Below are 1,153,433 nucleotides of genomic sequence, written 5' to 3'. Positions count from 1 at the left end.
AAACAGTATATGAAATGTGATCCTGTTTTTTTTTTTTAAATCTCATTATTAAGTAAATGATTCAACCTTCCTGACAATAAGGACAACAGCAATTAAAACAAAACAAAACAAAACAAAACAAAACACCTTGGTGAAAGAAAGCCTGAGAAACACAATCCAGAAGAAACTAGGGAGACCACAAGACTAAATTCAGGATTCAGTCCTGGTTATATCAATACCTGGGTACCAATACTGATTCTTGGATGAGAAAAAGGATAATAGGAAAACTGGTGAAATGTGCATAAAGCTGGAGTCTAATGGATACTTAAGAACCAATGTTAATTCAGTTTTGGCAAATGTAGTAGAGGAAATTAAGAGGAGAGTCTGTAGGAATATTGTACTGTTGTTGAAACTTTCCTGTAAATCTAAAGTTATTCCAAAATAAAAAATTTGTTTAGGTGAACAAAAGCATGCCTGAGAAGCTTAGAATCAAGAAAAAATACAACTCCTAAGAGAGTCTTCCACGCATTCCTCTTTTTTTTTTTTTAACAATAAGTTCCCTTAACTTACTGTCCTTATTTTTATGCTTGCTGTTCAGAAGCTCAGATCCAAATTCAACGCTGGATCACATCAGCTTCTTTAACCCTTGGAGTTCTTATCTGTGTTTCCTCATTTTTCCTGATCCTAATTTCCCATTGCAGGTAGAAACAGAGCCTAACCTTGCTGCATTTCTCCTATTATTGTCTAATCCTTTCAGGAAGGAGGTTCCGCATTAATTATATATGTGAAAATTGTCCAAAAGGCCAGAAGCAAGATAGTCATGGCTCAGAAAGTCAGGGGTTATGGTGAAGGGCTCCTTTAGGCAGAAAGATGACTCAGGGGAGAAACAATGATTGTCTTCAAATAACTGATAGATTGCCCTTGAGAAAGCAGGAGAGACTTTCCTCTGTGTCACACCAAAAGGCCAAACCCCAACCAAGGGTAGCTCATCACTAGAGGCAGACCCTCAATTCAAAGTCAGGAAGAACTAACAAAGCTGACCAATGAGGGAGCAATTAGTTCTCCCAACCTAGAGACACTTAAGGCATAGCTAGATTATTTCAACACAATCCTCTCTTTTAAAAATGCTATTAAGGGACTTCCCTGGTGGCCTACCGACCTAAGACTCCATGCTCCCAATGCAGGGGGCCTGAGCTCCATTCCTGGTCAGGGAACTAGGTCCTATATGCCACAACTAAAGATTCTGCATGCCACAACTAAGACCCAGTGAGCCAAATAAATAATTCACTTAAATTAAAAACTAAAATGCTATGAAAATGCAATAAGTCTGAATAGATACATGCACATGTATGGCTGAGTCCACTTGCTATTCCCCTGAAAATATCACAACATTGTCTGTTAATTGGCTATGTGCTGTGCTTACTCATGCAGTCATGTCTGATTCTTTGCAACCGCATGGACTATTGCCCACCAGACTCCTCTGTCCATAGGGATTCTCCAGGCAAGAATATTGGAATGGGTTAGCCATGCTCTCCTCCAGGGGATCTTCCCAACCCAGGGATTGAACCCAGGCCTCCTGCATTACAGGCGGATTCTTTACCATATGAGCCACCAGGGAAGCCCAAGAATACTGGAGTGGGTAGCCTGTCCCTTCTCCAGGGGATCTTCCAAACCCAGGAATCGAACTGGGGTCTCTTGCATTGCAGGCAGATTCTTTACCAGCTGAGCTGCCAGGGAAACCCTAATCAGCTATACCCCAATACAAAATAAAAAGTTAAAAATAAATGAATAAAATGGATTTTTTTTTAAATTCAGTAAGACTGATTCAACGGGTAGCAAGACTCTAGTCTAGAGCATCTGTCAGGGATTCCATCATTGAAGAGGTTCAGCTAGGAGATCTGAACATTTCTTTCAGCTGCATATTCTGTGTAGTTCATACTACAGTTCTGGATGTGGAATGAATAAACATAACAGCAGTGTGTGATATTCATTAAATGCTTACTCTGCTTTGGGAGCTGTGGGGTGCACTTCAAAGCCATCATCTCTTGGAATCTTCCAGCAACTCTCCCAGCTGACCCATCAGGAGAGTTTATGCTCCCCACAGTGACACTGCTTTTCACACTGCTCTTGTTCCCAGTGGCAGTGTTGGTGAGCTGGCTGCAATGTGACACCCCAAAGGCAGAGTCTAGGAGAGCTACTTGTGTCTTTTTAGCAAGAGGTATGGGTGACTGAGTCAGGGGACCCATTTAGTCAACAGCTATGGCCTTGACAATCAACTTAATAATGTATTGTGCTAAGTCACTTCAGGGCTTCCCTGATAGCTCAGTTGGTAAAGAATCCACCTGCAATGCAGAAGACCCTAGTTTGATTCCTGGGTAGGGAAGATCTGCTGGAGAAGGGATAGGCTACCTACTCCAATATTCTTGGGCTTCCCTGGTAGTTCAACTGGTAAAGAATCTGCCTGGAATGCAGGAGACCTGGGTTCAATCCCTGGGTTGGGGAAGATCCCCTGGAGAAGGGAAAGGCTACCCACTCCAGTATTCTGGCCTAGAGAATTCCATGGACTGTAGAGTCCATGGGGTCGCAAAGAGTCAGATATGACTGAGCAACTTTCACTTTCAAGTCTCTTCAGTCATGTCCAGTTCTTTGTGACCCTATGGACTGTAGCCCACCAGGCTGCTCTGTCCAGTGGATTCTCCAGGCAAGAATGCCATGCCCTCTTCCAGGGAATATTCCCAACCCAGGGATCAAACCCACATCTCTTTATGTCTCCTGCATTGGCAGGCGGCTTCTTTACCATTAGTGCCACCTGGGAAGCTCCAATAATGTATTGAGAATATGGCAAGTCTATCTGTTCAGGAAGAAAATCTCCTTTTCCTCAGCACCCCTAGCTTCAAGTAGAATGTCCTTAAATGAATGCTGTGTCATATGTATAATATGGTACCTACTAGGTGTGTGACCTTGGGCCAGTCACTTAACTTCTGTCCACCTCTCACTCACTCTAGTGGGTCAGGCAAATACTTCTGAGAACACTTATTGCTAACATTTAGTGGTAAGAACCTGCCTGTTAGTGCAGGAGATGTGGGTTGGATCCATGGGTCGGGAATATCCCCTAGAGGAGGGCATGTCAACCCACTCCAGTATTTTTGCCTGGAGAATCCCAAGGACAGAGGAGCCTGGTGGGCTACAGTTCATGGGGTCACAAAGAGTCAGACACTACTGAAGTGGCTTAGAATGCACTTTGCTAACACTACAGATAACCGGTATTTTAAACAACATCCAAAAATCAAGTAATGAATGAAGGGCCATCTCAGTTCTTCATCTTGTGGTTTAAACTTTTTCATAAAGTACTCATTTGCCAGTGATTTTATTTTTAGCCTCAGTACCTCTTGGGAAGTAACTATTGAGCTCCATTTTTAACATCTGCAAAATGGGGACATAAGCCCAATGACTCAACCCTCCAGACTGTGGTGGATTATCATGCTGGGCTCCAGGACAACGAAAATGGTACTCTTTTGAAATCACAGCTTCTGCCACAGGAAGGAGCTAATGATATTAACTGTTATTAAGCCATCCAGAGGAACATTTGGAAGCAGAATAGCATTGGCCTTATAGACAATAAAAAACAGGAGTTTGTGATAGGGGTCTTGTTCCCCAAGAGGAATAGCTTGTAGGAAGAGAATCAATGTTGCCCAAGGTTCAAAGGAGACAGAACCTTGTTAATAAGGTAACGTTATAACAGTTTGTAACAGTTATAAAAATTTGTCACTGAGTGTCCAGATGCCATGTGGCATATACAGATCAATCAGACACCTTCCCTGCCCTCAATTACCAGCAGCTCACAGGAAAGGCAGAAGAAGAAGCAATAAACGAAGCAAACTGGGTCACATGCAATGATAGTACTGTGCCAGCACAGAAGAGGAAATGATGGATTCAGAGCAGTCTTGATAAGCATTCTGAACAAGGTGGCCTCAGAACTTGGTCTTAGGGTTGGTTAAGAATCCTATAGATGAGGTTAAAGGAGGAGGGAGGAAAAAGAAGAAGGTTCTGACCAGGAGGGCAGGTTATACATAAATTCACAGAAGCAGCCAAATTAAAATTATGACTTTCTGGGGGATTTCCCTTGTGGTCCAGTGGTTAAGACTTCACTTTCCAACACAGGGAGTACAGGTTCCATTCCTGGTGGGAGTTCAGGTCCCACATGCCTCAGTGCAAAAAAAAAAAAAAGACAAAAGCAATATTGAAATAAATTCAATATTTTAAAAAATGGTCTACATTTTAAAAAGCTTTAAAAAATAAAATAAAACTGTGAATTTCTATAAAATGAGGAAGAGAGGGGATACAGGACATAAAAATAAAAGAGCAAGCTGAGAGACTTCAGTGGTTAAGATTCCTAGCTCCCAATAGAGGAGACATGGGTTCAAGCCCTGGTAGGGGAACTAAGATCCCATATATTTCTCATGCTGCCAAAGAAAATAAAAATTAAAAACAAAAACAAAGTGAAGGTCTAATGCTTGCTAAGGAAGTCAGCTGCCTTCAGAGGGGGTGGGGGGATTTGAGTTTCTCAGCCAGAGGAGAGGATTGTATTAATAATTGTGTTTTAGTAAGACTGCTCCAGAGGCACTGAAGAGGTTGTGATCTGAAGCAGAGACTGAGGCAGGAAGCTCAGGAAGGAAACTCTCACAATGGTCCAAATTCACAATATTAAAGGGCTCAGTTAGGGGCACAACAGTGAAGTGGAAATTGCATGTCATGGAGCTCTGCAGGATGTTCCCAGGGTTGGAGGTCCAGGTTTCTGGAAGGTATTATTGGCATCCGTCTAGTCAAGGCTATGGTTTTTCCAGTGGTCATGTATGGATGTGAGAGTTGGACTGTGAAGAAAGCTGAGTGCTGAAGAATTGATGCTTTTGAACTGTGGTGTTGGAGAAGACTCTTGAGAATCCCTTGGACTGCAAGGAGATCCAACCAGTCCATTCTAAAGAAGATCAGCCCTGGGTGTTCTTTGGAAGGAATGATGCTAAAGCTGAAACTCCAGTACTTTGGCCACCTCATGCAAAGAGTTGACTCATTGGAAAAGAGTTTGATTCTGTGAGGGATTGGGGGTAGGAGGAAAAGGGGACGACAGAGGATGAGATGGCTGGATTGCATCACCGACTCGATAGACATGAGTTTGAGTGAACTCCGGGAGATGGTGATGGACAGGGAGGCCTGACGTGCTGCGGATTCATGGGGTCACAAAGAGTTGGACACAACTGAGCGACTGATCTGAACTGAAGAGCCAACCACATTTGGTTGGCACTTCAGAGTTTCCACATCACTTCCTCTTCCTTCCACCCCTGGGCCACACCTATCTTGCTCAGGGTGTCACTCCGCTACTATCCAGTCTTTCCTACACTGGGGTCCATTTCCAACAGGCTCTTAGAATCACATTCCAAATGCATTTTCCCACTGGCTCCAGAACCAGAAGTGGTTCCCAGTTCGACCCATGCCCAGCCCCACTTCCCCGCCCCCGGATTCCTGGCAGAAAATGGAGAGGAAGGACTTTGGATTACTAACAGTCAATCTATTTCATTCACATTTACGCCCCCAACTTGGGCCCTGGTGCCAGCCAAGGCCTGTTGTGTGTAAGTGACTGACTCGGTATTGTCGCTGGTGTTTCCTTATGTCATTTGCCAGGCTCCCACCCCCCCCTCCGCACTTCCCTATACCCCTTGCCTTCTTCAAAATCCAGCCTGGAGCTCACCTCTAGGAAACCCGTAAGTAGCACACGGATGACCACTATCAACCGGACATACCTGCCTGTTTGGGCTCCCTGCCCCCACTTCTCTGCTGAAGACTGGCACCCCTAAAGGGACCCAGAGGGATGCTACCTATTCTCCCAAACTTGGTGGGAAACGCGGTTCCTTGAATTGCTTCCTGACAGAACTGCGCTTGTGCAGAGAGATTCCCGTTCCAAAGTCCCCAGCTTCCCCTTTACCTTCCATCTCTTCTCAGGGGAGTCAGGGGGCAGAATATTTTTAAGACACAGACACCTCAGTCTCCTGGAATTTTGACCACCAGGAAGACTCTCAGGTCGTGGGGTGACCTGCCATCCTTCCTGCCAGCAATCTGCCAAGATTTCATCAACTAGAGAAAGGAAGCTATTCAGCCACGCGGAGAAAGATAAATACTGTAGATAACTGGATAAAGCACTTGTAATCACTCAATGGCCCAGCCATCTTTTAATTACCTTGGGAAGAGGAGATAAGAATAATGGAAATCTACAGATAATCCATTAGCTGCAAAAAGCCTTCCACATCAAATGTGCAATTTAAGTTGAAGCTTACAAGACACAGAAGAGGCCAGGGAAGTGTTTTCGGGAAGGAAGTAAAATCCAAAAAAACAGGAAAGACACAAAAAAGTTCTCCACAAATGCTAGGCACACCATAGTTATTACCCCAAACTCTGCATGCTCTTTCCCATTAACCAAAAGGCTAAAGCTTTTCCAACGCTGACAAGTGGCATCGGATCACTCCCTAGGGATTCTCTGTTCTTTAGCCACTTAACACTCACAATAAATTTTCCTGTAGAGCCATTTAAAACATTATTCTCCAGGGGGTATTCTAGTTTACCTTGAAGAGCCTGTGGCATATATCCCAACCCAACAGCAAAAAGGCTTAAAATTCAACCCATTCTAAGAGGCAGAAAAGCCTGCCCAGCCCAGGTAACTTTGTGAGCCAGAATGGCAGCTGGTTCCAACTCTATTTCAGGAAACTCACTGTTACACACAAGAAAGGTCCGTCCAGGAAAGGGAAAAAGACATGCCTGTGGTCACCCAAACATTAGTGGCAGAATCTGCTCCAGGTGTGGGTCCTCTAAATCTGAGACCACACTTAATTTAAAATAGAAAACTTCAGGACTTCCCTGGTGATCCAGTGGTTAAGACCCTGCCTTCCAATGCAGGGGACATGGGTTCGATCCCTGGTTGGGGAAATAAGATCCCACATGCCACAGGGCAACTAAGCCTGCTCACTGCAACTAGAGAAGCCTGCGAGCCACAGCAAAGACCCAGTGCAACCAAAATTAAAAAAATAAATTATTTTTTATTATTAATTTAATAAATTATTAAAAATAAAGAAGTAAAATAGAAATTTTCTTCCTATTTGTCTGTCCCTACTATAACACATGGCCATCAACTCTCAGCTCCTTCGGGATCTGCCTCCCTGTACACGCCTGTGTCACCCAGGGTCACACGCTTCCTGGGTAGCCTTCACCCACTGACTTAGGCAGGGGGTAAAGACCCAGGCATTTCTGCCCAATACGGGTAATACAAACGGGCAATTTGTACTCCCAAGCTCTCGGCTGAGCTAATAACGAGGATTTTATCAGACCCGCATGACACCGACTTCTTCCTCTGCCTGATCTCATTTTCCTCTGGCTTCTTTCACAGATGCTGATTCCCGACACACATCTCACACCCCAGACTCCTCCTCACTGCCGGCTCCTAGAGACCCTGACCTGCCCCACAGCCCACCGCAGGCCATGCCACACCACTCTCCACTGTCCTCATTTTGGTCATCCCTGACTTACCCATCCTAATTCCAGGCTTGAACTCGGCCACCAATTGAGACAGACTTTCTCTCCTCACCCTGTACCCCGGTCTTCCCCTTTATCCTGAACTTCAACTCTCTCGAGCATGGTCTTTCTGCCTCCCCAACCAATGATGCAGCAGAATAGAAGCTCAGAAGAGCTGGACGGTCTCCCCACAGGCCTCTGTCCATCAACCCAGACCCATACGGGGGCTTCGGCTGACGTGGGATAAGCCAGGTTCCCAAAGCTGGTGGAGCTGTCACGTGAAGTATGTAAGAAGAGGCCCTCATGCCTTATCTTGGGAAATGCGGATCGCTCATGTACTGATGGCTCTCTTGGCTCTCTTGTTTTGCTTTAAGAGAATTGAAGTTTTTTAAAAACAGAGTTACCATATGATCTTGCAATCTTACTCCTGAGCATATATCAGGAGAAAACTATCATTCAAAAAGAGACTTGCACCCTCATGTTCATAGCAGCACTATTTACAATAGCCAGGACATGGAAGAATGAAATGTCCATCAACAAATGAACAGATAAAGAAGATTATCTGCAATATATATAATGGAAAATTACTGAGTCATAAAAAGAATGAAACAATGTCATTTGCAGCAACATGGATAGACCTAGAGATGATCATACTAAGTGAAGTAAGTCAGACAGAGAAAGATAAATATCATAGGATATCACTTATATGTGGAATCTAAAAAGAATAAGACACAAATGAACTTATTTACAAAACAGAAATAGACCTACAGACATAGAAAACAAACTTACGGTTACCAAAGGAGAAAGGAGCCTGGGGAAAGGATAAATTAGGGCGTTTGGTTTAACATATACACACTGCTGCTGCTGCTGCAGTTGCGAAGTTGCTTCAGCCATGTCCGACTCTGTGCGACCCCATAGACGGCAGCCCACCAGGCTCCCCCGTCCCTGGGATTCTCCAGGCAAGAACACTGGAGTGGGTTGCCATTGCCTTCTCCAATGCATGAAAGTGAAAAGTGAAAGTGAAGTCGCTCAGTTGTGTCCAACTCTTAGCAACCCCATGGACTGCAGCCTACCAGGCTCCTCCATCCATGGGATTTTCCAGGCAAAAGTACTGGAGTGGGGTGCTATCGCCTTCTCCAAACATATACACACTATTATATATTAAATAGGTAAACAGCAAGGACATACTGTATAGCACAGGAAACTATGTTCATTATTTTATAATAACCTACAAGGGAAAAGAATCTGAATTTACATGTCTCTGTGCATATATAAAACTGAAACACTGTGCTATACGTTAGAAACTAACACGACATTGTAAATGAACTATACTTAAATAAAATTTACACCTTTTTTAAAGAGACATTTTAAAATTAAGGTAGGATTTTGGAAAAAAAAAAAAACACAGGGCGCTTGGGTTGCAGTGAAATTTGACTATTGTGGGAAGAGTGCCCATGTCTAGTTTTCCCGAAATGGTTTTGATTTAAGCCTGCCATCACAGTACAATTGGCAAGTAGCATTACTTTTCACTCTTGAGTGTCCTGGTTTGGTGATAATGAGGTCACCCAGTGTACAGGCCATCTGACTTCAGAGCAAGTCTCTGTCGATACCCCTCCCCAATGTTGGCCATGCTGAGAAAAAGAGATGGTGGCACTCTGGGTGATGAGTGGAAAGAACAGGACAGACGTAGGAACGAGTGATTATGGACCAGGCACCAGCCCAGAGACTTGGATGAATTCCTTAGTCTCTTCTTGCTTTATCTGAAAAAATGGAAGTAATAAAGTACACTCAATCTTTTATACCTGGGTTGTTGAGAATATCATGTAGAATAATGGATATAAAGTTGCTTTGAAACTATAAAGCCCTATTCAGACATCAAATATGGACAAACTGAATGAATGAATGAATGATTGAATAGCACAGGAGAGATGTTAGGTGTAATTATTATCAAGATGTGGGAATGAAACTAGCATATGTTCCTAAAAGTCAGTAGGCCTCCCATTGAGAGGCAGAGTCTAATTCCCCTACCTTTGAGTTGAGTTGGACTTAGAGACTCACTTCTAATGAAGAAATGCTGCAGAGGTGACTTTGTGTGACTTCCAAGGTACTTTAGCCTGGCTCTTCCTCTCTTGACATGCCTGCTTTTCCATCTCAGCTACCATGATGTAAGGAAGCCCAAGTAACAATGGAGAGCCCAAGAGTAGGGTTTCAACCCTCACCCCAGTTGAGGTTCAGCCTTTGAGGCTAACAGACAGACAGCCTTTGAGACAATTCCAGCTCCAGCCACTACCTGATTACAACCTCAGGAGAGACTCCAAGTGAGAACCACCTCCTAAGCCCAGTCAACAATAAATGATCATTTTGTTTTAAAAAAAGAAGAAAAATAAATCAATGAGCATGTGCTCTGAAAGCAAGATGCTCCTCTTAGTACACACTGCCTCTAAAGGATGTAAGAAAGAGTGCATTAAATGTGACTCTGGGACTTCCCTGGCGGGCCAGTGGTTAGGAATCTGCCTGCCAATGTAGGGGACTCGGGTTCAATTCCTGGTCCAGCAAGATCCCACATGCCTTGGGGCAACTAAGCCTGTGCTCCGCAACTACTGAAGCCCACACACCTGAACCCATGCTCCTCAACACAAGAAGCCACCGCAGTGAGATGCCTGTGCACCTCAGCTAGAGCGTATCACCACCAGCCACGACTAGAAAAAGGCTGCCTGCAGCAGTGAAGACCCAGCACAGCCAAAAATAAACAAATGTGACTCTGTCTAAGCAGCTAGAAATCCATGGCCCTGACAATAGCCTTAGAGAAGGGTGACTCAAAACATTTAGTTTTCTTTAATAACCAATTATGACTGTCATCTTCACATTTATCGTAATCTTTGAAATTACATTTTCAGGCACTACCATCTCTTGGGATAATGGGTCCATAAGCTTCTTGCATATGAAACACTTCCAGAATTTGAAAAGCAAACATGTGCTCCATTTCTCTACCACACTTAACCATTTCAGAACACAATCCTATTCACTCTCAAACTTAACCTTCCCAGACTGAGAAGTCTGGTGGGTTTTTTTTTGTTTTTTTTTTTTTTTTTACCATATCCCCTACTGGCAAACCAGTGTGGTACCTAAAATAGTCAAAGGCTGTGGAGGCAGTACAAATCCCCAGTGAAATGAAATTTAACTAAGTAGGTTATTTATTAATTTGTGTATGGTTTTAATTGAGTTTGAAGAACAGCATGTGGGTTTTTAATTTGTATGAAAGAATGTAATCCATACTGAAGTACTTGAAAATAAATGCATAATGGTCTGAACTGAATATTAAGATTCTTATGGGTGATTTTTATTACATGTTAAAAACTACAACTTTTCCTTGGGAAGAAAACATCACAATCATAGTACAAAACTGCCAGAAAAAGTGTGCCTGCATCAGGTCTCAGGTGGTTTCAGAGTAACCATGCCTTGCCTTGCAGAATCCAGGCTATATTGCTCAAATTAATGGTGGCCACAGTTGGATCCCCAACCGAGTGTACTCTACTCAACAAAAAGTCAGCTGTGATAAATCAGATCTATTCTGATTCCCATACATACAGGGCTCCGTTGCCTCTCCCTGTTGCATCTGCTTGCCAACTCTTCCCCCCACAACTGGAGTGCCTGTCCATCTTCACCCACTTTTCCAGATCTCCTTTTGCATTTCTTTCTTAATTTCCAACTTTGAGGACTGGTATTTTATGATTCTTTCTTATAAATCTTCCAAAGAAACAAAAAGAGAATTTGCATATTTTTAATTAAATAAAAGCTCTATCTTTTTAATTAAATAAAACTTCTAAACTATGTAAACCCTTTTATCAAAGGGCAATGTGCCTAAGACACGATGTGGGATCTTAATGGTCTTATTTTTCCTGTCTCTTAAAGCATGCTACTTTTCCATTACCTGGAAGGTATTGTTGCTCATCTTTCCTCATCATTACTCATCAACTGTTCCCAACTTTGCTAAAAGAAGATGAAAATAATTTTTAAATGGAAGGATGATGGCACTGCCTAGGAAGATGAAGCAAAATGAAGAAATTATCATTCTTTGGTTTTCTTGTTGCCAAAAGGAATACGTCATCTTTTCAAGAAGGTATAAAAGAAGCCAGTGGGCCCTATCTTTGTAGTCTGCTCTCAGCCTTCATTAAACTCAAATGACAACTCAGGAATTTTTAATTTCCTACCTTTAAAGGCAAAGAAAAGAAGACGAACAGAGAAAGACATTTCAAATTATTTGATAAACCAGAAAATGAAAAGCGACAGAGAGCAGCACTCTAGACTTGAATCATGATGGGAAAATGAAACCTGTAAGTGAAACCTCAGACTGCGAGTCCTCAGATGATGGTATCCTGATGATTCTTCCCAAATTTTAAGAACCAAGGTGTGAACGATGTATATTTAAGGTTGAAAAGGGAATGCAGTATTTTCTAATCATAAGTCAAAGGATGGATAATTGTTACAAGCACCTGGCCTATCCCATTTTGCTAAAAGGACATGCAATATTAACAGCATTGTCTTATTTTTTTATTATATTTGTGCCACAAAATTTGCTTGATTCAAAGGGGTTTACTATTTGAATTTTTACCAAAATTTCTAATGAGGTTGTTTTCCACTACTCCTTTATGTTCACTTCTATAAAGTATTCATAAAAATGAGTGAAAGTCGCTCAGTCATGTCTGACTCTTTGCAACCCAATGGACATCCATGGGATTCTCCAGGCCAGAATACTGAAGTAGGAAGCCTTTCCCTTCTCCAGGGGGTCTTCCCAACCCAGGGATCAAACCCAAGTATCCCACATTGCAGGCAGATTCTTTACCAGCTGAGCCCCAAGGGAAGCCTGGAAAGTATTCATAGAGTGACTCAAAATAGAAAAGACAAATAAACCACTGGCCCCCAATGCTGACCATTTTTCCCTCTGCCTTCTGGAACCTTCCATGTGTTCTAACCCACCCTGACTTTCCCTTCCCAGAATTATTGTCCCCTAAATCTCCACCATAACAATAGCTTCATGTTGTTTTTACATTTGGTTTCTTACCTAGAACGAATCATAATGCTCTTATGAATACACAGTTATTCAGCCAACAGACATGTGAGAGCTGTGACGAGCACTGTGGGAGCCACAGGGACACGTCAGTAAGCACATTAGACATCATCCCTGACTTTAGGGTGGCATTTACTTCAGCTGTGGCAACGCCAGAACTTAATCAAGGGGGAGAGCAGTGAAAAATGTCGTAGCTTCAGTGTGAGACAGACCTGGATTTGAATTTTGGTATTACCATTTCCTGGGCTGCCCAGGTAGCTCAGTGGTAAAGAATCCACCTGCCAACATAGGAGACATGGGTTCAATTCCTGGGTCGAGAAGCTCCTCTGGAGGAGGAAATGGCAACTCACTCTAGTATTCTTACCTGAGAGATCCCATGATCAGAGGAGCCTGGCAGACTACAGTCCATGGAATCGCAAAAGAGTCAGACATGCTGAAACTTCCCTGGTGGTCCAGTAGTTAAAAATCTGCCTGCCAGTGCAGGGGACATGGGTTCAATCCCTGGTCCAGGAAGATCCCAAATCCCAAATACTTTAGAGTAACTAAGCTTGTGCACTGCAATGAAGAGTAGCCCCCACTCACCACAACTACAGAAAGCTCTCATGCAACAGTGAGGACCCAGGGCAGCCAAAAATAAAGAAATTTTTTAAAAAAAGAGTCAGAACTGAGCACGCACCCATGCATGCATGACTACTTCCTACCTGCAGGAACTTGGGAAAGTGTCTTTGCCTGTCTGAACCTTGTTCTCTTCATCTGAGCAGTGGCGGTTCCAGTTCTTTCCTTGAATAAGTGTTTATTAGTTTACTAGAGCTTCCATAATAAAATACCACATAGACTGAGGAGGGGCTTTAAAAAAAATAGAAATTCATTTTTCCACAGTTCTGGAGGTGGAAATCCAAATCAAAGTCGGGGCAAGGTTTCTCCTGCAGCCTTGCTCTTTGCCCTGAAGACGGCCACCTTCTCACAGTGTGCTCACACCGCCTGTCCACTGCGCACACACCCCTGGGGTCGCCTGGTCTTCTTATGCGGACACCAGCCATGTTGGACTAGGGCTCCACCCTTATGACCTCAATTAACCTTAATTATGTCCTTAAAAGCCGTCTCTCCTATGGACACAGTAGGGGAAGGAGGTGGTGGGACACGAGAGAGTAGCACTGAAACATATATACAACCATGTGTAAAACAGGGAACTTGCTGTGTAACGCAGGGAGCTCAGACTGCTGCTCTGTGACAACCTAGCGGGGTGGGAGGAGGGAGGAAGGTTCGTGAGGGAGGGGATATATGTATGCCTGTGGCTGATTCATGGTGATGTATGGCAGAAACCAACAAAAAAAATAAAACCAAAAATAAATTAATTTTAAAAAACACGTGAATTAAAAAAAAAAAACCTATCTCTAAATATAGTCACATTAGGGATGAGGGTTTCAACATATAAATTTAGGGAGGACACAGTCTGCAACAAAGTGTTATAAGGATTAAAGCATATACCGTCTACAGCATACCTGGCACACAACAGATGCTCCATGTAAAAATATTAATTATCATTCAAGTCTTTCTGGCTCCTAGGTCAGCACTTTTTGCACCAAGTACTTCAAACAAGTTGAAATGATGTCTCACAGTTGTTACAGTATCTATAACGTTAGATATTATATGACACCTTTTTCACATACTTCCTATTGCTTTGAGATGTGGGTCTTTCTAGGTGTCTTCTGTCACTCCCGAGTCTGAGTATAAAGCCTCAAACAATGGGAAGCGTGTCTTCATTTGCACACCAACCAGGAAGGTCCTCACCCCACACCCCAGACCCCTCCACAGCCACTGGGGTTGAGAATGAGGGGTAACAGGTTTGTGTTAAGCCATTCAGATGCTCTCTTTTGGTGGTCCCAGATCTAGGGTGAGGCAGTACAGGATAATTCTGGAACATATTGTGCCAGAAAACACAAAGTATTCGTGTGATCAGTTTAGGACACGAGCCAATTTGAAGAACTCCCACGGGCCAAATGTGGGGCAGTTTGAGTGTCAAAGTAGAGTAATTACAGTAAGTGTTTGCAATACATTGAGGGGTTTTTTTTAAGATTATAAATTCTATACTGCTCCTAAAGAAGTTGGGGGGAGGGGGAGAGAAGGAAAATAGCGAAAACTTTTCTGTGTAAGAATCCCATTTAAAAATGAAGAAAGACTGATAGAAAATCATCACTTTTCAACCTCTAACATAGAAGTAATTTAGGCAAAGCTCATCAAAGAATATTGAATGAAAGTTGCAGGGCAACAGAATATTCACGCCGTCTCCAGGCTATCACCCCACAGATTTCTTATGAATTAGAAAAGTCAAACATATAGTTACAATGGAAAGACTTGGTGATTTCTATATTAACTAAATAATCAAGATTAATCTCACCAGAAATTGCCTCCTGATGTGATGAAGTAAGTATACAATATCACCAAGGTAATTGTTTTACCAAAAAATGTTTAACCTGAATCTAACCATGAAGAAACACCAGACAAATTCAGAATGAAGGACATTCTATAAGACAACTGGCCAGAAAACTTCAAAATGGTCAGTGTCAAGAAACACAAAATAAGGCAGGGCGATTGTTCTAGATTTTTAAATGACCAGAAATATGCAGCATAAAAACCTTGACTGAAGATTATCATACTAAGTGAAGTAAGGCAGACAGACAAAGATACATATTATATGATATCCCTTTATGTAGAATCTAAGAAAAATGATGCAAATGAACCTATGGTTGGTCGGTGGGCAGGGCGGGGCACCAGGGAGGATGGATTGGGAGTTGGGGATGGACATGTACACGCTGCTATATTTAAAATGAATGACCAACAAGGGTCTTCTGTGTAGCACAGGGAACTCTGCTCAATATTCTATAATAACCTAAGTGGGAAAAGAATTTGAAAAAGAATAGATACACTTATAACTGAATCACTTTGCTGTACACCTGAAATGAACACAACATTGTTAATTAACTATACTCTAATATAAAATTAAAAAAAATTTTAAAACCTTGATTGGATCCTCAATTTTAAAAATCATAAAGGGGAATTTGGGACGCTTGAGAAACTTTGAATATATATTGGATATTACCTGATACTGTTAAATTGTGGCTAATTTTCTTGGGTGTGATAAGGGTGGTTCAGAAGAAGAGTCTTTACCTTAGGAGGCAATGCTGAAGAACTTTAGGGGTTAACCTCATATCTACTACTTACTTTCAAATAGTTCAGTCAAAAATCAGCTTTGTGTGTGTGTGTGGTGTGTGTGTGTGTGTATGTGTGGTGTGTGTGTGTGTGTGTGTCTGGTGTGTGTGTGGTGTGTGTGTGTGTAGGCAGAGAAAGAGAAAGCACACAAACATGGCAAAATGCTAATTGATGAGCATTAATAAACAGTAAGGTTTATTCTTCTATTCATTCAACTTTTCTATGGGCTTGAAATTTTTCAAGATACCCTTGGGAGCAAATAATCTCTTTTCCTGGAATTTGCAATTAGGATTTAGAAATGTCATTCTAGGTTGATCACTCAAGCCTAGAAATTGAGTTTGGGTTGTTTATCTTAACAAGTAAATCCAGAAGGTAAGGGCAGCCACCTTCTACCACAGGCTTGGAAAAACGGGAAAAACAACCCAGATGAAGAAACAGAAGAATCAGATGTCCAGAATTTTGCAGAACAGAGAAAGCAGGCAAACCCCAAAGACAGACAGACAGACAGACAGCATCTCCTTGTTTCTGGATCTTTGTTTCTTGGTCTCAGGCCCCTAAAAAGGCAGCCGCATGCCTGCCAATGGGTTTTAGGTGACATTGCTATATCTAAAGTCCTCCTCTGGGGACTTCCCTGTGGTGAAGTGGGTTAAGAATTTAAGAGTCTGCCTTCCAATGCTGAGGACAGAGTTTCCATCCCTGGTCAGGGAACTAAGATCCCTAATGCCAAAGGCCGCAACTAGAGAAAGCTGGCACATAGCAATGAAGACCCAATGCAGCCAAAAATCTGTTTTACAGTTTCGAAAACCAAAGTCCTCCTTTTGCTGAAACTAATTTGAGTGAGATTTTCAGTTACTTCAATCAAAGTGTATGTATATTATGTGTCTGGATAGTGGTAGGGTTTTAATCTAACATTGCACATTGTGGTAAAATATACATAGCCCATGGGATCAACAGGTACAGAGTACCAAAACAGATGAGCAGCAAGGTCCTACTGTGTGTCACAGGGAACTGCATTCAATATCTTGGAATAACTTAAAATGGAGAAGAATCTGGAAATATATATATATACACCAAATCACTTTGCCGCACACTTGAAACACAACATTATAAATCAACTATACTTCAATTTTTAAAAATACATATATAAATCCATAGCATAAATTTGACTATTTCTACCATTTTTAAGTGTACAGTTCAGTGGCATTCCCGGGTGGCTTAGAGGTAAAGAATTGGCCTGCCAGTGCAGGAGACACAAGAGACGCGAGTTTGATTCCTGAGTGGGGAAGATCCCCTGGAGAAAGAAATGGCAACCCACTCCAGTATTCTTACCTGGGAAATCCCACAGACAGAGGATCCTGGTGGGCTGCAGTCCATGGGTCACAAAGGATCAGACACGACTGAGCACGAAGGCACACATACACTATCAGTGGGATTACATACATTCACCTCCCCATGCAACCTTCACCCCTACCTATCTCCAGAACTTTCCACCTTTCCCAACTGAAACTCTGTACCCATTAAACAACAACTCCTCAATCTCCCCTCCTGCAGCCCCTGTTGTTAAATGTTGCTTCAGTTGTGTCCGACTCTGTGTGACCCTATGGACTGTTGCCCACCAGGCTTCTCTGTCCATGGGATTCTCCAGGCAACTCTGGAGTGGGTTGCCTTTTCCTCCTCCAGGGGACCTTCCCGACCCAGGGATCAAACCTGCATCTCTTATGTCTCCTGCATTGGCAGGCAGGTTCTTTACCACTAGTGCTACCTGGGAAGCCCTTCCTACAGCTCGTAGGCAACCACCATTGTGCTTTACATTGCTATGACTTTGAACCCTCTAGTCATCTCCTGTAAGTGGAATCCTACAATATTTGTTCTCTTGTGACTGATTTATTTCATTTCATTCAGCATCCTGTCTTCAAGATTCATTTATGTGATAGTCTCTGCCAGCATTTCCTTCCTTCATGGCTAAATAATGTTCCTTTGTATGTACATACACATTCTGTTCATCCATTCATTGTTGATGGGTTACAACTAGGGTTATATCTACCTTTTGGCTACTATGAATAAGGCTGCTATGAATGTGGTGTTAGAGTTTTAAAGATATGCTGTGTGGGCTTCCCTGGTAGTTCAGACAGTAAAGCTTTCACCTGCAATGCAGGAGACCTGGGTTCAGTCCCTGGGTTGGGAAAATCCCCTGGAGGAGAGCATGGCAACCCATTCCAGTATTCTTGCAGGGAGAATCCCCATGGACAGAGGAGCCTCGTGGGCTGCAGTCCAGGGGGTTGCAAAGAGTCAGACATGACTGAGCGACTAAGCACAAGCACACAGAGTTTTAAAGATATGCACATAAAAAAAGTTTAGTTCTAGGCAGTCAAATACTAATAGAAGTTATCTCTGAAAGAATTAAGGACAATTTTTTAAAAGATTTTTTTAGAAACGTTTTATATTCACAGCAAAACTGAGAGGAAGATACAGAAATTTCCCACATACCCCCTCCCCCTCACATGCACAGCCTCCCCAGCCATCAACATCCCCCCACCAGATGGCACATTTGTTGTAACTGATGAACCTATGCTGACAATTACTAATTACCCAAAGCCCATAGTTGACATTAGGGTTCACTCTTGGTGTTGTATACTCTGATTGTGGATAAATGCATGCACTGTTCTAGTGTCTTATATTTTCACTGCCCTAAAATCGTCTGTGCTCCACCTGTTCATTCCCCTTACCCTCTAGCCCTTGGTAACCACTTTTTACTGCCTACACAGTTTTGCTTTTTCCAGAGTGTTATATAGTTGGATGGCATCACCGACTCAATGGGCGTGAGTTTCAGCAAACTCCAGGAGATAGTGAAGGACAGAGAAGCCTGGAGTGCTGCAGTCCATGGGGTCAAAATAGTCGGACAAGACTGAGCGACTAAGCACATATAGGTGTGTAGTGGTGTCTCATCATGACATATGATGCAGAGCATCTTTTCATGTGCTTTTTTGCCATCTTATACTTGCTTGCCTGATGGCTCAGACTGCAAAGCATCTGCCGGCAATGTGGGAGACCCAGGTTCGATCCCTGGGTTGGGAAGATCCCCTGGAGAAGGAAATGGCAACCCACTCCAGTACTCTTGCCTGGAAAATTCCATGGACTGAGGAGCCTGGTAGGCTACAGTTCATGGGGTCGCAAAGAATTGGACACGACTCAATGACGTCACTTTCACCTTCTTTGGTGGAGTGTCTGTTAAAGTTTTCAACTCATTTTTTATCCCAATTGTTTCCTTATTGTTGAATTTTAAGAGTTTTTGTATATTATGGATAACACTCTTTTAACAGATGTGTCTTTTGTAAATATTTTCTTTCAGTCTGTGTCTTGTCTTCTCATTCTCTTGGCATTGTCTTTTGCAAAAACGTTTTTAGTTTGAATGAAGTCCAGGGTATCAGTGCTCCCTTTTACGGATCATTCCTCAGGTGTCTTATCTAAAGTGTCACCTTCATACTCAAGGTCATCGAAGTTCTCTCCCATGTGATCTTCTTGGAGTTTTATAGTTTTGTGCTTTACATTTAGGTCTATGATGGATTTTGAGTTAATTTTTGAGAAGAGTATAACATCTGTGACTAGATTCTGTTTTCCTTTTTTTCATTGGATGTCAAGTTGTCTCAGCACCACTTGTTGAAAAAACTGGGGCTTCGCTGGTGGCTCAGTGGCAAAGAATCCACCTGCCAATGCAGGAGACACGAGTTCAATCCCTGATCTGGGAAGATCCCACATGCCATGGGGCATCTAAGCCCATGTGCCACAACTATTGAACCTGGGCTCTGCAGCCAGGAGCCCATGAGGTCTAGCGCTGTGCTCACGACAAGGGAAGCCCCCACAGCAAGCAGCTTGTGCACGGAACTAGAAGAAGCCCGCGCAGCAACAAACCCCCGGCATGGCAAGCTCACTTACGCGTGTGCGCATTTGTTCAGCCCCACGGTGGTGCGTTCGTTTCTTAAGGCTGGGGTACAGTGGGCGTCAGGGACTTTGTTCTGAACCTGATGAGACATGTTCCTAAGGGCCCAGAACCGTTCAGCCTCCGGGAAATCATCCTCACACGGAAGAGAGGAATCAGATTTTGTTTTTTGAAATTGATTAGGATCTAAAGCCTGAAATAAATATTCATACTTTACAAAAAAAAAAAAAAACCTGTTTAATGGGAGCAAAATACTTTATAAAAAATAAATTAAAAAAAGAAAGACTGTCTTTGCTTCTTTGTTAAAGAGAAGTTGACTATTTCTACACGGGTCTCCAGATACATTTTTATGCTTTTTTTTGTATAGTTTAAAAATTATTTGCTACAATGAACACATATTGCTTACATAGTAAGAAGAAAAAAACTCTTTTCATTTTGGGGGGGGAAGACACTGTTTTCTGTTCCATAAGTGGTCTTTCCACCCCTGGAAATTATTGGAATAACTGTGTGGTAAAACATTCATTCATTTAGCAAACATTTCAGTATGAGAAAATTCTGTATTGCCTGCAAAGACTGGCTATATCTTGAAGGTTTTTCTCATCCAAATTCAAGCTTTTTCTCCCTATTTTATTCTATAAATATTACTGTAACAACATGAAATAAACTTCTGAAAGCAGGGGGGAAAATCTTCATGTCGATATCTTTCTTGTTTCCCCCTAACCTGTGTCCAGATAATTTTTTCAAAAGGAAGACTTCATTGAATTTGTTACAATATTGTTTCTGTTTGATGTTATGGTTTTTGGCCTGGAGGCACGTGGGATCTCAGCTCCACAATCACAGATGGAACCTGCACCCCCTGCATTGGGAGGTGAAGTCCTACCCCTGGACACCCAAGGAAGTGCCTGTATTCATGCCATTTCATCCAGTCATACTTAATCATCTGGCCTTCCTTTGACTTCTCTCTTCACAATCTACTAACTCGTTCACTTAAAACCCTCTGGAATCTTTCATATTTGGAGCATTTTCTGCTTTGTGCTAATTCTAAACGCGTTTTTCAAGCTTCAACGGTTACCCTGTGCGACAGACAGGATCTTGTCTCATTCTTGCCTGGTACCCAGCTCTGAGCATGGTGATGGGCACAGAGGAGGTCGGTAGCCCCCGTGCTTATTGAATGAATGAACCAGAGTATGGACAGCTGTGTTGGCGGGGAGGGGATGGTCTGTGTTTAGGCGAAGCACACGTGCAAAGCTAGACAATGAAAATGAGAACATCTTCCCCTCCCCAATCCTGAACCCTGACTCAGAGCCCTCTGGTGCCTTTTGTCTCCAAGCAGCAGGGAATCCAAGCAGAAAATTCACTATTAATGGTTCAATAAAACATTCAGGTCCTGGATGCAGCCCCATGGAGGCCGAGTGGCAGCCCGTAATACACATGTGCCAGCTCAGGAGGAAGCCCCAAACTCATTTAGTCTTATCTGTCATTAGGACCAAAGCCGGGGCCCCCCCGGGCCAGGCCTGGGGAACTCTTTCCCCATCGGAAGGCAAAGCAGCAGAACCAAGTTTTGGCAAGCCAGCTCAGTGTCTGGAAATTTCCCCTCCTGGAGGTCTGCACTCGGTTTTGTAATATATGACACAAGAGGCTCATCGCCTACCTTTCCCTTGGAGGAACAATGCCATTATCTTCAACTGATGATGCGACTTTGGTTTTTTTTTTTTTAGGCGCTGTGCTCCTGTTATTCAACAAGATACATTTTGCAAGTGATTCTGACGGCACCAGCTCCTGTTGCTTGGGGAAAGCTCTTTGATTGTAATGATGGCAGACAGAGCTGGAGGTACCAGCTGTGTGCATGACGAGTGTGGTCCACAGACCCCAGGGTGGGGAGATCCATAGGAGGGAGGGAGACCAGCAGGACAAAGTTCTTAGGTAATGTCTTTTAATTGATGGTGAAAACATGGACTCAGAGATCCATTATTTCATTTTTGCAAAGAATGAAAATGAGTTTCTTTTTTAAAAAAAATATATGTACTTATGTATGTTCATGGTGAGAGCTCATTTGCTCAGTCGTGTCTGACTTTTTTTGTGACCCCACTGGACTGTAGTCCACCAGGCTCCTCTGTCCATGGGATCACAAAAAAGTCAGACATAACTGAGCGACTGAGCATGCACCATACACATATACAAATATATATATATATTTTTGAGAAAGAAAATTGTTTTCATTCATAATAGAAAAATATTTTATATTCTTTACCACTGCTCCACCTGGGAAGCCATATATACACACACACACACACATATATATACACTCACATATTTATATGTGTGTGTATATATACACACACACATATAAAATCTGTTTTGTATTCTCCTCTCCCAAAACCATGAAATAGCTTTGGGAAGATAGTCATCTTGTGTGACAAACAGCATCATTTCGTGAAATGGCATTCTGTGAACTTTGTTTGGGGAGAGGGAGGATGAATGGGCCCTCCTCCCATGCGGAGGGGCAGGCTCAGACTGGCTGTGGCTGTTTCAGGCCCCTGACTGCACTGGTGAAAGAGAGATGTGAGTTAATCTAGAAACAGGAGGTGTCATGAGATTAGGAGATTTTCATGCGACACGATTTGCTGAAAAAACAGAAAACTTTCCGTGCAGTTGCTTGACTGTTTGTATGGCTATTTCTGACAGGATTTTGAGGTTGGAGTCATCCTTGGAGGAAGAGCCTCAAGAGGAGAACCCACACACTCTCCTGCTCTCTCTGATCAGTAAGTATTTAGGGGCTTTCCTGGTGGCTCAGTGGTAAAGAATCCACCTGCCAATGCAGGAGACAGAGATTCAATCCCTGATCCAGGAATATCCGACATGCCACAGGGCCGCTGAGCCCGCACACCCTAGAGCCCAGACTCCACAACGAGAGAAGCCACTGCAATGAGAAGCCCACACACCACAACCACAGTAGCCCCCATTTGGAATCTAGAGAAAATCCCATGCGGTGATGAAGACTCAGCACAGCCAAGCATAAACAAAGTTATTTAAAAAGTAAGTAATTAGTGTTAACCCTCCCTTAACACTCCAAAGACTGCCCTGAGTCTATCACTCCTGAGCAAAAAGTCTCCAAGTCTTTCAATCACCAAGACAGAGCACAAATCATCGAGGCTACCATTCCAGGCCTTCCACTGTCTCACCCAGCTGGCTGGTCCAGCTTTCCGTCCGATCGCCCTCTTCTGCCAAGCCTCCTCCACTCCAGGTCACCTGGCCTGTGCACTACAATCCACCTTTTGGCATATACATCTATCTGGATCTCACCCATCCTCCAAGACTCAGATCAAAAGCTTCCCTTTCAGCCAAGCCTTTCCCACCACCCAAGTGGGAGGGGATTCATCACCCTCACACAGAAACGTATCTTTTGGAACAGTTTTACACACCCTTTTCCACTCTTACAACTCGTCCTCCAAGCCAGACTGTGAGCTCTTTGAGTGCAGGGATTTTTATTATAGCTCATTGAATCTTCTTGCCTATTAATATGTGCCTTGTGTGATGAAATATCTGATGTTCAATCAATATACGTGAGATTCGTTGACTTCAGGATGCTTGGCACTGTGCTCAGTTGAAGAGGAACAGGAGAGAATATAAATGCATCCCTCAGGTGGTTTATGTGCTTCCCAGGTGGTGAAGTGAGTGAAAGTCGCTCAGTCATGTCTGACTCTTTGCAACCCCATGGACTATGCTGCTGCTAAGTCGCTTCAGTCGTGTCCGACTCTGTGCGACCCCATAGACGGCAGCCCACTAGGCTCCTTTGTCCCTGGGATTCTCCAGGCAAGAATACTGGAGTGGGTTTCCATTTCCTTCTCCAATGCATGAACGTGAAAAGTGAAAGTGAAGTCGCTCAGTCATGTCCGACTCCTAGCGACCCCATGGACTACAGCCCACCAGGCTTCTCCATCCATGGGATTTTCCAGGCAAGAGTACTGGAGTGGGGTGCCATTACCTTCTCCGCAGGAATCAAACCAGGGTCTCCTGCACTGCGGGCTGATTCTTTACCAACTGAGCTATCTGGGAAGCCCTCCCAGATGGTGCTAGAGGTAAAGAATGCCTGACAATGCAAGAGATGCAAGAGACTCGGGTTCAATCCCTGGGCCAGGGGAAGATCCCCTGGAATAGGAAATCACAACCTGAGCCAATATTTTTGTCTAGAAAATCCCATGGACAGAGGAACCTGGCGGACTACAGTCTATGGGGCCAAAGAGAGTCTGATTTCAGCAGCTGAGCAGGCAAGTGGTTTGCAATCCTTCTAGACAGGCAAGATGTGAAACTGGCAGGGAACAGCAGGGGGCGCACCAGGCAATGCAAACTGCAAATCTGAATACAAGCAATTGTCCTGGAAAAGGTTCTGGAAGCTCAGGAAAGGGAAAGGGCAACTTTTAATTAGTTGTAAGGCTTCCCTGGTAGTTCAAATGGTAAAGCATCTGCCTGCAATGCAGGAGACCTGGGTTCGATCCCTGGGTCTGGAAGATCCCCTAGAGAAGGAACTGGCAACCCACTCCAGTATTCCTGCCTGGAAAATCCCATGGATGGAGGAGCCTGGCAGGCTACAGTCAATGGGGTTGCAAAGAGTCGGACATGACTGAGTGACTAACACTTTAATTAGTTGTAAGACGTGGTTGTACTTAAGATGAGCTTGAGAAGCAATTATATGTCATAGTATTTATGTGGTGGCTCCCCAGGTAACTCAGACAGTAAAGAACCTGCCTGTAATGTGGGAGACCTGGGTTCAATCCCTCAGTCAGGAAGATCCCCTGGAGAAGGGAAAGGTTACCCACTCCAGTTTTCTGGTCTGGAGGATTCCATGGACAGAACAGCCTGGCAGGTTATAGTCCATGGGGTCGCAAAGAGTCAGACACGACTGAGCCTCTTTCACTTTCACTTGTGGCTCAGTGGTTAAGAATCTGCCTGACAATGCAGGAGACACAGGTTCGATCCCAGGGTCAGGAAGATCCCCTGGAGCAGGTAATGGCAACCCATTCCAGTACTCTTGCCTGGGAAATCCATGGAGAGAGGAGCCTGGTGGGCTACAGTCCATAGGGTTGCAAAAGAGTTGGACACGGCTAAAACAACAAGTATTTGTGTGATACCTTAGCATTTTCAAAGCCCCTTCCATTACATTGACTGAATAAATGTTATACCATGTTAGGTATTACTAGACCTATTTTAAAGAATAAGAGGACAAGGTCCTGGAAACAGGAGAGATTCAGCCAGAGTCACATGGCAGGGTAGGGGCAAAGCTGGGACTCAAACTCCGATCTTTGGAGTTCAAATTCAATGGGCCTTGCAGGGCCCCCACTGCTTCCAACCGTTATCCACTGCCTTTAAATTTTGGATTTAAAGGATTTTGGAGTAAGATAATGAAGCAAAATGAAAATGGCATTATTGGGCACACCGGGGTAGGGGGTAGGACGGGGTAAAGGGATAATTAGGGAGTTTGGGATGGACATGCACACACTAAGTAACACACTTGTTATTTTAAATGGATAATTAAGGACCTACTGTATAACAGTGAATGAAACGTTGGGCACAGAACCAGAATCACGGACAGACGGGTGGTTGCCACGGAGGAGGGAGCTCGGGGAGGGATGGAGTTGGGGGTTGAAGTGAGCAGACGTAAGCTTTTATACGTCGAATGGATAACAGACAAGGTCCTAGTGTATAGCCTAGGGAACTATATTTGATATCCTGTGATAAATCATAATGGAAAAGAATGGTTAAAAAAATAATGCATATGTATAAATATGTATAACTGAATCATGTTGCTGTACAGCAGAAATTAACACAACATGGTAAATCAACTGCACTTCAATTAAAGAAATTAATTTTTAAAATTAATTTAAAATATTGGGCAAGGGGCTGCATACAGGATAGATTGAAGGGGTGGGGGTGCTGGGAGCCCTGACAAATGGCAATAAAGATGAAATGATGACACTTGATAACTCTCCGAATACAGAGGATAGGGAAAGAGAGAGGAGGGAAACACTCAGTTATAGAGCTGAGCAGCTGTGATGATGAGGTTGTGACGCTGGCAGTGTGGGTGGGGTGCATTAATGTCCCTGTGGGTATCGAGGTGACATGAGTGAGAATTCCTGAAGGCAGTGAAAATGTGGCAGGCGGGCTGAGGCCTAAGGGCCTCCCCACCTTCGCACCTTGTGCCTAGTTTGGGACTTCCTTGGTAGTCCAGTGGCTGAGATTCTGAACTCCCAAAGCAGGGGGCCAGGGTTCAAACCCTGGCTGGGAAATTAGATCCCACATGTCACAACTAAGAGTTCACATGCCTGCAACAAAATGCAGCACAGCCATCTTCTTATTTATTATTATAATAAACAATACATTATTATATTAAATTATAATAAAGCCATCTTTATTATTTATTAATAAATAAGTAAACAACTTGTGCCGAATTTAACAGAGGGACCAGCTCCAGACCTGGAGAAGGAAATGGCAACCCACTCCAGTACTCTTGCCTGGGAAATCCCACAGGCAGAGGAGCCTGATGGGCTACAGTCCATGAGGTTGCAGAGAGTCGGATGCGACTGAGTCTGAGCAGCAGCTCCAGAGGGGTTTTGTAGCATTTGTTTATAGAAAGTGATGGAACATAAGCATATGAGAGCCCCCCGCCCCCAGTATTCATATGCTAACCCATGATCTGGAGCCTGTGAAGTGCCTGGAGGCCTTCTTCCTCCTGAGCATGGCAAGATCGCCACATCCCAAGTTCCAGGATACACCTCCTCGTGGGGATGGGACTCTAAGACATGGCCCTGAGAACTGTGCAGGCACCAGGCACATCAAGATACAGCAGAGCAGACTGTCCGATGCGCTGGCAGCTTGGTGTCTGGGCTCACCAGGGCCTGGGTAACCCCAGGGGAGGATGGAACCCACTGTGCACAGCAGTCACCCAGTGGCCCACAGTGACCCTTAGTTCCCTCTCTGGGGTTTCATCCCCCTTATCTGATGGGCACAGTATCACTTCCCCTTGTTATTAATACACATGCCCTCCCCCACACACCAAATTTGTCTGTTGAAGTGCTCATCTGCAGGACCTCAGAATGTGACTGAAGATGGAGTCTACTGGAGGAGGTGACTAAGGTTAAATAAAACGATCAGGGTGGGCCGCGATCCCGTATGACAGGTGTCCTTCTAAGAAGGGATGAAGATACAGAACACAGAGAGACCAGACCACGTGAAGACACAGGGAGGAGAAGACAGAAGGAGAGAGGCCTCTGGAGGATCCCCTAAAGCCCAGCCAGCCAGCCTCCGGAGCAGTAAGAAAACGAATGTCTGTTGTTCAGCCTCTCGGGCTGTGGTGCTTTGTCTTAGCTGCTCAAGTCGACCTATATATCCCATAATCCTGACACTGGCCCAGAATGAAGCCCAGCTGCTCCTTTCTACCCATTCAGAACCTGCTATTGACCTTCAGTATCTTAACATTTCGTTCAAAAAGTAAGAAAATATATCCCATCTCTCCCTGCTCACCCGAACGGCTCTCTCACTTCTGGGCAGATCTGCAGTTAGCACCAGATTATGTACTTCTTCATTCTCTCATTTCTAAGCCACCAGAGTGTGTCCTGTCCCCAAGGCTAGCTTCTCGAGGGCGGGACACCTGAGTTCACCTCCTTTTGGCTCTCCAGTCCCAGCACTTGGCCAGATGTTCCGGATTGTAAGACCACCACAACAGGCTACTTTGCCTTGAAACTGGATTTGCCTAACTCTTATTTTTATTTATTGTGCCAGGTCTTAGTTGCAGGATCTCTGATCTTCTTTATGGCAGGTGGGATCTAGTTCCCCAACCAGGGATGGAACCCTGGCTCCCCTGCATTTTGGAAGCATAGCCCCATAGCCACTGAACCACCAGGGAAGTCCCCTAACTCTTCATTTAAAACAGTCACTACCACTCAGCCTTCCCTGGAAAACCCTCAAATCCCACTGCTGGGGAAAAGAGGCTGGAGAGAGACAGGAGAGTCTCTTGATTTTCAAAATCCATTTGTGTTTTGATTGAAGGTGTTTGACAGTGTGGAGAGGGTTTGCCCTCTTTGAAAATAGGAAACAGCTTCTCCGTCTGGGACCCTGCTAGCGTGGTTACTAAGGAGACCAATCGGCAGTAGGTGCCGTAATTAATCACTAAATTTCCAGCAGCCAAATCCCTGGAGATGAGAGGCTTTTTCCTTTGAGAGAGACAAGTCCTGGGTGGGTGGAAGGTCGAGGAGGTCATGGTGGGAGCCCAGTCCTGCCTGCCTGCTTCCTCCTGCAGCTCCCACGACTGAGATTTGCCAGTGATTGTTTTAAGAGCTTCTAAATCTGCCTCCAGGCTTATCTGTTAGAACCGAATGAAGAATAGAGCTCTTTTCCAGTTATTGCGGCGTGGGGAACCATGAGCAGCAAAGTCTCCCCCGACACCCTCTACGAGGTGGTGCAGGAAGTCCTGCACGGGAACCAGCACAAGCGCCGGAAGTTCTTGGAGACGGTGGAGCTTCAGACCAGCCTGAAGAACTCGGACCCTCAAAGGACAAACACTTCCTGGGCCCCGTCAGGCTTAAGTCCACTCCCTGCCCCAAGTTCTCTGTGTGTGTCCCGGGGAACCAGCAGCATCGTGATGAGGCCAAGGCTGTGGATATCCCCCACATGGACATCGAGGCACTGAAGAAACTCAACAAGAAGAAGCTGATCAAGAAGCTGGCCAAGAAATACGATGCCTTTTTAGCTTCAGAGTCTCTGATCAAGCAGGTCCGACGAATCCTGGGCCCAGGCCTGAACAAGGCTGGCAAGTTCCCTTCCTTGCTGACCCACAATGAGAACTTGGTGGCCAAAGTTGATGAAGTCCACGATCAAGTTCCAGATGAAGAAGGTGCTATGTCTGGCAGTGGCTGTTGGCCACATGAAGATAACAGATGATGAGTTTGTGTACAATATCCACTTAGCTGTCAACTCCCTGGTGTCATTGCTCAAGAAAAATTGGCAGAACGTCAGGGCCTTGTACATTAAGAGCACCATGGGCAAGCCCCAGCATCTATACTAACACACAACTTAATAAACCATACTCAACCATCAAAAAGAAAAAAAGATTAGATATATGTATATGTATGGAGAAGGAAACGGCAACCCACTTCAGAATTCTTGCCTGGAGAATTCCATGGACAGAGGAGCCTGGTGGGCTGCCGTCTATGGGGTCACACAGAGTTGGACACAACTGAAGCGACTTAGCAGCAGCAGCATACGTGAATCACTGCTGTACACCAGAAACTAACACAACATTCTTAATCAACTATACTCCAACGTGGGCTTCCCAGAAGGTGCTGTAGTAAAGGATCCACCCGCCAAGGCAGGAGAGTAGGGTTCAATCCCCGGGGCAGGAAGATCCCCTGGAGGAGGAAATGGCAACTGATTGCAGTATTCTTGCCTGGAAAAAAATTCCTATAGACAGAGGAGCCTGGTGGGCTACAGTCCACGGGGTCATGAAGAGTTGAACACAACTAAAGCAATTTAGCACATACTCCAATATGAAATTAAAATTTAAAAAAAAAATGAACTGAATGGCTCTAAAGCTTGTAGCCACCTGGCTTGGGCCCCTTGATTGCAAGAGGATGGGGAGCTGGTACAGCCAGAGATGACCTTTCTGCTCCAATGATTTGAGTAAGTGGGTGCTGTCATTCAGAAGAGCAGAGGGCAGCTTGATGCTCCAAGACCAAGTCCCACCTCCAAGGGAAGCCCATGGGCCTCAAGGTCCCATGATTCAGCCATCAAGTGCAGAGGAGAAACCCTGTAAGTGACCCTGAGCACCCAAGTTGCACCCACAAAGTTTGCATCCCTGCTACTTGGCTCCTGCTCTTCCCAGAGGCAAGGTTCACACACACACACACTCCCACACTCCCCTAACATCCACAGACACAACTGTGACCACAAATTCCTCTGGGCTCATTCCTGCCCTCCCCTCCAGGTGGTACAGGAAACAGCCCCCCCCACAAAACGCAGCTTCATTCAACCCAAGGGGAACTTCCAGTTCATTCAGTTTAATTCTTCCATTTGGTAAAGAAGCAAAGAAAAATGCAGAAAAGTTAAGTGAATTTTCACTCTTGCTTTTTCTTTCTCTCCACTTCAAGGGAAGAAGAGTGTTTGGCCACCCAACACCCAGGGAATAGGAAGATGCTCAAAAGTAAGATGGACCATGGAAGATGTTTTTCAACTTCAGGTAACAGAAAACCCAAGAAAGTGGCTGAAACCATTAGCAATGGTTCCAGTGAACGGCCTCTGTATAGCCACCCCTTTGTCCTCTGACCTTGGGGGTGTCCACCCAACCTGGCTCTGGACTGGCCTTATGGCAGTCCTAGGTGGCCCAGCAGTAAAGAATCCATCTGCTAGTGCAGGAGACAAAAGAGATGCGAATTCAATCCCCGGGTCGGGAAGATTCCCTGTAGGAGGAGATGGCAACCCACTCTAGTATTCTGCAAAAGTTCATGGACAGAAGAGCCTGGCAGGCTACTGTCCATGGGGTCACAAAGAGTTAGATGTGACTGAGCACGCACACACAGCCAATAAATGCAGCCAAAGCAAATGGAGTGCCAGCATCAGGCTTAGGTAATCCCCCAGGAATTCTACATGCTTCTGCTTGGTGCTTGCCTGGCTGGGATATACTTACTTGAACTTGCACCCCAGACCATGCCAGACCAGTCTGCTCAGGGGATGAGAGAGACACAGGAAGGATAAGACACTTGGTAGAGAACAAAGGTGCCCCTAGCCAGCAACCAGCCAATCTATAGCCAACTGCAGAGTCATGAGGGCGCCTGAGACCAAGACTGCCCTGCTCCTCCCAGCCTAAGTAACCATTCTGCAGGATCAAGAACCAAATAAGTGATTTGTTGTTTAACAAATTCTCTGACTTTGGTGTGGCTTGTTAGGAACAAAGAGCAAACCGAATCCTAACATTTGAAGAAAATATCTTGAGTTTTTTCCCTTAGAAAAAGTTAGAAATTGGAAATCCAGGATTGGTATGGCAGCCCAGAGTCATACCTGACCCAGAATCCTTCCATTTTGATGCTCCATCATCTTTAGTTCCGGAGAAGGCAATGGCACCCCACTCCAGTACTCTTGCCTGGCAAATCCCATGGATGGAGGAGCCTGATAGGCTGCAGTCCATGGGGTCGCTAAGAGTCTGACACAACTGAGCGACTTCACTTTCACTTTTCATTTTCATGCACTGGAGAAGGAAATGGCAACCCACTCCAGTGTTCTTGCCTGAAGAATCCCAGGGACAGCGGAGCCTGGTGGGCTGCCGTCCATGGGGTCACACAGAGTCAGACACGACTGAAGCGACTTAGCAGCAGCAGCAGCATCTTTAGTTCATGGCTTTCATCCTCAAAGCCATCTCATGATCCAAGATACCTGCTGAAGCTCCATTCATCACATTTGTGTTCCAGGAAGGCAGGCAGTAGGGTAAAGAAGGGGCCTCTTCTAGGTGAATTGTTCCCCTTAAAAGAGTTTTCCCTGGAAGCTCCACCCAATGACTGGCAGATTGATTCTCATTGGCTACCCTTGGCCACAAGGAAGGCTGGGAAAGCTAGGCTTTTAGCTGAGCACTTTGGACCTAGAATAAAACCAGGGGTACTGTGTAGTAAGGAAGAACAGGGAAATGGGTATTGGGTAGGCCACCAGCAACATCTGCCACAGCATGTGTAAAATCAAGCTCCAGGCCCCAACATACATCAGGATGCAAAACTGATCACATACCATGCTGATCTCTCAGAGCTCATAGTGGTGGCTTTGCCCTATCATAACAAAGTGTAAGATTTGGGCAATAGAAACCTAAGTGGAAAACTGCATATGCCAGTCTCCTGGGCCTTTCTATACAGATGAATGGATGCTTTATTCTTAGAACTTGTTGCTCGTAACCTGGGGCAGATGTTGCTTGCTTGCTCTCTTACTGGCTGTTTTTTAAAAAAATTGAAATATGATTCATATAACATAAAGTTCACTGTTTTAAGGCACACAATTCAGTGGAGGTTTTAGTATATACACCAGGTTGTGCAACATCAGCCCTATCTAATTCCAGAACGGTTCCATCGCCCCCAGAAGAAACCCTGTACCCATTAGCAGTCAGAGCAGATGCTTTCTTTAATGCTTCTGCATCCAGTCTCAGGTCGATGCAAGACCCAGACTCACTACATGAGAGAGTGCTGAAGATCCTTGCAGCACTAGGCTCGAACCCTGGGATTCTGGATTATTTGTGGATCTTCTTGGGACAGCCGAGGAGGAAGTCATGGTGTAATTCACCTGCAGCTGGGAAAGGAGGGCTGCACACCGGCCTGCAGAATTGAAACATTCCCTGCCTAGGCTGCTATTGTCATTCAGTCTGTAATTCCTTGCAACCCCATGGACTATAGCAGACCAGGCTCCCCTGTCCTTCACAATCTTCTTTCCTGGCAGCAGGTGAATTACACCATGACCTCCTTCTTGCCCGAGGAGCCCTCATGGGCTGACCACGAGCTCTTTTCACACAGAGAAGGGAAAGAAGCTGCATGCTGCAGGGCAGGTGCTCGGGTGGCAACACCCTTATGTGTAGCAGCAGGTTTAAAAGCACTCTGTTGTGAGAGTAAGCTGTTGGCAGAGGGAGTTTCAGATTCAGTTGGTCTGATTCCATGGGAAGAGATGAAGAGTGTGCAGAACTTGCCTTTATTAAAGGTGTCTTAGATTCCAAATACAAAGATTATCGTGTTTTTCTACCCGCACAGCCATCCTGGGAGGTATTTGACTTTCCCCCTTCATAGGAGGAAACCTGAGGTTCACAGAGAGAACTCGCTCTAATCAGAATCTCAGGCATGAAGTGCTGAGTCTCGTATCTCAGCACCTTCCACTGTGAGCACCTGGAAGGCACCCTTGGGCCCCCCCTCAAAGCAAGTGTGGCCATTCCCTCCAGCGGCCTAGTTGTGGCTGCCTGCGGGGCAGTGACAGCAGGAGGGGACTCATCTGAACTCAGCTCTGGGCTTGTCTTTGTCAGTGGGAGCTCCCCCGACTTCTGCCCACTCCAGCTTCTTCATTCTTCAGGAGAAAAGGTTGCTCAAGGAGACTCCAGGACTGGGGTCTGCCTCGTCACTGTCACCAGGAGGCTTTTTTTTTTTTTTTTCTTCCTGACTTGCCAGAGCTCCCCGTCAGTCCTCCCAGCGCCTCTGGAAGCAGAGCAGAAGCAGCTGTGGGATCCTGGCTGAGCAGCGTCCAGGTAAAGCAGTTGGGGGGTGGCCTGATGGGGAGCCTGAGATGTCACAGGTCTGAGCACAGAGCCAAGGCGGGCGGGGAACAGCCAGGAGGGACTGTAGGTTCTGCTGCTCGCTTGATTAAGGGGGTCAGCCGTGTGTATGTGTCATCGAGGTGGGCAGGGAAGGGGAGGGCTGTGCGTGTTGGGGGAGGATATATATGCCGGTGTGGCTGACACAGCGGAGCCTCACACCCGGAGGAGCCCGGTTACTGACAGCTCGCAGGTAGGCGACTGCGCGCGAAGCCCTCCGCCCCAAGACACGCTGCTGGGAGCCTGGGGAAGTGGCGGACTGGCGGGCGGGCGGCAAGGCTGTCTCCCCAGCCCCTCTCCTTTGTCCAGTGTAGATGCTGCTGGCCTCCCTTTAGATTATTCATTCATCTTTTCCGTGCTCTCATGGGGGTGAGGGCGGAGGGTAGAGGTGGAGGGGAGGGCTAAGGCTTTTATTCTGAAGAGAGATGCAGAAGAAGAGCTGAACTTGGAAAGGATTGGAAAAGTTTCCATTCTCCAGGTGTGGTCCTCACTTTGTCACTTGTCTGCGGCGAAGAGGTGGTTGTAGAAGTGAGGTTAGGGGAGCGGCAGGCACTGGCGGGGTGGGGCGGGGGCTTGCCTTGCAAGGCAACCCTTCGAAAGCGTCCCCCACTCCCGACCTACCCCTCCAGGCACACTTTAGGAGGGGTTTCTCTCTGTGATGACTTCCTTTCACAGTGAGTGCAGGCTGCTTTTCAACATATCACTGAACTCGATTGCGATTTGGCTTTTTCATCCCGAGGGAACCCTGCTCCCCTCGGCACCGAATACAAATCGCTAGTGGTGATGTGGGGAAGAGTCGGAGCCTGCCCTGGGCTTGACCAGTACCCAGCCGATCACGGTCGCTGTGTGTGAATTCCGCTGTGTATTTCCGAAGGGTTGACCTTGGTCTCCAGTCCCTCATTCTTTCGGAAGTCTGTTCTCTTTTTTGCATCTTTCCTCCTCCTACCCATCTCTGCCACCTAAAGGTTTCTGCTGGGGTCCTGCGAAAATGACGTTCAGAACTCATCCAAACTCTGGCTCTCGCTCAGCCTCCTTTTCCTCTGTCTTTGTGCGTCTCTCTCCCTGTGGGTCTGGCTTTCCCCTCCCACCGCTACCCATCTTTATCCTCCCGCATCTCATTCTGAACATGGCCAAGTTCTGGGGGAATTTCAAGTAAGTCAGGATGATTCGGGAAATGGACTATTTAAAGCAAGCAGCTTTGGACTTGAATACCCTGATCCTGGGTTTCAACATCTGTGTTTCGCTTCCTCGAGCAGCCCATAATTGCCCCAATTATAACCAATAACATTGTTCGGCAGACTAACAAAAGATGAGCTTTGCATGGCATTTGCCAGCAAGCCGAAACTGGAGTTTTCAACATAGAAGGTTTGGGGCTGGGGGGCGGGGGGTGGGAAACGGGTGACTGCCTGGCTTCTCCTCAAAACCTCCCAAGGAAATTGCTGCTCTCTGCCTGCCTGTGGGTGGCTGCTGCAGGCACGCTCCTCTTTCTCAAGTGTGGCAGGGAAAAAGGTCTGCACCCTTCCACCGATGATGCTGCAATACCTTTCACAAAAAGCATTCGCGTTCCTTTGGACTAGCTGAGTCTTCTGTGGGGGAGGGTCCTTGGAAAGACTGTCCCCCCAGCCATCACCTTGGTAGAAGGAACAGCTTCCACGGTTCCATGTGCTGCCTGTTGAGGGCGCTCTGATGCAGCTGCAGGGTCCTTGGGTGCAGTTCCGTCCTCCCTGGCTTTATCAGCTGAAGGCTGAGGGTACAGGGGATTTAGAGGATGCAGATTTAGCATTATCAAAAAAAGGGAGTAATTGCAGGATCAGGTGCAAAGCAGTGTTTCTGGAGCCCAAGACAGGAGCTGTCGCGAAGCTATTCTGTATTCAATCAATCAAGTATTTATTATGCTCCACCAAGCAGAGGTCGATCCATCAGAGGTGGTAATAACAGCCTTTACATTCACACAGCGATTTACATCTTAACGCTTTCACACCCATTATCCTCGGCAACAGCAATGAGAGATGGTGTCATTATCTCCATGGCTCAGACGAAGAAACTGAAGCTGAGAGGTTAAATAATCTGTTTCAGGATGTGGCCGAGAGAGGACCGAGCCAGCCTTGCTGGCTCCAGTGCACGGCTCTCTACGAACCTGGGGTGCTCACAAACTAAGGGGGTGGGGATGAAGCAACACACAGTGAAAGAATTTGAGGACGATGCAAGGCTGGGTGTAATTAAGTCCTAAATTTCGTAGTCCAGACAGCAAGCGCTGTAGGAATTTGGAGGAAGGAGCGCTTTCTCAGAGAGTCCAGGATTTCAAGCCGGTCAGGGAAGGAGATAGAATCTGGATGACCCAAGGGGAGAGGGATGTGGAGGTGGCCGCCAGGACAAAGGCACAAAAAGAGGGCAAAGGAATGTACATGTATTGAAACCTACTGTATGCCAGACAGTGAGCTAAACTTATCTATATGTCTATTTCATGCTAATGTGCACACACACACACAGTAGGGATGGGAGATCTGGGATGAGTTTTCTATACTTTTATCCATACTCAGCGAGACCCACACACACCCCACAAGCTCCAGCTCCCATGAAGGAAATCTACCTGATAAGAATCTGGCTAGAGAACAGGAGTAACAACAGCTTTCATGGCTTGAATGGCTGGGAGCTCATCACACTTCTATTTGAATGCCTTTAGGTCCTCCTAGTCACCAACATGCCACTTTCCTTCTAAACACAAACTAGCTGTGAGATTTATGGCATGCCTATTCGGGGGGCAAGCCGGTTTTCTGGGCATCTTCCTAGATAGTCTATGATCACGTTGGGTGTTGATTTTCTATGATCCCGAGATTTTTCAAATACTGGATGATGCCTCAGTGTTGCAGATACACAGCATCACCAGCTCTGATGGGACTGACTGGGTGAGTGATGTGTGGAGCTGGCCCCCAAGGAGTCTGGGTCTTGGTGAAAATGTCAGCGGATCACCCACACACACCCAGGGCTCTGCCTAGCCACCCAGGCTTGGAGCCAGCCTCCCCGTAGCTCACTCTCCACCCCTCCACCCAGTCCCCATTCATCGTTTCATTCATTCAGCCGAGAAACGTGCCTGGATTCCTGATGCAAGCCCGCAGTGCTGAGTGCCTGGGAAAACAGACCAGGCAGCTTGTCCTCAGCTCCTGGCCAATGTCGCTCACTATTAATGGGTCCAGGCTGGTGGTCTCTGAAAGGGGTGTGTGTGCCCAACAGTCCAGCAGGCTTTGGAAAACACATTGAATTTTTTTATGTGGCTATCTTATCTTTCTTAATTTGCACTTTAGTGGGTATTATAATGTAGGTAACAAATAAATTGGGAAGATTTGCTCAAAACGGTTTGATTGCTTGAGGTATAAAGTTAAAGACATTTGAAGATTATTGGTCTTGGGACTTCCCTGGTGGTGTAGTAGCTGAGACTCCAGGCTCCCCCTCCCAATGCAGGGGGCCTGGGTTCCACCCCTGGTCAGGGAAATATATCCTGAATGTATGCCACAACTAAAAGTCTGCATGCTGCAAATAAGACCTGGTACAGCCAAATAAATACTGGGAGGAAAAAAAGGGTACTAGGCTTCCCCTGTAGCTCAGTGGTAAAGAGTCCACCTCTACCTGCAATTCAGGAGATGCAGGAGACAGGGGTTAGATTCCTGGGTGGGGAAGAAAACTTGGAGGAGGAAATGGCAACCCACTCCAGTATTCTTGCCTGGAAAATCCCATAGACAGAGGAGCCTGGTGGGCTGCAGACCATGGGGTCGCAAAGAGACACAAGTGGGCACACATGCACACTGATCTGTATCCATTGTTCTTTTGCTGATCTGTATTTTCTAATGTTTTTGAAAGGAAGATTAAGTGATTTTATTGTAAAAGCGATGGGGGAAAAAAACATTTATTTTTTATATAGGGAACCACAGGCCAGAATCAGGAAGATCCAAGACAAGAGTGATGACACCTTTCCACCTTTGCGACACCACTGACAGTAAATGCGCCTCTTAGGAATTCCCTGGTGGTCCAGTGATTAGGACTCGGCATTTTCACTTCTGGGACCTGGGTTCAATCCCTGGTCAGGGGGCAGCCAAAATATTTTAAAATAATATAAATAAAATTAAATTTAAAAAATAAAAAACTTTAAAAAAAGAAAAGAGGGGCTTCCCTGGTGGCTCAGTGGTAACAAATCTACTTGCCAATGCAGGAGACACAGGTTTGATCCCTTATCAGGGAAGTTCCCACATGTTGAAGAACAGCTAAGCCAGTGTGCCACAACTGCTGAGCCTGTGCTCTGGAGCCTGGGAGCCGCAGCTACTGAAGCCTGCAAGCCCTAGAGCCCGAGCTTCTCAACAGAAGCCACTGCAACATGAAACTCGCAATCGCAACTAGGCGGTGGCCCCTGCTGGCCGCAACTAGAAAAAAGCCCTCAAAGCAATGAAGACCCAGCACAGCCAAAAATAAACAAGCAACATTTAAAAAGAAAAAAGAAAATGGGTCCATCTCTGCTCTGAGCCCCAGGTGGGCTGTTGTAACAAATATCTGGCCACTTATAAAATCAAAAATATTAATATTGACCATCTAATCCAACTGCCTCTTTTTGGAGAAGGGTAAACAGAGCCCCAGAGAAAGAAAGGGCCTTGCTCAAGATCCCATAAGAGGAGTTTGGTGGGCTACAGTCCACGGGGTCACAAAGAGTCAGACATGACTAAGCACTCAAAGCTCAAGATCCCAAAGGTGAGTGCAGAGCTGGAGCTGGAACCCAGGCCTCTTCCTCCCAAGGCACAGGGCTCTTGTTCATTCATTGCCCATGAGCTCCAGCACACCCGGTCTGTGTGGGGTGGGGACATGCTTAGCCCTCCACCTTCTCTACACCCACCTCCCACTCTCTTTCCAGGTGGGAATTTAGAAGCAGAGGAGGAACCTTTTTGGATGTAAGTCTATTAGAGGAAGAAAAGAAATAAAAGGGATTCAGTCATAACTGGTGAATAAGCAAAAGCTCAATGTAGGAGTCGGGGTTGCTATGGGTTAAAGAAATGAGACGACAAACCCTCGTGCTGGTGGGCAATGAAAAACCCCTTCAGGAACTGGGGACAGGCAGCAATAAAGAGGGTGTCAGTGGCAATGACATATTTACACTACCATGTGTAAAATAGATAATTAGTAGGAAGCTGCTGAATAGCACAGGGAGCCCAGCCTGGTGCTCGGTGACGACATAGAGGGGTGGGATGGGGTGGGGGAGAACAGAAGACACACTCAAGAGAGAGAGGAGATATAAATAATTACGACTGATTAGAGTGTGCCGCAGAAACCAATGTAACATTTAAAGCAATTATTCTCCAGTTAGAAAAACAAAAACAAAAAAAGGTGTATCATGAGAGAGGGACACCCAGAGTTCAGGACAAATGGAGCTCCTTGCAACGAATTTACCTGCAGGAAAAGACAGAAAACCACCAAAATCCTGTTTCTTTTCTTATTTTGGTCACGCAACTTGTGTAGCATGTGAGATCTTAATCGCCCAACCAGAGATCAAAGCCATGCCCTTGTAATGGAATCAGTGTCCTAACCACTGGACCACCAGGGAAGCCCCCTTGCCAAGATCAGTGAAACGTCTGATGAGAGGATGAGCTTGGAAATCAGATGTGTTGGGGTCTCAGTTCTGCCACTTCAAGTTATTTCGCCTCTTCAAGCCTCAGTCTTCTCAATTGTAAAATGGGGGCAATAACATTTACCCCATAGGATGGATGCTTACAAAGCCATCAAGACAGTGCCTGGCACAGAGGAGCGTGCTAAATATAATAATAATAATATGATTACTGTTAAATACAAACGGAGACCATCCCAATAAATGCCACCAGAATTTGTCAACCTTCCCAAAGCAGGACCAGCATGTGGAGTTTATGGTTTCCCAGAACATGTTGTAGAGTCAAAATACCTGAGTTTAAGTCCTGGCTTTTTTATAAGCTGGATTATCTTAAGTAAGTTGTTAACCTCTATAAACATATGTTCCTCTCAAAGAGGGGATAATATTAACCCTAGATTATAGGATTGTATTGGGCTTCCCTGGTGGCTCAGATGGTAAAGAATATGCCTGCAATGCAGGAGACCCAGGTTTGATCCCTAGGTCATCCCTAGGTCAGGAAGATCCCCTGGAAAAGGGAATGGCAACCCACTCCAGTATTCTTGCCTGGGAAATCCCATGGACAGAGAAGCCTGGTGGGCTATAAAGTCCACAGGGTGGCAAAGAGACAGACACGACTGAGCAACTAATGCTTTACAGGACTGTGTAAGAATATAAAACTTTTGTTACCAGCAAGAACATTCATACATGTGGCTGATGAGAAGGATGGAGGGAGATATGCCTCTAGCAGAAAACCTAGTCCCTCTTGCCTTCTCCACTAAAAGCACTAAAATTACAGGCTTTCTCATAGGTCATAAGACAAAACTCAATTAGCTTTTAGCTTCCGCTAAAGCTTCATACGTAATCCTCCAAACAGATAAGCAACTAATTATATTGCCCTTGGAAGCATGATTACAAACAAATAGATTAAATAGATTAAAGCTAAACACAGTGGTATTTTATCTTTATAAAGAGTGCTGTGGCTGAAATAAAAGGTAATTAAACATTTCTTTACTAAATACAAGATGTTCAGATGCATACCATCCCCATAAGGAAGTGTTAGCTGAGTTTGGTTCACAAAGTGAAGACAAACCATGTAAAATTTAGACACATTCAGGGAAATCTTATTTACTGACAGTCTCTATTGCACAGTTAAAAACAACAATCACAACAAATCGGTTGTTCCCCCCATTTGGCAGGTGAGAAGACTGAGGCTCTCAAAGGTGAAACATGCCCAAAGTCACACAATTACAAAATGCAAAGATCAAATATAAACGTAACTCAGAAATTAATCAATTACTCGTCTACATTGCTCTTGGCATTAACTGACACACAGCTACAAAGAAAGCACACAGATGTTGTTACAATTTCTCAAAAAAGTGTTAACCTAGAACACAGTTGTACAAGGGTTGTGAGGATTACCCAAAGCAACAAAGTGCTGTCCCCTTTATGAGAATATATACTAGTCGCTCAGTTGTGTCTGACTTTTTGCAATTCCATGGGCTGTAGCCCACCAGGCTCCTCTGTTCATAGAATTCTCCAGGCAAGGATACTGGAGTGGTAGCCATTCTCTTCTCCAGGGGATCTTCCCAAGGGGATCAACCCAAGGCTCAAACCTGGGTCTCCAGCATTGCAGGCAGATTTTTTACCATCTGAGCCACCAGGGAAACAAGACCCTTTATGAGAATAATTACATATATTTTGAGCTTTTATTTATTTTAATCTCATTTAAATACCAGAAACCACCTGTAAGTTTGGACTGTGTGGTAACTCCAATTTTTAGGATTCTTTGAATTGCAGAGCAGAATGAATAGCACTGAGTAAAGATTTTTCATTAAACAGTGGCGTCACTTGTTAAAAGTAATGGGTAGCAATCTCTGGCTTTCGGCTTCTTTTACTGCTAAATGCCCACTGACATTCATCAATCTTTCTGTTTCAGTATGGACGGAACTTTGTTTTGCCACACCATACAGCCTATGGGACCTTACTTCCCTGACCAGGGCTCAAACCTACATCCCCTGCCTTGGGAGCATGGAGCCTTTAACCACTGGCCCACCAGGGAAGTCCTGGATGGAACATTGTTACAAAAAAGAAATAAAAACTTTAGCCTCCAGCATCAGCTACTCTTTAAACTAATGCTAACTCATAAACAAGGATAATAACCAATCACGCCTCCCCAGCACTCAATTGCTACCAAGTGTTTTTCATTAAACTTAAGTGAAACACTTAAGTGAAACACCCAGGATGCAATTTTAAGATAATATTATTAATCACATACCTTGATTAGCCTGGGGGAGTAGAATAAGAGAACTAGCTGAATTTTAAAAAACGGTTTTCTTATTTCTGAAAAATAAATTAAAATTTAAAATAAATAATAGCAAGGGATAGGACTTGGAGGGTTGAGTAGGGAGTTCAGAGGTGACACATGAAAGGTTGGTGTACCAAGGATCAGAGTGAGGACTGGGCTAACCCCAAGTAGATTTGATAAGGTTTCCCCAAGGGCCAAACAGTTTCCCATGCAAGAAAGGTATGGAATGGAACACATGCTCAATGTCCCAGGGGCTCATCTTTCCTTACCTCATCCTAAAAACCCATTTACCCAGAATTTGAGATAAGGAGTAACAGTCAATCCGCCAGACATTTGCTGAATGCGCAAGTTGCCACATTTAATGAAGTTCATGAAAAACCTCAGCAGGAGAGCATTTCATTAACATCTGTCACAACTTATCAGCTCAGCCTATGCAAACATTACGGATTGCAATTTTGTATTAGGAAGGAAAGGCAAAGGTCCTTTTTCTTCCGGCTTTTCCCTTCCTTCTGTGACGTAGGGACACTGCCACCATGTGGCCATAGAGAACATAGCATGCTGAACAAAGACTCAACTGTCTCTCCGCCCAGAATGAAACTGAGTAGAATGAGAAGCTTAAAGGCAACTACCAAATTAAACAAAGGATGTAACCAAGCAGTTTGAGACCTTTGCTGATATGGTGACTGTTTGGAACTCAAAAGATATATTCTCTTCAAAAGAGCCTATAAGTGGTGATGAGTCTTCATTGCTTGTCTACCAACAGGTTGCACCACTGCAGACTTAGCACATAGCACCATCCCAACCATGCCTCCCAGACACTGGCAACTAGTCTTTTTCCAGAACATGCATGGGGTTCCAGCTTTGGATGGCATCTGGCTTTGCTCTGGAGCAAAACTTGTTCCTAGCCCTCCCACCTGGAGTGGAACAATTAACTACCAGAAACTTGTCAGGCCATGGGCTTCCCTGGTGGCTCAGACGGTAAAGAATCCTCCTGCACTGCAGGAGACCTGGGTTTGATCCCTGGGTTGGGAAGATTCCCTGGAGGAAGGCATGGCAACCCACTCCAGTATTCTTGCCTGGAGAATCCCCATGGACAGAGGAGCCTGGCAGGCTATAGTCCATGGGGTCACAAAGAGTAGGACATGACTGAGTGACTCAGCACAGTGATTTGTCAGGCAGGTCCTGAAGTGGCTTCTATGCCTGAGCATCCCAGGCTCCCAGGGAAGTGGGGGAGCCTCCTAAACACTCCCCAACTCTTATTTGTGAAGAATAGGCACTCCTGAGACACTCCACTGTCATCTATCAGACTTTCTTGAGCACCTCCTAAGCACCTGGCCCTGTGCTGGGTGCTTGAAATTCAGATAACCATAGAACATGATTTCTGCCCTTCAGGAAGTCACAGCCCAGTGGGAGAAATAGACACGTAAGTCCAAGCTTACAGTGTAGAGTGCTAAGTGCCAAACGGCAGACAATAATAGTATTACAGAGTGAAGGCTATGTCCTGGGCTCCTTCTTTGACAAACTTTTATTATACTTGTTCTGTGCTGGGTGCTGTTTTAACTGTGCCAGGTTGATATTTAAAGATATCAACCCATTAATCATCCTATAAGATGGTTACTCTTACTATCCCGGTTTTACAGATGAGAACCTGAGGGGCTGAGTTGCAGATGTGGGATTTTGCAGACCCAGGCAGTCTGCAGTGATGAGAAGATGAGAAAAGACAAATCCCTCCATTTAAAAAAAACCTAAACAAAGTAGAGCTACCATATGCTCCTGCAATCCCACTCCTGGGCATGTATCCAGAAAAAAAGCATAATTCAAAAATATACATGCACCCCAATGTTCATACAGCACTATTTACAATGACCAAGACATGGAAGCAACCTGAATGTCCGTGGAAAAATGAATGGATAAACAAGCAGCGATACATATATATATAATGGAATATTACTCAATCATAAAGAATGAAATAGTGCCATTTGCAGCAACATAGATTATCATACTAAGTGAGAAAGACAAATTATATGATATCACTAATATGTGGAATCTAATAAAGGATACAAAATGAATTTATTTACAAAACAGACTCACAGACACAGAAAACAAACTTATGGTTACCAAAGGGGAAAGGCTGTGGCGGGGGCGGGAGGATAAACCAGGGGGCTGGGATTAACATATACACACTATACTATATAGCACAAGGGACTCTACTCAATATTCTGTAATAACCTACATGGGGAAAAGAATCCAGAATACATATAAGTGAATCACTGTGCTGTACACCTGAAACTATCACAACATTGTTAATCAATTATAAAATTAAAGTTTTTTTAAAAGAAAACAGGAATCCTAGCAACCCCATCTCGTAGGTCTGTTGTGCCTGTTTGACGGACAGGTCTCCAGGGCTCACTTCTTCTCTCCTTGATGTAACCTCACAATGCCACACAGAGGAGACTCATCTAACTCAGACCAGGGAGGGCTTCCCCCAGGGGACAACTCCGTGTGAAGTGTGAGCTAGAGATGGGTATTCTGGGCAGAAGGAAGAGCAGGGACCAAGACACAGAGGCATGAAGGGACCTGATAGATTTGGAAATTATGTGTGACTCACGAGGACTGGAGGAGATTCAAGGTTGAATGACAGGAGCTGAAGCCAGAGAGCTGGGTGGGAGTTGGGCTGAGTCCCATGGGGGATCAGAGAATTAAAGAATGAGGGAATCATCAGACGTGGAGATGGCTTGGTGGGAGGCTGGATCATTGGGTAGACTAATTAGAGGGTGATCACAATAACCAAAGTAATAAATCTCAACTAAGGTACTATCCCCTGAGATATAGGAGAAAGATGCATATGAGGCATATTCATTTGAAAAGACAGTCTGTTACACAACTTAGCAACTAAGCAACAACAACATTTGAATACATGTTCAAGTTCATTAGCACAGACCTCCCAACCGGCAGGGTAGAGGGTGAACCCTGTAGATGGCAAACATGACCCTGGTTCACCTGGAATGGGCCTCTCTTTCAGAAGGGGCTTCCCTTAGGAAGACAGCCCCAGCAAGGCTGCCTGCTCACCGTCCCCTCCCACCCATGCTGTGTTCTCCCTTCCTCTATGTCTTTGCTTTTTGTTTGTTTATCTTTCAGCCGTGTGGCAGGTGGGATCTTAGTTCCCTGACCAGGTATCAAATCCGTACCCCCTCCATTGGCAGCGTGGACTCTTAACCACTGGACCACTGTGGAAGTCCCTATGGCTTTGGAAAGTCATTCCCTGCGTCTTCTCTGTCCTCTTGGCAGACTCTTTTTGTGATAACTGGAGTACAATGCTCTACAATGTTGTGTCAGTCACTGCTGTACAATGAAGTGAATCAGCTATAGGTATACATATATTCCATCCCTCTTGAACTTCCCTCCCACCCCACCCCCATCCCACCCCTCTAGGTCTTCAGAGCGCTGACCTGAGCTCCCTGTGCGATACACAGGTACCACATTATCTAGCAATCCCAGTACTGGGCATATGCCCTGAGAAAAGACACATGTACCCCAATGTTCATTGCAGCACTGTTTCAAATAGCCAGGACATGGAAGCAACCTGAATGTCCATCAACAGATGAATGGATAAAGGAGATGTGGTACATGTATATGATGGAAGATTACTCAGCCATTACAAAAATTGGGTCATTTGTAGAGATGTGGATGGACCTTGAGTCTGTCATACAGAGTGAAGTAAGTCAGAAAGAGAAAAACAAATATCCTATATTAACGCATATATGTGGAATCTAAAAAAATGGTACAGATGAACCTGTCTGCAGGGCAGAAACAGAGATGTGGATGTAGAGAGTGGACAGGCAGACACAGGGGAGAAGGGGAAAGAGGGATGAATTGGGAGACTAGGATTGAATATATACACTGCCACGTGAAAAATAGACAGCTAGTGGCAACCTCACTCATTATTCAAAACCCATCTCAGATGTCACCTCAATAACTTAACAAGCATTGACCATTGATTCAGTCGCCATACTCTTGGTATGAAAAGCTTGGATGATGCCCAGGAAGAGCTGGCATGGTTTCCGTGCATGGCCAGTGGCCACGGATCACCCCCCCTCCTCCTCCCACTGACTAGTGCCATCGCACACCTATTTTCTACCTCTGCTTCTCAAACTCTAAGCATGTATACAAATCACCTGAGAATCTTACTAAAAAGACAGATCCAGATTCAGTAGATCTGGGGTAGGGACCGAAATTCTGTTTTGCTTACAAGATCCCAGGAGATGCTGCTGGTCTGCAGACTGCATTTGAATAGTGAGGCTTATACATTGTCTCAGTGTAGTCTAATTAAAAAGTAATAAAGGCCATTATTTGTTTTTCTATGCTGAATACTCAAGGTAAAATTTATATACAAGGAAACACACAGAATCTAAATGTACAATTCAGTGAATTTCTAGCAAACGTATACACCCCTGTGACCTACACCTCAATCAAGAACATTTCACATTTCCAGAAAGTCCCCTCATTCCCCTTTCCATTTAACCCTCCAAATAAAGTTGATTCTACAGGGACCCAAAGTGATGCGGTCCAAGAAAATAGCTTTCCGATGCAGGAGACTCGATCACAGGATAAGTCTAAAGGGAAACAGGAAGAACTGCATTTCCTTGAGGCAATCCTACATAAAGAATATAAATGACTGATCTAACTCATAATCATTGGTGCTATTACCTTAGAATAGTCTCTTTGGTCGTTTTTCAATAAATGACTCCATCTGCCTGGCCCTGTGCTTTGCACAGAATAACAAGCTGAACATATCAGCTCTGTGTGCAGAGAGCTGGCTCCCATCAAGGAGGAGAAACAGACAAGAAACCTAGCAGATGCTTCCCAGAAGAGTGAATTTGGGGCTGCAGGGCATTCCTGGCCAAGGCAGGGGAGGATGAGTCATTCATAAATCTCCTATGTTACACATCTCATACTCTGCAAAACATTTCTTATGGATCTCATTTTTGCAACAGCCCTGGGCCAAGGCAGGTACCAGTGTTTCCCATTAAGAGCTGTGAAAAGTGAGACTGGGAGGGGCTGTCTCAAGGCCACAAGTGGGCCTTGCAAGTGGGGCCTGCAGCTCCCTGGAAGCCCTCATGCACGTGGAGGCCAGTTGGATAGCAGGAGTAACAGGTGTGCCTGCTTCCCCATCCCCATCCCAGAACCCAGATGTGCCTGTGCGTGAACATCACCCCTGGCAAACAGGCTGGGCCACCTGTGCCCTTGACCATCCAACCCCTATTGGGAAGTGGAATCCAGGGCACTGTGCCCTGGACGAGGGTCTCCAGCTCCTACCGGCCCCCAGAGAAGGGCTGTGCTAACGGTGCCCACCCTCACTTGTGTTTTAGCGTCTGGCTTCCAGCTCCTGCACCATGAAAATCCTGTTTTGTGACCTCCTGCTGCTCAGCCTCTTCTCCAGCGTGTCCAGCAGCTGTCAGAAGGACTGTCTGGTCTGCAGAGAGAAGCTCCGCCCCACTCTTGACAGCTTCAGCCTCGAGGTAGGTCCAGGAGTTTGGACCCTGTCTTCCCCTCCCCGCCCAGGTCACGTGACTCTCCCAGTGTGGGATGGTCCCTAAGAAACACACGTGGACTTGAGCAGCTTCTGAAATCAAACCGTCATTGTCCCACGTTTCCACATTTGAGTAAAGACCCACCCAGGGTGCTGTTTTGTTCCTATTATTAAAAGCATTCACACTCATTCTAGAGAATTTGGCAAATTCCAAGAACTATGAAAAGAAAAAATTAAAGTCACCTTTAATCTCACCGGTCAGAGAAAAAAATCTTAGTTTTTTCACTTGCTGTTTTATACCAAGATAAGTTTCCCGTTATTAGCATTATTTTAAGTATACTTGGCTTAACCAATCCCTCCTGCTGAGCATGTAAGTTGTCCTCCAGTTTTGATGTTATAGACAATTCTACAGTGAACACCTACGTGCTGTCTTGTATTTATTTGAGCACTAAATTTCACTAAGTCAGCTGCTTTCTCCACTGCTTTCATTACCGTTTAAATAGTTATTCCTTTCCTACTAAATCCAATATAACTCGATTACTTTTTCTTTGTAGTCAAGAGAACTCCTTTCAAAAGATGTCATGTTTGGAACTCCTCAATCTTAAGAGCCACCTTTTCCCTCCTGTCCCTTGAGGCAAGTGTACAAATATAGAAACCAAGTACTCACATTGGGCTGACACACAGACATGAACAGACACAGCCCCCTGACCCACCAAAGCACCACGCTCCTCCCATGCCACCTCAGTGGCTTTCGAGCCTGTTTTCTGAACAGTAATAACCATGAAATCATGAAGAAGCATCCCGAGAACCCATTCAAATTCATCCATTCTCCTCCTCCAGTCATTGTGGGTTTTCTGAGCACCTACTATGCACCAAGCACCTACTATGCGCCAAGCACTGGGCTAGACCAAGGGCCCCAAGGCGATCAGACAGATAGTGGGAGAGAAGAACCCACAATCCTTTCCTGAGAGTAATTACTGAGCAATGGGGAAGCAAGAGCAGTGGACCCCAACCTAGTCTAGAGCGGTGGAGGGGGCTTTGGGAGGAACTGAAGCCTCTAAGGAGACCTTAAGATGGTCAAAGAGGCAGGGAGTGAGCCCAGGTGCCCAGGTAATGAGGGAGGCACAGAGTGGGGGAGGAGCGCACATGCGCAAATGCCTTTTGGGGGGAGGGGAGTGGCATGTAAAGAATTGAGGCAAGCTGGATTTGGCTAGAACACAGAAGACCCACATGCCTTTTCTGTGCAGGCCAGAGAGGCTTAAAATTTGACCCAAAACAAAACACTTTCCCGTGGTCTCAGTCAACAGAGCAGACCGGTAGTTCACAGGTAAACCAGTGAAGGAGCTGATAAAGGAATAATCTCATCATTGTCACACTCTTGACAAAGACTGAAAGTTGTACACAATTCCTAAATCACAAGTTTTAACTGCAACCCTATATCTCCCACTCCAAGAAGCATGAAGATATGTGTACACCCATGTTTATGGCAGCATTACTCACGATAGTCAAAAGGTAGAAAAGACTCAAATGACCGACGAGAGACGGATGGATAAACAAAACATGGTCAATGCGGACAATGGAATATTATGCAGCTTTTAAAAAGGAAGGGAATTGTGATACAGGCTACATCATGGATGAGCCCTGAAGATGTATGCTGTCACAAAACGACAAATACTGTAGGATTGCACTTACCTGCAGTTCAAGACCAGTCAAGACTCAGAGACAGAAAGTAGAATGGGGCTGCCAAGAGCTGGGGAAACAGGGAGAGGGGAGTTAGTGTTTAATAAATACCAAGTTTCAGTTTGGGAGAACGAAAAATTTCTAGAGATGGGAGCAAGGGTTGATGGTAACCCAACAAAGTGAATGTACTTAATGCCACTGAGATGTACTCTTAAAAATGGTTCCAGTGTAAATTTGATGGTATTTGGATTTTACAATAGAAAAAAAAGTATTTGGAGCTCAACTGTAAGGATAACACTGAGGCTGCACTAGTTTTTTCTTTTTTTCCACAAATTTAGGTAACTTGTCGAGAGCAAACATCATGCCTGACTGTGAAGCACTGTGATGTTCCGGCTCCCGGGACACCTTGACCTTGGGTGCCAATTGTAAGATGACAGAGGCCACCAGGGCAGGTTCCCTCCAGCCTCCTTATTGTCACCTCAGGATCTGTGCTTCTGCTCCTTCTTCCCTCTTCCTGTGTATCACTGATTTTCCTGCTGGAAATTCTTTTTTCCCATCTCCCACTTGCTCTTTCCTTCCCTTTGTTGTCCTGTTTTTGGAAGAGTATCCCCATTTGCAACTTGGACCCCCTCACAGTTGCCTCGCCCCTTTGCTGTGCTCGAGCTCAGTTGCTCAGTGGTATCTGCCCGCATGGGCTGTAGCCCGCCAGGCTCCTCTGTCCATGGGATTCTCCAGGCAAGAATACTGGTGTGGGTTGCCATTTCCTTCTCCAGGGGACCTCCCCTACCCCGTGACTCGAACCCGTGTCTCCTGCACTGCAGGCAGATTCTTTAACGCTGCCCCACCTGGGAAGCCCGCCTTAACTCCTTAGCCAATCTCCAAGGTCACCAGCAGTTTCTAACCACAGAAGCCTTCGCCAATGTGCAGGCTTCCCCTCCTCGTCCTCTCTGGTGAACCCCGCTCTCTTCTCCACTCTGACTCTTCCTTTTCTGCCTCCTGTTAGAGCCCCATTTCTCTTCCTGCCCCCTCCAAACACAAGTGATAACCAAGATTCCCTGTTCTTACCTCCATGTCCTTTCTTCTTCCCAGCGTCTGCTTTCCCCAGGCAGCAGGTACACTTTTTGCCTCCTCTCTGCTGGGATCCCATCACTTTCCATAGTTCCTGGGAAATCCATGCTTCCCTTCCCTCCCCACAGCTCCAAGAACCTGTCCTGCCATCTTGCTCATGCCTCCGACTCCTCCCCCAGCCAATAAGCCCTTCACTGCTACTCAGGAGAGGATGCCTTGCTGATTCCCCACCAGCCCCCAATTGAGCCAGCCCTTAGCACCTTTGTTCTCTGACAATCACTTGCATCTGCTGGGCTATCTCTTAGGTGCTTCTTTGCCAATTAATCTGGGCTTCTCCAGCACACAGTACAGTGTGGCACAGGGCAGTACTCAATAAACAGGTCCCGTGGAAACCGGAGGGCTTCCCAGATGGTGCTAGTGGGAACCCGCCTGCCAATGCAGGAGATGAAAGAGATACAGGTTCGAACCCTGGGTCTGGAATATTCCCTGGAGGAGGAAATGGCAACCCCCTCCAATATTCTTGCCGAGAGAATCCCATGGACAGAGGAGCCTGATGGGCTACAGTCCGTGGAGTCACAAAGAGTTGGACACGACGGAAATGACTTCGCATGCAAGCACAGGGAAACTGTAACATTCCAAGGCCTTTTAGTCTCCTAACGGGTGCAGATGCTTTAGAGGTTTTGCACAGGTGTCTTTCAAAGCCAGGAAGGAATTTGGAGCTAGTTTCTATTTCTCCGTAGCATCTTAAATCTCTGGGATCTGGAAAACACTAAGAAAATGGCCAGTTCCCACTTCAGAGTGATGGATGACCTCTTGCAAGTGCCTGTTGACCCCCAGAGGACCTGGTTGCCTGGGTGTTTCTAGCTTATATTCACTTTTAACCTATTTTTTTTTAAGTTTTATGAAATGCCTAGAATCGAGACAACCACATCTCACTTCCAAATCTTGCAACCCTTGACTATGTCCTCTCTGTGAAAGATGGGAGGACTCAGATATTTAGGCAAGGGTCACTGTCCGCCCCCACCCCAATCCTTCCACCAAATGATGGGATCCCAATATATTCCCAGGACCTTCCGGACCCTTGGCTTCATCAGGAATTTCATTTGTTCTCCCTCCAGGGCAATGGTCCAAGCATGCCTGCCTTTTTGTTAGACTATCATTTTGGTAAGTAAATGACTAGCACACAAGCCAAATGATTGGAAAGTCCTGGGCTTTCAGCTAATTGAGAATGATACTTACCCTACCAGCTTACGAAGAAAAAAGCTAGATTCACCGAGTTATTTTAGTGACCAAGAAGAAGGTAACTCCCAAGAAAGTTCTGCTTTGTTGTTGTAGTAGTTTAGTTACTCAGTCATGTCCAACTCTTTGCGACCTCACAGACTGTAGCCCAACAGGCTCCTCTGTCCATGGGATTTCCCAGGCAAGAAAACTGGAGGGGGTTGCCATTTCCTTCTCCAGGCAATCTTCCAGACCCAGGGATCAAACCCGTATCTCCTGCATTGGCAGGCAGATTCTTTACCCCTGAGCCACCAGGGAAGCCAAGAAAGATCTAGGGAAACTTATTTAAATTCCCTAAAACTCTATTAACAGCAGAAGAGTTACTACTTCTGGTAGTTTCTGTCTTCATTACACAGAAAATCTTAGTAGTTGACTTGCCCTGCTGCTGCTGCTGCTGCTGCTAAGTTGCTTCAGTCGTGTCTGACTCTGTGTGACACCATAGACGGCAGCCCACCAGGCTCCCCCGTCCCTGGAATTCTCCAGGCAAGAACACTGGAGTGGGTTGCCATTTTCTTCTCCAATGCATGAAAGTGAAGAGTGAAAATGAAGTCGCTCAGTCGTGTCTGATTCTTAGCGACCCCATGGACTGCAGCCTTCCAGGCTCCTCCGTCCATGGGATTTTCCAGGCAAGAGTACTGGAGTGGGTGCCATCGCCTTCTCCCCTGACTTGCCCTAGGAGTTCCTAACACATTTTTCTTTTGTGCTGCGCATCTGCTGGCCCACTAACATTGGCTCTCTGATATACTGGCAGAACCTCCCAAAGCAAATAGGTCCCAAGTGTCTCTTGGTCAGAAGTGGCTGGATTCCTTAGAGGCAGAAACATGACAATCTGAATGAATTGTTTATTTTCCTTCTGTAGGGCTCACTAATCTTTGATCCTAGACATTCAGATGACCCTTTGCTCATTGACTTCCCTCCCCCATGCAAAGCCCAGCTTTACAGATCAATTTGGCATCAATCTGGGACTTTCCAGATGCTCCTCCATGCTGTGTCTGAATATAGCAATGTCATCAGAGTGGGCTGTGAAAACGTGTCCAGCTCACTTAATGGGCCATTAACCCATCTCTGCAAACAGGCTGGTGAGTCCCTCAGACCAGAGAGTGTAGTCAGTAAGCTCATATGCCCATCTGGTGCTACAAATGTTGCCATCAATTTGGATTCCTCATTTTTTTTTGCCCCAAAACCTTCTCCTAAATCAGGAATTAAGATCCGTTTTTTAGTACCTAATCATCTAACAGTATGTTGAGTCTCGGTAACAGCTATACATCTGGTTTGATCATAGAATTTCATTTCCTCTGATTGACATGCAATATAATTACCATCTGGGCTTAGAAACCCAGGGGCTTGCAGAAGATCTTAGAGACTCTAGGCTTAACAGTTTCCACTCGTTCCTGTAAATGGACAGAGCAGAACAAGGCAACGAGCACTTTGAGGATCCTATCCATGTGAGGACTGAACCAAGTGTGTTCAAAAGTCCTTTTGAGTCCAACAAGTCTACGCTTATGACCTCACAAGTCACGCTGGGACTTGAACCCAGCAAAACCCCAGGATGGAACTTGAACCCACTCCTTTTTTTTTTTTTTTTTTTAATGTGACTGCTCCAGGTCTTAGTTGCAGCACACTGGAGTTTTCATTCTCACATGTTAGATTTTCACTGTGGCATGTGGGAGTGAGTGTGTGCTCAGTCACTCAATCGAGTCTGACTCTTTTTGGCCCCATGGACTGTAGCCCTCTAGGCTCTTCGGTCATGGGATTCTCTAGGCAAGAATACTGGAGTGGGTTGCCATTTCCTCTTCCAAGGGATCTTCCTGACAGAGGGATCAATAGCCACGTTTCCTGTGCCTCCCTCATTGGCAGGCAGATTCTTTACCAAGGAGCCACCTGGGAAGCCCTTAGTAGCAGGATGAGGGATCTAATTTCCTGACCAGGGATGGAACCCAAGTGTCCTGTATTGGGAGTGCAGAGTCTTAACCACTGAACAACCAGGAAAGCCACTGTCTTTTAATTGAAATTGCACACCTGGTCTCAGGACTTAATGAAGCTTAGATTCTTTATGTCTCCTTGCACAAAGAATTCCGTAAGAGACAAAGTGATAGGTAAGAAGTGGATTTATTTAGAGATACACATTCCATAGACAGAATGCAGTCTGTCTCAAAAGGAGGGAATGGCCCTAGAAGAAATACATTTCACAGAGTGTGGGCCATCTCAGAAGGCAAGAGGCCCCAGAACATGGGGTGGTTAGTTTTTATGGGCTGGGTGATTTCATGGGCTAATGAGTAGGAGAATTATTCGAGTTATTTTGGAAAAGGGGTAGAGATTTTCTGGAATTGGGCCGCCGCCCACTTTTTGATCTTTTACGATCAGCCTCTGAACTTTCATGGTGCCTGTAGTTGTGTCATTTATCACAGTGCTAATATCACAGCGAGCATATGAAGAGGCTCAAGGTTCACTGGAAGTCGAATCTTCCGCCATCTTTTATCTACTCATTAGCCCATGAAATCACCCAGCCCATAAAAACTAACCACCAGTTTATGTCGTATCCTCTAGGGCTATGTCATTTGATTAGAGGTTTTATCCTTCCCGCTTCCCTCCTATTTCACTTCTACTGACTTTCCCGGTGTTACCCATGCTTTCTGCTTCCTCCTTGACTCTGTAGAGTAGGGTTTCTCAGACTCTGTGGATATATTAAGCTGGATAATTATTTGTTGGGGTGCGGGGTGGGCTGTCCCTTACATTACAGGTTGTTTGCCAGTGTTCTTGTGAAATGGAGCCGGACCCTGGGGGTCCTCCTGGGTACAAGTCCTTTCTGTGTCCCCCAATTCTTGTTTGTAGGAAATAGGTCTCCTTCAGTCTCCTGAACCTGCCCTGAGTTCCAAAGGGAAGTTGCTAATCAGGGAAGGTAGGGGATGCCAAGAGCAGGGAGGAGCAGTCAAAAAATAGTGCAGCCACTCTTGGTTTCCCTCAAGGAATATACATAACAATACCTTTGTGTTCAAAGGGCTGACTCATTAGAAAAGACCAGGATACTGGAAAAGTTGGAGGCAGGAAAAGAAGGGGATGATGGAGGATGAGATGATTGGATGGCGGCACCGACTCAATGGACGTGAGTTTGAGAAAACTCTGGGAGGTGGTGAAGGACAGGGAAGCCTGGCGTGCTGCAGTCTGTGGGTTGCAGAGTCAGACACAACTTAGCGACTGAATGATGACAACGACCTTTGAATTCCTCTGTGGGACCTACGGCCCCCACCCAGGTGGATGATGGTAACTTCAGGCTGAGCACAAGATTCCTGGAACATCTGTTACCACCAGCCATTCAGAACAAAGTCACACACCCTGCAGCCTTCACCCCATATCTTGCCTATAAAAACTTCTCCACGAAATCCATCAAGGAGTTCGGGGCTTTTGAATAGGAGTCACCTGTTCACCTTGCTTCACAGCACCCCCAAGAGGAAATCAGGCAGAGAGGGTGGAAAGCAGACGGCGGACTCACATGCTGACCAGGTGGAGAGACAGGGTCCTGAGAAGGGGGATTCTGGAGAGGTGCCCAGGGCTCTACACCTGAACCAGCTGGGGAGTAAGGTGATGTTCAGAGAGAGAGACAGAGCAAAAAGATAGACTTGGGGTGGAAAAAAGTAGGAGTGAAGTACTGATATATATGCTACAATCAGTATTTCATTCAAACCTGTTCCACACATACTGAAAAAGTATATCAGAAAAGAATTAAAGTCACCTGCTAGTAATAAACACCTGAAGTGACACCTTTAATAAGATGGAGATTTAGGAGTTCTCAGGTGGCTCAGTGGTAAAGAATCCACCTGCCAATGTAGGAGACTCGGGTCCTATCCCTGAGTCGGGAAGATCCCCTGGAGGAGGAAAAGGCAACTCACTGCTGTGTTCTTGCCTGGGAAATCCCGCGGACAGAGAGGAGCCTGCTGGGCTACAGTCTGTGGGGTCGCAAAAGAGTTGGACGAAACTTAGCAACTAAACAACAGTACCTGGTAGTCCACCGGTAGGATTCGGGCTTTCACTGCTGTGACATGGGTTCAGTCCCTGGTTGGGGAACTGAGATCCCACAAGCTGCGCCGTGTGTCCCCCGCCCACCAAAAGATGGAGATTTGATTCCTCACACAGAAGTCAGGAGGAGAAAGTGGGAGATGCTCAAGTGGAGGCCTGAGCATGACCACATCTTGGAGAAGCTTGGCAGCAACAAAAGGAGGGCAGGGTCAGAGTGGTAAAGGCAATCAGGAGAAGTCAGACTGAAGGACACGTTTTGAGGATTTGGTGGAACAGCTGTTGAAGCCTGTGATTTAAGCTGCATGCGTATCTCACTACTCGGTTAGAGATCAAGTTGGAAACCTTGCTCATAGAGGCACATGTACCACTCTGAACACCCAGGTGGGAGTGTTTGCTCCCCAGAGAGCCCCAATGGGGCACACATGCATCTTCTCACATCCTGCACCTGTCCAACCAGAGCAGTAACTCCTGATGCTCTGTAAGCCAGGCACGGGCTCCTTGGTTTGGGGCTGTCTTGGTAGTCCAGTGTTAAGACTCCAAGCTTCCAATGCAGTGGGTGCAGGTTTGATCCCTGGTCCAGGAACTAAGATCCCACATGATGCATGGTACAGCCAAAAAAAGTAAAAATTAAAAAAAAGACTCCAAGGTTTGATGAAGGGCTCTGCAGCTTCCTGCTCACCATGATGTCAAAGTCAGGCTGAAGTGGGGTTTTCATCTGACCCCAAAAACACAGAGAGGAGTGTTCGGGGTGAAGTGTGCTTGGGTGCTCAGTTGTTTCCGACTCTTTGCGGCCCCACAGGCTGTAGCCCGCCAGACTCCTCTGTCCATGGGATTTTCCAGGCAAGAATACTGGAGCAGGTTCCCATTTCCTTCTCCAGGGAATCTTCCTGAACCAGGGATTGAAGCTGTGTCTCCTGTGGTTCCTGCTTTACAGGTGGATTCTTTACCACTTGAGCATCCGGGAAGCCTGAAGCCAAAACAATAGGGAAAAAAAAAAAAAAACGTGGAGGCAGAGGCTTCCAGGAGATTCCAATCAGAGATAGGAATGTGGGAGGGAAGGGTTAAGGCCAGGGCCAGTCAGGAAGGTACAGGAACATCATGGTGAGGCTGGTGGTCTGGACGAGAGGTGGGAGATGCCAGGAGAGACAGAAGCCGACGGGGTTCCTAGAGAGCTGGCAGGTCCACTGAATTGTGTTGGACAGTCCCAGATTATCCAACCTGTCTATATCCCAAAGGGTCTTAACCCCCCTTTTCTACTTTTTTATTGGTGTATAGTTGATTTACAATGTTGTATTAATTTCTGCTCTACAGCAAGGTGACTCAGTTATTATATATACAAATTTTTAAATATTCTTTCCCATTATGGTTTATCCTAGGACATTGAATTTAGATCCCTATGCTATACAGTAGGACCGTGTTGTCCATTCATTCTGTATGTAATAGCTTGCATCTACTCACCCTAAACTCCCAGTCCATCCTTCCTCCACCCCCTCCTAACCCTTGGCAACCATAAGTCTGTTCTCTATTTGATCCCTATTTTCTATAACTCATGCACTGATAGTGATGATGAATGTATGCAAGGTGAAAAACGAATCACACCAAGGTTGATCTTTACCAGGTGACCTTAGAATAACCATGCAGATTTAACTGCGTGACTACATGCTTTAACATCCCCAGTTTCTTAAATCACTCTGACCTCTCCCAGGCCTGATAAGAGAACAGAATAAAATGTTTCTTTATGGATGAGCTACGATGAGCTATATTTGGCTCCAAAAACCCAACAAAGACTATAACTCTGTTTGTGCATTTTGTTAACTTGCTGGGTTACCTGGGTAACTTAACCTCACCTCTCTGAGCCCCAAATTTCTTTGTGAAATGACAGAGATGGGCCAGTTCGTTTTCTATTTCTTTCCAACTCTGAAATTCTATGAACTTAAGTAACTATATGTAAAACTGCTCCATGGTATTGAAGAGGTGCTTCAGAAGCTCTTGCATCGATTGGTACCAAAATAGATCATGCATGCATGCTCAGTCATGTCTTGACTCTTTGTGACCCCATGGATTGTAGCCTGCCAGGCTCCTCTGTCCATGGGATTATCCCAGCAAGAATACTTCAGCTGTTGCCATTTCCTCCTCCAGGGAATCTTCCCGATCCAGGGATCCAACCTGCACCTCCTGCTTCTCCTGTACTGTCAGGCGGATTCTTCACCACTGAGCAATCTGGGAAGCCCTAAAATAGACAGCAAAAGTACTTGATCTCCTCATTGCCTTGGACTAACAGATGTCCCTGGTCTTTCTCTTTCCTCCAACCTCTTTCTTGGCAGATGTGCATCCTTGAGTGTGAAGAGAAGGCCTTCACCAGCCCTCTCTGGACTCCATGCACCAAGGTCATGGCCAGGGGCTCCTGGCAGCTCAGCCCTGCTGACCCAGACCACGTGGCAGCTGCTCTGGACCAGCCCAGAGCCTCTGAGATGCAGCATCTGAAGCGAATGCCCCGGGTCAGGAGCCTCTTTCAAAGGCAGAAGAGGACAGAGCCCGGCCTGGAGGAGGTGGGGGAGATTGAGCAGAAACAGCTGCAGAAGCGGTTCGGGGGCTTCACCGGGGCCCGGAAGTCGGCCCGGAAGTTGGCCAACCAGAAGCGGTTCAGTGAGTTTATGCGGCAGTACCTGGTCCTGAGCATGCAGTCCAGCCAGCGTCGGCGCACCCTGCACCAGAATGGTAATGCGTAGCTGGAAGGGGAGCCCCTCCCGGCTGCACCGTCCACTTCAACCCATGAGTGAGTGGGGCCCCAATGAGCTGGGGGCAAGAAGAAATGTCCTCTACCCTGTCTTAACCTTCCTCCCCGGCGGGGGCAAACATGTTGGCACCCAAACACAGATACATGCTCCACACCACTTCCTTCAGGGGTTCAGCTCCTAGGACTGCTCCAGCCCACCTTTTTTTTTTCTTTCTGGGAGCAAAAATTTTCCTGGGATTTCTCCGAACAGCTCACCACTGTGGTGAAGAGACTGGTTACCATGGGGATAATAGTAGTGTGTTAAGATAACTAATTCCTCTATGGCTCTTCAGGAGCTTAGTTACTATGGGGACAATGAAGTGGACCAAGCCTCCTATCAGGTTGCCATAGAAACCATTCACTCACCTTTCCCCGGAGACTTTAAGGACCCAGAGGACCTGCACTTAGCCATTTGCAAAGTCTGATCTATGTCTGTGATGTTGCTGTTTCACCTTCAAAGATGGCTTAGCTGTCCTCTCCCCTCCTCCCTCTATCTCAAGGTAACTGGCTTCCATGGCAACCTTTCAACTTTCCCACTCTCCCCCAGTCAAGGAGCTCTGGTTAGGAGCAGTTCTTGTTAGGACACTTTCTGTGTTTCTTTCTGCCACACATCACTTGTTCACCTGATCACTTTGGGCTGGTGGGCTGGTGCTTTGCAGCTGATGGCACCTGAGCAAGGTTTTGAGAATCTGGCCCTAATGACCTCAGTCACTTTTAGGAGAGGGACTAAAAGGATCATAATTTTTCCTCACTTTTTGCCTCTTTCCGGGTGCCATTTCTGGTTTTTTGTTTGTTGGTTGGTTGGTTTTAATTTTTATTTATTATTTTTGGCTGCGCAGGGTCTTTGTTGCTGCTTATGGGTTTTCTCTGGTTGTGGCGATGAGGGCTACTCTCTAGTTGCAGTGCACAGGCTTCTCACTGTGGCGGCGTCTTTTGTTGCAGAGCACGGGTTCTAGGGTGTGAGAGCTTCAGTAGTTGTGGAGTACAGGCTTAGTCGCCACACAGCATGTGGGCTCTTCCTGTACTAGGGATTAACCCACGTCCCCTTCCTTGGCAGGCAGATTCTTAACCACTGGACCACCAGGAAAAGTGTCCAGGTGCCATTTCTGTCTTGTGTTTGCTTGCTTGCCCTTCCTCCTACCTCCCTGCCTGTCTGTTCTTACTCCCCCGGGCACTTGTTTATACATGTACCTACAATGCAGATCAGATCATAAATACCAGAGATCCTAACTTACTTCCCAGTCATTACAAACTCGGCTTTCCTCAGCCCATTAACCTACACATAACTTTGAGTGGCAGAGGGAACTAGCACAATGAACTTTTCTGAAAATCTAAGAGAATTCCAAGCATTAAGCATATGTGCCTTAATTCATATGTAGGAATATGATTATCTGCAGGATTTCATCTGAGCTTCCCTGGTGGCTCAGTGGTAAAGAATCTGCCTGGCAACGCAGGAGACATGGGTTCAATCCCTGTGTTGGGAAGATCCCCAGGAGGAGGAAATGGCAACCCACTCCAGTATTCTTGCCCGGAGAATCCCATGGACAGAGGAGCCTGGCAGGTTGCATGCAGTTCATGAGGTCGAAAAGAGTCAGACAGGCTCAGGCGCGCATGCGGTATCTCATATCTCTCCTTAAACAGAGAAGCTTCCCCTAACAGAATGAACTATTCAGTTGGTCAGAAACTTTGCACAAACATTATCACCCAAGTGGGGGCTTTTGCCTGACACAGAGGCATAAAAGCAAAAAGTTTGTGCATGGGCTCTTTTACTTTGCTTCCTATATGTCAAAGGTAGCCAGATGTTAATAATCCTCCTTCAATGTTTATTAATCCACATGTGAATCTTGAGCACCCACACTGCAGCAGGAAGGCAGCCCACACAACACTTTGCAGGTAGGCTAGCTTGTTTGCAAAACGCCCATTGCCAAATACGGATATATGTATTCAGTGGCGAGCCAAAGGCTGCCGTGTTTATTTTAGCAGAATGACTAATCTCTGAAGGCCCTGAATTAACCTGCACTGGTTTTGAAGTCATATTCTTGGATCCCTAATAAGCATTCATTTCTCCAAAGCCATATCTACACAGGATGTAATAAAAAATCTTTCAGAAATGGCATGGGCTGAATTCTTCCAAATCTTAAAGAAATTCTTCTTCTTTTTAAATTTTTAATTGGAGGATAATTGCTTTACAATATTGTGTTGGTTTCTGCCACATATCAACATGAGTCAGCCATAGGTATACATATGTTTCCCCCCTACTCCCGCCCCCACCAAACCTTCCCCCTAAACTTTAGAGACATTCTTCTTTAAAGGGACCATCAAGGTACCCTGAAGACACATCTAAGTCTGATCTATGACCGTTTACCTTATAAAGAGTTTCAAATCAGTCACGTTAGCAGGAATCAATTTAGTTTTTAGAAAAACTATTTGAGCCCCTATTCAGGCAATTGGTTTTTCTAGTTTTCTATTAAGCCTCCAACTGAGAGGTACTGGAACATAACAGGTAACCAGCTTCTGCCTGTGGCTTTGCTCAAGATATAAAGTTCTTGATGGAAACGCTGGTGATATTAAGCAGCTCATCTGGGTATTATCGATCACTCTCCTCCTGCGACCATCTTGCTGATTCTTTTTTCTACACATTCATGGCTGCTGAGTTCCCGTGTGGATGTGTATTTATGAGTCCCTTAAGCCTGTCTTTATTTGCCTGTACACACCCCAGCCAGCCCCACACATGCTTGAGATTTCTCCATGGCTCGGGGACTCCTATTGCCAGAGCTGTTCTGGACACCTGAGACACCCAACACCAGCCTATATTTAGAATGCTGGGCGGAACGGCGCCACCCAACACATGCGACGTGTGTGTGCGCGCTCAATCATGTCCCACTCTGTGACCTCATGGACTGCAGCCCCCCAGGCTCCTCTATCCATGGGATTCCCCAGGGAAGAATACTGGAGTGGGTTGCCACTTCCTCCTCCAGGGGATAGGACCCATGTCTCCTGTATTGGCAGGCAGGTTCCTTACCACTGAGCCACTGGGGAAGCAAACACTTGGGATAAAGAACCCTTATTCAGAAAGTGTAATGATGTCCTAGAAGGGAGGGACACTGGTATATATGGAATCGAGAAAAATGGTACAGAGGAACATATTTGCAGGGTGGGAATAGACACGGACTGTAGGGAATGGACTTGTGGACACAGCAGGGAGAGGCGAGAGGTGGCACGGATTGAGACAGCAGCATTGACTATACCCACTGCCATGTAAAACAGCCAGTGGGAAGCTGCTGTATGGCACAGGGAGCTCAGCTCAGCGCTCTGTGACGACCGAGAAGGGCGGGATGGGGCGAGATGGGAAGGAGAGAGGTTCAGGAGGGAGCAGATATCTGTATGCTTATAGCTGACTCACTTTGTTCTACGGCAAACACTAACAACATAATAAAGCAATGACACTCCAATAAAAAAATAACAAATGGAACAAAAAAAGGGACACTGGGGTGCAGGACCAGTCCTAGAGAGACCTGTGAAGAGTACGCGACTGATCCCGATACCTGCCGTCCGTTTTCCTGGCCCCATGCTCCCCTCCTGTCTTCCGCTGCCCCAGACTTTGACTTTCTAGATGGTGGAGAGTGAGCAGATTCATTCCTGGTGAGGAATCAGTGAAGTTAGCACTTGTAATAGAGCCACAAATGAGGGCTCTTTTTAGCCTGAAGAAATGAATTACTATACAGAGATTCCAAATACTGATACCAGGGATAAGAGAACTGTTTCTGGGCAGGAGGCTTCCCCTTTGTTCTCTTGGTTCTGACGCTAGATTAGGGCCAGGGAAACAGGTGTGTAGAGGGAGTCAGGGACCCCTTCTTGCTGCTTTTGGGGATAATTATGTGGATTATAAAGCTTTTTTAAAAAAACATAATTTACTTGGCCGCACTGTACAACATGTGGGATCCTAGTTTCCTGACCAGGCCCTGTACATTTAGGGCTTCCCTGGTAGCTCAGCTGGTAAAGAATTCACCTGCAAGGCAAGAGACCCCCGTTCGATTCCTGGGTTGGGAAGATCCACTGGAGATGGGATAAACTACCCACTCCAGTATTCTTGGGCTTCCCTGGTGGCTCAGACGGTAAAGAATCCACCTGCAATGCAGGAGACCCGGGTTCGATTCCTGAGCTGGGAAGATCCCCTGGAGAGTCGCATGGCAACCCACTCCAGTATTCTTACTTGCCTGGAGAATCCCCAAGGACAGAGGTGCCTGGTGGGCTACAGTGCGTGGGGTTGCAAAGAGTTGGACACGACAGCGACCAAGCACAGCACAGCAGCCCTGCATTTAGAGCACGAAATCTTAACCTCTGGAACACCAGGGAAGTCCCAGATGATAGTTTTTCTTTGCCTCCTTTCTATTTCTCAGGCACTAGGGAAAATCGAATTGAAGGGACAGAAAAACTGTCAGATTTGCCGTTTTAATCTGCCATTAATTTGTCATTTTAATTTATGTCTCTCCAGGTGTCCGGGCGATCCCCAAAGCAGCATGTCTCCAGCCCCAAACCTGCCGGCTGGGCATCAGGACGCCTCCCTCCCCAAGGCACTGAGGCGAGCTTTGCCTCCAGGCTGCCACCCCAGGGTCCTGCCCCATCTGGTTGTCTTTCCCTCCCTGACTCCTCCTGGCCCCTCCCCATTCATGGCATGTTTCATGACAGCCCTGTTGCTACATCAGAGTGTATTTTTGTAATTCCTCCAGCTAACATTTAAACGGCCCCATCTCTCCTTCTCACTCACCTCTTCCCCCTTTGAGGTGGTGGGTTCAAGGAACAGGAAATCAAGCCTGGGGTTTTGACTCGTCACTGCCGTAACTTGTTTGTAAAAGAGCTGTTCTTTTTGACCGGTTGTTTTAAACAGATATTTCTCCATTAAACTTCTACTGAGCAAATGGTTAGTAAATGGGTTGGCTGCTTCTTTAACTGAGAGCACAGACTCCAGATATACAGTCAGAGCTGCCTCTCCTGAGAGCCAGAGGCCAAACGCAGGTGACTCTGTTTTATGTCAAGTGTGTCGAGCAGGAACATCCCGACCGTGCTGGGTCCCCAGGTCCAAAGCCCGCTGCTGTGTGATTGGACCCAGCAGGCGGGATGGTGGAGGGGCCAGGCTACTGTACCCCACCCTCAGTTTCTGACTCACTAGAAAGTTGCATCTTTAACAATTTCCAGGTGATGTAGCATTTGCTGGTTTGGGACCCTCTGGATGGGGTCGAAACTAACTCAAAACATGTTAAGATGGGTAATATCAATTCAGCCAAGAATTGGCTGGTCCACCCAAATGGAGTGACTGAGGTGGGTCAAACTTCTATACAGATATATAGGGGGCCGTGGGAAATCAATAGGGAGGGTAAGGTGCTCTGTTGGGGAACTCAGGGCGGGGCGGGGGCGCCTGGTGAGGTGAGGGGTTACTGGAACCCAGTGAGGACTGTAGCTCCCTCTAGTGGTCAGGAGGGAAACAGCCACTCACTGTGCAGGCTGGTACCATCGGCGAGATTGAACTCGCTCCTTTCCAACTCTAGCCTGGCGTCTCCTGTTGGTCAGACCCAACTGGGAGCCAGAAAGTTAGGGGTGCAGCCTAACTTTTGGATGCAGTCACAAAGGTGGACCTGGGAGGGTCCAGAGCTGCAAATGGACAACGTCCAGCCCAAAGGCAGTAAACCCCTTTAAAGGAGGGGTGCAGGAAGGCAGGGTGGGGGTGGCGGGCACCGGCGGGAAATGGCAGCGATTCTTAGTCTGTCTTAGACCAAGTGGGGCAAGGACAGGGGAAGGGGGAGAAAGGGGCCCTCTAATCTACACCAAGGGGAGGGAAAGGCTAAGGACAACCTCTCCCCCAGGCTGCTGATCTAGACTGACTTGGGCAGAAATCTAGTTCTTAGGTCTTCTTCTCTGAGCAGCTTCGTACCTCCCTGCTGGGTGGTGTGTGTCCTAGAACCCCCTCCCAGGGCAAGACAGAGCTTTCTGTGCCAGCTCCCCTTCCACCCAGGCCAGCTCTGAACCAGCATCGTGGGCCATCAGAGGACACAAAACCCACGGGTTGATGGGGGTGGGGAGCAGGGTTAGCACGCGTTGCACAAGCAGAAGGTGGCTCCTTCTCTCCGTAGGCACTTGCCGGCTCCCCAGCAAATTTAGGTCCACAGCCGGGACCTTCTCCCCATCGTCAACAATGCAAGCAAGAGAGAAAATGGTTATTTTCCTAAATCAAGGAAGTCACTGATGTAAAAAGTAAAAAAACAGTGGTTGCTTTTATGAGGAAAGGAGGAATAGCACCTAGCTAGAGGGCTTCCCCGGTGGCTCAGATGGTAAAGAATCTGCCTGCAATGCGGGAGACCTGGGTTTGATTCCTGGGTTGGGAAGATCCCCTGAAGGAGGGCATCGGAACTCACTCTAGTATTCTTGCCTAGGGAATCCCCATGGACAGAGGAGCCTGGCGGGCAACAGTCCATAGGGTCAAACAGTCAGACACGACTAAGCACAACACAGAGGTACAATGGCAGTTTCTGGAATGCTGGCCACGATCTGTTTTTTGAAGGAATGGTGGATACTTAGGTGTTTGCACTGTAATAAACCATTAAACTGTAAAAATTAAAATTAGAGATTAGGAAGAAAAAAAAAAAAGAAACTGGTTATCTCCTAGATTACAATCCTAATGCTATTATTTTCCAGATGATGACTTTGGGCAAGTTTTCTAACCTCTGGGCCTCACTTTCCTCACCTGTAAAATGGGAGTGATGAAATGAAAATAAATTAATAAATTTTAAAAATATTTTATTTTAAAAATAAAATAAAAATGGGACTGACAACAGTAATTCCTTTGTGGGTTTATCCATGTAAGCGCTTGGCCAGGTCCCTGATAATGTTGCCTGCTGTTACTATAAGCAAAGGAGTGTGCACACTTCTCCCCCGGGGCTACTGCTTGCTTAACACCAAGGACAAAGATAATCTTATCCTTTGCAGGGTGAGAGGGCGGAGGGACAGGCACACATCAAATCAGACAATGTACCATTTTATTCCTTATAAAATATATTTCATATTGCTGTAAAAACATTATATTTCACATTTTTAAAAAAATTTTTAACAGTAAAAATAATACTTGGAAGACAGCTGGGGGAAAAGGCGCCAATAAAGACAAGTTCACAGATGGGATTTATCTCCCTCTCCTTTTTTTCTTTTTGCCCCTGGTAAAGTCAGAACCTGTGAGGACCAGAAAGTAACAGGACAGATTTCTTCCGAAAAGTCAGAGTTTCCACATCCAAATCCATTATGTCCTTCAAAGAATCTAGCCTCGGGCCAACTGCAACCTTGTGGATGTTGCTCAGAATGTGTTCTGAAATTACAGGATTGCTTTCACAGCCAGCTTCGAAGTCAGATTATTAAATCTAAGCCATTTTACTCACCCGTTGGTCCTTGTGTTCTGCACCTGTGACCTCACTTGACCACCAGGAAATGGCAAGTCACTCCAGTCTTCTTGCCCGGGAAATCCCACGAACAAGAAGAGCCTGTAGGGCTACCATGAGGTTGCAAAGAGTCAGACAGGACTCAGTGACTCCACCACTACACCACCACTATTCACTGGACTCTCTTCGCACTGAAGCGCAAGCATGGGTGCAGATTCAGTATCATTAAGGCTGCTCAAAGCAGGCACCACAGACTCCAAAGGTACTTCCAAAATATTGGGAATAAGCATAACATCCCCAGAGTAAAGAGTTTCCCAAGACACTTGCTTTGCCAATCCGTCCTGTTAGTTTCCAAAGCGCACCTGTCGCCTCTTACCTTCCATCAGGTTCTGCCTCCCAGGATGGGCCAGGAAGTAGGGAGAAATACAGAGATGAAGAAAACAGGCGTGATGGTGGGGTCAGTTCACAAACCACCCCCTGCCCTCTGAGAAGAGACGAATGGGACAACCCCAGGACAGACCACACGTCAAGAACCCGCACGACAGCCACAGACGGAGCAGTGGGAGGAGAGAGGCTGGAGGAGGCCACCACCACCGGGAAGGAGGCCGGAGCAAAGGCCGACAGGGAAAGCTGCATCAGAATGTTAAAAAAAACAAGAACCTCAGTTTTGAAATTGTTGCATCAATTTCTTCTCTCTTCCTTTTCTGCCCTGTGCAGCAGTGAGGCGACAAGCCTGCCTTACTTAGAGAAAATCTTGATATCCAGTTGTACCTACATGGTCCAAACTGAGGAGGAAATGAAAATAGTGTCTCCAAAGGGGAGACCCAGCAAAGGCTTTGAGTAAGGAGGAAAGGGGAGACGCTGCTGGGCAGAGCTCCCCCCACCCCCGTCTCAAAGGCCCCCTCCTCACACGGGTAGGACCTACAGGTGCACAGGGCGCGAAGCCGGGAGTCAGCTTTGGCAAGCTGGGAGCTTGAAGGAGCAGGAGGAAGAACCCAGCACCTCTTGCTGGCTTGATTTCCAGCTTTACCGAGGGACAGAATTCCACATACATTTTTTTTTTTTTACTAAGTTATAAAAATATACCCCATCACCACCAAAGACACTCATGTGTAAGAGTGCCTTTCCCTTCTGTCACCAAACCCAGGTCACCATCACCCTTCACACCATCATACCCCCTATTCCCGTCTGCCAGTTTCCAACATGCATGTCACAGATGGAAAGGCATCTATCGGGTTCCTGCAGCCAGGTGAGCCTGCCTGGACGGGAAGGACAGCCTTGCTCACAGCCAAAGGCTGGATGCCGCTGTGCAAGCCCCAGAGAGTTGGCCTCATGGTAGAGTTCCCTGAGCCCCTGACATTTGGGACGTGGGCCCTGAGGAGTCCCCCAGACCAGTCCCGCTCGGCAGAAAGGTGAGGCTTTGAGCCAAAAACATACCCTCCCCCAGCCCTGCTCGCCCAGGCACAGAACCCCCTGCCTCTACTCATCCCTCCTCAACAAAAATGGATTTACGTATTCAGCTCTCAGGTCACGCAGTTCGGGGTCCCCTCCATTCCTGAGGTCTCCAGTGGATGCTAAATCAACCCCAGTTCCCGTCACATGACCTCCTCAGGCCCCCTAACCTCCCCAGAAAAGACGCCCAACAGGTGTCTGGAACCACGACACCACATCCAACTGACCCTCCCCATCACACTGACTGGACCCTGCAGAAGCCCCCTGAAGAGTCCTGTCCTGCCTGTCACCTTAGGAAGAAAACCAGACGGTCCCCAAAGGGCCAGGTGAGCCTGTGGAGCCACGGGACAGCTCTGTGCCCTCTCACCGTGGCAGGAGCTGCCACCTACCTTTCTCTCTGTTCTCTTCACCAGCCCGGCCCTATGGCCTTGGAGGAACACGGGAAAATCCCTGGTTCCCATGAGACGAAGAGGGATCTACCTCAGGGCAGGATCTCTCGGCCAAAGGGGGAATCTTTAATCAGAAAGAGGCTCCTGAATACACCGTAAGTGAAAACAAAGTGTTTCTGAGGGGGTGTCTTCCAGAGCTGGTGGGGAGGGGTGGGTGTGGGTTCACTCGGGGAACAGCGAAGAACTCTTGCCGAGTTTTATACCGTCTGGTCTCTTCTCAAGGAAAGAGTGGGCAAGGGAGTCTTGATCTGCCACACTGTACGACGTGAATTCTTTTTAGCCTTTTGGCTCAGCTTCCTGGGGACAGTCTTTTTACAAACCTATGCATCTGGGCTTGGAGAAGAGGCCACACCGTATCTGTTGGGCTGCAACCTGACCTGAGGGACCCCACATCGGAGCAGCTGGCACCAGAAAAAGAGCTTTCCTTGCATTCTGATGGAAGCTGCTGGGGGAGGACAATCTCTCCCTTCTCCTAGATCTGGGTGGAGAAAGGGGGCCGGCTGCACCTCAAAAAGCTCACACATCAGCCCCGTCTTCCCACCCCAGCCTCAGCAGGTCCTGTTCTCTGGGTCATCAGCCAGAAATCTTTTTTCTAAAAAAAAAAAAAAAAAAGTAAATCCATGTTGCTCAAAGTCCCTTCTGAAAGAGTGGAGAAAGCAAAGAATCCACCAGCTCAGCAGGAAACACAATGAGCTGTCCCTTCCTTCCATACGGTACACATTAATCCCCTAGGGAGATAGGCTGTGGGGAGGAGAGGAGGGGGAGTCATTTCTTTGGTCTCTGGTTTGCTGCAGAATACCCTTGGTCAGTTTTGGCTCTCTCTTATTTTAGGGGAAAAAAAAATAATTTTTTTGTTTCTATTTAAAAAAAAAAAACTAAAACATTTGTTTTGAGTATTCAACCTTAGCCAATAGAGCCCAAACTCCCCGTGTCCACTCTGTAGCTTTTAGGCTTCTGCTGTGGGCTTGGGACCCATCTGCCTGTGTCCCCAGGCCACCGGGAGGGGCCGTGGTTCAGTCCAGGAAGCGCTGGCAGGCCTTCTTCCAGCGGCAGGCGGTGCACCACTGGTCCCGGTGCTCAATGCCGTACACCTTGCGGCACTTCTTAGCTTCCCCGCGGGCTTTCCTACAAGAAGGGTCAATGAGGGGATGGTCACCCGCTGGCCAGCCAGCAAGCGGACCACCAGGGCCGGAAGACCGACTGCCTCCCTCGCATCTGAGACGTCCCCCACTGGCTCCCTGGGACCAATCCTAGGGACGAGGGGCGGGTGGGGACAGGAGCCCCCAAGGAGATCTCGGGAGAGGACAGGCTCACCTGGTGGTGCTCTGGGCCCGAGGTGGAGACGTGACGATCAGGTGAGACTTCATGGCAGGGGGCGGCTGCTGGGGCTCGCTGAAGCTTAGCGACCGGCTCCGGACCTGGGCACAAGGAGAGGGGCTGTGAGCACGAGGGCAGAAGTGCAAGGCAAAAGGACCATCCCGGGGGACAGCCAGCTACCCCCACCCCACCTTGTGCCAGGAGGCCTTCTCTAGAAGGAGATTTCAGGGAGAGGTGAGCAGGGATCAAGGAGGGAGTGGAGGTGGAGAGGCAGGAGCCAGCCTTGAAAGGCACACTGCAGCTAGGGGAAGGGGCTCCAAGCAGGAGAGCCACTTGGCCTGGCCCCCTCGTGGGCTGCCACCTGCAGATTTAGAAGAAGCTACCATACTGGGGCAGAAAGAGGGACAGCACAGCCTCAGCGGCACCTTTGGGTACGTGGGTTTTACAGTGTGCGGTGATGCCTTCCTGCAGGAGGCGTTTCAGACTGCAACACCCTAAGGGTCTCTCAGTCGTATCCAACTCTTCGCAACACCATGGACTGTAGCCCGCCAGGCTCTTCTGTCCACGGGGATTCAAAATAACTTACAATTTATTTCAGTTTGGGGGCAAGCAACCTAAGGCGCTGGTCTGCGGTGGCCCGGGGAGCTCTGATCCACCTGCACAGCCCCCCACGCGCCCCTCTCTCCTTTCTCACCCTCCCTCTGCCCCTCCAGCTTCCCCATGTCCTCTCCCTCCTCCTCTTGGCATCAAAACCTTACCAAGCACCCCCAGGGGCTCAGAACTAAACAGAGCGCTGATCCCACCTGGCCTCACGATCTTGGCAATAAACTTCATCTTGGTGCTCCTCGCCAGCACGCCCCTCCCACATTCTATTGGCACCTATGACTCTCGGTGGTGGCGGGGCGGGGGGGGAGGGGGACGGTGGGCAAGGGTATGAAGACCTTCAAGAAGCTGGGGTGCAGGAGGCACTGAGCTCGGGGGAAAGGCCTCCAGCACGGGGTGTGTGTGGCTGAGCCCTCAGCTGGTTCCAGGGCCCCTGGAAGGGCTGAGGGGCCTGGAGCGCTGGCGCACTCACCGGGGACAGGGAGGAGGTGCTGGAGGGGGCAGCAGCCCAGCTGATGCTGGTGTAGATGTGCGGGGAGACCGGGATCTGGAAAGGCGGCAGAGCCTGTGAAGACAGAGTGCGTTGGCCAGGGCCCAGCTCAGGAAGCTCTCAGGGCCCTCTTCCCACTCCAGTGACCTCATGGTCTGCAGCAACAGCAACCTCACACTAAAAAGTCCTGGGACACCCCAAAATGCTCCTCCTGAGAGAAATAGCAGAGCACTGGCTCTCTGGAGTCGTCTTTGTCTCGGGCTCCAGGCTTTTTTTGGAGCTCCCCTCTTGGAGCTGGTTTAACGTGCCAGCCTCATGACTTAATCATCTCCACAGATTAACTTCTTGGCGGCATCACCTACGAAGAACATGCTCGGGGCAGCTCCCCCAGAAATTCAGCCTTGTGAGTTGGGGCACAGGCACTGTGCTAAGTGCCTGCCACCCCTGGGGCAACCGCATGGAAGCAGCGACTCTCCAGGTCAAGGTTTGTTTCTAAAATCACCAACCGCCCTTTCCAGGTCTCATGTCACAGGGACAGCTGGCGGCCTGAAGGGCCACCTGAGTTGAAATAGCTGAGTGACCACTCATGACCACTCATTCTAATGAGAAGGAGAGCTGGCTTGCTCTCTAAAGGCTTTCCGACGGAAAGCACTGCTTCTTAATTACTAACTTGCAAATAAGCCTACAGTCGGAAAAAAACAAGCAGTAGGCATCAAAGGATTTTAAGAAAAACTTGCACATGGCAAACAGAGTCTTCGGCACCTACTACATGCAGTAAAAACCACCCTAAATGCCACCCGCTCCATGACTGCTTTCCCAACCCAACGGGCATAATACCTTGGTCTTTACAGCTATTGTTGCTTAGTCACTAACTTATGTCCGACTTGTGAACTGTACCCTGCCTCCTCTGTCCATGGGATTTCCCAGGTAAGAATACTGGAGCCAGTTGCCACCTCCTTCTCCAGAGGATCTTCCCAACCCAGGGATCGAACCCGAATCGCCTGCATTGGCAGGTGGATTCTTTACCACTGAGCCACCAGGGAAGCCTGGTCCTTCCTGTACCCACAACAATTGCTTGTGCCTCCAGTAAGATATTTTAACTACTTATTATAATTAATCGTAGTTACATATTCATTTCTCTCTCCAGCTAAACTGTACACTTCACAAGCTCAAGAATTATATATCTTATTCTATCTGCAAAGCTTATCCTGCAGCTTGACACACAGTATGTATTCAAAAAACTGAGGGCCAGATTATTTAATGTAGTACAGTTCTGAGAATTGGGGATTTGCTCTCGGAAACCCTACTACACTAGTCTATCCCCTCTTATAACCAACAATGGACCAATTCCCCTATCCAAATCTATCAACCTGGTTACTTAGGGATTCAGCCAGATTTCTTAACCACTGGATTCAGCCAGATTCAGTAACCACTCATTACAGTCATCAAGGTACAACTCTGGAATTCCTGTGTTTATTGAGTGTGAAGTCATTTTCCTTATAGAAGCAAGAGATATGTAATTCAGCTGAGGACTCAGCCTCCAATCAGTGTGGTCAGTGGCCTGTGATCAGGCTGACCAGTGACAGGCACGGAATCCCTCATGGCCCCTAGGCTGAGGTCCCAGGGGGTCCCCATACCTGGTATGCATGGTCGGCCTGAATGTGCCAGAAGGAGCCAGGAGCTGACTTGCTGAGAGCACCAGAGGGCAGGTAAGACTCCAGGCCAGGGTGATCCGGGCCTGAGGACTGGGCTTTGGGAGGAGGCGGTGGGGGCAGGATGGTGAGGGGCGGGCTGGTCATGCTGGGGGTCGGAGCCGAGTCGGCGGTGGGGACGCCAGCCGCAGCAGCTTCCCCCTTCATCTGCACCTCTGTGTAGTAGAAATCCTCCTCCCGCTTGAACTGGTCGGAGTCCACGGTGTCCCTGCAGGGGAGGGAGATGCGGTGACAACCAGCGACAAGCTGCCCTGGTCCAAACACAGGGGACAGCGAGGCACGAGGGGGAGCGCCTGCTCAGGGCCACCAGCAGGTCACAGGAGAAGCCCAGAGGACAGGTGGGAGCCCAGGTCCCGACATGGGCTCCCAGGGATTGTTGCACCCTGGCACGTCAAGGGGAATTATTTTTCCTAGCACCGAAGGCTTCTCCTCTGGCCAGATCTGCTTCACACTTTGCCCTGGGTCCTCTCTGGACCCCACTCACTCGCGGTCACTCTCTCCAGCAGGGGAAGGACTATGAGTCGGTCCCCTTGGCCTTCTGCAGCCCCGGCTCCGGCTGTCAGTGCGAGGGGAGCCCCAGCTCCCCAAGGGGAAGCAACAGGCTCTAAGTAACTAACCACCCTCTATGTGCCCAGAACTGAACCATCTTCCTTCCGGGGTGAGAAGACATACCCATCAACAGCATCACCCACCACCGGAGGAGGGCCTCCTTCCCAGCAAAGAGGGTGTTCCACGGGGCCCAGGATCAGGGATGGGTGGGGTCCTCAGCCAGCCAGTTTCTCAGAAGCATTTGGGGGCGTGGGTCTCGGGGAATCAGCGGGTGGAGGAGGGCTGAAGAACGCCCTAGACAGAGGAGCTCTGCGTGCATACCCACCCCAGGTGGAGGGCTTTCACGTGTCGTTTGATGCCCACGATGGAGCGCAGGACTTTGCCACAGCTGGGCCACAGGCACTTGTACATCACCTTCACCGAGTTCTGGAGGGAAAGGAACAGGGATGAGGAGGTCATGTCCCCCCGCTCAGCCTCACCCAGTGGGGCTCCAGTCACATCCAACAGGACCCAGCAGAAGGCTCAATCGAGACTTCGAGAAGGCTAAACGGGTTCCCAGAGACCAGAAAGACTGACAAACAGGGGCAGAGAGCTGGTCCTGGGGGCCGGCATCGGTCTGCAGCAGAGATGGGGGTGGGCTGGCGGGAGGGGGATGGAGGAGAGGAGATGGGCTGGGGGAGGGGAGATAGGCTAGGGGGCAGGGGAAGACCTGACGGAGGTCTCTGCAGGGGAGCTGGGTTGGGCAGAGGTGCAAAGGCCAACGATGCGGCAATGGAGAGGAGGGGCGGGCTTCTGGGAATATCAAGAGGAAAGAGAAGCAGCAAAAGAGAGCTGAAATGATGGTCCAGGGCCTGGGACTCGGCTCCCAATGCAGGGGGGCCGGGGTTCAATCCCTGGTTGGGGGGAACTAGATCCCACATGCCACAACCACGATCTGGTGCAGCCTAATTAATTAATTAATTTTTTAAAAAATGGATCACTGAAACAGGATGGGGCCCGAGAAGGCCCAGGAAACCAGGCCTGGCCCCTCTGTGGCTGAGCTTGAAAGCTCAAGCTACTCACCTTTCTTTTTCGGGGAGCTGGTTCATCCAACAGGAAAGCGTCTGGGTCGGTCTCAAATCCATTATCAGTCTGGGGAGAGCCGAAGGCATCCCCCAGGTACTTGGGGCTGGCCTGGGGGTGGGGGGGCGAGGGGGTGGAGACGCCGCTGCTCCCACTCCAGTGCCCGCTGGTGGTGCTGCTGCCGCTGTCCGACACGTCGCCGCTCTCCTTCCACGGATCGCAGGCCGTGCGGGAGGCTGGAGGGGAGAAGACAGAGGATGCTTGGTGCCTGTCCCTTTGCTCATGCCAGATTCTGCACAGACAGCCCAGGTCGGGGGCAGGACACTCTAGTTTAGACTCTGGGTTCCTGGGCTTCCCTGGTGGCACAGTGGTAAAGAATCCACCTGCCAATGCAGGAGACACAGATTTGATGCCTGGTCTGGGCAGATCCCACAGGCCAAGGAAGAACTAAGCCTGTGTGCCTCAACTGCTGAGCCTGTGCTCTAGAGCCTAGGAGCTGTAATGACTGAAGCCCGAGCACCCTGGAGCCTGGGCTCTGCAACAGGAGAAGCTGGCTCACTGCAGCTAGAGCGTAGCCCCCAGCTGCCACAACTAGAGAAAAGCCTGAGCAGCAACAAAGACCCAGCATGGCCAAAAACAGGTACATAAATAAAAATTATTTTCTTAAAAAAGCTGGGTTTCTGAATCTAATGCCGGGTTCTGCTTGCCTGGCTCTGTATTCCAAGGGGGGAAAATAAAAAACTGACAAAGTACCCCTTCCCTAACAAACCCCTCCCCTTTCTGGGCTTCAGTAAAAATGAGGAATGGGTCCCTTCATTGCAGCACTGTCTGTGGGTGGCAGACTGCTCTGTTATCAGGGACCCTTCCTGCCACAGCTGTGCTGATCATCACTGACCGCCAGACACACTCTGTAGCTGTATTTTGTGTGCAGGTGTCGCCCAGTTTTCAAAAGTTCAATTTATACCTTTTCCTTCATATGCAAGACCTGCGGTCTGCCCTCCAAATCCCCAGTTTCCGCACTGAAAATATTTAGGAAAAAGAATTCCAGAAAGATCCCCACAGCAACACTTGAATTTGCCACACAGCAATGAAACATTTAAACAGCAACATTTAAAAGGCATTTACATTGTCTTTCCAACTACTTACAACGTTGTACACAGCATCTGCCTTGTGTTAGGTATTATAAGTAACCTAGAGATGATTGACAATATGCAGGAGAATGTGCATAGCTTAGATGCCAGTACAATGCTGTTTTACACAAGGGACTTGAGTATCCATGGATCTGGGTATCCGCACGGGTCCTAGAACCAATCCCCCATGAATACAGAGTGACAACCTGACATCAGGACCTGTTTTCACTGAAAGAAATCTAAGGAGGACTTTCACTTTATGAAAAAAGGTGACAATAGTTTTCAATGCTGGTTCTGCAGCGAGCTGTTAAAGAGGCAGGGTGCCCCAAACAGTGAGAGTGGCCCCACCAAGCCCCTTCCTAGGAACACCACTCAGCATCTCAGCACCAGCCCCCAGAGCTTTGAACTGAACCTGCGAGTATCTGTGCTTTATCACAATGTACTTTGTGCATCCATTAGCAAGAGGCGTCCTAAGGTAATGGTTTCTTTGCCTTATACCATTTCAGTTTTCGAAAGTTTTCACAGAAATGCCCTACTTTCAGATAGCAGGGGACACCTGTATTAATGGAAAGATAACCTAATCAAAATGTACCTCTCACTTTAAAGGCAGGGGGAGAACAGGGAGAGGGGAGAGGAAAAGCCTCTCCTGCCCCCACCCCACCCCTGCACACAGACAAACTGGCTGGGTACCACTTGGGAAGTTTTCCCGGGAGTTGAGTAGGATGCAGAGGCCAGGAGAAGGGCTTGTTAACCAGGCTTTCTTAAAAGATGCCTTTTGATAATTTAAACCCAGGTAAGTACATCAAAACCTGCGTGAGAAAAGAAACCATTCAGCCAGCTCTCATAGCTGTCGGGAGGTGAAGACTTTACCAGAGCTGGCTCCTGTTTTTATCCACAGGGAACACGTTTAGAGCAGGAAAGACAAGCTCCGAGAACAGTTCAGACTCATCACGAGATGACAGGAGGCCTGCTTGCCCGACAGGGCCTGAACTCGCTGCCCTGCTCCCAGCAACGCGTCTGAACAGGAAGACCACAGTCAGACCTGTGAAATTTTCAGTTTTTAAACTGCCTCCCTTTGGGGTGCTTTAAGCCCAACCCAGACTCTTCCGTGCCTAGGCCATAAACCTGTACTGACAGCTTATTGACCAGAGACCCATTAATACGTCTTTTGTTACCCAAACATTATTGATCAGAGATGTTTCAGTATTCACTGACGTAACAAATCGGTGGTCACTGACATTAGGTTCTGCAAAAATTCTTGGGTCAATAATGTGCTAATTTACACCATTTTGTTGTTGTTGTTCAGTCTCTAAGTTGTTTCTGACTTTTTTCGATCCCATGGACTACAGCCCACCAGGCTTCTATGTCTGTGGGATTTTCCAGGCACGAATACTGGAGTGTTGCCATTTCCTACTCTAGGAGATCTTCCTGACCCAGGTATTGAACCTGCATCCCCTGCATTGGCTAGCGGGCACTGGCAGGTGAATTCTTTATCAATGAGCCACTAGAGAAGCCCAATTTATACTAGAGGACAACCTGAAATTTTGATACACAGAAATAGCAAGAAAAGGGGAAAAACCTGTGACACATTCAGGTATGGTGGCCTTGTCCCCAAGCCCCAACTTCCACATGGGCAGTGGTCCACAAGGCCTCCTTACCCTGGATTCTGAGACCATCTACCACATCCCCTGAGGCCAGGATAAGCATCCCACTGCTTTCCTCTCCTCCTACTCCATATTCCAAACCACTTTCAGGCTAACCTAGACACCCAGCATTCCATGTTTCCAATGCAGGCTCTCCTTATTTAAGTCTCAGATGTTAGGAGAAGCCTGCCCAAACAGTGTGGGCCAAATGAACTCTGCCGTCCCTAAGCATCACTGTCAAGTCTCAAAGGTATGACTTCCTGGAAATTGAGAGTTTATGACATCTACACATGAGGCTAAAAATAGCGTAGCCCTTCAGGAAAGAAATCAGGGGCCACCAATGATTCTCATAGGTCCACAAAGGAAACCCATCAGGGAGAGCTGGGCGAAGGGGAAGAATGCTACATCTAGCATCAGAACAGGAGAAAGAACAGGCCTGCCCCACAACACAGCAGTCTTCCACGGAGGAACCACTCAAGTGGCTCTGTGCCAACCCTGGCAAATTGGCACCTAAGGAAAAATACAAAACAAAGCTAAAAAGTGAAACTCATGAATTAACCTGTATCTTATAAGTGAAAACAAAGTTTTAGTCGCTCAGTCATATCTGACTCTTTGCAACCCCATGGACTGTAGCCCACCAGGCTCCTCTGTCCATGCGATTCTCCAGGCAAGAATACTGGAGTGGGTTGCCATTTCTTGACCCAGGGATCGAACTCGGGTCTCCTGCACTGCAGGCAGATTCTTTACCATCTGAGCCACTATTGAAGCCCCATGTACCTTATAAGAGGAACATAAATCACTCCACCTTAGATCATACAATTTTCTAGGACAGGGTCCAAAGAGATTCTGTACCAGGAAAACAAAGCATTCCCTGGCCACTGTACCCTGAACGTCTAAGAAATCCTTGTTCACACCTTCTGCTCTCCACAGGCCCAAGCAGAGCCATCCTAACAACACAGACACCAGGAGGAACGGGTGGTGCGAGCAAGGTTTGGTTGTTGTAGAGACCTCACCTTCCAGACTACGTCAACATAATTAGCTGCCAAGGGGGCCTTATCTTTCCACTTACTTCAACAGAAGACCAGAAATATGTTGTTATGGGAAAACACCTTTAACAGACAATAAAAAAATGTTTATCAAAGGGAACTTAAGATATCACAGCATATTATCAGTTAGATGAGTATATGCTAGCACTGGGGTGTGTGTGTGAACATATATGAATGGATTATACACACACACACAGTGTGTGTGAACATATATGAATGGATTATACACACACACACACACACACACACACACACAAGCTGAGGGGAATTTCAGTCAATGATTTTCTTTCCCTTTATGGTGTTTTCCTGGATCTTCTTCCTGTTGACCAACCTCCTCAATCTCCTAAACTCGTGGAGTTTCCTGAGAACTTAAAACTGACTCTATGGGACTTCCCTGGAGGTCTAGTGGCTAAGACTCTGAGCTCCCAATGCAAGGGGCCGAGGTTCAATTTCTGGTCAGGGAACTAGATTCCTCATGCCAGAACTAAGAATTCCCATGCCACAGCTAAAATTCAGCACAACCAAATAACTGAATAATTTTTAACTGACTCCTCTCCTCCTGTGTTGCTGGTGTGGGCCCCAGGTGTTCACAGAACGGGTGTGTGATGCTCTGCCCCTCAAATGGTGCTGTCAGACTGCAATAGCTTCTTCTAGCAGTCTAGCCATTGATGACAGGCCTTGGGTGAAATAAGTAAATTTTATCGCTTCCTTAAATTTATTTTCTAAGTAGGGAGATTACTTATGAGGGATGCTTTGTAAAGGCCACTTTCCACCTGATATGTTCAAAACTGACTCCATTATTTTCCTATAAGCTTTTAAGAAGCTCACGATTCAGTTAGATCTCACCAACGAAAAAGTTATTCCCTGGGAGTAAGTTAGGCCAGCCAGATAACAAATTAAAAAAAAAAAAAAAAGGTTCAGATTAACCACAAATCTTGTCAAACTACTAATATTCAGCAACCCACCTTTCTCCCATATTACTCATAATGTATTTGGGGGGTTGTGCTAGCATTCTCTTTTAATTTATAAATTTGTTACGAAGTCTTTCTATTGGTTTGCATTAAGCAATTAGATTTATTTCAGACTTCAGATCGTTTATTCCACACTAATTTACGAGGCTGAATGAGGCACCTGGAAGGGGGCCGTGAATCAGCTGAGGCCACAAGGGGATCATTTAGTACGTTCCTACCTTTACCACTAAACGTTCCTCTACTGGCCTCGTGCCGCCTGAGTGCCCTGCTCGCTTACTCCCATGGAAGAACTTACTCGGGTGGCCATGAGGTTCAGTCTCGCGCTCAACCATCTTCACAACACACCAGGAAACTTTTCCCCAGAGGAGGAAACTGAGGAGAAAGAATGGAAGCATCGAACTCCGAAAGAATGGAAGCCTCAGCTGCACCCAGAACCCATTCGGCCCTGCTCCTCACCAGAAAAGTTGGCCTCGGCCCCGGGAGGACTCTGCACGACGGGGCTGCAGGACAGGGACGTGAGCACCATGGCCGCCATCATCTCGTCCATTTCCACTGCATCCGACTTCCTGGGTTCAGACAGGTAAGAGTCAGAGGTTACTTCCTGACACAGCAGGTCATGTGAGCATCTTACGTTCCTGGAATGTCCCTTCTAGCCCCCTACTCCGATCAGTCCGTGTGTGATCAAGTAATAGAGTTAAATAAAGCATTCGGACTTCTCCTCATTCCTCATGAAAAGTCCTCAGTTCTGAGTGCCACTGATAATACCAGTCAACCCCAGGGAAAGCAGGCTGGGCCCCATCCCACTGCTGACACCCAGAGGCAGCTCCATTCTCCATGGAATTCATTTCCTAACTCTCATTCTGCAGCTTAAAACTAGGAATTTTATTTGAGGGAAAGGAAGACATGCCCAAGCAATGAAATAAAGCAAGGGTATAAAAGACACCTGGCTAGAATCTGAAAGCACTATAATTACCTTCCTTTTCTGGCTTTATATTTAAATTTTTTAATATTTATTTGCTTATTTAATGTATTTGACTGTGCTGGGTCTTAGTGGCAGCACACAGTATCTTCAATCTTAGCTGTAGCATTTGGGATCTAGTTCCCTGACCAGGGATCAAACTCAGGCCCCCTGAGTTAGGAACAAAGTCTTAGCCACTGGACCACCAGGAAATCTCTATATTTACATTTAAGGGAGAACAATTCCACTCACCAACCCCCTTTCCCTCCCCTCAATATTAGTGATGAGATAATATGATAGCTTCTGAATGTCAACAGAATCTGGCACATAAGCCAATGAGCAAAAAAACTTCAGAAATACTAAAATAAATCTCCCCACAAACCTCAATGCTTTATCCAGCAGAGATCTATGAAATTTTACACATAATTTTCTTAATCCATATAAAGTTACACTATTTGAAAATAAAATGAAAGCCATCAACAAGGTAATGTTAAAGTATGAAAAGTCAGTATGAAATAAATTTCCAGATGGCACCTCTATTTCAAAGGACTGTATTATACAATTTATTCGTTACAATTCAGATCCACCAAATTATACAACATGAAGCAGCTAAACCGAGACTAGTAATGTATTAGACACGTCAGCAGCCCCCTTTTTGAATAATTATCTGTATTTTTATTTCTATAGATCTATTCTATAGACAAATTCTTTGCCAGGGTTCCACTGAATTCACAATCACAAATGTTATTTATTGCTCTGGTCTGGTCTCAAGACACAGAACGTACCGTCTGTGTACATGTACACATGTATAGTAACATGTACAGTAATAACAGTAACATGTACAGACACACACAGGTTGCGAGGTGGGGAGTTCAGCTGCTCACACATCCTGTACAGAAGAATCTCGGGGCTTCCCTAGTAGCTCAGCTGGTAAAGAATCCGCCTGCAATGCAGGAAACCCCAGTCTGATTCCTGGGTCAGGAAGATCCCCTGGAGAAGGGATTCTCTACCCACTTCAGAACTCAAGGGCTTCCCTGGTAGCTCAGATGGTAAAGAATCCACCTGTAATACGGGAGACCTGGGTTCGATCCCTGGGTTGGGAAGATCCCCTGGAGGAGGGCATGGCAACCCACTCCAGTCATCCTGCCTGGAGAATCCCATGGACAGAGGAGCTTGGTGGGCTACAGTCCATGGAGTTGCAGAGTCAGACACAACTGAGTGACTAAGCATAGCACAGCATAGAAGAATCTCACTAGCAGATTTTCTTTTTTAATCTGAAAAGATCAATGTGCACAGAGTATATAACATAGAGCTTCCCTGGTGGCTCAGACGGTAAAGAATCTGTCTGCAGTGTAGGAGACCCAGGTTCAATCCCTGGATTGGAAAGATTTGCTGGAGAAGGGAATGGCTACCCACTCCAGTGTTCTGGCCTGGAGAATCCCCATGGACAGAGGAGCCTGGTGGGCTACAGTCCAAGGGGTCACAGAGTCGGACATGACAGCAACTAACACAGAACAGTTTGTATTCTCAGAGGAAAAATTCATGTCATAAAGTTCTAAAACAGGGACTTTCCTAATAGTCCAGTGGTTAAGACTCCACGCTTCCAGGGCAGGGGGCAGAGGTTCAATCCCTGACTGGGGAACTAAGATCCCACATACTGTGCAGTGGGACCAAAAAAAATAATAATAATAATTTTTTAAAACTTCTAAAGCAGAGTATACATTTTTCATTCAAAATCAATGGTTTTAAATATCTAGCTGGGGCTCTGTAATCTCCTGACTGAGTCTACTGTCTGTTTTTGCCTGGTTTGAAAGTTAAGAATGGCATAACTTTTTAAAAGTTTACTTATTTGTTTGTTTTTGGCCTTGCTGGATCTTCCTCGCTGAGTGTGGGCTTTCTCTAGTTACAGCAAGCTAGGGGCTACTCTCTTGTTTGTCGGGTGCAGGCTTCTCACTGTGGTGACTTCTCTGGTTACAGAGCAAGGGCTCCAGGGCACTCGGGCTCAGTAGCTGTAGCTCCCAGGCTTAGCGGTGGCATCCTCCCAGACCAGGCATCGAACCTGTGTCCCTTGCATTGTCAGGTGGATTCTGAACCACCAGGGAAGTCCCTGGCTCAACAGTTTTTAAGTGGTTTTACAAATCAAAAGAAGGATATTATTTCTTGACATATGACACATGGATATTACACGAAATTGAAATTTGAGTGTCCATAAGTTAAGTTTTAATTGGAGCCCAACATGCCTGCCTGTTTAAGTTCTGTCTGCAGCTGATTTCTCAAGATCACAGCCAAGCAGAGTAGCTGTGACACAGACCTTGTGTCCCACAAAGCCTACATAATGTTTACTATCTGGCCCATTCTGGACATGTTTGCTGCCTCCTGATCTGAGCCACTTTTTTCCTCTCTCATCATGAAAAACTAAGAACTAATTTTAGTTTAAGCAGGAAAGGGAAAAAAATAGCCCTCAGCCAGATGAAGTTATATATATCACTCTTAACAGAGTTACCAGGGCTTCTCTGGTGGCTCAGCGGTAAAGAATCTACCTGCTAATGCAGGAGACTCAGGTTCAGTCCCTGGGTTGGGAAGATCTGAAGGGAAATGGCAACCCACTCCAGTATTCTTGCCCAGAGAATCCCACAGACAGAGGAGCCTGGTGGGCTACAGTCCATGGAATCACAAAATAGTCAGACAAGGACTGTGCGACTAAAACAACAATAACAGAGTTATGGGGAAGAAAAGATGCCCATCTAGGTTTTTTTTCAAGAGGATACCCTCTCACTGTATCTCATCCGACTGGTATCTTCACCAGTAGACAAACATCTGGAGTTCTACATTCCTTCCCCAACCCAAGGCATCCCAAAGCCCCTCCGTCAACACCCACATATCTTTCAGAGCCAAGGTTCTCCCACACAAACCTCTTTGGGACATCAATGTTCCTGGACACAGGCCTGTAGGCTGGCGCCTGGGTTCCCTGCTCTGGAGGTGGCACCTGGGGGATGCGGCCCGGTGGCTCGGCCAGCCACACCTCCTCCGCTTTGCAGCAGATCTGTGACTTCTGGTCCAACAGCCAGACAGTCACCTTATCCTCTGCCCAACTATGCCGCTCCACCAGTCCTGTGGACTCTTGACCCCCGTACCACACACAAACCTGGAGAGAGAAAGACAGCAACCAGTGGTCAGCGCTTGGGAGTTCTCACTCCGTGTGCTCTAGGTTCTGGGACCCAGGAGCTATCTGCCACAAACTGCATTCTCTGACTCATCATTAGTTCATGCAGATGCTCCCGGGTACCTGCTTCCAACCTGAACATCCAGATCGGCCAAAGTGGATCAGTTCTCACTGAAACAAATCTTTATAAATTCTTTAGATGGAGACAGCAAAAGTATCAATTTCTGAGACTTCTTTTTTTAAACTTGGAGTCTATATACAACTAAAGTTGCTATCATCTTAAAACAGACTTAGGTTTTCTGTAAGCTTCATGGTAACCACAAAGAAATTAGTAGACACACAAAAGATAAAGAAATCAAAGCACAGGACTACCAGAAAAAAAAAAAAAAAAAACTCACAAAGGAAGACAACAAGAGAAGAAGAAAGGAAAAAAGGAATTATAAAACAGGAAAAAATTAACAAGATAGCAATACCAAGTCCTTACCTATCACTAATTACTTTAAATGTAAATGGATTTGGCGGATTCATGTTGATATATGGCAAAACCAATATAACATTGTAAGATTAAAAAAAAAGAATAGAAAGAATAAAAACTCCAAAAAATAAAAAATTAATAAAATGAAGTATTAATAATCATTAAAAAAATAAAAAAAAATAAATGTAAATGGATTAAATTTTCAAATCAAATGAATTTGGAATCTGTATCCATCCTCTTGAGTTCTTAACCTAACTTGCCTCTAAAGTTCTACATATCTGCTGGTTCCCAACTATTGCCTTGAATTGCTCACACCCTGCATTTTTCCCTTCAGAAAATCCTGAGTCTACCTGGGAGCAAGATGGTAGTGATGAAAATGCAGACTTACTGCTTTCAGAGGTGCCTAGCAGTTGGCAGGTTCCCCACCTTGTGGGAAAAGAGGTCTGGACCACACAGGTCTTGAAAGAGAGGCAGAAGGCAGAGCCTCTATTATTATTTAGCTCTTGGGAAGGCAATGAAAGAGAAGCCCACTCATCTGGATCTAGTGATAACACGAGGCCAAAGGGGTCTGGTGATAACACAGAGGAGCAGACTGGAAAAGAGAATCCAAATGGCATTCCAACGAAACAGACACCTTCGTCTTGAAACGTCTCAAGGTAATTCAGTGGTCCAATCTTCGTTGTTGTTGTTCAGTCGCTAAGTTGTGTCCAACTCTTCGCAACCCCATGGACTTCCCTGTCTTTCACCATCTCCTGGAGTTTGCTCAAACTCATGTCCATTGAGTCGGTGATGCCATCCAGCCATCTTATCCTGTGTTGTCCCCTTCTCCTCCTGCCCTCAGTCTTTCCCAGCATCAGGGTCTTTTCCAGTGAGTTGGCTCTTCACATCAGATGGCCAAAGTATTAGAAATTCAGCTTCAGCATCAGTCCTTCCAATGAGTATGAAGGGTTGAATTCCTTTAGAATTGACTGGTTCAATCTCCTTACTGTCCAAGGGACTCTCAAGAGTCTTCTCCAGCACCACAATTCAAAGGCATCAATTCTTCGGCGCTCAGCCTTCTTTATGGTCCAACTTGCAAATCCATACATGACTGAGGGATGCAATTTTCTCTCTCTCATAAATCTGAGCTCCTTTCCCTTGTTTTTGTAAAGTTGTAAACTGGGGCAGATTAAGAGAAACTGAGCTCTGGCTATGCTCTGCACTGAGGTTCTGAGCAGGCTTGAGCCCAGAACTGTCATGAAGGAGCCCTAGATCTGCTAACAATGGCTCATTCTCTTGGGAAGCCTGCTGTCCAAGGGGCTCATACGGCTGCAGGGAAAAGGTCTGCACTCAAGTCAGTGCCCAGAGAGTTTCTGGCCTGTCATGTGGGACACCACTGGACTGCTGAACCCCAGCATGGGGACAGCGGACACTTGTCTATTTGGGGATCAACCTACCTTCTGCCCGGGGTGAAAGGCCACCAGCTGGAGGCCTGAGGTGCCCGGAGCCTTGAGGACTTCCTTAGGCTGCTCCTGGCAGGACGCATCCTTGGAGGCAACAAAGGGCTGGGGAGCTGCCCCCTCCAGCAGCTCTGCCTGAGGCTCCGAGGGTGGGGCAGCCCCAGGTGGTCCCAACACCCGGGCTCCCAGAAGGGACCGCTTGCCGAGGCGCCGGGACAGGACGCTGGCCATGCTGTTGCCTTCCCTGGGGAGACAACGGAGACACAGGTCCTTTATCCGGTATCCGGGGAAGCAGGAAGATGCCCCCCACACAGCCGGAGCCCATGAGTGTCCATGAAAAAAGATGAGACATTTTAAAGTAATTTTTACAATGGTTTTCTTTCTACAAAAGCTGAACACCTGTTTCGAGTAGGACATTGAGAACATCCTGATAAGCAGAAAAACAAATCACTCAAGAAGAGACTTCCCAGGGAAACGCCCATGTTTCCTGGACAGAGTTTCAGGCTTTCTTCTACACAAGCATTTACATACTTGTATTTCTACAAAAAACAGGATCATGGCTTGGTAAACAGGGAATTTTCACTTATCCTGTGTCGGCTTTACTGTATCATTAAATGTTATTCTACAAAAACTCTTTTGGGAGACACAGCTATGTTTTCTTAGGCTGCTGCATCACTGCTAATTTAACAAATCCCTTTAACAAAGCCATTATGCCTAATGGCTGTACCCTTGGGTTGTGTTACCGAAACTTCTCTGCCCACAGTGAGCATCTTAGCAGCACCTCAGCATACACATCAAGGGTCACTTTCCAGGTCAGGATCCTATTAAGATAGTGTGAAGTCAGAGCAGGGGTCTGCCCAGGTGGCTAGTGGTAAAAAAATCCATCTGCCAATGCAGGAGACACGGGTTTGATCCCTGATCTGGAAAGATTTCCTGGAGAAGGAAATGGCAACCCACTCCAGTATTCTTGCCTGGAGAATCCCCATGGACAGAGGAGCCTGGCAGGCTACAGCCCATGAGTCACAGAGTCAGACATGACTTAGCAACTGAACAACAACTAAGTTAGAACAAGAGGGTGTCTGTGAGATACTCACAGAATCCCACACTGAGCTGGCTTCAAAGCTGCAGACAGCCACAGAAATGAGCCATGGTAACTTTCCTTGTTTTACACTTAAGGAAACTAACCCTGGGAGCTTAAGAGACTTATTCGTGGCGATAAAGCTTGTTGGTGTCAGATAAATGGGATCTGGTGTCCTGACTCCAAACCCAGATTTTCTCACTGCCTCCCAATTGCCTGTACACTGCCCCCTTGTGAGTTCAGGGCTGATAGAAATGCAGGACAATAGGCCTGCATGGACCCTCGGAAGACCACTCCAGGCCTCTGCAGTCACCCCATGATGGGCAGGAGCTGCTCCAAAAACCGATATATTATTTCTGCCTGCTCAGAGGTGTCAGCGCACCCTCCACGGATCATACTCCAGAAACCAGAGCCCTGTCCTCTGCATTTTATGGCGGAAGGGCTAGAAAGGTGACAAGACGAGATGCTTGCTGATGCTCCTTTGGTCAAAATCCTACTGCCTGAGAGGTGGGTTCTAACCACCTGGCAGTATATAAGCCCCAGGACAGGGGTGGTTGAGGGGGAAGCCCTTGACCTTCAGGAGCCCATACCATTCCAGAAAAGAGGAAGTCAATCTTCTAGGGCCTCCGAGAATCAAAACAGTCAACACAGTTGCTCTTGGGAAATCCCACCCATGCTCCACAGCCTGTCTGCTAATAATACAGTTGCAAATATGGAGGAGAAGGGTTTGGCACATTTTTATAAATGTTTTACTCAGAGCTTCACAGGCTAGAATCAGGGAGTATGGTATCTCTATCATGAATTCCCTAGAAAGCAAAGAAGAGGTAAGAAAAAGGTCAAAATCAGACCACCCTACCAGAATTCCTCTCTAGGTATCTAGTGACTTTATATTTAGTAACACTCTATTGGAAAGCTTTACTATGCATGTCATCAAAAGGAAGAAAAACATAAGGAGTAAATTCTTCACCACTATCAAAAAAAAGCGTCCACTCAGTCATCTTCATGCATCAAGCCAGAAACAAGAACCTCTAACTCTCACTTTAAGCACTGCCAGGTGGCACTAGTGGTACCAATGCAAGAGTCACAGGTTGGATCCCTGGATTGGGAAGATCCCCTGGAGAAGCGAATGGCAACCCACTCCAGTATACTCGCCTGAAGAATCCTATGGACAAAGGAGCCTAGCAGGTTACAGTCCATAGGTTGCAGAGTCAGACATGACGGAGTGACTGAGCACACATGTGCACGCATGCACACACACACACACGTGTGCACAGGCGCACATGTGCACGCACGCGTGCACGCGCCCACACACAGACACACACACACACAGACACACACACACACACACACACAGAGTTAGTCACTCAGTTGCATCCAAATCTGTGTAATCCCACGGACAATAGTCTATCAGGCTCCTCTGTCCATGGGATTTCCTAGGCAAGAATACTGCATTCCCTTTTCCAGGGGATCTTCCTGGCCCAGGGATGGAACCCAAGTCTCCTGCATTGGTAGGCAGGTTTTTTGTCACTGAGCCACCAGGGATACCCATAACCCGCTGTTTAATGTCGCTGAGCTATAAGCAAAGCCAGAGTGCCACTTAGAGACGTCAGATGGCAGCAACCATCCAGAGAAAGAAATAACCCTGCTCTTGACCAAAAAAAAAAAACCACACACACAAAACACAGTGGCCGCCCCCACTTTCCACAGCAGGAAATGTGAGGTTTCTACCACTGAACATGAAGAAAGGGTAGTATTTCCAAAATTCCTGGGCTTCCAGTCTTCAGAAGGAGCCTGAAATATTTGGCTCACAGTCTCTGATGATGTTTTTTTTTTTTCCTAAGTCTTTATTTTTTTTTAACATAAACAACACTTTTTATTTGGTTTGTGAAGCTGCACCTTCCAAAGCCTGCTGGATTTGCACAGCTGGTGAACATGCCCACTTCCGGCTTCTTTCCACATGCATTCTTTGGCCTTTCTCCTTTGACTGGCCTGAATTCCACCCTGAAATACATTTTATGATTTGCTTTATTTATAGTGCACTCAAATCTTAATTTTTAAAAGCAGAAGAGAAAGAAGGAAGGGAAACTGCCTTTATTAAATGCCCAATAGCACGAGCTTTCACAAACTGTATCTAATTTAATCCTCAGAACAACTTAAGACAAACATATGGTCTTTTATTTCTGATGAGGAAACTGAGCCACTGCCAGCTTAGGTTGCCAAGGCAACACAACCATGAAAGGCAGTCCCAAGGGACTGAACTCTTGCCTCGTTGGTGTCAAAGGGCATGATACTGCCATCAGTCCAGTAGGTATGAGATGTCTCAAAAGAAAACACTCAAGTTGCTTCTGACCTACATGGTATTTTTTCCCCTAAGTCAGTGAACCTCGATAGGAAAAAAATAAAGCAAAACCAAATAAAACCCAGCTCCCAATCCTGCAAGTTTCTGCATCCATCTCCTGTGCTTTTTTCTTTCCTTGAAAATCCCTTTTCCACTTGCACCTTAGCTTCCTACCTACAAAATAAAGGTCAATGCTTTCCTCTGATCTTGTTTAACAGTCCAGGTCATTGTTAATCATTTAGTGGTTTGGGAAGAACTTTATACACATATTGCCCTCGTGAGGGTGCAGAGAGATACGGAATCAATCCCAAAAGTTAAGGAAAATTTTAGCCAAATTTACACTGGGGACTGACAGCATGGAAGTGAAAAAATATGACTCTAGATTAAATGTAGGCTGGGTGGGATGGCCAAGTGTGTTGACCAGCACTGAATCAGGAACACGGCTTGGGAGATAACACCATCCCTCAATTCCTGAATTCCTTCAGGAATTCAGAAATGAACTCAAGCACCTACAGAGGTGTGCCAGGCTTCCCAGGAGGCACTAGTGGTAAAGAATCCGTCTGCCAATACAGGAGAGTAAGAGAAGCATGTCTGATCCCTAAGGTCGGGAAGATCCCCTGAAGGAGGGCGTGGCAACCCATTCCGGAGAAATATTGCCTGCAGAATCCCATGGACAGAGGAGCCTGGCGGGCTACAGTCCAAGGGTCAGATATGGCTGAACTGACTTAGCATGCACACACGTACAAAGGTCTGCCATGCAGACAGGCAGAGGTGCCAGGTTAATATGGAATTTGCCAGGGGCTTTCCAGGACTGCTTGTCACTTTATACCTTAGATCGAGGGTCCCAACTCTCTCCCAGGATGTTTCTATCAGTATAACCACTGCCCCCTTCAAATCTTCCTTCCCTGATCTCTACTTTCTATTCACTTCCCTATTAGTTTCTTTCTTCAGAGCTATAGATGTTCCATATAAGCCAGTCAGTCCCTAACTTGCCACAGAGTTCTGGTACCATAAAGAGAAATCAAGAAACATCTATTTCAGGGTAACAATGACAGTGTTTCAACAAGTAGGCAAATCCAACTTTACAATGCTACATTCTCGAGTTAGGGAAGTCCTTGACTAAAACATAAACTCATGCTAAAAAAGACTTCCTGGCTGATGTAGAGTTTTAAGAGAACCTGCTTGTCTTTGCTTCTCATGCCCTCTGCTGTCCCCCGCCCCCAGGGTGCGGTTGGCTACCGGAGATGTATTTTGGTCCATGTCCAAAGCGGTGAGCCCTTTTCCAAGCTCAGCAAACATCTTCTGACGTGCTAACAGCTCTTAATGAGGACGTCTGCCATCAGTTTAATAACTGGAACAGACAGAAGAAGAAAACAAACCCTCTCTGTGGTTCTAAGCTGCAAATTGCCATTTGACATGTGACTGTTGCCAGACAACCCCTCGTCTCAGCACATCCACGTGTGTGTGTGCATGCCCTCATGCACAATGATTGCTCTCTTTAGCCTCCCATGGCAACAAGCTATGACATCACTGAGTAGCACTTGCAGGACACAGGTCATAGAGTCAAACTGATTCATTACACAACCAAAGGGGTTTTTTTTGGGGGGGGGGGAGGGGTTGTTTTGTTTTCCTGTTTGTTTTTGTCATTAAAGAGGGTGAGGCTTGGAGTAAGACTTTCACATGCCAAAGCGTGGAAGACTGCTGCTTCTCTAATGAATAATTTGGGGACCAAGGTGAGGGGCGTCACTCCTCTGCTGAGATTCCCCACTAAACCTCAGCTTTCTGTTTTATGATCTCCCCTGAGTAACCACTGCACAGAGCAACGATTTGAGTTTTTAGATCTTTGGCTAATATTTTGCATATTGTTCTTAATCTTTTATCAGTGTTGCTATTATGTTCTTTTAAATCTGTAACATTTTCACTTAATGTCTTCCTTCCACGTGACATTCTAAGCTCACGTAAAGGTCAAAAATGCTGCAGCACACCACATCTTTTATTGCCTAATGGAATTCAGTGGAGAATAGGACAATTCATTGGTCCCAAACAATTCATTTTTCAGCAATCCTTGACCAGGGATGATCTCTGTTGAGAGATGCCGCATGCGTCCACAGCATACTGACGATTATATGCAAATATGTCTGTGGTCCTCACCATCTGAACCTTGCTTGGCAGAAAGAAGCAAGTTGTCATACTTTGTCCTCACTGCCCAAATCCTACCTGGTTCTCAAGCTTTATTTTCTTCTGGGTGCCTTCTCCAGGAAAAGTAAAAAAACAACAACAACAACAACAAAAACACCTCACTTCATTGAGCATATATTGATTATTTCTTCCCAGAGGACCTTTTTCTCAGCCTGGTTTTGGACAGAAAAATCTCCAAGAGTAGCCAAGGGCCTGTGCTAAAACATCTAGGTCTCTCAAGTTACACATCAGGCCCTATGACACCATTTTTTAAATGTGTAGTGTGCATTTTAGTTTTTTCATGGTATGAGCTTAAGATCATAGCATTGAGCATATTAGTAATTGATTCAATGCCAAGATTTCTAAATCAGCTGTTCAGAGGATGACCATTTGGATTCTCAAGTCATCTTAGTCGTGTCTTCATCTGAAGGTTTTTAAAAACCGGATTATACTGTCTCAATGTATAACAGTTTAGACTGCTAGTAAAATTAAAATTAGGTGATCAGGACTGGCAGAGATCTTAAAGGCTGCCCATCTCCCCTTCAGGGCTGGATCTTCTCCACAGGATCTCCTGTAACTGAGGGCCCAGCCTTCCCATCATTGAGTAATAGAAGTAACAGCAAAATGGAAGGGGAAAATTAGGGCCCCAAATAGCGGTGCTATTTTCATATCCCAGCATACAGGCTGCAGAAACAGGTCACCTTATCTGGTTACACTGAATTTTCTCCAGCAAACAATAAATGACTCCGATCCACAAATACTTTTGTTGGTGTGAATGCACAAGAGCCATTCTAGTCAAGTAAAAGAGACCATTCTGTTTGCGCTGCCCACAGGGAAGGAAAGGGTTTTCACAGTTCAGCCCAGGAACAACTGTACTTCCTCTTCCTTCACACCTACCTCCTCATCTGCTTACAAAACCAGCAGTGTCCTTTATTCACGGCTGTCATGCATGCACTACTCTGTATGAAACACAGGGCTCAGGGACCTGAAGCTCCAAGGGACTCCATCTCCCCAAGACAGCAAGCCCCTGCTTATCCCATTAAATGCATGATTTTGAACAGATGTTGCTATTCCCATAGGTAAGGAAAGCCCCAGATTAAAAAATAATATGTTGTGCACTTCCCTGGTGCTCCAGGGGTTAAGAAGCCACCTGCCAATGCAGGAGATGTGGGTTCGATCCCTGGTCTGGGAAGATTCCACACACCATGGAGCAACTAAGCCCATGAGTCACAACTGCTAAAGCCCACGTGGTCGACAGCCTGTGCGCCAGGATGAGAAGCCACCTCAATGAGAAGCCCTTATGTAGCAACAAAGACACAGTGCAGCCAAAAATAAACATTTTAAAAATAAAATACAGTTAAAAAAAATAATGTAAGAAATAAGACCTACTACTCACCCTAAAATGATAGGCAGATGTCAAAAGTAAGGGTAGCATTTTAGCGTTTAGACTTGGTTCTAAGAAAGTACAGTAAGTCCCCTATATACAAACAAGTTCTGAAAGAGTGTTAGTAAGTCCAACATGTTCATAAGTCTAACAAAGTTAGCCTAGGTATCCAGCTAACACAATCAGTTATATAGTACTGTACTGTGATAGGTTTATGATATTTTTCACACAAATAGTACATAAAAAACAAACACACATAAAAAAAGAAAATTGTTTGTAATCTGACAGTACCTCGAAAAGTCACTAGTATAGTACAACGGCTGGCACTTAACAGTACCAGGTACATCACTGCTGCTCTTGCACCTGCTTTCGGATGTGTGCGTGCTAAACCGCTGCAGTCGTGTCAGACTCTGTGCAACCCCATAGACTGTAGCCTGCTAGGCTCCTCTGTCCACGGGATTCTCCAGGCAAGAATACTGCAGTGGGCTGCCATGCCCTCCTCCAGGGCATCTTCCTGACCCAGGGATCAAACCCAAGTCTCTTAACGTCTCTTGCATGGGCAGGCTGGTTCTTTACCAGTAGCATCGCCTGCGAAGCCCTGCTTTTGGACATCCTGGGGTTCAAATAAAGACACTGCACTCTGTAAAGTACACAAAACTACCACCACTTGTAGAGGACACATGCACGTGACAGGGCATGCCAGACACGTGAACCGATTTATGAGGCGAAACATGAGAATACACACTTGCATCTTTGAAAGTTCGCATCTCGAAGGCTCGTGTGTAGGGGACTTAGGCAGGGTGTTCTTGAAAACAGGTAGAGCATGCTGTTCAAGGAAGCAGGGATAAGTAAAAGCACACCTACAAACATGCCAGGCGAGGTGGAGGGCTGGGCCAGCGCTGTTTTCCTACCTGCACGGGGCACGCATGCACGTGTGTACATGTGGGTGCCTGTACTGCGGTTAAACCTGATTCGGCCGTACCAAAACTATGTGAGTGTTCCCGCAGGAGGCAGGGAGATGCCTGACTGCTGACTCGGCATTCTACCCAGAGCCAGCACGCAGGAGGCGGGGAGAACCGGCCTCAGAGCACTGACAGTTCCCTCCAGCGGTTTGCAGAGAAAGCTTCCCTCCTGCACATTAACCCAAACCACCCATGAATGCCTGAATAGCACTCGGGATTCCATGTACTTTGATACACACATCTGGGGGCTTCCTGTTTTCCCGGACCTCCCAGCAACTCAAGGAAACACGGAGGGACAATTTAATCCCAATTTTATAGCTGAGAAAACTGAGGCTCCTTCAGAAGGCCACTGCTTTGCTGGCCTAGTCAGCTGGGCTGTCTGCAGCTTTTCCTAGTTCATCCCTGGACTCGTTCTCTCATCCCTGGACTCGTTCTCTCTTCCCTGCAAGTGGAGACCCTGCAGCAGGACAGGGGCTCAGATGGAAGGGCTTTGGAGTTCCCTGGGGCCTTCGTGTTGCCTCGTCTGATCCTCACAGTGCTGTGAGGAAGGAAGTGTGAGCTTCACTGGGAAGAAGGGATCTATCAGAGGTGCTTGTGCGTATGCATGCTCAGTCGCTCAGCTGTGTATGAGTCTTTGTGACGCCATGGACCGTAGCCCGCCAGGCTCCTCTGTCCATGGGCTTCTCTAGGCAAGAATACTGGAGTGGGTTGCCATACCCTTCTCCAGGGGATCTTCCTGACCCAGGGGTTGAACCAGTGTCTCCTGCATTTCCTGCACTGGTAGGCAAGTTCTTTACCCTGAGTCACCAGGGAAGTCTATCAGAGGCACTTACAGTTATGAAAAGGGAAAACTGGCAACATAAGAACCACCTTCCCAAATCTAAAGCACAGAGGAAAGAATTTAAAATGCCTCACAGGGACTTTCCTGGTGGTCCAGCGGCTCAGACTCCAAGCTCCCAAATGCAAGGGGCCCTGGTTGGATCACTGGTCATCAGAGAACTAGATCCCACCTGCCGCAACTAAGACCCAGCACGGCCGAATAAATAAATATTTTTTTTAAATAAATAACAATTCAAAAACAAAATGCCTAACAACATGGGGCCCCTTAGGTAAGTTCCTGAGTGGTGCACACCCCAGAAAGGGAAGCTATGTGACTGTGATGCCTGAAATGCCGATCCCGAGACACAGGGGCCCCTTGTGTTCCTGCCTCTCTGAAGGCAGAGATGTGCAGGCTCTATTTCTTCTCTGAAGTGGTTAAAGCAGAAAAACCATGTGGAACTCAGCAGTCATTTGAATGAATAATCACCTACCCTGGCAATCCTAAATAAACAGACTGGGGGTGGGCGGGGAGGTGGTGCTAGGGGGGTTGTAGGGAAGGTGAGAGTCATCTGGTGACTTTCCTGGCCAAAATCAATAGGTAATAAGAAGGCAGGAGCCCTCTCCCAGGGTGGACAATCAGAGCACACAGGGTTGCAGGTACCCAAGAAAGGAGCCACCTGGTCTGGGGGCCGGGCCAGGAGAGGGGAGCCAAATTTATGGATGAGAAAGCACCACACGCAAATAAGAATGAGCCAAGCAGAAATAGCACCCCACTCCAGTACTCTTGCCTGGAAAATCCCATGGACGGAGGAGCCTGGAAGGCTGTGGTCCATGGGATCGCTGAGGGTCAGACATGACTGAGCGACTTCACTTTCACTTTTCACTTTCATGCATTGGAGGAAATGGCAACCCACTCCCGTGTTCTTGCCTGGAGAATCCCAGGGACAGGAGAGCCTGGTGGCCTGCCGTCTATGGGGTCGCACAGAGTCGGACACGACTGAAGTGACTTAGCAGCAGCAAGCAGAAAAGAGCAACAGGGAAGGGAAGGGCCCCAATACCCCTCCGGAATCCAAGTCCCACCCGGCAGCCACCAGAGCCAAACGTAAGCCAGGACAAAATAAAGTGCAGTCTTGGAAATTACAGGTAATGAGACAAGGAACACGCGCTGTTGGAATGACAGAACATTCTAGTGGCCGATGACACTTAGGAGCTTGCAATAAGAGCTGGATAATGAACAGAACTAGTTTTAAGACCAGAATGGCTGACTGGCCAAGGGAACAGACGTGTCTGGTCAGAAGGACCATATCCCGCTTCCACGGATCAACTGTTTTTGGGGGGAGGGATCGCACCCTGGCCCCCTGTATCGGGAGCTCGGAGTCTTAACCACTGGATCATCAAGGAGGTCCTTCCACGGATCAATTTTTCATCTAAATTTTGCCTCCACTCTGACTCCCCGCTTCCCAGTACAAGTTTCCTGTTTCAGGATGGGGGCAGTTCCCCCACACTGTCACTCTGGCACCTTCTCCTGGGAGATAACCCTTCGCTCCTGGGACTGGAGCATTTTCCCCAAGAGCCGCATGAATGCTTCCCATCCCCCAGGAGCTCTGTGGCCGAGGGAAAAAAAAGGCTGGATACACCTGAGTAACTGAAACCGGCTGCTCAAAATGGAACCAGAGAAGCTGAGTCTGGGCACACTGCCAAGGGCACCGCTTCAGGAAAAGCGCTCCAGGCAAGCCCGTGACCCCGGCCGGTGTGACGTCTGGCAACAAGCCACCACCTCAGAGCCTCAGTTTCCTGCCTCACCGTGAAAACTGAGGCCACTTCCCAGTATCCGGAAGGGTCTCCACAGATGTGTCCCCTCCTCTGCTGCCTGATCCCAGACTGGCACTGGGCAGCTAACAGACATGGCCGCCACTCGGACAGCTTAGTAGCCACAGTCCAGCCGGCACCTGGGAACTGAGGTTGTGAAAGGGTGTTCAACCAGAATCAGTGATGCAGCTACTAACTCTAAAGGGAATCAAGAAGCTGGCCATGGGGACTTCCCTTGTGGTCCAGTGGTTAAGACTCCTCGCTTCCACAGCAGAGGGCATGGGTTCAATCCCTGGTCACGGAACTAAGATTTCACATGCTGCAAGACACAGCCAATATTAATATATAATAATATAATATTATATATTTTATATATTTGTATTATATACATTATTTATAAATAACATATAATATATAATTATATATTATAATATTATATAATATTATTTCTTATAAAATAATAAAATACTTAAATAATAAAATACTTAAAAAAAAAGTTGACCATGAGTGAGTTACTAATTAACTGAAATCACAACGGAACTGATTTCGGCAAGCAGGGGAACTGAGAAATTCAACATATTCCACCTAGAGGCCAGCTGGCCATGGGGAACCAACGCCAGGGCTCCCAGCTTTGAGCTCAACACCCAGCTGGCCAGCTCTGCCCTGAGCCCAAGGCAAGGCCCATGTGACTGGCCCCTCACCTGGCTCTCAGCACACAGTTCCAAGTCTGCTCTCCTCCCCCGCCCCTGGCCAAAATCTCCATCTTGGTGGCCTGCCCGGGGTGGTTCAAGGCCCACTGCCAAGCCTCCCCGAGGCGGAGCGTGACCAGCGTGACCAGCCTCTGTGAGCAACCCTCCCAAATCCGACACCTTGGTCCCAGATCCCAGCTGCCTGGATCTGGACATGCGTTCACCCATGCAGACCCACCCAGCACACAGGGCAGCGCCAGCTCACCGGAAACCCAGGGAAAGGGGCACCACAGGACCCCAGCACCTGCGAGCTAAAATAATCTGCTGGTGCTAAACATATGTGCCAGGTTCCTGCCCATAAACTCAACGGAATAACAAAGGAGCCTCAGCTTCAGACTCTTCTTTCAGAGAACTTTAGGCCTCACTGAGCTCCACTTGCATCTCACACCCAGCTCTTGTTTATTAAAGCACTTCATATGCTCATGAGTGACAGTCAGCGATCTGTGCAATTAGATGAATGGATCAGAATCTGCTTCTTTCAGGAAAAGGCAAAAAAAAAAAAAAAAAAAATTCAGCAATCTGAAACCAAAGCCCAGTTTTAAAAAAGATGATTTTTAGGATGAAGCTCATAAACATAGATGACTATGCATGTTAATATTTTCAGTGCTTGACACAGTTAAGTCGAAATAAAATGTTATGGGTCGAACAAAAAAAAAATCTGCTGAGTGACTGGAGGGTGAGGGAGACAAACACGTTTCCTCCACAAAACAGAAAGTCAACCTAAGTGAATACAGTATAGAAGATGGTTTAAATAAATACATTGTGAAAACGGGCACAGTGAGGGAGGGGGCTTGCCCCAGGCCCAACCCACCAAGGAAGTGGCTTTCTCTGGGGTGGCCATTTATGGAATTCTCAGCTTCCCAGGTAGCTCAGTGGTAATGAATCCACCCGCCAATGTGGGAGATGCTCAGTGGTAAAGAATCCACCCGCCAATTTGATCCCAGGGTCGGGAAGATACCCTAGAGAAGGAAATGGTAACCCATTCCAGTATTCTTGCCTGGGAAATCACATGGACAGAGCCGCCTGTCTGTTGGGCTACCGTCCATGGGGCCACAAAGAGTCGGACATGACTGAGCACACGCACACACATGTCCCAATAACTGTGGGCCTGAGGATGAGTTCAAAGGCTGCAGAGAGATGGAGAAACAGGCTAAATGAGCGGGCATGCCTGTCTGAGCTCAGGATATCCAGGCATCCACTCTTGGATGTTTTTCCTGAAATGGACAGAGGATGAAAGCACATTCGCTAGTGACTGAGCCAAAGTAACAAAGTTAATGTGGACCAAACGGAAGGACCAACGGGCCCACACACATGCACTCTGAGAAAAGAGAAGAACGACCCTGGCATGCGGTGGGTCACCACAGTGGCTGCCCAGCACTAGTAAGCCACTACTGGCCCCTGGGACCACATGGAATCCCACCCCAGGTCAGGCAGGGAGGCTGAACTTGGGCCACGCAGACAGCTAGTCTCTTTTGAGAGGAAAGGCCCCTGGGTGTTCACAAGCCCCCAGATCGCATCTATCTGCTTCATTAGAACTGTCAGAGTCAAGGGCAAGAGAAACCCAGCATTCTGTCCATCCTGCAGCCTTTCGAAGACTATAGTTGTTCAGGAATGTTCCGAGAGCTATCATTACTCAAAGACAGAAGGGCTGGCCACTGGCTATGTATTTCACAGACTGTGTCTCACTTCATCCCTCACAATAGCCCCACGAGAGAAGCAGTATCACCTCCTCCACTTGACAGATGAGGAAACTGAGACGTGGGAAGGTTGAGCAACATTCCCAAGGCCACAGAGCTAGGAAGTGACAGAACCGTGTATAACTGAGTCACTCTGCTGGACAACAGATATAATGCTGGAAATTAACTATACTCCAATAGAACTTTTTTAAAAAGAAAGTGTTCCCTGGTGGCACAGTGGATAAGAATCCACCTGCCAATGCAGGGGGGCAGGTTTGATCCCTGGTCAGGGAACAAAGATCCCACATGACACAATTAAGACCCAGGACAACCAAATAAATTTTTAAAAAAGAGAGAGAGAGAGAGAGTCACCAAGATCCCCTTCCTAGAGATTCTGATCACCCAGGTCTGAGAGAAAAGCCCAGGAAGGAATGGGAAAAGAAACCTCCAGGGCTAAGTTCAATAAACGTTAGCCTTAAAAAAGGCATCAAGCTCTGGGTGGTGATGAGACAAGACTACAGGGAAAACTTCACTCAAGGAGGGAAAAGCTGACAGTAAGGCTGAACACTGACAAGGGCAGTGTAATACATTTAAGTGGGGAGGGGAAACAGGAATCATGGAAGAGCTCTGACATAGGGACCTCTGTCTGTGTAGACTGGATTGTCATCCTACCGTTATCACAAAGCAAAACAAACAAACAAACAAACAAATCATTTTGTCCAGCATCGATGCAAAAGTACTAAACCAAAAGGAAACACGCTACCCACCGCCACCTATAAACTTAAGAGAATCATCCACACACTGGGGACACAGGTGGCTGCCCATGGAGAAAGAACTTGTGAAACCCCAGGACAGTCAGCTCAATGGGCTGTCACGGGGACGGCACACTCAAAGGACCAGAAAGATTAAGGCCAGTGAGCCCTGGGAGAGTCTAGCAAGTGAGAGAGATAAAATAGGGTGCCAACCTTGACCGAAGCGGGTCAACACCCCCAAAGAAGGCAATATAAATTGCCTTACTGGGTTTGGATAACTGTGTGAGTGCAATCAGTGGGGGGGCCCTGGATTCAGAACCAGAACTGTTTTCTAACCTCTGCGTAAGAAATCTGAGGGCGAACGCATGTAGGATGATTAAGGTTGCAACGGGACCTTGCCCTCACCAGCTGGGTGACCAGTAGCATCAGCATGCTCCGTTCAAAAAGGACAGAGCCAAGCCCTTCCTTGCCACACACCCTCCTAAAGGCATGGGTTTGGCCTGACGATGACTTTTCCTGTCTTCCAGGAGTTCTCAGAGATCTAGAGATGATGGGAAGAAGGGTAAACACAGAGAGATACACTCCGTCCTTCTCCAAGCACAATGGAACTGCCAACAGGAGTAACACAGACGGTGTTCTAGGTTTTTTGTTTTTGTTTTTTTTTTTAAAGAACACAAAAATGCTTCCAGAGGCCTGACCCTTGGCTTGCGCGTTGAAGCCACACTTTGTATTCTAAAGATGGACAGAGAACCATCACAGATGGGTTGAAGGTCTCCAGCTAGGGAGTGAACTAGATTTAGAATTCAGCATCTAGGGGCCACCACGGCTGCTCATCCATCCAGTGGTTCTTCTCCAACACACAGGTCAAAGTCCTCGGGGAACTAGACCCAACTGACTATGGGGTTCAACGGACTCTCCCCAACACCCAGCCTCCCAGCCAAACTGCATACTCGCACACCCTGGGGCCTGCCCCATTCTCAGAAAACAACTGCTTTGTGTCTGAGCCCACCCGAAGAACTTCTGGCCTACATCAAGCCTAAGCTCAGAACTGACCCTGTAATGGGTCTTTATTTTTTTTTTTTAATTAAAGTATCAGGACTTCCCTGGTGGTCCAGTGGCTGAGACTCTGCATTCCCCAATGCAGGGGGCCTGGTTCCATCACTGGTCAGGGAACTAGATCCCACGTGCCTCAACTAAAGATTCCACATGCCACAACTGAGACCCAGCGCAGCCAAATAAATAAATACAACAACAACAACAAAAATTAAAGTACCCTGTTACCCAGCAAATCCCCTTTCTCAGTATCTATCCTTGGTCACATGAGTGACAAGCAGGCATGTCTGGCCATGTTTACTGCGACAGCATTTGTATCAGTAGGGGATTTGGAAATAACTTCAATGGCCATCAATTAGGCTAAATTAAACAACTGTTTGTGTGTGTGCTAAGTCGCTTCAGTCATGTCCAACTCTTTGCAACCCCACAGACTGTAGCCCACCAGGCTCCTCTGTCCATGGGATTCTCCAGGCAAGAATACTGGAGTGGGTTGCCATTCCCTTCTCCAGAGGATCTTCTCCACCCAGGGATCAAACCCACATCTCTTATGTCTTCCCCATTGGCAGGGAGGTTCTTTACCACTAGCGCCACCTGGGAAACCCACAAACAACAGTTTAGCCTTCTAAGGAAGGTTATGCAGGAGGTAAAATCAGTAAGACCTATCCACAGTGACAGAGAGCTATCACCAAGATGTAAGGGGGGTGGGGGGAGCACAATACTACTTGCAGCGCACTTTTTTTTTTAGTTCTACAGGTATAATTGCAAGTATGTTAAGCATCTGAGAACACCAACAAACTCGTAACAGTGGTTAACCTCTAGGGAAGGACTGGGATTACAAGTGGTTGTTAAGGAAGATTTGGTTTTGCTCTGGAAGGTTTGCATTTTTTTTCCTACAGAGAATGTGTTCATGTACTACTTGTGTAATGAAAATTGCATTTCACCATGTGATTTTTTAAAAAGAAGCCGACCTTGTTCCGTACATCTCAGTCCTATGTTTGGGGGCAATTTCTAACTGAATCTGCCATACAACTCCCTAGGAGGCTGAAAGCAGAGTGGTGCAAAGCAGTGGGCTTTGCAACACAGATCTTTAAGTATTAGGATCCCAGCTCTGTGACTCTGTGGATGGTTCAATTTATACGCCAGTTCAGGGAAGAGACAAGAAAAAAACGAGAAAGGCATGTCAGAGGGCTTCTGGGTAATATAAAGGGATGTCCTAGGAAAGATTTCAGTTGTTCGAGTTGAGCATTCCAGCTGTTCAACATCACACACACTCACACACACACACACAGACTCGCCCATAATGGCAGCTCTCACCCAACCACACGTAATCCACACCAGGGCCCCTAGCCAACCAGCTGTGCTTCAGACCCTTCCATCTGGGAATCAGGATTTTTAACATCAATTCCGATCCCATGGGTTCATGAGAAGGAAGAAGCTGACCACCACATCAGACAAGTTCCAAAATCTCATTTACTCCTGGGGGCCACCTAATCACACAAAACACCGATCTTTTAAACACACACACACACTCTCCACCTCTTCAAAACGCCATGTGAAAAGCCCATAGAAACACAAAAGTCTATTATTAAGGACCCAGGGTCACCAAAACTAGCCTAGGCTCTTAGAAATCAGAGTTGTGGTCCTTCTGGTAGGGGTGAGGATTCACTCAAAAAGGTCACAGGAACACTTCGGAGGTGACAGAAAGGTTCTGTCTCGGGATGCATTTGTCAAAACTGATCAAACGGCACCGTTCAGATCTGAGCATTCCACTGTATGCAAATTACACCTCAATTTAAAAAGAAAACTACCCCAGCACCGGTTCTCCCTGGCTGCAGCAGTACTTCGAGCTGTCCTATGAGATATCTGAAATCTCTGTTGTGCTATGTAAAGTGCACAAGTACCATGGTGACAGTCGCCATAAAAATAGATAACAAGATTAAAATGGATAGAGGACACAGGAATTTAAGAGCGGCACACCAGGAGCAATTCGTGTTCGGCTGAAGAAGAAAAATAGAAAGAGGACAGGGAGGTTTTCATTCCTCCCCCACCACCACCAAGTCCCCCGCCCCCTTGCACTTTGAAAAACAGCCACCCCGTGTGGTTGTTTTTACTAAGAGAGTTTTATGGCTTCCTAATACTCAAAGGACAAAAACGGCTGAGAGCTGTTATTTCTTATCGTGTTTTTGCCTTAAAAAAAAAAAAAAAATCTGATAGCCTAAGTTTTTCCCATACTCACTGTTATGTGGCCCAGGGAACTGATTCCGAGCAACTCAACAAGCACAGTCGATGTGCCATATACTGTGTGAGATCCAAATGATGCTGAGATAAAGGCGGCCTGAGCCCTTCATCATCAAAGGCACAAAGATTTCCCACTTTAGTTCTCAATTATAGAGTTCTGTCTGTACTTTTTACATACACCTAAAACTGACGCCCCCTAGGTAAGCACCCCGAAATTGCTCCACATGAAGAAAGCACTTTCGGGCAGCTCAAAGGTAAAGCATTTGCCTGCCAATGCAGGAGACACAGGTTCAATCCCCGGTCCCGGAGGATTCCACATGCCTGGGAGCAACTAAGCCCATGCACCACAACTACAGAGCCTGTGCTCTAGGGCCTGGGAGCCGCAACTGCTGAAGCCCCTGAACCACAGAGCCCATGCTCTGCAACAAAAGAAGCCGCTGCGATGAGAAGCCCGCGAACCTCGACTGGAGAGCACCCCTTCTCGTCTCAACAAGGGAAAAGCCTGCACAGCCACAAGGACCCAGTCCAGCCAAAAAATTAAAAAAAAAAAAAACAAAAAACACTTTCTTGCCTAATACTGATTCTTTCAAATGCCAAAAGGCCGGCATGAATGGCCTGGTGACATAAATCTTGCATTCTTCTCCAAAAGATGAGATAAACCTCTATTCTCCTTGCGGAATTTCTGAGAAACATTTGCTATGTGAGTTAGCCCTGACAGTGCTCCCAACAAAAGAAGGAATCCAAAAATATCAGCAAGAAAATCTAAAATGTTGAACCAGAGTGGATTCTAAATAAACCACATATTTGAGTAAAATTTAGGCAAAATCAAACTTCCACACGGAAGCAACAAATAATAAAAATGTGAAAACAAAAACATTTTTATTCAAATCACACATTTACTAACATAAAATAACATTAACATATGCATTTCTGGAAAATCCCACCCAAAAGTGTCTTTATCTGTTCCTTGTCGTCACTGTCACTAGATCCACAGAGCAGCCACAGTTCAGATTCCTCCCTGGTGTCAGGATGGCATTTAATGTGCTGAGGGTCTCCCAGGTGACCCAGATGGTAAAGAATCAGCCTGCAATGCAGGTGACCTGGGTTCGAGGTTTGACCTCTGGGTCCAGAAGATCCCCAGGAGAAGGAAATGGCAACCCACTCCAGTATTCTTCCTTGGAGAATTCCCATGGACAGAAGAGCCTGGCAGACTATAGTCCACGGGGTCACAAAGAGTTGGATACGACTGAGTGACTGAGCTCAGTAACAACAATAACCTGGTAATAGAAACCTGCCTGGAAAACATGAGGAAGGAGGTAGTCAAGGACACTTTCAGGTCCTCCACAGCCAAGCAGAGGACCCCAGGAGTCAATTAAAGGTCCCCAGCTTGATTCATTCATTATACTGAATACAAATGCCCAATAAACACGATAGTCTTCCAAATGTCAGCCTGCTTTGTTTATCGTTATTTGCCATCTCCACTCCACCTCTGACTTCTTGCTTTTCCTAAAGACAAAATTCAATTTTCGGCAGTCCTGGCCACAAACTGACTCCTGAGCCACCACTGAATAGTTCTCTTCCTCCTTTCTAAAATGACCCCAGCAGATTTCTTGAAAATGTTGGGACCCACTTATTAACATTTTCTAAAAAGCTTACAATGATGATGTTGACCCTAGTACTGTACAATTAGAGGTATATCCCATATTTCACATTATCTTTCAGCTGTGACAGGTCGCACAATAACCCAAGAATTGGAAAGGACTTTGGAAGCCAGCCTAATTCTTGTTCTCTTCGACGGCACCCTTAATCCACAGCATTCAGCCCACGCTGAATACCTTCAATGATGGGGAGCTCACTATTCCATGGGAAGACATTTCCACTGTTGGTCAGACCTGCCAGCTAGAAAATTCCTTTTCCAGGATTCCTCTGGTGGTCCAGTGGCTAAGACTCCACACTCCCAGTGCAAGGGTTTCATCCCCTGGTCAGGGAACTAGATCCCACATGCTGCACCTAAGAGTTCAAATGTCGGAACTAAAGACCCCTCATGGCAACAAAGATCAAAGATTCTGTGTGCCACAACTGAGATCTGGCACAGCTAAATAAAAAAATCAAAATTAAAAAAAATTCCTTTTCTGACAGAACTGAAATCTGGTCTCCTAGTCTTTATGGTTTAAAGGAACCTTAAAGCTCATCCTCTTCCATGTAATCATTCAACAGGTAAGGAATCATGTTAAGCAATCATTCTACAGAGGAAGAATCTGAAGCTAGAGAGGATAAAGTAATTGTTCCATCCACTGGTCATATTCTAACACCAGGAGCAGAGATGAAAAAGTCAATAACTGTGAAAACATCTGAAAGCACTACTGGGTGCCCACGCCCCTGAGCATACTCCTGTCATTCCTAATCCCACAGCATCCCAGGCCCCTTCCTGTGGGTGACGTCTTCTCTGTTCGTGTTTTTTTTAAATCATAGCCCCACAGTGGTCCAAATGGCACAAGACCAGCAGAGGCCATCAACACCAGATCCTGGGATTGGACTGATAAATTTCTGATCTAGTTATTAATGGGATTTGAATTCTAAAATAGGGCTTGCCCAGTGGCTCAGATGGTAAAGAATCTTGCCTGCCAAGGCAGCAGACCAGGGTTCGATTCCTGGGTTGGGAAGATCCCCTGGAGAAGGGAATGGCTACCCACTCCAGTATTCTTGCCTGGAGAATTCCATGGATAGAGGAGCCTTGCAGGCTACAGTCCATGGGGTCTCAAAGAGTCAGATGTGACTGAGCAATTAACATTAACTTCTAAAAAAACCTCATGTCACTCAGGGCTCCCATTCAACTTGTGAACAACAGAACAATCTCAAACTTTTTCCCACATGATCTGTCCCCTCCTTGGCACCTGGAGGACCACTGGGGCTACACTGTGCTTGTCTGTTTGACTACTGGTCTCCCGCTTTCAATCAGATCATCAAATTCAGGTCAGAGACTGAGTCTTCTTTTGTGTCTCCAGTCAGTGCTTGACACATAGCAGGTAAATAACTCAAGATTAGTCACTGAATGAATCATCTACCTTTACCCCATCCTGTCCCTGAATGATAAAATGTTTTTTAAAAATAGTGTTCAGGAGAGTGAAGAGACAAACCACAGGCTGGGAGAAAATATTTGCAAAAGACACACTGATAAAGGACTATTATCCATAGCATACAAAGAACTCTTAAAACTCAACAGTAAGAAAGCAAACATTTTAAAAAGTGAGCCAAAAACTTTAACAGATACCTCACCAAAGAAGACATACAGACAACCAAAAAAGCACATGAAAAGATGTGATCACAAGTCATTAGGGAAATGCAAATTAAAATTATACCACTACCCACCGATGAGAATGGCCAAAATCCAATAACTGACCACGCCAAATGCTGGTGAGGATACAGAGCAACAGGAACTCTCATTTATTGCTGGTGGGAATGCAAAGTGGTGCAGCCACTTTGGAAAACATTTTGGTGGTTTCTTCCAAAACTGAACACTCTCTTACCATACGATACAGCAGTTGCATTCCTTGGTATTTATCCAAAGGAGCTGAAAAATTACATCCACATAAAAACCTGCACACAGATGTTTACAGCGGCTTCATTCATAATGACTGCCCATACTTGGAAGCAACCAAGGTGAACGGATAAATACACTGTGCTACATCCAGATAATGGGATCCTATTCAGTGCTATTTATGCCTTGGAGAAGGAAATGGCAACCCACTCCAGTGTTCTTGCCTGGAGAATCCCAGGGACGGGGAAGCCTGGTGGGCTGCCGTCTATGGGGTCGCACAGAGTCGGACACGACTGAAGCGATTTAGCAGTAGCATTCAGTGCTAAAAAGAAATGCTGAAAAGAATTATACTACCAAGCCAGGAAAGGACATGGAGGAAGATTAGATGCATATTATCGAGTGACATAAGCCAATCTGAAAAGACAGCACGCTGTACAATTCCGATCATATAACATTCTAGAAAAAGCAAAACTGTGGAGCCAGTAAAAATAAAAGGGGCTACCTGGAGTTAGGGAGAGGGATGGATGAATAGGCAGAGCACAGAGGATTTTAGGGCAGTGAAAATACTCTATGTGATACTGTAACAGTGGATACATTTGTCCGAAATCGGAATATCCTAATATAAACTATGGATTTTGGGTGATTAGTAATTGTCAGCATAGGTTCATCAGTTACAACAAATGTACCATCTGATAGGGGATGCCGATGGCTGGAGAGGCTGTGCATGCGAGGGGCAGGGAGAATGTGGGAAATTTCTGTATCTTCCTCTCCATTTCGCTGTGAATATAAAACTGCTCAAGAAAATGAAGTATATTTTTAAAAAATATATGGTAGTGTTTTTCCCACTGTGACATACATACATGCTATAAAAAATATAAATAGCAAACTTAAAACGTTAAAAAAAAGTCACTCAACTTGTCTATCTAGAAGTAACCAATATTAGTATTTTGATATTAGAATTATTGGAATATTTCCTTCCAGTCATTTTCTACGCACTTTTTTAATTTTAAGATTTGAAATCATAGGGGCTTCCTGGGTGGCTCAGTGGCAAAGAATCCACCTGCCAATGCAGGAAACACAGGTTCGATCCCTGATCCGGGAGGATCCCACATGCCTTGCAGCAACTAAACCCGTGTGCCACAACTATTAAGCCCACGTGCTGCACCTGCTGAAGCCTGCGTGCCCTAGAGCCCATGCTACACAAGAAGCCACCACAATGAGAAGCCCGCACGCCACAGCGAGAGGAGCCCCCGCTCGTCGCAATGAGAGAAAAGCCCACGGGCAGCAACAAAGACCCAGCACACCCAGAATAAATACAACTATTTTCAAAAACTTAAACAGATTTGAAATCATACTGTAGATGCTCCTTAACTTTTCGCAGAAACCTCTGCCCATGTTATTTTAAAATATTCCTAACCATGATATCAATGGCATAATATTCCACTATGAAGACACACCCATCAGAATCACTTATGGATTACTTCCTGCCCAGTTACACTACTGGACATTTACGTTGTTTCCAATTTTTCATTACAGTTTAAGAAAAAAAAAAAAACAACAACTCTAAATAATCTCTGTGTACAAAGCATCCTGTACACCTGCAATGTGGTCTCCAGGAGGGGGATTATCTTACCAGAATGTATAAGTATTACAATTCAAATTTTAAAAACTAAATCAGGCTTTACATTTATCCCTCACGGAATTTCTTTTCTAAATTTGAGCCCTCATTCTGTATATCTCTGAATCTTGGTCTATCTACTAAATAAGCAATTCCTCCCACCTCTACACTGTCAACAATGTTGACAAACACACCTTCTGTATCTTCACCCACAAGGATGGAAAAAAAATGTTGAACAGCTCAACGCCAAGAATAGAACCCTATGGCACTCATTTCTGGACCCCTTTCCAGGCTGACTCAGAGCCACTAATTAACAGTTTTTGCATACAACTGTCAAATTAAATTAATACCACCACCCAGCCCACATTCCACCACTTATTTAATATGGACCATCCTACCTAAAGAAACTGATAAATACTTGCATGGCTTCTCTGATGTAGTAACCAAACCGTTATATAAAACAGGAAATGGGGGACTTCCCTGGTGGCCCAGTGGTTAAGAATCCACCTTCCGACGCAGGGAATTTGGGTTCCAACCTTGCTCGGGGAGCTAAGATCCCACGTGCCGTAACTACAGAAGCCCTCGCACTGCAACTGCTGAGCCCACGGCCGTTCTGGAGCCCACACAATGCAATAAAAGACTCCGTGTTGCAACTGAGATCTAACGTGGCCAGTAAATAAATAAAATGAAGATATAAAGTGAAAGAGGGGCACTGGACACTTATTTTTAAAAAAGCAGGAAATGGGTTTTAATTTGATATGGTTCGGCTGACTTCTGGTTATCCTTGCATCCTATGGTGACATATTTTTAAGCAATTTGGTAAAAAGTATGTCAGTTTTGACTTTTTTTTTTTAACAAAGACTGCATTTTAGGGGCTTCCCTGGTGGCTCAGCGGTAAAGAATCCACCTGCTAATGCAGGAGACACGGGTTCAATCCCTGGGTCTGGAAGATCCCACATGGGGCGGAGCAGCTAAGCCCATGCACCACAGCTACTGAACCTGTGCTCTAGAGCCTGGGAGCCTCGACTGCTGAGACCACACGCGGCAACTACCGAAGCCCACTCTTCCTACAGCTCTCGCTCCCCAACAAGAGAAGCCACCACAGTGAGAAGCCTGAGCACCACAACTAGAGATGGCCCCCGCTCACTGAAACTAGAGAAAAGCCCACACAGCAACAAAGACTCAATGCAGTCCTCAATAAATAAATAAATTTTTTAAAAAAAACTGTATTTTAAAATAGTCAAGCCGCACATCTGTAAAAAGCAGAGTGGTTCTTGTTCAGTCCCTGTCACCTGCAGCTTCCCCCAGGGAAGGACTATCAATCATGGGTGGTTATGGACCCACTAGTTTTCTAGGAATCATTTGCATTCATACCTGGTCTTGAACCAATTATTACAGGGTCATTATGCATCCTGGGTTATCAGTCTCTGGATCCCGGAAGCCCACCTCCGAGACCATCCTAGGAAGGATTTAAGAGAAGAAATGACACCGTCTCCTCACCACTCCTTTATTATTCACTCACAGAACCAAAGCTCCTGAGAACCTAATGTCAAATGGCACTTGGCAATTGTGACTCACATCTCACCAAATTATTACCTCAACATGGTTCCCAGAAAGGACGTGCCAGGAGTCACCATCTAACCAGGCCAGCCAGAAGTGGAAAGGCGGAGGACTGAGAGATCCTGGGGGTCACTAGAAACCGGCCTCACCAGAGAATATAGTCCAAGGCCATCTCTGATTAGTACCATTCCAATCATCAGGAAAATATTTCAAAGTGCCAGCCGGCAGCAACTCAGAAAAGACTACTGACAAGCCTCAAACAAGTCATCTGCACACAAAGCTCTCAAATTCAGTGTCACACTCCTACCTGAACCCTCCGACAGCGATCCTAAATTCCCTCCTTGGCCTCTGCGTCTCTTGGAAACTCAGATCACAAACCCAAAGGCCTGCAGAGCTGAGCAGGGAACTGACATCAACTGGATTAAAGCAGCGGAGAGCAGGGAAACCCAAATGTCTGTCGGCCCACCCCGCCAGGGTGGTGCTGTCTCCCATCTCCAGGGGCCAGCCACCACTCAGTTGCACAGGCTGGCCTGATCTGACTTTTTACGAGAGTTCCAACTTCAGAGGTTTTTCTGGACTGCTCCTGATTTTTGAAAACCTTTGTGTGGCAGAAAACCTCCCAGGGACAATCCCAGTCTGCAAACTGAACACATTCTTCAGGCCTCCTGTTTACAACCCCTCCACTACCCTTTGATCCTAACCAACCTTTCCAGTCTGACTGCTCCCTCCTCTCTCACAAGGACCTCTTCTGCACACTGTATACACCCCTAACCCCTGGCCATGGGCCCCCACCTGCGCAGCATCATAGTGATAAACCCCCCACCTGTGAGGCACCATGAGACACCACAAAGGAATCACCCCAGACTTCCTTCCCAATTTCAGAAGTTTTTTCCAAGTCACACAAGCATAGCTCCTTCCCTTGTACCCTGTGGCTACTTATTTTTCATCTTGGCATTTCATCACCTTGCCTTGCTCCTTAATCACAGGCGGACCTTATCTCTCATGGAGCTTGTAAACGTTCAGTCCCTTCCTCATGCTTCCTTCCACCTTCAGCACTAATCAGGGGTGCTCTGCACAGAAGCAGTTTACTCAATACTTCTTCGATGTGAAAATGCTCTTTAACTGTTTTCCTAACTATGGGTTATGATCCATTACAGACTCGTTAAGTTGACTTGGTGGAAGACAATAAACATTTGTAAATGAAAAACAATAGAAAAGAAAATAAAAATATCAGGATTGAGATTGACATGTACACACTGTGCTGTGCTGTGCTGAGTCGTGTCCAACTCTCTGCGACCCCGTGGACTGTAGCCCACCAGGCTCCACTGTCCATGGGATTTCCCAGGCAAGAATACTGGAGTGGGTTGCCATTTCCTCCTCCAGGGAATCTTCCCAAGCCAGGGATCAAACTCGTGTTTCCTGTGTCTCCTACGTTGCATGCGTATTCTTTAGCCACTGAGCCATTAGGAACTAACAAGGAGCTACCATATAGCACAGGGACCTCTATGCAACACTGTAATGATCTATATGGGAAAAGGATCTAAAAAAGAGTGGATGTATGTATATGAATATCTGATTCACTCTGCTGTACACCTGAAACTAACACAACATTGTAAATCAACTATATTCCAATAAAAATTCATTAAATAAAAATATCAGAGGTGACTGCACCAAGCAAGAGAGGTAGTACTCATGAACTTAAATTAGGTTTTTACATACATGATTGGGTGTACTGGTTCATGATGTAAATCTTTTTTCTTAATGTAGGTCATGGTTGAAACAGTGTAGAAAACACTGTTCTGTAATCAGTAGATTAGTTCCACCAGTGCTCCATGCAACCTTTTTTTTTTTGATAGTCATATATTCCCTAAAAAGAAAAAAAATATCCGATGGCCACCTCTCCCCATATGAGCCAGTTTGCCCTGCTAATTCATTGATCCTGCATCTCAGAAGAAGAGGGAGACTAAGTAGCTGCAATTACATTGTCACTCATTCTGCAACTCTGTGCAATCATATCCTTCAAATTCACCAGCCCTGGGATGTTGCAAGTTGAAGCTTGGGGAATTTGTTCAGTAAATCACCCTTGCTCAGCCTTGCAACAGGAAAGCAGAGTTCAGAGCTCAGGAGAAGCACCCTCTGCAGACAGACAGGCGGGTGGCTGGCTTCCTGGGACCTGGCTAGGGCTCCGGTTAGCAGGAGGAACCTGTCCCTGGAAAAGGCACTATCCGAAATTAGGGTCCAAAATTTCCTCCTTCCTCTTTTAGATCATCTGGCTGTCCCCTCGTCTTGTTGCTCCCCCCATGCACACCTGCAGTGGGACACCAGGACTAGACTGAAGGTCTCTGTGGAGAGCAAAACTCAACATGTTTCAAAGTCCAGCAATTTATGTGCTTAGTGAATTCCATTCTAGTTCCCGCCATTCTCCACTCCCTCTCTCCCAGTTAGAAGAAAAGGTGTCCCATATTCCTTGGAGCCTCAACTGCTTTGCTAACTTCAGGTTCAGGACCAGGTGATGTCATCTGAATAGCAAGACAGAACAAAGCCTTCCAACTCAGACCCTAGATCCCCTCACCAACATCCTCTACTGCACCCCCCATGACCACGAAGACACTCATCAGAGTGCCTTCCGTCCCCCAGCTCCAGCAGCCCTTCCCACCCTATACACCCTGGTTTCCCACCAATCTCAGGGCTGCAGTTGCTAGCAGGACACCTATGTTTCAACTTCTTAGCAAACAAAAGAAACTTCTCGGCAGCCTGAGTATCAATTACTTCTCTCCAAAACATACATTTCCGATTTCTCCAGTTACCAAGCACAGCAGTTCCAAGGCCCTGGCGTGTAATCAATTTCCACAAAGAATTAATTGCATTCATCTCCTCCTTCACCCTGCCCCTGTCAACAGATTATTTAAACCATAATGCTTCTAAAACTCATCCACTTTTGCATTTCCAGTTATCCCAGTCCAAATCCTGGGCATTCCACAACTGTAACATCCTACTGATTTGTCTCCTAACATAACTTTTCAAAGGGCTTCCCTGGTGGCTCAGCAGCAGAGAATCCGCCTGCCAATGCTGGAGACTCGGGTTAACACGGGTTTGATCCCTGGGTCAGGAAGGTCCCCTGGAGGAGGAAACGGCAACCTACTCCAGTATCCCAGCCTGGAAAATCTCCTAGACCGAGGAGCCTGGAGGGCTACAGTCCACAGGATCCCAAAGAGTCAGGCTAAACAACATTATTTTTCAAAATCTTTCCAAAGACCCTCTCGTGACATCACTCTCTGGCTCCGAAACCTTGACTGTCTCCCCAGTACACACAGAGTAAAGTGCAATCCCTCAACCTGGCCTTCTAGGATGTTCACAACCTCAATCATCGTCCTTCCCCATCTTTACTCCTATTGCTCAAGAAACATCCCCTGGTCTGACCAAGGACATCTCCTGTCTCTCAGGAAAGTCATGTCCGTTTGCACCTTGTGGCCCACCTCAAGGGTCTCTGGGAAAACAGTTCTGTGATTCCTACCCTATTCCTTCTCTGAACTCCAACAGCACCTATTCTACACTTTGCAGCTTGACAGGTAATCGTGCCCTATCTGGATGCCTTACTTCCCATGCTTAAGTCTTTCTGTCTCCACCCAGAATGATAAACCCTGGAGGAAATCATCTCCTGTATCTTTTACATCCTCCTTACTGAATAGCTGTCTGAATCTCTTCTCCTCCCATATGCAATCCCTTTCTGACCTCTCACACCTGTTACGTCTTCCTCCCCTACCTCTGGCCTTTGCCAGAGTTATTTTCCATGTGCATAACGGATTTCATAACTTAGGACTCTAAGTCTAGTCCCAGCTCTGACCTTGCCTTTGACAGTCCCCCTGTCCCCCAGCATTTAGTCACTCAGGCAGTCAGAGTACATTAATTTGAACTTGAGCTCTCAAATCACTTCCACCTTTCCTTGGGTGCTGTCTGCCAGACAGCCTGGCATGGTGCTGAGAAGGCCTGCAGTCCCCCAAAGGTACCTGTGGAATTGAACTTAATTGCTGTTTTCTGGTGTTTCCAGTGTCCTGAGACCCGGAATCTCTGTTTACACAAAACCTTAGGAGGATGTCAAAAAGGCCTTGGATACCTGTTGATCACTCACTTGCAGGCAAAGTGCACCATATGGGGTGTAAAGAACGGATCGGTGGCCTGCAGGTAACCCCTGCACCTGGCTGCCTGACATATGGAGAACACTCGCCTGCGGGAAGCTCTCCAAAGTCACCGGGCATTGGCCAAGGCCGTCTGAAACCAAGAGGCAACGGAACCCCCTCGTCCCCTGGCAGGTGGGCGTCTTTAGATTTCTGAGTCCGTCCTAAAGTGAAGGCGCTGAGCTCCGAACTCCCAGGCAGGGAAGAAAACGCTGCCTTGGAAATTGTTTGCACATGACAAACTCCCCGTCCAGGCCCCCACCCGGGCACCCCCCAAGTCCACAGTGCCTGCGCCCGGGGCTGCCGGCGAGGACAGGCAGGGTGAAGGCGCGCAAAAGGAAGCAGGGGGGTGGACAGAAGAGTGGGGGCCAGCCCCCGAGGTGGAGGGTGTGTCGCGCCGCGCGTCCCAGAGCCCGGCACTCGCCCGCCCGGCCGCTCTGTGGAGCGGGCAGGAACGCGCGGGGCGCCGGAACGACTGGGCCGGCCGCCCAGCCGGAAAGGGTCAGGGAGGGGGCAGGTCACCCTCCGGCGGAGAGGCGACTCCGGACCGGCGCTCAAAGTTGGGGAGGGGATTCCTCGGCGAGCGTGATAAACAAGGCGGCGCACGCGAGGGAGGGAGGGCGCGCAGCCACCCCCCTCCCGGCCGGCGCGGCACTGCCGCAGCGCCCCCGCGCCCCGACCGGCGGCGCCCGCCTCCCTGCCCTCCGGCCCGGCCCCCGCGGGCGTGCAGAGCGTGGGAAGTTCCCGGGCCGCCCCCCGTCCCCAGGCTGCAACGCCGCGAGGTCCTCGCGCAGCTCACCTCGCCCCGCCACGAGTGGCGGCACGGGCCGGGCAGCTCCCCCTCGGACAGCTCAGCTCGGTTCGGGGCTGCGGCTGCCGCGGCCCCCGCCCGCCCGGCGAGGCCCACCGCCCCGCTCCGCTCCGCTGCGGCCGCCCGCCCGCCGAGGCTCCGTTCGCGCCCACCTGGCCGGCCTGCCCTCCCTCTCCGGGACACTGCGCTCACGTACGCGGCCGCGGCCACAACCCGGCCCGGATTCCCAGCCCGGGAAGGGAGCGGAGGCGCGCACCAGCCAGCGAGCGCCGGGCCAGGCTGGAGACACACCCCCTAGCCGCCCTCCCCGCGCGCGCCCCCCGTCCCCCGGCGCCGCGCGCGCCCGCCGCCCGCGCGCCTCTCGGCGGCCACACGCGCCCGCGCCGCCCCCGCCCCCACACTCCCGCCGCGCGCCCGGCGTGCACACCCCGGCCGCCAGTAGACAGTGGGCGCTCAATAAGTGCCCGAGCGACTCCTCGCGCACATGCGCACTTGAACCTGACCGAGTGGTGACGCCCCCGCTTCCCCCCACCACCACCCCCAAATCCGACCCGGCGGCTGCAGCTCCGAACCAAACTTGAGCGTTTGCCTGTTTTCACTTGAACCGCCAACCGAGCCAAAGTTTCTCGCTGTTGTTTTTCCAAGCCGAGCTCTGGGACCGGCTTCACCGAGACAGGCCGAACTCGCCCCAAGGCGGGAAAGGCCGCCAGCAGCCTCCGAGCGCCGCCGACGGACGCTGGGCGGGGGCAATGGAGACCCAGGCCGCGCAGCCCCGGCCCGCCGAGCGAGAACGAAAGGCCGGAGGGAGTGAGGGTTGCAACCAACCTTTCCATCTTCCTTTGCTTTAATGTTTTCTTCTCCATTTTATGACATTTTACTCGAGCTCACTCGTTTGTAGTTGTAAAGTGAGGCGTTATTTACTGTTTCTGGAATTAGCAGGAGAGAAAGTTAACTATTAGCTTTCAGCCCTTATGTAAACAATACCAGTTGCTTTTGGCACCGTTAGGCTCTGGCTTTTGTGTAATTTGTAACGAGGAGAATTGAAGCTGTTCCATTGTGTTGCTCTGTGTTTTTCAGAGATAAGACCAAGAGCCACAACGGTAGTGAAGGGCCCTAGTGCCTGTATGCGTGGGCATATAGATTCATATTCAAATAAATTTAAAGGATAGAAGAAACCAATCCCCTCCCCCCAAAAGTTTTTAAATATTTTTGGACTTACTTGTTGAGTTTGCAGTCAGTTCACCTTCAATTTGAAGTGTACTGTTTTTCTTGCAGTGAGACGGTGGGGAGTGTGCAGGAAAGGACTGCAGGCTTTGCAGTCAGACAAGCCTGGTTTGCAATCCTGATTTTACTGTCGAACTAGTTTTATGCTTTTCAGCAGGGTCTTTTCTCTATCTGAACCTCAGTTTCTTTATCTGTAAGATGAAATAAAAAACATGGGTACAGTGCCTAGGTCACACCAAAGAAACACATTTAAATATTCTTTCCCTTCCCTCATGGTCCACCATTTGTTAACATAAGAAAAATCTCCTTTAAAAAACTCCAAAGTCCCTAAAGGATATCAGTGCTCAACTAGGGGTGACTTTTGCCCCCAAGAGACATTTTGGCACTGTCTGGAAGTATTTTTGATCGTCACAACTGGGGGTAGTGGTGCTCCCAGCATCTAAACAGGTATAGGGCAATGCTACTGCTAAACGTCCTGGAAGGCACAGGATGGCCCCACACCACAAAAGAATTACCTGGTCTGAATTGTCAATAGTGACACTGTTGAAAAATCCTGCTATAGGCTAATTCGGCCATCAAACAATTCACCAAAGACTGGTTCCCCCTTTTCCTTCTTATCCTCAAGGAAACATTCTTCTTTTGCGTTCAAAAGAGGAACAGAAAGCAAAGCATTTGGGGGATCGAAGCAATGATATGAGTATGCAAAACGTCCCCTTAATGGGAAAATGCAGATTTGAATTTTACTTTTTATTATTAAAGGAATAGTCTACTTCATGAACAACCAATGTGTGCACCCTTATTAGTAAGGTATCTTATGATGTATTATGTATTACTACAGTTCACGAATGCACTTCCCAGGTGGCCCTGTGGTAAAGAACCCGCCTACTAATGTAGGAGACTCAGGTTCGATTCCTGGGTCAGGAAGATCCCCTAAAGGAGGGCAGGGCAACCCACTCCAGTATTCTTGCCTGGAGAATCCCTTGGATAGAGGAGCCTGGCGGGCTACAGTTCATAGGGTCACACAGAGTTGGACATGAAGCAACTTAGCACACACACACAGTTCATGAATAGCTTTCGGTTCTGTTTCCATTCCTCTTCAAACCATAGGTGCTTACTGACTTTTGCAGATTCACCTCTCTGCCAAGTCCCTCACCGATCCTGACATTTATAAAATAGTCCCTGCCCCCAAGGGACAGCCAGCCTAGTTGGAAGTAAATGAATGCACTGGCAATAATTAAGGAACAATACAAGATAGCATATAATTAAGCTTTAATTGCAGCACCCAGACCAAGGTAGTGAGGAAACTGAGTCCAGCAACACCAGGTGCTCCCTGGCTGAGGTGTTCTGCCAATGTTTGTTGAATGAAATGAAAATAGTAAACACTTTTGACACCAGATAGCACTCCAGGTAAATTCTATTCCAGTCTTTTTAAACTGCTACCCTTTGTAAAGGGATTTCGGTGCCTGGCTATGAGTTTGTTTTTCTTAAAACATCCAGTTCAAACTTGTAACCCAACCTATATATTTCTGAAAATGATTGAATTTTAATAAAACGGAAACAATCATTCATTTGACAGCTATGTCAGTGCCTGCTGTGTGCAGTGTGAGCCACCGGTCTCTAAATTTGCACCGAACCCAGAGCTTGTTCTGTTTGAGACAGGCCGTCCAAAGGCATGCGCTCTCTTACTGCATATATTGAATGAATATCCCCTTTGACTGCAGGTATGTACTTGTCAGTATGCATTCCAGAGTTTTGCACATTAATACAGACTCTGAACTTTCCCTCACAAACATCCGTTCCCAAACACATAGCCAGCACCCGGTCTCCTGACCCTGTCCTGAACACACCCCATAGCACACCAGACACAAAGCAGGATGTGCTTAGAAAGATTATACTGGTTGGTTTCCAATCTTGGCTTCCTCCCCTAACCCCAACCACCAGCAGTACCCCCAAAGTAGAGCTTACCCTCCCTGGAGGCTGTCCCATCCGAGAACTGCCCTTCACCCTGCTTTCTCCCACAGCTTGGCCCGCTATGAAAATGTAGGCACCTGGGGACTTCCCTGCTGCTCCAGTGGTTCAGAACCCACCTGCCAATACAGGGGACATGGTTTAATTCCTTGAACCTGGTCTGGGACATTTCCACATGCCTTGGGGCAACTAAGCCCAAGCACCACAACTACTGAACTCTGGTCTACGGCCTGTACTCTACATCAGAAGCCACCACAATGAGAAGCCCAAGCACCGCAACTGGAGAGTAGTCCCACTCACCACAACTAGAGAAAAGCCACTCACAGCAACAAAGACCCAGTGCAGTCAAAACTAAACAAATACAACAAGCAAACATTAAAAAAAAAAAAAAGTAGTCATCTGGTACCTCCTCCCCTTCAAAGTCATTAGCTTCTCAGAGCTGTTAGAGCTGTGCTTGTGCTCAATCATGTCCTACTCTTTGTGACCCCATGAACTGTAAGCCCACCAGGCTCCTCTGTCCATGGGATTTCCCAGTCAAGAATACTGGAGTGGGTTGCCATTTCCTCCTCCAGGGGATCTTTCTGACCCAGGGATCAAACCCAAGTCTCCTGCATTGACAAATGGATTCTTTACCACTCATTAAACTGAGGTTCAGCAAAGCAGACTTAGGACTTGTCTCTTATTTCTCATATTATATGTACACATTCATAGGAGATTTTCAGGGTGAATCTGAAATTGCCACTGTCTCCCATCACCTGATGACTGTTTCCAGGCTTGCCTCCCTCCAGTCCATGCTTTTACACCAGCCTCTTTCCTCTGCTCCAGACTCCTCAAAGGCTTCCTGTAGCTTTTATAATAAAGTCCCAGCGTTGCTCATTAAGATCCTTCCTGGTAGGGCTCTTAATTAGTTCTCCAGCCACTACTTGCCTCTCTCTGCCTCCACCCCCTTCACTCTGCACTCTATACACACTAAACTGAACTTCTGTCCTTTGCCAGAAGAGACTTTCTCCTTGCTTGACCCAAGCTGTTTTCTCCACCTCGAATACTCTCCGTCCATCTCTCTCATCTCTTTATCTTACTATTCCTGCCCATTCTTCAGGAGTCAGCTTAGATAGCACTTTCTCTGGCCTCCCCAAGGCTGGATTACCTGCCTTTCCTTTAAGTTCAGTGGCACCTCTACTCACCCCACCTTACCCTCAACACTGCATCATTCCGAAATCTCCATTCCCTTGTCCTAATCTCCCATAAGTCTGAACATTCTAGGGACTTCTCTGGCAGTGGCTAAGACTCCATGTTCCCAATGCAGGGAGCCTAACGTTGATCCCTGGTCAGGGAACTAGATCCCACATGCCATGACTAAGGGTTCGCATGCTGCAACAAAGATTGAAGGTTCCATGTACCGTAACTAAGACCCAGCACAGCCAAATAAATTAAAATATATTTTTTTAAAGTACCGAACATTCTATGCAGACAAGGAGTGTGTCTTGTCTCCATGCAACACCCAGCATTTGGCAGAGTACCTGGCATGAGGTGGGCACCTGATAAACACTGGTGAATAATGAGTTGCTTGTTGAACTTTGGGGAGTGACTAGAGCTTTTCCATCCATAGTCCAGGCAATTCCTAGTTGGAAGCATGCCTCAGATGCCCAGAAGATGTCAGGACTGGTGAAGACTTTCTAACCATTTATTAATATTTGGAACAGGATGCAGCCTATAGAATGAACTCAGTTTTGGGGTTCCACCAGAGCCCATTTGATACTTAACCTGGCTTCGTGAACACCAGTGATCTACTTGACACCTCCACTTGGATGTCAAATAGTATCTCAAAGGTCCATGTCCAAAGTCAGACTTCTAATTTCCCTCCCAATTGGCTTCTCCTCATTCCAGTAAGTGGCAATTCCATCCTTGTAGTTGCTCAGGAAACAAAGAGAAAAGCAAAACCTTGGAGTCCTTTCTTTAATCCTTAACTCCTTTTATTTTCTTATACTCCACATCAAACGCACCAGAAAATCGCTGAAATATATCCAGAATCAATTACATTTCCCCATTTCCAGCCCTCTTTCCCTAGCTGGACCACCATCTCCCTGAGTTGGATTTCCAAAATAGACTCCTATCCACACTGGCAGGCAGATCCCCAACCACTGGACCACCAGGGAAGTCCTCTCCTTGCTTTTTTGGTTGCCTCTCTACACTCTACTCAACACCACAGCAGCCAAAGTGATCCTTTGAAAACCTAAGTCCAATCATATTACTATTCTGCTCAGAACCTTCAACTGCTTCCCACTTCCCTCACTACAAGGTCTCCAGTCAACACTTTGGCCCCAAAACCTACCACTCTTCCCTGGCTCTCCCAATGCCAGCCACACTAGCCCCCTTGCCCTTCATGAGACCCACTTCCAACTCAGCCTTTTCAAAGCTATTCCTTTGGGCTGGACAGATCTTCCTCCAGGTATCCACATGAGCAGCTCTGTCACTTGACTCAGGTCCCTACTCAAAAGCATTCTAATGGGAAAGACATTCCCTCCCTCACCTATCTAAAGTAGCACCACCCAACCATCCCTTGGCCTAGCTTTATTTTCCTCCTTAGCACTTATCACCACCTGACAGGCTGTCTCCATTCATCGACTGTAAGTTCAAGGATAGTAGAGACTGTCGTTTTGTTTATGTGTCCCCAGCTTCTAGAACAGTGTCCATCATATTGTAGGCATTCAGGAGATAATCACAGGACCTCCCTGGTGGCACAGTGGTAAAGAATCCGTCTGCCAGTGCAGGGGACATAGGTTTGATCCGTGATCCGAGCAGATTCCACATACTGAGGAGCAGTTAATCCACATCCGAGAAGATTCCACATACTGAGGAGCAGTTAAGCCACATCCGAGAAGATTCCACATACTGAGGAGCAGTTAAGCCCATGAGTCACAACTACTGAGCCTGTGCTCTAAAGCTCTCAAGCTGCAGCTGCTGAGCCTGCATGCTGCAATCACTGAAGTCTGCATGCTCCAGGGCCTGAGAGCCACAGCTAATGAGACCCTGTGCCAGAACTACTGAAGCTGTGCACCCTAGAGCCTGTGCTTTGCAACAAGAGCACTCACCACAATGAGAAGCCCATGCTCAGCAACTAGAGAGTAGCCCCTGCTCACCACAACTAGAGAAAGTCCAAGTGCAGCAACGAAGAGCCAGCACAACCAAAAATAAGACAAATAAATAAATGATTTGTTTAAAAAAAGAAACAAAGAATCATGAATCAAGGACAGGTATTCACTACTTTAATCTGACTCATTTGAAAAGACCCTTATGCTGGGAAAGATTGAGGACAAGAGGAGAAGGGGACAACAGAGATGAGATGGCTGGATGGCATCACTGACTCAATGGACTTAAGTTTGAGTCAACTCCAGGAGTTGGTGATGGACAGGGAGGCCTGGTGTGCTGCAGTCCATGGGGTTGCAAAGAGTCGGACACGACTGAGTGACTGACCTGAACTGAGTCTCTTGGGAATACCAGCTATATACCATCAGGATACCAGCTGCTCAACTGCTCTGCCACCCTGCTTCTCACCCACTTAGACCAGGGACCTCTGTTACCTCTATGCTACACAGTTTGAAACTGGGCTTCCATACCTCAACCTCAAACTAGCTATGAGTTTCAAATGAAAAGAGTAATACTGCCGATTTTGTGACTGTAGCAGACTTGATCCTTTTCTTTTGGTTGAGAAAATGTCACAATGTTTCCTAGTGACAAAAACTCCTATTTTAAGTTTTTAAGGTTAAAATGTATAAGACTTAGGAACTCTAAAGAGAAAGTCACTTGTAGGGAGGCCTGTGGCAATTGACATCTTCTTTCTAATCTACCCAATTTGTAAGACTTTCCTGGAGAAGCTGGGCTTTGTATTTCATTGAACAGAAAGGATTGATAGGTTGCAAGTAGGCTGTTCAAAGTTTAAGGATACACCTGAGTAGTTGCTTAGAGCTACATAGCCACGTTGTTGTTAAGTAGCTGAGCCGTGTCCAACTCTTTGTGACCCCATGGACTGTAGCCCACCAGGCTCCTCTGTCCATGGGATTCTCCAGACCAGAATACTGGAGTGGGTTGTCATTTCCTTCTCCAGGGGTCTTCCCAACCCAGGGATCAAATCATGTCTCTTGCGTCTCCCACATTGACAGATGTGTTCTTTACCACTGAGCCACCTGGGAAACCCCTGCACAGCCATATTTTTGAGCAAACAAGCCCCCGCATGTGTGAAGCTACCCACAGACACACCCCAGTCCATAAACACCCAGATCCCTGCTTATCTCTTCCCAGCTCTGAAACTAGGAATATGAGCAGGAGTACATATTCAAAGCAGGGAAGAAATGAGCTGGCTTTGGGAACACAGACCAGAAAGCCCTGTGACTCTGGGTATGAAAGAATGTGTAAGCCCAGGCAGGCTCTCTATGCACATCTGGTTTTGCCTTTTATGCTTCTGTGATTTCTATGACACAGGAAATCCACTCTGGAACAACCCTGTCTGCTTTCTAGTGAGTACATAAAAAATGAGGATTAAAAGTCTGTTTATCTCACTGTTGAGGGCAGGAAGATAAAATCCAGAACAGTACCGATTTGGGGGTGGACCAAGTCTGGCTTCATTCTCCACTGTGCCCCAGGGGAGATGCTAAGTAACTGAGACCAGAGGAATGAGAGGCCAAGCAAAAAAATTCTGCATAGGCTTAAGATTATCTAGGCATGGCTCTCACTCTGAAGCAGACCAAGTACAGGAAAATACCACGTGGTGAAAAAAGCAGTTCAGTCAACTCAACCAACATTAATACTGTTGGAACTACTCTCAGTCTCACTGGGAGCCCTTCTCCATTTGGCTTTCACAGTGTAACCTTTGTAAAAAAAAGAGAGTCTTCTCATAAAAGTCCTTAAAGTGGGCAGAAGCAGCCAGCTTTCTCACTCCATGAGACAACACAGAGCTGTTTAAGAGAGGAGCAACATTAAATCAAGTGGGAAAGGACAGGAAAACTTAGACTCTGAAAGGGAGAAAGAGGACTGGGTCCCACCCCAGTGGGGGTTAGGGGTGAAGTTATCTCACGCCCTTGATAACAAACATGACTAGAAAAACAGATTGGGAGAAAAGAGAGATCAAGCAAAGGCCCAACAAGCAGTAAGAAGCCAAGAAGTGCCAAAAAATTGTGTACTGTGAATGCACACCCAGGCCACTCCTTATTTTAGTTTCTTAGGTTCCAATCAATGATAATTACTTTTCGGAAATTCCCCAGTCCAGGACTCTGAGCTTCCACAGCAGGGGGCATGGGTTCGATCCCTGGTTGCAGAACTAAGAGTCCACAAGCTGCCAGATGCGGTTAAAATTAAAACAAAAAACAAACAAAAAAAACAGTTGTTACTTTTTTGCCCCATGTTGCTCTGAAGCCTTTTGTTTGTTAGTTTTTTCTGTGCCAGGCGGCAAGGTCCCTGACCAGAGACCCAACCTGTGTCCCCTGCAGCGGATGCCTGGAGTCTTAACCACTGGACCACCAGGGAAGTCCCAAGCCTTCTACTTTTATTTTCCTTCCCATGGCAGTAGTACTCCATCCCCTCCCCAGCCTCCCAGAGAAGGGGTTGCTGCTGCTGCTGCTGCTAAGTCACTTCAGTCGTGTCCAACTCTGTGCGATCCCATAGACGGCAGCCCACCAGGCTCCCCCGTCCCTGGGATTCTCCAGGCAGGAACATTGGAGTGGGTTGCCATTTCCTTCTCCAAAGCATGAAAGTGAAAAGTGAAAGTGAAGTCATTCAGTCGTGTCCGACTCTTCGTGACCCCATGGACTGCAGCCTACCAGGCTCCTCCGTCCATGGGATTTTCCAAGCAAGAGTACTGGAGTGGGGTGCCATTGCCTTCTCCAGAGAAGGGGTTAGTGGCCTTTTCTCTGGAGAGTTCACCAGAGTTTCATTTTGTTAAGCTGTTAACCTTCATCTCCTCAAATACCAACCATTCTCTTCACTAGCCCCACATAAGTATTCTGCCCCTCTTCCTTATTCTTCTGTGAGACCAAACTCCTGCCCAAGACAGGTGTGTCTGCCGCAACCCAGATTACCCAGATGGTTAAGAATGGCTCAGGGATTTCCCTGGTGGTTCAGGGAAATCTGAACTCCCAATGGACCCAGGTTTGATCCCCGGTCAGGAACCCAGATCCCACATGCCGAGACTGAGAGTTTGAATGCTGCCACTAAGACTGAGCTCAGCTAAATAAATTAATTAAAATAAATATTAAAAAAAGAGAGAGAGAGAGAATGACTCAGAGCCTGGCTACCTCCTCCAAAGCGGAATGATCATCTGGGAATACCACAGTTTTGGACAAGTGACACGCAAAGGGCACAGGAAGATCTGAACCCAACATACATGCCGTGGGATGCCAGCACCACAGAGCAGTGGGTCAGGCTAACAACCTGCACAAGGTCACACCACTGATGTGCTAACTAACCATTGCCCAGGACTGGGGGTGATGAACTGAATGACTTCTTAACAAACAAAAATGAAAAAAAGAAGATTTTTGTTTGTTTTAGTCCATATATCCGTATACCAGTTAGACAAAAACCCCAACTATAAAAGCCAGTTTTAAAAAGCAATTTAAAGGCTCCCAGTCATTGGATGGCAATTTCTGGCTCTTCCGAATTAAACAGCAGACCCTGTTCCCTATTTGTACCAAACATCTTACTGTATTTGCAGTCAGCACAGTTTTGTACATCCTTCACAGGTTGGCCTCTATCATGACCTGATGGGATGTTCAACTTCATAAGACCAATTTCTAAATCTTTAGAGGCTAAAGGAGATTGACAGACACTATTGAATTCCCGCTTGTTTTCAGCATAGATTGCAAGATCTGAAACTTAGATTCTCCTCCAAATTTAATTTTTTCAAGTTGAAATCATTTATGGACAGAAAGTTTCTACTCTTTCCATGTTGTTGTTGTCGTCACTCAGTTGTGTCTGACTCTTTCCAACCCCCTGGACTGCAGCATGCCAGGCTCCCCTGTCCTCTACTATCTCCAGGAGTTTGCTCAAATTCATGTCCATTGAGTTGGTGATGCCATCCAACCATCTCATCTTCTGAGGTCTCTTTCTCCTCCTGCCATCAATCTTTCCCAGCATCAAGGGCTCTTCCAATGAGTCAGTTCTTTGCATCGGGTGGCCCAAGTATTGGACCTTCAGCTTCAGCATCAGTCCTTTCAGGATTGACTTCCTTTAGGATTGACTGGTTTGAGCTCCTTGCTGTCCAAGGGCCTCTCAAGAGTCTTCTCCAACACCATAAATTGAAAGCATCAGCCTTCTTTATGGTCCAATTCTCATCATAGACCTCTTTCCATAGACCTGCCTAAACTAATTTAGATGAAAGGAGTGAACCTTCCTGATCTTTGGTTTTCTGAAGTCAAGCCAATACTTGCCTGTGAAACCCATAATCTTACCTTGATAATATATGCATATAATCACCATAGGGATTCTCTTAACCTACAATTCATCTAGGTTTAGGCCACATCCTGCCTTAATAATCCTAATATATTAGAGTAGAAATCCTGTGAGTTAACAAAATCCTGTTCAATTACCCTTTTGCATTATCCACCTGGGAGCACTCCAGTTTGCCAATACTTGTTTTCAACATGGCCATTCACAATCTTCTCATTTATGAATTGTTGAACCACCAAATCTCAACCTTCTCCATCTGACAGTGTAATTGATTGCCTCTCAGATCACCCCTGACAAGCCTGAAATTATTCCCGAATACAAGAGAAATGGCTAGTACCTAGGTTTTCAGCCATTTAGCATCCAAATGTGGGAGTGAAGATCTGCCATATATAGGAACCAGACTTCTATCCACTCCCAGACCATCCTAGGGTTTTTGTTTTATTTTTTTAACTAATTAATTAATTAAATTTTGGGCTGCCCTGGGTCTTTGTTGCTGTGTGTGGACTTTTCTGTAGCTGTGGCGAACTGGGGCTACTCTCTAGTCGTGCTGTGCTGACTTCTCATTGCAGTAGCCTCTCTTGTGCAGCACGGACTCCGGGATGCGCAGGTTTCAGTAGCTGTAGCATGCGGTCTCAGTAATCGTGGTGCATGGGCCCTAGAGCACAGGCTCAACAGTTGTGATGCTCGAGCTTAGTTGCTTCACCACACGTGGAACCTTTCCAGAGCAGGGATCGAAACGATGTCCCCTGGATTCTTAACCACTGGATTCTGAACCAGCTAGTCCATCCCTCTGATATTTCTCTTCTTCCTTCATGGCTGATCTCCTGATCCAAACCAATCACCCAAAAAGAAGTTTGGAAATTCACTAGCTGATAATCTGCTAAGCTTCTTTGACATGAGTACTAAGAGCCAAAAATGACTGGGAAATCATTACTATAATGTACTTTAGCATCTGCTGACCTCATGGCCAACATGCTAACCCACCACTTGATAAATAATAGTTCTCACTGTCACTCTGATTTGCTACTGGGAAAGGTGCAGGAGGTGAGATGTGATATTACTCTCAGTGAGCCAGAGAGGTGATGAAATGCAGAGGACAGTCTTATGAAACCTGGGTGACACAGCCAGGAGAAAAACCAATTCAGTTCAAAAAAGCCTTAAAAATAATGCAAGTCTCTGCTGATATTTTCTTTAGGAGGAAGCCAAGGAGGAATTTCATCTCATCATACACAATGAAACTTTCCAAAATCCTCTTTTCAAGCTTCTGTCCTCCAATTTCTCCTCCTTCTGTCTTCCACTGTCCTCCCCTTGTTCTCTTGTCTCCTTATTACCCCCTTCTCCTCTTTCTTCTCCTTCCTCAAGTGAAGAAAGAGGCTTCCTGAGTTTGGTCTCTTAACTTGGTCAGAGATCTGGCAGCTGACTGAGCCAGCCAAGAATCCTCTCCCTTGAAATTAGGGAGTGGCAAGGGATTGGTACTGTATACATTTAAATTTTAATGTTTCTCTTTTCTTCAGCTCATGACAGCAGTATTAGTATCAGATCAGTTCCAGGCTCTCTAGGGCCTCCACAGTTTTATCCCCAGATCCTTAGAGCAGCTGACAAAGGATGGGAAGGAGGATTCTTCCCTGCTGTCCTTAGACCACTGACCAGCTTTTATGTTGCTCCTCAAAAACTGACCACTACCCTTCCAACACTTCAGCGTGAACCCACTAATACAGTACTTGTTATTGGACCCACTCGTTTTCTTTACCATTTCACTAAAATCCTTCTAATAATCTCATCTCAAAAATCTCAATCTTGGGACTTCCCTGGTGGTCCAGTGGCTAAGACTATGTGCTCCCAATGCAGGGAGCCCAGGTTTGATACCTGATCAAGGAACTAGATCCCACATGTCGCAGCTAAGAGTTCGAATGCCACAACTAAAAGATACCCCACATGGAACCCACGACTGAAAAAAGAATGGCATGCTGCAAGGAAGACTGATGACCCCAAGTGCCACAATAAGACCTGGTGCAGCCAAATAAATATATAGATATTTAAAAAAAAACCCTCCATCTTATCCTCTCCATGATTCAGACTGTCACACTAGCCCAGGGTTAAATGTTATCTACCCAACTCTGAATTCAGGTTTGTTGGCTGGTGTCCTGTTCACCATACAATAATATTGAGGAAGAATTCTATTTTCTTTTGTGTACCCATATCCATGGGACTCACATTTGGTATGACTCATGGGAACTAGAACGCTGAAGAAGTGATAGTTGTGGCCAGCACCCAACTTCCATTATTTTCTGAAGGATAAAGAAATAATAATGTGCCAAACTTATTAGTCAAGCTTCTCTTTGGAGGCAAGTGACAGGAACTCAATTCATGCTAACTTAAGCAAAAAAAGAAAAAAAGAGAGAGAGAGAATTTGTTGGCTCACTGAACTGGGAAATCCAGGAGTTTGGACTGGCCACAGGCACAGCCAGACCTTAAGTTTAAACAAAATTGTCAGGGTGTGTACTCTAAGTCTCTCCTTTCTGCTTGCCTCTTCTTAGGAGTCCCCTTCTTTCCTATCTCAAAATAGCCCCCCACCCCCAATAAAAACAGCTTCCTTCATACACTTGGGAATCCTGTTGCTGGCAGCTACCAACTATGACATCCCCATTCAGCAACACCAGCAGAAAACAAAACTCAGTATTCACATATTCGTTCCAGGGAGAGCTTCTAATTGATTCTGCTTAGTTAAAATGCCCCACTTTGGACTACTGCTGCCAGAGGGATGGTTTACTAGGCTTTCGAGGCTAAATCAAACCACAAGCAATAGAGGACTGACGTCCCCAGAGGAATAAATGCTGGAGAGAGACGTTACACGTCTCCACTACAGAAACGGGAGGGAGGGAGGGAGGGAGGGGAAGATAGCATTTGGGAGTCAAAGGACTCATGTTTCTCTGCCCGTTTATCAGTTGGGTGATTTTTGACTTGCCACTTCTTTCTGAGCCTCAGTTCCTCAAGTATAAAATGGTTACATGGTAGTTACTAGTTACAATATTAAATGATATGTTACAGTGTCTCTGTATGGTACCAGGTGATCTTTCAGATAATGGAAAACTGACTTAGTTGAGGAAGGCATTGAAACGGTGTCCTCGGTCCTCTTAATTTTATATGGATACATTTATAGAGCACATTTTACCAAAGGCTTTTTTCACCTACCGTACAAATTGCAAAAATGAAGTTCAAGAGGCTGCAATGCCTGGACTATAAGCCGAAATTAACTTATTTGTGTAACTGAGGCCCCAAGCAGACCCACAAAATACATGACGATCCTGCAACTGAATCATTTCCTGGACTGAGAAGTGGCAGAGACCCGCTCCGGGACAAAACGCACGCAGGCATCCACCTCTTAAGGCAGCGATCCCTAGGAGCACGTCCGCACAGCCTCTCCTCCGGGGAGGGGAGCCCAGTCTAGGTTTAAGGAATTTCAGGGCCGAAAGGACTGCCGGCGAGTGAGTGAGTGTGTATGTGAGTGTGTGTGTGTGTGTGTGTGTGTGTGTGTGTGTGTGTGTGTGTGTGTGTAGAGGGGGCGGTGGGGAGAGGAGGAGAACTGTATAGGTTAGGAAATTAGAAAAACACACCCTCCCCAAACCAACAACAAAAACAAAGCTGTGCTGGGCATCTTTGGCTAGACCCTTCCAGGAACGCTGCAGCCTTGGCACCTTCGCCGCAGACAATCCCGCCGTCCGCCCCTCCTCCGCCCCACGCCCGCTCCGGCGGCTCGTAGATCCAGCTCCGCGTTTTCCCGGCTGCCCTCCCGCCCTTCGGGTTAAAGCTCCCCCGCCAGGAGTAAACAAGTCTCCGACTGGCAGCCGGTAGGACCGGCCCCCTCGCCCCGTTTCCTGCGCCAGCCTCAGCAACAGGCCCCGCCCTTAGCGACAGGCCCCGCCCCAGGCCATCGGCCCTTCCCCTCGAGGCGTCCGCCGGCCCTAGCCGGGCCCGGGCGGCGGGCCCACTCCCCAGTCCGCCCCCGGAGCCTCCTCCCTGGGGACCCCGCGGCCTGCCAGCCCGCCCGCGCGCCCCCAGCCCAGGCTAAGGGAGGGTGCGTGGCGCACACGTGACTAGTGTTGTGGGCGGAGCCTGCGCGGGCCTGGGCGCCGAGGGCGGGGGCGGGGGGGAGGGCGGACCCGGCCTCGCCTCTCTCACTCCCTCCAACCCGCCTGGGCCGCGGCCCGCGCCCGCGCCTCCTCGGGCCCGGCTGGGGCCCCGCTTTGGCCCCGAGCCCGGAGATCGCTGCGCTAGGCCTCCCAGTGACTTTGCCACTGTGGCTGCTCCTCCTCGCTCAGCCTCCCGGCGCAGCCCGGCCGCTGGGCTCGCCCCCGACTCCTCGCCCCCAAGTCCCCACTCGGCAGAGCCTCTCAAGTTTCCTGCCCCGTCTGCAGCCCTGCGTACTCACAAGCCTGCACCGACACACCGCCTTCCTGCCTCCACCAGCGGAGACGCCCTCCTGCACACACAGACCTGATTGTACAGTCTTCGCACACTTCTCCATTCATCACCGCTCCGTAACCCGAACATGAGAGGGATCCGCTAGCTAGCTCACCCAGCCCACCTCCCTTCCCTTTCTCTTACTCTGAAGGTGGAGGAAAACCTGAGATTCAAAAGGTGAAAAGATTTCCTAGAGCCGGAGCCAAGACCAGACCTCCGGGTGGCCAGGGCCTTTCTGTCTGCCCTGATCCTTGCCTGCTATTCAGGGTCAGATTGACTACCCTGAACTGGTAGTTCCAGCCTCGGTTATCAGTTAATACCCTTTAGATCTTCCTCTCCCCGGGGAAAATGTATCTGTCCTCTACCTCCTGTCTGTCTCAGGGTAGCTGAGGAAATAGATCAGAGCTGGCAGAATAGAAAACCTTTATCGAGAGACAGTTTGGGCCAGAGGTTGGAAGAGAAGACTTGGAGGCAGACAGCCTCAATTCCAGGCCGAGCCCTTCCTTCTTCTAGGTGTCTTGGGCAAGCCATGTGACTTCTGTCTGCCTCTAGCCCCTCATCTGTAGATGGAAGATAAAGTGAGGATGAGCCAAGTTAATATAGAAAGAGGTAGAACTGGCGCTTTGCATATAATAAAGCCATCAAAGAAATTACTCTGGGCTAGTCATTGTGCCGGGTTTCTTAATGCCTTATCCTCTCCTGGTGCTTCCCCTCTGGGTATTGCAGCCGGATTAATTTATTGGGCCAGGCTCAGCTTTGGAGGAGTGCCCAAGGTGGGGTCCTTGAGTAGGGGGAAAGCTGGGATTCAGTGCAGTGGGGAGACAAAGGCCACTGCTAGATAGAATGTCAAATATTCCACTAGTTTCTGACCTTTTAGCTCCTGACCCTTCATTCAGTTAATTCCACAAGTGAGTATGTGCATCTAATCCTCCCTTGCAAATTTCTTGAGAGCAAGCTCTGTGTTTTGGTCTCATTTTCTCATCCCAAGTCATCAACAAATGCTTGGATTTTTTTTTTTTAATGAAATTATAACTTGCGTATCACTGAGTTGGGGGCTTGAGGAGAGGGTCCTAATTTTTAAGAAAAGGGGTTAAGAGTGTCCCTATCCAGTACCCTGACTTCTGAGTTAATTTGCCCTGGGGTTACACAGAAAGTTAGAAACAGAAGCCAAGTCTCTGCTTTCAGTCTGATGTTATTTCCATGACACTGCACTGAACTTACAACGCAATTGGAAGGAAAAACAAACTCCCTAAAAGCTATAAAACAAAATAAGGTAGTGCATGGTTAATTCCTGACTGCATGGTTCAAATGGGAGGGCTGCAATTCCCAGGGCCTGGGATCAGTCGGAAAATGCTCCCTGCAGGAGAGGGCACCAGTCTTAAAAGATGGATAGGATCCAGGACTGTGAAGAAAAGAGACAATTCCTGGCTTTCCCTGAGGCCCTGGTGGTATTTAAAGACAGTGAAGAAACCAGTCTGGTTAGAAGACTGGTTTGGGTTGGGTCCCGGGGAGCAAGGGGGGTGTCAGAAGGTTAAGTTGAATCTTTTTTTTTTCTTTTGGACACACTGCTTGCAGGATCTTAGTTTCCCAACCAGGTATTGAACATCGGCCCTCAGCAGTGAAAGCAGAGTTCTAACCACTGGACCCGGAGAAGGCAATGGCACCCCACTCCAGTACTCTTGCCTGGAAAATCCCATGGACCGAGGAGCCTGGAAGGCTGCAGTCCACGGGGTCGCTGAGGGTCGGATACCACTGAGCGACTTCACTTTCACTTTTCACTTTCATGCATTGGAGAAGGAAATGGCAACCCGCTCCAGTGTTCTTGCCTGGAGAATCCCAGGGACGGGGGAGCCTAGTGGGCTGCCATCTATGGGGTCGCACAGAGTCGGACACGACTGAAGTGACTTAGCAGTAGCAGCAACCACTGGACCTGCAGGGAAGTCCCAAAAGGATAAGCTGAGATTTCAGGAAATTTCAAATACAAGGATAAGGAGTTTCGACCTTGGTCTGCGGATAATTGGGAACCCCTGAAAATAGACACCGAGCTAGGTGCTGCACCAAGACGAGACACCAACCAGATATCTGCCAACTTGGTCTGATTTGCATCTTTCGTAGACAGTTGCTTGCCATATATGCACATTTATTTATACCCACACAAGAAGGAAACTCCACTCACCAGTTCGTCTATATTTGTTTCGTCTCCAAATGTACATGATATCTGTGTGGGAACAGAGGAAAGAGAGGGAGATTCAGAGAGTTGCATGCCTGCTGTCGAGCAGACACTTTCATCTGTTGATATCTAAGACATCCCTGTGTGTAACCCTCACAGTCTTGTGGGCTGTGAGTTTTACTGCTGCCGTAACACCAGAGATGGTGAGTGGTAAGTGAGTTACCCAGATCACAGAACTAGGAAGTGGTGGAGCTAGAAGTCAAACTCAACTTTGATGCCGAAGCCCTTTCCAGTCCCCTGAGAAGGCGCAGGAGCTGTGTTCCCACTCTCAGTTTCCTGCTTAGAGAGGTCAAGTGTGCAGATGACCCAGCTAGACTCACATTTCTAGGAGTGCTTTCTCATCCCGTTTTCTATTTTTATCTTTCCAGGCTTCCCCAGTGGTTCAGAGGTAAAGAATCCGCCTGCAGTGCAGGAGACTCGGATTCAGTCCCTGGTTCAGGAAGATCCCCTGGAGCAAGGAATGCTACCCACTCCAGGATTCTTGCCTGGAGAATCCCAAGCACAGAGGAGCCTGGCAGGCTACAGTCCATGGGGTTGCAAAAGAGTCAGACATGACTGAGTGACTAAGCAACAACAAAATGCTTATCTATTCTTACCTTTTCTAGTCTTATTTTTAAGATCAGAACTCCTCTTTGAATAGGCTTGGCAAGCCTTCCACCCAATTTAGCCCTTGACCTAATTGTGCATTATTGTATGTACAGAGGGCTCCAACAGTCATATAAGCTTCAGGCCAGATAAAACCTGGGTCAGCCTCATCTGGATGACTTAACTCGGTTATTTAAAGTAACTCAAGTTACTGTCTGAGACTTAATTTCCTTGTCTGTGTAGAAAACATCCTAGACTCTGGTGTACCAGCTGAACATCTGTTGACACATAGGACTAAAGATACTGAAGTAACTTAAAGAGCCCGATCTTTCCTCACCTTAGGCATTAAAAAAAACAAAACAAAACCCTAGTGGATCCCAAAAGACACATGTATCCCATTGTTCATTGCAGCAGTATTTACAATAGCTAGAACATGGAAGCAACCTGGATGCCCATCGACAGATGAATGGATAAAGAAGTTGTGGTACATATACACAATGGGATATTACCCAGCCATATAAAGGAATGCATTTGAGTTAGTTCTAATGAGGTGGATGAACCTAGAACCTATTATACAGACTGAAGTGAGTCAGAAAGAGAACGATAAATATCGTATTCCAATGCACATATATGGAATTCTGAAGAATTTATTTACAGGGCAGCAATTAAAAAACAGACATAGCAAATAGACTTATGGACATGGGGAGGGGGAGGAGAGGGTGAGATGTATGGAAAGAGTAACATGGAAACTTACATTACCATATGTAAAATAGATAGCCAACGGGAATTTGCTGTATGGCTTGGGAAACTCAAACAGGGGCTCTGTATCAACCAAGAGGGGTGGGATGAGGAAGGAGACAGGAGGGGAGTTCAAAAGGGAGGAGATATATGTATATCTATGGCTGATTCATGTTGAGGTTTGACAGAAAACAACAAAATTATGTAAAGCAATTATAAAAACAAAAAAACCTAATGGATCTATTTATCAAGCAGTTAGGTTCAAACAATTTTTTTTTTAAATTTTAGCCATACCGGGTCTGTGTTGCTGCAGGGTCGCGGGGGGTGGCTTTCTCTAGTGTGGGCTACCCTCTAGTTGGGGTGTCGAGGCTTTTCATTGTGATGGCTTCTCTTGCTTTGAAGCACAGACTCTAGGGCATGCAGACTCAGCAGTTGTGGCATACCAGCTTGGTTGCTCCATGGCATGTGGGATCCTCCTGGACCAGGGATTGAATCTGTGTTCCCTGCATTGGCAAGTGAATCCTTAACCACTGGACCACCAAAGAAGTCCCCACCTAAATCCTTGTTCAAGGTTTGCCACAGCATTATTATTCAGCTATGTGCCTGTGCTCAGTCCCTCAGTTGTGTCCAACTCTTTGCAACCCCATGGACTGTAGCTCACCAGGCTCCTCTGTCCATGGGATGTCCAAGGCAAGAATACTAGAGTGGGTTGACATTTCCTTCTCCAGGGGATTTTCCCAACCCAAGGATTGAACCAACATCTCTTGCATCTCCTGCACTGGCATGCAGATTCTTTACCACTGTGCCATCTGGGAAGCCCTTGTCACTCAACCATTTACAGGAAATCTTCCTGAAGTTGCCCTTCCTGCTGTCTCTCCAATCTAGGTCATGGCTATTTACATGACATTAACAATACGAGGAATAATGGTGGTTTGTTGGAAGGCCAGGGCTCCAGTTCTAGATCTGTCTGAGAGCTCCAATGCCTTGACCATAAGTTTCTCTTTCCAAAATTCCTTCTAGCTTTAAATATGTACGGATCTACAGTCAATCTTTCTCCTGAGCAACCAGAGTTTTTTAATGAACTTGACTTTCAGTTGGCCTTAGAAGACTGCTGTTGTTCAGTTGCTTAGTTGTGTCCAACTCTTTGTGACCCCATGAACTGCAGCATACCAGGCTCACCTGTCCTTCACCATCTCCCAGAGCTTGCTCAAACTCATGTCTGCTGAGTCGTTGATACCATCCAACCATCTCGTCCTCAGTCATCCCCTTCTCCTCCTGCCCTCAGTCTTTCCCAGCATCAGGGTTTTTTCTGATGAAAAGGGAAATATTTCTTCTGTTGTACATATGTTGGATGCTAGGAAGCTGCAGAGTGTGCCATCTTCAAGTCAAATAAAAATCCCATTTTGAGGGAAGGAGAGGGTGAGACAAATTGAGACAGTAGCACTGAAACCTATGCATTACCATGTGTAAAATAGATACCCAGTGGGAATCTTCTGTATGATGCCAGGAGCTCCAACCCAGTGCTCTGTGACAGCCAAGAAGGGTGGGATGGGTGGGACTGGGCGGCAGGGGGGGGGCGGGGAGGTTCAAGAAGAAGGAGACATATATGTACCTATGGCTGATTCATGTTGATGTATGGCAGAAACCAACACAATATTGTAAAGCAGTTATCCTCCAATTAAAAATAAACAATTTAAAAAAATCCCATTTTACATCAGGCAAATTTATGAAAAGAGGGAAGAAAAAAATAACAAAAAGTCTATGCAGGGGGGCTTTTGGGGTGATGGAAATGTTGTTTCTTGATCTGCAAACAAGTAACTGGGTGTGTTCAGTTCAGGAAAATTCATTACACTGTACACTTTTGGTATTTGCATCTGTGTGTGTGTGTGTGTGTGTGTGTGTAACACTTTACAAAAAGGGAGGAAAGCAAATTGCAGAACTGAAGCAATATATGTTACATAAAAATATAACACAGTGTTTTTAAAATTAAAAATAAAAACCAAAAAAATCCTGACAATAAACTGTAAAGATGTTCCTGTGTTGTTTGTGATAGGGTTTGTTCGGTTTTTTTCTTAATGGTACATAGTATGCTGCTGCTGCTAAGTCCCTTCAGTCGTGTCCAACTCTGTGCCACCCCATAGACAGCAGCCCACCAGGCTCCCCCGTCCCTGGGATTCTCCAGGCAAGGACACTGGAGTGGGTTGCCATTTCCTTCTCCAATGCATGAAAGTGAAAGGTGAAAGTGAAGTCACTCAGTCGTGTCTGACTCCTAGCCACACCATGGACTGCAGCCTACCAGGCTCCTCTGTCCATGGGATTCTCCAGGCAAGAGTACTGGAGTGGGGTGCCATTGCCTTCTCCGGTACATAGTATTCCATATAGTACAAATGCAAAATAGTTTTTGTTTTGTTCTGTTTTTATTTAATTTTTTGGGCTACACTGGGTTTTCATTGCTTTGAGCGGTCTCTATCTAGCTGCGGTGAGCAAGGGCTACTCTCCTGTTGGGAGCACGGGCTTCAGCAGCTGTGGCACACGGACAGAGTCGCTGTGGTGCACAGGCTTAGCTGCTCTGCAGCATGTGCAATCTTCCTGGGCCAGGGATCAAACCCATGTCCCCTGCATTGGCAGGCAGATTCTTTACCACTGGATCACTAGGGAAGTCCTGTGATAAGGTTGTAAAATAAATTTTAAATCATTTGAAAGAAGAAATAAAATAAACCTCTTGCCAGCTCTCAGGAAGCTTTAAGACTTGGGCCAGGAAGAGGGAGGCTCTGTTCCTTCTGCATGAAATAGTAGAATTTTTGAAAGGTCCTCCTTTGTCCCTGCTCTTCTCCCTGTCATACTACTGAGGGTCAGATGCTGAGCCAGTGCAGGCCCTTTATGGGAACTCCCTGGCAGTCCACTGGTTAGGACTCTGTGCTTTCACTGCTGAAGGCCTGGGTTTCAATTCCTGGCTGGGGAACTAAGATCCTATAAGCTGGGCAGCCTGGCCAAAAAAAAAAAGAGAGAGAGAGACAGTTTATTAGGATATTCTGCAGAATTAGTACAAGCAAAATTCACATTGCTCAAGAATTCAGGATTAGCTATGCAATCATCCTGAAAAGCCAGGAGACAGAAGTTTCTGCTCATCTCAGGGCACTGGTGGATTACCCGTGCTCATCTCTAGAGCTTGGAGTCAAGGAAGCAACCAGTCTCCAGAGGCTGCAGGAAAGAGCACTGGCCACCCGTGTCCTGGCCTTTGCCTAGCCTCAGTGACTCAAGTAGCAGAGTGACCAGAACACCGCTTCTTTAAAATGATGAGTAGAGGGGCTTCCCTGGTGGCTCAGTGGTAAAGAATCTGCCTGCCAATGCAGGAGGCACGGGTTCAATTCCTGATCAGGGAAGATCCCACATGTATCGCACAGCAACTAAACCAATGAGCCACAACTGTTGAGCCTGCGCTCTAGGGCCTGGGAGCCGCAATTACTGAAGCCCACCCACCGTAGAGCAGAGCCCATGCTCTGCAACAAGAGAAGCCACTGCCTGTGCCTCACAACTAGAGAAAAGCTTGAGAAGCAACAAGAGCCAGCACAACCATAAAAAAATAAATGATTTTAAAAAATGATGAGTAGACACTGGCAAGGAGAAGGCAATGGCACCCCACTCCAGTACTCTTGCCTGGAAAATCCCATGGATGGAGGAGCCTGGTAGGCTGCAGTCCATGGGGTCACTGAGAGTCGGACATGACTGAACGACTTCACTTTCACTTTTCACTTTCATGCATTGGAGAAGGAAATGGCAACCCACTCCAGTGTCCTTGCCTGGAGAATCCCAGGGACAGGGGAGCCTGGTGGGCTGTCATCTCTGGGGTCACACAGAGTCGGACATGACTGAAGCGACTTAGCAGTAGCAGCAGCAGACATTGGCAAAGGTCTCTTCTGGCTTGATAATTCAGTCATTTTGTGATTTAGTGATGCTAAGAGAAGCGTTCGTTGTCTTAACGAAACTGCAAAGAAGTAAACAACACATCACTCCAGAAAGAATAGTGAAAGCAGTTTTTAAAAACATCACAAGGCCAGGGGCCCAGATGGGCGATGCAAGGCAAATATATGTATATAACTAACGTCAAAGATGTTAGTTTGAGCAGGCTCTGGGAGTTGGTGATGGACAGGGAAGCCTGGCATGCAGCAGTCCATGGGGTTGCAAAGAATCAGACACCACTGAGCGACTGAATTGAACTGAACATCAGAGATAAGGCCAGAACAGGAGGCTCCACCAGCAGCAGCAGGAGTGAGCTGAAATTATGGGGCTGGAAATACAGGCCAGCTTAATGAATAGGACACGGGAAAAACACACGATGACACATGCGCACCCAGATAGAAGTAAACATGCAAAGTGGGTTGCTGCTGCTTTTCGATTCCATCAGCGCTGTGCTATGATTGGGAAGACCTTTTACACAAGGGTTTAGAATTTCAGGGAAAGTGCAGATCTTGTTCATACTCACACTCTCTGGTGGTGCAAAGGGGTAAAGGAGAGAGCGACAGATTCTATCTGTTACAGAGTGTCAAGGAATCAGACAAACCACTCTGACTTCAGTGTTCTCAACTGTAAAATGAGGGCCATGCATAATAAAACTTCCTCAAAAGGTGATTATGATCTACCTCTCAGAGCATGCAAGCTCCTGCTCAATAGAGTGACTAGTATTACTTATTCTATTATTCATTGTTGCTAAATCCTTAAGTCCTGTTGACTCTTTGTGACCCTCAAGGACTGCAGCCGACCAGGTTACTCTGTCCGTAGGATTTCCCAGGCAAGAATACTGGAGTGGGTTGCCATTTCCTTCTCCAGGGGATCTTCCCAACCCAGGGATCAAACCCTCATCTCTTGCATTGGCAGGCAGATTCTTTACCACTGAGCCGTATTATGAAGCTCCAGAAAGTCACTCAGAGTCCCTTCAGCCACTCAGATTTGGGGAATCTAGTATTGTGACTTGCCAAGCAAGTCCTGCATGGAGAGGCACTCCAGTTTTGGAGAAGAAGGGATTTTTTTTTTTCCTCTTGGCATTTTGAATTCACCTTTATTATAGCTCTTATCCATTTAAATGTTAATATTTGTGGGATGAGGTTAGAGTGAAATCACTTGTATGCACAATGTTGTTTGTTTTCTATTTTATTCTATAAGGTTTATTCTCTAAGGTTCCAGCAATATGGGACTTATTAAAAAATTATGTATGTATTTATTTTATTTTTGGCTATGTCTGGTCCTAGTTGTGGCATGCGGGATCTTTCCTTGTGGCACGATGCAGTCTCTTCCGTGGGGCGCTGGAGCTGTCACTGTGCACAGGCTTAGTCACCCCGGGGCATGTGGGATCTTAGTTCCCAGACCAGGGATTGAACCTACATCTCCCACATTGGAAGGCAGACTCTTAACCACTCAACCACCAAGGAAGTCCCTATATGGGACTTTTAAAAAAACTGAAATGTATTTGACATATAACATTGTGTAAGTTGAACTGATACATTTACAATGTGATTACCATTGGAGCATTAGCTAGCACTTTGATCACATCATAAACTACTGAATTTTTGTGATGGGAAGAATTAAGATCTAGTTTCTTGACAAGTTTGTTTATAAAACAATATAGTTGTCCATAATCCCTGTACTGAGCCCTAGATCTCCAGGACTTATTCATCTATAGTTGCAAGCATGTATGTATCATTACGGTGGCCCAATGGTAAAGAATCCGCCTCACAATGCAGGAGATGCAAGAGACTCAAGAGATGTGGGTTCAATCCCTGGGTGGGGAAGATCCCCTGGAGTAGAAAATGGCACCACGCTCCAGTATTCTTTCCTGGGAGATCCCATGGACAGACGAGCCTGGTGGGCTACAGTCTGTGAGGTTCCAAAGAATCAAGACATGACTGAGTGCACACACACACACACACACACACACACACACACCCTTAAACAATACCTCCCCTAATCTGCCACCCCCCAGACCCTGGTAAACACCATTCCATTTTTACCAGTTTTTTTAGATTCCACGATATCTTACGGTATTTGTCTTTCTCTGTCTGGTTTATCCCACCTAGCATAATGCCCTAAAGACTGAATTATGTATATCTGGTATCTTCTTTAGCCATTCATCCTTCTACCTGTACTTAGGAAGCAGAGATTTCTTTTCTTCCCCCCACCTCCCTACCTTTGCCACAGGGCTTGTGAGATCTTAGTTCCCCCACCAGGAAATGAACAAAGTCCCCAGTAGTCTGGCTGGAACCCAGGCCCTTGGCAGTGAAAGTTCCAAGTCCTAACCACTGGATGGCCAGGGAATTCCCCCCTCCCACCCACCACCCCGAATTCTTAATAGGAATAATTACTTAACACCTGTATTTTGAGGCCTGATCCCAGGAGAGCCTCTGCATCTATTAGCAGGCTGCATCCTGAGTATTTTGATATACTGTGAAGGAAGCTTACCTGGAGGGAGGAGATGAGCAGTGGTCTGAAAGAGAGAATTCCGGCTGATTCCTCTTTCATCTTTAAGATAACCCATTGGGTGGTATCCTTTCAAAACTTCAGGGGAACAGAAAATGGTCGGGAAACTGAGAATCAAGAACTGGCCAAAGTCCCCAAGTAGTCTGAATGTCTGAGTCCAAAAGGCTCTGAAATTTTCTTCACGTTTTTAATGAAAGGAGGCACGTGGAGCAGAGGTTTGGTGCCTAGGAGAGACCGGGTTACCTATTCAAGACCTCGCAGTCTTTCTCTGATCAGTATGCATGGGTGTAGTAAATCTGGCCATTCATTCAGTGCGACTGGAAATATAAATTAGCACAGTCTTTGTGGAGAACAATTTAATATTAAGAATCAGGAACTTTAAAAATATTTTTATGCTTTGAATCTTTAAAAAATACGGTTACATTTTGCTACAGCTGGACAATGTTAGCACAGAACCATAGAAACGACGTGTTCATGGATATGGGAAATATTTTCAAGCTATTAAACACAAAAATCAAGATACCCCAAATAATTTACAGAGAATTATCTATTATGTAAAAAGAAAAAAATACATAATCTCATGTGAAGAAATATCCCCAAATGTCAACTGTTTGCTTGCGGTTAGTGGAATGATGGGTACTTTTTCTTTTTCCCTCTTTCTTTTTGGTCTGATTAGTTACACTTCTGTACTGGGCCCAGTTTATACAGTAAGTACATTTTACTTTGATTATGTGGTGGCAGGCGGAGGTTGAAGCCGACCTCAAATCACCTTGGGTTCCTTCCCAATTCTTTGAATCAGGTTAATTTCCTCCTGGTTAATTTCCCCCTTTTAAAAGTGTGGAAGCCTCCGCAGGGCCCTTCAGAGGAGCTCAGGGAGGCTGGAAAGAAGATTCGAAAGGGTGAGGCGCAGCGAGGAAGGCGGGCTTCCGCGCGTTCCTGCCCCGCCATCAGCGCCGCCCGGCGGTCCTGCCCGGCGCGTCCCGACTCGTTTGCACCCAGGACGCCCCCAGACCGCGCGGGGCCACAGCTGCCAAGACCCTGGGCGGCCCGACGTTCCCGCTCCGCCTCGCCCCAGGCCCGGCGCCCAAGCCCCGGCCACGGCCGGCGGAAGCGCCCGGGCCCAGAGGCAGCGCGAGGCCCCTCCCCGCCAGCTCAGCCTCCAGGCGCGCGGGGCGGCGGGGGCGGCGGCGCGGACGTGCCCGGCCCCACGGAGGCCTCCCTGCGCCGCCCCAGGCGCGCGGCCTGCGGGCGGGGAGAGCAGAGGAGACGCGGGGAGGGAACGCGAGGCCAGGCAGCCCCGCAGCCCGGACGCGCTGCCTTCCCCGCGGCCTGCGAGGCCTCTTTGTTCCCGAGTCGTGCTCGGCCGGCGGATGGGACTCGGGTCTAGTCCTGCGGACTCTACCAACCAGATCGATCGTTAAGGTCCACTAAGTCCTAGACTCCAGACAAGAATTTCAGTGGGCACTTGGCTTGTCCTCAGCCAGTCCCCTCACCTTCGCGGCCTTAGCTGTCTTTTCATCGACTTTGCTCCTGTCCCGCTGTCTGTCCAAGGCTAATTCTACCTCCCCAAGGGCCTTGAATTCACTTTGGCCCGGTCTGTAAATCCATCCTCCCTCCCCAGCTTCGGTAATCTCCTTCCACCATACACTACCCTCTGACAACACAGGTGTCCAAGGCTAAGTGAAATTTCACCTGTGCCTTGCTCCTGGGACAAGGTACCGCTTTATGCCTGCTCAGATCAGATTAGATCAGATCAGTCGCTCAGTCGTGTCCGACTCTTTGCGACCCCATGAATCACAGCACGCCAGGCCTCCCTGTCCATCACCAACTCCCGGAGTTCACCCAGACTCACGTCCATGGAGTCAGTGATGCCATCCCGCCATCTCATCCTCTGTCGTCCCCTTCTCCTCCTGCCCCCAATCCCTCCCAGCATCAGAGTCTTTTCCAATGAGTCAACTCTTCGCATGAGGTGGCCAAAGTACTGGAGTTTCAGCTTTAGCATCATTCCTTCCAAAGAAATCCCAGGGCTGATCTCCTTCAGAATGGACTGGCTGGATCTCCTTGCAGTCCAAGGGACTCTCAAGAGTCTTCTCCAACACCACAGTTCACTATGCCTGCTACTTACAAATATTCCCAAAGGAAAGAACAGTTTGCACTTGGAGGTCACTCAGAAGCAGCTACATAAATTTGCAGGGTTCCTGGTGGCTCAGACGGTAAAGCATCTGTCTACAACGTGGGAAACCCGGGTTCCATCCCTGGGTTGGGAAGTTCCCTGGAGAAGGAAATGGCAACCCACTCCAGTACTCTTGCCTGGAAAATCCCAGGGACAGAGGAGCCTGGTGTCCATGGGGTCGCAAAGAGTCGGACAAGACTAAGCGACTTCATTTTCACTTTCACTTTCATTTATGAGGGACCTCATGCTTAGAAAGAATTTCAGATGGGAGGGAAGTTCACGAGGGAGAAGACATAGGTAAACCTATGGCTGATTCATGTTGATGTTTGGCAGCCTTAGTTGCTCACTCGTGTCCAACCCCTTTCGACCCCATGAACTGTAGCCCGCCAGGCCCCTCTGTCCATTGGATTTTCCAGGCAAGAATACTGGAGGGGGTTGCCATGCCCTCCTCCAGGTTTGGCAGAAACCAAACCAATACGGTAAAGCAATTATCCTTCAATTAAAAATAAATGAAATTAAAAAAAAAAAAAGAATTTCAACAGCATTAAACCAAGCCTTTGACTCTTCTAAAGGGCTTCCCAGGTGGCTCAGTGGTAAAGAATCTGCCTTTTAATTCAGGAGATGCAGAAAATGTGGGTTTGATCCTTGGGTCGGGAAGATCCCCTGGAGTAGGAAATGGCACCCCACTCCAGAATTCTTGCCTGGGAAATCCCATGGACAGAGGAGCCTGTCTGCTACAGTCCATGGGGTCACAAACAGTCGGGCATGACAACATGCACGCACAACATGCACACAGGTTATATACCCAGGATGTTGGCCTTGGCAGTACCCTTTACATCCTCAAGACTATGCCCTAACCACTCCCCGCCCCCATCCTCACCATCCTAACTACCCCTCCCCGCCATGTTTGTCCAATGCATACAAGAAAGAACAGAGAATGTGTTCATTGTGGCTAGTTGTCAGAACTAGGGTTCCTTTCCTTGGTCAGCCATCTCCTTTAACTTCTTTGCAGTACTCATGTGGCTGATGTCTCTTTTCCTTATGAAACCCCCTTTCCTTTGGTTTCTGTGATGCCGCATCATTGGGTTCCCCTCCCTCTCTAATGCATTCCTTTAGGTGCTTTGCAGGCTCCCCTTCTCCTTCTATACTGCATCTGTGCACGTTCCTAAAGGTTAGTTCCCCAGTTCCTCTTTTCTGATTCCCTTGGAGAACTTACCATTTCAATCATCACCTTTGTGCATGTAACTCCCCAGCCTTAATCTCCAGCCCAGATTTCCCTCCCAAGCCCTAGTCTTGCTCTTCTAACTCTTAGGTATCCTGGCAACTCAAATGTCACAAGTCAAAACTTGAATGTTGGGAATTCCCTATCTGTCAGGTGGTTAGAGGGCTTCCCCGGTGTCACTAGTGGTAAAGAATCTGCCTGCCAGTATAGGAGATCTAAGAGATTCGGGTTCAATCCCTGGGTCGAGAAGATTCCCTGGAGAAAGGCATGGCAACCCACTTCAGTATTCTTGCCTGGAGAGTTTCATGGACAGAGGAGCCTGGCAGGCTCAGTCCATAGGCTCAAAAAGAGCTGGACAGGACTGAAGGGACTTAGCATGCACGCATGCCTGCAACCAGTGGTTAGGACTCTGAGCTCTCACTGCCAAGGGCAGTGGGTTTAATTTCTGGTTGGAGAAATAAGATCTCCAAGCAGCGCAGCAGGATCAATAAATAAACAATAAAAAATTGGGAGGGATTTCCCTAGTGGTCCAGTGGCTAAGATGCCATGCTCCCCATGCAGGGGTCCTGGGTCGCCTGGTCAGGGAACTAGATCCCACATGCCACAGCTAAGAGTTCTAGTGGTGCAAGTGAAGACTGAAGCTCATACATACCTCAATTAAGACCCAGTGCAGCCAAATACATACGTATTTTTTAAAATAATAATTTAAAAAAATTTTTAAGTTGAATATATTCTTCTTTGCCCCTTCTTTCTCTCCCTCTTTCTTTCTTTGTAAGAAATGAACAAAAATAAGCCAAACCTGGGACCCGTCTAAGTGCAGGGCCCGATACAATTACACAGCGGCACTGCCACAAAAGCAGCGCCCTTTCAAAGAATCTCTTCACAATGTATTTTAGTCATTAGATAGGAAACTGGCAGATACAGATTAAGATCAAACCATGAAGTCAACATGACAAGCAATGACATACATCACTTTGTTGATGCAGTGAGAACACAGTCACTTCTGTAACAGTCCGATCAGAGACGTATCGCCGGGGTCTAATACGGAGGAAACCGTGCACAAACCCAAACGGGAGGACAAGCCTACAGAATGGCCTGTAATATTAAAAAATGTCACAGCCGTGAAAGTAAAGGAAAATCACAGAGCTTTTCTAGATGGAAGGAGATTTGAGAGATGTAATAGCTGAGTGCACTGCGTGGCCCTATACTGTGCCCTTTGCTTAAGAAGGGCATTATATTGAGACAAGGGTGAAAGTCTTATCTCGAATATCTTGTACTATTCTTTCCGTATAAACTTTTTTTCTTTTTTTTTTTTTTGGCGGGGGAGGGCTGCACTGGATCTTCATTGCTGTGATTTGGCTTGTCTAGTTGCAGTGCTCACACTCAGTAGCTGCAGTGCACGGGCTTAGTTGCTCTGCAGCACATGGGATCTTAATTCCCAGACCAGGGGTCAGGATCGAACCTGTGTCCCCTGCATGGGAAGGTAGATTCTTAGCTACTGGACCAGCAGAGAAGTCCCTCTTTTGGTACAACTTTTCTCTAACTTTGAAATTATTGCAAAAGATAAAAAAAAACTTGCCATTACACACCCACCTCCAGATTAGCTTCTCCTCTAGGCATCTGTTAATAGCAGCAACCGTCTCCCAAGTGCCCGAGTTCAAAAATTTTGAGATCACCGTGGATTCCTCTCCCCTGCTGCTCTTTACCCCACCAACCAACCACTCACTGCTGCTACTAAGTCACTTCAGTCGTGTCTGACTCTGTGTGACCCCGTAGACGGCAGCCCACTAGGCTCCCCCGTCCCTGGGATTCTCCAGGCAAGAATACTGGAGTGGGTTGCCATTTCCTTCTCCAATGCATGAAAGTGAAAAGTGAAAGTGAAGTCGCTCAGTTGTGTCCGACTCTCAGCGACCCCATGGACTGCAGCCTACCAGGCTCCTCCGTCCATGGGATTTTCCAGGCACTAAGTGCTGTTAATTTTTTAAAAAAATATTGTTCACAAGGACTTCCCTGGTGGTCCAGTGGCTAATACTCCGTGCTCCCAATGTAGGGTGCCAGGGTTCCATCCTTGGTCAGGAAACTGGATCCCACATGTTGCAACTAAGAGTTCCCATGACACAACTTAAAAAAAAAACAAACCCGTTTGTAGCAACTAAAAGACTGAAAATCCTGAGTGCTGCAACTACGATTTGGTGCAGTCAAATAAATAAATAAAAATGAAAACAAAAAAATATTGCTCACATAGCCACCTTTTAAATTAAACTTCCATTTTTGTTTGTTTGTTTGAATGACATTTCTTTCCTCACATAATTGTTTTAGGGAGTGCCTGTGAAAAGAATGTGTATAATGTAAAGCAGGATAGATTAGATAGAAGGTCCTATTACTTCATCTCCAGTCTGGATTACTGCTGTTTACTGCTGTAATCTCCTAACTGGTCTTCTTGTCTTTGGTTGCTCCCTTCAACAACCCAGTGTGTATATGGTTACCAAAGTAATCTGCCTAAAAGCACACCTTTATCCTTGCCGGGCCTTACTTCCCACAGCTGACAGTGGGGCTTAATCCATTTTCTCTGGGAAGTCTGATGTGCCATGAGCTGAACCAAGGTGGTCTGCCCTTGTGACCCTTCCCCAATTCATAGAGAAAAGAACACTTAATGGGTAGAATTTCCTCAACTTGTAAGTCCCCCCCGCCCCATTTGTTTTTCTATAGTAAGGATCCAAACTCTTATCTGCTAGCATTGAAGTGTTAGTCGCTCAGTCATGTCTGACTCTTTGCGGCCCCATGGACTGTAGCCCGCTAGGCTCCTCTGCAATTCTCCAGGCAAGAGTACTGGAGTGAGTAGCCATTCCCTTCTCCAGGGGGGTCTAACCCCTGAAGAAGACCCAGGGATCGAACTGGTGTCTCCTGCATTGGCAGGCAGATTCTTTACTGTCTGAGCCACCAGGGAAGCCCATCTGCTCGCATTAACTGATGACAAACAGCAAGTAAATAATAAAAGATTTGGCAATTGCAGGTCATATTTATTTTAACAGCTTGGTTTTCTCCCAGGCACTCAGGCTGGTAGTTGCGATCATTACAATGTTAAAGATATGGTCTTTTTCTTTCTTAAAAATTGTTTCTCTTTGGGATGATGGAATGAAATATATCAAAATTTCATCATAGCACATTAGAGAAAACACCGCCCTCCCAAGTAAATACTTTGGCCTCTTCTTCAGAGTTTATTCAACCTTATCACTGCTACTCCCCTTCATGAATCCTTGACTTCAGAAAAAGTTTTCTAATCTCTGTTCACATTTGCTTTTTTCTTTCCTTCTTTGCATAAACAATTTTATCTCCCTGGAACTCTGTCCTGGCCCACGCCTTGCATATAAATCCCATCCAGCCTTAAAGGAACAAATCAACTCTCTACTTGGTGAAAACCTCTAAAATCATAATAATCTCTTGTTCTAACTCACAATTGTATGTTGCTATGAAAAGTGCATGGGAAAAAACCAGAATGGTATACAACAGTGTTCTTCAAACATAAAAGAACATAAGAAATATCCGGGAATCTTTTTAATTAAAATTATTTATCTATTTGGCTACACTGAGTCTTAGTTGCCACATGTGGGATTTTTTTTTTTTTTTTTTTAAGATGCAGCATCTTAAAAAGGGATCCCCGTAAAAAGGGATCTATAGTTGTGGCATGTGAGATCTACTTCCCTGACCAGGGATCTAACTCGGGCCCCCGGCATTGGTAGCAGGGAGTCTTAGTCACTGGACCACCAGGGAAGTCCCTCCAATTGTTTCTTTTCTGTAAGAAACCTTCCTGTTACATTATAGTTCCCTTAATTGCAAGGATCCTGTTCACCTTTAGAATCCTTTATGGAGTCTCAAAGAGAAACAACTTTTCTAAGTACAAAAGGATGGTATCTTTGTTAAATACACTGATGACAAGTGGATGGGGGCTCATGAAAAACTCAGTTATTAGTGTTTCAATGATTTATCAAGGGAGTAAATAAATAAATAAGTTGGGCTTTTCCACAAGACAATCTTGTAACAGAGTCATCATTCTCAACTCGGGGTGCATTTTCCTCCCAAAATTCTAGATCACCTTATGCACCCCGATTTTTATGCACTCTCCCAGAATCATCAGCACAGAGTCATAAGAGTGTCATATCCCCCTATTGGGGTTGAGAACCATCATAACAGGAATTGAAGGAGTTGGTGGTATTTGTTAAGATAAGGTTATTTCAGTCCTACTGGGTTAGAACTGCGCCTTTCTGAGAGTATATAACTTTTTAGTTCTTTGACAACTGATGAGTAAGGGAGCCTGCTAGACAAAGTGGGGTAGAATATGCCGGGTCTAGGAGTTAACCTGCGTCTCCACGTCAGCAGGCAGGGCAGACCACCCCGACAGCTCACCCGCTCTTGCACAAGCATTTCTAGACCACCTGAGCTTCCACTTATGTGCGATGGTGCACTCAGGAGAAGGTAGAGCCTCTCATTCCCAGCTTCTGCCAATCAATGGCACCTGTGTATTTTTCCTTACAGTACACACACTGTTTTTTTTTTTTTTTTGGCCATACCGCTCAGCATGTGGGATTTTATTTATTCATTTATTTGGCTGCACTGAGTCTCAGTTACAGCACTCAGGATCCTAGTTCCCTGATCACTGAACCCATGCCCCCTTCATGAGAAGCGCAGAGTCTTAACCATGGGCTCCCAGGGCAGGCCCCAGATTATTTTTTTCTTATTTCTCACAGGTAGGATTTTTGGGGAAGTAAATCTCTTCCTCTGTAAGGAAACTGAGAAATTAAATGATCCCCCCACCTGCCCACAACCATGAAGCCGAGTGGAGCAACCCTATCAGAAGTGCCTAAAACCCCTCCCGCCCCATCTCGTGTTTAGGAAATAAACGAGACAGCCTCAGCGGCTGAGTGTGAGGTGCTGGCAGAACATCCAAAGCACAAACACCCTATAAATCGGGGGAAAAAGAGGATGATGTGAGGGACGGTGGCTGTCCTCTAGGAGAGATTTGGGAGTCGTCATCATAATCAGGTGAAGCTGACAGAGCTGAGCACCTCTCAGGCAAGACCTCAAGAATGTCCACGGAGTCAACAGAAGGTCACTGCAGATTCAAGGAACAGACCACGATTAAGGCACGGACCCCGTGGACTATAGCCTGCCAGGCTCCTCTGTCCATGGGATTTTCCAGGCAAAAATACTCCTGGGTTGCCATGCCCTCCTACAAGGGATCTTCCCAACTCAGGGATCAAACCTGAGCCTCCTGCTTCTCCTGCACTGGCAGGTGAATACTTTACTGCTGAGCCACCCAGGAAGTCCCATGAGTGGAATGAGCACCCTTATAAAGGAGACCCCAGAGGTGAGGACACAGGAAGGAGCTATGGGGTCTGACCAGACACGGAATCTGCGGCATCTTGATCTCGAACTCCAGCCACCAGAACTGGGAGGAATAAATGTCTGTGGTTTTTAAGCCCCTTGATCCACAGTATTTTGCTTCGGCAGCCCAGACTGGACTGAGACACCATGAGAGTAAAATTGCCACGAGGTGAGGGCTGAGACCGGGTTTCCTGGTTTAAGGAGAGGAGGGAGGTATTAAAGAACAAAAGAGAGATACACATGGAACTTGCAAGAAAGTGTTTAGTGAAATGAAGGAGAGGAATAGGGCTGAGTCCAGTGATAACGGTGTAAAGACGAGTGGTTACGTGTGGGGTGAAGCATGTAAGGCACCCGAAAGACGCTAAACTGAGATAGTGTGGTCCCAGCACCAAAGTGGACGGAACCAGGAGCCCAGATGGGTGGGACACTGGTCATAGCAGGGGCCATGCTCAGAAACTGTGGCTCTCTCCCTCACCAACATGCATGATACACGGTCACAAGGGTCTTCACTTCTCCAAGGCACCTTGGCAAGAGATAAGGCTGTACATGAAACTGGGCTTAAAGACACATCTCTCTCTGTCCCTTTTTAAAATTAATTCTTCCATTTTTAAATGTTATGTTTTAGTAGAATTAAGTAGATTCATATTGTTGTGCAACCTCCAACATCATCCATCTCCAGAACTTTTTCATCTTCCCAAAGCGAAATTCAGTATCTATTAAGTACTTGGTGGGACTTCCCTGGTGGCCCAGCCATAAAGAATCTGTCTTGCAATGCAAGGGACGCAGGTTCAATCCCTGGTTGGGAAACTAAGGTCCCACATGCTGCGGATCAACTAAGCCCATGCACCGCAATTAGAGTCTGTGCACCAAATCGAAAGATCCTGCGTGGCACCATGCAGATCGCACATGTCGCAACTAAGACCCCACACAGCCAAATAAACAAATAACTTAAAACGATACAGTCTTGGTTTTAAAAATAAAAATAAATGCTTGGTACCCCTGGTAACCCCCATTCTACTTTCTGTCTCTATGAATCTGACCACTCTAGGGACCTCCAATAAGTGGAACCACACGCTGTCCTTTGCCATCCACATTACAGCATGTGTTAGAAGTGCTTTCCTTTTTAAGGCTTGATACTGTTCCCTCGTATGTTACGGGCTTCCCTGGTGGCTCAAGAATCTGCTTGCCAATGCAGGAGACCCAGGTTCAATTGCTGGGTCGGGAAGATCCCCCGGGGAAGGCAATGGCAACCCACTCCAGTATTCTTGCCTGGAGAATCCCATGGACAGAAGAGCCTGGCGGGCTACAGTCCATGGAGTCGCAGAGTTGGACATGGCTGCGCACATGTTGCACTGCATTTTGTTTATCCATTCATCTGTCAGTGGATACTTGGGTTGCTTCCGCCCTTTGGTTATTGCAAATAACACTGCTATTAACATGGGTGTACAAACAGCTCTCTGAGTGGCCGCTTTGCATTCTTTTGGGAATATACCCAGAAGCGAAATTGCTTGGATCGTATGGTAATTCTATGTTTGATTTTTTTGAGGAACCACCATACTGTTTTCCATAGCAGTGGTCGTTTTACCTCCCCCCCCAGCAACACAGGAAACTTCCAATTTCTCCACATCCTTGCCAACACTCACTATTTTGTGTTTTTAATAAGAACCATACTAATGGATATAAAGTGGTTGGTTGGTTTTTTTAAATAAATGCTTCTTCCTTAGATTATAAATTCTTCAAAAATTATGTGAATATTAGTTTGATTCAAATGGAATCGAAGGCTTGAGCTGAAAGAAGATTTTCCTAAGTGTGGCGGTGTAAATATTCAAAACTCCCCCAAAGTAGTTTAAAAACGTTTCTATCAATGTCTGTCCTGTCTCAGGCTCCAAGACCTGAACTCAGATCAGTGGGGAAGGAGCGCCCTCTTGTGTCCTTTCTCTGCCAGTGTCAGTGACTAAAGAAGGTAGTGGAGAAAGGACCGTTTTACTCCAAGGCCAACAAACGCCAGTCACGTGTCTACTGGGTAAAAGAACTTGTGAAAACACGGACAGAGTGAAACTAGGGTCTTTTAAAGAAATCCCAATCTAGAAGGGGTAGAGGAGCAAAATACATGCAGAAATAACAATAGAAGGCTATGCAAAATGGATGGATTATCTATTAACACTCTGCAGGAATTCGGTCAAGAGTCACATCAAAATACAAGTGTGGCTGGTTACACAGGAGCTCGGGTTGGCTCTCGGGTTTCTTTTAAGGCCCCAGTTCTAGAAGGTCCCTGACCTAGGAGGGCAGCCTCCCTGTCGGGACCCCTTTCATGGCTGTCAGTTTTCCAGAGTCGCTTCGGAGGTTTAGACAAGCTCGCTGTACACTCCCATCTTTGGGAGGGAGGCCCTGGAGACTCCTTCTGTGGTCCTTTCTTTCGTGTAGTATCCTGCTCATGCCTACCTGTCTCTTGAGTTTCATCTCCTTCCCCCAACCCTCTGGGCTTCCCTGGTGGCTCAGATGGTAAAGAATCTGCCTGCAATGAAAGAGACCCATGTTCGATCCCTGGGTGGGGAAGATCCTCTGGAGAAGGAAATGGCAACCCACTCCAGTATTCTTGCCTGGAGAATTCCATGGACAGAGGAGCCTGGTGGGCTTGCAAAGAGTCAGACACGACTTAGCAACTAACACACAATCCCAACCTCCCTAAACAGGCTGTCGATGGGCACACTGTCTCCATAGCCTTGATGCTCACAAAGATAATTATACAGAAAGTACGGCTTTCAGAGTTTTGCAGGTTTCATCACTGTGGGGACCAGTTACAGAGGATGAAGATGCTTTCTTGCAAACCTTGCTCCATCAGGCAAGCAGCCTTCAACTGGCCTCTTAGGGCCCTGAAGGAGACAGTCCTTACCTTGTCTGCATCCTGCTGGACTGCTAAATAAAGACAGAATCAAGGCATGGCAGTACATGGAACACATATCCAACTGGGTAGAAACTAGGGAACTCACTGGTGGAAAGAGCTGTTCTTCAGAGTCAGACAGGTGGGTTTTAATTTTTTTTTAATATATATTTTTAAAAAATTTACTTATTTAATAATTTTGGGCCATACCTTGTAGCATGTGTGATCTTAGTTTCCTGACCAGGGATCGAGCCCACACCTCCTGCACTGGGAGGTGGAGTCTTTTTTATGTATTTATTTTGGCTGCACTGGGTTTTCACTACTGCATAGGCTTTTCTCTAGTTGTGGTGAGTGGGGGCTACTCGCTAGTTGCGGCGCACACGCTTCTTACTGCGGTGGGTTTTCCAGTTGGGAAGCGTAGGCTCTAGGACGCACAGGCTTCGGTAGCTGTGTTCTGCGGCTTGTGGAATCTTTGCCGACCAAGGATCGAACCCGTGTCCCCTGCACTGGCAGACGGACTCTTAACCACTGGACCACCAGGGAAGTCCCCACAGCTGGGTTTAAAGCTCAGCTCTGCTGCTCTGTGTCTGTGGCCCCCAGGGCATGTTAGTTTATCCCCGTTCAGCAACTCTGAGATGGGAATAACAGTCCCCACCTTCCTCTCTGGTAAGATTTTCGTGAAGCTTAAACAAGACAGAGTACACAGACCTTGAGGAAGTATCTAGCGTCATAAATGTCCCTCTGCTTCCCCCTCTCCCACAAACCTCCTCTCCAACCTGAGCATGCCGAAAGTCTCCTGGCTGCATGGGCCGGAGACCTCTGGGGCAGCTGCACAATAACTGAGATTTTAGGTCACCAAGAGCTGTCTGGGAAGCAGAAGAAAGGCTGCTTTGTTTTGTATTCTCACACAGGGTGCAGTGGGGAAGGTATTTCCAAACCGTCTAAATTACTTCCCAAGACTTTTTCCAGTTGCCCAAGCCAGCAACCTGGGAGTCATCCTTGACTGCTCCTTCTCTCTCACCTCCCAAACATGTATTTCTAAGGCCTGTTACTCCTCCTTAAGACATTGCAAATCCTCTGGGTCTCTCCATCTCCCCACATCGTTTTACTTTCGCTCTCCATCGCTGTTCCCTGAAAAACCACCACAGCTTCCTGAATGGCCCTCAATATCGTCCCTCTTCCTCATCACCCAGCAGATAGAGCTCTTTCTAAATGCAAGTCTCTGGGGATGATGGGAGAAGGTGGGACATTGGGACTGACACTTATAAACTACTGATTTGCATGCACACCTGCTAAGCCCCTTCAGTCGTGTCCGATTCTTTGCGACCCCGTGAACTGTAGCCCACCAGGCTCGTCTGTCCGTGGGATTCTCCAGGCAAGAACATGAGAGTGGATTGTCATGCCCTCCTTCAGGGGATCTTCCTGAATCAGGGATTGAACCTGTGTCTCTTAGTCTCCTGCATTGGCAGGCAGGTTCTTTACCACCAGCACCACCTGGGAAGCCCCACACTATGATACTATATATAAAATAGATAACTAATGAGAATCTTCTATAGAGCACAGGGGACTCTACTCAGTGCCCCGTGGTGACCTAGATGGGAAGGACATCCAAAAAAAGACAGCAAGGAGATCCAAACCAGTTAATCCTAAAGGACATCAACGCTGAATATTCATTGGAAGGACTGATGCTGAAGCTCCAATACTTTGGCTACCTGAAAAGCCAAACTCACTGGAAAAGACCCTGATGCTGGGAAAGATTGAAGGCAGGAGGTGAATAGGTTGACAGAGGATGAGATGGTTGGATGGCATCACTGACTCAATGGACATGAGTTTCAGCAAACTCCAGGAGATGATGAAAGACTAGGAAGCCTGGTGTGCTTCAGTCCATGGGGTCACAAAGAGTCAGACACGACTGAACAATAATATGTACAGCAAAGTATATAGCAGAAACTTACACAACATTGTAAAGCAGCTACACTCTGATAAAAATTTAAAAATAAAGTCACACTGCAGATTACAGAAAATAAATAAATATTACAATAATTTGCTATAGGAAAAAAAAAAATCTGGTCTCAGCAAGTTGCTCCCCTACTTAAGATCACTTACTGATTACTTGCTTCCCTGGCAGCTCAGTTGGTAACGAATCCGCCTGCAATGCAGGAGACCCTGGTTGGATTCCTGGGTGGGGAAGATCCCCTGGAGAAGGGATAGGCTACCCACTCCAGTATTCTTGGGCTTTCCTGGTGGCTCAGGTGGTAAAGAATCTGCCTGCAACGCAGGAGACCTGGGTTCAGTCCCTGGGTTGGGAAGATTCCCCTGGAGGAGGGCATGGCAACCCACTCAAGTATTCTTGCCTGGAGAATCCCCATGGACTGTGTAGTCCACGGGGTCCAAAGAGTCAGACACGACTGATCAAGGAAGCACAGCACAGCAGCACTGAGTACTCAGCTAGCTCCAAAAGAAAGCCTTACCTCCTGAGCATGGCTCGGTTCCTGTTTGGGCTCCTGCCTTTTTTCCAGCTTTTTTCCCATCAGCCCTGCTGCAACCCTCCTCCTCCATGCACCAGCTCTACTGTACTATTGACACCTCTACATATAAGGCTCAGCGACCCCGAGCTTTCCCGGATGTGGGATTTTTAGTGCTAAAACCAGGACAGCCCCAGGCAAACCAGGATCCTGGTCACCCTAGTTCTGTGTATCGTCTTCCTCAATCCTGAATGCTCCCCCTTGTCTGTCCCACCCCGTGTTTACTATCCAACTCCTCACCTCTGTTTCTGCTTGCACATCACTTCTGCAGCCCCCAGGGAGTGGTTTACTCGTCCTATCTAGGCGCTCTGGGGCTTCCCAGGAGGCACGGAACAGAAAGTGACAGTGTTAGTCGCTCAGTCGTGTCCTGACTCTTTTGTGACCCCATGGACTGCAGCCCGCCAGGCTCCTCTGTCCATGGAAATCCCAGGCGAGAATACTGGTACCCATGCCCTCCTCCAGGAGATCTTCCTGACCTGGGGATAGAACCCAGGTCTCCCGCATTGTAGGTGAAATCTTTACCATCTGAGCAACCAAGGATGCTAGTGGTAAAGAACCCGCTGCCAATTCAGGAGACCCAAGAGATCCCTGGGTCTGGAAAAGGAAATGGCAACCCACTCCAGTACTCTTGCCTGGAGAATCCCATGGATAGAGGAGTCTGGTGGGCTACAGTCCATGGGGTCTCAAAGAGCCGAACATGACCAAGTGACAGCACAAATGCTCAAGTTCTCCTGGCAGCAACCACTGTGTTCGAAGAGCTACTCTGTCTCTCTTCAAGTTATAAACTCATTAAACAATGAGGCTTTTTTTTTGTTTTCCTTTTACCTATAATCTCAGAGCCTAGCGGAGATTCTGGTGCACAGTAGGTGTGCAATGAAGTTTTCTTGATTTAATGACTATCAGTATCAAGGTATCAAGTGTCATCTATTTCATATCACTACGCAGGATGTTATGGACTGAATGTTTGGCTCCCCTCCAAAACTCATATGTTGAAGTCTTAACCCCCAGAGGGGCTGTATTCGGACGTGGGGCCTTTAAGGAAATGCATGAGTGTGTGCTAAGTCGCTCAGTCATCTCCAACTCTCTGCGACCCCATGGACTGCAGCCTGCCGGGCTCCTCTGTCCATGGGATTTTCCAGGCAAGAATAATGGAGTGGCTTGCCATTTCCTCCTCCAGGGGATCTTCTTGACCCAGGGATCAAGCCTGTGTCCCAATGCAGGGGGCCTGGGTTTGATCCGTGGTCAGCAAACTAGATCCTACATGCTGCAACTAAAGATCCCACATCCCACAACTAAGCCCTGGTGTGGTCAAATAAATTAAAAAAAAAATTCAAGTAACGCTAAATTCAACACTACACTTTTAAAACAGCACATGCAGATTGAGCCTATTCCTGTTACACTCACTCTATCTGTGTAGCTCTCTATCCATCCTTCTATCTGTATTTGTTATAATGGTGTTCACCAATTGTGGATATTTGTAGTATTTCTGTGACCATAAAATCAGGATGATTTGAACTTAGGGAAAAAAAGAAGAGACACCAAGAGATCGCTCTCTCTCCCCCTCCCTCCATCCCCTCGCCTTTTCCCCCTGCAAAGTCACCCAGGAAAGACCGTGTGAGCACACACTGAAAAGGCAACCCAAAGGGAGCTCTCAGCAGACATCCACCCTGTCAACACTGGGTCTCAGGCTTCCAGCCTCCAGAGTGGTGAGAAAACAAATTTCTGTTGTTGAAGCCACCAGCCTATGGTATTTTGTTATGGCACCCCCAGCGCGATAACACAGAGGACGTACCCAGTTCATATAACCATGCTGTAACCATTGATGGGTGCAGTCACACAGGCACTCTCCTGAGGCAGAGAGCTGCTTTCTATTCCGAAATAGTTCCAGTAATACTTCCCATCCTATTTTAAGAACATAAGTGTTCAACACGACAAGATTGACAAACCTATTTTTCTATCATTCTGCTTTACTTCTGCAAACAAGTATCTTAGAATAGTAACTTCTGGGACTGGAAATGGTTACATGAATATTTGGTTCAGTTTTGAATGTATGACTAATATTTTTTGCAGCTAAGTAGCATTTTCTATCTTCCGATGACACTTTAAAGCCCATTTATGTTACCTGAGTATGCATAATTAATTCCTCCTTTGGAAATGGCTTTGTTTTCTCCACTGAGCTGGTGATTCTTCATCGTCCCACTCAAATTCCACTGCTCCCCTCCCACCCCTGGCCACATTTGTCAGCCTGTTCCCTGCCTCAAAGCCTGCCGTCTACAAGCTGTAGCCCCCAGGCTTCGCTGTTCTCAGTTCCTGTTTCTCAGCTCTTGACCAAGGGAAGCACTATCAGAGTGTGAAGGGAGGAGTGTGAAGGGTGGGGAGAGAGAGGGGTGGGTCTTCTCCCTCCCTCCCTGCCAGAGCCTGGTCTCCACCATGGGTGCCTTCCTCTGTCATACAGAACCCACACTGGGCGGTTCCTCTCCTATGACCACAGCTCTGGATGGGTTCTAGGAATAGCACACCCTTTCTCTTTTGTTTCTCCAGGCCCAAGGATGATGGAAGCTTCTGCTGTTAATAGTTCCCAGTGGCTTCTCCATCTCGTCTTGATTCTCTTTACCTTGCCCACAGTGTGAGTTAAGGGTTGAGTTGTAACCCCTGCCCCCCATTCCTATATTGAAGTTCTAACCCCCAAGATCTCAGAATGTGACTGTCTTAGGAGAGTGTCTTCAAAAAGGTAATTAAAGTTAAACAAAGTCATACTAATCCAACCTGACTTGTGTCCATATAATAAGAGGCCCAGGTGGCACTAGTGGTAAAGAACCCGCCCGCCAATGCAGGAGACATCAGAGATGTGGGTTCGATCCTTGGGTCTGGAAGATCACCTTGGAGGAGGGCATGGCAACCCACTCAAGTATTCTTGCCTGGAGAATCCCATGGACAGAGGAGCCTAGCGGACTACAGTCCATGGGGTGGCAAAGAGTCGGCCACAACTGAGCAACTTAGCATATACACAGTGAGAAGATTAGGACATTGGCATGCAGAGAAGGAAGACAGTCTGTGGGGACACAGGGAGAAGGCAGCCGTCTGCAAGCCAAGGAGAGAGGCCTCAGAAGAAACCAACCCTGCCCGTATCTTAATCTTGGACTTCCCAGCCTCCAGAAAATAAATGTCTGTTGTTTTTAAGCCACTCATCAATGGTGGTGGTGGTCTAGTCACTCAGTCGTGTCCAACTCTTTGTGACCCTGTGGGCTGTAGCCCACCAGGCTCCTCTGTCCATGGGATTTCCCAGGCAAGAATACTGGAGTGGGTTGCCATTTCCTTCTCCAGGGCATCTTCCCAACCCAGGGATCAAACCCAAGTCTCCTGCATTGCATGCTGTTTCTTTACCTCTGAAACATCAGGGAAGCCCACTTATCAATGGTACTTTTGTTACAGCAGCCTAAACGGACTAAGGCTTTGTTACAGCAGCCCCACCAAAACTGACACTACGGTCAATCGTCCCATCACTAAACTGCTTGTGGAGCCTTGGGGATGTGATGGTTATAACCTTCTCGGACCTTGTCTCACACAGCCAACTTCACCAAGGATCCTGTCATATGTCCCTTTATCCACTCCACAGTATCTATCATCACATTCCTAAGTTTATAAATATGTCAATGTTTGTGCGGTGAATACCTGTTCCTGAAATACTGCAGGACTCGCTTTCACAATAAGGTTCCTAAGCCGTTTCTAAGCAAGGATCCACGTGACATCCAAGTCTCTGTGTAGAGCATCTTGTCGTTTTTGGAAAAATCTTTTCACATTTTTTCACATCAGCTGCTGCGGGAAGGCCTGGGGTGATGACTGAAGTCCAGAGAGCCTCTGGAGATGCCGTGTGAGTGTTTTTGTTGCTGCTTCAGTGGCTGGGAGGCCCAGTGGCTGGTGAGGAAGCCAAGCAAGGTGAGCTGGGACGTGTAGGGAGGCCCTGGGTTCTGCATTTAAGGAGCTCTAGGGAGAAAAAAGATACCGCTGGAGTGAGAGTTGTTAGAACAGCAGAAAAAGCTATCTAATTCAACTTATTTAAGGAATATAAAGGGCTTCCCTAGAGGCTCAGTGGTAAAGCATCCACCTGCCAAGCAGGAGATGTGGGTTTAATTCCTGGGTCGGGAAGATCCCCAGGAGAAAGGAATGGCAACCCACTCCAGTGTTCTTGCCCGGAGAATTCCACGGACAGAAGAGCCTGGTGGGCTACAGTCCACAGGGTTGCAAGAGTCGGACACACCTAGTTACTTAACCAATGACAAAGTCGTATAAAACAATTTTATAAAATCGTAGGACGGGATGGGATTTATTGAGACGTCCCAGTCTCACCACCTTCCCCCTCATGCAACCCCTCAAGCATTGAGTTACTCCTAATAAATACATTTCTTTGTATCCAAAGCACTTTCACAACCACATTTCATTTGAGCCTCAAGGAAATTGTGTGAGGTAGATAGGGAGGTATTAACGTCTCCATTTTACAAATAAATGAAATCGAAGAGCAGGTAGTTGAAATGCCAGCGTTCAAGGAGCTAAAAGGTGTTAGAGCTGGGCCTGGAGACTCGTGATCCTCAGACCAGGTGGGTATTGATAGAGTTCCCATCGTTTACCCTCCCTGCTAATCTGGGCATGCGCACTAAAGACTGCTGTCACACGTGGACATGCCATCCAAAACTCACAGTGAGGAAGGACTTCTCAACATCTGGCCGTGAGCAGAAAAGGCAGAGGAAGGGAGAGAGCAAAAGAAAGACATAATACAAGCTGAGTTTACAGGGAACAGGAGGGGGCACATGCACCCTTATCTCAGCCCCAACTGGGCAGAGCAACACAGGAGAGCAAGCAGATGGACAGAGGCTGAGCCTCTCCAAACACGGTCCCCTTCCCGACTCCATATTCAGCTGGCAGGTCCCAGGAGTCAGGTCATCCGTTACCTCCCTCTAATGCTCTGATGGGTGTGTTTGCAACACACAGGGTTTCCATTAATCTGGGGAAAATGCTACTTTAGGCTTTCACTGAATCAGAAATTGCTGCAGCCATGACTGCTGTTTCCCGTGAACTGGGTCCCTCTTCCTCCACAGAGATGCCCCACACAGGCTCGTCTCGCCTGCACCCTCCACCTGCCATCTCTCTCTATTTTTTAAATTGGAGGATAATTGCCTTACAATGTTGTGGTGGTCTCTGCCATACATCCATGTTAATCAGTCATAATTATATATATATATATCCCTACCCTCTGGAGCCTCCCTCCCCCCTCATCCCACCCTTCTAGGTCATCACAGAGCTCCAGGTTGGGCTCCCTGTGCTATATAGCAGCCTCCCACAAGTTATGAGCATACATGGGGTTCCTTGGTGGTTCAAATGGTAAAGAATCTGCCTGCAATGCAGTAGACTCAGATTTGATCCCTGGGTTGGAAATATCTCCTGGAGAAGGGAATGGCAACCCACTCCAGTATTTTTGCCTGGGAAATCCCATGGACAGAGGAGCCTGGCAGGCTGCAGTCCATGGGGTCTCAAAGAGTCAGACACGACTGAGTGACTTTGAGAGTGAGTGAGTGTATATATATCAATGCTACTTTCTCAATTTGTCCTAGCATCTCCTCCCCCCGCCGTGTCCACAAGTCCATTCCCTGCATCTGCATCTCCATTTCTTCTCTGTAAATAGGTTCATCAGTACTGTTTTCCTAGATTCTGTATATATGTGTGGTGGGTGCATGCTAAGTCACTTTGGTCATGACTTTGGTCATAAAGACCCCATGGACTGTAGCCTGCCATAACGCATATCATACATGCATTAGTATACAATATTTGTTTTTCTCTTTCTGACTTACTCACCTGCTCTCTTTACTCCTTCTCTACATCTATCCTTGGAGGGCCACCTTCTCCAAGAAGCTTGAGTGTTTCAACCCTCAGGGATTTTTGTCTCGGCTACATTCCTGAAGCCATTATCATGCAGACCCCCAAACTCAGCACTGAACATATGCTCTTCAGGACTAGTTCTCTGATGAGATGTCAGCCCCTGGAGAATCAAGCTGGAACCCCACATCCTACTGAATCTCTGCTCCTGCTAGTAGATCCATGCATGTTAGCTGTGACTTTTCTGGGAAAGAGTAGGCAAAACTAGGGTTAAACACAGCCAGTCGTTGGAATCCAAGAGGAAAGGGGGAAGGAGTGGGAATTAATTGTCTTCCCGTGTTGGAAGTTTTCGGTGTTGTTTCAAGATCTGCGTACAGCCAGCATTTTCATGTTGCTCTAAGATTAGCACAAGGTAAGAGAACAAACAGAAGCCTTCCTTTGTGCTATTTTGGGAACAAGGAAAATAAAATAATACCTTCCAAATGGAGGAACAGCCTAGCTTTCTGTGACACAAGAATGGGCTCGTAACACCTCGGCTGTAACAGTTTCAAATGGAATCCTATTACAGTGCAGAGTGTATTTATCACTGTATTTGAGGAACGCTTTCTCCTAAGTCCCCGCAGGGGGAGATCCACAAGCCCAGGCAGGCTCCTATCAAGCTCTCCTTTTCCACCCTGGCAGGTCCCAGGGACTCCCCCGCCCCACCACCTCTCCTCTTGGTAATTGTCACCACCTCCCCAAGCTGTCAAGTTTCTCACTCCTTCCTGAGGGGCTCTGGAAGCTGGTCTCCTTATGCCCACCTGTTGGACTGCACCTCACAGGCCTACAAAGCCTGAATTTGCCCAGCTTCCAGACTGAAGAAAGCCTGGATTGGGCAACAGAGGGCTTCCCCGGCGGCTCAGCGGTGAAGAATCCACTAGCAATGCAGGAGACACAGGAGATGGGGGTTCGATCCCTGCGCCAGGAAGATCCCCTGGAGAAGGGAATGGCAAACCCACTCCAGTGTTTTTGACCGGAGAATCCCATGAACAGAGGAGCCTGCTGGGCTACAGCCCATAAGGTTGCAAAGAGTCAGAGATGACTGAAGTGACTTAGCATGCACACATGCATCAGGCAACAGAGACATCAGTGGTTTGACAGATGGGGAGCTTCTGTGTCTGAAGCAAAGTCCTGGAGCGACCCCCCACCCTGTGCAGCATACACCTTCAGGACGTGGCAGCAGTGTTTGCTCCTGGTGGAGGGGGAGATTGCCAGTTACAGGGGAGTTGATGTAAGATGGGCTCATCAATTACCAGGGAAACCAACAGAAGGGCACACCCCTCACCGCCCCTTTGATAAGAACGATCACTAGCTGGCGCCCAAGACAAGTATGTAGGAAGGCCAGAGTCAGTGTAAGTGAAGCAGGCACTGGTCAGGCAGGGGACGGACAGAGAGCAAGGGAACGGCCATCTTGAGTGGGCTGGTCAGCCACCACTCTTCCTGGTTGTCCCTGAAAACAAGCTTATAGACCCTCTTCATTTTAAGACTTTAATGCCCATCATGACAAGAGGAAAGACAAAATCTAAGGAGGAAAGACAAAATGTGGGGAATTCTATGCGTGTGTGTGTGTGTGTGTCCAGTGGCTAAGTTGTGTCTGACTCTTTGCAACCTCGTGGATTGTAGCCCGCCAGGCTCCTCTGCCCACGGAACTTTCCAGACAAGAATACTGGAGTGGGCTGTCATTTCCTCCTCCAGGGGATCTTCCCGACCCAGGGATCAAATCTGTATCTCCTGCCTGCATCTCCTGCATTGGTAGGTGGATTCTTTGCCACTTGAGCCACCTGGGAAGCCTGAGGAAGTATACAAAGGGTATAAATCTGACAATCTTGAGTTTGGTCCAGAGCATCTGATGATCTGGTTGAAATAACTGCAAATTTCTTTTATGTCAACGTTGGGTGTTGTAAGCAGATAGGGGAGGGGTCCCTGAAGAAAGAGAACCAGGCATGATGTCTTTGTCCAAGACATTTGGTCCAAGACATTTGTCCCATTTTGGTCCCAGACATTTTGTGATCTAAGCCTGGCCACAGTGCTTGCCCTTAAACAGGTCTCAGTAATTAATGATCTTAAGGGAGGAAAGGACTGCAGGAACGAAAGGAAAGCAGTCAAGAAACAATGGGTCTAGGACTCCCCTGGTGGTCCAGTGGCTAAGACTCCGAGCTCCCAATGCAAAGGGGCCGGGGTTCCATCCCTGGTCAGGGAACTAGATCCCGCATGCCACAACCAAGAGTTTGCACGCTCCAACTAAAGATCCTGCATGCTGTATGATGTGGCCATTAAAAAAGATTGGTCCACATTAAAAAATATATACCTTAAAAATTTTTTTAAATAGAGAAATAGAGGTGAGCAAGAAATAATTAACACAGCAACAGGCCTGTTTTTGTTCTTCATTTGTCTTTAGCTCTGGGGTGAAACCATCAGTTGTCGGGGAAAGGCTAAGCAGAAGATTCTAGCCAGGGTTTTGAAATTTAAGTCCAAGATTATGTGATGGCACCATTCAGCCTCCCAAGTAGGTGACATAAAGTTGGGATGTACCGCCAAATGTGCACAGGACATAGAATTCCTATGGTTGTTTGTTAGTAGAGACTATGAATTTACATTTCAAAGCATCCATGTCTGAGAAAATTGGCTTCTAATGTAGTTTGCTGTAAAAAGCCAAACTATTTAGTACAAAGGGTTATACACTGCACATACATATAGACTACATACGCACACATATATATCAAAGATTTTTTTGATGTGGACCATTTTTAAAGTTGTTTATTGAATTTGTAACAATATCGCTTCTGTGTTTTGTTTTTGTTTTTGAGCAGTGAGGCATGTGGGATCTTGGTACCCCCATCAGGGATTGAGCCTGCAGCCCCTGCATTGGAAGGCACAGTCTTAACCACGGCACCACCAGGGAAGTCCCTTTTGTTTAACTCTTAAGTAAAAACAAGAAGCCATTTGGCCCCACTCTAAATATTCAGGGAAAGAGAAGCAAGGAGAATTACTCCTGTTGGAAATGCCACGTTAATTTATTATGCATAGCATGATCAAACAAGAGGCCACAAGACAGAACAAGCAGACTATGCTCTTTCAGAGGCAAAGGAGAAATGCAAAGATGCTAAGTCGTGGTCCTCCCTGAGAATTAATTTTGCCCCCAGGATTCTTAGCAATTAGGTCTTTTCATCTTGGAGGTATCAGAGGCAGAGGAGGGCGCACAGCACCAAATCCATGGCACAGAGTTCAACACACAGTATTCTACCTGGGGGCGTGGAATCAAAAACCCAGCACTGAGAAGGAGTCATGCACAGACACAAGATTTATGGAGGCCGTGCAGGGAAAGAAAATATATCCGCTCTGGATGCAACCATTTTTCACACAGCAGAAACTGTGAGAGAGAAGACAAAGGAGAAAGACAAAGAAAAGTGGGGAGGGCCTGTCCCTGGTAGTCCAGTGGTTAAGAATCTGCCTTCCAATGCAGGGGACGAGGGTTTGATCCCTGGTGGGGGCACTAAGAGCCCACAAGCCACAGGGCAATTAAGTTTGCAAGTCACAACTACTGAGCCCAGGAGTCACATCTAGAGAAGCCCGTGCCCCACAATGAAAGATCCCACATGCTGCAATTAAGACCCACCACAGCCAAAAATAATCAATTAAAAATATTTACAAAAAGAAAAGTGGGGGAAAGTAAAGGTAAAATTGAGAAAGAGAAGGTTGGAGCCTCATCCTGGCCACCTGGCTGACCCCTTGTCAGCAACTCAGCAGCCACTCAGCATCAGCACTCTCTCAGCATCCCTGCTGTCTCCATGGTGATCTGATGTGATTCTGATGGATGTGACTAATTCATGAACGCTTCCTGGAGCTGGGCCTTGTTGTTGCTAACTCCATTTTCCAGATGAGAAAACAGTGCTTCTGAGATTGTCAACAACTTGTCCCAAATCACTGAGTTGCTGAAACTGTGGGATCAGGCACTGAACCTAGGCTGTTTCAGGCCAAAGCGTGTGCTCTCGGTCAGCAAAGTGAAAAATAAGAAGGTGTTTAATGGAGGAGAACGTGAACATGTATTGAGTACTTAATATATACCTGGCATGTGATCCTCACAACAGTCCTGCAAGGGAGGTATCATTATTCCTATTTTATAGATGAAGAAATTGAGGCTCAGTGCTCACTTCAGCAGCACATATACCTCAACTGGAATAATACAAAGAAGATTAGCATGGCCTCTGCTCAAGGATGACATGCAAACTGGTGGAGCATTTCATGTTTTTACGACAGAAACCATCACAACACTGTAGAGCGGTTTTCCTCCAATTAAAAAATAAAGTTTAAAAAGTATGAATAAAACAGGGAAAATTTTTTAAAAATTGTGGCTCAGAGAGGTTAAGTAACTTATCTAAAGTTGCAGTGCTTAGTAAAAAAGCCCCGGTCTGGGGCATGTCACCCCTTCTCAGTGTCTATGCTGAGAGTTTTGTACTTTCTCTCTGAAATAAATCCTGTTTGCTTGCTACCATAAAAAAAAAAAAAAAAAAAAGCCAGGTCTCTCAGACTGCAAAGCCCATATTCCATTAAAAAAAAAAACATTGTTGTTTTGCTCCTAAATTTTATTTATTTATTTGGCTGCTTCACGTCTTCACTGTGGCATGTGGAATCTAGTTCCCTGACCAGGGATCAAACCCAGGCCCCCTACACTGGGACTAGTGTCTTAGCCACCGGACCACCAGGGAAGTCCCCCATATTCTTTCTTATTCTTTCTTCCAAATGGAATTCTCAGGAATTTCACGGATTGAACTACGTAATTAAAAATCTCTCCTTTAGATATTTTTAGCTCTGCACATCCAAACCAAACACCTATCTGACAGATATGTCAGAATTTGAAAGAAGTCTATTGAAGACTGCTTGCAAGAAAACCACTGTATAAACTATGTTTTATAAATTCTTCTGTTTTAATTAATCAGGTTTTCTAAAGTTTGAAGGAAAAAAAAAGGAGACAGAGACCAGTTTTTAATGATTTAGAATTAAGATTCATGAATACACTGGATTCTTTTTTGGTATTAGGGGAAAGCAGAGAGTAAATGTGGTGGGAAACTTTGAGGGTCCAGAGATTCAGACTTTAGCCTGGAAGAGACATTAAAGAGGTATTTTAGGGACTTCCCTGGTGGTCCAGTGGCTAAGACTCTGTGCCCCAATGCAGTAGGTGTGGGTTCAATCCCTGGTCAGGGAACTAGATCCTACACGCCACAAGGAAGATTGAAGATCCTATGTGCTGCAACTAAGACCCGGTGCAGTGAAATAACTACTTAATAAATAAGATAAATATTTAAAAGAAACCTGTTATTTTAAAAAAAGATGCAATTTTAACTTATTTTAGAAATAGCTTGAGTGTCTGCCAGTCAACAGCAGAGCTAAGGCCAGAACCTGGGGTTTCCCAATGCTTAAACCATTGTTCTTTCTTAGATGTGAACCATGAATTGCTTTAGAGAATACTCCTTTCTCCTCGTCTCTTAATCCAGATAGGGGGAAAAAAAGTGAAAAAGCTTAAAGACTATTAAAAAACAATCAGGACATTAAGAATCAAGTTATCCTGAAAGGAGGTCAAGATGGTAACCACAGAGGCTGGAGTTAAGGGGAGGAGCACCAGGCAAGATAAGGTCTTATCTAAAGCAATTAGAGTAAGCAGGCAATTAGAAGCTTTTGTTACTTGTATTTAGCTGAACACTGTGAACAGAAAGCTTTTTGAAATCCTTGGCTAAATCAAAACCTGGAAAGTGAGGACTTCTAACCTTCAAGAAAAAAAGTTGAGCATGAGACAAAAAGGTATTTGTTTTTATACTTAACTTGGTAGGAAAAAAAGAAAAACAAAAAACAGACAAAAAACAAGATGTCAGCTCAGCTGGGTCCCAATTCCAGCCCTGGGAAGCCCAAAGCCCACCCCTCTTGGTTTTATTTTTAAGGATAGCATTTTTCCCCCCTCCTTGGCCAAGCTCAGTGTGTGGGATCTTAGTTCCCTTACCAAGGATTAAACCTTCACCCCTTGGAAGCATGAAGTCTTAACCACTGGACTGCCAGGGAAGTCCCGCCCTCCCCCCCTTGGTTTTTGTAAATAGTCCTGAAGGGCTTTCTTGGTTTCTAGTCTACTGAGATCTTGCTTCCATGTGTAAATTGAGTATAATTTTCTAAAGAGATGGAAAGCAGGCTTTTTACATCCCAGTAATAGGGAACAAATTTGATTGGGAATGGCTGGGTTACCATCTAACACTTTCATTTTCCCCTGCCCGGGCTTAGCTTCCCTCCATCCGGCTGGCTTTTCTTTCCTGGTCTTATTTCTTTCCTCTCCGCCCTCTGCCCCCACTCCCCTCTAATCTCCAGCCTGGCAGGTTTTCCCTCTCCTGGAGTCCAGGTGCTTGTAGCATTTGCTCCTTAGTGGCTTTCCCCTAAGGAGACAGCTCCCTCCTTCTTCTTCCCAAAAAGGAATCATGGGGCCAGCTGTTAAGATTTTTTTAAAGTATTTTTTTCATGTGTTTACTCAAGATGGGAAAATCTCTGAAGTTTAAGGTGGCACCTGGCTGTCCCGTGGTGCTTATATTTTTTCATGGCTTTGTTCTGTCTGGAATTTTATTATAACTAATGATGGGACTTTCTTAATGGTCCAATGGTTAAGATTCTGGGCGTCCAATACAAGGGGTCAGAGGTTCAATCCCTGGTCAGGGAATTAAGATCCCATGTGCCACATGGTGTGGCCAAAAAGCAAAACAAACAAACAACCACCACAACAAAAAACTAATGGTAATGAACATACCTTGATGTTTATATAATTTTAATAAATCACCTTCAAAATGATAAAGCATCAGTGATCGAATAGACAGAGAGTCGCTCAGTCGTGTCCAACTCTTTGGGACCCCACGGACTGTAGCCCGCCAGGCTCCTCTGTCCATAGGATTTTCCCAGGCAAGAACATTGGAGTGGGTTGTCATTTCGTCTCCCAGGGGAATCTTCCCAACCCAGGGATCAAACCCATGTCTCCAGTATTGGCAGGCGGATTCTTTACCACTGAGCCACATGGGAAGCCTAGCTTCTATCAAGGATTCACACCAAAAGGTGGTTCAGTGAAGCAGCTATGATGAGGCAGTGCTAGAATTAAAAGGGGAATCAGGTACCCTTGAAACTCAAACCTAATAATAGTAGAAAACATCACCAACTCACAGCAATACACACAGATTTGAAACTGTTTCCTTGAGAATGTTTCTGTTTAGAGGGAGGACTCTAATAACTCATTCTAAGTAATGACAGGCAAACAGTGACGATGCCTCAGTGACCTGATAGCCGTGCCCTGGAGAGAGAGCCGAGAGAGGGGTCCCCAACCTCCGGGATCTAATACCTGATGATCTGAGGTGCAGCTGATGTAATAATAATAAAAATAAAGTGAACAATAAATGTAATGCACTTGAATCATCCTGAAACCATGCCCCCTTCCCCAATTCATGGGAAAAATTCTCTTTCATGAAACATGGTCCCTGGTGCCAAAAAGTTTGGGGATATTCAAAGGAATGTTCTTTGTCCTTCACACCCGCGCTGTTTGTCTTCTAACCGCCCCATCTCACAAAGCTTTAACCTCTCCTAGAGTCACATGCCTCTTCCCACTTTGAGGGGCAGGGTGCACGCCAGTGCTCAGGCCTCAGGTCCTCCCTGGGCGCTGGTGATCTGTCCTTCTCATCCTGGCTCTGTAAGGCGCTCCCCTAAGTTTTTCCGGCTCCCCTGTTTCTCTAGTTCCTCCTGAATCTTCCTAGATAAACCTGTCTAAATGATGCAAGAACTTTCTATCTAATGAATCTGTGATTTTCTCCACTTTAATCACACCTGGGCTGTGTCTACCACACTCTCTCCACAGCTGCACTTGTCGTTTCTGTTTCGTTTTCAGCTTTCTATTTTACACTAGAGTACAGCCGATTCACAATGTTGTGATGGCTTCAGGTGGACAGCAAAGGGACTCAGACATACGTATTCATGTGTCCATTCTCCCCCAAACCCCTCTCCCATCCAGGCTGCCGCATAACATTAAGCAGAGTTCCCTGTGCTGTACAGTAGGTCCTTCATTATCCATTTTATTGTCAGATTTTATTTACTCCTTACTTTCTTTATGTCCCCTAAATGAATTTCCTCAAAACCCAGTTCCTCTTGTCTCAGGCCCCATAGCTAGTATTTCATTTTCACAATCACCTTGCCTCATGTAGGAGGTTGCCCCTTTCCTCCGAGGGAGGGATGTGGTGGGCGGTGGTGGAAACTGGCGCAGTGGAGGGAGGGGGCCTTAGCTACCCACAGTCTGTGGCCTGAACAGCCACAAGGCTCCCCCAGTGGCAGAGTGGTACAGACTCTGCCTGCCAAGGCAGGAGATGCAGCAGACTCAGGTTGGATCCCTGGGTCTGAAAGATCTCCTGGAGTAGGAAATGGCAACCCACTGCAGTATTCTTGTCTGGAAAATTCCATGGAAAGGAGGAGCCTGGCAGGTTACAGTTCATGGGGTCGCAAAGAGTCAGACAAGACTGAGCATGCAGGCACATCACAGACACCAATGTGGAGTCAAACACTTTTAGAGGGTTTAATTATGTCGTAATGCTCCCTATCATAATTAAGCAGAAATAGTGATTTTAATTAGCACATTTACAAAAACCACACAAGTATGCTTCCCTGGTGGCTCAGATTTTAAAGAACGCACCTGCAATGCAGGAGACCCAGGTTCGATCCCTGGATGGGGAAGATCCCCTGGAGGAGGAAATGGCAACCCACTCCAGTATTCTTGCCTGGAGAATTCCATGGACAGAGAAGCCTGGCAGGCTACAGTCCATGGGGTCGCAAAGAGTCAGACATGACTGAGAAAATAACACACACAAGTAGGTCCATATAATCGCACACTTCACCTACTCATAGCTTAATGGTGTTCCATCCTTGTTTACTTTGCCCTGGTTTCTCTTTCAGCTTGAATGAGCACAACTTTTGAAGTCTTTAATTTATGACTATTTTAACTTAAGCAAGCCGTGCTAGAGGGTGACAGATGGTGAATGTCAAAAACCCAGAGGGAGGGTTTCTGTTTAGCCTTTGATTTTTGTTTTGTTTTTTTAAGCCAGAGAAACGTCCGACTGTGCTCATAGTTTGTAAGCATACGTCACCAACTTTTATCTTCCTGCAAATTCCCTGTTCTCCTCCAGATTTCTCTTCACTTCTGGCTGAGGAGGGGCCGGCAACTAGGCGGCCGCATGCCTGAGTGGCTCGGGTGATAAACTTCATAGTTATTTTTCCCAATTAATGGTTTTCACTGACAATTTTACTGCTCTATTTTAAGCTTCCTCATTCCCTTGGGCCTCCGTACATATGTCTGTGATAAGTCTCATCCCGTCCAACCAGATTGTCTCCTCAGAATATAGACTAACCTATTCCAAAAAGCTCATCTCTCTCTCTCTCTTTTTGGAACATAACACTTGAAAATGCATTGAAACAGAAAGTAATTAAGCTTTAAAGGAGAGCTATAAAAGTGATTTATTCATGAGTACACACTTATCCTTCTCCCAACTGACACCCATTTGATATTAATTTTCCTTTAGTGTGTATCTGCAGCCTTTTTCTAAATCTGTACTACTAATGGAAACTTTTTATTCCACCCTTATTCCCTTCTACTTGGCTCCAAAGACTCTCATATGTGCTGAAAGGGATCCACTGGGGGTACAGAACCACAATTTGGGAAATTCTGCTCTGAAATAATAATGCTCCCTAGTCACAACCACTGACTTTTATTAGGTTGTCAATTAGCTATTTTTTAATTAGGGGAAGAAAGGTTCTTAATTCATTTTTTTCCCTGAAGCTATTTAGAATGCACTTTTCTCATCATGTTCCACTGCTGACAGAACAGCTGCGGAACACGTATCGGGCTGGCCAAAACATTTGGGTTTCTCCATAAGATGTTAGGGAAAAACCAGAATGAAGTTTTTGGCCAACTCAATATCTTTTTCTTGGGCTTGCCAGGTGGTGCGAGTGGTAAAGAATTCTCCTGCCAATGCAGGAGATGCAAGAGAAGGTGGGCTTGATCCCTGGGTCAGGAAGATCCCCTGGAATAGAAAAAGGCAATCCCTTCCAGTATTCTAGCCTGGAAAATTCTGTGGACAGAGGAGCCTGGTGGGCTACAGTCCATGGGACCGCAGAGAGGTGGACACAACTGAGCGACTGAGCACAGCACAATACCTCTTTCTTAGGTCAGTGGAACTTACATTCTACAGATAAGTAATTTCTACAGAGAAATTTCTATAGGCTCCCCTCTCTGACCCCAAAGGACTCACAGAAAAAGAAAGAAACAATGATAATAATACTTCCTTTAAATTGTATAGTTTTCAAAGCAGATTCACACACATCAATCCATCCAAGCTTTTAAAAAAACCGAGGCTCAGAGAGATTAAATAAAGGGCATCTTCAAGGTCACACAGCTAGCCAGTCAGTGTCAGAGACCAGAATTTAAACCATTACTTGATGATTCCCATTAAAAAAAGAAATCAATCTCAAGAATAGGACTATAGAGATCCAGCGTTTTTCATTAACATTGCGGGGGTGGGGATGTTTTGTAAGCAATACTTACCAGCGACTGTGCTTTTCTTAGTTTAGATCTGTCCTGTGATTTATTTTTCTTATCACGTGACTGTCGGTTGAAAGCTGGGGTCATTTCATGTCTTTTCCTTCTTCTGTTAATTGGAGAGCATTGGGAAAATTATAAATACCATTTTAAAGCTTTGGTGGTTGGCACAGCTGTTTGTCTATTTGATTTTGTTGTTCCTGTGGTTTAAAAGATTATCTTCACTCAGCTGGAAACAAGCCAAGTGTCTATCAATAGAGAAGGGGTTGAATAAACTCTGACACATCCACACAATGGAGGACTGTGGGCTGTAAAAAGGAGGCCAGAGTATTTCTTTATTTACCTGTGGAGTGAGCTCCTGGATATATTGTTACAGGAAGAAAGAAGTGGGATAAAGTGGTATGTATTGTGTGACACCATTTCTTTCAGAAAGGGGTGCATGTGTCTGTATTTGTTTATATTTTTTTCATCCGCCCCACTCCCCTCCTTTATGATTTTTTAAATGTAAGGACATTTTAAAAAATAGTTACCTATCCGTAGGATTCCCCTGTGATCCAATTAGGAACACGAAACAGTATTGGAGACTTCTCCAGATACACTTTGTTTTGTATATTTGACTTTGGAACCATCTCAAAATTATGAAATAAAAGAAAAAAATTCCAAAAATCTAAAAACAGCTGATGGTGTTACCCCACACAAAGGAATAACTTCATGGGACTTTAAACACAGTCATTTGTCTGAATAGCCTTAGTAGAACATATCCTAAGGACAAAAACACAGGCAAAGACATCTTAAACTGTTTTCAGTAATCTTATTGTTTGTATTAACATTAATATTTGTTTTTTAAAATGCTTGCATATAATAGGATAAAGTATAGATCCACATTATTATTATTATGAGTATATACCCTCAGGCTAAAGGCAAAATGAACCAGAAACAAACATTGAATTCTAGTTAGCAAATTTGTTTTGACAATGATATGAGTTAGCAATTCAGAAATTACTTCCAGAATTTGTTAAGTAAATATATTCTCTATGTGTATACTTCATATAATATATTTTTTATACAAAATTATGCTGTACTGTGATTAGTCGCTCAGTTGTATCCAACTCTTTGTGACTCCATGCACTGTAGCCCGCCAGGCTCCTCTGTCCATGGGGATTCTCCAGGCAAGAATACTGGAGTGGGTTATCATGCCCTCCTCCAGGGAATCTTCTCAACCCAGGGATGGAACTCAGGTCTCCCACACTGTAGGTGGGTTCTGAGCCACCAGGGAAGCCCATACAAAATTATGTATGTACATATATAATCATAACCATATATATAATATAATCATATATAATATACATAATATAATCATATATATCATATATAATCATATAATATATATAATCAAATATATGTATGTATATCAATGTCACAGAAGGGAGGCGCAAATACAGAAAAGGAAAAGACTATAATGAACCCTATGGTGCTGGATTGGAATTTGAGGTATTAAAATATTAAAAGAAGCTGTAACGAAAGCATTACAGCTACAAAATGCAAACAAATCCTAAAGAAAAGGTCAAATTTACCAATAAAGGTTCATTTACTTTCAATCACTTTTTGCTTCTTGGGGCTTCCCTGGTGGCTCAGCAGTAAAGAATTCACCTGCAATGCAGCAGATGCAGTTTTGATCCCTGGGTTGGGAAGATCCCCTGGAGAAGAGAATGGCAACCTACTCCAGTATTCTTGCCTGGAGAGTCCCCATAGACAGAGGAGCCTGGTGGACTACAGTCCATGGGGTTGCACAGAGTCTGACATGACTCAGTGACTAAACCACCACCACCAGTGAAAAGTATTTGTATTTCACAGTAGCTTCTGTTTTCATCTTTTCATAGACCAAAGAGCCAGTAAATTGTTTCTAAAAGGAAAGAGATGGAGAAGGGCACAGTTCTTACCCTTGCCAGCTGTGTTCAATGGGGTCACAGTTGTCCAGGTAATTGAAGCGAATGATATCAGTTGGATGCTTGTCAGAAGACCTCCAAGGTGGGAGTTCTTTCTCCCCTGGGTGGGTCTTCTTTCTTAAAGAGGAAGAGGATCGGAAAGCGGATGAAGGAGACAGCTTTCCCTCTGGAGAACTGCTTCTAATGGGTTGAACATCCTCGATCACAAACCCATCTTTTGGAGGTGTCTAGAAGGAGAAAATAATTTCTGTTCTCAAAACACTGTAATAAAAACAAAAATAAAACAAAGAACATGGACTTCCCTGGAGGTCTAGTGATTAAGAATCTGCCTGCCAACGCAGGGGACACTGGTTCAATCCCTGGTCCAAGAAGATTCCACCTGCCCGTGTGCCACAACCACTGAGCCAGAGCTCTAGAGTCTGTGCTCTGCAACAAGAGAAGCCATCGCAATAAGAATCCTGAGCATGGAAGGTAGAGAATAGCCCCTGCTCTCTGCAACTAGTGAATGCCCAAAGGCAGTAATGAAGACCCTTTGCAACCAAAAATGAATAAATAAATAAATGCTTTAAGAAAATCAGCATTATCATAATCACCATGATGGCATTGATAATGGTAGCAATGATTACAGAAGCACCAACCCAGAGGTACTTGTATGTGCCAGGCACTGTCTCAGGAAGTATTCCTGCATATTATTATTTTTTGAGGGGGGCGGGTTATACAGTGAGGCATGCGGGAGCTTAGTTCCCACTACCAGGGATCGAACCTGCACCCCTTACGTTGGAAGCACAGAGTCTTAACCACTGGACCACCAGGAAATTCCTGTTCCTACATTACTTTATTTAACCTTCATAATAACTTTAAAAGGTAATCATAACTACTTTCATTTTACAGAAGAGAAAACTGAAGGTAGGATAAACTGATTAATTTTTCCACTACTACTATTAAGACAAAAGTAGTAAGATACAGGTTCAGAATTTGAATCCAGGACTCTCCAGCTTCAAGCCCACACAATGAACTTCTCTATCCTGTATTGACACCTCTCCTACCATATCATTATACAGTTATTCCACAACTGCAGTTAATTTGTTTATAAACATATACATTCTTAAAAACAGTACCCTGTCCTACCTATCTAAAACACAGAGACAATTTCCATTATGCAGGGGTAAACTATAGATTTTATCAATTATCAAAACTTTAGCCATTTCCAAAGAATTGGGAAATGAAGGTCTATTTTTTTTTGAAAGTCTATTTTTTAATTGCCCAAAATGAAAGTCTCTTTTTTGTGTGTATAAAATTCATAAGGGTTTTTATGCAGTTGCAGCCTAAGGGAAGAGGTATTGCTATATTAAGAAGCCATTAAAGCCTTAATTTTTGTTCTTTAAGAGATTAGGGAAGCTTTGCTCAGTAAATTGGTTTGCTTAAATTGTTTGTGAAAATTTAAAAATTCCCCAAGTTCCTGCAAGCAGAATCAGTTAGTTTCTTACCCTTGTTTCAACTGCTCTTTGTACATATTTCTATTACAGAATAGTACTTCGTATTCAATGTGGTAACTATCGGTCTGTGTCCTTGGCCATAGACTGCTGCAAAGTCGCTTCAGTTGTGTCCGACTCTGTGCGGCCCCATAGACGGCAGCCCACCAGCTCCCCTGTCCCTGGGATTCTCCAGGCAAGAACACTGGAGTGCGCTGCCATTTCCTTCTCCATAGACTAGGTGTTAAACAAGACCTCTTCCAGCAAAAATTGATTTCATTCAATATAAACTCAGAAAAATGAAATGAATGTCCATCTTATTTTTTTTATTACCACTGGTAATAAAGAATACATGATAATAAAAAAGCAGTTTCAGGGGATAAAATTTAGGCATGAATGCTAGTAACTATATATATAAATAAACATCATTAATTTTGAAAAGTACAATATATTGACCAATTAACAAAATAGATAATAATGAACACTGATGACTTTTCTGTTAAGTAAACAAAAAATTTGAAAGTTGAAAAAATTTTAAATGCTTTTGTTTGCATATATTGAAATGACCATATATCTTTTCTCTTTTATTCTGTGAATTACATGGACTGATTTTTGAATATTATGCGAACCTTACTCTCTTTGGATACATCCCACTTGGTCGTCATACATTATTCTTTTTTTTATATATTACTGGGTTTAATTTGCCAATTTTTTCTTTGATAGAAAAACTGAAATTTACTATAACAAAGTACTCCCTAAAGAAATTAAATACTAAGCAACAATTTGTCAATTTTCTTATATCAGAACTATTCATTATTTTAAAATATGTGTGTGTTAGTTGCTCAGTAATGTCAGACTCTTTATAATCCTATGGACTGTAGCCCACCAGGCTCCTCCAACCATGGAGATTCTCCAGGCAAGAATACTGGAATGGGTTGCCATTCTCTTCTCCAGGGGATCTTCCCGACCCAGGGCTCAAACCTGCACCTCCTGCATTGCAGGTGGATTCCTTACTATCTGAGCCACCAGGGAAGTGCATAAATAGTTTCTGGAAAAAGAGTTATTGTTGAAGACCAAGTATTAAAATCAGTATTACATACAATACTCAAAACCTTTTTTCTTTCTTTTTTTATTTTTATTTTTTTAAATTTTATTTTTAAACTTTACAATATTGTACTGGTTTTGCCAAATATCGAAATGAATCCACCACAGGTATACATGTGTTCCCCATCCTGAACCCTCCTCCCTCCTCCCTCCCCATTCAAAACCTTTTTTCATTCTACAACCTGGTTAATCACTTTTCTCTCCTCTGCCCCAGAACAGCCCAAGCTTCAGCTATGAAGCCTTTCCCTGCCTATGAGTGACTTTGAATGAGAGTTAAGGAAAGCCTTGTGATAAAAGGAGTCATAACTATTATAATTTTTAAAATAACTCCTCTACCACTGCACTGAAAATTTTTCTTTTTAAAAGAAATTCTCATGAAGAACAGCCATCATTGAAATCAGAAAGGCTGCTTTTATCATTGTAATTATAACAGTATTAATTATGCAGTTTATTACTATATTAAATGTAGAGGGTTTCTACTTCAAGTAAACACAATAACAGGAAACGTAAATGAGCATATTAAGAACCAACTATTCGTATTTCAAAAGGATTCTTCAATTCAAAAAGGACTCACTGCAGCTTTTCTATAAAAAAAAAATCCCTGTGGTTTTAAAAATAATTAAAAAATTTTAATTTACACATAATTTTCAGGAACTCTTCTATTATACAAAACGATGCACAACTCTGCATGTATATAGATCATGCCATAAAGAAAAAGCTCATAAAAATTTCCCATAAGTTATCTAATTAACTGTGACTATAAGAATGAACATAAACATTGGTTATAATGCATAGAAACCCATTAGAAAAATGTATGCTCATATTATTTACTGTTTATGATTCTATGTAAGGACTTTACATTGCTAGTTTCTAAAGTAAAAAGAATTTTAATATGCCCATTATGCCCTTTCCTAATTACTAATTTATTGCAAAACTTTTCTTTATAAGTGATAGAAACATAAACTTCAGTTTGCCTGGTAGAATCACAGAAAACTTGAATTGGTTAAGTAAAATTTGATGACCCATAGGTAATAAATACTGCACATTACCCACAGAATGTGCAGAATTGTGTCAGAATTGTGTTCTGTAGGCATTAGAGACACAGAAATCCAGGAATCCAGAGAGAATGAGGAGCTCCAAGTCCTAACCTAGGTGGAACTGTGGTTTGTGTCAGATGACTTTCAACTAACATGGATATCTTGAAAAGAGCTGTTGAGTTCTTAGAACAAGGGAATTTTGTAGTCATGGTATATTTCTTTTGAACCAAAGGCCTTCCCCAACTTAGTTCCAGAATTCCTAAGTAGCTGATGTTAGTAATTCTGTTGCTTCTTTTCCCAAATTTACCTTGGGCTTGGTAACATGGAGTTCTTTGACCATTTGAATATAATGCTTCTTCCATACACCCTGCTCATAGGGGGTTGGGGAGAAATTGATGTACCAGTTAAACCGTAAACATTTTAGCATCCAGAGCTGATCCAGTTCAGTCAAGTTCTTCCAATGCCAGCTCACCTGGAAAAACAATGTGAAAAAACTATTCAGTTTATATGTCCACTTTCTCTAGGTTTTGAGCTGTCACCCTGGTACTGAGAGAACTTCTTTTTTTTTTTTCTGGAGTGGGTTGCCGTGACCTCCTCCAGGGCGATCTTCCTGACCCAGGGATCGAACCCACTTCTCTGTGTTTCCTGCATTGCAGGCGGGTTCTTTACCGCTGAGCCACTGGGGAAGCCCATGAATGAATCAGAGCAAACATAATTTTAACTAGATAAACCAGGCCTGGAATTCACAACTAGTTTCTTTTTGGTCCTTTTCCTCCAAATCACAGCTAAGTTACCTCCTACCTGAAGTGCTTCCTAACCAGGCAGGAGGATTTTTTTTTTAATTTTTATTTATTTATTTTAATAGGAGGATAATTACTTTGCAACATTATGATGGTTTTGCCATACAGTGGCATAGGTATACATGTGTCCCCTCTACCTGAACACCACTTCCACCTCCCCCCCATCCCATCCCTCCAGCTTCTCACAGAGCACTGTACCGCTTTTTCTTTTTTTTAAATGTTAATTCAGACAGAATCCAAGTCAACTAATATTTATCGAGCACCTATTAACCATCCTCGTCACAACCTGAAGGGCAGTATAATTAATATTGTCCCCTTGCAAATGGGGAAACTAAGCTTCAGATAAGACTTTGGAACTTTCTAAAGATCTCTGGAAGTCTGCATATGAAAGTTATATGAAGGCTACAGAAACTCCGGTTGGTACATTGCTTATTTTTTTCATGATATTCTTCTGTTTTCCCTCCATTCTTATGATTTAACTAAATATAAATTTTATAAAGGGAACACAATGACTAATACTATATTGGTATGTCCTAAATAGCCTTTAAGATTCAATAGAGCATTAAGTATTTATCCTGGGGACTTCCCTGGTGGTCTAGTGGCTAAGATTCTATGCTTTCAGTGCAGGGGGCCAGGGTTTGATCCCTGGTTAGGGAACTGGATCCCACGTGCTGCAACAGACACCTTGTGCAGCCAAATAAATAATTTTTTTTTAAGTATTCAGTACATTCCATTTTCATAGCATTATGGTCAATCCTATACATCCAGCAAACAGTGGAGGTGACCCTATTATGTGTAGTCGTGTTTAAAATAATTTATTCCAGGTTTTAAATAAGTCTTAGTAGAAACTAGAGTCAAGTCCATATATAAAGTTGAGACTAGGCATTCCATGTCTCTTATCAGGAATTGCAGAGATGATAGCTAATCTTCACATTCATTTCATCCTTGGAAATTGGCCTCTTTTTCAAGGTTAACTCAATAATAAATAATGTTTCAGGGCCCCCAAAAGGAGAAGAACACTCTGTAATGGAACTTGCTACCCATCCATCTGTTTATCTGTCTCTCTTCCTCCCTCCTTCCATCCATTGTGTATGGAGTTCTGATTACATCCAGGATTATTTTATGGGCTGAAGATAAGACATGTAGGGGAGAGGGAAGCAGAAGTGGGCACAATCAGGAGAAATAGTAGGTTCAGGATCTAGATGGAGGAAAAGGCTTAGAGGATCTGATACAACACTGCAGGCAGAAACGGAGATCACAACCACTTTATGCAACCCAGAATGAAACTGCACTGCCCTTAATCCTCATATGGGTAGTTAATTCAATCAAGATGTGGAGTTTGGGAGGGAGGGGATGGGGAGAAAGTTTTTCTTAATTCTCACCCTTTTTCTCTTTTGACTTAGATCTGGTTTAGACCCGGGTAGTTAAGTTGGGGTTCCCCCTCTGCACTGGAGGTAGATAAATTTTTGCTTTGTTTTTGATTTTTGCTGCTTTTTTTTGTTTAAAACTAAACAGGAATGAGGAAAATTGAGGGTAGGTAAGAGCTTTCAAAATTGTAAGACAATCCCCACCACATTTTTAAACAGCTCAAAGCTCATCTTGGTGCAATGACTTTATTGTTTACTTTGAATCTAGCTAAAGACCAATTGCCTCACAGTCAGTTCTGGGAATAAAATACGACGCTGAAATCTACCAAGAATGACATATGGTACACATAAATGATAAGATTAGCTATTTCGTATCACATTTCCCTGGAATGGTAACATTCTCATTGTGAAAAACATGGAAAATTCTGAGAAACCGGAAGAAAAAACAATACCAAGAACCCTGTCAATCAGAGATGACCAAACATTATTAACAAGCTGGTAGAGTTATTTTCCTTTCTGTTTTTCAGGTATATATGAAAGCAAAATTGGGAAACTGCATGCAATTTAAAATCATGCTTTCTTCATTTTACACATAATAAGCATCTCTGTTCTTCCAAAACATGTTTTCTAATGACTGCCTAATAATTCATTATATGGCTGAATGATACTCTATTACTGGGCATTTAAAACACTATGCTTTTATTTTTTAAACAAATTGTTTCATTTTTAGAATAAGTAATATGTGTACATCAATACTAAATACAAAGATACCAAGGGGCACATGGTAAAAAAAAAAAGTAAAAAAAAAAAAACCTCTCTCATCCTTGTCATCTAGCCACTCATTTCCCTCCTGAATGCAACCATTGTGACTGGCTTCTTGTGTGCCATTCCAGAAGGTTAACAAATATGGGTACATTCTTTTCTTCTTTCCAAAATGGTAGGACAATTCTGCACCTTTGTTTTTTTATTGATTGCGGAGATGGTTGCAACCAGTCTGCTATTAGCAGACATTTCCATTGTTTCCAACCTTTTGCTACTACAAACAATGATGCAGTATTCTTATACAGACATAAATTTTGCATGTGTTGAAGTATAGGCATCTGACAAATTCCAAGAAGTGGAACTACTGGCCAAAGGTAATCTAATTTTTTTTAATTAAAATTTTTTTTAAAGTTTTTAGCCATGTCTCATGGCATGCTGGAGAAGGCAATGGCACCCCACTCCAGTACTCTTGCCTGGAAAATCCCATGGACAGAGGAGCCTGGAAGGCTGTAGTCCACGGGGTCGCTGGGAGTCGGACACGACTTCAGTTTCACTTTCACTTTTCACTTTCATGCATTGGAGAAAGAAATGGCAACCCACTCCAGTATTCTTGCTTAGAGAATCCGTCTATGGGGTCGCACAGAGTCGGACACGACTGAAGTGACTTAGCAGCAGCAGCATGGCATGCAGGATCTCAGTTCCCCGACTAGGGATCAAACTCACATCCTTGGTAGTGAAAGCACAGAGTTCTAACCAGTGGGTCGCCAGGGAATGTCCAGGAATCTTTGTTTAAAAATTGAACACTACCAAATTGCTCTCCTTGGTATTTGCATCAATTTATCTGCCAACAACATATGAAGGTGCTTGTTTCCCCACACCCCCAACAATATAAAATATGATCATTAAAAAAGAAACTAAAAGAAGAAACAAAGAAACTCAATCCATCTGAGTCACAAAAGATGGCATGAAAACGAAGCTAAGCGTTTTACCGATTTTAGAAAGATCTGCTTCTCTCTCTGTGAACTATTTGTTTACTTCCTTTGCTCATTTTTCTGCCAGGCTTTGATTTCTTTTTCTTCTTAATGTAGATTTATAGTTGTTCTTTAGAAAATAAGAAAATTACCCCTTTGCTGGCAATATGTTTTTTCCCCTGTTTATCTTAATTTTTTTTGGAGGGGGGGCACACTGCAGCAGCTTGTGGGTTCTTAGTTTCCCAAACAGGGGTTGAACCTGAGCCCTCATCAGTGAAAGCACTGAGTCCTAACCACTACCAGGGAATTCCCTCCTGTTTACTGTTTCTATTTATTGACAGTTTTCTTCTCTATGGGGAAAATTTTAATTTTTATAATCACAACTTAAAATCTTGCTTTATTTATAAAGCATATATAATATATATACAAAATATATACAATAAATAAAGCAAGATTTTAAGTTATACATTTTCTTTTGAGGCTCTGAATATTATAGATCACTCACAAAGCCTTCCTTCCCTGCTGCTGCTGCTGCTAAGTTGCTTCAGTCGTGTCCGACTCTGTGCGACCCCATAGACGGCAGCCCACCAGGCTCCCCTGTCCCTGGGATTCTCCAGGCAAGAACACTGGAGTGGGTTGCCATTTCCTTCTCCAATGCATGAAAGTGAAAAGTGAAAGTGAAGTCCCTCAGTTGTGTCCAACTCTTCACGACCCCATGAATTGCAACCTACCAGGCTCCTCCGTCTATGGGATTTTCCAGGCAAGAATACTGGAGTGCGGTGCCATTGCCTTCTCCGTGTATTTATCACATTAGCATCTTATTTCGAGCTTTTCTATTTATGAATGGCCTGCACTCTACACTATGGTCCTCTGCTGTGCAGTATAAGACTATTCTGCTGATGAACCATTATATACATGTGTATACACTTCCCCAACTGGCTAATACTATTTTATGGACATTTAGTGATGGCTTACTTTTTCTCCCCTTTGAGCACTAAATGCACAACCAGACACAAAGCGATGGGGCTAATTCAAACTGCACAAACTAAACGTAGTGAGCGTCTTGTCAGTGCTCGGTTTTGTACACATGCTTTCTTTTTTTCCCTCAAGGTTCAGTGTTTTCTAGGCTGTCTTTACAGAACACCCAACACTGCTTCTTCATCTGTACCTGTGCACAACGACAAAGGCTTCGAGGGTCCAGGAAAGAAAAGATATGTAAAGATAACACCCTTGGCAGCTTGGTAGTAAAATCCAGAGCTTCTGCTGGAATTTTCTCCTGAAGCTTTCGACAGCAGAACTTTTGCTGTGACAGGGAGCAGCGTTCTAACAGGCTTGTCAGGATTCTTCTCCTCTGAGTGTCTGTCCATTTGTCAAACTGGAAAAAAGAAAAAAGCAAAGCAGAACAACAACAAAAAAAAGCTCCAGGTTTAGTCTGACACCAGAGAGAGAGAAAGAACTGCATAGAAAGTTTAGTAACTTATTCCTAACGAACTGCATGCATTTCTTTCCCCAACGAGTACACCCCACGTTTTGCCACCTACCTGTTCTTTCTCACATTTGTGTGTGTGAGCCCAAGCAAGGCCGGTGTGGACACAGATGTGCACCTGACCTCAAAACTTGGAGTTACAGAAAAATTTGGGAGCTGGTCATAGTCATAAACTGAGAATATATATAGACTTGTAAAATATAAATCTTCTTTAACTTCTGATGGGGCTATATCCCAATTAATCCATCACAAATTGAATATATCATAAATTAAAAACGCATGTAATACACTTAATCTACCACACATCCTAGCTTAGCCCAGTCTACCTTAATGTGCTCAGAACACTTACATGAACCCTGATGCTTGTTGCTGTTGTTTAGTCACCCAGTCATGTCCAATTCTTTTGCGACCCTATGAACTGTTGACCACCAGGCTCCTCTGTCCATGGGATTCTCGAGGCAAGAATACTGGAGTGGGTTGCCATGCCCTCCTCCATGCGATCTTCCTGACCCAGGGATCAAACCTAAGTCTCCTGCATTGACAGGGGTATTCTTTATCACTGAGACACCAGGAAAGCCCTCACATGAGCCTACAGTTGGGCAAAATCATCTACGACAAAGCCTATTTTATAATAAAGTGTTGACTAGTTCATGTAATTTATTGACTTAGTAGGGAATGGCAACCCACTCCAGTATTCTTGCCTGGAGAGTTCCATGGACAGAGGAGCCTGGTGGGCTACAGTCCATGGGGTTGCACAGAGTTGGACACGACTGACACAACTTAGCATGTACACAAGCACACCGAATGTGAAGCCAGAATGGCTGTCTAGGTACTGATGGTTTTAAGTGTATTTGGCCTGTACTCTTGTGACCGAGTGGCTGACTGGGAGCTGTGGCTCACTGGCTGCCCAGCACCATAAATGAGTTTCCTACTGCACATGGCTAGCCACCCCTCCTAAAAAAACCCAAATACAAAATTTTAAATATGGTGTCTACTGAACGTCTATCACTTTTGCATCACTGTAAAGCCAAAAAGTTGCTAAGCCAAAGCATCTTAAGCCAGTACAACCTTAAGAGAAGACACCTGGGCAGTCAGTCTCCCCCTGCAGTTTCTATATCAGCTCATTAGTGATTAAAACTCCAGGACCAGAAACAAACCTTTGCGTTCACAATTAGAGATAAGGCAATACGAGCAAATATCTCTGAGAAGGGGGAGTATATAGGGTTAAAGTCCTGTGTGTGTGTGTGTGTGTGTGTGTTCTCAGTCACTCACTCTTGTCTGAGTCTTTGCTGAGCCCGCTACGGTCCTCTGTCCATGGAATTTTCCAGGCAAGAATACTGGGATGGGGTGCCATTTCCTATTCCAAGGGATCTTCCCAACCCAGGGATCGAACCTGCGTCTTCTGGGTCTCCTGCATTTGCAGGCGGACTCTTTACCACTAGCACCACCTGGGAAGCCCCAGTTAAAGTCCTACTAATATGAAAATGATTGATATGATTGGAGAGGAAAAGTCGATAGCAGGACCTGGAAAAAAAAGAGTGCCAGAGACAGGAAGTACATGCCAAAGCAATCTGGGGCATCCCAAACAAATGCTTGGGTTACTTCACAATTTTCCCCAATGATGACCCCAAGCCAGTCCCAAGATCAGTGACTGATCAAAGATGAGAACGTGAGAGCTGGCCAAAATCAAAAGAAAGGTTCTTATGTGAACAGCTAGCAGCTGAAGGAGCTGTTATCAGAGTCTAAATCTCTGTTTTTCTTCTTTAGTCCACTAGAGAAGAGAAAACATGGAAGTTTGGGGCTACTTGTATTTTATACGTTGTTGCATTTCACTGATAGATATTTGCTAGTTATTATAAAGTAATCAGAATTTTATAATACTTTAGTTGTAATCATAAAATACATTGACCACCTAAAAAGGCATATAAAGTAAAAATGTATTTTTGACACACCTTATGACAAGTCAGCTTCTTTATAATCATAGGATCTATTTTTTTTAATTAGTTGGAGTACCTCTTGATTAAAACCATTCACTGTGGGACTTCCTTGGTAGTCCAGTGGTTAAGAATCCTCCAGTGCAGGGGACATGGGTTCCATCCCTGGTCTGGGATGATTCCATGTGCTGCAGGGCAACTAAGCCTGAGAGTCACAACTGCTGAGCCTACATGCCACGGCGACTGAAGCCCAAGCACCCTAGAGCCTGTGCTCTGCAACAAGAGAAGCCACTGCAGTAGGAAGACTGCATCCTGCAAGTAGGGAGGAGTGGTCCCATGCTCACAACACCTAGACAAAGCCTGCACACAGCAACGAAGACCCAGCTCAGCCATAAACAAATACATAAAAACAACCTGCCTTCCAACGCAAGGGACTAGGGTTGATACCTGCTCAGGGAACTAAGAGCCCACATGCCACAACTAGAGAAAGCCTGTGTGCTGCAACAAAGACCCAGAGCAGCCAAACCAAAGATTTTTAAATAAAACAAAAACTATTCACTGTTACCAGATCTATTCAGTGCTCATGAATCTCACTTTGGACACTATCATTCAAGAGGGAGGGGGGACTCTAAAATGAATAAAAAAAAATCAGAAACCTTAACTTACAAATAAATGAATAAAATGTACTCATGTATGAATGTTCCCAGATTTCCTCTCGGCCTGTTTCTGCACAGTCCAACTAACATATTTCCAACTAACATAAAATGAGACGTCTTTCCTTTGGGGATGGGTTATTAGAGTGATAGAGAAGCCAGACCAGAGTGGTAAAGGTCAGGGGAAGGACCAGCCCACGATGCTGCGGTGATCTCTAAAACAAGGAGCCAGTGGGGGCATATGGAGACAGGAGGGCTGCAGGCTTTTGGCTTGAAGGCAGTTTGTGGCGGTTTAGACTGTCACTGCCTTTCCGGCAGTTATACAGCGTGAGAGAACTGGGGAATGAAGAAAGGGGATCTGGTAAGTATTGTTATGAGCTCTGAATTGGATCCCCTGTGACTTTTCTTTGAGAGACAACATGAAAATTGGTATTCATCTTTAAAATTACTTTGGGCGGTGCTACGTGCTACTCTGTAGAAACTGAGCTACATGGGGACCTAGGATGATTAAGGTTACGAAAAAAATTTTATGGGATATAATTAGCACTACAGTAAATCAGAAATAACCCCAAATGCCTCACAATAGTGGATCAGCTCAGCAACATGATAAGAGAAAATATGGCATTAAGCATGCATGGGGGCTTTGGGAATGAGGCCATTCAGAGTCTCACTAAGAACCTCTTAATTTCTTCATTTATACATTGAGAATAAATTATATCTAAATTTAGAGTTACTGGGAAGATTAAATAAATGAAAATATGTATAAAAGTCCTAATATTATAAACAGTGGTACCCAACCTTTTTGGCACCAGGGACCAGTTTCATAGAAGAGAATTTTTCCACAGACTGGGGGAACAGGCAGAGAGGGATGGCTTCGGGGTGATTCAAGAGCATTACATTTTGTTGTAGTTCAGTCGCTCAGTCACGTCCAACTCTTTGCAACTCCATGGGCTTCAGCATGCCAGACTTCCCAGTCCTTCGCCATCTCCTGGAGCTGGCTCAAACTCATGTCCTGAGTCAGTGATGTTTTCCTATCATCTGGTCCTCTGTTGTCCCCTTCTCCTCCTGCCTTCAATCTTTCCCAGCAACTAAGTCAGTTCTTCGCATCAGGTGGCCAAAATATTGGAGTTTCAGCTTCAGCATCAGTTCTTTCAATGAATATTCAGGACTGACTTCCTTTAGGATTGACTGGTTTGATTTCCTTGCAGTCCAAGGGACTCTCAAGAGTCTTCTCCAACACCACAGTTCAAAAGCATCAATACTTCATTACTCAGCCTTCTTTATGGTTCAACTGTCACATCCATACATGACTACTGGAAAAACCATAGCATTACATTTATTGTGCACTTTATTTCTAATGCAATGCCACTGCTGATCTGATGGGAGGTACCAACGGGTCTGTGGCCCAGAGGTTGGGGACCCCTGTTATAAAATATCATAGTGATGTTAAAAATACTAAGCATGAGGGGTAAATCATTAATATGCAAATAATTAAATTGCAAAGCATAAAGTTACCATGTTTGTACATTAACAAGGACAGGAAGCACATTTGGGAGGACTGAGTTCAGCTCAATTATTTTCATGGGTGCCCACAAGAAGAGAACAGGCTCAGATTGAAGAACAGTGATTTAGAATGAATATAAAAGAACATTAGGATTATAAAGTGCTGAAGAAATCTATAAAAGAAAACATTCAAACCTTTCCCTCTAGAGATTAAAAAGATAATTACATTGGTTTCTCATTTATTTCCCTGATTATAACAGTCAAAGATAATTTATATTTGGCTTTGATAGGTGTTCTTTGCCTCGGGGGTTTCTCCTTTCTAATTGTGTTTATTTAGGCTAATAGAAAATGAATTTGCATGCCTTGAACTTCTACCAGTTGAAGGTGGGTAGATGATTGAGAAGAATGCTTAATGGCTGGGGAAAATCCCCTTGGAATTTAAAAGGTGCTGGGAATAATCCAAAAAGTAGATAATCCATGGAAGAATTAACTGTACATGAATTTGGTAATCGCCCAGTATCTTTCTCTTTTTTAAAAAAATTTCTAAATTGAAGCATTGTTAATTTACAATGTTTCAGGTATATAGCATAGTGATTCAGATATATATATGCACACACACACACACACACATATATTGTTTTAGATTCTTTTCCACTGTAGGATATTATAAGATATTGGATATAGTTCCTTGTGCTATACAGTAGGTTGTTGGTTTTGTTTTTTTTTAAATCTGTTTTATCTATAGTAGTATATATATCTATTATATATAAAATAGATTAAAAAAAAAATCCCATGGACGGAAGAGCCTGGTAGCTGCAGTCTATGGGGTCGCTCAGAGTCGGACACGACTGAGCAACTTCACTTTCACTTTTCACTTTCATGCATTGGAGAAGGAAATGGCAATGCACTCCAGTATTCTTGCCTGGAGAATCCCAGGGACGGGGGAGCCTGGTGGGCTGCCGTCTCAGGGGTCGCACAGAGTCGGACGTGACTGAATCGATTTAGCAGCAGCAGCAGGTACTGAGTTGGAGAAGGCAATGGCACCCCACTCCAGGACTCTTACCTGGAAAATCCCATGGACGGAGCGGCCTGGAAGGCTGCAGTCCACGGGTTCACTCAGAGTCGGACACGACTGAGCAACTTCACTTTCACTTTTCACTTTCATGCATTGGAGAAGGAAATGGCAACCCACTCCAGTGTTCTTGCCTGGAGAATCCCAGGGACGGGGGAGCCTGGTAGGCTGCCTTCTGTGGGGTTGCACAGAGTCGGACACGACTAAAGTGACTTAGCATAGCATATATATCTATCCCACATCTCTTGCTTCAGCTCTTCAAGAAAAAAGAGCCAAAACATCATAGCCAGGGATCTAACGTGTGAGACAAGGGAGCAGCTAGGACCATTTTCTTATCCTGGTACCATGTATGATACCTCATTTTATAGTTAGTTCCTTTTTAATATTAATATCATATATAATTAATATATGACATTATGCTGTATTATTTTATGCTATACTATCTTATATGGCCATCACTGGTGACTCAGTGGAAAAGAATACGCCTGCCAAGCAGGAGAAAGGGGGTCAATCCCTGGGTCAGGAAGATCCCTTGAAGAAGGAAATGGCACGGGCTCCAGTATCCTTGCCTGGGAAATGACATGGACAGAGGAGCCTGGTGGCCTTACAGTCCACAGGGTCTTAGTGACTAGACAGCAACAATACTATCTTATATCATATCATAATTATATTTTATAGTTACTTTTAATGCCGTTGTATAGGGATTTCTTGACAATAGGATTGTGAAAATCCCATTTTCAGAGTAGTTGTTACAAGGATTCTTGCTGCACTTTCAAGATGTGAGGACCATTGCTAGGGCATTAGTAGCACTCATCTCACACCAAGGGAAGGAAAGTTCTCAGGCAGTGAGGTCAAGATGAAGGAAGAGGTTGTTATTTTTTGCCTTTTGGTTATAATATCTTGGGCTTCCCTGGTGGCTCAGCTGGTAAAGAATCTGTCTGCAATGCGGGAGACCTGGGTTTGATCCCTGGGTTGAGAAGATCCCCTGGAGAAGGAAATGGCAACCCACTCCAATATTCTTGCTTGGAAAATCCCATGGACAGAGGAACTTGGTGGGCTACAGTTCATGGAGTCACAAAAGAGTCAGACACGACTGAGGATGCACACATGGCTAAATATAAAATACTTTTTGGACTATCATTGAATAGGTTTCACATTACATCTTGCCCCTTACTATCCAGATTGTTTTTAAAAGTGACTTTACTTCTAATATGAGATTGAGCTTTAAAGCCAATACTTGAGTCCTACAGTGAAAATCCCAAGTAATGCTAAGTTTAAAAATCAGTATCCTTGGGCTTCCCTGGTGGCTCAGTGGTAAAGAATCTGCCTGCCAACGCAGGTGACATGGGTTTGATCCCTGATCCGGGAAGATCCTACATGCAGCGGAGCAACTAAGCCCGTATGCCACAACTACTGAGCCTGTGTTGATCCCACACGCCACAACTTAAACGAGAAGGCTCTAGAGCCCATGCTCTGCAACAAGAGAAGCCATGGCAATGAGAAGCTTGCACACCACAACTAGAGAAAAGTCTGTGCAGCGAGGAAGACCCAGCATAGCCATAAATAAAGGAAAAAATTTAAAAACCTGAATCTTTACTTCTCTCCTTTCTTCTTTATTGAAAATGCATTCCTTATGCTATCCATCTGTTATGTTGTTCATAAAACACACAGACAAAAAAAGCCTAAAACCTAAAATGGAGAGAGAAAACTGAATAAAAATAAACTGGAAATATCCCCTTCAAACTTAATTCATGTGGCTTTCATGGAGGTATAAAGATTACCATATGATGTAGTGAATTTATGGAATAAGTTTGTTGTTGGGCAAAAGAGAAAAACCAGTGAGTATCATTTATTCATTTAGAAAGTATTTATTAAATGCCTGATAGCATCAAGCAATATACAACAAGGAGCACGGTAAAACCATGCCTGACCCTGCAGTTTGACTGATTGGAGTAGAGAGATAATTAATGATCTTTGCAAATATCAGTGACCTTTGCAAATATATGCTTCTATTAGTTATGGTAAAAGAAAAGACTCAACAAGATCTTTTAAAAAGTTTGAAGACCTTGAATTTTATCCAGGGTGATATTAAAAATGTTTAACAACTGGCAATGCTGCTGCTGCTGCTGCTAAGTCGCTTCAGTCGTGTCTGACTCTGTGCGACCCCATAGATGGCAGGCAGCCCACCAGGCTCCCCCGTCCCTGGGGTTCTCCAGGCAAGAACACTGGAGTGGGTTGCCATTTCCTTCTCCAATGCATGAAAGTGAAAAGTGAAAGTGAAGTCGCTCAGTCGTGTCTGACTCTTCGAAACCCCATGAACTGCAGCCTACCAGGCTCCTCCATCTATGGGATTTTGCAGGCAAGAGTACTGGAGTGGGGTGTCATTGCCTTCTCCAGGCAATGCTACCAACCAATCAAAATAGACAGAGGTAGGTCAGCCATACCAATGAATTCTGCCTGAACATTGGCCCTAGTTACATTAATTTAGGAATTTCCACTCATAGTAAGTAGAATGAAAATGCAAATATAGTCATTTTAAAGATATCTCTTTTTATTTTATCTATTTGCTTTTTTTAATAAGTCTTTTTTTTAAGTTGTTGGTAACAAAGTTAGTTTAAAAACACAAACACAATATGAGAAAAACTTAGATTTTAAATTTGGGGTATTTTTCATTTTGCCATTTTTAGTGAATTTATTTTATAAAATTTTATTATTATTTTGAATAGGTATTACCTTCACAAGATTAAAAATTCAAAAGACACAAAAGGCTCTCCAGGTAAGAAGCTCTTCCACCCTTTAGACAGTTTTCCTGTCTGAAGGAAATCAATATGGCCCCTTTTCTTGTAAAAGTAAAGTGAAGTCGACCAGTCTTGTCCAACTCTTTTTGACCCCACGGACTGTAACCTGACAGGCTCCTCTGTCCATGGGGTTTTCCAGGCAAGAATACTGGAATGGGTTGCCATTTCCTTCTCCAGGGGATATGTAAAGTCTTCCAGAAACACTGTGTACATGACTTTTTTTTCTTTAGGTTAGTAAATCTCCTTAGACTGGAGCTTGTAGACCAGCACAGAGAAGAAGTGGTGACTAAATCAGACAAAGAAGAACAGAAAGATACAATGCTTTTTATCTTTGTCTTAGTGGGATGGATTAAATGTTTATGTCACCCCTAATTCCTAAATTGAAACCCTAACCCTATGGTAATGACCCAGGGAGGTGGGTGGGGCCTTTGAGAGGATTAGGTCATGAGGGAGCACATTCATATATGGGATTGGGAGCATGTATGCTCAGTCGCTCAGTTGTGTCCGGCTCTTTTCGACCCTGTGGACTGTAGCCCGCCAGGCTCCTCTGTCGATGGGATTTCCCAGGCAAGAATACTGGAGTGGGTTGCCACTTCCTACTCCAGGGGCTCTTCCTGACCCAGAGAGCGAACCAGAGTTTCCTGATTGGCAGGCGGATTCTTTACCACTGAGCCACCAGGGAAGCCCTCATGAATGGGTTTAGTGTCCTTTATTAAAGAGACTACAGAGTGACCTTTAGACCTTTTGTCATGTGAAGACACATGGAGAGTCTCTCAGCCAGAAAGTAGGTTCCCACCAGACACCGAGTCTGCCAGCATCTTGATCTTGGACTTTCCGGCCTCTAGAACTATGAGAAATACGTTTTCTGCTGTTTATAAGCCCCCACCCCCACCAGTGTTTTGTTATAGCACCCGGAATGGACTAAGACATACGGGAAAATGAATCTCAGTAACTCACAGGGTAGGATATTCTGTGTACTACTATATTCTGGGGCAAAGATGCTCCCTTCAAAGGAAAGAAGGCTTTGACTGTATGCTTTAAAGATGGACTATTTCAAGTTAGCAGCAGCAGCAGAGTTAAAGAAATCCAAGTATAATTTTTTTAAAGGGATCCTGATTTGTTTTTTTTTAATTAAGGTACAATTCATACGCCACACCACCCAGCATTTTAGTATATTCACAAGGCTGTAAAGCCATCACTACTGTCTAATTTCAGAACATTTTCATTACCCCCCAAATAAATTCCATACCCATTACAGTCAGTCACTCCTCCCCTGCTCCCTGGCCCCTAGAAACCACTCATCTATTTTCTGTCTCTATGGATTTGTCTATTTTGAATATTTCATATAAATGAAATCATATATTAGGTGGCTTCGGTGTCTGGTTTCTTTCACTCACACACTACGTTCAAAGTTTATCTATGTTGTAGCATAGTACTTCATTCTTTTTTCTTGCCCTTGCCTTTTAAAATTTATGGCAAAATTTATATATTACAAAATTGACCATCTTAACCATTTTTAAGTGTACAGTTCAGTGACATGAAGCACACTCGCACTGTTGTGCAACATCCCCACCATCCGTCTGAAGAACTGTTTTTAAAACTCAAGCGGAAACTCTGTACCCATTAAATAACGTCCCGATTCCTTCGTAACCTTTATTTTACTTTCTTTCTCTGTGAATTTGCCTATTCTAAGAACTTCATAAAAGTGGAATCAAACAATATTGGTCCTTTTGTATCTGGTTTATTTCACGTAGCACAGTGTCTTCAAAGTTCATTCCTGTGAGTAGCTTGAAACAGAACTGCCTTTCATTTTAAGGCTGAATACTATTCCATTGTTTGGCTAGACCCTGTTTTGTTTATCTATTTCTCACCAAATGGACGTTTGGGTGTTTACATTTTTGACAATTATGAATAATGCCACTGTGAACATTAGTGTACATGTTTTTGTATGACCATGTTTCCAGTTCTCTTGGGTGGAAGAGACTCTCAATGAGACTGTAGAGGAATTTGATGAGTAATACACATTGGCTAGAGATGGATAGAGTAAGTCCCCTCATACAAACATTTGAGTTTCGAACTTTCAAAGATGCAAATGTGTGTTCGCATGTCCAATCACATTAGTTCATGTGTCTGGTGTTCTCGGTCATGTGTGTCCATCCTCTACAGGTGGCTGTGCTTTTGTGTACTTTACAGTACTGTGTAGAGTACAGTAGAGCAGTTTTTTAATTTCAAGCCCAGGATGTCTAGAAGCAAGCTTACAAACAGCGGGATGTAGTCAATTGTGTTAGTTGGGTACCAAGGCTAACTTTGATTAGAGAAGGTGATGGCACCCCACTCCACTACTCTTGCCTGGAAAATCCCATGGATGGAGGAGCCTGGTAGGCTGCAGTCCATGGGGTCGTGAAGAGTCAGACATGACTGAGCAACTTCACTTTCACTTTTCACTTTCATGCATTGGAGAAGGAAAAGGCAACCCACTCCAGTGTTCTTGCCTGGAGAACCCCAGGGACGGGGGAGCCTGGTGGGCTGCCATCTATGGGGTTGCACAGAGTTGGACACGACTGAAGCGACTTAGCAGTAGCAGCAAGGCTAACTTTGTTGGATTTATGATCAAACTGGACCTATGAATTTACTTTTGGGACAGAACTCATTCATACATAGTGGACTTACTGTACTTTGATCATGGACAATGGTCCTTGAGACTGTGTTTCCTTTGAGGAAGTGTGAAAGTAACTTAGATATGGATATATAGATATATAGATTTATACACACTCCTTTGTTAATGTTCTTTTTCATTATGGCTTATTCCAAGATACTAGATATAGTTCCCTGTGCTATACGGGAGGACCTTGTTGCTTAGCCATTCTAAATGTAATAGCTTGCATCTACCAACGCCAAACTCCCGGTCCGTCCTGCTCCCTCCTCTCCTCCCGCTTGGCAACCACAAGTCTGATCTCCATGTCTGTGAGTCTGTTTCTGTTTTGAGGGTAGGTTCAGTTTAGATTCCACATATAAGTGATATTCATATGGTGTTTGTCTTTCTCTTTTTGACTTAGAATCAAGTATACTTTAAATAGTTACCCATTTTCCAAGCAGAGCTCTTCTTTCTTCAAATACCTACAATTAAAAAAAAAAAAAAAAAGATGGAATGATTTCATATTTCACGGTTCAAAATACCCATTAAAAAGACATCATTAGGACTTCCCTGGTGGTCCAGTGGTTAAGAATCTGTCTGCCTATGCAGGGGACACGGGTTCAATCCCTGGTTCCAAAAGATTCCACATGCCTCGGTGCAACTGAGCACACATGCTACAAGAACTGAAGCCTGCATGCCCTAGAGCCCCTGCTCCCCAACAAGAGAAGCCACCATAATGAGAAGCCTGCTCACTGCAGCCAGAGAGTGGCCCCTGCTTGCCCAAACTAAAGAAAGCCTGTGCACAGCAATGAAAACCCAGCACAGTCAAAAATAAAATAAATAAATTTTAAAAAGACATCATTAAAGGATCAATCACTAAATATTGCCAGTCTTTTCCATTTTATCAACTGAGTATAAAGAGATAGATTTTGTACCTGAAAGGGTAACTATAATTACAACTTGGGCAAACTTTCTTTTTTCTCAGTTTCTCCATGTGAATCAATTCATCGTAGAGAATAAATTATTTTTTAAAGGCAAGAAATATGGAGAAGGAAATGGTAACCCACTCCAGTATTCTTGCCTGGAGAATCCCATGGACGGAGAAGCCTAGTAGGCTACAGTCCACGGGGTCACAAAGAGTTGGACACGACTGAGCGACTTCACTATTCACTACAGTCGGTATATAACTTCCTGCTAAAGACTAGCAGTGGGTGGCGGAGGCACTCTTTGTGCCCCCTTCTGATGTCTATGTCAGAATCTTTCTTTATCTCCTTTATACTTTAATAAAACTTGATTATACACACACACAAAAATAAATAAATAAAGGCAAGAAATTAGAAAAGAATGGAACTATAAAGTGGAATCATTTTTGGAATTTGAAAGGTGATGACAAAACTGACAAAGGAAAAAAATAGGAAAACGGAGAACCTCCCTCCAAATATTTCAGCATTACTAGTATTAGAACTTGTGAAATTCATGAGTGAGCAACTCTGTTTTTTTATTTCATGAGTTCACATATCAGTGGGTGTACATTACTTATATGTTTGCATATGTGCGCCTCTGGGCTTATAGCTCAGTGTTTATCTGTATAGGTTTGTTGTTATATACCATTGAGGACAGAAATTATGTCTTATTCACCTTGACTTCTCCACTGCAGAGTGCTGTACATGGCATATTACAGGTGCTCAAGCTTGCTGGAAGGAATGAACATGCTTGTGACAAATGAATATCCTTTGGATGTATCGCTACCATGTGAGTGTATTTACATATTAGTGGAGAGGCGTTTTCCTGAGCTTCAGTCATTTGTGTATCTGTATGAATGGGTGAGGAAGGGACAACTAGAGTGAGAAGGTTTGGCAGAGGAGGGCGATCTGGAGCCAGGAAGCAAGAGACAGCAGGAACAGGTGTGACTGTCTCTCTCACGCCCACCCTGCACTCTGTCGGCTTTCAAAGTTGGGCTCCATGTTTTTCCCTTCTTCTTGGCACTTTCTAAATTCTCTCACACTGTCAGAACATTCCTATTTAGAAACTAGCTCAGGCCTATTTCTTCCCTTTTGTGGAGGAGGATGAGGAGCTGGTTTCATGCTTCCAACAGATCTGTTTTCCTTCCTTTTTTTAGACTCTCAAATTCTGCTTTCAAAGGGCAGGCAAAATGGAGACTGAAATAATTGATTCAACAACAACCTCAAGGCCTGTAAAATGCCATCTTTGCTACTAACCAGGGAATATCATATATCACAGGTAGACACTTTTTATACTTTATAGAAGAAGAAAAAGAATACCATTTTCTCCTCCCTCCTAATTAACTGCCCCCTGGGCTACTAGGACCCTCAAATAACAGTGACAGATAATCTTAGAATTTCTAGATGAAAATAGAAGAGGGGATTTCCCTGGTGGTCCAGTGGTTAAGACTCTGTGTTTCCACTGCAGAAAGTGAGGGTTTGATCCCTGGTTGGGCAATTAAGGTTCCACAGGCCAATGTTGTGGTCACAACAAGCAAACAAAGAAAAAGAAAATAGAAGAGAACCTATAAAATTAAAAAAAAAACAACCTATAGACATTTTCAGAAGACTGAAAAATCAGGATTCAGGGCTTTCATGGCGGTCCAGGGGTTAAGAATCTGCCCGCAAGTGCAGGACATACGGGTTCCATTCCTGGTCAGGAAGATTCCACATGCCTTGGGACAACTAAGCCAGTGATCCACAACTATTGATCCCGCATGGCCTGGAGTCCACGTGCGGCAACTAGAGAGTAGCCCCCACTCGCTGCAACTAGAGAAAGCCCTCGTGCACCAACGAAGACTCAGTGCAGCCAAGAAAAAATAAAAAATGACCAAAAAAAGAGAACAATCAGGATTCACACATTTCTTGAACCCTTCTCTTGTGTCTAACAAAATCCTATCAAGCATCTAATTCCCCTCCCAAGTCTCGGGCACCAGCATTTTTCTGGTGCCCACTGGTCTCACTCTTCTCAACTCCTCCTCCACTTGTAGCCCATGCTCCACCTGGCCTTTCTAGGATTTGCTATTGCCCACCAGGTGATTCTGTTCACTTTCGCTTCCCGGGTAAATTACAGCTACTTTCCCTTATATGATCCACAGGTTCCAGGGGAGGCTCTCAACGAAACACCTGCTGACTGAACAACAAGAGATTCAGATGTCATAGAATTTTAGGGCTAAAAGGAATCTTAAGATCTTTTTGTTCAATTTTTCTGTTTTAGAGAGGATAAGCAGAGGCCCAAAGGGTTACCTTTATAGATTAAAAAAAAAATCATTGGTTCCAGACTGTATGTTCAGCTGAATAGTATACTTGGTTCCTCACTAGAAAGCCATGTGGTGCAAGAGTGCTTAGTCATGTCCGACGCTTGGAGACCCCATGGACTGTAGCCTGCCAGGCTCCTCTGTCCATGGGATTTCCCAGGCAAGAATACTGGACTGGGTTGCCATTTCCCACTCTAGGGGAATCTCCCTGACCCAGGGATCAAACCCACGTCTCTTGCACATCCTGCACTGACAGGCAGATTCTTTATCACTAACACCTAGGAAACCCTGCTAGAACCATGGTCTTTCTATTCTGACCCCTAACCTTGATCTTCCCTATTCTGACCTCAAGCCCTACATTCTCAATGAATTGCTGCCCGTGGTTTGACCTGAGAGTGGGAAAAAAAAAAACAATTAGGTCCCAGGATGACAACCCCCTTTCAAAAGGAGGATGGGAGGACCATCGTGGTGTCCAATGACAACAGAAGGCATCAGAAAGAAAGGGGCACCGACTTGAAGGGGTGGGAGAGCAAGAATGTGGCAGGTGGACTTCCCTGGTGGTCTAGTGGCTAAGACTCCAAACTCCTTATGTAGGGGGCCCGAGTTCCATCTCTGGTCAGGGAACTAGATTCCACATGCTGCAACTAAAAAGATTCCGCATCTAGAGATCCTGCATGCCGTAATGAAGACCCAGTGCAGTCAAACAAATAAATAAAATAAATATTTAAATAAATAAATAATAAATAAAGTCAGTCATTGATAATAAAATAAAATAAAGAGGGTGGGAGGTAGGGTCTTTAGAGGGCCAATGACCAAGTCTAAGCAGAGTCCAAGCAAATCCAGTTCTTCACCAAAAGGCAATTAGAGTCAGGTAGGAAAAGGCAATGGCACCCGACTCCAGTACTCTTGCCTGGAAAATCCCATGGATGGAGGAGCCTGGTAGGCTGCAGTCCATGGGGTAGCTAAGAGTCGGACAGGACTGGGCAACTTCACTTTCACTTTTCACTTTCATACATTGGAGAAGGAAATGGCAATCCACTCCAGTGTTCTTGCCTGGAGAATCCCAGGGTCGGGGGAGCCTGGTGGGCTGCCGTCTATGGGGTCGCACAGAGTCGGACATGACTGAAGCGACGCAGCAGCAGCAGCAGCAGCAGGAACTGATAGGCATGAGGGGCAGAAAGACAAACACTAGACAAACTCAGATCTGGTTCTGACTCTACCCTTGACAAGAAGTATAATTTGGAACAAATTATTTAACTGTCAGGTCCTTAGGCAGACTCAGAATTTTAGTCTCTGGTTGGGAGCAAGCCTTCATTCCAAGGATTTGCAATCAGATTTTTGATCTTAAAAATCTGGAAGAGGGTTGAAGGGATAAATTGGGAGTTTGGGATTAACATATTCAAACTGCTATATATAAAATAAATAACCAACAAGGACCTACTTATAGTACATACACTACTCAATATTGTGTAATCACCCTTAAGGGAAAGAATCTGAAAAAGAATAGATATATATATGTATAACTGAATCACTTTGCTATACACTAACTAACACAACATTGTAAATCAGCCATACTTCGATTAAACTAAAAAAAGAGCCCGGAAACAGTATCACTTCAAGTGGAAAACATTAGAGAGAATCGTCTTTCCTTGCAGAATACTGCAGTTTGTTTACATCACAGTTTACTCAGAGCCTGCTGTTAAGTCAAAATCCCATGGTTGTTATTTTAGTCTGTTGACGCTGTGGTTGCATATTTCACCATGTGACATCATTACCATGGAGGCATAAGACATTTTGGGGCTCCTAAATGATGACTGATGGATGGTGGTTAGGTGCTTTTTCTCAGAACACCCTTTTAACTACATGTGTACTGTACTACATGTGTGAACCATATTAAAAAAAAAAAAGTTGATCACTTTCAATTAAAACACTAGATGGAAAAAAAAACCTACACTAGACAGCAAAGAAATACATACTTATAAAACATTCCTCCTCTCAACGTTTTCACAAGGCCTGAATTATCTTGTAATCTGATGATGCTATAATTTTGGCATCTACATTTGAATTCAATCTCTCTGCTTAAAGCCTCTTGTGAAGTTAAACTCCTATGAGGTTTATTTTAGACTGAAACAGTTTCATATTTCTCATTTTACTACAGAATAGAAAAAAGGCAAAATTAAAACAAAAACCAGGGACTTCCCTAGTGGTACAGTGTTTAAGACTCCGCGCTTGCAATGCAGGGTGCCTGGGTTCCATCCCTGGCCAGCAAACTAAAATCCCATATGCCGTGCAGTGTGGCCAAAACAAAAAAAGAAGACCTCAAAATTACGCTGATCATTGGCCAATGCCCTGCTGCAGAAGTGTAGAAAAGCCCTTGAAGTTATCGTATGGGCACGGTCTGCTCAACTGTAAACTTGGGCATCTATTTTTAACCCCTTTCACACAGTCAGAATGTGAGACCTGGAAGGGACCTCTGAGGTCATCTCAGGTATGACCTAAATCAAATCCCTTATGATTATACAATGGAAGTGAGAAATAGATTTAAGGGACTAGATCTGATAGATAGAGTGCCTGATGAACTATGGACAGAGGTTCGTGACATTGTACAGGAGACAGGGATCAAGACCATTCCCATGGAAAAGAAATGCAAAAAAGCAAAATGGCTGTCTGGGGAGGGCTTACAAATAGCTGCGCAAAGAAGAGAAGTGAAAAGCAAAGGAGAAAAGGAAAGATATAAGCATCTGAATGCAGAGTTCCAAAGAATAGCAAGAAGAGATAAGAAAGCCTTCCTCAGCAATCAATGAAAAGAAATAGTGGAAAACAACAGAATGGGAAAGACTAGAGTTCTCTTCAAGAAAATTAGAGATACCAAGGGAACATTTCATGCAAAGATGGGCTCAATAAAGGACAGAAATGGTATGGACCTAACAGAAGCAGAAGATATTAAGAAGAGGTGGCAAGAATACACAGAAGAACTGTACAAAAAAGATCTTCATGACCCAGATAATCACGATGGTGTGATCACTCACCTAGGGCCAGACATCCTGGAATGTGAAGTCAAGTGGGCCTTAGAAAGCATCACTATGAACAAAGCTAGTGGAGGTGATGGAATCCCAGTGGAGCTATTTCAAATCCTGAAAGATGATGCTGTGAAAGTGCTACACTCAATATACCAGCAAATTTGGAAAACTCAGCAGTGGCCACAGGACTGGAAAAGGTCAGTTTTCATTCCAATCCCAAAGAAAGGCAATGCCAAAGAATGCTCAAACTAATGCACAATTGCACTCATCTCACACGCTAGTAAAGTAATGCTCAAAATTCTCCAAGCCAGGCTTCAGCAATACGTGAACCATGAACTTCCAGATGTTCAAGCTGGTTTTAGGAAAGGCAGAAGAACCAAATTGCCAACATCCGCTGGATCATGGAAAAAGCAAGAGAGCTCCAGAAAAACATCTATTTCTACTTTATTGACTATGCCAAAGCCTTTGACTGTGTGGATCACAATAAACTGTGGAAAATTCTGAAAGAGCTGGGAACACCAGACCACCTGACCTGCCTCTTGAGAAACCTATATGCAGGTCAGGAAGCAACAGTTAGAACTGGACATGGAACAACAGACTGGTTCCAAATAGGAAAAGGAGTACATCAAGGCTGTATATTGTCACCCTGCTTATTTAACTTATATGCAGAGTACATCATGAGAAACACTGGGCTAGAAGAAGCACAAGCTGGAATCAAGATTGCCGGGAGAAATATCAAACCAAATATGCAGATGACACCGCCCTTATGGCAGAAATTGAAGAGGAAAAAAGCCTCTTGATGAAAGTGAAAGAAGTTGGCTTGAAGCTCAACATTCAGAAAACGAAGATTATGGCATCTGGTCCCATCACTTCATGGGAAATAGATGGGGAAACAGTGGAAACAGTGTCAGACTTTATTTTTTGGGGCTCCAAAATCACGGCAGATGGTGATTGCAGCCATGAAATCAAAAGACGCTTACTCCTTGGAAGGAAAGTTATGACCAACCTAGATAGCATATTCAAAAGCAGAGACATTACTTTGCTAAAAAAGGTCCATCTAGTCAAGGCTATGGTTTTTCCAGTGGTCATGTATGGATGTGAGAGTTGGACTGTGAAGAAAGCTGAGCACCGAAGAATTGATGCTTTTGAACTGTGGTGTTGGAGAAGACTCTTGAGAGTCCCTTGGACTGCAAGGAGAGCCAACCAGTCCATCCTAAAGGAGGTCAGTCCTGGGTATTTGGAAGGAATGATGCTAAAGCTGAAACTCCAGTACTTTGGCCACCTCATGCGAAGAGTTGACTCATTGGAAAAGACTCTGATGGTGGGAGGGATTGGGGGCAGGAGGAGAAGGGGACGACAGAGGATAAGATGGCTGGATGGCATCACCGACTTGATGGACATGAGTTTGAGTGAACTCCGGGAGTTGGTGATGGACAGGGAGGCCTGGCGTGCTGTGATTCATGGGGTCACAAAGAGTCGGACACGACTGAGTGACTGAACTGAACTGAACTGATCCAAGCCACTCAATTTCCAAAGGCAGGTAGTAGAGACAGAGGCATAAGAGACTTGCTGAAGTCAAGCAGGAGATTATTTAGTGCAGCTGATCTGGAACCTGTGTTTTTCAATTCTCAGCATTATTGTTCTTTGCTCGCTTTTACTTATATATATATTTTTAATTGTTAAATATCATTGCACTGTATACAGTAAAAAACAAACAGTCTCTCTTCTAGCAGACTTCCCTCCTACTCTTCCATGTTGTCCAAGTTTTTAGGGGAAACCACTATTGATAGTTGGGCTTCTCTGGTGGCTCAACTGATAAAGAACCCACCTGCCAATTCAGGAGACATAAAGAGACATGGGTTTAATCCCTGGGATGGGAAGATTCCCTGGAAGAGGGCATGGCAACCTACTCTAAATATTCTTGCCTGGAAAATTCCATGGACAGAGGAGCCTGGAGGGCTACAGTCTATGGAGTTGCAAACAGTCGGACAAGACTGAGCACATGTGCACACACTATTAACAGTTTGCTGTATATATATGCAAATTCCATGTGTGTGTCTAAGTATTGATACATTCATTCACATACTTATGGGTATATACATGGGCCAAGATTTTTTTGGATATTATATTTAATTTTTATTGAATTATAATTGACATATAATATAATGGTAGTTTCAGGTGTACAACATAGTAATCTGACAGTTTTTTAAATTTTAATTATTTTTTTATTGAAGGATTTTGCTTTTCAGAATTTTGTTGTTTTCTGTCAAATCTCAACATGAATCAGCCACAGGTATACATATACCCACTCCCTTTTGAACCTCCCTCCCTTTTGAACCTCCCTCCCATTTCCCTCCCCATCCCACCCCTCTAGGTTGATACAGAGCCCCTGTTTGAGTTTCCTGAGCCTTACAGCAAATTCCCATTGCCTATCTATTTTATATATGGCAGGCTAAGATTTTTGAAAATACTTTTACTACAAACTAGAACCTAACTAAACCAAAATAAAAATGAGGGAGGGAATAAAATGTGAGTTCTGAACCACAAAATAAATATCATTTCTAATAGAAATGGTTATTTCTCTCATCATTGCTCATCTAGAAATTATCATGAAATTTTTAAACATTTTTATTTATTTGACTGCACTGGGTCTTCTTAGTTGTGCCATGTGGGTTCTTTAGCTGCAGCATGCAAACTCTTGCAGCATGTAGGATCTAGTTTCCTGAACACAGATGGAACCCAGGCCCCCTGCATTGGGAGCACAGACTCTGAGCCACTGGGCCACCAGGGAATTCCCTAGAAATTCTCATAAAATCTGACAAAAGCTATTCAGGCTTCCCAGGTGGCGCCAGTGTTAAGGAACTCACCTGCTGGGACTTCCTGGTGGTCCACGGGCTAAGACTCCATGCTCCCAATGCAGGGGGCCTGGGTTTGATTTCTGGTCAGGGAACTAGATCCTACATGCTGCAACTAAGGATTCACATGCTTCAACAAAAATTGCAGCCAAATAAATTTAAAAAAGAAAACTCACCTGCTAATGCAGGCGATATAAAGACCTGCATATAAAGGTCGATATAAATCAACCCAAGGATCAAACCGTGGGTTCATGAAGATCCCTTGGAGGAGGTCATGGCAACCTACTCCAGTATTCTTGCCCAGAGAATCCCACAGACAGAGGAGCCTGGCTGGCTATAGTCCGTGGGGTCTCCAAGAGTCGGACACGACTCAGTGACTAACACACATGACGGGTCCTCAGTGCTGTGCATGGGGGGTAGGGTGGAATTTATCCTTGGGAGCAGTCTGTTATCGGTTTTGCTTCATAGGATTAGTTTGGTATTTTAGAAAGATCGTTCTGGGACCAGAATAGAGGATGAATTAGAGACAGTGAAACCAGCTGAGGGGTTACTGCAATGTGCCAGGTGAAGGAGGGTGAGTGTGTGAACTGAGAACATGGAGCTGGATGTGCACAAGTCAAAGGAGAAGAGGGGTCTGGATGAAGAGACCTAGGAGGAAGACTCAGAACCTGAAAACCAATGGATATGGAGGTGAAGGGGAGCTGGTAGACACTCCTTCCTGGCCTTCTCATCTCCTAATTCTTTTAAAAAATATTTATTTATTTGGCTGCCCTGGGTCTTAGTTGCAGCACACAAGGTCTGTAGTTGCAGTATGTGGGACTGAATTCTCTGGCCAGTGATTGAACCTGGGCCCCAGGCCTGGGAGCAGAGTCTTAGCCCCTAGACAACCAGGGAAGTCCGTAAGATTTTTCTTTCTAAGCAGGAACTCTGTATCTCTTGCCAACTCTGGCCATGTAACTGGGGCTCAATTAAAGTTTTCTTTTTGTTCTAAATTTATTTCAATTAAAATTTTGAAGAAATCCTTCATTTTTTTAATCCACTACACAATCCTAAGCAATTTCTGTTCATGTTTTGACTACCAAATTTTTAATGCTTTTTTTCCCTTTAAAGCATGATTTCAACTAATAAAATAGTTCTTATTACTCACCCGGTCATTCAAAAGCTGATGGTTTAGGGGTGTCCAGGTACTCATCTTTGTCTGCATTTTGGGACCATCTGTGTTTTTTGGAGGTGCAAATGCCATCATGAAACAACTGGATATTCTTCTGTAAGAAAAACTACACCTGCAGAAGAAATGAATCATATGATCTTCAGAATACTAAAAATACTAATACCATATAATCTTTTTTAGTACACTGGGACAGGGACGAGGGGGAGAGTAACATTTACTGGGAGCATTTTCTATGTCAGGCACTTAACAGGTTTGCTCAATTAAAACCCATAACAATACGGTAAAGTGGTGGGTTTTAGATTATTTTACAGATGAAGAAAATGAGGCTCACTGAAGTTACACGCTTTGCCCAGAGTTATACAGACAGTAGGTGGTGAAACAGGGAATCAGACCCAGGTCTGTTGAACTCTGTTTGATTTTCATTGGATCAAGGGGGAAAAATCAGAATCACTCTTAGCTAAGAACATACCATATTGGTCAGAGAGGAGTATTAATAAAATCACAGTGCAATCTGAACTACTCCATCTTTGTCCCTTGTGACCTCCTTCTTCCTCTCTTACCTTTCTGACATCTAGCTAACAAGGGCTCTAGCTTGCTACCATATTTAAGAAGTAGAATGGTACAATGGACAAGGCCAAGAATTTACATATGGACAGATTTGGGTTTATTGGGGAAAATACACTGGTTTTCAATGCCCAGTATTGTATATATCTGCCTTCATTTTTGTGGTCTCACGGCATGTGGGATCTTAGTTCCTCAATCAGAGATGGAACTCACATCCCTTGTATTGAAAACATTGAGTCTTAACCATGACTGTTGCTGTTCAGTCACTAAGTTGTGTCCAGCTCTTTGCAACTCCATGGACTGAAGTACACCAGGCTTCCCTGTCTTTCACTATCTCCCAGAGTTTGCTCAAACTCATGTCCATTGAGTTGGTGATACCATCCAACCATCTCATCCTCTCTTGCCTCCCTTCTCCTCTCGCCCTCAGTCTTTCCCAGCATCAAGGTCTTTTCCAAGGAGTCAGCTCTTCACATCAGGTGGCCAAAGTATTGGAGCTTCAGCTGCAGCATCAGTCCTTCCAATAAATATTCAGGGTTGATTTCCTTTAGGATTGACTCATTTGATCTCCATGCTGTCCAAGGGAGTCTCAAAGGTCTCCAGTACCACAATTAAAAAGCATCAATTTTTCAATGCTCAACCTTATGATCCAATTCTAACCACTGGACAGCCAGGGAAGTCCCTATGTCTGCCTTCATTAGATTAAAGCACTCTAATTTCCATGAAGGATTACTTTTCCCTCAGTGTTTAGGGTCTGCTGGGTTGGTTAATCAAGGTGGCCTCCCCTTGCCCAGTCATGAGACTAAGCTAGGCCAGGTAACTGATGCTGGCTTAGCCTTGCTTTACAGCCACGGTGATCATTCAAAGTACCGTAGATGCTCTGAGTAGTAGACTGTTAAGCTGTTCTTAGACTCCTCTTGTAGGGGCTTCCTACAAGTGGCCAAAGTATTGGAGCTTCAGCTTCAGTATCAGTCCCTCCAATGAATATTCAGGACTGATTTCCTTTAGGATTGACTTGGACAGGCACACACTGCTATATTTAAAGTGGATAACCTACAGGAACCCACGATACAGCACAGGGAACCGTGCTCAATGGCAGTCTGCCTGGAGGGGAGTCTGGGGGAGAATGGACACATGTATATGTATGGGTGAGACCCTTCATTGTTTATGTGAAACGACCACAACACTGTTAATTGGTTATACTCCAATACAAAATTAAAAGTTAAAAAAAAATACCATTACCATAGACTTTCTTAGAACTTCTTGTTATTTACAGAGTTCTTCAAAGCCTGTCCTTGAAGGGGGCCCAACAAAATATTTTAAGGTGAAAAATACTGAAAGCAGATGGATGGCATTTTCACTATATATCTTCAGTGTTTCTGTTTTTTGTGCCTTCTTCCTCTCTGAAGGTATGTTTCACATCCAAAGCAGTGGTGCTGAGTTGGGGACTGCACAGGATTTGTCTGCCGACCCAGGGCTCCAAAAATTATAGCAGCAAATATAAGACAACTTTTAAAAAATATTTATTTTTATTTATTTATCTGGCTGAGCCAGGTCTTCATTAGGGCATGTGGGATCTAGTTCCCTGACCAGGGATAGAACCCAGGACCTCTGGACCACCAGAGAATTCACTTGGACAATTTTTTGATCCCACATGCCACAACTAACCTGGCACAGCCAAACAAATAAATAAAAATAAATATTTTTTAAATTAAAAAAACCATTAGTTTTTGACTTACAGACAATTCCCCCAAATGCTAGATCTGAAATTTTGTGACTCTCACTTAACATGTAATATTCCCTCTCAGGCTTAAATCAGAGCTGAAGATAAAGCCAATGTTTTAAAACCTCAGGGTTTTAAACCATAGATAATATCTTCCTGCAGTTGCCTGCTGATACCATTCCACTGGAATAAGGGGGAATTAAGGAGGTTCAGATGAGCCCTCACATTCTTAGCTCCTAACAGCTAAGTTTCAAAGGTGTAAGAAATGATTTCATTACAGTATTATTAATTGGCTGCTATAAAAATACACATGAGCAGGCAAATACATAAAGCACGATCACTGAGTCTAGATCTGCACAGTTAAAAATCATATATTTCCTTTTTTATTGCTATTTATGCATGTTTGATCTTTCTTCTATTAAACGGATTGAAATTTTGTGTTTTTATTTTTTTTAATTTTATTTATTTGTTTAGGCTGAGCCACTCGGCTTGCAGAATCTTAGTTCCCCAACCAGGGATTGACCCTGGCCTTCAGCAATGAAACTACAGAGTCCTAACCACTGGACGGCCAGGGAATTCCTTAAACCAATTGTTTTTAATCTTTTATTTTTTTTTCAGGGCCATAAAACTCTTTCAGGATATGATGAAAACTGTGAGTCTTCTCCTTAAAAAATGCATATTAACATTACATTTTGCTTACACCAGGTTAAAAACTTCTGTTGTAAGCTGCTGCTGCTAAGTTGCTTCAGTCATGTCCGACTCTGAGCAACCGCATAGACAGCAACCCACCAAGCTCCTGCATCCCTGGGATTCTCCAGGCAAGAACGCTGGAGTGGGTTGTCATTTCCTTCTCCAATGTGTGAAAATGAAAAGTGAAAGTGAAGTCACTCAGTCGTGTGTAACTCTTTGAGAACCCATGGACTGCAGCCTATCAGGCTCCTACATCCATGGGAGTTTCCAGGCAAGAGTACTGGAGTGGGTTGCCATTGCCTTCTCCAGCTGTAAGCTTAGAAACTCTCTTTTCCCAGTTTGAGTAGAAAACAATCTGATTCTAAGCACGATTTCTGATTAGGACAAAGTAGCTTTTCCAGGGCCTCCCTGAGGTTTTGCATTGTTTTTTTTTTTTTTTTCTTCCTGGTTCTTCAGAGCTAGAAATTATTTGAAATAGGTTTTTTTCAAATCAACTTGAATAAAGTTTGGTTTTCAGGAGATGGGCCTGGCTGAGAAAAAGAGCCCTCCGGATAATAGTCTTATTGAAGCAGGCAAATGGAGGTATCCTGCCCTAGTTTTGGTCATTATCCTTTTACAGTTTTTTCCTCTGTCCTTTCTAGAAGACGGGCAGTGTGCCTATCTGCATGCCCACACTGGTTCACAGAATAGACCACTCAGACGCTTTCATACAACATACAAAAAAATAACAAGACAAAGCAAGTTGCCTTCCCTCCTTCTACATACAAACCTTGCTGTTGTTTTTTCATGACCTCTTTCCCCCTTAATGGCTGTCCTTGTATGTTCCCCTTTAATTTTTCTTTGGATAAAGGGGAAGAAAAAGGGCTTATGGCCCTTACCCCCAGTGTGTGCTTCTAGTGTCATGCTTAAAGGCAAGGATAGGTCCTCTGGTAAAGTTCCAGTGGTTACACACCTCCAATCCCATCTTCAAAGCCATTTTTCACACTGTTACCATTGCACAACTTCACTAAAGATCTATTAGGTCTGTATTAGAGCTATAAAGACAAGTCTTGACTATAATGGAGATTACAGTCTACCACAAGAGGGTTTTTTTAACAAATAAAAATGTATATATTTAAGGTGATGTTTTAATATATGTACACATTGTGGAATGCTTACCACAATCAAACTATGTAACATATCCATCACCTCCCATAGTTACTGTGTGTGTGTGTGCATGTATGGGTGTGTGTGCACGTGTGCGTGTGTGTGCATGTGTGTGCTTCTGTGTGTGTGATTACCCTTGAGATCTACTCTTCTAGAAAATTTCAAGTATTTAATATATTACTATTAACTATAGTCGCCATGATCCCTGGGCAGGAAGATCCCCTGGAGAAGGAAATGGCAACCCATTCCAGTATTCTTGCCTGGAGAATCCCATGGACAGAGGAACCTGGTGGGCTATAGTCCATGGGGTTGCAAGAGTGGGACACAACTTAGCGACTAAACTACCACCACCATCACCACATAGTCACTCTGCTGTACATAAGGTCTCTAGAACTTATTCATTTTATAACTGAAGGTTTGTACCCTTTGATCCATATCTCCACATTTCCCTACTCTCCAGCTTTGGCTAACCACTACTCTACTCAGGGAAGTATTTTTTAAAAGGTCTGTTAGTCATTTTTCAGCTCGAAAACCTTCAGAGACTCGATAATGGCTACAGAATCCTTAGCACGCTAATCTAGGTACACCATGAATTTACCCACACCTACCTTTTCGGCTCATCTTCCTCTCTCTCCCTTCATGCTCTATCTGTACAGACACACTGAACTTCAGATCAGAGAATGTGGTACAAAAATTGGTGCGTCTTTGCTAATGTGGTTTTCTGAATGTGCTCACCTGAATCCTAATCTCAGTAGTACACAGTAGGTGCTCAATAAATACTTGTCTAAATCAGCCGAACGAATGAACACAATAGTGGAGGTGAGGTGGTTTAAGGATTAAAGCTAGTGGCAAAGAAGGTACAACTCAACATTAGGAACCGAGCATTGGGGTTAGACTCAGGATAATCGGGTTTTTATTTGGCATTTACAGAGCAGAACACGGTTTAATTTCTCCACTAACACACAGCTCACCCATTGTACACTGCAGTATTATCAGAGGAGGAAATAAGAGATTACCAGGAAATGATCAGGAAATAGGGTACGGTTAGATTTAAATATGAATTCATCTTATATTCAACTAGGTGGAAACAAAGAGAAACTATAAGACAATGCAAAGAGCTAGTGCTCTGATAGGCATAGAAATAATTATTTGTTGGTTGTTAATTTCATATATATGATGCATCTGGTAATTTAACTGACAACACAGAGCAAAATGTAATTCCCGGGGTCACTGCCAAGGCTCGTGAGAAGCCCAGGAGGACCTGAGAGAAGAGCTCTCAAAAGAGTCTCCATCTTTTTCATGCAGTGATCACTGCTCTCACCTCTTTAAGTCTTTCTCTTCAAGTCTTTCTCCTCAAGCCTCTAGCGCTGGTGTTGCCATAGCTCCTGTTTCTGTGACTCCGTCTAGCACCGCCCCCTTCCCTTTCCGCTGGCATCCGGGGTCTCTTAGGCAACAATGTGTGGTCTCTTGATTGGCCGGGAGATCCTAGAGGGCTGGTTCCAAAATTGGGCACACGGACGAAATGGAAAAGTGTGAGCGCCGAGAGGGTGGGAAAGGCTGTCATCTCTCAATATAATGCTAGGACGAAGATGCAGCCAGTCCTGAAACAAACAGCATTAAATGCCCGCATTCAAGCCGTAAGTGTGTTCCAAATCAGGCCAACCTACTGAGTATGCCCAGTTACATCGTTCTGGTCACTCCAGGGTTCTGAAACGTCAACTCCATTTCTCCGGGTTTTTAGAGTGGCCAACAGGTAAAAGAAGGTTGCAGGAAAAACAATTCTGGAGAGGTTCAATGAAAGAATAGCACCTGCACACAGGAAGTGGAAGAACGTGGGAAAACTGCCCAACACACAAACTCAGCAATGCTTCAAGATGAATTTTAATTTATTGGATTAAGGAATTCAGGCCGACCAACAGATACACCAGGGAACCAGCAGATGGCATGCCTGAATAAGGATAACTCCAAATTTGGGAAATTTTACGATCTGGTTTAATTTAATTAATTAAATTTATGGAGCATCTACCATGTAATGAGAGGCAGAGTGAGAATACAAGAATAAAAAAAGAAATCTAATGAGGAGGATTTGAAAATGCAATGTAGAAGTAACTACTGTGATAGAACTATAAACTAATGCTGGAGAAAAACAACATTTCGAAAGGGACCTCTGCGAAGTGTAAAACAGTTCTTATGGGCAGCAGCTAACCAAATATAAAAAAAGAAGACATTTCTCATTATCTCATGTTTCCTAAAATAAAAATGTACTCTCTTCCAAGGTAAATAAATGTAAACCCCATGTTTAAATTGTTTCATTGTTTTGAAATAGGCAGCATTCGTATATCTCCCATTTAAAAAGAAAATGAAAAGTAAAGCTCACAGAGGTCGCTGCTTTCTTTCGAGTTGACAAAGGATCAGTAAGTGGCCAAATTGAAATCAGAACTAATGTTGTCTGAATTCCAGCCTAGTGGTTTTATGTATGGTTGTATGTTTTATGATCAGGTTGTATGTAAGATGAATAAACAAAGACTTTTGCAGGGGTGGAGGCCTGGGGGAGGTAAGTAGATGTAATATTAAATTACCATGTATTACCAGTTAACATTGATGGTTTCAAAACGGGTTCATCCAGAAAGAGACCAGTTTTAACAACTCAGTGGGAGAGTGTTGGGTCTCAGTGAAGTTCCTGCTCATTAAAGACTTTCTATTGGTGGTTATAACATTGAATGAAAGAAAGATGGGGTTAAAGAGAGCCTGACACTTTATCCCTGTTAGATCTGAATATTTTTATCCCTGAAAATAAGGTCCCTTTCATTGATCCTCTCAACTTGCATCCTCTGGACCTCTCCTTGTTCAGCCCTTCATCAGTCTGACTGCTGATGCCCCAAATCTGAACAACACCATTCACATTGTGTTCACAGTGAGCACATTGGCTCAGTGTACTTGAAAATTTAACATTGCTTTTATTTAAAATTTTAAAAAATTCCTTTAAAAAATATTTACCTATTTGGCTGCACTGGATCTTAGTTGCAGCACAGAGGATCTTTGATCTTTAGTTGTAGTATATGGGATCTAATTCCCAGTTATTCTTCAGTTGCTAAGTCGTGTTTGACTCTGCAACCCCATGAACTGCAGCATGCCAGGCTTCCCTGTCTTTCACTAGTTCCCAGACCAGGGATTAAACCTAGGTCCTCTGCATTGGGAGGGTGGAATCTTAGTTACTGGACCACCAGGGAAGTCCCTCAACATTATTTTTAAAGGAAACATTTCAACCATAAAGAAACATTTACAGACTTGCCTAAGAAACACCCTTTTCTCCCTGCAGAGATTTTTAAAAATGTTAACATTTTGCTTCCTGTGTGTGATTAACAGTTGAAGCCTCTTTTACATGCTGCCCAGATCTCATTTTCCACCCTGCCTGCCTAGAGGCATCCACTGTCATGAAATTAGTGTGCTGCCCACTTGTCCACTTTTTATCCTTATTATATATACGTTTGGCCTCATAAACAGTGTGACTGTTTTAAAGAGCTATCATAATTTACGTACTTTGTAGTTTGCTTCTTTCAGTCAGTGGTCTATTTCTGAGATGTGATCATGTTGATACATTCAGTGATAATTTCTACATCATTCCCACCTCCCACTAGGAGCCAAGATATGTTCTATGCCTGACAGTTTTCACAAGACCATGTGTAAATTGCATAAAAATGTGACAGCAGCACATCTCTAGAGGATCTGAAGGTACAAGGGATCTAGAAGTACCTGAAGCAGGTCCACAATGATTTTCATAAATGCTCTTAGATGCTTCACTCACCCTTAGTAGAGTCAGTGTTGGCTCCACAGGACACAATGACTTGATAAGAATCAGCTTAAGGATCAACATTACTTTTTTTAAAAAAAGTATTACTTCATTAGTATTTATTAATGAATTGAAAATATCATTTCATATCTCTTTTACGATGCATTTCCCATAGCTCATCTTCTGATGTTAAACTATATTTATGACTGTCTAAGCTCAGTATTTATTATCATTTAACTAAAGAGCCTCTTGATGAAAGTGAAAGAGGAGAGTGAAAAAGTTGGCTTAAAGCTCAACATTCAGAAAATGAAGATCATGGCATCCGGTCCCATGACTCCATGGCAAATAGATGGGGAAACAATGGCTTACTTTACTTTCTGGGCTCCAAAATCACTGCAGATGGTGATTGCAGCCATGAAATTAAAAGACGCTTACTCCTTGGAAGCAAAGTTATGATCAACCTAGACAGCATATTACAAATCAGAGACATTACTTTGCCAACAAAGGTTCATCTAGTCAAGGCTATGATTTTTCCAGTGGTCATGTATGAACGTGAGAGTTGGACTATAAAGAAAGCTGAGCACCGAAGAATTGATGCTTTTGAACTGTGGTGTTAGAGAAGACTCTTGAGAGTCCCTTGGACTGCAAGGAGATCCAACCAGTTCATCCTAAAGGAGATCAGTCCTAGGTGTTCATTGGAAGGACTGATGATGAAGCGGAAACTCCAATACTTTGGCCACCTGATGTGAAGAGCTGACTCATTTGAAAAGACCCTGATGCTGGGAAAGATTGAGGGCAAGAGGAGAAGGGGATGACAGAGGATGAGATGGTTGGATGGCATCACAGACTCGATGGACATGGGTTTGGGTAAACTCCGGGAGTTGGTGATGGACAGGGAGGCCTGGAGTGCTGCGGTTCACGGGGTCGCAAAGAGTCGGACAGGACTGAGCGACTGAACTGAACTGAACTGAGGGAGCACCTTTAAAAAAGATTGTTTCACTGGTGGTCAAACAGTAAAGAATCTGCCTGCAATGCAGGAGACCTGGGTTCCATCCCTGGGTCGGGAAGATCCTCTGGAGAAGGGAATGGCAATACACTCCAGTATTCTTGCCTGGAGAAGTCCATGGACAGAGGAGCCTAGTGGGCTACAGTCCATTCGATCGCAAAAAGACAGGACTGAGGAACTAACACTTCCACTTTTCTTTGTATAAAATAGTTGCCTATAATTAAAGAGGCCACAGAGATGTGTCCCAAGGGTTTGGACAAACCACAGATTATAAAGCTGTTTTTGGTCAGTCTCCTAACATGGGGGTGGCAAAGATGCAGACAGAAAATTGTATTCAAATATACTATCTTAACCAAGTGTATAGTTGAATAACGTTAAGTACAGTCATACTATTCTACAAGATCAAAGTATTTAAGTCCTTGTGCTACCAGAGAACAAAATGGTGCCTGTGAAGTCTAGGTTGAAAAGGGAGGAAAAGGAGGAAGGTAGATAAAATGATGGAGGCAAAGATAACAGCTTTGGCTTGGAATGAATGAATCCAGATTCAGCCCTTAAAACGCTGCCTGGCTTTGGCTAAGTCTTTTTAACCTTTCGGGGCCGCTCTTTTCCGCGTCTGAATAATGAGAGGTTAGGTTTAGATGACTTCTAATGAATCTTTAAGTTCTGAAATAGCTTATGTAGAAAAAAATAAAATAAAATCACATATGAAGAAAAAGAAGAAACATTTCCCAAAGAACAGAAGATGGGGAATGCCACCAATAACCTCAAGCCCCACCTGCTCACTAAAGTGGGTGTTGATAAAGAGGGTATCTGCTCTGCTGCTTCAGCCTGGAGCTCTGCAGTATGAAAGCTGACTACCTCCATCTGCACCCAGTACCACCCTCAGCACCCGCCTCTTAACCATCTCCAATCCCCGGGTCCCCAGGGGGCACGCTGGTTCTCGAAACAGGTTTTGGTGGTCTCGCAATAATAGCGTTCCAGGCTTGAGGGATGAGAGTCGCAGCACTGTCTCAGCAGGGAAGGGAAGGGAAGGAGAGCTTTGCAAAGGGGACTGAGGGCATTTAAGAAAAGCTTCCAGAGCGCGGAACGGCTCCGCGGGGGCCGGACAGGGCCAGGCATCAGCCTCGGCGCGACGTAAAGAACAACGAAACCCGCGGACGGGTATCCAGAAGGTGCGCTCAAAATGGGAGCGCTCGGCCGAGCGTGCGCAGCGCGCCTGCGCCGTACGTGCGCGCGCATCCCCCCTCCCGCCCCCGCCGGGCCGCGCGCCGCGGCGATCGCGAAAGCTCGCGGTCGCTCCGAGGCGCGCGCCGGCGGTCCTCGCTGGCTCCGTTTACCTGAGGGGCCCGCGGCCGTCCCCGGCCGGCGCCGCAGCCCCCCGGGAGCCGGTCCCCGAGGTGTGAGGTGAGCGCGGGTCGTGCAGGCCCCTTCCCGTCCGGCTCAGCGGGAAAAGGACTCGGGAGTGGGTACTGAGGCGGTGCCGCCGCGGCTGCCCGCTCCTCGGTCTAACCCTGTGGCGAAGAGCCACCAGCAGCCGCGGCACCTCCTCCTCAGGGATCGTTATTCTCGTCGCCGCCAAAACAAAAGCTTTGGGCGCCGCGCTGTGGAGGGGTGTCTCGGGGCTTTCTCGGGGTGGGCGGCGGGGCGCGGGGGAGCCCGAGTTTCGGGCTGGGGGCTGAGGCGGACCGATGCCCGCCGACTGGATTAACCCTCTCGGTCCCGAGCCCGCGCCGAGCAACCTGTTCGAGTGTGGCCCGCGCTCCCTCCGCGCCCCCCCCGGCCCAGCCCTGGGGCTCGGTCGGCGCCGCGGGGGCGTGTGGCGCTCCCGGGCCGCTGGGGGCTGTGGGTGGAGGACGCGGCCGCTGGCTGGGAGGACAATGCACCGAGCGCTGGGCGCGGGGGCGCGGGGGGCCGCCGGGACCCGCCTCGGGGCTTCCCGGGTCCCGGGCGGCGTCGCAGCATCTGGACTGCCTCCTGTTTCTACTCCTGAAAGTTGTCCCCTCTCCTCCCTCCCGTCAGTTTTGCAAAGTCTGCATATTCCTCCTCGAGGCTTCCCCCTCTGCCCTCTTGGACGCTCCGTGTGTTTGCCCTGGGGTACCGCGGAGAGGTTCATCCATAGCCTCTGAAATTAGGTGCTGTTAAACATTTCAAGACATTTTAGCATCTTCCTAGAGGCCGTTTTCAGAGTTAGGTGCCTTCCTCAATAAGAGAAAAAAGGATGTTCTTTCTTTCTTTTTTAAAAGAACAAAAGCATATGCCACTAATTTAGGCAGAGAAGTCAACTTGAAGTTGCAAAATATCTAGGAAGGAGGAAAAAAGGTCTGGTTTTTGGCCCAGAATAAATGAAAATTTGAATTTTGGTTCCCTTCTGGATGTAGGCAGACAGAGCAGCAGAGCAGACCAGCAGCTATAGAAATAAATGACTGCTCTAGGTTGGTCAAACAAAATCTTATTTTATGGAAGTAGTTTGGAGAGACCTGTAATGTTTATTTACGGCAATTGGGTTACTTGGTAAAGCCAAAACCGCAGGAGCAAGGAAACAAAGACTTGACAAGGAGGATGCTACCTCCCTCCCTCTTGAGCCTTCTTTTAGCCTTTAGTGGTGTGCTGACAGGCAAAGGGCTAGATAAACCCGTAGTTCTGTTATTAAGAACCATTTTCTCCTCAAGATAATGCTTTCCATCCGTACTTTTAAGCAAATCAATACCTTCTTTTTCCTCCAGAAGAAGAAGAAGAAAAAAAGTGTTTGAAGTACCAAACCACAACATAGAGGTAATAAGATAGGAAAGTGATGTAAAAGCTTAAGTGGGCAGGCTTGCAAGGATAGAGCTGAAAATAAAAGATAATTGAGATGCAATTCTTCTTACAGTGTTGCCTTTTATTTAGTGAAATAACAGGTTCCTCCTCTACCCTCCTCCCCCCAAGTGCTCTGAAACTGTCAGGAAAATAAGGTAATTAGTAAAGCCTACCGTCCTACCCTCTCTTTCCTCCTCCTCCTTTTTTCCCCCCCCCTCATCCACTAGTATTACCTGCCTCTACATCTCTCCTAGATCTACCAGTGCCCTATTAATAGAAGAAGAAAGGACTATAGGTTCTTTCATCCCTTTTTTCATCTTAGGTACTGTATTCCTCTGAGCATTATTTTGTGCTTTGAACATTTAGGTGGATTTTTCTAGAGAGATCCCCAGCCATGATTGAGATATTTGAAATAGGGAGGCTTGAGGTGAAGATAATAGTAAAGTGCACATTCTTTCTTTGTATAGCACAGTGTTGTGAGAGTGTCATCATTGGGCAAAGAGAGGGGGTTTTAAAGTCATGGTAAGTCCTATGTTGCCCACTTGACAGGAAAAAAATCTCTCTCCCCAACTTAAATTTCGTATGTGTTAGTAAAACTATGAGATGTCATACTGAAAACTTATTCAGAGAATGTTAGTTTGTTGATGTCAGACTGCTGTTGACTTTATTTTCTTAGGAGACGTGATAGGAAACAGTTCTTACTGCATCTTTACCTTCTTTCACAGGGAAGAGCAGTGTTGGCCTCAAGTATTTTTTAACCCCTAAATTTCTAGAGTTAGAGACATTTAAAGCTGCAGCTGCCCACAAAAAGAGCAGTAGTGCAAATGAAAAGCAAGACTTTGAAATATGCATGAGAGGAATTGTTCAGTATTGATTTGGGAGAAGAAGGGTCACAGAGTCTTGAGGAAAGAAGTGAAGGTTTTTAATAGTGGCTTTTCCAGAAGGTTAGGAATGAATGTTTGAAAAGTAACAACTCCTCTTTGACAAGAAAGCAATTTTAACTGACTGTTGCATCAGAAATGGTGAATCTATCTTTGAGTTACAATTTGTTATGCTGAGAACTAGCAACAGTGTTGGTGGATCCAAGGAATGGCTGTGAATGAAATTTAAGAAAAAACAACTAGGCTGGTAGGCCTAAAAAAAATCCTGGTCCCCGAAGTTTATCTCATTAAACTAATTTTGTAGTCAAAACATGCAGCCATCCTAAAGGGGGAAAATAAAATCAGGAGCTTGGTATTAGAGCATTTTCTGAACACATTTTAATGGAAAAGGGAAACCAGGCTGGAATTTCAACCTGATTTTTTTTTTTTTTTAAAGTCCAGACTCTGGCCATCTTTTAAATTTCCAGTTTTGTTTTTAGTTTTAAAAGATCTTCTGCTTCTGCTTTCTCTAGTCTTAAAAGTAATGTATAATTTGTAAGATGGACTGGATTTTAATGCCTACTATTCATTTTAATTTTGAACTTTAATGTATTTGTTTTTCCTGTATTTTTTTTTAAGCCCATTCACTCAGCACACTGGAAGATTAGATTATCTTTTGTAATCAGTAGATGACTAGACGGACTTTAAAAATTAGATAAAGTAGCAAAGTGATACCTTGAGAGTAGTAAGAATCTAGGCCCTATGAATTAAATATGGAGCTATATAAACTTTAGCAACCAGAAAACAGTATCCTGAGAATGAATTTATTTTTTAAATAAGATATGGAAAACAAAAGGCAAAACCCACATGAGTTTTAGGAAAAGGAATCTAGCACTTTGAGCAGTGATATGCTTTCAGTGTGTACTTTGCTCTCTAACAAGATAATAATTTCCTTGAGAGAAGCTTCAGAGGTAGTGATTGCTAATCCTTATAATGCAGTCTTGGAAAACAGTCTTGGAAAACTCTGAAAGAAGACAAAAGAATATCCTCCTGTTCCCACCGTAGCCAGTGTGTTTGAGGCAACCTTTAATTTCTGAATTGGAAACGCAAAATGTTAGGTACATTTACAGTGTGTCAAGATAAGTAAATCTAAGCTGAGAAAGATGAAAGGAAGCTTTCTGTACAGAAGGTGTGAATTGGAATAGAACTGCTAACATCTTTTGTTGCAGGGCCCTGCTGACAAGCCCCCAGGACCCACTTTTGTCATTGTCTATTCTGGGATTCTGCCTGCTTTCTTTCCTCCTCACAGTTGCCATCTCCTGCTTTTCCCACCTGAGTTCTTTGGGTCTGGCTTTGTAGCCAGCCTCTGAAGACAGTCTTTCCAAGATTGCATCCCCTTTATTGCTGTTCTTCAAGACAAATACTCAACTTGTTTTAGGGGCTTTTACTTTTTATCATCAAAAGAGAACTGGTAAATTGGGGAATATTAGATTCCTGATGTTACACATTGATAAAAATTAAAGTATAGGGTTAAATGTCTCTAGTCCTTTTTGTTTTCTGCTGAAATAATCATCAGGTCACTTAATCTGAAATTAGTTTCCCACATATCTTATATTGCTCTGTAAAGAAGTGAATGTCTCTTTTCTCAGGGTTAGGGCATGAAAAACTGTTGTCAGACCCCTCATTTTTTACTGTCATTGGCGCCCAAGACTGTTGCCTCCAGTTAATCCAGCAGTTCCCTTTATTCAGCTGAGATTCTGCAGATTCCTATAGTAAAATATGTAATATCAAAAAGAATGCAAAAAAAATCTTTTAACCTTTATGTAGTCAGTTGCTGTATTTTTTCAGTATTTCCTGGTTTCCTCAATCTTCTGTGTCCTGTTGTCTGAAACTTACAGCTTCTTCAAGGATGGTTCTCTTGGGAGAAAGGACTGTTGCTATCCATACTCATGTGATCCTGATTAGAAGCATTTATTTCATCATGTTATTGAAGAGCAATTTAGAATATATACCAAAAGTTTTTTTTTTAACTGTGCATAATATTTGATTCAGCTGAGAGGTGATCTGATTTTTTTTTCAGTTATTGAAAATCAATTTTTGACCCATTCTAAGTTTATCATCATTTTTTTGCTTTTCTTGCTACCTGTAGTAGGGCATTTTTGTGTCCCTTGGCTTGTTACTTTCAACAGCCGGTAAATCATTCATTCAACTAGTATTATTGTCAGCACACATTTATAGATTTAGCAGACTTAATTTTCCCATACACAAATAACATACAACAGATTTTAAAATAACATTTCAGCATTTATAATACTTTACTATTTTTATTTTGTTTTTGTTTTTGTTTTTTGACGACGCTGTGCAGCTTGTGGGACCTTAATTCTTTGACCAGGGATCAAACTCTAGCTCCCTGAAGTAGAAGTGGAGTCCTAGTCACTGGATTGCCAGGGAAGTCCCTATTGTATTTTTAAACAATTCAGGTAGTTTTATTCTGTTCCATGTATGTGTATTTTTGACAAAAGTGGGAGACTATATGCTGTTTTGTAAACCATTTAAAATTTTATTTTTCACTTATTGTATTGTTACTGTCTTTTCAAGTCAGTATATATAGATCCTGCTCATCATTTTTAGTGAGTGTGTTATGTGTTGGTTGTACCCTAGTTTAACCAATTCCTTATCGGTAGACTTGCAGATTGTCTCTGGGTTTTTATTTTATAAACAATATTGTACTAACATTTCAGTTATATATAATGTGTACTTGTGTTTACTTTCTTAATTGTAGAATAGGTTTGCTGAATCAAATTATATACATTTTAAGGGCTTTTGATGTCCATAGCTATTTTTTTGAGGTACCAACTAGTTTGCTTTTCCTCCAGTAGTATTTGAAAATAGAGAATTTCCTGGCAGTCTAGTGGTTAGACACTTCACTGCCCTGGCCCGGGTTCAGTTCTTGTTTGGGGAACTAAGATTCTGCAAGTGGTGTGGAACAGCCAAAAAAAAAAAAGTATTTCCAAGTGTTGAAATGTTGAATATATTCTTTTTTCTGCACCCTCTCCTATACTGTGTTCTGTTATTGTTAACTTTGCTCATCTGATTGGCAAAAATGTTATATATCATGTTTGTATGTTTTTATTAGTAAAGTTGAATATCTTTTCATGTTTGTTGGCCATTTGTATTTCTTTTGTAAATTTATGTCCTTTTACCATTTTTCTATTAAAGTAGTATTCTTTATCTGCTTTTTAAAAAATTCATTTTATATATTACTTTTGCTAAGCACATAATTATGTGCAAATATCCTATACTGTTTTAAATCATTCTATTTTAGGATAGCATTTCTCAAAATATGACTTATAGATCACTTGTAACAGTACTGAGGTAATCATCAGAATACATGTATATCATTCATTTTCCAGAGGTTCAGATTTCTTAGACCTATGGTTCTAAGATTCTATGAATGTGCTGCATATTAAAATTAGAGAACGTCTGATTTGGAAGAAATATAAATTCCTTAATATTTTTACTGTTTCTATTTTTCTTCTTGTCTCATGGCATTCTACTGTTTTTTCTTATTTATCTTAATAATCATAAACTACAGTCTTACTGTATTAAGGTTTTATCCTACCTCAGCCTAATATAATAATTTTACAAAAATGTTTTGATATATGGAAATTTGAATGTCAAAGTACATAAAGAAAAGCACTTTTGTAAGTTTGTGAGAAGCGTTGTTTGTAAATGAGGCAAAAGGAATAACTGAGAGAAAAAGAAGTAAAATAGGGTAGACAAAAGTATAAGGGGGTTTCTCATCTGGTTTAAAAAACTCAATGTTACTTTGTTTCTTCCTCAAGTTTTGTATGGTAATCTTCTTTGAACCATAAATTTGGAACCCGTACTGCCTGAAAAATAGTCTAAATGAAATTTTTATTGTTAGATACATATTCAGTAGGGAGCAATGTTCCCTTTAATTTTTTTTTAAGTTGCAAGCAGATGAACATGCTGCATAAGCAGCAAACTACAAAAATTGAACTTATATGGATGTTTTGATACTGTAGCCAAATAAAGCTTTCAGGGCTTATTTGACACATTTAATGATATGCATAATTGTTACCGTGCTGACTGTGTTTAATATCACTTTTCCATAGCCAGACATCACATTTCTGGGCCCAGCTTGAAGGAGGAAAAAATATGGCAGGCCAAGAAGCTTTAACAAATATTTCTGATTTAAAGATTTCAGTGTTACAGATTGCTTGTAACTTTGGTGTTCCTAATTCCTAAGGTTGTAGACTTTCCTTTTCCCTTCTCCTACTCAAGACCATATGATTGGGGAAGAAATTGGGAAGATTCAGCCATGGCTTTACTTTCTCCAAATAGTTTTTTTCTGCCCAGTAATTAAAGCTTGGGATGCAGAGGTCCCTGTCATTGGTAGTGAACAAAGGACAGTTTCTTTCTCTACTTTAGCCAAGCCGGTTCAAGTTCTCAAGGTCTAAGCTGTCATGGGCTCTAATATCTATTTGAGTTGTCCTGTTAACCTGGGTCTCTGAGAATTTCTGAACCTGACTTTCTCATGTTTTCCCAGCTGAGGTTGTGTACTTCAAACAGAAATATTTGACATGTGTGAAACGAAAACAAAGTAAAAGCAGACTTAACTTGATTACAAAACCAAATGGAAGTATGATAGTTTTAGAATATACTTTTTCCTACCAAACCTGCCTTCCACTCTACCTACTCTCCCAGCCCCAAAAGAGATGCATAGTTTTGTCCCTAGAAAAAAAGTGAAAGTGGAAGTGCATCCAACTCTCTGCAACCTCATGGACTGGAGCCTGCCAGGCTCCTCTGTCCCTGGAATTCTCCAGGCAAAGAATACTGGAGTGGGTTGCCATTTCCTCCTCCAGGGAATCTTCCCAACCCAGGGATCGAACCCATGTTTCCAGCATTGCAGGCAGATTCTTTACCGTCTGAGACACCAGGGAAGCCCCCAGGAAAGGCAGTGTCAAATCAGACTTTGAAACTTTGTAGAAACTCTTAACTGGAAATCATTCATATCCCACGCTGTAACTTTCTAGGGTTGTCTTTTCTCTGCAGCCTGACTGTGTGTAATGAAGCATTTGTTGGTCAAACGTTTTCTCTATCTATGTGCTAAATTTTTGTACTATCTAAAAGGATGAAGCATTGTTGGGAAAATGTCCTGATACTAGTTTTAGAATCTTCTGTTGGCCAGTTCAGTATTGGTTGATAGAAGTAAGTCTTTGTATCCACTGTCATTCAGTAATAATACTACCTAAAGTTTGATGTTGCTTTACCTTTTATAGAGTACATTATTTTATAATTCACTCATACATTTTTGATAGGGAGGTGCAATTTTTAGAAAGGAAAATTCTGAGGTCAGAGAAGTTAAGTGATTCACATAGTTGGGAAGAGGCTTCAATCCATATCTTTTGATTTCTTTATATTTTACACCTTTCACAGATACCATCTGCTGAATCATGTAATGATTAAAACATAATAAAATTTAAATAACTTGGTATTAAGTGTGGCAGATATTTAAATAAAATTTAGGACAACAGCTTGCAAGTTTTTCAAAGTGAATTAATTAGGTCCTATGACAAATGAAAAACTACCATTATAGATGGGAAATTAAACTATATGTTATATAAACAACTGAGGGGGGAAATAGTGCCTTTAAGTGCTATTTATGGATTCTCTGGTATATCTATAGCAAGAATGATAAGGTAGAAAAGCTATAGTATTTTTTTATGAAATACCCATGTATTTTATCTGTAAGGCAGTATTGTATCTCTCATCAAAGTTTGTAATTGTTGTTGTTAGCCACACGCCCGGCGTTTGGAATTTTAGTTCTCCACCAGGGAGTGCCCCTGTGCCCCAGCAGTGGATGTGTGCAGCTTTAATCACTGGACCACCAGAAAGTCCCAAAGGCAGTGTTTTACAATTTCTCTTTCTAGTAGTTGATTGTTAGTGTGTAGAAACGCAACTGATTTTTGTATACTGATTTTGTATCCTGCAGCTTTACTGAGCTAATCAAAGTTTTAATATCAAGCCTATAATATTTTAAGAGGAAATCGCTAATTTCTCCCATTTTTTAAAAAAATTATTTTTCAGATATTTCAATCAAAGGAAGAAATAGCTCTTCTCCTAAGATGGAATCTGTTGTTTGGGAATGTGGTTGATCAACTTGACACGTTGGCCAAATGGTACCCGATGTAATAAAATGAAAAGAAGAGGCAAGATGATGTCATTTTCCCATATTGTGAAACCAAAAACAAATGCCTTTTGTGAGACCAAGCTAACAAACCTCTGACGGTGCAAAGAGTATTTCTGTTTGAAGAACTTAACAGTAAGATAGAAGAAGTACTTTCAAGCTGAGACCTGCAGGTGTACAAAGATCTAAAATACATATTGAGTAGGCCTGATCATCTGAATCTCATTCAATCAAGAAAGCATGGCTATGAGTAGGATCGTCTTCTATCTGTGGCCCTTGACTATGTTTGTGGGCCATATAGGTGGGCACAGTTTGTTTTCTTGTGAGCCTATTACCTTGAGGATGTGCCAAGATTTGCCTTATAACACTACCTTCATGCCCAATCTTCTGAATCATTATGACCAACAGACGGCAGCTTTAGCAATGGAGGTAAGACTTCATCTATTATTTGGCATGTCATAGAAAATTACTCTTGTATTGCCCTTTTAATCAGTCTAATGAATGTCTCTGATAAACAATACGAAAAACATGTACATTAAAAAGTTACGTATTTAGGTTCAGACTCTGATAGATTAAAGATTTCATGTTTGGGGAATGTTACTTATCTTAGTTTTCAGATATTATTCTTTTATGAAGAAATTTGAAACATTGAAACTGGGGAAGTAATAGCCTTTCAGAAGTTTAAATTGTTCAACTTATGGTTACATTTTTTCTGTTAATTGAAAATAAGACTTTAAAGAGCAGACTATAATAATAATATTCATAATTCATTAGTAAATATTGAAGGTAACATGATTTTGAAAATGGGTTCTTTGGTTCAGCCTTTAGGCTGATGGGTTTACAGTATTTACATTGTCTTAAATACTTAAGATGGTATCCTGGTCTTACTATCTTCACATCAATTTAAGAACAGTAACTCCCAAACAGTGATAAAGGTTTTGTTGTGTGCATTATCTGTTCCTGACCTTTTAGGACTTCATGAAAATCTGTTGCCTTACTTGAATTTTTCTAATGATAATTCTTTAGGCACTTTTTAATTATTTTACTTTAGAAGCTATGACAAATTAATGGATATAGTTGGTAATAGGTTTAAATAATTTTGTATGTGTTTTAATAATGGTTTTAGAATTGTGGACAAAGATATGTTTACCAGATAGGAATTAGGAGGCAGTTGGAGAAGGAAATGGCAACGCACTCCAGTATTCTTGCCTGGAGAATCCCATGGACGGAGGAGCCTGGTGGGCTGCAGTCCACGGGGTTGCAGAGTCGGACACGACTGAGTGACTTCACTTTACTTTCTAAACTGACAGTAAGATGTAAAAGCTTTGGAGTTGTATAAACTGCAGCAGCAGCTACCACTTTCTATCTGTATTACTTTGGGCAAGTTATTTGAACTTTCTTACCATTGTCACTTTGCTTGTAAAATAGAGTTAACATGTTGGAAGGTACAAAATGAAGCGTTTATAAAGTACTTGGCACAGTACTTTTGGAGTTAGTTCTCTTAAAGTGATAGTTTTTACCATTTTCCCATATTCTAATATTAATGTAGCTACATAGTACATAGACTTTACAGTTGTTTTTTTTTTTTTAATTTTAGTCTTTAATCCTTTGTTACAGTGCTTTCAGCAAATTGAATACTATGTGTTTTGGAATCTTCATTTTATAGTAAAATTCAAAGGTTTAGTACTTCCAAGTAAACTAACATAAATCTATCTGGGAAATTTTGTAGAAAGATTATTATTCATAGATTTTGAAACGTAGAGGGCAACTTGTATAGTCCAAATATTTGGAAATATTGTAGAGGTTGAATAAAATATTTCTGCTCTTCCACTGACTATACAAAGTCTAACTGGTAAGGAGAGATTTGGTATAGACTGTTAAATTGGGTATATGAAAATGGGTATTGGTTTAATATAGGAATTTGGTTCCAGGCATGGTAGTCCCTGTTGGGTATTAAAACTACCCAGTTCTCTCACCAAAAAAATGAAGAAGTAGGACTATCTTTGGTTCTGCTGTCATTTTAAGTCAGTATAACTCCTTTGGAAAGCAAATAGAGTTGTAAGAAATAAGTCATAAAGATTTATGTACTGATTTGGGTTTAACTTTTGCCTCTTTCATGTAGCAGCTTTCAGACTTTGAAATTAAGTCACCTAACATCTCTGTGATCTGGAGAAGGAAATGACAACCCACTCCAGTATTCTTGCCTGGAAAATCCCATGGACGGAGGAGCCCGGTAGGGTACAGTCTATGGGGTCGCAAAAAATCGGACATGACTGAGTGACTTCACTTCAACATCTCTGTGAAAATCATTTATGAAATGGCACTAATAACAAAAACACTTTGAATGGCTATTAGGATTAAATGAGAGATTTAAATAGCTAGTACAATGCATGATGCAGAATAGATGATCCACAAGTGTTAATGCTATTCCAGATTTCATTTCTAAGTGACCGTAGAGAAAGTACTAGAAAGACGATGTATTTGTTTCACATGAACTTGCATCTCTCATTGTGGGCTCCTGGGGCTTTCATAATGGTGGCATGGTGAGCTGCCTCTGTCCTCTCTTCAAACATGCCCATATAGGCTAGACATTTTGTTGGCAGTGAGACTGCATCTTTCTGAATTTCACTCATTCTAGGGAGAGCACCTAGATGAGTAAGAGAAAGCTCTAGTGATATGAAGTAATGTTGGGGATAGTTGGCTTGGTTGTTATATCAGGACAGTGATGTCACTGACAAAGTCTCCTGATAGTCTGAGAGTGTAAAGTTTCTGTAATAGTATAGGATATGGAAATTCAGCAATCAACACAACACACTGCACACTTGCAAATAGAAGTAAGGATTCTTAGATCCTTACAAGGACTTGTCTGCTGATGACACCCTCCTGTCTCTGATCCAGGAACTTTGGATCAGCTTGCCAGCTTTTAGCAGGAGAAAATAATTGGAACAGGTAACCCTAGCACATTTCATCCAAAGATGGGCTCGATAAAGGACAGAAATGGTATGGACCTAACAGAAGCAGAAAATATTGATGGCAAGAATACACAGAAGAACCGTACAAAAAAGATCTTCATGACCCAGATAATCACGATGGTGTGATCACTCACCTAGAGCCAGACATCCTGGAATGTGAAGTCAAGTGGGCCTTAGAAAGCATCACTACTAACAAAGCTAGTGGAGGTGATGGAATTCCATTGGAGCTATTTCAAATCCTGAAAGATGATGCTGTGAAAGTGCTGCACTCAATATACCAGCAAATTTGGAAAACTCAGCAGTGGCCACAGGCCTGGAAAAGGTCAGTTTTCATTCCAATCCCAAAGAAAGACAATGCCAAAGAATGCTCAAACTACCACACAATTGCACTCATCTCACATGCTAGTAAAGTAATGCTCAAAATTCTCCAAGCCAGGCTTCAGCAATACATGAACCATGAACTTCCAGATGTTCAAGCTGGTTTTAGGAAAGGCAGAAGAACCAGGGATCAAATTGCCAACATCTGCTGGATCATGGAAAAAGCAAGAGAGTTCCAGAAGAACATCTATTTCTACTTTATTGACTATGCCAAAGCCTTTGACTGTGTGGATCACAATAAACTGTGGAAAATTCTGAAAGAGATGGAAATACCAGACCACCTGACCTGCCTCTTGAGAAACCTATATGCAGATCAGGAAGCAACAGTTAGAACTGGACATGAAACGACAGACTGGTTCCAAATAGGAAAAGGAGTACGTCAAGGCTGTATATTGTCACCCTGCTTATTTAACTTATATGCAGAATACATGATGAGAAACGCTGGGCTGGAAGAAGCACAAGCTGGAATCAAGATTGCCAGGAGAAATATCAATAACCTCAGATATGCAGATGACACCGCCCTTTTGGCAGAAAGTGAAGAGGAACTGAAGACCCTCTTGATGAAAGTGAAAGAGGAGAGTGAGAGAGTTGGCTTAAAGCTCAACATTCAGAAAACAAAGATCATGAAGATCATGGCATCCGGTCCCGTCACTTCATGGGAAATAGATGGGGAAACAGTGGAAACAGTGTCAGACTTTATTTTTTTGGGGTCCAAAATCACTGCAGATGGTGACTGCAGCCACGAAATTAAAAGACACTTACTCCTTTGAAGGAAAGTTATGTCCAACCTAGATAGCATATTCAAAAGCAGAGACATTACTTTGCCAACAAAGGTTCGTCTAGTCAAGGCTATGGTTTTACAGTGGTCATGTATGGATGTGAGAGTTGGACTGTGAAGAAAGCTGAGCGCCGAAGAATTGATGCTTTTGAACTGTGGTGTTGGAGAAGACTCTTGAGAGTCCCTTGGACTGCAAGGAGATCCAACCAGTCCATTCTAAAGGAGATCAGTCCTGGGTGTTCATTGGAAGGACTGATGCTGAGGCTGAAACTCCAATACTTTGGCCACCTCATGCGAAGAGTTGACTCATTGGAAAAGACCCTGATGCTGGGAGGGATTGGGGGCAGGAGGAGAAGGGGACGACAGAAGATGAGATGGCTGGATGGCATCACCGACCTGATGGACATGAGTTTGGGCGAACCCCAGGAGTTGGTGATGGACAGGGAGGTCTGGCGTGCTGCAGTTCATGGGGTCGCAAAGAGTCGGACACGACTGAGCAACTGAACTGAACTGAACTTTAGCACATTCTTGAGTGTTCTTTGTGGGACTGGATGAGTTGTAAGACATTTCCTAGGTATAGTATGTTTCAGCATACCCAGGCTTCAAGCCTGCCTCGGGTTCATTCCTGTACTGATGTTTGGTGAAATCAAAATGAGTGCTTTGAATGAAATAATATATGATATTGAGCTAAGGATGCCAGGAGAGAAATTGCAGAATTTGGGGTATTTCTGATTTGCTTATTATTGTTCACAGTCAACAAGTTGGGTGTTCTTTCATTGTGTATAGAGAATTCTTCCTCAATACTTCCATTGAAATTGGAACATGTTCAAATAAATGGGGTGAATGTCCATTTATTAGATCCTCGTTAGTATGTTTATTTCTCTTACTTTACAAAAGGTGCGTTTATACACAAACACACACATTAAATTTTTCTTAAGTTCTTAACTTGATGTCTGTCTTTTCCTCAAATATTGTGGTTTTTGATAGAAAAAAAATTGCTCATTCCTGAGTTTCCCACACCATTTTGAACTGTCTAAATTGCCAAGTAAATTTTTAGGAGCTGTCCAACATGGACAACAAATTGTCAGTAACTATTTTTAGAAACCTACATGTTACCAGGTATTTATGACTTTATTGGTAATGAAAGAGATCTGAGCAGTTTTTTTTTTCTATATTGAATAATTAAGCCCCGTTGAATAGGACAGGTACAGTTTATTGGAAGAAGCACTAAAACAGGAATAGAAGGCTTGTATTCTGTCACTGCCTTGTCTTGTGACTCCCTTGTGTCCGTTTCTTCTAGAAAGTATTTTCCCTGTCCCTTTTACAAAGTTTTTGTTAAGATCAAATGGTACAATTTATGTGTATTTTAAAGAACTTTAAAAAGGTAAAATGCTCTTCAAATACAGAGCATCATTCTTTGCTGCCTGTCAGTCTGTTTAATTTTAGTTAGATTGTGGAATAAGCAGTCTTTAATTTCTTTGGGAGGTTGATTGCTTTTTTTTTTTTAACTAAACCTGTATAGGATAATCAGAGGAAAAAGCATCTGGAAAGGTTTCTACTTGCCTCCATTTCCTGTTTTCTTTTGTAATTCTCATTAAAGATTTTCTTACAGCATGAGAAACTGGCAGGTGCATAGATCCTAGTGGAAACAGAGATCTTCAAAGCCTGAACGTTTTTGGTATCCTTTATGGCTCATTAAGAACAAAGCATGTTTGAACTAGTTTCCCAGTTATCCAAGCTCAAATTTTAGCCTTTTCTCCCTGCAACTTTTTATTATGGAAGATTTCAATTATGTGGACATACATGGAACGCCATATACCCATCATCCAGCTGCAAAAATTATCAGCTTATACTAGTCTTGTTTCATTTATGACTGCACACCCAGCTGGGTTACTTTGAAGCAAATGCCACACACCATAATTTCATCCATAAATATTTCCATATATATCTCTATAAAGTAAGGACTCTTTCAAAATATGTAAACATATCACTTGCTCAGTATTTTCAAATATATGCTCGAATATATTTTCAAATATATGTTCAAATATATTTTCAAATATATGTTTCATATTAATGTTCAAATTACCCTTGTGCTGTTCTTAGTCTCTCAGTCATGTCCAACTCTTTGCGACTCCATGGACTGTAGCCCACCAGGCTCTTCTGTCCATGGGATTCTCTAGGCAGGAACACTGGAGTGGATTGCTATGCCCTCCTCCAGGGGATCTTCCCAACCCAGGGATTGAACCCAGGTCTCCCAAATTGCAGGCAGATTCTTTACCATCTGAGCCACCAGGGAAGCCCAAATTATGCTTAGACTTTCAGTTTTTTAATAGTTGGCTTTTCAAATCAGGGTTCATGCATTACTCAATTGATATGTCTCTTAATTTATAGTTTCTCCTTCTGTTTCCCCTCTTCCTTTTTTCTTGTAATATACTTGCCCTACAGATTTTCTCAAATTTTATTTTGCCGTTTGCATCCCTGTGGTGTTACTGACCATGGTCCTCTGTTTTTGTTTTGAAAGAATACTTCCAAGGCACTGTAACATCTGATTGTTACTGTGTATAATTTTAGCAGCCATCGATCATTCCCTAGGTCAAGAATTTTATGAGGGGTTTGTAAAATGGTGATATTCTGTCATTCTTCATTTCTCAGCTAGAATACTTTATAAACAGAAACTTCCTCATTTTGATTACTGGACTGTTGAGTTATCTTATGTTCAGTTTATATAAAAAGGACAGTAAATATGCAGCTGTTCTCCTTTGTTAGTTTTTAGGATAATAAATTGATTCACAAGAATCCTTCAAAAGTAACTAATGAGATCTTTCTTCTTTTAAATATCACTGTTCTCCTTTCAAGTATCATTATAAGCTCATGGATTTTTTCCATACTTTATGTGTTCCAGTCCATTGCAGTTACTATTTTGCTGTGGCTCAGTCTGTTCTGTCTTTGGTAGTGAGTGCCTCTTCAAGATAGCTCCTAAGTGTTTTTGATACTACCCTAGTGGTTTCTGATAGCTTCCTTGCTTTCTAGTATGATCCTACCTCATTTCATAAAATTCTGCCTCAGAACTTGAATTATCACTTTCTTTAGGGAGCACTGGTTCCTTTTAGTTGGAAAGAATTTTCACTGGTTTTCACAGACTGCTATCTGGGTGCTATGCTTATAGATACTAGGTTAGTAATTTATCAGATCAGATCAGTCGCTCAATCGTGTCCGACTGTTTTAGGTCTCTTCAAAGATGGAGCTAGGAAATACTTTTTTAAAAAAAGAAAGTTCAGCATGAGTTTATACTGATAACTTGTAGTTAAACAATATTAGAGAGTTTTTATTTAATATTTTCAAATTTTTGTTTCTTCTCATACTGAAACCTTATGATATACAGACATTACATAATTCCTGAATAATATCAGTATTACTACTAGCAGTATCATTACTGAAAGCACTGTAAGATTTTTTTGTATTTCTTTTTTTTTTTTTCTTTGTATTTCTTATGTCCTTAGGATGTATTTCCGGAGAAGGCAATGGCACCCCACTCCAGTACTCTTGCCTGGAAAATCCCATGGACGGAGGAGCCTGGTAGGCTGCAGTCCACGGGGTCTCGAAGAGTCAGGCATGACTGAGCGACTTCCCTTTCACTTTTCACTTTCATGCGTTGGAGAAGGAAATGGCAACCCACTCCAGTGTTCTTGCCTGGAGAATCCCAGGGGCGGGGGAGCCTGGTGGGCTTCCATCTAGGGGGTCACACAGAGTCGTACACGACTGAAGCGACTTAGCAGTAGGATGTATTTCACCAAGGATGTCCAGTCAGATTACTGTGTTTTAGAGTTAAGTACTCCTCTATTTGGTTTAACTCAATACACAGTTTAGGTTTGTCTTTCATTTTGATTTTGAGGACCGACTTAAATTTTTTTTTTGTTTAAATTTATTTAATAATCATGTTTAGAAACTTGATATATATATGACAAGGTACATTCAGAGGAGTCTAGTTTCTGGACTGTATTTGTGCTTAGTCACTCATTCATGTCTGACTCTTTGAGACCCAGTGGACTGTAGCCTGTTAGACTCCTCTTTCCACAGGGATTCTCCAGGCAAGAGTACTGGAGTGGGTAGTCATGCCCTCTTTCAGGGGATCTTTGCAACCCAGGGATCGAACTCAGATCTCCCGAATTTCAGGCAAATTATTTAACCATCTGAGCCACCAGGGAAGCCCATGAATACTGGAGTGGGTAGCCTGTCCCTTCTCCAGGAGATCGTCCCGACCCAGGAATTGAACTGGAGTCTTCTGCATTGCAGGTGGATTCTTTACCAGCTGCATCCTAACCTTATTCTTTTCTTCCCTTTAGGGTAGTTGTTCTTTTAAAGCTTTTTGTTTATCTTTCCATTAAAAATTATAGTAATTATAGAAACTGTCTATATAATATCTGTCTATAGCTATATATTCTTTCACGCTCTTTTGATATAGTGTCATACTGTTTGTTTTCTCTACCTTGTCTTTTTACTTAATATATCCTGGCTATTTCATAGTATCACTTATAGATAAATATTCCTCAGAATTTTTTTTTAATTGTGGCAAAATATACACGACTTCACTTTCACTTTTCACTTTCATGCATTGGAGAAGGAAATGGCAACCCACTCCAGTGTTCTTGCCTGGAGAATCCCAGGGACGGGGGAGCCTGGTGGGCTTCCATCTATGGGGTCGCACAGAGTCAGACACGACTAAAGTGACTTAGCATAGCATACATGTTGCACTAGTGGTAAAGAAACCACCTGCCAATGCAAGAGATGTGGGTTCGATCCTAGGTCAGGGAGATCCCCTGGAGGAGCACATGGCTTCCCAATCAAGTATTCTTGCCTGAAGAATCCAATGGACAGAGGAGTGTGACAGGCTATAATCAATAGTGTTGCAAAGAGTTGGACATGACTGAAGTGACTTAGCATGCATGTATGCAAAATATATATAACATAAAATTTACCATTTGAACCTTTTCTTGTTTGTTTTTTTTGCATACCATGCAGCTTGTGGGATCTTAGTTCCTCAACCTGGGATTGAACCCAGTCCCCGGCAGTGAAAGTTTGGAGTCCTAACCACGAGCCCACCAAGGAATTCCCCCATTCCAGTCATTTTTAAGTGTGCAGTTTAGTGGCATTAAGTACAGTCACCTTGGTATGTCATTACCACTATCCTTTACTTTTTCAGCTTCTGAAACTGAAATACTATACCTATTAAACAATAATTCCCTGTTCTCCCCTCCCTTCAGCCTTTGGCAACCACCATTCTACTTTTTTTCTTTCTCTCTGAATTTGACTACTCCAGTACCTCTTTTAAGTGAAATCATAAAATATTTGTCCTTAAAAAAAAAAAAATTTGTCCTTTTGTGATTGGCTTATTTCACTTAGCACAATGTCTTCAAGATTCATCCATGTTGTAACAAATGTCAGAATTTCCTTCCTTTTTAAGACTGAATAGTATTTCAGTGTATGTTTATGCCCAGTATTTAGTTTAATTATTCATTCATCAGACACTTGAGTTCCTTCCACTTTTTGGCTATTATGAATATAGCTGCTGTGAATACAGATGTATAAATATTTGTTCCAGTCTTTGCTTTAAATTTTTTGGGGGTATTCCCAGAAGTGAAATTTTAGGATAATGTGATAATTCTGTTTAATTTTTTGAGGATCTGCCGAACTGTTTCGTATAGCAGCTGCTCCATTTTACATTTTTGCTAGCGATGCACAAGGGTTCCAGTATCTCTGTATCCTCACCAACACTAGTTATTTTCTGGGTTTTTGTTTTGGAATAATAGCCATTATATTGGGTACGAACTTGTCCTCATTTTTTAGTTCAGGTCCTACTGAAGGACATTTGCTTTCGAAAGCAGAACTTGCTATTGAGGTCCTTATTCATCTTTGTAGGGCCAGCAGCTAACATAGTACCTAACACATCAGATCAGATCAGATCAGTCACTCAGTCGTGTCCGACTCTTTGTGACCCCATGAATTGCAGCACGCCAGGCCTCCCTGTCCATCACCAACTCCCAGAGTTCATTCAGACTCATGTCCATCGAGTCAGTGATGCCATCCAGCCATCTCATCCTCTGCCGTCCCCTTCTCCTCTTGCCCCCAATCCCTCCCAGCATCAGAGTCTTTTCCAATGAGTCAGCTCTTTGCATGAGGTGGCCAAAGTACTGGAGTTTCAGCTTTAGCATCATTCCTTCCAAAGAAATCCCAGGGCTGATCTCCTTTAGGATGGACTGGTTGGATCTCCTTGCAGTCCAAGGGACTCTCAAGAGTCTTCTCCAACACCACAGTTCAAAAGCATCAATTCTTCGGCGCTCAGCCTTCTTCACAGCCCAACTCTCACATCCATACATGACCACAGGAAAAACCATAGCCTTGACTAGACGGACCTTTGTTGGCAAAGTAATGTCTCTGCTTTTGAATATGCTATCTAGGTTGGTCATAACTTTCCTTCCAAGGAGTAAGCGTCTTTTAATTTCATGGCTAATGTTTGAGTGAGTTAATGAACTTTATAAACTGTGAATTCCAGAAGAGGTGATAGTCGTCATGGTTGTAGTTATAGAGCTGTACCTAAGCACATGATCTCCTGGAATTATAAATAGTTGTGGGTTTGTTGGAGTTAGTAATGGTAGTCCTGACAGGAGTACCAAAGATACCTGAACACTAGTGTTTTACTTTGCTCTTTTTTTTTGGGAGGGGGGAAGGTCAAAGTGACTTGAAGCTTTCAGCATTATGTGTTTACACTTGTAAGTGGTATAATAAAGTAAAGGAATAAAAGAAACCAGCTTTCTTGTCTCTAGACCTCTCATTCTCTTTCTGCCTAAATAATCTCATTTTCATCTTTGCCTGTCAAATTCTAATGGTTGTACTTGATGTATCCCTCCAGGCTTCTCTGTCCATGGGATTTCCCAGGCAAGAATTCTGGAGTGGATTTGCCATTTCTTCCTCCAGGGAACCTCCCTAACCCAGGGATTGAATCAGTGCCTCCTGCTTGGCAGGCAGATTCTTTACTACTGAGCCACCAGGGAAGCCAAACTTGATACATTAATTAATAGGACAAAAATAGGAATAGGTAATAAAATAATATATGTGGTATCATCCTGTTTTTGTTGAAGAAAAGAAGTGTATTCATGTTCCTGTAGAGTAAGTGATCTGGAAGGATTTTTGTCAAGACCAACAGTGATTGCACAATTTATTTGTGTTTTATATGTTTTTCATTTAATGTTTGTGTTTTCTGGTTTTTCTGTGAGAAACATTGTGTTTTTAAAAAGTAAAATTAGTACAGAAACTTCATTTTTTAAAATCCCAGCTGTCCTTTTTTGTCTAGCTCCCAGTTGCAGTGTCTAAGACTTAGTATTTATTAAATATGTTTTTATTTGAATGATTGAAACTTAAGGAAGAACTTGGTAAATGCCATAAATAGGCATATAGTGCTGAGAGGATTCAAAAGAGAAAAGGATCATGTGTGGAAAGGATCAGTTGCAGATGATGTTTGAATTGACCTTGAAAGGAAGGGTTTTGTTTTGTTTTATTTTTAAGAGGATACTATAATTTAATACCCCTTTGTGCCAGTGATTAACATTTTGTGGATAGGCATTTGAGGAAATGAAATTTCTTTGATTGTATTTATTCTTTAAATTCATGGCTTATATTTTTAGGATACATGCATTATTCAGCAGACTGACTTATTATCTTCTATTTAGGTTGGTATTAATAAGGTGGTTTTCCCTAAGCAAACAACAGCCTGGTGAAGTGGATTGAAGAGCCTATTCGTGTGATAGGGAAACCAGCCAGGAATTAGGAAACTTCTAAGTTGAAAAATGTGAAAAATACACAAGTAGTGGAGAATTGATTGCATTTAGTTATTTCTGACTTTAGGAAAAAATAAGCTTTTAAAATTTTAATTGATTTTCTTGCATGATAGATCACTTTAAAAGAATGCCTTAAAATGCTTATTTTAAATTAAAGTACTAAGTGTGATGACTTTGGTTTGTAAAGTTTTATCTTTTGAGACAGACTGTAATTCACAACCATTCATGATACTTGAAATGTTAAAAGTTTACTTCCTGAAGAAAAGTCAAATTTTATGGGTTGCTCCAGGAGCTCCCCTTTGACTTAAGATAAATATACTCCTGTGATAAAGTCATATTTCTGCAAACTAGCTCACTGAACTAATATTGGAAAGTATTTAATATGCTGTCATAAAACATTAACAAAATAAATTTGTAAAAGAAAAGCAAATCTATGGGACTAAAGGTATTTTACAAACGTAAAAATTTTTATATATATATAAAATAATTCTTAAAGTTTTAGACCTTTTCTCTTTAGAATTTTATTCTTACAAAAAAGTTTTTAAAGGTCTTATTTTACATCACTTAAAATTACTCTAAAAAGTTTTAAAAAAATAATTTCTTACTCTAATTTGGATCTAAAGTAGAATAAATACCATTTTTGAATTTTCAAGGCCACTCCACATTTGGTTTCACATTTAGTGAATTTAGTCATAATATTCCCAAACCCAGTAGGATACAGTTTCTATGGTTATCAGACCCTTTGTAGAGTGACAAAGATTGGAATTCTGATTCTCATGAGTCAAATTTTGGCCTTTGACTCTGTCCCCCTTTCACACTCCTTGCTAAGCTTTGGCTGTTGCTATGCTTGAAGGCCTGTCAGCTAGCAGGTTCCTATGGTAACAGGAATGGAAATTTCAAAGAAGAAAGAGAATAGGAGCACAAAGGCTTGGTTGATTTGAATTTGAACAAAGAATAGAAGGTTCCCTGTCTTGCACCTTTGTTAAAGAAACCAGAAATTTAATTTTAGAAAGTTATTTTTCAGTTTGTAAACTTCATATACCCTGGTCTTAATTTAGTGAATAAAAGTACTACTGCTTAGGGGAGTGCTCAGTAGGAATCTTTTAAAAATTCAATCAGCCGAAGATTCTTTTTTCTGCCTTTTATAGAGTTTTGATAGTCTGTGTTCCTTATATATATTCTCAACTTGGCAGTATGCTGGCTAACTCTTTTAATTTTTACTTTGCTGAAGTTAAAAATTGTTAGAGTTATAATCAGGGCAGCTTGATTATTTGAAAAATATTAATGTTTTTTGTTTTTACATAGCTCTATTGAGGTGTGATTTGTATACAGTTAACTGTACCCATTTAACAGTGTTCAGCTTGAGTTTTGACAGAAGTATATACCTGTGAAACTATCATCACTATCAAGATGTCGTACATTTCCATCACCTCAAAAGCTTCCTAGGGATCTTCCCTGTGGCTCAGACAGTAAAGAATCTGCCTGCAATGCAGGAGACCAGGTTCGATCCCTGGATTGGGAAGATCCTCTGGAGAAGGGAATGGCAATCCACCAGTATTCTTGCCTAGAGAATCCCGTGGACAGAGGAGCCTGGCAGGCCACAGTCCGTGGGTCGAAAAGAGTCCGACACGGCTGAGTGACTGACACTGCTCTACTACAAAAGCTTCCTTGTGCCCTTTGTAGTCCACCCCTCTGAGTTGACTCCCTGCTGAAGCAACCATTGATCTGCTTTCTGTCCCTGTGGATTAGTGTTCATTTTCTAGAGTTTTATATGAATGTACGTATAGTATCTACTTTTTTATGTCTGGTTTCTTTTACCCAGAATCATGATTAAGAGATTGATGCATGTTTTATTTTGTGTTTTAAAAACACCATTCCAGTTGACAGTTGACTTTTTCACTTGGTAGTTGAGCACAGGGAATTGAGCAGGGTTCCTCGTGCCCATCCTAATCTCTTTTTAAGCTGTCATTTACTAGGTGCTGTATCCTATTTTATATATTCTTATTTGTATATGTTGTTGTTGTTCGGTTGGTAAGTTGTGTCCGACTCTTTGCAACCCCATGTACTGCAGCACGCCAGGCTTCCCTGTCCTTCACCATCTCCCAGAATTTGCTCAGACTCATCTCCATTGAGTCTGTGATGCCATCCACCCATCTCATCCTCTGTTACCTCCTTCTCCTCCTACCCTCAGTCTTTCCCAGCATCAGGGTCTTTTCCAGTGAGTCGGCTGTTCACATCAGGTGGCCAGAGTATTGGAGCTTCAGCTTCAGCATCAGTATTTGCAGTGAATATTCAGGGTTGATTCCCTTTAGGATTGATTGGACTGCTTTGATCTCCTTAATACACCTATATGTATTAACACCATTTTATAGAGGAAAAACTGAAATTTAGAGAGGTTACAGAGAACAAACTGGTTAATAAGCTCAAGGACTCTGGATAAAAATGCCAGGGTTTAACTCTTGGGACTATCTTTGTAGCTATGTGATCTTTGGCGAGCTACTTAACTTTCTGTGTCTTATTTTCTTCACATTTATTATAAAATGGTGTGACCAACTATAGTACCTACCTTATGGGATTGTTGAGAAGATTAAGTTAGGTGTGTGAAGCACTTACAGCACTGCCCAGCCTGTAGTGAGTGTCCATCAATGCTAGCTGAGACACAGCACAAGATACTTATAGCTAGTAAGTGACAGAAGCATACACTTAAAGCTTTATACTCAGTGCAATAGCACAAAATAGTGACTCAGGTCAATTTTATAATTCATGATGGGGCTCACAAATGGAGGTTTTACTAGCATGGTATCAGATTGATATTGTATAGTTGAGGACTAAGCAAGTGTGAGACTTAACTTCAGGCATACATATGCTTGTATGTATGTCTATACATACATTGGCATGTGAATATAATGCATTTTTAAGCTTTGAGTTTGTTTTGTTTTTTTTTTTGGTTGCACTGGGTTTTCGTTGTGGTGCACAGGCTTTGTCTAGTTGCGGTTTAAGAGCTTCTCCATTGCAGTGGCTTCTCTTGTTTCAGGGCAAAGGCTCTGAAGTGCATGGGCTTCAGTAGTCATGGAACGTGGGCTTAATAGTTGCAACTTGCAGGCTCCAGAGCCCAGGCTCATTAGTTGTGGCCCACTGGCTCTGTTGCCCTGTGGCATGTGGGATCTTCCCAGACCAGGGATTGCACTGGTGTCCCTTGCATTGCAAGGTGGATTCTTAACCACTGGACCACCAGGGAAGCCCTAAACTTTAAAGTAATTATAGACTCACAGGAAGTTAAAGTAGTGTAGAGATTCTGTATACTGTAGCTAGTTTTACCTGGGGTCTTGCTATCTTATGTAGCTATTAGTGTCAAAACTGGGACATTGGACTTCCCTAGTGGTCAAGTGGTTAAGAATCCTCCTGCCACTGCAGGGGACACCAGTTTGATCCCTGATCCAGGAAGATCCCACATGCCTTGGGACAGTTAAGCCCATGTACCACAACTACTGAAGCCTCTATGCCCTAGAGCCTGTTCTGCAACAAGAGAAGCCACTGCAATGAGAAGCCTGCACACCGCAACTAGAGAGTAGCCCCCACTCACTGCAGCTAGAGAAAGCCTGCACTCCGCAACGAAAACCCAGCACAGCCAAATAAATAAATAAAATTTTTTAAAAGTCACAGGTGATCTAAAAAAAAAAAGGAAAGTTATCATTGGTATAATCTATAGCCCTTTATCATATTTCACCAGTTTTTACATGTACTCATTTTTTTGTCTGTATATGCACATGTACATGTATGTTTATTGTCTTTGCATTTTTATCACATGTATAAGTTCATGTAGCCATCACTTTGGTTAAGATACTGTGGAAATTCCCTGGCAGTCCAGTGGTTAGGATTCTGTGCTTCCACTGCAGGGGGCACGAGTTCAGATCCCTGGTTGGGGAACTGAGACCCCACAAGACCCACAGCGTGGCAAAAAGAAAACAAAACACCAAAACGATACAAAACTGTTTTTATCACCACATCCTCCTTGTGCTTCCTTTCTCCCTGCCACCCTTCCTATTTCCAGGCAACCACTAATTTCTCTGTCCCTATAATTTTGTCATTTCAAGAATGTTATATAAATAGATTCATACAGTGTATAATCTTTTGAGATTGACTTTTTTCGTTTAGCATAATACCCTTGATATCCACCCAAGTTGCTGCATGTACCAGTAGTGACTGTTTTTAATTGCTGAGTAGTATTCCGTTACAGAGATGTTCTGCAGTTTGTTTAATCATCCACTGAAGGATACTGAGTTGTTTCCAGCTTTTTGCTATTGCAAATAAAGCTGCTCTGAACATTCATGTACAGGTTTCTGTGCAGACATAAATTTTCCTTTCATGTAAATAAATGCCCAGGAGTGTGATTGCTGGGTTATAGGATAAGCATGTATTTGAATTTTTAAGAAACTACTCAACTATTTTCCATAGAAGTTCTATCATTTTACATTCTACCAGCAGTGTATGAGAGACATATGTTCTCAGCATTCTTACCACCATTTGGTATTTTCACTGTTTTTCATTCAGCTTTTCTCATATGATGTGATATCTTACATGATTTTAATTTGCCTTTCCCTTATGGCTAATAATATTGAACATCTTTTCATGTGCCATTCATATATATTCTTTGATAAAATGTCTGTTCATGTCTATTGTTTATTTTCAATTGAATTGTTTTTTACTTTTGAGCTTTGAGAGTTCTTTATATAGTCCAGATACAAATCTTTTGTTTGAAATGTAGTTTGTAAATAGTTTAGTCTATAGCTTACTTTTTCAGCAAGTCTATAGACTTGCTTTTAAAGTCTAGGAGAATAGCAGTCTTAAATTTTAACAAAATCCAGTTTACCAAGTTTTCTTCCTTTTAGGGACTGTGTTTTTGGTGTCATTTATAAGAACTCTTCATTGGGTCTGCAAAGTCTCTGAAGTTCTATAGCTTTATGTCTAATTTGTATAAAGTAAGTTTCATTTTTTTGCCTGTGAATATCCACTAGCTTCAGCACCATTTGTTGGAAAGGCTGTCTATCCTTGCACCATTTGAACTGCTTTTGCTTCTTCCTCAAAAATCAGTTATCTGTCCTTGTGTAGATTTATATTTGGGTTCTCTATTCTGTCCTGTTGATCTTTGTGTCTATTTCACCACCAATACCACAGTGTCTTGATTTTTGCTAGCTATACAGTAAATGTTAAAATTGGATAGTATGATTTTCCCCCTTTTTTTTCCCAAAATTATTTCATTTATTCTACTTCTTTTTTTTTTTTTCATATAAAATCTAGAATAAGCTTATCTTTAACTACTAAAATTGTTACTGGATTTTGACAGAAATGTTATTAAATCTAGAGATCAGATGTTGAATCTCCAATCCGTAAACAGTGTTGTTATGGATTGACTTGAGTCCCCCTGAAAAGGGAAAGTGTTAGCCGCTCAGTTGCTCTCTGTGATCACTTCATGGCAAAAAGATGGGGAAACAGTGACAGACTTTATTTTGGGGGGCTCCAAAATCACTGCAGATGGTGACTGTGGCCATGAAATTAAAAGACTCTTACTCCTTGGAAGAAAAGTATGACCAATCTAGACAGCATATTAAAAAGCAGAGACATTACTTTGCCAACAAAGGTCCGTCTAGTCAAAGCTATGGTTTTTACAGTAGTCATGTATAGATGTGAGAGTTGGACTATGAAGAAAGCTGAGCGCCAAAGAATTGATGCTTTTGAACTGTGGTGTTGGAGGAGACTCTTGAGAATCCCTTGGACTGCAAGGAGATCCAACCAGTCCATCCTAAAGGAAATCAGTCCTGAATATTCATTGGAAGGACTGATGTTGAAGCTGAAACTCCAGTACTTCAGCCACCTGATGCAAACTGACTCATTGGAAAAGACGCTGATGCTGGGAAAAGTTGAGGGCAGGAGGAGAAGGGGACGACAGAGGATGAGATGTTTGGATGACATCACCGACTCAATGGATATGAGTTTGAGTAAACTCCAGGAGTTGGTGATGGACAGGGATACCTGGCTTGCTGCAGTCCACAGGGTCTCAAAAGAGTTGGACATGACTAAGCAACTGAACTGAACTGATTGTTAAGTAATCCGGACTTCATAGAATTTGTTCAGGTTAGTTCTCTGCTGTTTTCTGGAGGAGATTGTGTAGAATTGGTATTCTTTTAAAATTGTTAGATTTTACCAATGAAAGCATCAGGCCTGAATATCTTTTTTCAGGAGATTTTAAACTACAATTTGTTGAATAGGACTGTTCAGCTTATCAGTTTCATCTTGGGTGAGTTTTGGTAGTCTGACTTCAGAGGAATTGGTCTACTTCATCTAAATTGTCTGGTTTATATGCACAGAGTTGTTTGTAATATTATTTATATATTTTTAACATTTTTTTTGAAAGTGAAAGTTTTGGCTGTGATGGGTTTTCATTGCTGCGCGTAGTCTTTCTCTAGTTGCAGAGTGTGGGGGCTACTCTTTCCTTTTAGGCCTTTCATTGTGGTGGCTTCTGTTGCAGAGCCTGGGCTTTAGAGTGTGTAGGCTTCAGTAGTTGTGGCACATGGGCATGTCACTCTGAAGCATGAGGGATCTTCCTGGACCAGGGATCGAAGCTTTGTCCCCTGCATTGGCAGACGGATTCTTAACCACTGGGCCACTAGGGAAGTCCTTCCTTATTATATTTTTAATGTCGGTAGAGTATCTAGTGATACCCTTTTTTTCATTCTTGATATTGTGTTTCTCTCTGTCTTTTTAAATCATTCTTACTAGAAGCCTATCAATTTTACTGAAGTTTTCAAAGAACCAGCTCTTGGGTTGAGTGATTTTTTTTCAAAGTTGATTTTCTAATTTCAGTGTTATTGATTTCTCTTCTTTATTATTTCCTTTCCTTTGCTTGCTTTTGCTTTATTTTGCTCTTTTTGGTTATTATGAATAACACTACTCTGTTATAAACATTCATATGCACATTTTTGCTTCAGTTCAGTTCAGTTGCTCAGTCATGTCTGACTCTTTGCGACCCCATGGACTGCAGCATGCCAGGCCTCCCTGTCTATCACCAACTCCTGGAGCTTGCTCAAACTCCTGTCCATTTAGTCAGTGATGCCATCCAACCATCTCATCCTCTGTCATCCCCTTCTCTTCCTGCCTTCAATCTTTCCCAGCATCAGGGTCTTTCCCAGTGAGTCAGTTCTTCCCATCAGGTGGTGAAAGTATTGGAGTTTCAGCTTCAGCATCAGTCCTTCCAATGAATATTCAGGACTGATTTCCTTTAGAATGGACTGGTTGGATCTCTTTGCTGTCCAAGGGACTCTGAAGAGCCTCCTCCAACACCACAGTTCCAAAGCATCAATTCTTCGGCACTCAACTTTCTTCACAGTCCCTCTCTCATATCCATACGTGACCACTGGAAAAACCATAGCTTTGACTGGACAGACCTTTGTTGGCAAAGTAATGTCTCTGCTTTTTAATATGCCATCCAGGATGGTCATAAGTTTTCTTCCAAGGAGTAAGCGTCTTTTAATTTCATGGCCACAGTCACCATCTGCAGTGATTTTGGAGCCCCCCAAAATAAAGTCTGACACTGTTTACATTGTTTCCCTATTTGCCATGAAGTGATGGGACTGGATGCCGTGATCTTAGTTTTCTGAATGTTGAGTTGTAAGCCAACTTTTTCACTCTCCTGTTTCACTTTCATCCAGACGCTCTTTGGTTCTTCTTTGCTTTCTCCTGTAAGGGTCGTGTAATCTGCGTATCTGAGGTTATTGATATTTCTCCCGGCAATCTTTATTCCGGCTTGTGTTTTTGTCCAGCCTGTCATTTCCCATGATGTACTCTACATATAAGTTAAACAAGCAGGATTATTTTTGCTTAAACATGATTTAAAATTATTGGGGGTATATTCCTAGGAGTGGAATTGCTGGATCATGTGGCAGTTTTATGTTTAACTGCTTGAGTAGTTGCCAAACTTTTTCCATAGTGGTTGCCTTGTTTTACATTCCTATCAGCAAATTTTTTTTATACCTAGTCCAGCAATCTTACTCTCTTATGTAGTTGGTAGTTCATTTATATATAATGCAATTGGTGATGTACTTGGCTTAATATCTACCACCTTATTATTTGATTTCAATTTTTCCAAACTGTTTGCCTTTTTCTCTCTCCTATCTTGTTTCTTTTGTATTATTCGATTTCTCTCTCTATTACCTAGTTAGTTTGTGCATTCTTTTATTGCTTACCCCAGAAATTATGATATATACTCTTGACTTACAGTATTCTAATAAAAATAATAACTTTGATCACTCTCCCATTAGTGTTCCCCTGACCCCTATCTTTATAATTTTATTATCACACATAATTATTTTGTATTTTATATGTCTTTTAAGGCATTATTTTTTATTTTTACAGAGAATATTCATTTCTATTTTCCCACATATTCACCTCTTTTGTGGATTTTGATTCATTTTGAATTTTCATCTTAGATTACTTTTATCTTGTAGTGTAGGTTTGGGCCAGTCATTTTTCTGTTTTTGTCTATCTGAAAATGTCTTTACTTTGCTTTCACTTATTAAAGGGTATTTCTGTTGACCATAGTATTATGGTGAGCAGTTGTTTTCTCTTAGCTCTTTAAATAAATCATTCTGTTGTTTTCTAGTATTCCAAAGTCCAGCAGTAGTTGTTCTGTTGAAGGTAAGGTGTCTTTTTTTCCCCATTGGTTATTTTTATGATATTTTTCTTTGGTTTTCCACAGTTTAAATGCTATATGCTTAGGTGTATTTTTTGTATGTATTCTTCTGGGGATTTGCATAACTTTTTGAATCTATGCTACTGCTAAGTCACTTCAGTCGTGTCCAACTCTGTGTGACCCCATAGAGGGCAGCCCACCCGGCTCCCCTGTCCCCGGAATTCTCCAGGCAAGAACACCAGAGTGGGTTGCCATTTCCTTCTCCAGTGCATGAAAGTGAAAAGTGAAAGTGGAGTCGCTCAGTTGTGTCCAACTCTTAGCGACCCCATGGACTGCAGCCCACCAGGCTCCTCCATCCATGGGATTTTCCAGGCAAGAGTATTGGAGTGGGGTGCCATTGCCTTCTCCTTTGAATCTATGGATTGTCTTTAATCAGTTTTGACAAATTCTTGACCCTCATCTTGTTATATATTGCCTGTTTATTCTTTCTTCCCTCTTTTGAGGTTCCAGTTATGTATATCCTAAACGTTTTCATGTGTTTTACACATCTAATATGCTTTTTTCTGTATTTTTCAGTAGTTTTTGGTCTGTGTGCTTCTGGTTTGGATATTTTCTATTGCCTTGTTTTCCATTTTCCCATTTCTTTCTTCTGATATATCTAATGAGCTTTTAATTTGATCATTTATGTATTTCACTTAGAGAATTTCCATTTGGTCCTTCTTATGATCGATTCCAATTTTCTGGAATCCTTGATCTTTTGTTTTCTCAAACATATTTCTCGTGTACAGTCTTGGGACTGAGCTGAGTTGAGGCTGGGTTTCAGTTTTGATCGGTATCTGCCTCCCTGTCGTTTGCCCCCACTGCTGAAGTGTGGTCACTCAGGGGAGGAGCTTCCAGCTGTGAGTGAGTTATGCTCATGTCCCCTAGTTGGACTTGAGCCTCTAATTTATGTTTCCTCATACTGATGACACTGCCAAAATCTCCACTCTGCTTTTCAGAGGCTTCATGCTTAGCTTTTTAACCTCCTGCCCTGTGCATCTCCAGAATTTTCAAATATCTTGAAGGGAAAATTAGCTCTGTGTCAGGCCCAAACCTAGAAACTTCCCTGTTCACCCATCTGTCACTTTTGTTTTGAATTTTGTCTGTAGTCTTTTTTTTTTTTTTCTAATTTTTATTTTATATTGGAGCATCATCGATTAACAGTGTTGTATTAGTTTTAGGGGGTACAGCAAGGTGATTCAGTTATATATATACATGTACTGTCTATGGTCTTGCACGACTACCAGAGCCCTGCTGGTTTCTTGGTTCTCTAGCATCAGCCTGGGCAAAACTTGCTTCTCAGTCTCTTGCCTTACACCCAGGTTCAACAGATACCTCCTTGGAGAAGTGGCTGCACTTATCAAGCCACCTCTGTATGCTTCCCTGCTCTCAGATTCCTGGTCTGTCTAGTTCTTTTCCTTTAGTAGTTCTCTGCTGCTGCTGCTGCTAAGTCGCTTCAGTCGTATCTGACTCTGTGCGACCCCATAGACGGCAGCCCACCAGGCTCTCCGTCCCTGGGATTCTCCAGGCAAGAACACTGAAGTGGGTTGCCATTTCCTTCTCCAATGCATGAAAGTGAAAAGTGAAAGTGAAGTCACTCAGTCGTGTCCGACTCTTAGTGACCCCATGGACTGCAGCCTACCAGGCTCCTCCGTCCATGGGATTTTCCAGGCAAGAGTACTGGAGTGGGTTGCCACTGCCTTCTCCGAATAGTTCTCTAGTAGCCTTCAATAGATACTTTAAAGCTTTTCCTATATTTTGAAGTTGTTCTTGATGGAAATATTGATTTAATTTAAAGTTATTAATTTAAAATTATTTCTTCTTGCTTGGAAATGCTAATTGCATATAGTTTGTTTTATGTTATTATATATAAATGTGTTATATTTATTATATATAGTATATATAATATTATATATAGTGTTATATTTATATATTAATATATATTATATATAGTGATCGTGATATTAAGTGATAAAGTGATCATCACATACAGTTATGTATCAGTTATCACATCTCTTATACAGTTAACTTCTTTTAACACCAGTTTCTCTAAGTGACTCTTGGTTTTGTGACTGCGTTGTGTATAGAAGGCTTCTGGATAATGTTTTATATCAATGTAGAAATAAATTGATTGAGTCTTAGTGGAAAGGCCTTGTGGTGAGAATATGTTATTAGTTAAAAATCAGCAATGACTCTGAAACTGGTTATATAAACATGTGAAAAAAATATTTGGTAGTCAGAAGTCCAGATGTACATTTCTTGGGATAATTGATCTATTCCTGTGGTTATGATGATAATTTTAGTATGGTTTTATGTTTGGGGCCACTATTTTTTCTTTTTGTTTCTTTAATACCAGCTTACAGTGTTAGCTGTGTTTATATCGTATGATTTCAGAGTTCAAAGAACTCGTGTATGTTTTTAAAATTTTCTTTTAATGTGAAAAGATCAGGAAAATATGAGACCAAAGTGATATCTCCTCCTTTACCTCCCACCTCAAAACATGTACTACTGTGTATAATAACGACTACTCTTCCTCTCCTCTTGGAAAGGATTGAAGGCAGGAGGAGAAGGGGACAGATGGTTAGATGGCATCACCGACTCAATGGACGTGAGTTTGGGTAAAATGTGGGAGTTGGTGATGGACAGGAAGGCCTGGCGTGCTGTGGTTCATGGGGTCGCAAAGAATCGGACACGGCTGAGCAACTGAACTGAACTTCCTCTCCTACCCTTTCCTTTCATTTTTTGTCCCTCCTCTCCTATTGATATATGTTAGTTGACAAAAATACAGAAATTGAAGTACATAAGAAAAAGAAAATTGAAATCTCTTGTAATCCCATTACCAAGCAGTAATTAGGTTTCTGAGCATTTGACACGTATCTTTTGTGGATTTTTCTTTGTAAAATGGACTGTATTGTTATTTATCGTTCTTAGCCAGGCCTTTTCATTAATATCACCTGTAATAATTAAAATATCCATATGGATTCTGCAATACATCTCATACTTAACCATATCAGAATCTCTAGGTGATTCTGGGTGAAGAGGGTTTTGTTGAAAAAAAGAAAAGCTTCCCTTCAGAAAATTTTAATTGCCTTCAGAAGTCTTCTAAAACAGAAAAAGCAAGAATATTGCCATATTATATATGAAGGAAACTTTAACTTGTATACAACTCTTCATCTAATGATTTGATTTGAACTTTTTCCTAGCCATTCCACCCTATGGTGAATTTGGATTGCTCTCGGGACTTCCGGCCATTTCTCTGTGCACTCTATGCTCCTATCTGTATGGAATACGGACGTGTCACACTTCCCTGCCGTAGGCTCTGTCAGCGGGCTTACAGTGAGTGTTCGAAGCTCATGGAGATGTTTGGTGTTCCTTGGCCTGAAGATATGGAATGCAGTAGGTGCGAAAATCATAGATTTTTCATGGCCCTTTGCTTCTTTTGCATCATATTTAAAATTGTTTTCTAGTTCGTCAGTTTTTAAGAACTTCTTGAAGTGTGTATATTACTTATAATTTTGAACAGAAGTTTCATGCCTCAGAGCTGTTCATTTCCTTAGGAATTTGGAATGGAATGAAAAAGGTGGAAAAAGAAAAACATTTCTATGAAGAAAATTTTTAAATAATTAAGAAAAACATAATCAAGATATAGATTGTTGGTATCTTTCCCTTACAGTTTTTTTTTTTCTGATTATAAAAGTAATGCTATTTATAAAAGATTAGAAGATATAGAGAACATAATCATTTGTTGCCTCATTATTAAATATCTTTAATGTGATTTAATGGGACTTGAATATCTTTATAATTTCGGTGTTAATGACTATAGTAGTTCTGTCATTTCTGTTTTTCTTTCTTTGTTTTTTTTTCAATTTTGTTGTTTTGACCATGCAACATGTGGGATCTTAGTTCCCTGATCAGAGATAGAACCCATGCCGTCTGCACTGGAAGCACGGAGTCCTAACCACTGGACTGCCAGGAAAGTCCCTCGGTTCTGTTTTACTGTCATGTATTAACATACTCAGACCCAGAAAATGTCAGATACTTTTCAAATCACTTCCAATATATAGATTGTAAGCATTTCCTAAAGGTTTGAGGATATTTACCTGACAGTCTTATATATTTGTGTAAGAGAACGTAATTGTTAGTGATAACATGTATGGTAGTAATACTGAACTTTTTATACTATAATGTTGTATCTTTTTGTGTTCTTACATATTTCAAGGATAAAGCATAGATGAATACCTATAGAACTTTTACTATCTAGCTTTGTCCAATAGTATTTTGCAGTGTTTGCTTCAGGTTTTTTTTCTTGGCCACACCCAAGTTCCATATGGCTTGCAGGATCCTAGTTCCCCCAACTAAGGATGGAACCTGGGGCCCTGACAGTGAAAATACTGAGTCCTAACCGTTGGACCACCAGGGAGTGCCCCAGATTTCTTTTTTAAAGAAATAAAACAGTACAGGTAGAGTTGAAAATTCCTTCGTTAGTATCCATCTTGATTTCATTTCCTTTTTTTCTCCCCAGAGATGAGATAATCATTATGTTGAATTTGTTGTTAATTCTTCTTATGTTTGTTTTTATATTCTTACTGTACATTACATATTACATTACATATACCATACATTACATCCATAAGCAACATTATATACTTTTTTACATTTCATATATGTATATAAATATATAATGTTGTTTATGTATCTCTGTTTGTATCTGTGTTTATCTTTGTTAGTCTGGTTCATTCCTCTTAATTGCTGTGTAATGGCCAATTGTGTTAATATGATCTATAGTTATTTAGCCATCTTCTGCTAAGGCGCGTCAGTCGTGTCTGACTCTGTGCGAACCTGTAGACGGCAGCCCACCAGGCTCCCCGTCCCTGGGATTCTCCAGGCAAGAACACTGGAGTGGGTTGCCATTTCCTTCTCCAGTGCAGGAAAGTGAAAAGTGAAAGTGAAGTCGCTCAGTTGTGTCTGACTCTCTGCGACCCCACGGACTGCAGCCCACCAGGCTCCTCCATCCATGGGATTTTCCAGGCAAGAGTACTGGAGTGGGGTGCCATCACCTTCTCCGAGCCATCTTCTACTGATAGTCATTTAACTTATTTCCAAGGGTTTGCTATTATGGGCAGTGCTGCACAGAACCCTTTTTTTCTCCTTCATGTTTAAAATTAATTTTATTTATCAATACCCCTTGGAGATAGGTAAAAAGCCCATGTTGTTACTGTCATTTGATAGATGGAAAAACTTAAAACATGTATTAGTTACTTATAGTCAGTTCACTGACAATTTGCTTTCTCTTATTTGTCCACGCTGTTTTCCACCTATTTGATACACTCTCTTATCTAGCCCCATCAAACCATTCATCCACTGTCTCCCCAAAACCCTACAATATTTATAGTTCTTCTTTTAGAAATCTAAATTTCTTGGTATTTATAACAACAGTTAGGAATTACCTCAGTAGGAATCCTATTTTATGTTTTGTGTCTAGCTCCTATTGTTTAGTGGTCTTTTTTTTTTAACAGATTATGTACATTTATAGAAATGTCATTATGATCTCTGTTTTGATAGTATTAAATCTGTTTTATGTCCTTACTATTTTGCTTGAAATTGCCTAACTCTGAATTCTTACTTAAATTCTGACAAACTGATCTTTCATTATAACCTTTCATTCTTCTACATCTCTCATATCCTTCCTTGTTCATATTGTATTTGTTCTTCAGTTTCTTGGATACCCCAAAGTTTTGGGGTTTTCCCCCACCTTTCCTAATAAGTCCCTTCCGGATCTCATTTCTTTTCTTACTTAGGTTAAGCTTTGTTGTCCATTATATAAAATAGTACTTTTGCTAACAATTTCAACTTATTCCTTCTACTGTACTTGTTTAGATTTCTAGCTGGAGCAATTCAACTGATTTCTTACAAATTAATTATGCTGCATATTTAATTATTTAAACCATAGCAACTCCTTTTTTTTTTCACTGCAGTCCAGATTCTATCATTGTTTTATTATATTTGCTTTATCATATCTGTCCATCCCTCTGCTGATCCACTAATCTACATTATTCTTTGAGTGTATTTCAAAATAAATTAGAGACAGCAGTTATTGTCCTCACAAATATTTTATCAGGTCCTTCACCAAACATTTGTCTACAGTTTTGTGTGTTTTTTCTATTTAAAACTTTACAAGGAAATGCACATATCTAAAGATAGCACCTGAGTTTTAACAAAAACCTGCAGCTTAGAAAGCCAAATCCTTAGAAGGATATAGAACAGGATCATTACCATTACCTCGTGCTCTCATGTTCCTTGCTAGTCAGTCCATGTCTGTACCATCCTCTGGAAGCAACTACTGTTTAGCATCTTTCCTAGATAATTACTTTGTATATTCTAGAACTTCATACAAATAAAGTCATACATTGTATAACTCTTATTTTGCTTGAGTTAAGATTGCTGTTTCTTGCTCTGTTTTCAAGACTCAATGTTTTTGTGTTCATTAATAGTTCTTTCCTTTTTCTTGTCTTCTGTTGTATAGATTACCATATTTTGCATATCCATTCTCCTATTGATAGACATTTTAAACCATAGCCGCTCTATTTGCTCTTTGTCTTTAGTCAATTTCCAGTGTGGTCAACAGGAAAGATTCTGTTCATTCTCCTCAGCACTTATGCCAAATCCATGTCACTCACTTCAAACCTATGTTTCATTTCACCTTTATTCCATATTTGACCCTTACTCCCCTCAACCTCAGTCTGTCCTCCTTTCCTGAAAATCACTTTGGCATTTTGTGCAAACTGTTGTGGTCTGCTACATCTCAGACCAGTTGTTCTCAGTTTCCTTTCTTGTATCTTCCTCTTCATGGTGCTTCTTAGCAATCTGTTTCTGTTCTTTTTGATTCTACATGCTTCCCGTGGATAGTTTCATCTCACTGATTTTAACTGTTCCTCACATGCTGATGACTCCTAAATCCAAATCTATAGCCTTGGCATCTTTCTGGTAAGTTCCAAATCTGCGTAACAAGCAGCCATTGGATATCCTAACCTGAATTTGTCTCAAGTACCTCAACTTCAACATATCTAAAATTGGTTTTACTCCTTGCTCATTTTTTTTTAAATTCCTGGAAGGCATATTCCTCCTTCATCGACCTAAGCTCCCACATGCAGTCAGTTGTAGATTCTGTTGCTTTTATTTAACTAATTTCATAGCTGTCTCATTCTCACTGCCTTATCTGGTTTTAGTTATGGTTCATCAGCTGTCTCTGCTCTCAATATTGTACAGCTCAAATGTCTTCCATACTCCTTCTAGTCATCCTTCTAATTAACTTGTATGTGTGGTGAGCACTTAGTCATGTACAACTCATTGAGACCCCATGAACTATATATATAGCCCACCAGGCTCCTCTGTCCATGGAATTTTCCAGGCAAGAATATTGGAGTGGGTTACCATTTCCTTCTCCAGTGGATCTTTCCGACCCCAGGATCAAACCCACGTCTCTTGCGTCTCCTGCATTAGCAGGCAGGTTCTTAACCAGTTGAGCCACCAGGGAAGCTGTTAACTTGGGTAAGGGCTATATGAATATATTTAGTCAACAGTCATCAATTCAGCAAATAATTTAGTGAACAGTCATCCATTCACCAAATATTAATTGAATGTCTTCCATGTGCTAGACACTATTCCAGATAGTAAAGATGAGTAGTGAACAAAATGTGGTCTGTTCTTATGGAGCTGCAGTTCTAGTGATGGTTTTCCTGGTAGGATATAAATAAATAGATAATGTCAGATAGCAGTGAATGCCAATAAGAAAGAATAGAGCTAGGTGATAGTGATACAGTATGGAGACATTAGGGAAGTCCTTTTTAATAAGGAGACAGTGGAAAAGGGATGTGAATGAAATGAGAGAACAAATGATACAGATATCTAGGGAAGATCAGTCCAGGCAGAAGAAGCAGAGCAACAAGTGCAGAGGCTCTGAAGTGGAAGCGTGCTGGTTATATTCACAGAACAGCAGGGACACCACCCTTACCACAGCCATGTGAGTAAGGGAGAAGGGAAGGAAATACGATCAGAAAGCACTGGGTTGGGGGGATGTCTTTAGAGCTCCTTTATGGAATTTGGATTTGATTCTGAGTGAGTTAGAAGATTTTGAGCAGAAGAGACATGATCAAGAGCACAGGGGTGGCATGTCTTTAAAGGATTACTCTGGTTCTTATGTACAAATGGAGATGAACTAGAAGCCACTCCAGAAATCCAAGGATGAGGTACTAATAGCTCAAACTGGGTGGATGCTGTGGAGGACATGGAAAGTTGTCAGATTCTAGATACGTTGTGAAGTCGAATGACAGGAAGTGCTGGTAGGTTGTGAAGTGGATATGACAGAAGCAGTTTCAAGGAGGACCCCAAGGGTTTCGTCCTGAGCAACTAGAATGGGATTACCATTTATGAAAATGGAGAAACTAAGGAGTGGAAATCAAGAGTTTGGTTTTGGAAGGATTAAAAAGTAAGGAGTATGTATATGGTGAATTGGAAGTTGGATGTACAAATATATCCATTCATATGTTTATATCAGTGTTTATGCACACACATATTTCTGAAAATGCTTACCTCTTGTGCTTACAGTTCATGCACTCCTCATGCCCCAGCAATACTAAACACACCCTGTGCGAAACCTCTGTGCCTTTACTTGCATTTTTTGTTAGAATACTGATTGCCATACTGCCAGTACTGGCAAATACTGATTCAAAAATCCTGTGTTGAGGGATTGACATGAAGTCTTTCATAATTTTGATTGGTTCATAAAGTCATGCTGCTGTATCTTGTATTGTGTTTACAAGTTTGTGCCTTCTTTTGGACTCAAGGATAGAGTGTTTTTTAGGTGTTTTTCTTTTAAAGCCCTGGCTTACTGCAGAGTTCTAATAAATGCCTCTGTGCAATAAGTTTCTGTCATTTGGTTTTATAATCCAAGCCTTGTAAAGAAAATGGTTTGTATTAATCAGCTTCAATATAAGGTTATACATGTATTTGGCAAACTTAATATCAGTGATAGTTTATTGAGATTAATCAGCTTCAGTATAAGCTTATACAGGTATTTGGCAAACTTAGTATCAGTGACAGTTTCTTGGAAACTATTTGATCTATGTAACTACTGAATATTTCGTTGATGGGAGTCTGAAGACTTAGAAACTGATGCTGCCAAGAAAACTGAAAATGCAGGAAGTTCATAAGAACAGTACTTCTGATCATGTGAGAATGTCTGCAGCACATCCCTGTTTTTTCTGTACTGTGCCTGTGATACTTTCTCAAGTCTGGAAAATTGTCAAAATGCAGATTTCTTGGGCCCTAACACAGGCATAATAGAATTTGAGGTGGTGAAGAATGTCTCATCCTCTCCTACCCTTGCCCCATGTCCATAAGTTTATCTGTTTCTCCATTGTTGCCCTATAAATAAATTCTTCAGTACTATTTTTCTAGATTCCACATATATGCATTAGAATACAGTATTTATCTTTCTCTTTCTGACTCACTTCACTCTGTATAATAGGTTCAAGGTTCATCCACCTCATCAGAGCTGACTCAGATGCCTTTCTTTTGATGGCTGAGTAATATTCCATTGTGTATACGTACCACATCTTCTTTATCTAGTCATCTGTTGATGGACATCTAGGTTGCTTCCATGTTCTAGCTATTGTAAATAGTGCCTCAAAGAACAATGGGATACATGGGTCTTTTTCAACTTTGGCTTCCTCAGGGTATATGCCTAGGAGTGGGACTCCTGGGTCATATGGTGGTTTTATTCCTAGTTTTTTAAGGAATCTCCATACCATCTTCTGTAGTGGCTGTATCAATTTACATTCCCACTAACAGTGAAAGAGCGTTCCCTTTCCTCCACACCCTCTCCAGCATTTGTTGTTTGTAGATTTTTTGATGATGGCCATTCTTACCGGTGTGAGGTGATATCTCATTGTAGTTTGGATTTGCATTTCTCTAATAATGAGCAATGTTGAGCATCTTTTCAGGTGTTTGCCATCTGTATGTCTTTGGAGAAATGTCTGTTTAGGTCTTTTTCCCACTTTTTGGTTGGGTTGTTTGTTTTTCTGGCATTGAGTTGTATGACCTGCTTGTATATTTTGGAAATGAATCCTTTGTCAGCTGTTTCATTTGCTATTATTTTCTGCCATTCTAAAGCCTGTCTTTTCACCTTGCTTATTGTTTCCTTTGCTGTGCAAAAGCTTTCACGTTTCATCAGGTCCGACTTGTTTACTTTTGTTTTTATTTCCATTACTCGAGGAGGTGGGTCATAGAGGATCTTGCTTTGATTTATGTCATCGAGTGTTCTGCCTATGTTTTCCTCTAAGAATTTTATAGTTTCTGGTCTTACATTTAGGTCTTTAATCCTTTTGGAGTTTATCTGTGTGTATGGTGTTAGAAAGTGTTCTAATTTCATTCTTTTACATGTAGCTATCCAGTTTTCCCAGCACCATTTATTGAAGAGCCTGTCTTTTCCCCACTGTAAATTCTTGCCTCTTTTGTCAAAAATAAGGTACCCATAGGTGCATGGATTTATTTCTGGGCTTTCTATCTTGTTCCATCGGTCTATATTTCTGTTTTTGTGCCAGTACCATACTATCTTGATGACTGTAGCTTTGTATTATAATCTGAAGTCAGGAAGGTTGATTCCTCCAACTCCATTCTTTCTCAAGACTGCTTTGGCTATTGGGGATCTTTTGTGTTTTCATATGAATTGTGAAATTTTTTGTTCTAGTTCTGTGAAAAATGCCATTGGTAATTTGATAGGGATTGTGTTGAATCTGTAGATTGCATTTGGTAGTACAGTCATTTTCACAATTTTGATTCTTCCTACCCAGAAACATGGAATATCTCTCTCTGTGTGTCATCTTTGATTTTTTTCATCAGTGTCTTATAGTTTTCTGTGTACAGTTCTTTTGTCTCCTTAGGTAAATTTATTCCTAGATATTTAATTTTTTTGTTGCATTGGTGAATGGGATTGATTCCTTAATTTCTCTTTATGATTTTTCATTGTTAGTATATAGAAATGCAAGTGATTTCTGTGTTTTGATTTTATATCCTGCAACTTTGCTAAATTCACTGATTAGCTCTAGTCATTTTCTGATACTGTCTTTAGGGTTTTCTATGTACAGTATCATGTCATCGGCAAACAGTGTGAGCTTTACTTCTTCTTTTCTGATCTGAATTCCTTTTATTTCGTTTTCTTCTCTGATTGCTGCAGCTAGCTAGGACTTCTAGAACTATGTTGAATAATAGTGGTGAAAGTGGACACCCTTATCTTGTTCCTGATCTTAGGGGGAATGCTTTCAGATTTTCACCATTGAGAATAATGTTAGCTGTAGGCTTATCATATATGCCCTTTGCTATGTTGAGGAAGGTTCCTTCTGTGCCCATTTTTTGAAGAGTTTTAATCATAAATGGGTGCTAAATTTTGTCAAAGGCTTTTTCTGCATCCATTGAGATGATATGATCTTTTTTTCAATTTGTTAATATGGTGTATCACATTGATTGATTTGCATATATTGAAGAATCCTTGCATTCCTGGTATAAACCTAGCTTGATCATAGTGTATGAGCTTTTTGATGTGTTGCTGAATTCTGTTAGTTAAAATTTTGTTGAGGATTTTTGCATCTATGTTCATCAGTGAGATTGGACTGTAGTTTTCTTTTTTTGTGTTGTCTTTGTCTGATTTTGGTATCAGGTTGATGGTGGCCTTGTAGAATGAGTTTGGAAGTGTTCCTTCCTCTGCAATTTATTGAAAGAATTTTAGAAGCATAGGCATTAGATGTTCATCATGAGAAATGCTGGGCTGGAAGAAGCACAAGCTGGAATCAAGATTGCCGGGAGAAATATCAATAACTTCAGATATGCAGATGACACCACCCTTATGGCAGAAAGTGAAGAGGAACTAAAAAGCCTCTTGATGAAAGTGAAAGAGGAGAGTGAAAAAGTTGGCTTAAAGCTCAACATTCAGAAAACTAAGATCATGGCATCTGGTCCCATCACTTCATGGAAAATAGATGGGGAAACAGTGACAGACTTTATTTTTTGGGGCTCCAGAATCACTGCAGATGATGATTGCAGCCAGGAAAGTAAAAGACACTCCTTGGAAGGAAAGTTATAACCAACCTAGATAGCATATTGAAAAGCAGAGACATTACTTTGCCAACAAAGGTCTGTCTAGTCAAGGCTATGGTTTTTCCAGTGGTCATGTATGGATGTGAGAGTTGGCCTGTGAAGAAAGTTGAGCACCGAAGAATTGATGCTTTTGAACTGTGGTGTTGGAGAAGACTCTTGAGAGTCCCTTGGACTGCAAGGAGATCCAACCAGTCCATCCTAAAGGAGATCAGTCCTGGGTGTTCATTGGAAGGACTGATGCTGAAGGAGAAACTCCAATACTTTTGCCACCTCATGCAAAGAGTTGACTCATTGGAGACACTGATGGTGCGAGGGATTAGGGGCAGGAGGAGAACGGGATGACTGAGGCTGGATGGCATCACTGACTCGATGGACATGAGTTTGGGTAAACTCCAGGAGTTGGTGATGGACAGGGAGACCTGGCATGCTGCTATTCATGGGGTCACAAAGAGTTGGACACGACTGAGTGACTGAGCTGAACTGAACTGAAATGATTGATAGAATTCTCCTTTGAAAACATATGGTCCTGGGCTTTTGTTTTTTGGGAGATTTTTGATCACAACTTCAATTTAAGTGCTTGCAATTGGGTTGTTCTTAACTTCTATTTCTTCCTGGTTCAGTCTTGGAAGATTGAACTTTTCTAAGAATCTGTCAATTTCTTCCAGGTTATCCATTTTATTACCATATAATTGTTCATAATAGTCTCATAACTATTTGTATTTCTGCATTGTCTGTTTTAACGTCTCCTTTTCATTTCTAATTTTGTTGATTTGATTCTTCTCTCTTTCTTTCTTGATGACTGGCTAAAGGTTTGTCAATTTTATCTTCTCAAAGAACCAGCTTTTAGTTTTATTAATCTTTACTATTGTTTCTTTCATTTCTTTTTCATTTATTTCTGCTCAGATCTTTATTATTTCTTTCCTTCTACTAATTTTGGGGGTTTTTGTTCTTTTTTTCTTCAGTTATGTTTAAGGTGTAAAGTTAGGTTGTCTATTCGATGTTTTTCTTGTTTCTTGAGGTAAGGTTGTATTGTCATAAACTTCCCTCTTAGAGCTGCTTTTGCTGCATCCCATAGGTTTTGAGTTGTTGTGTTTTCATTGTCATTTGTTTCTAGGAATTTTTTAATTTCCCTTTTAACTTCTTCAGTAACCTGTTGGTTATATAGAAACATGTTGTTTAATCTCCATGTGTTTGTGTTTCTTACAGTTTTTTTCTTGTAATTGATACCTAGTCTCATAGCATTGTGGTCGGAGAAGATACTTGATACGATTTCAATTTTCTTAAATTTACTGAGGTTTGATTTGTGACCTAAGATGTGGTCTAGCCTGGAGAATGTTCCATGTGCACTTGAGAAGAAGGTGTATTCTTCTGCATTTGGATGGAATGTCCTGAAGATATCAATGAGGTCCATCTCATCTAATGTTTCATTTAAGACTTGTGTTTCCTTATTAATTTTCTGCTTTGATGATCTGTCCATTGGTGTGAGTGCGGAGTTAAAGTCTCCTACTATTCTTGTGTTACTGTCAGTTTCTCCTTTTATGTCTGTTAGTGTTTGTCTTATGTATTGAGGTGCTCCTATTTTGGGTGCATAGATATTTATAATTGTTATATCTTCCTCTTGGACTGATCCCTTGATCATTATGTAGTGTCCTTCCTTATTTCTTGTAATTTTATTTTAAGATCTACTTTGATATGAGGATTGCTACTCCAGCTTTCTTTTGCTTCCCATTTTCATGCAATATATTTTTCCATCCTCTCACTTTCAGTCTATATGTGTTTTTAGGTCTGAAGTGGGTGTCTTGTAGACAGCATATATATGGGTCTTGCTTTTGTATCCATTCAGCTAGTCTGTGTCTTTTGGTTGGAGAATTTAATCCATTTACATTTAAAGTAATTATTGATATATATTTTTCTATTGCCATTTTCTTAATTGTTTGGGGTTGATTTTTTAGATCTTTTTTCTTCTGTTGTATTTCTTGACTGTATAAGTCCCTTCAACATTTGTTGTAAAGCTGGTTTGGTGGTACTGAATTCTCTTAACTTTTGCTTGTCTGAAAAGCTTTTTATTTCTCCATCAATTTTGAATGAGATCCTTGCCAGGTACAGTAATCTTGGTTGTAGATTTTTCCCTTTCAGTACTTTACATATATCCTGCCATTCCCTTCTGGCCTGCAGAGTTTTTGCTGAAAGATCAGCTGTTAAGTGTATGGGGTTTCCCTTGTGTGTTACTCGTTGCTTCTCCCTTGCTGCTTTTAATATTCTTTCTTTGTGTTTAGTCTTTGTTACTTTGATTAGTGTGTGTCTTGGCATGTTTCCTTGGGTTTATCCTGTATGGGACTCTTTGAGCCTCTTGGACTTGATTGACTATTTCCTTTTCCATGTTGGGGAAGTTTTCAACTATAATCTCTTCAAAAATTTTCTCATACCCTTTCTTTTTCTCTTATTCTTTTGGGGCCCCTATAATTTGAATGTTGGTGCATTTGCTATTGTCCCAGAGGTCTCTGAGACTATCCTCAGTTTTTTTTCATTCTTTTAATTCTTCTAGATCTCTGTTAATTGATTCTTGCATTTTCTCCATTTTGTTTTCAAGGTTTTTGATCATCTGTACTATCATTATTCTGAATTGTTTTTCAGGTAGTTTGTCTATTTCCTCTTCATTTATTTGGAATTCTGTGTTTCTGGTTTGCTTCTTCATTTATGTAGTATTTCTCTGCTTTTTTATAATTTTTTTTAACTTGTTGTGTTTGAAATCTCCTTCCCAGGCTTCAAGCAAAGTTGGAATTCTTTCCTTGAAGAAGGTTGAATTGTTTCTTTTGGTTTCTGCCCTCCAAAGGACTGATGCTAAAGCTGAAACTCCAATACTTTGGCCACCTCATGTGAAGAGTTGACTCATTGGAAAAGACCCTGATACTGGGAGGGATTGGGGGCAGGAGGAGAAGGGGACGACAGAGGATGAGATGACTGGATGGCATCACTGACTTGATGGACTTGAGTTTGAGTGAACTCTGAGGGGTGGTGATGGACAGGGAGGCTTGGCGTGCTGCGATTCATGGGGTCTCACAGAGTCGGACACTACTGAGCGACTGAACTGAACTGAAGGCTGGTCCAGTGGTTTGTGTAAGCTTCCTTTAGAGTGTGATTTGTGCTGAGTTTTTGTTTGTTTCTCCTGTGATGGATAAAGCTGAGTGAGGTGGTAATCCTATCTGCTGATGATTGAGTTTTTATTTTTGTTTTGTTTGTTGTTTAGATGAGGCGTCCTGCACAGGGTGCTACTGGTGGTTGGGTGACGCTGGGTCTTGCGTTCCAGTGGTTTCATTTGTATGAGTTCTCACTATTTGATACTCCCTACGGTTAGTTCTCTGGTAGTCTAGGGTCTTGGAGTCAGTGCTCCCACTCCAGAGGTTCAGGGTTTGGTCTCTGGTCAGAAACGAAGATTCCACAAGTGGTTTGTTATGGCATTAAGAGAGATTAAAACAAATATCCAAAAATGAGAAACAAAAAATGAACCCCAGACAAATGGCAGTTACAAAATCATGCAAATAATAATTAAAATAATGGAATATACATATATACATATATACCCATGAGCAAAGTCAAAACAGTCCAACAAAAATACAGTAGATTGATCTGGCAAACAAAGGAAATCAAAAATTACATTTACCAGTTAAGAAGAAAACTAACTAAAGCACAAACTGGAAAACAAAACTAAAGCAAGGTGCCAAGTGGGGAATAAAGCAATGAAAACAAAACTAATAAATATGTTGAGAGGAAAGGAAGGAAAGAAAGGAAATAATGAATATGCAAATTTAAATAGAGATAAATGAAGATTTATATACTTTAAAGATTAACTGCAAGGGGAAAAAAAACAGGGAAGGCAAAGAAAGGGATAAATGTACAAAAATACAGTAGGTTTAAAAAAATTAAAATTATAAAAAGGAGAAAAGAAAAAGAAAAAAAAATGGAAGAAGAAAGAAAAAAGGAAAACTACACAGAACTGCAAAAGCCCAATGTAGAGGCAGAGGTTTATAACATTAAAAAGTGTGACTGAGTATACACATATACATATACACCCATAGGCAAAATCAAAAAAGTCCAACAAAAATAAAGTACAATAGATTGATCCAGTGAACAAAAGAAACCAAAAATTATATCTACCAGAACAAAACTAGCCAAAGCACAAACTGGAAAACAAAACTAAAGCAAGGTGCCAACTTGGGAATAAAGCATTGAAAATAAAACTAACAAATATGTTGAGAGGAAAGGAGAGAAAGAAACAAAAGAAAGAATAGATATGCAAAGTTAGATAAAGGTAGGTAAAGAAGATTTATATATGTTAAAGATTAACTGCAAGGGGAAAAGAACCGTAGGAAAAGCAAACAAAGGAATAAATGTAGCAAAATAAAAATAGGTTTAAGAAATTAAAATTAAAAAAAGAGGAAAACTCTATAGAACTGCAAAAGCCCAATGCAGAGGCAGAGGTTTATAACAACAATAAAAAATGTAACTAAGGAAAAAATAAAGCTCAGAAGCTTATTTGGATTTCATAGTGCCAGTAAAATCGACAGCTACAGCAGAGGGGAAAAAAGGGTGGGGGAAGGAAAAAAAAATCCAAAAGAATGTACAGAACAAGTCAAAAAATAATAATAATAAATGTTTTTCTGGAGTCATTGCTGTCCGCGTCCTTTCCCTCGCTGGGAGTCATAGTCCACTTTACCTCCCTCGGATGCCCTCCAACACTGTGCTGATCTCTGAACCTGCTGTGGGGCAGCTCAGATTCTAATCTGGTCCTACTCCTGTGTGTTCTTGCTTCCAGTGTCCACAGCTATCAGAACTAGTGAGTGTTCTTTTGTGGGAGCTCTCAGTGACCTTTTATATATTCCATAGACACAGAGTCTGCCTAGTTGATCGTGTGGATTTAATCTGCAGCTTGTACAGCTGGTGGTAAGGTTTTAGGTCTTCTTCCTTAGCTACACTGCCCCTGGGTTTCAACTGTGGTTTTATGTCCACCTATATGTGTGGGTCCTTCACTGGGGTTTGCTCCTGTGGCTGCCCTGGAGGGCTTGAGTTTGCCCCTGTGAGGGCCAGGTGTGGAGGTGGTTCAGCTGCTTGGGTCACAGGGGTTCTGGCAGCACCAGGTACTCAGGGGAGTTGGTGGCTAGGGCAGCAGGAAATACAGTGCTCTAGAAGGGCATGGCAACCAGTATTGGCCAGTACGCTCCAGTGTTCTTGCCTGGGGAGCCCCACTCCCTGACAGAGAAGCCTGGTAGGCCACAGTCTACAGGGCAGCAAAGAGTTGGACATGACTGAAGTGACCCTGTGGGCATAGACGCAAGACTTTTTTTGCCTGTGGCAGCTCTGCCCCAGTGAGAGTTGAGCGTGAAGGTGGCGCAGCTGCTTAGCTTGCAGGGACCCTGATGGCGCCAAGTGCGCAAGGACATGGACTGCCTCCGCTGCAGGAGTTATGTCCCTATCAGAGTCTTTTTTTTGAGCCTCTTGTAGCTGGCGATCAAAAGGCCTCTTTGGCCATTCTCTCTCTGTAGCTCCGCCTGTTCAGGCACTTAGAGGGCTACCTTGCCTGGGGTCCTTCTTCTGTTGTTCGGTGTGTCAGGCACACAGAGGGGCCCTCCTGGCTGGGATCCTAGTCTGTAGGTTGGCGCCTCTGGCACTTAAAGTGGCACCCGGGGTGGGGTCCTACTCTGTAGTTCAGTGTGTCAGGCGTTTGATGGGCCAGCCTCTCTATTGTTCAGCTGCTGATGCTGGCGTGTGGGGAGAGAGAGGCTATGGTGATGGCTCCATCCCCGTGACTCGGCAGTATCGCCTTGCTTCCATGGCTGCCTACCTTTCCCCCACAGGCATTTCCCACCACGATCTCCTCCCTCATATCCCCTCAGTCTGTCTCTTCTCCCTCACATCCCCTCAATCCATCTCTCCTCAGTCAACAGCAGCTTTCGCCCTGGGGTTGCTCCACAGTCCCTAAACTCCAGCTCCCGGCTGCTGCACCTTCCAGGGGACCAGTGTTCCTGTCCGGGGTATGTGTGGCTGCTGCAAGGACTGTCTGATTCTCATTCCATTTAGGCTGCCACAGATCAGCTGTTTCACTCTCGGCCTTAGATGTTTCTCCTCTGACTCAGACAGTTGTCCCCATGTGGGGATCAGACCCCTGCTTAAGTCCCCCCACCAGCCGAGGGCAGGTCCAGTCCTACTAACACTCCTGTTTTTCCCTGTAGTTCCTTCATCCTACCGAGTTTTGCGTGGTTCTATATATTCTTTTCCACTGGTCAGGTACTCTTGCCCACTGTTAGCTGGTGTTCTGCATGAACTTCTGTGTCTAAAGATATATTCCTGATGTATCCTTGGAGAGAGATGTGCTCCATGTCCACCGACTCCTCCGCCATCTTGTTCTCCTAGGGAAGATTTTTACCTCTTATTTTTAAGAAAGTTCTATTTGAGTCTAGGGTAAATTGAGGACTATCTTGTAATTAAACATTAAAAAAAATAACTTAGCTACTATTCCTCTGGTGCTTTTTATTTATGTGTGTTTATTTTATATATATACTTATTTATAGTTTGAAATCTTACTGTAAACTGTGTGTCCTAAATAAATAGTATTAATTACACTATTTATTATTGGCTATGCCTGTTTTAATAAAGAGTAATATTTTTGAAGCCAAAACAAAATTAAGTATACATTTTTCGGTTTTCTGCCAACTGTGGAATATCTCAGTATGTGACCCACAAGCAAGATATTTGCATTATTTCTTCGACATATTGTAATGTTCTCCAAGGACATAAGCATAAATAAGCCACAACTGCTAAATGTGGAAATCCAAATCATTAGGTTCCCAATAAGTAAATGATTCTTGTCTTGTGTTTTAGGTTCCCAGATTGTGACGAGCCATATCCTCGGCTGGTGGACCTGAATTTAGCTGGCGATCCTACTGAAGGAGCCTCAGTGGCAGTGCAGAGGGACTACGGCTTTTGGTGTCCCCGAGAGTTGAAAATTGATCCTGATCTTGGCTATTCCTTTTTGCACGTGCGTGATTGTTCACCTCCTTGCCCAAATATGTACTTTAGGAGAGAAGAGCTTTCATTTGCTCGGTATTTCATAGGATTGATTTCAATCATTTGCCTCTCTGCCACGTTGTTTACTTTTTTAACTTTTTTGATTGATGTGACAAGGTTCCGTTATCCTGAAAGACCCATTATATTTTATGCCGTCTGCTACATGATGGTGTCATTAATTTTCTTTATTGGGTTTTTGCTTGAGGACCGAGTTGCCTGTAACGCATCCAGCCCTGCACAGTATAAGGCTTCCACAGTGACCCAAGGATCTCATAACAAAGCCTGTACCATGCTTTTTATGGTACTCTACTTTTTTACTATGGCTGGCAGCGTTTGGTGGGTGATTCTTACCATCACATGGTTCTTGGCAGCTGTGCCAAAGTGGGGTAGTGAAGCTATTGAGAAGAAAGCCTTGCTGTTCCACGCCAGTGCGTGGGGCATCCCTGGAACTCTGACCATCATCCTTTTAGCGATGAATAAAATTGAAGGTGACAATATAAGTGGCGTGTGTTTTGTTGGCCTCTACGATGTTGATGCCTTGAGGTATTTTGTTCTTGCACCCCTCTGCCTGTATGTGGTAGTTGGGGTTTCACTACTTTTAGCCGGCATTATATCCCTAAACAGAGTGCGAATTGAGATTCCATTAGAAAAGGAGAACCAGGATAAACTGGTGAAGTTTATGATCCGGATTGGTGTTTTCAGCATTCTGTATCTCGTACCACTCTTGGTTGTAATTGGATGCTACTTTTATGAGCAAGCTTACCGAAGCATCTGGGAAACAACGTGGATACAAGAACGCTGCAGAGAATATCACATTCCATGTCCATATCAGGTAAGGGAAACCTTGTTCTAAATTTCAGAATATTTAACAGTGTAAAGAGCTAATCTTAGCTGTTTTTTTTTTTAACTCTTCATGAAAAACCTGAACATTAAAATTTTGAAGTGAAGTTAATGAACAGATTTATTGTAGTAAGAATGTCATACACACATTTCTGTTAACATCTTCCTTTTAAAAGATCACTTTCGTGAGTCCAGGCCATGGGCTTATAAGCACTTTACTTGTGTTATCACAAAATAGTTGCTTGTTGATTGTTTAGAAGTCTGCAGGTTTGAGGGGAAGATGTTGATTAAAAGTGTCTGTGGAAATTTTTCTGATACTTAGAATGGGAGTTTAACAGTTTTGAAAAAAAATTAGAATGCATTTGTACAAACAGTTTCTTTTAGTTGGTCCTAGTTTTTCTTTTTTGCATACTGAATATTTTGTGATTTACCTTTTAATTTAAAGAGATCGGATAATCATAGAATTTTAGATCTAGAAAGGACCTTAGAGATGATTTTTTCAAGTTCCCTCTATAATTTAGAGTTCTTAAACATCTATCTCATTTGAGGCTTAGAAATGTTAAATGACTTGCTCACTTTTTTAAAGTACTTATGCATTATAGATTACTTCCGTTTACTTGTCTCTTTCCCCTCATAGACAGTGAACTCTAAGTGCAAGAACATCTTTTTCATGTTTTTTGAAAGCACGTTCTATAGGTTAGTAGATGATGGCATTGAGAATGGGAATGTGTAGATTGAGAAGAAAAGACATTTTTAAGAAATGTTCCAGTTTTACTGGAAACAAGGAGTGTGTGATTAGCACATAGTCAATTCTCGTAAATACTTGATGACTGAAAATGCCATTTCCTTTTTTATTTTGTAGTATAAATAATTCTACACAAAATTACATTCTTATTGTATAAATATTAGCTACTGGCTTTTAAAACAACCTATAATTGAGAGACCAGAAAAAATGAATAATTGAAATTTTATTACATTTCTTGATAGAATTGCTTATTAAAAACTCTTAATATGAGTTTTCAGGCCTGAAGCTAAGTAATCAAATTTTGCCTCTAATGAGAGAGAAAGAGATGGTTGAATTACATCATATGCTTCTTTATGTAAGGTTTCTAGGATTCCAAATATATATTATCTTAGGACTATAAAAGAAATAATGTTTGGCTCTGGAATAGCGATCTGAAAAATACCAGCCCTCAAACATGTAAATTAATAAATTAGAGTAGTTGGGACGCCACTATTTTCAAGACATTCCTAAGAATCTTTTAGCATCTTTAGAACCAGTTTGAGCTATACAAAAATGTGTGTGTGTGTTCATTTCTTTACAGTCATAGGTTCTATAAGTGTTTTTTATTTCCAGCTTACAGAAATAATGTTGGATTTCCAACATCCTAAAAAGAATAGAAAATGGTATAATAACTAACATAGTTATTAAGCTATAAAGTCTGGGTCAGGAATCCTGGCTTCATATCTAACTCTTATTATTTACTAGTTTTATAGCTTTTGATCAACTTCATCTCTTTCCACTTCAATTCCTCATATGTAGAATGAGTAATGGAATCTCATAGAAATAGAAGAGTAATCGTGTTAGATAGAAACAGTAGAATCTGTCTCCTAGGACTGTCTTTAGGCATCTACATGCAGTTAGAAGTGTATCTTCTGTATAATAAGTGCTCGAATGTTAGTTCTGTTATTCATTTTTTCATTTATTATTGGTGCTGTTACTGTTATTTACACACACACATACGTACATAAACTTTTTTTTTAAACCGTTCAGTACCAAACTTTAGCAAATGCCATGTTTAAGTTATTGAGAATATACATGACAGTATGTGTACCACTAACTTGTTCATTTTAACTGCAGTAGAGAGATTGAATGGACAAATATACTTTAATTCATTTACTCATTATTTTGCTGATGGACATAGAGTTCCCAAGCGTTTTACTATTGTAATACCTATCTTCCTTGTACGTGACCAAGAATGTTCATGGGGTGTGTACCCAAAAGTGTAGTCGTGGCATTTCAAGTGGTTATTTTAATTTACACTAGCAGTATGGAGTTGGAATTCCCCATTTCGCACCATCTTGGTGTTCTCAGGCTTTTAGGTTTTTGTCAACCTTTGAAACAATATCTCAAGCCTGTCTTGATTTTTGTTTTTATGTCCCTTATGCCTCGGTGTTTTCATGTTTATTGGCTGTTTGGGGTTTCTCTTCTGTGATTTGCCTGTTTGTTGCCTCTGTCCAACCGCTCTGTCAGGTTATTTGCCCTTTGTTGTTATTCTTGTTATAATTCTTTGTCAGTTACTTGCATTGCAGATACCTTATCCTGCTCTGTAGCTGGTCTTTTCCCTTTGTGTTTTCTTTGCCTCTTGTGTTTTAAGAAATCCCTCCCTACCTCTAAAAATCATAAAAATGGTCTGCTGTTTTTTTCCAGCAATTTTTTAAATTTGATTTTTTAATTCACAGCTCTAATCTTTTGAAATTCATTTTTATCTATGTTATGAGTAACAATTTTAGTTTTTCATATGAATGGTGCTTCTTGCACCATTTATCAGATAGCCCATCTGAATGGTAATGCATTGCTGTAATATACAAGTTCCGTTTTTAGGTTCTCTTATTTACTGCTCTGTTTGAATAACCTTGTTTCAATCCCACATTTCCTCTACCTTATGCTTCTTCAAAATTATTTTAACTGTTCCTGGCACTCTTCTGTTTGAATTTTAGAATAATTTCTTCAGGAGAAACAGTTTGTATTTTGTTGAAATTGTTTCAGGTTTTAGATGAATCCAGGGAAAATTGCTGTCTTTGTGACACTGAGTTTTAGTATCGTTTTGTTTCTTTATGTATGTATTCATTAATTTGTTCCTAGGTACCCTACAGTTTTTGTTTCATTTGTGAATGAGATCTTTTCTCTGTTACATTTTTCAGTTGGTTATTGCTGGTCTACAAGAATGCCACTGATTTTTATATATTGACCTTATATTGAGCATCCCTGCTGAACTCTTCTGTTAGCTCTAATTGTGTATAAATTCTCTTATATATTCTTTGTAGAAATCCTGTTGCTGCAAGTAAGGCCAAGTTCATATCTCACATTCCATTTCTTATGTTTTATTTAAGATTTTTGTGTCTATACTCATGAGAGATATAGACTGTGATATTAATAGTTTTTCTTTTCTTGCCATGTATTTTTCCTTTTGGTGTCAAGGATGTAATAGCTTCATAAAGTGAGGTCTTTTCCTCCTGTTCTTTGAAACAGTTTTTTACAATGAATAGGGACTGCCTGCTCTTTGGAAGAGTCGGTATATCATCCTGTAAAATCCTGTCATGGTATCTTTGAAGTAAAGAGAGAGAAATTTCATCTTTCCAAACTGAAATTCTGCAATTCCCCATTTCTCCCTGTCTCCTGGCCTTTGGCAACCATTGTTCTGCTTTATTTGTCCATGAATTTGACTGCTCTGGGTACCTCGTATTAATGAAACTCAAACACTAGAATTTTAATATTAGTTTTCATTCAGGATTTTACTTCAGAGGAATTTTATACAGACTTGTAAATTGAGCACCAGAGCTATTGAATTCCTATTTGAAGTAATATCCATACATAATTGAATAAGATTTACTATTACTGAGCATGCCTAAAAGAATGCTTGTTAAGTTTTGATGATAATTCCTCATGAGAGGTTTTTTAAATGTATTAAGCAATGATGTTATCCTTGAGGTAGCCTCTGCACTTGTCTTGGAGAACGTGATATTTGAATATATGTTCACATGAATATCAGTGCGGTTGCTTTGTAGTCATTTCTCAAAATGAAACTCTCAAACATTTGAAAAATCAGAATATGAGGTAGTTGATCACATTGTTTCAAAGTACCCAGTTGGGTTTAAACTAAATTGCATGTATTTAAGTCCATGATTTGAAGAAAAGTGGGCTTGTGTAAAGTAGTTTAAAATATTTAAAATGAACGTCCTTGCTGAAAACAGGAATTCACTGCTTGGCTTTTAAAATACTTTACACCAACTGTTTTTTGCAAGAACACTTTTTAAAAAATGTGTATTAACTAATTTGGAAAAGTAATACCTGAAAAGAGTTGGTCATGAAATATAGCTTGAGTTTTCAGAATTATGTATATTTTACAGTTTAAAATCAGTAAAGTTTATTCCTAGAATATGTTTCATCTTATGTATTATTTAAACAGCACAGTAATTTTCCAGGTACTTAGTGTTTTGTTTTGTTTTTTTTTTCTTTTAAAGTATTTCCTTCTGTTTATTTAGGGGCTTCTAAGAGGCTCAAAGCATTTTATGAAAGAGTTACACATTTCAAAGTTTGTTGATATTTCTAGAAAGCCATTCACATGTAACATATTTATTAAAAACTTGAGGTTTAAAGTCCTGTCTGTAACACTGAGTCTCAGTTTCCTCATGTAAAATATAAGGAATAATATGTTAAATATAGTAATATCTACCTCATAGGTGGCTGTGAAGATTAAATGAGAAAATGAAGTTAAGCCTCTTACTAGAATGCCTTGCACAAAGAAAAATTTCATTATTCTGTGGTTGCAAGTACATAATTCCTGAGGTTTAAAAAAGAATTGTTCTTATATTCTGTATTAGAATCATCATTTTGTCTTTTAAACATTGATTTTCAAAAGAAACTGTTTCCTTTCCTAAGGTTTCTCCCTTCATTTTTTTCTCTTTCATCCATCTAATCCAATGAAGTAAGTCCCAAGGAATTTTGATACTAGAACCTGTGTTTCAATAATAGAAATGTGTTACCGTAATAGAAGCAGCTTAGTTAAACTGTCAAGTTCACATTAGAGCCGTTTGTAGAATTAAAAAAAAAATTATTTGTGTAGAAAACAAACAAAAAACCCGTTATTTCTATTTTCAGCCACAGAAGGCAGCCCGTCTGTTGTTTATCTAATCTTGATTCAGAAACATACAAAAATAGAAGATAACATGATATCTAACTTAAGATTTTAGCTTCATTTTCTGATAAGAATGTTTCCTCTTTACCAGACAATACCAAAAAGAATCAACATTGTTTATGAAAGGACCATAAGGAAATGGGTATGTTTCACCCTTCCAACGTTAGTGACAGCAAATAATTCTCAATAAATATATAATACGTACTACTAATCTTTTCTTTTTTCCTGCTACTCATCTTTAAAGTGGTAAGTATACTGCCTGTGACTTCCTAGCACCAAACTGCTTTTTCTTCAAAGTTGTTCAGTGCCTGTAATAGAGGGAAAGATGGAGAGTTACTGAACAAATATTCTAAGTTTCTTATAGGAAAATATTTTGAAATATTATATTTTAGAAGTATAGAATATTAAATTTATTTTTAAAGTATTCATACTGTTATGTACAGACTGTAAAATGCTATTAAGGGGCAGTTTTGGATAAACACTTTAAAATATACAAGTTATTTTGGCCTCTGCTAAACAGACTAAATAGCCTAAGCCGTGAGTTCCGTTTTAGTCTTAACTGCAGATATATCTGGTGGTGGTGGTGGTGTTCATTCGTTAAGTTGTGTCCAACTCTTTGTGACCCCAAATAAACTGCAGCATGCCAGGCTTCCCTGTCCTTCACTATCTTCCAATGTATACTATCTAGTGTACAAATGATTTATACGTGTTTAGGAAAAATTCAGTGTTCTTGCCATAGTCTACAGCAGGGGCACAGCAAACTTTCTCTGTAAGGTCATATAGTAGATATTTTAGGCTTTGCCAGCCATTTGCTTTTTGTTGCAACAACTCAGCTCTGCTGGTGTAGTGCAAAGGCAGCTATCAGTCAGTTCAGTCGCTCAGTTGGGTCCGACTCTTTGCAACCCCATGGACTGCAGCACACCAGGCTTCCCTGTCCATCACCAACCCCCAGAGCTTGCTCAAACTTATGTCTGTCGCGTCAGTGGTGCCATCCAGCCATCTCATCCTCTGTCGTCCCCTTCTCCTCCTGCCTTCAATCTTGCCCAGCATCAGGGTCTTTCCCAATGAGTCAGTTCTTCTCATCAGGTGCCCAAAGTATTGGAGCTTCAGCATCAGTCCTTCCAATGAATATTCAGAATTGATTTCCTTTAGGATTGACTGGTTTGATCTCCTTGCAGTCCAAGGGACTCTCAAGAATCTTCTCCAACACCACAGTTCAAAAGCATCAATTCTTTGGCGCTCAGCTTTCTTTATAGTCCAACTTGCACACCCATACATGACTACAGGGAAAACCATAGCTTTGAGCAGTGACCCCACAAGAGAGTTGACCCAGACTTGCCTGTGATTGTCCAGGAGTCTCTGGCGGAGGTGTGGGTTGGCAGTGGCCTGCTGCAGGATTGGGGGGGCACTGAGTGTGCCAATGCATGTACGAGACCTTTTGAAGGAGGTCGCCATTATCTTCATTACCTCCACCATGGTTTGGTCTCAGGTGAAACAACAGGGCAGGAACACAGCCCCACCCATCGACAGAAAATTGGATTCAAGATTAACTGAGTATGGCCCTACCAATCAAGAACAAGACACAGTTTCCCCCACAGTCAGTCTCTCCTGAGGAAGAGAAGCTTCCATAAGCTTCTTATCCTTATCTGTCAGAGGCTGGACATAATGGAAACCGCAATCACAGAAAAGCAGCCACTGACAATACATGAACAACTGCAAGTGTTTCAGTAAGACTTTGTTTACAGTGACATAATTGGGGCAGATTTGCTCCGTAGGTTGTAGTTTGCCAGCTTCTGAACTACAGCAAGCATTATTCTCTGTCACCTTTGATAATTCTCTTATTACAGTGGTTGGTGACCTATGGCACTTTTCTGTCCCATGGAATTTGTCACTGTTTCATTCTCATTACTGCTTTTGAGGATCATCATTTTACTCTATTACATAATGGTATTAAAAATACTCAATAAAATTCTAGTACATCACTATAATAAAGATATGCCAATAAATCTTATTTCCAGTTGTCTTTGAAATCATACCACACCAGAAAAATTTGAGTCAAGGAAAAATTTGAGTAGTTTATGGGAATAGTAAAATAGAAACAACATAATGTAATGGTCATAGAAGCTTCTAGTTTCTAAGTATGTACTGTGCATCAGATTCTGTAGTCAGTGAATTTATACACATCATCTCCTTTAATTCTCACAGTAGCACACTAAGATTGTATTCTGCTTTACAAATGAGGAACTGAGTCTTATAATTAAATACAACTTATCTAGATTCTTAAAGTAAGTGATAAAGCTAAGGTGTGAATTGTATTTCTGATTCCACAGACTACTAACCACCTACCTGATCATGTTGAATATGAAGTCTTCTATTTTATTTCCTCTGCCTGCCTGCCTGCTCAGTCGCTTCAGTTATGTCTGACTCTTTGCAACCCCATGGACTGTAGCCCGCCAGGCTCCTCTGTCATGGGAGTCTTCAGGCAAGAAAGCTGGAGTGGGTTGGGGATCTTCCCAAACCAGGAATTGAACCTGGGTCTCCTGCATCTTCTTCACTGCAGGCAGATTCTTTACTGCTGAGCCACCGGGGTAACCCCTCTAGTGAATCATATATATTTTATCAGTGATTTTATAAAATGTGTTAAGGTAATTTGGCTTCCCAAGTGGCACTAGTAGTAAAGAATCCACCTGCAGTGCAGGGGATGCAAGAGATATGGGTTTAATCTTCCTGGGTCGGGAAGATTCCCTGGAGGAGGAAATGGCAACTCACTCCAGTATTCTTTGCTGAAAAATTCCATGGACAGAGGAGCCTGACAGGCTACAGTCCGTGGGGTGGCAAGGAGTTTGACATGACGATGCACACTGTAACTGGTTAAGGTCATTGAGTTCATTAATACTGTTTGTTAAAGAGCTAAGAAGTTTGTCTTAAAGTAGAACATTAGGAAAATAATTAAATATACTCAGGTTTCCTCAGTATGACTTCTGATAATATGTCTGAGTAGGAACATCAGCAAAGTCTGAACTAGTTAAATCTGGAAAGAACTCACTAAATGAGATATCATAGATCTAGCCTGATTGAGGAGAGATCTCCAAAGAGTCCCCCACTTCAAAAATTATTATGAATTGGGACCAGCCCAATAAAGAGCTATAGGGCTGGCTCATCAAGCAGGGGCTCTTAGGTGGATGAGATGGGAAAGGTCACACAAGTGTGGTTGCTATTTATTGGTGAAAGGTGAACCTTGGGCCAGTTGGTAAGTTGAGAAAGGGAGCCAAGAACTCCCTTGCTAGCCTAAATCACCAGGGCCATAGACTGAAGTGTTGGCAGGTTAGTTGTGCCTCCTATCAGTCAGCTAGAACAATACTTTCTCCAGGATTCCTACTGATTGATTCACCAAAGAGCTCAAAATATAAAGCTACCAAACACATGAGAAAACAAGCCACTATGACTGTGAGTCACAGAATCAATAGAACTGCAGATACTGAAATTGTCAATTACTGAATGATAGAATATGTAAGTATGTAATGTTTATAGAAATAGGAAATACAGTCACAGGTTACCAATCTACAAAAATTACTTGAAATAATAGATTTTTTTAAAAATCTAGAAACATAAATTTTGAAATGGAAACTCATTTGATAGAATTCCTGAAATATTTAATATGAAACAGCAATTTAGGCTGCTGTTTGAAGAGAAATGTAATGAACTGGTAGTAGGTGAAAATAAAACTATCCGGAATGCCATAAGAGAGACAAGGAAAATGTGAAAGTGATGTTAAGAGAAATGGCAGAATGAGAAGGTCGAATAGGAGTGTATGAGGTTGGCCACAAGATGATATGGGCTTTCTGTATGTGAATGAACTTTTTGGACAACCCAATAATTAGATTTCCAGGAGGGAGGGAATTGAGAGAGTCTAGGAGAGACAATATTTAAAGAGATAATGACTACAGATTTTCCACAACTGCTAAACACGTGAATTCACAGACCAAGGAGGAACTGTATACCACTAGCAGGATAAGTAAAAAGAAATCCACACTTCAGTGAAACTGCAGAACTCCAAAGAGAGGAGTCATAAAAAACAGTCTCAGAAAAGGGATCTTCTAAAGAAGACCAACAGTTAGAATGACAGCAGAGTTCTTAACAATAACAAAAGCCAGGAAACGGTATCTTCTAAATGTTGAGAGAAAAAAAACTTTTCAACCAGAATTTTGTACCATGTAAAACTCTTGTGGGGATGCGTGGCCAGATTGCCTTCACAGAAGGACAAGCCTCTCAGCTGCAGGGAGTGGGGTCGGTAGACATCCTTCAGGTGGAAAGCTGCCTTATCTGAGGTGGGCCTGCAACCAGCAATTCTTAGGTGGGCTAAGAAGGCTTTGCCGTTGGCCCAGCATAGGACCCTCTGATGGTCCTTATTTGCTCTGGAACTCCCTACCAGTTTGGCTGAGACTTTTCTGAGAATGCATGGCAGGTCACTTTATTCTGTCCAATTGTAGATACTGTTCCCGAATAAATATCTCACACCCCAAACTTCATCTCTGCATGTTCTGGAAAACGCCGATTTGTTCTCAAGAATAGAGATGAAATAAAGCCATTTACATATAAACAAAAACTCTGAGTTTACCACCAAAAGATTTGTACGAACTACTAAAGGTTATATTTCAAGAAGAATGAAAATAATCTCATAGATAGTAGGAGATGCAAGAAGAAATGAAGTAAAGTTGTAAACATATATGTAAAGCTAAATAAATGTTTCTATAAAATACCAACAACAGTGTGTACTTTGGGGTTTTAAAAAACATCTAAAGACCTATAGAGAAAAAAAATACACCAAAAAAAAATACATATATAGACCAGAATTGGGTTAATGCTGTAATCAGCTGTATCAGATGATCTGGGACCCCTGACAAATGCCTGCTCCCCATCCTCTTTTGGTTTTTTTTTTTTTTGCTCTTCTCATAGGCCTCTTGTTCTTAAGGGTTTTAAAATTTTCTGATGTTTTTTTTTAAATTTACTTTTTTGGATAGGTGATTTGTAATGTTTATAACGTTAAAAATAGTAAACATATATTGAGAAGCATTGTTCCTACTCTTGTTTCTCATGTTCTCAATTTTTGCCCCCTCTCCATCTCTACCAGTAACCACCAAATATATCAATAATTTCTTGAATGTATTTCCAGAGTTTCTTTTTCCACATGGTTTTGAAAAGTAAGTCATAATTATAAGAGCCTGTCACACACTAAGAGGTCACTAAATTTAGTTCCCTTCTCTCCATAACCTTCTTAGGACCTTAAGACCCAGAAAGAATAATTTTCCATAATTTTGCTACTGAATATCATATTTTTTGCTTTATAACATAAATTGGAACCATAAAACCATGTTTCATGCATGTCATATTCTTAATAAAAAGTTCATGGAGCTTTCCTAGCCTTGGCCTAGAACTAATTGAAAAGGCAAAGTATGTTTTAAAGATGTGAATATGATTAATAGAACCTTGCATGTTTTCTGGAAAGTGATTCTGGTGTTTCACAATATGATATCATAAAACTAGACAGTTTAGTTGTGCCTATTTTTTTCCAAGATGCAAATTGTTTATTATTTCAAGTATTATAAAATGTGAGATTAGATTTTTTTCTTTTTATGGAGGAGAAGGCAAGAGTGGCTTTATTACTTTGCCAGGCAAAGAGAGAACACAGTAGGCTAATCCCCCAAGAACTATGCCCCACTCTCTGGAGATTAGTTTTGTTTTTTTGATTGAGGTGTAATTTACATATTACTAGTTTCAGGTGTGCAGCATAATGATTTGATATTTGTATATATTGCAAGTGATCACTGTAATAAATCTTAACATCCATCACCATACATAGTTAAAACGTTTTTTTTCTTGTGATAAGAACTTCTAAAATCTACTCTTAGCAACTTTCAAAACTATAGTACAGTATTATTAACTACAGACACCAAGCTGTACATTAAATTCTTATACCTCATTTCTCTTATGGCTTGAAATATGTACCTTTTGACCACCTTCACCCATTTCATCCATTGCCTACCCTTTGCCTCTGGCAACCACCAGTCTGTTCTCTTTGTAAGTTTGGTGGGTTTTTTGAGGTGGGGGGGGATTTAAGATTATCTAAATGAGATTATAAGGTATTTGCTTTTCTCTGACTTAATTTCCCTTAGCACACACCTTCAGGGTCAATCCATATTGTCACAAAATGGCAAAATGACATCTTTTACAGCTGAATAGTATTCCATTGTATATGTATACCACATTTTCTTTATCTGTTCAGCCATCAGTGAACACTTAGGTTGATTCCATGTCTTGGCTGTTGTGACTAATGCTGCAGTGAACATGAGGTGCGAATATCTTCTCAAGTTTGTGTTTTTGTTTTCTTGAATACCCCAAAGTGGAATTGTTGGGTCATATGGTGGTTCTTTTTTTTATTATTTGAGGAATCGCCATTCTCTTTTTCCATAGTGGCTATACCACTCTTCATTCCCACCAGCAGTGTACAGTGGTTCACTTTTTTCCACATCCTCATCAATGCTTGTTATGGCTTATCTTTTTGGTAATAGCCATTCTGTCAGTTGTGAGGTGATATTGTGGTTTTGATTTGTGTTTCCCTGAAGGTTAGAGATCCTGAGCACCTTTTCAGGTATGTGTTGACCATCTGTGTGTTGTCTTTGGAAAAATGTCTATTCAGAACTTTTGCCCATTTTTAAATTGGATTGTTTGGGTTTTTTACATTGAAATTGTATGAGTTCTTTATATCTTTTGAAAATAACTCCTTAACATATATATGATTCGCAGATATTTTCTCCCAATCAGTTAGTTGCCTTTTCATTGGGTTGATGATTTCCTTTGCTGTGCAGAAGCTTTTTGGTTTGATATAGTCCCACTTGTTTATTTTTACTTTTGTCACCTTTACTTTTTGTATCCAAAAAAATTTTTTAAATCATTACTAAGACTGATGTCAAGGAGCTTGCTATTTGTTTTCTTCTGGGTGTTCAGGTCTTTAATCCATTTTGAATTAATTTTTGTGTATGGTAGTCCAGTTTCATTCTTTGACATGTGGTGTCCAACTTTTCCAACATCATTTATTGAAAAGACTGTTTTTTCCTTATTGTGTCTTCTTGGCTCTTCTATCAAAAATTAATTGACCATATATGCATGTGTTTATTTTTGGACTCTCATGTTGTTTGATTACTATAGCTTTGTAATACAGTTTGAAATCAAGGAGCATGAATGATACTGCCAGCTTTGTTCTTTTTTCTCAAGATTGCTTTGGCTGTTTGGATCTTTTGTTGTTCCATATAAATTTTAGGATTTGTCCTATTTCTGTGAAAAATGCTGTTGGAATTTTGATAGCAGTGCAAAGAATTTGTAGATTGGTTTGGGTAGTACAGATATTTTAACAATATTGATTTTTTCCATCTTTAAGAATGGAAATCTTTCCATTTATTTGTCTTCAGTTTTTTTCCACTAATGCCTTATTTTCTTATTGTAAATCATGAGATTATAGGACAGTTTTGTGGAGTTTCAAAGAACTCATTTCTGAACATAGTCTTCCCTCTAACATAATCTTTCCATAGTTTTTTCAGGGCTGAGGAAGTTGATCTATTATTGTAATGTTTAGGAAAGTCTAAGCTATGTTTTCTGTTTCATTAAGCTAATTTAAATTTTTTCCTGGTTAATTTTCAGTTTGTATTTAGAGAATGGAAATTTTCAAAATTACTCACCTTCAGTTTGATTTGTTTTGAGAAAATAGCAGTTTATTACTTTAATCCGAAAAAGAAAGGTTATGCTTTTCACTTGATGAATGAGCATTATTTTACTGTGAATTCCGATTAATAGTTCTTTATGTACATCAAGATTAAGTGTAAATTCTTCAGTTTTTAATTATTTGTTTCCCAGTTATTGCATCCATTGTTGTAAAGTATATATGTACAGAATACTGTTCTGTTTTCTAGCTATTTCTAGTTCATAAGATTAAAGTGACATAAGAGTGATCCCCTCACTATAATTAGGATGAAAGTTCAAGATGTTGTCCTTTGCTTAATCAAATGTAACTTCTGAAGAAGTAATATTTTCTATTTCATAATGTCATCAAAGCAAGGGAATAGAATTGAGGTAATTATTATTTTTGTTTTCATTTTAACTTCTTGAGTGAATTTTGGCTTTAAGCCTTTTCTTACCTAATTTATGAGTTTTCCATGAGGTTCATTAAATAATAGGCACAGTATATCCAGATGTCATAATAAATCTTTGCAATGTTACTATTTTGTGGTGACTCTGAGAATGTATGCTGTGTACCAGTCAGTTTCTTCCTAATCAGTCATGCTCTCCTTTATTTCCTCTCGGTTTACTGAAAACCATTTTCTCATCTTTTTCCCTGGTTAGTCTTTTACTTGGAAAATTGTCTATTCCTTAGATAATGGGAGTAAAAATTAATTATTTAATCATTAAATTTTATCTTTTATTTATCAAAAAGTTGACATCACCCACAGTTTACAGCAGTCACTGGTAAAGTCAATTAGGATCTAAATTAACTTTCCTCATTGCCATTAGCCATTCTTGAATTTAGAAGACAACATTCTTTTAAGGTAGTCTCAGTGCTTGGAAAAGAAAATGAGATTATTTGCAAAATATCTGTAGTGTGGAGTTTATATTTTGTCATTTCCCCTATTGATCGAAAGAAAGCTTGGAAGTTGAAATCCCAGCTTACTGTTTTTCACTGGGTTACAAACAAATTGGTGGTCCAATAATGGGAGAAGGTAAACTTAGAATAAAAGGAAGATAGATTGATAGGTACAGATCTTGTTAAAGAGGTGAATTACTAATTAGTTCTCTATTTACCTTACCTAGTGAGGCTTAATTTCAAAACTACTGCCTCTCTGAAAGTAGCAAGGTATATTGAAATTATGGGAGCCTTGACTGCCTTTTTGTCCTATATTCTTTTTTTAATTATAACTATTTCTGACATACAGGTATTTATACAAACACACACACACACATACACATTTATATGCATGTATATATTGGGTTGATCATAAAGTTCATTTGAATTTTCCCTGAAAAGTTACTGAAAAATCTGACCCAGATAATCACGATGGTGTGATCACCAGCCTAGAGCCAGACATCCTGGAATGCGAAGTCAAGTGGGCCTTAGGAAGCATCACTATGAACAAAGCTAGTGGAGGTGATGGAATTCCATTTGAACTATTTCAAATCCTAAAAGATGATGCTGTGAAAGTGCTCCACTCAGTATGCCAGCAAATTTGGAAAACTCAACAGTGGCCCCAGGACTGGAAAAGATCAGTTTTCATTCCAATCCCAAAGAAAGGCAATGCCAAAGAATGCTCAAACTACCACACAGCTGCACTCATCTCACACACTGGTAAAGTAATGCTCAAAATTCTCCAAGCCAGGCTTCAACAGTACATGAACCACGAACTTCCAGATGTTCAAGCTGAATTTAGAAAATGTAGAGGAACCATAGATCAAATTGACAATATTCGCTGGATCACCAAGAAAGCAAGAGAGTTCTAGAGAAACATCCATTTTTGCTTTATCAACTATGCCAAAGCCTTTGACTATGTAGATCACAACAAACTCTGGAAAATTCTGAAAGAGATGGGAATACCAGACCACCTGACCTGCCTCTTGAGAAATCTGTATGCAGGTCAAGAAGCAACAGTTAGAACTGGACATGGAACAACAGACTAGTTCCAAATCAGGAAAGGAGTACATCAAGGCTGTATATTGTCACCCTGCTTGTTTAACTTATATGCAGAGTACATCATGAGAAATGCTGGGCTGGAGGAAGCACAAGCTGGAATCAAGATTGCCAGGAGAAATATCAATAACCTCAGATAGATATGCAGATGACACCATCCTTATGGCAGAAAGCGAAAAACTGAAGAGCCTCTTGATGAAAGTGAAACAGGAGAGTGAAAAAGTTGGCTTGAGGGTCAACATTCAAAAAACTAAGATCATGGCATCTGGCCCCATCACTTCATGGCAAATAGATGGAGAAACAATGAAAACAGTGGGAGACTTTATTTTTGGGGGCTCCAGAATCACTGCAGATGGTGACTGCAACCATGAAATTAAAAGACGCTTACTTCTTGGAAGAGAAGTTATGACCTTCCTAGGTGGCTACTTTGCCAACAAAGGTCCATCTAGTCAAAGCTATGATTTTTTCCAGTAGTCATGTATGGATGTGAGAGTTGGACTATAAAGAATGCTAAGCATTGAAGAATTGATGCTTTTTTGAACTGTGGTGTTGGAGAAAACACTTGAGAGTCCCTTGGACAGCAAAGAGATCAAACCAGTCCATCCTAAAGGAAATCAGTCCTGAATATTCATTGGAAGGACTGATGCTGAAACTGAAGCTCCAATACTTCAGCTACCTGATGCGAAGAACTGACTCATTGGAAAAGACCCTGATGCTGGGAAAGATTGAAGGCAGGAGAAGGGGATGACAGAGGATGAGATGGTTGGATGGCATCACCAACTCAATGGACATGCGTTTGAGTAAACTCTGGGAGTTGGTGATGGACAAGGAGGCCTGGTGTGCTGCAGTCCATGAGGTCACAAAGAGTCAGGCCCGACTGAGCAACTGAACTGAACTGAAAAATCTAAACAAATTTTTGGCCAACCCAATATGTCATATACATATACATGTATATTATAAAGAATAATACATTGAACAGCAATAGATTTATCACTCATTTAATAAATGAAACACAAAACACCAGATCCCCCTCCCTGATTGAATCTCCTTTGTAAACTATCATTATCCAGAACTTGGTGTTATTGTGTATTTACACTTATATGTATTTACCTAAACAATATATTGTATTGGTTGAAGTCTTTTAAAACTTTGCAGTGTCAAAACTGCATGTATTTTTGCAGCTTGTTTTTGTCATTCATCATTTTTATGATATTTATCTATGGTAATATGTACAGTGTGTGTTTATTTGCTGTCTTTGCTGTTCAGCGTTCTGTTGTATGAATATATCAAATTTGTTTATGTTAATGGATATTTAGGTTACACATTGTTTTTACTCTGTTATAAATAATGCTGCTATGAATATTGTGCATCTATGTGAGCTTCTCTAGAATATATAACTGAAAATGTAACAGTTAGATCTTGTGAATCTTCAGCATTACCAGATGTTGCCAAATTGTTTTCCAAAGTTGCTGTACAATTTAGAACCTCATATGGAAGTGCAGAGAGTTCTCATTGTTCTACATGCTCACCATCACATTTAAAATTTTCCCAATCTTATTGACAATCCTCATTGCTATTTTAATTTGTATTTCCCTGATTACTAGTGAAATTGAACTTCCTTTTTCTTACATATATAATTTATAATAGCTAAATAACTTATTATTTAGATATCCTCTTCTGTGAAGTACTTGTGTATATAACAGTATATTCTGGTAAATATATTCTGGTATAATTTCTTAATCAGTTTTATGCATTACAGATAAAGTCTAACTTTGGTTAAAATTTTAATATGTATTATTATTTTTCTTTTTTTTTAAGTTGTTTAAGAAATCTCTACTCAAAGATTGCAAATAATATTCTCCTTTGTTTTCTTTAGACAGTTTTAAAGTTTTGCTTCTCAGATTTGGATTTTTTTATCTACAGTTTATTTTTATATCTGGAATGCAGAGGTGATATCATTTTAAAACTACGTAGATGTCTAGCTAGCACTGTTTATGACTAGTCCATCCTTTCTCCACTGATTTGTGATGCTACCTGTGTCATACAGTATCTACTTTTCACTTGTGCAACTTATTTTGCTATTCTATTCTGCAGTCCATTTTCTATCCTTGTCTTGATCTTCTGCCATTGTCCTAATTCTGATAGGTCTTTATATCTGATAGGGTGAGTAAGTGAGTTTTCAAGGCAGACAAAGCTATGCAGTGTAGTAGGGCACAAAATTTGAAATCAGAAGACTTAATTCCAGAACTGTAGTCAGTTATCAACATGGATGAGCCTGATCAGAAGTTTATTTTTATGTGGGCTTTCGATGACCATAAACCAACATTTTGTAATGAATTTTTTTTAATGATAGCAAATCTAATACAGCGTAGGTCTCATTAGTACAGAATAGATTCCACTTGATTGGGAAAGACGCCAAAGACTCTGCCTACCTGATTCAAAGCCAAAGTCTCAGAAACAATAATCGAATTTAGGCCACCACAATAACCATACATATGTCCTTGGTGTTTTTCTTCTTCTGTGAGGCTTTTTTCCCCCCCTTTAGCATGAATAATTTTTTCTATTTGATTAAAAAGAATTTAAGCTCCAGGGTCTTTGGTAGATGATGGATCTAAATTGGGAAAATATTTTCCATATTTTGATCAAATAAAGTCACATTGCAAAATTCTGTTGATTGAAATTAGAGTGGTGTTAATGGAGATTGGTTGTTGAAAAGATAGTAAAAGTAGGCTATTCACAGCGAGGCAGGCAGTTGTAGAAAAAGGACAATGACCAAGATATAAGGATAGCAGTGGAGGCTGATTGTCTGCCTTTTTTGCTGGGGATTCTCCTTCAGTTCCCAGTAAAAAGACCAAAGAAATATATCAGATGAGGCTTTTCAACTGATAAGGTGGTGTTTTTTTAATTTAACTTTATTTTTTATTGGAGTAATGTTGATTTATAATATTGTGTTAGTTTCAGGTGTACAGCAAGGCTATTCAGTTATCCATATACATATATCCATTTTTTTCATATTCTTTTCCCATATAGGTTATTACAGAATATTGAGTACAGTTCCCTGTACAGTAGGTCCTTGTTGATTACCTGTTTTATATATAGTAATGTGTATATGTTAATCCCAAACCCAATTTATCCCTCCTTTCCACCTTTCCCTTTTTGTAACTGTGTTTTCAAAGTCTATGAGTCTGTTTCTGTTTAGCTTGAGTTGCTTTCTCACTGTATCGTTATCATGGCAGGTACTGACTTGTCTTCCTTAGGGATTTGTCTTTAACCAGAACCTTATAATACAAAATGTCCCATGTTACAACCCTCTGTCCTCCAATTCTCCTCTTACTGTCTTGCCTAATTGAAGGTTTTGGTTGTTGCGTTATTACTCATTTTGTTTTTAGCACTTCTTTAATTCAAGCATTTGTGATATATGGACAGTATTTCTAATTTATGAAAGATAATACAATGCGGTTTAAAAGTACTGTAGGAGTCATCAGATGCGGTTTCTCTCCCAGGTTCCCTTTTTCTCCTCTCTTCCTTTTCTGGGTAAACTTATCCAGTCCCATATTTTGGATTATATAGGTCAACTTTTCTTCTGAACTCCAGACATGTATCTGTTTATATGACATTTCCAACTTAACATGTCTAAAATACAATTCTTAATTTTTCTTCTTAAAACCTGTTCCTGCTTTCCATCCCCAATTCTTTCCATTCAGTAAATGGTATTGTCATCTGTGAGTAGTTGTTGTTCATTTGCTAAGTCATGTCTGGCCCTTTGCAACCCCATGGACTGCAGCTCACCAGGTTTTCCATCCTCCACTGTGTCATAAGAGTTTGCTCAACTTCATGTCCATTAAGTCAGTGATGCTATCTAACCATCTCATCCTCTGCCACCCGCTTCTCCTTTTCTCTTTACTCTTTTTCAGCATCAGGGTCTTTTCCAGTGAATCAGTTCTTCACATCAAGTGTCCAAAGTATTAGAGCTTCAGCTTCAGCATTAGTCCTTCCAATGAATACTCAGGATTGATTTCCTTTAGGATTTACTGGTTTGATGTCCTTGTAGTCCAAGGGACTCTCAAGAGCCTTCTTCAACACCACAATGAACTAAACATCACTTCTTCAGCACTCAGGCTTCTGTATGGTCCAACTCTCACAGCTGTACATGAGTACTAGAAAGACCATATCTTTGACTGTATGGACCAATACAGCTATAATCATGTGCCAGTTAGAGCTAAAGTGTAATAAGGGAATTTTTAAACAGAGTCAGCGTAAAACACAAAATAAGCTAATTTGTAGAATAGAAATGCAAAATGATTGGAGATAAAAACGTGGGCTACTAGAATCCAGGTCTGAAGTGGCTGGGGTGGCTAGGGCATTCAGTTTCTGTGGGTATACAGAAGTAAAACTGTTGCGTGGGAGTCAGAGGACTAGAACTAGACTTACCAGTTAAAAGTAGGGGTTGGAAATGGGACTCTACTGCTCCTAAAAGAAAGTTTATATAAAATGTGCAACCAACTCTTTCCTGAAGCTGCATTTAGCATTAAAAATACTTAAAAATATTTGTCTAAAGATGTGAGAGGGCCAAACTGTAATGACTCAGTAGCTGAGTCTATGGTAGCTGATAATGGCTGGAGTGTGCAGTCATAATATTAGACCTGGTTTTTAACTAGGGCCCCATAAAGTAAAGTGAATTTGCTCAGTCATGTCTGACTGTGCGACCCCATGGACTGTAGCCCACCAGGATCCTCCCTTCATGGGATTTTCCAGGCAAAGGTACTGGAGTGGATTGCCATTTCCTTCTCCAGAGGATCTTCCCGACCCAGGGATCAAACCCGGGTCTCCCACATTGTAGGCAGTCACTTTACCATCTGAGCCACCAGGAAAGTCCAGGGCCCCATGGGTATTGGTAAAGACAAAAATGAATGAAACGTGGTGGATAAATAGGGGGAGTGAGGGAGAGAGAACGAGAGAGAGAGAAAACTCTCTTACTCAAGATCTGTAAACAGAAATTCCAAAGCATAATTAAAGAAAAAAGCTAAACCTAAAAAGTCATTCAATAAAATCAACAGTCAGGAGACCGATTCACTCCCAAATGTAATAAAAGCAATAAATAGAAAGTAATAATTTTCTAAAGACTTGTTTTAAAAATATGTATGTTTAGGATTCTTCAATAGATAAATAATAAAAAGCACTTTAAAAGAATAAGAACTTATGATAAATTAGCAGACGTGAAATAAGAATAGACAAACATAAAAGCCAATTTGCCTACAAATGTAGTTATAGGAATTAAGTCAATAGATGGAATGAATTCTAAAGTAGACATGATTAAAGAGAGAACTAGCAAAGTGGAAAATTGTTCTAACTCTTTGGATCACCCAGAATGCATAATAGAGACTTAAAATACTCAAAATTATATAATTATGCCATTAAGAGATATTAAAAATAGGTTGAAAAACTTCAGTTTACATCTAATGGAAGTTCTAGAACAAGGGGCTGTAAAAATGACTAAGAAATGATAACTAAAGAACTACATCCTGAAGTTTTCAGAACCGAAAACTTGAAACCGCACATTAAAATTACTCTCTGCATACTAAGCGGGACAAGTAAAAACCAATCACAATGAGAAACATTCTTTGCAACTATAAGACAGAAGGCTAGAGACATTTAAAAGCTACCATAGAGAAGAAATCTCCAACAGATTATCAACTGTGCAGGCTTCTCAACAGCAACAGGGACAGCTAGAAGATAATGAACTAATGTCTTTAAAATGCTGAGTAATGATAACTTTATCCATCTAAAATACCACTGAAGATTGAGGACAAGATAAAGACATTTTGGGGCAGACTAAAATAATTTAGCATACCCTATCTATAAGAATTTCTAAAGAGCATCCTTTAGCAGAAAGAAAAGAGAACCCCAAGATAGGATGAGGGTGTACTTTTTGGCAAAGTCACTTAACAATGATAATAACAAGACCAATTACTTTTGTAAAGGTTATTCTGAGTCTCTGGAAAATGATAACAAGGAGTATTAGGTAGCTAAAGTGTGCTAGGAGCATAGTCTTGTTCAAGAAGATGGAAGTGCTGAATACTTTTAACTATAACTTTTTCTCATAAAGCCACGTAAAAGTATATATTGTAAATGTATGTATGTATTTTTTGAGCACCTGCTACGTGCCAGACACTGATCTAGGCTCTGGGAATAAGACCACTGGGGGACAAAACTCCTCATTGAGTTTATACTTTGGTAGGAGGAAACTATATATTGTTTAAAAACAGTAGTATAGCGCAAACAGGCTTGAAAGAAATACATTGGTAAATAGGAAAAGATACACTTGAAAAAGGTGATGGTATGATGAAGAAAAAAAACGGGTGTGGCAGTATTAAAGTCAGATAAAATACTGTTTAAAGTGAGCACTAAAGTATGTTGGGCAGCTAGAGCATTTATATAACACCTAACATAGACTTAAAAGTGAAAGATGACAGGATTAGAAGGAAAACTGATGAGCCCACAGTTTAGCATATCTCTATTAAAACAGATAGGTAGGGACTTACCTGGCGGTCCAGTGGTTAGGAATCCCCTTGCAGTGCAGGGGACATGAGTTTGATCCTTGGTCAGGGCACTAAGATTCCATGTGCCGCAGAGCAACCAAGTCCACACACCACAGCTAAGACTTGATGGAGCCAAATAAATACATATCCTTAAAAAAAAAAAAAAATAGGCAAATAGAAAAGTAGTCAGGAAAACACATATACCTGGTTTTATTGCACTTCCCTTTATTGTGCTTTGCAGACACGACAGTTCAGTCACTCAGTCGTGTCTGACTCTCTGTGACCCCATGGACTGCAGCATACCACGCCTCCCTGTCCATCACCAACTCCCAGAGTTTACTCAAACTCATGTCCATTGACTTGGTGATGCCATCCAACCAATTCATCCTTTGTCGTCCCCTTCTCCTCCCGCCTTCAATATTTCCCAGCATCAGGGTCTTTTCCAATGAGTCAGTTCTTTGCATCAGGTGGCCGAAGTATTGGAGTTTCAGCTTCAGCATCAGTCCTTCCAATGAGTATTCAGAACTGATTTCCTTTAGGATGGATTGATTTGATCTCCTTGCAGTCCAAGGGACTCTCAAGAGTCTTCTCCAACACCACACTTCAAAAGCATCAATTCTTCAATGCTTAGCTTTCTTTGTAGTCCAACTCTCACATCCACGCATGACCACTGGAAAAACCATACCCTTGTCTAGACGGACCTTTGTTGGCAAAGTAATGTCTCTGCTTTTTAATATGCTGTCTAGGTTGGTCATAACTTTTCTTCCAAGGAGTAAGTATTTTTAATTTCATGGCTGCAGTCACCATCTGCAGTGATTTTGGAGCCCAGAAAAATAAAGTCTGTCACTGTTTCCACTGTTTCCCCATCTATATTTGCAGTGAAGTGATGGGACCAGATGCCGTGATCTTAATTTTCTGAATGTTGAACTTTAAGCCAACTTTTTCATTCTCCTGTTTCACTTTCATCAAGAGGCTCTTTTAAGTTCTTTGCTTTCTGCCATAAAGTTGGTATGATCTGCATATCTGAAGTTATTGATATTTCTCCCGGCAATCTTGATTCCAGCTTGTGTTTCTTCCAGCCCAGCGTTTCTCATGATGTATATAAGTTAAGTAAGCAGGGTGACAATATACAGCCTTGATGAACTCCTTTTCCTATTTGGAACCAGTCTGTTGTTCCATGTCCAGTTTTAACGGTTGCTTCCTGACTGCATACAGGTTTCTCAACAGGCAGGTCAGATGGTCTGGTATTCCTATCTCTTTAAGAATTTTCCACAGTTTGTGGTGATGCACACAAAGGCTTTGGCATAATCAGTAAAGTAGGAATAGATGTTTTTCTGGAACTCTCTTGCTTTTTCAGTGATCCAACAGGTGTTGGCAATTTGATCTCTGGTTCCTCTACCTTTTCTAAATCCAGCTTGAGAATATGGGAGTTCTCAGTTCAAGTACTGTTGAAGCCTGGTTTGGAGAATTTTGAGCATTACTTTACTAGTGTGTGAGATGAGTGCAATTGTGCAGTAGTTTGAGCATTCTTTGGCATTGCCTTTCTTTGGGATTGGAATGAAAACTGACTTTTTCCAGTCCTGGGGCCACTGCTGAGTTTTCCAAATTTGCTGGCATATTGAATGCAGCACTTTGACAATATCATCTTTTAGAATTTGAAATTGCTCCACTGGAATTCCATCACCTCCACTAGCTTTGTTCATAGTGATGCTTCCTAAGGCCCACTTGTCTTCAGATTTCAGGATGTCTGGCTCTAGGTGAGTGATCACACCATCATGATTATCTGGGTCGTGAAGATCTTTTTTGTACAGTTCTTCTGTGTATTCTTGCCACCTCTTCTTAATATCTTCTGCTTCTGTTAGGTCCATACCATTTCTGTCCTTTATTGAGCCCATCTTTGCATGAAATGTTCCCTTGGTATCTCTAATTTTCTTGAAGAGATCGCTAGTCTTTTCTATCCTATTGTTTTCCTGTATTTCTTTGCACTGATCACTGAGGAAGGCTTTCTTATCTCCCCCTTGCTATTCTTTGGAACTCTGCATTCAGATGTTTATATCTTTCCTTTTCTCCTTTGCTTTTCGCTTCTCTTCTTTTCACAGCTATTTGTAAAGCCTCCTCAGACAGCCATTTTGCTTTTTTGCATTTCTTTTTCTTTTGGATGGTCTTGATCCCTGTCTCCTGTATAGTGTCACGAACCTCCATTGATAGTTGATTGCATCAGGCACTCTATGAGATCTAATCCCTTGAATCTATTTGTCACTTCCACTGTATAATCGTAAGGGATTTGATTTAGGTCATACCTGAATGGTCTAGTGGTTTTCCCTACTTTCGTCAATTTAAGTCTGAATTTGGCAATAAGGAATTCATGATCTGAGCCACAGTCAGCTCCCAGTCTTGTTTTTGCTGACTGTATAGAGGTTCTCCATCTTAGGCTGCAAGGAATATAATCAATCTGATTTCGGTATGGACCATATGGTGATGTCCATGTGTAGAGTCTTCTCTTGTGTCGTTGGAGGAGGGTGTTTGCTATGACCAGTGCATTCTCTTGCAAAACTCTATTAGCTTTTGCCCTGCTTCATTCTGTACTCCAAGGTCAAATTTGCCTGTTATTCCAGGTGTTTCTTGACTTCCTACTTTTGCATTCCAGTCCCCTATAATGAAAAGGACATCTTTTATGGGTGTTAGTTCTAGAAGGTCTTGTAGGTCTTCCTAGAACTGTTCAGCTTCTTCAGCATTACTGGTTGGGGCATAGACTTGGATTAATGTGATATTGAATGGTTTGCCTTGGAAACAAACAGATCATTCTGTCATTTTTGAGATTGCATCCAAGTACTTCATTTCGGACTCTTGTTTTGCAGACACCACAGTTTTTACAAATTGAAGGTTCATGGCAACACTGTGTTGAGCAAATCTGTTGGTGCCTTTTTTTCCAAAAGCATTTGCTCACTTCATATCCCTGTGTCACATTTTGGTAACACTTGGATAACAGGCATTTCTCTGAGTTATTGCAGGTTTGGTTCCAGACCACTACAGTAAAGCAAACATCACAATAAAGCAAGTCACACAATTTTTGGGGGTGGGTTTACATATAAAAGGCTCTCCATGGGCCTCCCTGTTGACTTAGACACAACGGTATTGAAATCAGGCCAACTAACCTCACAGTGGCTGCTAAGGGTTCAAGTGAAAGGAGTTGCATACCTCTCACTTTAAATCAAAGGCTAGAAATGATTAAACTTAGTGAAAAAGGCATGTTGAAAGTTGAAACAGGCCAAAAGTTAGGCTTTTTGAGCCCAGCAGCCAAGTTGCGAATCCAAAGGGAAGGTTTTTAAAGTAAATTGAAAATGATACTCCAGTGAATTCATGAATGATAAGAAAACAAAACAGCCTTATTACTGATATGGAGAAGGTTTTGGGGTCTGCATAGATCAGCCAGTCATGGCATTCCCTTAAGTCCAAGCCTAATCTAAGACAAGGCCCTAACTCTAATTCTGTGAGGGCTGAGAGAGATGAGGAAGCTGCAGAAGAAAGGTTTGAAGCTAGCAGGGGTCGATTTCGTGAAGTTTTAGGAAAGAAGTCATCTCTGTAGCATCAGAGTTCATGGCAGAGCAGCAAATGCTGATGTAGAAGCTGCAGCACGTTATCCAGAAGATCTAGCTAAGATCATTTGTGAAGGTGGTTGTTCTAAACAACAGATTTTCATTGGAGACAGAACAGTCTTCTATTGGAAGAAGATGTCATTAGGACTTTCATAGCTAGAGAGGAGAGGTCACTGCCTGGCTTGAGAGCTTCACAGGGCAGGATGACTCTCTTGTTAGGGGCTAATGCAGCTGGTCTGGTGGCTCAGTGGTAAAGAATCTACCTGCCAATCCAGGAGATATGGGTTTGATCCCTGAGTCAGGAAAATCCCCTGGAGAAGGAAATGGCAACCCACTCCAGTATTCTTGCCTGGGAAATTTCATGGACAGACGAGCCTGGTGGGCTATAGTCCATGGGGTTTCAAGAGTAGGATACGACTTGGCAACTGAACAGCAACAAAATGAATGCTCATTTGCCATTCTGAATTATGCTAAATCTTCTCTTCCTGTGCTCTGTAAATGGAACAGCAAAGCATGGGGGACAGCACATCTGCTTACAACATGGTTTACTAAATATTTGAAGCCCACTACTGCTAAGAAAAAAGAGAGTCCTTTGAAAATATTACTGCTCATTGACAATGCGTTTGGTCACCCAAGCGCTCTGATGGAGATGTACATGGTTAATGTTGTTTAATGCCTGCCTTCTCAACATCCATTCTGCAGTCCACAGATCAAGGAGTAATTTCAACTTTCAAGGCTTCATTATTTAAGAAATATATTTTGAGAGTGGCATACCTCACAGCTTTCAGGATCTTAGTTTCCTGATCAGGGATTGAACCTAGGCCACCACAGTGAAAGTGCCAAATTCTGTCCACTGGACTGCCAGAGCAGTCCCATAAGAAATAAATTTTTAGGCTATAACTACCATAGTGATTCCTCTGATGGATTTGGGTGGTTAAATGAAAACCTGGAAAGGGTTTACCATTCTAGATACCATTGAGAATATTCATGATTCAAAAGAAGAGGTCAAAATATAAATATTAGCAGGAGTTTGAAATAAGTTAATTCCAACCCTCATGGTGCCTTGCGGGGCTTTAAGACTTTGGTGGAGGAAATAACACCCAGTGTGGTAGAAAAATAGCAAGAGAACTAGAATTAGAAGTGGAACCTGAAGATGTGACTAAATTGCTTCAATCCCATGATAGAACTTTAATGGATGAGGAGTTGCTTCTCATGGGTGAGCATTAAGAAAATGATTTTTTGACATGAAATCTACTCCTGGTGAAGATGCTGCGAGGATTGATGAAATGACAACAGAGGATTTAGAATATTACATAAACTTAGTTGATAAAGCAGAAGCAGGGTTTGAGAGGATTGACTTCAGTTTTGAAAGACGTTCTACTTTGGGTAAAGTGTTACCAAACAGTAATTCATGCTACAGAGACATTTTTCATGAAAGGAAGAGTCAATGGATGCGGCAAACTTCATTATTATCTTATTTAAAGAAATTTCCACAGTCATCCTATCCTACAGAAACCACCCCGGTCAGTCAGCAGCCTTCAACATTGAGGCAAGACCCTCCACAACAAAGAGTATGACTCACTTGAAGGCTCACATGATGGTTAGCATTTTTTAGCAATAAAATGTTTTTTAATTTAGATATGAGCATTGTTACTTAGACTCTTATGAGTAGATACTACATTCTACATTATAATATAAGCATAAGTTTTATATGTACTGGGAAACAAAATAATCCCCATGACTCACATTATTGTGGTACTTGTTTATTGTGGTGGTATGGAACCAGACTTACAATATCTTTGAGAATTCCTATATAGAAGATTTGAACAACACAACTAATAAAGTTGGTCTAATACATAAAGAAAATTTTGTACCTAACAGAGAGTAAGCGTTATTTCTGAGCACACAAGGAGTACTTTAAAAAATGGACTATGTCCTAAATCACAGAAGAAGTTTCCAAAATATAAGGTAACCAGAATCAAATAGACTACATTCTGTGACTATAATAAATTCATTTGAAATCAACAATAAAAAGAAATCTTAAAAAAAAAACTCACCTGAATAGAAACTAAAAAATGTACTTATAAATAACTCATAGGTTAAAGAGGAAGCTTGAAAACAGCCAACAAAGCAGACATGAAAGGAGGAGCATATTAAATAAAAGAACAGAAACTAATAAAATGGGGGAAAATGATTAACACTTCCCTAATTGTATATTGTGATAACCAATGATAGGATGAGCAAAATTGGCTGAGAAGAATATAGGTATTATTTGAGCCTCTATTCCTATTCATGGTTTATTTTCTATATTAGTAATCTTTTTCTTTAGACTAATATGGGCTAGCAAGAAAATTATAGAACTCAGGCTATAAAATATATAGTCATTGTCAAATTTTCAGCAGTGTATCTTTTCCATATAATGAGAAAATTACAGGACTGAGTAAGTGCAAACATCAGACTTGTATAATTTTACTATTTATTTAAAAGATTTTACAGTGGTCTTTAAGAGAAATTTCTATTTATATATTTATGATATTCTTCTTTCCCTTCTTGTAGGTTACTCAAATGAGTCGTCCAGACCTGATTCTCTTTCTGATGAAATACCTGATGGCTCTCATAGTTGGTATTCCTTCCATTTTTTGGGTTGGAAGTAAAAAGACTTGCTTTGAATGGGCCAGTTTTTTCCACGGTCATAGGAAAAAAGAGTAAGTTGAAGTAAATTATCATGGTGTTCACAGGCTTCACATTTACATAATTTTGTGTGTGTGTGTTTACTGTGTTGAAACAATTTGGATTTGGAGGAAATATTCCAACAAGATGATAACCTCAGCTGCCACCAGGTATGATTAAATCTTAAACCTAAAAACTTAGAAAAGATAGCCAAGTAGAACCAGGCTTAAGGCCTGTTCCTTACTAATTCGGAATATTTGAGGGAAAGCCAATCTTTTTTTTAAAAAAGCTCCAAATTATAATCTTCTTAAAATTAAAAACAAATGAATGCTTATATATGTATATTCTTATTTGATCTTTTTGACATTTCTGTGATGACTAGTGTTATCATCTCTGTGTAAAAGATATGAAAACTGATGCACAGAGAGGCTCAGTGCCTTGGCTAAAGTCACACAGAATTAGACTTTATTTCCAATTGTCCATTGTTCTTCCAGGTTACACCATAAATTATTTAAAAGGATAGCATGTTATTTTATTCTGAGTCATACATATTAAAGCCAAAATAATAAAATGATATTAGCAGATAAAATGAAATATGTTATTTTAATTCATAGTTGGCCAAATTGCATATTAGAGAGTCATGGTAAAATATAAGATTTGGGCATATTTGAGGACTCTTTCATTTTTTGACCCCTTAATTAATAGAACAAAATAAGACCCTGCAGTATTCACAAAGGAATAGATGACTTCAAACTTTTTACTAAGTATAAAGTTAATATTTATACTGTATTTGGATTGTCACAAACTCTAAGTTAGTGGAATCCATATTCTTATGATTTTATTTAACCTAAGTTACATGGAAAATAAATTTTGGGAAAATGAATTTCTATAAAAGTCTCAAGATTATATGTAAAATGTTATTGTGTTTTGTATGGGTTAATGTACTTTTAAAATACATCTTAAATTACCACATTATCAGAATCTTGTGTTTTCTCAATTACCAGTAATTAGCAGCTTCTGTTATACAGATTCAGAGAAGGCAATGGCACCCCACTCCGGTACTCTTGCCTGGAAAATCCCACGGATGGAGGAGCCTGGTAGGCTGCAGTCCATGGGGTCGCTATGAGTCCGGCGCGACTGAGCAACTTCACTTTCACTTTTCACTTTCATGCATTGAAGAAGGAAATGGCAACCCACTCCAATATTCTTGCCTGGAGAATCCCAGGGACAGAGGAGCCTAGTGGGCTGCAATCTATGGGGTCACACAGAGTCTGACACGACTGAAGTGACTTGAAATTTATAAAAATCACAATTTTAAAATATACATTCCTTATTACCATATCTGAGACTACTGCTAGTGATATCAAACAATGCATTTCTCCTTTAAATGCAATTTCATTGGGTAGAGAAGGAAAGAAGGGGAAAGGTTAATTCAACAATGACAAAAATGTATTTCCTGGGAATTCATCCTTTGAAAAAGACGTTAATGAGTAGTTACTATGTGTCATGAACTATTCGGTGATGCCACAGGTTCAATAGCAAACAAAACAGACCAAGTCCTTGATTTCTGTGGAACAGCCTTACTTGGGATATTTATCTGTGTATTCTTTGAAATTTTTAAATGTATTTGAATCACAGTAAAACATAATTCTAAGGAGAGGGTTAGCATTCTTGGTCACCTCTGGGCCACACACAAGCCATTCTGTCACATAGCAATTCTGTTGTGTTAGAAACTCCAGATGGGGCTAAACTAAACCAATGCTGCCCTTTTGGGGACTCATCCCAGTTATTTGGGGGATCCTGACTGGGCCAGAATGCTTTTGAAACTGGTTAGTCCTCCCCAAAACCCTTCCATTTGGTTTTCTGGAACCATGGACTACCCACTTCCCTGACTCAGCTAAGTCACTGTGACCCTCCCAGCTGGGACTGTGCTCTAGGCTAGAGTCACTCCTCCAGAGTGTGAGCAGCCTACAGTCATTTCTAGCGTTTGTCTGGTTGAGCCTTTGAGATATGACTAGAGAGTAACCATAATAATGGTTTCCAATCAGTTGAGCCCACTTAAATACTCCAAGCAGTGTTCTAAGCATTAAATCATTTAATCCTCTAGACAACCTTGTGAGGAAGATTGTCGTTTTACAGATCAGAACACAGAACCAAGGTTCAATAGCTAGTGAGTGGCAGAACTGAGATTCAAACCCAAGCAGTCTGATTCTAGCCTCTAGTCTTTGCTGTTAACCCCTCTGTTATACTGTGCTGTCGAAAGACTGGCTTCTAAAATTATGCCAGTCAAATTAGTGTTCTTTCTCTCAGTGAAGCCACATTTAAGATTGCTTATGCTAATAATTCTGACACTGGTTGAAATATTTTTAGAAATCTTGTTTTGGAGTTATCTGGGTCACATCACTTAATTTTTCTGGACCCCTGGTTTCTTATTTGTAAAACGAGGAGACAGACCTTCACCATTTGAAGGTAGATTAAATTTTTGAAATGACCAGAAGTCAGTTTGAACCAATTTTTAAAAATAAGTTTAGAAAATAAATTCAGCAGTCCAGAGCAACTTTGGATGTATGTACATGTGCACAGGGCCATTGATGACAGAAGAATAAATGTTGTAATAACTATGTTTGAGTTGTTCTTTCTTCTATCTAGTTTTTGAAACTCTCAGGATATATGTAAACATTATGTTTTATCATTACTTTATGATTCACTTTGAAACATTTAAGTTTGATCCCCAACTGTTGTTTTGCTGTACGACTTTTGAAAAGTTCTTTAATCCCTTGTGACCTCAGTTTCTTCATCTATAAAATGGGGATCACAATATTCACTCTTGATGGATATCTCCCCCATAGAAGTGTCTGTTTAGGAGTTAATCTCCATAATAAAAACATTATTAAAAAAGATTAGCAGAGAATATATGTAAAACGCCTGGCACTATGCAGGTATTCAACAAATACTAGTCGTCTTTGAGTCCTTCTACCCCAGCACTAAAAATAACAATGGCAATAACAGCAGCGATTCTTTTCTAATTTGAAAACTTAGAATATATGCACTTTGTCAATTTATGATCTAATCTTCACGTTGGAACTTTTTTAAAAATAATATTGTCTAATTTTAACTTTATGATTCTTATAGTCACTTATTTACCCAAACTGATACACTGACCTTTGCACCTGTTTAATTGGCTCTTTAATTACCATTTTGTTCATCAACGTAAACACCTATCTGCTTTTAGCCTTTTCATAGCAGTTAAAAACTTTAGCTCTGGACATAATTCATCCCCTTAATTATTTTTTTCCTAAGCCTTTAGTATGTCTGGGACTTCATGGTATGTTTGTTTAAATTAATTTTTCATACATTTTGTTGTAGTTACAGTCATTCATGTTTATTCAAGCACTAGACAACAGCTTCTGTCGTAAAATCAACTTGTAACCTAAAAACAACTGCTCTTACAAATTAAAAAAATGAGTCTATGCCATGATGGGGCCTCCACTACTTCTATAAACCATGCAAGAAAATAATATTTTTACTTTATAGTAGTACCTTTGCAATGTTTCAGTGACCTCGAGAATGATAAATTTCTTTAGCCGAAAGGGACTTTTTAAAAATGATGAAATTGTATGCCTTCATTTTATGAATGAGGAAAATTAAGAAAAGGGGATAGTGACTTGCCCAAGATCACATATTTATTGATAGAGTTGGAACTAAAATCCTGATTTCGTTATTCTAAGACGAACCTCTTTCCATCATACCAGTTTAGGAGACAGATTGACACAGATTTTTGTTTTAGTCTCTCTTCTCTCGACAGTGTTACCTTACATATGTCCTAAAGACATTGTTTGGAGAGCTTTTTTTCTGAAGAATAACATCAGTCTGTCAAAGTATTGTTTTTGGTCTGTAGGGTTATCTTACACTTGGTGTTTTGTTATCTAGGATAGTGAACGAGAGCCGACAGGTACTCCAGGAACCTGATTTTGCTCAGTCCCTCCTGAGGGATCCAAATACTCCTATAATAAGGAAATCAAGAGGAACTTCCACTCAAGGGACATCCACACATGCTTCTTCAACGCAGCTGGCCATGGTGGATGACCAGAGGAGCAAAGCAGGTAGTGTCCACAGCAAAGTGAGCAGCTACCATGGCAGCCTCCACAGGTCCCGGGACGGCAGGTGAGTTTTATCGGCAGCTTAGTTTATTTCGTGTGCTGAGTTAGAGTCACGTGGCATCTGAAGGAAGAGTAGCCAATTCTGAAACAGAAGTTGATCATGATTAACCTTCTGAACTTTGCTAGGTTTAATTGTCCCAGATTATGGTCAGACTTAATGCCAGAGGAGTTTAGACGTGATGCAGTGAGCAATGTGGAGTCATTGCTCATCAGAGAGAAGGCAGAGTAAAAGTGGTTATTTTAGTAAGATTAATTTAGCAAACAATTATGGAATACCTACTATGTCAGACATTGTGTGAGTCTCTGGGAATACAAAACTGATTTAGGTATGATCTTTGTTCTTAATAAGATCAAGAAAAATAGGGTAGTCAATATTTGTCTTGTAGTTGAAAGCATGGGGTCTAGAATAATAAGCCTCAGTTTCCTCATCTGTAAAATGGAAATAGTAATAATATCTGTCCCTTTAGCAATGTTGTAAAAAATAAATGAGGTAATATACCTAATTGCTCAGAACAGTGCCCATCTCAGTAAGTGCCTGTTATCAACTTTTATTATCAATATGATAAGGTAATAATTAAAGTAAAATGCAAATATAATGGTATAGTCCAGAGGTTGTCAAATTTTTCTATGAAGAGAAAAATAATATAATAAATATTGTATTATAAATGAAATAACATATAAATGACTTTAGGCTTTGTGGGTCACGTGGTCTTTGTTGCCACCATTCATTTCTGCTGTTAATACCATGAAAGCAGCCATAGACAGTATGCAGTCAAAATAGGAGTGGCTGTGTTCCAGAAAAACTGTTTACAAAAATAGGAAGGGGCCTGATTTGACCAGCAGGCCACAGTTGGCAGCCCCTGTTTGGTAGCATGGACAAGGGGGTGACTAAATCTGGTGGGGAGGAGGTGGGAGAGAGCTTCACAGAGAATGTCTGAGAGTGGGCAGGATGTGCTTTCTTGTTATACTGGATGGTAGAGACACTAGAATTAGAAACCTCTTAGGAGCTCTGCAGTAATTCAGTTAAGAGATGATGGAGGTTTATGAAAGAACAGTGACAGTGCCAAGAGAGTAATAGCTGATCTGAAAGATATTTAAAAAGAAGAAATGATAGGAGTTGGTGATGGCTTGAAAGCAGTTGGAGAGAAGGAATGTGCCAAAAGAAACTTTTTTTAAGATTTCTAAGCCTGGGAAACTGAAAGAATGAAAATTATGATGCCTGAAATTCTCTGTTCTGTGTCTCCGTGGCTGTCCTGTATCCTTCCAGGCTCATTCAAGCCTTTCTTTCAGTCTTCCCTGTCCTTGTCACGTAGGATGTGATTGCTAGACGTACTCTCTTTTTAGACCTTCTTGTTTGTCTTCTCAACTTGCTTTCTTTTGCCGTCTAACTTGGTCAGCTACTTGGGTTTTGAAAAGGAGCAGCCTTTCTTTAACTTTGACATGTTTTCTATCTTGTATCCACTTCTTTTTATTTTCCTTGCCAGATTTTTGAAATATTTTGAATATTTCCTTTCTACCAATCCCATCCTTCATTCCTTGTATTTCCGGTCTTTTTCACCTTCTTACCCAACTTCTAACATAACCAATGACCTGTTTTTAAACCACCATCTAAGATCCTTTCTCTTTCCTGCCTTTTCCTTTCATTCAGCACTCCTAAGTGGAAAGCATTCTTCTAGGTGCTAGGAACACAGAGATGGAAGACAAAGGAGTAGTAGGTATGATAAAATCATACACAGCATGCTTTGGGATTCCAGAGAAGAAAGCCTTTTAAGTCACTGTGGAAAGTCTCGTTCACAAACAAGGTGGTTCTGTAGTTTGACTAGGGTACAGAGGAGGCAGTGGGAAATCTCAGACAAGGAAACAGCACGTGCAGAGGCAAGGAGGACGAAGAGGCATTTAGGTAGCAGGGCCACCGTAGGAGATGAAACATGCTGAGGAGTTCGGGGGTTTTTCCCCCAGAGCAGTGAGAAACTATTAAAAGACTTTGAGCATTGGGGTGATAAAATCAGATTTGTGTTTTAGGAAGATCACTTTGACAACAGCATAGGAGAGGAGGTTGTACGTAAGCCCAGTTGGAAAGTTTCTAGAGTAAAATTAGAGCTCTTAACTTAAAACACTCATAGAAAGAGAGGAAACCAGAGAATCTTTAAGAATACCTGCCTCCATGAACTGCTAGCTCCAGTTGGCGCTAGTGGTAAAGAACCCACCTGCCAATGCAGGAGAGGTAAGAGACATGAGTTTGATCCCTGGGTTGAGAAGATTCCCTGGAAGAGGAAATGGCAACGCATTCTTGCCTGGAGAATCCCATGGACAGAGGAGCCTGTCATGGGGTCACAGAGAGTTGGACATGACTGACGTGATAGCATAGCATGGCTCCATGAACTGACTTTCAGCAGTATTTGATATTGGACATTATTAGCCTCATACTTTTCAATAGGGAATGAACAGTTATACTACAGCTCTTATGCATGTGGCATTCTGTGTATTAAGAGATATATAGAAGAAAGCTTAAGTATAATTTCTGCTTTCCAGGAGAATAGAACCTTACAGGAAAGGTAGGACATATACATAATAACCAATTAAAAATAGTTCAAGCTAGCATATAATTAAAACAGTGAGTATTAGAGTGTTACTGTCAGTGTTATAGAACTTCAAATGATCAGATTGGCCTCTCTGAAAGTATCTCAGAGGAGATAAATAGGGTGAGCAAATGGTAATACAAGTAATGAGTTCATATTGAGCAGAGAATTTCTGAAGGGAGTTAAATATAGGAGACTTTTAGTTTCTGTAATCTAAATGAAATTAAAGTTTAGGTAAGAAAGCTTATAATCTTTAATATAAGGTAGTGGTAATTAAAAAGCTGTGAGATGGAATTCCTTGAATTCCTAGGACATACCAAGAACAAGATCACCAGTCATCGTCACTTTAGTCTCAGTCGTGTCTGACTTTTTGCGACCCCATGGACTGTAGCATGCCAGGCTTCCCTGTCCATCACCAACTCCCAGAGCTTGCTCAAACTCATGTCCATTGAGTAGGTGATGCCATGCAACCATCTCATCCTCTGTCATCCCCTTCTAGGAGAAGAACATGACACAGTAATGAAAACAACACAATAAGAATAGCCTATTTCATGACAGGGTCCTGACCTACTCGACCAAGCAACTGCACGCGATTCAGAGAGGACAAGAATTAAAATACTCTTCGTTGTAAAAAAAAAAAAAAAGAATAGCCTAGCATGTGATTCAGAGAAAACGCTTCTAAACACATGAAGGTCTCTGTGAAAGTTTAGTGTCATGGAAACTAGGGGACAGCGTATACCCTCCTGTGATGGCCTTTCTTATCTCTCTGCTTAATTAAAATCACTCTCATCCTTTAAGTTCTGCTTAATTCCCATACCATGGCAGCTCATTAATTGCTTTTTAAACATTCTTTGAGTGTGACCTATTTTCAGTACAGTTTTTTTTTCCTCAGCTAAGTTTGCAGTTTCTGGAGAATGTGAACTTGCTGACAGATATATGTATATCCCTTGACAGTATCTAGCCCTGTGTTGTTCTTTAGTTGCTAAGTCATGTCCAACTCTTTGCGACCCCATGGACTGTAGCCTGAGAGGCTCCTCTGTCTATGGGATTTCCCAGGCAAGAATACTGGAGTGGGTTGCCATTTCCTTCTCCAGAGAATCTTCCCAACCCGGGGATCGAACCCATGTCTCCTGCATTGGCAGGCAGATTTTTTATCACTGAGCTATGAGGGAGGAAACAAATAAATCTGTCAAACAACTTTAGAAATAATTTGGGCATTCCGTCTCATGGATATTTCTTTCTGCATCAGTTTTTAAGTTTACACGTTAGCACTATATTTTGGCCATGGTTTTCTCATCATCTCATGTTATCTTGGCTGTGAGATTACACATATGCACACGTATCTGCTTCTCAGTACTCAATCTAGTCCAGATTCCTTGATGGATAATTACTGATCTCAGTGCTATGTAAAATAAAATAGACTTAGGTAAATATACCATACATATATATCAACTTCAAAGAATAATTGGTAGTTAGATGAGAGGATATAGAAAAGGAAATGGATGAGTAGCTGGGTGGAGTTTGAGAATAAGTGGTTAGTTTGGTAAGTGGGTGACATTTTACTGTGTAGTTGAGTCTTGATTATCCATGGGCAGGTGGTTCATATACTAGAATTTTGTGAATAACCATATATTTCACTTAAATAGACATAACTGAATTTTTTCTACGAAAAAGGTATTCTTTGAGTGTTATTCACTAAATTAAACTTAAAGATTTAGGTTTCAGTTTTAGAAAATGTAATTCATATTTTTAATTACTTTGATATCATCATATTTTGCTTTTTTTATTTGCCATATTTACATGAATTAGGTACTTATGAAGTCATCGAGAGGTGAAAGTTCTCCAAATTAGCTAGCAAGTCATAGAACAATTTTCAGTTTAGGGAAATAATTATTATGTAAAATAATTATTAACTAGAATAACATGCTTATTCTATTTTCATTATTTTAATTTGCAACATTGTAATTATTTAATCAAAACTTAAAAATCAAATTTAAAACCTTTATGTTCTGAATGTGAAGTCTTTTAATAAATAAAAATTAAATGCTCTTTTATCCATTAACTTGAGGAATTTAAAAAATATTCTAAAGGTAGTTTTTCATTCTTAAATTTTCTTTTTTGCTTTACTCAATCAGGAGAAGAAAGACATGCTTTCATTTTAAAAGGACTTAATTTTTAAACTTTGTGATCTAATGAAAACATTGTTTGATAAGCACTGCTATATAAGACTAGATCACTTCAGTAGTATATGAATAAGTCTTTAAAATCTTTAAATTTTACAAATGATTCATAATGAGTCATGAAATTTGTTATAATCATTAACTGAGGGGAATGATAAATTGGTATTTTCTGACAGCCAGTAGGTCTTCACCTGTTCATGACTAGTTCTTTTGATGACTTTAAGAAAGGAAAAACCTTCTACCTCCTTTTTATTTTTAGAAATACTACTAAAATTTAATATTAATTATATTTGGTTGTTTTCTTTGATTGTTGTTATTCTAAATTAAATACTTTTTACAAAACTGTGTATAGTTATACGGGGGCTTTCCCAGTGGCTCAGTGGTTAATAATCCACCTGCAATGCAGGTGCCACAGGAAACACAGGTTCAGTCCCTGGGTCAAGAAGATCCACTGGAGGAGCGCATGGCAACACTCCAGTATTCTTGCTTAGAGAATCCCATGGACAGAGCAGCCTGGAGGGCTACAGTCCATAGGGTCACACAAAGAGCTGGACATGACTGAGCGACTTAGCACACACACACATATAGTATGTATGACTGGGAGTTTTCTTAGCTTTAATGGGGACTCAGTGAATCAGAATTGCAACAAAAGAAAATTTTAACAGGTCCCCGTGCTGCCTTTCAAGATAAATAGAATGATGGAGAGGACAGCCTGTGATGAGCAATGGAGCCCAGTTGACACACTCAAAAACTGCATCTTGGGGAAGGGAAAAGGAGAGAATTTGCTTCTGAGGGAACATGGGTTACAAAGTGTTAGGAGGTTATTGTGTTTAAGTCGATGTAGCTTTTATGAACTAGCGTCCTGACAGCCTCAAGCCCTAATGAAAAGTAAGACCATTTACATTTAATTGAGCTATTAACTGGGCTCTCTGGAAGGAAGCTGTCCACACTTGGCATCATCATTGCTTGCCAACTCCCTCACTTTTTTAAGGTTCCACTAATTTCCTCTAGTTTCATATGCTCCCTTTTCCACTCCCAGGGGTGTAGTGAAATTGGAGTTTGCTGTACCATGACTATCACCATTCTTCTAGATTGCCTTGGACAACGCCATATTTCTTCTGTTCTTGTTCTTCCTCTCCTGGGACCCACCTCACAACCCAAAACTTATTTGAATGAGAAAAGTATCCTTACTTAGCGTAGTTCTAGATCAGTTGGCTCTGCTTAACTTCAGCTTCTGTCTCTTTTTGCAAGGCAGCTCTTAATTCTGAGCCTAATTAGTAGATTTTTTCTCCCTTTTGTTTGGCCACTTAAATAATTCAACAATGTAAATCATGAAATTATTTTGTAAATCAGTGTTATTTTCATGAAAAACTTTAGTGATATTTTCTAGTGTGTTCTGTTACCTCCCACATTAGGTACACTCCCTGCAGTTACAGAGGAATGGAGGAGAGACTACCTCATGGCAGCATGTCACGACTTACAGATCACTCCAGGCACAGTAGTTCCCATCGGCTCAATGAACAGTCACGACATAGCAGCATCAGAGATCTCAGTAATAATCCTATGACTCACATCACACATGGTACCAGCATGAATCGGGTTATTGAAGAAGATGGAACCAGTGCTTAAATCGTCCTAAGGTGGAAATTTTGTGCTGTTTAAAAAGCAGATTTTATTCTTTGCCTTTGCATGACTGATTGCTATAACTCAGTTATGATGCTTTCAGTCAGGTGCAGATGGTGTCCATTGAAAAGTAAATTTTTGCTTTTTATATTGCATCAAACTTGGAACCTCAAGGCATCCAAAATGCTAAGAATGATATCATCACATAAATAATTCTTATTTCTAGGTTATGAAGAAATAATTATTTGTCTGGTAAGCATTTTTATAAACCCACTTGTTTTATATTTGGAAAAATCCTAAAATGTATGATGACTGCTTTATAGTGAACTTTCATATAATATCAACTGGTTGTGAGGTAACATTCTGGTAGTTCTATTAATAAAACAAAATTTCAGAATTAAAGAAATTTTCTATGCAAGGTTTATTTCTCAGATGAATAGTAGGACTTTGTAGTTTTCTTTCCACTAAGTGAAAAAGAACTGTGTTTTTAAACTATAGGAGAATTTGATAAATCAGCAAGGGAATTTTAGCTAATAGAATATAAAGTCAACTGAAGAATCTGATTAGTCTACTGAAGACTCTTTTGAAATTCTGTCAAAATAGTCTTTATGCAGAGAAATACAGGAGTAGGATTAGCAACAAAGTAAAAGCGGAGATGGGCATTTTTTTCTCAGTAATTGTGCTGTTTTTATTACTTTTGTAAATATTACTTTTACTGGCTGTGTTTTTATATTGGTAACTTATCCATATGCATGACGGAAAATTTTTACTTTTAGCCATTTTTTCCCATGTAGTAGTATTGATTTGTAGAGAACTTCATGTTCAGATATGTTCTATGGGAGCATGTAATAAGATAAGCATCACATACTGTAAGCCTTTTTGTAGTAACCATAGTTACAAAACAGCAAAGTGTTTCCTCTGTATCTGTTATTGTGTTTTTTGCAGTGAAATGTAATCTTGCCAAAGCCGCCAGATGTTGGTATCCAGGCCCCTCGCATTGCCCAGTAGCCAATAAGCCGCAGCTTTTGCCCCACACCTTTATCTTCAGGTTCTGGGTCATTCTTGTTTACAGCTGAAATATATGTATAACCCGAGTCCACAGTGGTGATTAATTTGGGATATTTGAAATTCATTGTAGCTTAATGAAGCATGATTAGTCCTGCTGTGAAGTTATCTTTTAACTTTAAAAATATCAATTCAAAAATCTTTGACATTTTGTCTTGTAATATTTAAATAACTTATAGTAAAAATTTTAAACTTTATTAGGCATGATAATGATCGGAAGGGAAAGAAAAATTCTGGAAAGTGCTGGATGTGTTATATAGACAAGCATATTTAAACAAGCCATCCTCAACCCTGACTACAGATAAGAATCACTCGGGCAATGCCCAACACCTTCTTCTCATTGAGATGAGGACTGGTAGTTTTATAAAAAGCTTCCCCAGTGATTCTAATCTGCCGCAGGCCTGACTGCAGGCTGTTTGAAACTAACTTGCTCCTGCTGATAATGTGATGGCATCATATTATATCATGTGAAAACCTAGCTGCACTCAATGTTAGGCTTTTATATCTATTACCTGATTGATTACAACTGGAATTCTGGACCCCACTCCTAAAAATTAGTACTCAGTAAGTCAAAGGTGATGGTAGGACTTTAAAAATCTGTCATCATAAAAATATTAATATCATAGGTGATTCTTATACAGATATCCAAGAATCAGACTTTAAAAATATTCTAGACTCCAGAGAGATCTGGCTTTGCCATGTGCTAGTTTTTGACCTTTTACAAGTTAATTTCTCTGAGCCTCAGTTCCCTTGTTTTTGAATGAAGATAGAAAATAAATACCTACCTCACAAAGTTGTCAATAGGTATCAGATGAAAAATCATATGAAAGCTGAAAGCTCTGAAAACTTTAGTGTTATGAACTAGAAGGGATTAAGATTACTGAGGACTTAAGATATTTGTCTGAGGGCTACCATAGTACAGTCTTTGATATGTGTTTGAATTCATGTGGACTTTTTCCTCTCCTTTTTTAAAACAAAATGTACCAAGAAATTTGGTGTTGGAAAAGCTTTCATCAGGCACAGAAGTCAGTTTTCTGATAATAATTTGTTTGCCTGTCATGTTTTTTTCTTTCAAAGTACATATTTCTTAATATTTATTACTAATTCTTCATGAGATATGTGAACATTTGGCTCAAATGCTTTACTTTTTCCTCCATCCTCATTGTCTTTTTCCTTGAAACTGGAGTTAATACTCAGGACAAGTAGAATCTGAATTCCCTCACATCTGACAGTAGACCTTTACTCTGAAGATCAAATTGGTAACAACTCATTTATAAATAAATCAGTAGTTCATGAGGCTTTTGTCTGAGAATTTCTCCTGAGAACAGCATGAAAGACCAAAACAAACATTCAGACACAAAAATAAGTTAACATAGAAGGTACCAGTTTGAGCTCAAAGATGCTGTCGTTCATTGCCATCTGCATTATATCATCAATTGCCAAAATGTTAATTGGTTTCTTTTTGGGCCAAGTATAGACAGTTAAGTGAACATCAATATGAAAAGCTTAACCCTGTGCTTCCTGATTTTTAAATATTCATTTGTATCTTCTCTATTAAACTGTTGATATATGTGTAAATGCTTTATTGGCCTTTCAGTTACTTTCACTGCTTCACAGAATTTACTTAATATTGTTAATCTGTCATTTTAAATAACAGTATTTAGTTTGGGTTGTGTTATTTATCAAACTAGTGCTCCGAATTAAGACTTTTTTCATTAAAGAGACAATCGAAGAACTACAGCAAAATAACAGTTTCAAGTCTCAACTAGCTTAAACCAACTTGAACAAGTCCGGACAGCTTTCTTACCATATGTTTAATTTGTGTTGTGATTGGCAGATGATAATGTTTAGTATTTTATTTTTTCAGTTGACAACTGATAAAATAATAGTTCTCTCTAAAATGTTAACATATCCAAGTTGATTCCCTCTTCCAAGGGGCCTACTAGTGCCCCTCTTCAGGAAAGTAGCAACTTGGAATAAAATCTGGCACGCCTCAGGCTTCTGAGGAAAAGGGGGTGTTTATTTCCTTTGCCTGCCTTTGGCTGCCTACATGTATGGTTAAAAAAAAATAAAATAAAATGTTAACATATAACCAAAAAGTTTTCGAAAAGTACTCTGATTTCAGCAATATTGTATTGAATTTTTTCAGTGATTAAAGCAAACAATTCAAAACAATATTAAGCTCAAAACAATAATTAGTTTCAAAGAACAGTTAATAACTCAGCAACTAGAAGAGGGCATGGTAGGTTTTCAATTAAAATATTTAAATAAATGAATGTTATGCAACTCACTTTAGTCATGATAGTCTCAGTTCAAAGAAATTTGAAGAGTCTAAATTTGAGCTAAGTGAAATGAGTCTCTGCTTTACCGGAATAATATGTGGCAAGTAATAATCAATGAGGGATTTCCCTGGTGGCTCAGATGGTAAAGCGTCTGTCTACAATGCAGGAGACCCGGGTTCGATCCCTGGGTTGGGAAGATCCCTGGAGAAGGAAATGGCAATCCACTCCAGTACTATTGCCTGGAAAATCCCATGGACAGAGAAGCCTGGTAGGCTACAGTCCATGGGGTCGCAAAGAGTCGGACACGACTGAGCGACATGGCTATATAATAATCAATGAATTGCACCAAATAAAGTTTATTTCTCCTAGAGTAACAGTGCATATTACTATTTTAATTAAATATATATACAAACTTACGCTAACACTTTATATTAATTTTAGAAGATGAACAGCAGTTTTTAGAAGTAAGTAGGTTCTTGTTGGTTTAATGTGAAATTAGATCTTTGTATACTAGTTGGGTGAATGAATATTCAAGTAAACCTTTATTAATAATGATTTTCTTTTTCTAAAACTGTTTCTTGGAGCAGATTTAAGAAAATTCTAAGAATCTCTTCAAATGAGGAAAATTAACTACATTTTAACCTACCTCATTAGTTTCTTTGTGATAATAGCTGGAAATAACTGAAGTTGTAACTTTATTGGTGTGGACTATATCCCCATGAAATAAAAGGAACTACTTAAAAATTTTTGATAAAATAGTGGATCATTGGCTGGAGCTTAGAAAATGTTAACATACCAAATTTTCACTATGATGATATTTATATTCCTTTTGACATGCCAAAGGTATGTTTATATATTATCATACTTGGATGACTAACATAGTCTAGTGTAATGAAAATTGCCCTGGGCTTGGAATTCAAAAGACCCATAATAATGATGTAAACTGAACAGGTCGTTTAATTTCTCTTTGTCTCAATTTCTTTGATGTAAAATGAGGATAAGGTAATTTGGGGCTTTGAGACCTGCTCTACAGGACATTGTGAGGATCAAATGAGCTAACAAGAATTATAGTGCTCTTTAAAAAACACTGATAGAAAAAAAAAACAAAAAAACACTGATAGTATTTGTTTTTGTTAGAATTTGGGGGTTACAGAAAGCAAGCATAATGGTATTGAGCAGTAAAAACAGAACAGGCAGTTAGGCCAGTATTCATTTGACACAGTCTTCAAATCAGCAATCCAATTGACCCTTTAAAATGAGATTCTTTTTCGAGAACGACTGTGCCCTTAGATTGTATTTGGCCCTTTATTAAATGTTATACCAGAATATGCTCCGAAAATTTATATGGTTGAATTTATAGGTCACTTTCAACAGAAATTTGGGGATATCCATTATATGTCTGCTTTGATATGGAATGATATAACTACATTAGTTTTGCAAGAAAAATATAAAGAGAAGTAGGCCCTGTTACTTTTTCTCCTTTGAGGCCTTTCATATGCCTAATTACTTCCAATTAGGAACACTTCTTTTTTATTAGTGATTACTGTAACTTATTGGTTTTCATCATGGCAAAACTTTAAATTTTAAGTGATACTATTATATTTGTATATGTAATTTTTTAACCTGCATAAAGTAAGGGTTTCTCCATTCTTTTCCACACATAAACACACAAAAGGGCATTTTTATAGAACCTAGAGGTACAAAGGAACTCACGATTCTTTTAAACTACTTTTATGCCTTTTTACAACTGAGTAAAGAAAGGTGTTTAATTCAGCTATGTTTCTTAGTAGCTGTATGATTTTATACATTATTCTTGTGTCATTTTTATGTTTTTTATGAAAAAATTATGTTGACATCTCTTCATATTTTAATTCACTTCAATTCTGTTTTGCTCCAATGATATGATTTTTGAGAAAGGAATGGGAAAACTAAGCAACCTTTACCTCCATCTTATTGTAATTACTCTCCTGGATTTTTTCCTAATTTAAATTCTGTACTTCCTTAATAGCCAAATTGATAGGATTATAATAATTTCTCTCAAGATCTGAAGTCTTCTGGGAAAGAGAATATTAAGGTTTATCCAGAACCAGCCATTTTTGTAGACATTCCTATTTGGTTGATTTATAAAGATTTAATACAGTAAGTTAATAAGCATATTTCTTATTCTGTGATCTCTAATTAGAAAGTAACATTTTTGTTGCCATAAAGTTAAAAAAAAGTAAATTTTCACTTACATTTTAGTCAAATCCCATGCCAGTACATTACCTCCTATAAAAGAGAGTAGTTCAGTCTATTTAAATGTATTAAGAATGGTTTCCTTTGGAATTTTTTTTGTTTTTAATAATCACTTTTCTCAGGAAATCTGTTATGTCCTTTCTTGGACATTTTCACTGGTGTGATAGCATTGTTTATAATTCTTTTTTATCATTTCATTGGTCACTGTCAGCAGTTTTTCCTGATCAAGAGAAGCAAGTATTTACCTTAGAGTAATTCAGATCTTGAAAATTCAGTGTTTTGTTATTTTCATAATTATTGTTCATTAATAACATTAATTTTTATTAGAGTGATTTTTTTCCAAGCTTTTTATCATATTTCCTGCAGTACGGTGAGCTATATTTTTATTATAGCCCTGGGATTTTTGTTACGTAAGTCAGCTTGTTTGTATTGCTGACTTGCAAATATTACTTTAATTGTGTTGACATGCTATTGACATAAAAGAAAGAACTTTGGAGCTTAATAGTTTTTTTTTTCTAAATTGGCAGATTTTTTGAATGCTTAGTAAAAATACATTATGTTAGTTTTTAAATCTGACAGAACTTTGTGTCAGAGGTCTGATTTGTAGTGTTGCATCTGTTTTCAATGAGCTGTGGAACTTTGCAATTTTATCTCTTGGGACCTCAGTTTAACCATCTGTAAATGAAAGAAAAAGGGGATTAGACCAGGTCGTGTCTCAGATTCCACCTGTCTCTGGTTTGGTTATCCCTTGACTATTTTATAATCATTATCTTATTCTCGTTATTCCTCCCATGAACGCTATATACTAGATCAGCCTGCAATGTTAATGCAAGTTGCACTTAAATTGATAGGATTCAGCTATGTTGCTGATTTTGTTTTTCAGTCTTGATTTTAGGTAATTTTAAAGGAGGAAAAAATTATATTACAGATTGTAAAAGTAAAAAAAAGGTTACAAATAATCGACATGACCTTTTTTCCTCCCAAAGGAAATATCTCCTAAGGAACCAATATAAGCACCTTAAAACTGATGTACAGAAAAAAATAACATCTAAAATTTTTGTGGTCTTTGTTCTCTTAAATATGAGCATAGCTACTTAGGCTAAACTTTTAAACAAAATGTATTAAGATAAAATTAGTAAACAAAGCATATAACAGTTATATGGCCCATATAACTAATTAAAAAGCTATTAGGTTTGCTGACATGAAAATATTTATAAAATATAAAAATAATTGAGGATTGGATTGAAATTTGTCTGTTCAGTAATTACCCGTAAGCTGAAACCTTAGATTCTTTGCATAACTACAGTTGCCAGATTGCCACGAGCAAGTGAATATCCTGCTTTAAAATATCCTTAGAGATAAATGTGGTTTCTTTGTTTTATTTTTTTCAGCTCTGCAGAAGATGTTTCTGTAAAGCCTCCTTCTGTAATAAAATGTAGAGATTCTATTACTTCCGTCTCTCGACAGAGTTCTCTTGTAGATTTATTGATAATTACATTGTCTGAGAACCAGGCCATAGAGGTTCCTGTTACACTTAAAGATCATTGTCTTTGTTCTAATTGTCTTCCTTAACTCCTATCAATCTCTTGAATCCTTGGTCTGTAAATTTACAATCTAGGTACTGGGTTTGGTGTCTGGTGGGTAGAAAAGAAAAATGGAAATTGATACAGGAAGGTGCACTGGTTTCTGATGTAATTTGTTTGGCTGTACTTGATTCCTGTCTTTGGTCAGTTCACTGGTTCAGGCAGCTCTCCTGACATCCAAAAGTTCAGTTAGATGCCCAGCGTCTCTCACTCACATATTGCTATATTACAGTGTTACATTAACCACCTGTTAAGAACTACCACCACGACTTTCTTTTCAGTTCTCTGACTCTGTGTGTTTTGCTATTATGTTTGTTAAACCTTGAGTCTGAGGTCTAAACATTTCATTGAGTACTTTCTGGGTTTTGATAATAAGATATTCTATAAGGTAAAACAGATAATCCTAGGGTGGTTTAATTTATATTTATCCATCCACCATTTTTCTGTTTTTCTAACTGACCCCTCCTCAGTTTTGAAAATTAAGTTTATAAATATCTTCCGTCTCTCCTTTAGCCCTGCCTCAGATAATTTTTCTTTGAACTACTCTTGTTGGCAGAAAGGTTTAATATGGAATAATTCTGTGTTTCTGAGACAAGATCAACACAGTAGTTCTTTACATTGAGCTGAGGTGAACATGTATTTGAAATTGTTGCAGTTTCTTTACATGTGAACTTAAAATTAATTTTTTTAATCATGAAAAGGACTCTCTGATTTGAAAACATTAGTTTGGAAGTTCTCTTGTTATCAGGTGCTATTTCTACCTTAGCTGTGAATTATCATAATAAATCTGAATTCTTTATCATTCATCTTTTTAAAAAAGTTAATGCCTCTAGAATGATCCCATTTCACAAATCTTTTTTTTCCACAAATCTTTAATACCAACTTCAAACAACTTTTCTGTTTTTATTTTCAAATGCCAGACTCTGTTTTTAAGTTTTATTTTTTCATTGAAGTTTAAACATATTACATATGTGAAGGAGTGACTGCAGTTTAAACATTTACTTTGGCATGATAAAGAGAGCTACGCCATCCATAATCGCTTTCTCCCATTACCAGAAAGAAAAATTCATTTGACACTTAAAAGCTGTTAAATTGTCTTATTTTTATTTGAAAGAGCTATGGAAGCTGTTTCTTCTCATTTAAACTTTTTAAGAAAATGCCAACTTTGCTGTGTTTTAATCTGATAGTGAATTGGGATTATTTATATAAGTATATATGTCTACAGTTTATAATAGTGAAGTGAAAAGTGAAGTCGCTCAGTCGTGTCCAACTCTTTGCGACCCCATGGATGGTAGCCGACCAGGCTCCTCCATCCATGGAATTTTCTAGGCAAGAGTACTGGAGTGGGTTGCCATTTCCTTCTCCAGGGGATCTTCCCAACCCAGGGATCGAACCCGGGTCTCCTGAATTGCGTGCAGACGCTTTACTGTCTGAGCCACCAGGGAATCCCACAGTATCATAGTTAATAGTTACTTCACTGTCTGTAATATACGATACCTGAAGCTCACATTTATTTAATGTGAGTGGGTTTTGGGTTTTTTTTGAGCCCCTTTTTTTGTTTTGTTTTTTATTTTCTTAGTGTTGTACATTATTATATATGTTAGGTTATCATGGTCATCTCAGTAGAAAGCTCTTGAGTAGATGGTTTTTTTGTTTTTGAGAATCAGCCCAAGGAGATTCATATTATGTGGCCATAGCTGGGTAATATTATTCTGAGCTATGTGAAGTTGCTGGTTTTGTTGCTCAAATGTTAGCAGTTTCATAATACATATTCAAGAAACAACCAAACAAAAGATCTTTTCGAAGAGCTATTTCAACTTCCCAATTCAACTCTTTTAACCAACCTACCAGAGGCTTTATAAAGATTCAAACTGCAGATAACCAGAGGCCTATCAAGAAAATTCTGCTTTGTTTTGCTGTTAAATTGCCCAGTTTTCAAAGGTATTTAAGCAAAATGACTTCAGTAATTGAAGCAAATATCTTTGGGGAATGCTTAAGTTACGTAAGTTTTTTCATTAAATCTGTGTATAGTTTTTCAGCTTTCATTCACTGAGATATTGTCATTTATCAAAGGATTAGTCTGTAAATATCATTTGAAGGCAAAATAACTACCCCCTGCCAATATCTAATATGGACTCAATTTTGCCAGCTATAGAATTTTGTCTTCTTAGTATGCATTCTAAAATAATAATATTATGTTATGTAGCCAATAGATTTGCCTAAACATGCCGTTTTAAAGATTTTCTTTATACCTGTGTTTCAAGTTATAAGAATTAAAATGTATGAGTATAAAAAAGGATATAAAAATGATAAGCTCCTACTTAGGAAATCCCCAATTTTAAATAGAACTGTGTTTTGAAAGGTTGTGGATTGGGTTGTTCCAAAGTCAGACTACATCTCCTCGTGTATATAATATTATAAATAATAAGGGTAGCAGATAGCCAAAAAGAGGTGACCTAATGCTCTCCAAAATTAACCTAGGGGTCTTGGTTTGGAATAAAGTGTTCGTGACTATAGCCCTTTCTCCTGTTTTAAAAAAACAAATCATTGTTATTAGCACAGATGACTATCAATTAGAATAAATATTTAGCTTTTAAACAAAAGTGGAAATAGTTCAATCAGTGTTGGTGAAACTATTTTGAGACAAGAGATTTCATTTAGATAACTTAAGTTGGGAATCTGTTCCTCTTTCGAAGAGCCTGTGTGATGACTGAAAGTGCTGTGTGTTTTCAGTGACCTTGAGGAAGGGAGCCAGTCATTTCTTCTTAAGGGTTGTAAGAAGTAGGGGCCTTGCTGATCTCATGCTTTTCAGTTCAAAAACTGTGTCCAGAACATCTTAGATCTCCTTCACCCACAGTGTTCAAAGGCTGTCTGTATTTCAGGCTCAGTCTACCCTACCTTCAGCTGAGCCTGTCTTCCAGCTCTGTTCCCTCATACTAAATTTACAGGTGAGCGTTCTCCATTCTTAGTTTGTTTTTTTTTAAAGTCTTTACTCATTTTACTGTTATGAGAAATGACCACCACCTTCTCCTTTTCTCAAGAAATATAAAGGTAGAAGAGATATTCCTTTTCCATTATTTTTAAAAGCTATTGTTTTTGGACTGCTGGCACTTGGCAGTTTAGTTTTCAGACCCTAATCTGAATTAAGTTGATGGAGGTGACCCTAAAATTGATCTAAAGTTTTAATCTTGCTTTATCATATAAGCATCTGGTTGGAAACTGTGCTGATGAAGATTTGTATTTTGTGGCATTGGTTCTTCATGTTTCTTTTTTATGTATTTAAAATAGATCATTAATTTCCAAACAAGTGGAGAATTTACTGTTGTTGAGCTATGTAGAGGGCAAGTGTGCTTGATTAGAGCATGAACTGTACTTTCACATTAGCTGATGTGCTTTGCACTCTGCTCTTGTAGATTTATTTTGTTTACAGTAGACTGATGTCAAGTTTTTGTAAATGTTTTTTACTTAGCACTTTAACTGTGAGTGTACAAACTGATTTTAAATGTAGTGGTTGTATATTTTGGTTATAAATTGGAAATTTGTAATAAAAATTAAATGATTTGTTCTCTATTTTGTCATCAGTACCTGATTGAGTGTAATTTTCTACATCATCTATACTGCTATTTTTAAATTAGGTTTCATACTTTATGTTTTTCTAATTACTAATTTTTTCATTCACAATAGCATAGACTCCACAGTAATCTGGAGTATAGATACATCATTCTGTATCATATCTCTGGAATATAGATACATCGTTCTGAATGCTATCCTATCTCTATTCATTATTATATCCCCATGCATACCACTACCAGGTACATAACAGGAGAAAAATGTGAACGCATTAAAGTACCTATATCAATTTCCCCAATAGGAAGTCCTACCCATGTAAGCAAATTTTTTTTTTTCCATACACAGGACAGCCGATTAAGACTTAAACTGGTACTAGAGTGTTTTTTGCCGAGATCACGCATTCTTTAGTTGGAAGGAACCTTAGAAATCATAAGGTTCAACTTCCAACCCAGTACCAACATCCTCCAAAACCAGCTTTTATAAGCCTCTGCTTGAATGATTTCAGTAAAAGGAAGCTTACTACTCTAAGGCCTTGCATTCCATTTTGAAGTCAGCCGACAACCAAAATGAGCAAAGTGAGCAAGGAAATTAACACTCTCCTAAAGTCTTCATAAAGGAGCTGCTGGCATCTTCATTTCAGCCCCATGAGACCCACGTCAGACTTCTAACTTACAGAAGGTGATAAGTTGCTTAAGTGTTGCTTAAGCCCATAAATTTAGGGTAATTTATTAGAGTAGCAGTAGAAAACTAAAATATTCAGCCTCACACTTGCACATCTGCAAAGCGTGGGCAATGAACAAGCGAGGAGTGGAAAATGGGCCAAGGAATCCATTAAAGACCAGAAACATTGCACAGAACTGGCCTGTTGCCATGAAACAGACTGTTGAGGTGGCTTGGAGAAGTTGGAGGTACTGAGATTAATAAGAGCAATCAGTCTCTGGTGCCCTTCTTCCAATATTATCCTTCAGTTTTTTTCACCATTATTGTCCAGTTTTCTTTTTATTCCCACTTCTTTATCTTCTCCTCCATCCCAGTTTTCTTTTTATTCCCACTTCTTTATCTTCTCCTCCATCGTACTTTCCTCCTTTTTAAAACAATGCTCTTTATTTTTCTCTGCTAATCAAGTGTATGTTTTTATCAACCTCACACTCCCACTAGCATACCCACCCCATTTGTTGGAAGGAGATAAGGAGCAGAATATGAGAGGAGCCTTGAGAGAAGGTTGAGATTTTCCAGCATGCCAAGACTTAAAAAGGTAAGGAACTTAGCTTTACCGCCTGGTCTCTGAGTACTCCAGTGCAGCACATGAATTCACAAATGAGGGTTATATACAAATCCATTTATTAGAAAAAAAATCAAAACTAAGCAGGCACTCAAAAGTATTTTGAAAATAATAAAAAATTTTTGCTAAGGTACTGATTAGTGACTGTCTTCTATTTTGCTGCTGAAAAATTATGTTGAGCCCTTTTCACTACCTGTTAGCTCAAAATTAAGGCCGCCTTAAGGAGCCAAGGGAAGGTTTTCATCAACTTCAAGTAACATTAGATGAGCTGCTGAACAATAGTAAATACAATAGAAGCATCTAAATACTTAAATGAATCAATGAAGCATGTACATTTTTATTTTAAGAATTGTTTGGCACCAGATTTTTTAGGAAAGTGTTTGCTGAGTATGATGACTAAGATCCATGCACTAATATCTATGTACAAGCTTCTGATTGCCCACATGTCCTGCTGGCTACAAGGGCAGAAAGGACATTGCTCTCTGGCAACAGATTGGGCTTTGGTGGAGCCAGTTTACGGGCATTATTGGTAATAATCCCAAGGGCACAGGTATTACCTCAGTCATCAATTTAATAGATGCCAAATGAACCCTTAGCACAAAGACAAGGAGAGAAGTCTCTTTCATTTCCAATGTGATGATAAGCATTTCTGAAAATTCCGAAAATTGTGTGGGCCATATGACTGTCAGAAATTGGCTTGTTTCTAGAGCCATTGCAGCAGCACTAAAATTGATGAGCAAATACAGAGGAGAACAAAGTCATTTAACCTGGAAGTCCTTTTGTTCCTCTCTCCTGTCTTAATCATTGTTAGGAATACTTTTGCAGAAGCATGACATATTTAATTAGAGGCTTGTTTTTGTTGTCACAGTTTTAGTTGTTTTTCCAGAACCAAAGGTTATGTTCATATTGTTTTTCTTGTCTGTTGATGAAAGTAATTTTAGAAAATGATTTTTCAAGTCTCCGTGACTGTTCATTAGCATTCATTCATTTATTCAGCAATCATACATTTGTTTACCTACTCCTTATCAGGTAGTGAATAAGACCCTAGAAATTCAAAGAAGAAAATGTCATGATTTATACTCCTGCAAAATTCACACTCTAGTAAGGAGATAAGCTTGTAGACACCTGAGTACTATAATGGTGGTGTGTTCAAAGTGTTATTTGAGCACAAATGTGGAAGTAGTTACTTCTGCCATGAAGACTGGGTGTTCAGAGAACTATTAGAATAAGAAAGATCCAATCGATAGAAATTTATTAATCACCTAATAATTGCTGAGGTTATGGTAGGGAACAAATAGACAGTTGTCCTGTTGTAGTTCTATAATTGAAATTTTGAGTCTAAAGAGAGGAAGCAGACAATAAGTAAAGACAATAACAGATTAGTTTCAGATAGTAATAAGTGTTATGAGATACAACTAAGCGTCCTGTAGGGAAAGGCTTAAGGGTCTTGATTAAACAATACAGATTTTATTCAAAGTGCAAAGGTGTGCCATTGAAGCATTTTAATTAAGGGGTTAACATGACTAATTTTCCTTTTTAAAAAATTCTGCTGGCTCTATGAAAATGGATTATGAAAATCAAGAATGCACACAGGGAAACCAATAAAAAAGCAATTGCATTAGTACAGGTTAGAGATAATAATGACTAGGACTCAGGTGGCAGTTGTAGAGATGGACAGGAAAGGGAAAATTCAGGATGTCTTGAAAGTAGAGTCAGTACCACACACTTAGAAAATGAACTCTTGGTTGCCAGAAGGAAGGGATAATTAAGGACTTTGGGAATGTCATGCACACATTGCTATATTTTAAATGGATAACCAACAGGGACCTGCTGTATACAGCATGGAACTCTGCTCAATGTTATGTACTGGTCTGGATGGGAGGGGGTTGGGAGGAGGATGGATACATGTATATGTATGACTGAGTCCCTTCATTGTTCACTTGAAACTATCACAACATTGTTAATTGTCTATATCCCAATAAAAAATGCTTTTGGTGTTAATAATAAATAAAATTTTATAAATAAATACTTTAAGATAAAAGTAGAATCGGTAAGATTGACATACTGGATGTGATAGTGACAGGAAGGGGGTGAATGAAAGATGACTCCTAGTTCTTTGGTTAGAGCGGCAAGGTGGAGTCAGGGCCATTTGCTGTGGTGGAGAAAACTGGAGGAAGAATGGATGCTGGAGGGGAAAACCAAGAGTTCTGTTTTGGACAGGTTTAAAGTGACCGTTACCCAAGTGAAGATGCCAAGTAAGCAGCTGGATATAAGCCTAGAGCTCAGTTCAAGATCTTGGCCTGAGACCGAATGTGAGAATCATCGAGATGTAGGTAGGATATAAAGCCATCAGGTTATAGGAGATCACCTTGGGAAGACTGGATAGAGAGAAGTTGTGTACAAGACAAAAGGTCAGGAAAGGAGACTAAGAAGGAGAGGCCAGTGATACAGGAATATCCAGGGAATGTGTTGAAGAAGCAGGAAAGAAATGCTGTATAAAGGAAGGAGTCCTTAAAGCCAGTCAAATGATGCTTAAAGGTCAAACAAGATGATGACTAAGGAGGACCATTTGACTGGACAACGTGGAGGATACTGAAAAGAACAACTTAAGGGGAATTCCCAGGCCATCCAGTGGTTGGGACTCCATGTTTTCACTGCCAGGGGCCCAGTTTCAATTCCTGGTCAAGGGACTAGTATGGTGTGGCAAAAACAAAAAACCACCACCACCACCAACAACAAATGGAGTGGGAGGGGAGGCAGCCTGGAGTGGACTGGAGAGAGAATTGGGAACTTGCATTTTTAGCAGTCGGAAGATTAGATGTTTTCAATGATCCTCCCAATGTAAACAGTCAAAAATCATCTTTGTGATTGTATTGCTAAACCGACATGATCAAAAACAGTGAAAGCAAAAACACCGGTGATAAGGTAGCACCAACACCAGCTTCTCTTGAGTTTTTTGCCGAACCCTAGAGACAGTACCATATTTGGGGGTCAAGAAATGAAGCTTAAGAAATTAAGCTCCAATATCAATTGGAGACTGTGATAAATCTCTTTAGAAAGGTGGGACTTCAATGGGTTATACCTTCAATGTAAAGGAGATGGAAGAAAAGGAAATCACACGGAATGAGATACCAAAGAAATCTGAATCCGAGTTTAGCATTGGTTGGCAGAAGTATGGTGGAATTTCCCCCTGAGAACGTGTAATGGCCCTGACAATACATTTTTTGGTCCAAATATATTCTGCATGTGACCTGAACCTTGAGCCAAGAATATAACTCAAAGTGTCCTGAATTGCTTGTTACTCCAGGCAGCTGTCAGAAGCAAATGCACATCTTTGGAGGAAAGCAGTCTAATGTTGGGAAAGACTGGGGGCAGGAGAAGGGAGCAACAGAGGATGAGATGGTTGGAGGGCATCACTGACTTGATGGACATGAACTTGAGCAAAATCCAAGAGATGGTGAAGGACAGGGAAGCCTGGCGTGCTGCAGCCTGTGGGGTTGCAGAGTTGGACATAACTTAGTGACTGAGTAACAACAACAACGTTAATTTACGTGCCAAAGAATTTCCACAGAAATTTCCAAGGGAAAGGAGCAGATCATAGTCAAAGCTAGCAACACACACACTGAAGAACAAGACATCAGGAGTGAGAGTCTATTCTCCAAAGACTGAAGATTTTTAGAGTTAGCACACAAGATAAAATAACAATTTAACATGTTTAAAGAAATCAAAGAAGGTATTAGATGTGTAACACGATACTGTGAAAAATCACTATGCAGGTTTGAAAAAAAGAGGCCTAGCTGAATGTCTAGATATGAATGTTTTAGTAACTGAAATAAGAAGCAACAGATTAAACACAACCGATGAGAGACTACTGAACTGAAATACGCATGCTCAGTTGTTCAGTCAAGTCTGACTCTGCAACCCTATGGACTGTAGCCCACCAGGCTCCTCTGTCCATGGAGAAATTTATGTGGTGATTTTTAAAAACATTTTTTTGGCTATGCATGTGGGATCTTAGTTCCCAAACCAAGGGTGGAACCTCTGTCTCCTGCAGTGTAAGTGTGGATTCTTAACCACTGGACTGCCAGGGAAGCCCTGTGTAGTGATTTTTAAGTGTTTAGAATTCTTTGACATTCTCCTCTTCAGGAGGTGGAGCTTCATTCTCCTTCGCTTAAGCATAGATCAGCCTTCTTCATTTGCTTCTAACCAACTGAATAAAGTGGAACTGAAGGTGTGTGATTCAGGGACTGGGTCATAAAGGATGCTGTGGCTTCCTGCTGCTGCTTCCCTCTCTCATACCTCAGCTTGGGGAAGCCAGCTGGTCTGTCCAGAGACTACTCAGGCAGCCCTGGGAGAGGCCCCTGTGGGGAGGAATGGAAGTGAGCCAACCTGGAAGCAGCTTTCTCTCCAGCCCTGGTCCCGCCCCTGTTGATGACAGCCCCAGGGTCACTTGACCTTCACCTTGTGAGAGACACTGAGCCAAAACCACCCAACTAAGTCATTCCTGGATTCCTGTCTCCCAGAAACTGTGTGAAGTAATACATGTTTGCTGCTTTTAGCAGCTAGGTTTGTGGGTAATTTATTATACAGCAATAAATAAGTAATACAAGATTAATTTGAAGAAATTACCTTAAAGACAGCACAGGGATAGAAAGCGATAGAAAACATGAAATGAGATTAATCAACATTCCAGAAAGAATAATGGAAACAAATATTTGAAGTATTAATTGCTAGGAAATCTTTAGAATTGTTGCAAGACAATAATCATTAGGTCTTTGGAGCCCAGTGAATCCTAAGATGAATACTTTTTTTTTTTTTTTTTTTTAACAGCACTTAGACATCTTATAGGAGAGTTGATGAATACCAGACAGGGAAAAGATTCTTTAACAACACAGCCAGAGAGGAGAAAGCTCAGTCTCAAAGGGATGGCAATTACACTGAAAGCTGATTTCTCTATAGCAATAATGGAAGTCAGGAGCCAGGAATATATCTTGATTTACTGACTGCAAGACAACTGTAGTTTGAACGTTCTTTGAACATTGCCTTTCTTTGGGATTGGAAGGAAAACTGACCTTTTCCAGTCAGGTGGCCAATGCTGAGTTTTCCAAAGTTGCTGGCATATTGAGTGCAGCACTTTCACAACATCATCGTTTAGGATTTGAAATAGCTCACCTGGAATTCCATCACCTCCACTAGCTTTGTTAGTAGTGATGCTTCCTAAGGCCCAATTGACTTTGGACTCCAGGATGTCTGGCTTTAGGTGAGTGATCACACCATTGTGGTTATCTGGGTCATAAAGATCTTTTTTGCATAGTTCTTTGTATTCTTGCCACCTTAATACCTCTGCTTCTGTTAGGTCCATACCATTTCTGTCCTTTGTTGTGCCCATCTTTGCATGAAATGTTCCCTTGGTATCTCTAATTTTCTTGAAGAGATCTCTAGTCTTTTCCATTCTATTATTTTCCTCTATTTCTTTGCATTATTCACTGAGGAAGGTTTTCTTATTTCTCCCTGCTATTCTTCGGAACTCTGCATTCAGATGGGTATATCTTTCCTTTTCTCCTTTCCCTTTAGCTTCTTTTCTTTTCTTAACTATTTGTAAGGCCTCGTCAGAAAACCATTTTGCCTTTTTGCATTTCTTTTTCTTGGGGATGGTCTTAATCACTGCCTGTATAATGTTATGAACTTCTGTCCATAGTTCTTCAGGCACTCTATCAGATCTAATCCCTTGAATCTATTTGTTACTTCCACTGTATAATCATAAGGGATTTAATTTAGGTCATACCTGAATGGCCTAGTGGTTTTCCCTACTTTCTCCAATTTAAGTCTGAATTTTGCAATAAGGAGTTCATGTTCTGAGCCACAGCTCCTAATCTTGTTTCTGCTGACTGTATAGAGCTTCTCCATCTTTGGCTGCAAAGAATATTATCAATCTGATTTCAGTATTAACCATCTGGTGATGTCCACATATAGAGTCATCTCTTGTGTTGTTGGAAGAAGTGACCAGTGCTATTACCAGTGTGTTCTCTTGGCAAAACTCTATTAGCCTTTGCCCTGCTTCATTCTGTACTCTAAGACCAAACCTTGCTGTTACTCCAGGTATCTCTTGACTTCCTACTTTTGCATGTCTGTCACTTATGATGAAAAGGACATCTTTTTTTGGTGTTAATTCTAGAAGGTCTTGTAGGTCTTCATAGAACCGTTCAGCTCCTTTGGCATTAGTGGTTGGGACATAGACTTGGATTACTGTGATATTGAATGGTTTGCCTTGGAAACGAACAGAGATCATTCTATCGATATGCCAGCAAATTTGGAAAACTCAGCAGTGGCCGCAGGACTGGAAAAGGTCAGTTTTCATTCCAATCCCAAAGAAAGAATGCCAAAGAATGCTCAAACGGTATACCGCACAATTGCACTCATTTCACATACTAGCAAAGTAATGGTGAAAATTCTTCTAGCTAGGCTTTAATAATACATGAACTGAGAACTTCTAGATGTTCAAGCTCGATTAAGAAAAGGCAGGGGAACCAGAATTGCCAACTTCTGTTGGATCATAGAAAAACCAAGAGAATTCCCGAAAACGTCTGCTTCATTGACTACACTATACCCTTTGACTATGTGAATCACAACAAAGTGTGGAAAATTCTTAAAGAGATGGGACTACCAGAGCACCTTACCTGCCTCCTGAGAAACCTGTGTGCAGGTCAAGAAGCAACAGTTAGAACTGGACATGGAACAACAGACTGGTTCCAAATTGGGAAAGGAGTCCATCGAGGCTGTATATTATCACCCTGCTTATTTAACTTATATGCAGAGTACATCTTGTGAAATGCAGGGCTGGATGAAGCACAGCTGAAATCAACATTGCAGGGAGAAATATAAATAACCTCAGATATGCAGATGATACCGCCCTTAGGGCAGAAAGTGAAGAGGAACTAAAGAGCCCCTTGCTGAAAGTGAAAGAGGAGAGTGAAAAAGCTGGCTTGAAACTCAGCATTCAAAAAACTATGATCATGACATCTGGTCCCATCACTTGGCAAATAGATAGGGAAACAATGGAAACAGTGACATACTTTATTTTCTTGGGCTCCAAAATCACTACAAATGGTGACTGTAGCCATGAAATAAAAGGTGCTTGCTGCTTGGAAGAGAAGCTATGATAAACCTAGACAGCATATTAAAAAGCAGAGACATTACTTTGCCAAGAAAGTTCCATCTAGTCAAAGCTATGGTTTTTCAAGTCATGTATGGATGTGAGAGTTGGACTATAAGGAAAGCTGAGCACCAAAGAATTGATGCTTTCGAACTGTGGTGTTGGAGAAGACTCTTCGGAGTCCCTTGGACTGCAAGGAGATCAAGATGGATTCTAGCAAAGAGACTTCTGAGTAGGTTGACGTCACCTACTAAGGGGTGGCACCCCCCCCCTTTTTGACCCTGGAGGAGCCTTTCTGTATGTGTGCACTTGAGAAGGTTGCCTTGACTTCCAGAATGAGAACTATGTGGTTTCTTCATCTCTTCTCTGGGCAGGCTCAGCTCCTTCTCACTCCTGCTATTACCTTCATCTTAGAGTGTCTGTCCACAGGGGGACAGACTCCAGCTCTCAGCCTGGGGCCCAGTACCTCAGAGTGGCATGTGTGGAGGGGTGTGGAAGCTCTGTGCTGTCTCTCCACACCTCGCTCTGGGCATCTCGCCCATCTGGCTCCTCCTGCGTTACCTCACTTTATACTAAACCAGTGATCTGGAGGCTCCACATGAAGACAGTGACATCAGATAATGGAAGGGGACCCTTGACGTGCACTTCCCTGACAATTAGTGATGTTGAGCATCTGTTCAGTACCTGTTGGCCATCTGAATATCTTCTTTGGAAATATGTCAGATTTGGTCCCAGACCACCCAGCACCACAGGATGCGCTCTGCCGCTGCCCAGCGTTCTCCAGTCAGGTTCCCCGGATGGGCAGGAACCGAGGCTGAGTTATTTGCTTTCCTGCTGAAGTGAGGTAGAAGAATGAGCTGGTGGGGCCCCTTGACTGGAGACTCAGGTCAGGTGGAACTGTCAAACAACCATATTCCCCGGCCAGACGGGACCCCCAGCAAAGCCACTGGCTGGGATGTCTGCTCCCTCACAGTGGGACTGGGAACGTGGTTCACAGAGGGCCGCAAGCAGTTCCTGCAAGCCTGGCACCCTGTGCCTATTTGATCCCTGATGGTGGAGCCCTGCCACTCCCCCAAGTAATTTCTGTGAGGCAAGACCCAAACAGACCTCCTTGGAAGCACGTTCCACAATGCTGGGAAAGCTGGGTGTCCATTTGGTGTTCTCTTTTTGCCTGCCAGAGAAACTAGGTTGGAGGTGGGGATGGGGGGGCTCTTCAGGCAGTGCTATGCCAGCCTGGGGAAGGAACAACGTGGTCAGACTGTAATTGCTCCTTCTACCTTTGAATGTGGTCCTCCTCAGTCTCTGTGGTCCAGATGGGTGCTTCAGCCTCACCCCTACGTCCTATGATTTTCTCTGTGGAAAGATGCTGGCTCCATCCTTATGAACTTACCTGGGGGAAGATGCTGCTGCAGGCCCAGCTGGGGCACTGGGGCAAGCTCTTAATGGCCGAGAAAGTTCGGCTGGTGATGGCAGGATCTGCCAGTATTGGAGGGTCTCCTCTCAGGTGGTGGGGCGGGGCCTGTGGCTCACTACGGGGAAAAGGCCACTGGCAGCAGTAGCTGGGGGGAGCACTCACTGGTGTGAGCCATCCTGGAGACCACCGTTTTCTCACCAAGACCTGCCCCACCCAGCAGCCTTTTTGTTGTTGTTGTTTAGTTGTTTAGCCACACACTAAGTTGTGTCTGGCTGTTTACAACCTCATGGACGCAGCACGTCCTTAGGCTCCCCTGTCCTTCACTATTTCCCAGAGTTGGCTCAAATTCATGTCCACTGAATCAGTGATGCCATCCAACCATCTCATCCATTGCTGCCCCTTCTCCTCCTGCCTTCAATCTTTCCCAGCATCAGAGTCTTTTCTAGTAAGTCTGCTCTTTGCATCAGGTGGCCAAAGTATTGGAGCTTCAGCTTCAGCATCAGTCCTTCCAATGAATATTCAGGGTTGATTTCCTTTAGGATGGACTGGTTTGATCTCCTTGCAGCTCAAGGGACTCTCAAGAGTCTTCTCCGGCATCACAAATTGAAAGCATCAGTTTTGTAGCCCCTCAGAGATGTAGACTCGGTAGGTCTGAGGTGGGGCCCAGGAATCTGAATCTGGAAGCCCACGTGATTCTGATGCCTAGGGCCTGAGGACCACACTTAGAAAAAATCCCTACACATCATAGATTCTCGAACCCGTTAGGCAGCAAGCACATCCTCTGTATCACAGGACAAATAAGCAGGTGATGATGAGTTGTTTTGAATACTTCTTGAGTTTTTTTTCTCCTTTCCCCTTTGTCCCCGAATCCTTGGCTCTGCAGCAGCTTGCCTGTGCTGTGGGGTGGGCACGTGGGAAGTGTGGACACCTGCCAGCCAGCCTGGTGGGTGCCACGCAGCTCCAGGGAGGGACAGGGCAGTTCTGAGTCACCTTTCCTAATGAGCATCGCTTGTTGACTGACTGGAGGGGAGGAGCTCATTATTCATGTTTGGCCCAGGGCCTTCTCTCTTGATTACAAAGGAACAGAGGCCCCGCGGCTTCCACAGTGTTCACCTCTGTGGAAAAAGAAGTGGAAAGATCATCAAAGCAACACTTTAGTTCACCCTTTTCATTGAAAAGAGTTAGATTAGCTGGAAGGAAGCTTATGAGGCTGTTTGGCAGAGAATTTTCACACTTGATCTATTCCTTTCTTCCTCCATCCATTACCCCTTGCCCAGCCCACCTTGATCCCTTGAATAGGGACATTGTCTGCTCCAAGTCATCCAAAACAAAGCCTCTGTTCTTTTGAGCAATTCCTGCCCCCCACCCCCCACTCCAGTGCCCAGATGCTTCAGAAACACAACCCCTAAGAAAACAACAGGAGGTTAAAGAATATCATGTCAGTATCCCTATTCCTGTAAAAGGGCTGGCCTAATCCAGAAACTTCATTTCTCATATTGTCCTTGTTTCAAAATCCTACAGTACCTTTTTCTTGGTCTCTTGGTAGAACTCTCAAATAAAGCCCCCAGAGCCAAACATATTTGGAATTAAAAATTAAGTTGGAAAACAGGGTGGAATTTGTGGAGCTCAACTCCAAAGTGCCTTCCTGGACCAGCCACAGCTAACACTTCAGGATGATGGTTTCAACATAAACAACCTTCTTTAGTCATGAGACGGCTCTGTACAGAGGCGTAAGGGGAGGTTCTTCCCTCCCCAGAAGAGAAAGGTTCACTTTGTCCTGGCCCCCGGTTCTGTAGCCCACAGGGACTGGAAAGGAGAGAAGCCTTAGCTCCTCTTCCTGCAGCCTTGGCTCCCATTCTCCATCCATGGCACCCAGGACTCCTACTGGCCCCTGGACAGCTTCTGGGCTAACCTTGTGTAGATTAAAAAATGTCCATTTTCATCTGTGGGAGTCCCTTCACTAGGTCTTGAGAGGCGAATGATTTGCTAAGATAACACTGTTCAGAGGGGTGGCTCCCATCTGATGTCATTCTAGAATGGCTCCTATCACCAAGTTTGAAGACCACGGTGCTCGCTTTGAACGTGGGGCATAAGTTTAGATGAGAGAGAAGCTGGGGTGGCAAGGGGAATGCCCATCTTCCTTTCTTTCTTTGCGGCTCTTTTTGCCCACTTCTCCATGTTTCTGCCTCGTGGCATCTTTTTCTTTGCTTTTGCTCCTCTGTAGCTCTGTTTAAGGTGGCTCAATGTTAAAGAATCCACCTGCCAAGCAGGAGACTCAGGTTTGATCCCTGGGTTGGGAAGATCCCCAGAAAGAAATGGCAACCCACACCCGTGTTTTTGCCTGGAAAATCCCATGGATAGAGAAACCTGGTGGGCTGCAGGCCATGGGGTCACAAAAGAGTCAGACACAACTGAGTGACTAAGCAACAGCAGTCTTGTTTAAACCAGGAGCTCTTTTTTTTTTGGCTGCACCACTCAGTTTGTGGAATCTTAATTCCCTAAGCAGGGATTGAACCTGGGATATGGCAGTGAAAACCCAGAATCCTAACCACAAGGCCACCAGGGAACTCCATTAAACCAGGAGTTCATGGACCCCTTGAATATACAAGAATATGGCTATTTTATGGGAAGAAGCCCACAGTTTTCACATTGTTCAAGTGGACTGAGAAAAAAGAACAATCATTCTAAACTTTCCCCTCCCTTTTCCTTTCTCTGACACTCTCGCTGGCCCCTTAGGATTCTGACTCCTGTTCTGTTCTGACCCCTGTTCTGTTCTGACCCTTCCTCCCTGATCCATGTCTCTCCTATTTCTCCGCTCATGTGCTAAGTCGCTCAGCCATGTCTGACTCTTTGTGGCCAATGGACTGTAGCCCGCCAGGCTCCTCTGTCCATGGGATTCTCCAGGCAAGAATACTGGAGTGGGTTGCCATGCCCTCCTCCAGGGGATGTTCCTGACCCAGGGACCAAATCCCTGTCTCTTACGTCCCCTGCTTTGGCAGCAGGTTCTTTACCACTAGCGCCGTTTGGAAAGCCCTTCTTCTCTCCTGCCTTCTCTCTTTCTCCTTCTGTCTTTGGCTTATTGCCCCGTGCCACCTTTTTATTTTTTTCCGTGAAAATAGGGTATAATACAAAAGTGAATACTAATAATTGTCACACATCGAACAATGTTCAGTAAATGAAGGTTAAATTTCCCTAGTTATCTTCTTAATTTTAATAGCCACTGAACTGGATATTTTTCTCTAGAAAAAAAAAATTCAGGAGGGGTAATTGTTGGCTACTTTTTTTTTTAACTCATCTGTGACGGTTCATTTTACCCACTGTGAGCCCTCGGCTGTGAATGAGAGCATAGCTTCCTGCCCGCGCTCTAATCAGACATCGGGAGGGCAATCGCGCCCCCTCGTGTCACAGTTTTAGATTGCATGTTGCGTTAGATGAGGAAGGTACCTCCAAAAGCAAGAAATCTAATTATTTAACAGAATTTGAATCCATGAACAGGATTGCTTTCAGCAGCTTGCTGGTCTACCCGAATGGGGGGCTTCAGAGAGAAAGAGGAAGAGGGAACAGGGAAGGGTCTGACTCTTTGTTAGCGGAGCAATACAAGACTCCTCAGCCATTAGATAGAGTGGATCTTTGTCCTTAAAGAGTACAGATTGCAATCCCACCTTCTGGTGTTTCGATGTTTTGATATATTAATATTCCAGTATTTTGCTGGCATAATGCTACCATTATGGTAATTTAAAAAATCTGAAACGCATCTTGAGATACATTTAGAGAGTTAGACACTGAATTAATTTTCAAATGGTAAAGTTTACTCATCTGCAAAGTGTTGTTTTATGCCTGTATAACATTCAAGAAGAGAAAAAAAATCAACTGACAGAGAATCTCTTGCAAGAATGAGTCTCTATTTTCAGACTTTAGAAACTTCATTTCTCATATTATCCCAGAAGAAGGAAATGGCAACCTACTCCAGTATTCTTGCCTGGGAAACCCCATGGACAGAGAAGCCTGGCGGGCTACAGTCCATGGGGTGGCAAAGAGATACGACTTAGTGACTATCCCTGCTTCAAACCCCCTAAAGTACCTTTTTCTTGGAACTCTTTATCTCTTGGTAGAACTCTAGAATAAAAACCCAAGAGCCATGCTTATCTGTTGGGAGTTAAAAATTAAGTTGGAAGATAAGGTGGAATTTGTGGAGCTTAATTGCAAAGTACCTTCCTTGGACCAGCCCCAGATGCCACTCCAAGGAAAGGGAAGAAGCCTGGGGCAAAGGTCAGCATTAGACACTTGAGGTGGAAGGTTTCAACACAGATGTCCACCTTCTTTAACCACGAGACCGGTCTACACAGAAGTGCAAAGGGAGGTTCCTCACTCCCCAGAATTCTACGGTGTCCAAATGTAAAATTGTTGTTGTTCCCGGGCATTCATCTTGTTCCTATGTAATGTGCAAAACTGACATCCATTCAGGGATGGGAGGAGGACAGCATTCACGGGAGCCTCAGGGACCAAGGGAGGATATAGTTCTGGAGGTGAGGAACAACGATGGTGTTAGAGGCTGTTGTCAAAATGCTCCTATGTCAAAACAGCTGCACCGAACTCTCAGGAACCTAGTAAAATACGTACTTACCGAGGTGCCGGGAGGGAACCATGTAGGGGCAATTTATATTGATTGCAGGCCAAGCAGTGGGAAGAAATGAACTTACCATCTCATCTTTTTTAAGAGACATGGGATGAGGTGCTGTGAAATGGGAGTGGGAACCAACAATTACCGAGCACCTACTGTATGCCACTCGCTGCCTCTCATTTAACCTTCAAAACAGCTCTGGGTGGTAGGTAGTATTAAGCCCTAGTTTTCAAGCATCGAGAACTGAGAATCAGGTTAAACGGCATGATTTTTTTCATGTTCCTACGATGAATTTTCTGAAATATCCCACAGTAACTCCCTGCAAAGCTGAATCAAAGGTGCGGTCAGCTGTAGTTGCCCAGACGTCACTCTCTAAGGACTCTCCATTCTTGCTGGAGTGTAGTAACGTGGAGAACGTTAATTCCACTCCCACCCCCGCCCCCACCCAGCACTTTCTCTTAGGGAGAATAGAATAAAAAGCTGTAAGAAATAGTCGATGGGCTTCTGAGGGTGAAGTGGAGTTATAACCCCTGGCTCCTAGCCGTCCTTCTGGAATGTGGAGAAGGCAGTGATTAACTCATGGTTTGCTGAGGTGGTATGCAAGGTTAGAGAGAGCCGAAGGTTTTGGACGGCGCAGGAAAGGCGGAGCGGCTGCCACCAGAGGGCGCCCTTCCCTCCAGCCTGCACCTCAGACCCGTCCACACTCAGCGCAACTCGAGCCCCAGCCTGGTCTCCACCCGCATCTTTTTCATTTCTCCAGTCCTTTTCTTTCTCCCCGCCCTCCTCCCTCCGCGCTCACCCGCTCCCGCTCTTCTCTCTGAGGATCATAAGGTAGCAATGAAGGAAACCTCCTGTAACTGCTTTTCCACCGCTAGGCACTTTGTTGTGTCTATCCGTGGAGGTCGTTTGACAATTTTATGTGACCTTCACTTTGGGTAAATCTTTTCAGTCCTTAATAACAACGTTGCTGGAAATTGTTTTACCAGGGGAAATACAGCAAGCCCACCATACTAGAATTAAAACAGGCCTTGCTTTTAACTTTTAGAGTGACAGCTAGTTAAAAAGCCAATTTCCGGGTGACCACGTAAATGTGTGTCTAAATTAATGGGAAAGGTGTTTCATAAAACAAAGTCTAGCCTTTTTCCAAATTCCTTTTAAAAACAAAATAATCCAGAATTTGTAGAAAATAGTTGGATCTTTTCCCCACATGATAAGAGGAAAGACATAAGTGGGAAGATTGGGAAGAGAGAGGGGATCACACAGAGGGATGGGGTAGAAAAAGAAGTAGGAAGATAAGGAAGATATAGTGGGAGGAGGGCAGAGTTTGACCTGAGGACAAGAGGGTGAAAAAGAAGAGAAAAGGGAAAGAAAAGAGGTGTAATGGTTCCTGTATCACATGCCCAGAATGACTTAAGTGGGTAGAAATTAAAGCCTGGGTGTTAGCACCTTAAGTTTTCCTTGCCTCTCAGGTGGAAGGTGAGGGGGAAATCCAGGGAAAAGAGTCCTAGAGAAACTGCTAACTCCACCATCTTTCTCAGAGCCTGTGCTCATCTTCTATACCCACAGCAGAGGAAACTGCAGAAGGAAGGTCCAAATCTGTTCCCCTCGCAAGGTGAGTGTGCTTCCATCTGCCAGGCTGTCTGCTTGCTTTGCACGTCTCCCCAAATCATATGCTAACAGCACCCATCGTCTGCCATCCTGGCACAAGCCCAAGAAGACGAAGCTAAATTAGAACGTGGGGGAGAGGAGGAGAGCACGGCTTGTTTTCTGCTCTGGAATTTGCGGTAATTCATGAGTCACTGCCACTGTTTAGTCGCTCAGTCGTGTCCGACTCTTTGAGACCCCATGGACTGTAGCCCACTAGGCTCCTCTGTCCATGGGATTCTTCAGGCAAGAATACTGGAGTGGGTTGCCCTTTCCTTCTCCAGGGGATCTTGAGGCCTTTGGAGGTCCGGACAATCGGGATCCTTAAGGAAATGGCAACCTACTCCAGTGTTCTTGCCTGGAGAATCCCAGGGACGGTGGAGCCTGTTGGGCTGCCGTCTATGGGGTCACACAGAGTCGGACACGACTGAAGCGACTTCGCAGCAGCAGCAGCAGAAAAGGATTCAGGGTTTTGTGTTGAGCTTGCCCAGCCTCTCCTCATTCCCTTTGACCTGGTTGGTGCACTTCTGAACATCAGCAGATTTTTGTGGGACAGTCTTGGGATTCAGTTGAAATGAACGCTCCTCCAAGATAAGGCTCTTTAGTTCATTTTTGGTGCTTTGGGGTTCATTCCTTTTTCGATTCAAACAAGTATTTGTTGCATGACTTCCACATGCCAGGACAGGAAACAGGGTGGGTTGAAAGATCCCTGCTGTCTCACAGAGAATCTCTTCTCACAGAGCAGGACAGGCAGTAACCAAAGAAATAAACAAGAAATCCATCAACAAGTAACATGAGCTACACAAAGAATTACAATAAGTCTCCGTAATAGCGAGTGAATGGGTGGGCTTCTGGCACGGGTTGTCTGAGCTAGTGACATCACTTGGAGTATCAGAGGCCCTCGCCCTGCCAAGATGTGAGGGACACATTGCAGGCAGAGGCACGGCTGGTGCAAAGGCCCCAGCCCAGGACTAAGCGTGGAACATCTGAGGAACAGAGACAAGGCTAACTTGTCCTGAGCCCAGTGAATGAACAGAGTGGTGTGGGATGAGTTGGAAAGACATTGGAGGGTAGCCGGGATCATTGAGGCTTTTCTGACTCAAAAGAAGGAACTTGGAATGTTTTTCCAAGTGCAGTGGGAAATCATCGGAAAGCTTTAAGCTTAGGGATAATTTGATCTGGTCTATATTGGCTCAGATGGTAAAGAATTTGCCTGCAATGTAAATTTGATCCCTGGGTCGGGAAGATCCCCTGGAGGAGGGCAAGCAACTCACTCCAGAATTCTTGCATGGGAAATCCCATGGACAGAGGAGCCTGACAGGCTATAGTCCATAGGGGTTGCAAAAGAGTTGGACATGACTGAGTGACTAACACATGCACACACATATTTTTAAAAAGGTCACTGGTGGGTTTGTGAAGAGGGAACAAGTCTGGAATCAGGGTGGATACCACAATGGTAAAACAGAAATTCACTGTGGCCCAGACTTGATGGTGGTGGAGTTGTAGAAGTAGAGATGTGGAGAAGAAAATGGATTAGGGTGCATTGTGAATGTAGCATTGAAGGCCTTGAGGAAAATGAAAGAAAGAGACCCAGGAACATCCCTAGATTTTTGGCTTAAGTAACCAAGTGGATTATGTTGCCCTTTTCTGAGACGAGGTGCTTGAAAGAGGAGCTGGTATGGATGTGGGAAGGTAGAGTCAAGAACTCTCTTCTGAGCAAGTTCATTTGAGATGCCTGTGAAACCATTCAAGGCTTCATCTAGAGTTCTGGGCAGAGGTCAGGGCTGAAAATACCAATTTTGGGAGCCATTGGGCTGTAGGGAGAACCCCCTAGTGCTGTTTTTTAAATTGCTATTGCTTTTATCTTCCTCTGCTTCCCTGGTGGCTCAGATGGTAAAAAATCTGCCTGCAGTGCAGGAGACGTGGGTTCGATCCCTGGGTCTGGGAGATCCCCTAGAGGAGGAAATGGCAACCCATTATTCCAGTATTCTTGCCTGGAGAATTCCATGGACAGAGGAGCCTGGCGGGCAATAGTCCATAGGGTCACAAAGAGTTCAATACGATTGAGCGACTAATTCTTTCCTTCCTTTTTGTCTTCCTCTGCCCACATTCTCTTCTAAGACCATGCAGGCTTCTTTTCTTGATCTACTGGCTGACCAAAGTCCTTATTGACCCTGATCATTTTTCCATGTTGGAAATATGGGAATAGGACCACGTTCCCATCTATTCCCATCAGCCTCCACTATCCCCAGTGGGATGTGTATACAAACACACTCCAGTTTGTATACAAACACACACACATATACACACTTCTGGATCTTACAGCATATATATGTAAATACCGGTTAAGGAAAGCTCATTGAATTGAGCAGTTGGGGAGGCTTCCAAAATATCAATATCAAAAGATAATATCAATTTTTAATGACCTTTACTGGTGGCTCAGACGGTAAAGAATCTGCCTGCAACGTGGGAGACTCAGGTTCGACCCCTGGGAAGGGAAGATCCCCTGGAGAAAGGAATGGCAACCCACTCTAGTATTCCTGCCTGAAGAACTCCATGAACAGAGAAGCCTGATGGGCTACAGTCCATGAGGTCACAAAGAGTCAGACATGCCTGAGCAACTAACAGACCCACACCCTGTTTCTCTGATGGAAAAACTGAACTGCAGGTGGATCTAGGTTTTCATGTAAGCTTATCAGGGTAGAGGCAGAGACTAAGCCCTGTTCTGTATCTCATTTGCTGGAGAGCAGAGCTACAGAGACGTGGTAACACACCTAGGGGTGCCTTCATCCCCAGCCTGAACTGATACCTGCAAATACTCTGCCTGTTGCTGTCATTGGGTCCAGAGGAAACAGGAATGAACTGCAACTCCAGAGCCCAGCACTGAGCTCTAGCTCTGACCCTGAGATCCAAAAGAAAGAAGGAAAATGATTACTGAGGATTCTCATGTGGCAAAACTGTGCCAGTGCTCTTCAGGTTTCAGTCTTAATTTTAACAGCAATCCTGCGAAGTGATTCCTGTTATGCCTGTTTTACAGATGAAGAAACAAGGGCTCAGACGGGTGTAATGACTTCTTGGTGTTTGGGAATCAAGCCCTGATCTATTGGAAGCTATTGTCCTGTGTTGCTCCACCTTGTCATGTACCTAAGGGCCAGATTTTTAACCTCTCAGGCCCAGACTGTCTTCATTTATTAAATGGAACATGACATTTTTTATTTTTATGGGTTCATCTAACTCTGATATTCTGGATTGTAAATGCATTTTAATTTTCCACTTTTCTAAGCAAGAGTTTTGAATCATACTGTGAGTGACATGCTTTAGCCAGAGTGTGACTTTCACCCTTTCACTGAAAGAGGGGATAATTGGGGATAATTGACCTTGCTTGTGGAGTAGATTTGTTACCCTGACACCCAGGAGTTAAAGGCCACTTAGACACAGAAAGGATACTGACATAGCTTCTTTGTTCCCCTTGTTTATAGCTTTTGGTTTCTTCTTTTTCTTTGTCTCTGGAAAATGCTTCTCATTTTCTGAATCCTTGTGCTTTGAAGACCAATTTTGCCAGAGAAATGTCAAAGGAGACACGGGGTTAAATACAGAATTGATTCTGTTCACTTTGAGCTGCAGTAGCCTGACTGTCACCCCAGACCTCGTCATCCTGGTGAAAGCAGAGGCTTGGCATTCTGGGATCACCACTTCCTTTGCCAAGAGCAAAGGGCAAAGGGTTCCTTCTTAATTGATGTTTGCCTGTCTGGATCCTGAAGAGCATTCTGATGGTAGAAAGGAAAGGCAGCACCCCGCCTGGCAGCATAATGTTTTGGTCAAAATCTGTCTTCACTGCAAAAATTCTCATGGTGTGATAATCTCATCCCTTTGGGTGGTTGTCCATTTATAACATGTTTTAAGACTTTAGCAAGGCAAATATTCTTAGTGTTCTTGACAATTATCTATTCATGAAGAATTGTTATTATTAATTTTGTATAAAATGTATCATGAATGAGGGTTGGATTTTATAAAGTAACTTTGCTGTATCTATTAGTATGTTCATATGATTTTTCTTCTCTAGATTGATATGCTGGGTTCCTTCCATTTGTTGATTTTGGAGGGTATGCAAGGCTAGAGTTTTGAACTAGCCTTGTATACCCAGGATAAATTCCATTATAAAAGAATGGTATAAAATTATTTTCATATAGTGTTGGCTTCAACTTACTAATGATTCTTTAAAGATTTTTGCTTCTGTGTTCATGGGAGATACCAGTTTTGTTTTCTTTTCTTGTGAAGTCTTTGTCTGGCTTTGGTATTGAGATAGTGCTGTCCTCAGGGAACGAGTTAGGAAGTGTTCCCTGTGCCTCTCTTTTCTGGGAAAGATGCTAAAGGAATCGATACAATTTCTTCCTTAAATGTTTGTTAAAAGTCATCAGTGAAGCCATCTGGGCCTAATGTTTTCAGTGTTAAAAGGTTATTAATTATTGATCCACTTACTTTCTTTAACAGAGAAAAGCCTGTACAGATTATATATTCTCTTTGTGTGAATCTTCGTAGAAAAGAGTTTCGGGGAAAAAGACCTGCATCTTCAAGGAATTGAACCATTTCATCTAAGTTATCAGATTTGTAGGCATAGGTTTGTTCATTATGTTCCTTTATTACTCACAACATCCATGGGAGGTGTAGTGATAGCCCCGCTTTCACTTCTGATATTAGTAATTTCTCTTTTTTTTTTCTCTTTATTAGCTTGGCCGGAGGTGTATCCATTTTATTGATCTTCTCAAAGAATTGGCTTTTGGTTTGCTGATTTTCTCTGTTGCTTTCCTGCTTTCAATTTCATTTATTTCTATTCTAATTGCAATCTGCCTCCCAATGCGGGAAACTTAAGAGATATGGGTTTGATCCCTGGGTCAGGAAGATCCCTTGGAGGAGGGCATGGCAACCCACTCCAGTATTCTTGCCTGGAGAATCCCATGGACAGAGAATCCTGGTGGGCCGCAGTCCACAGGGCCGTAAAGAGTTGGACACGACTGAAGTTACTGAGCACTCATGCATGCACAGTATAAGCTTAGATGATTGGGTTTAGATCTTTCTTCTTTTGTAATAAATGTATTAAATGCTATAAATTTCCATTTTTGCACTGTGTTCTCTGTATATGATACATTTTGATAAGTTGTGTTCTCAATTAGTTTAAATTTTTAAAATCTTCTCTTGACACTTCTTTGACCCATGTGGTATTTAGAAGTGTATTGTTTAGCCTCCGAATATTTTAGAATTTTTCAGCAATCTTTTTGTTATTGATTTCTAGTTTATTTCCACTGTGGTTTGAGAGCTACTTTGATTCCTCTCTTTTTTTTTTTTAATTTGTTAAGGTATGACATGGAAGCAACCTGTGTCCATTGACAGATGAATGGGTAAAGATGTGGTATACATATATATACACAATGGAATACTACTCAGTCATAAAAAGAATGAACTAATGCTATTTGCAGCAACATGAATGGACCTAGAGATTATCATACTAAGTGAAGTAAGTCAGACAAAGACAAATATTGTATGATACTGCTTATATGTGGAATCTAAAAAAAATGACACAGAGAACTTATTTACAAAACAGAAATAAACTCATGGACATAGAAAACAAATTTATGGTACCAAAGGGGAAAGGGAGGGAGGGATAAATTAGGAGTTTGAGATTAACATTAACTATTGTCTATAAAATAGGTAACAAGGATCTACTGTATAGCACAGGGAATTATACTCAAATCTTGTAATAACGTATAATGGAAAAAGAATCTTAAAAAGAATATATAGTTTTCTCTTGATTAGTATTAATGTGGTGTATCTTTCTCCATTTCTTGGATTTAAAAAACTATTGTATCACATCTATCACCAGTGAAATTATTACTTTGAAGAATGTAACCACTCTTGGAAAAGGCAGGATAGTAAGCCATTTTCAGTCATTCACACCTTAGCATAAGTCAGTGTATAAGCTCCTTTCAGTAAACAGATAAGGACAGTTTTATGTGGAAGGAAATGGAGAAGCTGTAAGAGCTGATGAGTCAGTAGCTGAGAAAGGGAGATGGAAGCCCTACGGAGAGAAAGGAGAGGCAGTCAGATGTAAAAAGCAGATCTTGCGCTCCTTAAGATTTTTGCTCAAGGCTGATAGTGCCTGAATGTGTAGGAGCTTTCCTTTCTAGGTGAGTTCATCAGTAGCTGTGTACTGAGTGTGGACCTGGATATGGAGCAGGAGCTAGGAACACACGAGGGCTCCCAGAACAACCCAGTGACCACCTAGTGGCTCCGAACAGTCTGTCTTAGAACTTGCTGTGGTTTTGCTCTCTAGGTATATGAAACTGAAGGGAAAACAAAAGTAATTCACAGGCTTATTCCCCAAGGTTCCTTTTTTGCTTCCTTCCTTAAGCCACATCATCTCAAACCCTTTTTACTTGGACTGCATCAAGGTAGCCTAGAGTTCCCAGTTATGCTCAACCCCAGGAAGTGGGATGTTCTTTCAAAGCCCACTTCTTGTCAGAGTGTCTCAGTCTTGAGAGAATCTGTCCAGGCAGGACTAGCCCTTCAGCCAAGCTGAGTACATGGTGCGTCTTGATGGTCTGATTTGAGGAGCACCCACAGGGTTCCCACATTAAAAAAATTTCTTCCCCACTCATGCCTAAAATCCTATCCGTGATGATTCATACCTGTTGTTAACACCTGGTGCCTGGAAGGGAAAGACACCTGGCTGTTTACTTCCTAATTTTGCCTGGCAGTGGCCCAGGGTTAGGATCATAAAGGGACTTCTGAGTGTACGAATTGGAATGTCTTGCAACTTCTCATAAATGCTGACAAAATTCAGTATGAGGCCTCAAGGCTTTGGGGCAGAGGGAGAAAATCAAAGAGGCTTTCGGTGATTATTTCTTAGGAAGCAGGTTAACACCATGGGCTAGGTTTGACCAAACTTAGGCTAGATCATGGCATTCAACACATGACCCATTGTATACCCTTGTTTGTGTTCAGGTCATGCAAAAGGATGTGAAATAAGGTTGCATGTTGGCGTCTATTCCACTCTGTCTTTATTGGGCCATATTTATTATATGGTAGTGATTTGGTAGCTTGACTAAAGCTCTGTTGAGTATTCAAATGACCACTTAACTCTAATCTCCCTTCTTTCCATTTATATCCCATTCTTAGTTTTTATTTATTTATCTTTTGGCTGTACCAAGTGGCATGCAGAATCTTAGTTCCCCGACCAGGAATTGAACTCGTGCCCTCTGCATTGGCACAGACTCTTAATTACTGGATTGTCAGGGAAGTCCCTTAAAAAAATTTTTTTTTTATCTTATCTTCCATTCTTTTCCACTCAGCCAGTTAATATCCACATACCCACAGCTGTCTCCACACCATTTTACTTTCTGAGAATGACTGCATGTGGACATTTATGGGCATCAAATGTGGACCTGTTTTTATCTCCCTTGGGTAAAGCCCCACTTCTAACCGCAGGCTTCCTGGAGCCTCCTAAGTAACCTCTTCAGGCCCTGCTCCCTTCAGTCCTCCCACTTCCACGGGATAGTCCATCTGAGAAAGTCTGTAATTCAGTGGGGCAAAGTAGAAACATCCTGGACACAGGCCAGAGGCTTGAGCTTGAACTCCTGATCCATCATTTTCCACTTGTAGATGATTCTGTAAGATAAATGGCACCTAGCCAGTTCTACCTTAGTAATAAGATCTGACTATGTGGAGGCAAGAACGTGATGTGTTAACCAATGTTCAGAGCAGAATTATTCAGAATAACCCAAAGGTGGAAACAACCCGGATGTGTATTAACATATGAATGGATAAAAAAAAGGTGGTATATTCACACAGTGGGATATTATTCAGCCACAAAAGGAATAGAATTCTGACACACGCCACAACATGGATGAACTTTGAAAACAGGCTAAGTTGCAGATGCCAGATACAAAAGGACAATTATTGTATGATTGTGTTTATAGACAATACCTAGAATAGGCAAACTCCTGGAGACAGAGTAAATTAGACATTAGATGTTAGTGGAGAGTGGGTAACGTAGAGAGTGGGGAGTTATTGCTTAATAGGCTCAGAGTTTCTGTTTAGGGTGATGAAAAATTATGGAAGTAGTGGTGATGGTTGTATAATTTGTGACTGTCACTAATGCCACCAAATTCTACACTTAAAAATGGTTCACATGGCACATTTTATGTTACATGTATTTTGCCACAATAAAAGATAGTGAAAAGAACAAACCCAAAACCTGGGGGTTTAATAATAAAACTATCAATGTGACTCAAGATTCCTGGCATGGGAAAAGACCCATAGAGCTAGGAAAAGACTAAAAACTTAGGAAAAAAAAAGTATTAAGACCTAAAATCAAGCAAACATGGATTGTTTGGGAATGGCAACTTAGATAAAGTGAAGTTACCAGGAGTGGGGAGGCAGATACAGCTGATGAGTAGATGCCAGATCAGAAAAAACCTGTGTCTAGAGTCAACCCAACCCAGGAAAGGGTTTTTAAGCAGAAAGGAACATACATGTATCAGCTTTGCTCATGGGAAAAATCACCCCAGCAAGGGTGGGGGATTATTGTACAAGAACATCACTGAGGAGACTTCCCTGGTGGCCCAGTGGCTAAGAATCCACCTTTCAATGCAGGAGGCACGGGTGCGATCCCTGGTCAGGGAACTAAGATCCTACCTGCTGAGCAGTGGCTACGCCTGTGCGCCACAACTTCTGAAGCCCAAGTGCTTTGGAGCCTGCATGACGCAACTGCGGAGTCCATGTGTCCCAACAAAAGACCCTGCGTGATGCAGCAAAGAGCCTGCGTGCGCCACTGAGCCCTGACATGGCCAAACGAGTGACTGAATTAACAGAAGGACAACACTGAAAGCAGAGTCAACGTCTGGGTCAGGCTGGAGGACAGGTGCACCGCTAGTCTGCACTGTCAACAGGTCAGAGCCCCTGAGAGCCAGCTGGAGCGACAGGAGACCCAGCAGTTTCTCTTGGCTGTCTTACCTGCCTTCAGCTTGGCTCAGTCGCTCAATCATGTCCAACTCTTTGCAACCCCATGAACCGCAGCACACCAGGCCTCGCTGTCCATCACCAACTCCCGGAGTCCACCCAAACCCATGTCTGTTGAGTCGGTGATGCCATCCAACCATCTCATCCTCTGTCATCTCCTTCTCCTCCTGCCCTCAATCTTTCCCAGCATCAGGGTCTTTTTCAAATGAGTCAGCTCTTCGCATGAGGTGGCCAAAGTATTGGAGTTTCAGCTTCAGCATCAGTCCTCCCAATGAATATTCAGGACTGATCTCCTTCAGGATGGACTGGTTGGATCTCCTTGCAGTCCAAGGGACTCTCAGGAGTCTTCTCCAACACCACAGTTCAAAAGCATCAATTCTTCAGTGCTCAGCTTTCTTCACAGTCCAACTCTCACATCCATACATGACCACTGGAAAAACCATAGCCTTGACTAGACGGACCTTTGTTGGCAAAGTAACGTCTCTGCTTTTTAATATGCTGTCTAATATTCTTGGTCATAACTTTCCTTCCAAGGAGTAAGCGTCTTTTCATTTCATGGCTGCAATCACCATCTGCAGTGATTTTGGAGCCCCCCAAAATAAAGTCTGCCACTGTTTACACTGTTTCTCCAACTATTTGCCATGGAGTGATGTGACTGGATACCATGATCTTTGTTTTCTGAATGTTGAGCTTTAAGCCAACTTCTTCACTCTCCTCTTTCACTTTCATCAAGAGGCTTTTTAGTTCCTCTTCACTTTCTGCCATAAGGGTGGTGTCATCTGCATATCTGAGGTTATTGGTATTTCTCCCAGCAATCTTGATTCCAGCCTGTGCTTCATCCAGCCCAGAGTTTCTCATGATGTACTCTGCCCGCCTTCACACAAGCTTTATCAGCTATAACAGGAGCCCACGTGTGCCTTGCTCTGGGCTCAGCCTCATACCAAGACCCTCAAGTGGGAGAACGACCTTGTGGATGTAAGCCCAGTGACACGACAGCTGGGTGAGCCCCGGAAACTCTCACCTAAACGTCCCTCTTCCTGCCAAGGTCATCTCAGGGCGAACACCCTCAGAAGGGAAATGAAAGAGGGGCGTTTTCCTTCAAGCTGAGAACATTCTGATTGCTTCACTAGTGCCTGTTCTATTTCTCTTACCCAGACTGAGTGAGCCTCTCTCAGCTCGGAAAGGATGCACTTTCTCCTGCTGGGTTTGGTCTCCTTGCCCATTCCCCACCCGCACTGCCCTGGAGGCTGTGTGGGGGCCCAGATTCTCATGGCGCTGCCCCACTGCCCATGGCTCCCCACTAGCATTGCTGCCCAGTTGGAGGCTTTGCTCTAAACCCACAAGGGCTGCCCTTCTGTCTGCTCCCAGAAACGGCTCCTTGGCAGCCTCCCGGCTTTGAGACCCTGAAACAAACTACCTGGCCTCGGTGTTGGGCGTGCTGGCACTCCAACTCTGCTTTCAGTGACCTCCTGTTGATAGCTTGAAATCTACCAAGACCCTCAAGTGGGAGAACGACCTTGTGGAATGTAAGCCCAGTGACACGACAGCTGGGTGAGCCCTGGAAACTCTCACCTAAATGTCCCTCTTCCTGCCAAGGTCATCTCAGGGCGAACACCCTCAGAAGGGAAATGAAAGAGGGGCATTTTCCTTCAAGCTGAGAACATTCTGATTGCTTGTGGAAACATTTATGATGTTAAACTCAGCCACTCTGCAGTGGTGCCGAATAGAATCTCAGAGACAGAGTTTTGGGTGAAGTAGAAAATTATAGCTTTATTGCTTCACCTGGCAAAGGCGGACACAGCAGGCTCATGACCTGAAAATCTGTGTGTCCCTACCCAGGAGGATTTGGTGAGGAGTTTTATAGCAATGGTACAAGGGCGGGGTTGTTGATAAGGATCTGGGTTTGTGCAGGGTCTAAGTTCCTTTGATCTGGCCTTAGAGGATCCCCTAATGAGCTTTTTGATTCCCGAGGTTATCAAACTGTGACCTTCTCTCTGGCATGAAGGATGCTTCAAGTAGTTAGCATCTCCTGTTTGTTCAGGTCTCTAGTTCTGCAGAAGAGCTCAAAGATATTGCTAAGTGTATCCCTTAGGGTGGAACTGGGATTCTATACCAAGGCTGCACTCTTGTTTCTTGGCCTCTCCTCCCTTATCTCTGCAGCCTCTCCCTTCCCTGATTAGCAGCTATTTGAACCTGCCCTTTGGAGAAGGAAATGGCAACCCACTCCAGTACCCTTGCCTGGAAAATCCGATGGACGGAGAAGCCTGGTAGGCTACGGTCCATGGGGTCGCAAAGAATCAGACATGACTGAGTGACTTCACTTCACTTCACTTTGGGATTCAAGGAAGGTCATGGAGGCTAGGGCTTTCCTGATAGCTCAGTTGGTAAAGAATCCGCCTGGAATGCAGGAGACCCTGGTTCGATTCCTGGGTCAGAAAGATCCGGTGGAGAAGGGATAGGCTACCCACCCCAGTATTCTTGGGCTTCCCTGGTGGCTCAGCTGGTAAAGAATCCGCCTGCAATGTGGGAAATCTGCGTTCAGTCCCTGGGTTGGGAAGATCCCCTGGAGAAGGGAAAGACTACCCACTCCAGTATTCTGGCCTGGAGAATTCCATGGACTGTATAGTCCATGGGGTCACAAAGAGTCAGACAGGACTGAGCAACTTTCCCTTTCATGGAGGCTGAAGCCTATTTCCTACAAACAAGAAAGGAGGACACAGAAAGTTTTCTATGCCCAAGAGCCCCACAGGCTTCTGCTCAGTTTGATTTACATCTGCAAACACCATGAATTAGAGCTTTTCTTTCTGAAGAGTCAGTTGTTTTTATCAGTATACCTCCAATTGGACTTCTGGTTCCTTTAAAAGAATTAACAAACAAATAGATGGAACTGGAGGTGTTAGGGCTTTGTTCTCTTAGACATCTTCTGGGTCCCCATCATCTCCAAAAGCAGGAGGCAGAACTCAGTAATGATTTTAAGCTTATGAAACCATGTAGTGAGATGAATTGGGAGAGGCTGGCTCAGCTCAGGAAGACTGGATCAGTCCTTCCAATGAATATTCAGGACTGATTTCCTTTAGGATGGACTGGTTGGATCTCCGTGAAGTCCAAGGGACTCTCCAAGAGTCTCCTCCAACACCACAGTTCAAAAGCATCAATTCTTCGGCACTCAGCTTTCTTTATGGTCCAACTCTTGAAAAACCATAGCTTTGACTAGACAGACCTTGTTGGCAAAGTAATGTCTCTGCTTTTTAATACTCTGTCTAGGTTGGTCATAGCTGTTCTTCCAAGGAGCAAGTGTCTTTTAATTTCATGGCTGCACTCACCATCTGCAGTGATTTTGAAGCCCAGGAAAATAAAGTCTGTTACTGTTTCCATTCTTTCCCCATCTATTTGTCATGAAGTGATGGATGATTTTAGGAACAGATTTTATGATCTCAATCCTTGCATCTCCTCATATCTAAAGAAGCACTAAATCCATTCATGGTGACATCAGATCCTCATGACTAGCAAAAAACCTTTTGTAAAATGAGTGCTTAATGGTATTGAACTCCCCCTTCACCAAAACCTTATATATTGACCTCCCCCCACTACTTCTTTGGAGCAGTCTCTCAGAGCTATCTGAGATGCTGCCTCTTGGGCTGCAGTCCTCATTTTGCCCCCAGTAAAACTTAACAGCTCTCAAGTTGTGCATCTTTTTTAGTTGACATCCCCAAGCTGAGGCTTTTATTGGCCTCCTGAACGAAAGTTGAGTTCTTCACAGGAGGGTGTTTGTGTGTGTTTTCCAGTGATGAGATCCTGCTTACAGTTCTCCACCCACAGCCTCTCTGACCTTGTTCTTGAGGCACAAATGCAAGAGATGGTGCCTTCCTCCCTGGGCACATGGACAAGCCCTTCCTGCAGGAGGTCAGACACATCTGATCTACTATCTGTGAAGCTAAAGGCTATCTTCTTCCATTAATATCTCTGGTTCCACTGGGAAAGCCTGAATGGTGTTAGAGGACAGAGAGAAGAATGCTGTAATCAGTTTAGTTTTACTGTGTTCAAGTTGACAGGGTTTTGATATGTTTGAGACTGTATGCTGCTGCTGCTGCTGCTAAGTCGCTTCAGTCGTGTCTGACTCTGTGCAACCCCATAGACGGCAGCCCATCAGGCTTCTCCGTCCCTGGGATTCTCCAGGCAAGAACACTGGAGAGGGTTGCCATTTCCTTCTCCAATGCATGAAAGTGAAAAGTGAAAGTGAAGTCGCTCAGTTGTGTCTGACTCTTAGCGACCCCATGGACTGCAGCCTACCAGGCTCCTCCATCCATGGGATTTTCCAGGCAAGAGTACTGGAGTGGGGTGCCATTGCCTTCTCCGTTGAGACTGTATACAGGATTACTAAATAAAAAAGACTGAGTGCAGAAGAATTGATGCTTTTGAATTGTGGTGCTGGAGAAGCCCTTGAGAGTCCCTTGGACAGCAAGGAGATCAAACCGGTCAATCCTAAAGGACATCAACCCTGAATATTCATTGGAAGGACTGATGCTGAAGGTCCAATACTTTGGCCACCTTATACGAAGGGCCAACTCATTAGAAAAGACCCTGATGCTGGGAAAGATGGAAGGCAAAAGGAGAAGAGGGTGGCAGAGAATGAGATGGTTAGATAGCATCACCGACTCAATAGACATGAGTTTGAGCAAACTCCAGGAGATAGTGGAGGATAGGGAAGCCTGGCATGCTGCCGTCCATGGGGTCGCAAAGGATTGGACATGACTTGGTGACTGAACAACAAACCCCTCACCGCTCCCAGAAGGAATCAATCCTGCCAATACCTTGATCTCAGACTTTCAGCCTTTAGAACTGTGAGACAATAAATTCTGTTGCTTAGGCCAGTCAGTGGTAGTTTTAGCTCTAGTAAACTAATACACTCCCCTAATAAATTTACTTTTCTTTTGTGCCCCATCAGGGTTTGCAGATAAGCAAAACTGTAAAACCTCAGAATTTTTTCTTTATCATGTAAAGTGAAGGGAAACTAAAATACTGCATTTCCATCCAAAATTAGAACTAGTCCCCCACAAGTTAGAAATGTTTAAAAAGTTATTTAGTAAAGATAAAACAACCTTGCATGCATGCTCAGTCTTTCGACTTGTTGGGACCCTATGAACTATAGCCTGCCAGGCTCCCGGGTCTATGGGATTTTTCAGGCAAGAATACTAGAGGGGCCATTTCCTCGCCAAGGGATCTTCCTGACCCAGGGATCGAACCTGCATCTCCTGCATTGGCAGGCAGGTTCCTTAACACTGAGCCACCAGGGAAGCCTTAAGACATATTAAACTCTATATACATTGTTTCCAAGGTTCTTTTCACATTTGTTAACACATATATTTTCACATACAATCACAGGCCATGCGCTTTCTTGGGTTCTGTTTTTAACATTATTTGATAGAAATATTTCTAGTTAGTGATGATATTCATATTTTTATTTAAGTAGCTACATATTATTTTTTTAAAAGATGGTATTAGCTCAGATGGCAAAGACTCTGCCTGCAATGCAGGAGAGCTGAGTTCGATCCCTGGGCCGAGGTTGTTTTATTAAATAAGTGAGCAACTAACACACACGTATTATTTTTATGCCTTTCACGTATTTTTAGCTGTTTGTTACTTTCTAATTTGTCACTGTGAATATTTTTGTAGAATTTATTTTTACCCCACTTGAACTGTTTCCTTGAGGGGTATGCAAGAAGAAAGACAATTCTGTAGTTTATGTTCTGTATTACCGTTATTCTCTAGACAGATTGAGCTGATCTGTGGTTTCACCAGAACTAAAAACTGTGTAGGTTTTTCCATAATCTTCATGTCACTTAGTTTCATGATTTTAAAATTACTTTTCCTAACTTAAAAAGCTTTTCCGAGACTAACAGTTGCTTAGTTTTTCACTTATATCACTACCCGGGAGGGGGCCGTAGGCACTTTGAAAGCATCATTTATTTTCATCTTTGAGACGTGCAGCAATAGGCAACCAGTACTAGCTCCCAGTGGTCCCCCTGAGCGCCCGGCGCCTCCCCTGCGCCCGGCGCCTCCCCTGCCTCGGCCGGTTCCCGCACACGGTCCCCGCCGGCCCTGGGTTAGTTCTCGGACGCGCCCGCCAGGGGTCAGCGCAGGCTCGGCGGCGGGCTCCGGCTTCCCACAATGCACCGGGCGCTGGGGTCTGGAGGTGACCGAGCTGCGGCTGCGGCGACCGAGCCCCGAGGGCTTGCAGGCGGCCTAGGGGCGGGGCGTCAAGGGGGCGGGGCACTATAGGGCGGGGCCAGAGCCGCAGCTGTGGCCTCGGTCGCCCGCAGCTGAGCCTTTCCTGCGGGCAGCGCCCGGGCTCCGGTCGCTTGCTTCCCGGCCTCAGAGACCTGTCCACCTGGCGCTGTAGCAAGGTAGTGGGGGGCTCTTCCGGGCCATCATATTTTTTCTTGGTGGTGGGGTGGGCTGTGAAATCTTAGCTGTTGCCAACCGGAGAAGCCCTAACGTTGCTAAAATTTAGGGATGGAGCAACCAGTTTCGCTCCGAATAATTTAAAACTCTTGTTTCTGTCCCATTCTCCCGGTGCCCTCCAGTCTCCGCTGGGCTTTGGGAAGCCTGATTTGGGGTGCCCGTGCCAGGGTAATTTCAAACTCTAGGTTCATCTCTCATGCCTTATGTAGGGATGCTAACTAGCGGGTGGGGTTAGAATGCGTGAGAACTTTTATGGGTGTAGGCTGGTTTCTTCAGATGTGTGCCTATGTAAAAACTCCTGAAAAATTAGATGTACTTGGTGTGAGTAGGGATCCTGAGTCCTCGCTGTTTCAGGGAGTTAGAGGCGTCTGTCTCGTGCCCGCCTCCGCCACCACGTAGCCACCAGGAGGTAGCAATACTGGGATCTAAGCCAGTGGGGGCCCTCAAATTCTACACCCCAGGACACTGCTTCCTAACGGTCCGTGCCGCCGCACCCCGGAGCTCCTCAGCACAGCTGACCCTCCTTTGGAGATCCAAGCTTTTCAAAAAAGTAAAGTTTGGCAGACACAAAGCGCTGGAATATGCGGGCACCTGGGACACCTTAAGCTTGTTGGAGGTCTGTCGTCCTCAGCCTGTTTCTTGGTCACACTGCATGGCTCAACCCAGTCGGTCTACTTTCTGTTACCCCAGTGCTCCCCTTGGTAAAAATGCCGATCTGAAGTAATCCCAGTGAAAAACCTGCAAGTCTAAAGTGACTCCACCTTTCCCCACTTCTGAAGGCTTAGAAAAGCTCTTTAGTGCCCTGATCCTTAACTTCAGTGCAAAATCATAGTTTTAAAGGTTTATTTTTCTTTAAAACCCTCACCCAGTAAATATCAACTGGTTGATTTTACTTGTGAAATCCAAGCAGTTTCATTTATTGGTTAGTAATAAAGATCGTAACTAGGAAAACTTATCAAAATGAGAAATTCATTCAGATGACCGTAATTAACAAAGTAGCTGATAACAAAAGGCAGATGGGAAATCAAGTAAGCTTGGGTCTAAAACATTTCTGCCTCTGAGAAGTTTGGAAAGATAAACTTTCCTTCTAAAAGTAGAAGGAACACAGATTCCCCCACCCCTTTTTTTAGACTAGACAGACCTCTTAATTTGAGATAATCAAAAATAAGAAAGCTCTTTCAAAGTGCTAGCACCTCACCTGTGTCCACCCAAGGAAAGAAGTTAAGTCTAGGAGTTGTTAGGATTCTAAATCTTTAAGTAGAAGTTCTTAATGATCCTTAACACCATGTCTGGGTACGTTCCTCCAGAAGTGTCAGTTCTCCATCAAATATAAAATTATAAATTTCTCATTATGTATAATATTTTCTATTTGGAAAATATTTTCCATATCTAACGTTAACATTTACTTAAAAGCATTGTGCATTTGTGAGTAAAATGGTACAAATCTTTAAAAGGTTGAAAGCAAGGGAAAAAATAGTCTTAGCTAGACTACATCAGTGATTCTCACCCTGAGGTCCTCAGTTAGTGGCAATAAACCCTAGACATAAAAATCAAAATCTGGGGAAACTTCCCTGGTGGTCCAGTGGTTAAGAATCTACCTTGCAATGTAGGGGAGGCAAGTTTGATCATTGGGGGAGCTAAGATCCTACATGCCTTGCAACAACTAAGCCTGAGCATCACAGCTACTGAACTTACTCGATGCAGCCAAATAAATAAAATGTTAAAATTCAACAATAAAATCAAGTCATTAATAATTAATAATTGCCAACACCTATAAGAACTAGACTGCACCATTTGAAGCTTAAAAGGAGCTGATTAATGGTGGCTCAGGTGGTAAAGCATCCCCCTACAGTGGAGGAGAGACAGGTTCAATCCCTGGGTTGGAAAGATCCCCTGGAGAAAGAAATGGCAACCCACTCCAGTATTCTTGCCTGGGAAATCCCATGGACATAAGGATCCTGGAGGGCTATAGTCCATTGGGTTGCAGACTTAATAACCTCAGATATGCAGATGACACCATCCTTATGGCAGAAAGCAAAGAAGAACTAAAGATGATGAAAGTGAAAGAGGAGAGTGAAAAAGTTGGCTTAAAGCTCAACATTCAGAAAACTAAGATCGTGGCAAATAGATGGGGAAACAGTGGGAGACTTTATTTTTGGGGGCTCCAAAATCACTGCAGATGGTGTCTGCAGCCATGAAATTAAAAGACACTTACTCCTTGGAAGGAAAGTTATGACCAAGAATATTAGACAGCATATTAAAAAGCAGAGACGTTACTTTGCCAACAAAGGTCCATCTAGTCAAGGCTATGGTTTTTCCAGTGGTCATGTATGGATGTGAGAGTTGGACTATAAAGAAAGCTGAGTGCCAAAGAATTGATGCTTTTGAACTGTGGTGTTGGAGAAGACTCTTGAGAGTCCCTTGGACTGCAAGGAGATCCAACCAGTACATCCTAAAGGAAATCAGTCCTGAATATTTATTGGAAGGACTGATGTTGAAGCTGGAAACTCCAATACTTTGGCTACCTCATGTGAAGAACTGACTCACTTGAAAAAACCCTGGTCCTGGGAAAGATTGAGGGCAGGAAGAGAAGGGGACGACAGAGGATGAGATGGTTGGATGGTATCACCAACTCAATGGACATGAGTTTGAGTAGGCTCCGCGAGTTGGTGATAGACAAGGAGGCCTGGCGTGCTGCATCCATGGGGTCACAAAGAGTCAGACACGACTGAGCGACTGAACTGAACTAAATGCCAGTTCTTTGTTTTCATGCACTGATGAGAAATAGCTTTGGGATGACTTCTTATCAGGCGGTCGTGTCATCATGACTACAAATGTAGAGATCAGAATATTTCTCAGATTCTAGGAAAAGGAAAGCATCTCTCAGAACTGTGCAGACTTGAGGAACTCAAAAGTACCTTGAAAGTACCCTTTGGTTTCCATCCTTCGTGGTGCCAATTTTTAAAAAATGCCCCATTTCATAGTAATACTAATTATTCTCTAATAGTCATGTAGTATGAGACTACAGAAGCAGTTATTCTGATTAACTCAAGAGTTAATCCTGTGTGAACTATTTCAACTTTCTTAAAATAAAAACGCCACCCTGTTTTTATAGTCATCTATTTGTTCAGTAAACAGCCTGGCACTGTGCTAAGACCGGAAGTACAGAGATGAGTCTTCTAAACCCCTGACTTTGAGGAGCTGATATAGTTGGGGAAATCAACAGATGGTTATAATGAAGCATGTGCTTGGCATGGTGATAGATCTCTGCTCCTGGTGCCGTGGGCCTCGAATCTAATCTAGTGGAGCCAGAAAAGTTCTGGAAATGTCAGAAACTAGTAATTAAAGGATGACTGGCTTTAGCTAGGATTGGAGGAAGGGTGCTCTAGGTGGAGGGGACAAGCATTAAGAAGACCATGGGGGTGGGACTTCCCTGGTATTGCAGTAGCTAAGACGTAGTGCTCCCAGTGCAGGGGACTAGGGTTTGATGGCTGGTCAGGGAACTAGATCCCCCATGCCACGACTAAGAGTTTGCATGTCCCAGCTAAAAATACCACGAGCCACAACTGAGGCCTGGTGCAGCCAGATGAATTCGGGGTAAAGTGGCAAGATCGGAGAAATAGACTGAAGAAAGAAAGGCCTGGCAAGGGTGAAGGGTAAAAACCTAAGTGGGAGGGGCAGGCGCCTGTCTGCTTTAGAGAGTTCACTCTGAATCTGTAGTGGAGGAGGGACTCAAGAGGCCAGGGGGCAGGAAGCTGTAGCAAAAGAAAGAAATGAGGAGAGCTTAGCATCTGCAGAATGCATGGCCCTTTCCAGCTCTGTCATCTGTTACTTTGGTTTTCACAACCACCCTTTGCAGTCAGTAAGGTGAGATTCACATCTTCATTTTCTTTTCTTTCTTCTTATTTTAAAAAAATATTTATTTGGCCATATGAACTCTTAGTTGCAGCATGCGAATTCTTAGTTGAGGCATGTGGGATCTAGTTCCCTGACCAGGGACTGAACCCAGGCCCTCTGCATTGTGAGCACAGAGTCTTAGCCACTGTAACCACCAGGGAAGTCCCTACATCTTCATTTTCTAAATTCTTACCTCACTGCTTTGTGCCTCATCCCTGACCCTTATAAAAAACCTGTAAATTAAGTATTATTGACCCACTTACTGACCCACAGTATCCACTTTATAGAAATGGATACTGAGGCAGGGTCAGGCTCAGACCTAGGTCTAATGTAGAAAGCATTACTTATTCCAAACAGCAGGTGGGTCCTTCTCCTCTAGAGAATGAGGCAAGACAACCTTCTGGGCAGATCTGCACCCAGGCAACATCTGTACCTGGGCAACATCTCTCAGCTTGGCAGAAGGGCTGCCGTGCCAGCTCCTTAAGCACTTCCATCTCTGCATTTAAAAGTCCCATTGAACAAAACAGTGTGGTGGTTCATCAAAACAATAAATGTAGAATTACCATGTGATCCAGCAATTCCACTTCTGGGCATACACCCAAAAGAAGTGAATGCAGGGACTCGGGTACTTGTACACTTGTGTTCATGGCAGCGTTATTCACCATAGTCAAAAGGTGGAAATGACTCAGGTGTCCATTGATAGAAGAATGGGTAAACAAAATGTGGTCTGTACCTACAGTGGAGCATTATTCAGACTTACAAGGAAGGAAATTCTGACACAGGCTACAACATGGATTAACTTTGAGGACATCATGTTCAGTGCATTAAGCCAGTCACAAAAGGGAGAATAGTGTGTGATGCTACTTAGACAGTCAGGCTCACAGAGACAGAAAGTGGAATGGTGGTTGCCAGGACAAGCGGAGTAGGGATAGAAAGTTGCTGTTTAATGGGTAGAGAGTTTCAGTTTGGGAAGGTGTAAACAGTTGTGGCGATGGATGGTGGTATGGCTGCACGGCAATGTGAATGTACTTAATGACTCTGAACCGTCCATTTAAAAAAGGATACAATGGTCAATTGTACGTGTATTTTGCAAAAAAATTAAAAAGTCTCATTGAGCAAGTGACTTGCCCAGAGTCACTGAACAAAGCTAAAACATGGCCTCTGCCAGACAGTCATGCCTGGTCATTATAAGGAAGCTCTTTGGGCAAGCAGAGGTGTGATCTCACTTTCTTTTTAAGCAGAAAGAGAAACCAAGTTTTGCATTGTTATCACACTTACTGCAGCAAATTCATAGGACTCCAATCCTTGAAGAAATCTGGGTGCTTAGAACGTGGGGTTTGCTTGCTGGCTTTGTCTAGGTATCAAGGTGGGAAGGCGGTGATAAATGGAGTTTGTTGATTCATTCATTCATTCTATATTGAATATTTGAGAGCTTTCATTGTGTCAAAAACTGTGTCTCCAGTTTCCAATGTTTCTGTCTAGCAATCAGCATCTGCCAGCTCTGTTCTCGGTGCTCTGCCAGTTTCCCTTGGACATAAAGTCCTAAGTTACATAAACCTTCATTGATTCCTGGAAAGGTCAATAGGGAAACAGGTAGAGCTGGAGGGGAGGTGATTTGAGGTGAAGTGGGAGGTGCCAGATGCCTAAGAGAGTTGCGATTCCAGTGAAGAAGCCGCCCAGCCCTAGATGAGTCTCCTGGGGTGTGTCCAGGGGCTGCAGATGCAGAAGCAGTGGGTCCGGCTCATGGACCTCGCCCCTGGCATAGGCCAAGTGTGGGCATTGCCTGTGTATTGTTGGTTTACAGCGTTGTGCTAATTTCTGCTATACAGCAAGGTGACTCAGTTACACACAGTCGTGTCCAACTCTTTGTGACCCCATGGACTGTAGCCCACCAGGCTCCTCTGTCCAAGGGATTTCCCAGGCAAGAATACTGGAGGGGGTTGCCATTTCCTTCTCCAGGGGATCTTCCTGACCCAAGGATCGAGCCCAGGTCTCCTGACATTGGCAGGTCAGGTGGATTCTTTGCCATCTGACACAGGGAAGCCCATACATTCTTTTTTTTAATACTCTTTTCCATTATGGTTTACCCCAGGAGATTGGATGTAGTTTCCTGTGCTATATAGTAGGAGCTTTTTGTCTATCATTCTAAATGTAATAGTTTGCATCTACTAACCCCACACTCCTAGTTCCTCCTTCTCCCTCCCCGGACCCTTGGCAGCCACGAGTCTGTTCTCCGTGTGTGTGAGTCTGTTTCTGTTTGGCAGCTAGGTTTGTTGGTGTCATATTTTTGATTCCACATATAAGTGATATCATATGGTATTTGTCTTTTTCTTTCTGACTGACTTCACTTAATATGATCATCTCTAGGTCCATCTGTGTTGTTGCAAATGGCATCATCTTGTTCTTTTTTTATGGCTGAGTAGTGCTCCGTTGTATCTGTGTACTACATTTTCTTTATCCATTCATCTGTTGATGGACATTTAGCTTGTTTCTGTGTCTTGGCTATAGTGAATAGCACTGCTGTGAACACTGGGGTACATGTCTCTTTTTGAATTACAGTTTTATCTGGGTGTATGCCCAGGAGTGAGGTTGCTGGATCTATATGGTTATTATATTTTTAGTTTTCTGAGGAACCTCCATCCTGTTTTCCATAGTGATTGCACCAACTTACTTTCTCACCGACAGTGTAAGAGGATTTCCTTTTCTCCACACCCTCTCCTGCATTTGTTATTTGTAGGCTTTTTAATGATGGCCATTCTGCCCAGGGTGAGGTAGTACCTCACTGTAGTTCTGATTTTCTCTTCTTTGTTAGTGATGCTGAGCATCTTTTCATGTGCCTATTGTGTGCTAAGTCGCGTCAGTAGTGTCTGACTCTTTGCAACCCTATGGACTATAAAGCCTACCGGGTTCCTCTGTCCGTGGGATTCTCCAGGCAAGAATACTGGAGTGGATCAACATGCCCTCCTCCAGGAGATCTTCCGACCCTGGGATCGAACCTGCCTCTCTCATGTTTCTTGCACTGGGAGGCGGGTTAGCGCCACCTGGGAAGCCCGTTGGTCATCTATGTTTCTTCTTTGGAGAAATGTCTGTTAAGGTCTTCTGCTCATTTCTGGTGGATGGTTTGTCTTCTTGGTTGAGTTCTATGAACTCTTTGTATACTTTGGAAATTAAGCCCTTGTCAGTCATGTTATTTAGAAATATTTTCTCTTGTTCTATAGGTTCTCTTTTCTTTTATGGTTTTCTTTGCTGTGCAGAAGCTTGTAAATTTGATTAGGTCCCATTTGTTTATCTTTGCTTTTATTACTATTGCCTTGGCCTTGGGAGACTGACCTGAGAAAACAGTGGTACAATTTTTGTTAGAGAATGTTTTGCCTGTGCTCTCTTTTAGAAGTTTTATAGTATCGTGTCTTATGTTGAAGTCTTCAAGCCATTTTGAGTTTGTTCTTTGTATGGTTTGAGGGTGTGTTCTGACGTCACTGGCTTATATACAGATGTCCAGTTTTCCAACACACTTGCTGAAGAGACTTTTTCCCATTTTATATTCTTGCCTCCTTTGTGGAAGATTAATTGCCTGTAGGTGTGTGAGCTTATTTCTGGGTTCTCTATTCTGTTCCATTGATCTGTATGTCTGTTTTTTTTTTAACCAGTTCCATACTGTTTTGATTACTGTAGCTTTGTAGTATTGTCTGAAGTCTGGGAGAGTTATGCCTCTTGCTTTGTTTATTTGTCAGGATTTGCTTAGGTGGTTCTGGGTCTTTTATAGTACCATGTAAATTTAGATTATTTGCTTTAGTTCTGTGAAAAATATCATGGGTAATTTGATAGAAATCACATTAAATCTCTAAATTGCTTTGAGCAGCATTGCCATTTTAACAATACTAATCCTTCCAGCCCAAGAACATCATATATCTTTCCATTTCTTTGAATCCTCTTTGATTTCTTTTATTAATGTTTTCAAGTTCTCAGTGTACATGTCTTTCACCTCCTTGGTCAGGTTTACTCCTGGGTATTTTATTTTGGTGAGAGTTTAAAAGGTCTTGCTTTTTTTACATTCCCTTTCTGATATTTCATTGTTAGTATAAAGAAATGCAACTGATTCCTGAATGTTATTCTTGTGTCCTGCTACTTAGTCTAATTCATTTATTAACTCTAGTAGCTTTATGTGGAGTCTTTAGGGTTTTCTCTATATAGTGTGGCGCTGCCTGGAGTTTTAACGTCTGCATGGAGGATTAGAGTGATGCCCATAGCAGAAATCCCAAAAAAGTAGATCAAAAAAGAAATACATGGAGACAGGCAGGGGTACAAAAAGAGAGAGTGATGTGGAAGACAGTGCAATCTGGAAAAAGGCCCAAGCTTCATGGACTGACATCCTCATTTTGTGCCCCAAAGGATAAAGCCTGGTTGGCTATTCATAACCATGTGCATAAATGTGACTAGAGCCTATTAAACAATCCAGAGCATTTGGATCTATCTGCTTCCAGGAGATTTGAGGTTTGAATACAAGGTAAAGCATAACTTTATTTATTTGTTAGAGGTATTTTTATTTTATTTTGTCTATTTTTTTCTGTTTGAGGGCTCTCTCTGGTTTCGGAGAGCGGGGCTACTCTCTAGTTATGGTGCTTGGGTTTCTCATGCTGCTCAGTGCAGCCTCAGGGCACGTGGGCTTCAGTAGCTGCGGCTTGCAGGGTTTAGAGCTCAGGCTCAGTAGCTGTGGTGCACTGGCTTAATTGTCCTGAGGCATGTGGGAGCTTCCCAGATCAGGGATCAAACTGGTGTCCCCTGCATTCCAAAGCACGTTCTTAACCACTGGCCCACCAGGTTAGCCCAAAGCATAACTTTAAAAATAAGGCTCTGGGATAGTTTAGTGAAACAAGCACTAGATTTGTAATGATGAGGGGAGGAAGGGCACATCAGAAGAGGCAGGGAGCCTGGCCTGTAGGAGACACACTGTCCATCAGAGCCTTTTTTCAAAATATAAAACGAAAATGGTCCTTGCAGCAGGGTGGAAGTTGGTCCTACTGGGCATCTGAGATGAGATACTTTGGCACAGTGTTTGGTTTTACGTTTCTTGGAAGTCATGATGTAAAGGAAACAGGTACAGTTACATCATTTGATTATTCTGGCAAGATAAAGTATACAGATTCCACTCTAGAGGAGAGCTTTTTTTCCCTGGAACTAAACTCGGGGAAGGATTTACCTCATGGGTTCCCTGAAATACAGTCTCGAAGCTGTGGACAATATCTTCAATAATGTTTTGTGGTTAGCTCTGAAGGTGTCATGCAGATGAATGGATTTTACTTTTGGTAGAAACCATCTGGAGTCAGCGCTGAGCATGAAAAGTATTTTTCTGTTATGATGCTGTAGCGGTGGGATTCCCAGACAGTCACTTTCAGGAAATTCCCTAAGGATGAGTCATCAGAGGGACCTGGAGAAGAGGGGGCTGAATTGGACACCTGAGCAGGAAAAGATCTAATTGTCCTTTGAGCTTGGTCATTTGTACTGTTCTCACAAGGTAGAGGATCTCTTGGCAGGAAACCAGAGCTAAGTGGTCCAACAGGCATTTAAGCTTTGAAGGAAGAATAGAATGAGTCCTGTGCCAATCTTGACACAAGACGGCAGACTCTGGGGATCGTCATTCCTGCTTCTGGTCAACTACCAAGCCCTCAAACACTAAACAGGAGGTTGTGCTGTGGTGCAAAGGGCATGGTCCTTGAAGTCAGATAAAGCTGCTTTAAATCCTAGCTCTGCTGCTTGCTGGCTATGTGATTTCACCAACTCCTTAATTTTTCTGCTCTTCAATGGGATATTAATATCTGCCTTGTATGAGTCATTTTACTGATCAGAGATAAGATATATAAACAGTCATAAACAACGATAATGCTGCTGCTGCTGCTAAGTCACTTCAGTTGTGTCCGACTCTGTGCGACCCCATAGATGGCAGCTCACCAGGCTCCCCCGTCCCTGGGATTCTCCAGGCAAGAACACTGGAGTGGGTTGCCATTTTCCTTCTCCAATGCATGAAAGTGAAAAGTGAAAAGTGAAAGTGAAGTCGCTCAGTTGTGTCCGACTCTTAGCTACCCCTGCAGCCTACCAGGCTCCTCCGTCCACGGGATTTTCCAGGCAAGAGTACTAGAGTGGGTTGCCACTGAAGCAACGATAATAGTAGTAAGCAATTTTGTCAGTTATTATTATGTTTATTATCAAGATATCCGATGTCATGTTTATTCCAACTTAAAAATCCATAGTATCATTCAGGTTTTTCCAATTTATTCAAATAATGACTGCAACTCCCCTCCCCCCTTTTAAAAAAACTATGTATTTCTTCAGGGCCCTCGAGCACGTCTCTAGTTGTACCGTGTGGGTTCAGTAGTTGTGGTGTGTGGGATCTCAGTTCCCCAAGCAGGGATCAAACCCACGTCCCCTGCGTTATGGGGCAAATCCCTAAGCCTGGATCACCAGGGAGGTACATCCCAAACTTCCAGCAGAGGAGCCTCTTGTCTGTCAGGTCAGGTGCTCAGTCGTGTCTGACTCTTTGAGACCCCATGGACTGCAGCGTGCCAGGCTTCCCTGTCCATCACCAACTCCCAGAGCTTGCTCAAATTCGTGTCCATCGAGTCGGTGATGCCATCCAACCATCTCACCTCTGTCGTCCCCTTCTCCTCCCGCCCTCAATCTTCCCCAGCATCAGGGTCTTTTCTGGTGAGTCAGTTCTTCACATCAGCTGGCTAAAGTAGTGGAGTTTCAGTTTCAGCATCAGGCCTTCCAATGAATATTCATTCAGGACTGATTTCCTTTAGGATGGACTGGTTTGCTCTGCTTGCAGTCCAAGGGACTCTGAAGAGTCTTCTCCAATACCACAGTTCAAAAGCATCAATTCTTTGGTGCTCAGCTTTCTTTATGGTCCAAATCTCACATCCATACATGACTACTAGAAAAATCATAGCTTTGACTAGATGGACCTTTGTTGGCAAAGTAATGTCTCTGCTTTTTAGTATGCTGCCTAGGTTTATCATAGCTTTTCTTCCAAGGAGTGTCTTTTAATTTCATGGCTGCAGTCACCATCTGCAGTGATTTTGGAGCCCAAGAAAATAAAGTTTGTCACTATTTTCATTGTTTCCCCATCTGTTTACTATGAAATGATGGGACCAGATCCCATGATCTTCATTTTTTCAATGTTGAGTTTTAAGCCAGTTTTTTCATTTTCCTCATTAAGAGGCTCTTTAGTTCCTCTTCACTTCCTGCCATAAGGGTGGTGTCATCTGCATGTCTGAGGTTATTGATATTTCTCCCAGCAATCTTGATTCTAGCTTGTGCTTCATCCAGGCGGGCATTTCGAATGATGTATTCTGCATATAAGTTAAATAAGCAGGGTGACAGTATACAGCCTTGACATACTCCTTTCCTGATTTGGAACCAGTTTGTTGTTCCATGTCCAATTCTAACTGTTGCTTCTTGACCTGCATACAGATTTCTCAGGAGGCAGGTCAGGTGGTCTGGTATTCCCATCTCTTGGAAAATTTTCCATAGTTTGTTGTGATCCACACAATCAAAGGCTTTGGCATAGTCAATAAAGCAGAAATAGATGTTTTTCTGGAACTCTCTTGCTTTTTCTATGATCCAACGGATGTTGGTAATTTGATCTCTGCTTCCTCTGCCTTTTCTAAATCCAGCTTAAACATCTGAAAGTTCTCAATTCATGTACTGTTGTAGCCTGGCTTGGAGAATTTTGAGCATTACTTTCCTGGTGTGTGAGATGAGTGCAATTGTGTGGTAGTTTGAACATTCTTTGGCATTTCCTTTCTTTGTGATTGGAATGAAAGCTGACCTTTTCCAGTCCTGTGGCCACTGCTGAGTTTTCCAAATTTGATGGCATATTGAGTGTAGCACTTTCACAGCATCATCTTTTAGGCTTTGAAATAGCTCAGCTGGAATTCTGTCACCTCCACTAGCTTTGTTCGTAGTGATGCTTCCTAAGGCCCACTTGACTTCACACCCCAGGATGTCTGGCTCTAGGTGAGTGATCACACCATCGTGGTTATCTGCGTCATTAAGATCTTTTTTGTATAGTTCTTCTGTATATTCTTGCTACCTCTTCTTAATATCTTCTGCTTCTGTTAGGTCCATACCATTTTTTTTTAAATTTAAATTTATTTATTTTAATTGGAGGCTAATTACTTTACAATATTGTATTGGTTTTGCCATACATCAACATGAATCCGCCACGGGTGTACACGTGTTCCCCATCCTGAACCCCCCTCCCACCTCCATACCATTTCTGTTCTTTATTGTGCCCATCTTTGCATGAAATGTTCCCTTGGTATCTAATTTTCTTGAACAGATCTCTAGTCTTTCCCATTCTATTGTTTTCCTCCATTTCTTTGCATTGATCACTGAGGAAGTCTTTCTTATCTCTCCTTGCTGTTCTTTGGAACTCTGCATTCAAACGAGTATATCTTTCCTTTTATCCTTTGCCTGTGAGATTAGATTAGATTAGATTTGATTAACTCTTGTCTATAGTAACTGACAATAATGATGTTTACCTCTTTTTTTTTTAAGTTTCCTCTTTTTTTAAAAAAAATTCTTTTTGGCTGTGCAGGGTCTTCATTGCTATGCAGGCTTTTTCTAGTTGCAGAGAGTGGGGGCTACTCTCTAGCTGAAACGGCTTCTTATTGTGGGGGCTTCTCTTGCTGCAGGAGTACCTGGTTACAACTTTGCCTCCAGTGCGCGGGGTGCAGGTTCTATCCCTGGGTGGGGCGCTAAGATCCCACTTCCCTTGTGGCCAAAAAACCAAAAAAAACTACAGGCTCCGTAGTTGTGGCGCACGTGCTTAGTTTCTCCGCAGCATGTGGAGTCTTCCTGGATTCCCTGAGCCACCAGGGAAGCGCTCATGTTTACCTCTGAACAGGCATTATGCTGAGTGCTCTACAGACATTATTTTATTTATTCTTCACAGCAACTCTCTGCAGTATGTATCACCTGTCACCTGTAGGTGCTCAACGAACGTTGTCCACTAGTATTACTGGTATCAGTTTTAATAATAAACTGATGACATAAAAGAGAAGAGGACATCTTTGCCATGGGAATCGGTGCCTTTAATACACAGGGCAAATCTGGCCCATCGCCTGCTTTTGTACAGTTGGTGGGCTAAGCATGGGTTTTACATACTTAAAGGGTTGAAAACAAATTAAAATAAGAATACTATTTCATGGTAAGGACTTCCCTCGTGGCCCAGTGGTTACAACTTTGCCTCCAGTGCGCGGGGTGCAGGTTCTATCCCTGGGTGGGGCGCTAAGATCCCACTTCCCTTGTGGCCAAAAAACCAAAAAAAAAAAAAAAGTAAAACAGAAGCAAGATTGTAGCAAATTACAATTAAGACTTTAAAAATGGTCCACATCTAAAAATCTACATCTAAAGTCCACATCTTTAAAAATAAATAAATAAACGAGAGCTTCCCTGGTGGCTGGTAAAGAATCCGCCTGCCAGTGCAGGAGACAGATTTGATCCCTGGTCCGGGAAGATCCCACATGCCTCGGGGCAGCTAAGCCTGTGCACCCCAAGTGCAGAGCCTGGGCACTAGAGCCAGCGCTCTGCAACGAGAGAAGCTTGCGCACCGCGACGAAGAGTAGCCCCCACTCACCGCAACTAGAGAAAAGCCCCTGCAGCAACAAAGACCCAGCACAGCCAAAAATAATTGCATATGAATACATAAATGAATGATTTTTTTTTAAAGAATAATATTTCATGAGAAAATTATATGAAAGTCAAATTTCAGTGTCCGTAAATGAAGTTTTATTGGAACACAGCCAGGCCCTTTGGTTTACACATTGTCTACATCCGCTTTGCGGCTGGAGCATCAGAATCGAGGACCTGTGACCCAACCAAAGCTGAAACTATTTACCCTGTGGCCCTTTACAGGAAGGGCCCTTTTCTGACCCCTGATTTAGAGGAAGACCTCCAGAGGCAGTTTTGGTGGGGAAGCTCACTCAACCTCAGGATAAGCCAGACTGCCCGGGGTGAACATTAAGAAGGGGAATCTAGGAGCAAAACTCCCATCGGCCTCATATTTGTACAGGGGACAAAGGGACTACTGTTCTGTTCCCCTGCCAGCATGGACGGGTGGAGGAGGGAAAAGAGGGCTTGGGTCAAGCCTTCTGTATACAAGTTCTAATCAGGAGCTGGAACTTTGTGAAGGAGCTAAGAAATCTGGGATCTGTGAGCTGTTCATTTTTATGCTTTTTGCAGTTTGCTTTTTGTTTTGTATTTGTTTACTTTTCCCTTTGTGCTTAGGGAAAATTCTTTTTCAACAATTCTAATCTTATCTAATCTAAGCCAAGGGAAAAAATGATTGATTCACACCTGGGCTGGGATAAAGTTCAAACTTCTTAACTGCTCTTAAAACCAGCCCAGACGCTGGTCCCTTCTCACTTGCGCAGGTTCATCTTCTGACCTCTCCCCACACCCTGTGTTCCATAATGCAGCCCACAGCCCCAGAAGTAAGCCTGTTCTTTGTCTCATTTTTTTCTTTTTTTTTAATGTTCTGCTATTCCCTCTGCTTCCCACTCTTCCACACCTTCCCTGACTGGAGAAATCCTCATCCTTCGAGACTCCACTGAAACGTCACCTCCTCCAGGAAGCCTTCCTGGCTCTGCCCATCCTGGAAGAGATGACAACATCCACCTTTTGGCCTCCTTTGCCTCCTGTCACAGCACCTGTCACTCTATTTTGGCATTGTTCCCGAGTCTGTGCCTCCTTCAAGGTTAGGAATGATGTGATATTAGTTTGTCACCTTGCTTCTAGCACGTGGTAACCTAGACGTGTGAAAGCTGAGGAGAGTCAGAGTGCTCTGAAGGGCCAGGAGGTAAGAACTTTCCAGCTTAAGAACCTGGAAATGTTAGGTCAGAAATGGGGTAGATAGGGACTTCCCTGGTGGTCCAGTGGTTAAGAAGCTCTCTTGCATTGCAGGGGGTACAGGTTCAATCCCTGGTCAGGGAACTAAGATCCTACCTCCCACAGGGCAACTAAGCCTGCATGCCATAACTAAGGAGTCTGCGTGCTACAACGAGAGATCCCACATGCCACAACGAAGATCCAATGAAGCCGAATAAATAAACAAATACTTAAAAAAAATAAGAAAAACAAATGTGGCAGAAATGAAAACCAGGCAAGGAAGGCCTTAGAGAGCAAAGTGCTGCCTGTTTTTTTTGTTTGTTTGTTTGTTTTTTCTTTATAACGAATATTGAATAATTTAGTAGGAAATCACCTCAGCTCTGAAAGACCAAAAAACCAAAACACTATTCAGAGTGTTTACATCATACCTCTCTGAAGATAGAGGTAATTGTGATTCAGAAAAGACATTTCAGGAGGGCCTGAGACAAATATGGTCCAAAAACTTTGTTGAGATGAAACTAAATATAAGGATAAAAGTTGAAACTATAAATGACTAATGTGATTCGTAGAGGAGGCCTTCAAATACAGTTATCTCTCACATGAGCTCTTAGCATTCTCAACTGAAACTTTTGTCTTGATACTGGAAAGGACCTTATCTAGTGGCCTCTTGGTATTTGGTATTTATTCAACCCAGTGGTTGTATCTGGTCTTAACAGCATTGTTCCGGTCACTTCAATCTCTTAATTAGATGGTCACTGAGATCTTGAGACCTTTATTTTGCAAGCACAGTTTGAGTTTTGTGTTTTAGACCCAGATTCATTATCATATTCCAGCCTGCTGAATCTTATCGGGCACTCCAGATGCTGTCGTGTCATTTTGTGAGAATTGCCTGTGGTTTCTGTCCACCAGATTGGCAGTTAACTCTGCAGAAAACCTGCGGATCCTATCAGCAAACTGAAAAGTTCCTCTTTTAGGTCAGTGATGAAAACTATCCCAGTACACCCTAACGTTTTTTAATGTATGAAAGAGACCGTTTATAAATCAGTTGCCTCAGTATAAGCCAATACTTACTTTCAGATTCTATCCTTTCCTTGATGTACCCAATTTGGGGGAAACCACTCCATTGTTTGGTATTTGTTTGGTTGCCAAGTTGTGTCTGACTTTTTGCGACCCCATGGACTGCAGCATGCTAGGCTCACCTGGCCTCCACAATCCCCCAGAGTTTGCTCAAACCCCTGTCCATCGAGTCGGTGATGCCATCCAACCATCTCATCCTCTCTCATCCCCTTCTCCTGCCTTTAACCTTTCCCAGCATCAGGGTCTTTTCCAATGAGTCAGCTCTTTGCATCAGGTGGCCATAGTATTGGAGCTTCAGCATCAGTCCTTCCAATGAATACTCAGGGTTGATTACCTTTAGGATTGACTGGTTTGATCTCTTTAGATTCCAAGGGACTCTCAAGAGTCTACTCTAGCACCACAATTTGAAAGCATCAGTTCTTCGGCACTCAGCCTTCTTTATGGTCTAAACCTTTATGCTGCTAAGCCCAACTCTCACATCCACACATGACCACTGGAAAAACCATAGCTTTGGCTATGTGGATCTTTGTTGGCAAAGTGATGTCTCTACTTTTTTAATACACTGTCTAGGTTTGTGATAGCTTTCCTTCCGAGGAGCAATGATAACTGGTTTCTGTCATCCAGTGTGTCCTCATAGCTTCCAGTCAGTTCTTCTGTGTTTTCCTAGTCTCTCTTTCTCACTAGGGCTTCCCAGGAGGCACTAGTGGTTAAGAACCCTCCTGCCAATGCAAGAGACATAAGAGACGCCGGTTTGATCCCTGGCTTGGGAAGATTCCCTGGAGAAGGAAATGGCAACCTCCTTCAGTATTCTTGCCTGGGAAGTCCCATGGACAGAGGAGCTACAGTGGGCTACAGTCCATGAGGTTGCAAAGAGTTGGACATGACTGAAGTGGCTTAGAATACACACATAATCTCTCTCCTCCACGGCAAAGTTTCAGACGGCCTGCATTCTCCTTAAGCTTCCACTCGTACCCTTCTTCCCACCCGGCCCCTGTTCTCCTCTGTCTCAGCAAAGGATCCTGCTGGCTACTCCGTGGAGAAGATGGAGGCTATCAGACTGTCATGCCATCTAGTTCCTGCTGCCACACCAGGACGTCTAGTTCATTCCTCCCACATCCTTCTGTCTATTTCCAGTGAAGAGATGCTCTTCCCTTGAATTGGAGCCAACCTCTAAGTCTATGCCTGCGCTCTGGACCTTCTGTCTCCTCCCTCCTCAGGGTCCCCCAGCTGACTGTCCCCCTTCCTGCATCCTCCCTGTTAGCCTTTACACATTCTCCCACAGCATCCATCTGAAAGCATCTCCCTCCCCAACCCTCCCCTTGGCAACTCAACGCCTCGACTTAGAATTATTTCTGCTCTGCTTCCTCACCTCAGCCCCTCACCCCTTCAGTCTGGATTGTACCTCTATCCCTCCACTGATACTGTCCTCACTGACGTCACCAACTCCTGCCTTGCAGCTAAACCCAATGTGGATGTCTAGGTCCGTGTTGGCCTTACCTCTCTGGAGCATTCAGCTTTACCAACCATGTGCTTCTCTGAGAACTTCTCTTCTGCCCGACTTCCCGGGCTCCTCCTTTCCTCTCTCTTTCTCCCTGGACTCATCTTCCCGTGTTGCTTCTTCAGTGGTGGTTCCACTCTGGTCTCTCTACTCCTACTGTCCCCTCTCTTCCCTGAATTCTTTTGGTTTACAAGCCACAGATCCCAACTCAGATTGAACTAAACAACCCACCAAAACACCACCATCACCAAAAAGTCACAAGGAAAATTCAGTGATTCGTGTGTCCAAAACATCCAGTCATAGATCTGGAGAAGATTCTTTGAGAGTCCCTTGGACAGCAAGGAGATCAAACCAGCCAGCCCTAAAGAAAATCAACCCTGAATATTCCACTGGAACACTGATGCTGAAGCTCCAATACTTTGGCCACCTGATGCAAAGAACTGACTCACTGGAAAAGACACTGATGCTGGGAAAGATTGAGGGCAGGAGGAGAAGGGGACGAGAGAGGATGAGATGGTTGGATGGCATCACCGACTTGATGGACAAGAGTTTGAGCAAACTCAGCGAGTTAGTGATGGACAGAGAAGCCTGGCGTGCTGCAGTTCATGGGGTCGCAAAGAATCGGACAAGACTTAGTGAACAACAACGAGATGTGGGATAGCCGATCCAGAGGCATAAAATAAGGACGTCACGACAGCTTCACCGTCTCTGCCTTAGTTTCGTTTTCCTTTATATTGGCTCCATTCTCAGGCAGCTTCTTTCTAAAAGATGGCATGACGCCCACCAGCAACTCCTGGCTTATATCCAATCCTCTTAGGAAACACAGTGGAAAATTTTCTACCCAGGTTCTTAAGCTGGGAGTCTAGGAATCATTTCTGACTCCTGTTCCCCCACATCTAAGTCACCAAGTCCTCTTCCACCTTCTTAATCTCTCTCCATCCTCATTGTTGTTTAGTTACTCAGTCGTGTCCGACTCTTTGCGACCCCATGGACTGTAGCCCGCCAGGCTTCTCTGTCCATGGGATTTCCCGGGCAAGAATACTGGAGTGGGTTGCCAGTTCCTTCTCCATGGGCTCTTCCTGACCCAGGGATCAAACCTGCATCTCCTGCATTGGCAGGGGGATTCTTTCTCACTGAGCCTCCTGGGAAGCCCCCGTCCTCGCTGCCGGTGTTCTAGTTCCGGGTGCCATTTTTCATTCAGATTCCTGCTGCAGCCTCCCTGTGATTTTCTGCCTTGAGTCTTGTTGCCCTCCAGCCTGTTCTTCACATCACAGCCAGGATAATCTTTTGAAAGGGTTATGTGATGCCCAGCCACAATGTGTAGGAAGCAAAAGACAAAAGTCCTTGTTATGTTCTGGAAGGCCTTGCATGAAATAACTCCTGCCTGCTTCTCTTTGCACATTATACCTCATCCCAGGCAGTTCAGCTGCAGATGCCAGACTAGCTAACTCCCTCCCAGCTCTGCCTTTTCATACAGTGCTCCCCCAACCTCGACCATTTCCCCTCCTGAGACCGCCACCTAATGAGCCTCTTCTTATTCATTTAGGCCTTGCATTTGATATAACTGTATTGAGAAAATCCTTCTATACTGCCTTATGTACTCTTCCTGCTAGAATATCCTCATTTTTCCATCTTAGCAATTATCACACTTTATCCTCATTGCTTGTTAAATCATCTGTAGCCCTCAGCAGACTGTAAGGTCCATGAAGGCAGATGTTTCTCTTGTTTTGTGAAATATCCCCAGCATTGCAGAGTAGAGACTTGATAAATATTTATGATACTGTAAAATAAAATAGGATGTGATTTAGGTGATTTTAGACTATACATTGGTTTGCGAAGCTACTGGGAAGTCTAATGTCTACTGCTTTTCTTTTTTATATGCTTCGTGCGTGCGAAGCTGCTTCCATTGTGTCCGACTGTTTGTGACCCCATAGACTGGAGCCACCAGGCTCTTCTGTCCATGGGATTTTCCAGGCAAGAATACTGGAGTGGGTTGCCATTTCCCTCTCCAGTATACGGCTATTGGCCCTTTTTTAAAAACAAGAGTTTGGCAATTTCCTGGCAGCCCGGTGGTTAGGATCATGCTTCTAGGGTGGAGGTGGCACGGGTTCGACTCCTGGGTGGGGAACTAAGATCTCACAATCTGCGTGGTGCAGCAACAAATTTTTTTGAAAGAATTAAAAAAATAGTAGAGCTTTAGAATTAAAGTGGATCTTAACAACCATCCTGCACTAATTCACTGCAACTGACAGATTAGGAAGCGGGAGCTCAGAGCGACTCTTGTGACTTGTGCAGACCACGGGGATATTCATGGTGGCCTTGAACTCAACTCCTGACTTTTAGTGCAGAGCAGTCTTCTCTTCATCATGATATTATTACTTTGAACAGACTAGTGTAGTGCGATTTTTGTATCAACGCAAAGGAATCTTAGCATCTACAGCCTCCTGAGTTTTCCTTGTTAAGATGGACTCAGTTTTCCTGGTGGCTCAGATGGAAAGAATCTGCCTGTGGTGCAGTTTCGATCCCTGGGTCAGGAAGATCCGCTGGAGAAGGGCATGGCAACCCACTCCAGTATTCTTGCCTGAAGAATCCCACGGACAGAGGAGACTGGTGGGCCACAGTTCATGGGGTAACAAAGAGTCGGACGTGACTGAGTGACTAACACTCGCTGATTCTGTACATCTTGGTGGATTCTGACACTTTATCAGGATGCAAATCTCCCTGGTCTGTAGATGCCCAAGAATCCTTTAGAGTTTGTTCTCTATGTCAGTGGTCCTCAACCCTTTTGGCATCAGGGACCATTTTTGTGGAAGAAAATTTTTCCATGGACCAGAGGCAGGGATCATCCATCATTTCAGGATGATTCAAACACATTACACTTATTGTGGACTTTATTATTATTCCATCAGCTCCAGCTCAGATCATCAGATATTTGATCCCAGAGGTTGGGGATCCCTGCTGGACACCATTGGCCCACAGAAAACCAGAAGCTATACGTTTGGCTCCCTTGTTCCCCCATTTCTCCTCATAAGCGTGGTTACTGAGTGGCTGTCATCTGGATTTGATCTGAGGAACACTCGTGTTGTGTAAAAGAAGTAACAGACTGGTTAACTGTTTGTGAGAACCACTCTTCTCTCTGTGAGGCTTGCTGACTGATGTCCATATGAGATAGGAGCGTAAAAAGAGAATTGCTTCCATAAAAACAAGTTTAAGTTTGGCAAAGACTGGGCAGGAGTAACTTTCTAAAAAGAATTGTAAGAACTTCCATGGCCGTCCAGTGGTTAAGGTTTTGCCTTCCGATGTAGAGTGGTGCTGGTTCAATCCTGGCTGGAGAGTTAAGACCCACATATCCACATACCCCACAACACATAAAAAACAGAAGCAAAATTGTAACAAGTTTAATAAAAACTTCAAAAATGACCCACTTCAAAAAAAATCTGATAAATAAATGAAAAGAATTGTAATAGAATTGGGTATAGGTGAGAAGACAAATATTGGGGACAATTTTTATTTAATAGAAAATAATTTTATATTAAAATGTTTTATTTAAAAATTTAAAAATGAAAGAAACTGAAAATGGAATCTGTTGACCAAAGCATGATGAAACTTCAATTGACCTATTCTCTACATAAATGTCTTCAAGTACTCTCTTAAAATGTTTAGTGTGGCTTCCACATTATGGTTCTTGCTTTAACTGATTATTTCAGTTAACCAAATTACCTACCCTTCAGTCTGTTGTAGGTGGACTTGTTATATGTGGTTATAATTTTGCTTTTGAACCAAATTTTAAGCTTCTCAAGGGCTGGGACTGGACCTACATATTTCATTTCCTGTAAATCTTACAGGCCTAATGCAATACTCTGCGTATGTCTCTGATGATGGGATTTTATTTCCCTAACCAGCTCGTCTTTCCTTAGTGGGCCAACTTGTCTTTCTCATCTGGGTTAACATTATTATTTTGTTTTCATCTTTACTCCTTCCTTCTTGCTAATTCAAGGACATTGTTTCTTCTGAAAAGAAGAGCAAGAAAGAGAATAAATAAGGAGAGCATCGGCCTTCCTCCCTAGGGGGCTTGCCATGCCTTTGCCATAGGTCTTGATGCTAAAAAAGAGACTAAAAACGAAGCTAAGGACAAGTTAAAAATATATTTAAAACAGATGTTTGTGCTTAAATTAAAACATTCCAAATGCCACCCTTTGACCCAGCAAGTCTACTTCTGGAAAGCTATCCTGTGGAAGTATTTACACACATGCAGAGAAGACTTAGTTCTGCCATGTTCATCTCAGCCTTCTTTACAACGGAAAAGGTTTAGGAACAACTTGAATTTTCTGCCTTCAGTTTTCAAGGACATAACCTATAAACACAGAGGAAATCGATTATTATTAAAAAGAATGTATGTACTGACATACTAAAGAGAGTCACAAGGGCTTCCCTGGGGGCTCAGTAAAGAATCTGCCTGCCAATGCAGGAGACACAGGTTCAATCCCTGGTCTGGGAAGATCCCCTGGAGAAGGAAATGGCAACCCACTCCAGTATTCTTGCCTGGGCTATAGCCCATGAGATCTCGAAGAGTTGGACATGACTTAGTAACTGAACAACAACAACAAAAAGATAGTCACAATGTATTAATTGGAAAACAAGCTATAAAATGTATACAATTCAACCCATTTTTTAAAAAGACAAATATGCAGAAATGACTAGGAGTATATGCGGAAAGATTATATAGTGGCAATGAGATACCTTTTTTCTCATCTGTGCTTTGAACTTTTTTTACAATAAACTTCTGTAAAGTTTCTTTAAAGATGAGTCCAAATGAAATAGTTTCTATTACTGTCATTATTGTATATGTCTTTTTCTTCAGAAGTAGTTGATTGTAAATTGTTGTTCAGTTGCTCAGTCCTATCCAGCTTGTTGCAACCCCATGGATTACAGCACACCAGGCTTCCCTGTCCTTCCCATCTCCTGGAGCTTGCTCAGACTCATGTCCATTGAGTTAGTGACAGCATCCAACCTTCTCATCCTCTGTCATCCCCTTCTCCTCCTGCTGTCAATCTTTCCCATCATCAGGGTCTTTTCCAGTGAGTCGGGTCTTTGCATCAGGTGGCCAAAGTATTGGAGCTTCAGCATCCTTCCAATAAACATTCAGGGTTGATTTCCTTTAGGACTGGTTTCATCTCCATGCTGTCCAAGGGACCCTCAAGAATAAATATGTTAATAGTTGAGGTCTTAGGAAAAGGAAAACATTTCCTTTACTTTCTTGCCTTCATACCACTTTTTTCCCCCAAGTACAGTGGATTCTAAATCCAGTTATGTTAAGTTGGAGTCTTGTGAGAAGGGAGGAGGTGGCTGGGTTTTATTTGCTAATTCTCTTTAGAATTTGGGACATTTGGTTTCTGGCTTTTTATCCAATAACTCTCTGTAAAGTGTGAACTCTCTCCTCATTGCAGCCCTAGCAGAGAGATTGAGAACAGCAGCAGACTTAACTCCTTGCCTGGAACATGGCTGATGTCTGCTACAAAGCCATGATAACACATAATATTAATAAATACTAACTTAACCACAATTCATAATTCACCCAGCTACCCAAGGCAACTCATCATTCTCACCCTAACTACTGTGGACATTTACTAAATTGTCCAGTTAATTCTGAACCATTACTTATGCATTAATTCAGCAAAAACCTGAAAACTGGCAATCAGGATTCAAATCCCGACTCTCCCATTTAACTCTGTGAGCTTGGGGAAGGACGCTGATTTCTCTGTGCCTCCTTTATAAAATGAATAGTATAATTCATCACTGGAGACTTCCTTGGTAGTCCAGTGGCTGAGACTCTGTGCTTCCAAAGCAGGGGACCCAGGTTCGATCCTTGGTCAGGGAACTAGATCCCACTTGCTGCAACTAATACCTGGTGCAGTCAAATAAACAGTAAAATAATAATAATAATCCATTATTGTCGTAAGGATTAAATGAGATACAAAACGTGTAATGCCAAGCACATAAGAAGCTCTCCTGTGTGCGAAATGGGCTTCCCCAATGGCTCATTGATAAAGAATCTGCCTGCAATGCAGGAGACACTGGTTTAGTCCCCGGTCCATTAAGATCCCCTGGAGAAGGAAACGGCAACCCAGTCCAGTATTTCTGCCTGGAGAATCCCATGGACAGAGGAGCCTGGTGGGCTGCAGTCCATGGGGTCGCACAGAGTCAGACATGATTTAGAGACTGAATAACAACAACTACAGCAAGGTGCCAAATACTGAGATGCACATTTCTTCACTCAACCAACATTTATTGAAGGTCTAGTACGGGCCAGACCGTGCTGTCAGTGTTTGGATTATATCAGTGAGCAGAACAGATTTGCCTGTTATCATGAACTTAAATTCGAGCAGGTGCAAAGAGTAAATTCAATGTAGTTGAATCCATGATTATTGATATTATGAATCACTGTTATTACTACTAGTGTATTATATGCCAGCCACTGTGCAATTGATTTTCGTATCTAATCTTATTTTCTTATTAACCCCGTGAGGTAGGAGCTTTTGTTGTTGCTTGAGAGTGTGGAAACTGAGCCTCCAAGACGTTATGTAAATGAAGTTGGCAAGTGAGCGGAGGGGCTGGTATTTAGACCAGGTTGCCTGGCTTCATTCACTGCCGCACCTTCCTGCCTTTGCTTGGTGAGTCATTGGTGGTTGTCATTTTTGCCTACAGTTCTTTCTTGACATCCTTGCCAACATGTTTTGCTCTGAAGTAGAAGTTTGGGAGAGAAAGAAATTTGCGTTTTCCTCATTTTGTATTAAAATACTTAATTATCCCTGCAGGAGATGATCAGAGAGGGAATAAATGACAGCTCTGCTTAGTGTTTCTCTGAATCAGTTAGAAGTCACAGCTGACTCCCCTCCGTGTTCAGAAAAGATGTCACGGTTAGAGGGGGGAGTCGAGGTGCAGCCTGGAGAGAGGCGCGTCGCTGGGGATGGGGAGACTCCCAGCGGAATGGTGTTGACACTGGTCATCCTACCAGTTCAGGTGAAGGCAGTGGAGTTGGTGCCTCCCGTGTGTGTCTTCTGGTGTTGCGTCATCATCGTTTCCTGGCTTGCAGTCTTTAGGAAAGATTCAGCTCCTCAGCTCTAAAGATCCCTCTTCCTCTGCTCTTCTGGAGTTGCCCAACAACCGGGCATGTTCATGTCCCCCAGAGTCAGGCTGAATAAATCTTGCTAGAATTTAAGAGAGTATTGAAATATTTCAAGTATTCAGAAAAGTGCAAAGAATATCATCTACTCACAATTTAGTTTTTTTTTTTTTTTTTAATTTTTCTTTATTTGACTTCTCTGGGTCTTAGTTGCAGCATGTGGGATCTAGTTCCCCTGACTAGGGACCAAATTTGGGTCCCCTACATTGGGACCACTAGGTCTTAGCCACTGGACCACCAGGGAAGTCCCTCACGATTTAGTTTTGTCAAACCTTAACATTTTGCCTCTGTGCTCCAGTTTTTAAATTTTTTTAAGTTTATTTTTATTTTTTAAATTTATTTATCTATTTTTGCTTTTTGGCCACATCAAGAGGCATGTGGGATCTTAGTTCCCTGACTAAGGATGGAACTCAAACTTCGTGCAGTGGAAGCGAAGAGTCTTAACCACTGGGCTGTCAGTGAAGTCCCTCCAGTTCCTTTTTAAGTAAAATATATAGATGTAGCTGAAACGCTCTGTGTACCTGTTCCCAAGTTCACTCTCCTTCCTCCCTTCCTCCCATCCAGAGGCCACCATCGCATTTGTTCATCCCATCATTGTTCCATGAAAATGCATGGAGAAGCACCCTTACACTCGATGCCTAGAGGCACATTCTTATACCTGTGTCTTTGTATGCAAGGGCGGGAGTGTCTCTAGGATGTTGCTGGGGCATCATGAATCTGCAGTGACATGGCCACATTTCTCTCCAGGGTGGTTGTGCCAGTTGATGGTGTATATGACAATTTCTGCCTCTCCATGACCTCAGCCATGCTTACTGCTGATTTTAAAATGCACTGCCAATCTGATGCATGTGAAATTGTGTCTCACAGTCGTATTTGTGTTTTTATTATTAATGAGATTGAGCATCTTTTCCTGTGTTTGTTGGCCACTTGTGTCTCCTCTTTGTTGAACTGTCCGCATTCTTTGCTTTTGCATCTATTATGTTGTCGTTTTTCTTATTGGTTGTAGTAGTTCATCGTGTGTTCTGGTTACTAATCCTTTACCAGTCACTGTGCAGAGATCGTCTCCAAGTCTCTTGCTTGTCTTTTACTTTGTTTATGGTATACATTGATGTACAGACAAGTTTAATTTTGATGTAGACAACTGTTTTGCAATCTTTTATTATTCATGCTCTGAGTCTTTTTAAAAATATGTATTTATTTTTGGCTGTGCTGGGTCTTCGTTGTTTCCTGCTGGCATTCTGTAGCCGTGGAGTGCAGCGGCTGCTCTCTCGTCACGGGCTGCTTCTCCTTGCAGTGGCTTCTCTCGTTGCGGAGCACAGGCTCTAGGGTCACAGGCTTTAGTAGCTGTGGCCCACGGGCTTAGTTGCCCCACAGCATGTGGGATCTTCCTGGACCAAGGATCAGACTCATGCCCCCTGCATTGCAAAGTGGATTCTTAACCACTCTTCCACCAGGGAAGCCCCTGAGTCTTGCTTAAAAGAATTTTCCACCCACTCTAAAATCACGTGTATATTTTCCTCTATTTTCTTTCTAAGCTTTTTGAAGATTTTGATTTTTGCATTAAGCATGGGATCCATCTAGAATTTATTCTGTGATTGCTGTAAGGTTGGGATCCATTTTTCTTTTTCTGCCATACAGATAATCAGCTGGTCCAGCCCCTTTATTATACAGTCTCTTCTTTCTCCACTGAATGGTTATGTCTGTCTGGTACCAGGTTTCCATACTTTCAGGGATGCGCTTGGGGCTTCTTTGGTCGACTGATCTTTAACCTGTTCCTGGGCTGGTATCATACTGTCTAAATATTATAGCTTTTCATCTATCTCTTGATGTCTCACAGGGAGAGGTGGCCTCTCTTGTTTTTCTTTTTTCAAAATTATTTTTTGTTATTCTTAGTTCTTCCATATGGATTTTAGAGTCAGCTTATCTAGTACCTTAACAGCACTCGTAAGTACTTGATCTTGAACCATCCTGGGCTTCATTAGACCATCATGCTTTAAACTCTGTCTGCTTTAAACTCTGTAGCGGTATCCTTCCTGGTAAACTTGCACCACAGCTTCTAATTCCTATGTTCACAGATCAGTTAGCACAGATTACTTTTTTCTTTTTAAATGTAATTGTAAAAAAAATATGTATGACAAAATTTGCCATCTTAACCATTTGAAGTGTGACTCAGCATTAAACACATAGTATTATGCAGGAATCACCGTTCTGGCAAAACTCCATGATCATTAGGCAGTAATTTCCTATTCTCCCCTCTGTAATCAATAGACAATACTTTCCTATTCCTACCAGCCTCTGGCAACTACCATTCTACTTTCTGTCTCTATGAATTTGCCTTGTTAAACATCTCGTATACGTATAGTCTTACAAAATCGTTCTTTTGTGTCTGGCTTCTTTTAAGTAGTATCATGGCTTCAAGCTTCATTCCTGTTGTAGCATGATCAGAACTTCCTTCATTTTTAAGGATGACTAGCATTCCATTATATGGATGTGACATTTTGTTTGTCTGTTTATCCCATGTTGGACATCTGGGCTATTTCCTCGTTTTGACTCTTGTGGACGATGCTACAGTAAGCATAGGTGTACATGTATTTGTTTCATTCTTGTTTTCATTTGTCTTGGATATTTTTATAGGAGTAGAACTGCTGTGTTATAAGATGTGCTATGTTTAACTTCTTCAGGTATTTTTTTTTTCACAGCAGATGAACCACTTTACATTCCTACCATCGATGTCTGAGGGTGGGATTTGTGCAATTTCTCTACATCCTCTCCAACACTTATCTTCCGCATTTTTTAAATTATAGTCATCCTTGTGGGTGTGAAGTGGCAGCTCACTGTGGTTTTGATTTACATTTCCCTAATGATTAATGATGTCGAGCATCTCTTCATGTGCCTATTGGGTATTTGTTTATCTTCTTTAGAGAAATGTCTAATCAGGTCCTTTGCTCCTCGCCTCAATGCCCCTGCGTTTAGAGAAGTTTTAAGTTTACAACAAAATTGAGTGAAAAGTATAGAAAATTCCCATATACCACCCCAATCCATGCACAACCTCCCCCACAATCGACATCCCACACCAGAGAGGAGGTATATGTACTAAAATCGATACACCTGTACTGACACAGCATTATCACCCAGAGTCCATAGTTGATATTAGGGTTCATTCTCGGTGTGTACGCTATCGGTTTTGACGTGTATAATGACATGCGTCCACCACTATAGTAGTATACAGAATAGTTTCCCTGCCCTCCACATCCTCTCTGCTCCACCTGATGAGCCCTCCCTTCCCTCTAATTGCTCCCTTTGCCATCTTAACATCATGTTATCTGACTTTGTATTGTTGACCTTTGGGAGTTCTTTATGTATCCTGTGTTGTTGCTGCTGTGGTTTAGTCACTCGGTCATGTCCGACTCTTTGTGACCCATGGAGTGTAGCCCAGCAGGCCTCTCTGTCCGTGGAATTTCCCAGGCAAGAGTACTGGAGTGGGCTGCCATTTCCTTCTCTAGTGTCTTTGGCATATTAAATCCTTATTGGATATACGGTTTGCAAATATTTCCCCCCATTCCTCTCTTCCCCCATTCCTCTCTTGATAGTGCCCAGAAATTTTTGGTGCAAAGAAATGTCTAGTTTTCATGAAGCCCCATCATCTGCTTTTTCTTGTGTTGCCTGTGCTTTTAGTGTTATATTTAAGAAACCATTGCCAAATCCAAGGCCATAAAAATTTTCCCTTACATTTTCTTCTAAGAATCTGATAGTATTAGCTCTTAAATTTAGGTCATTGATTAATTTTGAATTAATTTTTATATATGGTATCAGGCAAGGATCAACTTCATGCTTTCGCATGTGGTGTTTAGTTTCCCAGTAGCATTTATTGAAGAGACTGTTCTTTCCTTATTTATTGGTCTTGGCCCCCCTGTCAAAATCAGTTGACTATAAATGTGAGGGTCTATTTATGGACTCTAAATTTTATTCCATTGCTCTATATGTCTCTTGTTATACCAGTACCTTAGTTTTGATTACTCTACCTTTGTAATAAGTTTTAAAATCAGGCGATGTGAATCCTCCACTTTGTTCTTCTTTTTCAAGATTATTTTGGTTACTCTAGGTCCATTGAAATTCCACATGAATTTCAGTATGGATTTTTCATTTTTTCAAAAAAAAAAAAACCACATCCTTGGGATTTTGCTAGTGATTTCATTGAATCTATATGTCGATTTGGGTAGTATTGTCATCTCAACAACATTAAATCTTGCAATCTGTGAGCACAGGATTCTTTCCATTTATTTAGACGTTCTTTAATTTCTTTCAGCAATGTTTTATATTTTTCTCATTTATCACATTTTATGTTGGTTGTTTGCTGATAGTAGGAAGATAGTAGCACATTTCTAGAAAACAAATAAGAGGTTTTAGATGTAGAGTCTTATAAATTTTACCTGTAAATGAAGAAAGCAACATAGTATTTATTTTAGTACCAGAATTGGTGTCCCTAGTCATGATCTTTTAGGAGCCTTGACTTAAGAAAAAAATAAGCGTGTCTGGGTTACAGAATCTCAGATTTTGTTGACCTCATTATGCTCAGTGGGTCACAATGAGATTTACCCTATGTTGAAATTTGACCTAAAAAAAAATTCACAGAGTTTATTGTTGAATCCATGTTTAATATTGCAGTAACTTTTCTAATTCCATCTTCTATCAGCATATTCATATTACAATCTGTGTCATAAAATCATGCAGGGAAAAATAGGTATTTGACTTTCTGAATTCCTGTCTTTCTTTCTTATACCCTAACTTAGTCATAATCCTTCAAATATTCAGATTTACTGGCACATGCCACTTACCCCTCCCCTGCCATCAATAAGTTAAACAATGTTCTGGGAAGATGACTTATGTTACTCAAATTTTACTAAAAAATTCAGGGAATTAACATTCTCAGATTTTTCTGTCTCCTTAAATACAGCATCTGGCTGTACTCCATCCCAAGAAAGAATGACTCCAAACCTTTTTCTTTAGATGATGGTTCTGCATCAAAACAGTCCTTAATAAAGAAAGCAAAGAACTATTATTTAAAATCTTTTCAGGCTTAGAGGGGAAAAAGGCAAATATTTGGGAACCAAAGCAAGACAGTAAGAGGGGTGCAGACTTAACCTCCTAGCCATCTGCCGTCCACTTGCGTTTGTATGTTGACCTTGGTAAGGTTAGCAAGAGTCTTCTAATATTATCTCATATATTGAAGTCCCTTACTACCTTGGCACCTAAAAATCTGACACCTGATTTAATCTTCATAATAAGTCTATTAAACAATATTATGTCTGTTTGATAAGTAAAACAGCCCCAGAGGTACTGGATAACATGGATAACTCCCATGGTCATGCAGAGAGTAAGTAACAGGGCTAGATTCAAACTAGAGCTATCTGGTTCCAAAACCCTTGCTCTTGTCTGGTCATTTTCCTAGTCTTGGCTTCATTAATCCTATATTTTCGGACTAAAAATCTTTCATTCCTTGATGGGTATTTGGCAAACAAGATCCTTGGCATCTATTTCTGTTTCTACTATTCACCAGTGATTCAGCATGGTCAGTGGGGTTCTGAACCACCAGGACAGCACTAGATAGAGGGAAAGAGACTAAATGGAGGGTTGCTGTTGACAGAAACAATAGGAGTTGGTTGGCCATTGAGTGGGTGGGCAGGAGCAGGAGGTGTCAAGAAGAGTCAGCCTGCAGGCTCATTGATAACCATTTTACCTTTTACATAATGCCCTCCAGCGTCCTCTGTCTCTGGGATTCTCTGGACAAGAATACTGGAGTGGGTAGCCATTCCCTTTGGGGATCTTCCTCATCCAGGGATCGAACTGGGGTCTCTTGCTTTGCAGGCAGATTCTTTACCATCTAAGCCACCAAAGAAGCCCCCTTCACATAGTAAATCTTTTCATTTCAGAGAAGCACCTGCCATCAAAAATGCTCTTTTCAGAGGCATTCTGACCCTCAGTTGTTTATAATTTACCATCTGGGAGCAATTGGAGGGCGGTGACACATAACACTCTGGATTTTGCTAAGGCGGAACAATCTTGAATTGCGTGTGCCCTGAAGCTCGAGAATAGTAGGAGGGAAGTGCTCGGAGAGCACTCAGCCTCTTCGACTCACTGCACCGTTGCTTCCTAAAAACTTAAATAAATGACTCCCATAAAGGTCTGAAATGCCATTTACATTTTCCAGTTTTACATTGTTCCTTTTTACTGGAGTGTAGTAGCCTTTTCTTTGTTTTTTTATTTTGATCTGTCTGGCACCCGATGCGTTCTGAGAACGGAGGCGCTTCCCTTCAATCACGTGATTCAGATGGAGCTTCTACGTTCTTGCAGCTGATTGGCTCAGGGTGAACGCCTGACCGTCACTGGCCAATCAGAGACTTGTCTCAGGATTTTTGAATTTACAACTGGAAACAGATGGAAGTTTACTGTCAGTGGTGATCCTTAACCTCTTAGTGGCTGTATCTCCTGCTATGTGGGGTAGGCGATGAAAATGGCATGTAGTGAGATGCATGAATGAGAGACAGGCAGGGTCCTGATAGTGTATGTATCCTGGGTCTTGTTTTCAGGGAAGCTTACTGCACCTCTTCCTGAATTTGGTTGTGCAACCATTCCTTGAATTCTGTCCTCCAGCACACTCCCCTTTCTGTCATTTGGATTTCTATTAATATATTTTACAGTCAAAAGAGTCCTGCCTAAAAGGGGGAAAGTTTTGTGCAGTAGTGCTGTTCCCAAGTTTGGAACTCAGGAAGGCTTTAGGATAGATTCCTTGCAAATATCAATGTCTGCTATACTGTTTTCAAGCATTAAAGGTTGGCATCTAACTTTACTGATGACCCTTTAAATAAAACTGTTTGTGAAATGGTAAGAAACTTAGCCTCAGCTATGCACAAGCCTATTCAAGTAATTTGAATGTTAGCTCACTTTTCTCAGGATTAACTAAGAACCTGAGAAAAAAGTTGGTTGAATTTCAAAATGTATTTTTAAGTTCCTGAGATAAATTGGACTATCATCAGCATTTGGGTTTAGAGAGTGGAGGCAGGAAAGTGGTTTGACTTGCTAGATGTCAAGTTTCAAACCCAGGGAGAGGAAGACAGTAGGAAGGCATATGACTCTCAGATGGAGAGAGAGAGAGAGAGAGAGAGAGAGAGAGTGTGTGTGTGTGTGTGTGCACGCACGCACGCGAGCACTCAGTCTTGTACAAGTCTTTTGAAGCACCATGGACTGAAGCCTGCCAGGCTCCTCTGTCCATGGGATTTCATAGGCAAAAGTACTGGAGTGGGTTGCCATTTCCTTGTCCAGGGGATCTTCCTGAGCCAGGGATCGAACCCAAGTCTCCTGCATTGGCAGGTGGGTTCTTTGCCACCGAGCCACCAGGGAAGCCTAGTTGGCTGGAGAGGATAGGACCAATGCAGACATCTCTTTAATGACTGCGCTTTCCTGCCTGGGAACTGTGGACAGTTCCACTGGGCCCATCCTGACTAGGTAAGTCAAAGGGACCTATAGTCATGTAGTGTCTTCAGCATTATAGAAGAATTTTTTAAAAAATTACAGTATTCTTATATTTCTTGTTTACAACTGTAAAATTCTTATGCTGCCCATTTCAATTTCCATTAGCTTTTTTTGTTTTTAATGTGAACCATTTTAATGGAGAAGGCACTGGCGACCCACTCCAGTACTGTTGCCTGGAAAATCCCATAGATGGAGGAGCCTGGTAGGCTGCAGTCCATGGGGTTGCTGAGAGTCGGACAGGACTGAGCGACTTCACTTTCACTTTTCACTTTCATGCATTGGAGAAGGAAATGGCAACCCACTCCAGTGTTCTTGCCTGGAGAATCCCAGGGACGGGGGAGCCTGGTGGGGTATGGTCTATGGGGTCACACAGAGTCGGACACGACTGACGAGACTTAGCAGCAGCAGAACCATTTTAAAAATTTTTATTGAATTTGTTACAACACTTCTGTTGTTTATGTTCTGATTCTTTGGCCGTGAGGCATGTTGGATCCTAGCTCCCTGACCAGGGATTAAACCTGCACTCCCTGCCTAGGAAGGTGAAGTCTTAACCATTGGGCCACCTGGGAAGTCCCTCCTTTCTTCGTCTTTCAAAGTTTCTGGACTACATAAGAATAGTGGTTTGACTTGGTTTATATAACAAGGTGTATACAATATATACATCTTTTATCTTGTATGCAGTAGTTTTTGGTTTTTAAAACTAATCTATACTCAGTAAAAAAATTGGAATGCACATCAAAGCATAAAGACTAGGGAAAAAAAACAAACACTCACGATTATACAACTTGAAGCCCGCCACATTCACAAAAGCCGGCAGATTTCTCAGTGGTGTCTTGGGGGAGTAGTTTCCAAGCTTAACTTGGCAACCAGCCAGGTATCTGTTCCAGACTGTTTGACCTCCTGGGCTTCACTCCTCCTTTAATAGAAGTTTACTTAATCAACTCTGTCCTCCCCTTTCTGCCCTCCCATAGTGAAAAATTAAAGCCAGCTTCTGGAAGATTCTGGTAACTGATGAGGATGGGGGGTCATGAGCGTCCTGGCCCCTGGGGAGAGGCGGAGCAGTGGGCTCTGGCCGTGGTGAAGGAGGGGCACCTGGTGTGGACGTGGTTCATCTGGCAGTGGCTCAGAAGCCCTGGGTCCTGCCAGTGCGCGAGCTGTGGGCTCTCCACTCTCCCAGTGTCCCTGTGTTCACTGAGCTACCCAAAGCTTAAGTCCAAGCTCCACCCAGGGCAAGGAGGCCTCCTGCAGAAGCCAGGTTCCTCCTCGTCCTGCTCTACCTTGTTGGGGGATGTTTTTCATTGTTTCCTTCATTGCTTTGAATAGGAAGACATTCACGTGGTTCAGAATATGTCTGTGCCTTTTAGATAGCAATTCTCCCACCTGCCCTGAGACCTTCAACCTCTTCTTACCCTCCCCTACTCACTGCAGGTAATCAGCTTGTTTAAAAACAATTTTTTTATTGGTGTATAGTTGCTTTACAGTGTTGTGTTGATTTCTGCTGTACAGCAAAGTGAATCAGCCATATGTATACACATATCCCCTCTTTTTTGGATTTTTGTTCCATTTAGGTCACCACAGAGCACTGAGTAGAGTAACCTGTGCTATCCAGTTGAGTTCAGTTGCTCTGTCGTGTCTGACTCTTTGCGACCCCATGGACTGCAGTACACCAGGCTTCCCTGTCCTTCACCAAGGATGACTCTCAGCTGGAGAGTGTGTATGTGTGTGTGTGTGTACACTCCTGGAGCTTGCTCAAACTCATGTCCATCGAGTTGGTGATGCCATCCAACCATCTCATCCTCTGTCGTCCCCTTTTCCTCCTGCCTTCAGTCTTTCCCAGCATCAGGGTCTTTTCCAGTGAGTCAGTTCTTCGCATCAGGTGGCCAAAGTGTTGCAGTTTCAGCTTCAACATCAGTCCTTCCAATGAATATTCAGGACTGATTTCCTTTAGGATTGACTGGCTTGATCTTGCAGTCCGAGGGACTCTCAAGAGTCTCCTCCAACGCCACAGTTCAAAAGCACTGTGCTGTATGGTAGATTCTCATTCTCTGATTTATCCATAGTAGCGCATATATGTCAATCCCGGTCTCCCAGTTCCTCCCACCCTCTTGGTGTCCAGACATTTGTTCTCTGTCTGTGTCTCTATTTCTGCTTTGCTGGTAGGTTCATCTGCACCATTTTTCTATGTGGTATTTTTCACTTTCTGACTTCACTCTGTGTGACAGCTTTTAGTTTTTGTGTGTATTCATTCAGAGTTTACTTAATGAATGTTAAATCAAATACAGATACATTCTTTAAAAAAATTTTTTTAAATTGGAAGATAATTGGTTTACAATGTTGTGTTGGTTTCATCTGTATAACAACAGTGAATCAGCTATGAGTATACACACATACCCTCCAGTATATTCTGTATTTTCATTTTCCCCTTCTTGCAAACAAAAGGAGGCATTGTACACACATTTTCTATACCTTGCTGGGTTTATTTTTTCCCACCACTTAATATATCTTGGAGACTTTCAAAAATACCAGTGCATTGAAAGCTTCCTCATGCATTTTTATACCTTCAGAATCTTCCACTGTATATAAGCAGCATAATTTATTTAGCCCGTCCTCTTTTCAAGGATACTTGAGTTCTTTCCAATCTTTTGTTATTTTGAATAATGCTGTAATGAATAACTGCATATATATGTTATTTCTTAAGTATGGCTAAAGGATAAAGTCCCAGGAGTTACATAACTGGGTCAAAGGAGATAATTCAGTTGTTATTTTGATCTCTGTGCCCACATTCCTTCCACAGGGGCTTGTACCAATTTATCCTTCCACTGGGAGAGTCTGAGAATACTTGTTTCTCTTGGGGGATTATTACATACTGCTCACATGTTACTTTGGAGGGTTCTTCAGTTGTTTTACTTTGGATGTTGTCTTCCCAATTAGATGGCAAGTTTATTGAGAGCAAGGGCCAAGCATTTTATTGCTTTTGAATTGTCTGCATTTATAAATAATACAATATGGGACCCTAGGAGTACAATAAATTTGTTTCTAGTGTTATTTGGGAGAAGAAGCCAATTAAACCTTAATGATAAAAAGATTTCTATACTTGGTTAGAATTCAGCTGAACTCATTTCTCTCCCTAAAGTAATTATGAGGTCTTGTTTCAATAATTATGGAATAAATCTTGAGATGAGGTGTTACAGCAGATTCACTTGCTGACACGTGGGCTTCTCTCCTGGCTCTGTGTCATTTTTTGTTTGTCGTTTTGTTTTTAATATTTATTTGGCTGTGTTGGGTCTTAGTTGTAGCGTGCAAACTGTTAGTTACAGCATGTGGGATCTGGTCCCTGAGCAGGGATCAGATCCAGGCCCCCTGCACTGGGAGCATGGCGTCTTAACCACTGGACCACCAGGGAAGTCCCCGGAGTGTCCCTTGACCCGATTCAATCCAGTGGGGTCTTGGCATCAGCCAGTCTAATTGAGAGCCTGTCCCATCACTGCTTTTCCTCTCTGTGTGCCAGTGCCTGCCCCATGATAAGCAGGAGAACACAGAGCTGCTTTTGAACTTTGTGTATCTATTAAACTATAATGACACAAGGTAAACACTGGCTTCCCAGTGGTAAAGAATCTGCCTGCCAACGCAGGAGACCTGGGTTTGATCCCTGGGTTGGGAAGATCCCCTGCAGAAGGAAATGACAACCCACTCCAGTATTCTTGCCTGGGGAATCCTTTGCAGAGAAGAGCCTGGTGGTCTACAGTCCATAGGGTGACAAAGAGTAGGACACAACTGAGAGACTAAACAGCAAGCAGTGTAAACACTGTGCCATTGTAACTTCATCTCCCTACATCCTAGCGGCAAAATCGTGCTAATGGTCTTCTGTCCTCTCAGTCTTTACCATGCTGGATTCCCCCCCACGTATGATCCTCTGCTGGTATCCGGTGGTCTTCCAGTTTTTTGCTTGCATAGCATCCAGAGGAATTTTGTGAGATTACATGCCCCTTCACACATTTACAGCCTATATCTAAAAATTTATGACAGGTTTAAATAGCTTGTAAAGGATATATTTTAAAGTATATTGTCAGTATTGACTTTAAAAACATGATTGTTCAGTATACCTGTACACATGTGTATTTCTACATGTGATAAGCTTGTATACACACAAATATTTATCCATCATACTAAGAAAATATCCCTCTATTCCTTTTTTTTTTTTTTTGCTTTTTTCTCCAATTTTTAATTGGGCAAATTTTCCTCTCTTTATTTGCTTGGGATTTTTTTCTTTTACTTGCAATAAATCTGTCAATATAAAGTGTAGGATTTGATAATTTTTGGCTATTGTATGTAATTGCATAATCTCACCACAAAGTATATTCATGTTGATGCTGTATTATTGTATATATATCACATATGATGTATATTATATAAAGTGATCCCAGAACCCACTGGCAGATACCAAAATCTAAAGATGCTCAAATCCCTTATATAAAATGGTGTCATATTTGCATATAACCCATACACAGCCTCTCTTTAAATCACCTCTCGAGTACTTATAATACCTAGTACAATGGAAGTACCATGCAAATAGCTTTAAATTCAATGTAAATGATATATAAAAATATTTGCCAGTGTGCAGCAAATTTAAGTTTTGCTTTTTGGAACTTTCTGGAAACTTTTTTTTTCCTGTATTGTTTTTTCAGTTTGCAGTCGGTTGAATCCAACAGATTCAAACCTGAGCATGTTGAAGGCTGACTGTGTCTGTATATATCCGGATTTGTGCATATACATATGTCTGATGTGCATACTCAGAACTGTTACATGATTCTTCTAAATGTATTCAGAGGAGTCTGATAGTGTTTGATACCCACCATCATCCACTAGAACAATGCAGGAACACATGCTCTTTAACATCAGACCTTTTTATCATTCCTTTTTCCCCCTGAACTTGAATTTCCATTCCATTTCTCACAGAGACTTTTCTTACATACGTTTTTATGCTTGAAGTCCTTTACTGGTAGTCTTATTTATTAATAAGCAAAAATGTTAGTATTAACCCATTGATAGTAATATATTTTTGTTTCCTATAGCCTTACCTCCTATGACCATTGAATAATTTCTTCTGATGGAGCTGTCATTATAGTTTGGTAAAAATAACAATCTACTTCAAATGCTGCTGCTGCTGCTGCTAAGTCGCTTCAGTCGTGTCCGACTCTGTGCGACCCCATAGACGGCAGCCCACAGGGCTCCCCTGTCCCTGGGATTCTCCAGGCAAGAACACTGGAGTGGGTTGCCATTTCCTTCTCCAATGCATGGAAGTGAAAAGTGAAAGTGAAGTCGCTCAGTCGTGTCCAACTCTTAGCGACCTCATGGACTGCAGCTAGTAAATATAAAGTTACATTTTAGTGGAAATATATCCCTTAAATGACTGTGATGGGCTTTAAATCACAGTTGTTGTTCAGTTGTTAAGTCGTATTCAACTCTTGGTGACCCATGGACTGCAGCACGCCAGGCTTCCCTGTCCTTCATTATCTCCTGGAGTTTGCTCAAACTTGTGTCCATTGAGTTGGTGATACCATCCAACCATCTCATCGTCTGCTGCCCACTTCTCCTCCTGCCCTCAATCTTTCCCAGCATCAGGGTCTTTTCTAATGAGTTGGCTCTTCTCATCAGGTGGCCAAAGTATTGGAGCTTCTGTATCTGTCCTTCTATTAGTATTCAGGGTTAATTTCCTTTAGGATTGACTGGTTTGATCTCTTTACAGTCCCAGGGACTCCTAAGAGTCTTCTCTAGCACCACAATTTGAAAGCATCAGTTCTTTGGCACTCAGCCTTCTTAATGGTCCAACTCTTAACCATAGATGACTACTGGAAAAAACCATAGCTTTGACTATATGGACGTTTGTTGGTGAAGTGATGTCTCTGTTTGTTAATATACTGCCTAGGTTTGTCATAGCTTTTCTTCCAAGGAGCAAGCATCTTTTAATTTCATGACTGCAGTCACCATCTGCAGTGATTTTGGAGACTAAGAAAATAAAGTCTGCCAGTATTGGGGGTTGGTAATTACTCTTTGCTAGAGTGAGTCAGGGGTCACCATTGATTTTATGTCTCAGTGAAATTACTGAAGAATTTTGTTCATATAAAAATAGCTTGGGATGGAAAGCATTTTGTTACAGCACTCTCAGTTAATTCTTTTAACTCATTCTGAGTCCCAAATTCTATATGGATCTATCATCAAGAATTGTTTTTTTGAAACTTCCCTGGCAGTCCAGTGGTTAAGGCTCCAGATTTTGATGCAGGAGGCACAGGTTCGATTCTGGTCAGGGAACTAAGATCCCACATGCTACAGAGAATGACCCTGATGCTGGGAAAGATTGAGGGCAGGAGAGGTGGCAACTGAGGATGAGATGGTTGGATGGCATCACTGACTCAATGAACATGAGTTTGAGCAAACTCCGGGAGATAGTGAAGGACAGGAAAGCCTGGCATGCTGCAGTTCAAGTGGTTGCAAAGAGTTGGACATGACTTAGCATCTGAAAAACAAATGCTGCACATGGTAAATAAATAAATGAATATTTTCCATGTCCTGTCTGTCTGTGACTCTACAGGGTCCCCTTTGGTTCTGTTGAAACCTCCTGACTCACACAACCACATTTAATTTATCCTTATAGTTGTTTGCTGCTTGTGCACCGGCACTGGTTGTTCCCATCTTTCTTTCTGTTTGATGGCCAGGAAAACATGCCCTCGTATGATTAGGATGGGTGAGAGGGGTCCTGGAGAACGGAAGAATTTGTTCATCACAGTCAGGGTCTCAGACAAATACACTGTTGAATTTATCTCGAATACCTGGAAATCGATTCTGTAAAACCACCGGCGCCTCCTGCCATGGAGAGAGAGTTTGCTTGCTCCCACTTGCAGCCCACTATTCCTGATGGTGACTGTATCCCGCCAAGCTCCTCTGTCCATGGGATTTTCCAGGCAAGAACATTGGAGTGGGTTGCCATGCCCTCCTCCAGGGAATCTTCCCGACTCAGGGATTGACACTGAGTCTCTTACATCTCTTGCATTGGCAGGCAGGTCCTTTGCCATTAGTGCCACCTGGGAAGCCCATTCTTTCTAGACTTAACTATTACTGTAATAATTAACTATTACTGTAATGGTGATATAGTGAAGGACAGGGAAGCCTGGCGTGCTGCAGTCTGTGGGGTTGGAAAGAGTCCAACACAACTGAGTGACTGAACAACAACTGTAATGATCATTGCTCATTAAATGGAATCTAGGTCATTAACATTATTAAATATTATTAAAAAGCAGATACATTACTTTGCCAACAAAGGTTCATCTAGTCAAAGCTGTTTTTTCCAGTAGTCATATATGGATGTGAGAGTTGGACTATAAAGAAAGCTGAGCGCTGAACAATTAATGCTTTTGAACTGTGGTGTTGGAGAAGACTCTTGAGAGTCCCTTGGACTGCAAGGAGATCCAAGCAGTCCATCCTAAAGGACTAAAGGATTTTCCTAAAGGAAATCAGTCCTGAATATTCATTGGAAGGACTGATGCTAAAGCTGAAGCTCCAATATTTTGGCCACCTGATGTGAAGAACTGCCTCATTGGAAAAGACCCTGGGAAAGATTGAAGGCAGGAGGAGAAGGGGAACGACAGAGGATGAGAAGGTTGGATGGCATCACTGACTCGATGGACATGAGTTACTTGAGTAATCTTTGGGAGTTGATGATGGACGGGGAAGCCTGGAATGCTGCAGTCCATGGGGTCACAAGGAGTCGGACAGGACTGAGTGACTGAACTGAACTGACCATTACTATAAGTATTATTTTGACCCAGATTCAAATCATCTGAATCTTCTCAAGACAACTCCAACAGTATTCCCTACATCATGACTAATATCCATATCTCCCTGGGTCTGGCAGATTGGCAAATATCTCCTAAGTATGAGTAATGTATAGAGTAGCCTTGCCTGCTCTCAGAGAAGCCGAGTCTCTGAGGCTCTCTACGGTTAGCTCTTTTGCTCTGAATGGCGATTCAAACTTCACTACAGTAACTATAAGGCAAGCTAACTTGATTGCAATTATACGGTGCATCTGGGCACTGGGACATGCTTTTTTTATGACATAGTTGTTAAAGTAGTTACCTGCATCAGTACTTAAAGTGGAGTGGGTGTTAATATCATTGAGCTTGTCAGCTCTTGCCTTTTTTTTTTTAAGATAATTTGATGTGGACCAATTTTGAAGTCTTTACTGAATTCATCACAAGGTTGCTTCTGTTCTGTGTTTTGGTTTTTTGGCCGGGAGACATATGGGATCCTAGGTCCCCCGCCAGGGAGGGAACTGGCACCCCCTCTATTGGAAGGCGAAGTCTTAACCGCTGATCCACCAGGGAAGTCCCTGGTCTTCCCATGTCAGCAAATGCTTCTCTCTGCGTTACTTTTATTAATTGATATATCCTCCATTACCTCTTGACTTTAAAAAGTATATCTACAAGCTTTCAAGAGTTTGACAAGAGGCATGTGTGTTGCACAAAGTCAGGGGACAGTGGAGAGGAGAAAAGAGGAAACCTTGTCATTTTTGTAGAGAACATGGAGAAGAGTCAAGACAATGGACAGACGTGGAACAGGATCCTTGCAAATCATAGACTGTGTGGGCTGTCTCTGCTTCTGATATCACCTCTAACATTTTTTACTCTCGGATAATAACGGAGAAGATCCAACATTACAATAGGTTTTAAGTTTCCCTTCCAGTAAATCTCCACTCTGACATCTCTTCCCGGGCTGACAGCAAAACAGGGCTTAAATCACTGGTGAATCACAGGATCTGAATCACCTCTACCAAAATGTCAAGGTACAGACATCCTGTAAAGGGGGTTTGGTACTGGTTTCTAGTAGTGCTGATTTTTAATGGAGTATTGAATTAAAAAAAGAAGTGAGTTAGAAATTTTTGTCCTGTGCTGTGTGAGCTAGGAGTCTCCAGAGAAACAGGACCAGTGTGTGTGTGTGTTTATATATGAAGATATTTAGTATAAGGAATTGGCTCATGTGATTACAAAGGCTGAAAAGCCCTAAGACCTGCAACCAGAAAGCTAGAGACCCAGGAGAGCTGATGGTTTTATTCCAATCTGAGCCCAAAGACTCAGGAAAACTGACGGTATAAGTTCTAGTCCAAAAACTGGCAGGTTTGAGACTCAGAAAGAGCCAGTGTTTCAGTTTTGAGTGTGAAGGTGGGAAAAAGCCCGATGTCCCAGCTAAACAGGCAGAAAGAGTTCCCTCTGACTCAGCTGGTTTGTTCAGTTCAGGCCTTTGCCTGATTGGACAAGGTCTACCAGCATTAGAGAGGGCAATCTGCTTTACTTAGTCTACTGATTCAAGTGTGACTCTCATTGAAAGAGACTGTCCCAGACACACCCAGAACCATGTGTGACAAATTGTGCATCCCCAGCCCCACCCTTTAGCCCAGTCAAAGCTGACACAAACTTAACCATCACAAATACTTCTTCCTCCACGTTATTTGGTCTTTGGATAATCACTTCAACTTTTATGAAAAGAAAGAAGGAGAGAATAGGATGAGAGCAAATTCTTTTCCTGACAACCCCACAGCTCCTGCTTTAAACGTTGGTTGGATCCTTTACTCATTCACCTGATGTGAACACGTCAGTCACTGAGTTACGATAAAAGTACTAGCTACTCAGATTTTTCTTTCCACTGGCACCACTCTGAGGAGAAGGGAGCCCAGGAAAGGAGAGTTACAGAAGTGATTTCTTAATTTTGAAAAAATGTTTTCACCACACCACATGGCATATGGGACTTTAAAGTTCCTTGGCCAGGGTTTGAACCCGTACCTCCTGCATTGGCAGCATGGAGTCTCAACCACTGGACTACCAGGGAAGTCCTGGGAGTGATTTCTTTATTGTAGGTATGTTCTGCCTTTGCCGCAGTTATTTTTCAGATAACAGATTGTGTATTAGAACCTTACTTATTAGAACACAAACCCAGTTTGTGTTTTCCCTTAAGTAGTATGGAGACACTGGAGGCTTCTAAGTGGGTCATCGTAATGAGTATTTGCTTTCCTTATGATACTTCTTGTTATTCAGTCATGTCTGACTTTTTGTGACCCCATGGACTGCAGCATGTCAGGCTTCCTTGTCCTTCACTATCTTCCAAAGTTTGCTCAGACTCATGTCCATTGAGTCAGTGATGCCATCCAACCATCTCATCCTCTGTTGCACCTTCTTATCCTCCTGCCTTCAATCTTTCCTAGCATCAGGATCTTTTCCAATGAGTAGGTTCTTTGCATCAGGTGGCCAATATTTTGGAGCTTCAGCATCAGTCCTCCCACTGAATGCTGCTGCTGCTGCTAAGTCGCTTCAGTTGTGTCTGACTCCGTGGGACCCCATAGACGGCAGCCCACCAGGCTCCCCCATCCCTGGGATTCTCCAGGTAAGAACACTGGCGTGGGTTGCCATTTCCTTCTCCAATGCATGACAGTGAAAAGTGAAAGTGAAGTCGCTCAGTCGTGTCCGACTCGTAGCGACCCCATGGACTGCAGCCTACCAGGCTCCTCTGTCCATGGGATTTTCTAGGCAAGAGTACTGGAGTGGGGTACCATTGCCTTCTCTGCCTTCCACTGAATATTCAGAGTTTATTTCCTTTAGGATTGACTGGTTTGATCACCTTGCTGTCCAAGGGACTCGCAAGAGTCTTCTCCAGCACCACAGTTCAAAAGCATCAATTCTTTCTTATGATATAGTTTTCTTATTTGTTTGTTTGTTTATTTTTGGCTGTGCTGGGTCTTCGTCGCTGCTCACGGGCTCTCTCTAGTTAGAGAGTAGGGGCTGCTCTTTGTTGCAGTGTATGGGCTTCTCATGCCATGGGTTCTCTTGTTGCAGAGCATAAGCTCTAGAGTCTGCAGGGTTCAGTACTTGTGGCATATGGGGTTAGTTGCCCTGAGACATGTGGAATCTTCCTGGACCAGGAATTGAACCCATGTCCCCTGAACTGGCAGGTACATTCTTAACCACTGGACCACCAGGGAAGTTTTCTTAAGGCAGATCAAATTAGCTTCTCTTGGTGGTAATGATCATTGGATATAGCAGTTATATCAACCTGACTTTACCAGTTCTCAAAGTATGTTTCCTGGGTCAACAGCAGCAGCATCTGAGAATTTGTTAGAACTAGACAATCTCAGTCTCACCCCAGACCTACTGAATCAGAAACTCTAGAGGTGGAACTCAGAGATCTGCATTATAACAAGCCTTCTCAGTAAATCTCAAGTTTGAGAACACCTGACCTAGTATATTTGCAGTTAAGTTGCTTGCTAATGATGTATGTAATCTTGAAATTGTGCCCAAAGCTAGAGAGGCAGCCAATGATAACTCCAGAGAACTGCAAAACTATCCAGATCACATTCTTCCTTTGAGCGGATATTTTCATCACCGTGCGGTAAATGTAAGGCTTGCTCAGTTTGGTCAGATGTCCTTTGATGTGTTTTCGTTGGTTGGAAGAAGGCAGGCTCGCCCACTAATGACGTGTGTCCTACCTCAGTGTCCTTTCATGGTGCATTAGAGAGGATCCGGGGTTCCTCTCTGAAAAGTCTGGGACAGGCAGACCTAGTTTGCTCAAGGGTTGAAACACAAGTTGTGCTTCCTGTGGCCCAAATGCGGAGAAACGCATGAGGGGGAAGAGACCTCTGCAGGCAAATTTCATACTGAAGTTCTGCCTCTTAGCGTTTTCTTCCTCTGTAGGCTTACCAAGCTTCTGAAGATTAATGAAGCTCATTTAAAGTGGAACAGTGATTAAGCACCCTTATTGTTACTGTCAGCAACTGAGGGACTTACTGCTTCCCCAGCTCTGTTTCAAAGAAAAGTCTTTCAGGGCCTGCTGCTTACCTGGGTAGCAGCTACTGTGGAGAGAGTTATTTTCACATTTTTTCTTCTCAGAATTAAGTAGAAGGGGGAGAATTACTCAGGATGGAAAAATATGCTTGTTACTGGTAGTAATAACAATTTGATATTGATGTTCTTTAAAAACACATGTAACATGTACAGCACAGGGAACTCTGCTCAATGTTATGTGGCAGCCTGGAAGGGAGAGGAGTCTGGGGGAGAATGGATACCTGTATATGTATGGCTGGGTCCCTTTGCTGTGTACCCGAAGCTATCGCAACATTGCTAATCAGCTATGTTAATCAGTACTCTAGTATAAATAAAAATCAGCTAATCAGTACTCTAGTATAAATAAAAAGTTAAAGTACACATAACAATTTTTCCTTGCAGATTCCAACTAGAAATTACTTCCAAACTGAATTAGGTGTTCCTGCATGTAACTCCCTAAGCTTCTCCCTTTCATAGAATTGAGTACAGTGTTCAGATTATCTGCCTACTTGCTAGTTTCCTTATTAGAGGAAAAATTCTAAGAGGGCAGAGGTGTTTTTTTTTTTTTTTTTTTTTTTACCTTGCTCATTGTATCTGTGATACTCCTCACATCATATGTGTTCAGTGAATTTTTGTTTAGTGAATGAATTTTGTGATCCCCCTAGGTGTCACAGCCTATGAGTGGTGCTGACTATAGAGAGGCACATAAGGCAGCCTCCTGGCCATCAAGATATTACAGTCTTGGGACTTCTCTGGTGGCCCAGCAGTTAAGAATACACTTTGCAATGCAGGGGCCACAGGTTTGATCCCTGATAGTGGCACTAAGGGGCTTCCCAGATGGCACTAGTGGTAAAGAACCTGCCCACCAATGCAGGAGACATAAGAGTCACAGGTTCGATCCCTGGGTTGGGAAGATCCCCTAGAGGAGGGCATGGCAACCCACTCCAGTATTCTTGCTTGGAGAATCCCCATGGACAGAGGAGCCTGGGGGTCTACAGTCCATGGGGTTGCAAAGAGCCAGACACGACTTAGCATGCATGTGGGGGCGCTAAGATCCCACGTGCCCAGGACAGCTAAGCTTGTGTGTGGCAACTACTGAACCCTCACACCACAGCTGGAGACCTGTGGGCTGCAAACAAATAATAAATAGGTTTTTAAGATACTATAGTCTTGTAGAAAAGACAGACAAGAGTGGTTACTCCATAGGATAAGGAAGACTTCACAGAGGAACTGACATCTAGTGGGCTTTTGCAGGTTGAATAGAAGTTTGCCAGGAAGACAAGCTGAGGTGGGAAGGCATGAGGAAGGTGTCAGATTCAGGCACCAGGATGGGTCAGGATACACAGTTGTGAAGCTGCACGGGCCATTCCCAGGAGGTGATTCAGCGCTAGTGAAATACCAGTGGTGAATTTACAGAGGGGAGAATGGGTGGGAAATACACTCGATCGTGAGGCCAGTTAAGGGGCTTAGAAGTTAGAACCATGGGGATTCATTAAAGGGATTTAACCACGGAGGTCATGAGGTGGCTGCTGAAGGATGAACTGCTTAGGAAAGATGAGAGTTGACAGGGTCTGCCCCAGGGTGGTGGTGGAAACAGAACCGTCTGTAGACTAAAACTGACCAGAGGGAGGGGAGAGGAGAGTCGAAATGACCACTCTGGGGACAGAGCTGCCCTACTGTCCAGATTTAAAAGAACTTGTTTTAATTTATTTGTTTGGTGCGCTGGGTCTTGGTCGTGGCACTCAGGTCCTTTAGTGGTGGCATGTGAGCTCTCAGTTGTGGCATGTGGGACCCAGTTCCCTGACCAGGGATCGAACCCAGGCCCCTGCATTGGGATGACCACCAGGGAAGTCCCTGTCCAGATTGTTCAAATCGATGCAGAGTGGGCATACGAGGAGACATTTGGCTCATTTTAAACATACTGAGTTAAGAAAACTGTGCACCATTTTGGCAGAAAAGTCCAGAAAGCCGCTGGACATTCTGGAGGCTTAGAGAAGAGGCCAGGGATGGGGTGATCCTCAAATTTACTCACACCTGTGTTTGAACAAATACATAACCAAATCAGCCTGTGAGTGGCTGAGGTCACATAGAGAAAGGATGACGCTCAAGAGAAAAAAAGACGCTAAGACAGAGCCTTGGGGAGTCAGACATGAAAGGGACAGAGAAAGGCAACCCAAGATGGTGAGGAAGTGGAGGTGTGGAGCACAGGCAATGTGCCAGGCTTGTGTGCTTGGTCATGTCCAACTCTCTGCGACCCCATGGACTGTAGCCCGCCAAGCTCCTCTATCCATGGAATTCCCCAGACAAGAATACTGGAGAGGGTTGCCGTTTCCTCCTCCAGCAATTCTTCCCAGCCCAGGGATCAAACCTGAGTCTCCTGTATCTCCTGCATTGCAGGCAGATTCTTTACCTGCTGAGCCATCAGGGAAGCAGTGCTTCAGAATCACCCATGGTGCATGTTGCAGCACAAATCTTGGGACCCCTCCACCCTGCCCCCCGCCCCACCCCCGCCACACACACACAGGGATTCTGATTCGGTAGGTCGGGGGTGGGTGTGAGAACTGCATGTCAGACGCTCTCCGATGCGGTGCTGATGTTGCAGGTCCACAGACCACCCTTTGGGTGGTGTTGGAACAGATTGTGAGGAGAAGGCAAAGGGCTGATGGTTGCGGGGTGGCTTGAGGTTCCTGGGGTCGTGAGGATGTGGGCATGATTGTAGGTGGAGGTGAAGGATGTAGCTGAGACAGGGAGAGGTGGAGAGGTTCGACACCCTGGAGAGAAAGGGGATGGTCAAGGAAAGAAATCCAAGGACGAGAGGAGAGGAACTGCCCTAAGAAGATGGAGGTGCCAGTGATCATGGTCCCAGGAAAAATATGAGTGGGCCGTCATGTCCTTCGTGACAGCCAAAGCCCCCTTGAGGAAGGGGATTTACTTGTAGCTCCCCCCTCTTTTTTATCTCCCACCTTCTGCAGCTGCTGTTTACCTTCACCTCTCTGACTCTCCCACTGTGCCTAGGGCCCTTTGTCTCTCTGCCAACATCCTCCCAGCCCTGTCACTTCCGCATACAGATCCATAAAGAGATGACTTGCTACAGATGAATGCTCAGTAACGAATAGACTTTCTGAAACACAAGGCATTTCAAGGATAAAGGAAAATTTCAAAAAATGTTTGATCATTGTTGTTAAAATTGTGTCTCTACCACCTTCTTGCTAGACTGCCGTCAAGCTGTTTGAGAGCACCCCTGGGATGTCGGTCCTTGGCGTCGCAACCATAGCAAAGCACAAAACCCGGCTCTCTCCCCTCTGCTAACCAAAGCTCGCTTCCTTGTAGCCTTAGAGCCTGCAGCCAAACTAGAAAGGCTTCAAAAGTCACTTTGTATGATTTAAAAAAAACAGCCATTACCCTGACGATAGCTGTGAGCAGCTACATGCCGGTGTGTGTCACATTGTCTGAGTTCAAGACAACAAAAATTTATTGAAGGCTGGTCCTAGAACAAGCACCAGGAGAGGCGCCGAGACCCAAAGATTAGAGAAATACTGTTTGGGTTCTGAGAGGCCCTTCATGTCCCTCTTTTTTCTGAGTCCTGAACCAGGTGATAGAGGAAGCAGACTGAGATGAAAATATCACTTTCCTTGCTGCTAACGCTGGTCTGGAGGGTATAGCTTGGACCCGGGGGCAAAACGGGCATCTCATTTCTTCCTCCATGAACAGAACTCTCCCCGACACATAGGCTAAGCTATGGGAAAGCAAAGGAAACTGCTTTCTCACTACTGCATGAGCAGAGATGAAGGTATATGGCCTGTGGGACAGACATCTCCAAGAGGGAAACTCAGAAGGGGCCTGGGCAGTGTGTGTGTGTAGTGACCCTGTGTGTGTGTGGGCACTCAGTTGTGAGTGACCCCATGGACTGCAGCCCACCAGGCTCCTCTGTCCATGGGATCTCCCAGGCAAGAATACTGGACTGGGTTGCTATTTCCTCCCTCGGGATCTTCCCAACCCAGAGATCAAACCCAAGTCTCCTGCATTGCAGGCAGATTCTTTACTGTCTGAGCCACCAGGGGAGCCCTATACCTAGTCTTATTAATCATAGAAGTACTTTTTTCTTCCTGGAGGAGGAGGAAATAAGGGAAGTGGGCCGAGAGAAGAGTAGAAGTTGTCTTCTCAGCACTGTGGACAGAGAATATTTCCTATGTTTTTAAACAATGTTCAGTTTATTTTTTAAACAAATATTTATGTATTTTGGCTGTGCTGGGTCTTAATTGCGACTCACAGTGTCTTCATTGTGGCATGTGGGCTTCTTAGTTGCGACATGTGGGATAGTTTCCCGAGCAGGGGTCGAAGCTGGGCGCCCCCTGTATTGGAAATGCAGAGTCTTAGCCACTGGGCCACCAGGGAAGTCCCTATTCTAAGTTCTTGGTCAAAGAAGGCTAGAGAGATGGGAAGAGCATGGTTTCTCCATCACTCTCCAACTATATAATCTCTCTCTCTTTTATTTTTGAAATAACTTTATTTATTTTTGGCTGTACTGGGACTTCATTGCTGCACAGGCTTTTCTTTAGCTGTGGTGAGCAGGGGCTACTCTCTAGTTAGTGTGGCTTCTCATTGCAGTGGCGTCTCCTGTGGGATGTGGGCTCTAGGGCTCGTGGGCTTCAGTAGCTGTTGCAGCTCCCGGGCTCTGTCATTGTGGCACATGGGCGTAGTTGCTTTTCTGCTGTATTAGCAGGCAGATTCTTTACTACTGAGCCACCAGGGAAGGCAACCATAAGCTCTATTAGCCCTTGAGTTTTATAATCAGACCTCTGGCCAACTGAGGATGGGGCTGCCCTCCTGAGATACATGTCTTGGAAGTGAGAAGACAGAAGTGCCAGGGGTTATATTCCAAGCATCAGGGGCAATTGGTTCAACTTTCAGAATATCTTTCCCTTGTGTAATGCTTCTGTGTACCTGCCTGGAAGCCAGTGTGGGCTTTCCAGCTATGCCTGCAGAGGAGTCCATAAAGGGACAGAATGGAGTCATTGATCGGATTAACCCCAGCACTGTGCTTTGCTCCGAACCAAAGGCTTATTTTTCTATTCTAGTTCTCAGCTCAAGAATGTCCAGCCATGTTTTGCTGCGAGCCCAAAATTTAGCATCAGAATATTACAGTAAAACCATGCGAGCAACATAAAATTGCCTTGAATTAGAATACTCCTCCCATGATTAAATTCCAAAGGGAATTTAAGTTCCTACCTCAAGAAGCTTCAACAAATAATTACAACCCAGCCTGAGCACTGGCTTCCGCCATGGCTCAGTGGTAAAGAATCTGCCTGCAATACAGGAGATGCAAGAGATGCATGTTCATTCCCTGGGTCAGGAAGATCTCCTGGAGGAGGGCATGGCTCCCCACTCCAGTATTCTTGCTGGAGAATCCAGCAAGATTGGAGAATCCCCTGGACAGAGGAGCCTGTCAGGCTACAGTCCCTAGTGCAAAGAGTTGGACACGACTAAAGCAACTGAGCACACACACTGAGCATTTTAGGTTAAAAATAAAAACACATCAACTTAGAGGAGGCAGGGTTGATTCTATCTGAGAGAGTGGGGAAAGTATTTCACATTAGTAATAGCTTTTAAAAAATATCTTATTATGAAAAAATTTCAAACATACAGAGATGCTGCAAGAATAGTAAGCATTCACTCAGGTTCACCAATATTAATATTTTGCTGTATTTGTTCTCTCTCTCTCTAGGTAAACACATACACACCTTTTTATTCCCCCAGTGGTGCTGGGAGGCATACAGTGATCTTCATTCCTGGACCAGGGATGGAACACGTGTCCCCTGCAGTGAAAGCATGGAGTTTTAACCGCTGGACCACCAGGGAAGCTCCCCTCAACATACACACACGCTATTATTTAATTTTGCTGAAACATCTTAAAGTTGCAGACATCATCATAGTTTGCCCCTAGATACCTCAGGATGTCTCTTTTAAGAACAAGGACCTTTTGGGACTTCCTTGGTGATTCAGTGCTTAAGACTCTGAGCTTTCAATGCAGAGAATGTGAGTTTGATCGCTGCTTGGGGAACACTAAGATCCCACATAGCTCATGGCATGGATTCACAACATATAATATTGTTTTAGTGCTATTATTATATGGTAAAGGGTCTTTTTTCTAATTTTATTGCTTGTTCAAAAAATGTATTTTATAGCACATTTTTTCCCAATGTATGAAGAGCATCTAACCCAGGGTTTCACATTACATTTACTTGTTATGTTTCTTTAGTCTCCTTTGATCTAGAACATTTCCTCAGCCTGCCCCTCCCTCCTTCCTTTTTTTTCCCCCATGATATTGACATTTTTAGAATATAGGTCAGTGTTCTGGTAAAATGTACCTCAGCATGGGTTTATTTGATTGTTACCTTGTGGTTAGATTGCCTCATACTTTCTTTTTCCCTTTGATATAATTTCAAACTTACATAAAAGTCAGAATTATACAGAGTTTTGCACCTTCTTTTTTGTAAGTTCCAAATGATTCTTCTCCAGATTCACCAACTTTTAACATTTTATCACATCTACACTTGTCTTACCATTTTCTCTTTCTCTTCCTCTCCCTGTATATGTATTTTTATGTGTGTGTTTATAGAGAGTAGTTAAAGAGTCTGAACCAGTTAAAATAGTATCACCCTGTTAGTAACAGATTTGAAATTTTTAATTTTTAAAAAAATACTTATTTATTTGGCTGTGGTGAGCCTGGTTGCAGCGCTTGGGGTCTTCACCGTGTCGTGCCCGAGCTTCCGTTGTACTGCACAGACTCTTTAGTTGCGGCTTGTGGATTCCAGGGATGGGGGCTCAGTAGTTGTGGCTCACTGGCTTAGTTGCTCCATGGTATGTGGATTCTAGTTCCCTGACCAGGGTTTGAACCTGTGTCCCTTGCATTACAAGGCAGATTCTTAACCACTGGACCACCAGGGAAGTCCCAATTTTTAAATTTTAAATTAAAATTGTGTATATTTAAGGTATACAACATGATCTGGTATACACGTACATAGTAAAATGGTTATACTAGTCAAGCTAATCAACATATTCATTTAATCACCCTGGAATTGTTAACCTTTTATTGTGGTGAAATCTAACCTCTTAGCAAATTTCCAGTATTCAGGCCAGTGTTGTTACCTGCAGCTATCATGCTGCACACTAGATCCCCAGACTTAGTCATCTTGCAACTTTGTACCCTCTGACTGATATCTCCTTGTTTCCCCCACCTCCACACCTCTGGAAACCACCATTTCACTCTCTGTTTCTCCGTATTTGATATCACTAGATTTCACATATAAGTGAGATCATACTTTTTTTTTAAATTTCTGCATCTGGCTTATTTCACTTAGCATAATGTCCTCTGTGTTCATCCATGTCACAGAAGTCAGGGATTTTTTCTTCTTCTTTTTTAAAAAAGATTATTTATTTGGCTGTGCTGGGACTTAGTTGAAACACTCGGGATCTTTAGTTGTGGTATGTGGGATCCAGTTTCCTGACCAGGGAGCGAACCCAGGCCCCCTGCATTGGGAGTGCAGAGTCTTAGCCACTGGACCGCTAGGGAAGTCCTTCTTTTGAAGGCTGAATATAGTTCCATTGTGTGTATCCATCAGTGGATAATTAGGTTGTTTCCATATCTTGGCTATTGTGAGTAACAGTGTAGCAAACATGGGAGTACAGATTTCTCTTCAAGGTACTAACTGCATTTCCTTTGGGTATATACCCAGAATATGGTAGTTCTCTTTTTAATTTTTTAAAGAATCCCCATACTGTTTTCCATATGGCTGTATGACTTCACAGTCTCAACAATGGTCTGCTAAGTTTCTCTTTGTTCCACATCTTTGGCAACACTTTGTCTTTTTGATGGTAGCCATCCTAACAGGTGTGAAGTGACTTCTCATTGTGGTTTTGATATGCATTTCCCTGATGATTTGGAGAAGGCAATGGCACCCCACTCTAGTACTCTTGCCTGGAAAATCCCATAGACGGGGGAGCCTGGTGGGCTGCCGTCTATGGGGTTGCACGGAGTTGGACACGATTGAGCAACTTCACTTTCACTTTTCACTTTCATGCATTGGAGAAGGAAATGGCAACCCACTCCAGTGTTCTTGCCTGGAGAATCCCAGGGACGGGGGAGCCTGGTGGGCTGCCGTCTATGGGGTCGGATTAACGATGTTTGGCGCCTTTCTTGTACTTGTTGATGATTTGTCTTTGGAAAAATGTTCAGGTTTTTCCCCCATTTTTTATATGGGTGTTTTTTTTTTTTTTGTCACTGAGTTTGTAGGAGTTCTTTATATATTTTTTAATTTTAACCTTTATCAGATATATGGTTTGAAAATATTTTCTCCTAATCTATAGGTAGCTTTTTCAATGCATTGTCCTTTGCAGTGCAGAAGCTTTATAGCTTGTTTATTTTTGCTTTTGTTGCCTCAGTTTTTGTTGTCATGTAAGTGATAGCTTTTTGAAAAAATTCTTGAGGAGTGAAGAAGCTTTCCAGTTGGACGAAACAACTTGGGCGTGGGAAGGGAATTAAAACCAAAGGGATCAGCATGTCAGAAATGTAAGCCAGTGTGTGTATGATGTAGCTGGTGAAGAGTCAATATTTTAGAGTAACCAGGATGGGGGAGAAGTGACCAGGAAGGCAGCTGGGCTTTGTTCCATATGATAAAAAGAGATGTTGATGGTGTTAAAGCAAAGAGATGACAGGATCAGATTTAATTTCTAGAGAATTTAACTGCAGGGCAATTTGGAGGAGAAAGGGTAAAGCCGTGCAACAAAGTGGACATTGCATTAGACCAGACGGTGATGAAGGCCTGAGGAAGGGGATGTAGGGGGGAATGTTTGTTGAATTCCAATTATGTGCTGGCCATTTCTGCACATGGTAGCTCATTTAACTCTCACGAAACCCAGAGGTCAGAGAGGTTAAGTAACTTGGCCCAGAACAATCATTGTCAGCTTATGGTATGGTTAATATTTGAACTCAGGCTCATGTGACTCTAAAGCCCACTCTGAGCTACCACAGCATCATGAAGGATGGGGCAGGACTGATAGGATTCTGAGTATCAAGCTCTGATAGCCAGTTGGACACAGTGGGGAAGCAAGGGAGACAGGAAAGATAACTAGTTAATGTTAATAATGGAAATGGTTATAGGGAAGAAAAAGAATTGGAGTAGATAGAGAAAATGATGACTTTGTTAACAGGCTCTATGAATTTGATTTTGAAGCCTTGGTTTTTTCAACCCCCTGGGACAAGTTATCTAGAGAGTAGTTTGGCTCAAGAGCTCAGAAGAAAGGTCTAGGTTAGAAGCAGAGATGTGGCTACTGGAGTTTTGACTGCATTCACTCCGTGAGTGTTGAATGAGAGCAGAAGATGGTGGAGGGCAGGATCCCGGGCACATGAACACATATAGGGTGGTGGAGAAAGAAGAGCTAGTGAAAGAAAAGAGTGGTGGGAGAGCTAAAATTGGACCATTTCAAGAAAGTGGGAGAAGGCAATGGCACCCCACTCCAGTACTGTTGCCTGGAAAATCCCATGGATGGAGGAGCCTGGTAGGCTGCAGTCCATGGGGTCGCTAAGAGTCAGACACGACTGAGCGACTTCACTTTCACTTTCCACTTTCATGCATTGGAGAAGGAAATGGCAACCCACTCCAGTGTTCTTGCCTGGAGAATCCCAGGGACGGAGAAGCCTGGTAGGCTGCAGTCCATGGGGTCGCACAGTCGGACACGACTGAAGTGACTTAGCAGCAGCAGCAGCAGCAGCAGCAAGTGTCTAAGACTACCATGTATTCTGCAAAAGGATTCCAAAAGGAAAAGATTCATCGGGATTAATGACTAAGGAACTCATCGGTTACCTTTCTTCCCTGGTGGTCCAGTGGTTAAGAATCCACCTGCCAATGCAGGGGACATGGGTTGGATCCCTAGTTTGGGAAGATTCCACATGCAACAGGGCAACCTGCAAGCTGCAATTACTGAGCCTCCGGCCTAGAGCCCAGGATTCATAACTACTGAGCCTGTGTGCTGCAACTGCTGAAGCCCGTGGTCCCAACAAGAGAAGCAGCCATCGAGAAGCCCTCACCCTGCCACTAGAGAAAGCACACGCGTAGCAACAAAGACCCAGTGCAGCCAAAACTAAACGAGTTCTGGTGGATGATGATCGAGTTAACATTATGAGGGTTTACTATTTGCCAGGCGCTGGGCTAACAATTTATATTCATTATCCAGGATAATCCTTACCGTAGTCCTAAGAGGTAGGTACTATTTTATTCCCTTTTTCTGATGAGGCAATTATAGCTGAGAGAATGCAGAGAGGTTAAGTAATATGCCCAAAGTTATACCACCAGTGGGCTTCCTGGGTGGCACTAGTGGTAAAGAACCTGCCTGCCAATGCAGGAGACATAAGAGATGCAGGTTCGATTCCTGGGTTGGGAAGATCCCCTGGAGGAGTGCGTGGCAATCCACTCTAGTATTCTTGCCTGGAGAATCCCATAGACAGATGAATCTGGTGGGCTACAGTCCACAGGGTCGCAAAGGACAAGACTGAAGTGACTTAGCATGGATGCATACCACCAATAATAGAATAAGGATCCAAAATCTCAACATTTCTGAGTTCAAAGCCCGTGTTACAAGATGATGATGCTTTAGGCCCGAGTCCGTGTACAAGGAAAACCCCTGTGTAGAGGAAAATCCCTGTGGTGAGGATGATACTGACTTTATGTAGCAAAGAGAGAATAGTTGATGGAACCATGTCTAAAGGAAAGATATTACATCTTATTAAAAAAACAGAGTGCCTTTACTTTGGGACTTCTCTTTGTCAAAAGCCAGATATGTACCCAGATGTCAGCTGAAGTAGCATTCTCTTTTGAGATTTAAGTAAGATTGGCTTGTCTCCATTCTGTATCCACTGGGGAGTTCAGTGCCCACTCCAAGATCTCTGTTAATTCCTGGGAGGTGATCTTATGGTTTGTTTGGCTGTTGCATTTCTGCTTCCACTAAATTTTATTTATTTATTTCTCTTTGAACGTCATTGTGGCATGTGGAATCTAGTTCCCTGACCAGGGATGGAACCTGGAGCCCCCTGCTTTGGGATCAGGGAGTCTTAACCACAGGATAGGACCACCAGAAAAGTCCCAAATTCTTCATCTCACTTGTACCTCAGTTCCCATGTTCTTATTCCTTGGTTCCATGCTGACCCAGGTGTAGAACTCAGACCTACCCTGGATCTTTTTTTTTTCTTGGATTTTCCCCAAAATCACTCACACAAGGCATTTGTACATGTATCAGGTATTACTGAGGGCTTAGGGCATTTTATATCCTTAGCAACACAACAATGTAAAGCCCAATAATAGATATTTCTATTTTAAACATACTTGCAGTTTCCTGATCCCTGGAGCTCTCTCCCTAAGCTTGAACCTCCCACATTGTTGTTTGAGCCTCATCTCTCTTTACCGCCCCACCCACCCCATTTCATCTTCTCTTTGCTCTTTCAGTCCTCATGTTATTGGTCTCTCTCTTTTTTTCAAATGTAAATCTGTTTAGCTATCTCTTTGTTTCAGTTTTATTGTAAGGCTAGCTTTCCTCTTTCGTATTTCAGGTGTTCATATGAAGTACTTTCCTCAATTAGGCATTTTCTGCCCCTAAGAGGAGCCCTGGCATCAACTGCTGAAATATTAACTTTGCACCCCGGTGTTTATGTTGCTGTCGTTCAGCCTCCAAGTCATGTCTGACTCTTCGTGACACCGTGGACTGCAGCACGCCAGGGCACCCTGTCCCTCACCACCTCCTGGAGTTTGCCCAAGTTCATGTCCATTGAATCGGTGATGCCATCCACCAATATTTATCAGATCATATTTATAGATGGGTTTAAAAGTTGGAAGAGGGAATTTAGAAGAGATCCTGTCTGACCTGCCTTCTTAGTGCAGCGGGAAGCCCATCAGTCTCATAAAAGAGATTCTGTCTGTTGCTTCTGTTTTCTCTGTGAATAGAAGACATGCTCCTCTGCTGAGATAAGGATGGGCGTAGTTAGGATCTGACAGCCATGAAGAGGGATTCTGTCAATAGAAATTAACCAGATTTATAAAATATTATAAAATATTACATTTACATAGGACGATATTCCTTTAACTAAAGCCTGCAGACTTGTAAAACTGATTCCTTTGCTAGAGCTGGATTTTTCAGTTTACTGAGTACTCTGGTCAATATGAGAGAAGTAGAAAAAGCAACAGAGAAGGAAGAAGTCAATGTAAGCAAACTGAAGCCAGGATAATGGACATCATAGACCTCGCTAATCCTTTCTGTCTCCCAAGGTCCGTATGAATACACGTTAACTGTTGTGGCATTGCGCTGGGGCCAGAGACCTGTTCATCTTGCAGCCAAAAAAGGAGTTGCATGAGTTATTTATTGTTCCATAACATGATACCTCACACTTCGTCATTTAATACACAGCAATTTATTATATCTTACTGTCAGGGATTCAGCAGCTGCCTAGCTGGGCAGTTCTGGCTCAGGATCTTCCATGAGGCTGCACTCATCCAAAGGCTTGACTGGGGCTGGGGGGTCTGCTCCCAGTGCCACTCACCTGGCTGTGGGCAGGAAGCCTCAGTTCCCATCACAAGGACCTCTCTGTCGTGTGACTCGTGACATGGCAGCTGGCTTCTTGCAGAGGGAGGGATGGAAGAATGAGAGAGCAACCTCCTGGCAGCTGAACAGCCTTGTATGACTTAATCTCAGGAGTGACGTGCCATCACTTTTCCTGTGTTCTCTTGGCCATACAGACCACCCCTGGTAGCGTGTGGGAGGGGCCCACAAGGGTGTGAATACCGGGAGGCAGGGATCACTGAGGACGTACTGGAGGCCTGCTACCACAGGAGTCTTTCCACAAATGTTTTTAAGCGTGTCTGTGTGGGCTCATACTTAATTCATTTTTAAAACTGAGGTATAATTGCTTTACAGTGTTTTGTTTCTGCTGTACAACAAAGTGAATCAGCCATATGTGCACATACATGCCTCCTCCCTCTTGAACCTTCTTCCCGCCACCGTCCATCCCACCCCTCAGGTCATCACAGAGCGTGGAGCTGAGCTTCCTGTGCTCTGCAACAGCTTCCCACTGGCTGTCTGCTTTACACATGGTAGCTCTACGTATGTCGATGCCAATCTCCCAGGCCATTCCATCCCCTCCTCCCTCCCACTCCATGTCCACACATCCGTTCTCTACATCTGCGTCTCTATTCCTGCCCTGCAAATAGGTTCATCTCATGAAGGAGTATATTTAGTTAACTGACTTTTGGATTTACTGGACTAGTAAGATATAAAATAACTGGTAATGGTAGGGGGCAAAATAGGTATGTTTCAGTATTTTGTCACATGAGGAAGATAAAAAACTGCCATTTACCATTACTATAATTCCATAAAAATACCTTTTAACACAAAAAAAGGGAAAGGACATAATCACAAAGTGAAGGACAAATAAACTGTAAGAATAATAATAATTATTATTAGGTAATTAATTCAATAAAGTAAATTGAATAAACTTAGCTTTACTAAAAACTCAGTAACTTGCCTTTGCTTATCTCATTTAACTGTGGATTGATGAAAACTGCATTCTATTTACAAACTGTTAGTCAGAAACCACTGAGACACATAAAATGTCTTTAGAGATGACTATGAGAATCATGTAGAAACATATAGTCCATTCAAAGTAAGTGAAAACAGAAGAAATAGAAATGGTTAATACATAGAGATAGCAGTTTTATAAAATTGTGCTTATGAGCTGGAAGGAAGGCACAGAATTAGCAATTATTTAATTTACCAATTTTTGTGAGTTTTTTTGCTAATTCATGTTCCTACTGATATTTACTTATTATTTAAGTTAAATATGAAATATAAGGAAATATTGAGAATCTTTTCAACATAGTTAAATGTACATAAAAATAATACAAATGCATGTAGTATGTGAACTTTTAAAGGATTTTCATAATTAGCATATTTCACATGTGGTTAAAGTATTTTTGAATTATTTACATCACTTATGTCAGCCATCCTTTTTCTAAATAATCACCTCTTCACTTTATAAATAGGCTTTTTTTTATAACCTACATTAATGTAATGATGGGTTAGTACTTAAAGAACATCAAGTTTGTAACAAGAGGATGAAATATCGGACATACTCCGTTAGAGTTGAGTTTGGGTTTTAGTTTTGGCCTCCAGAATTGACGTATTTGTTGACATGTGGTCACACTTCCATCTGGTTCAATTTTTTGACCTGTGGTATAGCAGTTGCAAGGCTTCGGAGGCTTGGGTTGGGGAAGGGGTCAATGATTATTTTGTTCTGGGATTGACTGGGTCCACTCGCATCATGTTCTTACCATTTAGTGTGAGAATTCATATTTGGGAATATTTGAGAAAATAGTATTTCTCTTTAAAATCTTGTTGCAAACCTTCATGAATTGGTTTAAAATCTCCACATTTTTCTTTTGAAAATCTGCTTGGCAGAAACTACTGGGTTTTTTTTAATACCTAAATTCATATGTTATTTAAAAGTTAATATGTTTTTAAAGTTTTGAGCAAGATTACATTCAGAAATTGCACTTTCAATTTTGATTTTTCAGCCAGATTGTTCAAGTAAGAAGCTAATTGATTTTCTTTAAGTACTTCTAAGACACTTGGCTAATTTTCAGTTGGAATGCCTTGTTTACAGGAAGGATTTATAAGTGGAAGTAGTGAGCAGTTGATTTTTTGAATCTTTGTGTAGTGATAACTTTGGTATTAGGACCATCTTAGAGTCATGGAGCTGCCTACAGACATGACATTGGAACTCAGCCATCAGTGATTCAGCCTGACTTGTCTTTTTTTCTGCTTATAGATCTCATTACCTTAAGTTCTTCAACTAGGCATTCATGCCGTGCTGTGGCATGTTATGCTTAACTAGGCTCGTTTTCACTACTCATTGTCCTAATAGGGCATGTGTTAGGGGCCTGTATATTAGCCTTTGGGAACATCTGTAGCACTATTTGGAACTTTCAGGAGCAAGCTTAGGAAATTCTGATCGCATTTTGAGATACACTGAATGTTCAAAAGCTGTGCTGACAACATAAGCAGAGAGTAAAAACTCACAGGAGAGGGGGCTTCCCAGGTGGTCCAGTGGTTAAGACTCTGTGGTTCCAATGCATGGGGTGTGGGTTTGATCCCTGGTTGGGGAACTAAGACCCACTGTGGCCTCACAGCATGGTGAAAAAAAAGAAGAGAAAAAAAAAAAAAGGAAGAAGGGAACTTAAAGACAGATCTATTATATTTGAGGGACATGTGTGTGTGCTTAGTTGCTCAGTCATGTCTGACTCTTTGTGACCCCACTGACTGCAGCCTGCCAGGCTCCTCTCTCCATGGAATTTTCCAGGCAAGAATACTGGAGTGCATTGCCATTTCCTACTCCAATTTGAAGGACAGTAGCTGTTTTTTTTTTCCTTTGGCCATACAGCTTGTGGGATGTTCATTCCTGGACAAGAGATTGAACTCATGCCCCTTGCATTGGAAGTATGGAATCTTAACCATTGGACGGCTAGGAAAGTCTGGACAATAGCTGATTTTTAGAATGTTAATTGGTCATTACAGAGTACATGTCTTATGTAGATAACTAGTTTCATATCAGGCTAAGTTTCCTGATGTGAAACTAGTACAAAACTTTATTATATATTTAAAAAATTTTCATTGGAGTACAATTGATTTACAGTGTTGTGTTAGTTTCGGGCATACAGCAAAATGAATCAGTTATACATGTACTTGTATCCACTCTTTTTTTTAATCAATAGACTCTCTGCCCATATAGACTATTACAGAGTACTGAGTAGGGTTCCTTGTGCTATCCAGTAGGTTCTTATTAGCAAAACATTTTTCACAGCCACATGCAAGGTACTGAGGAAATGAATTAAATCCTCATTTTGATAATAATATGTGCTTTGTTTTGGAGCTCAGTTTAACTCAGTATTCTTACAACAAATTAGCCACAAACTGCTCAAACCATTCCTCCTTTTGCCAGATTATAAAACAAAAAACAAACAAACAAAAAAACCCAGCCTCCTTTAAAAGGTAACATCAAAGCAAGGACTTTTGGGTTGAGCTATTTAGCAGGCTAAAGAATGCCATCCATGGAGCCTCAGAAGATGACCTTTTGTCTTTCTGGCATTGATGGACCTTGGGACTCTAATCTAGAAATTGTCACGCATTGTTCTAAATATAAGCCACAAAACTGCTCAATCATATATATATATAGAAAAGATCTTGAGTGGTGGTTGTCAGCACTTTCTTCTAAAGTCAAAGCATTACAGAGAACAAGTTCTTATCTGACTTAAACTCACTGATAATTCCTGAATCATGCCATTTGAAGGTTGATGGGGATCACCAATGGCTTGGTTGTGATTTATCTAGAAGTCTTGCTGAGTGGATTGTGAGTCTGGCCATCATTGTGGGAAGTGACCACTGGCGTCTGCTTCCCTCTTAGGGAGTAACTTTAATCATTAATTTCCATAGGACTAAAATCCCCTTCTCCTGGGTATTAACATTTTGGGGAAACTAGGTAATCAGTGGGGACCTGCTGACAGAGCATTTTGCTGAAATTTTTAAACAATTTCCTGGTATAAGAACACAGTCTTACTTAGTATAATTTGTCACGTTATATGCATTTTATATTTCTCTGACACCTATAACTCAAACTGTAATTCCCTTGTGAAAAAAATAAGTGCTTACCATTCTTCTTCGGACAGCCAGTTTTTAAATCTTCTTTATCATTTCCCCATTTAAAACCAGATGCCTTAGTTAAATTGCAACATGCAATTCATGTTTACATTTTCAGCATTTCTCTCTCATTGCAATGCAGTTGATTTGTTAAGATTTCAGACTCCAGGATTAGACTGCTTGGATCCAAATCCTGCCAACACCACGGCTGTGTGATTTGGACAAGGGCTTCAGTTAGCTCATCTGAGAATGGGAATCATAATGGCACTGTGTAGGGTTGTTACAGGAACTAAATGAGATAATACATGCCACAAACAGAAACCTATTTAAACTAGTTTAAATAAGTAAGATTTCCTTTTTTGAAATCATAGGGCTACATGGGACTTCGCAGGTGGATCAGTGGTAAAGAATTCAAAGCAGGAGATGTGGATTTGATCCCTGGGTTGGGAAGATCCCCTGGAGACAGAAATGGCAACCCACTCCAGTATTCTTGCCTGGGAAATCTCATGGACAGAGAAACCTGGCGGGCCGCAGTCCATGGGGTCCAAAAGGGTCGGACATGACTGAGCGACTAAGCAGCAAGGCTACACGAGCAATCTGAGGGACACCCAGTGACAGGTGGGGCGCATGCGTACCAGAGCTGGTGCGTAAGCAGCCTCTGGGGCATCTCACTGCATCTCCCACAGGTTTGTTTTGCTTCCTTGTATCGTGTTGGCTCTTTTTTCTGCAGACCAGTTTTCTTGGTTTATCACCGTGCATATGTCCAGAAATTCTTTGCCCCAAATCTGTGCAGTTTATTGAATGAAGTACTTCATCACCTGATTCAGCTTCATGGGGTCAAGTTTCCAGGTCCAGTCAGCTGGGGCTGGAGGGGAGGTGGCTCTTCTGAAGATTGACGGATGGACAGGGTTTAGTGTCTCTGAGAAGGTGGTGGGGGTGGGCCCAGCCCAGCAATGATTGTCATCTCTAGCATAATCATAGTGACAATGTTCAAGGGTGACTAAAGCTTCTTGCCTTGATCATTACTTATTTTTTTTAAAACATTCAAAAGCAAAGGATAATATCCACATAGAAAAGGACACATATAATAATCATACAACTTGATGGATTTGGATAAACTGAACATACCTGTGGAACCACACCCAGCTCAAGAGATAGAACAAGCACCCACAGAGCCCTTTTTTTGCTCCCCTCCAGTCGCTACTCCTTTGGAGTAGATTAGTTTTGCCTGTTTTTTATACTTTCTATAAATGGGATCATAGCCTGTATATTTTCGTGTCCAGTTTCTCTTGCTTAACATTGAGACGTTCATCAATATTGTTGTGTATGTTTGCAAAGCATTCATGCTCATTGCTGTATTCCACGGTGTGAATCTGCTGTTTAGTCTGTCACTGCATATCTCTGTAGTTTATTTCTAGTGGTGCAGCCCTGGCTTTGTTGAACATGTACATGCTAGCACTGATCATTTTTACCACCAGAGGCTTATACAGGGTGTGGTGAATTATCGTCCATTACATGTAACTGGATTGATGATCTCTTACAGATGAATATTGTTATGCTTTCTCTCTGGTGATTACTCATCTTTTTAAGCTGTGACTTTCATGGTATGAGGGCAGGATCATGTTTTAGATATTTTGCATATATGAAAGAACTTTGCATACACTTTGATAAGTGCTCAGCTGTTTATTTTCTGATTTTTTAAAAAACCTTTTTTGTTTTATACTGGAGTATAGCTGATTAACAATGTTGTGATAGTTTCAGGTGTGCAGCAGAGTGCCTCAGCCATGTATATACATATATCCTTTCTCCCCAAACTCTTCTCCCATCCAGCTACCACATAACATAGGTATTTATTGATAGAATGAAAGAATGAACAAATGAATGAATGGTATATGCCTCCTTCTTTTCTGGGAACAAGTCCTATTTATAGGAGAAGCTCCATGTACTATATTTAGACAAGGCTGACCTGCTGCTTAGCCAAGGTTGATTGATCGAGGGGTGGACATGGGACCCAAGTGAGGCCAGTCATGTCTCTTCTGGAATTTAAAAGCTGGAACCAAAGAGAGTGGGCACTACTAAGTCCCTGTGACCATGCTCTGGAAAGCAGACTCATAGGCTCCTGCTGGTTGGTACCAAAGGCACACTCAATTCTGTTCTCTGACTCCTTGAAACGGATAAAAAGATCTACATATATGACTGTTAAATAGCAATGCAAAACTATTTTGATCAAGTTCCAAAGTGCAAAAATATACTGTAATAGGTATACAGTATGGACAGATCGGTGAAGACGAGCTTCATTGTGTGTCCTGTTGCCTTGGCTTTCTTGCTCGAGGGAGATCCTGTGAATGTAATTGTATTTCCTAAGTCAGAAATTGAAATGGTTAAGGCAGTAGTCCAGGAGAAGACTTGTGAGGACTTGAATCTGGGAATTAGGTGTGAGTAGAGATGGCAGACTGGTTCCAAATAGGAAAAGGAGTTCGTCAAGGCTGTATATTGTCACCCTGTTTATTTAACTTATATGCAGAGTACATCATGAGAAATGCTGGACTGGAAGAAACACAAACTGGAATCAAGATTGCCGGGAGAAATATCAATAACCTCAGGTATGCAGATGACACCACCCTTATGACAGAAAGTGAAGAGGAGCTCAAAAGCCTCTTGATGAAAGTGAAAGTGGAGAGTGAAAAAGTTGGCTTAAAGCTCAACATTCAGAAAACGAAGATCATGGCATCCGGTCCCACCACTTCATGGGAAATAGATGGGGAAACAGTGGAAACAGTATCAGACTTTATTGTTCTGGGCTCCAAAATCACTACAGATGGTGACTGCAGCCATGAAATTAAAAGACGCTTACTCCTTGGAAGGAAAGTTATGACCAGCCTAGATAGCATATTCAAAAGCAGAGACATTACTTTGCCAACAAAGGTTCGTCTAGTCAAGGCTATGGTTTTTCCTGTGGTCATGTATGGATGTGAGAGTTGGACTGTGAAGAAGGCTGAGCGCCGAAGAATTGATACTTTTGAACTGTGGTGTTGGAGAAGACTCTTGAGAGTCCCTTGGACTGCAAGGAGATCCAACCAGTCCATTCTGAAGGAGATCAGCCCTGGGATTTCTTTGGAAGGAATGATGCTGAAGCTGAAACTCCAGTACTTTGGCCACCTCATGCGAAGACTTGACTCATTGGAAAAGACTCTGATGCTGGGAGGGATTGGGGGCAGGAGGAGAAGGGGATGACAGAGGATGAGATGGCTGGATGGCATCACTGACTCGATGGACGTGAGTCTCAGTGAACTCGGGGAGTTGGTGATGGACGGGGAGGCCTGGGGTGCTGCGATTCATGGGGTCGCAAAGGGTCAGACAGGACTGAGCGACTGATCTGATCTGATCTGAGAGATGGTAGACCTCTTGCAGATCAAGGCTTTAAGCCTTGAAAATGGATTTCACATGCAGGTAAAGAGAGACGTTGAAGATGATGCCAGGGGAGTTCCCTGCTGGTCCAGTGGTTAGGACATGGTGCTTTTACTGATGTGCTGCTACTGCTGCTAAGTCACTTCAGTTGTGTCCGACTCTGTGCGACCCCATAGATGGCAGCCGATCAGCTCCCCCGTCCCTGGGATTCTCCAGGCAAGAACACTGGAGTGGGGTGCCATTGCCTTCTCTGATGTGAGCCAGGTTCAATCCCTGGTCGGGAAACTAAGATCCTGCAAGCCCCAAGGTGTAGCCAAAAAAAAAAAAAAGATGCCAGGTTTTGAATTTCTATTTTAGGTAAGAATGAGTGCATGTGTGCATGCTAAGTTGCTTTAGTCATGTCCGAGTCTTTGGGAACCAATAAATAAGGGGATTTGAGGAGAGTACACAGGGAAGGGATAAAGATGAGTTCAGTGTGGGAGGCATAAAGTTTAAGGGCCTGGCGAGACAGCCAGATTGTTCTGGTCCAGAATGTTGACTCTGGAGCTGGGGAGAGTTGGGAGTCGCATCTGTGATCACTTGGTGCCTCACTCTATGATCTTGGGCACCTTCTTTATTTAGCCTCTTTTCTTTTTAAAGATTTTTTTGTTGTGGACCATTTTTAAAGTCTTGAATTTGTTACTTCTGTTTTATGTTTTGGTTTTTTGGCTGAGAGGCATGTGGGATCTTAGCTCTCTGACCAAGGATCGAACCCATACCCCCTGCATTGGCAAAATCCTAGCCACTGAACCACCAGGGGAGGCATGATTTAGCCTCTTTACATGTCAGTTCCCTATCAGTAAGCTGATTTCACCCTGCAAGGATTGAAATGAGACAGTGCTTACAAAGGGTTAAGCATATTGCCTGGCAATTAAGTATTCATGAAATAGGTATTCACAGGATGGTGATGGTATGGTGATGTCTCGAGTGCAGTTGGAAAACAGACTGGGATGATGCAGTGAGGGATCTGCTTCAAGGTGGAGATGATGCTCAGAAGAGACAGTGGGGAGGAAAAGAAAGGAGCCCAGGGACTTCCTTGGTGTTCCTGTGGTTAAGATTCTGAGCTTCCTTTGCAGGAAGCATGGGTTGGATCCCTAATTAGGGAATTTCCATATGCCCTATAGTGCCCCTCCCCGCTGCCCAAAAAAAGCCCAAGTCATAACTAGTTAGTGAGATGAACTGTGTGAAAGGAAGAAATAGTGGAAGAGGAGAGACTTGTGAGATCCACAGGAGGCGGATGCTCAGGAGCACCTGGGGCTCCGGGGATGTAGAGACTTCACCACATTTTGGTTGCATATCCTTTTTCTGCCTAAATCTTGAACTGTTGTTGGAATCAAGGAAGTCGACATTTGGGGCAGCAATGTGTTAAGTCACTTAGGTGGAGAAGTTGTCTGGGCTGAGTCCTCCGGGAAGAAGCTACCTGCAGGTCCTCGCTTGTCCACGGGCACACGAACCAGCACCTGGTGATGAACCAGCACCTGAGGACCTGGCCCTGGCTTCTGTTGCGCCTCCTACCACACTGCCAGGCTTCTGCCTGCTGCCACAGACCTCTGGAGGAGAGTCAAGATGAACTGTTAAAAAATAAAAGGACAACTTTAGGCTACTCATATTTGGGCAACAGTTTTCCCTATTTTTATTTCTTGCCATGCTTTTGACTTTTAAAGCATTTTGATGTTTGCTTCCTTGCCTGCAGCCTTCTTGAACAAAACTGGCAAAAGCTAGAAAGGGGTTGTTTTTGCACATATATGATGGTGGTGAGACTTTGAAGGTTTGAGTTTGTTCTTTGTAATAAAGGGAAAAGAAGAGAGAAGTGTGTGGTGAAGGATGAGGAAGGAGATGTCGGGAAAGAGAGAAGAAAAGGGGGATCAGAAAAAGGAGGGGCTGATGGGTATGGAGAGAGGAAGTGTGCTCTCTGGAAAACAGGTTGCTAGGTTTTTAAGTTTTGTTTTGCGTATGGAATCCTTGGCCCAAACGGTCCCCTATGGGAAACATCAATCTTCAGGGTTTTGTCCGGCCTCTGGGCTCCCCCAAGAAGGGTGTGTGATGAAACAGGGCTGCTGTGAGTGGTCTCAGGGGGTTGAGCTCCTCTAAGATACAGACCACCCAAGCACCCGGATCCCAGCCAGCAGCTTCTTCGGGTCCTGGAGTGTTTCAGGTTCCCTGGACTAGAAGCCCCGCCTTTTGGAAATTAGAAACATGTTTTTAAAAAGTTGAAGCAAATTTGATCTTAGCTCATATTGCAGTTATAGATTTTAAATAATGACTTAAACTCATTCTTGAGTGACCAATAATGATCAGGTCTATCTTTCAGGATTGGTGGAGTTCCTTCTTTTTCTTGGGGATAGTTTTGGTCACCGCCTCCTGTACAATGTTGTGAACCTCCAGCCACTCTGTCTTCCACATCCAGCGTCCTTCGCCCACTCCCACCATTTTTCTCCGAAAAGTCTTGTCTTGACTTTGCAAGTGTGAAGGTTGACAAGTCTCTTAAGAGTTGTAGGATGTGTGCACTTTTCCATTCCGAGAGGTTGGCTCTTAAGTATTTCAAACGGCTTCGCCTTTTCCTCCCGGTTGTGGCTGATCACGCCAACACGACTGGACTAAGCCATTGTTTCTGCAAAGCCCCGGGATTTTTCCCCTAGGCATTCTTGCTGTCCGGCCTTTTCTTTGCTGTTAAATATTCAGTGTTTCCCAACTCCAGACCTTTTGGAGACCGTCAGCTCATTGAAGAAGGCCTTTTCTGTGGGGACGGCTTTAGTTTTAGACCTGAAGTTCAATGGCTGAGGCTCTGGAGTCGGAACGCGTTCCAGGATCGGCGGAGAGCTTTCGCTCTGCACCCCCTGGAGAGGTTTTTCGGAGAGTTGGGGCACTGGTAGAAGGCGGGTCTGACGGCCGAGAGAGGCAGGCCCGCGCTTCTTCCCCACGGGCGGCTCCCACAATCCCCGGCGCCGCCGCTCGCGGACCCTGGCGAGCCCGGCTGAGGGGTCCGAGGCCTCCGAGGCTTTTCGGACGCAGTCTGCGGAGCCGCGGAAGCCCTCGCCCCGCCCCTCCTGCCCCCGCCCCTCCACCCCCCGGACCCCAGGCTCGAGAGCGCTGGGGTTCGGCCATTTCCGGCGCTGCGCACTTCGGCAAGTTCCGCCGGCACAGGTCGGAAATGGCTGCTCGCCAGCAGGGGGAGCGGAGGATCCGGCGCGGCCTGGAAGGCGGGCTGCAGGCGGAGAGTGCGGCTTTTGGGAACCCGAGTCTCGCGCAGGCGGCAGCGGCTCGCCGCTGAACTGGAAGCCGGTAGGACTCCTGGCGGCGGCGGGAGCCCTGAGCAGCCGGGGCGGCGGCCCGGAAGAGGCTCGTGGTAGGGACCCCGGGGCCGGCCGCGAGAGCCGGGCACCGGGCTGGACCGGGTCTGGCTGCTCTGGGGTCGCGGGAGCCGGGGGGGAGGCTGCTGCCCTGCGTGGCGGGGGCGTGCAGCCTCGGAGTAGGCCTTCCTAAACGTCTCGGGGGCCCGGGAAAGGACCTCCGGGGCCTTAGCCACCAGCGAGGAGGGTAACCGGTAACGGGCCCCACCCTGGGGGTACAGGGAGCTCTAAACGCGACCTCCCCACCCCCACACGCCCCCTAGAGCCCCGGTTACCTCGCACCCACCTCCACCCCTTTTTCTAAAGGCTCAGCCTCAGCCATGCAGCCACTTCTGCACCCGAAAGTCCTCCCCCATCCTTTGCCCCCCTGTGTTTGTCCAGCGGCTTCTGTAGAGCATCTTCGGTCCACGAAGGGGCATCCGGACCTCCCCCCCTCCCCTTCTGAGCGCGCACACACTTCCACATCTGCTTTCCGCTGCATTCAGACACGGCCGCCTGCAGCTGCTCTTCCTTGGCCTCTTTTCACCCGGCTCACCTCCTTTCACGAGGAGCCCGCAATCAGAATAGCCACTTCCTGCCCAAGGAAGGGTCCAGGTGCTGCTCTTTTGTGCATCTGGGGCTCTGGTACCCAGGCTCTATAGTGATGGGCCTAGCGCTGCTCAGGCGGGAGAGGGGCTGCGGAGAGCGCGTCTACACGACTGAAATCTTAGCCGAGTTATCCCAGCGCGCGGCACGGTGCAGTGTGAATCCGAAGCCCTTCGGAAACCCGGCAGGGCTGCCAGACTGCAGAGAGGCTGTTTCTCTTCTCGACCGCTTGAGCCATTGTTAATCGTGGTTCTCAAAAGACTTGACTTTGGTGGATTCTTATCCCCTCTTTTCTTTTCAAAAATTCGAAAGGGCTTCATCAAGCCCCAAGTTCCACTCCTTCGGAGGAGGAGCAGACACTTGTCCTTTTTTCCCATATGTGATTTACTTAAGAAGTCTCAAGTAGTTCACCCTCCAGTTTAGGTAGCTTCATTTTTTGAAGGCTGGGCTTCCCAAGTGTTTTGTTGTCGTTGTTGTTGTTGTTTTTCATCTGTGCTTTGTGGTCACACAGACTGCATTTCCCCCGGTTTCGCTCAGCCAATGTCTTGCGCTCTGGTTCAGTTATTCTAACTGTACTGAGCGGCTGGGATGGTAACCTGGGAGATCCTGATAGTCTTTTGAGTGGAGCTCAGCGTTCTCAGCAAATTTTAGCAGGGGGACTTTAAAAGAAACAAGACCCATCTTCTTAAATTCTTCCTTGGTTCATTAAAAATACCGTCTCCTGTGGGAATTTCCTGTGGGGAGCCTGAGGAGTCAGAAGTAATCAGAAGTATGAGGGAACCTAGTCTGAGTGCTTTCTGGAAGAGGGTTAGAATTGTAGATCTTCAGAACACTGAAAACATAGTTTATTTAATACTTGAAGATGTAGCCGCTGCTCTGGGGGACATATCTACTAGATAAATGATTGACCAGTTTGAGTCTTCAAGTTCCCACCTCTCCCTCTATCAAAGGGGAGAAAACTCTGGCATTTAATGTTCTGCATGTAGTTGGAATCTTTTTGTCATTAGGCTTCAGAGCTTTAACCTGTGAAGAGAAAAGGCTTCCTGCAAACAGGATAGAGAGAAATGAGTCAGGGGTAGAGTTAAGCCTGAGAAGGAGGAGGTTGAATGGATGGCTTGAAGCCATGGGAAGAATGTTGTGGGGATTAGATAAGGAGCTGCCCTTTTCCTCAGGGCTTTAGGCTAGCTGTTGAGTGAAATCACTGAAGGGTGGTGCAGGAGTGGGGCCCAGGCTCAGTAAGCTGTGCCGAGTAGGAGGGTCCCTAACTGAGGCACTAACTGGAAAGGCTATCAGGATCTCCCAGGTTACCATCCCAGCCCCTCAGTACAGTTAGAATAACTGAACCAGAGCGCAGGACACTGGCTGAGCAAACCAGGGGTCATGCCCTCTGCATGCCCACAAGGCATAGATTTAAAAAAAACCAAAACAACATGGGAAGCCCAGCCTTCAAAATGAAGCTACCTAAACTGGAGGGAGAAATACTTAAGAATCTTCTTGCGTAAATCACATCTGGGACCTCACAGTGGTCCCCTGGAGGGAGGGTTGGAAATACTGCCTAAAGCAGGAGGAGATTCAGGTTATCAGGAGAAAAATGAAGGTTCCTTTGGATCATCTGTTGGTAGAGACGTGAATGTCTTTGCATATAATTACTTCAGAGTGAGGCAAGGAATATAAACCTTTCATAAAGCCGTAAACCCGTGCACTAATTTCTGCTGGATATTAAGTTTAGCTCAGAAAACTTCTGTTAACATATTTATCTCCACCCTGTTTTTCTTTCCCCTTAATTTTCGCAGCTATTTCTTTCGAAAACCTGTAATGATAGGGTAACTAAGAAGAAAGGATATTTCATGTATTTGTAGGTTCCTTGAAAATAGGGGCGCTCAGGCAGATGGAGTTCGAGAACTCAAGGGGAACGGGTAGACTCTCCAGTAAGCGTGATCTTTTCGTGCCTGACTGGTCCCATACTCCTTGTACACTTGGAGTTCTTCAGATCTCTTTGGTGATATTACTAGATGAAGAGAAGCGGTGTTAAACTTTTTATAATCCTGGGTGTATCAGAGGAATATGAAGACCTCACTTGGTGACATTTACCTCCTCTGCACTTAGGCTGTAATCTTCAGTCTAGGATTTTGCTCACATGCCCCCCAGATAACCCATAAAATAAGGGATGGAGCTGTGGGAAGATGAACTATGTCTCAGCATCCAGCCACCTTTGTGGTTTGTAACCCCGGAGTACTTTTACTGAAAAGTAGGCAAACTTCTTCTGTAAATGGCCAAATAGAGAGTTTAGGCTTTACAAGTGTTCAGCTTTGCCATTGTAGAGTGAAACAGACATATAGGACGTATATGCAGCGTGTGCCTGCAGCAGTACATACGTGCAGTCCATGAGTGAGTGATCAGGACTCGCTTCCAGTGTACCTCTATCTGCAGAACAGACACCTGGCTGTGGTTTGCCAGCTCTCCAAATTCGAGCATCACCCCTTCACACACACGTTATTGCTTTTGTATATACCTCTGTTTGACGGGGCCCAGTACCTTTTAGACTGACCAGTGAGTGATATTAATGATTAACCTCCTGGATGTTTGCTTTGTTGACTGTTGGTTTTCTTATTCTCTTATATTTGTGATCATTTTAACCCTCTTCCTCCAACCTCTTTTTAAAATGTTTTTTCGACAAAGATTTGCTACTGAGTGAGGAATAAAAAAATAATGAATTAGATTTGGAATATGCCCTTTGTCTGTATAGTAGGAGAGGGTCGACATACATAAATACATGGTGATGGTAGGTTACAGTAATGTCTTAAATTACTATAGCCCTTGTCGATCATGTCTTCATATATTGTTTCTCACATAGATTTTGATCTTTATAGTAACTGAGAGATAGGAGGCTAAGTGTTAGAATATTCCATTTTTTTAAAAAAAATATTTTTTTGCCTGTGCTGGGTCTTCGTTGCCGCACAGGCTTTTCTCTAGTTACAGGGAGTGGGGGCTACTCTGTGTTGCAGTGTGAGCGCTTCTCGTTTGCGGAGGCTTCTCTTGTGGCAGAGCATGGGCTCTAGAGCCCGGGCTCAACTGCTCTGCGACATGTGGGATTTTCCTGGACCAGGATTAAACCTGTGACTCCTGCATTGGCAGGCGGATTCTCTGAGCCACTAGGGAAGATCCAGTATTCCTTTTTGTGAAGGGGAAGGAAGGTAGGAAAGAAAGCTGAGGCTTTGGGGGGTGGGGGATGGGCTTTTAGTTATTTGGTCAGAAGATGTACTAGAAGGCAGAATTACTGACCTGTGTCTTTTTGAATACTTACAGTGATGCGAACCCCCCTGGGCCGCCCATTCTAATTCACAGACTAGTTTTTAGGAAGCTTGTCCTTACTGAGCTGCAGTTGGCCTCTCTGGGAGTGTCACCTTTTGGGGCTGTGTGGAGCAACTCTATTCCTTTTCCCTCTGGCAGTTCTTTAGATGCTGGAAGATAGCTGTCATGTTTCCCAGACATGAGTTGCAGATTGGTGTGTATGGATCAGAAGAAGCCTGTGCGTACGATTGGGCTGCCCATCTTACACCAAGTCTTACATTGGGTGCCAGTTCTTAGAAATGGGGAGATTTTACATGAAAATCTCTATTTCTGGTTTTCTTGAGAAAAAGAAGCTTCAGTGTTGTAAGAGTTCACATTTCTGATGATAGTAATCTCCTTTAGGGTCTACTTAGGTGGTGCTAGTGGTAAAGAACCCACCTGCCAATGCAGGAGATGCAAGAGATGCATGTTCAATCCCTGGGATGGAAAGATCCCCCGGAGGGAGGGTATGGCAACCCACTCCAGTATTGTTGCCTGGAGAATCCCATGGACAGAGGAGCCTGGTGGGCTGTGGTCCATAGAGTCCCAAAGGGTTGGATGTGACTGAAGCGAGTTAGCATGCAGTCTCCTTTAGATGCCAAATATCCTGTCCATTTTGCTAAAGTCTCTGCCTGCCAGCTTCACTCTTGTATTAACTTCACTCTCAAGGCCTCTGTGGTCCTTGAGATTACTGTCCTGTTTCCTGGGTCTTCTAGTCCACAGACTATTGATCTTCATTCCCTTCAGATGTTTCTTATTTGACAGTTTCAAATCCCCTGACCTATTTCTTAGTCCTCTGGTCTGCACTCACTTTGTTAATGTCCCTCTTAAAGTGTGGTACTCAGCGCAGCATACAGTTTTCAGTATACAGTGCCATCTAACAGAGTACAGGGTAGGGGGAACGCTTACTCTTTTGTTTCTGACACCATACTTTGTTTTAAAAAAAGACCAAAAAGAAAAAAATAGGTGATAATTTTTTCCCCTAATCAGTCTTATATATTAGTATATATATAATTTTTTTATTGGGAGTATAGTTGCTTTACACTGTTGAGTTAGTTTCTGTTACACAACAGAGTGGACCAGCTGTATGTATACATACACTCCTCTTTTCTGGATTTCCTTCCCATTTAGGTCATGACAGCATTGAGTAGATTCACTGAAATGGTACTAATAGTCACTGAAATCACAGCTCTGTGTGTGCGTGCTGTTGTTAAACTAAATTATTTCCCTGTGGTTTTGAGATCCAAGTGCTCAACTCTGCCTTTATTGTCTTTAAATGTACTTAGATATTCCAGACTGATAAAATCTTTTTTTTTTGTATCCTGGGTTTTTTCCACCCTTGACTTACTCTTCCCAGTGTGACTTCCTTTGTTTCTGAAGTGGAGCTGTAAATATAAAATAACATTGTGGCATATAATGGAGAAAATAGTTGATGAGGACCCTAAATTATTATCAACACAGTGGAAAATTAAGGGAGGTCTTAAAGCATTATGCTTGACATTTTGGAGGTGAAGCAAAAGGAGGTCTTGGGGATGGCCTTGCTACCCTGAGTTTGTATGTTGGTATTATTTCTCCCCCAGGGAACCAGTGTGTATGTGCTTTCTGTGTGCCAGGCAGTTGTAAGTCAGTGGGATCTCAGAATCTGAAAGGATCTTTGAGGTCATATAGTTGACCCTTTTTTTGGTGCTAGTGGTAAAGGACCTGCCTGTCAGTGCAGGAGATGGCAGGTGCAGGGGTTCCATCCCTGGGTCGTGAAGATCCCCTGGGGAAGGGCATGGCAACCCACTCCAGTATTCCTGCCTGCGGAATCCCATGGACAGAGGAGCCTGGTGGGATACAGTCCATGGGGTCACAGAGAGTCGGACACGACTGAAGCGACTGAGCATGCACACGCATGCAGTCCACCCCTTTACTTTGTGGGTTAAAAAAAGGTAAGCATTTGAGTCAAGAAGGACTGGAATTGTGAAGTTAGGGGTCCTGATGACTCTTAAAGATGGTTAGTTATAAAAGGATGACAAAATTGGAGTCTCAAGTTGAATTCAGCCATAAAGGTTGAATTCGGATGCCCGAGTCATAAAGCTGATTTAGGTCACGCTTAGCAAACTGCTGCATGAGTTTTCTGTCTTATTTAGGGAGGCCTGGAACCCTAATGATATGAATTGTATGCCTCCATGGCAGAAGGTGAAAATCCTATTTTCTTGAGAAATGGAAACTCTTGGAGAAATTAGTTTATGCTCTAGGCACTTGCACATCAAGTTAACTGTTCTGGAAAGATTCTTCAGCAAAATCCATCTGAAGATCTTATTAAAAAAACAAACCTGTTTTTACACCTCCTCCTCCCATACTGTGGAATCTGTATTTTTCATAGTTATATTGTGAACATTTTCCTGTTTGATTGAAACTGATTGAAAAGCTTATTAGTAATCAATGACATGGACTTACCATATGTAATGTTTAACCTTCCTCCTAATCTTGCACGTTTAATTTATAGCTTTTTCTGCTGACTACTTGGTAACTGCATGTTTACAGTACACATCTTTGCTCACGTAGAATGCATTCCTAAACAGTGGAGTTGCTGAGCCAGAGATGTGGCTGTCTTACGGCTCTTACGGATAGAGGCTTCGGTTTACATCCTACTGACAGCATCCGTGCGCCCGTCACTGTAGCCACCAGCAGAGCGCACAGATGGCCTGTACTTTATTATAGTAAGTGGTGCGCTTTGTGGGCATTCTTGAAATTAAATCTCGGTTCGCATTCACGACTCTGTCTTACAAATAACTTCTGGAAGTGGAATTGAAGAGTCAGTGAAGGCAGGTTTCAGGGCTTCTATTGCTTCAGGCCTAATTGTGTTCCAGAAAGGAGAGTTGGTACCTGCTCCCAGCACTGGGGGTGTGGGGATGTTTGCCTTGATCCTGGTTGGTGCCACATACTGTAATCTTACTGTCCTTTGCTGATTTATAGGTGGAAAATGTCACTGTGTCCTGTTTTAAGGATACATTTCCTTGATTTCTGGGATGATTAAATATTGAAAAATGTTAAGCCTTTGGGCCCCTTCTTTTTGTGTAGCTTCCTGTTTATTTCCTTTGGCTATTACGGTATTGCTTTGCTTCTATTAAAGTAATGCTGTGTTGTAAATGCCTCCCCCAGTCTCTTCACTGAATTGCAACTTAAAAAAATAAACAAATATTAGAAGCCTTTGATCCCTTTGTCATCAAGTTTGTTCAACTTTTCTTCCATGGATTCCATTTTTGCTTGGATTCCAGTACAAGTGGCTAAACTTACCTTGAAGTGAAATTTCATTTATGTTTTCCTGTTGTTCTTTTTGTAGTTTCGTTTATTACAGTTACCTCTCAGATTCATCTGGGACTTATTTGGGGTTTTGGTTTGTCATGCAGGAATTCAGCTTAATTTTTTTCTAAAAAGCTGATTGTCACATTATGGGAAAATCTAATGTGGTACACTTTAAAGTGACTGCAGCAAAATAGCATTCTCCTTAATTACGCAAGTCGTACATGCTTATTATAAGTGAATGAAGGCAGAATGAGTATTTTAGTAAACAAATCATGAACCCGTGGGTAGTGGGGTACAGGTCTGGCACCTGGGTTTGTATCTGGGCTCCTTACCTTCTTGTTGTATGGCCTTAAACAGGTTACCTGACTTTGGGACTCATACTTACTTTTCTTCAAAGTAAAGTAGAAAAGACAGGCCTATCCCCCAGATGGTTGACGTGAGGATGAGATGAGATGGTATGTGTAAAGTATGTATACTGGAGGGTGTTGTAAATATAAATACAGTTATAACAAGTGGTAGGTCTATAGTGATAACAAATGAAGACCCCCCCCCCCACCCCCACCAGCCCTTGTCTTCCAGAAGTCTGTGCTGTAGTCTGTAGACTTTCTGCATGAATAATGTATATTGCTCTTTGGCCTCCTTGCTGCTGCTGCTGCTAAGTTGCTTCAGTCGTGTCAAACTCTGTCCGACCCCATAGATGACAGCCCACCAGGCTCCCCCTTCCTGGGATTCTCCAGGCAAGAACACTGGAGTGGGTTGCCATTTCCTTCTCCAATGCATGAAAGTGAAAAGTGAAAGTGAAGTCGCTCAGTCAGGTCCAACTCTTAGCGACCCCATGGACTGCAGCCCACCAGGCCTCTCCATCCATGGGATTTTCCAGGCAAGAGTACTGGAGTGGGGTGCCACTGCCTTCTCTGTTGGCCTCCTTAGTTGTCTGTAATTACATGGATTCAGATGTCATCAGCCCGAATGAGGACTGTCATCAGTTCTTTGTTAGACCAGGACTTTCAAGTTTATGTGTGTGCTCTGCAATAAAGTCACCTGGAGCTTTGTCAAATGGCAGGAACTTGAGCCCCGTACTTGGGAATTCTGATTCAGTTACTGTTGGGCGGGCCTGGGTTTATCTTGTGAAAACATTCTGAGGTGATTTGTGCATCTTGATTTTGTATTACCCTAGTTAAAAAGTGACTTGTCAGACATGATTTTGATTTGTGGGATGTTATCAAACTGGTGGGAGGGGAAACAGTTAAAGGAATTGGCATAATTTTCCAATCCAGGACTTATCCTGGAGTTGAGACTTCTGGGCTGAGATTTATTACTGACTAAATGCAGCGATATTTGGCCTAGGTTAATGAAGAGTGTTAGTTTGTGTGTTGATACGCTATATGCAGTTGAGGAATGGAAGGAATGCTTCTTTTGTGCCTGCTGGGGGCCTTTGTGGAACATCTTTGGACTTAGAAATCTGCTCTTGAGCCCAGGGTTTACTTGTTTTTCCTTTTTTCAAAGCCCTATAATAAAGGCAGCTCATCTCCGTGGTTCTCTGTGGTTGTGTCATAATCCTGACTCGTAACTCAGTAAGTGTATCAGTGCACAACCAGTTTTTCTCACCTGATTTTGGTTTTTAATTGCCAACAGCTTTCTATTTCCCCTGTTTTACACCCAGGTCACATTTCTCCAGTAAATAAACTATGGTGGTTGTCCTGTGAAAAGCACACATTGCCCTCCTGTAACTTGTCAGTTGCCTACATTCAGTTTTCACAAGTCACTCTTTATCAGCAGTTAGCTTCCCTGAAAGTGCATTTTGTTATTTTGAACGATAGAAGAGAGAAGTCAGAATCTTAACAGTAGTGCTAGTATCAGGAAATTTGTTTTAGTTTAATTCGTTTAGCATTCAGGGTGAATTTAAAATGTAAAATTCAGACTACTAACTAGGTTGTCTTCCCGGAACAGGCTGTTTGTCAGGCCTGTGCATAGCAGGAAATCAGGAAATGATGTTGTTTGGTGTCGCTACAGAATTAAAAAAATCTTTGAGATACTGCTTTCAACAACCTTATTGAAATGACTTTTGTGCAGAGCTATCTCTGTCTAGTTTGAGGGGCCTGTGGCCAGGGCAGTACTAGCAGCAGTGTGCACCTGGGTCGTGATAGGGCTCTGCCTGCTTGATGGGCCCGTGGACTAATTGCTGCACGCACAGGCACACAGGTAGGTCATTCACTCTGAGCACGTTGTTTTCCTGTTTTGTCAGCAGAGAAATGAGTATGAATATAGGGTTGACTTTAGGTTTGGAATAGCATTACCGTGGGTGTTAACTATGCTGTCATTACCCGTGTACAGTGGAGCTGCAGTCATCTGGGTAATTAAAAATAATGTATGCACGCTGTGCCTGTGCTCTCTTTTCCCTGAATTAATGTCACAGGCAGTTTATCTTAAATGGTTAAGACATTAGTGAGTGTGGGCCTTAGAGTAACTCTGCTTTGAGTCCAAGTTTTACTCAGTATGGATGCCCCTGGGCAAATTTCCTAACTTCGGTGCTTTGGTTTCCTCGTGTACATAGTGGGAATGCTGGTCGTACGTACGTACTTGATAAGATTGTCATGAAGATTACGTTTGTGAAGGAATACAACAGACGTTCAATAGATGTTCGCTGTCGCCACAGTTATTTAATAGATTAAAGGCAGCTGAAGGTTTCATTTGGGGACATCTGGAAGAGCGTCTCGCTTCTGGCCCCAGTCTCCCTCCACGCGTTTCAGATATATGCATAACTGCAGCCCAAGTGGAACCAGCTGTTTACTCCCTGCGTCTCTCCCTTCTGTTTTTTTTTCTTTTTGTCTCTCTTCATTGAGTGTTTTACTTTAGCTCAGTTTAGTGTTTTTTTTTTTTTTTTCTTAAATGAAGAAAATTATACAACTTTGTTGAAAGACATTAAAGAAGACCTAAATGAACAGAGAGATATGCCAGGTCCATGATAGGAAGTTTCAATATCAGAGTATTTTAGTTGTAAAAGAAGAGAAGTCGAGTCAGTAGGATGGTTGTACTATCAACAGACTCTTGAAAGCAGGGTCCTTATTGCTGGTAATGTTCCCACTGAGACGGAAGGAGTGTTAGAGGAGAAGGCGCTCAAAGAGGAGGTGATGGTAGAGTGGCAGGTATGTTAAGGTGTAGGAGGGAGGAGGTGAAAGCACCAGACAAGCACACGTGGCATTCTGACTGAGAACTCTAAGCCCCAGCTAACTCCTCAGCAGATGTCCTGGACCTTTGACTTGAGTTACTTACCATTTCAGCTTCCAGGAATGTAACTAGTTTCAAGCCTTCCAGTGAATGGCTAACAGATGAAGAATTTCCATTTATCAGCAAAAATATTTTGGTTAAGAAAGGAGTAAAAAAGTTACGGCATCGGCAATGATCTGAATGGTAAATGTCTGTACGTGATATTTTGAACTTTTCCCTCCTTACTGGGAGAAGACACTAACGGAACCTCCTTATACTCAGAGATGTACCCTTGCTGCCACTGGAACACTGAGGGGTAGATGTCTGTGTTGCTGACCACTGGAGAAGGAGGTCAAGATTAGAGAGGTAACTTTCATAGTCATCCTGTCAGGGGGTGCTGATTGAAGCTGTTGGCAAACTCCAGTAAATAAAGATAGGGAAAGAGAGAAGAGGACAAGGGATAAACCCCCGAGGACAGACTGCACTTAAGGAGTGGTGAAAGGTTCCGGAGGATGAGCTGCTGAGGTGGAGGACCAGAGAATGGATGAGTAAATTATGGAGAATACACAGTAACTTAATATGAGACATTGGGGCAGGGATGAGGATGGCAAAACTGTTTGATAGGAGAAATAAAGGTGTGGCTAAATGGAGAGAATGAATATTCCTGCTTCCGGATAAGATCAACAATGTTAAAATAACACTTCTCTACCTAAGAGCGATGTACTAATCATTTAATTCTTTTTATATATTACTGAATTCTGTTCACTATTATTTAGTATTTTTGTCTTATATTGATGAGAGAGATGTATCTGTCATTTTCTTTTTTTGGTGCTTTCTTTGGTTTGGGTATCAGGGCTGGTAAGATGGACTGGGAGGTGTCCCCCCAGTCTGGAAGAGAGTGTATGTAATAGATCATTATGTTGGGTTGGCCAATAAGATGCAGTGGAAAAACCTGAAGGAACTTTTTGGCCAACCCAGTACTTTAAACACTTGGTAGGAATTCTCCAGTGGAAGCATTCGGGGCTGGACATTTCTTTTGGGGGATGTTTCTGTTGTAATTTTAAAATTACAAAGTCAGTTTGTTTCATAGTTGGAGGACTGTTTCCTATTGGGTGAGTGTGGCCGTTTGTGTTTCTCGAGGCATTGGCCCCTTGTCTGAGTCGTCAAACTCAGGTGTGTTGAGTTGTTCCTAGTCTTCCTTTATTAGCCTTTTGATGCCTGCAGGACTTGTGTGATATCCTGTTTCATTCCCATTGTTGGTGATTTGTATCTCTTCCTTCTTTGTCAGTCTTGAGCAGGTTTGTCAGAATTGTTGAGGAACCCCTTCGTTTTATTGAGTTTTGTCTTTATGTTTTTGATTTCATTGATTTATCCTCTTTATTATTCCTTTCCTTCTGCTTACTTTATTTTGTTCTTGTAGGTTCTTGAAATAGGAGTTTAGGTTATTGATCTGAAATGTTCCCTCTTTTCTAACATAAGTATCCATCTATCTATAATCTTATTTCATCCCCACAATAACCCTGGAGGTACGTAGGGATTTTCAGTATCACTGTAAGAAGGAAATTATGTAATATTCTTAAAATTTCAAAGCTTAGTTCTGAACCAGAGATTCTGGCTGCAAGTCCAGATGGCCTGCAAGCCTCCTCCCAGCTGTGAAAGTCTCTCTTTATTTTCAGTGTTTCATTTCCCTTGAATCAAGACTCCATAGGCTCTAAATCTCAAACTTGTTTGAAAATGAAAATGTAAACTAAGACTTTCAACTAGTATAATTATTTATTGAGCAGTGACCTGGCACCCAGAACTATGTGGTATTTTGTAGAGGAGTTTCAAAAGTGGCGAGAAAAATAGTTTCTGCATCCAGCTGGAGAGGAACAAATTGCTTAGATGAAACTAAGGAACAGTTGAAGTTCGTCAGGAGAGTGATACAGACAACCGACTGTTGTGGTTAGAAAAACACTTTCAGAGGTAGAAAATTTGGCAAAGCAGGTGAACCGATAGCGAATGAAATGAGAAGCACAGATACTTAATGAGCTCAAATTGTTTGACCTCTAGTTATAAAGGGTAAATCAAAACTGTAGAATGACATTTTATCAAACTTTTTTTTTTTTAATAGCATTCAGTTGGATTTGTTCGGTTAATTAATGCTTAACTGCAGCAACAGACTCAGAAATCTTAGTGGCCTGAGATAACCAAAGTTTCTCACTCTTCCCCATTCAAGTGACTCTCTGCAGTGGTGACCCAGAGGGCTGGGTTGCTTTTAATCTCGCCACTCCATAGTTTTAGAGTTTTTTCCTTTCATTCTCTCAAGTAGTTGGGGGAAGAAGAATCCATCCCTGTTCTTAAGAGCCTTGTATGGGAAATGATACCCTGCTTCTTCTCATGTTCCCTCTGGCAGGAACTAGTCTTCCGATTCCAGCCAAACTGTAAGGCAGAGAGGGGAATGGAGGAGAGCAGATCCATACTGGTGGAGTAAAAACCGTCTCTGTCACACTGTGACTGGTCAGCTCTTGGGCAACAGATGCCCTCTGTGTTGTTGGTGGGAGGATAAATGGCCATCTTTTTAGTCGACAGTAATTTTTAAAATAAGATATTCTTGCACTGACCCATGTTAAATTTTTTTTTTCTTTCCTGAGGAGATACCCGTGGATGTGTATCCACGGTGGATGTGTGCAAAGATAGCTACAAGAATAGTTGTTAGAGCTTTGATTATGATGAAAAATTGAAAACAAATGTCTAACAAAAGAGGATTGGTTAAACAAATTATGATGTTTCTGTCTTCAGTTATTGACCATCATATGGTATAGAATGTAATGATGTGGGTCATTGGGAAACATCAGATTACAGAAAGGAACATATGTCTCATTTTTGTAAGCATGTTTATTCATGTGTATAGTAAAGACTGGAGGAGGTCTCTGGTTTTGGCAAAATAGCAGACTAGATTAATATAAACTCCTTGCTACACAATGCATATTTTGCTTTCAGGAAAGAAATTCTCATTAAAATTAAAAAAGTGGAATGGGGGCAGGAGAGGTTGGGGATTTAAAAAGCATCTGATGAACAGTCTGATGCTATCGTCTCTTAAGGTATTTGCCAGTTTTGGTAACTTGCAGTTTAGTTCCCACAGAAATAAGAGAAAGAGCCTTGTGCCTGTGAATGTCAGACTGAGACACCAGATGAGAGTATGGATCTTCAAAAGGTTGAACATTCACTAAAGGAATGGGTAGACTAGAAAAAGATAAAGTCTCTGTTAGCAAGATCCAGAACTGGTTGGGGAAGGGAATATTCACTGAGAACTCAGAACCATTTTCCCTTCATATGAGTTTTGTGTTCAAATTTACATTTACTTGTGGCTTCTGGGAGACTCTCCAGACTGAGAGATCGACATAAAAAGCAGTCCAAAGCTGATGATAATAGAATCAGCAGACAGAAGAGACTCAGCACATGAAGGGCAGGAACAGAAAACGTGAGAAAGAGTAGGTGCTATCATAAAAAGAAGGCAGGTTTTAAAGAAGAAGCCAACAGAATTTCTGGAAATGTAAAAGAGTCATTGAAATCAAAACCCAGTGGTTTGGGTAAACAACCCCTTAGACACAAGAGAGAGAATTAATGAGTTAGATCAAAAGTTGGCCAACTGTGGCCTGTGGGCTAACTCTCGGTTGTGGTTTCTTTTGGATGGTAAGAATGGTTTTTTATATTTTTAAAGGATACAAAAAAGAGACAAATGAAAATATTCTACTTAAACTGGATGTGGCTCCCAAAGCCTAGTATGTTTACTCTCTGGCTCTTTACTAAAAACATCTCCTGACCCTTCAACTGGGTAGATAACGAGGGCATTTCCAGATGGTAGCACAAAGGGTAAAAGAATACAGAGGAAAGGTTTAAAGACATGGAGAATGGAATGAGGAAGTCTGACATATGTCATACCTTCAAAAAGGAGAGAATGAATGACAGGTCCTATACAAAGAGTTAATGACTAAACAAACAAACAGATAATGATTGAACATTTTCTAGAATAATGAAAGACACGCATCTTAAGAACCAGAAAGTTAGAGTGCTGAGCATCCCACTCACCTCCCGCTCCTGCCCCCTGCTCCAGATTCCACATGTAGACATAGAAGAACTCCAAAGCTGAAGAGATCTTAAATATAGCCAGCATGAAGAGTCAGGTTATCCACAAGGTACAATAGTTAGACCGACATCTCACTTCTCAGCAACAGTAATAGAATCCAGAGGATTCTTCCGTTGGTGGAAAGGAATTATTACTCTAGACTGGTGCATGCAGTTGGATCATTATTTAGGATTTAGGGTGAAATAAAGTGTTTCACATAAAATTTACCACCAACAGACTCTGACTGGAGGAACTACTTTAGGAAAAAAGAAATAATCAGAGGGAAGGAATGAAATGTAGAAAGGAGTAGAGCTCTGAGTAAGGAGCTTGGTAACTATGTGGGTCAATCTAAATAAGTACGAATTGCATTTATGATAGTAAGGCTAATGTTGAGTGGGTAGAAACATGGTGGAGCTAAAATATCAGTCAGTATTGATGTAAAAGTCAAGAGAGGTCATCATAGGTAAAGTTGTTTAGTCGCTAAGTCGTGTCCGACTCTTTGCGACCCCATGGACTATAGCCCGTTAGACTCCCTTGTCCATGGGATTTCCCAGGCAAGAATACTGGAGTGGGTTGCCATTTCCTTCTCCAGGGGATCTTCCCGACCTAGAGATCGAACTCAATGCGTCCTGCTTGGCAGATGGATTCTTTACCTCTGAGCCACCAGGGAAGCTCCAGTCATAGGTAAAGATCTTTTATTAATTGAGAAGAGGGACAGAATACTAGAGATAATGTTAAACTTTCAATTAATGTCATAAATTGAATATATAACTTCCAGACTGGTTCAGTTTAGTTCAGTCGCGTCCGACTCTTTGTGACCCCATGAATTGCAGCACGCCAGGCCTCCCTGTCCATCACAACTCCTGGAGTTCACTCAGACTCACGTCCATCTATTGGTGATGCCATCCAGCCATCTCATCCTCTGTCATCCCCTTCTCCTCCTGCCCCCAATCTCTCCCAGCATCAGAGTCTTTTCCAATGAGTCAACTCTTCGCATGAGGTGGCCAAAGTATTGGAGTTTCAGCTTTAGCATCAGTCCTTCCAAAGAACACCCAGGACTGATCTCCTTCAGAATGGACTGGTTGGATCTCCTTGCAGTCCAAGGGACTCTCAAGAGTCTTCTCCCAACACCACAGTTCAAAAGCATCAATTCTTCGGTGCTCAGCTTTCTTCATAGTCCAACTCTCACAGCCGTACATGACTACTGGAAAAACCATAGCCTTGACTAGACGGACCTTTGTTGGCAAAGTAATGTGGTAGAGGGTTTAAAAAACATAACAAACTTATCAACTAAAAGTCAGGAAAGAGATGGGAAATAGACAAAAGTGATAAGTAACCCCTCTTCAAAAAAGACTGTTAGTAAATCTTAATGTATCACAAAAGTGTAAGTAGATCAAACACTAGTTTAAAGTCAAAGGTTGTTAAATTAGAGTTCTATTAAAAGAATGAAATCTTGTTCTCAAGTGTTTCTAAGGGGCACCTAAATATAAGGAAAGACAAGGAAAGTTTGCTGGGAAAAGAATGGAAAAAGTTAAGCTAGGCAAATATTAGCTGAGAGCTGACTGTCCGACCAAGTGGCAGGCAGTGCCCAAATATCCATCGAGAGTTCAGTGGATAAACAAAGTGGCGGGATGTGCCTACCATGGAATATTATTCAGTCAAAAAGAAGGATGAAGTTCTGTGCTGCAACACAGATGAACATTGAAACATGCTAAGTGAAATAAGTGAGTTCCATAAGGACAGATATTGTATGGTATTCCTTATGAATATTTAGAAAAGGCAAGTTCGTAGAGACAGTAGAGATTACCAGGGGCTGGGATTGATTATATTCTTTGCAGCCAAAGATGGAGAAGCTCTATACAGTCAGCAAAAACAAGACTGGGAGCTGACTGTGGCTCAGATCATGAACTCCTTATTGCCAAATTCAGACTTAAATTGAAGAAAGGGGGGGAAAACCAGTAGACCACGCAGGTATGACCTGAATCAAATCCCTTATGCTTATATAGTGGAAGTGACAAATAGATTCAAGGGATTAGATCTGATAGAGTGCCTGAAGAACTATGGACGGAGGTTCATGACATTGTATAGGAGGCATGATCAAGATCATCCCCAAGAAAAAGAAATGCAAAAAGGCAAAATGGTTGTTTGAGGAGGCCTTACAAATAGCTGTGAAAAGAAGGGAAGCAAAAAGCAAAGGAGAAAAGGAAAGATATAGCCATTTGAATGCAGAGTTCCCAAGAATAGCAAGGAGAGATAAGAAAGCCTTCCTCAGTGATCAAAGCAAAGAAATAGAGGAAAACAATAGAATGGGAAAGACTAGAGATCTCTTCAAGAAAATTAGAGATACCAGGGGAACATTTTATGCAAAGATGGGCACAATAAAGGACAGAAATGGTCTGGATCTAACAGAAGCAGAAGATATTAAGAAGGTGTGGCAAGAATACACAGAACTATACAAAAAAGAACTTCACAACTCAGTTAATCATGGTGGTGTGATCACTTACCTAAAGCCAGACATTCTGAAATGCGAAGTCAAATGGGCCTTAGGAAGCATCACTACGAACAAAGCTAGTGGGGGTGATGGAATTCCAGTTGAGCTATTTCAAATCCTAAAAGATGATGCTGTGAAAGTGCTGTACTCAATATGCCAGCAAATTTGGAAAACTCAGCAGTGGCCACAGGACTGGAAAAAGTCAGTTTTCCTTCCAATCCCAAAGAAAGGCAATGCCAAAGGATGCTAAAACTACCACACAATTGCACTCATCTCACACGCTAGTAAAGTGATGCTTAAAATTCTCCAAGCCAGGCTTCAGCAATATGTGAACCGTGAACTTCCTGATGTTCAAGCTGATTTTAGAAAAGGTAGAGGAACCAGAGATCAAATTGCCAACATCCGCTGGGTCGTGGAAAAAGCAAGAGAGTTCCAGAAAAGCATCTATTTCTGCTTTATTGACTATGCCAAAGCCCTTGACTGTGTGGATCACAATAACTGTGGAAAATTCTGAAAGAGATGGGAATACCAGACCACCTGACCTGCCTCCTAAGAAATCTGTATGCAGGTCAGGAAGCAACAGTTAGAACTGGACATGGAACAACAGACTGGTTCCAAATAGGAAAAGGAGTATGTCAAGGCTGTATATTGTCACCCTGCTTATTTAACTTATATGCAGAGTACATCATGAGAAACGCTGGACTGGAAGAAGCACAAGCTGGAATCAAGATTGCTGGGAGAAATATCAATAACCTCAGATATGCAGATGACTACAGTTACGGCAGAAAGTGAAGAAAAACTATCAAGAGCCTCTTGATAAAAGTGAAAGAGGAGAGTGAAAAAGTTGGCTTAAAACTCAACATTCAGAAAACTACGATCATGGCATCTGGTCCCATCACTTCATGGCAAATAGATGGGGAGGCAGTGAAAACAGTGACAGACTTTATTTTGGGGGGCTCCAAAATCACTGCAGATGGTGACTGCAGCCATGAAATCAAAAGACGCTTGCTCCTTGGAAGAAAAGTTATGACCAACCTAGATAGCATATTAAAAAGCAGAGACATTACTTTGCCAACAAAGGTCCATCTAGTCAAAACTATGGTTTTTCCAGTGGTCATATATGGATGTGAGAGTTGGACTATAAAGAAAGCTGAGCGCCGAAGAATTGATGCTTTTGAACTGTGGTGTTGGAGAAGACTCTTGAGAGTCCCTTGGAGTGCAAGGAGATCCAACCAGTCCATCCTAAGGGAGATCAGTCCTGAGTGTTCATTGGAAGGACTGATGTTGTATCTGAAACTCTAATACTTTGGCCACCTGATGTGAAGAACTGCCTCATTGGAAAAGACCCTCATGCTGGGACGGACTGGGGGCAGGAGGAGAAGGGGACAACAGAGGATGAGATGGTTGGATGGCATCACCGACTCAATGGACATGAGTTTGAGTAAACTCCAAGAGTTGGTGAGGGACAGGGAGACCTGGTGTGCTACAGTCTGTAGGGTCACAAAGAGTCAGGATGGAGTGACTGAACTGAACTGAACGGGGAACAGGGAGGTGAGTTACCGCCTCCTGGTTACAGAGTTCTGCTTGAGGTGATGGAAAACTTTTGGAAATGGTAATGATGGTTGTACAACATTTTGACTGTAATTAATGCTACAAGCTATACTCTTTAAAAATAATTAAGATGGCAGTTTTATGTTGTATATGTTTTATCACAACAATGAAATTTTTTTTACAAAAGCTGAGTGACTGATACTAATATCAGCCAGAGTAAACTTTAAGGCAAAAAGTATTTCTAGGGATAATGAGAATCTCTAATTATATTCCTTCTAACTGACAGAAAATATGCCATCTCTTGGGAAAATTGTATTTACTACTGTATTTATAGTACTTTTAAACAATGTCTAGAACACAGTAAAAAAAATCTTAAGATTGCAAAGAAACAGGTAAACAGGATGTACAATCAAGAGAAAAATAGTAGAATAAAGTCTACAGGTGTGCCAGACAGTAAAATTAGGTAAGGAATTTTACTCTTATAAATATGCTAAAGAAAATAGAATAAGAGATGCAAGAATTTCAATAGAGAAATGGAATCTCTAACAAGGGACTTAATGGACATTCCAGAACTGAAATGTATAATGCCTGAAATTAAGAATTTATTGGGTGGAATTAACCTTTAACTAGATACAGCAGAAGAAAGATGTGGTAAACTCAAAATCAGATCAGTTGAAATTATTCAAGCTAAAGCTTTATTAGATGAAAAGAATACTGAGTATTGCAGAGTAACTGAATCATTACTCTGATTCAGAGTAATGCACAGGATAAATTGATGGGGAATTGAGATTAGGCATAATGGTTTGTTATGGTCCAGTATTAGGGTGAAGACAGTAGAATAAAAGGAAGGGATAAATGCACACATTGTAAATTATTATTATAAATATATTGTTACTATAATTATTATAAAAAAGAATGGATATAGTTTGGCAGATCTAAAAATAACTCCAGGACTTGTAGCCAATAATAGACTACAAAATTGAGGTTCTGTGCAGGGTGATTCTTACTATCTAATTTTTATAACAATCCTGAACATGAGTTTTTTACTTATGAAAAAACTGCAGCTCATCATGGTTAAGTGACCATCTAAGAGCTTGCTAAGCTGTGATTTGATCCAGGTCTGGCCAGGAGGTCTGTACTCTTTCCTGTATATCACATTGTTTCTAGTTTGTAAAAGGGGAAGAATGTAGTATCTTGGGCAGATTTTAAAGTTTTTGGAAAGAGGGAATATTTGGAATCACTAAGTGGCTATGCTGTGTCCTAGAGGAGGTAGCCGCTAAATTGTGTCTGACTCTTTGCGACCCCTTGAACTGCAGCACGTCAGACTTCCCTGTCCTTCACTATCTCCCAGAGTTTGCTCAGATTCATGTCCATTGAGTCAGTGATGTCATCCAACCATCTCATTCTCTTGTCACCTCCTTTGGGAGCTGGAAATGCTGGTCTGCTAGTGCAGAGCAGAAAGGCTAGGGTGGGAGTAGTAGCTTTGGGGGTTGAAGCCATCTGAATGGATGGATTCATTATCAGATTATGTCAGAAGCCTTGGGGAGCACTTTTTGTATGAGGTAGGAGCGCCAGTGGGTGCCAGCAAAGCAGAAAGGGACGAGTCAGGGAGACAGGTGGAATACCAGAGAGTGCAGTGTCACGGGCAACCAAGGGAAAGTTGAGAATTTGTAGAATGGGAAGTAATTGGTGATATAATTCATTTATTTAACAGATGTTTACAGAGAAGCTAACCATGTGCCTGGCACTGTGCTGAGACCTGGTGATACGGCAGTGGTCCAGGCAGACAAGGTTCCTACCCCCAACAGTGAGGTTTTGTTGGGAAAGATAGGTAATAAAAAGTCAGGAAAGAGATATTATGAAGGAGATCAGTAGGTCAGTGCCAGAAAGTGTCAGGGGCTAAGAAAGGCTGCTTGAAACGGGAATATCAAGAAGTGAAAATCTGAAGGGTGAGGAGTCAGCCAGAGGGGAGCCTGGGGAAGAGCATTTGAGATGGAAAGATCAGCAGGTAGAAGGCCTCTGAAGCAGTTGAGAGCTTGGGCAGTTGAGGAATTGAAAGGTGGCCAGTGCAGCTGAAGCTAAGCAAGCACGTGCGGCAGGGATGTCCTGTGGGAGAGAGAGTAGCTTGGTGGTCACGAGCTAGGGCTTCCCTTGTGGCTCAGCTGGTGAAGAATCAGCCTGCAATGTGGGAGACCTGGCTTTGATCCCTGGGTTGGGAAGATCCCCTGGAGAAGGGAAAGGCTACCCATTCCAGTGTTCTGGCCTGGAGAATTCCATGGACTGTATAGTCCATGGGTTTGCAAAGAGTCGGACACGACTGAGCGACTTTCAGGAGCTAGTTATGAAGGACCTGGCAGTGCAGTGGGAGAGCGCTGAACGTTTTTAAGGGACGGAGAGCCATGGTTGAACTCAAAGTTTAAAATGATGCTTCTGGTTGCTGCATGTAGAAGGCATCGTAGGGCGCAGGCTGACAAGTTGGGCGTTCAGTGCAGTGGCAGATGACAGAATCAGTGAGGCGCGTGTATTGCATGTGGAGTTACATGGATAAGGAGACTGCTCCTTATCAGTGTTTCATGTGACTTATTTCTAGATCCTAGTACCTTCATTATCATGCTCCAGAGAATGGCAGAAGAGATTCTAAGTGTTTTTGTTTTTCTTTTGTGCTTGAAATGATGGATTTAGCTGTTTGGGAAAGAAAGTTCATGCTTCAGAGCACTGATGACACTTTTGCCTAATTCCAGTAAAAGATGGAACTTGATGGGGATAGAAATTTTAGAGTCAATGTTGAATTACTGGTTTCCATCAGGGCACTTGTTTCTTTTTCCAGTTCTGTTCACTGTAAGTTGGTGGTGCTAGCAATATGAGATTGTGTAGTCAGTCTCCAGGTGACTTTTTAAAGACATCTTGTTTAGACTCTGTATAGTTTGTTTTTGAGTTTTTAATATGAAAAATGTTAAACACATGTAAAAGCAGGCCTGAGTTTCTCCCCATCATTCAGTGTCAACAGCAGTCTGGTCATGACTCATCTTGTTTCACTGATACCCCAGAGTTCTTACCACCACGCTTGTCCTATTTATTTTTAAGCAAATTCCAGATAAATCGTCGGTAAATATCTCAGTATATACTTCTAAAAGGTAAGGACTTTTCTACATTTTAGTGCTTTGGTTTATTCCCTCTTGGAGCACATAAACAGGTAACCATATAGCTGGATGGTTTGCCTTTGAGAGTGCCAAATTATGCTTATTGTCCAAGTGTATTTATTGATAGGACCGCTTTTCACTTAAAATACTGTCTCCATTTGAACAATAAATTCTGTGATTGCCTTGTATACATGAGAAGCCTTTTCACAGTGGACAGTTAATAAATTCTTCAGTATTGAGTATTTCCCTAATAGCTTGTCGCTTCTCTGTCTTCAATCAGGAGAGAAGCCCCGGAGGTGACTGTTTCAGGAGATGACGCACCGAAGCGCAGTGCTGCGTGAGCCAGAGAGGAGGGGCCTGAGCCACAGGGTGAGAGGGGGTGGAGCGGCCGAGTCGCCCGGATTTTGCCACTTGTTTTCCTCCACCCCATCCTTTCTTTGTTAGGATTTGCTCATAAATGCAGAGCACATTTTTTTATTTTGAAAACAAAAAAGGATATTTTTAACATTTGAATTAAAAGGATAATGCTTTAATATTGACCTACATGGATATTTGGTAAGCTGCTAAACTAAATTACCCAAGTTTAGGTTTTTTTCCATGATTGATTACTATTTGGGTTTTGTTGTCCTTATCTCATGGTCTGCTTACTCAAACCTCTTAGTAACATTGTCATCACTTTCTATTTTTATCTAAAAGGAGAGATGACTCTATCAAACATTTAATAGTTACACATGGTTAGCAAAGGTGGAAGCTAGAGAGACTGACTGAGCATCCATAAAGTGAAAGTGAAGTCCCTCAGTCGTGTCCAACTCTTTGCGACCCCATGGACTGTAGCCTACCAGGCTCTTCCGTCCATGGGATTTTCCAGGCAAGAGCGCTGGAGTGGATTGCCATTTCCTTCTCCAGGGGATCTTCCCGACCCAGGAATGGAACCCGGGTCTCCGGCACTGCAGGCAGATGCTTTTACCGTCTGAGCCAAATGCTGGCCATAAATTACCTCTCATTTTACACTGTCTTGGGGTAGTTTCCTTGCTGTTTGTCTGTGTGTTTTTTAGGCTAAAAGTAGTTCCCTGAGGTCAAAGATTATTTTACATCCTAGCTTCTCCCACGGTTATACTTAGCATGTCTTAGACATGAAGGAGTATGATGAATACTCTTTGGAGGAAATGAATGAAGGAAGTTGGAGGTATTTTTGGCATGAAGTGAAGTCTCTTAGTTGTGTCCGACTCTTTGTGACCCTATGGACTGTAACCTATCAGGTTACTCTGACCATAGGATTTTCCAGGCAAGAATGCTGGAGTGGGTTGCCATTTCCTTCTCCAGGGGGATCTTCCTGACCCAGGGATCAAACCCAGGTCTCCTGCATTGCAGGCAGACGCTTTACCATCTGAGACACAAAAGAAGCCCTTTTTTTTTTTTACTTCTAGATGTACTGAAATTGAGGAGAAAGCAAGTGCAAAAGTTTTATAACTTGTGATAGTAAAGTTTGGTAAGAGAAAAGGACTGGGAATGCTGGTTCAAGATTTATTAACCTAAAGTATCCTCCTTTATTTTCATAGCAACACAATGTATTGTTATCTCCACACATTTATCTTTGTTTTGGGAGATTAGAAACCTGAGGCCTAAAGTCTCACAGCAAATCTCTGTAAAAGATAAGAAATAATATCCCCATTTCTAAGTACAGTGTTCTTTCTGAAAGACCAAGTTACTATTTATATAGAAGATAAATGAGAAGCAAGCTGGGAAATACATTTTTGTCTCTGGATTACTGCACCCACTGCTGGTGAAGATCCAGAGAGTTCTCTTCAGCTCTTTTCCACCACTTTGAATATAATAAATGGAGCTCCTCACAGAGGTGTTGTTTTTTTTTTTTTTTTTTGGCTTTTCCCCAATACTTAAAGAGGCAATTTTCCTGTCAGTAATGAACATAGATAGGAGGGTGTTTCTCTGTCTCACCACGATGCCTAAGTCTCAAATAACAAATTGTTATGAACATTTTTGCCCTTTGTTGAATGTAGCTGCTAATCATTTTATACGGCTCTAATTGGAAGAAAGTGGGTGTGTCTGAAACTGCTTTTGGACACTTACCTAATCCATCTCTTACTATTAATAACTCCAAGTACAATATCCATGCCAAAAAATAAAACCTATATTGGATTTAAAATATTCTTCGAGGCACACACCAGTGATCCAATCCATTGTTCCGTCTTACAAGATTTAGGCATTTTCCAAAAAGTTTCAGAAGTGGGGAAGCAAGATTGTTGAGCATAAGGTCATCAAGACTGACACACTTCTCTTTCTTTTGCAGGCCTGAATATTGGCAGTGACACTTAAGAGGCTGGCATTTATTTCTGTTCTAACCAGCTACCTTATAACTGTGAAAAGTAACTATGCATATGTGTTGGTCAGCGAAACCAAGGAACAAGAGCTATGGCGGTTGAGGAGGTCTGTCTGATTCCGGGGTGCTTTTCCCTGGCTCCACCATCAGGGACCTTCGCCCTCCCACCTCAACAACCATGTGGTACCCTCTGGCTTTTGATAGAGATTAAGGACATGTTCTTTGGCCTACAGCTAGAACTCAGAATCTGCTGGAGTAGGGTCAGAGACCATTTCAGTCACAGCTGAGGAAGATGAAATTTCCATTCTACTTGGTGCCTTGTCCAGGGAGCACACTAACTCTTGGGAAAGCGTGTTGAGTGAGAAGAGGCTGAGCCTGGCCCACTAGAAACCCGTGGTTATGGCGAGTGAGCCAACGTGACCAGCGGAGGCAAGAGCCGCAGAGGGACTCATGACGGGCTATACCATGTTGCGGAATGGGGGCGCGGGGAACGGAGGTCAAACCTGCATGCTGCGCTGGTCCAACCGCATTCGGCTCACGTGGCTCAGCTTCACGCTGTTCATCATCCTTGTGTTCTTTCCTCTCATCGCTCACTATTATCTCACCACCCTCGACGAGGCAGACGAGGCGGGCAAGCGCATCTTCGGCCCGCGGGCCGGCAGCGAACTCTGCGAGGTGAAGCACGTGTTGGACCTGTGCCGCATCCGCGAGTCCGTGAGCGAGGAGCTCCTGCAGCTGGAAGCCAAGCGGCAGGAGCTGAACAGTGAAATCGCCAAGCTGAACCTGAAGATTGAGGCCTGCAAGAAGAGCATCGAGAATGCCAAGCAGGACCTGCTTCAGCTCAAGAACGTCATCAGCCAGACAGAGCATTCCTACAAGGAGCTGATGGCGCAGAACCAGCCCAAGCTCTCCCTGCCTATCCGCCTGCTCCCGGAGAAGGACGATGCCGGCCTCCCGCCCCCCAAGGCCCAGCGGGGCTGCCGGCTGCACAATTGCTTCGATTATTCCCGGTGCCCTCTGACCTCTGGTTTCCCCGTCTATGTTTATGACAGTGACCAGTTCGCCTTTGGCAGCTACCTGGATCCCTTGGTCAAGCAGGCTTTCCAGGCCACGGCCCGAGCCAACGTTTATGTCACCGACAATGCAGACATAGCCTGCCTTTATGTGATCCTAGTAGGGGAGATGCAGGAGCCCGCCGTGCTGCGGCCCGCCGACCTGGAGAAGCAGCTGTTGTCCCTCCCGCACTGGCGGACGGACGGCCACAACCACGTCATCATCAGCCTGTCTCGGAAGTCGGACACCCAGAACTTACTGTACAACGTCAGCACCGGCCGGGCCATGGTGGCCCAGTCCACCTTCTATGCGGCCCAGTACCGGCCTGGCTTTGACTTGGTGGTGTCGCCCCTAGTCCACGCCATGTCGGAGCCCAACTTCATGGAAATCCCACCACAGGTGCCGGTGAAGCGGAAATACCTCTTCACCTTCCAGGGCGAGAAGATAGAGTCGCTGAGATCCAGCCTTCAGGAGGCCCGCTCCTTTGAGGAGGAGATGGAGGGGGACCCCCCGGCCGACTACGACGATCGGATCATCGCCACCCTCAAGGCCGTCCAAGACAGCAAGCTCGATCAGGTCCTGGTGGAATTCACCTGTAAGAGCCAGCCGAGAGCCAGCCTGCCGACTGAGTGGGCGCTGTGCGGCGAGCGGGAGGACCGCCTGGAGCTCCTGAAGCTCTCCACCTTTGCCCTCATCATCACGCCGGGGGACCCGCGCCTGCTTGTGTCCTCAGGGTGTGCTACCCGGCTCTTCGAGGCCCTGGAGGTCGGGGCTGTCCCGGTGGTGCTGGGGGAGCACGTGCAGCTCCCCTACCAGGATGTGCTGCAGTGGAGCGAGGCGGCGCTGGTGGTGCCCAAGCCGCGGGTCACTGAGGTCCACTTCCTGCTGCGGAGCCTCTCGGACAGCGACCTGCTGGCCATGCGGCGCCAGGGCCGCTTCCTCTGGGAGACCTACTTCTCCACCACGGACAGTATCTTCAGCACCGTGCTGGCCGTGATCCGGACGCGCATCCAGATCCCAGCGGCTCCCATCCGGGAGGAGGCCGCGGCCGAGATCCCGCACCGCTCGGGCAAGGCGGCCGGCACCGACCCCAACATGGCGGACACCGGGGACCTGGACCTGGGCCCGGTGGAGACCGAGCCGCCCTACGCCTCGCCCAAGTACCTCCGCAACTTCACCCTCACCGTCACCGACCTCTACCGCAGCTGGAACTCCGCCCCGGGGCCTTTCCATCTCTTCCCCCACACGCCCTTTGACCCCGTGCTGCCCTCGGAGGCCAAGTTCCTGGGCTCAGGGACCGGATTCCGGCCTATTGGTGGCGGGGCCGGGGGCTCCGGCAAGGAGTTTCAGGCTGCGCTGGGCGGCAACGTCCCTCGGGAGCAGTTCACGGTGGTAATGTTGACTTACGAGCGGGAGGAGGTGCTCATGAACTCCTTAGAGAGGCTGAACGGCCTCCCTTACCTGAACAAGGTCGTGGTGGTGTGGAATTCTCCCAAGCTGCCGTCAGAGGACCTGGTGTGGCCTGACATTGGGGTCCCCATCATGGTAATGATAGAGCCACGAGCGGTTTCTTTACCGCGCCAGAGGCTAGTTCATTCTTGATGCTCTCTTTCCTGTAAAGATGCTGTGTGTGTTTTTTTTTAACCTATTCAGATTCTTACCCTTGCTTCTGTTTGAGTTCTTTCAGGTCTTGCCAGTTCTCTGCTGCTCACTTCCAAAGGCCCCTAAGACGTTCCCATAGGGAGACTGATACTGGCCCTGTGAAGGTTTACAAAACCCTGTCATTGACCTCGTAGACATCTTCTCTGTCCTTACAAAGGGGCTGACGATGAGAATGATGATGAAAAGCTGACGTTTATTTACGAAGCACTCATAATTTTAGAGTTTATAGAGCTTACAGTAACAGTTATGGGCTAGTATGATTTCTTAACTGAGGCTTAGACATGTTAAGTATTTTGCCCAGGGTCACGATTAGCATTTGTGGAGGAGCTGAGCTTTTAGTGTGCCTGATTCCAGGAGCTGTGGTTTTAATCATCTCCCAAAGGGTTTAGGAAGGAGACCTGTTCCATTTCACAGGATTGTCTTCCTCTGGGAGACTGGTGTCAGGGTTTGGTATTTTGGGAGTTGGAGACCTTGGACCTTTTCTGTAGTTTCATTCTCATAAAACTCTTCTCTGTTATGGTTAGGATGATGTATTCTACAGGAAAAGTAATAGCCAAATATGCAGGATAGAGCTTTAGTTCTGAGTACTTTGTTTATCCACCTTCTGTTGTAAGTTTGTCCATCTAGAAGGAGATTACCCATTTCTCTTACATGTGAGGCCTAAGAACAGATCTCAAGCCACATGGCAACACTTTACCATGCAGCACAGGTACTTTCCAGAAAAGGCAGCAAAGAGGGGCCAAAGTCTGATAAGCCATCACTGCTCGACGCTTGCTTAAGAAAATTAGTCGTTTTTAGCAAGAATTTGCCTTGAAAGGGAACGTTTAGGCTAGACCAGTTTTTAAAATATTTATTTCATTGAGGAGCTAATTCACATGAAATATTTTCTAATCAGCATTATGGTAAATGGGAAAGTATGAGTTTTGGCACAGTAGAGACCTAGGATTAAATAGTCATTTTGTGATCTTTGATAAGTTAATTAACTCCTTTGACTTCAGGATTAAAGAGGGATCTAAGATAATACAGGGCTTCCCTGATAGCTCATTGGTAAAGAATCCGCCTGCAGTGTCGGAGACCTGGGTTCGATCCCTGGGTTCGGAAGATCCCCCGGAGAAGGGAAAGGCTACCCATGCATTCTGGCCTGGAGAATTCCATGGGCTGTATAGTCCATGACGTCTCAAAGAGTCTGACATGACTGAGCCACTTTTTCTTTCACTGAGATAATACAAGTAGTCAGTTAAGTCGCTCAGTCATGTCAGACTTTTTGTGACCCCATGGACTGCAGCACACCAGGCCTCCCTGTCGCTCACCAACTCCTGGAGTTTCCTCAAACTCATGTCCATTGAGTCGGTGATGCCACCCAACCATCTCATCCTCTGTCGTCCTGTTCTCCTCCCGCCTTCAATCCTTCCCAGCATCAGGGTCTTTTCCACTGAGGCAGTTCTTCACATCAGGTGGCCAAAGTATTGGAGGTTCGGCTTTAGCATCAGTCCTTCCAATGAATATTCAGGACCGATTTCCTTTAGGAGGGACTTGTTGGATCTCCTTGCAGTCCAAGGGATTCTCAGGAGTCTTCTCCAACACCACAGTTCAAGAGCATCAATTCTTTGGCGTTCCACTTTCTTTATAGTCCAACTATCACATCCATACATGACTACTGGAAAAACCATAGCTTTGACTAGATGGACCTTTGTTGGCAAAGTAATGTCTCTGCTTTTTAATATACTGGAAAAGTGCCCAATAATTATTTGATTCCTATTTATTCCTTCATGTCAAAGGAGATGGAAGTCAGCATGGATGTTCTGCTTATGTTAAGGACTCACTTCACTGATAAACCTCCTTGTACCCATGACTTAATTTCCCTTGTGTCTTAACTGTTACTACCTTTCTTCTCTTGTACAAATCTTTGTTTTCTTTTTTTTTTTTACAAATGCCGCTACTTTCTTCCTACTGCTGCTAATCTTTTCTTGTATTTTATTTAATTGAATTTATAATCAGAGACTCTTCAAAGACTGTAGGGTGCTGCAAACTTTTGACCCCAGAATTTATTTTGTATATTAAGAAAGCTTTGTAGACAGGGAGATTTCTCTCTAGACTTCTTCCCAAATACGTTTCACTTTTTTTCTTTCCTAGTTACAACTTTTTGAATGTCATCAAAATTAAAAAAAAAAAAAAATCGTTCTGTGAAAGGTCGATGCTCCTCATTAGCAAAGCAGCCTGTGTTTTCCATTTTGCTGAGTTTTCTGTAAATTTGTTAGGGACGTGGAGAAGCTGATGCCGCCACGGTTAACAGTGTCTGAAGTGCAGCAGAGTGCTTGCCACAATGAGTCCTTCCTTTTAACTCTGGTGGGAGATAAATCGTTCTCTTTGATTACTGAGCCACTCATTGCAGCAATACCATGCTTAGTCAGAAAGGGCCAGAAACTCTCCAGGCTGGGGGCAGCTCTGAATAGCTTGTCCGTATTAGTAGTACACATTTTTTTTTTTTTGTCTTTCTCCCTAGTTCCTGTGAAAAAAGAAGAAACTCTTCAAGCTGGAAAATTTCACCCCATTCTCTAAATATTTGGACTGCTTTCTATTCAGTATGTAGGAGAGGCAGGGTTTTGGGCAGCAGTTGAGCTGCCGCCCTCTGGGGCACAGAGCTGTCACGGTGGGCTGAGAGGGAGGGTGGCCCTCCGCGGTGGGAAGTGGTAGTGTTAGGAGCCGTCTGAGAGTGGGTTTTCCGACGAGGATGCAGACGTGACCTCTTTGTTCATTTTGTTACAGTTAACAGTAGATCTCTATAAGATGACCGGGCAGTCTTTCAGGTTCCATTCCTTCAGGGAAGATGATTTGAGCTAAAAGAAGCAACCCAGGAGCCTACCTGCCACTTCAGAAAATGTTGGGCAGTCTGTGGGTGTCTTCTGCTCAGGGTGCCATCATAGCAGCGGGCACAAATGCTGTCTGTCTGTGGGCTGTGAAGTCTGTTGAGCCCTCGGTGTTCAAGTAGAGAGTAGGGTTGTCTCAGGCGTACCTACTGGGGCCTGTGGTGAAATCCCTCTCTCTTTTCCATTACTTACCAAGCAAGGGGGAAGCTACTCTGGGTCTGGCAGAGAGTAAGTGTGATTTTCACTGCCACCCTCCTGCCCAGCATGCTTTATGTAAAGAGAGTTTCAGTTGAGATCAGGTAGGGCCTGTTCGAATTGACAGTGCTGCCCACAGGGAGGTGGGGTCTCTCACCGGGATGGTAGGGATGGCTGCACCAGAGGTATCTTTCTGTCTCTTACTTGTTTGTGAGCAGTTGAATCGGGTTCCTTAGCTCCTTGAGTGGAATGTCATGAATGTTTAATGGAAGTCAAATGGAGGGTGGCGTTGGGCCAGGGGATTTGAAGGCCTGCCTTTTGAAAAGCTCCCTTCTAGGGGGGAAGTCAGCACTTTCATGCATCTTAAAGATTTTCCACTGTTTCCTGGCTGCCGTTGTTTGTAGTGATAGTCAGTGATTTCTCAAATATTTATTTCCCCATAGGTAGTGTGTTATTTTTCTCTGGCCACTTTGAAGACTTTTTCTATACACGTGGTTTCCAGCAGTTTGACTGTGATGCGCCTCTGCGTGGTTTTCTTTGATCTGTGTTCTGATTGGGCTTCACTTAGTCTCTTAAGGGCTTATCCCAGGTGGCTTAGTGATAAAGAACCCGCCTGCCAGTGCAGGAGATGTGGGTTCAATGCCTGGGTGGGGAAGATCCCCTGGAGAAGGAAATGGCAACTCACTCCAGTATTCTTGTCTGGGAAATCTCATGAACAGATGAGCCTGGTGGGCTACAGTCCATGGAGTCACAAAGAGTGGGACAACACTTAGCAACTAAACAACAAGGCTCTTAAATCTAGTAATTTATGTATTTTAAAATTATATTTGGGGAATTTTTTATTCAATATTTAATCAGGTATTTTTTTCCTCTTTGGGGACTTCATTCTGTGTATACTAGGCATTAAAAAATATATTTTACAATTTTATTTGTCCATTATACTATACTAGGCATTTTGATACTGTCTTGCAGTTTTCGGCAGTTCTGTTCATTGTTTAAAAATCATTTTTTATCTTTGATAATTTCTGTTGATATGTTGTCACATTTGCTGACTTTGGTGTCTACACTGTTCTTCATTGAGTCAGTTTTATATTTCAGATACTGTGTTTTCCAGTTTAAGAATTTCCACGTTTTTAAAAATAATAGTTTCTGTTTCTCTCCTGAGATTTCCTGTTTCGTTTTTTCCCATTCTGAATACACCTCGTTTAAAAATGTATTTTATTTATTTGGCTGCATTGAGTCTTCGTTGCAGCACGTGGAGTCTTCATTGGTTCACGTGGGATCTTTCATTGCTGTGCATGGACTCACTAGTTGTGGCACAGGGGCTCTGGAGCGTGAGGGCTCAGTAGTTAAGCACATGGGCTTTCTTGCTCCTTGCCGTGTGGAATCTTAGTTCTCTGATCAGGGATCAAACCCACGTCCCTTGCATTGGAAGGCAGATTCTTAACCGCTGGACCACCTAGGAAGTCCCTACTTCACTTCAATGAGTGCAGTTATGTTAGCTGCTTTAACCTCTTGGTCTGCTAATTCCAGCATATGGGTTGAGTATTCATTGTAATTGGGGGTCATATTCTTCTGGTTAGTCTGGGTCTTTGTACAGCAAACAGTTTTGTATTAAATTGTGAATGTCGCGAAGACTGTGGATTTTGTTTTATTTCTCTGAAAAGTGTTGAGCTTTTAGTTTTAGCGGGAAGTTAATTTGGTTGGACAGCAAGTTCTCTTGGGTGGCAACACAAATGTTAGTTCAGCCTTTTTATCTGTAGCTGGTCTGCTTGTGAACAGCAGAAAGAATGCATGGTTCTGGGGTGACCTGGAGACTGGGAGCTTTATACACAGAACTTGGAGCTCTCCTGTCTGGTTCTCTCTCTGCTGCAACTCCTTTCTTCCAGGGGTGGTGGTTGCCCCAGGCTCTTTCCTCTTATTCCTCAGGCCAGAACAGCTGGGTGCTGTATGCAAGTTTAAGCTAACCTTGGTACCAGCTCTGGTCTACCCTCAAGGGGAAAGCGGCGGTGATTCTCCCCATGTCAGTAATTCCTTCCTAAATTTTGGCTCCCCTTCGTAATGTGTCGCCTTCTGCTCAGTCTGGTGTCTTTAGGTAATGCTCTTTTGGTATTTTTGTCCAGAGTTAATGTTGCCGTCAGTAGGAGGCTGCGTCTGGGTGGGCAGGAGCCTCCAGCTGGTCTCTGATACACAGCCCCACCCAAAATATTGGTTCAGGTTACTGGTTTATTCTGACCAATTAACACATCTTTTTCACTCTGCTTTACATTTTGGAAAATAGTATATAGGGTGGCCTTGTTGGAGCATCCTGTGGAAACAAGAACATCAAACTCGGTCCTTTTGCAGTTTTACAAAGGGGACTTTGCTGTTCACCGTGTAGTCTTGCCCACTCAAAACACTGTCCATCTCTAGGCTGTGAACTCGCTTGTTTGTAGGTCCCTGACAGCCGAGGCCCTCAATCCTTAATTTTTAGTTCTGTTCTCTATAAAGGGTACAGCTCCTTTAAATAGGGTGCCTAGGAGGACTTTTTTGAAGAGGTGACATTTGAGCAGAAGCCTGAGGGAAGTGGGAGAATGGACCATGTAAATTCTGGGGGGATGTACAGAGAACAGGAAGTGCAGGAAGCTTGTTGTGCTCAGGCCATGGCAGGGGGACCCTGTGTACCCTGGGTGGAATGATCCAGAGTAGAGCTTGAGAGGAGGTTGGAGGAGACAGAGGCGGCACATGTAGGCCATGGTGAGGACTGAAGGTTTTATATTCTCAGTGTGTGAGGGTGCAAGGGGAGGGTTTTGAGCAGAGAGAAATATGATACTGTGGGATGATGGGGGAAAGAGCAGACAGAGTTGAAAGGCTATTGCAGGAGCCCAGGTGAGGGGTGCTGGCGGCCTGGATGGGGCAGTCATGGTGGAGATGGTGATTCAGAGAGAAGTGTATCATACTGCTGTGGGAGTCTCCAGGGTCTCTGGAGATGAGGCCAGAACGCGCTGTATTGCCCAAGAGAAGATTGTGGAGATATGAGGTGGTTTTTCAGCCCTTTTCCCCTCTCTCCCAGTCCTTGATACTAGAATTGAACAAGGCAGGTTCTGTCTGGGGAACTTAATGTCATGCCAGGGTGGTTATTTTAGTCCTGTTGCCCCAGGAGTCTGCTGAGGAAGGTTGGAGGAGAAACCGGCTGTGTTGTTAACTCAAGAGTCGTTACAGTTCAGGCTTGGGCCTCTGCCAGCTGGGCCGTTAAAGGCTTCATTTCTTGCTGGCTAGCCCGCCAGGCTCCTCTGTCCATGGGGTTTTTCCCAGCAAGAATACTGGAGTGGGTTGCCGTTTCCTCCTCCTGGGAATCTTCCTGACCTGGGGTTGAATCTGTGTCTCCTGCATTGCTGGCTGATTCTTTACCACTGAGCCACTGGGGAGGCCCTCAGATACTGAGTTATTTGCTACTAATTCGGAAAAGACTTATCATGATAGCTAATTAAATACTTACTAAGTGAATTGATACTTGGCTAATTAACGTGAATTTTCGGATTCTACCTGGGTTTAGAAACCAAATGGTTAGTTAACATATTGGCAGAAAGGATTCTATTTAAGTAGTAGTTCTTTTATCATTCATAAAGTCCAGAATTCCTCAGAACCCAGGTTGAATGTTAACTGAGGATACTGATTGTTTTCTGTATGTTTTGTACGACATGTACAGCTCATGCATTTGCATACACTGGGGGTCTAGGTTCTGCCTGTTGCCCTATTCTTTTGTGGTGAGAAGAGGGGCGCCTTCATGAATGAAGGTGAACAGAGGACTAGGGGCCATCATCTGAGTACTGTATGTGAAACAGGAAAAAGAGTGTTAGTGAGCACTGCTCCTGACCTTGACTGTTGTAGGTTGATGGATTTTTTTTTTTTTTGCTCTAGAAAACTAGATTAGATACTAAGAGGTTTCAGTATAATCAGTGTTTATAGTTGACATATAAACTTTTCAAGTCTTTATTCCATATTCTGAAAATATGGATGGGACTGGACTAAGTTAGGTCCTATTTCCTGTTTGTTTATTCATTTGTAAAGCACTTGTTGAACACCTTCTGTATGGCAGGCACTGTGCTCTGTACATTCTGGTCAGTGTCATACCGGTAGTTAAATCAATAGCTTGAAGGTCAGTCTTCATGCTCACAAGTCACTAAGCTGTAGTCATAAGGCATGAAAAAAATAGCCAATGTTGAGGGAGCGAGGAGGAGCATTGTTTTAATTTGAAAGAAAACAACATCAACAGAAGTGAGAATATTTCCTAATCATGACATCTTCTGGTTGACTCATTTCTTTCACGTTTGATCTGCCCTTTGTCAGATCCTTAGAGGCCCATGCTGTTCTGCATGTTTGCGTTACAGATATTTAAATCTCTTTGTCCTTCTGATTTTGGTGCCAGAATGGATAATGGTTGATTCGCTGAGCTTTTGTCTAGCCATTAAGCACTACAGCTCTGAAGCAAAACTGGTAGAAGAAAGCTTTTCCTAAAAGAAAATTTTAATTTATTTATGTGGCCGCGCTGGGTCTCAGGTGTGCCATGTGGGACCGTAAGTTGCGGCATATGGGGTCTGGGATTGAACCCAGGCCCCCTGCATTGGGAGCTTGAAGTCTTGGCCACTGGACCACCAGGGAAGTCCCAAAGAAAGCTTTTACTTCGCCCACCCTTCCCTCACCCTTTGCTTTTAGTTTGTATTTGCGAACTTTGTACAGGCAGAAATCCTTTTGGTTATGAGAAAGAGGTGACGTGCTTACATTACGAATTACACGTATTCAGAGTTGGCTTTGCTCTCTCCTGGTGGTTGATTCTGAAAATGGCGCAGTGACATTTGGGCTGGATAGTTCTGTGTTGTGGGGAGCAGCCCTGTGCAGTGTGGGATTGCAGCATCCCTGGCCTCTGCCCACTAAGTGCAAGCAACCCGCTGGCCACCCAGTGGTGACAACCAAAGATGTGCACAGACATTGTCAAGTGTCCCCTGGGGGTCACAATCACTCCTAGCTGAGAATCCTTAAAGCAGACCTGCTGACCGGAGTTTTTCGTGGGTTAACCACAAGTGGGCTGCAGCCATACTTGACTCTGTGTTTCTCTGAATCCTGGAAAGCTGCTCTTTTATTCCGATTCAGTTCCCTTACCCTGAAGATCTTGCTGTCGTCCAGCCCCGAGGAGTAATGCCAGGATGAGCTGAGACAGAACATGTGCTATATTCCTGAATCCAGAGGACTTGTTCTTAATGGACATGCCTCTTAATGAACTTTGATAAACTTGCTAAAAAACTGAATGTGAAATCTAGGCCAACACACACTTGATATGAGACCTTCCGCTCCGTCTCGGTTTTCCACAGGACAGGCAGGTCCTCTTGATTCGATTCACTTTGTAATGAGACCAAAAGTCTGGCTGTGTTCTAGGTATCAGAGCATGATGGTGTTAGTTTTTATTGTTGTTTCTGAATTTTAGATGAAGGAGTTGACTGTAGCGTTGTCAAGTGTGGCTGGTAAGTAGCTCCCGTTTTTCGCACAACATGGTGCTGTGCTGACTCCGCGCAGAGGCTGCCTACTCAGGTTCATGCATGTAGTAAGTGGTAGAATTGAAATCTGAACTCAGGTCTTTCTGCTTGACTCCAAAGCCATGCTTTCCCCTCTGTCCCAGCGCCTCTCAAAGTGCTGCGTGCCTAGGACTCACTCTGGAGATATTAAAACGCAGGTCCTGGCTAGGTAGGTTTAGGACGGCTGGCAATTCTGCCTTTCTAATGGAGTCCCGGGTGACGCCCATGTTGCTGACTTTGGGATCACACTTTGAGTACTAGAGCTCTGTGCTGTGTTCCTGGATTTTTTTTGCGTTTCCTTTTCTTTTTGGTTCTGCTGAGTCTTTGTTGCTGCTTGTGGGCTTTCTATAGTTACAGTGAGTGGGGGCTACTCTTCCTTGCAATGTGAGAGCTTCTCATGGAGGCTTATCTTGTAGAGCACAGACCCCAGGGGCACGGGCTTCACTAGTTGCGGCTTGCAGGCTCTAGAACGCAGGCTCAGCCGTTGTAGCGTATGGGCTTAGTTGCTCTGTGGCACGTGGGGTCTTCCCAGACAAGACCGGGTCAAACCCACGTTCCCTGCGTCGGCAGGTGGATTCTTATCTACTGCGCCACCAGGGAAGCCCCTGAATTGTTAATTGTGGTATAGATAATCCTCTTGGTGAGTGACCCACAAAATTGGTAACCTACAATTGAGCATTCAGTAACCGGATGTTTTACTGAATGTTTTCTTCGTTTTAAGCGATGTGTATTCCCTGGTAGGGTTGAGGGAAAGCTCTGTCCACTGAACAGGCAGCATTGCCGTTCTGTGTTGAGTGAATGCTGGGTGCGCTTGGAAAGTAACAGGAAAGATCCCAGGGTAGTTTGTGGGGGCAGGCGTTATAGTGCGCAACTGCCGAGGTCTACTGACCCAGGGTGGACGTTATTTTACATTTCCACATGTCTGAAATTGGGTGTGTGTCTTAAGCCACAGATGGCATTTTACCGGCACTGGATGCTGGCAGTTGACTTCTGCTACCGTGACCGGCGTCCTACTCCCTGGGGGTTGAGCTGGGCAACCCACACAGCGAGCAGCTGGCCGCCTCCCCTGCGCGTCCCTCTCTCTTTCCTGACCCGGCCTTCAGTGCCTTTGTTCTGTCACTGCTGAACCCAAGCTTGGGAGGTCCAGGCCAGAAGCGCGGAGATTTTTTCTTGTTCAAAAGTGCTGCAGGGCAAGATGGATTTCTGTGTCTTTTGCTTTGCCCCTGATGTCTGCTGTTGGTAGCAGCAAATCTGTTACCAATTTCCCCTTGTTGTTACTTGGTAGGGACTCCTCCAGGACTGAGTCGAAATTTTAAAAAGCTCTTACTAGAGTAAACATTCTAAATGGTGAACTATTTTTTCGTATTTTTCTTATTTGGCGGCATTTTTATTTCTTGATAGTACACAAATTAATAATGCATTTTTCATGGGGCCTATAGCTAGATGAGACTTACAGGTTTAACCTAAGTTTCCCAGAAGAAGAGTGATTTGGAGTAGGGAGGCGTGAGTTAGGAGTCTAGCTCTGTGAGGGGCCTGTTGTCCACGTGCAAAGTAAAAGTTGACTGAATGATCTCCAAGGCCCTTCTGGCTCTGAACTAATTGGATTCTAAGTGTGCTGGAATGAATGAATTGAAATGTGAGGTCTCTGCTTTAAGAACATAGAAGAAGTGATTATTAGTACTTTTGACAAGATTGGTGAGCAAGGAGACATCTGAGCCGGGGGTTCAGGGGGAGAATAGTTGTGGTGGAGGAATAGGAGAGAGAGAGGATTTTAAGCTGAAGAGACGGTGCTCACAAGGTCCTGGGAGAACCTTTAAAACCATTCACACGGACTTCCCCGGTGGTCCAGTGGCTGAGATTCTGTGCTCCCAGTGCAGGGGCCATGGGTTCAGTTCCTGGTCGGGGAACTGAGATCCCACGTGCTGCGCGATGTGACCAACCAATGAACAAAAACACTCAGCTTTTAGACCCTGGATAAAATTATATTCATCACGTCATGTAGAGGTGAGCCTCAGTACAGGTGTCCCATTGCAAGAAGGATGTCCCTTCCCAACTGTCTAAAAAGAAGATTACTCAAGACGTTCTCTTTGTTTCTGGCTTTTGAGAATAAAATGATTCCTCACTAGTTAGTCAATACTTAATGGGTATAGAAACCATAAAATTAAAGGAGCTATCAGAGTACTCGAGTCTGTCCATCCTTGTTTGAGTTTCAGAGTCAAAGTGAATACTAAAGCTACCACCTAGTAGTAGCTACTATCTGAGGCACACTTGAAAGAAAAAAAGTGAAAGTGAAGTCTCTCGGTCGTATCTGACTCTTTGTGACCCCATGAACCGTAGCCCACCAAGCTCCTCTGTCCATGGGATTTTCCAGGCAAGAATACTGGAGTGGGTTGCCATTTCCTTCTCCAGGAGATCTTCCCTACCCAGGGATTGAACCTGGGTCTCCTGCATTGTAGACAGACGTATTATTGTCTCAGCCACCAGGGAAGTCCACTAGGGAAGCCTCCCAGGGAGGCACATTTAAATAATTTTAAAAGTTATAATGCAGTTCTTACGATCGAGCACTGCATCTTTGTTTCGGGAAGAAATAACAGCTTTGCATATGTCAGTCACTTGGGATAAGATTCTTTGAATTCGGAATTTCTTTGGGCACAGAAGCTCTTAGTTTTACTGAGTCAGGTGCCCCTTGAGAGAAAAAGCTCTTGTAAGTGTAGTCGGTGTTGCAGGTAGCAGTTGCAGAAGCAGAGTAATTAACCTCAACTGGACGGGCTCGCCTTAGTTGTTTCAGATGGAAAAGAAAGGCCTTTAAATCGGGACTCAGAAAGGACACAGACTCCAGGGAGTTCTGAGTTGGGTTTCCAGGGGATTCCGGAGCTGAGGATCGTAACCTCAGTTCTGCTCTGCCGCTTTGTGTTCTCTTGGGAAAGTTATTGTTAATATCCCTAAACCGTGTCTGTTGCATACTTAAAATAATCCTCAGCTTTAGCTTGTTTCCCAGGAAAATTAGTTAGCAAATGAATAAAGCTTCCAATGGGAAATCTTTATAAATTTGCCGAATTATAAAGTAGTTTTTGTTCCTGTAAGACATGTGCTCGATTGTACAGTTTGGCTTTGTTGTTGTTATTCAATCTCTAAATTGTGGGCAACTCTTTGGGACCCCGTGAACCACAGCACGCCAGGCTCCGTCTCTTCAGTATCTCTCAGAGTTTGCTCAAATTCGTGTTAACTGAATCAGTGATGCTGTATCCAGCCATCTCATCCTCTGTTGCCCCCTTCTCCTCCTGCCTTCAACCTTTCCAGCATCAGGATCTTTTCCAATGAGTCGGTTCTTCACATCAGGTGGCCAAAGGATTGGACCTTCAGCATCAGTCCTTCCAATGAATATTGGAACAAGAGGCTCTTTAGTTCTTCTTCACTTCTGCATATTTAGCCACAATCTCCTTTGACCTAAAGACAGCCCTCTTTTGCATTCTGCATTACAGCATTGATCATCAGTGTTTTCCCTTTCTCTTTACAGGTGGTTCGTACTGAGAAGAACAGTCTGAACAACCGATTCCTGCCGTGGAATGAAATCGAGACAGAGGCCATCCTGTCTATTGATGATGACGCTCACCTCCGCCATGATGAAATCATGTTTGGGTTTCGGTGAGGAGCTGATTTTTAATCAAGAAACGCTTTTGTTGGCAAGTGACAGGAAACTAACTCAAAGGCTGGATGAGGCAGCCAAATGAGTTTCGTAGCTGGTAGTAACTGAGACATCTTGTGTGCTAAGTCGCTTCAGCTGTATCTGACTCTGTGCCACCCCAGGGACCATAGCCCACCAGGCTCCTCTGTCCATGGGATTGTCCAGGCAAGAATAGTGGAGTGGGTTGCCATGCCCTTCTCCAGGGGATCTTCTCGACCTAGGGATTGAACCCTCATCTCTTACGTATCCTGCATTGGCAGGAGGGTTCTTTACCACTAGCGCCACCTGGGAAGCCCCAGGACCTAAATATCTCACTTTGAAGGAACAGTACAGATAAGAGAACAGAGTAGATCAGGGCCACTCAGAGTGTCCAGTCCTGGCACTGACTCATGGACAGTTTATTTCCTGTCCAAAGTGAGGTAAGTACAGAAATTGAGGGTAGACATTTAGAAGCCTTTAAATAACTTGACATTTACCATGACATCCAAGTGTGAACGCTTTTCTTGTAATTCATTTTTGAGTAACATCTATTGAGTATAATTCATACGTCCTACAGTTCACTCATTTAAGGGTCGCATTCAGTGGCTTCTAGTGTATTTACAAGGTTGTGCAACTGTCACCGTAATCTGCTTTAGAAATCTTCATCGCCATCAGAAGAAAGCTTGTACCCATTAGCAGTCATCCTCTGTTTTTCTCCGACTCCTCTAAAGCATTGGCAGCCATTGATGTACTTAGTTTCTCTGTAAGTTTATCTGTTACAGACGTCCCATATACATGGTACCGTGTAACATGTGCTCCTTGGTAACTGGTTTCTTTCACTTAACGGTGCTTTCGGCGTTCGTCTGTCTAGTGGCATCTGTCAGCACTTCATTCTGTACGGACGTGCACCTTTTGTTGACTCCCAGGCGGCTCAGTGGTAGAGAATGTGCTTGCCAATGCGGGAGACGTGGATTCGACCCCTGGGTTAAAGTTCCCTGGAGAAAGAAATAGGAACCCACTCCAGTATTCTTGCCTGGGAAATCCCATGGACACAGGAGCTGGCAGGCTGCGTCCGTGGGGTCGCAGAGAGTTGGACACGACGGAGCACGCACGCACACATTTTATTTGTCCATTTTTGGACACTTGGGCCATTTCTGCTTCTTTGCTATTGTGAATGCTGCTATGAACATTAATGTACATGCTTTTTTATATGACTATTTATAGATACATACTTGGTTTAACATTTTGAAGAACTCCCAGCCTGTTTTCCAGAGTAGCTGCACCATTTTATATTGTGCCAGCAGCGAATGAGGGTTCTGATTTCTCTGTGTCTTTGTCGACACTTGATCTTTTCTGTAATTATAGCCCTCCTACTGGGTGCAAAGTGGTATTTCAGTGTAGTTTTGATTTGCATTTCCCTAATGACTTAGGATATTGCTCATCTTTTCATGTGTTTAGGAATAAACTTATATATCTTCTTTGAAGAGATGTCTATTTAGATACTTTGCTGTTTGTTATTTGGGTTGTCTGTTTTGTTTTTTTTTTAAACTGTAAACTTTTTGTTTTGTAGTGGGAAATAGCCAGTTAACATTGTGGTAGTTTCAGGTGAACAGCAGAGGGACTCAGCCATGTATCTATGTGTATCCATTCTTCCGGAGAAGGCAGTGGCACCCCGCTCCAGTACTCTTGCCTGGAAAATCCCATGGACCGAGGAGCCTGGTTAGGCTGCAGTCCATGGTATCGCTAGAGTCAGACACGACTGAGCAACTTCACTTTCACTTTTCACTTTCATGCATTGGAGAAGGAAATGGCAACCCACTCCAGTGTTCTTGCCTGGAGAATCCCAGGGACGGGGGAGCCTGGTGGGCTGCCGTCTATGGGGTCGTACAGAGTTGGACACGACTGAAGCGACTTAGCAATCCATTCTTCCCCAGACCACCCCCTCCCCCCGCCCCCCCGCAATCCAGGCTAGCACATAACATCGAGCAGAGGTCCCTGCTATACAGTAGGTCTTTGTTGGGTTTCTGTTTTAAATATAGCAGTGTGTACATGACTGGTTTGTCTTTTTATTTTCGAGTTGTCAGAGTTCTTTGTATATTCTAGGTACAAGTCCCTTATCAGGGATAATGATCTGTAATTTTTTCCTCTTATGCTGTGGGTTGTCTTTTCACATTCTTGATGGTGTCCTTCAAAGCACAAAACTTTTCGTTTTAATGAAGTCCAGTTTGTCTAGGTTTCCATTGGTTACTTGTCCTTTTGGTGTTATATTTAAGAAAACATGCAATTCATTTTTATTGTGTTTTTACAAAAGCATGACCAAGCCCGGGGAAAATTACTTCTTTGCCACATAGTTTGAGAAACACTGGAGTAGATATCTTTGGGGATCTCATTCAAACGAAGTATAGATTCCAGGACAAAAACTCTTTTCTCTGTGCTTTTGTTTCGGGCCCTGAGAGCCTGGCCGACCCCTAGCTTCCGGGCTTCAGCTTAGGTGGTAAGTGCAGACGCTTGGATGGAAGCGCAGCAGCTTTACTGCTCTATTTTCTTAGGTCCGTGTGTAGTCACCTGGCACATTTCTGACAAAGTGGAACATCTGCTCTTCCTCCCCCTCAGCCAGCCTCTCATTTCCTCTGACCTCCTCCTACCACTATGTTATTGAGGCGAGAATCTGTTGTTAGCAGTTGTGAAAATCCCACTGGATTTCACATTACCATAATAATAAGTAAGCAGCTCTCTTGCCTTGATTTTATGAAGGGAAAAAAAGCCATGTGATGATAGCAGAGATGGGCCTTTGCCATCACAGTTGTTGTTATCGATGGTGACGGGAGGGACGGGAAGGTGGGGTGTTTCCGATACAGCGTGATGTACTTAAGAGTCTGCTGAGGGACTGGAGGCTGTGGACAGAGTCATGGGGTGTTAACAGGAGAATTGCCGATCAGCGCTAGATCCCAAGAATGATTAGATAAGCAGTCCTGCTTTGATGAGTTTGAAGCTTATTAAGATAACTGGTGTTTGTTATCTTCTGTAGAATGTTCTTGATTTAGAAAGATTTTTGATCTTTTCCATTTGTCACCAGATTTCCAAGTGGTGAGAGAATAATGGAAGCCTTATAACTGATGGTATTGAGCATCTTTTCATGTGGTCAGTGACCATCTGTTTATCTTCTTTGGAGAAATGTCTGCTTAGATCCTTTGCCTTTTTATTATCAAGTGGTTAAGAGTCTCTTACCATCATTAGAAATTTGAGGTTTAGTCTCTGGTTATAAGACAAGTGAATTATCTCTGACTCTACTTCCAAATCTTCTATTACCCTGAGTATTCTCTCATTTATTTGGGCATCCTTTGATCTAAAAACTTTGCTTTCGAATTAGAGTTTTCATCTTTTCCCTATGTATGCCTAGGAATGGGATTGCTGGATTACATGATAACTCTGTTCTTAGTTTTTTAAGGAACCGCCATACTGTTCTCCGTAGTGGCTGTACCAGTTTACGTTTCCGCCATGAGTGTAGGAGGGTTCCCTTTTCGAAAGGATACACGCATTCTGACGTTCACTGCAGCACTGTTTACAGTAGTTGAGACATGAAAGCCACCTAAATGTTGAAATCAGCAGATGACTGGATAAAGAAGATGTGGCATATAGATACCGTGGAATATTTTTCAACCATAAAAAGAATGAAATAATGCCATTTACAGCAACATGGATGGACCTAGAGGTTATCAGACTAATGAAGTCAGTTAGAGAAAGTCAGATACCATATAGTATCACTCACATGTGGGATCAAAACAATGATGCAGGTGAGCTTATTTACCAAACAGAAACAGACCGAGACACAGGACGCAAGTGTGATGGTTCCAAAGGGGGAACGGGGAGGGGGGCTAAATCTAGGAATTTGGACGTAAAAGATACACACTACTATACATGTGTCATTTCGAAGAGCTGTACACGGCTGAGCGACTAACATGCACATGTATATAAAATAGATAACAAGGACCTGCTGTGCAGCACAGGGAGCTCTATTCAATATCTTGTAATAACCTTTAATGGAAAAGAGTCTGAAAAATAATATATATAACTTAGTCAATTTGCTGTGCACCTAAAAATTGTAAATCAGCTGTACTTTGATTTAGAATCAGTAAATAAATACATCCATAGAAACTGTCCCTCTGGCAAAAGATAATGTGGATCTTGGCCGACTTCAGCTTATGTAGCAAAGAAGGAAATAGTATGTTTTTAAGTGATGGATAAGAGACCCAAGAGAACTGAAAACATGTATCTGTACAAAAACAGTCCCTGACTGTTCATAGCAGCATTATTTATAAGAGTCAGTAAGTATAACATGATTCAGCTTATATGAGGCACTCACAGTAGTCAGGTTCATAGAGACGAAGTAGAATGGCGGGTGCCTGGGACTAAAGGAAGGCAAGAATGCCAAATGTTTAATGGGTCAGGTTTTAGATTGGAAAGCTGGAAACATTCTGGAGATAAATGATTGTGATGATCATTTAACAGTGGGAATATACTTCATGCCATTGAACTATATACTTGAAAATAATTAAAATGGTAAATTTTGTGTCATGTGTGTTTTGCCACACACCAAAGAAAAATCAGTTGTCAAAAAAGCTAAAACAAGAGAAGTATAATCAGAATGTCCATCAGCTGATGAATGGATAAACAAACATATATCCATACAGTGGAATATTACTTGGCAACAGAAAGGAATGAAGTGCTGACACGTGCTGCAACATGAAAACAGGCTAAGTGAAACAAGCCAGTCACTAAAGGTCACGTACTGTGTGAGTCCGTTTGTGTGAAATGTCTGCAACAAGCAGAGCCATGGAGACAGAAGGTAGATTAGTGGTTGCCGTGGGAGACTGGGGTTGGGGGTGAATGGGAAATGACTGCTAAACTGCTAGTGGCTATGGAGTTTCTTTTCATTAATAGGTTATGAAAATATTCTGAAGTGGTGATGGTTGCATATATTACATACTAAACCCCAGCAAGTCATAAACTTTTAAACAAGTGAGCCTTCTATGTGATTTATATCTCAATAAACTTTATTTTTAAAAAGAGCAAAAGTGTAAGCTTTGCAGTGAGGGATCATGGACTGGAAGGTAGGTTTCTGTTCCTGGAGGCATTTGAAGGGATCAGTATTTTTAGGAGTATTGATATAGCCTTCGGATATGCTGTTGGTATTTATTAACAATCCTTATATTCTGTAACTGTCAAAATATATTATTAAAATATAGCTTTTTAGGTGAGTGTTTGGAAGTCTGTGTTCGGAGATAAATGAGGATAGAGTTTGGGTGGGATGTGGCAGGACGCCCATCTAGACGGCTGCTATGTTGATATAAGTTGTAATTTCTCATCTTCTGGGCTAGACTGTGTGTATGTGTGTGTCTGTGTATGCATCGTCAGTCGTGTCCAACTCTTTGTGACCCCATGGACTGTAGCCTGCCAGGCTCCTCTGCCCTGGGATCTCAGGCAAGAACCCTGGAGTGGGTAGCCATTTCCTTCTCCAGGCGTCTTCCCAGCCTAGATATTGGACCCTCGTCTCCCGCATCTCCTGCGTTGACAGGTGGGTTCCTTACTGCTGGACCGCCTGGAAAGCCCATTGGACTAGGTTAGTTGCTTTCAAACTTAACAGGAGAGGGACTCTTGAAATGAAATCTTGTGTGCTTTAGGAGCTGAGGTTTCATGGGTGATGAGGGACTTTGTTAGGCAGTTTGAATTTCTGTTGGAGTGAGGTGGAGGGAGGCGGTGGTGGATCCTTTTTTATGGTACACCTGAAGCACTTATGCAGGACTGTGGATTTCAGCCTATGAAACGGATTTTGTTTGTTGTACCTTACCTAGAGGTAAGGTAAATTTGGAGATGTTAGAAAAGTTTATCCTGGAAACATTCCCAGCTTATTTCTTACATTTATGAAGCCTTTCATTTGTAGGGTTCTGTAGACCACTGCTTTTCATGGTACAGATTTCCACCTCAGCTCTGCTCCAATCAGAATTTTAGACTGTTGCACCTAACTCCAGGCAGCAGTCTCCTGTGGTTAGATCGGGGTCACTCAGTAAAAGAGGAGTTAAGTATACAATGTACATAGATTATGTACAAGTCCTACCATACTAGTATGTTACGATCTTTAAAAGTAAAGCTTAAGAAATTAAATAATATTAAAAAGAAATAGATATAAAAATTACCTTCTTTCTGCTTCTTAGCAGATTATTGTACTTACCCCATCCTGGAAACCTTTAACTGCCTTAGACTCCTTAGAGCCTTTCCGTGTTTCTCCAGCTTGTTCTGTATGCAAGGGCTGGAGAGATGCTGGCCCCCAGCATCAATAAGTTAGAGGATTGATAGGCAGGTGCTTATTAAGGAAACTGTGGGTGATACTTTGTTTTTATTCTGTTTGGTTTGTGATTGATTTGGTATATAAAATTAAAAAGAAAAAAGTAACAGCTCAAAAAGAGAGATCCTGCAAAATAGAGGCAATGATTTTACACATTTCTGATAACCTTAGAGCTTGGTACTCAGGTGTGTGCATATGCTTGTGTTTTATGAGGGTGTGGAGAGAAGCACGGGACCGCATTGTGGGTTTCCCTGGCCGTTACCATGCGTGGGACATCCCTCATCAGTCCTGGCTGTACAACTCCAACTACTCCTGTGAGCTGTCCATGGTGCTGACAGGTGCTGCCTTCTTCCACAAGGTAAGAAAGGGCTGGTAGGATTGGCATGACTTGGTCAGAGTTGAGCTTTTGTGTGGCAGTGAAATGCTGCTTTAAATAAAGATAACTCTCCTAATGCTTCTTACATATCCCTTGCTTGCTAGAATTACACTACTTCTATCTTTAAAGACAGTGATCAAGATGATTATAGCAACTCTAGAATGAAGTCAGGATGGGAAGGCTGCTGCATTGGCCATTAGAAAATCAGTTTATCTTCCTGAGCATTGGCTCTCCCTCAGTAAAACTGAGAGCACTGGGGCAAAACATTTTCCAGTTTCCCCACAGCCATTCTGGACATGGCCTGGCCAACAAAAGGCTGAATGTAGCCCTCTCCTGATTCAACCACCTCTGTCCCAGGCCCCACCACAAGCTTCTGTCCATTCAGGCTCTGCAAGTTCTGTTTGATTCCTTAGAGCTTTTAATTTTCACGTTGCTTCACGTCCTGATTTCTGTTGAGTATTTAGGATGCAGACCTGTCCAGTCATTACTCCTCTCTTGTACTGTTGTTGCTAAACTGTTCTGTTTTCTTGCTCCTGACTAATCTTCTCTCTCCATTTCATCTGTTCTGTAAAATAGCCCCTGGGCACATGTGGCTGCTGAGCACTTGAAACGTGACTGGTCAGTCTGAGATGTGCTCTCAGTGTACAGTATTGTACGTACCAGACTTTGAAAACTTAGCATGAAAGAAAGAGTGTAGACTATCTCTTTACTAGTTTTTTATATTGATTGTATGTTGGGTGAGTAAGTGTTAGTTTCTCAGTTATGTCTGACTCTTTGCCATCCCATGGACTGTAGCCTGGCAGGCTCCTCTGTCCAAGGAATTCTGCAGGCAAGAATACTGGAGTGGGTATCCTTCTCTAGGGGATCTTTCCAACCCAGGGATCGAACCCATTTCTCCTGCATTGCAGGCAGATTCTTTACCATCTGAGCCAATAGGGAATGATTGTATGTGCTGCTGCTGCTAAGTCACTTCAGTTGTGTCCGACTCTGTGCGACCCCATAGATGGCAGCCCACGAGGCTCCCCCGTCCCTGGGATTCTCCAGGCAAGAACACTGGAGTGATTGTATGTGCAATTATTTTATAAAGTGCAATTATTTTGGATACACTGGTTTAAATTAAAATATGTTACTAATTAATTTTACTGTTTCTCTTTATTTCTTAAAACTGTGGCCACTAGAAAATTAAAAATGACAGATGGGACTGCTCCATACCTTCCCTCCCAGGTCCTCTCTTTAGGCTGTGAAGAGCCCCTGTTCTGGGATGGCCAAACTGCCTGTACCCCCACTTCACAGAAAACCTCCTCTGTCTCCTTGATCTGGTTGAAACCTGACTTTTCTCTGAGGACAGTGCTTCCCCTTCAGCCTATTCCTTCCTTCCAGGGACCGTGATTGAGACTATTCATTTCCCCACACTTGTACCCTGGAGCCAGGTAGAGAGAACCATTCCACTGCTCACTGGTGACTCTTCTTGACAATTGCTTCTCACTTGTCATGTGAAATCACATTTGAGACTCGTTGTATCTGTCTTGTTGCTCCAACTACCAACCTCCTAAGTCATCCGTTCATGGTCAGCAAAGATGTTACCACCTGGCCTGTCATCCTGATCTCCACTCCGTGCTCTCCTGACCAACCCAGCCAGGACCCTATCTCCCTATAATTATTGAAGTATTATACTTCTAGTGGCTCAAATGGTAAAGTGTCTGCCTACACTGCGGGAGACCTGGGTTCAGTCCCTGGGTCAGGAAGATCCCCTGGAGAAGGAAATGGCACCCCACTCCAGTACTCTTGCCTGGAGAATCCCACGGACGGAGGAGCCCAGTAGGCCACAGTCCATGGGGTCGCAAAGTCGGACACGACTAAGCGACTCCACTTCTTCACAGGGTTCTACTTCTATCTAGCGCTTTTCTTTTTTTTAAATTTGGTTCTTATTTTACTCTGGAGTGTGGTTGATTTCCAGTGTTGTGTTTCAGGTGTGCAGCAGAGTGATTCAGTTGCACATGTTACACACGTAGCTGTTCTTTTTCAGAGCCTTTTCCCATAAAGGTTATTACAGAATATCGAGTAGAGTCGCCTCTGCTCTCAGTAGGTGCTTGTTGGTGATCTAGTTTATGTATAATTGCCGAGTGCTCTTCTTATTTTGTGTTGTCCTTGTGTCCTCTCAAGCTCTTGTGGCTTTTCTCAGCATCCATAAGCTGGTGATACCCAGCCTTGCCTTTCCCCGAGAGCTTCACTTGTAAATTTATTTTCAGGACATTCCTGTATTTCTCCTAGTACTTCAAACTGAACTTTTCCCCCCAAAGTTTCCTTGTTTGCCCTTTGGAAGAAACTAAGTTGGCCTTCCCTAGTCTAGAGCAATCAAGTTATTTTTTCTTTTTACTGTAAGTGCCTATCAGTAAAAACTTTTGGTACCTCACAAATGTATGTATGTATAAATTATAGTATGTGTACTATACTACCATACTTACAGAAATTTTTATATGGTTGAGATAAGATGAAACACTTTCAAAATAATAGTCTCACTAAATTCTTAAATTTTAGTGAGAGCAATGACTGAACATGCCTTTTTATTTTTGAAAATCTTGATTTGACACTTTGTATACTGGCAGGTCAGTGTTCTGTTTCTAAATTGGTCTGTTTCTAAATTAAGCACATTTCTGATACTTTGTTTTAATCACTGTCCCTGGAAGAAATACCTTATTGCCCTGCTTCCAAAGTCCTGATGCTTATCTACCAATTTGGTAGTATTTTGTTGAAATTGTTGAATTTTCATCTTCTATGGCACCAATTTTTTTAAGCAAACTAATGAGCAGAAATTGCATTTTATATTTTAGAGTAGGTTCTAAATTCACTGAAACATTAAGAAGATTTTTAAACAGATTACAAAGTTTCTCTGTGTTTTAAAAATTATTTTTGGCATAAAGATAATATAACAGTGGAAATACTTCTAAATATTTGTTTTCATAATGCTTTCACCATATGCTTTTAAGTCAGTTCTTTTTTCGTATAATGTCATGTTTCCCTTGATAAAGATATGGATTTTTAATTAATAAATATTCTTATTAGCATGCTAATGATAGGCAGTGGCCAGTTAAAGGGTCAATCTTTCTTTTCGTAAAAGAAAGATGTATAATTCATCTTTTAAGTTCACCATCTCTTAAGTATTTTGTCACAAGATAACCAGCAAACCACTGTTGGGTACAAAAATTTTATGGTTGTTTTGCTGTATAGATTCTACCATTTAAGGTAAAAAGATACCTAAGTCAGTTTTATTGGACACCTCACCTGTTCATTCATCATCAGCATATTGCACCAGATCTCGCTTACCATTTGTGGTGTTTTATGGCATTTATTCACTTCTGTGGTGCAAATATTCTTGCCATGACTGAGTTCAGGTTAACAACATGAGTCACTGAGCGTGGCTGTTGGAAGAGATGAGCAGTTACATGCCAGTTTCGTAGTATTTTCACCAGACAGTTACAATAGGCACGAGCAGCCTCAAGATGACAGTAAATGTGGGACTTCCCTGGGGGTCCAGCGTTTAGGACTGCACTTCCACTGCAGGGGATCGAGAGTTCGATCCTTTGTTGGGGAACTAGGATCTTGCATGCCTTGCAGCGTAACCAAAAAGTTAAAAAAAAAAAAAAAAAGATGATAAATGTAATAAATAGTTATAATTGTGTTAACTAGTTAAATAAGTGATGAGCTTTAGGTATTTATTGGCTTTTAATATAATGTATTTAGTTTTCAGTTGTCATTTAGTCGCTAAGGCGTGTCTGACTCTATGACCTCATGGACTGTAGCCCGCCAGGCTCCTCCGTCCATGGGATTCTCCAGGCAAGAATACTGGAGTGGGTTGCTATTTCCTTCTCCAGGTGATCTTCCCAACCCAGGGGTAGAATCCGCGTCTTCTGCATTGGCAGGCAGATTCTTTACTGCTGAACCACCAGGGAATTAAAGTATGTGTAATTCTATTTTTAATAATGGCTGTTTTTCATAACAAGGTCACAAAATTCCTAAAATCCCTGAAAGTTCAGCAGTCGACATTCATTGGTAGGTGTGAGCCAGTGCACACCTGTGGACCTTGTGGGACATGTTAAGAACTTAGGCTTAATCTGAGTGAGATGAGAAGCCATTGAGGGGTTTGGAGTAAAGGAGGCCCATGTTTTAATACGATTGCTCTGCTGTGCTGAGGATGGACTGATGGGAGCAAGAAGGCAGCAGGGAGGCCGATCAGGAGGCTGTGAACAGTGTGGGCCAGGGATGAGGGTGGCTTCAGGCAGGGCTAGCCTGTGCCCAGACTGAGAAGTGAGGCCCTGCGGGATCTGCCATCTCATTACTCAGTGACTTACTGAGGTCTGAGAAGATAACCGGACTTTCCTCCTCGCTTACCCTTGCTTTGTCAGAGAGAACATTGTTCAGCTGAACGAGTATCCAACCGAATTTGATAGATGTTTATGTTGTTGCAGAATCACTGTGGTACCAAGCATGAAGGTTTGATTCTCAAAGAGGGTGATAATGGCAGTTTGGATGGGCTGATTCTTCAGTGTGGAGGATCTGCCTTGCAGGTGTTCAGCATCCCTGGACCCACCTCCCTAAATGCCAGTGGTGCTTCCTGGAGATTGCCACCCCCAACCTCCCCCACAACATGCTTCCTAGCAGCCCTGCATGTATTTTCACTGAAAGGCAAAGAACTGTGGCCTCTAACACAGTATGTGCTTCTGTTTCTGCCCCGGCAGTATTATGCCTACCTGTATTCTTACGTGATGCCCCAGGCCATCCGAGATATGGTGGATGAATACATCAACTGTGAGGACATCGCCATGAACTTCCTCGTCTCCCACATCACTCGGAAACCCCCCATCAAGGTAGGGCCCCGCCGTGTACGGGACTGGGGGTGCGTGTGTACTCAGCTCACTTACTTTGTAATCGTGCAGTGCATAACTCAGTGTACTTCAGAGTCCTCGTCTGTGAAACGGGATGATGAGGCCACCAGCCAAATAGGATCACTTCAGGGTTTAATGAGGGCCTTCACTTCCTAAGGTGTAAATGGATAGAAATCAGTGATTGGAATTTGAATGGGGAAATGTTACATCTTTAATTTTCACTGATCTTGAATTGGAATTTATCCTTTTTATCAGTTATAAAACAGGCTGTAATTCATAAGAGGATTGGTGGTAACTGATTTTTCACCGGAACTCACAGATACTTTCCTATCACGTTATGTTTATTGTGAAGTATTGTTAACTTTCCTCACTTCTTTGAAATTATGGCAGTTACTAACTTTTCCCTGGATTGTGTTACCTCTAAAAGAGTACATGTATTTCTGTGTTTTGGTATTACCTGTTTCCTTTGTTGTTGTTCAGTCCTTAAGTCGTGTCTGACTCTTTGCAACCCCATGGACTGCAGCACACCAAGCTTCTCTGTTCTCCACCGTCTCCCAGAGTTTGCTCAGATTCATGAGAAGGCAATGGCACCCCACTCCAGTACTCTTGCCTGGAAAATCCCATGGGCGGAGGAGCCTGGTAGGCTGCAGTCCATGGGGTCACAAAGAGTAGGACACGACTGAGTGACTTCACTTTCACTTTTCACTTTCATGCATTGGAGAAGGAAATGGCAACCCACTCCAGTGTTCTTGCCTGGAGAATCCCAGGGACGGGGGAGCCTGGTGGGCTGCCGTCTATGGGGTCGCACAGAGTTGGACACGACTGAAGCGACTTAGCAGCAGCAGCAGCAGCATGTCCATTGAGTCAGTGATGCTATCTAACCATCTCATCCTCTGCCATTTCCTTTGTAATTTCTTATATTGTACATGTCTAAAAGCATTTTAAGGAGGGTCCACAGGCTTCCCCAGACTACCAAACCAGAATGGGAGGTGGTGTGTCCTTGGCACCCAAAATATAAGAATTTCTGTGTGTAAAACTCTAAGAATAGTGCCTGGCACATAAGTTCTTCATAAGGTATTTATACAAAACAAAAGTACCCCCTAAATTGTAGAAATTTGAGTGCTTTCTCTGTCTTTGAGTTGGTGAGTAGATTTGACCAGACTATTAGCAGTTTCATACTTGGTGCACAGGAAGACCAGTCCCATCACTGTCTGTCATTATTGTGGATTCAGACAAGTGGAAGCGCTCCTGGTGAGGGCTACGGTCAAGGCCTTGTAGCAGTTAATACTAGAGCGTCTGTCAGTTCCGATTACTAGTGTTTGTGACCGTGCTCTGTCAGTGTCTTATGTTACGGATTCACACCTGATGTCCTCATATTATTATCATCAACAAGTCGTATTATTTAATTTTGTAAAATACTTTAAACTTCATGGATATCATTAGGACCATGAGTAAATAATAATTTGGTGTATATTTCATTCTTCTTCTTGTACATTTTGAATGTAAGTTCTAGACTAAGTAGCCACTAGGCTGAACAAATAATGATGGTCAAACTGTATCTTTAGTTTCAAGCAAGAGTGGTAACTAGAGAACACTGATTCCAGCAACAAAGCAAAACAGACAAGTAGAGAAGCCCCTGGGGCTTTATGCTTTCATTCATACCTATTCCAGCCTTTTGCCAAGTGTGGCTCAGGGTCATAACTTAACTCCTGGTTACCCCATAGTTTCTCAGATTCTTTAGCCTTCTGCTAAAGCCTTGTAAGAGAAGAATAATTAGCAAAATAATGCACCAAATTGTGTTTTTTTTTTTTAAACTCTGAATGATGATAGTATTTTTATATAAAATGACATGTTTTCCAGTTACAGTGGTAGATCTGATAGTAAATGATAAAAAAAAGCATACTTCTTTGTGAATTCTAAGGAAGGGAGGCAAAGGTCTTATAAAGAAATTAACGATGGGTGCACTTTTCTGGTCCTTATTTATCCTTTCTTGTGTAGCCAGGGACTGGACTCGAGCGAGATGTTTACTTTCTAATTATAACTCCCTATTAGATCATAAGACATTATTCATGAAAATTTAAAGTATCTGAGTGATTAGGTACCTAATAATACCATCAGTCACATTAAGCACTCACAGACGGGGTGCATTTTTCATCCTCATGGAAGCATGTTTGTTCTGTTATTAGGCCAGTGTTTCATTGGTTAAACGTCTCTCCAGTGTAGAGAGTGAGGTGGAAATAATTTGTTTATGGTATACATGATTCTTTGGCTACCTGGTGTGAAGATCCGATTCAGTGGAAAGACCCTGATGCTGACAAAGATTGAAGGCAAAAAGAGAAGGGGGCTGCAGAGGATGAGATGGTTAGATAGCATTACTGACTCAGTGGACATAAATCTGAGCAAACTCGGGGGGATAGTGAAGGACAGGGGAGCGTGGCATCGCAGAAGGTCAGACATGACTTACCGACTGAACAACAAAAGTGAAAACTGGAAAAGTTAGAATGACTTTTTAAAGGCAGAGGCTCAGTAAGTTGAGCCTGTCTTCAAATTCTGAGTCCAGTTGTTTACTTCATATTATAGAACCAGTTTGAACTCAGTATTTTCATTAATTTACCTAATTTTATCCGGTATATATACTATTTTATATTATAAAGTAGTAATTTTTTTTTTGCTTTAAATACTTCAAATTTTCACTGTCCCCTCCCTTGTTACAATTAGGAAAGCATGACTGTTTTAGGTGATAGCTATATTCTTTCAATAATGTTAATATCTTGACAATATTGAGTAAATAAACCACACAGGGTTAATTTCATCTTGTTCCTTTGAATAATGTACTATTATTTTTTTGAAGAGGAGAGATCTAGAATGTAAATAGACTTCATCCAGAATAAAGGATGAAAAACTCATAAAGCATTGAGAAGACAGGTGGAGATGGCTTATGGGATAAGGAAGTAGAGAGAGAATACATAAGTAAGTGTCTTAATATTAATGCTGAGTAACTTCTCAACATCTATTCAAGATTTTCCTTACTATTACTAAGCAGACCTTTACTTAGATTAAATTACTTGAAATATTCCTGTGTAAAATATAATCCATGATGTTGCTTTAGTAAGTGTTCAAACTTCACTTTATACAATTTACTCTGCTTAATGTTTTATTATGTTACACACACACACACAGTTGTTTGGTTGCTCGGTCACGTCCAGCTCTTTGTGGCCCATGAGCCCAGCACACTAGGCCTCTCTGTCCATTACTGTCTTCCTGCGTTTCCTCAAACTCATGTCCCCTGAGTCAGTGATGCCATCTGACCGTCTCACCCTCTGTTGCCCCCTTCTCCTCTGGCCCTCAGTTTTTTCCCCCCTCTCTCTCTGTGTATATTATGTAGCCACTGGACCACCGGGGAAGTTCCTATATATACATTTTTTAAAAAAATAAATGTATTGGGGTTGCAATCACAACATTTTTTTAGTAGTGGGTTACATGATTAAAAACATTTATTTGGAAACCACTGCTTCAGTGAAAATACCTTTATAAAAGGAGCATATATAAGGAGAAAATGCCGTATAAAAGCAGTATAAATACCTTTTTGTGCCAGAGTGGAGTCACTTGCAGGTTAAGAGACTTTTCCCCCTGAGGTTGAGTGCTGGCGTCTGAGATGAGGTACAGGGAGAACAGAGTAGAATACTGGACACGGATGTGGTTTGATTACAGCCTGCCTTCTCTAGGCCCTGACATCCATCTCCTGCTGCAGTCGAAGCTGATGGGGAGGGTAGTAAGTGATACACTGTTGTCTGTAAACTGGAAGATGTCTAGAGAACTGCCGGCGGGTGAGAGGGTGGCGGAAGGGGATGGTGGAGTCCTGTGGAGGGACCTCTGGGGGTCATGACTTCTTCAGAGTTTTATCTCTGGTGTGAGTGTCCCTTGGCGCCCTGGCCTGTGGTTATGATCACTCCTCAGTTTCAACTCTAGCAACTGGACTTCTGATGGCTGATACTGGCTGTGGGTGGTAAGTATTCTTCAGCTGGAATTAACAGGATGGGCCATCCAATTTTAATTGTTTTCTCAGTTTATCGTAGTAATAATAATTTTAAAATTATTCAGGAAAAAAATATATTCAGAAAGAAAATAGAACATGCAGATTTAAAAAACCTAAATAGAACTACTGGAAATGAAAATTATAGTTATTAAAATGACAGTCTTTGTGAATGGGATAAAATGATAAGACAGCTGAAGAGAAAGTTAATGACCTAGTAGATGATGCGTGAATAATGTGAATACATTTCTGAGAAGGTATTATGGAGATATAAAGAGATGGAAAATAAGAAAGATGAAGAGATGTGAAGGCTGTAAAATCTAACACAGTGCCAGAAAGGGAAGACTAGAGAGATGGGAGGGGCAGTCTTGAAAATACAATATGAGAATTTCCAGAATTTATTGACTGCATGGGGCCTTCTCTGGTGGTTCCTGCAGTGTGTTAGACTGGAATTCGATACCTGGGCTGGGGAAATCCCCTGGAGAAGGGAATGGCAACCCACTACATTGTCCTTGTCTGGAGAATCCTATGGACAGAGGAGCCTGGTGGGCTACAGTCCACGGGGTCACAAAGAGTTGGACGCAACTAAGCAAAACACGCAACACTGACTGCATGAATACTATAGCAAATATTACACTTAATTGTGAAAGTCTAGAAGGTCCCTGTTGAAGTCAGTAGTAAGATAAGGTTTGGTTCAGTTCAGTCGCTCAGTTGTGTCTGACTCTTTGCGACCCCATGAATCGCAGCACGCTGGGCCTCCCTGTCCATCACCAACTTCTGGAGTTCACTCAAACTCATGTCCATCAAGTCAGTGATGCCATCCAGCCATCTCATCCTCTGTCGTCCCCTTCTCCTCCTGCCCCCAATCCCTCCCAGTCTTTTCCAGTGAGTCAACTCTTCGCATGAGGTGGCAAAAGTACTGGAGTTTCAGCTTTAGCATCAGTCCTTCCAATGAATAACCAGGACTCATCTCCTTTAGGATGGACTGGTTGGATCTCCTTGCAGTCCAAGGGACTCTCAAGAGTCTTCTCCAACACCACGGTTCAAAAGTATCAATTCTTCGGTGCTCAGCTTTCTTCACAGTCCAACTCTCACATCCATACATGACCACTGGAAAAACCATAGCCTTGACTAGACAGACCTTTGTTGGCAAAGTAATGTCTTTGCCTTTTAATATGCTGTCTAGGTTGGTCATAACTTTCCTTCCAAGGACTAAGTGTCTTTTAATTTCATGGCTGCAGTCACCATCTGCAGTGATTTTGGAGCCCCCAAAAATAAAGTCTGTCATTGTTTCCACTGTTTCCCCATCTATGTCCCATGAAGTGATGGGACCGGATGCCATGATCTTCATTTTCTGAATGTTGAGCTTTAAGCCAACTTTTTCACTCTCCTCTTTCACTTTCATCAAGAGGTTTTTTAGTTCTTCTTCACTTTCTGCCATAAGGGCGGTGTCATCTGCATATCTGAGGTTATTGATATTTCTCCTGGCAATCTTGATTCCAGCTTGTACTTCTTCCAGCCCAGAGTTTCTCATGATGTACTCTGCATATAAGTTAAATAAGCAGGGTGACAGTATACAGCCTTGACGTACTCCTTTTCCTATTTGGAACCAGTCTGTTGTTCCATGTCCAGTTCTAACTGTTGCTTCCTGACCTGCATACAGGTTTCTCAAGGTTACCCAGTAAATAAATGGAAGTAGAGACCACATCCACATTCACATGGTCAGGATAGCAGTTCTCCCCAGGTGTAAAATGTCCGTGTAACTCTAATCAAAATCCTGTTAGGTGGCAATAAAATTAACCACCATACCATCAAAAAAACCCCTAAATTCTAGTAGAATACTTTATTTGGTTTAATTTGGCTTGGAGTGAAACTTGACAAAGAGATCCTCAGATTTGTGTTGAAAGGCAAAGAGCCAGGATAGCTAAGGCACTAGTGAGGAAGAGGGCAGCTGACCCTGTCAGAAAGCGTGGCTCGGTATTAAAGTACATAATCATTACAGATGCCTGTGATCTTGGCACAGAAACCGACAAAGTCAGTGCTACAGGGCAGAATGCAGACACAGGCCCACGCCTGCATGGAAGCTTGACATATGATAAAGGTGGCATCTTGGGAATAACACTTTCTGTATGGAACAGAAGTACATGTCATACCATACACAAAGGAAATTCCAGATGGCGTAATAAACCAAGTGTTAACAGCAAGCTTTAAAACTTCTAACAAAAAATACAGAAGTATTTTTGTGATATAGACAGAAACAGTACAAAATCTGAAGGAGAAGATTGATTTGTTGGAATGTATTAAAGTTCAAAGCTTTGTTCAAAAAACTCTATATCTAGATGTGACGTTTGCAGTCCTGGTACATGACAAAGAATTGATACCCAGATAAAGGATTTCCAAAGGAGAAGACTACTCAGTTGATTCATTAAGTATGTAAGAAAGTAGTTCAGTGTAGTAGAAACCTAGATGATTAATGAACATGTGGAAGGGTGCTGATCTTCTGTAATAATCAGGGAAGTGGAAGTTAAAACAATATGATATAGTTTATACCATCAAGTGGGCAGAAATGAAAGTGTGATGGTACTAGATGGCTGTAAGGATGTGTAGAAATTGCAGATGTTGATCAGGGCTGGTGGGTGTACATTGGGACATTTATTTTGAAGAAAGTTGGTTTTGTCAAGTATAACTGAAGGTCATGTTCCCCATGGCATTGCAGGAGAGGAAAGGAGGGAGGGAGTGGTGGCATACGGATTAACTCTTTGTAATATTCTGTTTCTTTTGCAAAAAAAAAAAGAAAAATATATGTGTAGCCTAAAACAAATAGGACAAAGTGTCAGTATTTGACAAACCTGGTGAGTTTGCTTGTTTGTTGTCTTCTTCCCCCCTTTAAGCATAACATTTCATTCATATGTTTTAACCGATAGTAATGTATGTTTCATACACACATAGCCATATTTGATTCTTTTTGGAGATACTTATTTATTTGGCTGTGTTGGATCTTGGTTGTGGCATGTGGGATCTAGTTCCCTGACCAGGGATGGAACCTGGGAGTGCATTGGGAGAGCTGAGTCAACAAATACCCGTGCAATAAAAATGATAACTAAAAATGAGAAAGTTTAACATTCTCACTACCAGCTCCTTGTATATGTATCTTGGTAATCCCGGCCTGCTGCTTCCCTCCATTGATAACTGCTACCCTGAGTTTAGTTTTAAAAATCCCCTTCCCCTCCTCTCTTAAAAAGAAAAGCGTTTTTACCGATATGTATTCATTTCTAGGGCATTCCTTGTGGTTCAGCTGGTAAACAATCCGCCTGTAATGTGGGAGACCTGGGTTTGATCCCTGAGTTGGGAAGATCCTCCGGAGAAGGGATAGGCTGCCCATTCCAGTATTCTTGGGCTTCCCTTGTGGCTCAGCTGGTAAAGAATCTGCCCGCAATATGGGAGACCTGGGTTTGATCCCTGAGTTGGGAAGATCCCCTGGAGAAGGGATAGACTGCCCACTGCAGGATTCTGGCCTGGAGAATTCCATAGACTGTATTGAATAGTCCATGGGGTCACAAAGAGCCCGACACGACTGAGCGATTTTCACTCACTCATTCATCTCTAAGTGATTGGCGTCTTTAAATTTTATGTAAATGAAATCAGACTATATGTGTTCCTCTGCATTTAGGTTTTTAAGAAGTCAGTCTGTGAGCTCAGTCAGTGTTGATGCTTGTGACTGTAGTTTATTTTCATTGCCCCAGAGTCTTAAATAGGCTCTCCCCCATACCCTTCTAAAAGTTTTAGGTTTTGCCTTGTTGTATTTAAATCACTAACCCTTGTTGAAGTGATTTTTGTGTATAATGTGGGCTAGGGCCCCAATTTCATTTTTTTGTCTCCTAAGCAGCATTCATTGCACACTCAGTTCACCCATGCCCAGTGGCGTGCAGTGCTGGAAGGTCACTCAGCACACGTCTGTGTGCACGTGGGTCTATTCACGTGTTCTTTACTCTGGCCTGCTGGTCCAGTTTGTTCACGTGCCAAATTCACATGAATTGTCATAGCTTTAGAATTAGTTTTTGTATTTGCTAAGACAGGTCCCCTCTAACGTAATCTTGTACTTCAGGAGTGTCTTGCCTTGCACGCGCCCTCCTGCAGGGATCTATCCAGAAGGGCAGAGTGTGCACTGGGCCCCAGGAGGCAGGTGGCTCAGCTCAGAGCAGGAAGGAGAGCTCAGCTGCGGGAATGATAGCTTTTTTCTGTTCCAGGATCAGTTTTCAACTTTAAATAAATGGAATCATACAGTTATCTCTTTCCACGTCTCTCAGTCTTTTTTTTTTTTTTTTTTAAATAATGTTATTTATTTATTTATTTATGGCTGTGCTGGGTCTTCGATGTCGCTCAGGCTTTTCTCTAGTTGCGGTGCCCGGGCTTCTCACTGTGGTGGCTTCTCTTGTTGCGGAACGCGGGCTCAGGACCTGCGGGCTTCAACAGGGCTCTAGGGCTCCCCGCCTCTAGAGCGCAGTCCAGTGCTTGTGGCGTGTGGGCTTCGTTGCTCTGAGGCCTGTGGGATCTGCCACATCAGGGATTGAACCTGTGTCTCCTGCATTGGCAGGCGGATTCTTTACCACCGAGCCACCAGGTAAGCCCTCCATGTCTCTTCATCTTGCTTTCATATTTCTTTAAAGCTTTTTTCCAGTATTTTCCATTCTGGGAATAATTTTAGTATACTTTTTATCACTGATTTTCTCTTCACCCATCCACTGAGTATCTGATTTAATTCAGTATACTTTTTTTTCTTCCCAGTTTTATTGAGATGTAATTGACATGCAACTTACTGATTTGCCTTACAAACCATCACGAGATGATGATCACAATAAGTTTATGTACTTTCCGTTTCTGTTGTTCTGTTTGGTTCTTTTTCCTTTTCTTTTTTGATTGCGCCACGCAGCATGTGGGATCTTGGTTCCCTCCCCAGGGATTGAACCCGCACTGCCTGCGTTGGAGGCGTGGTGTTGACCACTGCCTCACCAGGGGCCTCCTCATCTGGCTCCTTTTCATGTCCGCATGGGCTTTTTCTGATAGCCCCTGTTTCTTCCATCAAACCTTGCGTAATCTTCCAACATCTCACTGTGCACCTGAGACCCGTTTACCGTTCCTGTCTCAGAGTCCTGCTGCTGGGCAGTGTTTCTTCTGTTGTTTCTTTCTGCATATTCTCCTCCATGTGACCCATCCCTGTTGTGCGATTTTTGACTGTGAGGTCATACTCTTTGGATGCTACTGACTGCCCTGCTTTGAGGCCTGGATCTGAGAGGGCTTGCACTTGTTTCTCTCACGTGCCTGGGCTCACCCCCTGCTTAAGACCTGTTCACGCTAAACTAGCATATTGGGACACACGGGTGACATAAGTTGTAGCCTCAGCTGTGTGAGGCCGGCTTGAGGTTATAGTTTCTCAGAGGAGATTTTCCTCCTCCTCTTGGAGCTCAGACTCAGAAGGAAGCGGTGCTTCACCACCTTGCTCTGTGGGGCCGCCTCCCACCCACGTGGCCTTCCGCTTGTTTCTGTGGCTTCAGCATGTTTCTGATCTGATTTGATGACAGTGGCTGCCCCAGCTTCCGGAAGACTGGAGCTCCTGACTGTTTCTCCGGATTCAAGCCTTCTCACTCCTTTGACTTCTGAGGATTTCATTTCTTTCCTTACAAGCTCAGCCAGTATGTTTAAAGAGGTGGTTTCTATATTTCGTCCTGCCTTTTCGGGCATTCTCTGCTGAGGGGCTTAGATTGTCGGGGCTGCCGTGTTGCCGACGGTGAAGCTGTTGTGTTACTCTGCGTACATTCCTGATTGCTGGAAATTCATCATCATAATAACCAGTAAACTATAATATGATCACTTTCCCTTGTCTTTAAATATGACTTTCTTAAACTTCTTTTTAATGGATGTGCAGTATTTTATAATTATTTAACTAGTCCCCCTTTGATGGGTAGTTTTCCAGTATTTTCCTGTTCTTTTTAATGGATGTGCAGTATTTTATAATTAACTAGTCCCCCTTTGATGGGTAGTTTTCCAGTATTTTCCTGTTAAAAACATGAATGAAATGAACAGCTTTGTACCTACAACCTCTGGCTGTGCACCCAGGAGAAATACTAGAAGTAGAGTCGCTGAGGCTTCAAGGCTTTCAGTATCTGTTGAATATGGACCATTTGGAAGGCACGTCCTTACCAACAGTGTAGCTGTCGAATATGTCCCTGTGAGGAAGAGGACTCTGTGAGTGAGCGTGGGCATCGGGCTGTGTGTCGTCGCCATGGAAACGGAGGCCTCCTAGACTGAGCTGCGGGGCCTCTGTCAATGTTAGCACCGTGGTTCTCACCCTCTGCCCTTTCTTCCCGGCTCCCAGGTGACCTCACGGTGGACTTTCCGATGCCCGGGCTGCCCTCAGGCTCTGTCACACGACGATTCCCACTTCCACGAGCGGCACAAGTGTATCAACTTCTTTGTCAAGGTGTACGGCTACATGCCCCTGCTGTACACGCAGTTCCGCGTGGACTCTGTGCTCTTCAAGACCCGCCTGCCCCACGACAAGACCAAGTGCTTCAAGTTCATCTAGGGGCCTTGCACGGCAGGGCGAGGACGAGCAGAGCGGGGCAGGCGGCTCGGGGGCCCTGGACACTGAAGGGCCTCAGGAACGCCCACCATGGTCGGGCCAGGCCCTCTGCTGGGAGAGGCGCAGGGGGGCGGGAGGGGCGGGCTGCCTTGCTCCTGAAGTGGGCGGCACCGGGCCCGGAAGCCTGGTCCCAGGCCACCAGGGCTCCCTAAACAGGGCACTGACGATAGCTTACACTGAGGACCATGGGGACTCTGGGGAGTCACTCACACAGCTCACGAGCCCAGCACAGCTGGCTTGTGGTTTTTTAATTCACTAACAACTATTATTATTATTTAAAGAGTTTCAGATTTGCCATTCAAGGTTTATTTATATATATGTGTGTGTATATATACACATATGTGTGTGTGTGTATATGTGGGTGTATATGGATATATGCACACACACTCACAGACATATACATATGTATGTATTCGAGGGGGAGCTTGGCGTTTCTGCCCATCTCACAAAGTGAGGGTCCCACCGTGGTGGTCTGTATTTTGGTGGAGAAGGATCCTGGCCTTCCTGTATCTGGCTCGTCCTTAAAGATGGTCTCTGTCCTCCCCAGGGGCCCCTGTGTGCAGAAACAAGAAAGGGCTGGCGTGGCCCCGGGGGGGTCTTGCCTGAGTTCAGACCTGTGGGTTGGCTCCTTCCCCGCTTCCTGTTGCCAGCAGCGCTCTGTGGCTCGAGTTGTCCTGCACTCGAGTTCTCGGTGGGATGGAGGGCCTGTGTATTTGGGGCAGCTGAGTTTCCCTGCCTGGGACAGGTGGGTCGAGGACTCCCTGCTGGCTGTGCTGTCTGTGTACTTGACCTGGCTCTCCTTTCCCCGCTGTCTGAGAGTGAAGACAGGAAGGACCGAGACCTGCAGACAGACCCCCAAATGGTTCATTTTGTTTGACCCTCCTTTTAAGGACCTGTTGTGCTTTGGCTGCAGACTTTCCTGAAGGTTCTCTCACGTACAGAGCAGATGCCTGGCGGCTACACTTCAGGGGGGTCTGAGTGGTTGGTTGCAGGTCGGCCGACTCTCTCCGGCTCAGAGCAAGTGAGCACAGCACCCTTTGATCCCCACCCGGCTGGCCGGGAGCCACAGCAAGGCACCTGCCTTGGGATGATACCTGGGTGAAATTCACCTTCCCCACCCCATCTGGACCCGCATCCTATAGTCCTAGATCCCTCAGGCCGGGTGGGTGTCAGGCCCTCCCCGGGGTTGGTTTGGTCTATGTCAGAATGATGGGAGGATAGGATTTGTTGGGTTAAGCTCAAATCCAGCCTGAAATTGAACAGGTGTTCATATCCCATATTACCACTTGCCCCTGTGGGTTTCAGTCTCTATTTTCCTGGGCTGAAATAGAAGGAAGGTTTTTTTTTCTGGAGGTGGCAGCAGTAGGGGAACTGAAGAGAGTGGTGTCACTGGCGTTGGCTGGGATGTAGCACGTGACCGCTGCCGCTATTTCTGGACACCCCGTTCCTCTGGTGAGGCTGAGTCGAGGAGGTTCCCCTCAGTGACTGAACACAAGCTCGGGCCTGTCCTGGGCACGCACATGCCTTAAGCCAGCTCCCTCCTCCCCGGACCTCCACCTCCCATGCACCTATTTCCAGGGGGCACATCCGTCTCTGACCTGCCTGCCCACCAGAGGGTCCTCTTCAGGTGTCACCTGAAGCCAGCTCTGTCCTGGAGGGAGCACCCCCTGGAGGGCTGAGGGACCTGCCCTGTTTGGGGGGCAGGACCGGGCTGTGTCTTCCTGACGTCCCTGCTGGCATCTCCCTGTGTCTCCCCTGCTGAGGCTGCTTCCTAGGAAATGGGCTCTGCTGCTCGGCAGCCCAGGGAAGGGGTCCAGACCCCCGCCTCCTGACTTTCTAATTACTCCTCCTTTGACCCTGGACTTGATTCTTTTTAGCAGTAGCCTTCTTCCCTTTGGGAAGCCAAAGAGTGTGTTGTTTTGAGCTATAAATGTGGCTGCTATTTTTATCTTGTCTCTTTTAATGTGAGGAACCCCTGGACTGCCTCTGAGCACGGGGTCCCTGGTGAGAAAGTAGCCGTGTCAGGACCCGCCGAGGTGGAGCCAGGGCACGGGGTCCTGAGTGTCAGGGACAGATCCGGAGCAGCTGGTGCTCTGAGGTGGTGGGTGACATCACAGGGCACTGAAGGGTGGTGGGGGGAGGTGATGTTGGAGCAGACGATGGGGCTCTGTTGGACCTGAGTGTGACTCTGACTTGGAGGAGCCGGGACTGCAGGCTCTGGTGGACACGGGCCGCGTCTGTAAAGGACACTCCTCACGGCGAGAGGCGGGGGCAGGGCTCTCGGGGGCCTGGTCCGGTCTCCCAGAGAACAGCCATCACATTTTGCAAGATGGGTTAGGGGGCCGCCCAGATCCAGGCTTCCAGTGCCTTTGACGCCTGTTGTTTACCTTGGGGAGTCCAGAGTCGTCTGCGCCACCTGGCTGACTCCTGGAGCCTGGCACAGCCCTGCAGACACACGAGACGTCGTCAGCTGTTCCGTGAACGCCCACTGCCGTCTGCGCTCCCAGAGCCCAGCGCATCCTTGCTCCCCAGTGGGCCAGTCTGCTCTCTCCCGAGAGACACCCACCTGAGGGGAGGCACCCACCAGACTTGCGCCGTGGGCCTCCGCCTGTGTGCGCCGCTCCAGCAGGGCCCGGGCACCGTGCCCCAAGGAAGAGTCCCTCCGGAGCGGCCTGCCTGTGTGAATGTGGGCGCTCCTCTCTGCAGCGCTTGTGTTCTGGAGGGGCAAGCTCTACTAATACCCACGCCATGTCCATCCACCCCACCCCTTTTCCAGTCATGAGCACAATGGTCTTACGTTGGGTTTTTGTAAAAAAAATAAAAAATAGAAAATGGAGACTACAAGCAGCTTGGAGGTCTTTTATGATTTTTCTCTGCAGGACGGAGGAGTGGCCGGAGGACAGGCGCCTCCTGGTTCCAGGAACCCCCCACCCCCCACCCACTGTGCACGGCCTGTGGCCCCTTCTTCCTGCACGGCTGTGCTTGCCTTGGGCCTGGAGTGGCCTGCGTGCCTGAGCCCAGGTGATGCTGTTGGGGGCATGGGCAGCCTTGCGCATATCTAGTGTCCGTTTCCAGGATGGGTCACTAGATTAGATCTAGAGGAACTTAGGTGTCACTGATCTGGTTTGAGTGCAGACATGGGATGGCACGGGGCACATGTTTCCCACCTCTCTCACGGTGACTTTTAAGTGTGTGTGGCGTGGTGCTAGGGAGCTCCCTGTGTGTTCCCTGGCCCAGAGCAGGGGGCTGGTTTATAATGGCCCCGTCAGGGGTCACGAAAAGCACGTGCATCTAGCTGGTGCTTAACTGGCTGCCTGTGGTCCCAGGCTTCTGCTCAGCCACGGGATCAGAGCCATCCTCAGGGAGAGAACACTGAGTCAGACTTGGAGATGGATGGAGACAGGAAGGAGGATGGGAAGCCAGGGAGAAGCTGAGTTGGGGTGCTCCTCTCTGGGTTCGGCAGTTGCGAGTTTGGACACGGACTTGGGCAAACTTTGGGAGATGGTGAGGGGAAGAGAAGCCTGGTGTGCTGTAGTCCATGGGGTCGCGAAGAGTTGGGCATGACTGGAAGACTGAACAGCAATGAGAACCCTAAGAATGCCTGGGACGGGAAGCCCAGCATTACTTGGAAAGGAAGGTTGACAACTGATGAGGTAGGTTTGTGGCAGGTGAGGGGGAGGATGATGTCGTATCAGTTGGGGATGCCTGCCTAGGTCTGGAGTGGTGGCTGCCAGGGTGCTGTTCTTCCAGCCAGCCATCTCCTTGTTATAACTTGTCCCAGGACCAGGGAAGCTTGAGGAAGTTGCACCAGGCTGTGGAAATGGGGGTCTCACTAGATGCAGAGGTGACATGTCTAACTTGGGTTCTGTTCCCAAGTTACTTAGTTCTGGCTTGGACCTAACAAGGTAAACCAAAGTGGTCAATGTTAGTGGTTGATATTATTGTCATTGAAATAGAAGATTCCACAATATTTGCAAAACTGTGGTTAAGAAAGTGTGTTTAAGGATGCTGGATTCAAATCCTGGGTCACCCATTAAACTGTGGTGGGAAACATGTTATATTTTAAACTTCTCATCTATAAAATGGTAAGACTTGTGCCCACATCTTGAAGACATGTTGAAAATGAACGTTTATGTGACGAGTCCACTCTGGCATACAAGAGAAGTGGACTATTGGTGTAACATACCGGAAGGTTCTCAGTGGCTGTTTCTCCACTTGTTTTTTAAAAAGCTTACTTAAGTTGGAGGGTAATTACAGTGTTGTGGTGGTTTTTGCCTTACATGAATATGAATTGGCCGTAGGCATGTGTGTGTCCCCCCATCCTGAGCCTCCCACGCCCCACCCTCCCCCGCCCATCCCCCCGGGTCGCCACAGAGCCCTGGCATACGTCAGACTTTGCTTGGTTATCTGTTTACTCGTGGTGATATATATGTTTCAGTGCTGTTCTCTCAAATCACCCCACCCTCTCCTCCACCGTGTCCAGAAGTCTGTTCTTTATGTCTCCTTTGCTGCTCTGCACGTAGGGTCATCAGTACCATCTTTCAAGATGCCCTATATATGCGTTAATGTATGGTATTTATCTTTGTCTTTCTGACTTCCCTCTGTATAATAGGCTCTAGGTTTATCCGCCTCGTTAGAACTGACTCACGTGTGTTCCTTTTTATATCTGAGTGTTATTTCGGTGTGTGTATGTGCCACAACATCCTTATCCACTCATCTGCGGGTGGGCATCCAGCAGTTGTCAGTAGTGCTGCAGGAAACGCTGGGGTCCATGTGTCTTTTTCAGTTCTGGTCTCCTCAGGGTATATGCCCAGTAGTGGGATTGCTGGGTGGTGTGGTAGTTTTATTCCTAGTTTTTAAGGGAATCTCCACACTGTTCTCCATAGTGGTTTTATCAGTGCTTGCATTTCCATCAACAGTGCAAGAGGTTCCCTTTTCTCCACGCAGTCTCCAGCATTTATCGTTTGCAGGCCGTTTTGATGATGGCCATTCTGACCGGTGTGTGATGATACCTTTTTGTGGTTTTGATTTGCATTTCCACTTGTTTTAATGCCAGCTCATTCAGGTCTCAGCTGAAGCACTGTCTTCAAGAAACCCACCCTGCTCAGAAGTTGCTGCTTACCCACCCTCGCCACTGTCTCCTGTTGTGGGGGCTGCCCTGGCACTGTCATAGGTGTGCTCCCCACACCAGGTTGTGAGCCTCCGCAGAGCAGAGCACTGGAGCGCATTGCCACATATGTGTTTTGTAGATATTCCCCCAGTTTGGAGGTTGCTTATCCATTTTATGGTATCTTCTGATGAGCAGAAGCTTTTTTGCTGAGATCTAATTTATAACTTTTTTTTTCTTTTTTGTTGCTTTCTGTGACTTGAGAGCCCTGTGCCTAACCCAAATCATGAAGGTATTCTTTTAATTTTTCCACTAAAAGCTGTACAGTCCAGGCTCCATCTCAGGTTAATACTTGTGTATGGTGTGTGGTAGTGGTCGAGGTTCTATTTTTTTGGGGGGGGGCTGTCTAGCTGTTCCAGCTCCACTTGTTAAAAAAGAATTTCCTTTCTCCATTCAATTGATTGGGGCCTTTCTTGACAACATAATGACTGTCTGAGCTCTCTCTTCTGTTACTGATTTGTTGCTAATACCAGGCTGTCTGGATAAATGTAGTTTTTTTGTTTGTCTTGAAACAAAAGTAGCATAAATTCTCTAACTTGCTTATCTTTCTTAGAATTGCTTTGAGTGTTTATAGTTACATTGTATTTCTATAAATTTTAGAATTAGTTTGTCAATTTTTTTCTAACCTGCTGGAATTAAATTTTTTAAAAATTCTTATAAAATACATAGAACTTAAAATGATTTCAGCCACTTTTATTTTTTAATTGAAGTATAGTTGATTTACCATGTTAATTTCTGCTGTACAGCAAAGGGACTCAATTATACATATATATATTTTTTAAATATTTTTTGATTATGGTTTATCACAGGATACTAAATGTAGTTCCTGTGCTGTGCAGTAGGATCTTGTTTATCTCTTCCATATGTAATAGCTTACATCTGCTAACCTCCCACGCTATCTCTCCCCTAAACCTCTCCCCTCTGACAACCATATCTTCTCTCTGTTTCTATTTCATAGATAGGTTCATTGTGTCATAATTTAGGTTCCACATATAAGTGATATGTGGTATTTCTCTCTCACTCTGACTGCATGCAGCGTGTATGATAATCTCTGGTTGCATCCGTGTTGCTGCCAATGGCATTATTTTTCTGGCTCAGTAGTATTCCCCTGTATATATGCACTGCATCGTCATCCATCCGTCGGCCAGTAGGCGTTTAGGCTGTCTCCATGTCTTGGCTGTTGTGAGCGGCGCTGCTCTGGACATACAGGTGCCTGTATCTTTTGGATTAGAGTTTTGTCTGGGCATTTGCCCAGGCGTGGGATTGACGGTGATGAGAATTCTTTGCCTATCATCTCTTCTAGGAGTTTTATGTGTCGCATCTTATGTTTAAGTCTTCAGACCCTCATCCTGAATTTATTTTTGTGTATGGTAAGAGGATGTGTTCTAACTTCAACTCACATGTGGCATTTTAGCCACTTTTAAGTATACAGTATAATGGCAGTAAGAACATTGACGATGTATGACCATCACCACCAGCGATTTCTAGCACTTTGTCTTCTGGGTAGAAAGGCTGTGCCCATTAAGCTGGAACTCTCCATTTCCCCTTCCTTCCAGCCCCTGACACAGCCTCCGTTATTTTTCTATGAATTTGTTTATTCTGGACAAACATATAAATGGAGTCATAGAGTATTACAGCTTTTTTGGTCTGGCTTTTTAAATATAGCATGTTTCAAGGTTCATCTATCTTATAGCATGTATCAGAATTTCATTCTTTTTTATGGTTGGACAATGGTTTCTTGTTTGTGTACAAACAATTGCAGCATGAAATACTGGTTATCCATTCACCTGTTGATGGATACTTGGGTTACTTCCATGTTTTGGCCATTGTAAATACTGTGATGAACATGGATGTACAAATTTCTTTTGTGTAGATACCAATGAGTGGAATTGTTGGATCATATGGGAACTCAATATTTAACTTTCTGAGGAATGGCCAAACTGTTTTCCCACAGCTGCTGTTCCATTTAATACTCCCACCAGCCACACACAAGGGTTCAGTGTCTTCACATCCTTGCCATTACTTGCTTTATAATTAATAATTTTAAAATCATAGCCATCCTAGTAGATAGATGTGGAGTGCACCTCACCCAGGGTCTGATGGACATTTGCCTAACGACTAACCATGGGCAGTCCCTTTTCATGTACTTATTGGCCATTTGCATTTATTATTCAGAGAAATGACTATTCAAGTCCTTTGCCCATTGGAAAGATATCGGTTGGGGACTTCCCTGGTTAAGCCTTTGCCTTCCAAGGCAGGGGATTCGATCCCTCGTTGGGGAGCTAAGATCCAACATGCCATGGTCAAAATAACCAAAACAAACAAACAAACGAAAAAAGAGGCAATACTGTAACAATAAAGATTTAAAAAATGGTCCACATAAAATTTTTTTTAAAAAGCTTTTTAAAACTGGGTTGTTTATTGTTGCTGTTATGGGATTTTGATGAGATTATATTGAATCTGTAGACCAGTGGGTAGAATTGAAATATAATAATACTGAGTCTCTAATCCATAAGCATGCTGTTCTCTCTTCATGTATTCAGATCTTCCCTAATTTCTATCATCAAAAAATTTGAGGCTTTTTATGTAGAGATCTTACGCATCTTTTCAAAAGTTTATTCCTAAGTACCTCTTTTCACACTATTATGAGTGGAACTGCTGATTTTTAAAAAGTTCTTTTTCTAATTACTTATTATATTACTAATTCTAGTAGTTGTTGGGATTTTTTTTTTTAATTGTTTGGAGGATAATTACAATACTGTGATGGTTTTTGTGATACCTCAGCATGCATTGGCCACAGGTATACATGTGTTCCCCCCCCGCCCCCCGTCCTGAATGCCCCTCCCGCCTCATCCTATCCCTCTGGGTTGTCCCAGAGCGCTGGCTTTGCTGCCCTGCTTCATGCACTGAAGATTTTCTGTGTAAGTAGTCTTTTGCTCATAGTCCTGGAAATCTGCCCCTGTATCCTTGGGAGAAGTCTGGGAGGAACCTGTACCTGGTCTGTTCTTCTGGTGAGCTAAGTCCTCAGAGACGAGCAATGCACAGGATATAACAGGTGTTAATAAATGCTCAGAGGGGTAGAAGGGCCCACAGATAACTGGAAAAGGCTTCGTAACATCAAAGTTCTTTATTTTGAAAGTATTGTGAACATTGTAATCTAGTTAAAAATTTATGTAATCTTAGGAAACCTTTAGTTGATAATGTGTTTGGTAAACCCAAATTACAGTATGTGAATTACAGTTACTTTTCATTTGTGACTGATTTCATAGTTGTATGCCACGGAGACATAAACTGCCTTAGAAAATATTGCCATGGTTTATTGTAGAGAAGTGTAAAAGATAAATTCTGCTAGCATAAGAGTGATCATGCACAGGACTTATCTCTTCCCCCCACTCCCAGTGGCTTCAAATAACAATATAAGAGAAAGAAGAAATATTCTTCATGCTTAATGGTAAGATGTGTGCAAAACACCTCTCAATGATCTGTGGTTCTATGACTCAAAAAATGCTTAAGTGTAATACATGTAAGTCCCCCCTGTTTTATTGAGATGTTATTGATATATAGCATATGTAAGCTGAGGGTGTACAACATGATTTGATACACATATTACACTGAGAAATGATTACCACAATAAGGTTAACTCTGTCCTGTCACATAATTGCCACTTCTGTGGTAATAACTTTTAAGATCTACTCTCAGCAGCTTGCAAGTATATCCTATGGCATCGTTAATTATAGTCACAATCCTGTCCCTTAGATCCCTACAACTTAGCTATCTTCTAGCTGGACATTTGTATCTGGCCCTTGACAACCACCACTCCTCATCTTTGAGATTCTCCGTGAGTGAGGCATACAGTGCTGGCATCTCTCTGACTCATTTCATTTCACCCTTAAGGTCCATCCATGTTGTTGTCAAAGGCAGGAATTCCTTCTTTTTAATGGCTGAATATTGTGCATTGTGTATGTCCCACATTTAAAAAAATCCTTTATCAAGGGAAACTTCAGTTTTCGTGTCGTGGCTATTTTGAATAATGCTACGGTGAACATGGGGATGCAGCAATCTCTTCAGGGTAACTTTTCATTCCCTTGGAGTATATACCCAGGATTGGGGTTGCTGCATCATATGGCAGTTCTACTTTTAACTTTCTGAGGAACAGCAATGCTCTTTTCCATAGTGACTGCACCAATTGACACCCCCACCGGTAGTGCACGAAGGTTCCCTTTTCTGCACATCCTTGACAAGACTTGGTATTTCTCATCTCTTGGTAGTAGCCATGCTGACCCGTGTGAAATGGTGCCTCATTGAGTTTTGATTTCCATTTCCCTAATGGCTCATCGTGTTGAGCACCTTTTTGTGCGCCTGCTGGCCATCCCTATGTCTTCAGAAAAATGTACATTCAAGCCTTGTGCCCATTTTTAAGTGAGGTGGTTTTCTGCAATCGATTTCTATGAGCTCCTTATATATTTTAGCTATTAACCTCTATCAGTTAGTTTGCAAATATCTTCTCCCATGTGATCACCTTTTCACTTTGTTGGGTCCCTTTGCCATGCACAGAGTTCCTTCTAGTTTGCTACTCGTCCCAGTTGTTGATTTCTCCCTGTTGCTTGTTTTTGGTGTCATTGCCAAAAATTGTTGCCAAGACCAGTGTCGAGCTTTCCCCGTTTTCTTCTAACACGTTTACAGTTTGGGTCTTACGTGTAAGTCTTTATTCTTTCAAGTTAATTTTTATGAGTGGTATAAGGGGGAGGGGGACCAATTCATTCTTCTGTGCATGGTTATCTAATTTTCCCAATGCCATTTACTGAAAAGACTGTTCCTTCCCCAGTGAGTCTTATGGACTCCCCTGTCAGATATTAGTTGACTGTATGTGTATGTGTGCATTTATTTCTGGGCTCTCAATTTTGTTTCACTGGCCCATGTGTCTGTTTTTATGAGCTTTTATTAAGCTTAAAATGAGGAACTGTGCCTCCAGCTTTCTTTTACTTTTTTTTTGGCTATTCAGGATCTTTTGTGCTTCCATACAAATTTTAGAGTTTTTTTCTTCTCTGAAAGTTGCAACTGGAATTTTGAGAGGAATTGCATTGAATCTATAGATGGTGAAATGCTTTTACGATGTGATTAAGTCTAAAATGTGATCCAGGAACAGTGTTGGCTGCAGCCTTCAGCAAGACTAGACGAGTTTGCCTCAGTTCTACACTATCCATCTCCATAATTCAGTGGTACCTTCCTTCAGAATTGTAATTGGTTATTTTTACCGCATTCTAGGGCTTCCCTGGTGGCTCAGTGGTAAAGAATCTGCCTGCGGTGCAGGAGACCCAGGTTCGATCCCTGGGTTGGGAAGATCCCCTGGAGAAGGAAATGGCAACCCACTCCAGTATTCTGGCCTGTAGAATCCCATGGACAGAGGAGCCTGGCGGGCTACAGTCCATGGGGCTGCGAAGAGTTGGACATGGCTGAGTGACTAAACTAGCAGGTTTGAAAGAGTAATGTTATTTGCCCACAGTTGCACAGCAGTGAGTTTGTGAGCACTGAGGTTTTCTGCCTTCACAGTGTGGCATGAGACGGTGAGACGGCACTCAACTTGCCTCGTGGCTGTTGGGGAAACACTGGACTTGGGCCCCCTTTCCTCACCAGGCTGCTGGGCTCACGTGAATACGTGATCATACAGCTTTGGAGGTTTCTTCACTCTCATTTCTGTTGATACTTCATTGTACAGGTAAACCTCATTTCATTGTTCTCTGCAGGTACTGCATTTTTTTTTTTTAACAAATCGAAGGTTTGTGGTAACCCTGTGTCGAGCAAGCCCATCGATGCCATGCTTCCAACAGCATTACTTTTAAATTAAGGTCTGTACACTTAAAAAAAATGCTCTTGCACATTTAATAGACTGCAATATCAATGTAACTTTTACATGCACTAGGAAATGAAAAAATTCATGTGATTTGCTTTATTGAGATTTATTGTCGTGGTCTGGAAGCAAACTAACAGTATCTCCAAGGTAAGCCTGTAGTTTGGAAAAGCCAACTTCTGCCTTAATAGGACAACTGTGAGGCCCCAAAGCTTCAAGCCGTCCAGGGGTCAAGAAGAGTAGTTTGTTACCTTTACTTAAAAAGGAATGAACAGGGCTGTCTCCTCTTCGCCAGCTCTGTGATCCCTGGTGGTCACACATGATGGTACAGTGAGGCAGAAACCACTTGCTGGCGATGGGTTTTGGGAAAGTCACCCTCTGTACCTCAGTTTCCTTGTCCAGCACTTAGATGTTCTCTGTTTTCAGCTACTAAACGGGATAATTTGCTACACGGCAATAGATGCTGTTTTACAGAAAGCAAAGAAGTGAGAAAACCGGGTTCCTTCTCACTGGTTTTAATGGCTTTTCAATTACTATGTCATCACGAGGTTAATCATTAGATTTTATTAGCATTTTTCTAAACATCAGCCTCTGCCCCAGGTTGGTATCAATGGGCTGCGCTTCCGACAGCAGGTCCCACCGTTTTTTTCTGGGTCATCTTCTCACCGGTCTGGTTTGGTATCCAGATACCCAGACTCTAGGCAGTTATTCATACACGCTGTCTCCTAACGCTCTGCAGGGCAGGATCTAGATTTTCTCTGCTCTAACAAATGATTCTTCGTGTCTTCTTGACTGGCTTCTGCCATGAAGTAGGTGGTGATGATAGCCGAAACCTTCATAATTTCCTAATTATTTCCTGCCCAACAGTCTATCAACTAATTTACACTCACAGAGTGTGTGTCTCTCTAGTGACCCTCTCTCGAGTAAGACCTTGGAACTGATTCCCTGGGATTACTTAAGCCCTTAACAGAAATCCACAGCTTGGACAAACCCAAGCCATTCCTGGGCATGTCACTCACTGTTAGAGGACATTGATTTCTTTCTATTTTATGCTGCTTTGCATTTTTCAAGATGTTAAGAAAACTTTAAAAAACCTTACCTTGATTCCTCTCAAATTTTGTTAGGAAGCATGCCTTCATGTGCCGCATATTTACAACTCTCCTAAGCACGAGCTAAATTTTCATAGCCCTGGCATGTCCATCTGTTGCGATGTCCATCTTCCCCCACTGTTTACTGTGGACACACCCGAGGCCCCTCGACTGGAGTGACCTGTACCTTGGGAAGCACAAACCTGTGGAAACATGTCTGTATCCAACCAAGGCTGGCCCAGCTGGAGATGGCAAAAATGAAGTTGTGTTTTCCCTTCTCTAAGGAAGAACTGCTTCCCAGGGACAGGGCCATTTCAGAGAGAGAACTGACAGTCAACTCTCTGTAAAATCTGAGCAGGTAGAGTTTTACATGCTACAGTTCTTGGGTCACTCAAGCCTGCTGTGATGCTCTGCTGCTGCCCAGGCTGGAGGACTGACTTCCAACTGAATTTCAACCAGTTTGAAAAGATGGTAAGCATTTGCTTCTGCTGTAGGTCAGTTCTAAGACTTGCGTGCTACTCCCCACCCCCACATCTTAATACAGAGCTGGCATGAGTGTGACAACTGACGCTATCTTAGACTAGATGGAAGCTGGTAAATACCTGTTTCCAACAATTCCATTATTGCAGATGCAGGCGTCTGAGTTTAATGTGCAGGCATGCGGACAATCTGTGGGAAGGGCAGTGACAGGCGAGTGGAGCCTAGTTCAGGCCCTCCCCCAGAAGGCCAAGGTCAGTGTTAGCGGTCTGTGCTGCTGTTTTCCATACAGATACAGCTCAGATCAAGTTAAGCACCCCTTTATACAACTGAAGAAATACATTAATGCACACACCAAACTAAAATTTGCCAAGTTCAGTTCTGTATATTTTCATATCTTTTCATAGATGCTAAGTGAATGCATAAATCCTAGGTTCAACAGAACACAGCTACTTCTATAAAAAAATAAATTTTATTAACAAAATGAGCTCACATTATAAAAGAAAATGAACCTTTGCTAATTTCCTGGCATCGTCTTTCTTACCAGGTACAGCACTGTAGACAACAAAATAAAATCAAAGACCAGTTGCTCTGCCTGAGGCCTGTGAAACTGTGACAAACAGGCCACAAGTCATCTTTCACGTTCCTCCCACCACTGACCCGACGCAAAGCTGCTGTGACTCTCACTCCTCCTCAGCCTGTTGCCTTACCTACCTGGCTATGCAGGCCTGGGAAGGACACATGCCTAAAGTTTAAAGGGAGAGCTCTTTCCTCAAACAGTGCTGAGAATCTAGACTGCGAGGTTCTGGCTGTAACTCCTGAGAAGGTATCTCAAAAGCCGCTTCTTTGTTCTTCGAGCCAGAGCCCACCACCACCGAGACCCACCAGCTGCGGGTCTTCCCTTCCTCCGCTGGGGGCTGGCAGCTGCTGTGGAGGACGCAGGGGTCCGGGGATGTGGAGGCGGCATGGGCCTTCCCCTCAGAACTTCTGAAGGAACTTGAGGACCAGGTCCCGCAGGCGGACCCGGAGCACCTCGTCGTCGTCACAGATGATATGGGTCGAGTCTTCCTCAATCTGGATGAGGGTCTCGGCTTCTTGCAGCAGGACGATATGGCCCTTGGCTGTGTCTTCTACCTTGATGTCGCTGAAGCCGTGCTGCACCAAGAGAAAAGGGGCAGGAAGGCATTTTAGCGTCTGAGATGCTCCTTCCCTGGTGGCTCACACGGTAAGTGAGGACTTGGCCTGCAGTACAGGAGACCCGGCGGACTCCAGTTCATGGGATTGCGAAGAGTCAGACACGACTGAGCAACTAACGCTTTCACTTTCCTTTCCAGCGTTGGCTACACTGAACATTCTAGAAACTGGCATTTTGGACTCTCCTCAATACAGTTCTTCAGAGCAGTCCCAGGACCTACTACAGCAATAGAATTCCAGGTGAAGCTCCCAACCATGCAAAAATCTCATACAAAACACAACAGAATTCCTACCACCTGCTTAAGCTTTTGTGTATCATCTGAGGAGCACATCAAGGCACCTGGGTTGAGGAGGCTGGGCGTTCCATCCCAGCCTCTGGGCCACACCTGTAAAAACCCTCCACCCTGTCCCAGGAAGATGCCTTCCTCACCACAGGTACCAGTGACCTTGTGATCTGGCAAGTCCCTGCCAAAGGGGAAGACGAAGCAGTGTATCCAATACTTCTCCAGGGCCCCCTCCCATGCTAACTCAGAATTTCCTTACACATTAGATGTAAAGTTGAGAAAGAAGAAAAGAAGTGGAAAGAAGAATGATTTGCCTGAGAAGGACACAAGATAGGTAATAATCATGACCTAGGGAGGTTCTCCGTCTTTGGCGCAGAAAGGGATGTTCCTCCTGCATGAGGAGATCGGGGCAGAAACTGGAGTGGGAAATAGTCGGGTCCTAGAGATCAACTCCTGGGAGAGCCAGACAGAAGTAAATAAGATCTTTCTGGGAAAGCAAGGTGTTTCAAGTTTTCAAGAAACAAGTGAAGTGTGAGTCCCATCAGTACAGCCGGGGGCAAGACATGGTCAGGAGGAACGCTGGTGTGTGCACAGCACACGGGGTCCCCAAGGGGTGTCCCCACATCTCTAGGGGTCAGGGGAGCCCAACAAAGACAAAGCCTTTAAGATTGGAAAGCACTGAGGTACTGAGTTAGTCTGGACAAAAGGCAGTAACTAACTTAGAAGAAAATCTCTTTTCCTGGAATAGTTTCTAGTGCTAACTGCAGTTCTTTCCGCAAGCAGCAGCATGAAAAATACTATCTTTAGCCAATTGCTTCTCTTTTCTGTCAAGGACTCTAATTTTGATGCCAAAACAGTGGTCTCTGAAGCCAGAATTACAAAACACTTTCAGGTTAATAAAGTCTTTTTCCTCTTACTTGTAGTCATGAAATCTATTCCACCAGCCACCAGGGAGGAAGAGTGGGAGGGGTGCTGACCTGGGGGAGGGACCACCATCCTCCACCATGACCGCCTGCTTCTCTCTCCCATCTGGGAATCACTGGCCCCACTCCCTGAGCGCCAGGGGATCAGGACCCCTCATCCCACACCACACTGGCATCTCCTCTGAGCCGGCCATGCAAAGGGTCTTCTCATACAAAAGTGGGGCCCTAAGGGGGCAGACCCTTCTTTCCTGGCCTGCCCCCTGCCCGATGTGTCACAGCTGTTTCTGAAGAAAGGCTCCTCTTTGGTCTGGTTCCCACAAGAAGTGGGGCTGGGGCGCAGTCTTGTGGCAGCCTGGTAGTGGGGTAGGGGGAGGAAGGTCAGCTCCCCTCTTAACTCTAAAGCTCCCACCTGGTTCGGGGACAGCGCACGGACTCCCGGGAGGGACGCCAGCGTGGTCAGACGGCGCATGCGCAAGCCTACAGCGCTCACCTTCTCCAGCGTCTGCACGAACTGGTCCACAGGGATGGAGCCACTCAGCAGAGGCTTCAGAACCTTGCAGTCTGGAATGTCATCACTTGCCCGCTTTCGCTTCTTGCCGCCTGTGGGCTGGGTGGGCCTGGGCGGAGGCTGGGCAGGAGGAAAACAGGGGTCTCGTCAAGAAATCACCTAGGAGCCCCAGGTCGGTGCAGGCCACCCGTGGGACCCTCTTCCTGGGAGGGCCAGGGCCTGGCCCGGTGCCGCTGTGCCCTGTGTTCAGGGCTGTCCAGCTGGATCTCCACACAGTACACACAAGCTAAAGCCAACGAGCCACAGAATCATCACCTCAGCTGGCAAAGACACCTTCCTTTTAGCAAGATCCGTTTTTAATTTTCAGTCGACTCAATTCAGTCGTGTCCAACTCTGTGACCCCCGTGGGCTGTAGCCCCCCAGGCTCCTAAGTAAATTCTTAATAACCCACGTTGGCAGCTGGGCCTGGAGCAGTAGGTACCAGGGCTGAGGACACAGGCTGTGGGGCCAGACTGACCGGTTACAGTCCTTCCGTCAAGAAAACGAAGGGCAGAGCAACTGCCCCTACAGTGGTGATAGTAGAGGACTCTGTGAGGCCTAAATAAGACAATGGCGGGTCAGGACCTGGTCCCGCGCCCAGCACCGTAAGCGGCTGCTACGGGCACACAACACTGTCATCCGACAGTGGCAGAGCCCAGCCCTGACGGGGGTCCCCACAAGGGTGAAGATGGGGGCCCAAACAGCGGTTCCCAGCCCTTGGCCTGACTGCTTTGGGGCCCCCGAGGGCAGGGGCTGCGTCTGCTGTTGGGTCTACCTTCCCTCCCACCTCATGCCTGCGGGCTCAGGACGGACACCCAATGAGAGTTTGTCTCCTGAGCACCACTGGGGGAGCCGATGCTCCTGGAGCTGTGATGGCTCTAGAATGGTGGGCGACCCCGTCCCTATGAATAATTGTTTCTCCTCTCTTTTCTCTCTCCAAGGCACATAGCCAGAGAAATAAGTAGTGCCCTTCCCTTCAGATCTGGTCCCTCAGGAAGTCTGACCTCTACCATCTGCTGGTGTGGGCAGCACTGTCCTGGCAGCTGGCTGGAATGTCGGCACCTTCTCAGGAGGAAGGGTTCCAGTCCCCACAGGCCCTGGAGGTTCCTCTTGCAGCCCAGCCCAGCCTCCCCTGATACCTGAAGAACATGCTTGTTATCTTTCGTGTGCAGCACAGCCGAGACGGTTGCCAAGGAAATGCCAGGCTTAATCTCCATGGGCACCAGCGAGTCTGCAAGCTGGGAGCAAAGACGGGGGTTTCAGTCAGGTTCCCTGTAAACTGGGGGCAGAGGGTGCTGCAGCCGTGCTGCCCAGGGTGAGGGGTTAGGAGGCCACGCTGGGCCACCATGCCCAGCTCAGGGATGGACGGTGAGAAACCGAAAGTTGTACAATGACAGCAGGAGCCTTTAACGCCCCACTTACATCAGTGAATGGATCACCCAAACAGAAAATCAATACGGAAACACTGGCCTCAAATGATACATTAGCCCAAATGGACTTAATAGAGAGAGAGAACATTCTGTCCACAAACAGCAGAATATACCTTCTACCCAAGTGTACGTGGAACATTCTCCAGGACAGATCAAACGTGAGGCCACAGTACAAGTCTCAGCAGATTTTAAGAAGACTGAAATCATATCAAGTATCTTTTCCAACCATAATGCTATGAAACTGGAAATCAACTACATGAAAAGAACTCACACAAGTGCATGGAGGCTAAGCAATGTGCTACTCTACAATGAGCCACTGAGGGGATCAAAGAAGAAATGAAAATACCTGGAGACAAATGAAAATGTAAATACAGTGATTCAAAGTCTTTTTAACACATGCTTATATGGTCATTTATGACAAAGGAAGCCAGAATATACAATGGGGAAGACAGTCTCTTCCATAAATGTTACTGGGAAGACTGGACAGCGATATGCAAAGTCTTGTACCACATAAAACAAACTTAAAATGGATTAAAGACTTAAAATATAAGACCTTAAACCATGAAACTCCTGGAACAAAACACAGGCACCTTCAACATGGGTCTTTTATCAATTTTATTTCTGGATGTATCTCCTCAAGTATGGGATTCAAGAGCAAAGATAAATGAGACTGCATCAAAAAAAAAAGCTTTTGCACAATGAAGGATACGGTCAATAAAACAAGAAGGCTGCCTACGGTAAAGGAGAAAGTATTTACAAATGATGCACCAGCTAATCCAGAATTCACGGGGAACTCCTACAACTCCACATACCCACTCTGAAAATGGGCAGAAGACCCGAATAGGCATTTTTCCAAATAAGACATAGAGATGGCCAGTTACTAATCATCAGGCAAGTGGATATCAACACCACAACGAGGTGTCACCTCATACCTGTCAGAATGGTGGTTGTCAAAAAGACAGCAAATAACTGGTGGTGAGAATATAAGACAGGAGAACACGGGGGCACTGTTGGTGGGGTGGCAGATTGGTGGAGGTGCTATGGAAACAGTATGGCGGTTCCTCAAAAAATTAAAAACAGAACTACCAGATGACCCAGCAAGTCCACTCCTGGGCATTTACGCCAAGAAAACAAAACACTAATTTGAAAAGATGCATGCACCCCTGTGTTCAGGGTAGCATTATTTACTATAGCTAACTAAGATATGGAAGCCACCTAAGTGTCTTCTGATGGATGAATGAAGAAGATGCCACACACACACACACACACACACACACACACACACACACACACGGGATATTAGTCATAAAGAAACAATGAAATTTTGCTGTGACAACATGGATAGACCCAGAGGGTATTATGACAAGTGAAACCTAAAAAGCAAAACAAATGAACAAACAAAGAAACAAACTCAGTTAAGGAGAACAAATAGGTGGTTGCCAGAAGGGAGGCAATGACCAATTTCTCAAATAGGTGACCGAGACTGATTCAAGGGGATGAAATGTACATTATGGGAAACGCAGTCCATAATACTGTACCATTATGGTAACAGACTTAGTGTGGTGATCATTTTGTAATGTAGAGATACACTGAATCACCATGTTATTATGCACCAGGAACTAACATGGAGGAAGGCAGGTCAATTGTACTTCAACTTAAAAAAAGGGGGGGTGGGTGGGGGCTTCCCTGGTGGCTCAGAGGTAAGGATTCCACCTGCCAGTGCAGGACGCACGGGTCCAGTCCCTGATCTGGGAAGATCCCATATGCTGCAGAGCGGTTGGGCCTGTGCACAGCTATGGCGCCTGCGCTCCAGAGCCCAGCGCCGCAACTACCAGGCCCACGTGCCCTAGAGGCCACGCTCCGCAACAGGAGAAGCCACTGCAACGGGAGAGCGGCACGCTGCAGCTAGAGAGGAGCCCGTGCAGCAAGACCCAGCACAGCCAAAAATAAACAAAATTTTAAAAAGAGAAAAGAATGTAACAGTGTGAAATGTTCCCACTGAGAGATCCGTGCGCTCTAGGCGCTCGGCCACGCCCATTCACAAATACCGTTTACCTTCTGACGCTGCGCTGACAAAGGTCAGGCTGCCGGGCAGACCTGTAAAGCCAAAGACCTGTCCTGGGGCGGTTCACAGACTGCAGTGTGGGAGCTGAGCAGGCGGGGGACTCTCCCTGGGCGGCCCCAGGAATAAATTCATCTCCAAGGAGACTCTGAAGTGGCAGCTCAGCCACAGGGAAATCTATCCGGAGCCCACAGACGACTCAGTGAAGACATCTCTGGGAAGGAGGGCGCATTCACTGGCCACCCCAGAAACAGAGGTTTTCTCTTAATGGAGGCCCCTGAGGGCTGACGACAGGGCTTCCGCTTTGCACAAGCAGGGAGAGAGAAGGAGGGTCTACCAGGGAGCTGATCTGGGGGAGAGATGAGCATCCACTAGCTGTAGCAAAACCGAAAGAACCGTGACAGACTTTTAACTCCTTCCTCTCACCTGTACTTCCCAGACAAAACCAAATGATACTTCTAGTTCTCTCTCTACATCCCACACACAAAGATTTATGTTAAAGCATGTTTCTAAAAGTATTATTTGCAATTTGAAAATGCAGAAATAATAAATATCCACCAATACAGGAACAGTGAAATGATGAGACATTCACGATAGACCATCTTGAATGACACAATATACTTACCTTTACATGACAAAGGGATTATATGATACATGATTCAAACACACCCACAACACGGTGAACAGACAAGGCAAATGCACAAAAATTGGAATAGTAATTATGTTTGGTATTCAAACTAGGATTGACTTTTTTTTTTTGTCTGTATCCTTTTCCTCCTTATTTCCCAAGTTTTCTAGAATGAACAAGCACACTTTTATGGAAAAATGAATCTTATGACAGGGTCATACAAATCAAGGCCTGAGAAGGCCAAGGGGCCTTAAAAACAAAAGGAGGCTGTCCAGAGCGCTGGTTCTCAGGTGAGGAGCAGGGATCCCACCTGGGCTCCGGAGACCCAATTCTGCCTTACTTTTGCCTTTCACACTGGAAACTGACACCTGGTCACTGACACCTGGTTTCTGACACCAGTGGTTCTCCAATTTTAGCGGGCATCAGGCCCACAAGGAGGCTGGCAGAGACCCAGAGGCTGGGCCTCACCTGGAGTCTCTGCCTCAGCAGGACTGAGGTGGGGCTGCAGAAACCTGCATTTCCAACAGGTTCTCAAGGCTGCCGCTGCTGGCGACAGTGGCCCCGCGTACCCCGCTGCGATCCCCACGGGAAGGCGTGCGCCACGTGCCCCAGCACCGCCACGGCCCAGATCAGCTGGGGGCTCTACACTCACTGGGATTAAAGGACAAAATCTTCACAGAATAAAATCTTTACGTTCTACTAAAATGCATGCAAATGATGATCATGCAGGGATGTAAACTTTCCTTACTTTTTGGTCACTTTCATGTCCTCCATCTACTGCTGAACTCAGTGAGACCTGAGCCTCACTGGCAAATGAGGTCCAGGAAGGACGAGAGAGCCACAAGCCTAAGGTGGCTAATGACAGAGCTGACAACCGCATTATTTGTTCTCCAGGCTCCGACCCCCTGGGTGACACACTGAACTTTACTATAAGCGGCACTCCAGCAGGCCTGGTGTTGACATCTGTTACTTCATTACTGGAAACAGGAGGAAGGGGACTTCCCTGGTGGTCCGGCAGCTGAAGCTTCGCACTCCCAGTGCAGAGAGCCCAGGTTGGATCCCTAAACAGGGAACTAGATCCCAAATGCTGCAACTCAGAGTTCACGAAGGGCTGGACGTTCTGGATGTTCACTAAGGGCTAGCTCACTTTTGCTGCAGCCAAAGAGGCAGCTGAAAAGCTCAGCCCGCTTCCCGCTTACCTGCTAAGGGTCTGTGTACCTTGGTTCATCCATGTGTGACACAAACTGCAAAGAAAGCCACCCCAGGACAGTCTTCCAGACTCAAGCGGAAACCTGGGGAAGCCCCGGGAAGCCCAACGCTCACCTCCGGCATGATTTCGATCTTCTCGTACCGACGCTTGAAGGGCAGGGCGAGGACCTCGGCGCGCCGATAGGACATGGCGGGCGGCTGGCAGTCCACCATGAGGTCCATGCGGTGGGACTGCGCCGGGGGTGGCTGGGTGTACTGCTCGGGGCAGACCACGTGGAGGGGCTGAGGATCGAGAGGGAGGGGTTGGGGGAAGGAGGGCGTGAGGCGGCAGCAGGCCCAGTCCTGACCTCACCCTCCCCAGACGCCACCCAGGCTCACCACAGGGCCGTGCTGAGCTCCCATCCTCTCAAACCCAAGTCACCAGTGACCACAGTGTTGGGGGAGAAGCACGGAAGTTTCAAGGAAAGCCATGGTGATGAGCAAGGGATTTACTGCCTTTGTCTCGTGCATTTGTTTTCTCCCTCTATTTAAGCCTGAGGGTGACATCCAAGGGCCCATTCTCAAAGGGTCTCCAGTCCCTGGAGGGCAGCCTCTCTGTCCCTCAGCAGCACTGACTGGCACCCTGACTCGCTGGCGAAGAAGAGCTGTGGCTTTCTGTGCTCGGCTGGGTCTCCGGTCTGGACCTGTAGGCCCCCAGGTCCTAGGCAGTGGGCGATGGCCAGGTTGTGTCCTCAGTTGTGGAGGACACACCACGTCAGAGTTTTTTGGTTTTTGTTTTTATAAATGTCTTCTTTTATTATCTTGGGAGAAAAATAATTAGGAAGCCAGTGTTTACTTCGGCCAAATACCACCCAACTGGACACAAGTGGTCCTTGTCAAAAATAATACACTGCTTAGGCTTGCTTTTCCTTCCACTTTTGATTTTTTTTTTTTAGAGGAGAAACCTCTTTCAGGGTGGAAAGCCCACTAGTCTGGAACCTGGAGGGTACTGGGCCGAGCATGCTGGGGGGCGGGGGTGAGGACATTAGCCCTCGTCTGCAGAGCAGAGTGCACAGACGCGGGAGCAAGCGGCACAGTGGGCCCCCACTGCCCCGCCCCTGTACCTGCACTTCTTTGAGCAGCTTCGACACCTGGATGAAATTCAGTCGTGTATCAATGGGGCAGTAGATGCACTTCATGGCCAAGGGCTGGTAGGGAGCCAGTGCTTCCAGGTACGAGAAGTCGGGTTCTAAGGGGAACGCAAGAAAGGAAATTCAAAATGAAGGCGCCGGGGGCTTCCTTGGCGGTTCAGTGGCTAAGACTCCGCGCTCCCAATGCAGGGTGTCTGGGTTTGATCCCTGGTCAGGGAACTGGATCCCCCGGGTCGTAACTAAGACCTGGTGCAGCCAAGAAAGTAAGTGTTAAAAATGAAAGCAATAGACGTGCGGCCATGTGAGGAAGCGGCTGGCATGCCCAAGGCCCAGCGGATGGACAGCAAGACAGCAAAGGCCCTGCGGGTACAGGAGACAGAGTCCTGACTGGGGGGAGAGGAGTGATCGCTGGGCAGAGAGGGAGAGGCCGGACCAAGCGCTGCAGGCCGGACGTGGAACTGCAGGCAGGAGTGTGAACTCGAGGTTTTCAACACTGACAGAGAGAGATGAGACAATGAAGGGATACCTAAGTAAATGAGGGAGAGAAGAAAGCTCTTCTTTGCAACAAGATGCCAACTAACAAATGTAGAAGAAACCATGAAATTGGAAAAAAAAAAAAAAAAAAAAAAGTCATGCGTTGGCAGCCATCGCAGGAATAATTTATTCAGACCAGAATCATCAATAGATGCTGGGAAAATTAGATAAACCTCTGGGGAGGACCAGATGAATAGACAGCCTCAAAGTGTCCCCCAAGAGATACTGATTAATACAAAAGTGGTGACTTCACAGTGGAGAAGTCCGGCCCAGGCCACTCAAAGCAAGAGCTCAAAGATCACCCCCACGCAAGAGACAAGTCCCACGCCTCCTACTCGACAGGATGCAAAGAAGAAAGAGAAGGATCGTGACCTGTGTCAACAAGACGCCTGTGCTGAGGCTGCTGGCCCATCCGTAGTGCCTGTCCAGCGCCCAGGAACCGTCCTTGCCTCACTGGCCGGCCTGTTCTCTGCGGAGCCCCACTGGAGCTGGCCTGCCAAGGACTGCTTACTCTAACTGAGAAAGCTGCCCACCTCGGGCCAAAAGCATTGGCTTAGTCCTGGCATGAAAAATGACCTGTAGGTTCCTGACACAGCCTGTGCCCCATGAGGACACCACTTCCCATACGTAGCCCCCGGCTTCCACGCACTGCTCCTTACCCCGGGGAACTCTGGAGAAGGCACAGAGCTTCCAGGTTTCTAAATGCTCACTCTTCCGGTGGATCCTGTCTACCCAAGAAGAACCCAGAAACCCCCAAAGCAGCCTGACCTGCCTGGGGGATGACCATCTCTCTCTGATGGATACTGAGTATCCACTGTATGGATACAATTCCCAGGGGTCACACAACCAGGAAAAGTGTCCCAGAACCTAGCAGACACTGTAAATGATACAGCTTGTGCTCTGGAAGTGCAGCACACCAGTTTAAATATAAATTCCTGACCCAGACAAATGCTGGGTGACACACGTACGGACAGTCATGTAGCCCTTGCTTTCTTTTCAGCTGGCTGAAGGGAAGTTTCTGGTCTCGTGACACTTCTTCTGCGCCTTGTCCTACTGTGCCCACTGTCACATCAGAGCCAACATCCCTCAGAAAGAACAGGAGCTCCCTCTTAGTCCTACTGCTGATAGCCTTCTCCGGATGACTTCCTGTTTAGCCGAACCTGGCAATCAATGGTGAGGCTCTGGGCGGTGTGAACCTTACAGCCTGGCTTCCTCTGCCTGTGGCTAACAGGGGGCCTGGACGGAGCACAGCTGCCCCTACCAGCTGCTCCTCTGAGTGCTTCCGTCACTCGAGGCCAGGCGACGTCCTCCCGCTGCACACAAACCATCCCACACGATGCCGATGTCACAAAAGGCTGCTCGGTGACCACCATGGATCAAGACCGAAACAAGGCCCTCTGTAGTCATGCCTGAATGCAAGACCACAACCCTGTCCAAACCTCAAAACAAGCAAATGCCACCCTGTCCTGGCTCTGTTCTTCTAACCCTCTAGACAAGAATCAAGATGTCCAACCAGAGAACTACTTCCAGTCCTGATGACACCAAGCTGGAGCAATGAGCCCATCTCCAAGATCACCCCACCCAAGGCCCAACCTGTAAGTTCTTTTGACCATGTCCTGTGAAGCCTCCCGCCTCCCCCTGGCAGTCTCCCCAACTCACTGCAGAGTCAGCACCCAAGTCTGTTTGATTACTGGGATGTTCCTGGTGGTCTCTGGCTGGCCCCACTGCTGAGCACAGGGAAGGGGCCACCTGGCCCCAAGGCTTTGGGCATAACTAGACTCCTCCACCACTCATGTCTTAAAAGTCATTAGAAAACTCCCAGAAGGCAACCGGTCCTTTCTCCCCAGGCTTTTGGGCCAGGCCTTGTAAGAACTCCTTCCTTATAACATTTCACTAAAAGCACAGAGCTGCCCGAGGAGGAGCCACCTACAGTCTCATCTTACAGAGGCGAGTAACCTGGCTGAGATTACAGTAACTCCGCCTAGATTTCATATCAAGGCTCTTTACTTCAATGCCTATGAGAGTTTCAAATCCCAAGACTATCTGAAGACCCTGATTGATAAGATAATGATTAAGTAAAACCCCAAGCCAGAGCAAACTATAACCTAAGGAGAAAGATCCATCTCAGTCAGTAATTCCTTAAGGGTGAAGCGACACTGATCACTGGAATTCCTGCAGTTTTTGAATAGCTTACAAAATCCTGTCAACAGCAGTTCTAGACCAGAAACCTGTCTCGGGGACAAAATCTACAAAAACAGCTATGAAAGCCCTGTCCAGTGCAGTCACCTAATGGGACACTTTGTTTGTTCTTCTCCTCCGCCTGCTGGTGATTTATCCTTTCGTATTTACAACAGAATACTGATCTAAAGGATTGTTGCTTTTGAACTGTGGTGTTGGAGAAGACTCTTGAGAGTCCCTTGAACAGCAAGGAGATCCAACCAGTCGATCCTAAAGGAAATCAGTCCTGAATATTCATTGGAAGGACTGATGCTAAAGCTGAAGCTCTAATACTTTGGCCTCCTGATGCAAAGAGCCGACTCACTGGAAAAGATTCTGATGATGAGAAAGACTGAAGGCAGGAGGAGAAGTGGGTGACAAAGGATGAGATGGTTGGATGGCATCACTGACTCAACAGACATGAGTCTGAGCAAGCTCCGGAAGATGGTGAAGGACAGGGAAGCCTGGTGTGCTGTAGTCCCCGAGGTCACAAAGAGTCGGACACAACAACAACAACAGTATCATATTTACACCTTACTGTCAATTCTTCCTGGGGTCTCTACGTGGTAGGTAACATCCTACAGGTATTCAGGGATGGTCCCAGTGGGAAGCACAGGGTTTTGTTTGCTGGTTGATTCACCTGTGAAGATGACCGTGTTGAGACTCGACTTGCCCCAGAGCTCCATGAAATGGACCACGTCCCCGAACCGGAGGGAGGGGTGTCCAGTGAAGACCACGCACGGCTGCCTGAAGTCGTTACTGAAGTCTCCATGGATGCTGGGGTAGTGCTTCAGCTTGTTGGTCTGAATGAGCTAGAGCACGTGTCAAAAGCACAGGAAGAGATGTTAGCCTGCCCATGAAGGAAGGACTGCTGCATGTCAGAGTGAGTGGAGAACATTAAAAATACAAGATAAGGATACAGGTTTTTAACCTACAATGTGACCTTCTCCAACGATGGGTCTTTGGGTAACACTGGTCTATATGTGTGTTAGTCATTCAGTCGTGTCCGACTCTTTGTGTCCTCATGGACTGTGGCCCGCAAGGTTCCTCTGTGCATGGAATTCTCCAGGCAAGAATGTTGGAGTGAGTAGCCATTCCCTTCTCCAAGGGATCTTCCTGACCCAGGGATCAAACCTGGGTCTCCTGCATTGCAGGCAGATTCTCTACCATCTGAGCCACCAGGGAAGCTCTACAAGTGTCATACTTATTCGAAACTTTCATTCAGGCTGTTCTGGCTGGATTCCGTCTAACCCTTCCTTTATAGCTTCCTGACACTCTGAGCCCCAGGCCCAGAAGTCCCCCAGAAGTCTTCGAAGTACAAGTAACTTTCCCAAACTCTGAGCATCACTGAGTTCTGTCAACAACTAACACCTCACACAGTAACCTCGTTTACCAGCACAGGACCACCGCTTGGGAAGGTGGAGCTGTGTTACGTCACCGTGGGGACCGAAGCACAAGGACCAAGGCTTTCAGAAGCGTGCGCGGGAGGCGTGACGTCCTCCCGACAGAGAGCTGCGGTGAGGAGCAGGCCATGCACGGTTTCAAACCTGTCTCAAAAAGTGGATGTTCTGAACCATAAAGGTCCTCTTTTCAGTACAACCCCTGGAAATACTCTCCTGCCAATCAGGCCTGACCCAAGACAACACCATATACAGTGAGCACCACAGATGGCCTCTTGTGACACGGCTCAGAAGTTCTTCATGCTGCCCCAGCCCCACTGCTTCACTCTGGCACCAACAAGTCAGATGACAAACACCCACACTTCAGAGACCCTCAGTATCAACTAGTATTGCCTTTGAGAGGCTTAGTGGTAAAGAATCTGCCTGCAGTGCAGAAGACCTGGGTTTGATCCCTGGGTCAGGACGATCCCCCGGAGAATGGAATGGCAACCCACTCCAGTATTCTTGCCTGAAAAATCTCATGGACAGAGGAACCTGGCGGGCTACAGTCCATGAAGTCTCAAAGACTCAGACATGACTTAGTGACTAAATGACAACAACAACATTGCCCTGAGATGCTGTCTGATGGATAAAGAATTGGTGTGAGACATTTCTCGATCCTGTAGTCATTCCTAATGCATACGAGGGGAGCCCGCAACAACTCCAAGCCCACCTGTTGCCATCCCAACAGTGAGGATGAGGCAAGAATGGGGCCATTCCCAAAGGGAAACCCAACTTTCTTTACTCTGAAAGACTTAACCTTTAATTCTAAGAGACTGCTTTCATTAGCAAGACCACCCTGGAGGTCTTAATCAGGGCTCACATGCCTGGCTGGGATACGAATAGTAAAGATGGAACACTCATTGCATTCTTACTTCCTAGTTACATACTAATAAAACTGACATTTTTTATAACCTATGTGGCCCAAAGCATTACTCACCCCAGTTAAATGGATAAATGGCTGGCTAAAGGACCAGTTCTCTTGTACCCACACATGTCAAAGAGATGACTGGGAATCGAAGAAGAGCAGTAGGTCTTTGCACATTAGTCACTTTTTAGGCGCTCTGATTTTTTCCCCCCATTATATCTACTTTTCCAGCTGACTTACCACCTTTTTGACAATCCAGAATTATCTCTGTGCTGTTTTAAGGTCTAAACTACACAGGCAGTGGAGCTGCAGGCAGGAATTCTGTAAAGCAGTTTTTCATCAGTACTAAAGGCAGAAGTGTATTTTCTCATGGACACTGGTCACGTGACACTGGCTATCAATTCCATCACGCCCTAATATCAATAAGTACGTATTAGGAACCCTGATTGTGCAACTTGGGTCTTTTCCCATCCCTAGCTGTGAGTGGGACAAAGGTCATTCGTGACAAACTTGTGGGTAAGAACATGGTAATACCCTTGGAGATCAAGTTCTAAGGAAAGGCGAACTGTTACTAGGGAAGAGGCAGGTACACTTTCAGTGTAAAGCCACCACCGAGCATGTTCTGCCACACTTAATGTTCTGACACGATTAGATTTCTACCCTGAGTTTCACTGTAGTAATGACAGAGTTTGCAAAAGCCTTGGCGGCTGTTAAGACAGTATGAGGGGGCCTTCCTGGTGGCTCAGTGGTAAAGAATCCGCCTGTCAGTGCAGGCGACATGGGTTCTATCCCGGATCTGGGAAGATCCCACATGCCACGGGACAACTGAGCCCGTGCGCCACAACTACTGAGCCTGAGCTCTAGAGCGTGGGAGCCGCAACTGCTGAAGCTCCTGCACCACAGAGCCTGTGCTCTGCAGTAAGAGAAGCCACCGCAAGGAGAAGCCGGAGCCTGCAATGAGAGAGTAGCTCCCGCTCTCCGCAGCTAGAGTGAAGCCCGTGCAGCAGCAAAGACCTAGCACTGCCCTCCCAACCCCTCAAAAGACAGTACGAGGGCTGCATGGGACTTCCCTGGAGGCCCAGTTAAGACTCTGCCTTCCAAGGAGGGGGCGCAGGTTCAATCCCTGGCTGGGGAACCAAGATCCCAGGTGCCACGTGGTGCAGCCAAGAGAATTAAAAACAGAAACAGACAGTATGAGGACTGCAAGTAACTTGCTCAAAACCTTCCACTTGACGTCTTAGTTAATGAAAGACCCCTCCTTGGGAGTAGGAAAACAGTAGTAAGATTTAAAATAATTAGCAGGACATTTGTTGCAATTTACTCAAGTCAAATAGTTAATTGCATAATAAGTCAGTCAGTGAAATCCCTATACATAAGTACCTGCACAGATGTACCTAACTGGATGGCATTTTTACAAAACGAAAACATCCGTGTTCCCATTGGCACATCAAGAAACAGCATCACCGGCTCCTCAGAAACGCCCCTTGTCCGCTTCCAGGCCCTGCCCGCCCCCACGGTTGTCTCTGTGATGACCACTCTCCTGACTTCTAATATCAAAGGTGAGCTTTCTGTATGTGTGAAAGTGTTAGTTGCTCAGTCATGTCCGACCCTTTTGTGAACCCATGGACTGTAGCCTGCCAGGCTCCTCTGTCCATGGGATTCTCCAGGCAAGAATACAGGAGTGGGTTGCCATTCCCTTCTCCAGGGATCTTCCTGACCCAGGGATTGAACTCGGGTCTCCTGCACTGCAGGCGGATTCTTTACCACCTGAGCCACCACGGAAGCCAAGAACACTACAAGACGTTCATATGATGTGCTATGAAATATTAGGCAGCAGCAATAACAGTGAGGCACACAGAGAAAGGTTCATCATTTACTGTTTGGTGAAAAACAAAAGTAGTCACGAAACTGGGCACACACAGCCGTATAAAAACACGACTGGTTCTGTGAAGAAGGGGGAATTTTTCTGTTTTTTAAATTGAAATGTTGTCATTTTCATCATTAAATATTTATACCAAGGACATAAGCTATGTTTAGTATCTTATACTAAAAAACATAACTTAGTTGCTCAGTCGTATGTCTCTTTGCAACGCCAAGGACTGTAGCCCACCAGGCTCCTCTGTCCATGGGATCCTCCAGGCAAGAATACTGGAGTGGGTTGCCATTTCCTTCTCCAGGGGATCTTCCTGACTCAGGGATTGAACCCATGTCTCTGGCGTCTCCTGCACTAACAGGTGGGTTCTTTACCACTAGTGCCACCTGGGAAGCCCTTATACTAAGACACAACCAACTCGTAGGAAGACTTTGACAATAAGTAAATCTATTATGCAAAAAGGCAGTAGTAGATACTAGAATAAAATTCCTCACCCAGTCAATGCAACAGAAGTAGACTATGAACTGAGCAACATACTGGAAATGTAAGGTGTTAATAAGAAGAGAAAGTAACACATCTTGAGTTAGCATATTCACGCCACCTTACAAGGCAAACAGAAGGCTGTATCAGTTTATCTCCACATTTCTTAATTCTAATGATCTGCTATTTCCACCCACATATCTTTACCTACATTTCTTACTTGCTCTGACCTAGTGATTCCATTTTCTTACCTCAGCATGAGGAAAAGGCGGTTCTGGGAGGTACACCTTAGTCTGTTTGTTGTGACAAAGCCTTTAAAAACAAAAAAGATGAGCACATTAGGCACAGTGCACAGAGGCATTTGCTGCCACCTAGTGGTTAAACAGTGCAAATACATGCTGAGGTTTAAAATTTTCCTGCCAGTGAATCTCACTGTAAATAGCTGGCATTTATAAAGTAATTAGGATGTAAGTCTCTTGTGAGTGTATTTTTAACCTTTGAAATTCCTCAATAAATTTTTTCCCTTAAAACACAAGCTTCTAATTTCGGAGTAATTTTAGATTTACAGAAAATTTGCAAAGATAGTACAGAGTTCATCATCTCACTGTTTTGCTAAACTAAGACATTGACATCAGCACACTACAGTTACCTAAACTCTAGACTCTACTCAGCTGTCACCAGTTTTTCCACTGATTTTTTTTTTTCTCCTCCAGGATCCAAGATACTGTATTTCATTTAGTTGTGGTCAGTTTTTTTGGCTGTACCACAAGGCTATAAGGATCTTAATCCCCAGACCGGGGACTGAACCCATGCCTCCTGCAGTGGATGCACGAAGTCCAAACCATGGACCACCAGGAAATTCCAAAGTGACCAATTCTGAGTAGAAAGTAATTTTCTGTTGAGACAGATTTCTATTTGTACATGTACCATTTCATAAATAGCAGAATTTGGTAAGTCTAACTGGAGAGTAATAAATCTCTCCAGGAACTATCTTAATTCAGAGACACTGACTGTTTTAGGTAGTCTGTTTTTCCCTAGTCAGATGTGACATTTAAGACACGGAGATTTCTGGAAAAACAAATATGATAAAAAGTTAATCAAGGTATGTGGTGCTCTGTAGGTCTGACATTTTTAAGTTGGGGGAAAAAACACATGCAGTGATTGTTAGAACCCGCTTCTAAGAATCCTACTAAAGCAGAATTAAAGCATTTCAACATTTCTAACAGATATTACTTTTGATGGAATAATTCAGGACTCTGGGGGTCTAGGTTTAGTCTTAACTTCATTACACAATCTGTTATCTAATTTTTCCTACCTTTGGTTGAACTCGACTTTAAAAACATCACTTTTTAAAACATCACTTCCACAACTCCTTTGTGGAAGAAGAAGTAAAACACAAAAACATGATACTTTTTGAAGGGTTACTTATTAATAGTGTCTAAACAGACAATAGTAGTGTCTTTATTTCAAACTCAGTAAAAGGGATAAAAGAGCTTGGTTTAAAACTTTAATGTTGAGTGCTGCAAAGGATAATATATCAGTTAGCATCAGTATATAAAAGTATAAAACTAAAATACTTCTGTCAAAAAATAAAAGAGATAAATGCATTTCATGCAAAGATGGGCACAATAAAGGAGAGAAATGGTATGGACCTAACAGGAGCAGAAGATATAAAGCAGAGGTGGCAAGAATACACAGAAGAACTATACAAAAATGATCTTCATGACCCAGACAACCATGACGGTGTGATCACTCACCTAGAGCCAGACATCCTGGAATGAGAAGTCAAGTGGGCCTTAGGAAGCATCACTACTAACAAAGCTGGGATTCCAACTGAGCTATTTCAAGTCCTAAAAGATGATGCTTTGAAGTGCTGCACTCAATATGCCAGCAAATTTGGAAAACTCAGCAGTGCCTACAGGACTGGAAAAGGTCAGCTTTTATTCCAATTCCAAAGAAAGGCAATGCCAAAGAATGTTCAAACCACCACTTAATTGCACTTATCTCACACGCTAGCAAAGTATTGCTCAAATTTCTCCAAGTCAGATTTCAACAGTACATGAATTGAGAACTTCCAGATGTTCAAGCTGAATTTAGAAAAGGCAGAGGAACCAGAGATCAAATTGTCACCATTTGTTGGATCATCGAAAGAGAAAGAGAATTCCGGAAAAACACCTGTATCTGCTTCATTGACTATGCTAAAGCCTTTGACTGTGTGGATCACAACAAACTGTGGAAAATTCTTCAAGAGATGGGAATACCAGACCACCTTACTTGCCTCCTGAGAAATCTGTATGCAGGTCAGGAAGCAACAGTTAGAACAGGATATGGAACAACAGACTGTGTCCAAGCTGGGGAAGGAGTATGTCGAGGATGTATATTGTCACCCTGCTTATTTAACTTATATGCAGAGTACATGATGAGAAACGCTGGGCTGGATGAAGCACAAGCTGGAATCAAGACTGCCAGGAGAAATATCACTAACCTCAGATATGCAGATGACACTACCTTTATGGCAGAAAGCAAGAAGAACTAAAGAGCCTCTTGATGAAAGTGAAAGAGGAGAGTAAAAAAGCTGACTTAAAACTCAACATTCAAAAAACTAAGATCATGGCATCTGGTTCTATCACTTCATGGCAAACAGATGGGAAACAATGGAAATAGTGACAGACTTGATTTTTTTGGGCTCCAAAATCACCGCAGATGGTGACTGCAGTCATGAAATTAAAAGACGCTTACTCCTTGGAATAAAGTTATGACCAAGACAGCATATTCAAAAGCAGAGACATTACTTGGCGGACAAAGTCTGTCTAGTTAAAGCTATGGTTTTTCCAGTAGTCATGTATGGATGTGAGAGTTGGACCATAAAGAAAGCTTAGCACCCAAAATTGATGCTTTTGAACTGTGGTGTTGGAGAAGACTCTTGAGAGTCCCTGGGACTGCAAAGAGATCAAATTAGTCAACCCTAAAGGAAATCAGTCCTGAATGTTCATTGGAAGGACTGATGCTGAAGCTGAAACTCCAATACTTTGGCCACCAGATGTGAAAAACTGACTCATGTGAAAAGATCCTGATGCTGGGAAAGATTAAAGGCAGGAGGAGAAGGGGACAACAGAGGATGAGATGGTTGGATGGTAGCACCGAGTCAATGGACATGAGTTTGAGCAAGCTCTGGGAGTTGGTGATGGACAGGGAGGCCTGGCGTGTTGCAGTCCATGCGGTTGGAAAGAGTCAGAAATGATTGAGCGACTGAACTGAAATGCAACGTGGGGGACTCCTCTGGTGGTCCAGTGGCTAAGACTCGGTGCTCTCAATGCAGGAGGCCCAGGTTCAATCCCTGGTCAGGGAACTAGACCCCACATGCTGTAACTAAGTGTTCATATGCTGTAACAAAGACCCAGTGCAGCCAAGCACATAAATATTAAAGAGGAATGAACCAATGAGTGCCATGTGCTACCCTGGATCGGATCCTGGAAGAGGAAACAGGCATTGGTGGAATAGCTGGTGTAATATGAATAAAGCCTGGAGTTCAGTTAATAATACTGTGCTTATGTTAATTTCTTAGCTTTGATACAGAATGCATGACCATGTAAGATATGAACACTGGGGTAGGGGGGAACCTGAGGAGAAGGTATATGGGAGTTTCTGTACTATATCTGCAGCCTTTCTATACTTAAAATTGTTTACTAAAAGGAACAAGTTATTATTGAAAAAACAAATTCAAAAGACAAAACTGAAAAAAGGGCCAAAATGGGAAACAATGTCTGTAGATATAACAAAGCATTAGGATCTTTAATACATGTATAGGGTTCAAATAAATAGATAAAGGTACAACACCTCTGGTATGTAAATAGGCAAATAAGGAGTAATTTACAGAAGACACAAACATTTTTCTGGAAAGCAATTTAGATTTGTATAATGAACATTAAAAACTATGTACATCTTTTGTTCCAGTAATACTATTTTTAGTAACTTACCCAAAGCGGATGTAGTCATAAATATACAGAATGATATTAATCGAAAATTTATCACTAAAAGGAAAAAAACTGGGAAAAGCCTGTCCACCCATAAGACAACAGTTATGTAAATTATACTATGTATAAATGATGAGTGATGATGTCATAATGCAGTCAAGGAAAAATGATGGTATCAAGGATTTTCTAATGCTCTAATCTAGTATTGGGCTTCCTTGGTAGCTCAGCTGGTAAAGAATCCGCCTGCAATGCAGGACACCCCGGTTCGATTCCTGGGTCAGGAGGATCCACTAGAGAAGGGATAGGCCACCCACTCCAGTATTCTTGGGCTTCCCTGGTGGCTCAGCTGGGAATGAATCTGCCTGCAATGCGGATTAAAAAATTTAAAGGCAGGATTCACAATTAAATATTCAGCATGATCCCTACATAGAAAGATGAAATACATCAGAATCTAATAGTGACATTATTTCTGGTAGTGGGATCATGGGTTCTGATTATTTTTTACTGTTCTCTGTAACTTTCTTTTTCTCTAGTAAACATGTATTACACTCATATTAAAAACAAATAACAAAAAACAGGAACTCAAAAACAACCTACTCTTACCAGTCCCGAGTCCTACCCCATCAGACATTCTGACAAGAGTGGATGGAAGCACAGACACCAGTTAGGACACTGCCCACAGGGCTGGTCCCCGAGCCTGCATCGTTCAGTATTTTCAGCTGAGGGTCTGGATGAAGACGTTCAGGACATGCTGATGAACGTGCAGCGATCCTCATGTGGACTGCCACCTAGTCAAGATTACCTTCCCATAATGCGGAGAAGAGACTTCTAATCAAAGAAGAAATCCAATGGCCGCCAATAAAAGTGACCTTTTATTGTTAGTCACTAAGTCAAATATAATATAAACAACAACAAAAAGTCCTATGAACGAACATGAATAATACACACGTTGGACGGAGAAGACTGAATTTAAAAACAGAAAAAAAGGGCCTTGAGCACAACTAAAATGGGAAGAAAAAAACGATACTTAAAAGTGGGGTAGGCAAGCGTGACTTTGGGATAATCTGTGCGAAGAGGTATGCTGCGCAGTTGCTGTTCAGTTGCTTCAGCACGCCAGGCTTCCCTGTCCTTCACTATCTCCCAGAGTTCGTGAACGTTGCACAGAGTAATGTACAAATCCTCTTAAATCAGAGGCTTTGTGGACTATTGTGCCCATTAGGTCATCACACCAGTAGACGGGATTAAGCACACCTGTGTGTCACAACCCCATCCCTGGGTACCATTAAGTCCGGTGTGTAATTTACAGTATTTCCTCCTACCCTGCCTTTTTGTGGCCAGGTGAGTTAGATTCAAACATCTGTCTAAACAATCCTGAAAAGGTTCACCCACTTCATATTGTTCAATAATTTACCCATCCTAGGATTTGATCAAATAATTTCCTGTTGTAATAAAACACTGTCACCAAATATACTATTGAAATGGAAAAATAAGCTAGTTTTCCCCATCAGATTTGGTATAAAAAATTTCAGAGAACATGAGCTTGGGTTGGAGACTTTTTTTAGCTTTAAGAATGTAACTGCACTTTGTAACAGACAGAGGGAAGCATGTGAGAAGGTAAGTGCATAACAGTTATTGTTCATTTTGAAACTGGTGGCTAAGTTACGTCTTTGCCTTTCCTCCTTCCCTTCTTAATAACAATTCTCCTAAATCCTAGCAAAGTAACTGCTCTGGGTTTCATTAATACAATCTTCATATCACAGAAAGGAAAAAAGAAAAAAATGAAGGTTTCACAGTAAGGTGAGAAAAAATAAGATTATTTCTATTTCTTTTTAAATTAAAACTAAAAAGCTTTTTCTTTTCCTACTGCTTGACTGTAGGGATCACAGGAAAAACAGAGACCTACCACTCGGCAAAAATCTGTGAAAACTCCAGTGAACTGTTAGCCACCGGGGAGATGAAGTAGAAAGGGATGCTGGAGAGGCCGGCCGAGTCGATGTACTGGTACAGGCACTCCAGGAGGTCGTAGATCACTCCCGAAGGGTAGCAGGGCACCAACACGTTTCCTCCATTTCGAACTGTCAGTGCTAGAAGGGTGGAAGCCACAGGACACTGTAACTCAGACGGACTTCAATAATATTAAAAACAAAAAAGAAAAGAGAAGAGCTGAGGCCAGAGGCGGGGAAAGTAGCATCAAAAGAACAGTTTTATACAGGGAGGACAGAACTTTACAAATTATGTTTGCATTTCTTTCATTTTTCCACTTCTGTTCCTATAATTCACTTCATTTGGGTAACAATCAACTTGGTTTTTTTGGGGAAAATGTACCAAAAAATTAATATTCTATCAACTGAGATATTTGGTGCAAAAAAGATTTTCATACCCATACATGGGGAAAAAAACCATGTAATCTTGCCTCCACTTTAAATGAATAACAAATACACTATTTTCTTAAGCAAAAGTCATCAAAACAAAAATTTTCATCAAAACATAAAGAACAAAAAAAGATTTGAGTTCTGATTTTCAGTTGCTTGCTATGTAGTTCAAACAGCAATAAAATCAGCAGTATTATAGTGTGTAGGTGGGGAGGACCCTGAGTTATTTTTTTAAAGGAACAATTTTAGTAAGGATTCTCAGTCACTGGTCCATTCAACAAACAATGGACTTTAAAAAAAATATGAACTATTTATTTTTGGCCCGCTGGGTCTTGGTTGCTGGGAGGGCTTTCCTCCAGTTGTGATCAGGGCTTCTCACTGCAGCAGCTTTTCTTGTGGTGCACGGGCTCTAGGGTCTTGGGCTTCAGTAGGTGTGACTCCCAGGCTCTAGAGTGCAGGCTCAGCAGTTCTGGTGCACGGGCTTGGCTGCCCTGAGGCGTGCAGGAGCTTCCTGGATCAGGGATAGAACCCACGTCTCCTACAATGGCAGGAGGATTCTTAACCAACTAGACAGCAAGGAAGTCCCAACACTGACTTCTTTTGAAGACTAGCACCAGAGTGGGAGGGTCCAGAGGCTTACTGATGATCACCTGAGGGATCAGCAACATCTCAGGCCCGGGGACCAGGGTGTGCAGGCATGGATTTGGGTTTTCAAGTTCCCAATGGCAGATGAGCTTCGGGACGGACCATCCCAGCGCCTTCTCTTTTCAGCTCCTGCTCAGAACTTTCTTTGTCTCTGTTTGGGCTCTGATCATTGCTGAGTGACCCATAAGGAAATAGGCCAAGTTTTTCCATTTGACTCATTCTAGTGGCATTTTCTTCCATGAGTGTTTTGTCCAAAAGAAAATCCTCTATTCTTTAAAGGCTTAAAATCAGTTATCAAATGAGGAATTGCAACTTCTAACCAAAATCGTAGTAGAAACTGTAACTGGCTGAGACAAGTCAAGCTCTCAATTTCTTTCTTCGTCTAGTTTCCAATATAGATGAAAACAAGCAAAGTTAGGGCACAGAACCTGAACTCTGTGATGCCTTCTATCCTCCTGTATGTCCCAACTCTCACACCCGTATTCTCCAAGATGCTGTGCACGGAGGACTGGCTGACCCGCCACTGCTGGAGTAGGAACCAAGGAAAAGGTGAGAGCGCTGCAGGGCTCCAGTCCCACTCCATCGCAAGCTGTGGGACCTCAGGAAAGCCACTGCAACCTCCTGGGCCTCAGCTTCCTCACTGCTTACGAGAGGAGTGAACTAAATCGGTTTTCAAGCCTTCTTTTGTAGGAAAATTGCCAGAACATGATAAACATACAACTTCTCCACTAGGCCTCCTCTCCTCAGACAGTCTGACTGTGGCACAGCCTCAACATGTGAGGCAGCTGGTCAGTGGACCCCTCTGAGCAACAGTGGATTACATGGAAGAGTCTTTCAAGATCCGAAGCCCTTGGATTCCATGATTCTAGAGTTATAAACAAACATACAAAGTTTCTTTGAAACCAGTCCAATTGTTCTTCCAAGCTAAGAGTACACTGTCGTTGTTCAGTTGTTCAGTAGTGTCCGACTCTTTGCGACCCCAGGGACTGTGGCCTGCCAGGCTCCTCTGTCTGTGGGATTTCTCAGCAAAGAATACTGGAGTGGGTTGCCATTCCCTTCAACAGGGGATCTTCCCAACCCAGGGATCAAACCTGCATCTCCTGCACTGGCAGGTGGATTCTTTACCACTGAGCCACCTAGGAAGCCCAAGAGTAAGTTACTGGTAGCTTAAAATCAGCAAAGAATAAAAAAGTCTACAACTATTGGCAAGGGAAAGTGAAATTTCACAGACAATATTAGAAGACAACCACTTCCCTCCCCCAGAGCTGAGGTAACAGGGCTGAGGGGCCTGAGCTCATGAACTCCTCTTTGGTAACAGTGATGGAATGAATGTGTCCCCTGAAGTTCATATATTGAAGCCCTAACCCTCAATGTGACAGTGTTAGCAAGGGGATCCTTTGGGAGGTGACCATGTCTATATGAGGTCATGAGTGTGGAGCCCACACGATGGGATTAGTGCCCTTATAAAAAGAGGAAGAGGCCCCGGAGCAGCCTCTCTCTGCCATCTGGGGACATAGCCAGAAGGCTGCTGTCTGTAAGCCAGAGAGAGGGTTCTTGACCAGAACCCAGATGTGCTGGCCACCGCATCTCTGACATCCTAGCCTCCAGAACTGTGAGAAATAAGTGTTGTTTAAAGCTACTAGCCTTTGGTATTTGTTACAGTAGCCTGAGCTAAGATAGGAAGCGACCTACATATTTCTAGAAGAAATGCAGCATTTTTAGACTTTATTGACAATTATTCCAAAGAAGCATACATTTATTCCAGGTAGAAAATACTCAACAAGTCTCTCAATTATAGTCCCCCCCTGCCCCACCCAAAGAAGAAAAAATAATACCAAGCAAATATTTTTGGGGAAAAAATACACCTGTTCAATGTATCCCTGTTGTGAATTCAAAATATTAAGTCTTTTCTGTGCTATTATTTGCAAAGCAAAGACAAGATTATTTCCTTCTTTAACTCTGCTTATCCTATAAGCACTCCTGACCCACCTGCAAAACCCACCAGCAAGAAGCGGTGGGCACCTGCCAGCAAGAAGAGGAAGAGTTTCTATGTAAGTGGGAGAATGTTGAGCATCGGCTGTATAATTGCTAAAAATTCAAACTTACCGTTATAACCACCATTCTTACTGTGCCTTCAGATTTAAGTTGCTTAAGAACTGCTTTTGTTGACAACAGTAGGTTTTGAAGGATAAACAGAAAGCGTGGAAATAAATGAGGGAAAAGGTCATAACAGGGGGCATCAACAGGGTGTGAATGTGAAGCAAAGGGAGAAAAAAGTACCACAGGAGCAGGGCGATCACAAAATAAACGTGAACCATTTCCTCCCATGTAGGACTTTCCCGAGACACATACCTAGGTTGCTGCAGAACTCACCCACCATGCTATCAGGGTTTGCGGTGGGAATCTGGGTAAGGCCTGTCAGGATGAGAACATCGCTGTTTTTGAGAGATGCTTGGTCCATGGGCTGAAAAACCACAGAGAACTAGGCTTAGTATATTAAACAAAAAAAGGTTAGGTATCAGAAGGAAAGGAAAAAGAGAACAATCAACGGTCTTTCCACGTCCAACTTGTTAAGAGGTCATCTCACTTCCTTTTACAACATGCCTATCATTGAAGAGTGGTTGCCCAAGGGAGATGGGTACCAATGGGAGGGAACTTTATGGGGCGATGAAAAGTTCTGACATGCTATGAAAACTCATAGAAGTCTGGGGAAGGGTGGATTCATGCATATAGATGACTGAGTCCCTTTGCTGTCCACCTGAAACTACCACATTATTAATTAGCTGTGTGTATGCTTAGTGTGTATGCTCAGCTGTGTCAGTTTCTTTGTGACCCCATGGACTGTAGCCCACCAGGCTCTGCTGTCCATGGAATTTTCCAGGCAAGAATACTGGAGTGGGTTGCCATTTTCTCCTCCAGGGGATCTTCCTGACCCAGGGATCAAACATGGCACCTGCACTGGCAGGGTTTTTTTTTTTTACCACTGTGCCCCCTGGAACTCCATTATAAAGCAAAAAGCTGAAAAAAAAAAAAAAAAAAAAAAGGATAACCCCCCCAAAAATATGAAAAAAAAAAAAAAAAAGAAAAGAAGCTCTTTTTAAGCTATCTTACACGTATCATCACAAATTTGAGGTGGACCTCAAATCTGAGCCTGTACCAGGATCACCTGGAGGTGGAGTGCTGCCCCCACCCCAGGGTTTCTGATTCAGGTTTGAGGTGGGGCCTGAGAAGATGTAATTCTCATGAGCTCCCAGGAGATGCTCCTGGTGGGGATGTGGATGGTGGTCTGGAGACTGTGCCCTGAGATTCACTGCACTGTACAGTCTGGTTCTCAAAACAGCCCTGCCAAGTACAGGAAACTGGGATCGCTGTGGAAATACAGAGGTCGAGACTCAAAAAGCTGGGGTGCTTTTCCCCAAGAGTCAGTGGCAGAGGAGAGAGGACAATGGATCAGGAACCAGAAAGGTAAAGCCCCCTTCAATTCCACTACCAGTACGGGACCTCAGCCGAGCCTCGGGCTGGGCTTCTTATAAAATGACCCGTCTCCCTTCAGGGATTTCTCAGAGTCTCATGCGCTAATTTACACGATCTTCCTGTAGCCTATGGAGTCCTATAGCACAATGTTATGCAATCCTTAGGTTCTATTTTTGAATTGCATTTTGACTGCTTTCAGAGCATTTAAAAAAATACGAAGTACCTCTTCCAAATAAATCAGGATTAAAACTGGAAACAAAAATGAAGGCCCATGCAAGGATGTATTGTACAACATGAGGAATATAACCAATATTTTACAATAACTGTAAATAGTACTTTTAAAATTGTATAAAAACAGGGACTTCCCTGGTGGTCCAGTGGCTAAGACTTCATGCTCCCAAGGCAGGGGGCCCGGGTTTGATCACTGGGCAGGGAATTAGATCCCACATGCTGCAACTAAAGATCCTTCATGTTTCACTGAAGATTGAAGATTCCACACTCTGCAACTAAGACCCGGTACAGCCAAATAAATATTTTTTAAAACTGCATAAAAATTTTAAAGTATTTAATAAGAGGAATAGAAAGGGGAAAAACAGAAGGTCCAAAGACCGAGATGCTAGAGAGCTCATCCATGTTTTCATTTTGTAATGTATCTTTTGCTCAATTTCATTTAACCTACTCACTAGAACATCAGAAGGAAAAAAAAGGAGGGATAAACATTATCCCTCCTCTTTCCTATCCAAATTTCTCAGTAAAATTCCAAATAGCAGTGCAGCCAAGACCTACCATGTGCATTGCTATTTCTGAGTCCACGTGCCTTTTGATGTATCATACTTCAGCATCTTATATCTGCATGGACATATGGGCTTCATCAGTTTTTTAAAATAACACGATTGTGGATAGATAAGTTGCTTAATACTGTGAAAAGCATTTTTTTAAAACATGGATACAGGAGATGTACAGTTGTGACAACTATATTGAGCAGCTTCTAATTGCTATTTGCACAGACACAATAATGCGTTTAAGTAAAGAGCTTTTCTTCTGCTCAGGCAGAACTGACCTGCGTATTTGCCTTCTCAACAAACACACGTACGTTCGTTGTTTCCAGAGAAGGAGGGAATGGCGAGTAAAGCATGGAGGTTCACAGTCACTGATGTGTGAGGAGCCTGGGCATGCTCAGTGTGTGCCTATGTCAAGAAGGAACTGGAATGGTGATCAAAGGGACCAAGCTTTGTTGGGCAGTATATTTAACTTATGGATGAGAAGGGCTTTCCAGGTGGCTCAGATGGTCAAGAGTCTGCCTGCAGTGCAGGAGACCCCAGTTTGACCCTGAGGTCATGAAGATCCCTGGAGAAGGGAATAGCAACCCACTCCAGTATTCTTGCCTGGAGAATCCCATGGACAGAGGAGCCTGGCGGGCTGCAGTCTGTGGGGTTGCAAAAGAGTTGGACACGACTGAGCGACTAAAACAAAATAAACCAGTATTCTTGCCTGGAGAATTCCACGGACTGAGGAGCCTGGCGGGCTACAGTTCATGGGGTCACAAAGAGTTGGACATGACTGAGCGACTAATACACACACACACACACACACTTAGCTTAAAAGGACAACAATTTTATAAGGACTTTATTAGAACAAACCACTAATAATTCACAGGGCTGATAGGGAATTCAGCAGCCCTCAGAACCTCCAAAAATCGTACAAACAACTCTGTCTCCCTATATCCATTCTCCCACAGATTTAATCGGGTTGTCATTTGGGGCCATGATCTCCAAAAGGTTAACTGAAGACAACTAATCTAAACAATGACTCAGAAGCAATTCTGGCCTTGAAAACACCATCATCTCTGAACCTCAGCCATTACCACCATGTTCCTTTAAAAATTAAATGCCCATAATAAAAAACAAAGGCAGTGCTACAACATGACTAGCAACATAATTGGGACGTTATAAAATACTTCATGACTGAGTCACACTGGATGTTCACAGATTTAGCCCTATAACTAACTCAGACATTTCTTGTGGATTCCTCAGTTCTGTTCAGTTGCTCAGTCGTGTCCGGTTCTTTGCAACCCCACGGGCCACAGCACGCCAGACCTCCCTGTCCATCACCAACTCCTGGGGTCTGCTCAAATTCATCTCCCTTGAGTCGGTGATGCCGTCCAACCATTTAATCCTCTGTTGTCCCCTTTTCCATCCTTCCCAGCATCAAGGTTTTTTCAAATGAGTCAAGTCTTCGCATCAGGTGGCCAAAGTATTGGAGCTTCAGCTTCAGCATCAGTCTTTCCAATGAACACTTACGACTGATCTCCTTTAGGATGGACTGGTTGGATCTCCTTGCAGTCCAAGGGACTCTCAAGAGTCTTCTCCAACACCACAGTTCAAAAGCATCAATTCTTCAGTGCTCATCTTTCTTTATGGTCCAACTCTCATATCCATACATGACCACTGGAAAAACCATAGCCTTGACTAGATGGCCCTTGGTTGACAAAGTAATGTCTCTGCTTTTTCATATGTTGTTTAGGTTGGTCATAACTTTCCTTCCAAGGAGTAAGCGTCTTTTAATTTCATGGCTGCAGTCACCATCTACAGTGATTTTGGAGCCCCCCAAAATAAAGTCTGCCACTGTTTCCACTGTTTCTCCATCTGTTTGCCATGAAGTGATGGGACCGGATGCCATGATCTTAGTTTTCTGAATGCTGAGCTTTAAGCCAACGTTTTCACTCTCCTCTTTCACTTTCATCAAGAGGCTCTTTAATTCTTCTTCACTTTCTACCCTAAAGGTGGTGGCATCTGCGTGTCTGAGGTTACTGATAGTCCCACACATGACATCCAGGCTTCTGATGCCAATTAGAGCTCACTCTTCTCAGGGGTCTCCTTGATCCCCAGTGGGAAGGGATGCCCTGCTTCTGAATCCCCACAGCCCTTGACTGGATTTCTAACCTAACAGGACCCATCATTTGGACCCTGGATAAAGTCCTGTGGGCACCCATCTTCTTCCTCTACGGTAACCTGTGTAAATCTAGCACCTCCCCATTTATGTTTCCCTTACAGTCGAGCACAGCCCACTGTCCAAAGCAGGTTAAGAAATACCACAGACTAGATGAGGGAAGGAAGGAACAAACAAAGAGATGAAGGCATGTAAGCAGTGCACGTTAAGTCTGAGAGAAGGAAACACTCTGCCAGGTTAGAAACCAAACAGCATGTGCAGAAAGAAGACAGGAGTCCATTAAGTGGTCCAGTCTCTCCCTCCTGGCTTCATGGGATCCGTTTCCCAAGTCCAATCCTTCAAACCAATCACGAACTCTTTGTAGCTCAGCTTCCTCACTGCTACTGCCCTTAAATATATTAGGTTTAACTCTCACTGGTTGGCACCGCCTCACCAGTGAGGACAGAGCTTTGTTTCCTCAGGACAGACCCGAGGAGGCTGAGGCTTTGAGACAACTTGGGGCTACGTCCATGGAGAAGAGAAAGCTTCTTGCGGCCTTGGCAGCTAAGGTGGGGAGCAGTACGCGGTGGTTTGTCCCAGACGTCTTTCTTAAATAACATTTTGGGGATATGGCTGTGTCCTTTCCCAGGAGGAGTGGGCCCTTCGTGGACATATCCAAGGGACCGCTGCAGACAGATGTGTTACTAGAGACAGTCATCGGGTCTCCGTAGAGGAACTGAGGCCCAAAGAAGAGAAGTGATTTTTTCAGACTGCCCCCTCCTGAAGGGTGAATACTCAGCTTGGGCCTGGCTTTCACGTAGTGGGCTCTGATGCGACAGTTGACAGTGGAGAACTGAAGCCCAGGTGTTCCATGGGGCCAGCTGACCAGAGGAGCACAGGCGGCCTCAACGGGCTATCCTGAAGCCTGGGTTCTGTGGAGGCAGGAAAATGTCTTTGTGTTGACCTTCATCTCCAGCTCTACCCTGGGCACCAGGTAAGCAAGTGGTTTTAATCCCTTGTGTTCTATATCAGGGAAAGTCAGACACTTTCAGAAAATTCCCAAGGACTGAACCTGACTGTAAGATCTCCATAAGGTCAGGCACAGAGGGAGAAACAGCAGCCTACAGATATTTCCTGAGAATATCCAGAAGGAAATGAATTCCTTCAAGAATTAATTCCTTAGAAGACTAAGGAGTGGCTGAAAAAAGCTAACATGTACATCCATGTGAAGATCTGCAGCAAGTCACAGATTTATAACAATACAATGCATTAGAAAAATCAATCAAACAAACAAAAAACCAGAAAACTTTTATTCTAGAGCATCCAGATCAGAGAACTGTATAAACAACAAAACACTTGAGGAATTCAGAGGAAAGAAAAAAAATGTAAAAAACAAAACAGCAAAACAAACCTACCCAAGCAACTGTCTTAACTCTAAAAACCTGACTCAAAGACTCCAAATTTGAGATATTTTCTTCAGAACTAAGAGAAGAATCTACATTTACATTTATTACTGCCAAAGACTTTAAGACCTCAGGAAAACTGACCAGGGGGAGCATCTCCCTGCACTCGAGGGAGAAGGGTCAGGAAGAGGAGGCAGAGAAAATACAGGCGGTGTGCTAGAAGAAAACATTCTCTCAGGCTGGCCACCAGCCTCTTCCACCCCCAAGGGCAAGAAGGAATTCCCACTGTGACCACCAGAGGCTTCAGGGTACTGACTGGGCAGAAATTCTCAATTGGTTTAAAAAAATTTTTATTTCTTACAAAGAAAAAATTTTCTTTCCAATGTTCTATGTCAGGGATTCTTAACCTGATGAATAACAATGGGCTTCTAAAGACTCTATAAGCTCAGCCTTCAGAAAATAAATGTAAAATGTCATATAGATATGCAACAGATTTTTTTTTTTTATTAACAGTTCTTATCAGATTCTTACCACCAGCATTTTGAGGCTGTGACCCACAAAACGTTAAGAACCACTACTCTATGGACTTCCCTGGTGGTCCCACGGCTAAGACTCCGTGTTCCTAATGCAGGGGGCCCAGGTTCAATCCCTGGTCAGGGAACTAGATCCCACATGATGCAACTAAGACCCAGCACAGTCAAATAAATGAATAAATACTAAAAAAAAAAAAAAAAAAAAGAAAAGAACCATTGCTCTAAGGCAGAAGTTTCCACAGGGAGCCGCTGCTGTCAAACATCTCTCCTTTCATTCTAACAGACACTCACCACCTGTCTGGCAACTGGAGAACCACCTGTTTGAGCCTCAAGGCCCAGTGTTAACCGGTTAGGAATTAGCCTGGTGATTGACTGAGCCTGGACTCCCTATTTTTGTTCCAGGCAAGGATGTAAGGGATAGTCCTCAGGGCAGGAGGGCTGAAGGGGTTTGGACACCTTTCCAGGTCCCTTTCGTGGTCAGGAGAAGGATGGGAAAAGATCAAAATCATAAATGAACCAAACGCAAACCCTAAAGCACCGCTAATACGAACAACACCAACAAACATCTACCACTAACTTTAAAGTTCCACACTTCAAATTTTAGCCTTGGGACTTCCCTGGTAGTCCAGTAGCTAAGACTCCGCGTTGCCCATGCAGGGGCCCTAGGCTCTATTGCTGGTTGGGGAACCAGATCTAGATCCCAGATGTGGCAACGGAGACCTGGCACAGCCAAATAAACAATATTAAAACAAATTTTTTTTTTTTTTTAACCTTGCATGGGTATCAGTGTCCTGTCCTAGGCCAGCCTCTAAAACGACCCCCAAATTCTGTGGCTCCTCATGTCTGGGTATATGCAGGTTTTGCCCTTTTATACTGGTGATTTTCACATCTAAAACTCAAGCCCCACCCCTGAAGTCAGGCAGAATAGCCAGGAAACTACTGAAATAATGGGTATAAAGTTGCCTTTTCAAACCATAATAGAAAAATTAGTGTTCAACATTGGTTCACAATGCACAAGCAAATCCATTAATTTCGTTTCCAAGGCCCAAAAGGCTGCGGTTCTAATAACTAAAAGTGCTCTCTAGTTATTGCTAATGTGTTCAGGGGACCCATCCAATGGTTACTGTTTATTCTGTGCTAATAGTATTATAGTTTTTAAACTGTGTCCAACGCCCTCTTTCTGGGCATATCTGTTTGAAGAAGATGTTGTTTGAAAAAAAAAAAAAAAAAAGCTTTAAATAATTTAAATGTCTGACAGTGATAAAACAGTTAAGTACTTTACTGTATATCCTTATGATGGAATTAGGTAGCTATCAAATATCACGTGGTAGACCTAATCATCTAAGAAAAGTTCATTAAATCAGAAAGGGCAGAAAAGCAGGCTGTAAATTCTTTCTTAATCTTAAGATAAGTACATTTTTTTCCCCTCTGAGAATTTTATATTTTCGAAAACTACTAAAATAAGTGGCTCAGATGGTTAAGAATCTTCCTACAATGCAGGAGACCCGGATTTGATCCCTGGATCAGGAAGAGAAGGGAATGGCAACCCACTCCAGTGTTCTTACCTGGAGAATCCCATGGACAGAGGAGCCTGGCGGGCTATGGGGTCCATGGGGCCGAAAAGAGTGGGATAAGACTGAGCAACTAACACAGTAACACACAAAATTACTATAATAAACATAAATTACTGTTCTAACAGATATATCTGGAGAAGAAAATGGCAACCCATGTCAGTATTCTTGTCTGGAGAATCCCATGGACAGAGGAGCCTGGTGGGCTATGGTCCATGGGGTCACAAATAGTTGGACACAAGGAAACGATTTAGAAAATAATATTAATTTAAAACAAAACGAAAAATCCTGACAAGACAGAGCATAAACACAAGCTGTTGGCTGTCTTGTAGAATTTCAGGGACAGCATAGAAAGAAAGGCAAACGACAAATTTTGAGAAAATGAAAAACTAGAATAAATTCCCAGAGAGACCATGGGCCCTGGAATGGAGACAAAATGATGTTGTTGTTCAGTCAGTAAGTCACGTCTAACTCTGTGATCCCATGGACTGCAGCACGCCAGGAGGAGCCAGAGCCAAAAAGGGTTGGGCACTGAGGGAAGAGCAGGGGCCGGGAAGAGAGCCCTTTGATCCTTCTCCTCTGCAGTACCCTGGCAGACGGCAGCCTGCTCCAACATACTGCGAGGGAGAAAACACCGAACAGCGGCGTGAATGTTCACAGAGGCGCAGGCACACCCACAAGCCCCTGCTTACTCCCTTCACCCCACAAGGCTACTAAGTGGTAACAAGTCAGAGAGACAGATTCGGGGGGAAAAAACCAGTGTCTGGAGCTGAGGTACAAGAGGGTTTCCCTGAGAGGCAGGTAAGTGGTAACAGCTGACGGGGAAATACAACCAGATGACTGACGAATGCAATGCCTACTAAAAACAATAAGCTAAAAACCCATCCCACACAGAGAATTCACAAACCGGATGGAACAGTGGCATTTACATTAAAAAAAGGCCATGCACAAATAAAGTAAAAATGAGTAAGTAAAATAAAAATAAGTATAGGGCTTCCCTCGTGGTCCAGCGGCTAAGACTCCAGGCTCTCAATGCAGGGGGCCTGGGTTTGATCCCTGGTTGGGGAACTAAATATCCCACGTGTTACAACAAGATCTAGTGCAGCCAAATAAATAAAAATAAGTATTTAAAAAAGCATAAAAAGCAACATTTGGAGATACTGTATATGGAAATATAATCATTGAAATAAAGAATTCAATACACAGGTTGAAGAGAAGTATGGATATAGCTAAAGAATGAACTCATAAGTTGAAGCAGGAGGCTGTTAAGAGATGAGAAATATAAAAGAAGAGATATGGAAAACACAGACATCAATATCTATATACTAGAAGTTCTTCAAGAAGAAAAAAAAACCAGAAGGAATAAATAATTTAAAAAACGATTAAAGAATTTTTCTATGTTAAATTGGAAGATCTTACAGGAAAAACAGACAGGAAAACAAACAGGAGAAAATAAACATTTAAAATACATCACAGTGAAATTTAAGAGCACTGAGGATAAAGGGAAAATTCTACCAGCAGATCCCACAGATGAACACAAATCTGAAGGGCTTTGCAATTCTTCAATGCAATAAGGGTACAAGTGGAAAATGAAGAAATAGTTTCATAGGGTTATAGGTTCAAAGTTTTTTTCCCTTTAATTTTATATCTACCTAAGCTATCATTTATTAGGGCTTCCCTGATAGCTCAGTGGTTAGGAGACCCTGGTTCAATTCCTGGGTAGGGAAGATACGCTGGAGAAGGGATAGACTACGCACTCCAGTATTCTTGGGCTTCCCTTGTGGCTCAGCTGGTAAAGAATCCGCCTGCAATGCAGGAGACCTGGGTTTGATCTCTGGTTGGGAAGATCCCCTGGAGAAGGGAAAGGATACCAACTCCAGTATTCTGGCCTGGAGAATTCCATTGACTGAATAGTCAGGGTTCACAAAGTCGGACACAACAGAGTGACTTTCACTTTCACTTAAGCTATCATGTGACAGTGAAAGTGAAGTCGCTCATTCATGTCCGACTCTTTGCCACCCCATGGACTGTAGCCTACCAGACTCCTCTGTCCATGGGATTTTCCAGGCAAGAGTACTGGAGTGGGTTGCTATTTCCTTCTCCAAATGATAAAAGCTATCATTTAAATGTGAGGAAAATTTAAACATATTCTCAGTAGTTCAAAATCTCCTAAGGATTACCATTTTAAGGCCCTCATGGTGAACATTCCTCCATTATTCCTGGAAAAAGAAAAGTAAATCTAGGAGGATTGTGAGCTTTATGGGAAATAAGGTTGAAAATAAAAAAAGAACAAAGTTCACTGTTGTCTAAATATGTTCACCACCCTGTTGATGTTGAGTCACTAAGCCATGCCCAACTCTGCGACTCCACACCAGGCTTCCCCGTTACTTCACTATCTTCTGGAGTTTTAAACAGCCTGAGACTAAATTTCTAGCTACTACTGACAATGGTGGGTAGGGGAGACGTGGGAGGAAAGAAGAGAAAGAAGATGAAAGGGACAAGAGGAAACTAGCTCTAGAGGGAGAGACAGAGAGTGATAAAGATAATCACAGGAAGAACAGAAGAAGGAATAAACTGGAAGAATAAGACATACATAGATAACAAACAGGGACCTACTGTATAACACAGGTAACTCTGCTCAGTATTATGTAACAACCTAGAAGGGCAAAGAATTTGAAAAGGAACAGATACGTGTATAACGGAATCACTCTGCTGCATACCTGAAACTAACACAACACTGAACCAACTACTGTTGTTCAGTAGCTCAGTTGTGTCTGATTCTTTGCAAACCCATGACTGCAGCACACCAGGCTTCCCCGTCCTTCACTATTTCCCGAAGTTTTCTCAAACTCATGTCCATCAAGTCAGTGATTCCATCCAACCATCTCATCCTCTGTTGTCTCCTTGTCCTCCTGCTCTCAATCAGGGTCTTTTCCAACGAGTTGGTTCTTCCTATTAGGTGGCCAAAGTATTAGAGCTTCAGTGTAAGTCCTTCCAATAATATTCAGGACTGATTTCCTTTAGGATTGACTGATTTGATCTTGCAGTTCAAGGGACTCAAGAGTCTTCACCAGCACCACAATTCGAAAGCATCAGTTTTTCAGTGCTCAGCCTTCTTTATGGTTCAACCCTCACATCCAGTACATGACTACTGGAAAAACCTAGCTTTGACAATATGGACTTTCGTTGGCAAAATGATGTCTCTGCTTTTTAATACACTGTCAAGGTCTGTCATAGTTTTTCTTCCAAGGAGCAAGTGTCTTTTAATTTCGTGGCTGCAGTCACTGTCTGCAATGATTTTGGAGCCTGGGAAAATAAAATTTGCCACTGTTTCCATTGTTTCCCCACCTATTTGCCATGAAGTGATGGGACCAGATGCCATGATCTTAGCTTTTTGAATGTTGGGTGTAAGCCATATTTTTCCATGATTCCTATGACTCAACTATGCTTCACTATAAAATTAAAAATGAAAAAATAGACAAATATGTTCAAACTTGCAAAAAGAAATTTAGTCTTCTAAAAAAAGGCAAGAAAACACATGGAAAAGAATGAACTAAAAAAATGTGCAGATGGCAAAAACAAGACCCAAATAGTGATTTAGGAAACATAAATAGGTTTCACTAATCAAAGAGACTCTGTAGATTAAAAAAGAAAAAAAAAAATTCTTTATTATGTTGTCTGCAAGGGATTCACTAGAAAAGGACACAGAAAGAGTGGGGGCGGGGGGAGGATGAAAAACACACTAGCAGCAAGTGTAGAAAGGAAAAAGACTCCTGGCTTGATAGAGAAAAAAAGGAAACATTCTGACAAAAAGAGCAATTGATCAACAAGACATAATGATAACATGAACACATACCCCGATTATTGGCTTAAAATATAAACAGATAAATCAACAAATAACGCATCTTTTCAGATACTGGTAGCTGAGCATGAATTAAAAACACAACAGACTCAAAGGGATAAATATATATGGAAAAAATTTTCATTCAGCAGTGAATACAGTCTTTTCCAACATATGTCAGATCAGATCAGTCGCTCAGTCGTGTCCGACTCTTTGCGACCCCATGAATCGCAGCCCGCCAGGCCTCTATCACCAACTCCCGGAGTTCACTCAGACTCACGTCCATCGAGTCAGTGAAGCCATCCAGCCATCTCATCCTCTGTCATCCCCTTCTCCTCCTGTCCCCAATCCCTCCCAGCATCAGAGTCTTTTCCAATGAGTCAACTCTTCGCATGAGGTGGCCAAAGTACTGGAGTTTCAGCTTTAGCAGCATTCCTTCCAAAGAAATCCCAGGGCTGATCTCCTTGCAGTCCAAGGGACTCTCAAGAATCTTCTCCAACACCACAGTTCAAAAGCGCTTCAAAATTCTTCGGTGCTCAGCCTTCTTCACAGTCCAACTCTCATATCCATATATGACCACAGGAAAAACCATAGCCTTGACTAGACGGCCCTTTGTTGGCAAAGTAATGTCTCTGCTTTTGAATATGCTATCTAGGTTGGTCATAACTTTCCTTCCAAGCAAACTTTCCTTCCAAGCAGTAAGCATCTTTTAATTTCATGGCTGCAGTCACCATCTGCAGTGATTTGGAGCCCAGAAAAATAAAGTCTGACACTGTTTCCACTGTTTCCCCATCTATTTCCCATGAAGTGATGGGACCGGATGCCATGATCTTTGTTTTCTGAATGTTGAGCTTTAAGCCAACTTTTTCACTCTCCACTTTCACCTTCATCAAGAGGCTTTTGAGTTCCTCTTCACTTTCTGCCATAAGGCTGGTGTCATCTGCATATCTGAGGTTATTGATATTTCTCCCGGCAATCTTGATTCCAGCTTGTGTTTCTTCCAGCCCAGCGTTTCTCATGATGTACTCTGCATATAAGTTAAATAACCAGGGTCACAATATACAGCCTTGACGTACTCCTTTTCCTATTTGGAACCAGTCTGTTGTTCCATGTCCAGTTCTAACTGTTGCTTCCTGACCTGCATATAGGTTTCTCAAGAGGCAGGTCAGGTGGTCTGGTATTCCTATCTCTTTCAGAATTTTCCACAGTTTATTGTGATCCACACAGTCAAAGGCTTTGGCATAGTCAAGAAAGCAGAAATAGATGTTTTTCTGGAACTCTCTTGCTTTTTCCATCATCCAGAGGATGTTGGCAATTTGATCTCTGGTTCCTCTGCCTTTTCTAAAACCAGCTTGAACATCAGGAAGTTGACGGTTCACATATTGCTGAAGCCTGTCTTGGAGAATTTTGAGCGTTACTTTACTAGCGTGTGAGATGAGTGCAATTGTGCGGTAGTTTGAGCATTCTTTGGCACTGCCTTTCTTTGGAATTGGAATGAAAACTGACCATTTCCAGTCCTGTGGCCACTGCTGAGTTTTCCAAATTTGCTGCCATATTGAGTGCAGCACTTTCACAGCATCATCTTTCAGGATTTGGAATAGCTCAACTGGAATTCTATCACCTCCACTAGCTTTACACAACATATGTAAACATTTACAAAAAAAGGATTGTGTTTCAAAGTAAGCCTGAACAAATTTCAATGAATCTGTAAATTCTTATTGTAATGCACAAAAAAATTAGAATAGACTCCTGAAACCTAACCATGATATGACAAAAGTCTTGTTTAAGTCTAACCATACTGGATAGGCTTGAAACAAACAAAAGTATACTATAAAATAAACTCTGGTTATTTAAATCAGGAACATTAAGAAGGAAATTATGATATACTTAGATATAAATGACAATGTACTTATCAAAATTTAAGTTTCCCACAGCTCAGTCTTCAGTCCTCAGCACTTATATTTTAAAAAATCTGATGGCTCTACAGTTTGTCTCCAGGCTTGCCTTCACGTCTAAGTTCCAGCTCTGCATTTCCATTTGTCTCATGTTCTAATTCCCATTCATCATACCCACTATCCTCTTCTGCAACTAATGACCACCCCCGCCCCCGGCCAACTCCTCCTTGTCAACTGGATTCGTGTCATTATCACCATTCTCTGAGTCATCCAGGTATGAAATCTCTGCCTTACATTTTTCCTTCCCCGAAGATAGTCGGCATTCAAGAAATTTGTTGAATTTAAGATCCGCCAATATTTTAACTTACCTTTCCATCCCTACTATTTCAGGCTTAATCCAAAGTCTCATTTCCATTCGCTTATTAGATCAGTGTAACAGTCTGCCACATTCTTCCTAGCTCATGGGCTTCCATTACTAAAGCTGAATTGGCCCTTTACTATTAATATAAAGTCTAACTTTATAACTGCTGTGACAGGGTGTAAGCAGCTGCCAACAACCCATAAAACAAAGGGTGTGGCTATATGTCAACAAAACATTATTAACAAAAACAGGTGGGAGATCAAATTTGGTTCAAGGACCATAGTTTGTTGACATCTGAAGTAGACTACTGAGCTTTTTCAAATCTTTTCTTATCCCTGCTAAATTCAATACAGAATCCAATCATCTGGGCAAAAGAAAATCTAATTTACTTTCTTTTTTACATACCATAGTGGTTGCCAGCTAGAAATTAAAATTAATTACTTAGGTATGTTACTCATTACTTTCAAGACCTTATTTTTCCCTTTACATTTATGGATCTTGTAAGAATAATTTACTGGAAATTACATCAATAGTACTGTAAAGGCTTTGATCTAAGCAGGACAAATCGGAAGAACTGGCAGCCAAGTAATCTTTCTGTCTTTTATGAGAGAATATATCAGGAATGATAGAAGCTGCCAATACAAAATTTTGATTCAGTGAAGCAGATTAAGATGACATTGATGGGGTTTTGATTTCAGCAAGCGGGAAAGGCCCAGAAGTCTGCTAGCTATAGGAAAAAATAGCAACTTGTCCCCTCTAGACCTTGAAACAAAAGTTGCTTATAAAAAAGGTATGAAAACAGAGTGGCAGCTCAGAGCATTCTATTGTTCTAGACTTACAACACTCTTTTTCTCATATTAAAATGGGATATGGATTTCCATCATCCATTGACTATCTAATCTCCATCGCCCTCCTTTATAAACATGGAAAGATATATGTGTGCTGTGCCAAGCTGCTTCAGTTGAGTCCTACTCTTTGTGACCCCATGGACTGTACTCTGCCAGGCTCCCTGTCCATGGCATTTTCCAGGCAAGAATACTGGAGTGGACTGCCATGCCCTCCTCCAGGGGATCTTCTGGAGCCAAGGATCAAACCATGTCTCTTACGTCTCCTGCACTGGCAGGTGGGTTCTTTACAGAAGCGCCACCTTTTATACCCAGATAATCACGATGGTGTGCTCACTCACCTAGAGCCAGACATCCTTGAATGTGAAGTCAACTGGGCCTTAGAAAGCATCACTACGAACAAAGCTAGTGGAGGTGATGGAATTCCAGTTGAGCTATTTCAAATCCTGAAAGATGATGCTGTGAAAGTGCTGCACTCAATATGCCAGCAAATTTGGAAAACTCAGCAGTGGCCACAGGACTGGAAAAGGTCAGTTTTCATTCCAATCCCAAAGAAAGGCAATGCCAAAGAATGCTCAAACTACCGCACAATTGCACTCATCTCACACGCTAGCAAAGTAATGCTCAAAATGGTCCAAGCCAGACTTCAACAGTAAGTGAACTGTGAACTTCCAGATGTTCAAGCTGGATTTAGAAAAAGCAGAGGAACCAGAGATCAAATTGCCAACATCTGATGGATCACTGAAAAAGCTAGAGAGTTCCAGAAAAACATTTACTTCTGCTTTATTGACTATGCCAAAGCCTTTGACTGTGTGGATCATAATAAACTGTGGAAAATTCTGAAAGAGATGGAAATACCAGACCACCTGACTTGCCTCCTGAGAAATCTGTATGCAGGTTAGGAGGCAACAGTTAGAACTGGACATGGAACAATGGACTGGTTCCAAATAGGGAAAGGACTACATCAAGGCTGTATATTGTCACCCTGCTTATTTAACTTACATGCAGAGTACATAATGAGAAACGCTGGGCTGGAGGAAGCACAAGCTGGAATCAAGATTGCCGGGAGAAATATCAATAACTTCAGATATGCAGATGACACCACCCTTATGGCAGAAAGTGAAGAAGAATTAAAGAGCCTCTTGATGAAAGTCAAAGAGGAGAGTGAAAACATTGGCTTAAAACTCAACATTCAGAAAACTAAGGTCATGGCATCTGGTCCCATCACTTCATGGCAAACAGATGGGAAACAATGGAAACAGTGACAGACTTCATTTTGGGGGGTTCCAAAATCACTGCAGATGGAGACTGCAGCCATGAAATTAAAAGACACTTGCTCCTTGGAAGAAAAGCTATGACCAACCTAGATAGCATATTAAAAAGCAGAGACATTACTTTGCTGACAAAGGTCCATCTAGTCAAAGCTATGGTTTTTCCAGTAGTTATGTATGGATGAGAGAGTTGGACCATAAAGAAAGGTGAGCACTGAAGAATTGATGTTTTTGAACTGTGGTATTGGAAGAGGCTCTTGAGAGTCCCTTGGACTGCAAGGAGATCCAACCAGTCCATCCTAAAGGAAATCAGTCCTGAATATTCACTGGAAGGACTGATGTTGAAGCTGAAACTCCAATACTTTGGCCACCTGATGTGAAGAACTGACTCATTTGAAAAGACCCTGATGCTGGGAAAGAATGAAGGTGGGAGGAGAAGGGGATGACAGAGGATGAGATGGCTGGATGGCATCACCGACTCAATGGAGATGAGTTTGAGTAGGCTCCGGGAGTTGGTGATGGACAGGGAGGCCTGGTGTGCTGCAGTCTATGGGGTTGCAAAGAGTCAGACATGACTGAGCGACCGAACTGAGCTGACCTTTTATAAACATGAAAAGATATATAAAATGAATAATAAATTCTTTATAAATATCTAAAAAATGGAGTAACACTTATAACAATACTTATACACTGAACTTCTTGTCAATATGACTGTTAATGAACGACTAACTTAAAACTTTCCAAAAGCTTCAGTCTATACATTCAAATAAAATTCAAATTTCTCATGAAGTCCTACATGGCTTGGCATCTTGGACATGTTACGATCACACTTCATGCAGTGCAATCACAAGGGTGTGCTCTGCTCTGCAGACATGCCTAGCTTGTTCTGGTGTTAGGAGCTCTTCATCTGCCATGTGTCTGTCACACTTCGCCCACACAGCTTTACATGCCTCATTTCTCCAGGTCTCAGTTCCAATGAGATGTTTCCCTCGAAGCTTTCTCTGACCATCCAACTTAAACTAGTCACCATCACTCTCTATAGAACTCTGTTTTCAGTACCTGTGTCACCACCTGGAAGCATTTTGCTCATTTATTTTCATCATGCCGTTCTCTCTCATCATATGAATACTGACCCCTGAGAGGAGACTTTGTCTGTGGGTCACCACTGAATCTCTAACACCTAGATGAGTGCTTGACATGGCAGGCCCTTAGTAAATATTGAAAAATTAGTATTTGCTGAGTAAATGAGCGACCATCTCTGTTACATACATCAGGCTCTGGTTATTGAAAGTGTTGGGAAATCTCTAAATCCCAGAGGTGACCTAAAGGCAGAATGATCTTATAGAGTAACTATGATCCTAAATGTTCAGACACAAATAATCTAACTTTGATAAAGAGTAGGACATAAAATTTCAGGTAAGCAAGATGAAAAAGCTCTAGAGATCAGCTATACAATGCTGCACTTATAGTCAACACCCATGTACCGTACAGTTACACTTTTATTATAAGGGTATAGCTTATGTTCTAGAGTAGGAAATGGCAACCCGCTCCAGTATGCTTGCCTGAAAAATCCCATGGACAGAGGAGCCTGGTGGGCCACAGTCCATGGGGCTGCAAAGAGTTGGACACGACTGAGTGACTGAGCACATACCTCATGTTAAGTGTTTTTACACAACAAAAAAGAATGTTTGTAGAAACTAAAATCAGAAAGATTTAAAAGGCTGATGCTTTGGTAAAGTTGCAGTATACAAAATTAATGTACAGAAATCTTTGCATTTCTCTACACTAACAATGAAAGATCAGAAAGAGAAATTAAAGAAACAATCCCATTTACCATTGCATTGAAAAAGAGTAAAATACCTAGGAATAAACAAGACAAAGGCCTGTATTCCAAGAAGTATAAGATGCTGATGAAAGAAACTGAAGATGACACCAACACATGGACACATATACCATGTTCTTGGATTGGAAGAATCAATATTGTTGAAATGACTATACTACTCAAGGCAATATACAGATTCAATGAAATCCTTACCAAATTATGAATGCTATTTTACATAGAATTAGATCAAAAAATCTTAAAAGTTGTGTGGAGACACAAAAGACCCTGAATAGCCAAAGCAATCTTGAGAAAGAAAAGCAAAAGGAATCAGGCTTCCTGAATTTCAGACTGTATTACACAGCTATAGTCATCAAGACAGCGCAGTACTGGCACAAAAACAGAATTATAGATGGATGGAGCAGGAGGACAGAAAGGCCAGAGTTAAATTCATGCACCTGTGGTCAATTAATCTACAACAAAAGAGGCAAGACTATACAATGGAGAGAAGAGTCTCTTCAATAAATGGTGCTGGGAAAACTGGACAGCTACATGTTAAAAAAAAATGAAGACAGAACAATCTTTAATACGACACTCAAAAATAAACTCAAAATGGATTAAACACCTAAATGTAAGACTGGATAAACACTCTGAAAACATAGGCAGAACACTCCTTGACATAAACTTCAGCAATATCTTTTTTTGATCTGTCTCCCAGAATAATGGAAATAAAAACAAAAATAAACAAATGGGAGCTAATTAAACTCAAAAACTTTTGCACAGCAAAGGAAATCACAAGGGGAAAGAAAAAAAAAAAAAAAAAAAGACAACCCACAGAACGAGAAAAAAGCTCATGCAGTTTTATATCCCCAAACAACCCAATCAGAAAATGAACGGAAGACCTAAACAGACATTTCTCCAAAGATATAAAGACAGCCAACAGGCACATGAAAAGATGTGCAACCTCACTAATCATTAGAGAAACACAATCTAAACTATAGTGAGAGATCACCTCAAACTTGTCAGAATGGCTATTATCAAAAAAGTCTACAAACAATACATGCTAGAGAAGAAGTAGAGAAAAGGGAATCCTCCGACATCGCTGGTGGACATGTAAATTGGTACAGCCACTATGGAGAACAGTATGGAGGTTTCTTTAAAAAAATAAAAAAAAAAAAGAGTTACCACATGATCCAACAATCCCATTCCTGGGGCTTTTATCCAGAGAAAAACATGGCTCGAAAGGATACACGGACCGCAGTGTTAACTGCACCACTATTCACGATAGCCAAGACGTGAAAGCAACCTAGAAGTCCACTGACAGAAGAATGGACAAAGAAGGTGTGGTAAATACATACAGTGGAATACTACTCGGCCATTAAAAAGATGAAACAATGCCATCGGCAGCAACATGGACAGACTTAGAGATCATCATTCTAAGTGAACTCACTGAGACAGAGAAAGACAAATACCGTATGATACTGCTTTACATGTAGAATCTAAGCAGATACAAATGAACTTACTTACAAAATGGAAGCAGACTCAGAGATTTACAGAATGAATTTATGGTTGTGGCCGGGAGGGCTGGGTGAAGTGACAGATTGGGAGTTTGGGACTGACATGTACACACTGTTCCACTTAAAATAGATAACCAAGAAGGACCTACTGTAGAAACGAATTAATAAATAAAAAATGACAAAGAGCTGACGCCACTCTGGAAACATTCTGAATGTAGGGTGAGTTACTGAAAATTCAGGGATTCCCTGGTGGCTCAGACAGTCTGCCTGCAATGCGGGAGACCCATGTTTGATCTCTGGGTTGAGAAGGAAAAGGCAACCCACTCCAGTATTCCTGCCTGCAAATCCTGTGGATGGAGGAGCATGGTGGGCTACAGTTCATAGGGTCGCCAAGAGTCAGACATGACTAAGCGACTTCACTTTCAACTGAAAATCTGAGTTGTTACAAGAGAATTTAGAATTACCTGTGGGTGCGTGGTAAGCAAGGAGGATCCAGAGACATAAGACACTTTCTCATAATGGGACTGGATGATCCAGTTGGAGCTTCCAAGGGCATAGCCAGAGCTTAGAGGAGTCACCTGGACCGCACCGAAAAGCTCCTAGAAAAGAACCATTGTAAGAATGTGTGCTGAACTTTCAGTAGTGCAGTCATGCCAGTTAAGTTTGCAGAGGAAAAAAAAAACAGAAAATCCTTCTTAGAAACTATTTCAAGTGAATCAGAAAGTTTAAGAACAGAAAGATGGTGGAGACCATGGGACAGACACATCTTACAGTCTTTTACTTATCACATTTCTGAGAATTTCAGTCCATCCACATGTCACCAGGCACCCAGGTCACACCCATTAAAAGGCAGAGATGATATATTATGATATAGGCCAAAGAGATAAATACTTAGGTTTTCTTCTTCTTCTTCTTTTTTTTTTTTTAACCCTTTTCAGGTTAGGAATTAATATCTTGGTTGTTCTGTAAAAAGTGGCTCTGGGCCACAGTTGACAGGAATGGGAACCCTCATCATGATCAGAGCTCAGAAGTCATATGTGCCAAATTATTTCTTGATCCCTTTGATGCTGTTCTCTACTTCACAAGTCCAAAACCTGTAAAGTGGTGTCACTGTTCTAAAGTAAACAGGATGAGATGCCTTTTTTCCCCTGACTTATTATATGCTAATGAGTGATGGGGAATATAAGATTTAGGACAGAGCACCAGTAAGAACCTGGGAAGGATGGAGGAAAATAACAGATGTCCTATCTTTCCACTTAAAAAAGGGAACTATAGAATCCTTCCAAACAATCAAAAGCATTCGTCAATCAGTTAAAATCGTATTAACACTCACAATTTTCTGAGAATATCCCACCAGCTGGATCTTACTGAGGGCAGAGTTCACCTCCTGCATAGTGTAGCATCTTCTCCAGGTCGAGACTTCTACTGCATCCTTGAGAGGAGAAGGGAGAAGCCTGGAAACAGATCATCAAGTCAGCTCTTATGTACAGAGAATACTGTGCAAATAACGTGCCCATTTTGTCTAAGTTGTCCAACCTACTGGCATATCTGAATGTTCACAGGATAAACATCCCTTTATAATTATTTTTATTTCTGTAAGGTTGGCAGTACTCTCCCTTCTTTCATTTCTGATTCTAGTAATTGCAGTATTCTCTCCACGGCAAACAGTCAGACATGGCTGGGCAACTGAACTGAGCTGAACTCCCTTCTTCTTGGTCAACCTAGCTAAAGGTCTGGTAGAGTTTTGTTGATCCTTTCAAAGAACTAACTTTTGGATTCATTGATTTTTCTCCATTGTTTTTCTACTCTTGATTTTGCATATCCAGCATATAGCTGGATCTTCTCTTTTGTCTTTTTAAACCTATGTGATAATTTTGGTCATCTGAACTATTTAAGCCATTCACAATGTTACTACTGATATATTAATATAATAGTTGGCTTACGTTTACCAATTTAATTTTTGTTTTTTATATATCACATCTTTTTTTGTTCTTCTATTCCTCCACTGATTTTTAAAAATAGTAAGTGAATATTTTCTGATGTAGCCTCTTAAATCCCTTCATGATTTTTCACTTTTTAAAAAGTTATTTCCTTAGTGGCTATCCTAAGGGCTTATCTTATATCTCTTAATATAGAGCATTTCTGTATAACCTCTCACATTCTCTTCCCTGTTCAAAAAAGATAAATGAAATAACATTACTCATGGGCCTGCAAAGTTATAGAAAAGAACTAGGTTAAACACATCTGAGGCAGAAAGAGGAAAATAAAACACATTTTGAAACTTTTCAGACCAGCATCAGGAGCAATCATTAAAACAAACAAAAATGTATCATTAGAAAGACATTTTATTCAATATTATTTTGCTCAAACACAAATAAGAATAGATCTAAAGAGTGACTTCTCTGAGATTCTCTATACAATACAGGTGAAGGGATTTCCAGAGAACGGAACCTGTGCATTAGCTCTGCTCTATCTCCTAAACTGACACTGAACAATAGTAAAGAATCACACACACACACACACACACAAGCAGCCCTTAAGACAAAGAGATGAGAGGAGAGCTAATAGCAACAGCATTTTATTTTATTTTTTTAACTTTCTAATTTTATTTTTAAACTTTACATAATTGTATTAGTTTTGCCAAATATCAAAATGAATCCGCCACCGGTATACATGTGTTCCCCATCCTGAACCCTCCTCCCTCCTCCCTCTCCATACCATCCCTCTGGGTTGTCCCAGTGCTCTAGCCCCAAGCATCCAGTATCGTGCATCGAACCTGGACTGACATCTCGTTTCATACATGATATTTTACATGTTTCAATGCCATTCTCCCAAATCTTCCCACCCTCTCCCTCTCCCACAGAGTCCATAAGACTGTTCTATACATCAGTGTCTCTTTTGCTGTCTCGTACACAGGGTTATTGTTACCATCTTTCTAAATTCCATATATATGCATTAGTATACTGTATTGGTGTTTTTCCTTCTGGCTTACTTCACTCTGTATAATAGGCTCCAGTTTCATCCACCTCATTAGAACTGATTCAAATGTATTCTTTTTAATGGCTGAGTAATACTCCATTGTGTATATGTACCATAGCTTCCTTATCCATTCATCTGCTGATGGACATCTAGGTTGCTTCCATGTCCTGGCTATTATAAACAGTGCTGCGATGAACATTGGGGTACACGTGTCTCTTTCCCTTCTGGTTTCCTCAGTGTGTATGCCCAGCAGTGGGATTGCTGGGTCATAAGGCAGTTCTATTTCCAGTTTTTTAAGGAATCTCCACACTGTTCTCCATAGTGGCTGTACTAGTTTGCATTCCCACCAACAGTGTAAGAGGGTTCCCTTTTCTCCACACCCTCTCCCGCATTTATTATTTGTAGACTTTTGGATCGCAGCCATTCTGACTGGTATGAAATGGTACCTCATAGTGGTTTTGATTTGCATTTCTCTGATAATGAGTGATGTTGAGCATCTTTTCATGTGCTTGTTAGCCATCTGTATGTCTTCTTTGGAGAAATGTCTATTTAGTTCTTTGGCCCATTTTTTGATTGGGTCATTTATTTTTCTGGAATTGAGCTGTAGGAGTTGCTTGTATATTTTTGAGATTAGTTGTGTGTCAGTTGCTTCATTTGCTATTATTTTCTCCCATTCTGAAGGCTGTCTTTTCACCTTGCTAATAGTTTCCTTTGATGTGCAGAAGCTTTTAAGGTTAATTAGGTCCCATTTGTTTATTTTTGCTTTTATTTCCAATATTCTGGGAGGTGGGTCATAGAGGATCCTGCTGTGATGTATGTCAGAGAGTGTTTTGCCTATGTTCTCCTCTAGGAGTTTTATAGTTTCTGGTCTTATGTTTAGATCTTTAATCCACTTTGAGTTTATTTTTGTGTATGGTGTTAGAAAGTGTTCTAGTTTCATTCTTTTACAAGTGGTTGACCAGATTTCCCAGCACCACTTGTTAAAGAGATTGTCTTTAATCCATTGTATATTCTTGCCTCCTGTGTCAAAGATAAGGTGTCCATATGTGCGTGGATTTATCTCTGGGCTTTCTATTTTGTTCCATTGATCTATGTTTCTGTCTTTGTGCCAGTACCATACTGTCTTGATAACTGTGGCTTTGTAGTAGAGCCTGAAGTCAGGTAGGTTGATTCCTCCAGTTCCATTCTTCTTTCTCAAGATCGCTTTGGCTATTCGAGGTTTTTTGTATTTCCATACAAATTGTGAAATTATTTGTTCTAGCTCTGTGAGGAATACTGTTGGTAGCTTGATAGGGATTGCATTGAATCTATAAATTGCTTTGGGTAGTATACTCATTTTCACTATATTGACTCTTCCAATCCATGAACATGGTATATTTCTCCATCTATTAGTGTCCTCTTTGATTTCTTTCACCAGTGTTTTATAGTTTTCTATATATAGGTCTTTAGTTTCTTTAGGTAGATATATTCCTAAGTATTTTATTCTTTCCGTTGCAATGGTGAATGGAATTGTTTCCTTAATTTCTCTTTCCGTTTTCTCATTATTAGTATATAGGAATGCAAGGGATTTCTGTGTGTTGATTTTATATCCTGCAACTTTACTATAGTCATTGATTAGCTCTAGTAATTTTCTGGTGGAGTCTTTAGGGTTTTCTATGTAGAGGATCATGTCATCTGCAAATAGTGAGAGTTTTACTTCTTCTTTTCCAATTTGGATTCCTTTTATTTCTTTTTCTGCTCTGATTGCTGTGGCCAAAACTTCCAAAACTATGTTGAATAGTAATGGTGAAAGTGGGCACCCTTATCTTGTTCCTGACTTTAGAGGAAATACTTTCAATTTTTCACCATTGAGGATAATGTTTGCTGTGGGTTTGTCATATATAGCTTTTATTATGTTGAGGTATGTTCCTTCTATTCCTGCTTTCTGGAGAGTTTTTATCATAAATGGTGGATATTCTCTAGACAGGAAACACAAAAACAGCGTACAAATTCGAACCCAAAACAATAAAGTAAATGGCAACGGGATCATACTTACCAGTAATTACCTTAAACGTAAATGGGTTGAATGCCCCAACCAAAAGACAAAGACTGGCTGAACGGATACAAAAACAAGACCCCTACATATGTTGTCTACAGGAGACCCACCTCAAAACAGGGGACACATACAGACTGAAAGTGAAGGGCTGGAAAAAGATTTTCCATGCAAATAGGGACCAAAAGAAAGCAGGACTAGCAATACTCATATCAGATAAAATAGACTTTAAAACAAAGGCTGTGAAAAGAGACAAAGAAGGTCACTACATAATGATCAAAGGATCAATCCAAGAAGAAGATATAACAATTATAAATATATATACACCCAACACAGGAGCACCGCAGTATGTAAGACAAATGCTAACAAGTATGAAAGGAGACATTAACAATAACACAATAATAGTGGGAGACTTTAATACCCCACTCACACCTATGGATAGATCAACTAAACAGAAAATTAACAAGGAAACACAAACTTTAAATGATACAATAGACCAGTTAGACCTAATTGATATCTATAGGACATTTCATCCCAAAACAATGAATTTCACCTTTTTCTCAAGCACACATGGAACCTTCTCCAGGATAGATCACATCCTGGGCCATAAAGCTAGCCTTGGTAAATTCAAAAAAATAGAAATCATTCCAAGCATCTTTTCTGACCACAATGCAGTAAGATTAGATCTCAATTACAAGAGAAAAACTATTAAAAATTCCAACATATGGAGGCTGAACAACACACTGCTGAATAACCAACAAATCACAGAAGAAATCAAGAAAGAAATCAAAATTTGCATAGAAACGAATGAAAATGAGAACACAACAACCCAAAACCTGTGGGACCCGGTAAAAGCAGTCCTAAGGGGAAAGTTCATAGCAATACAGGCACACCTCAAGAAACAAGAAAAAAGTCAAATAAATAACCTAACTCTACACCTAAAGCAACTAGGAAAGGAAGAAATGAAGAACCCCAGGGTTAGTAGAAGGAAAGAAATCTTAAAAATTAGAGCAGAAATAAATGCAAAAGAAACAAAAGAGACCATAGCAAAAATCAACAAAACCAAAAGCTGGTTCTTTGAAAGGATAAATAAAATTGACAAACCATTAGCCAGACTCATCAAGAAACAAAGGGAGAAAAATCAAATCAATAAAATTAGAAACGAAAATGGAGAGATCACAACAGACAACACAGAAATACAAAGGATCATAAGAGACTACTATCAACAATTATATGCCAATAAAATGGACAACGAGGAAGAAATGGACAAATTCTTAGAAAAGTACAACTTTCCAAAACTGGACCAGGAAGAAATAGAAAATCTTAACAGACCCATCACAAGCACAGAAATTGAAACTGTAATCAAAAATCTTCCAGCAAACAAAAGCCCAGGTCCAGACGGCTTCACAGCTGAATTCTACCAAAAATTTAGAGAAGAGCTAACACCTATCCTGCTCAAACTCTTCCAGAAAACTGCAGAGGAAGGTAAACTTCCAAACTCATTCTATGAGGCCACCATCACCCTAATATCAAAACCTGACAAAGATGCCACAAAAAAACAAAACTACAGGCCAATATCACTGATGAACATAGATGCAAAAATCCTTAACAAAATTCTAGCAATCAGAATCCAACAACACATTAAAAAGATCATACACCATGACCAAGTGGGCTTTATCCCAGGGATGCAAGGATTCTTCAATATCCGCAAATCAATCAATGTAATACACCACATTAACAAATTGAAAAATAAAAACCATATGATTATCTCAATAGATGCAGAGAAAGCCTTTGACAAAAATGCAACAGCATTTTAGAAAGTAGAAAGACAAATAATGACTGATTTCGCAGACCCAGGAAAGTTCAAGTCACTTAGTTTCCACTGCAGAACTCACAACAAGCTCAGCAATGGGAAACAATAGGTATGTCTTGTAGTGAGGTGAAAGTGAAAGTGAAGTCGCTCAGTCGTGTCCTACTCTTTGCGACCCCATGGACTGTAGCCTACCAGGCTCCTCTGTCCATGGGATTTTCCGGGCAACAGTACTGGAGTGGATTGCCATTTCCTTCTCCAAGTGAGGTTAAAGGTGAGCCTAAAAACAAGAAAATTCCTAGAAGAAACTGATTAAGAAACAGAACCTACTAATTCTCCTCACCTAATCCAAATAGCTCAGCAATTGCCCCTTCCCCTCCCAGGCATGTCACCAGAGACTCTTCTCTAGGGAGAATAAAAATGAGAGTCTGGACCAGGGGAAACCAGCAACACCTGGAAGCAACCTCCTTAAGCAAAAGTTTACATACTGAGAGGACAATTTTCTTATCCTCAGAGCAGAACACTATCAGTTAATCTTATACCCTGCAGGGTAGGAGACTAGGAGAACCTTCTCTGAAAAACAAGATCAGCACCGAAAAACAAAACCAAAAAACAAACAAACAAACAAAAAAACCCACAAAAAACCCCCCAAAAAACCCTCAATGAAAAGATACTGACTGACTTGGGGTTTTACAATGAAATTACCGAACCAGACTATGTCATGGTAAAGTCCAGAATTCAACAAGACCTGGCACACAGACTTTCCAAGTAGCTTTTCTTTTTAACTGTCTAATTTCTTAAATATGAACCAATAACCAAGGATCACCATGTATCTAAATAAAGCCTCTAAAATGATAAAGGCCAAAACAAATGGAGGAAGGAGAGGAAATAAATTAGGTAGGTAGTAAATAACAATCATTATTCTCAGATAAATAAAAGAGTGTACCTAAGAAATGAGAAGACACTTCTACTAAAAGGGTGAAGAGTCATTAAGAGAATGAAAAGAACACTTATAAATGAAAATATGACATTATACAATGAGAGCATGCCAACAAAACAACACGATTTCAAAATAAGCTGCTGCTGCTGCTACTGCTAAGTCGCTTCAGTCGTGTCTGACTCTGTGCGACCCCATAGAAGGCAGCCCACAAAATAAGCTAAAAACGTTAAAAAGATATTCAAGACACAAAGACCCATATAAATGAAGAAATTAGAAAAGCTTAAATATGAAGGAACAGAACTACATGAAGAATTAGAAATTTAGTAAGAATTCAGGAATGAAGACTAAACTGAAAGACACACAAGAGTGGATATACACAACAGACATGCCAAGAGAGCAAAGACAGATACAACATACAGGTAACAGGAGTCCCGCACAGAAATCCAAGCAAGGGAACAGAATACCAAAAACCGTAAGTAGAAATAAAAAGAAACTACACACTGAAAGAACACAATGCAGACCCGAGAATACTGACCCAGGATAACTAACGCCAGATATATTCTGGGAAAATATTTAGATTACAGAGAAAAATCTTTGGGCGTGGAGGCAAAAAGGGCAAGTTATTTACAAGGAAAACAAGAAAAGATTACATCGGTTTTCAACAGTTACCAATGCTTTTTCTAGAATAAAATAGAGAAACATATTTAAGAGACTCAAAGAAAGAAAATGCAAGCCAAGGATTACATATTTAGCAAAACTTTGTGACTTTCAAGGTCACAGAGCACAGAAAAACAGTTATTAATCAGCAAGAACTCACAGAATACAGTTCTCATGATTCTATCCTGATATATCATCTGAAGAATGAGTTTCACACAACCCAAATTGACTACAGTAGAAACATCAATATAGGGGTTGATACTATTAAATGCAGAGTTCCTTGAGGAGAAAGGCCAAATGAAGTTGGAAGGGAGAGAGGACAGTATGTAACGGCTACATGTTCTGACAAGATAGACACAGTCAAAGTATAAAAGCAGCGGAAGAAAAATATATATTCTCTTTCCTCCAAAAAGGCCTCAAAACAACTGACCAATCCAGTAACAGTGAGCATTGTTAGCAACCAGAATGGGAGCTCAAAATCCCATTTCCACTAAAAGAATCCAGAGTTTCTTGGAGAAATGGGTGATTTCAGATTTAGGAACGTAAAAAAGGAGTCTTAGACATCCTGCTACATTGGATAACAAGCAAACTATCAAAAACTACAAACGATGTAACAAAAGGACATAGTGGATAAACTGAATATGCTTTCACTGACGGGACAACCTGAGCTGCAAGAAGGGTGATGTGGTGATGGGATGAAATCCACGCACTATGTATGTTTCAGCGCTGTGATTAGACTGGCGCACAGAGACCCGGTTTTTGAGTTACCAGACATTTTCTATCTCTTAACCTAGGTGGTGTTTATAGGGGTAGCTGCTTTACAATAGTTTTGTCAAGAAAATGCACTGTTCATAACAAACACCCTCTTCCAACAACACAAGAGAAGACTCTACACGTGGACATCACCAGATGTTCAACACCGAAATCAGATTGATTATATTCTTTGCAGCCAAATATGGAGAAGCTCTATACAGTCAGCAAAAACAAGACCGGGAGCTGACTGTGGCTCAGACCATGAATTCCTTATTGCCAAATTCAGACTTAAATTGAAGAAAGTAGGGAAAACCACTAGACCATTCAGGTATGACCTAAATCAAATCCCTTATGATTATACAGTGGAAGTGAGAAATAGATTTAAGGGCCTAGATCTGATAGATAGAGTGCCTGATGAGTTATGGAATGAGGTTTGTGACATTGTACAGGAGACGGGGATCAAGACCATCCCCATGGAAAAGAAATGCAAAAAAGCAAAATGGCTTTCTGGGGAGGCCTTACAAATAGCTATGAAAAGAAGAGAAGTGAAAAGCAAAGGAGAAAAGGAAAGATATAAACATCTGAATGCAGAGTTCCAAAGAATAGCAAGAAGAGATAAGAAAACCTTCTTCAGCGATCAATGCAAAGAAACAGAGGAAAACAACAGAATGGGAAAGACTAGAGATCTCTTCAAGAAAATCAGAGATACCAAAGGAACATTTCATGCAAAGATGGGCTCGATAAAGGACAGAAATGGTATGGACCTAACAGAAGCATAAGATATTAAGAAGAGATGGCAAGAATATACAGAAGAACTGTACAAAAAAGATCTTCACGACCCAGTTAATCACGATGGTGTGATCACTGACCTAGAGCCAGACATCCTGGAATGTGAAGTCAAGTGGGCCTTAGAAAGCATCACTACAAACAAAGCTAGTGGAGGTGATAGAATTCCAGTTGAGCTATTCCAAATCCTGAAAGATGATGCTGTGAAAGTGCTGCACTCAATATGCCAGCAAATTTGGAAAACTCAGCAGTGGCCACAGGACTGGAAAAGGTCAGTTTTCATTCCAATCCCAAAGAAAGGCAATGCCAAAGAATGCTCAAACTACCGCACAATTGCACTCATCTCACACGCTAGCAAAGTAATGCTCAAAATTCTCCAAGCCAGGCTTCAGCAATATGTGAACCATGAACTTCCTGATGTTCAAGCTGGTTTTAGAAAAGGCAGAGGAACCAGAGATCAAATTGCCAACATCCACTGGATCATCGAAAAAGCAAGAGAGTTCCAGAAAAACATCTATTTCTGCTTTCTTGACTATGCCAAAGCCTTTGACTGTGTGGATCACAATAAACTGTGGGAAATTCTGAAAGAGATGGGAATACTAGACCACCTGACCTGCCTCTTGAGAAATTTGTATGCAGGTCAGGAAGCAACAGTTAGAACTGGACATGGAACAACAGACTGGTTCCAAATAGGAAAAGGAGTATGTCAAGGCTGTATATTGTCACCTTGGTTATTTAACTTATATGCAGAGTACATCATGAGAAACGCTGGGTTGGAAGAAACACAAGCTGGAATCAAGATTGCTGGGAGAAATATCAATAACTTCAGATATGCAGATGACACCAGCCTTATGGCAGAAAGTGAAGAGGAACTCAAAAGCCTCTTGATGAAGGTGAAAGTGGAGAGTGAAAAAGTTGGCTTAAAGCTCAACATTCAGAAAACGAAGATCATGGCGTCCGGTCCCATCACTTCATGGGAAATAGATGGGAAACAGTGGAAACAGTGTCAGACTTTATTTTTCTGGGCTCCAAAATCACTACAGATGGTGATTGCAGCCATGAAATTAAAAGACGCTTACTCCTTGGAAGGAAAGTTATGACCAACCTAGACAGCATATTCAAAAGCAGAGACATTACTTTGCCAACAAAGGTCCGTCCAGTCAAGGCTATGGTTTTTCCTGTGGTCATGTATGGATGTGAGAGTTGGACTGTGAAGAAGGCTGAGTGCCGAAGAATTGATGCTTCTGAACTGTGGTGTTGGAGAAGACTCTTGAGAGTCCCTTGGACTGCAAGGAGATCCAACCAGTCCATTCTGAAGGATATCAGCCCTGGGATTTCTTTGGAAGGAATGCTGCTAAAGCTGAAACTCCAGTACTTTGGCCACCTCACGCGAAGAGTTGACTCACTGGAAAAGACTCTGATGCTGGGAGGGATTGGGGGCAAGAAGAGAAGGGGACGACAGAGGATGAGATGGCTGGATGGCATCACTGACTTGATGGACGTGAGTCTGAGTGAACTCCGGGAGTTGGTGATGGACAGGGAGGCCTGGCGTGCTGTGATTCATGGGGTCGCAAAGAGTCGGATACGACTGAGCGACTGATCTGATCTGATCTGATCTGATCTATCAAGCTTTGTGGGGTTTTTTGGTCTGTGTTTTTCATTACAATATAAAAAGGTTAATTTTAAAATATAGAAAAATTTATGTCAAAACAAGAAATAAGTAGCAGAAACAAAAAATATTCATAGGAAGGTTGGGAGATAAAATAAATTCCCAGACAGAATAACAAAACAAAGTGACGGTAAAGAGGAGAGATAAGTATTTGAGTGTCAGTCCAGGAGGTTCAACACCCAAATAACACGAGTTCCAAAAAATACACAAAAATTGAAAAAAGGAATTTTAGAAGGGGAGAAAAATTTATTTTTTAAACCAGAATTGAAATTCTCCATTTTCTAGATTGAGGGTCAGCAAACATTTTAGATACAGGGCCACAGATGCTTTAAACTCTGGACGCCACATACAGTCTCTGTCAAGTTATTCAACTTGGCCATATACCACCACAATGATAAGAGTGTGTCTGTGTGCCAATAAAACTTTATTTACAAAAATAGTGGCAGGCCAGATTCAGACACAAATCAGGTACTTCACCATAGCTGCCGACACTTTTCTACACTGAAAGGACACACTAAGCTCAGTCCATGAATGTAAACTATCTTTAGGTAAGACACACCATCATAAACTTTAAGGACAAGAAGATTCTAAAAGTCTCCACAGAGGAATAAACAGTATACATACAGGAGATCAAGCCTTACTGGACTTTTCAACAGCATTTCTGGGAGACAGAAGAAAATAGTGCAATACTTTAAAAATTCTATGAGCAAAGTACATCTGGTTTGCATTTCTATCAGAGTGTGAGGGTAGAATGCAGACATTTTAGATGTGCAGGGTCATAGAAAATTTACTTCTCACGCACTCTTTTTCAGGGAGTTGGTGGAGGAGGTGCCTGGCAAAATGAAGGTGTAAACCAGAAAAAGAAAGGCCCAGAAAATAGAGCTTCTAACAGAAGAAAAGGGTGAAGAAATCTATAGGATCAAGGTGGAGAAAGTCCCAGACTGAATGCTGTGTAGTAGTCCCAAGAGCATCTGACACCAGGCAGGGTAAGAGTGAAGACTCAGGGAGGGGACTTCTAGAAAAGGAAGATAAAATTGTCAGACTATTCATCAAGTCTGAACATACTGAGGAGAGACTCAGACAAATGGGGGAAAGGTTAGAGATCAATTACTAATATAATATGTAAGGGCTTTCCAGGCGGCCCAGTGGTTAAGAATCCACCTGCCAATGCAGGAGACGCGGGTTTGATCCCTGGGTCGGGAAGATCCCTTGCAAAAGGAAATGACAACCTACTCTGGAATCCTTGCCTGGGAAATCCCATGGACAGAGGAGCCTCGCAGGCTATAGACAAGGGGTCATAAATAGTTGGACGTGACTGAGCAATTGAGCATATATGCACCCAGAAAACTAGGCAAATAAACAAGCAAGATAATTACTAACTCAAAGGGAAACAGAAAGTTGTGCGAGAAAAAAAAAAACCCTAACAATGTTACACGGCCAGTGAATTGCATTTCCATGGTCATAATAATGTAAACATGGAACAGAGATTTAGTAAAAACAGCACACAGGTCACGTAGGTCCAACTCTCTTCACCTTTGTTTCTGCAGCAACAAAATACCAACAATCCTTCTTTTTACCTTCCGCATAAAGACAGGTGGCCGAGACCACCTGTCTCGGCCAGGTGCATATCCCGATTTTTTTATTTCATGTACCTGTCCTTTAGAGTGAATTGATTTAGGTTTCACAATATTGAGTCAATAAATATTTACTTAGCTCTGATTATGGCCACAGTACTCAAGTCCTGTAAGAAACTGAATAGGTATAACATAAAGGCCTCAGCTTACAGGAACTTAGTCTGAAAAAATTTTTACAACAGTACAAGGCAAAAAAGGAGACATGGAAAACCGTCGTAAGTCATTCTTGCCTGCATACTTGTCTTCCCTCCCAGAAGGGGCTAAATGATACACTGAAAATGCAAATCTCTACACATACACACACAGTCTCTCTCTCTCCTCCTCCAATTTAATGGTTCACCATTACATTCAGGATAAAATTGAAGGCTCTCAGCATGACTCATAAGGCTCTTCTTTATCATGGTCCTACCTCAGCCTACATTCTACACATTGAACTATATAAGGAACTCTCTAAGTGCCAGGCTCCCTCAAAGCTGTAACATTCCACTGTCCACTTCTTCATATTTTGTGTGGACAACGTGTGTGCATACTCAGTTGCGTCTGACTCTCTGTGACTCCATGGACTGTAGCCCACCAAGCTCCTCTGCTTATGGGATTTCCCAGGCAAGAATACTGGTGCGGATTGCCATGCCCTCCTCCAGAGGGTCTTCCAGACCCAGGGACTGAACTTGCATCTCTTGCATTTCCTGCACTGCAGATGGATTCTTTACCACTGAGCCACTGGGGATGCCTTACTCCTGCTTCAAAATTTAGGCGACCTGTCACCTTTTCTCAGGTCTTGTGACACCTGTCTCAGCCAGGTGCATATCCCGTGTGCTGAGAAGATGGCTGACGGAGTCTCAGAGTCCAGGAAGTGGCACAGAAGCCCTCTCTGGAGCAGGTTCATGGCAAGGGGCCGCCACCGACACTTCTGTCTCCTTCCGCACCCCCTGCTACTATCTTCCACCCATTGAGGAAGGAGAGGTTTCTCTTGGAGACACCAGGGGAAGAGCAGACGATTTAGACTTGTCTGGATGAAAATCTCAGCACTGCCTCTTCACCTGTGAGCCTCAGTTTCCTCATCTGTGAAAAAGGAGAGTATCACCTCCCTGTTAGAGCTGTCCTGTGAGGAGTGAAGGGCAGAACACACAGAAGTGTCTGCCATAGAACAGAGGCTGGGTGAGGACTCTCTCCAACCTTCCCCAACATACACAGCCATCGCTGCCCCAGAACAAGCATTTTCCAACAATACTGTGGGGGACTTTAACGCAGGGTAATTTCTTTAGATGAATCTGACCCTGAACTTGAGTGGCCCAGGCACTGCTCCAGAGAGTCTGAAGGAAGAACCCAAGTTACTCCCCTGCTTTGAATAAGTATGTGTGCTCAGTCACGTCCAACTCTTTGTGACCCCATGGACTACAGCTTGCCAGGCTCCTCTGTCCACAGAATTTTCTGGGGAAGAATACTGGAGTGGGTTGCCATTTTTTCCTTCAGGGGATCTTTCCTGATCCAGAGATCAAACCTATGTCTCCTGCATTGGCAGGTGAGTTTATTTTTTTTCTCCCCACTGAGCCACCTGAGAAGCCCTGCTTTAGTGCCTCCTTTAAACTCCTTGAGATCAGGAGGCCCTATGGCTTGGGCTTCCCAGGACTGCCCTTCATTAAGAATAAAGACTTCTTCCTTTGGGCTGGGTATGAGCAGGAGTTTCTTAACTTGCTACCCAAGCTGGAAGGTTATTATGTGAGTGGCTAGAGTGATAAATAATGATGCCTAACCACATCTTTCACCTCAGTTGGATCTGTTTTAATTGCTCTTAGCTCTGCCAAGGCCCTACCATAGAGACACTTCTTCTTGAGACTGTGCTAACAAGTCACACGCCAGCTAGATCAGATACACATTCTTTAACTGACTTTAGGTACATCGGTTTATTTCTGGGCTGTCTATTTGGTTCCATTGATCCATGTGTCTGTATTATTTGAAGCTCAGTGGTAAGTCTGGGGAGAGGTGAGCCCTAAGAAAGCATGCGAGGTGGTAAGCATCCGGGAGAAACTGATCAGTGAGCCAGAAGAGCAAGGTCAGGCAGGTCCCCCACGACTCTGGTCTCAAGTCTGACCTGATCAGCTTAGGATGGGTGACAGGCAGCTTCTGACACAGCTTCCAAGGCTCCCCACCTCCCATACTTGCCCCCTCGTGTGAGCTCCTCCCGCCAGATATAGGTTGGACCTACCGGCTAGCTTCTAGTGAAGAGAATATGACAAAGGTGACAAGCGGTCACTTGCAAGATTAGGTTACAAAGGACTGGGACTTCCTTCTTGTCCACAGTCTCTCCTCTGGCCTCCTGTTCGCTCTGATGTAGCCAGCTGCCGTGCTGTGAGATGCTCTGAGGAGAGGCCCATGGGGCAAGGACCCAGGGGAAGCTTCAGTCCAACATCCCTGAGGAACTGAATCCTTCCAACCTCGATGTAAATGAGCCAAGGGGATCCTCCTGGTGAAGCCTGAGAAAAGGGTGGCCTGGTGGGAGACCCAGTTACTAATACATTAGGAAGCGTCTTGGGCTGTGCTCTGGTACAGAGGCACTGTTTTCAACTAAGTTTGGGTTTTCTCAGGTCTGGTCAATGACATTTTTACAAACTCTAACTGTACAGAACATCTGCAGCATGGTCATCATATCCAATTTAAATTTGATTTCTGCTTTAGTTGCAACATTGAATAATTCACCTAACCTCTTTCCTTCCCTTCATAAATCTAAATGGATGGTAAAATGTTTCCTTCAAAAACTGTTGAAGACCACAGCAAATGAGTAATCACACACACACGTGTATATGTATACTATATTATTAACATTATATATCTATGATTATTCAGTGCCTATGAATTCCTCCCCCTTACTCTTATGCTTAAATTCTTTGGGTATCTTATACTGGTACCTTATATATAGACTACACTACTTTCAGATCTAAAACTAATTAATTATCATTTCTCTATTGGAAAACATCTAGAGGTTTCCTTTATCACAAAGGTTTGGTGACTCTGTTTTCACAAACAATTTTGATAAATTTTCTATCCGCTAGACAAAAGACTTCAACCAGGAAATCAGTCAAACGCATTGTTGGCTCTTCCAAAAGAACAGCCTTTGAATATTCTTTTGTGCAGGGTTAGCTTGCAGTGCTGCTCTCCCTCGGGTGTGCACTGGCTAACTGCAATCCAACCAGTCCCTCTCAATCGTGCCATGTTGCCATGTTCTTGCCCACAATATCCTCTTATCTAAGAATGACCTCTTTCCTCATTCACCCTGTTTAACCTGCTAAGCCCGGCCCGAGTCTCGCTACTTGGATACAGGTACTATGCCTTAAACTTTTGGGGGCATTTCCCTACAAACTTATCATAATGCCAGGCCCTTGGGAGTTAATCAACAAACAAGACTGAAGTCCTCTGAGTTTCCTACTTCTACTCCCAAATTCCCTTCGCTAACACCATTTTTACTCTTTCAAGTTACATGGTCCCTTTCTCCTTCTATCACCTAACATCTCGTCTAACTCGCTTTCCCTAAAACTTATGCTTGAGGCCATAATTACAGAGAGGCCTTTACAGAGCCATTCAAAGCCATTAGGATTATTGGCTGATTAAGGATAAGTCGGATAAGGAAACCCAGTGGGAACTAGTTCTGTTTTTGCTGGCTTTCTAATTTATCAAAGTCAAGTTCTCAGAGTCTAAATGTTTAATAAGTACTTTCTAAAAGATTTCATTGTTTTGTTTTGTTCTTATCACACTTGAGTGCTTAATAAACATTTTTCTCCCAGGGCTTGACATCACGCCAGAACTCTGCTGTCTGTTCTTCCAACCAACCAGCACAAGATCATGTGTTTTCGTAAAAGAGCAAGACTTTTAGGTCCACAGGGACCACTTAAAAGCTTATAAATATAACACTGGTTGGGCTTTTTCTAAGTGTTTGAGAAGAAAAGAAGCAGAAAAAATTTCTTTCCTCTCATTATAGTGAAGTGTGCTTAATACACACGGAGGTGGTGGGAGGATGGAGATGTGTCAGCGGACTGACGCTCTTTATGGTTTTCATTGTTTAGTTGCTCAGTCGTGTCCGACTCTTTGTGATCCCACGGGCCAGGTTTCTCGGTTCATGGGATTTCCCAGGCAAGAATACTGGAGATTAGCCATTTCTTTCTCCTGGGGATCTTCCTGACCCAGGGATCAAACCTGAGTCTCCTGCACTGGCAGGCAGATTCTTTATTACTGAGTCTCCAGGGAAGCCTTATGATCTTTATGGAATTTACCAAAAGCAAAACCTGAAAATCAAGCATTTCTTAATACTAAACTGAAATCAGATTACAAACCTTGATTTTTGTTTTAGATCAATTTCTCTCTTAAAAGCACAAAGGCAATTGTTTAGGCTACCAAAGCATGACATAAATAATTCTTGAGAGGGCCTAACCCATCTCTGCTTTCATTTTCTGCTTATCAAAACCCTCTTATCTATAATTTGATCTCTTTAAGTGGACTTGCTGCCCAAAACAGAGTCCTAGGCAGATGAACGCTCCTAGTTCTCAGGATAAAGTAATTAAATGGAGTTTTTGTCTGTCAGCCAGTATCCTGGGAGTTTAGTTAGGCCGAACCTGCCCTTCAGAGGCTAACTGACTCTAAGTGAAATGAAATGACTAAGTTTCTGGAACTGCAAAGTTGTGATGATGCCATCAAAGTACCACCACTCTCTGCTGCTGCTAAGTCGCTTCAGTCGTGTCTGACTCTGTGCGACTCCATAGATGGCAGCCCACCAGGCTTCCCCGTCCCTGGGATTCTCCAGGCAAGAACACTGGAGTGGGTTGCCATTTCCTTCTCCAATGCATGAAAGTGAAAAGTGAATTTGAAGTCGCTCAGTTGTGTCCGACTCTTAGCAACCCCATGGACTGCAGCCCACCAGGCTCCTCCATCCATGGGATTTTCCAGGCAAGAGTACTGGAGTGGGGTGCCATTGCCTTCTCCGACCACTCTCTAAGAACCGCTTAAGACATCTTTAAAAACTTTAACATAAGCAAACTGTGTTCAATTCAATTCTCCTATATTACAGAAAAGAAGACTGAGTCCCAGAATCTGAATGATACTGCTAATGATCATCAACAGGGGGATTAGGAAAATAACTTCTCTTCTGCTATACTAAATACGTTGGTCTCACTAGGAAAGGCAGTGCTGAAAGATAAGTAAGGCTGAGGAAGGCAGATGTGTGATGGTTACTGAAAGGCGGGTGATGCGAGCCACGCATATCATTAAAGGGAGAAAGGATGCTGGTGTTCGCTGAGCACCTACCGTGTGCCTGGCACTGTTTTAAGGACTTTACTTGCATTACTCATTTAGTCCTCACAACAGCCTGGTGACGTTGCTAATACTATTCCTATCATAAAAACAAGAAAACAGAGCCGAGAAGAGATGAGCTTCTGCAGCCAAAAAGCAGATCTGAAATTCAAACACCAGTCTATTTGACCTCTAAGCCCAGAGTTTTAATTTTCTTCCTGCTACATAGTGAGACCTGATAAATTCATCTATAAATACCTAAAGAGTGTCAGAACAGAGGAATTTCAAGTACAATATGCTTTTTTTTTTTTTAAATTATGTCTTCTATAAGGTATAAACCCATATTTTAAGCTCACAGTACTGAAAATTGCCATAACATTTCAGCCAGGAATATATCGATGCATAATTCCTTAACGCTAGTCAGAGGATTGTGACAATATCCTATAATGATTTAGCCTCTTAATTATAATTGTAGATTTCTAGTCTTATACAAAAAGTGCTACATTTACATAAAAAATATTAGAAGATGGGTTAGTTTCTTCAGTGCAATATTGTGCTTTAAATTTACCCACTAAAAACCTAAATTTTGAAGTGTATATGGGAATGTCAAGAGGCTCAAAAATTTTATGGTAGGGGATTCTCCTTTCCCTACCCTTCAAAAATCTCTTTCAAGAAGTGTAAGCTGCAATGTCAAAATGAGGAAGGATAGCTAACTTCTAAATAAATCTCAGGGAGCAGTGTCAACTGAGCTGGGGAGTCTGACAGCTGCCAAAAAGCAAGCGTAATGGTTTTTTGCGGGGGGGATGGCAGGTTGGTAAATACACTAATACTAAATCAAATGCTAATTCAAACTAACTTCCTGTGATTTAAGGGAATTTGTCAGAAACCAATGAGCCTGAAAGATGTTCATATATTGTTTTTTTTTTGGTTGATGGTCTTATGAGTAACTTAAGCGACTAAGATGCATTTCAATTTTAAACACTTAACCGTGAGACAGCTTGTATAAGGTTTAGGTCAAAAATTAGGGGCTTGAATCCAACTCATGGAAGTGTTCTGCTTGAGGTGTTCATTGGTAATTTTATTTTAATGTGAGAGCCAACTTTTTAAAAGGTAGAAAAAAAAATCACATGTGAAACATCCAGATCCTGAGCTTCTCATAAAAAAAAAAAAAAAAAAAAGAACAGGTTTTGGCAGTGATGGGCTCGCTTTCCCATATGCCCTAAACTGTGCTGAAGTTGTGTGTCAGCTGCCCCTTTGGAGAGGTCTGGTCACCAGGCCATGGTTCCCACCAGCCAACCCCACTCCTGTACTTACCTACCCCTTTCTCATCCCTAGAGGTATCTGAGATTGTGAACCCTATTTTATAGGAATGGAACAAGGGGAATGAAGGAATTAAAAAATAAATTGAGATATAAAGAAAAGATACAGCCGTATCATTTGGTCACTGTACTAAGTGACAGCAAGCAAACAGTGATTTGTGATAGAGTCTGTCACAGTGTCTTGGGACATATGATATCATCTGGCTTATGACGGGGAACTTTTCAAGGGGTGTAAATCCTTAAATGTTTACATGAAACGCTTTTAGTATTCTGGCACAAGATGAAGTTCTGGGTGACTATTTTGAGAGAACTCTTTTGTCAGATTTCAATTACAAAATAGCTCCTCATATTTTTCTACCAGTTCTAATATTTATGCTGAATTTCTTCAAGAGAAAAAAAAAAGGACATGGCTTGCTTAATTGTCCGTCACCTTGATTTAATCTTTCCAATAATCAGACTCTTCTCTTTCACTATCAGTAACTATGGCTCATCTCACACTCAGAAACCAAAACAAAATGCTTGATGGGGATCAGAAATATGCTCAGGATACACGAAGTAATGAAATACAGTCTCCGATTGGTCCAAGTTATCCTTTCTTCTCAACAAGCTACCTCTCAACAGTTTCTGGTTTTTGCCCACCAGGTGGCGAGATAACAGATTCAAGGTTTTATTTCAACTAGCACCTTTCTCAGAGAAGGCAATGGCAACCCACTCCAGTGTTCTTGCCTGGAGAATCCCAGGGGCGGCGCAGCCTGGTGGGCTGCCGTCTATGGGGTCGCACAGAGTCGGACACGACTGACGTGACTTAGCAGCAGCAGCAGCAGCACCTTTTTAAAAAAACAGAGATATCCTAAAGCACCTTAGGAAATTACTTTCAGGCCCCCTCCCTAGCCCTCTGCTCCTTCCAGTTCAATTCACCTTTTCCCCTAAAATACGATGGCATTTTTATCGGTGAGCCAGTTATCTTGTATTTTACAAAGAATGGGAAGCAAAGACCACTGCCAAGGATTCTGTCCAAGGTCACAAACAAAAAAGGCAAAATAAGGACTTGGACGTCTCAAGGCTTGGTCCAGGGTTTGGGAATCAGGAAACAGTGACCTTTGAACATCATTATTGGTGTGCCAAAATTCTTCATGGCAGAATATTTAAGGGTGTAAATTTAAAAGGAGGAAGTGAGGGGAGCCAAGGTGTCCGTGTTCCACAGCAAGTGAAAACAAACTCCTCAGGTTTCTAAGGAGGGGGGTGAAGCGAGGAACTGGGACAAGTGTGGGCCAGTGGGCAGACAGGAGAGGGGAAAAAAGGAGAGGAGGTATGTGATGGGCAGGAGGAAGGAGGCTGAGAGTAAGAAGGCACTCGGGACGGGAGGGGACCCGTGCTAAGCTGGCAGATCAAGGAAGGCAGCCACGAGCACTGAGAAAACTCAGAAATGCACGCGTCTCCCAAGTGTTTCCTAATGACAAGTCAGACAGATACCATGTCCCCAGTGAAGGAAACAGAGACACAAAGAAGACCCATAAAACACAGAAGATGTGCACTCATGCATTCTTCCATCACATGAGGGGCTCACATGCTCTGCAGGAGAGGCCTGTAATGGCTGAGGGGCCGCCCAGCACAGTGGTTAGCGGCGCGGTGCTGGGATCCAGACAAGCCCAGCTGCCTGGGTTTGAATCCAAATCCTACCATTCTCTAATTGGTTGAGCTGAACAAGTTACTTAACCTCACTGTGCCTGTTTTCTCTTCTGCAAAACGATCATGTTGAAGAACTAAGTGAAGTAAAGAAAACACTGAGAAGAGGGTCAGGCACGTAACAAGTGCTACTTAAGTTAAACAAGATGAATAACACATGTGATAAAGGAATGCATCGAGGAGACTCATATTCTCATCTCTGAGACAGTCACAGTATAAAAACAAAGCAGGGACTTCCCTGGTGGTCCAGTGGCTAAGACCCCCCTTCCTATGCAGGGGGTGCAAGTTTGATCGCTGGTTGGGAAGCTAAGGTCCCACATGCTGCATGAGCCAAAAACCAAAATGTAAAACAGAAGCAATATTGTAACAAATTCAATAAAGACTTTGAATATGGTCCACGTTAAAAAAAATATATAAGCAAAAACCAAACAAAGCATATTCTTCTAGCTACATGTTCATAGTGTGTATTAGTTGACCAGCTGTGTCTGACTCTGTACAATCCCATGGACTGTAGCCTGCCAGGTTCCTCTGTCCATGGGATTTCCCAAGCAAGAATACTAGAGTGGGTTGTCACTTCCTCCTCTAGGGGATCTTCCTGACCCAGGGATCGAACCTGGGTCTTATGCATGGCAGGCAGACTCTTTATGGTCTGAGCCACCAGGGAAGCCTATTCATATTCATGTATCCTTGTAGAAAGAATGTCACAAAACCCAAGACATTCTAAAGTTTAGGTAACAGATGGCTCACAAATCATGGACCTAGAGGGAAAGAACTCAATGACGAGGTAGCTGGAAGAGAGTAGAATGGGTAGGAGTATAAGGAACACACCTAAGAAATTACATACGAGTTCTGACTCTGGACGCCAGGCCTGGAGGGCTGGGGCTGAGGTGCTGGGGGTTAAGGGCAGCAACTGGCAGGGGTGACCAGCTGCAATGTGTTAAGACTGACTGGTGTCCTCTACTATCCATCAAACATGAGCGCAGGAGAAGAACCAAGCTGCCTCTCTGCCTTCTCGACTGCATTTCCACTCCCTTCACCTCTTCATTCTTCCGCTACAGCCTTCTTAGTTCAGGCTTCTGTTCTCTTGCCTGGGTTTCTGCCACTGGGCTTCCTGCTCCTGTCTCTGTATCCCATCCATCCTCCATGCTGCTTCCAGGGTTGCTTCCTCTCAGTAGATATGCGATCATGTCTCTGCCTCGTCAACCTCCCCCGATGAACTTCCCACACCCGATTACAGAAAAATCAGTCTTCACATGGTAGACTCTTCATTAGCTTGCTCCAGTGTCCCTGTCTAGGGACATTTCACCCTTCCCCCTCTGTACTCAACCAATTCTAATCCACCCTGGACTTCTCATTGTTCCCTGAATATACTATATCAAGGGCCCCAACCTCTGGGATCTAATGCCTAATGATCCGAGGTGGAGTTGATGTAATAATAATGGAAATAAAGTGCACAATAAATGCGATGCACTTGGACCATCCCCAAACCATCCCCCGCCCCAGTCCATGGAACACCTGTCTTCTACAAAATGGGTCCCTGGTGCCAAAAAGGCTGGAGACTGCTGTATCCTACGATGCTTTGCCTGGACCCCACTTTATGACCTTTTCTATCAGGAGAGGTCCTTTTCTTTCTCCGACACTAACCTTAATTGTCATCTCCTAAGGAATGTCCCTCCTCAGTTCCCTAAGCAAAGAAACACCTTCATTTTCGGAGCACCTATAGCCTTGTGACCAAGCATCTGTTACAATCCATGCCACCCAAGACTGTAATGTACGTGTTTCATTGTCTGACTTCCCATTAACCCCTCTGCACCTCAAAGAGACAGCCAACTGTTTACAAAACACCCAAACCTAGCATACTACCTTGCATATGGCATGGCTGCCTCTCAAAATATGTTGGTTGAATCAAACACAGGGGAAAGAGAATCTTGGTTCTAATAGTATAAGCTCAGCAGAAAACAAGAAAACACCTGAGACTGCTTTGCTAAGCCCTTCCCCTGCCCCCCACAGCTGTCAAGGGGAGTGACCGCCCACTGCTCACCGCTGAATATCCTTGTTCTTCCACAGGGAGGCAGACTGGGCCTTGGGCACTCGTTCAATGAAGTTCACCAACTCTTCCATGAGAAGCCTGAGTGGAAACAAGGAAAGCTATGAACACCCAAAAAGAGCGTCAGAAAAACATGGCACTCTAACACAGTCAAGAGAAAAGGGCTTGTTTGCCTGCCCCTCCCCAATCATCTTTCTTCCTGTTTCATAGAAATGTGGGCACCATTTTATATAAAGCTGAACAAAAACTTAGACTCTGTCTTGAATTTCCATGTTAAAAAATCGGAATGTAAATGATTTAATTCACCTTTAAAATAAGCCTGGAGTGTCGCTTATCTTGAAAGGCTGAAATATTTAAACCTACAGTTTTACTCTCACTCTTAAGATCTCTGCCTTTATTGAAGTAATTAAAAACACAGCAGGAGAAAAAGCTAAATGAGCATGAAGTATCTGATTTTGGTGGTAGCAGAGGTAGGGGCAGGATCGTTTCTTAATGACAACATTAAATGGACATTTTTAAACTGGGAAAACAAATTTTCTTCACATTATGTTTTAGGAATGAACAAAATTCCACATGCAAGAACACTAATCCTACAGGTCTAACTCAAGGACCTGCCAAAGAACAGGTTCTGCGACTGCAAGCTGGATTTCCACAGACTCCCACCTGAGGGAACCTGAGAGATGCCTCACTCAGCTGGTCAAAGATCTCATGCTCTGAGGAAGCCACGGAACAGAGCGCTGAGAGGCCCCTGCATAGCTACAGGATTTCCAGAAAGCTAGAAACAGACTTTTACATCTTGACTCCCCTATGTAATACAGTACAGATGTTCCGTATCGACTTAAATCCTCTCCCAATAAACATACAGGCGTGGCAAGCCATAAATTTATTAGCATTTTGAATGCTGGAAAACTTCATTTTGCTTCCATTTATTTACTTATTCCTAATACCATCGCTGTCTTTCATCTCAAGGGAGCAGCACCTGTTCTGGCATTCGAAGGTCTGGGATTCAGGCTCATGGCTGTTGTGGCTGTCGCTTTCAGGAGAACATTCTGCTATGTCCATCCTCAGGACTTAGCTTTCTCACATAATCTAATGCTTTCAGTTTCTCCTCTCCCTGAAACTGATCCATCACCTTTACTTCTCTATTATGTCTTTCCCTCAGATCTTTTATAGTTTTTCTGTACACACTGAGGGTAATAAATTGGACACAAAAAACACAGACAGATTTTGCTTCACTCCTGGTAATTCCATCTTGCTGGACTTCAGCCAGACTCTGGAACCTAGAACGAAGAGTCTATATTGCATGTGGATCCTGTAGTTTGGGTCTTGATAGTTTTACCTCATACCATACTGGGCTGTTTGCTTCAACACCATTCTTTCTGTTCTGGGGTAATTTTCTTCACATAATTTTTATTTTCTCACTAAATGATGCTATGGTTACTTGAAACAATCTTCTGTCCCACAGAGACTTGGGAGGGGCTGGCATCTGGCTCACAGCATTCTCAGAGTCAAAGAAAGACTGTGAGGTTTTCATTTCATTGGGTCTTGAGTTTCACTCAGTCAACAGTACAGACAACTTCATCTAAATTCTTATCCTGTTTTCTACCAGCCATCTCTTTCTCTCTTTTTTCCTTTTATTGGCATGTGGGATCTCAGTTACCGGATCAGGGATTGAACCCACACCCTCTGCAATATTAAGTGTGGAGTCTTCACCACAGGACCACCAGGGAAATCCTGCAAGCCATCTCTGTTTATAGCCTGCACTAAAAGGCAGGGGGCAGGGGAGGGGGGTGGGCGGATTTTGAAAGCAAAGTAGTAAATTTTCTTTTTTTTTTAAATGTGCTGTGTTCCTTTCTCCCCCAAAGCCCTCTGTATTGCATCTCGGTGGCACCTACTGAATGATACCTTCCCTAATTAGTGTCGTCTGCATAGAAGAGTTGTCCCTCTCTTTCTGTTTTTCTAAGACTAAATGACCACTATTTGCAGCATCCATCTCTAGGCAACTCCAACGAACATTTGTTTTATCAGCAGAGTTGTCTATTCATTCTGTTTCTCTGGGTCAGCTGCTCAGGGGGAAACAACGGTGCCCCTGGGCACAACACTCTATTAGAGAGTCACTGTGGAAGGGAGGAGCTCTCCAGCCACTCACTCACAGCTCAAGCAGAAATGCCCTCACCTGCCGATCTGAACGGTGGGCTCCGTGGCGTAGACTGTGCCCGTGAACCCGGTGTGCTCGGTGATGTAGGGCAGGGCCATCATGCAGTGATAGTTAGAGATGAGGATCACATCCACTGTAGACAGATCTATTAGCTCAGTCTGGAAAAAAAGGGGAGGGAGTGATACGTATCTGTGCGCGGCACACAGATCAGCATGATGGGGCTGAAAAATGACACTGTCAGAAGGCAGAGGAGCGGCTGTGGTGCTACAGAATAATGATGCAGTCCCTGTAATGTTTCCGGTCTCTCATACGGGGATATTCCCTAGTGCTGACGTGGAGCAGCAGGACAGGACGGCTGCTGATTTTACTAAAACAGAGTTCTGAGAGGCAGACGTATGAGGATAAATGACAACGGGACACTGGCCACTGCTGCCTGCCAGGTGGAGCCAGGTGACAGGAAGCAGCTGTGAGGGAGCACCACACAGGAAGCAGATCTTCAGAAGTCCACTGTGGCAGACAACTTTATTTTTTTTCGAGGTAACTTTTGACCACTAGTGCTGAATAGAGAACCACCCCCCCCCGCCGACAAATGTAGTGGCAGAGTCATAAAAGGAGGTTATACTCTTGTATTCTACCCTAATCACAACCCTCAGTCTACCCTTTACTCCACTATTAATGTCATGCGAACAGGGAAAAAGACAGGTTGGCAGGTGAGGAATAATGCTACTCATGTTGAGTAAATTTTATGAAAACTTTTAGTAGAAGGGAACAATTTTTACATAAATTTAAGCCCTACCTGCCTTAAAAAAAAATTATGAAGTATTTTTTTGGGGGCAATTGCTTCTGTGTTTTTTGTTTTTTTTAAAATATTTACTTATTCATTTGGTTGTGCTGGGTCTTAGTTGCAGCACACAAGATCTAGGCCCTTCACCAGGGATTGAACCAGGGACCAGCCATTAGGAATGCAGATTCTCAGCCCTGGACCACCAGGGAAGTTCCCCTACCTGCTTTTAAGGCTCAATTCTCTTCTTCCGCTAAGCCTTCCTGATTTGCCCAGATGAAAGAAAGCACTTCTTCCTAAGAACTGCCAAGGCACTTTGTGAATATCCCTCTTAAAGCAGTTACTACTCTTTACTATGGTGGGCACCTCAAAGTACCCCCTTGTCTCCCCAAACTGGAACATCTGAGATCAATAATCCCGTGGGACTCATCTCTGTCCCCTTCAAGCTGTGGCAGCCAGGACAGAACAGGCCTTGGTGGGTTGTTGTTGGAGGAATACATCGTGAGAAGCAGCGCCCTCTGTGGAGGCGCCATTGTGAGAAGCTAGCAGCTCTGGTTCAGAGACATCTCCTCAGTCTCTGAGCTCTCCCTCACGGAACTTATCCCACAGAAACTGCATGAGGTAGTACAGATAGCATGGGGTAACTCAAGAAAGAGTTTTTGTTAGGAGACTGGGGCACAGAGCCACTGTGTCCCCCACAGAGTAGAAGTAACAAAGATGTCTGCACCATATTTGCAAACGACAGAGATAGTGCACCATTTTGGCTGTGGGTATTTTCTGGTTGAATGACTTTATGTGTAAAGTAAATTGATTTAATAAAGCCACCAAGGCATAATCAGCTTCAGCTCCTTAGGACAGAAAGGAGATTAGAGTCAAAAGCTACTCACTGCCAAGGCAATGGCAATCTGTGTGAATAAAATGTCTAAGGACCACAACTTAACTCTGTGTTGCGTACTGCACTTCCAAGACTATGTCTTCACATTAATGAAGGAAGGTCTACTGGTCCTATTTCTCACCTCCTCTCCAGAACCCTTTTTAAACAAATGAGAAGGTTAAGACAGAGTAGCAGAGTGACAGGTACAGAAGAAAACAAGGGAAGGAGAGTTGAAGCAACAGTAAAGGCCAAAAACTCCCCTCCCTTCCTTCTACCTCTATAGAAACTGGGTAGGGATATTTGAAATTTCTCTTTAAGGATGTAAGAATCAGTCCACAGAGTCTAGAATGATAAGAAATCTGGTGAAGACAGCTGGAGGACAAATGTGTATACACACACACACACACACACACACACACACACACACACGTATTGCGTGTATATATATCAAAGACTGCCTACATAAACAATTTTCTGAGAAATAAATTTAACATCCAAACTATGTTTGTGTATTTACTTTCACTCAATGATAGCCCATAAAGATTATTTTTAAACTTCTATATAGACACTTTGGTTCTGTGTGTGTGTGTGCACGTGTGTGCTCAGATGTGTCTGACTTTTTGCGACCCCATGGACTATTGCCAGCCGGGCTCCTCTGTCCATGGGATTTCCCAGGCAAGAATACTGGAGTGGGTTGCCATTTCTTCCTCCAGGGGATCTTCCTGACCCAGGGATCGAACGCCCGTCTCTTGCATCTCTTGCACTGGCAGGCAGATTCTTTACCACTGCGCGACCTGGGAAGCCCAATACAGACACTTGGATTCTACAGACCATGAACTAGATCAAAACAATTATAATTTATTGGCTGCTTATTGTACTATCCTAGACTTTAGGCACAGTCTGTCGTACAGACTTTGGGGGAATACAAAGATGTTTAAAGTAACTGCACTAGATTGTAAATTCCACGAAGACTAGAATTTTAGCTCTGTATGGCTCAGCCACAAGTCAGCCAAGGCTGGACTGTGTGTAAGTCCCTCTCTTCTGATTCCAATACTCTCCTATTTTCTTCTGATCGTACAATGCCCTGGTTTCCCTTGAAACAGTAAGTACTACTAATATGTCATGGGCTACCCTGGTAGCTCAGATGGTAAAGAATCTGCCTGCAATGCAGGAGACCCTAGTTAGATTCCTGGGTTGGGAAGATTCGCTAGAGAAGGGATAGGCCACCTACTCTAGTATTCTTGGGCTTCCCTAATGGCTCAGCTGGTAAAGAATCCACCTGCAATGCGGGAGACCTGGGTTCAGTCCCTGGGTTGGGAAGATCTCCTGAGAAGGGAAAGGCTACCCACTCCAGTATTCTGGCCCAGAGAATTCCATGGACTGTATAGTCCATAGGGTTGCAAAGAGTCGGACACGACTAAGCAACTTTCCCTAACATGTCATAAACTACAAATTCTGATGCAAGTTGTTAAAAAAACCCTATGGCTCTAGAATCCAACATATAACGCTGCTGCTTCTAGCTTGGCAAAAGTGAACTGTGGAATGGTGACTGTCTAAATTCAAACTTTAGTAGGAGTCTATGGAGCAAGTCAGAAACACCCCAGTACCCCAAGCCAGGGATCCTCTGCTGTTGGTCACAAGCTGAAGGCTGCAGTGGTCAATGCCACAGGCAGTAAACTGAAAAATAAAAGCACCTGGAAATAGGAACCTTTGAACAGATGGGGGACTGGCCCACCAGCTCCTCAATGACAAATGAAGACGACAACGTTTTATCAGCAGTTAGGGAGAGCTCAGCATTTTGCTGTCTCCTTCACCCTTGCTCCTATTACTTCACCACAAACTCTCCCTTATCTGCCAACTTCAATGACCACGTCCTTCTCTGCTGTTCTTCGCTCTCTTTTGCTCTAAAAGGTCACCTCACATAGTTCAAAGAGAGAGAGAGAGAAAGTTTATCTAAAGGGTATCAACAGAAGTTGTAGAAATGGAAAGAGAGATAGGAAGAAAGGACAAAACTAAGAGACACAGCACACCCAATTTCTTTTCTCTCTGGCGCTGAACTGTGAAAGTCTGTTTGACAGGCACCGACACCCCCAGGGCACATGGAAAGGGCAGAATGTGGCTTCTCAGTGATTTGCCCAGGAACCTGGACAGGCTACTGGCATCCCCACAGTTCTCCTTTGTGCTGAGAACTCCACCCAGGCCACTCTGGGGATTAGCCCTGTCAGTTGAGATGTTTCCTTTAAGACTAATGCAAACTGATCTTTGTTTCCTTTAAAACAATGGAACTGGACTCAGACACTTATAACAAGTCTCATTGTGATGATAATATGTAAGCAACAGATATCCGTAACTCAGTTCAGAATCTGAATTTCAAGCAACATTTCATGTGTTATTAAGTCAGCAAGAAGTTTTCCAGTTTACTGTACTAGCGGAATAACAGCAATTCCCAATTACCCAAGACTAGAAAAAGTCTGGCTAACCTAAGACAGAGGCATTATCCAATGGGCCCACTGCAATCCTGGATGTGAAACCTGTAGATTCGGAGGGTGTACTCTATTCATTGTACTCCATCATATCGCGTGCTTGAGCATCTGTGGATTTTGGTACTCATGGGGGCTCCTAGAACCCATCCCCTCAGATACTACGGGATGACTGTAATTACAAAACTGAAAGACTTAGGTTATTCTTTACCTTGCTCAATACTATGCCCCAGTGTGAATGTCACTGGGGATTATAAAAAGAGCTAGGAAGAGAATGACTTCAGTGATTTATGGACAATACAAAAAGCTCCTAAATGATCGAATTTTAGTCGTATAACAAAGTGCCTAGGATAAGACTCATTTTGATTTCAAAATAAGAAGTTCAGCCCCTTAAAATTATTTCTTGTCTTCACTTTGAGACATGATCAGAAATGCTTTGTTCCTATAATAAGATTCACTTCACTCTTACCTCTGGTAGGCAGAATTCGGGTACAGAATCCACAAATACATGACCTGAGCACTCCTTTAGCTCCTAAAAGACATGAAAGAAAAAAAATTCTAGGACGAGATGGGTCAATAAACACAGTGCCAAAGAAATTCCATCCCCAAACCAGACTCTCTTTGAAGTGTTGCAGAAGGCTGGAGTTGGAGGAAAGTGGGAGAAGGTTATTAGGTCAACTGGTTCTTGTTTAAGCTCAGGGCAGCTGAACATTTTATTCAGTATTAAAAAAAATCAGGGCGTGCATGCACATTTCTTGATGCTTCTTTAAGGAAGCCATGTGTGGAGACAGGCTGCTTCCACAACTCCGACCCAGAGCTTTCCAAATAATAGTTATATGAACTACACCAGCAATATCAGAATGATCTGGAACAGACAGTGATGGAAGCAGACTCCTGGGTTTTACCTAAGATCTAAGGGATCAGACATGGAACCTATATCCATGACAAGCGTGTCTAGTGATTCTGTTCTGCAATTAGACTGGGAGTCCAGAGTGCAGATAAATGAACTGGAACCCCTTTCTCCTCCTACCAAGGTTTGAGGGGCAAATAAGGAAGGAGATGAAGAATACAGGATAGGGATTAAATCACACCCCCACCACCATTCAAAAGAAAACGCTGTATTTATACACTGCAACTCCCCACACTGCCCATGACCTACCGTATTTAATAGGCCTATCTTCCTTCAAATTCTTTCACAAACAGACCCTGAGAAAAGGGTGTGTGAAAGCTTATAAGAGAGGTGCTAAAAAAAAAAAAAAAAATAGCAGGAGGAAGGGCAAGTGATAAAAAAAAAAAATAGCAGGAGGAAGGGCAAGTGATAAAGGGCAAAGAAGCTGGCCGATAATAGATGTGTCACACAGCCACATTCCACCGTGGGCAAAGGGGAGACTCTGAGAAACGGTATCAAACGTACACCCAGGAGTGATTCTACCCAGAGGCAAGGGACCTGGGATATTTATACAGCAATTTCTGCATCTAGGGGAGCTTCAGGAAAAAACTGTCAGGCAAAGCCATACAAATGCCAGCAGCTGTAAAATTCCTTTTGAATTTTACAAGTCTCCTATCAGAAGCTTAGAGAACATTTTCTACTCTTGTCTTCCATTGTAAATTCCGGTTCTTCTCCTTATATGACTACCATTTAACCAGTGAAATGCAGAGCCAGAAAGAGACTGAAACCATTTGTAATTACAATATACCTGCCAGTGAAAAACAAATGAGCAATTGCGGTTAATGGAGGAAGACCCCCAATTCCCTTGGGATGAGATTAAAAACGATTAAAGACAGATCATGGGAAACTGCAAAGCACTGCCCAGCCTTTCATCGGTTGTGTAATCTTCTTCCCCACACTCCCCATGCCCTGCCATGTACCAGGGTGCGGGGTCTGTCTACCTCGCCTGACAGATCCTCCTCTGAGGTGCTCATCTTTCCTGGCCTGGAGCAGCGTATTTGCCATTCTGAGCACTTACAATGTCACTGTATTTTATTCGCCACTCCCTCCTAATGAAATGCTCCCACAGACACATGCGAGTCATCTTGCTCACAATGCATGGGTAATGGGATGCTTCTGAGCCTTTCTCTGGGAACAATGATTTACAGCCAGCAAGAGACACAGGCTGAAATTTCATCAGGTGCGCAGGTTCTTGAATGTCACCTAATTTTACAGTTAGGCTATGAGGGAAATCTGATTTCAAGTCATGCATCTGGCTTGCACTTGAAGCCGGGGTGAGGGGGCAGGTACAGGAATTAATTCTGTAAAAAGAGCTCCTCTTTATTTTACAATATCTATTAGGAGAAGGAAATGCCTTACTCAGATGAATCATTTTAAGGATCCTCATATTCAGTCTTTTAATTATGAAACTGGGGAGAGGAAGAATGACATGGAGGTGTAAGAATGGCGTGGATAAGCTTTACAGTGTCTAATCTTCCTTTATCTCTCATTTTTTTCAGAAGAAAATTTGGCTAGATAAGTTTTAACTTTTGTTTTGTATCTCTGGTCTCTCACATGGAACTTAAATGCCTAAAATTGATCTGAGGAAGGACATACCATGAAGACAATCTAATGGCAAAAATTTAACAGCCTTGAAAAAAATAAAAAGTAATTTGAGTCATTCACAGTTTAGGCCTAGTTAGCAATTAAAGTCATTAAGAGAACTCCAAATTCCTGCTGCTGCTGCTGCTAAGTCGCTTCAGTTGTGTCTGACTCTGTGTGACCCCATAGACAGCCTCCTACCAGGCTCCTCTGTCCCTGGGATTCTCCAGGCAAGAACACTGGAGTGGGTTGCCATTTCCTTCTCCAATGCATGAAAGTGAAAAGTGAAAGTGATTTGTGTTAAAAGAACCATGTTCTTTTTTCACAAATTATAAGAGTATCCATGCCAGGCTACGATCATAGATCATAGACTGGAAGGCCCTTTGTTCACGTTTACTTGAACACGTGATTCCCTCTCACGGCCCCAGAGCACATGGCCTAGAAGTGAAACACTTGGCTCCTCAGTCTATTCTCCACTCTGCAGTCAAAGTGGTCTGAGCAGAGGATGACCCTGCCTGCAGCAACCTCTGTGGCCCGTCGTTACCTAAAGAAGATTCAAAGTTTTGACAATGCCCTATGTGACCTGGTCCCTAGGAGAGCCGTTTAAAACTCAACAGTGTTTGGTGGGCTTTAAAGTTATTTTAAAAAAAAGTTCACTCCTTACAGGAAGAGTCAGTATAGCCTCAAAACGAAATGAGCTGGACGGAATTCTCTAACAAGCAATGCCAATGAAACACTCATCACAATTCTAGAAATAATAGCTTTCTTTTTGGGGTGATAAAATGTATTTCCAGCTGAAGTCCCTAGATTTTACACATGAGAAAACTGGATCTGAATCTGAACACCAAGACTCCTTAAAAAGCTCTTAAAAACAGTAATTACCAAGTACTGAAGACTCTACATGGGTCACAGGAGTTTTTAGGGAGAAGACCAAGGGGAAGAAATGAACCCAGTAGTCACATTACTGTCGGGTGACTGCAGAACGACAAGATGGCTTCCCAGTGGGTGCAGATACACTTCAGCTTATCATTACCTTGTCCAAGAAAGCGTTTCCATCCTTTAGGGACCAGCCAGGAAGATTGGACAGTCTGGGACTGCAAAACAAAAGATTAAATTATCCTAAATAGATTATAATCCTCAGTGATTTCATGGTGACTGTACCGGCTCCACAAAATGAAAAACAGTTGAAAGGAGTGGCAGCAAGGCTCACCCAAAGTAACAATCAGAAAGATGAAAAGTAACCAAGTGGTATCAAGCTTAAGAATTACGTGGCAATGGAACATTAAAAAGTGAAAGAGTTCTGCCCTCAATTGGGAAAATTAAAAGAATGCTATGCAGAATAATGAAGAGAAAAAAGAAAGATGAGGCACGACAGCATTGTATAGTTTTGCAGTCACTGGCCCTGACTTCTCCTTGCTTGCGTTTGACAACAGGCCTGAGGGGAAGGCCGAATGGGACCCTCATATTGCGGAGGACAAAACAGGCTCAGAGAGGTCAGGTGTCTGTCAAGAACACTTAGCTGCCTACCAACCAGAATTTACCACAAATGAAAATCAGAATTCGGCTCAAAGTCACCTCTGGATTCATTGCTTAAATGAATTAGTCACTTGTTACCTGTACCTTGAGTTTCCAATTCTGGCAAATGAAGCTAGCTTTTCTCAGTGTTATAAAACGACACCGTATCTCAGTGAGCAACTTCTAGAAGGTGAGGTTAATTTCACATATATGTTATATCAAAGAAATCTGAACCAGAATCATTCACTTTGGCAAGCTCAGAATTTAACTGAGTGCTACGAGCTGACCAGAAGAATTACACTGGAGGCTGAAAACGCAAACACTTTGGGAGAAAAAAAAAATGTTGGTAAAAAGAAAAACTTAATGACCAAGGTGATATGTGAAGAAAACACATCAGAAGCACAAGGTAGATTGCAAAAGGATTTTAGCACTTCAACACAAAATTAAATTAAAAAATAAAGGGCAAAGTATGGGTGTGGGACTAAAAGACCCTACAACCCCAAACCAAATGAATGTATAGTACTTTATCCTCTTGCTAAACTGATTATCATCAAATTCTGACTTTGTAATTAGGTGCTAGGTATGAAACTCAAATTGAAACAAATAATGTGACATATTTGTCAATCTTCCAGCAAAGATTAAAAACCTGAATAATATATATATATATATACATGCATCTGATTTTAGCAAAAAAGGTAAGAATTTGACATAATTCCTAGTTCACAGAAAAGCTGTTAAGAATATAAGTACAATGAAGTCCCACATACCCTTTGCCTAGATTCTCTGTTTACATTTTGCCTTTATTAGTCAAAAAGTGAGAATTCTGAATTTCATTCTTGAGAATGAAAATACTACTAGGAGAATCAAATTTGGCTGGCATAAATTACATCTGAAAAACTTAAAAAAAATGCTTGGAGTTTTCTCAGAAAAATACTCTGTTACCATTAGATGTTGAATTTCCATTTCATTTCATAGTCACATGTGTACCTTCACTTAGAGACTTTTTAAAAAAATATTTACTACCAGATCAGATTAAAAAACCAAGCATTCTAATAAAAGCGTAATGATAGGCCAGTCTCAATACTATTCTCATTTCATGCACGTGGACTCTTTACAGGAAGGTTATAAATGTCCACTTCCCTTTACAAAGAGAACTGGATCAGAGGACTTGTATCCTGTTTGTTCCCTACTAGACACACACAACTCAGCCTTCAAATTACAGATGATTGATTCAATTAGTTTTGTCCTCAACAAGTGATTAGAAATGGTATGCTGCTGTGCTCAGTCGCATCCGACTCTCTGAGATCCCAAGGACCGTAGCCCGTCAGGCTCCTCTGTCCATGGGATTTCCCAGGCAAGAATATTGGAGCGGGTTGCCATTTCCTTCTCCAGGGGATCTTCCTCACCCAAGGATCAAACCTGTGTCTCCTGCACTTCAGGCAGATTTTTTTTACCGTGTGAGCCACCAGGAAAATCCATTTGCTGCTTATTAAAAAACAATTTTTTTTAAAGTAAAAATTTCAGGTATTATTGTTGGCTAAACATTGTTTATAACATCAAAGACTTCTATGAAATATCTGGAGTTATTTTGGATTTGAGAAATTGCCTGTAGATGGGACTGAAGGCTCAAAGAGCCTGACCACGTTGTAACAATAGTGCCAAAGATAAAGGGGCACAGAAACGGAGCCCCCGGCGGCAAATGGATGCTGACTATAGAGATGCAAAGGGTTGTTTTTAGGTCCAATTAGGTTAATGACTAAACTATGAAGAGCTAGTAAATGTTAAGCTACCAAAGAGGAAGATAAATGTACTACTTTGTTCTTAATGATTACAAAATTTCACCATGTAAATTTTTTGAACAAGGAAACAAGTCTCTTCACAAAAATCTACATTAAAGAAACATGGGAGGTAATGATATTAGAAAAATTCTGATTACAGATGAACACATCTTTGTACCCACTATTTAACAATAATTTCTATGGGAAAAAAGGGCGCCAATAAAAAATGTTAGTCAAAAAAATATGTATACAAAAATTTTTTTAGTAGTTTTAAAAACAGGTAAAGTATAAGTAACTAAATAAACAACCTAAGGTATTTGAAAATAACCTATTGTCTAGAAAAACAGTGAAAGGTAGAATGAACATGGTATCCAATTCATTTTCTCTTTATATGTTTCATTTTCCCATTTTCCGGCTTTGAAATGCATTACTTTTATAATCAGGAAATAGTGCGAGAGGCATGACTACATTCATTCATTCAAAATATATAAAAGCTTACTCTTGATTAAAATAGGCAAAGTAGAGGGATATGGCAATAAATAACCCTTGAGTTTGAGGAGCTTGCACTGCAGTACAGGGAGACGGTAAACAGCAATTACAATGGATTAAAATAAACGCTCCGACAGGGAGCGCAGAGGTACTATGGTTCATACAGGAAGGGCACTTGTGACAGTGTGCAGAGGTGTGAGAGAGCAGGAACACGGAACAGGAGCACGAGGTGAAGACAGAAAGAGGGATAGGGAACGGCCTCATCATTTAGTGAAGTGTTGAAGCGGGAAAGAGGTATTCATCTTCACTTGTTCATTCATGAGTCTTGATTTATGTGTCAGGCACTCAGAGGCTGGTGATACTGACCACGAGCAAAATGTGCCTGTCATCCTGACAGGGTAGGGGAAACTGATCAAGTAGTCACACACACAGAGAGCAAGCTGTTACTAATGATGAGGCAGCGTCACACAAAGCGCCACGGAGTCTCCTAACACGAGAGTGATCTAGGCAGCATCGGGACCCCTTGAGTCCCTGCTGATCGAGCTGATATCTGGATGTTGGGAAGTCAAGGGGCAAGTGTGTGTGTGTGTGTGTGTTTGTGTGTGTATGTGTGGTGATTTGTCCTTCACTGTGTCTGACTCTTTGCGACCCCATGGACTGTAGCCCACCAGGCTCCTCTGTCCATAGGGTTTCCCAGGCAAGAATACTGAAGTGGGTTGCCATTTCCTCCTCCAGGGGATCCTCCCAACCCAGGGATGGAACCCGCATCTCCTGTGCTGGCAGGCGGGTTCTTCATCACTGAACCATCTGTAGTGGGATCAAAGGGCAGGGTTTGGAGGGAATAGAGCAAGAAGATGGCTGCAAAGCCCAATCACTCTCACCAGCCCTCAGTATGGATGTCTTAAAAAAGGTCATTCAAATGAAATTTCATGGAGAGTCCCATATACACTACTCTCCCCCTCAACCAACAAAAATGCCATCTCTCTGTCCTTCCCATGTAGCAAGCGGTATCAGAAATTATTTCAGAGAGGAGCTCCTGCTTAGCAGGTAGGCTAAGGCAAAGGTGGGATGGGGGAAGGGTGGAGAGCCTTCTTGGCTGAAGGAACAATCTGTGTAGACTGCTCCCAGGTAGGAGAGAAGTCTTTGAAACTGAAGGAACACAAAGAGCAGGAGACTAGAAGGGTATCAAATGTACCAAGAGGAACTTGGTACTTAACCTAAAAGCAATGAAAAAATCCACTGAAAGATCTTAAACAGATGAGAGACGAGATTAGATCAGTCTTTCTGTTAATAAAAGGTGATTCTGGAGAAAACTGACATCAAGTACCCTCTGAAAACATGTGCCACCATTTGTGTGGTAATCCTACCAAAAACAGTAAGCCCAACCTCACTGTGAAGAATCACGAGACCAACCCAAACTGAAAGATGTTACATAAAATAATTGGCCTGTACTCCTAAAAATGGCAAGGTCATCAAAGACACAGGGCTGTGAAGACATGACTGAATGCAATGTCATCTGGATTGAACCCTGGACCAGTAAGTTGCTTTTCTTTTTTGCTATAAAAGGCATTACAGAGAAATATGAGCTGGTGTAGCTTGGGAAATATAAATAAGGTGTTAAGTTGCTTCTGCCACGTCCGACTCTTTGCGACCCCATGGACAGTAGACCGCCAGGCTCTTCTCTCCACTGGATTTCCCAGGCAAGAAAACCGGAGTGGGTTGCCATGCCCTTCTCCAGGGCATCTTCCTGACCCAGAGACTGAACCGCGTTTCTTTTTTTTTTTCCTCTAATTTTTTATTTTTTAAAATTTATTTTAATTGGAGGCTAATTACAATATTGTGGTGGTTTTTGCCATACATTGACATAAATCAGCCATGGGTGGACATGTGTTCCCCATCCTGACCCTCCCTCCTACCTCCCTCCCCATCCCATCCCTCAGGGTCATCCCAGTGCACCAGCCCTGAGCACCCTGTCTCATGCATCGAACCTGGACTGGTGATCTTTTTCACATATGGTAATATACATGTTTCAATGTTATTCTCTCAAGTCATCCCACCCTCACCTTCTCCCACAGAGTCCAAAAGACTGTTCTTTACATCTAGGTCTCTTTTGCTGTCTTGCATATAGGGTCATCATTACCATCTTTCTAAATTCCATATATATGCGTTAATATACTGTGGTGTTTTTCTTTCTGACTTACTTCGCTCTGTGTAATAGGCTCCAGTTTCATCCACCTTATTAGAACTGATTCAAATGTATTCTTTTTAATGGCTGAGTAATACTCCATTGTGTATATGTACCACAGCTTTCTTATTCACTCATCTGCTGATGGACATCTAGGTTGCTTCCATGTCCTGACTATTATAAACAGTGCTGTGATGAACATTGGGGTACACGTGTCTCTTTCAATTCTGGTTTCCTCAGTGTGTATGTCCAGCAGTGGGATTGCTGGGTTGTATGGCAGTTCTATTTCCAGTTTTTTAAGGAACCTCCACACTGTTCTCCACAGTGGCTGTACTAGTTTGCATTCCCACCAACAGTATAAGAGGTGAACTGCGTTTCTTATGTCTGCTGCATTAGCAGGCAGGTTTTTTACAAGTAGTGAAACCTGGGAAGCCCAATATAGCTCAGATATTAGGATGATATCAATGTAAGTTTCTGGATTTTGATTATTGTGCTGTGGTTATGTAAGAGAATGTCCTCTTATAAAACAGGAACTTGAGTATTTAAGGGGCAAAGAAGCATCCTGTCTGTATCTTTCAAATGGGTCAGAGAAAACTATATATGTATGTATTAAGAGGAAGTGATAAAGTGAATGTGATAAAATGTCAATAACTGGTAACAATAATTGGGAATTGTGTGTACTATTCTTGCAACTTTTCCATAATCTGAAGTAACTCCAAAATAAAACATTACAAAAAAAGAAGACTCTGGATTCAGACAGGGGCAAGGACAGAATTGAAGAAACTGGTTAGAAGGCTTCGGCAGTAATGCATGTAAAAGAGGATGACGGCCACCACAGTAGCACTTATGAGAAGTGACGGGAGTCTAGCACTATCTAGGAGGTGAAAAATGACAAGGCTCAATGAAAGATTTGGCTTCTCTGGTGGCTCAGTAGTAAAGAACCCACCTGCCAATGCAGGAGACTTGGGTTCAATCCCTGGGTCAGGAAGATCCCCTGGAGGAGAAAACGGCATCCCCACTCCAGTATTCTTGTCTGGGAAACCCCATGGTCAGAGGAGCCTGCCCAAAAGAGTTCATGGGGTCGCCAAGAGAGTCAGACATGACTCAGTGACTACACAACAGCAGCAACAACAAACGGAAGACCGGGTGCAGGGAGGGAGGAAGGCGGCATCTGGGGAACTCCCAGTTCTCTGGCCTTTCTATCAGGATGCCCTTTCCTAAGACAGGGCAGCAACGGGCGGGACCAGGTCTGGGAGGGTTGGTTCTCCTCTTCTGGACCAAGTCTAATCACCATCTCAGTTTGAGGCATGCTGAGTTCTGAAGTGCTTTCAAAGGTACATCCAAAGACAGAAGCCGAGTGGGTGTTTTGGATTTATGAATGTGGAACTCAGAAGAGCATTATTAACTGAAAAATATACATTTGTAAGTGACTGTCTGGATGGTTATCGAGGCCTTGAGCATTTATTAAATTCCCTTGGTGGAGGTTCTGTGGCTAAGCACCGAGTACTTTAGAATTCTGATGTGTGATGGCTAGATGGAGGAAACTGAATCCCGAAAGGAGACAGGAGAGGAAGAGTCAGAGAAGTAAAGAAAACCAGGATGGCATGATCATGGAGGAGAGTGATGCTAATGGCCGAGGAGAATGAGGGTGACAACTGAGTATAATAGCTAATGACATGGAAGTCATCTGTGATTTTACTGAGAGATGTCCTGGTGGGTTGTGTGGGCAAAGCAGATGGGAGAGGAGCAGGAATGCTGAAGGGGACAGTGGAGCTGAGAGAACTTAAAAAAAATTTTAAGTTAGAAGTGATTGAGCATAATTAAATGGGAAGGAATAAGTCAAGATGGAAAGATTCAAGATAAAGGAAAGATTATAAAAGTGAAATGACTCAGAGGCGAGAAGGGTTGAAAACCAGAGAAGATAAAGTGATTCATTCATTATCACAAATATTTACTGAGCAGCTACTGCATATCAGGAACTATTTTAGGCACTGGGGATACAACAGAGAGCAAACCAAATCTCTGCCCTTATAAAACTTGTCTCTCATTAGAGAAGAAGATGATATGTAAAGCAAATATGTCTGTATGATACAACAAGAAGTGCTCTGAAGACCAACAAAGCAGGACAAAGAGGTGGGGGGGGGGGGGGACTGGGGATTCTATTAGTATTTCAGCCAAGTAGATTGCCAAAATTTTGAGCAAATGAAGACACTTTTTGTGGGGAACTGCCATGGGCTGCTAATCGTCCCATTAGTATAATGTCCCTCTGAGAGAAAAACAATGACAAGAAGAGAGGGTAGAAGCAGATTTTCTATCTACTTGAGAACACAGAACTGGTTAAAGACAGGAATGAACAGGACAGGGAAAACATGCAGCGAGGACTATCTACACAACCCAGGTTTGAATACCTAGATGACCCATGGCCCTACAGAGTATGTGGGTGCCCTTTTGGGAACCCTCAGCATAGCCTGCTTTTTCTTTTTTTTAGTATTTATCACAAATATATAGACAGTTGTTTTTGTAACACAAGTATAACTAAATCTTCAGCAGTGTAATTCTTTTTCTCCTGATGGACTACAAATTCCGTGAGGAAAGAAGAGCTGTCCCGTTCTTGTCTGTGTCCTGTGGTCCAGGACACTGCAGATTTTTAACATCAAGGGAATGAACATTTTAATCATTGGAGGGAAACAGACAATGATATTAGGCTATTTTAATAAGGAAAAACTTGTTCATCATTGTCGTCAAGAAATACATGTGACACCTACAGTTCCTGAATCAACTCTGAATACACTTCTTTTCTCTTTTGGATAGTATCAGTGGATGGTAAATGTACTTCTAAGTGCTGGGTGTGATTATAACTGAATGCTATCAGTTATGCATAAAATGGAATCTGGAATTCTCTTTGGTCTTGTCCCACCACCTTACCTCATGCCTCTGTTGTTGTTTAGTCTCTCAGGCACGTCTGACTCTTTGTAACCTCATTGACTGTGGTCTGCCAGGTTCCTCTGTCCATGGGATTTCCCAGGCAAGAACGCTGGAGTGGGTCGCTATTTCCTACTCCAGGGGATCTTCCCGATCCAAGGATCAAACCTGCATTTCCTGCATTGGCAGGTGGATTCTCTACCACTGAGTCACCGCTGTATGCCTTATCTCAGAAAAAAGTCAATCCATTTTAATTATACCTTTTCTAGAAGGTTCATGGGGTTATCATTATGAATAATCACTGAACACAGTGAATTCTTCAGCAGTGAATGAGAACACATGAGATGGTTTACCTAGCTTGTTAAGCTTTTAAGTTCTTAAATCTGCTTGAGATGGCTTCTGGGAGTATGCTTTTTGCTTTTTGCTACTGGGAGTATGCTGCTGCTGCTAAGGCGCTTCAGTCGTGTCTTGACTGTGCAACCCCATAGACGGCAGCCCACCAGGCTCCGCCGTCCCTGGGATTCTCCAGGCAAGAACATCTGCTTCTAAAAGGATCCGCTTCTTTTATAAACTGCTGCTTCTAAACAGCAGCAAGCTGGAAAACTGATCTCAAGGTCTTCGTAAGAGTGAATAGTGCTGCCTGTAGGCTTGGGGTAATCTGTCTGCTTTAAAACAAGGACTTTGGCTTCATATGTGATTCTGTGATATCTACAGATGATCAGTATCAGATACTGCTGCTGCTACGTCACTTCAGTCATGTCCGACTCTGTGCGACCTCATAGACGGCAGCCCACCAGGCTCCTCTGTCCCTGGGATTCTCCAGGGAAGAACACTGAAGTGGGTTGCCACTTCCTTCTCCAATGCATGAAAGTGGAAACTGAAAGTGAAGTCGCTCAGTTGTGTCTGACTCTTCACGACCTCAGGGACTGTAGCCTACCAGGCTCCTCCATCCATGGGATTTTCCAGGCAAGAGTACCTGAGTGGGTTGGCATTGCCTTCTGCAGTATCAGATACTAATAGATATCTAATACATAGATACCTACCAAAAACAAATGTCAGGCTTTATGATGTCAAGTCCTTGCAAATGATTCTAAAATTCAATTCTTGGGGCTTATCAGTTGACCATTTATCTGCTCCTACATGAATTAGCAAGAAAGATGAAATATACATGACCTCACTTGCACTGAGCAGTTGCAGGAACATTTTACAGAAGCTCAGAAGAAGTTGTAATAAAGACGTCAATCAATAAATCAATACAACACTTTCCATCAACCCAGCCAAAGAATATTATTTTAAGAACGTTTTTAAGGGAACCAAGTAAACTCTGGACAACACACAGGGCACTGCCATCTTGATGCTACTGGGGACCATTTTTCAGCCAACTAAAGCCCAGTCTATTTCAGATACATCAGTACACACCTTTGAACAAGTGGCAAAGGAAGGAAGTTGAGGGTGGAAGTCATGTCCAGTCCACAGTCCAACATAATGGTGGTTGATTTGAATTTGAGCACGTTGCATGGTAAGGTTGGGTGCCCTGACAGGCAATACTGAAAAGAAAAAAAAAAAAAACTTTTGTCAATAATCAATTACAGAAGAAGTCTCAAAAATACGGTGAATTAAATAAAGCTGACCATCTTCTCTCATTACAACAGGGTGTAAATTCAGCTAACTTTCTATATGGTTTCCTCCCTTTCACAGCTCTGGATACCACTTCCCCTAACATTCAGCATTCTCTACCTCCGATCATATCCAGTTCTTTGTAGGGTGCCAATTTACCTCTCGGGCAAGCAGAGTTTCAGAGAGGCCAAGGTTATTCCAAATAGATGGTTTCCAGGCTGTAGTTTTCTGCTCCATTCTCACATGACACATTCAAATCCCCCCTATCCCACCATCCCTAAGTACTGTGTGAAAGTGAAATAGAGTCAAAGTTGCTCAGTTGTGTCCACTGTGTGAAGTCAAATTAAATTCCAAGCTGGAATCTCAAACTGTGCTACAGGTTAAGTTTTCTCCTCTGTAAATAAGTCAGATGACTTTCCTTTAGGAGGAAACGCTGGGCAAAGGTAAACAAACAAGCCTTAGGGTAACGGCTCCTAATGGCTCAGCCTTGTCAGGACAAATGACCTCCCTGATGTGCAGATACCAGGCGGGAGTGACGAACACCAACTCCCAACCAATCAGGAGCCTCCTGCTTGTGGCAGCAGACCTCAGAGGTCACAGGGACAGGAGCCACCAAGGTGACAGGGCAAACCAACACGCCGACTGCAAGCACTCTTCACGTCTTCCTCAATGGAGTGGAGATGACAGATGCACCACACTGAGAATTATTTATATGGGATGGACTCTGTGTCACCTTTTATAATTTGACTGCTGCTCTGAAGGAAAAAATGAAAGAAGAGAAAAAAGACCTTTTCTCTCACGTTTTAAGTCATCTTACAGAAGCCTCTCTTGAACAGCAAAGTCCAGAAAATGGAAGGATCAATGTTCTTCATCTCCGGACAGACACATTTTCTTTCTGATTTAAGTAAAAATCAGGGTAAAGTGGGACTTCCCAGGTGTCACAGTGGTAAAGAATCTACCTGCCAATGCAGGAGACACGGTTTCAATCCCTGGGTTCAGGAAGATGCCCTGGAGAAGGAAATGGCAACCTGCTCCGGTATTCTTGCCTGGAGAATCCCATGGACAGAGGAGCCCGGTGAGCTACAGTCCATGTGGCTGCCGAGAGTCGGATGTGACTGAGCACCCATACACACACAGGTAATGCAACACCACTGCTGTCCCACATGGCCACCGCAGCTCCGGCTAAGTCTTCACAGGTACTGGTTGCTCTGCTGGTTCTACCACTGGATACATTTCCTACTTTTCTCCAGAAGACAGTACAGGAACCGATGAGTTTTTAAAACCGCAGTTTCTAAAACTGATAAGGCTGAGAGCCAAGAAATTTTGGGTATTTTGCAAGCTTCTTTTCTGGCCACGCTGTGTGGCTTCCAGATTTTAGTTCTGCAACCAGGGATCAAGCCCAGGTCCCTTGTAGTGGAAGTACAGAGTCCTATCCACTGGACTGCCAGAGAAGTCCCTTGCAAGCTTCTTTATTCCAAGTTTATATAAGATAATTGTATTTTTCATTGTATAATTCACAACTCATGGCCTAAAATAGTACAGGGTTACTTACAATAAAAACAGTAGCAAGAAAGTACTAAAAAAGTCCAGGAAGCATGATTTGGGTAATTATACTTTACCTTAAGTTCATTCTTTAAGAGCTATCAGAACTACAGAATATATTTTCCAACTAATCAAGGCAGAGCTATCCACCCCCGCCCTTTCTCCATCTGTTTCCTATTGCCAGCTTGGTCTTCACACTTATCTAGGAATCATGTATAAGTTAAAGATAAACTATCTCAAAATGAACACAGAGCAACCTGTGCCCCAAACATAACAGGGGTTCTAATAAGAGTTCTCCTATTAAAAAACAAACCAGATATTCAGAAAAACCTAAAAAGAAAAGAATTGGAATGTATCTAATAATGATTATTTCTGGGTAGAAAGATTAGTGTAATTATCGTCTTTCAGCTTTTTGCATCTTCTCAATGCTTGACCAGCATTTACCATACTTTTGTAATCAGAAAAATATATATAACTAAAACAAAGCCGAAAATTTAGCCAGCCACATCGAATGACAAATCTCTTTGATCTTCATCTTTAAACCACGGATAACAAGCTGCAACAGAAGACAGAAAATGGACATGGCAAAGCTGCTGCTCAGATTTCAGGCTAAGGAAGTTAGCCATCTAACTGCTCCTGTCATCCAAGGATAAAAAAAGACCAGGACCACTTCATAAGGGCCGTAACCGACTGCAAGACACTCCCAGAGCCTCTACTAAGAGTGCCAGGCTTTGATGTCAGTAGCTCCAATTTTGTGAGTCAGGAAATAGAGCTTTTTACACAGTTGAAGGGGCTGAGAAGAGAGCCAAAGACACACAGCAAGTTCTCCCGACTCCAGAGACCTTACTCCTGCTTCCCAAACCGCACTGCTCATTTTGTGAGGGTCAGCTCAGTCTGCTGAGACAAGAGTAATTGTCACCAGTCAGTGAGCCACCTGGCAAGGTTCCCGAAGTTTCTCTGCTCCACTGATGCTCTCTGCCTGTTTCCAACACACAGTTGTGAACAATCACCAAGTAGATGATAATCTAGTGAGGCTTAGGAGAGTAATGCACAAAAACAGTAAGTAATCATGTGACTTTATAAGTAGAAAAAAGATGACAAAAATTTTGAAAAATACTCCTCACCAGCATTTTTCCAGTCCCTGACTTTCTTCATATTTGTAAAAGCTATAATTTTAGTGCACTACTCCTCTGTGTGCTGCTCTTAAGACTGACAGCTGTATTTTCTTTGTCTGTCATTACATCGCACTTCATCTTTACTGGCTGCCTAAAAAAAATACACCATCACTTGTTTAATCATTCTTTTGCTGTTGAACATTTAGGATCGCTTTAGGTGCTGCGATTCATGGGGTCTCGAAGAGTCGGACACGACTGAGTGACTGGACTGAACTGAACTAGGTTGCTCTATCACAAATACGGTTGTAGTGTTAACTTTAGCGCTCAAGGCTTTTTCCACACTGGACTGTTTCTTCAGAGGATTTCCAGAAGTGGCATTAACTAGGTCAAAAAGATATGAGCATTTTATGGCTCTTGAAATATGCTGCCAAAATGTTTTCCAAAAAAGGCTGTGCCTATTTACAATGTCATCAGTCATACAGCAGAAGATCCATTACACTGCTTAGTCCCATTAGCATTACGGTCAAAACCATCTGGAATCTACCAAGACAGAGGTTAGTAAATGTTAGCAGTGGCTATCTAGGAGCAGTTAAATGACCCTAAACAGGAAATCAACTACTTGATAAATGCTTTAGTTTTGGGAGGCAGTTTGAAGAAATGATTTAAAGCAGGGAGTTTGAAGCAAGAATGCCTGGGCTCAAAAACTGGTCATGCTCATTATTAACATGTGATTTTGGGAAAATTACTTAACTTTGCAAAGATACAGTTTCCTTATCTACAAGATCTAGTAATAAACGCTGCCTTCCTAAAGTTGTGAGGACTAAGTGAATAGACACAGAACCTGACATATAGTATGTACTCATTGTTACTGTAGTTACAGAAGGGGCTGAAGAGGCTACCGAAATATTTTTTGGGAAAGTTAGGAAAGTTAAGTCGCTCAGTCATGTCCGACTCTTTGCGACCCCGTGAACTGTAGCCCACCAGGCTCCTCCATCCATGGGATTCTCCAGGCAAGAATACTGGAGTGAGTTGCCACTTCCTTCTCCAGGGGATCTTCCTGACCCAGGGATGGAACCCAGGTCTCCTGCATTAGAGGCAGACGCTTTAACCTATGAGCCACCAGGGAAGCCTTATTTTTTTGGGGGGGGACACCTAAATTTACAGCATTTTAAAGAATAAATTCTATTTCATTGAGGCATTCACTAATGTTTTAGACATCTGTGTATCCCATGAGACTAGGCAGGGACATCCCTAGTGGTCCAGCTGGTTAAGAATTTACCTGCCAATGAAGGAGACATGGGTTCAATCCCTGGTCTGGGAAGTAGGATCCCGCATGAGCAACTAAGTCCACAAGCCACACCTTCTGTAGCCCCTGACTTGTGCAACTAGAGAAAGCTTGTACGCAGCAATGATGACCCAGCCCAACCAATAAATAAATACCCAGCGCAGGCAATCAATTAAAAAATAAAAAGACTAGGTAAAGTGAACGAACAATTTTACAAATATTTTTCTATTGCTAGTTTTCCTTCCTGGAGAAGGCAATGGCACCCCACTCCAGTACCCTTGCCTGGAAAATCCCATGGGCGGAGGAGCCTGGTAGGCTGCAGTCCATGGGGTCGCTGAGGGTCAGACACAACTGAGCGACTTCACTTTCACTTTTCACTTTCATGCATTGGAGAAGGAAATGGCAACCCACTCCAGTGTTCTTGCCTGGAGAATCCCAGGGACGGGGAAGCCTGGTGGGCTGCCATCTATGGAGTCGCACAGAGTCGGACACGACTGAAATGACTTAGCAGTTTTCCTTCCAGGAAGATAACAGTTACTACTGCAAAAGTGAATATTCTAGCAAACATAGGGTTTTATAATTTTTTTTTTTAGAATTACTGACATTTGGGGGGTAAATTTTTTTTTTTATCAATTATAGTTAGTAAACATATTTCTAATTCTCTTACATTCCTTTAAAACCGTTTTATTATGGAAAATTTCAAACACACAAATAAGCATAATTAGTACAATAAACTCCCATCACTCGGATTTAACATCTGTCCATTTTCTGTGCTTCTCTAGACTGCCTTCCTTTTGATGTTGACACACTTCTGCAGAATGGCTACTGTGCTGACAAACCAATCTGATCTCTGAAAATACTGTTTTCATAGAGAGTCTTAAATCTATCTCTTACCCACAACTGCGACAAAAACATGATTCCATTTTTCTAAATATCATAGCAAAATTCATTAAATGTAACTTCTTCCACCTTTAACTCATCTTTAGTTTTTAACTAAAACTGGGAGTCCTGTAATACCTATTTCTGAAATCTCTATTTTGTCCACTGTCCTTTTTTGGTTTTGTTTTCCATTTCTCTCCTCAATGCTGTAGTTTTACTATATTGAAATATTTGAAAACAAGTTAGAATGAAGACTTTACTACTAAAATAGTCTTCCCAAGGATCTTAATGGAGGCTACATTTAAGCTATGTATTTAGGGAATGCTGCCATTTCTACTATATAACAACATTTTTCTGACCCAGAAGCAATGCACTGATTTCTCTTTAATTTTTTTTGCTCTTCTTTTACAGTTTAGGATGTTTTATTCCTTTAGTTCAAAACCAACTAGTCAATTATCATTAACATAAATATATTTTTGCTTTTCAATTTCTACTCTTGGTTTTATTGTTCAAGTTTTATCTGTAAAAATTCCTGCAGTTGGACGTGCAGTGTAGCCCATTAAGTTATGCATTCAGGCTACAGATAGCCCTCTAAGTGATGCTCTGGAGGCATTTTTCAAATTCACATTGAGTTTTCAATTTATCCATTTCTAAGGACTTAGTGACTTCTATTGTGATTTCTGCTTTGAGCCACAAAGAATTGGGTGTTGTATATGTACATGTGCTTGGTTTCACTTTCAGATATAAAGGTGGTAACGGTTATCTTTTGGTAATTGATTTCTAACTTTCTTGTGGGCAGGGAATAGATTTTATACATACTTGCTGATATTTATTGAAACTTGCTTTGTAACAGTATAGTGTGAATGGTTGATTTTTTAAATAAATGAACCAGTGTGCATGAAAACTTGGAATATATAATCTAACTGTTGTATACAGAGCAGATCGAGTTTATTATTTTACCTAATGCCTCCAGAGCATCTCCTATATCTTTACCTACTTTTGAGTCTTAGGAGAAAAGAACTTGTCGATTTCTTTTTGAAATTCTGTCCTATTTTGCTTTTTACATATCGAGGCTACATTGCTACATAATCGAAATTACTACTATTGAATATTTTATCATTATGTAATGCTCTTTGTCTAAAAATCTATTTTTAGATTTATTTCTAAATAATATTATAGCTATATCAATTTTTCCTTCAGTGAATCAGTCTTGTGTTTTTTAAATGAAATTTACATATATATAGTTAAAAGTGAATCACCAAATTCAAGAAGTAACTACTTGTGAGCTATTTCTTCTAGTTATTTCTCAGTAATATCATTATACTATTATTTCTTGAGTTATAGTTGTTATTGACTTTTTTCTGCTATGGAAACTATTTCAAAACTGATGAAACTTTGCTATGGTCCATAACCAACATATGTACAGAAGGATTCTCTATCACATCTGAAGCAAAGCTTATGAAGACAACTGCCACTTTACTTGAACTGGGTAACAAAAATTTAAAAGGAATGAGAAGTTTGTGTAACAGATTAATGTACCGATTAACACAATCATTAAAGCAACTTATCAGGATTTAACTGTTTTTTCTCTCAGTGCTATGCAAATTAAAGAAAGATATATCCTAACAATAGTATTGTAGAGTCAGTGAATTAGTCTACACTTTTTTTAAGTTAATGATTATTTACCATCATCTTAACCAACTTCTTTGTTCACCAATGCTTCTTGTATCTCATTACTCTCTTTTAGGGTCAATTCCCTTTTTCCTGAAGTACATACTTTAGGCTATTTGCTTCAAACGGTAAACTCTTAGTCATTACTAGTCTGGAAATTTCTTAATTTTGACTTTATTCCTCAATAGTGATGGTGGTGGAATTATAAGGTAGCAGACTACTTTCAACAGTAAATTTATTAATCCAACTGTCCTCTGGCAACTCTTAGGGCTAGTGAGAAATCTGCTGCTGGTCTAACTGGTAATCCATTACAGGTGGCTATTAAAATCTCTTTGCCAATAGTGTTTTGATATTTTATTAAGATGTACATTGGCATTTTTGGGCGGGGGGGCGAAATTATGCTTCTAACATACAAGGACTCGTCTTTCATAGCTGTGAAAAACACTGTCAGCTATTATCATTTTTAATACTATCTCTACCGCATTCTTTCTTCCTAGTTTCTACTAGTGAAATGCCTATTAAATGTATGTTGCAGTGTTTCATTTTACTGTCTCTGTAATTATCCTTTCATATTTTGCTTTTTGAGCTCTGTATATTCCATTCTGGATACTTTTCTCAGCCCTATCTTAATTTGCTAATTCTTTCCTATTGGTGTCATATCTGCTATTTAAACTCCTCTACTGAAATTTTCTTTTCACGGACTACTTTTCATTTCTAGAAGTTCTCTTTTTTAAAAAATAACATCTTGGTCTCTTCACAGGTTTGATATCTTCATTTATGTATTTGATCATTTTAATGTTTTAATTTTAGACTCTCCATCAGATTGAACAATTGTCTGAAGTTCTTAGGAGTCTTGTTAGGTTTGATGATTCAAATTGATAATGGATTTCATTACTGTTGTTGTAAATTTTTGGATGGTGAGCCCGTCTTTGGTGGGGCTGCATCTGTGGGAATTCTATGTACCACCATCTTGAGATCAATCTTTAAGCTGATTTCTCAGCTTGACTATTTATGCTTAGAGAGGAGCAGACAAATCAGATTCAAAACTCTCAGAGCACTGGCCCCAGCTCCTTGCAGAGACAATCTTCCTTCCTGATCTCTTGAACAAGCAAATGGTATTTTTCTAGTACTTCTTTCATTGAGGTACACAGCTCTTTGTGGCGGGAGGGGGGGTGGGGAGGAGGACAGTTTCTGGTTTTGAAATATATGTTTCTGAATATTACAACTGTTACTAAGAAGACTCATGAAACCTCAGGTTTCAGCAAATTTAAAAGACTTTAATTTTAAAAAGCTGCTATGAACACAAAGTGACAACTAGCCAATCTGGCCTCACAGAAATCTTTAAAAGCTGTATGAATTTACTGTAAATACAACAAAATTTGGCAAATCAACTATATCTCAATTAAACAAATAAAAAATAAAGAATTTGTCAGATTAGTATGTATGGTGAACTTGGCAATTTCATCATATGGCAAATTCAAGTTTAGTGAACTGGCTTTGAGAAGTAAGTCTGTCGTTTGCAGAGAGAACCATGGACTGTAACATCACATACGAACTCCTCTCTCCTAGTCTTCTTTAAAATGATGATAATACATAGAGTTATTATGATATGGTATTTATTAACTGTCAGGCACTCTGCAGGAACTTTCCATTTAACTCCTTTAATCCTCCCAGGAACACTATGAGGTAGACACTATATTCCCATTTTACAGATGAAGAAAATGCAGCACAGAAATTGTGAGGTCCCAAAGCTGTAGGCTGTGCCAGCATGTGAACCCAGGAGAATGAGATCTGGACACAGAGCATTTCACCACCACTGCATGCCACGCCACACAAAGAGAAAGGGACGTCACAGACTGGCAAACATCGGCAGAGATGACGTGCTCTGAAAGGCCGTAGTTTGAGTTGATAAGAATGTAGACTGAATGTATAATCTAGTGAACAAAAAAATTAGTTTGCTGGCTAAGGTAAGGCAAAGCAAAGATTAAATTATTAAATACGTCTGCATTCTATCATAAGCAGTAATTTTTTTCTGTTGGCTTTCCCCTTCCATTCCAAAAAAAAAAAAGTTAAATAAATAAAAGATGATAGAATTCTCTTGCTGTAAAGTAGTTTTACTGATGAAACTGTTTTTAAAGCTCTGTAATGTAACCTTTAGGTTGAGCTAGTGCCAAAAGCTCTTTAATCTTGTTTGGGAGAATTTTACACACCATAAAGGAACTTTTTTTATAGGTAACAGTGTTACCTATAAAAACACCATTGCCATCATTTTTTCCCTCTTTTTCTCAATTTTCTATTTAGCCAACTCATATATTCACTGTGGATATCTGCAAGCAGAGAGAAGCGGTTCATTTTTCTCTCTCTGGTATTGAAATAAGCTTTAGTTCCTTCTGATTCAAATATGACATTAAAAAAATACTTCTAGCAAATTGATTTTAATGAAATGCTTTTCCTTCTTGGTACAACATTAGAAAACCAATTAGTATAATTAACATACAAATGAATATAGGGAAAAACAAAACTCAAAAGCTTGAGAAAATGTATTTAAAAAACTCAATATCATTATAAAGGCAAAAAGTCTTACCAAACTATAAACAGAAGAATATTTCTTTAACCTGTTAAGTTGCTAAGCAAATTCTACATCATAGTTGATGATGAAGCATAAGAAACAGTTTCCTGAATGTCAAGAACAAAAGGCTATCCACTATGACTGGTTAAATTCAATACTATACTGGAAAAGATACATAATGCAATAAGACAAGAAAAATAAAAGATAAAATGGTTAGAAGTGGAGAAATAAAAATGTCACTGTCCACAGATGATATGCTTATAAGACATTCTGAAGAAAATCTACAACTAATCGAGTTCATCAAGATTGCTGGATACAAAAAAAATCAGCCTACCAAAATTAACTGAGATCTTACATACCAGCAATGAACATTCAGTAAAAGTAAAAAGAATTAAAATGAGAATACCATGTTGTATATGGTAAAAATTTAAACACATCATAAAAGTAAAAAAAAAAAAAAAGTATAAAACCCTATAAAAAATTAAAAAAAAAAAAAACCCAACGTATAAAACTCTCCTTAAAAATAATGTTAATTGGAAAGATAATAAGCTGTTGTAAGAAACAGAAACAATAGGTGAGGGAGATTAAGAGGTTCAAACTTCCATATGCAAAATGAATGAGTCATGGGTTTGAAGTGTACAGTGTGGGGAATATAACCAATAGTTATGTAATATATTTGTATGGCGACAAATGGTACTAGACTTATTCTGGTGATCATTTTGAAATACATTTGAAATACCCAGAAATATTTGAATCACTACGATATGTAATGGGAACTAATAGTTATAGGTAAATTATACTTCAGAAAGAAACAAACTCACAGAAAAAGAGGTCACACTGTTGTTACCACAGGCAAAGCAGTGGAAGGAGGAAGGATTGGATGAAGGTGGTCAAAAATTACAAGCTTCCAGTTATAAGATAAATAAGTACTATATAATATAAAACATGATAAATAAAATTAACACTGTTGTATGTTATATATAAAAGCTGATAAGAGTAAATTCTAAGAGTTCTCATCACAAGGAAAATTTTTTCTTTTCTATTTCCTTATTTTTGTATCTATATGAGAAAATAGATGTTCACTAAATTTATTGTGGTCATCATCTTGTGATATATGTGAGTTAAATCATGCTGTACACCTTAACTTACAGAGTAATGTATGTCAATTATATTTCAATAAAGCTGGAAGAAAAAAAGTATAAAAACAGGGAACTTAGTTGGAAAAAAAGACTCTATGAGACAAATAAAAGGGGAGAGAATTCACTGCCAGCAGACTGTGTTATAAAAATGTTAAGGAAGTTCTTTAGGAAGAAAGAATCTATACCAAAAAAGTGAAGAACTCTGGAAATGGTGAAAATAAATGAACATTTTAAAAGCTACTTTTTAAATTGTTTAAAAATATAATTAACTGTCTAAAGGAAAAAATGGCAACAATATTGTGTGTAGCTTATAATGTATAAACATGTGTGACCACCACAGCACAAAGAATGGGAGGGAAAACTTGAAAGTAAACTACTATAAGGTTCTTATATTCAACATGAAATGAGCCAATTCCTCAAAACAAATCTACTTGGAAAAAATCAGTTCTCACTAGTCTACTTTTTATGGAAATTAAGAATCATATGAAAGAGTCAATTAAGAGCTAAGATTAGCTAAAAATACATTGAAGAATAAATATTAGAGAAGATTTAAATTTTCTGATATTACAACTTACTACAGAGTAATTAACAGTAAGATGTTGCACTAAAGTAGCTAATGGACAAGTGGTAAAGGAGTCAACAGTCCAGAAAAGAGGTACATACGTGTCTTGGAGTCTGACAGTAAAAGCAGCATTACCAAGGTATGGAGTGCTGGGAACAGTTGTGACCTATTTGGAATAATTACTACATACCACACAAAAAAATTATTTCCAGATGACTTAAGACAAAAACTTCACAATTTGTAATGAAAAATAAAATGGAAAGAGGATAACACCTTATCACTCTGGGATAGTGGGGAATTTCTTAAAGAGATAAGAAGCACAAAGTGTAAGACAAAGATTCATATATTTGACTACGGTACCTTAAAATGAAAGCCTTCAAAAGACACCACTAACAGAGAGAATACACAAGCCAGAGATTGAGAGAAGGTATTTCCAATATATGTTATTTTTAATAAGCACTGGTAACCTACTCAGTACAAAAAGCTCATTCAAATTAACAACAATAAAAAGATTTAAAAATCCAACAGAAATAGGGAAACAAAAGTGGTCAATAAATAAAGATATAAAGAAGCTCAGTACCACCAGCATCAAGGATTTGATAGGCTAAATAAGACAATTTTGATAGCCTAAAATTAGACTGATGATATTATATTTTGGAAAGAAGGTAGTCAAACTGGAGTATAAACTGGTATAATCACTCTGGAGAATAATCTGGCAACACCTAAAAATACTGAGGGCTGCCCTGGTGGCTCAGTTGGTAAAGAATCCACCTGTAAAGCAGGAGACCCAGGTTCAATCCCTGGGTGGGGAAGATCCCTTGAAGAAGGAAATGGCAGCCCACTTCAGTATTCTTGCTTGGGAAATCCCACGGACAGAGGAGCCTGATGGGCTACAGTCCATGGGGTCGCAAAGAGTCAGACAGGACTTAGCAGCTAAGCCACCAACAATACTGAATATATATACACACACTGCAACATACACTAAACTAATAAAGCCACGCGTGGGTGTGCTACACGTCAACTCGAGGAAACAAGTGACTTCTGGAGAGGGAGCAAAAGTGACGACTGGGAATCTTGCCTTTAGATCCGACTTACGTCAAAAGTGGGGAGAAGAGGAAGAAGAGCTGATCCAAAACAAGAAAAGAGGCAAACTGTTAACATCTACTTAACATTAGTAACGAGGGCAAGAGCGTTTTTCTGTATTGTTATCGACGCTCCTGCAGACATTAGAATTCTGTAACTATACCTTTCCTACTGTTGTCAAAATTTGTAGTGCCCTTTTCTTTATAACAAAAGTCGCACGGTACAAAAGCAAAATCTAACAGAGTTTAATGGATAAATATTTGAATATTAGTATAGTGTTTGCCAGGTATGTTTGTTAATTTTCAAGGAACTACTAGTGATAATGGTTCATGAGTTTCATTGATGCAAAGGGAACATGACTTACAACTACTGACATGGCAATAGCAATGGAATAAAGTGAGAATACTACCTCACAAAATTCAGTAAGATATTGCTTTGGAGGAAGGAAGGAAACAGATACCACCCAGATTTTTATCTCAAGTTTTGAGATTACATTAGTAATTTTAATAAACTCCTTGATGCTCTCTGAAGTTTGGCAAAACATTTCTCTAGCAAAATTCAGCAAGGCTTTTTAATTTTATGAGAAAATTTTCAAATGCTATTGATAATTATCTAATTACCAGAAATGTTACATTAATCTGATAGCTATATTTATAAAGAATACATATTCATAAAAATAAACATCAATGCTGACACCTGAAAATGAATTCTAAAAATAAAAGTAGACCCTTGCTTAGAAAGGAACAGGAATTGAAAATATCATTGTATGAATTACCTCCAGTAACAATAAGAATTACTGACAAACATTTTCTATCCAATATTAAATTAGCTCTTACCCCCAAACTGAATGAAATAAATACTATCAATATCAACTTGATTGTCAATGCCCAAGGTCACACAGTCAATAACAGACTGATTTTGCACTCAAATCAGTACACGTTCCAAATATTTTCTCTTAAATCATTCCACTAATACATTAGAAGTTTTATATATATAAAATAGTGCATTATACTAAGAGCAATAGAGTTAATATGGATTGGATAGTTGGATAGAAAAAAAAATTCAAGAATCTTAGCAATAAAAATGTCCCTATTTTTCTCTAGTAATCTCTTCTAATTTCTCCTTCAATATTGCTTCCCTGTTGTACCACTACCTAACTCTTGCTAGGTTACTTCTAAGACAGTTTGGAAGAGACCAAGAAAAGGTGAAGTGAAAGTGAAAGTCGCTCAGTCATGTCTGACTCTTTGCAACTTCATGGACTATAGGTCCACGGAAGTCTCCATACCAGAATACAGGAGTGGGTAGTCCTTCCCTTCTCCAGGGAAGCTTCCCAACCCAGGGATCGAACCCAGGTCTCCCGCATTGCAGGTAGATTCTTTACCAGCTAAGCCAAAAAGGAAGCCCCAAAATACTGAAGTGGGTGGCCTATCTCTTCTCTAGCGTATCTTCCCGACCCAGGAATCAAACTGGGGTCTCCTGCATTGAAAGGGAGAGCATTCAATTAGTTAATTAAGATGGCCAAAAGAGTTATTTCCATACTTCTGAGAAGTTGTGCATTCGTATACTTTAGCCTTTAAAAAATATGGTATTTCCTAATGGTAAAGTCCCTGACCTTGGGAGTGGGGTAACTCCTGTCAGCCGCTGCCCCTGACCATAGGAAAATTTGGCCTTGGAGTATGGAATGAAGCAAGGCAAAGGCTACTAGAGTTTTGCCAAGGGAATGCACTGGTCATAGCAAGCAACCTCTTCCAACAATACAAGAGAAGACTCTACACATGGACATCACCAGATGGTCAACACCGAAATCAGATTGATTATATACTTTGCAGACAAAGATGGAGAAGCTCTATACAGTCAACAAAAACAAGACCGGGAGCTGACTGTGGCTCAGATCATGAACTCCTTATTGCCAAATTCAGACTTAAATTGAAGAAAGGAGGGAAAACCACTAGACCATTCAGGTATGACCTAAATCAAATCCCTTATGATTACACAGTAGAAGTGAGAAATAGATTTAAGGGACTAGATCTGATAGATAGAGTGCCTGATGAACTATGGATGGACGTTTGTGACATTGTACAGGAGACAGGGATCAAGACCATCCCCATGGAAAAGAAATGCAAAAAAGCAAAATGGCTGTCTCGGGAGGCCTTACAAATAGCCCTGAAAAGAAGAGAAGTGAAAAGCAAAGGAGAAACGGAAAGATATAAACATCTGAACGCAGAGTTGAAAAGAATAGCAAGGACAGACAAGAAAGCCTTCCTCAGCGATCAATGCAAAGAGTAGAGGAAAACAACAGAATGGGAAAGACTAGAGATCTCTTCAAGAAAATCAGAGATACCAAGGGAACATGTCATGCAAAGATAGGCTTGGTAAAGGACAGAAATGGTATGGACCTAACAGAAGCAGAAGATATTAAGAAGAGGTGGCAAGAATACACAGAAGAACTGTACAAAAAGATCTTCATGACCCAGATAATCACGATGGTGTGATCACTCACCTAGAGCCAGACATCCTGGAATGTGAAGTCAAGTGGGCCTTAGAAAGCATCAATATGAACAAAGCTAGTGGAGGCGATGGAATTCCAGTGGAGCTATTTCAAATCCTGAAAGAGGATGCTGTGAAAGTGCTGCACTCAATATGCCAGCAAATTTGGAAAACTCAGCAGTGACCACAGGACTGGAAAAGGTCAGTTTTCATTCCAATCCCAAAGAAAGGCAATGCCAAAGAGTGCTCAAACTACAGCACAATTGCACTCATCTCACACGCTAGTAAAGCAATGCTCAAAATTCTCCAAGCCAGGCTTCAGCAATACGTGAATCATGAACTTGCAGATGTTCAAGCTGGTTTTAGAAAAGGCAGAGGAACCAGAGATCAATTGCCAACATCCGCTGGATCATCGAAAAAGCAAGAGAATTCCAGAAAAACATCTATTTCTGCTTTCTTGACTATGCCAAAGCCTTTGACTGCGTGGATTACAATAAGCTGTGGAAAATTCTTAAACAGATGGGAATACCAGACCACCTGACCTGCCTCTTGAGAAACCTATATGCAGGTCAGGAAGCAACAGTTAGAACGGGACATGGAACAACAGACTGGTTCCAAATAGGAAAAGGAGTACATCAAGGCTGTATATTGTCACCCTGCTTATTTAACTTATATGCAGAGTACATCATGAAAAACGCTGGGTTGAAAGAAACACAAGCTGGGATCAAGATTGCTGGAAGAAATATCAATAACCTCAGATATGCAGATGACACCACCCTGATGGCAGAAAGTGAAGAGAAACTAAAAAGCCTCTTGATGAAAGTGAAAGAGGAGAGTGAAAAAGTTGGCTTAAAGCTCAACATTCAGAAAACTAAGATCATGGCATCTGGTCCCATCACTTCATGGGAAATAGATGGGGAAACAGTGGAAACAGTGGCTGACTTTATTTTTTGGGGCTCCAAAATCACCGTAGATGGTGATTTCAGCCATGAAATTAAAAGACGCTTACTCCTTGGAAGGAAAGTTATGACCAACCTAGATAGCATATTAAAAAGCAGAGATATTACTTTGCCAACAAAGGTCTAGTCAAGGCTATGGTTTTTCCAGTGGTCATGTATGGATGTGAGAGTTGGACTATAAAGAAAGCTGAGGGCTGAAGAATTGATGCTTTTGAACTGTGGTGTTGGAGAAGACTCTTGAGAGTCCCTTGGAGTGCAAGGAGATCCAACCAGTCCATCCTAAAGGAGACCAGTCCTGGGTATTCATTGGAAGGACTGATGCTGAGGCTGAAACTCCAATACTTTGGCCACCTCATGCGAAGAGTTGACTCATTGGAAAAGACCCTGATGCTGGGAGGGATTGGGGGCAGGAGGAGAAGGGGACGACAGAGGATGAGATGGCTGGATGGCATCACCGACTTGATGGATATAAGTTTGGTTGAAATCCGGGAGTTGGTGATGGACAGGGAGGCCTGGCGTGCTGTGATTCATGGGGTTGCAAAGAGTCGGACATGACTGAGCTACTGAACTGAACTTAACGTAAAGTCATTTTTAAGTCTTATTTTGAAATTTAATTTCAGTTAGATCTTCTGAATGTACTTAGAATTTCCTCAATAACAGAATCGAGTACCAGCTTTTAATTTAAAGTTTAATTAATTAAAATAAAATACAATTTTAAACTGTTTAATAGCCACATGCAACTGGCAGATACTCTAATGCATAGGGCAATTTTAGAAAAAGAGAGGGAACGTTAGGCAAAGATTTCTGAGATTAGACAAAGGAGAAGAACCATAAAAGAAAATCTAGAAATTGGACTTAATCAACATTGAAAACTTCTTCAAAAGACACCCTTAAGAAAACGAAAGATAACTCAGAGACTGGGAGAAAATATTTGCAAAACACATCTGATAAAGGACTTGAAAAGAGAAAATTAAAAAGAACTTTTACAATTCCAGCCAAAATAAAAAATTGAATGTTAATAAATGGGTAAAATATGTGAAGATGCATTCACTGAAGACGACATATGGATGGCAAATGACAAAATGCTAAACATGAGTCCTTAAAGAAATACAAATTAAACGCACAGTAAGGTACCATGACACTCTTACTAGAAGGTCAAAGTTAAAGACTGACAAGTGCAGGCATGGGTGCAGAGCAACTGGAAATCTCAAACACGACCGGTATAAGCTGGGGCTTCCCTGCTGGCTGACCGGTAAAGAATCTGCCTACAGTGCAGGAGACACGGGTTTGATCCCTGGGTGGAGAAGACCCCCTGGAGAAGGAAATGGCACCCACTCCAGTATTCTTGCTTGGGAAATCCCCTGGACAGAGGAGCTCGATGGGCTACAGTCCCTGGGGTCACACAGAGTTGGACACAGGACTTAGCGGCTGACCACCACCACTACCACCAGTATAATGCCTCTGAGAGTCATCCCTGTTGTTGCAAATATCAATAGCCCACTCTTTTTTATTGCTAAGAAGTATCTCATTGTATGGATGGACCGTGTGTACTTATTAATAATATCCACAAGCTGATGGATATTTGTGTTGCTATTTTCAGTTTTTGACAATTATGAATAAAGCCACCATAAACATTTACATACAGGTTTTTGTAGGGGGATACAATTTTTCATTTCCCTTGGGTAAATCTGGGACCAGATGCCATGATCTTAAGTTTTTTGAATGTTGAGTTTTAAGCCAGTTTTTTCACTCTCCTCTTTCACTTTCAACAAGAGCCTCTTTAGTTCTTCTTCGCTTTCTGCCATAAGGGTGGTGGCATCTGCATATCTGAGGTTACTGATATTTCTCCCGGCAATCTTGATTCCAGCGTGTGCTTCATCCAGCCCAGCATTTTGCATAATGTACTCTGCATATAAGTTAAACAAGCAGGGTGACAATATACAGTCTTGACGTACTCCTTTCCCAATCTGGAATCAATTTGTTGTTCCATGTCTGTTTCTAACTGTTGCTTCTTGACCTGCATATAGATTTCTCAGGAGGCAGGTAAGGTGGTCTGGTATTCCCATACTTGGGATGTGAGACTTAGACCATAAAGAAGGCTGAATGCTAAAGAATTGATGCTTTTGAACAATGGTGCCGAAGAAGACTCTTTGAGAGTCCCCTGGAAAGCAAGGAGGTCAAACCAGTCAATCCTAAAAAAAAAAAAATCAGCCTGAATATTCATTGGAAGGACTGATGCTGAAACTGAAGCTCCAATACTGTGGCCACCTGATGCAAACAGCCAACTCATTGGAAAAGACTGATGCTGGAGAAGACTGAGGGCAGGAGGAGAAGGGGGAGACAGAGAATGAAATGGTTGGATGGCGTCACCAACTCGATGAGCATGTGTTTGAGTGAGTTCCAGGAGATGGTGAAGGACAGGGAAGCCTGGCATGCTGCAGTTCACGGGCTTGCAAAGAGTCAGACATGACTTAGCAACAGAACAACGAACAGCAATCAAAGTATAAGAAATTACTTGATTTATAAGATGGAAAATATTCTAAGATCACCCAGTCCAAATATTAATATCTGTTTTAAAAATGAGGAGCCAAGCTCTTTCAAGGCTTGTGAACTTCTCTCTGCACCAACACACCTAAGTGTACACATTCACTACCATCAATAACTATAGTTCACTAGGAGACCCACCATGTCCTAACAGGGTGTGAAAGATTCTTAGTGTGGTAGACAAAGGGAAAGTGCTCTTTGTGGAGAATCCCCGCCTGACACCACAGCATCCTGAGCTAAACTGGCTTCCACTGAGCCAAATCTGCCTAATTTGGAACTATTATCCCTGCTGAGAACTGTGAGCCAGGCCCTCCAATACTCAGAGATTTCTATAAATACATTTCAATTTTATTTGGTAATCTTTCATTTTCTTCCACTTTGTCTCTTGATTCTATCTTGCAGGAGAGCTGTTAAAGGTGCCAATCACACTCGCTGTCAAACTGACTACACAGCTGGATAAAAGAGAGGGTTCATTTTCCACTTGAGCAGCAAGTCTGTAGCATGCACGGTGAACAGAGAAGCCACTTGCTGGTTGGGGCACGGCTAAATATCACCCACAGCTGGTAAGTGACACAGGGCTCTTCCCTCTTGCTTATCCAGTCCTCTGACTTGGCTCTCCGTGAAAATGAGTAAAAAAGCAGAGTGGTCAGAAAAAGCAACTCCCCACAGTCTCCAAGAGAAGTTTAGGAAGGTTGGGAGTGTTGCCAGTAAATATTAAGGGTGAGGGAGGGAAAACAGGGCTTGGCTTGGGAAGGAACATTGTTGGCTGTCTAGCAAGAGAACTTTAAATCTGTTAAAAAATAATTGTTGGCGGAAAAAGAGTTCAGAGAGTTATGTATATGACCTTATTTATGATGGCTCAGTAGTAAGGAATCCGCCTGCGATGCAGGAGACCTGGGTTTGATCCCTGGGTTGGGAAGATCCCCTGGAAGAGGAAATGACAACCCACTCCAGTATTCTTGCCTGGAGATCCCACGGACAGAGGAGCCTGTAGGCTACAGTCCATGGGGGTCGCAAAGAGTCAGACACAACCGAGTACCTGCACACGTGCACACACACACACACACACACATCAATTACATAAATATACTTTTTAGTTTAAAGAAAAAAAAAAAAAGATTTGAAGCTCATAAACCGAACTGGTAAAAGTGGAGTGAGGGTGGTTGACCAGATGGAACTTTCACTTTCTGCTTTAGATATTTCTGTACTCCTGACTTTTCCTTTTTAAAAACATTAACTTTTTTTTTTTAATCTGAAAAAAATTCACTTTTGGAATAATGAGCAACCACAGAGGTTTCTGTTGGCAACAAAGTTGTAAAAGTGGTTGAGAAGAAAGAGGCAACAGGATTTGGAGGAAAGGACATAAGAACATGAGGGAGATACACAAGGACAGAAATAGCTTAATGACAATAATAGAATAAGTACTCCTCTAAACTTTCATAGAAACGATGAATACATATACTCCCCACAACAAAAGCTGTGTCCCACCACCACCAAAAAAAATTGTGTTAAAGGTCTCATATGAGTGACCTTCGAGCTCTTTGGTTCTAAAGTGTTTAGCTTCCTTGTGATTGGTTTCCAGGTGTTTAATGAACATTATTAACCCAATATGTCCTATAAGAGCAACAGAGGTAAGGGTGATAAAAGTGCTTGTAAAAAGCAACATACGACTACGATCGATAAAGATAATTTTAACAAGGGGAAAGAGGCATAGAAGTGGTAAGTATCATTTACATGATGAATTATTTAGCAGTAGAGGCAATCTAAGGACAATGTAATTTATACAAATAGCTGCAAATCTGCAGCAATGACAATGAGCAAGAAGGAAGAAAAAGGATTAACAAAATGGTAAAACTTGTGAGCGGCTAACAGGATCTGCATCAACAAGGACACCTATTAGTCTACTATTAACTCAAGAGGAAGCCAGGGATTTTTTTCTAGGCATGTTAAAAATTTTGTACATTCCCCGCCCCAAGTCACAGAGAAATGCATTGGTTCAGTCTCTCAGTCATGTCTGCCTCTTTGCAACCCCATTGACTGCAGCACGCCAGGCTTCCCTGTCTATCACCAACTCCTGGAGCTTGCTCAAACTCATGTCCATCGAGTACGTGATGCCATCCAACCACCTCATCCTCTGTCGTTCCCTTTTCCTCCCACCTTCAGTCTTTCCCAGCATCAGGGTCTTTTCCAATGAGTCAGTTTTTCACATCTGGTGGCCAAAGTACTGGAGTTTCAGCTTCAGCATCAGTCCTTCCAATGAATATTCAGGACTGATTTCCTTTGGACTGGTTTTGATCTCCTGGCAGTCCAAGGGACTCTCAAGGTTCAAGGTCCAGACAAATCTGGACATCGGTCAAACATGAGGGAGACAGCAGAGACATCACAGTTACTAGGAGTTCCCTGTGGCATTTGTGTAGGTAATCGGGAAGGGGTGTTACCTAACATACCTTTCAGTGATGGCAAGACTGTTCTAATGTTTAGGGTGGTGACGGTGGTTTAGTCGCTAAGTCATGTCCGACTCTTGCGATCCCATGGACTGTAGCCTGCCAGGCTCCTCTGACCATGGGATTCTCCAGGCAAGAATACTAGAGCAGCAAGAATACCATTTCCTTCTCCAGGGGATCTTCCTGACCCAGAAATTGAACCCGGGTCTCCTGCATTGCAGGCGGATTCTTTACCGAGCTACTAGGTCTTATCAGCACAGAGAAGAGTATGGCTAACTCAGCTTTTGAATGAATGTGCTTCTGCATGAATCAGGGGAATAGCTCACATCTCTTTTAGTCACTTAACGATTTTCAAAGACATGAATTGACCAATAGTTTTTGATTAAGTGAATACAGTTCTAAAAATAGCTACCATTTATCAAGTACGTCATGATGGTTCTTTACATGCATTAATTTATGTTGGAGACAAAAACCAAGCTAGCAAACCATGTTTCGGGGGTACAGAAAAGGCTTCTGAACCAAAAAATGTCTTAGTAGTCACACCAGTATCAAGTCAGGGGTCAATAAAGGGCAGAGCTTTCATCTGACTCTCCCATCAGGGTCCTTGGGAGAGAACAAAAAAGCAGGGTTTTGCTTTTCTTTTTTTTTTAAACTAACACTGACCCTATAGAAATGGCAGCAAGGAGACATACTCTTACTGGAGGAACTAATTTGATTTTGATTTTCAGATTGTTGTGGTTTATGATAAAACACTTCTTGGAAAATCTGTATATGGAGTATGAGCAGAGAAATTCTAAGACTTAAGGGAAATACTTGATATAATCGTGGGATAGGAAAAGCACCATCCTAAAGCTATGATCCTACTAGAAAATGACACATTTGATAATTTATAGTAAAAATTCTGATATGGCAGAAACCACTATAAACAAGGCAAAAGATAGAATGTAAAAATTTTATAAAATCAAAACAAAGAAATTTCATCCTTAAAATATAAAGAACTCTAACAAATGAGTAACAAAGATTCCAATGGAAAAATGGGCAAAAAAACCCCCAGGTCATTCACACATGATTATAAAGGGTCTCCCCCACCTCAAAAAAAGAACAAAGTAAAGATGTTCAACCTTTATAAAAGTAATACAAGTACAAATGAAAACTACGCTGAGGGAAATTCCCTGGTGGTAGAGTGGCTAAGACTTCGTGCTCCCAATGCAGGGGGCCTGAGTTCAATCCCTGGTCAGGGAAGTAGATTCCATGTGCTGCAACTAAGATTCGGCAGAGCCAAAGGAAAAAAAAAAAAAGGGCAAACTCCCAAATCTAACACTGAGAGAAAATACTCTGTCTACACACTGCTGCTGCTGCCGCTGCTGCTGCTGCTAAGTCGCTTCAGTCGTGTCCGACTCTGTGCGACCCCAGAGATGGCAGTCCACCAGGCTCCCCTGTCCCTGGGATTCTCCAGGCAAGAACACTGGAGTGGGTTGCCATTTCCTTCTCCAATGCATGAAAGTGAAAAGTGAAAATGAAGTTGCTCAGTTCTGTCTGACTCTTAGTGACCCCACGGACTGCAGCCCACCAGGCTCCTCCGTCCATTGGATTTTCCAGGCAAGAGTACTGGAGTGGGGTGCCACAGCATAGGATAAAGAAACTGACTGTGAGGATGTGGGGAAATGGCAACTCTCATTGACACTGGGCCGGTGAAAATGAAAGACGAAAACGAACACTGAATCAAAATTTGAAATGTGCATATATAGCAATTTTACCTAAGAAACTGACACTAGGCAAACACCGAGATGAGTGCAAAAAAATAAAAATAAAAATATGTTCTCTTCAGCATTGTATGGGACAGTAGGGAACAAAAACCAAAATGTCCAAAGAGGAATAAATCCACACAATGTAATCCTATAAAAAGATCCAAAGTGAGCTTGCTGCTGCTGCTGCTGCTACTAAGTCACTTCAGTTGTGTCTGACTCTGTGCGACCCCACAGACGGCAGCCCACCAGGCTCCCCTGTCCCTGGGATTCTCCAGGCAAGAATATTGGAGTGGGTTGCCATTTCCTTCTCCAATGCATGAAGGTAAAAAGTGAAAGTGAAGTCACTCAGTCCTTTCCGACTCTGAGCGACCCCATGGACTGCAGCCTACTGGGTTCCTCCATCCACGGGATTTTCCAGGCAAGAGTACTGGAGTGGGGTCCCATCGCCTTACAAATATTCAAAATGGAAAGGCTTGTGACAGACACAGTCATCTCATTATCTGTATTTCCCTTTGCCCTTTCATAGGAAAACCCCAAATCGCAGGTGGAATTCTAGCCACTTGGAATAAAGATTCCCCGGTCTTGGGACTTCTCTTATGGTCCAGTGGCTAAGACTCTGCTCCTAATGCAGGAGGCCTGGGTTTGATCCCTGGTCAGGGAACTAGATCCCACATGCCGCAACTAAGATCCAGCACAGCCAAATAAATAAACAAATAAGATTTACCAGTCTCTCTTGCAACTAGATGTAGTCACTTAACTAAATTCTAGCCAAGAGGAATATATTGAGGTGTGCATGCAACTTTGAGAACCAACTACAGGGAAGGTGCATGCCTTTCCTTGCTCCTCCCTCCCTCCTGTGTATGCGTGTGTGCTCAGTCATGTCGGACTGCCTGTGGCCCCATGGACTGTAGCCCACCAGGCTTCTGTGTCCATGGAAATTTCCAGGCAAGAATACTGGACTGGGTTGCCATTTCCTACTCCAGGGGACCTTTCTGACTCAAGGATCGAACCCATGTCTCCTAGCACCACCTGGAAGCCTCACTCCTGCTGACTAGAAAAAGGATGTGATGGCGCAAGCTGGTAAAGTCACACTGGATCACAAACAGTAAGCCACACTTTGAAGATGGTGGGGACCTGGACTCTTTACACCTGGATTTCCTTCGTAAGAAACAAACAACTGAACTGTTTCAGCCATGTTACTTCAGGCTTCTTATCTCTCAGAGCTGAATCGAATCCTAACAGATTCACAGCATGAGACAGTCTGAAGGGTATCAGCGCACACATCTGTTGGGGGCCAGAGTGAGGTACTCCACCCGTGGCAAAGGTCATGAGGAAGGAGGCTCGACATACACAAAGGCGGGATCGAGCCTCAGGAGTCCCCCTGGAAATCCTCGAGCATCTACCCCCATAACCAGAGCCTGCCTACTACTTTGTGCTCTCACCTACACCTCTGACTTTACGGGGGGCTGTCCCCCACCACCTCTTTCAGAGAAGGAGTTAACCTAGAGCTCCAGTTAATAAAAACTCCTGGGCATGACAAGAGTGTTTTAACCTACAAACTCCTCTGAAGGTTCTCTAGCCTGCCTGACAGGCTTGTCCGGCCGCATGTGATTGCTCACAGCCTCCCAACCGTGAGAGGTACGAGATGCTTTAAACCTTCTAAAAACAGGTTCCTTAGAAAAGTTAGAAAACTATTAGTATAAGTATAATGGGCTGATTAGAAATTGTATTGGTGAAGGGTTTTTTCATTTGTTGAGCCAATGTTTGTTGCTAAGTCTCCACATCCCCTGCCCTTACACACATTAATGAATATATAGAAGAAATAAGTATTAACCTTTGATATTAATCACGTTAGACCTTAGGATAAGTAAATTCTTTCCTTAACTAAAACCCACTACACCCTCACCCTATAGGAATGTAACTTTATTTGGGTGGCGTCTGCTTTAAGAATAATCACCCTTGGAGAAATAAGTGTCCTGGTTGACTGACCACTGTCACAAGGAGAGGGTCATGAATTGTCAGCAAGCCCCCTGGCCAGAAGATGATGTAACACCCCTAAGACCTCTGTATACATTTGTATGAAGCACCTGACTTTTATAAAAGTCAGGACTGCTGACCCCGCGTGACTTTTGCGTAACATCTCAGTGTATAAAAGTAGGCCATGGAAAATAAAGAATTGGGATCAGTTTCTCGAAATACTGGTCTCCCCATGTCTCTCTCTCTTTCACTCTGGCTGAGTCTCCATCTGGAGTGCGGAACCCACCAAGCTTACTAATTTTGCCTGGGCTTCTAAGATCCGACCGGGGAGGCCTCAGTGTCTCCTCTCCCTCGGGAGAACGGAAGGACGCCTGCGGCCTACGTAAGTGGTGCAAGCTTCTTGTCTTGAAGTTTTATTGGTCTCCCGCGTAAACCAAGCTACTCAGCCTCTTTTCTCCACTGAATTTTCCTACTGAGCTATCCTCATTCTATTACTCCTTACATCTCTAATTAATATCTAATTGAAGCTATTGTATCCTGATCCTCGCCGACGCCGTCCCCGCTTCGAACTCCCTGGATCAGCCGAGGCTGGACCCCTGCACACATCCATCACAGGAGATTAGAGACCAGAATCTGACACGGTGATTACTCTAGGTGGTGAGATTCGGGCGAGTTTTTTTCTTTTTATATCTTTCAGTTATATTCAGAAAAAAATGTATGAGTATGTATTGGTTCTATAATAGAGCTATCTTTATTTTGAGAAAAGATTTCTAAAAATTCAAGTGAATTAAACAAGTTTTCTTTTATTTTGTCCCTGTGAAGAACTGTTACTTTAGCTGGACGGATTGCTTTTTAAAAGAAGCCACGTTGTCTCAGCCGACAGTCTCCCACTGAACAGAAGCAGCTTGCCTGGCCCAGAAATAGGTTGTGCCAGGCTGAATTTCTCAGGGTTCCCTCAAGAAAACTACAAGGAGATGGTAATCCCGCAGGCACTTTGCCAGTCCTCTCCCAAGCTGCTATTTATGGCCGGGTGACACAGTTTAACCAGCAAGCCATCAATTTCATCCTTCGAAACTTTCAGGTCAACAAAATGCTGAGTTACAGAAGCCAGGCACAAGGGAACACACTCAGATGTATAACCAGATACAAATTTACCAACCGTATGCACATATGACATGCTTGCTACTTCTATTGTCAGAAAATTTTATTTAAAAAAATATCCTGAGGACAGCATCACACTTTTTTTTGGAAACTTCTCTCTATTCAACCTATTGATGTGACCAAGAATATTCTAGGAATTCATCCGTTCTGCGGGAATGGGGCCTTCCTCACCTCTTTCTCCATAAAGAAGAACGTCAAGGAATCAGTGAGGGTCTCTGATCTCTTTTTCCACTCTGGACACTTCTTACATGGTGCCCAGCGACTGAGCCCACTGCTTCTCGGGATCCCTCTCATTTTCTGATGTATTCACAACTTCTGTTACTGTTCATAAGGTCCCTGTAAAGGTGCTTAGTTTAGACAAATCTTGTCCTAAGTAGGTAATTCTGACTCTGATTTACTTTGATGCGTTTGTTAAGCTCCTTAATGCCTCTTGTTTTGATTTCACTTTAAAAAATATTTTCTGTAACCGCAACAAATCATCTTTTTTGATTTCACATTTCAAAGTTTTTAACTGTGTAAATACAGTTCTTCTAACTCTTCTGTCCTAGGTTTCTGAAGGGATGAATTTAAAGCTTTGGGTGTGTAAACATTCTTAAACATCCCTGAAACAACTTCTTTAAAAAAAAAAAAAAAAAATCCTTACTCTTACTTCCCAAACCACTAGGTCTCACATTGATACTCCACCACTGTGGCTTCAATCTGCCTTTCTAACTTTCATTCCAGCAAGTCTGTCCCTGGCCCTAACTGCAGTGAGCTAGAGCTCCAATCACATGTACGAAAGTGAAGCCTCTAGTCGTGTCTGCCTCTTTGTGACCCCATGGACTGTAGCCCACCAGGCTCCTCTGTCCATGGGATTCTCCAGGCAAGAGTACTGGAGTGGGTTGCCATTTCCTTCTCCAGGGGATCTTCCCAACCCAGGGATCGAACGTGGGTCTCCTGCATTGCAGGCAGACACTTTACCATCTGAGCCACCAGGGAAGTCCAATCACACGTATAAACATGGATAAATCCTTCAGATGTTAATAACACATATGATAACAATGTTGATATTCTAAAGTCATGAATTAGAAGAATGTGAGGGACAGAAATGTGTTCATTTTGGTACACACTGCTACAGAGCAAAAAACGTATTAAATTGCATATGCACAGTATCTGGAAAATGGAACACATTATTTGGAAAACGGAACACTCACTTCCAAATCTTTTTTTAAACCACCCTACTGATACATGACTGGTATGTGAAAAGGTGTATGTATTTAATGTAAATAGCCTGCTGAGCTTGGTGATAAGCATACACTTATGAAACCATCACCACTATCAAGTTTATAAACATATCCCTCACCTCCCAAAGTTTCCTCTCACTTATGACTATTATTATTTTTTGTGCGCTGGGGGTGGTGATGGTGGGAAAGAAGATAAGAACTATGAACAAAACCCAAATCCCTTAACGGTTCCATCTACCTGGAATAAGACCATAATGTTCCTCCTCCAACTTATTTGTAAGCCAAGATATTTCCAAGGCCAGCTCAAATTTTACTTCTCTAGGAAATTTTGATTCTCGGGATGGAATTCACCTCATAATCCTCTTCCCAGGCGGTGCTAGTGGTAAAGAACCCGCTTGCCAATGCAGGAGACATATGAGACAAGGGTTCGATCCTTGGGTCAGGAAGATCCCCTGGAGGGCATGGCAACCCACTCCAGCATTCTTGCCTGGAGAATCCCATGGACAGAGGAGCCTGGCGGGCTACAGTCCACAGGGTCGCAAAGAGTCAGACACGACTGAAGCGTCTCAGCACACGTGCACAGTCACTAAACCTCACACACTTAGGCACACATGTAAACAGAGTACACAGGACATTCATCTACAGTTTATTAAGTGATGAGTTACGGGAGGGAAGGTCTATGTCTTACTCATCTTTTGTTTGCCCTACAGCACCTAAGAGGTTTTGATTTAATAAAAGATAGTCATTTAATAACATTTATTGGATTGTATAGACAAACGGGAATTTTGCTTGGTTTCTCTTAACTGTTAGTTTTAACTACCCCATAGTTAGTTGTTCATCAACAGCTTCCTCCTATTGGATCTATGCAGCTTGAATCAAGTGCAGCTTAAAATAACTAAGCCACTGCCTAGGGCTCTGAACTCCTGTTTCTTCAGGTTTTTTATTTTTGGGTGTGGTAATTATGTTTATTTTAACAGACAATTTGTTTACATTTCTTGCCTTTATCAGGCCTGTCTCTTAAGTACAGAGAAACTATTTCTGGCTGTTCTGCTTTCCAAGGAAACCAGGCAATTTTCTTCTAAGGTCATGGAATTCTTTTACTTCCACAAGTCTGCTCTGCAGCACCTAAGACTTGCAGTTATAAAAACCATTGTTTTCTCAAAAGTCTGGAAATGGCCTGCAAGATATAATTAACTACCTGGAACAAACAATATCACACAAATAGATCTTCCCCTCAGAAAATAACTGTTGGCTTATGTGAAAACAATCTCACTTTTTTTTAGTGACTAGAAAATTTTGGAGCAAGAAAGCAGTATGTAAATTCAAATATACAAAAGTTTCAAGCCAGAAATCAATATAACAGTTTATATGTTCAGTTCAAGCAGCATGTCCACATATCAGAAATAGAACAGAAATGCCTATTCCAATAGAAACGCCTACCACCCCCGCTCCTATTCCAAACTATAAGCCAATGTAATTACACTATTGGAGTGGGGGATGAGGAATGAGATTAAAAATATTATCTGCCAAGTTACACACTTGAAAACCTAAAAGAATTAAATGGAAAAAGTATTAAATTTCAACATAAGAAAATTCAACAAAGCGCTGTGTAGAGAAAGCAGAAAAGAAATACCCTTCTTATAAGTGAACAATGCAGGGAAAGATTCCAATTATAGCAATAACCAAAAAGACATGTTTAAAACCGGGTTTAGATAAAGGAAAAAGACATTTCTTGTTCTTAGATTCAATGATATGATGGAAGAAATAAGTCAATTCTCTCTTTAAATTTTGTAAATTTAACCTGATTCCAAGGAAAATATGAAAAGAATTTTATTGGAAACTCATCATTCTGAATTGCATATGAAAAAAAAAAAAAGAGTAGTCTGGAAAATTCTGAAGTGAAGAAAAATGGATGGGCACAAGTACCACCACATATTAAAATACATTATAAAGCTACAGAAGGTAGAACAGTTGAAAAGTGAAGTATGAATTGATCAAGCTGGGGAGAAGAGAGAGGAGAAGGAAAGGGAAATAAAGATGCTTTTCTAAACATATGAAGAGATGTTCCATGTCTTACATAATGAGAGAAAAATAAGTATAATGACATATCTTTTTTTTTTTTTTTTCACTTCCCAGGGAGGAAAAAAAATTAGACAGCTTGATGATAATGTTGTAGTGGTGAGCTGGGATATAGTTGCCGGCAAGAGTGTAATCTGCTAAGTCGCTATGGGGGCATTTTGACAACAAAATGAAATAAAAGAATGCATATACCTTTTGAAATGTACCCTACAGATATGCTTCCAAAGATGGTCACGAAAGAGATTATCTATGCAACACGATTTCTAATTGCAAAAGGACTGGAAATAACCTAATGCTCACAGAGGAAGGTTTGGTTAGATAAATTACGGTATGAATACCTAAACAACAAAACATTATGCCACTGATTTTTTTATAGCAATAGTTTGAAAATATTTTTGAGATGTGTTGATACTAATTTCACATGCTATGTATTATGGTTTATATTAGCAACAAAAACCATGCCCTAATCTTTAACAGTGAAAGACTTTCAAATAGTTGGGAGGGATGTATGTGGGGGAAATTGAACTCTACCTTTGAGCCTAACATCCTGATTCTGAACTCCTCCTTTAGACAATGAAAAGACAAAGTTTCTGGTAGAAATATTAAAAAAAAAAAATTGAAAGGAGTATTGAAACTCCTTCATTGTTGAGAATGAAAGTATCATGAAAACAAACGACCCAGGATCTTGTTAAACTTATTAAGTATGCATATGGAGTGTTCATTTTAAAATGAAGCTGCTCTAGATACTGATACGAAATGATCTCTAAAACGTATTTCTAACTTAAAGAAAAAGAAACATGCAAAACTAGAGAGGGAAGTATCTTAACTTTCATGTAAAAAACAAAGGGATGCAAATTACGCAAATGTGTATATTTCCACAGAATCTCTCTGATGTATACACAGGAAACTGACAACTGAGATTGCTCTTGGGGAGAAAGATAAAGGTGGTAAGGGATCTTTTTTCTTTTAAAACTTGTGTACAGGCTTTTTTTTTTTTTAAACAATATGCATGTATTATCCCTATCTTAAAAAAAAAAACCCAAAAGACGCTCAAAACCACTAAACAGTAGGGAAATGTAAACCAAAACCATAGTGAGATAGCAGCTAAACAGTAACAATGGATATGAAGCACTAAGTCACGTCTGGCTGGACTCTCTGAGACCCCAGGAACTGTAGCCCACCAGGCTCCTCTGTCCGTGGGATTCTCCAGGCAAGAATACTGGAGTGGGTTGTCATGCCCTTCTCCAGGGGGTCTTCCTGACCCAGGGATGGAACCCACATCCCCTGCTGAGCCAAGGGGGAAGCCCTGATGGCCCACAGCCTTTAGGATGGCTTTATCTAAACAGACAAAGAGCAAATGACAAGCGTGGGCCAGTTGTGCAGATGTGGAGAATCAGGATCTCTGTGCAATGCTGGTGGGGATGCACTGAATAAAACGTGCAGGTACGGACACTATTGGAGACAGCATGCTGCTTCCCCAGAAAGTGAAACTTAGAACTACCGTATGATCCAGCAATTCAACTTCTGGACATACACCTGAAGATCTGAAAGCACAGACTTGAATAGATACTTGCACACCTGTGTTCACAGCAGCTTTATCCACAGCAACCAAAAGCTGGAAACAAGCCAAGTGTCTATCGACAGATGAATGGATAAACAGTATGTGGTATTCAACCCTAAAAAGGGGAGAAATTGACACAGGCCACAACACGGGTGAACCCTGAAGATACGATGCCAAGTAGTGTCTGGAAACGGATGGTGGGGCTGCGCAACAATGTAAGTGTGCTTAAAGCCACTGAGTTCAGTTCAGTCGCTCAGTCGTGTCCGACTCTTTGCGACCCCAAGGACTGCAGACCGCCAGGCCTCCCTGTCCATCACCAACTCCTGGAGTTTACTCAAACTCACGTCCAATGAGTCGGTGATGCCATCCAAGCATCTCATCCTCTGTCATACCCTTCTCCCCCCACCTTCAATCTTCTCAGCATCAGAGTCTTTTCACATGAGTCAGTTCTTTGCATCAGGTGGCCAAAGTATTGGGGAGTTTCCAGCTGAAAGGTACACTTAAAAATGGTTAAAATAGTAAATCCTATGTTGTGTATATTTTATCACAATTAAAAAAAATGTAATGCACAAATAGAAAATCTGAAGAGAACTATAGCAGGTAAAGAAATGGATACAGCTGATTAAAAATCTTCCCAGAAAAGCCCAGGCCCAGATGACTTCACTGATGAAGTCTACCAAGCATTAAAAGAGAAAATAATACCAATTCTCACACAAACTCTTTTGGAATACAGAGGAGAGAGTACTTCCCAACTCATTCTGAGAGAACAATATTACTGATATGAAAGCCAGACAAAGACATCAGAAAAATACTACAGACCAATTTCTCTCATGAATATATATGCAAAAACCATCAACAAAATATCAGCAAACCAAATTCAGCAACATCAGCAAAGGATTTTACTTCATGATCAAGCGGTAATTATGCCTAGAATGTAACACTGATTTAACATTCAAAATTCAACCAAGGTAATATACTATATTAATATAAAAAAGGACAAAACCCACATGATCCTCTTGATACACATAGGAAAAATATTTGATAAAATCCAAGACCTATTCATGATAAAAATGATCAACCAACTAGGGCTAGAAGGGAACATCCTGAACTTGATGAAGGTATCTATAAAAAAACCCTACAGCTCAGGACTTCCCTGTTGGTCCAGTGGTTAAGAATCTTCCTGCCAAATGCAGGGGACACAGGTTTGATCCCTGGTCCAGGAAGATCCCACATGCCTTGGGGCAACTAAGTCCATCTGCCCCAGTTACTGAGCCAACGCACCCCACAGCCCATGATCCACACCGAGAAGCCACCACACTGGGAAGCCCGCACGCCCAACCAGAGAAAAGCCTGAGCGTCCATGAAGACCCCCACCCCCATAAATAAGCAAAACCCTACAGCTTCTCCCATCCTCAGAGGTGAAAGGCTGAATGCTTTCTCCCGAAGACTGGGAAGGGGGAAAAGACTGGCACCCCCGCTTGCTCCACTTCCATTCAGTATTGTATTGGAGGTTCCGGCCAGTGCAAACAAGCCAGAAAAAGAAATGAAAACATGGAGAAGTCAGAAATTAACACTCTGTCCACACAGTATTAACAGTCCCAAAGTGGAAACAATCCAAATATCTATCGACATGGTACATGGATATACAAAATGTGACATGTTCACGTAGAGCATGACTGAGCAATACCTGCTGGAAGTCAGACACCTAAGACTGTGCATCACATGAGTCAATTCATATGAAATGACCAGAAAGGGCAAATCTACAAGACAGAGGGCAGATTAGTGGCTGCCTGTGCCTGGAGGTAGTTATGAGGATTGCTAATGGGCTCAAGGGATCTTTCTGGAGCAATGAAAATATTCTAAAACTGGATTGTGGTGGCTGTTGTACAACTTTGTAAATTTACTGAAAGTCACTGCATAGTATCTTTTAAATGTATGAGTTTTGTTGTATGTTAAGTATACCTCAATAAAGCTATTTAAAAAAAAATGCAAAAGAAGGACTTCCCTGGTGGCAGAGTGGATAAAAATCCGCCTGCCAATGCAGGGGACATGGGTTTGATCCCTGGTCCGCATGCCTTGGGGCAACTAAGTGCCACAGCACTGAGCCTGCATGTTGCAATTACTGAAGCCTGAGCATCGGAGCCTGTCCACTGCAGCAAGAGAAGCCGCTGCGATGAGAAGCCTGCACACCGCAACTAGGGAGGAGCCTCACTCACCACGACTAGAGAAAGCCCACGTGCAGTAACGAATAATAATAATTATTATAAAAAGTTTAAAAATTAAAAATGCACAAAAGTAACAATTATAATATCTTTTACATTAATACTACTGCTTGTTTACCTGTATTTTCACAGGCTGATTAAAAAAAATGAGAAGACTTACTAAATTAGAGCATCTAATTATGCATTTCTCTATTTTACTGGAAGAGAAAAATGCAGAAATAATGTATTCAGGAAAGGCCAATCTTTGCTTAAGCCATAAATTTGACGAGTAGATTCTGTAAGACCTTTTATTATTCACCTTCCCTATCCCCTTCATAAGCATGAGTGATGAAAAATAAACTGTACCTTAAGGGCAAAAAGAGTGTTAGTTTTGCAATTTCTATTAAAGAATGGCTTTCTTTAACACCATCTATCTGATGATCTATCCATGAGAGAGCCAAAGTTCATCTGTTTGTGTTTTCTATAACTTTAACTGTTTAGACCTTTAGGGCACTTCCTTCAGATATATGGTCTACTAGGACAATTGGAGAAGGCAATGGCAACCCACTCCGGTGTTCTTGCCTGGAGAATCCCTGGGATGGGGGAGCCTGGTGGGCTGCCGTCTATGGGGTCACACAGAGTCGGACACGACTGAAGTGACTTAACAGCAGCAGCAGGACAATTGAAACTTACTTACTATTCTCACAGTCAAGTTCCCATCACAGTTCAGTCTTGATCGCTGAGACCCTTGGAGCTCTCAAGCCAACTCCTTTCTCTTACAGTCTTTCCTGTTCCCCTTTATCCTCTCTGTTAGCATTCTTGCCTTTTTCTCAGGGTCGCTGACAATTCTGACACCTACCCTTCTGACTTAGCCCTTCCTGACGCCCCAACTCCTAGCTTCATGTCACTGGTCATCCTCTTCTTTTCTGCAGGGTGTGGGGTCTCCTCTGCCACTGAGGCACGCCTGACCCAGCTGCTTCTCCGATCTGCCAGACCCCATAATACTGTCATAATAATTACTGCTGCCATGCATCAGTGCTTTCAAAGCAACACCACAGGTTCTTTGAAAAGTTCCTTTTGAGGATTCTTATGGCCAACAAGTACATACTGCTATATTTAAAATGGATAACCAACAAGGACCTACTGTATAGCACAGGGAACTCTGCTCAATATTATGTGGCAGCCTGGAGGGGAGAGGAGTGAGGAGAGAATGCATACATGTACATGTGTGGCTGAGTCCCTTCGCAGTTCACCTAAATTAATCGGCTGTTTTGCTGTTTAGTTACCGAGTTGTGTCTGACTCTTTGTGACCCCGTGGAATTAGCTTGCCAGGCTCCTCTGTCTATGGGATTCTCCAGGCAAGGATACTGGAGTGGGTTGCCATTTCCTTCTCCAGGGGGTTTTCTGGACCCAGGGATTGAACACAGGTCTCCTGCTATACTCCAGTATAAAATTAAAAGTTTAAAAAAAAAAAGGATTCTTACAGCACCACCTTTTTATCTGAAGAGATCTGATACATTTTTCCACATCCACACATCACTACTGTAAGGATGTTTTACTAAATGTGGCTCAATCTAAGAGACGAGTGGATGTGAGAACTCATAAAGGAGACAGTTACATTAGTAAGACATATAGTTAAAGAAACAGATGACGTCCTTGGCAAGGGTGGGGAAATATATTCTCATACACTACTGGCATAATGGTTAAGCCAGAGGGCAAGCTGGCCATGTCTGTTACAATATCAAGGAGGTACCTTCTAGGATACCATTAAGGGCATTTTTGGGGGGCAACAGAGAGTGAGATGGTTGGATTCCATCACTGAATCAATGCTCATGAGTTCAAGCAAACTCTGGGAGCTGGTAAAGGACAGGGAAGCCTGGCATGCAGCAGTCCATGGGGTCATAAAGAGTCAGACATGACTTAGTGACTGAACACCAACATTTAAAAAGTACTTGAGGGACCTCCCTGGTGGTCCAGCGGTTAAAAATCTGCCTTGCGATGCAGAGGACACAGGTGTGAACCCTGCTCAGGGCACCGAGGCCCCATTTGCCCAGGAGCAGCTAGGTCCACTGCTGCAACTACACCCTGGAGCCCAAACACTGCAACCAAGGAGTCCGTGCAGTGCAATGAAAGAGCCAGCCTGATGCACGAAGATCCTGTGTGCCGCAACTAAGACCTGACACATCCAGATAAATACATGAGTACTAAAAAAAATCTACTGACGCCAGGGCCCAGTGATATCTCTCCATCAGAAAGTTAACTGTAATGCTGTTGAGCTGCACAGTGGACCTGCTAGACTTTACTTCCCATAAAGGCAGGGAGTAAATCTGTCTTCTCCACTGGAACATACCCATTACCTTAAGCAATGCCTAGCACAGAGAAGGTGTTCAGGAAGATCTGGTGAATGAAGAAATGAGTGGTGATGATGACTGAAGAGCAGTTTCTGCCTGGACCTCAGTTGGTACTGGGTAAGCCAGGAGCGAACTTTCCATTGGGAATGCTAGTTCCGTGGCCATGCTGCACTCTTGGCCCTAGACCTTCAAGTACCCTTTGCTGATCGTCAGAGCAAATGGCAGAGGAATCTGAGTACTCAGAGCAAACCGGTTACGAAACAAACGTGCCATTACAGTTAAAAGCAGCAGCAATGCTGTCATGCTCGTATTGTATGTCAGATTGTGTGTGTGCTCAGTCGTGTCAAACTCTTTGCAACTCCATGGGCTGTAGCCCACCAGGTTCCTCTGTCCATGGGATTCTCCAGGCAAGAATACTGGAGTGGGTTGCCATTTCTTTCTCCAGGGGATCTTCCTGACCCAGGGATGGAACCGGGTCTCCTGGATTGGAAGGTGGATTCTTTACTGTCTGAGCCACCAGGGAAGCCCTATTACATATACACAAATACAAAATTTTCCTTTTAATTCGTTACTCACCTTGGTGTGTATATATATATATATATTTTGCCTTAAGTATAAAAGGTTTAATCTTCAGAGTCACCATCAGGACTTAGAAATGCCCAAGAGTAAAATATCCAGTTTAATCCCAGAGCACAACTGAACAGTGGTCCGGCCTTATGTCAGTTTTCAGAGCTCAAGGAAAACATTCTCAGGGGAAAAAAACCCCATCATACTGAGGTGGTGACAGAAAGGGTCTTTCTAAAGCTTGAAATGACATTACACCACAGAGACACACGAGGGCGCTCTAATCAACTAGCAAGGAGAAACACAGAGCTAGTGAAACCAGGTTGACATTTTAACAATTGTACTGAAAGAGGTGAATTAAGTCCTGGTAAAATTATGTTTGTTATTTACAGCAAGCCATCTTCTGCTCCTGATCCAAAGTTTGAGAAGTCAAAAGGATTCTGCAAGTCTTAAAACTGCAAGAAGAATCCACTGCTCTCAGATCCAAGGTAAGGATTAAGCACATCCCTTCCTAATGTTTGTTAAATTGACCTTGAGGCAGGATTTGCCCCTTTCAAGCCAGTCTTTTCTTTCAAATCTACAGTTCCACTTGGTGGTTTACCTGTCCTCAGCTGGAAGTGGCCCATGAATCCATTTCTTTGCTCCATCTGCTTTCTTAAGAAAAATGGTGAGTTGTAAGTTTGCACCTCTCCATCCCCGCCCCAAGCCAGTAGTAATGAAAGAGCATTTTGTACAAAAGGAGCCCAGACCACTGAAGAAAGTAACTCACGGCCTTATTGAGGTTTTAAATTCATAAAGACAACTACAGCATATAATTTTCTCCATCAAATTCAGAGTATAGCATAGAGCGAGCGTTTAAGTGACCTTTCTTTCAGATCTTTAACAAGAGAACAACAGAACTGCAGAAAGTCCTGGATTCTGAGGCAATCAGGCTCATTTTACTAAGGATCATCATTTATCTTAAAATCACATTCAAACTTTCGTCTCAGCAAAATTACAAATAATTCCATGTCATCGATCCTTGAGGTCAAATTCAATAGTTAAAATGCAAAGTATTAAAACTTTGAATGCCACGGGTATACTGTGGTTGTATAATACATCCTTATTGACTGAATAAACTAGAGGATTCTCTCCAGCTCTGGAACTATCTACAGGAAGCATGACAAATAATTCATTTTTGAACTGCTAGTTATTTTATTCACTTTAACGTTCATCTATTTGAATGACTAAATCCCTGGCCATGATGTTTCAAACTTGATTTCTGTCAATGAATTTGGGTTTTTGTGGGGGAACGGGGGCTCCCAAAGTCTTTTGTTAAAGATCCTGGTGAGTTCAATTTTCTATGCTTTGCTGAATTTGGCCATCAGGGTATACCCAATTAGGCTCAATCGATACTAAAAGGGGAATAGGCTCTAAAACGTGCTAATTTAGAGGATATGTTTCTAATTTTCCTGTTCTTTTCAAAGTTGTCCTGATTAATTGAAGATGAATTTTCCTCAAATAAAGTTGCCTGATATTACAAAGAAAAAATGAAAGTGTTAGTCACTCTCAGTCATGTCCAAATCTTTGCAATCTCATGGACTGTAGCCCACCAGGCTCCTCTGCCCATGGAATTTTCCAGGCAAGAATACTGGAGTGGGTTGCCATTTCCTACTCCAGGGGATCTTTCTGACCCAGGCATCGAACCTGCATCTCGAGTTGCCTACACTGGCAGGTGGATTCTTCACTACTAGCACTACCCGGAAAGCCCAACGGTATGGGAAGCATGACAAAAAAGAAGTCCAACTTGCTGTCAATGTTTCTGAAACCACTTTGCTGTGCTGAAAGATACTCCTGTATTATAAATCATCAAGTACCAAATGAGTTTTAGTTATTAGGTGGATGAACAATAAAGAGGGAAGGAGTAGAGATAGAACAATTCCTCTTCCTCTCAGGCACTTTATGGTTCTTAAAGGAGAAAAGATATTTCTACTTTTTCCACGTTTTCACATCTCTAAATGAAGTAAGCAGGAGAATTTTATAAGCAAACCAAAGTATAAGTAAATCAAACCCTAACAGTGATACCCTCAGCAAATGAGTTGTTACAGGAGAAGAAACCTGCTTCCCACTTGCCTGCCTTCGCACCACACACATTAACCATGATTTATCTTTTATTGACGAAACATGGTCTGTGTTTCAACGATTTAGGTGCCAAGCTCTTTGGCTTCTCTCAGCTGAACCTTCTTCAAGGAAGGCCCGAGCCCACTTGACATTCTTATCAGTTCAAGAACTACCTTTCCAAAGGAGGTGTATCTGACTCCCCACACACCCCCAGTATCCTCTCAATCCCCAAACCCTGAACATGATGACTCCAGTTCACCCAGATGGAGGTGAATTATAATTTTTTCATTACTTTGTATCTTCTTCATTAGATTGCATGCTTCTTTAGGACAAGGGTGGTGACTTTCAATTCTGCATTTTGAAATGTTTGGAAAACTGATGCAAAAGCAAATTGACACTCTCAAGGTTTACTGATCTGTGTGCCCTTCTTCTAATAGAAACAGCTTTAGATAGAGACAGTTTTAGAACTGAATCCACCTTTCTTATGTTCTCTACGGTCTCAAAGAACAGCTGACACTGTGCAGAGTATATATGCCTGTACCCTGTGTGGGTACGTACACACGTACTTTGCAAAAGCATGCTCAAATAATTAAGAGAAACCTTTTGTTTTTCCTCAAAAACTTCAGAAAGTAAAGCCTGACAATACCTGGCTGCAGGAACATGACTTTTAAAGCCTGAGAAACAGCATCTCACACCTTCTCTACTCAAATTATGCTATTACTAATTCCAATTAATTAGTTGGAGTGAATTAATTAAACCTGTGCACACTGAGAATAAAATGGCTCAAAACAAAAGCCTGAGCAGCTTTCCTATAAGCCAAGCGTCTGAGTTTTCTTTTTTTTTCTGAGTTTTTTAATGCAAAACTTTTCCAGGTATCCTGGCATGTTCCATATAACCTTAGCTCACGCAGTCCCTGCTGCTGCTGCTGCTAAGTCGCTTCAGTCTGTCCGACTCTGTGCGACCCCATAGACGGCAGCCCACCAGGCTCCCCCGTCCCTGGGATTCTCCAGGCAAGAACACTGGAGTGGGTTGCCATTTCCTTCTCCAACGCATTAAAGTGAAAAGTGAAGTCACAAGCTCAGTCGTGTCCGACTCCTAGCGACCCCATGGACTGCAGCCTACCAGGCCCCTCCGTCCATGGGATTTTCCAGGCAACAGTACTGGAGTGGGGTGCCATTGCCATTGCCTTCGCTCTATATTGTAACGCCATGTAACAGTTCCTCTCAGCCCATCTTATACAAAGTTTAAGACTCAAACCATCCAAGATCACACTCTGACTTCGACCTCCTTTGAATGATCAAAGGCAGTTAGGAGTCTATAACAGAGAATTAAATAAGAGATTAAGATCCGCCTAGAATTTTCCAAACTCTGTTCATGTTACCAAACCGTCTCAACAACTGTAAAAAGGAACGCTTAATCAAGGGTCAATCCCGTGGAAAGCAGTGTACCAATTATAACACTCACGTGGCAGCTGAGAAAAAAATCAACCCTGGTTCGTAAAGTCCAACCTTGGTCCGTATGTGAAGAAAGGTGACAAGATTCAGTCTCTTATCTAACCAAAAGGGCCGCGCCAAGGGATGAATTACATCTAGCAGTTGTGAAGGGTCTGAGTTGGAATTCAAACTCAACAACATCAGCTTTCCTTGGTTCACCCCACCTTCTAGTTTCCTGCCACCCCTCGTCCAAGACGGTTGCCTTCCTAAGGTGGAAACGACGAATTCCAAAAGGATATGCCCTCCGATCTAAGAACGGGGACTCACCAGTTTCATGCTGGACTTTTCGCCGGTAAGAAGCAGTTCCTCGACTTCTCAAACCCAGAAAGCGTCTTCCGGTTCAATCTCCGCCACGGCTCCGCCGAGAGCATCGCGGAACATGCAGTCTTTTTTCCCTACGCCCGTTTCCCGGCGCATCATGGGAAATGTAGTCATCTCTCCGTGCATCATGGGAACCATGGTCATCTTTCCTTTTCCTCTCCTCTTAGAACGCCTCCTTCCGTCAGCTCAAATTCATCCGCGCCGCCAATTCATCCTCCGTCTTCACCCCAGCATGATATCATGTCCCTCATCTGGGCCCAGAATCCACGGTATTCTGGGATATGTAGTTCCTACGGCTCTGGCGCCCCTTTCCCCTCCTCCCTGTGGGAAGACGCACGGGCGCGGTACTTGCCGGGAACTGTAGTTCCTTGGGGCCTCCGGACGAGAGTCTCGCACCTTTACTCAAGGGAGGCAAAAACTACAACTCCCAGGGCCGCCCGGTGGCAGCAGGTGGGAGCGGGGCTGTTGATATCAATATGGCGGTTGTCAGCCAGACAAAGACAGTCAGTCTGATGTGATTGAGACAAGGGAGGTTTTTCAGGGGGAGACTGGGAGATAGGGGCCTCCCCTCCCCCTTCTCCTCTTCCTGCGCCGGCCTCAACCCCTCCCCAGACCCCTCCCGACGGGCGCCCCACGCGGAAGACACCCCTCCCCCTCCCGTTTTCCCCTCCTCCCTACCTCAGACCTCAGCCCTTCGTACCGGGACGTTGGGGAGGGGGCTGTGCCGGGCGGAGAGAACTCAGCAAAGCATTCTGAGGTGAGTCGAGTGGTTTGGAAGCCTCAAATCTCTCCAGTCTCTTTCCTCACTTCTTTCTCTTCACTTTTTTTTTGGGGGGGGGGGGGTTGTGGGTGTTGGGGGAGTAAGTGAGTGGGCTGGGGATGAGTGTCTTAAGCGGCCCAACTGAGAGGAGGGAGGAAGCGGGGGGTTTCGCGGGGGTGACCCGAACGCAGGGTCTGGGGTGGGGCAGTTTGTGGGGGCGGTAATTGAAAGGCGTCCGGTGCTCCCAACTCTTTTCCCCTGGTTGCCTCCCCAATGGGCGGAAGGTTTGAATCCTGGAGGTGGGGTCTCCAGTTTGGAGTTTGGGAAAGTGTGAGGGGAATTTGAGGTGCGTGGGTTTGTTTGGGGTGCAGAGCTGTATTTGAAACTGGGTGACGTGCACTCGGGCGATGGGTTAGCCTTGAATAAATGTCTCTGGAGAGGAAGTTCGGGAGCCGGAGTCGGAGCTTTTAGCTGGGCCTGGGCGGAGAGGCGTGCGCGAGGTGCGGCTCTGGGACCTCTGGGCTAGCGGAGCGGCGCGGGGTGGCCGCGGGGAGCAACTCGTTTGTGTCCCATCGGCGGCTCACACTCCTCCTCCCCTTCTCCCGGGACCCACCTCCACCCCAAACTCAAGGCAGGCGCCTCGGAGAGATGAGGTGCGGTAGAGGTGGCTTTTTGCATCCTCAAGTTGGTAGCTAGGTGGGAAAGGAAGAGTGTTCTTAATATTTTATTCCGGAACCGTGTTTTGGTTACACTATTGGGGCTACTTGGAAAGGAGTCCTCCACCCATCCTCACCCCGAAACCGTAGGTCTCGTTGGTCGTCTTCGCCTTCCATAGATGAAACATTACTTAAGATTCGGGGGCGGAGGGGTGGGGGTCGGGAGTGCCCACTTGTGTACGCGACCCTCTGTGTCTGCTGAACACACGGAATGACTGTTGTGTATCCTGTGGTTGGGTGACTTATTTTCGTAGTAGGAAAAACTGTTGGAAATTGTTGAGGGGGGTGCGTGGGGACTCGGTAAAAGGCGCAGCTTGTGTTTTTCTTCTACCCCACCCTGTTCTGCCTCGCATTTGGCTGAAAGCTGGTATGGAAGCGAGAGGAAACATTGGGTGAGTGAAGGGGAGAATGCACTTGGCATTACAAATACTGTACTATGGAAAGTTGAATGATGGTATAGAGTGATTACCGTTTTTATTTACCCTGAAGCTTTAAAAATCTTACGTATCATGTAGGGTAGAGTGATGTGACTAGTTAATTTCTATGGGATCCTGCAGGTGTAGAAACCTCTGCCGTCTCTCTCTGCCTGCCTGCCTGCCCGCCCGCCCTCCCTCCCTTCCTTCCTTCAGTGCTTCGTTTCTGTTCTGGCATGGTACATTTCTCTTCTTTGATGGACATGCTGCCTCCTGTGCCTGTTTCTTTAGTTGGTTCTATGTGGTTGTGCTTTTAGTGGTTTTGCTGTAAGATGCATCTTTCGATGAAGAGGACCTGCATTTGTTTTTAATTTGCATTTATTTCTCAGGTAATTATCACATCAAGATTGTAGTGCTTTGCGTTAAACTTATTTTAAAATTGCACAGCTGAGTTAGATCTAGTTGAGTTAAGTGTGTAAGTCAAGGTTGGAAATTTGAATTCTGATTTCCCCCCTCCCCCCCGAGTTTCAATTGGAGTTACAAAGGGAAGAGGATTGCAACATCTCTTGTTTCTCACAGTCTTTAATATTTAAAAACATTACACCAGAAGAATTAACATAATTTGTACTTCTTTCACCGGGAAATGTTAAGTTTTTCAATAACCATTCTTTTGTCATATATTTTTAGTATAATGAACTTTTAAATAAAGAAATTGGCATAATTTGTCTTTTCGACTGCTGAGAATTTAATGTATTTACATATTTGGCTTATCAGTTCTTGAACCTATCAGTAAAGGACCTTAGATACTCTAAAAACTGGAAGTTACATCATATGTAATTATATGGTATGTTTTATAACCTGTGATTTGCAATTTCTGTGGTTGGTCATTTACACAGATAAGCTGACTTGTAAGTATGAGGTAGCATATTTATTTAGATTGACCTGAATAGAAAAAAAAGAATGTGTTTTTTCTAAATCTCAAACTTCGGATATACAATGTGTTGATACAAAGCTGACTTTTTAGTTTGTTATTAACTAGAATTTCCAGAATTATTTGTTTTAATCTTCTATTTTAGCCTGAAATATTACCTTTGCAAAAACTGGAGAAATATCCTATATAACTCCATATAACAGTGTTTTTCTGCTTAAAGATATTCTACTAAACAGTGTCTTTAAATGTTCAATGATTATTTTATAAATAGAAAAACTAAAATGTTTGTTTAGAGTTGGAAAACTTTAAAGTATAAGAATATATTCCCTTCCCCCTACCCTCATGTCAGATTTTGGTTTATTCTATGGAAATGCAAAGTTACTTACTGAGAAAAGCATTCATTAAACTTTTTCTGACTAGTGGTTTGGTTGAAGCCAAATATATCCCTTGCATTGGATGGGGTGATTCTGTTGCATTTCAGGCACTGAGCAATAAAATGATGTAAAGCCTTTACTGCAGGTTAAAGCATAAAACATTCTCAGCATGTGGAAGTCATATGGTTTACGAAAAAAGTAGAAAATCAGGGCATTGGTCCCTGTCCAGCTTAAAATTTCATCTGGTAACTGTGAAAGAGACACATTTATTTAATATGATTACTTCTAAAAATATTGCCTATATAATGAGAAGTTGAAAATTCAAACTGTTTTTAACCAATCTGTTGCTAGTTTAGTGTACGGCGTGCTGTGAATACTGTGGTTGCAAATGTGCACCAAGGAGCCTTTAGGGGTCAGCTTTATCTCAATGTCTTTAGCGAGGCTTCATTTTTCACTGCTGTCTGAATAAATTTCAGTCTTCTTAGCACAGATCTTAGTTGAAGCATCTAATTGAAACTTAGTAGCTTGGTATTGGTAAGTTACAAATATATTGCAACAAACCTTTCCTTGGTTCATGTTTTGAAAAAAAAAGAAGTAACCAGTTTATGGCAGTTTTTATAGCAAGTATTGATTGGATGGCATTGCTTGTTCCTGAAGATATTAAACACACTGGGAGTGTTTGTGCTTAATTTGTTCATTTTGGATCTTTTGATCATTATAGTGAGTCCATCCCACTTTTAATGTTTCAGGTGGTTTCTATGTTCCCTGTAAAACCATGTTTGCTTTTTCTATTCATTTCTTTGCAGTTCTTCTGGTATTTTTGTATGCAGATCTTAAAATTTGACTTATTTTTCTTGGGTATTAGAAATTTATCCTAGGATGTCACTTTTCATAAGTGAAAATTGGTATACTCTTCAACTTTTAAAAAAGGCTAACATTTATAGATAAACTTTAACAAGCTCAATGCAAGTGTGCTGGATTTTTTCATTTTGTGTATCTGCTTTATTTAGGTTTTTTTTTTACTTCCAGGTTTAATTTTATAGCTCCCTTTGCTGTTTGGCTAAATTATTCTTTGAACTGTTGGCGTTTACTTCTCAATTTACTAGAAGTTTATAAAAAAAGCTCTTTGAGTGGAAATCACAGGTTGTCTGAAGTGTCATATATGTACATTCACATATATAAAGCACCTTTATGTGTGCTTTTGTATGAAATTGGTATATACCTATCAGACATACAACCCATAAAGAAGAAATCTGAACCACAAGTAACAAGCTTTAAAAAACTCAAGCTTGAAATCAGAGTTTGCACCACCACGTTTGTTCACATTATAGAAGTTATGGAGATTTTTAGTGTTACTGCAAATCATGATTTTTGCAGATTCTGCCAAAGTCTGCTTCTTTCCAAAAGAAAGCTAGTGGTATTGAAAATTTTCTCAAAATAATATTAATATGTGATTAAATTCCTAGATGCAGCACCCCCCTCTCCCCCTATCGGGTTACTCACTGGTCTTAGGTACCATCCTAAGTAAAAAGTACGAAGATTTTTTTCTGAGTGATTCGGTCATGTAAAACTTTTACAGTGAGCCTATTTAAATATGACCCAATGTTTTAGATAACTTGTTTTTGTTGATCTTAGATGAAATGAATTGGAAATTTACTAACATTGTTTTGGACACTTTCCAAGAGCATTTAGTTACTGGAAGGGCCTGGCTTTAGTGTTGTTTTTACCTTACAGTGGTAATAAGGTTGAAGTTATAGTAAGTTTTTTCAGTACATTTTTTTCATTGTTCGTTATAGTACATTTGTACATTATAGTACATTTTTTCAAAATGTAATATTTTACAGATCCTTGACTTAGACTATAAAAATAGTGGGGTTTTTTTTGTTTGTTTGTTTGTTTGCATTTACAGACAGAAGAGAAAAACATAATTGATTTAACTTTGAAGTTATGAGTTGTTTTACTTTTTTTGAATCTCAGGAGTTATCTGCAGGCCCCTTCTAAGTGATAAAATGATTTTGATCCATTTAAAGGGCGTTTAGGTTTTCCTTAAATTTAGAGTGCTAAATATAAGAATGTTTGCTAAATCTCACAAACTCTAGCTTTTCTGTCCATGTTCAGTGATGGTCTGCGTGTGGTTTTATAGCTCTCTTTACTGTCTGCATATTAAACAATTAGTGTGGAGTTGCCTGGTGGCAGTAATTTTAAGTTATATAGTTACATTTTTAAAAGAGGATAAAGTCAGATGCTGTGCTGTTGTTGAGAAGAGGGTGATTTAATACTAAACCTTTCTGCTTTAAGGTTTTGATAAAGTAACAGGATCATTAAAATGTGCAGCTTTTGGTTTGGGCCTGGTCAGTGAAGGCTTAGACTCATCCTCACTCTCCCTTTTCTAATCATGAAGTCAGGCTGAATTTTTCTCCTTTGTATCTGTCTATTCACTTGTTTTCATTCTATTGCTATTCCCTTAATTCGGGTCTTCGTCCTTTCTGTCTTTCCACAGCCCTTCTTAACTCATCTTCAGGTTTCTGGTTTGGTTTTTTTTTTCTTTCATCCTTATGCTCCCACCTGAGCGATCTTGCTAAAATAAAATGTGAATTTGCTTGTTAGTCATACTTGGCTTATAATCCTTAATTGGCCCCTTAGCCCTTAGGTAAAGGCATATTACCATTCAACCTGTTCCAAATCTTGGCTCTGCCCCATCCTAGCTGTGTGACCTTCAGTTCCGTTCAGTTCAGTCGCTCAGTCGTGTCTGACTCTTTGCGACCCCATGAATTGCAGCACACCAGGCCTCCCTGTCCATCACCAACTCCTGGAGTTCACTCAAACTCACATCCATTGAGTCAGCGATGCCATCCAGCCATCTCATCCTCTGTTGTCCCCTTCTCCTCCTGCCCCCAATCCCTCCCAGCATCAGAGTGTTTTCCAATGAGTCAACTCTTTGCATGAGGTGGCCAAAGTACTGGAGTTTCAGCTTTAGCATCATTCCTTCCAAAGAACACCCAGGGCTTGATCTCCTTTAGAATGGACTGGTTGGATCTCCTTGCAGTCCAAGGGACTCTCAGGAGTCTTCTCCAACACCACAGTTCAACAGCATCAATTCTTCAGCGCTCAGCTTTCTTCACAGTCTAACTCTCACATCCACACATGACCACTGGAAAAACCATAGCCTTGACTTAGACGGACCTTTGTTGGCAAAGTAATGTTTCTGCTTTTCAATGTGCTATCTAGGTTGGTCATAACTTTTCTTCCAAGGAGTGTGACCTTAGGCAGATCATTTAATCTGTGCTTCAGTTTTCTCACCTGTTGAGTGGGAAGAACTAGTCCTTACTTCATAGGATTATTGTGAGCTCTTAGAATGATGTCGACATATTGTAAATGTTAACTATATCGTATTATACCACATATTTTATGCTCCTTTTCCTGCCTTATATTTTATCATTACCAATCCCAGACCCTATGGCCTTAGCGATCGATGCCAAACAAACCTCTTTAGCATAGACAGGGTTGGGTGTTCATTTGTGAGAGCTGCAGCTGTTACTAATGTCTTCAGAAGTAAAGAATTGTGACCTTTAAAGTATTATTGCTATGTTTATGCTTCCATAGTCTGTTGCTGTGACTTCTGTTTTTTCTCCCAAAATAAAAAGTAATATTTAAACCATAGCCTAATTCAGGATACAATTTTAAAATTCACTTTCCTAGCCCCATTAATACATGCTTAAGTTTCTTACCTAAATCTCCCCCTGTTAATCTAACTTGTTGTCTCATAACTTCAGTGAAGACCTATTAACTTTGTGTAGTTTTCTTCCACTTTCCCCATCTGTTCCACCCCCAGAAATCTGAATTCTTGTTCCATTTCAGGTAATGTATTTTCTTTACATTGCAATTGGGACAGTTGAATACTTGCTTTATATGATCTGGAAGCCATGTTTTAGACAGACATCTGTTTTATTTACCTGCTGATGTTTATACTTGAGGTTGGGTGGCTCCACTGCTTCAAGTTGATTTTCCAAAGTGGTAGATGATGCATATATGGTGATTTATATCTGTAACCCGTTTCTCTCAAGGAGGAGAAAGAATGACTTGTATTTACCAAACTGAGTCTCGTAAGGATAAATGTTACCCAAACACCCTGTGTCTAGAGGACACAGGGTGACAGCTAAGGTATCAGTTCAGACTGCAGAATGTAATTTTTGTAGGAGGCTATATTATGACTGTAGTTTGCAACCACCAATTTAGCCAGCATTTGCCTTCATGGAACATAATTGTTAACTATGGGGAACTTGAAAGTAGCTATTCCAAGTATTAACTTTATCTGGTTGAAAATCCATTTTCTGGAATCAAAGGTAGCCAGCCTATGTTTAGTTTTATATTATAGCTGTTTAGAGCCATTCAGGTCAGGAATAGTTGTACACTTTGTTGTCTGAGGATGACCTCTTTGTAAAGATGGCATGGTCTTATTTGGAATACTGTGTCCTGCTTTTCAGTAAACTCACTTTGCTTCAGATGTGCAAGTTCTAAGGTTAAATATAAATTTGTTTTTGAGTTTTTTTCCCCCTCAGAAAAAGTTTCTTCCTTCAATAAAATGTAATAATTAAAAAAATACTGGTTGCATTTTAATGCAACACAGGCATCAGCCGACTTGATCATCTTTGGTTAAACAAGATATTGTTGATGACTGCCAGCGATTGATTACTTCTCATTTTATGTTTCTTGGTTGACAGCATTTCATTTAAGTGCCTTTACTCTGTTACTGACAGTGAAAGTTTGTATTACCTGGTTAGGTCTCAGTTTTCCAGTCTGTTGAATAGGGGATTTAGGTTAATTTTTTAAATATATATAGTATTTTTGTTGTCATTGATTAAAAGCTATCCATTTACTTGTTTATTTTTAATCTTTAAATAATTACAGGTTCATAGGCAGTTGAAGAATAGAGAGGGCCTGGTACCTTTCACCCAGTTTCCCCTCCTGGTTACATCTTACATAACTTTTGTGCAGTATTAACACCAGGAAATTGACATTGGTACTCTGTGTGTGTGTAGGTCTTTGCCATTTTAGCACACATGTAGAATTTGTAACCGGCACCACAGTCAAGATGCAGAACTCTTCTGTCACCCCAGAGATTGAATGATCCCTCTTTATTCGTAAATTTTGTTGTGTTGTCAGTATAACTAAGAGAAAGATACCAATTATTGGATCAGTAATTTCGCTCTTGCCTTTTGTAGTTTGGAAGTTCTTTTGGCATATCTTGAAAGTTTTTATGGAAAATTCCAATTAAACTTTCTTATAAGAATTTAAAAATTGGCAAGCTTTTCTTAATTGAAGATTTTTAACATCAGTACCTGTTAAACTATTTTTAGTAAAAGGTAAGAATAATATTAAAAAATTCTATAAATTAAAAATTTCTGTAAATCAAATGTGTATGATTTATGCATTCAAGGCTTAAGTGATATTTCTTGCCACAGAGGATGTATGCTAGAATCAGTATTGGGTAAACAAAATCAGTTATTCTAACGTTAGTCTAGTCTTTGACGGTGTTGACGCAAACTTGTGGGATTAATTGATTATGAGCTCAATTTTAGTTTTATTTGGATTTGTTACAAGGGAATTCTCTTCAAAGGTTCAAAGATTGTTTTCAGAGAAAATACCTTAGAAGGAAAAAAGTGGTAAAGATACTTTTATTAGTCTAGGTACAAGAAAGAACCATCAGGTTAAAGACTAGTTAAGGAGCTGGCCTTTGCCTCCCCTTTATCAGCTGTGTGAGTTATAAAGCCTGTCTTCAAAAATGAGGCTGTTAATCCAACGTATCACTGATTATTACAAACCTCAAACAACAAAGGTCTGCTTTAAACAGGCTTATAAAATATTTGCAAATATGTTAACAGAAAAGATATATCATGTGGTTTTTGTCTCCTGTGGATTTGAGACAGTTTCTTGGTCCACACTGATATTTGCTTTGAAAACATCAATTAAATTTTAATTTGTTTCATTGGTAAGAATATGGTAAATATTGGTGGTTCTTCTTGATAAGTCAGATTCATATTTAGAAAACGTACTGGCTATCCGAGATTTCACTTTCTTCCTGATTCAATTTTTTTTTTCTCTTTGGATTTATCTGTTGCCAGCTTTTTATATTGGCTTCATGTGCATTCTAAAAAAAAATAATGCTTTAATCAGGAATTGTTTGGCTTGAAAGCGAGGTTGTGGTAGGGATCCGGTTCTTTTCGGTTGATAAAGAACAACTAGACCTTGTATAGATGGGGAAACTGTTAGGATCTGAGAAGCTAGTGTCTGTGTCATTCTGGGGCTTTATGGTTCCTTGTCTTGCCCTCTCTTTCCGTGTCTGCTTAATCTGCCTTTCCCATTTCTCCCTTCCACTTTTGTTTGCTTTGCTATAGTTTTTCAGTTTCTGCTGCTTCATAACTTGGACTTGCAGGTGCATTTGGTTTGCCATGTTACTGATTTGAACTGCTCTTTTCCTTTCAGCTAAAGCTTACCTCCTAATATTTCTTTAAATTCTCTTGGCGAGGGAGAAATCTGAATGCATTGCATGACCATGAGTTAGATGTGTGTTGCTGTTCTGTGGCGTTGGTGAGTAGGATGCAGGAGGACTCTTGTGGTAGGAATTGAAGAGGGTATTCAATTAAACATGTCAAGTCTAGCAGTACATATATAGATACTCTGAGTTACAAAGATGAGTTTAATCCTCTTCGTGTAGAACACCCAGTGGTATAAGCCTTAATAAAAGGTGACTTCCAATGTTCATAGCAGTATTATTTATAATAACCAAGACATGCTGCTGCTGCTAAGTCGCTTCAGTCGTGTCCGACTCTGTGCAACCCCATAGACGGCAGCCCACCAGGCTCCCCCGTCCCTGGGATTCTCCAGGCAAGAACACTGGAGTGGGTTGCCATGTCCTTCTCCAATACTTGAAAGGGAAACGTGAAAGTGAAGTCGCTCAGTCGTGTCCGACTCTTCGAGACCCCATGGTCTGCAGCCTACCAGGCTCCTCCGTCCATGGGATTTTCCAGGCAAGAGTATTGGAGTGGGGTGCCATTGCCTTCTCCAACCAAGACATGAAAACAACCTAAATGTCTATCGCCAGATGAATGGATGAAGAAGATGCGGCATATATACATTGTGATGTGGGAAGTGTTCTGGGTAAGCAAGGTGTTTTTCTGGTTGTTACGCTTAATGATTAGTATTATGCCCAAACATCGAGCCTTTAATGGTTATATCATCAGTTCATTTTTTAAAGTTTTATATTTTCACATTCCAACTTTTAAGGCAGTCTTCCCCCCCGTTTTTTTTTTTCCTTCAATAAATCTCTCCTAGTTTTCTATATCCATTAAACAAGATTTTTTTATAGTATGCCTTTTTGTATAGCAACCATCTCTTGAAATTTTGCTCTGACAGCTTTAATTACTCACTTTTGGGGGGGGGTCTGCCATCATTCTCAGAGTCTTAAATAATCCTGTTTGAGCTGGTTGAGAGCATGGACTTAGGAGCCAGTTTAGGTGTAAGTCTGGCCTCCATGACTTACTCTGTAACTTTAATAAATCCTTGCCGTGTCTCAGTTTCTCCATCTGTGCGTTGGAAGTGAGTGATAGTACTTCCATTACGGGATTGCTGTGAGTGCTTCAAGAAGTACCGTAACGTGCTTAGGATAGTGGTGGGCACAGATGAAGACATCTTTTTTATTAGTTGGCCCTGCTTCTGTGTCTGTGGTATTTACCTCTCTGCTGTAAATAGAATTCTCATATGTTGAAAGTAGTCCCTTCCTAACTTATTTTTTGGTGATTTATTTCCTCAATTATACTTTTGTAGGCCTTATTTGCATTTGATACAAATGGCTATTTCCTTCTAGTTAAGATTCCTTCTATCCAGGTCTTCTTCCTTCCATTGTCTTTTTCCTTCCTTGCTAAAAGTTACCTCTGGTCTTAAGAGTTCCTACATTTGAAACCTTTAAATCACCCTTCAGTACTTTTCCTTTCCTAACTGCTCTCTGTCCTCCCCCGTCTAATTTCTCCGCAGTGTGCTGCTGATTTTCTCCTCCTCATGTCTCTCAGATGGTTCTCGTCCTTTTTACATCCGTAGTTGCCACCCTCACCCCTGCTCCCCGAGATGATTGCAGCAGTGGAACTGGCCTTGCTGCCTCTTCTGCACAGTCCCGTTAGAATAATTGTCATCAAGCTCTTTTCATCCAGTCGTTCAAGAAGTACCTTAGTTCGAGTTGTGTTATATCCCTGTTTTTAATCCTTGTATTTGCTTTTTTTTTTTTTTAAGATTTTCTAACATTTTCTTCCCTCCCTTACTAGCGTTCTGTTTTCTTATTTCTAAAGATGTTTTCTCTGTTAGTCAAGTAAATTACCTTTCTTTCTGCTGTATGTTTTCATTCTTTACTTCTTGATACATACTACTTTCTCTGTTTAATATGTTTGTATAGGTTTATCTTGCCAGTTTAAATGTTCTTAATAAGACCTATTTTTTTTTCCAGATCACTGATTGTATTTTTATTATGTTTGATTGCAAAGCAAAATATAGCTATAAACTATTTTTAAGATAACCATTAACATTTAAATTTACAATTAAATTAACAATTTATTTTATTTTATTTTTTGATATTTATTTATTTATTTTTTCGTTATTAGGATTTTATTTTATTTTTTTGAAATATGTATAATATCATATATGAAACGAGTCGCCAGTCCAGGTTCGATGCACGATACTGGATGCTTGGGGCTGGTGCACTGGGACGACCCAGAGGGATGGTATGGGGAGGGAGGAGGGTTCAGGATGGGGAACACATGTATACCTGTGGCAGATTCATTTTGATATATGGCAAAACCAATACAATATTGTAAAGTTAAATAAAATTAAAAAAAAAAAAGACCTATTTAAAGCCTTCTCTTCTGAGGAGACATTTTCCAGTGAACCTTGTCTTGCTCAGACCAGTTCATTTTCTCCATAAATAAGCTGCACTTGTATACTCAGTTAATAGTGTATATAACTTTTTGTGTTTACTTGTAAGTATATCACATTTTAAATATATTGGTTTTCATTTCATGTGTATGGATTGGATTCTTAGTTGGAGTGTAAAGTCCTTGTGTCTCTTATTGGCTCATCTATCTCTACCATTCTTTTCTCTTCTCCTTTAATTTTCATAGTTCATTTATTATGGCTCATTCATCCAACCAATATTGACTACATATTATCCATATAGACTCTAGGAAGCTCATGGTTTGGTTTTGATAGGATCAGAAGGAGGACTCAACCCTGAGTTAAAGATCTCAGTACTATACCTGAGTTATTCTCAGCCCAGTAATTTCTCAGATCCACGCTTAAAAATAGTAATTAGCATTTGATAGATTGCTGAGTCTTAAGTTCCTCACAAATATTTGTGCTACAGAATGCTGGTAGTAATGGCAGTAGTTAAGCATGGTCAGAGTAGAAAGTTTAAGTTCACTGTCTTCAAAGGATAGAAGATTCCCCCCCGCCTTTTTTTTTTAAACCTGAACAGTGGGAGATCTAAGGACCTTAAAAAATTTCTTGCTTATGAAATTATTGTATAGAAAAGAATTCAAGCAATAAAGTACATGTAAAATAACAAGCGTAGCTTCCCCCTCTTCTTCCCAACATGTTCTACTCTGGTTTCTGTCCGTTGCTCGTAAGAGACCTTCCTGAAATGTAGTAGTTTAAAACAACAATAATTATTATTATTTATTATCCTCTAAGGGTTCTGAGAATTGGCTCAGTTAAATGGTTCTCACTTTGGATCTCTCATCTGGAGTCATCTGAAGGCGCTCTCACCCCTGTGTCTGATGCCCAGGTTAGGAGAGCTCAAACAACTGCAGGCTGGGATAGCTGGGCCTTGTTTGGCACCTCTCTTGGTCTCTGTGATCTCTCCAGTGTGGTTTGTTCACAATAGCTGGACTGCTTACATGGTACCCCGGGGGCACCAACGGCAGGGGTCCCAACAGAGAGAGAAAACCAGGTATATATTGCTTTTTACGTGACCCCGTGGACTGTAACCCACCAGGCTTCTCTGTCCATGGCATTCTCCAGTCAAGAATACTGGAGTGGGTTGCCATTCTTTTCTCCAGGGGCTCTTCCTGACCAGGGATAGACCCCAGGTCTCCTGCACTGCAGGCAGATTCTTTACCACTGAGCCACCAGGAAAGCAGGAGTGACGAGTTCTAGAAGAGCATGTATGAAGGAATATTGTTGTCAGTTATGGAAGATACAGACCAGGGATAAATGCTGTTAATAATTTGGTTTACTCTTAAATCATTGTCTTTGTATGTACAAATCATACTTCCAACTGTCTACTTATATGATTTTATCATACTCCAATTTTTTTATGTCATTAGGTAACTTTGCTCTATTTGACATGGATATATGTTATCCCATTACATGACAAACATATAATATTGTAAGAGGTAAAACAACTTATTTAATGTTAGAGTTACTATTTTTTTAAAATTTTACTTTATATTGGAGTATAGTTGAGTAGTGCTTCCCTTGTTTCTCAGACGGTAAAGAATCCACCTGCAATGCGGGAGACCTGAGTTCAATCCCTGGGTTGGGAAGATCCCCTGGAGGAGGGCATGGCTACCCACTCCAGTATTGTGGCCTGGAGAGTCCGCATGGACAGAGGAGCCTGGTGGGGCTCTATGGGGTCGCAAAGAGTCAGAAACGACTGAGCAACTAAGCACAGCACATAGTTGAGTAACCAACTTATTTTTCATTTAACAATGTAATGGTGTAAGTACTCATCTTCCTTGTGTTGAACATCATAAATTCCCTGGTGGCTCAGACGATAAAGCGTCTGTCTACAATGCAGGAGACCCAGGTTTGATCCCTGGGTTGGGAAGATACCCTGGAGAAGGAAATGGCAGCCCACTCCAGTATTCTTGCCTGGATAATCCCATGGATGGTGGAGCCTGGTAGGCTACCGTCCATGGAGTCACAAAGAGTCGGACACAACAGTGATTTCACTTTCACTTTCATAAATGAGTGAATTATAATTTGCTGTAACCACTCACCTAAAGTAGACATTTAAGCTCTCTGGGAAAGATTGAAGGCAAAAGGAGAAGAGGGTGGCAGAGGATGAGATGGTAGGATAGCATCACAGAGTTAGTGGGCATGAACTTGGGCAAACTCCAGGAGATAGGAACAGGGACGCCTGGTGTGCTTCATTCCCCGGGGTCACATGGAGTCAGATACGACTTGGCAATTGAACAACAATAGGCTTTCTGGAGTTTATGCCTAGGAACCTTTCTTGACTGGTAGTAAATGTTGCAATAATACGGCTACTACTAATAATAGTCAAGAGACAATAAGCTTTTTCCTTATGCTGCTCTTTCAACCATTTGGAAATTATTTCTCAAAGATAAGTTTTTTTTTTCCTTTGCTGCTGCCTCCTTTTCTTCTCTCTGCTCTAATTCAATAATTCTGTGCTTCTGTCTTGCTTTCAGAGAAGATATGGAAGAAGTGGGAATACCATCATATATGTAGTAAAGCTGTCTTATTTGGCACTTTCCCATTTCAAGGATTGTTTTTTTTGTTCCTGTTAAGTAATGAGAAGCCATTAATTTGTAAGTTGTTAATTAATTTTAAAAAATTGGCTATAGTAAAAATCATTAAAAGCTGATTACCTAAACATTTCTCTTTAATGAAAAAAATATATGTGTATTTAACAATCACTTGATACAGCCTGTGGTTCTCAATTGGGATGATTTTACCCCCTTGGGATATTTAGCAACATTTGGAGACATTTTTGAGGGTCACAACTGGGTTGGGGTGCTGTTGTTGCCATCAGGTAGTGGTAGAGAAGCCAGGGATGCTGCCAAACATCTTTTAATTCACAAGACAATATTGCTCTCCATGCCCTCCCCTGCCTCCAAAGAAAGAAGTCTCTAGTCCAAATGGTCCATAGTGCTGGGGTCAAGAAACCTTTATCCAGGGCCAAGGTCTTTTCTTGATACATGAATTCACAGACTGGCAGTCTGCATCAGATTTTCATGCATAAACTATACCCACAATGTATTATTTATAATTTTGAGTTTTGATTTCTTTTGAATGGGAGGTAGACCTTAAAGACATATAATCTGTAAGCCATCTTAATATTTTATTATTTTCCCCACATCTCCAGTAGTCCCACCCACACTCAATTCAATAGCATTTTTAAAAGTAAATCATTTATTTTATCAAAATAGTCCATCTTTTTTTCAACCTAGTTTTTATAGAAACAGTTCTTTATACTCATATTTTGTTAGTTCAGATAAGATATAATTAAATTCCAGCTTTGCAGGAGCAGCTGATAAAGGGACTTTGGTTACCAACACTAGATTAAGTGGTTAAGACTTTGCCTTCCAATGCAGCGGGTTTGAGTTTGATCCCTGGTTGGGAAACTAAGATCCCCCAAGCCTTGTGGCCAAAAATCCAAAACATAAGACAGAAGCAGTGTTGCAACAGATTCAATAAAAGACTTTTTTTTAAAAAAAGGACCACATCAAAAAAGTCTTTTTAAAAAAAGGACAACTGACTTAAACAGTGAGGGAACAAATGATATAAACAATCAGCAAACAAATCAACCTTCTTTTTTTTGGTGCAGAGTAGAGTATTTGAGATATTAGTCTTTAGTATCTCATGTCAGTTTGATTTAGAAGGGCAGTCTAGAAGGCATTGGTTGATTGTGATGGCTGGTTGAGTGTAGGTTGGCTTAGAGCTTTTATATGAGCAATAAGAAATGGGAAGAATTTTTTATCAAAAAGAATTGTTTTCAAAGTAAATTCACTGGAAACTAATTCTTACTTAAGCTTAAAAAAAAAAAAAAATGCCCCAAACAAAATCCGCACACATACACAGAGCAAAAATAGACAAACAGATACACCTACAAGCATGCTATAATGTTAACATATAACTGTTATATATGTAACAGGACATGTTATACATTATACTGCAATGTTATTACATATAATGCAATGTAATGTTGCACCTGTACATGCAGCATTGTGGTTGCATTTTGTCTTGCCCCAAATTGGTTGGATTTAGGAGGACATGATAGAGGAGAGTGAGAAGAGGAGATGCCAATGGTAGTCATTTGAAAGAGAATAATGGTCTCCACTCTTAATTAATACGCTTTAGTGGTAGGAGTCTAGTGATCTTTGGGTATTCAGGATAATCAAGAAGCCTATTCTATTTGGAAGTTATTAAATTATTTTGCTGGGTTCCAGCCCCTCTCATATAATATATTTAATCATATTTTTGTGTGTGTGCTTCAAAGACAGCGGTGTTACCCTATTTAACAGATCTCTATTTTAAATGGACTGACTTGCATGATTATCTTCTTTTAGATCACCGTCATCTGAATCTTTGCATGTTAAACCCCGTCAGCCAGTCTCTTGCCTTGTACCAAAACATTTCATATGCTTCTTTAAAATACTTGAACTCAGGATCTCAGTTTCTCTAGTTAATTACAGAATTGATTCTAATAGACATTTCTGATCTTTGCCTTATACTAGCACTGTTTTCAGCGGTGATTATATGAATTTTTAACATATATACATAATTTTGGCTACATGAACTTGTGCAGGCTGACTTACTGCCTAATAAAAATTATGTTATTTTGAATTTAATCCGAGATTAATCAGAGAAATCCAGGAATTGGCATTTTAGATACCCTAATGAATTATCTAGTCACCACTAGCCAGTGGGAAATACAGCTTGAATAGATGGTTGAGGATTAAACTGAATTAGCATAAGATTGCTAAAGTTGTTAATTACTATTTCTGTAGTTGTTGGAAATGTTAGCTTTTCTTTCCTGCACTTTCTGCTAATGGTGGTAATTTCTTTATGGAGAAAAACTTGTAAGAGAAGCCTAAGAGATTACTTAACAATGTAAGTAATCTTTTTTCCCCCTCAAGTTAACTCTTAGTTAATGAGATTTTTAAAAATTATCATTTCTTCCTCTCAAACATACATAAAAAGAAAATTCAATGTATAAAATGTTGTTTTGTATATTTATGTAATTGTCTTACAAGACATTTCTAAAATACTCAATATCTAAACATTTTTAAACTTTGTATATCCATTTCCTCTCCTTTTTCAAGCATAATGAGATTCTTAGGAAAAACTTTTTGAAAATGATAATTATGAATGGATTACCAAACTGAACTGATCAAGTTATCAGAGTTATTTGAAAAATAGTTAAATGGAATCTGGGGGGAAAATTCATTTTTTTAAACGAAAGATTATTTTTCACTAGTGTCAGGAAGCATTTAACAGGAGGCTTTCTGTGTGCTGTTTTGGATCTGTCAGGAATTCTCTGTTCCTTATTAATTCCTGAATATTCAGGAATTAAGAGGAGAGGCAAGCCTCTCCCAGGGGCTGAGGAATCCAGGCATTTCCTTCATTCGTGTTTCTATGTGGTGATAAGTACCCTCTTCCTTCTTGTGAACCATATGCTAAAAGTGATTGTTTACAAATCTCTCTCTTTATATGGATTGCCTATGTTTTGTAAGTCTGGAATTTTAATCTTTATCTTTGCTGAGAATAACTACTTTGTAAGACGGTATATATGCCCACACCATGTTGATTAAAACACCTTTGCTCCATCAGAGCTCTGGTTCCCATGTCTTTCTTTTTCTTTCTTAGTCTCTCTGAGTTCACTTTCCTGCCTGGGCTTCTAAGACCCTCTCGAGAAGGCGCTCTGCTCCTTCACCCTATCGAGAGGGCGCCTGAGGCCTTTGTGAACAGAGCGAGCCCGGTGCAAGGGCTTTACTGGCTTTCTGCGTAAACCAAGGAATATCAGCCTCTTTCTCTCCTTTACTTTCTTATCGTCGACTCTGGACCACCAGGTTCCGGTCCATTAAAGGACCTCAGCACACATGAACCAGGTGCATATGGGGTCAGTTTAGAAGAGGCGTAGTACACATTTTAGGGCAGTTTGTTCCATGTGTGGTGATGATGTTTCACGTTGTTGGTAGTTGTATCAACAAGGTGTAATGTATAGTTCTTTAAAGAAAAGGACTGGAAATGATCTGGTTTATCATTTGCATCCAATAAGGAATTGAAGGAAGAAAGATTTCCTTGTTTAAAGTCTTACTGTCAAGGTAGAACTCAGGTCATTTATCTCTTTGTTTCACACTCTCTCCATTGTTCTGCCTGTTACCAAAGACAGTGAACTCTAATTCACTTTGCTCAAATTCTGCAAATTAGTGAAGGGCAGTTAGGGGATTTGAATAACTTCCTTTTTATAGATGGGTCTATATTTTTAACAGTAATTCAGTTTATCTCTCTTGTTTTCATTATCACTTTAGTGTATAGTATCCATTATCTAACAGTCTCATCCAGGTAGTATAAAAATGGTTCAGTCAGTCACTTATTTGTCATGTACCTCTGCATTTGACCGTGTTGTCTTAGGAAGCCTTCAGGCTGCTCAGCTTCTCTCTGCGATCTTAGGTATGTATAGCTACTGTTGTATTTTTGTCTTGAGTTTTCCAACCATTTGCTGACCCTCGCATTATGAATCTCTTCTGCTCGAGATCTGTCAGATAATCATTATTGTATATCTATATATGTAGTCATTTTATTGCCTGATTTAATTCATTGATAGACATTTGAGGCATCATGTTGTATAATGTGTAGACACTGGTTTATATCCATTTACATATCATTTTTGCATCAATTTACAAATGAGCATAGAAACATGTTTTTGGTTTAGTTTGTATTTTTATTTTAAAATGAAAACATAATCAGCTAGCCTTTTTTTGATTTACAGAACCTTTCCTAGGACCATAATTTGTCCATGTTCAAAGACTAGGTTTGTTATTTTTTTCAATTTAAGCTTTTTTTAGTTGAGGAAAAAGGGAAAAAATGGACCTTTACTAAGTATATATAGTTTGAAAATGTTTGTCTTTATAAACGTGAAAATCTATTGATAAAAACAAAAAAAATTTATATGAATATCTGTTAAAATATGGGTTATACAGAAGGCCTTAAAATTAGACATTGATAAATATACCACCAGAGTTGCTGGAGTATTTGAAGCAGGTTTAAAGAATTTTTTGAAATCATGTTGAGTTTGACCTACACTGATAGGTATGATGGCCAGTTTAGTTTAAGACAGTGGAAGAGTAGTATACATTGACAAAGTCTAAACATTAAGTTTCCAATCACTGACTGAATATTATGTAAAATACAGTAAAAAGTGAATGACTAGAAAAAAAAAATAACCTAAGAAATATAGGATTCAGGTCCAAATATTATCAGATTCAGCAGACATATTATTTTGCGAAATTGCTATTGAAGTTTCTAAACACATATTCTTAGCTTCTGTAATTATCTAGTCATGGATCAGTCTCAGACAGTAACGGTGCACATAGATTGGCATTGGTCTGCAGATCACATTTTGAGAAGGACTGTTCTAGAATATACAAGTGTTGTAAATACTGTGTTTTAGAAGTCATTCCTAGACTAGAAAACTCTCTTTTACAGGAACTACTGCTGCTGCTAACAATACACTGGGGCCTAACCCTAAAGTGCTGAGTGGCCTCCTATGAGGACCAAAAAAGGGAACATGGGAATTAAAAAAAGTTTTATTGAGGTGTGATTTATGTAGCATAAAATTCACTTCTACTAAGTGTATACAGTGACTTCAGTTAATTTGCCAACTTAGGTAAAACATCACCTGAGAACAGGTGATCAAACAAAACTTTGTAAACAAATTTCTACAGCAGCATTATTCATAATAGACAAGTAGAAACAGTCCAAATGTCTATTAATTGATGAATGGATACACACAATTTTAGAACATTTTAATCACATCAGTCAGATCTTTCATGCTCTTTTGTATTTATTACCCATTCCTATCTCCATCCCCCAGTCAAGCACTAATCTATTTTTTGTGACTATAGACTTACCTTTTCCGGGCATTTCACCTAGACAAAATCATACAGTATATAGTCTTTTGTGTCTGGTCTCTTAGATTTAGCATTTTTTTTTAACTTTGATCCATGTTGTAGCATGTATCAGTATTTTGTTCCTTTTTATTATTGAATTAAATTTCATTTTACAGAAATAACACAATTTGCTCACCAACTGATAAATGTTTGTTTTTTCCCCCAGATTTTAGGATGTTATGAATAATGCTTACCTGAATATTTGCATGCAACTTTTTTTTGTGAACATGTTTTCATCTCTTGTTTAACTTTTAAAGAAATCCCCAAGCTGTTTTATGGTGACATGAACTATGTCCTAAGGTTTCAGTTTCTTCACATCCTTTTCAACACTTGTTTTCTTTTTTGATTATAGCTGTTCTTATACAAGTGATGTACTGTCTCATTGTGGTGCTAATTTGCTAATGACATGAACATCTTTTCATGTGTTTTTTGCTCATTCATATATCTTTTGTGAAATACTTATTCAGATATTTTGCCCATTTTATAATTGAGATGTTCGTCGTCTTATTGTTTTAAGAATTCTTTTTGTGTTTTGGATATACATCTCCTGTCAGATACGTGATTTCCAAATGTTTTCTTCTAATCCTTGACTTTTTTCTTTTCTTTCTCTTATTGATGTGTTTTGAAGTGAGACTCGGTGTTTGGTTACATTGTTCCTTATTTTAAAGAATCACAAGGACTAATATATGAAACGGGAGATCAGTGGCAGGGTGTGTTCTTTAGCCTGTTTCAGAAACTGCTTGCATATTGCTGGGCTTTGCTTCTGAATTATGCTAAAGACCGAGCGACTGTTTTAAGCCAGGTCTCCTAGTATGTGTGTTGGTGGAGTTGTTTGGCCAACATTTCATTGACATAAGCATCCCCTTTCATTGTAATTCCTCAAGTAGGTTTCTTGGTTGGAGAAACAAAGACTGACTCTGGCTATTTAAACTAGTAGTAAACTTATTAAACGGATGTCGCGAAGCTCTCAGCATGTCTGGGAATACTAGAGACCAGACTGGTACAACGGGCAGAGCTGCTGCTGGCCGTCCCCTGGCAGGAGCCGCAGGTCCGGCTTGCTTAGGGCAGCATTCTGCTGCTTGAGACCTGTGCTGCTGCTGTCGGACTTCTGTTTCTGTCCCGAAACTTAAATCAGGCTGCAACGGTCCTCTCTACTCAAGAATGTTCTTTCTGCTTGTTTGTAACACACATTCCTGATTCAAAGTGTGAGGCAGGTACCTCTGCCTATGGTCTGTTTCTGAAGGAAGCTGGGAAATGAATATTTGGCATTTTCAACTTCTTAATAAGAGATAAATCCTACCTCTCATTAATGTTTAATGACACAGTATTTCTCATCTAAAAAGAAAAGGAGAAAAGCAGTCTTTCTCTCTCTTGCTCATCTAGACACTGCTGTGTCTCCTCTACTCTGTAGGCCGTATGGACTGGAGGCAGTTTTCGCCTCCGTCTGCTGGCCTTTTGTGGATCCTCAATCCACTGAAATCTGGTGTGCACTCTTCTTCCATAAGGTGCCTGAAATTCACAGACAGATGTCAGTCTTCCGGTTTGATGCATCAACAGTGTTTGTTAAGGATCATGCCTCTTTTCTGAAACAGTTCCTTCCTTGATGTCTTTGAAACCTCCATATTTTGGCTTTCTTCTTAGTCTCTTGGAGGCTTCTTCTTACCCTCTAATAAAGTTTTTCAGGTTCCTTGAAGGTGTGCTCCAGGCCCTGTTTTCTTCTCATTGCACACTCCACGGGCAAGCTCATCTATTCCGGTAGCCTCAGTTACCACTTATAGACCAGCACACACAACTCTGTTGTGCTGCAGAGAGAGCTGTTTATACAGTTAGCTGTTTCCTCTTGGGTATGTCAAAGATATCTCAAAATCAACACTTTTGAAAGCCACATTTAGGTTTTCTCTTCTAGTATTACTTGTTTTGACACCAGCAATCAAACATCTGGTCAAGCTAGAAACCTGGACACTGTCCTTGAACTCTTCTGTTGACTTCATACCACTTCTTCTAGAATTCTATTTATTAAATGTCTCCTGAAATTCACCAGTTCTCGCTCTCCTTCCTGCAATCACCCTGGTCCAGTGGTGGCCTAGAATGGTTCACTGTAGAACTTTCTAGTAACACACCCTCCTGCTGGTCTTGCCTTGTTTCCCACAGGATAGCCAGATGGATAATTAAGATAAAGTCCAGACTGCTGAACCTGCCTTTTAAGGCTCTCTAAGATATTTACCCTCACTTATCTGTAGATCTCTTGATAACTGGCTTTCTTCTTCCACTTGATACTTCAGTTATACTAAACTTCCTTCAGTTTCTCAATTGGGCAGACATCTTGCCTCATTTATCCCACATGCTGTTTGAGTAGTACATTTTCCTCTCCCACTTCTATTTTAGTGTCCCATTTCTCCACTCGTAACTCAGCAGTGCCCACTGAGTCTTCCTGTTGTAGTTTCAATACAATTCCCTAGACTAGGTGAGTTCCTTCTTTTGCATACTTTTGAAACACCTTCCCTAAAATAATACTCTTTACAATTTATCGTAATTATTTGTCTTTTCTCCCAAGACTTCAAACTACGTAAGGACCAGAATCCTGCTTAAAGGTGTATATACACACCTACCTCTATAGCACCTACCATAGAGCTTCACACATAGTAAATGTTCAATAACTGTATGTTAAACGAATAAGAGTCTCTAATGTGTTCAGAGAGAGAAGGCCTTCTTGTAGTACCAGTAGAACCACCTGAGATGGATGAGTTCAATGTACTGGGCTTAGGTTAATCTATTTTAAAATGCCTAGAATTTCATTACTCTAAATTATCAAAGAGAATATTAGCATATTATTGGCACTTACATAGTAAAATCTATCTTTAGGAACTTAATAAAATTATAGTTGTGGAATTGAATATGTGTCAATGGTGGTGGTTTAGTTGTTAAGTCGTGTCTGACTATGATCCCATAGATTGTAGCCAGCCAGGTTCCTCTGTCTATGGGATTCTCCAAGCAAGAATACTGGAATGTTTGCCATTTCCTTCTCCAGGGGATCTTCCCGACCCAGGAATCGAACCCGTATCTCCTGCATTACAGGCAGATTCTTTATTGACTGAGCTATGAGCGAAGATTTATAATCTATTAATGGTCAGTGGGAAATTTAACTTATAAAACTTGAAATAATGCTCATCAAAATTATCGTTCCTCACTTTTAACTGTGGGGTGTTATTTTACAGAGGGCACAAATATCTGAGCATATGCTTCCCCTCTTCTCCTTCATCATGACAAACATCTGTGTCAGGTTCAGCCTGGTATCCTTTGACCCACAGCCCTGAAGGCAGCCATGACAGTGATGTGGCATTGAAACCTTTTTGACTTCCCTAGCTTAAGTAAGGGCTCAGTAGGGTTTCAATTAATAAGTGAAGATGTGGTTTTCATTTTGGTGAGAATTTCTTTTTTCTCTATGCCTATTTCAATGGGAATCTACCTATTTGCTTAGAAGTTATTCTAAAAATTAATATTATGGCTTTAATACCTTCATTTCCTGTAATACCTTCATGGAAATGAAGTGCCTTCTAAAAGCCAGTGAGTGCATTATAAACATACATGAATAGAATGAAAGAACTGTAAAGAAAATCTCTGCAGAACATATTTTTATTTATTCAAAAGTGGCAATAGAAGAAACACTGCTGGGTCAGAGTAAAAGTTGGGATGTTTCAGTTGCAAAATTAGAAAATTTATGAAGATAATTTAAACTAAATTTAAACTATATGAAGTGATTTATTTATGTATCAGAAAAATCCAAAATTGGGGCAGCTTCAGGCAAAAGTTGATCCAGAGACTTTGATACCATCAATAATCTTTTTTCATGTTGTGTTGTTGGACTTTGCAGTCTCAATTTCCTAGAGCAGCCCTGTCCAACAAATATAATGTGAGTGTCCTTTGTAGTAATAAATATTCTAGTAACTATGCTTAAAAAGAAACAGATGATAATTTTGATAATATCCTTCATATAACTCCATATGTCCAAAATATTTCCATTTTAATATGTAATCTGTGTAAAGTTATTAATGAGATATTTATATTTTTTTTCATGCCACGTCCTCAAAATCTTATATATTTTATCCTTAAAACATATCTCATTTGGGACTAACCACGTTTCACGCACTCTGTTAGGTACACATGACTGGTGGCTGCTGTAGCAGACAACACAATTTTAACATTTCTGCTTTACCTTAATGCTGCTTTTCCCCATTTCTTCAGGTTGGCCACCTGCAGTGATGGAACCTATCCAGGCCTGGAGTTTTCTTTGTTGGGATATTTTAAAACTATGAACTTAGATGCTTTAATAGCTGTTGGACTATTCCCTTGTTTCTTTTGATCGTTTGTATATTTCAAGGAGTTGGTCTGTTTCATCTAAGTTGCTGAGTTTATGTAAGAGTTTTTTAATTCTGTCCTCGCTTTCATTATCAAGAAACCATAACTGGTGAAATATTTGTGCTTCATTTGAGTGTATACACATCATTTTACACTAGCACACCACGCTTAAATGCTTCCAACTTAGCAAAAGTGTCTAAAAGTAGTAAAATCGAGATCATTCAAAAATAGTCATTTACTGGGACGTGAGTGGACAGATAACTAAAAAAAGGTCTACCAATGGGGTTTATGAAATGTTATCAAAATCATTTAAGCACCTGAATTCAAGGAAGGCTGCTGCTGCTGCTGCTGCTGCTGCTGCTTGCTGCTTGCTGCTGCTGCTGCTGCTGCTGCTAAGTCGCTTCAGTCGTGTCCAACTCTGTGCGACCCCAAGGAAGACTACTAAAGTCATAATCCAGTTTTAAAGATCAGGAGCTTCTTAAGGACACTTATAACATTATCCAAACATTGTAGCAGCTTTTAAAGCATTACTATATTCTGTCAGTTCTAAATTGAATAAGTTAGGGAGTTAAAAAAAGAAGGATGTTATTTTTCTTGACCAAAATACCAACAAAGAGGAAAGTGGCAGATAGAATATTATTTGTTCAATGTCCCTGACGTAGCCAACTTTCCTTTTACAATGAAAGATTAATCCTGTAGCAAATGTAAAAGATGTGGGATCCACACGACCTAAATGACCTGTTTATAATTCTGAATGTCAAAGTAACATATGTAATTTACCTCTCTTTCAACAAAAACCATATCCTTGAAAGGTAGTAAATAACACGAATTTTTATGTACCAAAATTTACTAAATTTTGTGGTAGATGTAAAACATTAAAAAAAAAAAGCCTTTAAATACTTTCATAAAATGAATAGTCAAAGATCACTGTTAGAAACATGTGGTCTTCCATAGTACTTTTTCAAGTTCAAAGGTAACTATAAATGCAAATTTTGTTTAGGTAAAAGTAAGCATTACCTTAATTTAAAAATGAAAGTCTTAGTCAAAGATCTTTCAAGTGTTGAATATTATAAAGAACAAGCAAAGTGTTTTTTTCAATAGCTAGGCTTAGAGATGTATTGCATACAAAATTGGCTTATGAATAAACAATTATGTTTATTGTGACAAATATAGCATTTTAAAAATATTTCTTCCCGGATTTAACATTAGCTGGGTAAACTTCACAGCAGCTCTAGTTTCAAATATGTATGTTAACCTTTTAATTACATTGTTTCTTCAGTCATTCATCAAGTCTTTTATTATTAAGGTCCTACTCTGTGGTGGGGCTTACAGTTGTGAATAAGATAGACTTGGTCACATAAGTCCTTCATATTTACCTGTAGATTAAAATCCTGTGCAATATCTTCTTAAAGTCTGAATATATCAGTTTATTAAGAAGATTTATTGTTCAATTCAACATGAGATGGTGTGATAAACCTACATGTTTATTTATACATATTTATTCACTTATACATATATACATACATGTATTGGCATGTTGGGACTTAATTAACAGAGCATAACTCTGGAGTTAAGTTACCTGAATTTGAATTTTCCACCTGCTGCTTACATGCTGTGTGATCCTTAACCAGTTAATACTGTCAACCTGCCTGATAGGGTTGGATTAAAGGAGTTACTTGGTGTAGATTTAGTGCCTGTTAAATGTTAAGGCTTCCCAGGTGGCGCTAGTGGTAAAGAACCCGCCTGCCCATGCAGTAGAGCCAGGTTCCATCCCTGGGTTGGGAATATTGCCTGGAGGAGGAAAAGGCAACCCATTCCGGTATTCTTGTCCACGGGAGAATCCCATGCACAGAGGAGCCTGGCGGGCGACAGTCCATGGAGTCGCAAAAGAGACACAGCTGAGCGACTAAACAGGCACAAATATCAATACTTAGGGTTCTGTTAGTGTTATCATTTACTCTGATGACTAATAACCTATATTTTGTCAGAAAATAAATGATTTTGTTTATTAATTTGAAAAAATTAGGATAAAGCCTGTGAAATCTCTATTAGCTGCAAATGAGCTGTCTTATGTTAATTGTCATCGTTATGTTAGTTTGGACTTTATTCTCCAATTTGACTTGACAAGTTCTGTCTATCTCCATCATATAGCCCCAAACTGTATTACATATATGGCCACCTCTGTTTTTTAAGGGTGCTTGGTGACTCCCATTGGCAATATGAACAAAATCAGAGTTTTGTTAGTAAGTAACAAAGGAAAAAATATTTTCAGCAAGCCACTAACAATGTCTGCCATAATTATTTTCTGTAAAGTTATTTTTCTTCCTCTTGTTTTTATAGTTCATATCAGGGATTTCCTTTATAAGCAAAACAATAAAGGAATTATAAAAAATAAAAGTGTTGAAAATAATTCACTTTATAATGTATTTTATACCATATACCATCTTTGTATATCCTTCGAATGCCATGGTGATGTTGTAAATAAAGATTGATAGCTATTTTATTTTAGATATTAGGTAACCTTGACTCTGGAGAAGGCGATGGCACCCCACTCCAGTACTCTTGCCTGGAAAATCCCATGGGTGGAAGAGCCTGGTAGGCTGCAGTCCATGGGATCACTAAGAGTCGGACACGACTAAGCGACTTCACTTTCACTTTTCACTTTCCTGCATTGGAGAAGGAAATGGCAACCCACTCCAGTGTTCTTGCTTGGAGAATCCCAGGGATGGGGGAGCCTGGTGGGCCGCTGTCTGTGGGGTCGCACAGAGTCGGACACGACTGAAGTGACTTAGCAGCAGCGGCAGCAACCTTGACTCCAGTGAAATTTTAAGTTGCGTTCTCTTTTCTGAGGAGGGAAGATGGTTTAAGTACATCCTATCCTTGTAAGGGACGAAGTTATTTTGGCTCTTGAAATTTATCGCATCACTGTTTTTTGCTTACTTAAGAGAAACAACATAATAACTATTAAGATATTGTATGTTTGCATTATGTTAAGAGCTTTATTTTCTTTAGTGATTCTTTATAAACTACTCATTTATCAATACTGACCTCATACCCAAATATTTCCCCAAACAAATTAATGAGCAGGCATTAATTGAGCATCTAGAATGCTAGAGATTGTGCTTAGGTTTTAAGGGAAAGAAAATGAAGCAGAGTCCCCTACTTAACCTTTTTAAGATCAACTATCTGATGAAAGAAATAGGGATATAAATGAATTGAGCATTATTATATTATTATTGCCATAATAGAAATATGCCCAAGGTAGTATAGAAGCAAAGAGAAGGAAAATGCTCAACTCTGCTTTGATTTTTGAGAGTAGTGTCTCAGACAACGTTTCATCATTCTTTTGGAAGACTAGAAGTTCTATGAAATAAATGAGTGGATGAAATAGTAAGAATGTAAATGAAATTGCTAACCTGAGTGGAGATTTGATTTCACTTCCTATCTCAAGTTCAAGGGTAACTTAGTCTTAGATGAACTAGACTAAACATGGAAGAAAACTTTTTGGAGCTAGTATGTGTGTGTCAGTCAGTTTAGTTGCTCAGCCGTGTCTGACTGCGACCCCATGGAGTGTAGGACGCCAGGCTTCCCTGTCCATCACCAACTCCCGGAGCCTACTCAAACTCATGTCCATTGTGTCAGTGATGCCATCCAACCATCTCATTCTCTATTGTCCCCTTCTCCTCCTGCCTTCAATCTTTCCCAGCATCAGGATCTTTTCCAGTGAGTCAGTTCTTCGCATCAGATGGCCAGAGTACTGGAGTTTCAGCTTCAACATCAGTCCTTCCAGTGAATATTCAGGACTGATATCCTTTAGGATGGACTGGTTGGATCTCCTTGCAGTCCAAGGGACTCTCAAGAGTCTTCTCCAACACCACAGTTCAAAAGTGTCAATTCTTTGGCGCTCAGCTTTCTTTATAGTCCAACTCTCACATCCATACATGACCACTGGGAAAACCATAGCTTTGACTCAATGGACCTTTGTTGGCAAAGTAATGTCTCTGCTTTTCAAATGTTGTCTAGGTTGGTCATAGCTTTTCTTCCAAGGAGCCAGCATCTTTTAATTTCATGGCTGCAATCACCATCTGCAGTGATTTTGGAGCCCAGAAAAATAAAGTCTGTCACTGGTTCCCCATCTATTTGCCATGAAGTGATGGGACCAGATGCCATGATCTTAGTTTTCTGAATGTTGAGCTTTAAGCCAACTTTTCCACTCTCCTCTTTCACTTTCATCAAGAGGCTTTTGAGTTCCTCTTCACCTTCTGCCATAAGGGTGGTGTCATCTACGTATCTGAGGTTAGTGCTGCTTCTCCCAGCAGTGTGTGTGTGTGCTCAGTCACTAAGTTGTGTCCGACTCTTGTGACCCCCATGGCCTGGCCCGCCAGACTCCTTTCTCTGTCCATGGAATTTTTTAAGCAAGAATACTGGAGTGGGTTGCCATTTCCTATGCAAGAGGATCTCCATGACCCAGGGATTGAACCCACGTTTCTTTGTTTCTCCTGCACTGGCAGGTGGATTCTTTACCACTGCGCCACTTGGAAAGATTGGAACTAGTATAATTGTTAACAATTAAATGGTTTGGAATGTCTCTAAGTTTGTGATAACCAAAAAAAAAACAAAAAACAAAAAACTTCAAAATGAACATTTTGTAAACATTCAGATCATATTCAAAACAGGCATTTTCACAGTTCCTTTGTCGTTACTTGATGTCAGAATGGTGAATTATGACCTTTTATTCTTAAGTTTGTCACACGGTGAATAGTGTTATATAAAGGAAACTTGGAAAGCGTCTGGAAAGACTTTAATATTTTTCAATCTGTAGGTAAAATAGGCATTAATGATGTACTAGTGAAGTGAAGCATTAGTAAATATGGTTGACCAAATGAAACAACATGGTTAGGAATTTAATAATGAGTTTGATAACTGAATATGTTTCATTCATTATTCAGTGTTTTAACTGCAAAATTACTCATAAGATGTATGCCTCATTTGAAATATAGAACATGTACTATAATAAAACATGCTTACAGTTAATTTTAAAAGACATATATAGAGCTTACAGAAATAAAATTATATTATCTTTTATATTCCAGGACTACTAAATAAGTAACAGCAAACAATCCTCTGTCCTTTGGTAGCTTGTCATTCATGGAAGTAGAGGCCTCCACACAACTGTTAGTGATCCAGGCAATAAATGCCGAAGTGTTAAATTATACTAAATCAACAAATGAGAGGTACACACGAGCCAATTGTTGCGAAAGTAATGTTTAGAACAGGAATAAGAGACAAGAAAAGTAATTATGAACTAAAATCTTCCAGGAAAGCTCAGGAAAGAGGCTGACCTAAGCTTGGTTTTGAAATAATAGAGCATCACCTTGGTGGGTGTTTATCTTTGAATTCTTTTTTTTAGGAACTTTATCTTTGCAAATTGCTTTGAGAAATCAAACAAATTATCCTTCATATAATGGAATCTTTGTGGCTTACCAGTAGTTGTTAACCTGGGTACCACTGAAATCTGAAAATTATTATATAAAATAGCGTTAGACACAAATATACACATAGAACATTTTCATGTAATTTCAAGCGATTCTCAAGCTTCTGCTTGAGTTCTCCAGGCATTAACCCTCTTGTTTTCTTCAGTGGTTCTTAATTTATAATAGAGACTTGGAGTCTATAAAGTTGTAAAGAGAAATGCCAATATATTACTGTAGTATTCTATCAACCACTATTACGAAATCTCTTTTATCCAGAGTGTGTTTTGATAGCAGCTGCATTTTTTTCTCGAATAATAATATGTCAGTAGTTTATAAAGTGAGACCATGAACCAAATCTCATTTTACACATGGAGTAATAATGTAGAAAGGCTTGTAGGTAGGCAAGAATTATCGCCTTTTTGTTTTTGTCCTTTTTAAAATTATTCTTTCTTTTGAAAATAAATTGTATATAGCAAATACATATGACATAAATGTAAAATTTAACCATTCTAGTGCATATAATTCAGTGACTTACAGCATATTAACTATCGTGCAACCATGAGCTCAATCTGCATCCAGAACTTTCTCATCACTTCAGAAGGAAACCCTGTAGCCATTAAATAATACTCCTGATCCCTCCCTCCCCTATTCTATGCTATGCTAAGTCGCTTCAGTCGTGTCCAACTCTGTGGAACCCCATAGACGGCAGCGCACCAGGCTCCCCCGTCCCTGGGATTCTCCAGGCAAGAACACTGGAGTGGGTTGCCATTTCCTCCTCCAATGCATGAAAGTGAAAAGTGAAAGCTAAGTCCCTCAGTCGTCTCCGACTCTTAGCGACCCCATGGACTGCAGCCTACCAGGCTCTTCCATCCATGGGATTTTCCAGGCAAAAGTACTGGAGTGGGGTGCCATTCCCTTCTCTGCCTCCCTCCCCTAGCCCCTGCCAAGGACTCATCTACTTTAAAATCTCTGTGTTGTTGTGTGTTCAGGCACTCAGTGGTGTTTCCGACTCTTTGTGACCCTGTGGACTATATATCTCGCCAGGCAAGAATACTGGAGTGGGTTGCCATTTCCTCCTCCAGGGGATCTTCCCCACTCAGGAACTGAACCTGCATCTCTGCCTCTCCTGCATTGTTAGGCGGGGTTTTTTTTACCACTAATGCCACCTGGGAAGCTTAAGTCTGTGGATTTGCCTATTCTGGACATTTCGTATAAGTGAAATCGTATATTATATGGCCTTTGTGTTTGGCTTATTTCACTTCGCAAAATGTTTTACAGTTCATCCTTGTAGCTCTAATCAGTACTTCATTCCTTTTTATGACTAGATACTATTTCCTTATATGGATATGCCATATTTGTTTATCCATTCATCTTTTAGTAGACAGTTGGGTGGTTTTTACTTTTGTCTATGATGATACTGATACCATGAACCTTTGTATACAGATTTTTATGTGAGTATCTGTTTTCAGTTGAATTGTTGGATCATGTGGTAATTCTGTAACTCCTTGCGGAACTACCAAGCTGTTTTCGCAGTGACTGTACCATTTTACATTATCATCAGTGTAGGAGGGTTCCAGTTTATCTACAACTTCATTAACTGTGGTTATTTCCCTGCCTTTTTTTTTTTTTTTTTAATTCTAATTAGAGTTAAAGTGTTAATGGCTCAGTCGACTCTTTGCGACCCCAGGGACTGTAGCCTGCCAGGTTCCTCCGTCCATGGGAGTCTCCAGGCAAGAATACTGGAGTGGATTGCCATTGCCTTCTCCTGAGGATCTTTCAACCCAGGGTTTGAACCCAGGTCTCCTTCATTGCAAGCGGATAATTTACCACTGAGCCACCAGGGAATATCAGTGGGTGTAAAGTGGTATCTCATAGTTTTGATTTGCATTTCACTAATGACTGATGTCACTGAGCATCTTTTGATGTGCTTGTTGGTCGTGTATCTTTGAAGAAATGTCTTTTTAAGTCCTTTATCCATTCCTATTTGTTTGCGTTTGTGTCCTTGAACTTGGGGAGTTTCTTGTATTTCTGAATATTCCTTATCCTGTGTATAATTTGCAAGTATACTTTCTCATTTTGTGAGTTTTGTCACTCTTGTGGTAATGTCCTTTGCACAGAAGTTTTTAACTTTGATGAGGCCCGGTGCACCTAATTTTTCTTCTGTCACCTGTGCTTTTGTTGTCATACCCAAGAAATCCTCACCAAATCGAATGTCACGAAGATTTTCCCCTGTGTTTCCCTCTAAGAGTTTTGTAATTTCAGCACTTTTATGTTTAGATATTTGATCTATTTTGAGATATTTATTATGTTTCTTTTTATGTGTATGTATATATATAGTTGAAGAAAGTTTAGTGTGAAGTCATGGATCACATATAAATCATCTGTCAGTGATTTTTCTTCTAGTCTGTGCATTGATAAACTATGGCTCAGAGGTCAAATCTGGTTTACCACCTGTTTTAGTACAGTACAGAAGTTAAGAATGATATAATTAAAAAATTTTTAAGTTAAATTTTGATAGTTGAAATCAGGAAAACAGTAATGTAACATTTGAAAATTTCATTGTCTGCAAAAGTTTTAGTGGAACACAGCCACATTGATTTGTTGATGTGTTATTGATGGCTACAGAGTATATTACATGTTTTGCATCAGTGACTAAGAACTGAGCCCTTCAGTCAAGGTACATATCAGATCAAACTGGTTTGCAGAGAGGTCTCTTCACTCCCCTCCCCATAGGGTGTTTTTAATCCTAGTTTTGTTCTTTTTAAACTAGAAATGTATAGTAACTATTTAATCCTTTCTTACTATGTTTCATTATTGGCGAGCTATTATCTGCTTTCAGCTATGTGGTGGTGATAGGGAAATGTTCTAAAACTACATGGAGTTCTATAGGTGAAAATTAAATGTGTTTCTGAGTAAAGTTCTATAGGTTAAGCACCTTGGTCAGAAATACTGACTCAGCTTTGAGAGTTTGACTCAAAGCACTTAAAACCCTAACAATCTTTTGTGAAGAATCTCCTACCTATAGGGTTTCTTCCTTATTGTTTTGCTTTTTTTAGTCTTGCATTTTTAATAAGAGGCATTCTTTATTTCACAGAATCTTTTTATTTGATCCTTATTGAAGTCAGTTTTTCTGTATTTTTAAAATAAATATAATTTAAAAATACACTATATGCAGCTAAAGATTTTCTCTCAACCGTTACTTTTGGTGACCTTGAATCTACTACTTTTAGATACTTAGGGAAAGTGAAAGGTTGGAAGCAGTTAAAATTTATTGTGCAGATGGCAAAAATGTAAATAAACCATAATTATTTCATTAGTTTTAGTTTTTGATGCTGGTTTATTTAATTGTAATAAAATGTATCTGTCTGCTTTTTGCGTTCTAAAAAATTTGGTAAAACGTTTAAATATAAACACACAAACAGGAGAGGGTTCAACATGGTTACATAGGAAGATACCAAACTAACCTCCTCCCACTGACATAGCAAATCTACAACTACATACGTAATAATCCCCTCGGGAAAGAGACCTGAAAACGAGATGCACAGTCTCCAAAACAAAGGGTCAAGTGACAGCATCAAAACGGGTAGGAGAAACAGATACACTGTTATGCCAAGGGAGAAAAACACCACATCCCAGATGGCAGTTCTGGAAGAACTGCAAAGGTACAGTTATGTTCCCTAGGAGTAAGGGATTTGAGCTTTACTTCAGGCTCCTCAACTCTTTAAATACTAAACAGGAGACACAAGCCCTCAAAACACCTGGCTTTGAACAATAGGGAATATATCTAGGAAAACTGTAGAATTATAGGGAACAGAAAACCCATTCTTAAAGGGCTCACATGCAGGCTCACTTGATCCCAACTCCAGCACATTAGCACCAGGTTGAAATGTGCATTGACCATAGGGGAAGGGAACACATTTAGTAATCTTGAAGCATGTGACAGAGGCAGGAAAGAGCTGGGACACTCTCCGAGGACTGAGACACTGATGGGAACCATTTTTTGTGTTCTCAGGCTATTTTGCTAATACTAGAACTGGCAGGGACCGTTTGGGAAATCTTCATCTAACTTGTTAGCACCAGTGGGCATATGTCTTTGAGAGCCCCACCCACCCTCCCCCTCAGGTGGGCCTCAAAGTCTGCTGGACAATAACCCCAGCCACCAGCACCGGCAGCCACTGCTGCCAGATCCCACAGCCATTCCAGAGGCCAGCTGCACCCGCAGTGTGCTGCAGCAGCAGCTGTGGGCCTGTGACAAGAGGGTGCGTACAGTCCACGTAGTAGATGGCCTGCAGCAAGAGGGTGCATACCTCCACGTAAGAGGTAGCCGTTGAACACTTGGCTCTATGGCAGGCAGGAGTGCCCTTCTGATCCCCATGGGACATCTCTGTAAAGCCAGTCCTTCGATGCTGGGAGATGGAGCGGATTTACCAAACATGTGAAAACAAACACAAAGGATTAGGCATAGTGAAGAGACAGAAGGATGTATTCTAATGGAAGAACAAGACAAAACCTCAGAAAATGAACTAAATGAAACAGAGACAACCAATTTACCTGATTACAAAGTTAAAAGTAGTGGTCATAAAAATGCTCACTGAACTTCAATGGATCAACAGAGTGAGAACTTTAACAACATCAAGTGGAATAACATTTGCAGTGTAGCGATCCCAGCAGGAGAAGAGAGAAAAAAAAAAATTATTTTATTTAATACAGGAAATATTTCCTGACATATTTGAGGAAATAAAACTTCTTTAGTCTGAGGAAGGAAGCAATCATCCAGATCCAGGAAGCCCAGAACACTTTTGAATAATATGAACCCGAAGAGGCACCAAGCACAGTATATAACTAAAATGGTAAATGTTAAGGATATGTGAAAATCATAAAAACAGCAAGAGAAAAACAACTTATGTACAAGGATAACATAAGGATATAGGCTGCTTTTGCAGCAGAAATGTTATGGGCCAGAGGAAGTGGATGACGTATTCAAAGTGCCAAAAGGGAAAAACTTTCATACAAGAATTCTCTACCCAGCAAGATAATCATTCAGAATTGTAGGAGAGATTGAGTTTCCCAGATAAGCAAAAACTGAAGGAGTTCATCACCCCCAAACCAGCCTTATAAAATATTTTAAAGGGACATCTTTTAACTGAAAAGAAATTGTACTAATATATGTGAAAGTAAAAGTCTCCCCGTAAAAGTAAGCATATAATAAATGTTGTGGATCAATCCTGTATAAAGCAAGCATGAATGTTAACAGAAAGTAAAATTAACTAAAACTGCAATAATTAGTTAAGTAAATTTGCCATTTACTGAAATAAGACTGTTGTTTTTATTTGGCTTATGTAGGGAAATCGGGGAGGGGAAACTGCTTACGCATTCCCTTTGGACCTGTTGGAAATTCATGAACTGTTGGATGTTTATGTCATGACCTCAAAGGAGAAATCTGAAATGGAGAAATAAATTGGTGAGGTTTACTGTACCTCTTTTACCGTGAAACAGTTCCATCCTCTGGCCACCGTACTCTTGGTTCTTCCTACCGTGCTCCCTCCCCCACCCACAGCTCTTATTTTCTAACATACTGTCGTTTGTGATGTTATGTGGCATATACCTGTGTTACATATTTTCTGTGTTTGTTGTGTATTGCTTATATCCTCCTCCTAATCCCAACTGATAAGTGTCAGGAAGGCAAGAATTTTTGTCCATTGTATCTCCCATGTGAAAATCAGTGCCTGGCAGTTAGTAGGCCTTCAATAAATATTTGTTGAATGTTCAATGAATGAATGAAGAAAGATATTCCACTATTTTTAAGAGATAAGATGAAAGAGGATGGATGCAGCTGTAGCATGCTTTTGCTTTACGTTTGGAAAGATGTCAGAGTTCTTGCATGATGATTATTTAAAGTTTTATAAAAAGTCATCTCACAGCGAGAGAAAGGAATGTCTGTCCGAAGATCAAGGAGAAGGGAGATTTGCAGTAGCCATGGTGGAGTGTGGGAGAATGGATTAACCAGAGAAATGTAGGATTGTTCCCTTGTGTGGAGGGCTCCTTTGAGATCAACAATGGTGAGTTTATCATGGAATCATCTTGCCCTTTGAAGATCTTTAGTAGTCGATGGGCTGCTCAGGTGTAGTCATGCATGGATAAGCTGGATAAAATAGGGTATCTGAGTTTATGAATTTTGGTGGCAGAACATTTTAAATAATGATCAGAGTCCAGGATTTCACATTGACAGTAGATGGATAAAAGTTGGAAGATGAACTTTCCTGTTTATTGTTGAAGACATTGTCAGAGGCACATTGGAATGATGTGGAAGATGGAGTGAACTGGTGGGAAAGTACAGGGCATCCTGAGGATGGACCTTTGACAACATGGTGAAAAGCATTGTGGAGTTGTTTTCAGCTTCCTTTTTTAAATTGAAGTGAAATTCACATATATCAATGATTTTAAAGTGTAAACTTAGTGTCATTTAGTGTGTTCACAGTTTTGTACATCCCATTATCCCTGAAGGATATCCCTTAGTTGTTGTGTGTGTGTGCGCATGTTCAGTCATGTCCGACTCTTTCTGACCCCATGGACTGTAGCCCACCAGGCTCCTCTGCCCATGGGATTTTCCATGGATCACTTGGCTAGTTGATGGGTGACTTAGAGCACCCTCCTTGGAATGTGTAATAGAGGCTCTAGGAACTGGATGTGCTGCTGTTGCTTCATATTATAACTCAGAAAACTCATGTATTAATGAAACCAGACTCTCTATTACTAAAAATAGCTCTTCTCCATCTGAACTTAGGTGTTTCTCTCAATTTATACCATCATTCTCCCAGCAACTGAGGACTAAGCTCTGGTAGCCTTTTTACCTTTTTCAGCAGTCATCACCATACTCATAAATTGCTTCCATCCTTTCCATTCCCACTGCTGCCACTTCAAGCTGGATCCTTATATGCCTGAACTTATAACTAGGTACTTAGGGCCTTCGACAGTCTTACCCTTTCTTGTACTGTTGTTTTGGTGATCAAATGAGATAAGTGAAATATTGCCCAGATTCCCTGATGGCTCAGACGTTGAAGAATCTGCCTGTAATGCGGAAGAGCTGGATTCAGTCCCTGGCTGGGGAAGATCCCCCCAGGGAACGGAATGGCAATCCACTCCAGTATTCTTGCCTGGAGAATCCCATGGACAGAGGAGCCTGGCAGCCTACGGTCCATGTGGTTGCAAAGAATTGGACACGACTAAGCGACTAACCCTTATGGCAGAAAGTGAAGAAGAACTAAACAGCCTCTTGATGAAAGTGAAAGAGGAGAGTGGAAAAGTTGGCTTAAAGCTCAACATTCAGAAAACTAAGATCATGGCATCTGGTCCCATCACTTCATGGTAAATAGATGAGGAAACAGTGGCTGACTTTATTTTTTGGGGCCCCAAAATCACTGCAGATGGTGATTGCAGCCATGAAATTAAAAGACACTTACTCCTTGAAAGGAAAGTTATGACCAACCTAGACAGTATATTAAAAAGCAGAGACATTACTTTGTCAACAAAGATCTGTCTAGTCAAAGCTATGGTTTTTCCAGTAGTCATATATGGATGTGAGAGTTGAACTATAAAGAAGGCTGAGGACAGAAGAATTGTTGCTTTTGAACTGTGGTGTTGGAGAAGACAAGAGTCTTCTTGGACCTTGTGAGTCCCTTGGACTGGAAGAAGATCCAACCAGTCCATCCTAAAGGATATCAGTCCTGGGTGTTCATTGGAAGGACTGGTGCTGAAGCTGAAACTCCAATACTTTGACCACCTGATACGAAGAGCTGACTCATTTGAGAAGACCCTGATGCTGAGAAAGATTGAAGGCAGGAGGAAAAGGGGATGACAGAGGATGAGATGGTTGGATGGCATCACCGACTCAATGGTCATGGGTTTGGGTGGACTCCGGGAGTTGGTGATAGACAGGGAGGCCTGGCGTGCTGTGATTCACGGGGTCGTAAAGAGTTGGACACAACTGAGCGACTGGACTGAACTGATAGTTATTTGACTTCATCTTTGCCCTCACTGTTAACTTTATCAACCTCCTGTTTGAGTCAAACTGGTCTAGTCAATATCTGTAAGCATACTTAGTGTTTTTTTCCCTCACTTGACATCTTTGTTACAGCAATTCCACTTCCCTAGAATGCTCATCTCCCTTTCTTTCCACTTTTGTATATAATTCCCACATCCTTTATGAAGTCTTTATTTATTTGTGTTTCAGTAATCAGTCATTTATTTGAAATTAGTTGGAATATAGATTGTTGTACCACTCATTTGGCATTAAGCTATTTTGCCTTAAATTATTGTTTTTAACTGTACTTTAACTATTAATATTTGGAAAAAGATAGTTGTAAAGGTTTGAGGGTAGAAAACATGTTACCTAGCACCTCGTTGAGTATTCTGAATATAAATTGCTGACAAATAATATTACACAGTGTTGAGAGAGTCACCAGAAATCCTTTTAGGAAATACTTGGCTGCCCTTTCTCCCAACCCCCTTTTTTATTTTTGTTAACACATTGCTTTTCAGAATGATGCATTCACAAAAAGTGATCTTTTTCCCCCATTAAGCTTGATGTTAGTTTATAATCTTAATTCAGACGGGGAGATTTAAAGCTAGTTAGATCATTTTTCCATATTTACTAATTCCAGATGATTAAAAATTAACAACTGTAGGAAGTTTTATAGTGATTATTGAAAAGTCTCTGTCGCTCACCAAGTTCCTTTGCAGATTCCTCCTCATGTAACACTGTTTTTTAGATTGTTGTATATTCTTACAATTTTTTAATACAAATACATAATTTTATTTTCAATTCCTTTTTCTACAAATGTAGCATATATGCTTTTCTTCATCTTATTTGGCAGTCATATAATGGAAATTTTTTCATATCAATACATAGAGAATTTCCTCATTCTTTCTTAACATTTGTGAAGTATTGCTCGCAGTGATTATTAAACTTTTTTTGCGTAGTCCCGGAGAAGGAAATGGCAACCCACTCCAGTATTCTTGCCTGGAAAATCCCATGGACAGAGGAGTCTGGTGGGCTATAGTCCATGGTGTAGCAAAGAGTCGGACACAACTGAGCAACTTCACTCACTTTAATATTGCTCATTACGTTCAAGTTTGGTTAGGATGAAGATAGCTCCACATTCTTCTATTGTTCTACATTTAATTATTAAAGGTTGTGCAGTGGTAAAAAATCTGCCTGTCAGTGTAGGAAGTGCAAGAGACGCGAGTTTGATCCTGGATTGGAAAGATCCGTTGGAGTAGGAAATAGCTACCTCCAATATTCTTGACAGAGGAGCCTGGTGGGCTACAGTCCATAGGATTGCAAGAAGTCCACTGTGACTGAGCAGACGTGCCTGCACATGCGCGCACACACACACTCTGAAGATAGCACCACATTCTTCTGTTGTTACGCTTTTAATTGCTATTTTAGAAAACCATAACCAAGAGGATACCAGTAAAGGGAATAATAATGACTATCAAATTTGTGTATTTTTTAAGCACTTGACATAGCAGATTTAAATGAAATTCAAGAAAAATCATGTGTTGAATGCCTGCCAAATACTATAGAAATGTTTTTATTCTCAGAAGTTATAACAACTTTTTAGAAATGAAAATCTTTGAATCTGACATTTGTGCCTAAAATACAGATTTCTCTTTTCCCTAGTGAAAAATAACATACAAGTTTTGTTGGTCATATTAAATGGAGACTGTTTCATGAATTGCTTCAGGAAATTGGTTTGAGTTCAGGCATGAGAAACTGCAATACAAAAAGTGTAGTGAATCCCCAACTGGGTCCCAAGAAATTAAAAGCTCCCTAGAAGTAGGATTGTTCTGAATGTCAGGGTCATTCACAGAGAGGAAGATGTGGCAAAGCCAGAAGTTTTTATTTGTGTGTTAACTAGAGTTTAAGGTAGCTCTCTGAGACTGGTGTGCAAACTGAGGCTCTTCAAACTTCCAGAAATTCCTCTCTTTGGGAAATCAGAGACAGAAATGGAAGTACGTAACCAAGAGGGAGAACTAAAATGGTATGCACTGAGGTGACAAAAAGATGTGTGGATCAGCATAAAGCAGCAAACTGACGAAAAATTCAGATTAAACTAGGAATCTTTGGGAAAGGAAACTGAGACAAAGAACGCCCAAGGGGTGTCCAGGAGTTATTAGGGATTTTGCCTATTTTTGGAGATATGCTGAATATCAAGTACCTAAAATTCAAGTATTAACTCCTGAATGAAAGTATATTGACATAATTTAGAAAGATCTTTAGTGATCAGTATTGCTACCATGAAATATTTTTGCTCTAGAATTAATTCTTAGGTAAACAGTACCTTGCTTGACCTTGTAGACCTGGCATTTTAGGAGAACTGTTTGCCAGAAAATGAGATGATTTTGGCTTCCCAGGTGGCATTAGTGGTAGAGAACCTGCCTGCCAGTGCAGGAGACATAAGAGATGCAGGTTTGATCCCTGGGTTGGGAAGATCCACTGGGGAAGGACATGGCAACCCACTCCAGTATTCTTCCCTGGAAAATCCTATGGACAGAGGAGCATGGGGGGTATGGTCCATACGGTCGCAAAGAGTCGGACATGACTGGAGCAACTTAGCACGCAAACAGTATTTAGCAATGACTTATCCCTTATCATTCAGGTTAAATACAGTTAACTGTAAATAACTGTTGATGAAGTCACAAGAAAGACTTGAAATGATAACTTTAATACTGAGTTTTCTTACTGAGAGTTGAATCCTGGGTAATTGTGTTTGGCTTAGTACTCATAGTGTCTCTTTTTCCTGTTTTCCTCAAGTAATTTCATATATTTGCATATAAGTATCACATTTTTATGTCCAAAGAAGTATGTTCCATCTACTGAATGCCTGTGAATGTGGATTTCATTCTGTGTTCATCTGTTAACCTTTTTACCAAAAGCTGTATAATTATGTGAAGTTCTATGCACGTATTTATTTTGTCATCAGTCACTCAGTTGTGTATTGACTCTTTGCGACCCCATGAACCGCACCACACCAGGCCTCCCTGTCCATCACCAACTCCCGGAGTCCACCCAAACCCATGTCCATTGAGTCGGTGATGCCATCCAGCCATCTCATCCTCTGTCGTCCCCTTCTCCCCCTGCCCCCAGTCCCTCCCAGCATCAGGGTCTTTTCCAATGAGTCAGCTCTTCTCATGAGGTGTCCAAAGTATTGGAGTTTCAGCTTTAGCATCAGTCCTTCCAATGAACACCCCAAGACTGATCTCCTTTAGCATGGACTGGTTGGATCTCCTTGCAGTCCAAGGGACTCTCAAGAGTCTTCTCCAACACCACAGTGCAAAAGCATCAATTCTTCGGCGCTCAGCCTTCTTCACAGTCCAACTCTCACATCCATACATGACCACTGGAAAAACCATAGCCTTGACCAGATGGACCTTTGTTGGCAAAGTAATGTCTCTGCTTTTTAATATGCTATCTAGGTTGGTCATAACTTTCCTTCCAAGGAGTAAGTGTCTTTTAATTTCATGGCTGCAGTCACCATCTACAGTGATTTTGGAGCCCAAAAAAATAAAGCCAGCCACTGTTTCCCCATCTATTTGCCATGAAGTGATGGGACCAGATGCCATGATCTTCGTTTTTTGAATGTTGAGGTTTAAGCCAACTTTTTTCACTCTCCTCTTTCACTTTCATCAAGAGGCTCTTTAGTTCTTCACTTTCTGCCATAAGGCTGGTGTCATCTGCGTATCTGAGGTTATTGATGTTTCTCCTGGCAACCTTAGCTTCATCCAGCCCAGTGTTTCTCATGATGTACTCTGCATATAAATTAAATAAACAAGGTGACAATATACAGCCTTTACATACTCCTTTTCCTGTTTGGAACCAGTCTGTTGTTCCATGTCCAGTTCTAACTGTTGCTTCCTGACTTGCATACAGGTTTCTTAGGAGGCAGGTTAGGTGTTCTGGTATTCCCATCTCTTTCAGAATTTTCCATGGTTATTTTGTCATTAAATAACATTTATCTCTACTTTGTAATTAGTACTGTAATTAAATTAGAGCCAAAAGAGAAAAGGTTGCTGTGCTGCCCTGTGATCTTAAATAAAGAGCTCCCAGGTCCAGGCTGACACATTTGAGACAACCTTAAATAGTCTAAACAGTTACTTCAGGTTGTAGCATAAAATTTCCCCCCACCTAGAAATATTGTCATATGCAGTATAGCTTTACAAACTCATGCAGTAAAACTCTTCAGATGTGCTATCTCTATAGCAGTGTTGTTCATTGATTTTCTGCCTCTACATGGTTGCTTCATTGAGTATATCCTCGTGAAGACAGAACATCTCTCATTAGAGTCACTCTGCCCTCCTCTTCCCATAATGCCGTAAAGATGTTCCTGGTATTCATGTGGGTACAGGTGTAAATCCTTACTGAGGGAGCAAAATCACTTAGGCTCTTTGACCCAGTAGTATTGTGAAGTGCTCTCTGATTATGCTAGACCCATTTACTATCTTAATATACAAAAGTATGCTCCACTTTGAGATCCAATGACTGGTTATTTAGACTGGTTATTAAATGAGGAATGTACCAGGAAATTTTTTTGTTTCATAAAGAAATAGCTAAGGTGACTGATAGAGAAATGGAGAAGGCGATGGCACCCCACTCCAGTACTTTTGCCTGGAGAATCCCATGGATGGAGAAGCCTGCTAGGCTGTAGTCCATGGGGTCGCAAAGAGTCGGACACGACTGAGCACCTTCACTTTCACTTTTCACTTTCATGCATTGGAGAAGGAAATGGCAATCCACTCCAGTGTTCTTGCCTGGAGAATCCCAGGGATGGGGTAGCCTGGTGGGCTGCCGTCTATGGGATTGCACAGAGTCAAACATGACTGAAGCGACTTAGCAGCAGCAGCAAGGTGACTGATGTTATCTAATGAAGGCATGTCCTTCTTACAAAAAAATACATTCCTGTATAATTATGATCTCTCTGATTGTTGTGATGTGTCTTTTCACTATTTTCAATTGAAAGATAGGATATTGTAAGAGATAGTCTGAATTCAATGATTTTTTAAAAAATGAGCTTATTATCAATGTTATTTTTATGTGAAATAAGTGCACACATCATTGGAAAGATCATTCAGAATTACAAAATAAATGTCCATGCATAGACCAGTTTAAGAATAATGTATAGTATTATAAAAAAAAAAATGTATAGTATTACAGCAGTGATCTGTAAGTGTAAACAAATAACTCTTTTACTCTGGAAGTTTAACCCTTTGACCTATAGTTAATCTTGTTTTTATCTTTTATTACTCATTTGTGCTTGTTCAGTGGTCCGAAGCACTTGGGATTCACATTGCCAATCAGACTTGAAAGAGAGCTCTGAAATATAGCAGCTGTCAGTCAAGAACCAAACCAGAAAGCCACAGTAGCTCTCTGACTCTTCTACATCCTGATATTTATTAATCACCCAGCAGTAATTAGTGCACCCACTTTTATTCGACCTCCATTTGCAAATGCCTCCTTTATGTCAAGACAGGTTAGTACTTTAAAATGCCAAAATGCTTCAGTGACTGTTGTACCTAACGTGACAAAATTGTTGTTTCGTTCAAAGGCTCTAGAAAAAGACACTACGTGCAATTTTGTAGTCTCTTTTTCATTTACTATTATATCCTGAATATTTTCCATGGCATTAGATGTTGATTTCTAAATTTTTCCTTAGGAATATATATTAATGAACTCTGTGTGTCATAATATCTTTAATAATCATCTATTGCTGACATGTGGATTGTTTCCAGTGTTTCATTATTTTAAGCATTCTTGTGACTTCATATTTGCACATATCTATGTGATATATTCCAAATTTGAAATCTTTATATAAATATATTATCTCATTGTAATATTTTCTCTATTGGTACCTTCACACATATGTACGTAAATCTGCTTTGGTAGATTCCTCTAGTATAGATTTCAGTAAAAATGACTTATAATCTTATTTCGGAAGGATAATTTAAATTTCCTGAGAATTATATAAGTCATACATGTGATGTCATCGAAGACCTGAATACTAAGGAAAAGCTTTTAGAAATATTAGTATTTGCAGTTGGACCTTTGTGTAAGTACTCTTGGTTGCCTAGTCTGTGGGTCTCTTTTTCCTTCCTTGCACTACACTGATTTTGTTCTTGTAGAGGTCAGTGAACCTACACATGACATTATCTATAGCTTAAAAACAATAAGGTGTTGTTTCTCAGTGGGAATGGCAGAGTGGGGAAGAACAAGAGGGCTCTTTGCCAAAGGTTATTGGTCTTTTCAGTTAACTTATTCCAAAGCTGTCTTGTCTTCCGGCCTCCTTGTTATATGAAATAGTAAATGTTCTTGTAGTTTAAGGCACCTTGAGTGGTGCTGTCTGTCATTTGCTCTAGAAAGTATGTTAGTGAAACTTTGAGAGATAGAAGTGATTTGGAAAAGGTGAAAAATCCTGCATGTAACATTCTCAGTGGGAGAAATCACATAAGCCAAAGTGTTCAAGGAGTCATCAGATTGATGGTCATATGCAAGTTTCTTGTGCCTTACACCAAAAAAGGGAGAGTTACCACATCAAACTCTGTTTTCCATAAGTGATATATCAGCCCTAAAGAGTCCTCTAGGACTCTCAGGAACATCTGCAGACTTTCTTACCTCATTTTCTCCAACAGGCTTGAAACTTGGCTTTTAAGGTCTAAGTTGTACTTACAGTTCTCCTATGAAGAAAGCTGTAGTCAAAGCTCTGTAGGAGCTAATAGGAAAACACTAGTTTAGCGTCATGTGTTCACACACAGCCCTGGGCTGTAGCAGAAAATGTGGGAGTTGTGCTAGCATGGAACCCATGTAGTTAATGGTGACGGTTGATTAAATAATACTTTTCTTGTGCCTTTCAAAATACTTAATTCTCTACTAATGGAGAGCTTGTCTTCTCGTCCTTTCCCAAATGAATACCTTATCTTTACATAATTCATTAAGAAAAATATTTAAGCACCTTCTTTTTGCCAGACTCTGTTTAAGGTCCTGGGAATATAATGGTGAAACTATCTTTATTTAGATAGGGCTGGGAGTTCAGATATATAAACAAGTAAATAATTTTAGATGGTGGTAAGTTCTAGAAGAGTATACATCAAGGTTATGATAACAGTATTTTAAATTATGTGGTCATGAAAGGTCTCTCTGAGGTGACATTTGAATTAGCACCTCAGTAGGAAACCAGGCGTGAAAAGAATATTTTAGATGAATGCAGTTAAACTCTTAAAACAGGAGTGAGCTTGGGGTTTGTTTGTTCATTTAGTGGCTAAGTCTTGTCCGACTCTTTGTGATCCCATGGACTGTAACCGCCAGGCTGCTCTATCCATGGGATTTCCCAGGCAAGAATACTGAAGTGGGTTGTTATTTCCTCCTCCAGGGGATCTTCCCAATGCAGGGATTGAACCCATGTCTCCTGCATTGGCAGGCAGATTCTTTACCACTGAGCCACCAGGGAAGTCAAGCTTGGGGGATTCAAGAATAGAAAGAAAGCAATGGTGCTGGAGGTTTAGGGAGTGCGGGCAGAGGCTGAATCTTTTATGGCAGTGTATGTAGGTCATGATAAATTTTACTCCATACGCACTGAGAAGCTACTGTAGCATTTTAAGTAGGGGCAAGGCATGATTTGAATTGTAGTTTTAAAAGATCATTCAGAAGAAGGTGTGGTGTATATGTATACAATGGAATATTACTCGGCCATAAAAGGGGTGAAATAGTGCCATTTACAGGGACATGAATGGTCCTAGAGACTGTCATAAAGAGTGAAGTAAGTCAGAAAGAGAAAAACAAATATCATGTAATATTGCTTATATGTGGAATATGGAAAAATGGTACAGACAAGTTTATTTGCAAAAGAGAGAAAAAAAAAATAAAAGATCATTTTGGCTGTCATTGAGAACGATTTGTAAGCTCTGCTTTATAAAGAGAACAAATATAAGCAGACACTAATAGCCAATGAAAAGCCAATGTATAAATTGTGGGAAGCCCTTATTTAAGTTCTTTTACTTAATACCCCTCCTTTTTAAAATTTTTATTTTATAGTTTTTGTGGTGTTTGAAAGAGTAGGTTTAGCAGTCTTTTAATTGACTATAATGTTCCGTGTGTTTTTTCCCTTATCAACTTCTTAGAGGAAAATCTTTTAATCTATTTTTCTGTCAGTACTCAGTAGTTTCAGTTAATTACAGACTAACTGGCCACTTCAAAACTTAGTGAGTTGAAACAATGGGGATGTATTTCTCCTGATTCTGAAGGTTGGCTGGGCTGCTTCTCTGTTGGCTTTGCCTAGGTTTACTCCTGTGGCTCCATTTAGGTGGTTAGACTAGACCGCAGGTCCAAGGTAGCCTTACCCACGTGTCTGGCTGCTGGTTGGTGCCTTGGTTCTCCTCTGTGTGTCCTCTCAACTGCCAGGAAACTAGACCATCTTCTTTACATGATAATTTCATGATATCTCTGGAAGAAAGAGAAAAGCAGACGTTCTTAGAGGCTTAAGGTTTAGGTCAGGAGGTTGTGTGACCTCACTTCCATCACTTTCTGTTGGTGAAAGAAGTGCAGTCAGATTCCAGTCCTCTCTTGATGGGAAGAGAGGCAAAGTCACATTGCAAAGGAGCAATTATTATGACCCTCTATGAAAGTAGTCTGCCACAGTTCACTCTCTAACCACTAAAGTTTATATTCCTGCCAAATGCAGATATGCTCATCCTCTCCCCTGATTCCCAAAATCTAATTGCAGCCTTACTCTCCAAGTCCGAGATCTCTTGATCTGCACTGGGTCCAGATATGAATAAGGCCCCTCAAGTTCATTTCCTCTGAACTCTTGCTCCAGAGACCTGTGAACTAAAACGAATACTGAATCAGTGATCTTAGGTTTCTAGCTTAAGAAATTGGACAAACATGAGCAAATTAAACCCAAAGTAAGCCAAAGGTAAGAAATAATCAAGAATGATAATCAGTGAAAAAGAAAATAAGCAGGGAAATCATTGAAACCAATAACCGGTTCTTTGAAAAGCTTCTTAAAATTGACAGACCACTACCTACATTGGTCAAGAAAAAAGGAAAAGACACAAACTACCGATATGTGAAATAAAAAGGATATCTCTACAGATCCTCCGAACATTAAAAGAACAGTAAGAGAATATTGTGAACAATATTGTGAACAAATTTGATTATTATTTTTTATTTTTTTATTTTTAATTGGATGATTGCTTTACAATAGTATGTTAGTTTCTGCCATATAGTGTCATGAATCAGCCATAGGTATACATTTGTCCCCTCCCTCTTGAACCTCCCTTATGCCAATAAATAACTTATATAAATGATCAGATTCCTTGATGGATGCAAACTATCAAGGATCATTCAGAAAGAAAATAAATAACGTGAAAATCCCCACGTATGTTAAAGAAATTGGATTTGTAGATAAAAACCTTACCACCACCACAAAAAAAATATGGAAAGTAACTCCCGAGTCAGATGTCTTCTCAGTGAATTCTCCCAAACATTTAAGAAAGAAATGATGCCAATTCCACACAAGCTCTTTCCAAAAATAGAAGAGAAGAGGAACACTTCTGAACTCATTTCATGCAGCCAAGATTCCAAGACAAAGACATGACAGGAAAAGAAATCTGTCAACCACTATCCCTTGGGAACATACGCAGAAATTCTTATTAAAATATTGGGAAATGATAAACAAAATGGAAACAAATTGAATCCAGCAATGTAATAAAAAGTTATTCTGTCCTGACTAATGTAATGTCAAAAAATGTAAGGTTGGTTTAACATTCGAAAATCAGTCAGTGTGATTCACCATATTAACAGGCTAAACTGAAAGAACAGTGTCATGGTGGTTTAGTTGTAAGTCATGTCTGACTCTTGTGACCCCATGGACTGTAGCCCGCCAGGCTCCTCTGTCAGTGGGATTCTCCAGGCAAGAACACTGCAGTGGATTGCCATTTCTTTCTCCAGGAGATCTTCCTGACACAGGAATTGAACCCAGGTCTCCTGCATTGCAGGCAGATCATTTCAATAGATGGAGAAAAATACCATTCATGAAATAAAAAGCCAAACTCGGCAAACAAATAATAAAACAAACTTTTTTTTTTTTTTAAAAAACAAACTTCTTTAAACTGATAAAAACCTAAAACTAGCATTATACTCACTTGTGAGGACTGAGTGCTCTCCTCCTATGACTGGGAACAAAGCAAGAGTTTCTGCCCTTGTGCTTTGCTCAACAATGTACTAGAGTTCCTAGGCCATATGTTAAGGTAGGAAACGGAAAGGCTGATAGATTAAAAAACAAAAACAAAAAAACTGTCATTATTCACAGGCAACCTGATTGTGTTTGTAGAAAATGCTGTGGAATTGAATTTTTTTTTTAAGCCCCTAGAACTATTAAATCAGTTTAGCCAAATCACAGGGCGTATGGTCAATATACAGAAATCATTTTTAGTTTTGTATACCCTTATCTATTGGAGAAGGAAATGGCAACCCACTCCAGTGTTCTTGCCTGGAAAATCCCATGGACGGAGAAGCCTGGTAGGCTGCAGTCCATGGGGTCGCACAGAGTCAGACACAACTGAAGCGACTTAGCAGCAGCATACCCTTATCTGGTATTAGCAGTGAACATTGGAAAGTCAAAGGTCAATAACAGTGCCATTTATGATAATATCAAAAAATGCAATACTTTAGAATGAATAATGTACAAGACCACATTTTTTATTATAATGCTGAAAACCACAGAGCATTGCTCATATACATTAAAGAAGACCTAAATAAATGGAGATGTATAATATGTTCATGGATCAGAAGACTCCGTTTTAAACTTTCATTTCTCCCCAGATTGATCCATAGATTCAACACAGTCTTAAAACCCTAGGAGGCTTTTTTGTAGAAGTAGACAAATTGGGTCTATAATTTATATGGAAATTTAGAAGACCTCTCAGACCCATTAGAAAAAAGAACAGCAAAACTGGAGGAATTGCACTATTTGATTTTAAGACATACCGTAAAGTTACCGTAATCAAAACAGTATGGTATTAGCATAAGAATATATCAGTTGAACAGAGTTTAGAAATACCCACACATTTATGGTCAGTGGATTTTTTACAAAGATGCCAAGGCAATTCATTGGGTAAACAGTACTGGAGAACTGTTTATAATAGCCAAAGCATGGAAGCAGCCTTCATGTCCGTTGCCAGATGAATAGATAAAGAAGATGTGGTACATATATACAGTGGAATATTGTTGTTGTTTAGTTGCTAACTCGTGTCCTACTCTTGTGTGACCCCATGGATTGTAGCCCTCCAGGCTCCTCCATCCATGGGATTACTCAGGCAAAAATACTGGAGTGGGTTGCTATTTCCTTTTGAAGGGGATCTTCCTAATCCAGGGATTGAACCCATGTGTACTGCACTGGTGGAGAAGGCAATGGCACCCCACTCCAGTACTCTTCCCTGGAAAATCCCATGGACAGCAGAGCCTGGTAGGCTGCAGTCCATGGGGTCACTAAGAGTCGGACACAACTGAGCGACTTCACTTTCACTTTTCACTTTCATGCACTGGAGAAGGAAATGGCAACCCACTCCAGTGTTCTTGCCTGGAGAATCCCAGGGACAGGAGAGCCTGATGGGCTGCGTCTATGGGGTCGCACAGAGTCGGACACGACTGAAGTGACTTAGCAGCAGCAGCAGCTACTGCATTGGCAGGTGGATTCTTTACCACTGAGCCACCAGGAAAGACCACAATGGAATATTACTGAGCCATTAAAAAGAATGAAATAATGCCATTTGCAGCCAATGGACCTCAAGATTGTCATACTGAGTGAGGTAAGTCAGAGAAAGACAAATATGGTATGGTATTGCTTATATACAGAATCTAAAAATAAAGATACAAATGAACTTATTTACAAAACAGATTCACAGATTTAGGGAATGAATTTATGGTTACAGGGGTGTGGAGGGTAAGGGAAAGGATAGCTAGGGAGTTTGGGATGGATATGTACACATTGCTGTACTTAAAATGGATAACCATCAAGGACTCACTGTATAGCATAGGGAACTCTGTTCAGTATTATGTAACAACCTAAATGGGAAGAGGATGAAAAAGCATAGATCCGTGTCTACGTATAACTGAATTACTTTGCCATACACTTGAAGTTTAGTGAGGGACAGGGAAGCCTGGCATGCTGCAGTCCATGGGGTTGCAAAGAGTTGGACATGACTAAGCAACTAAGCAACAACAACACTTGAAACTAACACAACATTGTTAATCACTTATCCTCCAATATAAAATAAAAAGTTTATAAAAATGGTGCTGGAGAAATTGTATATACTGATGGGGTAGGACTGAAGGGAGGAGAGCAGGGGAGAGACCTTGACCCTTGTCTCATATCATATCCAGAAATAACTTGAATGGGATATAGTCCTTAACCTAAGTGCTGAGACTTAAAAACATCTGGAAGAAACATAAGAGAAAATGTTAATTCGCAGAGGCAGCATTTCTTCGAGAAGACCCAACAAGCGTGAATGATAATAGAATGAATATTGATAAGTTCACTACATAAAATTTAAAACTTTCTTTGAAAGGGGTGATTAAAGAGCAGCAGTATCATATTACAAACATGTAATTTGTATTTTTATTTTGCAATCTCTTACTACAGTGTAGTGTAGAACAGAGTGCTGAGTTTAAAGTCAGTAATTTTCTCATTTGTAATCCTAACTCTGACATTTGTCAAAGATATAGTTTACTAAATTACTTAGTGTTAACATTTTCAGAGCCTTGGTTTTCCTTCCTTTTCTCTTTTGTGAAATAGTCATATGAATGCTTACCTTATGGGATTACAGTGATGGTCAAAAACAGGAATAAAAATATGAGTGCTGTTGCTGTTCTTCGTGTGTCATTATTGTTACACACGTTGTTGATCCTTCACTTCTCCACTCCTAAAATGGTACATGTGAAAGAACCTCCCTTCCACACATAACCAGCTATAATCAGCTTTTAGGGAAAGTCTGAAAGTTTTTAATGTTTCAGTAGATATTTAAATAGATCTCCAGTTTATCCTTCTGATCCTTGTTGATGATGGAAATCAAAGTAGGTATAGTGACATTATTTTCATTTTCTTTTAAGAGAACTGCTCACACTACTTTTTGTAGTTTTATGCCAAACCAGTCCTTTTTACTAGTAATATTTTAATGAACAATTGAAAAACATTTCCTAAATGTGTCGAGATACTAATAACTATGTCACTTATTATATGAATAGCTATTGTAACATTTAAATATATACTGTGTATTATATACTTAAACTGTAAAACAGTAGAATCAATTAGTCATTAGTGTACTTTCTGCTTGGAAGCTTTTTCCATGTAGTTTTTTAGCATAGTAGGTTCAGCTATCCTTTAAAACGTGCAGTTATACTTGCAGTTATATACTGTGAGGAATGAAGGATAGTTAAGTGGTTCCCAAGAACATATCAGGTACTTTGAGCTAAAAAGAGAATAATTTCATGTCAAACAGGATAAACTCCATTGCTTCACAAATCCACTTGGCTTTGGCACAGAGAAAATGAGTTTTTTAATATCTGAAAGTTAGATTGTAGAGCTTCATCCATGACTCACTCGTCCATTATAAGTTTAAACTTTCTATATTACAGACGTGTAGACCCTCTCTCTGTAAAGGACCACTGAATTCCAAGGGTTAAAAAATAACAGCAACCACAGCCGCTTTCAAAAAGGCCAAATTAAGGGATTTGAAGGCAAGAGAAATAGAAAATGTTACTATCATTCTGCTTTTTAAAAGTACAAGATTGTTTTTCATTTTATATCAGGGTAGATAAGACAAGATATGAGACAGTGGTATGGAAGAGATCAAAAGGAAAAAAACCACTGTCTTTTTTTCTGTGTTCTATATTTCTATTTTCCTGTTTAGTTGTTGGTCAACTATGTTCGCCATCACCCAAGCTATTCCACTGGGACAAGATGAGAAAAATGAATATAAGATGGGTGGTAAAAGATGGTACAGCGGAGGTAGAAAAACATTTATAAACTGGTTCTGGGGGGTTCAAAGCGGGTGTCGATACTTCTATACAGATTTCCAAAGTTCTTTGGATTGTGCTAATAAGTTATTGTTTTTTTATCCATACTCATTGAAATTCTGTTTTTCTCCTTAGCAGTTAATCATTATTCCTAACCTCTATTCTTTTTGACTTTATGTTACTTTTAACTCTAAGGAAGATTATTCTTATATATACAACATTATCATTTACTAGACTACTTACTTACCATAGGTCAGATGGCTTCATAAGGCACAGGCACCCAAGTCCTTGGGTTAGTCTATGAGAGACGAAATCTTATTCATGGCTCCCACTCAGGTGCTTGGATCAATCTCTTTGTGATATGGAATCTTCTTATTAATGGCTTTGAACTTTTCTATTCTTTAGAGAAAGTCCTTTCTATTTATGAAAATAGAGTAAAGCCCAACAGATTTTCTTGAATACAATCTAGTGATGATATCTTTTGGTATTGCTAAAACATAAATCTTTGAGACTGGAGACCTGTCTCCCATAATACTTATCTTCCATTAATACTTTGCACAAGAGTAGAGGATTAATATATGTTAATAAAAGTAAGAGTATTATGTGCATCATTTAGAGTCCTCCATGTATTGGAAAAGGAAAAGAGGAATAAATATGTTTGATGACTAAGAACAGCATAGATTTTCAAAGTGAGATCATCAAAAATTTTCTTGAAGACACCTTGTGGGAGAAAATTGAAAAACGACTTTAAAACATTAGAAAGTGCTATTTGAAGGTAAAGCATGTCTCCCCTTATTCATTTTTGTTCCTTAATATATTGTACTACTTATTTTTTTCCCTCCCTCTTTCTCCCAGCCCTTATCCACAGCTGCTTTTTTTAAAATACTTGAGTTATTAGGTCTTATCAGGGGTGCCTCATTTGAATCTCTGTCTCTGTGTATCATATTCTCTTTCTCTGAGAAGATTACTGGCCTATTACATTACTTTCATTTATTTAAAGCCAGGATAACTGGCTTTTGCCTCAAGGTATCATAGAGTTCTTATGTGTCTAACATCCCAAGCCTAGTTAGTTCCCCATATTTCATGAAACAGACTTTGATGGCTGTTCCACATGCTAGTGATCAAGTATCTCTAATGTTATAAAGAAAGAGCACTGTTGAAATGTGACCTTGCAGAAGTCAGCCTCATTCATCTGCAAAATGGAGAGAATTAATATGTGTCCTTGAACCTAATATGGTTTGTTGTGAGTAAAGATTAAACCAAGCTTTGTAAAAAGCTACAGGACCTCTACAGCTTTAAGATGTTCTGGGGATGATATTTCTAAAGTACCACGTAGGAAAGATTGCATTAAAATAAAATATTCACACACTGTGAAGCAGCAAGGGGTACCTTTTCAGTCTCATTTCTCTATCTGTAGTAGTCTCTTTATCCTCTGTCTGTAAAAATTCAATCCACCTCTAAAAGCCTAGGGCAAATGTCACCACCTTCATAAATTTTTTCTTTATGTTCTAAATTAAAAGTGATGTCACCCTCCTAGAATTCAATAACTTGGCAGTTTTGGTTTTTTTTCCCCCACCATTGTTTAAAGTCTTTATTGAATTTGTTAGTGTTGCCTTTGTTTCACATTTTGGTTTCTTGGCTTCCAGGCATATGGATCTTAGCTCCCTGACCAGGGTTCGAACCCCTACCCTCTGTATTCGAAGGCAGAGTCTTAACCACTGGACCATCAGGGGAAGTCCCATTTTGGCAGCTTTTTAATGGATGTAGCAGTTCCCTTATTTTCTCATTATTAGCCACTCACCCCCTATACCTGAGAGAACCATCTAGATATTATAAAACAATGATTAGACTAGACCTGTGGTCTCTCCAGCCTTAATGTGTCTGAGCTCACATGGGGGATCCTGATCTCACTCACTCTTGGAAGTTGGGGGTCAGAACTTCTGCTTCAACCACACTTTTCTTCCTTTAATCTCTTGCATTTTACATGCCCCCTCCCACAGTAGGTCTTTGCGCATGATGTTGCCTTTGCCAAGAATTAGTGTTTCTTTCTTTGTCTTTATGATGCTTATCCTTCAGATGTGAGCTTTATCATTAATTCATAGTAAATTCTTTTCTTGGTCAGCTTTCCCACATTGTATGTTCTCATAGCCCTGGATACCCCATCATAGCACTTGTCACAAATGAAGCTTTGCCATTTATCTTTATTATCATTTAAATAATGACTCACTGAATTGGCAGCTCCACGAGGGTAGACACTATGTATGTTCCTGTTCTTTCTTACATTCCTATTGCCTGTATAAATGCCTATAGTTTCTGGAACATAGTTGTCCTCTAAACTATTTGAATATATAGATGCATAATAGTCTACAAACACCCTTTGACACAGACGCTCTAGACCCTTGCATTCGATCCTTGATTTATAATTGATTTGTAAATTCTCTCTTAACCTTTCTTTGTCTTGGTGTCTAAAACTGAATGAAACCTGTGTTGCCTTCCTCACAGGGTATGGTGAGCATCAAATGAGAAATGTGAAGATATTTTGAAAAGTATAAAGTGCTATTTGAATATAAAGTTACATTAAATAGCTAGTAATGTGAGAGACACTGTCATGGATATAGAATATATTACATGGGCCTTGTTATTTGTTCTGTAACAATAGTAGTTGCGTTTTGAGATGGAGTTTAATCTTATGTATTGGATTTCTTATCTTAGAAATTCTCTCTTCACTATCCATTGTTTAGGGTAGTGAGTATCATTTATTTCCTCTTTTGAAAAGCATATGACCCAAAATTGCCTAACATTGGCCTTCAAATTCACTTTTTTTTTTAATGGTTCAGTAAGCCCTATTATGTTAGTACAAACCGCATCTTTTACAAATGGCTTATCTCTGTATTTATAATTACTTAATGCTGTGTGCTATGAGGCATAACAGGATTGCATATGTTACTTTAACTCTGGACAAAATGGAATAGGAAAGCATCAGTTAAATGAATTGATACTCTGTTGTATTTTCGGAACAGGACAAGATAGCCTCTTTTTTTTTTAAACAAACTTTCTGGTTATTCCATAATTTTCTTAAACTATATTTATGTTTAAGAAATCTCTGTTTTCTGTTCCCAGTTCTTCCCCCTTCACCCTTTTAAATTTCTCTAATTTTTCTTCTTTTTTACTTCAACAGTCTGGGTTGCAGGGGGAAAAAAAAACCTGGCTGTTAATCAAGAACATGATCTCATTGCTTTCAATGGCTTAGAAAAGAAACATTTTAAAGCAGTTGAAAGATTTCACTTTGGAAAGTAGGTACTGCATAACTAAGTGTGTTGGTTCCCAGCAGAGCCTTGAGTAATCTCTTTCCAGCCATCCTCATATTTTTTTCTCTTCTAATTCCTGTTCAGTGAGCAAGTGCCTAAGTTAATTAAAAAAAAAAAAAAAAGAATCCGTAAGACTTCTCTTTAGGAGTTCTTGCCAGAGTATTGTTTTCTGTTCCTTAACTGGTCCACGTATATTTTTATCCTTTTGTGTCATGATTATTTCCCAACTTCATCACTTATATAGAGATGGAGTTAATTTTTAGTTTCCCTCCTTACTCATACAAGCCCCCAGCCCTCTTCAGAGTTCCCTTAAGTGTATCTGGGAGCCCTTGAGTGGAACATAACATGTATCCGTTAAGTGAATATTATTGTCCTACAGCCTCCTTGGGAAGTCCGTCCCCTCCAACCCACCCTAATGTGGAACCTCGTCGCTGCCCTGATGTTGCGTCCTCGTGAGGGACAGCAGCCATGCCAGGACTGCTGTCTCTGGGGCCGGCAGAGCAGCGGTCTTCAAGTGCTCAGAGGAATGGGCTGAACTGGAGCCACCTTCCCCCACCTCCAGCTCTGTACCACACTCTGTCTGCAAGTCCCAATGTAGCAAGAGCTTGTGCTCACAGCTTCACAGTCTCTGTTGAAAAGGTGTCTTATCTTTTGAATCTACCCTTTTACTCTTTCTGGGCTCAAAACCAGTTCAGAGAGCCAAAAAAAAAAAAAAAAGACACCATGCCATTTCTTCCATTGTTCTTATTTCATCTCACTTGCCTTCTCTCTTTCTTCTCCCCCCTCAGCCTCCTCTAGGTTCCCACTGACATTTCCATTCATGAATTAAAAGGCAAAATACCATCTATAGAGAGAGGTCCCTGACTCACTAGTTCTGGTAGTTGCTGAGTTCATAATCATACTTGGAATCAGCTCAGCCTACCTGTTACATTCTTAAAAGCGTTTTTCAATAGATATCCACATGCCTGCTACAAAATTCATAAGATAGAAAAATATAATGAAAATTCTTCCTAGCACCTCCATCTTTCAGTTATCAGGTTCCTATCCTGTAGAAAATCAGTGTTCCAGTTTCCTCTGTATTCCTCCAGAACTCCTTATGCAAGTATAAACAAATGTATAGGTAGTTCCTTATATATTCTTTCCTACTTTGCTCTTCTTTTCTCCCTCCTCCTCCTCCTTCACAAATGACATATATGCCATGTTCTTCCTTGTTCTTTTCACTTGGAGGCTGTTTCATGTTTGCATATAAGGGGTTTCTTATGGCTGCATTGTGTGGTTATACCATAATTTATCTATTCCCCTAATGGTGTACATTTAGCTTGTTTCTAATCTTTTCCTATTAGAAATAATACTGTAAAAAATAGCACTGAACATAATTTAGTTTGCTCACTCATGTATATCTGTAGGGTAGACTTCCTAGAACTGAGATCGCAAGGTTAATTTTTATACAGTTTGGAACCTGTGACATTTTCAGTTATTAAATTCTGAGGAGGTTGTTTGTTCTGTTTCTGATTTCTGACTTATATTCTAGAATCTGCCTTCTAGCTTTATCACCTATTTGTTGATTGCTCAGGCAGTGTGCAGGCAACATAATTAAGTGGTCCAGATGTAAGGAAAACAAATAGATTTAGTTTTTGTTTTCAGACTTTTCATAGAGATATAAGAATAAAGAATTATTTTTTCTATCATGACACAAACTGCAGCATGAGCTGGGTCATAAACAGCAGCTGATATTTAGTGTCTAGAGGTGACCAGGCCAGTGGTGACCGGGAGCGTACGTGTCTGATATAAGAAGGGGAGATCAGTTCCAGCCAATTGTTGGCACAGGAGGGATTATGAACTAAGGGTGACTCGGAGGGTAATAGATGCAGCAATTTTTTTTTCTATAAAAGTAAAAACTTGGATATTTATATTCAGTCTCCTGACTTTTAAATACCAGATAGACCAAATAAACATGCATCCACGGGATTGATCCATCACCCTAAGCCTCCAGTTTATGCCCCCAGCTGTTGTGCATATAGAGGCAGCTTCTTGGTCTGTTTCTCTAACTCTGACCTCCATGTATTCTAGTTCCTCATCTGCTGTCAGCCAGGTTCTGTCTCTAGCATTCATTGATCGCTAAAGATTCAGTTCTGCATATCATCATTGTCCATGTTCTTAACTATTTAGACTTTCCTTCACTCTTGATGTTTTCCAGTCATAACATACAGAATCAAGAGATTTAAATATCATGTATCTATTCATTTAGTCACAATATCTTATGACTTGCAACAAGTGTTTTCTATTTTAGAGGTGTAGACTTTAAGAATTTTAGCTGCCAGAAGCAGAATATAATGATATTTATTATGTTCTCTTTATGATTTCTACCAGGATTCTTTTTAGATTTTGGTCATTATTTGAAGGGGCAGGGGAAACACAATCATAGATATGTGATTTATCTTTAATATGAAGTATTAAAGCTTATTAGCAAGAAAGCTTTTTCTCTCTGAAATCAGTTATGACTTTCTTTGGATGTGGTTTATCTGTGAGGTACTGAAAGAGTATCTAAGAGATACTGAGAGAACCAAAAAAGTCTCCAGACTTTGCATCATGATTCCCATCAGATTCTAAACTTAGTTGGTAGATAATTACTGTTTCTTTATTCCACTTTTCAGAATTTCCACTAGAGAGAGGTATACGGTTGTCAGCATCACATCTTCCTTCCCTCCTGTCACTTTCTTCCACCCTGCCCCCAACGTGCATTCACCATTCCTTTAAGATGTTGAGAAACTACTGCCTTTGATACCTGTTCTCAAATAAAGTCATTTATTCATAGTTAGAGTAATTAAAAGGTTAGGGGTGTGTGTGTGCTGAGTCGTGTTTGACTCTTTGAGACCCCATGGATGTAGCCCGCCAGGCTCCTTTGTCCATGGGATTCTCCAGGCAAGAATATTGTAGTGGGTTGCCATTTCCTCCTCCATCGATCTTCCCAGCCCAGGGATCAAACTCACATCTGCATTGGCAGGCAGATTCTTTACCACTAGCACCACCTTACAGGCACTGTTAAGAAAAACAAAACTGAATTGTGGGATAAAACTTGGGATAGGGAGTCCTTGCGGTTACTTGGGGGAAACAAGCCTTGTCCAAGCAGTTCTTGGCAGAGAGCTGTCTGCCAAATTGGGATTTCTGTGTACTCATGAAACCACTTTCTCATCATAGTTTAGTTTTCCAAGTAAATTCCCATATTAGAAAGCAAGTACTCTCAATACCAGCCTTTGCATTGCTTTTCTGCTACTCACCTTAAATCATTTTTCCCCTCAGGTGTAATAACCTTTATGAAAGATTGCTGCTTCAGACTTACAAAGGAACACGGAGGCTAACATTTCTGGGTGCCTCCATAAGGAACCTTTTTTTTTTTTGTATCCTGTTGAGTCCTCGTAGTGACTCTTTGAAGTAAATGACATGGTCCGCAGTTTGCCAAGGAGGAAACCAGAGTTTAACAGGATAAGACATTTGTACAAGGTCAAACTACTAACAAGGGGTAGAACCTGGGATTTCAAACACAAAGCAGTCATGGTCCAAATCTCTTACTGTGTACTCCTCTGTCCTACTCCCAGTTGGGTGTTTTTTTTTTTTTTGCACCTTAGAAAAATTAACTATGTGTAACAAGAATAAGGATGGAGCCAGAGAAGGCAGTTGGAAACCATGGCATTAATCCAGCAGAAAGAGGAAGTCTCAAGGAAGATACAGAAGGTCACAGATAAAAGAACCTACTAAGGAGGTTAATTAACATTAATTTGGTTTAGCTTGTACTTGTGTTTTATTTTAGTTCTCCTTGTAAAGAGTGGATTTTTCTAGCTATAAACTTCAGTTTAAAATGACAGCCTATCAATTATATTAATATCTTGATGTTATCTAACATGATATCTGGGAATATGGCAAAAAGTATAACCGTAGAATTTTAAGACTGAATCATTTTCTACCTTTCATAGAGATTATCTTTAATATGAAAGAGCTTGGTAAGTATTTTAAGATTTTTTATTTATATATTAACTCATATGAAAAGGCGTAATAAGGAGCATGGGATACAGAGTCAGCACATTTTTTGATGCTGGTTAAACATAAAAGAATTTAAAACAGATCTGAGTCTGGAAATTATTCTAAAGATTGAAGAAGTCTTACCACCTATAATTAGACATAGATCTGTAGTATAGAGGGTGCGTTTTGAAAGCTGATTGTATTCAGAAGGATATAGTAAGTAATTTACAATATTAATACTATTTCCATGGTACATTATACATTATGCTTCTCCATATAGTTGGAGAACTCCTGAACTTTACATAGGTATCTGAGGAAAATAATTCAGAATAAGGGGTTTGAAATACATGAAGACTTTAGCAGATAAAACTGAGATAAGCCATTATGAATCTGGAGTGGAATACATAATCATGCTGGGATGACCAGATCATGGGGAAAACATGAAGGAAAAAAGAAATAGAGAAAATAGGATGGTTGTCTGAAGCCTGAGGGTTTTGGTTTTTGTTTTTTGCTTTAATTTTTATTTTATGTAGGAGAATAGTTGATTCACAGTGTTGTGTTTCAGGTATACAGCAAAGTGACTCAGTTATACATATACATGTATCTATTCTTTTTCAAATTTTTTCCCATAGAGGTTGTTATAGAATACTGAGCAGTGTTCCCTGTGTTATACTGTAGGTCGTTGTTGATTTTCTGTTATAAATATTAGCAGAGTATACCTGTCAACCCCAAACTCCCTAACTATCCCTCCTCCCTACCCTTCCTCCCTGGTAACCAGAAGTTCATTCTGTGAACTTGTTTCTAATTTGTAAATAAGTTCATTTGTATCATTTTTTTAGGCTCAGACAGTAAAGTGTCTGTCTACAATGCAGGAGACCTGGGTTCGATCCCTGGGTCAGGAAGATCCCCTGGAGAAGGAAATGGCAATCCACTCCAGTACTATTGCCTGGAAAATCCCATGGACAGAGGAGCCTGGTAGGCTATAGTCCATGGGGTCGCAAAGAGTCGGACATGACTGAGCGACTTCACTTATTTACTTCACTCACTTTAGATTCTGCATGTAAACATCATATGATACTTGTCTTTGACTTCACTTAGCATGATGTCTAAGACCATTCATTTGCTGCAAATGGCAGTATTTTATTCTTTTTAATGGCTGAGTAATGTTCTACTGAGTATGTATACTACACCTCCTTTATCCTTTCATCTGTTGATGGATGTTTTAGGTTGTTTCCATGGTTTTGGTTATTGTAAACAATGCTGCAGCAAACCCTCGGCTGTATGTATTTTTTCGAATCATGTTTTTCCTCCAGATGTATGCCCAGGAATGGGATTGCTAGATCATTTGGTTGATGATTTGGTTGCTGTATTTTTAGTTTCTTATGGAACTTCCATACTGTTCTTCATAGTAGCTGTACCAGTTTACATTCCCACCAACAGTATAGGAAGGTTCCCCTTTCTTCACACCCTCTCGAGCATTTATTGTTGGTTGATTTTTTTGATGATGGGCATTCTTACTGGTGTGAGGTGATAACCTCATTATAGTTTTAATTTGCATTTCTTTAATAATTAATGATGCTAAGCATTTTTTCATGTGCCTGTTGGCTGGCTGTATGTCTTTGAAGAATTATCTCTTTAGGTCTTTTGCCCTCTTTTTGATTGGATTGTTTAGGGTTTTGCGTTTTGTTTTTTGTTTTTTGGATATTGAGCCACATTAGCTCTTTGTAAATTTTGAAGACTAATCCCTCGTCAGTCACATTGTTAGTAAATATTTTCTTCCATCCTGTGGGTTGTCTTCATTTTTTTAAAAATGATTTCCTTTGCTTTCCAAGCCCCAGGTTTTCAAAGGCAGAAGTATGAGAAAGTTGCGTGCTCCCCAGCTCAGGTGCAGAGCCTGTCCTCATGACTTGAGGTATGTTTTTGTCTGTTCAGTCAGACGATACAAAATGTGAGGGCCTAACAATGGTAGACTGTGGAAAAATGTAAAAAATAAAAGAAACTTGTCCTTGGGATGCTTACGTATTATAAGTAGTGAATAAAGTATAGATAGGCTCCCTGAAATTTGTTTGACCATAGCTTTTACTTGGAAACAATCTGATTGACTGTCTTCCTATTTTGAATTATATATTAGCATACCTCCTGAGATACAAGAGATAAAGCATGTCTTCACCTCTCTGCAGTGGGAAACATGAATTCCCTTGTCCTCAGCCTTCTTCATCCCCTTTTCAGCACTCACCTCCTAGTAAATTGACAAGGGTATGCTTCAAAGCTAGTCATTTATAAAAGTAGTTGATAATGCTCTCAGAAGTATAATTTAATGGATGCTGGGAATGTCTAAAAATAACATCTCTCTGGCAACCTGTTGATGTTAGAAATTCTACTGTTAGCAATTCATGATAAGTTTCCTATTAAGTTGAGTCATCCCTAGGCTATTGATTCAACCCCAGTCTAACTACGTAATATTTCATATTTTTAACAGAAATTTTCAGTTACAGATTCCTCTTTGATCTTGTCCTCCCAGTAACCCCCAGTTTCCATGTTCTACTATGCTATCCTTTGCCCATTTAACTCTGGCCACACTGTCCTTGGCGCTATTCTTTGAACATAGTAGACAATTTCTGTGTCAAGGTCTTGACCTTAAATGTCCTTTCTCCTATATCTACATGGCTTTCTTCCTATTTAAAAATTATAATCCTGAATTCGTTCCCAGCTTTATTTTTCTCTATTGTATTTATCATGATCTGAATACTATATGATTGACTCTTTTTTAAAATTTGTCTTTTACCACAGAAATGTAAGGTTTTATGTGAACACAGTTTTATTTTGTTCACTGCTGTACTTTTCAGTGCCTAGCGTATACTAGGTGCTCAGTAGGTATTTGGTAAAAGCGTAAATGAATGAATGCAAAACCCTGCAGTATTGAGGCATAAAAGAAGTTCCTCTGGGGAAAGTGTCTAACAAACACTTCTTAAGATAGTATTTCCCAAAATATGTTAAATTTGATTTCTCCTTCTGTAAGAAATACTTGCCTAAGTCCCACTATGGGACAACTTCTGTTTGCACACTTGTCATAATTCTGAATTCTTAACAAAACTTTTAAGTGACATACATTTAAATAGACCCTGAGTTTCTGAATGACTGATGGGAATATTTGCTTTTATTTGTTGGTAAATTTGTGTAAGCAGTAATCTGGGCATCAGGGTTTCTGGCTCCAATTATCAGATTTTTTTTTTCCCCCTCTGTAAGCTGAGGTATTTAGGAAAGATTGTTAACATCAATTCCAGTTTAATATAAGATTTTATGAGTCACTTTATTCTAGCTTAATGAAGTATCTTACTTCAATTCCATTGTTATTTCATTTATTAAACCTGGGAAAACTGCTGAGATAGGGGAAATGCAAAATGGTAAGGAAGATATTGGATCATCCAGAAATGCAGAATCACAAGTTACTGTTCTGGAAATTATCAGTGTGTTAATATAATCTTCCTGCAGAAGAGAATAGAGGCTTCAAAGGCACATGAAAGTTTGAGCAATAGATGGGAGCATCTGGATTGGTTCTGTGAGTAAATTGTTATATTTTAACGTTGAGATATTCTAGATGTATGCCAATAGTAATGTTTTTTATGTGTCTTTGTTTTGGGGATATTTGAATGGTAGTCACACAGACTTTAAAATTTATTTATAATGATGACAGGAGACTCTTGCCGTTCAAATCGCTGTTTTCCTGTGGTAGTGAACTCTGGAGAACTGTCTTGGCCTATTCAACATGGAACTCTTGGACTGCTGAGTTCTCCATCCAGTATTGTTAGCTCCCTAAGGGACATCAACAGTCCTAACAGAGTTTGGCTCCAAGGACACTGAATGTCGATTGTAAACCAATGACAGAATATCTCTTTGGGAACATTAATATTACTTACCCTGCTATCAAGAGCAGAGCTCTGTTTTTGTATCTTTAGCATTTGCTTATCCTTTGGCCTATAGGACATATTCAGTATTTAATAAATGCTTATTAGTTTTCTTGGAAAATAATCCAATTACATTAATTTTTAATTTAGTAACATCTTTTTGCTGTTAATTTCAAGGATCAGGACTGTTAAGATTATTTTGTTTGAAGAGACTTGAAAATAGACATTTTCAACCATTTCTTAACTAAGCAAAGATTTATTTACTGTTTATACCTTGGCAGTAGGAGTAGTGTTAGTCACTCAGCCGCATCTGACTCTTTGCCACCCCAGGGAAGCCCCACAATACAGTAGGAGCTGGAACTACAGCAGTTGATAAATAATCCTTGCTCTTAAGAAGCTCACATTTTAGGAGAGAGACAGATTTGTATATGAATTATAATGTAATATGGCAGAAATATATTTGTGGTACCCTACTAGCAGAGAGTTTTGCAAAAGTTTGCCGTCTTATAAGAGTCTCTGAAATTGGTGGAAAGGAAAGGCGGAAGGAAGCATTCATTTTTTTGCAGGGCTATGGGAACTCCTTGGCTGGCACAAGTACTTACTAGGTAAAGGAGGACATTACTTTTAGAGAGAAGACTAGTTTGAGAATATTTATGAATTGTTTTGACCAATGTCTATTATATGAGTTCCCTTGAAGTAGACATATCTTATTGTTGGTTAGGCGTTAAGTCATGCCTGACTCCTTTGCAACCCCATGGACTATAGCCAGGTTCCTCTGTCCATGGGATTTGCCAGGCAAGAATACTGAAGTGGGTTGCCATTTCTTTCTCCAGGGGATCTTGCCAACCCAGGGATTGAACCGGTGTTTCCTGCATTGGCAGGCACTGTTCTTTACCCACCGGGAAACCCCAGACATATCTTCAGTTCAGTTCAGTCGCTCAGTCGTGTCCAACTCTTTGCGATCCCGTGAACTGCAGCATGCCAGGCCTCCCTGTCCGTACCCAACTCCCGGAGTTGACTCAAACTCATGTCCGTTGAGTCGGTGATCCCATCCAACCATCTCATCCTCTGTCATCCCCTTCTCCTCCTGCCCTCAATCTTTCCCAGCATCAGGGTCTTTTCCAGTGAGTCAGCTCTTCACATCAAGTGGCCAACATATTGGAGTTTCAGCTTCAGCGTCTATCTTTCCAGTGAATACTCAGGACCGATTTCCTTTCAGATCAGATCAGATCAGTTGCTCAGTCATGTCCGACTCTTTGCGACCCCATGAATAGCAGCACGCCAGGCCTCCCTGTCCATCACCAACTCCCGGAGTTCACTGAGACTCACATCCATCGAGTCAGTGATGCCATCCAGCCATCTCATCCTCTGTCGTCCCCTTCTCCTCCTGCCCCCAATCCCTCCCAGCATCAGAGTCTTTTCCAATGAGTCAACTCTTCGCATGAGGTGGCCAAAGTACTGGAGTTTCAGCTTTAGCATCATTCCTTCCAAAGAAATCCCAGGGCTGATCTTCTTCAGAATGGACTGGTTGGATCTCCTTGCAGTCCAAGGGACTCTTAAGAGTCTTCTCCAACACCACGGTTCAAAAGCATCAATTCTTCGGCGCTCAGCCTTCTTCACAGTCCACATTTAGTATTAATGATGGGGAGATGTGTAGTTTTATTTTCAGGTTATATAATTATTTTAGAATGGAAAAGCAGAGGAAACATAGAGGGTAACATCAAAAGCACTGCATATCTTAAAAGTAATCAAAGGCTATAATTCCTGTATTAGATTGACATAGTAAATTCTAGAGGGCACGTGGTAGTTATGGCTCTTCTGATTGTGTATTTCTTGATAAGGTGTTAAGGTCATTTAGCAGTGAAGTGTAGTAGTTTAGAGATTGCTTCCCAGAAGCCAAAAGGATATGCATGTTCCACCCTCTTCCATCTGTTTGTGAGTTGCTGCTGCTAAGTCACTTCAGTCATGTCCAACTCTGTGTGACCCCATAGATGGCAGCCCATCAGGCTCCCCCATCCCTGGGATTCTCCAGGCAAGAACACTGGAGTGAGTTGCCGTTTCCTTCTCCAGTGCACGAAAGTGAAAAGTGAAAGTGAAGTCACTCAATCATGTCCGACTCTTCGGGATCCCATGGACTGCAGCCTACCAGGCTCCTCCGCTTATGGGATTCTCCGGGCAAGAATACTGGAGTGGGTTGCCGTTGCCTTCTCCGTTTGTGAGTTAGTTCGGTAATAAACAGTGCTTGTTATATTCCAGGTACTACTTTAAGAGTACATGCAGAAAATAGACAATAATGACACAGATAATAGACAAATAAAATATATATATCAAATAGTAATATTTACATACAAGAAAAAAAAAGCAAAAATGAAACTATTTTGCTTTTAAAAACAAAAAAAGCCTCAAGTTTAGGAAAGGGAAGCCTGGATAAAAGCCTGAATCAGTTCATTTGTCTCTTTGATGTTTAATCACTGCTTCTTTAATGAATGTGCAGAAGTTTTGTCTGCAAACTTAATACACTCACAAAAATGACTTGGTGGTGGGAGAAAGTAACACAATTTTGGGTTCAGAACAAGAAAACTAATAGTTCCCTGTATCCTGCTCTGGTTAGGTTCTCTGCAGAAGTCTGTGCTGAATGTGGGGAGACCCGCTTTTTAAAAGAAGATTAGATAATGACAAACAAGGAAACCATGTCAAACTGGAATCATGACTGGGACTGTTTAGCATGGAGACTCTTTGTGAAGATTTTACAGACATTTAAAACACTGCCTTGTGGAAAAGAAAAGAAATGTAGTCTTTATCGATTCAGTCGGATAAGTGGCTTGAAGTTATTAAAAAAGTTAGAGTCTGTTAAAAGAGTATCTTTATCAGCAAAACTCTACATTAAACTTCCTGTCATTGGAAATGTAGGAGGAGCTACATGAGTATTTCTGTCTTTAAAAGTTTGACAAGTCGTATATGTACTAATTCTTTGGGAATAAAACTCTCCATGGTATACAGCCTTAAGTAGTGAATCATAATGAGTAAAACATAAGAGGAACATCATTAGTATCTTAGTGGTGTATCTGTTGACCAGCTTGTTGCATGGTACTTAACACAAGTAAACATTTGCTCCACAGAAATGATAAAATTATATCGCTAATCTTATATTTTGAAGAAAGAGTAAGACTAACATAAGTACTTCGGTTACAGTTCTAATAAGAAAAGGGAAGTCATTAGTTGATTGACCTTGGGCAAGTGGTGTGTGCGTGCTAAGTCACTTCAGTCGTGCCTGACTCTTTGCCACCCCAAGGATTGTAGTCTGCCAGGATCCTCTGTCCATGGAGTTCTCCAGGCAAAAATACTGGAGTGAATTGTCATGCCCTCCTCCAGGAGACCTGCCTGACCTGGGGATCGAACCCACATCTCATGTCTCCTGCATTGGCAGATGGGTTGTTGTTGTTTGTTTGTTTGTTTTAGGAGTCGGACACGACTGATCGACTTCACTTTCACTTTTCACTTTCATGCATTGGAGAAGGAAATGGCAACCCATTCCAGTGCTCTTGCCTGGAGAATCCCAGGGACAGTGGAGCCTGGTGGGCTGCTGTCTCTGGGGTCACACAGAGTCAGGCATGACTGAAGCGACTTAGCAGGGCCGTCTGGGAAGCCCTGGGCAAGTGGTGTCTTGTCTTAGTTATCTACCTCAGAGGATGGTGAGATTGAATGAGTTTGTATATGTAAAGCACTTAACCAGTGAGTGTTGGCCAAGGGTGATAGTTGTTGTTTAGTTGCTAAATTGTGTCCAACTCTTTTGCGACCCCATGGATGGTAGCCTGCTAGACTCCTCTGTCCATGAGATTTCCCAGGCAAGATTACTGGAGTGGGTTGCCATTTTTTCCTCCAAGGGATCTTCCTGACCCAGGGATCGAACACAAGTCTCCTACATTACAGGCAGATTCTTACTGAGCTACCAGGGAGACTTGGCCCAGAGTAGTATTCTTTAAATGGGCCACCTGGGAAGCCTGGGCAAGCTACTGCTACCCAATAGTAGTTGCTATTGGGTTTTCCTGGTGGCTCAAATGGTAAAGAATCCACCTGCAATTCAGGAGACCTGGGTTTAGTTCCTTGGTTTGGGAAGATCCCTTGGAGGAGGGCATGGCAACCCACTCCAGTATTCTTGACTGGAGAATCCCATGGGCAGAGGAGCCTGGCGGGCTATAGTCCAGGGGGTCGCATAGATTCAGACACGACTGAGCAACTAAGCACAGTAGTTGTTATTTACAGTTAGTAGTTGTTTCCAGTTTTAACCTGGCTACCTAGAAGCATCATTTGAAAGATTATTAATAGTATTCAAATTTAGGTGAGTCTTTAATTCCTAATATCTGGTTGGTTTTCCTCACATGTCACCAACCATTCATTGCAGTAAGGCCTCACTTATCTGGCTTTGTTCAGGGAAAAATGTTTGACACATGTGAAACACCTGATTAACTTCCTAAAATGAAAACCTTTGTTTTAACCACTTCAGCTTTTAAAAACAAATCGATCACATACTTACCTGTCTTTTAAAAATGAAGATCCTAAACATGATTTGAACTATTTGATAAGTGGGTATTACGTGTATATATCTGTAATTAGTTTTTTAGTTATTTTGCTCTTTTCAGGTAGCTGTCATTTCCGCCCACCCCCCCTTCCCCCTGTGGTAAAGCCTTTTTATACCCTTTGTGTCACTTGCTGCCTTTTCATACTGTTCATGGGGTTCTCAAGACAAGAATCCTCAAGTGGTTTGCCATTCCCTTCTCCATTTCCGAAGTCAAGTGGGCCTTAGAAAGCATTACTACGAACAAAGCTAGTGGAGGTGATGGAATTTCAGTTGAGCTCTTTCAAATCCTAAAAGATGATGTTGTGAAAGTGCTGCACTCAGTATGGAAAAGGTCAGTTTTCGTTCCAATCCCAAAGAAAGGCAATGCCAAAGAATGTTCAAACTACTGCACAGTTGCACACATCTCACACGGTAGCAAAGTAATGCTCAAAATTTTCCAAACTAGGCTTCAACAGTACATGAATTGTGAACTTCCAGATGTTCAAGCTGCATTTAGAAGAGGCAGAGGAACCAGAGATCAAATTGCCAACATCTGTTGGATTATCAAAAAAGCAAGAGAGTTCCAGAAAAACATCTACTTCTGCTTTATTGACTACACCAAAGCCTTTGACTGTGTGGATCACAACAAACTGGAAAATTCTGAAAGAGATGGGAATACCAGACCACCTGACCTGCCTCCTGAGAAAATCTGTATGGAGGTCAAGAAGCAACAGTTAGAACTGGACATGGAACAACAGACTGGTTCCAAATTGGGAAAGGAGTACATCAAGGCTGTATATTGTCACCGTGCTTATTGAACTTATGCAGAATATGTCATGCGAAATGCTGGGCTGGATGAAGCACAAGCTAGAATCAAGACTGCTGGGAGAAATAGCAATAACCTCAGATACGCAGATGACACCACCCTTGTGGCAGAAAGCGAAGAACTAAAGAGCCTCCTGATGAAAGTGAAAGAGGAGAGTGAAAAAGTTGGCTTAAACTCAACATTCAGAAAACTAAGATCATGGCATCTGGTCCCATCACTTCATGGCATAAATAGTTGGGGAAACAGTGGAAACTTTATTTTTGGAGGCTCCAAAATCACTGCAGATGGTGACTGCTGCCGTGAAATTGAAAGGTGCTTGCTCCTTGGAAGAAATGCTATGACCAACCTAGACAGCATATTAAAAAGCAGAGACATCACTTTGCCGACAAAGGTCCATGTAGTCAAAGCTGTGGTTTATCCAGTAGTCATGTATGGATGTGAAAGTTGGTCTATAAAGAAAGCTGAGTGCTGAAGAATTGATGCTTTTGACCTATGGTGTTGGAGAAGACGCTTGAGAGTCCCTTGGACTGCAAGGAGATCCAACCAGTTCATCCTAAAGGAAATCAATCTGAATATTCATTGGAAGGACTGATGCTGAAGCTGAAACTCCCAATACTTTGGCTACTTGATGTGAACAACTGACTGATTGGAAAAAGGCCTGATGCTGGGAAAGACTGAAGGCAGAAGGAGAAGGAGACATCAGAGCGACAGAGGATGAGGTGGTTGGGTGGCATCACCGACTAAAAGGTCATGAGTTTGAGCAAGCTCTGAGAGTTGGTGATAGCCTGGTGTGCTGCAGTCTATGGGGTCGCAAAGAGTTGAACACGACTGAGCGACTGAGCTGAACTGAACTGTCCCTTTCTAAGTTCCTATGTCTTATGTACTCTGGGTTTGGAAACCAGATACTGAAATTTGAAGAGAATTGCATGTTAAAATGATAAGATATCTGAAATTGGCCTGAAAATACCCTTTGGAGCCAGGGGAACAAGAAAGAGATAATTTTTCAAGGAGGGTGATGGGTACCTAAACATTTATTATTCTGGCTTTGTACATGTTTACAAATTTTCATATTAAAAAGTTTTTAAAAACCACCATTTAAGAAAGAATTCTATGTTAGATATATAGTATATTAAGTTCTTAATTTTTATATTTGTAAGGATTTACAAGAAACTTAATAGTATTTATCTTTTTACAGAGGACTGAGGATTAAAGGGGAGAAATGTTCTTTTTATTCTGGTGCAGTTTTATGACCTTTTTTTTAACCTCCATGTGCTGCATTTATATATCTGTGTGTGTGTTTAATGTGCATCCAGCAAGGAAGGAATTTTACGTCCTCATCATTAAATTCAAAGTACTAATAGTATCAAACTTACAGGATTGTAAGGCTTATGTATCTCTGTATATTTACACATTTTTTTATTTTACTGTAAATTGGTATTTTCGATGGATAACAGTGGTTTCTGTGTCAGGTGCTAAAAGAGCAGTAAAGGAGCTCTGTAATGGCTGTTTTGAACTTCTGAGAGATCTTTTTGGATATCCAGAGCTGAGCTTACAGGCCTCACTAGTTGGCCTTAGCAGTGTCCTGTTACCTCTTCCTTTGATGACTTACTTGCTGCCTGTGCTGTTAGAGCAAACTCTTCCCTTTCTCTTGTGCTTTGCTTTCTTAAAATATTCTGCCCTTTCTATGTTTACCATTATTGAATAAAACAAGATACATACCAAACTGCACAATGTAAATTCAATTTTAAATCACCAGTGACATACTGGATTCACAGTTAAGCATTTCCTGAAGGTAGGAGTATAAATTGATCTTCTTTAGGGAGGCCATTTGATGAAATCTCTTTATCATAGTTTACAAGGTATATGCTTTTTTTCATAATGATTCCTCTACTGGGAATTTACCCTAAAGTTACACTTCAGTGTTCAAAGATGTATGAAGGAACTGTATAATGTCTCAGTGGAAGAGAAAAAGGAGTTTGGGATAGAAGACAGACTTAACTTTTATTTTGTATCTTTTGAAATTCTCCTTTATCTTATATGGTTTAATACTTTTTATATTAAAGAGAAAAGCTAGAATAAAAAGAACCTGTTTACCACCATCTACCAGTTCTTATTCCTAATGGATTTTCCAGGTTACATTTTTTCTTCAAGGATCATCAATGCTGACAACAGACTTTTTCATTATGGAAAAACCTGACATTGTGTTGCATTTTTACAACCCTAAAATCATTATTTGATATTTGAGTCCAGTTCTGATAGTAGGAATGTTTACAATTTGTTTGCATTAATGTATCTTTAACTATTGCATAGATGCATTTGTCCTTCCTTACACATATTCGCTATGTACACCCTCATCCTTAACCCCACCTCCAATACCTGTTGACTACTTATTTTTTCTCCATGTTCGTGTATGTATGTATGTCAATAAACATACTGACAAGAGACACGCCTATAAAAGGACTGTTTTTGTTGGTAAAGAGTCTGCCTGCAATGCAGGAGACCCCGGTTGGATTGCTGGCTTGGGAAGATCTGCTGGAGAAGGGATAGGTTACCCACTGTAGTATTTTGGCCTGGAGAATTCCATAGGCTGTATAGTCCATGGGGTGGCAAAGAGTCAGACACCACTGAGCAACTTTCACTTTTGTTCTTATAGGTTTTCTTTTTAAATCTCATCATACTCATTTGATTGCATTTTGCTGTTTATTTTTTAACTCAATGTGGCAATGTGCAAATCCCACCAAGTCACCTGATAAAACTCTACTTGATTGCATTGTGTTCATTGATCAAAGTATATTGTCATTTATTCAGCCATTCTTGTATGGACTGAAACAGTTCTGTTTATGGAGACAAGAAATAGGAAAATAAATGACAATAAACATCCTTGTACGTATTGTGTATGATTACTTTTGTTTCTATATGATAGATTCCCAGAAATAGGACTACTCGTTAAGTTCAGTTCAGTTGCTCAGTCGAGTCCGACTCTTTGTGACCCCACAGACTGCAGCATGCCAGGTCTCCCTGTCCATCACCAGGTCCCGGAGTTTTCTCAAACTCCTGTCTATTGAGTCAGTGATGTCATCCAACCATATCATCCTCTGTCGTCCTTCAGTCTTTCCCAGCATCAGGGTCTTTTCCAGTGAGTCTGCTCTTCACATCAGGTCGCCAAAGTATTGGAGTTTCAGCTTCAACATAGGTCCTTCCAAGGACTATTCAGGACTGATTTCCTTTAGGATGGACTGGTGGATATCCTTGCAGTCCAAGGGACTCAAAAGTGTAAATACTTTAAATTTCAATTTATGTTGCCAGATTTCTTTCCAAAAGGACTTTGTCCTTAGACCAGTGAAATGACCGTACCCTTTGAGGACATATTATCAATCTTTTAAATTTTTGCTGAAGTTGTATCTCATTATTAAATTAATTATTATTTCTCTGACTTCTAGTAAATTTGAGTGTTTTTTAAAATAAACAATGACAGCTTGGATCTATTCTTTCTCTACATGTCAAATATTTTTTCTGATTTGCTTGTAGTTTTTTTTTTGGTTAAGTTGCTCAGTTGTGTCTGATTCTTTGCGACCCCATGGACTGCAGCATGCCAGGCTTCCCTGTCCTTCACCATCTCCCTGAGCTTGCTCAAACTTATATTCATCGAGTTTGTGATGCCATCCAACCATCTCATCCTCTGTTGTCCCCTTCTCTTCCTGCCTTCTATGTTTCCCAGCATCAGTGTCTTTTGCAGAGAGTTGGCTCTTCATATCAGGTGGCCAAAGTATTGGAGCTGCAGCTTCAGCATCAGTCCTTTCAATGAATATTCAGGATTGATTTCCTTTAGAATTGACTGATTGGATCTCCTTGCAGTCCAAGGGACTCTCAAGAGTCTTCTCCAACACCACAGTTCAAAAGCATCAGTTCTTTGGTGCTCAGCTTTCTTTATAGTCCAACTCTCACATCCATACATGACTGCTGGAAAAACCATAGCTTTGACTACGCGGACCTTTTTCGGCAAAGGTGTCTCTGCTTTTTAACACCCTGTCTAGGTTTGTCATAACTTTTCTTCCAAGGAGCTAGCGTCTTTTAATTTCATGGCTGCAATCACCATCTGCAGTGATTTTGGAGTCCAAGAAAATAAAGTCTGTCACTGTTTTCATTGTTTCTCCATCTATTTCCCGTGAAGTGATGGGACCGGATGCCATGATCATAGTTTTTTGAATGTTGAGTTTTAAGCCAAATATTTCTCTTCTCCTCTTTCACCTTCATCAAGAGCCTCTTTAGTTCCTTATGGCTTTCTGCCATAAGGGTGGTGTCATCTGCATATCTGAGGTGAGTGATATTTCTCCTGGCAGTCTTGATTCCAGCTTGAGCTTCATCCAGCCCAACATTTCGCATGATGTACTCTACATGTAAGTTAAGTAAACAAGGTGACAATATACAGCCTTGACGTTCTTCTTTCCCAATTTGGAACTAGTTCATTTTTCCATGTCCAGTTCTAACTGTTCATTCTTGACCTGCATACAGGTTTCACAGGAGATAGGTAAGGTGGTCTGGTATTCTTGTCTCTTGAAGAATTTTCCACAGTTTGTTGTGATCCCCACACTCAAAGGCTTTAGCAGAGTTAATGAAGCAGATGTTTTTCTGGAACTCTCTTGCTTTTTTGATAATCCAGTGGATGTTGGCAATTTGATCTCTGGTTCCTCTGCCTTTTCTAAATCCAGCTTGAACATCTGGAAGTTTTCAGTTCATGTACAGTGCTTCCTAAGGCCTAGTTGACTTCACCCTACAGGATGTCTGACTCTATGTGAGTGATCACACCATCGTCGTTATCTGAGTCATTAAGACATTGTTTGTATAGTTCTTCTGTGTATTCTTGCCACTTCTTAATACCTTTTGCTTCTGTTAGGTCCGTATCATTTCTGTCCTTTATTGTGCTCATCTTTGCATGAAATGTTCCCTTGGTATCTCTGATTTTCTTGAAGAGATCTCTAGTCTTTCCCATTCTGTTGTTTTCCGTTATTTCTTTGCATTGTTCATTTAGAAAGGCTTTCTTGTCTCTCCTTGCTGTTCTTTGGATCTCTGCATTCAAATGGGTGTATCATTCCTTTTCTCCTTTGCCTTTTGCTTCTCTTTTCTCAGCTATTTGTAAGGCCTTGTCAGACTACCATTTTGTATTTTTGTATTTCTTTTTCTTGCGGATGGTTTTAATTATTGCCTCCTGTACAGTGTTTCAAACCTCCGTCCATAGTTCTTCAGGCACTCTGTCTACCAGATCTAATCCCTTGAATTTATTCATCACTTCCCCTGTATAATCATAAGGGATTTGACTTAGGTCATACTTGAATGGTCTAGTAGTTTTCCATACTTCCTTCAATTTAAGTCTGAATTTGGCAGTAAGGAGTTCATGATCTGAGCCACAGTCAGCTCCCAGTCTTGTTTTTGCTGTCTGTATAGAGCTTCTCCATCTTCAGCTGCAAAGAACATAATCTGATTTTGGTGTTGACCATCTGGTGATGTCCATGTGTTGTTAAAGCTATGACCAGTGCGTTCTCTTGGCAAAATTCTGTTAGCCTTTGCCCTGCTTCATTTTGTACTCCAAAGCCAGACCTGCCTGTTATTCCAGTTATCTCTTTACTTCTTAGTTTTGCATTCCAGTCGCTTGTGATGACAAGGACTTTTTTAAAAAAATTCTTTACTTTATGATTTTCTTGTAGTAGGAAATTTTAAACTCTTATGTGTACCTTTTAAAGTTTCTTCTCTTTGATCTTCTAAATTTTGTTGTAGAATGTGTCTGAGTTTTATAGATTTATGTCTATTGCAACTGGAATTTAAATTTTTATATATAATTTAAGATAAAGATCTGATTTCTTGCTAGATGATAAGTTATCCTCATTTCAGTTCAGGTCAGTCATTCAGTCATGTCCGACTCTCTGGGACCCCATGAATCGCAGCACGCCAGGCCTCCCTGTCCATCACCAACTCCCGGAGTTTACCCAAACTCATGTCCATCGAGTCAGTGATGCCATCCAGTCATCTCATCCTCTGTTGTCCCCTTCTCCTCCTGCCCCCAATCCCTCCCAGCATCAGGGTCTTTTCCAATGAGTCAACTCTTCACATCAGGTGGCCAGAGTACTGGAGTTTCAGCTTCAACATCAGTCCTTCCAATGAATATTCAGGACTAATCTCCTTTAGGATGGACTGGTTGGATCTCTTGCAGTCCAAGGGACTCTCAAGAGTCTTCTCCAACACCACAGTTCAAAAGCAGCTTGTTGAACTAAAATGTAGCCTTTGGCTTGTATATTTTCTTGTGCGTTCTGGAGTCATTCAGTTCTTTACTCTCTTCGTTGCTTCTGTGTGTCTGTCCCCAGGGTCGTATGGATTTGTTTATTTTCTTTTGTGTTTGTTCTGTTGTCCGGCCAGTGAAGTCCACTTCTGGTTTTCTCCTTTGTTTGATTTTCTTGGAGGTTCTTGGACTTCTTTTTTTCTAATTTTAAGTTCCTATTTTTAAACTTTAATTGTTGGGGGGAGCCTTTTTCTCAATACAGCTATTTATAAGTATTGGGAAAATGTTACTAGTATGATTAATGCATTTTTTTTCCTGTTTTTCTAGCTGTCTCCTGCTAAACTAGCGACAATTTTTTAAATTAAAGTGTATCATACTTCTTAACAAAAAATTTCAGCTTTTTTTTTTTTCACTAGAATAGCTTACATTTTTTAGGTGTTCCTTTAGATCATTAGCAAAAAGGTGTATATTTCTCTTTCATTCCAGTATTTATTCCAGTTAATTCATTCTTATGTCTTATTAGTTTGCTATAATCTTCAAGTTAGTGTTGAATTTACAAAGGGTTCAGTGGGCTCCTTCTTTTAATTCCTATTTTTATTAATTTGATTTACTGACTGAGCAATAACATTCATATGGTTAAAATGATACAGTTCTCTGAGAAGACTTCCCTTCCCACCCTTTTCCGAATCTGTCCAGTTCTCACCCTGTACTTACAGTAACCACCATTACTGGATCTCTTACACAGATCAGATTTCTCTATGTGGAAAAACACACACATATATGTAATGTGTATTTATTGCATGCCCTATGTAGCAGAACACTAAAACCATTTCAAATAAAATAAAGATTTTGATTTCTTTGATCCAAAGATTATCTAGTTCATCTTGTTTATAAGTAAAAATGTTTTTGCACATTTTTCTTAATTTTTTATATTATGTGTCTCAGTTGAGGTAACTGAGGAAATACACTCTCTGAACTCTTGCATATTTGCAGTGTTTTTCTTATATCAAAATGTAAGCTTTGTTGGTACAGAATTCTCTCAGTCATCTGTGAACTTTATTCAGGTCTTTCTCTTTTAAGTATAATAGATGAGAAGTCCAATAAGTAGGTGATTTTTTTTTATCTTTTATAGCTTACTTGCTTTTTATAGCTAGGTGCTTAAATATGATCCAGCATCCCTAAACTTTTATCCCTGATACCTTTTAATAAAGTGTTTTCTTTTACTGTAACACTCTCCTTTTTGCAGTAATAAAGCATAGATAATATTAAATTTACCATTTTAACAGTTTTAAAGCAAACAGTTCATGACACTAAGTACAATAAACATTGTTGTACAGCCATCACTGTCATCCATCTCCAGAACTTTTTCTCATCTTCCCAATCTAAAACTTCGCACCATTAAACAGTAACTCGTCCTTCCCCAGCCCCCTTTAAGAACCAGTCTTCTTTCTGTCCCTGAGTTTGAAGACTGTAAATATCTTGTAGAAGTGGAATTGTACAGTATTTGGCCTTTTGTGCCTGGCTTCTTTCACTTAGTGTAATGCCTTTGGTGTTCATTGATGTTAGCATGTCAATATTTCCTTCTTTTTTAAGGTAGACTAATATTCCCTTATATGCATGTATCACATTTTGCTTAGCCATTCATCCGTTGATAGATATTTGTTTCCACCTTTTGGCTTTTGTGACTATGCTGCTATGAACTTAGGTGTACAAATATATGTTCGAGTCCCCGCTTTCATTTCTGCGTACATACTTGGAATTGAAGTTGCAGATCTCATGATAATTCTAAGTTTACATTTTTTAAGAAACCACCATACTATTTTACATAGCAGTACCCTCCATTTTGTATTTTTCATCAGAGCACACAAAGATTTTATTTTATCCACATCTGTGGCAATACTTGTTATTTTCTGTTTTTTTTTTTTTTTTAAATTATAGCCATTCTAATGATGTGTTGTAATACACAGTTTTAATCTGTCAATTTAAAAAATCTGTCTCTTACGCTAGGAACGCTCTATGATACTGAAGCTGAGAGCAGAGAACTCACAGCAACTTGCTTGATCTTCTGTCCTTTGAATGTTTTATTTTTATGTATTATTTCTAGTCCACTTATGTCTGGAATATAAATGACATAAATTCAGTGATTTGCACTTACACAGGTCTGTATCAGTGTCTTAATCTCCGTTTCCTCATCTGTGAAATGAAGGTCTTTGGTGATTTTCCCCCTAGATTGTCTGATTCAGTTGTGGTGGTATTCTCATATTTATAGAATTAAGATCAGAAATACTGCAAGGCATTTATGAGCCCTTCATAGACTGTGGAATTCCTTCCTTTCTACCTGTCTGTTCCTCATACATACATGTTAAAGGCCAACAAGATAGGTCTACTTAGTCCCTAAACATCCTTCATAATCTTTTTTTAAACTGTTTCCTCTTCCTGATTCTTTCTTGCACTGATTCTAACTTCCCTTCACAGTTTGATTTGGTGGAAGTCTTATTCTAAACTTCAAATAACAGCTGAGATCTCACTTAAAGAAGTCTTTCCAGTTCTCTGTAACCAATTAATTTCTGAATTGCTGTGCTCATAAATCTTGTATTTTTAGTCTTAATGCCTTTTATTGGAGATGTGTGTGTGTGTGTGTGTTATTTTTGTTTTACTCCCCTGCACCACCTCCCCATAGTTTAATAAGCTCTTACACTACTGGGACCATATCTTACTCATGTTATGACCTTGTTTCTATTTCAGGACTAGTATTTAGTATATTTTAACTAAACTTGAGCACGAGTGAAAAAATATATATATATTGACCAGTAATCCATGTGTGGCTTGTTGTTGGTGTTTTGTCCAGGAAATGCAATCAACAGTATTTTTAGGAGGTTTTCTTTGTGTTTTATATCTGCCATTTAGGACCAGTATTTCTCACGTCAGCAAGAAAATTAACTACAGCAGGAAATTCATTAAAGCTACAGTTTAGAATATGCAAATGTGAAAGGTTTCTAACTTTACCGTGTACATTTCACATATATCATTAGTCACTGTTAGACACTTTGGTCTTGCTTAATATAATTCAGTGCTGAATGTGTATTTTAATGTGAGAGTTTTTGACATCAACATTTTTGGCTTTCATCTATTTTATAATATTAACTTGCAGTTAATGGAAATAGTTCCCATATATTGTGGTTTGAAACTGCTAATAAGTGCCGTCGGTAATACATGATCTTTAGTTCCTAAACTGTGAATAGTAGATTTCATTTTTTGTTAAGACCTACGTGTGATTTAAACGGGGTCACAGCGTCTGAACGCTGAATAAAGCAGTAGAATGTTAATCAGAAGACAGAAGTACTGAACTCGCTCCATTATTAATTTAAGCCTGTTCAGGAATGGACACCGTTATTGGTGTCTTTTTAAAATTAGTAGTAAAAGCCCCTGCTACTTGATAATTTGTGAAGTACTTCATCACCACCATTTAAAAAATGTTTTAAACTCTTGTAACTTTTTGAAGTAGTTCCCTATTACCTCTGTTTTATGCATGTGGAATTGAGACTCAGAGAAATTAAGTCACTGTAAGATTTGGCTAGCAGGAAAATAAATAATGGGCTTCCCTGGTGGCTCAGTGGTAAAGACGCAGTGCCAATGCAGGAGACATCGGTTTGATCCCCGGGTCAGGAAGATCCCCTGGAGAAGGCAATGGCAACCCACTCCAGTATTCCTGCCTGGGAAGTTGCATGGGTAGAGGAGCCTGGCGGGCCACAGTCCGTGGAGTCACAGATAGTCGGATGTGACTTAGTGACTAAACAACAACAAAATAAAAAATAGACTTGGAACTGCACCCCAGGTTTTACCCCCCAGTTAAGACTGTTAGCTTCAATCATGCTGTGGTATGTTTTTTTTTTATAGGATTCTACGTAAGTGTACTGGAGTTCTTATCAACAAGTTATCCTGAATGTCACAATATTGTGTGTATATATATATTCCATTTCATGTTTAAATCTGTTTCCTTGGGTGGTATCTGGTAACAGATAAACTTCAGGGATGATTTTCGTTTTTCCAAGTGAGTAATTTGAAAGCTTTAAAAAGTATTTTTCTATCTTTAAAATAGATGTTTATTTGAAATAAAAAGTAATTTTTAAAAACCTGGTTATTTGATGTTAACTGTTAATCCTTAAATTATATAATTAACGTTTTTATTCAGTATTTGATTTCAGTGTTTCTGAATTCTCTTTTTTCCTACAGAATGATGAATAACGCTGATCATCTCTAGCAAGGACATTACTTCCCCTCATGTAAAGCATGCTCAGTTCCTTCCCAGTGGTGTGAGTATCTAGTTCTCCTCTTAATTTTCATCTTCTCTATTGTTTTAATAAAGTTAAGAAAGCATTATATTATAGTACAGAAGTGATAGCAGTGATTTGTAGAGTTGAAATAATTTTTTCATAGTTATGTGGTAAGGAATGAATTTTCAGATCTATATAACCTTTGTCTTTTACTATTTCTGTTTTCAACTTTGAAGTCTAACATAGATTTTCAGTTGAACATAAAATTACTTATAATTTTAAAGTGCTTAATAGCCTAGAAATTTGTGAAACAGATGGCTAGTATTAACTTCCTTGTGACAAGCAGAATATTGGTAGAATGTTACTTTAGTGCTGCCTTTTGTATGCAAACTCCTAAGCACCAAAGCCATTTTCTTTACCTGCTGGGGATAATAAGCCTAGTTATGCCTATTAGCTAATACAGTTGGTAGCTTTTCTTTGGAGCCTGGCAAAAAATACAAATTGGATAGTGGTATTATGTTGAGAGATTTTTTGTGCTAGGATATCAGCTGTAACCACTAGTTCATATTAAATAGGCCTCTGAACAGAAGTATTCTGGGAATTTCAGATATTAGAGAAGATAAAGTATCTATTAGCTCATTAAACGCATCTTTAACGTAAGTATTTTTTAAAAATTTGGTTCAGTCTACATTTCAATTAAATTCCTTCTGTTCTGGTTGTCAGTTCTGTAATCCAGTAAGTGGAAGAATGGTAGATTTTCCTTGTTACTTAGATTTTTTTGTTAAACATTTTTCTTCTCTTGTTGACTTTATAGTACATCAGAAAGTCTCTGGAATAGACCAGGTGGTGTGAAGTGTGGCCTGAGGTGCTGCTGAATAGTTGTGTGCTTGGGAAAGGGATGATACTCTGTTGCTTTGGGCCTAATTTTCCCTGTTTTAAAAAGTACAGTTTATTTGTTGATGGCTGTTCACCATAGCCATTAGAATGTAAGCATTGTGAGGCTTTTTTTTTTTTTTTACCTTATTTTGCCCTTTTTTTTTTTTTTTTTGCCTTATTTGTGCCTTGTTGCATCCTTTTTCCGTTGTATGTAGTCTGACACACAAAGGTTATTCAGTAAATGTTGTTGTTTAATCCCTAAATCATGTCTGACTCTTTGCAACCCCATGGACTGTAGTCCACCAGGCCCCTCTATCCATGGAATTATCCTGGCAAGAATACTGGAGTGGGTTGCCATTTCCTTCACCAGGGAATCTTCCTGACCCAGGGATGGAACCTGCATCTCCCGCATAGGCGGGCAAATTCTTTACCACTGAGCCACTGGGGAAATCTCAGTAAATGTTAATTGAATTATTTTTGTCTAAATGGTCTCCTATTCTCTGATTCCACACCTAATTTATATCTCCCTCTATAGACTTTCATGTTTTTACTTGGATTTTATTTTCCACATTGTATATAGATGGCTATTATTTAAAAATCTCAACCTTAATTAGTGGTAATTAACTATTAAAGTGTAATTATGAATTGAATATAATCTTATTTTTCTCAAAATCTACATATTTTGAAAAGAACATTTTTATGCTCTTTACCTATAGTGATAGCCTTTGTTCTTTTGCATTAGTCAGTTCTCCCATTGGTTTGAATTACAGAATCACTTTTCCATATTGTAAGCTCAGTCCCCAGCAAATCTTCATTTCTTACTCTTGTCATTTTCTTACTTTAAAACTGCCATTCCTTTGATGGTAATAATAGTTGTGAGAGTAATGTGCCATAAATAGTACAAAGAGCCTTTAGTATGTCTTTAGTTGGTTAATATTATGATTGACTCTATAATGTGTTAAATCATCATGGAATAAATACCATGAATGACAAAACTAATATATGACTGTACCATATTTTGCCTAGTCATTCTAGATAAAAAGATAAAGACAGCAGAGTCCAGCTCAAGAAAATACTGTTATCCAGTAAAATCTTATTAGCTGTTGATACTTTACAAGTAAGGTGGTTCTGTCATTTTTGCACAAATGATTTCAAGATTAGGCATTTGTGTATGCTTTAACCTTCTTTCCTCTACATGTTTCTAGGATTTAGTTAAAGTTTGTTCTGAACCTCAAGACTTATTCAAGAAGGGTTTACATATACAGGTAGAGATAAAATTAATTGTATAAATGGTTTACTATTATGGTCTTAATAGTATGGTGTTTTAGAATGTCACTTTGTGAACTGAGCCATAATTCCTGAATTTAATTGTTCTTTTATGCCTTTAACATTGTCTGTGTTATTACAGTGTCGAAATTCTTCTCACATCATTTTCAATTATTGTTGGCCTGAGTCTGCATTCAGATGAGTAATTTAAAGTGAAAGATGTTCCTTATCCTGTGAATAGTTCTTGTGTTATATAGGAAAATTAATTCAGTTTTTACATGTTATCTTTTTCTGTTGTGAAAGAATTGCTGGTATCATGGACATAGATGACCTTTCTAGGTCATTATTGCCATAATCTCATGATGATGTGCTTAAACTAGGTGAATTGTAAGAAATAAAATTTGAAAATGACAGGATGTGTGCCTTTGTTTATGTTAATGCACATTGGAATATTATTCTCAGTATCTAAGCGAGCTTCTAATCTTGGCATTTTCTCAATAAAATATTGTGCCTTCAATGTCACATGTATGATTTGATCCTGCTCATTATCCCACTGTGCTCTAGAGCAGTCATAGATTTTGCTCTAGCAATTGTAGATCTTTTTACTTTAGGTATGTCTTTGTATTAGGGACCTCTGTTGGTGCTGGGCACATACGTCTAATTTAAACAAAGTGAAGCATAAAGGGAAGTCTGTGTGAACTTAAACTGTTTCCCTGTTGGCTCAGATGGTAAAGAGTCTGCCTTCAATGCAGAAGACCTGGGTTCAGTCCCTGGGTCAGGAAGATCCCCTGGAGAAGTGGATGGCAACCCATTCCAGTATTCTTGCTTGGAGAATCCCATGGACAGAGGAGCCTTGTAGGCTACAGTCCATGGGATTGCAGAGAGTTGGACATGACTGAGTGACTAACACTTTCACTTTCATGCTGTTACACGACAATATAAGAAGAAGAGCAGGGATGTAGTAGGGGCTTAGGAATGACTAGAACAAGGGATGTGAATACTGTAGAGTTTTCCACTTTGCCCTGCATTTCTTATTATGCCTGCCTTATTTTCCTACAAACTAGCTCCTTCTACATGGTGAGGAATATACCAGACTAACATCTTCTTGCAGCTGACCACAGTTACAGTGACTGTCCATTTTCCTGCCACTCTAACCTGCATATTTTGAGAAGAGCATGACTGTTTCCTTGTGTGCCCACACTGTTGGCCAGAAGGTAGGGCATTTTGAGTGGCAGGGCTTCCCTGGTGGCCTGGATGGTAAAGATTTGGAAGATTCCTTGGAGAAGGGAATGGGAACCACTCCATTATTCTTGCCTGGAGAATTCCATGGACAGAGGAGCCTGGCGGGATACAGTCCATGGGGTCGCAAAGAGTTGGACACCTTAGCTACTAACACTTCCACTTTTCACTTTCATCCTTTCCAAGAACATGTGGTTGGAAACAGACATTCTGGGAGGACAAAATAATAGGTGCCTTCTTTTATCTTCTTTTACGACTTTTGAATTAACCACTTTTACAATGGGTTTCCGTAGGGAATTCGCTGGTGGTCCAGCAGGGAACCAAGGTCCCACAAACTATGCAGCATAGCAAAAAATAAAGTGGTTCCCATAATCAATGACTGAAATGACATAAATACATTGTTTTAGATACTGTGGAATCTTTAGTTCTGGTCGGTCTAATATAAGCTTTATGGTGGATACTTTTCAGTTAACAGGTTAAATTCACATAATTCATTTTAGTTTTATACTGATATGCAGAGTGCTGCCCCATACAGAGGGAGGTTTGAAAAGTTACATATAGAATACTATTAGCTCTGATATAAATGGGATAGGAAAATATCATGATTTTTTTTTTTTGTCTGCAAAATAAAACAGAGCTTGACATCTCATATATAAAATAAGGTCTGTTTATGACATGTTTTGAAAGCATGAAGACTAAAGTTAGCAGTGAACAACTCCATTTTCAAGAGAAAAGAATATATAGAAACCTGAATTTACCAAATCAGTAAGTTAAAGGGTAAATTATTTGGATTACTAAGGGGCAGCTACTTTTAAAAAGAACTTCCTGGTATTAAGAACTAATATGTTACTAAGCACTAGAAACGAGCAAGGGCTGAGGGTTAAGATAAAACTATAGTGTCAAGTGTCTCTTATAAGCCATTCAGAAAAGTCTACACAGCTCTTTCAGCAAATTTTGAATATAATATACCTACCGAAAAATGTACGAATTAGTAGTGTACAGCTTGGGGAATGTTCACATATTATGCACCTGTGTAACGTAACTAGCATGCAACAAAACATTACCAGTGCTGCATATTATTTTAATAGTAGAGCATTTATGTTAAGCAAGGTATACTCTTCTGTTGACATCAGGAGAAAAAATAAATGAATTACTCTGGTTGAAAGTTATATGTTTTTCTCTCTCACCCAACTAGTCAATGATATATTATGGGTTGGGGATGGGGGAGGGGGGCATATATACGAAGCTGACAAGAAAGAAAGTAGAGTACAACTGTAATAGCCAGAGCTTTAGAATAGCTAGTAATTGTCATTCCAAGCGTCTGAAATAGAACAGCTAAACAAACCTGTGGTATATTCCTACAATAAAGTACTCTTCAGCAATAAAAAAACATAAACTGCTGATACATACAACATCATAGATGAATCTCAAAAACTTCATACTGAAAGAAGCCTTACACAAAAGAGTACATAGAAATTCCATTTGTATGAGGTTCTGGAACAGAAAAAATTAACCTCTGTCATGAGAAAAAATCTGAGCAGTGGTCACCTCTGAGGAGAGAGAATGGGGACTGACCAGGAAGGAGCACTATGGAACTTCCTGGGTAATGATAATATTCTGTATCTTCCGAGGGATTTAATTTCACAGGTGGATGTACTTCTCAGAACTCAAAAGAATGGTAAATGTAAGATTTGCATATTTTATTTTATGTAAATTTTACTTCAATAGAAAAAAATACCTGAACAAATACTGAGCTCTAGCTAATGATCTACATGTGGAAGGATTTAAGGAGAGAGATACAGATGTCTGTCACTGATTTTGAAATGCATCAAAAAATGAAACGAATAGAGGGATTTATAGAGCGTGGATAGATTATGTGGTAAAGCAAGTAAAATACTAATGGTAAAATCTCGATGATTAGTGTATGTCAGCTTTTTTTTTTTCACTTTTTTTTTTTTTCTAATTTTATTTTATTTTTAAACTTTACATAATTGTATTAGTTTTGCCAAATATCAAAATGAATCCGCCATAGGTATATATGTCACCTTTTCTGTGGGTTTAAAATTTTTCATTATAAAATCTTGGAGGAAGAAAACAATCAGGAAAGAATGTAATAATCATGAAAACAGGATTTTTATGATGAATAGCTTGTTACAAATGAATATTGGAAGAGAGCAAAAGGAAATGTAAATAGGCAGAAGGCAGACAGTGTGGCCCATGGACACAAAAACCTGCAGCATATTATTTTAGACCTGCAGAATGTCTGTTTTTATTTTTAATGAGCTGATCTCTAAAACTAGAATGACTTCACGTAAAAGTTATAGATTTCTGCCTGCTTATTTTTTAAAAGGACTTGGAAGGCAAAACAGTTACTCCAAAGGTAGATACAGATTCGTGTGGAGTTTTCGTATACGATAAAGTTGGTGTTTCAGACCAGAGAGGAAGAGATGTACTACTTGATAAAGCGTATTGGACAAGTGAACTATCCTTTTGTGGAAGAATAAAGCTCAAATCCTTTCACACTCATTCAGTAAATACAAATTCTATATGGACTAAAGATTTTAAATATTAAAAAAAGCTGTTACTAGAATCCCTAGTCCCTCAGTGGAGTGGTTTTGTCTAAGTGGTTTAAATTGGTAACTTAAAAAAGGACAAAAGCCTGTGTCCCATATCATTTGATTCCAATAATTTCTGCCATATATGCATGCTTTTGGAGTCAGTAAGATCTAGGTTTAAATCTTTTTTCCTATGTCTTAATGAGACTTTTTCCAAGATACAAAACCATTGTGAGCCTTAGTTTCCTCAACGGTCGTCAGTCAGTGTAGTACTAAAAAAAAATTACCATAGAGTGTTGTTATGAGGAACTGAGATTGTATGACATGAAACTCTTGCCCAGTGCTGGCCTAGAGTGAATATTCAGTAAATTTTTATAGAGGGATATGTGTGTGTGTATGGTAGTCACTTAGTCATATCCGACTCCATGTGACCCCATGGACTGTAGCCCACTGAGCTCCTCTGTCCATGGAATTCTCCAGGCAAGAATACTGGCGTAGGTTGCCATTCCCTTCTCCAAGGGATCTTCCTGACCCAGGGATCGAACCCAGGTCTCCTGCCTTGCAGACAGACTCTTTACCCTCTGAGCCACCAGGGAAGTCTCTTATAGAGGGATAGAGAAACTGATCTCCAAGAGCTTAGGAGAACTGACTCAGTAGAAGTTTACCTGGAAAGGAGGAGAAAGTTCTTTGACATTTATTTTCATCAGCAAACACTTAACTGAGAGCCTGCTGCATGCCATGCAACCTATTTGGCATTAGAACCATAAAAATAGAAGAAATTCCCACTTAAAAGAATCTTCGGTACAAAGTCAAGTTTTATAAGAAAGGAATTCGAATGGTGAGAGTTTTTATGATATTTGACAATTCCCTTAAACTTAATATTGTCATCGACTCTGAGGCACTTTCTGGTGCACTGCAGTACCTTGTGTTAGTTAAAGGAAGCATAATATGGAAGCAGTTTCCCACCAAAAATGAATAGGTCATTGGGGACACAACCACCCAAGATCCATTTCTTGAGATAACTACATAGAGAGAATACATTACAGAGATGAAATACTCATGAAATTGCAAAGTGGTGGGTGAAATGGTGCTTATTAAGTTTTTTTATATGCCCCTATCATGTTTCCATTTAAATATTTTTGCTAGTTATTAGTTATTTACTTGGGCTAAGCTTACCAAATTGTTTTTGTCTATGCCAAATAAAAGTTACAGAATTCCTAGGTCAGTTTTGCCTATAAAACAAAGTATTACCCTTAATCATGTGTTAGTCATTTTCAGTAAAGACGTTGATAGAGAAATATTTTGTCTGTGTTCATTCTCAATACATAATGATACATTCTTTGGTAGATATTATAAATAAAGGGACTATTTTATTTTATTTTTTTTAGTTTGCTGGAAACCATGTCTCACTATACAGATGAACCCAGATTTACCATAGAGCAGATAGATCTGCTCCAGCGCCTCCGGCGTACTGGAATGACTAAACATGAAATTCTCCATGCCTTGGAAACTCTGGACCGCCTTGATCAAGAACATAGCGACAAGTTTGGAAGAAGGTCCAGCTATGGAGGAAGTTCATATGGGAATAGTACCAACAATGTTCCAGCATCTTCCTCTACAGCTACAGCTTCCACGCAGACCCAGCATTCGGGCATGTCCCCGTCACCTAGCAATAGTTACGACACCTCCCCACAGCCTTGTACTACCAATCAGAACGGGAGGGAGAATAACGAGCGATTATCCACGTCCAATGGGAAGATGTCACCAACTCGCTACCATGCTAACAGCATGGGTCAGAGGTCATACAGTTTTGAAGCCTCAGAAGAGGACCTAGATGTAGATGATAAAGTGGAGGAATTAATGAGGTTAGTTTCTTTCTTATTTAGAGTCCTCCAAATATTATGTGCTTAGACTGATTTTGAGTAATAAAGCTGTATTTCAGCTCTTTGCATATGACAACTGTGGCTTCCCTCTTCCCCTTTGGTGATAAAGAAAAAATTAAAGTTTTTATGTTTTTAATTCAAAAAATTTTTTTTCTCTACCTAAGTTCTTTCTCTTTGCTGCTTTATAAGTCTTTACATTCTGTTATGTAAGCAAAGGTTAGCTTTCTTTCTCTTTATGGCTCTTATTTCTAACTTCTGAATTTTATGAATTGCTAACAAATATGTTGTAAGCCTTAAATGCATTGTAAGTACTTTCTCTGAGAGGTAGGATGTTTTTGTAATAATATGTATACTCTTAATTTTTCCCTCCAACATGCTAATTGACAAACTAATTTTGAGCATCTATTATTTAAAAAGCAGTGTTCTTAAGAAAAATAGACATGGTTTCTGTTCCTAAGAAACTGAAGTTCTGATTTTTGCAGTAGATGCTGTGTACACACACACACACACACACACAGAAATTTAATGTCATCTATTATAAGATAAGTGTAAGCACCTTGAATTTGAAACCCTGAAGAAGTCCAGTTTCAACAGAGGTAATTAAAGGGCTTCACCCTGAAGCTGAGACACTTTGAGGGCAGCACTGCTGTGCTTTCCATTTTTGTGTCTCCGGAATCTAGAACTGTCCTTGGGACATATTAAGGGCTTATTATGTCAAGTGAATAAATGAATTTGAGCTAAACTTTAAAGGATAGCTTCTGTTTTGAAATATAGGAAGTTTATTTAAAGTTAAGGGAATAGTAACAGATAGAAAAGGCAAGACATGTTTAGTCTTCTAAGAACTGCAGATTGGCTATATATGGTGACAAGAATAGTATATTGGGAGGCCAGTACAGGTTTGGGACAGATTTGAATTACATGTACATGATTTTATGTTTAACATGATGGAAATTAAAGGATTTTTTTTTAAGAGGTCTGTAGGAAAGAGATAACAAGCATTATTTTCGGGAGATTAGCACTGCTGTAGTAGGGAAGAGAGCCTGCAGATAGATTTGTTGTGGTTTATATGAAAGAAACTGTAGCAGGAATATGTCAGAAATAAAATTTTAACTTATAATTATGAGTTATAGTTCTTCTATAACACTGTAGGCGTTTAAGATAGTATAATGGTGACTTAATATTGCCATCTGAAAGGTCTGTAGTACCACGGAGGTAAAATAATCTTTTGAACAAACTGTCCTGAATTTACATTTAGGGTGGAACTGCCATATAGGGAATTTTGGGCTAAATGGACTGTTGCATCTAGATTCCAATGTAATTCCTGTAATAAATGGTTTCATAGAGCACCTACAGGACCTGTTATTTAAGCTTTGTAAAACTTAAAAGTATAAAAAAACATCAGTGTGGCTTTTCATTGATTTTCCTTGCTTAAACAGCTGGCCGAAGTTTATGTTCATTTTGAATTTAACATCTCCATCACTGTCAAGATTGAGAGAGAGGATCATTTGGGCAAACGGAAATTACTTTAATAGTTAACATGTAACGAGGTTAGTTTTTAATTGTCCTAAGAAGAGTGGGTATCAACAATAAAATTTGTTAGGATGATAGCCTTGTTGTTGTTGTTGTTGCTGTAATTAATCAGATTTAGTGGACTTTAAAAGCATTAGTTAATTCCCAGATGTGTTTTAGACTAATGGGAAGTTTGGGAAAAGTTTATTTTTAACAAAAGTCTCTGGAAGATTGTCCAGAGTCTAAAACTTGAGTATAATGGTCTAAAAGCTTGACAACAGGGTTTATGGTTAAATCCAGCAAGTACACACGTTCAAGTTTCATCATTAGATATATGTGTGTGTGTGTGTTTGTAATTGTTGCCAGTACTTAATTTACATACTGCCCCTTGTTGCATAGGTAGGATATTTTATGACTTCTTTCTTAGAACTGCTCCTGTGCTGTCCTCTACTCATCTAGCAGTCTCATGGATCCTTCTGGCGCTCTGTGGTCCTCTGTCGTTGCACCCTCCCCCACACCTTCACTCTTCCTTTGTGCCCATCTCTCATTTTTCTCAAGTCTACAAATAATCACAGTCCTCAGGTTTGAGGGAGAAGTTTATTGCATGACTATTTCACTTTTAATTATCACAACCATGCTATATGTGAGGTAGAGCAGACATATTGAGATACACAAAAATTAAATAACTGACCCAAGAAAACTTAAGTGGCAGAGCTCAGTTCTAACCCATGTCTTTATTTCCAGTGTGTCTGTCACTGACTGGTGTCTGTTGCTTCTGTAAATACATTTTTCATGTGTGTAGATTTCAATAAGATTTTAGGAATGATCATTAATATAACTCAAGACAAAGTGTGAAAGCCTTAATGTACTTATCCTCCACTCTCCCCCTAAGTGATATTTGTCACTTTAAGTCACTCCCTTGGGTAGCCTAATGAATTTTTATTTGGTCGAATGTTAGGGAATGAGTTTTGAGCAGCGAATCTTTCCGAGAACCCTGTGCCCACATAGGGCTCCACTCCCCTTTGCCCCCTCCACACTCTGATGATATAGAGGGTTGTACTCTAGGTAGGGAGAACGGATACCTAAATGCCTTCCTGCTTCCTTTCCTACATATGTCACATGTAATTCACCTCGCTCATGCTCACATTACCCAGCCTCCAGAGCACTCAACCCTAAGATTTAGCTTTTAAATCTCATAATCCATTGGGTCCAAAAACTAAACTCCTAAAAATTTCAAGGTACACAAAGGAGAATTTTTTTTTTAATTTGATTAATTTGAAAGAAAGTAACTGCTACTTTTTCCATTTTTGGATTGATCAGGGTTTTGAAAAAAATCAAAGGGAAACTAGAATGTGGATTCTCAGCAAATTGTTGAGTGTAACATTTTAGGAAGGACTTTAAAACCAAGAGCTAGGATAAAGACCGATTTTACATGTTAATATTTTTAAAATGCATCTATTAGTATATATGTTTATATATAGTTGTATATGTATATCTGCTAATAGTGTATATCAAAGTGTATTGTCCTACTGTGTATGTATAAAATAACAATTGAAATGAGGCTTATCAGAATTAATTTGTCATATAAAAGATGTTATTCCTGATTACCCACATATTAAATTTCATGAGTGTTTAGTATTTTATCTAGGATTCTGAGACATTATTCCGAGTTGATTATCTATATGCCTGATAGATTATTTACTTATGTAGGTAGGGATTTATGTTCTGTAGGACATAGTATTCAGTTACCGTGTTGTTTACACATACAGAGTAGATTTTAACATTATCTTGTAAGCTCCTAAATTATGCTTTTTCTCCATGAGTAGAAATTAAAGGGAGCAGTTTCCTATTCGTATGTGAAAGAATTTGTGTGTAGTTAGTTACGTTTTTCCGCCAGTGAAATAGTCTGTATTGGTAGGTACTGCTCCACCTCTGAAAGTCTTGAGATAGATGACTTCTTTTAAGAGGTCTTAAAGAATGTGTAGTGTATATCAACTAAGAAAATTTGGATGTTCTTAAAGCATACAACTTTTAAACATTCAGTCTTTAATAGTCTTTGTTCGAGAAAAGAAAGCATTACCATTTTGAGCTAGTATACATAACTCTCTTCCATTCTGTTTTGGGAAGCTTAAACATATTTAACATTAGGAATTTAGAGCTGTTTTTAATAAATTATGTACATCAGGTTTTCCATTTTATAACCTTTTATCTTTAACTACAGATTTTTTCATTTATGGAGCAAATTAAGCTCTAATATATGCAAACTCCATAATGAATAAGACACAATCTTTGTGCTCAAGGACTTTGCTAGTAGAGATAAGACCAGATCAGGAACTACTATAATACAGAATTGCATGTAATATATTGGTATGTATATTTGAAATGGTTAAAGTTAGCTATTAGAAGAAACAATCTTTTTTTAGCTCTGAGGATCAGAGAAAACTTCTCTGATTAGATGGTGATTATTATTTTAAGATGTCTTTTAAAAAGGGTGACTTCATGAAGAGGCATTACTGAGTGTATCTAAGTGATTAGATAGAAGTAGAGTGGTAGCTTATCTTGGAAGAAAACTATGGAATCAAAGAAAGATCAGCCTACACTTCACTTTACTGTTAAGACTGGAGAAGTAGAAATCATGAGGATAGTGAGAGCTTATAAGGGTGGAAAAATGGATACATTCTGTTTAAAGATGTCGAATTTTAGACAGAGGAAGTAAGGCGTAAGAGGTGAGACAAATTTGGAGTAAATGAAGGAATTTTCACACCAAGAAATTGGTGATTTCACAGGATATGATGTGGACATTAGGAGTGGCAGGTCGTTTGTTAAAGGTGGAATGAATGAGGGGGAATATGTGAAAGCTTAGAGAACAGGTTTAACCCAGTAGGATGGAAGTTTTTGAAATACATAAGAGAAGGTTAAATGCTGTTACTATTTTGGAACCACCTAGTGAAACCAACTAAACGACAGAACACTTGCATCTAAAATGACTTTATAGAAATCTTTTCATGCTGCCTTAAAATACCCAGTACAGATGTTAACTTCAGTCTTACGTACTTATAGCAGATCATTTGTTTCTTTTTTTCCTGGAGTTCTCTCTGGCGTATTATAAAATGATAGTCATTGTTTATATAATGCTTTTACAGTTTCAAAAAGTCTTACACTGAAGATTTTTAAATTTTATATATTAGGTATACACATTTGATAATAATTTTCGTTTAATTTTAATTTCAGTGCTTGTAGAAAAATCTTTAAAGCCTTGTGATGGGGTAGGGGGCATATTATTGTTCTTATTTTACCAGATGATGAAACCAACTTTATTAAATGACTTGCCCAAGCACACCCTTTATCTTTTAAGTTTTGTTTTTCTTCAGTTTGAAAAAGCTTCTTTCTGGTAAAGCAGTTGAGTAAAGAGGTTTTTATTTTTAGTTTTTTAAACTCATTATGGATATTTAGAAACTTCCCACGTAACTAAAAATAGAATCTCTCAGAGGGTTAAATGAACTTCTACTCCTTTGCAGACTTTTTGGGGTTCCTTCTGTCTTGCTGCAGTGCTTGCTAATATCATACCGCAGGGCTGTGAATAATTCACAAACTGGATGTGCCCTATTGGAATAATTGAGTGTTATCTCCTCCTTATGACTTAGTCTCTACTCGAGGAGAAATTGATTTTAAATAAATTGATTTAAATTCCAATTTAAATCAATAGTCAAGAAAATACCATCTCATCATTTTCCCCACAAAAGCTCATTTTTATTTAACCTTACTAAATACTGTCTTAAATTCAGTTTTCATTTTCCTAGAAGGATATTCTGTACATTGGAATGCAATGCTTTACTTAAATTTTTTCAGCTTAATTTTGCATCTGTATCAGAAACCAAACAATTTGGTTGTTTTATTTACATAAACCAATTGAAATAGATACTGCTGAAGTTTATCTCTTGCTCTACTGACTGTTGTTGGATATTTGAGAGCCAGATGGTAATGTAGACGGGTATTTTGACCTTTAAATGTATTGTGCCCTTTTCTTTCAGATATATAAATTTCAAATTACGAATGCATATTTTTCAAAGAAATGTTTCCAGTATGAATAAGCATTTTGGAAGGAATTTGGCCAGTATCTAGATCAGTATGAGAAGCTTTAAGTACTGGATTAGGCTGCTGATTCTTTATTTTCTTCCTCTGGGAATCTTTTTGATTAGGATTTCCAACCAGTGGATGAAGAGTAGACTGTGCAGCTCCAGATTGGAAGCTGTCCCTACCATCACTTCTCTGCTCTTTTCCAGAATTCCTGAAAGGGAGCATGAAATTCACCAACAGAGCACTTAGCTCCTCCTCAGCAAAGGACTGCCAATCTGCTCTGAGTAAATCACTGCTGATTCTTTGGGGATAGGATACTTTACTTTTCTCATTCCAGATAATCTGTAGAGAGACTTGAGCTCCAGTCAGGAGTTTGCAGTTCACAAAGCAATGTATAAAGATTTCATGGTCCCTTTGTCTGAGATCAGGAGTCCGCAGAGCTTTTCTGTAAAGGGTTAGATGGAAAACATTTTAGACTTTGTGGGCAAGAGGCAAAATCGAGGACATGATATAGATACTTATATACAAGAGAGAAAGCAAATGATCACAAATTTTTATTTGCAAAATTCAGTATAGAATAATAATTGATCATCAAATACCATCTTTAAGATACAGGCCTACAGAGAATATTAGAATTTTTTGGTGAGAAGGGGATAATATTTTGCTCAATTCATGTTCAAAGTTAGTATTCCCTGTCTCAAATTGATTGCAAATGTTCATCATGAAAACTACTTTTAGCTCATTGGTTGTATAAAAACAGATGGGAGGCCAGATTTAGTCTATGGGCCATAGTTTGCTGATCAGCTGCATTAGACCATAAGTTACCACTATTCAGTTACTTTGAGCTTGAACAAAAAATCCATTTGTGTGATTCTTTTGAACATTCAAAGAGAAATTGATTAGTTTTAAGGCTTTAGGTATAATTTTCATTGCAGTATTATGTTTGTCTTGGTTCCCATTCATTGTCATTCTAGTGAATGTCTCATCTTTTTGAGAATTTCTTGGACTTTTAAATAAGTAAAAATTTATAAGAGTCTTCGTGGAGGAAAAATTAGGTCTATGATATGTAATGTCAAGGACATAGAATATAGTATAGTTTTAAGTATTAAGTATCCTGTGTATTACATGTATTAGGACATTAATGTGTCTTTTATACTAAAATTTTATATTCAGCCCACCCTGGTTAAAATTTTTTTGGTTTATTAAGGACAAAGAAGGCAAATTAAAAGGCAAAAAAGTACCTTAAAATGGCCAGCATTTTAGCAGTTGTGAGAATGATGATTTCTGTTCCTTTGACAGAGGTTTTCAAATGAACTGAACATGATTTATGCAGTTGCATAGTTAACATGCAAAACCACAATCTACTCACAACTAATTTTTGTTGTTGTTGCTGCTGCTTTTTATTTTTCTAGGATTTCTGTCTGTATAAGATACATTCATTCCCCAGTAATGAAAATTTGCATATACCATATGGCAGCTTGTTCCTAATGTGAATTATACACAGCATGCGATTAACCGTCTCTGGTATGAGACTTACATCTACTGTGGCATTCACTAAAGCGTCTGTCTGATGGTGTGCTGTTTTAGGACTTGAATATTTGGTGTTTCTTGGTTTGTTTTAATTTCATATTTTCCCACAAGCTCGGTCTGTTTTACCTTTATTTTTGTGTCCTTTCTTTCTATGTTCTCCCCACCTCTCTGCTTCACCTTTCTTAGCAAAGATGAGGATTTCTACCTTCAACATACATTGTTGGTCTTGTCTTCTGTTTTTGTTAGGAGGGACAGCAGTGTGATAAAAGAGGAAATCAAAGCCTTTCTTGCCAATCGGAGGATTTCCCAAGCAGTTGTTGCACAGGTAACAGGTAAGAGCTGACGAGCCCTTTATTCTGGAATCTGGTCTAGTCTCTGCCTTCTAGTGCAGATGTTGGAATATTGCTTGCATTTCTGCATTGCAGTGCAGATCTGTCAACTTAGGCATAATAATGTATGCCTGTGATTTAAAACCCATTGTCTCCGATATCTTGGAACTTCTCCAGTGATTTTTTTTTTTTTTATCTTGTGCTAGTAAATTTTACAGCATTTGTAAAAAGCACAAAATTCCCTATTTTATGACTAAAAAGGATTCTCTGGTTTTCTTGTAATTGTGACAGAGCTTATGACACATGCACATCCAACTGCTTTCAACATTTCATATTTTTAAAAGCTTTACAGTCCTCCAAATCTACTCCTTGATTTTACCAATTAAAAAAAGATTCATGGGAGTGAAGGATGTTGTGTGTTTTAACCACTTTTTCATATGTGAAAGAAAATGTATATTCTCAAACCATAACTGAGAAGATAAGAATTACCAATGTCTTCTCTTTATTTTTTTATATCCCATCACGTTACCCAACCAACAGCAGCCCCATCCTGAGTATGTGGTGTATATGTGTCATTCTCTATTCAGATTGCATTTTTTATGAAGTTCTTGAATTGGGGGGTAGCATGTCTTTTCTTTGTTGGTCTGTAGTCTTCTTTTCTCAGCAATAATTTCTAAGAGCTTAGTAAAATCAACTATGTCTTAGTCATGGGAGGAACTAGAAACTCTTTCAACTACACACATGTTGTAGTTGATATATTGTTGTGTGTTGTATATTAACAGATATAAAAATTAATTTGTTTCTCCCATTCTTTTTTTTAACATTCCAGTAGCATCTCTGTGACTTTGGCCTTTTTAGCCTTTGCACCTCAGTTTCTCCTATTAATACATTGAAATAGTTGAATCTGGTCTTCAACAGCACCTTCCAGTTTTAAGATGCTATTTCTGTTCTCTAGACATTGATACATATCGAAGCTCATTTTCCTCAAATGTTATTACTGACCATTTGGTTAAAAATGAAACATGAGATTTTGGAAATCTTAAATTTCAACCCAAGAATCTAAGGTCACCCAGTCTTAGTATGTGCGTAACATATTACACTAGTAAAGTATTTTATAAATGATACTTCTGTTCATGGTTTAAAAAAAAGTTAAAGGCATGTCCCTTCCTCTAGAACTATTTATGAATCTAATTTTTGTAATCTTCAGTTGTTTTTCAATAGGATGCTTAAAATGTTACTTTTATCTTCAAGGATTAAGGTGTGGTGCTAAGGGCATTATAAGGGCAGTTTAAGTGGGTTTTATCAAAACCCACTGATACGCACTGTGGAAAGATCAGTTGTCTCTCAGGACTTTTAATTCAGCCCCCAAGATTAGAAGCAGTAGTATCTTATAGTTTGCCAGCCTAAAAAAGAAAAAAAAGAAAAAAAGAAAAAACTATAGTGTTATAAACAGCATGATAAAGTTGATTTTGCCCAAGTGGAAATATTTCTGAATCTCTTGAATACCCTGAATCTTGAATCATCTTGGACCTTTAAAACAGTGTCTTTGAAATCCATCAGCACCTTCCAGTTTTAAGATGCTATTTCTGTTCTCTAGACATTGATACATATCGAAGCTCATTTTCCTCAAATGTTATTACTGACCATTTGGTTAAAAATGAAACGTGAGATTTTGGAAATCTTAAATTTCAACCCAAGAATCTAAGGTCACCCAGTTGATGCAAATTATAATACAGTACCTCTAAAAGGAATTTCTTTGACATATCTGAGGCATTAGCTATACCATACATCAAATACTGCCTTTTTTGAAAGGGAAATTAAAGATGTTTTAGCATCTTGCCATTTAAAATGTAGTCCGTGGGATAGCAGTATTGGGAGAATGTACCCAATTCTCCATTTACATTTCTATGTACATCTGTCTGTCTCCATTTACATTTCTCCATTTAGAGAAATTTCTACATTTAGAAATGTACCACCCTAAACCTACTGAATCAGAATTTACATTTTAACCAGATCACCAGGTGATTTGCCATGAGAAGTAGTGTTCTAGGAAACTGGTGAGCTTTCCTGACATTAACTGCCATGGATTGGCATTGTCTAGCATTGTCTCAGTCAGTGACAGTCGTCATGATGCCATCTCTTGTTTAGGAAAGCAAGAGTTGAAATTTTTCCATGTGTTGTCTGTTAGAACTCATGGACTTTTGCCACTGTAATCATAGGATTTGGTACCATTAAAAGGTTCTTCCCCTCATTTCTGCCTCACCCCAAGTGATATCACTGCCTCTTCCTCCTCTTCATTCCTAGTCCAAACTTGGGTTCATTCATATATCTTTGGTTCTCCATTGTATGGAAAATGAAGTTCTTTATAATCTACTCCAGCCTGCTGTTTATAGCCATCTTGTTTTCAGTATCCTTGCTAGCTGGACTCAGCTACTTGCCATTTCTGTATCTGTTCGCCTGGATGCTCACAGTCGTTGACTGTGCCTAGCTTGCCTTCATCTGCTCACCCTGGTCTTACCAATTCCTGTTAATCAGTGTTGTTGTTGTTGAGTTGCTGAGTGATGTCTGACTCTTTGTGACCCCCTGGGCTATCTCCCGCCAGGCTCCTCTGCCTCTGGGATTTCCCAGACAAGAATATTGGAGTGGGTTGCCATTTCCTTCTCCAGAGGGTCTTCCCAACCCAGGGATTGAACCCAAGTCTCTTGCATTGGCAAGCGGATTCTTTACCACTGAACCAGCAGGGAACCCTTTATCAACATTACTTCGTTACTATCCTCATTTTGACTTCTTTGATCACTGTAGCCCATGTAGACCTCTCTTTTTTGCCTGAAATTAATACACTTAGTTTACCACCCTGAGAGGTTAAACTTCATTTCAGTTTGCATTTTAGAGTAGTAGTCTTTAAAAGCAGAGATCTTAAACATTCTCAAAGAGTCTAGCATTGCACATACTCTCTGAAGATCTCATGTTTCCCTAGAAAAGGAGTACTAGTGAAGCTAACACAAGGTATACATGTGAAAATTTACCCAGTGACTTTCTCCAGTGATACCTCCCCTCTGGAAATACTTACTTACTCAACAAACGCAGCATGAATTTCTGCCCTTAAGGGATTTGCATTTTTCTTTTATCTGCTTTAATTCAATTGTTTATGTTAGGCAGGGGCTCAAGGATGATTTATAACCAGATTGGTTCATTGTCCCTTTGGTCTACTTACTGAATTCATGTATTTCTCATGTATTACCATGTCACATTTCCACTCAGCCTGTCTAACCATCCAGCTAAACTCAGAAGCAATGCTTTTCATTCCAGAAAAGAGATCTAGCTAGAGAATAGTAAGTTAGTGAGAACTAGTATAAAGCTTAGCCCTCATAACTGACCCAGCTGAGATAAAGAAGCCAAAGTTAGAAAGGCTTCTAGGCACTTGGGCCTCACTCACTGGGGCACCTGATTAATATATTGGCACATTTTTCTGCCTGTTAAACAAATTAGTCAAGTTTATCTTAGAAGAATAGCTACCTGATGAAATCTCCCCCAACATAAAAGATGTGGTGCTCTGGAATCTGTCCTAGATTGGAGTCAGTTAAGTTTAACTCCAGTATGTGACATAATGAAATAAATCAACCTTGGGTAAAAATGAGAATGAGTGGTGCATAACAAAAGGAAATGCTAAATAAAAATGTGTAGTGAGGTGCAAAATTACCACACATGTGCTTGTTCCAGAAACAAAATACAGAGGCTTCTTTTTATAGATTTGGAGGATTTCTATAATAAGATCAACAAGAAGTTCATAGGTGGGGTCTGTATAAATAATATCCTACTGATAGGAAAAATGACAGTATAAACAGGATATAATAACAGTGCCTGCTGAATTTCCCAGCATGTTATTTGTAGCTTCTTTCACAGAGTCATAGCTGCTCCCGAGAGTGGATTTTTACCCCTGTAAGAGATCGGGCAAGTTTCAAAATTCTCACTAACAGTGGTAAGGTGGGGAGCATACATAGTCTTTGCTTTAGTAATAAACATGTAGGTTTTATATTCACGTTCAGGGTGAAACATTTTCTTGGGGTGTGAGAATTATTAAGACATGATTTTCTTCTTAGGTGACCTCTGGGGAAAATCAGGCTGGCAAAATAAGTGGGTAAGTGGGCAATGCTTTAGTGTGTGCTCATCAGCTAAATAGGTATCCTAATTAGATTCATGTCCTCTTAAAAAGTAAATACATAAAAGAAGAAAAAAAGAGTCCTCTCTGAGTTTTAAGAAATTTACCCCAATTCTGTTTTCTTGGATGGTAGTGGTATAATGGGAAAATGACCATTAAACTTTTGAATGCCAAAATTCTAGTCCTTCTGTCAAATAGCCTTGTGATCCAGGGCAAATCACATAACTTTGCTGAGCCTCATTTTCTTTATTTATAAGATGTGGGGTTTGACCAAATGTTTTCCAAGTATCTTTTCTAGTTGTCAAACTCCATTCTGTTTTTAAACAGCTAAGTACATTTAACAAGTGTGCATTTTACCCCTCCCTCATGACTCTTATTCTCCAAATGTAAGAATTTGTATAAAGAGAAGCTCTGAACCAGTTTTAGAAATGTTTCAGCTGAATTCAGATCACTTTCCCTTTCTTCCTTATCTTTAAAATGAAGAATAGGGACTTCCCTGGTGGTCCAGTGGTTAAGACTTCATGCTTCCACTGCAGAGGGCATGGGTTCCACCTCTGGTTGGGGAATTAGGATCTCACATGCCATGTAGCATGGCCAAAAATCAAACAACCATAAAATAAAACAAAGGATAAAAGCACTACATATTTAGTTTAACTACAGTAATTTCTTTACAAAGTTTTGTACCTATTGATCCTCTCCCTGATTAGAGAACTTCAGACCTGACACTAGAAACCAACTAAAATGTCAATATACCTTTTAAAAAAAATGAACATTATGTTTCAGGGTAGTTGTATATTCACAGCAAAAGTGAGCTATAAGTATAGAGTTCCCATATACCTCCTGCCCCTCCACACACACACACACACAGCCTCCCGTAGTCTTCGCATCTAGCACTTTATGAAACTACATTATCACCCAGAGTCCCGATTTACTTTAGGTATAAATGGTTTTGTACATTCAAATAGGTCTTGAAAAAATGTAATTACTATTGTCTACCATTATAGTGTCAGAAGATGACACTCTATAGTTTCATTGCCTAAAAGTTCCCTGTACTCTACCTATTCATCCTTCCCTCTTATCCCCTGACCCTTGACAACTGCTGAGCTTTTTGCTGCCTCCATGGTTGTGCCTTGTCCAGAGTGTTATCATATAATATGTACCCTTTTCAGGTTGGCTTCTTTCACTTAATAATAATTGTTTAAGATTCTTTAATGTCTTTTCATGGTTTGATAGTTGATTTCTTTTTAGTGCTTAAGTAATGTTTCATTGGATGTACCACAGTTTATCCATTCATCTACTGAAGGACATCTTGGTTGCTTCCAGCTTTGGGCAATTATGAATAAAGCTCCTGTAAGCAAGTAGAATTTACATTTATATTAGAAAAGTAGTATTGGTTGGGCATAAGTCACAGACTATGGTATTATCCTATTATAACCAAATATAATTCTAATGCTTATCTAACAAGATCTTATCAATTCCTACCTGATGAATTTTACTAGCTCATGTAGAGCTCTACTATGAAGGCTATTATCTGTCTATAAATATGGCAGATTTCTGCATGTAAGTTGGAACTTGTGTTTCCAAATTGAAAAGGTTTAGAGCTTTAGTTTCTATTAGGAGAAAACGTCCTTTCAAATATAAATGTTTTTGCAAAGTACATTTTAGGATTTTCCCTTGTCTCTGAAGAATAAGAACAGATGCTATCCTCTGGTTCAAAAAAATTATTTTATTCTCATTTTCTTCTACATTCAGCAATTTGTTGCCAAACTGTTTTCTTACAAATACAACACATATGGTTACCTTTCTTTTCCTCAGTAAAAAAAATCCAGGCTGTATATCTGAACACCCATTTTTCTCACTTTGGTGAGAGCTGTGAAAAATTGGAGTGAAAATAATTTCAGAGGACACTTTTTGTCATTAGAAAAATCAGTTTTCTATAGTTTTTGATATTTAATGTCTTACCAGGGCTATTAGCATCTCACATGCAGTGTATGGGATTATACATTTTTGCTGTTAAACTTAAGAAGGTTGATTTTCAGTATAAAACAGGATTTCTCTTCCACCTGTGTTTAAAATAGAAACTTTATTTTAAAAAACTTTATTCTACCAAAAGCTTTGACAAAAGTGATTTTAAAAAGTTAGGCACAAGTGTGGTTTTTCATCCCTCAGTAATTTTCATTTTTGTTTCTTCCCCGTTCTTGCTTCCTAAGATCATGGAGAAAAGTCTGTACTTAAGGTGTAATATTCCTTCAAGAGTTTTATGAAATACTTCTACCTAACATAAGTAAATTTTCTTTATATTAAAAAAACCTACAGGAAAAAATGAAGAAGAAATAACCCCGGTAAGAGTCAGAAGGTGTCTGTGTCTGATAAAATAGCATAGCCTAAAGTTCAGCAGTAGGCAGTATTATAAATAGCAACCTGCAGAAGAAGACTCAGAGGGAATGGAATAAATACCATTTTTACTAAATTAAGTCTTTTATGCTTTAAGGAATATTCCTGCCAACTCTTGTTAATTCATCGGTTGCTGCATTTATTTATTATTATTTTCTGGTTGCACTGGCTGTTCATTGTTGCACGTGGGCGCTCTCTAGTTGCAGCGAGCAGGGGCTGCTCTTCGCTGTGGTGCGCGGGTTTCTTTCTGTGACGGCTTCTCTCGTTGCAGTGCACAGGCTCTCTCGGCACGTGGGCTCAGCAGTTGCAGCTTGCAGACCCCAGAGTGCAGGCTCACAAGTTGTGGTACATGTGCTTAGTTGCTCTGAGGCATGTGGAGTCTTCCCGGTCCAGAGACTGAACCCAATGTCCCCTGTATTGGCAGGCGCTTTCCCATCCACTGTGCGCCGGGAAGTCCCTGTATCTATTTAGGTGAGGAACTGAAGCTTGAACTAACAAAGCTTGAGGGCCTTGATATCTGAGAGACCCATAAAATTTTGAAACAATCATGCAAATTCTTAAGGCCTTTAAGAAAGCTTTTAACATCAGTGTGTATCAACTTCAGCTAAATTTAACTACATTCTTTGACAACAGGGGTTTGAATTGTGTGGTTCCACTTTATGTGCGTTTCCCCCCCCCCCCCAATAAATGTAGTATCACATAGTCCGTGGTTGTCTGAATCCATAGATTTAGAACCATGGATTTGGAAGGCCAACTCTAAAATTATACTTGAATTTTGAACTGGGCAGAGAAGGCAACACCTTGAGCCGTGAAGTTGTTCGAGTGTCAGCTAACTGTGTATCATTTGATCCTCACACAGTAAAGTTGGGGTATATAGGAGAGTGTTTTTCTTCTTTTTTTTAAATAGGCTTTATTGAGGTAAAAACTTTCTTAAAAGTGGAGTTCTCTCTGAGTTGTACCAAGTTTACAGAGTGGTATAATCATTACCAAAATCAAGATATAGAACATTTTTGATATCTCAGCAAGTTTTCTCATGCCTCTGCAGTTAAGTATCTCTCCCCACTGCCAAGTCCCTTGCAACCATGAGTATGTATTTTGTTAGTAACATTATATAACTAGAATCATGCAATATATACTTTTTTAAAAAGTTTATTTTTATTCAGGGGATAATTGCTTTGCAATATCGTGTTGGCTTCTGCCATAAAAAGTGAATCAGCCATGAGTATCTTATGTCCCCTCCCTCTTGACCTTCCCCCTCACCCCCTACCCCATCCCACACCTCTTGGTTGTCACAGAGTACTGTGTTGAGCTCCCTGTGTCACACAGCAACTTCCTGTTGGCTGTCTGTTTTACAACGCTAATATGTACGTTTCAACGCTACTCTTTCAGTTTGTCCCACCCTCTCCTTCCCCCACTGTATTCAAACTCCGTTCTCTATCTCTGTATCTCTATTCCTGCCCTGCATGTAGGTTCATCAAAACCATTTTTCTAGATTCCATAAATATGCTTTAATACATGATATTTGATTTTCTCTTTCTGACTTATATCACTCTGTATAATAGCTCTAGGTACACCCACCTCAATAGAACTGACTCAAATGTGTTCCTTTTTATGGCTGAGTAATATTCCATTGTATACATGTACCACAGCTTCTCTAATCCATTCATCTGTTGGTGTATGTCTAGGTTGCTTCCATGGTCCCAGAGCTATTGTAAATAGTGCTGCAGTGAACATTGGGGTGCATGTATCTTTTTCAATTATGGTTTTTTCAGGGTATATGCCCAGTAGTGGGATTGTTGGGTCATATGATAGTTTTACTCCTGGTTGCCTAAGGAGCTTTCATACTGTTTTCCATAGTGGCTGCACCAATTTACATTCCCATCAGCAGTACAAGAGGGTTCCTTTTTCTCCATACCATCTCCAGCATTTATTGTTAGCAGATTTTTTGATGATGGCCATTCTGACCAGTGTGAGTATCTGACTTCTGTCAGTTAGCATGAAATTTTTGAGATTCATTAGTGTTGCTAAATGTATCAGTAGTTTGCAACTTTTAAATCCTGAAACTAGTTCAGTGAATGGATATAACAAAGTTGATTTATCTGTTAATCAGTCAGTGGACATTTGAGTTTTCCTGGTTTTGGCTATTCAAGTAATGAATATTTGTCTACAAGTTTCAGTGTGGATATATGTTTTCATTTCTCAAAGCTAAAAGTAGTTACAGGGTTATTAGTAAGTAAGAAACTGCCAAACTTTACCAAAGTGGCTATACTATTTTGCATCCCCATCAGGAGTATATGAGATTTCCAGTTGCTTTGCATTCTCTTACTTGGTATTTGTGGTACTCTTTGAGTTTAGCCATCCTAGTGCATATGTAATAGCATCTCACTCTAGTTTTATTTTGCATTTTCCTAATGACTATCTTTTCAGATGCTCATTTGCTATTCATGTATCTTATTAGATAAAATGTCTTGTCATATCTTTTGCCCATTGTTTTTTAATCAGGTTGTTTCCCTTATTGATTGTAAGCATTTTGTGGATATTCTGGATACAAGTCCTTAAATATGAGGATGTACAGATACCCAAGTCTGAGACTTGCATTTTTATTTTCTTATTGTTGTCATTTAAAGAGCAAATGTTAAACGTAATTATGTTTATTTTTTCTTTTTCCTTTGTGGTTCATGCATTTCGTGTCCTAAGAAAATCTGCTTAAATGAAATCTCAAAGATTTTCTTTAATTTTCGTCTACAAGTTTTCTACAAGTTCATACATTTATTTGAGTGTGTGAAACATTTCATGTTAGTTTTTGTGTATGTGTGAGGTAAGGATCTAGATGTATTTTTTTTTCCCCCCACATGATTATCTGATAGAGTACCATTTTTGGAAATAGTCAGCAGTTGTCAAGACACTAGACCCTATTAAATTACATTGGCACCTTTATCAAAAATCAATTGAATGTGTGTGTGTGAGACTCTTTGTGGGTTCTCTATTATGGTCCATTGGACTTTATATCTAGTCCTATACCAATACAAAGCTCAGCCTTTCAATTTCTATAAAAAAGTATATTTGTAGTGAGATTGTGATTGGGATTGTGTTGAAAATATGGATAAAGCTACCATCAAGAATCTTTGACTCACACTGAGTGTTCCCATCTACAAACAAGGTATATCTCTCCATTTGTTTAGGTCTTCTTTATTTTCCCTCAGCCATGTTAGTAGGTCTTGCACATACTTTCTTAAATTCATCTAAATATTTTATACTTTTGGTATTACTATTTTTATACTATTTTTAATTTCAATTTCCAGATTGTTTCTTGCATCATAGAATAGTTGATTTTGGTATTTTGACCTTTTATTTTGTAACCTTGCCAAAAATCCATTTACTTGGTACATTTTTTGATAACTTTTTTGGTAAATTCTTAGAATTTTCTACATGAGCAGTTATATCGCCTGTGAGTAGAAATAATTTTGCTTCTTTTACTGTGTTTGTCTTCTATGTCTTTTTTTTTTTTGCCTTATTGCGTGGACTAGCACTACCAGTTAAATATTAAACATAGTAATGTGTATAGACATCTTTGCCTTTTACCTAATCCTAGAGAGCAAGAATTCAGTATTTCATGAGTAAGTGCCATCTTAGTTGTAGAGTTTTCGTAGATGTCCCACATCAAGATGACCCTTAAGGGAAGTTCTCGTCTACTTCTAGTTTCTGAGAATTTTTATTGTGAATGGATATTGTACTACATCAAATGCTTTTTCTGTATCTGTTGAGATGGCAATGTGGTTTTCTCTGTCTCATTATGGTAATTACATTGATTTTCAAATGTTAAACCTTTCATTCTAAGGAAAACTCCACTGAATTATGATGTATTAGTTTTTTATGTAGTTTGACTCAGTTTGCTGGTACTTTGTTGGAATTTTTGCATCTGTGTTGATAAGGGGTTATTGTTCTGGGTTTTATTTTTTTATTCTCGTAATGTCCTTGTCTAGTTTTATTACTATGATAATGTGACATCATAAGATGAATTTGAAAATGTTCTCTTATATTTCTAGAAGAATTGGTATAGAATTTGTATTATTTCTTCCCCAAATATCTTTGAGACTCTGGTGGGTTTTTTTTATAGTGACTATCATATTAAACTTGGTGGTGCTGCTGCTGCTAAGTCGCTTCAGTCGTGTCCAACTCTGTGCGACCCCAGAGATGGCAGCCCACCAGGCTCCCCCGTCCCTGGGATTCTCCAGGCAAGAACACTGGAGTGGGTTGCCATTTCCTTCTCCAGTGCATGAAAGTGAAAAGTGAAAGTGAAGTCGCTTAGTCGCATCCGACTCTGCAGCCTACCAGGCTCCTCCATCCATGGGATTTTCCAGGCAAGAGTACTGGAGTGGGGTGCTATTGCCTTCTCCAAAACTTGGTCATGACTTACTGTTAAATCTAATCCTGCAGGTCTTGTGCCCTGTATTGAAATCAGCAAAATGGAATGTACAAAAGTAGAGATGTAGGGGTCATTAATACTTGACATATTGCCAGTACTTTTCTACATGATGTTACCCTTGGCAGAAATGTTTTTCTCTTGCCAGTGGCCTAGGATATCAGGATTATAAACCACAAACCAAACTGAATTTGGTTTGGATACAGCAGTAGCCCTTCTCCTGTGCTCTAGTATGTCTGAGTAAAGAACATAGTTTTCACTCACTTCAGCTAAGGGATTTTGCTTTTTCTAGAGTTTACAAATGTTGACTGACCTATCTCTGAATCTGTCCCCAAGCAGACCCATGGACAACATCTTGGTTTTTTGGACACACTGATTTTAATGTATATATCCAGTATAAAATTGCCACAGGATTGCTGTCATTGTTTATGATGGGAATCATAGTAAAGAGTTTTTAGAAACATACTTAATGTGACCCCTATTGAATATTTCTAGACATTTTAAGAACTAGAATATGCTGTTTTCATAAAATTGTTTCTTTTTTCTCCTTGGACTATTTTAAACATATAGATTTTTCGTGTTCCAAGCCCTTCCATTACTAAATACTGTTAGAAGGGCATTCATTACCAATTTGTCTTGATTTTTTCTAAAATATAAAGAGTGACTTTGAAATGTTTGAGTGCCCTTAAAATAATTATCACACATAAAAATATTCAGTAGGAACTCTCTCTTAAACCACTGTTATCTGTATGATTTTCAGTCTTTAGCTCTGCTTTATCACTGTGTTGAGATCTGTCAGGACAGCGTATAGTCCTCTGAGCTGTAGATGACCAGTTGGTCTGCTTTTTACTACTGTGCACCTTGTGAGCTATGCCTCTCTTTTTGGAGAGGTTTTTTTTTTTTTTTTTTTTTAGCTGTAATTTATTTTAACACTTGGCAAGTGCTAGATGCTGTGCTAACTGTTTTATATATTTGAGAGGCAGGTGTTAACTTCTTCAGTTATAGACGAGAAAGCTGAGGCTAAAGGAGTCTGAACCATTTGCCCATAGTCACACAGCTAATTACTGTCATGCTGCCAAGCCAATGTTCTAGTGGTCAAGTGCATGACTTTGAGGATTTAAAGTATTTTTTCTGTCACTTACTAGTTGTGTAACTTTGGGCAAGTTCCTGAATGTCTTAAACCTCAGTTACTCCTTTTAGAAAATGCAAATAATAATAATACCTACCTAAGGGTGTCCTTGGGATTTTCCTGGTGGCTCAGATGGTAAAGAATCTGCCTGTAAGACAGGAGACCAGGGTTTGATCCCTGGGTCAGGAAGATCCCCTGGAGAAGGGAATGGCTACCCACTCCAGTGTTCTTGCCTGGAGAATCCCATGGACAGAGGAGCCTGGCGGGCTACAGTCCATGGGGTCGTAAAGAGTCAGACACGACTGAGCGACTAACACTTTTTTTCTTTCATAGGGTGTTCTTCAGTAGATTAAATGAGTTACTTGATATAAAGTTTCTAGCACACAGTAAATGCCATAGAAAATTCTTTATTTTTATGATTATTAACCATTATACTGCTTAATGTTCAGCCAGCAATCATTTCCCCTTCATCTCTCTCCAGACTGACTTCTGAATCTAAGCTTCCTGAACTAAATACGTTAACCAAAATGTTTCCAGCCTTGGACCAACATAATATAAACTTTAAAAAATATGTAGTGCCCTCATGTTCATTGAAGCATATTTACAGTAGCCCAAGACATGTAAACAACTGAAACGTAAACAGTGTATGAATGAGGAAAGAAAAATAAGTCCTGGCGATACAATGTATAGCATATAGTATATTTGAAAGATGCCAAGAGAATAGACGGAGAAGGCAATGGCACCTCACTCCAGTACTCTTGCCTGGAAAATCCCATGGATGGAGGAGCCTGGTGGGCTGCAGTCCATGGGGTCGCTAAGAGTCGGACAACGACTGAGTGACTTCACTTTCACTTTTCACTTTCATACACTGGAGAAGGAAATGGCAACCCGCTCCAGTGTTCTTGCCTGGAGAATCCCGGGGACGGGGGAACCTGCTGGGCCTCCGTCTCTGGGGTCGCACAGAGTCGGACATGACTGAAGCGACTTAGCAGCAGCAGCAGCAAGAGAATAGATCTTAAAAGTTCTCACCATACGTACACACAAACACAAAAGTGTTTGTACTTAGGAATGGTGATGATTTTAACCAAACTTACTGTGGTAATCATTTCATAATAAATGAATTTATTAATCATTATGTTGTACACCTAAGACTAACACAATAGAAAAAATTTCAGGAAAAGTGGATTTTAATGTAACGAGGTTTATATCAATGAAAAAGTTTAGTAGTTGATTTCGCATTCAGCATTTCAACTGACCTTTAAGAATGGATCCACTTGTCAAATTTCAGTTTTGTATCAGAGAATACCACAGTTTTGGGAAAAGTTACTAAAATAATCCTTCCTTTTCTATCTTAAAAAATTATATTGTCTCAATTTCATCTTGACAATAGCATAGGGAACTTTCTTTACCATAACTAGCCTTCCACAGTTTGACATGCAAAAAATTGCCTTAAAAATCTGATTTATATAAATTCCTCTAATATCCGGAGCAGAATTAGGACGTGATGAGGACAGACTCCAGCTCCTTTTGTGGCAGGTCCTCCTTCTCTCTGCCCCATAATCTTTCTGTGTGCTTACCTCACTGGCATTCTGACTAGTGTTCTCATTGTATTATTCCAAAGAAAGGGAAGTCAGTTGTAGTAATGCTTGCACAACTCTCTGAGAATACTAAAACTATTGAATTGTACACTTTGAATGGGTGAATTGTATGGTATGTGAATTATATCTCAATTAAGCTACTACAAAAAGTTAGGGAAGGAGAAAAATAAAAATCATCTAAACTATTTTCTGAACAGAATTAGTTTCCTAAAGTGGGATTTTAAATTTTTCTATGTATTATTACCAAAATAAAAAGCTAATAATAAAACTAAAATTAAAAACATACATTGAAAAAAAAAAAACATACATTGACATTCTGTATTAGAAATATATGTTCATGTGGTCAAACTTCAGAGGGCATCTACAATCCTTAACCTCTCCTGTTCCTATCGGTCATAGTTCCCTTCCTAGAATAGACTACTGTTACACTTTGTGCAGGGATATTTTATGCATATGCAAACCAGTATATCTACAGTCCTTTTCTCCTTCTTTTTTTGCCACCAGATAAATGGTATGCTATATACACTATTCTGCACCAAGCTTTTCTAACTTGGAAGTATCCCATGTCAAGTACATAAAGGGTATTATCACAGTTTTGTTTTGTTGTGGTTTTCTTTTCTCCAGCAGGTTTTTTTTTTTTTTTGGTATGTAAAACAATAACACATCTTAGAGTCAGTGCTGTTGTAGATTTGATGAAATGTATGGCACCCCACTCCAGTACTCTTGCCTGGAAAATCCCATGGACGGAGGAGGCTGGTAGGCTGCAGTCCATGGGGTCGCTGAGTCAGACACGACTGAGCGACTTGACTTTCACTTTCATGCATTGGAGGAGGAAATGGCAACCCACTCCAGTGTTCTTGCCTAGAGAATCCCAGGGACGGCGGGGCCTGGTGGGCTGCCATCTATGAGGTCGCACAGAGTCGGACACTACTGATGTGACTTAGCAGCAGCAGCAGCAGTATAAACATTGATGAACATCCAGCTTGGATCATTCTCCAAACCAGTTGTAAGCATCTGCATTCTAAACATTGCTCTCCATCTTTGTCAATAATTGATATATTGTTAGACTTTTTCATGTTTTTACAACTGGATAGAAGTGAAATGGTATTTCATTGCAGTTTTATTTTTAATTTTTTAAAAAGGATTTATTTATGTATTTATTTTTGACTGTGCTGGGCCTTCATTGTGGCACACGGGCTGTTTGTTGCTGCACTTGGGCTTTCTCTAGTTGAGGTGAGGGAGCTTCTCTCTGTTGTGGTGCGTGGGCTCTGGGCCTGCAGGCTTCAGGAGCTGTAGCACGGGGACTCCGTAGTTGCAGCTCATGGGCTTAGCTGCTCAGCAGCATGTGTGATCTTCTGGATCAGGGATCACACCCATGTCCCCTGCACTGCAAGGCAGATTCTTAACCACTGGACCGCCAAGGAAGCCCTATTTTTAATTTTTTATTAAGGTATAGTTGACATGTAACATATAAATTTCACATGTACTACGTAATGATTTGAATTTTATATACATTACAAAATGATCACCATAACACATCTAACTAACATCTGTCACTATACCTAGTTACAAAACTTGTTTTTCTTGTGATGAAGACTTTTTAAGATCTACTCAGAAACTTTCATCATTGCAGTTTTAAATGCATTTCCCTGATTACTGTGCAGGTTAAACATCACTTCATGTTTACTAGCCATTTACATGTCATTTTTGTGAATTGCCTGTTTAAATCAGTTGCCCATGTTTTATAGCATTTTCGTCATCTTTTTTTAAAAAAAATTTTTTTGACAAAAATTGTATATATTTAAGGTTGTACTATGCGGTGTTTTGATATATGCCTACATTATCCCTTTTTAATTATCACTGTTTTTTAAAAATCCATTCCAGGCTCTGAAGACTAATTTTCAACCAACTGTTAAAATTTAGCAATTCAGTAACTGTCTTAAACCATTTTTTTGCCTTAATCTCACCCAGAGACATTAAATACTTGTTTAATAATTAAATAAATTTTGTTTAGCTAAATATTTAGACAACAGTTCAACTTGATAATATATTACTTTTAAATGCACTTAGTCTTTTGTATGTATAACATTTCTATTTTTAAAAAATGTATATGTACATCCCCTTTGATCATATAATTTATCTCTTAAGATTTTATCCTATAGAAATATTTGCTTATGTCTAGAATAATGAATGTGTAGGAATATTTATTGCAGCATACGTTATGATAGCAAAAGGCCATTAATAACCGAAGTGCCCATCAGTAGGGGACCAGCTAGATAAATTATAGTGCATTCATGTTATGGAGCACTGTTTGTCCTTAAAAGTATAAAAGTATAATGCAGCTTAATATGTGTTAAGTGGAACGAGGAGGGAATGGGTTTTAAGCTGTGGGAAGGAGGTGACTGATTTTATTTTTAGGCACCAGTTTTAAAACACAACCATGTCATAGGCTCAGCAGCAACATGTTCCGGCCAGATTCAGCTCAAGTTTCAACAGTTTGCTCTGGGTGCTTTTTGATACCAATCAGAACCACAACAGGATTATGTCATTTTTTTAACCTAATTCTAAAGTTCATCTGTAGGAAAAAATTCATAAGAATAACCAAGACATTCTTTAAAAGGTACAGAGAAAAGAGTTTGAACAAATTTGTCCTGCCACATATTAAACTGTATGTTTAGAGTGATTACATAATATCGTATTGGCAGATTGATAAATGTATTGTTTGTACAAAACAGATATCAACAATAGATCCTTGGATCTATTAGGAAATTCAGCTTAAGTAAAGGAATTCTTTTAAATCTGTAAGGAAATAATGTTTTCCCGTTGGTTGTCCATTTGAAAATGAGAAAAATAGGTCTTAACATCTCACCAGAAACAGACATCAGTTTTCATATGGAATAAGGATATCTATATATCTGTATATCTCTGTGTGAATATATATATATATGGAGAGGGACTGGCAACCCACTCCAATATTCTTTCTTAAAGAATTCCATGAACAAAGGGTCCTGGCAGGCTGGTCCATGGCGGTCACAAAGAGCTAGACGCAACTGAGTGACTAACACTTTCGTATATATGTATTCAAGCTGGATAAAAAGCCTTAACGTTACTGTTTTGAATATTTTTATTATTTTGTAATAGGAAATAACACATAAATCCCCAGAGATAAATTTAGATAAATTTAACTGTATAAAAACTTTTAAGCATATATCCAGTAAAAGACACTATAAACAGAATTTACCCTGAAATATAATTTGAAATAGCAAGAGCAAAGAATTGGTATCTATAAATGTCAAAAGAGCAGTTGCAAGTTATTATGAAAACAAGCCAGTAGAAAAATTTGCAAAGCTATCAGTACATAATTTATAGAAGATAAAGTATAAATGGCCAACAAACATAACTAAAAGATTTGCAGCCTCTTGGAAGATTAAATAGGATCAATCAGGCTACAAGTTAACAGGCTTGCTTTTTTTCCCATTACATCACTAGATTTTAAAAAATTGAAAGCTCCTGCTAGTTAAAAATAATAGAATTTTTTTCCATTTCTGTCTCATCATAACCCAGCATAAACAAACAAAAAAAAATTCAGTCTTCACTAAAGTGGTGAAGAACCTTAAAACACAGTCTAAATAAAATAAGAATTCTGAATCTAAGGAAAATGTTAGGCATTGACACATGCCTCCTCCATCCTGGGTAAGCTAACAAGTTGCCCTGAAAGTATTTTAGTTATGAATGGTTGATCCCTGATCTTTGTTTAAAGGTAACAGTTCTAAAGGGGTGAGGCAACAGGAGTCATGGGAATATTCCTACATAGACTTGTTCAACATAGAAACCCTGTATCTGTAAGCAAAAATTCCTTAGTCCCTTATTCCCTCAGCTCCTGGCAATCACTAAGTTATTTTCTGTCTCTATAGATTTACCTATAGACAGAATTCTGGGTATTTCATGAAATAGACTCATACATTATATAAGCCTTTGTGTCTGCCTTCACTGTTTTCAAGGTTGATCCACGTTGTAGTATGTATCAGCACTTCATTCCTTTTAAGAGCTGAGTGATTTTCCTTTATATGGATTTAACACCTTTTATTTATTCATCAGTTGTGGGACAATTGGATTATTTCCACTTTTTGGCTATTGTGCGTAATGCTGCCATGAACATTTATGTACTAGTTTTTGTGTAGGCAGATTCTCTTAGAATATAACACAGAATGGAATTGTGGGTCATATGGTAATTCTATGTTTGATGTTTTGGAAAGCTGCCAAACTTTTCCATTTTACAGACCCACCACAAATGTACGAGCCATCCAGTTGTTTTACATCTTTATGACACTTGTCTTTCTAATTATAGCCATTCTGGTGGTTATGAAGCCGTATCTGGTAGTCTTGATTTGTGTTTTCTTAGCAGTCACTGATGTTGAGCATTTCTTTCATGTGCCTTTTGGCCATTTATACATATTCTTTGAGGAGGTATCTAGTCAAATCCTTTGCCTGTGTTTTGAGTTTTGTCTTTTTCATATTGAATTGTAAGAGTTCTTTATGTATTCTAGATACAAGTCCTTTGTCCTATAGAGGGTTTGCAAATATTTTTACATTCTTGTTAGTGACTTTTGAAGTACCTAACTTTAATTTTGATGAAGTCCAGTTTTTTGTTGTTGTTTTGTCATAGCTAAGAAACCATTACCTAATTCAGAGTCACATAGATTTATGTCTGTTTTCTTCTAAGAGTTTTATAATTTTAGCTCTTATATTTAGGTTTGATCCATTTTAAGTTAGTTTTCATACACAATGTGAAATGGGAGTCCAGCATAATATTTTTTTGTATGTAGGCATCTAGTTCAGCATAGTTTGTTGAAAAGACTGTCTTTTCCCATTCGATTTTCTTGTTACCCTCGGTCTTTTCCCATTCGATTTTCTTGTTACCCTCATCAAAAATCAATTGATGATAAATGTTTGGGTTTGTTACCTGACTTTCAGTTCCATTCCGTTGACCTGTATGTCTCCTAATGCCCGGCTTCCGTGGTGGCTCAGTGGTAAACAATCTGCCTACAATGCAGGAAATGCCAGTACCACACAGACTTGATTACTATAGTTTGACAGTATGTTTGAAATTGGGAAGTGTGAGTTCTTCAACTTTGTTCTTCTTTTTAAAGATTATTTTGGCTATTCTGGGTCCCTTACATTTCCATAGGAATTTTAGAATTTCTTTAGAAAAGCCAGCTGGAGTTTTAGTACGAGTTAGACTGAAGCTATAAATCAATTTAGAAAGTATTGTCATTTTAACAGTGTTTAGTCTTCCAAGCTATGAAAATGAGATGTTCCTCTATTTAGGTATTTTTCAATTTCTTTCAACAATATTTTGTAATTTTCATTTTACAAGTCTTACATTACTTTTGTTAAGATTTCTTCCTAAATAGTTTATTGTTTTTGAAGCTATTGTTAGTGGAATTGCTTTCTGAATTTCATTTTTGGATTGTTCATTGCTAGTGGCTAGAAACGGAGAAGGCAATGGCACCCCACTCCAGTTCTCTTGCCTGGAAGATCCCATGGATGGAGGAGCCTGGTAGGCTGCAGTCCATGGGGTCACTAAGAGTCGGACACGGCTGAATGACTTCACTTTCACTTTTCACTTTCATGTATTGGAGAAGGAAATGGCAACCTACTCCAGTGTTCTTGCCTGGAGAATCCCAGGGACGGGGGAGCCTGGTGGGCTGCCATCTATGAGGTTGCACAGAGTTGGAGACGACTGAAGCAAATTAGCAGCAGCAGCAGCCGTGGCTAGAAATAGCGTTTAATTTTTGTATGTTGATCTTGTATCGTGCAGCCTTGGTATATATGTTCTTCAGTTCTGATAGTTTTTGTTTGCATGTACTCATGTGTATTTCTTCAGAGTTTTCACAAGATCGTGTCATCTGCAAATAGAGGTAGCTTTACTTTTCCCTTTTCCATCTGGATGCCTTTAATTTCTTTATCTTGCCTTATTGCCCTGGCTAGCACCTCCTTGAGAAGGCAATGGCAACCCACTCCACTTGCCTGGAGGATCCCAGGGACGGGGGAGCCTGGTGGGCTGCCGTCTATGCGGTCGCACAGAGTCGGACACGACTGAAGCGACTTAGCAGCAGCAGCAGCAGCAGCAGCAGCAACTCTTAATTATGCTGAATAGAAGTAGTCAGAGTGAACATCCTCATGTTCCTGATCTTAGTGGTGAAGCTCTCTATCTTTAGCCACTAAGTATGATATCAGCTATGGGTGTTTCATGGATGTACTCCATTAAGGTAAGAAGTTTACTCCTAAACATAGCTTATTGAGTGTTCTGTATCATGAAATGATGTTGGATTTTTCAAAATGCTTTTTTTGTGTGTCTTTTAAAATAATTTCATAGGTTTTATCATTTGTTAATATGTTATACTTCATTGATTGATTTTCATATGTTGAAATGAACTTTGCTTTCCTGAGGTAATTCCTACTTGGTCATGGTGTATAATCCTTTTTATATGTTGTTGGATTCAGCTTACTAGTCTTTGGTTGAGGATTTGTATATCCATGTTCATTGGGGACATTGATTTGTAGTCTTCATTTGGTTTTGGTATCAGGGTAATACTGACCTCATGGAATGAGTTGCGAAGTGTTTCCTCCTTTTCTGTTTTTTGAAATTTTGTAATGAGTTGGTGCTAGTTTGCGTGTGAAATTATTTTTCAAACACTTGGTAGAATTTACACTTGAAACCATTTGCTCATCCTTTGTGGGAAGATTTTTGGCTACTGATTTGTTTACTTGCTATATATCTTATTCAGATTTTCTGTTTCGTGAATCAAGTTCTAGCAGTTTATTTTATCTAGGTATATAATTTGTTGGCATACAGTTGTTCTCAGAATTCCTTTATTGTTCTTTTTATTTCTATAATGTCAATAATGTCCTTTCATTGCTGATTTTAGTCATTTGAGTCTTTTCTCATTTTGCTTTGTAAATCTACCTAAAAGTTTCTCAATTTTGTTGACCTGTTGAAAGAACCAATTCTTTATTACATTTATCTTCTCCACTACCTGTTTCTATTTTCTATTTCATTTGTTTCGCCTCTACATTATTTTCTTCCTTCTGCTTGTCTTGGATTTAATTTGCTTTTCTTTTTTCTAATTTTTTTAAGGTAAAAGCTTAGATTATTCAGATCTTTTTTCCATATTTAATACAGGCATTTATAGCAGTAAATTTCTCTCTGTGCACTTCCTTGTCTTCATCTCATACATTTTGGTATGATGTGTATGTGTGTTTAAGCATCTCAAAGTAGTTTTAATTCTCTTGTGATTTCTTATTCTTTGACTCATTGGTTAGGATTGTGTTGTTTAATTTGCACATATTTATGAATTTCCCCAATTTTTTTCCTATTATTGATTTCTAATTTCATTCTGTTGTGTTTGGAGAACATACTTTGTTCAATTTAAAAATTGTTAACACTTGTCTTGTGTCCAGAAATGTTCTATTCTGGAAAATATTTCACATACACTTAACTTGAGAAGAATGTGTATTCTGCTGTTATTGAGTGAAATGTTCTATAGATGTGTGTTAGGTCTAAAAGGTTTTTATTGTTGTTCAAGTGTTCTGTTTCTTTCCGATCTTCTGTATAGTTGTTCTATTATTGAAAATGGTATGTTGAAGTTTCCAGTTATTGTTGAATTGTCTATTTCTCCCTTCAGTTCTGTCCATTTTTGCCTCACACATTTTATATTTTTCATTATGTCTTCCTTATGTTATGTCATTCTAAAATGTTTTTATTTTATCTCTTGTTACAAATAGTGTCTTTAAGTATGTTTTGTGTAACATTAATATAGCTACTCCAGTTTTTATTTGGTTACTCTTTATGTGGCGCATCTCTTTGCATTCTTTGACTTTCAATCTATTTGTATCTTGGAATAAAAAATATATCTCTTCCATATTTTCTGGCATCTAGTGTTACTGCTAAAAGTCTATAAAGCTTATTATCTTAGCGATTAAAAAAAATTGAATGAGGCTTGAACTTCTAAGCCAATTCTGAGAATATAAAGAAATACTATGTGGAAAATAAAAAAGAAGATTAGCACATGGAAAAAAATGTATCTCTTATAAACTGTATACAGTGTGATCAATTTTTAACCCATTCTTCCCATCTGTCTTGTCTAAGAATGTATAATCCATTTACATTTAATGTAGATATGATCAAGTAGGATTTATATCTGCCATTTTGTCATTTGTTCTGTATGTCTTGCATCTGTTTTATTCCCCTGTTGCTCAATTTCCTCCTTCTTTTGTTTCATACATATTTCATACATATTTCTGATGTACAGTTTAAATCTCTTGTCCTTTCTTCTGCTTTTTAAAAAATTTGTTGTCATTGATTGCCCTGGAGATTACCATAAAATCTTAGTTTATAATAATCTAGTTCAGATTAATACTAACTTAATTTCAATAGTATATGAAAACTTTACTCCTTTAGAGCTTCATTCCCTATCCGCCCCTCAGCTTTGTGCCAGTTTTGCCATTCAGTTTACTTAGATTTATAAATCTAAGTTTGTGCCCATCAACTTAGATTTATAATTATTGCATTTTCCAGTTTTATTTTAATTCAAATTGGGGAAAAATAAGTTATAGAGAAAAAATACATTTATACTGTCTTTTATATTTACCTGCTGTAGTTACTTTTGCTGACACTCTTTATTTCTTCATGTGTATTTGGATTCCGTGATTCCTAAGATGTCGATGTTTGCTCTTGCCATCTCCTGCTTGACCACGTCCAGTTTATCTTGATTCATGAACCTTACATCCCAAGTTCCTATGCAGTACTGTATTTGAATTACTGTTTAGTGTCCTTTTGTTTCTGTTCAAAGAACACTCTTTAGTATTTCTTGTATGACAGGTCTTCTGGCCATACAGGATTCTCTCTGGTTTTGTTCATTGGGCAGTGTCTTAATGTTTACTTTGCTTGGAAGGATAGTTTTGCTCGATATAGAGTACTTATTAATTGGTCTTTTTTTTTTTCCCTTCAGCACTTTGAATATATCATTCTTCATGGTTTCTGATGAGAAGCCAGCCATTGATCTGCTTATTTTTATTTTTTTTGAAATATAGTTAACATCTCTACCTCTCTTGCAAGTGTGCTTAATTATGTCCAACTTCTTATGACCCCATGGCCAGGTTTCTCTGACCATGGAATTTTCCAGAGAAGAATACTGGAGTGGGTTGCTATTTCCTACTCCAAGGGATCCTTCCTACCCAGGGATCAAAGCCACATCTCTGTGTCTTCCTGCATTGGCAGGAGGGTTCTTTACCATTGGTGCCACCTGGGAAGCCCAATATATTAATTTCTGGTTTGCAGTATAATAGACCAGCATTTATATGCATTGCCAATTAGTTATTACAATAAGTATAGTTACCATCTGTAGTGAGTAACTTACTGAGCATTCCTTGTACATAGTAAGTCCCTTCTTTCTTGCTGCTTTCAAATTTTCTTTGACTGTGGTTTTCAGCAATTTATGATGTACCTAGATTGGATCTGATAGAGGTGGAGCAAAGGATCAAAGTAGGTGATTAAATAGTTAATCCCACTAGGGGATTGTCGGAGAAGGCAATGGCACCCCACTCCAGTACTCTTGCCTGGAAAATACCATGGACGGAAGAGCCTGGTAGGCTGCAGTCTATGGGGTCGCTCAGAGTCGGACACGACTGAGCAACTTCACTTTCACTTTTCACTTTCATGCATTGGAGAAGGAAATGGCAGCCCACTCCAGTGTTCTTGCCTGGAGAATCCCAGGGATGGGGGAGCCTTGTGGGCTGCCGTCTCAGGGGTCGCACAGAGTTGGACCCGACTGAAGTGACTTAGCAGCAGGAGATTGTAAATAGAAAAAAATATAGGAGACCCCAGTAAGTTAATGATCACTCAGGAAAGCAGGTTTGCTTAACCACAAAACCAGACAAGCTTGCTGAGCAATAAAACCATGCAACAGAAGCGTGAGAAGTGCACCTAAACAGTAAAACAATGGTGGCATGAGATCCATATCCTGCCCAGTGAGCTCAGTAAGTTAATGAACCCTAGGACATGCTCTCTGCACACATGAAAACAATAATTGATGAAAAGGTGACCTTCCAAAATGAAAGACTTTCATTGTACTGACACCTGAAATAATTGTTCTATAGTGCCATGACAGTCCTGGCTTGACCATTTAGGGAGGAAAAAACACCCCTCCCCAGTCTGGAGAAGGGGTTGATGTAAGCATGACGTCTACTTAAGAATGAGGAAGAAAGTTGTCTTTTCCCCCTCCCTACTTTTCCTCTGATTACAAAACTGTAGCCCACTAAGTTCCCAGAGTGTAGCACCCTCTCACCTACCTGGTAAGCCACACAAACATCCTACTCCAGTAAGTCACTATTTATCATTTCTGCACTAAGCATAAAAGTCCAGAGCTGTTTGAAGCCCCCCTGAAATGCTACCTACTTGCAGATTGTTGAGCTTCTTGAATGTGTAGGTTGTTTTTCATTAGGTTTTTGAATTTTATGACCATTTCAAATATTCTTTCTTTTTTTCCTTTAACTTTACTCTCTCTCTTCATCCTGGGAATCCCATTATGTATATGTTGGTATACATGGTGGTGTCCCACAGGTTTTTGATACTCTACTATATTTTCCTCATTATTTTTATTTCTCTTTCTTATAAAAGATCATCTCAATCAACCTATCTTCATGTTTACTGAATATTTCTTTTGCCAGTTAACATCTGATGTTGAGTTTCTTTAGTAATTTTTTCATTTTACTTACTGTACTTTTCAACTCCAGAATTTGATTCTTTCTTGTAATCCCTGCCTCTTTATTGATATTCTGTTCGATGATGCATTTTTCTCATACTTGCATTTAGTCCTGATTGAAATCTTTGTCTAGTAAGTCTAACACCTGCGTTTCTTCGAAGACGTTTCTTAGTGACTGCTTCTTGTGCTGTGTGTGTCATACTTTATTGCTTCCTTGCATGGGTCATAAGCTTTTTTTTTTTTTCCCTAAACTGGCAGTTTAATGTGGAAACTCTTGAAATCAGATTCCTCCCTACCCCTTGATTTATAATTGTTTTTGTTGCTCTTTGTTTAGGGACTTTCCTGATCTAATCCTGTAAATTCAGTATTCTTTATCTTTGTAGTATGTGGTTTCTGAAGTCTCTTCCTTGTTAGCTTAGCAATCAGCTAATTATTGGATAGAGATTTCTTTAAATGCTTACAAGCAATAAATTTCCCAGCTTTGCTGAGGGACTCTGTATATATATTGAAACATTCCTTTAATGCTCAGGCAGACAGTTTATAATTCTACCTTACCCTTCACTTTCTGCTTGTAAGGTGTCTCAGAGTCAGCCAGAGGTGAGGGCTTCGTAGTTCTTTGCTGTGACGCGTGTTGCCCTGGTCATGCACACAGACCTAGACATGTGCACAGCCCTGTACATGTACCTGGCCTTGTAGACTCCTGGAACTATGTCAGAGATTTCCAAAGACCCTCATAGACATCTTAAGAATTCCTCAGCTTTTTAAATATTTTGTTCAGTTCTTTGTTTGCCCCAACTGTTAGCATCATCACTTCAGGCACCTGCAATGTTAAATGATCACCACTGATCGTTTTCTACAAACCACTTCCCTTCCTTCTCCCCTCCCAGGGAAAAGGCTATTCACACTGAGTGAGGTCTGGATAAGGTCAAATGAGAATAACCTTTGCAAATGGGAGTTTCCCAGAAGTTGCCAAACAGGTGAAATAATGACAGTTCTCTTAGAATGGTGTTTTGGGGAACTCCAAACATGTTTTTCCCTCTCCAGTGGCTAGTAGAGCACCCTTGCTATTCACTGTGATTGCAATGCTGGTATGATGGGAATGAGTGTAGGTCAAATTAAAATTTCGTATAGCTGGCCTTACTAAAATTTAGCTTTTCTTTTGAATACTTGTACACCTTTGATTATTTTCCAGATTTCTGAAAAAGTTCATTTTGACAACTTCAGCCAGTACTTTTATGGTAGAGCAGTTTTTGCTCTCATTGCATTTTGGGGGGACTAACTATTCAGAAAGCCTTACTTTGCTACCTCCTGACATTACAGCCATTTAACATTTTAAAGGAAAGTGTAACACTCTCCCCTAAAATTCCCTTGTAGTGTTTTCCTTAAAGTATAAAAGTGAAAGGCAAGCATACAAGGACTGGGGAATGCAGCAACAATAAACCTTTGCTGGTAAAAACTGAAGAAATCTTACTAACCAAAAGTTTAAAATATAAAATTTAAGCATTAACTGGAAAGAGGACAAGGGGAGTCTTTTAGACAGCATGAAAATAATCTATACCTTGATTTGAGTGATGGTCATTTGTGTGTGTATACGTATGTCAGAACTCATTGAACTCTTCACTGTATGTAAAATACGCCTCAGTTAAAAAGGGGACAACAGAGTTGTTGAATAACATCACTGACTCAGTGGACGTGAGTTTGAGCAAATTCTGGGAGATAGTGGAGGTAAAAGAAGCCTGGGGTACTATAGTCCATGGAGTCACAAAGAGTCAGACATGACTTAGCAACTGAACAACAAAAGCAAAAATACAGAGCTAGGAATGGGAACGGTGGGAAACTGTATGATAAATCCTGATTTCATTTAAATATACAACTGTGAGCAAACAGCTATGGCAGTTATGAGTCCAGGACAGAATGTTGACTATACAGAAATAAATAGTCAAGTATCTCCCAAATATAGGAGATGGATATACAGTCTGGAGAAGGAAATGAGGAAAGTATGTTATAATGCATGTGTATTAGTTATCTGTTGCTACTGAAAAGATTACATTGACCTTAGCAACTTGAAAGAACCTACATTTTCATTCTCTCACTCAGGCTTTATAGATCAAGATTCCAGAAGCAGCTTAGGTCATTCTCGTTCAGGGTGTCTCAGGAGGCTACAGTAATCAGTAGCTTAGCTAATGCTAAGGGAATGACTTCTAAGAGGGCTCACTTGCATAGCTGTTAGTGAAACACTTCAGTTCTTTGCCACATGGATTTCTTCATAGGGCTGAAATGGCAGCTAGCTTTTCTCAGAACCAACTTAGAGCAAAACAGTAACTTTTCATGACTTAGCCTTGTAAGTCATCATATTTTGTTGGTTGCACACACCAACCCTGAAGCAGTGTTGGAGGGGATTACATACAGGTAGGAACACTGAGAAAATCATTAGGAGTCATCCTGGAGCCTAGCTATCACAGTCAGCTAATTTTCTTAGTTTTTTTAGCCAGGAGCCATTAGATACTGCCCACAAGTTAGAAAACAGTGCTTCCAGCCTCCTAATGTTTTTATATGATCCTTGTTTGTTTGTTTGTTTTATTGCACCCTTAGAAACGCCATTTCCCTTAGAGAAGGATTTGCTAAACTTGAGTAGATCTTTCTCTCAGGGTTCACTCACGGCTCAGACTGTGAAGAATCTGCCTGTAATGCAGGAGACCTAGGTTCGATCCCTAGGTCAGGAAGTTCCCTTGAAGAAGGAAATGGCAACCCACTCCAATATTCTTGCTTGGAGAATTCCTGTGGACAGAGGAGCCTGGCGAACTACAGTCCATGCAACTGCAAAGAGTCAGACATGACTGAGTAACTAACACTTCTCTCTAGTGTATTTAAATTTTTTTTCTTGTGTTAGAATCAAATCAAACTTATTTGATGTTTTTACATTTTAAAATTCAGAATGTAGTAGTATCTCATTTTAGTAATTATTTCTGCCTATTTGGTGTCCAAGTATGCTTGGAGTGATTTTGTAATGAGTGTAGTTATTTCTAAGTGGTAAAAATCTGGCTAAATTTCTTTTATTAGCTATCCTCCTAAGTTTTTTACTCTCCTCTGAATCGCTTAGAATTCTTTTTATAATGAGCATGTGTTAATATTTACAAATCAGACTTAAAAAGTAAATTTTATAATATTTAGTAATGGTGATGATGTAGGGGAAAATGCTCATCCATGTTGGTTAGAATATAAAACTGGGTACAGTCTTTAGGGAACAATTTGGTAGTATCTATCACAAAGTTAAATGCCACTCATATGCTACAAATCAAATTCCATCCCTGTAAATTAGCCCTAAAATATTTATTTACATACACAAAGACAGGCATAGAGTGTTCATTGCATCATTTATAATCATAAAATGTTAGCAACAGTTGAAATGTCTAATAATAGGTCAGTGTTGAAGTGGATTATGGTGTATTTCTGCTGTAAAATACCATGTAGCTTAGAATGATGAAGATTCATAGTGTGCTACATGAGAAAATTCTAAGATGTGAGAAACATTGTTACTTACTACGTATGGAATAACTGCAAATGTGTGTTTTAAAAAAAAAACCTAGATGGCATATATGTAAAAGTGATAGTCACTCAGTCATTTATGATTCTTTGCAACCCATGGACTGCCCGCCAGGCTCCTCTGTCCTTGGGATTCTCTAGGCAAGAATACTGGAGTGGGTCGCCATTCCCTTCTCCAGAGCATCTTCCCAATCTAGGGATCAAACCATGACTCCTGCATTACAGGCAGATTCTTTCCTGTCTGAACCACCAGGGGAGCACATATATGTACATGTTTGTGTGTTAAATGCATAGGAAGGAGATTGGAAATATTCACACCAAATAAACAAGGATACGTTTAAGGATGAGAGAAGGGTTAAAGATAGAGGAACGACTTTTTTCTCTGAGTTTGTGACTTATTTTTATGGGGAATGGATGCATGCCTTCTAACTTAAAAATGTTGAGACATGTCTCTCACAGTGTGGAAGGTGAATTGCAGAAATGACTGTAGCTCTCAAGTAGAAAATTTCATGAAGCACATTCTACTTTTTCTAATTAAAAAGGATCTGATCTTGAGGGTTTTTCATTTTATGTATCTTAGATGACTTGTTCTTTTCATCAAAGTTATTTCCATTATCTAGGCAAGGGAGGCTGAGATTCCAAACTGCAGGAATGAGGACTGGAAAAAGAGAGTTTTTGGAAGAGAAAAGGTTGGATTTAGTAAGCATGTGAGAGTTTGGAGAATGAGTGGAATGGAAGATAAAATTGAGATGGAGGACACAGGAAGAAGAGCAGATTTAAAGGAGGAAGCTAATGAATCAAGTTTACTGTGTTGAAGGCCTGTGGGAAATTCTCATGATGCTATCCAGCAGATGGTTTGAAAGGAATAGGATGGTGCTCCAGTGATGGCTGAAGTGACTTAGCAGCAGCAGTAGCTAGAAGTCACTGGTATTTAAATACTTTAAACCATGATTTTTCGTAGATGAGATGACCAAAGGAAGAGAGAGTGTAGAGTGAGAAAAGATGCTTAAACATGGAATCTTGGGGCACTAACATGAAAGGAGATAACATAGCAATCCCTGAAGTTGGCTAAAAAGTTGTGTTGGGGTTTGTATCCAGCATTCCAAGCATGAAGATGATGTATCACACGCCACAGGAAGTTGGAGGAAGAAGAAGCATTGAAATTTGCAGTACTGGGGAACTTGGACAAGAATGGGTTGTGGTGGAGAGCCCTCTAGTGGAAGGGAGCATGGTATTTGAGGGACTGGAAGGAGCCTGATAAAGCTGACGCTCAGAAAGGAATATGAATGAGATGGGCAGGGAGGCTTTTTCATCCTTTGAATACAATGTGATCACTTCCTTATCGGAAAGAAATTAATCAGGGGTTAGTTTTAGTCTCTCAGTGTATGAAGGTTATATGTAAATTTCTCTTTTCGTCTGCCCTGTGCAAGGTAGAAAAGAGCTTTTGAGGAGATAAAACTTTCATCAGAGAATGACATTGTTTTCAGCAGTGGAAACAGTGGTAAAGGGAATTAGGAGAATTTTCTCCCAGTAAAGAGAGGTTTCAGGGCCTTTTGACACTAGCTCAGTTGAAGTTCAAAAGACATGGAACAGCCCCAGAAGAAGTTGCTAACTAAGAAATATCATTGTGAAATGTATTATTGTAGATGCTCTAGTTTTATAGTGCCTTTTCTGGAAAAAGCTACCTGATTTATTACTTTGTTTTCTTACAAAAAGTGAGATTAAGTTTACAAGAAGTTCCTTGTTTATTTCTTCCCCTCACAAAAGACTGGACAGGAGGCTATTCTTTATTAACTTCTCTCTCTGTTTTATTAAATTAATTATTACAAATAGAGAAAATTGCAAAACAACATATATTAAGTTAACATTGCTTACCCCAGAATGGAATTGGCCAGGGAAGGGTGAAATTAACTTCTTTTTGCACTTATGTTTTGTTTAACTTAATTACAGTGTTCATAAAGCAACCAGTAAAGTTTGTTGTGTTTAAAGGGAAAAGATAAAAATAAAATTAATAAATATTTGTAGACAGAATAAGAAAACAGTATAGAGATGCACAATGGAGGGAGAGTCCACCATTCTATGTTCATATAGTGTATCTTTGGCTATATATGAGCTTTTGTTACTGTACAAAACAACATAGATTATATAAAAATATGTGTATTCATTAAACTATGTACTTTTCCATATATCATGGACATCTTTCCGTATTGATACATACTTCATTTTTTTTTAGCACTGCATAGAATTTTTAAAACTTTTTTGGGGGAAAAAAACCATTTTTTATTGAAATACAATGTAAAGAGAAAAGTACCCTGTTTAATAACTTTTACAAAGTGAAGACACAAATGCAAGCACCATCCAGATTAAGTTCAAGAACAGTGCTGGTGACTACATAGGCCTTTCTCATCCTGCCTTCAGTCATTAACCTCCCTCCTAATCAGTTAAGCACTATTCTGATCATCATACATACAGATAAACTGGGTCTGTTTTTAAACTTTACGTGAATTGAATCATACAGTATTTTGCATGACTCTATGTGTATGTCTGACTATTAATTATTTTTGTGAGATTTATCCATGTGATTGCATATAGCAGTAGTTTACCCTTTTCCTACTTGGTATAGTAGTCTATGATGGCTCAGTGGTAAAGAATCCACCTGCCAGTGCAGAAAATGTGGGTTCAGTTCCTGGGTCAGAAGATCCCCTGGAGTAGGAAATGATAACCCACTCCAGTATTCTTGCCTGGGAAATCCGATGGACAGAGAAGCCTAGCAGGCTACAGCCCATGGGGGTTACAAAGAGTCAGACATGACAGAGTGACTAAACAATAGCAACAAATAACAGTGTATAGTAGTGTGTGGTAGAATACACAGATACCACAGTTTGTGCATTTTCCTGTTATTTGTATTTGAGTTTTTTTAAACTAGGGACTATGATAGAAAATGCTCAAAAAAGCCTTCGTGTATGTGTTTTTGAACACATTCTCTTGGGTATGTACACATTTCTGTGGGAATGAATTGCTGGATAATACATGTTCAGCTTTAGTAGATTCTAGTAAATTTAGTAAATCTAATAGATCTTTTTAGTAGATCTAGTAAATCTAGTGATTTGGTAGATAAACTCAGCTCTTTGCCAAAGGGGCCCTGATATGTTACCCTTCCATCAGCTATATGAAAGTATCCTATACTCCATTCCCTACCAACGCTTGGAGTTGATGGCTTTTTGTTTGGCTGGTTTTGGTTTTCTGTTGTTTGTCTTTGGCTGTTACAGAGCATTAGTTTAAAATTCTGCCCAGGATTTTATTATATGAATATACCGTAATTCACTGTCCATTTGCTGGGCTCTTGCCCTGTTCCCTTGCTATAGCACAGCTAGAGCTTGAACAGCTCTAATGCCTAGTCGGCGCTGTGGTTTGTTCTGTGTGTGATCTGACTGTTTGAGGAAGATGTAATACTGTAGGTACCAGAACCAATATATTCTTTGATTTTTTCTTAACAGATTTTCCTCAGATTCCCTCTGTTTTTGAGTAGTATATGATGCCAGTGTAAGAATCCATGTAAAATAGTTTCATTTTGTTGACATGAAAATCAGTTTTGATTTCATGGTGGTAAATGGTTGTTTTCTTCACTCTTGTTAAAAAGTCACGTTAAAAAAAAAAATAGTGTAATGCCTGAAACCAGACTTTCAGTGAAAGCACTGGTAAACACAGCTAATTTAATTATACTGAATAATTTGCATTCTCCTAGAACAAGCATACAGTGATAGCTACCAGCACCTGCGTGACATAGATCTTCAACCCATTGGAAAACTGCTGTGAGAATGATCTGAGAACATAATCCCTTGGTTTTTGGAAATTTCTGAATTTCATCCTTTGAAAATGAAAGGTTTCCAATCAGAGAACCATGCTTCAGCTCAACCTTAACAAAACTCCCCTCCCCCATTTACTCAGATTTTCTTTTAATGTGGAGTTTTACAAGTACAGAACTCTACTCTGGGGACTTCCTTCTAATTAGTTCAATGTGATCACTAGACCTGCTGCTTCTCATGTTGGGCGTGTGATTATTTCATGATAACCACTCTTCCTATTGTGCAGTATAACTTTAAACAGGTGTTTCACAGGTGGTATTCAGTACTATCCAGTTACCATAAGTAATTCCTTGTGAGAGTTTAGTACTGTTAACCCTTTATGGTCGCTGAATGGTCTTTTGGAAAGTGCCTTATGGGCATGTAAGATAGTTTTATATTTCCTATTATTCTTCGCTTTTGTCAGTTGTATGTTGAATTATTCATTTTTGGAATAGCTATAATGACCCGAAGGAGCATGTTATTCTCATCCTAGTAAGTTTTAGATGTGCTTTTTTACTTTCACGTGGAGGTGTTTCACATTTATTATTAATTGCTGTCAAGAACTTTTTAGTGATAGCTGAAAACTTCTTTATATTCTGCTCAGTGTTTGGATAAGTCTGTTAAAGGAACATCTTTACCTCTTGGGGTTTTTTAAGAGGTGCTATTGTACATAAGCTGTAAATCTTCCAGCTGTTAGTTATCTGTACTAACAAGCCTGAAAATAAATCAACAAGCGAGCTAGCCTAAATGAGTTAACATAATCCAGAAACCTTACTGAGGAGAGTATTTTCAATGACCTCTCCTTTCTCAGCCCCTAAATCTTTTTATCAGTATCAATAATGTGTTGTCTTGGTTTTTTTCCTTCTAAATATCTGGTAAAAGTTCTAATGTCATACATCAGTATTGGGGTGGAGGTGGTGACGGTGGTTGAAGGAGCACAGATTGAATCAACTTCTGACTTTATCTCATATTCGGGACCTGGTTTAGAGATGAATTTAGAAAGCATTTTGAAGTCTTGGTAAATAAAATGCTTTGACCTCTGATAGATCATTTCTGAATCTATCCTTGCAGCCAGCTTTTACAAAGAAGCCCAATATTAAAAGCCTTGCTCAAGTTGCAGCTTCCTTGTAGAGTAGGAGAGTAAAGTACCCAGTAACCTAATGCCAGCAGATGCCTTGTGAACGTCCGTCACTGCAGCACCCACAGCAGCTGTTTCTCTTTCTCCATAGGTATCAGCCAGAGCCGGATCTCTCACTGGTTATTGCAGCAGGGGTCAGACCTGAGTGAACAGAAGAAAAGAGCATTTTACCGATGGTATCAGCTTGAAAAGACAAACCCTGGTAAAAAAATTTTTCCTTTTTTTAATTGCCTTTGAAACAGGACAAGTATAATTAATTCCTTCATTGAATCCGTGTGCTGATTTGTCTTCCCCAAGGTAGTTTCATACACTGCTGTTGCTCCTTTATGCCAGAGAACTCTCTTTAACCATAAGATCTAAGCCCTGATTATTATACTAGTTTTTAGTTCAGTGTTCAGCATTGTCTAGTCATCTTCACCGCTTCCTCCAAGGTGCCTCTCTGTTTCTAGGTTATATGACATTTCTAACAGTAATTGGAAAGAATGGTCATGATTGTCAGTGGTCATTTCCCCCCGCCCTCAACTAAAGCTACATACAATATTTCATACCTAGTTTTATGTGTTTTTCTAAATCTTGTTTTAGTAATATAAATTTAATATTTTTATTTTGTTCACAGTATACCATATCCAGTGGTTTCTGCTAATAATTTTCTGTTTCTAATTCTAATTGTGGGTAATGAATGTGTTTTTGGACTTTAGAGTGAGCTGCCCTGTTGACTTTGGGGCTTCGAATAGAATGAAATCTTAAGGGAAAAGATCACAGAAACCTTTGTGTCAGAAGTTAACAGGATATGCAAGATCTATTGCAGGATACAGGTGGTATATGAAGTAAAATCTGAAGTTTTTGACAGACTGTTTCAGTCTACACATTACAAAGACTGGTCACAGTGAGGTCAGTCTCAAGTTTAACCTTGTGACTGAGCTTCTTCTGTAACACTATAGCATTAAAGCCTTTGCTTGGAGACTAAATTATCAATCCAAATATTGTGTATTGAAGACTCTTAGCTAATAATAGCATTGGCTCTGAGGTGGAAATAGTGTTATGGAGACATGTTTGTTTGTGTGTGTCTGTGGTAAGACTTGTTTTTCAAAGATCACTTTTTATTTGAAAGGCTTGGGTAGACAAAAGAGAACAGCATACTCTCCCCAATGAATTTTTTAAACTAACCAGCCCCCCATTTTCTATACTGAAATGTTACAGATGTACAAAAAAGTTGAAAAACTAGCTCACTTAACACCTGTTTACCCTCCTCTTAGATACAGTGATTGTTCACAATTTGCTGTGTTTGTGTTATACCTATAAAATAAAAGAATTTTTAAATGTATGGTTATATACAAACACACTCTTTCTCTCTCTTTAGTATTAAAGAAAAAAAGAAAAAGTGAAAGTGAAGTCGCTCAGTCATGTCCGACTCTTTGTGACCCCATGGACTGTAGCCTACCAGCTCCTCTGTCCATGGGGTCTTTATCATTTGTCTGCTTAAAAAAAGGATACTACTACTTAACCACAGCCCCTACTATCACATCTAAGAAAATTAATTATAATTCCTTAATATCAGCTAATATCCAGTCCATATTCACATTTCTTTAGTTGTTGAGAGAATGTTTTTTGTAGCTTTTTTTAAGATTAATTTTTAATTGGTGTGTAGTTGGTTTACAATATTGTGTTAAGTTTCAAGTGTATAGCAAAGTGATTCAATTAGATATGTTTCAGATTATTTTCCATTACAGGTTATTATAAGATACCGACTGTAGTTCCCTGTGCTGTACAGTAAATCCTTATTGCTTATATATTTTATGTATAGTAGCTTGTATGTGTTAATCCCATACCCTTGATTTATTAGCTTTTTTAAAAATTAAATGTTATTTAGGCTGACAAATTGGAATTTGTTATGTCTCTTTAGACTCTGAAATCTAGTCACTTAAAATTTTTCTTTCATGGCATAAATTTTTTAAACCATCTAATCTTACAAAGTGTCCTACATTCTGGGCTTTTCATTTTCCTCTTAGTGTGAACTAACTTGTTTTTCTATACCCTGTGTATTTCACCTAAACTGAAAGTTAGGATTGGAAGCTTGGTTAGATTCAGCTTCAATTTGTTTGGCAAGAGTAATTCATACATCGTTTAAGAAGGACATTTACTGATGGCCTTAATTAACTTTGAAGCACATGAGGATAAAATGACTATGTGATAAACTAGGTATAGTAAAATATTAGGGGGTATAGGTACAGATAATCACTATAAAATTCTTTCATCATTGCTGTATGTTTGAAAATTTTCACAATAAAACATTAGGGCAAATGCTTTGTAGGTAATTTTACCTCATGTTACCACATGTCAAGAGGCATGTAAAAGTCAGTTTGTACCACTCCTCATTTGCTAAGTTTGATGATTTGTTAAATTGGTGGCCACTAGATCCTGTTTTTGCGGGTTGTAAATAATCTCTCGGGCGTTATTTTGACACTGGATAAATTGCCTTTTTTGTAACAACCATTTTGCCAATGGTCTTAGCATCCATTGATGATGCTCACCTGAATCAGTTATTCTGATGGAGGAATGTAAAATGGTAATGATGTAGTCTAGCACTCCTCCACTATTTATTAGCTGGCAGTTTTTCTATAAAGAGGAATTTTCATCTTTAGGTATTTTTCTAACAACATCTAGATAGGCAGGCAAACCTCTCAAAATAATGACTTTGCTGTTGCTGCCATTAGTGACACATTCTAAAACAGCACAGTTTAGAAAAAAATATAATGCAAATGATGTATATAATTTTAAATTGTCTAATAGCCAAATTTTAGAAATAAGAAATTGCTAGAATTAATTTTGATAATATATTTATGTTTGTGTTATCACTTCAACATTTAATCAACACTTTAAAAGGTTACTAAGATCTCTCCCCCACCTTCTGTACTTCCTTTTTCTTTCCTTTTTCCCTCTCTTTCTCTCCTTTTCTTTATTTTTCTTTGAAATCCAGTGTGTATTTTACACTTGAAGCATCTGCCATACTTCACGTGCTCAGCAGGAAGGTGTGGCTAGTGGCTTCCATATAGGACACTGTAGTCTAAAGATTCATGTTGAGGCCACACTTCAATCTGAGCTCTAAGCAGTCTTCCCAAAGAGCTGGCTTCTTCCATGATCCACAGCACTGCAAATCAGGAGAGGAACAAAAACATGGCACTTGATCTGTTGAATACGGCAGCTTACACTATGATAGCGAGGGTTGCTGCTGCTACTGCTAAATCGCTACAGTCGTGTCCAACTCTGTGCGACCCCATAGATGGCAGCCCACCAGGCTCCCCCGTCCCTGGGATTCTCAAGGCAAGAACACTGGAGTGGGTGATAGCAAGGTTTAGGCAAGGTAAATAAGGACCTGTGTCCAGGGGTTTCATAAACCTGGTCATATGCTGGCAGTTGGCTACCAGGGAGACTATCAGAGGGATTGTTCATGTTGCAGAATATATATAGCAGAGCAGTGAAGAATTTGGAGGACAAACACTAGTCAACTCTGTCAGGCAATCAGCCTCTGTAAGAGAAGGGATTTTTGTCTCTTAGGTTTGGCACTCAGATCAGTGTTTGACATATAATCTAATCATGGCTGATAAAGGTAAATTCCCACACTGGATTTCAGGGCTGGACTTTAGTCTCAGACAGGAACGTGGATACCAGGAAAAGGAATTCCCTAGAAACCGGAAAGCAGACTATCAGGTCAGCATTGTTGTAGCTGATCAAGGTAGCACTGTCAATTGTGGAATTTGACGATTGGAATTCAGTTTCAACAAGAAAAATGGGAAAGGGCTAACAGCATTCATCCAAATCTTGATTAGCAGGGGTTTTTTTAAGGATATAGAGTCTCCCTTTAAGAATGCTACTGCTGCTGCTGCTGCTAAGTTGCTTCAGTCGTGTCCAACTCTTCGAGACCCTGTGGACTGCAGCCTACCAGGCTCCCGAGTCCCTGGGATTCTCCAGGCAAGAACACTGGAGTGGGTTGCCATTGCCTTCTCCACCCTTTAAGAATAAGTTCCTCTAATTATATGTATTTGCTGTTCAGTGAAGTTACATTACCCACTGTCCCCTTTTTAAAGGCTTCCTGTTTTTCATTTGAGAATCAGATCCATTCTGGTGGCTTCCCCGGTGGCTCAAAGAGTAAAGAATCAGCCTGCAATGCAGGAGACTTGAGTTCGATTCCTTGGTTGGAAAGATCCCCTGGAGATGGAAACCCACTCCTGTATTCTTGCCTGGAAAATCCCATGGACAGAGGAGCCTGGCGAGCTACAGTCCATGGGGTTGCAAAGAGTCGGACATGACTAAGTGACTAACACACACACACATCCATTCTAGTTCTGAGTTCTAACTTTCTAGTCTTTTCTGTAGGATGTAATTTGAAGTTAGCTGAAGAAAAAAGGATAAGTTAGTGATGATCAGTTGGTCATTTTTATTACATCAACAGTAATTAGATATTACCAGTTGGAATTTAACTTTTTAAAAGGTTTTCTTTGTACTCTCACCTTGATTAAAAGAACTAATATGGTACAGAATTTTTTGTAGATAAATTCACTTTCATTGATCTTGAAATAACCTTTGGTTTTAGCTAAAGGATTGTATTCTTGTTTCATAGGCACTTTGGAACTATTAGCCAAAATTACATTAGCATCTAAGAATAGCTTATCCACTGTGTAGTCAGTAGTTGCCTGTACTACATCAGAATCTTCTTTGCAAGTCATTGCAGAGGTGATTAGAATCCAACTAAATGTATCTCAGTCGAGAAGTGGTTAAATAAGTGATGATATGTTTGTAGAATGGAATACTGTGCAGGCTATGTAGCTATTTTTTAAAGGTGACTTTACAGGAATTGAATTTATATGTGGTAATATCAAATTTGTAAGTGAGTAATGTAGGCTACTAATGACATAGTATATTTCTGTTTATATAGGGGGATACATACACATACATATGTAGTTCCATAAACATGGAACATCTCTGGGAAGGTATATTAGGAATTGATAAGAAAGGCTCTGTGGAGGGGAACTGAAAGAAGAGGAGGCCAGGAGTGGCAGAGAGGTTAGTTATGCAACTTTTTTGTGTCTTTCTAAATTTTGTACCATGTACTTGTGTTATATATTCCAAAAACACATTGAGAAGAGAGGGAGGGAGAAAGGCAAAAAAAAGAAAATTATCTATCTGTTTATAGCTTTCAAAATATAAAAAACTGAAGAACCTAGGTCCACATAGTTCATACCTATTTTGAGAGGCAGTTAGTTAGAAAATACAATGTCACTGATTTTTCTTGATCTTTTATTTCTTATTTTTTCTCTGTCTAGGACAGATAACTTATCAGAAGAAATGTAAATGGTATTATCCCTTTGCATATATTCTGAGAAAAAACTGAAAAATTAAGTGAAAAAGTGCCCCTTTTCCCCTCCCTCTAAATTTAAGCATTTAGAAAAACAACCAAAAAAAAAAATTTTTGTACATTCTGTGCCTTTATTCCTGGGCTCAGAGCATTTCTCTCTCTATACCTTATTGAAGTTCTTTCTTTTCAACCTCTTCACTCTGGATCCATTTGAATAGTTCTTTTTTTTTTTTTTTTTAAGTCTCTCTTTTAGTAATAATAATAATAGAAAAATAATAGAGTGGATATTTATTTTTTACTCATAATCCTACAGATATAGTGTAGTTCTCTGATAAACAGACCAATCATCAGAATTTCCCAGCACAACCCTACCCCTGCCAAGACATATGAATAAAATAGGCTGATGGAAGCTGATCAAATACATTTTATCTTGTTTCTTACGAAGACATTTACAAGAAAATGCTTATTTTTAAAGCAGTGAGTATGAAATTTAGCATGGTTGACATCAAAAGCCCCTTTATTTAATTAAATTAAGCTCAGCAGTCCTTTTGCTTGTCTAATTTAAACATTAGTACAGCAGACAGGGCTTGATGAGTTCTTCTTGGCTCATGGCTGTGATTCTGCATATTTCTAAATTAAATAGTTAAATAAAGTTTGCCAAGAGGTTTATGCAGCAAGCACATGAAGTAAATTTGGAGATCAGAGGTAATGCCTCCTCCTTTCGCTGTTGCAGAGTTTCAGAGCCTCAGGGAGATCATGTGTGTGACAGTGGGGAAGATGAAGAATTACTTATAGAGAAGCTAGTATCTGTGAATGGAGTAGTGATATCGTGCTTGTTGTCATTGTTTTATTAGCTGATTGGCAAAGGCTCACCCAAAAGTAATTCCGAGAAGCAAGAAAATAATTATATATGCAAAGACAACAGTTACCAAAATGTTAAAAATCTATCAGCAGTTTAGGAAGAATTGTTTTTTTTTTCTCTCTCTCTCTTTCTCTTAGGTTTAGATTTGCTAGATAAATCTGCAGAATTTTGTGTTGCAAATTTTGCATATGTTTTGAGGGAAAATGCAAAATTAAGGAAAATCATACAATGAAAAGGTACCTTTCTTCCCCTCTAAATGTAAGCATTAAAAAAAACAAACTAAAAGTGTCAGTCTTTGTATCAGGGATGGTATGTGCATTTTCTTAACAAAATTTTGTCTTAATGGGGGCCCAGATATAATGTGGAGAAAGTTTCTGAAGAGAGCACAGGTAACACACTTCCTATAGGGAAAAAATAGTGGCTTCCTTAGCCAACACAGAGTGCCTGTGTTTACTTCTTGTATACATTGTTCCTGCATCCCACTATCTTTGTATTTTTCTCTGAAAGTCAATAATTTTGAACGCTTTCTTGGGTTATTCATTGTTCTCCATCCGTTTCAACCAAAGCAAGAGGAACATGTTTCTATTTGTTTATTGTTTATTGTTTGTGTTTATTGTAATATTTCCAGGATGCTTCTTGTGCTGTTTTAAAATACTACTACATTGACAAAAGAAAAGGAGCAAGAAGAAACCCTCAAGAGTAATATAATAATATTATGTTTCAAATTAAGTTTGTAAGTTTGAAATCATTCAGTTTCTACCTTCTGTGCATAAATATCCTTGAATTCTTTTAATGTAACCAGGCCACTTCTTACTTCACTCTCTTCTCTTCCTCCTTCCCTTTCTCCCCTTTCCTTTTCCTTCCTGACCAATTTTATTTCATCTAAGTTTCCTTTTTCTAGAAAACGTGGAAAATAGAGAATATTATGAAGAAGTATAGTTACATTACCAATCAACCTTAATATCAGGAAAGAACCATTATTGTCACTTGGCTTATTCCATTTCATGATTTGGTTAAGAGTCTTTGTTTTCTTTGTACCCATTTATCACTCTAAGAAAGCATGCCATAGTTACAGATACGGCATACTAGTTGCAACTCACTGACCTATTTCTTGTCCTCCACCCACTGAAGCCCTGAAGTTCTATATCCTTTTACCAGAGCAGACCTTGGATGGGGCCCTGCTGCCTCACCCAGATCTTCTGTCTTAATAAGCCATAGTAACAAGTTTGGCTCTGTTTTGGACTGTAGAATCGTGGCTGTAGAATAAAGTCTGTATATTCTAACTTAGACTCCAGAGCCCTCGTTATACTGTAAATTCTGCTTGCATTCAGAAGAATACCAAAACAAGGATTCTGAAACTCTCTAGCCCCATAATTCCCTTTTTACACCTAAACTTTGTTAATTTTGAGTTGGGCCCAGATCTAATTGCCAAGTTATTTTAGCAGAACAGAGCCCTCTTTCTTGAGCTATCTAAAGAAAGGTTTCAATTTAGAGTTTCATAGTGTGTGGGCCAGGAATTTTTTAAATCAGGGATCAGCAAACTCTCCCTGTAAAGGGCAGATAGTAAATAGTTTAGGCTCTGCAAGCTGTGTGGTCTCTGTCACAGCTACTCAGTTCTGCCATTAGAGTACCAAAAAAAGAGGCAATATGTAAGTGACGAAGTGTGGATGTGTGCCAGTAAAACTTTTATTTAAACTATGGCAAAAGGCCAGACTGTGCCACACCTTTTAAGCTATCAGTCTATAATATCTTCTGCAGGTGACATATTTGCCCATTTGAGGAAGAAGTCAAATATTTACATCACACGTAACAGGAGATCATGTATATATTAAGAGTGCAAACAAAAGTGAAAACTAAAAAAATATTCTGAGTAATACAAGATACATTGACCATAAAGGAACAGATGAACAGATCTGACTATACAAAAATTAAGATCACAAAGCACACCATAAACAAGAAGTCTAAAGACAAACTGGAAAAAAACAGTTGCAATCTATATGGTTGGCAATTGGTGTTGTATCTATATGCCAGTGAGAGGAATAACCTGAAAGAAGGACAAAAGATAAAAGTTCACAAGAGAAAATACATTAAATAATTGTCAGAAAATAGGAATAGATGCTCATTCTTACTAATAGTGAAATCTTTTTATTAGAATGTTTTTTGCCTGCCAAATTTATAAATGTGAATGATTAGTAACACAATACTCAATGTGTTGGAGAAAATTGGGGAAATAACTGGAGATGGTTGTGGTGTCTTCTATTAGTTCTATCTTATTGTGTAACAAATTACCCCACAGTTTAGCAGCTGAAAACATCAAGCATCGATTATCTCACAATTTCTGTGGATTGGGCATTCAGGAGTTGCTTATGAGGTTGTAGTCAAGTCTTCTTCTAAGGTCACTCCTGTGAGTCCCTGCAGGCTCCAGTTGCTTACAGCCTATTGGCTAGAAACGCCAGGTCTGTCACATGGACCTCACCATTGGCGTCCTGAGTATTCTTACTACATGGCCACTAGTTTCCCCCTGAGCAAGTGATCTAAGAGCCAGAATAACAACACAGACACCACAATGTATTCTGTAGTCTAACCCCCCAAAAGTGGGATGCCATCACTTCATGACATGTTGTTGGTCGCATAAACTAATCTTGGTACAACAAGGTCAATATGAGGAGGTGGGATTCCTCAGGAGCCACCTTGGAAGCTGGTTACCACACAACTATATTGGGACTGTATGTTTGAGCCTTCAGTCTGTCAGCTGTCCTCTCTGCATAGCTTCTGCTGCAGCTAGGGTGTCCAAATTGGCTTTTTTTCTCAAATGTCTGGTGCCTGGGTGGATTTCACAGGAGCAGCTGGGAGCAGACTGGGCCTCTTTCACTCCATATGGCTGGCTTTGGCTTCCTTAAAACAGCGTGGTCTCAGGTTAGTCATGGTTCTTATATGGCAGCCAACTTCTCCAAGAACCAGCATTCCAGGAAGTCTAGTCAGAAATGCAAATTTTCTTAAGACCTGTGCTGTGTAGTTCAGTCGTGTCCAGCTCTCTGCAGCCTCATGGACTGTAGCCACCAGGCTCCTCTGTCCACGGAATTTCCCAGGCAAGATACTGGAGTAGATTGCCATTTCCTACTCCAGGGGGTCTTCCCTATCTAGGGATCAAACCCACTGTCTCTTGCATCTTCTGCATTGGTAGGAGGGTTCTTTACCACTAGCAACACCTGGGAAGCCCTTATGACCTAGCCTCAAACTGTCTCCATTTTCAGCATGTCCCAGGGCCTACCCAGATTCAAAGGCATGATTACCAGGAGGTGTGACTTACTGTGAAGGGCCATTCTTGGAACCTATCCAAGGAATTTGTGTTTAGGAGAGATGATGCTGTCTTACTCTAAAGTGGGAGCAGTGAAGATCATATAAATTGGCCTGATTCTGGATATATTTGGAAGATGAAACTGATAGGATTTGCCTGTAGATTGCTGCTGCTGCTAAGTCACTTCAGTCGTGTCCGACTCTGTGCGACCCCATAGACGGCAGCCCACCAGGCCCTGCCATCCCTGGGATTCTCCAGGCAAGAACACTGGAGTGGGTTGCCATTTCCTCCTCCAATGCATGAAAGTGAAAAGTGAAAGTGAGGGTGCTTAGTCGCATCCGACTCTTAGTGACCCCTTCGACTGTAGCCCACCAGGCTCCTCTGTCCATGGAATTCTCCAGGCAAGAAGAATCTCCCCGACCCAGGGACTGAACACAGGTCTCCCACATTGCAGGAAGACTCTTTACTGACTGAGCCACCAGGGAGCAACAATTTGGGTTATCTTAAATTCATCTCCTACCTGCATACTTTGTTTAAAAGGCTCCATTTTCTCAGCAACCTGAAGACTTAAATAGTAACAAAAGGATCTGAATGTGTAGGGTATATTGTTCAGAAAGATTAAAACTGTCAAGTAGGAATCTCAAGAAAATTTTTTCAGAAGATTCTTTGACTAAGTTGTCACTGGGCCAAAAACCATATATCCTTTTTCCCCTGAAGAGATAGATTTTGAGCTTTGTTGACATAAACAAAAATAAAAGACAAATGACTAGCTGGAAAAAAAAAATGACACTTAAAATAATTAATGATGGGTTTTTTTCCTAAGGAAGAGTTTTTATCTCCTGAGATTTTTATTTTGGTCAAATAATTTTTTAAAATATAAGTATCAATGTATAGGGCCTGCAAGTTCCAGTGAAGGGGCAAAAGGCAGTTGTTGATTTCACGATATATTTTTCATGCTGGTTTAGTAAATTACAAGATATTTACAAAAAAGTATCTTGTTTATTTTCAGGGGCTACGCTAAGTATGAGACCAGCACCCATTCCAATAGAGGACCCGGAGTGGAGACAAACGCCTCCCCCAGTCTCAGCCACGTCTGGCACCTTCCGACTACGGCGAGGCAGTCGATTTACCTGGAGAAAGGAGTGTCTGGCTGTCATGGAAAGGTACCTGTCTCCTTTTCCTAGGAGCAGTCTCCCAAAGTGAGGAAAGAGAAACTTGGGATAGATGTGGACCCTTCATTTCAAACAAGTAATTTGAGATCTAGATTCTCTCAAATTATTTTGAGGTAGAATAAGTACTATATAATTGAAATACTATTAATCTTACCATAGAGAATTCATAAAACTATAGTTAGCATTTCTCAATGTAATTTGTGTCCTCAGTGATTTAAGAAACTTTAAAATAATTTTTTTGAGTTTAGATCTTTGTATTATACTGTAGAAAAACTCATTGAAGCCTTATTTTCATAAAAAATATTGAATAATTGTGTAGGAGGCTACTGAGACCTAACTTTTTTATTCAAGTGAGGTCTGGCCCTATTTCTTCTGACTCGTAACTTGGACGGAGCAGCAGTAACAGGACCACCATCACTGTAGTTCGCTCCGTATGACTCTGTGGTATCTTCAAGCATCCCCCACGGGTTTTAGTCTTGGACTTTAATTCTCTCAGTCATGTCCTACTCTTCGCAACTTCCCTGGTGGCTAAGATGGTAAAGCGTCTGCCTGCAATGCGAGAGACCTGGGTTCAATCCCTGGGTTGGGAAGATCCCTGGAGAAGGAAATGGCAACCCACTCCAGTATCCTTGCCTGGAGAATCCCATGGACAGAGGAGCCTGGTAGGCTACGGTCCACAGGGGTCGAAAAGAGTCGGACACGACTGAGCTACTTCACTTTCACTTTCACTTTTCACAGCCTAAATGAGCTTCGTCCTGAAGGCTAGAAGTACATGTTTTTGACTTTGATTTCATGTCCTTTGACTCTAGCACCAGTTCCTGATCCATAGTAGGTACTTTGTAAACTTTAATTTGACCTTAGCTTTAGTCTTCTCATTTGAAATTATGTAAGTTAATTAAATGTGGTTATGAAGTGTTCTTTGGCAGTAAGCCGAAGAATTGATGCTTTTGAATTGTGGTGTTGGAGAAGACTCTTGAGAGTCCCTTGGACTGCAAGGAGATCCAACCAGTCCATCCTAAAGGAGATCAGTCCTGAATATTCACTGGGAGGACTGATGCTGAAGCTGAAACTCCAATACTTTGGCCACCTGATAACGATGAACTGACTCATTTGAAAAGACCCTGATGTTGGGAAAGATTGAAGGCGGGAGGAGGACGACAACAGAGGATGAGGTGATTGGATGGCATCACCGACTCAATGGACATGAGTTTGAGAGTAGACTCCAGGAGTTGGTGATGGACAGGGAGGCTTAGTGTGCTGCAGTCCATGGAGTCGAAAAGAGTCAGACACGACTGAGCAACTGAACTGAACTGATGAAATGTTCAGTATATTTAAGGTGGATCCTATAGTATAATTATCCTTTTCATCTCCTACCTGTAAGTAATGTTTATAGAATCTTGGTTTGATGGACAGTTTTTGTATGCAGTAAGGTAATAATTGTCTATTAGAAAACTATCTCCCAAGATTAAGAGGTAGAGAAAAAGAATATATTAGGCAGAGGTGAAAAGCATTGAACTTTTTCATATTGTGATTTCTCAATAATTTAAATAATAGAATGGAATTGAATGTTTAAAACTAAATTTAACTTCTAAGCATATACGTACTTACATTGAGCCCGCTTCACATTATTTTCCTGCTGCCTACTCTGGCCAATTGAATGGTATACTAAAAAGAACATTTGACTCAGAGTCAGAAGACCTGGAGCCTGATCTTGGCTTTGCCATTAACAAGCTGTGAAACTTTGTTCCAGTCACAGATTCTGAACTTTAGCTTCCACTAAAAGGTGGTTTTTCCACAGCCAGAGGTGAATTATATGCAGTCTAGGACTTTTGCCATCTCTCTTCCTGCCTTTGTCTTTCAGTCACTAAGTCATGTCCAACTCCTTGTGACCTCAGGGACTGTAGCACACAAGTCTTGCCTGTCATCCACTATCTTCCGAGGTTGCTCACGGTCATGTTCAGTGTGGCGGTGATGCCATCCAACTGTCTCATCCTTTATCGCCCCCTTCTCCTCTTGCCTTCAGTCTTTCCCAGCATATTTCCGAATGAGTAGGCTCTTCACATCAGGTGGCCAAAGCCACCATCAGGGGCTTCAGCATCAGTCCTTCCAATGAATATTCAGGGTTTATTTCCTTTAGGATTGACTGGTTTGATCTTCTTGCTGCCCAAGGGACTCTCAAGAGTCTTCTCCAACACCACAGTTTAAAAGTACCAATTCTTTAGCGCTCAGCCTTCTTTATGGTCCAACTCTCACATCCGTACATGATTACTGGAAAAACCATAGCTTTGAAAGGAATGTCTCTGCCTTTTAATATGCTGTCTAGGTTTGCCATAGTTTTTCTTCCAAGAAGCAAGCGCCTTTCAATTTCATGGGTACAGTCACCATCCACAGTGATTTGGGAGCCCAAGAAAATAAAGTCTCACTGTTTCTACTTTTTCTACTTTTTCCCAATCTATTTGCCATGAAGTGATGGGACCAGGTGCCATGATCTTAGTTTTTTGAATGTTGAGTTTTAAGCTAGCTTTTTTACTTTCCTCTTTCACCTTCATCAAGAGGCTCTTTAGTTCCTCTTTGCTTTCTGTCATTAGAGTGGTATCATCTACATATCTGAGGTTATTGATGTCTCCCGGCAATCTTGATTCCAGCTTGTGAGTCATCCAGTCTGGCATGTCACATGATGTACTCTGCATATAAGTTAAATAAGCAGGGTGACAATATACAGCCTTGATGTACTCCTTTCCCAGTTTTGATCCAATCTGTTGTTTTATGTCTGGTTCTAACTGTTGCTTCTCTTCCTGCATATTTCCCAGCTCATTAACATCACTGCCTGAAAGAAGGAGATTTTCAGTGCTGAAGTTCAGACCACCTTTTTATTTTTGTGATCAAGTTGAAATTAAAAGCCTTTCTTAATGAGAAGGTTGGACCCAGTAGGCAAAATAAAACTATAGAGATCCATTGATGTTTTATCATCTGTTCCTTTCCTGACTCTGTTATAGATCAGAAAAAAGGCATTTATTGAATAATAATCTTTATAGGCTTGAGTGGTTAAAGTGAAAGAGTGAGACTTTATTGTATTAAAGACATGACATTTACAATCTCTTCTGTTTTTCTCATTTAGAAATTTGGATCCTTCTAAAAAATTCCTTCAGAATTTATCACAGAACAGACATGCATTTAAATAATATCTAACTTGAATTATTTCCAATATTTTACATTTTCCTCTTGATAGCAAAATAGCTGTTGTATTAGTTTCTATTTGGTATAAGTACTGATTGTTTTATTGATTGAGAGTTAAATTTTTTGATGAAGATGTTGCAGAAAGGGAGACTCCTTCCAGGGCCCATAAGTGGGCTCTTGTCTAATATTTGGAAATGAACTGTCTAAAGAAATGCATGTGCTGACAAAGCAGGAGACTTTATTGGGAAGGGGCACCCAGGTGGAGAGCAGGAGGATAAGGGAACCCAGGAGAACTACTCTGCCACCTGGCTCATAGTCTCAGGTTTTACGGTGATGAGGTTAGTGTCCGGACTGTGTCTGGCCAATCACTGTGACTCAGGTTCGTTCCTGATGGTGCATGCATTGCTCAGTCAAGATGGATTCCAGGGAGGAGGATTCTGGGAGGTTGGTAGGACATACGCACTGGCGTTTTCTCTCTCCTTTTGACCTTTCTGGAATTCTTCCGGTGCATGGTAGCTTGTTAGTCCCACCTTACCAGGACCTCCTGTTAGTAATGCAAGTGGCTGCTGTCTCACCTGGCCAGGGTGGGCAGTTTCAGTCAGTCGTCCCCTTAACAAAAATACCAGTATCCATTTATCGCATAATGTCAGTTTGAGGAAGGATTAGTTAAAAAATTGCTAACATTAATAATAATGGGTAATATTGCTAATACATTTTCAGAATTGAACCTTGAAAGCTTTGCAATTCTTTTTTTCCCAAGGCAACAAGAACTGGCCACAAAATCATTGATGAAATTTCACCTAAAAAGACATTGAGCAATTATCCTATGTGAGGCTCCTGTTCAATCTTAGTTTTCACTTTTTAACCTTAATTTTAATTAGTGTGTCTTTAATCCAGGAATTAGTTATCTTTGGTTTATCTTACCTGACACAGTCAGTAAGAAAGTATGATGTAGTTTATACCAGTAGTTTCAAAAATGCCAGAAGCCTTTGAAAGTTTTTAATAGCAGTAATACTGAAGGTCATAGTATGATCTTCTTTCTGTGAAAATGGAGCTTTTTATTTTCTAACACAGAATATAAAATTCCCTAGCCTTAGAGCAATTCTTGACTTTTTTTCCTAGACCAAATGGGCAAATAAATACATATGCACAGACTATAAAGCCAGCAAAGTACCAGCCTTACTCCAGTATATTAGTACCAGTCAAAAAATATTGCATTCTTCACCTCATACACTAAGATAAATTTCAAATAAATCAAAAAAGTGAATCTATATAAATAATAGAAGGAAACATGAATGATTCATCCATATCCTAGAAATGGTGAACTTTTTCTTAAGATTCAAAATCCAAAAGCAATATGATTACATAACTTACAAGAAAAATTGGGAGCAGAAAAAAACAATGAACAAAGTAAAATAAAAGAAAAGTTGGATAAAAGACTTGCTGCTTATTATTGTCCCTAAAGTATAAAGAACTTTTAAGAGAGAGAATACCAACAACTCTATAGAAAAATGAACTAGAGGTATCAGCAGAAAAACAAATACAACTGGCTCTTACACTTTATGAAAAGATGTTTAACTCATTAAGAGAAATTAAAATTATATGGTATTAATAACTACCATTATTCCCCTATCACATTGGCAAAAATCCAACGTTCCACAGTGTTTTCTGTTCTTTGAGCTGCAGAGAAATGGGCACTCTCATGCATTGCCTGTGGGAATGCAAAATGGAACAACTTCCATGGAGAGGATTTTGCCAGTATTAGGGAAAATTACCCATGGGTTTGCTCTTTAACTCAGCACTCCCACTTATAAAAAATTATCCCAAAGGTAAACTTCTAGAAAATCATCCCAAAGATATATGTTGGAATAATATCAAAATACTGAATTCAACCAATACGTCTGTTGGTGCACTGGGTGAATAAATTATATGGTACATCCATATGTTGGCTATCCGGGCTTACATAATGAAGTGCTATGCAGCTGAAAAAAGGAGGGAATTTTTCTTTTCATAGAATGAAAACCGTAGTGTGTCCATCTGTCCTATTGCTATTATTTGAAAGGGGTTTTTTGCATTTTTACAGTTATTGGAATGGATACTTCTCTGTATGATAGTGATATTCAGGATATAATGTTTTTGTAAAAAGGCAATATCAAATGTATATACTATGCTATCACATGTATTTGGTTACAATTTGTTTATGTATTTGCTTATAATATGTTTTTAAATGAAAGAATAAACCATGAAATAGATAAAATGATTTCCAATAGAAAAAAAAACAGATTAGAAGGAATAAGGATAGAAGCTAGATTTCTCTGAATATACCTTGTTTTGACATTGTAACCATTTAAATATTTTTATAATTATAAAACAAGATTAAATTGAAATGAAGGGGAAAGGGCGATCCCTGAAAAAAAATAACTAATGAAACCAACAGACCTACTATGTGTATAAATTGATGACTTAGACACTCAGGATATTTATCAAATAACTTTATACTGCACAATTTTGACTGTGCTTCATGGGTGGGATACAGCTTAGAAATAAGAAGAACTGAAAAAATTTCACTGTTTTTATTAATATTGTTATTCAGATAATCTATTTAGATACAGATAGAAAAAAACAAGTAATAATTAATGTTATCAGGAACCAAAATTTTCATTATAAAAGAGATTCAAACATTAAATCAAAAGAATTAGGTAAAAGACTGTAATCTCTGTATGTATGTGGATAAAAATAGCCATTTATCTAAAATTCTTTATTAAAAATAGCCTTGTTGAAATATGATTCACCTATTCAAAGTGCACAATTCAGTGCTTTTCAGTACATTTACAGTTAGGTAACCATCAATCACCATAATCAATTTTAGAACCTTCTCTTTATCCCCCAAAAAACCCTGTACCAAACAGCTGTCATTCCTTCTCCCCCTCCCAGGCCCTTCCAAATCTATGTAGCCATTAGTCTTCTTTCTCTGTATATAGATTTACCTGTTCTGGACATTTCCTATGAATGGAATCATATAATGTGTGGTCTGTGTGACTCCCTTCTTTCACTTAATGTAGTGTCTTCAGGGTCAGTATTTCATTCCTTTTTATTGCCAGCTGATGTCCCGAAGTATATGTGTTGTTGTTGTTGTTGTTCAGTCACCAAGTTGTGTCCATCTCTTTGCAACCCCATGGACTGCAGCACGCCAGGCTTCCCTGTCCCTCACCATGTCCCGGAGTTTGCCCAAGTTCACATCCGTTGAATCAGTGATGCCATCCCACCATCTCGTCCTCTGTCTATACCATATTTTATTTATTCATTTATCAGTTAATGGACATTTGGGGTTGTTTCCACTTTTTAACTATTTTGAATAATGCTGCCTTGAACATAACTTGTGTACCAGCAGAATTGCTGGTTAAATGGTAACTCTCTTCTCACCATTTTGGGGAACTGCTGTATTGTTTTCCTAAAACAGAGTCACCATTTTACATTTCAGCCAGCACCATATGACAGTTCCAGTTTCTTGTCAACACTTATTATCTGTCTATTTGATTATAGTCCTCCCAGTGTGTGTGAGGTAGAATCTCATTGTGGTTTTGATTTGTGTTTCCTTAGCTAATGATGTTGAGCATATTTTCATATGCTTATTGGCTATTTGCGTATTTTTGGAGGAATGTCTGTTTAGATCCTTTGCACATTTTTGAAAAATTTTATTTGTTTTGGCTGTGCCTGGTCTTAGTTGAGGCATGCAGAACCATTAGTTGCGGCCTGCGGGATCTTAGTTCCCTGACCAGGAATCAAACCTGTGCCTCCTGCAGTGGAAGTACAAGTCTTAACCACTGAACTGCCGGGAAAGTCCTTGTGTCATCTTTTTATATTGAATTGTAAGATTTCTTTATGTATTCTACATACAAGTCCCTTATCAAATATATGGTTTGCAAATATTTTCTCCCAGTCTGTAGGTGGTCTTTTCACATACTAGATATAATGACCTTTGAAGCATGCAAGTTTTTACTTTTGATGAACTCCAGTTTATTTTTTTGTATGCATTGTCTTATCTAGGAAGACTGTACTAAATCAAAGTCTCCAAGATTTATTCCTGTGTTTTTTCCAAGAGTTTTATACCTTTAAGACCTATATTTGCCTTTGATCCATTTTGAGTTACTTTTTGTGTATGATGTGAAGTAGGGACTCAGCATCATTCTTCCACATGTGAGCCATCCAGCACTGTTGAAAAAACTTTTTTCCATTGATAGTCTTGGCATGCTCTCATGTCAAATCAATTGACTATATATGTGAGTGTGTTTCTGGACTCTCAGTTCTATTCCATTGATCTATATATGTCTAGTCTTACAACCTATTTGTAACTCTTGCATTATAGTATTGATAAATTTTGCTTTCTTCTTCTGCAAAGTTATTTTAGCTATTCTGGGTCCCTTGCATTTCCATATGAATTTTAGGATCACCTTGTCAGTTTTTAATAAGAAGCCAGCTGTAATTTTGATGGGAAAATCCTGTAATCTTAAGTTTGAATTATAAATAATAGTAAGAATTAGTTACGTTTTCTCTTGGGAAAAAAAAAGTGGGAAGAGGGTATGTTACTTCTCATCTGTACCTACTCAAAAGGCCTGTAGACAGCGATCAACCTAGTAGAAATTAAGCATGCCTGGGGCCCAAGTTGTGGTCTAAATACCATTAGCAGTAGGAGAAATATCTGATTCCAATCCTGGGGCAGGAAATACAGTGATGAGACTGGACATTATGTTAAAACAAGAAGGCTACTGCAGATAAGTGAGTGATTTCAAAAGAACTTAGGGGCTAATTTGAAGAGACTCCTGTTGTCCAAAGAAGGGAAGAGTTTGAACACTAGTAATAATAACAATTGTAATATTGAAGCTCATCAAACTGATTAAAAATCTCTTTGTAATAATGATACTAAAAAAATTACTGATCGCACCTAGAGAATTAGCCACCCAACTAAATATTTGAAGGCATGGAGAATGTAACCTGCTCTGCACATATGAACTTTGATTTACGAGTTTTTCCCTGAGGAAGGATTCCAGCTAATAAATGAAAGAATGATTAGAGTTTCATTATTTTGCAAACTCTGAAGGAAATAATCTGACAGTGATCATTGATAGCTGCTAACATCCCATAGAAATAGATAAGCAGGCATTAGGTACCTCTTAGAGGATATTAACAACACCGCTTATGGAGTATCCTTCTATCAAAATTGAAACTGAATCAAATCACATCTCTAGATCCAGCTGCAAGTTTTTAGGAAATATGGAACAAAGTTCTGTTAATCAGTACCATGGAGATTCAAGTCAACCAGATTCATGACGTGAGAGACCCTAAGCATAATAACTCAGTTTCTTCAAGTGTTTAAAAGAAAAACAACTTCAGCCAGGTGAGGAAATTTGAACCCTGACTGGATAAATGGTGATTCTTGTTTCAGTTATGATAATGGTTGCTTATATGTAAATGTTGCTGCGTTTATAAAATTAGGGTTCTTGTCTTTTAGAAACATGTACTGAAATGTATTATAATAATATGATAAAATGATATCTGGGATTTACCTCAGAATAACACAAAGCATAAAGATAGGGGCAAGGGTGCGTGCAAAACAGGAGTGGTGTCAGTAAGTTACTGATTCTTACAGTTGGGTGATGTGTACCTGGGGATTTATGGTTCTCTATACTTCTGTAGATATATGCGTGTTAAAGGACAATCTAAATTTTGGGTCAAATCACATGGAACTAGGAGAAATGTAAAGCCTTCATATATCACAAAAACTCAACTATACAATGTTATCTAGTAGTAACATTTACTTGATAAATATTTGCTTGTCAATGCAGTAGCAGCAGTACAGTGGTGAACATTGTAAACTTGTTCCTAGAGAGTCAGGTTGGAGAGACAGAAGTTAATGAAATAATCATAAAAATCAAGGTAAAATTGCAATTGTAATACATGTATGAAAGGAAAGGTACATTGTGCTTCAAGATCTTATAATGGGGGATGTGGTAATTCAGGGCTTCCCTGGTGGCTCAGATGGTAAAGAATTTGCCTGCAATTCAGGAAACCTAGGTTTGATCCCTCAGCCAGGAAGATACCCTGGAGAAGGGAATGGCAATCTACTCCAGTATTGGTTGGAGAATTCTGTGAACAGAGGAGCCTGGCCTGGTGGCCTACGGTCCATGGGTTGGCCAAGAGTTGGACATAATTTAATTTAATTAGGTCGAAAGGAAGTGGGGGCTTCCCTGATAGCTCAGTTAGTAAAGCATCTGTTTGCGATGCAGGAGACCCCAGTTCGAATCCTGGGTTGGGAAGATCTGGTGGAGAAGTGACAGGCTATCCACTCCAGTATTCTTGGGCTTCCCTTGTGGCTCAGCTGGTAAAGAATTTGCCTGCAATGTGGGAGACCTGGGTTCGATCCCTGGGCTGGGAAGAACCCCTAGAGAAGGGAAAGGCTACGCACTCCAATATTCTGGCCTGGAGAATTCCATAGACTCTGTAGTCTATGGGGGTCTCAAAGAGTCGGATATGACTGAGCAACTTCTACTATCACTTTCAAAGGAAGGAGGAAAATATTGCAGGTAGAAAAGAAAACTATATTCATGTAGAACTGTGTTCTCTGATGGTGGCCAGCTGTGGCTATTTAGATTTAAATCACATAAACTTTTAAAACTTTAAAATTCAGTTCTTTAGTCACACTAGCCACATTTCAAGCACCCCATAGTCATATATGCTTACTGACTATAGTTTTAGACAGCACAGATATGTAACATTTCTATCATCACAGAAAAGTTTGATGGGCAGCTCTAATACAAACCAACTGTATCTCATCTCTGACAGAAAAATAATGGTTAATATTTGACCCATAATGATTTGTTTTTATTTTTCTCTTTACTCAAAATCTTAAGGAATATCCAAATATAAATTAAAACCCAAACATTAAAATGTTTCAGAAAATTTTCTGTGTGACCATGATAGAAACATAAATATTTCACTAATTCACATATAAAATTATTACACTTTTGCATCCTTTTCCACATCTGGCCCTGCTTTTCAAAGTACAAAATTGAATAATTCATCACTTATAATGATGAGTCTTTTCTCTCTAATTAGCATTCATTCATTCATTCATTCACCTTTTCATTAAACATGTATTTTATACACTCCATTTGGTCTCCTGAGTTGCTTAATTGTAACAGTTGCTGTATACATCCAAACACACATACATATACACACAGATTACATGCTGTTTATTTGTTAAAGAGATCAAGGTATTTTATCCTGTTGATTTTCCCACATTTTAGATTTGGACAATTACATCCTCTTAGTGTCTCATTACATGACCCTATGTTTTCTGTAGACTGGTAGTTAGAGTCCTGCTTAGATTCTGGTTCAATTCTTTGGCATATAACTGGTGCTTTGTTCTTCCTATTACATCGTGTAAGGAGACACACAATATCTGCTTGTCCCCCATAATAAGTAGTTGTTGCTCAGTCATGTCCAACTGTTTGCAACCCCCTGAACTGCAGGCACCAGGTTTCTCTGTCCTTCACCATCTCCCAGAGCTTGCTCAAACTCACATCAATTGAGTTTAACATACCATCCAACCATCTCATCCTCTGTCGTCCCCTTCTCCTCCTGCCTTCAGTCTTTCCAGGCATCAGGATCTTTTCTAATGAGTCAGCCCTTTGCATCAGGTGGTCAAAGTATTGGAGCTTCAGCATCAGTCCTTCCAAATGAATATTCAGGGTTGATTTCCTTTAGGATTGACTGGTTTGATCTTTCCTCTCATTAACTCTCTTTTTTAACATCTATTTTTACTTATTTATTTATTTGACTGTACCAGGTCTTAGTTGCATCACACAGGATCTAGCTCCTTGACCAGGGATTGAATCCAGGCCCCCTACATTGGGAGTGTAGAGTCTTAGTCATTGGACCACCAGGGAAGTCCCTTCTCATTAAATCTTTAGTTGCCTAGAAGTATATTTTTTCATAAACTTGGAGTGGAGAGATACAGTCATCTAAATAATTATAGAACTAAGGAATGAATGCTATCGTGAAAATGGTTGATTAAATTTATGGGGTCTTGAGACTCAGGCAAGCAGAGGAGAGAGTCAGGAAGACTTTACCAAAGTGATGACATTTTGGCTGCATTTTGATGGGTGATGAATAGAAATTCACCAGTCTGAGAATCATAGAAAGGATAGTATGACGTTAGAGACTTTCTGTGGCCGAACATAGGGTTTTTCATCAGGAGCATCTCTACTTAGGACTTCATCGTACTATGCACTCTATAATTAAATAAAACCATGCTTAATTAAACCATAGCTTTGGTGTTCAGGCTTTATCATAAAGGAGATGTACCTGATCAGATTGGTCTGTTAGATAATGTTAGTAGGAGTATGGAAGATGGGCAAGATATCAGCCAGCTAAGTATGTATGTGAGCTTATAGCATATACCTAGAGCCAAGGTAAAATAAATCTAAGTTGTAGTATCTGCCCTCAAAAATCTTGATAATAATAGCTTTCCATTTTACTGTAGGATTCTACAGTCTATAATTATTGATCTTATTGATAATTATTTTGCATGAGAAGTGAATTTATTTAATCTACACAGTTCTGTACTATGGAATTTTATTATTTATAATTTATATATGTAAGTGCTTCAGAGGAAAAAAGTGACTAGCTTATATGTAAATGGGTTGAGGAGGGATATTTGGAGGCTGTTAGGGTAATTATGCATCATTGATGAGGGCCCAAATTAATAATAATAAAGCAAAAGGAAAGAAAGTAGATAGCAGACAATAGATATCAGAAAAAAATTGCAGGAAAAAATCAACCTAACTTAGTTACAGATTGAACATAGAGATAACAGAGTAGGAAGTGTAAAATAATTTAGCAGTGGTGATGCTCAAAGAGCATTTATCTGGGAGATACCCCCTGCACCATTAGAAAATAGTTTGACTTTGGTCAAATCATTTAATGTCTCTTAACCCCCATCACCATATTTATAAAAAGAAGAGTTAAGTACTGTGATAGATAGTCATACAAACTTGTGGTTTAGTCCCATTTTCACCTGATATTAATCTTTGGAAATTTCCGTTTTCTGTTAAATGAAGTTGGTTATTAGAGTCAAGTGAGATAGCATAATGTAAAACACACAGTAGAATGCCTTTCTCGTGAGCAGTATTAAGCACATGTTCTCTTTCTACCCAGATTCCTTCCTCTAAGAGCTCTGACTGTGAGAGCACCTCGAGATCTCTGTATGAGCAGATTTCAGTGGCCCTAGACATGGAGATTCAGGGGTCATCAGTGGAGTAGATACAGATAGAGCCATAAGTCAGAATATACCGTTTATACATTCATTTCTTCTGTTTCTGTGTCTTCGTTTATACTGTGTCTGCATTTTGAGAAGAGTTATGAAGAGCTAAATATGGCTGCAGAAAAATTTAAAAACCCTTCTGACTGAGCTCATTTGAAATCCATGACCATGAACCTCAAGTGGCTCTCTAATTCTGCCAGACAGTCATACTATACCTTCCTGGTTCATTCTTTCCCACTCTTCTAAACCATTATTTCACACTTTATTCTCTCTGCAGTCTCCCCATCCTGTCACACAATGATCTTTCTTCCCATTTAAATGAAGAAAGTGAAGGACTTAAAGGAGAATTTCACTAACTACCCTGCTGTTCATATGTAACACAAACAGACTGTTTTACTACTCCTTACCATCCCTGCAGCACTTCACTAACAGTCCTGAGCACATATCTTAGTGGTGCCTGCCTTACAGTAGATTTATGTAGATTTAAATAAAGATACTGATATAATTAATACACGGGCTTCCCTGATATAGACATAGATATATAGATAGATCACCTTTTTTTGGCCTTTTTCCACTCTGACCTCATTGCATTGTCTGTACCACATATTTGACTTTTAAAATATCTAGTTCCAGAAATATTCCGTTTATATGAAATACCCAGAATAAGTAAATATATACAGACAGAAAGTAAATATGTGGTTTCCCAGGACAGGGGAGGTTAGGGACATTGTGGGGGAGGATGAAGACTAAGGAAAGAGTGTTGGGTTTCCTTTTGGGGTGATGGAAATTTCTAAAACTGATTGTGATAATGCTTGCACAACTCTGGATATACTGCTAAGTCACTTCAGTTGTGTCCGACTGTGTGACCACATAGACAGCAGCCCACCAGGCTTCTCCATCCCTGGGATTCTCCAGGCAAGAACACTAGAGTGGGTTGCCATTTCCTTCTCCAGTGCATGAAAGTAAAAAGTGAAAGGGAAGTCGCTCAGTCGTGTCTGACTCTTCGCGACCCCATGGACTGCAGCCCACCAGGCTCCTCCGTCCATGGGATTTTCCAGGCAAGAAAGAGTACTGGAGTGGTGTGCCATTGCCTTCTCCGATGGATATACTAAAAGCTACTAAAGTGTACAATTAAAGTGGGTGAATTTTGGGGTATATAGCTTTAAAAAAAAAGTTATTTAGCACAGTATTGGGAGTTTCACATATATTTATCCTCCACGTTTAAGTCTCATAACAGTCCTGGTTTCTTCTTTTTCTACTGAGGCAACCAGGGCTCTTCAGAGGTTGAATACCTTCCCAGGGCCACAAAGCTAATAAGTGGCCTGGCCACATGTAGAAGTTAGACAGTGCTTCCCATAGATTTGAGTTTTCCTTATTAACTAAGAGGAGTATATTTTTATTTGGGTGTACATTGACTGTTTTTAATATATGGACTTTACCTTTGATAATTCTGAAGTCTGATGCTACTAGATTAACATGGGATGCAACCTTCCTTGCTTAGGAGCTTTATGGAGATTGTAAATGGGAAGAGATAAAACAAAAATGAAAAAATGATTGATAATTGTTGAAGCTGGCTAATAGGTACATGGGAGTTCATGGGAATATTTGTGTAGTTTTGAAATTTTTGTAGTCATAAAAATTTTTGTAATTAAAAGATAACAAAAAAATAACAGGGGGACTTGATTAAGATTTTGATAGACAAAATAGAATTAGATAATTGACTAATATTCTTTCAATCATTTATTTATAGAGCACCTGTTGTGTGCTAGCACTGAGCCAGGCTTACCTCAAGTGGTTTACATATTCACAAAGGGAAAGAGCATCATCCGTATCATATATCTGAAATCCCTACAAATACAAATAACATAATGTAAGACTCAAATGTGATTTTTATTCAGCAAACCTAACTGTCCCTTTGTTCGTCCATTCAACAGAGGTATGAGGCAGATTGCTAGGGATGTTGCGGATGGATGTGTTTGAGGGTAAAGACATAGAGGATTATGGATGGAGTAGACCTGAAGTGTCTTTAGGGTTTATGGTCAGAAGCTGTGAAGGCCTTGCGGCCCAAAAGCAGAGCATGTGATGACTCTTCCCCTTTTAACCTTTCTGCCTTTGGTACTGGGGATTCTTTCAGCTTTAGAAGCAGGTGTGTCTTCAAAGAGTGTTTAGATATTTGACTGAGACACAAAAGAGTGAGACCTGACTATTGTGCCTGTTCTGGTTCAAGGGAGAAAGGTCAAAGAAATCTTGAGTCTCCTTAGATAGGTTTTTCAGCCCAGTTAACCAAGATAGAGCAGCAACAACTTGAAGAAAGCTTTGACTAGACACAGGAATAAATAAGAGCACCCTGGGACATGTAGAAGCAATAGTACCCTCTTTGGAGCTATATATATGTGTATAGATTACTTCCTACTGTTATTTTTCATCAAGAGTAGCCGAATGATGAGACTGTACCTGGGTGTGTCCAAGAACATGAAGGCAAAATGAATCTCTCTGTGTGTGTTTGTAATTAAGACTATTTCATTTGTGTTTTTTTACAGAAACAGTACACCTATGATTTGTTTTTTGTTCCCTTTAGATTTTTTTCATGCTCATCTTCAGTGAGCTATTATAAAACAAAATCGTTACTTAAGCCCAGAACCCTTTGAAATTATAAGGAAAACATTTTTTGTTGTTGTAACCTTTGTCAATCTCCAAAACAACTTCAGAAAATTAATCCAAGTTATTCTCCCCAAGAGGCAAAGAATCAGTATTCAAAATTTCAGCTTAAGAGTGTCTCTTCCCCTCAAATTTAAGAATCTGAAAATTGTTTCTTCAGATAAAAGTTCCTCTTTATGAACAAAAATAACTTCATAGCCACAATGCTATAACATACCAAAATTAAGTCTTAGCTCTAAATTTGCTGTCACTTCTGTTAAGCTGACATGTTATACAGTCTGAATGTGAAATCTGAAGCAGAGACCTGGGTCTAGTACACAAGTGCATTTTATATAAGTCTATTGTACATCCTGGGCGAATTAGCATAGAAGAGACAAATATGTTTGTAAAGTGTGTTTCTAGAATGTTGCTTGAGGTTTCTGTAATTTAATTCTCTTGGTCTTTACAGCATTTTGGAATTCTTCCCAGGACAGTTTATTAGTACTTGGATTTTGGTTTCAGTCTCTTTCCTTTCTCCTTTTTACTTTTAATTTTTTCAGTGAGTACTTGGACTGTGAAGGTTAGGAAGACCAATAGTTCCAGAAACTAAGCTCTATATTTAACTGCAGACTGGGTGTGGCTCAAAAATTGCAATGCAAGCTTGCTAGTATTTTGCCAGTCATCAAAACCCTGACCTGCAGGGAACATTGCTTTTCCTAGTCTTCTGACTCTGAAATATGCTGAATTTTGATGATATATGGTGTGCACTTTTGTGTGTGTAAATAAAATAAAGAGAGGGTCATGTAGATTCCAGCTTGAAGTGGTTCTGGAAGACTTGTTTCGTCTGTATTCTTTTATAGTGGGACTTCCCTGGTGGCTCAGACGGTTAAGCGTCTGTCTACAATATGGGAGACCCGGGTTCGATCCCTGGGTCGGGAAGATCCCCTGGAGAAGGAAATGGCAATCCACTCCAGCACTGTTGCCTGGAAAATCCCATGGACAGAGGAGCCTGGTAGGCTACAGTCCATGGGGTTGCAAAGAGTTGGACACGACTGAGCGACTTCACTTCCCTTCACTTCTTTTATAGTAATCTCAAATGATATTAACCTGCCCTATATTCATGATGCCACTTCCCATTATCCTTTTATTACTTTTAATTACCACTGTGCAATTTAAAAATTTGTTACACAGGAAGTCTTCTCCACTACATCCTTCATTTCATGAAGCCACATTTTCTTTTAATGTTTTTATTTCGCTTGGCTTTGAGACAGTTTCCTAATTACCATAAAAAAAGGAGAAATAACTGCTTGTTCTCCTAGTAAAAATTTCCATCATTTAAAAAAAACCACTCTATCTCTTGAGGAGAATCCTATTACTTTGTAAAAGGAAAAAATAATCAACTTTTCCTCTTTGGCAGGATCCTTTTGTATCCTTGTGTAGGGTAGCTTCCAGTATCATTTGGTGTCATTCATATTAGGCAGATATCTGTGGAATAAGAGACCTGCTCATTTCAGTAAGATTATACCTAGCCAGAAAAAAATTTGGAGTAGAAATTCTTATAAGTGCTTTCCTAATATTGCTTTTCCGAGAGATTGAGACCCATCCAGGTGTTTCTTTAAATGACAGCTCGTACCATGTGAACTATAAGGTGTTTCTTTAAATGACAGCTCGTACCATGTGAACTATAAGGGGACTGTTTTGCCTTAGTTGTACAAAAACATATAAACTGCATCTGCCGACCACTGATGTGGTTTAAGCGACATTTAAGAACCTTCCTGTGATTTCATTTGCTTGTATTTAGTTACCATTTGTACAGAGAATAAGGAAAAGACCCTAAAGATCATCTAGTTCAAAGTTGGTTTTTTAAAACAAGAATTAAGAAGTTAATTAAATTAGCTAAACTCCAGAAGAAATGAGTTTAAGTTGTTTATTCTGAACCCATAACCATGTGAACCATAGAATCTTTTTGTTAAACTTTCCGTTCTTTCACTTTTTTATTTTTGTTAGATAAACATTTATTGTCTGCTATGTGCTAAGTCATATGCTAAGAATTGAGATGCAGAGATGAATAAAACAAAAATCCTTATTGCATTTAACTTCTTCCAGTCTGTGTTTCTTTATTCATCTCTCATTTCTCTCAGGCCCTCTTAATCTTCCTTTTTCCCCTCCTAAATTCCTTTCTATATCTTTCTCAAGATACCTCACTTTCTGTTCTTTATCTTGCCAGAATATTTTATTTTTTTCACTTTTTTTCTCATACTTTCTTTTAAGTATGCTTCTTGCCTGCCCGCCTTTAATTCTCAAAATTGCACTGCTGTATGATTCTGAATAATTTCTTGTTATGTGTGGAGCCTTTGTTCTTACTAAGGCTCAGTGACTTTCGATAGGAAAATACTTCTCACCCTAGAAGTAAATCTTTGAAAACTAATTGCTTTGTATAACTACATGAATGAATAGACTAGCTTCAAAGAACAAAATCATCTCCATGATAACCAAGTTCTATGAGAAGACCAGTTATCTAGAATTTCATTTACATACACACACACACTCTATATATACACACACACATATATATATAAAATCTCCACATAATTTATCTCAGTACCTTGTTTGGTCGTCAGCTTGTATTTCAGTCCCTCAGCATCTCCGTTTCTAGTAATGAAATAACTTAAGGGTATTACGGCCTGAAAATGCAAAGAAATCATTGTTCACCTACCTTTTATCAGTCAAGATAATGAGAAAATTACTTCCTTCTTCTTTATAAAATGAGAAAACTAAAAACATTTCTCACTGCTTAGAAAAAGTTTGCTTCTCCTATTTTTCATTTTATCTCCCAAGAGTAAAACTTCCTTCAGTATTTTACAACAGCAAAGAAATTTGCACCTCATTTCCGTCTTGTTATGTTGCTGGTGAATTGAGTGCACTAGGTAAAGAGAATATCTTTTTCATATCTAGTATCAGAGGCCATGTGTCTGACCAAGATAGCAACTATGGATAGGAAATTCAGAGATTTGTTTTCAACTTCTTTACATTTAACTATGGCAACTTTGGGGCAAGTCACTAAGTTATTACATGAAACATAGCAGTAAAGTAACAGATATGACCTATGTAATTTCAAAGAAAAATGTGAATGAAATAATGTTATGCAATAGAATAAAAATTGCATTACTACGATAATGAAAAAGGAATAAACATAAAGATTGGGAGCAGCAATAAAAATTTTAAGTACATGCTGCTGCCGCTGCTGCTAAGTTGTTTCCGTCATGGTTTGCCCTAAATGTCGAATAGTTTGTACACTTGAGGTTACTTTTTGTCTTTCTGTTTGTTTCTGATGCTATAGTGGTTAAGAACACAGACTTTTTTGTAAGTTATTTAGTATAATTGATCTACAGCATTGTGTAATTTCTATTGTACAGCACAGTGATGCCGTTATACCTTTACATATATTCTTTTTTCATATTCTTTTCCATTATGGTCTATCACAGGATACTGAATATAGTTCCCCAGGTTGGGAAGATCCCCTGGAGAAGGGCATGGCAACCCACTCCAGTATTTTTGCCCGGAGAATTCCATGGACAGAGGAGTCCATAATGGTCAAAAAGAGTCAGACATGACTGAAGCAATTTAGCATTCATGCACATGTTACACAGCGGGACCCCATTGTTTATCCATTCCATATATGTTAGTTTGCATCTGCTAGTCCCAAACTCCTAATCCATCCCTTCTCTACCCCAACTCCCTCTTTGGTTACTGTAAGTATGTTTTCTGTCTGTGAGTCTGTTTCTGTTACATTGATAAGTTCATTTGTCATATTTAGATTCTAAATATAAGTGATATCATATGGCTTGTCTGTCTTTTTCTGACTTAGCTCACTTAGTATGTGAAGTACTTACTTCACTTAGTAATCTCTAGGTCCATCCATCTGCAAATGGCATTATTTCATTCTTTTTTTGGCTGAGTAGTACTGTGTCCCATATCTTCTGTATCCATTCACCTGTTGATGGACATTTAGGTTGTTTCCATGCTTGGCTATTGTAAATAGTGCTGCAGTGAACACTGGGGTGCATGGTTTTTTTTGAATTACACTTTTCTCTGGATGTATGCTCAGGAGTAGGATTGCAGGATCAAAACTTCTATACTGCTTTCTGTACTGGCTGCACCATTTGACATTCCCACCAACAGTGTAGGAGGGTTCCCTTTTCTCCACACGCCCTCTAGCATTTATTATTTGTAGGCTTTTTAAGATGGCCATTCTGACTGGTGTGAGGTGTTGCCTCATTGTAGTTTTCATTTGTATTTCTCTAATAATAAGTGATGTTGAACATCTTTTTATGTGCTTGTTAGCCTTCTCGCTTCTTTGGAGGAATGTCTGTTTAGGTCTTCTGCCCAGTTTTTGATTGGGTTGTTTTGTTTTTGTTAGTGAGCTGTTGTATATTTTGGAAATTAAGCCTTTGTTAGTCACATCATTTGCAAACATTTTCTACAAGTCCGTAGCTTGTCTTTTTGTTTTGTTTATGGTTTCCTTTGCTGTGTGAAAAGCTTTTAAGTTTGATTAGGTCTTGTTTATTTTTGCTTTTATTTCTATTCCCTTGGGAGACTAATCTAAGAAAACATTGGTACAATTTATCTCAGAAAATGTTCTGCCTATGTTCTCTTGTTAAGAATTTTATGGTGCTATGTCTTATATTTTAAGTCTTTAATCAATTTGGAGTTTGTTTTTATATATAGTGTGAGAGTGTATTCTAACTTCATTGATTTACATACCCTTATCCAACTTTCCCAGTACCACTTGCAGAAGAGACTATCTTTTCTCCGTTGTATATTCATGCCTCTTTTGTGAAGATTAATTGATAGTAGGTGTGTGGTTTAATTCTAGGCTCTCTATTCTGTTCTATTTTTTAATCCATATGTCTGTTTCTGTACAAATACCATGCTGTTTTGATTACTATGGCTTTGTAGAATTGTTTGAAGTCTGAGAGGGTTATGCCTCCTGTTTGTCCTTTTTCCTCAAGATTGCTTTGGGAGTTCTGGGCCATTTATGGAAGAACATGGAATTTTTAGTTAGAAGGACTGGGATTCTGGTCTCAACTATCTTACTCACTAGGTATGTATCCTTAGACAAATTCCTTGCTATAAAATGACAACGACAGTCATACCTATCACATAAGAATGCTGTGATTTAATACTGAACAGCAGTGTATGTAAAGTACTACCCACGGTACACAACACACATAATAGGTATTTAATAAATACATTCCTACTAGGAAAACGAGAACTTTCAAACAGAATCCTGGGTTTCTTCAAGTGGAATTTCTGAAGAGTTACCATTTTTCTAAGCCTCAGCCAATAAAAATCGATTTAGCATTTCTTTACTCAAAGTCATTAATCACCTCTGTGCCAGTCACTGCACAAGTGCTGAAACATATTTAAAGATAAGATTTTGCTCTAGTAAGTGTCAGTCTAGTGGAGGAGTCTGGTTTTAAAATACTCACAGAAGAGACAGGCACCAAGTCCAGCAGGACACAGAAGAGAATGGTGTGCGGAAGGGCCCCACGAGGTGACTGAGCGAGGCCCTACAGGGCGGAAGGCTGGGAAAAGGAAGAGCAGCGTTCTTGGCGGTGGAAGCGGTATGTGCAAAGCACAGACGCGGGGAAAATTAGGTCACTGGAGTATATGGTTAGCCAGGCGGGAAATGAGGCTGGGGTTGCAGCCAGACTCTGGAAAACCCTTGTATCGCCACAATTGCAACATCTGTCTTCCTCAAGCATTCAAATTTGCATCCATCCAAAATATGGTTGTTCTAAAGCCATTGTTTACGCTGTCTGTGCCACTGTCCTCTCACGTGTAAAGCGTTGACGATAGTCCTTTTATGACAAGGACTCAAATTATTTGTGGGGATGGGGGTGGGTCTTTATGTCTAATATCTGTAAAACATCCTAGGAATCAAAAAGTTGAAATTGTTTCCGGAATTTTGCCTTTTCACTGCTGAGGGCCTGGATTTGGTCCCTGGTCGGGGAACTAAGATCCTACTGCATGGTACATCTGAAGGAAAAAAAAAACTGAAACTGTTTTGAAAATCTTCTCAGCCTTCCTTTTTAAAGACAGGAGCCAAAGTGATACTCCCTTTTCTATGTGACAAGGAAATATGTTGAAATTCCAGCCATTTTCACTTCAACTTTTTGACCCATTGTTTTTCCCTGCTAAAATCTGTATTATAAAGGTAGATTATTTTAAAATTATAAAATCCAATTTTCCTACTGACTTCTGTTATAGCAGTACATTGTTAGGAAAAAAATGTGAGCCATAACTTTACCAGAATGAATTATTTCATCATCTGTTAAGTAAATTTTACTTGGTACTTAAGTGATGTAGTTCATGTGCCCCTACAGCCTAGGGTTTGGTTACAACCAGCTGGCTCAGAGGCAAGCAGATTGCTCTACATAAAGTCTGACATTGGTAAGTGTTGCCTGAACTTGATGGAACTGACTACTTAAGAAGACTCTACAACTGAAACAATATTAGAAAATGGTGGTTTCTATCTCCTCCACCAGACATATTAGACTTGGGGAGAGTATAGAGTAATACAATATTTTCTGATTTTGTTAAATTGTAAGGCAGTGAATTCAACAATGAACAATAATTTGATGATTTAAAGTGATCCATTAAAAATAACTCAGAAACAGCAGAAAATTTGCTTCTAAATGCCTCAATGTCATTTTTCCTTAGCCTGATCACTGTATTATTTTCCCCCAACAGAAACAGCTCTGTGGGGCTTGAATTGGGTCCTGTAAAATCTAAGGGTTGTCTTGCCTTCACTGCAGCCCCTGGCAAGCTGGTCTTCCTTTTCCTCTCTTCTGATGTCATTGCTGTTCTAGGATAGAAAATGCTGCAAGAATACATTATAAATTTTGGAATTAATGGATGCTGGAAGATGAATTTTAAAAAGAGTTTAACCTCTTTAATACTCCTTATGGAATGACTCGGGTAGAACATAATGAACTACACCTCCCATATCTCTGCAAATAGAAGAAAGTTCTTAACATTTATATAAGACAGCAAGAGCCTGAACATGACCTCATTTCAATCCATTAGACTATTTGAGGAAAAAAACAACAAAACTTTCCCACTTATTGACAAGTAAAGTTATCCCAATCCATTTCTCATAGCCAGTAAGAAGATGAACTGTCCTTAAATGCATTTTAAAATTGGCAAATTACACTTCCTGGTTCCTCTTTGGTCAACCAGAAATAGCCAGAAGAGAAATTATCATGATTTTTTTTTTTTTTGAGGCAGATTAAAAATTCTCCCCCAATCCTTATTTGGAATATGTGCCAGCAGTTTTATTTTGTGCAAACAACAGACCCCTCATTTCTCTAGTCCCTGAGCCAACTCAACCAGACAAAAGACTCCGTGTTCGTCATATTGCCCTGTGGCCACAGTTTACAAAGAAATGAGGTATAGTTGGGTAAGTATGGTGTTGTATATAATGAATCACCCAGTAAAGGTATGATTCATCCCAGAAGCAGATTTATATGCATCATATTATAAATATTAATACTGATGGAAATCAGTTTATGGACTAACTAGAAAATATTCACAGAAAATGAGTGAGCTTTTTCTTTTATAAACTCAACATTTATTGAGGTTCAGCTTCAACTTCCCTTGTGGCTCAGATGGTAAAGCATCTGCCTAAATGCGGGAGGCCCGGATTCAATCTCTGGGTTGGGAAGATCCCCTGGAAAAGGAAATGGCAACCCACTCCAGTATTCTTGCCTGGAAAATCCCATGGACGGAAGAGCCTGGTAGGCTACAGTCCACGGGGTCGCAAAAAGTTGGACACGACTGAGCAACTTTCTTTCTTTCTTTCTTTTCATCAGTTCAGTTCAGTCGCTCAGTCTTATTCAACTCTTTGCCACCCCATGGACTGCAGAATACCAAGCTTCCCTGTCCCTCACCAACTCCCAGAGCCTACTCAAACTCACATCCATTAGATTGGTGATGCCATCCAACCACCTCATCCTCTGTCGTCCCCTTCTCCTGGCTTCGATCTTTCCCGGCATCAGGGTCTTTTCCAATGAGTCAGTTCTTCGCATCAGGTGGCCAAAGTATTGGGAGTTTCAGCTTCAACATCAGTCCTTCCAATGAATATTCAGGACTGATTTCCTTTAGGATTGACTGGTTGGATCTCCTTGCAGTCCAAGGGACTCTCAAGAGTCTTCTCCAACACCACAGTTCAAAAGCATCAACTCTTCGGTGCTCAGCTTTCTTTTTATAGTGCAACTCTCGCATCCATACATGACTACTGGAAAATTCATAGCTTTGACTAGATCAACGTTTGTTGGCAAAGTAGTGTCTCTGATTTTTAATATGCTGTCTAGGTTGGTCATAGCTTTTCTTCCAGGGAGCAAGCATCTTTAATTTTCATGCCTGCAGTCACCATCTGCAGTGACTTTGGAGTTCAAAGAAATCAAGTCCGTCACTGTTTCCATTGTTTCCCCATCTATTTGCCATGAAGTGATAGGACCAGATGCCATGATCTTAGTTTTCTGAATGTTGAGTTTTAAGCCAACATTTTCACTCTCCTCTTTCACTTTCATCAAGAGGCTTTTGAGTTCCTCTTCATTTTCTGCCATAAGGGTGGTGTCATCTGCATATCTGAGGTTATTGATATTTCTCCCGGCAATCTGGATTCCACCTTGTGCTTCTTCCAGCCCAGCGTTTCTCATGATGTACTCTGCATATAAGTTAAATAAGCAGGGTGACAATATACAGCCTTGACGTACTCCTTTCCGGATTTGGAACCAGTCTATTGTTCTAGTTCCAGTTCTAACTTGCTTTTTGACCAGCATACAGATTTCTCAGGAGGCAGGTTAGGTGGTCTTGTATTCCTATCTCTTGAAGAATTTTCCATAGTTGTTGTGATCCACACAGGCAAAGGCTTTGGCATAGTCAATAAAGCAGAAATAGATGTTTTTCTGGAACTCTCTTGCTTTTTCCATGATCCAGCAGATGTTGGCAATTTGATCTCCGGTTCCTCTGCCTTTTCTAAATCCAGCTTGTACATCTGGAAGTTCACGGTTCTCGTACTGTTGAATCCTGGCTTGGAGAATTTTGAGCATTACTTTCCTAGCGTGTGAGATGAGTGCAATTGTGCAGTAGTTTGAACATTCTTTGGCATTGCCTTTTTTTGGGATTGGAATGAAAACTGACCTTTTCCAGTCCTGTGGCCACTGCTGAGTTTTCCAGATTTGCTGGCCTGTTGAGTGCAGCACTTTCACAGCATCATCTTTGAGGACTTGAAAGAGCTCAACTGGAATTCCATCACTTCCACTAGCTTTGTTCGTAGTGATGCTTCCTAAGGCCCACTTGACTTCACATTCCAGGATGTCTGGCTCTAGGTGAGTGATCACACCATTGTGGTTAAATGAGTCATGAATCTCTTTTTTTGTACAGTTCTTCTGTGTATTCTTGCCATCTCTTCTTAATATTATCTGCTTCTGTTAGGTCCATACCATCTCTGTCCTTTATTGTGCTCATCTTTCCATGAGATGTTCCTTTGGTATCTCTGATTTTCGTGAAGAGATCTCTAGTCTTTCCCATTCTATTGTTTTCCTCTCTCTCTTTGCATTAATCACTGAGGAAGGCTTATCTCTCCTTGCTATTCTTTGGAACTCTGCTTTCAGATGAGTATATCTTTACTTTTCTCCTTTCCCTTTAGCTTCTCTTTTCTCAGCTATTTGTAAGGCCTCCTCAGACAATCATTTTGCATTTTTTCATTTCTTTTTCTTAGGGATGGTCTTGATCACTGCCTCCTATACAGTGTCATGAACCTCCATCCATAGTTCTTCAGGCACTCTATCAGATCTAATCCCTTGAATCTATTTGTCACTTCCACTGTATAATCCTAAGGGATTTGATTTAGGTCATACCTGAATGGTCTAGTGTTTTCCCTAATTTCTTCAATTTAAGTCTGAATTTGGCAATAAGGAGTTCATGATCTGAGCCACAGTCAGCCTCAGTCCTGTTTTTGCTGACTGTTTAGAGCTTCTCCATCTTTGGCTGCAAAGAATATAGTCAGTCTGATTACAGTATTGACCATCTGGTGAGGTCCATGTGTAGTCATCTCTTGTGTTGTTGGAAGAGGGTGTTTGCTATGACCAGTGCGTTCTCTTGGCAAAACTCTGTTAGCATTTGACCTGCTTCGTTTTCATACCGCTCCTTATGATAGACACTGGTTAGGATACAGTGATTAGCAATACAGATATGGAAATCATTGTTGATAGAATAGACATTCACAGCACAGACCAAGTTTGTCGTGTGTGTTTGGTGTTTGAAGATCTCAAAGTAGTGTAATATGAACCTGTGGGTAAATATTCTGCTTCTGTTTTAGTTGCCTTTTGGTTGAAGAACCATGTATGGACCTTGTAATTTCAGTGATAGCATACAAAAGTGGTCTTTTTGAAAAGCTGCATATCATAGAAATCTCAATCATAATGGTGCCTCATCCACATATTCTATTTTATTGGTTCCTACTTTGTCACATTGTCCACTTAAAGCCTGAGACAAACCTATAGTTCTAACCATTTTGAGACTGTCCTATAGTTCCCATCCTTCTGGGGATAGAAACATTAATTTGTCATCAAAATACCTTCCCTGGAACACGACTGTATGCCAGATTTGCTCTGATATCACTGTGAAGAAATTTATTGTGTACAATTAGTAAGATAACCTTTCAGTTCTGACAGTAATGCTGTAAATAGCATGTTTTTGGTCAAGTGTTATCAGAATTAATTTGACTTTTTAAAGGCAATTAAGCAGTAATTTATGTATATCCTGGGTAGTTTGATTGGCCAAACTAAAAACAGCAGCAAACCCATAACACAGGAAATAAAAAAGTAGGTTTAAGAGAAAGTAGCAAGTACCTTTAAATACAAGGTATTGTTTCTCCCTCTTCAGAGAGGTATCAGAATAATCCCACCCAGTGAACCTCTGATTCTCTAAAGAATCTAAGCTGTTGTCCATGTTTGGTTTGCTATTTGTTGAGATTCCCCCGAGAGGACAGATTCTCATTTTAGATACAGACCATATCCTTTTAGCAAGAGGTGGTCATTTTGTAGAAGCGTAGTATTGATCATAAGAAAAAACATGCAGGAATCAGTGGATTGATTTTATCAATCTTGTTCTATTGATCTTCATATTATAGTAAATTGTTGGTCAGTAGTGTCAGATTGGTAAAGGGTGAATTTATAATTCAGTGCTTTATATTTAAAAATAGGCTCTCTGCCTCAGGGTTACTTGTACACCAAGTGTAAGAAACTTGACAATTCCAGATCACCTTGTGTGTGTTAGTTGCTCAGTCTGACTCTGCAAACCTATGCACTGTAGCCCACTAGGCTCCTCTGCGCATGGGATTTTCCAGATAAGAATACTGGAGTGGGTAGCCATTCCCTTCTCCAGGGGATCTTCCCGACCCAGGGATCAGACTTGGGTCTCCTGCATTGCAGGCGGATTCTGGGCCACCAGGGAACCCTCCAGATCACCTTGCAAATCTTGGCTAATTCCTACTAACAAAGGCTGACAGAATAGGAAGATAGAGCTGCTCTCAGCCAGAGGGGAAGCAGAGGCAGCAAGGGGCCTTGACCAGGCCTTGACTGAGATGTGGTAGATGCGGTTCACTCTCCCAGGTAACATGGTTTCCGCTAGCGTGAAGTTCACCTAATTATCACTGGCATTTGATAGTTTCATTAGGAAATTAGGAAATCCATAGGAAAACCAAACACTGCCCTCTTATGCATGTTCTTTTTCTTATTAAAATAAAATGTAGAGTGAGCAAACATTTAATGAATTCAGTGGTATGCAATCGAGAGACATGTCTTAAGAGAAGTACCATTTCTCAGTTGTTTTTCTTTAAGATGGTTAGAATTTGTCAGTTTTACTGTTTTTGCCTGACAAATCCAGAAAATTGCCTACATTCTTCTTTTTCAGTCTTCATAGGACTAATGACTAAAAGGTAATACATATTAGAAGGCAAACTTGTTCTACATTGTCACATAGAAACTCACACCAAATGACAGGATAAAATGTATTAAACACTCAATTCCTGAATTCACTGTTAACCTTGAAATCTGTTGATAAAATAGCAAGTAAGTTCTAGTGGCATTTAGCATGCTGCAAGTAAATATAACATTTAAACATAGAACCTTTGCAGGGAAGGATCTTGGGTGATGAAAATTTTATCTCAGGGCATGTTTCATCCATGGTATCTATAATTTTGTCATATATGGAATTTTCTTTTTTATATTAGTGTAGAAAAGCCATTGTGAGGGCTTGGAAGCTTTTTTTGGTGCCAGTGTCTGAAGAGGTACCACTTTCTTCTACAATAGGGTGGAGTGAAGTGAAAGTGGCTCACTCCTATCTGACTCTTTGTGACCTCATGGACTAAACAGTCCATGGAATTCTCCAGGCCAGAATACTGGATTTGGTAGCCTTTCCCTTCTTAAGGGGATCTCCCCAACCCTGGGATCAAACCCAGGTCTCCCACACTGCAGGCAAATTCTTTACCAGCTGAGCCACAATTAACTGCTAGATATATCCTTTAAATGTGTATGGATGTTGTGTTTCAAAGGAGAAGTCCCAAAGTTTATTAAATTCTCCTGCCCCAGTTAAAAAGGTAGCTCGGTGTTATTATGGTTATTATGGTCTCCAGAGCAATTACATTTCCTTTCCCAGGAGGAAAAAGCCCGTAGGTGTAGCTGCAGTCCTGGGGCTGTCAAGGGGTTCTCACTAATGCTGTCACATTTTTTCTTCTGGGAGCTCTTGTGAAATTTATAGGAGTTTGGTTTAGGTGATTCATTGCTACGGAGATTTGGCATCTTAAAGGAAATCTGAAACAATACTATATCATAGCTAAATAATGACCACCATTCCTGTGGGCCCTTTGAGCCAAAGAACTGAGTGAGGAAACTTGAGTTGTGGGCTGTGTGACCTTGAACAAGTCAAGTCTCCTTTCTGGCTCTTCATTTGTCAAGTCCATGTCTTCATCTGCAAAATGAAGAGGCTGACTTGGTAATATCTCCTTCCAGCTTAAAGTTCTTTGATTCTTTGTAAGAATATACTCTGTGGTATATCTAAATCCATGTGTAATGAACTGTGTTATGGGATTTCATTGCATTTATGAATTAAGATTCCAAAAGTCAGCCTTTCATATATGAATCCTTTATAGGTCAGTACTAATTTTTCTACTTAAAGTCTTCCCTTTTCACAGGCTTTTCTATTCTAAAACTTTAAGATGCCACAGAGTCTCAAAAACTTAGCTTCTGTAATAGGACTCATTTATATTTTAGCTTTTACTTGGTAAGTCATGTGAACCTCCCCAAAGTCTGATTTAGAGGGAGCCATTATTTAAGTCTGTAGAATAAAAAGTGAACCCTTATTCTTAAAACATACATTAGTGTAGAACATCTTTTGTCATACTTTAGTGTGTTTACGTAACAAATGTTTAAAGTGTGAATGTTTGTTGCCAAAAAACATTAAGATAAACTAAGACATCTATTTAAAAATAATTTTGTGCAATTCTATTTTGCTCATGCTTTGGGAGAGCAAACTTTATTTTCAAATAATGCTTTTTTGATTACAAAATTAGTACATACTCACTACATAAAAAATGGGGAAAGGCAGGAAAATGTAAAGAAGAAAATTGAAATGCCCTCAACACCACAGATAATCATTAATATTTTGGTGTGTTTCTTTTCAGCCATTTTTCTGTTATGTATGTATCTGCATATCTTCTAAACAGAAGAAGGTTGTATAAGAATATACCATAATTTTTTACACGCTGCTGCTGCTGCTGCTAAGCCGCTTCAGTCATGTCTGACTCTGTGTGACCCCATAAACGGCAGCCCACCAGGCTCCCCCGTCCCTGGGATTCTCCAGGCAAGAACACTGGAGTGGGTTGCCATTTCCTTCTGCAGTGCATGAAAGGGAAAAGTGAAAGTGAAGTCGCTCAGTCGTGTCCGACTCTCAGTGACCCCATGGACTGCAGCCCACCAGGCTCCTCCGTCCATGGGATCTGCCAGACGAGAGTACTGGAGTGGGGTGCCATTGCCTTCTCTGAATTACCTAGAGAATTACCTAGTTACCTAGTCCCCTGCAGTTGAACATGTGTGTTGACAGCTGTGTCTAGCTCAGGTCCTTACTTCATAACTGCTTATGTTGCCAGTTTGTAAACAGATACAGGGATGGTAAATGAAAGAAAAGTATTTTGAAATGCAGTTTAAAAAAAAAATCAGAGTTAGGTTTTGTAATACTACATAACCCAGTTTATTTTTTTTTTAATTTTATTTTATTTTTAAACTTTACATAATTGTATTAGTTTTGCCAAATATCAAAATGAATCCGCCACAGGTATACATGTGTTCCCCATCCCGAACCCTCCTCCCTCCTCCCTCCCCATACCATCCCTCTGGGCCGTCCCAGTGCACCAGCCCCAAGCATCCAGCATCGCGTATCAAACCTGGACTGGCAACTCGTTTCCTACATGATATTTTACATGTTTCATTTTTATCTTAGGTAATTTTTTATTAGAAAATTAATAGTAACAGATTGTAAACTATTGTAAAGAAGAAAATAATATTTACATTCATAAATAACCATAAATAACCAAAAATATTTTGGTACATTTACATTTAGTATTTCTATCTATGTGTACTTTGAAAATGATTAGAATAAGTCATACCTGGTTTTGTAACCTGCTTTTCTTCACTGACATTTTGCAGTGTCATTTAGTGCTCTTTGAAAACATGATTTTTTTAAACGGCTCCTTCCTTTTTCTTCAAGTGTCTATACCATAATCATATTTAACAATTATTACCGTAGGAGACATTTAAAGTCTTCCCAGCTTTGCCCTGTTAAACAGTACTGACACAGACAGCCTTGTTCTTACCTGTTGTCCTAAAAATAATATTACCAACTTCTTCCAAACAGCTGAGTTTACCCACATCACTGGCCTTGAGCATCCACTGGCACTGCCACTGCAGCCTGCCTTCTGTGTGTGCTGTATCTTTTTAGTCAGTGAAAAACCTCCATTTTGCTTATCTGGAGGGGAAAAGGCACTGTTTTAGTTTTGCTGTGTTTAAACTTCTCTGATTACTAATGAGACTAGCCTTACATGTTTATTAATCATTCATATTTCATCTTTTGGTATTTGTTCCTTTACCCATTTTTCTGTTGTGTATTCATGTTTTCTGCTTGACTTGTATATTAATTCTTTATGGAATGAGCTCATTAACCCTTTCTGCTATATATTTGCAATTTATTTCACTTTTATTTAAATGTAGATAAGTGCACCTCTTTATTCTTGTGTGACTGCCTCCATCCCTTAGACTTCTTCATTCAGATGTTTTCTTTTACGTTTAGCCATAAAACATTGAGTTTGTAAGGTGAATATCTAATTTGGTCTTATTTTCCAAATAACCAGTTTTCCCTTTCTTAAGATTTAAAATTATTTCTCACATATAAAGTTATTGTGTTTTTTGGTTCTATTTCCTATCAATCCTTGGACCACAATTATGATTATCATATAATTTCACAATATTTGATGAGAGGGCCCATTCACTAATATTTATTTTTAAAATGTTCTTAACCATCCTCATCTGTTTTTTCAGGTGAGCATGAAAATAGTGTTGTTGACATACCACTCCCACTGAGAAAAAAGAGGGGAAAAAAATATATGATTGAAGTTAAGCCTAGAAATTAACTTGTGAAGAAGTGTCACTGTCATATTATTTATTCTTATCTAAGAATGTGTTGTATGCCTCTCCATTTCTTGTCTTTTTTATACCTGTCAGTGAAATGAGTAACATTTTTAGTTTTTTGTATATTTTATATATTTTTCTTGTTAGATATTTTTATTTTAATCCTCATTTTTCTTGCTCTCATGAATAGAGGCCTTTTTTCTATTAAGTTGTCCAGCTGCTTATTGATACACGGGAAAGTTTTAGTATCTTTGTTGGTCTGTTTAGTCCCCAGCAATCTGATTGATCATTTCTGAGACAATTTGAATTTACCCCTTGGTTTTCTTGGTATAGTATAATATGCAAATGATATTTTTGTGGCCCTCCTTCCCAGTTTGTGTCTTAATTCTCTTTCATTTCCTATTGTAATGACTAGGACTTTTAGAAAAACATTAAATTGCAACAAGAGAAAAGGTTGTATTGGGGATGGTGGGCTCTGTTGCCCAGTTTCTGATTTAATTTAGATGCTGCTAGTATTTCCTCATAGTTCAGTAGGTAAAGAATCTGCCTGCAGTGCAGGACACCCAGGTTCGATTCCTGGGTCAGGAAAATCCCCCAGAGAAGGAAATGGCAGCCCACTCCAGTATTCTTGGCTGGGAAATCCCATGGACTGGCAGGCTACAGTCCCATGGGGTCGCAAGAGTCGGATACGACTTAGTGACTAAACCACCACGACCACTAGCATTTTATCATCTTATTAATGTTACCAGTTACTGTTTTTCCAACATATTATTGTGGAAAATTTTAAACATACAGCAGAGCTGAAAGAATTTTACAGTTATCACCTAGATTCTACCATTGTTTTACTATACTTGTTTTCTTATACATCTCTTAGCAGATTGTTTTTCATTATTGATTGTAGTCTTTGTTGTATTGCAGAAATATTTATCTGTACTTAGTGTTCCAAGATTTTAAAAAAATAAGCACTGCTAAATTAGTTGCTGAAGATAGAGATGAATATAGCAGTCCCTTAGCTCCATTTGTTATCATGAAGTAGCCAATCTAAAAAGTCAGTAAAGCTTTGAAATAGGGATTTAGTATGAAAACCGTTCAAATGGAGGACAGTGTTGAGCATCAAAAGAAGGGTTGCAGCCAATTTGGATTACAGAAGGAAAAAGAACTGAAGTTAGAATTTTTCTGTATTTCAGGAGAATGCCTCATTCACGTGTTTACTTTTAGAAATCAGAAATAGCTGCTTATTTCAGTTGGCCTGCAGGTGTAGTTCTATACTGAAATGGCGTCCATTAAGCTATGAGTTGAATCACAGTATCTCTTAAGACCATCCCATTCTTTTTGTACTGATTCTATTTACCCAGAGTATTTGTTTTGTAGGGCTGACATAACAGATTTCCACAAACTTGGTGGCTTAGAACAGCAGAAGTGTATTTCTCACAGTTCTGGAAGCCACAATCTGAAACCAGGGTGTCAGCAGAGTGGGTTCCTTTGGGAGATTCTGAGGGTAGAAACCCTCCCACACTTCTAGCGTTGGTCAGCCATCAGAGGTCCTTGGCATTCCTGAACTTGCAGACCCATCACTCTGCTTTCATTTCTGCATTGTCTTCTCTGTTTGTGTTCTTTTCTTTCTCTTATGAGGACACTCATTGGATTTAGGGCATAGTGTGACCTCATCGCAATCCTTCCCGTAATTACATCCACAGAGACCCAATTTTATATACAATCACTTCCTGAGGTTCCAGGTGGACGTGAATTTTCAGGTGACACTCTTCACCCCCACTGCACCCAGCAACTTCTTAGCAAGCAGGAATGGAAAAGAGCATGGGCCTGGAGGTCAGGACGCTCGGTTCTCGTCCTAGCCAGCTCTGTGACGTTGGGGAGCTTATTGTCCCCATTTCCCCATCTTTCCAAGTCCCGGACGGTCCAAAGTTCACAGTAGATGACGAACAGTTGTATGCATGGCTGACTTCCAGCTCTGCTTCTCCTGTTTCTCTCTGACTCCTGGTGGTTTCTCGGGGATATTTTAAGGTATGATGAGTATCAGAGGAGCTTTGAGATCTTTGGATAAAATACAGGGTATCACTCTCCTGGTTTGTAACTGAACCGTGGATGTCGTTAGGCTTTTATGGATTAACCAAAGAGAGGTGCTGTACTTGGAGAATGTGTTCCCATTTCTGTCATCTCTTGCTTCCCTCTGTTATTTAAAACAACCACCACCACTCCCCCACCCCCCCAAAAAAAGAAAATATTTTAATTATTTTGTTGTTGCTGAAGATTATTTAACACATAGATGCTCTCAAAGTGGATATGGGACGACTAGGTTCCAAACTATTTCAGTTTAATGGTATTCTTTCCTGCCCTCCACCCAGTAATTATACTTAGTGATAAAGAAATATACACTGGATTATAGATAGTGAGCAGTGTCTGACAATCCTGAAACGTTATTTTTTTAATTACTAAAGTGATGAGGTTTAAATCTCTCTTCAGGGGAGATAGTTCATTTAAAAACACAGGGTGGCGGGGCGGGGCGGGAATAAGTTCATTTACATGGCATTATCCTGGCAGATCAGACAGTAAAGAGTCTGCCTGCAATGCAGGAGACTTGGGTTCGATCCCTGAGTCGGGAAGATAACCCAGAGAAGGAAATGGCAACTCACTCCAGTATTCTTGCCTGGGAATTCCATGGACAGTGAAGCCTGGCTGGGTAAACTCCATGGGGTGGGACACAACTGAGTCACACACACACACCTTGCATGGGGTCGCAAAGAGAGGGACATGACTGAGGGACACACACACGCACCTTGCTTAGAGAGCCAGTTCCTGTCTTTTCTATGTGCTCCCTGAGACACAATGGGAGGAACTTTCCGGTTGTCGTTTTTATAGACTTAGGTGCTACTGAAATGAAGGTGCTTCAAGGACATTTCCATTTGTTACCAGCTTATGGTATCTCATCTCATGTAAATGATTTTGCCACTTTTCATTTTAATTCTTTGCTGTCATTGTCTTGCAAAGTGATCATTTGGTTTCTCTCTGAAGATATTCACTGGTCATTCGGCTGACAATGTCCTTTGTCTATAAAGTGTAGTGCCCTTAGGATTTATTTTATTGCTTTTATATTACTACCTGTAGATTTCTGTTTACATGTCTTTCCCTTTTTAGTCTTATAAAATGTCTAGGGCTATAAACATTCTTACATGGGACAGAAGTGTATTTCAGAACAGGTGCCTTTCAGAGTCTTAAAGCCAAGTTCTCCCACAATTTATCCACCTGGTAACAGTAGAAATATCTAATCCTTTGACATAATTTAAGGATGAAATGCCAGAAGGTGAATAATAGATAGTATGTACTATTCCTAAGGCTGTCTTGATTTGGTGGAAGGGAGGAAGTGGTGCCTAAACCCAGGAAGTGAGGGTGTCTTGAATTTTTATTACCATCCCAATGTCTCTTGAATTTTATCTTTCCTTGTAGTCCCATGCCTTAGCCTGCTTCAGATCCTCTCCTCAGCTTTTACCACAGCTGCATAACTAACTTTTACCTCTAGTATCACCAGAGATACTGCCATACAAAATGTGTTTGATCATATAATACCCTTGCTTAAAAAACTTTGTCCAGTTGCCTGAAGTTAAGTGCAAACTCTATTATACTCTTTAAAATATGGACCCAATATTTTTCTTCAGTTTGATCCCCAGTCACCCATCTCGGGTTTCCCTGGTGACTTGGAGGGTAAAGCGTCCGCCTGCAATGCGGGAGACCCGGGTTCAATCCCTGAGTCGGGAAGATCCCCTGGAGAAGGCAATGGCGCCCCACTCCAGTACTCTTGCCTGGAAAATCCCATGGACGGAGGAGCCTGGGAGGCTGCAGTCCATGGGGTCGCTAAGAGTCGGATACGACTGAGCGACTTCACTTCACCCATCTCATGTACATTCATCCACACTGAACTCCTCATTCTCAGAACATTTTAAGCTCTTTTATAACTCCCTTCCTTTTATATTTTGCTTCCTTTGCCTCATGCTATTTTACTTTATCCACCCTCCACACTCTGCCTTCAAGAAACCTGCACAAATGTTGATTCTTCTCTGTTCCCATATACTACATTCATTCCACAAATACCATGCATCTTACAGTGAACTCTAGAGTGTGTTTTGTAACATACATATATCCCCAGTATTTACATTAGGAGGCTCTGCCAATTGCTTGGTATAAACTAGGACTCAGTCAACATTTTGAGTTGACTAAATGATTAATTACATCTAAAATCAGTCATTAGACTTATTTCTCAACTTTACTGATAGTCTATTGGTTATGTATAGTTCAAAAATAAACACTACTAACATAATTGTATTCAGCTATGTCTGAGTATAAAACCTCTGAGTGAAGCAAGGGAAGACAGTGCATTGTACAATACGGTAAGATCCCAACTGCTTTTCTCCTGAAAGAAGTATTGTCGGTTTCACTAAAGGCCTTAACTGAAACCAATGTTTTCTGTTTTCCCCTTTGTTTCTTTCTTACATTAATTTATTCCTTCACATATACCTTTATTCAGCCATCTTTTGATCAGACAGTTGCTTACTGAGTGTCTGTTACAGGCCAGGCAGGTTCTCTGGACTTACATAGCTCCTCTTACAGGTAACTAGATAGAAACTATAGTTACTAATTTCTTGGATACTTCCTTTTTTCTGACAGTTGCCATGTCCCCTTCACAAAACACCTGTGAAAAAAACATAGAGTTTTTAGTTAACATTAAACTCAGATGAGCCAATAATGTGATACGGTCCTGGACTGACTATATAATTTACTGTCTAAATGGGATAATGTAGGGGAATGAGAGTGCATGCTAAGTCACTTCAGTCATGTCCAGCTCTTTGCTACCCCATGGACCATAGCCCACAAGGCTCCTCTGTCCATGGGATTCTCCAAGCAAGAATACTGGAGTGGGTTTCCATGCCGTCCTCCAGGGGATCTTCCCAACCCAGGGATCAAACCAGTGTCTCTTAGGTCTCCTGCATTGGCAGGTGGGTTCTTTACCACTAGCACCACCTTGGAATGAGGGGCCAGGGGTTGTTAATAATCCAGGATAAAAGCACTATTTCGGGCAAACCCTGAATATAATCCTTATAGTCTAATCAGATTGCATTACTAGCTGCTTTTTGTTGTCTGAGCACATCTTAGGTTTTTATGTTTGTTTTTATTGATAATTTTGCCCTTTCCTCTCCAATGCCTGAAGCCTGTGCATCCCTCAGAAGAGATCCAAAGCAGTAAGCTTTCCCAGAGCAGTATAGTCCATAGAGATAGCTCTCTAACCTGGATTTATTTAACATATCATTTAATATTTAATTAGCAGCTAGACATATTCTGACTTGTCACTGTTTTACTGTTTTGACTGTTCTTTTGACTCCTTTTGTTTTAACTTCATATCTGATGTCCTCAACTGAACTGTGTACTGTTAAGATCAGGGTCATTTTTGAACTTACATCTACCTCTCAGACACATACTTATGCTCATGTAATACATACTGGGTGAACATTTTATTTCCTGACCTGCCTTTGTCTTTCCTGAAAATTCTTTCACTTTGCATCAATATTGTGTAGCTGTCTGCCCCCTACCACCACCAAGAAGAAAGCTTTAAGAGCTTTGTAATTCTTTGCAAAAAAATTTTAACTATTACATTTTAAATTTAAATACTTACCATGAGGTATTTTAAAATATATTACTTTATCAGTTTACCTTATACTATATATATTTAATTAATATATTGTAAACATTGAAACATTACAGAAAGATGAAAGTAGTAATCACAGTCCAGTGTACACACCTGCAGCTGTATTAGCACATTTTAAAGAAAATTGATATTTCTGATAGGCCTACATTTCTTATAATAAGTCTTTAGCAGAAAAGAAAGGATTAATTGCCAAGCTTAGAGATTTAGAACTATAGTTAGTACATTATATTCTTGAACCTTTTATTTGGAAGGTTTGATTTGGAAGGTTACCAATTTGTTTTTATTCTGACTATATTTTATATAGTTAAATACTAAGTACAAATTAAATAACATTTTTACAAAAATTTTTAACACATTACTCGTATATGCCCGGGTAGCTCAAACAGTAAAGAATCTGCCTGCAATGCTGGAGACCTGGGTTCAATCCTTGGGTCAGGAAGATCCCCTGGGAAAGGGCATAGCAACCCACTCCAGTATTCTTGCCTGGAGAATTTAATGGACAGAGGATCCTGGTGGGCTCCAGTTCATGGAGTCAAAAAGAGTCCGATACGACTGAGCAGCTAACACAACAATCATAAATGCCACAACTGCAACTTCTTATTTGTTGTTTTGTTCCGTTACCAAGTGGTGTCCAACTCTCTGTGACCCCATGGACTGTGGCACTCCAGGCTTCCCTGTCCTTCATTATCTCCCTGAGTTTGCTCAGACTCATGTCCATTGAGTCAGTCATGCCATCCAGCCACCTCATCTTCTGTCGTCCTCTTCTCTTCTTGCCCTCAAACTTTCCCAGCATCAGGATCTTTTCCAATTAGTCAGCTCTTTGCATCAGGTGACCAAAGTATTGGAGCTTCACTTCAGCATCAGTCCTTCCAACGAATATTCAGGGTTGATTTCCTTTAGGAAATGACTGGTTTGATCTCCTTGCTGTCCAAGGGACTCTCAAGAGTCTTCTCCAGCACCACAATTTGAAAACATCAGTTCTTTGGCACTCAGCCTACTTTACAGTCCAACTCTTATATCTGTACATGACTACTGGAAAAACCATAGCTTTGACTAGATGGAAGTTTGACAGCAAAATGATGTCTCTGGTTTTTAATATGCTGTCTACATTTGTCATCGCTCTTCTTCCAAGGAGCAGGCATTTTTCAGTTTCCTGGTCTGCAGTGATTTTGGAGCCCAAGAAAATAAAATCTCACTGTTTCCACTTTTCCCCATCTGTTTGCCATGAAGTGATGGGACTGGATGCCATGATCTTAGGTTTTTGAATGTTGAGTTTTAAGCCAGCTTTTTCACCTTCATTAAGAGGCTCTTTTGTTCCTATTCTCTTTCTGCCATTAGGGTGGTCATCTGCATATCTGAGGTTATTGATATTTCTCCTGGCAATCTTGACTCCGTCTTGTGAATCATCCAGCCTGGCATTTCACGTGATATACTCTGCATATAAGTTAAATAAGCAGGGTGACAAAATATAGCCTTGATGTACTCCTTTCCCAATTTTGAACCAGTCTCTCATTCCATGTCTGGTTCTAACTGTTGCTTATTGTCTTACGTAGAGGTTTCCCAGGAGGCAGGTTAGGTGATCTGGTATTCCCATCTCTAAGATTTTTCCACAGTTTGTTGTGATCCACACAGTCAAAGGCTTTAGTGTAGTCAATGAAGCAGATGTTTTTCTGGAATTCTCTTGTTTTTTTATGATCCAGCAGATGTTGGCAATTTTGATCTCTGGTTCCTTTGCCTTTTCTAAATCCAGCTTGTACGTCTGGAACTTCACGGTTGACATACTGCTGAAGCCTAACTTGAAGGATTTTGAGCATTACCTTGCTAGCATGTGAAATTAGTGCAGTTGTGCGGTAGTTTGAACATTCTTTGGGATTGGAATGAAAACTGACCTTTTCCAGTCCTGTGGCCACTGCTGAGTTTTCCAGATTTGCTGGCTTATTGAGTGCAGCACTTACACAGCATCATCTTTTAGAATTTGAAATAGCTCAGCTGAAATTCCATCACCTCCAACTAGCTTTGTTCCTAATAAGGCTTCCTAAGGCCCACTTGACTTCCCACTCCAGGATTCTGGCTCTAGGTAAGTGAACACACCATTTGGTTATCTGGGTCATGGAGACCTTTGTTGTACAGCTCCTCTGTGTATTCTTGCCACCTCTTCTTAATCTCTTCTGCTTCTGCTAGGTTCTTGCCATTTCTGTCCTTTATTGTGCACATCTTTGCACAAAATGTTCCCTTGCTGCTAAGTCACTTCAGTCGTGTCTGACTCTGTATGACCCCATAGACGGCAGCCCACTAGGCTCTGTCCCTGGGATTCTCCAGGCAAGGATACTGGGATTCTCCAGGCAAGGATACAGGCATTTCCTTCTCCAGTGCATGAAAGTGAGAAGTGAAAGTAAAGTCGCTCAATCGTGCCCGACTCTTACCGACCCTATGGACTGCAGCCCACCAGGCTCCTCCGTCCATGGGATTTTCCAGGCAAGAGTACTGGAGTGGGTTGCCATTGCCTTCTCCAAATGTGTCCCTTAGTATCTCCAATTTTCTTGAGATCTCTAGTCTTTCCCATTCTGTTGTTTTCCTCTATTTCTCTGCATTGTTCACTTAAGAGGCTTTCTTATCACTCCTTAATATTCTTTGGAACTCTGCTTCTTTTCTCAGTTATTTGTAAGTCTTCCTCAGACAACCACTTTGCCTTCTTGTGTTTCTTTTTCTTGGGGATGGTTTTGAACACCACCTCCTGTACAGTGGTATGAACCTCCATCCATAGTTCTTCAGGCACTTTTGTCTACCAAATTTAATCCCTTGAATCTATTCATCACCTCCACTTGTATAATCATAAGAGATTTGATTTAGGTTATACCTGAATAGCCTAGTGGTTTTCCCTTCTTTCTTGAATTTGAGCCTGAATTTTGCAATAAGGAGCTGATGATCTGAGCCACAGTCAGCTCTGGGTCTTGTTTTTGCTGACTGTATAGAGCTTCTTCATCTTTGACTGCAAAGAATATAATCAGTCTGATTTTGATATTGACCATCTGCTGATGTCCATGTGAAGAGCTGTCTCTTGTGCTGTTAGATTAGAAGAGGGTGTTTGCTGTGACCAGTGTGTTCTCTTGGCAAAACTGTTAGTCTTGGCCCTGCTTTGTGTTGTACTCCAAGGCCAAACTTGTCTGTCATTTCAGGTATCTTGACCTCCTACTTTTGCATTCCAGTCCCCTATGATGAAAAGACATCTTTTTTCGGTGTTCTAGAAGGTCTTGTACATCTTTATAGAACTGTTCTACTTCAGCCTTTTCAGCATTACTGATTGGGGCTAGACTTGGATTACTGTGATGTTGAATAGTTGCCTTGGAAATGAACAGAGATCATTCTGTCGTTTTTGAGATGGCACACAAGTACTGCATTTCGGACTTTTTTGTTGACTGTGAGGGCTGCTCCATTTCTTTGAAGGGATTCGTGCCCATAGTAGTAGATATAATGGTCATCTGAGTTAAATTCCCCCATTCCCATCCGTTTTAGTTCACTGATTCCTAAGATGTCAATGTTTACTCTTACCATCTCCTGTTTGACCACATCCAATTTACTTTGATTCGTGGACCTAACATTCCAGGTTCCTGTGCAATAGTGTTGTTTATAGCATTGGACTTTGCTTTCACCACCATACACATCCGCAAAAGGGCATCATTTCCACTTTGGCTCATCTCATCATTCTTTCTGTAACTGTTGCTCCACTCTTCCCCAGTAGTATGTTGGACACCTGCCACCTGGGGGGTCTCAGCTTTCAGTGTCATATCTGTCTTTTCACACTGTTCATGGGGTTATCAAGGCAAGAATACTGAAGTGGTTTGCCATTCCTTTCTCCAGTGGACCACGTTTTGTCAGGCCCTGACTACCAGGGACATGCCCCTCAGCCACTCCATGTAGCAGGACGACACGTCTGGTGCCCTGGTTGTTCCACTGCTGGTCCTCATTAAGCGTGTGAACCTTCACTGGCTGCTGGTATTAGCCAGCCTGCCGCCCGGGGGCGGGCAAAGGCTGTGGAAGTCACTGGGAAGGGGATCCAGAGAAGGCTGAAGCTGGGCGTTGGAGGATGCCTAGCCTCTCCGCTGCCGCTGGGTGCCCTAGCTGGGCTCTGGTCCCCACCTGTCCTCTCCTCTTGCTCTTGGCCATTCTTTTCCAGGCCAGGTGAGCCTGGCCCCTGAGGAGGGTGCTTAATGCTTCACAGCCTCATACCCCACCATGCCAGGGACTGGGGGCACTGGTCAGTACGCTGCTCATGCCTCCTCCATGGTCTCCGCAAAGCCCATTTCTGACTTGTCACCTCCTCAGGCCCTGTTGTGCTAGGAAAAATTGTAAATTCTTATTTAGCTTCCAGAAATACTGTGGTTTTATTCTGTTACTCACTAGAATGGCAGTCACAATCCTAGTATTTTCTAGATGATTCAAATCCATTTTTCAAAACAAGTTATTTAGGGAGTTAGATTAATAAGCTACTTCTTAATTGTTTAAATGTTTTCCTCATGTTCTTTTATTTTAAAATAATGTATTTTCATTTTAGAAATTCAATAGAGAAGTAAATATGTAGAGCAGAAAGTGAAAATCCATCTTAATTACTACCAATGTTTCCCTGTCTTCTACCCCAACCCCCACTCACCCAACCCCAGGATTCTTGCTCCCAAGACATAATCATTTGTACCAGTTTAATATGTACCCTTCAAAGCTGTGTTGTGATAACTCTACATATACCCTTGATGGTCAGCAGTTCATTTACAGTGATAGCCATTTCTTTTGGAGGCCCCTGCACTGGGCTGGTGGTGACTCTGTCCATCATTATTGAGGAGGACAGCTCATCATTGAGGAGTGCAGATGAGGGTGAGTCAGACTTGGACCTGGTTTCAGGTGGCTCTTGGTGTAGCAGGGGAGAGAGGTGTACAGTGATAACTATAATACAGGACGAAAAAGGTCTGAGAGAGGAACAGGTGAAGTGCTGGATTCACAGGATGAGGAAATTACCTTTGACTGGCCAAGAGGTGACAGTGGAGCTGTATGGTGACAGACAAGATGGTTTGGAGGCAGGGAGGCAAAGAGCATGTAAACGGACAGTAGAAAGGCGCAGAGATGCAGGGGTTGACGAGGCTGTTCCATTTCCCCAGACTAGCATGCATATATGAGAGCAGCAGTAGATAAAGCTGCAGAGGCAGTTTGGGGGAGAAGGGGACTCTGAACACCTCTATAATAAATCTTTAAAAAAATTTTAATAGAATAGCAGCATGACTGGAGATACACATTTAGGTATATTAATCAGACATTAGATGGAGTAGAGTGTCAGTCACAGGCTTTGCAATAATTTGGAAGAGTTAGCACAATAAGGTATAGTAGCCATTGAGCTGTTGCCGAAATGGGACCTCTAAGTCTTAGCAGCTACCACATTCCATCAAATCTAGGAAGGCTTTGATTGTATGACACACTTTTATTTTATATACTGGCATGGGGTAGGTGGGATGCTGCCAGTTAATTTTCAGACACAACGAATTATAAGATGTATCCTAATTTTAGAATCGTAATAATGAAGAAATATGTATCATAAAATGAGTGAAATAGAGTAAATTATGAGGGCACAGGGAAAGGATATGCAGGTGAGACAGGGTGCTCAGCGCTGGTGCACTGGGATGACCCTGAGGGATGGGATGGGGAGGGAGGTGGGAGGGGGGTTCAGGATGGGGGACACATGTACACCCATGGCTGATTCATGTCAATATATGGCAAAAACCACCACAGTATTGTAAAGTAATTAGCCTCCAATTAAAATAAATTTTTTTTAAAAAATAAAAGATGTGCAGGAAAGAAAGGAGACATGAGAAAATGAAACAGGGCAGGATGATGAGATCAGAGACACAAGTGGAGAAGTAGACCTCAAAGAGGAGACTGCATCTTCCTCTTCCATGAGATGCAGAGGTGAACGAGCAGTGACTCAGAGACATACAGAAGTTGAGAAGCTAAAAACATTAAACAAATCCTAGTAATCTCCATCTTGGTAAAAGAGGAGGCAAAGTGAAAGTGAAGTCGCTCAGTCGTGTCCCACTCTGCGTGACCCCATTGACTGCAGCCCACCAGGCTCCTCCACCCATGAGATTTTCCAGGCAAGAGCACTGGAGTGGGTGCCAAGGGCATCTGCAAAAAAGAATGACAGTGGTAGGTCTAAGGGCTTGAGACTTAAGCGTGGAAAGGTTTCAGGAAAGAGGAGCATGAAAAATAGAGGATTATAGACGGTTGGCTAGAAGAACAAAAAGCATTCCCATCAGAAACAAAGGGCCTAGTTAAGGTCGAGAAACACAGGGTTATAAAGAAGTCACTTGGCCCTGTTTTATAACTTTGCCCAGGAACTCTTGGTACCCTGATTGAAGGATGGAAGAAAACAAGTGGAAGGTGCTTTCTGCAGGGTGGGAGATTGGCAGGACAGGTATGGTGGAAGGACAGAGAAGCTGAGTAACCAGAATTTCTCCTAAGAGATGCTGTTGTTTGTTTTCTTTTTTCTATTGAAGTATAGTTGAATTACAGTGTTAACTACTACTGTACAACAAAGTGACTCAGTTACACACACACACATATATGCACACACACACGTTCACTTTCATACCCTTCCTCATTAAGGTTTATTACAGGATATTGAACACAGTGGCCTGTGCTGTACGAAGTCCTTGTGTCTCCATTCTCTGTGTGCCAGTTGCATCTGCTAATCCCCGATCCCCACTCCTCCCCTCCTTCACCCCCTAACCCTTCAACCACTAGTCTATTCTCTGTGTCCCCTGATGCTGTTTGTTTCATAGACAGGTTTATTTGTGTCATATTTTAGATTCCACACTTAAGTGATATTGTATGCTATTTGTCTCTTTTTGACTTACTTGAGTTTGGCTTCCCTTGTGGCTCAGACGGTAAAGAGTCTGCCTGCAATGCAGGAGGCCCAGGTTCGATTCCTGGGTCGGGAAGATCCCCTGGAGAAGGCAATGGCACCCCACTCCAGTACTCTTGCCTAGAAAATCCCATGGATGGAGGAGCCTGGCAGACTACAGTCCAAGGGGTCACAAACAGTCAGACACGACTGAGCGACTTCACTTTCACTTAGTATGATAATCTCTAGTTGTCCGCATGTTGTTGCAAATGCCATTATTTTCGTTTTTTCTTATGACTCCACTTGTCTGTCGATGAACATTTAAGTTGCTTGTCTTCGCTATTGTGGATAGTGCTACTATGAACATAGAGCTGCATGTATCTTTTGAATTATCATCTGGATGTATGCCCAGGAGTGGGCTTCCTGAATCATATGGTATCTCCTAAGAGATACTGGTGCTTCAGCTTGCCATGGAATTCAGGATGAGAAGCGAGATGAGGTCAGAAGAGTGATAGACGAACAGGTTTTTTAAGTTGGGGAAGGGTTTTAAAGGATTCAAGACTAGTGTAAAGAAGAAATTTGAAGAGGTGGAGTAGGTGAGTAGAAAGTTGACTAGGGAATTTCAGAATTTCAGATTTAGATGTGGAGTTCTAAGTCATCTTGAATCTTGAAATGTGCTGTCTTTCTAAAACGCAGCCAGGAGTGTATCTCTGTGCGGTTTTTAAAACCTCTATTTCAAGATGAAATCTTTATTACGTATGGAACATCACAAGGTGGCCCATCCTACTCCTCCAGACTAGCATCTCTCATTTTTTCTTGTGAACCCTGTATTCTAACCACACTGAACTCTTCTCCATGCCCAGAATCATCAAGACTTTAATCTACCTTTTTGCCTTTGCTCATGCTTTTTCCCTTTCATGAAAAGTTGTTCTTTTTCTTTGCTTTGCAAACTCCTATCTTGTCTTCGAGAGGTAACTCAGATGACACTTCCTCTGCCAAGTCTCACGGCAACACTGAGCACACCTTCCTCCGTTCTCCCACCTCCTCTGTTCAGACAGCCTATGGAATCTCATCACAAGAGCAGCGATATGTGTCTCTTCAGTAGATTATGGGCTTCCCTGGTGGCTCAGATGGTAAAAAATCTGCCTGTTGTGCAGGAGACCCAAGTTCAGTTTCTGGGTCAGGAAGATCCCCTGGAGGTAGAAATGGCTACCACTCCAGTATTCTTGCCAGGAGAATTTCATGGACAGAGGAGCCTGGCGGGTTACTAAGAGTTGGATACGACTGAGCAACTGACACTTTCACTTGAGCGACTAACACTTGCACTTCACTTTCAGTAGATTATAAACTCCTTGTGGTTTCTCATTCTCTTCTTGACCCACAGTGGATGCATATAACATTAGATACTTAGTATCTGCTTTTGTTGTCTTTGTTGCTGAATTTTAAATGAATGCGCTGATCCTGTGCTTTTCAAACATTAATGTGCAGTCACATTACCTGGAGATCTTGTTAAAATTCAGATTCTCATTTAGTCCAAGGCAAGATCTGGGATTCCCTTTTCTAACAAGCCCCTGGGTAATGACTGTGCTGTTGGTTAATGGAAACTAATCCAGTGTCTTTGCCCAAATAAAAGCAGAGGTGGAGTTAACATGAAGTCAATAGGAATGTGGAAGTGGAGCAGTGACTTGGAAGAATCCTCAGGATGAACATGGAAGGTCTAAAAATGATAGCAGAAAATCACGTGGAAAGAGATGTGCAAATCCCGGACTGAAGCAGGAGACCGCCGTGTGGGGTGGTGGCTGCACAGCTGCATTGATGGAGTCCTGCCGCTTACATTGTAGAGAAGGAAGGGCTGTTAGCTGACGGCAGCTGCTGTTTCGGGGCTCCAGCGAAGGATGCTCTCCACACGGAGAGGTTGCGGGGCAGAGGAGCTGTACCGCCGAAGGCAGGGCTCACGCGAGGTTAGGGGCCTCCCAACAGAAGAGCACTGTCACCAGTGCAGACAGAGGATGGGGGAAGGGAGGCCCCAAGGAAGTGAGAGGAACTAGGATGTGACAAGGAATCACTTCCTGACCTTACGTTTCCGGGTTCAAAGCACAGATATTCTGCTTTCCTTTTTGAAAACTCATAGGTGACAGAACAAGTAGTACTAATAAGCATTCTGTTTCCACATATAGTGTCACAGGTCTGATAATGCCAAGGATGGGTTCAATAAACCCAGTTTCTTTAAGTACTATTGTACAGAAGTAATATATGCATTTTAGCGTATGGAAAAAGGCAAAAATAAATCTTAAAATGTTTAAATTTCCTACTTATCCCTTTCCCCACGATAAGGTAATCAACCTTGATGTGTACCCTTCCAGCTTTATCCATGCAGATTTTTTATGAGGACGTTTTATTAGAGGATAAGTATATCAATATTCTGATACTTAGTCACTTAGGTTTTTTTTTAATTGGAGGATAATTGCTTTACAATGCTGTGTTGATTTCTGCCGTACAGCAACTAAATCAGCCATAAGTATGCATATGTCCCCTCCCCCCACCCTTTATCCATGCAGATTTAAGTACACATATGCAGGAATTTTTTTTCTCTTTTAGATTTTTATGTTGGAGTATAGCAGATTAACAATGTTGTGACAGTTACAGGTGCACAGCAAAGGGACTCAGCCATATATATATATGTATACACACACATGCATCCATTCTCCCCCAGACTCCCTTCCTATCCAGGCTGCCACGTAACACTGAACAGAGTCCCCTGTGCTATACAGTAGGTCCTTGTTGATTATCCATTTTAAAAACAGCAGTGTGTAGATGTCCATCTCAAGCTTCCTAACTATCCCTTCCCCCACTCTTTGCCCCTGGCAACCGTAAGTTAATTCTTTTTTTTTTTTTTTTTATTTTATTTTATTTTTTTTTCCCTAATTTTATTTTATTTTTAAACTTTACATAATTGTATTAGTTTTGCCAAATATCAAAATGAATCCGCCACAGGTATACATGTGCTCCCCATCCCGAACCCTCCTCCCTCCTCCCTCCCCATACCATCCCTCTGGGCCGTCCCAGTGCACCAGCCCCCAGCATCCAGCATCATGCATCGAACCTGGACTGGCAACTCGTTTCCTACATGATATTTTACATGTTTCATTGCCATTCTCCCAAATCTTCCCACCCTCTCCCTCTCCCACAGAGTCCATAAGACTGTTCTATACATCAGTGTCTCTTTTGCTGTCTCGTACACCGGGTTATTGTTACCATCTTTCTAAATTCCATATATATGCGTTAGTATACTGTATTTATGTTTTTCCTTCTGGCTTACTTCACTCTGTATAATAGGCTCCAGTTTCATCCACCTCATTAGAACTGATTCAAATGTATTCTTTTTAATGGCTGAGTAATACTCCATTGTGTATATGTACCACAGCTTTCTTATCCATTCATCTGCTGATGGACAAGTTAGACAGGAATTTTAAAAATTTCTTAACAGTACTTTTTACAGGCACATTATTCTACAGATTGGTTTTTTTTTCCCCACTTAGGACCACGTCAAGAACATCTCCTCAGGCCAGTGAATAGTTTTTCTAGTCCTTTTTAAATAGCTGTGTATAAATACAGATGTCTCATAACTTGTTCTATCATTCTCCTACTGATGGACAATTGGGTAATTTCCAAGTTTTGCTACTACAAACAAGACACGAAAAGAGTCCTGTCGTCACCAGTGCCTCAGTAACGGAAGTCTGGGATTTCAACCAGCCACCCATATCACAAGTAACGTTTATATCCAGTACATCTTTTATCGAAGCCGAGCAGTGGCTAAACCTGTCGTATCCAATATAGTAGCCACCAGTCACATGTAACTGTTTAAATTTACTAAAATCAAAAATCCACTTCCTCCATCACATCAGCATCATTTCAGGTGCTCAGCAGCCACATGTGAGTAGTGGCTGCCCGGTTGGACAGACTGTTTCTATCCTCATAGGAAATTCCATCAGACAGCCTGGACTAGACATTAATATTACATCCTAGAAAAGGACATCTTTTTCAGTGAGCCTGTGTGTTAAGGAGAGCACATTTCTAAAAGTACAAACTTTGTGTCTTAATTGATTGCCTCTGCAGTTACTTCAATGAGAATCAATACCCAGATGAAGCAAAGAGAGAAGAAATTGCAAATGCTTGCAACGCAGTGATACAGAAGCCAGGTAAGGCAGTGAGCGCGCCTGGCTCTGGGCTGCGCTCGGACCAGCATTTGGGACCTCAGTCTCTTACTCATCCCGGTGGTGCTCTTGGCTCCGTTCCCACCATCCTCCTGTGGATGGTCATTGCTCTGTCTTGTTCACACTGTACTTCTGAGGGGGTGATTACACTACTCCAAATTAGGCTTTATGTGGGAAAGTTCCAGTGAGTGTCCTTGCTTGAGATGCGCAACCTTGAAATTACTAGTTTTAAAGAGTGTATCGATTTCTTTTTCCAAAAATACAGCATAAACATACCAGTTTCAAAATAGTTTGAAAGTTGGCATACTTAATCAAGATTTGTTAATGTAAATATTAAGATAGTTTTGTAAATATTAAGATAGTTTTGTTTTGTAACTGTTGAAAATTGTATAATTCTGTATTTCTGTTTAAAGAAAGAATTCTTTATGGAGCAGACTTCTTCCCATTTCTACATTGGGATGACTTCTTAGCTTGGAGTATTTCCATTCTGAAGTCTAGTTGTTCCTATGCAAGTCAGCAGAGCCCCTGAAACACTCATACGTCGTGTGCTAAAATGTTCTTCCACAGATTATGGTGGTGGTGGTGTTTTTTTTTAAAGCAGAAACCATTCTCAGTGAAGAAGAATTGATCTCCATTTGGCCAGTTAATTGGATTGGCTTAAAGGATACATACCAAAGTATCACTTTTTTATGTTTTAAGTTTTATCACTGTTTTGTGATAATTAAATACTAATTTATTCTCCCTTAGTTAGAAGCCAGACTTCTAACCGTCCAGAACATACACACTCAGCTACGACATCGGTACCCTTACTTCTCACAGGCCAAAGCCCTGGCCCTAACGCTGTACTGGATGGAACTCAGGCTCTTCCTGGAAAGTATTTAACCTCCGTGCATCAAGTGCCTGACCTGTTTTCTGGTCCCACTACCCACTGAGGGCTAAAAGCCAAAACAGAAAACGATGAAGGAGAAGGATGGTTGCCATGTTGGTAACCGTGGTGCTATCCGTAAACCGTCACATTTGACAGCAGTTTGCAACTTGAATTGTGCTGTGTGTTCCAGTGTAGTTACAATACAGATGGGCATAGTGACCTCAGTCTTAAGAAGACATGGAGAGTGGTCCCTGTCAAGACAGCAGGAAACTAGTTTATACAGGGCCTTAAAGATGTAAGGGGACTTCAGCTATCTGGGAATGTGGTAAAGAAACAGATTCATCTGAGTAAATGATGCTAATTAAATGAACCTTTCATGTTACTGTCATATGAACTTTGAACGCTAGCAGGCTGAATCCTTTAATATTTTATGTTGGAATTCATATTGTGTGACTTTCTGAATTGAAGCATTTTGTGTTATTAGAGCTGTCTGTATGTTTATTTATCCATCCTATCCTAAGTTGCTTCAGTCATGTCTGACTCTGTGTGACCCTATGGACTATAGTCTGCCAGGCTCCTCTGTCCATGGGACTTTCCAGCAAGAATACTAGAATGGGTTGCCATGCCCTCCTCCAGGGGATCTTCCCAACCCAGGAACTGAACCCATGCCTCTTGTCTCCTGCATTGGCAGGCGGGTTCTTTACCACTATTTATATGTTTATTCTGGAGAAGGAAATGGCAGCCCACTCCAGTATTCTTGCCTGGAGAATCCCATGGACAGAGGAGCCTGGCAGGCTGTAGTCCATGGGGTCACAAGGGTCGGACACGACTTAGCGACTAAACTACCACCACCATATGTTTATTCATTCAGTAATTAAATCTATATATAGTACTAGATCATGCTAAAAAAAAAATTCTATATCTGTTATTCTGGCAATAAATGCAGTGAAAAGAACATTTGGGGGAAAAAAAGTATTGTCCCTTAAAACTAGCCTCAGATACAGATTTTCTGAATTTTATGGCATGTCTTCACAGGCAAAAAACTGTCAGATCTGGAACGAGTTACCTCCCTGAAAGTATATAATTGGTTTGCTAACAGGCGGAAGGAGATCAAGAGAAGAGCCAATATCGGTAATGTATCCGAGAGGCTGCTGTCTCTCTGAAGGCAGTCCTGGGCCTTGTGTTTAAGAGTGACTTCAGTTTAGAACTGCAGGTCTAAATGAGACTACCGTTTAAGCCTAACAAGAACTGCCCTTATGTTTTTCTTCATTGTATTTTTATAATGTGAAGTTAATATTAATCATACTATTTGTATTGTACTAAGAATGGCATTATTTCTAAACCTCATCATTCTTAATGTGCAGGAATCTGGAATTAGACATGATCTCTGATCAGTTACTCCTGTGGTGCAGATGAAAGCTACCTATGAGGCCTTGAAGGGGGAATGTGACACCCTAAGCCTTTTCATTGTTACCAGGCTATGACCCAGAGGCTAAGAAACAGCTGATTAACAGAATTGGAATAAAAGCATCTTAATATACAGGGAACCTAGTAAAAAGCAAGATTGGAAAAATAAAGCATTTAAGAAACATGAATTGATGAGATCAGGATGGTGGGCTGGTTTTGAGCTTCTTAAATTGTATTTCACTTATAAACTTACTTCTTCATCATGACAATCCTCAAATGCTTTATAGAACCCCAAGACAGGAGAGCCATTTAATTAGCTGGTAAGTATGAAGCACCTACCAGTCAGCCACTCAGATGTACACACGAAGCAGCAGGGGCTCCAGAAGGGCAAATGTGTTGTTCCTCCCCCGACCGCTGTGCCATTGAATTCCACCTGTCTGCAATTGAGAAGAAACAGGACTTAGTCTAGGGTTTTGTTTTAATTGCATTCTTATTTCCTCAATACAGATTCAGTGTTTAGACCTTTATGATATGGTAACAGAAAATTTAGGGATCTGTTTGCTTTTTTCGAAGAAGCAGCAATCCTGGAGAGTCATGGGATAGATGTACAGAGTCCAGGAGGCCACTCCAACAGTGATGACGTGGACGGCAATGACTACTCGGAGCAGGTGAGCCACGGAGCAGGTGCTGCTGGGTACAGAGCGGGTGGGGTCGTATGACAACTCAATTCTGTGGGTGCGCTTTGTCCGGGGTGGGGGGGTGGGGGTGAGCTAAGGTCCCTTCAGCTCTGCTCATGTGTCTAGTTAGATTTTCATATAACTTTAATGTGGTTAAGATTCAGTTGTCCTGTTGAATTTGTGAGAAATCCTTATTCACCCACACGGATTTATTGTCATACAACAGGATACTTGGCAAGTACGCAATGGGGAGGAGGAGGAGGGAAGAAGTTCAGAGGGAGGCAGAGAAGCAGAGAAGGTAGAAGAAGAGAGGAGGATCTGATCCAAACAAGCAAGTTCCACCATCCACCACACACACACTCAATGTCTGAGAGGTGCTAGGGGCTTCGGGCAGCCGCGGCCCTGCCTGAACATGAATCCACCTGCACAGTGGAAGGGCCTACCCGCTTCGGCCCCGTGCCGTGGGAGCCCTTGTGCTGAGACCATGGTCCCTCCAGAGTCTCTGGCACATGGACACACACACACCCTCTCATAAATGCATGTCTGCTCACCTCACCCTGACTTCCTCTTCATTGCTTAAGGGGGAAAATATATTTAATTGTAGCCACTGGATGGAATAATTCAGTAACTAAGAATGTAGGAGTTTTTCCTCACTTAAAGATTTAAATTTTCTAAGGATTTTAAACTCACTCCATTTGGAATGTGAAGAGAATTGTGGTCTCTTCCAGGCACCAGCGGGAACACATTTGCTCTTTCCTGGTCAGTGCACCCTGCTCGGCCAGCTCGTAAACAAGAGTCCACCATGCTCTCCTGTTCACCGTCCTGCAGCTTGAGCGTAGACACTGCCAGAGTCCCTACAGTTCCACGCTGATCCCTGTTTAAACCAAAGAGCAGCCTGTGAGAATGAACAGTGTTGCCTATACTTCCCAAGGCTTTCTCCACACACCTCCCCCCACCAAGAACCCCCAGTCAGAGCTGCACATTTCACTCTAGAGAACGTTCTGGGAGTCTAAGCAGAAATATCCTTGTTAGTTGACCAGTGTAGATGGATCATTTCCATCCTTTTTCCAGAGGCCCTAAGGGCAGCACATACCATGCTTTTTTCCCAGGAAGGGACTTGCCCTTCCCAAAGCTTTCTGCTGCAGAGTCCCCTGAAGATGACAGGTGAGAAACTTCCACCTTATTTGTAACACCAGCTTCAGTGCCTGATGAACACCCTGCGGTGCAGCTTCCTTTACAGCTGTGTTTATCACACAGCAATGTGGAAGGCAAGCTTCACACCTTCCAAGTAAGACACCTGCGCTTCCCTCCCCCAGCTCCTCTTACAGCCGGAGAGCGTAGCCACTTCCGACAGTTACCCTTCTCGCCTGTTGTAACTGAGAATTTGGAGTTTTAGGAGGGTTTTGGCTTATTTTCTACTAAAATGCATTTTTATCCATAAGGTGTTGGTATCTGTAGTTTTGTCTGGTTTTCTCAGCTGAGTAGAGAGATCCTGTGAATTGTAATAATCTGTAAGAGCACCCATCCAGAATGTAAGCTCACTAGTGTGGCCCTCAATCACTAGTGCTATGGTGGTTGCAAACCTGGAATGGTCCGGGTTTGATCATCATCCCCAGCAGTCTTTCTGACAGAAGGAAAAATTCTCAGCCAAAAAAAACACTTTAGTGCTTTTTATCTGCTGAACCATCGAAATGCCAACCAGTAGTCTCTGGACCTGTATCCATTCAGTGTCTACTTAAATACATTTCACCTCTACCCTGTCATGACCCCTCCCACGAATGTTCTGCTTCCCCTTGCCCCAGCATGCTTTTCTGTGAGCTGCCGGATCTCACCAGTCCCTCAATAACATCTGCTTCTTCTTTCTGCACGTCTAGGATGACAGCACTAGCCATAGTGACCACCAAGACCCCATCTCGTTAGCTGTGGAAATGGCAGCAGTCAACCACACTATCTTGGCACTGGCCCGACAAGGAGCCAACGAAATCAAGACAGAGGCCCTGGATGACGACTGATGAGGGAGGGCTGAACGCAAGAAGTTATCTTAGTTTAGACGTAGCACCTTAGCAGACTTTCCTCGGTCCTTAACATGTGTTCTTACAGTATAACTTGCAGTTTCTTGTATGTCAGTTAGCCCTTAGGGTCTTGTTCTGTGAAGATGGCATGGTGCCCTCAGCCTTTGCATATACTCTCTCAGTATTAATTCCCAGTAACTAATAACCAACCAACCAACCAAACTTCCCTCTCCCAGCCCCCGAGGCTAGAAAATCTTGCTGCTCTGTCTTAGCATTCCAAGAAAGTGCTTCCAGGTATTTAGCTAGCCCTCAGTTCTCAAATAGTAGGCTCCGTGTAAAACCTTGGGTACCTTTAGACTCCTGTAACACTAGTCTCTACCCCTCTTCCTTCCCCAAGACTGGTAGGATGCAAGCTGAGGTAGTGTGGCCAAGATTGACAGACGCCATTTGGGGAGTGTCCGCAGAGTAAAAGGAACACTAGAAACCCCCCCCTCCACGTGGGAATAATTGATTTCCAGCTGCAATAAGCCGTGCCTCATAATAGTCACACCGTGGCTAGATTATACTTCTTTGGGTGCTGTGCTAAGACAGTGGAAAAACTCGATCTCAGATTTTGGTTGATGTTAACATGCCTGACACAGACATCCTTTGCTCTCACAAGCTGTGTGACTGAGTAGATAAAATACTGCCTTCTGCCTTTGGGACCATGATTAAACAGAAAAATGACAACAAAAAAAAAAGTTAAAAAAAAAAACCCACAAAACCCAGCTTGAGAGCATTGGGAAAAACCATGAGCCGAAGGTGTAATGATGGTGGGTGTTATTAGAACCACTGTACAGTGCGTGGCGCAGGCACGCCCACCGGGAAGGTGCCGGAAGTCACGCGGAAGCGGCTCTGCCTCCTGTCTGTGTCCCCTTTCCTTGCTACCAAAAACACAGAAAGGTGATTCGAGGATGGAGCTAAGGCCAACAGTGAGTGAACGAACATCCAGTCCCTGTAGCCATTAAACTGAAGCCCCCTCAACATGAGAGGTTGGTAGAGGACTCTGTAGTGGGATTATGCCTGCTGACTGTCACAAGCGCAAATGCTTTCCTAAATAGGAGCAGAAAAAAGCAGGGGACATTTGCAATTTCTGTGGCGGGTCTGGGAGATATGACTTGCTTTGGTGTTCTCTTTACTCTGTCCTTGTAGAGGTGTGAAAAGCTATATTGCTACAGGCAATTTATTTAATAATTGGAAGCCATATTGATAATGGATGTGGTAATATTTGTAAAGTTTAATCTACTTTAAGCAGCAGTAACTAATGGAATTTTTTTCCTTGATCACATATGTAGCACTTTTGTTACTTTTTAAAGATATTTATATTTGATAAATCTTTTTTTCATTTTGAGAACTCAAAATACCAAACAGTGAACTTGCGTTAGAAAAGTCACCCTGTGATCACCTTGTCATCCAGTAGCGAAATGATGAACTACTCATGCATCCAAGAATATTACATCTGCCGGCCTCGTATGAAAATGATCTCTTGGCATCTCGATTAAAGGACACAGTGTCACGGTGCGTAAGAGGAACAGCCTCCAGTGTAGGCTGCGTCTGAAAGAGGCACGGCCGCTCTGTATTTCCTGCCTCGCTCCACCTCTGTGAACAACAAAACCTTGTTTAAAGGGGAATATGCAGAGGGCTGGCTCTTAAGCAAGGTTTCGTCTGTCTGTCCGTCACCTGTAAATGATTTGTAAGATTGAAGGAGGGGGTATTTCCTGACCTCTTCACCCTTCCTCACCCACCAAATGTTTTCAACTTAAAACGATTGAGAGAGAGAGAGAATGACTGGCCTTCCTGTTTTCCCTTCCTCATCAGTGAGATTCTGAGTATCCGCCAGCTTCTGGCTGGTCTCGCTCCACCTAAGGCACCTGCTGATGCGCTCGCCTCCGTGTCTGTCCATCCTGCTTATGTCAGTGTGAGGAGGCCTTTGGGAGGCATGGAGGTGCTGCCTCTGTGGGTCCGTGACTTTATAGAGCTACAGGCAGGACCTGCTCTTGTCCTAGGATTTCAGGGGGAAAATGTATATATATTTTTTCCAGCTTCCCAGAATTGAAGTAAAGTGGAGTAGTCTTTTTCTGTTTCACTGTATTACTTGAACCAACAAATTCAAGAGTAGCATTTGTTGTTCTCAGGAATGACCCGCCCTCCCCCACCCCCCACATTCATCTTCTTCTTGGTGTGTTTGACTTTTTATTGCAATTAGACTGTGTTAGCTTTCTTTCTTTTGATATTATTTAGAAAAAATATAACGTGTCTATCTTTCCATCTCGGTGGAATTTTTGTCTACTTACTTTCAGTTAAATCAGAAAGAAGGAGAGAGAAAAATATACTGTCTGACAAGCTGCATCCATGATTTATTGTAAGGAGATTATTATAATTGATAGCTTCTTTATGATGGGATTGCTAGTATCATCTGTTCTTGCTGGTTCCTTTTAAAGAAACAGACTCAAACTATAAAGGCAGCTGCAGTTTCTAAAGAAACAGAGTGATTTCCAGAGAAGAGCCAAAAGGTTTCAGTGTTTTAAGACCTTTCAGGAAGGAAAGAAAGCTTCGGAGAATAAAGGTGAGTATCCGTGAAGGGAGTACCAGGTGCTACCCAGAAATCTGGAAAAAGTGAAAGAAGGTGTTTGCCAGGCAGGGTAGCAGCTCCTTGGGTTCAGTAGGAGCAAGAGGAAGGAGCCTTCACCCCTTTCATTAAAGACAACTGCCGGTCTGCTCTTAACTGCCACTGCCATATGTTTAACTTCAGCTTCCTCACCAAGAGTGAAAATTTAGTTCTTTGGGTCTTCAGTTTAAATCTACTATAGGTTTTCGGTCATCAGCTTTAACTCCGCTGTCTTCTCTGGGCTACCTTAGTTCTTACCATGGCATGTGGAGTTGCCATTAATGAGTAATATCTTTGGGGAGTAAATTTTTTTCTTCAGCTTTTTCAGGTTTAAAGGGTGGTATTAAAATAGAAACCCTAAGTTGCTCTCTGAAGGGAAGATAGACTCTTTGAAAACAATCCCACTGTGTGCTTGTGGCTTTTCTGTCCTCTTTTCTCACTTCCTGCTGTACATTTTTCAGGCCCCAGAGGACTGTTTCAGGGGCTGCTGCTTCCCAGGTGAGGAACCCTTGCAAGCAGTTCCAGGTAACTTATTTTTTTTTTAAGACGCTTTCATTGAATTACTGCAGTCAGATGCGTAAACTTCCTCCCCTTCTTAAAACAGAGCCTTACAGAGGAAACTTTGAAAGGTGGACCATCCTAATGCCATTTTTGCATTAAATGAGAACCTTAACACCAGATCAAGGCCAGTTGGTACCAAGTAAACAGTGTGGTTTATTTCAGAAGGGTTTGTAAGGCTGGAGTAAAGCTTAGGGCAGTTTTCTTCATAATCTCGGTCCTCTGAGTGTTAGCTTTTGAGTATTAGAGGAGTGTGGTTAGCTTCTCCCACCTTCGGGGTCTGTAAAGTTCCCACAGTCTGGTGTTTGGCGGGGTAGATCTTCCCCACATCCCCATTGTCTTTCATAGGAAGACCACTTAAGTCCAATCGAGGAGATGGGAGAGTCCGTACCCAGGCCTATAGGGTTGCAGCAGTCTGTGACCAGCAGCTCCTCTATCCAGATGGCCAGGTATGTCTTTACCTCAAAAGGGACAACTCATGAAGAGCTAGCGACAGAGTTGTTTCAATTCTCCCTGTTTGGCCTTTGTACAATTTCAACTAGCAGGTATAAGAAAATCGTCTTTCATTTCATCAGAAATCTACAGGCACATCCTCTCTGTCTGTGGTTAACTCCTCTTCTCTTTGGGCTCCAAACCAAGGCCTCCTCTCGAGCTGACTTCCTGCTGGAATTTTCTCATCTTCTGCAGCAGGCAGAGTAGGGGGTGTGGTCCATCTCGTCACACAGGAGAAGGAGTGTTTACTCCTTCCTGTCTTGCAGCTCTGCTTTTTGACTAGCTACTTATTCCAGTGACCAGCCATTCTCTCTGCCCACCCAGTGGGAATAATCCCTTTTTTCATAAATGAGCCCCGACCCCCGTCCTAAAAATGTGAATATCAAGTCCTTCTCTCTCTTTGGTCTTAAGAACAATTTGGGTAGAAGCAGTCTTCCCATGCAACTATGACTCTGCCTTTTAAAATTGCTTTTTGTTTTTGTTGTCAGAGAACCACCAGAAGATTTTTTTCCCCAGTGAGTCTCAACAGATTCTTAGGCAATAATTTCTCTTGTTGATGACTTTGTGCACAGTCGTGCGCGCTCTGCATTGAATAGCCTGACCCTCTACTTGTGCATTGGTTTTCTGTGCTAACCTGTCTGTGATTTAAATCTTAGGTCAGAGTGGTGATAGAGTTTGTCATTTTGTTGTTGTGATTACATTAGTGTTTTACTACTGTATTCATTGGGGCTGCGTTGAGACCAGCCAAGTCCATTTATAGCTTTACTGAGCCGCATTTGTTTGTCAGGATTTCCCAAGTGAAAGTTGGGCGCACTGACCAGCTCCTGCTGGTGGTATCTGTTTAGGGGTGGGATGCGGGGTGGGGGGAGGAGTTACAGAAAACATTCCTTTTTGTGTGTTCTCTAAATAACAAGGGTGTTTACTCAGGATTTGGGGATCAGTTGTTCAGTTCGGTCGCTCAGTCGTGTCCAACTCTTTGACCCCATGAATTGCAGCACGCCAGGCCTCCCTGTCCATCACCAACTCCCACGTTCACTCCAACTCATGTCCTTCGAGTTGGTGATGCCATCCAGCCATCTCATCCTCTGTCGTCCCCTTCTCCTCCTGCCCCCAATCCCTCCCAGCATCAGAGTCTTTTCCAGTGAGTCAACTCTTCGCATGAGGTGGCCAAAGTACTGGAGTTTCAGCTTTAGCAGCATTCCTTCCAAAGAAATCTCAGGGCTGATCTCCTTCAAAATGGACTGGTTGGATCTCCCTGCAGTCCAAGGGACTCTCAAGGGTCTTCTCCAACACCACAGTTCAAAAGCATCAATTCTTCGGTGCTCAGCCTTCTTCACAGTCCAACTTTCACATCCACACATGACCACAGGAAAAACCATAGCCTTGACTAGACAGACCTTTGTTGGCAAAGTAATGTCTCTGCTTTTCAATATGCTGTCTAGGTTGGTCATAACTTTCCTTCCGAGGAGTAAGCGTCTTTTAATTTCATGGCTGCAGTCACCATCTGCAGTGATTTTGGAGCCCCAGAAAATAAAGTCTGACACTGTTTCCCCGTCTATTTCCCATGCGGTGATGTTAGCCACATTAAGTTTGGCAAACTGAGTTATGTGCTCTGGAAACCCTCTTTTTCCTGGTCTCCATACTGTCTAGTTGACCATTACCCGCTAATACCTAAGGTACCCAGTTGAGAGCAGAAGGGTTTACCTGCAAGGCAGCAATGAGTGCCCAGGCTCTCCTGAGGGAAAGTTTCCCCAGAGCTGAGGGGGCCCTTCCTTTTCTAGTCCTGTGGTCTCCTTCACTATATGCTTCTCTTCCCAAAAGAATGCTAATCACTTTAGAGAAAAGATCTCCTTATCCCTCTTAAGAGAAACTGCGAACCCCCCGCGCTCAGGTGGTGGGTTTCTAAACGCATCAAGCCCACAAGCCCATCTTCCCCCACAGAAACCCCCTCACAAACCAGCCATACAAGAGGCCGTTCTTCATGCTCGCTGGCTATCCATGCCAGCTGCTCATCTTGCCATCTCAGAGGCTGACTTGCTACACGCTTATAAATTGAGAACTTTCCATATCAGCTGCATTCCTCCTCCTCAGTGGGGAGGAAAAACAGCAGCAGAAGGAAAGCTAACAACCTGAGAAATCTAGGTTTCTATAATAATGCTTTTCTTTTCTAATCAAGAGGGGAATAAATGTAGGAGAGAAGAGAGGGAAAATCTGGCTGCACCCGAGGACCCTACATCCTGTGCTCACCCAGAGACCTCGAGGACTCTGGTAGGCACCCTGGGAGTGCAGGCATGTCCGTCCTGGACTTAGTTACCTCGTTCTTTCCGTGACACCTGGGGCCAAGCAGCGAGCAGAACTAAATCTAGTTCATTCCATTCAAGTGAACTCAGTTCACCACCTGCATTTCACACCCACTGACTCACTAGCCAGCTCCCAAACACCAAGCAGAAGGGCACTTTGGCGGGGCCTCTGCCCTTGTCTCCTGGCATCCCATTTACTTGGAGAGCTCTGGGAGCCGTTTGCCCTCATCTGGACAGCAGTGTTGTGCCCGCCAGTGGGTGTGGGGGCAGCAGTGGGACAGGGACACCAGCCTCAACTGGCGCTTCAGACACCTCGGGATACCGGCTCCCTTGATTCTGTTCTCATTTTCTCTCTCTTAAATAAAAATGGCTCTCTACAGCCATAATTAACTCTCAAATTCACATTGGTGTGCTGTGATCAAATGAAGGTTTGCCTGAATCCTTTCAAAGTGTAACCATGGTAATTGAGGGGGGTGGAGAAGAGTGAATATATAAAAATATAATGACAATTGTTCTGAATGACTGAGTGTCCTCCTGACATGTAATTAGCTGTTTTAGCAAGATGTAGATTGGCATGGTCATAATTAAAAGGATTTCTGTCCTTTATGTGACTGGAGATGGCAGATCTCCCGTTCCCTGTTCCCTTTGAGCTCTAATGCTCCCTGGAACGGTTGGAACAGTAACTCAGTAAACTGAAATAATGACATAGTGTTTGCGTCCGCGCCGAAGTGAAAGGAAAGGATTTGGAGTGATTTCAGCTCCCAAATGGAAGCCTTTGATTAGTGCTCCCCAGTTGACTTCTAAGTCGCACTAAACCTCTCCCTCACATCCGGTCTCGGCCTGCTCCATCTTTGGGATTCTGACTCAAGTTTCTGCCGAACAGAGTCTACCACCGCGGCGCCTCCAGGCCACTCTGTCCCACGTGCTGACCAGCTCAGGTGCAGCGTTGGCCTTACCTGAGGCTTCCTGCTTAACAGACTGCGGAGAATTCTCCATTTCTCCGAGGTCTCCATTGCTGTCACCATCAGAACATGTTTTTCAGACAAGAGCTTGCACTTGAGCTAAATGAGATTTTCATAACCTAGGGCAGAAGACATGGCATGAACACACTTGAATGAACCAAAACGTAAAGCACGATGCGGCCTGAGTGGAGTGCTGGTGTCTGCAGTGTCCCACCACTGCCGCAGGGTAGGGCCTGTCTGAGTCTCACCCAGGTCTGCTCACGTCACTGGCGGTTCCCAGCTTCCTCGTGTCAGCAGCCTCTGGTTCTCCAACTTTCCCCCCTTGTACTGCCATGTCAGTGGGATTGTCCCCCGGCCCTTCCCCACCCACCTCGTCCCTTTGAACACCATGGGGTCTTGACACCGTACACAGCTTCCTGCCCACAGAGCCCGCATTCTCACCTGGAGGCCTCAGGCTGGACGGGAGCCGCCGCCTCGCTCTCTGAATGGGCCTCGTTTGGTTTCCCCGTCACTTCAGTTGCGCGATGCGGAGTGAGTCTACGTGAAGACCAGCACCAGCAGAGTGCCAGGGGCCCCTCACAAGCTGCTTCACCAGAGGCTCCTGACCACGCTGGTGAGCCTGGCCCCTAAGCCCTTTCTTCTTCAGGCCTGGATACTCCAGGGCGGGGCAGCAGCCACCCTAGAAAAAACACAGCTCTTGTTTTTGTTCACAGTTTGCTGCTGACCCTTGTGCAGCAGCCTTGCCCCCTCATAGGAGAGGGACTCCTCCTCCAAACATTAAATGTCAGTTCCATCAAAGGGCTGAGGTAAGCTGCTGCTTCATAACCGTCCTCCCCCTTCATCCCCAAACACAGACACACACAATCGGGATAGTTGCTGCCTTGGGGTTCTTCCCCCGCCCCTCAAAATACTTACAGTCCAGTGTACAGCAGTCAGGGAAGATAATGCCACAAGAGGTTCTTCCTCAGAGCCTCTTCTCCTACAAGATCAGAAGCAACTGACCCCTGCTTCCCCATCCATGCACAGCCATGGTGCCTCTCTGGGGATCCCCGCCATCTTCTGACGGTTGGAATGGTTGCAGGTTTATGAAGGCCAGAGTATTGCATCTTGTCTTCCCAACTGCTAAGTGTCTCCATTGGAACAGAGAATCCGTTTTAAGATTAGCGATTCAGAGAACTGACCAGCTGAGTCTATGATTTGTGAGCCATGCATTCAGCCAGCGAGCAGAACATTCTGATTATCTGCTTACATTCAAAGAAAATAGAACTATCACTGCACTTAAAACCTTCCAACACAGTCTTACTATTTTAGGGATCAAAGTCTTAGATGTGCTGCTTAAAGGATGGTTCTACTTAAAAAGAACTGGAGCTGGTGAGACATTTCCCTACCCAGATGCTTCCAGAAGCCACTCTGGTGATTCAGGAAACCCTTCACCACCCCAGCCCCCACTAAAAAGAAAGTAAAGCCAACTTAACAAAATCAGTGAAAACATAGATAGTGCTTATCCCTGAATATGTATTTTTGGGAATAAAACACCAGAAGTACCAGAGTACAAGCCGCCGTCCTAAATTGTCATAAACGCTCAGACCACCCAAGCATCTGAAGTGCGTAGTAGCTGCTGCCGTGCACTAGCCTGTCCCGTGTGCCTGGCGCTGTGCTGAGTGTGTTCACTGTCTCGTTTATTCTTGGAGCAGTAGCCCCTGCGTGGAGTCAAGTAAACTCTCTAGGTGCTGCTTTCATTTTAGTAGGAAGATAGCAGGATGTCCTGGAGAAGGCAATGGCACCCCACTCCAGTACTTTTGCCTGGAAAATCCCATGGATGGAGGATCCTGGCAGGCTGCAGTCCAGGGGGTCGCTAAGAGTCGGACACGACTGAGCGACTTCCCTTTCACTTTTCACTTTCCTGCATTGGAGAAGGAAATGGCAACCCACTCCAGTGCTCTTGCCTGGAGAATCCCAGGGACGGGGGAGCCTGGCGGGCTCCCGTCTGTGGGGTCACACAGAGTCGGACATGACTGAAGTGTCTTAGCAGCAGCAGCAGAACGTCCACCTGGCCTTGTTGATGAATTCTCTGCACTCCATCTGCTCCTCTTTCGCAGGCAGGGCAGGCTGGTGCCCGCTGTTGCCATCATTTCTTTGCCGACACGGGATAGCGTCACCATGATGATCTGGACACCAGGTCACCCCTCTTTGGCTCTCCTTGGTACCTCTCCTCTGCCACTCGTGGTGATGGGCACACAGTGGCACTTGGCACCCGTGGCATAAGCCCTCGTTTCAAGTCCACTGTCCCATCTCCACCTCTAGGAGGTGGATGTGAAGGTCTTGCCCTTTGCTGGGAAGGAAGGTCTTGGCTCTGTTTTCTGGGGGGGAACCTGAATGTCCCAGCTCTCGGGTGTGGCTGCACTTTGTGGAGGCAGAGTATCCAAGGTCACTCTTCCTGTTCTCTCTCTATTCTGAGCATCTTTTCAGTGCCTGTGTTTGGGAGGTTCGCTAAGCCATTCCAACTCACTCTGCCGTGCCCTCCACCATAGTCGCAAGAGGTAGTGGGGCTGGGCCAGTGCTGGGTCAGTGTCTGCTCCGCCGTGGGCTCTCTGGCAGCCAGAGCTTTCTGATAACCATGGTTCAGCCCAGGGGCCAGCTGCCTGGATGTTCGTGTGTCACCTCAGTGACTGTTGTCAGGGACATGGGCTCCAAGGTGGCCTGAGGACTTCAACTTGACTAAAATTCACGTCCCTCCTTCCCCTCTGCTCGAGCTCTTTGCCTCCCAAAGTGGATGGTTCTCCAGGGGCCAGCTCTGTCACCTCTCTTCAGCCGCTTAGTCCCACCCTCAGGAGACGTGAGAGACTCGGGTTCGATCCCTGGGTTGAGAAGATCCCCTGGAGAAGGAAATGGCAACCCACTTCATTATTCTTGCTTGGAGAATCCCATGGACAGAGGAGCCTGGTGGGCTCAGTCCATGGGGTCGCACAGAGTCGGACATGACTGAGTAGCACTTTCATGCATTATTGAAGCCCCCGAGAGTAGAAGCCACACCAGGAGCAACGCCTCACTGGGAGTGGCCCCGGGAGAGGGTCTCCAGATGGACAAGAGGGCTCGGTGGTCCCTGGGATTGGCACCTTGTTTCACTAGCTGGGTTGTGACTCCCTGCCAAATAAGCCCACCCTTAGAGTGAAGGGAAGAAGGTACTGGTCCTGACTTGACGTCTCTGGGGGTGGGGGGTGGGGGTTGGGGGCAGTGAAATGTGAAAAGGGAGACGTGGACTCTCCCTGAGGAAGGCGAGTGTGACTCACCAGTTGGTGTGCACGCCGAGCTGGTCACAGCACACAGTTCCTAATGTCCCGGCGCTTCCAAGTCGGGTCTGACGTCATTCAGGCTTCCGTGGAGCAGGGACACCTCCTGCTTTACTGGAACCATGAGCCCTGCAAAAAGTGGTGAGGGTGATTTTTCCAATTCATCATTCATTGAAGCAGTTAAACTGGAAATAGAACATTAGTGCTGTGTTAAGGTAAACAGCAGCCCGTCTAGTGGTATTACCATGAAGTCTCTAGTTTTTAATGTCAGATCCGTGGGAGACGGGCAGTACATGTTAGCGATGGACTGAACGGAGGTGAGAGAGCTCAGGCGTGGGCTGCTGTCAGGAGCAGGAGTGTTAGTCATTTGCCTTGAGAAACACATCTCAGTATTGTTAGTGAATCCCTTAATCATGCATCTCTGAAAATGGGCACCACAAAACCAAAGTTAATGGGGGCAGGGGGCGGCGGCACTCTGGCAAGGCTGCTCTCGATAGTGTGCCGGTTCTCCTCGGATGCTCCTCTCAAAAGGGTCTCTCCTCTGCCTAATAGTTTTACTCACACTGGTCATAGAAGGCAAGTCCGTGCAGCCCACGCCCCCCCCTAGCCCTCTGGCCCTCGGCCTGCCCCTGCATATGTTCTGCCCACCTTGGGTTCACCCACTGTCCCCACCAGAAGATGCCAAGAACATCCTCGCCGCCTCCCTGGAAGAGCCCACAGCCTTCTCTGACCCCCTGGGCTCCCCTCCCTCCCACGGCCACTCTGGGTACACAGTACCTTCCGAGGGTCAGTTTCTCTTTGTTTTTTAAGTGCCTGCACAAGGTGCAGACCTCTGGGACCTGCCAGAGAGTCGGCCTGTGCCCTGCCCTTCCCTCCCCGACCCTGCACTGGGCCCCTGGGGGGTCTGTGGCAGCTGCCCCCTGCCAGGGTCCCCGGGCTCCACAGGCAGGACAATCCAAAGGTGAGCGCGGGTGTGGTGTTTGAGGCTGGCTGTGTCACTCTCGCCTGTGCTGCTGCGGTCACAGTCACAGACTGTGAAGGCGCCTGCTTAGCTAGCGAGTGAGGAGAGTGGAAGTGGGGCAGCCGCCGCAGGTGCATCAGACCCAAGAGGGCAAAGAATCAGAGTTAAGACCAGGATGACTCACCTGCTGGTCACTGGAACCCTGGCTGCCTGGCTCATCCTGTTCTGTCTGTGGGATTGAGGTGTCTGCCCACAAGGGCCGAGGAAAGCCGTCACCAGTAGGGCGAAACGAGATCAGAAGTGCGCCTTTGAAGATGACTGTGAGAGTATTCGTTTGTTTCTCTTTTAAAGTACGTGGAGTCTGAGCTGAATTCGGGGCCTTGGCCACGTGGCAGGTGGACGAGGGTTCTCCTGGGACCGCGCTGTTGACATCAAGGCACTGAGCTGTGCTTGGATGGGGGCTGGTGCGCTCCAAGGTTTTGCAGAATGGGACAGTCCATACCCAGGCACTTTATTTTCATGAATAATGCAGGCTTTTCGTTCAGACAGTGGAATAACCCACACGCTGGGCCTTCCCATTTAACACGTATGGCGTTTGCCGGAGGAACTGTGAGCAAGTGGCACGAGGGGGTTTGACGGAGGCAGTGGGTGGGCAAGTCTGCCGTGGGGCGGCCACGCACAGGCCCCTGGTTCTCCAGGTGCCGGGTCCAGGTTCCGCCAGCGCCGGTCGGCTCCCTGGGTTGTAGCTGTGGCTGAACTGGGGGAGAGGCTGGTTTCTCTCAGCTCACCTGCATGTGGGCTCTGGGTCGCCGGGCACTGGGTGATGGTTTGTTCCGTCTTCCTGGGCATTCGTTGCAGGGATGGGAGCTACTGGTGCAGCGAATTCTAAAGTGGAACGTGAGTTGACGATGGTCATTTGATCAGATGCCTCGGGACTGCCCGAAAGTGTTTAGCATCCACCAAATAGTCGAGTACCTGTGACAGGCCGGGGGGCCCTGCCCAGCGGGGGCGGGTGTTGCAGGGCACATCACCCCTCTGCCCCTGCTGCCACGTCCTAGTCTTCGTGTTTCCCTCTGGCGTCTCTGGGTCTCTGTCCCCACCTTGTGCACCATGCGTCCCTGAGGGGAGTCGCACCTGTGTCTTGAGTCTGCTGTAAGGTGTTCAGTCTACCTCAAGGGGGTCGTCATGGTCAGCTCTGTCCCATAGCAGTCCTTCCCACGTCGCCACACACACTGGAATGTATATCTGCCCTGGCCCCGGCCCACCTTCGTCAGTCACCCTCCTGACCCCATCTCTTCCTCTGTCACCACAAACTCCTAGTGCAAATTGGATGCTGCTTTAAATGTGAAAACAATTGTTCAAAAGCTATGAAACCTGAATGAAAGCTAAAGCTGAATTTATAAGCCTTGTTGCATATGAGCCAAAAGTGCAAAAAGCTCTATATAATGAACTAACCTGCCACTCGTATAAATATAAATATATATAAATATATTAAAATCAGACTGTTCTACAAAATTGTGTATTTGTATTTTTGTGTACGTACAATTTTCTGCTAAGCAGAAGGAGGATGTAGTATAGGAAGCTGTGAGAAGAGATTCGGTTTAATCCTGTTTCTTTGTTACTTATTTTTGTTAACATCAGATGATGCCTGTCTTTGTCTCACGTGTATGACACTGTTTGGAAATCTGCAGTATCTCTCTTCCTTAGGGCCACTGTCCTCTAGAGAATGAAGCCTGGGTGGAGAGCGCCGTCCTGGGCACCGGACGTGGGGCGGTGGCCCAGGTTGCCCGGGCGCCACTGGGGGCCCTGAGGTGGGACTGCAGGAACCAGAACTCCCCTTTCTAGAAATCAGCTTCCAAAACAGGACTGTCAGCGCTAAGGCAGACTCCCCACCGGGAGGGGGCGCGCACGAGGGCCAGAAGGTCGCCCAGAAAGCCAGCCTGGCTCCCTGGGCTCTGGCCCCTCTCCCACCTAGCTGCTGCCTTTTTCAGATCAGGTTACCAAATGCCTCCCCTCTGCCGAGCTGCTGGCGCTTCATCCCCCAGACCTCCAGCCCCAGCTCCCTGGAGGGTCTCAGAACCCACCTTCCCGGTGCTAACACACGAGAGGCAGTAGTGCGGCTGCCAGCAGGGGCCAGAAACGAGCGTCAGACTGGCTCTGCGTGCCCCGGACAGCCGGCCTTCCCCCGACAGAAGCCCCAGGCCTGGGCCTGCCCCCACTCCCGCCCACCTCTCAGCGTGCTCCCACCAGCCAGCACCTCCCCAACCCTGACGTGAACCTTCTCTAGGGAGAGTGATACTGCACCTTCGCCTGTGGGACTCATATTTATAACAATGTGTGATGACTGTAGCAAACAGCCCTTGTTTCTGGATGTACATGGTCCGAGAAACAAGCGCTCTCTTGTATTGATTAAAATAGTTCCGATGAGTCCTGTATCCTTGTATCTCCTATTCTGGATTAGTGCCTTTTGGACAGTAGACTGTTCTGTAATTAAAATGTAGTATACTGCTTTTTTGTACAGTTTTGTTTTAATAAAACTTTTTTTTAATTTGTGTTTATTTTAGTATTGTACCTATTAGAGAATAAAATGTATAACTGAACAAAGGCTGGCCGGGATTTCTTTGAGTAAGAACAGTCATTTGGGAAGTGCCCAACCCTTCTGTCTTGAACATCGGTCCCTTCATGCTTTAAGAACAGTCTAGCATCCCAGAGACAGATCGCTGGGAAGGGGTTCAGGGGATGATCAGGCATCTCCTGGTTGAGGGAATGTCTGCCGGGAATCTGGCCCCTGCTGCCTCCAGCCTGCGCTCCCTTCATGTCTGCCTGAATTTCCCAGGAGAAGCCGTGCCTTCCCGTAGCTTCCCCTCTGTGGTCCCCTCAACACAGGCCCCACGCCCACGTCCTGAAATCACTAGGATGCCAGCAGCTGCTCTTCCCCGAGGCCCACAGCCCTTACTTTGCCGAGCCGCACCCTCAGCACCTCGCTTTCCTATGGAAGCCCTCTTTCCTGGGGCTTCACCTTCAACGTGAGAGAAAGCTGAAGCTTTGTTCCCTGCGTTTCTTTAAGGCGTCTAATGGTCGAGAGCAAATTCTTAAGCAGGACCGAAGGACCAGGTGCCCAAGCTCCCATCTCACCTGACAGGTTTACCAACCCCTTCTCAGAAAAGGGAGCCGGGGTTCATCTTCTCACACATGGTGTCTCCAAGCTTTAGGCTGCCAGTAGAGAGATGAGCAGGCTTGCGGAGGAGGGCGATTCCAGGCCACCGCCACCCCATGCTGCTCCTGTTTGGGCCAGAACTGCTCCTTCCGGTTGTGCCCACAGCATCCCATCCCTGCGCCTCCATCTAGGGTCCTCCAAACACATTTGCCTGGAGGGAACCTCCTCCGCCCCCCAGAGCTCCAGGGCCCCCGGCTGGTGGGCACCACGCTCTAGTTCATGACCACGGGGCTCGTCCGGCAACACGAGGCCCAGTGCAGGACGGCACGAGCTGTTCCGAGTGACCCAGCGAGTGAGCAAACGGACACAATGTGACACCCCCACTGGCACCATCTTAGGGTCTGAGCGACTAGAAACCCCACAGCCTCAGGCAAAGGAGATCTCATTGAGTTGCAAGAGAGTAAGTAGCCGCTCAAAAAACGAGATTTATCCTAGGAGCTAGATCCATCTGAGACGCTTGCCTCGGAGCAGGATAGCTCCTGGCTGCCAAATTTCTGTCATTATTTGGCAGCGCTTATCTCTGAGAACAAGTCCTGGGCGCTTATGAATATAAACAAGTCCCACCAGGACGTGCTCTGACTGCTGGCCACCTCCCCGTCAGCCCTCCCGGCGGCTGTGGCCCTTACATATGCAAGTACATTTTATCTCAGGCGAGGCGCTGGCAGAGTGACTCACCGATGTGGGGCCACCAGCGTGCTGGGCTGACCACGTCCTCGCGGGGAGGGCGGGACCCTGGGGCCACCTCAGAAGGCCTGCTCCTCTCCCCAGTGCTGTTTGGGTCCTCGCTGGGTGCCACGTCCTGAGGATGCTGGCGTGAGGCAAGCAGGACCCAAAAATTTGCCATCAGTTTCCACAACCTGTGGAGATGGGACCTGCTGGCGCCCACAGCCTTAATCCTCCTCCCCCAAACCCCTTGCTGCGGAGGCTTTGAAGGTCCGCTCACCTGTGCAGCAGTGCAAGGAAGCCCTGCTCCCTGACTGCGGCATCTGACGGGGTGCGGCACGCAGATCCAGGGGGACACAAGCCGAGGCCCAGAGCCGGGACATGCCTGCTCCCAAAAGTGGCCTTCCACTGAGTTAGCCCAGAAGCTCCAAGTCTAAGGTCATCAGGAAGTTTCTGTTGGTCCTTGGCTCCTGAAAGATATCTCAACCGACAGGCCACAAAACCACATACGTGACAAAGACCGCTGGGCCTGGGGGTGTGCGCTCAGGGGACCTGCTTCTGCCCTGAGCCTCCCCTCTTCCAGTCTCCATGCTGAAAAGGCCAGCCCCATCACTCAGAACCAGGCCACCCCAGCCCCTGGGGGACAGTCTGGAATGAGCCCAAACACCCCTGCCTTGGTGGGGAGAGGGGAAAGCAACAGGAAGACCACAGACGCAGGCAGGAGATCATCTGGTTTTATTTAGAGGCTGTTGGTCATATGGTGGGAAGGCATATAAGGTACAAAATTACAGACGTTTAGTTCACTATACAATACAAATCATTAAGTCTTTACAGGTCACTACAGAGTCTTTGGATTTTTCTTAACTCCCATTTCACGTGTAGGAAATCAACAATCCCCCAATCAAAGTCACTTCCTTGTGTGAACCCATCGTATTTACAGAACTCCACACGAACAAAGGCTCCAAAATGCCCCCGACACGATTAACGAGCAGCACGCAGAAGGACGAAGGGTTCCTCCGAGAAGGGTGCACACAGGAAAATGGGGGTGGGGTCTCAGGCTGCACAACCTGTCCTGGAGGTGAGGAGTAACAGACAGACAGACAGACGGAGTGGTGACCCTGGGAGCTAGAGAGGTTGTGAGCACAGGCAGGCCTCCGTCAAGGGCGGCTCATCTTAGCCCACAAAACCTCCCCATGGTTTCACAGACAAGGGAGCTTAATCCAAGAGGAGGGAGAGTAAGGAAGGGGCAGGGGGTGTGCTGAACATCTAAGCCTTTCAGACTCCTCAGGGGCTGTTCACAGCTCACCAAGCATACAGGGCCCTTCATGCCAGCCTGGCCCACCCTACTCAGCCCCACAGCTGGGCTTTCTCATCCTCCTGCTCCCTCTGGGCATCTCAGTCAGCCACGCCCACTGCCTCTCCACCCCAGTCCCCTGGGGTCTGCAAAGCAGGAGGGCTCCCACCCCGCCTTGACTGTCCTCAGGGAGCCTGGAGCCCCACACCACTCCTGCTGTCTTACTAAATCCCAGGGCCTGATTGGCTGACATTTAAAATGAGGTCTGTCTGTCAAGAAGTCGAGGACAGAAGACAGAGGGAAGGGGGCCCCCTTCCCTCCTACCCAAACACTCTCCAGCCACACCCTACCCCCAAAAACCTCAGGGCAGCCCTTCGCCCTGCAGCGAAGGGACTGCAGCCCTTCAACTCACAAGCTGACATCAGTCTGCATCGAGGAGCGAGAAGAGGCATGACAGCCTGGGGCAGGGCGAGCTGCCTGCCCCAGCTACAAGAGGACAGTCCGCAAGCCCCCAGGAAGCCGGCGACAGCAACAGAGGGGCCAGGGCATCCCAGGAGCCTGCTCCATCCATACACACCGACCCAAGGTGATGTGGGGTCGTGACGCAAAGTGGGGAGTGGTCCGGGGGGGTGAGGGGGGTGCGAAGATAGCTGTCCCCACATGCTGTGAGGACACAGCAAGGCCGCCACAACGCACTGTGTTCTCCCAGAGCTCCCTCACTGCCCTCAAGGGTCCCAGGCCACCCAAGGGCCAGAGCAGGGCCAGGAGAGCCAGGCCAGCCACTGCCCTGCCAGCAGCGCTGACGAATGAGGGTGCCTGGGGCAGCCTGCGTGTTGACCTGGCCACGAGGACAGCTCACCAGGAGGACCAGTGACATGGCCTTCCTAATACAAGCATGGGCCCAAACTCGCTTCATTCTGAGAAAACCCCAGGCGAGCCGGGGGCTACAGACTTGAGAGCAGCGACAGAGTTTTCCTCACGAGAGGAAGGACCACCTCTGCACACAGGGGCCCTGGCCGCAGCCCCCCAGTCCCAACAGCACGAGGCCAAGGGCTCTAAGGAGATGCTGCCTCACTGGGTAGGGACGCCAGGCCCCGGTGAGTGCAGGGCAGGGCCGGTGGGAGACGCTCAGGCAGAGGGAACTGGGGATGTTTGAAAGGCAGGCCCCAGGAGGAGAAGGGGGTCCTGAGGCCTCCCGGGACAACAGGGTTGGAAGGAGCTGACCCACATCACCCAAGGCTCCTCTCAGCCCCGCAAGCTCCAGCCAAAAACCTGCTCAGGGCAGCAACCCTGCTGTCGTCTCATCCACTTTAGCTCAACCAGCAACAAAATGAGCGCAGCCCCTCGTCCCCCAGCTGACCAGCCCAGGCCGGTTCTGCGAGGTTGTGACGCCCGTCGCAGGGCAGATGGGCCCCAGCAAGTACTGGGCTCCGTCCATGAGGATCACAAACACCCCAACCACTTTCTGGTTCCCCACATTGTCTCTGCAAGTGTGGGGTGCACGACTTTCTGCCCCCAGGCAGCTCACAGGGGCTCTGGGAGCAAGGGCTGCCCTCCCAGGGACAGGAGGGTGTCCATGGAGAAGGATCTCACACTGGAAACAGGTCTGAAGGCGAACGTCTATGCTGGGAAGGAGGTTGTGTAGAAAAGCTGACACGGAGTTAAGAGCACTTAGTTCAGGCACACACCTTGCCTGGCAGAGGTTCCCCCAGCAGACCAGTGGAGGATAAGGAAGGGAGTGCCAGGGGTGGCCCCACAGATGGGACCCCTGGCCCCCTGCAGACCTGGGGCTCCGGCAGCCCTGGCCCCGAAGGAAGGAGACAGGTTTCTTGTGGCAGAGGGCAAACCACCAGCCTGGAAGCTGCACCCAAGGGATGAGGAAGATGCCTTCTGCCCGGGTCAGGGCAGCTGTCATGGGGGAGCCCCCCACCCCTCCCCAGAACCCCCGGCCAGCTGTCCGCTGGGGCAGCAGATGGGAGCAAGGGCACACCGGGCCAGGTCACTAAAACCTGCAGACTCCATGCCGGGCTGCTGTGCCCTGGGCAGGTGGAGGTCCAGGTGGGCTGGGAGCTGCTTCTCGGGGACACAGAAAGAGCCGGGATGGGGAATCAGAGCCTGGGGCTCCCACACACTGGAAAAACCAGTAACTCTCCTTGGTTTCAGTCTGCTCACTGTGAGAACCCTTCCAGGTCCCAAGCTAGGAGTATTTATTGAGATGAAGGGGTGCGATCTTAGACTCCCGGGCCTGTCCCCCATTCTAAATAGGGCCAGGGCAGCTTGGGGTAATGAGATCTTGTTCTGGGTAGGCGAGGCCACGGCCGGCAGAGCCTGCACGCAGCTCCGTCCTATCCCGCGGTCCCAGAGGTGACAGGAAGGTGCCTTGGCGTCAGCACGCCGGATCGTGGAGGCCACTTCATCCGAGCTCCTCCTGTGGAACCAGGGCTGCCTTCAAGTGAGGGGCTTCACGTTGCTAGACAACCGAGTTTTGTTGTTCTTTTTTTTCAAGCTTTCTGGCTATCATTTTTAAGAGTCTAAACACGAGAACTGAAAAGGCAGCCTAGAATGTTGTGTGCAAACTCCAGCTCCAAGCTTCCACCCTCAACTACACGGTGTCCCCAAATCTTGCTCACAGCACAGGCCCAATGGCTCCCGCGAGGACAGGCAGGGAAGGCAGCCGAATGTTCGTCACCACTGACCACCACCTTGGTAATCTGAGACGCACTGATGGAAAAAGGGCTCAGGGCCAGGGCTGTCTGGCCCATGGCTCCTAGAGGTCCCCAGGGGTGAACCCCGCCAGGCTGCAGCCCTGGGCTGAGCAGGCATTAGGGCACAGAACTGCCATGAAGCTGAACTGGTCTAAGGACCCTCCCAGACCCCGAATTGCACCAAGGAAGGCCGTGAGGCCTCTGAATGCAGAAGCACAACCACCACCTCCTCCCGTTTTTGCTGTCAGCTGAGAGTAAGGCCACTTGTGCGCCTGTGTTTAAGACACAGGGAGGAGCTGAGTGTCCTCTGGCCCCTCCAAGACCCCCCGTGTGAGGCACCAGGCTGGCCATTCCACAGCGGTCATGGAGGCCAGTGATGTGCAAGGTGGGCCCTGGGCACTGGTGCTGGGCGGATGATTGTGGCTCGCAAACAATTTTAGATTTTGAAAAAATAAATATAAATAAATATATTCCAGGAACTCTGTTAAGGGAATAAATGACAAAAAGAGAAAACTTTCCAGGTATAAAGATGCTGAAACACCCACAAAGACACCCCTAAGAAACCCTGTGGAAAGAAAGAGGGAAAGAAGGGGCAGGCCCAGGGCCCAGGCACTTAGAGGAGCCAGCACTTGGGGGGTGCTGGGGTAACTGGGGTGCAAGCCAGGACTTGAGGCGCTGGGGGCCACCTCCATGGAAGTGAAAAGGCACTAGTTAACAATTATGTTTTAAATTAAGAGGTTAACGGGGTCACCAGAATAGAACAAAGAGCAACAGCAGCCATGAGTGGGCAGCCCAGGCCCAGGGACACAGCGGGGACCTCACTCTGGGCTTCTGAAACCTTCCACCTGAGGTCCAGCTGAGATGTGCCCTCACCCCCTGGGGAGAGGGTGAAACGGTGGGGGGTGAGGGGTGGGAGGGCACCAGCCCACGTCACCGTGCAAAAAGCATTCCTGGCCTGTCTCCAGGGAGAGCGGCTGGAGGGCCCCCCAGGACTGTCCCCGCAAAGGCTTGGAGGGGGCCAGTGCCCAGTGCCCTCTGCCCATCACCCCGGAAGTATAGGAGGCAACTGCCCCGCCGCTCAGCTGGCCCAGGACTTGCGGTTCTCGGGGTTCCCGTGGCCACGCTCGGCCCGCAGCGCCGTGCCCTCGGTCTTGGCAAGTGCTGCCGTCAGCGAGGCCAGGTTGGTGGCAGAGCTGGAGAGCGGGCCACTCCTGCGGGGCTCGGGGGCGCCCTGCAGACGGAGCCCCGCGCTGCGCCTCCGCCCCGCGCCTGCTGCCCTGCGCACGCGGCCCGGCCTCACCAGCAACCCGTAGCCAGGGTTGCACTTGAAGTACTGCTTCCCGCCGATGGAGCCGTCATTCTTACCTGCGGAAAGAGAGGAAGGTATGCAGGTGGCTCCCAGCCCCAGGGGACCCCCGTGCGCCCAAGGAGCTGCTCCCTGTGGAAGGTGTGGGGCCCCGGCAGTGCCTCCCAGGCAGCACCGGTGATCACTGCAGACAGATCCCTGTGGCCTCAGATGCCGCTTCTGATGCCCACGTGCCAAAGCAGAACCCCTCTTCCCCCTCGGCACTGACCGTTTTCAGTCTGGACAGTCAAAATGCAAACCAAGCAAGGAGGTCAGTCAAAATGCAAACCAAGCAAGGAGGTTGTAAGGTAGAATGATTATTTTTTCTAAATCTATTGGATGGGAACTGGCAAATTACCAAACTGAAGCTAGAGAAATGGGCTTCCCTGGTGGCTCAGTGGTAAAGAATCCACCTGCCACGCAGGAGACTCGGGTTTGAGCCTTTGGGTCAGGAAGATCCCCTGGAGGAGGAAATGGAAACCTACTCCAGTATTCTTGCCTGGAGACTCCCATGGACAGAGGAGCCTGGCGGCTATGGTCCATGGGGTCGCAAACAGCAGGACACAACTGAGAAACTCAACAGCAGCAGCTACTGAGCTGTCACCCTGGTGTGTCAAGGTGGGGAGAAGATGTTTCCTTCATAAAAGCAAATAGAAAATGCTTTAGGGTGAAGGCCAGCACAGGGCAGGGGGACGAGGAGTGGGTCCCTGATGCCTACGTGTCCACCAAGCTTCCGCTCAGGGAACGGCTGCCCCGCCCTGGGACACACTGGCAGGGGGGAGAAAGGCAATAAGGCTGGCGGAGCACAGCGTGTTGGACGCAGAGAGCCCCCTGTATCTCAAGAGAAAGTACGTCCACAGGAAACTTAGATGAGTACTCCCTGCTGCCTCCCTCGCAATGGCCAAGACGTGGAAGCAACCCAGATGTCCATCAACTGACAAGTGGATGAACACCACGGGGCATCCTTACAACGGGATCGCATGGGCCATAAAAAGGAACGAAGCGCTGACAGGCCGCGACCGGCTGAGCCTGGGGAGCTCGAGAAGGGAGATAAGCCAGCCACGGAAGCTCAGGCCTTTATGACTCTGTGAATATCCAAGTCCAGATTAGGACATTTCATATCAATTTCAACAACCAGTATAGATTCATGGTTTACCTGGGGCTTGGGGAGGTGAGTGTCTTGCTAATCGACATACCGCTTCTTTTGGGGGGTAATAAACCCATTGTAAAATCAGGTTGCACAACTCTGGAAATAAGTAATAACTACTGAACTGTACCCTTTAAACTTCTGGATGTTTTGTTATGTGAACTGCATCGCAATCAAACTATTTCCAAAAAACAAAAAAACCTGCAGTCCATTTGCTATATACAGTGTAGCTAGACCTAGAGGGCATTATGCTAAGTGAAATTAGATAGAGAAAGACAAATACTGTATGTTATCTCTTACATGTGGGACTGAAAAAATAAAGGACTGTAACAAAACAGAAGCAGACTCGCAGGTGCAGAGAACAAACTGAGGGTCACCCGTTGGAGAAAGGGAAGCGGGAGGGGCAAGACAGACGTAGGGGATTAAGAGGCACAAACCACTGCGTATAAAATAGGCTACAAGCACACATTATACGGCACCTGGAACACAGCCAGTGTTTTATAATAACTTTAAATGGAGTATAATCTATAAAAAATCTGTATCACCAGTTTGTACCCTGGAAACTAATACTGTAAATCAACTGTATCTCAATTTTTAAAACACAACAGGAAAATAATTATTTAAGCCCTGCCCTCAGTTTTTCTGCAAATGATGATGTCTTGGCTTGGAGGTGAGCCGTTCTATACAAGAGACTCACCTCTCCTTCCATCCTCCTGCTGGGGGCCCAGGAGCCTGGGGGTGTCTGGGGAACACCTGAGGCATCTGAACCTCCACATGGGCATCAGAGTTTGTAACCTGAGCTAACACAGCACACAGAGCTGCCATGATAGCTCAAACGCAGCTGTTTCTGTGACTAAAAACTAAACTCCAGAATTTAAATTCATTGTCGAATTAATATTTAGTAGCTTTCAATGACTGTCGCACGTTTCTGACAAATCTCTGCAGGTTAAAAAAAAGAGAGAATCTGACTCTTAAAACACTTAGGAGAGCCTTATCTAGAGAAAATTCCTGATTTTGAACAGTGGCAACTGCGGGGCTCAGAGAGGTCAACGATGTGCCCAAGGGCATACAGCAGGTGCTTGGCAGCGACCACACTTTTCGGCCAGACTGCAGTGGGCATGGGGGCAGCACCTGTCTCAAACTAGCATCACTCACCTGAAGGTAGGTCCAGCTCCACTCCAACCCAGGTGCCCTCCTGAAAGTCGGTGGGCCCCACGTATCTCACGATGCCCGTCTTGTTGGTGCCCACCGTCACATACTCTCCTTCCTTGAGCCACTCTGGGACCTCACTGGCTTCTTCAGAATCCGAGGAGACTTCCAGCTTTCCCAGGGCCTGAGCCCCAGCACTGCCGTCCCCCAGGTCCCTTGAGGCCAGTGGGTCCTCCGCTGTCCCCAAGGGGCCACCGGGGTCCCCGCCAAGCATGCGTGTGAACGACTTCAGCTCCGAAGTCCGCACCTTCTTGATCCTGAACGGAGAGGTGGGAGGGGGCGGCTGGAACCGGGGGTCTGAAGGCGGCGGTGGCCTGGAGACATCGGGCTCTGGGCCGGCCACTGGTTTCCCCTGGGGCTGGGTGTCCTCTGGCTTCTGCGGGGCGGCAGGGTAGCTCCTGCTCGCCTGGTTGGGTGGTGGCGGGCCCGCTGCCTGGTTCTGCTTCTCTGCAGACGCCCCGGCTGGGGCCAGGGCTGCCCCGCTGCCCGCTGTCTTTCCCTCCACCGAGGCGGCCGGGGGCTCGAGGGCGGCCAGGCTGGGGCCCGGAGGGGTTGAGGCCATGCCATCCAGACCCGGGCCACAGGCGTCTGACAGGGTGGCAGTGGAGACGCTGTGTGAGAAGTAGCCGCTGGAGGCTTCGCTCAGGGGGCTGGGGGGCCCATCCCCACCCTCAGGGGCTGGGGAGGTGGGTGTCACTCTCGGGGGCCCATCACAGGTCCTGGGCGCAGGGGTGGCTGGCAAGGCCACAGGCATGCTGGGGGCCACGCGCAGCCCCCCATTCTCCTGCTGAGCCTGGAAAGGGGAGAGTTGAGAGTTAGGCATTCCTCCCCAAAGCCTCAAGGCCAATCCTGTTGTCGTTGGAGACAGACAGCTCTGATGGTGGGACTAGAGTGGCCTTGCAGCAGGGTGGAAGGTTCCCACATCAGCCTCTCCATGCAATCTCTGAGCACAGATAACAGAGGCCAACAGTCTGCAAGCCATTGCTGCCCCTCCCTGCCCTGACCCGGGCTGAGCAAGGCAGCCCCGAGTGCCCCTCATTGCCGCCCCCTTCCATAAGGCACAGCTCCTATAGCTGCCTATGATAGTATGGTTTCTAGTTAAGAATTACACATTTGGTCTTAAATGTCTTATTTTTTGGTACAGAACTCCTAAAACCCCTGGGGTTTCCCAAATGCTATAAAGGTTTCCTGATACTCCTAACAAGCCCCTTACGACCACATCTAAGTTATGTTAAGGGGGGTGACTTTTGGAAAACCCCCAAGGAGGGGCTGGTTGCCAAGGGGACCAATCACATGCCTAGAAGGGTGTAAGTTTCCATCCCATCCCTGACCTCTGGGAAGGGGCTGGAGGCTGACTCACTCAGCAGTGGCCAACGCTTTAATCAACCATGCCTATGTAATGACCTCCACAAAACCCCTACAAGGACGGGGTTTGGAGAGCTTCTGGGCAGGAGAACATGTGGCAATGGGGGCAGAGCACCGTGCCCAGAGAGCACGGCAGCGCCCTGCCCTTCCCCTGCAGGTCTCTCCCACCTGGCTGCTCCTATGTTACATCCCTAATAAACTGATAGCCTAGTACGTAAAATACTTCTCTTGAGTTCGCTCCAGCAAATTCACTGAACCTGAGGGAGGGGTCAAGGGATCCTCTGGTCTGGAGCCTGCAGGACTTGGCATCTGAAGTGGGGGCAGTCTTGTGGGGCAGAGCCCTCAAGCTGCGGGGATCGGATACTGTCACCAGGTAGACAGGGTCGGGGCGGAGTTAACTGTGGGACACGCCTGCCTGGTGGTGGGAACGATGACGCAGGGCGGCAACTGGGCAGTGTGGTACAAGTCGGGCAGGAGAGCCTTCACATAAAGCATGGTGCATGTGAATGCCGGACTCCCTCTTACACCTCCTGCACTCAGGCCCGGAGCTCCTCTCTCGGGAATGGACCCCCCCCCCTCCCCGCCCCCGTCCAGCACCAACTTCCTGGGGAGGCTAAGAGGATCACTGGAGGCCAGCAGAGCACGCTGCTCCTGCAGAACTGAAACGGTGGCCTCAGCGAGGGATCTGGACGAGCCAGAGCACAGCTCGGCAGGAAGCAACAACCCTGGGGCCTGTGGGGCCAGGAGGCAGGGGAAGAGGAGGGACAGAGGTTGCCTGTAGGCTGTCCCCTTCACTTGAGAGGCTGTCCCCTTCCCGAGAGGCTGTCTTTTGAGACGCTGCTCAAGGCTGGTCCCACGGCCCGCATCAGGGTCTCCGATCTGGAGACTCGTGGGCCGAGGAGCAGCCAGCCCGGCGAGCAGGGCTGAGTGAGGCCGGAGCTGCGCTGGGCTCCCCGCCTCTTAGCCCTGGGTCTGAGTCACTCCAGCAGAGCTCCACGGCCCCGCCGTGCTCTCGGGTGTTCCTGCCGTGATAACTGCAGCCACCGGAGAAGGCAGCAGATTATCTTTCTGTTCCCGGTGCACATTGACAGGGAATGGGAGACGGAGTGGGAAGCGGGCTGTGGGGCGAGAAGGGTGCTGCTCAAAAAAAGAAATATGTTCTCAATATTTACGGAAAGATTATTTATCTTACAGGAATGGCCATTTTCCATTTGAAATACAGGATTTATTTGAACTGGGAAACAACTGAGATCTATAAGTCTCTTACAGTTACTTGGCTTAACTCAGCAGTTTGATAAATCATGCATTTTCACGTGAATTGTCATTTATATTCCTGTCTCCGGAGGCCCTCCTCCCCCCACAAGGCACACTCTCAGGGTACGAAATTAACGGCACCTCTTGAGATTAACAACCCATTTTTGTGATGGATCTCTGGGCTGCAAAATTTACTAAATCCAGTAGATCAATAACTGTCACCAGCATAAATACTCTAAAAGATGAGGCAATCCTTCAATCATTTTTCTTTCGCAACTTGTACATGTTTTATTTATCCTTTTCTATTCTATTTTTAATCTCACTGACCAGGCAGGGAAGAATACACAAGCAAAATTTAGGAAACTCTGAAATCTGAACAGTAACCACGGTTCTGACATAGTCTGCAGTTCCCTACTCCCTGGGGATAAGGCCGTCCCCCCAGTTGCAGGATCTGCTGAAGGAAAGACTTAGTCCTGAGGAGTGGACGGCCCAGGGACAGTGCCTCAGAGCCCCATCAGCTTCTACCCCACCAGTTTTCACTGTGTCCTCTGATGCGGGCCAGGAAGGACTTACTTTACGACGAGGCCCGGAGAGGCTATTCACCCAAAGCCTCCAGTAAGGGAAAAGCTGGGGATCAGAGGTCAGATCCACAGCAACAGGAAAGAGGAGAAGGTGGGGGGGGGGGGGGGAGGAGGAGTTGGGGGGTGGTGCAGAAGGTGAGCTCTGATTACCCCGGTTCTTGGTTCTTTCACGCTGAGCCAAGCGCAGCTCTGATCCTTCCGCTTTGGCACTGTGGGTTCCCACTCAATTGGAGTTGCTATGTGAGTGGGAATCTCCCTGCCTCTCTGGGTCACAGTTTAGCACAGACATTCCTAAGGCTACCGGAAAACCTGGATCTGAGCAAGCCCGCAGGGAAGCACCCTTGTGTAAGGGTCTCCCTTTGCCCCACTGGCCTGGGAGTCCCACCCAGTTCTGCCTTGAGAAATCATCAACCCAACTCATGGGGGCTGGGGCGGGGGCAGCTCTACCTTTGGTTAAATTTGTGAACACCTAGGATTGAAATGGGCCGTGCAGAAAGGAGTGAACTCTTGGATATCTGAACTATCTTTCAATTATTTGGCCTCTTTTGCTCCTGTTTTCGGAGAAGGCAATGGCAACCCACTCTAGTACTCTTGCCTTGAAAATCCCATGGACGGAGGCACCTGGTAGGCTTCAGTCCATGGGGTCGCTAAGAGTCAGACACGACTGAACGACTTAACTTTCACTTTTCACTTTCATGCATTGGAGAAAGAAATGGCAACCCACTCCAGTGTTCCTCCCTAGAGAATCCCAGGGACGGAGGAGCCTGGTGGTCTGCCGTCTATGGGGTCGCATAGAGTCGGACACGACTGAAGCGACTTAGCAGCAGCAGCTCCTGTTTTAATAAATAAAAAACTTCCTATGGAAGACACAGCATCTCCTCAGAGGATGAACGGCACAGTGGGAGAAAACAGATTTGCTATTCATAAGACGAGAAGTGCTGTTCATCTGTGGGAGATCATAAGAGATGATTTTCTCCCCCAGCTTAGCGTCAGTCTTTTCACGCTGATATCATGAATCAGAATAAAATGTAAAACTGAGAATTAAGCCAACACTTGGGATAAGGAGATGGTTCTGTTTATAGAAATCACCTCTGCCTAGCAGTGGGCTATTAAAACAGCAGACTACATTAGCAGTCAAGCACCTAGGAGTTTAGCAATCATATGATTAACAAGTTGAAAATAGAAAAGTGTAACAAGCAAAACAGAGAGGGGGAAGACAGTGACCTACATTATAGTTCATTATCGAGATGGGAATGCTAAAATTAAAAGCCACGGGTGTGGACTCCACAGTTACAGCATTGGGGCCACCCACTGTATGTGGGACAGCCACAGAGAAGGCACCACCCGGCCCGACCAACTCACCTCGGCCATCCTGGGCGACCCGACGTCCGGAAGGGCCGACTGCACTGTGATTCGGGGCACGGGCTGAGGAAACAAGGGAGCGAGTGGGCTCGGGGCTCGGGGGAGCAGGGCAGACAGAATCAGAGAAGCCTTCCACCCAGAGGGAACTTCTACAGCTTGTAGGGATTCTGACAAGTCACTGCCTGGCAGGGCTGTCAGGGGCTGGGCGGGGATGCTGTGCCGGAAACATACAAAGCCAGGAGCAGTCAGTGGCCCAGCGACACCAGACGTGTAAGGAGTGCAGGTGCTCTCTTCGCTTGCGCACGGCACGTGTTAGCCAAGGGCTGTATCTGTACATGGAGCTCTCTGGATGGCTCAGTGGTAAAGAACCCGCCTACCAATGCAGGAGACGTGGGTTTGAACCCTGGGTCGGGAAGATCCCCTGGAGAAGGAAATGGGAATCCACTCCCATATTCTTGCCTGCGAAATCCCAGGGACAGAGGAGCCTGGCAGGCTACGGTTCCGGGGGTTGCAGAGTCGGACACGACGGAGCACGCATGAGTATCACTTATTATCTGTACATGGGAGCATTTAGGACCTGACAGAGAGATGTGACACGACAGGAAGATCGGGAAAGGCTTCAGGGGAGGTGGAGCACAAACTAAGCCTTGCCCAGCCAGGGAGATTCCTGGTCCAGAGAAGTGTGGGCGGAGCCGTCACAGGCAGCGAGGGGGGTGAGGATGGACGCCAGTGTAGCTGGAGCACAGAGGGACAGGCATGTGAACAGAGAGGCTTTGGGGTCTGAGCCAAGCTCCTGGGCAATGGCGAGGATCCCCACAGGTCCTGGGCAGAGGGGGCAGGACGTGAAGAAGACCAACCTGCCGGTGGAAGGCAGACTGGCTGCAGAAACAGTGCAAGAGTGAGGCGGGCAAACGACAGGTGCCAACAACAGAGCAGGGATGACGGGGTGAGAGCCTGAATTGATGGGCACAAGCGATGTCACATGAGCGGAGCCGGTTCCTTACGGACGTGTGGTTCAAGGAACAGCTCGTTAAAACAGAGAGCTAAAAACCACACAAAAACTAGAAGAAAGAAAAGTCGAGAGGAGGATCTGGTAACTCTGAAGGAGTCGGCAGCTGCTGTGTTCACAACAGCAGGTGGGCACAGAGCAGACGCGACCACCTTGGAGAACCCTGGGGCCTACCATGCTCTGCATTTATTTCCCCAACCAAGGTCTGGTCGCCTCCTGCGCCTGCCTGCTCCAAAGCTCAGGTCTGGAGGTCACCTTAGAAAGCTCGGCTCTAAGAGGGCTCCATCAGGGCCAAATACCTACCCTCAATCCCGTTTCACAGGAGGCGTCAAAGCCGGGTGTCGGGGTTTGTTGCCATGCAGTGCCTTGATCTATCTAGTTTCCCTGGTCTGGGAACCTTTTCAGGTCCCTTCCTCCAGCCCTGAGCAACCGGTTCCTCCCAGGTCCCTGGTGTGTCTGGGTGCCAGGGCTCCTCTGCTGTCATGACTCCCCAAGAGTCTGCAGGCATGAAGGCTGACGCCCAAAGCTGTGCTTACTTTCTAGCAGCCCAGACTCTTAACTGAAGGGAGAAAAGTCCATCTGGAACAAAACAGCCCACTGAGAAGGGTGTCGACCTACATTCATACACCAAACAGCTGCGTTTTAGCAAAAGTACTGCTACAGCCAATTGTACCCTGGGACAGCCTCTGCGGGAAAGCTGCTGCTGCTGCTGCTAAGTCTCTTCAGTCGTGTCTGACTCTGTGCGACCCCATAGACAGCAGCCCACCAGGCTTCGCTGTCCCTGGGATTCTCCAGGCAAGAACACTGGAGTGGGCTGCCATTTCCTTCTCCCATGCATGAAAGTGAAACGCCAAAGTGAAGTCGCTCAGTCGTGTCCGACTCTTAGCGACCCCATGGACTGCAGCCCATCAGGCTCCTCCATCCATGGATTTTCCAGGCCAAGAGTACTGGAGTGGGGTGCCATTGCCTTCTCCGAGGAGAAAGGAGCTAGAAGCAATTAAGGGGTACGGGAACAGCACCAGCATCTGAGAAAAAGGCCCAGAGACAGTGAAGTAGGACATGGCAGAAGATACAGCCAAACAGCTGGGCAGACGTGGGGATAAACTAAGGGAAGACGCTCCACCCTGCAGACACTGGGGAGCGCCTCAGGGCAAAGGCCGGGAGAGCCAGGGTCAGACGTGGGTTTAGGAAAGACAATGGACAGAGCCAGGGAGGGTGCCCTGCCAGCAGCAAGGCCTGAACCCCCCAGCCTCTCCCTCAACTCCCTGACCAGGAAAGACCCCCGTGCCTCCCACCCAGCTCCCGTCGCACATCTTGCCTGCCCCAGGCCTCCTGTCAGGGATTCTCTGTTTCAAGCATGCACCCTCCACTCTGTCTTACGGTCCCTTCAGTGCCGGGGCTAGTACCTTCATTTTCATTTTCCCCACTGCGTCCGAAGCCCCCCCACGAATGGAAAGGTGTTCAGACCATCTCTCTCAGTAAGGGCAGAAAAAAAGTTTGTTAAGCTGGAACCCCGAAATACTTACATTCTTCAGTTATGTCTTATTTAAAACAGACAAGATTGAGATGAAACATTCTCCTTTAAAGCACAAAAATGTAAAAATCCCACCAAGATGGAACTACAGCCACCCAGGATGAAACCTTTTCTGTGTCCTCCTAAACGGGGTACAGAAAAATATACTTTTCTTTGTGATTCAGAATAATTTTTTTTAAATCCAGTAAATGGGAAGGCACCTGCTTGACTGGGATGCAATACTGGAATCCAGCGGAGCCACAGGGCTTCCTGAGGACAGGGCCCCAGCTTTGTGGCTCCAGGCTTCTATGCTGAAGACCTCACGCTTCCCCGCACCGTCCCTCATTCTCCACAACCACTTCTTTCTGCAACCCTCCCCCACCCCCCCCCCCCCCCACCACAACCACTTCTTCCCGAGTAGCTCAAACAGTAATGAATCTGCCTGCAATGCAGGAGACCTGGGTTCGATCCCTGGGTCAGGATTTCCCCTGGAGAAGGACATGGCAACCTACTCCAGTATTCTTGCCTGGAGAAGTCCATGGACAGAGCAGCCTGGCGGGCTACAGTCCATGTGATCAGAGAGAGTCAGACATGACTGAGCAACTAACACTTATACTTCTTGATCAGGTAACAGATCTGCTCTGTAGAGACACCCGCCCAACCCCTAGATACACCTAAAATGGCTGGAACCTGTGTCAACAATAAGATCACATCAGGTCTAAGTGGGTCCTGAGTGCAAACTCAGGTACTCCAGCCACACCTACTTCTCCGCTTCACACACTAGGCACTTCGTGGTGCCCCCCTCCTAGGAAAGGCTGCCGGACAGCAGCTCTGGATGAAAGAGCATCACAGCAGACTGTTCTCCAGCAGAGGACATGCTCAAGAGGCTGGGGGCACAGACACAGACCACAGGACTGGCCACAGACTAGTTTTCATGGAAGCTGGGTGACGAATGCATAGGGATCCACCACAGTATTCACTCTATTTTTGTGGATTTCAAATTTCCCCACAATACTGCCCTGCATGACAAACTTAACTGGGGCTCTGCTTTAGTGGGGCTCTCCTTCAGCTCAGCAAGGACTCAGGGACTTCCCTGGTGGTCCAGTGGTTAAGAATCCACCTGCTAATGAGGGGACACGGGTTCAATCCCTGGTCCAGGAAGACTCCACATGCCTTGGAGCAACTGAGCTGGTGTGCCACACTGCCGAGCCTGTGCTCTGCGACAAGAGAAGACGTGCTAATGAGAAGCCCGTGCACCTCAACCAGGGAGTAGCTCCCACTCACCGGAACTAGAGGAAGCCGGAATATAGCACTGAAGATCCAGCACAGCCTCCCCCCAAAAATAAGTAAATAACTTTAAAATATTTTAAATACTTAAAACAGAAAAACAGAAGTAAGGACTGAGGTCTCAGGTACACAAAGAGCTGCGAGAGTGCTGTGGGGAGTGAGGCCAGAAGGACAGGGGATCCCTCTTAACAAGGCAGCAATCCAGTCTGCGGGAAGGATGCGTATGCAAAAAAGGAAAACATCAAGGAAGATGACAGGTATCGGAATGAAAGTTTCCAAGCAGAGAAGATGTGGAGGAGGAAGGGGTTACCCAGGGACCAGATCGAGAACACCTCCGTGGGGGTGACTCCACCTGGACACAGACCTTGAAGACACAGTGGCTCCCTGGGGGGCCTGGCGACCCATGAAGAGTGGCACGACAAAGGCAGGCTGCCCTTTCTGTCTGGAGGCTCCCTCCTCTCACTTCCCTGCCCGGGAAAAGCTTCTCAACCTTCCAGGAGGTCTTCAAGAGAGGGAAGGATCTGGAGTGACCAGACTTGGGCAGAGGGAAAGGAGGTCAGGGCGTGCGGAGGAGGCCTTGTGAGCTTATGGTGGATTTTCACAGGCAACAAAGAGCTAGCAAAGGAATCGAATGAAGTGGTGCTAAGAACTAGGCTTACAGAAGATCATCCCTGAAGGAGGAGACAGAAAATTTGGAGAAATCAATTAAGCAGTTGCATCAACGGTTCGGCAGAGCACCAGAAATGTAAGAGACTGAATTTGGATGATAAGAGGAAAAGGAAACAGGAGAATTCAGAGATATGAAGGCGGCCAGCAAACACCTGGAGACAACCAGGGGCGAGAGTGAGAGACAGCGCCTGGGAAGATCGGGAGACAGGGCGAGCGGGACGCAGCTGCAGAGGGAGCACATGTCGGTGCCACACTCCCACGCGCGTGCCCAACCGGGAGGGCGCACCCGCTTTCTGAGGGTGATGGCCTCCGGTGAATTCAGCAACCTTACTACGGGCACCAAAAATACCTCCAGAGTGTGCTGAACTCTTCAGTTGTCATCTGTCCTTCACACAGAAGGGCTCACATTTCCAAATGGTACTGTTTGCGTTTTAATGCTCCTCTGCATAGCCCCCATGCAAGCGGCTGCCTATTTCGAGAGCTCAAAACATTTCAGATCATAAGTTCATTAATCCTTACGACACATCTGGTAACTATTAATAAAAATGACTGCAAAGTATTTTGCAGCTATAAATATTAAGAAGTCCTATGAGGTGCGTGAATATAAGTATAATTATCTACATTTCACACTTCAGAAAGTGAGGCTCAGAGGCATTCACCTAACAGTTAAGGGCTGGACGGCTACACCAGGGCACTGTCCTGCGTGCGGGTCAGGTCTAGTGGACCAGCACGAGAGGGGCACAGGGTAGCGTGGAAGTGCTGTGGGGAAAAGGTGACAGTCACTTCTCACACCCTATCTCGTCATTTTTAAGCTCTGGCTTTCTATGCCACCTCAATGATGGCACACCAGAGCTCAGATGTCCTAACTAGACATAAGAGCTAATTTGCCTGGAATGAAGTCTTAACTCCTTGACATGATATGCAAGCACATCACCTCTCATGAGGCTGAGCATGCTTCTTATCCAGAGACTTCCCCACGCTGTCCCCTCCCTGAGGGAATCATCGCCCACCTGGTGAAGACCTAGCCATCGTTAAGTCTTAGCTGGAGCATGATCTATTTTTCCTGAAACTGAAGGTAAAATGCACCCCCCTCCCCACACTTTCACCTATAACCCCAACATACCACCTATAACCTATTTATATATATAACCTAATTATCTGTCAATCCGTCTTGACGGGGGTCATTCTCAACTGTAAGCTCTCTGCAGGGTAAGGATTATGTCTCATTCATCTCATCCATAAAACAAGAACTTAATGTCTGTTGATTGAACAAGTAAATAAGTGAATGAATGACTTAAGTGATATAAAGGCTGAATTGTACACTTAGGATTTGGAAAAATCCTATCAAATTCCAAATTTTGAGCACAGGAGTAGGTAGAGGGGAGAAAAGATGTCTGTTGAAGCAACTTAATTAACACTTTGTTCAAAAACACTGAATTTTCTGATACCTTTTTTTTTTTGTCTAAAAACGAACCTTTGCTAATAATCACCCCTTACCATGAATTTGATAAATTCTTTACAAGTCATGTTCTAATGGTTCCTAAGTAAATATGATCCTCTAAATCTTTTTTTTTCAACTCTAACTAATCACTTTAATCCAAGCCTAGGAAAATACAACAAGAGATGTAAGATTTATTCTGGCCATAAATACTCAATAGCCAACCTTTGATTTTCATGCTGATAAAGTGAGAAAAACATAAAGAACACTACCAAGCTGAATACCTCCTCATCTTTGAATACATTCTGGTAAAAGTAACAAACATTAGACAAAGTCAGACATGTACAATTACCTAAAGATCAAGAATCAGCAATAGCTTAATCAATATAAACAGATTTTGAAAGGTTATGTTAATCAGAGAGGCAGGGTGCTGAGCCGGCAGGGACAGGGAGAGCTGGCAGTGCCCCCAGCAACTGTGCAGGGACTGGCAGCTCCAGTCACTGTGGGGGCGGAGGGGAGGCACCCCTCAGGACCACCCCAGCTCACACCGCCAGCACCCCCACCCCCTCTGCCAGGGGTCTGCAATCAACCTCATGATCTGCACTCTGGCTTTCCAGGAGGATCCGGCTGAGACTGTGCTGGCCACGGACGACACCAGCCCTTGTCTCCACCTGGCAGTCAGAGTTCTCAGTTTAAGTGAGTAACTCTCATTCTAATTACTCCCTCAGTTCTTTGGGTAAACCTGATCGCCTCTGGGTTGCACCTCTGGAAGTGGCAATCCAGTCCATAGGAATTCTCTGAGCAATGTCAGCCAGGGTGGATGGTGGGTGGCCACCAGCTGGTCCTTGCCAGAGACACTGTTACCCTACTTGCCACATGCTCCTTCCGGCCAGCGCCAAGTGTCCACGTGTCAGCATGGGATGGTGACTTCCCTTCTCTGACCAATATTACAATCCCTCATGAGGTTTGTACATTCACTTGAGTAGATTCCTCCAGTTCTATCCTCTTCCAAATCCACCTTCCAAACTGCAGCGAGAGGAGCCTCCTGAGACACAAATTTGACTACGTCACTTTTCTGCTTTAAGTTGTCAATGCCCAGAAATAATTGTTTTTAGAAAGAAATGGGCCAAAAAACCCGAAGAGAGATTCTACCCAGTGTTTCTCCACAGCATGACTAGTTCCTCCTTCAAATACTCTATAGATTTGATTCTATAAATATTATCACTTGCTGTTTTTAATCAAATCCAGTGAAATCTCTTCAGATCACAATCGTGCGTTAAATTTTGTTTCTTGACTGTGTCTCAGTTCTGCTCCTCACTACGCAGTGTCAGCTTAGACAAGGTGTTACCTACCTGAGACTCATCTTCATCTCTAAGTCAGCGCCTAACATTACCCTTCAACTCTGTGCGTCCAGCATGGCAGCCACCAGCTAGGTGGCTTCTGAGCACTTGAAATGCGGCTGGTGTGACTGAGGAAGTGGATTTTTTATTTTACTTCATTTTAATTAATAACATATAAATTTAAAAATTAAAGTGCCTTTTAGTATGTTTTTGTAACGTCTTGGGCATGTGGATTTATTTTTTCAATTCTATGAACTCGGAATGCAGATCAAGTATTTCCAAGGAAAATTTAGTATCTGAATCGAGATGTGCTAGAAATGTAAACTACACACCTGATTTTGAGGACTCTACAGAAAAAAAAAAAAAAAAGAGGAGGATATCTCAGATTGTTTTTTATACTGATGACAGGTTGAAATGATATTATGAATATACTGGGTTACGTAAATTATTTAATTCAACCAGTTTCTTCTTTCTTTTTCAAGTGTGACTACTAGGCATTTTTAATGACACACATGGCTCGTATTATACTTCCATCAGACAGCACTGCTGTTGAGCTGATGCATATAGAATCCCTGGCACGGTAGACACTGCACATGTCTAAAGCACCATGTAACCCTAATTACTGGGGTTCCATGCACTGCCTTCCAAGGTATTTCTCTAGATTAAGTAAAACGCGTACTAGGTGCCTGTGCTAAGTCGCTCAGTCGCGCTGGACTCTGTGACCCCCATGGACTGTAGCGTGCCAGGCTCCAGGCAGCCTTCTGTATTCTAAAGGCTGTGTCAGGAGTTGAGGATACAATATGTGCAAAATCAGACACACAGACAATCCTCCTCTTCAGAAACAGGCACTCAGGGTCTAATACCTGATATTCCAATTTAATTTTAATTACATAAAACAACTAAAAGGGCTGCCCTGATGGTCCAGTGGTTAAGAACCCACCTGACGATGCAGGGGACATGGCTGTGATCCCTGGTCCAGGGAAACCCACATGCTGCAGGGAACTAAGCCCACGGGCCACAGCTGCTGAGCCCACGTGCTCCAACTACTGAAGCCCACATGCCCTCGAGCCTGCGCTCCAAGCAAGAGAAGCCACCGCAGTGAGAGGCCTTCACACCGCAGCTAGAGTGGCCCCAGCTCGCCGCCACTAGGGAAAGCCCACAGCAACAAAGACCCAGCAAAAATAAATCAATCTTAAAAAAAAAAAAAACCCAAAACTAAAAGGCACACTTCTGTCAACAAGTAAATTATTTATCAGTTGATAAAAGTGAACGAGCCTGTCCTAACAGACTTCATGGTCGGATGGCATCACTGACCCAATGGACATGAGTCGGAGCAAACTCCTGGAGATACTAAAGAGCAGGGAAGCCTGGCGTGCTGCAGTCCATGCGGCCACAAAGAGTTGGACAGGACTTAGCGACTGAACAACAATATATGTGTTAGCTCAACATACTTGAGATCCTACATATGGGAAATTTTAAACACTAATATTTCTGAAGTTGTCAGGAAAGAAACAGTTTCTTACATATTAGGGTTTAGCTAGTTTACTTTTTAAATTTCTACATGATAATCGGTAAAACTTAAGTATTTATGTGGAAAAAGATGTCTCTCTTTTAAAAATAGGGTGTAATAAGTCACTCTATCCACTCAGTTTCTCAAGTATCCATGAAGAAGGAAGGATACTTTATGAAAGGTAGTGAAGAGAAGTCGCTCAGTCGTGTCCAACTCTTTGCGACCCCATGGACTGTCATGGAATTCTCTAAGCCAGAATACTGGAGTTGGTAGCCTTTCCCTTCTCCAGGGGATCTTCCCAATCCAGGGACTGAACCCAGGTCTCCCTCATTGCAGGAGGATTCTTTACCAGCTGAGTCAACAGAATGGCTGTTAATCTAAAAACTTAAAAACTGAGTCTAAATCTAGACTGTCCCCAGCTCGGTATGTCCTACAAGCTAAGAATGGTTATTACACTGTGAAATTATTAAAATATCAATAAAAGAATACTTTGTGACATGTAAAAATTATATGAAATTCAAATTTCAGGGTTATAAATAAAGTTTTATTGGAACAAACCCAGACCCATTGTTTAGCATTGTCTGCAGCCAGTTCTGCCAGCAAAGCCTAAAATGAGCCTAAAATAAAACTATCTGGCTCTTGACCAAAAAAGCCTGCCAACCCTGGGTCTACAGACTCATACAGAAGTATACAAAGCCCATTTCTGAAAAATAAGTGGAAGATGCGGCCTCTTCAAATCAACTCCTATCCTGCCTCAGAAACTATCTTCTTTTCATTATTCTACAGATTAGCTACTAACCCTGACTCTGAAGGCAACTTAGTGTCTAAGTATGTCAATATCCATACATTTCTGGGGCAAAGACAGATGGTAAAATGTTATGACCTTGGAAAACAAAACAGACATAAGAGTCTCATTTCGTAAAGCAGTTAAGAATTGCCTAAGAATTCATCCACAAAGCAACTGAACAGAAATCATTTTCCTTGAATTTTTTTAAAACTCTGTATTCCAAAAGGTCTGTACAAACTTCCCTTTATTAACACAAGAACAAGCAATATAGAATAACATATCCAAATATAAACTACAAGGGAAAAGAACTTTTAAAAACCTGAATACTAAAGGAAAACTCAAGGCTAGAAAACAAGGTCTAGATCCTTTTTCTTATTTTTAGTTGGTTACGATGATGAACCCTTGGTACTTACCTGGTTGTCCAGTGGTTAAGACTCCAGGCTCCCAATGCAGGGTGCCTGGGTTCAATACCTGGTCAGGGAACTAGATCCCACATGCCACAACTTAAGCCTGGAGCAGTCAAATAAATAATTTTTTTTTTTAATAGCAAATTCCTTTGAGACAAATTCCTACACCTCAACCAACTGAAATAGAACTTCAGAAAAAAAAAAAAAAAGACGATAAACCCTTAAGACACCACAGCAAGCATTTATACAGCCTGTTTCATCAGAGGAGCCTGAGTAATGAAGAGTCTAAAACAGCATCTTAGCGCACAAGGGAAGAACCAGTAGCTGTGTTTGTTTCTCCCCATTTTACACACAGAACACTCACTCACATGAAAGCTGAAAGAACTACCTAAGCACCTTTCCAGCTCGGTCAGAGATGTATAGGGCACTGCTTTCTCTACTCAAGGTTCTGTCCACCTACCACACTGGAAGTGGTGTTGAAACTGGAGACAGAAACCCTTGTGGTCAGCAGGGTAGGCCTAAGCAAAGCCCAGGACACTGGAGAGGAGCTAACAGTAGAGCAAGGATAGGCCAGAAATGTGGCTGTGTTTCTGATGGTGGAAATTAAATGTGAGCATTAACTCAGATGGTAAAGAATCTGTCTGCAATGAAGGAGACCTGGGTTCACTCCCTGGGTCAGGAAGATCCCCTGAAAAAGGAAATGGCAGCCCACTCCAGTATTCTTGCCTAGAGAATTCCATGGACAGAGGAGGCTGGAGGGCTACAGTCCATGGAGCAGCAAAGAGTCAACACGAGCAAGACACTAATACTTGCACTTTTTTCTTTCATTAACTCCTTAATCCCCCAAATGAACCAAAGATGCCATCTGGAATTCAGAAGTTGGAAGTACATAAATAGCTTCATCTGAACACCAACTTCTAGACACATGAAAAAAGCTATTATGCCAAATTAATTCAATCTAACTAATTAGAGAGCAGGAAGTTCTTTCAATTATTTTATGTGCTGTCTGAGAAACACACTTGAATATGAGTGCAGATTTCATTAATTGCAGTTCATTATTTTCCAGATTCGTTACTAAACTTGCATCAGAAGGTCAAAGACAGCAATTTTGTCAGCTGCCACCTCTTTCGGTGCTTGTATCTTTTGCATTTCTGGAACTCAGACAGAAATTGATTACAAAAAAAAGAAAAAATCTCCATAAAAATGAGAAACATAAGTTTTATAAATATGTTCAAGCCATGATTTTGAAAATATGAGAAACTCTGTCTTTAAAGACTTCCTTAAAATTGTTATTTTATTTCTTTATAAATTTATTTATTCCTCAGGATGAATTGTTAACTTTGATCTTACAAGAAAAGATCCATGCATCTTCTCAAATACTGAAATATGCCCCCCCAAATAATAGAATCTTGATCTGAGAACCTGCTGATTCCAAAGAACAAGTTAATAAACACTAATCTTTTCATTAGCGATTGTGTGTTTGTATCTTTGCATGAGGGACGGAACTGAACATTCTTGTTTGAAAATGTCAAGGACACTCTGATTAAAAGTACTTTTTTGTTAATAATCATTCCTTCATCACTTCTGCTTCTCTTCCACCTAATCTAACAAAGAAAAGAGGAAATATGACTGGTAGAAACAGGACCTATTTCATTCCTCGGTTCTTACTGGGAATATTTTTACATTTTCAAAATCTTATTTTTTAAAAAACAGAAGTGACTGAAATCCATAGCGGTGCTGGGAGAGGACCCTGCTGTCTATAAATCACTGTGCTGGTGCACGGTTGTTGCCTTCTCTTCGTTAATATCACTTCATTGTTCTGCGCCCTTCATTCTGCTGTTTTCCTGGAACCATCCTTATACGATTCTTCCCCGCCTTCTGTGTTGCCATCCCTTGAATGCTTATACAGTCAGCTCTCTCAGTCATTGTTCGGTCAAGCTATAAATAACTCCTTTAATCCTTCCTCATAAATCATTTCTGATGTTATTCTCTGAAATAATTCCAGTTGGTCAACGGACGTCCAGTAGTAAGGCACCCAGAGCTACGTGCAATGATCTAAGTGTCCTCGAATGAGGCCAGAGAGAATCCAGGCGTGTGTTTAGGTTGCTGTGTCTCTGCTACTGTGACTCTTCCAGAGAAGGAGGTTAAGTCTCCAAACTAACTTGGGACAGAAACAGAAAAAGCAAGAAGCTTTAAGATCTTTCATCACAGTTAGGTGGGAAACAGAGAGAAATGGCTTTGAAAACGAAAAGAAATGAGTGTGCCTACCTTACTCTATGGCCTGCTGTGTTACTCTGTGCTGTCTCTGCGGTTCCACTGTGTAGTAGATTTAATGGATTTTAGGGGATTTCTGTTTAGTTTTTAAATTTTATTTCTTCATTGTTTTTGGCTGTGCTGGATCTTCACTGCTGCATGCAGGCTTTTCTCCAGTTGCAGTGATCGGGATTGCTCTCTACTTGCAGTGCATGGGCTCCTCATTGCTTCTCTTGTTGGGAAGCATGGGCATGAGGGCCTTCAGGCTTTGATAGTTGTAGCAGCCAGGCTCTAGAGCACAGTCGCTCCTCAGTATGTGGGATCTTCCCAACCCAGGGATTGAACCCGTGTCTCCTTCGTTGGCAGGCAGATTCTTTACCACTGAAGCCACCAGGGAAGCTCCCCCTCTGTTTAGTTTTTTGTACCATCTCACATTACAAATCTCAAGCAGTGTTACTATCTATTTATTGTCTCTAAGTTGTATGCAATGTTCATATCAATATTTATCCCTTCCTGTATTGGGAGAATTGATCCAGCTTTCTTTTAGGCATATGCACTGATTTCTATTTTTCTGGGTTCTATCTTACACGTTATTCTAAAATCTGTGCTAAGTTTTTTAGTGTGGTATTAATTAGTTAATGACTATTTATATAGGCCATTGAAATTAATGCACTAACGAGTCACTAGCAGCAAATAAAAATGAGAACCAAAATAGAGAGCAAACTTGGAGTATATGTGTATTTCTTTATGATACACTAGACACCTTACACTGGGGTAGAGCAAAGCCAGGCAGCAGGCAGGGTGGTGGCGAATGTTCATCAGCATAAATTTTATCTTAGTCTCACTAGATTAGTGATACAGAGGAAGGCATGGTGTCCCTCTGTTTCCATAATGCATCTAACAAAACCTCCTATAATCTCCTTGGTAGAGAGAGGGGAAAACGGGGGTAGGAGGTGGCAGTTACTGAACAGGCAGAGCTGAAACACGTCCACTGGCCACTCTGTGGCTTGGGGAGGAAGCTCCAGTCACATATGACAGAGCACTCTCTCACGCTTAATGTTCCATATTTTGTTTGTGACTCAAATGCAGAGTATGCCCTTCAAAAGTTTGCAGATGCTAATAAGAACCAATGTACCTTTAATTATTCAAAGGATATCTTGCTAACCTAGGAATGCTGAAACAAAATCAAGCTGACAAATTTTAGGCCTGAACCTGAAGATTCTTATTTAAGTATTTTTATGCTTCAATGAAGGGGCTTCTCTGGTGGCTCAGTGGTAAGGAACCTGCCTGCCAAGCAGGAGACTTGGGTTCAATCCCTGGATTGGGAAGATCCCCTGGATAATAAAATGGCAACCCACTGCAGTATTCTTGCCTGGGAAATCCCATGGACAGAGCAGCCTGGTGGGCTACAGTCTATCGGGGTCACAGAAGAGTCAGACATGACTTAGCGACTAAACAACATGTGAAGTGAGGTTGCTTGGTCGTGTCCGACTCTGCAACCCTATAGACTGTAGTCCACCAGGCTCCTCCGTCCATGGGATTTTCCAGGCAAGGGTACTGCAGTGGGTCGCCATTTCCTTCTCCAGGGGATCTTCCCGACCCAGGGATCGAACCCAAGTCTCCCACATTGCAGGCAGACGCTTTACTGTCTGAGCCACCAGGGAAGTCAACGTGATAATAAAAAGAGAAGTGCACTGGCCAGAGAGTAAGCAAATAAACAAGCAAATGAAAAGGGGGAACATTAACTGACCAGAAGCACAATGAACTGAAACTTTCCTTAAAAAAAACCAAAAGTGCTCTCATGTGCCGCTTTGGTAGAAGCACATTAGTCAGAAGAGGACGATAATAGGCACACTGTTTTCAAGCAAAGGGATTACAGTATCACTTCTGGGCTCCCCACTTCAGCAAGACCCTGGCAAGACCACTGAAGAACGATGAGGCATTTATTGTAAGAGACAGAGCTGACATCTTTAGCTGTTAGGACTGGAGAAAGCCTAGGAGAGTAAAGAATCCTTAACTTCTGGGCAACAGCAGAAAAAAGCAGAGGCAAAGACTGGGTGGCAATAAGCCAGCTATTTTCCTGAAGGACTCGGAGGGTCCACAGAGAGAGAAAAAAGTAAGAACTTCAACTCTGGGGGATCAAGTCTGATTTCCAAGTGAATAGGATGCCATTATAGTGATGATAGCTGTGAAAAACTGGAAAACACTAAAAAAAAAGTCTCGTCGGTACAGCAATGTACTGGGTGTTATTTTGAGATTCCATTGTTGCAAAAGTGCCCCATTTCCAAGGATGAAACATCATTTAGGTGGTAATGACTTAAAGCATATTTAAAGTGGCCCTAGTAAGAGAAACCTCTATATTGATATTGTCTCTGTATTTCTCTAGATCGACACTGTCTCCATACTGATAGTGAAAATTATAATTTACTTCTCTAAAAGCTTTAGTAAAGATAGCAAAAATGAGAAGAACAGAAGCATCTCTGATCAACTAAGAATAGTTGAACAACTTTAAGAACAGTTCTTCAGTGGAACTTGCATCAGTCTAAGAAAGACACTTCCTGAATAAGCCTTGATATCTCAAATCCCCACTTGGGTGCAATTCCCTCACCTCTGAACATTAACCACAGTCCTTTACACTGGGTATATTCCAACTATCTAATACTAACATCTGAACATACATCAATGGTCAACCAACATACACTTTCCTTCAAGGATTACATTGTAGAGGAGATAACTAGTAAACATATAAATTTAAGTCCCAACAAAAAGTTAAATAAGGGAATACACTGTATTGTACGGTAGAGGCTGCTCTTTTAGTTTGGTCGGTCCAACACATTCTAAATTCAAGCGTATTTGTTTCCGTGGCCTTTCTTGACCCTGACAGTAGCAGACCAGTCTCCTAGAGGCTTACTAACCACACAAAGACTTTGGGGAAGAGCATTCCAAGTAGAAGGAAATGCAAGGAAGAAAACTCTTGAGACCAAAAGGAGCTTCATGTGTCCATGAGATCAACAAACAACAAAAAGGCCAATCAGTATGGCCTAGCGTGGTGCACAAAGAAGAAAAAAAGGGAATAAAGATGAAAGGTCAGGGGCTGGATCACACAGGACTCTGTAAACCACAGTAAGGAATTTAGATTTTATTCAGTGAGAAGCAATGGAAGGTTCCAAGCCATGAACTAATATAAGGCCTTGGGAGCTCACTCTGGCTTCTGGCTTCTCTGTGAGTAACAGACTCAGTGAGGCAAAAAGCATCAGTTGATCAGCTGGTAGCCTGCTGCATAATCACGGCCAGAGACGATGGCTTGGATGAGTGATGAGAAATGGAGTCATCACACTGAAAGTGGTACCTATAAAACTTTACTGATGGTCTATTTGTGAGGTGAAGCAACAAGGTGGACATCTGTGCTATACGCTGAGATGGGCATACATTAATACTTCAGAAGTATTCTGTATGCTGGAAGTAAACAGACTTGTGAGCTGAAACCGACAGCAATGATATGAACTTGTAAAATGTGAAAGTCTAATTGATTTGTAAGTGGAAAAGCTGAACGGGCAGTTAGCTCCACGAGGCCAGAGCTCAGGGGCGAAGCCTGGGCTGGAGACAGAAATGTGAGCATCATCAGTGCATAAACAGTATAAGCCACAGAGGTGGATGAGGTCACCCAGGAGGGTGCTCTGGAACCCCTGAATGTTAGCAGCTGGACGGAACAAAGGGTCCCAGAACAGGCAGAAACTGAGAAAGACGGAGCAGTCAACGAGGGAAGCCAGGCGAAGGGCTCAGTGCTGAAGTCCAGAGATGAAAATGCTTCCTGCACGACTGTCAAGTCAGAGGAGGACTGAGAAGTGCGGCGAGAGAGATGCGACTCTGGTGACCTCGAGCAATGGTCCTTCAAGGGACTGTGGTTTCATAAACCAACTGGGAACAGTTCAGATCCACCACTGGGCACCTTCAATAAGGCTACTTTTGTGTTTACGTTTTCATTTATTTATGAAACATGAAGCACTGGGGGCCGCTTTCTCCAATACCTTTGCGTGTACGTGCTAAGTTGCTTCAGTCGTGTCCGACTCTCTGCGACCCTGTGGACTGTACCCCACCAGGCTCCTCTGTCCATGGGATTCTCCCGGCAAGAGTAATGGACTGGGTTGCCAAGCCCTCCTCTAGGGGATCTTCCTGACCCAGGGCTCGAACCCGGGTCTCTTACATCTCCTGCACTGGCAGGGGGGTTCTTTACCACTAACACCACCTGGGAAGGCCTTTGCACATATATGCTCAAATAAAATAAATTGAATGAATATTACTTAAGGTATCTTCAAAGTATTTCAAAGTTACCTCTCTTAACCTGGACACTGCGCACTGCAGTTTCCACCAACCACTAGACTGCTTTCTAAACCACTGCTCTTCCTCTCATATCCGGAAGAACCAGTCGCTCACTGGCAAGAGAAGAAAGGTTACTTCTTATGGTAACAGGTGCTCTGACTTACATCAAAACCTTGAAGCAACTTTAAAAGAATACTTGTAACTCTGGTCATCTGAGTCACTGACTTCTAACGTGACTCCAATTTCCTTTAGCTTACGTAACTTTGTCTTCACCAAACAGCAACTGAAAAACAGTGGCTATCAAACTTAAATTAAATGTGAATGAAAATCACCTTACCTCGTGTGTGTGTGCTCAGTCGCGTGTGACTCTTTGCGACCCTATGGACTGGACTGTAGCCCACCAGGCTCCTCTGTCCATGGGATTTGCCAGGCAAGAGTATTGGAGAGGGTTGCCATTTCCTACACCAGGGCATCTTCCCAACACAGGGATCGAACCCACATCTTCAGCATTAGCAGATGGATTCTTTACCACTAGTGCCACTGGGAAGCCCTGAAAATCACCTTGTGGACAGAGGATGAGATGGCTGGATGGCATCACCAACTCAATGGACATGGGTTGTGTGGACTCCGGGAGCTGGACTGGCATGTTGAGGTTCATGGGGTTGCAAAGAGTCGGACACGACTGAGCGACTGAACTGAACTGACTTATGTTGTTGTTTAGTTGCTAAGTTGTGTCCATCTCTGTGTTACCCCACGGACTGTAGCCCGTGTCTACTCTGTCCATGGGATTTTCCAGGCAAGAATACTGGAGCGGGTCGCCATTTCCTTCTCCATTGCTACTTATAAATGCAGATTATCAGGTGGCCCAAGGTGAGGAATGGGTTCTAAGATCAGGCCATATTTTTAAGTTACCTTTTTAAAAAGCTACTATGGAAATTCTGGCACAAACAGTCCATGAATCATACTTTGTGAAACAACAACACAGCAGTTTAGAACAAAATAAGGTGCGCAAGAACAAAGCCTGGAAAAATCCTTGTTGCCTACCCCCAAGTAGCAGGTTGGCTGTTTCTTTTAGCTCTCACCATCTCAGATTCATCCTGATAACAGTCAGGCACCCTTTATGTGCCCAGTTAAATTTAAACATTTCCAAAATCTCAAAGTTTAATTTTTTTCATCCAATATGAATCTACGCTGGTATAATATGCTCATATACTGCTAGCTTGAAAAAAATACCTGCACAGCAGCCTTACAAAACTATTACCTCGAATATACACTCATGAACTTAGAAAATTCTTTTAAAGAGTTAAGGTCTCAGGCAAGGACTCGCCTGCACTTCTGCAGCTTGAATGTTTCAGTGAATGCGGAGAAGCTGATGTCAAAAGACCTATTTCAACAACTGAACTTGCATTATATGTGTTTTTGAATGAGTATAAATAAATCCTCATTTATCATTTTCTGCTGAATTCACACCTAGAGGAGGCTAGAGACTGCATTTCCAACAGGCTTCCCATGCACCATCACATACAAGCAGTTTCCTGATGATCTGGAAAACCCTTTCACATCTTCTCTGAAACTTCTTCTAAGGCTGGGTAGAGAGTTTCAAGAAAAACAGGCCTAAGACAAGTGATCCCTTTTCATATTTAACTGAAAGAACAGGTAAACCACAGTAGAGGAAAAACGTTGAGCGGCAAGGACGGGGATGATGTTAAATTGTTTGAAATTAGAAATGAAATCAAGAATTAAAAATAGAATTACATTTTCCGTTTGGCAATATACAAACAACACTAAGTGCACTTCATAAATTTCACTATTGTTGCTCTAAGTGATATTACCATAAATCACATTAGGAGCGTACTTGGCATTTTTTAAAAGCAAAAAGGATTGAGAGTGTCAATACGTTTAAACAGCTCTGTTCTCTTCGACGAGAGTGGAAGAGAAATTATCAGAGCTTTCACCAGGTCTGAAAGCCCAGCTCTGACACCCCCACTCCCCTCTCCCCTCCAGCTTCAGCGCACAGGGAGCAGGGCTGGGCCAGCGACCCGTTGGGAGCACGTGCGCCCTCCCAATGCTTTTACCTGATGCACGAGGGGAGACAGCTGTTTGCCCCTTTTCTCGTCACGGACGGGGAAGAGAGACTTTAGCAGCTTCGGCATCTGCGGCACCAAAGACTTCACCGGGTTCAAGTAGGAGGCTGCGAGGCTACTGAGTCCTGCCGAAAATATCGAAAGGAAAAGGGATAAGGCAAAAGCGATTACAGAGATGCTCTCCTTACTGTAAACTGGCCAAACATTGTTTGTAAGCAAAACAAACAATAAAAATTTTAAAGGTATACTGGGAAATTAATACTAAAAACAGAACAGTATTACGTGTATCGTGTGCTCACTCGGTCTTGTCCGACTCTGCGACTCCATGGACTAGAATACTGGAGTGGGCTGCCATTTCCTCCTCCAGGGGATCTCCCCGGCCCAGGGACTGAACCCACATATCCTATACTGGCAGGTGGATTCTTTACACCACTGAGCCACCAGAGAAGCCCAGAGTGAGGATGATCCCTAATCAAATACATATCTAGTCAATGATTAACCAAAGGCTGATCACAAAAGGAGAGACAATCAGACATGATATGTCTCCTAAGGGAAGTGCTCATTCATTTATCCTACCTTCTGCCCCTGCCTCAAACTAGCCTGAATCTGACCATGGCTGCAGATCTAACCACCAGTTTACAGGAAATACACTGGGCAGACTATCATGCTTAAATAACTTGGTGAGGATGGCAAAAATAAAAATGTACAGTCTACGGCACAGAACCTGGTCTCTTCACCAAATACAAACGCAACAGGGAAAAAAGATGAAGAGGCACACACTAACTAAACGGATGTGTGTGTGTATGTTAGTCGCTCAGTCATGTCCAACCCTTTGCAACACCATGTGCTGTAGCCCGTCAGGCTTCTCTGTCCATGGACTTTTCCAGGCAAGAATACTGGAGTCGGTAGCCATTCCCTTCTCCAGGGGATCTTCTTAACCTGGGGATCGAAAGTAGGTCTCCTGCACTGCAGGCAGATTCTTTACCATCTGAGCCACCAGGGAAGCCCCAAGACGTATCAACTAACCATAGTGTGTGAACTTTACTTGAATTTTCATTCAAAATAACTAAGAAATACTCTTGGATCCACATGGGGAACTCTAAACACTGGCTAGATGTTTAATAATATTTTGTGATTATTTTTAATTTTTCTTCTTGAAATGTCACTGTGGGTATTCCTTTAGAAATATATGTACAAACATTTACAGATGAGACAGTGTCTGAGATTTGCTTCAAAGTCATCCTGAGCAGATGTGGAGATGTAGTGGGAGCACAGATAAGTAAGCCCAGTGATAGTCTGATCATCCTGAAGTCAGCACGGGGCACTTGAGGGCACCTCATGTCACTCTTTCTACTTTATATACCTGATATTTTCCACAGTAGAAGGATTCTTCAGAGTGAGAGCAAAATAAAAGCTTTAAACATACACAAGAAAGAGTTTGTCACTAAAAAAAAAAGATCATTGCTAAAACCACTGATGATGGATAATATGATGACTAAAAAAGAAACTCAACTCAGAAGAATGCAGTGAGGAGGAGCAAGAAGCAACCATGAGCAGAACCAAGCAGTAAATATATAAACCAAATAAACATTCATTAGCATTTTTTTTAATTTATGGAATTTTAAAACAAAGTAGTAGTCTACGACCAAATAATTTCACCCTGGGTATTTACTGGACAGAAATGTTACTAAAACACTGATACACAAACAAGCTTCAGTCACAATAGTGAAAAAGTGGGAACAAACCAAATGTGGATAAACAGGAGGGCTGGTTAAAACTGTGATAAATTCCACTGTGACAGTGAAGTCTGTCTCGTAAAAAAGAATACACTGCTGATACGTGCAAAGGTACGGATGACTTCAACAGATACGCTGAGCAAAACAAGCCCAGCACAAAAGAGTACACACAATACGATTCCGTTTAATGAAACCGAAGAACAGGCGAAACACTGAGATCCGAACACTGACCGACTGTGGCGAGTAACCGGAGTCACACAATCGTCTACAGCTGGACTGTGGTGTAAGTTACATTAGTAAACAAATTTGTCAAAACTCATTAGGTATGACTCATAGTCAAGAAAAATACAGCCAGAAACAGACTGTGAAATTGGTCCTGATGCTAGACTGAGCGGACGAGGATTTTAAAAGCGCCTTTTATACATAGGTACAAGGATTGAAAGAATAATACAGCCTTAATATATAAAAAGGAAAGAAATACCAGCAGAGAAGTTAAAACTATTTAAAAAAGAAGCAAATGGAAATTCTAAAAACTAAAAATATAACTGAAATTTTAAAGTTCTTGCTTGTGCTTAATAGAAGACTATAAATGGCAGTAGAAATTATCCAATCAGAAGAAACAAGAATAAGATAAAAAGATGAAAAATAGAATAGAGTTTCTGAGACTCATAGGGCAATATAACGTGTGCAATTAGATTTTCAAATGGAGTAGAAAGAGAGAAAAGAACAGAGGAAAAAAATGTAACGAACTAACAGTTGAATACTTCCCCAAACTGTTGGGGAAACCCCAGTGTAGAGACCCAAGGACATTGGTGAAATCCAAGTAAGATAAACACTAAAAATACTACACCTAAGAACATCATCACCCAACTGCTGAGACAAAAAATAAAGAGAAAAATTGGAAAGCAAACTATGTAAACAAAGACACATTTCATGTGGGGAGTGACATAAATGACGGCTGAGTTGTCACCAGAAAAGGAGTCTGAAGATGACGCAGTGTCTCGGAAGTGCTAAAAGAGGACAAGCTACCAACTAAGAATTCTCTATCCAGTGAAAATATCTGTCAAAAAAAAAATGAAATACAGACATTCTCAAAAGGAGAGATCTTCCTTCACAAGGAAAACTGTACAATAAGAAATAATACAAGATATCCATCAGGCTAAAGAGAAACAGCATCAGATGAATATATGATTCTTCAGGAAGGAGTAGATAGTGACAGAAATAATAAATAGAAAGGAAAATATAAAAGATTATCTATAGTCTCTTAATTTCCTTAAAAGACAAATAGCTGTTTTAAAGAAAACAAAAAAATGTATAACATTGTAAGGTGAGTGCATAACACCTGTAAAAGCAAAAGATAAAACAATAATATAAAATACGAGGACTGGAGGAACAGGAAAATGGAACTATACTGATGCAAGATTCTTATAATTATGCAGTGTGAAATGATAGATTATTAACTCTAAGAAGACTGTGGTAAAGTTAAGCGTACCTACTGGAATTCTTTAACAAAGACATTAATAAATAAATGTCATTTGTTGTTTTCAGTCACTAAGTCTCTTTGAATGCCTGACTCTTTGTGATCCCATGGACTGCAGGCTGCCAGGCTCCTCTCCAGGCAAAAATACTGGAGTGGGTTGCCCTTTCCTCCTCCAGGGGATCTTCCCGACCCAGGGACTGAACCCATGTCTCCTGCATTGGCAGGCAGATTTTTTACCACTAAGCCACCAGGGAAGCCCTAATAAATAAATACAGGTATTAAAAAAGCCAAAGATAAAATAAAATACTATAAAATATTTTTCAATTAACACAGAACAAAAAAGATTATAGTGGAAATAAATAAAAAGGCCAAATAGAAACCAAGAGCAACACGGCAGACATAATATTTTATGTAAAAGAACTAAACATTCCAATTAAAAAACAGAAATTGTCAGACAAGATTAAAAAAGAAACTCCATACCTAAATATGCTGTCTATAAGATAATCACTCTTACAGATACACATAGGCTAAAAGTTTAAAGACTGAGGAAAAGATACACCATGCAAGCAATCTGCAAAAGAAAACTGGTGTGGTGATACTAACATCAAGCAAGACAGATTTCAAAGTCAGAGTATTACCAGAAAGATAAAGGGACATGTCGTAAGGAGAAACAGCACTTTATCAGCAAAAAAAAAGAAAAACAATCTCAATGTGTGTATACCCAATAACAGAGATTCTAAATTAATTATGCAGAAACTGATATAATTATAGGAAAAAATAGACAATTTCACAAGCATCTATAGATATTCAATGCCTTTTCTCAATGATTGATAGAACAAATATGGGGGGAAAAGTCAGTAAAATTACAGCAGATTTGAACAAGGACATCAACACCTAACTGACATACACAGGACGCTGTGCCCCAAAACAGAAGAGACCTTTCCAAGTACACACAGAATGTTCACCAAGACAGAACACAGTCTCAAAAAATTTTAAAAGACTGAAATTTTAAAGAGTCTGTTCTCTGCACATTATGGAATTTAAAAGGAAATCAATAATAATAATACACCTTTGAGATATAAAAAAACTGAATTAACATGGTACCCAGTAATTCATGGGTTAAAGAATAAATCACAGAGAAATTAGAATATCTGGAATATAATGATAATAAAAGCACATCATGCCCAAATTTGTGAAATGAAGTAACAGACATCAACAAAACAGAAAATAGAATCAAGTTTGGCTCTGTGGGAAGATTAAGAAAACTGATAAACCAGTCTCAAGTGTATTAAAGAAAAACAGAAAATAAAAATTATCTATTCAGAATAAAAAGAAGGAGCTTGACAGATTCTATAAACATTAAAAGATCAACAAAGGAAACTTTAACATTTATGAAAATCAAGTAATCTGATGAAACAGAAACTTCTCTAAAAAACCATCTTTGAAAACTTACTTACAAAGAAACAGAAAAAGTTAAACATTAAAGAAACTGAAGTCATGATCTCAAATCTTCCCACAGTGAAAATTCCAGACCCAGAGAGTGTCACTGGTGAATCTTATCAAACGTTTAAGGAAGTAGTAAGACCAAGTTCACATGAGCTCAGGAACTTCATCGTAAAAGATGATGAAATTTTTCTCATCATTTTGTGTTCAGTTGCTAAGCCGTGTCCACCTCCTTGTGACCGCATGGACTTCAGCATGCCAGCCCTGTCCTTCACTATCTCCTGGAATTTGCTCAAACTCATGTCCATGGAGTCGGTGACGCCATCCAACCGTCACATCCTCTGTCGCCTTTCTCCTCCTGCCCTCAATCTTTCTCATCACTTTATGAAATCAATATAATCATGATACCAAAACCCTAAACAAAGACATAGTTATGAAAAAGGTATATATATTCACCGTAGGACACATACATGAAACTCTAAACAAAATATTAGCAAACAGAATCAAACAAATATGAAGGACAACACACCATGATCAACACATCATTTCTCACAGGAAAGCAAGATAAAGTCAACATTCAAAACAATGTGACTCAACATATTATGATAAGAAAGGGAGGGGCTTCCCTGGTGGCTCAGTGTAAAGAACCCACTTGACAATGCAGGAGAGACATGGGTTTGGTCCCTGAGCCAGGAAGACCCCACATGCCTCAGTGTAACAAAGCTCGTGCACCACAGCTACTGAGCCTGTGCCCTGGAGCCCAGGAGCCACGACTGCTGAAGCTGCTGCAGTCTAGAGCCTGCGCTCCACAGCAAGAGAAGCCCGAGCACAGCAACTAGAGAGGCGCGCTCATGCGCTGCAACTAGAGAAAAGCCCGCAACGAAGACCCCGGATAGCCAAAGATAAGTAAGTCAATAAAGGTACAGGAAAAAAAGGGTGAAACTCAAATAGGCATTAACTAGTACGACTTAGTAGAAAATCCTGATTTAAATGATTTTTTTAAATTTTAAACTATTTCTGAAAGATACTCATATTTCACGAGAGTGATTGAAAAACAAAAACATAACTGACCTGGATCAGGAGAATGGTTACTTTGGGGAGAACGGAGGGCTGGAGCGATTCCTTTGGAAACTGCAATTTGTGATACGTCCTGTTGACTTTCCCACCGGCCCTATTAAGGACAAAATCGGTCATTCTGACTTATCAATCAATTTTTTAAAAATTTAAAGATATTGAAGAGAAAAATGTTACACATTGCTAAAGCTTTATTCTTGCTGAAGACATGAAAAATCTGATTACCTGAGCATAATACTGTTAACAGCATAATACTATTCCTCTCCTTTACAGAATTGATCTCGCTAATAATACTTCCCACTTGGATATCCCCTTCAGTTATAATTTATAGTCTCCTAATACTCTTTCTGAAGGAGATCAGCCCTGGGATTTCTTTGGAAGGAATGATGCTAAAGCTGAAACTCCAGTACTTTGGCCACCTCATGCGAAGAGTTGACTCATTGGAAAAGACCCTGATGCTGGGAGGGATTGGGGGCAGGAGGAGAACGGGACGACAGAGGATGAGATGGTTGGATGGCATCACTGACTCAATGGACGTGAGTCTGAGTGAACTCCGGGAGTTGGTGATGGACAGGGAGGCCTGGCGTGCTGCAATTCATGGGGTCGCAAAGAGTCGGACATGACTGAGCAACTGAACTGAACTGAACACTCTTTCTCCTGTATCATACTGCGTCTCACAAAACATGGATATAATAAGATATTTTTTGAAATGCTCCTTCTGCCTGCTCCTTAGGCCCTTTCTGCTTTTGTGCCTCAAGATACACTTTTTCCCCCCAAAGGAATGTTTTTATTTAAAATTTTTTTAATTTAATTTCAAATTAAAATTATTAAAAAAAATTTTTTTAATTTATTGGCCACATCACATGGCATGTGGGATTTTAGTTCCCCCACCAGGGATCGAACCCACGCCCCCTGAAGTGGAAGTGCAGAGCCTTAACCACTGGACCACTGCAGAAGTCTCAAGATACCTTCTTTCACTTCAGATTCTAGACTGAAACCCAGGAACCACTCTAATACCGTTCAGGTTTCTTCTCCGCTAACATACCACTCATGAAAGAAACACTCCAGAACAGTATATTACCAAGCCTCTCATTTTTAACAGATGCTAAAAATGAGTTCTAGTTAAGCCCAAACCAAGCAGTCATCAAGTTCCCAATAACACAGGTCTCTGAATTAACAAATCTGATTGTTCTTTCAACTTGTCTTGTTGTCACTCAGTCGCTCAGCAGTGTCTGACTCTTTAGCGACCTGGACTCCAGGAGGCCAGGCTTCCCTGTCTTTCACCAACTCTCGGAGCTTGCTCAAACTCATGTCCACCGAGTCAGCGACGCCATCCAATCATCTCGTCCTCTGTCATCCCCTTCTCCTTCCACCTTCGATCTTTCCCAGCATCAGGGTCTTTTCTAATGCGTCAGCTCTTTGCATGATATGGCCAAAGTATTGGAGCTTCAGCATCAGTCCTTCCAATGAATATTCAGGACTGATTTCCTTTAGGATTGACTTTAACTTGTCTTGTAAACTCTCATGAAAGAGATTTTGTTGCAGAATACAAGAACAATGTCCATCAGGTAATGGAGTAACTTACTTTTCTAGAACTTGTGGTGAGCCATAAAAATGGTCATGGCACCAAAGCACTTTGAACATCAGTCCCACCCAGGAAAGAAATAAACCTCCGCCCAGGCTACCAGCACAGAAACCAGTAATGGAGAGGAGATGCCAGTCTTTTCAAAGCTGTACATCCTCTTTAGATCCTTTGACAGTCACTCTTCTTTTCCACCCCAGTTAAAAAAAAAAAAATGGTGTTTTCTGTTAGATTAAGCTACTACTCCCCAGATGAGTGACCCTGACGATCAACTTGCATCTTTATTAGTAAATTGCCTGCAAAGTAAGCTCTTTGCTGCTCCTGAAGATGGATGGAGGTAGAAAGCCCTCTTAGGTTGCCGACATGTATTGGAAACCTATTTGCTTTTAGCGGCAACCTAAGTACCGATCATAAAATCAATAAGCCTTAAGTGATTCGGATCCTGTTTACTTAGAGAAAGCCACTTTCTGAGGGAACTCTCTCAGCACTTGAAAATTTTTTTTCCATGTTCGTGTATTTTGGACTATGCAGAGTCCCCGTTGCTGCCTGGGCTCTTCTCTGGTTGCGGTGCTCGGGCTTCTCGTTGTGGGGGCCCCTCTTGTTGTGGAGCACTGGCTCCAGAGTGCACAGGCTATAGCAGCTGCAGCACGTGGGCTCAGCAGTTTCAGTTCCCAGGCTCTAGAGCACAGGCTCGGCTGTCACATGGCATGTGGGATCTTCCCAGACCAGACATCGAACCCGTGTCTCCTGTACTGGCAGGTGAAGTCTTCACCACTGAGCCACCGGGGAAGCCCAGCACTCTATATTTTAAAATGTGGTAGGATGCTCAGCATTAGGAAGCAAGGGAGCAAAAGACACATGAAGAGCTGATGAGGACGATGAACCCTGAGCGCATCACTGTAGGAGCGTTTGTGTTACTATGAACCACACGCTGATTTACATACTTTGTTTCATTAATGTCTTCTGCCTTTGAATTATCTGTCTGGGAAGCTGCAGCTCTGTGTGCCCTGGGACGTCATAATTGGGTGTCGGAACAGTGAGGTCAACACTTTGGAACTTCTCAGGGGATGTAAAGCTTCATGCCGTGTTCACGGGATTAAGGTCATGCCTGGCTGTTCTGAAGACAACTTACTCAATTTGAGGATAAATTTGTTTCCATACTTTAGACTTGTCTTCCTTGTTCGGCAGCTGACACAGTAGCACTCTGGCCCTTAGGAAAACCAAGCAGCTAATTTGAAGTCAGCCCCTCAGCTGTGCGGTGTGCATCCACTGACAAATAACAGAGGTGTCACCTCTTCCCCAAGGCACACTCGGGGCTCTGCTAGCTTCCCAGGTAATTTTTCCCAGCTGGCACTCCCACACACAGTGTTACTCTCGAATCTGAACAGAGGCAATAACTCTTACTGTCTCGTATATTCAAATATCTCAAGTGAGAACCTTTGAAAGGATGCTCACCGTACTTACACAGCGCCTCAGCCATATTGCTAACTCTATTGGAGAATGAAAAACGGAGACATTTCATTCATCCATCTCCCTTAACCGTCATCTTAACCTTGAGAAATCTCAGTCTTGCCGACCAGAGACGGGAACATGGAGTATCTCAAATCGCTCTGGGACAGAATAGGCTCTGCTTCCGAGGGAACAACAAATTTGGATGATAAACCACTGCCCTCTCCTCTTTCTGACCCCGTGGATCTCTAGGGAGACACTCCACTGACATCACTCACTAGATTTTTCTCCGGCAGCATATATCCATTCTCTTTCCAGAAGCAGAATCTGTGGTTCAGGGTCTAGCAACACACACTGCCCCCCAGGGACAAGGCAATTAGTGTCTTTCTAATAAAATTTACAGGGCTTCCAAGGTGGCTCAGTGGTAAAGAATCCACCAGCCAATGCAGAAGACCCAAGTTCAATTCCTGGGTTGGGAATATCCCCTGGCGACGGAAATGGCAACCCATTCCAGTGTTCTTCCCTGGGAAATCCCATGGACAGAGGAGCCTGGTGGGCTACAGTCCATGGGGTCACAAAGAGTTGGACACAACTGAGCAGCTAAACAACAAGAATAACAATAAATTTTATATCCTTGGCCACTCCAGGGTGATTCTCCCACTACTGAAATGTTGGGGAAGAGAAAAGGAAGCACCCCAGTTAAAGGTACTTCAGAGAGAGATGAACTCAAGATAATGAATAAAAAGGCCTTGGCCAGACACTGGAACTTTCTGTCATCATATGGGCTCAGTTCTCAGTATGTTTTTTTTTTTCTTTACACTTCTACCATTGCAACCTATGCTCCATTACAGAACTCTTGGAAAGATGATTCTGAGATGTTTCTGACATTTTTTTTTACCTCTATCAGCCTTCAGGATCAGCCACGAAGGGAGGATGTGAGAGTGGAAATTCTGGCTTCGTTTTGGGTCCCTAAACTAGCTTCATAATTAGTAGGAATTATTTGTGCTAACAGGCTGAATTCGAAGATATAAAACATTATTCAAGGTAACAATTATGCTTAAAGGCAAAACGCAACAGGAAAAAATGCACAAGGCTGTCAGCTGACCTGAGGACGCGGATGGTCCCTGCAGGGACCTCCAGTTCTCCTGCTCCTGTTCTCCAGAAAGACACAAGTGCTTTGGGTGTTCTCTACAGAGGTCTGGCTTGGATCAGGAAAGTGACAAAGAGGTAAATGAAGTGCCAGTGACACTCCAGGTCCACAGGCGGCTACTAACGCAGCTCAAGAAGAGGTGACTCCCCTTTGGCACCAACCATAACCAGTGTGGGGCTGAATGATTGCAGTTTTCAGGAAAGCGATGGAGCCAAAACATGCAACTCAGCTTTGTTAACTGAACAGTCATTCGGATTTTTGGCTAATTTTTTTTTTAATATTTATTTGGCTGCATCGGGTCTTAATTGTGGCATGCAGGATCTACTTTCCTGACCAGGGTCAAACCCAGGACCTCTGCTCTGGGAGCATGGAGTCTTAACCACTGGACCACCAGGGACGTCCCTGGCTACTTTTAGTTGCATTTCAAACTGCATTTGGAAGATGACAAACATCTCACTAACTTATTTTAAAATACACGATTCATTTAAAATGGCTTTAGTAAGTAATATCAGTTATTTCTTCTTGACAGAGTTTCTTAAATCACAAACAGTCTCACCACACAGCTATTGTTTAAATGGAAAAACGATCTGTTGGAACTAATTCTGCAACTAAACTATGAGTCTAATCTGGTAGACTGGTCACAACAAGTTTGCTAGGTTTTCGTTATGTCTATTAAAAAAAAAAAAAAAAACCTGCCTAACAATAATGATGAAAGAGCCAGTAACAGTAAATAAAAGCATCACTGCAATTAGGAATATTTTATATTTTTAATCGCAAAGCTTATCAAGAGTGATTTAAGCCATAAGGTGAAATTAAGAGTTAAGGGTAGCTAATAAAAATTCAATGTATCTTTCTAAGATTAATTAGCTCACCCATTCCATCTTGGTGGAGCTCAGTAAACAATTCCAATTTTCATAGGTATGGAGCATCAGTGAATGAGGGCAGGCAAAATGTGGCTGGCCAAAGTCCAAGTGTTAGAGGCCAAGGTGCGGTAAGGTTTCAGTACCTTACCACTTGCTCTCACCTCCCCAGAAGCCCTGATCCTAGTGAGCTCTGCTCTTGCCTCCCAGCCACAGCTTTTAGTGTTACTTTGCTCCCAACTAATCTCTGCCATGATATTAACGCAAATGAGGAGGGAAGGCAGACCTGAACCTCCTCTGCGGCTCTCCCGCTTTTTCACGTAATGTGAACTAATTTTACTGTTGTGTTATTTACGTGGCAGGCAACAGAGCACCCCAGGTTCTCTGGTCCATAGCTTTGAGTCCATACTCAAGGAAAGAGGGACAGACATATAGATAATGGAACAGAGAACCCAGAAAGAAGTCCCCATGAGTGTGCAAGGTAGATGCAACCAACAGGATTATAATTTTCAATTATTTTAAAATACAGTTTCTAGCATTTTAAGCAGTGATTCCAGGCTAAAATTGTATTTCCAACTCAATTTCATTGTGTATTAAGTACCTCCATGCAAAGAGGCCAAGATGGAACCACTGGGCTGCGTTCTGTGGTGTTGAAGGAAGGCCCGAGGCACTTCCGCTCTTCCTTTGCTCCTCTCCCCCTGCATCCCATGCTTGAGAAAAGGATGTCTTACAAATTCTCAAACATTTACCGTACCATCGGCTTCATTAATGAATTAACTCTACCCCCTCACATCCCAGAGCCTCGTACACTCCATCAGATGCCTTCATTCCTGGCATCTTCTGACAGATATTTTCATAGTCCCAGGGAACGAAGAACTGTATATCCTGACTTCCAAAGTTATTTTTACAAAAGGGTAAGAGCCCAAAAAAAACTAGTACAGTGTCAAATGCGGTTGTCTTGTAAAAACTACATTTAAAAATGCATTCGCATTCTCAAGGTAAAAGCAAGCATGCTTTCAACAGGAGGATAATACATGTATCCCACTCATTCAGAAAAACCTAATGGATTAATTACCTCTCCCTGGATCTCTGAAAACTGAAGAATGCAGGAAGTCCCCAAAAGAAAAGAAAAATACATGAGTCTCTGAGGTTTTCCAAAACAATTTCTTCAATAATCGCTCGAGGATTTTGTGTGAAAATTATTATAGATAAAGCAACTGGAGAGTTTCTCAAACCACTACTTATAGGAGAATAAAATCTACCTACCATAAAGGGTAGAGGATATCAATATTTTCCTTTTAATTCTTTCAGTAGGTAATTTGTTCCCATGATCCGAAAACCAAGTAATATAAAAAGGCACACCATGAGAAGCCTCCTGCTTCAGGTCCCCACACACTCCCGCCCTCTCCCTAGACAGGAAGTAGCGGCATCTGTTTATGATACATCCTTACAGGGTTCCTGCATGCGTGTGTACACCTAGCAACAGCCACACACACTCTTCTCTCGCGCTCCCCACTCCCGCACAAACAGCAGCACACTGTGCTGCCCTGCATTTTTAATCACTAAGTGTATCCTGGTGCTCTTTCCATATTAGAACCTGGAGGGGTTCCTAATAATTTTTATAGCTGCATAGTATCCATTTGTGTGTGTGTGCGCGCACATGGACACAGATAAAACATATTTAACCAGGTCAAACCAACAGGCATGTGACTTGTTTCCAATCTTCTGCCATTATAAACAGCATGGCGATGGCCCTCAGGTACGTGTCACTTCTTACCTCTATAAGCACTGCTGCTGTATAAAGGGGTTTTAATAGGATCTAAATGATTCTTACATCAACTAGTTTAAACACTACCCCATCCTGAGGAATGCTATTACGGGCAGCTTTGTAACAATTCTGAATTCAAGGCAATGCCATTCTGGATGCAGTTTACCACTGTTTGGTTTAAAAGGCCAAAGGGAGGACTCTTCTGTTCCTTGCTGCTACTGGTGGAGGGAAAGATTTCTTTACTCTCTAGGAAGAAAACACAATTTTAAGAATATTTATTCTAACAATCTTTTAAGATGCTCTGCTTTAGATGATAAAACCAGTGAGAGCCCCTCATCCGCAAACGGGGCAGCTGCTCTGTGCTCCCTGCTGAAGTGAGCCTGGAGTCAAATCCTCTGCCAAGTGTTTCATGGCTTTGTTTCCTAACATCAGGTGTGGTCCTCTGTCACCTGAGTCTCCTTACTCATTCAACAGGTCCATCCACTAAACCTGTCTTAGGGCAGTTTTCCTCTACCTCTCCCCTAGTGACAGCAAAGGGTCTCTGATTTAGATACATGGACATTCATATAACCTACTGATATGGACACAGCAGGAAGCAAGGGATCCAGGGTGACAGTGATGAGGTGGAGGGAAGCCTGGCTGTACCTGGTAACTGTTCAGAACCGAGGGGGCCAACAGTCTACAGGAAGATGAGGAGATGGCTCCACGGCTGACCTGGGAGCACAGTTAGGAATGGGAAGCTGGCCCTTCTGCTCTCCCTGACAAGACTGCCACTGTCCGTCAGAGCCCAGGGACACTGTCCATGCAGAGGGGTGAGACAGAAGACTCCAAACTGCTGCAGTGGGAGAGAAGGGTCCTTCACTGTTGGAGGTGTCTGATGAGAATGGGAAACACGCTGACACAGAGCAGGCAGAGCCAGCCCTCTGCAGCTGGGGCGGTGCCAGGACACCAGTACAACCTGAGAGGGTGGAAATCAGACTTCCCTCATCTTCACTAAGTTTCCTATCCCTAACCCAGGGGCCCCAGGACATCAAGATGACTGAAAAGGGGAAGGTCTTGGTAGAGTAACAAAAAACGTGCGACATTATTTACTCATTTAATACATCCTGCTAGAAACTCCCTGGTGGTCCAGTGGTTAGGACCTCATGCTTTAATTGCAGGGGTGCAAGTGTGCTCGGCTGTTTCAGTCATGTCCAACTCTTTGTGACCCCATGGACTGCAGCCTGCCAGGCTCCTCTGTCCATGGGATTCTCCAGGCAAGAATACTGGAGTGGGTTGCCATGACCTGCCCTCCAGGGGTTCTTCCTGACCCAGGGATCGAACTAGTGTCTCCTGCATAGGTTCTATCATTGGTTGGGGCACTAAGATTCTGTATACTGTGGCCACAAAAACCAAAACCCAAAACAACCAAAAACCCATGTCCTAACTTCTCCCCAACCCTCCACAGAGACTGCCCTGGGAAAAGGCCTCCAATAAACTTCGCTCTCACACCCAAAATAGTCTCTTCAGTCAGTACAGTCTCTGAAGCATCCAGAAGGAGTTCCTCCAGGTTCCCAGCTGCTGTCCCCACTACCTCTCGTCTCTGAGGACTCCCGTCTGTCACCCTGGCCGGCTGCTCCCCCTGCACAAGCCCTTAAACATCACTGTCACCCCACACAACCTCGCCTCCCTGTCTGAACCTCTTACGGCCAATTCAGGAGACTCGGGTGAATCCTTGACTGTTCCAACCAGGCCCTGAGCTCCCCAATCTGTGTTCAGCTCAGGCTTCCAGAACCCTGAACTGGCTGACACACCTTCTGTCCAAAGTTGAACTAAATCATTTTCTTCCTCAAACCTGCCTCCTCACATTCTTCTCTCTACTATGTTCCCAGAACCCATGCCAGCCAGTCTCCCCCAGCTCCACCTCGACGCTCACGTCCCCAGAGCTCTAGAGGCTCCATTCTCCTGCGCGGGTCCTGACTCTCTTCCCCTCCCCTCCCACTGCCGAGACCTCTCCCCTAGACCTGCTCTGTCCACCCTCACTTGTGTGTTGATAACAGTACACATTTCTACTATATACATTATTCTAACGTAATTTTATGGACCACAGCCAGGAACATGAGTGGGGTCGAGGTGGACTGCCTGAAAGTGGCCCAGCTCCCCCACAACTCCCCAATACATCATACAGCAACTTTTGAAACAAGGGCCCTCTCTCTGGGCTCTGCCCTGCACTGCACCCTCTGCTTGACTCAGGCTTCCTTCTCCCTCCATGCTTCTGTTCACACTCTTGCTTCAATCCCTTCGGCTTGGGTGGATCTTATCATCCTTCAACATTAAGCTTCTGGCGGTGGCAGCGGGGGGAGCGGCGCGGAGAGGGGTTCCCCTCTTTGCAGCCTTTCTTGGTCCTTGAATAATGCCTACAGGAGTGTCCACGTCCTCCTCTGGGTTCCTACTCTATCTAGGCATACTTCTATTATAGCATCTATATTCCTTTATTCTATTTGAACGTAGATGAGACAATAATTTTCTTTCAAGTAGATATTACTGTTTTGTATTCTTTTTTTCCATTTAAACATAAAGAAACTAGCAAGAGAGAAGAGCTGAAAATCTTTTGGCCACTTTTTTCAATGAATTTATGATAGAGGATTTGGGTTAGATGGATTTAAAAAAAAGTCATGGTTTTTCTTATGTTTTCCTTAAAATTATTCATTATATCAATAATGACAGTTTTCCAAACACTCTGCTTGGTTTAGGTGATTATAACTGTGCTATGCCCATCACACCTTTCAGTGGACCTGTATCGAGGAGTGCTAAACCCTAGCACACTTGTAGACTCACGGAAGGGGGTCAATGAATTGATGAACTAGTGCAATCTCAGTCGTATCCAACCATCCACCTATGACTGTTTTCAGTGTGATCCTTTTAAGTAAATGATAGTGAATTATCTATGCTTAAAACTCGTTAAATTGGGGAAAGCTATATTAACAAGTACATAAATACATCCCAGCTAATAAAATTTCTGTTCCCTTATTTTTCTTTCTTCTAACATATAATATTAACTTTTAAACATAGTCTTATTCGTCACAAATTTTCAATTACTTCATCCATATTTTAACTATTAAAAATCTGAAATGAAGTTCCTTTTCTGACACAAACTGGAAGAATATGTTTTCAACAGGAATAGGAACTTAAGCAACTAAATTGTTTAACCCTTAACAAGCAGAGTAACAATAAGGTTTCAGTAACACTATTTTAACTGGCAGATAAAAAGAAATGAACTCTAAACACTTTCCAATAAATTTCACATAGTATTGAAAAGTGGAAGAAGTTTTGGCATGCACAACGAGCGTGTGATACTTGAGAGGAGGAAAAGTTGGATGGGAAACATGTCTAAGACTGACAGAAAATAGTTCTGAGCACTTACCTTGTTGCTACCCAGACTGGAGGGTGGAATAAGATCTTGGCGGCTGCCAGACAACTGAAGAGGGAACGGAGAGGAGAATTAGCCCTTTGTGTGCAAAAGCACACACATCCATGATCCTGGAAATACATCGCTTAGAAAACCAAATCAACAGAATGTTAAAGCTGGGTGGTATGAGAGAGGCTGCCAAGACCAAGCTGCAGACTAGACTCACGGCCTTCGGCACCCTGTTAGGCACGGTTGCTGTTTTTGTTTTTCATTGAATTAACACTTTGAACAAGGCAGGTTTGTATAAGATCAGATGTCCAGCTCACATAGTGGTAATAGCCAACTGGGCCCAAGTAAGGGACACCTGATTTGTTTATTCACTTCTATGTAAAGGATACCAGGCTACTAGTTTCCTTGTTGTTGCTGTTGTTTAGTTGCAAAGCCGTATCTGACTCTTGCAACCTCATGGACTGTAGCCCGCCAGACTCCTCTGTCCATGGGATTTCCCAGGCAAGACTACTGCAGTGGGTTGCCATTTCCTTCTCCAGGGCATCTTCTCGACCCAGGGACTGAACCCAGGTCTCCTGATTGGCAGGCAGGTCCTTTACCACTGAGCCACCAGGGAAGCCCACTGGTTACCTTATCGTGTCCTGATCTGACGACTCCTTTCTCTGGGTACTGCAGTAAATGTATACACAGAAACTACTTATTTTAAATCATAGGATTCTAAGTACAAAATCTCTGCACATACAGAGATTTTAGTACATCATTCAGTGCATTTTAGTACTTCATTTTCTGAAGGAGTGAGAAGATATTTATCTGAGTTAAAGGGAGGTTTTTTTTTTTTTTACTGTCTGAGAATGTTCCCAATCTTTCCATCTGAGATCACCAGTGACATCACTCAGTCTCAGGGAGCCACCTGTGCCCTCCAGCCTGACACCCATCCTGTCCTGTCTGTCACTGGGATCTCGCCAACACCAGGGTTAAGGGTCAGCTACTCTTTATTTCAACATTTATACCATGGTTTCCCTTGGTGTGAAGTTCAGACAACAGTGTACTATTTCTCACATCCACCTCTTTATCAAAAGTAAGGAAAGTAGAGATAAATCACAGGGTTTCAAGCATTATTTCTTTGTGAAGAATTATTTGTAAGCTTCATATTCATGCGAAGAATTATTTGTAAGCTTCATATTCATGTAAATTTTATCTATGTTTTAAAACACAACAACAAACTTATGACACCGTGACAAAACAAACCTAACTGACTTGACTCACTTATGCTCCCTGGATGACCTTTGAGCAACTGAGTTTATAAACAAGGTCCAGACTTCTCCTCAACCTGAAAGTAATTAAGTTCAGGCTAGAAAATTCAAACGGCTTTCCTCAGGCACTACGTTAGCTTTGCTCACCTGACACAGTCACTGTGCCAGGCACCCGAGGTATGAAGATAAATGAGAAGCAAATCCAGAGGGACTTACACGGATGCTTACCGTGTAACATTAGGACGGTCAGAGATGGAGGGCTGCAACGATGCTACGGGGTAGAGAAGTGAGAACTACAGTCAGTGCAGAGGAGGAAATGATACCCGAGATGAGACTTAAAGGATGGAAAGGAGTTACCCAAGGAAAGAGGAGGAGCAAAAGCAGGTCCTGGGCTGAGCACAGGCTGGGGTCCCACGCACTCACTCTGTTCACATTAGGAGAGCTGATGCTCCTCCTGCTCAGCTTCCCTTTTCCCGTCAACTGTTCCTTCACGGCAACTTCCTGTGGGTCAGAGAAAACACAGAGGAAAAGCACGCATGAGACACACACTTCCAGAGCAACAGAGTCTAAAGCAGGCTTTGAGCTGTGGACATATTCCAAGCTCTTTACTTACTGGAGTGGTGTGTTCATGCCACACAGCTTGTGGGATCTTAGTTCCCTGACCAGGGATCAAACCCATGCCCCCTGTAGCGGAAGCACATAGTCCTAACCACTGGACTGCCAGGGAAGTCCCCTGGTTCTTTAAATGACAGCTGTTACTTCATACAACAGAATGACCCAATTACTGTCACTGTGGAATATTCAAAGGTAATTAAGCAGCTGACAGGTTATGTGGTTCATTCCTTTCCTTATCTACTGATGGCTCCCCTGAAGCTGGCCACAAGTGAGTCCCAGGAGAAAAAATTATGAAAAGCAGACCATTCACTTTTATGTTTCATTAGTATTTTTGTTTATTAAAAAAAAAGTTTGGGACTTCCCTGGTAGTCCACAGTGTCTAAGACTCTGTGCTCCCATAGCAGGGGTCCAGGTTCGATCCCCAGTCAGGGAACTAGACCCACAGGCCACAACTAAGACCTGGCACACACTAAATTAATAACTTTAAAACCTTTTTAAAAGTTTCAACATAGCTACGTAAACTGATGTTTACAGCTTCTGAGCCTTGGGTTTACGGCTGGCACCTCTGTTTTCCCTCTTAGAGATCCACTCTGAGGCTGTGGAGGCCAAGAAAGGACACAACATTCTGCCTCAGGGCTACATTTTTCTTTGGCGACTGTCCAGTGTCAAGGAATTTGTAAAATACTTCTTAACCAGCAAGAGTGATGTATTTCCTTCCGCTACTGGCTCAGTCAGTAAAGAATCCGCCTGCACTGTGGGAGACCTGGGTTCGATTCCCTGGGCTGGGACGATCCCCTGGAGGAGGGCATGGCTATCCACACCAGTATTCTTGCCTGGAGAATCCCCATGGGCAGAAGAACCTGGCAGGCTGCAGTCCATGGCGTCACAGAGTCAGACGCGACCGAGCACACAGCACAGCACTGTCCAGGCAACTAGCTACCCTTTAGGGTCTTGGAAAAAGTAACTTCCAAATGTCATTTTTGTATCTTCGAAGACTCACCCGGCAAGTTTAATGTAAATCAATATGCTCTACTTAAGAGGTTTCAAAAGTTTAGACGTCACAATACTGTGAATTGCGGAAAGTCAAACCCTGGGTTGAGCTGGGCTGGCACCCTGCCCTGTCCCCATCAGCTGACCTGGCGAAGGCGGTCTAACGTGAGGAGATTCTCCACCGCCAGCACGCTCCTGAGGTATTTCTCGATGTACGCTTCTGAGTCGGCAGACGCCGTGTTTTCCACGTTAGCTGCCATCCTTGCTAACGTTTCTCGTTCCTCTACTCCCTGAGCATCCTGGAGAATGGAAAGTTATACATTAAAACTAAGTACCTTGCAGAAGAAAATGCTACAGAGGCATCTTATCTATACGAATCCACAAAGCGTACCGAATGAACAAATGGGATGTATTCCCAGTTCCATTTTAAAGTCAGCTCTTGGAACTCAAAATGCATTTTCCCACAGAAATCACGGAATACGTGCTGGCTGGGGTCACTCGAAAGGCTAAACCAGAGCAGTTGAAACACGGCACGTTTTCAACAAATCTGTCCTCTCCTGCACTTCCATTGTGAACCAACACACTCCTGGTTAGAAAGGATCTGGGGAACAAGCTGGAAACCTGACCACAACAGTACTTTAGGAACACATCTTGAGGGGCCAGAGGGAGGACTAAGGAGCTGAGGTGACAGCTGGACCCTCGCAGGAAGCAGACATAGGGATGAAGGGTAAGAGTGGGAAGAAAGGCGAGATTGCAACCCTTTCAATAAGCAGCCTCCCATGGACTCTCCACATAGTCCAATCCCCAACTCTGCAGACAGAGGCCCAAGACTGGAAGCCGACCAAGCAGAGAAGCCCCCAGGCATATTCTCCCTTGCCCAGCTCCATGGACACAGCTGGTCCAGGCATATAAATGGGATGTATTCATGTCACGGGAGGGATTTTGTTAACGTAATTAATCAGATCTCTCAAGCTCATGTGGCTCATAACAAACCACTCTTCTTGGGAAAAAATCAGATCCTTTACTTGTGAATTTTGTTATAACAACATCAAAAACTGCAAAATACACTGGGCTGGCCAATAAGTTTGCTTGGGGTTTTACATACCATCATATGGTAAAACCGAACATTTAGTCCAGTCCACCAGTCATAGCAAACACCCTCTTCCAACGACACAAGAGAAGACTCTACACATGGACATCACCAGATGGTCAATACCGATATCATATTGATTATATTCTTTGCAGCCAAAGGAGGAGAAGTTCTATACAGTCAGCAAAAACAAGACTGGGAGCTGACTGTGGCTCAGATCATGAATTCCTTATTACAAAATTAAGACGTAAATTGAAGAAAGTAGGGAAAACCACTAGACCATTCAGGTATGACCTAAATCGAATCCCTTACAATTATACAGTGAAGTGACAAATAGACCCAAGGAATTAGATCTGATAGACGAGTGCCTAAAGAACTATGGACGGAGGTTTGTGACATTGTACAGGAGACAGGAATCAACACCATCCCCAAGAAAAAGAAATGCAAAAAGGCAAAATGGTTGTCTGAGACTCTACAAATAGCTGTGAAAAGAAGAGAAGCAAAAGGCAAAGGAGAAAAGGAAAGATATACCCATTTGAAAGCAGAGTTCCAAAGAATACCAAGGAGAGATAAGAAAGCCTTCCTCAGTGATCAATGCAAAGATATAGAGGAAAACAACAGAATGGGAAAGACTAGAGATCTCTTCAAGAACATCAGAGATACCAAGGGAACATTTCACGCAAAGATGGGCTCAATAAAGGACAGAAATGGTATGGACCTAACAGAAGCAGAAGATATTAAGAAGAGGTGGCAAGAATACAGAGAAGAACTATACAAAAAAGATCTTCATGACCCAGATAACCACGATGGTGTGATCACTCACCTGGAGCCAGACATCCTGGAATGTGAAGTCAAGCGGGCCTTAGGAAGCATCACTATGAACAAAGCTAGTGGAGGTGATGAAATTCCAGTTGAGCTCTTTCAAGTCCTCAAAGATGATGCTGTGAAAGTGCTACACTCAATATGCCAGAAAATTTGGAAAATTCAGCAGTGGCCACAGGACTGGAAAAGGTCAGTTTTCATTCCAGTCCCAAAGAAAGGCAATACCAAAAACCGATCAAAATACTGCATAATTGCACTCATCTCACATGCTAGCAAAGTAATGCTCAAAATTCTCAAAGCCAGGCTTCAACAGTATATAATCCAAGAACTCCCAGATGTTCAAACTGGATTTAGAAAAGGCAGAGGAACCAGAGATCAAACTGCCAACATCTGTTGGATCATCGAAAAAGCAAGAGAGTTCCAGAAAAACATCTATTCCTGCTTTATTGACTACACCAAAGCGTTTGACTGTGTGGATCACAACAAACTGGAAAATTCTTAGAGATGGGAATACCAAACCACCTGACCTGCCTCCTGAGAAATCTGTATGCAGGTCAAGAAGCAAAACTTAGAACTGGACAAAAACAACAGACTGGTTCAAATCAGGAAAGGAGTACGTCAAGGCTGTATACTGTCACCCTGCTTATTTAACTTATATGCAGAGTACATCATAAGAAATGCTGGGCTGGATGGAGAACCAGCTGGAATCAAGATTGCCAGGAGAAATACAATAACCTCAGATATGCAGATGACACCACCCTTATGGCAAAAAGCAAATAAGAACTAAAGAGCCTCTTGATGAAAGTGAAAGAGGAGAGTGAAAAAGTTGGCTTAAAACTCAACATTCAGAAAACTAAGATCATGGCATCTGGTCCCATCACTTCAAGGCAAAGAGATGGGGAAACAATGGAAACAGTGACAGACTTGATTTTGGGGGGCTCCAAAATCACTGCAGATGGTGATTGCAGCCATGAAATTGATAGGCGCTTGCTCCTTGGAAGAAAAGATATGACCAATCTAGACAGCATATTAAAAAGCAAAGACATTACTTTGCCAACAAAGGTCTGTCTAGTCAAAGCTATGGTTTTTCCAGTAATCATGAATGTACCTGAGAGGTGGACTATAAAGCAAGCTGAGCGCTGAAGAATTGCTGCTTTTGAACTGTGGTGTTGGAGAAGACTCATTTGAGAGCCCTTTGGACTGCAAGGAGAGCAAACCAGTCAATCCTAAAGGAAATCAGTCCTGAATATTCATTGGAAGGACAGATGCTAAAACTGAAACTCTAATACTTTGGCCACCTGATGCAAAGAACTGACTCATTGGAAAAGACCCTGATGCTGGGAAAGACTGAAGGCAGGAGGAGAAGGGGACAACAGAGGATGAGATGGTTGGATGGCGTCACTGACTCAATGGACATGAGTTTGAGGAAGCTCCGGGAGTTGCTGATGGACAGGAAAGCCTGGCATGCTGCAGTCCGTGGGGTCACAAAGAGTAGAACACAACTGAGCGACTGAACTGAACTGAATGTATCTAAATGCCACTGCATCTTAAGATGCCATCAACTTTAAGAGAATATCATTTTATATATTACTAAGGAGGAAAAAAAAAGAAAAACTCGGCCAATTAAATTTAAGACAGCATCAATTTTAAGACAGTCTAACTTCAAGACTTTTTTTTTTAATTAACATAAGCCTTAGAACAGATAAAATATGGAAAAATTCAGAAGCCAGCTTAAGTTCACAAAACTTTTCTCTCCTACAGTAATTCATTTGGGCCTAGGAATCATTCTTGTTTTACAGACAAGGAAAGAGGAAGGCCACATAATTAGCAAGAGAGGCAAGACTAGAACTTAGGTCTCCTGACTCCTGATGAGAGTATTCTGTTCACCACTGGACATGGAATACTTTCTGGTATCTGATGGGAACAGACATATCTTGGTTTTCTGAGAGACAAGGTCTCTGAGTTTTAAGAAACATATTTACCCACATTATCCACATCCCTCTCAAGATATAAAACATTTCCATTACTTCACAAAGTTCAACTCCTTCCCTCCCCTAAGGAAAGATCAGTTCTTTCACCACAGATTAGTTTTGCCTGTTTCAGAAGTTCACAAAAATGGAATTATACCCTTCCGCATGTGGCTGTTCACGTAACATAGTGACTCAAGAGATCTGGTCATCATGTAGTTCATTGCTTTGCATGCTTGAGTAATATTCCACAGTATGGATAAGCCATACTTCATTTACCCATTCCTCTGTTGATGGATGTTAGGGTTGCTTCCAGCTTTAGGTTGTTTTGAATTAAGCAGCTTTGAATATTCTTATGTAAATCTTTATGGATACATGTTTTCATTTCTCTTGGATAAGGGCCTATAAGTGGAGTTACTGGGTGATGGGGTAGATGTCTATTTAACTTGATAATAAACAGCCAGTGAATGTATCATTTTATACCCCCATTAGCAATGAAAGCATTCTAGCTGCTTTACAAAAACAAAAAGGGAAGAAGAAAAAGAAAGGCAAAACCATCTCCTGTTGCTCTCTGGTCTATAACCACTTCTTTTTGCTACTGAGTCCTCATGGCCTCTGTAACATGAAACACAAAGACCTTTCCCAGGCTTCTTCATGATGAAACACAGCTTTTAAGAAGCTTATTTTTAAATAAATAACAAATCCTTACACTGTAGGCTTTAGGTCTCATTTTTTCCTTTTTATCATCAGGAATTGATAATGTGACCCTAACACTTGCCAACTTAGTCGTTTAGCAAATTATTAACAGGTAGCCCCATCACGTGAGGCCGTCTGTTTATCTTTCCGCTGATTACTGCACACTTCTGCCCTTTGAAAACCGTGTCACCTGAAGAATAAATGCCCTGTTAAAGAGAAAAAGAAAACTGCAAATGAGAAGGAAGGAGGGGAAGAAAGATGAAGGGAGAAAAGGGTGGTTCATTGCATTGTGTTTCTCAACTGCATTCAAACCATTTATAGAGTTAAGATCTGAAACAACTGGAAAAAGAGAGAAAGCATTCAGATACAAAGAATAAACAGTAAACCTCTGGCTGCTGCTGCTGCTAAGTCGCTTCAGTCATGTCTGACTCTCTGCGACCCCATACTTGGCAGCCCACCAGGCTCCCCCATCCCTGGGATTCTCCAGGCAAGAACACTGGAGTGGGTTCCCATTTCCTTCTCCAGTGCACAAAAGTGAAAAGTGAAAGTGAAGTCACTCAGTCGTATCTGACCCTCAGCGACCCCATGGACTGCAGCCTACCAGGCTCCTCCAAGCATACAAAGAGCAACCTATTACAGACCCAAGATTTTGCAGCTAGTCTAACTCGAAAAGGGGTTCAATTTTTAAAGTTTCGGCAGATTCAAAATTAAACAATCAAACAGTTAATATTTGCCTTGTAAGCCTAATACTTTGAAGAGCCAGGGAAGAATTTAGTCACTATTTGACATTATTTGAGAGCAAAAGCACTCTGCAATAAAAGAACTCTAAAATGAAGCCCAAGTACTGTGTAATCTTCTCAGTCTTCCAAAACCTGATCTGTCTTCAAATATATACTGTCCATCTACTGTTCAAATACTCAGCAGAATCGATCGACAGACACTGAGCCCCTGAATGAAGAGTATGAAGGCACGGGAGACGGTGTGCGTAGGTGGGAGTCCTCACCCCAGGGTCCCAGTCCCATTTTCCACCCCCAAGGGCAACACAGCCTGGACCTCCCCACTCACTCCCCAGTGCTCCATAGTCAAGATGACGGAGGGAACCACTCTTCCTCACTTTGTCAGAGTCCTTTCCTTAGACCCCTCACTTCTCCTATCCCGGTAAGGAAGGCCTGGTTACTAGGTGTGCCAATAACCAGGTGAACAAATCTGTCTAAATCAGGGAATAAGTACTAGGAAGCATATAAACTACATTCTCTAGCAAGCGCCTGTCATGGGTATTTTCAGCTCCATCTGTTTCATTTCTATGCACATCTCAATTAGCTCAAAAAAAAAACAGTAATAAATACTATTTATTAGTATTTAATAGTAATTAATAATTAAAAGTATAAAAAATACTACCCCATTAGTATTTAATAGTAATACTATTGCTAACTATAATAGCAATTACAATTTACTCTTTAACATGTGTACAATTTGTGTATACTGTCTCATTTAATCCTTAAAAAACAACTCTGTATAGGAGGTATTACTAACCCAGTTTGATAAATGAAAAAACTTAGGCTCAAAGTAACTTACCCAAGTTCACTTCACTAAGAGGTGACAGAAACAAGATTTCTGTCTGATTCCAATATGTTACCCTGGAACTCTGTATTATGCTGTATTGTCTCCCTTTAAGGTTATATCCTCTTCTATGAGTAAAATGCTGCTGATTTGCTTTTCAAAAGACTCTTCTTTAACAAAAGACTAAAACCAGAACCTTTTAAGCCCACAGAAGTATTACATGTGCACACACATTGTGCTATGAATCAAGTTACGATTACAAAATTCCTCTACAAGCCTACAGCACTTTTGTATATACACATTTTCATGGTATTTCTTAGGTAGGTGACTTTTCAGGGAGTTAGCTCTTGTTACATGTTTACTCTTAGTAAATTCCAATTTCATATGATCCTTCACCTCTGGAATATTGGAGACAATTTCAAAAGTCACTCCACAGCCTGGAATAGAACTTCGATGTGACATCTTTTTGAGGAGACTCTGAGCAAAACCCTAGAGAAAAACAAAAGAGAAGATATGGCTTCCCATCTCAAAAACTGAGTTTTCATTAACAAAGAGGCAACATAAAAGACACCATATTCATGCTAGCCAAAAAGAAAAAGAACATTATTTGCAATGTAAGTCAAAACCCAAATCACTACATACAGGTTCCTCAACTTGTTCTTAGTGCCCCCAAACAAACCCACTTATATGATGCTTGCATTTACCAGACCGAATACATGAAAAGTGCAGATCCTAAACTCTGGAACCACGTTAGGCATCTGGTTCAACTCTGCTTTAAAAAGGCTACAGAAAAAGACTGTTGACTTCTACACAATAAAATGACCTTCTAACTAAAATGTAAAGAAAGGCTGGTGACTCTTAATCCTTTTTTTCCCCAGCACGATGGACATCTTGCACTATGAATATTGACAAGTTCAGGCATTAAATTCCTGACCAAAGCAGGGTCGTTACGGAGAATGATTTAAGAGTGCATGGTCACTGTTTATGCTGACTGCGCTCTCTGCACGCTTTGAACTGAACTGTTGAATTAATGCATAGATGACTCATTTGAAGATGCTGCTAAGACTGAACATCCTGTAGAGGTTGAAGAGAGCAGGGATGAGGGCAGAATACAATTGGTGAATAAAGATAAGGAGGAGAGAGAATATTAAACCAACACTGAACCTCTTTCCCCATGCAAAAGCAAAGTAGGATATAGGTTTTTCAAAAAACACAAAAACCCAAACAGAACAGACAAAAAGCTGTTTGGTCTCAGAGGTATGTATTTTCACAAACTTATTTAATAATAATTAAGTGATCTTTAGTTAATTTTTAAGAACATTTTAGCATCTAAGAATGCAAGAGCCTCTTAGAATGCATATATTTCATCCCTTCACTCTTGACTCCAGCCTTGCAAGGCTGAACCATTACCAATTACACTGGTCAAAGTACAGCTACAGTTTGTTTTCTTTTAATGAGTGGTAGGAGGAGGTGAGGGAGCTGCCATTATCTTACTTTTCTGTTTTCTATTTGTATGAAATTATTGTTTTATTAAATGTTTTTTAATTTGGTAAAAGTTACATAAAACGTGCTACTTTAACCATATTTAACTGCACAGTTCAATGGCACTATGCAATATTCACCTTGTTGCACAATCCATATCTTACCATCATCCATTTCCCTAATTCTTCATCTTCCTAAGCTGAGACTCTGTCCCCACTGAACACTAAGACCCATCCCCACTCCCCACCCCATCCCCTTGCATCTACCAATTGTAGGGAATCACTGAAGCTAACTTGCATGTATTAGGGTCATGAGGAAGTCTCTGCTCTCACTACAGAAAAGCAAATTTTAGTTAATGAACCATCTCAATTTCAGTTTGATATCAAATCATTTTAACCAGGGGGGAGTGCAGCAACTTCTCACTTCTAAAAATTTTAAAAATTAATTAAAAAAAGAAAAAAAATAGAAGAAACCTGGTGACTTCACAACACACCTTTCTATTAAAATTTCTGTGGGGGCAGGTAGTTGAATCAGGCCAGTCTCAGCACCTGGCAGCCAGAACCCCTAGTTCAGGCAACGTGTCTTTTTCCAATTCCTCAAAGATTTCTCAAAAAAGAGTGAATGGGAGACACAGCACGTACATCAGCAGCTACCCCATGACCTGTATGTCCTGATGCTGGAGCGCCAAGCCAAAGAGCTGAATTTTAACAGCATTACGGCCCGTCTTCATTCAAAGATTGATATCAGTGTGACATTTAGAACTAAAGATTAATTTTTAGGGGTAGAGATTACATCTAGGACTCTGTCAACCATGACTGTACTCTTCTAAATGAGAATATTTACTTTCATCTGTCTGGTTTTAGCCAGTATATTGAGAAGAATCCCTAGACTCAACCTCTCAAATCCTATCTTTGCAAAACCAATATGAGAAGTACTTTCTATTCTTATCTAGAAGTTTTCTACTAAACTGGTTCATGTGGCACCAGGTCCTTCATAATCTCGCTGCAACTGTGTGGACAGGCATGGTCATGGCCTCTGCAGAACACTCTGACCATCAGACTATGCTTCTCATGGTCCCCAAGCCTGCCACGCCCATTCCTCCCTCACCATCTCTGCACGTGTATTTCCTCCTCTCTGGGGAGCAGCCAAAAAGTCCTTCTCTGCCTGCCAACCGCCCCTGTCCGCAGCGGAGCAGCTGCATGTCCCCCTCCCCTCCTCCCTGACTGCTCTTGTACCGCTGCCGTGGCGAGCATCTGCACAGCGGTGCCACCACCACGGAAGACCGGCCCCTGTTTATACACACTCACGGGCCAATGGACACGGGCTCTTTAAGGACACAGGCTATTTCTCATTCATCTTTTTACCCCAAAGCTTGGCAGAGGACTCTCTCCAAATACATGAATCAGTGAACCAGCAGAACGGAAAGGAAAGCATGGAAAACCAAGGGTGAGGAGCACAAACAACAGCTCATCGGCAGTGAACTTCTCATCTTATCAGAACCAGGTGGAAAGTCAAAGACAAAACAGTGAACTTTGCCTTGACAGGGCTCTGTGGCACCCACAAGAAGGGCTGAGAGCTGTGACTGTGGAGTCATAAAGATTCAGGGTAACAGTGCAGTGCCATCTAGGAGGCAGTCAGGCTGAAGGGCTCCGGGACTGAAGCAAGCATGGGCACGGGACAGCCACAGTCGCCTGGAGGAGAAAAGCTCAGAGGGCCACAGAGACTGTGGGGTCAGAGGCCAGAGCGATCCTTCCACTGCCCCGCCCTTACGTCAGACTCAAAGTCACCTCTTCAATGAGCGTCAGTGACCCACCTGCCGGCCGTGAACGTTAACACAAATGCGCTTGCGCAATACCAGCTGCATGTCGGCTGGATGGCTGAGCTGGACCGTCACCCGCACGATGAGAAACACCCGTTCGTCCACGGGGGTGCCTTTACTCAGCTGAGGGCAGCCGTGCACGGCGGAGTCCCAGGAGGCTTCCGCTTTCACCTGCGGAGAAGACGGGAAGGACGGAGTCACCTCCTCCTCCTAAAACACAGAACCTCACAAGGAAACGTCTTGGCTTGGCCGAAGGGGAGCAGACCAGTCACGAGGGCAGTGCTGCCTGCAGCATGACCTGGGAGACCACGGAACCCGGGGATGTGGCCTCAGGTACCTACCTGGGCGGGTACAGAGCAGGATGCTCCTGGTTGGCAGCAAAAATGAATTTACTTTGAAAAATACTCAAATGGAAAGCTGTAAATTTAGTATAATGAACTCCTGTGTTTCTCCCATACAAATGCATCAACTGTGAATATCTTCCCTTTTTTCCTCTTTCTAACACATACTCACTCAATATTGCTGTTGTTTTCAGGTGTTTTTTTTGCTAAAGTACTTTAGAGTAAGTTACAGACGTGTAATTCTTTATCCCTGAACACTCTAGCAAGTATCTTTTTTCTTTTTTTTAAGATTTTTTGATGTGGGCCAATTTTAAAGTCTTTACTGAATTTGTTACAATATTACATTGGTTTGATGTTTTGGATTTTTGGCCCCGAGGCATGTGGGATCTTAGTTCCACGACCAGGGATCGAACCTCCACCCTTTGCATTGGAAGGCAAGATTTGAACCACTGGACCATCAGGAAAGTCCCAGCAAGTATCTTTTTAGAGCAAGGACCTCCTCCGACTTAACCATAGAACAATGATCATATTCAGGAAATGTAACACCGATACAATACTATTAAATAATACAGAGTCCATACGCAGATGTTTCAGCAGTTCTGATCTGGGACCTCAAACTACATTTAGCTGTCCTGTCCTTTTAGTCCACTTTCATCTAGGCTGGTTCCTAGCCTTTCTTTGCCATTCATGACACTGGCTTATTAAAGAAGGGTGCAGGCCCACTGTTTTACAGAACGTTTTACTGTTTTTACAGAACACACCCCAGTTCAAGCTTTGCATCTCTGAATAACGCTAAGTGTTGGTATGTCCTTCTAAGTATTGCACTGGCTTTCCTTCCTTAAAATCTTTCATTATTTTTCCAATATACTCAGAATTAGAAACTAAGCCCCGCTTAATCACTCAGACTGAAACATTTTCATCTGGCTTCGTCTAGTCCTTTTCCCCCTTATTCACAAGTCTTTACTAAAGCATTTCAAAGTCAGTGCCAAACATCGTGCTGTTTTGCCTCCATGTATGTCAGGAGCATTTCCCCAGAGAGTGGACCACTGCTGATCTGAACTGCTAATACTAACAGAGATCCTTTACCAGGAAGAGCTGTGTCACAGTGAATGGGCATAATCTGATTGGTCCTTTGCTTCTGGAACTGGTTCCGTTCTTCGCGGAAATCACAATTAAGATTTTTGTTTATATTTCTTGAGAAATGGAGGCACTGAAATGATAACTTTGCTGATTGTTCCCAAAGGCCTCGGGAAAGGTTTAAGGAACTACTTTTCACCCAGTCTTCCCGAGTTACACTTTATTTACCTCTCCGTCATGCTGTCTGACGATCTGCAGCTCAAAGAACTCGTCCTCTTCTTCCCCAGTGAGGGTAGCATCCCATCCACCGGCTTCGGGGTCATCGAGATTATCCTGAGAGCTGAAATCATCAGCTAAAAGCGGAGGAGTTCCATTAAATACGGAGATCACTTTAAAGGATAACCCCTAACAGCTACATTTCAATGTGCTTAGTAGCAGAATTCTCCTGCCTCAAATTTCATTTGCTTTTGGCTCTGAAATCTTACATGACACAGAGGATGACCATTAAACAGTTCACACATCTGAGATGGGAGACGCTGCAAGAAAATTCTCTCAATCCAATTGCCTGCCTCCGTGCCTTATTTTGCATGGAAAGCAATGGAAGCCAAGAAACCCAAGAGGTTACTCAAGGTCAACCCATAAATGTTAAGGATAGGATTATAACCCCAATTCCCCGTCTTTCAGTGCACTGAAGACATGACAATGAGAGTGATTCCAATGATCTGACAGGTAAATTTAACAAACCAAATCTACTGGCTACATGAGCTGGCAACAGAATGGTTGCCCTGTGGTCCCCTGATTATTCCTGTCCAAGCCTGACCCTCCCAATTCCCCATCCATCTAAGCTTGGGGGTGAGCATCGAAAGTCTCTTTTCTAGGACGTGGGCTTCGTGGACCAAGAACAGACATAAGGCTGAACAGGGTGCTTCTCCTGTCTTGGAATATCCATACTGCTAGGTCTTCTTTAAGCTTGTTCTTTTCTACTTTCTAGCCCTCCTGCACACAAGTACACACCCCTCACCCATCTAGGAACCTACTGTAAGGACAGGACAGAGCTGCCTTCAGTCTCCAAGGCTCAAGAGAACAAGGCAGGATAAAGCACCATGGCAAGACCTTAAAACCCCGACGGGTGGACAGACAGTGCAAGTGGCTAAGTGTTCTTCTCTGACTCCCTGCGTATGTAAACATCACCCACGCATCCAAGTAAGCCAAATGGTGCATGCATGCAGTTGCTAGGCCATCAGACTGTGACCCCATGGACTGTAGCCCGCCAAGTTCATCTGTCCATGGGATTTTCAAGGGAAGAATACTGGAGTGGGTTGTCGTTTCCTCCTCTAGGAGATTGTCCTGACCCAGGGATTGACCCTGGGTCTCCATACTGGCAGGTGGGTTCTTTACTGCTGAGTCACCAGCTAAGTCCAAGCCAAATGGTACAGGACACTAAATACCTGAGATGCTGAAACACACTCTCAGGGTGAAAGAAAACTAGACTAGGAGGGCATCCATGCTTGTCTGTTTAGGATAGTTCATTTTAATACATGGTTCTTCTGCAGATGTCTTTGGCATTTAAATGCTGACTTTTAAATTATTTTTAGCTCTTTAATCTTACCTTTTCATTTTGTTTCTCTCCTCAGACAGAATATATGTAAAATGGAGCTGTATCCAAAATATTTCACAAGAGTGAAAAAAATGACAGTAATTTTTAAAAGGTGCAGGGGCGGGGGGAGTGATGCATGGATGGATGGCACAAGAACTCACAGAAAAAGTGACAAATTCATTAGATAACGCTAAGAAGACACCAGACAAAAGAAAACACGCTACACGAGCATCGCTAGTTATTAGTCATTTCCGGAGAGAAGTCTCTTCCTGAGAATTAAGTGCAGGAAAACATTACTACCATCCTAAATTGAAGGGAGAGGACATATCGCGATGAAACATACCTATCACTGTTATAAAAACATTAAGCTTACAGGAAATTCATTCTCTGTTGAGGTATTAGAGTCTTTTTGCACACATAAAATGGACCTGAACCTCAGGCCTGCAGAACTGCCTATCTGCATACCTGGTTAGAATCTAAATGTTACTTGGGCTTCCCAAGAGGCTCAGGGGTAAAGAACCTGCCTGCCAGTGCAGGAGACACGTATTCGATCCCTGGGTTGGCAGGATTCCCTGGAGAAGGAAATGGCAAACCACTCCAGTATTCTAGCCTGGGAAATCCCACGGACGGAGGAGCCTGGCGGGCTGCAGCCCATGGGGTCGCTAAAGAGTTGGACACAACTTAGTGACTGAACAACAGCAGGTGTTACTCAGACATGAAGTTTTCAGAGGAAAGCCTTCAGAAGGGACTTCCTCACTTACCATTTAAGTCAAGGAATATGACAGGAATGTGCGTTTCCATCCCAGGAACGGGGGTCCTGAAACATAACGGACAACAGCATCTCAATCAAAGCAGCCTTTCTCGGTGGCATGTATTGGCTTGGCCAAAAAGTTCGTTTGGGTTTTCATAAGATGTTATAACAAACCCAAAGTAACTTTTTGGCCAAGCCAATGCTTTGTATCTCAGCTTTCATATATTAAGAGCTATTAGAGGTCAACCGATAATAATGCTGGGTACTGCGTTTGCTATAATTTCACATGAGAGGTGCCACAAAGACTTGACTATCACCACTCTTTCTTCTCTCCGGTGCTCTCATGTAAATTATCATACACTCTGACACCAGAACTCAGGAGACACATGTACCTGTTTAAAACTGAAGTTGAAGCTCCCTTGTTTAAATGTACCTTCTTACAAAGTTGTATATCTAAGGGCCCCATGTGGCTTAATTCAATATTTTTAATTTCTATAAAGTGGCACAGAATATCTGCTGACAGTTAAGTTTAGGCCAGCACCAAAATCAAAAACTCCTTGAGATGCAATTTTATCAGGAGTGAACAGTCTTTTAAGGGAATGACCCAAGTAATTAACATATTAACTATTTTTTTTAATGCTAAATGCGATGGTACTAAATATTGATTTAGATTCTCAGAAATCTTAATTACTTGGGCCAATAACAATATTACTTAATAAAACACAGTTTTAGGGCACAGTTATTCCAACTCATGAAAATAATTTAACACTTCCTCTAATTCAGACAATTTTTTTCCCCATATGCTATGACTCATCCATTAATCAAAGCAGAGGCAACATTCACAGTGGAAGTGGGCAGCCCTGGGAGCACCGAGAATGTTGGAAGACAGATGGCTGCACCATACCATTCTGCCGGGGCCCCTGGAATCCCACTGCCGGCCGAGGGGACCATGACTGCGTTCCTCTCCTCCGTCAGAGTCAGCCTCATCTCTAGGAGCTGAGCTTCACGGTCGGCATCATCCTCTGTCTTATCTAGAACATTAGGAATCAGGATCAAACACAGGTAGCCCACTTCCTCCTCCTGTGTACGCTCTGTATATGCCAGGTACTGGCTGATGGGGGTTCACCAGCAACTTATGACTTCCCCAGTTCCTGATGAAAATTTGCTCATGATAAAATACTGACTACCGGCTGGCGGGGCTGGTGTGCTCTCACTGAGGGGCCACCTTCAGTTCATCAAAGGCCACAGAGGAACAGAACAAAAATGATCTTGAGAGTCAGACGGTTCAGGGGCTTCTAGACCAGAAACCAAGAAATGCTGGCCTCTTCCTTGGTTATGTCTGCGGGACAGCGTTTATTGCACATACTCTGCTTCCTCGTCATTGAGGGGGAAGGGAGACCTACTCAAAGACCTCATTAGAACAAGGGAACCGTCCTTCTGAAAGGATATGACACGAATCAGCACCGTTCCTGTGCTCTCGCGGTTCCCGTGATGGGTGAGTTCATCTACTTTTCCTTTCTGTGATGGCCAATGGGGATTAACCACACTCTGATGTGGGGGAAGGGAAACATTCCAGTTGCTCTTCGTACCATGTTTACTGACAAGCTTCTGCAGTTGTTGATCTAAATACTCCTGACGTTTTGTTAATGCATTTAGCCATTTTCTGCGGAGTCTCTCTAAATCCCGATCCTGGAAGTAAACAGAGGAACTTAGAGTAAATATGTCGTCAAGACAGTACATCTTACTCTAATAGGCTTCAAAGATGTAAAGTATTACACCCTAACATTTTTGTTATCACTGTAAGTTGACTTCAGCCATTATTAAGAACAGAAACTTTCAGAAATTAAAGCATGTGTCCTATAGTAAGACCATTCCTGAAAGGGCATTCTCTGATATCCAGAACCAGTTGCATTTCTGTTGGCTCAAAGGATAGAACAGAACTTCAAGTATCTGTATAGCAGAGCTCATCTGCAAGGTCTCTTTGCTGATAAAAGTCACAAATACTGGGACTTCCCAGTGGTCTGGTGGTTAAGATTCTGCCTTCCAATGGAGGGAACGCACGTTTGATCCCTGGTTTGCAAACTAAGATCCCACAAAAATCACAAATACTATTTGATAATCCTCACATTTATTTCCTTTAGAACCATCATAAGAACTTTTCAAATTTCTTAACTATAGTCTTCAACATGTTTCACCAGTCTCTGTACATCACGTAAATGCTTCTCTCCTTGTTTCTGTGGGATTCTGGAGGGGAGTGTGTTATCAACAGACTAAACTCTACCAGTCAACACCTGACTACACGCCCATCTTACCTCATTTCCTTCTGTAATAAAGTTACGAGACGGGTAGATCAGGGGAATGCTCAGCAGACTGGGCGTATCTGGGTTTCACTAAGGCACTTAACCAAATAACTCCTGACATTCTTGTGGACAAGATGGAGAAATGTGCAATGGATCTACTTGGGCGAAATTACGGACGAATGAAATATCACATCCAAAGGACAGTGATTCATGGAATAACATCAGCTTAAAAGAAGTCTGTACGGTCGTGCCACAGGACTCTGTATTTAACCCTCTCCGATGCAAGGCTTTTATCAGTGACTTATAGGAAGGCAGACATTTTTATCCAATTAGAATGAGGCCAAATCATGAGGGTGACGACACTGGATGACATATTCAGGATCCAAAGAGCTCTGACAGTCCTAGATGATGACTAACCAGACTGGCAAAATAAAACTTATCAGACATAAACAAAATCTTGCAGGAGAGTATGGAATGAAGCAAGGGAGAAAATGAAAGAAAATCTGTATGACTCCAAGAAATGGGAAAAGGGGACCTGGCTTAAAGTGTGGAAGACACCTAGGGGCGTGGCTTGAAGACGCCTATGGGGGTGCAGCTTCACTGGAGCCCAGTCTGGGACCACTCTTTTGGGGAAACAGGAAAAGGATCTGAAGAAATGGGTCTGTAAGGGCCTGGATGGGGAGCCCCAGGTTTGGAAAAGGAGATAACAGTCACAAAGGGTGGTTCTCGACTCTGTTTTAAAACTTGAGAAAAAGCAATACTTGAATCAAAACTAATTGTGTAATTATTAAGCGACAGGATGGCAAGACTCGAGAACCTGTAATTGAGTACTTTAATCAAGCTAATTTGATGAGGCTAACCCGTGCTTCATTACCTGGTAGCTGTCCATGTCCTCCTCTTCCTCCTAAAAGGAAAAATATATTATGCAGAGCCGAAACCAGCTTCTATCCAAGAATCAGGCTACACTACACAATCCAAACCTAGCCCTACAGTTTATATTTTCTAATTTTATGAATATGCCTGTTGAGCTCCCACCAGCTTCCACCCCCACTCTCGATTTTACAGTTTCCAGGGAGTTGGAGTGAAACCTCGAGCTTCTCACAGGAAAGTGAAGAACACTCATTTGACCTTTTCAGGAGCCAGTACAATACTTTTCCTGCTGGGTTTATAGTCCTACTCCCCAGGGGAAATCAAACACCTGCTGGCAGAGAGTCTTCATAAGCCAGTAGGGGGTTTCCGGGGAGATGTGGGTGATGGGGGGAGGGGGTTAATGACTAGCACGCACCGAGGAGTTCCGGGAGGCGGAGGTGTTTTAACCCTCAGCTTGCCCTGGACCGCAGACAACCAACGGTCTGAGGCAGCAATTCTATGCAAAAGCAATACAGTTTTAAAAAAAAGAGGACGAAAAGAAAAAGAGATATCAAAGGAAACAAAATACTGAAAAGAACTGTTCATGGAAGGCAGTTTTCTGACAGGTTCCCGAAGACTCTGGCCGGTTGGCTGTCCTGAGACTCACATGAACGGTCTCGTGGGTCTTTGGTGACCGTGGCGCCCTGACTCTCACACACCCGATGCCGACCGACAGGATACGCTCCTCCATCAGCGGCAGAGTCCCGGATTCCTGCACAGACTTCACTTCCACCTGGACTCGCCGGGACTGCCCCTGCACCACACACAATTTTTTTAAGAGTTTCTGAAAATGAGTCTAAGCTCCAAAATTTGGGTTTAGAGAGACCCCTACAGGCGAATGTTGAGAAAAGCATTTAGCTTTCAAGGTACTGTATCTTTCACATTTAGTAGTAAATTACAAATTAAAAAACTAATCAAGAACAAACCTACAGTTTACATATTTTTTGAAAAAAAAAAACATTAAAAGAAAACATTCTAACCAAGGAAATACAAAATGCTAGATAATACAAAATGTTCAATTTACTAAACGGCAAAATAATATAAAATGTTAAACTAGTAATTAAAATAAGCATGAAATACCTTTACTTTCACTAAGTTAGTAATTATTGTTTAGAAAGGCAATTTATAATATTGCCCAAAGTTTATGAAAAAGGCAATTACAGACACTGTGGAGAAGGCAATGGCACCCCACTCCAGTACTTTTGCCTGGAAAATCCCATGGACGGAGGAGCCTGGTAGGCTGCAATCCATGGGGTCGCTAAGAGTTGGACACGAATGAGCGACTTCACTTTCACTCTTCACTTTCCTGCATTGGAGAAGGAAATGGCAACCCACTCCAGTGTTCTTGCCTGGAGAATCCCAGGGATGGGGGAGCCTGGTGGGCTGCCGTCTAAGGGGTCGCACAGAGTCGGACAGGACTGAAGTGACTTACCAGTGGGTGGGAATATAAACTGGTAAAGCTTTCTGCAGGGCAGTTTGCCTTAAAAAATAAGTTTCACTTGATTCAGCTATTCAACTTTCTAGGAATCTATTTTAATAATCATACATGCACATAAAGAATCTTACAGCACTATGAATAATAACAAAAAACCAGGTGTAAATTAAATGTACAATATTCATAACACAAGCTCTAGTATATTAATGAAATAAACTATCTATAGTATATTAGTGAAATATATACTGTAATCATTAAAATATTGCTATAGAAAAACATACATGATATATAAGTTAGAGTATGGTGGCAGATGTTAACTAGACTTCTTTTTAAAAAAGCCGATTACCAAACTCAGTATATAAAGATCCCCTTTAAAAAGTAAGTAATCAGACTAATAAGAATAATTACATTATCCTGAATTCTAATGCCCAATAAAATAATTTTAAACCAAGTTGCAAAATAAACAACTGATCAGAAAGACACTGTTCCTTCTTTAAGCACATTTTCACAATAAATACTACATGATTTTGAACATTTACAATGAAGTAGCATTTTAAAAGAAAGTTCCCAGTACCCCCAATCACTGATTTCAAAGCTGGCTTATAAATTTTAGGAATGTCAAACAGAATTTGAAAAACAGAATCAGAATATGTAATTTTGAGTCACTCTTCCCCTCTTCCATTGGATTTTAATTCCCAAGAGTTTTGCATCATCAGGAAAATCAACTTAGGCAATGATTGATCCTATCAAGCTAGACTGAAAGAGATGGGTTGCAGATGTCTTTGATTTAATATTTTCCAAGGACTATGTATCAGATACTTTGTGAAGAAAGTAACTCAAAAAACATTTTAATTGTCTAAAATAGTTTAGTCATTTCGATTGGCTACCTCTTGTTTTTACTTTGCTGAGACAGAAAGTGATCTGTTCTGAATGTGTACCCCAATGTGAAGGGTATCTACACTTTGGGGAAGGACACAGGAAAAGGAGAGGGGCAATGGAGGAAAAAGACCCAGGAATGGCTTAATGTTCCATAGAGAAGCCTTGGACAGAACGTGTAACCTACTGAATTTCTTGTAACTGCTGCTATTTCACCATTTTTAAACTACAAAACTAGCATATGGTTAATATCCTAAGTTCTCCTCTGGAACTTTCCTATTCAAGGTTCCAACTTGGAAATATTGGGTTGGCCAAAATGTTCCAGTTTTTCCATACAATGTTATAGAAAAACCTGAACAAACCTTTTGCTGCTGCCGCTAAGTCGCTTCAGTCGTGTCCAACTCTGTGCGACCCATAGACGGCCTCCTACGGGGCTCCTCTGTCCCTGGGATTCTCCAGGCAAGACCACTGGAGTGGGTTGCCATTTCCTTCTCCAATGCATAAAAGTGAAAAGTGAAAGTGAAGTCGCTCAGTCGTGTCCGACTCTTAGCGACCTCATAGACTGAAGCCTATCAGACTCCTCCGTCCATGGGATTTTCCAGGCTAGAGTACCGGAGTGGGGTACCATTGCCTTCTCCGAATGAACCTTTTGGCCAAACCAAAATATTAAATTCTAATATGCCTACCATCCAAGGCCCTCCATGAATTAACCAGCTGCCACAAGCCTCTATTGATGTTGTTTAATCACCAACACCTGTCCGACTCTTTTGCGACTCCATGGACTATAGCCTGCCAGGCTTCTCTGTCCATGGGATTTCCCAGGCAAAGAGAATGGTTTGCCGTTTCCTCCTCCAGGGGATCTTCCCAACCCAGGGATGGAACCCATGTCTTCTGCATTGGCAGGCAGAATCTTTACCACTGAGCCACCAGGGAAGCCCACAAGCCTATATAACCCCTTCTGTTACTGCTTTCCAGGTCTTTCGATATATTACGTTCTACACAAACGTGCCTAATCCACCCTCTATCTCTATTTCTGCCATTTATATATGAAGAACCTTTCCAGCTTGGTACGATTCTTTCACCATCCAAGTCAAGACACACATCCTTCAAAAAAGCCTTTTCTGATAAATTCAAAATACCTTTGATCACTTTCAATAAAGGCTGCCAGAAGTGTGACAAACACTTAAATATTCAATTTATACCAAACCACAGAATATTATCTGGTCTTGCCTTCCAGGAGATGAATCTCTATGGCATTCAAAGTAGATATATATAGTTTTCAACAGATGTTCAGGAAAAGATGTTCTTCACGCCTTTCTGAATCCTATTTTATGTATATATCTCACACTACAATTTAAACTAATTTCCTTTTGCTTGTAGTGCCTTGTCCATACATGAATGAATGTGCTACAAGTCATTTACTAGGGTCAGAAAACAAGTGCTTATCATTTTCCTCCTCCCAAGACATTCAGAAACTGAAATATTTAAGCAAACTTTCTTTTGCTTTTAACCTTATATTTTGCTTTGAATGATTTCAATGTTTATTTTCTTGAGCCATTCTAATATTTTACTATTGTTTTAAAGTACGTAAACTATCATAGGATATAATAATCTACTTAACATTGACTTCATGTAAATAGCAAAAAAGTGTTTGTAAGTCTTACATGTAAATTCTATTAAGATGTTCTCTCTCATCTTTCATTTGCAGCACAGATACTATAGACTGCATCTGTCTGGAGTTAAGTGACAATTCTCACACACTTGCTATACTGGTTTCTTGCTGGCAGGTGTTCACATCTACCTAGCTGCCCTGATTTCACATGTCCGTTGTTAGGGCTTTCCCAGTGGCTCGGTAAAGAACCTGCCTGCAACGCAAGAGACACGAATTCAACCCCTGGGTCAGGAAGATCCCCCAGAGAAGGAAATGCAATGCACTCCAGTATTCTTGATTGGAGAATCCCACGGACAGAGGAGCCTGGCAGGCTACAGTCTACGGGACTGCAAGGAGTCAGACACGACTGAGCTCGCGCACACACACCAGCAAATCATGCCACCTGAGAGCTGCAGGAACCCTTGATTATAGCCAAGTCAGACAGAAAGGCAAGTGACCTAGGGCCCCAGCTAGCATCTGAAGTGAAGGCGGTCATGTGCTTAATTAACCCTGAGCCCTTAAATCTGTGGCCTGAGGCTCACTCTCGGTGGGTTAGGGTCCAAATGGAATTGAATTCTACGACACCCTATTGATGTCTATGGAGAAGCAGAGAACTGGTGGGCTTTAGGCCTCCCTACTTCTCGCCTCCCCAGTCTCTAGCAATGGGCTCTGCATACCCGTTAGAAATTAGTTTCTAATCCTCACACTAACCCTACAAGGCTAGTGTTATCATCCCCTGCACGTCACACCTGAGGCAAGATTCCAGAAAGTGCTGAACTTGCTCACAGATACAGAGCGAGGCCAGGGACAGCTGGAACCGAGCCCTGGCATATTAGACTCCACAGTGCTCGTTCTTCCCACCATATCACACGGACTCTCTGCATCTTTATAAATGCTCTAATGCTGCTTGATATATTCCTTTTACTTCCAACAATTCAATTCTAAGTCACTTTATTTATCTTTTTCTTACTTCAACTTAACAGAAGTTGGTTTTAAATACTAAAGATAGCATTTTTTTTTTAAAATGAAAGAAAATACACATGAAGTGAGAGACGACTTTAACAGAAGAAATGATCTTGGCCAATCTAGATTTCATCATCACTGATGTTTCCACTAAAAGGAATCCAATATTAACCTTTATGACACCAAAGAATTCAATGCTAACATTCGCAATTTCATTACCTGCCGGAGTTGGAAGATCCCACCCGTTGGCACGTCCTTTGCAGGAATCACCTCTACAGGGCAGTACTCCCCATTCTCATTCTGTTCCAAGATTTGAACCCAAAACTCCACTTTCCTGGTGACTTCGCTCCACCTAGGAAATAGTTGAAGTTCTTGGAAAATCATACATTTCAATACAAACAGCTTAGGACCCTACCCATGAGAATTAGCAATGATAATGACCTCCAAATAGAGTAACTCTGTTATTAGAGTAATCTGAGGTTCAATGAGGAATACACAAGTACATCCTAGCAAATGTGATTGAAAGTGAAGTTCAACAAACAGTATCAGAACTAAAAGATGATGCCTTTATTTCATTCATAAAGGTGTGGTAATTACAAACTATATCAGTGTGGTTATTTAAAAATTTAAGCATTGTTATCAAAAGTACAGAAGCAATTCACAGGGATGATCTTTTCATAGACGGGGCAGTGCTGTAAATTTAAGCATTGTTATCAAAAGTACAGAAGCAATTCACAGGGATGATCTTTTCATAGACGGGGCAGTGCTGTACGCTTTGGTGGCTCGACAAGTACCTCTGCTGTACCTCAGAGTATCAAGTGCCTCAGAGAATCAGGACAAAAAAATCTCTGTGTCTAATTTAGTATTCGCTAAAACTTTTTAAATGGAAAAAAAAAAAAAAAAAAAACAGAAGGAAGACTATCTAGTTCTCATCATTAATTAGAGGCAGTACAAATATATGCTCTTTTAGTCTTTTCCTTTTAACTCTTCTGTTTCAAATATTGGTCAACAAGTAAGCCTTCCTCCTTTCATGATTGATGCAACTTGAAAAGAACTCTGAGATAAAGCTAAAAATAAGAAATTCTGAATTCCAGAGAATATCTGATTCATCTTCTCTACAGCTGATTAACTAGAAGTTATTTCATAATAATAAGCAACATATTCTCCAAAAATTCATTTTACTCTTTATTCTTAACTACCTATTTCTTAACTTTTTCCCATCAGTCTTCAAAAGTTCATTCCTCTAAGGAAGTTTAACTGTGCTATTAATACCGTGAACATAACATCATCTATCCTTGGAATACTGGTAAATGTTCAGGAAGTGGTAATCTTTATAAAGTGGCAATATTAATCTCTAGCAGTTTTTAAAAAATTATAAATGGTATCAGATGGATGGATATCTCAAATTTACCTGTCCCGAAGACTGCGTGTTTTTGCTTGGATAATCCCCAAATCCCACAGGGCTGGGTTTTTCCGAGGATCATTCATCTTATGGCCATAGACTTCGATTGCCAACGCCCCTTCTGAAAGATGCTCAATAAAGTCTTCAGTGATGCTAACAGAAAACTCCTAAAAGGAAATAAGTACAGAAGAGAAACACCTTCCAGTGACCTGATTACTTACACCTCACATCATATCCTCACTTCATCATGGAGAAGAGAAATGTAAGAGAAGGTTTTAGTTACAGCACAAAACTGTCATCCAATGCCCATAATGAATGCCCAGATGGCCCAGGGTCCTTAACTTTCACTCCAGCTTTTCTTAAAACTCTACACCTTGAAAAATCTATTGTGAAAGACCAGCACTGTATTCTATTTTGAGAGCAATATTCTGAAAGCATAAATAATCATATGAAGAATGACAACACTGATTTACATCTAGTAAGACAGCAGTGTGATGGACAGACAATTTTTCCTAGTTTTTAGGAAGTTAATGCTCTGATAGTAAGAAAGAATGACTATCATTGTGCAAAAAATTCAACTGATTTTTTAAAATCTGTCCATCTTTGTAAGATATAAAACAGTCTCTAGTAATGATTAGGATTGAGTTTTTAAATAATTTATTTTTAAAAGTCACAGAATCTCCTCTTTCTCAATCTTTAAAACAGAAAGACTTTTGATATGCTAAATAGATTAGAACTGAGAGACCTCTCTCGCTTGAAAAAAAATGAGATAGCTCAAGTGAGACAAAGTAGAAAAAAAGAATCTAGAATCTGACAGTCTCAGCTCTGTTAGTTATTAGCAGTGGGCAAAATGACCTCTGAACTGGCTTCCTCCGTTTTTTTTTTTTTTTTTTTAAAAACACTGTCATCAAATAGAGCTGTGGGAAAGATAGCTCTAAAATGTTTGTTCTTGTCTCTTCTATCTTCACTTTCTCTAAAACAATAGTTTCTTAACCTTCCCAGATGACACTTTTTCCAGTAACTTATACAAAACACGGATTTTTTTTGGAGACAGGTACCATATATACATATACAGTCACACGAAAGTTAACTTTTGGTGGTGGAGGAGTTACGTGCACTGACACTGTAGTTTGGGTTTTCCCCAGCTGTTGTTATTGTCTTCAGTTGCTAAGTCATGTCCGACTCTTCCGCAACCCCACGGACTGTGTTACTGATGTACCTGACCACAGCGTTGTGAGTTTAAGCTGTACATACTGTGCACTGATGACACATTAGTCTTTGACTCCAAGGGCTTCCCTTGTGGCTCAGAAAGTTAAAAATTTGCCTGCAATGCAGGAGACCTGGGTTCAATCCCCGGGTAGGGAAGATCCTCTGGAGAAGGATAAGGCAACCCACTCCAGTATTCTGACCTGGAGAATTCTATGGACAGAGGAGCCTGATAGGCTATAGTCCATGGGGTCGCAAAGAGTCAGACACGACTGAGTGACTAACATTTTCTCTTTCTCACCACCCTAAGAAACTGATCTAAGACATATACAGGTACCGAATTACTCAACAAAATATGGGTTATTTTTATTTTGCTTTGACCTGAGTAATTAAACGCTGACCAGGTCTGCAAAACACACTCACACTGCAGTGATCAAAGACAACCATGCACTGCGGCTCCTTGCTGACGGGAGAAGACGAGGTGTCCACCTCGGGGGCAACGGTGACTGGCTCCTGCTGATCCCAGAAGTCGTATTTGCAGAACACGAAGTGGGACAGATGCTGTGGCAACCCAGTGGCTTGAAGTATTTTCACCTGAAGAAAAAGGAAGGCTCTGTTTTTAACCCAGATAATTCCAAGAACTACTCTGAGTCAGAGACACAGGTTCCAGTCCTGACTATGCCCTTAACAGCTGGCTTTTGTTGATCACATCCCAGTCCCTTTCAATCTGGGCTGTATTTCTGCATCTGTGAAATGCTATATTTAGCAAGAGGTAGACCTAAGATAGCAATAATCTAGACTGAATACAAGTGGACATTTTAAAGCATTTACAGGCTGAAGAATAACATTTAAAATTCTAGTTTCTTTATATCATCATCTTAAGAAGAAAGTTCTCCAACATCAACACCACTTGATGATATAAACCTGGCCAACTATGGATATAGCACAAGGACACAGGGTTAAGAATGATGAATGAAGAATGCAAACAGTGGGCACACCAGTAAGCAGTAAATATTCAGAAAAGTATTTATCTGATATTTTAGTGTCTAACAAGGAATAAGGTTCTCAACTGGAATGTTACTTGCTGCTGAAGCATTTTTGGAAAATCTGAAGCACAGGGAACGTATGCTTTGAAGATCTGGAGAGTGAATGGAGGAAAAGAGAGATCGCGCCCGCTAACCACCCTCTTGCACCACCAACTGGCTGGTTGTTGACTGAGAGCTGGGTCAAAGGAAACATGCCTTGGGCTGCAGGGGTGTAGGGTTTTGTGATAGCTACATAAAACTAGAATATGTGTTTAATTGGCCCCAAACAAACCAGACCCAGGAGAAATACCTAGAATGGGTTTTAAAGCAGCCAACAGTCTATGCATTTCTTTCAGCAGGCAGCATCAGGTCGATTTTTAAGCGGGAGTTTTTGTGATAAGCTGTGACAGTATAAAACTCCTCCAACTACAAAGGAAACTAAATCCTAAAAGTAACTAAGCCAAACTGAATTCTGACTTTACAATCAATGAGGCCAACCTCCATGAGACTGCGCACTGAGCATTTATTCACACCCTTCACTTGGTCACTTCCTGCACGCTGTATGATACACTTGAAACCTCCAGTGAGTAAACTTAACAAAAACAGATTTGAATGTGGCAGAAGTTTACATAGTTTCATAACCACAAATATAATCTTACTGTTTCAGGAAGTACCAACAATGACACAGAAAACCATGCAAAGCAAATGACTATTTTCTTCTCTACCAGGCACATGATGGGTAAGCAATGGATGGGGATTCTTACTCAGTTTTTCCTATGATGGCAACAAGACTGTGAAACATCTAGAGGGCAATGCCCAGGCTCTGGAAGATGATCAACCAGCACATTCTATTTGTCCAAACCAAAAAGAGCGATTGGTATTAATTTTTCATTAAAATTTTCATTTAAAAACCATCCCCTTCTCATTAAGTGTTTAAAATACTTATTCTATTCTTTAAGTTGAGGCAATGTGGTATTTGGGAAGACTGCAAGATTCTGGAGGACACAGATCTAAAGATAAATCTCTGCCACTTCTTAACAGTAATTGTTTTTAAACAAATGACTTAAATCCTTAGTTTCCTTAGGCTCAGTTTTTCTTCTGTACAAAACAGGAGAGCTGCCTAATGATAGATGTGTGAGAACTAACCACACCAGTGAAACACAATGCCTGAAAACGCCACCAGGCGTACCACTGACTGGATGGATGTTCAGTACATACTTCGTTGTGACTGAATTCCATCTGAAAGCTAATTTTCCTTCTTAGAAATCAATCTCAAGATGGGAATGAATAACAAAGCAAGATTTCACATGCTGAACTCTCCTCCACAGGCAACTTCTCAGAATGAGACTGCCAGGAATAAAGAGTATTGGGAATAAACAAAACCAGGAATGATTATCTAGAACACAGGTTCAAGGTCTTGCATGCAGAAGCCTGAATCACCACCAGGTGGCAGAATACCACAGACTTCGACTTGCTGCTGCTCAAAATGTACGGCCCAGAAACGTCGGGAGATAATGAAGTTGTTTGAAGTTTCGGGAGATAATGAAGTTGTTTGAAGTTTCAAATATACTGATTTTATTTAATACAATTAAAACGATCAATATGTTAATATGTACATACTTTTCATCACAGAAAAATAAATCTAGTCTTCTTTTAAGGGCCAATAATACTCACATCTGTGATCTTTTAAGATTTTTTGATGTGGACCATTTTTAAGTCTTTGCTGAATCTGATACAATATTGCTTCTGATCTACCTTTTGGTTTTTGGCCCCAAAACATGTTCTCTGGCCAGGGATCAAGCCCACACACCCTGCAAGGGAAGGCGAAGGCTTTACCACTGACCACCACGGAATGCCTCATCTGTGATAACTTCAGTGTCCCCAAACGGGTTTCTTTTGTTTCTGTCCACAAATATTTTACTGTCATATAGTGTGTCTTCCTTTTATGCAAAAAGCTATTACATGTTAGACTATCGTCTCTAAAAACCACCTCCTCCTGGAAAGAATCCAGTTCCTTGGAGAAACAGCTGATTCCAGGTCTGGGATGAGAAATGTACGGGCTGCACGAGACCAGGGCAAGAAGGCTGGCACGGCCTCCGGGGTGAGGGTTGTGTCAAAGGGTCCCTTGGACTGCAAGGAAATCCAAGCAGTCCATCCTAAAGGAGATCAGTCCTGGGTGTTCACTGGAAGGACTGATGTTGAAGCTGAAACTCCAATACTTTGGCCACCTGATGCGAAGAGCTGACTCATTTGAAAAGACCCTGATGCTGGGAAAGATTGAGGGCAGGAGGAGAAGGGGATGACAGAGGATGAGATAGTTGGATGGCATCATCGACTCGATGCATATGGGTTTTGGTGGACTCTGGGAGTTGGTGATGGACAGGGAGGCCTGGCGTGCTGCGATTCACGGGTCGTAAAGAGTCGGACATGACTGAGCAACTGAACTGAACTGAAAGGACCCAGGAGCCCACTGAAGAGGCTCCCCTAGGCCAAAGATGGGGTTGTTTGAGCCTCGATGCAGATAATAAATACAAGAGATCACAGCTTATCAAGCATATTTAAATCCAAGAGTTTATATAATGATAAGAAGACACAAACCAAAAAACCCTCGCTTGTCAGTTTTGGATATTAGAAGGAAAACTATTTATTTTTAAAAGTAGTCAATAAAGGGAGACAGTGGTGTATTCATCCTGCCTCTCTGATAAAAACTGTATCTGTGAATAGCAAGATACTTGACAGAAAGATTCACTCTATAGCACAATTCCAGCTAATAAATGAAGCGATGATAGAATCACAGTGTTGTTCTTTTCTAACTCCTAATGAAATATCTAGGTGATAACCATCAATGATAGCAAACACTCCCCAAAGAAAACCAGGCATGCCGTGCCTTTTAATGGAAGCAGACACCTCATTCTCCCTGTAAAGTGTCATCCTGACTCCTCTTCTCCGTGTCAGCTTTATGTCTAGCTCCCAATTTACAGCAAGCACATCCTAACCCAGTAAAGAATTAGCAAAACCGAGACTATGAGACCATGTGAGATGACAGCCCAGTTTCTACACTAAGCAAAGCGTAAGATGAGAGAGAAGGTGCACGCACACACAGGAGGGAGCAAGCACAAGCACCAGAGCCTGAAGAGTAAAACATAAAACAGGCCAGAGACACATCAACCGAGACAACCACGGGAAATGATATTTCACAATGTCAAAAAAGGATTAATTTTTGCGTGTGGTACATCCTGGCTAGGCTGGGTTTTTTTTTTAAGTTTTCTTCTTCTGAGACACATATTAAACTATTCTTGATGAAATACGATGTCTGGGATGCTTCAAAATAATCCAGGGGAAGGGGACAGTGGAGAAGCAGCATGTATACATGAACAAAGCAAGACTGAGCAGGAGCTGATGGCTGCCAAGGGACGATGAGTGGGGGGTCAGTAAGACCCTCCTCACTACTTTTCTGTACACTTAATCTCTTCTATAAACAAATCATACTACGTTTTCACTGTTATTTTCCTTTTTAAGTTACCCAGCGACAGAAATCCACCTTCCGAGGAAGACAGTATTCTCCTATGCTGCTTCACTACCGGTAACTTTCACACACTCATCTTTCACAGGGTGGCGTGTCTGGTCCATCTCTTTACAGTGGGCTGTTACAGATGGAGTCAGCAAGGCTATGCTTCCATCTCTGATAATTGTATAACCTCACAGGAAACATTCTGAAATCATGTACTGCTGCTGAATGGGACGAGGACTCACCATGCACACGAGCCTGTTCTCCTGGGGCTCCTTATCCGAGGAGGCATCCACGGGCTCATCCCCTCCAGCAATCCTCTCCCCGACGTCACCACTGAGGCGCATCACCTCCACGTGCAGCCGGCCGGCCACCTACAGCAGGGAAAGCAAAAGAAGATCCTTGCTCTGCATTTCGGCCTTCATCTGTTTAAGAGTCAAACGGAGGGCAGCTCAACGACGGAACAGGTTCTAATGGTGACTCTTCCTCCAAGTACTTGGAATAATCACCGTCAAGCGGTGTGCGAACACAGGCATTGAGAATACACACAGACGGCGCTCGTTGTTACTGATGGGAAACTGTTAATGACAGCTCACTGTCACCACCCTGTGTTCCTGAACTGCCCTCTGCAGGACATAAGGCACGAGGAGAAACCTAACCTCTCCTTTCTGGTTGATGATCGGCACGGCGTACTGTAACTTCACGTCATAGAAGAGGGACTCTAGGAAGACATTGGCCACCCCGATGAGGCTGTGGTTTTCCTGCTCATCATAGAATGGATCTGCACGCCTGAAGTAAGACCGTATCACCTTTGAGGAGACATGAAAACATACAACTTCAGAAGATCACTTAAAACAGAAGAATTCAACCCATCACTTTTTGATAGTCTAATAACTTAGATGAAGTACAGCCCTGTGTTACACATGCAGGCACACATGCACACAAACACACACACACACACTTTCTCATTCCCACTTAGAATGACGGTCAGCACCTTCATCTATGAGACAGCGACACCAATAACACCTCTTACTTCATCATTTCTTTTCCCTTATGAGGAAGCCTTGCCGTGAAAACAGATAAAACATACACTGACTGATAAACACAGCAGAGTGAATGAAACCAGCCTTCAGGTCTCATCCACATCTATTCTACTTGCTCCCACCAAGACATCAGACACGGTGCTGTTAATGAGAGGTGACCTCTTTACAGGAGCATGGTTTGTGTTTTGTTATTTGTTAGTAATATGGTTTCACTTCTGAGCTGAAACAGGAGAGGAGTACAAAAGAAAGTAAGAAAAAATTGCCACCTAACTATAAGAAGGCATTTTTATTGACAAACACTTGCATAAAACAAGAGGCTAAGGAGATGAACAACTCTGTGGGGCACTGGGACCAGCAGCATTGAAAATGTACTAATAATTCATATTTCTGTTTTAAACAGGTATAAGCTCATGGCTGACCTAAAGGAGCAGACCTACGATTTGAGGGGAGAGTTCCAGAATTGAGATTTATAGCACCTACTTTAGGATCAAATCGTGTTCAAAAAATGTTCCTCATAGTATAAATATTAAGGCACCACGGATGTTCAGTTAAAAATACAGATGTCGTAGGTTTATTATTTGCAAGGTTAAATGTGCTGAGAAATGGAAAAAGAGATACTAAGACAGTCTCTGTCCTGAATAAAACCATGGGACTCAAAAATGCATAATATGAAGAAAAGCCAGAAAGAACAGAGGATTCTACTAGAAATCCAGACAACACGAATGCAGAGAAAACAAAAGACGATGCCAGAAAAATAGGTTATTAAAATTCTTGACTTGCTAAATAATTTACAGGATTAAAATAAATATTTTATTTATAAAACTGTATTTTGGAAAACTGAACAGTTCTTCCCTAAAATGGATAAGACTCATCCCTGCATGGCTCCTTCTGTGACGATCAGCTCAGGAATCTTTGTCAAATAACCTACCGGGGTGTCTTCTTCACATTCCTTCCACTCCTGATAAAGGTCTCTCATATCCAGTAACCTGTTGTCCAGTTTTTCCAAAGACCAGATCTGCTTCCCTTTTCCTTTTCTTCTCACCTGGATAGCAGGTTCACTAAGGAGAGAGCCTCGCTGTGAAGAGAGTGAGAATGACTTTGTGAAACACAGAGACACTGGCACAACGTGGGCATCAACCCCGACATTCCACTAATACACCCACCGGTCAGACGTCAGCAGCTGAAACGGAAACCATATCGTTCTTTAATCTGTTCAGTGCGAAACTTTCCAGAAATCTTACAAGCTGAATATAATCCTTCCTATCTAAGTGCAGTCAAAATTTAAGAATAAATATAAATTTAAATCCCAGAAAAGTAGACCACGTTTAATGGAAAGTCAAAAATGTCTTAACTGGGGGGCTTCCCTGGTGGTCTGGTGGTTAGGACTCTGTGCTTGACTGAGGGGACGTAAGTTCAATCCCTGGTGGAGGAACCAAGACCCCTCACTCCATGAGATGTGGCCAAAAACCCAAGTGTCTTAATCGGACTATCATATGACCAAAGAGAACCAGTGGGGAGGAAGAGGGTCCTAAGCAGTGAATGAGAAGGGCAAGTTTCCTGGAAAGGGTGGTTAAGAATGTTTTTCTTTCAAAAGTTTGAATGACAATTTTTTTGAATGGCTAGTATCTTAATGCAGTACCAAACCCAAGTGCTTAAAAGAGTAAATTGTGAAAAGTATCCTGTTTACTCATCTGGAGGCAATAAACGATACCAACTTCCAAATACACAGTTTGGATTTATTATTAAAAAGTTAAAGGGCTTCCCTGGTAGCTCAGTGGTAAAGAATCCACCTCCAGTGCAGGAGATACGGGTTCGATCTCTGATTTGGGAAGATCCCACGTGCCGTGGAGCAGCTGAGCCTGTGCAACACAACTACAGAGCCTGAGCTCTGCAACAAGAGAAGCCACTGCAGCGAGAGGCCCTCACGCTGCAATCAGAGAGCAGTCTCAGCTCCCTGCAACTAGAGAAAAGCTGTGCAGCAACGAGGACAGCCGAACAGCCACAACAGCCAAAACTAAATGAACAAACAGAAAATACTTTAAAAATAAAATGAAAAAAGTACAGAACCAGCTAGAGATGCCGGTTGTACACAATATTGTGAATATACTACAGGACACTGAATTGTTCCTGTTAAAATACTAATTTGATGCTGTGTGAATGTCATCTCGGAAAAAAAGAAACAGTACTCCCTGAATATTCCCAGCTTAGAAAAGCAACATGCTTTTTTAGAAATATAATATTGGAAAAGACTCTGATGCTGGGAGGGATTGGGGGCAGGAGGAGAAGGGGACGACAGAGGATGAGATGGCTGGATGGCATCACTGACTCGATGGATGTGAGTCTGAGTGAACTCCAGGAGTTGGTGATGGACAGGGAGGCCTGGTGTGCTGCGATTTATAGGGTCGCAAAGAGTCGGACATGACTGAGCGACTAATCTGATCTGATTACTACTTTTTAAAATATTTATTAATTTATTTGGCTGTACTGGGTCTTTGTGGTAGCATGATAGATCTTTAGTTGTGGCATGTGGGATCTAGTTCCCTGACCAAGGTTTGAACCCCAGGCCCCCTGCATTGGGAGCATGGAATCTTAGCCACCGGACCACGAGGGTAGTCCCGACAATGTGCTTTTATGTAGGAAAAACATTTAAACTTTTGGAAATCACATAGCAGAAGGTAAAAATGCCTCTGTATATCTCCCCCAGAGAGATGGATCTAGCAGATCACTAATCAATTGAGATTTATTAGAATTTTTAAAAAACTCTTCTGTCTGCTTAGAACTTTAGAGAATTCTGAAAGACACTCAATGTTGCCTTAACATCTGGCCTATTATTAGTTCCCTAACCCTAACCCTTCTGTTCCAAAGAAACAGAATTTACATAATGAAGAAAGGATTTTAGAACTGTGAAGTTCAAAAATTACCAAACTCTCACATATGCGGTCGCTAAGAGTCGGACACGACTGAGCGACTTCACTTTCACTTTTCACTTTCATGCATTAGAGAAGGAAATGGCAACCCACTCCAGTGTTCTTGCCTGGAGAATCCCAGGGACGGGGGAACCTGGTGGGCTGCCATCTATGGGGTCGCACAGAGTCAGACACGACTGAAGCGACTTAGCAGCAGCAGCAGCACATATGGTAAAGGCCCTTCTACCTTATATTCAGCCAGCTAGGGAATGAATATCTGATTATAAAATCCTACCTAATCCACCAAAAATTATGTACTAACATGATTGAGAACTATAAAAGAAACCCATGTAAGAAAGAAACATCTGAATGGCAAGGAGAGGAGATTTTGCTGGAAGGACTGATTCTGAAGCTGAAACTCCTATACTCTGGCCACCTGAGGTGAAGAACCAACTCATTAGAAAAGACCCTGATGCTGGGAAAGATTGAAGGCGGAAGGACAAAGGGATGACAGAAGATGAGACGGCATCACCAATGCGATGGACACGAGTATGAGTAGGCTCCGGGAGCTGGTGATGGACCGGGAAGCCTGGCATGCTGCAGTCCATGGGGTTGTAAAGAGTCGGACACAACTGAGCGACTGAACTGAACTTCCCCCATACTTCTATTAGACTTCTTACATAATACCAAAAAAATTTTGTGACCTTGAATATTTACATGAAACAACTAGTGAACAGTTTTGCCATGCCATCTATTGACAAGTAGAAGACAACATTCTGGAGGTAAAATGAACACAACTTGGGCAGGGTAGGGAAGGATGGCAGAAGAGCAAAAGGAGGGGAAGAACAGAATCTGCCCGCCAAGGCAGCAGACCTGAGTTCAACCTCGGGGCTGGGAAGATCCTCTGGAGAAGGAAATGGCAACCCATGCCAGTGTTCTGGCCTGAGAAATCCCATGGACAAAGGAGCCTGGTGGGCTACAGTCCATGGGGTCGCAAAGGGTCAGACATGACTTGGTGACTCAACAACATTATTAAAAAAAAAATCTGTGACCTTGGATACTCACATGGAACAACTAGTGAACATTTTTTCCATGTCATCTATTGACAAGTAGGAGATAATGTTCTATTGGTAAAGTGAGAAGGTCAAGTGTTAGTCACTCGGTCACATCCAACTCTTTGCGACCCCATGGATTGGACTGGAGCCCACCAGGCTCCTCCGTGCTTGGAATTCTCCAGGTGAGAATACTGAAGTGGGTTGCCATTTCCTTCTCTGGGGGATCTTCCCGACTCAGGGATCAAACCAGCATCTCTCGTGTCTCCTGCATTGGCAGGCAGGTTCTTTTACCACTGTTCCACATGGGAAGCCCCTCTTGTAGGTAAAATGAACCCTTAACTTGGGTGGGTAGGAAAGGACAGCAGAGGAGCAGAATGAAGGGAAGAACCACTTGGGCAAGATTTATCAGGAAAGACTTCTTGGAAATAATTTAAACAAACTTGAAAATAGGAGTTAAGTAAAAGAAATTGCTACAGGGACTTCCCTGGTGGTCTAGTGGTTGAGAATTTTCCTTCCAAGGCAGCGGACATGGGTTCAATCCCTGGTCAGGGCGCTAAGATCCCACGTGTCCCAGGACAGCTAAGTCCCCCCAGAGAGACCCGCCCACCACAACAAAGATCCAGCACAGCCAAAATTTAAAAGAAAAAAAAAAGAAGCTGGTAGAGCTGGGGAAGGGGGTGGAAGAGGATGTTTCTAGTGGATAAAACCATTTATGCACAAAGAGAATTATATGGAAGTAATTCTGATCGAGAGAGGCAGACAGGTCCCAATGACCTAGACTGTGGAGGATGCGGGCGGGGAAGAGGGCAAACTCCCCGCTCCCATGTTTAAATAACCCTGGTGAAACAGGAAGTGGTTTTATACAACCGTTTCTTTGGTCGTTTCATTAACAGCAACCTCACCTTCCTGTTGGCATCGAGGCTGGAGGCGGGAATCTGGAGGGTTACTTTATATTCTGTTCGCTTATCCAGTTCTTCCGCGATGTAACTAGCTTCTCTCACCAGCAGATTGGCTTTCACAATTTGTTCCCTCAGCCTCATCAGGCTGTTATTCAGTGTTGCTTCTCTTTAAAATAAAATGGGGAGGGGATAACCATTAGAGCAGCACATGGAAATATGATATAGCACATAAAACATGAATGCCAAACTGCGAACCAAGCTTTACGACCGTCTCCTGCACACAGAGATACATCTGCGGCACCGCCCTGTGCATGCACCCGAATGTGGGCTACGTCACCAGTGCTGGCACACCCTCCTGGGGGAGGCTGGCCAGAGGCTAGGGCTTGGCAAACTTGACTGTGTACACAAATCACCTGGGAATCTTGAGAAACTGAAGATTTTGACTCAGTATATCTGGGGTCCCTGCTGTGCATCCTCAGTCCCTGAGTCGAGTCCAACTCTTTGCAACCCCATGGACTGTAGCCCATCCGGCTCCTCTGTCCATGTGATTTCCCAGGCAAGAAAACTAGAGTGGGGTGCTATTTTCTTCTCCAGGGGATCTTCCCGACCCACGGATCGAACCCACATTTCCTGCATTGGTAGGTGGGTTGTTTACTGCTGACCCACCTGGAAAGCCCGTATCTGGGGTGGGAGACCTGAAATGCTACATTTCTGTCAATCTCCAGGTGACAGAGATGCTGCCTGTCTGCTGACCAAACCCTGAAGAGCAGGAGGTTAGTTAAGTCCACTCTGTAACTATGGCGAAGACATTTAGCGCAATGCTCATCAGCCCATATACAGATCAAACTTGCAATCTGAATCTTACTGGCACCATGCTTTACCTACCTGATATACCACCTCTCTTTTTGTCCTTTTTTAAAAAACCATCTACCCACGCCTCAGAACCTAAAGTATAATACAATGATAAAGTATAACTTCTGAGTACACACACTGGTTTATTCAAATCCAAAAGCTATTTATACCCACTGAAAATGGGGTGGCACCTCAGAGGGGTGGCTTTAAATACATCAATATAAATGGATAATTCCTTATATCCCCCCAAAATGGGGGCAAAAAAGACAAGGCCAAGTGGTTCTTAGCTGTAACACTTACAGTATAACTCATGTTTAAATTAAGGTCTAGACTTTCCCCTCCGTCTGTCACGCAGGTGGGTCAGGGTGACGGGTAGCAAGGGCCCCACCACCCACCTACCTCTCTTCCGTCCACTGCCGCAGGCGCTGCTGAGCGCTGGGGGAGTGGAAAGAAAACCTGTCGGAAGTGCGACCGCTCTGCTTCTCAGGGGACAGCCGCCTCCGGAGCTGCTCCAGCTCGTGCTCGTACATGAGCCGCTGGCGCTCCAACGCAGACCGTTTTTCCTCTTCGTGCTGCTGCTCCAGGCTGTTCAGTATTGACTGCATGGGATCTAAACAAGGTTTTTTGTTTTTGTTTTTTTTCAAGGCAAATAACAAACAAAAGGTTAGCTGCACAACACAATATGCAGGAAACGCTGCTCTATTTTGTTGTTTGTCACAAACAATAATAATAATGTGAGTTGTTTTTACATTTTTTTTAATTGGCGTATAATTGCTTTACAATGTTGTGTTAGTTTCTGGTGTACAACAGTGTGAATCTGTCATAAGCATACATATGTCCCCTCACTCTTGAGCCTGGCTCGAAACTGGGTCATTTGTAGAAATGTGGATGAACCCAGAGTTTGTCATTAAGAGTGAGGTCAGTCAGAAAGAGAAAACCAAATAACGTAAGATTCTTAAAGACAGCTAGCTTTCCTTACTCCCAGTTACTAACCGTATAATCTATTCTGTTAGATACTTGCTAAACTATCTTCTATATAGAAAAAGCAGGTCTACACATAACCTAAGACAGAGGCCACACTCCAGAAATCCACTACAATAGTAAGCCAGGGACAGTCAAGTCTCAAACCTGAGAAATTCTACCAATGAGAACAGTTTGAAGTGACTTATATATCAAGGCAGAAAAAATAAGTTTTTAAAGCCACAAAAGAATTGAGTACAGAGGAACAACATGAAGATGTCTTTTTGCTAATGTTTAAAAAGTCTCCAATGTAAATATCTCTAACCAGTCCAGCAACTTTGTAAGATTCTGAAAAGCAAAACGGGTCTGCTCACCATTACTGCCCAGCGCCTTCATGGTCACCTCCATCTGGGCGTACTCATAATTGAAGTTGATCTCACTGGACACCTCACTGGACGAGTCTCCGTCAACATCCAGCTGCTCAGAACTGGTGTCATTCTTCATGGATATGTCTTGCTCCTCATCGTCTCGATCTGCGTTCTTTTTCTTTTTAGGCAAATTAAGTCTTGAGAAGAAAAAAGAATATTATCTTTTAAAGAAAGATACGCATTTATTCATTCCAGTCATTAAATAGTGGCATTTGCTAGATGCCAAGGGGATACTATAAATAGAAGGCAATTGCTCAGTTGGTAAAGAATCCGCTTGCAATGCAGGGGACCTGTGTTCAATCCCTGGGTTGGGAAGATCCCCTGGAGAAGAAAGCCACTACCCACTCCATTATTCTGACCTGGAAAATTCCATTGACTGTATAGTCCATGGGGTCTCAAAGAGTCAGACACGACTAACTTTCACTTTTCACTACACTCAGAAGTTTATATTCCAGTAGTAGAAATAAAACACAGACACATGTGCCAATAAAAAAAGTAAAAAAGGTAGCTTAAAATGCCACATGCATAAAACGAAGATCATAGCATCCAGTCCCATCACTTCATGGCAAATAGAAGGAGAAAAAGTGGAAACAGTGACAGATTTTATGTTCTTGAGCTCCAACATCACTACAGACAGTGACTGCGGCCATGAAAATAAAAGATGCTTGCTCCCTGGAAGAAAAGCTACGACAAACCTAGACAGCATATTAAAAAGCAGAGATATCACTTTGCCAACAACAGTCCATATAGTCAAAGCTATGGTTTTTCCAGAAGTCATGTATGGATGCAAGAGTTGGACCATAAAGAAGGCTGAGTGACAAAGAACTGATGCTTTTGTATTTTGGTGCTGGAGAAGACTCTTGAGAGTCCCTTGGACTGCAAGGAGATCCAACCAGTCCATCCTAAAGGAAATCAGCCCTGGATACTCATTGGAAGGACTGATGCTGAAGCTCCAATACTTTGGTCACCTGATGTGAAGAGCTGACTCTCTGGAAAAGACCCTGATGCTGGAAAAGACTGAAGGCAAATGGAGAAGGGGGCGACAGAGGATGAGATGGTTGCATGGCATCACCAACTCAACTCATTCGGCCATGAATCTGAGCAAACTCCAGGAGACAGTGGAGGACAGAGGAGCCTGGTGTGCTGTAGCCTATGAGGTCACAGAATCAGACACAACTTAGTGACTGAACAACAACAATAACCTCACAGTCAAATAGGACAGGAAGGGATGAAAGAATTGGAACTCATCTGAGCTGAGCCTTAAGGGGTGAAGAGAAAGCAGGCGTTAGGACAGAGGCAAAATGGAAACCCTCACAGCCTCTGGAGAAATCATAAATAAAACACAGAGATACACAAAATCTGTACAGCCAAAGTTGTGAGAGAATCGTAGAAAAATCAACCTAATCCAAACTATGAAGGCTCTGTACACTAAGCCAAGCAATCCATGCTTGATTTAATTTGAGAAGAAAAAGATAAACATTTTCCACACTCTCTGTAGCCCTCTACTCTCTCAGAAATAATCGTGATAGCAGCTGGCCCACCAGCAGAGGATCGAGCTTGATATCTGAAACCCAAGTGCCAGGGACAGGAAGGGGAATAGATCAAGACTTAAGTTCTATACTCTATCCAGCCCGCTGGTCCTCACCAACACAACAGCAGTTTCGTATGGGAAAAGATGTCCAGTCCCAGCTCAGACTTTCTCAGCCTCCCTTGCAGCTGAGAGGCAAATTCTAGTACATGAGGGGTCAGAGGAAGGTCACCGGGGACTCCAGGGAGATGCCTGCTTCTTCTGCTCAGGAGAGTCAGGGCTAGTCCTGCCACCCCTCACCCTTGCCTTCTTCGGGGTGTCTGAGTGCTGCTTTGATGCCCAGAGGGACGTGGCCCTCTTTAGACCACAGGGAAGAGGCAAGACAATGCCAAGACTTCTGCCATGACTCTTTCAACAGCCTGAGCCAAAGCCAATAACCATCCTCCTTGGGAGTTTCTGTTTTGTCAGAGAAAGGAACTGTTTAACCCAGAGTCAAATCTGCCATCGGATGCAGCTGAGAGCATTCCTAAATAAAACATGAGCCTCCTTTCACAGACAAGGAAACTAAAACCACTACTTTTCAAAAATGAAAAATAAAAATATAAGCATGTCAGAAAAATAATTAATGAATTCTTATGCCAGATGGCAAAACAATCATCTTCCATTGGGAAATAAAATGTAAAAATATGTAACTGAATCAGGATTTCTCCTGAGTCCATTGTTCACGTGCCCCTCAGGCTCAAGCCGTATAGGGAACAAGCATGTGTATACTGAATAAATATCAATATACATGTGTGCACAAAATACATATATTTATGGCATTAAGTTTACTTTTTAATGCACAGTCTTCTGTTACAGAGCACCTCCCTCTTTAGGAGCATGACCGTCGTACCTGAAGAAGTGGTTGTTCCCCCACAATATCCTGTCCCCGTGGTGCAGCTGAATAGGACTGGATACAGAGGAGCCGTTTACAAATGTTCTGTGGAGAGAAGAGGCCAAACATGTGAACAACGATTATCATATCCTCTCCTTCAATTTCTCCAATACAGGAAAAGCAAAATAACCAATTCCCCCAAAATAAAACCCCCTTGGAGAATAATTTTTTTTTATTTCCTTCTTTGCTGATTTACCTAAAATGCCTATGGTATCCAGTGCTGTAGATAATTAACCTCTATTTTTCAAAGTTCTAAATTTGTTATATAGCATATTAAGGAGTAAATATGGAACCATTACAGCTAACGATACAAAGACAGTGGCAGTGTACACGACAACTAGAGCAAGCACGTCCAATCTACGCAGACAGAAAAGGCCAATCAGCCAACTAAACTCAGAGCCATCTACAGTGGCAGTAATGAGCAATGAGATCTGTTTAATTCTTAACTTCCTATAGCACAGGAAAATGCCCATATCCTATCAATACAGGAGAGTTGTAAGATCCACTTGACTGCTCACCCTGACAATGGAGTTCAACACAGAAATGGTGGGTACAAGATTATTGAGGGAAAACTTCAGAGGGGTGGGAACCAAATAGAAAATCACATATACCATTATAAGGCTGATATTACAGGAATATCTCTGTCATCACGTCTCTCCCACTGAATGACTCATCTGCTTAGAGGATAAAGGTCTTTAACTTGACATTAAAGGCCTTGCAAAAGGAAACCCTCTTCATCTTCCTTCCCTGTTCCAGTGAATTCTCAACTCCAGAAAAATAAAAAACGGGGAGAGGGTGTTATGCTCTGTCCACTAAACAATGATTTTCCTTTCCTCCAAAGTGAGGGTTGTCCCAGTCCTATAACTGGGAAGAGGGCTCCTGTTCCTCTTCATCCCCCTGAGTCTCAACTCAGTTTGATTCCTCTCAAAGCTGCTTGATTTGTCCAAAGCCCAGTTTGATTTCTACTTCCTCGGTCACTCCAGCCTATATTACCTTAAAATCTTTAAATTCCTAAAGCACTCATCTGGCTTTGTACAGATAGTTATTTTTAACATATATGCACAGACATTGAACCTTACTCTGCATCTAGACTCCACTTACCATGTGGGCTTTTAACAACTCTGGAAACATTTTTTGATTTTCTGCTGTGCTGGGTCTTCGTTGCTGTGAGGGCTTTCTCTAGTTGTGGTGAGCAGGGACTACTCTGTTGTGTGAGGGGGCGTCTCTGCGGGGTGGTTTCTCTTGTGGAGCACAGGCTGCAGGGTGAGGGCTTCGGCAGTTGCGGCCTGGGGGCTCAGTAGTTGCAGCCTGGGGGGACCCTAGAGCACAGGCTCAGTAGTTGTGGCCCACGGGCTCAGCTGCCACGTGGCATGTGGGATCTTCCCAGACCAGGGATCGAGTCTGTGTCTCCTGCATTGGCAGGTGGATTCTTTACCACTGAGCTACCAGGGAAGCTCCATGTGGGCTTTAAACACTAAAGGCCATTGGTCTCTATGTTCCTACAGTCTGATTTATTTAAAGCATGAGCTCAAAAAATAGAGTTATGACAAGAGGGGGCCTACTGAAACTAGCAGATTTTAGCCTGTATAACACAAATTCCTTAAATACAGTGAGGAGTTTAATTAAAGGCAAAACACATATACAAGCTTATTTTCTAAAGCTCAAGCAGTTAATACATAAAAGCATGACTATAAACAGTTCTCAAAGTGCGGTCTGCAGGAGGTCCCAAAGATCAAATTTATTTGTGTAACAACACTAACCTACCATTTTCCACTGTGTTGACATTTGCATTGGCAAAGAATAAAACTATTGGTGTTTTTGCACAAATCAAGGCAATGGCATCAAACCCTTATTAGTAGTCACTGGATTATTCACTGCTGTGCATTCACAATTTTAAAAAATGTTTCATTTGAAAAGGTCCTTGATGAAGAAGTAAAAATCAACTGTACTCCAATAAAAAATTTAATTAAAAAGTAAAAATAAATTTATGAAGATAAACTATTAAAATTACTACTTTTGGTAAATCTTGACCCTTGAGTAGTACGCAACTCCTTAAAACATTCAAGGTGACAACATGAGCAGCACACAAAGCGCTGTGCGGAAGCATGCCAAAGTACACCGGCTGTCTTGAGCAAAGACACACAAAGTGATTTTCTGGCACATTTTCTCAAAAATGAACAAAGGCAGCCTGTCACTTTGACCAAAGCAATTGACAGTATTTGTTGCCAAGCTTTCAAGTGAAAATTAGAGTTTCAGGAAATTTGTGTCGATGTCCTCCAACCAAAGACCACCAGGAACACTCCCGTAGTTAAGCCGGTTAGGTTTATCACTCATACCAAGGGAGAAGCCACCCCAGGAAGCCTGGGGTGTCAGAAAGGGGAGAATGGGAATGCTGCAAGGAACGGGCTTCAGCTGGACAACCCAGGTGACGACCTGAGGAGGTGGGAGTCCTGTATATATTGGATGCTGTCGGAGAGCAGGAGTAATTCTATGACTGGGTTTGTCAAAAATCTTATTCATAGAGGGGAGACAAGGATGAAGTTGTAATTGGTAAAGAAATAGCCACTCATATCAGCTGAGAGAAGGTGTCTGGTATTTTGTGTGTGGCATAGTGACCATGGGCTTCCCAGGTGGCGCTAATGATAAAGAATCTGCCTGCCAATGCAGGAGACGCAAAAAGATGCGAGTTCAATCCCTGGGTCAGAAAGATCCCCTGGAGGAGGAAGTGGCAACCTGCTCTAGTATTCTTGCCTGGAAAATTCTATGAACAGAGGAACCTGGAGGGATACAGTCCATGGGGTCGCAGAGAGAGACATGACTGAGTGAGCACACAGCGACCTTGGTTTTTGTCTCTGCGGAGACAAAATTATTATATGACCTGTTTCATCTTATTCTGTCACAGCCTCAGAGTAACCTTCCCTGGGGTTGGTGTCTGTGAGATTATTTAATGGGAGAATAGCGTGCCTGCGCCCAGCCAGGCTACGCTCTTTTTTTCTTCCTCATTTGCATCCTTCACCATGAGCTTGATAGCTTCCAAACATTTAAAGACTTTATGGGTGAAATCAGTGATGATATTAATGATTTTTTATATGATGATGAATCAGCATTCAGAAGATCAGTGTATCAATTAACCATTACGTATAATAGTTACATGACAGTTACACAACAGACAATAACAACCTTAAAGCTGAAGGAGATAAACGGACAAATAGTTTGTATAATGTTCTGCCTTTTCATTACTTACTGAGCACTTGTATTATCAGTCTGGTACGTGTGCGTGTGCTCAATAGTGTTCGACCCGTGGCAACCCCATGGACTATACAGCCCACCAGGCTCCTCTGTCCATGGAATTTTTCAGGCAAGAATACTGGAGTAGGTTGCCGTTTCCTTCTCTAATATTAGTCTGACATTACGTGCTAAGGATAGAAAACCAAAAAAGAAAGGTCCTCATCCTCAAAGGGCCCCCAGGCCCATGCGGTAACAGAGGCTAGCAGCCCACAAGAACACCCCATGAAGTGCTAGCATAACAGGAAGCACAGAGTGCTCTAGAAACACACACTGGGGGCCCTTATTTTAGACTCAAGTAGATGACGACAGAGCTTAACCTTGAAGGTCAAACAGGAGTTAGCTGGCCAGAGGAATGGCAGATGCAGAGGAAGAGGAGATAAACAGGAGGGGCATAAAGGACTTTGTATCAAGAAGACCCAAAAGCCATCTGGCTGTACGCAGCATGGACCAGAAGGAAGATCAGGCTGCTGGCAGGGATGCCAATCAGGATTTGACTGGGGGGCAGGGAGGAATTCCCTGATGGTCTAATGGTTAGGACTCTGCACTTCCACTTCCCGGGGCCTCAGTTCGATCCCTAATCAGGAAATCAGGATACCACAAATCATGCACAGCAAGGTAGAAAAAAAAAAAAAAGATTTGATGATGAAGGCCTTATTTAAATAAGGTGACGTTAGTATGTACAGAGAGGAAGGATGGGTTTAAGCGGTATTAGAAAGTTAACCTAGAGCCTGTTACACAGAGTGAAGTGTGTCAGAAAAACAAACACTGCACATTAACACACATTATGGAATCTAGAAAAATGGTACCGATGAACCTATCTGCAGGGCGGCAATGGAGACACAGACAGAAAACAGACTTGTGGACACAGCATGGGAAGGAGAGGGTGGGCCAAGCTGAGAGAAGCGCTGAAACACACACATTACCATGTGTAAAACAGACAGCTAGTGCGAAGCTGCTGTGGAACACAGGGAGCTCAGCTCCACGGTCTGTGACAGCCAAGAGGGGCGGGCTGGGGTGGGGTGCGCGCAGAAAGTTCAAGGAGTGGACATATGTATCCTTGTGGCTGACTCACACTGTTGTATGGCAGAAACCCACACGACATTGTAAAGCTATTTTTCTCCAATTAAAAATAAATGTGAAAAAAGAAAAAAAAAGTTAACTATTAAAGACTTGGTAACTATCTTCTTTAAGCAGACGTAAAAGCCAAAAACAAGTCCAAACGACCTTATACCACCCTCAGTTAGTGTACTTTCTTCCTCTTAAAAATTACTGTGACATTAACACTAAATAAAGTACGTTACCTGGTGTTCTTTTGAGGAGTCAGCATAACCTGGCCTTCTGGCGTGATGTCTATGATACAGTGTTCAGGAAGAATTCCCATGCCACACAGCTGGATATCTTGGGAATTTGCTGAACCTATCAGTGTATGTTCCTATAAAAGAATCAAATTCACTGATTAATACTGCATTCTTGCATGTACACAAGCTGAAATTGTCTACTCTCAGCTTTAGTACGTTACCTTAAACTCTCAGCTCTGTACCCATGACCTTAGCTAAAAGATTTTTAAAGCAAATGGAATAGTAGGGGGAATTCCTGGCTTTCTCTTAAACTCATTATACAAGTTGTATTTCCTTATAAGGAATAAGGCGCTGAATTGAGTTATATAACTTTTAAACCTAAACACTACAGGTTTATATTAATGGCTATAGTATATCCTTATTTTCCATTGCAATCTTGATTCAAAATATTTTATCCTACTTCAAAGCCTGAACCAAGTGTCAATTCAGTTCAGCTGCTCAGTTGTGCCTGACTCTTTGCAACCCCTTGGACTAGAGCACACCAGGCTTCCCTGTCCGTCACCAACTTCCAGAGCTTGCTCAAATTCATGTCCATTGAGTCAGTGATGCTGAAGCCGAAGCTCTAGTACTCTGACCACCTCATGTGAAGAACTGACTCATTGGAGAAGACCCTGATGCTTGGAAAGATTGAAGGCAGGAGAAGGAGATGACAGAGGATGTGTCAATTTCCATACCAAAAATACGGATCTGAAAACTACAGGTACCCAAGTTGTACATCACCTACCTGGTCTCAGACAAGATGAATCGACAAAGATAAAGAGCTATTCAAATACAAGGAGTTTGAATTATTTTTTAAAATCACGTGAGATACGGCAGACAGCAGATGCATTCTTCTTACCGTATACCCCCAAGTTTTCAATTCTCTTAAGCCCCAACCACCAGGGTCAATTTTTGACAAGTAACTGAAAAAAAAAACGGACATAAAAATTGAGCCCTCTCTTCTGTGCTTCAACTTTTGACTGCACTTAAATGTTGACATGACTGGGATCTGTCCCTAATAAGCCCACTTCTCCTATACACCTGGATCAGGGGTCAGACATGAAATATTTTAGGCCTTGTGAGTCATACACAATTACTCAAGTCTGTCCCATAGTGTGAAAGCAGCCAGACAATACACAAAAGCATACGTATGGCTACTTCCCAAAAAAATTTACTTATGAACACTGAAATCTGAACTTCATACAATTTTCACATGTCCAAAATATTATGACTCTTGATTTTTTTTCCCCAACCGTTTAAAAAATGCAAACACTACTCTTGGCTCCTGAGCCACATGAAAACAAGCAGGGGGCAAGATTTAACCCGTGGAAGTAAGTTGCTAACCACTGGCCACAATGATCTCATCCAGCCCAACAGGCTTTAAATATATATCAAGGTCTCTACCTATCTATCCAAATCACCACCCAGGCACTACAGACTTTAGTTCCACCATTTTCCCGCCTCCACCACCTCTGTCCTAGGCGCAGTCACCATTATTTCTTGCCCACTTGGTACAATTTGGATGTCTAACGAAATTTCAAAGTTAAAGCGCCAAAGCAGACCTTTGCTTCCACCCCTCCCCACCCCACTGAGTCTATTCCATTCCCCAATACCAAAGCCACCACCACTGCCCAGCTGCTCAAGTGAAAAAGCTCAGATTCTATCCTGCAGTCTTCTCTCTGTCTTACCAGCCTACTTCCAGCCCCAAGTCCATCACAAAATCCTCTCAGACTCTCCCTCTGACATGTATCAAGACTCAGCTCCCTTCCCACCTCCACTATCACACCCTCTTGCCTGGGTGAATATGGTGCTGCTGTTGTTGAGGCGCTAAGTTGTGTCTAACTCTTGGCGACATGGATGGTAGCCTGCCAGGCTCCTCTGTCCTGGGATTTCCCAGGCAAGAATACTGGAGTTGGTTCACATTTCCTTCTCCAGGGGATCGTCTCAACTCAGGGATGAAACCTGAGTCTCCTGCACTGGCAAGCAGATTCTCTGCTGCTGAGCCACCAGGGAAGCCCAGGTGAATATAAGAGCCTTCTATTGCTTCTCCACTTCCTTCCCACCACACCCCACCTACTTCCACCATCAAGAGCTGATCACACAATCCCCCTACAGAGAATCATCTAGTGGCTTCCCTTTGAACTTCTAGGAAGTTCAAATTCTTACCCAGGCTTACAAACCTTCTGTGATCTGGGCCCTAGCTGCTTCTTCTACCCCAGGTCCCAGCACTCTGCCTCTCCTGGAGCATGATCCACCCACACAGGCCTTTCATCCATTCTTTGAGCACACTTGATCGCTTCCTCTGCCTGAAGAGTTCCTCCCTTGATCGTCATACTGGTAGTTTCTGATCATTTCTACCTCAGCTTTTAAGGGCACATCCTCAGAGAGGTGTATACTGAGCTGACAATGAGAAAGAACCACCGTCTTACTCTCGTGCCTGAATTCCTTACGTGGCACTGACTGACTGTGGGTTTTCTGTCCATCTCCACAGCTAGCGTGGAAACGCTGAGAGAGCAGAGGGCAGCCTGTCCTGCAACCTACCGCCTCACCACTGTATTCCAAGCATGTAACAGAGGCCTGCTGCACTGAGCCATTAAGTAAAAACAAAAGAAAGATAAATGAACAACCATTTCCCTTAGCATTCCCCTCGGATTCAGAGGAAGGTCTCCCCTCCTTTGTCCACAAGCCTGATAATTGCACTCTTGGTTCCAGTTCTTCCCATCTCTCCTGGGATCCCAGTCTAATAAAAAGGCCTTTTCCCTTCCATTATTTTCACTTTCCCTCTTCTGGAGGTTTCTTCTTTCCAGTGCGCTGCAGTGGGGTTTCCAAGGAAACAAAGAGCTGGGATCAGAATTGCATTCTGGTATCCGGTTCAGTCCTCAGGGAATATATACGAGAAACACAGGGACACTCCAGGCCAATGTCTACTCCTCGATTTTGGCTGAGGCTTCCTGGTCAATCCCTGGATTGACCTTCCTAATCCAGAGAACGGGGCCTGACCAGGTGTCAACTACAAGGAATGCTTTAGTGACGTTCAGTAGCAGACCAAAGGAATCTGTTCCACACCCATCTCCCATCTTTCCTCTCTGTCTTAACACACCCACTACAAGGTGGAGAGAAGTTCCAAAGGGAGAAACAAAGAGAGTCCAAAGAGCAAAAGAAGCCGAGATTGCCTAAAAAAAACAAAGACCCCCCCCAAAGCCCTTCAGTTCAGTTCAGTCCCTCAGTCGTGTCCGACTCTTTGCGACCTCATGAATTTCAGCACGCCAGGCCTCCCTGTCCACCACCAACTCCCAGAGTTCACCCAAACTCACGTCCATCGAGTCGGTGATGCCATCCAGCCATCTCATCCTCTGTCGTCTCCATCTCCTCCTGCCCCCAATCCCTCCCAGCATCAGAGTCTTTTCCAATGACCCAAAGCCCTTGGCTTAGGCTATTTCTACATACAATCCCTTTCCTCCTCCCATGAGAAATTCCAGCAGGAATCCTAACTGAGACTGCGGAGCCTTTTTGCCCTTGGGGGTTGAAATGCAGAAAAAGCTCTGAACTACCCCCTAGATTGGAGTGTGAACTGCCTCACCCCAAGACTGCATACAGGTTCACTCACATGTCTCTGACCCTGCTTTTGTTCTCTTTGCCCAAAATACTCTCTTCCCTTCATCCAGATACAAAACATTAATATCTTCAATACTTAATTCTGACCTCTTCTCCTTGCAGGTTTCACTAGTAGCCTACACTGACTTCTCCCTTCTCTGAACCCCCAACTACATCTAGAGTCAGCACCTCAATTTACTATCATGTAAGTGTTGTTTTCCGGCTATTTAGGCAGTAACCTATCCAGGACTCCTGCATCTTCAACAAGCACAGTCCATGATACACAGTGGATGCTGCTAAGTATCAGACGATAAACTGAATTAAAAACAAAAACTATCAGAGGTAAAACACTAAATAGCAAAGTTGTTGCTGTGCTAGGTTGCTTCAGTCATATCTGACTCTCTGTGACCCCATGGACTGTAGCCTGCCAGGCTCCCATCCATGGGATTCTCCAGGCAAGAATACCAGAGTGGGTTATCATTTCCTTTTCCCGGGGATCTTCCCAACCCAGGGATGGAAACCCGGTCTCCTGCACTTCAGACAGAATCTTTACCACTGAGCCACCAGGAGAGCCCCTAAACAGCAATGGTCTAATCCAAATTCTAGAAGGAAAACTATTTCTTTTTTCAACAAATATTACATTGAGCTAGGCATTGTGCCACTAGAGATAAAAGATAGGCATGTAAGCTAAATGTACAGCTTACATTATAAATGACGACTTAAATGTCTCATTTGAGGTTACAATCCCTTTGATCAATCCGGAGAGAGAGAGGTACAGAGTGACATACTTCACAGGAAGGGTTTTCCCACCCTACGAGCAGGAAGAATAGCACATGAACACTCTGTACAGTCGCTCAGCCTTATCAGGCAGGCCTCACTTTGGACAAAAAAGCAGCATTGTAAAAAATAAGTGAGCAAGGAGATCTTAACCATCCGTGGGGGAAATGGAAATAATTCTGTGACAATTAAAACTGTAAAACATGCAGAATTCTCTTACTGCTATAATGTAGAGGGAAATGAAAAAACAATGTAACTAATATTTATTTAGTACAGTGTCATTTAGAATACTAGAAACACCATAATTGAAAGCACTTTATTTCTTTGTTAAAAGCTTTTCGATGGCCTCCCTGGTGGATCAGTGGTAAAGAGTCCACCTGCCAATGCAGGAGACACAGGTTTGATCCCTGATCTAAGAAGATCCCACATGCCTGGGAGCAACTAAGCCCATGAGCCGCAGCTACTGAGCCTGTGCTCTAGGGTCTGTGCGCTGGAACAAGAGAAGCCCCCACAATGAAAGCCAGTGTACCCCCGCTAGGGAGTAGCTCCTGCCCACTGCAACTAGAGAAAAAAGCCCAGCAGCAACAATGACCCAGCACTGCCAAAAGCAAACAAACAAACCAACAACAACAACCAAAAAAAAAAATATATATATATATAAAAAGCTTATTGAGTGTAGTTGGAAGAGTGCTTGCCGTTTTCTTTTCAACATATAAGTTACAACATGGAGTGAGGATATTTTCCGTGCCTTGGTGAACTGCCATACTCCTTTATGCCTCTACCACTTTATCCTTTGAGCTTTCAATGTTGCAAAGGATCTCCAAGAGTTTCTCTCACGTGACGTGCTCTTTGGTTTAACCCTAATCCTTCGCGACATCTGCATTCTTCTCGTCACAACCACTTTCATCATTTACATCTGTAAGTTCACCTTCACTAACTTCCTCTGGCTGCGCATCTAGAATCGCATGAATGACCGCAATGTCAACATTATTTCCTAAATCGTGTCAACTGGAATTTGTGGAGGCTGGAACCATGCCACACAAGAGCTGCCTGTCTATACAACTAAGATGCAAAAAGACCCCATGAGTTACGTTCTGCTTAGAGTTTGGCCACCATACCTTGCTTCTGCCAGTTCTAGACAGAATAGATAAACAGAGGATTCTATTCTGGAAGAGAACCATTCAACTTGGAAGTAGAAAGAATGTTGGAGGTAATTTAATCCAGTGGCCTCATTTTACAGACGGGGCGCTCAAAGTCACCCAGTGATGTGAAGTCATCTGCCCAGCATTTACACTGACCTGGGAATGTGACAGCAGAGAAACAAAAACCACTCGGCCTCTAAATTCCTCCATCCCACATCATGGTATCACTTTACTGAAGCAGAACTGTTCTTGGACGGAGGTCATCCTCTTGAATGTGCTTTGTCATGAATATACTCTTGTCATGGGTTTAGCCTGGCCAGTAAGAAACCAACACTGCCTCAGACTTTGCCAAAGCAGGGCTGACCACACAGTCTGAATCAGAGTCCCAACACCTCCTCACAAGATGGCCAGAAATATTTTGACTGCCCTCCAACAGTCTTTAAATAGTTTCTTTGTGTAATTTTTTAGTGAAGAACAGATAGGAACTGGAGTTTTTTTTTCATATTGAGTATACGTGTTTGTGCGTTCTAATTTGAACTTCATCACGTCAGAAGAGAAAAAGAACTCACAGTTCTGAAGATCTAAAGGGCAAAATACTTAAGTCCCATGCGAATACTGCATCTCTCCTGAAGCCTGAGGATCCCCAGCTGAAATTCTAACACAAAAAGCTGCCAACGCTGTTAGAAGCATAGCGAGAGATGTGCTAATCCGTCACTGTTTCCCAAAGGACAAGGGTAATATAATAAAGTACCAGAGGATCAAGTGAGAAACTGGTATGTGGGATAATGTATGTATCAGTAGGGCTTCTGTTTATAAAATGCTTCTATAGGTCAACTCCCATTTAAGCCTCCAGGAAGTCTGTGAGGTAGCCAGACAGAGAAAACTTCCATTTATAGAGGAGGAATCTGTAGACGGCAAGGGTGAAGGCCTTGAGAGAAGAACATCCGTCAAGCCAGTAGTGCTGGAGCAGAAACTCGGTGCGCCTCCCTCCCACCCCTGCTCTGCCCCTCTGCCCGCAGCACCTGAGCACGTTCACGTGAGTGTATGCACTAGAGACACAATTTAACGCACAGAGTAATAAAGCATGATACAAGATACTTAAGAATAGCAGGGCCTTATCAAAACACTACAAAGCAATTACCCCAGGTATGTCTGATAAAAACTGGGAAACCAGCCAACGCATCATGAATTCTTCAGTCTCTTTAGAAATCAAAGGACACAAATCTCTAATCCTCACAGTGCTTCCAACTGTACCAGCTCACTTCTTTGCTGTCCCAGTCACTAACTCAGTTAAATCCTCAGAGATAGTTCCTGTATTAGGAGAGGAAAATTCTCCACCTAGTATTTATTAACTGCATGTCAGAGTAACTCATCTATGTTCTGGGCTTGGCAATTTTGGTGAATACCTCATAATTTCTATAGTGTCTGATTCATGTTTATCCTGAAGCTGTCTCATCTTCCTGCTATATCCAACAACCTATATAGTTTTCAATGTATGTGACTATATAAATATATAGAATGTATATAGATTTCAATGTATATTTAGTTTCTTCTGCTCCAGGCTCTGACCCTCTCAGCCTCTAAGTGACTTAACTCTTCTTTTTGTAAACTGACAATCCAAAATGTTTAACTTTCCCGAGTTAATTTTTAACTTTCCTAAGAGTTACTGGAAACACAAAAGTTCAAGTCAAGTGGTCCTAATGACTTTTTAAGAACATTTCCTCTTGCAAACCAGGACCAGTCACCAACCGGTGTGCTGCACAGAAGCCACAGAGCTTTAGTGCTGATGAAACATTTAGTTTACAGGTCGTTCTGTAAGCTCAAGCTAGCTACTTAACTCCCTGCTTTAGTCACACTAAGAGTAAGAAGTCAAACTAATTAATTTGTTGGAGATAATATCAGAATACCATTTTTTACATTAACTAGGTTGAAAAATATATTTACATCACTCAAAGACGAAAAAGAGAGACTGGTCTCAGAAACCCAGGATTTTTCTACACTCCAGCTGAAGCAAACAAAAACAATTTGCTAACTCCTTTTTGAATATGCATGGTTCTCCAAGTACAAAGAAAGGATACTGTGAAATACTGCTCTATTTCACAGCAGAAAACAGTAGACAAGCTTACGACTTCACCTTTAAGTAATAAACCAGAAGTTCATTCAGAGCAGGATCAGCATTCAGATTAACGAGGAAACATTTATCATCCCCAACTTTAATTCCAGACGATTGAAGAGATATTCCAAGACTCTCAAGCTGTTTCTGTCGCTCCTGTAAACGCATTAGAGAAGAATTAATTCCACAAGCTATTGAGGCAGCAAGCTATAAAACGTTATATATGATGGTAATTATTAAATAACTTTATAACTCAAATATGTTTTCTTAGGACATGGTATCATATAGATGACTGCATTTATCCTCTTTCTAAACTATATAAACTCTATAGCTGAGAATGAGAACAAACTCTAATGTTGCTTTGTTAAGTAAAACTCTTATTAATTTCAAAAGTAAAGCCATTACAAATCACCACCAAATATACTGAGCTCTCACTTTTCATTCTTGAAAATATCTAACATCCTGAATTCATCTTTCTCATTTAATTCTTTATATATGAGCAAATATAAGTGTTTTCTATTCAACCGTGATTTTCCTAAAAAGCCAAGTATTTAATACACTTGGCAGGTCCCCAGCAAGGATGAAGGCCGAACTCCCTCAAAGCCACAGGCCCTTCAGTCTGACCCACTGACTCCACCGTCACGTCCTGTCACCCCTCAACTAAACGTAGTTAATGGGGCATCTTCCAGGACCCTAAAGTCTCAACAACGCTCTCCCTAGCTTAAGGGGTTTCACACCTATTCCTCCAAGCTGAAGCACATCTATTCTCAAACCTGGTAACTTTTTACTCCAGCGTTTCTCTGTGAGGGCAGGGACCCTGTCTCCCCACTGGGGATTCCTAGCACCTCGCACAGTGCGTAACGCACAAGAGCACTCAGATTGCCAGTGTTGTGAATTTTTCAAAATAAAACCTGCATGTTCAGGGAAGCCCTATTTGCAAAAGAACATGGACCTTTCCTTTCTGTGCTTATGTGTCTCTGAATTCACACAACATACATGTGTGCACATACGAAGACACATGTGACTCCTGCAACCGAGGCTGTTATTAATGCACACATCAGGGCAGAGCAGGGTGTTCAACTGTGTATACTCAGCAAATAAGAACAAGTCATTAAGAACCTTTGATTCTGACAAAAGGCAAGGCAAGCTGTGTTATTTAACTAGGGCCACACAGTAAGGCTGCAGGATAATTAAATTGCAGGCTTAGAATTTTGCTATTCTAGGCACAACCTCCTAATTTATACAGCCACTGCAACCCAAACAATCTCTCCTGGAATACCATTGCAAAGGTAGGGAATGGGCTATTTCGGTTCTGGGTCTTTGAATTGAGTCTCTTTTCTAACAAAAAAACATTATTGGGTTCTTTCAGAAGTTCTGAGTCATTAGTTTTCAGCACTCAATCCAAAGAAATTATTATTCTTGATAAAGAACCATGTTCCTAAAGCGAAGAAAGCAAATCTAATATAGCTTGTATAGTCCTTTCTGAGGGATACCTCTTTTAAATACATGAGGATATTTGTGTGATTAAAAAATAATTCCAATAATGAGAAGAAACATTTCTTTGTAAAAATATCTTTTTGTAAACTACAAATGAAGTAGGTAGACAGTCAGGAACTAACATTAAATTTAAAATGCAGGGTATAACTAGTACATGGGTCTATGCACTGGAAAAACCTGGAAGAAACCACAAAGATATTAACAGTTGCTTTCTTTGGATGACTGGATCAGTTAAATTTTCTTCATAATAATCTTTCTGTATATTCTATAAGTAAATACTACTTTTGCAACACAACAGTTCCTTTTACTTACATTCTTCTTAGGACTCTAGTGATTTAATTTTAAATTTATTTATTTTTTAATTGAAAGATAATTGTTTTACAGTATTGTATTGGTTTCTGCCAAACATCAACATGAATCAGCCACAGGTATACATATGTCCCCTCCTTCTTAAACCTCCCTCCCATCTCCCCTCCCCATCCCACCTCTCTAGGTTGATAGAATTCTGGTTTGAGTTCCCTGAAAGTCACTCAGTCGTGTCCAATTCTTTGTGACCCCATGGACTACACAGTCCATGGAATTCTCCAGGCCAGAATACTGGAGTGGGGAGCCTTTCCCTTCTCCTGGGGATCAAACCAACCCAGGGATTGAAGCCAGGTCCCCACACTGCAGGCAGATTCTTTACCAGTTGAGCCACAAGGGAAGTCCTGAGTTCCCTGTGGACTCTAGTAATTTTCACTATGGAAATAATTATAAATTTAGAAGAAATTTCATTACTGTCATCTAGTAGCAAAATTTTCATTCATAGAGAGGCAAAGGTAAGCCTGAAAAAGAATGTACGACTTAACAAAAGTAAAGTCACTCAAGAGTAAGGGAAAAGACAGGACTTAAATGAGATAACAGAGTAAACTCCTGCTTTCCCCTACTTCCTTAAGCATTTTCCTATCTTTTGAGACCTTATAATGGTAGAAATACCATAAAATTTTTGTTTAAACTGAAGGGCACAACATTGAAAACCCATCAATTCACTGTTACATCTACCACCAAAAAACACTCTAGGTTTTTAATTATTAATAAACTATAAAAGTTTGCAACATCTAAGAGTCAGTTCCAAGAATAAGCAAGTATTATATGATCAAATATAGTGACATTTACTATGTATTGCTTCTGATATCAGAGACTAGTTAACTTTTTCTATAAAATGTCAAACAGTAAATCTTTTAGTCATCTAGGTCCAATGGTCTCTGTCACAACTATTCAACTCTGCTAATGCCATAAAAAATACTAAAACAAATAAGTATGGCACATTCCAATAAAACCAGTCATGAAAAGAAGTGACAGTCCAGGTTTTGCCCAAGGGCTTAGTTTGCTAACCCCTGATCCATCTCACTTAAGTGTACACTTCATTACTGAGAACATAAAAGATGGAAATTAAAGAATTTGGTATCAAAGATTATGGCACTGGGCTGAGAAATTAGTCAACTTTAAGTTCAAATTATTTAATCAAAAATATTACTGAGCATATACTTTCAAAAACTAAGAGGAGGACTTCTTTGGCGGTCCAGTGACTAGACTCCGTGCTTCTAGTGCAGGGACCCAGGTTCAATCCCTGGTTGGGGAACTAGACCCCACATCCACCACTAAAGATCCCGTATGCTGCAACTAAGACCCGGCTGAGCCCAATAAATAAATAAAAATAAATATTAAAAGAAAAAAAATGAAAAGACACGGCTTTTTTTCCTTGAGAACTTTATAAATTCATTAGGTAATAAAAGTATACACACAAAAAACTGAACAACAGTAAATTAAGTATCACATGACTTAAGAGTCAAGAGAGTACAGGTAGGTTCCATAGGATTCAATGTCAGGCATAAGCTCTCGGGGCCGGCATGCCAGACGAAGATGCCACAGAACACAGAGGACTGCTTGAGAGCCTGGCTGGCTTGGAACAGACTCCCAGAAAGTTCTTACCAAGAGAAGTCCATTTGACTCAGTTCACCGAGATTTCCCCAAAGCTACCTGACCATGTACCATTTCTTTTCTCCTCAAAAGATGTATTAACAGTTGGTGGATAAACTGCCAGAAATCATTTTAGGGAAAGCTAGTCTGTACTGCAAATAGGTTGATGACCAATAACCCAGTGACAGAGAGAAGACAGCTGAAGGCACTGAAGCCTGGGAAGATGAGGTGTTGAATGTGGTGTTCAATAAAAACCAGGCAGTCTGCAAAAGGGGCATCTGACGGTGGGAGAGGACACTCAGGCAAGGGAAGATGCTACAGGAAAGCTGCACCACGCTGCACCGTCACTTAGACCCCCTTCTGGGTATCAGCGCAGGCAACCCAAGTACTCCAGAGTCAAGGTCTTATTCAGAGTAGCTCAAAAAGACTCGCATACCTTAGTCCCAAATTGGACAATTATCAGAATGACCTTAACCTATGACAAACAAAGTTAAACGTGTAATGAGAAATAAAGCTCAGACACTGGTGTATTCTCTGTGTAATGTGAGGGATGTGCTTTCAAATAACCTCGTGCAGGGATACAGATAAAACAAGACTGGTCATATGTCGACCTTTAATGAAATTGGGTAATGGGTATGTGTGGGTTTGTTATACTCATGTTTTCATCTGTTTTGAAAAGGACTGTAATAAAAATGTTTAAAAATCAACTTAAGTCTTAGTGTGCACTAATATAAATCTAACATCCTCTTTATGCTACATAATAGTAGTACTGTCCTACAACATCTAATCTATCTACTGATTCTGGACAGCACACTGAGAGATGGAACTTACTGAGTAATGAAAGGAGTAACAGTTCTACACATTCATGAACACCAGGAACAGTGAACACTAGAGATTTTCTAACTTTAGAAAAGGAAGAGAGGAGGCAGAGGTGACTTTAAATATCTGGGTAATAACAGGCCCTATCTTGCAGGGGTATTGGGAGGATTAAATAAAATACTGTATTTAAAAGTGCTTAGTCAACGTTGTTTGTTAATCGACTACACCCCAATACAAAATTAAAAAAAAAATTTTTTAAGTGCTTAGCATCAGGTGCAACATGGAAGTGTACTCAGTAAGTGCTGGTTATTATTGCTATTATTAGTTACTGTGCACAAGTGGGCTTATTCTCTCAGCTTTGGAAGACCAAACAAGGCCAGTGAGCAAAAATGGAAGAACAGAAGATTTCGGTTACATAGCTACTACTGTCAGAGTTGCCCAACCATGAAATGATTGTTCAATGAGGTACTGTGTCCCACATTGTCATATACATTAATATTTCCAAGACAGGCTAAATAAGCCTCCAACAGGAAAGCCATAGAGTAAATCTTTACTAAGCAGAGACTTGGACATTTTAGGATTTTCTCTAAACGCTAATATTCCCACTGGAAGATTTCACAGCTCTATAATAAATGGTCTAAAAATGAGACACGGTCACTTGGGACTTAAGATACTTCATTGTTACTTTTTACTGACTTGTCAAATGGAAGGAAGCAAGAAGCTCACAGCCTAAATATCCACTACTACTAATTTTGTAGCTGGGTAAGTTTCTGAGGTTTGGAAAACATTTAACAGAATTGGGTATTCTCAGCCAGTGGCTAGTTATATCATTAAAAAAATTTTATGGCCCTACAAATGTATTTCTTACATAGTGAATACTTAATTAACTGTAGTTATGTTTTCCTTAAACTTCAAATTAACTTTGTAAAGTACAGACTCCTGGATTTAGGTCTTATTTAAATCAATGTGGAATTTCCCCTGTGGTCCAGTGGCTAAGACTCCGCCTTCTCAATGCAGGGGACGTGGTTTCAACCCCTGGTCAGGGAACTAGATTCCACATGCCACAACTGAAGACCCTGCATGCTGCAACATAAACTCAGCGAAGCCAGGCAGCCTTTTTTTTTTTTTAATAAACAAATCTGAATTGCTAGATTTGCTACATTCAAAGCTAAAAGTCAAACATGCATTACCATATATAAAATAGATAGCCAATGGGAATTTGCTGTATGATTCAGGGAACTCAAGCCTGGTGCTCTGTAACAATCCAGAGGGGTGGGATGAGGAGGCAGATGGGAGGGAGGTTCAAGAGGGAGGGGACATATGTATACCTATGGCTGATTCGTGCTGATGTTTGGCAGAAACCAACACGATACTGAAAAGCAATTATCCTTCAATTAAAAATAAATAAATTTTTTTAAAAAGGGAACAGAAACATGCTCCGCACTGCACTGCACAAGCTGCCACAAGGCTTCTCTCTCCTTAAGCAGGAATCACGAACCTGGGCGATCTCCTCGGTCTTCCTTAGTTTCTCCTCCCAGGTCACAGTCATTTCCTGGATTAGCTTCTCTGACTCTTCCAGCCGGTCTTTCAGCTCTGGAGATTTCATTGCCTACAAGCAAAATGTTTATTTCATGAAATGTGTGTATGATGTCCTGGAAAAAGGACACCTTCACTAAACCCAAGAGGACAAGAGGAACAATGTGCCCCCTCGAAGCTCTACAGCTCGCTGAGGCTCCTGACCCACCTAAGACACAAGGACTGTCACTGACCCACAGCATCCAGACTAGAGGGTCCCACAGACTCATCCAGTTATCCAGTGGGCTTGAAGAAGACTTCACTTTCTCCTTTTCCTCTAAGCTACTGCTACTTTGAGGTCTAACTACAATTAGGGAGATAAAGAGTTCAAACTATCAAGGACTTATTTTTTTAAATCCCAGTAGGTCTAGACTCAAGACACGTGACTCATCCTGGTCTTCACTGATGACTTTGGGTATGTATTCAAGGATACACAGACTAAACTAAATATGTACATGCTACGAACTGGATGGCATTATTACACCAGGAAGACACAAAACTTCAAAGAATCTTGATGAACTGTAAAATTATTCCTATAACAACAGAGTAAGATTCAATAGGCAAAAAAAAATACAATCAAGATAATTATTTTGACCACGTAATTTACTGATGGTCATGAGAAAGATGAGGCTACGGTCCCAGGTCCAGGAAAGAATTCCACAGTGCTCGGAAATCATAGGAACAGAAATGCTAATTAAAGTAGGGATCCTGAATCTGACATTTTATCCCACTTTTGATAAAAGATAAGCATTTGAAACTATTATATACAGGATGGATAAATAACAAGGTCCCACTGTAGAGCACAGGGAACTATATCCTACGACAAAGCATAATGGAAGAGAGTATGGAAAAGAACACATATAACTAAACCACTACACTGGACAGCAGAAAGGAACACAGCACTGTAAACACACTGCACTTCAACAGATTTTTAAAAACTAAAAAAAGTCTGTGATTAGAATTGTGTAGGCTTCAAATTCAGTAACAGAACTACCTACTGTAGCTTGTTTTAATACAAAGGATAGTGACATAGAGCACTATTAAAAAGATGGCTACTTCTGCTCTAGAACATTTTTTCTTATGAACGAAATTAACCCATAATATGAAAAAGCTAGGTGCAAGACCACAGTGTTTCTGTTTGGACTTCAACCTGCAAACATATGATTCTACAAAAATCTATTTGATTTCTCTTCTAATCAGCCTATGCCCATTGGCCACCATTTGCTGCACTAATATTAAGTTGTTATCTGTTTTTGTTTCAAGCGCCTCTCTTTCTCTCCCCCATTCTACCCCTTCTCTCGTCTGTCGCCTATTCAGTGCAAAGACACATTTTCTCAGTTACCTTTACTCTCTCCTCCTAGTCAATCCTTTAACACCTGTAAAAACTATCTAAACTTCAACTGTGACAATTTATCCGTCTTCCTTTATTACTCATTTCAAATTTATCTTCCTATAGGAAATGCAAATATTCTGAGTTGAATATTCATCGTTTAGGCCCCAAGGGGAAGACAATTCAGATTCTAGCTTTACTAGATTTTCCTAGACCCACAGGCATGGCTCAGCTAGGCCTTATACCTCCGCTTTGGTTAGCTGCTCACGGAGTTTTTCCACTTCTTCCCGGAGATCCCGAATAATTCGTGCATTGGGATCCTCATTCACCACAGCGTGGTTCACGATGTGCTTGGCACGATCCGCATACCGTAAGGTTGAAAGGGTTTCATCATAGTTGTCAGCTGCGGGGCTCACTGTAGCTACCATGGCGGTCTTGCTGTTACCCCCAAGGCTGTCCTGGAGGAGAAGAGAAACTGAATAGCTTTTTCAAGCTGGAAGAAAGCATCATATGGGAATGCTGAAGTCAGAAATGGTGAGATAATGTCCCCAGGTCAAACACAGATTTAAGGGCAAAGCCAGGACTTAAATACAGGTGAACTGACTCCCCGTCCCTTGCTTATTCTTCTCTGGCAAGCTACTTTTCTGCAAAAAGGAGCTTTGGTTTTTGAGAAAGAACAGGGAAATGGTAATACAAAGAAGCCCCCTTTTATTTCAGTTTAATAAAAATTCATTCTAAGTCAATTTGTCATCTTTTAATAGGCAACATGATACCATAGGTCAGGAGACTGCTCAGAATAAAAAAGGATGCTTCCTTAAATACCTGCAAAATCTCCCTGAGAACTGAACAACCCTAATAACATTTGATCAAAGAGTGATTACCTACAATCTATTCCATAACACCATACATCTGGAGTGTCTTAAGACATAAGGAACAATTACAATCTTATTAAACAAAAGATACACTGAAGGTACTACATCTTATTCCCTCTGACAGCACTTCAAACACTACTAAAACAGGCCTCAAGTTCTGTACAACAGCTTCTAGAGTTCAGACAAGGGTGCCAAAAGAAACACATTCATCTCCATTATACAAAACTGCTAACTAAATAAATGAGCTTTAGAATGGGCTCCAACCAATTCAAAAACCGACTTTCCCTTGACAGCATTAAAAATAACTAGATATAACTTGGAATTACAAAATGAGACTTGGAAAGTCAGCTCTACCCCACGCCACTTTACCACACAAAGGCTACATGAACTCCAACTGCAGGAGGTGGCCTCGAGATGACCCCCAGAGATCTCGCCTCCTGGAATTCACACCCCAGGGTCTCCCCTTCCCTCAAGTGTGGGCAGGACTTGCTGATCTGCCTCTGAGGAAGAGAACACAGAAGTGTTGGCCTGCCATGTCTGAGACTAGGTTACAAAAGACTGGCTTCTCGGGACTTCCCTGATGGTCCGGTGATAAAGCATCCGCCTGCCAATGCAGGGGACACGGGTTCGATCCCTGGTCCGGGAAGATCCCACATGCCATGGGGCGACTAAGCCTGTGCACCACAACTACTGAGCCTGTGAGCCTGGAGCCCATGCTCCACACAAGAGAAGCCACCGCAATGAGAAGCCTGCGTACTGCCGAGGAGCCCTCGCTTGCCACAACTAGAGAAACCCTGCACACAGTAACAAAGACCCAGTGCAGTAAAAAATAAATTACATTTAAAAATTTAAAACAAAAAAAGGCTGGCTTTTTTTGTGCGTGTTTTTCACTCTGAAAGAAACCACTGCCATGATGTGAGGCAGCCCCAGAAAGAGACCAAGGCGGTGAGTTTGGGAACACATCTGAAGCCTGTCCACAAGCACTCAGGTGAGCAGATCCAACCCCAGCAGCCTGGCCAGGACTGCAGCCGCGGGAGACACCCCCGCCAGAACACTTGGCTGGCACCCGGAATCTTGCCCAGAGGAACTGAGATAATGGATGATGGCTGTTCTCAGCTGCTAAGTCTTGGGGGTATTACACAGCTATAGGTATATACCAGCCCTGGATAAGAGTTACCCGGAAGACTTGATTCAACACCCCCTTTCACCAGTGAAGTATCACTGAATTACAGACTCACAATATTACAGAGAACATTCAAATAGCCCAGTTAAGAGGAATTCATTAGGACACAAGAAAGCCAACTCTATCTTTGGGCAGCATCAACCAATATAAAATTCTTTTTTTTTCTGGCCAAGCTGTGCAGCATGGGGGGTCTCAGTTTCCTGACCAGGGATCATATCTGTGCTCTGTGCATTGGGAGCATGGAGTTTTAACCACTGGACCATCAGACCAGGGAGCTCTCCAAATTCTCACTTTTGAAGACAGAAATTTTTTCCAGTATCAACATATCTCAAATTTGTTTGAACAACCTGTGATTTACAAAACTCTGTGCATAGATGATTTAGTCCTCAGCCTTGTGTGAATTATTATCCCCATTTTACTGATGAAAAACCAGAGGTTTGTTGTGACAAAGGAGGTTAAACAACCTGCCGCCGATAAATCCAGAACTCGTACACAGAAAATATTCCAGCCCAGTTGTATTCTACCTTCCAACCCATTATAATTTCTATCCCCCTATAGCTGCCCACGATAGCACAAGAACAAAACAACCCTTAGCGACACAGAGAGAGTTCAGACCTGAAACCTTTCCAAATTGTTCTGTCCTAATGCCAGAAACAAAATAATTCCCAACATATTGCTAACAGTTCAGTATAATCACTAACAATATGTCCACTTATTCACCCATTACTAAGATTTTGGTTTTCCACAGGAAACATAGCTATGATAATTATATCTTTGAAGAAAGTACTCTTCAATGCATGAAAAGGAAGGAAATGAAAGTAATCTGGGCTTTAGGACGCAAAGGCAGTTTCTACAAAGTCTGGATGGAACTGCTTGCTTCACTCCTCTAGCACACACTGACCACACATTGCCGGTGCCCAGTCTTGGCAATTTGCAGAAAAAAGGTCAAGAAGAATCCCATGCATGGTAATGCAGTTCAAATATTATATACCAAGATCACAGGAATTACACCTCTGGTTGGAATTCAGTCCACAAGCAGCACCATGTAAGACTGCCCTTCTAGAAGCACGGCATTCTCTCAGCCCACACCGATAGCAAATGCTACTGGGGAAAAGCAGATTGCTAACAATGACTACCACAGGAGAAAAGCATGTGTATTGTGCTTCAATTTGTGCTGAGGAAAGGAAACCTGGCAAACGACAAATATTTGATATTTTAAAAGAGCTTGTGCCTGAGGAACAATATGCTTATATTCAAAAATGGCCTCATGCCACCAGCAAAAAGGAAACAGCAACAGAAGAACTGGCACTCGTTCAAGAAGAAAGTAGAAGGCCTCTTGTTTACTCTTTAATCGTTTAATTAGCCAAATCAGATGAGCTTTGTTTCAGCAACGGCAAATTAAATGGACCTAAGACAGAAATTTGATTTTGGAAGTCGGAATTTTGTAAAGCTGAGAGAACTCTTGGAAGTCACCTAATCAAATTTTTTCATTTTACAAATGAGAAACTGAGACCCAGGAAGATTTACAGACTTACCAAAGGTCATAATGCTAGTGCAGAGAAGAGCTGAAATCATTCATTCACTTAGCTCTTCATGGAGTTTACCATCTAGAGGGTGATGCTGGCGAGCAAATACTATAGGCTACGAACTAAAGTAGGGATGAATGCAATACGGTCCGGGAAAACAGAGAAAGCGCAGAAAGCACAGTCCTCAAAGGTTAGGAAAGACTCCCAGAGAAAGTGACATTCGACACCTAAATATGAATAAGCAACACTGGGGTAAAGGGGATGGAGAGGAAAATGTGAAGCGGGGTGGAAGAGAGGAGGAAGGATGTACCCGGCAGAGTAAGAGCAAAGTCTCCATCACTCGGCTAGACTTGATCATGTCAAGAAGCAAAAGCTGAACAATGAGAAGTCAGGAGGAGCCGAGTAAACCACAAGTCTTTAAAGAATCTGGACTAAGATAAGGCCCTCTGGGTGGTGACTTCCCTGGTGGCTCAGACGGTAAAGCGTCTGCCCGCAATGCGGGAGACCCGGGTTTGATTCCTGGGTTGGGAAGATCCCCTGGAGAAGGAAATGGCAATCCACTCCAGCACTTTTGCCTGGAAAATCCCATGGACGGAGGAGCCTGATAGGATACAGTCCATGGGGTCGCAGAGTCGGACACGACTGAGCAACTTCACTTCACTAAGGCCCTCTGGAGAGTTACTGAAGAGAGTTAAGTTAAAGAAGAGCATTGATTTCGAAAGACAGCAACCTCACTAAAGAACAGGATGGACTAGGAAAACTAAGGAAAGGAGTTTCAATCCTCCAGGAGAGAAAAGAAACCCTTCATTATTCATTAGGAAGTGGCAGTAAGGATGCAAAAACAGATGAATTTGAAGGACTTCCCCCTGGTGGTCCGGTGGTTAAGAATCTGCCTTGTAATGCAGGGGACAGTGGTTCCATCCCTGGTCAGGGAACTAAGTCCCACATGTCACTGAGCGGCTAAGACCGTGCACCACAACTACTGAGCCCACGTGCACAGCTGGAGAGTCCGTGCGCCAGCCGTGAGAGATCCGCACGATACAACAGAGATCCCACAGGCTGCAACCAAGACCCGAGGCAGCTGAGGAAATACGTGAGTAATTTTAAAAATAAATAATCTTTTACAAGTAGATGAATTTGAAAGATATTCATTCTTAGAGCATTCATTACCAGAAGTTATTTGATGTTAAAGAGACATATTTAGAAAGTTGCAGAGATAAGCAAGGAGAAGGCAATGGCACCCCACTCCAGTACTCTTGCCTGGAAAATCCCATGGACGGAAGAGCCTGGTGGGCTGCAGTCCACGGGGTCGCTAAAAGTAGGACACGACTAAGCGACTTCACTTTCACTTTTCACTTTCATGCACTGGAGAAGGAAATGGCAACCCACTCCAGTGTTCTTGCCTGGAGAATCCCAGGGACGGGGGAGCCTGGTGGGCTGCCATCTGTGGGGTCACACAGAGTTGGACATGACTGAAACGACTCAGCAGCAAAGATAAGCAAAAATCATCTTAATACAAAATGGTTCTCTACTGACCACTGACGGAATGAGTAAGCATTCAAACACACCTATGAGAAAAATCAATCGCATCCATCCACCCCCCTCAAGTCACCAAGTGTGATCAGTTTCTCTCTAAGATGCTGTAACATGGAGAGCACAACATAATTATAATGCATGTACAATGCAAAAAAAAAAAAAAAGAAGTTGCAAATCTTATAAAGGATAAGCAATTTTATGAGTTCCATGCAAGTTACATTAGAGAATAGTAGAACTGTACCAGTTAAACAAGGATGAAGGAGAGTTCGACTAATTAAGAATTAATGAAGGAAAAATCAACAAGGACATAGAAGGCACTTCAAAGGAGAATGATATGTGTATCAGTGGATTCTAAGAGGCTATGGGGAAAACCATTTAAACCCTGGTATATTTTTACATAAATGCCCTACTTATGCCTTTATTGAAAAAAAAATCATGTAGTTTTTAAGAAAAGATATGCCAACAATCAAAGAAACTATGCATTTTTTTTAGCCTAAGGATGAACATAAAGAAAGCACAATTAGAGGGCTTCCCTGGTGGCTCAGTGGTAAAGAAATCTGCCTGCCAATACAAGACACATGGGTTTGATCCTTGATCTGGGAAGATCCCACATGCTGTGGAGCAACCAAGCCCATGCACCACTATTTAGCCCATGCTCTAGAGTCCAGGAGCTGCAACTATTGAGCCCCAGCGCCTCAACTGCTGAAGCCTGTGCACCGAAGAGCCCCTGCTCTGCAATAAGAGAAGCCACTGCAATGAGAAGCCCGTGCACCACAGCTAGAGAGTAGCCCTTGCTCACTACAGCTTGAGAAAAGCCCATACAGCAACAAACCCAAAAATAAATAACATTACACAATAAAAAGTTACAATTATAGCCTAATTTTATCAAAGATAAAGTGAGCTTTTTTTTTTTTAATGTTTAATTTTGCTCAAGTTCAATAACATTCAACAGTTTCTATCAAATTTGGTAAAGAAAAAAGTAAGTTCTTTTCTTTCTAATGAAAAGAAACCTTTGGTAAGAAGAGCACAGCCTAGGCAATAGCAGATGGGCAGCAAGGTCATCCCTGGATCCCAGTCTTGGTTCTCTCACTCGCTGGTTCTGCATATGTTGCCGCATCTGTAAAACGGGAACACTATCATCTGCCTTCCAAGGAGGCATGGCACATGATTCTCCTGACCCAAACTCTCCTGACTTCCAGCCTATCTATGGGATGGACACTCAATAATTAACCTAGGCCATGTTAACTATGTCAATTAACAGAAGATTTTTCTTAGTGTTAGTTTAAATGGACTGAAGTAGCAACATCAGAACAACAAAGCAATGAATATTCTTTTAAATCAGGCACATCTAGAAATTATCATGAATGTTCAGGAGATGTTTCTATTGAAAAGTGTGAGGAAGAAGTATCTCATTGAGAATCTCTTCTGGAAATGAAACAAATGAGATTTCAAGATAAATTGCTAACACAGAAGACCAGACAATTATTTCCTCAGTAATTAAGTGTTTTATATACCGTATGCTTTTAATTCATGAGTTATTTACAAGTGTTTTTTTTTTTCTTTTTTAAAAAATTTATTTATTTTTAATTGGAGGATAACTTGCTTTTTTATTGTGTTGGTTTCTGCCATACGTCAATGTGAATCAGCCTACAAGTGGTTTCAAAATCAAATTTTGTTTATCCTTTTGTTTTTAATGTCTATTTTTATTGCATTTTGGCCAAAGGAAGTAATCTACCTGATTTTCTACTGTGGCAAATTTCACTTAATCAGGCATGCTCGAATAGTGTTAAGAGTTCTGGAAAGCAAAGTTGAACACTAAGCAAGCCTTTGAGAGGATGTAGAAACTAGGGAGGAAATCCTTCTTCCTTCATAAGCACAGTTCTCGAGACACATCCGGAATAACTCAGAAGCTGTGTGCTTTACTATGCTGACGGCACTTAACTCACCTTTACAAGCTCAACCGCTAGTGCAGTAACAGGTATTCAATAAATTCCTGACCAAGAAAATCAAGAGAACAGGCCAACATAAAACTAAACAGGGCTTATAAAATTATTTTTCAATTTTAAAAACATTTTTTTAAAAAGCATTAGGTACAGGACTTCCCAGGTGGTCCAGACTCCAAGCTTCCAGTGCAAGGGACGTGGGTTCGAGCTCAGGTTGGGAAACTAAATTTCCACACTCCATGTGGCACAGCCAAGAAAATTTAAAAGTAAAAATGCTAAAAAGACTTCCTTGAAAACAAACAAACAAACAAAAAAAGAGCATTAAGGTATTAAGGTAAAATATCTTCTTCCGGGTTGGCAACTTTATAAGGAGGTTGGCAACTTTATAAGGAGGTTGGCAACTTCATAAGGAGTTAAACTGTCACTAGATTTTATATCCTCTAACTTCCAATCCAATACCCAATCCATCATGGCGACTATCCAGACAAAAGGGAACCCTGAAGACTAGAAGAACCCTGGAAACAGTCTCTCCCTTCACACTCCTAGTACATGTCATTTCCGTCTCTCCCATGGAATCACCAACTCGTGGTATAGTGTTCTGTGCACACATCTCTCCCTTACTAGACTCTGAGGGATTACAGGACAAGGAGTGTCCAGCATTTCCTTACATCCTCCTCAGAGCACTTCATACAGTTTTCTTCCTTCCTCATTTCCATCTCTCTCATTCACGCTAAATCAATTAACCAGTGAATGACTGTGTGCTCTACTCTCTACCCTTTGACACCTTTAAGAAGCCAAAAGCAAATTAAAATGATCATGAGTAGTCTGGAAGTTAAACAGGAAAACAAGGTCCAAAAAGTACATCAGACAAAAGGAGTCAGTAAGAAGGCTGGAGCAGTGCAGCTGAGCCTGGAAGGCGGTGGAAACCCCTTTCTTAGGACTCACTCAGCTGCGAGACTAGCCCTAGCTCTGTTCTGGTCCCCAAGTCTTAGAGGTGACAGTGCAATTGATTCCACGTGCCCCAAACCCCACTGCTTCCAGGTTCGGATGAAACCAGGAAGAAATCTATGCTTAATCCATTAAAATTATAACGCCATGTAAGAGTCTAATGATTATCAATTTGAACACTGATGTAGGAAATTATAATTGGGAGAAATCAAGAGTCTACTCTTTATTATTCCTTTTGTTTTAACCAACCACCAAGAGAATCCCAGAAAGGAGGTTGAAGACAACTTACTTTGAGCAGCCAAGTGAGAACAGAATCGCGGTATGGAACAAATTTATTCTTGCTTTTGCCAGCACCCTGATCTGCTAGGGCTGAGATAACCAGACCAAGGGTTGTGAGGGACCTGCATGGTGCAACAAACCGTAATAACCGTGAAAACCCGAGCACATCAAATGCCACATTTAAGCACAAAGACTGAACATCAAGGTGCCCCTGTGCCACCCTGAGAATAGCACTTCTGTCAGCACTGTGCTGCTCAGGCTAAGAACACACAACCTCTAAAAGCTGACACCCTCTACTACTACTACTGTAAGCTATAAAATCGCTTAGTTCAATCTTTTTTTGTATAAAGAAAATGTAAGCTGTAAACCACTAGGGCAAAATAATGACACAAATACCACATATCTTTAAGAAAGGAAGCCAAGAACACAATGCAATTAACTAAAACATAGCTCAAGGCAAAAACATTCCTACGTATATAAATACATAAGAGCATAGCATCTGCACGATGCTCGTTTACGATCTCCAGTTGGTTACTGATGCCTGTCTCACTGTGTGTCCTGGGAGCCACAAAGATGGAAAAGATTCCTGCCCACTAACACGGGCTAGCAATTTGGCTTAATTTAGCTTAAGGCAAGAAAATATGTAACCATATGTAGGACTTGATGCACCAAATATTATTTTATAAAGTAAAAGCTTAGTATAAATAAGGACCACAGTTGTCATAAAAGGAAAGTCCAATGTGGTCAGTACACATGCTGTTGTTTGTTCAGACACACCCATGCCAAGAGTCTGCTACTCAGCTTATATTTGTTCTCTTCTGTAGCTCAGACCAGTGGCTCACAACTTGAGGGTGACTGTGTCTCCACAGGGAGCAACTGGCAATATCTGTAGATAACCCGGGTTGGGGACGGCAGGTACCGGTGCCACTTAGTGAGCAGAGGTCAGGGGCATGCTACCAGGCACAGGACTGCTCCCTGGACAGAGAGTTCCCAGGCCCCGAACCTCAGTAGGGCTGCCCTTGGGGAACCTTTGAGTTGACTGAGGCTGTGCTCCTGGGTCTCAGCAGACACTTCAAAAAACACAGAACAGGCTTGGCCCTTAAAAAATACTATGAAAAAAGTTCTATTTATTCTTTATAGCCTCATTCATTCCAGAACCCTATTCTTTAAAAAACTATACCAGTCCCCTTTCTGGGCTACTAAGTCACTGAAGCAGTGGGGCTTCCGGACAACGTACTTGTTGATGTTGCTGCCCTCTTTCAGCCGGTCACCTGCCGCTCCCGTCTTCGTCGCTCGCTCGCTGCCAGCCAAATCGACCAAGCTCAGCTTGCCCACTTTCTCTCCGGAAGTCTAGGGAGCAAAGTGACAAACACTCAAAGTTAAAGAACACAGAAAGTGGTACATTTCTACCAGATGAATTTACTGTCTGAATCCTTTATTAAAGCGTATTTGTCATTTTAAAATTAATTTGCACTGCTATAAAACAGTGTAAGAAAACTATACAGCCCAGTGGTAGAGACATATAAAATCATACACAACTACTAATCCAGAGAGAAAATTATCTCCAAAAAAAAGAAACTGTGACTCCAAAATGGTACATTTTGAAGGGAACCTAACAAAACTTTCACAGAGAAGTATATAAAATCATTACAAGTGTAAATTCTAATATATGAAACTGTGCCTAAAATTTCATATACACTAATAATCCCGAGGGAAAATATTTGCATTTCTTATGATATTAAAAAAGAAATTGACTTTATCCAACAGAAAGATTCCTCAAAAACCTAATGCTTTCTAAAATGTTTTCATATTGTTCATATAATAATTCTCTTTTCCATAATTTCAGGTATGAAGTTTATATATTTTCCTAGTTAAGGTATTTCTATATACTGACATTTTCCTTTATCAAAAATATTCTATTATCAAATCACAGACATAACTGATATTTTACACTTTAGCAGCAATACAAGAAATGTAAGAAACCACATTTCTGGATCACTTTTTAAAACTTTCTTTTAAAATATACATTTATATTTATTTCCATAAATAAACATGTTACTAACAAAAAGGAATTCAGCTTCCCAAATCAAAAGTACTTTTGGTTTGAAAAAAAAAATGTCAGAATGTTTTTTGTTTTATGCTGAAAAGGAAGTAGAAAACAAAGAACTTTCTGTCATTACACTAATCTTGCTGTGATGGTAAAAGAAGAAAACTATGCTCTCAGCAAATGAAAATCTTGCCAAAATATAGCATTTTGCCAGGGTGATCATTTTAGCTTCTGCTACTTGAAACTGATTCACTTCAGGGTAATAATAAAATATGCAAAAATTCACATACAAAGTAAGAAGGAAAACACAAATGTATGAGTCAACACAGAAGTTTTCAGTGTGGTAGAAGCATATATATCTCTGGTTCTGTTGACCCCTTCTAACACTCAGCTTTTTAGCATAAGGTAACACTTCAAAGGAAACCTCACTAAATCAGCTAGGGTGTTATTAGCTTACACAATCTGCCATCAGAGTTTAAAGTTCAAAAAATGCTTTGGCAGAGACTATAGGCCATCAGTTGCTATAGCTTCTGTTCCAACTTCCTTCAGGTGAAGAGAGTAGAGAGCTAAAATCTACATTTCTCAGACTCCCTTGCAGCCAGTGTTCAGGATGTGATTTAGACTCTGTCAATCCGATACTCTTGCTTCAAATTTAAAAGGCAGAAACACAGTAGAGGTCAAGCCCATTCTGGCTTTTTCTGCGGGCAAGCAGGAGCATGGGTATATGAGTTTTCCAAAGAGTATCCCAGCTCACATTCTCCAACTTCCAGGGCTCTAAGAGGGCAGCCTCCCTGACTCCTGTATCTTGGGTCACAGCCCTGGGATGTGCCTGGAACTCACAGGTCTGGGGGTGGCCACAGAGTAGTACTATCCTCACTGGATGAGATCTGTGCTGTTCTGGAGATTATTTCTAGAGACTGAATCCAGAAACCACTTCTCAGAAGGTACATCAACACCTGTGTCATTATCCAATTCCCTCCATTCAATCCTTTCTGCTTACCTAGAGCGGCTTCTATTTCTTGTCCTGAGTCCTAACTGATACACATGTCTGGTTAGAACTTTAAGTCATCTAACACCAGAAGGAATAAGATAAACCATGATTCACTTTAGAAATTGGGAAAAAAAAAAAAAAAGTCATGCATCCGAATACCTACCCCAGACTTCACGTCGTATAAAGTGTGTGTGAGGGTGATTTTGAACACCGCGTGTGATCGGCTGCTCTCCTCATTCATGTTGGTTGCAGCAACTGTACGGGATTTGTTACCCTCAGACATCAAAGACTCGATATCCTACATGGAAACAAGTCACAGACTCACATCTTATCATCTAATAAACATGAACACTCTGCTATGCTACGAAATGCATTTCAATTTTCACTGCTTAGTCGGCCACAGCTGGAGTTTATATTCTGTTTTCCAATGAACATGAAGCCCCATAGAGTACAAGAAACAATACTATCTCTGAAAACACAAAGAAAATACATTTACTGTAGGTGTAGAATAGTGTCAGCTCTGACCAAGAGTTAGAAAAGAGTAGAAGCTGCATGTCAAAGTCCCATGAGATGGACAAACATGCCTTGCCAGGCCTCATCTCACCTAGAAATTAGAAGATCTTTAGCTTATTTAGTTATAGCAATAGAAGTTATTAAATCAAATTAGACTGTATGACTAAACAGAAAACAAAAATAATTTGTAACCCCTCCCCGCAGGCATAGCACTAGATCACTAAATTAGTGCATATCTTACCAGACCTGTTTTTAAAAATGAGAACAAGACTCATTTTCTTCATGGACTTACTAAACTTCTTTACCATTATAGCTAAAACAGAGACAGCATAATACACTCAAAAGATCATGGGATCTTCATTTTTTTTTTAAATGTTAAAGGCTCTAAAAAATTTATTTAAGCAATCTGAAACTTAGTTTCATTACAATGGGGCTTCCCAGGTGGCACTTGCCAATGCAGGAGACTTAAGAGATGTGGGTTTGACCCCTCAGTCAAAGATATCCCCTGGAGAAGGAAATGGCAACCCACTCCAGTATTCTTGCCTGGAATATCCCATGGACAGAGGAGTCTGGTGGGCTACAGTCCACAGCGTCACAAAGAATCCGACACATTTGTTTGAAGTGACTTAGCAAGCACACAAGTAACAAGAGAGCTACAACATCATCTATCTTCCAGGGATTTAATGAGAAACAAGAAAGATACACTTGTGAGAGAGTCCACTAAGTGCCTCCTTTTATCCAGTCTCCTGTACTTTCCCGTAAAGGAACCCCATCTTTAGGGGAGCACACTGCAGTGGATAAGGGACTGCACTGCTCAGAGGCCGCTGCAACTCAGTCTGGCCATATGTGCAAATGAGACAAAAATTTACCTAATAGGTAAATTTCTAATAATACCTAACATTTACATGATACCCTAGAGTTTTTTAAGACTTTTCACATGCATCAACTCATCTGATTTCTTCCAAAAGCCTTCCTGGATACTACCCTCCCTGGATATCTACATATCCATTTAAGTTAGGAACTCCACATTCAAACTACCATGAACCTGAAACATGCATTTCTCATTGCACTTAAAATCATGTTTTTTTATAATACCTTTAAAACATCTGTAAGCATCTTATGAGGGAACGGACCTCATTCATTTTTTATTTCTTCAGCACTTAGCACAATGTCTGGCACAGGAGAGGTGTTCAATAAATGTTTACTAAACAAGTACCATTGACCAAATGACAGAATTTGATCCATGAACAAAGGAACTCCTGAATCTACTTCAAAAGACAGTCAAGACAATAAAACTAATTTCCATTCTAAAAATTAGGACAGAGAGGCTTGGTGAGATGGAGTAGACGTTCCAGAGTCATACAGGAGTCACATGAGAGGACTGTCACCAAATCAAAAGTCTCTAACTTTTAATTCAATGTATATTACATCATGGCTCACACCACCCCCGTTTCCCCAAAGAGGGAAGCCCAACAGATTCACACAAAGCATAACTGTGACGTCTGAAAATGAAGAGAACTAGTAACTAAAGGCCATTGAGAGATTCTTTCAAATTAGAAACAGGCTTTGAATGCCAACTACTCAACTCATATTTAATTTCATTAAATCACCAAATTCATAAGCAACATCATTATTTTATGTACTACTATGGAAGAAAAAAATTCTGCTATTTATCATTTTAAGATATAACCATAAGGAATATCAGTTTCAGAGCTCATAAACTATGGAAAAAATGTCTCACAATAGATGAATAGGTATGCCTTGCAAACATGTATACCATCTCTCAAAATTAAACCGACTTAATAACCAGATATAGCTTTTTAATAAAGAGCTTTGTAAAAAAGTTGACTTATTAAAGTGATGCTATAACTTTCTTAATTGCAAAAAAAAAAAAAAAGATCACAAATTCAGCAACAACAAAATTTGCTACCGTGAATCTCAGTAGTTGACATAAAGGATGCTGTTACCTTGTAGCTTGTGACAGCCAGTTTAGACAGTCCATCCACATAGGGTCCCAACACACTGTGTTCTCTGACTTTTAATGTCTGACGGCTTCTGCTCGTTAAAAACAAAAGAAACGATTTTCAAACAATAACCTGTTTAGGAAAGGACTCAACCACGGCTCCATAAAAATACAGACTGAATTCAATAAAGATCCCAAATAAACAACAGACTTGATCCCAGAAGAATTTAAACCAAAACTTAAGATTCTTGACTGGTAAGAAAAACTTCATAATGGAGTAAAATATCACATAGTTCAAAAGGGTACACTGTGGGATGTCCATTACCACAAAGAATGCAGAGTGGAATAAATACAAACAATCTGCTGGTCACATCACAGAATGCGGCGCAGAGAGCAGAAAACTAGATAAATGTAAACTGCGCCAGAAAGCAAGCGACAGGCCAGTCTCAATCATGAATAAAGACAAACACAGACAGACTAAGACCAAGACAGCAGGCGGAATCTAACAGCGCGTCAAAAACATAAAACTGGACTGCCCGCGGCTGCGAGGTGGTTTTAATATTGAGAAAAGACTCATGTCTTTTATCAAAATGATAAGACTAAAGAGGAAACAAAAATACCATTTCCATAAATGATTTCAATAAACTGAAAAATGATTCAGTAAAACTAAATACTCATGAGTTAAACAATAAATAAATAAACCTCTTACAAACAAGGAACTAATAAAACCAGTCAAGGGAACCTGCCAAAACCCTACAGCTTACAGCATACTTAATGATATCAACCAAAAAATAATAAGGATATATGTTACTTACTAACTCTATGTGAAAAAAGCTCCTCACAAAGTATAAACGTTACTTTTTTTTTTTTTCGGCTGTACCATGCATCTTTTGTGATCTTAGCTCCCCAACCAGGGACTGAACCCAGGCCCCAACACTGAAAGTGCCAAGTTCTAACCACTTGACCACCAGGGAATTCCCTAAACACTGCAATTTTTAAAAAGAATACTGATGGTAAGATTAGAAATGAGTCTTGTTCTATGTAACTCATTATTTTCCAATGATTTAGAATCTACAGTATCCTAGGATCAATCACCAAAACTTACTACTATAAAACTGTATATAAAAGTGCATAGAGTATTCAACTTAGTTCTGATCTCTGGATACATATTCTATTACAACTTTTTTCCTTTCATTTTCCCCTATTTCTTAAAGATAGTGCATACTGCATTATCTCTTGAGTAAAATATAACTACATTACTACACATAGTACATGGTGAATTAATAAAATCAGTACTTGAATAAAGTAACGAGGTCTCAAACAATCCTTCATTGAAAAGGAATCATAGAGCTTTTAATTCACTCACTTTGGCTCTTCAGAAACGCTACAGAAATTCTCAAGAAACTCATGAAGGAAACAACCACAACTAACACTTACTGAGCACTTACTATGAGCCAGTAAATATTCTAAGATCTCAGTCTAACTTTCATGACAGCCCTCTGAGATATTATATAATGTTATCACCCGTTCTGGACAAATGAGGTCTAGAAAGCATAAGGACCTTGCTCAGTAGGTAACAAGTAGAAGACCGGAATCCAGTGCCAGGTGATTCCAAAGCCCATGCAGTTAATTACTAAACTATACACAAGACAAACATATAAGATATTATTAAAGACTTAGCAAATCGTAGATAGTGAAGCTCAAGTTAGGGCTTAGGTGGCTCAGTGGTAAAGAATCCACCTGCCAATGCAGGAGATGCAGGAGTCTGGAGTTCGATCCCTGGGTTGGGAAGATTTCCTAGCATAGGAAAATGGCACCCACTCCAGTATTCTTGCCTGGGAAATGCCATGGAAGAGGGGCCTGGTGGGACACAGTCCATGGGACTGCAAAAGAGTTAGACGCGACTAAGCATGCACGCACGCAAAGTTCAAGCTATTCACAAAAGCACTGTGGAGTATAAAACATGAGAATGAAGTCAGCTAAGAATTTCTGGAAAGAGTAGGTCTAGGGTCTCAGGGAAAATGATGCTCTTCAGAGATGAAGGTGCAAGAAAAAAGTATTGAAGGCAGAACAGGAAAAGTATGGGGCACGATATTTAGCAAACGTGGATACCCAGGCCATGGTCTTCCTCCCTGTGGACTCTGGTTTCCTATTTTGACATCTGTACATCTGTCCTCCAGTCCACTGAACAGCTGGGTCCCTTTTCCAATCCTCAACTTCTCCACGCCTCCACACTCGGGCACAGCTGTCCTTTATGCCTGAATTCTTCTCACCCAGCTTCTCAGTAATAAACTCCTACTCAGCACAAAATTCATCAAGCACTCTCAGTGAAATCGTCCCTTCTCTCCTGGGCAAAGACAGTTGGTCAGTCCCTCTTTGCTCTCACCTATTTTGTGTAAGCCTCCTTTACAATGTAAAAGCATTACTGCATTGATTTCATAACTGTTTGTTTCCAAAACTCCCAATCTGACTGGATAAAGAGGACATGGGACATATATACAATGTAATACTACTCAGTCATTAAAAAGAATGAAACAATGCCATTTGCACAAACATGGATGGACCTAGAGAGTGTCATACTGAATGAAATAAGTCAGACAGAGAAGGAGAAATATTATATGACATCCCTTACATGTGGAATCTAAAAAGAAATTTTACAAATGAACTTACAAAATAGAAAGAGACTCACAAACTTAGAAAACGAACTTATGGGTGCTGGTGGGGAAAGGGATCACTAGGGGGTTTGGGAGGATCATGCACACACTGCTATATTCAAAATGGATAACCAACAAGGATCTATTGTGTAGAATATGGAACTCTGCTCAGTGTCATGTGGCAGCCTGATGGGAGTGGGGTTTGGGGGAGAATGGATGCATGTATATGGCTGAGTCCCTTCACTGTTCACCTCAAACTACCACAGTGTTGTTAATTGGCTATACCGCAATACAAAACAAAAAGTTTAAAGTCTGAAAAATAAAGAAAAACTCCCATTCTGTCCACTGTGAGCTCTTCATCTACGACTGCAAGGTGCCTGGCACCCAGGGGTTGCTCGATAAACGTTATGCACGTAAGGTTCTGAATAGAAGCACTAAGTGCCAAGGAGCCCGCGGCAGTGCGGGGGCCAAGGTTCTATTATACATCTGGCTGAGGAACTAAGATCCCACAAGCCACGTGGTGGAGCCAAAAAAATAAGAAACACTAAGTACCAATTCAGTCTCATTCAGAAAGGCCTGCAGATAGTTATCTTTGTTAAAGAAATCAAGAGGCCTGTGAGGAGTTGATCAGTTTGGTTTTCTCTTGATGGAGGGCCACTGACTTCACTGCTTCTAAGACCAGCTTTCCCTGATCATCTTTTTCACCCAAACATAACTAGATGTGCCCTAGGCATCCTCCACACTTTCTGTAAGCCTCAGCTCACGTGGCTCTCTGACCTCCCCAATACTGTTCTTACAGCAATAAGCCACAAGCTGCGGTTAGTATCTGTTTCTTTCTCTCCACTGTTGCACTTCCTGAAAATCTGAACTCTGAGAACTCTGTGCAATGAGCAAATTTCCTCAGATACCCACTTATCTTCCTCATTAGCTTCAGTTATGACTGCAGAGTGAAGCCATCATTTTTGAAGGCTTTCTAACACTTTGAAGCCACTTCTTTCAAAGTCTACGCCACAAAAATGATGAGGGTCAAATCACAATATTAGGGCTATGAGGTTAGCGCTGTTGTATTAAATAAAACCAATTTAAATACATAAGGAAAAAACCAAAGTCTAGGCCATGAAATGGGACAGTCTCTTTTTCTGAGAATCATTAAAACGAACCCTCTAGAAGTCCAGGTTTCACTATTTTTGATTATGCCTCTCCCTCACTTCACAGCCTGCAAATAAATGGATGAATTCCATCCAAAACTTCTTGTTTTAAAACAAAGAAACACCCTACTTGATGAAGGATACCAGTTATCCTGATACACAGTAAGTTAACTATCATTACGTATTTTTTCTTTGTGGCTTTGAATATATCTGAGACAGGCGGTATACAGCCCAAACACATGCCACTCAACCATGCTTCCCAGCCCAACTCAGCCCAAGTTCAAAAGCCCAGAACCAGCTGCAGGAAGCCACTTAATAAAATTAAAAACAAATCCCAAAGACAGGAACTAGATAAATAACTCTCTACCAAAGTTCAATATAAAACATTTCTCTTAAGCCAATTCATGAAGTCTGCTTTAGTCTCTAGTATCATAACATTCAAACCTCAAAGTCATTTACCCTTTGGGATCAAGAAGGTCTCGAACTTTTTCGTTATAAATTTCCATGTAGGACACTTCTACTTTAAAACTCTGCTCTTCATTTTCCTCTTTCTGGGTTCGCTCAAAGAGCCCACTGCAGAGTCTTGGGATTAATCCAGGTTGGTCAGCCGTGCCCATCATGGTGTAAGATTTTCCAGATCCTAAAAAAGTAGAAATCATAGTTATTACTGTCTCCTTGAGAAGTTTAAATACACAGCCCTCTTTCCATTGCTCATAATAAAACCCTAGCACTTAGCAAAATGCCCAAAATAAGGAATATACGCAAATACCATGATGACACTCATAAGCAGACTAGCTTTCCTATTTGTACATGTAAAAGTCACTGGTACACATTCCTTAGGAAGAAAAACAAAAACCTTCTTTAACCACCCTTATACTTAAAAAAAAAAAAAATTACCTAAAATGACTGAAAAATTGTGAGGTCTGAATAGTTCTCTAAAATTGAACTGGAAAGATCCATATGATGAATGCTATGTGCTTGCTCCCAACCACTAATCATAGCACAAAAAACATATATGCCATCTCTGCAGGCCCCAGAGCAAATTAACTCTCTACCACTACCCTCTGGCAAAGGCAAAGAAATCAGAGTCATTTTTTTTCTAGTACAAATTTATTTTCCCCATTGCACCAAAAATACATATTCATTAGAGAACATTTACAAAACCTGAGAAAACAGAAAGGAAAAACTTAAATCACTCATAGTCCTAAAAAGAATTTTAAGTCTTGAATATATCACAGGCATGTTTCTCTTGAAGAACAATTTTCAACTGGACAAGCTATATGATAAATCCTGATAAAATCCTGTGTGTGCGTCGCTCAGTCGTGTCCAACTCTGCGACACAATGAACTGCAGCCCACCGGGCTCCTCTGTCCAAGGGATTCTCCAGGCAGGAATACTGGAGTGGGTTGCCATTTCCTTCTTCAGATAAAAATGACTCCTTCACTTTGTTATTTTAATTAAAAAAATTTTTTTCTTTTGTATTGAGGTATATGGCCTGTTAACAATGCTGAAGGTTTCAGGGGAACAGCAAAGGGACTCAGCCATACATACACGTGTATCCATTCTTCCCCAAACTCCTCTCCCATCCAGGCTGCCACATATCGTTGAGCAGAGTCTCCTGTGCACACAGGAGGTTCCTGCTGGTTATTCATTTTAAATACAGCAGTGTGTATATGTCCCTCCCAAACTCCCTAACTGTCCCCTTCCTTTCTTGTTGGCCACAAAGGCACAGAAGGCAAGCGCTCCTGTATCAACCGTAACTGCTAAGATGCTAGCGACAGGTATTCTTTCTGGTATTTTCTTTGTTAGGATCGTTAAAGCTTAAAAAAACCATAGATTATGTAACAATTACCAGTCTGTCCATAGGCAAAGACACACGCATTGTAGCCGTCAAACGCGTTCTGCAGGATATTCTCACCAAGGCACTTGAAAACATCATCTTGACCTGAAAGAGAAAAACACAGAGAAAACACATGTTTTAAGCCAAAACCACATATGAACAATTAAAAACAAACAAAACCCTCAAAAACGCCTCTTTTTTTTTCAGCTTGTTTATCTACCAAACAAGATTTTTAAACTTGATGAATGTTTCTTTGGAAGCAGGTCATTTGTAGTTAGCATATGACAGAAAATGAGCGAAAAGTTCCTGATGATATAAACTTGAATAAACACTGGCCCAAAAAATAGACCAATGAACTTCTATTTTATAAAGAATCTGATATATGTGCTTGGGACCTGGGTGGACCTGAATTCAACTATGGACCACTCAGCCAATGCTTCTACTGAGTGTGCGCTGAAGTTCAAAACAATGGTATGTATCAAATTCCCTCTCCTTTTCCCTCAATGATAATGTTTAATTACAGATCAGCTGGGAGAGGGAGGAAGGTCTGGGATGTTTTTTGTAGCTTTCAATCATGAACATAGAGAGTATGGTCAGATCGTCTTCACAGGCTAAATTAAATGTGTCAATAATCAAGTGACCTTGACAAATTATTTAACTTCTTTGAGTCTTGAAAATAATACGGAAGAACTGGATGCTGTTATGTTTGTTATATTTTGCATGCTATAAATAGCATTCCATTATGCCTCATTTCCTAATTAATTTACCAGGTTAGTGCATCACCACAATTCCGATACTGACGCAATCCTTGTTTTTTCCCAGGCCATGCAGCATGGCTTGTGGGATCATGCTGCTGCTGCTAAGTCGCTTCAGTCATGTCCGACTCTGTGCGACCCCAGAGACGGCAGCCCGCCAGGCTCCGCCGTCCCTGGGATTCTCCAGGCAAGAACACTGGAGTGGGTTGCCATTTCCTTCTCCAATGCATGAAAGTGAAAAGTGAAAGTGAAGTCGCTCAGTCATGTCCGACTCTTAGCGACCCCATGGGCTGCAGCTACCAGGCTCCTCCATCCATGGGATTTTCCAGGCAAGAGTACTGGAGTGGGGTGCCATTGCCTTCTCCGTGTGGGATCATGGTGATCCGCAATCAAATCAAGGCCTTCAACAGTGAAAGTATGGAATCCTAACCACTGCCGTACCAGGGAATTCCCTGAAGCAATCCTTAAAGTCATCAAAGGGCCCAGCCAGCCCAAATTAACCTCAATTTTTTGAAACAGCTGTAGAATGAACTGTTTCTCACGATAAAGGTCAATAGACATTCAATATTTAAAAGACTTCTTAGAAAACAGGTGTCACAAGCAATCAGGAATAAAGAAAATATAAGGCTGCCACTGTAGTCTTGTTTAGATTTTTTTTTTAATTAAATTTGGCAGTCACTATAGTTTTAAACTTGTAGTGAAAAGGGGCCTGAGACAGTCATCACTGAGGAGAATAAAAGAACAGAATCCCAGAACAAATTTGGAGAGAATATGGCATATTCCTCTCCACTAAAGAGGAAATAGGAACACTGAAAGCCTAAGAGATTTATTCAAAGAGACAATCAGGACCGGAGCTTGGATTAAACTCAGGGTTTCCTTTCCTTCTTGGCTAGAGTTCTTTCATTTCACCAAGCTGCCTCTCTTGACCACATCACCAACATCTACGGGAAGTGACGTGGCTATTGCATGCTATGGTCCCATGTGAGGCCCGGCATTCGTTTAAGAAAACCTTGACTGTGAACCCTGTTCATCTAACTTCATCATCTTACATCACCAACAGTGCACTGTTAATCTCCCATTTCCCAATTAAGGTAAACACTCTAATAGCAAAGACCGGAGGAAAGTCGCTGTATAGTTGCTAAAATTATATTACTATGAAACTGTATAGAAAACATGTTAAAATACCTGTCTATATTATCAGTAGTTAACAGGATGCTGGACTCTTACCTGCATACTTGTCTCTGACAGATTCATCCATAGACCAGAAACAGTGATCATATGCAAATACCTGTTGAAAATAAAAATAATGAAGTATGGGTTAAAAACAAAATGTAGCCAATGGGAATGTGCTGCATGACTCAGGGAACTCACACTGGGGCTCTCTAACAACCTAGAGGGGTGGGAATGGGCGGGAGGCTGAGGGAGATTCAAGAGGGAGGGGACATATGTGCACCTATGGTTAATTCATATTGACATGTGACAGGAAGTAAACCCATACTGTAAACCCATCAATTAAAAGTAAATATTTTTTAAGAAAACTGTAACATACTCATGATGTTATAACAATGGTCTAACTCTGATAACATGGTTCATAATACTGAAATAAAAACAACTCCCTGTCTTACAATGGAGGTTAGTTATTTACAGGACAGTCTTACAAAGACAAAGCACCCTGTACATAATATAGACCTTGAATTCACATGAAAACTCTGTACAATGTGATGTGAAAAGGGGGAGGCTACAAAGCAATATGTACACTGTGACGGCTATTAATCACACAGTTACATACATGAAGTTCATTGCTGTGTGGGAAGATTACCGATACCTTTGTTTTCTTATGTTTTTATGTATTCTCTACAGTCTTACTACTCTTCAGAGAAAACAAAAAAAAATGTAAAGATGATTATCACAGCACACTGAAAATGCAGATTCTTTAAATAAACTATAACACTCCCATAGTCAACATACTATGTAGCTTTAAGAACATAGAGGAGGGGCTTCCCTGGTGGCTCAGACAGTAAAGAATCCACTTGGGATGCAGGAGACCTGGGTTTGATCCCTGAGTTGGGAAGTTCTCCTGGAGGAGGGCATGGTAACCAACTCCAGTATTCTTGCCTGGAAAATCCCATGGACAGAGGAGCCTGCAGGGTTACAGTCCTCGGGGTCACCAAGAGTGAAGCACGACTGAGCAACTAACACAGCACATGAAAAGTCTGGACCACGATCCCTCTTGTGTACAATAATCGACACACACAAAAGGTAGGAAGACCATACGATGGAAACACTGGTAATGTATGACGCTACTTTGTGAGGCACCACAAACGCTTTGCCTTGACCTCTTATGCTTCTTACTTTCTAAAATATGCTCTTCTTTAAAGCCATCTTTTAAGGATTTTTCACTGATTATAATTAAAATTTTTTGGAGTTCATGTTCAATAATTTACTCTTTAAAAAGTTTTAAGGGTAATTACTTTTCAATTCATTTCAGTTTGCCCTTCAAACCCTTCCACTTTGAGTGTGCTGCCTCACTTCCTGATGACAGTTTTCCTCTTGGCTTTATAGGTTAGTTTGCTAGCACATCTGAATTGGGAGCTTGTTTTATGGTTTACGTGATTGCCTGTTTGTTTCCCCTTCCTTTGGCCACCTTTACACTGCCACTCCTAGCTACTGAAGCCCAGGTCTGGGTCTTTTCAAAGCCCAGTGTCTCTATTCCCTCCTATTTATACAGAAATTGGCTCAGTATGCATATGTGTGCATGGCCAGTCATGTCCAACTCTGTGACCCCATGGACTGTAGCCCGTCAGGCTCCTCTGTCCATGGAATTCTCCAGGGAGGAATACTGCCGTGGGTTGCCATTCCCTTCTCCAGGGGATCTTTCCAATTCAGAGATGGAACCCAGGTCTTTTGCATTGAAGACAGATTCTTTACCATCTGAACCACCAGGGAAGCCCAGTTAGCTCAGTGGTGGTCAAGGCTGTATATTGTCACCCTGTTTATTTAAATTATATGCAGAGTACATCATTAGAAATGCTGGACTGGAAGAAACACAAGCTGGAATCAAGATTGCCGGGAGAAATATCAATAACCTCAGATATGCAGATGACACCACCCTTATGGCAGAAAGTGAAGAGAAACTAAAAAGCCTCTTGATGAAAGTGCAAGTGGAGAGTGAAAAAGTTGGCTTAAAGCTCAACATTCAGAAACGAAGATCATGGCATCTGGTCCCACCACTTCATGGGAAATAGATGGGGAAACAGTGGAAACAGTGACAGACTTTATTTTTTGGGACTCCAAAATCACTGCAGATGGTGACTGCAGCCATGAAATTAAAAGACACTTACTCCTTGGAAGGAAAGTTATGACCAACCTAGACAGCATATTCAAAAGCAGAGACATTACTTTGCCAACAAAGGTTTGTCTAGTCAAGGCTATGGTTTTTCCTGTGGTCATGTATGGATGTGAGAGTTGGACTGTGAAGAAGGCTGAGCGCCGAAGAATTGATGCTTTTGCACTGTGGTGTTGGAGAAGACTCTTGAGAGTCCCTTGGACTGCAAGGAGATCCAACCAGTCCATTCTGAAGGAGATCAGCCCTGGGATTTCTTAGGAAAGAATGATGCTAAAGCTGAAACTCCAGTACTTTGGCCACCTCATGCGAAGAGTTGACTCATTGGAAAAGACTCTGATGCTGGGAGGGATTGGGGGCAGGGGGAGAAGGGGACGACAGAGGATGAGATGGCTGGATGGCATCACTGACTCAATGGACGTGAGGTTGAGTGAACTCTGGGAGTTGGTGATGGACAGGGAGGCCTGGTGTGCTGCGATTCATGGGGTCGCAGAGTCGAACACGAATGAGCGACTGATCTGATCTGATCTGGTGGCCAAAAGCCTTTTTTAAGCCTTCTTTCATGATGAAGCCTTACCCAAATCAGTTTTCACATGGATGAACTTCTCAGGTCCTCAACCACACATCAGGGTCCCCTCTAGTCTGCAAGGGCTGCACCTCAGAGGACCTGGGTCTGATCTCAAGGCCCAGTAAACACACTAATTCAGTCCCAGCCTTCTGCAAGCCCTCGAAGTGACATATGTTGTTTCTGAATACAAGGACATGATTTTCAATATTTTAAATATGTTATCTGTCCCTGATCTGAGTTTGGAGTTGGCACAAGAATGTTTCTATGTGAACTCACAAGGCTGTCTGGACCCTAAACCTAAGAGTTAAGTTTTTTAAATAAGGAAATTAGATTAGGTTGGTAAATGAAGTATGCATGCCTATATTCACCTCCACCTGAAATTAATTCAAAATGATGGCGGGAGTGAGGTAAAGAGCCAAAAAGGGAAAGAAAGGAGGCAAGGAGAGCGAGTTTTTGAAAGTCAGATTGCTCGCCGATATGTGGACCAGAAATTGAGAAACCCTGAAACACAGCTGCAATGAGACGGATGGCAGGTAGAGTTGGGTGGGGACCATGGGGAGAGCACAGGGCAAATAGCTGCTGGAGGAGATGGCTGCAAAGCTGAGAGCAGCTCCGGGAGGATGCCAGGGGAGTCAGATGAGTGGTTGCGGCCTGGGGGCAACCAACTAGATGACTGGCTAGAAATACCTTTAGCGCAAGGAAGGATCAGAACACCCACATCTGTGCAAAACAGTGACACCAGGCATTTGTTCCCTGGGGTGGGACAGTTATGCCGAAGCAAGGATAAAAAGGGTTACGGAAGTTCAGTATCTGACAACACCCCCAGAGAGGTGGGAGGCGTGGAGACCAGCAACTACCACCCAGCCTCAGCACTATGTCGTACATTACTAATCCTCAACATTTCCCCAGAGCTAACCATGTGTCTATCAGCAGTCAAGGCTCACTATGTCAGCAATTCCCCAACAGGGAGAGGAGTACATCAAAGCTGTATATTCTCACTCTGCTAATTTAACTTACATGTAGAGTACATCATGCAAAATGCCAGGCTGGATCAAACACAAGTAGGATCAAGATTGCCAGGAGAAATATCAACAAGCTCAGATATATAGATGATACCACCCCACTGGCAGAAAATGAAGAGGAACTGAAGAGTTTCTTGATAAGGGTGAGAGAGGAGAGTGAAAAAGCTGGCTTAAAAACTCAACATTCAAAAAAACTAAGATCATGGCATCCGATCCCATGACCTCATGGCAAAAAGATGGGGAAAAAGTGGAAACAGTGACAGTTTTTATTTTCTTGGGCTCCCAAATCACTGCAGATGGTGATTGCAGCCATAAAATTAAAAGATGCTTCCTCCTTGGAAGAAAAGCTATGACAAACTTAGCAGAGACATCACTTTGCCAACAAAGGTCCGTCTAGTCAAAGCTATGGTTTTTCCAGTAGTCATGTGTGGATGTGAGAGTTGGACCATAAAGAAAAATGAGCACTGAAGAATTGATGCTTTTGAACTGTGGTGCTGGAGAAGATTCTTGAGAGTCCCTTGGACTGCAAGGCAATAAACCTGTCATTCCTAAAGGAAATCAACCCTGACTTATTCATTGGAAGGACTGATGCTGAAGCTGAAGCTCCAGTACTTTGGCCACCTGAAGTGAAGAGCTGCCTCATTGGAAAAGACCTTCATGCTCAGAGAGACTGAGGGCAGGAGGAGAGGTGGGCAACAGAGGATGAGATGGTCGGATGGCATCACTCATTCAATCGACTCATGTCGAGCAACTCTGGGAGACAGCAGAGGACAGAGAAGCCTGGCATGCTGCAGTCCATGGGGTCACAGAGACAGAGATGATTTAGCGACTGAACAACAATAGGGAGAGGAAAGAAAGAAGGAAGATGGTCCTAAAGGACTGTGGATCAAAATTTCCGGTGGGAATTGCTTTTCAAAGTACACCTGTCAGCAGGGTGAGATTAAATACAATGTGAAGCTCATATTTTCTTCTGCTGCAGCTTTCAGCTCTCATGTCTTATCACTTTTTTTGATTCTGCTCTTACCAATGTTAAGTAGAGACCATCCCAAGTCTTTGCTTGCTTATAAGCTTAGCTCACACTTGAACCATCCGAGTGCACTCCTCAAAGATCAGACTCTACATTGCTCTCTTCTCCCTATTACTACAGGTTTTTCTTTTCTTTTTTAAATTTAGGGATTTCTTTAACAATTCTTTTTCTCAATTCCAGTAGAGAAGTAATGGCAACAGCTAATATTCTACAGGAGCCCCTAGGATACAAAGAAGTGGCTAACAGGTGTGGGGAGCTGGCAGCTGAACTCAGCCTTGGAGCCCATGTCTGCTCCCCACCTGGGCTTCCCAGGTGGCACTGGTGGTAAAGAACCCGCCTGCAGGAGACTTCAGAACCATGGGTTCAAGGCCCGGGTTGGGAAGATCCCCTGGAGGAGAGCATGGCAACCCACTCCAGCATTCTTGCCTGGAGAATTCCATGGACAGAGGAGCCTGGAGGGCTACAGTCCATATGGTCACAAAGAGTCAGACACAACTGAGTGACTTAGGACCCACGCTGCTTCACACCAGGCCCTTCATCACAGAGTTACTGTTACTGAGCTCTTCTCCTCAGTAACAGGAAGACGCCAGAGCCTGGTACAAAGGCGGGAACTAGGAATGTTAAGGTCTTGTTTACTAACAACACTGAAAGGTCCTCTTTAACTTTCAGCTGTTTTGTAAATTATTACAGGTATCTTCCAGCCATGGATTTCCTAAAGCAGACAAGCTCCCCTTTTTCCCCCTAAACAAACATTTTTTTCCTTATTTTTTTTTAAAAATTTCTTTTCAAGTAACAGAGAAGAAACACACATTCATTATAGCAAGGCAAATAACACAGAAGCATAAAGAATAAAGGTCTCCCATTCACCAAACATATTTCTCCTTAGAGGGAACCACTGTTAAGAATGTAGTATTGGCCCTTCCACATCTTTGACATCAACACATTTTCTCTAAACGGTAAGACAGAGTTGAATTAAATAAAACATGAATATTTTTAAAACAGTCACGTAATGTTTCTTCACATCATTACTGCAATATCCAGCCTCTGCTCCATCAGAAAAAAAAAGAAAACAAAGATAAGCCAGCCATCTTTTCACACAAAAGCTAAAACTGATAAAATTAGTTCTGTTATGTATAAAGAAGTCAGTGCCATATTAGACTTTTTTTACTCATTCAGAGTCCCAATAGCCAAGTCTATACATACTTCAGCAACAATAATATTGAATGGAATCACTGTTCCACCACAGATTCTAAAACAAAACTCCAAGAAGGTAGATAAAAATATAAATTTCCTGGAAAGTTCCCAAGAATGATCAATACAAAAACACAGTCCTTGTCCCTACTCTGGCACAACTGCATTCCTAAGAGACACGGGAACCGAAGTTTCTTGAGAATCTGGGCTCAAAGCTAGGATGAAAGCACGTTTCCCGGAGGAAGCTGTGGGCCAGGGCAGGTTTCTGTTGGCCTGAGAGTGTGTCCCCCGCTGTCCCAGGAGCACCATGGATGAGTCTGCCTAGTACTGGTTCTGACCGCAGTTTGGAACGAGAAGTTCCCAGCCAATCTGTGGTGACCAGCAGGGCACAAAAGGAATCTGTGTTGTAGTTGCCAGGAGACTGGCCAGAGTTGGTCAAAGTACAAAAACAGCTTTTCCATAAACCTCCAGTCCTTCTTAAGCCAATAAATGGCTTTGGATTTATGAACAGGCTGACGGCTTGCGTTATTTTTTTCATTTTAAAAGTGACCGAGAATATTTTTATTTTTCAGAAGAAAATACCAGTACAAAAAAATACACACATACAACTCGAACAAGCATCCCGTAATGAACCAAATCTCTTACCTTTGGTTGGCTTCTGAGTTCCCAAAAGAGGTGTCATCATTGACATGAAAGAAAAGAGTGTAAAAATATTTGTTAGTTAGAAGATGCATTTTGAAGGGTAAAATGATAATAAATATTTATTTGATATTTATTAAGAACACAAAATATTAACTTTGAAATCAAACAGCAACTTGAAATAAAGGATAATTAATGTCTACTAACTAGTAAGATAGAATGCTAATTATAGAGAACTAACTTGTATCTTTCAGGTAGAAGAAAGATTGTTTGAGCACTAGATAATTTTTAAAGTCCTAATATTTCTGCCTTCTACATTTTGCTTATCCTTGTCTATGACTTGTAAATATAAAAATATTCTTTACTTCTTAGCATCTGATTCCACTTCCAAGTAGTTTCCTTTGCTCTGATAAAGCAGCAGCTTACTCTCTCTCTAGAGGACCTTCTACAAAAAAAGTTCTGTTCTAAGGAAAAACAGGTTAAAGGAACTAATTTTTTGCCAGTGAGCGACTACTAACTGAATTACTCACTTACTACTTATTTCTCTATGCTGACTCAGGTGCCTTCAACCTCCCTTCCTCTGAAAATGCCTCTGGCTTACATCTCCTCAGAGAATAAGAATATAACTTAATCCAGTATAATTTTGAGATAGTTAAACTCAGAGAAGGGCTTCCCTGGTGACTCAGTGGTAAAGAACCCAGCTGCCAACGTGGAAGATGCAGGAGACTCAGGTTCCATCCCTGGGTGCGGATGATCCCCTGGAGAAGGGAATGGCAACCCGCTCCAGTATTCTTGCCTGGGAAATCCCATGGACAGAGAAGCCTGGTGGGCTGCAGTCCATGCGATCACAAAAGAGTTGGACACAACTTACAGACTACACAACAACAAACTTAGAGAAAAGCTGTAAGAAAGGCACAAAGAGCTCCCCTCACTAAGCTCACCAACTGCTAACACAGTCACAGCTGCCATGTCGTTCTCCTTGTCCTTCTCCCCACTCTGTGCAGAGATACACACACACACCCCTGAGGGTAAGGTACATCACACACACACACATACCCCTGAGGGTAAGGTACAGACACACACACACACACACACCCCCCTGAGGATAAGGTACAGACATGCCCCTTCAGCCCTAAACATTTCCATGTTAACTCATAAAAACAATGATGTTCACTCCACAACCACAGGAACCACTGGTCTTTCAGAGAATCAAAAAGCCAAGTCAGACCTGCAACTTGAAAGAAAATGGTGCACGGAAACGCTTTCTTTCAATTGTCTGGACATCTTGTGCCTTTGTTGTATAAGATTTCCTTTTAAATTTAATATTCATTTGTATGGAAAGATTTCAGGTCTGAACACTAAAACGCCAAGGAAAGCAGCAAATGAGCAACCCCTGTCTAACAGATTTTGGAGTAACAGCCAATGTGACTAGCACATAATAATTTCTCTGGGATAGGAGATATTAGGGAAACTTCCCAACAAAAAGACTTGGGAAACACCAGCAGAGGTGACTGACATATGCTACCACCTTTTTGTAGGTCTTTATAAACAAAGCAGAATCTCATCAATTTCAGAAGGCCCAGTTATAAACCCAGTTGAAGGTAAGAACAGAACCAGCATATATGAGATGCCTGTGTGAGGTCAGGTATTGGCTTGGCCCAAAAGTTCCTTTGGGAAAACCCAAAGGAACTTTGGGGCCAACCCAATATGCTGCAAGCTACTTTGCTGAATCTTCACAGTAACTTTGAAAGGTGCTATTATCATTCCAGTTTTACAGATGAGAAACTGAAGGCTCCGAAGAGTTAAATGCCCTGTCCAAGTCACAATAATAATCAGTGACAGATCTGGGATTCGAAAGTAGGTCTTCCGATTCCCAAGTCCATGTTTTCTTCTTCCGCCACACTGGTCAAAACACCTCGTCAAGTTTCTCCTAGACTTAAGAATCTGTGAGTCATACATTAACAACTGCTCCCGGTAACAGAAACATTTCCCAATGTATTAATTTCCTCCATCCCAATTATTACCCAATAAAAGGCCACCGTGTGGTGCTTATGCCGGTGTAAGTTTACTTATTCATTATATTTATAAAAACTCCAGACCATCTTTGCTGGGAGGAAAAATAAGATGTTCAGCGTGATATTTCCATTTTAGGTAAAATATTTTTATACAAAAACCAGCTCTTCCTAAAAGACAATTGACAAATACGAAATTCAACAATATATGACACACAGCAGAAGAATTTGTGGGACTAACCTGAATCCAGAACATAATAATAAAAAGAGAAACAAACCAGTAAATTAATTACAGAGCTAAGTTTCCAGCTATGGCTCCTGGTGGCTACAACAGCAATGCTCAAATAACCTGGAGTCACTGGAAACCCAAAGATGTAATTACAGCTCTGTACAAAAATAAATAAGTAAATTAATTAATTAAACAAAACCTTTCAACTTGTAGCTGCAATCCGATAAGGCAATGCCTCACTACCTCAAAATCCCTTATTTAGAAACCTCAGCTATCTAGATCACACTAGAGATTTAGGAAGCAAAGAAAACCAGTCCCTTGACCAAAGAGATGGCATAAAGTAGAAGGATGAGAGTCTGAATTTCTGAGTTTTTGTTGTTGTTAAATTCACTTACAAAAAGTTCCAAAAATACTACAAAGAACTCCTGTGTACCCTTCACCCTATCCCCCAAATGATAACGTCTTATTAAAACTGCAGTTACAGTGATCAAAACCAGGTAATTAACCATCAACACAAGATTTATGAAATAATCTAGAGCACACCTCATATGAATTTCTTCCCAACTGCCCTCATTGATGTCCTTTTTCTGGTTCAGGATCACACATTCATGGAGTTGCCATGCCTCCTCCAACTGGGGGCGGTGTGTCTCTCATAACCCTGACACCTGAAGGGTACCAGGCAGTTATTCTGTAGAATGTGCTCACTACAGGTCTGTCTAATGCTTCCTCCAGACTAAATTCAGGTTAGGCATTGTGGCAGGCACCACAGAAGCCCTTCTAAGTACATCAATTACAGAAGGCCATCACTATGGAGGACAGTATGGAGGTTCCTTAAAAAACTAAAATATGATCCAGCAATCCCACTCCTGGGCATATAACCAGACACGAGAAAAACTCTAATCTGAAAAGATACATGCACCCCATGTTCCCAGCAGCACTATTTCCAATAGCCAACATATGGAAGCAACCTAAATGTCCATCAACAGATGAATGGATAAAGAAGATGAGGTACATATATACAGTGGGATATTACTCAGCCATAAAAGAGAATTAAATAACGCCACGTGCGGCAACATGGTGGACCTGGAGACTCTCACACTAAGTGAACTAAGTCAGAAGGAGAAAGACAAACATCATGTGGTGTCACTTATATGTGGAGTCTTGAAAATGACACAAATGAGTGTATTTCCAAAACAGAAATAGACTCACAGGCACAGATAACAAACTGTGGTCACCAAAAGTGAAGAGGGGTGTACAAATAGGAAATCTGGGATTAACAAATAAACACTGCTAAATCGCCTCAGTTGTGTCCAACTCTACGCGACCCTATAGACTACAGCCCGCCAGAGTCCTCTGTGCAAGAATACTGGAGTGGGTTGCCACTCCCTTCTCCAACAAATATACACTACTGTATACAAAATAAACAACAAGGTTCTACTGCGCAGTACAGGGAACTATATTCAGGATCTTGTTAATAGCCCATAATGGAAAAGAATCACTTGGCTGTACACCTGAAATACTGTAAATCGACATTTCAATTTTTTAAAAATGCCAGAAGGCACATGATGATATCCAGATCTCACTACTGATGATGGTAGCTCTGATCATGTTACACGTGTATCCACCTTTCCACTGTAACATTACTAGTTTTCCCACTGTAGCTTTTTTCAGTGACCATTGATGAATCTTGCACACAATTACTGTTCCCCAAATGCGGTCTAGTCACTAAGATGTTAACAGCCCAGGTGAAGCAACATACGCAGATACGTTATTTAGAAAGAGGGTGGCTCGGGAAATAGCAAATGATTTGATTATATATTTTGGATAGAACTATTTCTATGAATAAGCCACTCACCCCTTTCTTTTTACTGGCCTGGGTTAGCGGCTTATGCTCACTTTTCTTTTTAATAATAAAGTACACCATAAAATTAAACTGAATTATAGTCCTAATCTTAGACTGCCACAATAAGAAGAAACTCAGTGACGACTTTATATAAATTTGGAAATTTTTATTAAAACTTCTGACCATGACAAAAATAAATTTTGAGTCCAAAAATAAGCCAGACAGTACTGTGTTATGTGTAAAACAAGCTATACCAGAACGATGAGTTACAAATCAATTACTGCCATCAACTACCAAAATCAAACATGACGTCCAGATCTCATTGACTCTATTAATTTTAAAGATTTAAGTTTCTGAAACTCTCACAATTTGCAACATCTGGAATCTGTTTTAATAAGATCCCTCTCCAATCCACTCTGTAACGGCTGTGTTACATCACAAAGAGTTTATTCTAATACGGCCATAGTACATAATGATATTGTTTCCTTTCTGGACTTAAGCTGGCAGTACCAGCAACCAAACAACAATCTGTGTGACGATCATTCGTTTCTCTTTGTTGCCCCTCCCCCACTGTCAGTCTTTTTCACGTCGGGAATAAAGCTGACCTGACTAAAAATTCAGACATTGACAAGATTCATAGAGGAAGCTTATCAATCTCTACTTATCTGGCTAACGTTAAGATGGACAATTAAAAGCCCTAGCCATTGTTTCCTCAAAAACTGGAATACTACATTCAATTGTGAAGAATAAACTTTAAAGCATCAGTGATAAAGTTTTCTGGAGAATAGTATTTGGATGTAGGGGGGTTTTAAAAATGATACCAGTGAAAGAATAAATCAAAGAATAGAAATATGTAGCCTGGACCAGGGAAGACTAAAAGACGACAGGATGCCACCTCAGGTAGGATCTATGGAAGAAAGTTAAAAAGAAAACAAGGGAGAGCTCTTTAACAGAAGAGTAATTAGCACTGTGTTAAACAGCCAGCTCGCCATTAGTGGAGTTATCTGGAGAGAGAACAGAAAGTGTCTGATAAGGATGTTGAAGTAGGAATGAGAAGTTACACTGGATTACTTGTGCAGCTCTGTGTTTACAATGGGAAAGCCAACGTTAGGCATTCGACACGTTATATTTCAGTACTTCTATCAGGGACACGGTGCAGAGCACCAATGCATCCGAGCTATAGGTCGAGCATCACCTCCCACGCGACTGCCTTAGAAGGTCCCACCTCTCCAGCTGCATCCCACAAGCCTGCATTCAGGTAAAGCCACTCCCTCTGACAACTCTATTTGTTCAAATCCTACTCACGCAGGAAAAGCTCAGATCAAATTACATCTCCCTCGAGACCCCCTCCACGAGAACCCCAAGCAAAAGCGAGTCTTCCTTCCCCATTTCTATTAGCAAAAACTCCCTACAGACCACGTATTACCTATCAATGTCACATGATATAAACTAATATTAATATAAATGGATTATCTCCCCAACTAGACTACAAGCTTCTGAAGGACAGAGTGTGTCTTCCAGGGTTTATCAGTGTCCAACACAAGGCTTTCTGCTTATTTAGTGAATGTTTACAATCCCTAGGTGACCTGGCCTGCCTTCTATCTCAACCACATCTAGGACCATCTTCCTTTCACCCTCACTGGCCTTCTTCTAATTGGCCCAGTGTACACAAGCTTCCTGGTCTACGGGCTTTCACTCGTGGGTTTTTTCCAACCTTGAAATCTTGAGGCTAAACTCATTTGTCATTTCTTAGCTTATCATTTCTCTACATGTATCTTTCCTAAACATCCAATCTAAGTCAAGTCACTCATGTTACTCTCACTCACAATACTCCTGATAGAATAAAAACATTTCCACCACCATCCAGGCTCCCTAAAATCATCCCCCAAACAAAAAAGGAAACAAGAAACAAATTCTATCTTCAATGAAACTAGGAGATAATTATACATGAAACATATTACACAAACACAGAAAGCACATTCACTGAAGACAAGGAAAGGTCAGAAATGAGTGGCGCCGAGTATCCCAGAAGGTGGGGGAGAGGGGGCGCCTAAGAGACAGGAAGCGCATTCAAGTCACAACCTCTAATATACATCCTCAGAGAAACGTCTTTAAATCTAGAGAAAAGACAGTTTTGACAATTGTCTATTAAAATCTTCCACCCACACAAACTGTACTTGGTTGAGAACAGAGGGACATTCCAAGAACACAGTCACTGAAGCACAAGTGGCATATTTCCCAATCCCAGAACTTTAGAGAGATGAAAACTCAAGTTAATAAATTCCATAATTTCAAATTACCATATATTGAAATTGCACCAAAGAATACACTATTAATTAATCATTTGCAAATCACCTGCTTCTTCTCATCTGTCAAACACACTAGTAGAGTAAATTTTAATTCACTGCCCACTTTTACTACAAGAAACTTTAAAATCTGACCAAAGAATTATATTAATCCTGATTCATTTGTGGGTTTAATAAAATACGTTTCACATGCTATGTTAACAGAGAAATACACATTCATTGTAAAAATTAGATGTGAAAATAACATCAAGGTGTACACAGAGATTAGGATAGATTATTGAAGCACTCATTCCAAGAAAATGCTTATAAATTTTTCTTTCTTTCAGTATTTTTGGTTATCGCTGGTTTTCAATTTTATGAGTCTATATATCTCTAGTTTCCCTGAATGGATTAATGTGATTAGATTTCTCTGGAAAAATTTTTTTTTTTTTTTACTGAGTATGAAATTAACTCTCCAGTTCTCTTACCCTTTCAGACCCAGAGCCATATGTCAGGCTCCAAACCAGAGGGCACATACTCAGTGTTCACAGGCAGTACAGCTCACAGCTATATTTTACTTAATCCTCACAATACTGACCAAAAACAGAAAATCAGAAGATTTCACATTAGAATCCTTCTAAAAATTCAGAAGATGTGGAAACGCTAGGCCTAAATGTGCACATGCAGCCCCTGGCTAGACCTGAACTGCTGTGCCTTCCACATGGCTGAGTTTTAAATTCCTGCTATGAAGAAAGCAATGGCACCCCACTCCAGTACTCTTACTTGGAAAATCCCATGGACAGAGGAGCCTGGTAGGCTGCAGTCCATGGGTCACTAAGAGTCGGACATGACTGAGCGACTTCACTTTCACTTTCATGCATTGGAGAAGGAAATGGCAACCCACTCCAGTGTTCTTGCCTGAAGAATCCCAGGGACAGGGGAGCCTGGTGGGCTGCCGTCTATGGGGTCACACAGAGTCGGACACGACTGAAGTGACTTAGCAGCAGCAGCAGCAGCATGAAGAAAGCAGAAGAGGGTTTTCTTCACACTCAAAGAAAACAGAGACCTACAAATTCATACCACTAAAGACAATGTTTCCAAATCTATCCCAAGAACCTAAAATCAAGGGCCACCACAATCTGATGAGGACTGCCCTACAGATTCTCCCCACCCTAGTAAAGAATACAGTCCCCTTTAATATCCCAACAAAGAATCCTAAGTATCAAATCCCAAAAAGGAATCCTAAACGCAAATGTCACCTGGAACAATTGTTGCTGTTTAGTCACTAAGTCATGTCACTAAGTCATTGTGACCCATGGATTGTAGCCAGCCAGGCCCCTCTGTCCATGGGATTTTCCAGGCAAGAATACTGCAGTGGGCTGCCATTCCCTCTCCAGGAGATCTTCTCAACCCAGAGATCAAACCCACATCTCCTGCATTGGCAGGTGGATTCTTTACCACTGAGCCAACAGTAGCTATGAAACAGAGCTTAAGGTGAAGTTCCTGTCTTCACTATAAGCAGTGGTAGGTCTACAATTCAGACTTAAAAGTTGGAAAGCCTGGGGGCTTCAAGGGGGGGAAAGAAACACAAAATACTGGTGCACCTACATTCCTGCATCAAGAATGTTAGGTCCGTCATTGCTGTGAGGTTGATCCACAGTTCTCAGATTAACCTCAATGTTAATCTGAGATTCAAGTCAGCCAGCGGGTTGAGAAAAACTAAAATTTCTAACCCATTACTATAATTACTCCCCAAACTCACTGCTTAGCAAACATTTCTTTAACTTCCTTATAGACTTAACTTCCTTATGTGCAAATTCAATTTCCAAGCATCTCCAGCTAAATACTGCCAATGTATGGGGTGCAGGCTCAATCTCTGATTGGGGAACTCAGATCCCACATACAGGGGCCAAGAGGTTTTTTAAAAAATCCTAAGAGCTTTTTCTTTACATTTGTGTTTCTTTTGCTGTCCTACATATAGGGTCATCGTTACCGTCTTTCTAAATTCCATACATTTGCGCTAATGTACTGTACTGGTGTTTCTCTTTCTGACTTACTTCACTCTGTAAAATAGGCTCTGGGACCAACCCAGAGGGGAAGAATAGAGGGGGAGGTGGGAGGGGGGTTCAGGATGGGGGGCGAGGGGGACATGCACCCGTGGCTGATTCATGTCAATGGATGGCAAAAGCCACCACAATATTGTAAAGTAATTAGCCTCCAATTAAAACAAATTAATTTTTTTAAAAAATGCTAAGAGCTTAAATTCTTTTACAACAGAATGAATGAATGAATGTGTAATACGTACTATGAAAAAAATAAAGTGAAAAAGGGGGAGAAAGCTGTAAGCAAGAAAAGCTCTTCACAACATCACCTTTTCCCACCTGTCCTCCCCCAACTACTACTCACTTCACTTGTAGCTGTCGGTCCTGCAGGCTGGTGACATTTTACTTTTGGCTACCTGTGTACCTCTCCCGCTTTCTGCCCTACTGATAACCTTCCTGTCCTTCAGAAAACAGTCACCTTCTCTGTCCTCTTTTAGGAACTATCACATCCCTTAGGCCTTCTTTTTCTCAGCAAGTACTATGGCTGTGTTGCCTCCTCCTGGACTTTGAGCTACAGAGAGCAAAGAGCAGTTTCATTCTCCTCCACTTCCCCAGCACCTGACGTTAAGTAGGCATTCCACAGCGCTTGCTGGAATTTACCAAGACGTGATGAGCTTGTCCGGAGAAGGCAATGGCACCCCACTCCAGTACTCTTGCCTGGGAAATCCCATGGACGGAGGAGCCTGGTAGGCTACAGTCCATGAGGAGGCGAAAAGTGGGACATGACTGAACGACTTCACTTTCACTTTTCACTTTCATGCACTGAAGAAGGAAATGGCAACCCACTCCAGTGTTCTTGCCTGGAGAATCCCAGGGACGGGAGCCTGGTGGGCTGCCGTCTATGGGGTCACACAGAGTCGGACACGACTGAAGTGACTTAGCAGCAGCAGATGAGCTTGTCTCAATTGCTCAGTAGCTAAGTTAGCTCCTGATTTACCCTGTCCCAGGCTCTCTGTAATTCCTGACACTCACCCAAAAAGTCTTAACTATTAGACATATACAGTAATATACCTTTTAGACTAGTAATTAGAATTCCATTTAGCACCAGATTCCCTGGTGGCTCAGACAGTAAAGAATCTGCCTCCAATATTCAATCCCTAGGTCTGGAAGATCCCTGGAGAAGGGAATGGCAACCCACTCTAGTACTCTTGCCTGGAAAACTCCATGGACAGAGAAGCCTGGTGGACTATACCCCACGGGGTCACAAAGAGTCAGACATGACTGAGTGACTAACATACAAATACACAGCAACTACTCAGAATATACTTGAAACAAAAGCAAAAATGCTTCTAGAAACAAAACAAAATAGAAGCCAGGCTTCTCTCCACAGATGAGACTAGAGCCTACAGACCTAATACTGTAACTAATGTGAAGTTATGAGGGCTGCCAGGTGGCTCAGTTTGCTGTGATCCACACAGTCAAAGGCTTTGGCATAGTCAATAAAACAGAAGATGATGTTTTTCTGGAACTCTTTTGCTTTTTCAATGATCCAATGGATGTTGGCAATGTGATCTCTGGTTCCTTTGCCTTTTCTAAATCCAGCTTGAACATTTGGAAGTTCACAGTTCACATATTACTGAAGCCTAACTTGGAGAATTTTGAGCATTACTTTACTAGCGTGTGCTGCTGCTGCTGCCACGTCACTTCAGTCGTGTCCAACTCTGTGCGACCTGTGAGATGAGTGCAATTGTGCGGTAGTTTGAGCATTCTTTGGCATTGCCTTTCTTTGGGATTGGAATGAAAACTGACCTTTTCCAGTCCTATGGCCACTGCTGAGTTTTGCAAATTTGCTGGCATATTGAGTGCAGCACTTTCACAGCATCATCTTTCAGTATCTGAAATAGCTCAACTGGAATTCCATCACCTCCACTAGTTTTGTTCGTAGTGATGCTTCCTAAGGCCCACCTGACTTCCCATTCCAGGATGTCTGGCTCCAGATGAGTGATCACACCATCGTGATTATCAACCCTAAATATTCGTTGAAAGGATTGATGCTGAAGCTTCAGTACTTTGGCCACCTGATGTGAAGAGCCAACTCATTGGAAAACATCCTGATGCTGGGAAAGATTGAAGGTAGGAGGAGAAGGGGACGACAGAGGATGAGATGATTGGATGGCATCACAGACTCCATGGACATGAACTCGGGCAAAGTCCGGGAGAGGGTGAGGGACAGGGAAGCTTGGTGTGCTGCAGTTCACGGGGTCAAGAAGAGTCGGACAGGACTTGGCAACTGAACAACAACAACAGAGGAAACCCTGAGTGGGATATAACATAGCTCACAAGACACTCCAAGTCACTTCTGTTTCCTTACAGCTCATCAGCAAGATTCGTTACAAGCTTTGGGTGGGTATCTAGGTGATAAGCCTCGCATCTGCTCTGTCTTAGCTGGTGGAGCTGAAAAGGATCCAGGGTCAGCACTTAAAGGATCACTGACCTGCCCTGTGAGAGCCAGGAAGCAGTGGGATCAGTATTTCAGACTACAGTGGACCAAGGAATGAATAAGAAGTGTAATCAAGACACAGAGTACTATATATTTGAAATTTGCTAAAAGAATAGATCTTAAAAGTTCTCATCTCACACACACACATGCAAAATTGTAACTATGTGTGGTGATGGATGTAGTTTTAACGACTTATTGTGGTGATCAATTTGCAATATATACAAACATCAAATCATGATGAAACTTAATATAATGTTCTGAAACTTAATATAATGGTAAAAATCAATTACATCTCACTTTTTAAAAAGAGGAGTTATGTGCTTCCCAGAAGGCACAGTAGAGAATCGACCTACCAATGCAGGAGACACAAGAGATTCGAGTTTGATCCCTGAGTCAGAAATAGCAAACCACTCCAGTATTCTTGCCTGGGAAATCCCACGGACAGAGGAGCCTGGTGGGCTACAATCCATGGGATCCCAAGAGTCAGACATGACTTAGCTACTAAACAACTGAGAACTGAAAAGGAAACATTTGGTCTTAAGATATTTATTAAAATGGACCCCTGAGACTTTTTCTGACAATGGTGATTCAAAATAAAAAAATGCAAGTGATCTTTTTCCTTGTCCTCAGTCGTGTTTTCACAATCCCATGGACTGTAGCCCACCAGGCTCCTCTGTCCATGGAATTCTCCAGGCAACAATACTGGAGTAGGTGGCCATTCCCTTCTCCAGGGGATCTTCCTGACCCAGGCATTGAACCCAGGTCTCCTGCATTGCAGGTGGACTCCTTCCCATCTGAGCCACCAAGCTGTCTGCTCTAGGATCAGTGCTCGACGTAAGTCCAAAACTCTAGCCGTGACAGAATAACTGGCTCTACCTTTCATGCCATAGACAAGAAAACTGCACAAAAGACGCGGAGCAAATGTTTTCAGACAATGGATAAGAGGCAGTGTGGGGGAATAACTCAGAGAGAAGGACAGCAAGTGAGCTGGGCCCTACAGCTGCCCAGGCTTCCTACCTACAGATGCTTGGGACACCAAGAGGAAACCCAAGGCAGGACATGGTGGCCTGAGCGGAGATGGTGGAGACTGAAGAGCTAAGGCAGTGGGAATTTGCTGGCCAGAGAAAAGGAAGCAACCCAGAGGAAGAATTCTAGAAATCTGCAAGGAGCTTCCTTCCATGTTTGACTCAGTGCTAAACGGCACATACAGAAGGTAAGGCCCCAAAGGGCCATAAAACCATCCAGGAAATAACTACTGTGGGAGAAGCTGCTGTACACTGAACAGTCTTCAGGGCTCAGAGAAGAGGTACAACCAGCCACAATGGAAAGATCTTCTTGAACACCAGGAGGCATTGGGTTTAGAGCCCAGAAAGGTCAGTTGAGGAGTAGTGCTGCTGCTGCTAAGTCGCTTCAGTCGTGTCCGACTCTGTGCGACCCCATAGACGGCAGCCCACCAGGCTCCCCTGTCCCTGGGATTTTCCAGGCAAGAACACTGGAGTGGGTTGCCATTTCCTTCTCCAATGCATGAAAGTGAAAAGTGAAAGTGAAGTCGCTCAGTCGTGTCTGACTCTTAGCGACCCCATGGACTGCAGCCTACCAGGCTCCTCCGTCCATGGGATTTTCCAGGCAAGAGTACTGGAGTGGGGTGCCATTGCCTTCTCCAGGAGTAGTGTGCTACACTTGCCCTACAATAAGGACTCTTCTGGCCCTGATCTAACAAAGCTCAACAGCAAGCCAAGATCCAACTGATCCAGGGGTAAATAACTCACAAGGAGTTTCCTAGGTCTTGCTCACACCAACGAGAAGTGGGGCACTACCCTCATTCAATTTGGACTGTTCGGACATGGAATCATGTAGATACAAGCTTCACAGAGTTTTTTCTCATGGAATGATAACTGAGCACCAAGCCCTATATTAAGTACTTCATTTTCATCACAGCAATCCTATGAGACATCCTCATGTTACATCTGAGTTACTCAGCATTCAGAAATTAACACAGCCAGTGGAAATGGAATTAAGATTCACACTGGTGTCTGCCTGCTTCAAAGCACACATTCAAGCTTCTGGTGGCAAATTCAAGGCACTCAACCAGCCACTTTCCCAGGTCAAGCACACGGTGAACATCACTAACGAACCACAACACTCCTGTTCTTCATTAAAAGAAACTTCATGCAGGGCACCCTCAGAGGGAAGTGCTGAAGACATCATTAAATATTAAAATAATGCTAAATGCCAGAGAATAAAGCAATAAGAAATACGATATTTGGCTATAACTTAGAAAATTACAAAAGTAAACGTCACAGGATGAATACAGTATTTTCACCGTAAGCTTTCAAGTCAAATTTGAAACTGTATTTCAATCAAGTTTAATTACAGTATTAATATTCATCTCTTCTCCCAAAACTAACTTGACTTTAACTGCTACATGTCACAGATACAAATAGTCTACCCCCCCACTTTTTTTTTTTTTTTTTACTAAAAGTAAAGCCTGAAATTCAAAGGAAAAAAAGACACCTATTCTTCAGTGTACAATTATGTAGCCTTTTGCTTTTTTTGGAAGCAGGAATTGTGTTTGTTTACCTCATAACATTTCCCAAAAGAAATGCTTTATGTCACCCAAAATAAACCATGCTTCCATCATTTCCATGCTTGTCACTGTTGATTTTAATAGGCAAAGGAATAATAGGGAAGGTAAAATGAATTAACAAAAGCCTTGATCTTGAAGAAAAGGGTGAGGATGTGGAAGCTGGAACAGGATTAAGAATTAAAGCATAAGTTGAGGCCACCAGCATGCAGTGCTAACACTTCACAGCCTAAGAAGGAAGCTGTATGGGCCTTCCCCGGTGGTCCAGCGGTTAAGACTTTGTGCTTCCAATGCAGGGGGTGTGGGGTTCGATCCCTGGTTGGGAGACTATGATCCCACATGTCGCACAGCACAGCTCAAGAAAAGAAGCTGTAGACATAGATATTTTGAGGAACCAAATATGCCTGGACCAGCAAAAGCCAGAAATCCCATTAGACAGCAAGAACTCCTTAAACCACATGCATCAGCACAGTAACCCGCGTTTCTTGAACTAGCCAACTGGTTAACAGCAGGAGAAATTGGCTCTCAACTGGCGGCTAAAGGAAGATTGGATGAGGAGTTAAGTACTAATAAATGGCAGAGAAGGGAGATTTCAGTTAAACCTTGGCATTTTCTTAAGAGTTACCAATGCTATTGTCTTTTAAAAATGCAACAGTTTTTAAGATCTAATATATTCTACATATCTATGTAGTTTTAACAGTTTTATTGACATCATAATTTATATACCATAAAGTCATCCATTCTAAGGGAGCAATTCACTGACTTTTAGGAAAGGTACAGGGTTGTGAGCCCCCCACCCCAATCTACTTTAAGAACAACTCTGTCACTCTGGAAAGTTTCCTCAAGCCTGGCTGTACTCAATCCCAAGTCCTTTGCCCAGCCCTTAGCAACCACTTAACAACTATATCTGCTTTCAGTCCTTCTTTTGTGAACATTTCATATAAATGAAATTATACAATATGTGGTCTTTTGCATCCAGTATCTATCACTCAGGCGTGATTTTGTTCATTTGTTTGTTGGGGGCGCTGTGCAGCATGCAGCATTTTACTTCCCTGACCAAGGATTGAACCCGTGCCCCTGCAGTGGAAGCAGAGTCCTGACCACTGGACCACCAGGGAACTCCCAAACTCGGGCATGCTGTGAGGTTCATCATTTATCAGTTTCCTGTTCCTTTTTATTCCTGGCAGTGGACAGGCATTTCAGATTGTTTCCAGTTTAGGGCTACGATGAACAGAGCCGCTATGAACATTCAAGAACAAGTCTTTGTACAGACGTTTATTTTCATTTCTACAAATCTATGCAAGTATAGACACCTAACCAAAGAACTGCTGCCCTGTAGGGTAACTGTGTATCTGTCTTTACAGGAAAGAATCATGCCTTTTTCCTAAGTGTGTGCAGCAGGTTACATGCCCACCAGCAGCAAGTCAGAGCCACAGGTGCCCCACACCTTCGCCATCTCTTAGCAGTGTCTGCTTCACATTTACAGCTGTTCAAGTGGATGTGATGTGGCATCTTGCTGATATTAATTTGTATGTCCACAATGACCAAAGAGGTTGACAGTCTTAACATGTGTTTATATTTCACTCAAAAGAACAGAAAAATTCTCACAATCCAGTCTCTATCCCTATTTTTAGACTAGTCTAAGAAATGACAAACTCCTGGTCAAATACACACTGTTGCCTTTTCATTCATGCTTATTCCTCTGGACCATTTCTAATTATTACTTCATTCACTGCTTTTACCTCTTTAACCACTTTTGATTTTCTTCATAGGTTTTGTGGAGACATTAATTTTTCTCTTTCTTGGACACCTAAGAGTAAAACTGCTGGGTCATATGCTCAGCATCAATTTAACTTCATATTTGCTATTTGTTTTATGACCCATATGTGCAAAACTGCCCATCTGAAATTTAGGTCTATCTTTTTTGGATCAAGCTCAGTATGTAAAAATTTTAGTAAATTTTATTTAATTTCTAATGTCCACACTGAATGATTCAAAACATACACGGGAGTCATTGGGCCCAAGTCATCCTTACTGCATTAAGCCTTGAGCGTCTAACTATTCCAGGCTTATAACTGGATGGCACCAAGGACTTCAGAGCTGAAATCCCTAAGAAGCTTGCAATATAGTTGATAACAGATCATATGGAAGATGCTGTCTCCATGGCATGATGTTGTAGACACTAGCAAGTAGAAACCCTTCATTCAGTTTTCATTCTGCCCTGCTTTAGCTTTGTGATCCCAGTGGTCACTTAACCTCATCAAACCTCTCTGCTACTTCAGGAACCAGGCAATCACCCACATAATCTGCTTCAGGCCACCGGGAAATATCCTATGTGGTATGGAAAGAACGTGGCTTGGGAACTAGACAGACGAGGGTTCAGATCTAGATTCAATACAAGTTTGTGCTCTTATCAGGTCCACACTGCATTCCACATATTATTTTCTTTAATCTCCACAACAACCCTAAAGAATAGGTTCCATTATCCTCATTTTACAAGTGAGGAAACAGGCTCAGCAAGATCAAGCTGCTTGCTCAAGTCAACAATTAAATTAAAGATTCAAACCAAGGCAGAAGCAATATTCCACTGAAGTGACACAATCAAAAACATGTAGGTCACGTGAGATCAATCCTGAATCTTCTTTCATGGCTCAACCTTCTCTGCATTGTTTTTTCAAGGCTTTGTTTCTGTTCTTCTCTCCTTCATGAAGTCTGGTTTCCTGAATAGGCAAACAAACCTTAAGGAAATATGTTGTAGTCCCAGGAGACTAAGTTGCACATTTGCAAGGGGGTGCAGGTACAGAAGACTTGTCAAGCCTACCTAACAAACAGGCAAATACAGCACTTTTTGTACAACACAGAGTGGGGTAGAAGGATGACTCACAACATGGGAAATGGCTTAGAAAAGAACACACCTACATCCTTTGGTTATCTCATATTCCAAGATATAACCAACTAACTCTTAAGAAGCAGTATGGCTTCAGAATTTAGGGTATTCTTAACTGAACTAAACGGTCTTAAAGAAAGCAGTGGCAATCTTAGAATGCATTAGTTTGAAGGACAAAGAAAAAAGCACTGGAAGCTTCTGAATGCAAATTTAGACTCCTGGAAATAAAACCGTAAATGAGGATATGAACTGAAGTTTAAAACTCACTCTGCACACACCAGGAAGAGGAACTGTGTACAGGAGGGATGCCTGCACGTTACTTTTGTTCACTCACCTCCATACGTAAGTGTGTCAGCAACACAGGACAACACGTCCACGTATTAACCGGTATTTCCGTTTCCCAGAGAGCTGAGAGAGAGACCTGCCTAAGAAATGTGCTTGTGTAAAACTGCTGAAACTGCCAAAAATTTTTTAAGCGTTCTACAAGTTTAAGTCAGTATTTCTTCATACCTTTCATAGTTTACAGTGGTAAAGAGACTGGGCTCGGGAATCAAATTGCTTGATTTTGAATCCCGACTGCACCGTGTACTACATGACTTGAGAAACTTAGCCAACCAGTCTGTGCTCCAGTTTGCCTTATCTGTAAAACGCAGACAGTAAGAGAACCGATGTCAGGGATCGCTATGGGGATTAGAACAGGACCTGGCACAGAATAAGTACCAAGTGAAGAGGGGATATTGTGTATGGATTTCCTAAAATCTCAACAGAGAGATTGCAAAAGCAGGAGATGATGAATGCCTTTTGGCTACGGAGGCAAGATGGTGCACAGGTCTTATTCTTCTCCTCGGTGAACTAGTTTGGAAAAAACTCCAGAGTAAGAGCGGGTCCAGAGGCGATAAGGCACTAAGTGCCTAGTTTTAAGATCTTCCATCTATCAAAAATTCACTTGCAATAGTATGATTTTTTTTTTCCAGGGCGGAGGGCTGTCAAGACACATCCCCCCAAGATGGCTCATTGTACTTTGCTGTATTATTCGAATCTCTCGCTCATTAAAAATAGATGGTAAAGTTTGTTGGCATTTTTTAATATCATCTCTTCCTGTTCCCTCTCTCTTTTGGGTAACAACTGAATCCCCACTGATGTTCATAAACCTGTTTCCTATCTAAAACACCCTTGTGTCTTGGGACATTATGAGCACAGTTATATCATGCTTATCAGAAGGCATAAGAGAATTACAGAAATTAAAGCTGAAAACACAAGGTTCCCAGAATTCCTTGAATATGCTTCCTTCTAACAGGCACTACATCGTATGAACTGTTTACAGGTACACCAGTAGCCAGAGGCCTCCACTCTGGCCTCCACCCAGCTCCTTCATCTTCTCATCTCAACGCTTAAATTTAGCCCTTTCAAATTGTAGGTATCCAATGAATGTCTACTGAAATGACAGACTAGGAGTTAGGTTAACCATCACTATATCCTGTCTAAAATAAAATCTCTCCTGATAAATAATCCCTCTCCAGGGATTCCCTGGTGGCTCAGATGGTAAAGAGTCTGTCTGCAGTGCAGGAGATCTGAGTTCAATCCCTGGGTCAGGAAGATCCCCTGGAGCAGCAAACGGCAACCCACTCCAGTATTCTTGCCTGGAAAATCCCATAGACGGAGGAGCCTGGCGGGCTACAGTTCAGTGTCGCCAGGAGTCGGACATGACCGAGCGACTTCACTTTTACTCTTCAAAGCCTCCCCTCACATCTCCAGATACTACTTTTCCTATGTATATTCTCTGTCAATGTTTTGTCCTTCCTTTACTGTTACACATTAGACTCTAAACTATCAGTTTCCTTAAGAAACCATGATCTAAAAATGTAAACGAGCCAGAAAATGTTAATTCTTCCCACTGAATTTCAGGTAACAGTTATCTAGAGAGTAACTAAGACAGAAGGCTCAGAGACAAAGATCTTTGGAGGAAATTAATAGAATCATATAGCTAAAGATCTGAAAGGGAAAAACTTAAGAATATGCTGAAGACAGAATTGGGGCTTCCCTGGTGGCTCAGGGGTAAAAGAATCCACCTGCAATGCAGGAGACTTGGGTTTGATCCCTAGGTCAGAAGATCCCCTGGAGAAGGAAATGGAACTCACTCCATGGACAGAGGAGCCTAGCGGGCTACAGTCCATAGGATCACAAGAATTGGACACAACTTAGCGACTAAATCACCAAAGACAGAGTTTAAAAGTAAACAAAACCACAGGAAAAATAAAAAGCTTACTCAAGAGAGTCATGGTTTAAAATGTGGTACAATCTGATGCAACTGACTGAATTTAAGAAAAAGAGAAATTTGTTTTAACTTTATGCTAGAACAACCCCATCAAACAGCCTATGAACCAGTTGTGATAACAATCCCAGAGAAAGACAGGAAATCTAACACATCATTTGGTCTAGCACTGAGACAGAGGGATAGACGGACGGATGGATGGGCAGAGAAGCCAGTGAAAGATGGATGGATACACACACATATGTATATGTATATAATAATGTCAACTTATGAATAAAGCAAGTGGGCTCTAAGAGGACATAACATAGAAAGGGGGAAGGACAGGATCTCTTCTTGGTAAACAAGGAATGAAGAGACAATGTTGAAAGTACAAGTTAATATATTCTGTAAAAACACCAGAGAAATGACTATGAAAGGGTGAAAGTGTTAGTCACTCAGTTGTGTCCAACTCTTTGCAACCCCATGGACTGTAGCCCACGAGGCTCCTTGTCCATGCAATTCACCAAGCAAGAATACTGGAGTGAAGGAAATACTTCACTCCTGAAGTATTTCCTGAAATACTGAAGGAAATAGCTATTTCCTTCTTCAGGGGATCCTCCCGACCCAAGGACTGAACCCAGGTCTCCTGCATTGCAGGCAGATTCTTTGGACATACGCCCAAGGTGGGGCTCAAACCCATGACCCTGGGATTAAGAGTCCCACGCTCTACTTATTGAGCTAGCCAGGCAGCCTGAAATGATGGTAGAAGAAATTAAATATAAAAATCAAACAGTAGGAGAAGAGGTAAAAAGCTGGTACATCTTAAGCTAAAATCTTCTTCAGAGAGTCAATGAATATATGCCTAAGATTAATAAATCTAGGTATACTCATACCTGGAATAGTCTTCAAAAATTTTTTTGATCATGTACCCCCCAAAAAAGACGCTTACTCCTTGGAAGGAAAGTTATGTCCAACCTAGATAGCATATTCAAAAGCAGAGACACTACTTCGCCAACAAAGGTTCGTCTAGTCAAGGCTATGGTTTTTTCTGTGGTCATGTATGGATGTGAGAGTTGGACTGTGAAGAAGGCTGAGCGCCGAAGAATTGATGCTTTTGAACTGTGGTGTTGGAGAAGACTCTTGAGAGTCCCTTGGACTGCAAGAAGATCCAACCAGTTCATTCTGAAGGAGATCAGCCCTGGGATTTCTTTGGAAGGAATGATGCTAAAGCTCAAACTCCAGTTCTTTGGCCATCTCATGCGAAGAGTTGACTCATTGGAGAAGACTCTGATGCTGGGAGAGATTGGGGTAGGAGGAGAAGGGGACGACAGAGGATGAGATGACTGGATGGCATCACTGACTCAATGGACATGAGTCTCAGTGAACTCCAGGAGTTGGTGATGGACAGGGAGGCCTGGCATGCTGCGATTCACGGGGTCGCAAAGAGTCGGACACAACTGAGCCACTGAACTGAACCCCCCAAAAAAACCTCCTCGTATATTTGAATTGTCATATAAAGTTATTCAAAAATGGATTTAAATAGTTGCAAAGAATTCCTGAATTTTTATATTTTTAAATAGAATTTCCTAAATTTATCCACTGGAATCCAACTACCATAAATTTATATAAATTTAAATAATGATATTTTATTGTTGATACAATCTACTGTTTTTTAAATGAAAAAACTTTTCTTTAATAGCCAATAATTTCATACCTTTACTTCTTTCCCATCAAGTCACCCAGTGATGTGACGTCATCTACCCAACATCTGAACTGACTTGAAAATTTGAAGGCAATGAAAAAGAAACACTTGGTCTCCAAATTCCATTCTACTGATAGTTTGCACAAAACATTTTATCCTAATGTAAAGTCTTCTGTTAACCCTCTATCATGTGTTTCTGCAAAACTATCTATATAAATTAAAACTTTAAATTTCTCTGGTTACTCTTCTGCATTGAGCTATCAATACAATTATTAGTAGCACATAATTGACTAGAACAAAATAAATATATTACAAATTTTGATAAACACAATAAAGTAAAAACTGTAATGGAAAAGCATCTTATAATGAAACAAGTCCATGGATTACTATAACTTACTACTGAAATGAGTTGGCACTGAGCATTAATGGTACTCCTATTTTCTTTTGTACAGAAGTAAAGCACTGAAAGGGCTTCCCAGATGGCGCCAGTGGTATAGAAGCTGCCTGCCAGTGCAGGAGAAAACAAGAGACGAGGGTTTGCTTGCTGGGTCGGAAGATCCCCTGGAGTAGGAAATGGCAACCCACTCCTGCATTTTTGCCTGGGAAATCCCATAGACAGAGGAGCCTGACGGGCTACAGTCCATGGGGTCAGAGTCGGAAGAGACTGAGCACAGATGCAAAGCACTGAAAATCCTGCTAAAATATGCAAGAGGACTGAATTGGAAGGAGGTTTGTTACAGTAACGTCACTCAAATCTTCACACTCCTGCCATGGTACACAGCAAAAAAAAAAAAAAAAAAACAGAATGATCTAACATCAAATATTATTTTTAAGGATCTATAAGCTAATGAATCGATTAGGTCTCCTGAAAGCAAAAACTGGACTGGCAAAAGGAACTGTAAGCCAGGTCACAGAGCATTCATTTTCTCAGTTTCCTGGATAGAGGCCAAAGACTTTACCATAACCTCTCAAGTTAATCACACCTGCTATTGTTTCACTTATCGGAACTTTGCTTAACCTCTAAAACTCAGAAAGGATGGAAACAAATCAAATCTTGTTAACTTCATTATACCTCTGACAAAAGAATACTATTTGGCAAAATTATTTCATCTTACAATGTGCTTTCAATACATTTTCATCAAAACACTGAAGCTACACATTTAGCTGATTCAATTTATGGAAAAGTCTGCACTATAACTAGAATGGGACTTAATTATTAAATCAGTATCCTACATATCTTATCAAATCTTGATTATCTTATTATCATTAATCAAGTAAGTCAAACACATTCTCCATACAAAACAACCTGACTTCATTTTTAAATTCTAATAAAAGTGTTAACATTCATTTCAAGGAGGCCTATATTACAGAATACATTTTGTAAGATAGATTACTGAAAGTAATTAAACAAGTATTTAAATTATATACATCTAGTAATTTAAAACAGATAAAAGATGGATCAATGTTGCTTCTCATTAACTTATCTTTAATAATAAAATTTAATGTGTAACTAAACTAGAAATTATTTACAAAACAAGGAGTATGATGAAGAAATGGTATTCCGTGGGTTAACATGTATATTAAATTGGTATATTAAGCTTTCTTTTAATAATTACATAATAATGAGAAAAAAGTCCATTAACCTTTTAAAATCAAGATCTGACTCTTCCTACATATTTAATGAAAGAGTACAGCTATCCCTTGGTCCATGTGGGGTTAGAGAACCCCCCATACCAAACTCTGAGGATGCTCAATTTGCTAATTATTAGAGAAATGCAGGAAAAGATATGACAAACCTAGACAGTGTGTTAAAAAGCCAAGACCTCACTTTGCCGACAAAGGTCTATATACAGTCAAGGATATGGTCTTTCCAGTACTCACGGATGGTTGTGAGAGCTGGACTACAGAGAAAGCTGAGTGCCAAAAAATCGATGCTTTTGAACTGTGGTGTTGGAGAAGACTCCTTGGACTGCAAGGAGATCAAACCAGTCAAGTCTAAAGGAAATCAACTCTGAATGTTCACTGGAAGGACTGAAGCTGAAGCTCCAATACTTTGGCCACCTGAAGTGAAGAACTGACTGTTGGAAAAGACTCTGATGCTGGGAAAGACTAAAGGCAGAAGGAGAAGAGGGTGACAGAGGACAGGATAGTTGGATGGCATCACCGATGCAAAGGACATGAAACCTGAGCAAACTCCAGGAGATGGTGATAGACAAGGAAGCCTGGTGTGCTGCAGTCTACACAGTCGTGAACAGCTGGACATGACTTGGCTACTGAACAACCACCACCATCTCACACTGGTCAGAATGGACACTGCTAAAAAGTCTACAAATAACAAATGCTGGAGGGTATGTGGAGAAAAGGGAACCTTCCTACACCACTGGTGAGAATGTAAGTTGGTGCAGCCCCAATAGAAAACAGTATAGAGGTTCCTCAGAAAACTAAAAATAGCTACCATATGATCCAGAAATTCCACTCCTGGGCATAAATCCAGACAAAACTATAATTCACAAAGATACATGCACTCCTATGTTCACAGCATGAAGCTATAATTTGATCCACAGATTTCTGATCATAGCACTATTCAAAACAACCAAGACATGGAAACAACTTAAATGTCCATCAACAGTTGAATGGATACATAAACACAATGGAACACTACTGACTCATAAAAAAGAACAAAATAATGCCATTTGCAGAAACATGGATAGACACAGAGATTATCATACGAACTGAACTAAGTCAGAAAGAGAAAGACATATCGTTACGATATCACTTGTATGTGGAATCTAAAATGACACAGATGAATCTATCTGTGAAGCAGGAACAGATTCACCGACACAGAACACAGACTTGTGACTGTCAGCGGGAGGAGAGGAGAGGAGGCATGGACTGGGAATTTGGGGGTTAGTAAATGCAAACTATCATGTACAGAATGGATAAACCAGATCCTCCTGTACAGCACAGGAAACCGTAAGTCAATGTACAGGGATAAACCATAATGTAACAAATATCAAAAAGAATGTATACACATGTATAACTGAGTCACTCTGCTGTAGAGCAGAAATTAACATTACACTGGACATCAATTATACTTCAATTTTAAAAAGTAGATTTCAGCTACCTTATTCAATAAAGATTCAGTAAGGAGAGAAAACGGCATAAAATTTTTATCTGTGCATTTAGCCACTATATCCTAAAAAAAAAAAAAAAAATTCCCATTTTCCTGCTTTGGCTGTTTGAAAGTACTTTGCCTTCCAATGAATGCCTTGTCCTAGGGATGAGTATTAAGAATAAAACAGAATTGTTTCTATTTTCCAGCCTGAAAACCTATAATTTGATAACTACAATTAACAATTAAACAGAAGTTCTATATTAAGAAACCTTAGCTTAAATCACACCATTAGTCTGTCAACAAGAAAGTGAAAAATAAAAATATGGAAACAAAAAATGGGAAGGTAGAAGAGCACATATTTCAGTGACTATGAGGCTGAAAATGTTAACACTTCATATTGGATGACCTGAAAATTCTCATTGCTTTACGGCAGAATAAAAACAAATCAGTGATATTTCTGACAGGAATATCAGGGAGTTGAAGTTAAAGATATCTCCTGTGCCTGCAAAAATGAAGAAAGGGCTAGAAGGATTATGTGCTTGAAGGAAGCCCGCCCATAGGCTCCTAGGGAACGTCTGTCCAATCAGTGAGGAGCTGAATGTGGACTCGGCCAATGGAAAGCTTTGAGTCCAGGAACCAATAGACTCCGCCTCTCTGTAAATGCTGAACGTGGATTAGTTACGTTTTATAAACTCTCATATAGCTCTGATGATCTATTACGTGGAGAACTATGGACCCTGGTTATTTATCCATGGAAGTTCACATTTCTGGAGTCCTGTTGAATCTGCGTAATGGAGAACTCACTAAGCTGCCAGAAACCTCTTTTGCAGGGCTTAGCAAAGTCAGGACTGAGGGGGTGTTTGCTGTATTTCACCTCAAAGATGAAACAACCCTACTCCAGACCCTGAATGAGTGGTTAGTCAGCCCTTGATCTAAAGCTTTTCCTCCCACTTCTCTGAGTTTTCTCGAAATGTTAGCAAATAGGCCAGGTTCTGAATGTTTCCTCTGCTCCGACAAGGCGTTGGTACCTTTTACACCTGCAAGCTTAGTCACCACACAATCTAATACTGGCAAACTGTTCCCCTGGTGATCCTAGGCAGGCAAGTGGCTACGGGGGTGCTCACTGTAAATGCTAACTGGTGATTATAGGAAAATCCTGCCAGTAATGAATATTCTGCACTCAGGAGAGAACTGGTAACACAAGCATTCATTCAGCCAAGTACATATTTAAACTGGCTGGGGAAAATCTCCACTCAGAAACACTAGACTTTCATTTCCTATTTTGTGGGTGTTGTCTCACTGGAAAACATCAATGTGCAGATTTCCAAGATGAAAACTCTTTTCATCTGTTCTCAACACTCAGTGTTCAGGCCACCTTTAGCATCTCTTGCCACATCACTTTAGTAATCTCTGACCTGATTTTCCAATCTCCCTTTGCATTCCTGCCTAATCTACCCTCCACAGTCATCAGTGTAATCTCATACTGAGTCATTTTGAGTCCAGTGGAGCCAAACAAGGCCTAGTTTTGACTCTGAGCAAGATTCTTAATCTCTCCATGCCTGTTTCTCCATCCGAAAAAAAAATGCAAATAATAATAAGACTGCTGTGAGGATTAAATAACATGTATAAAGTGCTGAAAACCGTGACTGGACAATTATGTCACTCATGTGTGGAAGAACCTTCCAGGCTCTCCCAACGTCCATGCCAACCGTCATGCTATTCTTTGTATCTGAAATATCTTTATTTTTGAGCCAGAGAGAAGAAAGTCCTAATCATGTTTTTCTGCGATGTCTTTTTCAACCTTCATAAATTTTAGTACTTGCAACTTTCACTCCTCCTCCCCCCAACTTCTTCCTAACACTGCATTCGTGTCTGTCTAGATCGTCTTATTATGTTGTCTTTATTAAGATTCTCTTGTCTTTATTTGAAAATACTTCTGAATAGTCCCATAGCACTTCATAGCTCTCTCCTAGGGAACTTCCACACACTGCATTTGTTATTTGTACAGTCTCATTCTCCCTACTAATGATTTTTAAAAAGAAAAAATAGCAATAAAGGCGAGTGTTAAGTTTTAATCCACATGTAGGGGTAACTTCTTGACATTCGGTATCCTAATCACAAATATACACTCCAGGCTTCATCAGGTGACAGAAGATTCTAATCAAAAATGCACACTCCAGAGGGAGGGGACATATGTACACCTATGATTAATTAATGCTGATGTATGACAGAAATCAAACCAATACTGTAACCATCAATTAAAAATAAATAATTATTTTTAAACCCACAGTCTAGAGTAGGGATTCTTAACCCTGATAGAATGAATGGGCATCTGCAAAAATGGTTGGGGGAAAAAGTTACGCTTTCATGTTTTACTATCTAACAGCAATTTAGCCATTATCCTCAGTTATTAATATAGGCAATAAATTACAGAATTAGCAGTGATTTTGTCACCAACAAACATTACAGCTATTTTATCAATACAACTGTTGTATTTATATTCATCACAACTTTGAAATGAATTATTCCCAACACTAGATCTTCATAGTCAATACAGTAATAAAGAAGCACCTATTACTGCACTACACGTCTTTAAAAATATTCTGGAAACTGTATTTCATTATACTTGGCTTCTTTTGTAATCCTTTGCATTTTATGCTTTTGAAAGATTATGCTGAGAAAGGTCTACAAACTTTATCAGATAGCCAAATGGGTTCATGCAAAAACAGGTCCGGCTATCTTTTCTTCTGAACAACACTCCAGGGTTCATTAATCAGCACACAGAATGTCAGAAATAATTTTTAACTAGTAAAATGTGCCATGTTAAAACTCTGCACACTGACTAGAAATCTCACAGAGGTACCTCCATTCTTGAGAGAGAAAATTTAAGGCCCTAGCAACCCTGGCATCTTGTGCCATTAGTCTGGGGTTCTCTGCTTAGGACTCTAGGCAGACCTGAATTCAGACTCTGCCACGTAATTCTAACAGAGGGTCCTGAATCCTGCTCCACTGGTCTCATGGGAAGCTTTCGGGCAAGGCATCTGTCTGAGAGCTGTGACTTCACAGAGCTCACAGGAACAGGCTGTATGACTAACGCTGCGCCTGCTAATACCTTTGAGAGGGAATCCGTCAGATCATCATGGCTGATATACTGTGTGTGTGTGCACGCACGTGTTCATCAGAACTTCATGGCTGACACAGTGTGTGTGAGAGAGAGAGAGAGAGACAGCATTCGTCAGATCGTCATGGCTGACATACCATGTGTATATGTGTGTGTGTGTGTTCATCAGAACTTCATGGCTGACATACTGTGTGTGTGTCTGTGTGCACACAGTCACTTAGCTGTGCTCGCCTCTGTGTGACCCCATAGACTAGCCCATCAGGCTCCTCTGTCCATGGGATTTCCCAGGCAGGAATACTAGAGTTGGCTGCCTTGCCCTCCTCCAGGGGATCTTCCTGATCCATGAATCAAACCCACGTCTCCTGCATTGGGAGGTGGATTCTTCACCACTGTGCCACCTGGGAAAGCCCCAGCTCTCATCGTTGGAGGTTGCTAAGGTCTGATTATAAATGACCCAAATGTCTTAGACCAGTTTGTAATACCCATCATAGACTAAGACATTCCATGAAGCCTGGGACCAAATTTCCTTTTATGCATCATCGTTTTCTAAGGGTCAATACTATACTGACACACTTACAGGGCATTCAGCAAATTGTTGTTGAATGCATTAACAAATGTAATATCCTAGCTGTGTATGTGTTTCCTGAACTCCACAATGTAATTCCTTTAAAAGAATAAAAAAAAAAGCAAGTCTGGACTTCCCTGGTGGTCCAGTGGCTAAGACTCCAAGCTCCCTGGTCAGGGACCTAGATCCCACATGACACAACTAAGAGGCAGCTTAGCCAAGTATATACACTTGTAGAAAAGCTATGACAAACCCAGACAGCATATTAAAAAGCAGAGACATCACTTTGCCAACAAAGGTCCGTCTAGTCAAAGCCATGGTTTTTCCAGTAGTCATGTATGGATGTAAGAGATGGACCATAAAGAAGGCTGAGCATCAAAGAATTGATGCTTTCGAACTGCGGTGCTAGAGAACTCTTGAGAGTCCCTTGGACTGCTAGGAGATCAAACCAGTCAATCCTAAAGGAAATCAACACTGAATATTCACTGGAAGGACTGACGCTGAAGTTCCAATACTTTGGCCACCTGATGCAAAGAGCTGACTCACTGGAAAAGACCCTGATGCTGGAAAAGATTGAAGGCAAGAGGAGAAGCGGGCAGTAGGAGATGAGATGACTGAATGGCATCACCGACTCAATGGATCATGAGTTTGAGCAAACTCTGGAAGATAGTGAAGGACAGGGAAGCCTGGCATGCTGCAGTCCAAGGGGTCACAAAGAGTCAGACAGAACCTGGTGACTGAACAACATAACAAAATATTAAAAAAAAAAAAAAAGAGCAGGTCATACTTATCTTTCCCTTCTCAGGCACCTTGCCAGGGTACCATATATTAGATACCAACCAATAATTGTTGAATGCCCACAGTTTTGCTCTAATCTGAATTTACCAACTATATTTTTCTTTTTTTTACTTTTCCAAAAGCAATTACATTTTTCAAACATCTAAAGATCAAGAAGACTCTTCTGTGAAATCCTACAAAGCAGTAAGAAGCAGTGAGTATAGGTGGCTTTGGAAAGATGAGCTCATGCAGACCTGAGTTCAAATCCTAGTTCTGCCACTTACTATGTGATATAACAACTTCCTGCCTCATTCCTCTTCTGAAAAATCTGAGATAATCATGGTGCCTATATTTTCTGTTTTAAGTGCTTTTACTGAACTTGTAGGTAAAATCCCTGGCAAAGGATCCAACACACTCTAAGAAATAATAATGCCTATAAATGCTATTTATCGTCAATGAGAAGATCCCAGAACTCAATTCTCTGTTCACTTCTTGTATTTCCAAGAACACTATCCTAGCTGTCTCTGCATTATTTACACCTTCTAAGTGTTCAAAGACCTTGACCACGAAGTTGCTTTGACTATGATAATAATAGCTCTTTGCTCAGAACAAGGAAACCAACTCTGAGCAATATTATGCAAATTGATGCTCTTTAGAGGAAACCCACAGTGCCTGAAATAAACATCTTGTACTTGCTATCTGGAGGGTTAATAAACCACACTTACAGCTATAGCTTAAGCCACCTAAGATAACTGCCAATTATCACTGCCAATTAAGAAGCAAAAGGGCATGATTTGTTATTGCTGTTGTTAGCCTGGGCTTCAGGCTTGCAGATGGTAAAGAATCCGCCTGCAATGTGGAAGACCTGGGTTCGACCACTGGGTTGGGAAGATCCCCTGGAGGAGGGCATGGTTATTAGTCTAACTTGGCCAATAAGTATGCACCAATGTTGCTTGGGAAAAAATTACTTAAAATATGATGTGTTTCAATGAATAAAATTTTTATAATGAAAAATGATCAGAACAAACAAATCAATGAATAATAGCACTTACCATCTACCAAGTACCTAACCATGTAGCAGGCATTCAACATAAATAACTCATTTATGCCAACAGTGATCTGACAAGATCTGTATAACGGTGTCCTCACCTCGATTTTACAGAAAAGGAAACTGAAGCTCAGGGAAGTCATGAAAACTCCCAAAGGCACACCACTGGTAATGGGAAATCCAGAATGCCAACCTTAGCCTGAGTCGTTCTCCTCGGATACCCTTCAACCAACTCTTGCCTTCTCCTACCCTTACAAGCAGTGACGACGGCTAATTCCACCGATAGCAGCTCAGTCCTAGATCCTATTTAATGCTTCTGAGGTGGACAGAATTAAAAATTAATCCCCACTGTGAAGAACAGACCTAACCTGTTCCTAATTTTTAAATTCAGAGTCAAGTTAAAATACAACAGACCAACCGTAATGTAACACAGAGAACTCGTTTACTATACAGACCAAGGACACACAAAAAGGATGTTCTTAGCGTGGATTCCTCTGAGACCAAAGCCTCAGGCGTGTCATGGATTGCAGCCCCAGGGAAGAGGGGGCAGGGGAGTGACGCGTGAGGTGTCAGGCTGTGTCCACGTCAAGCTGGTCTGGGTCCAGTTTGAGTTGGCAGCAGCCAGGGGTGAAGAGTGATTAAAGGCTCTGGGGAGAGTGAGGCCAAGAGGTTCTGAAGCGGCATAGAAGAGGTGTGTGATACAGAGGATAAAGATGAAATCAACATCAGAAAACTTAAGGAAAGCCTGTGGAAATGGCAAGGCACAAAGTCCAAGTTCAGTGCCAAGGTCTGACTCAACCAGTCTCTGTCCCAACACCCTACTTTTAAGCATCCTTCCTGATATGAGCAGATAAAAAGACGAGCGCATGTGCTCAGTCCTATTAAATCTAACTTTCAGAGAAAGGACATTCATACAATAGGGTTTTCCTGTACCACTTACATAACTTAATTAGAATGACTCATGTGTAATTGTACCAAATGTATATTCAATGTCTGGTTCCTCCCATTACATGGCAGTTTCCAAGCCCCTGAAGAACATAGCAGATTGCAAGGGCGGCTGACTAGACTACTGACTAAGTGGAAGTAAAAACTGAACAAAGATCTTGCTTACATATGGGGTTTCTGTTGTGGTAACATCTGATGAGAATAAAGTTGAGCAAGGAAGTCTGTGACACATGACCAAAACACCAAGTCACCCAGTTTTCTACATAGAGGAATATGTTAAGTCTGGCAAAACAATACAGTGCAATTATAAGCTACTATGTACCGATTCTCATGGTGGTTTTCATTTCATAGGGTAAAATTTATTTTTTAAAACATTCAAAGGGATAAACAAGGTTCTACTGTATGGCACAGTGTGTGTGTGTGTGTGTGTGTGTGTGTGTGTGTGTGTGTGCTGTCATAAGCCATAATGGAAAAGAATATGAAAAAGAATGTGTGTGTATACACACACACACACACACATAACTGAGTCATTTTGCTGTACAGCAGTAATTAACATATAGTAATTCAACTACACTTCAATAAAAAAATAAATTTTTACAAAACAATCATTATTTAAGTGTTCATTTCATCTAAAAAATAAAGAGAAAAAGATCTGCTTTAATGCAGGCTTAGATATATGTGAATTATTGCATAAAATTGCTATAAAAATCCAGTTAGCAAAACAAGGAACTCCAGTAAAAACTGCTTATGCATTACAAAGTCAACTTCCAAAGACCTTCCAGCTACGTAAAAACTGACAGGTATCCTGAAATTTTAATTACTGTACTTATGAGTAAAAATAAAATTAGTCTTGCATTCCTTTTTCCCCTCACAGTGACTACTTTCTGCTGATGTCTGAAATCTTGACAATTATCTATCTTTTTACTTAGGAATATTTTTAAACTTTATTAAAGTTTTTGACATATAAATTTATAATCAAGCAAGCCCACCTTGTTGACAGTAACCAGATATTTGCTTTGTCGAAGATTTCTTGCTTTTTTCAGATCAATTTTTAAAATTTTTTGAAATACAGTTATTTACAATGTGTTAGTTTCAGATGTACAACAAAGTGATTTGGTTATCCATATGCAGAAATATACACATTCTTTTTAATACATACTCTTTTCCTGCCTTTTCTATCTCCTTTAAATATCCTGGTAGACACAGGAGTGTCACATAACCCACCCTATGGACAACAGACCTACCCTGGCAGTCTAACACCCAGAGGAGTTCTTTCTTCTTTTTTTTAAGATGTTGATGCAAACCATTCTTAAAGTCTTTTTTTCAGCTGAGAGCCATGTGGGATCTTAGCTCCCTGACCAGGAATCGAACCCACAACCCCTGCATTGGAAGACAAAGTCCTAACCACGGGACCACCAGGGAAGTCCTAGGACCTCCTTCTTGAAAGGCAGAGTAGAGACCAAGACAATCATCAGAACCAGCTCCCCTCAGGCAGTGAAAACTGAGGCCAAAGCCCCTCCAATAGTAAGTTAAACTGGTTTAATTACAGTCAAAATCACATCTAATCTTATCTTCTCTGCATATCTCTAGCAGGACTTTCAGAGCCTGTTCCAGTTCTACAGGATTTTATGAGATGTATGCTAAGGACCTTCCTCTCTCCTCTTAGGGCAATAGGACAATATACACGGTGATATAAATTGTGTTTTCGAATCTAAAAATATTGTTGGAGCAGCTTGGAGCCTAATCCTCTGCTACATCCTAACACATACAGACACTCTATCCTACAAATCCTTTATATTGGAAGGGTAATTGGATAGGATTCAATTTCTAAACCAAAGTGATTTAAAAAATAGTTGGCGAGACGAGATAGGTATTTGCAACTAGAGAACAAGAGAGATCCATGTGTCCTAGCTACACATACTGTTCTTTTTGAACAGCTGCCCAACCGATCTGGTCCAGGAATCCCCTGCCCTTGCTATGGCTGCTGGGAATTTCTCTCCATCCTGCCTATCCGCATCTTTCCATGTCACCACAGCAAAACAGTTCCTCTTCTCTACCCATATCTTGCTTTAACTGTTCAATTACTCCAGTGATGTAAGGTGAGGACTCTATGACAAGACAGAGCAAGCCAAAGTGCAGAAAGAAAGGAAAAGGATCCCCTCCTTGCTTCAGGGGACCAGTAAAAGGTGGATGGATGAAAAGATGCAAGTGGGAGAGGGGGTGCCTGCAGGAACCTGCTTTTCCAGGTTGTTCCCCCACAAAGGGAAGCAGGTGAGATTACTTCATGCCCCTCTAACCCCCAAGTAACCCCAGTTTTCTTCTCAACGACTGCTCATGCTTTTAGCCCTCTAGCGTCTGAATCTTGTTTGAAAGTCTCCCCACTAAAATCTCCAGTCAGAACAAAATTCCATCTCAGATCTTCAAATCCTCTTCCCACTGTTTATACAACAAACTCTCTCTACCATGAGTAAGAAAACAACCAGAAAGGCTTAATTAATATAACCAGGGAATCCCTGGCCTCCGACTCCAGAAGATACAGGGTTAAATTTCTTGGCATTCTAAGTTAGAAGTCCAAATTCACAGAATCATTTGCCTAAATGTCTTAGTCAAACAGCATTATACACTTCAGAAATATCACGGGTTCAAAAGACTTTTGCAAGGACCTAGTGTTTCGGAGAAGGCAATGACACCCCACTCCAGTACTCTTGCCTGGAGAATCCCATGGACGGAGGAGCCTGGTAGGCTGCAGTCCATGGGGTTGCTAGGAGTCCGATGCGACTGAGTAACTTCACTTTCACTTTTCATTTTCATGCACTGGAGAAGGAAATGGCAACCCACTCCAGTGTTCTTGCCTGGAGAATCCAAGGGACGGCGGAGCCTGGTGGGCTGCCGTCTATGGGGTTGCACAGAGTCAGACACGACTGAAGCGACTTAGCATAGCATAGCATAGTGTTGATTCATATGATATTGCTTATGATGGAAAAAATAATTATGTTCTAAAATTTTGGTGAGTGCCTTGGACGATTCTGATTGACCTGGGCTAACACATTGTCCTTTAGGATCAGAGATTCTCAAACTTTTTGGTATCAGGACTCTCTTACACTCTTCAACAACTGAGGACCCTAAAATGCTTCTTTTTACATCGGTTATAGCCTAGAGAAAAAAATTTTAATTAGAAATTAAAGCTGAGAAACTCTTAAATATGTTATCAATTCATTTAAAATAGCAAGATTTATTACATAAATAATATATTGAAGAAAAATACTATTCTTAAAAGCAAAAATATATATTTACTGAAGAGGAGCATCATTTTACATTTTGCAAATCAATGTGTTGTGTTATGATAATTTATAAAGTCATATCAACAATTATCGAGTTCACATGGCTAAACAATAAACCAACCATGCGAATTCTCTAACTGTTGATATGACTATAAATTATCAAGTGTTCAACGTAACTCATTGATTTGCAAAAATATAAAATGATGCTCTTCAGTAAATATGTTTATATTTATGTATTTTTGTTTTTGAAAATAGCATTCTTTTTTTTTCAATTGAGCCTAGTGGGCTACAGTCCCTGGGGTCACAAAGAGTCAGACATGACTGAGCACACACGCAAACAATCAACTAAAGAAAAATTGAGAACATAACATATTCAGTACCAGTACAGAGGTTAAGAGTTTCAAAAAGGCCCCTACCCTGGGGCCCAGGTCAGGAAAGGACATGTTTGGTGACAGAAGCTGGTAAGGATCTACACCAAGGATTACATGGAAAGCTCTACAGGGACCAGGCAGATCAAATAAGTGTTATTTATCCACATCCACTAGCTGGGGACCTAAACAGTTCATGACCTTATCAGGGAGACAGAGCTCAGTGATGCCAGATTTTCAAGTTGTTTAGGACAAACTACAAATTTGAATTTTTATGTGAAACTCTTCGATTTTTAGGTATTGAAACTGCAGGTCAAATAAACATCTATATGTAAATGTAGCCTACAACACCCCCAGTCTGCAACATCTGTATGTCACAAATAACTGTTTAATCCTTGAAAAATTCTTCCCAAGGAAATTTATCCCACAGTATGTGGTGTTGAAGAAGACTCTTGAGAGTCCCTTGGACTGCAAGGAGATCCAACCAGTCCATTCTGAAGGAGATCAGCCCTGGGATTTCTTTGGAAGGAATGATGCTAAAGCTGAAACTCCAGTACTTTGGCCACCTCATGCGAAAAGTTGACTCACTGGAAAAGACTCTGATGCTGGGAGGGATTGGGGGCAGGAAGAGAAGGGGATGACAGAGGATGAGATGGCTGGATGGCATCACTGACTCGATGGACGTGAGTCTGAGTGAACTCCGAGAGTTGGTGATGGACAGGGAGGTCTGGCGTGCTGCGATTCATGGGGTTGCAAAGAGTTGGACACAACTGAGCGACTGAACTGAACTGACTGATGGTCCTAAGATCCCCAGGAAACAGCATACTTAAGATAGAATCAATGAAACAGAACTGGAGCAGAAGGTTGTTATCAAAGCATGTAAAGCAATACAATGCCGTGAGAGTCAACAGGCGATCGGACCTACTGGACAAGAATCTCTAGAAAGTCTCACCCTGCGTGGTGGGGTGGGTTTGAGATGGCTCATCAGGTCCTACCATTGTCCTGAGAAATACTCTCCATAACATCTAACTCCCAGACTCACAAATCACCTTTCCAACTACTAATTTGGGCTAACATGAGGATAGAGGGCTTTAGAGAACAAGCACCACAGGACTAGAATCAGTCAAGAGACGTTTACGGAGCACTTCTGCCTGCAGAGCACCGCAGGAGGTACAAAGTTTAAGTGATCCCAGTTCCAACAGTGATCCTAGGTCACAGCCTCAAAGGGGAGGGGGACCCAAAATACAAACAAAACAGTGAAACAGTACAAGAATTAGAAAAGAAGGAGGGGCACTTGCCTGGTGGTCCAGTGGGTAGGACTCCATGCTCCCAATGCACGGGGCCTGGGTTCAATCCCTGGTCCAGGAACTAGATCCCACATACTGCAACTGAGATCCAGCACAGCCAAATAAAAAATAAATATTTTTTTAAAAAAGGATAGCTGCTGCTGCTGCTAAGTTGCTTCAGTCGTGTCTGACTCTGTGCGACCCCATAGACGGCAGCCCACCAGGCTCCCCCATCCCTGGGATTCTCCAGGCAAGAACACTGGAGTGCGTTGCCATTTTGAACATATAAAAGACGTCTCCCAGACACTGACATTTCTTAATTAGTAGAAATAATAAAGGGTCCAAATTCAAAAGACACATTATAGGATGCACGAGCAAGCTTGAAGGAAGGTTCCAGAAACCAGCTAGAAGGCAATTATGGTCCAAACTAGGGTAACCTCAGAGAGAACAGAAAGGCATGTCAGGGTAAAAATATCTGCAAGAGCTGTTGGTGGGAATGTAGACTAATACAGCCAGTATGGAAGACAGCATGGAGAATCCTTTAAAAAACTAAGAATGAAACCACCATATTACCCAGGAATTTGAATTCTAGGCATATACCCTGAAGAAACCAAAAATGAGAAAGACACATGTATCCCACTGTTCATTGCAGCACTATTTACAATAGCTAGAACATGGAAGCAACCTAGATTTCCACCGCAAGATGAATGGATAAAGAAGGTGTGGTACATATACACAATGGAATATTACTCACCCATCAAAAGGAAACACCTCTGAGTCAGTTCTAATGAGGTGGATGAACCTAGAACCTATTATAGAGAGTGAAGTAAGTCAGAAAGAGAAAGATAAATATCGTATTCTAGAGATCTCTTCAAGAAAACTAGAGATACCAAGGGAACATTTCATGCAAAGATGGGCTCGATAAAGGACAGAAATGGTATGGACCTAACAGAAGCAGAAGATATTAAGAAGAGGTGGCAGGAATACACAGAAGAACTGTACAAAAAAGATCTTCATGACCAAGATAATCACGATGGTGTGATCACTGACCTAGAGCCAGACATCCTGGAATGTGAAGTCAAGTGGGCCTTAGAAAGCATCACTATGAACAAAGCTAGTGGAGGTGATGGAATTCCAGTGGAGCTATTCCAAATCCTGAAAGACGATGATGTGAAAGTGCTGCACTCAATATGCCAGCAAATTTGGAAAACTCAGCAGTGGCCACAGGACTGGAAAAGGTCAGTTTTCATTCCAATCCCAAAGAAAGGCAATGCCAAAGAATGCTCAAACTACTGCACAATTGCACTCATCTCACACGCTAGTAAAGTAATGCTCAAAATTCTCCAAGCCAGGCTTCAGCAATACGTGAACCATGAACTTCCAGATGTTCAAGCTGGTTTTAGAAAAGGAAGAGGAACCAGAGATCAAATTGCCAGCATCTGCTGGATCATGGAAAAAGCAAGGGAGCTCCAGAAAAACATCTATTTCTGCTTTATTGACTATGCCAAACCTTTGACTGTGTGGATCACAATAAACTGTGGAAAATTCTGTAAGAGATGGGAATACCAGACCACCTGACCTGCCTTTTGAGAACCCTAAAAATGCAGGTCAGGAAGCAACAGTTAGAACTGGACATGGAACAACAGACTGGTTCCAAATAGGAAAAGGAGTACATCAAGACTGTATATTGTCACCCTGCTTATTTAACTTATATGCAGAGTACATCATGAGAAACGCTGGGCTGGAAGAAGCACAAGCTGGAATCAAGATTGCCGAGAGAAATATCAATAACCTCAGATATGCAGATGACACCACCCTTATGGCAGAAAGTGAAGAGGAACTAAAAAGCCTCTTGATGAAAGTGAAAGAGGAGAGTGAAAAAGTTGGCTTAAAGCTCAACATTCAGAAAATGAAGATCACGGCATCTGGTCCCATCACTTCAAGGCAAATAGATGGGGAAACAGTGGAAATAGTGTCAGACTTTATTTTTCTGGGCTCCAAAATCACTGCAGATGGTGACCGCAGCCATGAAATGAAAAGACGCTTACTCCTTGGAAGGAAAGTTATAACCAACCTAGATAGCATATTCAAAAGCAGAGACATTACTTTGCCAACAAAGGTCCATCTAGTCAAGGCTATGGTTTTTCCAGTAGTCATGTATGGATGTGAGAGTTGGACTGTGAAGAAAGCTGAGAGCCGAAGAATTGATGCTTTTGAACTGTGGTGTTGGAGAAGACTCTTGAGAGTCTCTTGGACTGCAAGGAGATCCAACCAGTGCATTCTAAAGGAGCTCAGTCCTGGATGATCACTGGAAGGACTAATGCTAAAGCTGAAACTCCAATACTTTGGCCACCTCATGCGAAAAGTTGACTCATTGGAAAAGACTCTGATGCTGGGAGGGATTGGGGGCAGAGGAGAAGGGGACAGCAGAAGATGAGATGGCTGGATGGCATCACCAACTCGATGGACGTGAGTTTGAGTGAACTCTGGGAGTTGGTGATGGACAGGGAGGCCTGGTGTGCTACAATTCAGGGGGTCGCAAAGAGTCAGACACGATTGAGCGACTGAACTGAACTCAATGCATATATACGGAATCTAGAAAAATGGTACTGAAGAATTTCCTTACAGGGCAGCAATGGAGAAACAGACATAGAGAGTAGACTTATGGACATAGAGAGAAGGGAGGAGAGGGTGAGAGGTATGGAAAGAGTAACATGGAAACTTACATCACCATATGTAAAATAGATAGCCAAGGGGAATTTGCTATATGAATCAGGAAATTCAAACAGGGGTTCTGTATCAACCTAGAGGGGTGCAATGGGGAGGGAGATGGGAGAGAGTTTCAAAACGGAGAGCATATATGTATACCTATGGCTGATCATGTTGAGATTTGACAGAAAACAACAAAATTCTGTAAAGCAATTATCCTTCAATTTAAAAAAATAAATTAATTTTAAAAAGAAAAATATCTACAAGAAAAATCAATATTTGCCATCTGACTAAATAAGTGCACTTATTAACCAGTCAACAGAAGGAATGACCCATTCCTTCAACAATCAAGGAACCAATAAATTAAAAGACATAATCCAATCTCAACGGGTAGACCATATTTGGATGCCCTTCAAATCACTCTGAGGAAAAAACTTTATGAAACAATTGCACATGTGAACGCTGACTGAAACTTTGAAACTACTACATGACTACTGTTCATTTTTAAGGTGTAATAGTGAGAGTTGGACTGTGAAGAAGGCTGAGCACCAAAGAATTGATGCTTTTGAACTCTAGTGTTGGAGAAGACTCTTGAGAGTCCCTTGGACTGCAAGGAGATCCAACCAGTCCATTCGGAAGGAGATCAGCCCTGGGATTTCTTTGGAAGGAATGATGCTAAAGCTGAAACTCCAGTATTTTGGCCACCTCATGCGAAGAGTTGACTCATTGGAAAAGACTCTGATGCTGGGAGGGATTGGGGGCAGGAGGAGAAGAGGACGACAGGGAATGAGATGGCTGGATGGCATCACTGACTTAATGGACGTGAGTCTCAGTGAACTCTGGGAGTTGGTGATGGACAGGGAGGCCTGGCGTGCTGCGATTCACAGGGTCGCAAAGAGTCGGACACGACTGAGCAACTGATCCGATCTGATCTGATCTGAATGGCATTTTGGCTATGTTAAAAAATAATAAAGATATATTAAAATATTTGTGGGTAAATGGGATTTACTTCAAAATAATATGGGAAATGGAAAGAGTTGAAGGAGTGGACAGGACAGGATTAGCCATGGGTGATGGCACTGGAGGCTGAGGAACAGGCTCCTGGAGGTTCATTATACTACTATGGCTACTATGACCTATCTTTTAAATTCTCTGTAACAAAACATTTTAAAAAATTAATGGCAAATACAACTTTTACCTACTTATGTAAATTCTACTTCAGTTTTCCTAAAAGTGGAAAACAACATTAGTGATTTGTCTCATCTGTGGGTCAATACACAAAGATTATTATCACTCTTACTTATTACCCATTCTATAGGATTTTTTATAGGATTTTTTAAATTATAAATACACAAAATTAGATTTAATAAAAAGCAAAACTCACCATTACACAAGATTCTTCTTTAACAAATTCTAAGGAAGTAGGATAAAGGGCTCCAGAGCATTACACTATTAATTTGCAAAAGAAACCACTTTTCCTTTTAGCTAAATATCACTCTCGTAAGAACATGCACAATGATCAAAATTAAACAATGGAATCATTTCAAATCTGAGCCCGCAAAACTCTAGCCTTACAAAGTCCACAATAATTCAACTTCTCTTTCTGTTTTTCTGTTTTGCTTTGTTTTTTGTTTTACTAGTATGCTTACAGACAAATTACAGGCTAAAAATAATTTAATCACAATTTAAAGGAACGAAGACTAAATAAAGATTATCCTAACTTTTTAGCTTGGTACTTGGCAAAGAGTTGATGTTCAGCTGCTAAATGGATCAGAAAGATTCCTAAAGATATTGTGATATTATGATACAGCAACCTTTTAGATAGAATGGTTTCTCATGTCACATTTCCTCATAGATTACTGCTACCTCCATCTTTAAAATGTAAATCTAGATTCTTACACAATATGTGTTTTATTAGCAACAACTCCTACACTGATGACTTAGAAAGAGAACCCTAAAAAAAAAAAAAAAAAAAGTATTGCCAAATAAAGACAAATTTTAAAAACATCAATAGTGGGACTTGGTAGTTTTACTTAAGTCTTATTTGTAATTAGATAGCTTATCTATTATATCATATGGGATCAGATAATTTTATGCTAAATCCAGAATTCTGGGGAAATTCAAAACATTTAATTCCTATTAGCTATATCTTAATCTAATTAGTAGCCACACACACAAAACTCTGCATCATCATCATGTCCAATGTTAGTAGCTAAGCAGTATTTCAACCACAGGTATAATGACTCTCTTTTCTTAAATTAACAAAAAAAACTTATTCCTTCTTATTTTTGGACCAATAAAAGCATAAACAAGATACTATATAACCAATGACAAGGCTAAGATTTCATAAATTCTACCAGAACAGTCTAATTCTTGTTAAGTTTACTAATCAGCTATCAAACAGTTCATTTTAGCAACCTAAGCTTTTGCTGGTAAAATTGTGAAAAATCTGGGTTTATTGCTAATTTGATTATCTGCTTCTATTAACTATGCAGCGATATGAATTGAACCACACATACTTTATTACCTTTTTAGCTTTTAAGAGTGTTCCTGATTCATTTTCACAACTATATTCCAAAGTAGTACACTCAATGTCTGCAGTATTTTTTTTTAAAAGAGGGGGAAGAATCCTCTGAAATTTCTGAGTATGTAGAACACCGTTCTCCCCACTTTACTGACATAATCAGGGTGGACAGACTCCCCCAGGAAGAGCCTCTTTATGAAATTAAAACATACCACATACTATTCTCCAGAGGAATAAATTCTATTTGGGCAGGATTATTAGCCTCACTCAAGTCATCTCACAGCAGAAAGAACAAGCAGGTCTATTGTATACACCATAATTACATTTTGCATGACTTTCTTCAATTAAAATCTTTACTTCAATTAGCATCCATACAGCAGCAGAGAAATTTTAAAACTCATTATCTAATATGACCTAACGATGACTTCTACTAACAAGAAATTAGTCTGAAAATGACTTCATATATTTCAAAGTAATTATTGGCATTAGGCCCTCCCTTCAGTAGTATTACACAATACATTTGTCAGACAAACGTACAGGTCAACTCCACTTAATTCGGCATCTATGATACATATTTTTTCTGCATATGTTCTTTCATCTACCAGGAACAGAGTACACTGAACCTCCAAAGAAGAACTGGATGTATTTAGCTCATATTAGGTACTCCTTAATTATCTAATAATCGTAACTAAGATTTGGCGTCTGGTAAACAATCAAAAGGAATATTTTAATGACCTTTCTGATAAGAACTGGTTAAGAGCAACATCTCAGACATTCTTTTCACTGGACTGGCCATTATAACCTTCAAACTATCAATTTATTATTAAGTTAAGCATAACCAAACAGGAAGAAGTGGAAAGCCCCATAGCTGTACAAGAACACAAAAAATCTGCACATCTATATGTCATCTACAGCTAACTCCATCCATGTTGGAACGTCTCTCCAACATGTACTAAAGAACAGGTCATTTCACAAACCACCACAGGAATCAGCGTTCAGGTTCATTACGATCTTGAGGTCTCACTTTCCAAATGTTTTCTATTACAGAAAACTCTGGTCTTTAAAATCTTACAGTTTGCGAAATTCCCTGGTTGCCTAGTGGTTGGGGCTCTGCGCTTTCATTGCCGTGGGCACGAGTTCCAGCCATGGTCAGGGAACTGGGATCCCACAGGCCACCCGACCAATAATAATGATGATAAAATCTTACACTTGGTGGGGCAGGATAATAAAGAATTATAAAAGAAAGTCTACATACAAATCCACACACACAGAAGAAAACAGAGGGCTAAAGAAAACGCGTTAACTGACCAGGGGATTCTCGGTACAATTTAAACTGGCTATTCCCTTTCAGTGCCGTTGTTTAAAGCAGCACCCTGAACAGGCACAGCTCACCGATTCAGTCTCTCAGAGTTGGAAGCCCACTAAAACAATGCTCCTGCCACTTTTGCTTGAATTCACTGCAAACAATAGATGGAGGGGGAACCTTTTTTTTATTTTGGTTTTTTACAAGGAAAAAAGGAGGAACAGGGTATTTGATAAAATAGGAACAGTTAGCTTTCCTCCCCATGCTAAACCTGTGATTTTTTTTTTGCTCCTCTTAATACAATTTTTTTTGCCTTTAAAACTCAGGCATTATGCTTTATGAGTTGTCAATCTTTTTTGAGTCACATCTCTCTCTGACTTTTAACTAGAAAAAGGCATTTGTGGACACACAGTATTGCACAAGCAACTTCCAAACACAAATAGTGGAAACGTAAAGAAATACAAGGGAAAGAGAAAAAACCAAATTCAGGAAAAGCTGTTAACTGTGGTGGAGAAGAAAGGCATTCCAACTGGAGACTGTTTACAAAAGGTTTACATTGTACTGGTAATGGCGCTTTGTTAAGCTGAGGGACAGGTACATAAAAGTGTTTTAATCTTTATACTTTTTACACATTTTTTAAAAACTTTGCTCAATTTCTTTAAAACCTTACGAAGAAGTACCACTCAACAGAAAAGTATGCTAGAGGCTGAGGTTCCCAATCAGCAGCCAAGAGCTGAATCCAGCCAAGACTGTTAGTTTGGACAGCATGATGTTTTGTTTTGCTTTTTAATTGTAATCCGAATGCCTTTGGGCAAGGCATGCACTCGCCAATTAGCCAGAGTCACCACCATTTTCCTTACAGTGAAGGAGAGTTCTTTGAAAGCCCAAGAAACTGGAATCCTCATAATGTAAAAGACTGCAGCCGCTTTAGAGAAGTCTGACAATTCCTCAAAATGATAAGCACAGAGGTACCATATGACCCAGCAGCTCCACTCCTAGACATCTACCTAAGAGAAACGGAAACATGGTCAACTGAAAGACCTAAACAACTGCGGTTCACAGCAGCATTATTCATAATAGCACAGAAGTGGAAAAACCCAAATATCCATCAACTGACGAATGGATAAACAAAACAGAATACGATGAAAAATTATTCCCCCGTGAAAAGGAATAGTACTGACAGATACTATACCACGGACAACCCTCAAAAACATTAACCTAAGTAAAAAGAAGCCAATCACAGAAGACCGCAGGAGATGCAACCAGTCCATCCTAAAGGAAACCAGTCCTGAATATTCATTAGAAGGACTGATGTTGAATCTGAAACTGCAATATTTGGCCACCAGATGCAAAGAGTTGACTCATTTGAAAAGACCCTGATGCTGGGAAAGATTGAAGGCAGGAAGAGAAGGGAACGACAAAGGATGAGATGGTTGGATGGCATCACCAACTCAATGGACATGAGTTTGCGTAAACTCCGGGAGTTGGTGATGGACAGGGAGGCCTGGCATGCTGCAGTCCACAGGGTCACAAAGAGTCGGACACGACTGAGCAACTGAACTGAACTGATAGATACCATAACACAGACAAACCTCAAAAACATTAACCTAAGTAAAAAGAAGTCAATCACAGAAGACCACAAATTATATTTCATGTATATGCAATGCCCAGAAGAGACAAACTTCAAGTGTAGAGACAGAACGTAGATTAACAGGGTGATAAAAATGTCATAAAATTAGATAACGGTGCTGGTAAATATAGTAAAAATCACTGAGCTGTTCACCTTAAAGGGGTGAGTTATATCATATGCTTATTATATGTCAAGTAGTTTTGGTCTGAGGACTCCCCAGTGTTTCCTAGAACTTTTCAGTGGGTCTGCGGTCAAGACTATTTTCATAAAATCCTAAGACATGTGCCCTTTTCACTGTGTTGATATTTGTACTGATGGTGTAAAAATGACGGCAGATAGTTAGGGAGTTTGGGATGGTCATGTACACACTGCTGTTTTTAAAATGGGTAACCAAGAAGGACTTACTGTATAGCACACGGAACTCTGCTCAGTGTTATGTGGCAGCCTGGTTGGGAGGGGAGTTTGGGGGAGAATGGATACATATATATGTATGGCTGAGTCCCTCTGCTGTTAATTGGCTATTCTCCAAAACAAAATAAAAAGTTAAAAAAAAAAAAAAAAACTGCTGGCACCTTTGGCTCGGTGACACCAATTATACAGGTTACTTACAGTCAATGCATTCTTTATCTCATCTACTCACAGCAAAAACAAACTTTACTGTATGAATTGTGGGCCAAACTGGCCATTTTGTTTTAACAGACTAGCATTTCTACTAGAAATAACTGTCAGTTCCTCTAGGAAAATGCATTCTCATTTCCAAAGTCAAAGAAACATAACTCTCATAACACAACTGTTTCATAAAGTGAAACCGGCCACTCTCCATGGGAAATCACACCTCACTCCCTTTGAAAACATTTTTTAACCGGAGGGATCAGTAAAGCCCAGTCTGGTGGGTAAAGGAGTTCAGTTCAGTTGCTGAGTCGTGTCCCCATGAATTGCAGCACACCAGGCCTCCCTGTTCATCACCAACTCCTGGAGTTTACCCAAACTCATGTCCATTGAGTCGGTGATGCCATTCAGCCATATCATCCTCTGTCGTCCCCTTCTCCTCCTGCCCCCAATCCCTCCCAGCATCAGAGTCTTTTTCAATGAGTCAACTTTTCGCATGAGGTGGCCAAAGTATTGTAGTTTTAGCTTCAACATCAGTCCTTCCAATGAACACCCAGGACTGGTCTCCTTCCGAATGCACTGGTTAGACCTTCTTGTAGTCCAAGGGACTCTCAAGAGTCTCCTCCAACAGATCAGATCAGATCAGATCAGTCGCTCAGTCGTGTCCGACTCTTTGCAACCCCATGAATCGCAGCACGCCAGGCCTCCCTGTCCATCACCAACTCCTGGAGTTCACTCACACTCACGTCCATCGAGTCAGTGATGCCATCCAGCCATCTCATCCTCTGTCATCCCCTTCTCCTCCTGCCCTCAGTCCCTCCCAGCATCAGAGCCTTTTCCAATGAGTCAACTCTTCGCGTCAGGTGGCCAAAGTACTGGAGTTTCAGCTTTAGCATCATTCCTTCCAAAGAAATCCCAGGGCTGATCTCCTTCAGAATGGACTGGTTGGATCTCCTTGAAGTCCAAGGGACTCTCAAGAGTCTTCTCCAACACCACAGTTCAAAAGCATCAATTCTTCGGCATTCAGCCTTCTTCACAGTCCAACTCTCACATCCATACATGACCACTGGAAAAACCATAGCCTTGACTAGACGAACCTTTGTTGGCAAAGTAATATCTCTGCTTTTGAATATGCTATCTACGTTGGTCATAACTTTCCTTCCAAGGAGTAAGCGTCTTTTCATTTCATGGCTGCAGTCACCATCTGCAGTGATTTTGGAGCCCAAGAAAATAAAGTCTGACACTGTTTCCACTTTTTCCCCATCTATTTCCCATGAAATGATGGGACCGGATGCCATGATCTTAGTTTTCTGAATGTTGAGCTTTAAGCCAACTTTTTCACTCTCCTCTTTTCACTTTCATCAACAGGCTTTTTAGTTCCTCTTCACTTTTTGCCATAAGGGTGGTGTCATCTGCATATCTGAGGTTATTGATATTTCTCCTGGCAATCTTGATTTCAGTTTGTGCTTCTTCCAGCCCAGCGTTTCTCATGATGTACTCTGCATATAAGTTAAATAAGCAGGGTGACAATATACAGCCTTGACATACTCCTTTTCTTATTTGGAACCAGCCTGTTGTTCCATGTCCAGTTCTAGCTGTTGCTTCAGGAGGGAAGAAGGCAAAAGACAGAATATAAAAGAGCCTAAGAAACTATTTTGCCCTATCATGGTAACAAGCACTATCATTAGCATTTTATTAAAAGATAAAAGCCTATTAAGTTTTAAGACAATTCTAACAAAATAAGGCTTAAAGATTTTGGTATTTAAAGGAGGATTGTTCTACATAACATTATTGTAACTTGTGATACAAGGGACTTAAAGTGCTCCTAAACGGTAAAGATCACACACTGAGAACCACACTTCCAGAAATGTACTAAGAATAGATAATGAATTAGTCACTTATTAGCCCTAAAAGATGATTTGCAAATATGCTGCTGAAGATTCGGGAAACCCCAAGGACCAATCCAGAAAACTAAACTGATTTAGTGCCAAAGGGTAATTCCAAAAACACACTTACTGCACTAGTACTGTAGGCAGTATGGCTCTGCCAGAGAAAATAAAAAGACCAAATCCATCAGTGTGTATTCCGTATTACACAGAGAGAAAGAAGACCGTGCTGGAGGACACAAGCTTTTCAGTCACTAGGCTGTTTGAGTGCTGTGGACTAGAAAACCTTCTCTGTATTTAGTAAAACGTCCCTTTGTTCTTACTCTATGTTCACAAGCAATGTTTTGACCTGGCTTCTCAAGTACTATAGTTGATACTAAGGAGAAGCCCAGATGACAGGGATTAATATTTTGTTCACTGTAAACATAAAATCAAGGGGCCAGTCTCTTTGATGGCATGTGAGTCCCTACGAGCCCCATGAACTCTGGGCAAATTAGATAAAGTTTCTGCCTTTGCAAAGTTGAAATTTTTCTAGAACTAGGGGATTTCTTGATAGGCATATAGACTCAAGTACTAAATATATTTTGGTTTCAAAATTTTTTACTTTCTTTATGAAGTTATAATATAGTTCATAACATACCATGGACACACCTTAAAATACAGGCCATAATAACATCAATAACCTCAGATAAGCAGATGAAACCACCCTTATGGCCAAAAGTGAAGACAAACTAAAGAGCCTCTTGATGAAAGTTAAAGAGGAGAGTGAAAAAGTTGGCTTAAAGCTCAACATTCAGAAAACTAAGATCATGGCATCCGGTCCCATCACTTCATGCCAAATAGATGGGGAAACAGTGGAAACAGTAGCTGACTTTATTTTGGGGGGCTCCAAAATCACTGCAGATGGTGACTGCAGCCATGAAATTAAAAGACACTTACTCCTTGGAAGAAAAGTTATGACCAACCTAGACAGCATATTAAAAAGCAGAGACATTACTTTGTCAAACAAAGGTCCGTCTAGTCAAGGCTATGGTTTTTCCAGTAGTCATGTATGGATGTGAGAGTTGGACTATAAAGAAAGCTGAGCGCCGAAGAATTGATGCTTTTGAACTGTGGTGTTGGAGAAGACTCTTGAGAGTCCTTTGGACTGCAAGGAGATCCAACCAGTCCATCCTAAAGGGAATCAGTCCTGAATGTTCATTGGAAGGACTGATGTTGAAGCTGAAACTCCAACACTTTGGCCACCTGATGTGAAGAGCTGACTCATTTGAAAAGACCTGATGCTGGGAAAGATTGAGGGCAGGAGGAGAAGGGGACGACAGAGGATGAGATGGTTGGATGCCATCGCTGACTCAACGGACATGAGTTTGGGTAAACTCCGGCAGTTGGTGATGGACAGTGCAGGTATGCTGCAGTCCATGCGGTCACAAAGAGTGGGACACGACTGAGCGACTGAACTGAACTGAGTAACAGAATCGGTAAGAATCAAATAGCTAACTTTTATGTAAGATTTACTGCACATCAGGCACTGACACTTAGCATATTTTAACTCACTTATGGCATCTGGTCCCATCACTTCATGGGAAATAAATGGGGAAACAGTGGAAACAGTGGCTGACTATTTTTGGGCGCTCCAAAATCAGTGCAGATGGTGACTGCAGCCATGAAATTAAAAGACGCTTACTCCTTGGGAAAAAAGTTGTGACCAACCTAGATAGCATATTCAAAAGCAGAGACATTACTTTGCCAACAAAGGTCCATCTAATCAAGGCTATGGTTTTTCCAGTGGTCATGTATGGATGTGAAAGTTGGACTGTGAAGAAGGCTGAGGGCCGAAGAATTGATGCTTTTGAACTGTGGTGTTGGAAAAGACTCTTGAGAGTCCCTTGGACTGCAAGGAGATCCAACCAGTCCATTCTAAAGGAGATCAGTCCTGGGATTTCTTTGGAAGGAATGATGCTAAAGCTGAAACTCCAGTACTTTGGCCACTTCATGCGAAGAGCTGACTCATTGGAAAAGACCCTGATGCTGGGAGGGATTGGGGGCAGGAGGAAAAGGGGACGACAGAGGATGAGATGGCTGGATGGTATCACCGACTCGATGGACTTGAGTTTGAGTGAACTCCAGGAGATGGTGATGGACAGGGAGGCCTGGCATGCTGCGATTCATGGGGTCGCAAAGAGTTGGACACGACTGAGCGACTGAACTGAACTGATTCCTTGTAACAACCGATAGGCAGGTACTACTATAATCTCCACTTCACTGAGACAGAGGACAATTAAGCAACTTGCTCCACACCACACATGTTAAGTATTGGGTTGTGAAAAGTTTTGTTTGGGTTTTTCTGTTACACCATATGGGAAAATCTGAACGAACCTTTTGGCCAACCCTACAGTAAAGCTGGAGCTTCCCAGGTGGCTCAGCAGTAAAGAATTCACCTGCCAATACAGGACACATGGGTTCGACCCCTGGGTCAGGAAGATCCCCTGGAGGAGGAAATGGCAACCCACTCCAGCATTCTTGCCTGGGAAATCCTATGAACAGAGGAGCCTATCGGGCTGTGTGTGGTCCACGGGGTCACAAAGGGTAAAACACTACTAAGCGACTCAACAATAACAACAGTAGAGCTGAGACTCAGTCTGTCTGACTTCAAAGTGAGCATTTCTTAATCTCCGGTTAGCTGTGTACTATCAATTTTCTGAATTTTAAGCATCTTATTTTTCAAAACAGTTTTGAAATTCCATATACCAATGTTTCCCAAATTCCCACGATTAAGCTGTTAAGCTGAAAATTGTCTACCTATTCATTTTTAAATGGCTTCTATTGCCTTTAATAAGCATAAATATCAAACCATGAAATTTTCAGAAGTTAATGCAAAATTAATCAGAAAAATATAAAACTATTGTTTTAAAAGTATACATATTCACTTTCAAAGTATACTAACATAGGTTATTAAGTACACATGTAAAATTAATCACAGTTTTAGATTAATAAGATTGGTGGACACTATTCTAAAAAGAAGGATATTGTAGCTCTTAAAGGAAAAATATTAGTTTGAGTCTTTCTGACTATTGATTGAAACTGACACCAACCACTTTTTTTATGTTAGTTTCAAATCCCTGGCACTTCAGCTACAAGTATAGCTCCTATAAAACCGTAACTTGTTTTATGGGTTAGTCATTCTCCAAACTAGACTGTAATTAATCTTAACTTTGTAATTTGTGCTTTCCTTACTATTTCTTTCTTTTAATGAAGTCAACATATACTACCGAACTGCTACATTCCCAAATTTTCATTTTCTCTTTTCACCTTGACATTAAAAAAAAAAGTACTTCCCCTGAGGTGGTCTTTTGTCATACTAGTAATGTTCTTGTTTTTCATCTGGGCACCAGTTACAGGACTGTGCTCAACTTATGAAAATTCATCAAGCTATATATACTTTTCTGTACATATAGTTTATACTTCAATAAAGAGTTGTTTTTTAAGAAGCTGTGCTTCCTAACTTTATCTCACCAAAAGCCACAACATACCAGCGTTTACGGATGTCACTTCTGTTTGCTTTTGACAGCTATCACTTCTAAGTATTTTTTAAATCAGACAGCACTCTATAGTACTGACTTAACATTCAATCTGTATTTTCAGCACATGTAAAAAGAGTCATCCAAGATACTCTGTGGAACCAAAAAGTGCTATTTAATTCTTTCACAAACCCCTGAGATTTAAGGATCTCTAAAGGAAAGAAAACATTCATTTTACATTCTCTGTGCTCACTGTATCCTCACAATTAGCTCAGCAGTTAACATCACACACTTGTGGATGGTGCCACAACAATGTATTTCCCACCAAAAATGCTTCCCTTAGGTGACACTGATGTTTCTCCACTCATAGATGATGGTCCATGTTTCCTCTACTGCGTAGAGCTTTACACTAGCCTTCAGCATGAATATGTGACAGAACTGTCACTGTGACTGCCAAGGTCACAACATCACGGATGGGGAAGGAGGGACGCTCAAGAGAGAGGGGATATATGTATACATACAGCTTTCGTATATGGGATATATGTATACATACAGCCGATTCACTTTGTTGTAAAGCAGAAACACAAGATCGTAAAGCAATTACACTCCAATTAAAAAAAACATAACGCAATACTGCTCCCACCTCGCTTTCTCATGCTCTCAGGACACTTGCCTCTGGAACCTGCCACCAGACTGGGAGCAGGGCTTCTGCCTGCAGCCCCAGCGACATCTCCAGCTAACAGGCAGCGTCAACCACCCGACCCAAGTGACCCGGTGAGCTTTCTGATTGCGGCCCCTCGCCTTCAAGTCTTCCCGGTGAACCCCCGACAGCGTGGACTGGAGCAAGCCATCCCCCCAAGCTCTATCTGAATTTCTAAGCCACACTAACCATGAGATAATAATGATTACTGGCCTTCCATGGCGGTCCAGTGGTTGAGAATACCCCTGCCAATGCAGGGGACGTGGGCGTGATCCCTGATCCAGGAAGACTCCACATGCCGCAGAGCAACTAAGCCCGGGGGCCACCACTGAGCCCACGCCCTACAGCTACTGCAGCCTGTGCACCCTACAGCCTGTGCTCTGCAACGAGAAGCCACCACAACGAGAAGCCCACGCACCACAACAAAGACCCAGCACAGCCAAAAATAAATAAACCTTAAAAAAAAGTACATGATTACTGTTGTTTGAAGTCACAAAGCTTCTGAGATCATTTATTTGTTATACAACAATAGAAAACGGAAACACTTTACAAATAAAACACACAGGAAGATAACCATGCCAGCAAGCGGCAAAGGCAGAATTTGAATCGTCAGTCTGTATAAAAAACCCAAATTTTTTTCTATCAGAGGGTATTGCCTCCAAGTTTACTCAGAGTTGCCCACATTTCCAAAGAAAACAACAGTACTCAGACTGAAAGCTCTACGAGCAATATATACTCCCCCAGATTAGTGTTTTCAGTTCACACTCAGGACACTAGGTCATTCCATTAGCAGGCTCAAAATCCCTGCACCTCTGACTCATCAATATCTTTCCCACCCTAGTAACAGCATCTCCTAGAGATGCTTAAGAAACATCAGATCAAATCAGATCAGATCAGTCGCTCAGTTGTGTCCGACTCTTTGTGACCCCATGAATTGCAGCATGCCAGGCCTCCCTTTCAATCAGCAACTCCCAGAGTTCACTGAGACTCACGTCCATCGAGTCAATGATGCCATCCAGCCATCTCATCCTCTGTCGTCCCCTTCTCCTCCTGCCCCCAACCCCTCCCAGCATCAGAGTCTTTTCCAATGAGTCAACTCTTCGCATGAGGTGGCCAAAGTACTGGAGTTTCAGCTTTAGCATCAGTCCTTCCGAAGAAATCCCAGGGCTGATCTCCTTCAGAATGGACTGGTTGGATCTCCTTGCAGTCCAAGGGACTCTCAAGCGTCTTCTCCAACACCATAGTTCAAAAGCATCAATTCTTCGGCATTCAGCCTTCTTCACAGTCCAACTCTCACATCCATACATGACCACAGGAAAAACCATAGCCTTGACTAGACGAACCTTTGTTGGCAAAGTAATGTCTTTGCTTTTGCTTATGCTATCTACGTTGGTCATAACTTTCCTTCTAAGGAGTGAGCATCTTTTAATTTCATGGCTGCAGTCACCATCTGTAGTGATTTTGGAGCCCAGAAAAATAAAGTCTGACACTGTTTCCACTGTTTTCCCATCTATTTCCCATGAAGTGGTGGGACCGGATGCCATGATCTTAGTTTTCTGAATGCTGAGCTTTAAGCCAACTTTTTCACTCTCTTCTTTCACTTTAATCAAGAGGCTTTTGAGTTCCTCTTCACTTTCTGCCATAAGAGTGGTGTCATCTGCATATCTGAGGTTAGTGATATTTCTCCAGGCAATCTTGATTCCAGCTTGTGCTTCTTCCAGTCCAGCGTTTCTCATGATATACTCTGCATATAAGTTAAATAAGCAGGGTGACAGTATACAGCCTTGACATACTCCTTTTCCTATTTGGAACCAGTCTGTTGTTCCATGTCCAGTTCTAACGGTTGCTTCCTGACCTGCATACAGATTTCTCAAGAGGCAGATCAGGTGGTCTGGTGTTCCCATCTCTTTCAGAATTTCCCACAGTTTATTGTGATCCACACAGTCAAAGGCTTTGGCATAGTCAATAAAGCAGAAATAGATGTTTTTCTGGAGCTCTCTTGCTTTTTCCATGATCCAGCGGATGTTGGCAATTTAATCTCTGGTTCCTCTGCCTTTTCTAAAACCAGCTTGAACATCAGGAAGTTCACGGTTCACATATTGCTGAAGCCTGGCTTGGAGAATTTTGAGCATTACTTTACTAGCATGTGAGATGAGTGCAATTGTGCAGTAGTTTGAGCATTCTTTGGCATTGCCTTTCTTTGGGATTGGAATGAAAACTGACCTTTTCCAGTCCTGTGGCCACTGCTGAGTTTTCCGAATTTGCTGGCATATTGAGTGCAGCACTTTCACAGCATCATCTTTCAGGATTTGGAATAGCTCCACTGGAATTCCATCACCTCCACTAGCTTTGTTTGTAGTGATGCTTTCTAAGGCACACTTGACTTCACATTCCAGGATGTCTGGCTCTAGGTCAGTGATCACACCATCGTGATTATCTGGGTCGTGAAGATCTTTTTTGTACAGTTCTTCTGTGTATTCTTGCCATCTCTTCTTAATATCTTCTGTTTCTGTTAGGTCCATACCATTTCTGTCCTTTATCGAGCTCATCTTTGCATGAAATGTTCCCTTGGTATCTCTGATTTTCTTGAAGAGATCCCTAGTCTTTCCCATTCTGTTGTTTCCTCTATTTCTTTGCATTGATTGCTAAAGAAGGCTTTCTTATCTCTTCTTGCTGTTCTTTGGAACTCTGCATTCAGATGCTTATATCTTTCCTTTTCTCCTTTGCTTTTCGCTTCTCTTCTTTTCACAGCTATTTGTAAGGCCTCCCCAGACAGCCATTTTGCTTTTTTGCATTTCTTTTCCATGGGGATGGTCTTAATCCCTGTCTCCTGTACAATGTCATGAACCTCATTCCATAGCTCATCAGGCACTCTATCTATCAGATCTAGTCCCTTAAATCTATTTCTCACTTCCACTGTATAATCATAAGGGATTTGATTTAGGTCATACCTGAATGGTCTAGTGGTTTTCCCTACTTTCTTCAATTTAAGTCTGAATTTGGCAATAAGGAGTTCATGGTCTGAGCCACAGTCAGAAACATAACTACGTCAATAATAATAAACCTCAACATTTACAGAACACTTCACAAAGCACTTTAAGGATTACTAATTTGATTTTCAGGAAACCCCCCTATGAAACAGATGAGGTAGGTATCACACAGACAAGGCTCAAAAAAGGTAAAAATAACTAACTACAGGGCTTCCCTGCTGGCTCAGTTCAGTTGTTCAGTCGTGTCTGACTCTTTGCGATGCCATGGACTGCAGCACGCCAGGCCTCCCTGTCCATCACCAACTGCCGGAGTTTACTCAAACTCATGCCCATTGAGTGGATGACAACTCATCCTCTGTCGTCCCCTTCTCCTGGCTTCAATCTTTCCCAGAATCAGAGTCTTTTCCAATGAGTCAGATTTTCGCATCAGGTGGCCAAAGTACTGGAGTTTCAGCTTCAACATCAGTCCTTTCAATGAATATTCAGGACTGATTTTCTTTAGGATGGACTGGTTGAATCTCCTTGCAGTCCAAGGGACTCTCAAGAGTCTTCTCCAACACCACAGTTCAAAAGCATCAATTCTTCAGCACTCAGCCTTCTTTATAGTCCAACTCTCACAGCCATACATGAACACTGAAAAAACCATAGCCTTGACTAGATGGACCTCTGTTGGCAAAGTAACGTCTCTGCTTTTGAATATGCTATCTAGGTTGGTCATAACTTTCCTTCCAAGGAGTAAGTGTCTTTTAATTTCATGGCTGCAGTCACCACCTGCAGTGATTTTGGAGCCCCCCAAAATAAAGTCAGCCACTGTTTACAGTGTTTCCCCATCTATTTCCCATGAAGTGATGGGACCGGATGCCATGATCTTAGTTTTCTGAATGTTGAGCTTTAAGCCAACTTTTTCCCTCTCCTCTTTCACTTTCATCAAGAGGCTCTTTAGTTCTTCTTCACTTTCTGCCATAAGGGTGGTGTCATCTGCATATCTGAGGTTATTGATATTTCTCTCGGCAATCTTGATTCCAGCTTGTGTTTCTTCCAGTCCAGCATTTCTCATGATGTACTCTGCATATAAGTTAAATAAGCAGGGTGACAATATACAGCCTTGACATACTCCTTTTCCTATTTAGAACTAGTCTGTTGTTCCATGTCCAGTTCTAGCTGTTGCTTCCTGATCTGCATACAGATTTCTCAAGAGGCAGGTCAGGTAGTCTGGTATTCCCATCTCTTTCAGAATTTTCCACAGTTTATTGTGATCCACACAGTCAAAGGCTTTGGCATAGTCAATAAAGCAGAAATAGATGTTTTTCTAGAACTCTCTTGCTTTTTGGATGATCTAGCAGATGTTGGCAATTTGATCTCTGGTTCCTCTGCCTTTTCTAAATCCAGCTTGAACATCTGGAAGTTCACACTTCAACTATTGTTGAAGCCTGGCTTGGAGAATTTTGAGCATTACTTTACTAGCGTGTGAGATGAGTGCAATTGTGTGGTAGTTTAAGCATTCCTTGGCATTGCCTTTCTTTGGGATTGGAATGAAAACTGACCTTTTCCAGTCCTGTGGCCACTGCTGAGTTTTCCAAATTTGCTGGCATATTGAGTGCAGCACTTTCACAGCATCATCTTTTAGGATGGTGGCTCAGTGGTAAAGAAATCTGCCTGCCAATGCAGGAGACGCAGGTTCGATCCCTGGGCCAGGAAAATTCCCCTGAAGTAGGAAATAGCAACCCATTCCAGTAATCTTGCCTGGGAAATCCCATGGACAGAGGAGTCTGGTGGGCTACAAATTATGGGGTCACAAAAGAGTGGGACACAACTTAGCAACTAAACAACAACAAACTGCCTACGATAAGATAAGCAGGGATTCAATTTCCTATTTTCTAACTCCATGTCATGTGCTCTTTTCAACTTAATTCAACTCAAAAGAACTTCATGGAGTGCCTTTGGGTGTACTTTCGCAAACAACGCTGTCTCTGCAAGTACTCTGCAGCATCTGCTTGGCACAAAGCATCATGGTGGGCACCATGCGTTCTCCACTGTCAGAATGGCACAAAAACATCTCTGATAGCTGATCTCTACAGCCAGTCCTTCCCCACTCTGATCCACTCCTGACACTGCCATCCAACAATCTTCCTAATCCACTTCCTTAATCACAATAATTCAAAAACTGTCAAAGATGACAACTTCCCATAAAAAGAGAGGCCAAATCTCATCTGCTTCCAAAGCCTTCTATAAAGTGACTCTAACTTACCTGGTAATTTCCCTGCACTTGCTAAGAAAAACCAAATTAATCTCTTCCTTCCTGTCCACATTCGCTTTCTTTATACCTCCCTGCTCTCCCCTTTGGTTCATATGTTCACTCAAACCCAGAAGTGAGGCTCAAGTATTTCATCCCCAACTCCTGACAGAGAGTCCCTTCCTTCCAAGACCTTAAAATTTACTGTTGAGCTATAATTAATAATTCAAAACAATACACCATAATTAAATTAGGTGGCACAGATTATAGCTCACAGGGACCTTAAGGAGAGGAATCCAGTAAGGGCTGCAAGAAAGTCTTCAGGAAGAAAAGAACACTTGAAATGGGTTCTGACCAATAGACTAGGATAGGAACTGGCAGAAGTAAAAACCACCCAGGATGAGCAGCAACTGAAAAGCCTTCCCTTCTTCCCTACTTCTTCCCATTTACATCTCATCTAAGCCTCCAGCCAATATCATCTCCTTCAGGAAGCCTTCCTCAGGTACTAACCAACATTCTCTTCTCCGCGCTTCTATACCATCACTGTCCCACCCATGACACTCGATCAGGCACTGAGTCCTTCCATATTATATTAACAAACCTCATCTCACTGATCTGGCAGCAATATGTCTCCACGTAGAAAGCACTCAATATTTGTTCAACTAAATTCAGTTCAGCAGCCACTGTTGCCTTCTGTCTTTTAAAAACCCATCAATCCTAACACTGGTTCTTAGCTTACCGGGCATCGCCTTTGGAAAGGTCGGTATTTACAGGATTGAGAATGACCTTGTTTGCGTCTACATCCACCACACATTTGGTGTGCAAGTCAATTTCTGCAGATTGAAAAAAGAAAAACAAAAAATGAGTCATTTTTGAAGCAATCTATGTCAGAAAAAGCATTTGACCCAAAAGAAAAAAAAAAATCCAACACTCTTTCAGAACAGAAACACTCAATGAACTAGAAATAGACAGGAACTTCCTCAATTGACCTGATAAAGGGCATCTAAAAAACTTGCAGCTAACTTCACACTTAATGGTAAAAACCTGAACAGCCTACCTACTAACATCAGAAATAAGACAAGGAGATCTACACTTGAAACACAACATTTTAGATCAATTATACACCAACTGAAAAAAAAGAAGACAAGGATGTCTACTACTGAGCCTATTCAAGGTTGTACCAGAATTTCTGGTCAGGGCAGTTAAGCAAGAAAAACTAACATAAGGCATCCCAACTGAAAAGAATAAATAAAACTACCTTTATTTGCACAAGATAGGATGTTATATATAGAAAATCCTAAAGAATCCACTAAAAAGCTACTAGAATAAACAGGTTTTGCAAAGTTGTAGGATATGCAATCAATACACAAAAATCAGTTGTTTCCATACACCAGCAATAAAAAATCCAGAAATGAAGTTAAGAAAATTTCATTTATAACACTTTTGATTCATTTATATCAAAAAGATTTAAATGCTTAGGTAAAATCTTAAAAGAAGTGCAAAACATATACACTGAAGAGTCCAAAATATTGTTGAAAGAAATTAAACACTTAAATAGAAAGAAATTATATTCATGAAGTAAAAGACTTAATACTCTTAGGATAGCAATAACTCCCCAATACAAAAACTCAAGGCAATCCCTATTAAAATCCCAGCCGACTTTTTTTTTTTTCTTCCAAAAGTTAACAAGCTGATCCTAATTCTATGTGAAAATGCACGAGACCCAGAATAGCTAAAAAAAAACCTTGAAGAACAAAATACAAAGACAGCACTTGTCAATTCTAAACTTACTACACAACTCGAGTAATCATGGTACCAGTAAGAGGACAGATATGCGGTCAATGAGACAGAGAGTCCAGAACTACAGCCAGATTTATGGCCAAATAACAACAGTGCCAAGAAAATCCAGGGGGGAGTACAGTCATTTCAACAAACGGTGCTAGCACAGCCTCATCAAAGTGAAAACTGCTGTGCTTCGAACGATACCATCAGGGAGTCAAAAGGTAATCTACAGAATCGAGAAAATATGTGTGAATCATACATCTAATAAGGGACTTGCATCAGAAAATACAAAGAACTCGTACAACTCAATAATTTTAAAATGGGCAAAGACTGGGACTTCCCTGGTAGTCCGGTAATTAAAACTCCATGCTTCCAGGAGGCATGGGTTCAATCCCAAGCTGGGGAACTAAGATCTCGTATGCCACATGGAACAGTCAAAATAATAAAATAAAATCGGCAAAGATTTGAACAGACACCTCTCCAAAAAAAAAAAATACAAAAATGGCCAATGACCACAAGAAAAGATGTTCAACATCATTAGACAATGGGGAAATGCAAATGAAAACCACAAGATACCACTTCATACCCACTAGCATAACTAACCTAAATGACATGTAACTAATATAAATACTGTGATATTGCAATTAAAAAAAGAAAAAATAATAAAAGTGTAAATTGGATCATGTCCAAAAAAAGCCAGGTAAGTATAGGTGAGGGCATGGAAAAATTGGAACCTATATACAGTACTGGTGGGCATATAAAATGGTGCAGTCACTTTAGAAAACAGTCTGGCAGTTCCTAATGGTAACACATTAGTAACCTAATGGTTACACATAGAATTAGCATATGACCCAACGACTCCCACTCATAGAGATACACCCAAGAGAAACCTATGTCCATACAAAAGTTTATACATGGAAGTTCATAGCAGTGTTATTTGGCTATTCATAACAGCTAAAAAGCTAAAAAGTGGAAACAACTCAAGTGTCCTTCAACTAATGGATGGATAAATGTGGTATATCCTTAAAACAGAACACTACTTAGCAATTAAGTAGGTACTGATACATACAGTGGCAGACTTTACTTTCCTGGGCTCCAAAATCACTGCAGATGGTGACCGCAGCCATGAAATTAAAAGACGCTTGCTCCTTGGAAGAAAAGTTATGACCAACCTAGATAGCATATTCAAAAGCAGAGACATTATTTGCCAACAAAGGTCCATCTAGTCAAGGCTACGGTTTTTCCTGTGGTCATGTATGGATGTGAGAATTGGACTATAAAGAAAGCTGAGTGCCAAAGAATTGATGCTTTTGAACTGTGGTGTTGGAGAAGACTCTTGAGAGTCCCTTGGACTGCAAGGAGATCCAACCAGTCCACCCTAAAGGAGATCAGTCCTGGGTGTTCATTGGAAGGACTGATGCTGAAGCTGAAACTCCAATACTTCGGCCACCTCATGAGAAGAGCTGACTCACTGGAAAAGACCCTGATGCTGGGAAAGATTGAGGGCAGGAGGAGAAGGGGATGACAGAGGATGAGATGGTTGGATGGCATCACCGACTCAATGGACATGAGTTTGATTTAAGCTCCGAGAGTTGGTGATGGACAGGGAGGCCTGGCGTGCTGCAGTCCATGGGGTCACAAAGAGTTGGACACGACTAAGCAACTGAACCGAACTGATACATACTAAAACATAGATGCAGTTTGTGCTAAGTGAAAGAAGCCAGTCACAAAAGACCATATATTGTAAGATTTTACTTATTTCTAACATTCAGAACAGGCAAATAGAGACGGAAAATAGACTAGTTATTACCTAGAGCTGAGGCGTGACTGCCAGCGGGTATAGGTTTCTATTGGGGGGTGATGAAGATGTCCTAAAATTGTGCTGATAGTTTTCACAACCGCATGAGTGCAGTAAAAACGACTGTTGTGGCTGAACTGTATGAAACTGAACTGCATCTTAGAGTTTGGGTTTTTAATGTACACAGGCCACATCATGCTCTCTTATTTTCACATTCCTCTACATTTCTGACCCAAAGTATGCAACAGTTTCTGTTTGCCTTATCTCTACTACGCAAAGATACGCTCTAACGCAAGAAACTGCGCTCCACTGGAGTCATTTTGTATTTTCCTAAGAACCTTGGCCAAATGTCAATGTCAAACGCATTACAACTTTAGAGTATTCCCACTGCCAGGAAAGAGGATTTATTTTTTGTTTGACTGCTTTAATTTACGTAACTGAGACAAATGAAAAACAAACAAAACAAAAATTTCCTTTCCCGTCCTACCACAAAACTCAACTTTTCTCATATCAGTTATTTTATCAATACATTTGTTTGCAAAGACATATTCTATAAATACAAAAAATTTAGTGGTCGGGCTTTTAGCCAATACATTTTTTAGGCAAAGAGAACTGAAAAGAAAACAGAGCTATGTTTTATCCAGGTGTGGAAGACTAACCCCTGAAGGCTTATATTTCACTGTGGTCAACTAGTAGTAAAGTCTATTTCTAATACTTGTGTTTAAATCCACTCTATACTGTCACAGAAATGCTGCAAGAAAGCCTTAGTCACAATGAAGAAACTTTTCAAGCCCTTATCTTTACTTCTTCCTTTCCTTAGGCCCAGGCTTCCCAGGAGGTCCCCAGGTAAAGAATCTGCCTGCCAATGCATGAGACACAGGTTCAATCCCTGGATTGGGAAGATCCCCTAGAGAAGAAATTAGCAACCCACTGCAGGATTTTTGCCTGGGAAATCCCATGGCCAGAGAAGCCTGGCAGGCTACAGTCCATTGGGTCGCAAAAGAGTTGGACACGACTAAGCATGCACGCAACACTCCTTAGGCCCAGAGCTCAAGTTTGCACACACCGTACTTTGTTAATACCACCCCTTTATGACCTCTGACCATGCTGTGGCCAGCCCCATATGTGTATACTATACACAAATGCATTATCAAGCCTCCGGAAATTGTACTGACTCAGAATCTGCTATCTCACCACCCACCACAAAGATAGATATTAGTTTCTTGCAAGAACGTCTGGTCTGAGCAAAGGAGCTGCATGTATAGTTCTGTATCAGAAGTGCACATCTAAAATGCATGCCTGCAAAGCTGTAAATCAAGTACTTCCCCCACCCCCACCAGAGTTTTGCCTTCATTTCAGATGATCTGGAATTGAGAAAGGATTCAAACATTTTCCTTCAATATTTGTAGGCTTTTCTCCTATACTCTTCACAGCTCCTCCATCTTACCCCTCATGACTTCTCTAGATACATTAATAATTTGAAAACATTTAGTGGCATGATTAAGGAACTAATTCCCAGAAAATCCTTTATAATTCAAAGAACTGCTACTGCTAAGTCGCTTCAGTCGTGTCCAACTCTGTGTGACCCCATAGACGGCAGCCCACCAGGCTCCCCCATCCCTGGGATTCTCCAGGCAAGAACACTGGAGTGGGTTGCCATTTCCTTCTCCAGTGCATGAAAGTGAAAAGTGAAAGTGAAGTCGCTCAGTCGTGTCCAACTCTTAGCGACCCCATGGACTGCATGCAGCCTACCAGGCTCCTCCATCCATGGGATTTTCCAGGCAAGAGTACTGGAGTGGGGTGCCATTGCCTTCTCTGTTCAAAGAACTATCCAATAGCTAATATAGTCAACCTAAGCTCATTTTGTCCTAAAGAGGGCAACCCGAACAAAAGTCTCTACATTTAACCCTCTGGAGGTGGCCTTTAAAATTATAAACAACTATCTTCACTTCTTTATTGCTCAGTTTTTATTATCAAATAAAATTCCACCCAAGTGCTGTTACAAGAAGGTTTTCCACATACTGTTTAGAATATGGGTGGAACATCCAGGACACACATCCAAGCAAATAAAAGCAGTGAAGAGAGTTTAAGGGTCAGATTCTCTGGTTGCTCAGACGGTAAAGAATCTGCCTCCAATGCAGGAGACAGGGGTTTGATCCCTGGGTCGTGAAGATCCCCTGGAGAAGGGAATGGCAACCCACTCTAGTATTCTTGCCTGGAAAACTCCATGGACAGAGGAGCTTGGTGGGCTATAGTCCATGGGGTCGCAAACAGTCAGACATGACTGAGTGACTAACATACACAAAAAATTAAGGGTCAAATATATGAAAAGCATTTTACATCTAGATGTCATCAATGCTTAAATAAAATTATACTGCTTCAAAATTCTAAATATGACACCTTCTCCATGGAAAACTTCTTGCTCTATATTTCTTAGAAAGCAAAGAAAGTGAAAGTAAAGTCGTGTCTGACTCTTTTGCGACCACATGGACTGTAGCCTACCAGGCTCCTTCACCCACGGATTTTCCAGGCTAGAGTTCCGTAATGGATTTGCTATTTCGTTCTCCAGGGGATCTTCCGAACCCAGGGATCAAACCCGGGTCTCCTGCATTGCAGGCAGACCCTTTACCGTCTGAGCCACCAGGGAAGCCCCTTAGAAAGCAAAGCCATGATTAAATTGCAATGCCAATTCCTTCTTTTTGAAAGATTTTTTTTAAATAAATTATAAGAATACAAAAAAAAAATTGCAATGCCAAATTTACGCCTTAAATTTAAGCTGGATTTAAAAAAAGAAAAAAATTTAAACACCTACCAAAAATCCAAAAGATAAACACCTTCCTCTTAGTCTGGAACAACACTTTGGTTAAAAAGATAAAAGATCTAGCTGTTATGCTCTACCCGTGTAAAAACAGTGTGAAAGTGAACATGAACACACATGAACACCCATGTTCACAGCAGCATTATTCACAACAGCTAAAAGGTGGAAGCAACCCGACTTTCCATCAATGGATGAATGGATAAACAGAATGTGGTGTGTGTGTGTATATATGTATATGTATATATTTTTTTTCCAATGGAAAATGATTCAATCTTTAAAAAGAATGAAATTGTGCTAAAACATGTATGAACCTTGAAGACATTGTATTAAGAAAAATAAACCAGTCACAAAGGATAAGTTTTGCAGGATTCCACTTGTATGAGACACTTCCAGTAGTCAAAGTCAGAGATAAATAGTGTGACAGAAGCTGCCAGGGGTGGGGCTGAAGGGTCCACAGGGAGTTAGTATCTCACGGGTATGGAGTTTCAGTTCTGCAAGATAAAAAAGTTCTAGAGATGGATGGTGGTGATGTTCCATAACAATGTTAATGTACTTAATGCCACTGAACTGTACACTTAAAAGTGGTTTAAGATGGTCAATTTTATATCTATCTTACCACAATAAAAAAATAGTACTAAATACTCATCATTAGTATAATAAGTAACACATGGACAACAGCTTACTTCCAGGGAAGCATAAAATAGTAAGATTCGTATTTAATCAGCACTATGTCTGAAAAGCAATAAAAAATGAGAGTGATCCTAGAGTACTGCTGTAAGTGCTGTAAGTTTATGTTATGACTAATCAACTTTTACAGTACTCAGAACCAATGAACGCTTTGATGTATCCACGGTCCTTAGAAAAAGACGGACAGATAGAAATTTACTCCACTAACATTGAAGACTCCATATTATTTTCCAAACAGGATCTTTTTCTAGGTCAAGTTCCTCAAGATGAATAAAATATTAACAGCTGACAATTCAGTTTACTCAGCCAGCAAATTAGTCACCTTGTAAAAGTGAATAATAATTTGAAATGAGTCTTTCTTCAATGCGATGGCTCTGTCTCCAATGACATCACAGTCAAAGATGGGCAGGGCCTGGGAGACTCCCTTTACATAACTCATGTTCTGTCTGGGGAGATGCATCATTCTCAGAGCGGACAAAATAATTCCGAGTTGTCCATTCAGTAATCTGCCTAATTCTCCAGAAAATTAATAATAATTTTCAGACCAAACCTACTCAGAAATACAAATAAACCTCCCTTTACCTATCTATAACTTACTGTTAAATTCACAATTGTCCATTTTTAAAAGGAAGATAGTAAATTATTGATATCTGTAAGAGTCACATCTTAGATTGCAAATTTTGCATGCTTTATATAGTTCTATTTTCAATAATCTGTGTCATAAACTTAGTATTTTTACATGTCTGTGTATGGAAGAGCTTGTTTTCCCAAAGGGAATGTAGTAGTCTTATTAGAATAGGAAATAAGACTTATAGTTCTTTACTATAATTACAAGTGGCTTGGGCCCCTTTTGAGGCACACTGACCCAAGGAGAAAAAGAGGATGTGATGCCAGGGAGGCCTGGTGAGCTGCAGTCCACAGGGTCACAAAGAGCTGGACACAACTGGACACGAACAATGACCCAAGCAGAAAAAAAGGGATGTGATGCCACACAGGAAAAAAAAACAAAGTAGTAGTTTGCTTTCTAGTAAGAGATGTATAAAATATCCTAATCACCTACTTCTATGTTTTTACCACTGAACATGAGAATCTATTCAATAAACAAAAGATAAAATGTAACTGAGTTCTAATACGGCTAAAGAAATAACTTAGGACTGAGGGAAAATCCTAGACAAGACGCCTGGTAAGGGGAAGAGAAATGATAACACCAAAACAACTGAAATACTCTTGAGTCTATTTTCAAGAAACCAATCGACTTCACAGGGTTAGGAAGTAGGTCTTTAAAAATGTGGAAGGCAAAACCAGAATAAACAAATTTATCTTGAAAAAAGAAGAACCAGAAAGACCAGTGTTACCAGTTTCAAACTTACTACAAAGCTATACTAATCAGACAGTGGGGTACTAACCTAAGAACAGACATATAAATCAATGGAATAGAACTGAGAATCCAGATATATGCTGTCACACTTATGGTCAACTAATTTTCAACAAGGGTGCCAAGACAATCCAAGGGGAAAATATGGTCATTTCAACAAAGGGCGCTAGGATAATTGTGTATCTACATGCGGAAAGATCAAATTGATTTCTACCTCACCCTCATTCAAAAAGTAATTCCAGGGGTTTCCTGGTGTCCTGATGGCTAGGATTCCGGGCTTCTGCGGCCAAGGGTCCAGGGAACTGACATCCCATAAGCCACACAGCCAACAAAAATAAATTTTAAAAACTAACTCCAAACAAATCAAAGACCTAAATAAATGCATCAGCTAAAACTATAAAACGCTTAGAAAATATACACATTAAATCCACATGACTGTGAGTTAGGCACTGGTTTCTTAGCAATCAAATCAAAAGCGCAAGCAACAAAAGGAAAAACCAGATAAATTGGACCACATCAAAATGAAAAACTTTTGTGCTTCAAAGGACACCACTGAAAGAATGAAAAGGCAACCCACATGCTCAAGAAAATATCTGCAAATCACATATCTGTTACAGGACTGGCATCCAGAACATATAAAGAACTCTAAGAATTCAATAATAATTAAAAAAAAAAAAAAGATAACCCAATTTAAAAAATAAGAATAGGGTTTGAATAGAGATCTCTGAAAATATATACAAATGGCTAACAGGCACATGAAAAGATGCTTAATTAAGATTATTAGACACTGGGGACAAGCAAATCAAAAATCATAATGAGACTCCACTTCACACCCATTAGGATGGCAATCAAAAAGAAGGACAATAAAACTGACGGGGAAGACATGTAGAAACTGAAACCCTCACACATTGTTGGAGGGAATGTAAAATGGTGCAGTAACTCTGGAAGACCGTCAAGCAGTTCCACAGAAGTTAGAGTTACTACATGACCCAGAAATTCCACTTCTATGTGTATACATACGCAAGAGAAATGAAAATACACAATAACTTATTATTACATTACACAAATGTTCATGATTCATTAATAGCCAAAAAATGGGAACAAGCCAGATGCCTATCAACTGAGAACGGGCATCCAAGCGCAGCACATCCACGTCACAGAATATTGCTGTGCTGTGCTTAGTCACTCAGCCTGATTCTCTGGGACCCCGTGGACTGCCGTCCGCCAGGCTCCTCAGTCCTTGGGGATTCCCCAGGCAAGGATACTGGAGTGGGTTTCCATCCCTCCTCCAGGGGATCTTCCCAACCCAGGGATTAAACCCAGGTCTCCCACATTCCAGGCGGATTCTTTACCATCTGAGCCATCAGGTAAGCCCCACAGAATATCATTCAGCCTTAAAAAGGAATGAACTGTTGATTCATGCTACATCATGGATAAGTCCTAAAGGACTTATGCCAAGGGAAAGGAGTCAGATACAAAAGTCCATAAATCATGTGATTCCATTTATATGAATGTCCAGAATAGGGAAATCCACAGAGACAAGAAGTAGATTAGGGGCTGCGGGGAGAGGGGAGGAGATGGGAGTGGGGGTGGATGGAGAGTAACTGCTAACCAGAGAGTGTCTCCCATAGGGATGATAAAAAATGTTCTGGAATCCGATAGTGGTGATCATTGCACAATTCTGCAAATACACTAAAAGCCACTGAATTACACACTTTTGATAGGTGAATTCATCTCAAAACAGCTCAGAAGGAATGGTCCCACCACCATCGATGGATGTAAACTATGGTTCAAGTCCCTCAGCCACACTTCTAGTTAATCACGACTTTGAAGAACCCAGCCAACCCAATTCTCACTCACAGTTAATAACCTCACATTCTACCTCACCAAGAAAATCAAACACTCTAAGGCTTCCCCATTGTATAATTATCCTCTTCCCTCTATATTTCAAAAATTCCCCACTCTATTGACTATTTCTCTCTATTGATAAAAAGGCTCAAACAATTCCCAGTCTTGGGTTGGTGGGGAGCGGGGGGGCCTGTTGCTCATCTCCAGAAGACCATTCTTTACCATGGCTTTCTATATGGCATTTCTTGAAAGAAAACTCACGTATGCTCACTGCCTCCATATGAGCACACACACTGATTTCTTGGCCCACTACCAACACACCAACAGGAATTCATTCATTCAGTCAAAATTATTCTTCTTCCATTCTTCACCCTGGGCCACCACATTCCTTTCACCTGCTTTTCCTTACGCCTGTCTTCTCAGCCTCTGTGACTTCCTCCTTCAGGAACATGCCTTGATTTGGTATTCTATAAGATCTTCTAAATATAGTAACAACGTCCAAATCTACCCGAAAGTCCAGTCCCTTATTTTCAGCCTCCTGTACAACAGCTTTCTCGATCCACCCCTTGGCTGCACTTCAGAACCTAAAACTCAACAAGTCTGTTACATTTCTTCCAGGCATGCACTACATCTTATCTGAAGTTGTAGGTGCAGTGGGTGGCACGTGATCAGCACTGACTAAATACGGTTGAATGTCTAACAATAGAGCTCATAACTGCCCATACCTCTACCTTAAAACCTGCTTCTCCCACATTTCAGATCTCAATTGGTGACACCAGCACTCATTCACTTAGTCATCTAAACTGGAAGCTCTGCAGTCATCCCAAATTTCCTAGGGCTTCCCCTATGGCTCAGTTGGTAAGAATCCGCCTGCAATGCGGGAGACCTGGGTTCGATCCGTGGAGAAGGGAAAGGCTACCCACTCCAGTATTCTGGCTTAGAGAATTCCATGGACTGTATAGTTCATGGGGTCGCAAAGAGTCGGACACAACTGAGCAACTTGCACTGTATTTCCTAAATCCTGGCTGCTTTCACACCTTGAAATGCAAGGCCACACAGGCACTTTGCCTCGCCCACCTCTCAGGAGTGCGGTCCCAGCCAGCAACTTCCAGGACAAATAGCAGGTTTGCTCACCGCTTAAGAGCAATGGGGTTCCCCAGCTCAGTGCTCCTCAGATGCAACCCAAACCCACTGATTGCTCAGCATCCACATTGCTGGACCCCTCCACATCACTCCTGTGGGATCTGCAGGCAAAATCTGACCCCAAAGTCCTGTGTCTTTCACCAGCATCCATCTAACAGCAACAAGCTCATGTATCAGCTTGTGAGCAAGGTAAAGATGCAGACCTTAATTTCTCCTCCGAGAGCATCTCTGTAACAGAGCCACTGCCCCTTTCAAAAACCTAGACATTTGCGACACCACAGATGGACTCCGAGGAATGCACTAAGCAAATCAAACACGGTATGATTTCATTTATATAAAAAATATAAATATGAAGAATATAAAACAAAACTCACAGACACAGAGGACAGACCAGTGGTTACAGAGGAGAAGAGGGCTGGAGGCTGGTAAACTGGGTGAAGGGAGCTAACGGTTTGGTGACATGGTTACTAGACTTATTGTAGAGATCACGTTTTAAGAGTTAAGTTGTACACCTGGAACTAATATGTTACACACCAACTTTACCTAAAACAAACCTACAGTCACTGCACCCCTTATCCTGTCCGAGATCCCCCCTGAATCTGCCTGAGCCTCACTTCAATAACTTCATTCTGCTCTGCTCCCCACAAACCTCTTGATTTCAGTGAAGCCACCTTCCATCACTCCTCTCGTCCCCCACTCGCCACATTCTTCCAGCTTTTCCGAGAAAGCACAGAATTTAAAGGCTGTGGCTCCAGAGTTCAACTGCCCAGATTCCAATCCTCCGTTCCTCTACCTGATAATCATGTGATTTGGTGCAAGCAGTAACTCTGTCCAAGTTTCCATTTTGTCTGTAAAATGAGTTATCGTATAAATTCTCCTAGCATTTTTGGAAAGATTGACCAAAATAATCTAGTTCAGTACTCTCTTTAACTGTTATTTACACAGATACTGTATGCTTCCTGTTGTTTGAACTTTTACAGCTAAATTCCCCACTGTTCTTGCAAATATCTGGCTAATTCCTGCATCCACCTTTTGCTAAGTTCAACAACTCATGCTATGCACCCCACTTGCCTTGTCTTCCTCCTGGTCAATTGCCTTCAACCCATTCCTCATCATTTTCAAGTCCCACCCCCATTTCTTTAATTCATAAGACACTGTTGGGACTTCCCTGGCACTCCATGCTTCAAGTGCAGGGGGCAGAGGTTCAAATCCTGGTCAGGGAACTAAGATTCCACACGCCGTCTGGCAAGGCCAAAAAAAAAAAGCACTATTGCTGACTTGTGTACTATATTCTTGTGTGTGTCTGTGTGAACCCACCTGCCAGTGAAAGAGACATAAGAGACTTGGGAAGATCTTCTGGAGGAGGGCACAGCAACCCACTCCAGTATTCTTCTAGAGAATCCCATAGACAGAGGAGCCTGGCAGGCCACAGTCCATAGAGTCGCAAAGAGTTGAACTGAAGCCAACTTAGCAAATAGCATGCATGTACTGTATCCTTATAACTGACTCACCTTGTGTACCTCTTACTACCAACCAGACAGTACGTTCTGTTGGTCAAAGATCATGACTTATGCTTTTCATATATCGTGCACATCTTTGAAAATTACGCAAACTCAGGAATGCAGCATCCCTCTAAAGATCATCATGTCTGATATAGTAGTAAAAGCACAAGCTTTAATGGCAAAACAGGAGAAATTCAGGCTTCAAAATCCTGGTTTTGTAATTCTGGGCAAGTTACCTAACTTCTCTGAGATTGTGTTCAATAGAAATTCTGTAACCACCTTTCAAACTTATTTCAAGAACAATGTATAAAAAGGAATGAACTCTGTAGCTCACAAATAGAAAACTCTCAAAAAGTAGCTATTATTTTTTCCTCCAATCAACACATGTTAAATTGAATAGGCTAATTCATTCCGTCTATTAGTCATTCCGTCGTGTCTGACTCTGTGTGACCCCATGGACTGTAGCCTGCCAGGCTCCTCTGTCCATGGGATTCTCCAGGCAAGAAGACTGGAGTAGGTAGCCATTTCTTCCTCCAGGGGATCTTCCTGACCCTAGGATTGAACTGGGTCTCCTACACGGCAGGCAGATTCTTTACCTTCCGAGCCAATACCAGCTTTTAAAGATACCACCAGCTTCTGAGAGTTAAAGCCCAGTACCAGTTAATTTGTGGACTTCATGTCCCTTACACCAGCCAGTTTCAGACACTTTCCTAATGATTACACTGCTTCTGCCTGCCAAGCTTTAAGAACATGCTCTTTTGAATACAAAGGAAAACTGATCAGCGAGCACAGAGATCAATAATAAATCCATTTCCACCCAGTAAGCAGCTCAATTCATCTGCTTAACCAATAGTTTTGCCGGTGGTTTCTTCCATCTTCAGAACTTAAGAAATGGAAAAGCTGTCACTGGTCACTGTTTTATGGAAGTGCGAGTCGAGGCAGGGGGGTAGGGGAATGGAGCAGTGGGGAGGGATGAACATAAAATGCCAATTCAAACAAATTTTGATTTGATAAACTTGTACTTTCTTCCCCCAAAGCCTCTGGTCCAATGCATATAAATCCCACTTTCAGTCATTGAGCTGACAGTAGAAACAGAAGAATGTTGTGATAGATGTGTCTCGTCCTCTATTAGCATATCGAGCAGATGCTAAGAGAACAAGAGTCTTCTGTTTCAGAAAATATATCAGAAATTTCCATCCACAGTCACCCCTAATCCCTAACTCCAACACCAGTTATCTCTCTCTGAGAACGCTTCAGAACTAGCAGTGGGTTCCAAGTCAGAAAATACCTTCCTGTTTCAAACAGATCCTCCCGCCCCTTGCCTTCCCGGGGATCACCATGTGCTTCCTCACTGACCACCGGGGTCTTCCAACAGTCCTTCCAACAGGGTCCTCCTACAGTCCCAGTTTCGCCTTTTTATTATTATTATTATTATTGAAGGATAATTCCTTTACAGAATTTTGCTGCCTTCTGCAAACCTCAACACGAATCAGCCATAGATATACATACGTCCTCTCCCTTTTGGCCCTCCCTCCCTCATCTGTCTTCGGATTCACGCCTGCTCACTTGGTGTTGACTGGTCTCCTTCCTCTCTGGTGGCTTCGTTTTTCACCACATTGCCCAGCGATGCCCCGAATCAGTTTACCTTACCCAGGCTTTGCAACCTGCCCTGAGATCTGGCTATCTTTCTCATCATGCTTGAGTCTTGAGACCCACACAAAGTTCTATTAATAAAAAGCTGAACGGGGCACATGGACCTGCCACCCTGAAGCTAGACTTTTGGGCCCCCTGCAGCCTCGCCTGATCTTTCTAATCTCACCTGTCTCTTGTCCCCTTGACAGAGCCCTCCTCCCTGGCAGGCTTACCTCAACTCTGAGCCTCCCCTTGTGCCTTTGCTCTCAGGCCGTACTTCCTTCTCAAAGAACCAATTTCCCCTACTCCTCTCTTCTCCCACGGGAAACCTGTTCCAACCACAAGCTCCCTCCCTCCACAGAGAAGACTTCCCTAATCACCAGGCTTTGAGGGATCTTTCTAAATTCCTACATCTCCCTCTCATACACCTGGCATTTAGTCACTAGCAATCTGCTACAGGTGTTTTTACCTTGTAATCCTATCTTTTCATAGGACAGTCATTTCCTCATGAGCATACAACATAAAGCGCACTGTATTTATTTCGTTTGTCTTGGCCATGCCACGGAGCATGCAGGATTTCAGTTCCCTGATCAGGAATCAAACTTGTGCCCACTGCAGAGGAAGCCCAGAGTCCTAATGAATGAACCACCTAGGAAGCCCCACTGTAAAGCACACGTTAAAAATATGAATGCTCTAATAGCAGCCAACACTAAGAGAAAGTGTTTAGGAAATAAAATTCCCCCAACAAGAACACCCAATCTCATTTTTCCACATTTCTTTCTAGCCCTTGCCCGTTCCTGTTGGTATTTTTACATAGTAGTACTATAATAGTAGGTCCAGCCATACAGTTACACATACTGTTTTACATTCTGCTTTTTCTAACACAAGGAAGTCTTCCTTGTTAAATGGTTTTGATTTTCATCATTTTTAACGTCTATAAATATCTTATCCACTGAGATAGTAGACTGTAATTCACTTAAGCACTGACTTCTACTTGACATTAGTCTTTGTATCTTTCACCATAATGATGATTCTTCTCCGTGACTTTCACTGCATCAAGTACTGAAATGCAAACCAAACCCTTGAGAAATCCCTGCTAAAATAAACGTATTGACCATGCTTCCTAACACCCAAAATAACCCATTTCACTGTTTTTTTCTTCTTTCTAGCTAAATTTCTAATGTAATTTTTGGTTTCATCACACCTCAGGTTAGGTAGACAGCAAATACATTTCCCAAACAGTTTTTTACCTAGATTTATTTTGATAGTTAATCTCACACACATTTAAGCCACAGGAAGTCCCTTGAGGGAAGGCAATAAAATCCCATACTATCTAATATAAGGTAGGCACCTGGCAGGCATTCAATGAATATTAAATATTTTTTAAGCCATCTAAAGTTATAAAACATCAAATTACTGAACAGGAGATGTCGCTGACCTAACTAGTGCCATCAGTTATTCGTGTAAAACTTCGGCTCATTTAATAATTAGATTGGTTAATAATGTATGAACAGGTGTTCCTTACAGTACACAGAACACAGCCAGGTTACTTGGTGAGCTATACACGTCTCAGAGATGACATGAAAAGACAAACAAACAGAACTGCAAACAGAACTCCCAGATCTCATGACAAAACAAGCTTAACCCCTTTGACTTCAGCTGTTCAAGTTCATACTTCAGAGGAAGAAAAGCAAAAACAAAAAGTCGTAGTATTAAAACTATGTAAAATTACACAGGCATGTGAATACAAACTGAAATGAAAATAAGAAAACGAGTGTGAATTGTTATGGTGAAAGAATGTTGGAGACTTCCTCCTTTTTATTGTTTGTTTTCTTAGTATAATGTTAAAATGTATAACAAGAAATATATTCCCGACAAATGCATATTCATTAATCATTACAATTCTTGCTATTACTGAAGTAGACCTAAAGCTGAATGTTCAAATAACTAAGTTCCCCAAGCCCACATAAAGTTTAGCAAATGGAAAGAAACCAACCATCCACCTTAATACCTAAGCCCAGTCAGATACTGAATCACATGAAGAACTTAATGGTACACTAGAAACTTTTTGCCAATTTAAGATTTTCCTCAACAGGTAGCTAATGGGATTCCAAGAATCATTCAGAATGATACATGGCAGAAACCAACACAATATTGTAAAGCAATTATCTTCCAATTAAAAAATTTTTTTTTAATAGAAGAAAAATAAAAGAGAAAAATATTATACAAAATAAGTAAGTCTTTATAGAGTAAAACTACATCATCCCAGGAATCCAGTCTCATCTCATTCTCACTGGTGAAGAGTCATTTCTGAGATTGCTTCTGGCACTAATCTGCCAAGGGAGAAACAATTATGACGAAAAGTTTACCATTCACCATAATTATATACTATTACTTAATACATTAGTTTTCCCAGAAGTAATAATTGGTCAAATAATTTTTTTCATAATTACTGGAAAGGAATATGGCTTGGTTTTAGCCTTTTTAAGCAAACTCTACACAGCAGTTTAAAAATCACTGGCTTCAGAATTCCACTCCATTGTATTCCACTAGATCCTCGAGATGTATGTAAATGACTCCTTTAGGACAAAACAGAAATAGAACCACTTTTAATTATCTATAACAATCACTGAAAAAAAAAAAGTCCACATGCACTCAGGAACTGTAAGAGATGGCACTAAATCAAAGAGGCAGTTTACCACAAATAATGCACTTCTATTTAAAGGGTAAAGGATCTATGCTTACACCTTAATTTTAAAATGAGTTCAAAAGAACAGCTAACGTCTACTCCAAAACTGTAAGTATTACTCTATGCATCCCTTGAAACTCTAATACTGACACTTACAATCTAATCAATGACTATGTGTAAGTAAAAAGGATAGTACTTCCCCTGGAAAACTGAAATTCAAAGCAGCGGGAGGGAAAGAATGAAGAATTTTAATTGAGAGTTAACTGCCTCTTTTTAGCACTGACATTTCCCAAGTTTTCGGTGAACAGGAAATTTTTTAAATGTGCTGAAATCACCCTTACAGAATCAAATCCCAGCTACTTTGCCTTTTCTGTGGCTTCGTGTTTTGTTTTGTTTCTAAATCACTGTGATGGTAATATGCTTGAAATGAACTGAAATAAAGCTGCCTGAACTGCTTTAAGACCAGAAGCTTTCGGAAACTTTCATGGTTCATCTAAGTTCTTTCATTTTGTCAGAGTGTGCAGCTGGTGAGGCCAAGACTGAAGACCCAAAACGTGCACTCTTTGAGAAGGTAAAGTAGTTAAGTTCTTAGGGAAAAATTCTTGTGTGTCATCTGACAGCCTTTAGCCAACCAAGCAACGACAGGAGGAATCACCAACTCAAAAAAAAAAAAAAAAAAAAGCCAGTGAGTCAACCTGTTGATCTGTGTGTCTCAACATACAGCAAAGACAACCAGAAAGCAAACCAATTTCTACACAGACCTAAACCACACTGAACTATGAACAAATAAGTTGTGAAAACGACTTAATGATTCTGTTACTTACACGAATATTCGCACTGAGAGCCTTACCAATTGAAAAGTCATCTCCTGGGACTCTAATGATTTTTTTCCCCCCCACCCCCCCCCCACTAGTATTACCTGGTATAGGAGGTGTTTTCAATATCTCATTTAAAGTAACTTGTCCCGTCACGAGCCTAGTTAAGCATTAAAGCCAAGGCCCAGCCCACCTCTTCTGACTTGAGTTAGGTTTTCTCTACTCCATCTGACTCTTTTCTAAAGAGGATTTAAAATGTACTCGGTTTATCTGCTTTCTCTACCCTCCCTGCAGAATTGAGAGAATGCCTGAAAGATACAATTTCACAAGAATCTTGGCACCTAAGCTATTTATTGTTGAGAGATGACGAATATGACTTCAAGCAAAAGCAAAACTTTCTCAACAGTCAAAAAAAAAAAAAAAAAGCGGGGGATGGGGTGGGGGCGGGCAACTCCTCTCCCCAAGTTCAATCAAAGTATTTACAAGTCTTTCTGACCGTCCAGGTTAAAAGGGATATTAAAGTGAAACACCAAAAGGAAGGAGTTTTTCTCTAGAGCGCTTTCTCAGGAATAAGCCCAACTCCCTGCTCTCTTTCCTGCCGCGAGCCACGGGGGTGCGGGGTCTGGACGCCTGGGCCACCGACGTGAGGCCTGGGGGTCCCCGGCTGTCCCGGCCAGGCCGGAGGGCGAGGACCCCCGGGGCGGGGCCGCTCTGACAGCTGGAGGGCCGCGAGCAGGGGCACGCGGGGCACGGGACCCGGGACCGGGACCGGGTGGGGAAGGAGGAAGCGAGCCCGGGGCGCTGGATGCGGGCGCACTCCTAGAAGGGCAGGGAGACGGGAGGGCGAAAGGGCAGCGGGGCGGGAGCACCGGCGGAAGGGCAGCGGGATGGGACGTGGAGCCCGCGGCGCCCCGGGACTCGGTGCCGGCGAGGGGAGGGGCGTCCCGCGCAGGCGGGGCGGGCGCGGGGGACGAGGTTTCGGGGTGCGCTGGCCGCCCCCTCGCCCGGACGCGGATTTCAGGGGCGGGGCCGGCCGGACCCCACACGGCGGCCGGGGCCAAGGGAAGGGCGCGCCAGGCACCTGCCGCCTCCGTCGCGGCGGCCCCGGGCGATCTGGGCTCTCACCTCTTCGGTTCATGGGCCGGATCCGGACGGCCACTTTCACTTTGGAGTCTCCCATCCTGCCGCCGCCGAGGTTCTCGCTCGGCTTCCGTCTGCCGCGGCCACCGGGCAACTCTTTGGGGCTGACCGGGCGGGAGGGGGCTACGGGCGAGAGGGGCGGGGCAAGGGCGGGGCCTGTGGAGGGGTGGGGCCGGCCCGGGGCTCCCGGCGCGCCCCGCTGCATGACGGGACTTGTAGTCCCCGTCGGTGGTCTCGGGTAGGCCGGCAGGGCTTCGGGCGCGCTTCGCTCTCTGGAGCTTGTAAAATACCCTTCTGCTTCAACGCCATCCTCTCCCTTGCGGTTAGTACTGAGACATAAGCTGTCGATGAGCTGATACCTCACCTGAAAACAAACAGTTGAAAAATGGCATTGGCGACCTTGCGACCTCTTTCAGACTCATTTCCTGCCAATATTGTGTTTGATCCCAGGCTCAAATTATTTCCTCTGCCTGGATTGCCCTCCCCACCTTGTTTGCTGAAATCACCCTTGAAGGCAAAGCAAAAGTTACCTCTTCCAGAGATCTTCATAAATCCACAGGTTATCCTATACCAGCCACTCCCTGTCCCAGTCAAGACCTGGGCTCAAGCATCAAGCGGGGTTCAAATCCATCCTTAACAGTTTCCAGCTGTGTGGCCAGACAAGCAATTTGACCACTCTGTGCTTGTCTTTTGCATATTTAAAATGAAGACGATGAGAATGCCTACTGTATAGGTTCCTAGTCAGGTTCAATGAGTTAATACAGATGAAGCGCTTAAAACTCCCTGGCACATATGTGCTTAATAAAAGTCATTATTTTGTTCAGTTATAACATTTATGCTGCAACACTGTCTCTCCTATTTTGTATTTTAAAAACTATATGTTATATGTGTAACCTAGCCTGTAGTAGAGACTCGGTAAACATTTATTACATCAATGAATCAATGAAGTCACACTAAAATGTGGTTTTGTTAAACCCTAGCAGAGATGCTACCTGGTAGCCTGTGGGCAAGATGGGGCCTGCAAATATGTCACATCTGGCCCAATGGAATTAGCCAATGCATGAAAACTGGGAAGTTTTTACATGCAATGCTGGGCCTACATTACATATTAGGAATACTGATAGAAACTGAATAGCAGTGGCCACCTTTATAAGAGGCAGATCTGCTTGGATGTGTTTAAATGATAGAACAGAACTCAGAACAGTTTTACAGATGAGTAAACACAGAAAGCTGGCAAGATTTGCCCTTGGGCCAACCATCCTATTGTTGAAAGAGCTTCAGTACAAATAAGAGTTGTCCAAAAGTTTAAAAACATCTCTAAGAGATGTTTAGTATAATAAAGAGATGTATAGTAGGAGGAACCATATTCAATATCCTATGATAAACCATCACAGAAAAGAATAAATATATATGACTGGCGGACTCTGCTGTACAGCAGAAATTAACACAACATGAAATGAGCCTGATACAAAAAAGAAAGCAGTGTATGATTGCACTTATATGCGGTACCTAGAATCATGATTCAGAGACTGAAGGTAGAATGGGGGTTGCTAGGGGCTGAAAGGAAGGGGAATAGGAAGTTAGGGTTTCTCTTTGGGAAGATTAGAAAGGTTCATCAACAACTGAATGGACATGAGTTTGAGCAAACTCTGGGAGATGGTGAAGGACCACAAAGCCTGGCTTGCTGCTGTCCATGGGGGTCGCAAAGAGTCAGACACACCTGAATGTCGCAACAACAGCAGCAACAGGTGCTTCCCTAGAGATCCAGTGATTAAGATTCCGTGTTTCCAAGGCAAGGGACACAGGTTTGATCCTTGGTTGGGGAGCTAGGATCCCACATGCCATGCAGCATGGCCAAAAAAAAGAGGTTCTAGAGATGGATGGTGGTGATAGTTGCACAAGAATGTGAGTGTATTTTATGCCATTGAACTGAACACCTACAAATGGTTAAAATGGTACATTTGGTAGGTATGTTTTACCACAACTAAAAAAAGTAAATCAGTATGTTCTACACCTGAAACTAATATGTTAATTATACCTCAATTTAAAAATAAGGATGGAAAAAGATTCAAGATAGAAAATGCAATCCCAGAGGCACTCTTTACAGGTAGGGAATTTCTTTCTTAGGGGCATTTCCTCTGAGATTTCAGAGGATCTTCTCAGCTGGACAAAATCTTTTAATTTTCACAGCCCAGTAAACAAATAAGGAGAACCAATTTAGATTTTCCAACTTTTTAATTTTACTAAGTAAATTCTTTAAAAATTAATAGACCAACAAATTGCTATTTACTATCAATATCATTCTTTAAAAAAAAAAAAGACAGGTCACATAGAATGTATTTTTATATTGAAATAATTTCTTGGCTAAAAAAACCCTCACTGCTACACTTTTGTCCTTATTTGGCATTGAAAACAGCTTCCCAGGTGGCTCAGTGGTAAAGAAATCTGCCTGCCAATGCAGGTTCAAACCCTGGGTCGGGAAGATCCCCTGGAGGAAGAAATGGCAACCCACTTGAGTATTCTTTCCTGAGAAACCCCATGGACTGAGGAACACTGAAAAAACTGTTGTGGCCCTTGGACTGACACCAGAGTTTATTCTGGACTGAAACATATTTCCTATTAACTATCTCACAATATGCAAGTTATAACAAATAAAGGTTTGAAGTGTGCCGAGGTTCCTGGGCATCCACTGTTCACTTGATACCTCTTTTATCATCTCGTGGTCTGGTATTCTCATCTGTTTAAGAATTTTTCACAGTCTGTTGTGATCCACACAGTCAAAGGCTTTGGCATAGTCAATAAAGCAGAAGTAGAAGATTTCTGGAACTCTCTCGCTTTTTAGATGATACAGCGGATGGTGGCAATTTGATCTCTGGTTCCTCTGCCTTTTCTAAATCAGCTTGAACATCTTGAAGTTCATGGTTCACATACTGTTGAAGTCTATCATGGAGAATTTTGAGCATTACTTTGCTAGCGTGTGAAATGAGTGCAATTGTGCAGTAGTTAGAGCATTCTTTGGCATTGCCTTTCTTTGGGATTGGAATGAAAACTGACCTTTTCCAGTCCTGTGGACACTGTTGAGTGTTCCAAATTTGCTGGCACATTAAGTGCAGCACTTTCACAGCATCATCTTTCAGGATTTGAAATAGCTCAACTGGAATTCCATCACCTCCACTAGCTTTGTTCATAGTGATGCTTCCTAAGGCCCACTTGACTTCCCATTCCAGGATGTCTGGCTCTAGGTGAGTGATCACACCATCGTGATTATCTGGGTCGTGAAGATCTTTTTAATAAAGTTCTGGGTATTCTTGCCACCTCTTCTTAATATTTCTGCTTCTGTTAGGTCCATACCATTTCTGTCCTTTATTGTGCCCATCTTTGCATGAAATGTTCCCTTGGTATCTCTAATTTTCTTGAAGAGATCTCTAGTCTTTCCCATTCTGTTGTTTTCCTCTATTTCTTTACACTGATTATTGAGGAAGGCTTTCTGATTTCTCCTTGCTATTGTTTGGAACTCTGCATTCAGATGGGTATGTCTTTCCTTTTCTCCTTTGCCTTTCATTTCTCTTCTTCTCACAGCTATTTGTAACCATTTTGCCTTTTTGCATTTCTTTTTCTTGGGGATGGTCATGATCACTGCCTCCTGTACAATGTCACAAACCTCTATCCATAGATCTTCAGGCACTCTATCAGATCTAATCCCTTGAAACTATTTGTCACTTCCACTGTATAATTATAAGGGACTTGATTTAGGTCATAACTGAAATGTCTAGTGATTCTCCCTACTTTCTTCAATTTAAGTCTGAATTTCACAATAAGGGGTTCATGATCTGAGTCATAGTCAGCTCTCGGTCTTGTCTTTGCTACTGTGTAGAACTTCTCCATTTTTGGCTGCAAGGAATATGACCAATCTGATTTTGGTATTGACCATCTGGTGATGTCTATGTGTAGAGTCCTCTTTTGGGTTGTTGGAAGAGGGTTTTTGCTATGACCAGTGGGTTCTCTTGGCAAAACTCTATTAGCCTTTGCCCTGCTTCATTCTGTACTCCAAGGCCAAATTTGCATGTTACTCCAGGTATTTCTTGACTTCCCTCTTTTGCATTCCAGTCCCCCATGATGAAAAGGACATCTTTTTTCGGTATTTGTTCTAGAAAGTCTTGTAGGTATTCATAGAACCATTCAACTTCAGCATCTTCAGCATTACCAGTTGGGACATAGACTCGGATTACTGTGATATTGAATGTTTTGCCTTGGAAACGAACAGAGATCATTCTGTCATTTTTGAGATTGCATCCAAGTACTGCACTTCAGACTCTTGACTTTGAGAGCTACTCCATTTCTTCTAAGGGATTCTTGCCCACAGTAGTAGATAAAATGGCCATCTGAGTTAAATTCACCCATTCCAGTCCATTTTAGTTCGCTGATTCCTAAAATGTCGATGTTCACTCTTGGCATTTTCTGTTTGACCAACACTCCAGCACCTACCATCTTGTTGGACATGGAACAACAGACTAGTTCCAAATCAGGAAAGGAGTATGTCAAAGGCTTTATATTGTTACCCTGCTTATTTAACTTATATGCAGAGTACATCATGAGAAATGCTGGACTGGATGAAGCACAAGCTGGAATGAAAGATTGACAGGAGAAATCTCAATAACCTCAGACATGTAGATGACACTTATAGCAGAAAGCAAAGAAGAACTAAAGAGCCTCTTAATGAAAGTGAAAGAGGAAAGTGAAAAAGTTGGCTTAAAACTCATCATTCAGAAAACTAAGATCATGGCATTTGCTCCCATTGCTTCATGGCAAATAGATGGGGAAACAATAAAAACAGTGACAGATGTTATTTTTGGGGGCTCCAAAATCACTGCAGATAATGACTGCAGCCATGAAATTAAAAGACGCTTGCTCCTTGGAAGAAAAGCTATGACCAACCTAACATATTAAAAAGCAGAGACATTACTTTGTCAACAAAGGTCCATCTAGTCAAAGCTATGGTTTTTCCAGTAGTCACGTATGGATGTGAGAATTGGACTATAAAGAGAGCTGAGCGTCCAAGACGATGCTTTTGAACTGTGGTGTTGGAGAAGACTCTTGAGAGTCCCATGGACTGCAAGGAGATCCAACCAGTCCATCCTAAAGGAAATCAATCCTGAATATTCACTGGAAGGACTGATGCTGAAGCTGAAACTCCAATACTTTGGCCACTTGATGTAAAGAACTGACTCATTGGAAAAGACCCTGATGCTGGGAAAGATTGAAGGCAGGAGGAGAAGGGGACGACAGAGGTTGGATGGCATCACCAACTTGATGGACATGAGTTTGATTAAGCTGCGGGAGTTGATGATGGACAGGGAGGCCTGGCGTGCTGCAGTCCATGAGACTGCAAAGAGTCAGACACAACTGAGCAACTGAACTGAGCTGAACTCATAAATTTTCTTTTTAGAAGGCCAGTTCTGATGACAACTTGAATCTAGCTTTTTGAACAGAAACAAGGAAGGCAGAAAAAGAGAAGGCTTCCAGTTTCTGCAGAAACACTGTATTTCAGTTTAAGCTCAAATTTCCAAGAGGAGAAAGCCCCTGAGAAATTGAAGAGGTGGGGGAATATAACAGGGAAGAGGTGAGGACTCTCTCTAAAGTTCCAAAACCATTTGAATTGTCCTGGAAACGTTTGATTGGAAGAAATGACAGAAGCTTCCCAAGGGACTGTAGAGAAACACCCCTGTGAGCTACACTTCCTTTTGACCTCTATTTCACACTCATCTCCCTCTTTTGACTTCTGCAATAAAGGCGAGGCAAGTGCCAGAGACTAGGAATGCCTTTATCTTATCAGGGAAAATTTCCTGAGATAGAAAGACTGAGATGCAAGTTACAACCTGCTGCCCAGCCCAGGACCCTGGGGGCTTTCACACCAGGTAACCTGAGAGCTCCCCTCACCTGGCTGAGAGTGCTGTGTCAGACTCCCTCCAGGAGAGAGGGAAAGTCGAGGTTTCTCTCTTTTGAACTATGAGAAAACTCATATATAAGGCACTCTGTGGACGTTGTCTTGCAAAGCAAGGACTGAATAACTCAACCGATATTTATGGGGTAGATGCTGCAGTCAAGACAGTTGAATTTCGGCTGTGTTGAAAAGAAGGGCCCTCGGGTTTTTTGTCCAGACCCTTTGCAGATCGACTTATTCTAAAACAAATTGTTAATTCTACCCAGTGCTTTGTGGTGACTTAAATGGGAAGGAAATCCAAACAAAAAACACTAAACGGGAATATATGTACATGTGTGTTTGTGTGTGTGTGTGTGTGCACTCAGTCACTTGAGTCATGTCTGACTCTTTGTGACACTATGGACTGTAGCCCGCCAGGCTCCCCTGGCCATGGGATTCACCAGGCAAGAATACTGGAATGGGTTGCCATGCCCTCTTCCAGGGAATCTTCCCAACCTAGGAATCAAACCCATGTCTCCTGTATCTCCTGCCTTGCAGGCAGATTCTTTACCCACTGAGCTACCTGGGAAGCCTGGATATATGTATACATACGACTGATTCACTTTGCTGAACAGTAGAAGCTAACACAACACTGTAAAGCAACTGTACTCCAATAAAAATTTAAAAATGAAACCAGCTTCCAGTTTATCATCTTGTTGCTTTGATCCACAGTTTCTAATGGTCCCTGTGCAGATTGAGGAAGACATTTTTCCCTGGAAGACTGTCACTTTATAAAATAAGGAGAACTCACAAACTGAATGATCGCCACGTGCCAGGCACCGTCCTAAGTGTTTACATGTATTAACTCATTAATCCCCACACTAACTCTGTGAAGCAGTGACCACTCTCCTCATGTTACAGAAGGAGAAACTGGACCTGATAAACTTATTGAAGGAGCCACTGTGCTGCTATCATGCTCTGACCCCAGTTCTACAATACTTTACAAATGACGTGTCTCTGTGCAGGTTGTTCAGCCCTTGGAAGTTTGAAACATCTAATTTTTACCATTTTACGTTCCAAAATAGTATCTAAAACCCTACTACAGTTAAAAAAAATAAAGGAGGAACTAGAAGCTAATTTATATATATATATATATAATTTTTTTTTTTTAAAGGAGGGAATGAGCTAATCTTCATCAGGGTAGGGGGGAAAAAAAATCTCTCCAGAATAATTAAGGATTTTTCTGCATGCCTCGAATTCAGCTTTGCCAAAGCTCTAAGTTTCTCCAATGATAACTGTCTCTTCCCATCCCTTCTGGTGTTCTGTGAGCATGGAAGAGTGTCTTTTTCAAGTCTCTTTCTCTCCCACACCCAGTACAATCCCTGGTACTTAGTAAGCAGTCACTTGATACATTGGGGCAAAGATATTAACAACTCAGCATCGTGATTAACTGCAAACAGGTGAAATGACTTGCCTCAAGTCATCACAGGGCTAGTAAGCTGCAGGGTTGGAATGCAAACACAAATTTGATTCTTTGTTTCCACAAAGAAGATAATCCCTAAGTGCCCTCTTATGTATTTTTCATGTGAGTGTTCTTCCTGCACATACACCATAGCATTTATTTTTTAGATATTTATCAAGTGCTTATTACCAGATATTGTGCTCAGCACCCCACATACATGATCTGTTAATTTCTACAATGATCCCATGAGGCTTGGTGATATCATTACAGCCTTTGACAGATGGGGAACTGAGACTTCACAGGACAATTAACTTGTACACTGGCCTGAGTAAGAGGTTCCTAAATGCAGATTCTGGGTCTCCCTGTGTGCCCTTGAGTAGGCCTTGAGACCACTGCCACCACCCATCCTGCTTCACATAGCATCTGGTGCTTCCTTGGGTCCCTCAGCCTTTCCTGACCACACCTGAATCTTGCCATGATCTAGAGGGTTCCACCTATGAAACTCAATAACTCAGCCACAGCCTCCACATCATCCAGCATGACTCACTGTCCTGCTGCCAAGCATGAACGCAGTTTTTAAGCTCCAGTTCCTCAGCTTACCTGTTTCCTCATACTCGAGCTCCCTCGGGGGCTCGTTTTCTTACCCACGTGCATACTAAGTTGCTTCAGTCATGTCCAAGTCTTTGCGACCCCTTGGACTGTAGTCCCCCAGGCTCCTCTGTCCATTGGATTTTCCAGGCAAGATTACAAATGCAAGGCCCTCCTCCAGGGGATCTTCCTGACCCAGGAATTGAACCCACATCTCTTAGGTCTACCTGGATTCTCAGCTGGGCTCTTTACCACTAGTGCCACCCGGGAAATCCCACTTTCTTACATCTCTAGTTTGAACCTCCCTCTCGACTGAGCCATCACCACCACTCATGCCCTTCAAGTTCCCAAACTTAGGTCACTTCCCTTCCCTCGTGGTCCCACACGAAGTCAGTGTCATGCTGTGATTTACAAGAAATACATATGTGGTCACTCAGAGAACCAAAATCTTTGTCTCATATGTATTTGACCTTCAACTACAATTGTTTTGCTGGCCCATAGCTCCCCAAATCCTTGGAATTTTCTCAGGGTTGAGAATGATCTAGGTGTCTTTTGTTGTGTTAATGAAGCATCTTTTGGAAAACATCTAAGGCTGGGCATTGATTACCAATGGGACCAACCTGTGATTAACCTCCAGGGAGGGGGCTTGAGGTGAAATCAGTCACCATGATTGGCAAGGATTTGTCAACCATGTGTTTGTAACAGAGCCTCCACAAACACCCTAAAAGAACAGCTTTGGGGCCCAGAGTTTCCATGTGGAAACTCCAAAAATGGGCCCCAAAGCTCTATGAGGACAGACACTCCTTTGTCTGGAAAAGTGAAAGAAAGTGTTAATTGTGTCCAACTCTTTGCGACCCCATGGATGTAGCTTACCAGGCTCCTCTGTCCATGGGATTCTCCAGGCAAGAATACTGGAGTGAGGTACCATTCCCTTTTCCAGGGGATCTTCCTGACCCAGGGATCAAACCCTGGTCTCCTGCATTGCAGGTAGACTACCATCTGAGCCACCAGGGGACCTCATCCTCTATACCTCTTCACCTAGCTGCTGATTCCTATTCTTTAATATCTTTTTATAACAAAATCTAGTGAGTAAATGTGTTGTCCTGAGTTTTGTGAGTCGTTCTAGCAAATGAATTGAAACCAGGGAGGGAGCCATGGGAACTTCTTATCTACAGCCCATTGGTCAGAAGTACAGGTAACAACCTGGACTTGGAATTAGCATCCTGAGTTAGACAGGGCCACTGGAACCCCTAACTCAAACCCGGAGAGTCAGGAGCACAGGGGACAACCTGGGTTTCAACGCTGGCATCTGTGGTGGCAGGAGGTCTTGTGAGACCAAGTCTTTTACGTATGGAATCTGATTCTATGTCCAGGTAAATGGTGTCAGAATTGAGGTGAATTCTCAGTCTCTGCTGGGGTCCAAGAATCACTTGTTGGTGTGGGGAGCCCCCAACACACACACGCACACACGTGCTGGAATTGGGCCCAGAAACCCTGCTGGAGGAAGCACACACCCAAGCACCTTGGTGCCCACAGAAATCTGTGCTCTTTGGTCTCAGTGTGGCCCTCAGTTCCCTCTCCCAGTCCTCCAGAGCCGTTACCATCTTCATCACTTTCCCTCAACCCTGAGTCCACTTCTAGTTACCAGCCCTTCTGCCTCCTCCATAGCCAAGCGTCCCCAGATGATCTACACCCACTGTCTTCCTTCCTCACCTCCCTTAGTCAACCAATTCAATCACGCTGCCAGCCCTTCAGCCCCCTTAGACCCATCCTGGCCAGGAGTACCATCACGCCTCAAATAGCAAAGCCAGCAGAGTGCCTTTCCGTTCTCATCTGATTTGATTTCTCTGTGATATTTAGTGTTATCAACCATCCCCTTCTTGATGGTCCTACTTTCTATGACATCACTCTGTTCTCCTTGTTTTAATCTATTTATTATTTTAGTCAGCTGAGACTTCCCTGGCAGTTCAAGGGTTAAGACTACGCGCTTCCAAATCAAGGGGTGCAGGATGGATCCTTGGTTGGGGAACTAAGATCCCACATGCTGGGTGGTTCAGTCAAAAAAAATTTTTTTTAAGTATTTTCGTCAACAAACTTCCCTACCTTGTGCTTGGCATTACAGTGTTAGGTGCTTGGGATACAGAGATCAAAAAGAGTTGGTGACTGTCCTTAAGGGCCAAGAAGTTTGGTTCAGTTCAGTCACTCAATCATGTCCGACTCTTTGCGACCCCATGGACTGCAGCACGCCCAGCTTCCCTGTCCATTACCAACTCCCAAGCTTGCTCAAACTCATGTCCATTAAGTCAGTGATCCCATCTAACCATCTCATCCTTTGCCGTCCCCTTCACCTCCTGCCTTCAATCTTTCCCAGCATCAGGGTCTTTTCCAATAGGTCAATTCTTCACATCAGGTAGCCAAAGTATTGGAGTTTCAGCTTCAGCATCAGTCCTTCCAATGAATATTCAGGTCTGATTCCTTTAGGATTGACTGATTTGATCTCCTTGCAGTCCAAGGGACTCTCAAGAGTCTTGTCCAACACCAGAATTCAAAAGCATCAATTCTCCTTTGCTCAGCTTTCTTTATAGTCCAACTCTCACATCCATACATGACTACTAGAAAAACTATAGCTTTGACTAGAGGGACCTTTGTCAGCCAAGTAATGTCTCTGCTTTTTATATGCTGTCTAGGTTGGTCATAGCATTCCTTCCAAGGAGGAAGCATCTTTTAATTTCATGGCTGTAGTCACTATCTGCAGTGATTTCAGAGCCCACGAAAATAAAGTCTGTCACTGTTTCCATTGTTTCCCCATCTGTTTACCATGAAGTGATGGGAGCAGATTGCCATGATCGGAGTTTCTTGAATGTTGAATTTTAAGCCAGCTTTTTCACCCTCCTCTTTCACTTTCATCAAGAGGCTCTTTAGTTCCTCTTCTCTTTCTGCCATAAGGGTGGTGTCATCTGAGATTATTGATATTTCTCCCAGCAATCTTGACTCCAGTTTGTGCTTCATCCAGTCCAGCGTTTCTCATGATGTACTCTGCATATAAGTTAAATAAGCAGGGTGACAATATACAACCTTAAAGTACTCCTTTCCCAATTTCGAACCAGTCCATTGTTCCATATCTGGTTTTAACTTTTGCTTCTTAACCTGCATACAGATTTCTCAAGAGGCAGGTAAGGTGGTCTGGCATTCCCATCTCTTGAAGAATTTTTCAGTTTGTTGTGATCCAAATAGTCAGAGGCTTTGGCTTCGTCAATAAAGCAGAAGTAGATTTTTTTCTGGAATTCTCTTGCTTTTTCTATGATCCAATGGATGCTGGCAATTTGATCTCTGGTTCCTCTGCCTTTTCTAAATCCAGCTTGAACATCTGGAAGTTTTTGGTTCATGTACTGTTGAAGCCTAACTTGGAGAATTTTGAGCATTACTTTGCTAGCGTGTGAGATGAGTTTGGTTAGATTCCTGGAAATTTTGTAACTTCTTCATTTGTTTTGCTGCCTCTTTTGTTTGTTTCTCAGCGTGGGAACCCCCTTTAAGGGCTGTGCGCTGGGAAAAGAGGAGGTTCAGTGGACTGCTTTGGGAGATCATGGGGAGGTCAAAGGTAGGGTCCTCCAGCCATTTCCAGAGCTGTTGGGACAGGGAAAGAGATTAAGCCAATAGCTGAAGTAACAGCTGAGAGGTACAGAAAGCTGGCATGAAAGAAAGGGGACAGAGGACAGAAACACCAGTCTGCATAAGAGTAGCTACAGGAGTACAAATTGCAGGGGACTTCTCTGGCGGACCAGCAGTTTAGGGGGCCCGGGATCCATCCCTGGGTGGGGAACTAAGAACACACATGCCACAGCTATGACCCAGCAGAGCCAAAGAAATAAATAAATATTTTAAAAAGAAGCTTTGTCTTTAAAAAAAAATAATAATAATTGTAAAAAGCTCATATGAGTGCCTTGCCATCAAAAGCCATGTCTCTCATACCTGTTTATTCCATCCCTGTTGCCACGCTCCTATTCTAAGCCTTCTACAGTTGTGGCTTTCAAAGACTCTGCATGACCCCTCCCCCAAAGATACCTCTGGGCAGAAAGCAAGCTTTCGTCCTGGGCAAGGGGTCATGCACTTTGGGGTCATCGAATTAGGTTTCTCCTGAAATCATAAAGCCACAACTCGGGCTCAGGAAGCTGAATGGAATTGCTTGGATTGTGAGAGATTTCGATGTTTGGGAGAATTGTCTTGGGTGTTGAAGGCTGAGGTATCCCCTGAAGTGTGCTCGGTAGGGTAGATCCCTCTTTCACTGGGATTTCAGTTGGAATCTAGGGTTTATGAGCCCTAGAGAGTAAGGTATACCTCTGAAACTTGATTACTTAACAAATTAGTTTCCTTTTTAAAAAAGTATTTGTTTATTACTACTTTTTTCATTTATTTGGCTTCACCAGGTCTTAGTTGCAGCATGTGGGATCTAGTTCCCTGACCAGGGATCGAACTCAGGCCCAATGCATTGGGAGCACAAAGTCTTAGCCACTGAACCACCAGAGAAGTTCCTAGTTGCCTTTTTTTCCCCCCTTCTCTTTGTGTGTAATAAATTTTTTTTAATTTAATTTTTATTTTTACTGGAATACAGTCTTTTTGTAATTTCTTTCTTTTAATATATTTATCTAGTCTGTCCTGGGTTTTAGTTGCAGGATACAGTATCTTTACTTGAGGCGTGTGGGATCTAGTTCCCTGCCCAGTAATCGAACCCAGGCCCTCTGCACTGGGAGCATGGAGTCTTAGCCACTGGACAACCAGGGAAGTCCCCATACTGGAGTATAGTCAATTTACAATGTTGTGCTAGTTTGGGGTGTATAGTAAGTGGTTCAGTTATATAGATACATATATCTCATATATATACATCTCTTTTTCAGATTCTTTTCCCACAGAAGTTATTACAGAATATTGAGTAGAGTTCCCCATGCTATACAGTACGTGCTTGTTGATTATGCTATATACAGTAGCATGTCTGTGTTAATCCCAAACTCCTGATTTATTCCTCCCCCATTAGTAAATTTTTATTAAATGTATGTGTATTTGACCTATGCTAGGGGGAAGCAAAAGAAGGGACTTTTGACAGAGCTTTAAAAGGGAAGAAATCTGCCTCTGAGGCCGATGCGGTGAAGGCAGTGGGGATGGGGGAAAGACCACAACACAAGTCAATCAGAAGTAGAGATCTGAGATTCCAGGGTTCTTCATACCAACCTCACACCCCTGGATTTTACTTCATTATAGAAGGTGGCATCCCCTTATTTACAGGAGAATGAAATGGCAAACCACTGCAGTATACTTGCCTGAAAAATCCCATGGACAGAGGAGCCTGGCAGGCTACAGTCCATGGGGTCACTAAGAGTCGGACACAGCTGAACAAACACCAAATCACCCCCTTGCTTGCCCCTCATGACTTGGGAGGTCTCTCTTACCCTGCACTTTTGCTCACATTTCTATCTTTCCTAGGATGTCTTCCCTCCCTCTGCCAGCTAACTTCTAACACTCGACCTGTTTTCTTCATATAGGCACCTGTGCTAGTCCTACACGTTAGTGTTCACTTCTGGCTCTGTCCCGTATGAGCATCCTGTGACACGCGGATGTAAGTTACGCGTGTGTGTGTGTGCACGCTAAGTTGCTCCGTGTCTGATCTTTGCGCCCCTATGGTCTGTAGCCCGCCAGCGTCCTCTGTCCATGGGATTCCCCAGGCAAGAATATTGGAGTGGGTTGCCATGTCCTCCTCCAGGGGATCTTCCTGACCTAGAGACTGAACCCGCATCTGTGTGGGTCTGATCTCTAATTATGTGGAGAACCCAGTCATGATGATGTCTTGTCTTTGGTATTGCTCCAGGTGACAGGCGCACAGCCAACTCCATCTGTACCAGGAGACTGAACTATTTCAATTTAAAAGACACAGAATGGAAGGGCCAGGAGACAAGAGGAGGGCTTTACATTCATTATTTTGACTGATATTCTACAGGGACAAGAAATTCCAGGCACAAAATAAGCACGGGTGATGGGCTGGAAGGTCTTTTCAAACATCACGTTGCCCTCCTTATTGAGGAAATGTAAACTCCATTCTGGGCTTCCCTGGTGGCTCAGTGGTAAAGAACCTGCCTGTCAATGCGGAGACACCGGTTCGATCCCCGGTCTGGGAAGATCCCACATGCCACGGAGCAACTAAGCCCCAGCACCCCTACTGCAGAGCCTGTGCTGTAGAGCCCGTGCTCCGCAAGAGAAGCCCCTGAAATGAGAAGCCTGCCCACCCCAACTAGAGAGTAGCTCCCACTCGTCACAGCTAGAGAAAAGCCTGAGCAATGAAGACTCAGCATAGCAAAACATAAGTAAATAAAATTATTAAAAAAAAAAATCCTCCTCATCCCTGAAGATCCAGAAGTAAAAGCCTTCCCCGAACACACAGATTTCACACTAAACTCCCCCAAAGAGCTCACTCTCTTTACGAGCATAAACTTACTTCCCTCTTTGTTGAAAAGTGTCTGGAAATACGGAATCTCTTACAGGCCTAGCTCATCTCCATAAATCATTCAGGGGCCGAGGTCAGGAGAGGGTATTCTTTAGGTCTTATTCCAGGCGACTGTACAGTTCAGGCCCCATTAATGAACACAAAAGGACATCCATAAAATATTCATAGGCTGTAGGACAAATACATCGACTCTAAGGGCACCCACTGCCTAAGGGATGAGATTTGTCAAATCCATGGTTGCAGCCATCTGCTCCCTTAAATTCAGAGGTTTCCACAGCTCATCAACAAATCTGATTTAGAATTTAAAGACTTTTTTTTTTTGAAGCCGCAAGAGAAAATTAGCTGCAGATGAACTATTTCGCCCAGGTCTCCCAGCCATAGTTCCAATACTTTGGCCACCTGATGCAAAGAGCAGACTCACTGGAAAAGACCCTGATCCTGGGAAACATTGAGGGCAGGAGGAGAAGAGTGTGACAGAGGATGAGATGATTGGATGGCATCATCAACTCACTGGACACGAGTTTGAGCAAACTCTTGGAGATGGTGAAGGACAGGGAAGCCTGATGTGCTGCAGTCCATGGAGTTGCAAAGAGCTGGACACGACTGAGCAACTGAACAAAACTCAGTCTGAGTGGCTTCCCATGTGGCTCAGAGGTAAAGAATCCATTTGCCAATGCAGGATTCACGGGTTCGATTCCTGGGTCAGGAAGATCCCCTGATGGGGGCATGGCAACCCACTCCAGTATTCTTGCCTGGAAAACTCCATGGACAGAGGAGCCTGGTGGGTTACAGTCCATAGGGTTGCAAAAGAGTTAGATGCAACTGAAGTGACTAAACAACAAGAACAATAACAACCCACCCTGAGGAGAAGTAGCCTGACTTCTCACAGGGAGGGCCATCCAGAGAAGAAGCAAAACCTCCGGGGAGAAATACTGGATGAAGTTAGAGTTCACACAAAAAAAGAAATCCCCCAGAAAAGTACCTGGGGAGGAATCCCTGCTGTGAAAGACACTCTCCCCGCTTATTAAAATAGATGGACAACGGGAATTTGCTGTGTCTCAGGAAACTCAAACAGGGGCACTGTATCAATCTAGAGGGGTGCACTGGGGAGGGAGATGGGAGGAAGTTTCAAAAGGGAGGGGATATGTGTATACCTATGGCTGATTCATGTTGAGGTTTGACAGAAAACAACAAAATTCTGTAAAGCAATTATCCTTCAATTAAAAAATGAATAAATTTTTTAAAAATTCAAAATTTGATGGCATATGTAATCAATGCAAGGTACTTGCCTGATAAGGAATCATACTCTGCGTTTCCAGGTTAGAATTTACTAGAAAATAATGATGCTGCTCCAGTAGAAGGAAAAAACTGTCCATCAAATTTCTCCTTGGATACGGCAGGGAATTAAGATCCTGTCTTCCCAGGGAAGGTGTCACATGCGGCAGCTGCAGGTGGCTGGGGTGGAGGCCTGAGTTTCACTGAGGAGAGAGAAGGCGCATTCTGAGTCACCCCAGATTCCGATCTAGGAGGTGTCACCTCTGTAAGAAGCATGAAGGCGGGCAGGGGAGGGGAGTGCCAATAATGCTGGCAGGAAGAGAGGGCAGAGGAAATGGCCCCTGGCCAGGATTCATGCCTCTGTGGTATGAATCTTCTAGACACCGTGCACGAAGTGGTTAAAGTGAAACCCAGGGCAGCTGCAGCTGCCAGGGGCTCGGTAACAGAAGGATCCTAGAGTTCATTGCCACTGAGGAAGGCTTTTCTTTCAGCTGGGACTCAGTCTGGAAGCTGTTCTGCCCCCTAGAAAGCCAGAGGCTATAACCCCACCCACCCCCACCTCCCCAAGGGCCACAGCACAACTCAGGGGCAGCTGAACAAGGCCCAGGACAGAGCAGAGCAGCTGTGAGCATCTTGCACTTTGGTACCACCTATGGAGGTGAGTAAAACTGCCTTAGAGAACGAAGGGACACGTGTATACACATAGCCAATTCATTTTGCTGTACAGCAGAAAGTAACACAACATTGTATTAATAAAGCAACTATACTCCAGTAATGAAAATTAAAAAAAAAATTAAAAACAAAAAACTCACAAAAAAACAAAATTTGTAAATGGTTTCAAAAGGAAAAAGGAATAAAGAACGATGTAGCCACCTTTCATCAGTATAACTTCCAGACTCCAGACACATTCAAGGCTGTAAAAACCTGAGAAACTAATAGAAGAAAAAGCAAATATTTAGCTGAGCTCAAGCAAAAAAAAGTTGTCAGTAATAGTAAAAGCACTGAGAAACTTGTTCCAGGGCTGTAGGCAAAACTGGGGTCTCTGCTACACCAGAGCCCTGCTCTAATTTAAGAAGAAAATAAAAACAGGTAATTCAGAAAACAAATATTTCTTAAGCATGCCCGAAGAGCTCACCAAAAATGGAAAGAAGCAGCAACAAACTGGAAAGTTTCAGCAATATGCGAATAGTAATGTAGAGCTATAGTAAAGAACACTTATTAAAAAAATAAAGAGACCAATCAAAGGTAACAGGCTATTTCCTAAGAGAGAAATGTGAACAATGCCTAAGATACACAAATGTAATACTTTTTAAATAAAGTGAAAATACAAAAGGACTAATTCAACAAATGTTAACTTGTATTTAAGAAAAAAGCTCAAAGACATGGTTCTTTTTCTCCCAAAGTACCATAGGATATTTTTACTCTTTGCACTTTACAATGAATAGTCACTCAGTCGTGTCTGACTCTCTATGAACCTATGGACTATAATCCCGCCAGTGTGCTCTGTCAATGGGATTTTCCAGGCAAGCATGGAGTGGGTAGCCATTCCCTTCTCCAGGGGATCTTCCTGACCCAGGGATTCAACCTGGGTCTCCTGCATTGCAGGCACATTCATTACTGTCTGAGCCACCAGGGAAGCCCCCCTCACCCTTTTTTTCACACTTAGGTTCCTTTTTTCAATAACCTAGAGCCTTCACTTTCATGCATTGGAGAAGGAAATGGCAACCCACTCCAGTATTCTTGCCTGAAGAATCCCAGGGATGGGGGAGCCTGGTGGGTTGCTGTCTATGGGGTCGCACAGAGTCGGACACGACTGAAGAGACTTAGCAGCAGCAGCAGGGCCTCCTTCTTTACTTTTGTGTAGTGACAGACTGAATATACTCAAATGTGAAACTTGGTTGATTCTTACCATGCGCCCATGACTCTAATGTCTGCTGTCAGTCTTATACGATGACAACAAGCTAACTATCCTCTCAACAAAAGCATTTGACATAGACTATGTAGGATCTTACTTACTGGTAATAGCAGGGTTTTAAACTTGTGGCAATTTGTTTCTAGCTTTCTAAAGATGTTCATCAACTTTGTATTTACAAGCTTGTTTCAGTAGGTCAGCTGATTGTCAATACTGTCCTTTACACCTATAAATTAATCTTTAAAACTGTATTTATTTTTTTGTCTGTATCAGGTCTCACTTGTAGCTTGGGAATATTTTAGTTCTGGCATGCGAACTCTTAGTTTCAGCATGTGGGATCTACTTCCCTGACCAGGGATTGAACCCAGGCCCCCTGCATTAGGAGCATGGAGTCTTAGCCACTGGCCCACCAGGGAAGTCCCTATAAATTCATCTTACAGACTGTCCGTATCAAAAATGTCCATCATTTGTGAACACTCTAAAACACCTTGGATGACATCATGAGCTAAATTTCTCTCAGGGAAAATAATGTTAAAGCATCGATGTAGTCCGAACTTGTGAAATCAAAATTTGATTCCAAATAAATTACAGCTTTAGGAAAGAAATGAGAAAGTCCAATTTAATTTGGTAGCCCTTTTTTGGTGACATACTTTCTTTTCTGAGTTCTGAAGCAGTCTTAATTCCACAATATTCCTTATGGAACTTTTTGTCAACCCTCACATCACACCAGACAACTCAAGTGGGCTCAGTCCATCCTTCGCTGGGCTCCTTATGGCTTCTTCAAAGATCATCAAATCGATTCTCCTGGTGGCTCAGGGGTAAAGAAGCTGCCTGCCACTGCAGGAAACTCGGGTTTGACCCCTGATCCAGGAAGGTCCCACGTGCTTCAGAGCTTGCACCGCAGCTGAGCCAGTGCTCTAGAGCCCAGTGAGTGCAAGTCCTGAGACCGTGCACCCTAGAGCCCCTGCTCTGAAACAAGAGAAGCCACCATAATGAGAAGCCTGAGTACCACAGGCAGAGAGCGCCGCTGCTCACCACAACTGGAGAAAAACCCTCACAGCAACAAAGACCCAGGCAGCCAGGAATAAATAAAGAAAGAAAATCATTTTTTTTAAAAACCCATCAAACACTTTTGGAGAAACAGCATAGAAATCTCTGCTTTACAGTCCTTTTTCCCTTTTGTATTCCCACTGTGTTTTCAAATTAGAGGACAGCCTCTTGGCCCTCATTTTGAAAATATAACTTTACGGACAATATTGAAGATCTTTTCTATAGCTAGCAGCAAAGATAGCCTATGTCTAAGACATGTGTCATATGTCTAAGAAAGCGATCTCTTTCCATTTCTGAAAGTCAACTATCTCATTAAGTAATTCTGCAGTTTTTAGGAAACTTAAAAGTGACTACAACTTTCATAATGAAAACCTTAACTTCACAAGTGAGCAAATCATATTTCTGTTTAGCAGTGTGGTCTATAAGGTATGCAAAACATTCAGTAGGAAAGATCTTTTTTCATTGTCTGTGGTTTAAAACAAATGTATTGACTGAACCTGTCAAAATTTACATTTGAACTGCTCCCAATAGGCAGATAGATAAGCAAGGTCTAGTTTGCAGTCGAATAATATATCAACAAGCTTTTGTTTTATGTTTTTTGTAGTTTCATTTAAATCTTCATAAAAATCAAGAACATTTGAGATTCTGTTTTTCACATCAAAGTACCTAAGAATATAGTTAGACTCACATCGAGTTGCAGATGTGACTGGCAATGGAAGTACAGTCCGATGCTCTACAGAGCAATATTGCATCAGAATATGGAATATTAGATCCATGAATTAAGGTAAATTAAAGCTGGTCAAACAGGAGATGGCAAGAGTGAACATCGACATTCTAGCAATCAGTGAACTAAAATGGACTGGAATGGGCAAATTTAATTCAGATGACCATTATATCCACTACTGTGGGCAAGAATCCCTTAGAAGAAATGGAGTAGCACTCATAGTCAACAAAAGAGTCTGAAATGCAGTGCTTGGTGCAATCTCAAAAATGATAGAATGATCTCTGTTTGTTTCCAAGGCAAACCGTTCAATATCACAGTAATCCAAGTCTATGTCCCAACCAGTAATGCTGAAGAAGCTGAAGTTCAATGGTTCTATGAAGGCCTACAAGACCTTCTAGAACACCGAAAAAAGATGTCCTTTTCATCATGGGGGACTGGAATGCAAAAGTAGGAAGTCAAGAGATACCTGGAGTAACAGGCAAATTTGTCCTTGGAGTACAAAACGAAGCAAGGCAAAGGCGAACAGTTTTGCCGAGAGAATGCACTAGTCATAGCAAACACCCTCTTCCAACAACACAAGAGAAGACTCTACACATGGATGTCACCAGATGGTCAATACTGAAATCAGATTGGTTATATTCCTTGCAGCCAAAGATGGAGAAGCTCTATACAGTCAGCAAAAACAAGACCGGGAGCTGACTGTGGCTCAGATCATGAACTCCTTAGTGCCAAATTCAGACTTAAATTGAAGAAAGTAGGAAAAACCACTAGACCATTCAGGTATGACCTAAATCAAATCCCTTATGATTATACAGTGGAAGTGACAGATACAAGGGATTGGATCTGATAGACAGAGTGCCTGAAGAACTATGGACAGAGGTTCCTGACATTGTACAGGAAGCGGTGAGCAAAACTATCCCCAAGATAAAGAAAAGGAAAAAGCAAAATGGTTTTCTGAGGAGGCCTTACAAAGCTGAGAAAAACAGAGAAGCTAAAGCCAAAGGAGAAACTGAAAGATAAACCCATTTGAATGCAGGGTTCCAAAGAACAGCAAGAAGAGATAAGACAGCTTTCCTCAGTGATCAATGCAAAGAAACAGAGGAAAACAATAGAATGGGAAAGACTAGAGATCTCTTCTAGAAAATTAAGAGATACCAAGGGAACATTTCTTGCAAAGATGGGCACAATAAAGGACAGAAATGGTATGGACCTAACAGAAGCAGAAGATATTAAGAAGACATGGCAAGAATACAGAGAAGAACTATACAAAAAAGATCTTCATGACCCAGAAAATCACAATGGTGTAATCACTCACCTAGAGCCAGACATCCTGGAATATAAAGTCAAGTGGGCCTTAGGAAGCATCACTATGAACAAAGCTAGTGGAAGTGATAGAATTCCAGTTGAGCTATTTCAAATCCTGAAAGATGATGCTGTGAAAGTGCTCAATATGCCAGCAAATTTGGAAAACTCAGCAGTGGCCACAGGACTGGAAAAGGTCAGTTTTCACTCCAATCCCAAAGAGGCAATGCCAAAGACTGCCCAAACTACTGCACAATTGCACTTATTTCACACGCTAGCAAAGTAATGCTCAAAATTCTCCAAGTTAGGCAAACCATGAACTTCCAGATGTTCAAGCTGGATTTAGAAAAGGCAGAGGAACCAGGGATCAAGTTGCCAACATCTGTTGGATAATAGAAAAAGCAAAAGAATTCCAGGAAAACATCTACTTATGCTTTATTGATTACGCCAAAGCCTTTGACTACGTAGATCACAACAACTGTGGAAAATTCTGAAAGAGATGGGAATACCAGACCACCTTACCTGCCTCCTGAGAAATCTGTATGCAGGTCAAGAAGCAACAGATAGAACTGGACATGGAACAACAGACTGGTTCGAAATTGGGAAAGGAATACATCAAGGCTGTATATTGTCACCCTGCTTATTTAACTTATATGCAGAGTACATCATGAGAAACACTGGGCTGGATGAAGCACAAGCTGAAATCAAGATTGCCGGGAGAAACATCAGTAACCTCATATATGCAGATGATACCACCGTTAAGGCAGAAAGTGAAGAACTGATGAAAGTGAAAGAGGAGAGTGAAAAAGCTGGCTTAAAACTTAACATTTAGAAAAATGAAGATCATGGCATTTGGTCCCATCACTTCATGGTAAATTGATGGGGAAACAATGGAAACAGTGACAGAATCTATTTGGAGGAGCTCTAAAATCACTGCAGATGGTGACTGCAGCCATGAAATTAAAAGATGCTTCCTCCTTGGAAGGAAAGCAATGACCAACCTAGCCAGTATATTAAAAAGCAGAGATATTACTTTGCCAACAAAGGTCCATCTAGTCAAAGCTATAATTTTTCCAGTAGTCATGTATGAATGTGAGAGTTGGACCATAAAGAAAGCTGAGCACCAGAGAACTGATGCTTTTGAACTGTGGTGTTGGAGAAGACTCTTGAGAGTCCCTTGGACTGCAAGGAGATCCAACCAGTCCATCCTAAAGGGAATCAGTCCTGAATATTCATTGGAAGGACAGATGCTGAAGCTGAAGCTCCAATACTTTGGCCACCTGATGTGAAGAACTGACTCACTGGAAAAGACCCTGATGTTGAGAAAGATTGAAGGCAGGAGGAGAAGGGGACGACAGAGGATGAGATGGTTGGATGGCATCACTGACTCCATGGACGTGAGTTTGATTAAGCTTCAGGAGTTGGTGATGGACAGGGAAGCCTGGCGTGCTGCAGTACGCGGGGTTGCAAAGAGTCGGACAAAACTGAGCAACTGTACTGACTGAAGAATATGTTGTTTGTTATTGGGGAGGAAAAAAACTTTTCTTTTACCCTCTTAGATCTAGTACCTGGGGCCGGTGCATTAAACTGGCTTAAGACCGATTAACAGGAGAAAAGGCACGATTTTTATTTAATATTGGTAGTTAAAGGCACAGGAGTTCACAGAAAAGAGGTGAAATTTGAAGTAGTTAGGTTCAGGAGCTTATATATCATTTTTAGAGAGGAAAGGACTTCGGACTTCAAAGGGTGCTAAATGATAGGGAAGTGATTAGAAAAATATATGGAGAAATAGTTACTTTAGTAAGGCCTGTTTATGCAAATTTATCTCAGTGTCAACTCCTTATTTCTTGATAAGAGTGCTCTTCCTGGTAGAAGGGGTTGGAGGGAGGACTCGAAGGAGGAAATTGATCAATTTCAAGGGGAAATTGATGCCTTGCTTTTAGGCGTATGGAAGAGGGCAGACTGTCCTTCCTGCAACTGCTGTTACTCAAGTGCCTTTAGTGCAAAATAATACCAAAGTAGCCAAGTTTGAGGTGGCCTATCCGGACCCCCTTCATTATTACTAATGTTACTATGGTTTAACCCATCACTCGATACACTGTAGAAAGCACAGTGGTTGGTAAATTCTGCCAGAATTAGCCCTGCATTGTTAGAGGCCAGTACATTTGTTATCACAATTTCTTCTTTTGTTTTCCCCAGAAGACTCTTCAGTCTTAACCTTTGGATCAGGAAATGCGCTTTACCGGGCTTAGCAGAGCCATCAAGGAGCAATAGGAGAGCGTGCGTTCCTCAGTGAGCTTTGTGCACAGGGAGGGAGAGGCAACACCAGGGCTGGGGCGGGGGCAGGGGTGGATTTAGAAGAACTTGCCCATCTCACCCAGACCTTTACTATTCAGTCTCCACGTGTGCCTTTACACCCCCTTCTGCATCATGCTCAACCCCACTGTATTTTCTGTTTCTGCTGTGCTAAATCTTCCTTGCTGCACATGAACTTTCTCTAGTTGCTACGAGTGGGGGCTACTCTCTAGATGCGGTGCTCGGGCTTCTCCGTGCAGTGACTTCTGTTGTAGCAGAGCACCGGCTTCAGAGCCTGGGCTTCAGTAGCAGTGGCCCATGGACTTAGCTGCCTCAAGACATATGGGATCTTAGTTCCTGGACCAGGGGTCAAACCCATGTCCCCTGCTTTTGGCAGGTGGATTCTTTTTTTTTTTTTGGCAGGTGGATTCTTAATCACTAAGCCACCTGAGGAGTCCCCCACAGCATTTTCTGCACCTGTTTAGTACACTCTGTTTTGGTCGTTTCAGCTCCCTAATCACATACCCATGTCCTTCCATTAGTCATTAAAATGTCACAGTCCTTTTAGCTGTGACGTCTAAGTCATATTGGTGCTGTGATTGTAATCTGAACTCTTAGAAAACACGAGCACAATATTCACAACGTTAAAAATTAAACTAGCATTTGGTACAAGCAAATTCTCAATAGACACAAAGCCCAAGAGGTGATCCACAGGCCGAGCTGAAGACAGTCTGTTAAAGATTATATGGCATTTAAGTTGCACATGTGAGTCATATCACACCCAGTGATGTAAGAGTGGATGATCGGTTATGGGAACCGAAAATCCTGGGGGTCAACCTCAGAAGTCAGTGACCACGGAAGGTGGGTAATCTATGCCACGTCCAATTGACATGAAAGGTGTTGTTTCAGCCCCTGGGTTTTAGTCTCCATAACGGGTTTTGTGTCTTCCCTCCATCTTTCACACTCACCATGAAAACCATCCTTTCTCATGTATAATAATGAGGTTTCCTGGAACATGGCACTTTAACTGCTAAAACCACAGGAGGGCAGAGTCCCTGTGAAAATAGCACTTTGAGATATTTCTGGTCAGAAGTATATATTGGTGCACTTTTTCTAGAGAGGTAGCTTAGATGTGAATTTCAAGAACCATGGCACCCCACTCCAGTACTCTTGCCTGGAAAATCCCATGGACAGAGAAGCCTGGTGGGCTGCAGTCCATGGGGTCACTGAGGGTCGGACACGACTGAGCAACTTCACTTTCACTTTTCACTTTCATGCACTGGAGAAGGAAATGGCAACCCACTCCAGTGTTCTTGCCTGAAGAATCCCAGGGACAGGGGAGCCTGGTGGGCTTCCGTCTCTGGGGTCACACAGAGTCGGACACAACTGAGCGACTTCACTTTCACTTTTCACTTTCCTGCATTGGAGAAGGAAATGGCAACCCACTCCAGTGTTCTTGACTGAAGAATCCCAGGGACGGGGGAGCCTGGTTGGCTTCCGTCTCTGGGGCCGCACAGAATCGGACATGACTGAAGTGACTTAGCAGCAGCAAACAGACCTTTGAACCAGTCATTCCACTTCTAGGCAATTCATCTTAAGGAGATAAGGAGAGGAGGTCATAAACATTTGTGACTATGGAGAACCAACTGGATTTTACTTATCACATTTAAAAATTGAAAAGAGTTTCAGCTTTCAACAATAGGGAAATAGACTGTGATACTGTTTACAGTGAGATGTAGTAATTAAATGCAATCATTAAAATTCATGTTTTGGGAGAATGTTAAATGGTGTGGAAAAGTACAGTTTAACAATAACTTCGAGGCATTTATAGTACAATTCCATTTTTACCTAAATATGCATTTAATATGTATATTTATTATACACACATATAAAACTATATAGTAAAAAGAGAAACAGAAACTAGAACTACCCCAGAATAGTACTTAAAAAAATTTTTTTTTTGGTCTCACCTTGAGGCTTATGGACGTGAGTCTGAGTGAACTCCGGGAGTTGGTGAGGGACAGGGAGGCCTGGCGTGCTGCGATTCATGGCGTCGCAAAAAGTTGGACACGACTGAGCAATTGATCTGATCCGATCTGAGGCTTACTGGATCCTGGTTCCCTGACCAGGGATCGAACTCAGGCCCTAGGCCTTGAAAGCATAGAGTCCTGACCACTGAATCACCAGGGAATTCCCAGAATGGTACATTTGAGTGGGAGGGTTATGGCTAAATTTAATTATTTATTATAATGTTCCCAGTTTTCTGTAGTCAAATTTTTTTTACTTTATATTTGATTTTTTTCCTTTATAGTATTTATTTAATTAATTTTTTGAATCATATCTTTTAATGGCCAAAAGAATAGCCTTATAAAAATAAGATGGGAAAAAAATGAATTAAAAAAAAAAGATGGAGAAGGAAATGGCAACCCAGTACTCTTGCCTGGAAAAGTCCATCATCAAATGTATGCGTGCGGGCTCAGTCGTGCCCGACTCTTTGCAACCCCATGGACCGTGGACAAATACTGTCAGATTCAATAAGATTTTTTAAATGGGCCACATCAAAATTAAAAAAAAAAAGGAAGTATTGTGATTGTTGACAGTCTACTAGGCTACCCTATGCATTACCCTCAGGTTTCTAAAACCCACAAAAAGGTAAATTGTGTTGAATAACCCCCCCAAACCACCCCTTCCTCTTACACTGGATTAACCTGTTCCAGACATGTCTCTTCCTTGTTCAGTGTTCAGCTTCTCACCCAGCTCTCTATCAAAAAGGTAAGGGGAAACCAGCCACCCAAAAGTCACCAAGATCCAGGACTGGGGACTGAGATGGGGTTAGAACTGTAGGAGGAAAGCTAGAGTTTGTAGATGTCTGCTCACAAGGCAGGATCTATCAAGGTAGAAATCAGGAGGCAAAGCATCAGATGCCAAAGAAGTCATCAATTCCCACTAGTCTGGGACCAGGGAGGAACCCAGAACCAGTCCAAGCCCCAGCCCTGGCCCCAGCCAAGGGGTGAATAGGTCACTCCAAGGCAGAAACTGGTTCTCCATCCCGGATGTTATCAGTAAGCCATAAACCGAATCCAGGAAGCCATGGGTGTGAGTCAAGGTGTGTTTGTGGCCTGATTTGAAGATAGGGCTTATTTGCATCAGAAGGTACCTCTTTACAAATCCTTCAGGGCAGGAGCCTGTGTGACTCGGGCTTATACCAGGCAAATTGGGAGCAGGAAAAGCCAGCAGGAACCTGAGAACACTGTGGTTACAGGTGAGTTGGCGAAGGTTCTACCGCGTGTGACAAAGCAGAGGTGGCAAGCGTGCCACTCAGCAGGCTTCCTGGGGAGTGTTTTTCAATCCCAATAGCTAGCCACACCCCAAACAAATTAGATTGGAATTTCTGGGGGTTGTGTGTTGGAATGCTTTAAAAAGCTCCCTGGGGAATTTGAATAGGGAGCCTGGGACTGGGAACCCTGGATTAAAGGTAGGTTCACAGAATTGTTCCCTAGAAGGCTGTTTCTGATTGAGTCATTTTCTTGTGACCAACTGACTAGTCATTACAAAACAAGATTTACAAAAATAGTATTTAAAGAAACATTTACACAATAATAGATATGTTTTTAAAATCAAGATAAATCAATACCTACTAAAGCCAAGGGGTTTGCAGTTTCACCCAACAAGGAAGATTTTGATCTGAGAATGATATGACGCAAATGCCAATGTAGGAAGAGTAATTGGACAGTGAAGTGTTGGTAGGGCCAGTTTAGTACAGCAAATATTTATTAGTGAATTTATGGTCACTAGTATTTATGGAGGCAAGCACTGCAACAGACTTGCTCAATCCTGCCTACAATCCCATGATAAGGATAGTTTGGGTAACTTGTTGTATTTATTTTTATTTTATTTTATTATTTTCTTTCTGCCGTGCCATGCAGCATGCGGGATCTTAGTTCCCCAACTAGGAACTGAACCCATGCCCCTTGCATCGGGAGTCTTAACCACTGAACCACCAGGGAGTCCCAGATACTCGTTTTACAGATGGAGAATCCAAGGGTGAGAAAAGTTAAGTGACTTGTCCAAAGTCACTGGTGAGTAAAAAGAGAAATGTCAGGATTCGAATCCAGAGCTCCCTTCACAATCACCTATCTGCTACATCTCTCACGTCACGAATGGCTGTGCCAGTGTGTTCTCTGTGGACATGCAATGAGTGTCACAGTCCCTGCCTTCAAGACAGGCCAGACAAGTCTAGAAACATCCACCATGATGAGTGGTAAGTGCTTAATGGTGTTCTGAGAACACAAATGGTGCATAGCAAAGTCTGCCTCAATGCTAGAAGAAGACAACAGTAGACTTGTCTCGTTCTTAAAAGAGAGGGGAAGAGTGGAAATGGGGAGGCCAGGTAGAAAGTCATAGCAGGGACTTCCGGTGGTCTAATGGTTAAGAATCTGATTTGCAAGGCAGGGGACTCAGCATGGTTGGGGAGCCAAGATCCCACATTCTTGTTGTTGTTATTGATCAGCCGCTCAGTTGTGTCCAACTCTTTGCTACCCCATGGACTGCAGCATGCCAGGCTTCCCTGTCCTTCACCGTCTCCTGGAGTTTGCTCAAACTCATGTTCATTGAGTTGGTGATGCCACCCAACTATCTCATTCTCTGTCTTCCCTTCTCCTTCTGCCCTCAGTCTTTCCCAGCATCAGGATCTTTTCCAAAGAGTCAGCTCTTCACATCAGGTGGTCATAATATTGGAGCTTCAGCTTCAGCATCAGTCCTTCCAATGAATAATCAGGGTTGATTTCCTTTAAGATTGACTCATTTGATCCCCTTGCTGTCCAAGGGACTCTCAAGAGTCTTCTCCAGCCCCACAGCTTGAAAGCATCAATTCTTCAGTGCTCAGCCTTCTTTATGGTCCAACTCTCACATCCATATATGACTACTGGAAAAACCACAGCTTTGAGTATATGGAGTTTTGTTGGCAAGGTGATGTCTCTGCTTTGTAATACACTGTATAGGTTTGTTTCCCCACTTCCTGGTTTATTAACAGTCTTTTGTCCTTTGTTGAAAGAAGTGAAGGAGCTCTCTATGGTCTCTTTATAAGTGCACTAATCCCATTCATGAAGGCTCCACCCTCATGACCTTATCACTTCTCAGAGGTTCCACCTCCTAACACCATTATACTTGGGGTTAGGATTTCAACATACAGATTTGGGGGCGGGGGTGCGGGCAAAAACATTCAGTCTATACAAATGAGGCGAGAGAGGTCCCTAGGATGCAAAGCTTAAGGAGGCACCCACTCTCAAGGCTGTCCCCACACTTGTGCGACCCTGGGAGTGGTGCCACCTTAACGGCTATCACCCCGGTTTGCCGCACCCGAGGCGCCTTGCTTCCTCACCTAGTTTTGGCCCTGAGGGTCTACCTGGAGAGAGCCCTGCTGCAAGAAGACTCAGGGATTCAGTCACCTTGAAATGAAGAAGTCATGGTGAGGTGACTAAGGTGTCAAGCTTAGGTTATCGGGAGAATAACATAGCAGATAACATGAAATAATGATGGGCTATGACCAGACATCAAAGTGGAAACAAGCAACCAGCACTTAGAACGCAAGTGGATCTTGTGGCTGTGGATCTTGTGACTGTGGATCTTGTGGCTGTGGATCTTGTGACTGTGGATCTTGTGGCTGTGGATCTTGTGACTGTGGATCTTGTGGCTGTGGATCTTGTGGCTGTGGATCTTGTGGCTGTGGATCTTGTGACTGTGGATCTTGTGGCTGTGGATCTTGTGGCTGTGGATCTTGTGGCTGTGGATCTTGTGGCTGTGGATCTTGTGACTGTGGATCTTGTGACTGTGGATCTTGTGGCTGTGGATCTTGTGACTGTGGATCTTGTGGCTGTGGATCTTGTGGCTGTGGATCTTGTGACTGTGGATCTTGTGGCTGTGGATCTTGTGGCTGTGGATCTTGTGACTGTGGATCTTGTGGCTGCTCGAGACGGGGGTGCTGGTTTGGGTGTCATTGGAACTGATGCTTCACAAGCCACAGAGTTATTGGCGGTGAGAACGGAAGGCTGAGGACCTCCCACAGGTAGGCTAAGGCTTGCCCAAAGGAAAACAACTTTGCACATGGCTCTTCAAAGTAATGGCACCCCACTCCAGTACTCTTGCCCGGAAAATCCCATGGACAGAGGAGCCTGGTGGGCTGCAGCCCGTGGGGTTGCAAAGAGCCGGACGCGACTGAGCTACTTCACTTTCACTTTTCACTTTCACGCATTGGAGAAGGAAATGGCAACCCACTCCAGTGTTCTTGCCTGGAGAATCCCAGGGACGGGGGAGTCTGGTGGGCTGCCATCTATGGGGTCGCACAGAATCGGACACGACTGAAGTGACTTCGCAGCAGCAGCAGCTTCAAAAACAGGCAGTAATGTTCCCAATAAAGCTACTCCCTAAGGCTTGACAGTGAGTGCCAACAACGGGAACACAAATTGTTTAACACCTTTTATACTGTTACTGAGTGTTTCCTGTAATCAACAAACTACTCCTACATAAGCACTTCCCTATAATTGCTACCAGAGTTAAAATTACATTAAAAAATTGTTTATGGCTGTGCTGTACCTTCGATGCTGCACAGGCTTTTCTCCAGTTGCGGCGAGTAGGAGTCACTCTCCGGTGGTGGTGCTCGGGCTTTTCACTGCAGTGGCATCTCCTGCTGCAGAGCTGGGGCTCTCGGGGTCCCGGGCCTCAGCAGATGTTGTAGTCTGTGGGCTCAGTAGTTCCAATTCCCCAGCTCTAGAGCTTGGACTCAGTAGTTGTGGCACATGGGCTTAGTCGCTCCTTGGCCTGTGGGGTCTTCCCAGATCAGGGATCAAACACACAGCTCCTGCCTTGGCAAGAGGATTCTTTACCACTGAGTCACCAGTGAAGTCCTACAATTGCAAATGAGCCATGAACAACTGGGGCATTAGTGTCACCAATACGCTACAGTCAAAAATCCTCATATAAATTGTAGCTGGGCCTCCACACATGTGGTTCCTCTGTATCAGGGGTTCCGTATCTGTGCATTCAACCAACCCATGTCGAGTGGAACTGGTGGTATCTATTATTGAAAAAAATCCAACAGTAAGTGAACCCAGGCAATTCAAACCCATGTTGTTCAAGGGCCAACTGTATAAACAGTTTTGATAGTGGTTCCCCTCTGATCAAACTGAGCCCAGAATATAAGAGTATCTTAGGGACTTCCCCCATGACCCAGGGGTAGAGACTTGGCGCTTCAACTGTTGGGTTCCGTCCCTGGTTGGGGAACTGAGATCCCACATGCCACATGGTGTGGCAAAAAACCCCACAAAACACCTAACTTACAGACTCTGCAAGTCATCTGACATTCTAAGCTACATATTCAGTAAATGGAAGATGGAACACACACATTTGCTGAACCCCAGCTATAAAGCGGACATGACTTAGTGGCTCAGTCATGTCCAGCTCTTTGCAGCCCCATGGGCTGTAGCCCACCAGGCTACTCTGTCCATGGGATTCACCAGGCAAGAATACTGGAGTGGGTGGCCGTTCACTTCTCCAGGGAATCTTCCCAATGCAGGGGTTGAACCCAGGTCTCTTGCATTGCAGGCAGATTCTTACGTCTGAGTCACCAGGGAAGGCCGAGCACTCTTCCCTGCCCTGACATTGCACCACCTCATTTGGATTAATAACAGCCATTAGTACTTTTTCACATCTTTGGCTCAGTTATGCTACTAAATGAAAACTCACTGAATGGAATGCCCTGGCGCTCCAGTGTTAGGACTGCTGTGGCCGGTGTTTGATCCCAGTGGGGGGAACTAAGATCCTGCAGCTGAGCTGCTCAGTCAATAAAGTCAAAACAAAACAACAGCCCCCAAGCAAGCAAACAAACCAAACACTCACTGAAGAAAAACCAGTCCCTGGGAAGGAAAGAGTTCATTTCAAGCCACCTGATCCCTGAATGAGGAACTGAGGTTTCAACACTCTGATTTGGCCTTTTAGGGAATGCAGGTCTGCTCTGTGTTTGAGACGACTCATTAAACAACAGTGAAGGATGGAGCTACACTCTCCACGGGAGCGTGTCTGGGGAGAGGCCAGGCTCTTGGAGCCAGACGATGTCGCTATCAACACCCCCAGGAAGGGGAGCGCCCAGCGCCTTCCAGCTCAGCTGAACAGCAGTGGGGCGGCAGAACCGTGGACAGACCCCACCAACGGGGGCCCCGGTGTGAGACCAGGGTCGCCCAGGAGGCCTCCTGCCTTCCCACTGTCTTCCTGAATCCTGGGCAGGCGCCTGATCCCGTGAGACCCCTCTCGGGTGATGGCTGGTCTCGGAGAAGACAGAAATCTGAGGACAGGAGACTTCAGCTCCCTGCGAGCAAGGTCTATGTCTGATCAGAAGCGGCGCTGAACAGAACACTTTCCCAAAAGCTGAAGTTGCTGGTGGCTCAGAAGCACCACTTGCTTACAGGCAATCTGAGTCCTCCATCTTGTTTATCCCAGGATGGTTTTTCGGTGGCATTGGTCTCGAAAATTAGCTTCCCACCCACCTGGTTGAATTATATCTCTTGCGGCTGAGCTCTCCCCTGGGTGATTTTTCTTTAGAACGGTTTCTGATTTTGGCAAAACACATATAACTCAAATTGAACATATTGCTCTACTGTCAGGGCTTCCCTGGTAGCTCAGCTGGTAAAGAATCGACCATTTAAACACTTTTAAGAATACAGTGCAACAGCATTAAGTACCAAAGGAAATATTTGTAAGGGATTTTGTATCCTGAGCTGTAAGAAGGTTTAATCACCTTTGTTCTGTCTAGTACCAAAAATGTGGCTGTTGAGAGCTCAAGGTCATTCTAGAATGGAAGAGTCCTACCATGAAAAGGGACTTTTTGGTTTGTTTTTTGACATCTATGCTGTCCTGAGAAAGAAATTCCATTTGTGGTGGGGTGGGGGGTGGGGAGTGGATTATATGAAGTATTTACATAGGAACCACTGATCTCTTAATAATCTCTTATCTATGAAGACAGATTTATTTTTAGATACAATTTTTTTTTTTTTTTAGCTTCTTTCTCCAGGCAAGAATACTGGAGTGGTTTGCCATTTCCTTCTCCATTTCCAGAATCCCTCGGACAGAGGAGCCTGGGAGGTTACAGTCCATGGGGTCGAAAGAGTTGGACACAACTTAGCAATTAAACCACATAAAATGTTCATCAGTTACAACACAAAGAATGAGCCATAAAGTAAACTGTGGATTTGAGTTAATAATAATGTACTGATATTGGTTCATCAATTGTAATAAACGTGCCACACCAATCGATAATAAACTCTGCGCGTGTGTATGTGAGGGATAACATGGGACCTCTTCATACTTTCTGCTCAATTTTTCTGTAAACTGCTCTAAAAAATAAGCTGATGGTTAAAGAAAAGACATAACTGAATAAATAATAATTAAAATTAAGATAGTTAATATAGTAATAATAATAAACATAACAATTAATTCCTAAAATAAATCCTCTTTTTTTTCTTTTGGTCATGCCCTGAAGCTTATGGGATCTTAGTTCCCCAGACAGGGATTGAACCTGGGCCCTCCGAGTCCTAACTACTGGACGGCCAGGGAATTCCTTCCAAATTGTCTTTGACACATTCTATCATCCTCAGAGCTTCCAGTTGTGCCCCACCAGGAATCGTTCACCTCTAGCTTTCCTATCTTACCCAAGAGGGAAAGAAAATGTTCATAAATACTACATTCCTTAAAAAACCTCCTTCTGGGGTTAAACTTTCCCTTTCCAAACTGGCATTCCCTCTCCCTCCCATTTACATGTTTCCACTTTAATCCAGCCCACATTTCACCCTCCTCTCTGAAGTTTCGTTAACTCACGCTGTGTTACCAGCATCAACACCATCTTCTCTGTGCCACAGGCTTCCCTGTGATGATATTTATGATCCCTCCCCTCTTTGAAGAAAGGAGTTGTGGTTTCCTGTTTACAGAAGTTCTTAATCCCTTCCTCTCCAGGCTCTCAACTTGCTGATTCCCTGAATCCTTACAACTGGGTTAGAGATACTCCTGTATCAATTTCTCACCCTTTCTATTTTGAAAAGCAAGCTCTTTCCAGCAACCTAGGAAACTAGGTTTCTAGGCCTGGATTCAAATGAAATGAAGGTGCTTCCCCAGTGGTCCAGTGGTTAAGATCCCCGCTTCCAATGCAGGGTATGCGGGTTCGATCCCTGGTCAGGGAACTAAGGTTCCACACGCCTCACACTGCACCCCCAAAATGAAACGCACCTAGCCAAGGCTGGTGTAGTTATGGGCCTGAGACAATGGACACAGGCAGGCCAGCCTGAAAAGGACTTAAGGAATCCAGGGTCAGCAGGGTGGTCACCACACCTGCAGGCAGATAGGTCAGCCTGGGCCAGAATAGAGCATGCATGCAGGTGAGGTCCAGTGCCCTCTAACCCGGCGTCCAAGGTTTCAGACCGGAGGGGCCTCACGAGACCAAGAAGAAATCAAGGCAAATATTCATAACCCTCCATCCAGCCCTGCTGTCTGAAAGAGCCGGTCTGGTTTCACTGGAAGGGCAGATCTTACCATCAAAAGATTACAGACAAGCAAGTGGAATCTAGAGAATGGCTGAAACGGTTGGGTGTTTTTCCATCACATCACCTTTCAGGGGTACAAGGCAGCCGTAGGCCGGTGTCGGAGGTTTTTGGCTCTGGGCCTCCCCTCCTCAATCTCTGCCCCTCTTTCTACCCCAGTCCTCCCCCTCGGGGTCCCCGCTCCCTCCTGGCACCCAGTGGAACTCTCCTGAACTCCCTCCATGGATCAAAGCAGAATGTCTACAAGAGACATAAACCATGTCCTCACCAGGCTAAACTTTCATGGCATCATCTGTCCTGTCTTTCATGATGAAAGACCACATTCCTACCAGGAAGGGAAGGAACAGACTGAGAAAAGGACAGAAAACTTCATCTTTGGTTTTGCGCACACTTCAACTAGAACGTGGGCTTTCCTGCTGGCCCAGACAGTAAAGAATCTGTCTGCAGTGCGGGACGCCTGGGTTCGATCCCTGGGTTGGAAAGATCCCTTGGAGGAGAGCATGGCAACCCACTTCCGTATTCTTGCCTGGAGAATCCCCATGGACAGAGGAGCCTGGTGGGCTACAGTCCATGGGGTTGCAAAGAGTCGGACACAACTGAGCGACTAAGCACTCACAACTAGAACATACCATTCTGGTCCTGAGTGGGGGAGGGCTAGGCGATACCTTTCCACCCCTCCCCACTCCCCCACCAAGAGCAGGACCCTTTAGGTCCTAAAGAACCAGGATGAATAAGAGAAAGTATAGCTTTTCCAGGGCAGACCTGACCTACATGCTCTAAATCTTTCCTGTGTTTGAGGGGACAGCTACTGGTCTTCAGGTATCTTTGGGCGAAACTATGGGTGGGGGAAAGGTCAGGCCAGGACATGATCAGCTAGGTGAGTGGGGAGGTTGGGAAAATGCTTGGTGGGCTGCTGTCTGTGGGGTCGCACAGAGTCGGACACGACTGAAGCGACTTAGCAGCAGCAGCAGCAGCAGCAATAGTATTTGATTCTCATATCTCGTGTATGTGTTTAGTTATTCGTCGTGTCTGACTCTTTGCAACCCCATGGGCTATAGCCCTCCAGGCTCCTCTGTCCATGGGATTTTTCCAGGCAAGAATACTGGGGTGGGTTGCCATGCCCTCCTCCAGGGGATCTTCCTGACCCAGGGAATGAACCCAAGTCTCCTGCCCTGGCAGGTGGATTCTTTTACCATCTGAGCCACCAGGGGGAGACCCTCATATCTCACGGAGTGTGAAAGTCGCTCAGCCATGTCTGACTCTTCGCGACTCCATGGACTATACAGTCCATGGAATTCTCTAGGCCAGAATACTGGAGTGGGTAGCCTTTCCCTTCTCCAGGGGATCTTCCCAACCCAGGGATTGAACCCAGGTCTCCTACATTACAGGCAGATTCTTTACCAGTTGAGCCACAAGAGAAGCCTCATATCTTATACTACCACTTAAATTATGCAGTTCTCATCTGATCCTTGTTTTTCATTATTATTTAAAAAATTTTTTTGGCCTCACTGTGTCATTGGGGATCTTAGTTCCCCGATCAGGGATTGAACCCATGCCTCCCTGGAGCCTTGGCATCTTAACCACTGGACTGCTACAGGAGTGTCTCATCTGATCCTTAAATACTAGCCCATAATTATACCTCTTTTGATTCTTTAAGTATTTAACATATCTATCATTTACTTTCTTGTAAGGAAGTTATCTTTCTGATACTTTCTAATCATTCTTCAACAGAACCTGATTTCTCAAAAATTTATTTCCACCGAGGCAGGGATTTCATAACAATGCCATATGGCAAGTTCTCTCTTGTTTTATTGTGAGTAAAATAGAACGCTAAGTTATAAAATAGTTCCTCTTCTGTCTTTTTTAGCCACTCAATTTTGCAGCTGTTTTAGGCCATGGCACCCTAGAGGCTGTTAAAATCAAATGGGGTGGTATATATGAAAGTATTTTCAAAGCATGAAGATGCTACTCAAAAAGACTCTTGTTGGTTGTTATTTCAAGTGGCCTTTAAAAGTTGTGGCTTTTTGGTTTTATTTTTTCATGACCATACTCGTTATTGCTTGGAATTATAGAAAACCTAACAAAAATCAACTATCCCAAACAGCCATAAAATGTACTGTTTTTCTAATGATTATTCCTACATTTTTCATAGGATGCTTTTTCCTTCTTTATTTCTTTCTCAATTTCTTTTTTTTTTTTTTTTAACTTCATTTTTTTAAAGAGCAGTTTTAGGTTTATAACACAATTGAGAGGAAGGTACAAAGATTTCCTATATACCCTCTGGGCCTACACATTCGAAGCCTCCCCCCTTATCAACACCACTCCCTAGAATGGTGCATTTTTATCAGAGATAAACCCACATTCAGTTCAGTTCAGTTCAGTTCAGTCGCTCAGTCGTGTTCGACTCTGTGACCCCATGAATCGCAGCACTCCAGGCCTCCCTGTCCATCACCAACTCCCGGAGTTCACCCAAACTCATGTCCATTGAGTTGGTGATGCCATCCAGCTATCTCATCCTCTGTTGTCCCCTTCTCCTCCTGTCCTCAATCTTTCCCAGCATCAGGGTCTTTTCCACTGAGTCAGTTCTTCTCATCAGGTGGCCAAAGTATCGGAGTTTCAGCTACAGCATCAGTCTTTCCAATGAACACCCAGGACTGATTTCCTTTAGGATGGACTGGTTGGGTCTCCTTGCAGTCCAAGGGACTCTCAAGAGTCTTCTCCAACACCACAGTTCAAAAGCATCAATTCTTTGGCGCTCAGCTTTCTTCACAGTCCAACTCTCACATCCATACATGAACACTGAAAAACCATAGCCTTGACTAGACGGACCTTTGTTGGCAAAGTAATATCTCTGCTTTTGAATATGCTATCTAGGTAGGTCATAACTTTCCTTCCAAGGAGTAAGCGTCTTTTAATTTCATGGCTGCAGTCACCATCTGCAGTGATTTGGGAGCCCCCCAAAATAAAGTCTGATACTTTTTCCACTGTTTCCCCATCTATTTCCCATGAAGTGATGGAACCAGATGCCATGATCTTAGTTTTCTGAATGTTGAGCTTTAAGCCAACTTTTTCACTCTCTTCTTTCACTTTCATCAAGAGGCTTTTGAGTTCCTCTTCACTTTCTGCCATAAGGGTGGTGTCATCTGCATATCTGAGGTTATTGATATTTCTCCCAGCAATCTTGATTCCAGCTTGTGCTTCATCCAGCCCGGTGTTTCTCATGATGTACTCTGCATGTAAGTTAAATAGGCAGGGTGACAATATACAGCCTTGACGTACTCCTTTTCCTATTTGGAACCAGTCTGTTGTTCCATGTCCAGTTCTAACTGTTGCTTCTTGACCTGCATATAGGTTTCTCAAGAGGCAGGTCAGGTGGTCTGGTATTCCCATCTCTTTCAGAATTTTCCACAGTTTATTGTGATCCACACAGTCAAAGGCTTTGGCATAGTCAATAAAGCAGAAAGAGATGTTTTTCTGGAACTCTCTTGCTTTTTCGATGATCCATCGGATGTTGGCGATTTGATCTCTGGTTCCTCTGCCTTTTCTAAAACCAGCTTGAATATAAGGAAGTTCACCATTTATGTATTGCTAAAGCCTGGCTTGGAGAATTTTGAGCATTACTTCACTAGCGTGTGAGATGAGTGCAATTGTGTGGTAGCTTGAGCATTCTTTGGCATTGGAATGAAAACTGACCTTTTCCAGTCCTGTGGACACTTCTGAGTGTTCCAAATTTGCTGGCATATGGGCTGCAGCACTTTCACAGCATCATCTTTAAGGATTTGAAATAGCTCAACTGGGATTCCATCACCTCCATTAGCTTTGTTCGTAGTGATGCTTTCTAAGGCCCACTTGACTTCACATTCCTGGATGTCTGGCTCTAGGTCAGTGATCATACCATCGTGATTATCTGGGTCATGAAGATCTTTTTTGTATAGTTCTTTTGTGTATTCTTGCCACATCTTCTTAATATCTTCTGCTTCTGTTAGGTCCCTACCATTTCTGTCCTTTACCGAGCCCATCTTTGCATGACATGTTCCCTTGGTATCTCTAATTTTCTAGAAGAGATCTCTAGTCTTTCCCATTCTGTTGTTTTCCTCTATTTCTTTGCATTGATCGCTGAGGCTTTCTTATCTCTCCTTGCTATTCTTTGGAACTCTGCATTCAGATGCTTATATCTTTCCTTTTCTCCTTTGCTTTTCGCTTCTCTTCTTTTCACAGCTTTTTGTAAGGCTTCCTCAGACAGCCATTTTGCTTTTTTGCATTTCTTTTCCATAGGGTTGGTCTTGATCCCTGTCTCCTGTACAATGTCATGAACCTCCATCCATAGTTCATCAGGCACTCTGTCTATCAGATCTAGTCCCTTAAATCTATTTCTCACTTCCACCGTATAATCATAAGGGATTTGATTTAGGTCATACCTGAATGGTCTAGCATTAGTTTGCCTCAAGTCCATCGTTTACCTTAGGACTTACTGTTGTTGTTTTTTTAATTTTAGTATTTATTCTCTGGCTGTGCTGGGTCTTAGTTTCAGCAGGCAGGATCTTTTAGGTGCAGCATGAAGGATTTTTAGTTATGGAATGTGGGATCTCGTTCCCTGACCAGGGATCTGGTTCCCTCCCCTGCATTGGGAGCCAGGAGTCTTAATCTCTGGACCACCAGGGAAGTCCTGTAGCTCATTTCTTTTTAGCTCTGAATAATATTCCATTGTCTGGATGTACCAAAATTGATTGATTTATTTATTTACCTTGGTGTCCTTCATTTGGGCAATTATGAACGAAGCTGCTATAAAACATCAGTGTGCAGGGTTTTGTGTAGACATAAGTTTTCAGTTTATTTGGATAAGTACCAAGGAGCAAGACTGCTGGATCTGATGGTAAAAGTATGTTTAGTTTTTCTAAGAAACCATCAAACTGTCTTCCGTAGTGGCTGCACCACTTTGCACTTCCACCAGCAACGAATGAGAGTTTCTGTAGCTCTACATCCTCTCCAGAATTTAGTGTGGTCAGTGTCTGGATTTTGGCTATTTTAATAGGTGTGCAGTGGTAGCTCACTGTAGTTTTAATTTGCATTTCCCTGATGACATTATGCAGAGCATTTAAGTTTCAAAAATATTCTATTTACTTCAAAACATTAATTAAAAATGAATTGCTGGACACTTAAGTTGCTTCCATATCTTAGCAATTGTAAACAATGCTGCCATGAATATCGGGGTGCATGTAGCTTTTCAAATGAGTGCTTTTTATATACTTTGGAGTGGAATTTCTAGACCATATGGTAACTTATAGTTTTTTGAGAAACATCCATATTGTTTTCCAGAGTGGCTGTACCCACAGCGTGCAGGGTATCTTTTTGTCCACATACTTGCCAATATTTGTTACTTGTGTCCTTTTTGAAGATAACCATTCTGACAGGTGTGAGGGGAAAACTCATGATGACCAGCGACGTGGAGAATCTTTTCATGTGTCTACTGGCCATCTGCCTTTCCTCTTTGGAAAAATGTCTGTTCAGCGCTTCTGTCCATTTTGTTTGTTTTACTGATGTTGACTTGTATGAGCTGTTTATATATGTTGGATATTAATTTTCTACTAGTCATATCATTTGCAAACTTTTTCTCCCATTCAGTAGGCTATCTTTTCATTTGTCAAGGGTTTCCTCTGCTTGTGCAAAGAAAATGAATAGATAAAGAAGACATAATACACACACACACACTATGGTGTGTATACACAGACGCACACAATGGAATATTATTCAGTCATAAAAAGCTAAAAAATTTGCCATTTGCAGCACCATGGATGAATTTGGAGGGCGTTATGCTAAAGTGAAATAAGTTAGACAGAGAAAGACAGATATTGTATGATATCACTTATATGAGGAATTTTTTAAAAAAACAGGGCTTCCCTTGTGGCTTAGCTGGTAAAGAATCTGCCTGCAATGTGGGAGACCTAAGTTCAATCCCTGGGTTGGGAAGATCCCCTGGAGAAGAGAAAGGCTACCCACTCCAGTATTCTGGCCTGGAGAGTTCATGGACTGTATAGTCCATGGGGTCACAAAGAGTCAGACACTGTGAATTTCACTTAAAAACAAACAAACAAACAACTAATGAATACAATAAAAAATTGGCAGACTCACAGACATAGAGAACCAGTGAGTGGTCACCAGTGCGGGAGGGGAGGGCGACACAGGAGAGGGAGGCACACTGCTGGAGAAGATTAGACTCAAGGAGGTGGCACAGTGGGGAATGCAGCTGAGATTCTGTAGTGACTGTCAATGGAGAGTAACCTTTAAAGCTGTACTGAGAAAAGGAAAACGTTTTAAATGGAAACAAGGGAAAAAAGTTTGAAACTCAGCCTTGAGAAACATATTCCTAGTGGAAGGTGTGAAAGTGAAAGTGTTAGGCGCTCAGTCGTGGCTGACTCTTTGCAACCCCATGGACCGTAGCCCACCAGGCTTCTCCATCCATGGAATTCTCCAGGCAAAAATACTGGAGTGGGCAGCCATTTCTTTCTCCTGGGGATCTTCCCGACCCAGGGGTTGAACCTGGGTCTTCTGCATCGCAGGCAGATTCTTTACCATCTGAGCCACCAGGGAAGCCCAGTGGAAGGTTTAAGGATGAGCGAACAGTACTTAATTCAGATTTATCATTACATTATCATGTTTTTTATAATAAACATTTTGTAAGTATTAAAAAAAATCAAAATTTTCCTAATTGCTGCACTGGCCTCTACTTTTCCTTTTTTCCCTGTTTTGTAATGTTACAATTTACATCATTTACTCTTTCATCAACCCCTCATCAATACAGGGTAAGCCTGTGATCAACAGGCAGGCACCAACTGCACTTCTTTTCTTCCTGACACTACGTGTTTCTACAGCGGGTCTCAATCCCTCACGACTGGGTGCTGAGTTCCCATCTGTGTGCACACCCCATAAATGTAGGTGTGTCATCTAGGGGTCTTAATTACAAGCAATAGACACTGACTAAGCTGGTTAAGCAGAAAGGGAGCCTGTTACAAAGATACTGGGCAATTTTGTTGGAAGGGCTGAAAGATCCTGCCAGGCTCGGCTTCCAGAAGCAATGTCCAAACCACACTGCAAAACTGGTTTGATGAGGACCCCCTACAGGGACTGTCTTGCACTAGATTCTATGGTTGATACCATCTGAGCCCCAGTCTGCTGGAGGGTTTCTGATTGGCAGAGTTGGATCACATCTGTGCCCTAGTAGCAAGGGATACTGGGAAAGGGAAGTGGATTATTCCCAGCACGAGAAACTCCCAGGATACAGGAAGGGTGTTCAAAAGATGCTGGGTGGCCACAAGTGTGACAAATACCCAAGACAGTGGACATGATGATCCCATCTAGATATGACATCCTGGCACTTTATCAGTTTATCTGGCACTCCAGTTCTCCTTTGTCATCTGCATAGTCTAAACCTCTTTCTTGAGAGAGTTTTCGCCTCCTGCCTCTCCTCTATCATGAGGGTTCATGGACTTCCCAGAACAAGGTTAAAATCTACTGGAACTTCCCTGGTGGCCCAGTAGCTAAGACTTCGCATTCCCAATGCAGGTGCCTGGGTGTGATCCCCGGTCAGGGAGCTAGATCCCACACACCGCAGCTAAGAGTTCACACGCTGCAACTAAGACCCAGTGTGGACAAATAAACAGATAAATGTTTTAAAAAAATCTTTTGAAAGACTCTTAAAGAACTGAAAAGTCACGGATCTTCTCTCCAGAAAATACACATGCAAAGTAGATTTCATAGGTAGTTTCAGGAGGTTCCTAGGTCCCTTAAAGCCCATGCATGGGACCCTTGTCTAGAAACTCCTTCCCTCAAAGAGGTCTGTGGCTCAAAAGAAGGCTAAAAACCATAACTGCAAGGTGTTCACAATTCCTCTCATTTACCAGAAGTTGGACTTTCTCTGGGGAATCAGACAGTCCTGGATTTGAGCCCTGCTGGCTCCACCAGCTTAGCTGTGTGATGCCGGGCAAGTTATGTAAACTGAACATCAGTTCCCTCATCTGCCAACCAGAAATAATAATAATACCAACCCATCAGGTTTGCATGAAGGTTCAATAAGATTTATGTACAGGGACTTCCCTTACGGTCCAATGGTTAAGACCTCACCTTGCAATGCAGGGGATTTGATCCCTGGTTGAGGAGCTAAGATCCTACATGCCCCAGGGCCAAAAAACAAACAAACAAACAAACAAACCATAAAACAGAAGCAATATTGTAATAAATTCAATAAAGACTTTTAAAATGGTGCCCATCAAAAAAATCTTACAAAGAAAAAAAGATGTATGTGCAAAACACCGGCTCACAGAAAATGTCCCAAAACAAGTATCCACTCCCTCCTCTCCTTCTTATTACTTTTCTGTACCTTTTATCCCACCTGGTTCTCAGAGATTCTTGGAAAGGACCTCCAAGTTCATCTGCTGACGATTATCTGCCTTCCTCAGCCTCTCTCCTTATCTCCCTTAAAATGACCGCATAAAGCCCCTCCTGCTCCTCCGCTCCTTGCTAGGAGCACTGATGCCTCGGCCGGCAGTTCTGTCTTTCTAGAGCTCAGTGGCGTGGGCTCAGGTATTGCCCCTCTTGGGTGTTGTTTCCATGATCTTCTCTACTCCCTTAGCTGTGATGTTGACCTGCCATTCACCCTTCATTCCCTCTGATCAAAAAGTTGAACGCTAGGACTTCCCTGGGGATGCAGTGCTTAAGACTCCACGCTTCTGTTGCGGGAGACACAGGTTCCATCCCCGGTTGGGGAATTAAGATCCCGCACGCCTCGAGGCCAAAAAAGAAAGAGAAAGAGAAAGCTTAGGTCTAGAATTTTCCTTGACCCTCAGTCTAGACCTGTCCCCCTGGCTCCGGAAAACAGTTCGGTGGGTGTGGGACCCCTCTGTTAGTAGCCACTTGCCTGCAAGTTCTAGATGAATCAGCTCATCTCTGCACTTTAAAAGCCACTCAGCCACAACTCTCTTTCTATTCTGAAATGCTTGTTGTAAGTCTTCAACACTCCTCAAAGGATGCAAACTCTTTTCTTTTCAGAACCTCTTATTTCTCATGGCTTTTCCAAGTTGGACAGGCAGGTAATCTGATTTTGTGGGAGGTGAGCATGTGTGCTGTGTGAGTGCTAAGTCACCGCAGTTGTGTCCTTATGGACTGTAGCCTGGGGATTCTCCAAACAAGAATACTGGGGTGGGTTGCCATTTCTTTCTCCAGGGGATCTTCCAGGCCCGGGGATTGAATGCACGTCTCATAACTTCTCCTGGGTTGGCAGGTGAGTTCTTTACCACTAGCGCCACCTGGTGGAGAAGGCAATGGCAACCCACTCCAGTGTTCTTGCCTGGAGAATCCCAGGGACGGGGGAGCCTGGTTGGCTTTCGTCTCTGGGGTCGCACAGAGTCGGACAGGACTGAAGCGACTTAGCAGCAGCAGCAGCAGCAGCAGCGCCACCTGGGAAGCCCAGGTGAGCATGAGGGAAGATTTTTTTTTTTAATATTTACTTATTTATTGGCTGTGCCAGGTCTTAGTTGTGGCAAGCAGTAGCTTCGTTGCGATATGTGGGATCTTCTTTTAGTTGCGGCATGCAGGCTCCAATTCCCTGACTAAGGATTGAACTCACGTCCCTTGCACAGGAAGCTCAGAGTCTTAATCACTGGACCACATAACATTCATCCATCTTGTAGCCTGTGTCAGAACTTTCTTTTTAAGACCGAATGCTATTTCATTGTATGGATAGATCATATTAATATTTTGTTTATGCACTGATCAGTTGATGGACATTTGGGTTGTTTCCACCTTTTGGCTATTGCAAGTAGTGGTAAAAGTTTATCTGGGTGTGTAAATAACTGTTTGAGTTCCTGCTTTCACTTCTTTTCGGTATATACTCTGATAAGGAATTGCTGGATCATAAGATAACTGTTTTCGGCCACACTGCATGACTTTCGGGATTCCCCCACTCGGGACTGAACCTGAGCCCGTGACAGTGAAAGTCCAGACTCCTATCTACTAGGCCACCGGGGAACTCCCTTGTTAGTAACTACATTTTTAATTTTTTTTTGAGGAATTGCTATTTATACCTTTTTTTAAGGAATGGTTTTCCGTAGCTGCTGCACCATTCTGCAGTCCCACCAGCAAAGCGCAAGGTTCCTCAGCACTTGTTATTTTCTGGGTTTTTTTTTTCTCTTTAATATCACCCTCCTAATGGCTGCCAAGTGGTATTCCCTTGTAGTTTTGATTTGCATTTCCTTGAGGAATGATGTTGAACATCTTTCTATGTGCTTATCAGCAAATCTTTTGGGAGAAATATCTATTAAGTCCTTTGCTTATTATTTTGAATATTTTTTTTCCCGTGCTGGGTCTTCCTTGCTGCATGGGCTTCTCCCTAGTTGTAGCGAGCAGGGGCTACTCCCTAGTCGCGTCATGCAGGCTTCTCACTGCAGTGGCCTCTCATTGTGGAGCACAGGCTCTCAGCACATGGCCTCAGCAGCTGCAGCTCCTGGGCTCCAGTGCACAGGCTTAACAGCTGTGGCACACGGACATAGTTACTCCGAGGCATGCGGGATCCTCCTGGATCAGGGATCGAACCTGTGTCTCCTATATAGGGCAGGCAGATTCTTTACCACTGAGCCACCAGGGAAGCCCATTTGCCTATTTTTAAATCAGGTTGTTTGTTGTAGTTAAGTTTTAGGAGTTCTTTACACTTTCTGGATATTAACCCCTTATCAGATAACATGATTGGCATTCCATAAGTAACTTTTTGTTCCATTGATGTGTCTTTTTAAAAAAATTTCTTTTTTAAAAATTTATTTTTGACCACAGCAGCACATGTGGGATCTTAGTTCCCCGACTAGGGATTGAACCAGCACCCTCTGCATTGGAAGTGCGGAGCCTTACCCACCAGACCACCAGGGAAGTCCCTAATGGTGTCCTTCAATGCACAAAAGTTCTACATTTTGATGAAGTCCCATTTATCTATTTTTGTTGTTGTGGTCTCTGCCTTTGATGAAACTTCCAAGAGAGCCTTGCCAAATTCAACATCATGAGGCTTTCTTCCTAAGAAGTTTATAATTTTAGCTATGACATTTAGGTCTTTGATCCATCTTGAGTTAATTTTTGTCTATGGTATGACGTCAGGGCCCAACCTCTTTCTTTGGCTTACGGAAATCCATTTTTTTCCAACACTGTTGAAAAACTCCCTTCCACATTGAATGATCTAGGCGCCCTCCTCAAAAATCATTTGACCATGTATGGGAGGGTTTATTTTTGGGCCACTGAATGTTTTCGCAAATAAAATGTTATTGAATACATGGCCATGCTATTTCATTTGAGAACCCAGCGTTGGAAGAGCCTAAAGTATTAACTACCTGACCCTTGACAGAAAAGGTTTGTCAGCCCTTGCTCACTGGGAGCATAAAACCTGCAGAGGTAGAAACATATGGGAAGGACTTCCTGGGCAGTCAGATGGATTAAGACTTCCCACTTCCATCAAAGAGGGCATGGGTTCATTGTCTGTTTGCAGAACTAAGATCCCACAGGCGTCATGGTGAGGCCAAATATGAAAGAAAAAAGAAGAAGCTCTTGCACAGGTTACAGTCCAGACCCTGAAGCTTGGGACACTGCTCCTTCGAGGCTCCTCTGGCTTCCAGCTCCGGGTCCATCCAATTGCTCACAACTTCTTACCCTTTAGCCTCACCCACCTACCCTTGAGTTCCCTCTGGTTTAAATTCTCTTCCCTTTCCTATCACTTGGGCACTTGGTTAAATGCCCCCTCCTCCAGGAAGCCTTTCCTGAACGCTTCTCAAAGGGTCTTAATCTATAGTCTGTCACACAGAACACGTTGTTCTCCTGGTTTGTAACTTACTATCTCTCCTACAGTCCTGGGGGAGCCAGCAAGGCAGCCCTCAGCAGCATCATTTGTCAATCCTTTTATAGCTAGCCAAAGCCTGGAACACAGTGGGCACTCAAGGTATACAGCATCTCACTGATCAAACTGAATAATCTTTGTCAAAGCCTGGACCCACTGGTTCACAGGATGGAGCAGTCTTGATTCATTCAGAGAAAACAAGAGAGAGCAACAACAACAAAATTTTTTTTAAGTTTGGCTGATTTAAAGCTTTCTCTCTTTTTAAAAAATAATTTTTTTTTTAAGGGATCCCCTGTTTGCTCAGACAGTAAAGAGTCTGCCTTCATGCAGGAGACCCGGGTTTTGATCCCTGGGTCAGGAAGATCCCCTGGAGAAGGAAATGGCAACCCACTCCAGTATTCTTGCCTGGAAAATCCCATGGATGGAGAAGCCTGGCGGGCTACAGTCCATGGGGTCTGAAAGAGTCAGACACGACTGAGTGACTTCATTTTCTCTTTTTTTTAAATTAATTTTTGCCTAAAAATTTAATTGCTGTGACTCATCTAATTACAATAATAAACAATACAGTTTCTTTTTCTTCAAATAATAGCAAAAATACAGTTTTTGCAATGTGCTAAGTAAAGTCTAAGGTGCATTGCATGAGTGCTCAGTTACTCAGTCATGTCCAGCTCTCTGTGACCCCATGGACTGCAGCTCGCCAGGCTCCTCTGTCCATGGAGATTCTCCAGGCAAGAATACTGGAGTAGGTTGCCATTTCCTCCTCTAGGGGATCTTCCTAACCCAGGGATCAAACCCCTGTCTCCCACATTGCAGGCAGATTCTTTACCATCTGAGCCACCAGGGAACATGTGTCCAAACCCCAGGGCCACCAGTCCTGACAGTCAGCCTCAGCTTCCTCATCCTGAAATGGGGCTGTCAGGACACCTGCGTGGGGCTGCTGAGAGGGCTGAATACAGTAAGGCAGATGTGGAAGAACCAGAACCACATGTGTTCTGAGGACGGTGGCCTGGGGCAGGGGTCGGGTGGGTGGGAGGATGGGGGCGTGCATTTGGCTGAATCAGCACTGTTCATTAATTTGGATCCAGGTTTGAGACTTTATATTCACTGCAGGTTCAACTCTGTCTAATTGGGTCTAGGCAGTTGTTGCTGCCTGTTTTTTTGTTTGGCTGTGATGCATAGCACGTGGGATCTTAGTTCCAGGACCAGGGATGGAACCCGTGCCCCCTGCCTTCGAAGTGTTGAGTATTAACCATGGGGCCACCAGGGAAGTCCTTGTTGCTACCTTTTTGTGCCTGATAAAGTTCTCTGCTTTGTGGTATTGGAAACAGGGTCAGGGCTGGTTGGATGACAGACTTTTTGTTTAATATTCTTTTTCCAGGATGGTTTATCACAGGATATTGAATACAGTTCCCTGTTAAAAGATAGATGTTTAATTCATCTCCAGAAACCCCTTTCATCCCCTGTGTAACATACTCAAACCTCACTTCTCTCCTCCACAAGGAACGAACCCTCAGCTACGTCTTACTGATGGCCCCACAGAACAGGGAGACAGACTCCAGCCAGGGCGGGAAACACTTCACCCTCTAGCTCATTGATTCTGTTAGAAATAGGAACTGAGCTTCTGAAACTGTGTTTCCTTCTCTGTCTCCTCCAATAAAATCAACCTGAATCTCAGATGAACTCAAAGGTGAAGAGTCTGGCTGTAACTCTATCATTCTGTCCATTATTTTCTCCTCTTCCCAGGTTTAGTAATTAAAATGAATTTGAAGGCCATTTAGTCTCATCAGCAGAGACCAGCACTCAGAGACCCACCTGAAGGGACACGGCAGCAGAGGAGAGATAAACAGAAAGGCCGTTGGGTTTCCCTGGCGCCTCAGATGGTAAAGAATCCACCTGCAATTCGGAAGACCTGATTTCAACCCCGGGATTGGGAAGCTCCCTTGGAGGAGGGCATGGCAACCCACTCCAGTATTCTTCCTGCAGAATCCCCCTGGACAGAGGAGCCTGGCGGACTACAGTCCACGGGGTGACAAAGAGTGGGACACGACTGAGCGGCTAAGCACACACACGGCAATTACACTATCTGGCGGCCAGTATTTTTACTGCAGGTGACGGCGTGGCCAACATGTGGCCGATATTTTACCAGCCCCCAGAGTGGACCTGTGTAACGAAATAGGAGAATATGCACAATATTCCTTTTCCAATCCTCTGAATTTTGTTGACTATTAAAATCTTAACTTGGGAATTAAACACAGATCATATGCAAATGAATATATAGTACGTTGCCCGTTTCCATGATACCTTGGGTCACAGACACTGGAAAATTAATACTCTTTGTTAATCTCAGTTTTTAATGCATTATCATCGTCTCCTTTATACCATGTGCCAAGCTCTACACTGGCACTGGAGGAAAAATGACATTTGCCATGAAGTCCCTGACCTCAAGCGTATTACAGTCTGGTCAAGATGACTAGGTTCGTCTTGCCTTGAATTGACCTGATGTCTCCTCCCTCTAAGCTTATGTCACCAAAATGTAGGTAGACACAAATTCAGCGGATGCCAAATACCACCACTTCAACTGCAAAACAATTATCATTGGCCAAGAACTTGTGATGAGAAAATTCCCTGAGCTAGATAATCTTCTTAACACACATTTAGCACTTCCCAAACATAGGCTCAGTTAGAAAGTTCCATCCAAGGAAGAATGTCTGTCCTACTTTGAAAAGGAAAATGGGACGACCCTACCATGGCAAGAACTCCGGGCTCCTTTGGCTAAAATTAGGGTTTCTCTAAACCAGAGCCCTTGGATCCCCAGGGAACAGGAAAGCCGTAATGGTTCTCAGGCTTCTCTTACTTTTCTCCTTTCTCTCTTTCCCTCCCTCCATTGCTTTCTTCTCTCCTTTTTAATTTTCCACATCTTAATAACTCTTCTTGCATTTTTCTGTGAGAAAGCAAACTACAAAATGTTTTGGAGGGTGCTGGAGTTTGATAACACTGGTCGTCTCAGAGTGATCTGAAACATATGATGGCTATTATTTGTGCCTTTGAAAAGTAAAAGTTGGAAACCCCAGTTGATATTTCTTAATAAATTTCTTTTGGCAGATAAAGTATCTTAAGGGTTAGAGGACGACCTGGAGAGTCTGCTTTAATTCGTGGTAAATACTGCCCTCCTGTGGACACATTGGATATTACAACCTGTGAATGCAGCTCCAAGAGAAAAGTTGCTTGATAATTTATTAACTGTTTTCTGCAAAGAGGCCTCTGTGTTTTCTTTCTTTCTTTTTTTTTGAGGATTTCTTGGCACCCTGAAAAATTCTGCTTATTCTTCTGAACCACTTTCCACATCCCAGGAGCTACAAAATGTCTGCAGTTCTCTGGCTGTGTGTGTGTGTGTGTGTGTGTGTGTGCGCGTTTCAGTTCAGTTCAGGTCAGTTGCTCAGTTGTGTTCAACTCTTTGCCACCCCATTGACTGCAGCACGCCAGGACTCCCGGAGCTTGCTCAAACCCATGTCCATGGAGTTGGTGATGCCATCCAACCATCTCATCCTCTGTCGTCCCCTTGTCCTCCTGCCCTCAATCTTTCCCAGCATCAGGGTCTTTTCCAGTGAGTCAGCTCTTCGCATGAGGTGGCCAAAGTACTGGACAGATGGCGTGTTCAGTAGTGCCCCACTATTTGTGACCCCGTGCGCTATAGCTGGCCAGGTTCTTCTATCCATGGAATAATTCAGGGGAGGATGGTGGAGTGGGTAGCCATTTCCTCCTCCAGGGGATCTTCTAGACACAGGGATCGAATCCATGTCTCTTGTATGTCCTGCATTGGTGGGGGAATTCATTACCACTGTGCCACCTGGGAAGCCCAATTCTCTGGATGATAAGCCCCCAATCTAGCTCTTATAACTAGCTCCTTTCCTCTTGCCTGTGTGTGGCCTGGTGACAATTTTCTGTTCAGAAAACATCTGGGTATCCCGTTATCCAGGGCTCCCCACAATTCCATTCATGTCCATCTATTGCTGCCGGGGTGTGAGGGGGAGAGCAAAGGCTATAAAGAGATAGGACAACTTCTCTTCACTGCGAACATCAAGGAGCGAGTACTGTTGGGCCTCCTGTTTTGCATCAAATATTCATCACTACATTACATGTGGAGGGCATTTATACAAAACATGTTAGTGAGCAAAACCCAGGAGAGCATCATTTCTGCCTTAAATAGCAAAGGAAGTGAGGATGAAGCTCTGTAGGCACTTTAGATGGAGAAACAGATCAGGCTGAGGTCCTGGCCCTTCCCTAATGTCACAGGGGCTCTGAGAAAGGCTCAGTGCCTCAGTTTCCCACTGTAAGCCAAGAATGTTGGATAAAGTAGCTTTAGGAACAAGTTTAGCTCTACATTTATATGATTTGTCTGGACCCTCTTAAAATTTCTATCCAAAGGTACATCCTCTGAGGATTTAGTTGTTAGCATATAAATGCCCAGGAAGAAGTCTCAGATGGGCCTTCAAATGTCTGATTGACTTGTATTAGTGATGTGTATTCATTCTCTGTTGTGAAGTACATCACTCCAAAACAACACGTGTCATCTCCCAGTCTCCACGGGTCAGGATGTCAGGTGTCAGATGGGGCTGCCGTCTCACCTGCTGGCTCAGCTGGGGGAGGATTGATCTGCTTTCTGCTCAGGTGTGTGGCCGCGGGAAATCCTCAGTTCCTCAAGGGCTGAAGGACGGAAGGCCTCCGCTTCTTCCTGTGGGCGTCTCCACAGGGAGCCCCAACATGGCAGCTTCCTTCATCAGAAGGGAACGGTGAGAAGAGCCAGAGGCAGAGAGAGAGAGAGAGAGAGAGGGAGGGAGAGAAAGAGAGAGAATGAGGAAGAGAGGGGTGGGTGGGGAGAAGGTTAATCTTTGGTAACCTAATCTCAGAAGCGACATCCCTAAGCTTTTGCTGCATTATTTTAAGTGAGTCCCAAGGGGATGGGATAAAACTCAGTGTGGCGGGGAAACCAGGAGACAGTGTTCTCTAGGAGTAATTTCAGAAGCTGCTGATCACACTGTCACTTTAGGAAAGAAAATGCTTTTATACCCCAATACCTAAAATTGGGCTGTTCTTGCCTATCTCTTAGCATGCCTGGTTTTTAATGTGTGATCACAGACTCATTTATATGGGGTGCCACGCTCTGCACTGGCACTGGAGGAAACAATGCCATAGAGTAGAGAGCCTTGCATGTTAGTATAGTAGAGACCCCTTGCATATTACAGTCTGGTCAAGATGATTAGGTTCACCGTGCCTTGAACTGGCCCGATGTCTCCTCCCTCTAAGTTTACATCACCAAACTGTAGGCAGACACAGATTCAGCGGATGCCAGATACTCTACTCCAATTCCCAAACGATTGTCATTGGCCAAGAACACGTGATGAGAAGCTTGCCTGAGCTAGAAGATTTTCTCAATGCATATTTAGCACTTTCCAAACATAAGCTAGACTAGGAAGATCCACCCCAGGAAGAACGCCTGTCCTACTTTGAAAAGGAAAATGAAATTACACTGCCCAGTTTTCAGTCCAATCCCAAAGAAAGGCAATGCCAAAGAATGCTCAAACTACCGTACAATTGCACTCATCTCACACGCCAGCAAAGTGATGTTCAATATTCTCCAAGCCAGGCTTCAACAGTATGTGTACCGTGAACTTCCAGATATTCAAGCTGATTTTAGAAAAGGCAGAGGAACCAGAGATCAAATTGCCAACATCCGTTGGATCACCAAAAAAGCAAGAGAGTTCCAGAAAAACATCTACTTCTGTAGTGTCGTGCCTTCAAAATGTAGGTACATACACATTCAGTGGGTGCCAGACACCACTGCCGCACCTCCCAATGTTTGCCACAACCCAAGAACATGTGATGAGAAGACTGCATAGGCTGGAATATTTCTTTAACAAATATTTAGCACTTCCCCAACACAGGCTAGATTAGGAAGTTCTATCCAAGGAGCAACACCTGTCCTACTTTGAAAAGGAAAATGGCAGGACACTACCCTGCGGAGATGGCTAAACCGCTGTGCCTAGAACCAGAGACAATGGATTCCCAGGGACCTGGGGAATCGTAATTGTTCTCGGACTTCTTCTCTTACTTTCCTCCTTTCTTCTTTCTTTCCTTCCCTCCCTCCATTCTTTCCTTCTCTCTTTCTTTTTAGTTATCAGCATTTTAATAACTGTTCTTACATTTCTGGGTAAGGTGACTAACTACAGAGTATTATTGGAGTTGCTGGAATTTGATAACACTGGTTATCTCCGAGTGATCTGAAACATACGATGGCTATTATCTGTGTCCATTAAAAGCAAGAATTGGAAAGCCAAGTTGATATTTCTTAATTCAGTTTGGTATAAAAATATCTCAAGTAGTCTTTTAGAGGGCAGCGTTGATAATTCTGCTTTAAGTCATGGTAAATGCTGCCCTCCTGTGGACACATGTGGACATTACAACCTACGAATGCGGCTCCAAGAGAAGTTTCTTAGTAACTTGTTATTGAATGTCTTCTGCAAAGAGGGCCCTGTTTGATTTTTTGTTTTCTTATTCTCTTGAGAATTCCTTGGACCCTGAAAAATTCTCCATCTTCTGAGCCACCTTCATATCCCAGGAGCAACAGAATATCTGCAAGTCTCTGGCAGATAAACTACCACATCTAGCCCTTATAACTAGCTCCTTCCCTCTTCCCTTTGCCAGTTTGGTTACAGTTTCCTGTTTAGAAAGCATCCAAGTATCCATTCATGTCTGTTTCTTGCTGCTGGGGCGGGAGGTGGAGAGAAAAGGGTGTACAGAGATGCTGAGCAACGTCTCTTCATTGTGAACATCAAGGACCACTCTTGCAGTAAATATTCGCCACTACATAAAATGTACAAGACATTTATATAAAACACGTTAGTGCACAGAGCCCAAGAACACCTCACAGCTGCCTTAAATAGCAAGGGAGGCGAGGATGAAACCTGCAGACACTTTGGATGGAGAAACATGACTAGGTTTGGCCCCGGCCTTCCCCTCATGTCATGGGGGCTCTGAGAAAGTCTCAGGCTCTCAGTTTCCCAGCTGTAAACTGAGAGAGTTGGATAACATTTAGCTCTACTTCTGTCTGGTTTTTGTTTTCTGGACCTTTCTTGAAATTTCTATTCAAAGGCACCTCTTCTGATGCTTTAGTTGTTAGCGGGAAACGATGTCCAGGAATTGGTCTGAGATGGGCCTTCAAATATCTGATTGCCTGGTATTAGTGGTGTGTGTTCATTTCGTGTTGTGAAACACACTACCCAAGCTTAGCGGCTGAAAACAACGTGTGTCAAACCCGTCTCCGCGGGTCGGGATCTGGCCGTGGCCGAGCTGGATGTCAGGTGTCAGGCGGGGCTGCCATCTCACCTACTGGCTCAGCTGGCGGAGGGTCGATCTGCTTTCTGCTCAGGTGTGTGGTCGCAGGCAGACCCCTCATGGGCTGCTGGACAGAAGGCCTCCGCTTCTTCCTGTGGGCGTCCACAGGGAGCTCCCAACATGGCAGCTCCCTTCATCAGAAGGGAACCGTGAGGAGAGCCAGAGGCGGGGGAGAAAGAGAGAGAGAGAGGGAGGGAGGGAGGGAGAGAGGGAGGGAGAGAGGGAGAGAGAGGGCGGGCGGGTGATAGTGAATATGGAGGGAAGGGTTGGGGTGGGAGCAAACTTAGTCTGTTATAACCTAATCAGAAGTGATATCCCATCACTTTGCCTATAATATTTTGATTAAAGTCAGTCATCATTTTTTAGCCCAGTCCCAAGTTTATGGGATGAAACACAGTATGATGCGAATACTAGCCAGAAGTGTTCTTTGGGAGTCAACACAGAAGCTGCCAATTATACTGTGTGATTTCATGAAAGAAAATGCCTTTGAATTTCATTTCCTTTCCATGCAAAATGGGGCTGCTCAAGCCTATCTCCTAGCACGTCTTGGTTTCCAATGTGTTGTCATCAACTCATTTATTCTGTGTGCCAAGCTCTGCATTGCCACTGGAGGAAAAAATGACATATAGTCTAGAGCCCCTGACCGCAAGCACATTCCCATGTGGTCAAGATGATTAAGTTCCTCTGACCTTCAAAATGATTGTCATTGGCCAGGAACCTGTGATGAGAAAAATCCATGAGCCGGAAGATCCATAACACATATCTAGCACTTCCCCAACAGAGACTAGATTAGGAGGCTCCATCCAAGAGAGAATTCCTGTACTACTTTGAAAAGGAAAATGGGACCACCCTACCCTGGGGAGATGGTTGGACTCCTCTGGCTAAAATGAGGGTTTCTCAAATCCAGGTAGCCTCTGGATATCCTAGGATCTGCCAAGTCGTAATGGTGCTTAGATTTCTTTTCCTATTGTTCTTCTTTTTCTATTTCTTTCCTTCCTCACCTCCATTCTTTCCTTCTCTCTTTTTAAAACTTCTTCAGCATTTTAGTAACTCTTCTTACATTTCTCTGTGAGGAGACCAATTAAAAACTATTTTGGTGGGGGGCAGGTATATATTTTAACACTGATCGTCTCAGAGTGATCTGAAAGATATGATGGTTCTTATTTGCGCCTTTGAAAAGCAAAAATTTGAAACCCAAGTTGATATTTCTTAATCAATTCAGTTTGGCAGACAAAATATCTCAAGTGGGTTAGTCTTCGGAAGTTGACTTAGGCTATTTGTCTTTAAGTCGTGGTAAATGCTGCCCTCCTGTGGACACATTTAAACATTACAACCTATGAATGAGGCTTCAAGAGAAAAGGTGCTAGAGAACATGTTATTGAATGACTTCTGCAAAGAGGACCCTGTTACTTCTTTTTTCTTTTGAGAATTCCTTGGGACCCTGAAAAATTCTCCTTCACCTTCTGAACCACTTTCCACATCCCAGGAGCTGCAGAATATGTGCAAGTCTCTGCAATATTGGTATTGCAATATCTGCAATACCAAAGTAGCTCTTAAAACTAGCTCCTTCCCTCTTGCCTGTGTGTGTGGCCCTGTTACAATATCCTGGTCACAAAGTGTCCAGGTGTCTCATTATCCCAGGATCCTAACAAATCCATTCATGTCCATCTATTGCTGCTGGGGAGTGAGGTGGAGAGCAAAGGGTACAGAGAGAGGTTCTTTGTGAACAGGTAGGACCAAATATTGTTGGGCTTCTAATCTTGTGAGAATATTCATCACTTATAACATGTAAGGCCATTTACATGAAACATGTCAGTTAGCACACCCCAGGAAGGCCTCATTTTTGCCTTAAATAGCAAGAGAAGTGAGATGAAGCCATGTAGACAGACACTTAGATGGAGAAACCAAGCAGGCTGAGGTCCTGGCGCTTCCCAAGTGTCATGGGGGCTCTGAGAAAGTCTCAGTCCCTCCGTTTCCCAGCTGTAAGCTGAGAGAGTTGGATAAAGGAGCTTTAAGAACAAGTTTAGCTTGACTTTTGTATGATTTATACTGCCTGGACATTTCTTGGAATTGCTATTCAGGGGGACCTCCTCTGAGGATTTAGTTGTTCATGTATAAAGATGCCCAGGAAGAGGTCTCAGACCGGCCTTCAAATATCTGATTGCCTGATATGAGTGGCGAGTATTTGTTCTCTATTTTGATGCACATTACCCAAACTTAGCGACCCAAAACAACACGTGTCATCTCCCAGTCTCCACGGGTCGGGATCTGGCCATGACTGAGCTGGATGTCAGCTGTCGGATGGGGCTGCCGTCTCACCTGCTGGCTCAGCTCGGGGAGGATCCATCTGTTTTCCGCTCAGGTATGTGGCCGCGGGCAGACCTCAGTTCCTCATGGGCCACTGGACGGAAGGCCTCCGCTTCTTCCTGTGGGCGTCCACAGGGAGCTTCCAACGTGGCAGCTTCCTTCATCAGAAGGGAACCGTGAGAAGAGCAGGAGGCAGCGGGGAGAGAGAGAGAGAGGGAGAGAGAGGCAGGGAGAGAGAGGGAGGGCGGGGAGGGAGAGAGTGAGAGGACAGGAAGGGGGAGAGAGGGGTGGGGGGCGGCGAGGAAAGTTAGTCTTTTGTATCCTAATCTCAGAAGTGACATCCCATCACTTCTGCTGTCTTATTTTGATTAAATTGAGTCATTAGTTTTAGCCCAGTCCCAAGGCAAGGGGATAAAACACAGGGTGGTGGGGAAACCAGGAGGTAAGTGTCTTTCGTAGCTCATTTTCTTTCGTGGTATAATGGGCCTGCTAGCCACTATGGAGAACAGTGTGGAGATTCCTTAAAAAACTGGAAATAGAACTGCCATACGACCCAGCAATCCCACTGCTGGGCATACACACCGAGGAAACCAGAATTGAAAGAGACACGTGTACCCTAATGTTCATCACAGCACTGTTTATAATAGCCAGGACATGGAAGCAACCTAGATGTCCATCAGCAGTTGAATGGGTAAGAAAGCTGTGGTACATAAACACGATGGAATATTCAGTTCAGTTCAGTTCAGTCGCTCAGTCGTATCTGACTCTTTGTGACCCCATGAATTGCAGCACGCCAGGTCTCCCTGTCCATCACCAACTCCCAGAGTTCACTCAAACTCACGTCCATCGAGTCAGTGATGCCATCCAGCCATCTCATCCTCGGTCGTCCCCTTCTCCTCCTGCCCCCAATCCCTCCCAGCATCAGAGTCTTTTCCAAATTACTCAGCCATTAAAAAGAATGCGTTTGAATCAGTTCTAATGAGGTAGATGAAACTGGAGCCTATTTTACAGAGTAAAGTAAGTCAGAAAGAAAAACACCAATACAGTATACTAACGCATATATATGGAATTTAGAAAGATGGTGACAATAACCCTATATGCAAGACAGAAAAAGAGACACAGATGTATAGAACAGTCTTTTGGACTCTGTGGGAGAGGGTGAGGGCGGGATGACTTGAGAGAATAGCATTGAAACATGTATATTATCACATGTGAAATAGATCACCAGTCCAGGTTTGATGCATGAGACAGGGTGCTCAGGGCCAGTGCACTGGGATGACCCAGAGGGATGGGATGGGGAAGGAGGTGGGAGGGGGGCAGTTCAGGATGGGGAACACATGTACACCCATGGCTGATTCATGTCAATGTATGACAAAACCAATACAATATTGTAAAGTAATTAGCCTCCAATTAAAATAAATAAATTAAAAAAAAATAAAACGGGCCTGCTAGATGTAAAGAGCAGACTTTTGGACTATGTGGGAGAAGGCGAGGGTGGGATGCTTTAAGAGAATGGCACTGAGACATGTATATTTGCCGTATGTGAAATAGATGACCAGTCAAGCTCGATGCATGAAGCAGGGCGCTCAAAGCTGCTTCTCTGGGACGACCCAGAGGGATGGGGTGGGGAGGGAGGTGGGAGGGGGGTCCAGGACGGGGGACACATGTGCACCCGCGGCTGATTCATGCCGATGTACGGCAAGAGCCACCACAATATTGTAAAATAATTAGCCTTCATTTAAAATAATTAATTAAAAAAATGGGCCTGCTAATGCCTAGGATGGAATCTAGGCCTGATGCTTTGGGAGCGAGAGTCTTAGCCGCTGGACTACCACAGAGGTGTCCGTCTTCATTTTTAATGTGTCATCACTGACTCATTTACACGGTGTGCCAAGCTCTGCACTGGCACTGGAGGGAAAATGACGTGTAGTACAGAGGCCCAGATTCATGCAGATTACAGTCTGGTCAAGATGATTAGTTTCTTCTTACCTAGAATTGACCTCATGTCTCCTCCCTTTCAGCTTATGTTACCACAATATATGCAGACACCGATTCAGCTGAGGCCAAATACCACCCTCCAGCTCCAAAACCACTGTCACTGGCCAAGAACGTGTGATGAGAAGCTTTCATCAGCTGGAAGATTCCTTTTACAAGCATTTAGCACTTCCCCAGCGTAGGCTAGATTAAGAAGCTGGCCCTTCCCAGATGTCCTGGGGGCTCTGAGAAAGTCTGAAACCCTGTTTCCCAGCTGTAAAATGGGAGAGTTGGATAAAGGAACTTAAGAACAAAGTTTAGCTTTACTTTTTTATGATAGATATTGTCTGGACCTTTCTTGAAATTCCTCTGTAGGGGTAACTCCTCTGAGGATTTAGTTGTTAGTGTATAAAGATGCCCAGGAAGCGGTCTGGGATGGACCTGTCACACAGCTGATGGCCTCAGATTAATTGTGTGCATTCACTGTCTATTGTTAAACACACTGCTCCAAACTTAGTGGCTCAAAACAACACGTGTCCTCTCCCAGTCTCCAGGATCTGGAGAGTCAGGATCTCCAGGTCAGGATCTGGCTGTGACTGAGCTGGATGTCAGGTGTCGGATGGGGCTGCCGTCTCACCTGCTGGCTCAGCTGGGGCAGGATCGATCTGCTTTCTGTCAGGTGTGTGGCCGTGGGCAGACCTCAATTCCTCATGGGCTGAAGGACGGAAGGCCTCCGCTTCTTCCTGTGGGCGTCCACAGGGGGCCCCAACATGGCAGCTTCCTTCATCAGAAGGGAACCGTGAGAAGAGCCAGGGAGGGAGGGAGGGAAAAAGAGAGAGAGGAAGAGGGAGAGGGGTGGTAAGTTAATCTTTTTCAACCTAATCTCAGTAGTGATATTGCAATACTTTTACTATATTATTTTCACTAAATTGAGTCACTAGTTTCAGCCCAGTCCCTAGTGGAGGGGTTAAAACCCAGTGTGGTGGGGAAACCAGGAGACAGGGTTTTTGGGGATTCATTTCAGAAACTGCCTACCATACTTTGTGACTTCAGGAAAGGAAATGCCTTTGTACCTCATTTTCTTTAGCTGTAAAATGGGATGCTCATGCCTTTCTCCTAGCATACCCTGGTTTTTAATGTGTTATCATCGACTTATTTATTTTGTGCTGCAAGCTCTGAACTGGCATTGGAGGGAAAAATGATATATAATATAGAGTCCCAGACCTCAAGCATATTACAGTCTGGTCAAGTACATTAAGTTCATTTTGCCTTCCACTGGCTTGATATTTCTTCCCTTTAAGCTTATGCCACCGAAATATTTGTAGACACAAATTCAGCTGATGCCCAATACCACCACTCCAACTCCACAAGAATTGTCATTAGCCAAGAACACGTGATGAGAAACTTCCATGAGCCGAAGATTTCCTTAACTTGTATTTAGCACTTCCCCAACACAGACTAGATTAGGAGGCTCCATCCAAGGAAGAACACATGTCCTACTCTGAAAAGAAAAATGCCACTACACCACCATGGGGAGATGGTTTGACTCCTCTGGCTAAAATTAGGGTTTCTCAAACCAGAGCCTCTGGGTCCCCAGGTAACGGGAATTGCCGGGAGCCAGCGTGAGGAACTCCGCCCATGGCAAAGGTCATGAGGAAGGAGGCTTGACATACGCAAAGGCGGGATTGAGCCTCAGGAGTCCCCCTGGAAATTCTCGAGCATCTACCCCCAAAACCAGAGTCTGCCTACTTTACTGCTTTGTGCTCTCACCTACACCTCTGACTTTACGGGGGGCTGTCCCCCACCAGCTCTTTCAGAGAAGGAGTTAACTTAGAGCTTCAGTTAATAATAATTCCTGGGCGTGACAGGAGTGTTTCAACCTACAAACTCCTCTTAAGGTTCTCTAGCCTGCCTGACAGGCTTGTCCAGCCACATGTGATTGTTCACAGCCTCCCAACTGTGAGAGGCACGAGATGCTCTAAACTTTCTAAAAACAGATTCTTTTGAGAAGTTAGAAAATTATTAGTATAGTATTAGTGGGCTAGTTAGGAATTATACCGGTGGAGGGTTTCATTGTTGAACCAATGTTTGCTGCTAAGTCTCCACATCCCCTGCCCTTATACACATTAATGAATATATAGAAGAAATAAGTATTAACCTTTGATATTAATCACGTTAGACCTTAGGCTAAGCAAATTCTTTCCTTAATTAAAACCCACTACACCCTCACCCTATAGGAATGTAACTTTATCTGGTACCTTTGGAAGGTGGTGTCTGTTTTAAGAATAATCACTCCTGGAGAAATAAGTGTTCTGGTTGACTGACCGCTATCACAAGGAGAGGGTCATAAATTGTCAGCAGGCCCCCTGGCCAGAAGATGATGTAACACCCCTAAGACCTTTGTATACATTTGTATAAAGCACCTGACTTTAATAAATGTCAGGACTGCTGACCCCGCGTGACTTTTGTATAACATCTCAGTGTATAAAAACAGACCCTGGAAAATAAAAAAAGGGGATCAGTTCCTCGAAAGACTGGTCTCCCCATGTCGTTCTTTCTCTCACCTTCTGGCTGAATTCCCATCTGGAAAGTGGAGGCTCGTCAAGCCTACTAATTATGCCTGGGCTTCTAAGATCTGACCGGGGAGGGCTTAGTGTCTCCTCTCCTTCGGGAGAACGGGAGGACGCCTGCGGCCTACGTAGGTGATGTAAATTCCTTGTCTTGGAATTTTATTAGCTTTCCACGTAAACCAAGTTATTCAGCCTCTTTTCTCCACTGAATTTTCCTACTGAGCTATCCTCATTCTATTACTCTTTATATCTCTAATTAATATTTAATTAAAGCTATTGTATCCTGATTTACCAAAGCCATCTCCCCTTCGAATTCCCTGGATCCACCGGGGCTGGACCCTGGCAGGGAATAGTATTGGTTCTCAGACTTTTTCTCTTACTATTCTCTTGCCTCTCTTTATTTTCTTCCCTCCCTCCATTCCTGCCTTTCTTAATTTTCAGCATTTTAATAATACTTCTTTTTTTCACTTTTAACAATAATGTTTATTATACAAAGCATTATCATTTTCTCAATAGTCTTCACTCATTTATCAACAAACTTACACTGTACTCATTTAATAAATCAACAGTGTCAAACTACACTTCACTACTTTTCGACCTCCAAGCACTCAACTTAGAGACCAACAAAACAGTGCTCGGAGCACTAAAAGGAAAGAGAAGAAAACCTGGAAAGGTCAACTGAGATACTTAGGAGCAGTTAAAGGGGATGGGTGAGGGGAGGAATTAGATTCCCCAGCACCATCAGATTTCCCTCACGGGTCAAAGAGGTTTACAAAATCAGTTTTAAGACATAAGGATAGAATTAGGGAATCAGAGGAAGCCATACTCTGGGATATTGCAGGTCATCCAAGTTCCTGGGTTGGCAGAAGTAAGAAAAAGAGGGGCAGAGAAAATGGGAATGGGGAGCATAGGAGAGGTAGGACAGACAGGAGGTGAGAAGGACAGAGGGAGAAAGCTGCGCCTAGAAGATGTAAAGGTCAGAACTTGTAATGAATTGGAAAAACGAAAAGCCATAGTCACAAATCTGGAAGATGGACCACGGGAAGGGAAAGCCTGGAGTTTTATACCTTCCATGAGATGATGACAAATCCTGAAACCGTACAGTGGCAGGCAGTGAGGTGCATTTAAGACTAAATCATCTGTTTTATAAGAGTGACACATTGGCAATCTTGTTTAACTAATTCTACTCTGTGCATTTAAAAACATTATGTGCCTAGAAGATAGCCACCCAGGCAGGTTACACACCTAACAGGCAATATAGAAGGGCTCCAGGCCAAGTGGGTCTGTAGAAAACAAAATTCAATTAATGTTACTGTCAAGTGAAGAGACAGCTGATTTCATTGTTTCTTCAACCCTTTTAATAATTTCCTAAAGCTAAGCCATTCTGATCACTTGAAATAAGCTAGTATTGCCAAATACTACATAATCAAATAGGTTGATTGTAATAAAACCCCAATTTTTCCTGAGCCTTAACTGCCTCTGTGATCCGGAACATAGTTGGCAGCATGGAAGTTATTATTACTTTTTTGGGGGGGCAGGGAGGGAAGTGGGGATCAATAATTGCCTAACTATATGTGTATGTAAACAAAAGAGATCAAACTGACCAATTAAATTAGCCATTCAGAATCCCTCTTGCCAAAAAGTTATAACCTTGAGACTGATTAAGCAAAACAGGTTTGTGCTACTCAGATGCTCTGAGTCTGGGAAGCACTGGCTTTGATGATAATCCTGATGATAATTCAGATTTTATTTCGATCTTCTCAGGCTCTTCTGTGAAGACTACTCTGCGCAGCAGGAAGAAGCCTCACACAAACGTGTTCCAGGATTGGCGTGGTTCTGTCCAAGGGGCGTCTCCCCATGCTCTTCAGTTGTCCACTTTCTTCATTCTGTTCTTCCTCCTTCAGCCTTTCCTCATCTTTATCGTTGTCCTCATCCCTGTGCTTGTCCTGCTCTTCCGAATCTGTTTTGGTTTTTCTTGTCTTTGTTCTTTTTCTTTTGCTCTGAAGCTTCCTTCTTGCCTTTCTGCTCCCTCCTATAAGCTTCCAGAGCTTCTTTTAACCGGGTAAGGAACCGCTGAAACTCCATCTCCTCCATGGCAGACAGCAAATCGTTGGCATTCAGTGTCTTGAGCTTCCCTCTCATCGCGAAGCTGTTGGCACAGGATGTGGCATTAGCTCAAAGACGCTGGCGGCGCGGGAGGTGGAGATGTTGACACCGTCCCGGAGCGCCTCCTTGATGATTCCGGTGATGACGGCGTTGGGAGGTTTAGGTCCTCGGGCCTCTCCGCCATGGCCGCGGCCGGGGACCGTGCCTGCGACCTCCGCTTCAGGCCCCTAAGGCGTCCGCACTTCCCGCATCGCCGTAGTCTGACCCAGCGAGGCTTCATCCTGCCCCGCGTGGCCCCAGTAATACCTCTTCTTACATTTCTCTCTGAGAAGGCCAACTACAAAAATCTGGGGTGTTGCTGGAATAACATAACACTGGTTATCTCAGAGTGATCTGAAACATAAGATGGTTCTTATTTGTACCTCTGAAAAGCAAAAACTGGAAACCCAAGTTGGTATTTCCTAATAAATTCAGTTTGGCAGACATAGTATCTCAAGTGGTTAGTCTTGAGAGGACAGGTTGGGACACGTTGCTTTAAGTCATGGTAAATGCTGCCCTCCGGTGGACACATGTGGACATTACACTATGAATGAGGCGCCAAGAGCAAAGGCGCTTGAAAACTTGTTACTGAACATCTTCGCCTAAGGGGGTCTGTTTGTTGTTTTTCTTTTCTCTTGAGGGATTTCTTGGGACCCTGAAAAATTCTGACTTGTCTTCAGAACCACTTTCCACATCCCAGGAGCTACAAAATATCTGCAATTTTCTGGCTTATAAGCTACCAAATCTAGCTTTTATAACTACCTCCTTCCCTCTTGCCTACCTGTGGCTTGCTTACAAAGTTTTCTCTTTAGAAAGCAACCAGGTATCCCTATTTTCCAGGGCTCTTAACGATTCCACTCATGTCTGTTTCTTGCTGCTGGAGAAGGAGGTGGAGAACCAAGGGGATAAAGAGATAAAGAGATAGTGAGGAACTTCTTTTCATTGTGAACATCAAGGAGCAAATATAGTTGGGCTTCCACTCTTGCAGCAAATATTCAAAGCTATGGCAGACCTAGACAGCATATTAAAAAGCAGAGGCATTATTTCACTGACAAAGGTCTTGTATAGTCAAAGCTATGGTTTTTGAGACATTACTTTGCCAACAAAGGTCCGTCTAGTCAAGGCTATGGTTTTTCCTGTGGTCATGTATGGATGTGAGAGTTGGACTGTGAAGAAGGCTGAGTGCCGAAGAATTGATGCCTTTGAACTGTGGTGTTGGAGAAGACTCTTGAGAGTCCCTTGGACTGCAAGGAGATCCAATCAGTCCATCCTAAAGGAGATCAGCCCTGGGATTTCTTTGGAAGGAGTGATGCTAAAGCTGAAACTCCAGTACTTTGGCCACCTCATGCGAAGAGTTGACTCATTGGAAAAGACTCTGATGCTGGGAGGGATTGGGGGCAGGAGGAGAAGGGGATGACAGAGGATGGACAGAGGATGGACAGAGGATGGACAGACAACAGATGGCTGGATGGCATCACCAACTTGATGGATGTGAGTCTGAGTGAACTCCAGAAGTTGGTGATGGACAGGGAGGCCTGGCGTGCTGCGATTCATGGGGTCGCAAAGAGTCAGACACAACTGAGCGACTGATCTGATCTGATCTTATAGAAGTGAGAGTTGGACCATAAAGAAGGGTAAGCACAGCAGAATTGATGCTTTTGAATTGTGGTGTTGGAGAAAACTCTTGAGAGTCCCTTGGACTTCAAGGAGATCAAACCGGTCAATCCTAAAGGAAATCAACCCTGAATGTTCATTGGAAGCACTGATGCTGAAGCTGAGGCTCCAATAACTTTGGTCATTTGATGCAAAGAGCCAACTAATTGGAAAAGACCCTGATGAGGGCAGAAGGGGATGACAGAGGACAAGATGGTTGGATGGCATCATTGACTCAATGGACATGAGTTTGAGCAAGCTCCAGGAGATGGGGAAGGACCAGGAAGCCTGGTGTGCTGCAGTCCATGGGATCACAAAGAGTTGGACACAACTGAGCAGCAACAGCAACAAGAAAACATGTACAAGCTATTTATATAAAACATATGAGTGCACAAAACCCAAGAAGGCATCATTGCGGCCTTAAATAGCAAGAGAGGTGAGGATGAAGTTGTGTAGACAGACACTTGGATGGAGAAGTAAACTGGGCTGAGTTCCTGGCCCTTCTAAATGTCATGGGGGCTCTGAGAAAGTCTCGGTTCCTCAGTTTCCCAGAGGTAAAATGAGGAAGTTGGATAAAGGAGCTTTAAGGACAAGTTTAGCTAGACTTTTGTATGATTTATAGTGCCTGGATCTTCTTGAAATTGCTATTCAGGGGCACTTCCTCTGAGGATTTAGTTGTTCGTGTATAAAGATGCCCAGGAAGTGGTCTCAATGGAAGTGAAGGTGAAAGTCCTTCAGTTTGTCCAACTCTTTGTGACCCTGTGGACTATAGTGGTCTCAGGTGGACCTTCAAATATCTGATTGCCTCGTTTTTAATGGCGAGTATTTGTTCTCTATTTTGAAGCATATTACCCTAAACTTAGTGGCTCAAAACAACATGTGTCATCTCCCAGTCTCCGCGGGTCAGGATCTGGCCGTGACTGAGCTGGATGTCAGGTGTCGGATGGGGCTGCCATCTCACCTGCTGACTCAGCTGGGGGAGGATCGATCTGCTTTCTGTCAGGTGTGTGGTCGCGGGCAGACCTCGGTTCCTCATGGGCTGAAGGATGGAAGGCCTCCGCTTCTTCCTGTGGGCGTCCACAGGGAGCCCCAACATGGCAGCTTCCTTCATCAGAAGGGAACTGTGAGAAGAGCCAGGGAGGGAGGGAGGGATAAAGAGAGAGAGGAAGAGGGGTGGTAAGTGAATCTTTTTTAACCTAATCTCAGTAGTGATATTGCAATACTTTCACTATATTATTTCCACTAAATCGAGTCACTAGTTTTAGCCCAGTCCCAAGGGGATGGGTTATAACCCAGTGTGGTGGGGAAACCAGGAGACAGGGTTCTTTGGGATTTATTTCAGAAGTTGCCTGTCATACTGTGTGCCTTCAGAAAAGAATATGCCTTTGTACCTCATTTTCTTTAGGTAGAAATGGGATGCTAATGCCCATCTCGTAGGTCTATGGTAAGAAACACATGCAGAGTACTGGGAACGTAGTAGTTAAGAACTCAGTGACCATTGCTTTGCATGCATTCGCTATTGGAGGCCTTCCATAAAAATAACTGCAGAACTGAATTATCCAGTCTGTTTCATGTTTTCTCCCTCAACAACCTTCTGCTCTCTAAGGCGTAGTAGCAATGGGAAATAATGAAAACACTGTGATTTATCTTATCTTTAAAGTTATAAGTCAAAATAATAAAATAATCTTTAAGCCACCAATTATATCCAGCAAAGAAATTAAATAGTCATTGCAGCACTGGTTTCTGTATTTCTCACCATTATATTCCCAGCACCACAGCCTCTGGTTCATGGCAGACACTTAGAAAATATCTCTTGAATTGTATGCTGTTTTGTTTTATAAATGGTTTCTCAAGGAAACCGGTAAAACATGTTGCTTGGACTTAAAGGGACAACAAGTTTCTTGGTACCACAGTGAATATTATTAAAAAGAAAAGAATGAAAACATCATTGTCTTATCTTTATTTAAAGTTAGGGATTTCTAGATGGAACACCAGGAATTTCTGGTCTTTTAAGAAGGAAACTTCCCAGGGAAGGCCATATCTTTAGGGTAAGGATGGGCTGACCCAACAAGGGATCTGTTCTCCAGGCTTCTACCTTCTGGGTGGTATAGGAAACGTCAGACTGTGCCCGGACTGGTGGTTCATTCTCTGGACTCTGCAACAGGCAGGAGCAAATACAAATGCAAATCCCCTCTGGGGATAAGAAGCTTTATCTGAGGCTTCAAATGCTTCCTATAAATATTTCCTCTAGGACAGTTAGAGCACACAGAGGTAATGCATGCAAAGAAGATCAGAACTGCAATTGAGAAGCAGAGAAAACAACAGGATGAGGGCCACAAAGTCACAGGCTATGGGAACTGTCAGGCACAAGTGAGCGACTATACTGACTTATTATGTTTAAACCTACTGCCCAAAGTCAGTTCAGTTCAGTCACTCAGTCATGTCCGACTCTTTGTGACCCCATGGACTGCAGCACACCAGCCTCCCTGTCCTTCAGCATCTCCCAGAGCTTACTCAAAGTCATGTCCTTTGAGTTGATGATGTCATCCAACCATCTCATCCTCTGTTGTCCCCTTCTCCTCCCGCCTTCAATCTTTCCCAGCATCAGGGTCTTTTCCAGTGAGTCAGCTCTTCACATCAGGTGGCCAGAGTATTGGAGCTTCAGCTTCAGCATCAGTCCTTCCAATGAATATTCAGGACTGATTTCCCTTAGGATTGATTGGTTTCATCTCCTTGTGGTTCAAGGGACTCTCAAGAGTCTTCTCCAACACCACAGTTCAAAAGCATCAATTCTCTGGTGCTCAGCTTTCTTTATAGTTCAACTCTCACATCCATACATGATTATTGGAAAAACCATAGTTTTGACTAGATGGACCTTTGTTGGCAAAGTAATGTCTCTGCTTTTTAATATGCTGTCTAAGTTGGTCATAGCTCTTCTTCCAAGGAGCAAGTGTCTTAATTTCATGACTGCAGTCACCATCTGCAGTGATTTTGGAGATCACTACTGCCCTCAGTCAGAGAAGGCAATGGCATCCCACTCCAGTACTCTTGCCTGGAAAAATACCATGGATGGAGGAGCCTGGAAGGATGCAGTTCATGGGGTCGCTGAGGGTTGGACACAACTTAGTGACTTCACTTTCACTTTTCACTTTCCTACATTGGAGAAGGAAATGGCAACCCTCTCCAGTGTTCTTGCCTGGAGAATCCCAGGGACGGGGGAGCCTGGTGGGCTGCTGTTTATGGGGTCCCACAGAGTCGGACACGACTGAAGTGCCTTAGCAGCAGCACTGCCCTCAGTAGTGAATGTATGGAGTCCTGACCACCGGTCCACATATTCATAGGTTCTGAGGCTTAGGATGGAGTGAGCTATGAGGTATCACAGGTGGGAAGAGATACACCATGCAAATATTAACCAAAAAGAAGGTTGGTATGGTTTTATTTCTACCAGACAAGATAAACTTTAAGCAAGAAACAAAAGAAAACCTAAATAAGTGGTTATATATGCTCTGCTTGCCAACAGGAAGACTTAGTTTCATGAAGGTACCCATTTTCCCTAGTTTGATCTATAGATTCAGTACCATCCCAAACAAAGGCTTAGCTGGAGATTTTGTAGACAGACAAGCTGAACCTAAAATTTACATAGCAAAAAACATAGGAAATAAAGTAGTCAAAATAATTTTGGAAAGAAAGAAACATGTTGGAAGATACACATTCCCTGACTTTAAAATTACAGTGCATCTATAGTAATCAGGACAGTGAGGTACTGTTGAAGTAATAGACTGTATATCTATGTGTATGTGAATTAGACTCCCACAGGTATGGTCAACTGATGTTTTTAACAAGGTTATTAAAGCAGTTCAAGGGAGAAAGAAGAATCTTTTCAACAAGTAATATGGGAACAGTTGGACGGTCATATGCAACCCCTCTCCCAGACCAACAAATCACCAACTCCCCCCAAAACTGTTGACCCATACCTCAGATTTTATACAAAAAATTGCCTTAAAATACATCATAGACTTTAATATAAAGCCTTAATTATTAAACTTCTCAAAGGAAACAGAGAAAACTTTTGTGACCTTGAGTTAAAGAAACTTTTTGGACATGGCACCCAAAGCATTGTCCTTATAAAAACTGTAAATGGGTTTAGATAAATTAAAAACTGTTTCTCTGTGAAAGGTGTTGTTAAGAGAATGAAAAGATAAGCCACCTGCTGGGAGAAAATATTTATAAATCACATTGGATGGCAAAGGGATTGTATATAGAACTCTCAAAATTCAACAACAATAAAAAATAACCACATTTTTAAAATAAGCCAAAGATTTGAACAGATATTGTCAACAAAGATATATAGATGCAAGTAAGCTCGTGCAAAGTTGTTCAACATTGATCATTGGGGAAAGGCATATTAAAAGTTCAATAAGATGCTGCTATATACGTAATAGAATGGTTAAAACAAAATACACGTGGCTGTATTTAAAGTGGATAACCAGCAAGGACCTACTGCATAGCACAGGGAGCTCTGCTCAATATTACGTAACAACCTAAAAGAATCTGAAAAAGAAGAGATACAGGTACAACTAAATCACTCTGATGTACACCCGAAACTATCACAATATTATTATTCAACTGTAACATAAAATAAAATGTTGACAAAACAAAGCAAACAAAAACCCAGTAATACCAGCAGCTGGTAACGATGCTGAGTGATGGGAACTCTCACCCATTGCTGGTGGGAAGGCAAAATGGTCCAGCCACATTGGTAGCAATCTGCCAGTTTCTTATGAAGTTTAACATACATTTATCACATCACCCAGTAACTCCAAAGGAGGGAAATAAAATTTCTCTGGGAAACCTCTATGTAAATGTTTATAGCAGCTTTGTTCCGAACCACCAGAAACCTAGAGTGAACTTGAGTGTGCTTCAGCTGGTGAACGGATGAGCAGATCTTGCTACCAGACAGCGGAATACCGCTTAGCAACACAAAGAACAAATTACTGATATGTACTTGCCACAACATAGATGAATCTTGAACTAGAGCGGTGTGAAAGAAGCCAGAGTCAAAAGGCTGTGTGCTTAATGGTTCTCTTTATATGCTATTCTGCAGAAGGGAGAACTGTAGTGATAGGAAACAAAGCGGTGATGGTCAGGGCCATCTACATAGGAAAGAACAAAAGACCTTGGGGGGATGGGATTGTCCTGTATCTCGATTGCGGTGATGGTCACGGAACTCTATGCATTTCCCAGTAACTCTTAGATCTGTACCCAAAGTTCACTGTTTGTAAAATAAAAACACCTTAGGACTTTAAGGCAAAAAGCAAGAGTCATGTCAAAATGATAAAAGATTGATTCATCAGAAAGACTTTTTGATCTCCAAACCTGCATTTACCTAACAACCGTTTGCCAAATTTAATTAAAGAGAATTTGACAGAATCGTAGGAGAAATAACCAATCTACAATCATGCTGGAAGATTAAAGACCCTTAACTCTCAATAATTGATAGAAGAAGGAGCAGGAGTCACACTGAGCCCAGTAACTGCATAATAACATTTTTTCTCTTTTTTTAAATTAAAAAATATATTTTATTTATTTATTTTTGGCTGTTCTGGGTCTTTGTCGCTGTGCTTGGGCTTCCTCTAGCTGTGGTGAGTGGGGGCTACTCTCCAGTTGCTACACAGGCTTCTCACTGTCGTGGCTTCTGTGGTTGTGGAGCCCAAGCCCTAGAACTTGGGCTCGATAGTGGTGGCTCACAGGCTTAGTTGGCCCATGGCATATGGAATCTTCCGGGGCTAGGGATCGAACCTGTGTCCCCTGCATCTGCCAGTGGATTCCCATCCACTGGACCACCAGGGAAGTCCCAGAATAACATTTTCTGAGTGCACATTTTATGTTTAAAATATTTCACTGTGTTCTGGGCTTCAAGTAAATAATTTTGAAGTATCAAAATCACACAATGTTTATATTTTTTAACAAAATAGGATTATGCTAGAAATCAGTAATAAAAATGTAACAAAATGTCTCCATGAATTTGGAAATTAAGAACTGTACATCTAAATAATAATGAATGCAAAAGGAAATGATAATGGAAATTTTAAAATATTTCGAATTGAACAATAATAAAAACATTACATTTTAAAACTTGTAGCAAAAATAGTATTCAGTGGGAAATTTATAGCTCTTAAAAGATATATTCTAAAAGGACAAAGACTGAAAAAAATGAGTTAAGTATACTTCTTAACTAATTAAAAGTAAAATAAGTCATCAAAAGTAAAAAGAAGGAATAGTTATGATAAAAGCAGAAATCAGTGGACTAGAAAATAGGGAGTTTTGATACAGTCAGAAATAGTCCTTCCAAAAAGATTAATAAGTTTGACAGACCTTTGGTGAGACTGATTGAGAAAAAAAGAAAAATGTTACAAACAGGCATGAGTGAAAAGGGAACATAAATTAGATATATTTAAAATGAATGATGTAAAGGAAATCAATCCTGAATATTCACTGGAAGGACTGATGCTGAAGCTCCAATTCTTGGCCACTTGATGTGAAGAGCCAACTCACTGGAAAAGACCTTGATGCTGGGAAAGATTGAAGGCAGGAGGAGAAGGTGTGACAGAGATGAGACTGTTAGATGGCATCAGCAACTCAACTGACATGAGTTTGAGCAAACTCCAGGAGATGCTGAAGGACAGGGAAGCCTGGTGTGCTGCAGTTCATGGGGTTGCAAAGAGTCGGACACAACTGAGCAACTGAATAGCAAGATATTATGAATAATGTTATGCCAAAAATCAGATGAAATGGACAAATTCCTGGAGAAAAGATTTACCAAAACTGAATATTGGTTCTAGAACAAGATTCTGTTTATGGATACACAAGAAATTATATTCTAAAAGTTGTTGAATTGTACACTTAAAATGCTCGAGTTTGATAGTATATAAATTATACCTCAATATGGTTGTTTAAAATGAAAATTAACTCTGGAAGTAAAAGCAAACCCCCAAATTCTTAAAATCATTGGAAAAATTGATTTAGTAATGAAAAATCTTCCTGCAAACAAAATTCCAGGCCCAGATGGTTTCACTGAAAGTTCGACCCAATTATTCAAGGAACAAATAATTCCAGTCTTACATAAACTTTTTAGAAAATAGACAAAGAGGCTATTCTAACTCATTTCTGAAGCTGTTATAATCTTGATAACAAATTCTGACATGGATAGTAGGCAAAAAAATACAGCCAACCTCACAGAAGCAGAAGATATTAAGAAGAGGTGGCAAGAATACACAGAACTGTACAAGAAAGATCTTCATGACCCAGATAACCATGATGGTGTCACTCACTTAGAGCCAGACATCCTGGAATGCAAAGTCAAGTGGGCCTTAGGAGGCATGACTGCAAACAAAGCTAGTGGAGGTGATGAAATTTCACTTGAGCTATTTCAAATCCTAAAAGATGATGCTGTGAAAATGCTGCACTCAATATGCCAGCAAATTTGGAAACATCAATAACCTCAGATATGCAGATGACACTACCCTTATGGCAGAAAGTGAAGAGGAACTAAAAAGCTTCTTGATGAAAGTGAAAGAGGAGAGTGAAAAAGCTGGCTAAAAACTCAACATTCAAAAAAACAAAGATCATGGCATCTGGTCCCATCACTTCATTGCAAATAGGTGGGGAAACAATAGAAACAATGACACTTTATTTTCTTGGGCTCCAGAATCACTGCAGATGGTGCCTACAACCATGAAATTAAAAGATGTTTGCTCCTTAGAAGAAAAGCTATGACAAACCTAGACAGCATATTGAAAAGCAGAGACATTACTTTGCTGACAAAGGTCTGTAAAAGCTATGGTTTTTCCATTAGTCAAGTATAGATATGAGAGCTGGACTATAAAGAAAGCTGAGTGTTGAAGAATTGATGCTTTTGAACTGTGGTGTTGGAGAAGACTCTTGAGAGTCCGTTGGACTGCAAGGAGATCAAACCAGTCAATCCTAAAGGAAATCAATCCTGAATATTCATTGGAAGGACTGATGCTGAAGCTGAAGCTCCAATACTTTGGCCACCTGATGCAAAGAACTGACTTATTTGAAAAGACCTTGATGCTGGGAAAGATTGAAGGTGGGAGGAGAAGGGGACAACAGAGGATGAGATGGTTGGATGACATCACCAACTCAATGGACATGACTTTGAGTAAGCTCTGGGAGATGCTGATGGACAGGGAAGCTGATGTGCTGCAGTCCAGGGGGTCACAAAGAGTCAGACATGACTGACTGAACAACAATAACAACAACAATTTCACATATATACAAAAACTCTAGGCAAAATATTAGCAAATAGGATCTAGCAATATATAAAAAGGATAATATATTGTCACAAAGTTGGTTTATTCTAGTGGTGGAGAAATAATTTTTTTTTTCAGGAAATAGTGTTAGGATGACTAGGTGTCCATTTGGGAAAAAAATTAAGTTGGATTCCTATTTAATGTCATTTACAATAAAACATTTCTAGGTGGATAAAATGAAAGGAAAATTAGTTAGGAGATGTTACAGGAGGGTATTAAATGATCTTGGAATATTTTAAATACTTTTACATGAGACAAATTTCCTGACCTTATAGTCAGGAAAAGACCAAGTTTTTGACTATATAAAACATTAGGAATTCCTATTTATTAAGATTTTATAAAAAATTTTAAAAGCCACAGAAAAGAAAAATGATATTTGTTTCAGCACATATAATTCATAAAGGACAGGTGTCTGGGACATAAAAAGAACCTCTGTAAATCAATAAAAGGTCAGCTTTCCCCAAATGATGAAAACACTTGAATAAAGGAAATCCAGAAGTCCAATGAACAGATGAAAAATTGTTCAACTTTCTTCGTAATCAAGGAAATGCAAATTTAAACCACTGTAAAATACCAATATACCTTCATGTGTTGGGAGAAATAAAAATGTCCAACAACTATCAAACACTTAAAGAAAAATTAATACCAATTCTTTCCAAACTCTTACAAAAAATTGCAAGAAACCAATAGCCTAGAAAAGGAAGGAACACTTTATTTTATGGGGCTAGTATTATCCTGATGGGGCTTCCCAGGTGGTGAAGAACCCACCTGCCAATGCAGGAGGTGTGGGTTCAATCCCTGGGTTGGGAAGATCTGCGGAAGAAGGAAATGGCAACCCACTCCAGTATTCTTGCCTGGAAAACTCCATGGACCGAGGAGCCTGGTGGGCTACAGTCTGTGGGGTCATAAAGAGACGGACACGACTGAGCCACTGAGCAGCATAAACAATTATCTTGGTAGCAAACCCAGCAAAGACATCACAAGAAAAGAAAACCACAGACCAATCAATGTCATGAACATAGACATAAAAATCCTCAACAAATGACTGGGAACTAGGACTCAATAATAAGTGAAAAGATTATACACTGGGATCAAATGGGATTTTTCCCAGAAGAGGTAGCTTGGTTTAACATTCAAAAATTAATTAATGTAATATGCTGCATCAGTAGACTATAGGCCAATAATATGGTCATCTGAATGCATGCAGAAAAACATTTCACAAAACTCAGTTCTTTATCATGATAAAAGCACTCAACAAACCAGGAATACAAGGAAAATTCCTCAATCTGATAAGGGGCATCTATGAAAAACCTACAGCTAACATCATACTTAACGTGAAAGCTTTCCCCCTAAAATCAGGAACAAGGCAAGGACATTCACTTTCACTATTCTATACATCATTGTGCTAGAGTTAAGACAGGGCAATAATGGAAGCAAATGAAATAAAGTGCATACATACTGGTGAGGAAGAAATGAAAGTACTTGTCTGTGATCTGATCTTGTATATAGAAAATCCTAGGGAATCCACTAAAAATCTTTTAGAACTAATAAGTGAGTTATACATGGTTGCAGGATACAAAGTCAATATACAATGATCATTTGTATTTCTATTAATATACAGTAGAAATGAGCAAATTGAAATTGAAATTAAGAAAACTTTTCCATTTTCAATCGCACCCAAAACATAGATATGTAAGAATAAATTAACAAAGGCCATGTAAGATATATATACTGAAAATTACAAAACATTATTGAAAGAAATTAAAGGCCTAAATAAACAGAGACATTCTATGCTCATGAATGAAAAGACTTAATATTGTTAAGATGGCAATTCTCTCCAAATCGATATATACATTCAACATAATTACTATCATAATCCCAGTTGAATTACAGAAGTCAGCAAGCTGATCCTAAAATTCATATGGAAATGCAAGGACCCATGACAGCCAAAATGATCTAGATAAAGAAGGACCGAGTTGGACTCACATTTCCTGATTCAAAACTTGCAACAAAACAAAACTTACTACAAAGTGACAGTAATCAAGACAGTGTGATACCGGTATAAAGATAGACGCGTACGGATCAATGGAATAGGATTGAGAGCCCAGAAGTAAGCGTTTATTACCTACAGTTAATTGATTTGTGACAAGAGTGCCAAGATAATTCAATGTAAATAGACGTGTAAATAACTATGGAATAAAATTGGACTCACATCGCACACAATATACAAAAATTAAATCAAAATAGATAAAAGCTAATTGTAAGAGCTAAACTTAAATTCTTAAAAGAAAACATAGATGTAAATCTGCATGGCCTTGGATTGTGTGATGGTTTCTTAAATATGATACCTAAAACACAAGCAATAAAATAAAATATAGCTAAACTGAACATCGAAATGTTAAACTTCTGTGCTTAAAAAAACACCATGAAGAAAGTGAAAACCCATAGTATGGGAGAAAATTTTTACAAGTCATATATCTGGTAAGGGATATATATATATATAAGGATATATTGGGTATATATATAAGGGATATATATGTATATATATACACACACGCATATATATATTTGGAGAAGGAAGTGGCAACCCACTCCAGTATTCTTGCCTGGAGAATCCCATGGACAGAGGAGCCTGGCAGGCTCGCAAGAGCTGGACACGACTTAGGGACTAAACTACTACTATATATATATATAAAGTAATAAAAAGACAATCCAATTTTTAAATGGGCAATGGATCTGAATAGACATTACTTCAGAGAAGATAAACAAATGACCAATGAACACATGAAAAGGTGTCCGACATCATTGGCTATGATGGAGAGGCAAATCAAAACAGAAGGAAATATCAAGTCACACCCACTGAAATGGCTATTATAAAAAAGAAAGAGAGCAACAAGAAGAAGAAGATATGGAGAAACTGGAACCATCATAGGCTGCTGGTGAGAATGTAAAATGGTACAGCTGCTTTGGAAAACTGTCTGGCAGGTCCTTAACAGGGTAACCATAGAATTGCCATACGATCAGGGCCTCCACTCCTGGGCTTGTATATACACAAGACATTGAAACATGTCCACACAAAAACTTGTAAATGAGTGTTCACGGTGGCATTTTCATAATAGCCAAAAAGAGGAAACACCTTGATGCTCATCACTGATAAATGGATAAATATTAATAGTCATACAGTGGAATATTATTTGGTATAAGAAATGAAACACTAATTCATGCTATGGTGTGGGTGAAGCTTGAGCAGCAATGCTTAGTGAAAGATGCCAGTCCCAAAGGCCCGTATGATTCTACTTACATGAAATGAAATAAACAGGAAACTCTATAGGGAAAGAAAGTAGGCCACCATGTTGTCTAGGGAGTTGTGGGGATGAGCAGTGATGTCTAAGAGGTTTGGGGTTTTGTGGCAATTAAAACATCCTAAAATTTTAAAATTATTAATTCTTTTTTAAGCTTTATTGAGGTATTACTATTTATTTAAAGTGTATATTGTGATGACTTGATTTATGTATATAAAAATGTTCAAAAATTGTGATGATATAAGCACAGCTCTGTGAATATACTAAAAACCATGAAATTTTACAGTTTGAAAAGGTGAATTGTGTGGTATGTGAATTATACCCAGTAAAGCTGCTAAAAATTTGTTTTGTACAAACAAAAAAAACCCTCTGAAAATACCAGGTGTCAAGGAAGTTATGGGGTAATGGAAACTCTCAGGTGCTATTCATGGGAGATGCAAATTAGTATAACCATTTTTGTCTTTACTTTTATTTATTTTCTTTTTTGGCCTCAAGCTTTTATGTCTCATAGCTTGCAAGGACCTTAGTTCTCTGACCAGGGATTGAACCCACACACTTGGAGTAAAAGCTGAGTCTTAGCCACTGGACCGCCAGAGAATTTCCAGTGTAACTACTTTGGGAAGATGTTTGGCAGTACTATCTAATAGTTGAAAATATGTACGCCTGTGACTCAGTAATTTTATTCCTGTCTATACCCCTAGAGAAAATTGTATACACATGGCCCAGGATACATTTATAAGAATAACAGCATTATTTGTAATAACTCCAACCTGGAAACAACCCAAATGTCCATCAGTAGAATTTGTAATTTAATTGTGATATAGTCCTATGATAGAAACAGATCAAGAAAGAGAATGAATGACTTAGAACTATTCTCAGCAAACATGGATGAATCCTAAAAACTTAATGTTGAGGGGAAGAAAGAAGGCACAAAAAATATAGACAGTTCATTTACGTAAAATTCAAAGCCAGCTCAAACTACAGTTTAGCATTTAGGGGTATATCTCTAGGTAATAGAACATTTTAAAAAATACAAGAAAATGATTATTTCAAAAGTCAGTATGGTGTTTACCTTCTCGTTGTGGGGAAGAGACCTGTGGGGGTTTGGGGACCCCCTTCCTTGACCTGGTGTGATTACATAGCTGTAGGTTAATGTTGTTCATTAAACTGTACTTTTGTATGTTTTTGTCTTTTTCTGTATGTAATAATTTACAGTAAAAAAAGGTCAAAGAAAAGCTTGACAGTTTTGGAACTAACAAAAGGAATATTTTGTTAATATTTTAAGCTTACTTAAAATTTATTATTTATAGGTATTTGGAGTGAAGTGGGGGGGATTATATGTGCTTACATATTATGCTGCCCTCGTGACCCAGAAGTTGATATATTGCATTATAAAGAAAAGAACTCATTACCAGTAGTGCCTGTAGTGGGACTATATGCTGAGGTTCAGGACTGGTTTAGATGAATGGATGCAAGAGAGATCGCAAAGGGTGATACACAGTATAAATTCCTAACCTTTTGAAGCGGGTGTCAAAGAGGGTAATTGGATTCTCTTCAACATGCTTCTTGTTGCTGCTGTCAGATCGAAAGATACCCTGGATCGATGGAGGGGCTGACCCAGGAAGTCAAATCTCATCTCCTTCGGTAACAACAGAACACACAAATTCTTCCCCAGAGGATCTCAGTCCATGCCCTGTGCCCAGAATGAAGGTCGCAGCTGACCAGCCGGAGTTTGCCATGCAATTTAGGACTAGAGTAGATTCTAGGTCCCAGTTTTTAAATAATTTACAGTCTGACCGGGGAGACCAAAGGGACATCCTTGAATAGGAATTTTAAATTTTAAATTATGTGGTTTTAATTATAAAGGTATTAGAAGGGAAAGTATTTGTAAATTTCATGCCAGAAAAACTTACAGATCAATAAGAAAAGTATAACCACCTAATAGAAAAATGGACAGAGGACCTGAATACACAGTTCCCAGAAAAAAAAAATTCAAATAGAAATAAGCATATGAAAAGCTGCTCACCTTCCCTCATAATTTACGAACTATAGATCAAAGTGACAAGGGATTCCTAATCACCTATCAGATTGGCAAACATTCATAGGTTTGACAATAGCCAGTGTTGGTGAGTATGTAGGGAAATAAATATTCTTTTTTGCTGGTAGGAATGTAAATGTATTTGCTGCTGCTAGTATTTACTAAGTCCTAATATAGAAAACTAAGATCATGGCATCTGGTCCCATCACTTCATGGCAAATAGATGGGGAACCAGTGGAAACAGTGTCAGACTTTATTTTTGGGGGGATCCAAAATCACTGCAGATGGTGATTGCAGCCATGAAATTAAAAAATGCTTACTCCTTGGAAGGAAAGTTATGACCAACCTAGATAGCATATTAAAAAGCAGAGATATTACTTTGCCAACAAAGGTCCATCTGGTCAAAGCTATGGTTTTTTCAGTGGTCATGGATGGATGTGAGAGTTGGACTGTGAAGAAAGCTGAATGCCGAAGAATTGATGCTTTTGAACTGTGGTGTTGGAGAAGACTCTTGAGAGTCCCTTGGACTGCAAGGAGGTCCAACCAGTCCATTCTAAAGGAGATCAGTCCTGGGTGTTCATTGGAAGGACTGATGCTGAGGCTGAAACTCCAATACTTTGGCCACCTCATGCGAAAAGTTGACTCATTGGAAAAGACCCTGATGCTGGGAGGGATTGGGGGCAGGAGGAGAAGGGGACAACAGAGGATGAGATGGCTGGATGGCATCACCGACTTGATGGACATGAGTTTGAGTAGACTCCGGGGGTTGGTGATGGACAGGGAGGCCTGGTGTGCTGCAATTCATGGGGTCGCAAAGAGTCGGACACAACTGAGTGACTGAACTGAACTGAACTGAATTAGTGTTACTAACCACTGAATTCATATTTACTAATTACATCAGTATAATCTTTTTGAAGAACAGTTGGCAGCATCAACTATTAAAAAACAAAACCACGCACACTTTGACTCAACAATATGAGTACTTGGAAGTTAGCTCTTGGATAGTCTCTTAAAAGTATGGCAATGTAGATAGAGGTTAAAAAGTAGTGACATTAATAGCCTCCATGGAGAAGAACTGGGTGGCTGGAGGCCATGCAGGAAGCATGGAGCAGGGATTATAGGAAAGAAGGGGAGGTTTTTACTTTTTATGCTCTTGTACATTAGGATTTTGAATCATGTGGATGTGCTACTCGTGTTTTAAAAATAAGACTTTAAAAAGGGCCTTCAGTATAAGTTTACCGGGACATTGTAGCAAGAATATAAATGGAATCATACAGGGTTTGTCCTTTTGTAACTGACTTCACTCAGCAAAATGTCCTCAAGGTTTATCCATGTTGTAGCTTATGTCAGAATTGTCTTCCTTTTACAGGCCAAGTAATATTCATACATGTGCTTCCCTGGTGTTTGAGTGGCAAAGAATCTGCCTGCCAGTGCAGGAGACCTGGGTTTGATCTCTGGGCTGGGAAGATCCCCAGAGAAGGAAATGGCAACCCACTCCAGTATTCCCGTCAGGGAAATCCCATGGACAGAGGTAGGCTACAATCCATAGGGTTACAAAAGTGTCGTATAATACTCAGTAACTAACAACAATATTCATGTATATAACATTTTTATTACTTCTCCCTCTTGGATGTTGTGAACAGTGCTGCTAAGGACATGGGTGAAAATATCCCTTTGAAACCCAGCTTTCAGTTCTTTTGCATATGTACCAGGAAGCGAAATTGCTAGATCATATGATAATTCTATTTTTAATTTTTTGAGGACTCACCATACTGTTTTCCATAGTAGTTGAACCATTTTATAATCCCACCGATTTCTCTACTTCCTTGCCAACACTTGTTATCATTATTTTTTATAGAAGTCTCATCCTAATGGGTGTACATTGATATCTCATTATGGTTTTGATTTGCATTTATCAAAAGATCTTTGATAATATCAAATAACATTTAGATGTGATAACATTGAGATCTGACACTAAACATCTTTTCATGTACCTGTAGGCCATTTGTGTAATCATTTTTGGAGAAATGTCTATTCAAGCCTTTGGTCTTACTTTTAATTGGGTTATTTGAATTTTTTCTTGTTGAGTTGTAGAAGTTCTTTATATAGTTTGGCCATTGGTCTGGGTACTTTCATCATAAACATCTTTGCCACAAGATCCTTTGCTGCATAACTGATTGGCTGTCAGGCAATTTTGCCACACAAGATAAAATAATGCAAAATAAAAGAGGGACGTTAAAAAGGGCATAATGAAACATGAGAAATGAGTAACGTAATTAAGAAGTCTTTATTGCAAAATGCAAAATACTTGAATACTTTGCAAATGTGTGGCAATGTTGCACAAAGCGTGGATTTTAGTTTGTGGGTTGTACCTGAGCACTTTGCTTCCAAGTCTTTCATCCATTGTGTTTTATACCTTTTTTGCTTGTTGATCCATTTCCTTGATCAGCATGGCACTTTTTCTTTTTTCCTAACATTTCTTCCTTCATTAAGAGAGGCATCAACTTCTAAATACTGGGATAAATATTTGTAACTGAGCTCTTTGTTGCTTTGTGCAAGCCTCTACACCGTCTTATGCCCTTGGTGTGTTGTCACAGGCATTGCTAATGCATTTGAATCATTTGAAACCAAAGAGTCAGACCAAAAATTGTCAAGCAGTTATTTCATCTTTCACAGCAAAACTGCCTTACGGCCAATTACTTCTGCAGTCAAAATTTTTGCAGCAAAAATGCTCGTGGCGTAGTGAAAATACTGAATAGTGTGTCTGGTGTTTTCAGATATATTATTTGTAAAATTTTCTCCCATTCCCTATCAGACATATTATTTGCAAATATTTTCTCTCATTCTATGGGTTCCCTTTTCACTCTGTTATTACCGTTTGATTCACAAGAGTTTCGAAGTTTTGATGCAATCCCATTTGTGTGTTTTTGCTTCTGTTGCTTATGCTTTTGAGGTCATATCCAAGATGTCAGTGCCAAATCCAGTGTCGTAAAGATTTCCCCCTATGTTTCTTCTAAGAGATTTGTAATTTGGGGTCTTATGTTGAAATAATACATTGATTTTTTTTAAATTCCACAAGTCCACATGAATAAGTGGAACAAAGATAAAAATAAAACTAATGGTGAAAGGAATGTTAGAAAACCATCCTTTATAACCTCCAAAGCAATAGTTGATTCAGGTAAGGATCACTGATGGATAAATCCATTTGGTGAGGAATAAGATATTCTCATGGTCTCAAACTTGTCACTCCTTCGAATTTTACTAATTACCAAGGGCAATTAGTTACCAGTGTCTCTTTAGAGTTGACAGAGCTAGGAGTCATCATCTGGACTCAGGAATTAAATTTAGCAACACTGATGGTGGGACACCTTGACATTCTGTGTCTCCTGAAGTGATGTAACAAGAGCAATGAACTATCACTGAGGATGTGGTCTTGTCAAAAATGTTTAACTTGAAACTAGGCATGAGGGAATAATCAGACAAATCCCAAATATGAGCTATTCTGGACAAAATAGAAGACAACCAGATAAATGGCCCATGCTTGTCCAAAAATACCATAATATACTATAATATTAATATACAATAATATAATTCTTATTGTCATTATTCAGTCACTTGGTTGTGTCCAACTCTTTGAGACCCCATGGACTGCAGCATGCCAGGCTTCCCTGTCCTTCACTGTCTCCCAGAGTATGCTCAAACTCATGTCCATTGAGTCAATGATGCCATCCAACTATCTCATCCTCTGTCACCCCCTTCTCCTCCTGCCCTCAATCTTTCCCAGTATCAGGGTCTTTTAATTTTATACTTGTAATTATTTAATAATTATACTAAAAAAACAAGGAGACTGTTCCAAATTAAGAGAGCAGAAAGACATAATAAATGCAATGCATGACATTTGATTTGATCTGGGATCAAAATCAAAACAACAGTAACAACAACTCTAAGAGATATTCTTGGACAACTGCAGTTCCTAGAGTGATCCCAAGGACGTAGTAAGAATCTGATAAATATTTGTTGAATGAATTCCTGATGGTAGTAGTTAGTGGTGGTGGTTTGGGTAGATGGGGCTTTGGTCATAGCTAAATACCAAGATATACTAAGTTTATGTTATTACTCTTATGTTCTGTGCTGTGCCTAGTCGCTGAGTCATGTCCGACTCTTTGCAACCCCATGGACTATAGCCCTCCAGGCTACTCTGTCCATGGGGATTCTCCAGGCAAGAATACTGGAGTGGGTTGCCATCCCCTTCTCCAGGGTATCTTCCCAACCCAGGTCTCCTGCATTTCAGGCAGATTCTTTCCCGTCTGAGCCACCAGGAAGCCCTATTACTTTTATACTAATACATAAAATGCAGTGAGAAGAAAATTCATTGTTAATAGATGCAGAGAATAACAAGGGAAATTTTGGGTAGAGAAAATGTAGCTAGGGGAAGGACCTAAGGAAGAAGCCCTGAGACTCCATGCCAGTGATAAGGAGCTAAAGTCAAAAGAACATTAAGTGTGAAATGAAAGGAGAGGCATTTCTGGAGGAGGAAGGAGTTTTGTAGCAAAAAGAAAGAAAATCCAAAAGAAGAAATGGAGGGCATTAAAAAAAGAATGCATGAGCCTCTGATGGGGAATGTTGATGATGGGGTGGCTGTGCATGTGTGTGGGGTCCGCCAGAAATCTCTGTACCTTCTGCTCAATTTTAAAAATAATTTTATTTATTTTTGGCTGGGCTGGGTCTCTGTAGCTGCATGGGCTTTCTCTCGGTTGCAGTGTGTGGGCTTCTCCTTGAGGTGGCTTCTCTTGTTGCAGATCATGGGCTCTATGGCATGTGGACTTCAGTAGTTTCGCCACACGGGCTCAGTAGTCATGGCTCCCAGGCTCTAGAACACAGGATCAGTCATGTGGAATCAGCATGTGGAATCTTCTCAGCCCAGGGACTGAATCCTGCATTGGCAGGCAGGTTCTTTACCACTGAGCTGCCAGAGAAGGCTTGTTCAATCTTTTTATATTAATTTTTATTAGAGTATAGTTGCTTACCTTCTGCTCAATTTTATAGTGAACCTAAAAGTGTTCTAAAAAAGTAAAGTCTATCAAATAAAAAGTGAGGAAGAAGCAAAGCATGGAAGCAGGCAGTGACCTTTTCCTCTCCCTAAAATGTCTCTTCAAAGAAAGAAGCAGCTATTGATGAGCTGTAATTCATTCCTCCACTTGACATTTGGAGATGGTCGGAGAAATGCTGCCATGATCTATCTGGGGGTTGCACGCTTCAGCCTGCCTAATCCCAGATGGCTGGAAGGGGTGGGTTTCTTTCATCCTGACTTCTTTGAAGATGCCTTTCAGGAGAGGATCCCACGGCCTTGTAAGAACACAAACGGAAAAGTGAGTGAGCTTCCCCAGGAGCAGGAAGGCAATCTGGGTGGAGTGGGGGGTGTGGGGCCCTGACGCAGGGTTTCTCTGGTGACCTGTGACTCCACCATTGTCACATCCTCAAGGCTCTGTGGACACATGTCCATGCAAATACCATTCCATCTCGGCAGACATCCATCCGGCAAGAGCATGTTCATGTGCCCATGTCAGGGCTGATCCACAAGATCTGTCCAGCAAAAAAAGCAAGCAGGCTCTTCTGAAACCAACCTCCAAGAAGCAATAAGCCTTTCTTGTTTCTCCTGGGGACACCCATTGGCCTACAGGTAGTAAGCGTTTCATGCAGAGAGAAGGAATTGGAGGGTTCAAGGTTATCAAGAGGGTTTCTCAGGTGGCTCAGTGGTAAAGAATCTGCCTGCTGACGCAGGAGACATGAGTTTGATCCCTGGTCCGGGAAGATCCCACAGGCAGTGAAGCAACAATTGAGCCTGTGCTCTAGAGGCCCGCGAGCTGCAACTATCGGGCACACGGGCTACAACTACTGAAGCCCATATGGCCTAGAGTCTGTGCTCCTGTGCCCCGCAACAAGAGAAATCACTGCATTGAGAAGCCTGTGCACCGCAAGGAGAGGACAGCCTTGGTTTGCAGCAACAAAGACCCAGCACAGCCAAAAATAAATACATACAATTTTTTTTTTTAAAGATTCATTAAAGTTTTTTAAGAGTGAGAGTGATCAGGGACTTCCATGGTGGTCCTGGTTAAGACTCCATCCTTCCAATGCAAGGGGGTGTTGGTTCAACCCCTGGTCAGGGAACTAAGTAAGATCTCATATACTTCAGGTTGTGGCCAAAACAAAAGAAGGAGAGCGATCATGCTTTGGTTTAAAATCTTTCTGTATTATTGGCCCCTTTTAGCAATATTTGCAAAGCTACTTTATCTATTAGGATCTATAGTCAAACTATAGATCCACACTATAGACCGGTATTTTCGTCATCTGATGCAAACAGACACTCATCGGAAAAGTCCCTGATGCTGGGAAAAATTGAGGACAGAAGGAGAAGAGGGTGTCAGAGGATGAGATGGCTGGACGGCATCGCCAAGGTAACAGACATGAACTTAGGCAAACTCCGGGAGATGGTGAGGGATAGGGAGGCATGGCGTGCTGCAGTCCATGGGGTCACAAGGAGTCAGACACGAGTGGGTGACTGAACAGCAACGTAGTCACACTGCCTGATGCCTATCGGCTTCAAAAGAGCTTAAAAAATGCCCGATACCTTGGGGGCAAAAAAAGTCTCTCTCTCCAAAATTAAGAGAAAAGAAACATCAGATGTTGAAGTATTCACAAAATACAACTTTAGATCTATTGAATGAATTATTAAATTTATTATTTTTCAACTTTCATTATATTAAAGAACTATAAGCAAGGGGGAGGAAGGGCAAGGAAGGGAAGGAATGGGTTTAGGAAGGAGTTTGCGTTTAGCAGAGGCAAACTAGTATATACAGGATGGATAAACAGCAAGGCCCTACTGTATAGCACAGGGAATGATATCCAATATCCTGTGACAAACGATAGTGGAAAAGAACACGAAAGAGAAAATAAACATGTATAACTGAATCACTTTTCTCTACAGAAGACATTAACACAGCCCTGTAAATCAACTATCCCTCAATAAAATTTTTAAAAATGAATTAAGAAGAAACAAACAAACAAACCTATCTGTGGATTTGATTTTTTTCACTTCATAAGAATTCTGGTATACGCTAAATGATCGCTGAGAATTCATATGCAAATTAAATGATTTCCTTGGAGCTAAACAATTTCAAAAGCAACTTAGAAAAATCCATTTAATATTTTACAGCAAAACCATATTTAATGTGAGTTGGAGGTATATTTTACAATGTTTGGTCCACCTGGGGCGAGGCTGTAAGCATGGAAACGGTCTATAAAATCTTTTAGAAATTTTATTTATTTATTTAGCCATACCACGTGGCAGGAAGGATCTTAGTCCCTCAACCAGCAATCAAACCTGTGCCCCCTACAGTGGAAGCCTGGAGTCTCAACCACTGGACCACCAGGGAAGTCCCGAGTCTATGAAATCTTAAAGTGGCAATGCACGCAAATATTTACCTATAAGGATATTCATCCCAGTGTGATTTACCAACAAGGCTGTTCATCACGTTGTGCTTTATGATAGTAAATATAACTCAAAACAACCTAACTCCCCAGCAAGTGGAGACTAGTTTAACAAATGCTGCTGCTAAGTCGCTTCATTCGTGAAGGGATCACTGAAAACGAAGTCGTCGGAGAATATTTAATGATCCAGAAATATATCTGTACTATGTTAAAATATAAAACAGTTTGTACAATATGGTTGATCTTTTTTGTAACAGAAAAAAATATCCCTAGAAAAAGACCGGCAGGAAACATTCCAACACGGTAACATTAGTGGTTATTTTTGGATGGTAAATTATGAGTTAAATTTATTTTCTTTTTAAAAATTCTCTATATTTTCTGCTATGCACATTTATTGGTTCTGGAAAGCAGACAGGTAAGATTTATAAAGATGGGAAAACCGTGATAGATGACAGCTCTTTCTCTGGTAATCAGTAAATTCTAACCCAAGAAGCCTCTGTAGGGGCTTGAGTGGACAGATTGAGTGGAAATTGCCAACATTTGCCTCTCTTATGTCTGAAGTTGAACATCATGGAGCCATCACTTAGAGAAAGATTTTTGACTAAATAATGACAACACACACTCATATCACAACCAGTAGTTAGAATAAGCCATTTAAAAAATAAAATGAATTTTGTAGCACTTCTGTATCTTCTCCTTCTACTTAGGATAAGATCTCAAACCTTTATCACAGCCATGCCCATCAATCTCCCCAACTCTACCCCCATCTCTAGGGTCATCTTTAGCTCCTCACAGGCTCCAGAGTGAGAATCTGTAGCCATAGAAGGATGTTCCTACCACACTGGTGGGAAAAAAGCAAATGATGATTCATTGTGGTTTATTCCCATCTGTGAAGAATGCAGCCACAGTGCCCCCTTTTGGGGGCTTCCCAGGTGGCGTCAGTGGTAAATAACCCTCCTGCCAATGCATGAGACATAATAAATTCAGGTTCAGTCCCTGGGTAGGGAAGATACCCTGGAGGAGGTCATGGCAACCCACTCTAGTATTCTTGCCTGGAGAATTCCATGGACAGAGGAGCCTGGCAGGCTACAGTCCATAGGGTCACAAAGGGTCGGACACAGCTGAAGAGACTTAGCATGCTTGCATACATACATGTCCAGAACTTTCTAATAGGATGCACTCAAAATGTTAACAGTGGTTACCCCCGAATGATGTCATTTTGAGTAATTTTTTTAAATGTATGGGGTTTCCCAGTGGTTTAGTGGTAAAGGATCTGCCTGCCAATGCAGGAGACACGAGTTCCATCCCTGATCCGGGAAGATCCCACATGCTGTGGAGCAACTAAGCCCCTCACCACAACCTTTGAGCTAGGAGCCACGACTACGAAGCCCATGGGATGCAACTACTGAAGCCCTCGTGCCCTAAAGCCCATTCTCTGCAACAAGAGAAGCTACTGCAATGAGAAGCCTGAGCGCCGCACCTAGAGAGTAGCCTCTGCTCTCTGCAACTAGAGAAAGCCTGCACATAGCAATGAAGAACCAGCACTGCTAAAAATATATAAATAAAATTATTTGTAAAGTACATGGCTTGAAACTCTCACAGAGATAAAGTGTCAGTCTTACAAAATGGATCTGTGACTCTTACATTGTTTTGCTCACTCTCAGTACTCTAACATCTCTGATGGGAAAGAGCAAATTAGATAAGATTGCAAAGTTACTTTTTAAAGAAGAAAATGGATAGAGATACTTCTAGGGTGGAAGGCAAATAGATGGGGAAACAGTGGAAACAGTGTCAGACTTTATTTTTTGGGGCTCCAAAATCACTGCAGATGGTGATTGCAGCCATGAAATTAAAAGACGCTTACTCCTTGGAAGGAAAGTTATGACCAACCTAGATAGTATATTGAAAAGCAGAGATATTACTTTGCCAACAAAGGTCCATCTAGTCAAGGCTATGATTTTTCCAGTGGTCATATATGGATGTGAGAGTTGGACTGTGAAGAAAGCTGAACGCCGAAGAATTGATGCCTTTGAACTGTGGTGTTGGAGAAGACTCTTGAGAGTCCCTTGGACTACAAGGAGGTCCAACCAGTCCATCCTAAAGGAGATCAGTCCTGGGTGTTCATTGGAAGGACTGATGCTAAAGCTCAAACTCCAATACTTTGGCCACCTGATGAGAAGAACTGACTCAGTGGAAAACACCCTGATGCTGGGAGGGATTGGGGGCAGGAGGAGAAGGGGACGACAGAGGATGAGATGGCTGGATGGTATCACTGACTCGATGGACATGAGTTTGAGTGAACTCTGGGAGTTGGTGATGGACGGACAGGGAGACCTGGCATGCTGCGATTCATGGGGTCACAAAGAGTCGGACACGACTGAGCAAATGAACTGAACTGAACTGAGGGTAGAAGGATGAAGTGGGACTGCTGAAATACTGGATTTCAGTCTGTGGACACTTATGTTTGGTCTCAAGGCTGAAGTGACTACTGAGCGTATATGAGGGGGACAGAGGTATCTGTTGATTTTCCCCAGGCTAAGGGCTCAGGATGTCAACACTGCTGAGGCCACAACCATTGTTCCTTAGGTGGGGCACAGGGTCATCCCTCTTTAGGCAAGAATCATAAATGTACCCCAGGGGCCAACCAGCTTGGAGGAGGGTACTGATTTTCAGAAAAAGCACATGAAAAAAGAAAACTACCTGTGAGAGCTGAACATTCAACATTCAGTTTAAAGCATTGTGGAAAATGCTGTAGAAAGATGGTTGACTAGAAGGATCTAGAATCAGAGAGGCTCTGTCCCAAGCCTGCCCCTACCACTCAAGGGTTGTGGGATCTTCTCAACATTCCGGACACAGTGATGTGAAACTCAATTCCTGGGTCAGTGAAGGACTTGCTGGCCCAGCTACTGGAAGTGTGGTCAGCAGGCTGTCACCAGCCATCAACCCCTTTGAGCTCTGCTCCGACTGCCATCTTGCCCAAAGTCCACCCTCCTGAGGGGTCCCATGTCCCATAACTGATTGAGAGAGAATATAAAGACTTGTTCATCCCAGCTCAACCTGAGATAACTCTGAAGGGCTACTCTAGCTCCAGAGCTTTCTGTAGTTTGGCTGAGGCCAGCAGTGGGCTGCATCAGAGCTCAACTTCTCCTTCTGTTCACACTTGTTCCCATCGCCTCTCCCTCCGTGCATGTTGATCTCAGGGGCACTCTCAGTACCATGCTAAATCACCCCTACTCAAGGGCATGCCCTAAGAAGTGTACTGCCCAATAATCCAGTGTCTGCTTCCTGAGGAGCCCAACCTGGGACAAATAAGTTATTGAATTAATCTGAGCCTCCATTTCTTCATCTATAAAACCCAGGATAACAATATCAGTACCCACTACATGAGGCTGAGAACGACGAGAGATCGTGTACGTAAAATGCTTGCCACGTGACAGTTACTCAATAAATGGCAACTATTATGACTGTAATTTAAAAAGAAGTAGCCTGCCCTTGACCACTCACCATCCTCACATTTATCAGATAGTTTACCCTCAGTGAGAGGGATCTTGAAGACATGGACATAAGGTAAATCTACACTGGTGGAATACAAGGTTTGGGGCAAGAGATGTTACCAAAGAGGGCAGTGTAAAGACTCTTCCTAACAAAAGAGTCAGTCCACAGACATCTGGTTTACCAACAAGTCTCTTACAAGTTTGGTCAGTACAGGGCAGCCCTGTAGGGTCCGACCACTTCTCAGCAAACTGACCAAATTGAGGTCCTGGCCCGCCATGCCACGATGGGGAGCAGCAGCTCTGTGCCTTCTACACAATGGACGCAGCCTAGACAGGGCACTCCCTCCATGCGTCATATTTGACACCAGGGATGGTGGCCCACACTTCAGGGCTGTGCACACAGTTGTGTTGTTTCGTTGCTCAGTCCTGTCTGACTCTTTGCAACCCCATGGACTGTAGCCCGCCAGCCTCCTCTGTACATGGGATTTCCCAGGCAATAATACTGGAATGGGATGCCATTTCCTTCTCCAGGGGATCTTCCTGACCCAGGGATCCATCCCAAGTCTCCTGCATTGGCAGGCACATTCTTTACCTGGGAAGCTCCCATGCACACAGTAGGGCCATGAATATGTGTGAAGCTGGATCTTCACACCCTAACAAGGAAGGGAGAGAAAGTGGACTGTGTTGTTGGTAGAGCAAATGCCCTCCCTACTGTCGCCCCTGTCTTCTGCTGACCTCTGCTCACCCCACACGTTTCCTGGGCTTTGGCATCTGGCTCTTGGTCCTCCCCACCCCCGCATCTGCTGTCCCACTGCGCATGTGCAACTCAATGCTGAGCAGCAGAGTGATCGATGACATTATAGTGACTGGGACTTTTTGTTCCCTGAGTTGTTTTTGTATCTGCCTTGGCTGCATTTTCCCCTCAAAATCTGTGTCCTGGGTATAGATTTGGCTTTGGGAGAGCTGTCCATCTGGATCTATTTGATTGTAAAATGCTGTCTTGTATTTAAAGCTACGCTTGTCCATGATGAAGCGTAGACACGTGGCGGTGGTTTTCTGGTCCAGGAATTGCATAAGCCTCTGAGTCTTAGAAGAATACAGGAGGCTCGGGGTCTGTAAAGTCATCTGGTGTTCTTTGACACTTGGTTTGTCCCTGGGCTCTGGCAAGGGAATCTGGGAGCAGCCTCAGGCTGCCAATCTCTTTACACAGAGCCTGGAAATTTTTAGAAATCTTACTTTGAAGATATCATTTAGCTAGCACATAATTTTTCTCATGGTTTATTGACACGCAAAAATGATGTTTATAAGACTCCAAGTTTGGACTAGTGTGTGTTGATGGTCTCCCATCTGGCATCATTGGGAAATAAGGTAATTCTCTCTCTAAAAAAATAAAAAATAAAAAGAATAATAATTCAATAAATAGAAAAATCACTTTCAAGGTAAATCTTCCTTCTATATAATACAGACTTTTCCATCTTTTAAAAAATTCCTTGCATTATTGAATACTATTTACCAGCCCTTTATATACATTATTGCATTCAGCCCTTAACATTTCTGCAAAGTGGATATTATCATCATTTAGCCAGTAAGAAAACCCAAAGCTCGGAGAAATTATGTAACTTGGCTAAAATCATAGGTTGGGTGACTGCCAGAATGGAGCTTTGAATCCAATTTCATCCAACTCCAATCACATCCACGTGATTGCTACCACACTGCAAAAACGCTCCTACTTTTCTCAAAGTCGGGATTATAAGCATATCTTTAAACTTTACTGGATGGATTAGAGATGAAATTATAAAAATCAGTGATAATACAGGGCTGAAATACTGACTTAGGCGAGACCCTTGGTTGAGGTAACAAATTCAGTGGTGTTTGCTCAAGCCAAAAAAGAAGGATTTATTATTATTTATTATTTATTTATTATTAGAAGATCAGGTGCATTGCAAGATTTGAGGAAAGCGTGCAACCAACTCTCAAGATTTGGCTGAGACTTGAGACTTAAACTTATTAGACCCTTTCCGACCCTCATCTCTGCTTTACTCTGTGCCTCTGTTTCTGTTTTCTCCTTTTGCAGACCAGTTTGAAGGTAGGCAGTCCAGGGTTGGTACTGTGGCTCTTCAGTATTATTAGAACCTAGATACCTCTTTTGCTATTGTTCTCATTATCAGAAGGTAGCTGCCATATCTCCAGACATCAGGCTCTTATTCCAGGCTAGAATACAGGAAAGGTTAGGGGCAATAGAGACTTTTCCTTTTTATTCAGGGGAAGCCCCAGTGAACAAGTCACAGATTTCTCCCTACCTTCAAAAAGCTTATATTCCTTCAGGGAAGATAAACATTAACCATTAAAGATTTTTGATAAGAAGATGTCAGAGTACTCAAGAGAGGGACTTCCCTGGTGGTCCAGAGGCTAAGACGGAGTGTTTCCAATGTGGGGGCCCCAGGTTCAATCCCTGGTCAGGGAACTAGATCCTGCATGCCACAGCTAAAGGTTTGCATGCCGTAACTAAAGATCCTGAGTGGGGCAATGAAGATCGAAGAACTGGCACAGCCATATAAATAAACAAAATGAATATACAAAAAAAGAGGAGCCAAAAGAAATGTGTCTATGTCTGAAAGATGGCAGTAAGAATATTCATATATCTTTTGAATAGCGCCAAACTGCAAATAACCAAAACATATATCAACTGAAGAAAAGACAGGTAAATTGTAGCATATTCATACAATGGGAGATTCCTTAGCAAAATTCCCTCTGCAGTCCCTCCCCAAAGCCCCCAAACCACTACCACACACAGCAACATGCATCAGTCTCACAGATATAAGTCTGGATGAAAGAAGCCGGATACATTCCATTTACATGAAGTTCAAGAAGAAACGACAGAGGGACTTTCCTGGCGGTCCAGTGGCTAAGACTCTCTGCACGCTCAATGTAGGGGCCCGGTTTAAATCCCTGATCAGGGAACTAGATCCCACATGCCGAAAGTAAGAGTTCACGGGCTGCAACTAAGGAGCCCGTGTGCTGCGGCTAAGACGTATAGCCAAATATTTTAAGAAAGAAGAAACAATAGAAGTCAGAATAGTGGTTGCCTGTGGAAGGGGGATTATTGATTGAGAGGAGTCATGCAGGACCTTCTAGGGGACTGGGAATGGTCTGCCTCTTGTTCTGAATGCAGGTGTACACTTACGTAAATTCACCAAGATGTACTCCTATTGTGCTCTCTTTTCTGTTTGCATTAAATCTCAATTTTTAAAAAGGTAAGTATGTATGGCACCTAAAAGAGAATGTTCAATCTTTTCCAAAACAAACAAACAAGTAGTAAATAGCTCAGGAAACTTGTCCTCGGACTTGTTGTTTTCACGGTCAGCTCGTGATTGTGTAGCACAGAGGTTCTCAATCCTGGCTGTACACAAGCATCACTTTCCTTCTATTTTAATTTTGTGAACTTCAATTTGGTTTTTGACATAGGCAATCTATTTAACTGGTTTCCTATTCAACAGATTTGAAAAATAGGCGGTGAAAAGTTGCCCTCTGACCACAATCCTGCATCCACCAAAAACTTCTTCAGGGACAACCACTGTCACTAGAGTCTTATAAATCCTTCCAGGATATTTTATGCCTAGATAAGTGAAGACATGTGCACATTTTCATCTCCTAAACAAATGGTTCAGTTCAGTTCAGTCCCTCAGTCATGTCGGCCTCTTTGCAGCTTCCCTGTCCATCACCAACTCCTGGAGCTTGATCAAACTCATGTTCACTGAGTTGGTGATGCTGTCCACCATCTCATCCTCTGTTGTCCCCTTCTGCTCCTGCCTTCAATCCTTCCCACCATCAGAGTCTTTTCCAATGAGTCAGTTCTTCACATCAGGTAGCCAAAGTATTGGAGTTTCAGCCTCAGCATCAGTCCTTCCAATGAATATTCAGGTCTGATTCCTTTAGGATTGACCAGTTTGATTTCCTTGCAGTCCAAGGGACTCTCAAGAGTCTTCCCCAGCATCATAGTTCAAAAGCATCAATTCTTCAGCACTCAGCTTTCTAGTCCAACTCTCATACCTATACATGACTACTGGAAAAACCATAACCTTGACTAGACAGACCTTCGTTGGCAAAGTAATGTCTCTGCTTTTTAATATGCTGTCTAGGTTGGTCATAGCTTTCCTTCTAAGGAGCAAGTGTCTTTTAATTTCATGGCTGAAGTCACCATCTGCATTGATTTTGGAGCCCCCCAAAATAAAGTCTGTCACTATTTCCATTGTTTTCCCATCTATTTGCTATGAAGTGATGGTACTGGATGCCATGATCTTTGTTTTCTGAATGTTGAGTTTTAAGCCAACTTTTCCACTCTCCTCTTTCACTTTCATCAAGAGGCTCTTTACTTCTTAGTTTTCTGCCATAAGGGTGGTATCATCTGTGTATCTGAGGTTATTAATATTTCTCCCAGAAATCTTGATTCCAGCTTGTGCTTCATCCAGGCATTTCGAATGATGTACTCTGCATAGAAGTTAAATAAGCAGGATGACAATATACAGTCTTGACGTACTCCTTTCCCAATTTTTAAACCAGTCCATTGTTCCACATTCAGTTCTTCTCGACCTGTATACGGATTTCTCAGGAGGCAGGTCAGGTGGTATGGTATTCCCATCTCTTTAAGAATTTTCCACAGTTTGTTGTGATCCACACAGTCAAAATCTTTGGGGTAGTCAATAAAACAGAAATAAATGTCTTTCTGGAACTCTCTTGTTTTTTCTATGACCCAGTGGATATTGGCAATTTGATCTCTGGTTCCTCTGCCTTTTCTAAATCCAGCTTGAACATCTGGAATTTCATGGTTCACATATTGTTGAAGCCTGGTTTGGAGAATTTTGAGGATTACTTTGCTAGTGTGTGAGATGAGTGCAATTGTGTGGTAATTTGAACATTCTTTGGCATTGCCTTTCTTTGGGATTGGAATGAAAACTGACCTTTTCCAGTCCTGTGGCCACTGCTGAGTCTTCCAGATTTGCTGGCATATGGATTTAAACCAATTTTATTCATATAGCACTCTACTTAGGAGATTTTTTTCTTATATGTTGATATAACTTCCTCAGTCTTAAGTTTGAATTGTATTCCAACATAAGGGCTTACTATAATTTGAGTTCTGAGGACTTTTTAAGAAAAGTAAACTTATTTATTGCCATACAGAATCTCTGTTGCTGTGCGGGTTTTTCTCTAGTTGCGGTGAGTGGGGGCTAGAGCTCGTCACTGTGGTGGCTTCTCTTGTCGTGGAACACAGGCTCTAGGGCGCTTGGGCTCCAGTAGTTGCAGCTCCCAGACTGTAGAGAGCAGCCTCAGTAGTTGTAGCTCATAGGCTTAGTTGCTCCATGGCTTACGGGCCAGATCAGAGGTTGAACCTGTGTCTCCTGCATTGGCAGGTGGATGCTTTATCACTGAGCCATCAGGGAAGCCTTTCCTGAGGACTTCTGAAAAATGCTCATGCCCTGGGTTTTCCCTGGATTTAATGCATTGGAAGTGAACCCTGAATATGATGTGCAGACAGACATGGGAAGCACTGGTGTGGCTTACATTTCTGTTTCAACCTATGACAGGAAGGATGCTGGTTTCCTAGAGCTCAGAAAGCTGGCTCAGGGTTTTGGAAAGACAGATAAATTCCTTCCTTCTGATGAACAGAGAGTGTTCCTAGCTAAGACTCTCATTAGCAAGAGACACAGTGACAAGTAATTGAGAAAAGCTGGCCACAAGCCCTGGACCTGTATACAATGTGAGCAGCATTGCCCAAGTCTACAGACTTCATAGGACTTACCAGGCAGCAAGAACATAAAAGATGGAGGAAGATCTTTCTAGATTCTCCGAGCTGCAGAAAAGCAGCAGATGAGTTTCAAGATGGGTAAATGAAAGATGGAATATTGAGAAAAATAATAATCCAAATTATACTTATAGTTCCTTGGGCTAAAATATGTCTATGCACTATCTGAGACTGTCCTCTGAGCTTATCATATTCCAGTAGCCAAAGAAGTTGACTACAGGTAGGGCCCAGCCAGGAAAGGTGTTAGAAATTTGAGGGGAAACACTGTCCAGTATCATAAAAAATACTGTGTTTTTCAGGTTGAATTCTATGTCTGAATTTTGGTGGATAAATCTCAGAAAAATATTCTAGTACTTGAAAAGGGCACTGAAAACAGTTAAAGGAATGAGAAAAGAAGCAAAGTATATGGGCTTTTGAGTACGGTAAAACTGATGGTTGATACACTTCTTTATCATTTTATTTATTTCTTCTTTCATTTTTGGCTCTGCTGGGCCTTCGCTGATCTAAGGGCTCTTCTCTGGTTGTGGCATGTGGGCTTCCCAGTGTGGTGGCTTCTCTGTTGCAGAGCGCAGTCTCCATAGTTGTGGTGCTTGGGCTTCATCGCTCCATGGCATGTAGAATCTTCCCGGATCAGGGACTGAACACGAATCCACTGCCTTGGCAGGTGGATTCTTTGCCACTGAGCCACCAGGGAAACCCTGAAACACTTATTTAAAAGCTAAAATCAAATAGATGTCCAAGTTGGAAACAACCCAAATGACCTTCAGCGGGTGAATGGTTAAACTGTGCTACATCCATACTGTAGCACAGTTTAACTACAGTATGGATATAGTTAAGTACATTTTATTGCAGAATACTACTCAGCAATAAAAAGAAATAGGCTATTGATATGGATAGCCACTGCTGCTGCTGCTGCTAAGTCGCAGCAGTCATGTCCGACTCTGTGTGACCCCACAGACAGCAGCCCACCAGGCTCCCCTGTCCCTGGGATTCTCCAGGCAAGAACACTGGAGTGGGTTGCCATTTCCTTCTCCAATGAAGGAAAGTGAAAAGTGAAAGTGAAGTCGCTCAGTTGTGTCCGACTCTTAGCGACCCCATGGACTGCAGCCTACCAGGCTCCTCCGCCCAGGGGATTTTCCAGGCAAGAGTACTGGAGTGATAGCCACTTGGGTGGATCTCAAATCTCAAAACATTACATGCTGTATGGGTCCATTTATATAACATTCTATAAACAGAATTATAAAGATGGAGAACAGATTCGTGGTTGCCAGGAGTTGCAGACAGGGCAGGAAGTATTGTAGGTGGGTGTGTAGAAGGGTGGCATGAGGGATCGTTGTGTCAGGGAAACTGTCCTGAGGCTTCACTGTGGGAGTGAACTTACAAATCTACACATGTGATAAAACTGCATAGAACTAAACACACACGTACGCACACAAATGATATTCCCAGTTGTGATATTGCACTATGGTCATGCAAAATGATACCATTAGTAAGAGATTGGGTGAGGAGTACATGGACTCACTCTGTACTATTTTTCACCACTGCATGTGAATGTGCAATTATCTCAAAATCTAATTTAAAAAATTAAATAAGCCTAGAATGTTAGTGCTAGAGAAATGTAGAAATGGACAAAGCTACATTGACATTGATTTTTATCCAATTCAAAAGGGGCAGCTCTTGACCTTTAATATAAGTAGATTTAAAATCAATAGAACTATGTGCCTGTTCATACATTGAGTAATAAACTTAAGAAATGTATTCACCTAAGAGATGTAAGGGCTTCCCTGATGGCGCAGTGGGAAAGAATCCATCTGCAATGCAGGAAATGCAGGACACAATGGCTCAATTCCCGGGTCAGGAAGATCCCCTGGAGGAGGAAATGGCAACCCACTCCAGTATTTTTGCCTGGAGAATCCCATGAACAGAGGAGCCTGGTGGGATACACTCTATGGGGCCGCAAAAGAGTCGGACACAATTGAGCACACACACACACACACACACACACACACACACACGAAAGATGTAGGAGAATAAAGATGTAAGTATAACATTAAAAAGCACGAATGGGTCTCTAAGACACATTAAGACATTTTGGAAGCTCACCTAACCTTGGAGCCTGATGTCCCATGGTTTCACAACAGGATCACAATGTGACGAGGGACTTAAAAATTACTCCCACAAACATTTGCTGAGCTCTTCCTATGAGTTGGGCACTGTCCCAGGTGTTCTGTGTTGGAAAGGCAGGAGACACAGCCTCTCCTTCCGAAGCTCATTACCCAGAGTTCTTCTGTAACTTTGTACATGTCCCACTGTTAAGGAATTCAATGCCGGTGACATTATTTATGGAACAGAAATGAATGTCATCCTGACAGATATTATTTTTAATGATATACTGATTAATAGTCACACTTGAGGCTATTTTAAAAATGGAAGCAGTCACCATGAAGTGTGATAGGAATTACCCCAAAATAGACCATTTTATCCTCTGTGAATAATTTAGACCCTGGCACTTGGAATGCAGTGAAGAGCATGAGGATGGTGAAAGAACCGATTGGGAGCTTTCAGAAAGTAGGGTTGGTATCTTATTATCCCTGTATCGCCAAACTTAACAGTGTGTGCTTGGTATGCACCAGGAGCTCAGTAAATGCTGAGTTGGCAACCCAGGGGCTCTTCTTGTTTGTTTTATATGAGCTCAGGCCAGAAGGCAATCTGCCATTGATGGCTGGAAATTGATTTTGACTGGTGTCAGGATCTGGGATGGGATGTAAAATAAAATAACTGAATGGAGATGTAAAAGGCCATCGGCCCAGGGCTGACTCGCTACTGTACCTAGGAAATGCCTCCGGCAGCAGAGCTCTCAGGTCTGCATAGCTCTGCTACCACCGATTCCAGTTTTTTGCTTCTGCGTAAAGGAACAGAATTCTACCTGCTTGCTCCCTTCCTTTCGAAGGTCATGTGAGGATACAGCTTGATTCCCCATTTAACTTTCACATGCAGAGACTAGCTGAGCATCATGAACCCTATAAAAATGATACTTAGACTTCCCTAGTGGTCCAGTGCTTAAGAATCCACCTGCCAATGCAGGAGACACCCGTTTGATCCCTGGTCTGGGACGATCCCACATGCCACAGAGCAGCTGAGCCTGTAAGCCACAACTACAGAGCCTGCATTTTAGAGCCTGCAAGCAGCAACGTCTGAAGACTGATTGTCCTAGAGCCTGTGCTCCACAACTAGAGAAGACCCTGCGATAAGAAGCCCATGCACCATAATGAAGGGTAGTCCCCACTGTCTGCAACTAGAGAAAGCCCTCATAGCAATTAAGACCCAGCACAACCAAAAAGCAAGATAAATTAACAAATAATTTTAAAAAATATACCATGGCAATGGGAAAATATTCTGAATACTTCTTGGTGGTGAACTTCGCAGAAAGACAAGTATTGAAAAGATGTGGGAGAAAATGAATGTGATCTTCAGCAAATCTGGGCTTCCCTCATAGCTCAGTTGGTAAAGATCCGCTTGCAATGCAGGAGACCCTGGTTTGATTCCTGGGTTGGGAAGATCTGCTGAAGAAGGGGTAGGCTACCCACTCCAGTATTCTTGGGCTTCGCTTTTGGCTCAGCTGGTAAAGAATCCGCCTGCCACGAGGGAGACTTTGGTTTGATCCCTGGGTTGGGAAGATCCCCTAGAGAAAGGAAAGGCTACTCACTGCAGTATTCTGGCCTGGAGAATTCCATGGACTGTATAGTCCATGGGGTAGCAAAGAGTCGGACACGACTAAGCAACTTTCACTTTCACTTTTCACTTTCGGCCACCAAGGACAGCATTTACTTTGACTTGTAGGGGAAAAATAACAAACAGTTACCAACATGGTGGAGACTATGCAATGATCAGGAAGTTTATCTCTGTGGCTTTTTGGCAGATGTGGGTATTTAGATCAATACTCAAGGACTAAGAAACACCCTGTGCTTACTCTTTTGTTGACTGCAACTCTTTTTTCATTCTGCCCAACTGGAGTCAGGGGAAGTCTGGAACATGGTAGAGTGGCGATTGTACTTCTCAGACCTCAAAGTAGAGGGATCATAGTTGACCTGTGACCCCTGGTATTAACTCTGGAATCCAGAGCAATATATTTGTGCTGAGTCCATGCTTCCCACCAGGGGGCTGCCCGCCACTGACTAAGTATGCAAGGATACCAGGGCTTCTCTGACGGTGGCTTTGGTTGATCCTTGTTGAAACTTCCTTAGACATTGTGGTAGCCTAGGATGCTTCCATCCGGTTCCCTCCTTCCCTCTCTCTTTCACGTGTGGCAAGACTTGCTTTGAGGTCTGACATGGCTCTCCAGCATTTTGGGCTCCCTTCCAGTTTGTTCTCCCCATGGGCATAAAAATCTTTGCATGCTTAACCCCTCCTTGATGATTGCACCTCAGAGGACCTGGACTAACACAAGCAGTCTTGAGAGTGGCCTGAGAGAACAAGGGGGAAGCTGGGGATGTGGACCTGGGTTGCCCACCACCCAGCATATGAAGAGGAAGATTAGGAGGTGCCGCTGGATAGTCTCTGGTACAGTGTGGTGGCTCAATTGCCAAAGATTTCACTGGTGGTGACCTGGGACATGTCATGGTAGGGGGTGGGGGGGGAAATGCCGTGACAGGAATTTGAAAAATATGGAGGGAACAATGCCTCCAAAGACAATGGAAGTCACTGTTTACTGAAAAGTTGCACTGATGCTCTGCAAAAGGATAATGAGAGACCTGAGGCCATTAACAAGCAGCTAAATGCTGAGTGCAAGAGTCAGAATGCCTCCATGGTGGTTCACAAAGAGTGGAAAGGCAGAGACGCTTGAGCATCAGACAGAAGACCTCATCGTGAGTCACAGCTCCAGAGATATTAGAATGCTCAGCTAAGGTGGGTCTGTTATACAGAGGACAGGGCCATGAGAAAATCTGTGCTATGGACTGAACCATGTTCTACCCAAATTCATTTGTTGAATCATTAATCCCCAATGTGATTATATTTGGAGATAAGGCTTTTAGGAGATAATTAAATTTAAATGTGATTATAGGGGTGGGGCTCTACTCTGATAGGTCTGTGGCCTAATAAGAAGAGGGAGATCTTTTTCTCTTTGGCACTTCCTTCCTCCATGCCATGTGAGGACACAGCAAGAAGGCAGCCATCGCAAGCCAATTAGAGAGTTCTCACCAGAAACCAAACTGCCTGATACCTTGATCTTAGAGTTTCCAGCTTCCAGAGCCATGAAAACTAATGTCTATTGTTTAAGCAATGCAGTCTGTGGTCTTTTCTTATGGCAGGCCCAGGAGACTGAGATGGTCTGGGACCTTGAAACGTGCGATACACATACCACATACATACATACACATACATATATCACATACCACACCACCTTCAGATAGTCGGCCTCACAGAATTCTGGAATGGCCTTCTAAGGGAGCAACTGGGGACCTCCCTGGTGGGCCAGTGGCTAAGACTCAGCACTCCCAGTGTAGGGGACCCAGGTTTGATCCTTGGTCAGGGAACTGGATCCCACATGCGGCAACTAAGAGTTCATATGTCACAACTACAGATACCACATGCCTCAACAAATATGGAAGACCCTGTGTGCTGCAACTAAGAGCAGGCACAGACAAACAAATAAATACATATTAAAAAATAATAAGACCTTCTAAAGTAAATAAAGGAGTAACTGAAATGTCAGCTTACAGGAAGTACCCTGAAAGGATGAGGTACCATCCTCCAGTGCCCAAAGACCTATTTATGGCATTGGGTTCCTAAAAGGAAAAATACATAAGTCTGAAAACTGTGGAATTAAAGACTCTTCAGCTAAAATTGGAGTTGAGATAGGCTTGTTGGGGACAGATCTTACGCCCTGCGGTGATTGCTTGGCTGCACAGTTGTGTCTGACTCTTTGCAACTCTGTGGACTGTAGCCCACCAGAATCTTCTGTCCATGGGATTTCTCAGGTGAGAGTACTGGAGTACCTTTCCATTTACTCCTCGAGGGGATCTTCCTGACCCAAGGATTGAACTCTCATCTCCTGTGTCTCCTGTATTTCAGGTGGATTCTTTACCTACTGGCTGAGCCATCAGGGAAGCCTCCATGCCCTGCCATATGTCATTAATTACTCCACACAGGGAGTGGTGTAGGCCTACATTGCTGACAGGAAGATTTTGCCTGCTGCTAAGTCGCTTCAGTCGTGTCCGACTCTGTGCGACCCCATAGATGACAGCCCACTAGGCTCCTCTGTCCCTGGGATTCTCCAGGCAAGAACACTGGAGTGGGTTGCCATTTTCTTCTCCAACGCATGAAAGTGAAAAGTGAAAGTGAAGTCACTCAGTCATGTCCGACTCTTAGCGACCCCATGGACTGCAGCCTACCTGCAGCCTACTCCTCTGTCCATGGGATTTTCCAGGCAAGAGTACTGGAGTGGGTTGCCATTGCCTACTTTACCCTTTATCAGGAAGAAGAAAATTCTCTACCCCATGACAGTCCAGCCAATTAGAGACTGTAGCAGTACAAGCAATGAGAAGCCTCCACACTTTGGACTTACAGAGTTCTTCCAGTGGATTCTGGTTATTACAGCCCCTCCCAACTCTTCTCTTTTCCTGTTGAAAGCAAGTTCCCCTGCCTTGCTCTCTGGATTCCCCTGTGAGTAAGTGAGTGAGTGAAAGTCGCTCAGTCATGTCCAACTCTTTGCAACACTATGGACTATACAATCTATGGAATTCTCCAGGCCAGAATACTGGAGTGGGTAGGGTAGCCTTTCCCTTCTCCAGGGGATCTTCCCAACCCAGGGATAGAACTCAGGTCTCCTGCATTGCAGGCGGATTCTTTACCAGCTGAGCTATGAGGGAAGCCCGGATTCCCCTGTGGTACATCATAATCATATCTCAAATGACAATTCCTCTGGGCTTTCCTGAATAAAGTTGCTTTTGCTGGTAAAATAAATGGGTGTTATAATATTAAAGTTGACATTTTTGGTGTCAGAAGTGGGGTTCAAATGAGGCAAATCTTGAGAGGTGATGGACCCCCAGAACTGAATGAGGTACTCACACCAAACCCCTGTGCTCCTTGCTTCCATGAGTGGCCTCCTGTTTTCAGTTTGGTGGGTCTTCTCTGAGATTTCAAGTTTTGCTCTTTGTGCATTTTGAGTTCTCTGACTTTATTCTGGATCCAGAAAGGCTTTGTCCCATCAGGGAAAAGATTTCATCTTTTCTAATTTAAGGTTTTGTCCTTGGCGAGTATTTAGTTGTTTCCTGAAGTGCAAGGTAGTGAGGTTCTCTTTGGGAGATCAGATTAACTGAAATCCAAGAATTTTTGTTTTTAGATTCCTTTCGGGATTTGGACTAGGACTCTAGCAACTTATGTTTTCAGAAGAGTTTAGGAAAATGGGATCCCAGTCACCTAAATGCTGTAAGGGCAGCCCTCCTTTGGGGACTCAGGCTCACTTGATGTTTAAAAACTGTGACATCCTACAAGCACATCTTTAAACTAAGTGGTCTGAACAAACTAAGAGTGGTTTCACATTACAATGGTCATTATGGAGAACTTTCAATTTCTCCAAATTCATTTTTTCTTAAGATTAAATTGGAGTAGTGCAGTTCTAAAATTAAGCTAAACGAATGGTATATTTATTTTCATTGGTATGCAGAAGCTTCCAATTGTGCACAAAAAATCTAAAATTGCCTCTTTGCAAGATACCATTTCTACGTTGGCTGGAACAACTAAAAAGCTAAGAAAAGAATAAAATGGCTTCTGAAGCTTCCTCCAAGGGTAGCATGATCAAATGAATTTTGGGAACAGTAAGTTAAACAAAGTGAGTCAAGTTTCTTTATGTTAGGACTTAGCATAAGGCATTGTCTCTAGGACTGTGCATTATCTCCCAAACTTTTTCAACTATAGCTCCCTTCCCCTGCTTTTCCCCCACAGCATCTCAGGGAACTAGCTTTCTGTGGAACACACTGTGGAAATGCTGGCTATGATGGATTAGAGGACAGAATCCAAACTCCTTGGTCTAGCCACTGAGGCTGTGTTGTCTTGGCTTCAACAGTTGTTGAACCTTATTTTCTTTCCTGAACGCTTTGCCCCAGGAAACTTAAACCTACTCGTCGTGCCTGCCTATTGATGCTTCACTGCTTTTGGACACTTCATGTTCTTCCTTCTACCTCTGAAGCCCTTTTTCCTCTTCTTTTCTTTTTTACAGATTTTTTAAAATGTGGACTGTTTTTAATGTCTTTATTGAATTTGTTACAATATTGCCTGTATTTTATGTTTTTTTTTTTTTTTTTTGGCCATGAGGCATGTGAGATCTTAATTCTCTGACCAGGGATCAAAACCATGCCCCTCTGAACTGGAAGGCAAAGTTTTAACAACTGGACCACCAGGGAAGTGTCTTCTTCTTTACCTACTGAAATGTATCTGCCCTTTCAAGCCCAACTCAGTGCCAACTCAGAGACTTCTGGGAAGTCTCATCTGAAACAACATGATGTTTTTAACAAATGTGGGGTGGGGGTTGCCAAATAGAGGTGGGGAGTGAGATATACGGGCTTCCCAGGTGGCACAATGGTAAAAAATCTTCCTGCCAAATCAGGAGACTCAAGAGACGTGGGTTTGATCCCTGGGTCGGGCAGATGCCCTGGAGTAGGAAATGGCAACCTAATCTAGCATTCTTGCCTGGGGAATCCCATGAAGAGAGGAGCCTGGTGGGCTATAGTCCCTGGGGTCACAAAGAGTCTAATTTGACTGAGCATGCACACAGAGGGAGATACAAGCTATTTGGTATAGATAGGCTCGAGGATGTATTGTACAACATGGGGAATATAACCAATATTTGTAATAACTGTAAAAAGAAACTAATCTTCAAAAACTGCATAAATTTTTTAAGAAATAAAAAGATCATGATAAAACTACATTATATAAAATTCACCATCATAGCCATTTTTAAGTGCACAGTTCAATGACATTGAGAACATACATATTATTGTATAACCACCACCACCACCCGTCCATAGAAGTCTACATCTTATAAAGCTGAAACTGTACCCATTAAACCATAACCGCATATTGCTCCCCTCAACTCCACCCCCCAGGCACCCACCATTCTACTTTCAGTCTCTATGAATCTGACTACTGTAGGACCTCATATGAGTGGAATCAAACAGTATTTGCCCTTTCGTGACTCGTTTATTTCACTTAGCATAATGTCTTCAAGTTTCATCCATGTGGTAACACATGTCAGAATTTTGTTCCTTTTTAAGGCTAAGTAATATTGTATGTATATACTGTGTTTTGGAGAAGGCAGTGGCACCCCACTCCAGTGTTCTTGCCTGGAAAATCCCATGGACGGAGGAGCCTGGTGGGCTGCAGTCCATGGGGTCGCTAAGAGTCGGACACGACTGAGCGACTTCACTTTCACTTTTCACTTTCATGCATTGGAGAAGGAAATGGCAACCCACTCCGGTGTTCTTGCCTGGAGAATCCCAGGAACTGGGGAGCCTGGTGGGCTGCCGTCTCAGGGGTCGCACAGAGTCGGACACGACTGTAGCGACTTAGCAGCAGCAGCCGCAGACTATGTTTTCTTTATTGATTCATTTGTTGATAGACACCTGGGTTGCCTTCACCTTTTGGCTGTTGTGAATAATGCTGCGAACATGTGTGTTACAAATATGTGTTTGAGTCCTTGCTTTCAATTTTTTTGAATTTATACCCAGCCGTGGGATTGCTAGATCTCGTGGTAACTCTATTTTTAATTTTTTGAGGAACTGCTATACTCTTTTTCACAGTGGCTGTACTATTTTACGTTCTTGATAATACATGACCTTTTTTTACAGTACTCTGTGTTAGGTATTACTTTCCATTATGCTTTTAGTCACAGATACAAGTCTTTTCTTTCCTGATTATAAGTTCCTAAAAGGTAAGATCCATGTCCAATTTTTCTGTTTCCTCCCAGGTTTCTATATAAGTGTCTTAATATTGTGCTTATAGATATTCTGCCCCTTAATGCTGGTGCTTTACTCGTTATTGAAGGGCTGACTTTCTTTTTTTTTTTTTAAGCTGTTTTATTTTACTTTTAAGTATGTAGCTGGCTGCACTGAGTTTTAGTTGGGGCGTGTGGGATAAATTCCCCAACAAGGGATTGAACCCAGGCCACCTGCATTGGGAGCTCAGAGTCCTAACCACTGGACCACCAGGGAAGTCTCGAAGTTCTGAATTTCTGTGCCGCCAATAACCCATCAATGATTCACAAGTAGTCACACAAAACGGCCATATCATAGTCTTTCTGCTCTTCATCATGGTAAATGAAGTGTCTACTAAAGGATCTCAAGGAATACCAAGATGTTGATTTGCACCAAGAATATTGTCCTGATGCAATGAAGTGCCCTAAACACTGAGCAGAGATGGTACTTTTCCAGTGTTAGCTACTTATTGCATCAGAACAAACTCACCCCACAGACAAATTCACAAAGATGCACTATGCATCTCATACACATGTGCTACGTATTGTTCAGCCACTAAGTTGTGTCTGACTCTGTGACTCCATGAACTTCAGCACACCAGGCTTCCCTGTCCTTCACTATCATTGCTCAAACTCATGTTCATTGAGTTGGTGATGCCATCCAACCATCTCATTCTCTGCCTCCCTCTTCTCCTCCTGCCCTCAATCTTTCTCAGCATCAGGGTCTTTTCCAATGAGTCGGCTCGTCTCATCAAGCAGACGAAGTACTGGAGCTTCAGCTTCAGCGTCAGTGCTTCCAATGAATATTCAGAGTTGATTTCCTTTAGGATTAACTGATTTGATTTCCTTGCTGTCCTTGGGACTCTCAAAAGTCTTCTCCAGCACCCCACTCCCAAAATCCATAAGTTGAACCTTAATCTCCAATGTGTTGGTGTTTGGAGGTGGGGCTTTTGTGAAGTAATTGGATTTGGATGAAGTCATGGGGGTGGGGCCCAAATGATGGGATTGATGCCCTTATAAGGGGATAAAGAGACCACAGCCATGTGAAGACACTGTCTGCAAGCAGAGAAGAGGGTCCTCACCAGAATCAAATTGAGTGGCATCTTAACCTTGGACTTCAAGCCTCCAGAACTGTGAGAAATAAATGTCTGTTTTTAAAGCCACTAAGTCCAGGGTATTTGTTGTGTGTGCATGTGTGTATACTCAGTCAGTCGTGTCCAACTCTTTGCCACCCCATGGACTGTAGCCCACCAGGCTCCTCTGTCCATGGGGTTTTCCAGGCAAGAATACTGGGATTTTCCAGGCAATAGTACTGGAGTGGATTGCCATTTCCCTCTCCAGGGGATCTTCCCAACCCAGGGATTGAACCCAGGTCTCCTGCATTGTAGACAGATGCTTTATCATCTGAGCCACCAGGGAAGTTCTAAGAATACTGGAGGGGGTTGCCATTTCCTCCTCCAGGGGATCTTCCTAGCCCAGGGATCAAATGCACACCTCCTGCATTGGCAGGCAGATTCTTTACCACTGAGCCACCTGTGAAGCCCATGGCATTTGCTATAGCAACCCAAATTGACTAAGACAGGATACAAAACTGAAAGGGTTCCAGGAGGCTCCTGACCTGGCTCCTCCAAGGTCAGGGTTGCTAACCTTCCTGCTTCCATATTCATCCTAGAATCTGGCTTCTCTGAGAAATGAAGATGTTGCAAATCTCCATCTCTCCTGCCTGATAAGGAAGCAAGATTGAATGGGAAACAGGTCCTCAACTATTTTGGGAAGATGTTCACCCACCCAGAAGGCTGGTCTTTCTGTTTCTTTCTTCCTATTTCTCTCCCATGGTTACTATCCCTCTTTCCTCAGGTTAACATTTAACTTGAAAAAAAAAGTCAGCTACTTAGAATTTTGAGCAAATGTTAATCACCACCAGCAGTCTCAGTAATCTGCTTTTACCATTTCTCCTGAGGTGGGCAGGCTAATTTAGCTTGTCAGTGGAGGCTTTGTCTGCTATTAACCTCTTCACCTCTTTGTCTTTCTCTGGTCTACTTGCTTTTGCAGGGTTTAATTGGATTAGGGTTAGGGTCTCAGAGACTTTCAGATCTGGAGCTTTTATTAGATGAGACAGTGGAAAACAGGAGGCATGGAGAGGAGGGCAGTAATTCAATGCCTGGCTCACAGGAGAGAATTAAATCCTGAATTAGTGAGACCCGGGGGCAGAGCCCCTCCATGGGGGTTTCCTTTAGGTCCCAAATTACTCTACTCAAGGCATATGCATTGCTATACCTGGGAGAGGTGAGCATAGGCATTTCTGGCTCTTCTCTCCCTTTTTTTCTTGTGTAGGGAGGAGACAAGAAATACTGGTGGCTTGCTAGGGAGAGAGACAGCACAGTAAGTCATAAGCAGTGCCGTGTTGTGAAAAGCACCAAATGTTATACAGTTGGTGGAAAGAAAAGTAACGATTTATGGTCTCCACAGAAGCTTCTGTCATAACACTAAACTTGGACTCTGAAGTGTGCTGGGAACTTGTTTGGAGGGTTAGGAGAAATGGCCAACATTTCAAACCACAGAACTCCAGAGGATGTGATGGACTCAGTGCTGAGGTCTTCCAAGGAAGGGGGATGCAGGAGGGAGATACCAGTTGGTGGGTTGGAGTAATCCAGGAATAAGCTATTCTACTGGAACCTCCATCACACGGGGTGTGCACGGCACAACTTCAGATGCACCATTCATAGGACACTGGCGGTAATACCAGTGATATTACTTGGTCAGGACTTATTTCTAGGCAGCTGTCCCTCCCTCCCTTCTATAGGAGCTCCATGTACACACTTAACTCACATTTGACCAATCGGGGTTTCCTGTGCTTTTGGTTAAGTTCATTGGTCCACGGGTAGGCACTTAACTTAATCTGAGCTATAAAATATAAAGTCTGGGAAATCCCAATGGCCATGTTTCTTGCTGTGTAGACCTGGGAAGCAGAGGCTAGTTTGAAGAAAGAGAGAAGAATTAAATATGTGCAGAGAGGAGCAGATGCTGGAGACATAGAGAAAGATGTCTGAGTCCATGTTTCTAGCTGTCCTTGAGTAACAACTGGATTCTGTGGGATGATAAATCCCGCTTTCTGTTTAAGCTGGTTCAAATTGTGCTTCTGTAGCTTGAAATCAGAGTTCTGAATAATATGCTAGAAGTCAGGGTCAGGGTTGTGAGTCTATTGTTCTTCTTAAACCTTTATTGAATTTGTTATAGTATTGCCTCTGTTTCATGTTTTGGTTTTTCAGCCACAAGGCATGTGGGATCTTAGCTTCCTGACCAGGGATCAAACCCTCACCCCCTGCACAGCAAGTGTGGAGTCTTAACCACTGGACTGTCAGGAAAGTCCTTTTACTGTTAAGTCCTTTATCAGATTTGCAGCAGGAGTTCCCCAGAGATCAAGGCTAGCTCTCAGAAATTAGACGCAGGCGAGATGTAAGAAGGGTTTCAGAGACCCAACCAAGGAGGCCAGTTTGAGGATTTAAGCACAAACTGCCAGAAGATAGAGGACAGTCAATGGGCATGCAGGTGACCAGCTCAATGACTTGATACCCATCTTAGGACAGAAAGACTGTACTCAGTGGGTAAGGGACTGCTGCCTCCACTCCATTTGTCAGAACATCCTAGGATTTGCCAACATAATTGTCACAGCATTGGCAAAATAACAAATAACCTGATTTAAAAAATGAACTGAGGCCTTGAATTGACATTTTGCTAAAGAAGACATACAAATGGCTAGTAAACACTTGAAAAGATTCTCAACATCACTAATCTTTAGGGGAAATGCAAGTCAAAAATCACAACGAAGCATCATCATCAGGTTGGCTACTAAAAATGAAAAAACAAAACAATCCCCCCTCCCCCACCCCGCCCCGCCCCTCCCCCCCAAACCAGAAAATAAGTGTTGGCAAGGATGTAGAGAAACTGAAACTCTTGTGTGTTGTTGCTAGAAAGGCAAATGGTGCAACCACTGTGGAAAACAGTATGGAGGGTCTTCAAAAAATTAAAAACAGAATTCCTATGTGCTGTGGACTGAATTGTGTCTCCCTCCAACCTCAGCTTTGTAGGCTGAAGCCCTGACTCCCAAGGTAATGGTATTCGGAGATGGCAAATGGTGCTTGGGAGGTGATTGTGTTCAGGTGAGTGGGGTCATCATGATGGCCCATGTAGGACCAGACCAGAGCCTCCTCTGTCTCTCTTTGCCATGTGAGAACACAGCAAGAAGGCAGCCATCTGCAAGTCAGAAACAGGGCTTTCACTAGAACTTGACCACGCTGGCACCCTGCCTTGGACTTCCAGCCTCCAGAATGGGGAGAAAATAAATTTCTGTTGTTTAAGCCAGCCAGTCTGTGGTATTTTGTTATGGCAGCCTGGGCTGACTAAGACACTATATGACCCAGCAATTCCCACGTGCAACCTGGCCCCGCACTTTCTTTCTGCTACATTGTCATTATTACCTATGCTTTGTTCTGCAAATCCTCCCCACCCCAGGACGATGCTCTTGTTCATCTTACTATTTAAGCTGCTCCCCCCACTCCCAAATTCTACCTCTTGAAATTTCCCTCATTGTCTTATTGGAAAAGGCATCTCATTTATCTGAACTCCTCCAGCATTTTGACTTTTCTCTTGTACGATATTAACCACGTTTGGTTTCATCGTAATTATTTAAGTATTTCTTAATTTCTTCTACTGGACTCAAAGATTATGGAGGGCAGGGAAGGAGGGGGCCCTAAATATCCATAAATTCCTCCTGGCTGATATTGAACAGCAAGATTTCAATAAAATTGCTTGCAAATGAATCCAGGGAGCAGAGATTTATAATCAAGAGCACAAGAATTAGCACAGGGATAAATTTAGGGTGTTCCTCTCACATCAACCTTCTCCCATATCCAGCGGTCTCTAAATACGCACCCAAGTCGGTCACGGGTGTGTCTATGTCAGTTCTGTCTTTCCTTCTGCACAGATGTACCAAGTGAGTGTTTCCAAGACTAATCCTCCACAAAAGCCTTACTAACCTCACTCCTTACACACATCAGTTCAGTTCAGTTCCGTCGCTTAGTCATGTCCTACTCTTTGCAACCCCATGGACTACACACCAGGCCTCCCTGTCCATCACCAACTCCTGGAGCTTGCACAAACTCATGTCCATTGAGTTGGTGATGCCATCCAACCATCTCATGCTCTGTTGTCCCCTTCTCCTCCTGCCTTCAACGTTTCCCAGCATCAGGGTCTTTTAGGCACACAGGCAAATAATCCTGGAAGACTTCTAAAGTTACAGTGGGGAAAATCAGGGAGAAGCTTCTGGGAAATAGCCCTATCAGTGACAGCAAAATTGTCCCTGTAGAGGCCTTGGAGTTGCTGTGCTTGGGCTCGTTTCACAGGCTATGTGTGGAGCAAATGACAGCCTGGCAGCCAATCTGGAGTCTGAGGGAGGAGAAGGCACTGCTCCCTATTCCCATCTGGGGAGAGAAGGGGCCCTAAGAGCAATGGCTCAGTTCAGTTCAGTTCAGTTCAATTGCTCAGTCGTGTCTGACTCCTTGCGACCCCATGAATCACAGCACGCCAGGCCTCCCTGTCCATCACCAACTCCCAGAGTTCACTCAAACTCATGTCCATAGAGTTGGTGATGCCATCCAGCCATTTCATCCTCTGTCGTCCCCTTCTCCTCCTGCCCCCAATCCCTCCCAGCATCAGAGCCTTTTCCAGTGAGTCAACTCTTTGCATGAGGTGGCCAAAGTATTGGAGTTTTAGCTTCAACATCAGTCCTTCCAATGAACACCCAGGACTGATCTCCTTTAGGATGGACTGATTGGATCTCCTTGCAGTCCAAGGGACTCTCAAGAGTCTTCTCCAACACCACAGTTCAAAAGCATCAATTCTTCAGTGCTCAGTTTTCTTCACAGTCCAACTCTCACATCCATACATGACCACAGGAAAAACCATAGCCTTGACTAGACAGACCTTTGTTGGCAAAGTAATATCTCTGCTTTTGAATATGCTATCTAGGTTGGTCATAACTTTCCTTCCAAGGGGTAAGTGTCTTTTAATTTCATGGCTGCAATCACCATCTGCAGTGATTTTGGAGCCCCCCAAAAATAAAGTCTGACACTGTTTCCACATCTATTTCCCATGAAGTGATGGGACCAGATGCCATGATCTTCGTTTTCTGAATGTTGAGCTTTAAGCCAACTTTTTCACTCTCCTCTTTCACTTTCATCAAGAGGCTTTTGAGTTCCTCTTCACTTTCTGCCATAAGGGTGGTGTCATCTGCATATATGAGGTTATTGATATTTCTCCCGGCAATCTTGATTCCAGCTTGTGCTTCTTCCAGCCCAGCGTTTCTCATGATGTACTCTGCATGTAAGTTAAATAGGCAGGGTGACAATATGCAGCCTTGACATACTCCTTTTCCTATTTGGAACCAGTCTGTTGTTCCATGTCCAGTTCTAACTGTTGCTTCCTGACCTGCATATAGGTTTCTCAAGAGGCAGGTCAGGTGGTCTGGTATTCCCATCTCTTTCAGAATTATCCACAGTTTATTGTGATCCACACAGTCAAAGGCTTTGGCATAGTCAATAAAGCAGAAAGAGATGTTTTTCTGGAACTCTCTTGCTTTTTCGATGATCCAGAGGATGTTGGCAATTTGATCTCTGGTTCCTCTGCCTTTTCTAAAACCAGCTTGAACATCTGCAAGTTCACGGTTCACATACTGCTGAAGCCTGGCTTGGAGAATTTTGAGCATTACTTTACTAGTGTGTGAGATGAATGCAATTGTGCAGTAGTGTGAGCATTCTTTGGCATTGCCTTTCTTTGGGATTGGAATGAAAACTGACCTCTTCCAGTCCTGTGGCCACTGCTGAGTTTTCCAAATTTGTTGGCATATTGAGTGTAGCACTTTCACAGCATCAGCTTTCAGGATTTGAAATAGCTCAACTGGAATTCCATCACCTCCACTAGCTTTGTTTGTAGTGATGCTTTCTAAGGCCCACTTGACTTCACATTCCAGGATGTCTGGCTCTAGGTGAGTGATCACACCATCGTGATTATCTGGGTTGTGAAGCTCTTTTTTGTATAGTTTTTCTGTGTATTCTTGCCACGTCTTCTTAATATCTTCTGCTTCTGTTAGGTCCATACCATTTCTGTCCTTTATCGAGCCCGTCTTTGCATGAAATGTTCCCTTGGTATCTCTAATTTTCTTGAAGAGATCTCTCATCTTTCCCATTCTGTTGTTTTCCTTTATTTCTTTGCATTGATCACTGAGGAAGGCTTTCTTATCTCTCCTTGCTATTCTTTGGAACTCTGCATTCAGATGCTTATATCTTTCCTTTTCTCCTTTGTACAGGAGACAGGGATCAAGACCATCCCCATGGAAAAGAAATTCAAAAAAGCAAAATGGCTGTCTGACAAGGCCTTACAAATAGCTGTGAAAAGAAGAGAAGAGAAAAGCAAAGGAGAAAAGGAAAGATATAAGCATCTGAATGCAGAGCAATGGCTAGTGAGTGTTTATTGAGCACTGACCATATGCCAGGTATTATGCTGAAACCTGCATTGCCTGATGGGAGAGCCACTAACTACATGTAGCTATGGAGCTCTTGACAGGTGGCTACTGCAATTGAAGAACAGATCTTTGATATAATTTAAGCTTAAAAACAAATACTGTAGGGACTTTCCTAGTGGCCTAGTGGTTAAGAATCTGCCTGCCAATGCAGCTGACACAGGTTTGATCCCTGGTCCAGGAAGATGCCACATGGCAGGGGTTGGTGGTAAATAAACCCATGCACCACAACCACTGAGCCCACACTCTAGAGCTCGTCCCCTGCCACAAAAGAAGCCGCCACAGTGCGAAACCGGCACTCCCTAGCTAGAGTAGCCCCTGACCTCCACCACTAGAGAAAGCCCGCACACAGCAGCCAAGACCAGCACAGTCAAAAATAAATAAATAAGCAAAAATGTAATGAAAGAACTCATTTGGAAAATAGCAAGTACTCTCCTGGGTTATTAGAAAATACTTTTAAATGGTTGGAACTACGTTGGGTGTGTGAATTAGTTCTTCAACTCTAGATTGTATGAAGTCTAATAGGAAGCTATCTGTTGAAAATTCAGTAACTGAACTGGGTAGCATGGTGAGTATTAGTTACACATCGGATTTTGAAGATGTAGCCTGAATAAAAGAATGTTACATGTCGCATGAATAGTTTTTACTCTGATTAACATGTTGAAATTATTTGGGGTTCTATGTATTGGGTTAAATAAAATATATGATTAAAGTCAATGTTATACGTCTCCTCACTTTTTAAAATGCGGCTACCAAAGAGATTTAAGTTTTGTATATATTTGCATTATATTTCTATTGAACAGTGCTAAATGTTTTAAGGGGGATGACAGAGGATGAGATGGTTGGATGGCATCACCGACTCAATGGACATGAGTTTGAGCAAACTCCAGGAGATAGTGAAGGACAGGGAAGCCTGGCATGCTGCAGTTCACGGGGTCGCAAAGGGTTGGACATGAGTGAGTGACTGAACAATAACAAAATGTTTTTAACATGCATTATCTAATTTAATCCATAAAACAGCTCTATGAAGTAGACACCATTATTATCATCACCTTTTTGCAAAAGACATTCAGAGAGATTTAGCAACTTACCCAAAGTCATTACATTAGGCTGTGCTCTCTCTGGGGGCTGGGCCTGGGTCTAGGGGGCCCTCTGTGACTCTGGCCTCTGCTTGGGTGCCAGAATCACGAAGGGTCTCATATGCAGACTTTTTGGTAATACTTTTGGAAGATGCTGTACAGACAGCATAGGTACAGTAACAGAACTGAAAGCAGATATTAATCATTTAATTTCAAATTCTTAACTCTAAGCATGAAAAAGACATCACAATTTTGGTAACCCTTGCTTTGGCATTTCTTAATTTTGGAATAGCCTGGGAGCCTCAGGAAATGGAAGGGACCAAATCTCTCCAGACTCCTGAGAGACCCTGGTATCACATTAAATAATTTTCCTAGCCGTCCCAAATGCTAGGGATAGCTTTTAGTCAGTCGTATGAGGAGGGATTCAGGAACTGGATAAGACAGGTTTATCGAAATAGGGGTGGGTACAGGCGGGTGGCGGAATCATGCTCCTAACTTCTTGGGCTAGGCTGTCGCTCTCGATTAATCATCCCGGCAAAGGCAGCAAGATGCTGAGGCAGAAGGGACAGAGAGGAAACCCAGACTTTCTCCAACACCAAATTTTCTGAGAGGCTAGAGGGAACCCAGGAAGGCTCTGGCAAGATTCGAACCTACTGGCTTCAAGCTCACTAACAAAAGTCACAGCCCACTCGATTCCTCGCCCTGAAAGAATCTGCTCTGGATCCTGGCTTGGCATTGTTTTCAGCGTTGCTACTCCAAGAAAAACGGATGCTGTCAGGGTTATCAAGGAGATGATGGAATTCCACTTAGACCAGGGAAGGCTGGCTAGGGAGAGGAGAGTGAACAAAAACAGCGCAGGGAGGTACCTAAGCCACGTGCTGCATCCTGACGGGCTGTGAGCCTATACTTAACCAGCTTTAAAACTGAAGAAAAAGCCCAGAGTCAGCGACAGAGATATCAATAGTTAACGGATGGGGGACATCCCTGGTGGTGCAGTGATGGAGTATCCACCTGCCAGTGCAGGGGACATAGGTTCCATCACTGGTCTGGGAAGATTCCATATGCCACGGAGGCCATGCACCCCCACCACTAAGCCGTGCTTTAGGGCCTGGGAGCCGCAAGCACTGAATCCCACACGTAGAAGTGCTGCTCCACAGCGAAGACTAGCCCCCGATTGTTGCAACTAGAAAGAGCCTGCGCAAAAGCGATGAAGACCCAGCACAGCCAAAAATAAAATCAATTTTTAAAAATAGTTCATGGATGGGGAAACTTACATGTCTGGAGCAAGATCCTGGGGCAACACCCCATTGTGTGGGGCAGGCGGTGGGCAGGAAATGGCAGCGGTTTTCCCTGAGGGTGGTGAGGGGAGAGGTTACTGGTGATGGTGGTAATTGATGTCAGCTGGGCTTGTTGGTTAGCAGGGAAACCAGCAGAGGAGCAAAACCTTCCCCTTTGAGGAGGAGCCATCAAGGTGGGGCTGTTCTGATCCAAAGATTAGGGCAATCACCAGCTGGGGCCAGGGCAAGTATGTAGGAAGGCCAGTCATTTGAATAGGGTTTAGGTGAAGCAGGAACTGATGGAGCAGGGGATGTTCCGAGAGCAAGGGAACAGCCATCTTGGGTAGCCTGATCTTATACAACTTGATTCCCAGGTTCACCAGCTTAGAGTCTATTTTGAGTCACTGTAGGGAACTGGGCTCGCTGGGTCACAGCGTCCAGTGTTTAATCAAATAATTAAGTGTGACTCTTTATGGAACAGTAAAATCAGAATTCACAATTATGCAAACTGACATGAGCAGACTGGCCTTAAATGTAGTGGCCTTAACCTAGACTGATAGCATATAATATGCAGAAGTCACAGGTATCTCAGTTCAAGGCTCAGGGTGCTCTTACCAGCCTTCAATTGGGAGAGGAAACCAAAGAGGGTTCCCCTGAGGTTCTTTTTTTTTATTTGGCTGCCCCAGGTCTTAGTTGCAGCACTTGGGATTTTTGTTTCAGTATGCAGAATCTTTTAGTTGAGGCACACAGGATCTAGTTCCCCGACCAGGGATTGAATCTTGGCCCTTTGCATGGGGAGCGCCAAGTCTTAACCACTGGACCACCAGGGAAGTCCCCACCTGGGGTTCTTGAAAAGTGTTTTCTTATTAACTGTGTCATATGTTAGGGCTACCCTGGTGGCTCAATGGTAAAGAACCTGCCTACCAATGCACAAGACACGGGTTCGATCCTTGGGTTGGGAAGATCTTCTGGAGATGGAAATGGCAACCTATTCCAGTATTCTTGCCTGGGAAATCCCATGGACAGAGGAGCCTGGTGGGCTACAGTCCATGGGGTTGCAATGAGTGGACACAACTTAGCAACTAAACAATAACAGTAATGAGTGTTTGGAGCATCAATATGTCTAGAAGGAAGGGGTGTTTTCCTCAAACAAATGGGGAAGTTGATGCTATTCTCCCCCCTTTTAGACACATTCACAAGAAACTCCAACCTAGATTCCACTTAGTGCCTAAGATGTAAATATCTCCAGGAAATTTGAGACAAAGCAATTCACGTATTTGTGTGATATGGCTTAACGTCACTGCTCTTCTCCTAACACCTCTTGACCATTGAAAATATACATATTTTCATGGGGCTGGGGGGAGGAGAGGAGAGGAGAGAGAAACTGATATTTATTTATTTATGGCATACCCCTGTCAGGAAGGGGCTTCCCAGGTGGTGCTAGTAGTAAAGAACCTGCCCGCCAATGCAGGAGACGTGATTTGGGGGTTTGATCCCTGGGTTGGGAAGATGCCCTGGAGAAGGGCATGGCAAGCCAAGTATGGCAAGAACCCACGTATTCTTGCCAAGAGAATCCCCATGGACAGAGGAGCCTGGCGGGCTACAGTCCATGGGGTTGCAAAGAGTCGGACATGACTGAAGTGACTTAACTCGCACGCATCATTGGGGACACCTTGGTTGCAGTGTGAATTGAGGGTGGTGAAGGAAGAGATTTGAGTTGTAGGGGTTGTTAGAAAGGAGAACAAGTACTCTACAAGAAGGCAAAAGGGCTCAAAGGATATTTTTTTACTCCTTTTTCTTTTTTTTGCTGTGCTGGGTCTTCATTGCTGCATGGGCTTTGCTCTAGCTGAAGAGAGAGGGGGCTACTGTGGTTGCGGTGCACAGGCTTCTCATTGCCGTGGCTTCTCTTACTGCAGAGCATGGGGCTCTAGGGTGCTCAGACTTCAGTATTGCAGTTCCTGGGCTCCAAAGCACAGGTTCAGTAGTCATGGTGGGATTGTCCCGGATCTGGAATCAAACCTGTGTCTCCTGCGTTGGCAGGCAATGCTTTACCACTGAGCCACAAGAGAAGCCAAGTTTTTTTTCTTCTTCTTTTTTTTAACTCTTTGATTTTATGTGTGGGAATTGGCGTGTATGTGGTCTCTCAACCATGCATGAAGTATCTGAAAATCAAGTCCACACATCTGGATGAGTTAAGCAGGGCTGGGGCCAGCGGATAAACCAGAAACAGTTTTCAGCCCCTTCCTTGCCGATGAGGCCACTCTATTTTCTATCCAAGAGGTCTTCATGCATAATTGTAGTTTTTTTTGCAGCCAAAGAAGAAGGGCAGCTGCTGCTAATTTAATGACATCCAATTTAGGTGGTATTTATTGAGCCTTATGTGGAAGACACCTTCTTAACAATGTCCCAGCCTGACACAACACTCGCCCTCATGTTGGCCCAACAAGAAACCCACAGGATTCCCAGACCAGAATGAAGGCCTCCGACCCCCTCAGCAGTGGGGCAATACGAGGCCTCAGCCGTCACCAGCTGCTCTGACATTTTGCTTTCTCTCAGTTCAGTTCTGATGCTGACATGATACAGGTTGCTATAGAACTGTTAGAGGTAACTGAAAGAGCCTGCTAGAGCATTTAAAGCATTATTTCAAAATGGGGAAGAAGGGAAAAAAACAGGCAAAGAAGGATCTTGCTGGGAGGGGAGTTTGGGGCAGAATGGATACACATATATGTATGGCTGAGTCCCTTTGCTGTTCGCCTGAAACCATCACAGCATTGTTAATCAGCTATACCCCAAGAGAAAATAAAAAGTTAAAAAAATAAGGATCTCTCTGCTTGTAGTTCTGATTTTTCCTTTTATTTTCCTGTTTCCAGAGCACCCATAAGCGGAAGTGCTCACTTCCAGATATCAGTGAATTCTGGGCACACTAAATAAAACAAGGCAAAAGACATTTTTTTTTAAGGCAATAGCCCCTAATTGTGACCGCTCCACATGGTCAGGAAGTGAAGCAGGAGCGGTTTCCAGGGCATCCATGGGAGAGGAGACAAAAGCTTGCCTCTTTATCTCCGAAAAGGGTGCTTTTCCCAAATTGCTTTCTCCTTTCCCTCCTCGAAATGTGAAATGACAAGGTTCTAGCTCTCCGTGAATCGATGATGTTATATCAGGGTCCTAAGCTCTCAGGCCAGCCCCGGTTGGGCTCCTGGGGAAGTGAGGGAGGGCTGGGAATGGGGAGGGGGGAAGAAGGGGAGGCCTCCAGTGTCTTCTTCTCATGGAAAAGTGCTGCTCCAAATTCAACTCTATTCAATATCCTGTAATGAACCATAATGGAAAATTTTTTTAAAAAATGGCTCCAGAGAAAGCAAGCCCAGAAGTGGTGACTAGAGGAAGGAAAAACTTAGATTGCCTTTTTTATAAAGTCGGAATTACTGACTTCAAGGGCAAAGAAGAAATCTCCCTCAAAAGGAGGAAAAAAAAAAAAAAAAAAAAGCCTGAGGGTAACTGCCCCCCTCCCTCCCCCACTGGGCTAAACGCTGGGACAAACAAACAAGAAGACGGATGTGCCCAGTAAATCATCTTGGGGTGGGGGAGGGGTTTGAATAGAGGCAAGGAAGAAACGCAGAAGCCAGGCCTAGTGTTCGCTGATTCCAGCAGAGGCCGTAAGCAGCAAGGGGCCCGGGCGATGGGCTACATAATTGGCTAACGAATAATAAAGCCAAAATTGGATATTAACAGCAATTAGTTTCTGTAGAGGCACTGGGGAAAAGAACTGTAGAAAACCCCACTGGGCCTTAAACCGAGGTGATGTGAAATTAAACCAGTGTCTCAATTAAATGGGAATAAATATTGCCACATCAATCTGGGGACGGGTGACAGGCTGAAGGGAAGCCCCCGGGTGACGATGTCCAGGTGCATCTTCCTGTGTGTTGCAAGCTATCCGTGGTGTGACCTTTGTCAGGCACCTTCTGCTCCTGACCTGTGTGTGTGGCCTCTGGTGGCCAACCGGCCCCTTTCCTTGGGTACGTCACCTTGGCTGCAGGACTCTGAAGAGGATTTTAAGGATCTGTTAATCCTATGGAGACTTGTATCACTAAGGCTGCACCGGGGTGGGCGCAGCAGCTGAGAAAAAGGAAGAATTGAGTTCTCTTACAAACGGAGACCAGGTCCAGTGGATGGAAGGGCCCTATCACTTTCTGTCTGGGTTGGAGGGCTGGGGTTTGGAGGTTCCCAGAACCAGCAAGAGGAAGTCAGACCCACTTCTCAGCCACTGGGTCCCCTCTGGCACGAAGGCTGCAGGAGAAATGTGTCTTTTTCTTCTGCCAATGCAATAGGGTTCTGCTGTTGTTTTGGCTTCTTTATAGAGTTGTGGGGGTGGGGTAAGGAGGGTGTTTGGGGAGGGCCAGGGTGTGTTGCTGGGGGTTGTGGGTCGCTGGGTCCCGGGGGAAGAAGCCTACACCCTGGAGAGAGGATGGAGGAGGCTGGGTGGGCTTAAAGGGGGCTCCGGAGGATTCCACCCCAAAACCACCACTCGCCAAGGACTTTAACCCTTGCACTCTGCTGGTGGGAAGCCACAGGGATGGCTAAGAAGGGCTTTCAGGTCGAGTCCTCTCCCAGCCTGTTCCCAGGTACCCCCTTTCTGGCTCAGTCTGAGGCTTTCTAGAGTGAGGGATGAGCTGGTGAGCGCCATAGGGCCCGGGTAGACGATGAGGAGGCCCAGACGAGGATGAGGGGAGAGGGACCGAGGAGCCCGCACCCTGCCATCCCCGCGCAAAAGCCAGGATGGGAAGCACTGGGGAGCTGGGAGGACAGGCTGTTTATCTGCCAAGGCCTTCCGTTGTGCCGGTCTTCGAATCTGAAGGTGTATCCCCGCCCTCCCTTCCTATCCGGACTCTGTAATCTTCTCTGTTGACCACTGTATGTCCATCTGTGAAACTAGAGAGCAGAGGTGCATGGAAAAGCAGCCTCTCCGGGGACTGTCCCACTGGGAGCCATGGGGAGAGGGTGCTCTGCCCTCTCCGTGTCAGTCCGGAAGCTTCGGGAAATGAGTGTGGACCTAGGTCTTTGGGTCCCCAACTTACTTGATATGAGCAAGGGAGAAAAAAAAAAAAAAAGGAAAGCAACTCTGTTCATCTTTGTCTGGCTCAATTTAGGGGGTCTCAGGGCATGAGCAGAAAAAGCAAAAGGTGTTGGCATGCAGGTCACTGGGAGCCTAGCACAGCGCCCCCTCTAGCCTGCAGCTCCTGGAAAGGGACTAACCCTAAACTGTAAGAACGTGGCATGAAGCAGCAAATGGAACCTGCAGCCTCCTAGGATCCTAGGTCTCTGTATTTGTGTATGTTTAAGAAATAAATAGATTGGATTTTAGTTTAAAATAAACCTCTCTCCCCCCTTTAATTTGGAGAAAGTCCCTAGTGATTCACAAGTTTTAATTTTTGGGGTTTATGCAGCCCTGACTCAGGTCCTCAGTTTTGGGGTATCATTTCCATTTTAAGACAAACGGAAGGATTAGAAAATGAAAAGGTGAATCCATTGAGAGTTGCTGACACTTCATTTCTGACCCCTGGAACATTCCTTGTTCTCAATAAAGTCTGCTTTAAAAAAATTTTTTTGAGGCCATCTAAATTTGGCGGTTCTCTGCAGGCCTCCAGCAGACCCGCATACAGTGGCTCATAGCAGCACACATGGGCAGGAATGCATCTCGTTTGAAGTCTTTTTCTTGTTCTACGCCTGTATGGGAGATGCAATTATGTATTTTTTATATATATTTAAACTGAAGTCAAACTGAGTAAGACTTGGCAAAAACACCCAAATAAAAGAATTGTAGATTGGACTTGGAAGAAAACATCTTTATTAGGTATTAAAACTGTCATAATTGTTATTGACATACTCAGCACCGTGAATCAGCCAGGCAAGCCACAAACACAAGCCACCAGCACATCCCTCAGCCCCTATTGACTCACTAAACCCACCCACAGAGTAGCTGAGGAAGGGTGGTTCCATCTGTCCTAGGAAGAAGGCTTTACAGCTGCCCCCGGAGGACTCTCTTCTAAGGTTGGAACAAGGGGTGGGGATATTATGTAAGTTCGGTAGAAGGAAAGAGAAAATTATTTCTCTCCAGAGATAGGATAGGTGGATGGATTGTGTGTGTATGTGTTTGTGTGATTCAATACTTTCCGATAAATACCAGCAATAGATATAACTGTGTGAGAAAAATCTCCATTTATGTGTATATGAGCATATGCCTGCTGAGATATTACCCCTACTCCCAAATATTTATTTCTCTGGCTAAGGCTCAAGAGCCCACAAAAACTGTCCCCTTTCCCCACCCTGTGGGCAACAGGAATGTAGTGGTGATGGTCGGAATCTACCTTTGCCTTTGTTAAAAGTTCAGTTGCTTTTCTGCTTAGAGTTCTGGGCCTGGGCGGTCTCTGGCAGGGGAAAGAAGAGTGTTACCAATTTTTCCTTTGATACATTTCTAAATCCATCTTAAAGCATCTGATACTGACTCCTTGAGAAACCTATGAGCGGCCATCACGATGAGGACCATAATGATGCTTTTCACAATGAGGACCATAATAATGGTGGTGTGTGTGAACGATGGCATGGGTCTTCAGAGCATATTCAGTCGGCAAACTGCCTCAAACATGTCCCATATTTAAAAAAAAAATAGTTTTTCCTTTATTTAAGCCGTAGGTTGTAATTAGAGGGGCTCAAATGGGTAGAGGTGAAGATATATCGAGAGTTAAAAGAAGACTTCACCTTCCAATACAGGGGGTGTAGGTTCCATCCCCAGTGGGGAGCCAAGATCCCATATGCCTCCCGGCCAAAAAACCCAAACAAAACAAAAGCAGTATTGTAACAAATACAGACTAAAAAAAAAAAAAAAATGCTTTGAAAGAGCAGAAATTGTTAGGTTTCTTACCTAGGTATCGCTAGGCATAAACAAGCCTCTAACAGAGCCGAAAGATGCCAGGACTGACCTTCACCCCACACCTCTATTTGGTGCACACAGAAGGGGCCTTGAAATTACCCAGGGGAAAGAGTGGTGTATTCATCGCTGCCGTTTCAGCCATTAAAGCCCCCTCCATACAAACACATTTCATAATGAGACCTGGTGAATACTGGAAAAGTCCCAACAAACCCAGAACACTCCCCACACATAAGAGCTTTCTGGAACAAGAGTTTACATAAGTAATAAAATAAAGCATGCCCCTCCCTCCTAATGATCTGCAGCAGGAAGCCGGAAGGCCTGGTCCATGGTGCCTGCGGTTTAAACTCTCAGGGAGAAGCGTGTTAGGTTTCCACCTCAGAGGGACATTACTTGGGAAAGGCGTCTGGAGATGCTGGCAGCAGGCACATCAGCAGAGGGCACGGCCACATCTGATGGAATTACAGGGAAGCAATTAGGGAGATAAAGCTCATTTATGTGAACAACTGTGGGGTCGAGGGTTGGTCATCAGAGGCTTAAGATCAGCCCCAAAGAACTGTCAGAGCAGCCCTCAGAGGAAGGAGAGGAGAACCAAAGAGGGACTGTTTACAGGGAGGACTATTTTGAAGGCAGTGGCTGCGGGCGCCTCTTAAGACAACACTGGCTAAGGCTCAGGGGCCAGAGAAGCTGCTTTCTCTTCTGTCCTCCAGCCAGGCTGGCCTTCCGGGATCTGAAGGACAGCATTGCGCTTGCAGTTTGCATGATGTGGACTGCAGTCTCCTCTCTGCAGGGGTGAGCAGGTTCTGGTGCATTTCTGTCGGACCCAAAGAAGGTTCTGGAAGTGTCTAGATGGGGCACAGTGAACTTAATCTCACCTGACTCCAGACACTCCCTTAGGAGGGCAAAGGAAGAATCTAAGATACAACAATTACCCAATGATTGGCACATAGTAGGTACCACAAAAATATTCGGGAGGAAATAAGGCTAGGGGTCCATGAATACTAATTGACTGAGTGGGCTAGGCTGAGGCTTTGGCGATGAAAGAGCTCCTCAGCAAGTTTCAGCGGAGACTCTTAGGTTTTGCTTACTGTGTCAGGAATCAAATAAAATCCTCAGCATCCCTTATGGCCTTGGCCTTGTAGAGACAGGCCCCTGCCCAGGGCGGGGAAAAGGGATGATCATAGCAGCCTTCCTAGGTAGGAAGATCCAGTTCTTGGCCTCCTTTCTCTGCAGGGACCTGCCCCGCCTCCATTTTCTCCACCTGGAAATTAATGAGTTTAGGTCTCCACCATCCACTGGAGCTCAAGGTGGGGGTGGAGGCGGTTAAAACAGAGTTAGAAGTGGGATGGGGCTGTGCCTGTGGAGAGCAGGGGGATCCGTAGGACCAACTGCTGCTCTAGGTCTGGTGATGTAGAGGAGGCTGATTTGGGTAGCAGGTTCTTCAGGAGGAGGGCAGGTTAACCCTTTGCATTCCCTGAATGGCCTCTTTCAAAAATAATCTTTCCTCACGGCCCCTCCTGTACACATTCTGGTTTTCCTTCTGTTGAGATTTTTAAAAGGCATGAACCCTCCCCTCCTCAACCCTTGGGTCCAGGTAGGTTCCTGTACCTCTCCCCCTCATCATTTCCCGGATCTCTGCCTACAACTGCAATCACAGCCGCAAAGAGGAAGTGAGCGGCTCCCCAGAGTCCTGGCCAGACTTTCAGCTCTCCAGGAGTTTGATGCTTCCCCCCTCCCCCTGTATCTCGATGACTTCCTTAAGCTTGTAACTACAGCTCCACAGCAGAGGGGGACAAATCCCTTTCCTACTCCCTTCCAGCGGGCTCCCCTGCCCCCACCCCAAGAGCAAGCAGAACCCAATATATCTGCAGCCCCAGCCTTGGCACAATCTGCCAGTCTCCTGGATGCCCGGTTATTTGTTTAAAGGGTAAACCAAAAGCTAAAACCAGAGCAAAAAAGCAGCCGTGAAGGAAGGTGTCGACCCTCATACAATGCACCCGGAGCCCAGAGAAAAATCTGCACAGGAAGCACTCCGCAATGCGCTCACAGCATCCTCCCGCCCCATCTGTGCTTGCACAGAGCTGTGTTTCCGTCACAGAATCAGCTTCTGTTTCTCTGAGTTTGTTTGCATCTCTAAGCCCCTGTCTGTCACAAGCTACACACCTCCCCACCCCAAAGGCTTCGGTTGGGGCAGCCCAGCCGGCGCGAGCCCGCGACCCCCGCCCCCCCATCCACCCCCACCCCCTCCCGAAGCCGCGGCGCTGAGCTCTGCGGAGGACGACTGGGCTCTGTGGATCCTTCCTCGCAGGGCCCTCGCGGACCGACGGGTGCTCAGCCAGCCCCATTCTTGGCATTCACCGCGTGCCTTAATTGTATGGACATTTAAATCAAGGTCCGCTGTGAACACGGAGAGAGAGGCCTTTCTCCTGAGGAAGGAGAGGAGGAAGGAAGGAAAGGTGGAAGAAAGCAGGGGGGCGGGTGGGGAGAAGATGGAATGAGAAAACGGGAAAAACAAGTAAAAAGCGGCGCGTGTGCGTGCGCACTGACAGCGGGGAAAGGCGTGGGGGTGGGGGAGCGCCGGGAGGAAAGGACCACAGCATCCTCTCTACCGCAGCTCCCCCAGTCACACAGACAATGAGATAACAGCGACGTCTTGCAAAGGCTCTTTGTTCTCCCCCATCCTTTCGGATCCAGGCTTTTTCCTGCAAAGCGGAGGGAGTGGTGGGTTGAGGGGTGTGGGTGTAAGTGGGAGACGGAGGGGTGCCTCCCCCCGCTTTAATTACCCGATTCCCCGCGCCCCTTCCCCGCACTTCGCCTCCCCTGTAGCCCCAGACAATGAAAAAAAAGAACCAAAAACACCCCACCAACCCCACCTCGCCTTAACGCAGCAAATCCTACCCACCCACTTCGCCCTCAGCTTTGCCCAGGAAACTGAGGGGGGCCGGGAGGGGGAAGACGAGGGGAAGGAACCCGCAGGGCAGCAGGCGCTCCGCTGCCGCCTTTACCTAGCTTGCTGAGTCCAGGCGCTACCCGGCCGGGCGTGCCGCAGGGGCGAGCTGCCGGGGTCCGGGGCCAGAATCTGGGGAATCAGCCTTCCAGAACTCGGTTGCTGCAGTCCTCTCGCTCAGGTCCCAAGTGGTGGAGGGGAAAAAGGAAAAGAAAAAAAAAAGAAAAAGAGGGGAAAAAAAAAAAAAAACCACCCATAAGACCAAGGCCCATCTGGCCTCTCAACAGCTTTGTCAAGTCTTGCATACGCTAAAATGCTAATGACCTAGATAGCTCATGCAAAATGCAGCAGGGAGGGAGGGAGCGAGGGAGGTGGGAGGGAGGAAGAGAAAGAGTGGGGGGGGGGGGCACAGCGAGGGAGGAGGAGACGCAGGGGAGGGGGGGGGGAGGGAAGAAGAGAGGGAGGAGGCAGAGAGAGAGCGAAGGGGAGAGAGACTATATGTCTTCGAAACACCCCTACCACTCTCCCCACCCCACCCCACCCCACCCCACCCCAAACTGTCAACGGGCTTTACCAGGTGAAGGGTGGGCACAGATATAAAAGGTCACTCTTGTCTAATGCGCTGGATCCCTGGGTCCAAAAAAAAAAAACAGCGGGGGGAGAGGATCAGAGGATGAGAGTCCCCAAAACCAAAGGATAATAAGACATTTTCAGGCTTTCCCTCTATACCCTCCTCTACCTCTCCACTCTGTTTATACACAAGTGTGTAAACACTCCTTAAGTGTGTACATGGACATACCAATTTTCCATCAATTTCTCAGATCTCCTATCAACAGACACCAGTATTCTCATCCCCAGCAAAACTCATCCTGTGAATCCAGAGAGGGGTTCAAAAAGACTCCTTCTTTTCGCAACCCTCCTCCACCTGGCCCATCCCTACTCACACTATCCCCTCAGCCCTCCGGCATCATCTTTGGGCTTCGACTCAGCTAAGCCTCCTGTTCCACAGTCTCCTCTTCAACGCCCAGATCTCGAGAGGGTGAGGCAGGGAGCAGAAAAGCCAAGTTAAGTCTATCCGATCTCCCACAGTTCCGCTCCCATACCCAGACAAACCAGCAAATGGAACCCCTCCCCAACAATGACACCGTTCAATCATACCAAGAGGCTAAATAAAATTCGAGTCCCCTCGGAGGTCCGCACGCCGGGCGGACCGGAGATCACTCGTATTCCCGAGCTAGCGCTCCAGCTCGTCCCTTCTCGCCGAGCCCAAAGTGCTTTGTCCGGGGCGGGGGTGGGTGGGGGGTCCACTCAGGTCTTCGTCTTTTTGTTCTTCTTCTTGAGGGACTGGTCTCAGTCCGCGGCGTTCCAACGAAAGGCAGTACATCTACTGGAATAAAAAGGGATCAAGAAAATGTACATGCACATGAATGAAGGAGGGATGCGGAGAGGCGAAGGATGTCCGCATGTAGGGAGCGGCCGCCAGGGCCCGGCCCTAGTGGCTGCCTTCGCTGGGGAAGGGGCGGGCGGAGAGAAGGCGCTGGTGGTCGCTCTCCCTGGCAGGAGGAAATGATAACCATGATAAGAAGCATCATGGTGATGATCATGAGCACGATTAAAAAAAAAAAAAATTCAGAATCTCCCTTTGGTGAGCCAGAGCATGCGTGCAGGAAGGTCTGCACTGCTGGCGGAGGCGGCGGCCGGGGGGAAGGAGAGGCGAGCCGAGTAGGAGGCAAAGGTTGCGGCGGCAGCACCCTCAGATGAATAATAATAACGCGCAGCGCAAGTTGCGGTTCAGCCTGGAAATCCAGCCCTCCGCGTGAACTCGCGTCGAGCGCGGATTGCAGGGGATGGGGAAGAAGAGAGGGGGAGGGGAGGGAGGAGGACGGAGGGGGAGGAGGGGAGAGAGGAAGGCAGAGAGGGACAGAGAGAATTTGGAGCTTTTTCATTTATCCTTACCAAGCCCTAATCTCGCTCGCCGTCCTCTTTGGGTGAGGTCGATCCCCCTTTTAAAAATTATTATTCCTTTAACGGATTATTCAGCTAAAAGAAGCCACATCTGCTGACTGTACCGAAAACAAGAGGATTAGGAGCCGGTCCACAGAGCCGGGCCCGCAGCCCCCCACCCCCTCTCTGCACCAGCACACGTCATTCTCACTGCCCCCGGGTACCTCCCTCTCCTTCTTGCTTGGGGAGAGCTGTGCCAAGGAAAATGCGGATTTGGGGAAAGTGAGAAGTGGGAGCGCTCGGAAGAGCGGGAAAGCCAAGTCGGGAGGTGGCGATTCGCACCCCCACATTCACACGCGCTTCCGTTTATCCGTTCCTGTGCTGGGAGAAGGGGGCGCTTTTGCCGTGCCCACACGCGCGGCACCTGCAGTGGGCCGTGCCCTCCGCCTCCTTCGCGTAACCCCGGCCGCACGGGTTCCGGGACCGGCAGCAATCCTACACCCGGTCCCCAGCGCGGCTCCCCTTCCTCCGCCCCGCTGGCCGCCGCCCCGCGGTTGGTCCACCCCCTGTCTCTCTAGCTTTGGCAAATGGAGTAGGGGGCTCAGGGCACCGCACGCCCTCTGCTTCTAACCCCAGGCAGGGGTCGCGGGACGAGGGTTTCCGCCCGCCGCGGCGCGGGCGAGGCACGGGGTGGGGTGGCTGCGGGGTGGGGGGGCCCTATGGAGGATGCGGTTGACATCACTGCGGAGACCGCGAGGCTGTCCCACGGCTGCTGCGACTGCAGCGCCTTTGCGCCTCCCCCCTCCCCGCAGCCGGAGCCGGCGTCAGGGCAGGACAGCGGCGGGGGTGGGGAGAGGGGTTGTCATCCGGGGGGAGGGAGTCCCATCCCCGCCCCCCTGCAGTCAAGGTGAACATGAAGGAGAGCGGGCGCGCGTGCCCGCGCTTCTGGGTACGTGCGCGCGCCCTTCCTGGCTCCCCCCGCATCGCGGCCCGCTGCGCCCTCCAGCCAGCCCGCCAGCCCGCGCCGCCGGGGCCAGATGGACGCCCAAGATTAGAGCGCACAGAAGTGCGTCCCCACGTCCGGCCGCCACCCGTCCCGCGAACGTTTAGACTCACTTCGGGAGACTCCTTTTGTTGTGCTGCTGTGCCCGTGTGGAGTGTTTTTCGGGAGCTCTGGGTTAGCTTGGCCTTAAGGAAGGGCTCACAATGAATCTGCCCGTGAGAACAAAACCCAAAGACACCCCCACCCCGACCCCCAACAAGAAACCCAGCGCCAGCAAGGAGGAAACTTCGGTCTTTTCCCGGGAGCCGGTTCAGCAGCCGCGGGAGTCAACCCTCACCCCGGCGATGTCCGCACACGCAGGTCCCATCTGCTTCCCCTACTCCGGCTTTTCTTCTTTGATGACTTTAAAAGAAAAGAAAAGAAAAATCTAAGTGTCCCTTGGGCAGCGCTGGATTCAGAGCAACGAGCGATGGGTAGCAAGAACAAGCCCCTGACAGCTAAAAGCAGCTCCTTAAATCAGATGGCCCGCGCGCGGCGGCCGGGAGCGGTCCTGCGGGGTCGCAGCAGATGCGCGCCCACCGCGCGGGCACTGTCCCAATGCGTGGTGACCCTGGGCTCTGCCCGGTTCTTGCCAACTATTGGGTATTTGCCCCATTAAAAGAAGAATAGCACAACCTCTTAGCACTGGCTTTTTGCCTCTAACATGTACCACGAGAAGCATAAAAATAAGCAGTTTTTGTAAATTCTAAAAAGCGGAAAGTTTGCTTAAAATCGAGAGAGAGAGACGCGGACAGGGAGAGACAGAGACAGAGAGAGGAGCGGAAAAGAATATAAAACATTCCTGTAGTAGATTTCTAATTTCTGAAGACTGTAGTTTGTAGGAAAGAGCCGTCATCTGTTATGTCTCTCCGGGGAAACTTACCATTCCGATAACGTTGCCCGCAAACTAAAATACTTTCGTGGTGGAAAAACTATATTGGCGGTCGCTTAGCTCAAGACTTCCACCATTTTGATGAGGGTTTTAGATTCAGAACTGTGTGTTTCCTATATACTAAGAATTCCTTTAAGCAAGCAGTTCCTGAAGCCCTGCAACGTGGAGGGATGGGGGCCGAGTTCCAGGTAACCCTGACTGAAGGGCAGCGGGACACACTGCTGTTGCCCTTCCCTTGGCTTTTCTTAAAGGCCTGGTTTTGTTTTACTTGAGAACGGTTTCAGTGCGGTCTTTCTGCGCCCGTTGCTGTCATGCAGGATATTTGCTCTCTCATCTTGCGGCATGGGGGGAGGGGAGCAGAGAGATGGTTTTGTAACAGGCTCTGCAGGCCTGAGTGGGAACGCCTTAAACGGTGAGCCCTGGTTTTAAAAAGAAAAGGAAAAAGAAGGAAAAAAAGAAAAAGCAGCTGATGCTGAAATAATAGTTAGAGCATATCCCTGGGGCTTTCTCCAATGAGGGGGTCATGAATCCTTTCCCCTCCCCCAGTCACAGATTTCGTATCTGTTTTTAAACAGTCTCATCAGATGCTGGGACATTTGTGATGGCTTCTTAAAACCTAAACCCTTGGGCTTAAGAGCTGTCTGTTCTCCTGATCAAACTCACCCCAAATACTAACACGTTAAGAAATTACATTGTAAAACCTCCCCAAATCCGATTGACGGGGCTGTTTGGGGCCCATATGGCTGGACAGCTGTGCAACTCCACGTGAAAAGACACCATTGCCCCTCGGATGGTATAAAGCGGGGGTTCCCCAGAGAGCTCAGACATGACCTAAGTATTAGCTTAGCCTGGGTTGAAGACTGAGTTAAATCTCTCTCTTCTTGGAGGTTAAAATAAAGACAGCAACAAAAATTACAAGAGGTGTACTTTTGAATGCATTGTAAATTGCATGCCTCCCGCTGGTCCCTCCAAAGGAAGGAAGAAGACCCTGAGAAATAAACTCTCTTTCCAGCTTACCACAAGCATGATCTTAGGCAAACTGAAGGCACAGGAGGTTGGAAAGAAATATATTATTTGCCAAGCGTTCCGTGTGTCAGTGACATTTGTGGTTCCCTGTTCAGAGAAGTGGGGTTCTGACCTCAGCCAAAGCCTCAGTGCTACCCATAAAGAACGGCCATCAGAGCGCAATTTCCATGGTGAGAAGCTGAAACCGTGCTTTAGAAAGGAAAGCCCATTATGAAATGCAGCCGGATTTAATTTTTAATATGATGGCGGATCCTCTAACGCATTCTTTGCTGGTGTTTGCATTCAGGACGAGTGATTCATCCTGTGGCAGAAATCAAAATAACTCTCTGCAGTACTTTGAAACGGGCGCCTCGTTTTTAAAAGTGTCCTGAAATAGAATATTCTATAACCTTCAAGTTGTGGTGGCTGGAGAAATTGAATATAAGACTCTGTCCCTACAGAAGTGTGCAGGCTAGATAAGAAACAGGCCTGTTCTTACTTATCTATGTGTGCGTTCGTGTGCTGCGTCCTCTTCAG

General features: G+C 42.3%; 9 protein-coding genes, 2 long non-coding RNA genes, 3 other non-coding genes and 2 pseudogenes across 34 annotated transcripts; 10 read left to right on the top strand and 6 right to left on the bottom strand.

The window, feature by feature from the left end:
* Window positions 1-28,161: 28,161 nt before the first annotated feature.
* Window positions 28,162-28,823, top strand: LOC109562618 (large ribosomal subunit protein uL1 pseudogene; annotated as a pseudogene).
* Window positions 28,824-29,891: 1,068 nt separating this feature from the next.
* Window positions 29,892-62,253, top strand: PNOC (prepronociceptin). Of its 3 annotated transcripts, none has more exons than XM_070794417.1 (5): window positions 29,892-29,976; window positions 32,921-32,997; window positions 46,358-46,507; window positions 56,883-57,276; window positions 61,830-62,253. In XM_070794417.1, the coding sequence occupies exons 1-5, from the start codon at window positions 29,931-29,933 to the stop codon at window positions 61,913-61,915; spliced, it is 753 nt and encodes a 250-aa protein (XP_070650518.1). In that variant the 5' UTR covers window positions 29,892-29,930; the 3' UTR covers window positions 61,916-62,253. The 3 variants fall into 3 exon arrangements, with proteins under 3 accessions (XP_070650518.1, XP_019821207.2, XP_019821206.2); XM_019965648.2 differs by having other exon boundaries at window positions 29,894-29,976; window positions 56,883-57,334; XM_019965647.2 differs by lacking the exons at window positions 29,892-29,976; window positions 32,921-32,997 and adding an exon at window positions 33,077-33,256.
* A 2,095-nt stretch (window positions 62,254-64,348) lies between these two features.
* Window positions 64,349-113,343, bottom strand: ZNF395 (zinc finger protein 395). 3 transcript variants are annotated; one of them, XM_019965831.2, is made up of 11 exons: window positions 113,172-113,343; window positions 112,778-112,878; window positions 83,212-83,458; window positions 81,050-81,282; window positions 77,636-77,745; window positions 72,390-72,625; window positions 71,653-71,753; window positions 70,704-70,986; window positions 69,049-69,141; window positions 67,971-68,074; window positions 64,349-67,781 (listed from the first exon to the last, which is right to left on the bottom strand). In XM_019965831.2, the coding sequence occupies exons 2-11, from the start codon at window positions 112,813-112,815 to the stop codon at window positions 67,670-67,672; spliced, it is 1,557 nt and encodes a 518-aa protein (XP_019821390.2). In that variant the 5' UTR covers window positions 112,816-112,878; window positions 113,172-113,343; the 3' UTR covers window positions 64,349-67,669. The 3 variants fall into 3 exon arrangements, with proteins under 3 accessions (XP_019821390.2, XP_070650517.1, XP_019821391.2); XM_070794416.1 differs by lacking the exons at window positions 112,778-112,878; window positions 113,172-113,343 and adding an exon at window positions 112,105-112,190; XM_019965832.2 differs by lacking the exons at window positions 112,778-112,878; window positions 113,172-113,343 and adding an exon at window positions 111,941-112,089.
* A 30,117-nt stretch (window positions 113,344-143,460) lies between these two features.
* On the bottom strand, window positions 143,461-205,141 carry FBXO16 (F-box protein 16). Of its 3 annotated transcripts, XM_070794415.1 has the most exons (9): window positions 205,034-205,141; window positions 199,569-199,704; window positions 189,734-189,769; window positions 178,375-178,581; window positions 173,614-173,778; window positions 169,688-169,920; window positions 167,754-167,856; window positions 155,944-155,966; window positions 155,106-155,233 (listed from the first exon to the last, which is right to left on the bottom strand). In XM_070794415.1, exons 2-9 carry the CDS (start codon window positions 199,665-199,667, stop codon window positions 155,224-155,226), a joined length of 876 nt encoding a protein of 291 aa, XP_070650516.1. In that variant the 5' UTR covers window positions 199,668-199,704; window positions 205,034-205,141; the 3' UTR covers window positions 155,106-155,223. The 3 variants fall into 3 exon arrangements, 2 of the variants coding, with proteins under 2 accessions (XP_019821389.2, XP_070650516.1); XM_019965830.2 differs by lacking the exon at window positions 155,944-155,966 and having other exon boundaries at window positions 143,461-155,233; window positions 205,034-205,140; XR_011568000.1 differs by lacking the exons at window positions 155,106-155,233; window positions 155,944-155,966 and adding an exon at window positions 168,278-168,509.
* LOC139184747 (U6 spliceosomal RNA) lies at window positions 161,300-161,406 on the top strand. The gene has a single exon (XR_011568301.1). It is a non-coding gene; the product is annotated as a U6 spliceosomal RNA (small nuclear RNA).
* Window positions 205,142-209,773: 4,632 nt separating the features above from the next.
* On the top strand, window positions 209,774-307,846 carry FZD3 (frizzled class receptor 3). 2 transcript variants are annotated; one of them, XM_070794413.1, is made up of 8 exons: window positions 209,774-209,912; window positions 218,279-218,807; window positions 242,267-242,463; window positions 258,090-259,107; window positions 264,126-264,176; window positions 286,456-286,604; window positions 290,500-290,733; window positions 296,904-307,846. In XM_070794413.1, exons 2-8 carry the CDS (start codon window positions 218,619-218,621, stop codon window positions 297,115-297,117), a joined length of 2,052 nt encoding a protein of 683 aa, XP_070650514.1. In that variant the 5' UTR covers window positions 209,774-209,912; window positions 218,279-218,618; the 3' UTR covers window positions 297,118-307,846. The 2 variants fall into 2 exon arrangements, with proteins under 2 accessions (XP_070650514.1, XP_070650515.1); XM_070794414.1 differs by lacking the exon at window positions 264,126-264,176.
* Window positions 300,087-300,230, top strand: LOC139184702 (small nucleolar RNA SNORA67). Its single transcript, XR_011568267.1, has one exon. It is a non-coding gene; the product is annotated as a small nucleolar RNA SNORA67 (small nucleolar RNA).
* Window positions 307,847-339,250: 31,404 nt separating the features above from the next.
* EXTL3 (exostosin like glycosyltransferase 3) lies at window positions 339,251-471,051 on the top strand. Of its 3 annotated transcripts, none has more exons than XM_070794183.1 (7): window positions 339,251-339,379; window positions 428,885-428,973; window positions 430,913-433,540; window positions 445,786-445,913; window positions 452,489-452,633; window positions 457,388-457,516; window positions 467,941-471,051. In XM_070794183.1, the coding sequence occupies exons 3-7, from the start codon at window positions 431,393-431,395 to the stop codon at window positions 468,148-468,150; spliced, it is 2,760 nt and encodes a 919-aa protein (XP_070650284.1). In that variant the 5' UTR covers window positions 339,251-339,379; window positions 428,885-428,973; window positions 430,913-431,392; the 3' UTR covers window positions 468,151-471,051. The 3 variants fall into 3 exon arrangements, with proteins under 3 accessions (XP_070650284.1, XP_019821387.2, XP_070650285.1); XM_019965828.2 differs by lacking the exon at window positions 339,251-339,379 and adding an exon at window positions 406,657-406,833; XM_070794184.1 differs by lacking the exon at window positions 339,251-339,379 and adding an exon at window positions 406,657-406,897.
* A 7,592-nt stretch (window positions 471,052-478,643) lies between these two features.
* Window positions 478,644-478,714, top strand: TRNAR-GCG (transfer RNA arginine (anticodon GCG)). Its single transcript has one exon. It is a non-coding gene; the product is annotated as a tRNA-Arg (tRNA).
* Window positions 478,715-481,247: 2,533 nt separating this feature from the next.
* INTS9 (integrator complex subunit 9) lies at window positions 481,248-608,296 on the bottom strand. Its single transcript, XM_019965827.2, has 17 exons — window positions 607,977-608,296; window positions 568,775-568,902; window positions 559,500-559,560; window positions 556,406-556,468; window positions 551,820-551,959; window positions 549,638-549,724; window positions 527,388-527,508; window positions 526,519-526,653; window positions 506,949-507,060; window positions 503,483-503,663; window positions 497,857-497,917; window positions 493,586-493,757; window positions 490,168-490,292; window positions 489,179-489,346; window positions 484,875-484,973; window positions 483,679-483,816; window positions 481,248-481,942 (listed from the first exon to the last, which is right to left on the bottom strand). Exons 1-17 carry the CDS (start codon window positions 607,983-607,985, stop codon window positions 481,766-481,768), a joined length of 1,977 nt encoding a protein of 658 aa, XP_019821386.2. The 5' UTR covers window positions 607,986-608,296; the 3' UTR covers window positions 481,248-481,765.
* Window positions 608,297-608,470: 174 nt separating this feature from the next.
* HMBOX1 (homeobox containing 1) lies at window positions 608,471-812,660 on the top strand. 10 transcript variants are annotated; one of them, XM_019965819.2, is made up of 11 exons: window positions 608,471-608,787; window positions 687,200-687,279; window positions 694,565-695,041; window positions 702,422-702,507; window positions 735,591-735,701; window positions 746,022-746,175; window positions 793,785-793,867; window positions 795,786-795,881; window positions 796,737-796,825; window positions 797,061-797,132; window positions 798,709-812,660. In XM_019965819.2, the coding sequence occupies exons 2-11, from the start codon at window positions 687,257-687,259 to the stop codon at window positions 798,844-798,846; spliced, it is 1,329 nt and encodes a 442-aa protein (XP_019821378.1). In that variant the 5' UTR covers window positions 608,471-608,787; window positions 687,200-687,256; the 3' UTR covers window positions 798,847-812,660. The 10 variants fall into 10 exon arrangements, with proteins under 10 accessions (XP_019821378.1, XP_019821377.1, XP_019821376.1 ...); XM_019965818.2 differs by having other exon boundaries at window positions 796,734-796,825; XM_019965817.2 differs by having other exon boundaries at window positions 608,472-608,787; window positions 796,731-796,825.
* LOC139184430 (uncharacterized) lies at window positions 746,183-789,251 on the top strand. The gene is made up of 2 exons (XR_011567921.1): window positions 746,183-762,968; window positions 763,010-789,251. It is a non-coding gene; the product is annotated as an uncharacterized lncRNA (long non-coding RNA).
* A 1,994-nt stretch (window positions 812,661-814,654) lies between the features above and the next one.
* KIF13B (kinesin family member 13B) lies at window positions 814,655-1,024,643 on the bottom strand. 3 transcript variants are annotated; one of them, XM_019965813.2, is made up of 40 exons: window positions 1,024,271-1,024,643; window positions 1,005,796-1,005,889; window positions 950,120-950,132; window positions 943,551-943,611; window positions 941,581-941,673; window positions 940,188-940,368; window positions 935,931-936,018; window positions 933,614-933,748; window positions 931,650-931,762; window positions 930,423-930,534; window positions 922,371-922,583; window positions 920,719-920,829; window positions 914,967-915,101; window positions 907,284-907,414; window positions 902,653-902,739; window positions 900,179-900,369; window positions 899,244-899,454; window positions 897,996-898,158; window positions 894,061-894,207; window positions 892,749-892,898; window positions 892,335-892,463; window positions 887,980-888,150; window positions 886,360-886,517; window positions 885,168-885,300; window positions 880,631-880,777; window positions 879,989-880,018; window positions 878,404-878,503; window positions 877,719-877,845; window positions 876,825-876,880; window positions 874,695-874,819; window positions 873,043-873,219; window positions 870,144-870,236; window positions 863,759-863,911; window positions 862,431-862,508; window positions 860,761-860,814; window positions 850,546-850,645; window positions 844,807-844,940; window positions 826,199-826,261; window positions 821,583-822,429; window positions 814,655-819,300 (listed from the first exon to the last, which is right to left on the bottom strand). In XM_019965813.2, exons 1-40 carry the CDS (start codon window positions 1,024,488-1,024,490, stop codon window positions 819,014-819,016), a joined length of 5,811 nt encoding a protein of 1,936 aa, XP_019821372.2. In that variant the 5' UTR covers window positions 1,024,491-1,024,643; the 3' UTR covers window positions 814,655-819,013. The 3 variants fall into 3 exon arrangements, with proteins under 3 accessions (XP_019821372.2, XP_019821374.2, XP_019821375.2); XM_019965815.2 differs by lacking the exon at window positions 826,199-826,261; XM_019965816.2 differs by lacking the exons at window positions 931,650-931,762; window positions 933,614-933,748; window positions 935,931-936,018; ... (4 more) ...; window positions 1,005,796-1,005,889; window positions 1,024,271-1,024,643 and having other exon boundaries at window positions 922,371-922,600; window positions 930,423-930,532.
* Window positions 837,383-844,800, bottom strand: LOC139184431 (uncharacterized). The gene is made up of 2 exons (XR_011567922.1): window positions 838,427-844,800; window positions 837,383-838,315 (listed from the first exon to the last, which is right to left on the bottom strand). It is a non-coding gene; the product is annotated as an uncharacterized lncRNA (long non-coding RNA).
* Window positions 1,024,644-1,052,844: 28,201 nt separating the features above from the next.
* Window positions 1,052,845-1,053,354, top strand: LOC139184486 (uncharacterized protein slr1851-like). Its single transcript, XM_070794334.1, has one exon. The coding sequence runs from the start codon at window positions 1,052,845-1,052,847 to the stop codon at window positions 1,053,352-1,053,354; it is 510 nt and encodes a 169-aa protein (XP_070650435.1).
* A 32,009-nt stretch (window positions 1,053,355-1,085,363) lies between these two features.
* Window positions 1,085,364-1,086,279, bottom strand: LOC109562440 (DNA polymerase epsilon subunit 3 pseudogene; annotated as a pseudogene).
* Window positions 1,086,280-1,153,433: the final 67,154 nt, after the last annotated feature.

The sequence above is a fragment of the Bos indicus genome, chromosome 8, assembly GCF_029378745.1.
Source record: "Bos indicus isolate NIAB-ARS_2022 breed Sahiwal x Tharparkar chromosome 8, NIAB-ARS_B.indTharparkar_mat_pri_1.0, whole genome shotgun sequence".
In the NCBI taxonomy this organism is placed as follows: Eukaryota; Metazoa; Chordata; class Mammalia; order Artiodactyla; family Bovidae; genus Bos; species Bos indicus.
The sequence above is the reverse complement of the archived record's forward strand: the minus strand, read 5'-3'. Positions and strand labels throughout refer to the sequence as shown.

Excerpts from the sequence above, each read along its gene's own strand:
- PNOC (XM_070794417.1), top strand. The coding sequence starts at position 29,931 with ATGCTCAAAAGTAAGATGGACCATGGAAGATGTTTTTCAACTTCAG. Across the intron at positions 32,998-46,357 it reads CCTGGCTGAGCAGCGTCCAG|CGTCTGGCTTCCAGCTCCTG; the intron begins GTAAAGCAGTTG and ends CTTGTGTTTTAG. Across the intron at positions 57,277-61,829 it reads GCGCACCCTGCACCAGAATG|GTGTCCGGGCGATCCCCAAA; the intron begins GTAATGCGTAGC and ends ATGTCTCTCCAG.
- EXTL3 (XM_070794183.1), top strand. The coding sequence starts at position 431,393 with ATGACGGGCTATACCATGTTGCGGAATGGGGGCGCGGGGAACGGAGGT. Across the intron at positions 445,914-452,488 it reads GAAATCATGTTTGGGTTTCG|GGTGTGGAGAGAAGCACGGG; the intron begins GTGAGGAGCTGA and ends GTGTTTTATGAG. Across the intron at positions 457,517-467,940 it reads CTCGGAAACCCCCCATCAAG|GTGACCTCACGGTGGACTTT; the intron begins GTAGGGCCCCGC and ends CCCGGCTCCCAG.
- INTS9 (XM_019965827.2), bottom strand. Across the intron at positions 497,918-503,482 it reads TCACAGATTTTTGCCGAGTG|GCTTTGTCACAACAAACAGA; the intron begins GTAGGTCTCTGT and ends TTGTTTTTAAAG. Across the intron at positions 489,347-490,167 it reads AGCTGCTCAAAGAAGTGCAG|CCCCTCCACGTGGTCTGCCC; the intron begins GTACAGGGGCGG and ends CTCGATCCTCAG.
- KIF13B (XM_019965813.2), bottom strand. The coding sequence starts at position 1,024,490 with ATGCAGCGGGGCGCGCCGGGAGCCCCGGGCCGGCCCCACCCCTCCACA. Across the intron at positions 922,584-930,422 it reads TTCTCACTTGGCTGCTCAAA|GACAGCCTTGGGGGTAACAG; the intron begins GTAAGTTGTCTT and ends CTTCTCCTCCAG. Across the intron at positions 900,370-902,652 it reads GGGAACAACCACTTCTTCAG|ACTTAATTTGCCTAAAAAGA; the intron begins GTACGACGGTCA and ends TTTCTTCTCAAG.
- HMBOX1 (XM_019965817.2), top strand. The coding sequence starts at position 687,257 with ATGCTCAGTTCCTTCCCAGTGGT. Across the intron at positions 735,702-746,021 it reads GCTTGAAAAGACAAACCCTG|GGGCTACGCTAAGTATGAGA; the intron begins GTAAAAAAATTT and ends GTTTATTTTCAG. Across the intron at positions 793,868-795,785 it reads CGCAGTGATACAGAAGCCAG|GCAAAAAACTGTCAGATCTG; the intron begins GTAAGGCAGTGA and ends ATGTCTTCACAG.
- ZNF395 (XM_019965831.2), bottom strand. The coding sequence starts at position 112,815 with ATGGAGAAGAAAACATTAAAGCAAAGGAAGATGGAAAG. Across the intron at positions 83,459-112,777 it reads AAGCAAAGGAAGATGGAAAG|GGAAGGCAACAGCATGGCCA; the intron begins GTTGGTTGCAAC and ends TTGTCTCCCCAG. Across the intron at positions 70,987-71,652 it reads GTGAAAGCCCTCCACCTGGG|GGACACCGTGGACTCCGACC; the intron begins GTGGGTATGCAC and ends CCTCCCCTGCAG.
- LOC139184486 (XM_070794334.1), top strand. The coding sequence starts at position 1,052,845 with ATGACCAGACATCAAAGTGGAAACAAGCAACCAGCACTTAGAACGCAA.
- FZD3 (XM_070794413.1), top strand. The coding sequence starts at position 218,619 with ATGGCTATGAGTAGGATCGTCTTCTATCTGTGGCCCTTGACTATGTTT. Across the intron at positions 218,808-242,266 it reads CGGCAGCTTTAGCAATGGAG|CCATTCCACCCTATGGTGAA; the intron begins GTAAGACTTCAT and ends ACTTTTTCCTAG. Across the intron at positions 290,734-296,903 it reads CACAGGTCCCGGGACGGCAG|GTACACTCCCTGCAGTTACA; the intron begins GTGAGTTTTATC and ends CTCCCACATTAG.
- FBXO16 (XM_019965830.2), bottom strand. The coding sequence starts at position 199,667 with ATGATGGCATTTGCACCTCCAAAAAACACAGATGGTCCCAAAATGCAG. Across the intron at positions 178,582-189,733 it reads GAGCTCTGCTTGGAAAATGG|TTTGACAAATGGACAGACAC; the intron begins GTAACTATTTAA and ends TCTTTTTTCCAG. Across the intron at positions 167,857-169,687 it reads ATTGAACACAGCTGGCAAGG|AAGAAGGAAAAGACATGAAA; the intron begins GTAAGAACTGTG and ends TCCAATTAACAG.